The sequence below is a fragment of the Cataglyphis hispanica genome, chromosome 2 (genome assembly GCF_021464435.1).
Source record: "Cataglyphis hispanica isolate Lineage 1 chromosome 2, ULB_Chis1_1.0, whole genome shotgun sequence".
Classification (NCBI taxonomy): Eukaryota; Metazoa; Arthropoda; class Insecta; order Hymenoptera; family Formicidae; genus Cataglyphis; species Cataglyphis hispanica.
In genome coordinates this window covers 5,348,862-6,485,611 of record NC_065955.1, presented here as the reverse complement: position 1 = coordinate 6,485,611, position 1,136,750 = coordinate 5,348,862, and the positions used below count along the sequence as shown (strand labels likewise).

General features: G+C 33.0%; 38 protein-coding genes and 1 long non-coding RNA gene across 91 annotated transcripts; 21 read left to right on the top strand and 18 right to left on the bottom strand.

Moving 5' to 3' along the window:
* Positions 1-18,760: 18,760 nt before the first annotated feature.
* Positions 18,761-26,057, bottom strand: LOC126858988 (uncharacterized). 3 transcript variants are annotated; one of them, XM_050609800.1, is made up of 4 exons: positions 25,988-26,057; positions 24,666-25,042; positions 23,136-23,321; positions 18,761-19,038 (listed from the first exon to the last, which is right to left on the bottom strand). In XM_050609800.1, exons 2-4 carry the CDS (start codon positions 24,720-24,722, stop codon positions 18,856-18,858), a joined length of 426 nt encoding a protein of 141 aa, XP_050465757.1. In that variant the 5' UTR covers positions 24,723-25,042; positions 25,988-26,057; the 3' UTR covers positions 18,761-18,855. The 3 variants fall into 3 exon arrangements, with proteins under 3 accessions (XP_050465757.1, XP_050465759.1, XP_050465758.1); XM_050609802.1 differs by having other exon boundaries at positions 23,136-23,318; XM_050609801.1 differs by having other exon boundaries at positions 25,996-26,005.
* Positions 26,058-31,016: 4,959 nt separating this feature from the next.
* Positions 31,017-34,203, bottom strand: LOC126858960 (uncharacterized). Of its 3 annotated transcripts, none has more exons than XM_050609737.1 (8): positions 34,068-34,203; positions 33,781-33,936; positions 33,009-33,216; positions 32,409-32,929; positions 32,122-32,302; positions 31,815-32,027; positions 31,448-31,686; positions 31,017-31,362 (listed from the first exon to the last, which is right to left on the bottom strand). In XM_050609737.1, the coding sequence occupies exons 1-8, from the start codon at positions 34,068-34,070 to the stop codon at positions 31,198-31,200; spliced, it is 1,686 nt and encodes a 561-aa protein (XP_050465694.1). In that variant the 5' UTR covers positions 34,071-34,203; the 3' UTR covers positions 31,017-31,197. The 3 variants fall into 3 exon arrangements, with proteins under 3 accessions (XP_050465694.1, XP_050465695.1, XP_050465696.1); XM_050609738.1 differs by having other exon boundaries at positions 33,781-33,884; positions 34,068-34,191; XM_050609739.1 differs by having other exon boundaries at positions 33,781-33,884; positions 34,157-34,175.
* A 15,758-nt stretch (positions 34,204-49,961) lies between these two features.
* Positions 49,962-52,892, top strand: LOC126858961 (uncharacterized). Of its 3 annotated transcripts, none has more exons than XM_050609743.1 (8): positions 49,962-50,133; positions 50,329-50,399; positions 50,546-50,753; positions 50,843-51,363; positions 51,466-51,646; positions 51,740-51,943; positions 52,070-52,314; positions 52,390-52,892. In XM_050609743.1, exons 2-8 carry the CDS (start codon positions 50,373-50,375, stop codon positions 52,555-52,557), a joined length of 1,554 nt encoding a protein of 517 aa, XP_050465700.1. In that variant the 5' UTR covers positions 49,962-50,133; positions 50,329-50,372; the 3' UTR covers positions 52,558-52,892. The 3 variants fall into 3 exon arrangements, with proteins under 3 accessions (XP_050465700.1, XP_050465699.1, XP_050465697.1); XM_050609742.1 differs by having other exon boundaries at positions 50,256-50,399; positions 52,088-52,314; XM_050609740.1 differs by having other exon boundaries at positions 50,256-50,399.
* A 1,607-nt stretch (positions 52,893-54,499) lies between these two features.
* Positions 54,500-57,409, top strand: LOC126858956 (uncharacterized). 2 transcript variants are annotated; one of them, XM_050609728.1, is made up of 8 exons: positions 54,500-54,630; positions 54,768-54,914; positions 55,061-55,268; positions 55,634-55,866; positions 55,965-56,145; positions 56,255-56,452; positions 56,582-56,847; positions 56,919-57,409. In XM_050609728.1, the coding sequence occupies exons 1-8, from the start codon at positions 54,628-54,630 to the stop codon at positions 57,096-57,098; spliced, it is 1,416 nt and encodes a 471-aa protein (XP_050465685.1). In that variant the 5' UTR covers positions 54,500-54,627; the 3' UTR covers positions 57,099-57,409. The 2 variants fall into 2 exon arrangements, with proteins under 2 accessions (XP_050465685.1, XP_050465684.1); XM_050609727.1 differs by having other exon boundaries at positions 55,346-55,866.
* Positions 57,410-57,817: 408 nt separating this feature from the next.
* LOC126858959 (uncharacterized) lies at positions 57,818-60,830 on the top strand. Of its 2 annotated transcripts, none has more exons than XM_050609736.1 (8): positions 57,818-58,042; positions 58,189-58,338; positions 58,489-58,696; positions 59,068-59,300; positions 59,394-59,580; positions 59,700-59,897; positions 60,024-60,277; positions 60,351-60,830. In XM_050609736.1, the coding sequence occupies exons 1-8, from the start codon at positions 58,040-58,042 to the stop codon at positions 60,510-60,512; spliced, it is 1,395 nt and encodes a 464-aa protein (XP_050465693.1). In that variant the 5' UTR covers positions 57,818-58,039; the 3' UTR covers positions 60,513-60,830. The 2 variants fall into 2 exon arrangements, with proteins under 2 accessions (XP_050465693.1, XP_050465692.1); XM_050609735.1 differs by having other exon boundaries at positions 58,774-59,300.
* A 3,128-nt stretch (positions 60,831-63,958) lies between these two features.
* LOC126856973 (uncharacterized) lies at positions 63,959-64,604 on the top strand. The gene is made up of 3 exons (XM_050606028.1): positions 63,959-63,983; positions 64,134-64,294; positions 64,455-64,604. The coding sequence occupies exons 1-3, from the start codon at positions 63,959-63,961 to the stop codon at positions 64,602-64,604; spliced, it is 336 nt and encodes a 111-aa protein (XP_050461985.1).
* Positions 64,605-69,034: 4,430 nt separating this feature from the next.
* On the top strand, positions 69,035-207,802 carry LOC126858955 (probable G-protein coupled receptor Mth-like 1). The gene is made up of 7 exons (XM_050609726.1): positions 69,035-69,859; positions 70,772-71,044; positions 74,628-74,863; positions 123,234-123,312; positions 181,485-181,669; positions 194,038-194,176; positions 202,917-207,802. Exons 1-7 carry the CDS (start codon positions 69,339-69,341, stop codon positions 203,248-203,250), a joined length of 1,767 nt encoding a protein of 588 aa, XP_050465683.1. The 5' UTR covers positions 69,035-69,338; the 3' UTR covers positions 203,251-207,802.
* A 2,819-nt stretch (positions 207,803-210,621) lies between these two features.
* LOC126858939 (E3 ubiquitin-protein ligase UBR4) lies at positions 210,622-234,676 on the bottom strand. Its single transcript, XM_050609678.1, is given in 44 exon segments — positions 210,622-211,028; positions 211,116-211,275; positions 211,361-211,685; positions 211,831-212,285; positions 212,473-212,814; positions 212,919-213,053; positions 213,134-213,529; positions 213,608-214,024; positions 214,164-214,340; positions 214,425-214,615; positions 214,706-215,330; positions 215,473-215,634; positions 215,726-217,502; positions 217,650-217,876; positions 217,991-218,293; positions 218,389-218,538; positions 218,623-218,851; positions 218,928-219,078; positions 219,150-219,324; positions 219,412-219,588; positions 221,290-221,502; positions 221,638-221,751; positions 221,856-222,316; positions 222,420-222,803; positions 222,900-223,089; positions 223,167-223,368; positions 223,759-223,791; positions 223,889-224,035; positions 224,141-224,298; positions 224,377-228,897; positions 229,187-229,396; positions 229,773-229,999; positions 230,256-230,379; positions 230,493-230,722; positions 230,851-231,019; positions 231,139-231,296; positions 231,761-231,878; positions 232,041-232,278; positions 232,481-232,644; positions 232,858-233,152; positions 233,154-233,380; positions 233,568-234,016; positions 234,287-234,384; positions 234,555-234,676. Coding segments are annotated over 44 exon segments (15,891 nt in total). The 3' UTR covers positions 210,622-210,963.
* A 1,340-nt stretch (positions 234,677-236,016) lies between these two features.
* LOC126858943 (alsin) lies at positions 236,017-243,524 on the top strand. 2 transcript variants are annotated; one of them, XM_050609688.1, is made up of 15 exons: positions 236,017-236,114; positions 236,315-236,756; positions 236,936-238,255; positions 238,329-238,898; positions 239,102-239,471; positions 239,573-239,774; positions 239,869-240,049; positions 240,156-240,322; positions 240,469-240,578; positions 240,668-240,879; positions 241,062-241,619; positions 241,705-241,881; positions 242,020-242,188; positions 242,284-242,466; positions 242,539-243,524. In XM_050609688.1, the coding sequence occupies exons 2-15, from the start codon at positions 236,416-236,418 to the stop codon at positions 242,584-242,586; spliced, it is 4,608 nt and encodes a 1,535-aa protein (XP_050465645.1). In that variant the 5' UTR covers positions 236,017-236,114; positions 236,315-236,415; the 3' UTR covers positions 242,587-243,524. The 2 variants fall into 2 exon arrangements, with proteins under 2 accessions (XP_050465645.1, XP_050465644.1); XM_050609687.1 differs by lacking the exon at positions 236,017-236,114 and adding an exon at positions 236,123-236,250.
* Positions 243,525-246,995: 3,471 nt separating this feature from the next.
* Positions 246,996-251,547, top strand: LOC126858975 (CD2 antigen cytoplasmic tail-binding protein 2 homolog). The gene is made up of 7 exons (XM_050609773.1): positions 246,996-247,310; positions 247,390-247,569; positions 247,705-247,868; positions 248,064-248,241; positions 248,317-248,501; positions 248,650-248,758; positions 248,871-251,547. The coding sequence occupies exons 2-7, from the start codon at positions 247,434-247,436 to the stop codon at positions 249,104-249,106; spliced, it is 1,008 nt and encodes a 335-aa protein (XP_050465730.1). The 5' UTR covers positions 246,996-247,310; positions 247,390-247,433; the 3' UTR covers positions 249,107-251,547.
* A 5,958-nt stretch (positions 251,548-257,505) lies between these two features.
* Positions 257,506-305,575, bottom strand: LOC126858953 (protein artichoke-like). 2 transcript variants are annotated; one of them, XM_050609722.1, is made up of 2 exons: positions 305,435-305,575; positions 257,506-261,092 (listed from the first exon to the last, which is right to left on the bottom strand). In XM_050609722.1, the coding sequence occupies exon 2, from the start codon at positions 261,058-261,060 to the stop codon at positions 259,141-259,143; it is 1,920 nt and encodes a 639-aa protein (XP_050465679.1). In that variant the 5' UTR covers positions 261,061-261,092; positions 305,435-305,575; the 3' UTR covers positions 257,506-259,140. The 2 variants fall into 2 exon arrangements, with proteins under 2 accessions (XP_050465679.1, XP_050465678.1); XM_050609721.1 differs by lacking the exon at positions 305,435-305,575 and adding an exon at positions 278,597-279,580.
* Positions 284,535-304,994, top strand: LOC126858952 (phospholipase ABHD3-like). 6 transcript variants are annotated; one of them, XM_050609720.1, is made up of 9 exons: positions 292,205-292,374; positions 292,481-293,178; positions 299,257-299,294; positions 302,492-302,661; positions 302,825-303,035; positions 303,212-303,324; positions 303,476-303,713; positions 304,162-304,327; positions 304,408-304,994. In XM_050609720.1, the coding sequence occupies exons 1-9, from the start codon at positions 292,259-292,261 to the stop codon at positions 304,578-304,580; spliced, it is 1,923 nt and encodes a 640-aa protein (XP_050465677.1). In that variant the 5' UTR covers positions 292,205-292,258; the 3' UTR covers positions 304,581-304,994. The 6 variants fall into 6 exon arrangements, with proteins under 6 accessions (XP_050465674.1, XP_050465672.1, XP_050465675.1 ...); XM_050609717.1 differs by lacking the exons at positions 299,257-299,294; positions 302,492-302,661; positions 302,825-303,035; ... (2 more) ...; positions 304,162-304,327; positions 304,408-304,994 and adding an exon at positions 284,535-284,622 and having other exon boundaries at positions 291,986-292,374; positions 292,481-296,794; XM_050609715.1 differs by lacking the exons at positions 299,257-299,294; positions 302,492-302,661; positions 302,825-303,035; ... (2 more) ...; positions 304,162-304,327; positions 304,408-304,994 and adding an exon at positions 285,083-285,230 and having other exon boundaries at positions 291,986-292,374; positions 292,481-296,794.
* A 935-nt stretch (positions 305,576-306,510) lies between the features above and the next one.
* On the bottom strand, positions 306,511-311,857 carry LOC126858951 (prolyl endopeptidase). Its single transcript, XM_050609714.1, has 13 exons — positions 311,697-311,857; positions 310,994-311,113; positions 310,498-310,721; positions 310,241-310,428; positions 309,846-310,071; positions 308,740-308,899; positions 308,463-308,663; positions 308,203-308,385; positions 307,970-308,083; positions 307,631-307,779; positions 307,318-307,530; positions 306,901-307,228; positions 306,511-306,795 (listed from the first exon to the last, which is right to left on the bottom strand). The coding sequence occupies exons 1-13, from the start codon at positions 311,811-311,813 to the stop codon at positions 306,730-306,732; spliced, it is 2,289 nt and encodes a 762-aa protein (XP_050465671.1). The 5' UTR covers positions 311,814-311,857; the 3' UTR covers positions 306,511-306,729.
* A 1,871-nt stretch (positions 311,858-313,728) lies between these two features.
* On the top strand, positions 313,729-318,893 carry LOC126858971 (lipoyltransferase 1, mitochondrial). 4 transcript variants are annotated; one of them, XM_050609767.1, is made up of 6 exons: positions 313,754-313,845; positions 315,236-316,664; positions 317,044-317,151; positions 317,343-317,556; positions 317,749-318,051; positions 318,731-318,893. In XM_050609767.1, the coding sequence occupies exons 2-6, from the start codon at positions 316,158-316,160 to the stop codon at positions 318,751-318,753; spliced, it is 1,155 nt and encodes a 384-aa protein (XP_050465724.1). In that variant the 5' UTR covers positions 313,754-313,845; positions 315,236-316,157; the 3' UTR covers positions 318,754-318,893. The 4 variants fall into 4 exon arrangements, with proteins under 4 accessions (XP_050465723.1, XP_050465724.1, XP_050465721.1 ...); XM_050609766.1 differs by lacking the exon at positions 318,731-318,893 and having other exon boundaries at positions 313,729-313,845; positions 315,698-316,664; positions 317,749-318,267; XM_050609764.1 differs by lacking the exon at positions 318,731-318,893 and having other exon boundaries at positions 313,755-313,845; positions 317,749-318,267.
* Positions 318,894-319,034: 141 nt separating this feature from the next.
* LOC126858970 (leucine-rich repeat and immunoglobulin-like domain-containing nogo receptor-interacting protein 2) lies at positions 319,035-323,488 on the bottom strand. 4 transcript variants are annotated; one of them, XM_050609761.1, is made up of 5 exons: positions 323,279-323,488; positions 320,868-321,064; positions 320,138-320,371; positions 319,795-319,955; positions 319,035-319,646 (listed from the first exon to the last, which is right to left on the bottom strand). In XM_050609761.1, the coding sequence occupies exons 1-5, from the start codon at positions 323,298-323,300 to the stop codon at positions 319,043-319,045; spliced, it is 1,218 nt and encodes a 405-aa protein (XP_050465718.1). In that variant the 5' UTR covers positions 323,301-323,488; the 3' UTR covers positions 319,035-319,042. The 4 variants fall into 4 exon arrangements, with proteins under 4 accessions (XP_050465718.1, XP_050465720.1, XP_050465719.1 ...); XM_050609763.1 differs by having other exon boundaries at positions 323,257-323,281; XM_050609762.1 differs by lacking the exon at positions 323,279-323,488 and adding an exon at positions 322,779-323,192.
* A 770-nt stretch (positions 323,489-324,258) lies between these two features.
* LOC126858954 (zinc finger protein 395) lies at positions 324,259-416,362 on the top strand. Of its 2 annotated transcripts, XM_050609724.1 has the most exons (9): positions 324,259-325,589; positions 364,630-364,719; positions 371,377-371,540; positions 384,003-384,211; positions 384,519-384,826; positions 387,345-387,416; positions 408,963-409,063; positions 409,453-409,714; positions 409,790-416,362. In XM_050609724.1, exons 1-9 carry the CDS (start codon positions 325,191-325,193, stop codon positions 410,000-410,002), a joined length of 1,818 nt encoding a protein of 605 aa, XP_050465681.1. In that variant the 5' UTR covers positions 324,259-325,190; the 3' UTR covers positions 410,003-416,362. The 2 variants fall into 2 exon arrangements, with proteins under 2 accessions (XP_050465681.1, XP_050465682.1); XM_050609725.1 differs by lacking the exon at positions 364,630-364,719.
* Positions 416,363-428,135: 11,773 nt separating this feature from the next.
* LOC126858974 (succinate--CoA ligase [ADP/GDP-forming] subunit alpha, mitochondrial) lies at positions 428,136-430,934 on the top strand. Of its 2 annotated transcripts, none has more exons than XM_050609771.1 (7): positions 428,136-428,342; positions 429,236-429,471; positions 429,537-429,758; positions 429,908-430,012; positions 430,221-430,424; positions 430,531-430,665; positions 430,754-430,934. In XM_050609771.1, exons 1-7 carry the CDS (start codon positions 428,306-428,308, stop codon positions 430,838-430,840), a joined length of 1,026 nt encoding a protein of 341 aa, XP_050465728.1. In that variant the 5' UTR covers positions 428,136-428,305; the 3' UTR covers positions 430,841-430,934. The 2 variants fall into 2 exon arrangements, with proteins under 2 accessions (XP_050465728.1, XP_050465729.1); XM_050609772.1 differs by having other exon boundaries at positions 428,138-428,342; positions 430,221-430,400.
* Positions 430,935-431,295: 361 nt separating this feature from the next.
* On the bottom strand, positions 431,296-433,375 carry LOC126858983 (UDP-N-acetylglucosamine transferase subunit ALG13 homolog). Its single transcript, XM_050609794.1, has 2 exons — positions 432,058-433,375; positions 431,296-431,938 (listed from the first exon to the last, which is right to left on the bottom strand). The coding sequence occupies exons 1-2, from the start codon at positions 432,169-432,171 to the stop codon at positions 431,516-431,518; spliced, it is 537 nt and encodes a 178-aa protein (XP_050465751.1). The 5' UTR covers positions 432,172-433,375; the 3' UTR covers positions 431,296-431,515.
* Positions 433,376-433,521: 146 nt separating this feature from the next.
* LOC126858964 (cytochrome P450 6k1-like) lies at positions 433,522-436,832 on the bottom strand. Of its 3 annotated transcripts, none has more exons than XM_050609749.1 (6): positions 436,271-436,832; positions 435,913-436,120; positions 435,179-435,403; positions 434,710-434,987; positions 433,890-434,070; positions 433,522-433,804 (listed from the first exon to the last, which is right to left on the bottom strand). In XM_050609749.1, exons 1-6 carry the CDS (start codon positions 436,550-436,552, stop codon positions 433,629-433,631), a joined length of 1,350 nt encoding a protein of 449 aa, XP_050465706.1. In that variant the 5' UTR covers positions 436,553-436,832; the 3' UTR covers positions 433,522-433,628. The 3 variants fall into 3 exon arrangements, with proteins under 3 accessions (XP_050465706.1, XP_050465708.1, XP_050465705.1); XM_050609751.1 differs by having other exon boundaries at positions 435,913-436,270; positions 436,384-436,519; XM_050609748.1 differs by having other exon boundaries at positions 435,913-436,832.
* Positions 436,833-437,081: 249 nt separating this feature from the next.
* On the top strand, positions 437,082-443,085 carry LOC126858940 (nuclear pore complex protein Nup214). The gene is made up of 5 exons (XM_050609679.1): positions 437,082-437,264; positions 437,732-438,034; positions 438,172-442,354; positions 442,635-442,809; positions 442,940-443,085. Exons 1-5 carry the CDS (start codon positions 437,232-437,234, stop codon positions 442,965-442,967), a joined length of 4,722 nt encoding a protein of 1,573 aa, XP_050465636.1. The 5' UTR covers positions 437,082-437,231; the 3' UTR covers positions 442,968-443,085.
* Positions 443,086-443,315: 230 nt separating this feature from the next.
* Positions 443,316-447,004, bottom strand: LOC126858949 (integrator complex subunit 4). The gene is made up of 7 exons (XM_050609709.1): positions 446,790-447,004; positions 446,291-446,709; positions 445,809-446,135; positions 445,471-445,735; positions 444,837-445,299; positions 444,260-444,749; positions 443,316-444,145 (listed from the first exon to the last, which is right to left on the bottom strand). Exons 1-7 carry the CDS (start codon positions 446,838-446,840, stop codon positions 443,407-443,409), a joined length of 2,754 nt encoding a protein of 917 aa, XP_050465666.1. The 5' UTR covers positions 446,841-447,004; the 3' UTR covers positions 443,316-443,406.
* A 287-nt stretch (positions 447,005-447,291) lies between these two features.
* On the top strand, positions 447,292-453,368 carry LOC126858948 (transcription termination factor 2). Its single transcript, XM_050609708.1, has 12 exons — positions 447,292-447,661; positions 449,365-449,477; positions 449,592-449,885; positions 449,995-450,149; positions 450,343-450,838; positions 450,928-451,056; positions 451,228-451,445; positions 451,568-452,069; positions 452,181-452,506; positions 452,580-452,750; positions 452,839-453,038; positions 453,118-453,368. Exons 1-12 carry the CDS (start codon positions 447,477-447,479, stop codon positions 453,263-453,265), a joined length of 2,937 nt encoding a protein of 978 aa, XP_050465665.1. The 5' UTR covers positions 447,292-447,476; the 3' UTR covers positions 453,266-453,368.
* An 824-nt stretch (positions 453,369-454,192) lies between these two features.
* LOC126858968 (myeloid differentiation primary response protein MyD88) lies at positions 454,193-456,890 on the top strand. Of its 2 annotated transcripts, none has more exons than XM_050609757.1 (7): positions 454,193-454,530; positions 454,630-454,826; positions 454,940-455,035; positions 455,144-455,271; positions 455,370-455,538; positions 455,642-455,801; positions 456,048-456,890. In XM_050609757.1, exons 1-7 carry the CDS (start codon positions 454,415-454,417, stop codon positions 456,451-456,453), a joined length of 1,272 nt encoding a protein of 423 aa, XP_050465714.1. In that variant the 5' UTR covers positions 454,193-454,414; the 3' UTR covers positions 456,454-456,890. The 2 variants fall into 2 exon arrangements, with proteins under 2 accessions (XP_050465714.1, XP_050465713.1); XM_050609756.1 differs by having other exon boundaries at positions 454,195-454,530; positions 456,045-456,886.
* Positions 456,891-457,547: 657 nt separating this feature from the next.
* Positions 457,548-619,388, top strand: LOC126858982 (neurocalcin homolog). 2 transcript variants are annotated; one of them, XM_050609792.1, is made up of 5 exons: positions 457,548-457,692; positions 608,625-608,846; positions 609,103-609,221; positions 609,418-609,606; positions 610,603-619,388. In XM_050609792.1, the coding sequence occupies exons 2-5, from the start codon at positions 608,777-608,779 to the stop codon at positions 610,801-610,803; spliced, it is 579 nt and encodes a 192-aa protein (XP_050465749.1). In that variant the 5' UTR covers positions 457,548-457,692; positions 608,625-608,776; the 3' UTR covers positions 610,804-619,388. The 2 variants fall into 2 exon arrangements, with proteins under 2 accessions (XP_050465749.1, XP_050465750.1); XM_050609793.1 differs by lacking the exon at positions 457,548-457,692 and adding an exon at positions 608,179-608,552.
* Positions 457,710-590,242, top strand: LOC126858978 (neuronal calcium sensor 2). 11 transcript variants are annotated; one of them, XM_050609780.1, is made up of 7 exons: positions 485,566-485,702; positions 486,456-486,660; positions 499,263-499,305; positions 569,054-569,172; positions 572,639-572,782; positions 583,148-583,276; positions 587,927-590,241. In XM_050609780.1, exons 3-7 carry the CDS (start codon positions 499,287-499,289, stop codon positions 588,101-588,103), a joined length of 588 nt encoding a protein of 195 aa, XP_050465737.1. In that variant the 5' UTR covers positions 485,566-485,702; positions 486,456-486,660; positions 499,263-499,286; the 3' UTR covers positions 588,104-590,241. The 11 variants fall into 11 exon arrangements, with proteins under 11 accessions (XP_050465735.1, XP_050465738.1, XP_050465737.1 ...); XM_050609778.1 differs by lacking the exons at positions 485,566-485,702; positions 486,456-486,660 and adding an exon at positions 457,710-458,508; XM_050609779.1 differs by lacking the exon at positions 485,566-485,702 and having other exon boundaries at positions 486,342-486,660.
* On the bottom strand, positions 480,226-483,074 carry LOC126858995 (uncharacterized). Its single transcript, XR_007688738.1, has 3 exons — positions 482,977-483,074; positions 480,493-480,720; positions 480,226-480,363 (listed from the first exon to the last, which is right to left on the bottom strand). It is a non-coding gene; the product is annotated as an uncharacterized LOC126858995 (long non-coding RNA).
* Positions 619,389-620,355: 967 nt separating the features above from the next.
* Positions 620,356-627,981, bottom strand: LOC126858942 (GTPase-activating protein and VPS9 domain-containing protein 1). 6 transcript variants are annotated; one of them, XM_050609686.1, is made up of 18 exons: positions 627,836-627,977; positions 627,331-627,496; positions 627,100-627,243; positions 625,615-626,956; positions 625,326-625,507; positions 625,022-625,181; positions 624,769-624,942; positions 624,497-624,658; positions 624,119-624,374; positions 623,871-623,953; positions 623,524-623,799; positions 623,387-623,418; positions 622,813-623,281; positions 622,334-622,560; positions 621,921-622,177; positions 621,632-621,843; positions 621,163-621,548; positions 620,356-621,093 (listed from the first exon to the last, which is right to left on the bottom strand). In XM_050609686.1, exons 3-18 carry the CDS (start codon positions 627,229-627,231, stop codon positions 620,962-620,964), a joined length of 4,482 nt encoding a protein of 1,493 aa, XP_050465643.1. In that variant the 5' UTR covers positions 627,232-627,243; positions 627,331-627,496; positions 627,836-627,977; the 3' UTR covers positions 620,356-620,961. The 6 variants fall into 6 exon arrangements, with proteins under 6 accessions (XP_050465643.1, XP_050465642.1, XP_050465638.1 ...); XM_050609685.1 differs by having other exon boundaries at positions 622,816-623,281; positions 623,387-623,799; positions 627,836-627,978; XM_050609681.1 differs by having other exon boundaries at positions 623,387-623,799.
* A 72-nt stretch (positions 627,982-628,053) lies between these two features.
* On the top strand, positions 628,054-634,817 carry LOC126858992 (uncharacterized). Its single transcript, XM_050609806.1, has 7 exons — positions 628,054-628,132; positions 629,205-629,446; positions 630,397-630,629; positions 630,760-630,949; positions 631,058-631,259; positions 631,522-631,716; positions 632,067-634,817. The coding sequence occupies exons 2-7, from the start codon at positions 629,211-629,213 to the stop codon at positions 632,229-632,231; spliced, it is 1,221 nt and encodes a 406-aa protein (XP_050465763.1). The 5' UTR covers positions 628,054-628,132; positions 629,205-629,210; the 3' UTR covers positions 632,232-634,817.
* LOC126858946 (protein phosphatase Slingshot) lies at positions 632,768-754,672 on the bottom strand. Of its 4 annotated transcripts, none has more exons than XM_050609695.1 (9): positions 754,454-754,672; positions 745,021-745,076; positions 701,039-701,198; positions 674,491-674,666; positions 666,325-666,390; positions 640,726-640,920; positions 639,072-639,341; positions 638,050-638,606; positions 632,768-637,699 (listed from the first exon to the last, which is right to left on the bottom strand). In XM_050609695.1, exons 1-9 carry the CDS (start codon positions 754,508-754,510, stop codon positions 635,511-635,513), a joined length of 3,726 nt encoding a protein of 1,241 aa, XP_050465652.1. In that variant the 5' UTR covers positions 754,511-754,672; the 3' UTR covers positions 632,768-635,510. The 4 variants fall into 4 exon arrangements, with proteins under 4 accessions (XP_050465652.1, XP_050465651.1, XP_050465653.1 ...); XM_050609694.1 differs by lacking the exon at positions 754,454-754,672 and adding an exon at positions 751,547-751,874; XM_050609696.1 differs by lacking the exons at positions 745,021-745,076; positions 754,454-754,672 and adding an exon at positions 730,220-730,647.
* A 546-nt stretch (positions 754,673-755,218) lies between these two features.
* Positions 755,219-756,723, top strand: LOC126858980 (ribosome maturation protein SBDS). Its single transcript, XM_050609790.1, has 2 exons — positions 755,219-755,548; positions 755,955-756,723. Exons 1-2 carry the CDS (start codon positions 755,418-755,420, stop codon positions 756,583-756,585), a joined length of 762 nt encoding a protein of 253 aa, XP_050465747.1. The 5' UTR covers positions 755,219-755,417; the 3' UTR covers positions 756,586-756,723.
* On the bottom strand, positions 756,583-758,352 carry LOC126858981 (corrinoid adenosyltransferase MMAB-like). The gene is made up of 3 exons (XM_050609791.1): positions 758,103-758,352; positions 757,563-757,932; positions 756,583-757,481 (listed from the first exon to the last, which is right to left on the bottom strand). Exons 1-3 carry the CDS (start codon positions 758,180-758,182, stop codon positions 757,254-757,256), a joined length of 678 nt encoding a protein of 225 aa, XP_050465748.1. The 5' UTR covers positions 758,183-758,352; the 3' UTR covers positions 756,583-757,253.
* Positions 758,353-759,357: 1,005 nt separating this feature from the next.
* On the bottom strand, positions 759,358-764,330 carry LOC126858972 (F-box only protein 39-like). Its single transcript, XM_050609769.1, has 9 exons — positions 764,251-764,330; positions 762,583-762,679; positions 762,156-762,445; positions 761,228-761,460; positions 760,974-761,138; positions 760,477-760,700; positions 759,987-760,145; positions 759,604-759,768; positions 759,358-759,540 (listed from the first exon to the last, which is right to left on the bottom strand). The coding sequence occupies exons 3-9, from the start codon at positions 762,345-762,347 to the stop codon at positions 759,389-759,391; spliced, it is 1,290 nt and encodes a 429-aa protein (XP_050465726.1). The 5' UTR covers positions 762,348-762,445; positions 762,583-762,679; positions 764,251-764,330; the 3' UTR covers positions 759,358-759,388.
* Positions 764,331-764,341: 11 nt separating this feature from the next.
* LOC126858976 (uncharacterized) lies at positions 764,342-765,977 on the top strand. Its single transcript, XM_050609774.1, has 4 exons — positions 764,342-764,592; positions 764,672-764,925; positions 765,007-765,301; positions 765,603-765,977. Exons 1-4 carry the CDS (start codon positions 764,478-764,480, stop codon positions 765,878-765,880), a joined length of 942 nt encoding a protein of 313 aa, XP_050465731.1. The 5' UTR covers positions 764,342-764,477; the 3' UTR covers positions 765,881-765,977.
* A 24,690-nt stretch (positions 765,978-790,667) lies between these two features.
* Positions 790,668-901,399, bottom strand: LOC126858963 (terminal nucleotidyltransferase 5C). Of its 4 annotated transcripts, none has more exons than XM_050609745.1 (2): positions 900,596-901,399; positions 790,668-803,669 (listed from the first exon to the last, which is right to left on the bottom strand). In XM_050609745.1, the coding sequence occupies exons 1-2, from the start codon at positions 900,725-900,727 to the stop codon at positions 802,293-802,295; spliced, it is 1,509 nt and encodes a 502-aa protein (XP_050465702.1). In that variant the 5' UTR covers positions 900,728-901,399; the 3' UTR covers positions 790,668-802,292. The 4 variants fall into 4 exon arrangements, 3 of the variants coding, with proteins under 3 accessions (XP_050465702.1, XP_050465703.1, XP_050465704.1); XM_050609746.1 differs by lacking the exon at positions 900,596-901,399 and adding an exon at positions 849,863-850,589; XM_050609747.1 differs by lacking the exon at positions 900,596-901,399 and adding an exon at positions 806,501-806,582.
* On the top strand, positions 901,245-902,659 carry LOC126858984 (uncharacterized). Its single transcript, XM_050609795.1, has 2 exons — positions 901,245-901,710; positions 902,571-902,659. The coding sequence occupies exons 1-2, from the start codon at positions 901,245-901,247 to the stop codon at positions 902,582-902,584; spliced, it is 480 nt and encodes a 159-aa protein (XP_050465752.1). The 3' UTR covers positions 902,585-902,659.
* A 6,439-nt stretch (positions 902,660-909,098) lies between these two features.
* LOC126858973 (2-oxoisovalerate dehydrogenase subunit beta, mitochondrial) lies at positions 909,099-916,546 on the bottom strand. Its single transcript, XM_050609770.1, has 8 exons — positions 916,240-916,546; positions 915,212-915,289; positions 914,694-914,896; positions 913,835-913,990; positions 912,898-913,069; positions 911,980-912,125; positions 910,000-910,086; positions 909,099-909,518 (listed from the first exon to the last, which is right to left on the bottom strand). Exons 1-8 carry the CDS (start codon positions 916,373-916,375, stop codon positions 909,378-909,380), a joined length of 1,119 nt encoding a protein of 372 aa, XP_050465727.1. The 5' UTR covers positions 916,376-916,546; the 3' UTR covers positions 909,099-909,377.
* Positions 916,547-917,268: 722 nt separating this feature from the next.
* LOC126858967 (KH domain-containing, RNA-binding, signal transduction-associated protein 3-like) lies at positions 917,269-923,560 on the top strand. 2 transcript variants are annotated; one of them, XM_050609755.1, is made up of 10 exons: positions 917,269-917,629; positions 918,224-918,345; positions 918,448-918,564; positions 918,647-918,968; positions 919,216-919,330; positions 919,420-919,539; positions 919,749-919,825; positions 920,868-920,964; positions 921,067-921,184; positions 923,077-923,560. In XM_050609755.1, the coding sequence occupies exons 1-9, from the start codon at positions 917,416-917,418 to the stop codon at positions 921,155-921,157; spliced, it is 1,275 nt and encodes a 424-aa protein (XP_050465712.1). In that variant the 5' UTR covers positions 917,269-917,415; the 3' UTR covers positions 921,158-921,184; positions 923,077-923,560. The 2 variants fall into 2 exon arrangements, with proteins under 2 accessions (XP_050465712.1, XP_050465711.1); XM_050609754.1 differs by lacking the exon at positions 923,077-923,560 and having other exon boundaries at positions 921,067-922,451.
* Positions 923,561-924,099: 539 nt separating this feature from the next.
* LOC126858958 (transcription factor AP-2-epsilon) lies at positions 924,100-1,058,819 on the bottom strand. 4 transcript variants are annotated; one of them, XM_050609733.1, is made up of 11 exons: positions 1,042,221-1,042,289; positions 1,042,051-1,042,163; positions 1,038,613-1,038,740; positions 973,195-973,569; positions 961,874-962,104; positions 960,770-960,821; positions 946,416-946,614; positions 939,636-939,754; positions 928,818-928,959; positions 928,534-928,705; positions 924,100-928,345 (listed from the first exon to the last, which is right to left on the bottom strand). In XM_050609733.1, the coding sequence occupies exons 3-11, from the start codon at positions 1,038,676-1,038,678 to the stop codon at positions 928,208-928,210; spliced, it is 1,494 nt and encodes a 497-aa protein (XP_050465690.1). In that variant the 5' UTR covers positions 1,038,679-1,038,740; positions 1,042,051-1,042,163; positions 1,042,221-1,042,289; the 3' UTR covers positions 924,100-928,207. The 4 variants fall into 4 exon arrangements, with proteins under 4 accessions (XP_050465690.1, XP_050465691.1, XP_050465688.1 ...); XM_050609734.1 differs by lacking the exons at positions 1,042,051-1,042,163; positions 1,042,221-1,042,289 and adding an exon at positions 1,058,072-1,058,819 and having other exon boundaries at positions 1,038,613-1,038,735; XM_050609731.1 differs by lacking the exons at positions 1,038,613-1,038,740; positions 1,042,051-1,042,163; positions 1,042,221-1,042,289 and adding exons at positions 979,234-979,564; positions 980,037-980,287.
* Positions 1,058,820-1,072,015: 13,196 nt separating this feature from the next.
* On the bottom strand, positions 1,072,016-1,135,315 carry LOC126858990 (uncharacterized). The gene is made up of 3 exons (XM_050609804.1): positions 1,135,142-1,135,315; positions 1,124,373-1,124,561; positions 1,072,016-1,072,125 (listed from the first exon to the last, which is right to left on the bottom strand). The coding sequence occupies exons 1-3, from the start codon at positions 1,135,204-1,135,206 to the stop codon at positions 1,072,062-1,072,064; spliced, it is 318 nt and encodes a 105-aa protein (XP_050465761.1). The 5' UTR covers positions 1,135,207-1,135,315; the 3' UTR covers positions 1,072,016-1,072,061.
* Between the last annotated feature and the right edge of the window lie 1,435 nt (positions 1,135,316-1,136,750).

Below are 1,136,750 nucleotides of genomic sequence, written 5' to 3'. Positions count from 1 at the left end.
TTCATATAAAATATTTAGTAAATGCTATGCTTTATCTAACAGATCTAAAAGCACATTTATGGTTTTTCGCGATATTACTGTGAAATTTGACATTTATATGAATATATACATTTATATGAATATATTAAATATATTTTATACAATTATTGTAGCACTGTAGTACGAGTACAATTCTGTATTTTGTCTTGCATTATATGATTAGACGCATAAAAGAACACATTGATGTGCTCTCATGCGTCTGGCCATATAGATACCACTACTACTTAGGATAAGTGAAAACACGGTTCTCAACAAAGAATGAAAGATCTTACGTTCGCGATTTTTGTTTTTCCATGATTTTTATACAAGAATCACTTCTCTTCGAAAATAATAACCACATGTTTTATTTATCTATTGTATATGTAATTTTATTTCACAATTTGCGATTTCTTCTAAAGACAAGAAAAATCGACAAATTACTTATAAAGAAAATATATGTATTATTCGAAGAAAATATAAGTATTATCGGAAGAAAATATACGTATTATTCGAAAGAAAATATACGTATATTTTCTATAGCAATATTATATTCTTTTTTATATACCCCAAAAGAAAAGAAAATTTAACATATTTATTTAGTTTGTTGCCTGGCGGCAACAGAAGAAAGATTTTAAATGGAATACACAGAAAACTCTTATATGAAAAATTAATCTCGGAAATGACTGACATGCTAATAATGAGACTTTAAAATCTTTGTTATTCTTGTAGTAAATTCTAATTTAGGAAAATTCCGCGTATTAACGTGATATTTTAAACGGAATATTGCAATGACATTTTATCGATGTGCGATAAATATGCAATCTTAAAGTAAATTTTAGTGAAGGCAACAAAAGCCAAGACTCTTTTGTAACGATCGAATATCTAAAGACAATGCTGTAAATATGGAAGAAAGAGAGAGAGAGAGAGAGAGAGAGAGAGAGAGAGACGAGAATGAATAATAACACGAGCATTTATCCACTCGAAATAATTCGACTTATTTCTGGATAGCGAATGTATCTCGTTGAAAGTACATTGTCTTTCAAGAGTGAATAATTTGTTCCGACAGAATTTAACTTACAATTAGTTTTCTCTAAATGTCTACCGCCTACTATCCTTTCGCAAGAATATGTCGTTTCGATTCTCTTCTTTAGAGAATAAATTAGAGATTGTAAGTAGGAGATTACAACGCGGAGGGTAGCTTTCTTCTCTCTCGCAAGGATGTTCGATAGTCTGGGCTTCTAATGCTGTTGCATTGAGTTGAAAGTACAACGACATCGAAGGTCGAGAGTGCATTAACCGATGTTGAACCGATGGAGGAGATCAATATAGAATTGATTCCACGAATAATGATATTTAGCCCTTATTAATTAAAGTGAATCTATCCGGCGCGCACGAGAGTTATCCAATTAAGGATTGCGATGTGCAGGACGCGTAGTAAATGTTGATACAGTCAAGTAGATTGATTCGCATAGCCACGTGCAACGTTGCATTTATAAATATCTACATCAAATTATATTACAAATGAAATGTCAGTTTTATATCCACGATGATTTGCAGGTAATTTGTGAGAAAAGAAGATATACGTGTAAATGTGCATGAGAATTTTCAGTAATGTTACTTACATTTTAATAATATATATATATATATATATATATATATATATATATATATATATATATAATCTTTTAATACTTTTAATACTTTTATCCATTTATACACGTGAAATCATGAGGTACTAAAATATTCGGCGAATATTCAAGTAAAAGCTCCTTTTATTTAGTATTATGTAAAATCCTAGAGCGTAAAATCTGTCGCAATTTTTATCGAATATACAGTGTCCCATTTTACTTTTATCATAATATCTTCAAATTTGTAAGTTTTAGAAGAAAATTTTTTAGACAAAAGTTGTTTGGTTCTAAGAGGAAAAGAAGATAGGAATATTAGTTAGATCTTGGGTGGCGTTGTTAAGATCATATCAAGATCACATTGAATTTTTTGAATTAAAATACCTATTTTTCAATACATATTCTTGTAGCTTTTCTCGAGAGCTTTTCAAAACGCTATAATAAAGTATTTTTTTAATTATCTTATATCTATTTCACCTATTAAAAGTGATCTTCACATGACCTTAAAAACGCCACCCCAGACTTAATTAATATTCCTATCTTCTTTCTCCTTCAGAACCAAATAGTTTTTGTATAAAAAGTTTCCTTCTAAAACGTAGATTTTGAGATATTACGGTGTAAATGTTAAAGTGTGACACCCTGTATATAACATATATCGCTATGGAATATCTTGGAGTCTTCAAATCGGATGGGATTTTCAATCTTTTTTTATTCGCTAACAAAATAAAATTCCGAAGGTATTTGCTCCCGTGGTATTTGTCAACGGTTAGATTGTCAATCCACCCACGTGTCGCTCTCGCCGTAAAACCGCAAATTCTCTCACGAGTTGTATCCCCATCTCCTTCGTTTTTTAAATAGCCGATATTTCATTCATGTGAAAGTTTAATTTCCCTTCAGTTACTCATTTTTTGCGCAACATATATTTTTGCGAAGCACATTTTATCTACGATGTCTTTGGGCGCGCGGCTTTATACGCAATAGATTGAACGTGAGATAAACGTAGCGTGATCGAATATACAACTCCAGGACAAATCTTTTATTCGGAATTCTTTCGTAAGATAAGTCAAACGGACAATGCGCATCTTTACATAGAGAGATTGTGTATATGTTTCTATGCAATGTTATTTGTCAAGTTAAATATATACAAGAAACATACAAAAGTATTTTGAAAAACAAAGTCACTTCTTTTCTGAGAAAATTCTCGTATGCTCCATATCTTTCCATATCAATCGTTTAACGAATATCCTCTTTACGATCACGTTCATCGTTCAGCTAGTTTCGCACTCGTAAATACTCGCCTCGAGACTCTTTATGATGCTTCGACGTTATTACGCGATGCAAGAGGCTCTCTCGCCGCGCGCGAGAGGGCCGAGCTCTCTCTGAAAGCCATCGTTAAACTTTCACCTCGATATAAACGACGGAACTGAGGCATAGCAATTTTAAACGGAAACAGGAAAGCCGGAACAGGTAATCGAAAAACACTTAGTGATTTTACAGGACGAAGGAGAAACTAAATTATCGCGCTGTTGTTCCCGTTCTTTGATGATGGCAAAAACTGACAAGAGCTTTCGCAGCTTGAGCGATGTAAAATCAATGTCTCGATAAGTTTAGACTGAGCAATGTTGATACTTGACACACAAGGCTCTCTGAAACCTTCCTTCTATTGGAGATTAAAGGGGATACGTCGCCATAAATCTTTGGGAAGGATTAAACTCCTTCATATCTCGATGCATTTCTTCATCATCATTTTACTTGGGAACTCATCTTCGTCTTTTTCTCCTTCTCTTTTTTTTTTTTACATGCTAGTCTCTGAGAATTTTTATAATATTTGGCAATTTTATGCTAGTAAAATTTTTATATACGCGTATCGGAAGAAATACTTTCGCAGATGTACTTTCCAAATACAAAATTTCGATCAAAGTGGTTTTATCTCTGTTGTATTATTATCGGACAAATGAAGAGAAGTCTCGGATAAATATCAATAAATATAAAGCAATCATAAATAAACATCGGAGATTTCACAACATTGATATTATCATCAAATCATGTAAAACTTATTTATCTAAATAATTGCTTATATATTGTATGTTTCTCTCTCTCTCTCTCTCTCTCTCTCTCTCTCTCTCTCTCTTTATATATATATATATATATATATATACATATATTATTTGTCACAGAGACAGAAGTTACATAGATTTACGTAAATTACAAATTCAATGATTTACAATGATTCAGACCTTTTTCAATGAAAAAAAATGCGTAACAGTGCTTACTAAGCAAAAGTATGTGTGATTACTTTATAACATAATTTTCATCTTGTATTTAAATTTTTTTTTGCATATTGTTTTAGAAAAATTATTGCGGTAGTTTTATTATTATAAAAAAATTAATATCTATATTATTTTATCATTGTTGGTAAATCTCGATTATTTTCATTAATAAAACAATTTATTTTTTATAGGTTCCTTCATTATTTAAATTTTTCTATAGAATTATTAATTCTATAGAATTTTAACACGATTGTCATACACATATAATTGTATTAGAAAGTAAAGCTTGTTGCAATTTATACTGATGTAACAGAGCTATAAAAAATAAGCTATTCTAAAAATTTGTGCTTTTTGTACGTTACTTTGACAAGATGATAATTATTGTATTTGCATCAGCATAGTTATTAGAAATAAAATATTTTGCTTCACAAAAAATGTATATAATTTTAGAAATTTACCTAACGTAAATTTATAAATAAAAAATAATCTTGTTTTGATAACAATATTAAAAAATTCTATTAATAATAATTTATATTTAATCTAAAATTATTTAACCTTAGCTAAAGTGTTTTTATCTAACTTAAAAATTAAAGAAAGAAGTTTAACTCTAAATATCATTTCTGTATATATGTCTAGAAAAAAAAAAAATAATAATAAAATAGACACCAAATTTTTCTTTTATGCTTACTTGCAATTATTATAATGTATATCTTATTTTATTTATTTATATCATAATAATTAATTATATCAAATTAGATGCGTATGTATGTTTAAAGAAAATTTATATCTTTTGATTAATAAACCATGGTTTCCTAATATACACAATTAGTTTGGTAGGATTTATGTGATGTGATTAATATGTTATATATGTAATTATTAGTATTACAATTCCGTTGATAACTTTATTGACAACTCAAGCATATTAGAGCTTCAGCAGTTCAACTTTAATTCTCCAAACATGACCATATATTCAATCTCTAAATCGCTCTGAGTTGTCTGTAAATAACATATTCACGTAACACAAATAATTAAGCACGCTTTGACTATCCCTTGCTATGAATTTCATATTCAACATTTTGCATAATTATTTATCTGTGACTCTTTTGTGACACCTAGTACTAATTTTTAAAATTACATCCGAGTACTCTCCGAGTTAAAACAATAAAAGAAAGAAAAAATATCAGATGCGTAATCTCTTCTCTGAACAGAAAAAGTTTTACATATGTATATGTACTAATATTTTGTCAAGAAAAAAAGTAAATATTTTTAAAAGAAATTTTGGACATTCAACAACAAAACTGAAAATAGATATAAAATAAAAGAAACCATCGAATATCACCAGATCAAATTACCAATTACAAAATATGAACAGAAAAATTTTGAATCTAATATTGTTGCAAATTTTCTCTTTCTTTCTTTTTCTTTACGAGCTTGATTATTCAAGCAAATAAAAGAAAAAAAGAACATGCTCAAATAAAGTATAACTGTCGTGAATTTGTCAGAAACATGTTGACATGTAGGAGAACTTTAGGGCAACCCCTGGTTAACCGCCTGAACTTTCGCTTCTGCAAATATCGAAAGGTAATTTCCGGACGGAAAGTGGGCGATTAAAAAATAGCAACATGTATGCGAAAAGCGTTCCTATTCATCTGATTTTGCCTTTTCGCTAAAAAACAAGCGTTGAATGGCAAAATATCTCTGATTTCAAACTGTGTTGTTTCAATGGATCGTTGTATTTGTAATCGATATAATTGTTACCCTCATAAAACTAATTAACTGTGACAATGTTGGCATTATATAACCTACCCCAATGTGGAAACCTATTACAATAATTTTTTCTTTTTACTTTTTTATTTGCCTTATTTATGTTCATTGCATTAATTTATTCTACTATCATAAACATATATTCAATGATATATTCAACAAATTATTATTATGTGCTACTCATAACTCAACTAAATCTCTTTGTACAATATTAACAATACATACTATTTTTGATTAAAAATAAGAATACTATTTTTGTACACTTAACATACAGCGTGCGTATTTCAATTATTTTATTATTTTAAATAAAAATATTATAAAATACATTTATTTATAAATAGTATTTTAAGATAAATTTTATTTAATTAAATGTATAATAAGGCTATAAACTTTTTTCTATTTCTCTTACTTTTATTTTTATTTTTTTTTTATTAATTGTTTATTATAATTATTTACTTTACTTATTTCTCTTACTGTAAAATATTTCTTCATTTTTAATAAATTTTATTCTTTTTTTAATTGCTCATTGATAGTGAGCAATTGAAGCATCTTAATTTTTTTTAAACGCTATTTTTCTTGTTTTTAAATAATTTACGTTTAATATTCCATCAATAATAAAAAGCAACATACCGGCAAGCGGACTTGACTATCGCGCTCTCGATATTAAAAAAACTACCAAAACACGCAATTTTTATGATGACAATGTTTCAATATATTATTGAACAAATCGGTAAAATTATATTATAATTTTCTTCGTTTTTTAAAAATAAAAATGTTAAACTTGCATCAGATAATTTAAATTATGCACATTAAATCCTTTATTATTGATGGCAGATAAATGATAGATTCTCATAAATACGAAATAATGTACAGAACATATCGAAATAACCAATCAGCATTACAAAAATGGAACCAATGATAAATGATATTTTCGAGTAATTGATTTTACATGTGTTTTTTTTTCAAAGTAGATTATATTTTTAAAGTAGATTATTTTTTAAAAACAGATTATATTTTTAACATTATACTCTTTGCGATGTAACGGGTAGTTGGCTGATATATCATCATTTTAACACCAAAATCATTTTCAGTTATTTTTGGCAGCAACATATTCAGGGCAAAAGCAATGAAGGCGCTATTGACACATTAACTTCCGGGAACGCATCCAACGTAAAAGTGACTGTTAGTTCTGAGACGTAGCCCTTTGTTATATCGGGGTCACTTATTGTGTATAAAAGCTTGGTGAAAATCTTCCCTAGGAGCATTAACGTCACAGCTCGTAACTATTATAATGTGTACTCATACCATACAACGATTGCGATATTCACATACACAACGCTGACGCGTTTCTGTACGCACACGTTAATTATATTAATTAAATTAAAATAAATTTTTCATTGTCAAGAAACAGAGAAATATATTTAAAAATATATTATTTTAACTTTATTTAACTTATTATTTTAACTTTATTTTATATTATTTATAAGCGTTTGAAAAATCCTAACAAACTAATTTTTAACTATACAAATAGATAATAAAATTTTTTTTCAATAAATTTTAAAGACTTTATCTTAAGTATTTTAATTAAAAAAATTATTAAAACAATTAAAAATTCGGATATTGCAACATTGAGATGGCATTATTAAAGATTTGAACTTTTATATAGAATTGTGTATAATTTCTAAAAGTTTTAAAATTTAACCAAATTGATACACAATATTCTGTATGTATGTACAATACTATTTCATGAATATTCCATAAAAGTGATGAATCGTTGTTTCGCAAAACATTGTCCAATAATGCGGGCAACATGTTTCGAAAACTGAAAATTGTTACCGCAAGGGATTTATTTTTATATAAAATAATTTACCTGTTTATTCATTCACACAATTGCCTGTGTGTCCATCGCAACATTGTTTTATTTAACGAAATAAAATCTATCATGTTTTTTTTATGATAGATAATATCTGCGATAAAAAATACATAAAAGTCTAAAAAGATATTTTGCTTTGTACACGCGGCTTTGCTATGCGGCTAATAATATATTATCAAGTGTGTAATATTATTATTAATATCAAGAATAATCTATTTTTGCAAAAGTTTTTTCCGAAACACATCTAGAAATTACATTTGCGCAAGAAAAAGTGTGTGTGCGTACAGACTTTTATAAAGTGTCATCGATTTTTCATTTTCCTACGTACTTATGCGCAGAAATTCACTTGCAACAAATATTTTGCAGTATACCGCTAAGATGTAATTACATTAACGTGTCCTTTCATGCAGCTGCGTATTTCTATAAAAATGGCTGCGCTAATGTGTACGATATACCTCACAAAGCTAACGTATAATTACATGGCAAACCTCGTTAAAATCTCCTACATTGAGGGCAACATTTGACACTTTCGATACGCAAATAGATGTAGAAAAAACGAATGTACATCGATATCAATTACTCTTTTTTAAACGATGCGGAATTACGCGATTCGTATCGCTTTTGCCATTTTTTTCATTAATGTACAATCAGTTATACGATAAAAAGTTCCCTTTGCGTAACTTTTTCATAAAATTAACTTTACTTCTTTTTTTAAATTTTATCTTACCTAAAGGCCACTTGTGCCTCAGAGACTGCTATTCCTTCCGGAGGATCGAGCAAACTTCAATAGTGTTCTATGTAGCAACAGCTACAATAACCATAATAGCAATTATACCCAGTAGTACCATTTTCTACGTTGGTATAATAACGAACTTAATTTCAGCGACTGTATGCATAACAATCGATAGGCACAATGTCATTGTGACTCTTTTCTATTGTGTGTATCATTATTAATCTTTCGTATATTAATATATTATTATACTAATTTTAATTTAAAAATTTATATTGTTTCAGCTCACGTGATGTTAGTAGTTCACATGAAAATAATTTCTAATATAATAATATCAAAATGTACATGTGAAAGACATATTTCTTCACACTAACTTCACTTGTGACAAGCTTTTAAAATACAGAAATAATGAATGAATATTTTATGAATAAAATTCTTATCTTTAGATAAAATGCTCATAATCAGTAATTTGCCACGTGAAAAGAATTTTCTTATTTTGTGTAGCATTAACCACGTTGAAAAAAGTTTCTTAACTTTCAGGAATAATCAGAGTTCATAGTTCAGTGCTTGACATTTTCCATTTTAAAATTATCTTGTAATAACAAGATACGTATTCCATTAATAAAAATAGCATTTTTTTAATTCATGAAAAATTCTATAGTGTTAATTTAAAATAACTTCAACTGTTTACAATTTAGAAATTGAATTTTGTAGATATCTTTGCCAATAAAAAAGAATTTAGTTCTAAATTTAATTCAAGAAATATTGCACGTGAACTATGAAATGCAAATTTGTGGCTGTATATTATCTGTATTTTGCTTTTATTTAAAGTTAATTGTCCTATTATACAATATAAATAATTTGGAATAGCTGTAATTAATATTACTACACACATGTTACCGCAATATGAAAATTATATTATTATATACGTGTCATAATTAAACAAATTTGACTGGCATTTAAATTGGCATTGTAACATAATATTCATATAATATGTAGAAGCTATAATTTGTTTAATACAATATTATTATAATTGTTTTGACCCTATTTTTTTGAATTTTTAATTATACTGTACACAATAAATAAATTTGTCAAATATTCGATAATAAAAAATATTTATTTGCAATATTTAGAAATAAAATTTGAGAAGATAATTTGAGTGAATGTAATATCAAAAATATAGATATATATGTATTCGTCCAAAATTTATAGGGACAATCACGAATTTGTGGCGCTTGTTTAGAATTGCCTGGCGACCGTGCAATCGATTAACTTAGAGTGGTTTAATGAACTATTGCTGTTCTATCAGAGCCATTTATAAGCAAATATGTCGACGGAGAAAGAGGCATTTATAAACGTAAAACTCTCTGTTAATTTTAGGTTTGTCGAGGACATATTTTGCAAAATGACTGCTACAATTTATTATAGCAAATTAAAATCTCGTTGTCAAATTGCTAGCAAATTCTTATTTATTAGCATTTTTATCCTAGAATAATAATTTATATTTTCTTACATTTTCCTATTTATTAAAAATTAAAAAATTACAATTTAGAAATTGCAATAGGGAATTTTTGAAATATATTTTTATAACTTTAATTAAATATACAGTTTTCGTATTCTGATACATTTCTGATAATCTCAACACTCTAAAAGCTTTTAATTTTTAATTGAAATGCATTTACACAAGTTAGAAGTTAACGCGAACATTAGTTTTACAGCACAGCATACTTTACTATTTTATGGAATTCCACAAAACAAAGCCAAAGTTCACGTATGCCTCTTATCTACGCTATACACGTCGTGAAAAATTCCATAAAAAAGAAATCGCGCGCGCGTCGGGCAGTAAAAATCCCGCTTTGAGTTGTCGTAAAACGGTAACGCAATAATCTTTCGCATCAAATGAAAGAATCCGATAACTTATGCATGAAAAATATACGGCGATCGTAAAACGACAAGAATACATCGAACACTTTCATTTATGCGATATTGAGAAAAGACGGTATTACGACGTGAAACATACGCCCGTTCCTGATTGCGGCTGTTGCCAAGCGGAGATTCATTCTCCGCGTTTCATCGTCGTACCGATATCCTAGTTCAATGGAGCGAGTACATCGAGGCGTTCCTTGACCTATCTTACGCGATCGTGCCACGAATACCTAATGTACAGAATACATTGTTATATGCGCATATGTACGCGAACATGTATGTGCCATACTCGCGAGACGTTTGTTTCCGTTGCGGCATCTTGTTGCGATTCGCGCACAGAATCAAAACGCAACAGCAGTTTCCTTGTTCCTTCCTCTTCTGTTCTCTCCTAAGACCTGTTGACCTACTTCAAGTCGACAGATGAATCAAAAGATCGCATACATATTACGATATATGTCTTACTTGTACACATGTCTTATCGCGCTTTCCCTTCTGTTTACTTCCACTCTTCGTCTTACTCGACAAAATTTATATAATTAAAAATAGAGTAAAATGTTTTATTTTATGTATTAAATTTTAATATTTTTATACATTAATAACCAAGTTTGAAATTGAATTTTTATAACGTTCTCAAAAATCCTCTTTTCTTTTTCGTTTTATAAACCAGGATAAATCTTAACTTTCTTTATAAGATGTTATTCGAGCATTTCTTTCCATGAAGTAACGTTCTTTCCATGATGTAAAAATCCAGGGGATTTTTACAAGATAGAACCGCCAGCTCGACATACGCTTTGGAAGATTTTTCATCTCTAGCTTCTCTATAAAACATATGGGACGAGAGTCGGAATCGAAACTAGGATTTATCAGCCTAACTAGTCGGCCCACGTAAACGTTTTAAAATGCTAAAATATATTTGAGATTAAATAAAGAATAATTTGGCTTATTTATTTGCATTTCTGAAGTTTTCTTTGCATTTGATTATTTGTAACACAAAACTATTAATATTATTACATCGTCTTATTAAGGAAAGATCGAGATCTATTAAACTATAAAGGGAAATCCCCGTTTGAAACCTTGAAAAACGAGTACATTTTCTAAATATTTTTGCAGTGTAACGACTTGATAAAAATTTTTATTTTTTTTACAATATTAATATAATATTATTAACTAATCAAACAAAAATTTAAAACTTCTCTAATTTTACGATGTGCATGAAAACGTTTGTTTATCATATCTGAAATCAAAAATATTATACAAGTTTTTCTTCGGAAACATATTAATAGTTATCCAAGTTTTCCAAAATTAAAAAGAAAAATTAAAAAAATGGCAACGTGTTGAAAAGAAGTTTCATTTTTTTTAAAAAGGTCTATCTTTTTTTTGTTTAATAAAAAATAGGGAATTGAATTAAAGAAACCTTTGTTACAATAAATATGGAATCTTATTAGGAACTTGCATGCAAAATTTGAAATCAATTCATCGAACGTAGTCTGAGTTTTCATTCAACTGCATGAAAATAAAAATCTGCAAATATTCGCATAATTAAAAAAAAAAAAATTTTTTAGCTAAAAATTTTTCTTTAAATACTTGATAATATTTTTAAAAAATAAAAAATTTTTATTAAATTATTGCGCTGCAAAATAATCTAGAAAATGTACTTATTTTTCGAGAGTTCAAATGGGTATACCTCTTTAACAAAGTATGAAAAAACGATCTGAATGATATCATAAGTATATAAAATATAGTATATAAAATATTTTATGTGCCAATCAAATATTTCTCTCTCTCTCTCTCTCTCTCCCTCTCTCTCTCTCTCTTTCTTTGTGTTTTAATTTTCACAGCAAATGGCAAGGATACTATATAGAACGATAATTAACTTTGGGGAAGCGTCTTATCTTTTAACTCGTCAGCTGCAAGTGATTTAATTCGTTGAAAGTTGCCTCACGTTCAAATTGCAATTTCTGAGTGTAAGAGCGTTGGAAAAGCTTATGTACATACAAGCGTTATTTCTTTTTTTAGGCCTTTGGAGACCGTTATAAAAGCACCAATAACTCCTCGCCCACCGTATAAGAAAGTTTTTTAAACACTCTAGACCAGGCATATCGTTCAAGTATTCTCCTCGACGTATTCCTCAAGTATTTGGAATCATCCTACTATTTTGTAATTGAACTGTTATTCTGTAAGATCGGTATTTTTACTCGAATGTTTTTATTGCAAGCTGTGCCGACTTATACAATGGCATTCTCAACTTCCGCACTCGCACGTGTAATCGAAAAGAATATAGAGGATACAAAAAAATTGATTTGACAAAGTTCAATCTCGGAGGAATTATCGGATTAAAAAAGTTTCAATATACGGCGTATCTTCATCACTTATTACTGCGCGATCTCTATTTTTTATTCGCAGGGTGAATAGCATTCGTGCAGAACACATGAAATTTTTATTATCTACTAGGATTGATGACTAGATTGATTACGAACATGGTAATCTAAGTAATACAACATTCATTTACATCAATAAGAATTTATGGCATTTTACGTATAATTTTCCTTTAAAAAGAGAAACTTACTTGCTAATTAACACGACGTTATAAGGCTTGATTAAAGGAAGAATTCAGCACGTAAAAGCGTGTTGTACGTAGAGCTAATGTACGAGTTTTGCGTAGGATGTACGGTAGATTTATCGTGAACAAAGTTTTACAGCCCGATTAAAGTCAGCCAAGCCCATTCATCTCACAGAAGACAGGCAGATTTACACGGCATCAAATTTTAAGCATTAAAGCTTTTTTCTTTAAATATTACACTGTAAGCAATGGCATATAATTACACATATAATTATCATTATATTTCGAAAATTTTATTTGTTTATTTAAAATTGTTTTAAAGAGAATATAAAACATAATAATATATACTATTATTTTTTTTAAATATTACTATTATTTTTATGCTACTTTAATTTTGAGTAAACAATAATAAAACTATAAAAATACTGCACGTAAGCAACTATAATATTCTTATATAATGAAATATTACTTATTTTTATATAACGAATATTTTAAGATATTGTAATCTGAACTTTAATATTTCATTTAAATCTTCTATAAATTACAAATACAACTGGATTTTTAAAAGAATTTAGTAATTTATGGCATAAGCCGAAATGTATCCGTCTACTGCGTTGACGTAATAGCGATCAATTAATTACTATAATTATGCGGCCTGTCTGTATTACATTGTCCTGTGGGATTGACACTCGCAAGATGATAGGCAATTCCACTCCACACCCATCATGTTAAAGCAATTTAATACAAGGAACTGTGATTTAATCTGACATGTATCGATTGATGCACGATATTATATACAGGGTTTCCTAAGTAAGTACACAAACTTCAAAGGAATATTCCTCGGCTTATTATAAAAAGAAAAGGTCCTAGAAACATGTGTCAAACTTCTTTGTTTTCAAAATACAGGGTGTCAAAATTATGCAAAGAAAATGAAAATTTTGAAAAATCTGAAAAACATTTAAAGATATTTTATTTAAATTTGGTACGCGTGGTATTAATCTGATATTATTACATACATTTCATTACATATTATTACTTTTTTTTATTATTACATATTATTCGGTTTTTGCATCCATTATTATTACATTTATAATGTGGTACAAATATAGTATATATATTTAATTATAGTTAAGTAAGAATCGAAACATTACTGATAAAACTTTTTTTTTGTAGTACCGATGAAGTATATTTAGATTTACTAGGATCGTGCGTGAATCTTTTTTTGTAACTTTGACACCTCGTATTTTGAAAATAAAGCAGTTTAAGACACATGTATATAGACCTTTTTTTAAATAAGCTAAGGGGAATATTCCCTTCAAGTTTTGCTTACTTAGAAAACACTCTATGTATACATATACGATTTTACATATAACACATAATTATATAGTGCATGTTATTGCAATATACATTACAACAAAATGTGCAAACTGAATTTTTTTGATCTCTCAAACGCTTGATACTCGCTTCGATATTAACGTGTATATGTTCGTAAAAGCAGACGGTCAGGGTCATTTTATCTAGTTATAAAGAGGAGAAAACCGCCTAAGGCTTTCTCCAATACATAGCTTCCCGCTATGCTTAATAACACATAAAATTTTTATTATCTTTTATTTTACTGTGACTGACTACGAATATAATATTTAAATAATACATTATCTATGCGCAACAGTAAGAATTTATGCCATTTATGTATAACTTTTTTTTATAAAAAGAAACTTAATAATTGCACACAATATTATAAAATTTGATTAGCAAGGTAAAATTTTTATATTCTATTCATCGAAGGTCCTTTCACAAAGAGATCTGATATCCGTGTAATATAATCAATGTACCATGTATATCAATTTTTCTAGAAAAATTATTTTACTAATTATTTCATTATTCTTGTTAACGTCTTTTGCAAGCAATTAAATAATTTCAGATTCACGAATATACGGCTGCATATTGAACCGTTATTCCGAGCTACTAATAATGGAGCTTTTACTGTAATGCGTTTACCTAAACCATGCACTGAATATCTGAAGTTGCACGAGCTTATGTAATGCAAATAAATCACGTATTAACTAAACAGTAATCCCATATGCGATTACTTATGGATGTTGCGGTTATGTAGAGATCATTAAACTCCATCATCCGGCTTTCACGCGCCGCCCTGAGTGCGAATAATCACTGCGATTCAATCAACGTGGTTATTAGATATTAGCGTAAATTTAGCGTAAATTTAGCGCCACTCTGACTCGTGACATGTCAACGGATCGCATAAAATCATTATAATGTCTCACAATATCGGTATAATGTTACGAAGAATAGAAGATCTGTTCAAACACAATTATTTTTCTTTAGAAATAAACACGTGTTTCTCTTAATTATTTTTTTTTTTTTCTAGCAAGAGCTATTTAAAAAAACTTACCATAACTTTCTTTCTCTCTCTTTTAGCCTGTACATGGAATTCTTTATTAGTCAATAAATTACCGCAGCTCGATACATTTTTCATGAATGTACTTGAAACTTCCTTCATGATAACAGAGCTTCTCCTCTCGATGGCTTATTTCGAGATCTTCGGTTATATCCGACAACCTGATTACCATAATAATACGGAACTTTCTCTGTTGAGAGTACAAGAGGTGCAGCGAATTAAGTACGACATCGAGTCGGTCATACTTCTCACTGATCGATCGATTCGAGAGAATGCTCGAACTGCTTTACATTATTGAACCAAATGATTCAACAAATAATAAAATTTTTGCATAATATATTAAAATGTATATCTTGTTGCACGTGAAAAAGACATCAAAATTTTAGTATTTTTTAAATTATCATTACAATAATCTAATTATATAGGGAATTATAACGGGACCCTAAAATATTTCGAAAAAAAGGCATTTGAGAAAAAAATGTATTATATACAAAAATTGTTCGATTTTAACAAATGCATCAAACAGTGATATTCATTAGACCTTCAATGCAGTTATAAAGGAGATCTTGAGATCAATTTTAAAATCTTAAATGGAAATCCTTATTTTTTATTTGATATTCTTTTAGCTCATTTTAAGAGCTTTTCAAAAAATTATAATAAAAATATTTTTTTGAGTTATTTCGTATCTGATTCTAATATATTTTGATATTAAATATATAATATTTAGTTTTTGATAATTTTTTCGTAACTCTTATAGAATAATAAAATGAATCAATTAAAAATAATTGTTTTTAAAAAAAGACATTTTAGGATCCCGGTATTTTTTACGCACCTTGTAGAATTGATTCTTTACGTTTACGTAAAAGACAATAAATGATTGTTTACACTTATTAATTTAATATATTTATTGTAATATTTTAAAGGATGCAAATTATACAAAAAAAAAAGTTTGCGGAATTGCATTTCATTCGGCGAAAAGCAACCTTGAGCTCCTTCCGTACAGATGAAACTCTAAAAGATAGTCGCAATCACATACCGCAAACTAAGCGAATCTTATTACCGCACCGAGATGGAATCCGGATGAGTTACGGCTTGCTGTGATTCGCCGCCCCAAATTCCGCTCGATCGATTCGTGAAATATGTATTGCATCATGCTCGTCGCATACATAAGTGCACGTGCGTAATATATTTTAAACGTCAAATAATTTCGCTTTCGATTTCAAAAAAAAAAAATCTTCCTCAATAAAAAACGAACTCAAAAATTGATTAATTTATGGTTTTACAAAATACTTGATAGAGGAGGAAAAATTAGAAAAAGCTTTCTTAAGCACCATGTTATGAAAATAAATTGCAGCACAGACTATAATAATGAACTTAGCTCCGCATTCTCTTACTTTATAGTGATTTAATGAAATGTTCAATTAAACAAACGAGGTAAATTTATATACGACGTCTTTGCTACTACTTGTTATATGACATTTTCATATTAGATATTATGAGTATTTGTAGCAACGAGTCCACTCTTATATTAAATCGATACTCGCAAGTATTGTTGTCTCTTTTCCGCGATGCTGATAGATTATCTTGACTCCGCGCTGTGCATTACTTTATATCAAAAAAGCCGTCATGGCTGATGATGAGCAACGCATTTGATAATTCAAATATTAAGGTTGTATTATAATTTTAATTTAATTGATTTTGAGAAAAAAGAGAATTAGAGTTAATATATAAGTAATTATATATGTATACACACAAAATGAATGGCTTGCACTTATATCGTTTTAATTATAGATATATTATATTACTTTATATTTTTTAATAAAAGCTTGTCATGGCTGAACCACATCTTTGACAATTCAAATAATAAGTATGTGTATTTAAATTAATTGGCTTTCAGAAACGGATTAGAGTTAATATACATAAATAATTTTATAATTAGAGTTAATATACGTAAGCAATTTTATAAATGTGTGTGTGTGTGTGTGTGTGTGTGTGTGTGTGTGGAAAATTAATTAACATTGTTAGTGATGAAAACGTCATAGAGTTAAAAGAACACGGTTGAAACTATATAGGAAACTATAATAATTATAATAGAATAAATGTTCGCGTTTCAGAAATAATTGTATGTCATATAAAAATACATCCAAAAATTAAGATAAGTAAATTTTACTGATTGGTTATCTTGACAATGCACTACTTTATATTAATAAAAGCTTATCATAATTAAACGGAGGCATTTAACAGCTTAAATATTAAATGTGTGTGTGAAATTTTTACATAAATTATTTTTAAAAAACGGAGAACTAGAGTTAATATATAAGTAATTACACACACACACACACACATAAAATAAATAGCGTGCGCTTATAGCGTTCTAGTTTCTCTCTAAAAAAAGGCATGTTATTGACATCTTACATATTTTTCACGATGCTAATTAGTTTTTGTACTGTACTTACTTCATGAGTAGCTGTTATTGTAGAGATTGCATTTTGTACAACTTAACACTTTAATGTTATAATAGTCAAGAAATAATTTATATAAGTAAATTCGTTTATAATTGTACTTTCTTTGTTAACAAAGGTTTTATGTTTATTGTGAAAAATAAGAAGCAGAAATTTTCGAGAGAAAGAGAGAGATTTGAAAACCTTGGTCTGACAGACTCCAAGCGCAAAACTTGTGTTGCTTATATCGGTTTATATATGTAATTTTATCACGTATAAATTAAAAACTATAAATGCAGTATATATTAAAGATATTAAATTAAAAACTAAAAATTAAAAATTAAATTATTATTATCTTATATCAATATAAATTAAAAATATATTAATATAAATAATAATATATAATATATAATATAAATAAAAGAAGAAATCTCGATATTTTAATTTAAAAAGAAGAAATTAAAAGAAAACATATATCAGACGTACATATTTAAAGTGACTTTTATTTATACAAAACAGTTCAGAAAATCTTCTTGAAAATGTACATAACAAATATATTAAATACTCTGCATATTTTTTTTAGGAGAATTAATATAAATTTTTTAAGTATTTCTAATATAAGATTTCAGAAAATTAATTAATGCTTTTTACTATAAAAAATTTAACATACTTTATTTATTATTTTATTATAAATTTAGGAAAATGAGTATGTATTATTAGATTATTTAAAATATTTTTTTTAAAGGAAACTAATAAAAATTTGAGAGAGAAACAAAATTAATTGCCTCTTATAATTTATAAACATTATTTTTTATAGAAAAAAAAATGTATATATTTTATAATATAAAATTTTAAAATTAAAGATTTTAGTTACTTTAAATATATTTATTTTTGATATAACAAGCTCTTAAAACTAAAAATGAAAGATACCATATTAAAAGCTTTTCTTTGTTAAGTTCTCGTACATTAAACTTATAATTCGACAAGATCTCTTACAATTTTCAGGATAAGTAAAATTGCAAATAATAGAGAAAATCTTGTTATTTATAGGAATATGTTTTACAAGAAACTTAGAACTAACAAAGAATATCATATATGTATTGTATGAAATTTTGTACGAATGCGTTCTCTCGACCTAAATAACATAATATGACTTGTCTTTGAGCATTTAGTAATAATTATATTTATAATACAATTTTTCAAAACATTTTTCAGATTTTCAACTAATTTTGTTACGCTTCATCTTTATCAAAAAAAGCAGGATTTTCGCGAATGCTTTTTGATTTGTATTGATTTGACGTGTTTTTCTCTAAATTGTTGTTGCTCGTAGAATTCTTGCAAATGACGTTAGATCTGGATCTGGTAGGGATGCTGAGAACCTCAGTCAACTGCATCGCCGTAGCGAACCTCAGCGCCTGAAATCAACGGTTGATTATATATATCATGGACCGCAAATCGTTCGCGTTGACGTACACGCAAAGTGCGCAATCCGTAATTCGTGCGAGCGAGCGTCAACGTCGAGACGGACTTCCGGCATAATTGAATCAATTCGTATGATGCAGCTTTGGTTCCGAGCCGATCTAATTGCCAGCGCTGTCACACACAGTCCGAGTTCGCGCATGCTGTTCGCGAAAATTGAAAATATCGCTCAAAGGAACGATCTTTGTCGAACTTCGGCGCGGTGATCCTTCGAATTTCGCGCAGAGTTATGTCACAGTTATGACATTTAACTTCCGGCAGTTTTACGTAAGCTTTGTTTTTAACTTCCATCGACATGCAGAGCAGATGAAATTTGCTTGTTGCTGTTTAATCTTCAAATGTTTATGCTTTCCACTTGAATTGTATTTGTGTTCGCGTGATGTAGTACGATTTTAAATATGCAACAATTTAACTCTGCTCGTTCATGACACACGAAATATTATCTTATATAAAGTAGATTATATATACAAAGCATCTTTTACATACATATATAAAGCTCTTATATAAAGCAACAAATTTAGAATTTTTAATAAAATATTTTTTAATAAAATATAAATTAATATTTTCCTTTCTCTTTTTAATCCATCTATCAAGTATCAAAACTTAATACATTTAATTTATTAATTGATAAACATTAATAAAGTAAATATTTTTCATCTTTTACTCATGATTCGGATGCTTAAATTTATTTTTATTTAATCAAAAAATTTGTTTATTAATTTAAAAATTTAATTCGCTAAGATAGTATTATTTAACATTAGATTTTATTTTTTAATAATAAAAATACTCTACAATATGTATATATAATATAAATGCTACAAAGTCTACATCTACAAATTAATGATAAAAAGAATTATATAAACATAGCGGAATGCACAATGTAATTTTCATTTTTTTAAATTTTATTCTAAATCTTATTTAATTAATCTTTTATTCTAAATTTTAAATCTAAAAATTATATTACATAAAAAGTATAACTATTCTTATAATATTTAACGTGTAAATTGTTTTAACGTATACAAAACAATCTCTATATTCTACATGCAAATATAATCAAAATTTAATTTAATTTAATCGAAAACTTTGCAAAAATAGTGCAATTTTGCATTAATTTTGCAATAATTTATTACTGAGATTTAATTTATGTTAAAATTGTTATACATTATATCAAATATTAATTTTCTTTTGTAAACATGAGAATTTCGACTATTTAAAACGACTCTTCATTTTGACCCAAATTATGCGAACGAAATTGAGTAGAAAATTACTGCGCCTGTAACTGACATCGAAAATTCACGACTGATTGTTACATGAGAAGTAATAGCTGGCGTAAACATTTACCATATATGCTTGTCATGCGAGCATCATGCAACATAATAATTATGTACATGTATCGAAATAGAGACAATACAACATTTACTACGCATGAGTGATGAAGCCTGCATAATGTATTGGGTAAACCCAAATGCGCGTTCTAATTGTGTACGTTGCATTTATATGCGGTATTGTGTTTATGTGCACTTTGTGTACACAAGATCCGAATAAGATATTTGTACTAGTTAGATATCATATATTTCAAAGAAGATAACATTAATTTAGATTTAGACGATCGAGAAATGCATTAGAGATCTTGAATGAAAGAGAGAGAGAGAGAGAGAGAAAATAAAATTATTAATATTAAATTAATTAAAATAATTATAATTACATAATTACTCTAATTATATAATTTTTATGTAAAATTTTTGCGAATAATTCAATGTTAATCTGGCCTGAACAGTTTTATAGTCTTTCTACACATAGAAGAACGAAATTATCATTGCATCCGATACTCTCATGAGTTCACTACTCAGTTGCGATTGCAGTAGCAATCACATTGCAGACTGCATCGATAGCAAGCGATCGAATGTAGTTCACTGTAATTCGATCCCGAGATAGCTTGATGCAGAGTGTCAATTTAATTGGCCTTCGCCACCGTCATTACGCGGCATCATCGCTGTATCCAGCATGATACTGTCAGTCGGACTGAAAGAGCGCGAGAAAAATTATTTGATAGATCGTAAATAGACCGTATCAATAATACGAACGTTCTAATTATATGCGTATTATCAATGATTTTGTTTGATTGATGCCATAATAGGATCGATAATCCTATTCGCATGCTCTACTTCACCAACAGATTGATTTTGTCACATCTTGTGCGTCAATACGAATGTCAATTTCGATGCTAGAGAAGTAACATCTGGAACTGTTCCGATCTATTGATGTTTATATCCGCTTATCGTCATAGGTCGTAGGAAGAGAAATTCGACTGAAGGTATTTTCGTTTCGGATGCTTGTTTACAATCTGACTGAAAAGGACGCTTCGCGAATAGCATTGACTAAAGCTGTTCTTTCAATTTCAGGCATTTTTCTAATGCAAAGCAAAAATCTCTTCTGTGCTTATCGCTTATTTTATTACATCTGTTAATGATACTTTTTTTATATATTTAAAATATATATTATTTTTAATAATTCATTATTTTAAATAATCATCATTTTTATTAAAGTAAATATAAATCGAAGTTGTTATCGTACATTATTGTCTTTATATATATATATATATATATATATATATATATATATATATATCACGTGTTATGCTAATTGATTAAAATTTAAATATATTTTCTAGTACCGTTTCTCTTCTTTGATAAATATCAATACATTTTCCTAATAAGCAAAACAATATTTTTGAAAATATTTTTAAAAACATTTTTAAGAAGATTAAAAAAATGGATTAATTCCCTTTTAATCATTAAAAAAATGTTTATATTAATATTCAACAGACAATATTTTTTAAACATCTTTTTAATATTTATTATTCAGTAATTGTACAATATACAATTAATGAATAATAAATATTAAAAATATTGTCTGCTCATTTGATGTTAATATATTTTTAATGATTAAACGGGAATCAATCTATTATTTTAATGTTTTTAAAAATGTTTTTCAAAAATTAAAAAAAAATATCCGCTTGGATCAAGCACTAGGCAATTACTTCCTCGTATACACACGTATAAACACTTACACAGTATAAACAATTTATATATAAACGTTTCTGTAAAAATATAGACTTTCAACAGATGCAGGTCACACAAAAATATGTACCGGGTTATATGCATCAGGTTTATTTTGCAAGAGAAAAGTGGCGAATAGTGCTGCACATAACGCGTGCCACGTTATATTCGTTAAATTAATTACATTTCATAAAAGAACGTGAAGAGAAGAGAGAATAGCGAAATAAAGCTTAAACGAGAAACATTTCAAAGTGACGGGTATGCAGAAAAAACGCTGCAATATATAAAGCAATTTCAATGAAAGATTAAAAAGTGGCAAAGCGACGCGTATCTACTTTATGCGAATATAGTATGCGATATCTTTTTTTTTATCGTGAACAGTAACAATTTAATAAAACTTTGAATATTTTATTGTATTGTACACGAACGAGTCGTTTTAAAGTCCTTTAACATTAAGCGAAGTGAGCAAACTCCACAAGTTCCTTACACAAGTTCCACGCTGAATAGAGTCCATTTTAAATTCATCCTAGATAACTGTAGAAATCGTCGACGATACCAATTGAAAATTCCATCATTTTTCAAGCTTGATTAACGAGAAAACGAGAAAACAGTTTCACAAATTTTGCATAAAAATCGTCTTTTTGCCGAACCAGTGTTTTCTAATTTCCCCCGGGGATCTCATTAACGAAATGAAGTGTGTAAAAGTGAAAGGTAATATATACCGATGACAATACGTGAAATGTCAAACGACACAATAAAGATTATGTTATCGTCTATGTTACCGATTTTTAACGCCGGATTGAATTTCAAGAATATAATACGCAGTTATTTATATACTTTGCTGGCATTTGTCGAAAACGTTTCGTAGCCTTATGGCCTTTGCTGACTTCGCTTTAAATTAAAGCAGGGAGAAAGAAAGGAAAGGAGAGAGAAAGAGACACAGAGAAATAACACAGCATTTCAAATCTCGCTACCTTCCGCCTGTCCCTGCGGGCTGAGTACAGCACCCATATTATGTACAAGGCCATTATGATGGCGGGTATGCACACACCCGCTATCGTGGACGCACCCTGTACAAGTAAATGATGTAGCCCGAGCAATGTAACTGCGAGAGCTGTTCCGCCCGCGACGTATCTTCCGGTACGACGTCGTTCCTCCTGCTAACAGAAATATCCCATGCGAATATTTTTTTGAATATATTTTTTTTATGGATAAGATTTATCTCGCGCTTATCTCGTGTTCACCAACATTTAACTCTTTAAATTGTCCATTTTATTCGCTATGATATATCTCGTTGTAGAAGTGGATTATCGATGTAAAAACATTGTCGTTTATTTATAAGTGCAGCAGCGCGTGCGGAATTATTTAAATAAGAATTATTTTGTAGAAATATGTATGTTGCTCCCGGTATGTTGCTTGCTTTATTCCTTCCAATCTATTGTTAGCTCGAAAAACGTTCGAGAAATGCTGTAGAGTTTAAAAGATTTCAATCGAGTTCTCGATACAAGCATTTCTGAAAAAAACTCTTAGACTGAAATATTCTTAGAGTGCTTTTAGCAATGAAAAAATACGTTGAAAACATCGCTCGAATAAATGTATAGGCGCGAAAGAATTTCAGTTTTCGAAAAGCAACATCATAATACGCTTATAAGCTATATTTATATATGTTTATATATGTGTGTATAAAATTAAATAAATTTTATTTGAATTATCAGAGATTTCCTTCTTTCTCTCTCTCTCTCTCTTACATATATAAATTATTGCCACATATATATAAAAATTGCCAGATTATTGCCCTACTAAACAACCTAATAAACAATTAACAGCGACTACCTAAACGTCCTAAGCGGTAAATACATTTTGATTTAAAGTAAATGCACAACAAAACGAATACGCGGGACTCCTCCTCACGTTTAATTCAGAATTCATTTATTTCACGTTGCCGGTTTTACGTGTGACATCTGCGAACGACAAGTGCGAAGGACGATCCAAAACAGATGGGACTCGAACATTAAATACTGGCGCGCGATTGCATCCACAATGACAGATCCATTTTCGTTTCGCTTCCTCCTTGAATTTCTCTCGTCGCTCACGTTATTGCGCACCCTTTAACGCCCTTTAATGTTTCGCGCGTTCTTTTTAACAAATCGTGCAGCCGTAAAGCTTCACGTTTTACGTAAATTTAGCCTAGATGTTGCGCAAACAGGTTTACTATCATATTCAAATTATGCTTCCGTCGGATGCAGACACGATATAGAATAGAATAGAGATAACGCGTGGCATTTTACTTCCCTAAGGCGTACGAGCAGAAACGATATCATCGCAGTTAGAATAGTCGTAATGGGAGCGCCTATATATGTGCGGCACGGAATCTAAACGTTTCACCTCGATCGACCATTCGATGCGGAATCAGCTGCACGTAACCACACAAGATGATATTGTGATATTTCAAAGTTATCGCAGTGGAATCGCTATCGTAAACGATATTCTCGCAGATAACTAACCGATTGTGAGAGAGTATTAAGATTGTCCCTCGACGAAATCTCCAATTTAAGCGACATCGCACTAACGGTGACATAAAGCTTCTGTCGCTACCGTTTGGGCATAAAAGTGAATCCGTTTGTTTATACGTAGCACAATCCGCCGCCGAGTCATAAGATTGGTCTTTGCTTCTTCTGATTTTCTTCTGAATTCTTTCTTCTCTGAGTATTATATATTCAAAATAAAGAGATATATTTTCAAAAATTTGTCCTTCTTATCCCTGTATTGAATACTTGATTATAGAAATTTAATAGCATTTTTAACTTTGAGTTTTAAAAACGCGAGATATATACAGAGAAGTTTTTTTCCTTTTCTAAGTGTCTTCAAACAAGCCAAGAATCTGAAGAAATTTCATTATAAATTATATGCCAGATTGAGATATTGCATTTGATTATCCTCGCAAGAGCTACAAGTTTTAATTGAGTTAATATCGTTTTAATTGAATATTAGGTTATAAAATTATTAATTAAATATTTAAGAAAGAATACGCAAAATATATTGATACAATTAAAAAATGTATTCATCGAATATTGCAAATATGTCTATTTCATTACATTTTCAATTTTTTTCATTAAATTTTTAATTGAATTTTATTTTTATTTTTTTTTATATTATTCTTATTACTTTTTTTTTATTGAATTAATAAAGTCAATAAGCGATAAATGTTATAAAAAAATTATTAATTGCATTAATGTCGTGTATTGTCCAATATTTATTTCGTTTTCAATTTTTTTCATTAAATTTGTGATCGAATTATTTTGTAGGACTATTTTTTCATCCTATCTTTTTATATGCAAATATTGACTTAAATTCAAGTGGCATTAAATTTTTAGTTTATTAAAAAAATATTCAAATCGCAATTGCGATTAATAATTATATCCCGTTACGTTCTTCTTTATAATACGATTACATCGTTAAACAATTGTTACAACCAAAATTAGTTCGCAGCGCTTTTAATTCTCACTAATTGTGCGAGCTGCGGATAGCAGAATTTTATTCGCAGATTTATGAATGTTGTTAGGGGAAAATTAAAGCGGCCATGTTCGTGTAGCGCGATGAGTTTAAAGTCGCGATTAATTAAACGAAAAAGGAGCCACCGAAGGGTGGTCGCTTTTTCCCGTCCGGAAAATATTCCGCTAAGCTAACGTTCCGCGTAATGCCCGTGCGAATTCCGTAATTCGCAATTAACCCGAATAAAACGCGATAAAAACCATCGCGCGTCATTGCGGAATTTCAAGCGCCGTTTTTCAAGCTCCTCGATGGATAGCTTAATTATTCCTCGCACTTTTGTACCCGATCGACGCACCAACACATGCGTTAACGTCAAAAAGAAAAAAAAAATATTCACAGAAAAGTAGATGGAGAATGATCCGCGGAATAATCCGGCCAATTATCGCGCGATCCGCGGATCGACTCTTTGCGAAAAGACGTAGAAATGAAAAGCTCGCTCGATCTCGCATGCGGCGAACAGGTTTATGTATCGCCGGTTGTGATTTCAAGAGCAACCTACGCATTTACACTACCGACACAATATAAGCCAGGCAAGCGTGCTGGCATAATAAACAAAAAACACGATGAGCCAATACACCCACATACCGCCATCAAAGATGGTGCGCTCGGTTGCGAGCAACGAATTGAAAGGCACGCGGTTATTGCCAAAATTAGATTATCCTGGATGTTCCACGTGAATGCGTTCAGAGCGCGGCTTATCGATGACTTAGAAAAACACGCCGCTCTCTAAATTTGCGATAAAAGCGTCGATTACGAATATTTTAATTCAAAGCTGTAAGATATATTTGAAGAAATATAACAATTCAAGACAATTCTCGAAGAACTTAGTCTTTGTTGTAAATAATTGCTTCCGAAATTTGTCACAATAGCTTGTATTTTTTATGTAATATCGTATTTTTTTCGTCTAAGCTTGTAGCTTTCATAGATAAATTTGATGACTTGTGATAAGGTCAACCAAGATTACATTACTGCTGTAATCTTATATTTCCGGACTTAGAAAAAAATTTCGACATCACACATTATCAAACACTGTTTCAAAAATTTCTTTAATATTCCGTAAAATATGAAACTAAACTCATTGATTTATCCTGAATTTAGTGGTCGATTGATTTGTGTTATTTTAAGCCTCTCCTAAGGATCTCCACGTGATCCTTCTGCCGCGTAAGCCTCCCCTATGGGAATTCACGCGATTTTTCTGATTATACGGCTTCGTTTTCACATTGCTATTTCCGCTTTCTCCTCGTTTTTCTTTTTTTCCCATTAACAGCACAATGGAACATTTTTTTATGCATTCTACGCCTATCCTTAGGCGCGTATATAGAGCACGAGTCGCACTGGCATACCAATCGCAATAGAAATAATTGAGGCATAATCAATTCCGCTCACGTCCACGGTTTTCAATCGAACGGGGTCATTTGCTGAGGGGGAATAGTTCTCTCTAGGCACGTTACATTACGTTTATGCACAATCGCAACGCACATCACAATATACGTGACCTTAATAATCTTTCTTTGCGAAGCAATTGGTATGATGACTAATTAATGAAAGTCGACCATTTTTAATGCAAAGAGCAAAAGATACAAACTTTATTAATTATTCAAAAAATTAAATTACTATAATAAAATATAAGAACAGATAAGACAACAATAAGATTAAAACTTTTTTCGTTATTTAAGTACATATAATAAATTTACGGTGTTTGAGAAACTAAAATTAATTATAGTAAGATGTATGTTATATGGTTTTATAGTAAAATTTAAAAATTAATATAATTTTATACTGCCACTTTTGAAATATGCAAAGATTGCGACGAAGAAAATACGATAATCCATAATTCTTCTTAACATATGTGTATTTAATGTAATTAAGAAATAAGTCGGGATTATTGTGATTCGGATTATTTGCATCAATCTGCATTGTGTTTAATTGAAGAATAAATTTTGATTAGAACTCGATTTTGCATCGATCGTTCTCGACGAAATCAAGATAAACGAATTATTTCCTCGTGAAACTATAAGAGGCAAATCTGCATAGCAGATTTCGCTATCTGATTCGCACATATAAAGTTTGTATGGTTGTATCTACAATAAGATTGCATTCCGCGTTTCTGCAAACACAAACACAGACATCTATATGATCGATTAGTTTCGCGGCGAAAATAAATTACTTTGCATTCATGTTGATAATTCTTCACGGAGGGAGACATGAGTGACTAGTTTAAAATGACCGCTATTAACGTCACGATCAAGCAACCTTACATAATTTCGAGCTCAAGTAGCTCCACTAATTGCTATTTGCCGCCGAATTGAACTTCATTCGTGAAATCTCGAGCTTCGCGAGAGTATAATTTTCACATGCTGTATAATTTTAGGTTGACGTTCGCTACAAAATCTTGAGCCTCGCAATTATAATTTTCACATACCGCGTAATTTTCCGCATCAATCACCGATTTGCTTTGAATATGCAAAATCTTACCGACCTGTTTATCTGTCTTTATCATATTTCTTCTTCAAAAATAATACAAGATAGTTTTATGTTGTTATAAACACGATTAAAAATATAGTTTTGGTCATTACGATCCGAATTGCATATATTTAGATATTTTTTTAACATAAAATAAATCTTTTCTTGATAAGATTTTAATTACAAACTTAGTTGGCATGACATTTAATGTAGAAAATATAAAAGTTACAGCTTTATAATATATTTATTACATTTTCTTTAAAATAAATAAAAAAAGAAAAAAGCAAATTTTAATTTATCAAAAGATATACATATAATTTAAATGTAAGTGACTGAAATATTTTATATAAAGTGTCCAAAGATGTTGCAAACAATTTAATTAGAATTTCTATAATACATACACATCAAAAAATATTCTCGCACGTGAAAAAATATTTTTTCTTGAGATTTGTAGTTAATTGAATATAGAAAAATTTTCATTATGGGACTTAAATATATCATTTCCTTAGAACGAGCGCCCGTGACGAAGGTGGCGGATTAAAAACGTAATATCAACGATCCAATCTGGTTTTACTCGAATCGTCCATTTTTACGAAAGAAGCAATTAAAGGAAGGAAACTGGCAGAAATTGGTTCGCGCTAGAATTGTCTTCGCTCACGGAAGTACGTGCTATGCTCGAGTTATCTCTTGGCATAACAGCCGGACCATGAATCGACCGTGGGGGGCACGAGATAATCTCTCCCAGTCTGATAAGCAACTGAAGATTAACAAAGCGTTTATTTGCCGAAAACAAGCATGCCGAGCTCGGCTCGGCACCGTAGTCACCGAGGACATCAACTCAAAACTTGCCAGATTACAAACAGCGAGACGTAAATTACGAAGTAACGCTACCTGCAATATTGAAACAAAGTTTATCTCAAAATTGTTTGTTCGCACAGAAAGCACTAAATTTTATTAAATGCAACATAGTTATTTAGAATAATTAAATCGACGATTATTTTATATATCATATCTTTTGCCGTTTATATGTGTATGTATATATACATTAAATATTTAATATCATAAAAGTTGCATAAATATTGCGTGATAATAATTATAATAATTAATAGTATTAATTTTCTAACACACACAATTGCAATAAATCTTCAAAAACAGAAAAACAACTATAATAAAATTTGTTTATTCAAGAAGTGGATTTCTAGTTAATCGTTGACAATAAAGCTTAAAGAAGAAATGAGATAACATATCGAAATTCTTTGAAAGCCGCTTATAAAAAGAACTGTATGTAATAATTAAAAATAAATGAAAAAAATATTTTTTGCAATATTAAATTTTCTTTCTCCTCAATCCTCTTTTTCTCTCTTTTTTTGGCTAGTTAAATTCGCGAATAATATCCACGAAATCTCGTTTATTTCACGGTGGGCAATATACTCGGTGAAATTGCGAGACGTATGCTTTTTGTCAACTAAAACTGTGTCGTAAAAACTGACATCGTTCTACAACCGTGGCGAAATTCTTCTGTAAGCAGGAGGCTTCTCTAAAGAAGACGTTCCAGATATATCATAGAAGTTGATCGATACGTGACCATTCAAATGGCGGATAAACACGCTTGTAATTAGTAAACTTCTACGTACATATATCTGATAAAATTTATGAGCGTTTCTTTATTAAAATATAAAGTTAAAAATAAAAATATTTATTATATTTATTATTTACTAACAATTTGATCGCTTTTTTCTTTAAAATTGTTAATATTTTATTATAATAATTATGCTTTGACAAATTTCTACTATGAAAGATAAATAATAAAATATAAAATTTATATTGACTCTTTTATTCAATCGACAATGAGATGTGAATTTGAAATTCTAAGATTACGTAAATGTATAATTTTTTTCCATCACATAAATTCTGAATGTCTATTTTTCAACTAAATAATATTTAGTTTTACATATAAAATTTATTAAAATATGATATTGACAATTATATATAAATATATATGAATTATCGTAAATACCTCATTTACTAACAATCAGTAAGCGTAGCATGTTTCGAATTGAATTCGCTTACTGCATGATAGCGGTACCTACAAAGCAATCTTGCAACTCCAAGTTACGCATCAGTCGATACGCATTGAACTTTCGTTACTTTAAACAAGCCAGACCTTTCACCGACAGTCGGAATCAAGCTGTTACCTATTGTTCGTACATGTCCAACTATTTTCTATATATACAGTTCCACATAATTGAGCTATAAATTTGAATTGAAATAATATTTAAATTAAAAAATAAAGATTATTATTTAAATATATAAATAAAAAATAATTTTTATGACAATATTATATATATTGATATCTATCAATTCTTGTCACCATTTTACATAGAAAAACGTTAAAACGAGATTTGCAAACAAGATTTAAAACATTTAATAATTTATTGTATAAAATAATAAATAAAATTTTTTAATTATTGAGGTTTTCTATTGATTTTATCATAATACTTTTACGAATTAACTAAAAAAATATAATTAAAAAATAAAGTAAACAATATTTATTGTATATTGCAACTGCATATATAAAAATATATAATTATTGATAATAAAATATATAAAATTAATATAATATTAATACAAAATATACCAATAATCTGTTTTATATAATTTTATAATTTTATATAATTTTCTTATTTTAAGTTACTTCAAAGTTGCAGTCAAATTTGCTTTGGTTTAATTATACAATATTCTATAAGATATTATAAATTTTTCATTTTTGATAAAAAATATTTTACGTTAATTAAAATTTATAATAAATATAAAATTTTGCACATATGTATTACAGTTTTTATTAAAAATATTAAAGTATTGCATTATCGTATGATTTTTTATTATATTTTATTACATCATGATTCAAATTATAAAATTTCAACATGTTTTATAATTTTATGTGTAATTATTCCTCTATTTTTTGCTATTACAGAATCTAACGCGCAGATTATAATGTTCTGCTGACAGATTTATCAGATCTTATTTATGTCCCCAGTACTTAGAACGCGCCATATTCAAAAGACACCTGCGACGGTTTTTTCCATTAGACTGGCATGGCCAAATGTTAGTGAATATCACACGTTGGAACGCAAATATACTACTGGTTTTTTCTACCACAAGTTGTCTTATTTCCATTTCTGTCACCTACCAGATAATACGTAAATTTATAACGTAAATCTTTTTATACAAATAATGCTATCTGACTTAATGAGAAGCAAATTATTTAAACCTTTGCTCCAGGTATTTTCATAATAATCGCTACCATACAGTGTTCAATATCATTGACCGGTATAGGGATTACAATTGCTTGAAGCACCGCATCATGAGATAGTAAGATATTTTCAATTATAGTTGGTATAACCCTATGATTTCGTATATAAAAAATTTGGTTCTTTCGATCGACGATATATATATCGCCATCTTTGTCATACAAACCCACATCTCCGGTTTTGAACCAATCTAAAATGACTAGTTTCTCTCGAATTAGTAAAAATTTTTTATACACAAGTATTTTCTTCATTAATGATTTAAAGCATGTAAATCATATGATAAAGATCATAATTAAAGATTATTAATTATAAGAAAATGTAACAAACCTCTAGATTGTTCAGAATTATGTTTTAAGAATGCTGTCAACATATAGGGAGATCTGCAATAAATTTCACCATACCGTTCTGGACCTAATGATATTTCTCTATAGCGATAATCTTTACCGACTATCTTTAATTGAACATCAGCACTCACATAACCACAAGATCCCATTTTCCCTGGTTGTCGTTGATAAGCGATGATGCCTGTTTCAGTCAGACCTGAAATAACATAACAAGATTCACTAATGTTATATATTATATTGCTATTATATGTCAGCATTTGATTATAATTGTAACAAATGAATGTATATACTGTATGCTTGAAGAATAGAAGCATTAGGTAGCAATGTTGTGAGATCATCATGGATTTTGAATGAATTGATAGTTGAACCGCCGAATACAACTGTCCTTAAAGAAGAGACATCATGTTTTTCAAGCTCGCTAAATTTAATTAATCGATTGCACAGATTAGCTTCAAGAAAAATCCATGTTATCTAAGATAAATAAACATTTTATATAATTTGTATATTTTATATATTATGTAATATTTTATTTATATTTTATACATATCCAGAAAAAATTTAAATGTCTGTTCAATACCTTATACTTTTTTATTGCTTCACATATTCGTGCAGTGAATTGTGTATTAATCCTGATTACTTTTACTTGCAAAAGAATAGCCTGAATAGTCATAAATATGCCATTGATATAACATAAGGATTCTAACAACAGAGCGGTATCATTTTTACGCATATTGGGTGCTTGTTGATTTGATGGAGCCATGAAAGCTAAATGAGGAATGTCTACTTGTGTAGGAAAAGCAGTTGTGCCTGAAGTAAACAATTTCATCGCAGTTGACTTCACATTTATCACTTTTGGGCAGGAAAAGTGTTCAATATTAACCGGATCGTAGTTGAAATTCAGAATTTGTTCCAGAGTGAAGATATCTTTAATTGTAGTTTGTACATTTTCCTTTTTATGGGGAATACCTATGATTATTGGGGTGGGGAAGTCTTTGAGGACTTGTAATTGATTTATAATTTTGTGGACTTTCTTATAAAATCTTTCATGGATGAAAAGTATAACTGGACTAACTTGCTCCACAAAGAAATCTATCATTTCTGTGAATGATAAATTAAATTAAATTTTTAATAAATAACTATGAAAATGAATAGTATGAAAATTAGAAAAATAATATACCTAGATTATAAAACATATCCAATGGACTAACAACAGCGCCGATGTATAAAGCGGCTATAAACGGTACATAAGCTTCTAATTGATTGTTTGTACATATCATTATTACATCATTGGATCGAATACCCAATCTTTGCATCCATAATGCACATTTTACGGTTTTCTCTCTCATTTCTTGAAATGTATTTTCTTCACCTGTTTTTTCATCCACCTGTGAGACAATATTTTTTACTTACTTTCTTACCTAATAATATTTTATCTTTTATCTAATAAATTTATATAATTTTACATAACACAGTTCAACAACAACAACAACAACAAAAATATATGAAACGGAAGATTAGTCGTTTTTTATATTGACCATAATTATATATTGATCATAATTATAAAAATAAATTATATTTTTTATACTATCTATAACCAACATTAAAAGTTCCTTTTGAGGGTTGAAAGTCCTAACAATATATTTTATTTTGATTGCAATAAAACTTCTTTAGCACTTCACATATTGTAACTATAATATGTAACTACAATATTTGTGAAAATAGTCCTTTTTGCAACTTAAATTGCAAATTTCTCAAAAAATTTCTAATTCTAATGTGATAGAGCAATTTCAAAACTGGACTCGTGTTCAGCGTGTCCAAAAACATATAAGAAACGATTAATCCGATGTTCGGAAAAAAGTCATTTTTTGTTGAACGGTGTAATTAATAGATACTTGTATTATGTATACATCTCTAAGAAGCAAACAAGTTTTATTATTAAAACATGTTACCTGACCAACGAAGTTCGGATTAGATATAAAGGATTTTAAAATTAAACTTCCAATATTTATATTCCAATCTTGCATTCTTTCATCTAGATCGGCAGTTTTTGCTCCTATTAAAATATTGTCTTTTACACAAAATAAATCACTTATGTTAAAAGGATCCTAAAATTATACGTAATAGATGATTAATAACGTTCTTTTTTCCGAAAATTCTATAAAATAATATTTATTATATTGTTTATCATTTATTATCATTTATTATTTATGTCACATACACGCACACAAATACTCACCATATTATCAATGATGTTAAATCTTTCTTCAGCTTTCTATAATATTTTGTTGGATTAAAAATGTTAAAAGTTTAGACTTTTATACTCACTTTACCTCTATCTAAGATAATAGCACTACCTATTTTACAATAAACACTGCGATACTGAACATTAATGTCGATATAATATTTGTTTATTTTTACGAAATAACCTCAAGGTTATAGAAGCAAAATTCAATATCTCATCTGGAGACTCGAGTCAGATTTAAGACAAAATATTGAGAATCTAAGAGCTATTAATAATAAATGAATAATATATGTATAATAATTGTAGATATAAAGCTATAATGTTGGACTAATTGTTTAAAATTTTAATTGATTAAAGTAATTAATTAAACACTCTTTGAAATTAATAAATCATAACATAAATAAACGCAAGTTTAATCGATTAATAATATTAATCGTTAGTCGGTATAAAATTAATCGATTAAATTATTTGATTAACATTTAATTGATGCATAAAAGTATTATTTTTCAAATCGTAATTAATGTAATCGTATAAGTATTAATTAAATAATTTAATCAATTAAATTTATATTATATTTAAATTTAATTGATTTTTGAAATTAATACATCTAACGTGTGAATAAATTTTAACGTTTATTTGTTGAATCTCTTTATGTTACAGTAACTTCTTTTTATTACAGAACTTATAGATATTATAAAACTATTTTCTACATATTATAAAACTAATATTAATTACAAAAGTTTTAAATTAATTTTTAATATTATTTTTTTTTAAACGTATTATTTAATTTATGTAGATTATATAATACTTATATAGATTGTTGTCGCAATTGAGAAAATTTTTCTATTGAAGCCGATGAAATTTCTATCAAATTGCGGCAATGACCACACCATTTAAATCACACAATAAATATCTCGCCAAAATTATAATAAAAATAAAAATAAAATTATCAAAAATTGACATTTTATGACAATTACTTTTCTGAAAGGTATATTTGTAAAAACGATGTTGGCTGTATACTAGATCTGTGCCCTCTCTTTTTGATACAAAAAACAAAACATTTTTGTTAAATTAGATAAATAAAACTATGTGTCATAAAATATTTTTGATTTATGGCTGACAATCGGTTCTTTTTTTTTTATAAATAAAGAAAAGATCTATTTTTAGATTAAAAATATCATTTTCCATTTTACGAATCGCTGTCATTTTAAATGAGGAATGTGCAACGAATTTTGTAACTAATTTCAAAGCTTTCAGCTTTGAAAAAAGTAAGTCTTTATATAAAATATACTTTATAATTATTTGTGCACGAAGAATGCTCTATTGTGTGATAACTATAGTTATTATATGATAACTATAATTGCATTACAAAATTTTCATATTAATAATATATATATATATTTTCTAAATATATAATATAAAATGATAAAATCAAATCAGAGTTCACCTTACAAAATAATAAAAAATGTAAAGATACAAAAAAACTGCGAAATAAAAATGTGTAAAAACTTTTTCTTAAATAAAACAAAATTTGAATGTATTTAGTTTTCTGATGATCTACCTTATCTTAATATTTTATATATTATCATATAAATATTATGTATTATTATATATTAATTACAAAAATCTTTTTTTTCTTGAGTCGATAAATATTGGATGGAAAAAATTGAGCTGGATCTTCTGAAACTAATCTTGTAAATATAAATCGAGAATTCTAAAGTTCTTTCCACTTCACTCCCCAAGGTCTTCGTACGTGACAACAAGAATTAACATGCTTCCGTTTGATGAAAGAACAGCTCGTTGTCACCGCTTTAAGATAATCTCGCTTCGATCTCAAAAGTCTCGTGCGTGCCCGTCGCACTAGCTCGAACTATCGATCGGAGTTTATCCGCATTATGCATTCCGTCGCGTGCGCTTAAACGCATAACGGGGGTGCTGTCCGGCCGTTACGACACGACAAGCGCGTTTTTCTAATCGCAATTTACTCTATCGTATTAATCGCTACAGCTGCCGCGCAATTAAAGATAATATCTCAGTGTTACCCTTTCTCGATTCAAATACTTGTGTATATCGGGAAAAGAGAGTGAAGAGAAATTGAAAAAATCGATCTTTTCACTGTTCTTGGTTAATAGGTGCTACGAAAATTTCGCAATTAATGCAATTAGCGCGCGATCCGGCCGGCACTTTTGGCTCTTTGTGAGTGAAATTAAAATAAGCTTCGTTAAAAAGTTCTCAGGTATTACTTATTGGTCTCATTCAATTACAGTAAATTCTCAGATTGTAATTGAATGTTAACATTGAGTTAATAAAAAAATTCTTTATTATCCTACGATATTTGCTTTTGAATTATTGATAAACATAATAAAATAAATGAGTATGACAAGTAAATTAAAGATGTGTAAAAAAAAAACGTTTATAAATTATTTCAATTTTTCTTTTGATATGTCAACTTTCAATTACATGAAGAGAAACGATATTTTCAGAAACGGAATTATTTCGGGAAATCTTGAAATGGATTGTCGTGGACGGAGGCGAATATTAACGGCGCGAACTTAAATAATAATTTCTGACGAAGGACGCGCGCTGATTTGGCCTCGCCGCAAGTATTCCGAAGACGTTTACAGCGGCGGATGATATAGATTTCCCGTAGCGGCTGAGTCTGTTTTGGCGTGAAAACTCAATCGTAATGGCCTATAAACGGCAGCCATAAAGATCATAACAGTACATTAAGCTCCGATATCGTTGGCACGTTGATGCCGCACGGCTCTGAGATTCGGTCGAAACTTTTACGGTCTAATCCCTCGCCTACCTGCAGCTTCTCCCGCGTATCCTACGCGAGTTGCCGAGAATGCCTGAAGAAAATTTAAAGCCGCATTACCGAACTCTGCCGTGTACACATAGCAGGCATGCTCGGGGCATGCTATGCTAATAATTTATAGCGCTATCGATGTCATTGCAACCTGAGGCGCATATTTGAATTTACAAACCGCCTTCGAACCGAGATTCGGTATATAAACACGTTTTATGTATTATTATTTTATCTATTTCTATCTATTTTTCACGCTCCCAAGTATCGTGCATCATAATGTAGTAAATAAACATGTTTTCTCAACCAGAATTATGTCACTATGCATTCTAAAAAAAAATATCTTTAAGGAGGAATATACCCGTTTGAATGCTAGAAAAAATAAGTATACTTTAAGCTTCTAGATTTTTTGCAATTACTTGATAAAAGTTTTTTTTTTTTACGATATTAATACAATATTATTAACTACTTAAATAGAAATTTTCAGTTAAAAAATTTTTTTTTAAGTTTACAAGTTTTTTTTAAGTGCTTATAATATTGTATTAATATTGTAAAAAAATAAAAAGTTTTTATCAAGTCGTTGCGCTGCAAAAAAAAAATTAGAAAATATACTTATTTTTCAGAATTCAAACGCGGATATGCCTCCTTAAATCGATAAATAATTGCAAAATTATGAGTCATATATTTATGCAAGCGTCTCAGAAAAATCCTAAATATAATATAAAACATTTAAGGTTTTTATCGGGTGATAAGACACCCGTTGAAATTATTTTCATCAGAGATACATATATTATATACAATATAATGTCAGTATATCAAATAGATTTATCATAACTTTTGTTTCTTCATTGTTATTATCTGAAAGGATCTTCAACCCTTTCGTAACGCCCTAATACCCTCGGAACAGATGATGAGATGTTCATCATGTGCAAGTGACAGTCGACATGACGGGGAGAAGGAGAGTGCCTTCTTCTTTCGAGGACGGGTCCTCGCGAGAGGTCTCTATGTAAACTCAATTTTCCAACGCGTGCGAGATAAGGGTCGGTCTCTTCCGCAAGCTCCACCGCCGGCCATCGCTGGCTGCCACCCTCGTCACTTTGATATCGATGAGGGTAATTTACGCGAACATTGTTGGCGAAGAAGATTGATGCGTCGAGTGCGTGCGAGGGCACCGAGAGGCTCCCGAGGCCCAGTCGCACCCATCGTGCCACCGCCTCTCCTACTGTTTCCTCTACCATTCTTTCTCTCTGTCTATAGCTCTGCCTGCAGCATGATGAATTGCATTTCGACACCCTATACGGCCCTGCGAACGATTGTCCTGCGAGAATGCTCCGTCATTCGACGTATTATTGCCGCGCGTGAAACTGCCGACACTTCCGCGTTATCACAATCAAGTGACGCCGATGAGCAATACTTCTCTCTCCTTCTCTCTCTCTCTCTCTTTTTCCCCACAATGGGAAAATCGATGACGCTAGCATCAGCATTTTTTAATCAAACGAATCGGTATATTATCGTGTGATCGTAATAGAATCTCATTTCGATATTGTGATGTTAAAAATGGAGTTACGTTTAATTATTGTTAGGTGAAATAGTGCGATATAAACTTATTTTCTTTATTTAAAAAAATTATTGATTTTGTAAAAATATTTAGAATACATATTAATTATTTTATTTTAATATGTTTACAATCGTTTTACTTATGCATAATTTCATGAGACTACTTAATGTAAAATCCAATTTCTTTGTTGTACAGTATCTTTTCACGGTCCATTATAAAAAGGGAAAATCAAAATTTTTTTTCAAGTTACTTATGAAAGTTGAATTATAGCAACATTTATTTTTATTGATTTATATTACTGTTTTGCTATCAATGGCTCATTCACATAACTTCATATAGATTTATTTAACTTTTGTTTTACAACACGATATGACAACTGCATTTCGTGCAAACAAAACAGAGATAGAATGCGAAATAAAATAATCTCGAGAATGTACGAGAAGCAGAAACGTGAAAAATAAACTTTATGGTATTTCAAGAGATTCGAGCGCGATGCGCAGACACATACAATGATATTCTGAATCATGTTTGCTCCATCTCTTTTCTTCATTATATCCTCCGTTGTCATCGAATCTGTTAAATATTCAAAGCGACGATAGAAGAGCTTAAAAAAAGGTTTTATCAGAGAATAATAAATGAATGGAACGAGTGAGATGTGCACCAATCTTTCGCCATCGTTTCCGCTTTTATCTGCGATCGCGACGACATTGAAACAGCTATGGAGACACGTGTACGCGCGTGCACAGCGCGCCCTTAGATGATGAACAGATACGAGATTATTATTAGAACGAAGCAAAAGCTCGAGCTTTGTGCGCTTTCGCGTGACTGCTTGTCGTTCAAGCTTTTCGCATTTAATTACTGCGCGCTGATGAAAACACACTTTTAATTTTATCTACGATACACTCACGCTTCAGTTACCTTTTTTTATATTGCAAATTAGAAGATGAAGAAATATCTTTCATCGCGAAAAATAATGGCGAGTAGATGACATTTTTTTCTATATTTAAAATGCTATAACAAAATATATAACCGACAAAAATTTGCCCATTTGTAGTAACAATTTGATACATATTTATAATTGTCTCGATTATTCGAAATGAACAAAATTATATGGACTTTCTGTCATTATTTTTAACGTATCAAATATATTTAATAATATTGTGTTAACACAATATAAAGTACTAGAGGAACATCCTATCCTTTTTTAAGAAATATGTGCTTTCCGTTTTGTTTCACATGCGTCTACAAAAAAAAAAATAAAACCGGAGAGTTCATATCGGAGATTCCGGCATACTTAACTATTCGATTGTCTCCAGCACGATGCGACGACTTGTGGCAAAGTTGGCGTCTGTGTGCCGATAGCCGCGAGGCGCTGGAATACGCAATAGCGACGCACAAGCATTCACGTAGGAGATACGGTTCTACGCTCATTCGTGGTGTGCTAAAAAATTCATGGGAGTATCAAACTTTAAGTATCCGACAAAGACTCTTTGGTTGCGAGATTGGCGCTGAAACATACGGCGGCAAACACTGTGTTGTGCTGCAGACACGCATAAAAGAGGAAGCGGTATATATGCCTCGTAGAGAGTAAAAGTCATAAAATCCTGCGTAAATGCATATTGATTTATGCGACAGAAAAGTATCTAGCATCCTCCTTCTCGACGACACTCGTCGAAATCACCATCCATCGTCGGCTAAGAGTATTTTGGTATTAATTCGATATTATAAAATCTATTAAATTTTTTAAATCGATTATCTATATTATTATTACATCTATAAATTTATTAATATATAAAAATATTTTTCTCGCGTAGCATACATATTTGTGTATTAATTAAATATATAGTATAAAATACATATATAATTAATTATAATACCAAAATAATCAAAATAGCTCCAAGATAAAAAACAATATTCTATCACGGGATTAAGAAGCAATTATCTACTGTTCTATAATAAAATTTGCAACAATTACACAAACATTTAATTTGAAATAAAGAACAATAAATTAAACGTACATAACATAATATAAATAGTATAAGATGACAAAAACGAAATGTTAGAAAATAAAAAGCAATTAAAAATAGTTTACTATTATTTATAATTAATTTAATATGTAATTAATATATTATAATAAATATAATAAATATATAATTAAATATAATTAATCAATTAAATGTAATTAATTATATATAAAATATATAATTAAATATTCCTATTTGTATATTAATTAAAATTTAAAAATATTTTATAATACCTTATAAAAGAAGAAGAACTTTAATTAATACAAAATAGTATTACGTTTTGATTATTATTTTTTATTCCATATTTATTTGGAAAAAAGTAATAAACAGAAAACGCATGTTGCTTACTCGTAATAAATAAATTCTCAATCAATCAATATTCCTTATAAGAAGTAAACTCAAGCATCGTTGTAAGATCGAACGAATCATTCCAGGTTTATTAAATCTGCAACAACCCTTCACGTTCCTCACGTTTTTTAACTGATCCTGTGCCCTCGGTTGAATCGCGCAATATAACGTTACCCAAGTCAAGTAGCGTCGTTCGAGTCTCGTAGGACCCTTTTTTTGTCCCTCGTCTTCGAGGTTACCCCTATTCCCGTGCAAACACCCTCTTAGAGACCCCGTCGAATCCTGCTACCGGTCTGCTCAGAAAGCGTGTCGACTCGACACGGAAGAGCGGAGATCAGCAGCTGCGTATCGTGCTCGCGGTGCACCATGCTGGTCTTGATGGATGTTCTCGCGCGCCCCCGTGCACGTTAAACGCGTGTACGCGGGATGCGTGGAATTTCCCCTTACCCCATTTATTGCGCAAATCTCGAGGGTACCTATACGATATCTTTTCTGAAATAAACTTCGATGTGAACGATCTCGTTTTCACCGATTCCTGATGAGCACTCAACGTGCCATTTCTTTTTCTGCGTATGATATTCTTATTTTTCTACTCCTTCTTTCTCTTCATTTGTCAATACCATTTTGATTAGTTTTAGAGTTCTTTTAGACATTTCATGCATGTGTACTATGTTAAATTAATTTTAGTTGTATGTCATTCTTCTGATTTTTTTTTAATAGAGCCCAAGATTTTGCTGTAGCAAAAATTTAATAGAACTTATAACTTGCTAATTTAATAAAAGTTACAACTCGTTAATTTTTGATGATTAATATTTCGATAATTATATTTCAAATTGAACTTTTATTATGATAAAATTATTTTATTTTTTTATACGTCTATACTTAATTTTTTAGTGTTTTCAATATTACACAAGTACACAGAAATTCGCGATATTACAAAATTGTATTCCATCCTATCAATTTTATAATATTGAAATATCTGTTTATGGTTGTTTTTATATTAAAAGATAATTATTACAATTAATGATAATTTGAAAACTAATTACTTGTTATATCAATCTCGTGTATGCAAATTAATTCGGTCCATTTATTTAAACAATTTAAGTAAGAGAATATTAACAAGAAAAATATTTTTATTTAAATTTTGTAAAAGTTTTTATTTAAACATAAAAGAAACCATAATCTCTCTTTTCAGAATTATAAAATTATTTCATTATAAATATATATATATATATATATATATATATATATATATATATATATATATGTTTATTATTGCAATGTTTATCAAATACAAAATTTGACGCGTATATAATAATAATAATTTTTTAAATTACTATTATTTTGAATATTTCTACAAGTTAAATTTTCTATTTGAATGTTACAGACGTAACATTACTATCAATGTAGCTTTAATATCATCAACTCCTGTTGCGCATCGGTTGGTGAGTGATAAGCTTTATTTTATTTTGAGATAACGGATTTGTAGATATTGTAGATGTCGATTGTAAATTGTAAATAATAAATAATTGTTCTTCTTCTTACAATGGTAGTTTCTCAAACTTTAGGTCTCGTATATAGAGAAGCGTTTAATTATTTTTATGTAAATGCTGGCGGCGTTCGGGGATTACTGATGCAATTTGATGGGATGAGTAACGCGTCGCCGATCCACGGGGTTTCGAGGATACTCCTCGCATAATGTTCCGAATATGCGCGCCTTCCATCGTCATGGGATCTATACGAGATTCTCGTGGGGCGGTTTTCCCCTCGGCTAGATTCTGAATCGACGACACTACGAAAGCAGATGCGTTTCTACAATAATGATGAGAAATTTCTAGCGTATATTTTGAGATCAATGCCATTTGATTTTTCCGCAAGACTGCATGAGAATGAAAAAGAATATTGTCTATTTAAGTTCTCTCTCTTTCTCTTGCCAGAAGTTTTACAATAATTTTATAACAAGTTTTAATAATTTTTTCTTTTTATTTTATTATGTTATATATAAATTTAATATTATTGTATAAAATAATAAAAATAAACAACGTCTAAACTTTCTCACAATTAAAGCGATTGCAGGGAAATATGATTCGCACGGGGTGTATCATTTCGAAGGGACGATAATCCGCGGGGTGCGTGACTTTTATTACAACTTTTAGTGCTCAGAAGTTTTATATCCTGCTGTTCTTCGTCGATGAGTAATCCGCACAATGACACAATTTTATTAGTTTGTGGAAGTGACGTGTACGCAAAACGTCAAGAATAACATTGCTCTATTTCACGTTTATAGCAAAACTGAATTAATAGAGCAATGCTTTTAGGGAATAGAGATACTAACTGTTTTTGCCAATAAGCATATTTATTATCTATGTGATAATGCAATGATAAAATTATCTATACTTGTTATAAGGATGTTTTGGCTGTATAATAGTAGCAACAAATTGTCAAAATTAAAAAGAAAATATATATATATATATTATTTAAAAAATTAAATCAATAAATCCGGATTATAAAAAGAATTAAAATATCACAAAATAATATGGTTTTTGACATCTTCGTAAAAGAAAATAATTGTAATTAATATTTTTCCTAATTTATGACAAAAATTTTTGATCGTGAATATCTCCTGAAATCAATTGCAAGAATCAAAGAGAAACAAATAATTTGTAGAAAGAGAGAAAGGGACAAATAATATTTTTCTACAATTTTTAGTAAATAACTTAATTAAACAAGTAAGTGGATCTAAATCAAGTTTTGTACAAATATTTATAAGTTTTCTTAATCTATGTGAAAATTTTTATTTTGTTGGCAATGTTTTTTCCTTGCCAAATTTGTCAATAAGTGCTACAATACGCAATTTTCCATAAGAATAAATAGTTGTTTTAAACTTAAATAATTTCCAAACCGTTGAGAGAATTGTATTCAAGTTTTGCACAGATTCAGAAGAAATAATAAAACAGTCTATGAAATTTTTTTTTGTCAATGTTTCGACATACATCCTTATAAGAAGTTTTTGAATAATTTTTGTCTTATTTCTTATAGAATTTATTTTTCGCAATAAAATTTTTTTGAATTATAAACGTGATATATCAAGTATAGTACGAGAGATTATATTGTATTTATACTCTTCTAAGATCAATCTGCGCCTGAAAATCAATACTTTTGGATACAATAATAGATATGTGGGAAAAAACAAAGTGTGACTAATAAAAATTGACTCAGTTTTTACTTTCCCTAGCTTTGTATCAGGCCTCGTGGGTTGATACGCAAGAATCTTCCTTCCGTTATTTCATTTTTGTTTCTCCCGTATCTGTATACAAATACGATATATGATATTTCGTGGGTTTTTTTTTCTATCAATAGTTGATAGAAGATAAACAGTATACGCTTATTATGCTCTCGAAGTTGCTCAATCGTCTTTACTTGGAATATCTTGCGGTCGTTTTATTTACTCCACGCCGCTATTCGATATCATCGCTTACAACGTACGATGAAACTGAGATTAAATCGGGTTGCTAGCATTCCCGATGCATCGAACGAGAGTGTACCGTTACCCTGTTTTCTTCTCGTTATCGAAACGGTGATGTATTAAAGAATAGAGTTGCCGACAAACAGGCGATCCGTCTTGCTTTATCGTGATAGGTCTGATCTAACAATAAAAAGAAAGATTATGAAAACGAGTCCCGACAAGTATTTCTGTCACTTGTATATACGATAAGTAATGGATTACATTTGATTATATTTTTCTTTCTCTCACATAAAGGTGTTTATTCCTCTCCCGCCTTCCGATATGAATCAATCGAGATTACGAAGCGTTTATGAAAATCACTACGCGTGCGAGCACGTTGTAAAAAAATATGAGCGGGGAATAGATCTCTTATTATACGATTTCAACGAGCGTCACTTCGCTCCACCCTAATTCGATCAGTTAGAATTAATTCGAGACACGAATAGCTCTGCCGTGTCCATTGAGACTGCGGCATAATCGGTTCACAGATGCACGAACACGATGATGCCTGTCCCTCCGTGGTGCAAGGTCATTTCGAATATCCGCCACGAGTCGCCGTAGATTGTAATCGCTCTCGCGTGCGATACCTGCTAATTAAAAGCGAACGGTTGTATAAAGCGTATCTTTAGAATAATGTGCGCGATTGTTACGGTAGCCGATGGGAAAACATTTCCTGAGTACCAAATAATTAAAGTTAATGCGCAAAAAAGATAAGATTTATATACACATATCATATTTATATTAAATTTAAAATTTTTTATTTTTTAATAATATGTAATATATATATATATTAATAATATATAATATTTAATAATATCTAATATTTTATTATATACATATGTAATATATTTATTTAAAATATATATTATATAAAAACTATATATTATTTAAAATTTTAATTCATAATCGTACAGACAATTAATGTAATTTAATACTGAATTTCTGGGGAAAGAAAAAAGCTGTCCATTCCTTTGAAAAAAATATATTTGATGGAGAATTATTTTTAGTGCTGAGAAAAATCAAGCAGAGAAAACGAAATATATATATATATATATATATATATATGATACGTGATGCTGTTACGATGCTACGAAGAAAGGATTATAAGACGCAGCTGCAGACCAATGTTTATGCGACTGCTGAGTGCAGCGATCCGAGAAGCAGAGTTCATCTTGAACATTCTTAAAATGTAAACCGAGTTGTTAGTCGAGAGTTACACAGAGTTATACAGAGTATGCAGAACTGTGCTTCGCTCTGTCTCTATTGTTAGTCTATTCGTAGAAATAAATATTCCGAGAATATTTCCGACATGTTATACACAACGGCGCAGCACTAGCTGTCAAGAATCGACAAGAATAAAAAAATGGTTTTGCTAATAAGATTAAAATTTTTTAAAAAATTAAACCTTCTTCTAAATATTAACAGTAATTTGCATATATCATTTAATTCAACAAAGTTAAATAAAAAAATAATTAAAAATCCATTTTTTTTTTGCTCCTGCCTCGTAGATATTGAAGAATAGATTGAAGCTCGCCTGAGGATCTTTCTTTCGACGAGATGACAAAATCGGGACGCGTGAAAGGACTTCCGGTCGCATTCAAGTACCGGTGCGGGCTAAGGGAGGTAGATGGAGGGACGCAAGAAAGAGAGAATTAACGCGTGAATGGGCGTCGCTCACGGGAACGATCTTTTAAGGTCGTCCATACATACACACACACACACACACATACATACATAGTGCGTAAAGGTCCAAGAACGCGCGTGTATTGTGCCCCCCTCGATTATGAATGCGGATTAACTTCATTCGCGGCCGTCCCATTCATCGCGTCGCGAGAGCGGCGAAACAATGACGGGGCACCGGCGCTTCGTGCATCTTCGTTTCACCCCCCTCCCCCTCCCCCACCACCCCACCCCGTCGACGTCTTTCAGAGCTCCCGTCTGATTTATATCGAAAATTCGGTTCGCTTTCGAATAGGGCAGGCAAGTCATGCTAACCCGTAAATTCACGTCCCACGAATGCCGGTATAAACGAGTATTCATGCGCCGCAAAATTGGAGTACATCGCGGGTTGGCGTGACGTAAAACGGCAGGCGCTCGTATTCGCGAGAAATGACGGGGGAACGCATCTTTAACCGACCGATTTCTGCACGTTCGCATTCAGGTACGATGCGATATTTTCGCCGTGCCAAGTGGTTTTTGGTAACACTTTTTTCTGTTAGAAACGATGATATTTGAGGATAGCGGTATATTTCCGGCGATATCGTTATTAAAAATTTATTAGATTTTCGAAAATAATTGCATATAATGAAGCATTCAATAAAGGAAATCATCCACATGCGCCCATTCAGTATTTTCAGAATGAAGAAAACATAAATGGATGCTTGTTGATGATTTTTAGCACGAACATATGCATCTATTTGCCATGAACAGAGGAGATGGCAGCTCGCATCGTCGCCTCTTTTCACTTTAGGAAAGAAAAGAAGAAAAGGAAGACGAGAATGCAGAATTCGGCGCAAAGAGAAATATTTCGTGCTTCGTGTTGATAAACTGCGAATATGCAAGATCAGCTGCGAACAAGGTGATTATTTCAATGTTTTTGTATCAATTTACAATTCGGTTAAGTAAAATCGCAAATAATAATCTTGGATAATCTTTTTAAAATATTTGCATATTAATTTCATCAAAAATTGTGGTTGGGTAAATTCTTTTCTTACAACTTTAATTTAAATTTACTTTAATTTAATTTTATCTTTAAGTTAAATTTAAAGTTAATGGCCCAAAAATTAACTAAGTTTAAAAGTTATTTAAACAAAAATTAATTCAGTTAAAGTTAAGTTAAAAAATAATTTAACTCATTAAAAAGTTAAAAGTTAATTTTGCAAAACTATATTTTTTTACATAATTAATCTTTTAATTATTTTTAAATTTATTTAAAAATTTTTTTAAATTTAAGCAATAAAATAAAAAAGTAGTCTTTTATAAAAGAGATAATGCATTTTTCTTTATATAATTATTATAACATTAATATAACAATTATAATATAATAATTAATTACATATTTAAATATATTATAGTTGTGTAGTAGAAATATTATAATGTTTAAAAATAAAACGGTTAATAGGAACTCTTTCGAGGACTTTTCTATTTAATTTGAACTGTTCTTGCACATGTGCGTTTCTTTATCTTTAATTATTAGATATTCTAACAATAAATTAAAACAATTTAAAAATATTTATTGAATTTTAATAAAAGTGTCATCTCACAATTATTGTCCGTCATTTTTCCTCTTAAGTCATCATCGATAATGTTCAATTATCAAAGACACAAAATTTTAATTTGTATAAAAAAAGTTAATAAGTTAATGTTAATGCATTTAAAAGTAGCTAGTTTAAGTTAAAAGTTAATACGTTTAAAATTAACTAACAATAAGTTAGGTTAAAAGTTATTAATTTTTCAATTTTTTAATTTAACTTTTAACTTTTTCAACTAGTTACTACCCAATCCTCAAAAATTGCTACATGTTACTAAAAAACTTTGCGCGACAATTGTAACAATTATAAATATTGTAATTTGATAATTATTTTTATAAACATTGAAAAGAAGTTGATAAATGAAAAGTATGTAGTTTTTATTTTAATTTTTGTCCCATGCACGCACACATTCTAGAATTTAAAAATATCAATAACTTTTGACTCGATTCGTGTGTAATTTTCACAAATGAATTTTTAAATACAGTTGCAAAAGTTTATGCTAGCTTTGCAAAGAATTTCACTCTTAAAATTTTTCCCTTTTGGTGATTTTTTTGGAAAAGCGGACGGGCGCTCAACGAACGATGACGTCGGTATGGCTTTGATCCCGTCGTCTTTGATCCGTACCGCATATTGGTTTCGTATCGCTGTCGTCCGTGTCGTTGTCGTTGACTTATAAGAAAAGTGAGAGAACGGAGGATAATTACTATCGTTATAATGGGCAGGATAATGACATACGTCGCCTCAGTGCATTCCCTTCAAGGATATCAAGTTTTCATTGCGTTGCGTGTTTTCTCCAAGCCGGTAATTGACGGCTTATGTAAGTCCGATCTCGCTGTAAAATACATATGCGGTTCACCTCCCTTCTTTCACATGCAAATAATTGTTCGCGGAATATAGCCAATTGCAATAATGTCTGGAATTTCTTGATGATTTCGTGTGTTGCCATAAGCGGCCAGGTTTGCTTGAGACTGGGCGATATAACAAATACTACGTAGATACTAAAGAGAAATGTTTGTAATGTTGAGAAATCTTCGATAAAGGGTGATTATCAAATATCAATGAATTCTGTGTCGATGAATTCTAATTTTAGATAAACTTTGGTAAATCTTCAGAGAACCCACCTATATGAAATAATGGATAAGAATATCCAATGCCTATGCATTTTTGTCTCCTGTACATGAATTTAAAACTTAAAAATGGCGCTTTCTTCTTCCAGAGATATGCGACTTTGAAGTATCGTATTTTTTCGCATTTATTTGTATCATCTTTTCATTTTATTGAGTAATGAAATGAGAGAGAAGAGAATAAAATCGAGACAATACCTCAAGAGATAATCTCAAGAGATCTTCAATCCTATAAGATTGTTCTGATACGTCTATAATGACTCGATTTCAAAATCATTCTACATCATAACTACAAGTTTTGATACAACAATCCCCTTTCCTTTCTTCAACAAAAAAAAAGTTTCTGTGACGTTTGATACATTACAGTATTATATTTGTACAACGCTAGGCCTCATACCGCCGCCATAATCCAAAAAATTATCTCAGCTATACTAAACCACTGTTCAATTTCCCCTTTACAATCCGAATTTATCCTCGTGTGATTATCATTTGAACCACTAAAAAAAGGCATTGAAGTGACAACGACTCGACAATAATAAAGAAATGGAAGAATTCATTCGCAATCGGCTTTGGATATATTACATATTTTTTATGACCTGGAAATAAAAAGCCGCCAATCCGGTGGCAAAAATGTTTAAATTTTAGTAGATTTGCACTAAGTACTGATTTTAGGAAGTTTTTTTTTTAAATGCATAAATATTTAAAATTTATAATAAGAAAATAATAAATTATAGATCTACCTAAAAATAATACATCTTTATAAAATTTTTTATAAAATCTTGTATAAAATCTTTTATAAAATCTTAGTGTTTGAAAAGAAATCTTTATAAAGATCAGAATTTGTGACTTGCAGATCCTTGGAGATTAGTTTGTATTATGCGAAAATATTGTATGTCTATATTAGTTTGAATTATGCACAAATATCACAAGTATTTGCAAAGAAAAAACTGAGCTTCCAATTTAATTCTAAAATCCAGTGCAATCTCTCCTTCTTTTCTCATTTGACAAAGGAGAGAATAATTCTTATGGCATCGCAAAAAAGTAAATATTTCTTACCGTTTATTGTGACACATAAATTTTTTCTTTTTTATCATTTATTGACGTTTTACGAGCCTGTGACGGTTTTATATCTATAGCTATTCTGTATTCGATAATAACTTTTAGACTCTCAATAATAATTCGACATAAGCCCGACTCGCAGTATGTAAGATGTTGATTGTATTTCTCCTGTAACCTCGAGTTTATTTCGTATGAGTAAACAAATATTATATCGACGTTGAAGCTTATTGAGTTATGACGCAGTTATTCAAGGTAAAACAAATAGCGCTATTACTTTAGACAGAAATAAAGTGAGTACAAAAGTCTGAACTTTCAACACTTATTGTTAATTCAATAAAATATTAAAAAAGCTGAAGAAGAATTGAATATAATAATTGGAAATATGGTGCGTATTTGTGTGCAGATATGTTATATAAATAATAAAAAATAAACAATATAATAAACTTACTCGACAAAATTTACGAAAAAAGGGAATGTTATTAATCAGCTATCTATATATAATTTTAGGAACGTTTTAACATAAATGATATATTTTATAGACAAGACAATATTTTAATTGGACCAAAAACTTTCTTTCCAGAAAAAGATTGTATAAATATCGGAAATATAATTTTACAATCTTTTATGTCTAACCCGAACTTCATTGGTCAGGTAACACGTTTTATAACAAAATTTGTTTCCTTCTTACAAATATGTTTACACAATACAGATATTAATTAATTAACAATATAAAATTTTATATACTTATTAAACAAAAGACTTAATATTAATAAGTAATAAAAAATATTGTCTCGCAGGTAGATGCGGAGACAGAAGAAGCAAATACATTTCAAGAAATGAGAGAGAAGAGCGTGAAATGTGCATTATGGATGCAAAAATTGGGTATTCAATCGAATGATGTAATAATGATATGCACAAACAATCGATTAGATGCTTATATACCGTTTCTAGCGACTTTATATATCGGCGCTATTGTTAGTCCATTGGATCAGATTTTTAACATAGGTATATTATTCTTCATCATCTAATTTTCATACTATTCATTTTCATAGTCAATTATTTATTAAAAACTTAATTTAATTTATTATTCATAGACAATTTGGATTACTTTTTGGAGCAAGTGAAGCCGGCTGTGCTTTTCATCAACGAAGAATTTTATAAAGAAGCTCGCGATCTTGTAAATAAATTTAAACTTTTTAATGACAGCTCGCTCCTAATAATAATCATAGCTTTTTCCAATAAAAATGTACAAACTACAAATGAAGATTTCTTAACTCTGGAAAAAATTCTGAATCTCAACTACGATCCGTTTAGTATTGAACACTTTTCCTGCGCAAAAGTGATGAATATGAAGTCAACTGCGATGAAATTGTTTACTTCAGGCACAACTGCTTTTCCTGCACAAATAGACATTCCTCATTCAGCTTTCATGGCTCCATCAAGTCAACAAGCACCCAATATGTTTATAAATGATATCGCTCTGTTGTTCGAATCTTTATGTTATATCAATGGCATATTCATAACTATTCAGGCTATTCTTTTGCACGTAAAGATAATCAGAATTAAATCGCACTTTACCGCAGAAAAAACATGTCAAGCAATAAAAAAGTACAAGGTATTGCAGAGATTAAAATTTTATTTTTCATATGTCTATAAAATATAAATAATATGTTACATAATATATAAAATATATAAATTAAATGTTTATTTATTTTAGGTATCGTGGATTTTTCTTGAAACTAATATGTGCACTCAATTAATTAAGTCTTACCAACTTTTAAGATATAATATCACTTCTTTAAGGACACTTGTATTCAGCGGTTCAACTGCCAATTCACGCAAAATTCATTTTGATCTCAGAATATTGCTACCTAATGTTTTTATTCTTCAAGCATACAGTATATATATTCAATTGTTACAATTATAATCAAATGCTGACATATATAATAGCAATATAATATATAACATTAGTGAATCTTATGTTATTTCAGGTCTAACTGAAACAGGCATCATCGCTTATCAGCGACAATCAGGGAAAATGGGATCTTGTGGTTACGTAAGTGCAAATGTTCAATTAAAGATAGTCGACTTAAATTCTTTAAATAAAGGGCAGTTACAAGGTCCATGCAAGTATGGTGAGATTTATTGCATTTCTCCCTATATGTTGACAGCATCTAAGACTCAAGATTCTCACGGTTAGTTACATTTTATTATAATTATTAATCTTTAATTATGATCTATATTATATGATTTACACGCTTTAAGTCATTAATAAAACAAAAGATACATTTTATATAGAAAGTTTATATTGATTCGTACAGAGGAATTCGGCATTTTAGACTGGTTCAGGACCGGAGATATGGGTTTTTATGATGAAGATGGAGATATATTTATCATTGACCGAATCAATCAACTTTTGGAAGTCCAAAATTATATAATTTCACCAACTTTAATTGAAAATTTATTACACTTTAATATGGCGGTGTTTGAAACAATTGTAATCTGTGTGTCGATCAATAATAAAAAACACGCAATGGCGCTTGTTAAGAAGATACCTGGAATGAAGGTTTAAATAATTCGCTTCTCATATTAAATCAAATAATAATATTTTTACAAAAAGATTTACGTTTTTGTCTGTTAGGTGACAGAAATGGACATAAGACAATTTGTGTTAGAAAACCTGGGTTATAACAATCATCTTCCACTCGTGTTGTTCCTTGAGTATTTACCGCACTTTTCTAATGGAAAAATCAATCGCAGGTTTCTTTCTAATGGAATACGTTGTGCATTAATTTCTAAAATACTATAATAATTTCTAATTAATTTGTCAGTAAAGCATTATGATGTAAATAAATCTATCGTAGCAAAAAATAGTCGTGAATACAAATATAAAATTATAAAACATGTTCAAATCATCATTATTTAAATATGTACGCCAAGATGTAAGATCAAATTATACGATGATACAATATTTTTGCATATTTAATAAAAAATGTAATGTATATGTACTAAATTTTATAAATAGCATAAAATATTTTTCACTAAGAATAAAAAATTTAACGTTTTACGCAACATTATATAACTAAATTCAAGTAAATTTGATCAAGCTGCAATCTTGAAGCAAAAAGAAATTAGAAAATTATATATAAGACAGAATATTGATAAATTTCTAACATTAGCAATTATGTATTCTTCTATGTAGAGTTGTGTGCGCAGTATATATAATAAATCTTATATATCAGAATTTACACCACATTTAAATCTTTATCTCTAATCAATCTGTAAAAGTATTATGTTAAAATCAGCAAGAAATATCAATAGCTTAAAATTTTTTAAATAATTTTGTGAAAAGAATTTTTTGGTCTCAAAAATCTTTGTAAATATTCAAATTATATAATCTCAAGAAATTATTTTCAATCGTATAAGTGATTGTTTTGACACTATAAGTATACAGTTTCAAAATTATTAACTACAATTTTTCATACAAAAATTCTCTCCTTTTTTTGGCAAAGAAGAAATTTCGATATATTACAGTATTATATTTATATTAATTACGTGGGCAAGTCAAATATAAACCAAACTCTCTCTAAAACATTTTATTCAATTAAAATATTTTCAATGCATACCCAAGTCATTTTCTTATATAAATTTCCATTTAAATCTAAGCATTCGTGGCAGCGGATTGGTAATGTTTTTATTCTTCTGTCATAAAAAATAATGGGACATGAAACTAATTATGCACGAAAAAAGTGTTGCTTCTATAACAACGCTAGATCTTATACTGCTGTTATAATTCAAGAAATTGCGTTAACTGCATTAAACCACTGTTGAATATTCCCTTTAGAATCTCGATTTATCTCTATGTGATTACCATTTATTTGGACCATTAAAAAAAGTATGACAATGATTCAACAATAATGAAGAAATGGAAGAATTTGTTTGCATTTGGTTTCGAACACATCTCACACTACTTTTTATGGCATGGAAATAAAAAACCTGCCAATCTAGTAACAAAAATGTTAAGATTTTAGTGGATTTACATTCAAATATTAATTTTTGGCAATTTTCTAAAGACGCATAAATGTTTAAAATTTGTAATAAGAAATAATAAATAATAAACACATCTTTGTAAAATCTTTTATAAAATCTTTGTGTTTGAAGAGAAATCTTTATAAAGATTAAAATTTGCGAATTGCAAATCTTTGATTAGTTTGCATTATACGAAAATATTGTATGTTTATATTAGTTTGTATTATGCAAAAATACCGTATTTGCATATAAAGCTTAGCTTCCAATTTAATTCTAAAATCCGATGCAATCTCTTCTTCTCTTTTTTATTATGCGAAAATATTTTGTGTTTGCATATAAAAAGCTTAGCTTTCAAATCTATTATTAATTCCAAAATCCGACACAATTTTTCCTTCTTTCTTTTACTTGACAGAAAAAAAAATAACAATTGTGACAATATCTATCTAAAAAAATAACTATCGCGCAAATTTCTTATCATTCACAATACTGCAAAAATTATTCTTTTTTATATTTGATCAATATTTTACAAACATATAATGGTTTTATATCTATAATTATTACACATATATTAACTATTTAATAAATAAACTCAATAATTTGTCATAAGTCACGTCATTGGATAAGATATTGATTGTTTTTCTTTTATAATCTTGATGTTATTGTGTAAAAATAAATAAATATTATATTGACATTAAAGCTTAATCACTCAGTATTCAGTGTAACACAAATAGCGCTGTTACCTCGAATAAAGATGAAATTTCGACATTTATAATCCAATAAAATATTACGAAAAGCTGAAGAAAGTTAAATATCATTAAAAGATAAAGAAAGTTAAATATCATTAACAATAATGGTGCGTATTTGTGTATATTATATATGCGTATATTATATAAATAATAAACTATAATAAATGATAAACAATATAATAAATATTATTTTAAAATTTACAAAAGATAGGGAGCGATACTGATCTATTGTGTACAATTTTAGGATACATCCACCATAAATTATACATTCACGTCAACCAATATTTTAATGGGATTGAAAACTTTGGACGTACATTATACACAAAATTGTATAAATATTGGAGATCTAATTTTAAAATCTTTTATGTCTAACCCAAATTTCATTGGCCAGGTAACACGTTTTATAACAAAATTTGTTTCGTTCTTACAAATATGTTTACACAATACAGATATTAATTAATTAACAATATAAAATTTTATATACTTATTAAACAAAAGACTTAATATTAGTAAGTAATAAAAAATATTGTCTCGCAGGTAGATGCGGAGACAGAAGAAGCAAATACATTTCAAGAAATGAGAGAGAAGAGCGTGAAATGTGCATTATGGATGAAAAGATCGGGTATTCTACCCAATGATGTAATAATGGTATGCACAAACAATCAATTAGACGCTTATGTACCGTTTCTGGCGGCTTTATACATCGGTGCTGTTGTTAGTCCATTGGATCAGTATTTTGTCGAAGGTAAATTATTTGTCTCCGCTTAATTTTCATACTATTTATTTATTTACTAATAATTTAATTTAATTTATTATTTATAGACAATTTAAGTTATTTTTTGGAACAAGTTAAACCAGCTATGCTCTTCATCGATGAGAAATTTTATATGACTGCTTTTCATTCTAAGAATCAATTAAAATTTTTCAGAAACATACCATACCCAAAAATCATAGTTTTTCCCGATAAAAATATAGATTTATTAAGTAGAAATAAATCCTTACTAACTCTGGAAACAATTCTCAATTATAACTACAATCTGACCGAAACTGAACTTTACTCTTGTGCAAATGTAACAGATATGACAATTGCGATGATATTATTTACTTCAGGCACAACTGATTTTCCCAAATGTATAAAAATCTCTCATGCAGCTTTCATGGCTCCATCAGATCAGCACGCACCTCATATGCTTAAAAATGATATTGCGTTATTATTCGAATCCTTGTGTTTTATCAATGGCATATTCATAACTATTCAGGCTATTCTTCTACAAGTAACAATAATCAGGATTAAGTCACAGTTTGATGCAGGAATAACATGTAAAATAATAGAAAAGTACAAGGTATTGATATTTAAATTTTTCTTTAAATATGTATAGAATATAAAATATTTACATAATATACGTATAATATAAAATATGAAATATTTTTTTTATCTTAGGTAACGTGGATGTTTCTTGAAACAAGTATGTGCAATCAATTAATTAAGACTTGCGAGATTGGAAAACATGATGTCTCCTCTTTAAAAAGAGTTATATTCAGCGGTTCAACAGTCAATTCAGATATAATTCATATTGGCTTGAAAGCATTGCTTTCTGATGCTTCTATCTTTCAAGCATATAGTATGTTTATATATACAATTATAATGAAAAACTGATATAATATCTAATAGCAATATGATATTTAATAACAATGTAACATTTAATATCAATGAGTCTGATATTATTTTAGGTCTGACTGAAACAGGCATCATTGCTTATCAGCGACATTTAGGGAAACCCGGATCAAGTGGTCATGTGAGTCCAAATGTTCAATTAAAGATCTCTTTAAAAATTTTAGATCAAGAAAGGGCAGAAGGTCCAAACGTCTTAGGTGAAATTTGTTGCATGTCACCTTATATGATAGATGAAAAGCTTTACGAATTTAATAGTTAGTTATATTTTCATTTAATTAATAATTTTTAATTATGACATTATATTATATAACTTACACTTAGCTTTAAGCTAAGTAGTGTGATAAAATACATTGTGTATAAAAAGTTTATATGGATTTGTACAGAAAAATATGTTTCAACATGGATCAGAACCGGAGATTTTGGTTATTACGATGAAGATCACGAAATATTCGTCCTCGAGCGAATCGACCAATGTTTCTCATTGTCATTGAGCAAATCAACCAATGAAGCATATCTAATTTTATCAACTATAATTGAAAGAATATTACAAAGGCATAAGGCGGTGTTTGAAGTCGCTGTAACCTTTATACAAGGCTCTGATAAAGATAAATACCCAATAGCGTTTGTTGCGCTGATGTTTGGACAAGAGGTTTGAATAATTCGCTTCTCATCAAATCAACTAGCATTATTTGCAAAAAGATTTACATTATTATCTTGTAGGTGACAGAAATGGAATTGAAACAGTTTGTGATAACAAATTTGGATTGCTACAATATGCTTCGAAATGTGATATTTCTTCCTCATTTACCGCATTTGTCTAATGGAAAAATTAATCGCAAGTTACTTTATGATATAGCGCGTTCTGATATATTTTGGAAGAGATATGTACTTGATAATTAATCTGTCAACAAAGTATTATAACTTAAGATTTGTCTGTAGCAAAAAGATAGCCGGAAAGATAAATACAAAATTATAAAACATTCGAACATTATTACTTAAATATGTAAGCCAAGATGCATGTATCAAATTATACGATAATATGATATATTTTAACACTTTCAATAAAAAATGTAATGCATGTGTATTAAATTTTATAATTAGCGTAAAATACTTTTCATTGAAAATAAAAATTTTATATTTTATAAAATATTGCACAATGTGTAATTCCAAACAAACTTGATTGATGCAGCCTTGAAACAATTTAAAATAAGAAAATTATACTTAACACAGAAAATTGATAAATTTTATATTATATTCCTACATCAACAATTAAGCGTTCTTATATGTGCAGTTGAATATTGCCTACAATAAATTTCGTTCAGTACTTTATGATACCTTAAATTTAAATCTTTTCAATCCGTAAAAGTGTTATGTTAAAATCAGCAAAAACTAATTTAAAAGTATTTAAAAAATTCTAAAAAAAGAATGGATCATTCTCTTTTTATGGTTTATCGATATTTTCACGAGCATGTGGCAATTTTACATTTATAATTATATATATATACATATATATATATATATATAATGTATATGTATATGTATGTATATATGTATATACATATTATGTATTTAATAAACTCTCAACTTTATTTTGTCATAAGTCTAACTCGCGTCTCTGAGTAAGATATTGATCGTTTTTCTTCTATAACCTTGAGATTATTTCGTAAAAATAGATAAATATTACGCTGACATTATAGCTTATTGTCAGACACGCAGTATTCATTGTAACACAAATAGTGCTATTACTTTGGATAGAAATAAATTGAGAATAAAATTTCAACATTTTTAATTCAATAATATAATTACGAAAAGCTGAAGAAAGAGTTAATATCATTGGCAATATGGTGAGTATACCATGAGTGAATGTACGTGCGTATGTTATATAAATAATAAATGATATAATCATAACGATAAATCATGAACAATGTAATAAAAATTACTTTATAAAGTCTATAAAAATGATAGCGTTACTAATCGTGTATAATTTTAGGAAACTTCTAGGAAAAAAAATGATACATTTTATATAAAAAACAATATTTTAATAGGACAGGAAACTTTGAATCTAGATGAAAAAAATTGTATAAATATTGGGGAACTAATTTTAAAATCCTTCGAGTCTAACTCGAATTTTATTGGCCAGGTAACACGTTTTAGTAACTAAACTTGTTCGCTTTTTATAGATATGCCTGTACACAATACATATATTTATTCATTAACAATGTAAAATTACATAAATTTATTAAACGAAAAGTGTAATATTATTATATAATAAAACAATATTTTCTCGCAGGTGAATGCCATAACGAAAGAAGTAAATACGTTTGAAGACATGAGAGGGAAGAGTGTGAAATGTGCATTATGGATGCAAAAATTGGGTGTTCAACCCAATGATGTAATAATGATATGCACAAACAATCATTTAGACGCTTATGTACCGTTTCTGGCGGCTTTATACATCGGTGCTATTGTTAGTCCATTGGATCAGTATTTTGCCGAAGGTAAATTATTTGTCTCCGCTTAATTTTCATACTATTTATTTATTTACTAATAAATTAATTTAATTTATTATTTATAGACAATTTAAGTTATTTTTTGGAACAAGTTAAGCCAGTTATGCTCTTTATTGATGAAAAGTTTTATGAGATAGCTTATCGTTCCGCGAATCAATTAAATCTTCTTAAAAACATACCAAACCCAACAATCATTGCTTTTCATGAAATTAAAAATAAAGATTTATTAAATAAATATAATAATTTATCAACTCTAGAAAAAATTATTAATGACTACTACGATATAATAAGTGTTAAACATTTTTCCTGTGCAAAAGTGGTAAATATGAAGTCAACTGCGATGATATTGTTTACTTCAGGCACAACTGCTTTTCCCGAACTTGTAAAAATTCCTCATTTAGCTTTCATGGCTCCATCAGATCAACAAGCACCCAATATGCTTAAAAATGATATCGCTCTGTTGTTCGAATCCTTGTGTTTTATCAATGGCATATTCATAACTATTCAGGCTATTCTTCTACAAGTAACAATAATCAGGATTAAAATACAGTTTGATGCAGAAGTAGCATGTATCCTAATAGAAAAATTCAAGGTATTGTATGAATATTTAAATTCTTTTTTTAAATATATATAGAATACAAAATGTTTACATAATATAAAAAATATAAAATATTTTTTATCTTAGGTAACATGGGCGTTTCTTGAAACTAGTATGTGCTACCATTTAATTAACGATAAGTCTTATGATCGTAAAAAATATGATGTGTCCTCTCTAAGGACAATTGTATTCACCGGTTCGACAATCCAGTCATACAAAGTTCACGAAGAACTTAAAGCGTGGCTACCTAAGACTTCTATTCTTCAAGCATACAGTATGTATACTGTTGCTTATTGTTGTTACAATTCTAATTAAAAGCTGATATATATATATAATATTTAGTACATAATAATGATATAATATTTAACATCAATGAATCTTATGTTATTTCAGGTTTGACTGAAACAGGCATCATCGCTTATCAGCGAGAATCAGGGAAAATCGAATCCAGTGGTTATGTGAGTGCTGATGTTCAATTAAAGTTCATCTCTTTAAACTCTCCAGATCAATTATTAGGTCCAAACATGTATGGTGAGATTTGCTGCATTTCTCCTTACATGATGGGAGGTCAAGAACTTGACGATTTTTCTAGTTAGTTACAATTTTTCTTAATTAATAATATTTAATTAAGATTATATATTATATGACCTATACATTTCAAGTTATTGATAATGAAAAAAGAAAAATTGTGTAAAAATTTTATACCAATTTATACAGATTCGAACAAGTTACTCATTTCAATCTGGTTCAAAACCGGAGATATCGGTTATTACGATGAAGATGGCAATATATATATCATCGAGCGAATAAAGTATTTTCTTGAGGTGAAAAATAATCAATTGTCACCAACAATATTCGAAAATATATTATATAATTATCCAGAGGTGTTTGAAGCCGTTATAATATATGTACCGAGCCATAATAATGATAAATATGTAATAGCGTTTGTTACAAAGATGTCTGGAATAGAGGTTAAAATAATTCGCTTTTTATAAAGTCAATTAGCATTACTTGTACAAAAAGATTTATGTTATTATGTTGTAGGTGACAGAAATGGAACTGAAACAACTTGTGACAAAAGATTCTAGCAACAATGAGCTTCGGAATGTGATATTCCTTCCTTATCTGCCACGCTTTTCTAATGGAAAAATTAATCGCAAGTTACTTTATAAAATGGCCCGTAACATATTTTATGAAAGTACATAATTTCTGATTAATCTGTCAACAGAGCATTATAACTTATGATCTATCTACAGCAACAAAATAATCTGACAATTACAAAGACAAATACAAAATTATAAAACATGTTCAAATCATTATTTAAATACATGAATCAAGATGTAATATTAAATTATATAATAAAATAATTGTACAATAATTATACAATAATGCAATTTAGCAGTTTTAATAAAAAGATATGTATGTACTAAAGTTTATAATTAACGTAAAATATTTCTTATCAAAAATAAAAAATTTAATATTTTATACAATGTTGTGTAGACATAAGCAAATTTGATTGAAATCTTGGAGCGAAATGAAAAAATTATACGTAATGTAAAAATTTTATATTAGATTCCAATGTCAAAAATTATGCAATCTTATATGTAAAGTAGCAATGTATAACAAATTTTATTTAATAAAACTTTATGATATTTTAAATATATTTTTTTATCCATTAAAGTATTAAAATCAGCAGAAAATATCAACAATTTCTAAGTAATTTTGAAAAAATAATTATTTTTGTTCTGAGAAATTTTCGTAACTATGCAAAATACAAAATCTCAAAGAATTATTTTCATTATTTTGTATAAATGATATTTCGCTTATAATGATTCAATTTTAAAATTATTAGCTAAAAGATTTGATGCAAAAATCTTTTTCTTTTCTATTCGGCAAAAAAGAAATTAGTATTTGATATATTACAGCATTATATTTATGTTAATTATATATCACATGTATTATGATTTCTTTTTATTTTTACAAAGCTGTCGCGAATCTACATAACGATTTTCTCAGGGCAAAATAATTCTGCTTTTTTTCTACTCTTGATGTCATAAAATAACAACAAACAGTTGTTATAATATATATATGTATATAAAATAGTTTTATATATGTACAAGTACTGTAATAAACATAAATTACATAAAGTAATAAAAAGTGTAATATTAAAAGATTTAACAAATAATATGCTCAGATTAGAATGTATTCACCCGTTAGATGTATTAATTTCAAAAACCAATTAAATTTAAATATACAATTTTATGCAACAATTAAATTTAAATATAATTTAATCTTAATCGTTGCATAAAGACACGACTTTTTAAACCATAATTAATACTTAGTTACATTAATTAGTTACATTAATTTTGATTTAAAAAATTGTGATTTTATACAATGATTAAGTGTTAATTAAATAAATAATACGATTAATTTTATATCGATTAACAATTAATATCATTAATCGCGATTACATATGTGATGTTTGATTAATTTCAAAGATTATATTCACAATTATTATACACCCACATATATTATTTATTTAATAGTAGCTCTTAGATCCTCAATTTTGTCTTAATCTGATTAATCTGATTTCCGTATAATATTGATCAATTTTCTTCTATATTCTTGAGGTTATTTCGTAAAAATAAACAAGTATTATATCTATACATTAAAGCTTAGTCACGCAGTGTGTTTAATAACACAAGTAGCGCTATTATCTTGGAAGTAAAGTGAGGTAAAGTGAAATTAAAGTCTAAATTTTCAACACTTTGTATCCAATAAAATACTAAAGTGAGAAGAAAGATTTAATATCATTGGCAATATGGTGCGTATTTGTGTGCGTACATTATATCAAATATGCATAATAAACGATAATAAATGATAAATGCTGTAATAAAAATTACTTTATAGAATTGCCGAAAAAAAGAACCTTAATCATCTATTGGGTATAATTTTAGGCCGCATCTAACTTTAGTTATACATTTTGTATAAGAGACAATATTATAATAGGATCAAAAACTTTAGATTTAGATGAAAGAACACAAAATTGTACAAATATTGGGGATTTTATTTTAAAATCCTTTACGTCTAACCTGGATTTTGTTGGCCAGGTAATACATTTTACAAAACATCTTCATTTCTTCCTAAAAATATATGTATATAACACATACATACAATACAAATATCTATTAATTAACAATATAATATTATATAAACTTATTAAACAAAAGATAATATTGTTAACAAAAAATATTTTTTTGTAGGTGGATGCGGAAGAACGGAAGAAGAAAATACATTTGAAGACATGAGAGAAAGAAGCGTGAAATGTGCATCATGGATGCAAGAATTGGGTATTCAATCCAATGATGTAATAATGATATGCACAAACAATCAATTAAATGTTTATATACCTTTTCTGGCGGCTTTATATATCGGCGCTGTTGTTAGTCCGTTGGATCATTATATTTTCGAAGGTATATTATATTTTTCTCCACATAATAATTTTTACACTTTATTTTCATAATCGAGTATTTATTAATAATTTAATTTATCATTCATAGAGAATATTAGTTACTTTTTGGAGCAAGTTAGGCCGGCTATGATCTTTATCGACGAAAAGTTTTGTATGACAGTTAAGTACTATACGAAACAGTTAAAAATTCTCAAAGGCATAAACATGCCAAAATATATCATACTTTTTTCGGTTAAAAATAAAAATACAATAATTGAAGATGATATAGTAAATTTGCAAGAAGTTCTTGACTACTGCAGTAATGTTGGCATTGAAACTTTTTCTTGTGCAAAAGTGATAAATGTGAAGTCAACTGCGATAAAATTGTTTGTACTACAGGCTCAAATGCTTTTCTCGTACCTGTACAAGTTCCTCACTTAGCTTTCATGGCTCCATCAGATCAGCACGCACCTCATATGCGTAAAAATGATATCGCTATATTGTTCGAATTCTTATGTTTTATCAATGGCATATTTATAACTATTCAGGCTATTCTTTTGCACGTAAAAATAATCAGAATTAAATCGCACTTCGAATCAAATTTAACGTGTGAAATGATACAAAAGTATAAGGTATCGATTATAGATATTTCAATTTTTCTTTGAATATGTATAGAAAATATTTGTATATGTATATAAAATATTTAAGTAATATATAAAATATGAAATATGAATATTTATTTATTTTAGGTAACGTGGGCATTTCTTGAAACTAGTATGTGCCATCAATTAATTAAGTATAGTCATTTTGAAAAATATTATGATCTTTCTTCTTTAAAGAAAGTGATATTCAGCGGTTCAGCAGATTATTCATACAAAATTCATGAAGATCTCCAATCATTGCTACCTCAAGCTGCTATTCTTCAAGCGTACAGTATATATTTACATCTGTTTCAATTATAATGAGAAAGGCTCATATAATATTTAATAGCGATATAACATTTAACCTCAATGAATCTTGTGTTATTTCAGGTCTTACTAAAACAGGCATCATAGCTTATCAGCGAAAACCAGGAAAAATCAGATCCAGTGGTTATGTGAATGCAAATGTTCAATTAAAGATCATCAATATACACCCTTTAAATCCACAAAAATTAGGTCCAGGAGAATATGGTGAGATTTGCTGCATTTCTCCCTATATGATGAAAAATCAAGATCTTCTTGATGGTTAGTTACATTTTCTTTTATTATATTAATTAATATTTAATTATGATTGTATATTATATGGCCTACATATTTTAAGTTATTAACGAAAAAAAAAACAATGTGTATAAAAAAGTTAAACAGATTTGTATATAGAGGTATTTTGCTTTTTAGGCTGGCTCAAAACCGGAGATTTGGGTTATTATGATCAAGATGGCGATATTTTTGTCGACAAGCGAATAAATCAAGTCCTCAAATACCAAAGTGAAGAAGAAATTTCTTCAAAAGAGTTCGAAGCAGTATTATATGATCATAGGGCAGTATTTGAAGCCTCTGTAATTTTTATATATGACCAAGATGATAATAAATATACAATAGCGTTTATTAGAAGCATACCTAAATCAGAGGTTTCAATAATTCCTTTTTTATAAAGTGAAATTTTCTTATAAAATCAAACATTATTTATATTAAAAACATTACATTATTATCTCATAGGTGACAGAAGAGGAACTGAAACAACACGTGATCGAAAAATTGGGTTTCAACAATCAGCTTCAGCGTGTGATATTTCTTTTGCGTTTGCCGCGATTTACTAATGGAAAAATCAAGTTACTTTATAATATAGCGCGTTCTGATATGTTCTAGTAAAAATACGTAATTTCTGATTATGCTATCAAGCATTATAACTTATCGTCATAGCAAAAAAGTCGAAAATACAAAATTATAAAATGTAATAACATGTTCAAACTTCACGATTTAAATATATAAGCCAAGATATAATATCAAATATAATTATACAATAATACAATATTTTATTATTTTTAATAAAAAATGTAATATATATATATATTAAATTTTATAATTATTTAATTAATTTATAAATTTTGTTTATTAAAATTTTTACTGAACTTTATTGACTTTAAATTTTGCTTACTAAAACTTTAAATTTTTTATATGTATTTTTGCAGTCAATTCGTATCAAGTTAAATTTTTTTCAGCAGAAAATATCAATTAAAAATTTCATATATTATTACTATATTATATAATAAAGTACAAAATAATCAATTAAAAATTTCATGTATTATTACTATATTGTATCATAAAGTATAAAATAATCTTATAAATTTCTTTTGCAAATCTTGTTTTAACATTTTTATAAAATGATGAGGAAAATAATGAGGAGAATCAATAGAAATCAATATCAACATAAAAAAAAATTATTTTTTATTCATTCATTTAAATAATAAACACGCATTTCATTTTCTTAGTTTCAAAGTTATATAAATAAAAGTTATAGTTCAATTGCGTTGGGACTGGCTGTATATTTAGAAAACAGATTTGTATTACAAGCATAGTTATTAATAAAATATTTCACTCAAAATTGTATAAAACATAATACATGTCGAGGAAAATCAAATTGTATCGCACATCGTATATAAATATTAAATATTGGATATTATATCACGCATGTCATATGTAATTGACTGTATAGAATGTGCATCGTGTGCATTTCATTACATTTTATAATCCGAACCATCGTGGATTATATCGTGGAACCGTCGTAATTGCAATATAATGTCGCGATAACGTTAATATTCAATTATTCTGCGAAAAGATAACCACAGGATAAAATATCCTCCGCAGGGTATTATCGTATCGCGTTGTTTACAACACGCGCCGCACTATTTTATCGCGTCGCAGTTACATGGCAGTCCCTCATTAGCGAAGCGAAATTACTCGGATTCGATTATCTCCTGCAACACGGTGGCGGAAACGTGCGATGCAGCATCATCGATAACTCTTTTTTTTTTTTGTAAATACACACGACGTTTTACCCGATTGCTTTTAACGATTGCTGATCAATCGGCCGAACGATTTCGCAGTTTCGGTTGCCGGAATCGCAACCGAGCAACCAGTACCAAACTGTCTGGCCGCCGCCGCCACCCTCGTTCACCGGCCGGTCGACCGGTCCGCGTAGACAAGGGGATAGATAAAATCGGTATTACATTTAGGGACACGCACGTGCAAACCTATTAACGAACGCAGGCTCACGCATCCGAGCGCTCGCGCGGCCACTGTTATAATTCACACACAGAACACGCATACAGACACCGACAATCGCTATGATTTACGTGATGCCGTGCTACGTCCCCTTCCCCTATTCCGCCGACACTTAAATTTCGTGCCATTCTATTAACCCCTGTACATCCCTATGTTGCTATAAAATTTTGGAAAATGGCTCGATATACATATTTTCCGTTACGGAAACATTCACATTTCCTACATTCAAATTTGATGATCTGTAATCTCTGATTCAGTAGCACATAATGTAACATTGGTTTAGAATTTTATATCATCAATGTGTTTTGGTAGAGCTACAAAATATTTTATGTTGGAAAATACTTTTTCTCTCTCCGTCTCACTCTATCTCGCTTTATACTTAATTTTTTGCATTTTATTTGATAAAATCATTTTAATACTATTTAGAAAAACATTGAGAGGCAATATTTTCAATCTTTCTCATTGTATATGCCAATAAATTTTACGTCTATAAAAACTTTAATTAATAAATCACTTTCTCTATGCTCATTGATTCTTTATTATGGACTCAAATTTATGAAATCCAATATTAATTCAGTTTTCGCAAAATCTTTTCTTTAACAAATTTCAACAAAGAAAAAGTTCATATATTTTTTGATTGTATAAATTTAATAAATAATATATTTTCAAATAGCTTTAATGAATCAAGTAAATCAAAAATAAACTTAAAACAATTAATCATTATATTTTAATCGTCCTAAAAATTATATAACATGTTTTTATTACAATATTCTTTTGTTATATTCTTATCAAAATCAAATCAATATCCCGTTTTTAGTAATAATATGAAAAATTATCAAAATGTGTGCCATTTAATAGCACTGCAATTTTTAATATATTCTAATTGCGATAAAAATCGATACTAGACTTGTTATATTCTCAATGGAAGTATCAAACTAATATAGAACAAGAAAAAATTCGCCGGAGTAGTACGCTTTATAACGAGCATCTCAATTAAGCGATATACGGACGTTAACGATATTTTAATTGATAAAATTTTGCAAACGCTGGTAGATTGTCGTAGCGAAAACACAAATTTCCAATTTTCGTTGTCGCGAGATGGCGAAAAAGTTTAATTGCCGGCGTCTCGCCAAAGTTGTTCGAGCGGAACTTTTTAAAGCATTTCCGGTCGACTTGAACGATCATTTTGTCAGCTCTCGAGAAAAATTGAATGAAAAACTGTGACTTTGCGAGACGAAGCGAGAGGATATTGTTTTAAAAATGTTTTGTAACAATTTTGTTACATTACTATAATTTTACATATACAGGGTATTTCTAAGTATGTGCGAAAAATTTTAGAAGATGATTCTTTGTCGAAAATTAAGAAAGATCTTTCATAAAAACTCATATTCTTTCATAAACTCTTATATTTTTCTCTACGAAGTTAAATTCCTCCAAAAGAGGTGTAATTTCATCTCCCTATAATAATACAAGAAAATTTAAAAAATATTAATAAGTAACCTTTCTATCAGTGGAAAATATCAAATTTCATTTTTCTAACTTGTCCAAAATTAAAAAAAAAAAATTTAATTTTCACTTCTATTTTTGGAAAAATATAATTATTCAGGAAGGAATATAAAAGTACATGTTTATGAAAGAGTTCTCTTAATTTTCGACAAAGAATTATCTTCTAAAATTTTGCGCACTTACTGAAAAATACCTTGTATAAGATAGCATTCTGTGTGTGTAACACATTAATATTTCGAAAGTATTGCAAGAATTTCATTCGCGCCTACATCTACATTTATTCCTTGTCTAACACGACTATAAATTACATTCAACGAGTGGTACATAAACGATGCACTTCCCACACGAGAAGATGTTACATCAAGCTCTCGTATCTTGCACGTTTTATAGAGTTGATCTTACTCTTACGTTGATTCCGTATCATTATCATCAGCTGATCTTGACATGACTGAGAAGTTTTTCTGCTCGCTTCACTTTTTCGTTTCGCCGAAGAAACAAGTCATGTTGTCAGGTGAGCCAATCCAGGAAGCTTCATGGAGAATATTGTCTATTGAGTGAGCGAGCGTCCCGATATCGAATCGTCCGTTACACGGAATGACGTTTACTCTGTTAAGATAGCGGCGAAGCGAACATGGCTGTATTTTTTCCCACAGATTTCCCATCCAACAAGATGCTTCTCAGAAATGTCTTCCAGGATCTGCGCTTAGTCATGCAGCATAGTGCATATTTCAGATCGCGTCAATTTTTTCCTTTTCTCTCTCTTTCTTTCTCACTCTCTTTGTATATTTATATTTTTTCGATATTTGTCGCGAGAAACTTTCATATAAATTGTAAGATAAAGATTTCATCTGATTTTCTGAATATATCAAGAACAATATTTATTTGCGTTTATTTGGGATTATATTAAACAAAATTGTTTGTACGCAAAAACGAGATTCAAAAAAAATTAATAAATTGCAAATTACGAATTTTTTTTGTTGTAAAACCTTATATGAAATATCTAAAAATATTCAAATCGTGCCTACTATAAGTAATGCCTTTTTTCTATTTTCTAATATTTTAATTTGTGATTCATTTATATGATTTACTTTACAAATAAGATTTGTTTTTCCCTAAAATTTAAATAAAATTTTGACAAAATAATGAAGAGATCAATGTTTTGCGTCGAATCTCCGATTTACATATTAATTGGTTATAAGTCAGTAGTACTATTAATCGCTATAAATAGTACAACATTACGCACGTTACTGTTGCATTTCCGGTTATAGCGCGATAGGGGGATGAAGACACGTGGTCGCAAATTTACCCTCTCGTAAGTACGACACACCTACCACCGAAGTTCACCGCGGACCGCGGAATAAAGAGAAAAGTGCGCGCGGTGCTTGAATAAGATCGTACGGAAAGATTAAGGGTGGGGAGAGTCGGAGAGTGGCGCGCAGCTGCGCGCGCATCCGAGTCACGCTGCCACCGGCGCGCCGCGTGGTCGGACAATTCAGTAACGCCGAATCCTCTGAGCGGGAGGGTTACGTCCGACGAGCGTCCGATGGGCACAATACTTTTCTTTGTTGTACGGTAGAATTCTTTGACTGCTTCGATACTTGAGTTCGCGAGATAATATGACAGTCGATTAAATGTGTATATCGTGTATCGAGTGCGAGATTGTTTGCAGAAACAACCTTGTTTGTCCAGCGTGATTCACGCGGCGAACTTCGAATTTTTTTTCGTGACTAAAGTGGACCGAGTGACTGACCGGTGTGAAGTGTCTCTCGAAGAGTGAGTGTAAAATCACAAGGCTCGCAAATTCTCGAAATCATGAGAGCGTTCCTTCGTTGCGTCGCATTCGTCGTGACGATCGCAGCGGTCGTCGTGTCAGAGCCCAACGACCTGTCAAAGCAGGTGACGATCCTCAAGTGCTGTCGACACGGCGAGGAATTGCAACGATCGGATGGCGATTTGAACGACGGATTACCGCACTGTGAGCCTACGTTGAACGAATGGAAACCGCTGATTTACTCGCCGATGCGACAAAATTTCTTCCAGAAAGTGCCGTCCGAGTGGCACGTCCTCGACGGCCGAAGACCGGAATGCGACGATCGCTCGGAGCTAATCCACGTGCCCTACCGGAAAGCCAACCCATTCGTCCTGCTCGACGATGGGAATGTGGTACTCGAGACCGGCAATAGAGACACCTTACCCGTGAGCCATTATTGTGCCGATTCGAACGCGCTATTTGTGTGCATGCAAAGAAAAACAACGGGCAATCATGCCGCCGCGACGATGAGACCACGGGTACGACGATGCTGCGGCGAGAACGCCACATTCCACGAACACAAGTGAGTCTCGCATAGTTTCATGATTTTCTTGATAATCGATGTCAAAGTAAACGAATATCTTAGGTCAAGTTAGATTAGGCTAAAAAAACACAAATCTCGTGTCAGTTAATAAAGTTGTTTCAAATTGCTTTTGGTTAAGCGGGATGGTTTTTTTTTTTGTTGACACAAACAAGTTTCTTGGAACAAATATATAATATCGCGATTATGCTTATTTATAATGGAGAGTAATATGTAATTAGTAGCGTTTATAAAATAATTATTATTTCTGAATATTATGGAAGAAAGGGGCACTAGATTTTAGCCCATGATTTATTTGTTTGGTAAAATTTTAGTAAGTCTTCGACTCTCTTAACCATTTCGTGGCTTGTTTATTTACCGCGGATGCCTCTCTTAAGAGAAAAGCGTAGGCTACACGCAGCGTGACCTTGGCGTTTGTGAAACACGCAAGTTTCTGGTTTCATTCGAGATTGTTGATGTGCGCGTAAGCCAGTTCTCTAATAAATTCTAATGTAACTTAACACGAATATACGTATTATTAATATATTACATGTGAGATTATTAACCATTCAATAATCATTTTTATATAATGATATAATATATTTCGGATTAGAATATTCGCCCGATGATATCAAAATAAACAAAAAAATTATAGACAGATTTCTATATTTCTTGATATTATATTTAAATAATCAAAGGAAAGGAATAATCTTTTTTGTAGCATTTTTAATTATCATCATTAATTATCGAATGACACTTTTTAATCTACACATATATAACGTTGCAAAAAGACACAATATATACTATTTAAAAAACAGAAAAAGAAGTTAAAATTATTTGTTGTCAGTTATTTCTATATTCAAATTTTTTTAACAATGAGGCTTTATAATGCATGAAAATATCTTTGTGTTGCAGAAATACCTGCGTTCATTTAAAAGAGACTGCGGACGCACCGCCCCTTTTACCGAACGCGTCATCTGTTGTCGAGATCGTGGCTGGATTTCCGACCTGCCCGAAATCTGACAACTTCACGATCCTGGGAGACGCGAGGGATGCCGTATTGCAGCCTGATGGTGGTTTGGAGATAAATGGCATCGCTTTGCCCACCGGTCAGTTTTGTGTCGAGAGAATCAAGGAACTCAACCAGATAGCCAAGGTGTTTGCCTGCCCGGAACATGCGCCACAAAAGTTAGTACATTAAGATTAAGATTATTGTGCGCGCGCGCGCGCGCGTAACGAAATCTCGCTTATTGTTAGTGTGATGATATCACGATGCGCATCGTAAAAAGGCTGTAAATTCAGCTTTTAACACTTGTCAAAGTCTTCAAAGCGGAACGGACGCGTGAAAACTAAATAATTCAAGGATTTCTATCGTATTTCTCTGTTTATTCGGTCTTCTTTTCTCGATAAAGATTTAATTATTTTTCAGCACATGTGTACCGCATGACGTTGATTTTACTTTGTTTATATGTAGTAATTTTGTGTATAGTTAATTGAATGAGAAAAGAATAATAATAATACGAAAGAAAAAAATATTTTCCTATAAAATTCCTAAAAATTAATAAAATTTTTTTTTTTTAAACATTTTTCTCTAAATTACTAAATCAATATTGTTTTTCATGTTGTACTACAAATTTAATATATTTCAAAAGCGTGCTGTTCTACATAATTGGCAATTCGATATCAAGCGTAAATAACAGGAAATCGATAATCGATCCTTCAATTATGCAAAGTCAATTTTCTGTTGTACTTGTTCGCTCGATCATTATTCATTCACCTCATCTGACGAAGAATAAAGTCGAATCGCGATCAGTTTCGGCGGTCAAATCATCCAATTCGCTTTAAAGCTCCGAGCACGATTCGACTTTTTGCCCTGCTAACAAGTATCGCCTCCGAATTTATCGCACGGTTTCATTGCGCGTTCGTCGATAGGTGATTGCGCTAGGGATAAACGGCCCCGTTTTTACGTCATTCCCGACGATATGTCGAGGAAAAGTCGGCTTCTACACACACTTTCACTTCTCATCGTAATCCTTTCCAAGTATTTCTAGGCCACGTATGTCCGCGATCCCACGTCATCCGAGATTCCATTAAAACGTTCTCACAACTCGATACCGCGTTTCCGCGCATCAGAACGATGAGCGATGAAAATGCCTCTGCTTAGATGATGTTATGTAAGGAAAAGGCCTTGTCATATTTGTGTGAAACTAACATTCTGTTTTAAAAATTTCAATACAATTCAGAGATTTTTTTTCTCAATTTTGAAAGAAGAGCCAAGTAGTGAAAATGATTCGAAAAGATGCTAAAGTGTTAATATTTTCATTGAGTTAAAAAAAATTGATAATAACTTTTTTATTTTAATCGCCTTGAGTCGTAATATTTTTTGATAGAACTTTTAAGAGGCTATTTAGAATTTAAAAAGAAAAATGAAGCGCGAAGATATACATTTTTATAAAAATATTACAAAAATATACGAATATTGCATGTTACGTGACATAAATCACGTCAAGTTCCAACGTTTACGGTATCTGTATGACGTGTGTCGTAAGATATGGTTAGAAGATCTCATTTGCCGAGACAATTCATTAAGATTAAGGACGAACTGTGATAGATTAACAAGTGTCACTGATAGTAAGAGAGTTTCCGTTCACTCTACAGAGAGACAATGTCATGTATAATTTCGTATATATAATACACATATAATATAGAGTAAATTCGTAGGTGGAACATATCGTTACCGTAAAATATACAAATGAACGTTCTCCCGTGTTTATTTGCCGGATTCGAACTCTCGGTACGCGTCGACGCGACGTTTGCGAAATTGCCGGGAGAATATATGGCAGTTTGCAAAAGTTTAATCGCCGGTAGGTGTACAAAGTAACATTGGAAATGCGATTAACGCGTCTGTGCAGAACCAATTTTGTAGAAAGTTGCGTACGTACGCCTGTATTTTGTTCGCATTCTACATATTTGCGTTTGTACGGACACAAATACGGGCTGGCCGATCGTTGACATTCCATTTCCCGAGTGAAAAATTTACTCGCCAACGAACAACTCCACCGAACGCCAATCAATGGAACAAAAGCAACGGGCCGGATGCTATCGGTTTTTGCATTCATGCATGGTGGTAGTGAGTTATTGCGACTTTTCTTAAAATGCACTTCGATCAATCTTTAACGATCTGTGAACGAAAGTACATGTCACTTGCATCTGCAACACGATGTAGTGGAGTAGATTTTGCGATAAATCATAATTAATGTTTTTTTATCTTTATAAGTTTCTTGTAAAAGAGCATTATTGTCTCTTGCAATGCACAAATTATCGTAAATAAGACACATCTATTTTAGATATTTGTATGTATATTTTTCAAAATTAATCTCAATAAATTGAAATTTCTATAAACATAACTAAAATAGAGTTTATAGGGATTTAAAAAAAATTTTATTTATTTCGCGATTTTTTTTTTACCCGATATAACAAACACACTACATTGGTGCAAGTCAAAATCACTGTAAACAATATTGAAAACGTAAATTTCCTAAACGCAATTACATCGAGAGATCGTTAGTCGTGATGAAAAATTGTTTCATCTGAATCTTTCAGGAATCTTAATTAAAAACGGACGTAACGATCATCGATATGACGCGGTATTATTTCCATTATATAGGACCGATCGAATATCTGGCTCACTGCCCACAGCTGGCAGTGAGCCAATCGGACAATTGCCGATGTGACGCCGATAAAACTGCCCGAATTTAATTAATCCGCCCAACGCGAGAAATAACTAATAGTGCCATAATTTGTCTTTTTCTTCCGTAGCTTTTTGCCTGCGGATGGCGAAAAATATCGATAGTATGCCGAGTTTTTAATATATGATAACCTTTGTTTCTGCATGCCGCTGCGTGTATAAAGAAAAAAAAATTACTTATAATATAAATTATAGAAAAGAACAGTTTTTTTTATGAGAAAAATATTTTCACGAAAATATATCTGTTTTTATGCAACAATAAGCTGTTACTTTTTTTGCGTATTAATTGTTATTATTATTAATAAATTACATGTTGTTTGAGGATTGACGCTAATTGTTACATAAATCTGAATTGTGTTCATTTGGGCTTTCCATTAATACATGAACGCATAATAAAGCATAATATAGTGATTCTAATTAAATAATTTTCTGATATTTAATGCGTATATTAATATATATATATATATATATATATATATATATATATATATATGTATGTATGTATGTATATGCAATGCTATGGTAAAATAATATTGCATTACCAGGCCTTTGGCAAATAAATATCTAAAATTTAAATTAAATAGAAAGGATTATACATATATCACAAGACAGGGAAAATCATATCTCTTATCGATTATATGATATGTATACAATTTCATGATAATATAAAATAATCAGCAAATATTTTAAAAACATATAAAGAAGAAGATGGAATATGGGCGTAAAGACTCTCCTTAATTTTTGATAAAAAAATCATCTAAAATTTTTCATATTTATTTAGAAACGCCACAAAATTTTTCACATTTATTTAGACACACATATATATCTTTTCTATAACTTTTATATTTAAAACATCTTTTTTAAAGAACGTTTAGATTACGACTAAGATTGTTTTTTAGATTGTTAGCTTTTAAATTATTATATTCTCTTCTTACATCAAATAGATTTAGATAAGAATATTTAGGTATTAGTCTTATAAGATACGCCTAAAAAGTAGCGTCCTAATCTGCTCGAATTTCGCAGACCTGCAGTGCGTGCAACGGACATTAGGTTCACCCTATATCCCGTGGGCTTCATCATTAGCGCCGTCTTCCTGGCAGCCACCCTGGCAGCAGGTTGGTTGTTACCGGCCTCTCATCACGTCTTGCATTGGCGCTGTCAGACTCATCACGTCGCCTGCCTGATGATGGGTGATATTCTTATGGCCATCATTCAGCTCGCCGGGGATTCCCTTCACGGTGCAAGCTGCAAGGCGCTCGGTGAGTCTTTATTATAGCCTTGTTAATTTTTTCATCACCGTTTTTTTTTTACTTCTCTAAGTGCAGTAATTTTTGTTTTAATGCCACGAGTATGAAAAAACGCGAAGAAAAATAAGTTTTGCGTATCTTTTCTTCTTTATTCGATGCTTTAATCGTACAATCTTATTAACTTTCTATGTGTTATTTCCGGATGAAATATATGCAAAATTAATATTAAAAATTTTTAATCTAGTTTGAGGGAAAAACATTTTATCTTGATATTTTTTATATATAATTTATGTTATTTATTGCATTTTTTAAAGTAGCTTCCGGGAAAAATACATATCATAAATAATTTCCGCGAGCACGCACTTTTGTGTGCATGTGCATGTACGCACGCACAAAAATATCTTTATTATATAAAAATCTGATCTCATCAGAATCACTATAAACTGCACTGCTGAACTCTCATCAGAATTACTAAATTACTAAATTGAATTCTATTTTTATTTCAACGTACATTTCAATTCCATCCGGTTACTACAAAGCACAATTCGCGATCTTTTAGAAGATAACGTTAAACAGAGACCTCCTCACAATAAAATATATTTAGTAGCTGCATAAACGGGAAAGAACATGCAGTTCATTGTTTATCGGACCGTAACGATCGGTTAATTTGTTTCTTTTATTAACGTCCACCGGTCCACAAATCGACAGCGATGCAATTCGAATTAAACGAGATTAAAAATTAAGGGAATGAGAAAAATATTAAAACGTAACGAAGAGAATAATAATTTCAATGATGCCGAAAAATTGAAGATCTGACGAGCATAAAAATCAAAATTTACTACTTTTGCAATAATTTGCCTTTATCGTTCCGGTAAATTTATTGTTCTATCGATCGATGTAAGTGCTATCGACTTGCGAGAGAAGAAAACGCGATGTCGATTATACGCACAATGTCAGCTGGCGTAACTGAATACACAGATGGAATACGAATTCGACCGACGATCGGAGCCGGCTTTATTTGCCGGCCCGTCCCCGAAACTCCGGAGGTAATTATTCGGATAATCGTAGTAATCCCTCGCAAAGCTCCGCTTCTCTCGGTTCGTTCCGATCGCGAGAATCGATTAGTGCGTACATCCGTGTGAGTCCGGCTTCTCTCCGTTGTAATGGCGCGCAGCGGCTCTCATTTGCATAAAGAATCGATTACACGGATTTCACTGGCATGTTTTTCCTATCGCGATTCGCGTTCAACCATTTGTTCTTGCAAATTGACATGGCTGACCGCGTAACTGTAGATTGAAGATTATTGTCACACGCGTGACTCACGTAACGTCACACGTGTATTTTTAAATTGAAAAAACTAGGATATTTTTGAATTATTTCTAAATAGAAATTTATAAGAATCCGAAGAGGTTTTAGAACAAAATAGTTAATTTAAATTCGATTGTATCCTTAATAGAAAAATTATCGTCTCAGTTTATGTATTTAGTATGATTTTATATTGGGAATAAGTTTATGATATCATTTCGAATCAAAGCGCAAGCATTTACAATTCCCGTTGAGATAATAATAGTCGCGATTAAAACCAGTTACGAGGGCATGGACCTTTGGTCTACGAAAACCGAAGAAAGGAGAAAGTGGAACGTAGCGGTGAGTTGCTGACCCACAAGTTCTCCCTACTTGTCGGTTTTCTCTTTTCCTTAATCCAAACAGCGTCATCAACTCACGTAGTATATTCCATCTTCTTATGAAAGAATTTTTCTGTTGTCAGTATATTTAAGGGCTCAGTATATTTAAGCTCTTCCTAGTTTGAACGCTGAAGATAAGGCTAATTTTGGGAATTTTTTTAGAGAAAAGTATAAAACATTTTAATTCTAAACTTTACACGTTTATTAAATAACATTCAAGTATATCCTGAATTTTTTTCAAAAATATATATTTATTTATTTTACAGTTATAATAATTCAATTAGAGTGCCCCAAAAAAAATTGTTGTTTGTGGTGAACATGATTCCAGTTGTTATAGTGATTTGAAGTAAAAAAACCAAAAAGATTCTAATCTATATAATTTAAACTAGAATGCGTAAACTAGAATAAAAAAAATATTGAAAAATAAAAAAAATAGCGTCAAAAAAACAAAAAAATTTAGTTTTCATCAAAAAAATTGGTTAATTTGCATAAGTCGCAAATCTCGAATTTTGCAATCATTTTAGAATCATGTTTGCCACGAACAACAATTTTTTTTAGGCATCCTGAGTTTGAGTACTATAACTCCGAAAGAAACAAATATTTTTGTTTGGAAAAAAATTGATGATATACTTGAAATGTTATTTAATAAACGTGCAAAGTTTAAAATTAATATGTTTTATACTTTTCTTTAAAAAAAAATTTGTCTTATTTTCGAAAGCGTCAAAGGAAGGTCTCTTAATTATATTAACTTTTTTAATTTCTAATGTCATTTATGGAATCTTTTAATGTTCAGAATTCGATAACCATCCGCAACGATCTAAATAATCGATATCAAAATTTCTCGTAGGATTTTCATTACATGCTGGGAACAAAAAATCATTTACATCGTAACAGTTCTATATAACGTATAAAAACTAATTTATAAAACGTAAAATTAAATTTATCGAGTTGTCGATATGGACATTTTCCTGATCGATGATTCGCCACAATCGCATTTCTTGCTGTCGGAATGAAACGACTATTTCCACATCGGAATCGATTGAATCGACGAAACAGCGCTTTTTATTGTTATGTTATGACATTACGGAGAATCGTGTCCTTCTCCTCCTCAATCCTTGCGCGTTCCTCTTACAGTTTTTATTCGCGGACGCACATATTGCGTATTCCATTACGATGCGAAGTTACGTTGCGTTAAAGATAGGAATTCCAGCGTGCTATACGCGGCGAGAAGTATAACGGTAACTGGATTCTTTTTATTGCAAACAACCTTCCCCCGCGCTTATTGTTTGGCGGAAAGCGCGTGAGAGAAACCGCTCGCCGATGCGTTCACGCGCGCATGCATCGCTTCGACGGCCTTCGATCGACGGGAAAATATCGGACGAAACGTGGAATGCACCGCAATGCAATTTTGAAGCATGCTGAATTCCGCAGGGAAGTTCACGCTCGTAGCGTTCGCAGCGATGCAAAAATGCGATAAATGCAAAATGTTCGCGCATTTAGTTGCACATTCTTTTTTTTTATCCTTGTATATCGAAATAATCTGTAATTTCTCTGTATGTGTGTATGCGTGTACACGATATTTAAATAATTCATGGATCAAATTAAAATTTCTTCGTGCAAAAAATTTTGTGCACGCTCTCGTATAAATGCTTGATAATAACGTTCACAGGATGAAATGTAGCATAAGAATTCGATATAACATAATTAAGAATTAAATTGAGCATATCATACTTGAATTATCGAGAATTATGGAGAATATTATCATAAATTAACACGAACATATTGATAAATCTTAGCGTTATACACAGAAATAAATACATATCCTGCATTTTATTCTCATTGCACGATGTGCAATGAATGAAAATTTATAATTAATATTTCTATATCAACGTTCATAATTTTTAAGTACATTATACATTTGAATTATCGGCTGTTAAGCTGCATTTGAAATTATATTACAAAGCTCATCTCTCTTTCTTCTATATTAAATTTTGGATGCATTTGCATCAAAAATTCTGGCATATGTTTTGCATTTACAATACAATGGATACGAAACGTACAAGTTTGAAAATTGGATAGTTTATTATATAATATAAACAATATTTTAATTAATATAATCATATAATTCTCTTTCTTTAAATTTTATACACACACACACACACGAAGTTTATCTTTCGTTGGGATGGCAAACAATATAATTTTATAGAACATGTTTATAGTTAATTGTGCGAACGCCATGTAATGCGACCTTCGATGATAAATACGAGCATGCTGTCGTACTTGTCCTTTCTAATTGAATCCATCTGCGATCGTATCTGTTCAACGCCCAACGTAGTCATATTACGTGCATCATCGATTTTGTTCTCTGTTATTTCAATAATCTACAAAGCGAGAATAGGATGCAAGAAAAAATCTGGCACGTCTATTTCGAATCTTCTTTTCCCCCTGATCTTTCTCGCGGTGCAGCATCTCCTTGGAAAATATCAAGGACGGAGAGCCCTCGCTCTCGTGACTTTGGCTTTGACTGAGAACTCTAATGTCGCTCAGACGTTGGGCGTCCATTTAAGGAGAAAACGCGTTGCCGTAACATCGTCTTGAATAAAGGACGGGAGAGTAAATCAAAGCCTCGTTGCCTTTTCGAGGTACTGTATACCACGATATATGCTGATTTGTCAGACGAAACGTGAAAGAGGATTTTGCCTTGATTGGCAGGAAATTCCTGCTTTTGAGAAGATTTGCTATTCATGCAAAATCATTTAGGTGAAATAATGCCACATAGTAATATTACAGCAAATCCTATATTTTACCAAATCTTGAATAAAGAAGATATTTCAATAATTTATATAATACACACACATATATGTGTATATTAATTATTATATGTGTGTGTATATTTATATTAAGTTTATTAATATAATTTATATTATATTTTTTATTTATACAATATATAATATTTTTCTAGCATTTTTTATCTTATTTATTGAAAGTAACTTAAAGGTTCGCGAATTCATCGTTATATTTTTTAATTTTTTATTTGTATCTTTCAATCTGTTGACATTGTCATATTTTTTATTTCATCTAATAACTTGAGGAGGAACCTATTCGTTTTTTCGTTCGCTATAAGGAAGCTATGTCTTTAATCTCCGACCAGAGAAAAGAACCGTCGCCGTGATATCTTTGTGATTAATGACAGCAAAAACTAATGTGCATCTCCACGTCATGAAAAGTCACGAACTTTTGTTCTCGAAATGAGACTCGTCGCATTCTCATTTCTTCGTTTAGAGAATCCCTTCAATCTTTCATCGAAGATATTTATATCTACCAAATGCCTGTTACGAGGCTTCTTTGTATTTTAGGGATCCTGAAAGATCTTATAGGCAAATCAGGAAAAATTCGTTTGCAGGGTCTTAAAATTTTTGATATAAAGAAAATGAGATTATGATTATTCTTGAAATTTATACATATATATAAAGTGACTAAAAAAATTATAAAATGACTGAAAATATTTAGATTCAAATATATGTAGATTATTTAAATAAATATATCTTTTCTTAATTTTTTTCTCTTTGTCTTGCATAAATCATCATATTAATATTGAACTAATTAAAAGTTAAACTCAAATAAAATGCATCTCTTAGAAATATATAATAAAATTGATTTATGCTCTGTTTATTGTTGTGCAAGAATTTAAATTTTAAATAGAAATTTTTATATATTTGATATACCGAAAGATGATTAAATCTTAATAAACTCAAATAACGCATTATTTCTTGTTGAATAAAATTTATTTATGTTATGTTTATGCAATAATTTAAATTTTAATTAAAAAGAGATTTTTAAATATTTTAAATACCGGAAGATGAATCAATCTTAACGTTGCTTTGCGGTAAATTGTTGTCGGAAAGCACATTGTAACATTTTGCACACACACACTAACCATTAACAATAAATCCTTTGTAATTATTAACTGTTACAAAAAATGTGCGTCCAGAACAAACGAGAGCAATGTACTGTGTGTAAATAAACGGATCACTGTTCCATCGTTTCTTAAACATGACTGATTCATGTCAATGTGCTTAAAAATAAAGAAAACTAATTTTATGACTACGATGACTCACCTTGTTTGAGAGTAAATCTGTTGCCTAACTCAATAATAGTTTCGAAAAATGAATTACTTTTATCAATTAATGAGTAATATTTATTCATGAAGTCGTGGAACTGAATCTTACGCTATCTCCAAAAACTTTGTCGACAGAGAGAAGCATCGTGGTGAGGGCCTAGAACTGTCGTAATCTTTGCCCTACTTTATCTAAAGCAAAAAGAGAGATATCTCTTTCACCTAATTCTGGAACGCATTACGAGGACGATCTGATCTATAATATCAGTTGTTAAAGCCTTTTAGTATAATTTAAGAGAAAACTCTCTCAGATAAAACTATCTCCATAAACTGTCGTTTATTATCTCAGCGAATGTGTGAAGTAAAGTAGTCGTTAATTTTTTTATAACGCTTTAGGCACACTCTTCATTTAATCAAATAGATGTACAACAGCTAGATATTTCGTAATTTTTATTTCCTATCGAGGAAATAAAAATTCACAAATGACGAATGAGCATAAGGAATCAGCGCGTATGTACTTTCTTGCCAAATGTACTCGGCTATAAATAGAGGAAGAATCGCTCGTAAAAAGTCAATGAGCGTCGCTCTCTGTCTCGTGCGCTCTCCACTTATGCTAGTATTTATGCATACGCACATGCCCGAGCGTGCACTCACGCGCTGCTTCAATATGGCAAGTCGTGCTTTGGTTCCCCGATATCCATATGCGGCTAATGGCAACGGCCAAGCCGGAATCTCTTTTTGCACGGGTAGTCTGCTATCGATAGCGCAGTACATTCACCTCTTTACTACGCGAGATGAGTTTTAACGGAGATTTTTTCCTCCATTAACTCGTCCTTACGAATCTCGCGAAATTTGAAGCCGCTTGGGGAGTACGCTATTTACTCGATGTATTATTTCAAAAATTTGAATTTTGTACAAAGTTTTTCGTATAATCCCCAAGTACAATATCTGTTTTACAAAAAAGTATTTATATTAATTAATATACATATATAATTATTTTTTTTCTTACAATTTGTGTATTTAATATTAAGTAAAGCGTCATACATTCGGCATTATTTTTTAAAGTTTTGTTATTGTGTGTGTGGTCATCGTATAAAATATTCTACATATCTCGTAACCAGATTACATAATCCGTCATTTTATAAAACGTCTAGGCATTTTGTGCAATCAGTTTCTTAAATCATTATTGAAAATGAAATATTTAACAATCTGACTAAAAATTTCAGTTTTTTTATAAAACACTTATAGATCACTTGCTGTATTTATTACTTATTGTATTTATGAATACTGTTGCATTTATTACAATTAAAGTTTTATAAAAGTAACATAAATAAAATTCTCGAAAATAATGTTTGAAAATAAATAATAAAAAGAAATATAAGCGTGAAAATAAATTAAAAAACAAAAAATATTTATTATGATTATTTTATCAAATATAACATAAAGTGAGGTTGATAATAAAAACGCGCCGTAAAGTGACTGAAATGAAGCAGTCAAAATCTAAAACGATGTATATAAATCGTTGCGTTTGATGTATAAATCGTGGCGGGTCATTTGTTAGCGTTTTACAAAAAAGACTGAAATTCTTAGCCAGATTGTAAATTATTTTATTTTGAATACTATAATGAATATAACTACGATTTGAGAATGTGCCCGCACTTAATAAAATGCCTAGATGTTTTATTAAGACGTTTTATAAAACGATGGATTATGTAATCCAAAAACGCGCCGTAAAGTCCGCCAATTTTTTTTTAAATTTATTTTCACGCTTATATTTCTTTTTATTATTTATTTTCAAACATTATTTTCGAGAATTTTATTTATGTTACTTTTATAAAACTTTAATTGTAATAAATGCAACAGTATTCATAAATACAATAAGTAATAAATACAGCAAGTGATCTATAAGTGTTTTATAAAAAAACTGAAATTTTTAGTCAGATTTTAAAATATTTCATTTTCAATCCGTAATCCACGACATATATAAAAGCAAAACATATATAATCTTGAAATTTTCCCGGTTTAATGGTGAAATTATACGGAATCAAGCTTAATACCAGCTATCTCTTCGTATGAAAAGCTATTATAGTTATCCTTGTAATTTGATGCGCCGTTTTTGCTCGCATCTTTATGAATGCCCTTTTTCGGGGGCGCCTCATTTTTTGTCCCGTCGTTCGCAAACTCGCGCGACGCTACGACCGTTTTTGTCTGGATCCGCGCAACAAATCGCGGCGCGCGGTTTTTATTCGCGGAGGACGCACGCAGTGATTAAAGAGCGGCACGATAGTGGCAGGAAATGACTCTTTTGCAAAAAGAAAGTGAATACTTGTATGTACGTGGGTGCAAAGTAATTACGCGAGAGACGTAATCTGGAACGCATAAAAGAACATACGCGTTTTTTATCACGTTCCATGCAAGTTTCAAGCGTGAAGCGCCGATCTGATTAAATCGAGAAAAAAGAGAGAAAGAGAGAGAGAGAGAGTGGGGGGATATCACATCGATAAAACGCGCAAATGATTCAAAGTGGAGAAACGCAAAGTAAAAGGATTAACTTTCGTACGAATTAATTTAGATAGCTTGAATATTCGAACCTAAATAGAGTGTAATGAGATTGTCGGGAAATATAAAAGCATTTTAATTCTGACAGAATTAACAAAAGACTGTGAAAAGCGTAAAAATAAAATATAAAGTGAATAAACTAATGAAGAAAAATTAAAAAGACGCATTAATGCTATTCTATACACAAGCTTATTTCTTTTCTTCAATTCAACGTAAATCTCACAAGTTGCTTCGAATCTCATTAATATTACATTATCTGTACATATTGCATTGCGATGGGATGATTTGATCCGCAACTATCGCATAATTGGTAGCGATAAATCGCACATCTCGGGATGAATGAGCCGCCGGCACATCGATCACATTTGGAGAACGACAAAGCTATAATCAGATTGTCGACAGGGTACGGCCGTCACGCGTCGAGGCTTCATCGAGAACAGAAAGAAGGGGGGAACGGAGAATCCCCATGGCGCCAAGGGACTCCATCACAGTTCTCCCCTTCCCCTCTTCCCACCCCTCCTCTCTTTCTCTTCCGTCATCGTGCCTCATTTCTTCCGATGACGAGATATACGTCCCAGTCACGTAACCCTAAATTGCTCAATTATTTCCCAATCGTTGTCGCAACCGATCACGTTTGCAGTAGTCCCGGAAACGTCCCATATATTGGCTCGGAACTTACGCTAGGCATTACGTTTTGGCATCTTCTCAGATCGAGTTCGTGCACTTTCCGATCGACTGCTTTCTTCAAGACGAATTTCGGCTGAGAAATATTATGATAAGATACGATTCTTCTTTCGTGCAGATAATTTTGTCTATCTTTTTTTCTTTTTTTTTTTTTTTTTTCTAGCTCTAAATTATTGTAGCCAAAAATGCAGACGAGAGTAGCTTCATGTTTATGCAAGTTTTTCCAACTTTTCACTATCTTTTCTCTTATTATTGCCATGTTCTTCTTAGTGTTTATCAAACGCAATATAATCTCTTTCGAGATTATATCGCGCATACCTTAACATCTGTTTACCTTTCCCTGAACAATTTACCTGAATGTAAAGTAAGTAGCATTGGCTTCGGAGATTTCGAGAATAAATTACGAATACTTGGCAAAGAATTTTCCGGAACGCTTGATTTAAGCACAGGCGTCAAGGAAAACATTACGCAACGCGGTGTAATTTTGTTTTAGCAAGACCGATTCTCACGGATCGAAATGGAAATAAATAGTAAGGGCGACGATTACCGCCGCAAGCCCGGGCAATCAGTTTTTCCGGGTTTTCCGGCCGCTGGAACATCGCCGTCGTGGCGGAAAAGCAAAGTATACAGAGCGTACACGGTGGGAGCGGGGGAGGCATCTCCGGTCGCCGGAGGGAAGAATTATTTCTCTTCGTTCCATCGCTTCCTAACTTCATTACAGAATGAAAAGAAAGCTCTCGTCGTCGTGTTCAAGTTTGGCCGGCCAAAATCACACTGGCGGACAAATACGCGCCATCGTTTTCGTCTCTCTCTCTCTCTCTCTCTCTCTTTCTCTGTCTTTTTTTTTGGTTGTTCGTTTCGCGTCTCGTCTTCGTTCCGTAAAATGGATTCGAAGGATGTGACTCGGGAAAAACGCGGTTACACACCCTATTCTACGCGGCTCGTAACTTCGCTCTCCGTATATTTCCGATTCGTACCACCATATGGCGATATCGCCTAACGAAGCGTTTCCTCACGCCGTTATAGTACGCCAATATCGAACTTTATCTTGATATAGAAAATCGTTCTATCAAATCAGCAAAAGTTCGCTGATGCACGCGATTGATCGTTACATCCGATAGTTCATTCACTCTCCTGTAAGCCAAGTTGAAAATTATATTTACAACATTTATTTTACGTATTATGATAAAAAATTAACAGATATGTGTAGAATTTTATAGTTTTTTGTAGCGACAAATTACGATCTTTTACTCTAAAATTTGAAGAAAAAAAAAAAAAAAAAAACATTTGTAAGACAAAAATTTTTTTTCCACGATACATGTTAATTTAATATGTAAATTCGTTCCTCTAATGATGAATGTCGTTAGCCTGAGATCGTCCCGCTGAAAATTCAATATTCGAAAATTCAATATTGCACGTTTAAACCCATCTGCGGATTGTACGGCATACGCATATATATAACGCGTATTCCCGGATATTACCTGATATTAGAAAAAGCAGGCTGCGTCGACGAGAAGACTGCGGAAACGACGTCGCTACGGATTCGCGAACGTTGACGTCGGCTTCGCCCTTACTTATGTCGCGACGCGAGACTCGAAAACAGACGGCGTCTTGCCGTCTCCTCTCGCGCTCACGCACACCCTTCTCGCATCCCTCCAATAAGTTTGAAGGGATGATGGAGCGCCGGGAATCTAAGCGGAAAAACTGAGAGCTCGCTCGTTTTTTTGCTAGCTTTCCGCCATAAAAAGATATAGACGCTCGGCTTATGCCGAACATCAGCATGTGCACATTGGCTTAAGTAAAGAAATGAAAAAAAAAACTACATCTATATATATATATATATATATATATATATATATATATATATACAAGATGTTTGATAATGTAGTGTGTAGTTGAAGTAACTTCTTGTTACAGAATCGACCGAGATCGTTGACGACTGCATTTTTATATTATTTATTACAGCTTGAGACGTTCGTTTATGCAACTTTCAAACATCTAGAATAGTAAATATAAACATAAAAATACATATAGAAATATATATAATATACTTGACAAAAGTCGTAGTTTTCATTTACTATTATAGGTAGCAGGTAATAATATGACTTTTGCCCGATTCCCCGACATCTGTAGTTAATTGACAGATGAGATATCCAGAGAAGATTACCGCTTATCTGTTTCTTTTTTGATCGTAATAGCACCGGTTGTAATGAAAGCAGAAAGTTTAATCAACTTATGAGCGAAGTTAATTGACTCAAGAAACCGACATATGATAGATCACGCGTACATTGAACTTTGACCGCATAGAATTTCCTTATCAAATATCAGGTTTTAAATAGATATTACATTATAAATTGGCTTATTCTGTGATAAGAAAATAATTATAGCATTATTCTCTTTAAACAAATTTTCAAATAAATATTGCCAATTTCTTCTTATCACCCATTTAAATCTTTGAAAAAAGAGAAAATTTTTTTAACAATTTTAATACAATATTATTAAGTACTTAAATAAAAATTTTCAACTTAAAATTTTTTTTTTTTAAATTATGTGAATATTTGCAGAGCTACTCCAATTTTACACGGCTACATGAAAATGTTTGTTTATCATATCCGAAATCAAAAATACAAGTTTTTTTTTATTAATAAGTATTTATTATCCAAACGTTTTTTTCAAAGTTTAAAAAAATAAAAAACGGCAGCATGTTAAAAAAAGTTTTTTCAAAAAAAAATTCCATCTTTTTTTGTTTATAATAAAAAAAATGGAGAATTAAATTTAAAAAGATTTCGTTAACAGATTTGGAGCTCTTATTAGGAACTCGCATGCAAAATTTAAGGTCAATCCGTCAAATGTAGCTCGAATTGTTATACACAACCTGCATGAAAATATAAATCTGCAAATATTCGTATAACATTAAAAAAAAAATTTTTTGTAAGGTGAACATTTTTATTTAAGTACTTAATAATATTGTAAAAAATAAAAAGTTTTTAGCAAATCATTGTCGTCCAAAAAATTTAGAAAATATACTCAGTTTTCAAGAGTTCAAACGGTGCCTCTTTTAATATATAATTTTCTATAGTGCTGTCCAGCACTCTCTCTCACAACGTGCGCTTTTCCCGGAACCCTTTCAATTACCAAACTACCTCCCATACGTGACATCGGTCGTTTGGAATGTGTCCATTTTTCCTAGACAAATCCCGAATAGTCTAGCGGCGGAAATTTCCAGGATCCACACTAAAACAACGAGACCGAAGAAACGCGCAGGGACATGGGATCAGACAATCGGTAACATCCACTCCCGACCGCGTTCCTTTCCCCTCTTCTTCTATCCTACAAGCTCGCTCTCTTTCTTCTAGTTGTTTACGCGTGTTTATGTCGAGCTTTTTATCCCCCCGTTGTCTGTATCTCGTATTTATTCTTGTTTGCCTGTTTCAACTGTGCAGAAGTTGAAACGTGGCAACAAAAAGATGGGGACGCTCGCTAGAGATTTTTTTGTCTTATGGGATACCGATACGGAATCTCTCGAAATAAATTGAGAGACCAGATTTTTAAATTACGACGAAGGGGTAAAGAAGGAGACGGCGATGTTTGTAGAAAAAAAAATGTAGTGTCGTGTATGTATAAGATTCAAGAAAGATTTTTATGCGTGCACCCCAAATGTACGAGAAAAAAAATCAAGATTTATTATAAATGTACTTTCTGTGAAATGACAGTTATCTTTTTCTCTCACTACTTTTTCAAAACGTATTCAAGTTATTCATCCATCCTTACCTTGGCACTTTTCCACTGAAAGCGCGAATCTCTTTTTGATAGACATAAAATCGCGATGAAATGTAAAAAGGTGAAGGGGGTGTAGAGGGGACTATTTCTTCGTGTGATTCCGAACGTCTTATCAATCTTCCGAAATTCTCGCGTCAAACTTACATATTTTTACAACAGTTGCATCCATTTTGCTCGAGATCTAATCCTTAATCTATGACTCCAACGTTCAATATTTTACTTCACTCTAATCGCCTTAGAATGTCCTCTGCTACAAGTGTTCGCGAGTGATAATAGACTATAAATTTTCACGATATCTCTTTCCAAGTTTCAAAGAAGATTCCATAATTACATTTATTAACGATTAACAACACCCGAATGTATCCATCATGAGTAATAATGTTACTGAAAGGAAGATACATCGCGAAACGATAAAGATATCGCGGTCTGATACGAAGATCGGCGCCGCAATAATGTACTCGGAAGGTTTCTCACAAAATGTTGCAATTTTTTTAATCGCCAATGTACGAACGTGACGGAGCTTGTTATGAGAGTACAATCTACGATGCGTATATTCCTACGCAGTTGTGATAATGACGATAAGTCGTAAATTGTCGTCGCTCGCGACGTTCACGGTTACGACAACAATAAATTGGTGACCGACGACGCGAAGGGTATACCTATACCTTGTTATTATTGCTGTTGCTTATAGTAGTCTTCCCGTGGCAGTCGATTATCATGTCTAGTTTACTTTAGTCACTCGGTAAGTTGATATCCCGCGTGAAGTGATATTCTCGGGTCTAAATAATAATGAGATCCGGCTTTTCTCGATCCCGGTTATTTTCGGCCAGCGATGCTCTTAATTTCTCGAAGAAATGAAACATTTCTGACGATTTGTATACAATATTATATAGTGATCAAATCTATTTCTAGCGAAAAGTTAATAGAAAAAAATCCTTTGATTAATAGATTGCTGAGGAAAAAAGCAGTTGCAAAATTATTTTACATTTATGAGAATTTTTTTTTTTTCTTATTTATGTAGAGTATAAACGTACCGTGTAATGAATCAAATTAATAAAAGAGCAAAGAGAAAATTAGACTGCATTATACAAGAGAAGTACAACTGAGCGAGCGAGAGTTATCTCTTCGCGCACGCGCGACTGCTTAAATATTTAATACGTACGGTATGAAATAACATGACGTTTAGTTCCATTTCGAATGATTTGCAAACTTAATGAAATCCATTCGCGCGCGTTGAAATACAGTATATACCGGGCACGCTAATATTAATAACGTCTCATGTGTGACATATATATATATACGACTGCGACTGCAGCTGCAACCGGGAATGGCCAGCGGCTGCTCGCGAAACATTTTTCGCGACAATATGTCCGATTAAACTCACATGGCGGCGTGGAGCAATAATTCACGTGGCGTTGCCTCCTCGCCGAGTGCGTTTTTCCGCACTCTTTTTCGGCAACGTTTTTAAGGCTCGGCTGTGGCGCGGCTAATAGGAAAAGATTGGGTCTCGCTGTAGGGTGGCTGCTGCAAGCAACGTGGATCCAACGTACTTCTCATGCTCGATTTATCATCGTGACGTTACGCGGAGTCCGACTGCGAGGGGGAAAATACTCTCCTTCTCTCGACGACATCGTCCCTTCTCATCGGACCCTTCCACAATAAGCCCGTTTCATCCCGTGAAATTAGAGCGAGTCGTGCAGTTTTGTATCTTACGATCCACATCGCGATTAAGTACAATATATCGTCCCGTTGCTCGATAAATCCTCCGATTCGACGGCGACTCCGTGAGATTGAAAAACTCGAATCGCGAACGTATTTTCCCCTCGGCTCGTCATAAATATTTATCGTGAATATAAAGGCACACGAGCATTCGTTGCCTTTGAGGAAAGGAACAAGATACATCCATCGTGCGTTTGCAAATGCAATACTATTATACATCGACGATGTCTATGATGAGAAATAAAAATTGCATGGATTTTATTGCGTGAACAAATTGAACATACTTCATTATTTTTATTACTCTCGATAGCAATAATATATAATAAGCTTTTATATTCACATGCGCGCGTATTCTTTATTCTTTATGTACACTGAGAAAAAAAAATTGTTAGTTTGACTAAATCCGTTCAACTAATTACCATTTTTTAAATTGAAATTTTTAAATATTTAAGTCAAAACATTAAATCTACACAACATGATATATATATTTGATTTAAATATTTAAATATTTCAATTTAAAAAAATGGTAATTAGTTGGAATGGATTTAGTCAAATTAACAACTTTTTTTCTTAGTACACATATTTAAACATATTTATTTATATCTCTTAATCTTGTAAATTAGCGATGTACGATATTGCGAATTAACAAGAAGTATGTTTTTAAGGATGTTTTGGTTGTACCGAGGATATTTTGGTATAGTAACAAAAAACTGTCAAAATTAAAATTAAAAAAATAACGTATTTTTTATGTTTATACTTGAAAAATTAAATAAATAAACCCGGATTATAAAAAGAATTAAAGTATCTCAGAATAATATGGTTTTTAACGTCTTCGTGAAAGGTAATAATTTTCCTAATTTATGACAAAAACTATTGATCGGAAATATCTTCTGAAATCAACTGCAAGAAAAGAAATAATTTGCAATAATTTTCAGAAAGAAAGAGAAAGAGAGAGAGAGAGAGATAATATTTGTCTACAATTTTTAATAAATAACTTTTAAACAAGTAAGTGGATAAAAGTCAAGTTTTCCACAAATATTTATTAGAGTTTTTTTTAATATATGTGAAAATTTTTATTTTGCTGGCAATAATTTTTCTCTTGTCAAACTTGTCAAATAAAATACGCGATTTTCCATAAGAATCGATACTAACTTTAAATTTAAATAATTTTCAAAACGTTAAGAGAATTATGCTCAGGTTTTGCACAGATACTCAGAAGAAATAGTAGAACAGTCTACGAAATTTCCATTAACGTTTTCACATATGATACATACATCCTTAATACATCTTGCTTTGTTGACGCGATTCATCGAAATGAGCAGACTAGCTTTTTACACGCGCGTGACTTTCGAAAGGAAGGAGATGTCTCTTTCTCTCTCTTTTTTTTTTTTTGAAGTGTGAGCTCTTCAATTATCCGTCTCGTACAGCGGAGTGCAATGGCACATCCGAGCGGGATGAAATTTCAATTCGTTGGGGTTCCAGCACCGTGTTGCGTTCTCGAGTACCAATCCACGTCGTTTCCCTCTCGTTACTCTCCGTTCGCTACCCTCCGTTCTCTCTTTCGAGTGGACCGGGAAATTCGAAATAAAAAGGGAACGAAAGCACGCGGTAGATCCTCGCTGAAATTTATTCACCGCGCTGGAAGCCCAAGTTGGCGACCTGGCGCAGCGCTCGCACTAGTATTACACTATGAGAAATAGTAACGTCTCTCTGATCTCCGCCGCTCTAGCGGTGATCCCGTTTAATGCATATTCAGCGGTTGAAAATCTAGGAGAATGGAGTAAGCTCGGTAATTTCGTACTTTCACTTTGGCTTATACTTATCTATAATCGTCCCCTTCCTCTTCATCTTTCGGAGCATGTATACAGCATAGCCGCGGAACTTATTGCACGATAAGTCGTTTAAAACTGGATTTTCCGGTAATCTAGTATAAATGCAAGATAATCTTTTTATTGAAATTTTTTATAATTGCACATGACGGAGAGAGAAAGAGAAAGAAATTATAGTATGGCAAAGTAATCAATTTATTTGGCCTTATAATCACTCATATATAAAAAAAAAAAATATATATTAATTGTTGCGTTATTTATGTAGTCCAAAAGAAAGAAAAACATTTACGGTCGGTTTTATTAACTTTAATCTTGGTTTAATTAACTTCTTTGTTTTTATTTTAGGAAGATAAAAAGAGAGAAACAATTAAAATTAATGTTAGCCATTACCATTGTATAATAAGATCTGTTATTATAATTTTCAAAATTGTAATCCTATAGAAATTTTTGACATTTAGTTTATATCATTATTGAATCTTTGATGATTATTTATAATAATTGGATTAGAATGCGCAATAATAATAGCGAATCCTGATATACGTGTAATTAATGTTTATTATTATTACTCATTAATTATCATAATTAATATAATATATTCTCTAGAATATATATTTTAGGGAGATAATTAATCAAATCATATAATTCAATGGATAAATGCCAATTAAGCAGATTTTCAGAAACTCGTAAAATAATAATAACACACGATAATAACAACGTAATTGTGTTAACGAGATAAAAAAGGAGAGTGAGCATTTTTAGAAACACTTTTGTTTTAGGTTCAAACGAACCTGACTGGTATCGCGAAAGTATATGAACGAATATCACGAGATACATTGCGCACAATCGCGCTTTGGCGGCGACGAACGAAAAGGCATGCACGGTCGCAAGCGCGATCGATATTTAATATTTGTCCTCGCTCTGGAGGCAGTAGCGCGCGCTTTTTCTCTTTTCGACATACAGTTCAAATTTACTTTAGAATTTTCGCACAGCGATTTTATTACGACGAAAGTTTAACTGCTACGAGAAAGAGAAAAAAAAGAGAGAGAGAGAGAGAAAATCGCTCTTTCTCTTCGCAAAACTTCTTTCTTCTCGTTCGCGATCGAGTCGCTGACGTTCGTAAAAGGAGCCGCCTTTATGGGGCGCGCAAAACTCTCGCGCGCTCGCGAGACGGAGAGAGAGAGAGAGAGAGAGAGAAAGAGAGGGGGAGAGAGAGAGAGAGAGAAGCAAGCGGCTTTTTTTATCCGTTGAAAAGCGGCGTCGGGACTTTTTCCTTGGCATGGAATCCAAACCGCGCAGACTTTTTCTTTTTGTGGTGGACCGCGCTCGGATAACTCTGGACTTTCTCTTTCTTTCTCCCTCCTTTTCCTCCTTCTCTATTGCCCTCGTGTTGTACTCGCGCGCCCCACACTCTTTCTCTCCTTCTCCTCACGTCTTTTTTCTACCTCATCCCGACCGAGATGCACTTCTCCGTGGCTTTATTTACGTGTTTTCGGCCGGGTACGAGTGTCCTCGAATCGTCGCGAGAGCACTCGCCCGCACACTTATCCTCCTCCAAGACTCTCGGTAAAGAAAGCTTTAGTTGAGAATCATTGCGTTCCTCGCTGATACGATGAGTGTGTCCGGTGTAAAGTTGAGAGTAATGGAATTACATAGGTTTTTCAGTCGTAGGCATGCGAAACGTCGACCTTCCGTGGAGATACTTTTTGACAATGAAATCTGGTAATTTTGTTACAAATAAATCGATAATCGACTTGCTCTCCTCGATCGGATTAACCCTTCTCAGCGCGAATAAATGTGCGAAATCTTGTTTATAATGAAATGAGTATTCGAAGAAATATCTTTTTTTTTTCTTGTTAAAGTTAAGAGAATTATATTAAAAGAGAAAAAGATTATTAACGAATCAGTAAAAAATTGTAAAGACTAATGGCGCCATAATGTAGATATTAAAGCGTAAAACAACTGTTAATTTATATTAAATCAACGTCTTCCTCTTTCTTTCTCTCAGTAAAACATACATTAAATTATAAATGTATCGCGATGATTAAAAAAAAATGTAAAGATTAATAATGTAGATATTAAAGCGTAAAACAGCTGTTGGTTTACATTAAATTATATAAACATATTTCTCTTCCTTTCTCTCAGTAAAACATACATTAAGTTATGAATGTATCGCGATGATTAGCTCGATGCGCATTGTTTTGTCGGTCAATCGATACGGGAATTACGCGCGCTTGTTTTGCAAATATTAAACGTTGATAATAACGCGATGAAATATCGCTATTGTTTCGTTTACATTCAATATACACAGCGTTGACTCGAAACTACATTCGCTCTCGCATAACCGGAAATGTCAAGCCGGTAGTCGTGCCCTCGGCGGCCCGAAACCTTCAACGTCAAAGACGAGAATTGCGTGTTAGCGACGAGGAAATTGAAATCCATAAAGTATAAATGGCGAGACCGGAGGTTCGAGAGATTTAACCGGCATCAACATTTCCCATCGCCCACCTCATTATTTCCTTTTCGTGCGATTTCGTGCATTCGCGAGAGTTTCTGGACGTGTCTGGAATGTTGCTGTACAATACTGTGCATTGTAGACCCGCGCGATCGTCTCCGGAGACGAGAAGAAGATGATGCGCCAGGTGTTGCTGCGTACTGAAGCCCCGCGGCTACGGTAAAAACACCATATGGTCGCCCCATTCGCAGTGGCGTATCACGTTTCATGGTGGCCACCGTCTACGGGTTCTTTATGCCATTCAATTTGTACTCCCTATTTAGCACGTTGACTGACGAAATTAACGCGTCTCATACGGCGTCTATGTAGGGTATCTCAATCGTCGTGTTACTTTTCTTTTTTCCGAATCGATTCGTAATCAATCAAAAGATGCGTGAGGGAATAATATTAGGTACGCAATATTTTACATTATATCTGTCTTTTACTCGAGGTTGAATTTATTTTAGAATATTTTGTTTTATTTTGTTTATAGCGCGAAAAAAATTAATTATTGCATCTCACACGTGCTTAAGAATGTTTTGGCTGTACAACAAATAACATTTATACTATTTGAAAAATCAAATAACTAAATCCGGATTATAAAGAGAATTAAAGTATCACAAAATAATATAGCTTTTGACATCTTCGTAAAAGAAAATAATTGTAATTAATATTTTTTCTAATTTATGATACAAACTTTTGATCATGAATACTTCCTGAAATCAACTGACAAGAAACAAAGGAAAACGAAGAATCAATAGTAACTTAAACATAAATAATTTCCAAACGTTGAAAGAATTGTGCTCAAGTTTTGCATAGATATTTATAAAAAATAGAACAGCCTTTAAAATGCTTTTATCAATGTTTCGATATATGACATTCTTAATTAAATTCTATGGAGCTAAAATAAATCGTTTTTTCATGCGTCCATGAAATAAAATTTTTGAGGTCTAAATAAATTTCTACTAACGCCGTTGTGCACTTTGCAAAACACAATATGCATTTCAGAAAATTAAAAAAAAATTTTTTTTTTGCCGATGCGATTGAGAACCACCTTCCTCATTTGTACATCGATTAGTCCATATAAGTAGTACCGAATGGAAGCAAACATACCGTACGCATATACTGTCAAGGTGGTTTTACAAAGGGTAAACGCGACAATGAACATATAGACGTGGAGTTTTCTACGTCGATTAAGCTCCCGCATGGAAAGGCGTGGCATGTCTCTCGTTTTTTTACAAAAAAGAAAGTCCATGTGAAAGCTTGAAAAAATACTATGCGCTTCAAAGCAACTTGTCACATTGCTTTGTTATGCAGTAGAACACAATAAGAAAATAGGTATGAACGAAAATTTATAAAATACGAAAAAGTTTATAAATCTTAACTCTTGCAAAAAAAAGTTTCCAAGAATTTCTCGAAAATTTAAAAAATTTAAAAATTTTAAAAATATGTAGAGTATGTGTTAATAAATAATACACTGTTAATACCACCCGAATATTTGCTATCTTTACTTTATCACTTGCAAACAAAAGGGGAGATAAAAATTTTACAGAGAGGAATTATATTTTTTAACATAAAACGTTTTTAATATAATGCTATATTGATTATCTAAACAATTATAAACAATTTCTAAATAATTGTTTAAACATATTTCTAAATAATTGTTTTTAATATAAAATAACTGATATTTGGAAATTGTATTAAAAACTCTGTAGGTACCAATACGAGAAGTAATTTTCCTGTGTAAAAATATTTTTTATACCCCTTTTCGTTTGCGAATAATACAATAAAATAAAAACGAGAAATAATCCAGCATACTCGGAGATGGAATTTATCTTTTTGAAGTGGATTCGCGTAACAAATTAAAATGGCACATTTTTCATACACTTGCAAAAAGATGCAGGATATTTTGAATTAAAGAAGGGCTTGATTAAAAAAAAGTTGTGAATTTCTCTTAAGGATTTCCGAGACTAAAGGACTTCTTATCAAGTCTGAAACTGTGCGAGTGCAAGATTCATACTTGCGATGAATGCTCGCGTCTCGAATTCAATCGCGGCTGTCGGAGCTCGCACGTCATATGATGTCGTAAATATCACACGTACTACCCTGCGCCGGATCGGACGTATATAAACGCTCGCATAACTGCCTCGAGAATTGTTATACTCGCGGCTGCGGCCTGAAAGTGCATGTGGCCGCTTGCTTGCTTGATCGATCGATCAGGAAAACAATGGGACTAAGCAGACTCGGCACTGCTTTGGCGCGGCTTTAAATAATAGGTTCGCAATCGAGGCTGCGTTCCTCAATTGGTGTTCAGATTCGAAGAGATCGACTACGTGAAGGAAATAAAATTTCTTACGAAAGCCTTATTTGATTATTAATTGTAAAATGAAAAGTCTGCTACTTATCTTTGATTGACAAGAAAAATTATAAAATAATTTCATCAAATCAAATGTGAGCTAATAATAAAATAAATAAGAGAATCGGTGAGTGAATAAATAACATATAAAGTAAATTTTATAATTATAAATATATCATACTGTATTATTATCATGATTGCACGAGAAATAAATTGAATTTGCGATTGCATTATCCGCGCATGTAACTCTGTAAATAAATTTAGGAAATGAATCATTTATCATTATTTACATACTGGACGCGATTAAAATTTTGTGCCTCGAATGCGTAATAATTCCAATTAACAAGCGGTAAGTTGACTTTGCATGCAGTAACGTTTGTTTAATCCAAGTTATTGAATCGAATACGGATCGAGAGAACGTTTTAACGGCATCGTTACCAGACTGTTCCCACGAACGCGGTTAACCGATCGCGCCGAAAGCGCTTAACGTAGAATACAGAAATTTTCCTGCTAGCAGTAGTGGCAGAAAAAAAATTAAAAAAATAAAAAAAAAAGAGGCGAGACCGAAAAAGCGTCCCGCGGCGCGGTTACAAGCGCTCGATAAGCCGGAGCATGCTGCTTTCCGAACGTTTCGAAACGATAGTAAGCGAACTTTGTAATACATACGTACTGCATACGAACGAGCAAAATTGCGAGCTATTTTCGTTCCTTGATAATGCAGAAACGCGGTCGCTTTGAGGGTTTCGAGGTGCGCTGGAGAAAGAGACATTAGTCGCTCTGCTTTCACGTTCCAAGTATGCCAGATGACGGACAGATGAAATTATACAGAAGGCTTTAAGAGTCGCCGCGTGCGCTTTCTCTTAGTTTTATGGATTCTTTTATCAATTTAATGTCGTAAAAGTTTCATAAGAACTTTAATGAATTTTAAGGTATTGTAATTCTTCCATCCTATAATTTTTTTTCTCATCATTTTAATCCTCCGTTAATCGAAGAATTATATTAATTATATAATTATATATATTAATATTTTTCACTCAAAGTATTAGAATGAATAAAAAAAAATTAAGTGCTTATATAAATAAAATAAATAAAATAAATATGGCTTAAAATAAATGGAGCGAACAAATTTTTACTTTTAATCTGTCTATGTCTATTGGATATCGCAACTAATGGAGGGTTAAAATATAATTTTTTTTCCGGTGAAAAATTTTAAAGTCATCGCCTTGTGAATATGCATTGTTCAGCTTGGCGGAGAACTATAGAAGGGTTAGACCGCGGAAAGGTGACATAAGTTCCGACCGCACGTTAGCCAAGTACCGCAAGTTTTCGTGGCGAGAGATTTCACGAACGTTATTCGACATCATCCAGGGCGATCTCGGGTTACACGAACCGGCGCAACTGGAACGCGTAACAAAGGCTCGCGATGGCAGAGAGAAGGCAGTGGAGAACTCCGGTTCTCGATAAGTAGAGCATGAAGCAAACGGGTATGAAACAGTCTCAGAGAAGATGGAGAAAAGCGTTGACTGAATGCCGCATCAAGAATACTGCAGGCTCGCCGAGCGAAATCGTATGCACGGCGGACGTTTCGGTCCCTTTGAGGGTCCCTTTTTGTTTACCTAGACAGACACTTCCGGCGAAATGATATCGCGCTGGCTTTTTATTACTTTGAAGAGAGACATCCGACGCGATGTGCGACAGACGACCTAACGACACTGCGTCAATCTTTCATTATTGAAGCTTCGTATTTTCATAGTTGTTTCGTACCTGTATATCAAAACTTTTATTATTATGTCATTATTAAGTATTGTCTTAAAGAGATTATAATGTTTATCGAATTTAAGAGAACATGATTCGTTCTTATATTACTTAAAAAATCTATTATTTTTCTTCGAATTTAATTTTCTTTCAAAAGTAAATAATATTCTCTTTATAAATCTATTGTTTTGGATTTATAAAAACTCGTATAAATCGCCGATGAAATTTTGACTATCGCATTTAATACAAGATGTCTACTCCTTGAAAAAACATGGAAACCCTGGAATATTCAGGGAATTATTTTTCTTGAAAAAATTAAAGAATTTTCATGAAATTTTATTGACACTCAGGGAATTTTTTATAAAATTCTTTTTTTGATAATTTTGCTCTTGTACAGGAGACAAGAGACAATCCGCCAATAAGCCATGTTGTGAATTATATGTTTAAAATATATAACTATTTCTGCTTATATATTCTGTTCAATGTTTTAAGAAAATATGCAAAACATATTTTTTATTCTAATTTTTAGTGATAAAAAATAAAAATGTTATGTTAAAAAATTTTAGCTTAACGAAATCTATTCAGTTTTATTTTCAATACATTTGGAAAAATAGCTTGAAATTTAAGTAGTTTTGTGTTTTTCCTTCGTATGAGTGAAAAGCATTAGAAAACGCGTACAATAAGAAAGCTTATTTTGAGAAACTGCAAAAAATGTTTAAATTATTCTCTTTACCTGGAATTTTCAACAAAAATACCTAAATAATCAAGGAATTTTCAGGAATATTTTTTACAGGATTTAAATAGACACTAATAATAAAATCAGAATTTTAATGTCTCTATCAATCTGTCATATTTACACTGACCGACTGCAATATCGATGCTGAAATTAATCCCGCGGGTATTAGCATTTCTCGAATTTAAATATTTACCTTTGGCACATGTACTCTAATGAGACGCGCTTCGCTTAATAACATTCTCTCACTCGACGGCCTAAAGTTACGCTATTGTACAATCTATACCTCGCATCGTGTCGACGCGTTATTCGATACGCTAGTTGATACGATAGCTTACGATGAATAAGCGCTCGCGCTCAGAGCGATTTTACAACCGTCTCGCATGTCTCTTCGTGACGACCGCTCGTCCGATGTGCGTTTTACGCGCGGCCGACGCGTTCGTTACACGAGCGATCGCTTCTCTCTCGAGCTAAATAAAAACTCGAACTGGATACTTTCGCTTTGACAATCTCGCTTCACGATCTCGTGTGCGCACTCTCGGTTCGCTAACCACGCTCGCGGCTACACGGATTGACCCGATTATCCAGGAATCGATACGCGCAAGATTCATCATACGACTAATGAAAAGAGAATTTGCCTCTCTTCTAGCTCGAGAACTTCAATAATTTTGGCGACAGATATTTTCGAATTACTTTTTCATTCCCCGTATCGATGACATAAAATTTAATCGTGTTTGTTACGTTAAACGCAAGTTTAACCGCATTATTGATATGCAAATATGTTTTTATTAAATTTTCTCCAATTTATAATATATAAATTTTGCAATAATTCTAAATCTTTGTTTTCACAAATCGCTGTTTAAAGAGTGAAAAATAGAGTGAATAATAAATGGCATCAGTTTTTTTTTTTTTAATCATGATATATTTAAACGTACGCACATAGTTGAATTGTTAAATTAATCGAAAATCTCGCTGCTAAATTCTGCAATGTATCATGGTATCAAAAGAATCGTTGCACGATAAACTCGATCAGTATTTTCTCTTTTGGCGTTACACAAACCATTTCCTCTCGTCTCGCGTTTCAAATAAAAAAATTTTAAAAAAGAGTTACTTCAGTGGAGCGCGTTATTCACTCCGACAATGCTTCGCGATCTGATATCCACGGTTACAGTTCGCTAACGTTCGCGGTTAGTCGGATTAACACGCCATAGTCGATATTGAATATCAATAGGAAGAGAGCACTTAAAGAGTTCGTGGCATCGAGAACAGCAAAAAGAAATTTATTCTTCTTGAAAACATCGCCATGAGATTCGAGAAATCAGCTGTTTTGGAAGTTTAATCCCTGAGACTCGCTAACATTTTTTCTTTATGAAATTATGTAGATTTTTAAATAAGAGAAAATTGATCTAACATTTTTTTTCAACCTAAATATAATTTTCTCTTAAAAGTGTTTTTATTATTAAAAAATGGCACAGATTATATTATAGTTGCACAATTCCTTTCTAATTTATTAATATAATTACTTCCTATTCATTTATTATTTTATTTTTATCTTTTATAAAATATTTTGCGTATAGAAAAGAGAGAAAAAAACTCTCTTATCTTTCTGTTGATATATCTATTCAAGCATGTTAAAATTTTAATTTCAAAGCACATCGTGCGCCTCTCGTTGCGCAAGAAATATGATCATCTCTGTATAAAAAACAGAAGAGTATGACTCGTGGTGCTCTTTTCTAATAAATCCATTAGTCTCCAACGTCGCCTGACTACTTTGCAAAATTAATATCAGCCCGGTTCTGAGAGTTCCTCAATTAATGCGCGCATGTCATTGAAAAATCTATGCATTAAAAAAAAAAAGAAAAAAAAATATGCGAACGATATCCCCTACTCTATATTATTCAGCTCTTTGAATCTTTCACGATCCTAAATTATCATACTTAATATTTTTATCGTGACATTTTCTCTTCTTTCTATGCTCTCTTTGTTTTAGAAAAAAAAGATTATAAAAAAGAAATCAACATCTTTTATGCGTTATTTTTCTTTCATAAAAGCGCTGAGAATGCATTAAAAACTATTAAGCAATTTATGAAACGATTATTCTGAGGCATTTCCAGGATGGGAGTGATTTAAAGGGGCAGCTTGGAAAGTATCTTTATTTAGGAAGCTTCGTTGACACTGGTGGTAGAATTATGAGCAGGAAATCTCTTCAGAGCATTATTTTTTTTTTTGGACCCTAACAAGCTCCGAGCGACGCATTCCGTAAAGCTTTCCCTCAAGCTTTCCCTTGCGCGTTCCAATGAACTAGCGTAATCCATTGCCGGAGAGGAATCTTCTTCGATTCTTGTCGCGAGAACAAGAAAATTATTATCCGTAAAAATTTTTTTTTTTTTCGGTACGATATTTTTCGTAAGCAGAATTTGGCGCAATGCATTTATTCTCTACTCTTGTACGTTTTCTTAACAATATATGTCATGACATGTCGAAAAATTGATAAAAAATGTAAATGTCGTAGATTGCATTTCTTCTCTGTGCAAAACATGAGCACAATTCTTTTAGTTTTTGGAAATTATTTAAATTTAAAATTACTATTGATTCTTATGAAAAATTGCTGTTTGAAACATTGTTGACTTATTGACAAATTTGCAAGGAAACTTATTGCATAATTGACAAATTTGACAAGGAAGAAACATTGCCAACTAAATAAAAATTTTCACAAATATTAAAAAAAAAACTTTAATAAATATTTGTGTAAATTTATAAAATTTGATTTAGATGCATTTATTCGTGTAAAAATTATTTAATAAGAATTGTAAAATAATATCTGTCTCTCTTTCTCTTTCTACAAATTATTCGTTTTTCTTTGTTTCTTACAATTGATTTCAGAAAGTATTCACGATCAACGTTTTTGTCATAAATTATAATTATATATATTTTTGTCACAAGGAAAAATATTAATTAGAATTATTTTCTTTTATAAAGACATCGAAAACTATATTATTTTGTGATACTTTAATTCTTTTTATAATCCGGATTTATATATTCGATTTTCCAAATAGTATAAACGTGAGAAATGTTTTTTTTTTATTTTGACAGTTTTTTGCTACTATAGTACAACCAAAACATCCCTAAAATGTACGTGTTTGAGCGAAAACATGTGATGCTGTATAATAGTCCATGTAGGGGAACAAACGAATCAGCAACCGGAAAGATTTCATTTCTTTACGGTGATTTGTGAAAACACAATTGGCGCCACACGATTCGTTCAACACATATTGTTTTTGACGATTGAACGACACATGTCGTACACGTCAGACAGATGCCGTCCAGACTTTTTTCGCTCTGACTTAGAGAACAGTGTATGCTCAAAATTCGACAGGATATCGGCAGCACTACTGGTTTGGCAGCTGTCGGCCACGTTCGGCACTCGTCCAGCTGCCACGGTCAATTTCTCACCGCCCCCTTCCGTTAGGGCTGCAATTACTCCTGGCTCGACCCAGGTCGGCTTAATCGGTATACAATCTGTGATGCAAATCAACTGCAATCTCAACACGGCGTGTTTTGGCAGAATGTCGGAAGAGCGCCATGATTATATTGATTTTTATAATTGAAGTTGTTAAGTTAAGAAGAAATCAAGTTTTCGGAAGCATATATGAGATATGATATCTGAATCTTTTTGTGCCCAAAATTCGGAAAAAAATCATATGTAAATTTTGAGGAAATAAAAAATTTTTAATTTGTTGGAGAAAATATTAAGAAAATTAACGATCATGTTTGACATGCTAAAATATCATTTTACATTTGCAATTGTCAAAGTATTAAATTTTACATTCGAAAAGTAAGCTTTTCATACTTAAATAATAAAGGAACACAAGATATATTTTTTCAAAAAAAAAAAAAAAAATTTATATATAAAACGTACACTTTGTCTGCTTGACAATAATCGTAATCATACAAGTCAAACTCTTCTATCGCGCTTTGAATTCTCGTGGGAATCGTTTATGGTCGTGCAAGGATTTCTCTCGCCGGTAGGATTACTCGATATTCCACGCGCGGAGAGAAAGACGTCCTCCCTCGGCTTCCTCTCGAGTCGCTTGCGCCGGGCGCAACCCCTTTCCCTCTAATTCCTTCCTGTCCCTCCGACCCGGAATCTGTCGTCCACGAAGTCTCGCGAGTCTGACTTGAATTTTTTATTAAATCCTCGCTTTTCTTTCGATAATGGTGGTGCGCTCTCGGCCTCGTGTGTATCGAGATGAAATGCGATTTTCGCCGCATTCGAACCCCTTACGTCCACTGGGCTCTATTTATTTTCTCTTCTCCCTTTCTTCCTCTTGCCCCCCCCCCCCTCAACTTCCGATTTCATGGACCCTTCGCGTGCTTTTCAATTGGACGCTCATAGCTCCGACCCCTTCGTTGCGCTCTCTGTGCAAATCAGAAATGAAATTCTTTCGCCACTCTGGTGCGGCTTCCGTGTGCACAGGTGTCCCGTTTATTCTGCTGTTTGAGGGCGACCGCACTTATGTATGCACACAGTACGGTGAACGATAATAAAAGAGCGACTGTATAATAATCCTTTATGCTTGGTAAAAACACGATGAACGTGCTTTTATCCAACATTTGAAACATCTCCCTCTTAACTTCGTTGATTTAGTGCTCTTATAATAAGTCAACATAGTCAGGTGTTCATCCAGATTTAGTTCGTGTTTGCATTCTAATTGGTAAAAGGTTTAAGAAGCCAAAGAGACTAAAAATGTATGCTAACAGAATCAAATTTTCCTCTACCGAAAGATCAGCTTTAAAGTTGGCATTTCCGATGTATCCTGCAGGCACTCGAAATATCTCCTTTGATTCAACCTCCCCGATCGTTGCTGTATAACGGAAGGTCAAGTTCGGATTTGCCATTCGAGTATCCACTGGAAACGATGGGGATTTTCTTTTATCGGAAACACATCTCCGTAATACGTAGAATAACAGAGATAATCGAGTATCTCCCCCAGTAACGGATCTCCCTAGTGTAACTCGTGCCAAATCCAGCGCAGTTCTCTCTCTCTGCCTCTCTTTCCGTCTCGTGCCTATCTCTCTCATCTTGATTACTCACCTGGGGTTCGCGGCACCAGGTATGCGTACCCGCATGTTTGCTCGAATAATTGGCCGGCTGTACGCCATGCGCCGGAATAGTCCCCGAGAGTAAAGCCTGCGTAACCGAGAGTCGCTTGAAATTCAATCTACCTCATCTCCGTTACGTGCAGAGCCCCGATCGCGCCGATAAGGATCGGCGCCGACGATTTTGGAGTAAGCAATCGAAAATTGCTGGCGACCGGAGTGGAGTCGCGTGCGTCGCGTACTCCGACTCGTACGTTTGTCATACATAGGCTCGGCTTTTCAAAATCGATAATATTGGAACGATATTGTATCAACTTTTCCGTTAATCTTTCATAGGGAATTGACACGGTTTAACGATGATGAAACACAAGTTAAATACAGATACAGCATGTTTTACGCGATTCGATAAGTATAGAAAGTTTTAAAAATTAATTTTTCGATAAAAGAGATTTTTTTGATATTTTTTAGATTTTTGATTTTTTGCTTTTTCCAAGAGTACTCCAATTATAATTCCATGTAAAAAAAAAAAATGCAAATATAAGAAAATTATTGCGACTTGCATTTGTCTCGAGCACTTTTCGTTGAAAATCATAATAACTGAGCTTTTCTACGCTTCGACGCGTATATCGAGAAATCAACAATTTTCCGAACGTTCTGATTAACTTTGATCTGATGAATTCGCGACAGCATCATAACGGAGCGAAGATCAGCAACAAAGAGCAACAAGGCGGGGCTTCTCGCAGGATTCGTCTCCTTCCGCGAAAAGGAGTTTTAAACTCTAGCCGTTAAAGCGAACGAGCGGATTGGTTTTCGCAATAAAGCCCCGAAGTGCTTCGCGATCCGCGTTCTTAGACGTCGAGAGGAGCGCTGGAGAGGAAGTCTCTTCGTCGACGTCTTTCCACGGTATTACGACCGCTTATTTTCCCTCCGTCAGCGCGAGCTCCTCGGCAAATTTTCTCGTCCCGTTGCATCTCCCTGGGCAAAGTACATCGTGAAAGGTTTGTTAACTTCGCGAAAAGTGCACCGCATTGCTTCGTAGAAGTGCTTCGCGGAATCACTCTTAAGAGGCGCCGATACAATACTTGCTTTTCGAATCAAAGGAAGAGACCAAACTGCAATATAAGATACATCTTTCAACCTTTAAAAATCGAGATTAATTTCTAAATTAAATGATACTTTTAGCTTTTGTTTCATCTATCAAATAATCCTGTCGATTACTCGAGGAAGGCATTACTTGTGTTATGATGCATGCCGTTTATATTAGATATAATCAGCTTTTTCTCTCTCTCTCTCTCTCTAGATGAAACACTTGATTACAGTTGCCGATTATAGTTTTGGTAATCTATCTCTTATTCATCATTAGCAGAAATTGTGGATTTAATCTTACTTTATGTAATCAAAAATTAGAACGAGAATCTTTATACAGGGTGAGCCCAAACGTTCCGGCCAGACTTTGAGATTTTATAGGAAATTTAATTCTGAAAAAAAGTTTTGTATAAATGGGTCGAAAAATACTTCTGTAAAAAGTTAATTCCCAGAAATCTCTGAAATCACGATTATTTTATATATTTTTATAAATATCAAGGAAAATATGCTTTTCTAAATATGTTTTTAAAAAAGTACCCAAAGAAAAGTTATAGAGAATTAAATTATCTTTCAAATGAGATCAAAATGATTGTAATACATTCCATGGGTTTTGAGATAACTAGTTTCAAATATACAAAAAAAATATATTTTTCTTGCTATCGAGTAGATCTTTTTAAAAATACTCTTCATTTATGCTGTTTTGGCCTTAGCTAATTTTTAATGTTTATCTTGTTGATTATTCCACTAAAAAAAATTTGCTTTTCTGTATTGTATGAACCAATCATCATAGGAGGATGAAATGAAGAGTAAGAAGGTAAAAAGAAAATAAAACTTAATAAATTTCTTGGAAAAAATTAATAAAAATAAAAAATAAAAATCTTTTTCCTATAAAATTAAATTTCTTATAAAATTTCAAAAGTTTGGCTGGAACGTTTGAGCCCACTCTTTATTGTGTGTCTCCCAAATTTTTTTTGCAATCAATCAATTTTTTTCTTCAAATGTTCTTAATAACTTAATTACTGCAAGAAGAATAAAGAATACACACTATATGGCGCGATGCCATTTTCCACATTCGCCTTTACTCAACCGTAAATAGATAAACACTAAATAGATACTAATAGGCACTATTTGCCTATCTAACATGCGAATTACACGGAAAAGTCAAGTGGATCGGAGAGAAGCGCACGCTCGCGTTCGCTCGCACTCCACTACGATAATGTAATGCGCGTAACATTATTATTGTACGTGCTTATAATTAGATTATAGCCGGACATGAGCGATAATTTAGTCCCGATAATGGAAGGCACAATTCATCTCATGGACGCGGGACGGGCCGGCCGCCGGCTCGCCGAAATGCTTTTCACGCGTATACCCGTGCAAATATGTGCGCTGCCGTCGTCACGTTGCAACGGCATGGACCGCTTCTATGCGTCCGCTTGCATTGTGCGGCGGAAGCGGCTTTTCGACCACTGTCGGGACAAAACAATGCGAAAGAAACGCCGGATGGCGCGTGCACACGCCCACCGTGCAAAAAGTAACGAAGTGTTTTCGGCGCGTATATACATACATACTCGCGAGAGAGAACGCGTATGGTAACAACACACGGTGTCTGGCCGCTAACGTTTTCTGGCGAATCGTCCTGCGAAACCGTGTAAAAGCGGCCGTGTCGGTCGCCAAAATAATGCGAGATACAAAAAGAAGAGATACCAAACCGATCGTTACGTGCGCGCACGCTAAGGTAAATATCGGCAGTCTTCGCGTTGCGTCCGTTGAGGCAGTTCTTTTTGCACCTGTACACAGAAAAAATGTCGAAGAAACCATGCGGATCTATCAACTTTTCGACTAGCTTCATACTTACGCTGTCCATCGATTATAGAATCATTTTTTGTAAATAAATTTTTTTAAATCTTATGAAAACGATTTAGGATTTATTTACGATTTTTTTACGGTTAATTTTCATGAAAATAAATCATAAAAAATTGTAAAAGTTGTAAATGAATCTTAAGAAAATATTACTGATATTAGATTCTTGAAAGATATTTTATCTTATAGCAAAATATTCTTTTTGGCTAAACTCGTAATGTTACATACAGTTTAGAAATGCAGAGAAAAATAAATTTGAATTATATCTCATAAATTGGACATTTTCGTTATTTATAGTTTCGTGAAAAAGCTCGACATTGATATTCTTCATGTGCAAAACCGCAGATTTGTTTTCTAGAATATCATATCACGTGCCTGTGTTGTTATTTCGTATTAGTAGATTTATTTTATCTTTAAATTATTATTTACACATGCATATCGGCAAAACGTTGTGACAAAATATGGTGTATTTATTCTTTCGGTAACATCACAAATCAAGATTTATAGCCGGCCACAATTTTTGGCAAAATAATAAAGGAAGAAAAAATTTTTCCTGCATGTTTATTTTGCTGCGAATATAGCACATTTCAACTTTAATACGTGACGTATAAAAAAACTTTATGTCTCAAAAAAGGAACGAATGGTTACTATATTCTTTTTACTACTAAAAACTTTTCAATTGACATACTTATTAGTACAGTTAAAATTAATACAGTCAAAGCATTTCAATTTCAATTTTTATTTATCATAAAATTTATCTATCTTCCCTCTTTTTCTTCTTCTAATCGCCGGTATAAACCATCAAGCATCATGGGATCGATTAACGAGATAATTCATCGATATTTACGAACCGCGCGACAAGATAATTACAAAACCATAAAACCGACGATTATTTTAAATTTTTTACTCTTTACACCCACTAAACTACAATATCGATCACAATTAGCGCGAGACTGACGTCGCGGATCACGCGATAATACCGAATAGAATAAATCAACCGGGATTGTGGGACACGAACGACGGCGCACAATCCGACGGACGACCCTTGTTAATTATTGTGCCCAATTAGCCGCGGTTTCGGATGCCCACTCTCACATGTCCGTCAGAACGTGGAATGAACAAGCGGTCGGTTTCCCGGTCATGGGGCCCGTCTGTCCCCTCCCCCTTTTTCTCCCTCTTTTCCCAAAAACGAGCTTTCCGTCGAAAGCGCCAGTATGCCAAGGTGCATTGATGCGCTTTTCGACAATGCACAGCAGTAGCGTGTTGCACCTGCATCGGCGGGGAACATGACAGCTCGCGGCGACGTATAATCGATAGCTCGGTCGCGTCGATGATTTCGATTACGGGCTTGGCTAATGACTTTCAGGCTCCAACGAATTAACTGCACTTCGCGAGATCGACATGGGCATGTCGGGCGTCGTGCGTCTGTTCCGAATATCCGATATTGCGAGAACGTGCGAAACTGGCTGCTTCCTACAGATGCATGTGTCAAAAATTATCGTCAATGTGCCGTAACTCTTGCAAGATGAAATACATACGTTGTGTTATATTACAAAAAATTTTTATTATATTTTAAAAGTTTATAATTTTTAAAAGATGAGAGATCAATCTTTAGCAATCGATACCTAGTATGACATTTTGTTCCATGGTATTTTAATATGAATATAATTAATTATGAAGAATTAATTGAAGCGTATGATTTTTGTTAGGAATTTTTATTGTTACATTTTTGCACATACTAAAGCAATTATTCATGTTATTGTATTATATAAATATAAAACAACTAATATTTTAGAAAAATATATAAAAAAAAAACAATAATAATTTTGTATTAACATAGATTTATAATACTGTGCAAGGCTTATTATTATAAATATATAATTTCTTGTTAAAATTAGCTAATAGTAATATTTTGATGAAATGTTTACACAGTATATATAAAAAGTTTGTTAATAGAATATTAATGTTATGGCAGTCAATCTTTTTATTGTAGCGGTCAAAGGCTTTTAGCACATTTTACTATGAAGCGATGGAGGTTGGCCAATGGAAAGTGCAATTTCTACTGACCTATGAGTTTCACATGCATCCTTAATGAAGCCTTTTCACCATCAAACAGTATTAGCATTGATGGAATGTCGATGAAAAACGAGTAAATACTTGGCTTAGAAAGTTAAATCAAATGTTGCGGTAAAATTATCAAACATTTACTTAAGCCTGTGTAATTTATAAATTTTCTCTATCATTTTCCTCAGCCATTTTTACAGCAACATTTAACTTTCATTATTTCCACAAATTTTTGTCTATTCGTGTATTTGTTTGATGATTTTCGATAATATAAACAATAAAATAATGTGTAAAAGAAATTTAAAAATCAAAATTGTGCAAACTAGAAACTTGCATATTATTTCGCCATTTTATTTCACTCACAAAGCTTAAGCTCCTTAAAGCAAGCAATTATTTTCAATTTTGGCTTTCTTATACAGGAAGATATTTAAAAATTTACGACGTAAAAGTTACAACGTGTACAAACATTTTAAAATATGATTTTTCGACGTTTTGGTCTTTCTAAACAAATTGGCATTGAAAAACATTCGATGGATATTGAGAAAAACCGCTGTTTTTAATATCGAATACAATGCAATATAAAATGTGCCGCACGATGGAATGCGTGCGTGCGCGAGCATCTGGTAGGAAATCGAACGATCTCCGAAATTGAATCAAACCAAAACGGAAATTGCGTAATCGCGCGAGTCCTCCCTACAGGAGTGAGAACCTACTCTGGGACGTTTCTGCGGGCGCGCGCACACACATCGGGTGCCAACAAAAAGCATCATCGAGGGAATTTCCCGTCTCCCTCGCTCGTCAGCCTCCCTCTTCTTCCCCCCCCCCTCTCTCTCTCTCTCTCTCTCTTCCCTCCGCTCTTCCCGTCGACTACCGATCGACTATCCATCCGGATGGAACCTAGGGTTTCGGTTTGCATTCGGAACATGTCCACTGACCGAACGCGTCTCGCATTCTATCCGAAATAACGCACTCTCGGCCAAAGCGTTGTTCCGGAACAACTCCTCTACCGTCCACGTGGATGCATCAGGCGTACTTTGATCGCGCGCGCAATTATTGCTCTTCTACTGGCCTTATGACTTATCAGTTTCTCTCCTCGCGCCGCGCAGTTCGCGAGGAATGCGCCTTTCGCATCCGAAGATGGGAAATTTGAGAAAGTTCGCTATCCTTGCTCTCTTTGTTATTTCATATCCTCTGACGTTACAGGGTAAATTTACATATAGCATATATAGATTTACGTTGTAATAAATTGATCTTATTTAGGCTTATTAGTGAGATGTTGATAAGAGTTGATAAAACACAATTTTCTTAACAAATTTTTATATATTCAACATATATATATGTGTGTGTGTGTGTGTGTGTCTATGCTGATTCGCTTTCAATATGACAGAAATAATATAATAGAGACCGAAATCCATCCGTATGATCGTTCAAAGAATTAGTTCGACTCAAGGATACGCAATATAAACATGTTTTCCTTACTCGAAGGACACGTGTGCGAAGTGTATTATTTGAGAGTGTCTCGTCGGACGATTTCCCAAACTATTGTGGAAGGGGGCTCACAAAACAATCACATCTGCCTAGGTCAACTTACAATCAGTCGCACGCGTGCTTCCCGAGATATTCCGTCTTCCTACAGGTAAATCACAATGTATTATCATAATTTTTTGTAAATTAATAAAAATATTGAATATATTTTTATAATTATTATAAAAATATTAGTTCAATATATAATTTAATAGTACAATTTAATAATACAATTTGTAATTTAATAATAATATTTTTATAATTCTGATACAAATATTAGTATAATTTATAATTATTATCATTTCAAAAATTTGCATAAAAAATGAAATGTATATTTTTCATACATCTTTTTCTTTAATTTTCACATTACGTTAATTAATATTTTCACGTTACGATAATTAATATTTTCTACCTAACATATAAAATTGTTACAAAAATAAAAATATTAATAGAATATCAAAAAATAGAATTATTATACATCAAGTGGTGATCTAATTGTTGTCAATCCAATTAAATCAATATAATAACGTAATAAACATTAATTGACAGCTGTGTGCAGTTTCCGGGGAGTAAAAATTAGTAGAGTAATATCGTTGAATTATAGTATATAAATTTTGAAGACATTATTAAATATTGCTTTAATTTTAATGAATATTACTTTAAAGCGTTACTTTAACAATTATTTTATTTTTAAAAAGTTTTGTCTTCGAGCTATTTTTTGTGCTTTTTTAAGACATTATTAGTGAGCATTACGTCAAAAATAAATATTAAATAATTGACAAATAAATATTAAATAATAATTGGGCATTGGCGCACATACTTGTGTATACCAACGATTTACCTCTGAGTTATCTAAAGTGTCTTTCTATCGGTGTGGGTGTCTGATTTATCCGTGAAGGGATCTTAATCCCTTGCTCAAGGCATTCTTCCGGAACAACTCCGGAGAACGTTGTTTGATGTAGATAGTTACCGTGGTAACTAAATTAAGAGATTTCCTAGCTAAAGTGCCATCGTTAGGATACGTGATCCATGCTTCGTAAGAGTTTTCTACTTTAATCACTTAACTGAAAACACTGTAGATCGTTGACATCATTTACATATATAACTTCTTTTTACAAATATAATTTCTTTTTACACATTTTTTTTAACTTACTCACGCGATTGCAACGTATACAATTATTATTAATTTTTTATTTTTAGTACTAAATTTTTCGTCTTGTGCGTTCAACAATCAAAAACATTAATTAGCAATTTTGCGAAAGTATAATTAACAAGATATCTTAAAGATGTATGTTTAAATAATATTTAAAAAAATTTTTTTTTTTTTATTAATATTAACACGGGACAGTTGTGTCGCCACCTCGGTCTGCATAAAACGTTACAATACTACGCTTGTGAAACTGTCAAGCACCACTCTTGAGCGATCGAGATAAACACCGTCTCGGGCAATCCCCATTCGTTTTATTACACGATGCGTGTGATTTACAGACATAACACGCCCGAGCAACTAGCTATTAGCTCGGGTTTGCTCCCCAGGATGTACGATGTAATCTTCGAAATTTTCCCGTTCGTTCGGAATTCTGGGCGAAATTTTTCACGAAACGAAGAGAGAGATAGAGGAAGCAAAGCTCGCCGGTTAATAACCCCCCGGTATATGCGTGTACGAGCGAGCAACATTGGAAAGCGGCTTAACCCTTGAGGACCCTCTTGAACCGATCGACCGCCAACTCGACGCATGTATGTACACACACGGCGCATGAAAGAGGGTGGCAAGGGAGAGGAGGAGGGGTGGGGAGGGGGTTGATAGTGCCACTCTCGTACATATCTCTGGAAAGCCGCTGGAATTCGTATGCCAGACGGCCGACGCATTATTATATATCTCGCGCACTGGGTGCCATCCCGAAAATTCAAACTTCGGGCAGGCCGACCTTTCTGGCGTCGCGCCAGAATGACAGGATCCCGGGATCCTCGGCGGTTGCGTAATCACGGTTGTGTAATCGAGCGTGCGAGAGAGTATCACGATATACATATTCTTCGCCGTTTTTTTTCGTTTCGCTTTTCCTTCTGTTCCTTGGCGGGGTCTCCGCGCATATTTATTCGCTCGACGCGCGATGCTCTTACTGCTGTTGGTCGTTTTAAGATTTGGCGTCGAATTTCTCGCGACTGACTTATCGCCCTATTGTAGAACTTCGCCATATGTAGTTATTCTTAACTAGATATATAAAAACGCGCCGCGTTTTCTTCTGTATATCAACTGACGAAGCCATTGAGAGATCGCGCACTTTTATATTTATCACGCCAGAAGTAATTTAAAGTCATATAAATACAGGACACTTTTCTACTAGTCGAGAAAATATTTAAAAAAAAAAATAAGTTTATTTTAACGATTTACGGAATAATTTAGATTTTTCCTGATGGATTTTGTATCAGGATCAGTTTTATCAAGGCCCAGAAGTCTTTAAAAATACCAGATAAAATATAATAAAGAAAAATGCGTTAAAATAATAATTAAAATATAATAAAGATAAATGCGTCAAAAAGCTCAATCGGTAGTATATATATATATTTTTTTTAAATAAAAAAATTTTAATTAGAAAAATTTGTTAAAAAATTTTTTAATTAAAATATAAAGTATTTCTTCGAATGATATAAGATAATAAAAAATAAAATATTTTAATTGTGTAAACATTCTCTCTCCATATAAAGATTTAATCTTTTTATCGCGGTATTTGAGAATGAAAAAATGTCTGCCCCAATTAACGTATACAGTAAAATATGACACGCATACACACACTTATCAAAACCGCCATTCTCTCTCTACCTCTTAATTTTCTCGTTTATACCTGGCGAAAATCCCGAGAAATGCTTCGCAAGCTTCGTCCCCAAGCGCGGCAAGTTTTCGATATGAATTTTTTAGGGTTCTCGCTAATTGACGTCTCGGGAGTCACCGTCATTTGTTCGCCCTTCTTTTTCCGCAACAACGAGTCGGAACGGGAACGTCCTTTAATTCCCCGCGGATCGCAGGAACGCCGCCGGTCTACGACGGCCTCCTCGTTCATCGCAATCTCGCGCGAGGGAAAAAGGAGGAGTATCGAAATTCTCGCTGTCCTGAAAATTAATTACGGTATGTCGGCGAAGGTGGGGTGAGAGGAAGGGAGGAAGAGAGAGAGAGGCGGGGGATATTTCCCAGGTAATTCGTCACGCGGCCGTTTAACGTGGGGGTTCGAGGCTCGGTCGGCGTGAGTCGGGCTACTCCAGTCGCCAGCCAACTCCGCCGACGTCATTCGCCAGCAATTTCAGCAACACTCGAGACACATTGCGGGCCCCTCGTGCAGTACGCGATGCTCTGACGAGACGCCGTATAAGTGGTGGTACCTCGAGTACCATGAGTTTCTCTCCTTCTCTCTCTTCATCGTTCAGTCGATTTGTCCGTTTTCCCTCGTTCTCCTCGCCGCTTCGCTTTCCACGCTCTGATTGGCCTCCGCTCGTTACATCTAAATGTAACAGAATTTTGCCCGTTCGATTCATCGATTGTACTCGCGTGCGCGCCAACAACGTGCGGAAACGGAAACGATGACAAAGACGAAGAGTTTCGGGAAACGAGCGGAGAGCTACGGCTACAGAGGGATAGCCTAGCGAGGGTGGTGTCATGAAAGAAGCGCGGATAAAGAGTATCTTGGAAATAAGTACCACTCTGAGACAAAGTACCCGTGATAAACTCCCCATTTTTAGCGACTAATCCGCTAATCTGTTAAGTGGTTCCTTCGAAGCGTAATGCTCTCTTTTAAATAAAAAGGGAATCATATTTTTATTTTCTTATCGTAAATTTATAATAACGTACATAAAAGATGCTAATCTCGATGAAGAGTGAAAGAGTTCAAAATTATTCTTTTTTATGCCAAATTTCGAAAAAATCCAATCAGCCGAACATTTCTTATAATTAATATTTTTTATAATTAAAAAAAACTGTTATTTTTAATAAAAATATGATTTTAGTCTTTAACATAAATATATTATTTTTAATTTTATTGTAAAATTCTTATCTCTTGAGATTCGAAGTAGCAAACCGCGTTACTTGATTACGCCTGTTGTTTTGATTACGTCGTAAAAGTCTTCTCCACAAGGTCGGCAGGATCCGAGGGCGGAAATAAAAATATCCATTTTACTGTCGGCGACTCTGCTGGCTCGAGTATTGTGTCGCGGATTCATAATAGGCGGTCTTAATATACGCGCGTATTCCGCGGAAGCGACACGAAAGGACAGTCGTGATATATTTAAACGCAACTGCGGGAGCTGATTCACTCACATGGCATTTCATTAGTTCTACACAAGCTCCGTTTGCTTTGTACGAATCGGCAGACAGGGCCGAGGATGTCTGGAAAATGGGCCGGATAATGGAATTCTCAATTTGCTTAATGTGGGTTTCGTACAATACACGACGATAATAATATTTTACGATTATTGTAATTGCATTTGAAGGAAGGCTTAACTTGTGTCAGTAGTGAAAAAAATGTACCACGATGTCGCATAATGAGGAAAAATTTGAGGGATTAATAATAATGTATTTTATCAGACATTACAATATAATTCATGCGTTATTTTTCACTCGAGTCAACACGACATTAACCGAGCTCAAAGAGAGAGACTCAGCCGGCGACGGCAACCGAAATTATCCGACATTTGCATATCTCCATCTCGCGAGCGACGATTGACTAACAATGCAGGATAGTCGACGGGCCGGAAGAGCACAACCCATCGTCACCTTTATTGTCCGGGTTATCTTTGCGGTTGTCGTAACACAGGCATTGCTTACGAGCGAAAACAAATATTGTTCCCCTTGTAAATTAGGGCGAATCGAGGTACAAATGTGTGTATAAGCATAGCTACCGTTTGTTTTCTCTGCAATTGCATAGAATGCACACTATTATTCCGCACGTGCGCTGAAACACATTCCTCGAGGCGATACAACGATCTGCATTGTGTTGCATTTCGTTGCTTTCAGAATAACAACTACTTTGTTATCCGTTGATTCTTCGTGTGTAAAAATATAGAATAGACCGATTAAATCTTGATCGTAAAGAATGTTGCGCGCATAATGTGCAATTCGCTAGTCTCGAAGAATTGTTTTTCATCAAGATAATTTGTTAAATATATTTGATAATATACAGAGAAAAAAATAACGGCATACATCGAGAACTGATTGCTGCTTTAACTTGAATTCTCTCATAATTTATCTTGCAATTATTCATTTAATTTCTTAATTAATAAATATGATACATAATTAATATAAATATAATACATAATAAATATAAATTGTGTGAATTATATTATCTCATTATAAATTATAAAATGCAATGATTTAAGGAAACGTTATTATTACAATATTATTTACAGGGTATCTACTTCCTGGAAAAACGTAGAAAATAAAAAAAAATTATTTGGAAGATCAGGGAATTTTTTTACCAGGTTTGAGTAGACACCCTTATATATTCCATTCTTTTAAAAGCGTTTAAAATATTTATATGCATTAACTGTGTTATAAGAGATATTTATTACTCATAAATCAATATACATATATTATCACTATTTTGATAAATCACATGGAAATATGCCACTTTCCTACGTGCTACTTACGTACCGTCACGAATGACATATGCTGTCGCAAAATATCGTAATGGCAATTATGCGCGCTTTTTTTTTTCCAACATTTATAACGCTCTCGCGAGCGGCGAATAGTCACGTTTGCACTCACCGCGCCGGATTTATGCCGACCATGCATTTCCGAATCCAACGCGCGCGATACGTCAGTTTTATCGCGTGCTTGATTAAATCGGTTTACGTATGGATGTTGCATTTAGCGAAGATCCACGATCGCGTGATGTTTCGAAACGATAGTCGTTCCGCCGATCACCATTTCATATGACGTCGTGCGTCAGATAGGGTCACAATCAATGATAATTATTAATGTTGTAACGAATCGAGGCTCACACCGATATCGCGTCATAGATTACTCATATATATATATATATTCTAAATTCTCCTCTTGTCTCTTCCCTATTTTGCTCGTTCGCTCTCGCATTTCCCAACTCCAGCTCTCGATAATTATTTATCAGGCCCTCATCGCTTGTTTCTGATACGGAAATCCAATGTAAAATTTCTCTCCGTTTAAAAATAATAATTAAATATTTCCAGAGGCAACAAAAATGTAAAAAAAAAAAAATATACAGAATATTTCAAAAAATTTAGCAGCATCGCAGTAGAATTCAATAAAGAATCTATGATATATCCTAGAGAGGTACAGGCTTTTATTATTCTGTTTATTTTTCTAATGTATATATAATATCAGGTATTTTGCTCTGTTGAAATTCTATAGAAATGGAATATTATTTTCAATCTTTTTCTATTATTATTTTTTGAAGTTTAATGAGCAATTTTTAATTTATAGTGTTTGATTAAGGTTGTAACGTATTGCCAAACGAGATCAAATATCGTGCAAAGCATAAAACTGTATGCTTTAAATTAATCTTCTCTCTCCTTTTTCATTTGTTCTCGTGCGTTTCCCATTCTCTCATTCTCCATAACTATTTATCAGCCTCTCATCTGTCGTTCTCTGCCACTTTCTGACCCGGCAGTCAGACGCATAATTCCTCTTCGTTCTGAAATGCTTTTTAGTGCAAACGACATTGCCCTTTATTCCTATCGGTGTTATTTTTGAATGATCAGCATTACATTGCACTCTGACAAAACTATTCAGCGGCGCCGCATAAATCACAAGAGTCGTGCTCTTTTTCGCAAAAGGAATTACTCTTGCAAGATATTCTTCTCGCAAATAATTACATTCAATAAATAATACAACTGTCATTAATTTGACAGAAATATCGCTTTTTCCATTTTTATGTTTCACGATATACATTTATTTTTTATTTTTACATAAATCGTAAAAATATTAAATAAAAATAAAATAATAAATGTGTTTTGGCAAACAGAATATCTCGTAAAATTAATTGGAAAAAATGTGCTTATTTCTTTTGTTGAGATATTGTATACTTTACGGATAGATTTATCTCTGTTTGTTGCGACTGTATAGTTTCATTACGAGATTTTCGCGAACAAATTAAAATGCGCGAGCTTCTCGCGCATTCGGTTCTCTCGTTGACCGATCGCTCCTCCCTCGAGATTAACTTTTGTGATTCATTAAGCGCGTAACGTGTCGTGCGCGTTTCTAAGAAGGGTCGGCTCTCTGCAATACGCGTCGAGTCTAATTCTAACCCGGTTTTAAATTAAGCTGGTGTAATAAAGCCACTGCGATCCAATTATGATGAGCAGCGACGTTGCCATTTCGTGTTTAACTTAAATGAGCGACGCTAAAGCCGCGTGATATCGGTGCATTAACGTGTCACTTTCTCTCTTTGTATAGCGTTGATTTAAAATAGACGAAGCCTTCTCCGTACAAACTTATTGCGGGAGGATCCCTCAAGCGAATCATTCATTTGTACGATGGTCTTCATTACCATATTTTTCTATATATTTATTACGAGAACATTATATGCAATAATAATTTTAATGAATATATTATATATTCGAAATACTAATATTATCTAATTAGCTCATAAAATTTTGATTATATTTCCAATAAATTTTGGAACAATAATTATATCATTAATTATATATTAATAATAATAAAATATATTAAAAATAATTTGTAACATAAAAAATTGGCCACTTATTTATATTCGAGAAAAACTTGAGTAAATTAAATATCTATCTCTGAAAATATATATCCATCAATGAGAATAAATGACAAAAGTATAATATAATGCAAAGGGCTCGCGTATTACATGGACATTTAATTATAAACGGACTTGAAAATTGAAATAAATATGTGTTTGCTCTTTCATATCGCGTTACAGTTGACAAAGAGCGCACAGCAATAACGTTAGCACGCACGTGCCTAATAAGGGTGTCATCCCTCAGGGCAATTAGATGTACTCTCTGGGAAAGAAAAAGATAAACGGCGGGTCAGCCCGCGCAATCTAATTCCGACCCTATGCAAATCGAGGCGCCCTTAACTGGCTGACGTTTCAACCCTTGACACTCGCCCTAGTTGGCGCCATAGGCTCGTACATGTAGTGCCGCGGTACTACTTCCTTCGATTCTGTACAATGTGACTCAAATTAAACCCAGCTGCTCCTTGTACGTTTGTCTCCCCTTTATCAAAATTCTGTCTTGCCATGTTCCGTCTTTAAGTATCTTAATGAAAAGTTTTTTTTATTATTGTAAAATTAATATTATTATTATCAAATATTATAAAATCTACAAGCCGAGAAATTAAAGTCTGTATATCATAATTTAAAACATTGAACAAAATCTTATTCTCTTTCTCTTTCCTTTTTTTTCACATCAATAATAATTTGCTTAATGAAGTACATATACATTTATTTGTTTTTAATAATTTAATGAATAATTAACTGATATGGCCAATATAATTTGATAATTGCTATATTATTGACTGATTTATTTGTCGTGAATCATTATTTTCTAAATTTTTATATTTACTGGTTTGACATATGCGTTTTTCCGTTTAGTAAAAGAGAGAGAGAGAGAGAGAGTATGTTTGGTTTAGACATAACTTCTTTAGACTTTTAAAAGACGTTATATTTCTCTACAAAAATACTACACTCACGACACGCGACACAAAGAATATTCTTCCGAAAGCGAATATCTTTCTATTTTGTTCCGACATATTCCTCGGTGCAACTGCTAACACAAAATCATCTTTTTATCTGACTATTTCCTCGTATATCTGCACATCGCTGTTTTCGACTCATATAAATCATGATGAATGAGAAAACAAGCAGCGCGCGCGTCGTACTTGAAAACATCCCCTGCGCGATATTCCTATCTCTTTCTTTTCTTTTCCTATCTACCCTCTCCCATCTACCCTCTCCCTCTCTCTTTCTCGACTGCCGGTACTAATTTTAACAAAAGGACCTTTTCCACACATGGCTGATTCTACGCGGCGTGGAAAATGGAAAACACACCGCGCAAACACGATCCGCCCCGACCGTCCGAAACACGTTGCCGGGTGGATTTTGCCGATGAAGGGTGGTGGTGGTTGTCAGTGGGGTGAGACAACGAAACGGTTCGCCTGCGAGCTTTCCTACCCAAGTTGCCCAAGTCGACAGGGGTGGATAATAGCGTGGCGATTCACGGATGAATGTCGCTCGAGTTATAATTGCAACGAGCCATAATTAGTTTTCGAAATTTAATTATTTCCGTGTTACGCGATAAATGCCGCCGGCTACCGTATCGTAAAAGCCTCCAGGCGAAGAATTATTTGACGATTTCAGTAGCGCGTAACGTACGCGTTAATCTCGTCTCGGATGACTTCTCGGACGTTGGGATGGGATGTTCTGTAATTGCGAATCGTTAATCCATGTTTCGCCCAATGGACATTGCGTTTTACTTACGCCGGCTAATTGGCGTTTGCTAAAGTAATTTTTCTGGGATTTACCTAAATACAAGTTTATCGTTTTCCATGCGCACCTATGTGAGGGTATAGATTTTTTTTTTTGTGTGTAATAAAATCGTCATTTCTTAAAAGTATATATTTAACAAGATGAAAATTGTACAAATTAAAAATTTACACATTGTTTCTCAAAAAATTCAAAATTTTATAAAAAATAGATCCCATCCTCTTTCTTACCGATTTCTTATCAATCCTCATCAATATCATTCTTTAATGAACTCTATTCATTTTAAATTTAAAAAATTTAGCCGATATCTCAAAAATTACAGAAATTAGAGATTGTATGATATACATATATACATACATAAATTTTTTTTTAAATATAATTTTTCGATATTTTGGAACATTCTAAACACATTGGCATAGAAAACTGAAAATAGAAAAATTGTGACAAAAACAAAGCTTCCTTCATAAAGATGCAAAAACTATTACATTGCAGTGTAAATTTATCGAGATATATTTAAAATTTGCATATTTTTGCAATATTTAAAAATACTATAAAAATTATATGAAAAAAAAAAAATAAAATCAATGTCTTTCGTAAATATGTAGGTCTTTGTTAATTGTTTTTACATAAAGCATCGAGTGCATAAATTTTTCACTCGCGTAAATATTCAAGTCGTGAAATTTAACTGTCGTGGCATCATAAATCGCCAGGACAAATCCACTGGTCAATCTTTAAAATCGCGATTCTGCAGCCAGTACCGCTTGAAAGCTGCTTTCTCCATTAGCGATATGAAATTTTTCGTTATGCACATGGTGCTCCAGCGTCGGTGTGCAAAGTTAAAAGTAAAAGTTAATTGGGAACGCGCGGCATGGAGCCCGACATGTTTACACTACGATTTATCTCTCCGTCAGCAGCGTTTTAGCTATTTCCGTTAGGATAATTGCAACTGAATAGAGACTTGATTAAACTGGCAGATACGCGCGGTGGATTACTCATTGCAGTTATTCATATTTTTATGCGAAAAGAGCTCTAATTGCACATTTATTCCAAGCATAATTCATGGTGCATAACGGAGTGAATGCAAGGAACTTTATCGGTTACGGTAGTTTCTCATTGCATCATGCCTTCATCTATTCTTGAATACGCACTATATACATAATTACATCTTAGTATACATACGCGCATTGCGAAATGGAAAAATATATTACTCTTAATTGATATTATTGCAAAACATTTCCACAGTTAGATAGCCGTAATTATTAAAATTAAATTCGAAAATTGGCGAAGAGCGAAATCATGTAATTAATGATAAGTACTTACGTTTTTACAGATATTAAAATTTTATTTTGGGCAATGCTGGAGTGGAATATAAATATGTGCGTATGTATGGGTACTTACATGCGTATTTTGTTATAACTAATTTCACATTTCGCGAATATTTTATGTTTCGTGAAACGTTCTGCTTGTGTAATTAAATTTTAAAGATGAAACGTTTTGATTGTTTAACGATAAAAACGAATGCAATATCAATCTTGATATCTTTGCTATATAAAGGGTGAGTCACTAGAAAGAATATCTTCATAAATATTGATTTTAGACAAAAAGATTTAAGATAAAAGTGAGATCACTTCGAAAGAGCTGCATTTTTTTTTTTTTTTGATTGTAAAAGAATATAAATAATTGTTTTTTAAAAAAATATATTGTAAATTATGACATGCTTTTTTTAAAAATAATTATTTTCTTTACACCAATTGATTTATCTCATTATTCTATATATAAAAGTATTACGGTAAGATTATCAGAAACCAAATATTTTACGAGATACTTTATATCTTATATCAAGATACGTCAGAATAAGATATAAAATAACTCGAAAAATACTTAATGAAAAAACTTCATTATAATATTTTGAAAAGCTCTCGAGATAAGCTACAAGAATATATAATGAAAAAAGATTTCCATCTAAAAAAAAAAAAATTAAAATTACAAAAATGTAGTTCTTTCGAAGTAATTTAACTTTTATCTCAAATCTTTTTTATCTAAAATCAATATTTATAAAGATATTTTAGAAGGCAGTTTCTAGTGACTCACCCTGTATATCAATATCGATATCAATATTATAATGATTGATTGTTACATTATCGTGCAGCAATCGAAATATTTTATTTTAATTTTAAATTTAATTGTTGATACTGTAATCGTTTGTCGTTACAATTACAGCAATAAAATGAATAAATAAATTCCACTTTACACGCCGATGACAAAGATACTCCGCTGCATATTCATATCCACGCTTATTAAAAATAAAGTATTTATTTGCGAAGAAAAGTTTGACAGATTCTGAACGCGCATTGAGCATGTTTATTTGTTGTCGCCACCATTATACGTGTTTGTTGATCGTGTTTTTAGAAATTTATGCCGTTGTTCTTGCCAGCTTGCATTCTGTGCTCATTGTTTCGCATTCTAAGGGCAAACATGCATACACATTCACACACACGTTGGACGCGCTTTTAAAAATTTATCAATACGCAAACCACGCAAATATTGAAACGATATTTCATCTCTCTTGCCATTGGATCTTTACATCGTTACCATGATTTCGTAATTTAGCACGCTTCTGCATTTTTATGGTGCTTCACGAATATAACATAGCCCACGTGATCATATATAAATTAAAAGATAAAAAAAAACATTAATTAAAAAATTATTATAAAAATTTAGGAAGAGAGAATAAAAAAGTTTTTATTATTTATTATAAAGCAAGATTTTTTATTAATGCTTTTTTTAATGAGAGGATAAAGATAAAAAATCAGAATTATATTTTTATTATACAGTATATTTGTGTATTTAATTTTCATCTCTACTTCATAATATTTAATTTTCATCTCTATTTCGATTTAATATAATTACTGCTCAGTTACTTATGTTTTTATGTTTCATAAATAATAAATCAAATGGCACCTTTACAAAATGAAATGTTGTTTCAATATACTCAGCAAAGATTATCATCCCACGTAATTTTCGTCTTCATTAGGAACAGACGCACGAATTCTAAGGATGAATGTGGGTAACGCTCTTAAAAATTTATAAACATCACCAGTCGCACCCTCTTGGCGACCATTCAAACGGATCCTTACAAAAGCTGCCTCCCTCCGAAATTTCGTTCCGCTCTTTGCTTGCGTGTCGCACCCTCGAAACTCACCCTCCCCCGTACTATGGTTTATGAATCTTTTAGAGAGAATACAACGAGGTACGGAAAAGCCGCGATCTTTGTTCAGCGAGCTCGTTTACTCGTTACAAGATGTCTTGAATCTGTTAAGAGTTTGGATGAATGATTAAAGATCGATTGTATTGATAGATTTACTACAGGTGTTGAAACAGCGTTAAATTTTATTATAATTGGATACATACACCCGGATAAAAAATATTCTTAAATACCAGAAATTGTTAATTAAAAAAAAATGATCAATATTGTTAACTTTGATTCTTACATCTTTTTTATTCAATATTTATATTTGCATATACGTGTAATATATATAAACTTGTCTTTTTATGTTTCAGCGATCATGGCACATTTCTTTTTCCTGGCTGCTTTCTTCTGGCTGAACACGATGTGCTTCAACATTTGGTGGACGTTTAGGTGAGTCCTGATATTTTTTTCAAATGTGAATTATATAGATATGTGTAGTAGTTTATACGATCTGTTATCTGATATCATAATTTTTATAAAATATAATTTTAAAATATAATTTTAAAAAATTGTTAGGCGAGCTATCGGAAAAGTCTCCATAATACTTTATATTTCGAATATCTGAGAATTCGACCTATCCTTTGGTACTTTAGATGCTCGTAACATTACGTTATTGTCCTTGGAAGATTTCTGGAATTTCCGGAATGTCATTGTACCTCGCGACGTTATCTATAAAAATATTAAAGAAAGAAAAAAAAATATATTTCTCGAGAAAGAAGAGGAGGCACTCCATCGATTTTTGTTGCATAATAAAATACTAGTGCAGGTTGTTGTCGCGAAAGTAGCTACATTTATTGTCAAGTATTTTATTATAGATTCGAAGGAATCCGGAAATATTTAAACGAGATATTAGCGAGCCGCAATCGGAAGATTCGGGAGAGAGAATGGGATAAACATTTGCCTCGTAAACGGATAGCGTGCGGTTTTATTGATTTGGACCGGTTTAGCTTTCGAGCACGCTGCTTTTATTCCTAGAATAATAAAATACCTAATTATCCCGACGAGTATTGATGGCGCGCGGATAATGGCGGAATAAACCTAATTAACGCGTCGCCTCATTATGTGGTTCGAAATAATTATACAATGCGGATAAATCGTCCATACGCGGGCAAACGATCATAATAATTGAACTAAATTTCAGGGCGAGCTTTATTCGTTTCTTGCCCGCGGCATTTTATAGCTAATTAAAGTCTACTCATCCATGTATGATTATAAAAAGTACTAGAATCGCGCGAGAGAACGTATAAATCACAAACGCAATTGTACTGTCGCTCACGGTCACATCTCATTTACGTAATCGTTGCGATTAAAGTATCATGCAGACTACAAACTTGTTTCAGAATTCTAATGAGATTTTCCGATCCATTGATCATGCGTATATACATTTCCGTGGTAATTATATTTCCAGACGAAAACATCAAAGCATCAAATTTTAGCCATTAAAGCATTTTTTTACAAATAATTTCTCTTATTTCGTTTAATAAATTAGAAATCTTTACTTCTAATAATTATATTTTTTAATATAAAAATTAATAATTGGAAAATTTGATATAGAAATGAAAGATAGAAAAGTCGATTCCTATATTTTGGCGCAGAAAGAAATCTTATTGTATACAGTAAGATTTATATTTCTGAATTCCAATTCAGAAAAATAGTTCTGTAACTCTAATACTTATTAACATTTTACCCGCAATTTTAAATTTTAAATAAGCTTTAAAAATGAGTTTTATCCTTTTAATAGGCATTGAATAAGTTTAATAAAAATATCACTATATACTATGATTCGTAGCCGAAAGTCGTAAGAATTGTGATCATTAGGGATAGTAGATTGTCGTCAGACGATAAAAGCTTTGCTCCTCGAGGCAAAATCAGGATGAGAGAGATTGGATCAGGATCACTCGGTCGGCTGGTTAATGCGATGCAACGCGGTCATTATAACGGGTCTCTTCTTCATCTTCTTGCTCTTGGCGTACCCGCGATTATACGGTGTACACTATCTTTTCTACTTTCTTTCTTTCAACCAATCGTCTCGTATCGTGTTTCTTCGTGCGTTATTTTTCCCGTTTCATCGAGGATTTATCTGCCGTCTGTATCTTGCTATGCGTAATCCACGCTCGCAGTTGAATCAGCGTGATTTATGACGCCTGATATATTTATTTAAATATAAATCGATGCAACAATTTCAATTGCGCAAAATCAAATACTATATTTTCACATTTTAGTACGCTCTGGATCGTTTTCCGCGATTATTGTATTACAAATTGTCGTAATTTCAAATTTTTCGTTTTTAGTGCGAAAAGAAATGCGATAGAAAATGCGTACGTAACATAACATGATATATTTATTAAAAACTTTGTTGGGACTCGGGGAATTTAAAAAAAAACAATTTTTTTTTTTTGATAATTTTGTTTTTATACTGTAAGAGGTAGACAATTCGCCAAAAAACCAAAAATATCATACAAATTAAAAAATTTTATCTTAACGAGAGCTATTCAGTTTTATTTTCAATACATTTATAAATTTAGTACTTGAAACTTAAGTGGCTTTATGTTTTGCCTTCATATGAATGAAAAACATTAGAAAAATAATAAAAAAGTCAAAAGAAAATACAATAAAAAAAGCTTATTTTAGGAAATTGCATCAAAAAATATTTAAAATATTCTCTTTACTTGGAATTTTTTAAATACCTACAAAATTAAGGGATTTTCAGGGAAAATTTTTACAGGATTTAAATAGATACCATGATCTCGCTTTCATGTAACATTTCTTGTAACTGTTTCAATTCGCGGTTACTGTAACCTGGATATACGTGTGACAATGATACCTAAGACTAGAAAACCGCGTAACTAACGGAACCTTGGACTTTTCGCGAACCTTTCGCCTGGGTGACGACTAAAAATATTTAAACGCGTGCGGTAAGCCGCGATAAAGCATTCGCATCAACCGCTTTGACTTTTCGACTAGCGTGGTTCGATGAACTTGCACTCTCGCAAACGCCGTCCGCACTTTTATCCCCGTTTTTTTCCCGTCCTTCTCTTTCTCTCGCACGCGCAACGTACACACACCAAAACTGTCGGCGACACGTGCGCCGGCGTGTTGTATCCACTTGTTGAAGTGTCAACGGCACGTTGCGCGTTCACGGTGGCTGCACGGCTTGCTCCGTGATTTTCGAGCTGGAAAATTATCCTGATGTCATTTGCGGCTACGCGCCAGCGTACGCACGGTCGTTGCACTGACCATCGAAAAAAATTATTTTGTGAAAAATATCTTTTTAAAGATATATTTCGTAAATTTTATTTTCTTTATTTTATTCTCTCTTAAAAGTGGAGATAATTATTGAGATGGGATTTAAAAAATTATAGCACGAATAAAGCGTTTTGTTTATATATTCATCAATTTTTCCAAATCTATAAGTTTGAATTAGCAATTTTTCATTCATTGAACGATAATGTTTTATATAACAACATAATTTAGATCCGATAGACTCATAGACACCGTCACAGCAAATCTGACAGGCCGTAATAAAAAAAGAGAGAGAAATTAGCCCTCACAAGAAGTGAGAAATCTTTTTTATAATATAAACTAATAATACTTAAATAGCAATTTTACGTTATCATATTATTCGAGATAATTAATATTTAATTTACTGAGCGTTTAATTTTATAATCCACTGAAATGATCTATTCAAACAATACTAGAGTTTACGATACACTGAACGTGTTGTATAATATAAATCCGTTTCTAATGAACATATTCTATTGTTCTGGTCATAAGGTCAATGATATTCGCCTGCAAGTACGTTGTTTTACACAATGTCGAGCACTGTATATATTGAATCGAGAGAGCCAACTAATTTCACGACTCGTGTAATTTTCTTACGCTTCCGTGGCAGAAGCAACCCAGCATTCGACTACCCAATTACCCTCCCATCGTAGCAATTAGCAGTACTTGTGACATTATTCCATCAAGGAGAATCCGATGCCGTTACGTTTAATTGCACGCGAAGGTCGCGTCGTGAGTTTTTCCGCGTGAGAAGGTTTCTATATGTCGTTTTCTATGTGCTCATGCTTTCCGTCTTCTTTTCTCTCTCTCTCTCTCTCTCTCTCTCTCTCTCTCTCTTTTGCTCTGACACTCTCGCGCCTATATTTTCTGAGAAATTATTCAATTATCTAACATCCAAGTAGCTTCCCACGGTAAACTGCAACCGCCAAGTCTTATAACACGACGTTGTGACCTCGGCGTGCACTTAGCGTTTCTTCTCTAAATGAATTTGCATTCTGCATAGCTGCCAGTATCCTTTTGCAACGCATAAATTTTTCTCAGAATTATTCACACTCGACAGGTCTCTATTATTTGTTCCCCAATAAAAATATTTTTTTACTAATACACTTATGTAACGTGCGTGTAGATGCAGTATATTTTTTGCAATAATATCAATCTTTTGAGATTGTACGATTAAAGTAAAGAATTTCTCCGCACTCCGAGACGTAAAAGAAGAAAGATTTATGAATGGCCATTTTACGAGAAGGAAGGAAAAATCGTTCTTAGAGATCCCAGATTCCAATGTACCTCAATTATTCGAGTAAAATTGTTGTCTCTCGGAACTTTAATAGTAGCCGGTTGAGGGGGAACGATGCACGTGAATTCGCCTTTAACACGAGCAGCACAATCAGTCATTGTCAACAACGAAGAAACTAATTTCAATGGTTCCCAGCAAGACAATGGCCGATCCAGCAAAACAAAGCGAGCGTGTCCTGCAAAGAGTGGTCAAGTGTTTTGCCGTTCGCGTATATCTATATATACATATATGTACATACGTTCGTTAAGGTCTCTTCTGTCCCTGCGAAGAACTAGCTCATTAACTTCATTTATCTCGCTCTCGATAACCAGTCTCCTCGATTTCTTTGATCGCGCGCGAATAAGCGACTGTGCGTGACGCGAATGATTAAGGATGTATCTGTCATATGTATCTGTCATATGTCAAAACATTGACAAAAACATGAAAATTTCGTAGACTGTTCTACTATTTCTTCCGAGTATCTATGCAAAATCTGAGCACAATTCTCTTGACGGTTTGGAAATTATTTAAGTTTAAAGTTATTTTTGATTATTATGAAAAATCACATATTGTAGCGCTTATTGATAAATTTGACAAGAGAAAAAATATCGAAAATTGATAACGAAATAAAAATTTTCACATTTATTAAGAAAACTCTAATAAATATTTGCAAAACTTGATTTAGATCCACTTACTCATTTAAAAATTATTTATTGACACTTGTAGAAAAATTTTATTTTTCTCTCTCTCTCTCTCTCTCTCTCTCTCTCTTTCTACAAATCACTCGTTTCTTTTCTTTCTTACAGTTGATTTTAGGTGATATTCATGATCAAAAATTTTTGTCATAAATTAGGAAAAATATTAATTTTAACTATTTTCTTTTACGAAGACTCTATTGTTTTGTGATATTAAAATTTTTTTTTATAATCCCGATTTAATTTTTTAAACTAAATAAACGAGTAATAAGAAATATATATAAACGAGTAATAAGAAATAAAAAAAAAACGAGTAAAAAAAATAAGAAATATATTTGTTGTTTTTAAATTTGATAGTTTTTTGTTACTACTGTAGTCAAAATATCCTTAAATTTCCGCAAGAATAAAAACTTGCGTTAGAAATCAAAAGCGTGCGACTTGATTTATTTAATTACAGTTTCTCCTACAAAATAGTGTGTCTCATATTTCCTAAATGATAGAGCATAATTCACTAATATCTCATTTATCACCTCTTATTAACTGCAAAATGCTAGGATTAAGAAGGTGCTTAATCGACTAAGAAAAGGCTATGATGAGACCATGATTAACTATACCGGGCTTAATCTTATCGCGTGGCGACCGCTTCGTAATGATAGTCGATTAAGCCCCCTTCTGTACTGTCGCGAAAGCGACTCATTATCTTTCTTCCCTCGTTCTTCAGAGTCACCAGATTTTTTTCGCTATCTCTTTTACTAATCCGCTTCCGAATCCCGCATCGATGAGCGCATCTTCTGAACAAATTTCCGCTTCGTCTATTATTGTCGCAATTCTCGCAATGTCAAAAAATCATATCACGCGATTTATTTCTCTCTCGACATCCTCTACTTTTCCGATCTTCTTGTTCTTCAAAGAATAAAGTCGGTTTCAATGCGTCAGTTAACTATAAATACATCGATTCTCGTCCATTGACGGGTTTGTTCGAACGTTAAAGTGGATGCCAAGAGGAACGTGACCTAAATATCCGAAACTAGGCCTCCCTGAGTGAGAGCGCTTGTCGAATTTCGCAAGGCACAATGGTCTTCTTGTAATTGCAATACGTATGTATATTCAACTGATCTATCGGCAGGAGGACCGGAACGAGGCCTGTGTCCTCTTCTACAGTCAGTCACGTCCGCGCGAGATTATATCTTGTGTAATTTGATCTGGTCGCGGATCATTCGTCTCGTTGTACGAATAATTTCCGACAAGAATCACATATAGCAAGCCAGTTGTTTCTTTATATTTAGTTATTTATTTTTTTATAATTTTTTTCTATATACTATTTTTTATAATAATTTTTTCTCTTATATATATTTATATATATATTTTTGTTTATTTATTTATTTATTTATTTATATTTTTTTTTATATATAGGTACAAACAAAATATAGTTATAATATAAAATATATAATAGAGTTACGATAAACAATATAATATAAAATAATATAGAGTTTGAATAAATTTAAAGAAACAATTTTTGTGAAAGAGCATGCAAGTAAATTATTTCTCAATTAAATACATATATAAATTTTATAAAATATTAATAGAAACAAATATATGTTACTATTTTTTACAAGTTTAACTTTATTCATTAAATTACAATCTAAATGTCAAAATATAATACATATCGATACATTTTCCTCGAGCGATCATCACCTTCGTCTGTTATATAAACTCGGTATTTGGAGATCCTTCGAGCACGAAAATCAACAGACCTAACGTAAAAGCGAACTCATCCGGAATACACACGGGATATACACTCTCGGTCCGAGTGTGGCGAGGTACTCGTGCGAGGCCCGTTGCCGGCAAATGCGGAAGGCACGGCAAACCGACAGCTACGACCGCAAACGCGACGGTCAGCGTAGTAGATATGTTGTGCGACGGCAGCGGTGGCCGCAGTCTCGAGCGCAAGTTCTCGACGAAGAAGTTGCCGCCAGGCCGAGTTTCGAAGTCGGACGGTTAAGCTAATTTAGGGTCACGGACGAGAGAGAAACTCTGGCCGCGCGACCCGTCTCGAGTGCTATCGAACTCGGGCCGAGATCGAGCGGTAAAGGGAAATCGCGCGTGTATACAGGTATTCGATTCCGAAGGAGAGTCATTCTACCGACTATAACGAGATTTAGACATCTACAACGAGCTTCGCCTTTACGGCACCAACTGCCAATTTGTAAATTGATAAAAGTTAAGGGAAAACAGCGATCTACGTATGTCAAAGTGTTTTAAAGGGGCATACCCGTTTGAAATCTCGAAAAATGGATATATTTTCCAAGTCTTTTTACAATGACTTAATAAAAATTTTTAATTTTTTTACAATATTAACTAACTACTTAAATAAAAATTTTCAGTTGAAAGAAAATTTTTTTTAAGTTATGCGGATATTTGCAGAGCTCCTCCAATTTTATGGTGTGCATGAAAACGTTTCTTTATCATCTCTAAAAGAGATAGAAGTTTTTTTTATTAAACATATTAATAGCTATCTGCTGTCTAAGCGTTTTTTTTTAAATTTAAAAAAAATAAAAAAATATATATTGAAAAAAAGTCCATCTTTTTTATTTATAATAAAAAAAAATGGTGAATTGAATTAAAAAAGATTTCGTTAGCAGAATCGTATTAGGAATTTTATGAGGAACAAAAGCAGCGTGCATGAAAATGTAAATCTGCAAATATTTGCATAATTTCAAAAATTTTTTTAAGCTGAAAATTTTTATTTCAGTACTTAATAATATTGTATTAATATTGTAAAAAAGATAAAAAGGTTTTATCAAGTCGTTGCGCTGCAAAAAAAATCTAGAAAATGTACTTATTTTTCGAAAGTTCAAATGGGTGCCTTCTTAAGTCTTGCAAAACAGAATATATATGGCTTATATGGGAGAGATAAAAATTTAATTCTCTGATTTTTAATATTTGTAAATTGTTTAAAAATTTTGTTAAATTAACCATTACTGCATATAATCTCATACAAAAGGTGACTTGCCGGGAAAGAAGCTATGCGTTCCTCTTTCTAGATCACAAGCGGGTTAACGACTTCGACGTCCTTCCTCCTTTTCCTCTTCGCGGCGTTGCTCGTTACGCGTTTAGATAATGCATGCAAATTGCGTTAACGTAACGTGACTGTCGGCTCTAAAAGCCGGGGGACCTCGGCCGGTTTTGCTAGTCAACGACCCGCCCGTGTAAAGATAAACGAATAACCGTCTCGTTGTGTCACTCTCGGTGTGTGCAGCTTCCATTCCCGCAGTCTATTATGCGATTGTCGGTTATGGCGGGTGTCATGAAATGCGGTGTCCCCGCGGGAACCGCCAGCGGCAAACCAACCGAGTGAATCACGCCGGAGCTTTTAGAATTCAGGACACGTGTTGCTGGTCGCATCCCGGCTCTTCTCCATTTTATTTCTCGCGCGTTCTGATCTTCGGATTCAGATTCGATTTGTTCCGGAGCGTTTCCTGTCCGCGAACCGTTTCATTCAGTTTTCGCGTAAACTGACCATATCAGATATCGATATCGGTAGAAATAAATATCGGAAAATGCATATATAACTATTGTTGTTTCTTTTTTTTTTGGAGAGGGGGGAATTTAACGTTTACTTTTTCTTATCGAAAATATGTCGAAAAAGATTATTAGATGTTATTCGCAATTTTTTCGGATTTTGATTAAAGGGACATACCGTTATGGGCTTTCTTAAATTGTCAAATAAAGCTTCATTATTTATTTTCGTCTTTACAATTTAATTCGTTTTACAATGTTATTTTCTAACACACCAACAATTCTATCTTTATTATCTTCAAATATGATGTGTAATACGGAATAATGTATACGACATAAATTTCTAAAGACATAAATAATTAGCTAATAGTTAAAACATTTATTGCTACCATTTCGTATTAAATCTCTAGGCATTGCTAAGTGTTGAGATTACATAAACCGACGTGGCTTCCAGCTTGGCTCATTAGCTACCGTAGAACACTTTTCCTCCTCTCTCTCTCTTTCTTCTAGATGCATATATATATATATATATATATATATATATATATATATATATATATATAATGAGTACCGCTCGGTCAGAACAGCTCGAGTGAATCACGCGAAACCTTTAGAACTCACGCGTCGCCGGGGTTCTCCAACGCGAGCATGATACACATCATCGTGTCTTCGCCGCGTATTTTTGTTCCCCTTTGATACGTGCCGCGTGGAAGATAGATCTTCCGCGAAAGAAAGCAGGGTTTATTACCATGATCGATGTCCCCGGTCGACTTGGCCGCGCGATGAAATTCTCTGGTAATCGCGAACGTGTAGGGAGAACAGATGAAAAGGAATCACGGTAGTCCGCGTGTCGGGATATGCAGCAGCCGATTTCCTTCAAACTGGATCGGGGGTGTCTCAGGAGCCGCTGCCCCTCGTTGCCTCTTCGTTCAGGTCGTGTCGCGACTACATAATGCGCCATTTGCATAACACAATTGCGCGTTACAGTCACGCAGGACGACGCTGCCCCCCGCGCGTCCATTCCGCTCTGCGTGTTGTAATAACACAAAATAACAATGCATTATAATATAATCATGTTAAATTGCAGTTGTAACTTAACTTACCTTTTTGCCTATTTTGAGACGCCGTGGCTGCGCCACGTGTTTTGCGTGACAAGTTACCACGTGATATTCCTTTATTTTCTCATTTGTCGCTAATTTACGTGGGCTATTTTCTCGAAATCCTAGTCAAAAATAATGCGACAAAATTTTTTAATCAACTACATCTCATTATATTCTGTTATAATATGTATATCGCAGACAAGTTACATAATCCGTCATTTTATAAAATGTCTAGGCATTTTATAAAATGCGATCAGATTCTCAAGTCAGATTGAAAACGAGATATATTTTACAATCTGGCTAAAAATTTTAGTCTTTTTATAAAACGCTAACAAGCGACTCGCTACATTGTCAAACGCAACGATTTATACATTATTTTAGATTCTGGTTGGTTTATTTCAGTTTATTTATAAACTTTTATTATAAACGACGCGTTTTTATTGACCTTACTTTATGTTACATTTGATAAAATAGTCACAATAAATATCTTTTTTTTATTTTCTTTTTAACTTATATTTCTTTTTATTATTCGTTTTCAAACATTATTTTCGAGAATTTTATTTATGTTACTTTTATAAAACCTTAATTGTAATAAATACTACAAGTATTCATAAGTATAATAAGTAATAAATACAACAAGTGTTCATACAAGCTTTTTCTCGTTTAGAAATACCTATAATTATTTATTAATATTATAATATAATTATCTTTTTCTATAGATGGCTGTTCTACAAAGACAGTTCATAAAATGACTGAAATGATTTCTGAGTCAGAATATAAAACCATGTTCAAATCGTTATGTTTGGTGAATTGTTATATAATAGTTAAAAATTTCATTTTTAACTATTATATAACTTAAGAATGAGGCTCTTTATAAAATGCCTAGACATTTTATAAAACAACGGATTATGTAATCTGGTTACGACATATATAATAATTATTTAGTATAATTTATGCATCTCTCTTTCTTTAAGTATTTTATTTTATATTCTAATCATTATTAATTATTATTATTAATATTAATAACAATCTCTCTAATTGCATGATAATTTGCGATCGTAGACATCTTGTTAGGAATCGCATAAATAATCAAGAGATTCGTCGGATGAACTGCGAGAAATGTCTTCCTCAACATTCGAGGACAAAAGTTGTACCTTGGCGCGAATGTACTCTCAGACTATATCAAGAACGTTTCTCGTGCATCCTGTGAACAGACCGAGTAAATCATGAACGGTCGTTAGAATTCAGAGTCTGATTCTCTCGAGACCCGGTGCAGAGGAAAGAGTATCTCTTAGTGAGCGGTGCCAAAGATTCATGCTGTAGTTCGTGTACTTCTTGTCGATGCTTTCATGCTTTTTTTTTCTTTCTTTCTTTCTTTCTCTGACTTCTTCATCTTCGTATTTATTTTCTTTTCCAATTTCATCTTGTGACAAAATTTTTTTTTTTTTTTATTTTTACTAACGAGATCAGGAAATGATAAACGCACATTCAGTGACAAAATTTTTTTATATATAATTAATTTCTTATGTCGATAAATAATTATTTTAATTTTATTAACATTTGATTATTAACTATTAATTATTAATCAAGTAATTAATTACAATCGGTATACATATATGCATCTTGCATACATATATTCTTATATATATATTCTTTTTCTTAGATTATCATCTAGTTTCTTATTTTTAAAATTACTCGTTATACCATCGCGTGTTATCTCACGTTCCATCGTACTTCTCCGCGTGCTTTCGCAATCGCGTTAAAATTCCTCCATGATCTCAGCTCTCCGGATCCCCGTTTGCTTCATTAGCATACGTTAATTTGTTGTTAATTAATTAAACAGTGGCAATTACTTGACATTTCTTCGCTTTATATACAATAATCCGGAGACTCAACAAAGCTAAATTTCTCTTGTTGTTATCTTTTGTGCATCTTGCACGTTATATATCACCTTGTATATCCGGAGAATATGTTTGTCACGCATGTGCGAGCATGCGTTGCGAGACTGGTGGTGCCAAGTTACATGACAATCTTTCGCCGCATCGGCGTTTTTTATCTTACTGCTTTCTGCAATATTATGCAATGGAAATGCATAAATTATAAAGTGCATAAACCATAAATGCGCATAAATTAGGCAAATGAATAGTTAGAGTTACTTACAATGTAACTCGGTAACTATAAACTCTTTGATGAGTAACATGTGAGTGAGAGAAAGAGAGAAAAAGATTGAGTAAGAAAAGTAATCTACCACTTTTAGGACGCGACTTTGTTGATTGAAAACATCTGGTAGACTTAGGTCTTCTATTCAATTTCCTAACAAAACTGCGGCGAATTAAATTCCAACTTTCATATATTTTCTTATGGAAGTTCCATTTTCGACAACATTAATTAAAAGTAACTAAGATTTAACTGATTTCTTTTCCTTTCAGAAAAATGGAACAATAAAATAACAGAGATTCAATGAAACTTTGGTTAAATAAAAAGCTAATATTTTTACTAACGGACTGTAATAGCATACATATTGTCGCAAATAAAGAAAAAAGAATAAAATTAGTTTGCAATAAAATTAATCTTGCATTGGATCTTCTTATCCAGAAAGTTTTTAAAAAATTCATTTTACATCAGTAATATATGTGTAGATTACCTTTTATAATATTTATATAAAATAATTCTATAACATAATAATATAAAATAAAAGTTTCTATTATTTGTGTGACAAAATGAAGTTGAAGAGAGAAAATAAACGCGAAAGATTAAGATTTAATTAAGAGAGGGAATGCAATACGAAAATCTTGTTCTCGCGTTTTCACGGCTATTTGTATGAAGGAATGAATTTAAAATCCGGATCTTTATGAAGAAATTCGTAGAAAGAAATGAAAAGCCGAAAGGTATTACGCTGATGCATGAAAGACGTAACGTACAATTGGCTCGGCGATTCTCTGACAGTGAACCCTCAGAAGCGTGACATTGTCAGGGATCGTACTGCATGATACGCTCATCTTCCGTGACCGTGGTTTGCAGTGATTGCACTCTTAGTCAGTCAGGGTTCGCTGAATTTCAACCGGTACGATGCAATGATAGATACAATCAGTAGGCTACCTCAAACCATCGATTAAGCAATTTTTTAATTCAAAATCTAAATAAAGTAATTCTTCTCTCGTCTTCTCTGCACAGTTCGTTGCAAATTATGGGATTTTGCGATGTATACGTATTATTTCTTCTGTATTTCAATTTTTAATCAAGCAAGTACAATCTTTTATTAAAATACTTTAATAAGTATCGAGTAAAATTAAATACACGGACGAAAATTAAAATTTCTACATCAAGAAGGAGTTATGCTGAGTGAACGAAAATGAATGTTTGTTTATATAAGTATTTACTTTTATTACATTAAAATTTTTTTTTTTTATTATATATATTATTTGTATATATATTTTTATTGATGTACATATATATATATATATATATATATATATATATATAATAAAAATATATATAATAAAAAATATAATAATAGTAAATAATGTAAACAAACATTCTGTGTAATTTTTATTTGCCCAACATAACTTTTTTTAGTGTTGAAATTTCAATTTCTATCAGTACACTTTCTAGACCTCGAGTGTGTAAACAATATAATGTTGATAAAATTCTTGTCGATGAAATCGAAAAAAATATGAAAACTAAATTATTTGTTAGTACATCATACATTTTCAGATCTCACTGAAATGTTGCAAGAAATATTAGAGACAAATATAAATATAATTATTATATAAAAATTTAGAGATCGAGATCGTGATGTAAAGAATATACTCGCGCTCACGTTTCAAACGTAATTATTACGTGAGTATTTTATTATTCTAAAATATTTTACTTCATCTTTTCGTAAAACGAGGTCGTGTTTTTTGCAAGCCGGTCTAACCACGCACAATACAGGGAACTCGCCAGAAAAGGAAGCGAAAGGCAAGACCGAGACGGAGCATCGGAGCGTCGTCGGCAAGAGTCGACGACCTCCGTAGCCGCAGGTTGCACCTGCATCACCTGCCGGACCCTGCTTTCGCGGTGGAATCGCTCGTACGATGATCCCCGATCCTCGGCGGAAAAAAAAAAAAACAACCCTTCTGCGGTAGAATCCGGTATGGAACATCGTGCGAATGAATGCGCCGCGCGTTGCAGCGTGAAATTCTCGAATTTGCAAATTCTACGAATTCTTTTAGACTCTTTGGAATAATACGCGAGAGAGAGATGCAGCTGTGCGAGGCGAGAAGCTCTTCGTGCTTCTCAAGTTGTGTTTATTTCCCGAACGCTCGATATAGCAACGGGCGAGAACTCGAATTTCGGCAGATAAGCAACGTACTATTTTTGTGATTTAAGCAAGATTTATTTTTGCTATTACCTTCGTCAACGGAATTGATGAATTAATACGATATTTTTGAAAGATAAAAAGAAGAAGTCTTTTTTTCTCTAACATTGCACATCTTTATATAAGAAATCTTCAACAAAACGTTCGTATAAATATATTAAAATTATCTCTTAAAATTAATGAAAGATTAAAATTTTATCTAGTCTTAGTACGAAATATCTATTATTTACTCGAGCTTATAGAATTTTTAAAAATTGATTTTTTTTTTATTTCTTTTAATATTTAATATTTTAGAAGTTAAGAATTATTGTCTCAATTTTTTCTTTATTGAGGAAATCTAGATTAGATAAAGAATTTTTAGATATAAATGATAAAGTTGATGTGAAACTCTCTACAAGATTTTTTTCACTTTTTAATAAAATAAAATTCTTCTGCAATATACACGTTCTTGCAACTGCATGTTGTAAGGAAGTGCAAGTTATGTAAATTTGCAACTGTTCGGAGAGTTCTTCTCTGCTGCTTCGTATTCAAATGTGCGAAAAACGTGTTCGAAACCGAGTATTTGTAATATAAAAAAGCATAACATACTGTTGTACTTGCATTGTGAAAGTTATGCTCGTCTTTTTATAGGTACGCAATCATTTATATATATATATATATATATATATATATATATATATATATATATACATACATATAAAAATAATTTTTATACATATAAATTTATATAACGAAAAATTTATTTGCCTAAAATTCAAAAATTTATAAATAAATGTATTATGAAACAAATATCGAATTTATAAATATTGAATAATTTGACATAATTAGAAATTTAAAAAATATATATAATAATATTTAAATTATTTACAATTTATTTTCCTTTTGAAATAGAAGAAAATATTATTTAATTTTACAAATAAATCTTTCTCTATGTTTATATATCAATGTGTAAACGTTAATGGAAATAATTATATATTTAAATATTTTTTATTTATATATTTTTTTTTAATTTTGCGAATTTAGAAATCATATAACTACTTCCATTATATGTATTTTAAATTACGAAAGATAATAAAAATTTGTAACGTAAATGTCAAATTTATGGTTTTTCAAAAACACGAAAAAAAGAGGATGAAATTTCCCGATGCGCATTTTTCTTTTCTGAAATGTGAATATGTGAAAAGAGATTGCGTAGCAGTATGGAATGTGAAAATCTCACACCTCCGATCCGTGGTTCTTTTCCATTCTTCGAAAGTATGAACATACAAATCGCGAATCGTGAAGCTCGATTTATTTTTCGTAAGAACGCTCAAGATATCAACATGATTTTGTTGTAATTTCCGTCACTTCAATGATATTTTTGTACTTGAATTGTTTTTGTAATATTCTTTTATAAGGGCACACGGCTAAATGTAGTTCAAGAATTATGTAAGTTTCTTATTGCCGTTGGCTCCGTGCCATTCAAATGGCTCCTGCGCTTCTGTCTTCGCTGCGCTTATTAAAATATATCGTCGAAAATACTTATAAAGAAACTCGTGAGCCCGTGTTTATTCATGTTTTTACGCCGGCTTATCGCCTACATGATCAAACATATTAAAATCGATATCAAGAAAATAACTTTGACACTCGAGCCGGGCGATATATTTGGATACTATACAACACCTTGTAGAAAGATAATAATACTCGCTCGACACTCAAACTCGATTTATTCGCTCACGATTTAAAGTCTCTCGGGTCTTGTTGCGAGTTTAATAGGCGTCTTTAATTCGCCAACGATACGACCGTTGCTAAAGCAAAGCTTGCGCTGCTTATCGCTATTGTGTTAGGAAATAATTATTGTTCTCTATGAAACGTAACGGTAACGCGATACACAATTCTCATTCTACAGAGTACTAACGCGAAAATCGACCGCGATAATTCTATCGATGACCGAGAAACAAGTACAGATAAGCGCGGGTGATCGTAGCGGTTTTCATTGTGAGCTCTCGGATAAATGCTCCTTGTCAGATTAATTAGCGCCAAGGGAGTCTGTGCATACAGAGAAATGGCTCCACGTTTAATAACGGTGCGCTCGATTTTTCTGCCCGCGAGAATTGAACGGTAATACATGTCTATCGTGTCGTGTCCTGATATACTTTTACCGTTGATATTTCAGATTATTCAAGACAGGTTTTTAACTCTCGTTCATTTTTTTAACTTCTTGCATTTTGATCGCATTAAGAAGACGTCTTCTTCTTTTGGGAAACACGAAAGAGAGAGAGAGAGAGAGAGAGAGAGAGAGAGAGTAAATTGTTCCATCATAAGTGTATTCTATTTCTAAAAAAAAATTACACTGTTGACATTATGAGATTCCTTTTTTGCCTTAAATTCTATCAAGTCATTTCTGGTAGATTTTTGTAGCGTCAATTATAAATCTGGCTCAATTGTAAAAATGGCATCATGTCAGATTCGTAATCAACGCTAAAAAAATCAACCAGAAATGATAGAACTTGATAAAATTTAAGGCAAATTAATATTGAACAATATTATTTGAAAATTGATATAAAACCTTCGACGTTTTATCTTTCGAAAAGAATCAAAAGACACAGCGGAGATAACCGTGAAAATCGTTCGTGTTATCATCAGAAACGGCAATTCCCGCAAAAGTGGTTAGCTACATGAGAAATTATACGCTTCGAGCAACGCACCTAATTGTCCATCCAATGAAGGCGAGGTCATCGCGATCTCACGTTAGTCGCTCTTCCATTTCCGCGAGAAAATGAGAAAGGGCGCTGAGCGCTTTCCTTGAGGCCTCAAACGGCAATGCGACCAGTCAGCTGATCGGAAGATCGGCGGCGAGCGAGTTCACTACATTAATTAACCCCCATAATTGGCTACGTGCCAGCCAAGGCCCGGACGAGCTATCTCTCTTAGGGGGAACTTTTTAACCTCCCTCTAATTTAGATAGCGACATACATATATATCTCATAAAGTCGGAACTAACTATGCATTGATTTACCATTAACAACATTTAACAAACGATGTTCATTTTTGTAATACAGATTCTTAGTGCCCTCGAAGAAGTCTCATTAAAATTGATATTTATCAGTCTTACAATTAAGGATGTTTTGGCTGTATAATAATAGTAGCAGAAAGTGGCAAAATTAAAAAAAAAAAAATTTTACGTTTATACTGTTTAAAAAATTAAATAAATAAATCCGAATTAAAGTAAAATAAAATGGTTTTTAATATCTTCGCAAAGAAAAGAGTTGTAGCTAATATTTTTTCTAATTTATGTTAAAATTTTTGATTACGATTCTTCAATTTTTAATAAATAACTTTTAAATGAATAAAGGATTTAAATCAAGTTTTGCATAAATGTTTATTAGCGTTTTCTTAATATGTGTGAAAATTTTTATTTTATTGACAATGTTTTTTTTGTCACATTTTTTTGTCAATAAGTACTACAATACTCGTTTTTCCATAAGAATCAATAATAACATTAAATTTAAACAATTTCTAAACCGTCAAAAGAATTGTTCTCAGATTTAACACAAATATTCAAAAGAAATAATAGAACAGTCTACGAAATTTCCATGCTTTTGTCAATGATTCGACATATGACACATACATTCTTAAAATACACAGATGGGCGGAAAGTTGCTAATCGAAATAAAGATGTGGGGTGCAGATAAATTGCTTCTATTTTTATTAATTATTTTATAATTTTAACATTGTTATAAGTGCTTGACTATGTCATGTGGTCAAACCCGGATATCTCTTCCCGCGTAAAATTCTGCCACATTGAATATTCTCGACGTAATAACGAAGGTATGCCCGTCTCCTTCCGTTGCGCCGCAGAAAATTGTTGAAGGTCTCGTTCGAAGGGCTCAAAGCAACGGAATTTTCGCGAAGCGCATTCACGAGGACATACATTCCGTACACGTAGATGCACTTCGTATGCAAGTTTCGTCGTCGGTTGGACCACCATGTCGCGTCGCGCCGTCGCAGCCTCTTTATTTCGAAAATTCCGCGTTCCTCGCCACGGAATAATGGCTCGGTCGTACCGACGATTCATCCACGAATGAATCCTCCCCTACTCATTGCGGCAGGACTCGAGAAAAGTGCGTCCCTCGCGTCGGGCCGATGAGAATGTCGGGAATATTATTTCACATTCCTCATTAATGCTAAGAAAACAAATTTTTAATTAAAAAAAAGGTACTAAATGCATACCGTGTAAAATTTTTTTCTTTAAAAGTTTCTTTTTCTTTATATTCTTTAGAACATTTTTTATCCATTAAAATCTTTTCCGATGAAATTTGTATGCGGATCCATAATTGATCTGTTTTTATCGCGCTTGCCTTGCTTCCTGAAATTCATTAATTTATTATAATTAAAATCAGTTTGCAAAACAATAACGGCACATTAAACAATTTATATATTAATATTTTATCGTGTGCATATGATCGATTGTGGATTTAATGCAACAGAATTATTTACATTGCTTACGATTTTATTTAACGTATATTATTAGCATTATAGCTATTGATATCAAAGAGATCCTTCGAGAGCTCTACGCGAGAATCGATTGAAGGATGAGATTGAACGTTAATTGGTCGTTTCAGACATCATTGAAGCATGTCGTCGTCGTCGTTGATTGGTATAATCGTTGACCCATTGTCGTTCTCTATTAGATTAAAGGGTGTCAGTGCGCGATACTAATCAGTGGTGCTCAAAGGAGGACGTAACGGTACAGCCGATATTCTCGGAAAATCTTGCCTCGCGAGTTGCAAACGCAAGGGCTATTGTTTTGCAGAAAGCCGCATCAAGCGGTATTTACCGCTAAGTGACGTTTGCCGCCGCATCCGCTTCCGAAATAATTGAATAATTCAGAAGACAGCCTCGGGTCGCGTCAGTTCACCGTACGTCAAGTAGGCACAAAGCCATCTTAGAGTTTCCTTTAATTAATACACGTATAAGAGATACAAAGATTGATTATTAATCTTAATTCGCAAATAAATTTAAAATTCTTATAATAGCGATAAATTTGCAAATAAATTTAAAATTCTTATAATAGTGACAAATTTTTTTTTTTTTAATAAGACTATTTAATAGCTCTTTACACTTTTTATTCAGATAATACTTTAATGATTTTAATAACCGTGGAATTTAATTTAACTCGTTAATTTTACGTCGTTAACTACGTCGCAGGCATTTCAGGTTCGCGTTCCTGCGATCACGAAGGTAATAGGCCTTTTAAGTAAGCTGACCGCACGAATATTTCATCCCTTAGTGATCTGTCAGCGATCCCTGTGATGTTCTCAAAAGCACGCTTTCACCTTTCGTGCGGAGTGGCAGTTCTCATCCGGCCCGAGCACTCAAATCAAATTCTCGCCGCTTAATGCGCCGTCAGATCCCGCCTCGCCGGCGCGTCGCCCGCTTCGGGAATCACGTCGACGTCCGTCAGGTCGGTTTATTGCATTTCCCGGCAAGATTTCGTCTCGTTTTCACGGTTTGTTTCGTCTTCCCCTTTGTGTGTGCGTATCCACGGGGCACGTGGTCCGCGATTTTCACGGCGCGTCGGCGACGTTTCTTCTTCTTCTTCTTCCTCAGTCGCGCCTTGTCGTCGGCACGAGACGAGATATTCTCGCAACTTCTGACACTTCTCTCGCCAAGGCACCACTCTCTCACAATATTCCCCTGTCCTCTGCCCATTCTTCCTTCCTTCCTTTCTTCGTTGCTTCCTACCGTCGTGTCGACTCCGCTACAAAGAGTGTGTCTCGTCACGATTTCTCTCGTCGTCGAGCCGACTTTTTCCACCCCGCGCAGTCTTCTTTCTTTAACCCCCAATCCCGTTACGTTAAATGGAATCAATTTACTCTGCACGCTTCAGAAAACTCTCAGTCATAACTCCGTCATGAGCCACTCGACCGTGGTTAAATTCTTACTTAGGATTAAATATTAAAGATAATACAACACCTTAATAACAACATATACGTTGCTAGTATAATTACTTGTCTCTCACAGGGTAAACTTTTTAAATTGAGAACCCTTTTAAGTATCTCGAAAATAAAACATTTTTGAAAAGAAAGTTGGAAATGAAAATTGTTTGATTTTTAGAAGGCAAACATAACAGCATTGTGTATTTTTTATTCGGTGGATGTTTTCACGGTTATTTCAAGATCAATTTTATTTTTTTTTAATGGAAATCCATTATTTTTTATTCTTATAGACCTTCTTAACACCATTTCAAAACACTATAATAAAGTATTTTTTTATTAAATATTTTTCAAACTAAGTTATTTCATATCTTAGTTTGACATATTTTAATATAAAATATAAAATATCTCCTAAAATATTTAATTCTCGATAGTCTTACCGTAATACTTTTATATACAAAATAATGAGGCAAATCAATTGGCGAGAAAGAAAATAATTGTTTTTAAGAAAAAGTATATAACTATTTACAATGTATTTTTTTAAACAATTATTTGTTTTTTTACATTTTAAAGTAGAACTGTTATTTATCTTTTAATTAATAATGAAATTTTTTAAAATAAAATACTCTTAATCAGTCCAAAATATTCACACAATTTTTACTGCAATAAACATTTTTATAGATAAAAAAAAATAAAAAATTTTTAAAGATAACGTCTTCTTAGCCAAAATGCGAGATATCGAAGAATTGCGACAACTAGCGATCTCTAACAAATGCTTATCAGGAAATTTGTTATTAACAGATTGATGCGATAAAAAACGGGATATCCGGTATGCAGTTTATAAATCCAATAAAACAGGAAATCTTATACGCGCAGCATAATTTCAATGGCATCAAATTAGATTGGCGATATACTTTTCGATTCTTCTTCTTCTTTTTCTTTTTTTCCACTATGTCGAGTTCGACGTGCCATCATCCCTCGTGAACTTGAGCAGTCGCCCTTCCTCGTTTCCAGCCTACACCTCGAATCGAATCAACCCGCGTGGCTGACACCCGACGCCTCGATTCGAGTCCCCCTCTCATACGGGAAATCTTTCAAGCCACGAATGCGAGATGTTCGCGACGTCTGAGTAAGATGTGACCGGATCTTCTCCCTTACGTCAGTATAAATATGTCGTATATATTCGGAAGAAAGATTACTTTTTATGCCAGTCAACATTGAAACTGTAATGTCGTCTCTGAGCCTTAAAATATTCAAAATATCCTGTGAAAATTGATGATAGAATGCGAAAAAGATGCAAAAATCTCCTTTCCGACCGCCTTGGCAAGCTTGTCCGCCTGATTTCTTCGCCCGAGATTCGACGAATCTCGGGCGAAAGTTCGGGGTTCCTTCAATAAGTCCGCCGCGCCTTAAGAGTGAACCGGCTCGCTTTGAGATGACTCGGTCGGACCGATGCGATAGGATACTCTCTCGTTTATTTGAAATTAGGGATCCGTCCTTACGACGGATCTTCCGCGAGGAGACTCAAAGGCAGTTGTTCGAAACCCTTCGTACACTAGGGTCCTTGCCCTCACGGGCTTGATGAGCAAACATGCGGGATTATTAGACCGTCTACGCGCCATAGAGACGTTTCATCTTTGATTGGTTTGACGCGACGAGAGTTCCCCTTCGATTTTGGCCGCAATCTTGCACCTCGATGCGAATGTATACGTATCGGATCGTCTCATTTTTTATACATGCGCGTCATATTACCGTTCGTCGTGCGTAATAATTTTTACATCGAGTTTTATCGGCGCATGTATACCTCAAATGATATAGAAAATAATATTGAAGAATTTTCTTCCCATAATAATCGTAATAATTGTATATACGTTTATATTATATATGTATATATCGTAGGCAGATTACATAATCCGTCCTTTTATAAAACATCTAGACATTTTATAAAGTGCGGCCACATTTCACTTAGCCGAACGATTAATTACGTGCTCGCTGTGTCCCCCTTGCATATATATATATATATATATTTTTTTTTATTGCATATATATATAATATACGTATATAATTTCAAAATTACATATTGTAATATATATACATATATTACATAATTTGTCTAATATTACATATTCACTCTTACCATATTTAATTAAACGTTCTTTGTTTTATTAAATTTGTTAAAAATTGTTCTGTTTTATTAAAAAACGTCCTGTTTTGTACGCCTGCTATTTTTGCTGTTTGCTTTTTGAACCAAAAAACAATTTCATCGTTTCATCGATGTCGCCGGCGCGCGTTGCTCGTTTTAGAGCTTCCTGCTGGCGCGACAAGTCGAGGATAATCTTTTCGTCATAAAGATAGAGAAAGAAAGAGCTACGACGAGCCAGGAAGAATGTTATTCGCCGCGGGGGGGCGGGTCCCGCTACCGTTTTACCGGGACAGATTTATGTAGCAAATATTTGCAAGACGAGCCGCGCGCCAGCGCCGGTTCCACCCTTAATGGATTAGTCGCCGTGTGCGTCGTTGACTTCGTTTCTCATTTTTTCGCCGGCGCCATGTATCGCCACGCGAACAGTCGCTCCAATTCTCCTGAAAGCCTCCGGTTTTGTCTATTTGGATGGATCCTATCTCCGTCGAAACGCGCGCGATTATTCGGACGATGATTTAAGGATACTCGTCGATATCGCGAAATCGAGTCCGCTCGATGAAAAAGGGAATCGATTGTAATGTCAATTGAGGGGTAAAAAATTGTTCGCGGTATGATTTAAAAAATACTAGGATATATATCCCGGCACAATTTTCTAGATACGAGATAATTGGCAATCAGCGAAGAACGATCGTTTCAGCTAGAGTTTTGCGCATTCACGAGGAAAAAATTAATTCGGGCCCGAGCGAGAAAAGAGCGAGAAGGAATCGGTCGGATGGGCAGACGACGTATAATTACTTTCTCGAAACAAATTCTCCTCGCGAAAATCGCTTGTCTCCGGTGCTTGTGCACCGGCAATTCCCCGCCGTTTTCTGCTTGTTACGGACGTCGAATCGGGCAACGAGCTCCTCGCGACTCCCGGTATATATCGCGCACAACAGCGAGAGACTTGTTAACCGGAAATTGAAGGTCGAGTCGGAGACAGCGGCCGTTTGTGCCTGGCGGTGCGTCGAAAAAGAAGGGTCGGGATAAACGAGTTAAATCGAGGCGAGGGGCCAAGCTCTGCCAGGCGCCGCCGTGTCTGTCCAGATTGGGCGTCGAAGAAACGGAAGAAGGAAACGCGAATCGCACGCGATAACGCATTTGACGCGCTGCCTCCGATTTCATTGCACGTCTTGCCCGGTACTTGTATTAAAGGTGGAAATCAGTGTAACAGCTGAAAAGAGAAGGTTATTTTTAAGAATTTTTTTCTGGTAAATAATTATTTTTTTTTTTTTTTAAATAAATTTATTAACATCACAAAGAATTTAATTTAAACTACCTATTATGAAATTTTCGTTAAAAAATATTAATATTAAACTTTTAATATTAATATTTTTTGAGGAAATTTGACAAAAGATAGTTTAAGTTATGTACTTTGTGCAGTTAATAACATGATTTGAAAAACAACAATTATTTATCAGAAAAAAAAATCATTAAAAATAACCTTTTAACTGCTAAGTTACACTGATTTCCTCCCTTAAATCTCTCGTTGTTTGGAATAAATTTTGAAATTTTACATATCTTGGGACGTTGCATCCTTTTTTTTTCCTTTGCGGATATATTTAACATTTTAAATAAAGGAAAATTCTAATGAAATTGTCACGTTCTTGTTAATTAAGTTTTTAATATCATAAATACATAACAAAATACATATTCGATTAACTCGGAGGAAGGCAAATTAAGAAAGAATAACAAATTATTTAAAATAATTTAAGCGTAATTACTATTGTTTAATTAAGTTTGCTTCTGTTGTTAGCCATCTCATTGATCGGAGAAGAAATATTATTTTTTAATCTTTCATACTTTTTAATTTAATACACTACCTGTCCTCCCTTAAAGAGCTCTTTTGAAGCACTCGCAAAGATACGTTCATGCTCCTAAGCTGAGAATAATAAACGTGCATTACCGCTCTTTTCTTGTCGCTGCTAATCCAATTTCAAGCGTAAAAGCTCTTTACCGTGACATGAAAAGAACACGAAACTAAAAACGCTTCTCGAGCATTCCCTTTCGCGGCGATATAATAGGCGACGCAAGAAATAAATTCGCTTAAAATGTGTTATGTCGTGAAACGACAAGATGAACGATATTAGCCCGGTCCTCTTTACTCGGATAAACTGGCATCTGTTCTTGCCATCTCGTAACATGATTTTCGCAGACTCAAACGTCTGTCTCCCTTGTTTACTTCTCGTTCTCCTATTCAACGATGGTCGGTAATATTATTCGCGAAATGGAATCGTTTTTATGCGCGCCCACGAGGCTGCTTAATCCCCTCTTGCTCCTCCCCTCTTCTCCTTTTCCAAAAAAAAGAGAGAATTGTAATAGACGTACCTGTAGTATCGCGAAAAAAGAAACTAACTTTGCATACGATGCATATTCCATTAAGCGACTTGAAAAGCTGGAGTTTTTGCGCGCTCTCTCTCTCTCTCTCTCTCTCTCTCCCTCTCTCTTTCTCTTCGACGTTGGCGACGCCGCTTCTTAATCTGATCTCGGGCGAGAAAAAAATCATCTTCCATATATAACCACTTAGGAACGACGCGCGTGGCATTTCCCTAAGCTTCCCTCCCCTCGCGGATACCTCGCGTGCCTCCCAATACGCATTCTTCATCGCCCACCGCCACCGCATTCCGCTTAGTCGACCGATTAATTACGTGCTCGCTGTGTCCCCCCTCGCAGATTGCACGACTCGGCTGACGCGGCGCGTAAATGTGAAAACTTTGCCGCGTCCCTTCCCAACTCACTTGGTGCTTTAACATCGCAGTTTGTCGCGATAGGATCGCGATGCGGTCTAAACGGATAGTGATATGCTAGAACGGCAGTTTTGATTAGAAGATCGACAGGCTGATCGAAATTATTTTATTTACTCATAAAATTATGCTTTTATCGTACGATTGAAATTAACTATACGTTTGTTTACATAAGTATTTACTTTTATTACATTTTTTATTTATTTTATTTTTTTATTACATATATTATTTATTTATGAATAATATATATATAATAATAAAATATATATATATATATATATATATATATTATAAATAATATATATATAATGGATAAATTTTAAAGAGAAATTATTAGCCAAGGAGATATTTCTCTACCTAAATCAGATTAGACTGTGTCACGTGATGATAATCAATCACGGAAGGTGATATACTTTTCCATCGTTTGCTGACACATCCAAGATACATTGATGAAGTACATAACTCAAAGATAATTCTCCAGTGTTTCTCAACTAATCTATATCTAATTTTTTCTTTTTCATAAATATATCACATACATTGAATTATTATAATGCGATTAATACACATGGACAATAACATTTTTTTACTATGAAATCGTAATCAAATGAAACAAGAAAAAAAGATATGGCCGCGCAATTTTTTAGTCTCCTCGTCTGCATACAATTCGCGTCACTGGAGATAGTAAAAAAAAAAAAAAATATAACACGTCCAAAAAGATTGCTTCGCTTCTCTCGCCTACTTGGCCAATATATCAAAACGATGGACTCCGTCATAAAACAAACAGATTGGCAACCAGCGAGTATCTCTGGACGAGAGTCGCTCGTCCTATCTCGTGTTGGCGTTGTATTACAGGGTGCCTCGAGTAGGAAGAGCGCGCGACGAATCGTAAGAAAACACGGCGATGTTTGTACTCGTATCTGCGTGGAGGGAGATAGATATCGGGACCATTGTTTACGAGGCGTCTGTACGTCCGAGAACGGGACACAGGGGTGGGGGCGTGGGGAGAGCGGGGGAGGGAGGGATCGCCAGCGCGCGGACGATTTTCCACGGGATCGGAGTAAACCGCAGCGGATTAATTACGTATCTTCCGTTATTAGATTAATGCCTCTGTACATACACGCGCGCTCGCACAGAGCGAGAGTGAGCTCGCTGTTTACGTTCAATATTAGCATTGATCGATTCGCAATATAGCGATCGCGAGTTGTTGCGCGTCCAAGATTAATATTTACGGAAGAACGTGAGACATCGGCGCGACGCTTTTCCAAAGCGTGATGTTCCAATCTCCCGTTTATATCGCGCTTCAACTGGCTTTCGCGCGTTGTATCGGTCGAAGCCGATTCGTTGTGTTCACGAAAACATTTAATTCGGAGATTTGAGATTGATTGCATTTGCCGGCAGTTAGAGGGAGGCGAGACGAAAGCCGAAAGTTTACAGCTGTTTTTTTTTTCTCGTTCTCAATATCAATAAGATAGTAATGTAAAATTAAATACTCTCACTAAGTATACATGCATAATAAATGATTATTAATTTAATTCCCGAAATGAGCGGAAGTTTATTTGCTCAATACGTTTCATCATTATTTCTCATAACACGTGGATCGTTTTGAAAACAATGTCAAAATATACTGATTTATGTTGTCATTTATCGCTGTGTCTATTATTATTTAAATTTCACTGTTAAAAAATTATAAAACTTTTATTATTAAAAATAATAAAATTTTTATTATTAAAAATAATAAAACTTTTTGACGTTTTATTATTAAAAAATAATAAAACGTCAAAATATACTGATTTATGTCTGATATTTCTCATTTATTACTGTTAATTATTATTTAAATTTAATTATTAAAAATAATAAAACTTTTATTATTAAAAATAATAAAACAATGTCTTTAATTTTAAAAATGTCATTGTAAAACTTCACATTTTTTTTTTTAGAAACGATCAGTTTCAAATTATTTCACAACGTTTGTAAATAAAAAAAAGTTTGTGGAATTTTGGATATCCCGTACGTATGTACATATTTGTTTGTATGCTTCTATAGAATCGCTAGACTATCGCGATATCGTTCTCTCCTGGTGCGCCGTTTAATTCGAGAGATTCTAATCTCTATCATCCGCGTAGATCGTGCCATTTCGCGAGGATTACGTCAATATTTACACGGCAAGCGAGATTCTAGCGGATTTTCCGACTCGGTGTAGACCTTTTCCCGCGACGGATTCTATCGCAACGGAAAGCTGTTAACTCCGAAAGAGATCGATCGAGTGGCGCGTAGCGACGCTTTTACTACGAAATCGCGTACCCGATATAGATATACTCGTGAAACGAGCGAGAAGGTACAGTATTCCCTTTTCGCGACAGATCGCTGATATTCTCTTGAAACATTGAAGCTACGAAAGGGCTGGCGAGATGAAACCTAAATGTTGGCAAAACACATCGACAATTTTAAGACAAACGATTTCTATTTTTGTCTCTTAAAGTTTAGCTTAAGGATGTATTTATCATATGTCGAAACATTGACAAAAAAGGCATTAAAATTTCGTAGAGTGTTCTACTATTTCTTCTGAATATTTCTGTAAAATTTGAGCACAATTTTCTTGAACGGTTTAAAAATTATTAAAATTTAAAGTTAGTATTGATTCTTATAAAATTGCATATTGTAGTATTTATTGACAAATTTGACAAGGAAACATTGCCAACGAAATAAAAACTTTTCACGTGTATTAAGAAAATTAATAAATATTTGTGCAAAACTTGATTTAGATTCACTTATTCGTTTAAAAGTTATTTACTACAAATTGTAGAAAAACATTATTATATTATATATTATCTCTCTTTTTTTTTTCTTTCTGCAAAAAAATTCTATAATATCTCTACATTTTAAACGTTTTCTTATTATGTGCGTGTATACTTGTTTTTCAGAGGTATTCTCATTAAAATTTTTATTTTTTATTTTTATGCAAAATGTAATTAAAAGTGTCGTGTCTTTCACTCAGCAGATGATTCTGCTTCCACTGAGTTTTTCTTTCTACCAAATATAAATAATTTTATGATCTAAAAGATATTAATCTCTCAATTAATTTCAAAATTTTTTACAGTAAATTTTTGCATTCTTTTTGCCTTTAGCTACTCAGTTTGACAAATGTTTATTAAAAAAAAGAAGAATTTGTTTCTCTCAGAGATATAATTAATAATGAATTTTTTCTTTATGTGAAGAATCAATTTTTGTGCAAATTGCATTCTTGCATTTGACACAAAATATATTGATATTTACACATCTAAAGCAACATTTGTTATGATTTCTTGAGAAAAAAATACAATTGTTGAAAGCGTGATTTTTGCACTTAATGATCAGAACAATTTTTAATGATAAAATTTCATAGCAGTCTCGAAAGGAGAGCTAACATTATAGAGTCACGTATGCTTATAGCTACCGTTACCGATTTGCCGGCCGAAGGCAGTGATTAACCGACGATCCTTTTGATGTGAGATAAACAAACATTGGCTGGTTTGATCGCCACGACATATTGGCCCGGCAACCTTTACCCGGGTTGCTAATAAACATACGCTCTACAACGAATCCTTCCTTCCTTTTAAGCGACCGTTAGGATACCTATATGTATATATATATATATATAACGTTAATTAAAGATCGTACAAGAGAGAAGGAGAGACATCACGTGGTAATCGCTCGAGTGAGAACCGATCGATACCGCTGCGGGATTAATCGAATTCCGACGGTCTACCATGCGTGACGTACGTGAGCTTCTGGTGTACAACAACATTGGCGCAAACTTGGATGGGCTCTTTCTTCTCTCTTGTCCCATAATAATTTATCTGTTATTGTCAGATCGCGCGTTGACACTCAACGATTCCATTCGAGGCGCTCATATTTTTGTTATTTTTTATTTTAATCGTGATTACGTTATTGAAAACTTATGTTTACATCTTTCACGAAGAACGGAGCGTGAAAATATGAAACAAAGAACGATTGTTTGCGAATAAAGGATATCATTATTTACATCTTGAATCACGTCACTTTAACGATCGACGAAATTACGTTTTGGGATTTTTTTAATACTTACGGCGTAATTTAAAAAATTGTTAAACGTCTAAGAAGGATAATAACGAAATTAAATTGATGATTTGTGACATCTTTCTTCCTATGAATTAACGATCGTTCGTCAGCAAACGGCGTCTCGGCCGTACCTCTTATCCAATTATTCGACAGCCATTCATCGGACGTTGACGCTTTATCGAGCGAGAAAAATTTACAGCGCGTCACGTGCGTTTTCACGGTACATTGGGGCACGGGGTTGAAAGCTCGAGTAGTAAAACACTTCCAGAGAGGCGGAGATGTGGAGAGAGAAAGGAGGATAATTACCCGAAGACGGCGCAGCGGCAACGGAAAATTGCTCGATCGCCGGGAAGAACGCTGTCCGCGACTTTAACTCAGTTCATGAATGAACAAAAGCGGATTCCGAGATTGGGCCCAGTAACTAGTATGCCGCGTGTTAGATCGCACATCGGCTCTTTCCGACCCGACATTTAATTAATTCACCATATTTCCTCCGTCGATCCGTACGTGACGGCAGTTAATTGCAATCTGGAATAGTTTATAATTAATGAGGGGATTAACTGCTGGCGAAGAGAGAAAGGGAGAGAGAGAGAGAGAGAGAGAGAGAGGCGTTTGACAGCTGGCGGGTACTCCGGTGATTCTTTCAAGCTTAACATTTTGTCCGCTTGATTAATTATCGGCGATGAAGATGCGCCAAAAGGAGGAGACTCTGTTTTTGACAATAGACACGATATTCGCTCTCGTTGCCTCGCGCTGTTAATTAATTATCTGTATAGTATATTAATTATCTACACAGTGTTCTCGTGTCTGGCGATGTTATTCTGAAACTGCATCTTACTAACGTAGTAATATGAAATTTGTTTTTCAACATTTTTAATTGTGATTCTATACATTTTTGAAAGAAATGGCGATCTCTCATCGCTTAGATGTTGAGAATTTATTCGTCCCTTTTTTATCATAAAAAGATATGATTTATATTTCTTCTTTCAATTTTAAAAATAATTTTTGTCTTTTAATTTATATAGATATTATGTATGAGTTATATTATATAATTATACTTACATAAAATATTTAATTACACATTTTGTACAAATAAATATTGTGCTCTGAAAATTTCTATAAAAAAAAAATGCGCCACTCGATCACTGTCCGTGGGTCAGCTAAAAAAACGACTGTGTCGCGATGTTTAAAAGCTCTATCACTTGATTGGCGATTATTCGCTTTAATTAGCGGCAAAAGCGAGGCGTGTTATAGCGCATCTTTCTCGTGAATATTTGTCTGAGGCCGACCACTTTTGCGATTTAACGCCAGCTGTCAACCGGAAATGGTCTCGGAGACCGAGTTTTATAGTAACCAATTATATGGGATCCGTTAACAGGAAACACGCCTATCTATCGTAAAATTTTGAAACAAAGTTCTTCATCACGCTTCTCGATTGTTACACTGACGTACAGAAATCTGAGTCAATAAAAGAAAATGAAGTGAATCAATCAACAGAAAATATTTTTGTGTAAATAATATATTTAAATATAAATTGTATAAAATTGTACAGAATATAATTCAGGATTATCTCTCTTGATTCTATTAATTAGTTATGTATAAATAAAAGAAAAACAGAATATTAATAGTATTATGATAAAGAATCAAGCTGACAATATTTTTTTTATAATGAAAATCTACTAGGAAAAGAAAGAATAAAATAAATAGAATCAATAGATAGAGAAATAGATTGAAAATAGAAAAAAAATAGAAAAAAAAATCTCTATTACATATTAAAGAAAAAAAAAACAAGATTAAATTTTATCTATCTTTAAATATAAATTTTTCTAGAGCAATAATCAAATATCTTTTTATGAAATATTTTTTACCTTCTTTAGATATAAAAATTTCTATTGAGAAATAGAATTTTATTATTTTATTTGTCAATATATGTACATATTTTATTATTTTACTTAATTTATTATTTTATTATTATTTTTATTTTATTTAAAATTTTTACTCCATTTAAAAAGATAGTTTTATTAACAAAATGTTATTCATATATCCGTTGTCACAAGAGTAAGAGATAAATTAAGGCATTAATTGCGCGTACTTCCCGCGCAACAAAATAAATTCGAGAGAACAAATTTGCCGTGTGGCGTGAGCATTTCCGGGTGTCGCAGAGAAATGGAAACCGCGGCCAATTGCTTAATTGCGCCCGTGACGTCCCGTGTAATCAGGATGCCGTCGTTTGGACGCATTTACGACGCACCTACGCTAATTCTCTCAGCGATTCGTCACCACTTTTGCCGCAACAGCCCCTTTCTCTGCTTGAGTCTTTTGCTTTGCGCAAGTAAAAGATCGTGCTGTACGTTTCTACGAATTGCCAATTTAAAAGAGCATCAACGATGCGACAAAGGACCCGCACTCGGTAATTTACAAGAGAACGGCTTTACAAAAGAAAATAAGTTAATCTTTAATTTAGTAATTTGTACGAATGTGCGATATAGTTTAGTCGAGAAAAATTTATATTGTTGTAAACACACATTCAGTCTTATTTTTATTATTATTATTTATCATTAAATATGACGAAAATATATCTCGATTTATTAAGTATATAGGATGTCTTATTTCGAAAGCTGTAAATTTTAGAAGAAAATTTTTTAAACAAAAGTTGGTTGGTTCTGAGAGTGAAAGAAGATAAGAATATTGCGTTGTTAAGGTCGTATCAAGATTACATTGAATTTTTTAAATTGAAACCCCTATTTTTCTTTGCATATTCTTATAGCTTACCTCGAGAAGTAAGTTATAAGAATCTCTTCAGAAGCTTTTCAAAACTATAATAAAGTATTTTTTTATTAAGTATGTTTCGAGATATTTTATATCTTAATCCGGCATATTAAGAACCAAATAATTTTTATTGAAAAAATTTCTTTCTAAAACTTATAAGTTTTGAGGTATTATGGTGTGAAAGTTAAAATGGAACACCCTACATATATTGATGGGAATGATGAATTACGCAAACATTTTAATCAACGTTCACCGATAAAAAATTTCAATCATTACCAAATTTTGAAAGACATCTCTCTCACATAACACTGTACTAGAAGTTATCGATATATCCAGATGACATAACAAATCGCTGAAATGAAAATATTGCGCATCGTCGATTTACACATTGTCAATAGCAGTAAATAATATCTGCTGACAGAGTCCCACGTGCAACAGCGGCCACGCTGTGTTAAAAGTCAAATACACGCCGGATCTAGTCCCGCGAAAATATAACACACTACGACTGGCGGACGTATTTCATCCGTGTGGTATTTGCCAGCAGGCCGATTTTACGAATAGCGGAGGACTAGAATAGTTCTCCTTAGAGATTCCTGGCGGCCACGCGCGGACAAATGTATCGCCTATAGTGACGACAATGTAAAGAATTTTTCGAACGGCGCGACAAGAGGACAAGGATATTTTCTCAAACAGCGAATTTATTTCGGATGAAATAACGTGTCCCGAGAATTGCGTGTTTCATATATATTTTTGGCTCATCCCTGAACGGGACTTTAAAAATGCTTTCAAAACGAATAAAGATGAGACTTCGATACATTTAACTACGAAGCTTGACAGACGTCACATTGGATCAATGTATTGCTTTATTTCTTATATTTATATTTTAATTTTGCATGGACAGAGTTTGAATATCCAATTTTTTTTCTTTATCTTGCTCATTTACACATTGTCATAAATTATACTTTCTAAACTATAAAAGTTACGTGATCTCTTGTTGTGAAATTAAGATTTAACTCGTCGTAAAAATCACGTAGAAGTATCACGCAACTGGCTCATATTAATTTTAAGATTAAGATTAAATACTCACAACACGTAAAAGTTGACAATTGCATAGGAAGAAAATTGCGGTAATATCTTGCACAAGTATCTAGCGCAATTTTTGTTTCAAAAGTTTTGTGTAATAATAGCAGAGATAATTAAAGACTAAATAAAGGCTATTTAAAAGTGATTATAAATATCACATAAAAAGTCGAAAAAATTATTTTATATAGATTATGTAATCTCGCGTGAAAAAAGCACACAAAAGTATTTGTTACATTTGTTTTGTGCAACAATTTTTATAAATTATATTAGGATAGATTTTTTAACGCGAAGAGAATAATAAATAAATATTTTAAAATAATTAATAAATTTTTGCTAGATGTCTAATATTTTTTAACTAGCTTGTTTGTTTCTCGATCCATTAGATATTAAGTATTATTGCATAGCATGTTATATTTCTTTTGACATTTATAAAAATGTCGTCAACTGCCCTCTGCACTGAGATGTGCTTTTCTTCGCAAATCCCGATATTTCCAGCGTTTTCACTGGTTTTTGTGTACGCGGACAAAGGAGCGAGTCGCGTGGAAAAATATCTATGAGACAGAGAGATAAGGCTTAAATGAGAACAAAGGGATTCCATTACCGGGCGCTCCGAGATATCTCATGACGCGGCTGTCTCCTCCGCTTACTTCGATTAATAAATCTCGAGAGACTAATCGATCGTCTGTGTCGCAATTTCCTGCAGGACTCCGGCCAGCGTCAGCTCCAATTTGCCAAAATCGGGGGCGACACGTCGCGCAATCGGCAGGCCAATCACTCGTTCGCTAATGGATTTATGATTTCAGTCATTGGCGAAAATGTGTTCGGCCGCTTCGCGCGCACACATACACGCGATTATCTCTTGCATATCCGCGCCTATAATGCGGTAAATATGTCGGAAAATTTATTTCCGGAACGAAATGTAAATACGTATCGTCGCGCTAATGTATATTCCACGCCCGGCGACGCGAAATTGGTATCGCTACGTTTAAATAATTTATCCAATTAAAACGGAACTGAAAGCTTTGACGTTTAAATTATTTAATACTTTTTGAATTTGTGATGCTGTCGCAGAATTACAACTATTATATATATGCTGACTTGTGTTTATTCGGAATATTCTGTCGAAAATATTTTTTGTGTCTCGTGGATATTACATTTGGTCTGTATTTTTGTCAAAATTACTAATCGCGCCAAATATTTTTGATAAAAAATATTAAAGAATATTGAAAAGTATTAAAAAATAACGCAAGATGCTGCTGCGGTTTTCTTAAAACTTGTACGCTTTGTGCTTGAGATAGAGAATTCTCCCGAGCGATTCTCCATCCGCAGATAAACAAGAGATGCCGGAAATGATAGGTAACATGGTTTTGTTGGCACTGTAACAACCGTAACTTCCTGTCGAGACCAGGCTCGAGAAAACGAGGCAATATCTTGCGCTGACAGTTTGGACAGAATCATGCTTGGTCCAATTGCCTCGATGCCGGAAGTCGAAGATTTTCTTTGCGCGAATCGCACTTTAAAAGTCGCGATAACAAAGAAAGAACTGGCAATGGTCAATACATGATCCGTGAGACCGTCGTCAAGAAACACGTTCGATTAATATTTATTTTTCATTTATTTAAAATTTTATTAAATTTTCTTAAATTTATTTTAGAAATTTATTTTATTAGAAATGAAGCGGGAGGAGATATTATATTCGAGAATCTTTTATTTTTTATTTTATTTAATCATAAAAGCATAAGAGAGAGAGAGAGAGAGAGAAAGATTCGGCTTCTAAAAAAATCGAAAGATTTTTGGAAAAATTTATGCGTCTCCAAGATCTCGTAGGTTGAAAAGCACGGAAAACGGCAATGTTTCGTTTACGCTTTATTTCTGGCGAACGATACGCGACGACCTTACGGCATACAAGAGAGGCGAAAAAGTTATGCAAACGACACCGAAGCGTGGTGCCGCATACACGCATGTTCCCATCACTCACGCGTGCGCGTATAATTCGCGTCGCTCGGCCGATTCACGCGGAATTATGCAATTTGCACACGAGACATATGGAAATACACGTTTTCCGTGCGCGGGCACGAAATTGCAAATCCGAGTATTTCATTCTTCATCGTCCTTCGATGATTCAACTGTCACGATCGGCCGGACGGTTGTCCCGAATTCAATATAATCCGTCTACGTCAATTACGATAAAATGTAAATATAAGATCCTATTCCGCGCTAACAATACTCGAAATTTAAAAACATCATTCCATATCCGCGTTCGTCTTTTAAGATCGATACGTTGATTATTAACGTATATTTTTATAATAATTAATAATCTTTGACGATATTTTTGTGCTTAAATCATGATGCTTTAAGGCTGTATGTGTCATATGTCAAAACATTGGCAAAAGGATGAAAATTTCGTAGTCTGTTTTATTTTTTCTGAATATCTGTGCAAAACTTGAATACAATTCTTTTATTAATTTGGAAAATATTTAAGTTTAAATAAATTAGGAAAAATATTAATTATAATTATTTTTTTTACAAAGACGTCAAAAACCATATTATTTTATAATATTTTAATTCTTTTTATAATCCGAATTTATTTATTTGATATTTGTATTATTTTTCAAGTAATACAAACATGAAAAATGTATTTTTTTTTTTTTTAATTTTGACGTTTTTTTTGCTACTATTGTATATATACAGTCAAAACAATCCTTAATCTTTGACCTATCATTTTATCTTCGCCGATAATTAAGTACTTTCTCTTAAGAACACGATACATATATATTCACACTTGAGTAGAACAGACCTGAGCGACCTCCCGCAAACCGGTCGTGTGACGTAAATCGATGAGATAAATAGATCGTGCGATTGTGCAAAGGCTCGCGAGCGGGCAAAAACTCTCCGTCGGTTACCTATCTATCGCTTGCTATGTGCGACTGCTTAAGAACAGCTGGAGGGTCTCTCCACAGGGTCCACGCTTATGGCTTTTCTAATGGCCACCTCGCGATGCCGTGGACCGTAACACGATACCTTTACGAAACCCCGAGCTGTAACGTCCGGTTCGTCAGAGGGGTACCGTGCGTAACGTAAATGAATGCCTCCTCGTATACATATCCAGAACGACACCGTAGGCCGGCGTTCCCCGTAATTCCTGTCCCGTGCTTTTCTATGAAACGGTAATTATACGACCGCTGAAAGGCATATCGATTTCGTCTCGCGGCAAACCACGTAAAGTATCACGGAAGTCTCACGTGGGATATCTTAGCTCGAGTTTTCGACGGAAATGACAGCGCGGCTAAATTATAACGCCGCTCATATCGAGATGCAAACGGATCCGATGATGTACAACGCGCGAATTAGCTTGAAAACGAGATGCGATAAGGCTCAATTATCCTACACCCATTAATTCGACCAATTCCAATTATTCGAACGTTCCATTAGCTGAGAAAAATAGATATATTAATTCGCATTAGATTTTACTCGAAAATAAGAAACAGTTCTGTCTTACGTCAAAAATACGTAAAGAAATAATAAGTTGTTGAACATAGAGTCTTTCTCAGTTTATCAAATTAAAGCAAAATCTAGGAGTAGAAATATGTTATTAATTATTTAATTAAATATAACACCTTTTACAATTAAAATGAAAAATAAGAGAAAATTACTCGGTATATATTTCACGGGGAAATGACTTCGACGGTATTGCATTTCTCACGTGAACCTCACAGTGTCCCGGCAGAACTAAAAAAAAAAAATCGACGATGACGTCAGCTGTAGGAACTGCAAAAGGAATGCGCGAGAGAGCCATAGCAGATACCTATCTACCTGAAGAGACCGTACTACGGAAGATATGGGGAGTCCCTACGGTAAAGGCAGCTTGTATCTAGACGAAGGCGGTAGTTGATGGGGAATGCGATTTTTTATCATACTCGGATCGACCCTTACGGGGCAATGTAATTTACAGCGTGCTGTTGTATAGCAACGCCGATGGTACTGCGGCCGCAATAAGGAGTCGCCTGGATTTATTAATGTACGCAATTATGCCGGAAAACAAGCGTGTCATAGATTACAAACGCATATCGTGCTCGTAACATATGCACGAGCGTTCTTTTCATTTCTCTAATAAATACAAAAAGCATCGTGTTAATAAAACGCATAATATCGTATAGCGGCACAAGCGGCTAGGAATAAACGTATAACTTGTTCGACTAATTGATTCAATATGGCCTTCGACCGGTGTTTGACGTTCGTCATCGTCGTCGTCGTCGTCGTCATCGTCGTTAGAATATCTCGCCGCAAGAAATCGCGACGGCTGCGTTTCTTGCTAGCCTTCGTATACACGGGGGTCGTCGACATTGCAAAGAAGGAAAAAGAGAGAGAGAGAGAGAGAGAGAGAGAGAGAGAGAGGAGATACACCGCGGCACCAGCCACAGTTGCAATTGGCGAGCGCGAGAACCCCATAGGACGACGTCGTTGATTATGGCCTTCGCGTGGGTCGTGTTTCTTTTCGCGTGGTTTATCGTGCGAGACTCCCCCGAATCCACCGAGAGTGACCATGACCGTGTATTTACGAGCATTATTGTCTCCTCTCCACAACATTGACTAATTCGCATCGGGAATCTAATTGATCTCTCTGAGATAAACTTCACGGATCATATCTTCTGATGTTCAACATCCAATTGTGACAGATACGGATATCTTTTAACGCAATATTCATTTTATAATTCGAGCAATTTGTAATTCAAGTAAATTTTTTTTCTACGTACCTACACACCCGCGATTTATAATCTAATTACGCAATCCTTAAAATGAAATTAGCAATAACGTTCAATCGAGGCTAGACATCCGCTCACGCAGACAGGGTCAGCTTCGTTTCCTTCTCTCAATATCCGTTCTCGCAAAATATTCCAATTTCGCTGAATAACTCGGTACGTTCTATCGGGTCCGACAGACAGAGGAAAGGAGGGAAGGGGGAGTTAGAACCGTTCGGACGATTTGGATGGGACGAAAGGGGGCTTTTCCGGCGCGACGCACTCATAGGCGGGACACGGTCGACAATATTTCGATTTTCATTTAGACACGACGCGCAGCGGACACTTTGGGCGAAACACAGGAGTTTTAATTAAAGCCACGGGGTCCCCGCGGACCCCTTCCGATATTCAAATCAGTAACCCGCGTCTCCGTAAACCTCCGACCGGCAGCACGGCACGATGGCGGCAGATGGCCGGACTTCGTCATAGTCCGAGAAAAAGGTGTCTACGCGGTCTGTGGAACGCGACGTTCCAGATGCCAGCGAAATATATATCCCAGTACGGGCCGAGTGCGGAAAGTTTCGCGGCGTTAATCACTTAAGGATTACCGAGACCCGTCGGGTCTATAAGAACCGAAGTTATCTTGTAGCGACGAAGACCTTGAGAGAGTTCGATTTAACGTTATTCGTTCAAATTAATTTAATCCACCACACCGAGAAATAGAGATAAGATTCTATGCAATATTAAGTGAAATAATGTTTTCTATATATAATGATATGTTTAAATTTATAACTTTGCTAGTAAGATAATCGCAAATAAAGTTTGCAGAGGAATAGTTTTAATATTAATAGCTCCAAATATTCCTTTCTCATTTAATTAAACGCGTCTTGATATTTATTTAAAATATTTATTGAAAGATTGCGTGAAAATGCAGAATATAAAATTCTATATACGAGCTGGGAGTGTTCTTCTTAATCTGTAAGAAATTTTTTTTATATTTGAGCGAATAATAAGACGCATTTTAGAATCGGTGAATATTAAATGAATCAATAAAGTTATATTATTATTTTTACGTGTAGGACAAGAATAAGCTAAATTATAAGGATGGAAAGTATTTGACGGCTGTATTATTGTAATTAAATTGTTTGGATCCCTCAACGGAAGAGATAACTCATAAATCATCCGGATAAATGTCTGCGATCGACGGCATTTGTGTCGGACAGGTAGAACTCAAACTTATGACAGTAGGACAGATTGTATTATAAAGGATTATGAATGATATGATATATTATTTTTATTCAACTATTTTTATAATTTATATAATGATTAATAACAAATAATGCTAGTGTTTAAAGGTATAATTGAGAAAAGATAAAATATATATTAGTAAAAAACGATTATTTATGTCGCTTTCAAAATTAATAACATTTGAATTTTAAATACGTTGAATCTTTTTTAATTGTTACATTTTTTGCAATATCTTTTATTTTTATAGTTATATTTTATAATATTTGTAATATTATCACATACATAATATATTGTATATGCAAGGGGATTGAAACAATTAAACGAAATATTTATTAATAAGAGTTACACTTACATCACGTTGTTAAAAAACACTTTAAACTGCAAACATCTTACAAGTTCTTACAAGAGTTGAGGATGACACTTGGAAACAATTTCACGTTTTCAATTGTGCCAACCGAGCCAATTTCTACGCGCGAACTTTATCCCATGAGATGTAACTTCACCTGTACCACCTTGTTGGAGTAAATGAACGAGAGAAGCGGAGGAACAGGAGAACTGAGGGAAAGAGAGAGAGAGAAAGAGAAATCGAAGATACGCGCTGGAAAAGACCAATCAGTGGCAGGCGAGTTCGCGAGGCGAATGTCGAACGATCGGATAAAAATTTATCGATAAAAGTTAATCGCGAACAGGACACGACCAAGGCGGACTTCTCGATGAACCTTAGAGGACATCGTTTCTACCACTTCCCTTATTGATACTGGTCGTAGGGAAGAGAGAAGGAGGGAAAGAAAGAGAGAGAGAGAGAGTTAACCACATCTTCTTTGCTTGCTCGCTTCACATGTCGTCCACATGTTCAACTTCTTCCTGTTCGATCCTCCTTCCTGCTGAGCGGCACGAACTTAATTTCGCTCGGTCGATCCTTCGGTGATCCTTATCGAGCCGGGCGATTTTAGCTGACATTTCCGTCGAAGGTGGCTATCGTCTTGTGGCGATATCCTCTTAAAACGTCTGCTCTACAGCAATCTAGTTACCTTTTTCGCTATTAAAGAAACGAACTCCATTAAAGTTCGCGAGAAAAAGAAGATTTATTACAGTCGTTAAAAGAACAAATTATATGAAGAGTGCTTATAGCGAAATAAAATTATCAAAATAAATTACGAAATTGAAAGAGTATGTGTGCCTGGATCTATGATTTAAAAAAATCAATATTTCTCTACTAAAGAAAATTTAATAACAATCAATCTCTTCAGTATTTGAGGATGTTTTGGCTATACAATAATAGCAAAGAGGTATCAAATTTTAAAAGAAAAATATGTTTTTTAACATCTTCGTGAAAGAAAATAGTTGTAATTAATATTTTTCTTAGTTTATGATAAAAACTTTTGATCGGAATATTCTTCTAAAATCTACTACGAAACAAAGAAAAACGAATAATTTGTAAAAAGAGAGAAATAATATTTTTCTACAATTTTTAATAAATAACTTTTAAACAAGTAAATGAATCCTAAATTAAGTTTTGCAGAAATATTTATTAGAATTTTCTTAATATATGTGAAAATTTTTATTTCGTTGGCAATGTTTTTTTCTTGTCAAATTTGTCAAATGCTACAATACAATTTTCCATAAGAATCAATACTAACTTTAAACTCAAATAATTTTCTATCTGTTAAAAGAATTGTGTTCAGATTTTCCACGAATACTCGGAAGAAATAGTAGGACAGAACAAAATTTTCATGCTTTTTGTCAATGTTTTGACATATAACATATTTTTAAAACGTTACCGTATTTATTTATCGAGTCGGATATTAAAATTGATTTTCGTTATTTCGATTTTAAGGGGAAATGAATACGGGGATAAATGATCATGGCGGCCAATCATTTACGACACAGTCATTGTCAACCGTTTCGTGCGCATGGCATCGAGCGACGAACGACGTCACTTTCCATAATTAAATGACACGTCCGTTCGATTACCGGTTAATTCCATTACTTGCGCGACTAATTCGTTATTGCCTTTCGATTTCCGCTCACGCATCGCCCACGTGCTCCATTTCTCCATACCTTCTCCTCCTCTTTTGCCCCCTTGTCCTCTTCTCTTTTTCTCCCTCCTGTGTACGTTGCTCGAGCATCATCCCGTTTCTCTGACAACGATAGATTGCTCGCTAGAACATTCGCTCTCAATAAATTTAATAATCCTGTCTTTCGTCGGCGATTTTTATCCGCGCCGAAGAGAATCGATCTGTTTTGTTCTCTTACAAAAGAGCAGTCTTTGATGAATGGCCGCCGTAATGTACTGCTGACATTCTTAGTTATTCATACAACTTTAGAAAAAAAGTACGACTAGTTGTTACGAACTAATACATCTCTCTTGTTTTTTCGCGCACAATTCGTATTTTCCAAAGATCGCGATTTTTTTTTTTTGCTCTCTATTTCATGTAAAGAGAATAGTATTTTTACTTTACCACTTTTTTTCTCTCTCTTTCCTTCTCTCTCTTTGAAGAGACCATCTGAAGCTTAAAAGCTACTCCGCTTTTTTGCACACTTTTATTTTGTCTAGAGAAATAAAGAGAATAAAAACAATGCCTCGAAATAGTAAGCCGAACGAGACGAAATGAAACTAAATAAAGACACGGGAACATCATGCCAGTAAGTAACGCGATTTTTTCGTCGCATTCTCGATCAACTGACCGACTATGTCTGCCAATGTTTCGTGCTTTTTGGCGCGAGTTATTTTTAATCGACGACGACTTGGACTTCTAACGAGAAATGAGATAGGAGAGAAGGGACAGTCTCGCCGGGTTTCCGCCTCGGCCAGATAACGGACATTACCGAGATTCTCGGAAAAACGTTTACTCGGAATCATCATTTGAGATGGACGGTTCAAGTACGTAGATGTGAACATCGGCAAGAAAGTCTCGGCTTGGAACTAATTGAATGGCGAAACGCGTAACGGGGTCGTCCTAGCAAGCTCGCCGCTGCTATTCATCGCTTCTTCCTGGTCTTTCTTTTCGCAAAAACTTTTTCTCCAGATTTTTCTTATTTTTCGAGAAGCGTTATTCTTAGAAGGCGATAATAAAACCTGTTTGCCGAAAATTTCTTGTAGTTACTATATATATAAATATACATACGTTTTATTGTGTGTGTATTTTCTCATGGAATTCTTTAAGACACTTGTTTTTGTACCGCTCTATTTTTGTTATGATTATAGGGAAACTGAAGAAGAGAATTTATTTCATTTGCATCAAAACTTCATCAAAACTTAAATCATACATGTGTAAAAATAAAAAAGTATATATATTTTTTGTCTTCACTAATTAAAATAATAAGCAAGTATTAAAAATGCAAATTGACAGTACTGTTTAAAAATATTACCGAATAAAATAGCGCCAAATTATAATGATGATTTTATTAAAATTGTACTCCCACAGCACATAATATTTATGATAAATATTCATAAATATTTTTTACTATTTTTTTTTTATTTATTATATAAATATTTGATACATATTTTTTAAAAGAAGAAATTGTCAACTTTATTCAATATATTATTAATAGATTATAACAAATATGTAGACTAAATATTATATTATAAATTTTATATTTTTTATAAATATATTTTATAATATTTATAGCAAGTAAAAAATAAATATTTATAGTAATATTTTCATGATATTTATAAAAATATTGATAAATATAAATCTTTATGACCTATTAAATCTAAGATTTCAAAAGTATAAAATTTTATAAAATATTTTGATAATCATATAAAATATTCAAATAATTATTATAAATATTTTGTACATATTTTATAAATATTGTGTGCTGTCTGGATATAAAGACTATTCAAAAAAATCAACTTTTACAAAGAATATAAAAGTTTTCAATAGTTTCGAGAAAGTATCTTACTCTCTAGAGAACTTTGCCGAATCCGACGTGAGATTATAATAACGAGAAGGTCATGAATGCGTAACAAGGAGCTCGGCGCGATGTGGGAGAGAGTCCCGCGGCTTTGTATGGAATATAATTCCTCCGATAAATAATTCCTACCGTCGCGCGATGCCTCCAAATCCCTCGTCTTCGACGGTACTACGTAGACGACCAATAACAACCTCTTTCCCTCTTTCTCTCTCCCATCGCAGACCCGAGTGGCTCTCCCGGCTCTCGGAGAAGTCGCTTCCTAAGCCGGATTCAGGCCTAATGGTTCGCGCAATTATTCCACTCCGAAGGGAGGCCACCGATCAGACACGACCGTCCCGATGCGGCACGGCGCCGGTTTCTCATCCGGCCTGACGTTTCGCTAATGGCGAGCAAACTGCGACCGCCAAAGTTGCGCATCCGCTAAATGCGGGGGCGGAGGAGGAGCGCGCCCGTAATCTCTTTTCGTGACAGACGCCGCCGCTCGTAAAGACGAACCGCGAAATGGATCTGGATCGGCGTTCTCCTTTCTTACGTTTCATTTGCGGGACCACCCCGATATCGTAGACAATCTGGATACATCTGGATTTCCAAATGACCCATGGATCGAAGATTACGTGGGATTTATTCACTGCTGTTACACAACACTGTGTTGAGTTTTATCGTATAGACAGAACGTAAATTAGTTTTTATTCGCTAATTGGGAGAAACAAAATTCGTCCCAATTTCATATTTTATATCTAATAATATTACATATATATTGTAAAATTGGGTAAAACTGCATGAAAGTAACACATGTCCGATTTTATCGCCACTTAAAAATGTTGGTATATATAATAAATTAAAGTTTCACAATTTTAAATTTTTCTCAAGTATTATAAAGTAATATTAGGAAAAGTGAAGTTTGTTACGTTGTATTTGTTGTAGAGCAGACATAGAAAAAGTGTTTGTTTATATTTACGGGATAGATATATAGTCATGGAGATTTTGTCAATAATGTTAAATAATGTGTTTTACCTATTTCTCGCAGTTCGTTAACAGCTTTCAATATGCGATTTTGTGAATCTTGTCTTGAAAAACATTATTTATTGAATGCGTGGGCGAGGGTGGAGTCTTTCCCCCTTCCATCCGTAAATAATAAATTTTTCTTTTTTTTTTTTTTAATGAAAAAATAAATTATAAAATACACACTTTAAATTTTAATTTATTATATTTTCTAAACCAATGCTGTCCGCCACTTATATTTTTTGCGGGGAATTATTCAGAAAAATCTCCCTTACAACATTTAAATGACAATAAAATCGGAGGTGTGTTACCGTTTACGCAGTTTTATCTAAAATTGGTCTTTTTACAAAAAGACTTACAATTAGCTGTCTTAAAAAGTCTCGAATTATTATAGTTTGACATTTTATAAAGAACTTTATTTAGCTTTTTGTAAAATAATTGAATTTATATAAAAAAAATCTGCCTTTATACATGTATATATTTCCATAAATATAAATTAATTGATGTTCGTGAAGATTTGTTTTGTTGAATTTTTAATACACTTTTTCAAGCATTTTGTATATAAAATAATATTGATTTATAATTTGCAATCACGTTATCTGATTTCTTTTAATATTTGCATTTTAAATTTTTCGTCGATTTTCCGGATCCGTAGTGAACGTATAATATATCGGAGAAACGTATCTCGATCGAGAAGCAAAATGAAAAATCGATACGGACAGATCATCTCAGCATCGTTTATTGAAAGTCATTTGAACTAATGCATTTCTTCAACTTATTTCTTGCGAAGCCATTTAAATGCACTTGGAATCGTATATGCTAATGGGTACTTACAGACTGCAGCATGTTATGCTGAATTACTATGCCCTCGAATGCTCTCGCATTCGACTTTCTTGAACAGTATTTTTATCAATCTCAAAAAGAAATTACTAAATACTTTGGAAGAAAAATTTCCCATTTTGTCTCGGTTTTATATGATTAATTTCCTTTTTTATGATATACTAAAATTTTATTTGAATCAAAACATCTCTTCGATCGCGTCCTCTCAATCGATGTCCAAACATTTTTTAAATGAAGCCGCATTATTTGACACTCGAGCGAATCTCCCCGCATTTTTTATCGGAAAAAGGATACGCAAGCGCATTATCTTTTCGACTTTCGCCTCTCCATCATCTTTTCGCAGTAGATGATTTGCAGCTGCGACACGACGATGCGCTCAGCAAAAAGCGAGGAAAGCGGGAAGCCACCGACGGTCGATTCCCCGTCCTTGGTTTTATCGCTCGTAAAGCTCGGTCCGCATGGCGACTGCAACGGCCACGGATCGTATATAAACCCCGTACCGACACCCTTCTCGTTTACGCTCGTAACTCTTCCCGATCTTTCTTAGCCGCCCACGTGGCATTACCATCGCCGATGGAGCACGGAAGCTCAGCGGAGCGGAAGTCGAAATGGTGCAAGTGCTCGTTAATATGCGACTCCGATAAAGCAGCACTCTTACCTTAAGTATCTTCACACTGAGTACCCTTACATTAAGTAAGTGAACAGCAGTTCTCAAGATTGATCTAAAATGAAAGCTGCAACTCTCACTATTTATGGCATATTTATAAAAAGGATTTAATATCTTTAGACTTTTATATTGTTTAATCGTCGCGAGATGAAAATGAGAAATAGGTAGTTTGTATTTAGAAATTAATTATTTTTTGTAAAAAGGGATATTTTTGCTGAAATAGTTCAAATATCTTTTATTTATATCGTAAATAATAAAATAATCTTTATTAAAAAAAAACTACAACTTATATCAAAAACACCGTGAATGAACATATACATAAGACAATGGTGGAACTTCATCAAACCGCTTCATCAAATCTATCAATATCGCTTTTACTAGTTATCAGTCTAATTTAGGAGAAATGGTCCTTCATGAGATGCTGACCACAGGAGCGATGTAGCTCGATCGACTAGATGTCGAAGGGGGGCCCTTCGATGGGGGACCATTCAACTCGGATACTCACCCCTTCGATCCCCCATTTACATTGGCGGATAGTGTAAATGGCCATTAGACTGCCATGCTAACCCGCAAAACCGATGTATGTGTGTGACGCGCGCGCGCGTCGCTGATTGGCCGGAAGCCGATTTTCCTTAACAATCATCGCTGACAAGATTGTCACCGTTCAGACTGATCGACTGATAAATCTATAACGCTAATCTATCACACTCCGTCGTGACAGCTATTCTAGTGTCGCGCGTTTTTTTTCTGAACTGTACTGTAGATAAAAAGCTGTTCTCATCTGTTTGCGCGGTATTGCGGAAATTTATTAGGATTTACACGAGTGTCTTCACAGGAATAACGTCAGATTTATTGGGCCATTGTTCACCGGTATCTGCGCGATTCTTCGATCTCGCTGCGCAGTTCCGAGAACTTTCTCTGGTCAAAACAATCTCTCCGAACTCTTTATTTCTTTTCCACTTTAAAGGAATATTTTGAAAGATTTACAATCTTTAATATGAAATATTGTATGAAAAACTGGTTGAATAACATACAGAATGTCCGATTTTAAATGATACATTTTGATATCTTTTCTGTAAATCGTCAGAGACAAAAAATTTTCAAAAGTTGTATGGTTTCAAAGGGGACGCAAGATGATGGCAATTACTTTGGATAGTTTAAAACACCTTGGATTTCTTAAATGGAATCTCCTATTTTTCATTGCATTATTATAGCTATTCTTGAGAGCTTTTCAAAATATTATAATAAAGTATTCTTTCATTAAATATTTTTCGAGCTACTCTATATCTTATTCTGACATATCGATAAAAATATAAAATATCTCGTAAAATATTTAGTTTTCGATTTTTTTACTGTCATAATTTTACGTATAGAATAGTGAGACAAATTAACTGATATAAAAAAAAAATAATTATTTTTAAGAAAAATTATGTAATTATTTACAATATATTTTAATTAAAAACAATTATTTGTTTTTTTTTGTAGAACTTACACATATAACATTAAAATTAAAGATAAATTATGTTAATTCCGCGAAACATAAGCGCTTAATATGCAAATTAATCTTTAACTAGAATTTTTTATTTATTTTTATCTTTTCCACGCACTTTTAAATATTTCTTTTAAATATTTCTTACATCTAATATCACTCATCGCTTCATATCGTAAAAATATACTTGATAAAAAAGTATCGACATACCGGAAATTGCTAGTCAAATCACTTGGAAAGTTGTTCCCATCAATGAAATCCATATTACATTCCACGATATCCGTAACAGAATCTAAACAAGATTGAAATAATTATCCCTCTGGTCGGAAGCGGGAAATTGAGACGAAACTATCACACAGAAACTCTGGATTATATTCTCGCGGTATAAGAGGAAACGAGATAAAACGGGGTAAACTCGCGAGAAAACAAGCGACCTTTCCGTATTGTTGGATCCTTATCTGGGAAATCGCATCGCCTTCGAGAGGAAACAGACGCTAGACAGGCAATTCCGCGGAAAGAAAGCCGTTTTAAGACAATAATTTCGCAGCCGATCGAATTATACGCGAACAAACTATTCTGTCGTGCCACCCTTCTCGTTTGGTGGTGCAGGCGATTCTCTCTTTCCCTCTGCCGACCCTTCCTGCCATCCGCTATAAACTTCGACGACGCGCCCGCAGCTCTTCCCTCTATTCTCTACTGTTCCGCATTTGCGGCCCTTCATTTGCAGATAACCACTCGTAGAACCACCGAACAATCAGCCGTGCCCCAGAGTGCATCCTTCCTTCCTTCCTTCCTTCCTTCCTTCCTTCCTTCCTTGGTTTTCTGCCTCCTCTGCCTTTTCTCATACTTCCTTCCGTTCTACTTCTATCAGCAAACGATAAGATTGAAGAGAATTTGAGAGAAAAAAATATATTACTGATTTGTGAACATCGAAAATTATGAATGAATCTATGCAAAAGGCAATGTCTTTTATCATATAAAATTACATAAAAATAGAAAATAAAATATAAAGAGAAAATTACAAGTTTAGAAAAGAGACATAATACAGAACACATGGCCAAGTTCAGGATAAAACAAAAACTGTCTGTGTTGCGTGTCGTTACCAGACATGCAGGAATAACGAGGGGTGTTACGATAGAACTTGGGGTCTGTTTCGTGTCTGCATTTTTTACATAACATAGCTAATTATATGAAATTTTGTGAGCTCTCGCTAGAAATGCGGATGTGTATAATTAATGTATATATAATTATTTTGGAGACAATTAAATTTATTTTACATTTTCAAAGCATATTGACTGCATGTAAAAATATTATCTAAAATGAAACTTTTTCAAAGTGAAGTTAAAAAGAAAAAACTAGATTAGAATTAGACAGCAAAAAATTAATTTGTAACTAATATATGTCACATACACGCGCTATGTACTCTTTCGAATAAATTTCTGAGATCACGCATTATCGATTTTTAATTCTAATATGTATAAACTAAAAAATATTGATTACTTCGATATTTGCATTAGTAATAATTGCATTAATGATAATAAATTTCATAAATTGCGCTGAATATTATCTACCGCGAAAAAGACGCGATATTGAAGCGTCTGATGCGCTCGGCCGTGAATCTCAGATCGTAAAAGCGCGGTCATAAATTCGCGATTTTCGCGCTCCGACATTACACGTATAGATCTATGCCAGTTGCCCGAGCGATTTTACATCTCTGATAAGAGAATGGGAAGCCGTTGTTCTCGAAGATCGATGTTCGGCGCGCGCCCCGAGAGACGAGAGAATGACACCGCATAAATTCTCACCCTCGTCCCGGATAACGCGAGATGACGTTTCGAGTTTGCCCCCCTTCGCGAAAACCAGCTGTACTCGATGAATCGAGATCTCGATGAGCTATGTCTTCCATTTCCTTTCTTCCGGATTTTAGAGTTTGCACAGGCTCTCTATATTCACTTGCTGCTAAATAGACAAGAGAAAATCGATAGCGTCGCGAGGAAGGTCTATTTTCAATAATGTATATCTTAAATAAATCGGTAATAAATCGACAATAATTAGTTGATGAAAATGAGATAGTTAATGAGATCTACTATTACATTTTTTAAGGATGTTTCTGCTGTACAAGCAAAAAATTGTTAAAATTTACAAAAAAAAAAAAAAAAACATTTCTTATATTTATACTATTTGAAAAATTAAATAAATAAATCTGGATTATAAAAATAATTAGAATATCACGAAATAATATGGTTTTTAACATCTTTGAAAAGAAATGATTTGTTGTTTTTTTATGAAGGGAAAAATCATAAACTTTTTAATCAACGTTGATTAACTTTTTTCTGGTTTACATCTCAATGATTTATATCGCAAAAGAGCAAATTCAATTGTAATCCTTTTTGACGTATTGTAATAATATTTTCAAAGAACACTACAATATTGACAATCCATCTTATTCGGAATGGACTTTGGCGGATCGCACGTGACAGTGAGCTTCGAAAAGATGCTTCGATCCCCCTGTTTTTCGGACGTCAACGCTTTAGTAGCAGGACAAACGCTGGTCGAAAGAGGAGAACCGGAGCTTGTCGCTCCGGTAACTCTCGGTGTTTGTTTTCCTTCTGGTCCCTCCTGTTTTTCCTCCATTAGCGACTTTACCATCTCTGGCTCTGTATGCCCTCTTAACGGCTCTCCCACCCTTCCTCGCCACCGTCTTTGTCGTCGTTTTCCTCGGTTACCCCACGTCAACAAACACCTGACAACTTCCCGTGACTATCATCGGAACGACTTCTCAAGTTGCCTCGTAGACATCGTGGCACCCCCTACGGCTTCCCTCCTCGATTTGTTCGCGATATAAAATCCGCATATCGACTACGGAATTGCCTTCTACTCCTTTCATAATATCGCAGCATATCACGCATTCTCTTTTTCCCGATGATTATCTATGCAAAGACGAGAAAATAGCATGTGTTCTATAATGGTTGTCGGCAATCTAAACACCATTTCATATACACTTCAAAAGCCGACTATTTCTATTTTTTATAGACACAACGACTTTTTTTTATTAATGCTCTATAGAATTCATATAATTTCCATCTTATTTTTACTTTTCAATTTAAATAAAATCGATTGTTGAAACTTCAGAGTAATTTATGAGATCTTTAATTCAATATGGATTTATTTATTTTTCTGTAAATTTTAAATTACCTTATAAAATTATTTTTACGAGACCTCTCGCATATATATTTAAACGAAATAAACAAAGATTGTTTTTTATGCATTCTTTATTTAAATTGAAATTTAAAAATACTATCATTGTGAATCTATTATATAAAATTTGTTATTGTAAATCAGCACTCTGGACATTTTTAAACTTACATTGTTTTTGCGTAGACGATAAAAATATACGTTTCGATTTGTCGTTTAATCGAGAGGATACATTTTATAAATTCCCCGAACTTTAACAATTTATTTTTAAAATATCCCACGCATTGTCTGTGCTTTAATACATCTGTCAAGGTCGCGACTATCATCACAATCGTCGTTCATGATACGTTAAAGTTAGAAAGCGAACAGATCAGACTTCCTATGTTCTCGTCTTATGTAGTTTCTGATTATGCAATGACATTCCTCGAACCAGTTATGCCAAGGACGCATACCACTCGGGTACATGCGCTGCACGTATCCCGCGAGATCGTTAGATCGTATCTAAAAGAATTGAAAACAATTCTTATAAGCGAAGGGGCCAACGACCAAAAATGTTCTGAAATACCAGTTAAGTTTAAACAATCATAAACGTATTCAATGAATTATATCATTATAGACTAAATAGGATACATTGTCAGATATATCTTTGGATATTAAATAATTTATGTATACATTTATACGCTGTTTTATAAAACGACTAAAGGTGTGCTTGTTTAAATATTTTTAGCATTTTACAACTTTTCTTTCTCAATAAATTGAAGAATAAGAAAATGCTATTTTATATTCTAATACTATCAATATTTTTTACGAGATTGTTTTTACTTTAAATGTTTATTCAATGTGTCATATGCCAAAACAATAACAAAAGCATTTTGTGGACTTTTTTTACTGAGTATCTATGCAAAATCTAAGCACAATTCTCTTAACGGTTTGGAAATTATTTAAGCTTAAATTTAATATTGAAATTTTCACATATATTCTAAGAAAATTCTAATTAATTTTTTGTGCAAAATTTGATTTAGATCCACTTACTTGTTTAAAGCTCATTTTTTTTTTAATTGTAGAAAAATATTCTCTCTCTTTCTCTCTTTTTGCAAATTATTTGTTTCTTTTTTTTTCTTGCAGTTGATTTCAGGGATTCTACGGCCAAAAATTTTTGTCATAAATATTAATAGGAATTAGGAAAAATATTAATTACAACTATTTTCTTTTAAGAAAATGTCAAAAACCATATTATTTGGTGGATATTTTAATTCTTTTTATAATCCGGATTTATTTATTTGATTTTTCAACTAATTTTTAAAACGTTTTTTATAAATGTAAGAAATGTTTTTTTTTTTTTAATTTTGACAGGTTTTTTGCTACTATTGCAAGCCAAACATCCTTCAATAAAATTTATTTGTTGCAAAAAGGATGTTTATCTTGTTTAGAATGGCGGAATGTAAAGAACAATTCGTGCAACAGGCGATTTGAAATCTTGATTATACGTCTGTGCTCTCGGGGGGTGGGGGAGGGGGAGGGAGATTGTGTTTCCGTTATTTTTCGAATCATCATCTCGTATAGGGAGGTTGCAGGCGATCGCGATTCTTCGTGTTCCTCACGGAAGTCGAAGCTACTGCCATGATCACGAAACAAGGCAACGCCTTCTTCTTGTATCCCCGATTGTCGTTGAGAACTCATCGATTGATTCGAGACGTAATGAGAGAGAAGGAGAGCGAAGAAGGCGCCTGAGGCCACTTATTGCCGAGCAAGAAAGTTCGCTGTTCGTGCCGCACGCGATAAGCAGTAACGACACGTGAGACCCTCCGATAATCACCGTCATTCCGTGATGCTGCGATATAGGCGAACGCTGCAACTTTCGATTCGATCACCGCTTCAAATATTGTGCATGCATGATTCACGCAGATTCATTTTTTATATATATATATTCGCGTGTAGATATAATACAATAGATATAATTTAAAAATTGTAGACAAGATTCCGTCATTGAGATAGTTAATAGCATGATTAGGAATAACATTACAGAATAAATTATTATTTTTGATCATTTTTATGAATCGATAATCGGACTTTAAGACAACGTAAAACATTAAACAATGAAATATACACTTTTGTGTCTTACAGTAATATATATAGTCTTATTGATTATTCTCACGGAGAATATATTATCTTTTTTCCCCGAGAAAGTTATGCGATATATTTTACGGTCTATCTATCCTCGCACTTATATGAAGCACGTTTCCGCATGGAATTTATCCACCGAACGTTATATAATTTAAGAATATAAGGAATTCCACGCTAGAGCATTCCAGAGATCTTTTCTTCGACGAGAAAAATTCTTAATGCCTTCTTCCTGCCTCTCGAATTACTATCGCCGCGGTCTGGTCGCGATAACAGAACGGCATTCAAGAGCGATCGCGTGGATGAGTAGAGAAGCTAGAAAGCAATGGGGGTGGAGGGGGGAGGGAGGGAGGGGGTAAGAACGAGAACGGAGGCCGGGTATTTCACGGCAACAATGGCGAACCCCCTCTATCATTATCCTCCTTCTCGTCTCCGTAATCGACGTTTAATTCCGGAAGTGCAATATCGATTATCCGGAAATCGAGCCGGCAGCGATACACATCGGGAGCAACAAGCGTTACTTTGCAGCATCTGCGACACGAGAGGATCGTATTTTCGCGAAATTTTCCTCTGACAAAAGGGAACGCGATAGTGCACGAAGAGAGAACGTAAATTGTCACGATTAAACTAATTGAGGTCGATTTCTTAGATCCTCGTTCCATTGTATACTCATCATGATCAATGTAATACTTATCGTCTCGTATTTCGTGCGTTTGGAGATCAGGGACGACGTTTAGTCGACAAGGATGCTCTTAATTGCTCTTACGAACTAGATGAATCATAAAAATTCTCGCATGATATCTTCGACACGCGATTAGAATTTTAATCACGCAAATAATTACTCATTCATATAGTGAAGAAATTGACGTTATATGATAATATTTAACGCGTCTATAAAATTTCTGAAAAAAGATGTTTTAGATTTTTAATTATTTATTATTTATTTATTCATTATTTATATTAAAATGTGCATAAAATATATAAAATTTGCATGGCAAAATACTTTTATGACTCCGATAGATCAGAAGATTAAATATTTTACTAAGAATTTGCATAGATTTGCATAAATCACTCATTGAATAATCTCGTAAAATAAGTTCTTGTAATTTATAGTCTATTATATCGTAAATATCTTGATTTATACTAAAATGAAACGTGCCAATAGCGATTAATAAATAGCTAGAATACATGGAAGGATTTATACCGATTGATTGTTCAGATTAAGAGGACACGTAAAGGATAATGAGTGAACAAAAGATAGACGGATGTCTTGATCGACGGTGAATGAAGGGGTGAAGGATCCGTTGTGTCGAACGTTTTCGCGTCTCAATGGAAAGTTTTCGCGTGCTTAAGAGCTCTCGAAACTTTTCAATAAAGTGCAACTTACTTTCCATACGTCTCGAATGATAAAGTTCACTCCGCTACTATCGTTTTTCGAAGGAATTACGGGGAAAGGGGGATTCTTGAGAGACTCTCTCGAGTGATGTTGTCGATAATCATTTTTTTGATGTTTTTTAAAGAAGTTCTCAGTATATTCTATTCTACTTTTGTATAATAGGATTTGTGCGTGAATGTAGAGATGTTCTCGTAAGATGTAAGACCATTGAAAGAAATAAAAAATATTTTACATTATGTTTTTCTAAAGGTTTAAAAGAGAGAATATTGTAACAAGAATATTGTTTATTCGATCGAGCTAATTTGCACTTTAAAGACGTATGTGTCATATGTCAAACATTAATAAAAGCGTGAAAATTTCATTGATTGTTCAACTATTTTTTTGAGTTTCTATGCAAAGACCTGAGAACAATTTTCTTAATGGTTTGGAAATTATTTAAATTTAAAGTTAGTATTGATTCTTATGGAAAATCGTATAATGTAGTATTTATTGACAAATTTGACAAGGAGAAAACATTGCCAACAAAATAAAAAGTGTCAAATATATTAAGAAAACTCTAATAAATATTTGTGTGAAACTTGATTTAGATTCACATACTCGTTTAAAAATTATTAAAGTTACTAAAAATTGTAGAAAAATATTATCTTTTTCTTTCTCTCTTTCTTCAAATTACTCGTTTCTCTTTGTTTCTTGCAATTGATTTCAGCAGGTATTCACGATCAAAAATTTTTATTAAAATAAATTCGGAAAAATATTAATTACAACTATTTTCTTTTACGAAGATGTAAAAAATTTTATTTTGCGATGCTTTAATTCTTTTCATAATCTGGATTTATTTCTTTGATTTTTCAAACGGTTAAACGTAAGAAATATTTTTTCTCAATTTTGACAATTTTTTGCTACTATTGTACAGCCAAAACATCCTTAACAGGTGCCTTCATGCTTATCACTTTATCGCGAAATTATTTTCCGCTTTAATGCAAAATGTCAACGTAATAAATAATATCTTTGTGTCCATCTTCCGCATAACGAACCTCCTTCTCTTTCTCTCTCTCTCTCTCTCTCTCTCTCCCGTCATATTATACATTCTCCATGAGACACCACCGAGTTTGGCGGATATCTCTAACGGCCGACACTGCCGCTAATTGCCGTCCGTATAATTACCATATCGGGGAGATAAATATGGAGCTCTTAGCTTCTACAGCCAACGAGAGACACAGTACGCCGGCATTACATCTGGGCTGTTTAAACGTCCGGCGCTCGGAAAGATAGAACAGAGGGGGATAAAATATGAGCTTCGAACACAGGAACCGCGCGAAGATTCTAACGAATTAATCTACTTGTCGGCGATTTGCTTTTATGTATTAGTGAATGTTTCAATCTCTCGTGCTTTCGTATTGTCTTTACGGTGATTTGTCTATCTAAAAGTCGACTATTCGCGAGAAGAGAGTGAAAAAGATCAAAGCAACTTTCGAGTTATATATAATACAGAAAAAAGAAGAGAAGAGGAATTTGCGCGAATGTAGATTTAGAATGTCATTCTAGATTTATGTGGCTACGATGTTAGTTTTATGATTTCAAGTATGTTTTATATATTTGTTTCTTGAATATTATTAAATATTTAATCATCGATGATTTTAAATAAATGAAAAAAAAAAAAATTTAATTTTTAAGTAAATTTTAAAGCGCGTAATAGAATATTTTTACTTTGTATAGCAATGTTATTACCTCTTGACTGTCATCTGCTTCTGCGTATTACGAGAAGGAAATAATATCTCGAAAAGAAAAAGATCATAACAAGACCCTCAGATAGACTTTGCAATAGTTGTTACGAAGGAATCAAAAGATTAACAATGGCTACCTGACGTCTATTTAATAACCGGCTTCGTTATCTCGGCTTTACAAACCTCCACATGCGTGTGCCCCGGTACTCTTTCGCCGGCCAAGCACGAGATATAATTATAGGATGCGCATATTCTGTGACAGTACAACGTTTTCCGTTTAAATGGGGCTTCACTTCAAGAGGATTCATTATATCGCAAAAATAACTCGCATCTCTCCTCCGCGCTCGTCGGCCAGAGATCTGTGTATCGAGAGCGGAAGAGAAAGTTGCGCGGGAAGGTAAATCCCCTTTCTTCGCTCGCGAGTCATTTTGCCATCGTTCGCATAATTGCCTCCTCGGAGACCCTATATCCTCGGTTAACTATTAACTTACTCACACACGCATAAACGCATGATCGCGCAGCGATAAACGCATCCACGCGTGCGAACGACTCCCGCATGTGGATCCCGGCAGTTCGCTAATTTTCTCGACCACGACGGATATTTAACGTAGTTTTCCCCCGATCCCGCGTCAGCTTGGAATGCCTCCGGCTTCATCAGGAAGCGATGGTCAGGTTGAGAAATTATCGTGGCGCCGCCGTGACGACGTCGAAGCGAGACGTCGCGGTCTCCCACGCGCGCGTTTATCATCCTTCCTCGACGGCTCTCTCTCTTTCTTTCTCTCTCTTATGGAGAGCAGCGACCGAAGCGAAAGGACGAGAGGAAGAGAAGGAGAGGACGCATGCCAACAATGGCGACGCCTAATTAGCGACGCCGGAAATGAGGTGCAGGCACTACGAAATTAGTATCCCGAGATATCCGCTATTCTTCTCTTTCTCGGTGGAATTCGCGTAGATTTCTTCTGCGTTGGACATCTTTATCGAAGCATCTAAAATAAATCATCAACGCAAACAACTTTTACTAGAGCGCGGAGAAAGTACATTTTCTGTAATTTAATCAAATAAGAATTTCTCTCATCGAGAAGTGAATTTTTTCTTGAAATTGTTTAGTGAAAACTTGAATGAATATCTCTTCCACTGCTTACTTTTCAACCTTTTCAAACATCTTTTTGTATCTTAAATTAAATTTTTCTGTTAAAACAATCTCTTATTCCAAGGCGACACTGCAAGGACTTTTTTTTGCTTGAGAAAAAAATCAATTTTAAATTAATCGGCAAAAGAATTTAGAAATGAAAAGTGAGAAAGAGAGAGAGAGAGAGAGAAATAATAAGAGAGATAATATGTCAATTTTCAATCTAAGTGTATTTTATAGAAACATATATACATATATGTGTGTGCGTCGCATAATAACACACTGTAATTATAAATTGCATATTCGGACTGTCATTAATATTCATACCGATATGTGAGACTATCGTGATATCTCTTTTCACGTAATTGCAAACTCTATTATTTATAATGTTGTATGCTAATAATTATGCATTCGACAAACGTAAATAAATGGAGACATAATAATATGTAACGCGATTGTTGTACTCAAGTATTTTATTATCTGCGAGCCACGAAATTATCTCACATATGAAAAAACGCGACCGAATCTAAAAATTGTTTCAACTTTTACTTTCCAAACGGTTTCAATGCGCACTGGTCACTGGTATATATGTATGTATGTGTCCGGATTAACTTGGTAAAAATTTATATAATGGGTTGATTCAGACCGGATGTACAAAGAGAATATTTAAATGAGAATGCCTGTCTGCGCTAACTCGTGTCATTTAGTTACAAAGCTTTCACTGGTGGTAATTTCTGTTTTTTTTTCTTTTTTCTCTATGCGTATATCGCAAATTATATAAAATTTTATCTACGTTAAAAGAATTGCGCTAACAAGAGAGTACATTATAAAATTTGTCCATTGTAGAAAATTTTATCTCTGAGAATGACTGAAGATGAAAATAATGAGAATAACTAAAGATATATCGCCGGATATACATTATACATATAATCTATAAATCTTTTAAATATATTTTCAATATATGACATATGTATTATATTTATTTTGTTTCTCTATATTTATTTTTAATGAATAATAATATTAATTATAATATCAAGATAATAATAATTATAATTTCAAGAGAAAATTAAATAAAAGGGGTCAATTATTAATTATTAATGTATTTTAGTCTATTAATTAATGCAAATATTCGTCAAATATTGCAGCATGATTTTCATTTTGCCAATGAAAAATTTAATAACTATATTTTGAATCAATATTCTTTATTAGGGACATAAGATCCGATAAGACAGAATTGACTTTGATTCGTATTTTAAACTTTACTTTTTGCCTTTTGTATTCACTTTTTACGACACGTTGGTTACGATAGTCGACATTTGCCGTGTCGTCGTTCACAGTAACATCGCTATACCGATAGGGTGCGATTTATGGGCAACAACCCCCTCACGTGCTAAGCCCCAACGTTCATCTCCCTACTACGAGTGTCGTTATAGCGACGTTAAACTAGCCAGACAATGATAAAGCTTTACGATTCAGCCCGTTACGAGTGAAAACACCGAATTCTCGCGCAATTAAACTTTTATTTTAATAATTATGACGATTGATCGATGATTGTGATTATATATATCTTCCACTGCTTACTTTTCAACCTTTTCAAACATCTTTTTGTATCTTAAATTAAATTTTTCTGTTAAAATAATCTCTTATACTCCAAGGCGACACTGCAAGTACTTTTTTTTTGTTTGAGAAAAAAATCAATTTTAAATTAATCGGCAAAAAAAAAAAATATATATATATAGCCACAAACCGTCATTTTATGGATTATAAACAACAGATTATGTGTAATCTGATTACGACATATATATGTATATATAGCTTTACCTATATCCACAATCCACTACTTTCTTATAATAATAATAATTTTAGCTTATTGTTGTTATTCTTCTTATGTTCCGGATAGAAAAAAAACACTCTTACATAGAGAGGTTCGAGTCATTCTTTCGATATAGCAAGGAAGGGAAGCGGAAAAAAGGAACGGATACGCGCTGCTGCCTCGATATTTTATTTCACCATGTATCTCACAACGCCCATATATATTCTCCTCGCGATCGCTGCACTCCTCGCTAACCTCGCCTTTCTTTGCTTTCAGGGATTTGCGACCGGTTAGCCTGGAGAAAGGTCAGGAGACCCTCAGGCTCAGGGTCTATGCCTGTTACGCCTGGGGTGGGCCCCTCCTGGTCGCCGGATTGGCGGCCCTTCTGGACCATCTCCCGTCTCAACCGCAATATACGTTCCTGAGGCCCCGCTTCGGCGAGAAGCAATGCTGGTTCTACGGTAAGTTCTTACGCATCGATCAGCCCCTCGTCATTTCTGCGTGAACTATTTCGGGGGATACGTAAAATCTACGTCGTTCCGACGTTGAACCTTCCGAACCTTCAGTTCTTCACACGCCAAACTATCACGATCCCCTCAGATTTACATCCTTCGAAATGTCGAAGGATGTGACGTGTACGCGATATTATAAAAAAAAAAAGAATATTGAGAGAAAGTACGAAGGTGAAATGGAAATTGACTTTCAAAATAATACATAGGTAGCATTAAAAATAATACAAAATTGAAAACTGTCATGCCTTAAGCAATTTAGAATCGATCTTTCCTAGAGATAGTTTTGAAACGGGAAGCTTTTTAATATCCGTGTAAATTTATCTCTAAATAAAAAAAAATTAATTTTTTTCTAATTTATTAAAGAGCTCACGATGTGATTTGTGTGCAATTTAGTGAACACACAGTGTAAAATAAACGGTGTCAATAGTACCGTACAAAAGTAGTACATGCCTCAATTAAATAGAGCAACGCGTTTATTATGGTTAGCTCAATGATGCAATTGGCGCGAATTGCTTGCTGGATGATAGTTCGAGCTAGATCATTGCTTTAATTAAACTTGGCAACGGCGCGGCTATATAATCCAGAGACGGCTCTGGTCAATATAGTCTATGATAATGTATTATGATACCAAAACGCGCCATTCTTGCAATTCAAAGCGATCGACTGATTCAATGGGAATTATTTATAAGCACGTCCGCATAATTAATAACTGCGATACATTCGGTTTTCCTACAGTCCGGATTCCCAATATGAGGAAGCCTTTATCATCCTCATTATCAATAAAATAAATGATTCAACTTGAAAAATGAATAATCGGTTATTCGTCCGATTAATATCAACGACAAGATGTAACTCATCTTTGTGAATTAATTTATTTTCTTGGTTTAAAGTCGATAGTAATCTCACTCGCAATAGATAAGTGAAATTGCTACTGATTTATAAAGATCGCGATCTTTAATCATGATTAATATTAACATTCATGTTATGTTTTGTTTTAAATATAACACATGACCCAGACAGCCTACAATATTTATGATAAATAATCATAAATAGTTTTTATTACTTATTTTTTGAAATATTATACAAATATTTTATATATATTTTGTATACTAAGAGTATACTAAATATACAACATATTGCATTATATATTAAGAGAAGGAATCAGAAAAACTTTATTCGATATGTTAAAATATAGACTGAATATTTTATTTAATATTTATGGTAAGTAGAAAATAAATATTTATAATAATACTTTGTAAGTATTTCTCAATATTTTTATAAATATTTTTATGATCTTTATGATCTGTTAAATCTAAAATCACAAAAATGTTTATAAAATATTTTGATAAATATTTATAAAATATTTAAATAATCATTATAAATATTTTATAAATATGCTGTCTGGAGGCTGATTGCAAATTATTCTTGTTTGATACACTCTTTATTGAAGAATAGAAAACGAATGAGAAATCGATATGAGGATACAATTTAACCTTAATGAAGACTGAACGTTCCTCTCTTTCAACTCTTTGGGATGTGGTAATTTTCAACTTAAATACTTCTTCGTGATTATATCTCAGATTAAAGATAGTTATTTGACAGTAATAAGATATCGATTTGACAGACAATAACGGAGCTTATCATTGAAAGTAATACGTTGCGAGCAGACCGTTATCCGACAATCCCTTGTGATCCGATTATTCCGCCAATTAATAGAACTGGTCATCCGCGCTCTCGGAGTGCCGATTAAATTGGTTTTGTTAATCGATCGGTCGTGTCGAATTAATTGCTAATGAAGTATCATCGTTCGGTATCGGCGCGACTGGCGTTATAAAATAAAATAATATCGTGGTCGTTATTATTACGTGGCCATCATTATATGCATATATTCACGGATGATGGATTGCTTTTAAAAGATTTCACTCTTTTCATTAGAATCTTAATTTTCATCCTAATTACCTCGTAAAAAAAAAACACGTGAATAAGAAGCGAATCAGACGGTCCGGACGAACGATCTTAATTTGAAGAAAATATTTTATATTAAAAATATTAGAGAAAAAACTGATATTCGGTCAAATTTTTAAAAAGAAACGGTGAATTGATAAAAAAAAAACAATCTATAATTAAAAAAAATTATTCACCTACACGACTAATATATCTGAAATTCTATTTCCATACAAAATACATGCATGTACTTATTAAAAATAATAGAGAAAAAAACTGACATTCGGTAAAAAATTTTATGAAAAAAATCGATAAATTTATAAAAAAGAAAAAAACAATTTGTAGTTAAAAAAAAAGTTATTCGGATACACTACTAATATATTTAAATTTTTATTTTTATACAAAATACGCGTATCAAACTTCCACTTTACGGACATAAAATTGGAAGGTATTTATTAATACATTGTTAGCACAGTCAAGTGACAGCCACTCAACTCGTGCAAGAGGATTACATGCTCTCTCTCTGAAATATTACACATAAATGCAAGCTCTCGTTTACATGCTTCTCTCCCCGACGGTATGTAATTATCCGGGCGTACAAATAATCGATTACGATAAGGAACAAAACAAGCGAGCGCCGCATTGACTTCCGCACGATGCGAGCGCGGATACTAAGAGGATTACGCCTCGGCCGAAATATTGTATTTAAGTATGACGTAGGGGGTAGCTGAATATAAGAAGATCGGATACCCCGAGGAGAGCCTTTAATACCTCGGATCCCCAATAATAACCGGCGCGGTCCGCCCGATGCGAATCTCTCATAAGGCGCGCGCACGAACGGAGATAATAAGGTTCGACGTCGTAGCGAGCAACGGATCTTTATTCGTCGAAGCCCCGGCTACGGTTACGGGTTATTTAACGACCCGTTCGCCCGTAATCCACATCCCGTAATCCGGCGCGTATACTCCGTGTCGTCCTAAAATCCCTCGCGTAGACGCAAGCGCGCGCGCACGCCGCCGATGGATGCATTAATTCCGCCACGTCGATCTATTCCGCACGCCGCTGATTAATACTTACCTTTTACATGCCGGATCCACCACCCCCTCTGTCGCGGTCAGAGAGACTGCAATTACAAACAAACCGCCGTCCACCCTCGCCACGCGCGACATGGCGCCAATTTTTCCCCCCCGTAACGAAAAAAGGACATCAAAGAGATGACGGGGATAATAATTATAGGTGTCTCCTGATTGTGGACGCGGTGCGTTAATGATATTTTGCAACAAAAGCATGCGGCCGCGTTTAAAGTGTTAATGATAAAATAAAGTGATAATCACGTAGGCGATTAAAACACGGCTAAAACAGCGAGATGATTTGTCTGGAAAAAAAAAATGTATCTTAACATATACACTTACATAAATATAGATAAATTAATGTAGATAAATTATATAATAAAAGAAATATACAGAGTGGCCCATTTTAATGTATCTATTTAAATTAAATATTTTAAAATCTATAAATTTTAGAAGGAATCTTTTTAGACAAAAGTTGTTTGGTTTCGAGAGGGCGAGAAAATAGAATTAATTAGATCTTGGATAATGTTATTAAGTCATATCAAGATTACCTTCAATATTCTATGCATATTCTTGTAACTTATCTCGAGAGTCTTTCAAGACACTATAATAAAGTATTTTTCCATTAAGTATTGAGATATTTTACATCAAAATATGTCAAATCAAGATATCATATAATTCGAAAAATACTTAATGAAAAAATACTTTATTATAATGTTTTGAAAAGCTCTTGAGACAAGCTACAAGGATATGTTTTGAAAAATGGGGATTTTTATTTAAAAAATTAAAGAGAATCTTGATATGACCTTTACAGCGCCACCAAAGTCTATCTAATATTTCTATCTTCTTTTTCCCTTGGAACCAAACAGCTTTTGTCTAAAAAATATTCTTTTAAAACTTACAGATTTTGAAATATTTGAATGGATAAATGAAAATGGGCTATCCTGCGAATAAATTAATATATTATATGCTACTATTTTTCCATTTTTTTTTTCATTTCAATTCGCAAAGATTTTTCATTTTCAATCACAAGATACACAAGTAGTGAATAACAGTCGGTCAATACCACAATGCTTTCTGCTTTCGCCCTTTGCTTTTACTCGATCTCAGAATCTTTCAAAATTTGTCCTAGAACGGGAGGAGGGCGTGCTATTTCATCATCAAGATTCAATCTATTTTCTATTTTCTATTGTCATACAATTTCATCTTTTCTCTACAAAGAGCACCTGGATGCGCACAAAGGCCACACCTGGCAGATAAATGAAGCCACCTGCTAAATCGGGATAATGGTTCCTCTTGGAAAGCTGCGTCGCGGAACTATCGCGAGTTTTTCTTCGTGATACAATGCTGTTGCAGTAAAAGAGGGGATACTTGTGCGACGACAACAAGCAACAAACTCTCTCCCTTTATTCCAGCAACCACGTTATACCCTATAACGGCATAGGCCGAGACGATGGAGTGGAGAGATAAAGCTTGGCGCCAGCTAGTCCAACCCCATCGTGCGAGAAACGACCAAATCCCCCATTTGCCTCCTATCGACTGTATGGCCCACATTAATAGGTATGCGTGTACATGCGTTTATATACGGGCCCCCCGATACCGTCCTCTGTTTCACCGTTGTACTTATCCCTTACTTACGAGATTTATATTTAACATCGATATGAATAGCACCCTTTTTGTCACACAACTAATAATATTAACAGAAAATATCTGTCATCGTTGCTCTTAAAGATGATGCGTCGAAACATTGACAAAAACATGAAAATTTTGTGGACCCAGATTTGTAGATTTTTACATATTTTTAAATATAATTTTCCGACATTTTGGAATATTCTAAACACATTGGCATAGAAATCTGGAAAAAAATTTTGTAACGAAAACAAAGCTTCCTCTACGAGAAAGCAAAAGAGACAGAAAGAGTGGGACAACGAACAGAAAAAGGCCACGTGACAAAGACGAGCGACGATATAAAGCTCGTCGGCGCCAGAGCTTCGCGACTAATTCTCGCGCGAATGCTTTCGACGACGAGCTAATCGGATTTGACAGTGGCAAGGACTGTAAAGTATCGAACGGCGGCACGCGTGGACATAATTCATTTATGTTTGTTTCGAATGTTTGTTGCGCCGTGAAAGAGTGAGATATATAACTTACACGAAACAGCTATTGTTGGCGATCTGCCAAACTCAGCAAATATAGACGGCCATCTCCTCGCCCGCAAAATTCGAAAGCCGTTCCCCGTCGCGGTTTATCCCTTTCCTCTCTCCCCTTCACCTTCTTTTTTTTTTTGTTCGTAATGCCTTTATCTCCTCTTTTATGGTGCATCGTCGCGTATTCTTCTGCCGCGCGACAATCTTGAGCAAAATGCGGAAACTGGAAATATGATTTCCGGCGTCGAATGTCCAATTGAAAGTGACATAGGATAATGGAATACATTTTTTATTGACTGTTCAAGTTTTGAAAAAAAAAAGAGATCCTCTTCTAAAAATACGCAATATCATCTATTGAAAATGATCTTGTCATCATATTCTATGCATTTGTTTGCATACTATAAGAGATCGAAATAAAATTGTTAAAAATAATATTTATTAATCTTTTATAAATTTACACTTTACGTCTAGTTTGACTTTTGTGTAAATATTTATATTTCTCTGTAATATTCTTTCCCAGTGTCATTGTAGTTTGCGCGTGACCCGACATGCCTGATGGAAAAACTTTGCCGGTGTCAGACAGCGCATAGCAAGATCCCGTTGCGGGACCGGTTTGGAAAAAGTTCGAGGAGGTTTGGGCGAATAATGTACGACCATTGCATTTTGAGACGCTCTTGATGAAGGCGCGCCGGATGAGAAAGAAGCCAGGATAGTCGGAAAGAAGCCCGGGATACAAGAGTTCGCTTCTCTGCATCCGTTTAATATTCCCGGCGGACATCGGGATGCAAGTTAGCTCGGTTATACGAACAGGACCCGCTACACGATGTTTCGAAAGTTTCGTGACGAGCGGCCAAAGTTTGACATTGAGCTCCCGCGAAAAGCGCCGGTTCCCCCTCTAACCGGGAGGTAAAAACCGCGATTATTCCAGCTGAAAGCAAACCTTTTGTTCCACTCGATGCGCAAAGCACGAGAATTGCATAGCAATTCGCGAAGACTTGATTATCCGTAACAACTGAAGTAAATTTTCAAGATTAGAGAACTTTAAATATATTTAAGGGACACAGTATATGTTTGAAATATCTTTTACGAGACACATTGAGAGAGCTGAAAATTTTCTTGATTTCTTTTAGATTAATCCAATTAATTTACGAGAAACATTTCTAATAAATTATATATATATAAGAAGAGAATCATATACATGGTGAGTCAGTTAGTGTTGCAAACTTATATAAAAAAATATTTTATTATAATGTTTTGAAAAACTCTTGAGATAAGCTACATGAATATGCATTGAAAAATCGGGGTTTCCATTTAAGAAATTAAAGGTGATCGTCATATGATCTTTAAATGACTTTCCAAGATCAAATGACCAATGAAACTATCTTATGTCCTCTTCGAAGTCACAAAACTCTTGTATAAAATATTTTTCTCTAAAATGCTTTGTTTCCGAGATATAAGCTTGTAACACTTTAACTGACTCACTCTATATATACATATATAGATATTTAAATTCTACAATAAAATTAAATTGATAATAATTAAATCGAAAATAAAGTGTACATTGGAAATATTGATAGAATGTCGGAAAATTTTAAAAATATGGAGTGAATATTGAAGGATAATATAGAAGGATTGCTTCACAAAATATAGATGTGCATTGGCTACCGCAAAGATCATAAAAGTTGAGGATAAAAATTACAAAGCTCGAATAACGACTACTCTGAATAACGCAAATTTATTTGATCGTTTGATTTGCCTACAATTCGCTTCGAACCTGCATGTAATTCTCGCGTCTGTTTTATTTCGTTACAACTAATATAAGCAATGAATTCTGTTTATATGACCGTTGTTTGTTTATTAGCTAGTCAACGATCCTGTTCGTGTTTTTTGAATTATATTTATCTCGTCTAAAAAAACGCTTCGATAAATACGATAAGAAAAACATTGGGTATTGTTATTGCGTATCGTCACATTTTTATTGAGTTGTTAAATAGTAACGGGCTTGCAGAGTCAATTGACGTGTCTTGTATGGATACACATTTGAAAAAAAACGAATCAAAATGTTTTATGTGTACATTCTATTCATCGCATACATCATATAGGCGACTTTCATAGAGATGGACATTTTCGGCAGAATAATTTTTTCGTTTTTATTTTCACTACGCGTAATAATTGTCGTCGATTTTTGCACGATTAAATTGAGATTGATCGAAAGTTGTCAGAAAAATATAAAACACAAGTTGTCAAAATATTCTTTAACTTAATACTTTAATTTTTTAACTTTATTATTCATTTTTATACATATTCTGTCCAAAAGAGGATTGAAAATTAATTTGATTTAATCTTGTTTTAGAAACTATTAATTTCAAATATCATTGAATTATTATTTTTCTTGATTCACAATCAATTTATAATAATGGGTGGTTCAGAAAAAATATTTGCACGACATAATTTTAAAGTAGTCTCTTAAATATCGGGCGCGAAATAACGAGAAACTTATGAGCGCACTTAAATCACGGATATTACGCACGAAACCAATTTTAATCTTACGGTCGTACCGTGATAAATATTCGCGCTTGAATTTTTTAACGATTTACCTGAAAAATGTAGAATATTTCGAAAAGATATTGACGAGTTTGTCATCTTTATATACAGTAGACACAATTTTTGCGACAGAAATTTCTTCGGGTCGTTGCTTCGATATTTTATTTCTGTCGCGAATCTATCGCTCCGAAATATCCACTTCGAAAAGTCGAGTCTTTTCGAGCAGGTGATTTATCCGAAGCTTGCGTCCAATTTTTATAATAATTTTTCCATCTCTCTCTCGATAAAAGCTCTCGGAAAATCTCGACTAGGTCAGTCGTTTAATATCTCCGCGGACGATAAAGCGATGCATTATTGCTAGTCGAAGCTTACGTCGTATTTTATTTATGGATTTGTTTGCGCGGACGCGCCCTGTAACTGATAAGTGGCTACGGAATCCTCGTGGAGAGGAGTCTGTTTCTGGCAGATTGCATCCGTAGTTATGGGGTTGGAAGAGTCGTCGGGACCGGTTAGTTGCGAGGGGGCGAATCACCCCGATAAAAGCGACTCGACCGTGAAGCCTCGGCCAGGGTCTCTATCGTCAAATTACCGTGAAGCCGATCGAAATATACTTTGCGTGTGAAAATCGTATTCTTTCACTGTTATTTAAATATTCTCGTGTAATTCTATAAATAATCTTCGAAATTTTTAATAGCTTTTTCATATAACAATTATACCTAATATATTTGTTTAGCAAACTATATTTTTTTATTATTTTAGTTTATTTCTAATTTTTATTATTTTAAACATATAAATTGTTGATTATTTTAAGTATTAATTGGAATAGTAATAATATAATATATATATATATATATATATATATATATATATATATATATATACAAATATACATTAATTCTATTTTCTATGCAATACAAATATAAACTTTATTTTTAGAAAATATGTGTATGTAAATGCATATATTTTCGATTTATAAAATTCTAATAGAATATGAGATTAAATATTCAATTTATAGAAACGATTGGTTATAAAATTATAAATATTGATACATAAAAGTATTACGATAAGATTATCGAAAACTAACTGTTTTACGAGATATTTTATATCAAAAAATGTCAGAATAAGATATAAAATAACTCGGAAAATATTTAATGAAAAAATACTTATTATAGTGTTTTGAAAAGCTCTCGAGATAAATGATTACATGAATAAAATATGGGGGTTTCTATTTGAAAAAAAAATTACTTGGGCCTGACTGGGCCCGCATAGGGCCTTAGGCCTAAAAATTGATGCCCTCATCTAGTGGTGGCCTTTACAATTTTTATTTGAAACATTTTTTAAAATAACGCAAAGTGTCTGAGATATTCTAGTAGATTAAAATGATCATGCAATCGATATTTTATAAGGACTCGTCTTTTCAAACGAAATTAATATCGCCGCGTTAACATTTATCTCTGTGTATTTCCGTGTATACATTGCACACATTGAAATCGCTATAATCACGATTAGAAGATACCGTAAACGATGTTGCTGAAGCAAATATGAATTCGCGATCGCGCGCGTACGTGCGTTATCTATCGCAAATATCTGCGCTTATCGGGGAGGGCGGATCCTCCGGATATCTGTCTTGAACTTGAAATCCGAGCGTGCGCGCGTACCAGCGCGTGCATATCCCAGGAATTCAGGGAATCGCGCAGCCTTGCACTACCGGGCCCTCGTCCAGTGTATACAACCGATCCACCGATTGGTTAAGTGCACGCTCCGCGTGATTCACCATAATTTCTGCTAAACGCATACATACCGTCCTTTCCCGAACGGGCGCAATTTCGACGGCGAAATCACGGCGGTCGCGTGATCGTCCCGGAATAGCCTCCCCGTTGTAACCCCGTGCAAACTTTACCACGCCCGATCGCTCGCGGGTCGTTACGTGTCGTTCATCTTTACCTCGTGTACCTTTATTTCATGCCTTTGATTTAGCCACAATCCTTATCCTTGTAAAATAAAACGCTAATCCTCTGACAAAGCGTCGATAATTCTTGCGAGAATTATATTTTTTTTTTTTTTTTAAATAGCGAGAATTTGCAATTGAATAAGCGGGAAAATTATAAGAGACAAAGGCAGTATAATAAGAGACAAAGGTTACAGTCGTTAGCATTGTTTCCACACTTCCGAAACGCATTTTAAAGCACTGTGAATGTTATATATTTTTTTAGAAAATTTATATAAATGTGAATAATATAATTATTCTAGTAATAAAGGAATAAAAATAATTTTGCAATTATAGCATATAAAAAAATTGCAATTATAGTGTTTTGAATATTAAATGTGTTAATTATCATATTAAATAAATATTAAACACATTAAATTTTTTGTCATTTAATTTGTTTAAAATAATCGTAAAAAGAAATTACAATTATGACATTTTCACATTTATTTCCAGATATTTTTTAATTAAAAACGTAAATACGATAGATTAGTCACGCTGCTAGTTTTGGGGGGAAGAATTATTAGATGTCTTTTGCAAATGGTGCGTACGCTGTAACGTTCGAAATATAGGGTGAGTTTTTTTAATCTTAACAGGCAAATATTTCGAAAATATGCAATTTTACAAAAAAACTTCTCATCAGATAAAAATTGTATCTAGAGGAGGACGACAACGGTGACCTCGGTTTGATCTTGAGACATCTATTTAAGATCAGATGAAGGTCAATTTAATTTTTTCAAATAAAAATCCATATTTTTCATTACATTTTCAGATTGAGAATGTAAATAAATTTCCTTGGTATCTCGATGATTTTTATATATAATGTCGAAAGTATATAATTTTAAGGAACAATTTTCTTTTTCTTTTTTAAAACACAGAATAAGAAAGATAAATAATTTAAGAACCGATATCGTGTTAAAGAAACTTTAAGCTACAAAATATTTTTTTAGTTCTTTGTCTATGTTGAATATTTGCCTGTTAAAATTAAAAAGACTCACCCTGTATGTATAGCAGGATGCAACGTAAACAACACTATCCGCGAAAGGGAAGACAAATGTGCAATGGTGCTGCAGCAAAGTTATCGACTATAGAATATTATTGGATAACGGAAACAAAGTACGTCTCGCTTCAGCAGTTATTATCGTTCGCGATTGCGATACACACGTATTTTTTTTTTAAACACGGTATCATAAATAATTAAGAATAAATGAGAGAGAAGTGATATTTAAAAGCCAGTTTCCTGAGCCGCGACACGTTTTGGCCTCTATTTTCTTTTTGTCGTAACGCTCCGCGCGTCAATATGTGAATGAGAAAATAAACTTGCGTTGGCAGATCGAGCAATTTATTTGTTCGTCATAAATCGCCTATCTATTTCTGCTCGCGTGCATTACGAAAACCCATCGCGTTCCAGTATCTTTCCATTCGTCTTTCTTTCTTGTAGCTTATTAGCAAAGGAAGATTATTATTTTCTGTAGCAGCAATAAAATTTATTCGATCCTTAATATTGGACATATGCGTGAAACGACAATGAGAAAATATCGAGATCACAGCTTCAGTATGCAGATATTAAATGTTTGCTATAGATAATCATAAATCGAAAAAAAAAATTGTGCTCTTTTAGTAATTGAAGCGAAAAAAATTATTATCAAAACTAATTTATTAGATTTTCATTCAAATAAAATTCTAATTAAATTAGACCTAATAATTATTAAAATTATTGATAGCATAAATAAAATCACTAATTTAATAAATTGATCAATATAAATTTTTTCTTATATAAGTTATTCTATATAATATAATTATTGATGAAATTAATATATAATCACCCTAATAAATAAACATGAAACTTAATCCAATAATATATAAAATTCTGTGTTAATTTAATTAAAATTAAATAATAATCATTCTATTATAATACCTAAATCTGTAAAATAAAAATAAAATCTTAAAAAAATAAATAATATAAATCTAATAAATATAATAAATGAATAAGATAATAAATTATCAATTATTTAAGATAAAAAATTATTTTCTTAATTCCATAAATTAATATTATAGGCGTTCGCCATTTGTTTTCCAGTGCAAGCATTTCATAGCGTTTTGCAGATGCTATTGAAATATTTCACGCCTTCTCACCGAGATACGATGCCGAATTAAGCATCGCGAAAATAAAATTGCTGGTTGATCGCGCGTCGTTTATTATTGAAACGCCATTTAAACAGCCACGGCATCGCATCATCCGGATATTTGCACCGCTTAAATCTCTGGAGTATCGACCCGGCTGAGGTCGTCTCGCGGACGAGAAGCATATGATTATTAACCCAGGTGCAAGGACCGTTTCGTGTCGATAGGTCGTTAGCCAGTTTGAAACAGAAATCGCTTGTTCCTCATGAAACACGATTCCTAGAACATTAAATAAATCGCGATTGCATATTAAACGGAATATTAGTAACAGAATGTTTGTCTTTTTTTTGATTGTCTTAAATTAAAAAACTGACGCAATACAAAATATGCTAAAAATATATATGTTGACAAAAAATAAAATAATTTTTTCACACAATATAATAAAACGGACTACGTTTTATCTTTCAAGGAATTTTACTAAATTCATTTCCGTTTGTTTTGCAGGTGACATGGAAATCCTGGCGTACTTCTTTGGACCGGTCGGAGTGCTCTTGGCTGTAAATCTTTTGTTTTTCGCTGTAACTGCCCGTGAATTGACGTGCGGTCTCTGGAAAGGCGAATTCGTGAAAAGCACCACTGAGAGGTAAGAAAATATTTTTTTTCTTTTTTTACTACGCATTAATGGAAACGAACCGACCAAGCGTGCGTATCTTACTCTCGGTCATTTACACAAGTAAGACTTTGACTAATTCCATAAAATAATTTGTAATATTCAATTGTGTATCAAACAAACTTTTATTTTTAATTCATTCATATATATCTGACAGATATTGAAAAAAATAACAATTTATTTCAACAAATACCTAAATATTTTTCACGTTACAAAGGATTTTTTTTCATAGAAAATATCTTTCTGCAGCAAAATATTTAATTCCTTTTCTCGTACAATATACGGCGGCAACAATGCTTTCGCAATGTATTACATTTTCCAAAGTACGCTTCTGTTTTTCTTGCCAATTAAATTACGAATATAATTTACTCTATTAAAAAATTATATTAATTGAAGTAAATAAACTCGCGCATACAAGATGTCAAAATCAAGAATGCAGGAATTTAATTGTATTCCACCGAGTAGTATATCTTCGAATTATCTGCCAAACACATGTACCCGAGTATTCAGAGCCAGTTAATTCATCGGTGGATTAACAAAGGATCGTCCGCAGTTTGATTGGATTAATCGAGGCAGCGGATAAACGGACCGACCAGCCGATAGTCCTCCGAAATTCGGCGTTGTCTCGAGGCGTTCGCCAACCTTGCAAGCGACGGATATGGCTTTTGCCAGAATTCGTCGCTAAAAAAAATAACGTTGATCCCTCCCACGTGGTTTCCCAGATTCATAAACACATTTCGCACGCTCATCTCGCGGAACATTGTCCGTTCAGCTTTTGTCTCGCGCAGATATTTACGTCCAATCGTAAAATTTAGGATACTCCTCTCGCATTTTTGCAGCTTTCAGGAAACGACGCGTGAAAGAAGTTAAAAAACCGCGACCTTGTCGCGCGATATAAATTCATTCGCGAATTGGAGGATCTGTTTATTTTTGCATTTGACCGTTCACTTTGAGTGCGATTAATCGAATGTAATTGAACGTCCAATTGTTTGATCTATTTTAAGATCGAAGAGTGACAATATTTCATATGTACGATAAACGCATGAGGCAAAGTTTTATCATGTAAGTCATCGGATGATTGTTTGAAAATTCGGTACTTTGGAAAAAGAAAAAAACAAAAATGCAAAAATTTTGCCCGCGATATTTCCTCGGCGTTTAAAGGCGTTTGAAACGTGAAAAATCTCTTGCGTACAGCACGCATGAAAAAAAAAAGTTCTTCCACATTATTAAAGTTTAAATAAGCGAAAGTGCGCGCACAAAAGCAATGAGAGTCCAAAAAGCATTAACGCCGGAAGCTCGTTATATCAGCGTTCGCTTTACAAAGCAAACGGAGGAGAGATTATTTCGTTATTTTCCGGACGAGCCATTACGCGATCGGAAAAACATTCCGATTATTTTGCCTTGAAGGAAGACAACAATACGCGAATTGATGCCCGCGCATGATATTTCTAGGAATATTCCGGAATTGTGCCAACAACTACGTTTAGAGGCCCATTGCCGACGAGTCTCGAAGCAACGATAATAAACGCCGTGTTGCACGACCGCCGAGAAACAGGAATGCCCGATCGTTTCGTACGTCGAAACGACACTTTTGGCTTGTGAAAACGACCAAATTTTATTGGATTCGCGTTTTTCACGGCAATATGGGACTTTATTTTGGACATGGAAGGACGATGCCTGTGAATTTGTTGAATATCAAAGATAATTGATCGTACAAGGCTCATTTCACGAAAGGATTGGGACGAAAAATCAGGAAAAACGAGAGAAATTTTCGAAATATCAAAGCATCTGTTCCAACTTATTTTGATATATTCTCTGAGAGAGAAAGAGAGAGAAAGACATTAACTAATAATGTATAAATGCTAGCTTAAATTCTGTCTTTATATAACTTTAAATGTAAACCGTAATAGATTTTTAATTTTCTAAATTTATTTATATCGAGATATATAATTTTTAAAATTCTAATTTTGAATAAAAAAAATATAAAGATATTTTTAAATATATATAAAGATATTTTTAATGTGATATGAGATGGGATACAGAATATAAAAATATTTTCTGCTTCTTCGTTCTGCGAGATAGATAGATATTTGACATTTCGTATTTTCCGGCGATCTTTATACGAGCGAACGGAGGATTCTTTTTATAGATCGCAGACTTCGCGCGCGCAGGAAAAGGTTTATTTTATTACCTTCCAGCCGACTGATATCAGGCAATCGTTATTTTCCATTCGCCCGACATCCCTTCGATCCGCTTACATCCTCTAGCTCTATTCGAGATTGATATTGACGATCCCAATTCGCGATTTCGACGACGCTATTTGCCCGTCGTGATGTATGTACGCGAACACAATACGGCCATTGTTGGCAAAGGAAACGTAATAGCATATGCAGATTTCGCTTCATCCCGAGTTTGTTCTATACCTTCAGTGCGGATTTCGTTCATCACATACGTTTGCATAGTTTCCGGAACATCTCGACGTGGATAAATTACCTGCGAAAACTCCCGAACATATTCGCTGGCAATGCTTTTTTATTATGAGAAATAATAATATTATTTTTTTTATTTAAAACTGAAATTATAGTAAGTTTTATGCATCATAAAAAAAAAAAAAATGAAACAAATATCCTCGTTCTTTCGAATATCTAATATTCACTAAAATATGTCAGAATTAAGTCATCATTATTTAGATTATTAGATTTTTATCTGTTATTAGATTTATTTCTTTTATTATATCTCAGTTTCAAAATTTGTTATATATTTACTGAACTTTGTTCTAAAAAATTGCAAAAATTAGAGCGTGTACAAACATTTCTCAAAAAATATAAACTTTTATAAAGAAATGAACCAATCCTCACCAAAATTCATTACCAACCTTCCTTTAATAATACTCTACTCATCTAAAAAAATTTAGATACCTTAAAAATTGCAGAAGTGATTGTACAATGAACATTTTGCACATACATACATATAGACATTTTTTAAATACATGATTTTAAAAATGTTTTGAAACATTTTAAATTTTGGCATAAAAAAATTCGAAAAAAAATTTTGTCACAAAACTTCCTCTACGATGAAACGAAAATAATTCTCTTTAAATCGGAATAATATCGCTTTATTATCGCCGTAAGCGAAATTGCGGCATATACGCATTTGCGGAGACAGAAAAAATCACGCGAAAAAAAATTTCTTTTCAAATGTTCCCTGCCGAATTCCATGACCGGCCGAAGAGTTCCAGACGGCCACATATAACGTGTGCGGTCGTCACGTCCGATTTGTCCGAGAAAGAAGAATAGCCGACTTGAATTATTCTCAGTCCTAGCAAGAGGCAGACGTCCTAGGAAGTGGCATAAATATTCGCGGTGAAACACTCGCAATAACCGTCGTGAGGATCCAGTTCGCCAGCCCGAATGCACTTTCGTGTGTCGCGCGCTTTTCCCATTTCAGCGGTCGCGTAAAGTGGAGATCTGTGTTTCCTCGGTCTCGTCTCGGTTTCTGCCGAGATAGCGACGCGGATAGCGGGATTCAGCGGTAAAAAAAAAAATATTTCACACATCCGAGAACGTGCGACAGTATTTTTGCACTACATGCGACCGCGCGAGAATAATCTCTACCTTTTCGCGTAGAGAGAAGAAGAAATAAATATACTTATATAGCGCTCCGCGATATCTTCGTGGCACCTAAATTGCGAAAAAGATTCTCACACGTTATATCCGCGTACCTTTATGCTTCCCCGTGTGATATGTGTCTCTTACAAGAAAGTCCCGAGAATCTCGTCCAACTGCTTGCGAGCGAGATTTACAAGTGCGAATGCATACGTTAGCAAAACTTTAGGATACTTTTATATCGCAATTGTAGCCGAGACTTTTTCCATAACTTGTTCATATTTATCTTTTGCCTGTATTTATCTCTTCTTGCCTTTATGTGTTGCCTTTAGTATTCCCATACATTTCAAATTTGCGGTTGCCTAACGTTGCAACGGGGTTTTAAAAAAGAATAGATGTTTTCCGTCACAATTTTTTTTTTTTTTAATTTTTTAATAATTGGATTCTGGCTATGGCAAATTACGTGCATTGGTTGTAAAGTCGGACGGCTATTGCATATTTAAAAATAGCGCATACATTGCACGCCTTATGAATGATTAACTGCGCGCGAACATCAAGAAACTTTGAAAGCCGTCTGTGTGACGACGAATAAACAAGCGCTATCCGCGATGTGTTTAAAATTTTACCCGAAGTCGTCGACCCCCTTCTTCCTGACGAGCGTATTTGATATTTCCCAGTCATCATCGCGCAAATTTCTCTCCGCCGTCTACTCATGTCAATTAACTCCGTCGTCGAGACCTTCCGCCATTCTTGCCACCCGCAAAGATTGACATTTATTTGTAACCACGAATAAACGCTCGCGTAAATGCTCGCGGCTGTCTATTTCAGATCGTTTTTCATCCGCGTCGTCGTCACCGCTTTCATCTTTCAAATTTAGCTCGTCTCTTCGCACGACTCGTCCGATATCAATCACTCGTTTAATCTGTCGATTAAACAAGATAATAATTGATACGGAATCTGCAATTCTTGTTTTTTTTTTTTTTTTTTTTCGTTGAAGATTTGAAACCACATGTTACATGAAAACGTCAAATTTTGACAATTATATCTCATTGATTTTGTTCATGAATTTATTTTAGCGTAGAATTTTTACGATTATTCTCTTAACAATTTATCATGCATTTGGTGTTGCTATACATCTTGTAAGACAAGTATTACTTATAAAAGACTAATATGCAAGTGTGTTTGTTGATTACTAAAGAATTTAATAATATATTTTAAAAAATATATTTTTATCACATATCGAGAGATAGAGAGTGAAATATATGTATGTGTCATATGTCAAAATATTGACGCAAGCATACAAATTTCAGACTCTTCTATTATTTTTTCTGAGTATTTATGCAAAATCTGAACACAATTCTTCTACTAGTTTGGAAATTATTTAAGTTTAAAATTAATATTGATTCTTGCAGAAAATCGCATATTGTGGCACTTATTGACAAATTTGACAAGGAAAAAACATTGCTAACGAAAAATTTTCATAATATGTTAAGAAATCTCTAATACATATTTGTACAAAATTTTGATTTAGATCCATTTATTTATTTAAAAGTTATCTACTAAAAAGTGTAGAAAAATATTATCTCTCTCTTTTTCTTTTTCTGCAAATTATTCGTTTTTTTGTGTTTCTTGCAGTTGATTTCAGGGGTATTCACGATCAAAAGTTTTTGTCATAAATTAGGAAAAATTAATTAATTAAACTATTTTCTTTACGAAGACGTCAAAAACCATATTATTTTGTGATACTTTAATTCTTTTTATAATCCGGATTTATTTATTTGATTTTTCAAACAGTATAAACATAAGAAATATGTTTGTTTATTTTTAATTTTGATAGTTTTTTTGCTACTATTGTACAGCCAAAACATCCTTAATGTCTTCATTCGATCTATTTGTTCGACGACAAAAATCGCGCTGTAAAATCAAAAAGCACACTCAATGATTGTTCGAGCCGCGCGTTTCCTTTCCTTGTTTTCTCGATCCTCGATAATGGACAACTTTTCTCGGGGTCTTTTGTGCCGAGGTAGCTGCCTTTTTTGAAATTCTCGCGTTTCCCTTTCTCATTCTCTCATTTGTCCTCTCATTCCTTATTGTCTCGCGTTACATATGCTCAATCCCGTAGAGTGTCGAAGCGAAATTCAATATTTACGGAGCTGGTTCATGTGTGAACCATTCGATCTCTCTTTGCCCGTGCCTCATCTTCCTCGTAGGAATTTTCTGCTTATTGTTGTTCTCCATACTCATAATATTGACCATACTTTTCTACATCCGCACACATTCTAGTCTATACATCTCATTTCCGGCCGCGCTTTGTTTCATGCACGACAGCTATCGTGATCGATCGTATCGCATTCATTCAATAACGTTCGGAAACTTTTTTCCCTTATTCACCATCTGCTCGCGATTTTATAAAATTTCTGATTGAATATATGACGGACGCAATATCGTACAGCGTTTCTGCGAAAACTTTGACACAAATCTAACGTTCGTGGAATAAAATCTCTCGACAGTTGCGTTTCATATCGTGAAAATATAAAATATTTTTTAATTTTAATTTAATTTAATTTTATTTAATTTTAATTATTTTTGTATTTAAATTAATACGAAAATATTCTTAAGCGGAAAATTGCTCACAAGCAACTATTTAAAGCTACTGTGAAATATATGCTATGCTTAAGAGCTAACGCAATAACGGCACAGAAAATCTTTAAGAGACAATTAAAATTTTTCAGTGTCCATTTATGATATCGTTACTTTACGCTGCTTAGATAGGAGTAATAAAACTGAATAGCGCATCGTATAATTGGGACGAAAATACTTCAACTTTTTTATCTGTTTGTCAACTCTGTCGCGACTTGAAAATCATCCAACTGTACTTTCACATAAAATTCGTGCAACCTTCGTCAAATGAAACTACCAAATCATTTTCGACGTCATCGTCTCTCATTCCCAGTCCTTCGTCGTTTCCTTCTTCCATCGTCGACGTTATTTTCAGCCCGCTCGCGGCACTCGTGCTTTTCCCCTTTGGAGTTCCTCCTCTGGGATTCGCGCTCGCGCGCGATCGAGCCGGCTGCGTTCATAATAATTAGCAACGCCAAAACGAAAATAGAATTGTCGGTGGTGTGCGGCCAGGATAACGCCAGTCGGACGGGTGGCGGAGCGACATTATGACGCCATAATTCTGCGATATGTCCCTATATTCTGCCCCGCGCTGTTACGGGCTGCGAATATTCTGACGGGGCGCATTAATAATCCTTTGACTTCGAGGCCCCGCGACGGGACGCATATATTATACGCGATGCAGACCGCATGGCGAATCGATTCTACGCGAATGCGCTCGCTCGCAAGCATGCATTTCGCGCGATTCCCGTTTCGTGTAACGAATAATAACGATTGAAGCGAATTTTTTTCTCTGTCTGCACTTCTCTCATCATATCATCTACTTGAAGTATCTTTTTACGTCCGATATGAATATCGCAGAGTAAATTCTATTTCAGGGCATGGTGGGCAAGCTGGAAATCTCAGAAATTTCGTTTTTAAAAAATCTGGAGCTCTTATGGAATTTTATTGGGATTCAGAGAATTTTTTTAAAAATTCTCTCTTTGATAATTTTGCTTTTACATTATAAGCAGTCAGTCGCTGATAAGCTAAGTTTGAATTATGTGTGTTAAAAATATATTATAAATATACATCTATCTCTATTTATTTATGTATATATTTAATGTGTCTTAATAAAATATTGAATATACAATACATATTTTTAATATAATTTTTTTAGTAATACAAAAATTAAAATATGTTATGTAAATGAAAAATATTACGAATGTTTATCTTTTATATGACGATATTATTTTATGAGAGCTATTAATTTTTTTTTTTTCATACATTTGTAAAACTTAAGGATGTTTCGACTGTACAATAGTAACAAAAAACTACCAAAATTCAAAGAAAAATATATTTCTTTGCAACAACGTTTATACTGTTTGAAAAATCAAATAAATAAATCTGGATTATAAAAAGAATTAAAGAATCACAAAGTAATATGATTTTTAACATCTTCTTAAAAAAAATTGTTGTAATTAATATTTTTCTTAATTTATGACAAAAATTTTTGATCGTGAATATCCCCTGAAATTAAACAAAAAAACAAAGAAAAACGAATAATTTGCAAAAAGAGAAAGAAAAAGATAAATAATATTTTTCTGCAATTTTTAGTAAATAACTTTTAAGCGGATAAGTGGATTTAAAAATTAAAGTTTTGCACGAACAATTATTTTAGGTTTTGCACAGATATTCAGAAGAGATAGTAGAACACAGTCTACGAAATCTTCATGCTTTTGTCAATATTTTGACATGGATCCTTAAATGACTCTGTATTTTTCCTTCGTATAAGTACAAACTATTAAAAAATGTATACAATAAAAAACTTATTTTAGAAGTTGCAAAAAATTTTCAAAATATTCTCTTTACCTGAATTTTTGAACAAAAATATCTGAAAAATCGCGGAATTGTTTTACAAAATTTGACTAGACACATAATATTTTGTGGTTCGAGAAAGAAAGCACAGATGTTGAAAAGTTAACCACATTAATGACAAAAATATCGCAATTGCTTTTGATAACGGGACGACGTGTCTTACATATTGAATTTATAAACAATGCCAATTAATCGCGTACTGTTTACATTTATTACACATGTCTCGTGTAAAGCGTACGATTATTTTATTAACTCAGGGACCCGTTGCAGCGTTGAATAATTTCTCGCTGGATCGTATTTAATGTCGTCGGCACAACGATAACGTAATGTAAACAATAGCGAAATGTCAACCGAGCTACGATCAATTCCGCTCATGATCTTTCGCGCCTGCGATCCCACTGCGATTCACATGTGCATGTCAAACGATAGCTTGGTTGAAATTACACGCGAGTTGCACGCATCTCCGTCTGTTATCATCGTTGTCATCCTTATCTTTTAACGATAAGATCCTTGCACGACATGCTACCACGAAATTGTAGATAAGAAATTCTCTTCACTCACTAACCATTTCTCCTTCTGTCAAAAGCATCTATATTTGTACTTAAGTCTTGCGTCTCTCTCTTTGCTTTCAGGGCAACACTGGGCCGCATATGCATGAAATTGGTGATCGTGATGGGTATCACCTGGGTGGCAGACGTGGTCTCATGGGCGGTCGGCGGGCCGCAGTACATCTGGTACTTCACCGATTTAATAAACGCCTTCCAAGGAGTGCTGATATTCGCGACGGTCGGTTGCCAGCCCCAGGTCAGAGCGGCGCTCAAGAGACTCTTCAGCAGAAATCCGCAGACCAACGCCGGTAGGCAGGGAAATGGTCACAGCACGACCAGTCACGGGATGCCCAGCATGGGCGATAGCGTTACGCAGAATCCGAGTACCAAGACGGCACCGTTGGAGACCATCTGTTAGAATTGTTTTTTCGCGGAAAGAGTCCATCTTTCTCCCAAAGTCACACAATGCTCATACATATACACAAACACATACTTCATTGAATGACACGAACTGTCACGTCGATATGGTTAACATTTTCATGAACATATTAAGTGTGATAAGGCTTTTTCATCCAGTGGGATTACCAGAAAAGTCTTCATTTTCATTACACGTTGTAAACGATGCAACAAGGTTTTATCGTCAGAGAATATTTTTGCAGGATCGATTTGGCAACAAAAAAATAATATCTTGCATCACAGATCCGTTGACCTATAATGTTTGGACGATCCTGCTGAAAGTATCGACATTTCCCAGACAATACGCAAGCCCGAAGGAAGTCAGCGATCTCTAAGGAACACCTGAAAGTATTTAGAACGTCTGTTGAATGTCTCTTTCAGGTTTTTGTTTTGGACTTTCCTGGCCACTTGAGTTCTCGTGAAAACGTATAATCTCATCAAATAATATAGTGATAAACGGGGAAGAAATAACGAGAGTCTCCTGCCACTATCTAGTCGTAAATTTTCGCTGCATGGACACGAAAACACAAATTGTTTATTCGGAATCGTTATTTAATTTCAATGAGAGCTTTAATGTGACAGAGCATTCAAAAATGCACGAGATAAATCACTTCAACTACCTGTCACAGGCAGACTATTCGATGGATGTACAAGTCATTTTAACCTTTGAACATAAATTGCCGAAATACAATGTATGATAATTCTCTGAAATTATCTCGATAAACTTGTAGATTGTTTTGTTTGACCGAGATTAATTATAATATCTTACATTTGAGCGACGATACACTTCGCCTTAGTCACTGAATCTGAGAAAACTGAATACACAATTGACAAAGACAAATCGCGAAATTTTGCTGACGAAAGAACGAGAACGTTAATTGTCTATTCCTGTTTTGGTACTATCAGAACATCGTGCGATCCGTCTTTTCTGACATGAGCAGTTACTCATTCTACGCAAGAAAGCGACTCTTTGATACACGATATCGTTGATCTCGCGATAGATAGTGCAAATTTTCCATCAAGTGAAATATATAATATTGAAAATAGTACCCAAAGGCTTTGGATATTTAAACTCTGAGCTTTACACGTGAAATTTTGAATTATAATATTTTTATCTATATTTAATCTATCACGAGCATGACTCGAAAGAAAATAATATAGAATTAATTGAAACTCCAATATTAACGCAATCAGCACAGATGTCAAGCAAACATTGTCAAGGGATCTAAGAAATTAATTCTGCTCTTTTAGACATCTTTCAATTATCTTTGATATATCCATATAAATATTCAAAACGAATATAATAGACAGTACGTACTTTTTTATCACCGCTGATTACAATCTATGAGAGAACACTATCTTTTTTATCAATAATGAAAAATGGGATGTTTCAAATTTGCTTGTAATTCGTGAATAATCGCTTAGCGATTTAGAAAACGCCAAGCGTACATCTCTATGCAACTTCGAAAATCGATAGTGAGATACGGATCATTCATAAATCAGAGTTTAATAGCAATACGCGGCTAAACAGACAATGACGCGCACTCTTCGGACCTCGGTAACAGCCCGACACAATGCGTTGATTTATGATCGAGGCGAGTTAATATTTTTTTCTCAGCGGACAACGATATTCATTGATATTAATAATATCGGCCCACACGATAGGCGCAAGTATCTCTGCAAGATTAATCACTTTTAATAATAGACGAACAATAGAGTGTCATTGTCGTCACTCCTCGCGCTCGGAAATGAAAATTATACTATACTACATGTAGGCAATTTTGCTTTACAAAATGATTTCACAATTTTATAGCGGATGGATTTTGTAATAATCCATCAATGTTTTCTACAGAGTCTTTTCATAATTACGATTACCAATATATATATTCTACTATTTTTATCCTATAAAAAGTTTAGAAAACAGTTTTAATCCACTGGAATGAGAGAAATAATACGTCTCCAGTAACGTCTGATGAAATAGAGCATCCAAAAGACAGTTTTTTTTATCTAACGATAATTGCTCTCTCGAGACGAAAATTCGAGACAAAACGGCAAACGATCTTGCCTCGTGTTCATTATCGATGGATGATCGGGGTTCATCATGAATTTCCTTCCGCGTCCTCCCGCCTTCATTATTCATCGGATGTTATCGAATTTGGAAGCAACCGTTTTTCCGTTTTCTTTAGCATAAATTTGCATCGGCGTGGTTAGCCGGCTGGACAGGATGGTTGCTAGATAGCATTAACATGTAATACACATTGTAGCTTTCGAGCTACAATTTATCATTGATCAGACCGCGGACAGTTGGTATCGAGCATGTAAAAAAGCTCTATTGCATTGCGTACCGCGCGGACTGCATGCAAAAAGGTTTCGCCGATTCGCAATTTATCGATGTGTGCGTTGCTTCGCGCACGAATAATCCGTTTATGTGATTGTTCAGAAGTAAATCGTCCTTTTACACAATATTTCTTTATCGAGTAATTTTTATGTAAAGTAAATCAAGCGCGAAATTTTTCTTTTTTTCTTTTTAAATTGAAGTGATTATTTATTTTTGGCGTAAAATATTATTATATATTTTTTTCCTCTGTTACTAAAGAAGAGCTTTGAAGTTTATTTTTAATTTCGAGAAATAGTTGGATTTCCTTTATCTAAATATTCTCTGTCTAATTTTCGACCCGAAGAAAGTGGATATGCCAAGAGAGGAAGGACTTCGCAGAAGGAAATTCTAAAGCAATTCCCGCGAAGTTATACTGCCAGCGAGACATGCTGTATCAAAAGGATGTATATGAGACTAATCAGGATATATTATCCGCAACTGCCATTCTCTTTGGAAACCTTCTTCTCAGTATTGCGAAAGTATTACGATAGTACAATGAATAATCAACCGAGCATCAATCCTTGCTATACGATTTTTGACCCTGGACCAAACGTGTTCTTCTCCTCGCGAGAGGCAATGATTATTCGTTAATTACAAATAAATTTTTAAACAAAATTTTGATCGCTACGTTCGCTTTGTGAGACGAAACGAGACGTCGGTTTCACGTCAAACGGGGCTTTTGATAACAAATATCGTAAGAAATCACGCGTAGGTAGGTAGGTCAAGGCATATAATCAATGTCAACTCGTGACAATATACACTAGGAATTCAATGCCTTCTGAAATGCCTTCCAAATGCGGTGTTTGACACACCGAATTGTATACAAAGAGGAACCGAAAGACGACGAAGTTAATGTTCTCGTCGGTTCCTTGCGCCGTATTGGCGCGACTTCGTCGCTTTCCTTCGCACGAATTTGACTCTTCAAGGTGCGACACGTGCACCTGCTTTCTCAAAGTTTCAAATGAAATGCAAATGTGTTACACAATTATATGATATTTCTTAATGTGATTTATTTATTTTCACGTTAATGAATATATAAAATAGCAATCTCAAATTAATAAAGTCTCGAAATTATGAATTTTACTTGCTTATATATGTCGTAGCCAGTTTACACAATTTTTTTTTATAAAACGTTAACAAGCGATCCGCCACATTGTCAATCGCAACGACTTGCATATCGTTTTAGATTCTGGCTGGTTCATTTCAATCGTTTTATGAACACTGCGTTTTATTAATTTTACTTTATGTTATATTTGGTAAAATAGTCATATAAATGTTTTTTTTTTTTTTTTATTTTTTTACGTTTATATTTCTTTTTATTTGTTTTTGAACATTATTTTTAAGATTTTATTTATATTACTTTTACAAAACTTTAATTGTGAAAAATACAACAAGTATTCATAAACACAATAAGTAATAAATACAACAAATGTTCATACAAGCTTTTTCTCATTTAGAAACATGTAATAACTTATTAATATTATAACATAATTACTTTTCTATAAATGAAATTTTCTATTAATTTTCTATAAATGGTTGTTTGACAAAGACAGTTCATAAAATGACTGAAACGAATCAGCCAGAATCTAAAATAATAGTATATATAAATCATTGCGTTTGTGAATGGTCATTTGTTAGCGTTTTATAAAAAGACTAAAATTCCTAGCCAAATTGTAAAATATTTCACTTTCAACCATGATTTGAGAATGCAGCCGCACTTTATAAAATGCTTAGACGTTCTATAAAAGGACGGATTATGTAATTTGACTACGACATGTATATATAGTGTTAGCAATTAAAAAAGATTAATGACTCTTCACGACAATTTCATCACTGTTCCTTGCCTCAAATTAACGTCTGCATTTAAAAATGCCAACGAGTTGATTTGTGTTGACGTGATGGATTTCATCATGTGATCGAGAAAAAAATGGAAAACAAAATTTTCAATGATGATTCGTTTATTTCCGCACAAATATATCGCAGCGCAAAGATTTATTTAGGATCATTTTACATCGTTATCGAGACAATGCATTTCATTTCGTATGATGCATATAACGAAGAACAATGACGCTTTTTAATCGCATTGAATTGTGATTGTCATCATCGGAAAGAGAAACCAATATATATATATATATATATATATATATATATATATATATATATATATATATTATATATAGGATTAGTTACATATAATCGAAGGTAAAGGATTACCTTGAAACCTCGTCCGAACTTTTGAGCCTTTGTATGAGATTGACATTTGGTTTCATTAACACGTTTAAGAATTAGAAATTAGGGAATCATTGTTTTAAGTGCATCTAGGAAGAGACTGAAACTCACATTATCCATGATCTGGAATGACTTGACCTCTGATTGAGAATGACTCGTTTGAAACAATTATTATTCATTACAAGAAAAGCAAGTTTGTACAATTGAATTAACATTATAATTCCTTAAACTGTACAAAACACCCACAAGTCGCAGAATACAAGGTGATTTGCGATTAATACATGAAACGTTGAGAGCAAATTCCCTTTAGAATATTGTAATAATGTGTTTTTGAAAATTACAATCAAATTATTCGTGATCAGAATCAAATCGTTCCGGAAACCTCGTTAGTTCCTTTTTTGTAGCATGACTATGCGAAATGATGTCGCTGCTCGACTGACTTCTCTCTCACAGCTTCATCGAAGATTGATTAATCGCCGTTTTCATGATAGTAAATTGAGATTTAATCTTCTGCATTTCCGAAAATCAAGCAGAGAAGCTAGGGGAGAAGCTAGGCTGTGGCGACGTTATTAGTTGTGTTAGCGCGTGTGTATGCGAGATGTACGTGTGCTATTCATCGTGGGAGGCGATTAATTAATTGCGTGACACTACGTGCGTGTGCAAAAGCTGCATGTAATTAGCGTATTAACCGTGCAACGACGTATTATAAACGACGTTTAATCGCGCCGAATAATCCATAACGAAAGAATGATAAGTTTCGCAACGATTTGTCAATTTAAGTACTACTACAGATTTGAAAAAAAAAAAATACCGTTCTTTTGTTATGTTTTATATGTCGCATTCAACGCAATAATTTAAGAGGTTGCTATTTATCGACGAAAAATGAGCATGTATTTATAAATAAGACCATCACCCCGTACATAATACATTCGTAACTCGTCACCTGTCCCTCTGTTGCATTCTTGTAGATATTTCTTATTATTATCATCATCATTGTATTGTTATTATTACTTTATTAATATATATTATTATTATTTTTTAATATTATAATTAGTATTATTGACACATTATTATCATGTATAACTGACATTGGTTTTATAAAATTCTGTAGATGTCAAAACTCTAGCATAGCACATAAGTTATAATATTTAACATTCGTCCTGAATGAAAAAAAGCGTCCTAGTGAAAATTAATATACTTAAAGGGAGCAAATGGCCAAATTATTCTCTATCGAATATTTGCAGAAACAGTCATCTTTATTTATGTCAGATGACAATTCTTGCGTTCTCATATGCGAGAATCGAAACTCAATTTTTGTAAATTTTTTTTAATTCCGCAAAAATATAATTGAAAAATTACTAAATGTTTCATTAAAATAAAGAAAATAGTCAGTTTTGATTTAATTACACCAAGTTTTTTTCAGTACGAAACTTAAAGTAATAGATATACTTTGATATTAGACGTGTAATTGTACGATCGTTAATTACTTATATTCGTCATCTTGTTAAATAGCTTTTAAGTCTTGATTATAGTTCGCGTGACGAATTTCACATTTTGTACATTAAATCCGTTCGAAGAGTACGACGATAGTTTCTCTAAAGTATTAAATTATGACGATTAAATAATCGACGATGAGCTAAGAAAGTAGCCTTAAAATAATTTATTCAAAGTAGATTGTTTAATAATGCAATACACGATATGAATTAGACGTAATGCATATACACAGTAGCTTGCCAGTATAAGTAGTATTAAATTGATACCTTGCACTATTCGCGAATCGCGATTTTATACGAAAGAGGCTGATGAAATGATGAACGTTGTTTGCTAATTCGATACAAAGTATATGCGAGATAAGAGAAAACATCCAAAATTGTACATATATATACGATTAGGCGATATAAATTTGCCTACGTAAAGTGTACCCTGTTCAATTCGATGCCGAAAAATTTGCCTACGGTTTGCAATAAAAGAATCAGAATTGCAAAGTTAATTGTAATGAGTACCATGCGCGAATTGCTGACAATATATCGTTATATTATTCGCAGATGATTGGTTATTATGCTGTCATGATTTCAACATCGCGGATATTAATGATTATGTTTTATATAAGCGATACGTTAGATTTGTTTAACTTTTATAAATCGTAGGTTTTTTTTTTTTTTAAATTTGATACAAATATACATTTGCATTTTACGGCTAACAAATTGAGCAGAAACAGATTTGTTTTGCATTTTGATATCTTTTTCTACATTTCACACTGAGAGATCGATTTCACTGCCAGAAAATATCGCTCGTTCTTCACGACTGTAAATAAGAATTTAATGTTAAAGAATTCTTTTGTATTATGAAAAATTAAAATTGTATGGACACGAAACCAATTTTTCGAGAAAACGGAGGCTATATGCATAGACAATAGTGTGTTAACCACTTATATACCTTAGCGATAGCTTTATTAATCGTATAAAGAATATAAGTATAGTTATTGTAATAGCGAGCGAAGAAACATTTACACAAAAATAATCGTGCGTCATCGCCGATCGTTCACCATTCCTACATGATATATCATAACAGTATTTGCTATTGCATTAATGGTAGTAAAAAAACTGTTAGTACAAAATTTTGTATTTTCTCATTAGTTTATCGACCCTTCATATATCCTATCCTAATAAGTACAAAAAAATCGAGGATATCATGATAATTATAGGGTTTCTTCTATAAAGAAAAGAATTATATATTCAAACATTTTTATTTAGTCGTATTTTATTAAAGCACAAATTATTTCCATGTACATACATATCTATCTAGGAGTAAAGATTTATAGCAGCAATAAAAAGTAATTTATAATCTTATATCTTTCATCACACATATGTAACACAATTTTCTAAGTAGTATTTTGTGTATTAAGAATATATTATGTCGAATCAACTTTTAATACATGAAGCATTGAATCCTTTCGATATAAAAATCTGTGATAAAACAATTATATTGATTATATATAGGCGAGAAAAAGAGAAAACGATTCGCCAGTAACAATGCCAGTGAGTTACATAAAGAGAATTTCCAATATCTTCAAGCAAGACGTCGCAGGAGATCGTCAATATACGTAGAAGGATTTCTTATATCTTCTAATAAGCCTAGAATAAACAAATTGACTTTTAATATTTTGATCGGATTATCGAGTCTTTTTACTGATCTCTTCAACTTCTTTTTCACAAACTTACCAACAATATCGCAAAACTCCTCGAATGACGTGCACGGTAGTAATTCATCACGATATGACGAAAGCACGCGTTCTGAGGCTTTTAACATAGCTTCGTCATTATGCCTGATGTATTCAGCCAAAACCGAAGGCCACTGGTCATCGGATAAAACATTTACTTTCTGTAATTATTTAGAAAAAAAAATATATAATTGATACCGATGTTTACGCATAATAATTAAAAATTGTTAAAGCTATGCTTTAAACCTTGAAGAAGTTTCCGTAAATACAATCCACTAGACCGAAGAAAACCAAAGTGCTCTTATAAACAGCGTAATCCTTGGCGGTTGGTTCCATGATAGTCTTGGTGGTAGCCGAAGGGGACACATAACGTTGATGCGCGAGAACGATTAATCGATTAAGATGCGTAAGTCTATGGGATTTCCAACGAGCAGGCGTGAAAAAGAGCAGCGAAAGGACACACTGATACAATGGGCCTTCTGCTTCGTAACTACTATCGAGCCACGCTGGACCTGGTGGCACTTCCAGATAAGTCATTAAGGCTTTATCCTCTCTAGTTCCTGATCGTGTTCTGCAAATTAATATTAGTTTATAATATCGATATCATAGCCATTAGAGGAAAACTATCTTTTTTTTATTTCTAATTTTAATCAGAGTAAACCTCTGATTTCTTTTTTAGTAGTCAATTTCTATATTATCAAAATCGTTATACTCACGTATTAACGACATACAGAGCCATGTGTATCAAATACGGTATTATATGCATATTGGATTGAGGACCTCCACCGCCAGTGTCTTCATGGAAACTCTTCTCTTGAGCGAATCGTAGAAGAAGTAATTTCAAATCGTGCACGGTTGACGGATAGGATATATCACGGTGACTGGTACATTCTTGCAAATAAGTATTGTGCCTAGCTAGACAGCTGGCGAATGCAGACTCCGGAACCTGCGGGCCCCACAATGGCAGCAATCCGTTGCATTTCGTATTAGCGTTTTGTAGTGCCGCGCTTTCCCATTCATCTCTGGCGCGCGCCAAACGCACCGCGGACATATGGCAGTCTACGTGAACCACGTTGAAATGCGTGACGGTCGTATAGCCTACGGTTTTTCGTTGCTTCGTCTCGAATTCTTCTACGTTGCAGCGCTTCGTGAATGTATAAACGCCTAATACCTACAGCAAGGATAAAGAACGAAAGATCAGTAAAAAAGGTAGTAAGAAAAATGTATGAAAAAATGATTAATCAATCAATATTTTCGCTAATGAAAATTGATTTCAAATTTTCCAAAAGCTATATGTTTGCTATGCTTTGATTTTAAGATATTTTGTACAAATAATTAAACCAATATAAGATCACTACCATATTTGGTTTAAACTTATATCCTTCCCGACAGATAACGCAGACCAATCCAGTCTCATCACCCAGGTCTTCCATTTGTTGAAGAATCGTTCCGCTCGCTGTCACCTGTCCCTTATCATTCGTTTGCATACCGAGCGCACCCAGTTGCCTCTCTCGCATCGCCATAGCCAGGCGTTTCTTCTCACTCCGCGTGTGTTGGCGAGCTTCTTCGATGAGTTCGGCTACTTGCTTATTCGTACATAATGCTTCCAATAAATTCTCCGCTAGCGAACCAACGTGTTCATTCGAAGATACTTGTTCCAGTCTATGAATTATACTAATAGTAACTTGCGAAACTGCCAACTGCAAAGGAATGAAAAAAGCGATATATCGCATTAGAATTCAATGATAACTACACTAATAAAAGAATTATGAAAATAGAGTATACAGATTATTGCCTGTAGTACCTGAGTCGGTTCGTGATCCGTAGCTAACCCTGTGAGAAATCGTAGAATATATTTCAGAGCTGGTTTAGATATGAATTCTTTCAGCTCGTCACTATCTGTGCGTAATAGCGTAGGTTTAACGCATGGCGCGTGCACCTATAGCAAAAGTAAAAAAAAAAGATTAATTAAGTTTATATATTTTATATATTTTTATCGTAATTATACTCTTTACTTACGGTGATATATTCAAAAGCATCTTTCACTATACCCATGCTTATGATATAATCTTTCAGCGTATTACCAATCGCATTTCGTTCAATGCCTTGAGTGAGTATACAGAATAGTTCTAGCTTCTGTTCGTCCTCGGGAGTGTGTTCGAAATCGAATTTGTAAAAGTTCAATACAGGTTTGAAATAATCGCACAGAAGCGCCATTTTCTCCTTATTGCCGTAAGTCAACGCTGCCAAGACTCTCGCGAGATGCGCGAGCACGCCAATGCTTTGTCTGACTGCCGTGGACTGCGTGCACGATAAAAGTGCCTTGATATGTTCTGGACCACCAAGAGTGCGCGAAAATGCCTCGAACGCACTTAATGGTTGCGATGCCGCATTCGTCAATATTGTTTCCATAATCTGAAATCGATATGAAATATTTATCTTACGACATTGCTTATAACGAATAAACACCTTTTCTTTCGCGACGATGCTTACATCTAATAATTGTTCGGTAATCTTCGCTTGAGAATTTTCCGATTCCGTAGCGAGACAACGCTGAAGAACGTCCAGAAATACGGTGACCGCTCCCAATTCGGGTTTACTCAGAACCTCTTGGTTCTTCTTGACCTTCACGCACAATCTGAATAATTTCAATAGCACTTGAAGAAGAGGTCTCGCGCGATTAACATCGTGTATTGCCGCCAATCTGTCTAGCATGACTTGAAGACCACCGCAATCTGCCAATACATTTGCCATTTTGTAAACTTCCTCGTTATTCACCTCCTGTTCACTATTGGCGTTCAAAGTTTCGACGAATTCTTCGGTCGCGTCACCAAGAAGACCGCGCATACGATATACCACGCGCATAGCGTCGCATTCGCCACTCTCCAACACCCAAATCTTCTTATAAATCTAAACAAAAAAAATATATATATATAATTATTTCATAGAAATAATACAATTTGCTAAAATCATATAGATATCAACATCTGTATAATATCAAAGATGGTTGTTATATTGTTACGTTAAAAACTATGGAATCGATTCTCACCTCCTTGACAGGAAGATCCAAACTGATAATTTTGTTATTGACGAGAAGTTCCATTCCGTTATCATCTTCTAAAAGTGCAACTAACTCACAATCTTGACAGATTTTATTTTTAACATCTCTCATAAGTGGACCTAGTCCAGGTTCCAAACTGCTATAAGGATTTCCCAACATCCTTCCCTACCAAAGATTTAAGAAAAATTAAATGTATCTCTTTTCTAAATATAATAGATATGAAAATCTTGTGAAAATATGAAGACTTACCTGCAAGAAATCTTCCTGCTGTGGATCCTTCTCAAGAGTCAAGAAGAATTCACCTATATCATTTTCTTCTGGATAGATAATCGAACACAATCTTTCAAATATGAATACTGGAGTGCGAACATCCTGAGGATTCTGCTTTTGTATTGTTTCAACGCAAATTGCCATGAATGCCTTCGTCTCCTCTTCGGTGCCTGATACACATTTAATAAGTATATTATTTCATCACACAAACAAATATAATACTTATTAAAAATGTCTAAGAAAATCTTAGAAATTATTACCAGTGGTCATTTCTTCTAGAAGTTCTAACAATTTCTCTTGTGTATCATCGATCAGTCTAGTCCGTTGAACGACAAGTCTCCTAAGAGACAAATAACCATTGAGTACTGCACCAACCAATCGACCCTTATATTGTTGCTTGATATTTTCCTGTTCCAAGAAAGTTGCCAAAAGTTCCGTAAGCATTTTCAACGAATATCCCTGAGCAAGATCACTAGTTAAAGTAGTTTCTTCCAGATGATGTAATTCCTCTATCTCCCGAGTCAATAGATCCGCCAATAAAGTCATTACACCACGTACTGCCAGGAATTGTTTCCAAGGTGATTGTCTGATTAAACTTTGATACAAAGTGAGGAACTCGGTGCTGCTTTCGCCGGCGGAACGTAACTCTTCTAAGTAACAGGTTAGCAAGACTAGAACTTCCTTTTTCCTCTCCGTACCTTGGCACAGACTCTCGATCATGTTACAAGCAACCTGCCGTGCCAGTCGAGAACTGGGATTGAAGAGAACTTCCTTTAGCCAAGCACCGTCAGAAAGTTTCAATGGTTGAACGCCTTGATGCCTCATACAACGCTGATGCCATCTATGTCCATACTTTTCCATAAGATATAACACTCGAGTTTCCTCCTGAAATAAAGAATCCGATAAATCATGAAATAATCTTTTTTATCATCTCTCTTATTGTAGAATATATCACGCATATATTACATAATTTATAATTAATAATTATAACATTTTATATTCTCGAATGTTACGTTTTATAATCAACCTTTTTAAGAGGTTTTGCCGTCGATGGTTCCGTTTTCTTAGCCGGCATACGGCGAAACCACTCAGAGTACGAATGCTTGGGATCGCCAGTGATCCATTTATTCACATCGATACTGATTCCTTCCGGTGGTTGCACTGTCGCCAGAGACTCGATAGTTTTATCCTAAAATTAATATTATATCATAAAATTATGTATACTTTACAAATATCAAGAATGTATAAAGACAGAGATAATACTATGGTTGAATGCTTACTTTGTTTTTCTTGGAAACTGGTTGATCGGGTTTAATAAGACCTTGCAGAATTTTCAGACACGGCAGTATAATACTCTCCATTACAACGGGACTTTTCGACTCCTTACAAGCAGTTAGAAATAGTTGCATGACGCATCGCAATTTCTGTTCCCAGCAAGAATCCTCCTTTTGCACGAGCGCCGCGAGAAGAGCCATTTCGTGACGTACGGCGACCGAAAAATCCGGGGTAGCAACTCGTCCGCGAAGCGTCAGGGTGATTCGACTGGTTAGAAGCGAACATATCTCCTTGGTCGATTGCGCGTTATCCCTCGTAACGAGACACAACAATTGCCGCACTTCCTCCTGCATCTGTACCGTACCTTTTCGCAAATTATGCTCTACGAGCTCTTGAATAAGCCCTTGTTTACATAAAACGTCTCTGGCTATGCTGTTGGTAGCTAATGCGCGTAACAATGTCAAACAATGCTCGGTAGCGGCAGACGCGCAACCGTAACAGCGTCCGACCGGCGAAACTATCGTTTCATCCTTCGCGACATTGTCATTCATACTGGACGTACCGTATAATGAAGATTGCGAGCCACTCTGACTACCTCGTTGATTTCTGTCATAAGCAACGAGCTCCCTACGACAGGCTAAAACACGCTGAATAATCTTACTGAGCTCCTCGAAGGAGGTCTTGCATTCACTGCAATATCTCTGCGCCAGTAACTGAATCGCTCTGTTCACTTGGGTACTACCAGACACCTGTATACCATCCTCTAATCCTCGATCCAAACGATGTTCAGATATTTTCACAAGAAGCATTTCCAACGTCGGTTTGTTAGATATCAGAGTCTTGTATACTCTATCCGCCTTCTCCAATAAAGTATTGATAGTCGCTACTGTCTTCTTCCGATCATCATCATTCTCGATGGGATCGACGGCACAACACGGCCTACCAGTTAGAGTATAATCAAACTTGGCATATTTGCAGAATCCGCAAGCATGGCATAAGAACGGATCCTTTTCATCGTAATTAATCGCTCGGCACTTGTGACATTGAAACACATTTTCGCCGCAATTCGCGCAAATGCCGGGATTCGCCGGCACACTGGCAGAACATCGCGGACACTGCAACGTCTCAGATGAAGCTTGAATGTTCTCATAGAAATCGGCATACTCGATCATAAGATTGCAGGCTACTATCGGCAATGGGAATTCCATCTTGACTTCTGTCTGTCCCTGAGCAAGAGTGATCTTCTTCGCTTTGTGCCACATTGCCGGTTTATTCTTCAATTCTACAACAGCTTGCACGGATCGATTGTTGTAATAGACATTAATGGTACGAACCATCTTTGTTCTCTTTAGATCGCCTATACGTAGAGTGATGCGGCTGATGGTATGACTGCCGACCAGCTTCACAATCTGCGTTGTCGTCGTAAATTTGGAATCTACTTTAATCGATGACAGCTTGATCGTTGCCATTGGTACTTCTGGATTGTTGCATACTAGGCAAGGTTCACTCTCCAAATAATAACCGTCCAGTTCGACGAATTGCGCGAGATTTACGTAAAGATTCGCATTAGGGTGTCGCGCGAGCAATTGATTCTGCGCGTGTAAAACGGCAACTGCTTGCTCCATGTACGTATGCATCTTCTTTCCAGCATGCGGTGTTTTCAGACAGAAGTAACCAAGTAAATCTACAAATTGCGCCGCTTTTCTGCCATAAGCTGGGAGCAGAGGCCATAAACGCCATAAAAGATCCAACAAGACTTCCTGATCTGTCGGCCCACAGTTTCTGAAAAATTTAAAACACATTTTACTTTATATTGTAACCGTGTACTTCATATTTTATATTGATCTATTATTATTACTCCTACTCACTGTTTAAGAACTAAAGTAAAAACTAATTTTGTTAATAATAATTAAAATTAATACAACTTACTTGTAAATTGCTAGTATAAGAGAATGCGCTTGCCAACGAACATTCGTATTATTCGTTTCAAGAAGGAAAGTTTGTATAAACTTCATCAGCAATGTGGGATGCACCTGCTTTTGAATTTGTTCGACCAGAGTTAAACATTGTGCTTCTTCGAATTTAGCCTCAGTATCAGAATCTTCTGATTTTTCTCGTTCGCGTCTTTCTTTCGTGCCAGTCGTCGATTTAGATTCCTAATTAAATTTAAATAAACATTAATATGTACATACAAGAGAAACAGAAAATATTTAATTCTTTAAGTAATAATATGATTTGCGAGTTGTGTTATATTTTTTTGTTAAATTTACCTTTAATTTAGTATCTTTAGTCTCTTTGGATTTATTATTTGAACAAATAGCACATTGCAATAACTGGAGCACCGTAGGACTCACACCTTCGTCCAAGAGTGTCGATATGGCAAACAAATATGATAAAACGGTATTTTGCTTTAAGCAGAATCGTTGCCAGTTTCCTGTGCGACTGGTAGCAATTTCCACACAACACTTGAGATGTTCAATCAATTCTACTAACGAATCGTAAGGCAGATTGATGGAATGCGGACGTGTATGCGGCGGATCATATCCACCAGTAGTGCAACACTGCTGTACGGACTATATAACAGAAAAATTTAATATATAATTCAGCATTTTTAATTTATAACGCTATTTTGTTTAAAAAAAGTCATTATATTCTATGATATAATCACCTGCACGTGAGATATAAGAGCGTGGAGATCTCGCAATTGTCTGTATTTTTCCTTGTTACCGCAAATGAAAAGCAGCAATTTACGTACTTGTCGTCTAACGAACGGTGTTTGATAAGACATCATATATTCACAGAGATAAAAGTACCATGGCTGCATAAATTAAGAGAGAGCACAATTTATCATTTATTCTTGCAAACAAAAAAAAATATCTATAAAAGAGCTATTGATAATTACCTGTTCGAACGCAGGTTGTATCACAGTACTTTCCGCATATTTGTGCACCTGATACGGCAATCGTAATACCATCTCCGTCAATAATTGGGGGTAGGGTTCAAATACATCACCGGCATGGCCCTTGACGTATTGACGCAGGAAGAACGGTGACATATCGGGAGGCGATGCCGTAAGATGTTCCTTCAGTAGTTGACCTCCGATCATAGTACCAGATTCCTCTGTACTGGTACTAAACAAGATACAGTTGTAACATATTTATAAAATTTATACTACCGATTATACATATTCGTATGCCGTAAACTTACGTCTTCCAATAGTCGAGTAAGGCTTGCAATAATGTTAGACAGTAGTCGATAATACCAGCTTTGCTCAGTATTGCAGCAGTAGTTTGGGACACAAAGTTCGGATTATCCGTGGAAGTTTTTGTAGCATATTTTGAGCGAGACATAAGAACACCTGAGAAAATATCATGACATGTATAACATATATTAATGTAAAATTAAGATAAAAATAAATTATTCACTTACTTAATAAACGCATGATAACCAAATGAACCTCCCTCTTATTGCTACGCTCACATATGTTGCTTGTATCAGGTTTATCCATCTCGAGTTCTTTCACGAGCATTTGCAACAAACGTTCTACACATGCTTTGTCTCTCTCGTCTTGACCATCAAGATCAGCAGTTAGCATTAACACAACCTAATGGAAAATAATAATTTTATAGAACTTCTTTTATGCTTATTAATATTTTTCTGCGATACAATCTGTGATAATGCAAAAAAGTACCTGCATAAATGGAATGGCAAGTACTCCTCGTACGTTTATTAGATTGGGCACAAACTGTGTAAATCTGTCCAACAGTGAAAGCCGTATAGCATGTAGTTTTATGGTGATTTCGCCAGTTGTATCACTTTCCTGCTCAACACCCTGTTCTTGTTCGATGCCTTCTTCTTGCTCAGTGGTCTAATATGGTATGACAAACAATAATTCATAAATATAAAATATATTTTTATCGTTCATTATTAATTGGTTTTACGTTTCGAGGAGCTCCTGAAATTCTATCCATCAGTTTTATAAATAAGAATCAATAAAGTAATAGATATGCATTAATGATGCATATAATCTGAACATATACAAAAATTTATAAAAATATTATTAACGCATGCGTAATATTCTGTCATAGTCTTCTTGATAAGATCATGAATGATATTCTAATTCTATCAGAATTCCAGGCAAAGTTACTTAAATTTTGGAGCTTCAATGGAGAGTGCAATTATATTTAAATCAATTTTCGGCTTTTATTGTTTATTTTACATAATTAACTGTAATTTATTAATTTCTATTGTATTCAATTAGAGATGTTTCCAGTTAATAAACAGAAATTTCTGAAGATTTTCCTAAGATACTTTACATACAAAAGCCAATATTAGAATACATTTATTACACTCTATGTCCCATTCAGACTCCAAAAATTAATGGGATTCAACGAAGTCTTGTAGCACGCTTAATAAAAATGTTTTATGAGATTTTTCTATGCTCAATCCTATCATGTCATTTGATTCTTCGTTTTTGTGGCAGTGTGGATTAAAGGCAACTTTTGAGAACGGAGGTCCAAGTCTTTAATGATTAACAATATAATTAAACACATAATAAAGTTGATATTAAGATAGCTAACTACATTACAGATTCATTTTTGAATCAAGTATGATAAAAGAAGATTAGTAAATTACCATCCACTTTTAACAGGAGTTTTCCTGTCAAAGAATATTGGATATCTTATAAAACCTTTTAAAAGTAATATTTTTATATAACAATATATAATCACAAATAAGAATCGTTAGTACGAAATTCTATTCAATCATGTATAAAAAACATTCGAAATTATATGTATGTAGCATACATACTTATAACATGTATGCATAATGTTAAATTTTGATATATTTTAGCTTTTTGGTGATTTAATTATAAGATTAATAACTATAATATATAATCACTCTTCACAAAAAATTGCCCCTTTTGATAATATGATTATGATTAATTTATGCAACATGTAATAGAATGATGATAGATCACTATCTGTAAAATAAAACTTACAAATTTAATGCAGTTTCTGATAAACATATACATACTATATATATATATATATATATATATATATATATATATATATATATATATATATTTAGTTTTACTTTATAGATTGTGATTTATCATAATTCTATTACATGTTGCATATATATATATATATATATATATATATATATATATATATATATATATATATGGATGATCTTTAAATCAATACTCTTCATAGAAAAAATCTAAAACTTTTATGCATTAAACATGCCAAAAGAATTTCATAAATTTAAATTAGAGAGCAGAGAGTTATAAATATTATCTTTTACATAAAAAATTAGTTATCAGAATTTCATAATCAACTTCATCAATAGGACATACTATAATCAGTTTCAAGATGATAATGATAAATGATGTCGAATGAAATAAGGAAGAAGGTATTACACGTTATGGAAAAGTAAATTTCTGTCGACATAACATTAAGTCGATATGTTGGAATATAGTCCAGTCGTTGCCGTCACTTCTCCTGCTTTCAAGAACATATGTAAGTCTTCTATGTAAACCTGTACTAAGGTACACGAAACTTACAGTGAAAGTTGTGGGAACATCTAGAGTATTAGTTTCAGAGCGTGGCGCTTGATTGACCCCAATTCCAATCGGAGGCATAGCATTGTCGGGAGCATTGTCTCCGTACGCGGAGCTCCTGCCGGAAACATTATGCTCCCCTGTCATGCTGTCAACGGCGCTGCCTCCACTATCGCTTCCACCGCTCTCGCTACCCTTGCTACCACCACTACCACCCTAACATAAAATGTGTCCCAAGCGTTACTACGTATATGTGCAAATACTAAGACTCTGTTGATCCACGTCCACATACTTTCGATGAATAGTATAGTGCCAAGGCTAGAGATATATATGCTAAAGATGCTAACTCACTTGTTCGGCAGGAGACGTTCGAAGAGTACTACCATCAGTGGCAGCGGTTGATCCCTCATCGTCGGAACCGCCCGCAGAAGCAGTCGTGTCGGAATAATGGCCCGCTTCTTGGCTCTAATTCGTGAAACAAATATTTGAAGATTAATTATATTATTTAAAATCGAATATCAAACGAAATCGAAATAATGCGGCGAGTCACAATTACAGAAGAGTATTACCTGAGCAGCATTCGGAACTTGGACCAATCCCTGCGCCGCTAAATTCTGCAAGCTTTGTAAGGTGGAGCCGCTTAAATTCTGAAGACTCTGTATACCCTGCAAATTGGGAAAGCTCTGCTGGAATCCTTGTCGCAATGCTTGCAAATCAGCATGACCTCCTTCATGATCCTGCAAACTCAAGGCTATCGCGAGTTCTACCATCGCTTCGTCGTCGGCATCCGGCGGCACATCGAGCAACTGCGGGAAGTTACCCGCGCCGAGCAACGCTTCCAACGGATGATTAACCACTCTCGCAGCGGCCGAATTCTGATTGCCTTCAACAGCGCCGAGCATATCCGCCACTCTGTCTACCGCTTCTACGGCTTCGATATCAAAGTGCTGTTCCACGTCGCGCTCCACCGTATCTTGAGAAGCCTGTGATGGAACTGAAACGGATTTTTCTTCAGTTTCAGCAACTATACCTATATAGACAAAAGAAAAATATATCAACCATGATATAAATGAAAAATAATAATCGAATGGTATCTTTATGTTTCAATAATTTTAAGATACCATGCCCTATACCTGGAGTACTGCAGTTTGGTGGACTCGGTATATACACTCTTCTACGTCTGTATCTGGGTCTAAGCACTCTGATTATCGCGTGCTTGGCACTAAAACTGATACTGGTGTCTGAAGACAGCAACAACTGTAAATACAGTTTAGCGGCTATCGGGGTATTATTTTCAACGTCGCATATCGCAAAAGCGTGAACGATCTCCACGATTGCATGAACCGTTCCCTCGGCGTGCGTGAGTCCTGGCACAACTACCGGAGCGAGTGCCATATTCTTGGGATACGCTGTATGCAGGGACCACAGTATTTCCATCAATTGGATGACCAAATGTTGATTTCCATCTGCCTTGGTGCGCGAATGAGCTTCCAGACGATCCTTCTCAAAAACAGGTACTAGAGATAAAAATAAATTTAGTGTCATAGTACTTGTTTATCTTAAAAAATCCTAAAGAATCCTAAAAAATATCAATAATCGTAAAGTACACATACCGCTATTTTCGTCGATTGACTTATTCGCGTACTGTTCGGCAAATTTTGCAAGATTATGTGGGCGAGAAACGGCAATCGCCCGAACAATAAGCACAAGTCTATAAAAGTTCTCCGCATCGATATCTGCGGGATCGTCAGCTTCTCTCATTGATTTCAAGGACTCGAGAACGTGCGATAATAATGCATAATCCTGCGAAAACAACGTGCAAAACACGTATAACATGTATAATCGTTAATGAACGTAATGGATAATCAATCTCTGTATACCTTATGAAAATGATAAGCCTGTTTGGTACTGTGAAGGGCAGCTAACAAAGCCGTTGTATGCATTTGCACAGATGGTGGCGTAGGTAATATTAATAATCGCGATGCGACATCAATCGCTGTGGCTTTCAGCGAAGATTTGTTGTCATCATGCGAGGATAAGATGAACGAGGACTCCAGGACTTCGAGAATGCTGGCTATCATTCTAAAAAAATTTCATTGAATTATTAATTATATTCATTAATCATGTTCTTGCAATAATGTATACTATATTTATTGATTATACATATGTATACATTATATGTATACTACATTACATTATCATTTAATTGAAGTTAACAATTGGTGATACAATGATTTATTATAAAAAATAATTAAACTATAAATCCAAAATGAATTGTTAGCAGAAAATTTGTTTTGCACTGTTAATAAAAAATAAATCTCTCTCTTTCTCTCTCTCTAAAAGAGAGAGTGAAACTTCCATTATGTATCTGTTAACCATTTATAGATTATTAACTATAATAAAACACCAATTGTCGAATGTATATTCCTCTCTACTGTGTGTTACAATAAGAAAATTATAATATGTCCTTACCTTTCTATGTTAACCGAACTATCCTTTGTTGTTCTGATACAATATATACATGGATTAAAGAATACTTTCTTTATAAAATAATTAACTTACTAAATATATTTTATACAAAATTAATGTTCTGTTAACGTACTTATCGATAGAGGACAAAGGTGCAGGAGAAACAATGGTATTGTCAGCCTCGTTATTGATTGTCGTGATAGGTGCGGATGTTGGTTGACAAGATTGGATCTCTTCTATCTCTTCAGGCCATCCAAATGCATCCTTGGTCTTACCGTATCTATATAGAAATAAAAAAAATGTTAATACCGTTAGGTATATTATGCCTGTATTTAAAAAAAAAACATTCTTACGATTTTATTTTCAAAATTGCAATTATACTAACATTTTTATCGAATCAACCATAATAACGCCTTCTGGATCTTGAGATGGTCCAAAGGTAATCGTTAATTTTTTATCAGCTTGAAGACTTTCTTCTCTTGTTAAAGGAATGTCGAACCAACGGCTTCTAGTTAATGTAGTCCGAATACTTCTGCCAAATATCTTTATAAAGACGAAATTAAAATCAACTGGAGTTTTTAAAAAATCTTCATATATTATCAAATAAATATCTCCACTCACCTCAACGTACAGAGGTGTCCTTTGAATGTCCTGATTGCCAAAGAGCACTCGTATTCCAGTCATTACTAAAATCGCATCATTATTCGTAACTTCCACATTAAAGCCCATAGCCTTTGTGGAAACTACGTACATTCCAGTGGTATTTAAGCGATGCTTGATCTGCGCGACGTTATAGATCTGCAATAAATCATTGCCGCCGAATTCAATGTCGTTCATCAGTTGACAATGTTCGAAAAAGTCAATGGGAAACGTGATGGATCCCGACGGTTTTCCCATCTTGTTAGTCTTCTTTTTTCGCGATGGCTTGATGCCGGAGTTAGTGCTAATCGGCTGTACGGTGGACGACATCCAAAATCCAGTTTGTTCCATACCGGCCATGTAGATTCTCAGACTTCCATCTTCGCAAAGTAATATCAGAGTTGTACGATGTTCAGCGTTCGAACTGGGATGTCGGATGGCGACCATGTCCATAATCTTTGCTTTCGCAGGCACAATCTTAATCTCTTGTATCATGATCGTATCGGGTTTGATCATCAATATCACCGGATTATTGCTGGTCTGCAAGATGGAACAGACCAATCCAGGATGATTCGCTACCTCACTCCACTGGCACAAAGGTTGCGGCTGATTATTGTTAGATTTATTTCCATTCGTCTTGTTACTGGCGAGATTAATCTGGAATACGATAGTAATATCGGAATCCATGTGTTTTAACGGCGCTATAAAACTCTTGCCGCAGGCATAGCTGAAGAATAGCAGCTGAAGAGCGTGCGAATAGTAGATGGAAACTCCTCCACCGCCCACTTGGCCATTGTCTTTTATTTCCGGATGATAAACATCTAATGTATTTGTCACATAGAAAGCACCATGCTTGGCTTGACTCTCCTCATCCATCACCTGGCTATAAATATATCCAGCGGAAGACATGAGTAACATATGGAACGTACCGTCTTCCGCGTGCATAAACGTGCAATCTCGTATCTTCCCTGTCGGCACGAGGAAATAATATTGCGGACTTAGCGCGTCCTTTCCCAAGTCATAAATTTTGACAAAATCAGCGGTAACCAACGCTAACTGTGTTTGTGCGCCGGGAAGCCACAGAGCTTTAATGATGAAATTCCCGCTCTCAAGCTGAGGATGTAAAACTAGATGATCAGACACTGTACCGGAACTGTTGAACGTAAGTACGTGACAATCTTTAAAACCACAAACGGCTAAGAAATCCTCGTTCCATTGATTTCCGGTAACCGAAAGGACAGTGAAAGGTACCGGAGCCGAAGCGAGCCTCGTCAGAGTCAATTTTCTCTTGGAAGAATCAGCTTGCTTCAACAATGCGCTAAGCTGCAATACCGTTATCTTTCCCTTTTCATGCGAAACAGCCAAATGCTGTCGTTTACCGTGCGGAGAGGATAAACAACACATGGCGACACGTCGTATCATGTGAGCAGACAACAGCTGTCTAATCGTTTGACCCTGATCGCCTGAATAATTCATCCTAACGTTTTCAAACGCACCTTCTTGAGATCCCAGAGTCGGTAACATAAGCTGATCCGTATGCTCGTATTTTTTGTCGAGCGTATGTAAATGTTTCAATGCCAATTGAGCTCGTGCATGGCAACCAACTGGCGAATAGCGCTGACAAGACGCGTCTACCGCGGGTACTAACGCGCGTGTTAGATCCACTAATGAAGATACCAATCCGCTCTTACACAATTGAGAATATATACAATCCTTCGAAGATTCCAATTGCTTACTCAAATACACTAGTCTTTGAGTGTCGCGTCCGCTTCTTTCGTGCTTATCGTATGAATTATGTACAGGACTAGATGCCCGTCGGCGTAGACTACTCGTTAAAAGTAAGCTGCTTTCAGCGGGGGCGCCAACGTTATTATATGGTATATTACCAGTTGTTTGATGCTCTGAACTTTGCGGGCTACGCTTTGTCAACGCCTGACACGATCCGTCGTCTTTAGCGCCGCAGTCGCAGAAGAAATTTCCGTATTTGGCGTACGTGACATCGTGACTACGATGACAGACTCGAGCGCACACTGTGCAAACACCGACGCCGTCGACCATGTTACACGTGTGACAATGATACCAATGCTGATTCATAAATTCCTTCTGCGTGATCGTGAAAGTGCATAGTTTATTGCAGAGACTGTCTTCGTCCGAGTCTTCGACTGCGCTGTCATCATCCTCATGCGGAATCTCATCCACCCAGTCGCTGTCATTTACGTCGCTATTGCTCGGTATAGCACCCTCCCACGGTGGGCTAGTGGCTCGATCCTGAGATTGTGCCTGTTGCGGACAGATTGCGCCTACTATGTCGGCGATGTAGTTCAACATACAACAACCCGCTTCGATGTACGGTGATGACGGTTTGTCGAAAGTTTGCGGATCTTTGTTCATTATCTGCTCCTTGCAAAGTTCGACCCACTCAGTGGCAGCTTTGAACAGCAATGCGTGTCCTTTTTCCGAGCCGGCATCAGCCAACGTAGACATGATATGCATCAATTCAGAGAACCGATTTCCTTCGATTGTAGGAGAAAGAATGTGGTACGCTAATGGTATAAGAGCTTGAAGAATGGTTATCGAGACGTTTGAACTGACGTTGCTTTTATCCTTCACTATGTAATTAGTAAGTGCCCGTAAGAAACGGCTATTCTCGTGGCTCGAATTCTGCTCGTCATTACTTATTGCAGGTTGATTATTGCTAGAACCGTCAGAAATCGCCCATTGGGTTTGTTCATTATTAGATGCGTTATTTCTTTCATCCGATTTCTGGCCATCTTCCGAGGTTCCGGAAACAGTTACCAACGTATTTGTAACACCAGCGGTGGATGTTGGTATATTCGTTGCAGAAACACTCGCCGGAACATTTGTCGCTCCCAATATAACGTGTCTTAGCCACGTCTGTAATTTCTCACTCTCGACATTGGCGAAATTGGCCACTGAATTGCATAGACGATCCAATGATCCATCATTTGTCGTTTTTTCAGTTGTTCTGAATAATGCGTTGAAAAAGTGTAAAATGTATGTGCTAAACTGCGACGAAGCCTGCGGCGACGTTATAGACAATAAGATAGACACAAGACTATGATTTGTATCCGGAGCAAAGAACAAGTCTAAGGCTTTACATCCGAGAGGTTTTTCCAACAGTCGCTCCCAATATTTTATACACTGTTTCAAGATCTCCTCGTCGATAACAATACCAATGGATCCGTCTGTATTATCGGTATATTCGATTATCAGATTATATGTATGATTTAGTACAAACAAATGTTCGCGCAAGTGCCGTGCTTCATTATCGTTATCCTGTCCTAATAATTTGACCAAAGTATTAGTAGCCATTTCTCGAAGATAGTCGGTACGAGCATCCATTGACAATGAAACGAGAATGTCCACGGCTTGAGAATGTATATCGGATTGTTGCTCCGGAGCTGTTGCAGGTGTGATATACTCCATCATAAATGAAACCAAACAGTAAAGTAAGTTTTTCAATGATGGATTAATAGAAAACGTTGGATGTTCCGACAAGGAACTGACATGATAATTAACTGTAGTAAAGATGTAGCTTTCCGCTGGTATTATATCATTCGCATATGTGTTCCAAGGAACAGGAGCGAACGCGATACTCTTCCACTTATCCAGTGCAGATTTAATGCAGCTCGGCAAAAATGAGACCAATGATGTTTCCGTTCCCCAATTTGCGCCTGCCATCGACAAGATATTATCCAGAATTAAATAGTCCCGTGTACTATATTTTCCATCTTCCTCGGTAGATTCAAATGTATGATACAATATGTTGGACCGACATGACAATAGAATAGCGTCTGTCAACGATAAAATATGCGGCAGAATTTCAATTATCATTTTAGTCCTGTTTGAAGGTGCGGAATCTGCATTCTGCGTACTCTTGGAAGTCTCAATGTTCTCGGTAGAATTTTTCGATATGCTCTCGTCCATAAGAACTTGTAACTTTCCTACAACTGCAGCCAATATACACAAAGAACCGAGTTTTGGCAACGATGCTCTTGGCATTATCTTATCAGTGGCATTATATTCTGGTTTGAGCGAAACGATACAATTTTTAGCAAGGGTAACATCATACTTGAGAGAGTTTACAGTAGATGACACTGTCTTTAATAAATTTTCAGCATATTGGGTATACATTCCTTGCTTCACTAAACAATCCTTCATCCAACCAGTAAAAGTTTTATACGCGGCTCTTGGACCCCATATCAATGAATGAAGCAACATCGGTCCAGCCGGTATTTCCTCACCGAGAGCTAGTTTATTCATATAAGGAGTCGAGGGAGGTAACATCAGTAATAATTCCCAACATATGGAAAAGCAATATTGAATTGCGCATAATCCGGTAAATGTAATTTTTTCCTTATTTTCAGTATTGCCTTTTCTATGCATATCAGTTTGATTAAGTACATTCAGGATGTCGATTAATGCATCAACCAAAAGAGGGTATTTCATTTTATCTGGTGTACCCAAAATAAAGTTACATGCCTGTAAAGATAAGATAAAAAGATTATAAATAAAAGATTAAAGATTAATCGTAGAAATATGCACCACGAAAGAAACTTTAAAAAAAAAAAAAACTGTTAGTATATTACATTTCTGCTATAAAAATTATTAAATGTACATGCATATACAAGTTTTATAATGAATCAAAATGAATAATTGATGTTAGCCATTATAAATTAATATTATTGCTATGAAAAAAGCTACTTTTATATAAAAGACTGATTCATGTTTTCTCTGTAATAATTAATTGTGATTTATATGTGATACATACTAATCCATCTAATTTTGGTGCATCCTGATTATTAAAATCTGTTCTCGATAAATTATAAAAACGTGGTTTCATCGAAAATTCATCTTGTGAGCCATATTTACGATAATTATCTTCTATTTCTACCCAAGGAGTAAAAGCTCTGGCAGTCTGCTTATTTCCATCTTTGGTATCACATACTAAACTTGTTGCAGAAAACAGATTCCATTGTACCTGTATAAAAAAAAATACAAATATATATATATATATATATATATATATATATATAAATAATAATGATTTGGGAAAGAGTTAAAAGTATTGTGATTAATATAATAAAAATGTACAAGACGTTTACTACCACTCAGGTGGCACTTTCACACTGGTGGCCCTGGTATCTTGTTGCATCAGATAGATTAAATAATAATTTTATTTTAGCATTTAATAGATTAGTGTCATTACAAAATCACACACTATATATATATATATATATATATATATATATATATATATATATATAAAGTAATGACAATTAAGTAATTATCAAATGCAGTTTAAAAATTATATGCAGATATGCTGCAATAAAGACATGTAGTAAAAAGTATCTTACTTGTTCAAGTAATACCGGATGTGCATCATACAGATGCTTCATCATATATTCGAGTAAGAGCAACAATCGAGATAAGTGCAATAGTTGAGAATCTTTCATTGGCATTTTGACTGCTTCGCTGCAGCGCACTGCACCGCTTCCCGTTACAAGTAACACAGATTTCTTCTGCATTAAATTTAAAGAATGGAATAGGAAGAGTACCAATTGGGCATGTTCAACATTTAAATCTATAAAAATACATTAATGTTAATGTTACATCAATAAAGAATAAAATATTACACTGTTATAAAACGTATTAAAAATATAGTTGCAATAAAATCATGTAATTGTACATATTATAAGCAAATATATATAAGATTAGGATTAAGAGATATGAAAAGTGCATTATGGCTTTAAAAAAAAAAATATATATATATATATATATATATATATATATATATATATATATAGTTTTAATATATAGTTTAAGAATTCGTACTTTACCTTCGTTTTCAGCTTCATATGTTGTTTGAGGATTGCATACATTTTCAACCATGGTTGTTACTAAGCGATGCCATATGCTGATACATGCAGCTTCCCTCTCCAACTGAGGTTTCAAGAGCAATACCTAATCATGAAAGTTTTTGAAAATGTAATATACATTAAATATATTATTTTTAAAATAAAAAGTCACATATTCTCAGAAAACAAATACAATATTATTAGATAACTATGAGGTACCTGTGCGAGTACACTAAGAGTTCGTGGATATACTTGAAGAGGCCATGTAGTCGAACTACTGTAGACTTCTATAGACCAAGGATTTACACCCAAATGTTGAAGTAAGGTATTCTGAAGAGATTCGCTTAGCGTATTCCATGCAAGTAAATTATGAGTGTAACGACTTAAAGCTTGAGAAAATTCCGAATACATAGCGCCTAGCGTAGCTCCGTAAAATGCAGAAATTGTGCCTAGAAGTAATTTTGTGTTACAATATTATGCTTTTAATGTAGAATAACATAACTAAAATAAAAACTGCAATGCAATGAACATAAGTTTTAATATAAAATGCACACATAGTAATTACATAAAAATTCACCCGTTTCTGTTCTAGCCGTTTCATGATCTAAATCTCTTATAATTGCTGCCAATATAACCATTTGTTGTTCAACTAAGCCATTAACTACATATTCTCGAACATAGGTACTTCTGCTACCAATCAAGTGCTTATTCATAAATTGGAATATTTTCGTTGCAAGTGAAATATACTAAAAAAAAAAAAAGAAAAGATTATTAAGTTATTTGTTATATATAACTTATAAATATATCACAGATTTATATATGAGTTTGTATCAATATGACAAAATATTTATATATAAAAACATACACCATGTGGCTCTCTATTGTCAGGAACAATGGTGGTAGTGGTAGTACGTTCTGCATTTGCTTCATTATTTGTTTCTTTATTGGTATTTGTTGAAGTCTCGTCTGATGGAGCAAGAGTTTCTTCAAACCATAGTCCCAAGATAGGTTCGCTGTCCTCCTCTACTGACATAACAGTTTGTTCTATACATATAGAGTGAACACATACCGTTACATTAATATAATTATTGGTATGTAAATATCAGCACAAACACTTTAAAGCTGCATTCAAGTGTGCGTATTACATACCACTGCATATAACTTATCATACAACTTACTGCAAAATTAATTTTCATGCATCAAATACAGCAATGTACTATTATTTACTAAAAATTAATGTAATTTTCTAAATTTATAAAAATTATAAAACATATTTTTTTAAGTAGCATTGATACGTTTTAGCATTCCCATAGTTCACTATACAATAAAAATAGAATTGCAAAGAATGAAATAAAAATTATCTAAATTTTTGGAGCACATACATATCTTAAACAAATACACATTTTTTGTAATCAATATACTTATTAAATATTAAAACTAAATGCATATAAATATAAATACAATATAAAATGAATATATAATATTACCCTCATCAGTTGAGTTCTCTGAACAACTCAAAAGATCTTCATAGTATGTAGTAGAATCGGATTGACTTAATGCATCTCCTTCTAAAGGATGCTTTTGTACCCTTTTCAATGTGCAAGCCTATAACAAGAAAAAACGTAATAAAATATTATTTATATTTTAAAATTATATGTCTATAAAATAATAAATACCTATTCTATATATATTCTATAATAAATACCTATTCTATATATATATTCTAGTCTAAATAATAAATACCTATAAAATAATAAATACCATTACCTTTCTATAACTAATAGTAGCCAGATAAAACAACAGATGATTTAATGGCACCGCTTGTAGAAACGTTACTGCCCTTTGCAATGCTGTAGCAGTAGACAAGATATCTAATGGCGCTGGTTCAGGAATTGCCGTGATTACATCTGAATTAGCTTCGATAGATACATCTTCAAGAAGTGCACTCATTAAATTCAATGCATGTGATGCTAATGCTACTGATAATACACCAAATCCCTGTTGCCTGGAAATTTATTATACATATATCTTTATTTATAATATTGCACATATATATTTTATATAAAAATAGTAATTTTACGTATATATATATATATATATATATATATATATATATATATATATATATATATATATACATAGCTTAAAGTCTCTATAATAAAATCTTTAGAATATGATATTATGTATATAAAACATGTAATAATTACACTTTCATAAGATTTACACGTCCACTTCCATCACGAGCTTTGCTCGGCGATTTTCCCTTTTCCTCTTTTCCTTTATCTGCAGCACTAAAACTGCTCACAGTTAATTGTGCTTGTAATCCAGCAACCAAAAGCCATACTCCAATAAGTAAATGATTTTGCAAAATCTATAAGTAGAATATAAAGGATATAATTACATAAATATGTATCAAATCAAATTTTTTTAATAAAAATTTTATATACTGAATTTTTTGTACTGAAACTTTAAGATAATTAATACACAAGATTGTAAATACTTAAAATTACAATATTACAAAGATGACGAAGAAAACTCTTATGTAACATCTAAAATAACAATAACTCTTATAGAAATTACTTACATGTCCTCCTGCACGTGTGCTATTTTTGATAACATTTGATACTTGTCCAAATATTTCTAAACTCTTTTCAACAACTGTAATTGCCAGAGTATCATACTCTTCATCAGTGGTTTTTGCATTCTGATTAGCTTGATTACTTGTTGCAGTGTTTGTGCTACATTTAGGAGATACTGCATTTGTTATACCAACTATGCTTGATGCTGTTGCATTTGCAATCGAACAATATAGGCAAGACATAGTCAGCAATGACAACTTTTCTAATTTTTGTGGTGTTAAAGGTTCAAGTATCGGGAGATATCACATTATGTACAATATTAATGTCGCTAACAACCGAATGTAAACTGTGTCTTATTGTATGTGTTTCTGATGCATTTGCTGGTAGACTAAATCCTTTTTTCGATAAATAAGCTTGATACTTTCGTGTGTAGCGCGACAAATGTGGAAGATTTAAACACATATCCAACAAAGTATCACCTGCTCCCATATTCTGCAGTGTACTTATATTGTTTGCAACAAACATCATCTGCAATATGTATACAATTTTTACTTTTTGATCTTATTGATTTATGTCTTTTATATAAAAATACCTTATCTTATACAATATTATATAATGTAAAAAAAAAATTTATTAAAAATAACATACATAAATATAAACCAATAAAAATATTTTGCTCATAATAAAAAAGTATTTATATGTCATAAGTACAAACCTTAGTATCAGAATGTGTCTCACTTGTGGCAGCATTTACATTTTTGCTCGTACTATCAGTAGAAATTTCATTTACAAGAATGGAGGATGAGGAAAAATCTTGCAATGGCATTGTCAACTGCTCAAGGATACTAGTAGACAAATCACAACGAGATCGCATAGATTCTTTTACAGATTGTTGAGGGGATTCCTTTTCTTTTCCACTTGATAAAACTGTTACGTGAGGTGGTGTTTTGGAATTCTTTATTATAGAAACAAGAGCAGTTTCCTCCGCAGATGTAAGTAAGGATTGTCCAATACATAATGCTCGTATTGGAAGTAATAATTGTTTTGTAGTCAAAACTGTTGGTACATCTCCTGACTGTGTTTGCTGTTGTGACAGTTTATCCACAAGATAAGCAAGCAGTACTTTGCATGCTTGACAAATGATAGATATTTGACTTTTGGCAACTGTAAAAAATTTGTTTCATAAGACTTGACATATAAAATCACATACATAAATAATCTATGTATGTACAGGTAGGTTAAAAAGTCTGATGTCATTCCATTATTTCCCAACATTCTATAAAAGATATATAAAAAATAAAAAAAAGGAAAAATATTTATGCTCATTCGTGAATTTAAATAGATTTAAAATCGTACACATATACACACACGTATATTGTTCAAAAAATATTTTTGTATAGTCATAGTCACATACGAATGCGCGGTATTACTTACATGTATTTGCGCAACCACTAATGCAATCTGCCAACAAAGCAGCGACCGCCGTATAAAAGATATCATATTGATCCTCGTGAGAAACGAATTTGTTTTCACTGTAAAAACGAAGAAAAAGTTGTATAATCGAATGGATAAATAAAATAAAAAAAAAACGAATTCGATGTATGGTAACAGACATCCATTATACCATCACCAAAATGCGCAATGTATTTTTGCATTATCGAAAAGAAAGCGATTTAATAGATTGTGATGAATTATTATCTACCTTTTAACGATGCTCTTAACCAGATCAATAACGTCATTTTTATTAAACGAGCGTGGCGAGGTTGCTAATATTAATTTCATTACTGAAAGCCACTCATCGTGGCCACCACTCTTAGCCGCCATTTTCGATATACTGGTTCGTCGTTCGTCGAGTCGGTCCTCGGTCGACTTTACTCTCATCTTCCTCCGTATCGGTCGCGATAGTGACTTTTCATCGGTACAAATTTCACACATTTAGAAATACAGAATTCATATAGAATTTATAATATAAAAGATAATATAATATAACATAATATAATGTAAGATAAAATTCGTAATAATAATAATGTAATAAAGTGTAATATTTTTATTTTTTATACAGAATTCATAGATCGCATACAATATATTTATAAAATATATACAAAATATTTATTATATAATTATTTGAATATTTTATAAATATTTATCAAAATTTTATAAATAATTTTGTTCTTAGATTTAACAAATCATAAATATCATAAAAATATTTATAAAAATATTAAAAATATATTTACAAAATATTTTACTATATAAATATTTATTTTTTACTATTTTTACTATTATATAAATTTTAAATATATATCAAACAAAGATTTTTTGATTTCTTCTCTTATATAAAAAATATGTATAAAATATTTATATTATATTTGTATAAATTAAATTAAATATATTCATATTATTTTTGTTTTAATTAATTGTTCTTTAAAGCTATATAACTAAGGTTGCAAACTATATATTTGCTCTTTTTGTGCTAGTATAATAAATCCATATTTCCAATACCAATTTCTTGTTTTACGAAAGATAATACTACAATTATATCATATCATCGGGATGATGCATAGCTTCGTGTAGAATGTAGAAGTCACTGGACTAGCTGATAATCGGCAAATCCTCAAGAACCCCAAGTTCGAATCTATAAGACATTTTTTAGTCATAAGCAAATTGACCAATCACAGTCAATTTTTTTTGAAATTATCGACTGTGATTGGTTAATTTTCTTATAATTAACGACATACGACTTATTGTAGAACCGGCCTTATTATAGTCTCTGATTTTATCTCCCATAATATGAATTCTATAACGCTTTTGTATTAAATAAATCTCTAATGTAAAGATATTTTGTGTTATTACTTTTGAAACTGTAATCACGGAAACCTTTTCATTTTAACTACAGCTTATTATAAGTTAAAAATTATTGACAACAATTTTGTTGGAAAAAATCGATTCTCAATATTTATTGTTCTTTCTCTCTCTCTCTCTCTTTCTCTCTCTCTCTCTCTCTCTTTCTTTCACTCACTCTCTGCTGAAAGTACATCAAGATCTTATATTTCTGATCTTATATATTATTTCTACATTCCATATATTAGATATCAGATTTCCTGCTTAAATTAAAGATCCGATAGAATTAGATAAAAAAAAAAAAATTCAATATAAATCATCGTATTGTCGGCCGTGACGTCTTTCATCAGGCTTTTCTCTGTCAACACATATATGTGTATATACATACATAATCCTATATGAAAGTTTCTATATAGTTCCTCCGGTTGGTTCCTCCCATCTGTACTATATGCATTACTTCTAACAAAACCCTATGTCTATCAGCTGATATCTGTCACTATCAGTCGCTGCTATTCGTCGGATGTTAAGCATAATAAAAAATTTGTCCGTTTAATCATGTCGTACGTGTATAAATTTTCTGCGGTACGTTTACAGAAGTGTTTAATCGAGAAAACGTTATTGCAGATAATATGACAAAAAAATCAACGTGCGGCTAGATCAAAGTTTACAAAAGGATCTTTGTAGGTTATGCAAATCTTTTTATTTGTCAAGCGTAATACAGCAAAATGGATAAACATATGTATCTATGGAGAGGAGCTGACAAATTATCCTTCACATTTGGCGACAAGCCAAGCGGCGTTATCTGCAAACTGGTTACCATTAAAGATCACATTTTTGTAGCGACCACGACCAATAATCTGTATTATGGAGAAGTGTCATTTCCAGAAAACACTTGCCCCATGCTCATCCTCAAGAGGGCTCAATTCGATGTCATCGATGTAGCATCTAATTCTGAGCACCTGTTTATTGTAAACACTAAGGGACATGTTTTGAAAGTAAATCCTCAGGACATGAGTGTTATAGATCTAATAATTCTTAAGGAAGAAGTGAAATATTGTAGCCATGGGTATGTACAAGAAAAAGAAACATGTGTTTTGTAATTAAAATTTAAATAAGTCTCTTCTTTTTTATTTTTATTTCTCAACTGTTGGCTCATTCAATTCTTTTCTATATATTATAAAAATTGTTATTAAAACTTAGAAGTATCTAATAGAATAGCTGCTTATTAGATTTTTATGTTTATAGATATAAAGAAGAAAATGAAGTAGTAAAGATCAAATCTATAGCAGTTAGCGACCATGTAACATTATTTGTTACCGAAAATGGGCAGCTATGGGCTAGTGGTAATCAACCACAGATAGATATAAATAGTATAGAACCAAAGAAAGTTAGATTTTTTGAAGGGCGGACAGTGTCTCAGGTTGCCTGTGGTTTCAATTTTAATGTAGTCACTGTGAGAAAAGCCACCAAACCTATGAAAGATGATACAGACAGTGAAAATGATTTAGAAGAAGAAGTTTTTATTAATTCTTGTCCACAATGTCTTAATAATGTTATGTTAAGTCCCGGTAGCGTAACATCATCAGATACAGGTCTCACTGGTCTTCATGCACATCAGTTTAGCGAGGATCGTTCTACAAATTCCATCAGTGCTTTGTCCACTGCCAGTAAAGAACATATTTCTCTACCAGAAATGGACAAAAAAGAACTTTCTGGTATTGTTGAAAATGGTGAAGAATGTCCGAATAATTTAACAGATTCCGAAAAAGATGAGAAAAAAAATGTTATATTTATAAATACAGAGACTGCTCGACAATTTTTGACTAGGCAGCTATCTTGGGTTTCATCCTACGGTAGTGCCAAGGAAGATATACCTATGGAAAATGTCGATCGTTCAACAAGATTGATAAAACAGAATGTATCAAACATGGCAAACTTAGTATACGAAGGAGTTAAAAATGTGGGAGGGAAAGTCGTAACTTTATCTAGACATATGAGCGGTAGTTCTGATATTAATGAAGGTAAAGCTGATAGCAATGAAAACCTGGAAGAGCAAGGAGATACCTATATAAAACCTGCTGCGAGTAGTCTGGCGTTAAGCTTACGTTGCGAAGAATTTCCTTGGTCATCGAGTACTGGTTCCTCCGAACATGAATTATCCCAACAAGGCTTAAATGAAAGAATCAATGCATTATCACGCACTGGTAGCAATATATTGGCGACGGAACTCTGGACATGGGGCGATGTACAATATGGACAATTGGGAACGGGAGATACTATTAAGCGACCAAGACCGGTACTAGTAGCGAAGCTTAGCCATATTGGTATCAGAAAAATATCATGCGGTGCCTTCCATGTGCTTGCCCTAACACTGGATGGTAGAGTATTTGCGTGGGGCCGTAACAATTTTAAACAAGTCACTTTGCACACTACAGTAGATCAAAGCGCTCCTCAGCTATTTACAACAAAATTATCTTCCAATGAGAGAGCCATCGATATGGCAGCTGGCGCTTTCCATAGTTTAGTAATGATGCATCATGGTTTATATTTCATGGGGCAATCGAGGTAAATAACTAAAATAAAAATCTTATTGATTAATGATTTTATATTTCCATTTATAAATAAATTATGATTTTAGTAAAATTGGAGATATGTTTCAATTTGACATACAAAATAAAGATGAAACAAACAGTCCAAGAGAAATTTTCAGTTCTGAGCAATATAGTTGCTGTTCTGTGATAAACGAGCCAGCAATAAATATGTCAGAAGATTTGATCAATGATCAGATTTTTCTAGAAGAAATGTTGATAGTCTACCAAAATCTTATCAAACCATTTCAAAAGAAAAGCGGTACAATTCCAGAGGCCAATGTCTATGAAACACTATGTCGTTGTTATGCAGAATTGATGCACTTTAGTGTTTTAAATGTCATAAGTTTATGGGATTATTTTAATCATATTGGAGAAGCATATGAAGTCGCAATTGTTGCCAATATAGAGGAATTTACCACAGTATATAAATATTATTTAAATGCTATTTGCGATGTTATATCTCTCGGTGGTTTTATGCATATTGCAAAACTCATTGAAGTGCCACAAATAGTATCAAATTTATTTATAAACAATTTAAAGAATAGTGATATAAAAAGAAATAACAATGAAATCATTATAACAATGGCTTTGCAGCATCCTTTATACAAATTAAATAGGTAAATATCTCATATACACACCTATATATACACATTATATATGCATTATATATAACATAATTCTATGTTACAACAAAAGTTATCGTATTTACTAATGTTCTTATATTAATTATGTTAAATAATATATTAATTATGAAAGTATATTTAAATCTTTAATTTGTAATAATTTATATAATATATGTTATTTAATGGTTTTATTATAGGTACAAAAATATGATTCATAATTTAATAAAAAGCAATGGTACAAAAATGGGTGTTGAACGATTACAAGAGGCTCTCATAAAATGGGAACAAGTACATGATGAACAAGAGAAACGTCAAAAAGAGGCAGATACTACAAAGTTATTTTGGGAAAATTCTGGAAAGCTAGGAGAATTGTTGAGATCTCCTAATAGAAGACTTATTAGAGAATCAAAAACGTATCCACTATCGATACTTAATTCTGGTATATTTTCATCTCATTGGTTTGTTTTATTGACAGATATTTTCATACATGTTACTGGCACTACACACACAATCCATCCACTTCAAACTTTATGGATAGAACCTTTACCAGACTCTGAAAATATACAGGTATAGACTTATTATTTTTATTCATTACATTGTCTCTTTATAATGAAAAAGATTTTATATTATGATAAATATAATTAAAAATAAATTTACTTATCTCTTAGAATGCTATATCGGTTGTTGCACCAGAAGACAGTTTTATATTATATACCCCTACTCCTTCCGAACGTAATGAATGGTTACATGCTCTACAAAATACTATAAAATACAGTTTGCAGAGAGTGATCGGAAATGTGCCTCCATTAGCACGCTCAAGTTCGTTCTCGTTCACAAAACATAATGTTTTTAAAGATGCAATATATACTGGTATGTAAAACGAAACATTAAAGTTTATTTTACTGAAATAGACGCGTTATGTATAAACAATGTATTTGTGATAAATTATATCGTGATTTAATAGGACGATGGTTAAATGGTAAGCCACACGGTTCGGGAAAATTGGAATGGTCCGATGGTCGTACTTATATAGGTCAATTTCATAAGGGTGTTCTTCATGGTACTGGGAAAATGGAAATTCCAATGCATGGTATATATGAAGGCCAGTGGAAAGATGGTCAGCAAAATGGATATGGAACAATGAAGTAAATTTCATATTTTTTTATGAAGCAACAAATATGAATTTTTTTCTAGTATATTTTTGATTCTAAATTGTATTCTTGTAAAACCATTAATTTTGCGATATTTTAGATACATCAATGGTGATTTTTATGAAGGATATTTCAAAGATGGATTACCTCATGGCCATGGTGTCAAAAAAGAAGGTCACTTTATGGCATCACTTGCATCTGTTTATATTGGAGAATGGGCTGCTGGTCTTAAACAAGGCTATGGAATAATGGATGATATTATGACAGGTACAAAAAAGAAATAAAATATAATATTGTGCTGGAAATAAAATACAATAATAATAACAATAATAATTACAATAATAATTTGGTATGATTTTCGAGATGAATTAATATCGAAATTACGCTCTTATTATTATTCAATAATATTATAGGTGAAAAATATCTTGGATCATGGAGTAATGGTATGAAACATGGTAATGGTTTAATTGTGACACTTGATGGCATTTATTACGAAGGAGCTTTTACACAAGATGTCTTAATGGTGATTATATATTCACAAATACTTTCTTAATATAAGAAACATTGAAGAGATATGAATTATATTAATATAATTGATATTATTTGTTGAAGGGTCATGGAGTAATGGTATTTGAGGATGGCACGCATTATGAAGGCGAGTTCAAGTCTGCAGGAATATTTTGTGGAAAAGGTACTTTAACATTTCGAAGTGGTGACAGATTGGAAGGTAATATGAATGGTGCATGGAATGAAGGTGTCAAAGTTATTGCTACATTGCATATGAATAAAGCTAGTGGAACTATACAAACTAATTCAAAACCAGCGTAAGTATTTTTTTTGTTTTATTGTAATAAATATTGTTCTCTTTTTTTTCTTGTAATAAGTTTTTCTTGTAATTTTCAAGTAATAAATTAACAGACTGTAATAAATTATTAGAAGTTTTTAATTATATATAATATTGATAATATATAAATTTTTATATTATGAGTACTTATATTTATATTAGGTCCTTTGGTAAACTATGTGTATCCGCTGATCAAAAATGGAAAGCAATATTTAAACAATGCTATCAACAACTTGGCATATCCGAGTCTATCACCAAAAGTTCCAATTATAGTGAAAAATCTCTAGAAACGCAAAGAGTATGGCAGAATGTTGCTAGTATAATAACAAAGTCTCATCAAAAGACATTACAACGAAAAAAATTCTCTGCTAAAACTGCCTCAAATATGAAGGAAAGAAATAGTGAAACAATTGATCAGTTGGATAAGATACCATGTTTCGGACGAGACAAACTCACGAGTCAAACTTACAACGAAATTCATAAGTATTTAGTAAAAGCTTTCGAAAGTCCGCATCATCCTTTGGGCGCTCTTTTAATAGAAGTAGCTGCGGTATATACAGCCACTTATGGTGGAGTGAGAGTACATCCATTATTACTTAGCCATGCAGTATCAGAGTTGCACAGTATTACAACAAGGATATATGAGATTGTGCTTTTTTTATTCCCGGCTTTACCGCGTTGTGGTAAAGAGTACATTTTTGAAACTGATGGTGAAGAAGAGTATGTACTATAAAATCCATAAGATTATATTTAAAGTTTTCGGACAAAATGTATTGATATACGATTTAGGGATATTTATTTTCAGACAAGTAATAAGTGCTACCACGATACTTCATCCGATATTACTGCCACGTGTACATTCAGCACTTTTTGTATTGTACGCCTTACATAATAAAAAAGAGGATGATGCATATTGGGAAAGATTAATGAAATGGAATAAACAACCTGATATAACTCTGATGGCCTTCCTTGAAATTGACCAGTAAGTGTACTAGATATATAACTGATAGAAAAAATATAAATCACTTTATAAATAGAAAGATTTGATTTTATTATATCGTATAATAATTTTATTTGTGTTTAACACATTTCTAATTAATATACTGTTGCAAAATTGTAGGAAATTCTGGAAGACTACAAACGTAATAAACATTGCAGATAATTCATTACCGTATCAACATGAATCTTACTTTAACGATGCTATAGAAACTTTACAGCAATTGAAAACAACTTTTTCGCCTTTAGAAAAATTGTTAGTGGTTAGAAATACGTTTGAACAAATGACACAAGTAAGGAAATGTGTAGGCAATATCATGGATATTATTATTTATGATAAATACATGTAATTGAATTATTTATATTTGATTCATATCTCTATCAATAGGCAGTACAAAAACAGCTAGGGTCTACATATTTATGGACAATGGATGAACTATTTCCAGTGTTTAGTTTTGTTGTAGTGCGCGCTAGTGTATTACAATTAGGGAGTGAAATACATTTTATCGAAGATTTCATGGAGCCATATTTGCAAAATGGAGAGCTTGGTATTATGTTTACTACCCTTAAGGTAAGAAATAAATATAGATGATAATATTGAGAAAACCAAGAATTAAGAAATAAAATTAATTTCATTACACAGGCATGTTATTACCAAATATTACAAGAAAAAACAAACATGGGCGATTGAAAGTAAGGATTGAGATAGATGCATGGTACAATAAATGGTAAATACATATAGACACAAAATATGTATCCGAAAAAATAATATTACATTTATTTAAAAGACATAGCAGGATAAAAATAATTTTACATGACAAAAAGGTATTATGTATTACAGTGAACAAAAGTGATAAATTGCATTTATAAAATATTTAATGTAGCTCTTAGCATCTTGATTACATTGAAGTGCTGAAATATGAAATGCAATACGAAACGATGTGACATATCATTTCATTAAAAAAGATTTGTTAATATCATATGTATATAAGTTTTCTAAAAAAATATTTGTCATATATTAACTAATTCAACGTTTTGTAATTAAGAAACGTTTGCATATAAGTCGCATATTAAAAAGTCAAAGTTTAGTAAAAGGTACTTCCAATTCTGTTGTCAAAGGATATTGTGCATTACAAATAGTCATGAAGTACATAGCTCAAGATTGTGATAAAAAAAAGAAAAGTTACCTTTTCTCTTCCACATACCTGAATTAGAGATTAGCCATATAAAAACAATTATTATTTATATCTTGTACATTTCATGTTTTCTTGCAAATTAAAATATTAAATCACAAAAATGCTTACAAATCTTTTTAAATATATTATCTTCCATATATTATTTGTTCTTAAGATGTAATCTGACTCTATCACTTTTAATGAAATTTCTGTTTCATAAAATTTATACCACACAAATCATTTTCTTCCGAATTTATTAATCATGATTTAAAGATGAGTTATATATATCCTTAATATATAACTATTGAAACACAAATGAATATAAAAAGAGAGAAAATTACTTTTTCAAATAATAATAAATGTTTTTTTTATGATAGTTAATATATAGATGATATTTTCATCCTATAATTTGCAGAAATATATATTAAATATATATTAAATATCTGTTTGCTAACAGATATATACATGTGTAGTCTATTGATATATGTATATATTGTAAGAGCTAAGATATATATAATATATGAATCAATTGATAAGATGGGTATATGAATCAATTAATATTAAAGATTAAATTGTATAAGTTATAGTAAGAATGTAATAATAATATTAATTTGCTTCTGCTATTTTAAAATACGAATATAATATACGAATATTGCATAAATGATAAAAAACTTATAAAAAACTTTATTTATAATTTACTATTATTTTATCATGTGCTACTATATATGTGTATGTTCTATGAATATATGTTTTTTACTTTACTTTTATTTCATTTATATGTATGTGATATTAGTTAAACAAAATATTTACTAATAACTATAGTATGTACCTGAAACATATGCTTTATATTAACCCGAAAGAGTTTGCTGCATTTACATTTACATTTATCTCTCTTAAAAAAAAAGTTTATTTCTATTTATGCTTATATAAGAAAAAAATATTAAAAAATAATAATTCAATTACTTGTTTATTTTATTTTCAATAGCAAAAAACATAGAAGAAAATGACTATGAAATATTTTCTCTAATTAAAGTTTTATTAACATAAAATTTTACATATTTATATCTGCAATCTCAATTGTGGACTCTGTCGGGTTAATATATTAAATATATATAAAAGTACAATAATTGTTTATAATATATGCTATACACTTTTATGATATGTTCAGGACAACCAAAATTAGGAAATCAAATTGTTGGTATCAAATAATGATCTAAAACATCATCAGTACATATTGTGATTTATATGTTTAGAAATTGTGTTTAATTAAGATATATCTTAATATAACTTCAGTATTAAAATTTATTGCATTAATCAGTTTTCAGGAAAGATTTGTATGCCTAATATGGCAGAAAATTCAAATTCAAATTTTATTTTTGAAAATTGTATCTGAAATATAATTTATATTTACGTACAATTAATTATTTACGAATATTTGAAAAAATATATATAATATAAAATATATTAATATTATACATTTAATATTATGTACAAGAAATAAAGTTAATGATCGGATAATATATTGCAGATGTATATCTTTTATTGTAAGTTACGTAAGTAAAATATAATCAGTTTCACTTTCGCTATATAGAATTTGCAATATATTATATACAATAACATTGAAAGCCCATTAAGAGGAAGTTTATAACAGCATAATGTGTTAAATATAAGTCGCATTTTTCAAGTAATGTAATTTGTGTGGAGCTGATTCTCTGTTTATGAGAATTCTCCATGAGAATTATAACTTATAATATAATAATATTTACATTAAAAAATGAGATTATATAAATGTGAAATAACGTAAAAGCTACAATATGTTAATGTGCGTATATAAATTTATGTAGTTATATATAAAATCCGATATATATATATATATATATATATATATATATATATATATATACTTTTTAATGATTTTTTTACATGATATTCTTCAAATAGTAGCATTATATATGTGTATGTGTATGTATATATATATATATATATATATATATATATATATATATATATATATGTATACATAGGCAGATATATTACAATAGTGTATTTGTAAAATAATACTATACATCTATTTCAATTTTTTAAAAGATCATTTATCAAACAATATTAGCAAAGTAATCTTTTTCACAAAAGATGTTTGATCTCTACGAAGATGCAAACAAATCTTTTAATTCATTTAATCTAAAAATCTTCAATTCTTCTAATATGCATATGCCTCTGAGGAAGAAAAACTAATTTGCTATAAATAATATTTGATGAATGTTTTTTTTTTTTAATATTTGAAAAATAGGTGTATAGTTATTTTCCGAACATTCTGTATATATTACATACTTTTAAATAATTCAGACAATATTCTATTATTTGTAATGGAATAAAAATAATATATATATATATATATATATATATATATATATATATATATACACAATAAAATAGATATATAATAATTGACAGATTATGTTAATGTTAACAATTGTTTGTTCACAGATAATTGTAAAGACATGAAAAAGTCAACAGTAAAAATATAAAAGCAGTACAATATAAAAATAATTTATTTATAAAAATTAATTGTGAGAAATAATTGTGAAAATATATATATTCTTCTGCTATCATTAAACATGTGTATCTTTAATCATGATATTCCAGATTACACATATATCTGTCATATATATAAATTTTAAAAAAATATATGTTGCGTGCATATAATGAGTGTGTTCAGGAGACACAATGTGATTGGTTCTTACTTCTAGAACATAAATCAACTTTGAGTATTGACAAGACGATGCTCATTGTGCAACATTATCATTTCTATAACGTCGACAATATATAATAGAAGAGTTGTCATGACAACACCTGCCCAGATAATACAAAATATTTGTAATAAATATTTATAATTTTTTACTATTTATGTTTTAAAATATTATATAAATATTTTATATATATTTTATAAATATTGTGTGTTGTCTGGGTATTTCATTAATTGTTCGAATTTGATTTGCATTTTTTCAATTTTTCTTGTAAAAGATGCGTTGTGAACAACATATCTGTTTGAAGAAAAGATGTCTAAATATTAGAATTCTTCTTTTTTAGAATTTTCTTTTCTTAAAATTACATAACAAAAATATAGATATAGATACAAATATAGATTATATATAATACCTTTCCTGGACAGCACATAATATTTATATATAAAATATATAGACAAAATATTTATAATAAAATTACTTGAATATTTCATAAATATATTATCAAAATAATATTTTATAAATATTATAAATATTTTTATATTTTATATTTTATAAATTTAATATTTTATATTTTATAAATATTTTTGTAATCTTACATTTAACAGATCATAAAGATTTATTATAAATATTTATAAAAATATTGAGAAATATTTACAAAATATTACTATAAATATTTATTTTTATTTATCATAAATATTATATATAAAATATTTAATCTATTTTAATAATCGAATAAAGTTTTTATGATTTCTTTTCTTATAAAATATTTACATAATATTTTAAAAAATAAATAATAAAAAATATTTATGAATATTTATCATAAATATTATATATTCTCTCTTCTTTGATGCTTCCAAAATAATGTAAGTATTTAATAAATTGGGTAATTTGGGTAAAATAATAAAAGATTTAATATTTTTTGCACAATGTCAATTTCTTTAAATATTTTATCACGCTATATCTAGCATCTAACACACAGTTTACACTTATTGTTAGCATGCAATTTCCCGCGTTTTGCGAGAATTCAAATTGCAATATTTAAATGACGTCATTAATTCTGCTGAAACGTTTCCAAATGTTAAATGGATTGTTCTCGAAATGCTTCGAAGCATTTCTAGCGTCTTCTCGACCGTACCCGCTGATGCATGCGTATGCGTGATGCGTGGTCACGTGGGAAGGAAATGTGAACTTGTGAAGTACGTAGTTACGTAGTTTAGTGAGCGGCGCAAGAGGAAAAGTGATAGATCTGGTTTTTGCATAAAGGAAGATACAACTCCAAAAATATTATTCGACAATATAAATGACGAATATAGATTTTAGTTGCAAGAAACATCTATGAATCTAATGAATTCTTGAGACGAACGTTTCACTGTGAATTGTGTGCTTGAAGATATAATATATAACCTGAACGCAAACTAACCTCTATATTTACATTGGAAAGGAAAATAATTTTTTATGAGATAATAAACTTCGCAAAATAATATTCCAATATTGTAAATATTTTAAATAGCAAAACACATAGCAATTATTTTATTTATTTCGTAAACAAAACTTATAACTTTTTTTATGCAGAATCCTTTTTCTTGAGAAAAAAGTTTATTATATATGCAGAAACCATGTTAAAACGTAAATTTGACGATATTGAAGATGTATCAGACAAGCAGCCACTCAAAAATTCACTGGATTCTGATGAAGATGATGACGAAATAAACGAAGATGCTTATAATATTATGAACGAGAATGATATTGAAGGTATTTGGACAATATAATATTATTTATATTATTATTATTTAAATAGATCAATATTATATTTATTATTTTACTTTTTGTTATTGTTACAATTCTTAATTTATCTAATGTATATACTGAATTATACTTGTCAAATAGGCACAGAAGATGGACCTTCAGCACCAGAAACAAATGTAGGATTTACTGCATTTAATATGAAAGAGGAATTGGAAGAAGGTCATTTTGATAAAGAGGGTCATTATCGTTGGAAAAAAGAGAAACAAATAAAAGATAACTGGTTGGATAATATTGATTGGGTCCAAGTTAGTATTATGGATAAATATAATAATTTATCTTCTACTTTAAAATTAATTATTCTTTTTATATAAAAGTATAATTTCCTTTTGTACTAAAAAAAATGCACATTTTAAAAATAATTTTATTTTTCAACATATAATATAATAAAAATGAGACAATGTAAATTTTTTTTATCTTCATATAAAATATATATTTCAAAGATTAAACCTAGTTCCATTATTGACATACAAAAGAGTGCTAAATCAAGCAAAAGCTATGGATTGGGAGATAGCGATAGCGATGATGAAGAAGATATGTTTGATCCTATTCCATTATATAAACAGATTTTAGAATTTCTTAAACCTGGTGAAACTGTTTCTAAGGCACTATGTAGACTTGGTAAGCATAATTATTAATTTGGAATATGCATATTTAAATTATTATAAGTTGTACATGCAAATTGTCCTCATTCAGGTAAAGGAAAAAAAAAATTAACCACAGCTGAAAGATGGAAAAGAAAAAAGGAAGGTAAAACACAAGACGAAGAAGATCCAAATTCTGTTAACATAATTAAATTAACTGAGCTAGCAAATGAATTATTGACACGTACTGGTAATATGGATATATATCAAGAAAGTTACGAAGAAATAAAAAAGAAGGTACTCAATTTTATATATATATATAAATATATATATATATATATATATATATATATATATATATATATATACATATATACACACAAAGTATATTTATTATAGAAATTATATTTAAAGTATTATTATTATAAGAAATCTTATTTTGTAGATTGAACATACCAACAAAAGTGCATATTCTTTGAAAGAAGAAGCAGAATTGGATATGTATGCTGATGATTTTGATGAAAAAGAAAAGACAAAATTGGATATTAATAATGGTCTGTAATATACATATAACATATTAATGATAAATACTTCTACGTTGCTCTAATACAAACATTTTCTTAATATGAGATTTTTTTACATAATGCACACATGTATGTACCATAGATAAGACAACAGAAGCAACTAGTGCAGAAGAAAGTACGTCTTTAGCAGAAGATATAACATGGGATTTGAAATGGTCGCAGAATGAAGATGCAGAAATACATGGACCTCATACTACTCAGCAAATGCATGCATGGGCAAAAGAAGGATATTTCAAAAAGGGTGCATGGGTGAGAAGAACCGGACAACAGAGTCAATTTTATAATGCTGGTAGAATAGACTTTGAACTTTACCTGTGACATCTCTATATCTAATATACACAAAAAAATATTAATAAAAATACTTTCATAATTTGTCAAAAACAAAATTTGACAAATCTTAAAATTTCATAGGAATAGTATGTATAATATTGTTATATATAAAGCTTATACATTATATATATTATATACATTAATTATATATATTAATATGTAAAGTTTTCGCACAGGATAAAAATAATCGTTTATTCCACAAATATATCTGTACTAATTTACAAAAAGGAAATCACGGTACAAAAATTTATTAGTAAGAGATGTTCAAATTATGTTTTTATGAATCCTATAAAAAGATCCCCACAATATCTAATTATAAACAAAACTTTTTTTTATATAATAATTTTTTATATAATAAAACTTGCAGGTTTTTAAAAATTCTATTATAATATTTTTTATAATTTTGTAATTTTTACATTTGTTTAGAAGAAAATATTTATTGAAAGAAATTGAAACTGACAACACGTTCTAATCAACAAATTCGTAAGAAATTGTTGAATCTAATAAATATTTATATGTATAATTTAGATGTATAATTTAATATGTATAATTTAGATTTGAGGTAAAAAATTAGTTCCTGGAGAATTTTTTGTCATTTTTATTATCTTATCTATTAAAATAACTATAATATTAATGTACAATGTGTGTAAATTAGAAAAATTAGAAAAAATACTAAAGAATGAGAATAATAATTACTTCGTAAAATTTAAAAAATTTTATTTTACAATACAAAATGATAATATTTAGATAACTTTTCCACACTTTTCCACCTGAAAATTATCTGAAACAATACCTAATTGAAGAATCATTATTTTGTATGTAAAATACGACGCTTGCATTGCCATACTTTTCAGTTGGTTATTAAAAACCATCTGGTATAGAATTAAAAAAAAAATAACTCATACTTCAGAGACTTCTTGCGTATAGCTCTATGAAAGTGGAAACATTGAAATTTATGGCTCGTAGAGAGCGTGGTATTTTTAAATAGAATTTTATCCCTAAAATAAATCTATTTGTATTGTATGATATAGAGAGTTATAGTAGACTAAACTTTACCTATATATGGCTTTTTCTTTGAAATTCTTATATTTATTTTACATTCGAAGATAGCAAATATTTTCTTTAAAAAATAGATTATCTCGCAGGAGAAATAAAAATTATAAAATATATTCTGAAAATATTTTTGAATTTATTATAAAACAAACTCACCCATTTACTCGCTTTCTCTCTCTCACATTGTCCCTTATAGACATCTGCATATAAATGCAATAATTGTTTAATTTTGTACTATACAGAGTAAACACGAAAGGAGGGAGTTATACATATATTTTGGCTACATAGATCACGAGGTTGTGCAAAAAATTATAAAGAAAAGGGTGATTTTGAAAATATATATCTAAATAAATAAAAGACACGCATCAGAGTGTAATAATTCGCAAATTGAAATATTTTGAATTTTTCTTTTGTTTGCATATACGTGTATGTTAGTAGATAATTGGCACGTGTTTTTTTACTGAATATAATTTTATTAAACGTCTTAAACATTTTTATTAGCAATGTATGAAATTTTATATATATAATTACTTAAAATATTACTTCAAGTATTTTCTTCGCGTACACGCAAAAATTGTTCAGACATGAATATCTGAGAGTATACGTGTGCATGCATATATTTATATATAGATTTGTATATACAAGGTGTCTCCTCAATTTTTTTTTGCATTTCTGCAAGCTCTGCTGAGAGATTCTTTGATCAATTTTGAATTGATTTGCTTTTGATCGATGTTACGTATTAGTAGACACTATTCTCGTCTATAACTTTTTTTCAATCAATGTTCAATTTCAATGTTCAATATTAAATATCTTAGAGAGTAACTTGCACTTTGGTTAAAGTTTTGTTTAAGTAAGATCTATTTGGAATGTATTAAAATTCAAAATTTTAACACATTTTAGCAAGTCTAAAGTTTAGTACGAGAGAATTGTTCAATTTTTAATCGTTTGTAAAAACGAAAACTATTAATTGATATTATATAATGCCTCAATATATTTTTGCTAAAAAAAATTAATTTTAAATTATTCAAAAAATCATCTCAGTCTCTCTTTTTTTCTTTATATGCAGTATAATCGCAGATTTTTGGGACACCTAGTATACGCGCGTATATTTTCGCAAGTATAAATTCGTAGCTCATTTTGAAAAGTCAGAAGAATTTCTAGCGGAGTATTAAACGTATAGAAGACCAAAAAGTATCTATACTAGATTATAATGAGAGAACTATATGAATCGATCTCTTCTAGCTATACGAGTCGATCATAATTGTGAAAGAGTCTAAATATAACTACGTTACTAAAAGTGCGATGAAACACATGCAATGTACATCCGTTGCTTATTAAATCCAACATATTTCGTGCGTTTAATAATCACATGCTTTTAATCAAGATTTGCAAATATTCGTCCTCTGCAAATTCACACGATGCTGAACGATGAATAAGAATTGTTCTTGAACAACAGCTTTTTTTCGCTTAAAATAGACTTTGCGTCGTTATGTATCAACAAATAACAATGAAAAATTCAAAAAAATGCATAAATGGAGAAAAAAAGGATTAATTAAAACGTTTATTATTTCAATTATAAATTCTTCAATTAGCAATTAATTTAGTTTAAATTATATATTTATGTATATTACATACACAAATAAAACTTAAATTAATTCATCATTGTATAACGTTACGAAAAAATATCTAGGTTTTAAAATTTCTTTTTAGAAAATAAAAAGATAAACAAATGGAAAATAAAATATATAGAAACGATAAGATAAAAAACTTATTTTTATGCTCAAAAACAGCGCTATAACTTTTTGCTTATTCATTAAAATTGTAAATATGTATTATATCGTTAGACATCGTCATTGAATTATTTCTAGTTCTAGCATATATATTTCCACAAGAAGGGGAACATAATTTTTTTTTCTTAATTCTGCATTTCTTCAATTAATAAGTTAATCAACAAATTTCGCAAATTGTATCGTTCAAATTTACTTACGAAAATATGAGAATACACGAAGCAAGGTGGTGAAGGTACATTGCATTACATTCACGCGTGTCGACGAAACAAGTACTTTGGTCTTTTCCAAGCTGAAAGGACGCGCAACAGCCGGAGAGAACACAGGGGAGGACGTTCGAACGAGGGTGAAAATAGGGTAAGAACGACACATACGAGAGCGGACAAATTACATGCCGGTTTCATACACGCACGCAAAGGAAAAGGCAAGATCCCGTAAGAGCTATTCCGTCGGTCTTATCTTCATCGTAGCGAGCAAGCTTTACATGGTATTGCCTTATTCTAGTCTCGCGAATGACCTGTTCGATCGCATGCGAGTTTTCGAGCCGTTGTGAACATCTCGGGGAACAATCGTTATTGCCGTTATATTGTTATGAAACCGGCGTCGTGTAGGACTTGCACGCATAACACACAAGGGGAGCGGAAAACACAAACAAAACGGGGGCAGCACTCACATATGGACGTTTACGCACGTGAGAGAACGTTACGATTTATTGGCGTCGGAATGGTGCGGACACTTCTTTCTTACTTTTCTCTTGTAATTTCGGTAGATTTATTTCTCCGTATAAATCGAAGAAGCGAACGTAATATATTATGTTGGTTTATTAGAAAAAAAAAAGATGAAAATTGTGCAAATTGGAAATTTACACATTGCTTCTTCATCATTTAATTTCGTTCACAAAGCTTAAATTCTTTAAAGCAAACGGGTTTTCTAATATTGGCTTCTTCATAGAAAAAGGTATTTCAAAATTTGTGAAAAACATTTCTCAAAAAATTAAAAATTTTATTCTTTCACCGATCCTCACCAAATTTAATACTAATCATCCTTTAATAATCCATTCAAGCTCCATTCATATAAAAAAAATTTAACCCAATGTCTCAAAATTTGCAAAGAGAGTAGTTAGAGTAAAGAGTGCACAAAAATTTTATAAAAAATAAACCCTTTTCACTGATTCATCAAATTCAATCGTAATTGAATAATTTATTTTTTATCAAATTAGCCGATATCTCTAAAATTGCGGAAGTTAGATATTGTACAACGTACATTCATACATACAAAATTTTGTTATAAAAACAAAGCTTCCTCGAGGAAACAAAAGTATTTAAAAAAAAAAAAAAAAAGATTCGAGTATTATACCAACATTTTACATAATTTTTTACATAATTGTGTTACTCCTCTTACACATTTTCAATTTATACGGGAATAAGTTCGTCGAGAGTTATATTTTCTACGTGAGCATAAAAAGAGAGTGTATCCCTATTTCGACGCCGACTATACATTCGACATTACACACGGGCTTGTATGTACATACAAAAATAGCCGCCGAGAGCAGCAGCGGCACGCCTCAAACGCATCGAAGTCCCCAAAGCGAAGTTCGAAAAGGGGACACGCGCGCGCGACTCAGAAGAGGAAGACGAACAAGGAGAAGGACGTTTACGAGGCCTCTGTTCCTCTCTTAGGGGACGTCCCAGCCTCGCCAACCCCTCTCACGATGAGGCTCTCTCTTTCTCTCCGTCTCGCTCGTCTTCCTCTTGGTCGTTCTCCAGACGAGAAATGCACATAGCATGACTAACTACCATGACTAACGAGTCGGGCGAAGTGCCACCGAGAAATCTTGGCTAACCGAGCGAGAGAGGATAGGCATGATGAAATATTTTCAGGTCTAATATTTCGAACGGTGCACTATGAGGGGTGATCTTTTCCCATTTTGAGCCCTTGAATTCATTTAGCTTTATACACCAGATGGATAGATGGATAGAGCTCGCGCCAACGCGCCAGATGTGATTAAAAACAAGAATAGTATTTACGAGACAAGCTGTTAAAAGTAGCATCTAGCTGAGCTAGAGTTCGTATATGTATTAGAATGAAGGTTTTGTCTTCTAATCTTATTCATCCCTTGGATTTTTTCCAACGGTAACTTTGCTATTTTATGCTAGAAGAATTTAGCCTTTCCATGAGAAAATTGTGATTTTATTTGCGATGATTATGATACTTAGGGGCTGTAGTGTCTATCGTAAAGCCTCGAATTATAAAACAAATAAACGTCAACGGAAGGAATCTCAATTATAGTTTGAGTAGCGTAAATGTATCTTGGATATTTACTTACGATTTAAGTTTAATCGGGCGATTTAAATGAAAGAGATATATATATATATATATATATATATATATATATATATATATATATACACACAGGGATGAGATAGAACGAAAGAAAGATGAACGTAATGTTGGTAATCAAAGTTGTAAATGTTGGTAATCAAAGTTGTAAATTGGATCGGATTTCATCCTCTCGGTGCTTCAATGCTTAAGTGACAAATAAACAAAGGAACATAATGTATATGTTTAATTAGAATTTTAATCTTCCCGATTATATCTATTGATAAATGTTTGAAAAAGAAATCCAATATTCAGATTTTATTAATTGTCAAATACAAACATGTTATTTTTGCTTTTTTTGTCAAATCTAAAGTTTGTAAAGTTAAAATAAATTTTACACATCATATATAAGAAAAAAATTCTGATTGACTCATATATTACCCAGACAGCATACAATATTTATGATAAATATTCATAAATATTTTTTACCATTTATTTTTTGAAATATTATATAAATGTATAGATATTTTATGTATATTTTGTATACATTAAGATTAAGAAAAGAAATTATACAAATTTTATTCGATATATTATTAAAATATAAATTAAATATCTTATATAATATTTATAGTAATATTTTGTATATATTTCTCAATATTTTTATAAATATTTTTATATTTATGATAAATCTTTATGATCTGCTAAATTTAAGATCACAAAAATATTTATAAAATATTTTGATAAATATTTATAAAATATTCAAACAACCATTATAAATATTTTGTACATATTTTATAAATATTGTGTGCTATCTGGGTATTGAGTATTGAGTACATAGATTATCATAGAACAGATATATAATTAGATTTACAGAAATATATAAAATGAGAAAAAAAAGAAGTTACAAAATCCGTTGATCTCGTATCTTTCAACGTAAAATTCGATAAAGTTTGATTGAGACTTTACGGACTCTTTCTCTCTCGCTTTCTCATTCTTCCTATTTCTCGATCTATCCATCGTAAAAGTAACTCTTCGCATAATCAAAGAAGAAAAGGCCGCCTACTTTCGAGTTAAACTGTGACGATCGATTGCGCATTCCTCGTCGGAACTTCCAAACTTAGCGAGTCGAGATGGACGACCCGTTTCGGCAGAAAGCAAGAGAACTCGTGATGCAGCTTGTAGGTCAGTGGACCGCACATGGAAAGCACATTAATGGGGGATTTTCACTCAACGCCCTACCGGCCCTCTCGCTTCGGGGAGAATGAATTTTTCAGAACGCCAAGCGAGCCAGAACGCGATGGTGTATCACTTACGAGGTCCAGGTAAGAGGAACATCAACCCAGAATGTTTCGCTTAATCGCATTAAATCTAAACGACCTCGTAAATATGCTTTCGTCGATCTTCCTTTTTTCTCTCTCTTTTCTCTCTTCTTTTTTTTTACGCAAACTGTGAGTACCATCATTTTTTTAAACGGTTACCCGGTCGTTTGATGCGAATTGATGGCGATTGCTGACTATCCGGGGAACTGTTTCGCTCGCGAGAACGACGGTTTCCATACATTTTTTACGAAACCATCCGCATATCGATCCGAGAACGAGAATTCTATGACTCGTTAAAAGACCATAGTTATGGATCTCACGCGGAAATTAACTTCCCGACTCTATTAATATATGAGGAGATTATTTTCATCGCGCGCAAATACAAGCACGTTCTTTTAATATTTGACTAATAATAATTGCCCTTACACAGAATTCATAGCACTATCTGCCTCAACGTTATTTCGACAGAATCAAATCAATCAATCAATCAATCAATCAATCTCATTGACATTCTCATCATCATTGACCAAGTTGATATATAAAAAAAAACTTTCAAACTCTTTTATTATTTTTACCTATGATAATGCTTGCTCGTAAAAAGATAAGCTACAGAAAGGATATATCGCAAGATTAGAAACAAATATTGTTTTAAATTTATCATCTACTGTTCCAAGATCTCGTTTCTCCAAATGAATGAGCTGGGGAATTCGCAAAAAAAAAGAGTGCCCTTAATCTCTCTCTTTAAATTCTGTCTTCTGGGAAAGTTCGAGCTCTGCGGCCCGTTGTAGGAAAATGCGATTCAGTAACGAGACTTAATCTCCGGGTGTTGCAAACTACGACTCGCAGAGTTGCCTTACAAGTAGATCCAATTAGAAAGTTTTGCATATTCTGTTAGATTTCGTGAACGCGAGCGCGCGCGCGCGGCGCGTTTAGAGGCGTGCGCAAAAAAAAACAAAACATAGAGATAGACTCTCAGGATCGCGTAATCGCGGATTCGCGTAACAACTTCCGTCGTCGTACGTGACGTCGAGAGGGACGCACGTACGTATTATTTTTTTTTTCTTTTTTATCGCAGGACGGAATCGTTATTGCGAATCGCAAGTACGAGTCTATTCGGTGATTCCCATAACGGAAACGTACGCACTTTATTCGTACTGCATTAAGTATATTTTCGTATTCAAAACGTAACATCTTTCCAAACTTAACATCATAAATTAATAAATAAATATATATATATATTTTATATTTTTTTTCGTATGTATTCGCTTATGCATTTTTGTATAAATGTGTGTGTCTTTTGTAGTCTCTAAATATATTCGGTGTAATGTGCTTACAGAGTAAAGGTCGTAACACACTATTATTGCTTTAATTTACAACACTTCGTACGAGGGATCTTCCCTTTGTCGATCGCAAAAGAGGGAAAAAAATCGGATTCGCCTCCTATAACGTAATTTGCTCCCTTAAGCGTGTCTCGTGTGGAGAGACGTGTTAATGCAATTTTTAGCAAACAACTTGTCCTTCCTTTTATCAATAATGTTCATACGCCTGCTTTGCGGATTTTCAAGTATCTGGATACTCGTTTTATTTATATTCGGGTGCAAAAAAAATATATTTAAGTATTTAATTATATAAAGTATTTGTTTCTCGTGTATATATATATTATTTAATTAAATATTCCAGACAGCACAAAATATTTATGTTACATATTCATAAATATTTTTTACTATTAATTTTTTGAAATATTATATAAATATTTTATACATATTTTATATACATTAAGAGAAGAAATAAAAATTTTATTCAATATATTATTAAAATATAGATTAAATATTTTAATATTAGAATAATATTAAAATATTAAAATAAATATTAGAATAAATATTTTCTATAATATTTATGGTAAGTAAAAATAAATATATTTATGATAATATTTTGTAATTATTTTTCAATATTTTTATAAATATTTTTATAATATTTATGATAATTTTTATGATCTGTTAAATCTAAAATCCCAAAAATATTTATAAAATATTTATCAAAATATTTATAAAATATTCAAATAATCATTATAAATATTTTGTACATATTTTATAAGTATTGTCTGCTGTCTGGGATAGATATTTCCGGCATTATAACTTTTATAATGGCTAAATAAAGATTCAATAATTCACATATCCGTTGTCTATTTATTATTTAGATAATAAATATTTTATAGAAATCTACAATGATTTAGTAACCAAGCAGAAATATATTTATTTAGATCCAGATACTCGAATAATTGGATTCTAAAAAATGAATTTAATAAAAGCGCTATATGTTTATTAAATCACGGTTGATGTAGTCGACAAGAGTTTAGTTGCAAACCTCGAGCCGGGAAAGCTTCTCAGCCTGGAACGGACTTTTTACAATTAATCTCTAGATAGCTAGTAGTAATCTCTAGAAGGTCCTTTAATCGACTAACACGCGACGCAGCTTTAATTTGATTTGTCACTACGTTTTCAAACAAATCCAACGCGAAATGAACGTTCGCCTAGCCAAAATCGGGCCATTGCATTCGCACTGAGCCAGCGGATTTCAAAATTCGCAATTCTCTAAAATAAATACGGATTCTCGTTCTCTCTTTGCCTCTTTCTCTCCATGGTCAAGATATAATATAACGTACTCTCTTACGTTCCCGCACGATTCACATTCCGAGTCAGATTGTGTTCCCTCAGAGTGAGAATGCATCCCTGGCTCTTTCTTTCTCGCTCTTTCTCTCTTTCTCTCGTTCTCCCTTTCTCTCTTTCTTTCTCTCTCTCTCTCTCTCTCTCCCTCTTTCTCTAGCAGCGACGCAACTATCTCGGAAGACATTTCATTTTCACTCGTCCACGGTTGCTTTTGTTTGTCCTAGGGGTATAATTTCAGCGTGACACGTCACGAGCCCTCCGTAACTCGCTTCGGTTTCTTACAAGCGAAACACGGCACATTCGCGCTCGAGCAACAGAATTTCAGGATAATCCGCTTTTCCGACGGCGATGGAATATCGATCATTTTCAAACGGCAAGTGGAAAGTAATGTCCACCTACATTGACGCAACTCTCGGATCTTACCGCGGTGCAAACTGTTTGGAACAATGGTGGACGCTGTTCCCTTCATCTCTCCTCGTGCTCGTCGAGCAAACTTAACGAATTACTATTGCTCAAACGTTTGACCGTGTATATACAACTTGCAGTTGATTGGTCCACGTATGCGATGAGCGTAGTGTGTGCTACAACATCGTACACACGTTGTGTAAATTGAACGATCGGTCGTGGAGTTTCGCTAGTGTGAATCTTTTGTATTTCTGCACCATCCCCGCAATATACACCGCAGTCCTCTCATCACATACGTAGCGCGACGCTCGAGTAATCAAGACACCGAATGTCGTCGAAGCAATAATCCCGAGACGTTTTGGACCGTTAAAAGCTCGCGATACGGAGTTGGTGGCGCATCCGATTCGCCTTAACGACTAGACTATCCTCGAATTCGCTGATTACGACTATAGCTGGACCCACAAGCGTCTCCCTCACACAAAGACAACGTGCGGTTTCTCGGAAAGCGGTGGCGGCGGTGGCGGTGGCGGCGACTGATGTGCCGGCTCGTAATCGTAATCGTACTCGTAATCGTAACCATAGTCCAACCGACGCAGAGCGTTCGATCGGGCGGAAGGACTATGCGCGCGATAAAGCGATAGCACTTCCGGCGGCTCGTCCCGCAGATCGGTCACGTCCGCCACCGCGTACACCCCTTCTTCCGTCAGCCGCTTCCCGTACGAAGGATCTACGAGGTCGCGATGCCCGGGCCGGGCGTACCGCGGGGTCTCGTAGATGTTCGTGTCCTGCGACTGCGGGCTGCACTCCGCCGTCGTAGCCGCCGCCGTCTTGCCCCGCGGTGAATCGTACGACATGTCGTCATTGTTCCTAGCTAACAGACGGCGGCTGTACGACTCGGCGTTCTTGTCCAGCCCGTTGTCACTCCTACCAACGTAGACAAGAAACTCGGGACGGTTCGGCGCGGCGTAAGCTAGCGACGAGCGTCTCTTCCTCTTCGCCCGGGTAAGATGCGCGATCAGAGCGAGCACGGTCGCGGCAGCCGCCAGACAACCGGCAGCCGACAATGATAGATACAGCGGGCTCAGGCGACACCGTAGGGAACCCTCGGACAGCGCGATCAGCTCCTTGCCGGCGAATTCCTCATCGCTGCAGACAATGTCGTGGGTATCCAGTTCAAGTCGCGTCTCATTGCGTCGCTCCTCGGCGCGAATCACGTTCCACAGCCAATGGACCGAGCAGTTGCACACGAGAGGATTGCCGCCGACACGCAAATGGGACAGACCGTCGACCGGAAATTGCGTTGGTTGCAGAGTCGCCAGGCTGCATCGGCGTAGTGAGACCCATCTGAGATATCGAGCCCCGTATAAGACACGTACTGGTAGCTCCCTCAATTCTCGATTGCCATCCATCGAGATGCGCTCGAGGTTCACGTTATCGGCGAATGCTCGAGCATTTACATTCGCGATCATGCAGTCGTTCAATTCCAAGCTCCTCAATTCGAAGAGATTGCGAAAGGCCACGGCCTCTAAGAATCCCAGAGGATTCGTGCTTAAAACGAGACTCGTCAGAACGCTTAGTCTGGCTAAGGCAGCCGTAGGCACGGACGTTAGATTGTTCCCGGATAAATCCAGATACAAAAGATCCGGCAGGCGATCAAAAGCGACATCGGCGATGCCTCTAATAACGTTGTTCGATAGATTTAAAGAGACCAGCGATGGTAATGACGGCAAGGAGTCTCGATTGAGTTCCAGTATCAAGTTATATGACATATCTATTCGCTCTAGACTTGGGGCTAGCGCCAGGTTATTCGCCGGTATTTCCAACAGCGAATTCTCGCTTAGGATCAATGTCCGTATCTTGTGCAGATTCGTCAGTAGATCTTCCGGCAGACTCGTAATCGAATTATCGCTCAGATTCAACACTTCCAGCTCGCTGGTGTACTTGAACGTCTGCTCGTCCATGTGCGAGATGTTGTTGCTAGCCAGATTCAATTCCTTCAGAGATGTAAGTCCTCGCAGAGCGTTCTTCGCTAATGTATGAATCGCGTTATTGCTGACGTTTAGCGCGAGCAAGTTTTGCTGCAGAGCGAAATTCTCTTGGCCCAATGTGTGGATGAGATTCGAGCTGAGATCGAGGCTCTCGAGATTGCCGTAGAAACCGAAGGTGAGGTGCACGCTGGTAACGCGATTCTTGGAAAGATCCAGGTGACGGATCTCCGGATTCAATTGGATCGGCACGACCTCGAGATCGGCGTAAGCGCAAGAGGCGCGTAGACTCTCGTCGTCGCACCGACATCGTGCCGGGCAAAGGCCACTAGCCACAGCTGTCACCACGGCGACCATCGCTATCGCGATCGGCAGCGTCGACGGCGGCGACGGCCCATGTGATGCCATTCCATATGAGCTTCTTCCGGACTGGAACTACCCTGCACAATAAAATCGACAAATAACAAAATTAACGATTATCACATTAGTTATAATAGTGGCGTAGTAAAGATATGCGAATAAATTTACAGAGTGGGTCATTTTAATCAACGCATTGAAATATGTCAGAGCCCTTAAGTTTAAAGACAAAAATGTTTCAGACAAAAGGTATCTGGTATTGAGTGGGTCATCTGATGGTGATCATTTGATCTTGGATTAAAGTCCAAAGAGTTATTTCAAGCAACTTTATTTTTTTAAATAAAATCCCTTATTTTTTTATTATATATTCTTATAATCCTTCTTGAAATCTTTTCAAAACACTATAATAAAGTATTTTTAAATTAAATATTTTTCGAGTTATTTTATATTTTAATTTAACATATTATGATATAAAAAATAAAATATCTCGTAAATGTTTAAATTTCAATAATCTTATCGTAATACTTTTATATATAGAATAATGAGACAAATCAATTGAATATATATATATATATATAGATGACATTTTGTATTAATAAAAATAATTTTGTAATCAAAATAAATAAGATTAACTTAAAAAATTCATTAAATAATTTGTAACTCAAAGAAAATACAGTTGTGGTTGAAAGATCTTCTTTATTAATCATTGCAACACAAACCCGTCTATGCGTGTGAATATCGTATGTTTTATTTACTATTACATATCTACAGTTATGAAGTTATGTATGCCTCGAAGCGATAGAAATTATTTCATCGCTCGTTTCCAATTATCTCTTTAATGACTGACAGTTTAATGATATTAATAGCATGTTAATTCTACATTTCAAAATACTCTATTAGAATTCTCTTCTTCAATAAAGTGATGTAGTACTATCATTACAATTAATTAGGTCACGTGATAACGTAAAATAATAATTATTTGACATATTAAACATACGTAATATTTAAAAGAGCATAAATATAAAGCAAAATATATCTTAAAACATTGGTACGGTTTCACATCCGCGCGGCTTCAATCAATTACAAAAGTATTTATTACATCCTATCCTATGTTTATTCATACAGGAGCACGAAACCATTTCTTCGCGCTTTATACGACACATATAACGTGCGTGATTATATAAACGATATTTCTACGCTATGGAACTGGTGTGCAGTTTCAAATAAAAATCCGCCGTTAGCTGAAAGACCTTTGTGAGCCCTGTAACTCGCGAAAGCGTAACTACCTTTTACGTTCACCGGTTTACTACACAAGCTCGATGCAAGTTTATTTACGGACACCTGCACGTTCATTCGTGTTCAGATTTTGCGCTACCTGCATCTCCTCCCGGAATATGTACGACGTGGCGCAGTTTGTATGTCAACTTTTTTAATGCCCATGCAAGATAAATAACACTACCCACTCGTGGAAAAAAGAGAAATGACAAACTGGCTTCGAAAGAGAAGTGGATATTAATTTCGCGTCTATGCCCGATTAAATTTACTGCGCCCGGTAATTAAATCATGAAGAATTTCGCTGTTTCATCTGACGATTTTTTCGAAGGTTTTCTGATTCTCGATACAATCGCCTATTTCTGATGTTAAAATAATGAAATTAATTAGTGCAAATTAGAATAAATTGCCTCTATAAAAAATATGTTCATATCCAGATAGCAGACAATGTTTATGATAAATCACAAATAATGTTTACTATTTACTTTTTCAAATATTATTTAAATATTTTAAACATATTTTATATATATTAAGAAAAGAAAAACTTTATAAAACTTTATTCGATATATTATTAAAATATATAGATTAAATATTTTACACAATATTTATGGCAAATAAAAAATAAATATTTATAGTGATATTTTCAAATAATTATAAATATTTTATACATATTTTATAAATATTGTGTGCTGTCTGGGTATATAATAATAAAATATTAATAATAAAACTTTTCGATAAGAAATATTTGATATGTATAATAATAATTTTAAAAAAGTGATCATAAAACAAAATTTAAATAATAAAACTCGGGATAATATTAGGGAATAAATGCGTATCAATAATTTAAATCATTATGTAGATATATTAGAAATAATACTGATTTTTGCTTTGTTTCACACATTACTTATAAATTGACGAGTGTCAATTATATTACAAAAAAATATTGTAATGTTATATTTCAGTGTGTTAGCTTCTTTAAAAAGTCTCATATGTATAAACTATAAATCAACTTTATTATATTTTAATAATATCTTTTCATATCACTTTATAGCAGCGTATTTCTCTTGTAGTATAAGACGAAGAAATATAATGGAATCATATATAGTACCTTCAAAGAAAGTTGTAGGAAACAAGAAAACGATACGTTTGCCAACGACGCGTTTATTTCTTAGAGCATGGTGCATTCTTCCTTGGTAAATTTATCCGTAAAACAAGCAATTCGACGAGTCGCTGTTCGTATTTCACGTGAAAGCACAGCGTACTTGATCTATTGCGATAGAATTAAGACTTGGAAAATTTACTAGGCGACAAGATAAACAATGCTCGAGCCATTAATATTTCGTTAAAACTTTTGTAAAGATATTATGTTCTAATTTTCGTTTCAAAAATTTACAAATTTATATTTTCAAACAATTTAATGAAAGTTAAAAAAAATGCACAAATAATCTTTTTCATCTTTTTACAGACATAATTGACAAACATAATTAGTGCAATTAAACGCAGGAATATCTTTAAATTTTAGATAAATCAATGATATTCAAACATTTAGAATGTCTATTTACAAATAATTTTTTTTATGCCTAGGTGCCATCGTAATATCCCTAAAAAAAATTATATAACGTGTTTGTAATCGACTTTGAAATTCTGGTTTAATATACGCATAGTTCAGCCATCGCGATTGAAAATCGATACTAGATTAGCCCGTCAAATTAACCGCGATAGCCTCATATAATCAGCCTTGTAATCGAAACAAAAGCACCTTGTATGCGGAAAACACGGCTTGCTGTGGATGCAGGTTGAAAACATTACATGTTGCAATCGTTGCGTCATGACCCGTGCCAGAACGCATAATCAACGAGACGCAAAACGTGTATCAAGCCGGGATATTACGCACTGCGCCAACGATATAATTTCGATCCTACGGCGAGATATCCCTGCCAAGTTCTCTCCTCTATATGTCCAGAAATTCCCCAATATCCTCGTTTCGGTAAGTGCTGCCTGTGCCAGTAATTTTTCACGTCTCTTTTTCTACGCTCTGCCAGGGAATAACAAATGGCGCTGATCTCACTGTCATGTATAATGCACAGATTTACAGCATCCCGCTATCTGACACAGCTATATGTCCAAAGCCGCCGCCGCCCTCGCTGCTCCCTCTCAGGGCCGCGCCATCGCGTTTGCAGAAGAGAGAAAAAAAGATACCGCGGACGTTAACATCCGCGGCAAGTAATATCCCGTATGGCGGCGCGCATCATTTTCTCCGGGAAATCGGGCGTCCCCTCCCTCCCCTTCTGTCCTCCTTCCAACCCCGCTTTTTTTTTTCTACCTCGTAACGGACGCGCCGGAATGGGGGTGTTTTTCGGCTGCCGGAATATCGCCGTGAGGAAGAAAGTTGTGAAGAGGATGAAACGAGATCGGCGCGGGGGATGGGGAGGGGGAGGGGAGAGGATGGAGAGGGGGGGGGGTTGAAGGAAGTTGATTGCGCGGGGAAATTCTAGGAGGATATCTTGCCCCGCGGTAAAAGCTGACATCGCTCTGATAAACAACGCTTGTCTACGACCGTCAGGATGATAAGAGTAAAGCCCCGGGAATTAGCCCAAGTATCGCAACTTAGTATCTAGGTCAGCGGAAAGTTTTTATTTCGCTCTCTGGCAGCTCGTTAAGGATTTACATTTACGGGACTAACTACATATAATCTAGTTCTGTGCATCGCAAGTTTCGTGTAAGCTCCGAAACGAACGATTAAGTGCCTGAACGAAAAGCTATTCTATTAGTGATGTACTGCAAGCGATGGAATATTTAGTGCAATATCAAAGATCAAAGTAATTGTTTCTACGGAATATCCATCGCGCTACAAAATATTCATGAGCTAATCTTGTTGTAAGCAGTAAAGTAGTATTACTTTAGGCCAGTTCATTCCGTTGTTGCGGAAGAGAGAAGAATATCTCTATACTATATATATATATATATATATATATATATATATATATATATATATATATATCAATAAAAAGGGATGTACTGATTAGACAAATGTGATTCTGATTTATAGATCTGCAATCATTATTTAAAGATTATAAAACATTATAGCTACAAAATCTGTGTGCGATAAGATTTTTGCGTAAATCTTTCAAATTAATAATGTATATTTACTCAAAGATTGAACAAATTGAATTATCTTGAATTATTATAATCTCACATCGCGTACGCAAACAGTTAATAATAGTTTATTATATCCAGATACAATTTTGCAGCGCACGTATTATTATCATTGATATTTCATTACGCTGTAATTTATACGTGATATTTTCGCACAAAGAATTCATAAATAATATCGCATATAATTTGCACAATATGTTTACATGACGAGCTTATATTACACGAGTATTAAGTGTGCGTGGAATTAAAAACGTTACATTATGCGAGACATTTCTCGTCCGATAAATTATGCTCAGCAAATAATTCCCGGCTGAAAAATTAATATAAACTGAAGCACGCAGTTTAATTCGCATTTAATAGATCGTCGAAGAGAAGCGTCGGGATTCTCAAGATAGCCGAGTTAGATTGCCCCGTTTATCGGCTAAAGCAAACGTAAATAATAAATAAGACGATGCTTTCCCTCGTCGCGACAGACGACGAAATTTGCCCGGACATGCATAATACATGTGGAAATGGCATCGAGCGTGGCAGCTAGGCCGCCGGTGGCTTCTTGTCTATAATAGAATCTGCGCCGTTTGCCCGATTCTATGGGGCATAAAGCAAAGAAGTCTCGGATAACGTATATAACAGGCCGAGTCGTTCAATTTACAGAATCGTCTTTCGGCTCCCCAGAACCACTCGTCTCGTTTCGAGCTCAAAAACTGCAAATTGAAGACGAGCCAAAGTCATACCAAACTTGCCTAACCACCGAATGAACGCTCCAACTTAGGAGTCTCTCTCTCTAGCGAGAAGCACGCGCAAACTATAATTTTACGATTTATACACTATATCGCTTTCTAATATGTATCATGCCGCAAAGATAACGCAATTCTATGACAATGCAATTGGCAAATCATGTAGCGTACGTGAGATAAGATGGAATAATATTTTCTTGTCGAATGCAGTTATCAGTTACCGGGGTTAAAAGAAAGAGTATTAGCTCTTCAGGAAATAACTTTTAAAATTATATATAAAAAGACAAATTAATTTTTATCTGTTTATTAAGTTTATATGATAAATTAAACTTGATAAATTAGGTGAACTAAGTCATATGTTTATTGAAAGATCCGTAAAAAGTTTCTTTAACATGTCTCTCGCTAAATGTTAGAACGTGTATAGATATTTCTGAAAAAATTTAAAATTTTATAAAAAATGAATCCTTTCACTATTCCTCATCAAATTCAATATCAACCATCCTTTAATAATATTTTATTCATGTAAAAAAATTTAGCCCGACATCTCAAAAATTATGCAAGTCGAAAGAGGTTGTATAATGTCCATTCATTTTTTACACACATACGCGTATTTACATACATAAATACATACATATATACAGACATTTTTTTTTAAATATGTTTTTTCATTTTGAAACATTCTCATAAACATCAGAGGAAACAGAAAAAAAAATTTGTCACAAAAACGAAGCTTTCTATGAGAAAGCAAAAAGCGACGATATTACGAACATGCATATAATTAATTTCATTTTGCACCGTACAGGACGACACTGCTGCACTGAAGACAACAGCGATATAAGAGTTATCTGATGTTGTAAATATTCGAGAACGGTAATTAAAAGCGTACCCGCGGGTACAGTAGCGGATCAAACATTAATATCGTCGACGTTCTACGCGCGAGGTTGGTTGGTATCCCGGAATTAAACTAAGCTACGCTCTAAACGAATCGCACGAATCGCTGCATTGAAATGCTAATTCAATTAATTCTTCGGGGTTAAAAACTTGGCGTCACCACACGTGCGGGGCGCTGGGCCGAAACGACTAATTGGATTAGCATATTAATGCGCGAAATCGGAAAATTCGTTAAGCCAAAAGTTTGCTTTAGTCGAGTCTCTCGCCTTGTCTTAATGAATAACCCTCGGGGCGCGCGATGCAGTTGCCGGCGCATAAATTACGTGGCAAACAACGGGGGCTGGACCCATATACGCCCTCCCTCCTGTTTAATTTATGCATTTCTTGACCCGTATCAGTAGACTCGCTTTCCTACCTGTTGGTCCGCGTCTGGCCTGCCACCTGTTCGAAGGGGATCCTCCTCCTTTCCTACTTCTTTCTTCTTCCTCTCCTCTACGAAGAGGAAAAAAAATGCCTGAGCTTTTACGTTATTTAACGACCGGAATCTTCGGCACGTTTGTTATATTCGAAGCTCATTCGAAGAAATGATGCTTACTAATTTAACGCCGTTTAACGATACTAGGAAGGCATCAATTTTCAAACGTCATGTGTGTCCACCTTACTCCTATAACTTTGGGACAGCTGTTCGATCCGATCCGGTTCGTATCGCAAGAAGATCGAGAGACGATCAGTCTTTCCGTAGACGGTAACGGCCACTTAAGACAGCTGGCAATCAACGTCGAACCGAATATCCTATGTAAGGGAGGAAGTTTAAACGATCGGCATCGATCACTATCGATACTCGACATACAATGCGATACCTGAAGATTAGGGATGAATGTCACGAAATTTAACGATTTATACAGGCAGAACGCCCGTTTAACCGCCTGTAAAATCCTACCCAGCTTCATCAAGAAATTCCCCCTAGCTTGGAAACCACGCTCTCTCTTTCGTTTTCCTTCACGACGGAAAATTATGCAAATTGAAGGAAAGATTCGTTTCTCGCGTGCTCGAGCGGGGAAGTCTTGAGCAAAAGGGCTGGAACGGAGTCATTTCCATAGTACGCAGAGGATTAATGCAGTGGTTACTAGCGTCCGGTTCGTATTTCCAGCGAGAGGGATGGCACTCGATCGGTCATCGAGCACGTCGAAACGATTTTAACCCTCCCGGTTTTCTCGGGGCGCGCGGCTGAAGTCCGTGTATCCGCTCGAGTAAAATATTGCTTTACGTGGAGGTCGTGGCGACGTAAAAAGGAGAGAGGCAGGAAAACGGGGGTTTGAAAGGGGAAAGAGAGAAAGAGTATTGGGTCGCTCGGTTGGGTACAACCAAGCTACGAGGGAAGCGAGTGGGAAAAAGCCCTCTGCAATTGCAATCCGGACAAATATCCGGAGTCGAGATGAACGACGAACAAAGAGAGAGAGAGAGAGAGAGAGAGAGAGAAAAGGGCGTAGAAGGCGAAAAGAGGTAGAGAGAAAGAGAGAGGGAGGGTGAGAGAGTCTCTGGTAGCGGAGAAATTGTTCGGGCTACTGCGAAACGAAACGAAACGAAACGCTTCTCCCGCTACTCCTATATATATGCGGTAGTCGATAAACCGCGCCTGCGTAGCTCAAACACACAGAGGCTACCCTCCATCGTAGTACGACGAAGGCTTAGAGGACACGCATACCTCCGCTCGGCGTTCTCGTGGGCGCGCGCGAGCGCAGGGGTGTGGATTAAAGATATTAAAGATACCCAGACCCACTCTCTCCCTTCCCCCTCCCACCCCCCTTTCCACTCTCTGTCCGCCACGTAGTACTTCCGTCTCGGTCGTATGTAAACGAACACTTCGAGGTCGCACCGTTTCTCTCTCCCCTCCCTCATCGTTCCCTCGCTCTTTTTCGTAGGGCGCGTTTTCGGGCGTTCTCTCTCTCTCTCTCTCTCGTTCTTTTTTTCTTTTTTTGTTCCTTTTTTCTTTCTTTTGTCATTTCGCCCGTGGCGACGTTTCCGCCGCACTCAAAAAAGATTCTAAAGTTAAATCGTACGCATCGCAGGTCGCTCGCGCGGATTTCCGTTTTTGGGGGAGATGCGGGCTCGAAATATAGTGATCGGGGGGGGGGGCTCTCGGAAACAGTGTCATTAGGATTGCGAGACGCGCGTGTATCTTGATATTGCGTCTACGCCATCAAGATCGTTAGATCTCGACATTATCCACTTCATCTCGCGCCGCTTTCATCCTGTCATCCTGCTCGGTTCATCAGTTACACCCTCGCGTTCCTGTTCCTATTTTTTTTTTAATAAATACTACGTGCGGAATATTCGGTTCGTTAGCTATTACTACCCGCGAAAAAAGAAAAGTAGACGTCGGTCAAATAGCACGGCGCGTTAAACGAGATTTCTCTTGGTCGAATCGTTTTGCGATTGTTCCAAATTTAAAGGAGCCAAGCTTAGCGACGCCGCGGAAATTGCCCTGGCAATATACATATATAGCGCGACGCGTCTCGCGTCGTTCGATTCCTGCCATCAAAGATATTGAAATACTCTCAGACTCGGGTCGCACGTACATACACCCATACGTATACAGCTTCTCTCGATCGTATCCGCGGACGAATACGTAGTCGCGACCATCGTCGTGGTCGTCTTATTTCAGCATTCCTCGCTTTCAGCGACCGCGTTTCTCATAAAATCCCCCCGGGCTTCATAAAAATCGTCTGCCGATAAATCACGAATGAAATTCTACGGACGTGTATAGTACACACACACACACGCACACACACACACATATATATAGACATTTCCCTGATCCGCGAGCGATTCGTTCGGTGCGCACAGCTTTGAGCGAATTACGGTCGACAGAGAGAATTAATCGTTTAAGTCTCTATCTCTCTCTCTTTCTCTCTCTCTCTCTCTCGGTACTGTCAACGCAGTACCTCTATGAATTTCATATCCACGCGCTTTTGCATGCGGCGGAGATATGAAAATAACTAAACCGCACTCTCATCTACACGCACATTTTTTAATCGTGCATATTGCATATCTCTTACCTTCGAACTGATAAAAGGATCTCTTATCCTCGAATTATTTATGTATGACATATTAGTTTTTTAAAAAAATTAGAGAAACTTACTTTTTCAATAGTTCAATTAATTAATCGATTTAACATAATTATTTTTTTCTTCTACAAATCTATTTTTATTTCTGAAAAATTATACACTTGATATCCGGCAAATTATTCTAAAAAAAAATTTTCGTTTAAAATTTTATTCATTTTTTACGAATATTAATTGGCAATACTATATTATAATTCAATTTATCTATTATCGGTCAATGTGCAATTAACCTGAAGCAAATTCAATACAATTCTCCACGCGCTTGTTACACATAAAGTTTATATAATGTTTTATAATTTTTTTTTAATTATTCCAATTCTTTAGAGAATTTAAAGCAGAGTTTTTTTTCCTTGTAAATTAAGAAATAGCTCAATTCTTAATTTTCTCAAGATCAAATTTCTTGAAACAATCAAGCATAAAAAAGTATTAAAAATCTGTTTAAAAAAATGTAAAATAAAATTTCATGACTAAAATTTTTCAATAGACATTTTTTATCAATTTTCAGCTAATAAAAGAAAAATAAATTGCAATATAATGTATCATCGAGAGAAAAATTATTTCTGGACGTCTCTCTTGTATATTTAAATAGACGGATAATAGAGAACGGATAATAAAACATTATTGTGTTCAGCAGAACCATATTAAAGGGATATCGACGCAGCAAGTCAATCACAAAATTTGTAGATGAGAGTTCGATACGTAGCGCGATAGTTCTAATTTACGATACGCGTGACATATGTATATCAACGTATATTCGGTACGTCAACACCCGGGTTATATATCCTCGCAATTCCGCATCTCGATATCGCGCAGAAATGTCGGTTAGACATATTAAAATATCCCATCTGTGCTTTGCTGTTCTACAGCGATAACTATCGGTTATTTCCTCCACCTGTCTCTCATCCAGAATCGTCATTTATTTCAGTTGCAAAAGTAGTTGAGAATTCATTCTATTTCACAAACTAAATTTCCCAAACTAAATTTTAAACAACAATTATTATATACAAGATGTTTCTAAATAAATCCAAAATATTTTAGGAAATGATTTTTTTGTCGAAAATTAAAGGTTGTCTTTCATATAAACATATTCTTATATTTCTCCCTGAGGAGTTATATTCCTTCAAAAGAGGGAGGTGAAAATTAAATTTTTATTTTTTTTTCAAATTTTGGATAAGTTAGAAAAATGAAATTTGGTGAATATTTTCCATTGATAGAAAGGATACTTATTAATGTTTTTACTATTCCCGTGTTGTTATAGAGATGAAACTCCTATTCAATTTTTTATTAGAACTTTTTGAAACAAATTGAAATGTGATCATCTAAAAATATGCGTCAGAAAGCTTGATTCCTTTAGAAATTTTTTTATTTCTTTAATTTATTTCGCAAAATCAATAGTTCCCAAGAAAAAAAAAATAAAATACATTATTATGCATAGCACTGTTCTAAGTGGTATATAGGTTTCGAATTACGAGAAGTTGAATTTTACAATAAAAAATAAGCAAAACAAATTTATAGTACATGTTTGAAAAAAATGGAATAAAAACAACACGAAATTATAATTAAAAAAAAACCAAATTTTCATCTCCTTCTTTGAAGAAATGTAACTCCTTAGAAAAAGTATATGTTTATATGAAAGCCAACTCTTAATTTTCGACAAAAAATCATCTCCTAAAATTTTTTGCACTTATTTAGAAACACCTTGCATATTTTTCTCTTCTCTGCCATTCAATTTCGTGTAAGTTAAAAAAAATTATCGTAATAATTCAGAAATATTATAACTTTTCGTAATGTGTGGCAAGAAAACATAGCGTTTTTCAATGATTCATTTTTCTCCTCTGTCGGAATAAAATGTTTGTAAAGTATACACGTTTACCCCGCATGCACGTTAATTTATTCACGTTTCTGGTACAACCATATTTAACAGTCAAGATAATAACTACGCCTAGCTTCGAAATGAAGAGCATAGTGACGTAGTCGGACTAACAATATTAAGCTTGTTTAGTCGTTCGTTCCAGTACGACGGCCAGCCACTTCCCTTCCTGTTCTTTCTCTGCCACGTTTCCGGTTTTCCAGAGAGTAACGACCTACTCTCGTGCTTACAGCTTTTCCACGCAGGATTATGACGTTACCTGACAAGGAGACATCGCAGATCCAATTACAACTGCGTATCGAGGCGGATATACTGGCCAAAATAATAATCGCGGCATCTCGTCATAAATATCACACACTCATTCCTCCACACACGCAGGTTAACATCGTCCAATTACATAATCCCGCCCTCGTAATACGATCGATCAAATCCAGGCAATTAGCCCATTTCTTTCTCGCTTCCTGTCCGCTTTCCTGTTTGTCGAAAATGCGGTTCCCTTCCATTCAACGCGGGCTTCCTCCTTCTTTCACAATGGACGATGCGTGAAAGGGAAGATTCGATGGCTCAAATGACGGCGCACCTTGAGCCGGCAGCTCGCGGTCACGATAATCCGCAACGATTATTTTTCGCGCCTCAGGCTGCGGCTTCTCACGGTCTCCCTTCCCCCTCCATGAGTGATCTTTTCATTATCGTCTGCGGAACGGATGTCGAGAGAGTGTCAAATTTATTATACATATATATATATACACGATTTTGATTATAGCAGAGATATGAATTATACTGGTTGACAAAATAAGACCTTTTGTCTTAAGTCACTTTTGATATATTTTTTAGCACTGATTACGAATTTGGCCGTAAAAATGATATATCACATCAAATTTTTAAGAAAATCTCAAAGTTGCTAAAATAAACGCTTTTAATACTTTTACGTAAGTTATATCTTTCGATGTGCTCCAGAAAGCAGCGATATTATAAAATAAAGCTCAAGACTATGTATACTTTATGATAAAAATGCCAAAAGTTCCAGGCAGGAAAGATTTTTCTGAAAAAAAAAAAAAAAAAAATTGAAACATAAGAAATATCATTTATTGCGATGTTCCCCAGTCATATGTCTCCAATTGTCCCTTTTTATTAAAATATTAGTGCCAAAAACTACTTTAATTTTGTTCTTAAATGATAGCGATCACAAAAGCCTACACATACCCACTTCCGTGATTTAAATAATTTTTCAAAAATTTGATCCCCTATTTTTAATTTTCAAATTTTAACACGTAATTCGTAATGAATGAGCAGGCAAATATATACATATGACTTTCATAATTAAAATAATTTTTTACAAAATATTAGTAACAATTGGAGAGACGTATGATTGGGGGACACCGAGATGTTTCTTATGTTTCGACCACTTTTTTTAGAAAAACCTTTTTTGCTTGAGACTTTTGGCATTTTTATCATAATGTATAAATCTTAAGCTTTATTTTCAGCTGTCGCCGCCTTCTGGAGCACGTCCCCCTTGAAAGATATAACTCACGCAAAAGTATGAAAAATGTCTATTTTTAGCAAATTTGATCGAAGTTTTCTCAAAAATTTGACGTAGCCATTTTTACGACCAGATTCTTAATCAGTGCTAAAAAATCTATCAGAAATAATTTGATAGAGCTTAAGGCAAATTTAGTATTGAACAGTGTTATGGAGCAAACTGGCGCAATTTCTTCGTTTCTTCGCCGAGTTAACGTTTGCCGTTGTAAGTAATCATATTGACCCCCTCTGACGAAGTGTGCGCGCCGCGATTCAATTGTTGTGGTTTCACTCAATTATTACGACGGATGGATCGAGACAAAAGAAATCCTCCTCGAGTGGGCTTCCTGAACCGCGATCTACCACCTAAAAGGGAGGAGGAAAGGGAGGCGTAAACAAAGGCGGCCGGCAAACAATGCCAGCTACAAGAGCAAACACGACATCCGCCTTTCACAGAGCGCCGCGCATAAAACTGAAGTGCAAGGTACAAGTTCACAAGGGAAAAGAGACAGCTTTTCTCTCTCTTCTGCCACTCTCCCTTCCACCCCTCTTTCCTCCTTCATCTTCTCCTTCCCCCTCGAGCTCCTCTTTCCTCTCGACTCCGCAAAACTTAAGTCGCGAGGGGGATGTGTAGTTGCGGGAAGTAACGGTGCGCCTCGAGCCACCCTAGCGTTTAACGTATGTGTACGTTTTATACGGCAAGTTTCGCTATAAATCATCCCCGTTTCGCCGACCAAGTGTGCACGCGCGTCCGCGAACGAACTACTTCGTAACCAGATAAGTGGTTAGAGAGAAGAATCTGTCGTGTTCTGTAAACGGCAGAACGTAACCGGGCAATAATATTGTTGACTTATCGATATTAGTTGATAGTGGATCTCTCCTTTGTTCTCGTTACTACACGAAAATAGAGATAACGAATCAAAGGATGAGCTCACTGTATCGCGCGAGATTGAATCTAATTTTCGCTTTAGCCTAGAAACTACACTACCGTTATTACCTACTATTATCTCTGACGCTCCGCAAGAGATCCGAATACATTTTGGATGACATCTAAGCGACGCTGTCCATTGTGCCTCTCTTTCGACTAAATGAGTTAGCCCGCCCAAAGGACACCCTTAATCTTCATCTCAAATCTCATTTCACATCATCATAGAATAATAATTACTTCCGAGAATAGTTGTCAGTATAAAGAGAACGGATAAGTATTTCACGATGAATATTTGAGGACAAACAGTGCTGTATAAAGCTCGTATCGTTTCAACAAGTTAATTAGTTGGTGAAGGCATCTCGTAGTGCAATAGCTTAAAATTTACTATTTCTTTTGAAATATAAATTGCAAGGATCTATAAACTCGCTCGAGACTCCATTCCAGTTTCTCATCTATCGGCGCATTATAATAAAATATCGCCCCCTTGCGTTATCGAGACACTCTTCAGCGTGCGAATGACATGCATGAAAAGTAATACAAATTCGATAAGTCGCCACAGGCGAAACTCCACGGGCGAAATGGAAAGCGCACATCGGGCGAATTTCCCTGGCAATTCCGCGCGCTCTTTGTCGGAACCGGGGGAGGCTTTTGCATTTCTAATGTTTTTTCGGATAGAAAATCGACACACATAGAGGGCCGCGTTGGGAAGGACGGATTTTAAAGAAGCGATGAAACAGCTGCAGCCACCTCGAAGGAACGATTCGACGTAGGGATAAAGCGGTTAGCCGGCTACCACCCTGCCTCTTTCTCGCTGCCAAAACGGTGGGAGATGGGTATCTCTGAAAATAGGATTGGTGCTCGGCACGCATTGTGCCGAGAGGACAGTGTCTCTCCACTATCGTCTACCCTACTCCTCCTTCTATCTCGCCTTATATTTATAGCTTTCGCCTTTTCCACCGTCCTCCGCGCGCGCTTAATTCGACCGCTCCGTAGAATACGCTTTTCTTCAAGCTGGAAGGAAAGTAATCCGACGAGTATGCACGGATCTGGCGTGTGCAGCAGGAGCGCCAGGTGTGTCCTGATTTATCACGATTGCTAGAAGTTGACTGGAGGACGAGCGGGAGGACGAGCGGGCTGCTGCTGCAGGGCCGGTGCCGGTGGATCTCTATCCGATCGTTTCGTGGCTTATTAAAATTTCTGACAGCGCATCTGACGGCGATGTCGATTGTATAATATAATACATGCGCGCAGTTTCCACGTCGGGTTTTTTACGGCTTCGTTTATTACCGAGTCTCTCTCTCTCTCTCTCTTCTTTTTCTCTTGGAGGCACTCGCGTAGGCGTGACACACGAATAGATTGACAAACATGTTGTACGGAAAGCACGGGCGCTCTTTTACGGCGAGACGATGTAAATATCTATAATTCCCGCGTCATTCACTCCGCGTAAGCTTTATGGACCGCTTTATTATTGGAGAGTGGCTCTCTAGCGCGTTTATTGTATACGCTGGAAAAGCTTGAAACGGATAGCGGGAGAAATGTCCAAGGGGGGAGAGAATGTACGTGCGTAAAGGTTTAATATCTTTCCTGCATATCAGAATTTACGATTGGATTTGACATAAGCCCTCGCGTAGCGAGTAAGCAAGATTTACAGTTTACTTAATGACTCGCGCACTAGCGAAGCGCGCACACACGATTTGGATCGGCATGCGCTCGCCGTTTTTGTGAGGCTGCGCGTCTAACACGGTTCAGATGTTCCCACGCTATAGGCAAGCAGGTGTTGTGGTGAAACCGACGATTAATTATCCGCATCCCATTTAATAGTACGGACGGGTCGATTAATCACGGTACGGCGACTGTTATAACCGATAAAAAGTTTCGTATCCCCGGGAATGCGATCCAAAGCCTTTAAATTGATTTTTGATAGATTATTGTTGCTTGGTACGCGAGTACATTACTCTGATATCAAGGGAAATATGCAAAATAAAATCAGCTCGCGTGTCGTGCTTTTTATATTCGATTTATGCTATTCTAGTTTAATAAACAAATTCTTCGTCCTAATCTTTTTTTTTCGTACTAATAAAATCGAAAATAATAAATAAAATTCGCTCTCTCTCTCCCTCTTTCTCTTTTTTTCCTCTCTTAATTTTAATTTCATATATTTTTAAATAAATCAATAATTTCCATATATGTGCGCACTTTGATAATATTTTAAGATCCAAAAAATTATTTAATGTATTTCTAACATGTACAGTATATAATTTATTAGTCTATAAAATATGAAATTCTCGAATAAATGTATAAATGCTTTGAGGAAAATCATGCAACAGCGATATGTTTTTATGATCATCACAAATCATTCGTTATAAATTTCGATACATTCCAAGTTTCTTTTCAATGACATACGCATTATGTTATAAATATCGAAAGAAAAAGAGAGAGATATTATAACAAAATAAAATCCAATGAGTTGGATAAAACCAAGAATGCATATAATTAACCGTCGTATTTTTTCATTTGTAAATGGAGTCGTTAAACAGCAGCTCGAAAAGAAAAAGTAACTCCCGAAGGAATTGCGTCAAAATTTAATACCGTTGGGAGAGACGTACGTGCTAACGCTTATTTAATACCTGCTCCACAATATAAGCCGGCGTTATTAAGCTTCGAGAATATTTCGGAACACTTCCCCAGAAAAATAACAGCATCCGATGGAATGAGAAGGGTGCATTTCATTACGAACTCGCCCGACGACGGCTCGAACTCATTGGGATTAGGAGTATCGGGGAATTAATTATGAAGACCGAAGCTACGGGCGAGGAAAAACGTAATATATTTACTAGGGAAGACGTGGGAGATTTAATTTGTTTAACAACTCTCGGAAAAAAAAAAAGATTCTCAATTACATCCTCGTTATCGACCTTTGCGGATCAGCTTTCGTATCTCACTTGATAAAAATATCTTTTCTTTTCTTTTCAACAATAAACTTAAGTATTTATAATATTTAATATCTTCTCCTATCCTTTACACACAGCACTCATACATACAGCACTACATAATATTTGTTATGATAATATTATCTGTTTATTTACATTGTTATTACATGATAATATTATCTGTTTATTTACATTATTCTAAAATCGAATAAAACATTTTCTTATTCTATCATTTTAATATTCTATAATATTATATTAATTAATCATACGCACATATAAGACTATCTTTTTTTTTTCAATAGGATTAATATAACTGTGTGACTTATAGTATGATTTATAGTATTATTTAGTATAGAAATTACAATAAATAAAAATGTTTTATTCAATTTTAAAGCAACATACGATATATAATATCAAAAAATATTATTATATAATAATAAATATTGATTAAAAATGAAACATTCTGAATTAATAAAAATGTATGATTAGCAAAGATTCGCGAATTAATCTCGCAATTTAATATTTTTAATTTAATTCCATCTTTCTGAATCAAGAGTACAAGAAATAAAGAAAGCGTAGTAGAACTTAATGAAAAGATTCTTTCTAAAAAAAAAAAAAGCTAAATGGCCTTTCAAGAATAAGAGCACATAATGACCTTAAAGGCCATTCACTTGCAACTCCTACCGGTGTGCTGAACGTTTAATGAAAGATTTATTTTATTGTTTCGTAAACTTGTGTAACTAGGTAAGCTTTTCTTCGTAAATCAACGCAATGCAAGTCTATAAAAGCATCGTGTAAACACGGGGCAATTTAACGCGAGTCGATGAAGCCCTATTTTAAGGGCAATGCGCGCCAAGGAAAATGCATACTTAATCAGTCTACCGGATGCGATATCGTAAAACGATGTGTGCGTATGTGTATGTGTGTGTGTGTGTGTATACATGTATATGTACATACACATATATATGTGTATGTGTCGGAGTATAACCGGTAAACAGCTGACCCGAGAAAATCCGTGAACCAAGAATGTCGCTTCGGCAAGCATCGAACTTCCAGCTGACTTATCGCACGAATACGCGTGTGACTCATGGTCGACGTATCGTATCGCATTTTAGGGGGTAAGTTCGGGGAAGAAGTGAGAGGGCGAGCGGGTGGATACTTACACCGAGCGACGCAAACTGTCAGTGAGTTTCCTCGGACTCGTGCACATCGACCCGATACACCCGAGCGAATTTTTGCCACGCACTCGTCAGATTCACCCCGTGATCCCCGTAATCCGCGGTCCACCGATAGACTTGTCCAGTGACAGATATCTGATACGGATCGCACGTCTCGCGCACTCGCCCCGAGTCGAATTAACGAGATTCTCCCGAATCACCGGATTGCCCATCCACGTGACTCGCCATGAAGACACCTTGGATTACCGGGGATTGTCCAATATATTTCGCTCGTATCCATCAATCGTAGATCGGTCACTGATCCCGAATCGCTCGCCGCGCGTGATGATCGCGTGCGGAGTGACGAACAAACCGCGGGTAAAAAAGTTAAGGAAACGTTTTTGTGAGTAAAGGGAATGCTTATAGGAGTAGGGAGGAGAGAAAATAGATGATAGGCGAGGAGAGAAAAGACAGAGAGAAAGACGGAAGGGAGCTTGTAGAGAAAAAGAGAAGAAGAGAAGAAAGGGAGAGAGAGAGAGAGAGAGAGAGAGAGAAAGGAGAAAGAGAGGAAAACGAAAGAACCGCGGTCGCTCCCGGAGATTTCGAACTACACTGCAAACGGGGACCACAGTCCTTACTGAGCCGGAGTTTGACTACGTACTCGCGGCTGCGAGACTTTGGGGTCTGCGCAGTCGGTCACTCACCACCACCATCGTCACCATTTCCACTACCATATCACTGTTGCCGCCGCCGTCGCCGTTCCTGCCGCCACCCCACAAGCCTCCACCATGGTTCTTCTCGACGCCAACCCTACCTGGCCTGCCTGCTCCGCCCGGCAGCGCCCTAACTTCGCCGCATGGAGAAAGCCTCGAGTCACGCGTGAGTCGTGATTCTTATTCATATTCGCGCGAAATTGCATCGGACCGGGTGGGTCTCTCTCTCTCTCTCTCTGAGGATTATTTCGCGGATTACACGGACGATTACGGGGGTAGCGAGAGGTAGATGAGGAGGTCGAATAGAGGAGGGTCGAGCGTTACCGGTATCGGCTTTAGCATAATAGGAATCGTAATTACCTCTCTCTTACGACGAGTATTTGGCTGGAAATGTTTGCCGCTACCGAACGGCATAATATTGCGCGGATAAATGCCACGGTGATGTCGTTATCGTAAGCGACGCACGTAAGGGGCGGGAGGGGAGGGGGCGTTAGCGAAAAGCTCGTAATCGTACCTGACCGTAAATTAATTAAAAATGGTCGGTTGTGTGTCCCTGTAGCGTTCTCGCATCCCTGTAATTACGTTGTTTAATTAATTAAGCGTACGAATACGAGTGCAAGCGTCGCGGTTGCAGCTTATGCGCGATCGTCGCCGAATAATAATTAAAACTTACGGTGCCTGGAATCGGTTTAGAAATTCCTTTTACTTTTTACCGCTACAGCTGTAATTTTTTATTATTGGTTATTTACTTGGCAGTAAACTGTGTTTTCGCGGTTCGTAGTGTATATAGCTTTTAATCTAGCCAACGCGATGCGATAATGATTGCATTAATATGATAATACCCAATCATCCAGATATTAAGTAAGATCAGGAAAATTGAGTTAAACATATAAAATGCATAGCGTATATCATTATACATAATAAATAAATATCTCTCTAAAGCTCTCTAAAGCTCTCTTTTATATCAAACTAAAATATGTATAATATTTGTCTCTTTTGCCTTCCTCTATATTTTTATATTTTCTCTTCTGTACCTTATATATGCATATAGCTTATTATTAACGTAATTTCATTTTTCATTATTTCTGTAATTATATTTTAATAACATTTTTGCCACCTCATAGAGGAAGCTTTGTTTTCGTGACAAGAATTTTTTTCAACTTTTTTATGCCAATATGTTTAGAATGTTCAAAATGTCAAAATCATATTTGTTAAAACTATCTGTATGTGTGTATGTATGTATAAAATGTATAATCTTTAATTTCCGTAATTCTTAAAATATCGAGCTAAATTTTTAAAAATGGATAAAGTATCATTAAAGAATGGTTAATATTGAATTTGGTGAAGATCGGTGAAAAGATTCATTTTTTTTTATAAAATTTTGAATTTCTTGAGAAATGTCTGCACACGCTATAACTTTCGCAAATTTTGCGATGTCTTTCTCTACGAGAAAGCCAAAATTAAAAAAAAAACTTGCTTATTTTAAGATGTTTAAGCTTTGAGTAAAATTAAATAATGAGGAAGCAAGTTTCTAAGTTTACGCAATTTTCATCTTGCAATTTTTATCCTACAATGAATAACAATTGAATTCCATTTACGATTAAAAAACATATTAAACAAAAGTTGTATAAATCGGGAAACACTTTGATCAAATGTCCTTCCTATAGTTCAAGTTTGATTTTTAATAGAAAACACACACATGCACATTCGTTCTTCTTCTATATTATATAAATTCTATTTTATATTATATTCTATAATTATTGCTTCGTAGAATAAATGGCGTGTATGAAACTTCGATATTACTGCTAAAGAAAATGTCTATATCAAGTTCACGGCTAAAAAGTTTCCGCTGAGAAACAAGAAGAATTTTGTTCGAAGTCTCACGCTGGATAAAGTTCGTTGCTCCGTACATGTCCCCGCACATTCTATGGCACATTGGAGCTTTGCCAAAGTCATTCTCACATAATTTCGCGAGAATATAAGACTCGAAAAATAGATGAGACTTATACAAACAAAATATCCATAGGAAGATTATCACGTCGTATCACAAATATTTGAGACATTTGCATCAAATGTGATTAATAATATTTCATTTTTGTTTTCATTACTCACATTAACGTAAAGATAACAAGAGAGTGTTTAATAAAAACAGCAGCATTTATTTAAACAAATAGTAGTATATAATATTATGGCTTATTATTGCTAATCATTCTTTTGCATTGTAATTAAATAATTTATTATTTTTTAATAATTATTTTAAATATTTAGTTCCAAAGTATTGATATACGTACATATACATGTTTGATTGTGCGAAAAATCCTTTATGGATTCGTCGAGCAAATGGCATCGCCATCTATTGTACATCTTTATAACAACCCACTATCAGTTTTGATAAAATAAATCGATCGATAAAAAACTCTCTCTGTTGCATGTATGCAAAACATTTATTATATTATTTAAACATTATTTATGTATTTAAATAAAAAATATCTCCAAAATTATTTCAATTTCTAATATTTTTACGACAGAAATTTATTATACTGATAATTTTTTATTATTTTTTTTTTTATTAAACAGCAAATAATCTGTATAATAGTTACGCTAAACCGTCATATTAACCATGTTTATATTTCAATCATACTAAACAGTTATTTCGCATAAAAACAAATATCTAATAAGTTAACAAAAAATATATTTTATATATATTTGCAATATATTTTATAATTTAATACACGAGCAAATAGTTGTGTGCGTGACAAAATTGTGCACACGTAAAATATCTGTTTAAAAAGAACATAAGTTTCATAATTATGTGAAATACGAGAGTAACGGCACATAAATTGATATTAAAGTAGATGCATAAATAGAGATCACCTGCTAGACGGTCCTAAGCCTTGATGCGTACAATGCATCCTGAATAAACATGATAAAATGAAAGCAAAATGATGTGCATACGTGAAAAATATGTCTGTACAATATTGCCAGGTATAAAATAGCATTATCATTGTATAGTCGTATATTTATAACAACGTGTACCTATACATATATCGGTGTGTATCACATCGGAATATTCATATATTTTTCTCGAACCGTGAATAACCCTTCAAATTTTTTCATAATTCCACGTGCGTAAATATATCAAATATAACCAGATATTAATTATTACTTTCAAGTATTAAAAATATAAATTTTTTATTTTTTGAATATATATATATATATATATATATATATATATATATATATATATATGTATTAATTAAAAATTCAAATCGATGGATGGCTATTCCAATAAAGAATTAACGTTGGGAGATGAAGAAAAGTATAGAAGAGAAATGATAATCAAGATTTTTATATATAATCTTATACATAGATAATTTTTGCTCCCTCTCTGTCTCTCTCTCTCTTCCCCTTCATTCTCTCCCTCTCTATATCTATCGATATTTACGGTGCATGTATTTACAGAATTTATCGATTTACCGATGAATCTATTCTCATTAATCTCCGAGTCGCACATTTTCGACCGGTTGATTCAGAATACCCGACGTTACGTTCCATTAAATGTGAATCCTCCTCCCCTACCTCGATTCTCTCGTTAAGCGGCGTTCAAGCAAGGAAAAAAAAAAAAAATAAATCCACGACACGCTCTCCGTGCGCGGATCAGAAAGGGAAAAATTAATCCCGAGACGATAATTCAACGGCGCACTATCGGGAAAACTAATGTCAATTGCAAAGTTAATCGATGCCCTTCTCATTCGTTACGTCGTTGATACGAGTGGGATTGGCAGATCGTTGGTTCTTTCCTACCTCCCCTTCCGTCAAGATCACGAGATTCCGATCAGGGTTTTTCGCAATACATATATTCGCCCGCAACACAGATACATCAAGCCGTCTGACCTCAGCGATTCTAACGAATACAATTCTTCGTAACTGAACGGAGTGTCATTCAATCACGCACCGACTGCATGAACAAACAACTTGTGCACAGACATGTACAAAGAGAGAGAGAGAGAGTGACATGTACCATATCCTACCCATATCGATTTCCCATTGTCCTCTTCGAATCTGAATGCATACGTGTGTAGCGACGACCCTATGGGGATGCAAATGCATATGCAAGTGATCACCAGCGCGAACAGCAATCGTAGCTTAAAAAAGCATCCCGATCTCTTGTATACAATGTATCCATTGGCAATCATGTGAGAAACAAAGCTATTAAAAATATGCATAATACTTTAAATAAATTTGATTTCCAAAGCTCTTTTTTCTTTTTTTGTCGAAATATCTAATATGTATAGATAAAAACTCGCTATATTCCTAATAAAGAAAGTTTACTTTTATTATGAAATATATTCTTATAAATTTTATTATACTTGTTTCACACAAATAATATATTATTATCTCAGATATATATCAAGAATTCTAACTGGACATTAAAGTTCATTGCATTCTTCGTTTTTATAACAGCGTTTTGTCATAAAAATCGACTATCTGAAACGGCGACTTATTTGCCGATATAGCAAAACGTGCTGACTAAACTTGAGATATGCGCTCATTATATTTCGGTTATAATATGCACGCTTCTTATTTGTGTGTCGTTTAATCTATAATCTAATCGAACAAATAGTAAATGTTTCTGAACAACACATCAAAAAAAAACAATTTTAACAGAAAAAACAATTTTTTTAATGTGAGAATGTAAATATACTTCTTTATAACATATATATATAAATTCGCATATCTCAGCGAAATTAATCCTCAAATTAATCTCTTTAATTTACCCACTTTTCGTCTGCTTAAATATGTCTTATATACGTAAAGTCAGTTAGCGGATTCCAATTGCAACGTGATCTTGAAGCTTGGAGCCATGATGTAAGAAAATATCTTATATATTTAATATTTTTTTATATTTAATATTTTATATACTTAATTTTATATGTTTATATTTATTTATTTATTTTTTTTAAATATTTTTATATGTTTTCTTACATCACACTTGTAATCTGTAATAATTTTTGAAAAAGATCGAAGATCACTCTTTGTTCATAGCAACGATAAACTGAGACTTTTGTTAGAAATTCTTAATTAGTCTCATAAGACAGGGTTCATAAATTTTACATTTTTATTTCCTGCCGGCCAATCGAAGAACGAGTACAAGGATATATGTGAGTGTAAGTAGCGAATATATGAAGTGACGCTGTAACTCGTAAAACTCGTTAAATAATCAAGGGGAATAACTGCAGATTCACTGGCGACGCCAGTGAAAAACAGGCCCTCAAACTGTGACGATCTACAAAGCTGCGCAATTATCCCGCACAAAAGGTATCGATAAGTATTTTTCTCAAATCGCGATTATATCTAAATATCATCGCTTTAAAAAAAAATACACATTACTTATTCGGACAAAATATAATTGATCATTTCTATCCAAAGTTATTATTTATCTCACATTTATACTCGCGTGAAAATTATTCTCCATAAAATATCAGAAATTAGTCACAATCATACTAATCCTTTAAAAAAAAAGAGAACAAGATAAAATCATCGACGATGACGAATCGGTTCATTTCACACATGACCGCTATCGATCAGGCCTGAGATAATTGACAACGTATACGATGTGTATGATGACGCGCTAGTTTTTTTTTTTCCCTCGTTTATCTCAATTGTTTAATTCATTCTTGTATTGAGAGATGCGTTTTAATTTTAAACCTTGCAACTACCAGCATTATCGTGCGAGCTAAGTGAACATCGCAGAAACGGCAGGAGCATGCGCGTATTTTTCCCCCTCTCCTATATTAATCTATTCATGTGGCCGGTATTAATCAATCAGCTGTTTCAATCGTGAACGTGTTTTCAACGAACATTCGACGCGGCGTTCGATTGTCTCGTATTGATCCTGATCTTCTGTCAAAGGAATGTGAAAAAACGTGAGTATCGATATATGAATGTATAACGTTTCTTGTTAGATATGAGAGAGAGAGAGAGAGAGAGAGAGAGAGAGACAGCACGATCTACAAAATAGCGAGTTAATCACCAGCAATTGCGCAAATGTCTACCTGGACATAGAATGATTCACATTGCAACACTATATGTCATAATTAGAGATCAGCGATATAAATCAGAAAGTAATCCTAAAAGATAATCCAATTAACTTTTAAATGTGTCAAACAAATTATGTCTGACGATAAACCTTGGGCATGACGTACGAGACTTTAATTATCAAAACACAGCGTCGAACGTTTTGTAAACACTGATACATTGATACTGGAGTAAGTATACACGAAATATTTCTCCCAAGAGTTGCACGTTTTTTATACACGAAAGTGCATCACTTATAATACGTTCGCCTAATTTTCCTCTGGTCGTCAAATCGACATGCATCGCAGCAAGGTTCTCAAAGAGCTTTATTCGCGTGCCTTCCAAGACGCATTTGAAAAGAGACGCACTTAATATCGTCGCGCAAGCGCACGTTTCACAAATCTCGTCGTGTCTACGAGCTTCCCTATCCCGGTGGTCGTTAGTAAGGGTGCATTATCGAACCACCGAAGCTTGCGAATCGCGATAACACTCGGTCGTACGTGAGACTCCTCGCTCGAAAACGCTACATCGGCAACCACGGTAAGGTCCCTCTCTCGCCCGACAGGATGGCTCTCTCGATCGAGGAATCCGTCACCTCTGTTGAGGAATTGGGAGGTTAAGAAAAGCGCGAGGCCTCGTTTAATCCGAAGGCAGGGCCGGTCGCGCGAGGGGCGCCTACCTTTCACGCGGTATTACGTTTCAACATTTGCTTATTAAAATTTTTATCCTACGAGAAAACTTTAGGCTGTGCAAAATTTTATTATTGTGCTTTTAAACGTGAAATTTCAAAACCGATCTTGTATCCCCGTTTGTTTCCTCCCCCCTCCCCCCCCACCTCATGGATGGATCTTGAATATTCTTTCGAATATTCCAGATTTTTCCAAGCATTGATAAAAATTGTGCAACAGCTGTACGTATAGATATGTGTCGTACATGAATGGAAATCAAACTTCGACGCATCTAATTTTAAATTATTAATTAAATTATAATTAGAATTTTGTATTGTCTCATAATAAAAATAACGTTTATGTATTAAGTCTAATTTTTAAAAAATCATGATCAAAAATGACATTTATACAAATAACATTAACAAATACAAATAACATTTATCAAGAGAAAATATCTTTAAATACTCATGTATTTGAAATATTTTAACCATGATATATATTTCCTTAAATTTCTTAACACGGACACTTGATTTAATAATTAACTCCTCCTTAAATTAATATCAGTTAATGCAAATTAGATGCGTAATCAGATCTCCTTTTGAAAGGAGAGAAAGAAGAGAGAGACAAAAGTGACTGAAACGAACGCGGACCGCGAAAATTCGAGCTCGTCGCATGCAAAGTACGCGGACGGAACGAGAGCGCGCCTCGGTAGATTTTAACCCTGAATTCAGTTGGACATGATTTAATTTAACCGCGGCTCTCGACAATCCGGCCGTTCAATTTATCTCTGTCCAGCGAGGTGCGCGCGCGAGCCGTTGCGATCATCATCGTCTCATCACGTTGTCATTGTCGGTACCGTCGGTCTTCTAAGTCTACGTGATACCTCCGGTACGTAAAATTTACTTCCCAACACGAATAGTAATTAAGAAGTAACAAAGATAAAGAGAGAAGAATGTGAGTCGATTTATTTAGTTACAACATTTACTACGTACTGTTGTTACAAAATACGTAGAGTACCATATCCCGGAATAGATTAAATTCAATCGCGAAGTTGCCAGAGCGTTTATTTAAGGATGTTTTGACTGTAGCAAAAAAACCGTCAATATTAAAAAAGAAATATTTCTTATGTTAATATTTATTTATTATAAAAAAAATCAAAATAATGTAGTTTTTGACGTCTTCGTAAAAGAAAATAGTTGTAATTAATATTTTTCTTTATTAATGACACAAATTTTTGATCGTGCATATCCTCTGAAATCAATTGTAAGAAATAAAAACGAGTAATTTGCAGAAAGAGAGAGAAAGACAGATAATATTTTTCTCCATTTTATATTAAATAATTTTTAAATTAGTAAGTGAATCTAAATTAAGTTTTGCACAAATATTTATTAGTGTTTTCTTAATATATGTGAAAATTTTTATTTCGTTGACAATGTTTTTTCCTTGTTAAAATTGTCAATAAGTGCTGATTTACACAATATGCAATTTTCCATAAAAATCAATATTAACTTTAAAACTTAAATAATTTCCAAATATTAAGGGAATTGTATTCATGTTTTGCACAGATATTCAGAAAAAATAATAGGACAATCTACGAAATTTTTATACTTTTATGAATTTTGACACATATATCCTTAAAACGCACAAAGTAAAAAAAAAAATAATATAGAAATACTTATCTTATTTTATCTCTATCATAGTACCTTAGAAAATCTTTCAAAGAAAAAAAATTATTCTAAAAAGAATTCAAAATCTACAGAAGAAATGTCCAAAAGACATTTTAATTTTTATAAACTATTGGATATTTTCGTCTATTCAAACACGTCTCATATTATGATGATCTAGAAGATTTTTGATCCCCTGCGGATGACTTGCTATTTGGTTGCCCGCAGCTCCATACATATATTCGCGGGTAGAGACAGATTACATCCCACTAACGTACTCGTCGCACATCGTTGCACGTCGCGGGAGCGGCGAGGTCCGGAGACCTCGGTGCAATTTAATGAAATAGCCATCCTGTGGAGTGCGATGAAGTGCGCGGGCAATGAATGAGCATTACGTCGCGAGCGTAGGACGTAGTACGTGTATCACTGACATCAAAAATTTCGAAACACATTTTTTTACATCGTGGATAATCTTTATAAATTTATTCCTACTATAAGTAAAATAGAGATATATATTATTAGAGTGTATATTATTTTTATAATAATTATAACATGAAAATAATTGTCAAAATTATTAATAACCCTCTTGAGAGGATAGATATGGAGTAGATGTATTTAATAAATATATGATTAATTTATAATTATTTTATTTTGTCTTATATAGGAATATATATATATATATATATATATATATTCTATATATATATATTCATATAAGATAAAATGATAATTATTATAATATATTATTATAATAATTATAATATTGTAATATATTATTATAATTTAATAATTGTTATTGTAATGTGTAATATATTATAATAATATATATATATATATATATATATATATATATATATATATATATATATATATATATATATATATATATATATATATTATTATATATATAATCCAAAAATTATAAATTTTACTATATTAATACTATAAAACAAAAAGTTCCAGCAGACATTCTAGATGCAAACTATACGCGAGATCACGTATTTGATGTACGGACGACGAGATAAGCGGAGAATGCTTCGTGATAACAGTCATGTAGCAGAATCGTTTTTCAGAGTTTGAAGAAATATAAACGAAATGTCGGTTCTGTAGTGAAACGTATCTTGGTCTACAACTCATCAGTATAGCAAAACTCTGAGACTCACATATGTTAGGAATTAATACATTTGCCACATTAGCATGATTGTAATTATATGATACATGAGTTTATCGCAATTTATTTTTTTCTTTGCAATATATAATTAGAATTTTTCTTTGGAAAGATGTATGTCATTTTTCACGAGATGTAATCTTTTTCTTCGATATTTAACTGTAGTATTAACGGGAATTCGTGTTAATAAAAATTTCTGGACATTCGGTATTAATATTTTAAATCTTTGTTTGTAAAATTTGACATATTATTAATAAAACAAATATATCATATGCATAATAAGTATATTATTGATCAAAAAATATTATTTTATTAAATAGTTTCTGATATCTAGATATTTTTCTATATAAGAAATTAATCTAATATTTAAAAAAAAATTTATTATTAAAGTAGAGTTATATCTTTACGTTATACGTTAAAGTTAATTAAATTAAATATTTAAATTAATTCATTTAAATTAAATTCATTAAATTTGTATATAGCCAAAATAAGCCAGTATAATCAATATAATTAGAGAAAAAGTGAATGCACATTTAAAATCGGAAACAATTTTTTAAATTTATGAAGTGTGTTTACAAGATACAGAGAATTGAGATTAATATTATAATATTCTTCCTGTTAAAAATTTAAATAATATAGTACATGTTTACATATAATATTAATTATATTAATTTCCATATTAGTGTGGTGAAATAAATTCAATTTCATATTACATGAAAATGCGTAGGAAGGCATTTACAATTAGCTGTATTATACTACCTGTATTGTTTTACATGCCAAACAACATGTAAGATGAACATTGTGCTTTGGATGTTAATATTTGATTCCTAAATTAAATATTTTTAAATTAAACAATTGCGCTATTTATATTATATGTGACGATTAATATAAATCGTACTTTTCTATTTCCTCGAAGACTAATATATATGTGAAATTGAATTTGCACGCATAATGCAATTTTTTCGACATTCTCTGATAAAGTACATGAGTTATCCATTTGTGCAGGTATCGTCTTTACAGAACATCCGCCAATTTGTATAATGATATTATGAAATATTCTCTCTCTTATGCAATGGCTAGTACAACTCACAGAATAGAAAGACTTTGATGCGCGAAATTTAATAAACTCAGCTCTCTCAAAGCGATAAAACGATATAAGGCCATTTCTCTTTGCCACTTCTTTTAGGTCAATAAAAACAGTATTAGATAAAATTGTAGCCTCTTTCCTTAAAAGGAATATATGATTTTTATGGAATATGATATATTTTAAAACAAAGATTAAACATAAATAATTACTTAATCATCCTTGCTTTAATTTATTTCACTATTTAATATTTTTACTAATTTATTTACTTGAGTAAAATCTCTAAAACCTCTTTTTACATCGCTCGTGGAATTTATTGATATCTTGACAATCTTATTATAAAAAACTAACTAAATTTTTTTAACAAAAACTATCTGAACTATCTGAACGTTATCTGAATTTATATTGCAAGTTGTTAAAAGATTAAACTGCTTAATTTCTATTATATAAAAATGTGTGGTGAAAATATAGAGCTAAATATAAGCGATAACTTAAAAAATAACTTAAAACAAAATAAAATAATTGTAGTAAAATAATATTCTTAAATAAATGCAATTATTGTTACATTATGTAACAATATTATAATGCGGAACTCAAATGTCTCATCCCAATATGTATACGAGTAATAATTTTATTATAGTATTTTGTATAAATATATTTGCTGATAGCTAGTAACAAAAAATAAATGATGTAAGAAATCATAATATACATTGATTGTTGCATATAAAACACATGTTTCGTTTCACAAGCAATAAAAATCTTTATTATAAAATTTTATTGCATCGTCTTGCTTTGCTTCTATGATCTGAGGACAGCTTTAATGCTCTATAATCGTCTCTCGTCAACACAATATCATTCTCCAGAGAGACGTCCACTTTACTCATTTAGATATAGATAGTGATTTTGATTTGGCAAGTATATCTTCAATAAGAATAATAACACTCAATGCGTTAAATGCAATTGTTCAACAACGCATCGGTCTCAAATTATTCAAACAGAAAGATCAATATCGAATAATTAAACGCGCATGATACTTATAAGAGGAAAGAGCAGGCATGGAAAAAATAAAGAAAATTTTCGATGCATTCGAATCCATTGAATTAACGAACGCTTCTGCCATCGCGTAAATTCCGCTTGAAGAATCGCGTAGGATCCGCTGTCTGAAATCCCCGGTCAAAATCGTTGAAGAAAAGCGACACTCAATCGCAAAAAACATCTAGTATCTCGCCTGGGGTCTGAATGCAAATGACTTTATCTTCGACACGCGGTGTTTTCTCGCACGAGGTCCTAAGGGGGAAACGACATCCGAAAACTAAAGAATCGCGGCGCCAAAGGCGAGGGCGAGAAATATTACCCACAGGGTGGTTGGCAGTTTCTCGAAGAGGCGAATGCGTACGTCGATTGTAATGGTGCTCGCTCGTGGCCGAAGGCGGGAGATTTCGCGGGAATAAAGGGTGGGCTCTCTTCTCGCCGGTGCAGCCGAGCGTGCACGTAGCATTCTGACGGAAAGCCCTGTTCCGACTTGGTAGGGAAGTTGTCTACCAGCCAAAGGCGCGTCGACGCGTTTCTTTGTAATGCACTCCGCCAACGTAAAAAGTTAGTCGAACGTGATTCATCATCGCGATGAATAGGATCGTATTCGCAATTTACCGGCTCTCGCTACGACTTCCGGGCTGACTCATTTGCATTAATTTGATCTGAGATGTCAAGTTGGAAAACTAAGGAATATTTCAGATGTTCAAATCGATAAATATGCTTCATGAAGAAAAAAAAGTATATAAATAAATATAAAAAGAATATAAATTTCTCCAAAACTCATATCTATTATAATAAATAATAGTTTAATAATATTTTATATCGTTATAGATTATGACATTTAATATACCAAAGAATTTACTTTTTTATAATTTGTAATACTTGAAAAAAAAAAATATATAATATCAAAGATGCACTGTATAAATGCTTCAGTATTAATATATGAAAATACAACTAATGTTTTAATCTTTTTCTATTAATATAGATTACAATGGCAAAAATAACAACAGCGTTGTATCTGCTATACTTGGCTGGTACTGCCTTTACCCTGAACGAGGAACTGCTGGAGCAAGAATGCCCCGTAGATTGTCATTGTCACTATTTTCGCATCAACTGGGTGACGGACTGTTCGGATAGCAATCTTACGACCATCCCATACAACGAACTTAGCGATAATGTCTATATTTTAGACATGAATGATAATAATATCGCAAACATCGGTCCTTTTCCAAGCTCGATCAAATTAAGGCGCCTTCAGATGGCACATAACCAGCTAACCGAGTTGACATACGAATCCTTCGCTGGATTAACGTATCTGTTGGATGCAGATTTCTCATACAACGCCATTAGGCATGTAGATCCTGAAGCGTTTCGGTAAGACAATTCGATATTAATCATATTTTCGTAAAATCTAATAATCTAATAATCGTATTTTTAAACAGAAATAATTTGATTAATAATGATCTAATTAATTCAACAGGGACAGCCCCGGTCTAATTACATTGGAGCTTCAACATAATCCTTTGGAGGAGGTTAAAGCACATTTCCTGAATTGCCGCACATTGTTGTATCTCGATCTAAATTCATGCGGTATCCATCATCTTAACACAGGTTTCTTCCACAATACGACGAATTTGAATAAGCTCGATTTGTCGCACAATCCCCTGCAAAGAATAGAACCAGGTCCCTTCGATCATCTAACGAATTTGGAATATCTCAGGTTGAACGGATGCAATTTAACCTACATATCTCCCGAGGCGTTTTCGCACTTGGAAAATTTGCGACATTTAGAAATAGCAGACAATCAATTGAAAACATTAAATTGGAGGAACGTTCTCACGCCATTGGTGCGTCTGGAACATCTGGATATCAGTAAAACCGGTATTACAAATTTACCGGGTGACGCCTTTGCTAAGAATTTGTATCTCCGTCAATTGATTCTCGCGAATAATGAATTGTGGCACCTGGATGTCGAAGATACGCTCGGACACAATCTACACAGCCTTCAATCTCTAGATTTGTCGTATTGCAATTTACGAGATCGCCTATCCGAGGAAGCTTTCACAAACGCAAGTAAACTACGCGTACTCAATCTAAGCGGTAATCCAATGTTCGCCAGCGATTTAACTGCCGTTCTCCGCCATCTGCCCAAGCTTCATAAACTCTCTCTCAGCAATTGTAGTCTTCGAAGATTACCAGACGCCTTCGATGTATTCGAACATCTCGAGGAACTTGATATTTCCCACAATCCGCTATCCGACGCATTTGTCAGTCTTCTCAATCCGTTGACATCTTTGGAATATTTGGATATATCTTATTGCGGTCTTGGTCATGTCGGAAATAATACTTTTGCACAAATGACTTTTCTAAAGCAGTTGATTCTTTCGGGGAACGAGCTTCATACTTTAGAAGAAGGATTATTCGCGAATCTAACACGTTTGGAAAGTCTAGAACTCAACAACTGTGACCTTAAGATACCTCTTGATCCAAAAATCTTCGGTGACCATCAGTCGACAAACATAATAGAAGTCAAACTCAGTGGCAATCCGCTGATCGTACCCGACGAAGGCTCGTTGCTTCCAACGCAGTTATCTAAGGTAGAGATTTTAGATCTCAGTAACTGCGGTATCTCGCATTTGAATGAGGACATATTTACCACGACGAATAATCTCACCCAATTAAATCTTTCGGGAAATATCATTTCTGGTGTGGAAAATCTGAGCTGCCTGAAGAAACTGCACGCGTTAGAACACATAGACCTTAGTAATAACAAATTGCGCACGATCAATCCAAAAGTATTCGAGTCAAATCCACACTTACTATCGATCAATCTTATGGGAAATCCGTTTATTTGCAATTGCTCTATCGCGGAGACATGGAATTGGGCCGTGCAGGAAAAAGGTGATCTTCACGTGCTCGTTGGCAGTCAACTTACCAGTTTTGAAACTGGCTCCGTAAAGCGAAGGAAGACCCTTTCCTGCGTCTATGACGAGGAAACTTATCGAAACATAATAGACGGGAATCAAACAATCCCAAGTCGCAAACATTATCCCAGTCAATTTACACCTTCTCGTACTTGGGCTAAGTATGTTCGCGAGTCTAATTGTAATTGGCGTTCATGATACGCGGCGAACAACTATCAGCATCCGATGCTGAACGTCTATTATCGTAAGGTACGTAAGCACAGAGAGGAACTTTGAATAAGAGAGTTTCTGCTAAATATTATTACATCGTACAAGCCATAAACTAATAGCGATATCGTGAAATTTACATTTCGGTGGCATTATTTTTATAGTCATAGGATTAAGACAGATACGGAAAATAGTTTATGTATTAGAAAATATCATAAAGTATGTCCGCATTGAAATGTTGCTAAGTCAAATACTCGGTTTTGTATATACATATATACAACACTTCTCTTTTTTATATATAGTATATATTATAATAACTATTTGCATCAATTAAACATTATATTTTCATGTGTCCAAGTTAATAATGTAATATGTTTAGTCAAATGTTAGCATAATCAGCTGCCAATGTGATCGGTTGTTAAAAATAAAGCTAAAAAATTTAAAGGAACAAAATAATAAAAATTAAATTTATTATAACTAAAGTTTTATATATCTTTTTAGAAAACGTCTTATATATATATATATATATATATATATATATATATATATATATATATTTATCACATTGAAATATAGCCTCTCTCTTTTATACTGTATCAAATATATAAATTAAGTTAATTTCATATTTTTAATTAAATACACAAAATGTTGGAGAAGTTTAATATCTCTATATCATAGAAAAAAGATTTAGAAAAACATAAAAAGCCTATTTTTCATAAGCAAAAGTAGTAAATATATCATTTGTACATTTAATGACTGGTCTTTTTTTATTTATAGATAGGAACTGTTTGCAAGATAGTAGACATTGATGATATGAAGAATAAATATATATTTAATTAAGTTAATAATTAAGTTAATAATTATTTTTTTTATAGATAAAGCTTATGAAGTGCTCCCGTATCGATATATGTAAAATTATGCAAACATCTTGCAAGTATCTGTTTTCTAAGTATGCGTACACACACACACTTACTTTTTTTCAGATATAATTTCATTGTCTTGATTTAATGGAATTTTATTTATACGATTATTTTAATTTTTTGATAAAATTTTAGTTGTTAAAAGTGTTAAACCAAAAAATATAATTACTAAAGTATTTTCATTTGTTATAAATAAAATTTTAATTAATAATGTAAATTTAGTTGTAACAATTACACATTTATAATACAATATATATTTATATATATGTAACCTTATATATAACAAATTTTAGTTCTTCTAAATTCTCTAAAGTTATTCTTAACAAAATGCAATATTATTTTATATTTATTATACAAAACTCTTTCTCCTTTATTTTGCAATTGTTTATTTGACCAATAAAATTCGAGATTCTAAAAAATATACCGTAACTAGATTTTTTAACAATTACATAGTTCACATAATTAAGTAGTTCACATATACGTATAAATACAATTACATCATCACATCCAATAGCGTGTGAGTACGTGACCATGAACTTTATTAAATTAGATGTCTCTATTTGATTTTATAATAGCTACAGAAAATGCTTGATTATCGTTAAAAGCTGATTTTCCAGTATACCCAATTGTTACATAGAAAATACGATAGCTTTGTTTTCAATTTGTTATTCACATATATTTTATGCCTCTCTTATTTTTAAGTTAATTAAAAAATTTTATTGCATTATATAATTATTTGTACGACAAGTTTATAATGCGCGAAATATCGCACGAATAAATCTACTAACTATAAAATTAGTACGAAGTTGATCTTATAGTGAAATCATCATGGTATTCATAAAACTCGTCGATGTCATGTTTTATAAATTATTATACTTTGTGCGTTATAGCATGCTTTGCTATAATATTTATGTTTTGATTATGAAGTTACATCGACGATTATTTAAAAGTGAGATAGAATCTCAATTTTCCTATGAACACATCTTTAAAAAAATATATATGTATATATATATAATTTGGTATAATTAAAAAAATTTTCTCTAAACAACTATAGACAACAAGGATTATTTTCAAAACATTTCAAATTTGCGAATCAAATGTCGAACCAAATTTTAGTTAAAAGAACTAAACTTGCTCGAAAAAGAAATATTAGATTAACATGACATTTTTTTCTACTTGACTCATATATTATATAATACATATTCTTATATTCTTTTTCGAGGTTTGTTTTTTTTTGCAGATAATGTTTAATTCACAAATTGAATTGAAATATCTAAAACAATTCATTATATAAAAAATGTAAAAATAATATTTCATTATATATGTATAAAAAATCTCGTATGTATAATATTTAGAACAGTTTAAACTATATATATATATATATATATATATATATATATATATATATATATACATATCGTTTATTAATGTAAACTGCAATCTATAATTTCGTTTTCGCAATCCAATATTTAGGAAATAAGGAATTAATTATATTTTAAATATTTATTTAAGCTAAGATTAACCAAAGTAAGAGAGAAAGTAAAGTGATATAAAAAGAGATATATTTCTTTCGCTCTTTCACATTCGAACAATATCGATCATTCAAATGTGCAAAATCTCGCATATATCTAACAACATAAAAACATTATTTTCGAATTATAATGCGGACGATGTGTATTAGTTTATTATAATCACGAAATGTAAAAGACTGTATTTAATAAAGCTGTAAATCTTCTTGGTATACATATCTTCTCTTATGTCATTCATTCTTGATGAAAAAGATTATCTCTATAGGTCAATCACGTCAATCATAAAAACTGATGCTCTGATATGCTACTGACTGCATGCTGATATAAACTCTGTCATCTTTACAGATATTCGTTAACAAGTATTATTAGCGATGAGATATGATTTGATAAAACTTTTAGAATACTGCGGAAATTATCTGTTTTTATCCTACATTAGAGGAAGTTGCAACGATTTGTCACACGTTTAATTTTACCAAAGTGCATTTATGTGATAAGCATCTGAACAAGTAAAATACTATAAATAATATAAAATGAAAATATTATAAGAAAATTATGTGAAAATTTATATTTCTAAAGCCCGGTTACAAATAATTGGTTGCACCAATTATTTTGGTTCAGTTTTTTATTCTCGTACCAGTTGTTTTGGCTTTAAGCGAGACTTAAAACTTCTAACTTTTGGCAATAATCAATGTTATTTGGCTTTTGACTTTAGACTTTAAACTCTAAACAAAAATTAAATTCTGATGCCTGCGAGGCCCGATTATCCGTCATTGATCGTTCGTTATATACGGAGTGAAATCGTCTTGACCTCGAGACATATATACACACAATAGTACGGGCATTCATGCACACATGTATATATGCACGAGTGCGTGCATGAGTGTGATTATGTATGTCATTTTTCTATGCGCAAAATTCATATTATTGTCAGAATCATGTTGATCTTTTTTGAAACCTTCCACGCAGATTTTTAGAGCTGTCAAACTATATATCCATATAAAAATTCGGATACGAAATAAATTTCGTAAAAATAGATTTTATTTTTTATTATAATAAAATATTTATTAAATAGTAATTATTAAATAATAATATGTCGCAAATAACTCTGACTTCTAAATAAATATCTTATATATATCTATCTCTCAATTTTTATAATATATATTATCTATATATTATAAAAATTATGAATCTTATAAAATATATATAAATATCTTGTGTTATATAATTTATAAATATTTCTTTGTCGCGCTTTTTTCTTTGCTTAATTTTGCATAATTGTCAATGACATTTAAATAAACAATCTTGCATTTATTTGTCGCAATGATATGTTGAATATTTTATGTAAATTGTTAAAATTGTAAAGTTTATGTAATAATATGTAGGCTATATTCCCAGGCTACTAGTTGTATGTAACGTTGTAGGTACGGCTCTGATATGATATCGTTGCGTAATAATCCGCATCACGCTGTCACGCAGGCGTGAAAGGCGCAGTGTGTTTGTAATTTCGTCGTGAATTTCGTGTAACTGCCTTTACTTGTGAATATTACCTATTCATATGCGACTATTAAAAGAAGTTAATTTTAGACAAACATGAAGTTTGCAAAAGCGTAAACCGTGTGAATGTGAAGCCTCCATAATTAAAAATTACTTTGTGAAGCCTGCATAATTAAAAATTATTGTTGCGCATTATATTGCAGTTTTCATAATTTATTAAGATTTTATTAATTATTAAAAAAAAAATCTTTAACTGATCCCTCATTGATGTCACATTTGAAGGAAGAAAGAACGTGATTTTTTTTTGTTAAAATATGTGAAAATAAATTAGTATTCTCGAACACCACATGCGTTCAGTAACATGTGGATTAAATGAATAAAATGAAAATATCGAAGACCTCTCTTTCAGGAGATATTTATGAATTATTAAATAATTATAAATCCTAATCAATTTTCATAAAATCTATCTTTATTTAAAATATAAACGATTTATTAATGCAGGATAATAGAAAAAAGAAAGGTTTGGTATATTTATAAATCCATATTATGTAACGCGAATAGTGACATACTAAAAGATGATGAATTTATTTCGACATGCAAAAATATTCGCACATGATTTTTTTGTTTTTGTTTTTGACGTTATTATTCATACTATATGATTAACAAAACGGAAGAATTTTATATAATAAAAAATAATATTATATAATATTATATAAAATATAATAATATATATAATAATATTGTATATTATTATAAAATAATAAAAAAAAAAAATATTTTTTGATCAAATATGTATCAGGACTTGGATCTGCACGATAATCTGCGCATGCGCAGAATGGACTCACGCGCACGTGATGTAAACCTTTGTTGTATTATCTTTGTCTCTGCTATATTGATATACCGATTCGGTTTAATCAACCATCAGTCGGCCAGTTCAATTATTCGTACGGCATGCGCGCGTGGCTTCCTTCGCCGGCTTTGACTCATGACTGTAGCTCGTTAAGTGCCGATTATCGGCAAGTAAAGTCCGTCGACAGTCCTCGACTTCAGCTTGTCATCGTAGCTTGCCTGCGCTGGCTGTATCGGGTGCCTCTATCAGGTAGAATCTCGCACGCGTAACAATGGATTTATTCGAGAACATCCCGGATATTCCCAAATTGTATTACGGCGCGTTACTGGGAGTCGGTTTTTGCATCTATTATCTCTGCGAGGTCGTCAAAGTAAGTAAAAACATGACAAGTTCCATGATCCGATAATCGATCGTTAATCGTGTTTAACAAAGATTGCTCTATCACAAGATATATTTTATAAGAATAATCAAGAGGAAGGGAGATAGAAAGAAGTTCGATTGATCGCGATATATTACGTTGCGTTAGGAATCGGTTTTTGCATTTATCTGTTTCTTTATAGCTGAAATGACTTCACTAGTTTAGACTTTATCTTTTTCTCTTCACATTGGAAGAAAAAAGATAAGCTTTGAACTAGTCAGCTATAAAAAACAGACCCATACAACATTATATCTTTGCAAGATCGTCAAGGTAAAAGTATTCTTTGGCGCGATAATCGATCGTTAATCGCGTTTAACGAAGATTGTTATATCACGAGATATATTTTTTTAAATGATCGAAAGAGAGAAGAGTATGATCAATTGTAATATGTCACGATCGATCGCATTCCGTTCCAATCCAGGAAGTTTTAAAAACTTCCACTCTTACATGATACATGTAACAATTAATTTCGTACTGAACAGCATTTACTGAGAGATTAACCTACTATTCGTTAAATTCCATAGATCACGCCCAACTCGCTCAACAGACCGGAAACTTTGTCTTCAATTAAATATAATTGCACTCGTGATGGTTACATACGAGCGATGAAAAAATGCGTAATTGACAAATCAATCTGTTATATTATTCAAATAGCAAAAAAAAAAAAAAATAAATAAATAAATAATGCAATAAACACATGCGTGATCTGACATTGCTACGAATTTCTTCGTTATCATACATGGTTTAAATATTCAGCAAGTTAAAAAAAGGAAACATACACAATAAACATGCGAATCGAACATATCCTAGAAGAGAATTGTATATTATATAATTGTATATTATAAGTAATATTCTTAGTTATTTGTTAATGAATATAAAAGTGCTTCACCGAGATTGAAAGATAAAATAAAATTTAAAAATAAATAACGAATTTATAACGAATTTAATCAACAAAAAATGTTTTTGTATTTTTTATTATAATGGCACGGATATACAATTAAATATTCGATTCGCGTCTAGCATCAGGCGTAAAAATATGATACTCAATATTAATGAAACAAAGATTCGCAAAGATTTTTTTTTCCGAAGCATGAGAATAAGAATAAGAATGAGAATAAGAATTATTCAGATAGAGGATAAGATCAGCAGAGACCATTATAGGAATCTTGAAATAACTCTGTGAAATAACGATAAAGGTAATAATGCACGGAGAATCGATGAATGCGATGAACTCTGAAACGGAGCAACATTATCGTTGTGCCTCATGAACGGGTGCATTCATTGACTAAAGAGTCATATCAAAGCAATGTGGTTAAAGTAGTGTCAGCCAGCGGCACCTTTTATACGATTCAACATTTATTTGCCTTGAATGGAGAACTAATCTTTACGTAAAATTAAATAATGTGCCTCGTCAAAAATCTCGCTACTCGTAAGATGCTATATTATATATATATATATATATATATATATATATATATATATATATAATATAATATTTATATATTTTTATATATTTTATATATATGTATGTATATATAATATAACAATTAATTATGTAGACAGAAATTAAAAAATGTAAATAAAATTTATTTGTTTAAAAGATATTAGTTTTTTAGTAAAATAGAATGTTTCATTATTATAACCATCTTTAAAACTTTTCGATCGAAAAAATCAAGTCATAAGAGATATCAATTAAAACATTCTTTAATATAACTTTAGGAACTTTAGGGGAGCAGTTTGGAAACTTTAGCGCCATAGTTTCTTCTTTGAAAGCGTCTTTCAATATTTTAATAATTCTTATCATTTCTTCGATAAACTTTGTAACAAAAAATTTAATGTCGAAATATTCTTTGCTCTTTTGAAATAATTACTTGACATTGTGGGTGTCAACACACATCTTATAAGATTATTTAAAGAACCATCTTATTATAATGTTTATACTTTATCGAGACAAAATAAATAACAAACAGTGTAGAGATAAAATTAATCGCATGTTTATTGAGTATGTTTCCTGTTAGCAATTTAGAAATGAAAATTATGTTTACGAATTTAATTGACAGATTACTTAATATATTTATCTATATTTCTATATCTCATATACACGCGTATATGTAAAGAATACAATTATAATACGTAAAAATATCAGTAGCTGTTTGCGTAAAAAATGTATTTTTACACAAAACAAATTCAAGAAGACTAAGTTTATAATAAAAATAGTTTTTTATATATTATCTGCATATGGCACAGTTTCAAAACATTCGATACACAGAGACAGGATTTCCGCGATACATGTTTGAACTATCGTACGACCCTCGATGACGAGGAAAAATGCAATTTATTAATTTGACCTTAAATTTACGAGGCAGTTCTACACATGTAGACAGCACAGGCAGATAAGCTATCGGTCGTGAAATAACTAGCAATTATAATAGCATATTGATATGATAATACATTAGTATACTAGTAACTATATTATGAATAAATACATTAATGATGTGATAATTAAAAAATTTTAATCAATAAATTTTATCTGCGCGATGTGTGGTGCTAAAATGTATAATATAATCTTGTTTTATATTACTTGGTATAAAAATATATATACTTTATCCTCCTTTTATTTCACTCATATCTTTTTATATTGTCCTCCATAAGATGAAAGAAAATATTTCAATTGCAAACATAAAAACAAATGCTTTAAGTATACATTTTTTTTAAAGACAATTGCTCCGATAAGTAAGACCACAGGTTTACACCATTTTATTCTTATGACCTTGAACCTGATTAATGAAAGATTCATGAAAGATTAATTCTTCAGTTTACATTCAGATATTATCAGTTACGTTCAGATTACTTTCTTCAGTTATGTATTAAAGAAATCAATTGCGCATAAATAAGAATTAATTGATATTTTATGCAACAATATAATTATATTGACAAATGCATATTTATAATCCATGATTTAATATAGTTCACTTGATTCATTACCTTTTCATGAATAGTGAAATAAATTATAAAAATTATTCATTAATGGGATCAATTGTTCGAATCTGGATAATATATAGAATATAGTTCAATTTTACGATTGTGCAATCATGTTACTCATATCACATCATGCAAACCAATAAAAAAAAAAACTATTACGATTTCAGACACCTTTGCTGGCTTGCGGCGATGGACCATTTCGCTCGTTTTTGGAAGCGAATATTCCGCTCGTACAGAATAAATTCTGGCCAACATTATGGTGCTTCGAATCGCGAGCACAGACCATTATAGCCAGCCTTTTAAGATCCAGAATATTACCGCCCATCAAATACCGCAGGTTAGTGAAGAAATTGTAGAGAAAAAAATTTATTCGCGCCGAAAGAGAGAGAGAGAGAGAGAGAGAGAGAGAGAGAGAGAAATTATTTCCTAAGTTTTAGAAAAATAGATAATGATATAATATATTAAATTGTATTTTGTAACCTTGTCTCTATATTTTGTAGGGAAATTCTGACTTTGCCTGACGGCGGTGAAGTAGCTTTAGATTGGGCCGAAAAGGATTGCTCTGTCACCTCGCCCATCGTTATCATTTTACCTGGTCTTACGGGTGGTAGTCAAGCGGAATATGTCAAATGTCTAGTATCAGCCGCGAGAAAAGTTGGGATACGATGTGTAATTTTCAACAATAGAGGTTTAGGCGGATTGAAATTGAAGGTAGAGCTTATTCATGACGACTTGAATATTATGAGTAGATAATTCTATTCTATTCTTAGAGATATTATATGAGAATAAAACTGCAATTATATCACTCATTGTAAACAATAGTCTTTTTAATCAGAATCCACTTTCTGTCCACTTAACGAAAATTTGACGTAATTTATTACTTCTAGACCCCACGAACGTATAATGCTGCTAACGATGATGACTTAACTGAAGTTGTAGAACACGTGAGAAAACTTCACCCTCACGTACCCCTCGGAGCAACCGGAATCTCCATGGGAGGGTAACTATCAGATTTTTTAATTTATTTTCAAATATTAAATCTTATAATAATATGTACTTTCAGTGTTTAAAAGAAAAATATATAGAATATATTTATAAATTGAATGAAATCATTCGGATATTTTTTTCTAAATGTTTTCTGCTATGCACAGGTTGATTTTAGGTAATTATTTAGCACGACAAGGCTTACTAGCAAGAACGAAATTAAAAGCATGTCTTATTATCTCGGTACCATGGAACGTGTTCGCCGCAACGAAGAATACCGAAGAAAATTACTTAAATTTAATGCTAAATAAGCATCTAGCTAGTAATTTACGTCGTACAATAGAACGATATCATACTTCTGATATTGGGCCTTTCAAAAGCGTAGATTTTGACACACTTCTAAAAGTATGTTTTTATTAAATTTGAATACATGAAAAGATCAGACAATATCAAAATTTTCTCGATATAAGCATTTAACATTTTTGTCAAAATATTTTGATGGATTATTTCAAACTCTATTGAATACAGTAATTTAATTGTTTTGCCTTACCCTACTTCTCGTTATTACCGTTCACCACAATGTTACATTTACAATTTTATAAAAAGTTCTATTTTGGTTAACCTCCCATAAATAAATTTTAGAATCTTATTTGTTAATCAAATTTATTAATGAAATTAGGCATAAATTCACTATATATATGTGTGTGTATATATATATATATATATATATATATATATATATATATAATTTATGATGTATAAGATTTGATATTGTCTATCGTCTATCTAGACTACTATGACAAAAACGTTATCTGACATATGTAAATTATTAAATTATTACTATGTTTGACAGAGCCAAACAATAAGAGAATTTGATTCGCATTTTACGGCAAAACATTTTGGATATAAAAACGTCGACGAATATTATCGTGATGCGACACTCGATGAAAAGTTGCATCTGATCGAAGTTCCTACTTTATGTCTCAACGCGGCGGATGATCCGTTTCAGCCATTGAAAGGTAAGCGTAAAGCGCGACAAGATCACTTATGACGCTATTATAATTTTATATGATCTTACTCAACGCCTATAAATTTTCAGCGATACCTCTAAAGGAGATAAGCAAAACCAAAAATGTGGCTGTAGTGGTAACGTCGCGTGGAGGGCATATTGGTTTCCTAGAAGGCGTTTGGCCAGTCAAGGAGGAACAATATATGGGAAAATTGTTCTCACAATATTTCGCGGCGGTGTTCACCAGAGGTTTTGATCACTAGCAAGATATAAGATTGACACAATTTATGGATCGAGTAAACGGTATTATATACGTCAACATTGATTGCTTTGCTATCATTAAAAGATATGTTTTATAATATCGTTTATGTGTCTAATTTTTACGTAAACTGAAATGTGATCCTATTATTTTAGCTAAAATAATTTTTCATCGCATTTTTATATTACATTGCACGACGGTGTAAAGCTTGAAATTAAAATTGTAAATTATTCGGTTCGAAAGTTATAATACTTCCGAATTCTACTATACATTTTTTATGATTAAGCCATTAAACGAACTCAATGCTTATTGAAAAAGTGTTTGATAATTTTAATATTGCATTTTTAGTAATAGTAAACACGTTATTAAATTTATCCTTGGTATATCATTAATTGCAATAAAAGTTAACTTTTATAAAAACCTATTTTATCAATTATTCCATTTTCCCTCCCATATCATTTTAATACATTAAATTATATATATCTGTATTATATGATAAAACTAAAAGATAATTTTTTTCATTATATTCTTATGTTATTTTTATAATTGATCTATTTATTATACATAAATTTAAAAAATAATATGTATTAAATATTATATATTAAAAAAATAAAAATTTAACATTAAATTTTTTAATAACCAATTGCGTGAAAACTGAAATATTTTTTTTTCCATTATATATTTTCTATTTGAAAGAATGTATCGTAATTATTGTAGAAATGTTATTAAAGCGCAATTGTTATACAATGCGAAAATATATCGAATATAAAATTATCATAAATAAATATTCAATGCAATGTATACATGTGCATTTGTGATATTAATATTCATATAAGCATAATTAAATAATTTACTCACCAGAGATGATTTATTCGTCAGCTACTAGAGCGATGCTATTTTTCGAATGACTTTGTATATTGTCGTTCTTACATCAAAAATCACGAACATTGTATATGCGTTGCAGTTCTCGTTATGACATCAAAGTTCCTGTTTCCCTCACTGTAATCACATTAAATTATAATGTCAGAAGCGAGAAATCATAAAATTTTTTTTTAAATGTGTCGAAATAAGTATTTTTTGCATGCTAATATTCGTATTTAAATTGGTGACTAAATTAAGAAAATATATTTTCTATTTTATTGTTCTGCATCAGTAAATGCACATATAACTCCTTTATGTTTTTCCAATGGAAAAAGAGACGTTGTAACAATTTATTAAAATTTATATATTTATTAACTACAAATCTTGAAGAAAATCTTCGATATATTTTGTCAATTGATATTATTAAATGCGAATATTTGCATAAAACAAAATTTATTTATTTCAACTATTTGCAACGTATTTTGCTAATAAAAAATTTATATGATTTCTTGCTTCTGATGTTATAATTTAATATCATCGCAGTAAGTGACCAGGATTAATTAATACTGATCAAAAATCCGGATATCGCGATATTCCATTCAGTATTACATTTATATTTTTTTTTTTTTTTTGTACAAAAATTTGGACATACACACTTTTACATTGACAGTGACACCGTTAGTACCGTTGGTAAATATGAATTTTATAAATAAAAAAGACTTTATAAACGTATATCTATATTTGATAATTAAACTATCAATAAAACTGATGAAATAAAAGAGAAATAGTACCGAGATATAACAATGCAAAAGGGATTAAACATCTTTTTAAATACTATTATATATTTTTTTTTCTTTTAAAATTTTAAAACAGTATTGATCAATTTTAACATTGTTGCAATCTTCTTGAAGGATAAAGGGGAAGAAGATTCAGAATGAAAAAATGTTTTTTGGAACTAGAATTTGTTTGGCGCGTTTTTGATTGTAAATATTAAAAATTACAACAAATGCTCGATTTTATTTGGTGCATATTATACTTTGAACGAATCAAGAATCCATCGTCTTACATTATCATAAAGTATAAATTTCGTCATTTTTATTTGACAATAAGGATACAATATTATAAAAGAATTTGCAATTGAAGCATATCAGATCAATTTGCAACAATATATTGCAATATACATGATAATCGCTTAAGCACTTTTAGTGACATCACATTATAATCCTTTGATTTTTTAAAGATTTATGCAAAATTGTATTGTTGTAACTTACATTCTTTTTTAGCTTCATTAATTATGATTTAAATTCCAAACCCAAGGATTGTACGATAAATGATAAGATGTCGGTACTTTCTTCAATCTAAAATAGAATATTCTCCTTGTTATCTGATATTTTTTAAATAAAATCGATTGAATGTACATATGTTTTAAATGCAAATTGTTTTACGAAAATATATATATTTACCACTTTCATGGTTGGTTTTCCACCTCCATGACCCGCCTTAGTATCTATTCTTGCAAGTATTGGATTTTTTTGTTTTGGTATGTTTCCAAGTGTATGCTGAAGAGTTGCTATTAATTTAAGAGTATGCAAGGGTACGACGCGGTCATCGTGATCAGCAGTCAGAAGCAATGTTGCCGGATATTGTATGTCATCAGGAGGTACTCTTACATTATGTAAAGGTGAATATTTCAATAAATTCTGGAAATGCTTGGCATCATCTGAGCTGCCATAATCCGAAACCCAAGCGGAACCAATAGTGAACTTATGAAAACGCAACATATCCATGACTCTGTAATCATAAAAAAGATTTTAGTAGTTTTCATTACTATACATATCGCATGCATAACAATTACAAAAATGATAAAAATATCAACTAACCCCACTTGAGCTATAGCTGCACCAAATAAATCAGGTCTTTGATTTATGCATACAGCAACAGCCAGGCCACCATTACTTCCACCTTGAATAGTCAATTTTGTTGAAGTCGTATACCCGTTTTCTACAAGATATTTTGCTGCATATTGAAAATCATCAAATACATTCTGTCTGTTAAAGAAACGTCCAGCATTATGCCATTTTTCTCCGTATTCACTATAATAAAGAATGCCATTTTTGAAAATTGATATTTTTTATACAAATGAATTATTTTATAAGATTATAAGGATTTTCTAAGTTCTATATTCTTACATACCCCCCTCCACGAACATTAGCAACAGCAAGTACTCCATTTAAATGCTGTATAAAGACAAGTCTTGTAACACTAAATGTAGGTTGAATACTTGCATTAAAGCCACCGTATCCATAAAGTAAGGCTGGCATAGTTCCATCCAATACAGCATTCTAAATTAAATATTTTCACTGATAATTTTTAACATTGACAAGAAAAAAATATACAAAGATAAAATACATACATAAAAATTTAGTAGTCTTCAGACATTCTTAAGTTTCTACTTATTAAATGCTCACAGGCCACATTAATAATACAACACATTTAATATTTTATTAAAATATGTTCTTTTAATATACATACATTCTTTGTTACTATAAACATGGGAATTTTTGTACCATCCTTGCTTGGATAAAATATTTGACTAGTTTTATATAAACTTGCATCAAAACCTTTTACTTTAATTTCTCGTAATATCTATGAAAAGAAAAACATAATCATATCAAATCAATTTATAAATATGCTTATTATAAAACTTTTTACATAGTATGTGAAATATTATACTAGTAAAAAAAAAAACAATAACAAATACTAACTCGTGGTTCCTCTTCCTTTTTCAAATCGATTGTATATATGATGCCAGGAGTTAGGAATGATGTAAATTGATAAAATATTTCGGAATATTTCTTCTCGCCTGAGAATCCGACAACAGTACCAAGATCAAGAGGGAATGTTCTAATTATTTTACCAGTTTTTAAACAATGTAGTTGCAAAATATTCTATAAAAGATTCAATTATCAACATCTATTATTTACATCAATATTATTTATTAAACATATTTCGTATATATATTTACCTTAACATCTTGTATATAACAAGCAACAAATTTGTCTTCATCTACAGCATCAGCCCAATCCAATACATTTTCAGGATGTTCTGGCAAAAGATCAACCCATTTGTCCTGTCCATAATCTAACAAATCTATAGCTATTAACTTGTAGTTCGGTGCATTTTTATTTGTGCGAAATACAGCTTTGGTACCAACATTGGTTACGTACTGAAAATATGTAAGTAATAATATTAATATTACAAATAACAAATATAATAAATTAAAGAGCCAAGTATTTACTAACTTCATAGTCAGCTTCTAGTTTATCAACAACTTGTGTCAATGGCAAGTTGTTACTTATGTCCATTCCATCTTTTAATGGAGTAAAATACACTAAATTATCTCTGCAATCTTTCAGAGGAGTAACAATAAGCCACTTGCCACAATCAGATACTTCTGCACCTCTAATAAAACAAAAATATCTATATTAAATATATGTATAAAAAATCAATTTTATAACATACAAAGGAGGAAAAGACAATCAAGAGCCAACGCGATAATTTATGCGTATATATTTTATTACAATCAAATTATATTGATATTTTAACTAAGTAATATGAGATATAATATGAGATACAATTATCAAAAGCGTACGTTTCGGTCTTTTTTTTCAACCATCTTTAGCGCAATTACAAAGTATATGGAATATATTATATCAAAAATGTAATAAAATGTAATGCGCAGAACAAGAGTGAGTCACCCATGATATCAAAAAGTAAATGTAATATAATTTTTGTCGAATATCCGTATGTAACATTTATCTTTTGTACTACATGTGTGACTCATTCAAGTTTGGTATATTTGTATTGTTTTTTTAATGTAATATATTTTATCGAACAATTTCTTTCCATCTCAAAATTCCATTGTATAACATTTACCTTCTGACAATATGGATAACTCACTCTTGTTCTGTTTATTATTACTACATTTATAATACATTTTTGATATAATATATTCTATATACTTTGTAATTGCGCTAAAAATGGCCCAAAAAAAGGACCGAAACGTACGCTTTTTGTGTCTATTATTTAATTAAAATATCAACATAATTTAATTATTATAAAATATATGTGCACAAATTACTATAGCTCTTGATTATCTATTCCCTCTTTTATGTATTCATAAGAGTCTTTATTAATTTATTTCAATTTTATAATTTATATAAATATCTATTCTTCTATATTTGTGTTATATAGTGATATATCGGTTTTAAAATATTGACATATCTGAATATAGCTAGATATATTAAAATTTATAAAAACTACAAGATATAATGTCTTATTTTTTACATGTCTAAATATAATATATAGTAGAATGGAAAAAACTAAAAACTAAAATTGCAAAACTCACATCCTCCACAATGGTTCTTCAGGAAACTCAATTGCAATAACATCATCTGATTGCGATGTACCAACAATGTGATAGCATAGTTTTTGATTTTGATTACCTAAAGTTTCTGAACCATCAGTTTTTCCTTGTTGATCTCGATATTGTCCATAAAAGATACCACGATTGTCGTGTGTCCATGTAATTGGTGAGAATTTTACTTTTTCCAAAATTTCTGGATATTTTTCACCTGTATAATATAAATAAAAAATTTATAAAAAATTTTTTAAATAAATAATATATATATATATAAATTTATTTATTTGTATAAATTTTATATATTAAATATACTCACAATAAATAAAATGCTATATCAAGAAAAATTACAAAAATTGATAAGATTTTTTTCATTATCTTACCAGTTTGTGCATTCAAAAAATGGATAGTACTCCAATCAGAACCACTTTTAGATAATCCGTATGCAAAAATACTACCATCTTCACTAAAACTACTACTGGTAATTGCAACAGTGCCATCTTCGGAAAGAGTATTAGGATCGAGAAATACCCTTGGTTCACTTTCAAGAGTATCTTGTACATATAAAACACTGCAATGATTTATTAACTTAAAATCTGCTCATAAACTTACATATAAAAACATATATCACGCATTGTACCTTTGGTTTTGTAAACCAGTATTTTTATAAAAATAATATTTTCCACCATGTTTAGCAGGGCATGAATATTTTGGAAAATCCCACAATTGTGTCAATCGATCGTAAATATCATCACGTGCTTTACACGCAGCCAAATATGGCTTAGTGATAGCATTTTGAGCATCGACAAAGGCTTTTGTTTCCGCTGAGTCTGGATCTTCTAACCATCTATAGGGATCTGCTATCTAAAAATAAAAGTATATATATATTTCATATAATACAAACTACAAACTTATAAACTATGGAAATATCCTTTCCTTAAAATATAGCTTAAAATATTTAAATTTTATTTAAATATACAAGAAAATGCCTTTTTTTACAGTCTTCAAGCAAAGACTAATCGTTATTTAATTGAGACATATAAGATAGGAAAATATCAAGAGTCAAACATTCTTTATAACTAAACAAATAAATATCTTTACAAATTAACATCACTTTATTCAAGATGCATTCTAACCTCAACGCCGTGATAATTATCGATGACGCTTTCATCCCTGCGTGCCTCGGGATACTGTATCCTCGTCATAATTCTGTTCGTTTTTTGTTCAGCTTTCTTTTGTGTACGATAAATCGCTGCCTAAATAAACACAACTTCGTTAATGATATTTACACGCGCGCACAATCTCTTTCCATAAACGCCAATTGTCAGTAAAGGCCAAATGAGAAATGAAACCAAATCACGTGAGGCGAACTGACGCAAGTTCTCAAATGTATTCCAAATAATCTTTCGAATGACAAATAGAAACGACAGATTCACAATTCTCACAATCAGTCAAATTTATACGCAAACTTCTTTTCTACAAATGGTATAGAAAAAAAAACACCAATCAGGATCACGATCACGTGACCGTCGCGACTTTTGCTGTATATTCTGAAGTCTGAAATGCATATGTATGTGTAAATATACATATGTATACTTCCATTATTCATATATAGTATATACAACGTGCTAATCAAGACTGGATTTTAATAGCATTATGCCATATAATGTCATATATGAATGATTCTTTATAATTACTATCCATACTGGCACTTTTTATATCGGAAGATACAGTAAAACGCATCGAATACAGTCTACGTTTACGTGGGCGACAAATAGTAACGCGTATGAAAAGAAGACGGGAGAATGTGCTTTTTGTGATTCAACGATAAATTCTTACAGATGCGGATGTGGATGTCACGCAGCGTGCCAATTGTAAATTACTGACAGTTCCCACCACGATGTTGAGATTTTTCAGTATCCTGCAGCATCGAAATCTGCTCAACGTGCAAATCATCCTCCTCTCAAATAGCACCTTGACGTAAGCCGCGAAAACGTTCCATTTCTGTGGCGCGGTTTAATTTGAACGCTCTTTGTTGCGAGAGATGATAACTTTCAGCTCTTATATTTTTTCATATAATATTCATATAAAATTAATAATATAAAAAATATATATGTCGTAGCCAGATTATATAATCGTTTGTTTTATAAAACGTCTAGGCATTTTATAAAATGCAACCAAGTCATGATTGAAGTTTCAAATCATGGTTGAAAATAAAATATTTTACAATCTGATTAAAAATTTTAGTCTTTTTATAAAATACTAATATAATAAATGTTTTTTAATTTATTTTTCACGCTTCTATTTCCTTTTATTATTTACTATTATTATTTATTATTATTATTTATTATTATTATTATTATTATTTTCAAATATTATTATCAAAAATTATATTTATGTTGTTTATGTAAAATATTAATTGTAATAAATACAAGTATTCATAAATACAATAAGTAATAAATACAACAAATATTTATTATAATATATTTATATTAATTTTTTTAAATGAATATTCTACAAAGACAGTTTATAAAATGACTTAAAGGAATCAGACAGAATCTAAAACGATATACAAACCTGCGTTTGACAATGTAGCGAATCGCTTGTTAGCATTTTATAAAAAGACTAAAATTCTTAGCTAGATTATAAAATATTTCATTTTCAATCATGATTCGAGAATGTGGCCGCACTTTATAAAATGCCTAGAAGTTTTATAAAACGACGGATTATATAATCTGGCTACGATATATATAGAAATGCGCTTTGTATTGCTGTTTTATAGAAAATAAAAATATTCCTTTATTATGTATAATTATACCAACTTTTTTATAGAGAGTGAGAATTTGTGTTTCAAAACATTACACGTCATTCTTCTTCGGATTTAATAACATCCGTAGTTTTAAAAATAATCAATTACAGCTATTATTTTGAAGAATGGAATGATTGTGATTGACTATATTTAAAATTACGGATGTTATTAAATCCGTTTATAGATGATGATAAATATTATTCATGTGTAAATTATATATTATTCATGTGTAAATATTATGTCAATTATTCCTAAATTAACGATTTCACTACTTCCTTTATAACTCCTATTTTCACATCTGATATAAATGATTGAATTAATTATTAACATTAGCAAGGGCAAGATTTTTTCAGGGAGGACATAACATAAAATGTCATCCATCAGATTGATTGAAATATATGCTTTAATATTTATACATCTTTTAGTATTAATATAAATATAATAGAATTATGATTATGAATTTTTTTCATTTTCCAGGAGAGAACATGTGCTCCTTCATGCCCTCTTCTCCTCCCTTGTGGACGCCTATGGTTAATAATCTAGGTCATTCTAAATTTTTACGATGTTTAATACATGATCAATGTATGCACATATCCTAATATAATTATTCTAATAAATATATGCCTGCAGAGGGACTGATCGTATGCTAATTTTGCTTGACGCGAGAAATGATACATACATACAATGACTCGCAAAATCTTGTCCTTTTTTATTTCTTAGTATATACAGAATGTCTCAGAATTAAACCGACAAATTTCAAATATAAAATAATAAAATAGAAAGTAATCAAATATAAAATAATCAAATATAAAATTATAAAAAGACACCAAAACAAGTTAATTTTGCCAATAAACTCATGTCCGTAAATAAGATGTTGTAGTACTAGAGAATCAAAGATTTACAACGGCAAAAATTTTTGAAAAAAAAAATTGTTTTTTCAAAATTTTATTAATGTGATCTAAGTCTGAGACACCCGGTATAAGTTCAACGTCGGCATTGCTATCCATGAGGGGGACGAAAGGGTACGAACTGATAATAGCCTGCTTATTAGTGGACCTCAATAGCTGTCTCTTGGAGTATGCGATAGTAATTGACACGGGAATAACTTTGTGCGAGTGATCCAACGTATCATATTGCGAGTACAAATACATGCAGTATCGTAGTCGTGATATCTTAGCAGTAAGTATGTTATAAATAAATAAAGGGGAATGGCAGTAAAAAAAAAGAAAGATTTAAGTGTGTTCATCAGCTCAAAGTAATAGCTGATGATACGATGTTTATTGCGACATCCATGATCGATTAACGAGGAACTGGACGAATCAGCTATGTCAAAAGTTAATAAGTCTAATACATTTCGAAATATTCATGAATTTGATATTGCGTATTTAAAGATATTTTCGACTTTTAAAATATAAAATAAATAATTAATTTATGATTTAAAGTAAAAATTTGCCCTGAATTGAAATTAAGAATTAAGAAATTAAAACTTTTATTTCATGAAATTTTGTGAACAGTCATTATAAAATTTTCGTGAGGTACAGTTACCATAAAAAAGTTAGTTTGATATAAAAGATAATATTTACGATTTTCAGATCAAATTATATTTACTGGGCAATTCTTTACTTTAAATCACAAATTATTTTATAATTAGTTTACAATTAATTTTATATTTTAAAAGGCTAAAAATGCTTGACATATAATGTCAAATATTGAAATGTTTTAGATTTGTTAATTTTTGACGTAATTGATTCGTCCAATTTCTCCTTAAATGGATTATTACCATACAGTTTAATATTTTATAAGTATATTTTTTTCGAGATAAATATATATGTATACATATACACAATAAATAACGCCGATAGTACTAAATTTAGAGTTATGAAAATTAGAGTCAGCATTAATTTTTATGCTGATCACATAGAAAGAAAATATAATCAACAGATTTGTCGAATCATATCAATTCTAACAGTTCAAGGCACATTATAACATAATTTGATCGAATAAATATCATTTTAAAATATCGTTAAAAAAACTTACATATCTGAGCTCCATATTTTAATGCTTGAGAAGATATAAGATAAACAAAGAAAAAATCACATACGAACTTTATTCGAATGTTACATATATATAAAGTAGGAATATCAGAAACGTGTGTGTGTGTGTGTGTGTGTGTGTGTGTGTGTGTGTGTATATATATACATAGGAATATCAGACATGTGTGTGTGTGTGTGTGTGTGTATATATACATAGGAATATCAGACGTGTGTGTGTGTGTGTGTGCGTGTGTGTGTGTGTGTATATGTATATATATATATATATATATATATATATATATATATATATATATACACGTCTGATATTCCTAATTTATAAATATGTCTATGCTTTTATTAAAACCACAATTCATAATATTAAATAACAAAAACATGATTCTTATGCAGTTTATCGATGACATAAGAAAGAGCGAGAGAGAGAGAGAGAGAGAGAATACATATTAAATTATAAAGCTTTTAAAAAAAAATTTACGTATGAATATTATTTACTTCTCATTTATATTTTCGCTTATAAGTTTCACACGCTGCCATATTAGCTCTAAAATCGACAGGATACAGCCAGACATCGCAAAACAAGACGTGGCGATAATATGCGAAAACGTACTCTCCAGATAAGAAACAAGCGGAGGGGGGCCCTTATCGCGATATTTACGCGCCTGAAATTCGGTCGCAAGTGGGGATGGGTGGAATAGACAAAAGAGAGTGGACAAGTGGCAAGTCGCGGCTGTAGGAATGTGACGGGAAACTTGAATCACGCGCCTGTCAGCTGTACTTTATGCCTCGAACCTAGATAACCTCTCCAAGTAGTTAAACGAAATCCCCTCTCTTTACCTTCGTCGCGAGTAGAAAAGGCGTGCGTCGTCTTCGTATAACATCTAAATCCATCAGCACGTCTCATTTCGTGTTCACGAGCATCGATCGTATTCGCATCCTACGACGAATCGAGAGAAAGTTATTTGTGTATATATCGCATAAAGCAGGAGCGCACTTGTCACCAGCAGACATCGACGAAAGCGCGGGTACCTCGGGGAACTTATTTTCGGCGCGGGTGAATTTAACTTGAGATTCAAACTGTCAGCACACGGAGGAATGCAAAAGGACTGTCGAGATTGTTTGGGTATCCGGTACCGCATTAACAGCCTGGATCAAACCTGGAAGTGGTTGCATCAAACGATCGCCCTGCACGACTACCTGATTTCCGTCACCGCGAGCCAGACCAACGTTCCTAAGCGTTTCCATCAATAGAGGTCATCATATATCGATCGTTAAGCTAAAACTCTTACACGTGACACGAGGTAGCTCATGACTCAAAACAAAACTCGCAGTTTGTCTCACAAACAAAGAGTGATATAGACGGCATAAGTCACGTCACGGTGACCTTAACCAGGTAGTCTGTTGCTATTCGCCAATCAGGGAGGTACACAGATCTTACGAGCAATGTCTATGTCCATCAGAATGATTTTCGCCAGACGCTGCATGCCTTATTTCAACGGCATCCAACGAGTCAGACACGGGTCGATCTATACCACGAACGATGACATCGACTCGATCAAGAAGTCAGTATTCATCTCTCAATCCACAGACATCTTTGTCAATCTGGCGCTGGAGCATTGGCTGTATCGTAATTTTGACTTCTCTAAACACCACGTACTGCTCTTATGGAAAAATGATCCATGCGTAGTATTTGGACGTCATCAGAATCCTTGGTTGGAATGTAATGTGCAGGCAGCTGAGAAGGAGAATATTGCTTTGGCACGACGAAATAGCGGTGGCGGTACCGTTTATCACGACAGAGGTAACCTTAATCTGTCATTCTTCACGCCCAAACAGAGATACGATCGAAAATACAATCTTAATATCATCAAAACCGCCTTATTTCGACAATGGGGCTTAAAGAGCGAGATAAACAATCGCGACGATATTATAGTCGAAAGAGATTACAAGGTATCGTTTAATGTAATTTATTTATTAAATTTTTACTAATTATTGAATTATTGAATTAAGATAATTATATTAAATTTATATATAACACAGTCAATAGATGTATAGTCAATAGTATTATATAATTAACGAAACATTTCAATATGAATGATGTAACGTTCCTTAAACATATTTATGTGATTTTAAAAATAGATTTTGCTTGTTATGAAATATTATAATTTGCTCATTCTAAATTTATTTATAAATTGCAAATTGTTTCCGAATGTTATTAACATTGTACAGATTTTTTCTTTTAAACAAAAAATTCCGGAAATTCATAAAATTAATTACTTTCATTTATCAATTATTTTGTTTCAACTACATAATTTGTATTACTGTGTAGGTATCTGGAACAGCTGCAAAGTTAGGACAATTGAATGCTTATCATCATTGCACGCTTTTGGTTAATGTGAATAAAATCAATCTGAGTATAGCTCTTGAAAGAAAAGAGGTAAGATTTTCTTTGTTATGTACACCACACGTGCATATATATGCTTTTTAAATATACACATGAAAGACACAACTTTGTCAGACAATGATGAGTGTGATAATATATGAATATTGTACTATTGTTTGTGGAAGATAATCTGTGATATATAAATATGAGAAGTAAAAATTAATGAAATAAATAATTCATTACAGAATGGTATCATTACGAATGCGACGACTTCTACACGTACAATAATAAAGAATTTATCTGATATAAATCGATATATCCAAGTAGATAAACTTATATCTGCTATTGGCTGGGAATATATGCGTACAAAAGCTCTCGTTTTCGAAGACGCAAGATATGATCTTGTTCAGCAACAGAAAGGCTTCCAGTATATCAATCCAACCGATGATTGGTTTCCTGGTATATATTGAAAAATTGACATTTATTACTCGAAAAATATAAAAAACAAAAAATTGAAAAATTGAAATGATTAATTTTTTTTAACAATTTTAGAAATCTTGTTATTGCGATTATTAAAAATAAAATATGTATATCTAAAATTAACTAATAACAAATAAAATATTTTCATAAAATGGAATTATGTGTATACAGGAATCGACAAGATTATCAGCGAGTTTCGTTCCTGGGAGTGGAATTTCGGCAAGACACCGAAATTTTTAGTTACCCGCACGCTCGATGTTCCGACTCACGATGGTAAAATGCATCGCATAAATTTAAGCTTGGAGATACAGAACGGTATCATAGAGGAAATCAGAATGACCTTGCCTGCTGGATTAGTTTCAACTGACATTAATCAAGATGCGAGTGCACATCTTGATCTTCATGTGATTAGCAATCTTCGTGGTACAAGATACAACCATGAAATAACAGAAAATATAATTACCGAAATTGGTGGTAAGATCGTTACGTTAAACACAAGCCAAAATGTAGATGATAACAATGTAAAAAGATTTGATGAGGCTACACTACAATGACCCGAAACTTCGGACAGCCACACATCTGTCTGAAGTTTTATTGTGTTCAAAAAATGAAAATAATTATACATATATATAGTTATTAAAATATATATATATATAATTTTAATAACTATATTTTAATAACTATATTTATAATTTTAAGAACTATATGTATGTATATATATATATATATATATATATATATATATATATATATATGAATAGATAGATAGATAGATAGATAGATAGATAGATAGATAGTTCTTAAAATTATATACATTGTATTATATATGTACATATTACATATTATGTATATATAGTATTTTATACAAACAGGAAAACATTTAAGTTTTTATTCAGCGACATAGTTATCACATTAATGCATTGTTCATTTATTAAAAATATCGCAATAAAACATTATGCACATGATTCTTTCTGACATCATTGATAATATATTTATACATTTATATACATATATATACCAAGCAATCGATTGCATTATTATAGTGAGTTAAGCTTACTATATAAATGCAATGTATTTTTTAATTGGAACTCTTGTATTAATTCGCCGAATGGCGTAAACTAAATTATTTATTTAAATTTTTTTTTTTTTTTAGCTATAATAAGAAGACAGGTCTGAAATAATATCTCAAATCATCTCATATCAAACTTTCTCCAAATTTTCATATTTCTTTTTGAATTTTTGTATTAATTAATTTATTACTGAATTTCTGTGTTAATAATTTATTAAATCTATTAAATTTATAATTTAAAAAAGAATTTATATTTTATTTCACAAAATCATATTTCGCTAAATATTCTTTCGAAAGAATATGATAGATGAGTACTGTCAACATTCTATGGACCAATGTCGCTTTATAAATCGATAATATTGTAACGTTATACTTACAACTTAATTATAGTCCTAGTTATCCTGTATTGTTTGCATTATTATTTAAGTTTGTTGTGACGGCTGGATTACGATAAAGCCCCGGTTGCAACATGACTTCACGATATGGTGGTGGTGGAGTACCAGGACAAGATATCGCGTCTTCGTGAAAGACTGAATCTTCAAATTGCCATAAATTTTGCAGTAACGAAATTCTTTGAGCATCGTTGTCTCTTCGTTGGCGATAGCCATGGCAGCAAGATGTCTTTCTTGTGAGCCAAATATAGCATGTAAACATGCTGCAGGCACTACCAAGTAAAAATCCAAGTACCAAGAACCAATATGGCGATATAGCATTTAATGTTTTCGTAAAGTTTGCTTTGTTTGTCGCATTAACGCAAGTAGTTGTATTTTTGTACGTGGATATAAATGCAGGGAACTTTTTTGTTGTTATATTTTTTATGTTTGATTCCAAAGTTATCGAGGGACGATGCTTCTCATGCCTCATCTGTGGCTTGTATACAATCATTTTCTCAAATTTCTTTGGCTCTAAATTTTTTGTGCATACTGGATAATATTGTATATTCTTATGGGCTAAATACATCTGCAGATCGCGCATAAATTTGTCACAAGACCAGGGATTTCTGAAAAAAAACAAACAAACAAACATTAATCTCATTGAAATATAATATTTTGTTTCTAAACATTTTTTAAAATTTACAGGTATAATAATACGTTATATAAAGATAAACTTTACAAAAATTGTGAATATTAAATTTCTCGTCGTCTCACCCCTCTATTGATAACGTTCGTAAAAATTGCAATTTGTCCAAGACAACACTATCCAACTGAATCATTAAATTATTTGAAAGATCAAGATTACGAAGATGCAAGAGTCCGATAAACGCATCCGTCGATATATAGCTAATTTGACAGGAACTCAGAATTAAATCCTATGCAAAAAATAAAATTTAAGTTAAATATATATATATATATATATATATATATATATATATATATATATATTATTCTAATTCAATGTTATAAAAGATATATATATATATATATATATATATATATATATATATATATATTTATCTTTTATAGCATTGAATTAGAATATTTTTGTTATTACCGTGAGCCAAGGACACTTCAACTTTGGTACATGAGAGTTAAAATTATTTTTTGACAGTCGGAGAATTCGCAAATTCTTTGCTGATATAAAAATATCTGACAAAAGATAGTAAAGATGATTCTGGGATAAATCGAGAACTGTCAAGTTAGATAATCCATCGAAAGCGTTTAAGCCAATTTCGCTGATTGCATTTGTAGAAAGATTGAGATATTTAAGTTTTAACAATCCTGCATTCTAAAATAAATAAGAAATTTTATGTTATATCTAATATAAACAATTGATGACAAATATTCGGGAATGGAAGCGTTTATCTGCAAATTTTAACTAAGAAAACTTTGACTCTTCGATACACTTATATACATAAATTTATTAGTCAAATGTAAATTGAAAATTTTATAATAGTAAATAAATTTATAAATGTAAAGATCTAAAAGTATGCGTAAAAATAAAAATTTTAATTGAATTCTAGGATTATAAATAACGGAAATAGATGTCTGGCAGTTTTCTAATAAAAAACGCGGTCTAAATTCGGATCCAGATTTATTGATATTTAAAAAATATTATAAATAGTTATATTAAAGAGAGAAAGAAAGAGACGTATTTTAAGTTATGTTATCAGATTTATCATGTTATATTCAATCATGATGAATGAGAGGAGTAGATGAATTCTTTGATAAACACCAGTTGAATATATCGTACGGACAATTTACTTGTATGCATATATACTCACCGCTAGTTCATAATTATTTAAAATAGATATCGAATTATTCGATAAATCCAAAGCTTGCACGGTGTTGGGCGCACCTGTATGAATGCTGTAAAGATGGCGTCCAACGCAAGAGGCGTACTGCAATCCGTACCAAATGTCGCAGTTGCACAACAATGAGCATTTTCCGGATGAATGCACCGAAACACCAATTACAATTACTTGAAAGACAAGAGCAATAAATAAGCTTCTAATTATTTTACGTGTCATGGCGAGCCGCTCAAATTGTACGGACAACGTAAAGGTGATAATTTCGACGGATCATCATTGATACCTGACAATTTCGCGCTCGATATACATCGTTGATTCGTCATGAGGCACGAAACCGCCGTGCACTGGCATAATCTTATCTCGCCAACATGTACGACAAAGCGATGTGTGTATTGCGACGCGTCATACTGTCATTATCCTGTTTTTTATCTTGTATGTTTTTTAGGAAACTTTTACTACAGTTGACCTGAAGGATACCTGATCCATCAGGAAAGAGCCGGATAGAACACATTCTGAGATTTAAAATGATTTATGGATTTTACTTTAGATTATAGTCTGATTACACTTTATAAATATTCTTGCAAAGAATTTTCTATATACTTTTAACGTATATCTTTCTCGTCTTCTTTCTAATTACAATTTCTGTAAATTTCTGTAATACTTGATAGAGTATGTTTGATGTGACATGGCCTATTATAATATGAGAGAGAGAAAGAGAGAGACATTTACCTTTGAAAAAATACTTTACCACAAACCGAAAGAAAGAACCGCGATAAATTTATCCGGCCTACTAAAAAATATTTCTCCAGTTAAGAAATATTCTTTCCGTTTTAACGGAACAGTAAAATAAACGCAAACTCTTTCTCAAGTTTTGAAATATAGTAAAGTTTGCCAACTCTTATCAAATGGAAAATGATTGAGTTAAAGTTATATTATTTCTCCTTTGCCGTTTCAGTATAAATAACTTTGTCAGTAATTTGGAGAAAAAATACAGAGGAGAGGAAAGTTTAAGTTTTTTACTATAATTTTTCAGTTACATCTATGTCTTAACTATAGTTATTTGTATTCATTAATAATCGATTTGTATGAAAAAAAGACATGAGGAAAATATGAATTTCTCTATTTGTAAAATTAACTTTTTCTTTGTTGTCAGTTTTATTTATGGATTTATTATGTATAACAAATTAATGCTTTCCCAGACAGTACAAGAAGGCCAAAGGGCATCTTAAAAATGTCGATAGGTTAATAAGACGTCTTTAAATCGTTTTTTAGATATTTTCTAAAGACGTATACTGTTTGGCTTGTTGTGACCTTCAATTATAGTCTATAATTTCGAAATATTCTTATTGTATATCTATACTTCTCAGGACTCGTAGCTAATATTACTACATGGTTTTCATAACAAAAAATAATTTCGTCTGTGTATATTTATTTATTTATCCAACCAAACGTAAGAGAAGCTAAAGATGCATCAATTTAATATACATATATAAACAATTTGTGATATTATCGAATCCGATTCGTCGCAGTAATGCGGAATTTAAATGAATCGCGCTCGCTAACAACAAGAATAATCGACAGAGACATCGGGATAATGGATCGCGACGCGTTAACGACGGCGGGAACAACGAGAGTCATCGGGGCTTTCGATAAATGATGCTCATTACCCCCCTTTGGCGCGTCTTCCGTACTTATAATGAGGGTCAGCGGTTACCGAGCTAACCAGCGAGGTGCGCACATTGCGCAACGCGTCTACGGAAATAAATCTAGGATAGGCTGCTGGGAACGCGCGCGTGGACCCATTGCCTTCTATTTTGCCGGTTCGCCTTCTCCTCCGCATTCCCCTTTCTCCCTATCCTCCCCCTTTCCGCCCCTCCTCCTCACCCATTGCCATCGTAACATCTTCCGGCCATTTTCATCGCTCGTCCTCCGCGATCCGTCATGGCGATCAACGTCGGGAAAGCTTCACCTTCGCGACCAACGCCGGTCGGAGAACGATGATCGATTGATCCGACCAGAGAGGTCTCGAATTAACCCGGCATTAATAATCTGTCCTCGTTTCTCGAGACTCTTTGCGTTGTGCCTGACAGACACACAACGTTCATCGGTCGTTTCCGATCGAGGAAAAAGTTTACTACGCATCAGAGCACGCGCGACGCCGGGAACGACGACGTTGCTGTCTGTTGCTATCGTCGTCGTCGTCGCACACAGCTGTCACAGACCGTTCACTCTCTCGCGTTTCGTCACTGGCGCCCTCAGCTGACGCGGCGCGTCCCCTCGGCTCTTTACGTCGCCGGCCTGCGACTCACCGCATATATATATATATATATATATATATATATATATATATATACATATATACATATATGCATCTTTGAGCGTACATGCGCTTCGATTCTCTCGCATTTAACGAGAAACGATGAAAAAGGTTATGAAATGTATACGCGCAACAAACGACGCGTACGATTCGTACAACATGCACGTACACGCGAAAGGCGAGGTTTTGCAAAAATGTCTACCGCTGGCAACGCTTCAGTCCCGAGAAGCGTCCCACTTGTCAGACCCTCCACTCGCCGCGTGTCGTCATCGAGCGACTCAGCTGACGCAAAATGGCCGATCAACGCTGACAGCTGAAGCAGAAAGCACGGTTTTCTCTGCAGGAACGCGACGAGGAGAACGGCCGGGATTGTTTCGTCGCGCATTACGCGTCTCGTTGATCTCTCGTAACGGCGCTTCGACGAAATACGATGTATTTCGCGAGAAATACAGTACAGTATGGTATGGAGGGAGGATCGATGGGAATATCTCGCGAAGCTAGATGCTTTGTCGAGCAGCCGGCCCGGCCATCATTTCGTCACCGACATTCTCAGCTGACGGCAAAACAACCGCCTGGGCGTTATTTTGCGTAACAGCTGATCGCCGTTCCGTGACGATTTGGCTAAAAAACTGCCCATACTTTCATCCGTTCGTCGAAACTCAATTCCGAAAATCGATCATGAAGCATCTCGAATATTCATACGAGAGATACGCGCATAAAGATAAAGTCGGCGTCGCTTCGCAGAAACGCCGGGAACGCCGAGTACGTACGACGGAGCGAAGAGATGAGGGGGAGATCGGTAGTGGGAGAGGGAAACGGAGTGGAGCGTCTCGTCGGGCAGGCGCTCTTTGCCTAAGCGCTCTAGCCTGCGATTTTTTCCCGTTTCTCTCGTTGTCCGGGCGGAGGGCCAATCGGAGTAAGTAGGTCAGAGCGAGCGGCCAATGGGCGCTCGAGGCCGGGTCACGTGGCTTTGTTGTTATCTATCAGCTGTTTTTCCCGGACGGGCGGGCGGCCGGCCGGCGCAGTGAAAGCCGCTTGGCAGTCTGTCCTCTCAGTCCCTCCCGGTCGCTCAGCTGTGCATCACATGTCGGGTGGCGCGAGTCCTTCTACCGCACGGATCACTGTTAAACGTACGTACGCGATCCGTCGTCTACCTTCGGTTTACCGTCTATCATCGGCGCGCGTCAGCCCCGTATTATTATGCTGTCAGCCAACGTGTCCACGTCAACGCATCGTCACGAATCGATCACGAAGTGCCTCGAATATGCGGACGGCGTGACGAACGCGGGTGACGGTGCACGCCGCTTTGTTGATACGCTGAGTTCTGTGTTCAGGCCGCGGAGGCCGCCGCGTCTCACCAGCGTCTAAAGAGCCTCGCGACTCCTTTTCCCCTCCCCGCGCGAATTTAAACTGCCACCGCCGCCGGTGGCAGGCATACACCCGTGTGATTAGTGCGTGACGAAAAGTTGGACGGTACGATGACCTAAAGCGGGATAGAAGGCGAGAGAGCGAGAGGGAGAAAGAGAGAGCGATAAAGCGAGTGTTCTCTTGGGATTTAAAACGTGCTGGTCGAGTGTGACATCCTCACCGCTCGCTCGTGAGAACCGGTGTCTTTTCGAGAGTGCACGTGTTATCCTCGCACTCCGAAATTTCGAACTTTCGCATCGTCCTTACACATGTGTCCACGCATCCGGTGTAACTCTATGGATCCGCGAGTGTATCGTGCTCCTCGTGTCGGCGTCGTGAATCGACATCCCTTCGAACATTGTTGAACGGAGAGTGCTCTCCGTGTCTGCCGAAGAGGATATACGGAAGGTGTATGTACGCCACGTGCGATAGGACACTCCGCGCGAGAGCAAACACGATCGATCCGTCTATCGATTATCGCGATTACACGCGAGAGCAGCGCGTATAATACACACGTGACACACAGATACCCCGACCGAGTGATATCGCGTCATCGGCAGAAGCTGCGAATAATGTCGACGGGCAAGAGGCTGGCGAAGCGCAGCATAATCGGCACCAGGGTGTGCGCTCCCGGCGAGGATGGCAAGTATTATAGCGGCGCCATTTACGCCGTGAAGACGCCGCAAACAGCCTCCGCCGAGTCGCCGCCGCCGGGCCAGAGCGTCACGCCGAAGACCCTCTATTCCGTGCGCTTCGACGCCGTGCAGGGCGGCTGCCCGCCGAGTCCCAGCACCGAGTATTCCGATCGCGACCTCATCGGTCCCGGCTTCGGCTCCGTCACCAGCGCCCGGCTTGTACCCGGTCAGAAGGTGTATCTGACGTACAACGGTCGGGAGATCCACGCGGAGGTCACGGAACATCGCCAGCACCTCGACGAAGTTGACGTGGTCATTGCCCCGAACGGACAGGAGGTGAGTTTACATTCATGTGTCTATGTGTGTGCGTGTGAGTAAAATCTTGATCGTCGCGCGGACACGAGAGACAGGTGTGACAAATTTTATTTCGTTCGCGATAGTCCCGCGCCGTAAATTTAAATCATTTATTTCAATATATATTCATGCATATGTATCGTGGAACTCTACTTTTTTGTATTTTACTATTAATTATAGCAATATTTTTAACGCCGTAAAACTTTAGAAAACTATTCTACCTGCTCAAGTTGAAAGTTTACTTGTACAAATCTTGAAAGAGGCGAGCAAATTGCATACGCAATTTATATCGACACGAGAAGCACTTCTCTAATTGTTAGCTAACTTCAAGAGCGACGATGTGCATTCTTAAAACTGACGCGTGCCTCTTCTTCGAGAGTCGTTTCAAATAAACTTCGATAAGATCGAAAGTCGAAAGTCGAAAAGCTTTGCATTTTTATTTGCGTAAAAAACACATTCGAAAGGAAGAGTCGCAACACGGCAGCAGCATTTCGGGAGTGGGGATGGGGGGAGGAGGGGGGATTAGTTATAGACGTCGCACATGTCACAATGCGATTGGGGTATTCTTAGCGTCTAACGGGTTAACGATCCTTGAAGAAGATTAACGAATCGAAGGCGTAATGCGGGCATACTATGGCCGGCATATACTATCAGATATACCGTGGCGTCATATCCCGGGTCTCTCTCTCTCTCTCTCTCTCTCTCTCTTTCTCGCTTGGTCACAGATTAGCGTCCTGTCAAACAGCGCGCCTGCGCGCGCGCTACCGCCCGTTTCGCGAGATGATCGCGCTCCATAACGGAGCAATACGCTCGTCCGATAACATCGAGTGGCCAATATCACAAGATCCGCGCGTGATCTAATTTCGTCAGATTCATGCCACGGTTTCCCCCTTCAAAGGAAAACGCGCGCGCGCGCGCTGTTTCGAGATAATCCGAGTTACGACGAGCTTGTAAAGCTTCGTTGTCCCGCGAAAGAAGAGGACGAGATACCGGCAGCCGAGTTAAAAAGAAAGAGAATCTCTCTCTCTTGTAAAATTGTCGACGCGAACCGGCCGCGGACGGAGGGGGACACGCCGATGTGCGCGCGTGTGTCGTTAATCAGAAAATTTAATTTTCGTGACCTCGTTCCTAAAGTGGACGATCGAGTGGCTGGCCCATTTACGCGGTGCGCATGAGCGCGCGGGTCTCTCCTCTCGCCCTGCGTTCATGGGATAGATGATATGCGGTAGGAGGGAAGGAAAACTTCACTTCACCACGCGTTGCATCCCAATTCGAACGCGTTGCTAGATGCCTGGCTTCTCGAGACGCACGCCGGTGAATCCAGCCGCGTCTCTTCTGGCCTTATTTCCTCTCTCATCGTCATTTTCGGCGGAAAAGCTTCCCAAGCGATAGAGAACAATTGTACATACATACGTATATAATATGAGATGAGACAGGAAATAAATTTTTTTTTTTCTATTCCCGAATTATTTTCGCTTGCTTTATTAGATGTCGGAATTAAATTAATTACTAAGTTACATATGTATAATATATATATTTTTTTAATGTCACTGCCTGATTCCGGAGAGAGCTTTGTCTTTCTCTATTTTTCTGACGAAAAATATAGATTTTTTTCAAACGCGAATATATACAGTAATTGTTGATCGTTTTTGTAGCTATTATTGAAACGTGCAAATAATAATTTAAAAATTATTGAATATCGAAGTTTAATATAATTTGCTTTATTTTCGCAGCTAGCATAATAATTTATGAAATCAATATTAGAAACGCTACACACACGAGTATTAAAATAATACAGCAAATTTTAAACAAAGTTGACCAAGAAATGAACCCGAGATGGTAAAATTAAAAGTCGATAAAAGCGGACGGGTTAACGAGCGGGTTAACAGAGGAAAACGGTCCTCGCGTCGTTGACGTCACACGATTCGCGATCTGTCAATTTTCTCTCGGCTCGAATTACGGGCCATATTCCGCCGCGTGCATTTTTGTACGCTCGAAACGCTGGAAACGCAATATGCCGTGACAAATGCCTAACGTGAGAAATAAACTGTCGCGATAAAAATTTCCACACACTGACAATAGTATTATTCACTTGTACAGTACGATATTTTTGTTCGTCGCAAATAGCAGCGATTTGATAAACGGCAACTTATTTTGTAAATAAAATAATACTGATGTTTGAATTTTGTAATACGCAGATAACCCACAATATTTATGATAAATATTCATAAATGTTTTTTATTATTTATTTTTTGAACTATTATAATATTTTATACATATTTTGTTTGCGTTAAGAGAAGAAATCATAAAAATTATTTGATATATTATTATAAAATATAAAGTAAATATTTATATAATATTTATAAGTGAGAAATAAGTATTTATAGTAATATTTTATAAATATTTCTCTATTTTTATAATAATTTTGTAAAGATTTATTAATATTTTTATAATTATTTTTATATTTATGATAAATTTTTATGATTTGTTAAATCTAAAATCACAAAAATATTTATAAAATATTTTCATAAATATTTGTAAAATATTCAAATATTTATTATAAATATTTTACACATATTTTATAAATATTGTGTTATCTGAATTGGCTCGCAGTAATCGGTGTTTAATGATTGATAGGTTTTCTCTTCCTCTAATCCCCTCCCATTTACATAATACTCGCTAATCCTTATTAAAATCTCCCTATTAAGCTTATATTTCAACGTCGGAATTTCTCGACAAAGGGAGTTTTATCCCTCGGGTGTAGGTTCGTCCACCCGAACATTACGTTCGGTGAAGCGTGCCGGAGAAATATACACGTAGTCGCGATACCGCTACGTACAAGCGCGCTAAGATTCGTAATGAGAGGCACTGGCCGGCGGCAGCTCTGCACGCACGCACGCACGCACGCACGAACGCATGCACGCACGGGCGCTTGCTCGCTCGCTCGCTCGCATGCGTAGCGTGCGAGCTACGAGCGGGTACGAAGCGATAGCCGCGGCTTTTATGCACGCGCGAAGCGGATACGATAGTACTCGCCCGGCTACCGGGGGTGACCCCACGTGGAACACATTAACGCAATGTCTATCTCTCTCTCTCTCTCCACCTCCGTTAGACAGCTCAGGCGTGACCGGCGCGCGGCTCCATTTCGCAGAAACCGTATTGCTCCGTGGAAAAACAAGCCGTATCCGTACAGTACGCGTCCGGTTTTTCGCGGCTTTTATTATATTTCCCTCTCCCTTTCTCTCTTTCTCTCTCTCTCTCTCTCTCTCTCTCTCGTCCTATCTTTCCTCTTCTTCGACTGTGTGTGACGGGTCGCCATTTTGCCGGAATCTCTCGATCAACTATGGCGCGTCGCTTATGATTTATATTTATGCGATTGAATTCCTACAACAAATACGTAATATTTTGTATCAAAGTATTGCTATCACTCGGTATCTGGCCATGATCTTCGTCTCGATCGCGAGGTAAGCGTTACATATAAACATTTTTCTTTTTTCATACGACCTTGCAATTTTGCAACATGACATTTCCGTACACGTGCGTATGCGCGTGTAAGCGATCGACTCAAGAATCGTAAGTTTTTACGACCCTGTACGACTCCTGTCACGCTGGCTCTAATCGCGAGGCGTAGCGATTAATGTGTCGATAGAATTCTAAGGCGTAGTAACGATCCTTCTCTCTCAAACGAGATATCTCTCCTAGAACATTTGTTTACGCGTATAATATAGATAGGCAGAATAGTGCTCGCGCGTGTACATGACAGACTTTTTTAACGACGGTCGCCGAAGGACGCTCAACCGTGAATCGATAAATATGGAGCTCGTTAATGTAAATACATGTAGGTGGTTGATTTTCGAAGCTTTTTTATGCACGCTTCTGCAGTGTTTTCTTGCGCGTAACAAATTTATTCGAGACGCGAGTATGTTCCTGCACTCATACGTCAGAATTTATAACGAAATGTTAAGGACGTGTGTATCAAATGTCGAAGTATTGACAAAAGCAGGAAAAATTCGTAGACTGTTCTATGATTTCTTCTGATTATTTGTGCAAAATCTGAGCACAATTCTCTTGACGGTTGAGAAATTATTTAAGTTTAAAGTTATTATTGCTTCTTATGGAAAATCGCATATTGTAATACTTGTAGACAAATTTGACAAGGAAAAAAACATTGCCAATGAAATAAAAACTTTTTTGACAGTTTTTTGCTACAGTCAAAACATTCTTAATTCGTCATTAACCTTTAACTGTTTGGTACGGATTCAGGAGTATTCTAATAAGCGTTATATATATTATTTTATAAATTGTCATCTATTTATTCAGTTAATTTTTAACATACTTGTCGATAAAAATTAAATGCCAGATATTATTAAAACATAAAAAATTAAACTTAACGTAATTCTTTTTATTAATGCTAGATTAATATTAAAGGAAAAGTGAAGACAAGGAATAATATCTTTATCGTTCAAAAACGCAAATCTGTCATGTTAATGACGTATAAGCAGCCGAGCTAAAGGTTAATGATGTAAATAATTGAGATAATAAGAACTACACTATACAAATGCCTTTGGTATGCAATATGTCAAACAGTAGAAAACTTGTGATTTTATTGTGCAATTGAAATTTATGTACAAGTAGAAATGGAAATATTCAATATTTAAATAACATGTTTTCATTATTAATCTTGCACTCTCCATGATATATGCGCGAATATTTTAATTGCGACATTAGTAATTAAATTTAACGGTTGGTTCAACATGTCAGGAATGATTAATACATTGATTAGTGTCGTTGCCAAAAATCTTCGACGACATTTATAACGCATCTTTCGTTCGATCAATCGTCACGTTCTAATCCGTGACAGGTGTAGATTTCACTATCAGCGGTCATTATTTATCAATCGTAACCTTGCAAGGTGAAGTTAAATAGATACGTATAATGTCAACAAACTGACAAATGGATGATCACGCATGACGGATGAAGTTGAGCACCGCTGAATCGCGCATTTTAACTTGCAACGAGATGATGGCGGAACTCTGCGCACGAGGAACGTGGGAGAGTGCATTTCGTAAAGTAAACATACACAACTTTTTACTTTTTTGCATGAAATTTACAACTCAAATAATTTCGAAGAATATAAATTAAATTTATATAATTAAAAATCTTTCCAAAGGCGACAAAAAACTTTCTATCGATAAAATTCCTCTTGTCTTTCTCTCTTTTTCTCTCTCTTATTGTATTTTATTAAAAGAAGCGACTAAATAAAACTTATAAATAAAAGTGAGCATTGATCGAATGAGGAAAATAATTCTAAATTATGTTGCTTGGAAAATAATTAAATTTATAAGAGAATATCGTTTTTTTCATATTTATATTAAATATTTAAAAAATACTATTTTTTATTATATATATATATTCTCTATAGATATTATTGTGGGACAAGAATAAAAGGATCAAGATTTTTAAATTGATAAAAATTCAATCTGAAATTTCGTTATAAATTTTACCATTTCTATGTCAATTGACGTTTAAATAATTTATTTTTTTTTTTGCTGTATTTAAATGCAGTGAAAAAAAATCCTGCTATTTTAATCTTCGTGGACAGACGCGGTTGACCATCGCCGGCTCCGGATGCATTTCACTCGCAATGACAGACAAGAAGGTGGAACTCTGCGACGCTACGCGGTTTAAGAGTGCGGTTCACGGAAAGTGCGCCGGCCGGCCGGCGCACTACGGAAATATCCGGCTGTGCATTCGAAGTAATGGCCGCGTTTAACGGTGTCACTGGTCACCGGTAAATGGTACGGCACGGTACGATGCGGCGTGTGCGAGCCGATTGAGTAAGAGAATCCGCGCGAGTGCCCGCACGCTTCTCTCGTGCGTGAATCCAAAGATAGACATCCCGGCACCGGCCGGCCGCCAGCCGAATCTGACTGCCCCCAATTATATACATACACACACACACACACACACACGCGTGCGCGCGCTACGACGATACGAACGTAAACAATGTTTCGACGCGCGGGACACGCGTCTACTGTAGGCCGCGAAAGGACGAACTTGGATGAATAAAGTCGAGATACCCATAGCAATTGTTAAATAGTGCGATATTAATATTGCGTTCAAAATATAATTTCACAGACGATTTTAAAACGCGAATTTTTTTTTTTTCTTAAGTTTTTTAAATTATTAAAACTAATATTTTTATTATATATATAGAGAGAGAATTTTTCTATCATAGGCAGAATGTCTCAGAATTGATAATAGAAAAAAGAGGCATATTCTACACGTGAAAATAAGGTATAATTGTCTACACTACGTGAACTTGTGTCCGGAAACGCACCTCCTCTCAGTTACAGTACCCCAAAGTTTCGTCGTATGAAAAAATCAAGAGTCAAAAAATGCTTATTTTTTTTCTGTCATAAAATGTTAACGTATTTCAAATTTATTGCATCAACACATAAGTTTTGGCACATTGAAATGTAGCCCTCCCCCTCTCCTCTCTCTCTCTCTCTCTCTCTCTCTCTCTCTCTCTCTTTCCCCATCCTTCAAATTCTCTTCGAAATTATTGTAGATACAATTTTTGACACCAAAAAATAAAATATATAAAGATACATAGTGTTATACGTATCAATTTTCAAAGTCCAGACAATATACAGAAAATTTAAGTTTCTTTTGGACAATTTTGGGGGACTATAACTTATTCAGAGAGGATGCGTTTCCGGTTTATAGAATTTTATCTCATTTTGATCTGAATATGCCAGATTTTTTCTATTCTCAATTCTGGAACATCCTGTATAATATTGAGTAATTTAACATTTGCATTGGTAATCTGAACAGTGTTTGCCCATCTATCATAGTACTTTTTTTTTATCATTGACCCAGTATTGGAAAACAAGCTACGCACAAATATATCATAGAAATTGTTACGAGCGTTACTAATAATTGGATAATATTATAGTGTATCATTAACGGAAATTACTGACTATGTTATACGTATGTGCATGCATTTTTGTACGTATGATATCCGTATATTACGAGATTAAAGTACAAATATTTGAACCGTTTGCCCGCTGCGTCGGCGCTTTTGCGACGCGTAAAGGACGTTCCGCGGATGTTTTTTCGTAAACCGCGCAATCGGGCCGCATTATCTGGGCCGGGGGCTAACACTTCCGGCAAACATAACTCCGTCTTATCTCTCCGCCGGTGCTTGCCTCCGGAGTTTTAATATCTCCTTGCTTTTCGTCGTGGCCACGCTTATCCGCGGATGCCGGTTTGATTCGTGAGGGAGAGTCTACTCTTCCATCCATCCAACGCAGCTGCCGACAGCCGCGAGATGATATCCAACGGATAATTCATCGCTCCAGTTAGTTTCACCGTGACAGCAGGTGGCCAATCTTTCGCGTCTTGTCAAGATTACCGCCAAGTCAAAAGCTAAAAATCCCTCATGAGAAGGATTTCTACGGATCGGAAATTTTTGCGACGAGGCGCATGACAAACGTACATCCGGTTTATATCACGATTGTTTGTTTAGCGAAAAAAAAAAAAAAATATGTCGATCGGAGAAAGTTTGCTTCTGGCCATACGATATCTGTAATAAATTATCGTTTCGCGAATATTGATATTCTCGAGTAAAACGTGATGTATAAGGTGTTCATAAAATAAGCGATGGAATTTCTATAAAATGTACGGTGAGAGTTATGTAGACTAAAAAGGTACCGTGAATGTTTGTACGTAAAACCTTTATTATAAAGATATATCATATATGTATGTTCTCGATTTTATTGAAAAAATTAGATTCTCTTATGATATCGAAGGCGATTGTTCACGTTTGGCGAATAAACCTGAAAATCGAACGTTTAACGTTAAATGCACGGTAAGAATGCGAGCTGCAGAGATAAACTATCGCATTGTTGAGCGTTTAAAAACGGTATTCGCGATGATATGAGAGATTTCTCGCCGCTGCGTTGAATTATGTCATACGTGCTCGCATCACTTGGTCGGTAAATAGGTTACGCAAGATGGATCGCGGATATCTACTTTGCACGCTATTAAACCAGGCCAGCATCGCCGGCGTGTGTGCACGCGTTGTTCGCGAGTAACAGCTAGAGTCTAAGCGCATGATAAACAGCAGCAACGAGAGAGAGAGAGAGAGAGAGAGAGAAGAGAGAAGTTGTTCTAGAAGTGCGCTGAAGCTGCCCACGTTGTACATTAAATGTCATATATACCTCAACACATCTACCAGAGATTGGCACATTTTAAAAAAGATATACTAACATTTCAGGTATACAATTTGATTTAATCAAAAACAAGATGAAAATTGTGCATATTAGAAACTTGCATATGGCTTCCTCATCATTTTATTTCGCTCATAAAGTTTTTTAAAGCAAGCGGGTTTTTCAATTTTAATAAAGGAAGATATCTCAAAATTTGCGAAAGTTACAGCGTATACAAATATTTCTTAAAATTTTATAAAAAAATGAACATTTTAAATGATATTTTATTTATGTAAAAAAATTTAACCCGAAATACCTCAAAATTGGCGGAAGTTAAAGGTCGTATAATGTATATTCCGTACATACATACATACATATATACATTTTTTAAAATATGATTTTTCGGTATTTTGAGAGATTCTAAACACATTGGCATCAAAAATTAGAAAAAAATTGTCACGAAAACATAGCTTTCTCTATAAGGAAGCATAAAGAAAAGAAGAGAACAAGCATATTTACCAAATGTATTTTATAAATATATTTGTATGTGTGAGAGATTAACTTATGTCGAACACGACTCGCTCATCTTTTAATCTTACGTCTGACGATATATTAAATGTTAGATGTGAATTATTACTCGACTATTACTACAAATACGTAGTTATAACTCAGCAGTTTTTTTTTCAAAAGCATCTCTAGAAAGTGCATCTGGTGAATGTTAAGACATTTATGACACCTAGCTTAGTTTGCGCTCTTCGACGAGCGTTCTGTTATCCGCGTCGGCCATGCGTGCGCGCGACTTTCTTTTTATTAATATAATCAGACACGCCTGTTGCCACGAGCTGAGTAAGCTCGAGGAGAAGTCGATGAACTTAACTTGCGCGTCTTAAGGACTCTCTGTCACGAGTTCGATTTCTAAATCTTTCTCTTTTTAATTTCTTTCGCGTTGTCACGGCAAGATCTCTTCTTGCGACATCGCATGCTTTCTCGCGATTATTTCGCGATACGCGAATTCTTTCGATATTAATCCGCGAATAATCACGTCAAAGAACATTCTTTTTTTCCTCACACACCACGATTCATGAATCATTCTTTTACAGAAATAACTTTACTATCTATACTTCGATAATCTGTTATTGTAATATACAAATATTTGATAAAAAGATGCTTGAAAACACATATAAATAGTGATTGAAATGCTATAATAAATGCAGAAGAGAAGCGGATAAATAGCAGAGCTTCTTACAAGCAAATTACAATTTTTTTTTTAATTTTCGCAAATTAAGCTACTGTCATAGCGAATGCCTCACATATTGCCTATATAAATTTGTTGGTTTAATAAAAAGCAAAAAATTTTTTTTCTTAATTCGGGACCACAGATTAATGATCGATTTTCAAAAAAGAGAAGAACTTGAATTATAACGGGATTCTAAATACCATTTGATCGTCGTAAAAGAAAAAAGTCTCGGTGCAATCGATAAGTGTATGACGTAAGCGGAAGTTCATCCATTCGAGCTTGAACGAGTGATACCGATATTCCCGATGCGATTCAAAAGAACCGAGCCCTATCGAAACCCATTTATATTCGCGAAATTATTATTATCGTTTTTGCTTTCTCATAGAGGAAGCTTTGTTTTCCTGACAAAATTTTGTTCTACTGCCCATGTGTTTAGAATGTACCAAACGCCGAAAAATTATTTTTTTTTTAAATATATGTATGTATGTATGTAAATGTACATGGGAATGTACATTGTACAATCCCTAACTCTTGCATTTTTTGAGATATTGGGCTAAACGTTTTAAAATGAATAGAGTATTATTAAAGGATGGTTGATATTGAATTTGATGAGGATCGATGAAAGAGTTTATTTTTTATAAAATTTTGAATTTTTTGAAAAATGTTAGTACACGCTTTAGTTTTCGCAAATTTTTAGATATTGGATTACATTTTTTTTTTTACTTTAATAGAATATCATTAAAGGATGATTAGTATTGAATTTTTTGAGAAATGTCTGTTTTTTGAGAAACACGCTATAACTTTCGCAAAATTTGAGATATCTTCCTCTACGAGGAAACCAAAATTGAAAACCCGCTTGTTTGAAGCTTAGCTTTGTGAGCGAAATAAAAGGAAGCAAAGTTTCTAATTTGCACAATTTTCATCTTATTTTTTTACAAAATCCGAATAAGATAAATAATGTAATCTGCAGCCTTGCTGTACGAGCATTATTACAGTCTACCTTTCTCTCGACTCACGAGCTCGAATTTGAGTTTAGAAACAACATAGCAGACCGAGTTCGTAAACTCGACCGTAGGGCACCCGGCAATGCAACATCGCTTGTCCTGCTCGGGTTCCTGCCGGCCGGCAGACCGGCCTCGAGAGCCTCGGTTCCCTCCCCTCCCCCTCTCTCTCTCTCTCTCTCTCTTTCGCTGCGATTCCGTGGCGAATGCCAACGTCGTGTCGCAATCATTAGCACGCTCGGGCACAATCACCTTGGATATTGAAACGGCTTTGTCACGGCTTGCAGCGGCGCGATGCATAATACGCGCGATCGCAAAGGTTCATCGCGATTCGACGCTACGGACAACAGTCCTCCTTCGCGATAGATTAAATTGCGCATCGTCTTCGCGGTCGCGCGATTGTGTCGGCGAGAGTCGAAATTGCGAAACGGAACGCGCGCATGTCGGTATGTACCTTCACCCATGCATCGTCGTCATCGTCGTCGTCGTCGTCGTCGTCGTCGTCGTTCTGGAATTCCACCATCGGACGAAATAATCGCTGCTGACTCGCCCACGCTCGCCGCGCGTGCCGGGATAAGCGCGCGCTCGTATCGTGAAACGTGCATTACGATCCTGCCGTTTTTGCGCGAGCGAAACCTTCGTCGGGCGGACTCTCTCAGTTCGCCCAAATCGGGAGACAGCGGGATTTTTTTCCCGTTTCTTACGAATCAATGTATCGCGAAATTTATGCAAATTACTCATTCAAATATGAAAAGACAAATGGATTCCCTATATGTTTTTAGATTGAGTTTTGAGCACGAGTGATAAGATATCCTGCAACGTTTAAAATACGATCGTAAAAAATCATTGCGCGACTATGAAGGCTGCGATACGGCTTAGATATCGGTCGCAGGAAGTGGAATCGAAGCTACTGGCTCAGCATATCTAACCTATTATATTTTATTAGCTTCAATACTTATATTTGATTAAAAAACATTCCTTTTTTTCAATATATTTTTTATCTGTAAAAATTTCTGTATTAAAGTTGCTCTATATATTTAAGTACTCTCAATTTTTGTCTCATTATAAACGCGAAAAATACTACAAGAAAGATATATATAAAATATAAAACTATATATAAAATATTATATTATATTATTATATAAATTAGAGAGAGTGCTATTGAATATAGCTAGAAAATTTTAGATAAATGAATTTTATTCATTTGAAATTTCAAAATGAAATTTTTTTTCATGATTTTGCATTGCAATGCCTTGATTCAAATAATATTAATCGGTGTTTGAAGAGGACGCATTCCTGGCGTTTTGACAAATCCCACGTATAAAATCCATGCATGCGTTCTAAAAGTGACGCTTTACCTTACCGTCCAGCTGATACGCTTATCGGTTATAATGTTTTCAAGTTTAAGTTCACCTTTGTAAAATCAGCTGATGCCTCTTGAGGCACGTACGTTTGCGCGCTCTCCCACCCGGCGATAAATCGCTCGTAAACGAAGTCCCAGTGACGTAACGATGCAGCACGCGTTGTAAATTATGATCGATAATGTAACCTTGTGCGTGCGGAGGTAACACATGGACACGGGAAGGGGATGGGAGGGGGAAGGGGAGCACCCGGCATACACACCGTGCGCACCGGCTTCCGCGGACTCCCCGTCGATCTCTCTCTCCCGCGGTCATTATTATTCCTTCCACTTAGCCGGCAAGGAAATCATCTTGCTGCGCAGCGATAATGCGCCTCGCTCTTTACCTTTATGCGTGATTTTTTTTTTTTTCTTCTCAGCTCCGACTCGGCGATTTACGATTAGCAAGAAGCGGAATATCGAGATGCGCGCGACGAGGGCGAGTATCGCAGAGCGCGAAATTGATCGAGGACTTGAATTCGCCATGTTTTTGCGACATGTAATAAGGCCGTGTTTCTATAACGCTGCGGAAACGGTTGCGTCGCTGATGCATGGCAATCGTAGACGAAGCAAACACCTAGCTCCGTCCGCAAATTATACGATTGGTCGCTCAAGGATGACACTTATCGATTTTCCAAATATAGAATGGCTCTCATTTCGAGAAACAGAGACAGGCACGACAAATTGCACTTTTTTTTTATTTTTACTTTTCGTATCCATCTCGATTTCGCGCACTCGTGCGCGATGAATTCTTGGAGGAGAAATCTCCTCGCGTCCATACGTACGCGACGGAGTATTAGCTCCAACTGTAAACACGTTTGATCGGAAAAATCATTTTCCACGTTGTTGTCGGATCGATTGAACGCCAGTTCATGGATTCGAAACTCGGAAACAATGTTGCGTAAATTTCGGTCGTTCAACGTTGCCGTTGTCGATGGCGCGAACGCACGCGAGAGGAGCCGGCTCGCGCGTTACGCCGCGTAGAATGCGAGGACACGAGGAAAAGTGGCGCGTATTCGCTACATCGAGGAGAGAAAAGCGAGGTCGGGCCTTTCTCAGAAAAGTGGGTCGAGAAGGTATCCGATTGTATACATACGAGCGCGCAGAGGCGTCGCCGGCTGGCCACCCGCCGCGGCGTCCTTGTCTAAAACGCGCATGTGGTTAGACCGCTTTCACATATATGTCACGGTTTTTCGTCGTGCGTCTTGTCTGATAAATCGCAACGAAAGAATTTAGCCTTTCGAGCCCCTTTCGGGCGGGTGTCGAAACGCCGCGCTTGCAATTGGCCGAGGCCTCAATTCGCTAATATGTCAAGAACAGCTGACAGAATGCAGTGAGAGAGTTACGCTGTCATATTTAGTTAAGGGGACATACCCGTTTGAACTTTCGAAAAATTAGATATTTCCAGATTTTTTGCAGCGACTTGATAAAAATTTTTATTTTTTTACAATATTAATATAATATTATTAAGTACTTAAATAAAAATTTTTAGCTTTAAATTTTTTTTTAAAGTTATGCGAATATTTGCAGATTTATATTTTCATGCACAGTGAGTATAAAAATTCCAGCTAAATTCGATGGATTGAGTTCAAATTTTGCATGCGAGTTCTTAATAAGATTCCTAATAAACATCTGTTAACGAAGCCTTTTTTAACCCGATTTCTCATTTTTTTGTTCTAAAAGATCTGCTCAAAAAAGATGGATTCTATTTTTAAAACAAAACTTTTTTTCAACATGCCATTTTTTTATTTTTTAAAATAAATTTTGAAAAAACCTGGATAATAAATAGCTATTAATATGTTTAATAAAAAAACTTGTATTTTTTATTTCAAATATGATAAATGAACATTTTCATGCGCATTGTGCACCCACCTAGAAGGAGTTTTGTAAATATTTTCACAACTTAAAAAAAATTTTTAAACTGGAAATTTTTATTTAAATACTTAATAATATTGTATTAATATTGTAAAAAAACTAGCTTTTATCAAATCGTTGCGCTGCAAAAAAGTCTAGAAAAAGTATTCATATTTCAAACGGGTATATCTCCTTAAAGACTAGTAGAATATTCTAGACTTAACTATCTTTCGTATACAATTTGTAATGGAGATTTTCTTCAAAGAACAATGAGAAATAAGCTTTAATTTCTAATACATATTAAATATTGTTATATTTAAATCTTCTTCAATTGAAAATTATTAAAATTATTGTTGATATCTGTAAGAAATTAAATGAAAAATAAAAGTATATATCCAATTTCTCTTCGTATTTACTTTACGGAAATTCTTTTATTGTTCATAGCTTGTAATTGAAAGACGATTGCTCTCTCGATATATATTTTTCAGTTGAAGAAAAAATTTACTCCAAATTCAGAGAATTCATAGCGGGAAGATAGTTTTAGGCCTCGTTCTTATCGATGTTCGTGAATTCGCACGATGCGGATCCACAGCCGTGAATTCACGTCTCGGCGATGTGGGACAAACGATCGACCGCTAGTCTTCCGCTTCACCGATTTAAGCGATTTTACAGCGGATGCTGCGCCGCGAAGAAATTGTAGGTCGGGAAAATAGGCGGAATAAACGAGAGATTCGTCCGCACGCACGCGCGCGCGAATTGCATTTTACTGCGTATGCTGGCGTTTTATATTGCTGGTACCTATTGCACACCACCGGTGATTTGACCGAGTTGAGAGTGCGAAGAAGTCAGAGTCTCTCCGCTTCGCGAAAAGAGGCGTGATTCTCCCGCGCGCTGAAGCGTGAATAATTGGCGTATGTGGTGTGTATGTTGTGTTATTGTTATAACTAATCGCACGGCGAGCGACGTATCGTTGTTTGTCATAACGGAATATCGCTCGAGGAGTGGCGATACTGGCGTCATAAAAGTAAAAAAACCATCTGAATATGCAGATCCACTATCGGTGGCTGTTTATGGATTTAGTCATCGCTCACGGTAGCGGCTGTAACGAACGAGGTGAAAACTGCCATTTTCACGGTATTATATCATGCACGCGAGCCCGCCACATCAACGTCGGTCACGAAACTTCGTCTCGGAGCTCCGCGCTCATCGTCAGAGAGAAAAATGAAATATCGCTCGAAAGTTTTTTTTTTTTTTTTTAGGCAGCCGTTGCGCTTGATACACATGACGCCTCTGACTATAAATCCACAAAGTCCCATAAAAAAATGATGTAAAGAGTAGGAAGTACCATAATTGCATACCACTTGCGTTATCATTTTCTCATAATATATTGCACAATCCACCAGGATTGATATCATTATATCGTTTACGTTACACTTCGTTAACTTTCAAATGCAAATGCGCGTATATATATATGCAACACATGTGGAGTCGCGAGCGTTCTCGAGCTCGTTACGCGTGTAAGTCTTTTATTTTAATGCGTTACATCTTTTGGTTACCTCCTCCGTGGAATTAAGATTGCGTCTATTTTATATATACACGTCCTTCTCCATCCGATTTTATATCCGTTCATCGATAAAACAAGACGACTCTATCTCCTTCTCTCTTTCTCACCGGATGGGTGGTGCGAGCTCGCACACGGAGAACGTTTAAACGCATTCATTCATCGCGTTCCGCACAATCGCTTTAATAGTAGGGTGTTTCTACGTCAAGGTTTTTCGACGGTTCTTTCCGTTGCGATGAAAATCCTTAAAGACTTTCTCACTTAAATCTCCCAATTCTCAAAGCAAATATTTGAGTCCCTAAGCTTGTAAAAAAATTCTCTGAGAATTCCCGATTTTTTTTCAGGAATTTTAATTTATTCAAAATTTCAGGTAAAATTAGAGAATTTTTAGATGAAACTTTTTAAAATAAAATAAAAATTAAAATTAAATATAAATTTAAAATTAGATTTTTTTTGGTATACATTTTCTAATGTTTTTCACTCATACAATGAAAAAATAAATCACTTGAATTTGAAATATTAAATTAAAAGATGTACTGAAAAAAATTAAATGACTTTTGTAAGATAAGCATTTTTTATTTTCATTATATTTTTATGTTCTATTAATTGTAAGAATTGTAATAACAAATATGTACTCAGTATATTTTGCTGTGTTATAATATATATTATACATATATAATCGAAGAGAGAAAAATATATATTTATAATATATTTGAAACATATTCACAATCATTGATCAATCAAATTGCCAATGCTTGCAATATGAGAATTATATGATCAAAGATAAAATTTCTGAAAAAATAATTCCTCGAGTTTGAATAAAATTCCATGAGAATTCCAAGATTTTTCAAACTAAAACCATATGAGACTTCCAGGTTTTCTGGGCAATTAATTTTATTAAAATACAGGGAATAGACATCCAGTATTTTAATAAAATTTGAATTTTATAATATGGATATGTAAGAATTAAATTCTTGCATAGTTAAATACTTTTCTATCGGATTTTCTCGCTTAAATATTTCAAATCCCCTTAAAAAAGAAGTATTTTAAAAGATCTTAATTTTTATACGTGCATGTATAAATTAAATACTTTAATTGAGTTCTATATCCCCCTAAATTTTATATACAAATATTCTACTATTCAGCTTTTATTCCGTTTCTACGATTCGCCGGTAATTTAGATTGAGAGCGATGGCTGATGCGCATACGAGGATTAAAAAAGAATTCCGGTAAGGAGGACAGAGTAAAGCGCGAATGAGCGGGGACGGGGACGGAAGGAACGAAAACAAACTTTCGCTGCGTACGACGAGGAGCTTCGGCGTGGTTTATATGGGAGTAAAGGCGCGTATATAAAGAGAACTCGACAAGAGAATCGCGTCGTCGCGCTCCGACGAGGGGAAAAGAGGGGGCGGGGGGAGGCAACGCGAGACGAGGGGAATCACGAGGGGGATTTAAAAGGGGGCCAGGAGAGGGGCGAAAGGCGGCCACGTACTACGTACTCTGTAACACAGAAGAGGAGCGTGTGCCAGGTCGTAGAGCGCGTGGTATTTTACGCAACGTCGGCTGTGATATAACGGCGAAGTATAGCTATTCGCCTCCTCTCTCTCTCTCTCTCTCTCTCTCTCTCTCTCTCTCCCACTAGCACGCACGCTCCATACTACGCCATACGCGTGGGACACGCAATATGCGTCAAAACGCGCGGCCCGGCGTGAAGGCGCGCTAAAAACGGCCCGCGTATGGTCCGTAACGAGGACGTCAACTCATTCGCACGTACGAATCGTTAACGGTAAATATTGACTGACGTGCACTCTTGTTATCGCGAAATCGACATTCCGATTGTTTGACCATAATTCGAGAATTGTACGGCGTCAAAGAGAGAGAGAGAGAGAGAGAGAGAAGTGACGTCACCGGTCGCGTGCGTCTGCGAGGCTCCTCTCCTAATCGTGTCGCTTCGACAAATGTCTCCAGCTCTTGCGAACGCAAGATATACGATAATACGTAGGTGAATCCGATGACAATACAGGAAAGTACATAACGCGTTCGCCATCACGCGCTCGATCGTGTAACGTGTACGTTCATTTTTCACAACACGTGTTGCTACGGACACAAAACTTCGAATTTTACCACGACGCATCTCCAGATTCTTGAATATCTAATCAACATTATTTAATGATTTTTATAATAATGTCCCGATATGATGATTGTGATATCGTATAAAAAAATGTCGACCTTTTTCTCCGTATGTATACTTATATACTTATATATTAAAATATTGCTCGCTCATCTTTAATTCGCTACTTGAAGGGCAATGCGATAACACTGGTCGACAAAATGAGATTTTTTTGCCCCAAGTTCTAAAATCATCTTTGACAGATTTTAGCGCTGATTACGAATATGGTAAAAATGGCGTTGACTGAGATTTTCTCAAAAATTTGATATGCATTTTTATCTTTCCATTGAAAGATGTAACTCACATAAAAATATCAAAAACGTCTATTTTAGCAACCTTGAGATTTTCTCAAAAACTTGATATGTCATTTTTATCTTATTATTGAAAGATGTAATTCACATAAAAATATCAAAAACGTCTATTTTAGCAAGCTTGAGATTTTCTCAAAAACTTGATAATGCCATTTTTACAGCCACGTTCATCAATCAGCGCTAAAAAATCTGAAATGACTTGGAAGGAATTTAAAGTAATTTTAATGTTGAACGCGAGCGAAGCCGCACTCTGCATATCGTGGTCGTCGCGGCGTATTGTCATTTCTCTTCGACAATGGGAGCCGCCGTAACATAATAGCCGGCGGTTACGTCGGAGCGTTCTTCGTGCATGAGCGATCTATCCGCTGCGCGCATGGCGGTGCAGGCGCGCGCGCCTTGCATGAGACTCATGGCAATGGGTGTGGGTCGCGTTTACCCGGTTTCGCTGGACCCGGCCGAACCCAATGACCTAAATGATACGGCGAAGCGGGTCGCAGCCTAGATTCCGCCGCGCGGGGGCCGGCCTTTTGCCGTTGCCGCGCGCGCCGACAATGAGCAAACGTGGCGTATCTCGCGCAGCGGCCGCCGCAGCCGCCCAGGTTTTCACTTTCGCGCGGGAGTTGACACTCTCGTCTCGCGATAACAAAGTGTATCGGGGAGAGAGTCGCGCGGATAATCAGCTCGGACGGGCGGGGTAAAAGGGGGAGGGCTCGCGGATAAGATCGCGATCTTAAAGAGGCTGATGGTGTTTCGCCGGCTAATAGATATCGCGATCTCCCGGAGTTTATTATTGTCACGCTGTCCATATAACGCGAGAATGGAAAAATACGTTTGAGCGATTATACATCGGAATATATCTCGTACGTATATATATATGTATGTTTTCTAATGATCAAATTTAGATACATGGATGATAGTCGTACACACAATCAGTATTATTTGTTTTATATTAGAATCCATTTCTCTTCGTTCTTGTCTTCTCTGTCTTGTATTGCCTGTGCTATCAATGTTTCGATGCGTGTACGCACATGGCTGCAGCATCGGGGAGGGGCGTCACCCATAAGTCACAGTTATGTTCCGGTGCATCTGATACCAAAAAAAGATTAGAAGAGAATAAGATGTATACCCATATACACGTATACAATCGACGTGTCGATTACAAATACAGTCGGCGATCGAGTGTTGCGTCATTAGGAGAGATCGACCGGTAAAAGCGGCGATACATACATACATAACGAGCGATCGCGGCAGACCAGATTTTCACTTTCGCGCGAGTGAACGTTGACACCCTCGACGTCCTTCGATAGATGCAGAACCGCATCGCCGTTCTACCACAGAAACTTGCCCACTTGGGCGTCACGACGGGGGAGAAACGTAATAATTACGTCTCGGCGATTGGTTAGCAGCGCGAGCATGCCGGTTCGCCCTGTGATTAAAAGCACCGCCGATAATTGGCCGATCGTTTTATGCGGGATAATAAATTATTTCCTATAATTTTACGATCTCTCTACTACTAAAATTACTTTTTACAATAGGGAATGGAATAGAGCGAGTATGCTCCGCCCTCATCGCAATCGTGTTGACAGCAACTGTCCCAACATCGTGTAAATTTCGTAACTATCGGCAATTGATGACGTCAGCGGGACAAAAAAATTGTCCCGCAACGGTATCTCTCGGAAGCCTTACGATAAAATTATTGTAAGTCGCATTTTCCTGTTTTTTTTTACAGCAAGCGCAAACAATCTTATGTTTTTCTTCTCAAACATAATATTATATATATTTTCTTTTGGAATAAAGTATTTTTTTTTTTTTTGAGAAAAATAAGTAGAAATGCAAAAAACGAAATTTATACTACGACCGACGAATTATCCATCTGCTTTATAATTATGAGGGAAGAATATTTTGGAGAGTGGCGGAAACGCGCGTATCCTCGCGAAACGAATATATTGAGGCAACGAGTCCATGAAACTGACGTTCGGTTGCGTGCGGACTTTCCAGAAGATTACTAACTGCGTAATGACCTGTAATGATGCGTGGGAAAGCCCGTTGCGTTCGGGATCGCCATTGTAACATCTCGTCGCGTTCTTACTCCACGAGTAACTACGAATAGTCACGCGGCGGCGGCAGCTAGGTAAAGAGAGAAGAGGGAAGGAGGAACTTCTCTTTCTCCGCCGTACGTGGACGTCATCCCCGTTGCATCAACGCTATATGCGGACTACCGTTATCGCCGCGATGTGACCTGCTTTTTGGACCCTTACGTCCTCCCGCTTCCTTCTTCCTCGTGCCGTTCACTTGTACAAGGTACAACGCTCGGGCAAACTAGGCGGGAAATGAAGAGCTAGCTAGGAAAATGTGACCAATTATTGAAATTGATGGAAACAGAGCCCGCGGCCCAGAAACTTGCTCGCTCGCGGCGGAAACCCCTTATCGCGCGAAAGATACGCGCACAAATATCCTTCTATCCGAGCGCGAAGTACAATGCGTATATCCATACTGCTGAAGCGCCTATCATTACTTATCTCGAAATATGATCAATAGACTTGTAAAATTCTAAATTTATATAGGATGTCTACTAAAATCTTGTAAAACAAATATCTGAAGGCATTTTTATTGTCTATTCTATTTTTTTTTTTATTGTCTATTCAAAATTCCAGATAAAAAGAATATTTTAGTTTCTTTTCTTTGTTCAATTTCCCTTAAAATAAGTTTTCTATTGTAGGCGTTTTCTAATGCTTTTCACTTATACTGAGAAAAAATACAAAGCCACTTAAATGTCAAATAGTATTATACAAATATATTGAAAAAAAAAAAATGGATAGCTTTTTTGTTAAAATAGAAAGTTTTAACTTGTATAACATTTTTATTTTTTTATTACTAAAAATTAAAATAAAGAATATGTACTATATATTCGATGTTTTGTTAAGATATTGAGTTTATAAACAGAAATAGATACATATTTATAATAAATGAAACGTAATTTACAACTTGGCTTATCAGCAGATTGCAGACTGCTTACAGTATAAGAATAAAATTATCAAAGAGAGAATGTTTTAAACAATTCCCTGAGTTCTAATAAAACTCCGTGAGAATTCCATGAGAATTCTAGGTTTCCCATGTTTTTCTAGGGAGAAATAATCTTGTTTTAGATATATATTTGGAAACAGCGGCGTTTTTAGCAAGAAATTTTTGATATCATTACCGGAACACGAATATTGATGTATTTAATTGATCGAGTTACGCAACGATGTTTATAATTTATATGACTTCATTAATTTTTTTTTTTTTTGACACAAGCATCACGATTCTTCGATGACTTCCTCTGATGGAGCGCTTTAGCGAGGCGACCGTGACAGTTTCCGCGATGTACGAACGCGATGATATGCTCGTTCGCGTAACAAAAGACCGGTAGAGAGCAAGAGAACCGATGACGACAAGTGCACTAAGGTCACAGAATGATGAAGAATTATCAGGCGCGCAATTGATCATCTATCGTTGCTATTTATTTTAAAGCGAGGTTTTATAAAAACCTTGCGCGAATCGCGCAAAAAATATCTCGATTCTCTTTCATGATATATTCTGATGCGATAAATTTTTTTATTTTTTACTTAAATGCGCTTGCAAAATATACAGTTTATAATATTTTTTTATGCTTGCACTTTACTGAAAATTTTTGCTTTAATTTTAATACAACCACACAGATTAGTACCAATTATTCGGAACGAACAAATTGAATAAAAATTTATATCAAAATTATACTCTCTATCTCCATCTCGTAATATTCTCGCAATTATATATTTATTTGTCGCACTGTAACAATTTAATTTTACATTTATCACAATTATCATCCTTAGCAACGTATAGAAAACACAAATCTCACGGAAATTATAAATGCGTTTTTTTTTATCTCGGTTTAATCAGCTCAATTGAAAAAAGATTACTGCCATTATTGCCGTACGCTACGTTTAATGCAAATTAGCGATTTTTTAATCACGCATCTTTTATCGGGGAAAGCGTAATATAAATGCTTTTTATTAGCCGGTTTCTGCTTGTACGCTCGACGGCACATTATCTCTTTAAACCAACTGGATAGCAATCGCTGATGCTTGTTCCTTATTCAGCGATGGTGCTGCTCGCGGATAGGAAAGGAGGGGGGGAATTCACGGATTGAACAACGGTATGACGTCATTGGTAGTAACTCGACACAGTGACACCGATTGCCGGCTCTGTCGGAGACAAGCCGGCCGGTGTCATCAGGATAGTTTCCACTCCCACTGTTTTCCTTGTGTCATTGGCAAAGAATAATGATGTAAATATACACAACCGCATAGACTTTCACTTCTATGCGAGCATCCGCTCTTTACGCATTTTTTTCTAGAGGCGATGGCTCTTGCAACACATTAGGATAAGATACAGACAGTTGCGAAGGTGCAGACCCATCGGCATGTTTATGAAATCGTCTTAGTTGATTGAAAGACAGAAGTGGCAAAATAATTAAAATAAAATAAAGCATCGCAAAAACATTGCATTACATTAAATTGTCAATAAAAAAATGTTGCACCACAAAATTTGATAACAATAAGGAGGAAAATATATTATTAGTAGATTATTATTTGAGATTACTGCATGTCAATTCAGGATTAATCAATTCGATAAGGAAGTATACAATACGCTACCTAATATATTTACAGTTGCACGCTGTACGATGATAAGAAATTGATTACCCGATGTGATTAAGTATCTATAATTAATTTTGTGCAAAATTTTGATATCTATTTATCTTTATTATTCATTAATCTTTTTCCTCTTGTACGAATTTATTTTATTTTTATTACATTTACAGCATCATTACACATATTTATTACGTACTTGTCGCTCAAAATATCATGGAAAACGCAAAGCGCGAAGAGAAGCTTCGATAATATTTCACGTGCGATTAACGATTAAAACAAATCTTCCGACATCGTATATCTCTTTGTTCGTTATTCCGAGAACACATTAACAGGTGATTTGCCATGAGCGATCTATATTCTTATACAAAGCATCGATCAAACGGATGCCTTATCACCTTGAGATAAGAGGTGTTGCGAATACGAAGATGTCACGAGTTTCACTGTATTTGATATGACAATGACAAAGCTCGGGATAAATATCATGAAAAATTGCATTTTTACATTTTGTACCAAGGTTCTTCTTCTCATTTAATGTTTTGATATTTGTTTTTTTTTTTTTCCCAAAAATAATATGTATTAAAAAATGTAAAAAATATGTTGTATTAAATAATGTAAAAAATAAACTACATTGAAAAGTTATAATTAATCGTGTATACAATATCAATTAAAAATTTAATCAAAATAGCATGTACATAAATCGAATAATAGAAAAGTAGATTTTTATTAAATTAAACTGTAATAAAAATACTGCAAAATTTTATGAAAAAAAGAAGTTTTAAATATTTTCTATATAAACATTTTTTAATAATTGATAATTGACCAATAAAATTTATTTCGTATTTTTACTCGGAATCATGCATCGTTGTTGTCTCGCAAATGATTCGGCACAGACACATCCTTTGTTTACATCTTATCTCTTATACAGGATAATCGATCCCGCGCGACATTGCACCATGGCATTGACATGTTATCAGAACCGAATGTGAACGATATACGAATCTAAAATGGCGACGAGATGTGAGATAACGAGTCTGGTATTGTCACTCTCGGGATAGGAATAAAAATGTATTGAAATTCTCTTTTACGTGATGGAAGGGAAACGAAAATCGAGATTGTTATCGGTGTAAACGGTTAGTTTAAAAATAGCTCGGTCAGGTAATTGCTCCGGGTGCGCAATGGTAACGGGAGATATGAGACTTCAATGTCAAGTCGTTACGCCACCGGGTTATACAGATAAGAATTCTATTCTCGCGACCAGGAAACGCACAATGCAAAGAAAAGAAAACAAAATGAATACGAACGACGAAGCATGTGTTTACGCGTACGTCAGCATGTGTTAAATAAGTATGTAAGAGATGCTCTTTATCGATTTGTTAGATACAAATCTTGCGTAGCATGCGGCGTGAATAAACAGAAATGACGTCGAGTATCTTCGTTGCCGGTTCTCGTGATTTTTTATTTGCTTGTATCAAAAGAGAGAGAGAGACCGAGAGAGAGGGTATCGATGATTCTAATATCGCTCGAAAAGCGCGTCACACGTATGATATTCATTTAATCGATTGCATATTTGAGACTGATCGCTCTATTTCACTTCAGTTATGATATATTGATAAAATAAATTTTCATATCTTATAATTTCTCGATATGCACGAGTTGTTAGGAATGATAAAGGCAGCGCAAGGCAAAGCGTGCACCGTTGATTGAATATTAAATAATGCGTAAATTAATTAACTACTTGCGTAATATTATTTTCTCGTAACCGCGTGTAATATATGAACAAATTTAAATTTTATTTATGGAATTGAAAACGTGTGTGTGTGTTCCAATTATTTAAATTGATACATACGACAGTGACAAATATTGATAAGTATTTTTTATGCCACTAGATTAGATTTTTTAACGCGTATTTAATATATCTTCCGCGTTCTTTTTTTCGCTCGCTTAGTATTTACATTATAAAATTTTGGTAATTGACTATCATTTACTGATAGACGAATGAAAAAGCTTGAGATAATTTGACTCGTCGTCGAGTCCCGCTTACTATCGCTCTTGATTAATAGAGGCATTTATTAGGTAAATATTATTCCACGCGATATAAATTGAATAATGTGAGTGTGCATCTGTTTGTTTGAAGATAAAGGCGTTCCTTCCTTCTATATAGAAGAAAACATATAGTTCTTGTGTGTCGCGCGCGCGCACATATATACATAATACCGTTGAATCTAAATAAATTATAATTATCGACACAAATATTTTAATTTTATATGATTGATTTCTATGTTAACATGACAAAGCATTAGATTTACATCGCGTTTAATATATGTGCGTATACACAGTCTTACATGCTTTAATCGTTACCAATAAATGTATCTAATTATTTTGACAGAATTTGCAAATATAATATCCACAAATATTTTAAAATTATTCAAAAATTTTCTTGATGAAAGATGAGAAACCTAATATGACCGATTAGTTATAAGTATGAAAATGATTTATTAAAATAATATTTTCTTCACAATATGCATTAATTTTTCGTCATGTGAAGCTTTAAGTAAGTTTTAATTATTTGCATTTGCTTGAAGAATATTACTGTTAAATTTGTAGAAATTGATGAATTATATACCAGGATGGATTTTGAAATATGGAAAAATAAATCTTGCCAAAAAGCGTGAACGAACTATCTCTTTGTAGCAATCTAAAAAAAATACATATAATGCATCATAATTTTCTCTCTAATACTATTCTTTTTCTATAATTCTCTTTCAATTTTCTCTTTCAATTGTTCTCTGAACAATTCATAACCTTTTATTTATTTATTTATTTTTTCTATTGTAACATGACGATGTTTTATTGTTTCCGGCAATTTTTCTATTCTTGACACAATTCTTTTTCACTCTTATAATATATAACATATCATTAGACACAATTAACTTTGCACTTTCACTACGAGAAATCAAATTCCGACATATATTTATGTAGCATACTCAAGTAACTTATTGCTAGTATATTGTTTTAATAATTTGTCAAAATTTCATGGATTATTACCAGGATAGATTTTGAAATATGTAAAAATAAATCTTGCCAAAAAAAAAAGAATGAACCATAAATGTTACAATAGTCTAAGAATGCACCGTAACTTTCTTTTTGTATACCATGTGCCTTTGTACTATTCTGTCTCTATTCTATGAAGTTATTTATTGTTCTTTCTATCATATTTTTTTTTATTGTTGAGTTATAACAATGATATCCCTTTTTTGAGTTGTAACAATGATGTTTTATTGTTTCCAACAATTTTTGTATTCTTGACATAATCCTTTTTTTATTTTTACAATATCTCATCACATATACATCCTCACATATTGTTAGCTTTTTACTTTCACGAGAAATTAAATTCCGACGTATTTTATGTGGCATATTCAAGTGATAATTTATTGCTAATATATTGCTTTAATCACAAATGCATTGCTTTTATCAATTAACAGGAAATTTATATTAAATCTGGGAATATTGACCAAACATTACAAAGTAACATCTTTATCTCCGAAAATCATTTGAAATAAATCGTAAATAAAAAAAAGATTTACCAGAATTAATTGTTAATTAATTGCTCGAAAATACTGCAAATTTATTATTTACGAACTAAGTTTAAATAAAAAATAAATAAAAAAAAACACTATTGATTTATATCACTTTCGTGGTACTTGACACAGTAAACTGTGTTAAGTACCACGAAAATACACAAGCATTTTATTTCATAATTTTACAAATAACAAGTAATAAATTAACGAAATTATATGAAATGCTTACCGTATGATTTCTTCGCCGTTACTTGATATTTTCTCGGGTCTCTTCCTTTCTTGTTCATCTTTATTGCTCTTTCATGATACACGATACTCACTTGCGAAAACACTGTTAATTACGATCACGCACGCACCAATCATCAAATATGATGATCACCTCGCACTTTATTTTCAATATATATATATATATATATATATATATATATATATATATATATATATCAATATATAGCGCGCATTGACATGAGAGAATGTGAAAATTTTCATCTTACACGAAGCTATGATTCACTCAGTACTGGAAAATCACGGTCAAATTCGCCCAATGTATTTCTGTTGCTAACGAATAATATAAATGCATGCATTTTACACAGCAATGTTATGCATATATTACGACCTTTTATCATAATACAAGTGAATAGATATATAAAAGTTAAAATTAAAGATAAATATTGTCGGAAAAAAATGCGATATACGAAACTATATTGGTATTTTACCGACTTGTGCGATCGAAAATTTGATTTGAATAAACCTTATATAAACTACTCATTTCAACAAATCATGAAGGAATAAGCTGGAATTTATGACTGTAGTTGACAAATATTAAAATAATGTAATAACGAACTTTGATAAAGCGACGCGTCCTTGTTTACATACTTAACGATATGTCTGCGTACGTCGCAGAGTTCCAGTAGTGAGATACGCCCCACTCTATAAGAATGAGATATCGAGAGGAAAAAGGACAAGCACCGACACTACCAACGCGTAGACAAAAACTATTGTTATTCTACCAACGTTCGTACGTTAAGTAAGACGCATTGTATGTTGTTTCTCAATAAAGTCTATTTAACAGGGGAACCTCGCCAACCTGAAAATTCTGAATATCCAATGAAACTTTACAGACATGTGGAAGGGGGAGGGAGGGGTCAGTAGAGGAATTTATAAATTTTTAGTCTAAAAACAGTTGAAATAAGGAGTGAAAGCGCTTCTCATATGTAGAGCGGCTTTTCGCTTTTCTCGAAAATTATTCGAGATATCAAAAAATGTTTTATATAAAAGTTTTATAGTAAAAACAGCTCTATTTAATCACATTATGTTTTAAAAGATTTTTGAAAAAAACTTTTTTTAAAATTATTATTTTTTAAAATTTTATTAATGTGATTAACTAGAGTTGTTTTTATTATAAAAATTTTGTGTAGAACATTTTTTAATATCTCAAATTTTCACGAAAAAAAAAACCGCTTCTACGCACGAGTGGTATTCCTTAAAACCGTTTTTGGATCGCAATTGAAAATTTCTAAATTTATCTATTGACCTCCCCTACATGTCTGTAAAGTTTCATCAAAATCAGAATTATTCGGGTTCGCCAGATTCTCTTGTAAATTCTATCTGGGTAGATTTTGTTAGATTTGACAGTAGAGTGCTTTCACAATAAAATCTAATCTTTTTTACAGTATTTTATTAATTAAACACGCGAGTCAATTCGTTTTATATCTACAATATTTTATTAATGACTGAGAAATTCGAAAATGACATTCGTAACTTTATCCCGATAATATACGATATTACGCGATACTACAAGTTAATGGCTAGTTGAGACGCGATAATCGCGAAGATTAATTAATCATACAAATTGATAATCGATAAATGTGATGTAGATTTGACTAAAATAATCATTTGGCATCTTCTAACACTTGTCGCGATCAAACTTTGAAATAATAACGACACACGAACCACATAACATATTATTATATCGTATAACGCTTTTGTTTACATACGATGATCTTGTTATCATTTTTGCGCGACGAGTTTCAATACAAGTACAAAAATTTACGTACTTAGTGCGGCATCGTATTATCTCTCTCGTTTTATTCCTTACAAGTATTACAACTCGCAATTATCAACTCGCATGTTTAATTAATCTTAACGATTATCATTGTCTTAATTAGCCATTAACTTGTATAACATCGCATAAGAGAGTGCATTATCAGAGTTAACCTACCGATATCATTTTCGAATTTCTTAATTATTAGTAAAATATTGCAGGTATAAAACAAATTGATTTGAGTTAAATTATTAAAACATATTTAATTAATAATCTACACTTAATATTAATATTTTAATATTTATTAACCGCGCATCATAAAAAGTCCGCGCTTATACGTTGATAATCTATTGAAATGTTTTTTTTTTTGTTAATATTTGATCGAAATCAATCGCGCAAGTTGACATATTAATAACATATTTTTAGATATTTCATTCTGAATATTTATCTTTTAAGTTTGACTTAATTGTGTATATCTATTCACTTGCATTATAATGAAAAATTGCACTAAAATACGTGATAATATAAATGTGATAATAAAATATAAACGTGATAATAAAATATTCTATTCTTAAGATAGATAGATATTGTGTGATCTTGACTGTACGATGTATAGTGTTGATTGTGAATAGATCATAGCTTCGTGTGACCGTGAGATTTCGCATTCTTCCGTCGCAATGTAAAATAAAGTGCGTGTCGAGAGTACTATGTAAAGTAAGGCGCGTTCGTCGTATTCTAGTGATTAGTGCGTGCGTGCGTGGTCGTAATTAACCGTGTTTTCGCGAGTGAGTGTCGTGCGAGTGCCATGGAGGAGCAGTAAAGGACAAAGAAGAAAGGAGAAGTCCGAGAAGACATGGACAATGATGGGGAGAAACATGAGGTAAGCATCTCTCATAATTTCGTTAAATTATTAGTATTTATTGATATTTATAAAATTAATTGCTCGTTTATTTTTCGTAGTGACATAGTTTGTTGCAGTGATATAAACGTTAATCAAGCAGTTTTGATCATTTCTTAGACTTATTTCGTGAATAATAAATTTGCAATATTTTTGAACGATTAATTATCGATTAATTTTGGCAAATTTCTTTTTTGTTTATTATTCACTATAAGTATATTTTTGGAAATAAAGATGCACCACTGTAATGTTAGGGCGGTACTCCTATTTAATATCAATTTCCTGCTAATTGATAAAAGCAATAAATTTGTAATTAAAACAACATATTAGCAATAAATTAGCATTTAATGATTACAATATATCGAAATTTGATTTCCCGTGATTAAAATTCCATATTAATAAAAACTAATGTATTATATCGAGAATGCTACTCTTTTTAATGAGTAAAATTAAAATTCATAAAAAAACTTAAAGAACCGCGATCAAAATAATCTTTGTTAAAATGAATATCGAGACTTCTCTTTCTCTATATCATCGATGTTATCGCACTAATAATACTGTAAGAAGACAGAGCGTCGGCAGTATCTCGGCCATCTCTGTCGAGAGAGGAATCCTTGATGCAACCTCGTATAACAAAGGTTCGCGCGGCTCGCCGCGGCTTTGTCCTTTCTCGCGATTGGCAGAATCGCTGTCGGCCGTTTCTAGATTCTCTCGCGCGGTCTCGCTTTCCTAATAGACACTCGTTACTCACGTTCAGGTGCAAGCTGCACGTGGAAACCCGATTACGCAGTTGCATTACGAGCGGGAGTAAGTCGACGCGGTGATGAGGATCGAGCCGATCCAACGGAACAAAGAAATCCTTGAGACTTGGACGCGCGACAGAGATAACAGATACAATTCGCGTTGCTAGTGCTCCTCTCAGATAAGCCGCCGACGAGAGTCTCGCAATCCGCGCGTCAATTAGACGCAATTTATTAGACGCTCTCTCGCTCGTTCGCGGCGAATTCGATTATTTTTCCGGGGGACGCTTGTCGCGTGCGATACGTTGCAATTCGTGCAATTTCGCGTAGCTCAGCTCGTTACAAAGAGGCGAACGGCGCGACGATTATGGCAATTTTGATTCCGGTTTTGCCGGGCGTTAGCGATAAATGACCGCTGGATATCGCGGATAAATGAACGCGCGCGCGCTTGATGGTGTGGTCCCCGGTAATCTCGAAAATCTGGGGAGAAATGTCTTCCGCGCACGTAATAGAAGCACGAAATGCGACGACGACGAGATAGCGGCACGAGAGCGGCGCTTTAACCTGCGTAATCCGCGAATTATGAAAAGTACGCTTCATCCTTGGATCTTGGAATATGGCGTCGGGGGGGATTCTTGAAAGTCACTCGAGTGCGTTAGCTGCAATTAGCGGTTTTCGTTTTTATTTATCCGGTTGTGGAATCGCTCGGGAATAGCGGTGGAAAATCTCGGGAACATGGAAGATTTATCTGCCGACAGAGAGACACGCGAGAGACACGACATATCATAATCTAGATTATTCCGTCACTTTGCAGATAACGCGTCATTTTCTGACCACTGATAGGGGACTGTATAATGATTGCGGTCAAGAATACGTTCGCTTTTTATACATCTCAAATTTACCTGACTAATAAATCAAAGACTAAAATTTGCATAACGTGATAATCGTTCAGCGTGAAAATGTTTTCGTGAAAAAGTAACTGTAAAATATATCTAGTTTTGTAAATTAAAATTTCTCGAAATTGATGCGTGCACGACTTTCTTTCAGCCCATAAGAAGCTTGTTTTCCTTCCTACATATAATCGACGCTACGAAAACAAAAAAAAAAACAAACAAAACCGTTATCTTCCGGATAACTTTATCCGGCGGTTGAGTAACCGTTAAAAATATTCTTTGTGTCTACGATCTTTATAATACATAACAATAATTTAAAAGATACAATACTAGACAATAATACAAATCGAATATGTGGGAAACATTTTCGGATAATGTTATCGACTCGTCCATTTGTCAACAATTTAGCCATATAGATAAGAGAGAACTCCGGTCAATCCAAATCGTCGAGGAACAAAGGAAAACGTGACTTATCTGCAGCGAAACGATTGATGACAAGAGGTATACGCGTATTGAAAGAGCAACTGATTCATCGGCACGCAATGGCACGCTGTGGCAATGACAAAGGTCATCCTTGAACGACGATCCCTATTTAGCCGGTAAATAATGTAAGCTGGTCCATTGGACCTATGGACAAGATATCGATGGCGTCGTGGCCTCATCTCGAGGATGAAGGAAGTTGTCTCGAGTACGAGACGCCCATCCCGCGTGCTGACAATCCTATTTTTACTTTCGCTATATCGGGCATGAGTGGTAAAACGTTGATATACTGCGGTAACGATATAAAGCTGCACCTGATACGCGACTACCGGCATAACCGGCTTCTCTCGATGACGTAACGCCTGTTTCGCTTATAACTACTTATTAACGAGGTAAATATACATTTATTGTCGTTAATATAAAGATAGCTTATAACTGAATTTTGATAAAGGCATAAATTATGCAGAGATACAAATATGTTGCGCAAATAAATTTAATAACTCTTTAAAAAACTCTTTAAGAAAACTTGTTAACGTGACTTTTATCTATTGCGAATCGGTACAGATATATCGCGAAAGAAATGAAATTATTAAAGACAGCACGCATAATATAAAGTTACGTCATAAGGAGGAAAAATTTAGAAGCTGACATGAAAATCTGTTGCGTGATAAAGCGATCTTACAGAATTGCTCTTCGGATTAGAAATAGATGATAAGAGGTAATGTATACAATTACGTAAGATGCAATTTACGTTACGTTAGAGAACTGGGCGAGGTTCTCATGGTAAAGGTATTTTGAAAAATTGACTTAACTCGAGCGTTATTATTAGCTTTCTTAATATAACGTTAATAGACAAGAGTTCAAGGTGGGACAAAAATAAAGTACAGAGCGAGAAGTGCAACCTTGGGGATATTATGCAAGAAATTGAAGCATACAGGCAGTATGAATGATGCCGTTGCGAGAGCTTCATTTAATACAGAGGAAAAGTTTTCATTGTCCGTGAGATCTACAGCTCGTGGGCGATCGAAGTCGTGACGTCAGAAACACTGTAATCCTTTCCTGACGCGTCATCACGATTTTCTCGCGGCGACCTCTACGGATCTCTCTCTCTCTCTCTCTCTCTCTCTCTTTCCCTCTTTTTTTTCTTCTCTACGTTTCCTGACGTCATTGCTACGTCCGCCACGGAATGAAATAAGTTTATAATAGAAGCAAAAGTTCATTAAAAAACAAAAAAACAAGAAATGAATCCATAACCATCGTGTCGCGAATAAAGCGTATGTTTCTAACAATAAGTCATAATACGCAGAAAAAAAAAATTTGCACAAAAATAATTTGCGCAGATTTAATCAAAAAACCTCGTTAGAAACGCAAGATAGGTAAAACGCAAAGATCTAGGTTGTTTGCTAAGATAATTCTTTACAAGTCAACAAAGATGAGTGACATTATGCGCAATCAGCTCTTTCCGACGCATCGTCATAATTTTATCATGATATTCCTACAAGCCTAACTGGCGCGTGTGCGTGACGTCAATAGAGTGATATCATTCATGTTTTATAGAAATCGTATTCGTATGGACGATTTAAGGATTTATATGTTGACAAAAGCATGCAAATTTTGACTTTTCTACTATTTCTTTTGAATATCTATGCAAAACTCTGAGCGCAACTCTTTTAACGGTTTAGAAATTATTTAGGCTTAAAGTTATTATTGATTCTTATGGAAAATCGCGTATTGTAACATTTATTGACAATTTTGACAAAGACACCATTGCCAACGAATAAAAATTTTCACATTTTAAGAAAACTTTAATAAATATTTGTGCAAAACTTTTAGATCTACTTATTCACTTAAAAGTTTTTATTAAAAATTGTAAAGAAATATTATTTCTCTCTCTCTCTCTTTCTAAAAATAGCTCGTTTTTTTATTTCTTGCAGTTGATTTCAAGGAGTATTCACGACCAAAAGTTTTTGTCATAAATTTGGAAAAATATTTATTACAACTATTTTCCTTTACGAAGTCGTTAAAAACTATTATTTTGTGATACTTTAATTTTTTTTTTTATAATTCGGATTTATTTATTTGATTTTTCAAACAGTATACACATAAGAAATATGTTTCTTTTTTTAAATTTTGACAGTTTTTTGTTACTATTGTACAGCCAAAACATTTTCAATATCCACAAAGATAATGACGCAACAGTAAAAAAAAATGATAATGACGCAATAGTAAAAAGAAAAATAATTTTGAAATTGTTTTTCTTATCGACATAAAAAAATGCGCCAATACATAATGTCAAAACAAGACCCACTTTTATTACATACAAGTGCAATATCCGATCGAAATAATTTTCCATGAACTTGATTGTCATAAATATTCCCTCATAATTTTTATTCCATAAATACTTTTTACGATACAACAGTCGAGCTAATATAACATGGCTTGACAGACCGCAAAAAACATTGAATTTTTTTTAATAAAACGTCCCGTCTGAACACGAATCGTTATATTTTTGTAAGTAAAACAAGGATTTGAAAAGCGTAGCAATTTAAATAAAGTATAAAGCGACTTGAATAAAGTGTTCACATTTAAAGTACAATGCATTTTCAAAATGCTCGTATTGCTCAATTATACAGATAAATAATAACATTTATCAACTTATAATAAATTCTTTTTATTTATTTTCGCGCAAAAGAATATTGCTACGAGACATTAAGCTGAATCACGAATTGCTAGAAAATTGCATACTAAATTTATGAACCGTATTTGAAATATGAGAATAGAAATACCCGTTATGTCTATTCTTCGTATGCAATCAAAGGTTACAAACCTGAATGCCGTGAGGCATTCTCAACGTTTCAACATAAAATTTCTACGTTACGCTTGAATATATTATATTATACAAGATACAGCTTGAAAGCATGATATATAAATATTTATTTAGATGATAAATCGTATTTCAGGAACATAACTATATATTTATACAATGTAAAAATAAACCTAAGTCACTCGATAAGGAAAAAATATTTTATTTAATTTAAGATAAAATATCACAAATAAATAAAAAAGAGATTAATTTTTTAAAGCTTTTTCGAAAGTTTGATGACGAAAAACTATTTAAGATAAAAAAGTGTCAACCAGTTTTCTCGCGAGTCAAAATAATGACAGGATTACGAGAGGATTCTGATATAGTGAAACGAGCACCTGTTTATACGCGAGTAAACTAGTTTCGTAAAGATGATGTAACATATTGCATTCACAGCCTTCGATATCCGGTCGATCGTTTCCTCGTAAACCGCATAGCGATCGCGATTGCTTGCCAGAGAACAAAGCCGTGACGTCAGCCGTGGGGATAAAGGCACGCGCAAAAAAACTGCATCACAAAGGAAATGTCACAACGCTCTTTATATTCGCTCACGTTCGCTGCCTAAATGCAGCTGACTGCTTTTACAATCGTATACTCTCTCGACTCGCGAAGCAGCGAATTTTACATTGTCCCGTTACATCGAGCCGACCGAATCTCAGTGCATTCTTCGATTCGGGTCACGGCTCCGTATATACGCGGCCAATTTCTTGCTGACATTCTTAGATCACACATCGTTGCGGAACGCCCGAATTCCTCGCGACGAGCATCGTTCACGGGTCTTTGAATGTATGAATGTAAACTTCTGTCGGTTCCGCGACATCAGACACGCATTTCAGGTATTACTGTAGTGAAGAAACATCCGATTTATACCGGCGTCGTATTTTCTGTCGAGTTGTCTGACCTATTTATGTTTAAAGAATATTATAATTATCATTTCTTTGTCACCATCTGTGCATTACTAATCGCATCCTGTTAATGCAAACGAACATTAAAGCATGGGAATCTAGCGATCGCATTTCACATTTTTATTTAGAAATGACACGAGGGCATTCACGCGAAAAACTAATAATATATTGCAAGCGTTATGTGAATATTAATTAATGTGAAAGTGAAAGCATGACTGAATGATCAGTTTTTTATTGCAATTAGTACTCAATGGAGTATTAATAAGGGGCTTACCTGTTTGAACTTCTGAAAAATTATTATATTTTCTAGATTTTTTGCAGTGCGACGACTTGATAAAAATTTTTTATTTTTTTACAATATTATTAAGTACTCAAATAAAAATTTTCAGCTAAAAAAAATTTTTTTTTTTCAAATTGTGCGAATATTTGCAAATTTTTATTTTCATGCATGTGCATGAAAACTCGAGTTACATATGACAGATTGACTTCAAATTTTGCATGGAAATTCCTAATAAGATTCCGCAACTGTTAACGAAGCCTTTTTTTAATCCAAATCCTCATTTTTTTATTATAAACAAAAAAATTAATTTAATTAGTTTATAAACGAAAAAAAAAAAATTTTTTTTTAAGCCGAAAATTTTTATTTAAGTATTTAATAATATTACATCAATATTGTAAAAAAAATAAAAAGTTTTTATCAAGCCGTGTTACAAAAAAATTTAGAAAATGTACTCATTTTTTGAGGATTCAAAAAATGGGTGTGTCCCCTTAATAAAAACAGTAATCCTCTTTCATGGAAATATGTTTTATTGGCGGTTGTGGAAGGGCACGGAAGTTGGCGAGTTCTTTTCCACGGTCCGCTACAAGTATATAGTTTTCTCCATCGAGCTCGAATTTACAGTTATCATTGTTTGAACGGAATGCGGGCGGCATTCCTCTTTCCTGTTTCGCGATACAGCCGTCGTAGGACCCGACGCAGTTAAATCCGGAAAGTGTCCTCGACGTGTCCTGGTACGTACAATTGATTCGGTGTCCATTACGTGTGTACATTCCTTCGCCATTAATCTCGTGCAAAATAAGACCATAAGAGGTGGAAAGGCACAATTGCATACCAGCTATACTCGTGCGCTGTCTAGTTTCGCAGGTGTTCCAATAAACTTCTGTTAGGCAAACACAATCAACCGTTCTTTTTTCTTTTAATTTGTAAAGAGATTAAGTACACACATGGACACACGTGCCCTAATTTATATTTTTAATCGAAAAGTGGAGCAAAATACGGTATCATATATACTTATATTTAAGATATGAAAATTATCTCTTACATAAATTACTAATGTTAGTATTTAAATTATTTATATTATAGAGAGAAATTAATTAATATATTAGAAATTAATTATATAATATAGAAATTAATTAATTAATATAAGATACAAGTTTTGATATTATCAAAACTTTAAACGCAAATCACAGTTATGATAATACCGTGTAGATAAAATTTCTCTATGTAATATATAATATAGATATAGTTTTATTTCAGTACTAAATACCGAGTGGATTACTCAGATAAAATACGTGCTTCGTTTACCGAATTGTTTGCACATTGTCTTATTTGCGATTATTATTGCAAAATATTGTTTACAAAGGCCGAATTTATTTGTAAAATGTTGATGGATATTATCGAAATTTGCGTGCTGGCAAACAGTGATAAAATATAATTATTCATAATTGATGCATGACGATAATAAAAATATTAAATTAATAATGATAAAAGATAATAAGGCCAAATATCCGGTCAAACAAGTTGCATAATATTAACTCTCTCAATCACGCGCCGTACTCGCGATAAATGCTATGACTTTTCGTTGTTAAATTCTATAATTTAATCACATATATTTATTAGAGAGATTTATTAACGCTGAAAAAAATTAGAAATTAATATTTAATTAGTATTATAATTAAGACATTAAATTAATTATCTCGATTCTCTGTTTGATATATTTTTTTATATACCTGCTGTTCGACTTGTAATCTCGATACTACATTTAACGTTGATTTAATGTACTGTAAGTGCCATCGTCTACTGATAATAAACGACCATTCTCGTATTATATAAATAAAATTAAGGCGACAGAGTTAAATGCGCAATAAATATACAGATCTATTTAGTTTAATCTCTCTACTGGAAACTAATTAATTTTACTGCTTTCGTAATAAAAAGTACGCTTAAAATTGCAAATGGAGTTGTAAAAAGCAGTGATTCATACACAATAAATATTTTCCTTGTTAAAGAAGATTTATTAAAATCTTGTTTCTAAAATGTTTTAATTTTCTATATTACTTTGAACGCGATGGCCGGATACGACATTGGTCGTCAATGATCGAATGCACCGTTCGATGCAATAGTATTCGCGGCAGCACCGTTAAATTTAATCTCGAGCGTATTTTATATTATTACTCAAGTAAATCCCGTTGCCCAAGCGAGGCGATTTTGACGTTGCGACACGCTCGGTACAGCGAAACACTTCACCGTCTTCGAGTGATCCGCCGTGCCGCGCTTTAGGAGAACACAGCTCACTTGTGAAATGAAGCAAAATGCACTTTCACCCGGCATTGCGTTTCGCAACCCCCTCCTCCCTCCCCGCCCCTCTTCTGTCGCGACGCGACAGCATCTCCGACCATCTTGATCCTCGTCGTCGTCGAACGACGAGAGCACATTCCATCGCGCAGGAATGCCTCCGTTGTTGGCGTTCTAATTATCGCACTGATAATCGCGAATTGAGTTTTCGTCGGCTTGTATGCCTCTATTTGTCTGCGCGAAACTCGGCACTTTCGCGACTTCACCGTTGCGTTACGCATGGATCGCGTTATGCATCCTACTCTCTGCACCAACGCACTCTCGCTGCGCGCATATGTTTATATTACAGCAGCATATATATTGCTGCGGAGAAAGCATTAAAATTCTTATATATGGGACTGAACGTGTATAATAAATATTAATTCTCTACATTTTGATTGGGTTAGCTTTAAGAATTTTTATTTTAGAATTAATATTTTTAAATTATTTATATTTTATTATTTTATTTTATTATTTATATTTATATTTATTTATATATTTTTAATTATTTTGATTAATTATGATAAAGAGAGAAAATTAATGTAATAAATTATAAAAGTACAATACTTTTTGAGAATATAAATATGAAATATATACTAATATATGTAAATATAAATAATATTATATAAATAATATTTTAATGAATAATATTGTATACGATATTTTTCGAGATTAAGGCCTATTACATAATTCGTCGTTTTATAAAATGTTTAGACATTTTATAAGATGCGACCATATTTTCAAATCATGATTGAAAATTAAATATTTTAATGGCTAACAATTTTAATTTTTTTATAAAACCCTAACAAGCCATCTGCCATATTGTTAAACGCAATGATTTGTACAGCGTTTTAAATTCTAGCTGGTTCATTTCAGTCATTTTACTGATTTTACTTTAAGTTTACCGATACTTAATAATAATTTAATAAAATAGTCATAATAAATGTCTTTTTAAATTTTTTTTTTAAATTGATATTTCTTTTTATTATTTGTTTTAAATATTACTTTCAAGAATTTTATTTATATTGCTTTTATGAAACCTTAATTGTAATAAATACAACAAGTATTTATAAATATAGTAAGTAATAGAAAACAACAAGTGTTCCTACAAGCTTTTTCTCATTTAGAAATACACATAATTACTTATTAATATTATAACATAATTGCTTATTAATTTTCTAGAAATAATAATATATTATATTATAATATAATATATTATATTATATATTATAAAATGCTTAGAAGTTTTATAAAACGACCTTATATAAAATGATTATGTAATCTGGCTATAATATATATATAATATTATGATTGATTATGTACATCGCAAAAACGTACAAAGCATTAAAATCAACAATGATTTCGATGAGTTCCGGGATTTGAAATGCAATGATCCTTAAGTCCATTCGTGACAACGAAAACGTGTCAATTAACGTAAGATACATTTTACCCGTGATTCATCGAAATCTACATCAATCGCAACGTGCAGCGCCGTCGAGTTTGCGTTTTTTCGCTGTCCGCATTCTCCGCAGCCAGTATGGATGATGTCATCGGATTTCGATATCATTATTTAAACGCGCACATTTTTCAGGCGTATCATCGCGAGATGTACAAACAACGCTACATGGACGGAAGTGTAAGGAAGCGGCGACAGATGCACGAGTTTAAACAAGGAGCGAAGGTAAGGTCGTCGACTCGCGCGCGGCCGCAACTTGTCTTCCTCTTTCTCTCGATGGAGGATATAGATGTATTGCCGCGCGCGCGCGCGATATCGCGGGAAATGAGCGGGCGGACGTAGGAAAGAAATTGGAAAGTGGTCGGTGAAAGTGTTCAGGCGGGCATAAGGCACGTGGCCTGCAGCGTCAGCGAGCGTGGCGGCTCAAACGAGCGGACTTTCTTCACCTCCTCCTCCTCTCGTCGTTCCTCGTCACTTTACCTTCACCTGTCACCGTTTTCCTATACTCGCGCCTTCCCCGGGATCAATCCGTGCCGGACGACCTTTTTCTCTGTCCCCTGACCTTTGAGTCTGGCCGTAGAGGTGAAAGGGGTTTAACCGGAAAAATATCTCGGAAGCTCTCAATGACGAGCTCCTCTCCTTCTCTCCTCCCTTCTCTCGATAGGGAAGGATTATTATTTTAATTTGATTTCTTATTTTCTTTTTTTATTGAATATTCTATGCACGAAGGCATTACGTTGCTATTAGCTCAACGTTGTGATTATGCAGTTTTAGAGAGATACATACGCGTAATTGACAGCAGGAAATAATATTGCGCTGTCATTAATATTGTAACAACGTTATGAGAGGAGATAAGAGAGAAAGAATAAAGATCAGTAGCTGCGATACAGGTATAACATAGGCAAGAATATTTTTGAGTAGAGTACGATTAAAAAAGCAGATTATTTTTTCTTACTTTGCTTCACTATTCCGGATCTTGTGCTCTTAATCGAACGGTATCAAATTCAGCTTCCGAGATTCGAAACACGAAGATGCAGCAGAAGAAGGGCAAAGGACCGACTCGTACGATTTCACGTAGCGCGAACGTCGCGAAAGCAGATAAATCGAATATCGAATAACGCTTGACAGTTGCATATATTTTAACAGCTGATGACTGTTGAAAACGCATCAGCCCCGAGAACGCAACGGTCCTCCTCGGGAAAAAAAAGTGTCGCTCCCTTTCGTCATATATCCTAGCATCTATAATTCAATCGCTTTGTTTTTATTAAATTATAATTAAAGATTTCTCATCGCGGTTCGCATATGACGAACAATATAATGAATATGCGTGACGTTACTATCGTATTTACATGCCGAATTCATTCGCGCGTGATTCCTATCTCGTTCCGCCAGAGAATTCAGCTATGACACCACAGCTATCACACCGAGATTAATTGAATTCCCCTCATCCTCATCTGTGCGACTTGATGTACCTTGGACACATTTGCGCACCAGGAGAATCTCGCTAGGGCTAATCTCGTGATACTAAACAGGCAGAATTTCGCTATCAGGACACTCGATCTCATTTATTGACAAGTACCGTTAATTGAATTTTATAATCTACGCGCCTGCATTCGCCTAAGGTCACTTGAATCCATATCGCTCTATCGTTACGGAAAAGTGAATGGCAAGCGAAGCGGCAAGTGAAGCGCGAGATGATTAATTAAGGATGTTTTGGATATAATAGTAACAAAAAATTATCAAAATTAAAAAAAAAATATTTGTTACGTATATGCTATTTGAAAAATCAAATAAATAAATCTTTATTATAAAAAGAATTAAAATATTACAAAAGAATATGGCTTTTAATAGTTGTAATTAATATTTTTCTTAATTTATGACAACAATTTTTGATCGTGAATATTGAATTTGATCGAGTCTCTAAAATCAACAGCCAGAAACAAAGAAAAACGAGTAATTTGCAGAAAGAAAGGAAAAGAGAGATAATATTTTTCTACAATTTTTAATAAGTAACTTTTAAACGAGTAAGTGGATATAAATCAATTTTTGCATAAATATTTATTTGAGAGTTTTTTTAATATATGTGAAAATTTTTATTTTGTTTATTTTTTAAAATGTTTTTTCCTTGTCAAATTTCTCAAGTGCTACAATACGCCATTTTTTATAAGAATCAATAAGAACATTAAAATTAAATAATTTCCAAATCGTTAAAAGAGAATTGTGCTCAGGTTTTGCACAGATAATCAGAAGAAATAATAGAGCAATCTACTAAATTTTCATGCTTTTGTTAATGTTTTGACATATGATACATACATCCTTAATCGCGAGACAAAATTTTGATTATGCAAAATTAGTATGTGTTATGGCGTGATGGATATTTCGATGCAGGAATTAAAGCCGTCAGGGAATCCCGTGCGTCCCATTCGACAGTTCAAAGAAGCAATTAAGTAATGGAATAATACAGCGGGAATATAAATGTGTAGCGAACATATTATTACATTTGCCACACGTAAATCATTTGTCATAAATACTTACGTATTTCATGGATGCAAATTGGGTAATTATATTAGGGATCTATTAAAATTGACATTTTTCTTCCATTGATAAAAATGCAATTCTTATCATTATAAAACATATTGTATCACGAATAGAGCATAAAAATATGTCAATAGTAATAATGTCCTGTAAATAATAAAATGTGTGCACGTGAAAACAAAATAAATAAAGTATCTAAGCGAATATGGGGGATAATATGCGTGAAGAAGTTTGCAAGTAAGCGTTTTATAATATTTTCCAGTATACAAGTTAGGAATATTATGTGGAAATTTATGCGGCAGATTTTTCCAAAGAAAAGTTTACGCGACAAATTATGTAGAATAGCAGATTTTGAAGAAAGGCGATCATTCTTTTTTTGAATATCTACTCGAGAAGTACTTTAAAAAGAAATAAAAATTCTTTTTCTCACAAAAAATAAATCGAGAAACAAATATATACGTGGTATATTTGTAGGCGCATATTTTTCCACGAGATCGCGATTCGTAGAAATGAACTGTCATGCTTATCATCCCGTTGATGTCAACGGGAGTCGACGGAATTTGCAAAGATGTACGTCATTGGATCAATTAACGTATATCGTGCGTCAAATAAATTTCTGCGATTTATTTCAACATTTCGCATCTTTTGCTCTTATAGCGATCGGAGCTGCGAAGCTGGGCGAAATTCTTGTCATAAGTCATCGAGAGGAGCCGTTCGTCTCTCTGTTGGAATCCCGGCACGGGATTCTCTCACATTACTATCGACAACTAGTGATAGCATAGATATTCTCGTATAAGATACTGAACACTAGGAAAACACGATGTCAATCTTTTCTTTCTCTTATTCATATCGCTTTGCAGTAAAATATCAATTCTTTGCACTAAAATATTTTATTATTATTATTATTATTATTATTAATATTATTAATTACATTATTATTATTATCGTAAGCAATCTTGAAGATATAGAAAAGAAATAAAACATAACGCGCGATTTATTAAGATTTATAATAATTAATAACAAGGGTTGCTCATATTTATAATTTGCTTCATATATTAATTAGAAACTAATGTGACTAAATAAATCATTATACTGTTCAAATATGATTGAGAGTAATATAATATAATATACATATATAATTGTCATCGATGTGCTATACATGTACCCTCTTATATTCGCAGATATGTACCGATTTATATCGTATTGTCAATATATCAATATTAGTGTGTATGTGTGTGTGTGTGTGTGTATGAGAGTTTATGATACTCGTGAAAATATATTTTATTATATATATTATATATCCGAGCGAGATGTGTGGATACATAGTGGATACACTCATGTTATAATCCCAGTAGATGCACCTTTTCAGCAAACATGCTTGATTTGCTCGAAAATCGCGACGTATCGATTTCGAGGAGCGTCGCGCTAACATATGGCGGTCTGCGAGGTAATCGCGATAAAATCGCGTGTGTATCATCGTCGTCTACGCACGCGGGCGGGGACACGATAATGCGAATATAATGATGACGTTGACGCGGGTTAATAGCCTGTGCTTCGTCGACTTCGTTTCGTGATCGTTTGTATATGCACGCGCGACACGTATGACACGCATATACATGCGGTGTGTCGAAATACAATAGCACGATACGGAACTGTCCCGTGCGTTTTTTCGAACGCAGAAAAATATACACGCTCGAAAAAGGGGCGTTAAAACGTGACTTTTAAGTGACGAATCCGGATGTAAGGACATTCTTTAACGTTTTTTTTGCGAGGTTCTTTAATCTTTTGCAGATTGTATGCAGATGTTCGTAGTTGATATAAAAAAAGTTTGGAGAAAGTCAGATAAATTCATATATACATAATCCTTGCGTGTGATTTAAATATACCTTGATATTTGATTTTGTCATTTAAAAATTTATGGACTTTAAACAATTACCTTTGTGCTGTTTTGAATTCTTTTTAAATATATATTTTTTAGTAATAAAATATGATGATCTTTTATGCTAATTACGAATCTAATTTTCTTACCTAATAAAATATATATAATGTATTTTAAAAATATGTATATATATATATATATACTTTTTTTAAATATATATTTTATAATATTTTAATATTCTATTAACCTTATATATTGATGGAAATCTATATCTTTTCAATATTTGGAATATATTTTATTATTCGAGATATATGTCGTATGATAAATGTCGTAGCTAGATTAATAATCCGTCGTTTTATAAAAATAATAATCCATCATTTTTTAAAAGGCCTAAGCATTTTATAAAATTCGGCTACATTCTAAAATTGTGGTTAAAAATGAAATATATTACAATCTGGCGAAGAATTTTAGTCTTTTTATAAAAACACTAATACGCAACTCGTCAAATGCAATGATTTGTGCATTGTTTTAGATTCTGGCATCATTCATTTTATAAAATGCCTAGACGTTTTATAAAACGATGAATTATATAATCCGGCTACGACATATACACACATATTCATTAATTGAATCATATTTAATTTTGCGACTTAAAAGTACACCATTTACGTAACTGTTATCGATTTGCAAACGAACTGTTCTTCGTAGAAAGAACATTGTTTTACAAAATAATTGCAAATTCGATCAATGTAAAAAATAAATTATTAATTGAGAATAGAATCGGGAATATGAAAGCCTCTATCGTTTAACATTGATAACTAAACGTCAATTTAAATTAATTATTATTTATTATATTTTATATAAATATTATTCCTAGCAAAGTCCGATTTTACAGCGAAAATTTTCGTCGTTGAATAATGAGTCCAGTGCGAAAGTCCTTAAGCGTTTCATTTGACACCTTGTTCCAGTTTACGAACATTATGTATATCGTATAAGATCCGCGAAGGAAGGTGCGGCAACTCGTTCTGCTTCCTCGTAAACATTCGAAACCGGAACTCGCAATAACCGCATACCACGCGCACCGTGTTGAGCAAAATTACCAAAAGCTGTCACGCTGCACTTCTTTTCTTTCTTCTTTTCGGTACAAACGCGTTTGTGTACGATTTATGTATACGAACGTTCTCCCAATATACGTGACTTCACGTGGCGTTACGTGACGTTACGCACACGTTGTTCCATGATTATCGAATGATTTACATCTCGTCTCGGCGTGATTGACAATTTAAAAAAAAAAAAGAAGATTATTATTTCGCAACACGAGTGTTAGATCGGGACACGATGAAGGGATAATCGCGAAGTGAGATGAATTGAATTGTGTAGTTCCGATAATATATCCATAGGAGTCGTGTTCGGAGGTAATTGTAAGGGGAAAATGTGTGTAATTGTTGGCAATTAAATGTTGCCGGTCGCGAGGGAAAGTCGCCGGTTTGCGCAGACGCGCGTCGCTATAGGTTCAAAATTTTGCACTTTCTCCGATGTTGCGCGAATACTTGAGCGTGATTATGCGAGTATACGTATGGAATGCCTTTGGAAATTCAATTTCGAACTTTCGACGTACGCGATCGAAACGTTTCATAGGCGAATGAACAGCTTTCGGCTGAAACACATCCACGCGATGCTTGAAAGGATGTTATACGCGCGTTCAGTAGAGCGTTTGATATATTAGAGCATAAGCTCTACGTGACTAGCAAGCTAGCAAGCTACGTGTGTTGATGGTTTCTCACGTTGCGAGAGAATCGCTCAGAAATCTTACGGTTTTTTATCGTTATCTTTGCATTTTGTGCACAGCTAAGCTCTTTGTTCCATTGAAGACTGTGCGAAAACATTATCAAAAGTAGTCTGCTAATTAGACTGTGAAATTTCGTTTAACTAACAAATGAATACGCATAAACATGAGAAAGGAAAATGAATAAGAGAAAGAGAGAGAGAGAGAGAGAGAGAGAGAGAGAGAGTTTATATGAGTGTGTATATATTTAATATATTGTATATTATATTATAATGTATATCTAATTTTTTATATCTACATGTTCAATATAAAATGCCTAGATACATACATATGTACATATTCATTTATCTATCTATTTATTCTTATATTAAATATTAAATATAATTTTAAAATATTTAAATATTAAATATTAAATATTAAATATTAAAAATAATTTTAGTATGTATAAGAATTTTTTTTAATGAGTTAATAGATTTTTATATTAAATATTATATAACATATATAAGGTTTTCTTATTATTATTAGTACATTTATTAATTTCTGCGAAGAAACACGTAATATTGAAATTTATTATTTGGTTGAGAGTGTCACGTGTCAGAGAATATATGAAAATTTTATAAAACATTAAAATTCGGAGAAATCGTATCTGATTTTTAAATTGGTATCTACTTTTTTGTTCCAGGGCACTATGAGTCTAACCAAACGTATAGACGAGATCAGGTTGCTCGAATCACGTAAGAGTGCCCGGCTGGCTGATCAAGCTACGGATTTTGCCAAACTCGCCGATATGGCTGGCGATCGTAAGCGGGCGTCCTCCCACTCCATCGACGTGCCACACGTGATGGCGTAAGTTCCTCTCTTTTCCCTATTTACTGCCTCTTATCTGAGATACTTTTATGTCGAGCTGGTAGATAAAGTCTCGTACATAATAACAGCCACCGATTGATAATAAACTCGCAAGCCGAATCACGTTTTTCAACATCATTTGGAAGCAAAATGCGTTTTAAGGAATGATGCGGTTTCACTCTGACGATTACGCAAACTCTGCACATCTCCTCGGTGAATTTCGAAAATTATTCAAGCATTTCGTGTTCGAATCTGAATTCCGATTTTGTCTCGTGTGAATCTGAATTCCGATTTTGTCTCGTGTGAATCTGACACATTTTTTTTTGTGCCGTATAATATGCAATATGTAATATTGTAATTTCACTCGAAACGCATATTGCTTCAAAGTCATAAGTATATCCGTGCAATTGTTGCAAGAGAAATTGAAAAATGATTCATATATTCGACTTGAATATGCTTTTTTGACCGAATATATTCTTTTTTGTATCTATTTTTCATTTTTTTTTGTCGATATAATTCAATATAATTAATTATTATTGAACATAAATTTCCTAGATCGCGAACTGCCCTTATCTCAGTCCTTTCCAATTCCTATCCGTATGGTCCATCTGAACTCACAACCTATGGGAAAGTAAGTATTTAAAATTCCCTTTGCGTAGCGAAGATTCGAAATGATGTAAGTACGATTATATTGAGTACGTATCTAGTTTGGCGCATTATATTCTTGGTAATTGATCTTTATACGTGAACCGATAAATCACTCATGAAAAAATATAAACCAATATAAGATTGTTTAATAGTGATATAAAATATAATAAGAAAATTCGTGCATATGAAAGCCTAGGTATTCGAGACGATAGAAAACATATAATTAAAAGCAGAATAATTATTCGCAGACAATCTTTTTTTCTGTACGGTAAAATTGAAATTTAAGTAAATTCTTTAGCAGGCCCTTTGCTGCCAGATGTCTATACGCCAAAGATATTTCCTGGCAACCCCACGTAAGTCATTGCCAGATGTGACACGCCAACAAAACTTTTGCTATGTAAGATTATTAGAGTTTTATTTTTTTATATCAATCTTGCTTCTCGTCGTATACAATTTTCTCTTTTTGCGCATATATAAGGTGTCTACAAACTCTGCCTCCACCCCCCATATTTCGAAAACGGCTTAAAATTATGAAAAATCGCGAAATACGTGTTTGATCGTTTTAAGGGGCTACTCTTTTAAGGGAGTTGATGGAGGTCTTCCTAAGGAAGTGCTCCATAACTTAAAAGTTTCGAAAGGGATCCTCCATATTGTAGTATATCGTTAAAGGACATAAAGAAAGAAAATTTTTGATGCAAAGAAGATTGATACGTTAATCTGTTTGGGAGTTATTTAGGATTAAAGTTCGAGAAAGCCAATTTTTAAACAATCGTTACTCTCATTTGAAAAATCCTAAAAAAATATTCAAAATGTGAAAGTGTTTGGCTTTTTAAGTCCTTTCCATAAAAAAATTCAGATTTGATCTTGATTTTTTTAAAAAAATACACAAAAAAGCTATTAAATTCAAGATGACACTAAAATTCTTTATATATATATATATATATATATATATATATATATATATATATATCCATCCGTCCGTAAAGATCGACTTTCTTAAAAAGAAAAAGCTGAGGATCCGCATGTTGCGTATATAAAGCAAAAACGAAGGGAGAGTCTATTCGCAGATCGTTAGACCGTGAATGCACCCTCGCTAAGCACCTGTCTCTCACCTTTATATCATACACAACTCCCCAGAACGCTTTGCCATTCTCCCTTCTCCTCCTCTTCTCCCCGTGTTGAATGTCAGTGAATATTCGCTATATCGGAATATCGTGGCATGGAAATAGCCAATTGTCCAGCGGATGTTTTAAAGAAAATTTCTAATACCAGACGCAGTACAATCTGTTCGTGATTGTTATTTGCTTTTCGTATTTTAATCGTATAATTGTCCATATTAATATTAATATTATAAATTTGAATTAACAGTATATAATAATTGTGCAATTCGATACTATGACACGTCTCTCATATTTTCATGAATGAATTAATGAATGAATAACAATATTTTATGTTACAATAAATAGAATCTAAACGAGATTGCAATCGACATTTTGGATAGAATTCGCTTATAAAATTATTCAATTAAAAAAAAAAGTTTTTATTCCGCTTGTACTTGTATAGCGAAAGAATTTCTAACTCTGCGAGCTCTGTCTCGGGCCTATGACCTGCGAGTCTCGTCATTTCAGACGAAATTCTGTCTCTTTCTCGCTCCCTCTTTATCATCGTTTCTTTCGAAAAGGATAGAGCGATCGTAGCCCGGCCAGACGACGAACAGCTGGAAGGTTAATGACCTCTCGTCGACTTTTCGTTTAGTATAAGCCAAGTCGGTCCTCGACCTCTTCGAGGATCCTCTTACAAAGGACATTGAAGTAAATCCGTAGGCATAAAATCCCAACGGTCGTGTTTGCGACGTAGTTATGCGCAGGTAGAAAAATGCCAGTGTTTTTGGTGGAACGTGCACACACCTGGCCCTGGCACGACCTGCCCCACGTGAAAGGAAAGGTCACCGAAGAGAAATTGAATGCCTTTTGAAGCTCGATGGTTAGGTATCGGTGACGAGAGCGTGCGTGCATCCGTTTAGCAAGACCTTGTGTCGCGTCCAAGGCTTTAAAGCTGTTAGAATTAATTTGGCGTTTATATATACGTTTCAGCAAATCGAAAAGTCGGTCGAAGCAATTTTCTTACCCATCCGATGATATGGCAATTACATCTAACTATTCAGGAACGTGTATGAAGAAAATGAATTAGGTATAAGATTATTCTTATTATGTTGGACACACATACATATATATATATATATATATATATATATATATATATATATTTTATATCTTGTTCTTTCTGAAATTAGAATTTTCTTATAAAAGTTGCTCGTTTTATATATTAGATCGAAACGGTTGAAATAATCTTTCTACGATCCGCAATGATATGGAAATTACATTTGAATATCCCATAAAATATATAACAGTACCTTAAGCTCTAATTTATTCAAATATTCCTTGTGTAAAATAAAAAAATGCAAGAATATATATATATATATATATATATATATATATTATGGTTATCACATTGTTTTATCAGAAGAAATTAGATAAACTAGAATTCTTTTATGTATAAAAGCTGCTTGATTTTAAATAACGCACACACACCTACACACACACACGCACGCACATACACAATTTTAAATAATGATAGGAAGTTAGAAAACTCAGTTCGCATAAAGTAACTTGCACCAAGATATTTTCTCTGTTATATCGTATACATGTATCGTTTATTCTTTCTGCCTCTCGCACGCAATCGTGCACACCAGTTGGTGCAACGTGAGTACGTGCGCGTGCGGGTCTGCGATAATTGATGCCGGCAAATTGAGCAACGTAACACTTTTCCCCTGGTCCCCTTTCGTGACGTAATCTCATGCACTTTTTGTGCAAATTCTTTGCAATATTTTTGCCTCCCCTTTCCCTCCGTTCCCCTCTGCTCGCGAATACGATTGGTCTCTCCAACCGTTATTGGTAAGAACAATCAGCTTCGAACGATGAACGGAGGTAAATAGCCGTCTCGTAATATGACGGGAGATCCGTTTCTGGGTGTGCGCCGATTTTACGATACATTCTCGTCGTCCAATATACTTTTTCGTTCGTGCACACACATCTTACTCGCTCTCATGCATCGACGAAAAAAACAAAACACCGAGTACGGGGACGCGAGAGAAGAAACGATAGCCGCGGGCGCGAAAGGCGCGAAATAGATACGAGGGGGGTGGAGAAAGGTAGGGGGGAAGGGGGAGAGGAGGAAGAGGAGAGAGAGAGAGAACTCGGACAATCCGAAATATAGCTTCGAATTTTACCTGTGCCACGTCAACGGGCGCAGTGAGTCAGTAGGTTAGCTTACATAATTTCGAACGGCGGTATCCGCGCGCCTGGTGAGGAGGCGGCCGACTTGGTTTAAGAGAATTAGGTCGATCAATACCCGCGGCCGCGCGCTATATAGGTCAGGTGCACTACCACGCTCCGCGTATGCGATAGATCCCCCTTCTTCCCTAGCAACCCCCCAGCGCGTGCCACCCACCCAACCTGGTCACGAGCCACCCACCGGCACCGGGACAAAACCCACCACTCCCGCTTTCAACTCAAAACTCGGCCATTCCCTACTTTCGTTCTCTCGCATCCCGCTCCAGTTACTTGCCCGTGTTACATTAACGCGTTAATTGACTCCAATCAATGCGGGGACTTGTGTTCCCAGTTGATTCTTGCGAGAGATCAAATTGGGCTATCATTATCTCTGTCGTTAATGATGCCTGGAATTTGCCTGAAATACGTGGAACGCATCTTTATCCCCCTTTTTCTTATCCTTCGTGAGATATTTAACGAGGAATGCGGAAGAGAAGAAATTGAATAAATTAGGGCATTTGTCTTGGAAATTGATCAAAGATCCCGAAGGTAATAAATATTTATTAAGACAATAAGTATTTTTTTTTTGCAAATAAGTATTTGTCTCTAAAAGTTGTTTCTTCAATTTTCTTAAAATATAATATAATAACATCATTCTTAAATCTGTACTTTAATATAATATGTTGAACTGACTATTTTAACCTTGAAAACATTTTTAAATGTTGAGAGCATGTGCAAAATGCACGACTTGTATATGGCTTCCTATGTTGTATATTTCGTGCTAAGTCGAGTTAAGTTATTTGCTCTATGACCCACAATAATCATCAAGGTGCCGGATCGAGGAAGCGAAGCGAGGAAGGTTTCGCTATTCCTATCCCAAGCCGGATACACGTACGAACGGTAAATTCGCTCAAACTCTATCGCTCTATCCACAAAACGCGCTAAATTGCCACTCCCGTATCGATACCTGACCTAGACCAAGTGTTCTTCTCGAGCCATCGTACAAAGGTGCACACAAGGCTAGAGACATTAGAGGATTGTTCGTAGCGTGGTCTACAATCTAGACACATACACACGCATCGTCAAGATCCTTCGCGCGACAAAATATGCCAGCGCGCGATCTTGACCTACACAGCATAGCGACACGCAGATGTGCGACGAGAACACGGCCTCATACGAAGCAGAAAGATAAATGCAGATTATGCGGGCGAATTATGTAAAACGTACACGTGCATTATGAGAAAGAGGATCATAAATCTCGAAATTGGGAATCACACTTCGCACGACAGCTACGAGCAGCCGAACCGGTACGCGCGCACACAAATCATACGGGCACGTGTAAGCGTCAAGATGTAGAGCCGGTCTCTCACTTATCGGCGTGTTACACGCGTTTCCATGCCGTTCCCTCATTCATATTTCATCGTTTTGCTATCGCCATGACGTCATTCATCGACCGGAGACAGGTAGATGCGCGGCAATGTTTTTGGTTCGTGAAATACCTCCTCTCCTATATACCGAGGAAATTTATGAATTGATAATAGAATCACGCGAAATGCATCCTCGCTGTCGTCAATGTCGGCGTCTTGCGACGAGGGATGATGGTTCCGGGGTGGATTCCGAGGCGGTGGTGGTGATATGCGGTGGGTGGTTAAGGTGGCCAAACAAACTGTAGATTGTGCCAGACTGGGGCCGCGGATCTAGGTCGATCGATACAGCTACGTACCTACCGGCGCACCGGATAAATGGGTCAGGTACACGTGGAGAGAAGCCGCGCGCTTCGTTTTCATCTCGCATTCGCGCTCCCTCGGATACCGTACAACATGCAGGGCACAGTCACGACATCGCATCGCTACTTGTTGAAGAAGACAAAGTAGAAGATGAAAAAATTGTAAAGTAGAAGCGAGAGGAGAGCAGAAGAGTGAAAGGGAAGGGGAGGATGAAGAGGAAGAAGGAGATCAGCGGCCTTCTTGGCGCTCTCCTCGAGCACCACATGGCGCTCGGTCAAGGGGTAGCTTGACTGTCTATGTGGCAAATCTGGGACAATGAAACGAGACCGCGTGCTACACGTGTACCAACACATAGTTGCATCATAGTATGCGTACGTCGCGTGCATTCTAGTGTGAAAGATGCGAAGACCTTGTGTCCGGGGAAACTTTTCTTACGTGAGAGGTCGGCGGATAAAGCAATCTCTGTTTTGCCGTTAAGTGAATCTATTTAGAGAGAGAACTTTCTGAGATATTTACAATAATAGTATCTCTCGTTAGTCTTTGTAGCGTACGTTTTCTTGATGATCAATTCCTTGAGCTATCGAATCTTATTCAAACTGATATTAATAGTGAAGGTTCTCAGAGATTTTTCATTAGCTTTGATACATGAAATATAAAATAATGAATGAAATGGAGCAAATTTTAAACAGATCTAAGATTAAGTGAAAGAAAATTGTTAGAAAAACTCAATTTTTTATATACAATATGAATAATTTCTCGCATATATATTAATATGTATTATATTATGCACAAATATTTGTGTATATTATTAGCCAAGAGTTACATTGGTTTCTGTATTTTAAGATTGTGACTTGACATTGAGCATTTTATTATCGCGCCATTAATGACAGATTTCTAAAAAAAAAAATTAATTAGGCATTCTCGAGATCAATGCTAATCGGTACATTTAGTTTTAATACATAAATCGTACTTTTTTATGCCACCTGGATATGAAGATGAGGAAAAAAAATGTTTAAAAAGAAGAAGCAGCGAGAGATCCTATTCGATTTATCGCCGCATATCTTCTCGCATATTCCTGCTGCGCGAAAAAATAACGGTGTCATCGTCTCGCGGATACGAAGAACTTCGCGTTCCGAATACGCTTCCGTCGAGGGCGGGTCACAGAGCGTGTAAATAGCGATCCCTGCGCGTCCTACGATGGTAAATGGATTTCTAGCGCAAGGACGTGGACGACGGGGCCGAGTCCTTCGAGTGTTCCCGTAACGTAAGCGGGGAATTGGGTCGCCGAAGTGAGGTCGGCAAAGTTGAAATCAGGCTGGCCGGGTTGTTCTGTCGCGGAATCAGGCCGCTCGATACAGGCCACAGCCGCGTTCCCGTAACCGTACCCCGTGATTGACCTCTTTTGCCTGTACGACTTTGTAACCTGGATACCGCCGGAAACTGGATCACCCCCGCATACCCGTTGTCCCGTGCATCTCCCGAGGGTTTTGCGCGCGCTCTCGCCGGCCTTGCTCCCGCGATCCCGGAAAAATACTTTTCCTTGTGTCAACCCCGCGCCATAACTTTTTCACCTCGGGAAAGATGTCCTCCTTGCACACGCGAAGGATAAGGAGGACTCGTATATGGTTTCGCGATATGTGCTTGCGGAGGAAACGCAAATATAAGGTATCATTTACATGAGTCTTGGTACAATGTGTTACAATCTCACAAAGAGAGAGAGAAAAACGTTTATATCCTAAAGTAAGTCTTTTAAAGATAAAAATTAAAGTCGAGAAATACAAAGATTTAGCTAAATTATTAAAATTATTAAACATAGCCAAGTTCGTGTACAAAGTATTTTAAACAGTCACCTACAATTATTATTAAAATTTAATAATAGAGAAAAGATAGATGACAACTAAAAGATAGAGCAGCATTATAATGTATAATAGCTGCATTTCACGCGCACATTAGTTTTTCTTTTTATTATTTTTATAAAAAGGCATCCATCGCATTAGATCAAAGAGATGTAAAATCAAAACATATTGGTTAAATAAAGATATGCGGGAAGCTATCGATGTATTCTACAAAAATGTTTAGAAACGTTATATTAAAATATTTTTGTATTATAATTATATGCGTTTAAGATCGACTCTCTTTGTAAGCTTTTTTCATCATGCTAGACCGATGCCGCTTTGTAAACGGACAAGTCATTATGGAATCGGCCATCTCTCTCTTTCTCATCGTATTGCAACAATATTAATCCTCATGTGAACGGTACTTAACGACACAAACGAGAACCCCCCTACATGCATACGAGCTCCATCGGACCGTTGGATGGTGACCTAGTTTTGCGCGCACTGGAACATTCAGCGACCCAATTACCCCGCGGCGGGGATGCTGCACCACAAATACGGATCAACAAGCTTCCCGACCTATATAACGTGTCCCGGATCCACGAGCTGCATTTCCTCGCGAAAGCTCGCGTTGCCCCGCGTATCGATCGCTCGTTCGTTCAGTCGAACGTCCGTCAATGCGTTCTTTATCTTCAATCTCTCGTGTGAAAAATTGTATTGGAAAAACCGCTTCCCGTATTTACACGTCAGCAATATCTTTGAATTACGCGCTTAGATGAGGATGAAGAAAGTTTTGCCGGTCTTTTCTCGAGCGTGAACTTGCATGCGGATACGAACCGCGCTCGTTGTCGAAGAACCGTTAAGCTTTTTGCGCTTATGCTGTTATAAAGAAAGAGCGGACATCTTAAATGAGATACCGATTTGCGGTAGCTCGATCTGTGTTCATTTAATCGCCCCCCCCTCTCCCCCCCCCAAAAAAAAAATAGAAATTATGAACGGTGAACGTATCCCTTAACGATCCGACCGATCTGTCGCGGCGGATAACTCACGCTCTCGTCCTCCAACTGATCGCGTTGCGTAACGTTATGTCACGACGAGATAATAGCATCGTGTTACGTCGCTATGCAGACGCTATACGTGATACCACTTTGCCATTTCCACCAATGAGCTCGATTGACTTGTCAGAAGATTCGCGATATGTATCGGCGTGACCGCGTAGCGGATAACGCTTCGCCATGAAGTCGTTCCCGCTAATGGCTTTATGGTCACTTCGCTTTTGCAGGCTCTATACCTGCGCGCGGATCACGCGTCAATATTTACGGCATATTCGCGTCACTGCTGCCGCATCGCAGATAAACAGATTATAGATATACGTAGCATTCAACGAGGAATGCTACGTATTCTCCTTAAGACTTTCTAGCAATCTTGAGATTCGTCATGATTAAAATAAATTAACAATATAAATAAATTTAAAGTATTATATTTACTTTTAATTATTTTATGAATTTATGAACGTTGACTATACGTCTGAAACATAAATAGAAAAATAGAAAAGTTTATTAACTCGACTAAAAAGAAAAAAATTATCTTTGTCAGTCCAAGTGACATTTTGATGCTTTTGACAAGTGAAATCAATTTTCATCGAAATTATAATAGAAACGCATCTGTTACGCATATGTTCAATATACGCGATGAAACGCAAAGAACAATTGCTCGTGGACATAATAATTAACTTATGACGCGCGACTATTGTATCCGTCGAGCAGCATTATATCGATACACGACAAATGCAAGCGGAAAAAAAAAGGAAAGGAAAGGAAAGGAAAGGTTTGGCCGAAACCTCGATTCTCACGGCCCAATTTTTTTCTGTCGCCGAATCACCTGTAATTTGCACGCGCTACTTGAAGAGATACCCTTCCCTTTCTCTCGCCCTCCCTCCCTCCCTCCCTCCTTCCCTCCCTCTTCCCCCTTTTCCTTCCCCAATTGCTATCCACTTTGAACATTTCGGTTAATTCATAAACGAAATCCGTGTACAAAAGAGACTTAATGAGTAAAAGCGGCCATAACGAGGTACTTTCCTTTTCGTCGTAAAATTCTGCGAAACCCAGTCGAGAAACTTCCGGTATCGCGACTACGAGCGAGAATAACATACATATCTCGATGGATCCGTCTCTTTATCGATGGATGGAGCATTATACGTATGATTTCTTTTTAGACAATATTCAGCCGCTCGTATCATGCATTCACAACTGTACAACTTTTTTTTTTCGTTGTGTTTCGAAGCTGCTTAAATAATTGACGTTACCTGGTATATCATGAATATAATTAGTATTATATAATACGCGCGGTGACGGTGTACAGGCATATGCGAGTCGGCTGGTAGGCGTGCGCATTATATTTTACATGCTAATTTTCAATGTCAATTCGCTGAAAATGTTCAGCGCTGTGTATCCACATATCTTCTTCTTTATCCAGAAATTCGAGAAAGTTAATTTTGATGTTTTGTCGAAAATTCAAGTCTGTTTGATTTGTTTTCAATTACACTGGTCAACAAAAATGAAATCTTTTTTTTTTTATTTTAAGTTCTATCAAGTATTTTTTGATAGATTTTTTAGCGCACATTACGAATCTGGACGTATCGTGTCAAGTTTTTGAGAAAATTTTAATCAAAGTTTTTTGAAACGTGTTCCAGAAAGCGACAGCTCAAAATGATACGTCATATTTATGGCCATATTCATAATCAGCGCTAAAAAACCTACCAGAAATGACTTGATAGAGCTTAAGGCAAATTTGGTATTGAATAGTGTTATCAGATTATTCGTCAAAAAATTTAATCAATTAAAATCATACAGATGTAAAAGTCAAATTTATTTGATTAAAATCATAAACAACTGAATGAATGAAACAGTTAAGGATGGAACAATCGACGATGAGCGGTAAATGTGTTTTTTGACGTTACTTTTTATTTTCGACTGACAAGAGATACTCTCGGATGGATTTTCTCGCGTAGAGAGAATATTCCCGTTTCTTTTTAATTACCCATCGTGCCGATTATCTCCGCGTGCTCGATCCCTCAAGCCGTACAAGTGAGGTATAATTCACGCGCACCGGTTAACGGTATAGCTTCGACTCCAAACCGTTTCGACTCGTTTCTCCTTCGTAGATCGAGCGATTTACGCCGTTTTAATTAAACTCTTGAATTTGTTACTTCCGCGCGGTAATCATAAGTCGATCGTAATCTCGCAATTAGCAACGATCGTACGTGCGTATGAGTTTTACCGTAGTCTTAGAAAACCGAGAAAGTCGAGGAAAAATGGGTATATCATCAGGACGAGAAGTGGAGTTCGGAATTTCCAAGCGGATGGAAAAAGCAGGTGTACGCTGCTTGATTTTCGCGATACCTGCGAAGAAAATTCGCCTTGACGCATCTCGGCCTCGAATCGACTCGAATCCTCTCGCCAAGTGGCGCAACGCATATAACGGATCGGTACACGAAGAAACGGGACAGCCGCGAAGTGTACGCGCTCGAGAGGTGTTGCTTTCGAAACACCGGCTGGTACGTGCGTCATTCCTTATGCCGGCCGGCGTTCTATGTTTCACTTTCGACTCTCGATGTATTTACACCGGGAGTGGAACACGGCTGGCTTAGCGACGGCCTTGACTACGTCGTCGTTTCTGCGCTTTTTCTCTCTTTCTCTTTGTCTCTGACGTTTTTTGTCCTTCGCACGATATAGGTCCGAGAGGACCCGACACCTTCTCCGAGAGAACCGTTCTATTCTTCTAGCCGTGCTTGAGATATCATCGCGGAAACTGCACCGCCAGCCAAGCGAGGGATCGCGAGATAAGGACATCTTTATGCATTTGTATGCTTACGTACTCGGAAAAGGAACGATTCTTGTCGAAATTAACGGAAACTTGACCATATGTAATTTTCATAAACTCAGGTTCTTATATAGATGAGACAAGTTAGCATTAAAAAACATGCTATTTTTTATTTAATACATATGCTATTAACATATTTATTCTATTTATTTTTTATTTCTTGATATACCTTAATATATTATGATAATGCACGATAGTCACTTAATTTTCTAATAAATTAATCCATTCTTGGAAAAGATTGAAACACACGTGATACGTTATTTATGTATATTTCCTGTTGATTTATGACAGATATATATTTTGTCACTTTTTGTCCGGAAAAAAAAAACTCATGTTTGGTATAGAAAAAAGTAGTAGACGACATCAATACAAGTACCTCTGAACGTAGATACATACTCCACGTGCAGTATTAACGCGGGAATCTATAGTCTTTCCTGGAAAAGTGACTATCGATTATGATTATACTACCGGGTATATTACTGTACCACATTACTCGGCTCATCCGGAATGAAAAAGTGAAAGACGGCAAGATGCGATGTGTCATTTCGAAAGAAAACGTTATTTTAAAAACGCGCGTAACTTGGGCGATTATATCCACTATGCTGTTATTTGACAATTCTCAAGAAAATTACTCTGACCAAATTTTGCAATAATGTATCCTTTTGCAATCACTACTTAAATCGTTGTTATCTTCGAGCAAGATTGATAAGATATAAATGTGCTCGTTTCTCTTTGAAAAAGTTTCTAAAATTGATTGCTTTCATCGAAGAAACTATATTAACAAGAATTATTGCCAGATATATAAGATTTAGAATATGATTCGTAAAGGAGTTTGAATAATTTTAATTCAAAGTCAAAATAAAATTTTAAAAATTATGACTGTTGTCGTAAAAATATGCAAATAAATATTAATTAATATTTAAGAAATATATTAATTTAATTTAAAAATAAGTGAGGCAACGCTTATGAATGTACACGCTTATGTGTTAGACGACGTAACTATAGCGTAACTATAGTTTGTGATAATGTATATTTCAGATCCAGGAAACGACGACCGAGCTCGAACAATGATTCCGAACGGATGTACAGCGGTTGGGGCGAGAGGGTCTGCGGACGTGAGGGTTGTCGCACCAACGAACGCGGTGATTGCATGGACGAATGCGCCGCCGCCCTGGTCCTTATGTCACTCTCGTGTTCACCTCGCAGCCCTCACAATCCCCCGCCACTTCACTGCCAATACAATGATGGTACTGTATTCTAATTCGTTTTCTATCATTCGCACAAAATATATCGAAAGGCAAAATCAATTTTTCTCGTTGTTTGATATCTTGAATTCCTTTTCTCTCATTTTTGTCATAACTTATATCAGATATATTTATTGTTTTAATTATTTTTTTGAGCAATCGATATTATTTATCATTATAAAATATTTTTTTAAAATAGTTAAATCTTCGTAAATAAATCTATCACATCATAGATCATTGAATTTTATCGAACGTGCTCGGTAATTGACTAGACAGAAATGAATCTAAAGGGAATACGATCCACGATTAGGTTCCTGGGGGAGTCGTGGAGGCAGAGGTGGTAGTATGGTCGCCGATTCGCCTGACGTCGGCGGTATGTCAAACAGCAGTAGCAGTAGCGGGGCTTCCTGGCGAAGTGGTACCCCCAGTCCACCCCTCAGCGAAGAGGATGTGCCAACCAGGAGTTCACCGTGTCCGGCGACCTCGCATCCCTCGCACAATCAACCCCACTATCCCTACAATGCGTCCGGCTCGTCGTCGAGCAGCACTCCTGGCTCGTCTACGTTAGACGAGGGTATAGTGCCCGACTATATCGAGGAGCAGCACCCACGTAAGAAGGTGAGTAACCTTTTCCGTTGTTCGTTCACCTCCTCCTTATTCGTATGGGACGAGGGCGACGAGCTCCGGCGGGCGGCGCACATTTTTGTCAATATTTCACTTGTCACACAAAAGATTTGGATGTGCTAATCGGATGTTGGGGGGGGGGGCCTGAAGGGATATCCGGGGGTCCGACAGAAATTCGTCGGGGAATCTTTATGAAAGAATATCCTCACGTCACTGCCAATTAACACATTGCGTATCTCGTCATATTTACTTGGCAATACCGTAAAAAGTGTCAGCGACTTCCGCTGTCTCTCTTTGTCAACGCGCTACCGCTAACCTTTGAAACGAGTTTCCAAAGTGGCGTGTTCGCGCTACTTCTAGTAGCGAGTTGCCCTCGTCCGCCGTCTTCGAGAGTCTTCATTAACCTTAATCTCCGTGAATAATGTATACTCTGGCGTCAACACTCGCCCAATTCAGTTTGCCAAGTCTGTATAGACGAAGACAAATGATTTTGTAGAACCGAGTAACCATCGGTATCGTTGCTTATATTTCTTCGACGCGTATCATAGAATTTTCACTACAAATTCTAATAATCTATTGGTCTTGATATTCGAAAATGTATTAATAGCTATATCTATTATCCAAGCGTTTTTTCATAATTTTAAAAAATAAAACATGGCTGTTAAAAAAAGTTCCGTTTAAAAAAAAAATCTATTTTTATTTATAATAAAAAATGAGAAATCGGATTTAAAAAGACTTCATTAATAAATGCGGAATCTTATTAGGAACTTGCATGCAAGTTGAAGTCAGTCAAACGAAAAAATGCACATCGTGCATGAAAATATAAATCTGTAAATATTTGCGGAACTCATAAAAAAAAATTTTTTTTAAGCTGAAAATTTTTATTTAAGTACTTAATATTATTGTATTAATATTGTAAAAAAATATAAAGTTTTTATCAAGTTGTTGCGCCGCAAAAAAATCTAAAAAATATACTCATTTTTCGAGAGTTCCAAACGGGTATGTCTCTTTAAGTCAAATGTTGTTATTTCATAAGAAATATAAACGTTGAGTAATTTATTCAAGTTTTTCTAAATGATAAATCTATGAATTTCGACGCACATTAATAAAAGTATTTTTCTGGCACCTTTATATTAGCGACATGTGTAAATGTGATTTCTTTGAAGCTTACCTATATTAAAATTGCATGTTGAAGTGACCTTGGCGATGAGGATACAAGTTCGCCGTGATAAAAATCGAATGGCCTTCGAGACGCCGCATGCTTGTGTCTCCGTGATTAATTCTTTCCGTGTTCATGTAATAGTAGTAGTACGTGATAGCTTAATTAACGTCAACGATACTTTATTGCGTAAGACGTCGACGTGGGACATCAGGGTAGACATGCGTATATCGTTTGATCTGGGCTTATATTGGGTTCTCTTCCCCGGAGTTCTCTCGTATTTCTTACACGCAGGAAACTAATGATTAAATTTAAATTTTGATCTATATATTTGACGAAGGAAAAAATATTTTATGGAAAAATTATCACTAATAAGCAATGAAGATTTTTATTAGAGGTCATTTTCGCGTGTTTAACAGCATCATAAAGACATTATATAGGCATTATATAGCGTAACATCTCCGGTTTTGTATCAATAATTTCTATTTTAGAAGTACACGCAACAGCTGATTTTGTGTAATACAATTTTACAATAATAAGAAGCTGCGAACAATAACAAGATAGAACTCAAATTTGAAACATATTTTTATTACAAAAATTAATGTAAATTATATATATATATATATATATATATATATATATATAATTAATTTGAATTATTATTATTATAACAATATTTTCACAATTTCATAATCACTATAACATTTCCTCATTCTCAAGATTTTTCGTGCAAGTTTTCTTCTAAAATAAATATTATCTACTTGAATAATAAATAATTTTTAAACACAAAAAATGGAAAAAATTATAATTTTACATATAATTTTATATAGGAATTTTATATAGGTGATGTGATACTTTTTTCACATATTTTTTGACATATTAGAGAGAATGAGAGAGAGAAAAGGAGAGATCTCCACGACACCCCTTCGGACATATCGCGATATGTTGCGTATGTTGGCAGTGACGGCCCTGACAGGTCAGGGATGCAGGCGAGGAGTCTTCTTCGTCGCGCGCGCCAAGCCCGCGTGATGATGACATAAGCGCGCCGGCCGAGCCAAGGATGTAAACACGCGCGTTGAATTTTTTGGTATTTCGTAAGACGGCTAACAAGTCGGACCTTGAGGTATTATCGCCCCGCGCTAATCTTAGGTACTCGCCGGCTCCGCGCGTACGTTCTTTCGCTTGCCGCTTTCGGACGCTCGCGCGCGGGAAAATCGCGGCTTTCCGCCCGCGATGACGGTTTCCCGAAAATAGCCGCTGAAAGGGAGCGTGGCGAAAAGGTCTACGTATATAACGGAACCGACTCGCTAAAACTGCCGCGCTAAACTCCTCGCTTTCTGACCTTTTTTTCAGATTCGAGCGAAAGTAAACCAGGACCCGATCGAGACGGAACCAGGCGCTTGCGCGACTTTCGAAAGCGAACAGGTAAGTTTCGATTTCCATTCTTTATGTCTATAATCGGAGGAGAACTGTACGCGTTGGAAATCTCGCACAGGTGCAAAATTGCCGGCCCCGTTCCTTTCTTTAACTCTATAATATCGGGTTATTTTCTACAGTACCGCGAATATCGACGGGAGAATTCGGTGAGTTATAGGAAGAAAAAACTCTCTTTATTGGATGAATATATTATTTGATATTGCATTTTTATATCTACATAATAAAACAATCAAATTTGTTTCATTTTGATAATGGCAAGGGCCATAGTGCTCTTCGTTTATATAATTTATTTTGAAATGAAATTGTTTTGAATATTCTCTCGAAAGAAATCTTCCGATATAAATAGCATTCGAAATATTTTGTTGTTATTAGGTCTGCTATCTGAATCATAACAGTAAATAGAGATAAGCAATCTCATGTATCAATCGTAACAAAAACAAGATTAGACTTTTTCTTCAAATTTATCTCAAAATGTAGCAACTATTGATATTTGATAATCGATGAAAAAGAAACGCGGAAAAACATCGGTTGAAAAGGAAGTCGAAGCCACTCGCGATCGACATCATTCAATTGCGGGTGCAATTCATGGGATACCTTCGTTATCGAAAGTACACGTTGACGAAACAAGCGGTCGGTCTCTGCGTGTAAAACCCGACCCGACTCTACTACTATCGCCTACTACCACCACTACCATTACTCTACCACTCCTCGCAGATCAATATTATTCGTAACCCAGTTTACTCGAAGGTTCCTACTTTCACCGATGCTTGCGAGCGCGGCGACCGCTTCAAGTCATTCATCTCGATTCAAGTCGGAGTCAGTAATGTCGTCAGAAAGGAATACGCGCGTCATCCGCGAAGATAGTATCATCGTCAATCAAGATTCGGCGTATATTTTGCGCCGTTTCAACTTTCACTCACGCGAATGCGAACACGCACGTACTTGGAACGTATGTATGTGTGACCAACTTCCTCGGGCATTCTTGCATATTTTTGGCTTTCTTATTTATCTAGTTTATCCTCCTTTCGTATACGGTATGAAAAAATCGTAACGCCGTCGTCATCTTGCTTCATTAAAATTTTAAAATTGAATATCATTATTTAGAGTGCCTTATCATTGCAATAATAGGTGACAAACATAATACAATATACACTCCGTACATACATATATACATACAAACATATAGACATATTTTACATATATGCATACAGGCATTTTTAAACAAATGTGATTTTTCGACGTTTTGAAATATTCTAAACACATAAAAAAACTGGAAAAAAAATTTGTCACAAAAACAAAGCTTCCACTGGAAATTTCCTGAGGAAGCAATATCGTAAAGTCATCCCGATAAGATAAATGATAAATATTTCGTCCTCCGTTTTGTGAAATGCCTCAGTTTTCTTCCCCATTGTCAAACGCGAAAGGGAGATAGATGGTCACTCTGTGCGTATCCGCGCACCTGACCCAATTGACCGGCTCAAGGATATCTTCGCCAACATAATATACGACCTCCAAGGTCGTCGCTGTCATTCCTCAGATTCTCTCATCGCCTGCTCGTCATCGCGAAAGGTCGCTCAAACAAGATAGGAAAAAGACGATGCACTTTTCCCTTATCCTATTTATGAACGACGATCCCGATAGACAGAGAAGAGAGGGAGGGAGAGGGGGAGAGAGAGAGAGAGAGAGAGAGAGAGGTGGAAAGTGCTGCCAGGAAGTCCTAGCCGAGTGTATTGTATTGTGAAACAACTGCGTTAGAACTCCGATCGCTCTCTTCCCCTCCTTCCTGCGCACGTGCAGGCGTGCACATATGCATATCCACGAGTACAGTGCCGTAGTCGCGCGAATAGATTGACGAGAGTATCGGTTGCATGTCGGGGCGGATGGAGATTTCCTTTGTCTCTATCACGCGCAGCTATAACGTTTCGGTCGAATGTTGGAAGCACGCTTCGATAGAATTTGTCGAGAATTTGTCGTTTTGAACTGATTTTCAAAAAAGCTATTTAGTTGAGGATAATTGTAGGATAATATTTTTTTTATAATGAAGATCTGTATGCACATATATACGATTAAATAATCAAAGATACCTCTTCAAAAACTCGATTTGCTCCTCCATTGCTCGATTTTATATACTAACCGGTTACATCGCTTTCGTGCGTATCTTTATTAATCCGTATCTTTATTAATTCTAAATTGTCAAAAATTAAGATCGCAATCAATATGAATGACGTCTTGTTAAAAGGTCGTGCACGCGCCGGAATATGACACATGTACTTACATCTCTGAATGACGTGAACCATATTGAAACAAGTTTTTTTTTTTATTTAATGTCAGATAACTTCCTTGAAGATAATCTAACTTGAAATTATAATCCAAATTTAAATAGACAGAGCTACTTATCATATCACAATATTTTTTCGAAATCCATAAACTAAATTCATTTAAAATTTTTTTAAAAAAATAGCGATAAATTTGTATTCGATCGTTATCCTAGAAATTATGATACAACATTCGAATCGAAGCAGTTTCTAAATAGCTCGAAGATCTATACAGACATTTATGCGTCCTGACATTATTTTTCGAATTTATCTTTTCGCATCCATACATACGTAGATACCGTAAATCGAAGTGAACCTTTAACCATAGCGACGATCTCTCGTAATCGACACAAGGCAAATTCCATTAAAACACATCGCGCACGCGCCAGAAATATATATCCTCGTTCGCGCCTGCACATGGACCTAGATCTCGGAGCGACAGCGCCGGCGAGGACCGGCGCCGTTGGTGCATCGCGTCGCAGTGCACAGCACGTGACGTCACCACGAGCGGCACGTGCCCGTTCCCCTGACCGCGCTCCCCGTTGCCCTCGAATGCGGCATAACTCGGTGACCGAGGGGGCGAGGCGCGGAGGATAACAAGGAGGAAAAGGGGGGACTAGAGGTACGGAGGAAGGTAGTTAAGGTCACCGTGGCCCTGACTGCACGCGCGCGAAATAATATTGGTGTGCAACGCTGTCGGTGATGTGTGTGTCTATGTGTCCGCGTGTCTCTGTGTGTGTGTTGAATTGTGTGGGACGCGCGCGCAGAGAACGCACGAAAGATTTATTTCTAGTTCCGCGTGCTACCGCTTTTCTAACCGAGGTTCTGCCGGTTAAATGCACGAGTCAGCACGAGCATCATCCCAATGGCGGACCTTGACCGTCGGCTTTGATGTTCGGACAGTCGTCATACCGTCTGGTGATCGGGATGTAGATCTTCCTACTGCGATACTGTCGGCGAAGTTTCCGCGATCATCATTCGCACTTCGGAGCAGTGGCTTTCAGCTGCTCTCGAGCATTATGATATGCAACGTTCCGTTCCTATGACGGTGCCAGAGATTATATTACAGCATTCGAAATACAGTTCGTGCTGTAGAATTTAAAGGAGACGTACTGGCAATGATCGCGGCATGAATCTAGATCGACTAAAGATGCGAAAAATTGAACGCTTTCACAAGCAGGCGCGAAGAAAGATTCAAAAATTTCATCAGATACTTAATTTTATTTCACCGAAGAAATAAATAATAAAAGTATTTTATATTTTCAATATTTAATTATTTCTTGCGATTGAAATTGAAGTGTTCAGCAAATTCTTTTTTTCTTGCAAAAGAAAGGATTCTCTCTTTTCATTTCTTTTGTTTCTCAAAAAACTTCTTCCGAAAAAAATCACCCTCCGATTACTGCTTTTGCTGACATATCTAAAAGATCAGAAAGGCTTTTGCATCAATTATCGATTATTATTATTCATTGAACACAAGAATAACTTCACATTACGTGTTTATTTAAGTTTTGGCTGTATAATAGCAGCAAAAAACTGTCAAAATTAAAAAAAAAATATATTTTTTATACCGTTTGAAAAATCAAATAAATAAATCCGAATTATAAAAAGAATTAAAGTATCGCAAAATAAAATAATTTTTAATGTCTTCGTGAAAGAAAATAGTTGTAATTATTATTTTTTCAAATTTATGACAAAAACTTTAGATTGTAAATATCCCCTAAAATCAACTGTAAGAAATAAAAAAATTTTTTAATAAATAACATTTAAACGAGTAAGTGGATCTAAGTCAAGTTTTTACAAATATTTATTAGAATTTTCTTAGTAAAGTGTGAATATTTTTGTTTCGTTGGCAATGTTTTTTTTTTTTTTTGTCAAATTTATAAATAAGTATTATAATACGCAATTTTTCGTAAGACTCATAATCACTAACTTTAAACTTAAATAATTTCCAAACCGTTTAAAGAATTGTACTCAAATTTTGCACAGATATTCAGAAAAAATAGAACAGTCTACGAAATTTTCATGCTTTTGTCAATATTTTGACATATGGCACGTACACATCCTTAAAGAAATGGGCTCTCATTTATCTGTCTTCTTGTTCGTATCGTTTTAATACTTTGCCTTTGTCTCTTTCCGCTTATATAATTACTTATATAATTTATGCATGTAAATCTGTCTGTATATCACATTATGCGCACGTTATATTTCGATCGATCGATCGATGTGCAAATTATTCGCGAAGAAAGAAGTATGACGCATACGATCTGAACTTGAAATGTTGCCATCGGCGATCGGATGCATCGATTCAATCGGCGATTGTGCCGACATTTGCGTGCGCGCTCCCGCAGGGTTCCGGGCCGCCGGGTCGTATTCTGATACGTTCGTCCACCTTACGTAATACGCGTTGCGTAAACTTGACGTTAGCCGTGTAATGCTCGCCATACATATTTCCGCGCGCCCGGCAACAACCGCGACTCAAGGAGGATCCGGCCTTACTAAGCAACGTAATCGTATACCCTTCCGTATCATTTCCTCGCTCTTATTTTAAATGCTCTCGCCCCGGAAACGGACAGACGTAAGCGTAATAAGTGAGCGGCTTCCCGTCGCGAAGGTGTGATTAAATTTTAATTTCGCGGAAGATCATATATTCGCGAAAGTAATTCTAAATGCGAAAAAATTACACTCCTTCATAAAAATCGCTGGATTCGAAAATTGTGTTAGCAACATGGACTTATAAATATTTTTTTAAGTATCTGTCGAGTGTTAGAAACAAATCACATATATACGCTATATCCCGCTTGTGCTGCACAGATTACAGATATAATCTGCCGCGCGTGCAGAGTCAAGGTCATCGCTTGGCAATACGATTTCTAATTACATGATTTCCGATAGCGGATATTACTACGTTAGATAGGAGACATTTCTTTGATAGAATTCAAAGAACGTCATTCACACTTTATGTATCTTCTAGTAATTCAAAAATCAAAATTCTTTTCCAGCATCTCTTTTCAGAAAATAACGTAATAATTCAATTCAATGATTTCATGCTGTCAAGGAAGTTTTATCGCTTTATCCGAACCTGCCGCTACTTCGCCCCGCTATCAGTTTTAAATGTTTTTATAACAAAATGTTAAACAAAATGATTCCATTCGCGTGATTGTGCATAGGCATTGCATGATATAAGTCAGCGACCATGACACCGACATTACGTTACGTATAGAAAATACTCGTTTTTCCTCTTCTCTTTGTCCGTATTGCTATTATTAATTCTCGCTAATAAAACGCATATTGATTGTTTTCTCGAAATATGATAAATTATCGCAATCTTCTTCAGCCTTACGTATGTTGGGCTTGTATTGAAATTTAAGGATGTGGGTATCATATGTCAACACATTGACAAAGGCATGAAAATTCCATAGACTGTTATATTATTTCTTCTAAATATCTATGCAAAATTTGAGCACAATTCTCTTCTCTTGCAGTTGACTTCAGGGGATATTAACGATCAAAAGTTTTCGTCATAAGTTAGGAAAAAGATTAATTACAATTATTTTCTTTTACAAAGACGTTAAAAACCATATTATTTTGTGACACTTTAATCCTTTTTGTAATCCGAATTTATTTATTTGATTTTTCAAAAAGTATAAACATAAAAAATATTTTTTTTTTATTTTGACAATTTTTTGCTGCTATTGTACAGCCAAAACATCCTTAATATTTAATGTAATCTTTTTTATCCATTTTTGTTTGATATAAGCTATATTCAGTTATCCTTTTTCCATAATATTGATGAATTAAACTTAATTTCTTAAAGAATAGAAACGAGTTTGCATATATTTAATGATATTGCCTTTTAACATGCATATATTTAGATATCAAATGATTGATAATTGAATAAAAACTTCTCAATCAGATTTCTCAGTTAATTTCGTGAAATCACAGTCGAACATTTTTATCGACATTCAAATTTCGAGAGACGCCTTTGATATTTAATTTGACACATTCTGCAATTTCGACTAGAAATAATGTCGGAACATTTCGCTTAAAATCACAGTTCGAAATAAAAGAGACAAAATTAAGAAGGAATGTATTATATATTATTTTTTGAAAGGCTGCATCGCGCATATAGTTTTAAGACTAGCCTTATTATTAGCGACTACCGCCTCGATGACCTTGTAAGGTTTGACGTGGCAGTCATTGGGTAACTGGAGAACGGCACCCTTCCCTCCGATCCAAGGAATAGGAGAACTTATCAGGTTGAATGAGAAAGGACAGCTACTTTTCGATACCAGTTTTCATTTAATTAATTCAGCAGTTTTTATTACCAAATTTATCAACACATATTATGAATATAGATCGAACTTTGTTATCGATCATTGTTCTTTATAACTCTTAAATAATTTGAAATATATCTTTATTTCCGGAAAGAGAGATTATATGTGTATAATTGGATTAAAATTAAAAAAGTTATTAAAATTATAAAAGTCAGAAAGGGAGAGAGAGAGAGAGAGAGAGAGAGAGAGAAATATGAAAGACATCTTTATTGTCACACTTAAACTTTATTATTAATTAATTTATTATTAATTTATTATTAATTAATTAGGACTATTTTCTATTATTCGCGATTTCAATAAGCGAAGTTGACATTCTTCCTTCGAAAGGAACGATTCGCTCGCTGAGAAGTTTAATATCTCGCATACGAAGACAAAGAGAAATCGTGCATACACAATTTGAGATGGAGGTCTTATTATACCTGACATGTCGCACGGAGACAGAAATTGCAATTGTAGCGTTACACGTCGGAAGTTCTTGCTCGCACGATGAGATAATCCTCCGAGCGACTGTGTGTGTCACGCAGCTCGTGAAACTTAGGAATTCGGCGCACGACTCCTCGGATTCCTTACGACAACGTATGTGTACCTGTCGTACCTGACGCTGGCGAAAATATATACAATCGATCGTCCGTCTGTCCATCCGCCCGAGATACCGTTACCGGTCGTGCCGGTTACGTGCGTATCGAGCGCAGGTCATGTATAAATAGTTCACGGAGATCATTAGGAGGGACGTGCATATTAGGTAGATGGATAGGACGAAATTGTCATTCCGCCGACGAACGATCCGAACTCGCCGTCGACGAAGGTATGTCGTGTGTCACGTGTCGAAGAGAGTTTCGCAAACGGGATTGACGGCTCGACTGATAATAAAATTCTCGGCTCGACAGCTGTGACGTCCCGAGTAATAGGCTGATATCACATCTACGAGGCTTCTTTTCGTCGCGCGATAATGACGTCTTTTGATTACTCCTACTTTCTGCATATATGACGTCACATAGTGCTAAAGTGTAGAAAGCACTATTATGATTACTATGTATTCATACACATTAAATATATTTCTTCTCAAATATACATGGTGTCAGAAAATTACGTTCCATTCGTTATACTTATTTTGTTAATAATTTTTTAATAAATAATGAGCGACATTTAAAATCTTTTGAAAATTATTCAGAACCTTGTCCTTGATAACATATGTTAAGGTCATTAAAATATAATATGCATAATTACCGAAATTTTATTACGACTGTAATACATTATATATATATATATTTTTTTTTTAAATTAATTACATATATATTTAAAAAACAGCTTCTTCAAATCATCGAATTAGAGTAATTAGACTATTGACGATAGCGGTAATATTGACGCTCAATTATTTTAGCTTGCTACGATGTGTGACGTCACGTCTGGAGCGTTGAGCTCTTTATTACAGTCAATGTTAAACTCGCTCGCTCTCCGCCCCGTCCCATCCTCCCCTCTTCCCCCTCCTCTCTCTCTCTCTCGCATTGTTAGAACTTTTTTCGGCTGGGAGGAGAGTCAAGGACGCGCGTTCGCGAATTTCAGCTGGTAACCAGGCACAGCGCCGGTGGGGATGAGATACCGTGCCGTGCCGCTCGTTGTCCTAGGTCCTGACTGCCTTTTTTTTTTACGCACGCCAAATCGACGCGTTGTTGCCATCGTCGTCCGGTAACGCAGAGCCTCCGTCTTCTCTTTCGAGCGCGATCGTGACACGAGACGAGGTGTCATATTTGTTTTTCGGTTTAAGTTTCGCCATTGTTTCGATAAAAAAAAAAAATTACGTCATCAATTTAATGATGATTATTCAGTTTTTCACATTTTATATTTATCCTCCATTTATATTAATGGTTACATTCTTTCAACGTATCTTTTATATATATTTATGACATGAATCACATAACACAAACGGACGAGCTCTTAACGCTTCTGTTATTTTTGCTTTTCCCATTACACACAGATAGCTAGCCGTGGGTAGTCGACAACGGTGTTTCGCAATATCTGCTCGATGATTCCCGTCGGTTTAGCGCGGCATCCCGCTCTAATAATAAACGCTCGTGACAGCTACGTCTCTATCGTGGTGTGCGACATGTATTTTAAATTCAAGGTGATGCGAATTTTATTGCGAGCGCGATAATATCTCGGCCAGTTTCAATCTCCCTTGCTTTCGATAGTTAATCTATCTAAGATTCTCATGAAATTTCGCGGCTGAAACGAACGAAGGAGTTTTCGTGCCCCGTTTGACTTGAAAAAAAAAAAATATTTCGATACTCTTGACCGCGTATCGAAACGCGTTCTGCGCCCGCGCGAGTGCCTCGTGTATCGACCGTTCCCGCGTACCTTACCTTGACCTCCAGCTGCGAAAGTATCTTGTGTAATTAAAGCCTTTAAGGGTTGTAGTCGAAGCGATCATCGAGTGTCGCAATGTCGGTCATAAACGCGCATTGGATTTTGATGACACATTGTATAGCAACGACAAACCATTTAACGCTCGCGATAACGTTATCGCGATATTGCGTGCCGATTATCGTCGTTTTTTTTCCTCCGCAGATGTAAAACATACGCAACGTTTATTTCATTATCGAAGAGTTTGACTTTTTTTTTCTTCAAGCCAGAGAAAGCACACGAATCGTGCGATTAATTCCTAAAGCTTTCGTCGAGTGGCTATAACGTTTTACATAAGCTATTTCGACATCGGCATAGACTGCAAGTAACTTTCTCTCGGATCGATCTCGAGTTGGAAAGTCATCTATCTCCTCGTGATTCCCTAACCCACCGTAAAACCGTTTGTATATGATCGATGAAAGCACCAAACGATAAAATACGTAATATCATTTTATTTTCAATACCATTTTAATCATCAATAACAATTTGCAAAATTTATTATCACATATAGCAGAGAAGACATACTAATTATTTTTATAAAATTTCTTGATAAAAGGCACCGACTGCAAAACGATTTAATGCAACAGATAAGACAGTTAAAAGGTAGATACAGAAAGAAAGAAAGAGAAAATTCGCACCAAGTATGTAAAAATTTCTAAAGCTTTTTAGAGCAGCAGAAAGAGGTCAATAAAGACATGATTCCGATACACACAGTTGATCTGACGCAAATGACAGTATGTAAGAATCAACTTTTTACGTGCGTTTCGTTTCTCATCTGTTTTCGATGCCTTCGACACGTCGCGATCGAGTCCGCTGATAAAAGAATTGCGAATACATCGTCGTTTCTACGTGCGCGCGAAATATGTAACTGTAAACTGGTCCTAAGACAGGCCGCGCCCACTTTATTGCTCAACTTGGCTAAGTCGAGGAGAACCGGTGTGTGTGTCTATAGCATGGCAAGGCCGTTGACAGTACCGGCAAGAATCAATCGCGTTGTCACGCTCAAGCGGTCGCGCTCGCTCGCTCGCTCATACACCGCTCGTGCGTGCCCAGCTGATTCGTCGCGCCGCGCAAGAGCAGGAGCAGCAGCCGCTCACCGATCGAAGGTAAGAGCGCGCTAGAAAGACGGAGACAAGTTTTATCTTGCTAAGAAAGTTTTGCTGAAAATCATAAAGTGGTTTATAATTCAGTAAATACATAAGGATTGATCTAGACGTCCAAAGAATTTAGGGAAGAACAACGAGAGATAGTGTCTGAAAACTATAATAAATACTTATACAATTTTGGGAGGAGTAAAAAAATTTTGAAAAATGGAAACGGGGTAAGAACAATCAGAAATGTACTGTACGCAATCCATGAGGATATAATTAAACATATTATGGAGAAATTAAAAAAAGAAATTAATTGCATCGGATTAATTATGATAATAAAAAGCGGAACCAGAGAAGTTGATACGTGAATGAAAAATATTTATATTGCGATCCAATTATCAAGAGGAGATAAGATGCCAGACGGTTTTTAAAATCAATCGTGGACAAAGATTCGGACGCACAAATCTATACAGATAACGAGTTTTGGCAATAATAAGAGATTTATGATAAACTGCACGTAAAAAAAGGAAATAGAGAAAGAGAGAGAGAGAGAGAGAGAGAGAGAGATAGGAGCAGTCCGATAATTCACAATCGAATGCAAAAGCAGATAGTCCTGCCCTAGGGTAAGGTTATTCTTCGTAACACCTCTCGTTCTCTCCTCGTCGTTTTGTTCATCCCGGTATAACCGATCGACCAACTGGGATTCGTCCGGTGTCCGCCGACTCACCTCCGTACAAAGATTCGCGAAAGTAACGACCTTGACTTTGCCGCAGTACCGGCATGATGACGAATCTAACAGTTGTCGGACACGTGAACCCGGTTCTATCGGCGAATTCGGAAGGCGAGAGCCATCGTTCTTATACAATCGTTCGTTGGCTGACGCAAGCGAATTTCAAATGCGCGTCGATATGAAGATGAATGATGATTGCGAATGCTGCCAACGAAATCACGTGAAGAAGGAATGACAAATGACGATTTGCAAGCGTTTTCGTTACATTGATTAGCGCGAACTGAACGAAGTCCGAATATACGCACAAGTCGTATATACATTTTATATTTCTAATGCAACTCAAGTGGCGTCTTTGTGTCTGCAAAGAAGCTTGTATAAACGATAACACTTGGAATAATATATGTAATTATAATTACGACCCATTTGTATTTATTAACATATTAGATAGAAAAATTAAATTTAAAGTGTAGAAAATAAATGAAGATTTTTGAACGGATATCTTTGTAATAAAGTGAAAGAGAGAGAGAGAGAGAGAGAGAGAACTCTATATTTTTTTTGCTGTATTATCATGCAATTACAATGAGAATAAGATGACGTTTAATCGCGAAATGAAATTTGAGTTTGCTCGGAATAAATATGTCTAAAATATCTAACCTTCTCTCTCTCCCCTCCCGTTCCCCGCATGACGTAAATACGCACGCATTTTCATGACCATTAGTATCATCTCTCGTAGACGTAAACACGCTAACACTCGCCATTGAGTAAACAAGCGCGCGAATTGACACACACAAAATCCACTGCTTCTTATTTTTTCCAGTGCTTGGATCTTCTGTTGCGTGAAATCAAATTTAACTGTTTTTCGCGCGAAATTTCAATGGCACGCGTTATCATAAAATAAATTTCTAAGATCTGATTGCATCAATCCGATTTCCATTAAATATCTCTGACATTGTAATATTTTTCCCTTTCTTGGTCTTTATATGTTATAGTTAATTGTAAGATATAAAAAAAAGGTTGCTTAAAAATGCCTTAAACGTATAAATTAGTTCGATTAAAATTATTGAATTTGTTTCCCTTCATTTTTCACATAAATTTTACGAGAGATACATCAATAATTCGATAATATTTTTATGATACCGGCTAAGAAAAATTAAAGTTATATTTTAATGCAAACAAATAGGACTTGATAAAAAAAAATATATATATATATATATATATATAAGGGCAAACAATATTGATTACCACACGTTGCAATCCGACGTGTAGACATTTTTACCGTGCATGCGAGCGATAATCGGACGGACCGAAAGTTCGCTAGCCATCGTGCACCGGTTCTCTTTTTACGCAATAAAATTAGCCGCGTGACCTTGTGGCGGTTATTGAACTTTACTGCCCGATACGACCGACGCGTCGAATCGGAACATCCGTCGAGTTTGGAAACAACACGCATTTGCGTTTTGCCGCCTCACCAATAAGAGCATGCTCGAATAAATATTTCTCTTTTTCTTTCTTTCTCTCCACGTAGTCATCCTTGAAAAAATACGTCTGTATTTAACCGCGCCAATTGATATGACGCGAGTACGAAAATTGATGAACGGTAAACAGCTTCAATTCTTCGTTAATTCAACGCATATTAAAAGCATAATGCGAGCTCAGCTGATGAACGAATTATATATTATCAATCCGTAAACAATGGCGTGTATTTCCGTAACGTTAATGTTGGGCATAGCGATGCACAATGTAACAATCAACATCATAATTATTAGTTTTAATTTTTTCATAGTCAACCCATCCCGAACTTTCTTTCAGAAAATTATGAAATTTTAATAACTTCAATATTTTCTATATTTATTTTAATAGAGAAAATAAATATGAAGTAATAACAAAATTATTATAAAAGTACAATTCTTTTCAAGTATAAAAATAAATATGAGAAATTTAGATCTAATAATATAAAATTCCATATAAACAGACGATTATCAACCTCATCAATGACCTCATGCGCAAAGTTTAAAAGATTAATAACCGAGGATCATTCATATTCGTATATGCATGAAAAGGAATCTCGTTAACTTTTATGTTTTTATATAATAATATTACATGAATTGTACCGAGAAACTATTTGATCCTTCTTCACGTCGGAAACGACAGTGGTTAACGGCGAATATGTACTATATAGTAATTAAAAATTAATTAGGATGATTGTTGCCGATGCTTAAATCGTATTTTCAGCATCCAAACGGTACTACCAGTTTTCATCTGTAGCTGAATCTTGAGATAGGTAGGCAGAGGAAATGAGGCGGGAGGGTTTATTGCTTAACGAGCACCGGTATTTAAGGATGTATGTCATATGTTAAAACGTTGACAAAAGTATGAAACTTTCGTAGACTGTTCTACCATTTTTTCTGAATATTTATGCAAAACCTGAGCACAATTTTCTTAACGGTTTGGAAATTATTTAAGTTAAGTAAATAAAGTTAATATTGATTCTTATAGAAAAGTATATTATCGCGTATCATAGCACTTATTGACAAATTTGATAAGTAAAAAATATTGCCAACGAAATAAATATTTTCACATTTATTAAGAAAACTCTAATAAATATTTATTATTTTGATTTAGATCCATTTACTCGTTTAAAAATTATTTAATAAAAATTGTAGAAAAATATTATCTCTCTCTCTCTCTCTTTTTGCAAATTACTCGTTTTTTTTTATTCTTTACAATTGATTTCAAGGGGTATTCACTCATCAAAAATTTTTGTTATAAATTAGGAAAAATATTAATTACAACTATTTTCTTTTAAGACGTTAAAAACCATATTATTTTGTGATACTTTAATTCTTATTATAATCCAGATTTATTTATTTAATTTTTCAATCAGTATAAATGTAAGAATGTTTTTTTTAATTTTAAATGTTTTTTTTTATTTTTACAGTTTTTTGCTATTATTGAACAGTCAAAATATGTTTAATACAATGTGTATAAACGAAGATATTCAATCTTGAAAAAACAAACGAAAAAAAAATTGAAAATACGTGCGTTTTGGGATATCGGATACTTTAAGTGTCCCGTGAAAATCCTCTGCCCGTTACAGTCTCTATCGTGTATCCCCCTTTTTCTATACACTAACAATAAATTGAATCGCGCGCATGCGAATATAAACGCGATAATGCAATTTGGCCACTTGCATTTTGCTTGATAAACGTTTAATGTATGTCAGTGTTGTAACACAATTCCGAACAATTTTAATTTATTAATTAAGCCATTTAAGCCACGTATCGTGCAAGATACAGATAATTCTGGGAATCTCATGAGCGCGTGAATTTTATTCATTGTCAGTGATGTATAAACGCATGAGAGTGACATCGAATCTTTCTACGCTTACGACCGTTCTCATAATTGTCATATGTAAGGCGTCTCACTCTCGCAACTTTCTACCTTTCACCGTGTTTTCTCTGGGATTCGCGATTTTCTGATACTTGTGCGTACTTTGCAATACACCTGGTTTCAGAAAACCTGTAATAATACGTTAAAATTTTTTCTATTAAATATATTTTATAAATATAGATTTATAATATAAATATAATTTTCTATATTGTATTATATGTATAAATACAATATAATATAATATTCTATTAAAGTATATCAAAAATATATATATATATATATATATATATATATAAACAGCAAAATACGGAACATTTAAAATAAAAATAATGCCGCGAATATAAAAAGAATAAAAATAACAGGAAAAAGGACACGCGATATTATATGATTATTCTTTTGAGCAGTCGAGATATAGTCTAGAGAGGCTCAAGGTATCTCGGTTCGCAAAGTGCATCGTCCTCGTTCGGCGTCACTTCTCATTTTCTCCCATCGGCTCTCTACGTTCATATACGTATATATGTATATAGGGCTCGCTGAACGGGCGTCCTCCACCATTTTAACAAGATGCCAGCAGGGGCCGCGGGGTCCCATGCTGCAAACCGGCGACGTAAACAACATATCTGCGCAGGCGCGGCTGTTCCTCCCGCGCCGCCGCTTCTCTCAACACGGTTCGCGTTATCCTCCTCTCCCCCGGATTCTCTTTGTCTCTCTTCCTCCTCTCGCTCGCACGCGTCGTAGTCGCACGATTCTCCTGCTCGTGAGCATCGAGCAACCATCGCCTAGCAGCCTTCTCAGCGGCGCTGACCTTCGTAAAGTCCAACACACAATGGCCAGCCGCGAGATTCAGCGTTGAAAATTTTTGTATGCGTCTGGTAGCGTCACCGAGATCGTATAAAGATCGCTGGGGAAATTATGCAATTAATTAGAAGTGAAATGCTTTTTTGCGAAAAGCTTGTGAATTCGGACTTGATATGGAGATCAAGCTTTGTGGCTGGGACGCAGTAACAATTTTGGCATTCACCTCTCCTCTCGATGCTTGCAACATTACGGTGGCAATGTTGCTGCTCGCGCCGAAAGACCTACCGGATGCCATTGTACTTTGGAGAAAGAGAAAAATAAAGAAGCAGCACGCACTAGCGGAATGTAAATAACGATAAGAGGCGGAAATTGCGAGCGATGCGATTTCAATTGCACGTTTAATGAATAAAAAATACAAATATTGATTCCTCTTTTGTGACTCAAGTGAAGTGAAAAAAATATATATATATGTTTTGGCATAAAAATTTGAGAGCAGATTTTGTTTAAAGATTTCATTAATTAGTAACGATTTTAAATTCATATATATATATATATTATATAAAATTAGAATCGTTCACAGATTATTACAAATCTCATTCGTTGTCATTCATGGCCCGAATATTGTACGCATTCTGTATCAAAGCTTCCTATGATTATTTCTATCAGAGAAACAGATAAATGTAGATAGATATATATTTCTCAATTTTGATTATACATATTTAAAAAGTATAGATAGTGAAGTGCCTAATGATAAGCCTAATGTAGGTAAACAACGCTTTCCGTTCTTCTGGATACAACGAAAAGTAGCAAATGCGTCGAATATCCTCTGGTAGAGAATTCCGTCGTGAGTCACGGATACCTATTGCCCTCTCCTCGCCTCCCTCCAAGTATTTGAAACGATTCTCTCCGTCTCTCTCCCCTGTGTCGACGACCTCGGTTCTTCCTTATAAATTGCACCGAATCGCGTGCTGCGACGTGTCCCAGCTGAGCGTGCTTTTTTCCAGCTCGCTACTTTACGATCGCGTCGTTCGACGGGAAAACGGGCTTTTGTTCTCCCTTGTCGTTGTTACACAGATCACGTGGATCGCTAGATTACCGAAATCTTTCAAACAATGCCGTTTGAATCGCCACATTTTTTTCAAATATCTATACGAATATTCCGGAAGCATTCTAATACGTTCGATGATGAGTCTGAGATTACGATTATGCAGTTTGATATTGCATTTTTATACATCCTGATAAAATATTCCGCGTTATAAAACGCATCCCTCCCCCCTCCCCCGCGCCGCCCATCCTCGAAAAGCCCTCGCACAGATTGTGCACGATTCTTGGACGAGTCGACATCGAAGCCACACAACCGGCCTTTATCGTACCTGCTGCATCACACGTGGCTCCTCCGCTTCTTTCACTGCGGTCAATCCCCTCTCTTCCCCTCTTCCCCTTCTAAAAGAAGAGAGAGACAGAGAGAAAGCCAGATTCCGCCCCATCGCGCGTCTTCATTTACGCTATATTCTGAAATTTTCTGCCCCTTATTACGGCGTCTCTCATCTCCGCCTGCCATCATCACCGCCATCGTCATCGTCATCATCATCATCGTCGCCGCCGCCGCAACGAAGGTCCCACAACAAACCCGTAGATTTTTCTCCCGCCATCCCGTATACCCTGTATACACTCCGTGCGTGAGACATCAGTGTGTTCGACGAAGGGTCAACGTCCGACCCTCACCACACGCCACGGATCGACGCGCGTCGTACGCGCCAACACACAGAAGTCCGGTTTGTTTTGGTTTCCCGGGCGTTACCCGGGCCCCCCACTTTTCTCCAGTGACTCTGGTTTCTCTTTCTCTTTCCCTCTTCCTTATTCGACTATTCTCTCTTGCGTTCTCTTTCTCTCTCTCTCTCTCTCTCTTTCGCCGCACGGTACATCCCTATGTCCGTGAAACCCATCGCGTGGTCCTGAAATGGGGACTGACGGCGGAGTCAGCAGCTAGTGACGTCAAAATGTATACACAAAACGGTACATGGAGAATATCGTTATTTGTAGACGATATAGCAATGATTTTTTATACTCGCCAATAATTTTTTTTTTTAATTTAAATAAGGTTAAAAAAAAAATGAAAGATTTAAATGTTCTGAGTTAGAGCATGTGTGACGTAAAAAATGCAAATTATGTTTACATGGCATTATGCAGCGGCGTTTTTATATATTATAATATTAAACAATCGGATTAATACATCATGCTCGATATCTCTTATCTGATATCATGATAGTTAAGATGAAGAACGGAATCTTGCCGTAAAAATCTCACTAGTCGTGGGAAAGGAAAGATATAGAGCGATATAGGAAAATATAGCTCTAGCTCTAGCTTTGCCGCGAGCATCTTTACTCAGTAGCTGATGGCTCGACAAGAGTGCGGAGAAAACGAGAGCCGTGCGAAAGAGCAAGCTGTTGTAGCGTGTATAGTTTAGAATCGATTTTTGCGTCCGCTCTACAACGCGTAACAACATTGAACACGCGCGAATTTGCGGCTCGCGGACACCGTGTGCCGGGTATAAGACATGAGACATTTGGTAATTGGTGACTCTTATTATGAGTATGCGCGAATTCTCATTGCTCATCGATATAATCGAACGAATGTACAGAATTGCGACGAGAGTGAAATTCTTTCGCTTAAAACGCACGCATAGACGCGAGCGATTTTAAATTCATTCGATCTAATAAACTTCGGGGGCATTGACTTTCAAACGCGCATTCCTACAAGGCGAATCACACCGAGAGTATTCGTCATCTGGTCGTCTTCTGGTCGAAAAACGATTCACTACCTTCACGCGTCGTTTGTCAATCGTTTTAAAAAAAACGAGCACGCCGAGAGACGCGGGGAAGATACGTTTCACGCGAGTCGTGACACGTGCGTGATTTTTATTACGACGCTTTCGCGGATCCCTCGCGCACGGACACGTGCGCGTGCACGCACACGTACGCACGCGGATTCGCGCGCGCGCGCGCGCGTCGATCCGTTGCGCAGTCCGCAAAAGTGATGGGAAGAGTAGGAGGAAGGACGCGGTATATACTTCGCGTGAACGAGCGTTGGTAGGGTTGGATGGCCTCGTCCTCTCGCCCGCTTGATGCGCGCGCTGCGATGATCACTCCGGCCTACAAGCCAGGCCATGCCATGCATGTGCATCCCCAACGGGCCTCCCGAGAGCCCGAGCCCTAGCCATCTCTATCGCCAGCAACATCGTATCGCACGCGATGCGCCCACGAAACGTCGTCGCGTCGCGTCGCGTCACGGCAACCCTGCGTTGTTGGCTTCACTCATCCCCGCGTATTCGCAAGAGCGCGCGATGATATTCGCGCGCACGCGCGGGTGATGGCTCTTTTCGCCAGATTTATATTGCATCTCCTCTACCTACACCGTGAATAAAAATACGCTACTACCGATTTTTTTTTTTTTCCTTTATCGTGCGACTCGCTTTGACGTATCGGTGAGGCGCCTTCCAATCGAATTTTACGACAGCGTGTTGTATTTTGCATGCGTCATATATAATGCCATATGCAACGCGATGCGTCACATTAGATGTCCGATAATAGAATATATTTGAAGGTATCAATGTTTGGGTTTGTATGTTCTTTGTTGAATAGGATTATTTTATTTTTCGACAAGGAATATCGCGTTGTATATCTTATCCCCGAATATACTGTCTTATCACTGGAGGTCTTATATATATATGTATAAGATAGACCACAAATCGCGCGGATATTATGAATTAAGGATTACCATTAATGGACCATTAATTAAGGATTAATATAAATAAATTTGTCCATGATTTCACCATAAAGAAGTAGCTTAAGATATTTTCTGTATAAAAAACAATATGTATCTTTATACACATTTTTTATGAAAAAAAAATATCCGAAGGAAAGAAAAGGAGAGAAAATAGATCTGTGCTCGGATTTTAAGATCAGTACGCGCGCGCATAAAGACGCTCGTCGGGACGCATGGTGCCCTCTAGACTAATGCTGTCGGAATTACCCCGTCGTATTCTAAAGGTCGTAAAGGGGAAAGGGGAGAAAAGGGAGTGATAGGGGGAAGGACTTTGCTGCGAAGTTCTCCAGAGCACGCCAAACCAACTTGCCGAGGTATGGGCAAGGTAAAGGGAAAGAAAAAGAGAGAGAGATAGAGAGAGAGAGAGAGAGAGAGAGAGAGAGTACATTGCCTGTCGACCGGCGTAGAAGGTCTGTGACCTCGGCAGTGGCCTGCGCCACGCCGTGTACCCAGCGTGTACCGTTTCGGTGATGATGTCACTGTCACCCTACTGAGGTTTTTTTTTTACCAGACGTCGCGAGACATCTCCTCCCACCAAGAAAACATTCTCACCTGTCAGTCGCGTCCTTTAGTCAAGCGCGACATCGATACGCGCTGTTATCGGCATTCGCGCGCGCGTTCTCGCTCGCTTGCCCTTTTGCCGCCGCGTCACCCGGTATACTCTCGCGCGGTACACGATACGGTGTATTCCCGTTTCAGAGTTGATGTCACTGCACCTATCGAGGCCCTTGAAACTCGCCGAGTTTTGCCTCTTGCCGAACAACACGCGTTCTCATTTATCGCGTCTTGTCTCGTTTTTTTTTTTTTAAACGCGTGTCGATACGCGCGCGGACACTTATGAGCCTCTTTCATCATCTTTCCATCCGATATGCTGCGTGGGAATTGAAGGGGGCGAAGGGGAAGGGAAACGCGTAAGTAGAGTCGCGCGAATTTCAGCGAGGCGATCGCGCCGTTTCCGAGATGTGCCTCAAAAGTCACTCGTAAATATTCATGCAGTCATTAGCTAGATTGAAAGATCGCCGATATAATCCATAAGATCATTAATAAATGATTAATCTCAAACACACACATGTATCCGATTACTTGCCAAGTTTTACATTGATATTGTCAAATTTATAAATTCTAAAGCGGGCAGACAAATCGGGGGTACAATCTCGAGGAAATCAGTCTATGAGACATTATAAATAAATATGTATATAGAGATTACTTTCGCACACATATCTGAAAATACAAAATACGAATTCAGCGAAATTCTATCGATTCAAATGCCCGTTGTAAAAATAGCATATTTCGATCTATTTATACTTTAGTTGTAACTGTCGCTGTCGGGCATGCGATTGATTTTATGCCGATCCCTTCATCGAGACTACGAGAAATCCGGATTGCATCCTATGATCAGTGGAAGATGGGTAGAAAATGATTGGACAGATTTGCGCGCGGAGCTTTTCGCGCTCGAAAATGTCAATCCTCTCTATGCATCGCTGTTCCTCGCGCGTTCAAAACACGCGATCATCGGATACCGCGTGGTCCACGCGCGAGGGGGACTTGTATTCCTCGCTCTCCTGGATCAATACCACGTGACCGGTGCGGCGCCGCCGGCCGGCCGGTGTAAACAAAGAAACGTGCGCGCGGCGAGGCTGCCGCGCGCATCGATTTTCCTCTCCGGCGGCTTGGCTTGGCGTGACTTGGACGCAGGGCCGTCTTAAGACTACTTGGCCGCTTACGGTTTAGTGACACGACACACACCGTCCACACACAATCGTCCGAACACGTAACGAGAGTTTCCTTCAAAGATAATTAACCCTTAAAGGATCACATATGGGTCATTTTCACCTTATTGATATTTTCACAATAGAATATTCCGAAAACTTTAATCAATAAAAAAGAATGTTTAAAATTTATATTTTAACTTTTGTTGTACATAATTATTTTTTACATAAATATTTAAAAAAAAAAAAAATATATATATATATAAAAGGAAAATATATATATATATATATATATATATATATATATATATAAATTTTTGTAGATTTTTTAAAGCACTTTGAGGCAGTTAAAACTGACAAGACATTGTGACTCATATGTGACCAGAAAACAGAGCAAAAAAGAACGTGTTAAAAATAAATTAAATAGGTTCGAGATGTCAAAGAGGAATGATATAGGGAAATTAACATTATAATATATGCCAAAAAAGCCGGTTTGCATACAATAATGATATTCTAGTATAGCAAAATAAATGATGGAAATGTAAGCAAATGTAAACTAAGTAAAGATAAAGAGAGCATTTACAATTTTAATAACTTTAATAATGAAATAAAGAGAGAGTAGTTATTTTAGTTTGTGCGATAGAATAAATCACAAGGAAAGGTCGTGGCATTTTAGAGAACGAGTGGCTATCATCCATTCGACGCAATGGTTACAACAACCCTGCGTCAACTTACGCCCACGCGCGAGCGTTGCATTACAAAGCTTTGATTGGTGCATCATAGAATGACGTAAAACAGGATTGGCAAAATTGTAGCCATCTCCGTTATTCTCTGTCCCATTCGTCAAATACTCTCAGATATATAAATCTGTCGCTAGCCCGACCATTCCTACACATCGTTCTTATCGATAATCATTAACGACTGTCATCTTCCTACTTGCAGGCGAATGCGGCAGTGGTCTTTAAGTGCACTTGGCCAGGCTGCTTGGAAATCAAAGCGACCGTTGCGCTCATTGAAGAACATGTGCGCCAGTCACATCTGGGGTAAGCTAGTATCCTAAATGTAATACGTCTAAGCGGGTAAAATGCATTATCTTGCGTTACGAAGACAAAGTGAAAGCGCACTCAAGCTGGTTTCAGGCACAGCGAGAAAAACTGTTGACATTATAATGGCACGACAGTAGTGTCTAACAGAGTGTGCAGCTCTTTTAAAAACTTAATCTAGATTGTAGCATATTATTTTAATTTTGAGCACTGTTGACGATGAATAAGATAATTATATTGTGTAAGTTTATGTATGTAATGTTCGCGAATGAAGACATGTTGGAAATAATGTATGATGATCGAATCTTTACGATGATCGAATCTTTCTCAATCAATAAACCCATCTATTGTACAAAATATGTGAATTAAAATTATGATTTATTTTGCAGTCCAAAAAAGTCAAAGGGATGTGACAGCGAAGATGATATGTCCGTTCACGAGGAGGAATTTTATTACCAAGAAGTTGCTGTGGATCATATGAGCTCGCCTCCCACAATGTCTCATCGGGACATGGCGAGACCGCCACACGAGGATCCAGAATATCAGAAACAGCTTCGTCTTGAGGCGGCTCCTACCACGAGTAGCTATATCGAGAACGTGATAGTTGGTGTCAGGGAACCAAACAACGCGTTTACGATCTCACAATCACCGGTAAGTAATTACGCGTTGTATAACTATCGAAAATGTGGCAAATTATCAAACTTATATTTCTCTTTTCTATTTTAGGGTACGCCCAACAAGCACATCAAACTGTCCCCACGACCATTGCAAGCGTGTCACCAACAAAATATAACAACGTCCACGGGTAAACCGTCCTCCCCGCGGCGAACGCGCAGCGATGTTAAAAAATGTCGCAAAATTTACGGTATGGATGCACGCGATCTTTGGTGCACTCAGTGTAGGTGGAAGAAAGCCTGCACCCGTTTTTGCAGCGAATAGGCCAAGCGTCCGCCCCGTTCGTACGTCCGTGGGCGGAAACCTTTGTCAAGTCGACCTCAGAGTTTGCCAATGCTACGTTGAACATTAATACCAACTGCCAAATGCCAATCATCGTAAAAGAAAGTGAAGCGTTGAAAAGACTTCCACGATTTGGAACACGAGACCACCTCGTTATTGCCGGTTGTAGCGAAAACGTTATATTCTATGGGATATTATTTCATCAATACCACAGAAAGCAAAGCGCATAAAACCAGCACCTCTTCTTCTTATTTTCCATTTTGGTTTCCGTCGCCGAGATGACAGGCACGCGTTTTCGATGACAAACGTCATTCTACAATGACGGCTGGCGGGTGATTTAAAGGATCGTTATTCGTGCGTGATATATCTTTCTCAATTTAATCAACTCATAAAAGAAGTTCACGATGAAAGATTTATCTGAACGATTTCTGCTCGTATTTTGCACTTGGCAAACTCCGATCGAATCCCTTAATCGTAACAAGGGATTTTTCGATTAATAGGTAGCGAATAATTGGCGTGCGGAGCGAGGCAATTTTAAACTGTTGCATTCTTTGCGTTTTCAGAAGAGAGCGCGAAATACGACCTCGCTTCCAACTCCGCCTGATAAAGAGAACCTTTTGGTTCGGTACGTATTCTACAAGATACGAACTCAAATTGAACATGCTCTTCGAAGTATCGGTTCCCGAATCGTTTCTTAGATCATTGCGATAGATCTTCCTTCTTCCGTTAGAAGCGCAACCGTGACGCGCTTTCGGTAATGACGGAACTAAAGGCGTTATATCAAGCCTCAGGGACGTCGATTCTTGAGGAACAAGCGATCGAATCTAATGAATGAAGAAAAGACCAGCTAATCGATGTTTGGTCTAACCGTTCAATGGTAAACGAAGACGAGCAAGTTAAAGAGTCTTGCGTGAAAAAAAATAGAGCTACTAATTGTGATATTGTATCTAAATTTACCGGATCTGTGCCGCGAATCGAACAGGAAAGCGCAAAGATGGGTAAAGGCGTGAAGAAATGAGAAAAAAAAGAGAAACCAAAATTTTATACACCAATTATACTGCCAGATAAATAATTCAAAAATTGTTGTTCAAACCTCTCTTACACGCTAGAGAGGCATTATATGTTGCACGGCATGCGTTGCCGTATACCGGGCTTAGCCTTGTTAGCCTTCTGACGACCTAAGATCGTGTTCGCCAACAAAGGAGCTGCATGCGCATATTGGGGTAGGCTACGCAGTTGAATCGATCGATCTATTAAGATGTAGTGAAGGTCTCGCTCTAGATGACACACACACACACACACACACACACACACACACACACACACACACACACACACACACACACACACACACACACACACACACACACATACACATATATATAAATTGCGCGTGCAAAGAACGATATATTCGTATAGAATCTAATACATCATTTCTTATACTCCTTTCTCGCTTTGAGCCGTTCGCGGAACGATTTATTTATTTGAATCGATTACTTTGAAATATATTTGATCTCGATAATATTTCTAATATAATAATATGCAAGAGACACTCGCAAATTTTATATATTGACGAATTTGACGAAGCAATTTTTACAAATAAATAATATGCTCTAAAAGAATTCAACGTCGCTTAAAGATTCTTCTTTACAGCTATATTGGATTATAATGTCAGAAATGAAAATTCATATGAATCTTTTGCTTTTGTATCATATAAAAAGATATTTCTTCGTGTGTCACAAGTCATATTCACGTATACAGTGCAATGGATTTATTAGAAATTCTTTTTGTATTTATTTCTCGTTGGTAAATCAATTATTTAATTTACACATGCCCTGCATTTTTAACAAAAATGAATATAACAATAAATAATGATTTATAGTCATTTGTATGTTAATGATATGCGAGAAAATTAATTTGTGTCATACAGTACGAGATAAAATTCATTACTTATTCAATTATAATTATATATCAAATTATAATTATATTCATATTTCTAATTACATAGCTACATAAAGTTAATATATTATTTATATATAGTTATTTATATAGTTATTATATTATTTATTGACAGCATATATGAAAAAGCTAATTTATTTCAACATCACTTATTTCAACAGTACGACGTAATATTTATATAATTTTTTATTTCTGACATTATATCCTAATACAGTTGCAAAATAAAAAGTCGAAATTCTTAAGGTTTTAATGCAATAAATGACAGAAGTATTTCATATTTGACGGAAGAAAATCGGTGAGACGTCGCATTAAATACCATATTAAATGGTAAAAAATAATAAAAAAAGCGACACACACACTCGCCACAATAAAAGTTTCTTCCAATTTCTCGAACGATGTTTATACTTTAGTATAATTATCTTGTATATTATGTGTATTATCTTGTATATTTCAACCCTCGTTTTATATAATTATTATATAATTATTAATTAACTTAATGTGGTAAGGATTAGTATATTAATATTGTTTATTAATGATAATGTCACGGATTTAGATTTTATCAGCATAATGAAATGTCAATTCTATTGACAAAATGTACTCAAATTATAATTGTAATTATAATTTGAGAGTATAACTCAAAAAGAAACGAATAATTCTCGTAAAGGTATCGGCACCTTTGTGTTCAAAATCATAAGTATCGCGTTGTCAGTATTTCTCGATGTTTTATCAATATTATTGTATCTATATTTAAAAAACAATTGCTTTGAAGTTATTTTGAAAATTATCAATAACAATGATTGCGTTATTTAACATGTAATGTTGTCGTCGCACAGAGAAATTTAATTTTTGCCTCTCTAAATTTGATGCTGTGCATTATAAGACACATTGATTATATCGAATTGTCTCTCGAATCTTATTGCGTTTTAGAATTTATGAAATAGTATTTACAATTGAGAATTATTACAGCGGGTTACGCGAGCACTAATGCACTGTTGCAAATGCTGAACATATATTAAAAATTTTTACACAGATAGCATGACATTCACAATGATTATAGAGAATCATATAATATATAAAATACTCGCGAAATAAAACGTTAACATACAAGTACAGATAGCATAGAAAGTAATTGCCGTCCATGTAGGTTCCCTCCTGCGATCAAAATTGTTACGCTCGATCATGTCGACATAGTCTTACCAAGGACAATATCTAAACGGAAACTGCTAAAAAGAGAAGAGTGATACTATCATTTAATACTTAGTTATTAGCATAATTTTTCCGTCGTGGTTTTACTCTGTGCAATCTGTACGCGTGTAATACATATAACGTTAAAAAAGTGCGGCGGTAACATTAAAGTTTATAATGTTGAAGAGAAATTGTTGCTAAAGTTCTATGTTTTACAGCTTCTACTGTAAAACATTTTTTTAAAGATATTGTTTTTAAAAAATTTTTTGAAGTTCTGTATACAACATTTTCTCGTTGACAGAAATATTTGTTGAGATATTTCTAATCCTTTAAACTTCATAATTTCTGTATTTATTTTTATTCGCATCTTTGATTGTACATTTAGAGTCATGTATATCTTTATGTCTGATGTTAAGCATGTCTCAATTAAATGCATTATATGCAGTGATTCAGAATTGTGCCTGATAGTCTGGCAGTTACAAAATATCTGACGCTTGCATATATATATATATATGAAAGATTAAGCTATCTCTAACATTAAAAAATAAATACCGAATTACATAATATTAAATTAATTGAAGTAAAGAGATAATTTTAGATTTTTTAAATCAATAATCACACGTAATATGTACAAATATTCAAATACATACGATGTATGGAAGTTTAAAAATGCCGGAACTTTAGATGCGAAGGCATATATGACACTGAATGTACTATATTGACGGTTGTGTAGATAAAACATTAAAGCGAGAATCAATCGCCAATTTAAATCATTGATGAAATGACAAATAATAAGAATTATATCGTCTAATATATTTCGTGGTAATAATAACAGTCTTTTAGCTGATCATTTAAGCCTCCATCTTGGGGTAAAAATGCGGTATAATGCGAAATTGCTACGCGAATTTATATCTGTCATACATTTGGCAATAAATTACCAATGATTCTCGGAGAAGTTCGTATATAATTTATTGCTGATCCCCGTGCACAATGATAACTCGAGCCGACATAGCTAGCCATGCTAGGAACTCTCGACGGGTCGCGTTGAAGAGAATTTTGGCGGATACTTTATGTGGGATGGCACTTTACGAATGTAAACAAAAGTACAAGTTCTTATTAACTGTGCCATTACGTATGCCAAATATTCTCTAATAAAAAAAAAACGAGCGAGAAAGGACAAACGCTATACGAGAAGACAGGAAATCTTACGAGCGATATAAGTGAAATAATGGAGGAGCAGTGGAATATACACAAAGTTTAAAACATTTGTAACGAAAGCTTTACAGACTTAAAGATACCTCAGGTTTATTTCATACGAATACGTATCAACATACATACGTTGTTTTGTTCGAAGCGATTGATCGATTTGTATTGCTCTAACGCTCGATCAGCAAAAATATCGCTGTTAATCCATCGCTTCGATCTGGACAACTGACTGATTGAACGTTACAAAGTATAATATGTATTCTTCTTGCAATGTTAATATCAATATTATTTAGTTAAATCTCCTCCCGTCGCAGCGGCTTCACGCACTGTATAATATACATAGAATCGCATTTAATCGGCAGCCTGAAGATTTTCGAGATCGCGCGTCGTCGTCCTATTATCACGCACAGCCTAAGCTTAGATATTCCCCGTCAGCGATAAGCAACAAAGATCCCCCCGTCATCCGAGATGTATGTTCCATCATTGCTCTCGGACGTCGAGCGTTGTGTACGAAATATTTGCAAATATCTGATAATAACAGAAATAGGCTCAAAGTACTAACGATACTAGATGAGGAAGCGCAAACTCACTTTATTTTTATTTTTTTTTTTTTTTGAAAGTGGAATAACTACCCTATTGGCACTGCCTATAGGATTATGTGGAGTTTGCACTCGTTAAATCACCTCCAATTCAGGTGTGTTGGAAGAACCTTAAGGACTACCGTGGCATATCGTTAGTATCATTTGCAAATATCTCTTATCATCGCCAATTCTCCGCGTTAAACCGATCACGTTCACGCTCGTGGGTGAGGGGGAGAGAAGAGAACCGCCGCTACCTTATTGAGTTGTGAATTGAACGCATCTCATTTGAAGCCAGCTACTGCACATATAGTATATATGCGTTCGCGGTAATCGTCATTTTCGGAAATTCACATTATAATCGGACTTTCGATCGATTCGACGGGCGGGCCAGTTAAGCGAGCGATCGGGAGGTTTGGTAGTCCCGTTATTCGCGGGGCCCCATCCGAACACGACGATCGCTCCAAGGGGTTAATGTCGGAGCTCTGTCCCAGCACGTTCGCCGAGATACCGAAAGAAGGAGAAGTGTTTCGCGGATTAAAAGCTAATGGCCGGGATTATCATACCAAAACGATCTCATATCGATTTAATGAACTGTAATTTTCATCAGTACGCGGCCGAGCCATATATGTAAATCGCGCTCCAGGAACGAGCGGCAACCGTCGTCTGTATCCCAGATTGTATCGCGACGAAAATGTTGTTAATAACGCGAACGATAGAATCTGTGATACGCGACACAGGGAAGAATGATGTTTAAATGAAAAGTGATTTTTTTTTTTTTTCAAGCATAAAGTTCATTTGCTTTGGATCGTTTGCGCTCGGCCGACCGTACAACGTAAAGACACATATTATTTTATTATAATATTATATTATATATTATTATATATTATATATTATATATTATATTACATATGATTACATTATTATATATATTATTATCATTATTAACTTTTATTAATTATTATTATTGCATTCATCGTCGTCGTCATTTTAACTCTTAACACTATTATGTATTAGCGTCACTCATAGTACGTTAAGTAATACTGTTAAAGCGCGAAATCTTTGTTAATATTATTACGTTAGGTGAATCGTTAATATTACCCTGCGTTAAGAGGGTGTTTCAAGAGAAGGATCGCGCGCGTTCGAAGTGATTCAAAAACATCGAGCAGACCATGAGATCAGAACAATCTCGCAAGACGTGCAACATGCGACTCTATCATTCTTATATCTGTATATCGCTGCAAACAAGCTTCTATTTATCAATAATGCGTATAGTTATAAATGCTGTGATTATGTCGCATTATTTGACACTCTCGATTATTCTGACTGAAAAAATTACGATGCAACGTTAATTACATTTGAGTGTAAATCTTATGGTTAAGACATCGTAATAAAGATATCTAACAAAATCGTATATCAAGTTATTATTATCTCACCGTATATATCTTTTTTTCTCATAAGACACGTATTCTCAAACGCGTGTAAAGTAAATATATAAATAAATTTTCTACGAGAATTGTGATATATGTAAAGAGATCAAGCACAATTTATATATATATATATATATATATATATATATATATATATATATGTGTGTGTGTTATAAAAATTTAATGTCATTTTATCTTTAAGAATCTTTTATTTATTTATGCGCGTATATTTGTTTCACCATTTCACATATTAATGATAAAATTGAAGTGTGCGAGGATTTGTGAAATTTAGGTATAATAATTTGTGCTAATCATAAAATCATTAAACGTAAAATCATGAGATTAAATATTGGATCCCATTAAATTTCTCGTAGATATATTACGACGCTATTTAGTAAACGTCAAAATCTTTAATAACACAAGTAATCGGTAAGAATGATGTGCTATTATAAGTCACGTTTGATAATAAGTACTTGATGTTTTTCAGATATGCGCTGTGAGATCTCACAATACTCTTGCTCAATGCATGTTCACTTGCATCTGTCACACAGATATCACCAAAAAGTAGTTCATATTCGTCGCCGGTCGGTACTTCGGTACTTATGCGATAATGTGACATAATCGCAGCTTTTCATTCTCGCCGCATGACTTTTACAATACATTATTAGATCTGTATATAGCGTAGTTGATTCGAACACTTATACTTATGCAAGACAAAAAGAAGAAAAGAAAATATTTCAGATATCCAGACTGTGTAGTAATTATATAATGCGAATAAATTTTTAATTAAATTATCCGCCAGACACACACACACACATTTACACACACCCACACCCACACATGCATACATACATACATACATACATACATATATATATATATACATATATATATATATATATATATATATATATATATATATATATGTATTAATGCAAAGTCTAATGACGACACGCTGAATTGGATTGACGGATCGTATATATACTTTCGTAAATATTTCTATACAATTTATAAGAGAAAGCACAAAGGAAAAAAGGAAGCAGGCGCAGAGATCATTCGCTAATAAATGCATATCTTGCGAAAATAGAGACACTCGTTATATATTGAATCAAATGTACTTTGGAAGCATAAAACGCATCGCAACCGTACTTTTTATAACGGGGATGCCTGTTGGATCACTATACTGCCGAATCTTTGTATTTTATCCGTTCGTCGAAGTTCTTCTTTGTTGTGAACGTATTTGTAAATCGCGCAGACAACGTAGCGCGGCAACGAAGTAACTTGCAGTCAATGCCAACGATAGTAATATAATATACGCGGTAACCCAGAACGAAGGATAAAATCGCATTCGTGTATAGTGTCGAGACGAATTTGTATCGTGATGAGACGCGACACAAGTTCGTGCGGAGGAATTTTAGAGAAGTTCTAAAATGACTGTCCCTTACTTAGTTAGTCTATTGCGCGTTTAAAAATATATTAGCATCTTAATACATGTTATATAATACGAATACATAGCGAATAATAGGAAGAAGTGGCGCACTATGCGAAAAAGATTGTAATGCTGTAAATTGCCTTTTGTGCGCGAAACTGGCATTTTGATGCGTAGGATTAAATCGATAATGTGAGTTGTCACCGTAGCCGGCTGTAGGCCGGAAAACCGCATAATTGCACCGCTATTGGATAGAGAACGTACACAACTAAAAATTCATGTATATAATGCAAGTAGTACTATTCACACACGGTGTAAAGTGGTTGATTGCGCAAGCTCCTTAGAAACCCCAAATTTGATATTTTTTTCGCCGTACATGCATCGAGAGAACACGTATTGTGCAATAGAATATATGCGAATTATAGTTAGGATCATGATCATGAGAAATTCGCAGAAATTTGCATGCTGCGAAGTATCGATGTTCCCAATCTCTTTTAAACAAAAAAAAAATCTGATACCGATTTTCTCTCAAACTTCTTTTACAAAAGATCATTGTCATCTGATCACATTTATTATTTATGAAAAGAATTATACGACGTATGTAGACGGTGCAAGAAATAAAAAAACAAACTTTAAAAATTTTGTAAATAGTGATATTTCTCATAGATTGGGAATTCTATTTCGCAGTATGATTTTTCCACAGACGTCTTTATATTATTAGACTGCTAACTCCCCAAATCTCGCTTGTGTAAAATGGTCAGGAAACGCATGTATTAAAAGCCATTACATGTAAAAAAGTTTTAGTCGTAACCGTAAGGCCGTAATCGCAAAACATGATGTTTATTCTTAGTACCCTGACTTACGCATGCGTACAAAATCTTTAAACATTCAAAAACGTATATGATATTCTAATTTCTTTGAACGATGTACATACATATACCCAGTGAGAAATACAGACGTCTATTGATGTCTAATAGACATTTAATAGACGTTTTTTCGATCAGTATTTCTCATTGGACATACATATAAACTCATTGAAAATGATAATTATAATAAACAGTTTAAAAAAATCTTGTTTCTTGATAAACTCAATTTTAATTCCTGACACATTCATAATTGATGTAAGTATATTCTGCAATTGCAGCATAATATAAAATAATGATTATAACTAAAATTAGAAAATATATACTATTCGGCAATAAATGGAAATAAATACATATCCTTAAATTTTGCAATATAATAAAAAATAATTTTACGTTACGTTAAAAAAATTTTGATAAAACAAAACAACCGTCAAATAAAATATATAGATTTAGAAATACTTTTTTATTCGTTGACTATAATCCAATGAGCGAACAATATTATTTTTGCAAATGTTCTTAAAAATTTTTGAAAAACATTTTTATGAACATTAAAATAATGGATTAAATCACTTGTAAATCATTTAAAAAATGTTTATATTAACATTTGCTATTTCAAACGAATATTTCATGTAAAATAAATAATTAATAAATATTAAATAAATATTATTTTTACAAGCAATTGTACAACGTACAATTATAATGAACAATCAATATTAAAAATTCATTTGAAAAATAATGTCCGTTTATTGGGATGACGCTAATCATAAAATTTTGACATAATGAAAATATAGCAACTATAGTCATGGCCTTACGATTACAACTGTGCTTGTGTTAGGCCTGGTTTACAACAGGTGTAGTAAGCCTTTTAGTCTTTAGAATTATATCGGTCGAAAGTTTTAAGTCGTAAGCTTTAAGAGCTGGGATTTGGCCAGTTCGCATAAAGCTTAGAGATTAGAATTTCAGGCAGCGCGAAACATTTCTAGCCTCGCGAAACTATATTCCAGACAGCACAATATTTATAAAATATGTGCAAAATATTCAAAATAACTTTAAAACCTGACGTAATGGAACAATTTGATTGCGACATTGTTTTTTGTGATCGAAAATCTATAAAAAAACACTTACTCTGATTAAAATTATTCTACAAAAATTTTTTCACAGTCCAGTAAAAAAAAATGTTGCCAAGTAATTCTAATCAAAGTAAGTATTTATTATAGATTTTCGGTAAAAAACAATGCCACAAATCAAATTGCTCCATCACGTTAGATTTCAAAGTTATTTTAAATTTTAAAATAAAAAATTGTTGATTTCTCATCTTAAAATTTAAAACAACTTTTGCCGGTTCATTAAAAAAAATTTTTAAGTAATAGAGGAAGTGTTTTAGAGTAAGTGTTTCTAAGATTTTCGGTCACAAAAAATAATGTCGCTGTTATTTGAATATTTTATTAATATTTTGATTAATATTTTATAAATATTTTTGTGATTTTAGATTTAATAGATCATAAAGATTTACTATAAATATCATAAAAATATTTATCAAAATATTGAGAAATATTATTATAAATATTTATTACTATAAATATTACTATAAACATTTATTTTTTTACCATAAATATTATATAAAATAATCTATATTTTAATAATATAGTAAATAAAATTTTTATGATTTTTTCTTTTAATGTATACAAAACACGTATAAAATATTTATATAATATTTCAAAAAATAAACAATATTTATGAATATTTATCATAAATATTGTGTGCTGTCTGGGATGCTATATTTTACGGCTTATTGTTAAAATAGAAGGCTTACTATTGTAGATTAGGTGTTACTGTGATTAGTCAATTCGTTTACGTCTTACGATTACGATTGAAACTTTTTTTTACGTGTAAAGACAGAGAGAAGCCTGAAAAAAATCATGCCATCGTTTTTCATTACGAATGCTCATAATTCATGCTTTTTCTAGCTCGTACAGCAACGCCAATTGAATCCATTTTGCATGTCCGTGCTAAATCCATATGATTGTATATCGAAAAAATGAAGAAATATTATGAATTTATTAATATATGTTTTATTAACTACGCGTGATGTTTCGTCATTCTATACTATATACGGATAGCGATATAAGTTATTATTAAAGTATTTTTATGTATATGCTCATGTGCAATGAAATAATCTTTTTTAAATTAATTTTCTTAATAAAAAATTCTTAATTTTTAAATATAATGTAGAAAATATCTATACAATAAATTGCTTTCATATATTAATTGCGATAGACTTAAATATCCCGATATTTCAGGTGTTCTAGAGTATAACATAATTAAGTAATGATGTTATTTTCAGTTAGAATTCCGAGCAAGATTCTTGTTGTCGGAGCTGGATGTATCCGTTCTCTCAACAAAGTTTTATACGATTTGTTACCAAATCTTATATTAGATATTTATAATAGAATTATGCACAAATGCATATTAACATTTTCTCATAATATGTTTTATAAACATTATTACATTTTATGTGAAAATTATATTATTAAAAATAATTCTTAAAATTTAAAAAACATATTAACCATTTTGTAACTACACACATATTATACTATAAATATTGTATAAAAAATTTATTTTATGTATATATTATAATGTACCTTGTAATAAACCAATAATAAATATAAAAAGATATTATTATCTTAACTATTCTTTTTAAATTAACAACCTTTACAAAAAATATATGTTAATATTTGATATATTCAAATGTATATTAAACCGAATTGTGGTGATTAAACTATTATATTAATTATAAATAATCACAGACTTGTATATAATATATTAGACTGTTAACACGGCTATATTTTATGTAAGAAATGTGAAGCTAGAGCAGTCCCCAATTTTCATCAGCATCAAATTCGATCTATGATAAAGATCGTTTCGACTACTTGCCGATATGAACCAGACAACTTTAGCGTTCACTTGACGAGAAGGAGAGCAATCGCGTTCAAGAACAGAAAATAATGGAAAGAACACGGAAAAAAATATGGTGTTCTTGCAATGTAATTTATTAATTTATTTTACAAATATTTGATTGCGAGACAGAATTCATAAATACTTCAATCTTTAATTAATATAAATCATAAAATTTGTACTATTTCACTCGCGATGCTGCAATCGTTAAATTTCGTGAATAAGAAGCTTTAATTTAATTGTTTAACATCGAATCTTCATATTCTTATTCGATATTTTTTATATTTGATATCAAAGAATTATGTATTTGCAAAATTTTTAAAAATATATATTTTGAAATATATATATAATATATACAAAGTTTCTCGATTTTATCAACGACTCTTTGGTACAAAAATACACGCGGTAAATTGTGTGAAAATATTTTTGCAATACATATTTTAAAAATATATATATGTTAATTGAACTAATCTCTATATATTTTCATTACGCGTCTTTTTGATAATTTTTCATGTAATTTATAAACAAATACATATTTCATATAATTTACAAACAATTATAATACAATTTTATATTATAATACAATTATAATTACAATATTAAATTATAATTAAAATAGAATTATAATTATACAAATTATTTTTTAATTTTTATAATATTGTAATATTTGTGATTTATTTAAAAAAAATTTTTGATAAAATTGAAGTTGGATATTATTATTATTATGATTATATTATATTATATCTTTTATTTTATGTCTATTATTTTTTTTTATATCTATTATTTTTTTTTTTAATGTCCTAATAGTTCCTATAGCCCTAACAATCCTACTTGTTGGCTGAACCAGCGAAAATTTGAAATATGTATCCCTTTAACCGCATGTCCTATTCGCGTATCGTAATCGTACCTTCTGTATTTCTCGCTACGCATTTTAGCCAGTATTGGCCCCCTATTTTACGTAGCCTATATCTATTCTTCAGGCCAGTTGGACCTACCTTTCGTTGCTCCTGGCCACTTTCTGGATCGATCTCTAACCAGAGATCAAAAGAGGAGATATCGATTCCTTTCATAGCCGGCTATTTATTGTTGCCGATATTGACGAATAAGCACAAAATTTTTTTTGCGCTGATAAGGAGATAAACTCCTTCTTTTGCCCGGCAATTATTCTCGCCGGCAGATGAGCGTAAATATTTCACACTCTTTGACAATTGTGTGATTTTACAACCGTATGTTAGACATTCATAACTTTATTTTGACTGAGACAAAGCCAAGTTATCAATCAAAATTTTGATTAAAAAATTATGATAAAAATATAAATTTAATTATATATATATATATATATATATATATATATATATATTATATAATTTATATAATAATATATGTAATCATATATATATATATATATATATATATATATATATATATAATATTAATTTATGTAATAATATATAATAATATATAATTCATAATAAAATAAGATTATTTTACACAACACATATGCCATTTATTTCCATATTATAGATAATTTAATTGATTGATTATTTGGCTTTATATTAGTTAAAACAAAGTTTAGAAACAGTATCTAGAAACAAATTCTACTATATGAATGAGCTATAAGAAATTAGAATAAGATTGGGGATTATAAAAATAAATTACCATCATGTATATAATTGATATTGAAATAATTGATAAAAATAATTAATGAAATAAAAATTATTAGCATTCTTATTTATTTAATAAATCAAATAAAATCTACAAATTGGAAAAAAATGTTTTCTGTAATTTTTCTTCATTTAGATTTTAATTTACTTTTGCAATAGATGCAATGCATATCAAAAAAACTTATTAAAATTTATTCTGTTTTAGCTCATCCATTTAAAAGTAACGGATTTGTCTACAATCTACAATTGACAATTACATCTACAATCTATAAATCCGTTATCTTAAAATTAAATAAAATTTTGTCACTCACCGGCACTGATGCGCAACAGCGGAGATTTGGTCTTGAGGCTACGTTGTCTGCAACACACAAATATAAAATTCAAATTATAGCAACGCTTAAAATAATTAATATTTTAAGAAATTATTATTGTACGCATTGAATTTTATATTCAATGCGTATAATAATAAGAAGATATATAAATATGGAATAATTTTATAAATTTTAGAAAAGAAAACTATTTTTTTTTATATAAAAATTTTTATATTATGAGTCTCTCTTGTTTAAACTATTCAAATAATGATAGAATCGAATTAATGCATGTACGGGATTTATAATAATTAATATACAAATAATAATATTCACCCTTGGGTTGCTCCGCCGGTGCAGGATGCCTCTCCTAGGCCTCCTCCTCCTCTCAGAATATTAGGGTAGTTGATCTATAACACAAATAGAATCAAATTGTAGCAGCACTTAAAATAATTAATCTTTCAAAAAATTTATTGTACACATTGAATTTTATATTCGATACATATAATAATAAACAGATTAATAAAACAATTTTATAAATTTTGAAAAAAGATACTAATAACTAATAATTTCTTATAAAAGCTATAATTTAAAAATGGAAACTTTTACAAGATAATAAATTTTTATATAAAAATCTTTTTTTCTTTAATTTTCTCTTTTCAATCGTATAAATAAAAAATGAAATTACGTAATTAATTGCTCAATTTAAATTGCACATATGTAATTAATATACAAATAACAATTTACTTACCACAGAGCTGCTCCACCGGTGCCCGATGCCTCTCCTAGGCCTCCTCCTCCTCCTCTCAGATTGATTCACACGCGCGATACTTTAAGCGGCACTCCCGCACTTTTATCAAAAGATACTTCCGCACTTGTACGCGCGATACTTTGAACGACACTCCCGCACTTTCGAATTTCGGCACGATCGAACCCCGTTTCGCACGAGAATCATATTGCGAGTCGAGGTGGGGAAAGTTGGGAATTCACCGATTACTCCGAGCAAAAGATTAATTGAGCAAAGGAAGAAGACGAAATCGATTGATGGAATCGACGCTCAATTCGTGTCCGCGCTTGTCCTCATCAAGGGCCGACTCTAACTTCATTAGGAATGATTTCATACGAACCACCAAGTTTCTATCATACAGAAACCGGCTTATCATAAGACTGAGAGTCGAGAATGATGATACTCATGTTCTAAGTGCTCACAATTTAGATCACTTAGAAAATGAGAGATCAGTTTCTCTAGCGAGCGAAAATCAAACTTAATAAAGCACAGCCAACTGTCCTCAATGTGATACAAAATTTGCTGGGAGACAGTACAAGAGAAGGGAACGACAATTCCAAAATCGACCGAACTCTAACCGATTCGAGCCGAACCGTTCGTCGAAGCAGAGCGTGCTCCCGATAGCCGATTCTTAAACCGAAGCTTTTGAGATTCAGCAAGATTAACCGCGCGATCATCTATAATATGCACAATCATACGTTGCTATTGCGGTCAGCATTCATCTCAGCCGCGATGCTGAGGCGTTTTAACGTTGCTCTTCAATTAAATTTATTAATACATAAATGTTTATATAATAGATATATAACATTAATATAGTATTAACGTTACCTAATATTATATAAAATTAATTATATTAATAGATATTAATTTATATATAATAATTAATAACGGCCGTAAGCCGTAACACGTTGACAGTAGCGCGTTAATGTTTATCGCCAAAGCCGAATAATGTTATCGATAATTCGCAGCCAAAAATATTTTGCGTATATTTTGCGTACAAGTGGAATATTAAATAATATATTTTAAATTACAGATAAATTATTTAATAAACAATTAATTACGGAGTTTATCATTATGTTAATCATTATTCGAACCTGCGATTTGATTATTTTGTTGCGCGTTCTTAATCCGAATCACGATTATATTATCGAAAAATCGAACAATAAAGCATGGGATAAAATATATAGTTAAACATCAAGTATTTAAAAAAAAAAATAATTATTGTTTATAAAGAGAGAGAGAGAGAGAAAAAGATCACGACAAAACAATAATTCACAATTTTAATTTTAATCATTTCGATTCTTTATTAAATGTCACACAAAATACGCGCTTCGAAATTTATTCATTATGATATAATTACGTATTATTCAAAATTTAAAGTGTGTGAAATAATTAATTATTTATCATATCAAATTATTCCCCGATACTTGTCGCGATCGCGTTGAATAAAGAAATTTGATGGAGTGTCTCGCGTTTTACTTCCTTACTATTCGAGTGTCGCCGTGAGAATGATAAAGTCATAAGCCATAACACGTTAACAGCGCGCTAATGTTTACATCGTCAAGGCCGTGCCGTGTTATGAATAATTCGTTTGCCGAAATATTTTCCGTAGTATGACGTATATACAATAACGGAATATTAAACATTTTTACACATGTATTTTCAATTATAAATCAATTATATTAAATTATCAATTAATATATCACGGAGTTTATCGTTAATTACTCAGACTTGCGACTCAACTATTTTAATGCGCGAATCATATTTAAACCGTCGAAAAGTCGAACGATAAAGCATTGGATAAAATATAATTTAATTTTAAATATTTTTAAAGAAATAATTGTTACTTAGAGAGAGAGAGAGAGAGGAGAGAGAATTAATTATATCGAATTATCTCCCGATTCTTGTCGCGATCGCGTTTAGAAAAAGAATTTGACGGAGCGTTTTGAACTAACTATATCACTGCTCGAGTGTCGCCGTGCGAATGATAAGTGGGAAAGGAATTCGAAGGAACGTTTCTCCCACTATTACGATACCATTCAAGTATTACCGTATGAATAATAAAAAAGTTGTCAAACATAAACAACAGCGAATGTTTACATCGCCAAGGCCGAATATCATGTTATTGTTAATTCGCTGCCGAAATATTCTCCATGTATATTGTGACGTATATACAAACGGAATATTATATTATTCAAAAATTTCAAATTATAGATCAATTGTTAAATTAATAATTAATATATATGGGAGCGTATCATTAATTATTCGGATTATTACGTTTCGATTATTTTATTGCGCGTACTTAATTCGAATTATGTTTAAATCATCGAAAACTCGAATGATAAAGTATCGGACAAAATATATTTAATTTTAAATATTTTTAAAGAAATAACTGTATTTTAAAAAAATAACTGTTATTTAGAGAAAGAAACAGAGGGGGAAGGGGAAAGAGAGAGAGGGGAGAGGAGATAGATAGATAGATAGATAGATAGATAGATAGATAGATAGATAGATAGATAGATAGATAGATAGAGAGAGAGAGAGAGAGAGAGAGAGAGAATTAATTATTAATTATATCAAATTATTTTCCGATCCTTGTCGCGTGAGTTAGACTTTATACGCTGGGTTACACGGAGCTAAAACAAATTCTTGAGAAAGAATATGATATCATATTATCGGTCTGAGAGATACATATGCTTTTACGATATGCAAAATTACTATATTTATTGGCAAGCAATGTGTTTCATTTAAAAAAATGCAAAGACAAGATCGCTCTCTTAAAGTGTATACTCTTTAATTTTTTAAATATTTTGTGTTTAAATCTCTTTTTTTAACATTTAAATAATAAAGATGATTGTATTTTATTACAATTTTTAGAAAGAAATTAGAAAGTGCGTATAATATAAATTAATTATACGATTGTATTAAAAGAATTAATAAAGTATGTTAAAAATTAAAAGAAAAGCTGTTTTTAAATGGATGGATGTTAATAAAATTAATTCAGTACAATTTTTATGTTTTTACAATATATAATAGTAGCGAATGAAGAAAAATTATTTAATGAATTTCTTTGTTTCCAAAAGTTCTAGTTGTAATTAATTGTGACTAGTTGCAATTAATTGTGACTAGTTGCAATTAGATTATCAATAACCATCAAACGATTGTCTTTCAATTATTAAGATCAAAATTGGTTGATAAACAATATATATTATATTGGTTCAACTAATTTTGCTATTTCTAAAGTTTCACTATCTAATCGCACATAATTTTTTTTTTTATTTTTTGGATAAATTATGGATTATTATTATAAGTAAAGCATTGATTGATGACCTGCATCAAATAAGCCCTCATTTTTAAATGATTAGATTGAAAATAAAAAAATGTTGAACTAACTTTACACCAAAATTCTTATTATTTAATTAAAAAAACGTTTGCCCACCAAACTTTTTAATTAGGCTATTAATCATCACCAAACGATTACTAAACAATTAGATAATTTTAATTATTATAAAATGAAAGTATAGTTCAACGGAGCTTTATGAAGTTCTTTTCTAACTAAACTTGGTGAAATTGGCCCGTAGAAACTGAAAATTTATTTCTCTGCGTTGGTAATCCTGAAATTAAAGTTTCTGTCTCCGCACTGGGTCTCCAATAGAAATTCACCAGTAGAGCAGATCCTCTACACATATACAGCCAATCAGCTTAGGCGCTTAAAGAGAGTCTCAATTCTATTTTATTGCAAGTTCATGATTCGATCCAGTTCGATCGAGCCAACTCGAATGGCTATACTATCTATATATAATATTCTCTCCTGGACTTGACCTTTTAGTCAGATCGTAGTATCTATTTTACTTTTAATGGTGATTCGTTGCTAGTTTAATTTTCAATATTGTCTTCTCAACAGAAAGGACAAATTAAAAGATGGCTGTGGCTACCAGAGCATTTTCAAAATTTACAGGTAGGTGCATCATTTATTTTTCGCAGATCTCGCAATATCTCCTTGTCTCCAATGCACTCTTGACTTTTGCACATTCGAACAGCAATATCATGAGCTATTTTTTCATATTGTAATTACGCCATGCGTAAGCCAGTGAACGGACTAAAAATAATACTGACAGTTCGCGCTTGTCTGATAATATTTTATTATATAAGAAAGGACATAATCGTGTCGTGGGAAAGAGTCACACCTTGTATGAAAATACCCGTTTCCCTAATTAAGAACGATATACGAGCTTGTCTCATGTTTTATGAGAAGCAATTGGATGATTTGTTCGCCTTTGTAACAATCGCAATCCTTTCTACGACGATAACTCTCATGCACTTAATTTTAGTGATATCTATATATACATTAATCTTCTGTTCTTAGACTAATAAATGTTTTAAGTTATATGTATATGTTTATATATATATTTTAGTCAATGTATTCGTTATTTTCTTTCATTTCTACTCATAAAATGTCAGATTACATTTATTACATATAATTTGCAATAAGAAAATTGAGCTGGAAATCTTGAACTTTAATTGCTAAGAATAAGCAGAACGATATAAATAAAAACTTCTTATTTTCAATTTTTGTATAATATTATTAAATATATTTTTGTATATACAGTATAAAATATATTTTTGCTCTAAGAGACTTTATATATTTGCTCTAAGATAGTTTATATATACATATCAGTTTTTATATGATATTTGTATATAATATTAAGTAATAAATATATTCTACTTATATATGTTATATCTCATGTACACATACACATAATATCTTAATTCTTTCATGATAGACTTATTTGCATTTACTTATTATTATTATTATATGATGTTATAGTTATCTTTTATAATTTTTTCTAGTCAGAAATTGTGGAAGTTTATTACGCTCTCAGGTGAGATTTAATTATACAGAAACTAGGAAGAATTTAAAAATTGATGCAAATACCAAAGTGATATGTCAAGGTTTTACTGGAAAGCAAGGAACTTTTCATTGTCAACAAGCTCTTGATTATGGTACAAAGATAGTAGGTGGAGTTAATCCTAGAAAGGCAGGTACAGTACATCTTGGAAAACCAGTATTTAAGACAGTTAAGGAGGTGAGTATTGCTTTTTTTTTTTTACAATTTTACTATATTATTTAAATTAATTGTTATGTTTATAGGCGATAGAAGAAACTGGAGCTTCTGCATCAGCCGTTTATGTTCCTCCTCCAGCTGCAGCATCAGCCATTATGGAAGCAATTGATGCTGAGATGCCTTTAATTGTTGTTATTACAGAGGGTATACCTCAGCATGATATGGTTAAAGTAAAAAGACGATTGCTTGAACAAAATAAATCGCGTTTAGTTGGTCCAAACTGCCCTGGAATAATAGCACCTGAACAGGTATATATGTAGAAATAACTTTAGATTTTTTTAGAATAAAATATAAATAAATACACACACACATATACATATATTATATTTATATTTATATTATATTATATTTATATATAAATAATTGTCTTGTAAATATATAATTGTGTATAATCTAGTGTAAAATTGGTATTATGCCTGGCCATATACATCAAAAAGGAAAGATTGGTATTGTCTCAAGATCAGGAACTCTAACTTATGAGGCTGTAAATCAAACGACTCTTGTAAGCATATATTTCAATAATTACATATATCATTAAGGCTATGGTCAAGAAGACACTAAAGATGCTTCGATTGCATTAACCAATTAGAATACAGAAATTTTTACTCTCTTTGTTCTGACTGGTCAATCAAACGCTTCGAAGCATTTCTAGCGTCTTTCCGATCGCAGCCTAAGATATTAAACATATTACAGTAATGTTTTGTTTCAAGGCAGGACTTGGGCAAACATTATGTGTTGGTATTGGCGGTGATCCATTCAATGGCACTGATTTTATCGATTGTTTAGATATATTTCTTACTGATCCAGAATGTGATGGCATTATAATGATAGGAGAGATTGGTGGTAGTGCAGAAGAATTAGCAGCAGAATATCTCATCGAAAAGAATACTGTTGGTTGCTGTTCCGAGTTATTGGTATCTGAATCCCAACCTATCCTAATCCTTAATTCGTCCTTGAACTCATCATACAATTTAATATATAATATCCTATTTATATTTTTATAATATATTTATTATGTAGGGTGGAAAAGCTAAGCCAGTAGTATCATTTATTGCCGGTATTACTGCACCACCAGGACGAAGAATGGGACATGCTGGTGCTATAATTTCAGGAGGAAAAGGTGGTGCACAAGATAAAATTAATGCACTTGAAAAGGTAAGTAGCAGTTTAATATATCTTATTAACATTATATATAAAAAAAATATTTTAAATCAAACAATATATACATGAGTTTTATTATTAGGCTGGTGTAATAGTAACAAGGAGTCCTGCACAAATGGGTAATGAACTTCTAAAGGAAATGACACGACTTGGTTTAGTCTGTAATTAAGACATGTGCACTACTATAATTCTGTGTAGTTTCCTTCATGTTCATGTATCTTCATGAAAAATAAATTGAAAGTACAGCCATAATTCACACAGAACATAGTAGTGTAATATATTGAAAAATGGAAATTATTTCATTTAATATAATATATCGACTATTTTCATTGCCATATATACATATATATATACATACATATATACATATATATATATATATATATATATATATCAAATTTAAATATAGCAAAAAAACTGATATTTTTTTAAAGAATTTATTTAACTGCAAACAATTGTTTATAATACTTTTATATTAGCTATTGCATTAATAGTGGCAGATGTCCATTAAAAATAATTTGCAAATTATCTAAAGAAACGTTAAACTGCCATTGATCTATCATAGTTTTAACTGCAAAGTTATAAATTTTTCTATATGTAAACATAGTTTTTTGAAAAACTTGGTTAAGTATACAGTGTATTTTATTGTAAATTATATCAAGCATAATACATTACACAGTAATCTCTAAACTTTATTGATCGTGTATCCTTATATTGTAAAGTGTGTTACAAATTGAAATATATATATAAATATTGCTGTTTGTTCCCACAGCTATTTTACATGTATAATTATTATAAAACAGTCAATCTTCTGACATTCTGTATGGAAGACAAAACTGTTTTATCACCTAAATCCCATTATTTTATTAATATAATTAGCAATATCTGCACTTTTGTTAACTTTATTAACAAAAGGTTTCAATTTTGCAAAGTTCATTTTACGTATAGTTTCTAACAAACTTCGACAAGTGCAATAATATAAATATTCATCCTTGTATAGCTGCTCGGCTAGTTCTACTTGATGATTGTCCATAAGACGATTATTGATCACTACAATTAAAGGTTTGCGTTTTTCTAAAGCTTCCAGTATGCTTCCTGCGCCTGCATGGCTTATCACAAGATCTGCTGATTGTATATACCATTCAATGGATGGACTTAATTTAAATATTTCTATTTTATAGAAACCATAATATGTAGTGGAGTCCAGTTCTAAGTTGCTATTGCCAATTTGCAAAATTAGATGTCTGTAATTACGCGCCGATAGAGCCTAAAATCGTGATAGTAAAAATTATACTTTGATAAAATAGATTTTATATAATGTAAAATAAATAACCAATCATTATAATAAAAAAAAATTAATTTAAATAATAATACAACATGTATTACCCCTAAAACTATGGGATTTAGTACGGTAGTTATGAGATTATCGAATTTTGTTGTGCCAACTGTAACAAATACAGTTTTACTTGACATTGCGTCGTCGTAGTTATGCTGCTCCATCAGAAATCGAAACAATGATTTATTATTCTTTATTCATTTATATTTTTATATATCCAGATTAATTAAAGCACTATACATGCAAAATATTATCAATTGTAAACCAATTCTTCTCTCAATAGTATCAATGTGCATTAACGACTAGGTTAACTTAATTTTTTTTCTTTTTTTTTTGTTAATACAAGAATAATGATTTAGAACAAGACAAAGAACCGCTAATTTAGATTTAAATAATTTTATATCGATTTTTTTTTATATAGTTGCATCAAAATATCTAAATTCTTTTTTTTTCTTTTTATTGGCAAAGAATAGATCAATGCCACTAGCCACTATTTATACTGCCAGATGCCAAAGAACTATGAACCATTTTGCTTTAAGATGCGAAAGGGGGAAAGCAGCGCATGCGCATGAAGAATAGAGATCAAATCTTGAGCGGTCAAATCAAAATGTCACTCTAACGTTGGAAACAATAGATGTAATTATTTTATAGGAAGGATTTTTTAGCAGTTCAAAAATATTATAGAGAGTCTTGTTCTCTAGGAAAGCCCAAATCCTGTTGGAGGAAACAAGGAAACGAACTGCAATGTACGCTAAACATTGGGAAATACCAAAAGATATGATTGATGTTCTGTTGCATCTGTTGAAGCTGTATTTAAATTATAATAGTTGAATTATAATTTAAATTGTAATAGTTGAGACGGATTGATAAGCAATTACTGGCCTAGTTTATACCGATATATACTTTAATACGTACTATTAATAAGTACTATATTGGTCAATCATAATCATTTCTTTAAAGAATGATTGGTTGATATAATATTTAGTACATATTAAAATATAGTCTAGTTTACAATATTATTTATATGTAATTAATACGTAATAAAAACTATTTTAGCCAAGCAAAACTGTTCCATTCTTTAGAGGAATTGGCCAGTATAGTATGTATTAAAGTATCGGTGTAAACTTTTTGTACAAAAATAAGATAATTTTTATCAATTCTATTAGAAAAAGTGATATCGATTTCTCTGCAGGAGTCCATAAACATCATAAGTTTTTGATTTCACAATTTTCAAGAACATATTCCATTACGTAAATTCGATATATTCTCCCAAAAATACCGAAGAATTATCGTCGATTCTATACATTTTTTGAGCTTGGAACAAAATGAATCATGGACGTAGGAATAAATATTTGGACGGAGCATATTGCCGAGAAGTTAAAGACAAAGGAAAAGAGAATTGAAAGTTCTAGTGTAACGGTAAAATATAGATAAAGAGATGTAAATCTGATTATGCAATTAATGATGACTTCATATTTATCATTTTTTTTTTTTTAATAAATTGAAAGATAATGTTTAAAGTAATCTAATTAATTTATTCAAATAATGGTACGCGTTTATACTCTTATTTTCTTTTTACCGATCAACTGTTTCCGAAATTACAACATTAAATCTCTATAATCTATTCACGCGCATTGTGACGTTTTTTAAATTGCACATAGAGACCATCAGCTGCATATGTAAATACATGAATGGCATCATTTAAGTTAATTTTTTTATCTGTTTCATAACAGAGAGTGTAATTCGAAAGAATTGTGATTAATGCCACTTTTATAATTAACAAAGCCAATCTCTGTCCTAAAAATGTATAAAATATAAAATATGAATATTACGACATATATCTTTTCAATATTTCTTAATCTGATAATTTTTTGCAACTGACCTATACACGATCGGGGTCCGATGCCGAAAACCAAAGATTCATAAAACTTTTTGTTCTCTATCTCTGTTCTCGATGGAATGAAATCGTACGGATTGAAAAAATATTTGGGATCTTGATTTATTGCATTTATAGAAACATAGATCGAGTTATCCTTTTCGATAATTAACCCAGTGCCTGGTAACTATAGAAATAAGAATACATGTAATAATTAAGAAATATATAACACACAAATATGCATACACGCATATATCAATGACTTGTTTAGTTATTTACTTGAATTCAAAAGTAATGCACATTGTAATAATGCCGCGGACTGGATGGTGCAATCTCAATGAAATATTTGGACAGTTGTAGAACTTGAAGAAGTGATACGTAGTCCAAAAAGACTTCTATAATGCGTGTCATTATGAATTGACAAGTGTTAGAAATGCTTCAGGTATTGTGACGCAAGAAAATTGTAGATTAAGATTGAAACTTATGTGGGCAAAAATCCAACATTTACAATGCTGTAATGAAGTTTGTGATGCTCTGACAGTATTCCATATTAATAAATTTGCAAAAAAAAAAAATTTGGCCCACTGTACGATATTTAATCTTGACGCGTTACAGTAGCTGAAGCGTCTGCAGAGGCCATTTCCAACACTCATCAATTCACAATGACACACATTATGGAAGTTTTTTAAACTAGTTTAGGTATCGCTTCCTCAAGTTCTCCACTACAACTGTCTAAAAATATTGTTGAGATTGCACCATCCAGTCCGCGGCGAAATTACAATGTGCATTACTTAGGTAATGGCGCATATATAAAATTGTTTGTCACCTTATAATCTCTTACAGCTGTTCTGTCAACAATAGGTAGAGGAGGATGTAATCTTAACGATTCAAATATAACACAATCTAAAAAAGACATTTTATTGATTAAATCTACGGTCAATTTTTTTTCTGATAGATGTATTTGTATCTCGTCATATAAAGTGACTTGATGCTCTGGATGACACGCTAAATGGTACAGAGTAAATGCAATTGCAGTCGAGACTGCTTCAAATCCAGCAATGTAGAAACTGGATAACTGCGCCACTAAATTGTCGCCTTCAAACCCTGTAAGAGATATCATTGAATAATAATAACTTTTAATAAAAATCTTTCATTCTTTCTCTTTCTCCTCCTTTGTTTTTCTTTTAATACATGGAGAATTATACTGAATTTTATAGAGTTAATATTATTGCTTTATATATTATATATGTTAATTGTTAATGCTCAAATTATCTTATGAGAAAAATGATCCTTACTATAACTAGGATTCTGTTTTTCATTCTTGAGCATTAACATACAATCTATCAAATCTCCTTTTTTATATCCCATTTTTTCTCTGATGTTCATAGAATCCCAGAAAATTTCTCGAAAATATTTCACAGGTTCCTTAATAAATGGTTCGATTAAAGGACACCATTCGGGAATGAAGAAGATGATAATAAACATTATGGTACGCTTAATGCCTTGAAAGATTTTTATACCTGAATGTGTAACGGGCTCATTAATGTGTATAGTGTAATTTGTATAACATATATATACAATAAAAAAGCATAATTTATAAATAGTATAACATATTTTTAGATATTATGATTTTTTACATTGCATAAATTATAAAGAAGCTCTCTATCGTATTAATAATTAATTTCGGTGGAATAATCAAATTATATTAATTTTATATAATTTATTTTAAATTATTAAATTAAATTAAATTAATTCGAGCTTGAAAAATTCAGATGAATCCAATATTTTTCTAAGAATAAAAGAAAAAGCATTATTCTAAACTAAACTGCTTAAGACTTCTGGATTTTTTCAATATTTTTTACATATTCTTTGCGCTTGTATATTATTTGGATGCTATCTTTATTACAATAATAAAATAATCGATTTTTTCATGGAAAAAACAAACAATAAATTCTAACGAAAATGTGTTAATTGTTTCCAATTCTTAATAAACTTTGCTGCAACAAATACAAATAGCGTTACATCTCACCATTTTTCCAGAAAGCGTTCATTTTTTCGTCAAATGAATTCGTGTTGATACCGAACGCGATAGAGGCGATAACATCACTCACGTAACGACTACTGAAGTCCTTCATCTCACAATTATTTTGGCTAGACTTGTTTATTGATAAGTTCTCAATGAATCTCAACATATGCTGGTTGCATTCCTCTATCAGTGGTAACATATTTTTCAGCTTCTGTCCGGTCAAGAACGGAGATAATTTGCTTCTTAAATATTTCCATCTAGGCTGCTTGATAGACAAGATACTATCCAAACCTATTGAATCCCTCTGGTTCTTTGAACCAAAGCGTCGATTTGGAAAGATCTCAAAATCAGTAATCATCACCTGTTTGATTAGATCATGATCTCGCAAAAGCAGCATAGGCTTGTGAAAGATGTAAAAACCGATGTAAGGATCGTCCGGATCAGCATTGTTATAGATTTCGCGCATTACCCCACCCGGTGGTTTTTTCAAGATGAAGCAGTCCTTGAAATTACCAAAGAGCAGATGTGTCGGAGGAGTTTTAACGCCACGTCTGCTCCAGTAAGATAGCTTGTATTTGGCATATATATAGAAAAGACCGAGCGATATTATTAGTGCCGTCGAGCAATAGATCAAGTAATTCATGTTGATCGAATTACAGTATATATTGATGATAAAAGTATAATATATTTAATTTTTTACTTGTTATAGGTTAATTCTTAAACTTCCTAAAATTTGTATGCAAATTCTAAGTCTTTACAATAAACCCGTATCAGACTACGCATTGAAAATTAAAAATTGAAGATAAAAAGTTAGAATTTGATTAATCAGAATAAAATAGATTAAAATTTCTTTGTCCTGATTGGTAAAAATTTAATCTTGAATTTTCAATCTCAATCTTCCATGCATAGTCTGATACGGACTTTACGATGACGTCCGTCGAGAGAAATGTAAAGCGGGGAGCACACACTTTTGCATAAGCGCATAACCATAAACATAAAGAAATTGATTGGTCCACAAATGTATGCATAAGAAAATGAACCAATCAATTTCCTTATGCTTATTGTTATGCGCTTATGCAAAAGTGTGTGCTCTCGCTTATGAATGCGCATGAGCAAGAGAGGAAAATCTGTTATTTATCTTAGCTGCGGCTCAAAGGCACAGACGACACAAAGCTCTATCTATATGTAATATATCTATGATTTTAGTGCTTGTTGAGTCTGTTGAAATTTGGTTAAAACGTGTACTCCGTGTTAAATGTACATTGATATTATTTATTGCTATTATTCATTACTTATGAGAGAACATTATAAAACATCCAAAAATGAAGACAGCGCTGGATCCAATATATGTACAGGTATCATGTGTCATTTTATTATATCAGAAATTATTTAGTAAATCGTAGTACAACCGGCGAGAGAATGTTTGTATTGAACATCAGTTTTATTGAAAATCCTACTACGCAACTATATATTCACAATTATCTATCTTATATTCTTTTTACTCGTTTTTTCTTATGAATAAATTACTTTTTCATTGATTGTATAAAAGTTTAATAGATATTATTTTTTGTATAAAAGACATAGTGATCTTTAAAATGAGAGATTTTGGATCAATTAGATTATGTAAGATTATATATATATCTATCATTTTGTTGCTTAACAAAGTTCTCAAATGCAATAAATAAATGATCGTTAAAAAATTGATGCAATGTCTTCGATGCATAAAAATCAAATATTTCTTGATTTAAATTCTGTAAAGTGTATATATATAAATGATTATCTTAGTATTCAACAATTATTAACTATTGTTTTTATATTTTAGGAATTTCTATTTAAACAATCAAATATATCTCAAGTATTTGATTTGAAAACTCCCACATATATTCCTATCGCTTGTAATCTTCTTGTGGCTGACAAAAAACGAGGATTGCTTTATATAGGACATGATGATAAAATTACTATCTTAAAACCAGCAGAGGAGAATAATGCAGAATGGAAGATAGAACTTCAATTACCAAGCGTTATATCGAAAATTGCAATTAATTGTGATTGTAATTATATTGCTGTAGCAGTAGCGCTGAAGCCTACAATATTGATATATGATGCCCATTCTCTAGCTAGAAATGTATGCACGTAGCATATTTTTTTAAAAGTTTTGAAACTTTAAAATTTATTATAGAAATATTATATAGAAATATAATTTATTATAGAAATATTTAGAAATGGAATTTTTTTGTTATTAATCATTATATTAATTTTCAGAGTCTTAACTTGTTACTTGAAATAACATCATCAAACAAGCTAGATAGTTATGTGACTGATATAAGATGGAACCCTACTGTATCTACAATGCTTTGCACTGTCACTAGTGATTGTACTATTGGCAGTTTCCAATTAAGAATAGATGAAGAAAATTCTGTATCGAAAATATCTATACTTTCCAAAATGTCAAGCGAACCACAAGCTTTGTGCGCAGCCTGGAGTCCTAAAGGCAAACAAGTAGCAGTTGGTTGCAAAAATGGAGATATTGTACAACTGAAACCAGATACCTTGAAGATTGCTAGAACCATCGCAGGCCCCTCACCATCTATTGGAGAAGTGATTAGTATCTTGTGGATCAGTAATTATCAATTCTGTGCCGCATATGTGAATAGTGAGCGTCACACAAATGTTCTCATCATCGACGCACCAAAAGGGGAAGTAAATGCGATATTTACATGTTATGAAGATATCACATATGGTTTTCCTGACGCCGAGGGAGAAGGAAGTATTCTTCGTTATTATTTTGAACATGTGCCGGAATGGGGACTTATCATAGCAGGTAGTAGTACCAGTAGCGAGATAGCTGTATTAGGTACTACAGACGGAGGCGCAAATTGGATTCAATGGCAATTGGTTGACAGTGGTAGGGCTCAATTGCCTCTAATGAGAACCACGGAAATTTATCCTATAGGCCTAGCTGTGGACAAATCTCCAATTAACAAATTACCATGGGGTACAGATTCTATGTTGCCACATCCAGTTCCCATTTTACATATTCTTGGAACATCTGGGCAATTGTGCAGCTTTCACATGGTCAATTTGATACCGAACTGTCCTGCCATCAATATACATCCTACGGAGATTATCTCAGTACCAACACCATCGCAACCTACTTCATCCGCCGAAATATCATTTACTATGAACGCTGCGGTGACCAGTACACCACGTCCGAAGCAACCGGAGATTGTGTCTGAACGATCTAAGTCCGCTCCGATGACGAATATATTTGGCGATTCTCTAAAAGCAGCGGGATTCTTTCAACAACCTGTGGAACAGCCGGTGATACAACCAAAGCCACAAGAAGAAAAAGCTGTGCCACTCGCGATCACAAAGCCTCTTGTACCCAAAGAAATACCAGTGCCGGAACCTACAAAGACAGAAATCAAATCAGTAGTGATAGATAAAGAAGCAAACTCACAGCAAATGGTGGAACAGAAAGCTTCCATAGACGATAGCATACGGATGCGAGCTTATTTGCAGGAGCAAGCATTGTTCGAAAAAGAATTACGAAATAGATTGGAGCCACAAGTATGGGAATGCGGTACGGACGAAGAAAAGAAACGTCTTGGAGAGACATCCGCTGTCATAGAACAATTCTTAAGGGATTTAAAAGAAACTACTAATAGTTTATCCAGTGATATTACCTACTTGAAAGCTCTATTACTTCAATCATTCGCATGGGTGGAAGAAACTAAATCAAAGAATGCAGCTACTGCTGATATCACTGGTAGAAATTGTAATGATAACAGCAAAATAGCGGATCTGCAACGGTGTTATTACTATACACAGACACAGCTCAATCAAGTTAGTAAAATTTTAGATTTGGAATGGTCGGAGCATAAAGCACACGAGAGATCGAGAATGAAAATTCCTAGTTTGGAGTATGTATATCAGAATCTTTTGCTACATAACAAGATTATTGCAAAAGAAAAAGAAAAACTCGAGCAAATTTCACGACAATGGAAGTCTCTTAATCGCTCATTGCTGTGCACAACTGGTGATGTACCCAATCTTAATCGTTCGATGGCGAATCTGCATTTAAGTGTGCACGAAAAATTGCCGGCTATTCGAAAAACCGACATTATTGACGCTCGCTGTAAAACTATCGCCTCGAGGACTCTAAGTTTTACACATGACAAGCAAATTAAGTTAAAAGCATTGCTCACCGAATCCTCCCCGAGAATTATCAAGCCGATGAATCCGTCACCGATTCAAGATCGCTTAAAAGCGACACTGTCTTCTTTAGCGTCTCTCAGTCCTGCGGTCACTGAGGCTAAGACCAAGACCGAATCATCGATTATTAAACAAAGTACCGTCGCCAAGCAGCAGACAATAGTCGAGAAACAGATCAAGGCGCAAAGTCCTCTCGCTTCGTTAAACAGTATCGTTGCGAGAATCGGTTCATCCGATACAAACAATAGTATCGTTACCCAGAACAAAACTCAGCAAAAGCCGTTTCCTACAACTATCTCTTTTTCTCCTGCAATATCTGTCAAACAACAACAAACAGACAAGAAGGCTATTCTACCAGCAGCTTCCACAATATCTCAATCCAAACCGAAACAGGATCTTAATGTTAACTTTCCGTCGTCTATTACGTTTGGAACACCAGCATTAAAATCTCAAGATATCATTTTTCAAAAATCTCCACTTACAGATGCAACTGTTAGAAGCAATAAGGAATCTATGATCAACAATAGTATCCCTAAAGCTCCGGAATCCGCTTTATCCTCCTCATCGACCGGTATCTTAAAGGATGTATTATCAACGGAATATCCGTTAACAGATACTGCTCATATAGGAATTGTTCGTAATCTTCCATCACTCTCCGTAACACAAGCCGTGAAAACAGATACTGTTGCTGCTGCTACATTCAGTTTCGCTATACCTAACGCAGTTCCATCTGTTACGAAAAATTCATCCTCTGGAATTGCGCTTGATACGACAACCCTGTCCTTTGCTTATCCGAAACCTACATCCAATACTACTGTGGAACCATCCGTAACACCAATTCAAGCACCAATTCAAACACCGATTGATCTTTCGGCTCTGTCGTTGACTCTTCAACCGGCGAATCATTCAAGCAATAACGTTGATGGAAAAATAAATGCAATCGCGACTTCCATGAGTTTTGCTGCTCTTGCCCCTGCTATAACAACACAAGTTTCCGCAATGACTAATGTTGTTACAACTATCGGCGGACTTACTATCAGCCTTGTAGATCCGAGCATCACTCAACGTAAATCAATGGAGATGCCATCCATCAGCCCGGTTACCATTGAGAAGATTACCACGTCTGAAACAAAAACACTTAATTTTGAGTCCATAACTACTCAAATTCCTCCAACTTCGTTATCCACGACAACGATATTTGGTGGTCAAACTGTAAAAAATACGACTACGGTTTCAGAAGTAACGACTACGACACTGCCTGCTACAACAACTTTTAGTGCAGTCGCTTTTCCATCGATTACACCTACATTCGGAACATCAACTTCGGCAACGACCGCATCAGTATTCAGTGGATTCACATCAAACACGTCTGCCGGTATCACTTCTTCAGTAACATCTGTAAGCAGTAGCACCCCGTCTCCTTTCCAGAGTTCCCTCAGTAAACCAACGGTTGGTGAAACTATAGTCACTAGTATACCAGCCACGAATTACGGAATTAGTAGTACCTCTGTGGGCACAATCCCATTCGGCATTTCTACAGTAACGACGACAACGACAGCGGCAGGGACAGCGGCAGCAGCAGTTTCGATTACGCCGGCATTCAGTAAAAGCAGCCCTATAGCATCTCCGGTATCGAACGCACAATTCCCGAGCGTTCAGATATCTGCGTCATCTGCGGTGAATGTCTTCGCAAAGCCAATAATTAATCCTGCATCAACGCCATTTGGTAATACTGCGAGCTCTGTGTTTTCTAATGTGCCCGCTTCAACATCTTCAAATACCTCTATGTTCGGAGGCAACAGCATGAATTCAATCTTTGGATCAACTCCGTTATCTCCTCCGAGCGGAAATATCTTTGGCGGTAATGTGACAGGATTCGGTGCATCAACTCCATCGGGATCTATATTCGACCCCAGTACTCCGAAATCTGGTATAATGTTCGGCGGAGCAACAAACACATCTCCACCTACGTCTCCATTTGGTAACGCAACGAGTAATGCATCTCCAATAGTCGGTACTTCCGCCACGAATACCAATGTCTTCAGGTCTACGATGCCTAACGCGTCTCCAATACAGCAACCTGTACTTGGCGGTAGTCAACCCGCTTTCGGACAGACTTCTACTTTCGGCGCCAAACCGGTCTTTGGATCGTCACCTATCTTTGGAGCGTCGAAACCTGTCTTCGGAAGTAGTTTCGGCTCAGCCCCTGCGTTTGAATCTCCTAGCATAGGTAAATATCTGTGTGTATAACTCATATTATTATAATATTCACAAAATTATTTATATATGCAACAAATACATAACAATTTTTTTTTTACATTTCTATCTTTAAATATTTATATGAATGAAAGAGAAAAAGAGAAGAAAAATTCTTATTATTAGTTCTTTTGAAACTAAAATGTATGTTTTTATTTAATCTTATAAAAAAAAAATTTTAGTTTCAAATATCAGATAGTTGATTATATTATTTTGCATACCTATCATAATAAAAAAGAAATGTTATAAAATAGGTTTTGGAAACCCACCAGCTATACAAGGTGGTTCTACAATGGAAAATGTGCCGAAGTTATTTGGAGATGTAGCAGGCAGCAGTACATTTGAAACTTTAGCTAATCAATCGGATGGTCTCAGTTTTGGTAGCTTAGCTCAAAAGAATCCAGAACCAGAGAAACCTACATTCACTGCGTATGTAGTTTTTATATCTATAAGTTTTAATTGATTACACGTGTTAATACAATATTAATAATTGAAAAAAAAGAAACATATATATGAAAATGCAAACAGCAAATAACAAATAATTATTATTTTATTTCAGCGGCAGCTCGTTCTCTAGTTGGAGGTGAATAAAGTACGGTTGCACGGCAAGCTTATTTTAAAAAATGTTATATATCATTCACACTGAATAGAAGCCAAGAATGATATAATTACAAATTGTGTGCATATTGTTTTATATTCAGAAAGATGGAACTTTTTATGGAAAAAATATGCTCTTCTATATATATCTTGTACTGTTGTAATAAATGAAAACAAAATTAGATTTTATAATAAAATATCATTCACATCGAAAAAATAATCGATTAAATAATATAATTTAAGTTTAGATGAGCAAGGGTCACTTGATCATTTATGTTAAGTGAGAAGGAATGATAATAATCTTATATTTTTTATTGCTATTTCTCATTCAAGTGAAAAACAGTAAAATATTAAACTTTAATCTATAAAGACATGTACAAAATAAACTATCGAAAAGAAAAGTAAATGATTATTGTAGTAATGATATAATCATATGCCTCTTTTGATGGCTTTCGGTGCAATTGATACCTTAGTAGGTTTACAAAGATCAATTACGCATGGATCATCTAAAGGCGGGTGTGTACAAATCGAAGATGATGGTACCAGTAGTGCTAGGGAGATTTCCACGTTACAAGGCTCCATCCATACTTGATGCGACAAAAGAACTGTCGTCCTCAATCTATAATCTTTCTGATCGGAATGCTGCATGCGCAAATCTGATTGTCGCGGTAACAGTAATTGCACTTGTTGATCAGGGTGTCTCAGCTTTATTCGCAGTGTAGCCGGATCGCGTAAATTCAATATTTTTGCATTCAGAGGGATTCCTAATAAAAGACCGCCTGTGAATTTTAGCGCGGCATCGGCATCACCCCTTGGTTCTTCGATATGCGCTCGACAAAAGCGCGTTGTTGCCGATGGTCTTGGCAATCTTTCATCTCCTTGTACCATCGGCGTCAACAGCAACGGTAGCAAAAGCCGCGTTAAAGAACCTGGTTTTACATCCGCTAGACTAGGTATCTGTAAAACCAGAGATTTGGAAAACAGTGGTAGTCTCGATGTATCTTGAGGCAAAGCGTCAGCTTCTGATAAAAAATGACGAGCCAGTGGTAACGCGCTACCGGTCGCGCTCTTGGTCACTCTAACTAATTCTATAGAGAGTGCTTTCAACCACATATCATTAGCCAATATAATTTCAGTTTCGCCCAATCCACTAAATAAGCGTTGTAATCTAGAAAAAAATTCGAAAATGACGTAAATATAACTGTGAATAAAATTTTATATATTAAAATTCTTTATATAGTATAGCAAAACGATTTTCTAAATGTGTATTGAGAATATGTACTTTTGCGCGTGTTGAAGAAGAACGGAAATGTTATTGCTAGTATTCGGTATTGGGCTAGCCGAGATAGACGTTCCCGATGAGATGGAAAACTCTTTGAGAATGGACTTTAATAATAGCAGACATCGAATGTATAGTGCAGTGAAACGCGCTGCACCTTCCATGTGATGATCCATCTCTGCTAAGCGATCAAGATCAATTGCCGCAGCTTCCAAAAGCTGCGTGTGAACTCTGCCTCCTGGTCTGGCGTTCTCGATTCCAGCTACCATTTTCTCCAAAAATTCTCGACCACGTTGATCTATATTTTCCTCATTATTCATATCTTCCATTTTAATCCCCGATCCGCTCGTAAGCGCTGGCCGTAATCGTGGAACTAAATGCGGCATAGTATCGCGCAAATAATGATAATGCTTGGAAGCATGCTCCGTAAACAGGGCGTGCATACTTGGACAATGTAATGCGGCATTGAATATTAAAACGAGCACACTTGCATCTATTATAAAAAAGTTAAGGATATTGAATGCACACAACTTTAAAATCTAAGATAACCTTTGCACAGCAAAAATAGAAAAGAGGATACAGGATGGTTCATCCACATCTGGTTCGGGTGTGTCGAAGAAAGGATGTCGACCGAGAAGTTGTGGTACTAGAGGCAATGTTAAGTATGGATGTGACGCGCCTAATGCTGCCAAACAACTCCTAATGCTTTCTCTATCTTGAGGATAACGAGTTAGATTGTCCAGCAAACGATTAACACACATATAAAGACAATTTGTAGTAGCGAGATGACTCGCGGCCAGCATAGCGTGCAAACCTTCTCTCACTTCTCCCGAAAAATCTTCCAACGCGCCTAAAATTGTTTCCAATTGATCTTCTCGTAAAGTTACGCTTGCCGACATTTTCCTTAAAGATTCTATAGCTCTTAATCTAACATCCTGAATTTCATCATTGAACATATCCACCATAAAGTCTAATGAAATTCTAGCTATACTCGGCTGTTCCAATGAAAGCGTGCAGAGTGCTTCAACTGCTGCAGTTCTCACCTAGAATAAAGTTTATTTACAAAAAATATAAAAAGCGAGAAAAAGTGGATACATAAAAATTTAATTTAGAAACGAATTATCAGTTATGCAATTGTTTAAAACATCAATAAAAAACTTTTAATTGGACAGTTCAATAAAATGGTATTATATATCATACTGAGTAATTTATACCTCTAAAAATTCATCTTCTAAACCATGAATAAATGCCCCACAAGAACCACTTTTCTCTTCAACCTCAGATCTGTCTGTTTCAACTACTTTTTGTTTTTTATCCAATGCTTGTTCTATGTAACGACGTGATACACTTTTCATTGTTCCTAAAAGCGACATTGCTGAAGCTCTCACGCGAGGTGATAAATCACCCATGAGACTACAAATTTGCGAAAAAGCACAATCCACCATACGTATATCTTCTCCATCAGATCCAACAACAATACTGTAAGAATATATAAAAGAGTTTATAACAAAAATTTATTCTTTATATATTTTTATATCTTTATGTTACTGACTTTTCTGGATATTCCTTGCCCAAAAGCCAGATAAGTTTCAAAACAACTCTGCGTACAATTTCATAATCATCCCGAAGAGCTGCGCATGCTTCCCTAAAGAAACTTGCTGGAAGTCTACAACCTCTGTGAGAGTGCAATTCTGCCATGGTTTCAAAAGCTTGAGCACGAACTCTTGGATCTTGAGAATGAGCATAATTGCCAATTAATGTTAAAGTATCATCAGCAGCATTCGCTGTTAAATATCGTCCAATGATGGAAAGACACCTTGTTTGGACACCATGCCATGTATCGGGCAAATGATCCTGTGCAATTTTCAATACAAGCGTTCTGGAAAAAAAGTTTTTTTTTATTAACTTATTAATAAAAATAAAAAAATTTTTTAAATTAAGGCAAATTTTAATTGCATATACATGACACAATTACTTCTTGAAAAATATAAAAGAAAATGGAAAAGATATAAGATAAGATAAGAAATAATATACCTTTGATAATCTCCCAATTTTAATAACGTTGCTAATCCCTGACTCTTTACTCTATGTGATTCCTCATTTCTTAAAAGTTCAGCTGTTTCATTTACAATTTTTGCTTTTTCCACTGTATCTGGTGTCACTTCTCCCAATTCAGCAAACACCCAAAAAATCTTAGCTCGAACTGCAGCTTCATTCTCAACAACAAATCTTTCTGTTAGCTTTTTTACAGCTATAGGAACATCTTCAGGTGCTATATATGCTATAGAATCCGAGATACGAACAAGCAATTGTAATGCATCATTTCCACTTTTACATTTCTCAAGACATTCTATATAAGCTAATGCTGAACTGCCTTCGGTAGTGCTCTTTGTACCACTTGTTGCCAATAGCCTTAGAGTTTTTAACCGTTTAGTTGGTGGTTCATTTATAACCTAGATAAACATATTCATTAAAAAAATGATAACTTATTTATATTTTGAAGGAAAAGAAATATATGATATACTTTTATTACCTGGCTCTGAGTAAATTCAGCTAATACTCGTTTCTTCATTAGAGCTGCCATTATTAATAAACACCTTATTCCATTATAAATTTATGTAATTTTTTTTTATCAATTTAATTTTCAAAAATAATATTTTAATATTTTTCATGCGGTAATCATATATATATATATATATATATATTACAGATGATTGGAGGCACACTGTCATATATGTTACTCCTGTATTGTCGTGATACTTAATATACATATTTCTATAGTAAATATAAAAATCTGTAATACCGACAGTAAATTTGCATCTTTCCAATTATAACTGAAAACATGCGAAACATAGACTGAAAACTTCCATGGTTTTTGATTGATCAATCAAAACAAAGATGACAAAATCTATTACTTCTGATTGGTCAATTAAACGGTTCCAAACTTTTGTAATGTCAAATGAAGCGAATCATGTCAATCATGGTATATGTCCCGAATATAAACTATGGTTGGCAGTTGGCAGTTGGCAGCAGATTCAAAATTCAGTTGTATGTCCGGATATAAGACGGTACGAGGTGCGAGTTTGTAACAAGTCGTCGACAAAACAAGAAGCGAAAAAGATTGATGGTATCAGAAATCGATGACACCATAATCAGACGACGAAAAGATTTCAAGACAAGATATTCGAGTCGTGAACAGTGCAGTCTTCAATCGTGAACAATGGAGCAAAATTCTGAGGACGATTCAAGTTATCGATTAAACGGCGATTCTTTCATTATATCTGACAGTGAAGATGATGTTGTCGAAAATTCCGCTGTTAAAGAAAATTCAGTGCTTAAGACACGTGCGTTCGTCATCGATGAAAGTTACGACGAAGATTTTCTGGAAAATTCGACGCCGAAAAAGTGAGTATTTCATTCACACATGTTCAAAAGATGTTCATAGAAAATATATACAATGTTTAAATATCCTATAGATGTCTCATGGACTTCTTTTCAACATGTGTTCTGCATGGGCGCCAAATGTTTTGTTATTTCGTCAAATTCTGATTGTTACACGAGAATGACATTTGTTGACAAAGAAACCGCGAGAATAATGACATGAGAATAAATTTATAATTTTTTTTTTATAAATAGATATTTTTTATATATTTAAATATTTTAATCTTGAATAGGTTTGCCAGATACACTTTTACGAATTTAATTTTATGTATTTCTTTTTTAAATAATATTTCTATATATTTCTAATAGTTTTTTGTGCAAAAGTAATATTGAAAAAGTAATAAAAAGTAAAATAAATTTACAATGGAATATTATATATTACAGATTTATTATATAATTTCAGCGAAACTGAAATATTTAGCGGAACTTCGAAATATTACTTCCGTGTCTCGTTGATCCCAGCGATTATTAATGCAATCGATATGTAATGTAAATAATTATAAAATAATTTTTATTTTTATAAAGAATTCATTTTTAATCGACTTTGAAAATCCTCCAAGGCCGCATTGTTCGTTGCTATATTTGATTATTGAGATGTTTTTTATTCATAGACTGAAATAAGAACAAGAGTTCTATAGAAGTGACATAAATCAAAATATTTAGAAATCTACATGCAAGAGAATAGGAATACTATTTATTAAAGAAGAAATATAATTTATTATAGTATTAAATTCTCTCTCTCTCTCTTTTTTTTCTCTTTCTCTCTTTCTCCCTTCCTCTTTTTCAGCTCTCTTTCCCTCTTTCACTTTTTTTAAAAATCCTGGCGCTTTTTTCATGGTCATGGCTAAGTTCGATTATTGAGATATTTTTATAGACTGATAGATAAGAACAAGGACTCTATAGAAATAAATCAAAATAAAAATCTGCCTAGAAATCCGCTATCGCGCACAGGAATAGGAATTCTATTTAAGGAAGAAATAAACAATATTAAACTCTTTTTAAAAGTATACGCGTCTACCTGGCGAATATCAAGATTGATTTTTTTGAATAAATAAATATTTAAATACAAAAAAAGAATTTTTTATATATGTAAAAAAATTATAAATATATTTTATTGGGCTTATTTAGCTCAAAAAACTTATTTATCTTTATTTTATTTATATATCTTTAAAAATTATTATTCTTAGAATTATTTTATCTAAAATTATTATCTTTAGAATTATTTTTGCAAATCTTTATACTTTATCCCTCTTGATATAATATATAATTTATTTATGATATTTTTAATAGTACATTCAGAATCTCTAATCTTTTATAATGCTTAAAATAATTTATAATTCTTAAATAACATACATATTTATTCACTACTTTTATATTTTTTTTAGTTTTATTGTTTCTCTGTTCCTTATTTCATATAGTTATATTTCTTTATATTATGTTGTTTATATTTCCATATCTATCATCTTATTTTAATATCACTTTGTTTTTCTATTAAAAAAATTTTCTTGTCTTTTTTTTTATAATTTTTAAACATAATTTTTTCATACCATATGATTTATTACTAATAATATGTGTTGAATTATATATAATAAATATAATTACATATTGAATTTATATTATAAAAAAATAATAATGAAGACGATTTTCTTATAAATATTTGTTTACAGAAATGAATCCATTAGTAGTAATGATGATACACCAGTTGCTCCTCTAACAAAACGCATAATTCAGAAAAAATTACAAATAATAGATTCTGATTCAGATAAAGAAAATCTTGCAGGTAAAAATTATGATATTTTATCCAACATTATATACTTTGTATATTTTAAAGATATTTATTGTTAAAATAATAATATCACAGAATTATGTATTTCAATTATGTTATGTTTTACAGATTCTTTTATTTCATATTCACCAATTGAAAAGAATCATAAAAAAAGGAAGGATATTAGTCACGATAATACTAGGGAAGATATAAAAGAATTAAAACTTTACTCTTCTAATGAATCTCTTGTTGAACATAATAATTCACATAAACAAGATGATATTGACCATGAAATATCAGATTATGAAATATCAGATCATGAAATATCAAATCATAAAATATCAGATCTTGAAATATCAGATAATGAAGTGCTGGAAAGTAAAACTTCTCACGATGTAGTTGCGACTATCGTACTTGATACAGGTAATTCTATTTATATAATATCAAACATGTGTATACAGATTGAATTTTTATGGATGGGTAAATTTATAAATTATTTCACTTGTAATATAACTACCTGTGTAATTTATAGATTCCAGTTCTGGAAGAAACAGTGAATCTGAAATAGCATTATCTTTTGCAAAACAAGAAATTGGTGTTGGAAATATAGATCCATTAGTAGCACAAAAGAGAGCAATTATGGTTTGCAAATTGGAACAACTTAAAAATCAATTAACGAAAACAAAAGTAAATATGAGATATATTTAACTTCATTTGTAGTTCTTCTCATTTATAGTTAATATAATATTGTAGAAACAAAAAGAAATATCTATTTTTATATTTTAATAATTGTGTATTTAAATTCATAAAAAAATAATGTTACAAATAATTTCAGCATATGAAAAACTTTTTTTTTATATAAAGAAATATTTTTTTTTAGTTATTGCTCACTAAAGGAAACATTGAAGTATTACCCGATAAAGGACAAAGACTACATGAAAGTATACGCGAACAAGAAAAAGAAATTGAGAAATTGACACTTGAATTGGAAAAAACACCTTTGGTGCAAAGCTTAAATAGTCCAAAAAATAAAATATCAAAAGAATCGCATTCGACAAAAAAAGAATTATTGTCCATAAAAGATGAAGCATACTCGGATTATTCATATTTAGATATTAATAATATACCATTGAAACCAACCACATCTCCTGAATTAAAGCAACTAGGCGAAAAGGCACAAGCGACAAGAGATAGAGAACTCGCTCTAACAGTGGAACGATTACAACATTTGCATGGATCACTTATTGCTCGTCCAGCAGATAATGAAAAAGCGGATGATCCAAAGGGATTAAAAGTACAATTAATGCCACATCAGCAGCATGCTCTTGCATGGCTTTTGTGGAGGGAACAGCAAAGACCGGCTGGTGGCGTATTAGGTAAATATTTAAAAAAGAGAGATATTTATTAATATATTGATTTAATAATATATTGTCTGAGAAGATAAGTTGATTTTTTTTAATTATAGCGGACGATATGGGTTTAGGTAAGACACTGACTATGATATCTTTGATTATGACCACTCTTGCTCAAAAAGATACAGTAGATGAAAGCGATGACAGCGATTCCGAATGGAGCAACAATCGTAAACCTTTGTGTATGTGAATATTTATTTTAAATTTAGCAGAAAAAGATCTATATTTTCTGCTCTTTAAATATATTTTTTTAAATATTTGTTTTCTATTTGTAAAATTTGGATTGCTTAAATTGATAACAAATGTATTTAATATAATCTGTTGAAATAATTGTGTCTGATCATTATTTGCAGATTATAAAGGTGGTACTCTAGTAGTATGTCCTGCATCTTTATTGTTTCAATGGGAGAGTGAAGTGCAAAACAGATGCAAACGCGGTTTATTGTCTGTTGAGATATATCATGGTAGCAATCGAGAGAGTGTTCCTAAACGCTTGTCGAAAAATGATATAGTTATTACGACATACAATATATTAAGTCGAGAACATAAAACCAAATCTACATTATATAAGGTACATTAGGCTTAAAAGTATCATTTAATTAATGATGAAAATAAAAACTTTACATTTTATCAATACGAATAATATGGATCTATTCCGACTTTTAATCACAATTTTAATTTTTTTTTTTGCAGATTAACTGGAAAAGAGTGATACTTGATGAAGCTCATATAGTAAGAAATCATAAGAGTCAAGCATCCTTGGCTGTTTGCGAACTCAAGGCGAATAAACGGTGGGCTCTTACTGGCACACCTATACAAAATAAAGCATTGGATGTATATTCTATCCTAAAGTTTCTCAAATGCTCGCCGTTTGATGATTTACGAGTTTGGAAGCGATGGGTAGATAACAAGAATGTTGCAGGTCATCAAAGATTGGCGACAGTTATGAAAACCTTGATGCTGAGAAGGACTAAGCAAGAGCTAATAGAGAAAGGGGAATTGGGATCTTTACCCGAGAAATCTATTGAGGAAGTGATGGTGAAACTCGATCCAGAGGAACAGTTGGTGTATGAGAAAATTTTAATTTATTCCCGCACTCTGTTTGCACAGTTTTTAGCTCAAAAAGCAGAGAAGGAACATATGTTTGATTTGGATGGTGGAAAGTATAATACACCTGCTTATCTTTCAAATCCAAGTAAGCTATAAATATTGAATCTGAAATAAAATACAATATTTATATACTTATTAAAAATGTATCAATATATTTTATATATACATTAATTATTACTTGTTTTTTTATTTCAAGATAAAGAAACGAAGTTTTCAAAAGCTCGAGACAAATTATTAGCGATGCATGCCAATGTAAAAACGCATGAAATCTTAGTGCTTTTACTACGATTACGTCAGTTGTGTTGTCATCCAGCATTGATTCATGCGATGTTGGATCAGGATGACATGAAACAAAGCGGGATAATGGATGAAGATAATGAGGATTCTGATTTATTGAATAAAATGAATAATATATCACTTAATGAAATCGATAAGGAAGATGTTAGTATTGATAAAAAAATAGAAGAAAATCTACTTACTGCTGAGAATCCGGTATTTGATAATAATCGCATTAGTTCTAAAGTAAGTGACAATAATATAAGCTACAAAGTCTCATGATTATACTTGTGTGTGATTAATATGATATATAATTTAGATGAGGATCTTGCTTAATATGGTTGAAGAAATTTTACAAAAGAGTGAGGATAAACTCATTATCATTTCGCAATGGGCTACTCTGCTAGACATTATAGCATCACAATTGTCTTCAATAAAAGGCGTTACATTAACCAAATTAACCGGAAGTGTCGCTATCAAAGATCGCAAAGTATGTTCTAGATGAGAGATTGCTCTTTAAGCATGTAATTTTTATTGTATTTTATTTTAAGAAATGGATGTGTTTCTTTTTATTTCAGGATGTAGTAGATTCCTTTAACAGTCGAAATTCTGGTCCAAGAATCTTGCTACTTTCTCTTACTGCTGGTGGAGTAGGATTGAACTTGGTTGGTGGCAATCATTTATTATTATTTGATATCCATTGGAATCCACAACTAGAAACACAGGCGCAAGACAGGATTTATCGCTTTGGTCAGACAAAAAACGTTTACATCTACAAGTTAGTATATCTTGTTTAATTTCTATGCGCATATCTCACATGTATCTTTCGTTTTAATATTGAATATTTTTCCTTCCAGATTTATCTGTGTTGATACAATAGAACAACGTATAAAAGCTTTGCAAGAACGAAAGCTCGAAATAGCGAACAATGTTCTGAGTGGCGATAAGAAGAACGCTGCTATGAAGCTCTCTCTCAATGATCTTAAGTCACTATTTGGTTTTTAATTTCTATCTTGTGATATATATAAATAGAATGTACAAAGATAATACGAAAATAGTTACATGTATACATACATAATTATTTTATTTAAACTTTAAGCGTATAAAACATTTTTGTTGTATAATTCATAACTCTCATACATTGATACATATTTATTTTATTATAATTGAAATAATTTCTTATAATACTAGATTAATACTCTATGAACAATGTTTTTGATGTTGATTTTACTCATCTAGATATTGATATATAGGTAATATTTGATGTTGATTCTTATTTTGACTTTGATTATATTAATATATACTTGTAATTTTTTTATTTTTTTAACGAAGATTTGTTTAGTGCATTTGATGTGCATTTGATATTGTTTACACCGTAATTTGATATTTTTGATATTAATATAAAAAAGGATAGATATGCATTTTTATTTACAGTTACATCAGATCATAGAGGATTAATTTTCTTTTAGCATTATAAATGTAACATTATTTTAAAAATTTATCTAACTTATAATTAATTAATAAAGACATGTAACGGGATATAATGGTCTTTTAGTTTACTAACACATTACATGAAAAAAAATTCGATAGTCCTTTATGCTTTATATATATGTTCAACACTTGAACTGATCTTGACATCTTGTTATTATTGTGTTATGTATCGTACAAAAAAATGTTTCAATCTCATGATAATTATAAAAGATAAATAAATAAAAAATGTGAAATGTATAATATATTATAGAAGAAATATATAATAGAATGTCATTTTTTATATTTTTTAATATCATGACATTCGATTCTATATCCAATCACATCTGATATCCAATAAAAAGATTTATTTTTTAGGGACAAAAATGTCGTTAGAGTTCCTAGGAAACACATTTTCTTATTGGATAAATATCGTAGACAATAGCAACATAAATTCTTTATTAGAGAACTAGTAGCGAACAGTGGTGCAGGCCAGGCAGACATATAAATGATAGCAGTATAGTGTAAAGTATAGAACAATTATTCTACGGAAGTGTGACAAAATTATATATATATATATATAATATATATATATGTATATATCTATACATGCAGTTGTGACAATAATTTTGCCAACATAGAATAAAGAGCAATCCATTACATAAAAAAAGAAAGGAATTTAACAAAATGACAGTTGATTTGTCGACTGTGCCACTTGTGGGAATCTCTGTTGTGAGCAAACAAATTATAGCAGCTATGTTAAATCCCACAAAAGTTTTACCAAGTGATAACGGCTTGCCAAGGTAAATGTATTTTATAATGAATATTTTGTATATTTTTGTTCTCCATATATATATATATATTTTTAAGTTATTAATTATTATTTATAATCAAATTATTAGAGATTGGCGAGGTCTCGCACATTTATTGGAGCTCAATGGGGAGATAATGTCTCTGCTTGTATCACATTCTGATCCGACAACATATATGCTAACAATGTTGGAGAAAAATAAAAAGAATATTACCATAAAAAATTTTCAAACAATGATGGAAGAAATGGACAGATGGGATATTATTGATGATACTGAAGCAATATTTTGTATGTGTAATCAGAAAATAATTATTATGCTTTTTTGTTTATGACAATTTAGTAAGAATGTATATAAAAACGTCTACCTCACAATTATAAATTAAAGATTTTTTTTTTTTTAGATATTGATGCTGCAAAATATTTGGAACAACAGCAAAGAGCTCAAGTATCAGCAGATTTAGTAGACAAAAGTGTCGATCAAGAAATACTCACATTAGGTTTGTTATACGTACAATTAATAATATTTTAGCTCAAATGAATCAATAGTAATAATTATATTTTTTATATAATTGCACAATAATTGTACAAGAAATATTTTCCTATAGGTGATGTTTATAGGTTAAATCAAGGTTTACAAACACAATTTTATGATGCATTCCTTTTATATGCAGATGAAGATATTAGTTTTGTGAATGAGATGATACAAAAACTGGAGACAGAATATAAGCTAAAGGTATACTTTCAGATGATTGAGATATATATTATATAAGATTTCCTTAGAAATATTCAATTAAAATTAAACTACTATTGTTGTTTTTCTTCTGTTGAAAGCTTTGTTTAAAAGATCGTGATCTAGTTGGTGGTGTAGCATTTGAGCATGAAGCAGTGATGAAGTTAATATCAGAACGATGTAATAGATTACTTATTATAATATCGTCTAGCTTTCTAAAAAGCTCAGCAAACAAATTTTTCTTAAATTATGCTCAAGCTTTAAGTATTGGTATGGCTTTTGCATTGCACTATATTTATTTTAAGATATATTTGTCATTGAGTGATTAGAAAACTCTGAAAACTATGTATTCTAAAAATTTATATTTTTATAGAAAAGCGGCAGAGAAAGATCATACCATGTATATATGAAAGTTGCGAATTGCCATTTCAATTGAAATATATATCTACTCTAGATTATAATCGTAGAGGATTATATGACTTTTGGGGCAAATTACATGATTCTATAAAAGCTACAAATTCTATCAATACAAAGTAATGTAACTCTTATTTAATATAACAAAAAATATATTCTACATATATATATATATATATATATATATATATATATATATATATATAGTATATGGTATATGATATATAGTATATATAGTATATAGTATATGGTATATAGTATACAGTATATATTTTACACACACACACACAAAAGCTATTCTAAGAATACAAACTAAATAATTATTACTTTTAATTGGTACTAAGTAATTATTATTCTTGCAGCAGTAAAACACAAATAAAAAACAATATAGCAAATGAGATTACAAAAGCAAGGAATATTTTATCCGAGCATAGTGATATACCTCAAAATGATCAAAAGACAAATGAAGGAACATCTACAAAATATCTACAAGAAAAGAATGAAAAATATGCTGTTACAAAAATAAATGATGTAAAAGCTTTAAATGTTGGCAGTAAAAAGAATAAGACATTGTTATGGGAAAAAATTACAGCAAATTGGAAAACAAAACAAACTAAGCAAAGAGGTCAATTAATTACAGAGACAACAATTCAAAATCTACCATCAGTAAGTGATTTAGACAGCTTAGATTTATCAACTGATATATATGAGAGTAAGAAAAAAAATTTATTTAGCAAGTTTACAAAGAAGAAGATCGGTATAAAAACTTGACAAAAAATCTTTATTATCAAAAAATTGCATATAAAATTCTATTTTATATATTTTTCTCCATAAAAGAAAAGATAAAATATTTAGATATTTACAATAAAAATTCAAAAACATTTATGTTAAGTTTAACATGCCAATTGTTTATTTTGCTAAAAATTGAAAAGCTTTAAATAATAATTAAAGTATAGTAAATTTAATTAATTATTGATAAATGATATGAATGCATTGTATGCTTATCTTTTACAATCATACTTATTATTGACTTAATATATTTTATATTGTAAAACCTGTGAAAATATATATTTGAAATTATAATTTTCTTGTGATAATAAGAAAAATATACAGAAAAAATTTTTATATAAATATTTAGAACATCTATATAATATATGTATTATATGTAAATGAAAAAAATGAGATTAATATATACGTATTAATGTATATGATATACAAGAAATATATTAAGTTTATATATATATATGTAAAAAGAATTAAGGATATGTATATCTTCATTATTTTTATCACACATCTTATTTATTTAAAGAAAATTATTTTTTCAAAAAGTACGACATTATTCCATAATTATGATAATTAATATAATGTGTATTAGATAAATGTCATAAAACAAAACAGTTCAGAATAATAATAAAATCATATATTGAAGTTAGTTCATAAAATTAACTTCAGGATGATTTTTGCCTGTTTACACATTACACATTTGGGTGAGCCACAAGTAGGATCATCTTTCGGTTTAGAAAGTTATTTCTATGATTTATGTATACAAAATATATATAAAATAGTACCGTGGAAGAATTTTGTTATCTGGAAATATATAAAAAGCTTGCACCGTGCTACTTTAGGTAAGAAAATCTTTTCATTATCGCATGATACAACAGTTTTCTCTTTTAAAAGCAATGCACCTTTAGACTTCACTTCGATAATATACTGACACGCGCTAAACTGTGATTTTATCGGCAATCGAGTTACTATATCGATATCCTAGTCATTGTTACTGATCAATCAAACACACGTGGTCCACGTTCTACGTCGCAAGATGGCGACGATACAATCGCGCCAACTCTCGCCGCATGGCGTCGCTCTCGTACGCGCCTGATCCTTGGCGATCGTGGGAATGGGGAATCCAATATGGCAGCCGTCGTGATAGCCGCACAAGTCAGTGTCGCGGAAATGTTTTCAACTCGCTGAGCAAACAACCGCGACGACCGGTCGACGTGCGACGCATAGGTTAGTAGAACGACGTGTGAACGCGTCGATCGCGTTTCGCGACCGATCGATCGATTTGTGTCAGGAAAGCGCGACATTGCGTATCGTCGATCGCGATTTCCCCCTCGCTGTCGCGCGCGCGATTCCGCGATATATTCGCGTATACATTCGTTGCGTCGCGCGCAATATTTAGCCGGTGTTCACCGGCGCACGAGCGTTCGGTGTTCACGATGATGCCTTCGCGACGAGTCCTGCCGACTCCCGTCACTTTATAACGCACGACGCCGCGTTGCGCCGCTTCCGCATTGTGTACGTTTATTACACGATATGTGTGCCCACATATCTTCCCTCTCTGTTAGTCGTACTGACTGTATCTGTATACGCTCGTCTGTCTCTCTCTTTTTCCAACCTCCCCTTTCCTCCGTCACTGTCTCCCCCTCCGCGAGCGCATCGTCTTTGCGTCAGGTGTTTGTATTCCTGCGTGAGTGCGTGCGTATTTATGTGTATGTATACATGTGTGTGTGCGTGTTGTGCGTGATTGTGAAGGTGGGAATTTGTTTTGGATATGTCTCTTATATCTGTCTGTCCTTGTCTTTCCCGTTTTTTCTCTATTTCTCCTGTCATCGTGTGTCGCGTGGTTGACTGTCACCGCGTGTGCGTGCGAGTACGTGTACGTATGCGTGCGTGTTTGAGCATCAAGAGTCCGCTGATGTTCATCGGCCGGCTTCGACCTGTGTCAACGTGTGACAACGGTGGACGTTTCGGGACGCACGACTACGTCGGGGATACCACGTCGAAAATATCCGCGAGCATAACACCTGGGCCCGGCGATGTTCGGTAAGTCTGTGATCTTGCTTCCTTTTAACTACCTTCTATCTATATTGACCCGAGTCTGCGTCTAGCTCATCGTGTCACATAGGTGACAGGTGGACAGAGTATTTGTACGTTCGCGCTCATTTGACATTTGCAAAGTTGTTATAAAAAATTCTCAATTTGTAAGTTTATGAGGAAAAATTGAGAGAGTCTTATATAATATCAGTTTTTCTAATAAGTAATGATAATGTTGTGATAATATATTGACGGAAGTATCATGTATCATTGACTGTATTTACAAATGAATCTTATGACGTCGAGAATTTCAAAGAATTAATTTCTTTCTATTAAAGATATCCTGCTTGAAATTGCATTTTTTTTATTGTATTTATGATAATTCTTCTTGAAAAAAATCTTTTAAATTTTTTTTATAGTGATTCTTCAGTGATTCTATAATTAATCAACAGAATTAATCGCATGAAATTATATTATATCAATCATATTCATATAAATGATTAAATTGATTTTGAGTTACTTCACCCATAAATTGGTCACAAAAATATATACAATATATAAATATATATATATGATTAAATTACAATTCAGAAATTGCGCGCTGGAAAAAAAATTAAATTACATTTAAATCCACATTTATTACTAAAATGTGATCTTATTATTGAAAATTATATAAAAATTATACACGAATAGAAGACTGATGATGGATATCATTAACAAAACAAGAAGTAATTTGAATATTTTTGATAGAATTATACAATTATAAAGAATTATTTATAAATCTTTGTTATATAACAACAAAATTGGGACGAGAGAAACAAAAATAAAATTAAAATTAATATTAAAAATATTTAGCGCAATATTATATGAAATATACAATTTTTATTTATTTTTAATATCATCATAAAAAATCATAAATATATTGAATAAGAAATATTATGTGTGTGTATGTGGGGTTATACAGGGTGAATCTTAACAGGAAAATATTCGACATAGACAAAAAACTAAAAAAGTGTTTTGCAGTTTAAAGTTTCAGCTTTAACGCTATTGGTAGTTTTTAAATTTCTTTTATCTTTCTTGTTTTGTGTTTAAAAAAAAAAATATATTGTTTTATTCCTTAAAATTACGTATTTTTGACACTCTATATAAAAATTATTGAAATGTTTGTTTGAATTTGCCCAATTTGAAAATGTAATGAAAAATATGGATTTGAAAAAATTAAGTTGATCTTCATCTGATCTTAAATAGACGCCTCAAGGTCAAATCAAGATCATTGTTGTACGTCCACCTCTAGACTATACAACTTTTATTTGAAAAGATTTTTTGTTAAATTGCATATTTTCGAAATATTTGTCTGTTAAGATTAAAAAGACTCTATAATTGCGATTCATATTTTTTTATTTATAATTTAAAATATTTTCAGACATATTGTATTATTTTTATATTTTACGTTTTGAAATGTCAATGCGTTATCAGGAATGTGAAAAGTCCCACCGTATATCGCGAATATTTTAATATTTTTATCACACATTTCTCGTGCTTTTTTTTTAATTTATATTAAATATGTAAATCAAATTTTACACGCGATATTTGCGGGTAGCAATATTATCAAACTTTATTTCGGGCATGTACGGGTATATGTACCGTATTATTATTTTTTTTTCTTGTTATTACGTGCACCACTTTTGGTATCATCAAAACATATTGCAGACATATAATTATGCCAAGTTCGCCATCTGAGAGAACGCGAATAATGAATGGCTCACTCCGAAGAGTTTTCGTCATATTTTCATTCAGCATCGTATTGGACTCCGCTTTATTCCGAGTATTATCCCGAATTGTATTGCACCGAGTTTAATTCCGTTTCTCTATTCTCCAAGATTCTATATCCCATTCTATTAATCTCGCATTTCATTTCTATTTCTTTTGCAATCCTTGGCTAATCAAGTGTAACTTGCTGTTTCTAGAAGATGCTATTTACGAAAATCTCTCGTATACAAGAGATACGTATAATACACGAGATAATAATGTGAAAGGTATAGAGACAGTTGGGAATGAGTAAAGTCCGCTCTTTTTATTACATATGAAAATATAACCGCAAAACTCGTTTTAAATATTACTTTGCATATTTTCTGCATATCTTATGATCTGATCATGTTATGTCTAATTTATTGTATATCATTAATTATATTATTAATTTATTATCATAAAAATGTAAAAATATTTTATAGTGCTGTCCCTTTCTTTAATTTTCTAATGATAATTATTGTTAACTGCATTTAAAATAAAAGTGGGTTAAAATAGCAAAAATGTGGAACATCGTATCTTTCTTAAAATGAGTACTTTTTAAATGACAAATTTTTTTTTTTTTTAAATGACAAATTAGTTTGCGAAATTTAACGCAAAAATATAAATTACATTGACTTTATAATAATAGATATATATTACACGACTTTATACGCATCATATTTTCTTTAAATCTTCTAATAAATTTTTTTTAAGTAGATTGGAAAAAGAAATTTTATTTTAAGACATTTTAGAAATATTTCGTAGTCTAATTCATTGCACTAATAATTATACAAATTACATATATTTTGCATGGGTTGAGGGGAGTAAAAGTTTTTATTTTTTATTTAATTAATAGTTATTATCGGCTTATTTTATCTAATTTATTTATTTTATATTTTTTATATATTTATTTTATTATATATTTAATATATTTATTTATTTTATTTAATTAATAGTTATAATTTCGGTTATTCTTGACACGCATTTACGCATTTACGCAGAAACGGATGTGATTTCGCGATACGTGCTTGATGTCGCATTTCATCGCACTGCGCGCTTTATCGCAATCCTTGAACGTGATATCTAGGATTTTTATTTATATGTAGTATGCTCTAAAGTTACAACTACGTGATATGTTTACTCAAGGCTCGTGTGTATCGATTTGGAAGGATATATGTGTATTGTAAAGAAATTTTTTGTCGCGTTTTTTAACGCCGGATTGTAAATATATAATCCATGTTTAAGTCGTGAATATATTGCCATTATTTATACGCGTATTACAGTGCTTTATTCAATAATTTAACGAAACGTTAAAGCAAAATCAGATATTACTTTTCAAAAATTTTTTGCTTGTAATAACATAGGATGTATCAGAAAAATCGCACACATTAATATATATATATATATATATATATATATATATATATATATATATATATATATGTATATTTTTCTTAGCTACAGATTATTTATTTAATGAATTTAGAATCAATTCCTTTGTGAAAATTTGATTAGAAGATAACATTTATTACAGTATTTTAATTGTTTATATTAATAGTGATTAATTTTCTAATTGAATTTTTGTTAAAATAAAATTGATTTATAAAAATACATTCAAAAATATATTTAAAATAAAAATTTTAAAATACACTTTTTTTTTAAATTGTGCATTATCGAAATATAATTCGTTAGAAATATTCTCTCATTAATATCACTTTTCATTATCATATTTTTGCTAGTGAAAAATTTAATTGAAATTTATTTGCATGCCTGCAACTGAGAGAACTTGTATGATATATAAAAGTCTAATGCATAAAGATATGACGTTTTATAATATTATAAAAAAGGAGAGGGATCCATATAAAATTCTTTTTTTATAAAATTATTATTCTTAATATTTCCAGTCAATATTATTTTTGTTTCGAATTGCGCATGCTTAATGAATTTATCAATACATTTGAATAAAAGTATTATAATGTAAACTTGAACAAATCTGATTTCTACGCTTTTACGTGTTTGATTAAATATTGCGACAAAGACTATTTTGAGGTAAGAATGGGTCGAGTTTAAATCTGGCACGTTATTTTCTCCCGTGTGCATTTATATGAAAACTACGTATAGAGAATCACTCTCACTACATAGATCTGATTTAATAATAAATTTTGTCAACCGTGAGCAAATATTAAAGTAATAAATTCAGTGGCGATTTTAATCAAGATTATAAATTTAAATACACAATTTTATAGATATATCATATCTTTTTTATTTTTAAAAATTTTATAAGGTGATATTATCCATGATTATGCGACAATATCGAGTACCGAGTGAACAAACTTGTAGAGAATTCAACAATATAAAACTACGTAATAGCAAGCTCATATGCATAATTTTTTCCTCTTTATCTCGAATGATGTTTGCTTGTCGGCAAGATGCTGTATAATTAGTTACACATTGCGCAAAGATGTTAAAGTAAATTTAGAAACATATATGTTTAGTTTAACAAGTTATTATGAAACTAGTTATGTAAATAACTTATAACAAATAAACTAATTTTAACCCTTTATTTTGCAATATTACTTTTATGCGGCTGATTTTGTGTACGGTTTATATTTTGCTATTTAATTATTTTTTATTAAATTAATGTAAATTTTTTTCTTATCAAAAAAAAAGAGACAATTAAAAAGGTAGTTAAGGATTGCAGATATGAGCGGATTTTTTACAAACTAAATTTTTAGAGATTAAATATATAAGTAATATTCTACTTTCTTCTTTAAAAGAATTATATTTTTTAATATTGATTGTATTCGAACTTTATTAAAAAATTTATTTTAAAAAATTTATTAAAAAAAATAAAATTTTAATTTTTGAATCTTATTGAATTTCGACAAATATAGTATCATGAATATGATATATAATCATGAATTTTCTTTATATTTCAGTATTCACGAGAAAGTTACTCGGAATTTATCAAAATATTTATCATCAAAATTTAACACAATAGTGATATTCTGCATATTTTAGTTAATTTTCAGTTTATTGCTAAATAGATAGATTTTAATCAATATTTAAATTATAACAGTTTTTAAAAATATTTTGCACGTACTTCAATAAATGTTTTTTAACTAGTTTTGACACAAGAACACACTCAACATGTATATTACTGACGTATATTATTAAAATATATTACTTAAATATACTTTATAAAGGCAATTTTATATTGTGCAAGTTATAAAGATTTAAAAAAAAATATAGCGGCTCGATTATTTTTGTAGAAAATTGTTAAAAAATTTGGAAGAGAAAGTGCAAGCGTGATAACTAATTTTAGTAAAAGCGATAAAAAGAAAACATGATTGAATTGGAAATATTTAATCTTTGATTTCATTTACGAGCGATTCTGAAGATTACGGACTTCGATGAATATTTAAAGAAACAAGATCAGATGTCCAACAACTTTCTTTTACTGCAATCCTATAATTGTATTCTGTATTTTTGTGCTTTGATTAGTTAAAAACGAGTTATATTTGACGTAGGAGAATTATTTTTTGCTCAACATTTTAGGTACATTTCGACGTCTTATTTTAAAAGTTTGTTGAATAATTATTAAAGAGTAATTATTACGAGAGAGTGGTTAGAAAAAGAGAAAGAGAGAGAGGGACAGAGATGTGTGTGTGTAATATTCGCTATTGTGTGTATATGTAAGTATTTCATATAATAATTAATTTGTTATTTAAATTGAGTACAAAACAATTATAATAGCGATTAGAAAACAAAATATTTGATATGTGCTTAAAAAGAAAGATAAAGAATTAATATTGAATTTTAATATTGAATTAATATCGAATACTTGATTAATTTTTGTTAATTAATATTGAATCATATATTTTTAATTGTCTTCAAACTTCTGAAAAAATATTACGGCTTGTGTATTTATGCACGCGATGAATGTATATGAGAGTTCACTGACTTCGTTCTAAAGACGATTTCGTAGCGTAAATTTGCTGAAAACATGCGTATCCAACATGTGTCCGTTAATTCAAGAATCATAAGTTTTCATTTCTTAATATTTACATTTTTCGTACATTAATTAATAAGTTAAATATACATATTGCTATTTCCATGTCTCATTCATCGACTTGATTTCTTTAAAGCTAATAATTTGCATCAATATTGGGCGTGTATGCGCATGCACATACACTCAGGATTGTCATTTATTTATTTTATTTTCAGTACAATTTATCGTTGTGTCGTGTTTTAAAGATTTATATTAGACGATAATATAACTTTGTTCTAATTGATGTATTTGATTAGATTTGACGTAGTTCTTGTTTTTTTTTTTTTTTTTGTAATTATTATTAGAATTTGTCAGAACAACAACTAAAGTCTAAACAACTTTTGTCTAAAAAATTTCCTTTTAAAACTTACACGTTTTGAGACATTTGGATGAATAAATTAAAATGAGCTACCCTGTCGTGCATATAAAATACATATTAAGATATATTAAAATATAAATAGAACTCTGAATTTTGTAGCGATTTAAATATCATCTAAAGCGGACTTTACATATCAATAGATTATTAGAGTATATAATTGGATATAATATAAAGATAAAAATTAAATAATATATAGCAAAAAATTTGTTATGCTGCTTAAATGCTTTGTTTTCCTTTAAAAAGCACTTTTACTTTTCCTACATAATCCTATAAATGATTACATGACACATAAAATATTTTTTAATTACATTAGGTTTAATTAAAAATTTATAATGGATCTTCTCATTTAATTTAGAGCAAACAATTCTCCTTTGCACTTTCATGGTTATCATGTTAAGTGTTGTATCGTGTAGTGCACTCGGAAGATATATGTAAATGGAGAATAGCGGGAATGTTCTCATACTTCTTAGAGCACAATTTATTAAGATATACCGCATTTCTCTCTCGAAATATTTTCGAGTGTGTCTGAACTATAATTCTCCATTTCTCCATATTCGTGTTTCACATAGAATATAATACGCTTGTTCTGTGCACGAGGACGCAATACGCAGCAAGAGATTATGCTTGCCTTTTTCATCCTTAAATGTACTATGTGATATTATTGTGAAATACGAATGTTTTATTTGTACGCGTTCTGATGATAAATGATCATGCCAAAACACTTATGTTTATTATCAGAAATAATTTAAGATTTTATTAATAAAACTCTATTAAGAAAATCCTGATTAAATACATGGGAGTTAATGAATTTTAGTTTAACTATAATAGATTTATGAAAAAAATATATATAAGGAAAAATGTATCAAAAAGATGTTAAGACAATTATCGAAATTTATATATATTTTATATATTGTAAGAAAATGTTTTATTTAATACTTGAGACATTTTTCGTTTATGAAACTGTACACATACATTCTGTAACATGTTTTGATAAAGTTTGCTTTGACATGACGAGTTTTGACATATTCTAGTCTACTTTAGTATTTGTTAGTAAATATCGCCGCATTAGTATCATCCTCTGATGTAGATTTTACTATATTTGGGTATAATCTGATGCATTCTGGTAAATTAAGGAAGTTTCTGTTATCTACGTTGTGACTAATGAACTTTTTGTCTAATTAAAACTTTTATTTACCATGTCATATATTCTGCTTGGCGAATAATAACTCTTCTTTCTAGCGTGTTTGTACGCGTGACCTTTATTATAGTCAAAGAATTGCCAAAAAAACGAGCTTATTGGCGTGTTTCGCTGCCAAATGCACAATAAAATATGAGTTGAGCAGCTTACGTTGTTCGATGCAATCGTACATTGGTTTTGGCACTGAAAAATCCGCCATCGTGATCCGAATTTGAGACTCGTATAATATAAATCTTCATGTATGTAGCGATTTATTCTTAGCGATTTATTCTTCAAACGTTTCTATAAGTATATTGATGCTATCGATACTTTTCTCACATTTATTTTTATCTTTAATCGTTTGTAGCTATGCTTATTAGATAATTTTCATGATATCGTTAATCATTGTTAAGACTTATATAAATGGTTTTTTACATACGCACGCGTTTGTAGATATTATACTTATTTTATATCAAAAACTGAAGCTAAAAAACAAGTTAAATTTCATTGAGTTTATTTTTTTATGTCATAGATATACTGAAAAATATATTTTACCTTAATATTTATTTTGAAACTTGGTTATCATCAATAAACATAGAGATTATTTTTTTATTTTTATATCAATAAAATTTTTATTTATATCAGATTTTTTTTAACCGAGAAAGAGAGTTGCTGTATGTAAAAAAAAAAAAATGAAAACCGATCAGTATTCGAAAATAATTCTTGAGGTCAATTAATTTAGTTAGCTATAAACAGAATGCAAAATCAAAAATAAATTTTTTTATAGTATTTGAAATTTTTAAACTAGTTTTGAAATTATAAAAAAATTGATTCTTTCAAAATCAATCTTTTAAAATATCGGACAGATTTTTAGCAATTGTAAATTAAAAAAAAAAAAGAAAAGATACGAAAAGAAACGATTATTTATTTGATTTTGTAATTCGTCAAATCTGTTGCACCCTCGTGCAAAAAGAGCCTTCGATTATATTCATACGAGAGTAATCGACTTTGTTTAAAAATTGCATGTTTTATGATCGCGCTCGTTTCGGGAATATCTTTGAAGCTCCTTGCATATCCGACGCTGAGCAGATGCGATGGTAAAATGCAAAGATCGGTAACGATCCGAAGCGGCGAATATATATCGCGCGAGGATTGTCGGTTATAAAATCCTGTGCGTAAAATCAGTTTTGTTCAAACTATCTTGGCACCACGGGTTCCACGCTGCGCTTCAATTTCTTGCTTTTGTATGCACACCAGAATTGTGTCGTGGATTAACACATTAGCTGCGCAACAATGCTGTAGTTACAAAAGAAAATTTCTATGAGAATAATAGTGTCATATTGCTTAATGTATTACATCAATTTTTTTCATAAAAGTAGATATTTTTACATAATTTTAAGCTATGTGAAGTTAACAGAAAACTATAAAAATCTATAAATTTTTTGTAGCAATATATATAAGCGATGAAAATTAAAGAATTTACTTAGATTTTTATATATAATCAATATTATACAGAAAATAATGAATTTATATGAATAATTATTGAATGTAGAACAAGTTTTTCTTATATGTAATATTCTATTTTGAAAAAAAGTATGTAAAAATGTATTTTATAAAAATACATTTTAAATTAGTTAATCCGTAAATATATTAAATAAAAAAGTAGAAATAATAATTATCAATTTTTTTGCGTGACTTTGATATAATTGAAATTTTTACAAAATTTTTTAATAATATAAAATAAAATAACGAAATAATTGAAAAAAAAACAGAAAAATATGACTTTTTAAAGAGTTTTTCAGTTAAAGTATTGATTTTGAAAAAGAGAGAAAAAAACGGTGTCATTATTATTACTTATATGACTCGTGCATTATTTTCATATATTATGTAGAAAATGCTGACAGTGTTTAAATAGATTATATAGAAAGATAAATTACACAATGTATACGCAACGGTTATTCTGTGTTCACACATCAGTATCTAATATTGATCTCTTCGAGTAATGTTTGATTCAATTTTCTTTCAAATTTTCTCGTGTTAGAGCAGAATGTAGTGAAAATATGTTAACAATCGATCTTCCTGAAGATTTATGCTTTAATGTTTTGTGCAAATTGATTTTCAAGCAGAAAATTTATTGATCAGTTTTCTTTAGAGACATATATTCATTTTGATATAAAAATTTCAAACTCTTTTGCAATATTTATAAAGTTTAATAGAAAATGAATCTTAAGAAGTCTTGTTATTTTCTTTTGCATTATTGTGCGCTCTTTTCAATATGATTAATCGTCATATTGATTTTTTCGTCAATACCGATGAGTGATTGTTCTTTCATCTATTATCTGATACGAAAAAGTTTGTTATATAGAATCATGCGCACGATTTTGAAAGCGAAATATATTTAAATTTATTTAATTTATTTTTAAAATATATGTATATATATATATATATAAAATATTTTAAAATTAATATTTTTATTCTTTATTAAATCGCAATGAAAACGGAATGATAAAAATCATATAAAACGCGATAAACGTGCGGAGGAAGAAGAAAACAGGGAAAGAAACACAAATGTGAAAAGTCAAGGCTGCTTCTCGTCACGCACGAAAAAAATCTATACGAAAAGATCTTGGGACTCCCACACGTCTTACTGAAGATAAGAGAGCCCATTCCTTTTCATTAACTCGAAAATTGCGACTCGAATAGATGGAACTAGCTCTCTAATTAAGAGTCTGCAGCTTTGGATACAATGTGTTTCTAATGTATTAAAGCTGAAAGCAGCCTTTAATAGCAAGATTAATCATTTATGTACTAATATCTTAACAATTATGCATTAGAAATAGTTTAAAATTATTATTAATAATATACATGATAATATATGCGATTTAAAAAATATTTGTTTCTTTAAATGTCAGAGAAATAAAATAATTTAGCGGCTAAATTGTCAATTAAAAAATACGTTGATAAAGTAACATTAAATGCTTTTTAATTTTTTTTCACACTTACTATTATTACATACGTCACTTGTAATATTAATATTTTGATTTTGTATTTTAATATTTATTCATTTCATTTCCAGTTTTTTCCAAATATACTTTCCAATAATTTTAAACTTTTATATATGCTTTTTATATATGCTATAAAAAAATAATAAAAATATAAAATGAATAATTCATAAATTGTAATGGTAATGAAATTATTCGATTGATAATATAATATGAGAACATAATTCTGAAAGCTTTAAAGATGCTTGCTTACATGTTGCTATTTATTATGTTGCGAAGAAGGAGAGTATACATTTTATTTATCAATTTAATCATTATATTATTCATCGGTTATCAATTTCTCGCTCAACAATAGCGTTTTTACTACTGAAAAAGATGGATTGAAAATTATTAGGAATTTTTCGACATAACCGGTTAACGTTCGAGTCGTTAAATACGCGATGTTTTAAATTAAAAATAACATATATATATATATATATATATATATATATATATGTACAAATTATGCATATATACATGAAAATCTTCTTTTATAGAAGCATTTATATTCCAGCACTAAAAGTGTCAATAGAATTAGTAATTTTTGCGAGAAAGATATTTCAAGCTTAGTTAAGAGAATCAATGATTTGTAGTAAAATTTACAGTACAGAATTATATTAATATTTTTGTGTGCGATGTGTAATACAGAAAATATTAAAAAAAATATTATATACATATGTCCCTACATATGTACATACAGGGTGAGTCTAAACGTTCCGATCAGACTGAGATTTTATAGAAAATTTAATTCTGAACAAAAAATCTCACAAACATAGATCGAAAAATGCTTACTTAAAAAGTTAGCTCCAAAAAACTTCTGAAATCACGGTTATTTTATACATTTTTATAAATATCAGGGAAAATATACTTTCTAACTGAGAATTAAATTATCTTTCAAATGAGATCAAAATAATTGTAATACATTCCATAGGTTTTGAGATAACCAATTTTAAATGTACAAAAAAATGTTTTCTCGTCTGTCTGTTTATTGAAAACTGTTTGTTTAGAATTAAATTTTCTATAAAATTTCAAAATCTGGCCGGAATGTTTGGGTTTACCCTATGTACCTAAAATACATACAAGATACGCGTATATTTACATTAAAATATAAATAAAATTAAAAACGCAATTCTATTTTAAATTTCTTAAATTCTATCGCGCGCGAATTGTAAAAGCTTTATCTAGTGGTCATACAATTCACTTAATGATTAAATTACATCTTTCATGAGATGCCTTTTTTATTCGATCGTAGGATTAAAAGCATTCGATATCCTATCGATGAACAGGGTGTAAGAGATATTTTTACGATTATTTGTATTCTACACCTTGACCTTTTTCCTCAATGGAAAAGCGATTACGGCGCGGGAAGCTTACACAAAGCTCATCCTACCTTTCATGCAGATAATGTAGGTCCTTAAATCGTTTCAATTTCCTCTATTACAAGTTATAGGTTCCAGAATGCCGCACACACCTTCTACAGATCTCTTCCGCACATTGTTCTTCAAATTTGTGATTTAGATATGAGATAGATATAATCTGCACATTACATTATATGCACATATGTATACATATACATGTACACATACATATAAGTCAAAAACTTATATAATATTTCAAAATTAATTGACATTTTGTATGTGAAAGATAATTATTGTTTTCAATCATTATTTCGTACACTCATTGTCAGTATACAATTTGATCTACATATTTATAATCAAAAATTCCATAACTAGCTAAAAAGAGAAAAGGTTTATTCCAATTCACATATTCATCTATACATAAAACAATAATATTAATTTGTAAAATTCGATATTTTAATATCGTTTAATCACATAAATTATGAATAGATTCAAAAAATCTTTTATGTAAAAAGACGAAGTTGTCTGTTTCTTTATAATAGTTTTATTTTCTATTTAATTTATAGCTTTCGGAGAAAGTTTCTTCGTAGTCTTATAATTTATCTCCTAAAGGAACTTATATATATATATATATATATATATATATATATATATATATATATATCCTTGAGAATATATATTCCGAGATCCAAGCCTACTCCACTTCACCTTATGTTCTATGCTCGAATTTCACTAATTAGACAAATGTGTGACGTGCCCGCAGCTTCATTTACCATCACAAAAAGCTCCGAGCGCGTAATACTTGAAATTCCGATAGAACCGCGAAATGGAGAGAAGAGAATCGTGTACCTGGATATAGCTTCGTGAAAAATCGATCTTTTTGTTGCAATTTCGTGGATATATGATCGACGTGAAAATCACTTTTTATAACAAGTGTAAATCAATATCGATATTCCTCTTTTTAAAGTTTGAAATGCTTTTAAATATGAAGTTCAATATTATGTTACACATATATATTCTTTCACAGTTTTTTAAATATAAATCAGTACGCTTTTGTAACATAATATTTAGAAAAAAATATCAAACAAAAAAGACACTTCGATTTTGCGATATAAGAAATAAGTATTAACTTTGCTTTATTTTTTACGCTTTAAAGATATTTTGATTTATTAATATTCCTTATTTATTATATAAGAAAAATGTTAAATATTAATATTTAGAAAGTTGCTTTAGTTCATTTAAGAAAGTTGCTGCTAACAAGTCCGAGACTTGTTTTGTTTAAATATCACATAAAATGATAATAATTTTAAACTAAAGCAACTTTCTTAAATATTTAAATAGTTTAAATATCACATAAATAATTTAATTTTATATAAATAAAGATGATAAATACAAGAATTTCTTTAGAAAACTTTTAATAAAAAAATTAATAAAAAAACGTTTTAATAAATAATAGCTTTTTTAGCTCATTGGTATAATCCTTTTAAGTGAATTTAATTGGAATGCAACATGCACGTGTCTATTTTTATCTGATTATTTAATTTCTGCGTTGAGCACGCATAGAGCGCAGGAAAATTTTCTAATTGCTTAATAATGTGAAGTAAATTAAATGAGGATTAGCACAAACAGTTTATGCTTTTCTATGCATTTTTAGATGCTAGCCAAGGGAAATGAAATGGTATTGTAAATGTTATTTTTTTCTCGAAATCGGGATCACTATCTTTAGAAAATTAATTTTTTGTTCTTAAGCTGGAAATTTCTGTTCTGTTAATAACTGCAATATAGATTTTATGCTAATAAGAACGCGAATATTTTAATACTAAAAACACATTATATATACGACGGTCATATCGCTTTTCAGTTAACAATTAATAAACATTGTTATATATCTGTAAAAATGATACTTTATTTAATGCACAATGAACATATAATTTGGTTGTCCAATGAATACAACGCGAGTGCGATAATTTGCAAGAGATACGCATCTTATCTAATCTGCGTTATGACATGAGTTTTTAACAGATTGCAGATAGAAAGAACTTGACGCCTTATTTAAAACTCCTTATTAATCTGCGATAGAGGTGACAGAAGCTCCGCGAACGTATCCACTATGGTAGCGATAAATATTCCCCCCCGGCGACATTATTCTAAAGATATAAATTACGAGCGTGTTAGTGCTGGTGGCACACGGTCGTAGATAGAAGGAAGGTATAGGGACGACAAATGATAATACTTCACCTTGTACTTCTTCCGTATATCTATATTCAGCCTATCCGGCCGCTGTGTTCATCACTATTGATCCATTATGGAACGCGCGTTGAAAACCATTACGTGTTAGCTAAGGCTAATGGTGAGCGAAAAAAAAAAAAGGGAGAGGGGGGGGGCGGGGGTTCCTTATTTACGTTTATCGTGTGTGCCGAAGAGTGAAGGGCGCCGGGCGCGGCTCGTTCTTCCGTATCGTGCTATCGAAAAAATTTGATCTCACCGCGAAAGTTGCACCCACACACCCGACTTTACATAGATCAAGTTCGCGCGCGGAAGAACTTCTCTTCCCCTCTGTCTCTCTTTCTCTCTTGTGCCGTGTCGCCATTGATTAAACGTCAGTTGTTCGAGGGACACCCGACATAAATATCGAGATATCTCGAAATGTATCTGCACGGCGAAATATCCGGGATGTCTGTCTGATAAACGATGAATAATATTATATGGAAATGATGCAGGACCTACTGTAGTATTCATGATTGTCCGGATTTTTTTTTCTTATCTTCGCCGTCTCTTTTTGATCGGCGAAATCTTTTTTGAGAGCGCGATTTCTCTCTCGGCGAAATTAGAAGTATAACGCAAAGGCATTCTCTGCTGAAGTAGACTAACTGCGAGTTTCCTCGATATATTTATTAAGAAGTTTATTATATACTACTCAAGAAAATTAAAGGACCATTTTCTTTTTTTCTGTAGAAAAGGCAATTTTGAAGTGGCTGCAACTTTGTCACATATTGGATTGAGATCAATAAAAAAGCGGTTATAAAACTTGAAGTTTTTAGTTTCAGAATCTTTTAGTTGAATTCAATTCTTTTTATTTGTTACAAAATTACATTATGAAAAAGCGACATTCGTTGATTGACCAAGTTTCTTAAAGTTTGTCAAAGAATGCCGAAGAAAAAAAAATGTAGCACAATTTCGTTAACTGCATTTTAAAGCAGAGTTTTATCTTCCTTTTTTTTTGTGTTTTTTTTAATGAATGTCTTATGATTTCTTTTGCCGAGTTATTCACTGAAGTAAAATCGATGTATTGACTTTGAGCGTTAATAATTAGAAGTGAAAGAATTATTGCACAATGATTATTAAAAAAATAATTTAAAGAGAGAAGTCAGCATTTTAAAATGCACTAATTGTAGAGTTTATAAAAATGTTAGCGTTTTTTTCATTAATTTGCATTGATTTAAATGAAAAAGGATAAAAATGCAATTTTTACTTGATTTTAAAATAACAATTTTAACAATGAATATTGATTGAAAAGACAATTAATGCATTTTAAAAAGTACCGATTTTTCTTTTTAAACTTTTTTAATAATTATTGTGCGATAATTTTTTAACTAGTTATAAACGCTCAAAGTCAATAGATGGATTTTACTTTAGTTAATAACTCGGCGAAAAAAAATCGTAATACATTTATTAAAAAAGCAAATTAAAGATAAAATTTTGTTCTTTAAAATCCAGTCAACGAAATTCGTGCCACAATTATCTGTAGCATTCTGACAAACTTTTGATAAATTTATTTAATCGACGGATGTTGTTTATTCATAATGTAATGTTTTATAATAAATAAAAAGGATTGAATTGAATTAAAAAATTTTGAAAATAAAAACTTTAAACTTTTTTTATTGATCTCAATCCGATTAAATGCGACGAAGTTGCAGCTACTTCAAAATTGCTTTTTCCTATAAAAGAAAGAAAATGGATCTTTAATTTTTTTGCACAGTGTATGTACAACATTAAATTTTTTTGTATATCTGTATATATCTTTTTAATTGTAATATAACATATCTGTATTTTTCAAGTAAAAATCGAGCTTAACGAGCAAAACATCAGTGTTTGTTTATTCCGCGAAGATTAAAAATACACTCGAAGAAAAGTCGTGTATATGAGAATAAATATTTGCATGAGGATGCCGGTAATCGCACTAGTAGCTTTAATGGAACGATGTAAAATAGTGCCCGGATTAACTGCCGACGTGTTCTGACTTGGCAAATATCAAAGTTTTATTCAGATTATTCGGCCGTAAATCTCACGAACAACGTTCCGTTCCATTCGGAATCGTTGGCAGAAATCGTTTCAATTTGGAGCGGCCTTAATTTTCCATGCGGCAGTTATGTGGGAACGACGGGGCTCACGTCGTCTGTCAGGCACGATTATCATCGGACCCGACATTAACCCTTGTTTTCACGTATGCATATAGCCGATAACAAGATAATATAAAGAAGGTTTGCGATTCGATGAAGAAAGGTCAACTACGCGTATCTTTCGTAAAACTTCTACAATTATTCCTCTTTTAACAGCGCAATCTCACGTGACATCTTGGCATTCTGATAATCAAAATGTAGCCGCCATATAAGTAAAAAAATATTTAAAGTAGGAAATAAATGAGAACATGATGTTTTTTCTTAGAAGGAACAATGGAAGATTTTATATAATCTCATAGAAATTAGTCACAAAAAATCTGGAGGCTTGTAAGTTTTCATCTCTAATAATATCGAATAATACATATAAGAAAATTCCTTTATAAATTTATAATCCTTATAAGTTGAAAAGTATTATTTAAATTAATGTTGAAAGCTGACGAAAAGATATGAGAAGATATTTAAATTAAAAAGAAAAGGCAGTTTAAAATTAATTTAAGCACGCATAGGTGCACAGGTTAATGACAATTCTCGTATAATTTACCACGTTTTATTGAGATAACATGTCAACCTAATTACATAGTCTACGCTATACTTAAAACGCTGACGTGGAAACTTCGTGAACGAAGTTGCAAAGTGCATCATGTTTTTATATTAAAGCTCATTTCTAAACACACGAGCTATACAAATGACTGTGTACTTCCGATTTGTTTGGATTCTAAATTATGTGGTGAACAAGAGAGAACGCAATGGCAGTTTGTGCTTTCAGATTATATTGATCGGAACCGTTCAACGGACCATAATAATTATTCACTAACACACGTACACACAATAATTGTTTTATTAAGGATTTTTAAGGGTCATGGTTTATATGTATAATACTTAAGTCAATATATACACCGTCTATATAATTTTCTCCTTTCTTTACTTGTATCGGGACAAGTCGATAAAAATTATTTCTTAACCAACCTTTTCGGAATTTCTTTCTATTGATTAGAATAGTAAAAGAAAAATTTAATAGTATAATGATATTATACATAAATGATTATAATAAAAAAAGACATCATTAGAAAGTATTTTTATATGGTAGATTATATAAAATTTTTTGTTAAATAGAATAAATAAAGAAGAATATTTCGATAAATACAACATTTTAAAATAAGCAAATAATATTAAATAAACAAAAGCATTATTATTTATTGATAGATATATTTTTTCTATTGTAAATGTTTGAAATAAACAATAATGTGTTAAATACGAGAGAGATGTTTTAGAAGAAATATAAAGTAGATATATACAGCATTATTTCTTGTGAGAAGATTTTGATCAGGCTTCATCAGCGAAAATGCTAATTATTTTTTTAAATAATTAATTTTTGTCATAATATTTTAAATCATATAGTTATTTTATAATATTTGATAGTATCATCTAAATTAAAATCATATCGAAGTAAATTTTTGTACAATTGAATGAAGAAAAATATTGCATTTGCTTTGTCGTCTCTGAATTTATAAGTTTTTATTTAAAATTTTTTAATAATAAAAAACGAGAAAAAGAATTATTAGATATTTTTATTCAATGTATTCGCAGACTTTGTTGACACCTCTATTGATGTCGATTCTATTCTACGCCGTAAATAGGCGCCACGTGCTATAATTACGCATGCGGGAAATGTCAATTTATTTTAAAAATTTACGCAGCAGATTTCGATCTGTCATGAGAGAATAACTATTTTATTAAAATTAGAGTATCTGTATGTGTGTATGTGTGTGTTTAAATTATATTATCACAATATTTTGTTTACTATTTTTGGTTGCTTGCAAAATATCAGTGTTTTGCAACAAGTTCGTTAGTTGACCATAATTAAGTGATTGCTTCACGACTTCCGGCTCATCTGATGACGCACGAAAACTGATTTGCGTGCAGAGAATATACAATATAAGCCATGATTAATGCTGCATATTATATAAAGCTGCATATTAATCTGTATAATTAAGTTAAATGTATGTCTAAATATTCTGCGTAAATGATGATTATTAATCACAAAGCAGATGTTATAGCGATCATACGTATATTAATTTATATATGTCTATATAATTATTATATATTTTTCACACGTATACACGTGCACACATTTTTGGAAATTGACTTAAAAAAAAAAGAAAAATTGATTATGTTTATGCAAAATATGATCGGCTGCTTTTTGACATTTATATGATTTGTAGTTTTTTATTTTTTTTTATCAAATAAAACGCTATTTTTTGATAGTCACAAATGTCCCTAACGTTTTCAATGTTTATGCATGTTTGTGAATTATAGCACATATGTATATGTATGCCTATTCGCAGTGATGTGTGAAATCTAAATATTACAGTATGTTTACATCGCATTCTACGTCCGAGACTTATGTAGCCATATTTCATCTATTAATATTTCGACTTTTATAAATGTCGACTAATATTTGTATTAATGATTATGATAAATGTAAAGAGTTATGGAATGTTTTTTTATTTGTTTTAATAATTATCTTTGCGAAATAAAACTTTTTAAATTTTATTTAATATGAAATTCATATATTTGTATAATTAAGTCGACTGAATTTATCTTAATTATTAATTATTCTAATTATATTAACTAACTTTTTATTAATTAATATTACAATAATAACGACAAAAAAAGAACTTCTAGAGATAATATGATCCATTTGCACGATTAAGTATTAACGGTAAAATTTTCTTATTTGTTTTTAATGAGTAATATCTTTTTTTTTTTTAAATGCCTGATTTGTATATTAAGTAGTCTAAATTTAAGATAAAAATTTACAGTTTATATATTTTATATATTTTATTATAAGATTTAATATAAGATACATAAATTAAAAAATATTTTTTACACCCTTGAATGTAATGAAAATTTTATGTAGTATGTACATTATTATCCCTTATGTAGATAATCTATTTTTATAACTCGAACAAGCTAGTAGGGTTTATCAAACTATGTAGGTATATTTTTTATTTATTATTATTATATTTTTATATAAAGTATAACATTTAATTGTAGTACATAAATATTCAATATATAAAAATTTATTTCTTTTATCCACTCTTGTTTAACTTATACATATATTTCTTTTTTCGTGAAAAATTAATTAATAATACATCAATAATAACAATGAAAAAAGATTACTAAATGTAATCCATTTGCACGATTAAGTATTAACCGCAAAATTAATGTTCTTATCTGTTTTTAATAAAAAATAATTATCTTATTTTTAAGAAAATGCTGGCTTTGTATATTAAAAAATGTATTTAATTTTAATAATTTTATATTAAAAAATATTTGCGTATTAAATTATAGTACAATAAAAAATGAGATTTTTTTTGCAACGTTATACATCACGAATCATTAAACTCACCGCTTTTTTATAATCTGAGAAGAAAATCTATTTGATTCTATAACCGTGAATGCAGTCATTCATTAACGAGCACTTTACGGACGGTTTCACCGACTTTGGGTAATTTCCATTTCAGTTCAACCGATTCCCAGAGGCCTTCTTAGAACGAGAACAGAAGGAGATAAAGAGCAAGTTTAATTATGTTTGAAGTTGATCGACATTAAGATGGAATTGATCGTTAATTATTTCTAGAGAATGATTATAGAGAAGTATTTTTTTTTTATTGATTTTTGTTTTAAAAACATTCTCTCTCTCTTTCTATTTATCTTATCTTTAATTATCTTCTGATAATCAAAACTCAAATTTGACTCTAAAAATAATTAATACTTTGCCATTATAAATTTAACAATAAAGATACAATTATTTTTCTATTATATTTAAATTTTTTCTTAGATGATTATTTTTTAAAACAATATATTTTTTGTACAATGATTTTTTTATTATGATGTTAGATGGCTTCGTGCTATTTAATTTTCATATTATATAATGTGTTCTATAGTAGTATCTATAACTTTGAATCGTAAAAAGACAACGCATTTAAAAAAAAATTTTAATTATTTATTTTTGAAAATTATAAAATTCTTTATATAATTTAATGAAATATTTTATATTTGTTTAATTTTTTCCAGATTTTTTACATATTTTTATATATAATTTTGTATTATTTATATCAATTTAATCTATATATAAATATATATATATATATGTATATATATTATATCGTTAAATAATGGTAATGAATCTGTTATACAATATATGTTCTTCAATATCAAATTAATTTTTAATCAAATATCAAATTTAATTATTTAATTTTGAAAAATATATACTATTAAATATTTAAATTTAATTAAATCTTGAAATATTAACATTTTATTAAATATTTTTCTAAGTATAATGGTCTACTTAAAGATAGAATTATACTTAAACAAATAGAATTATAGTGAAAAGTTACGAATATATAATTTTTTCCAACAATTTTAGATACAAGATAATAATTTCAAAATTTATAGTTCAACTTTGATAACAATTTAAAAAAAAATTAAGTTAAATTATATTAAATTAATTAAAATATATAATTTCGAATATTTTATAAAGAGATAAAAAAGAGCGAAAAACTTGAATTGTGAGTAAATTCGACGGGCTTCATTCATACTACAACTGTTTTCCTTGCTTATCAGAGGGAAATATGCCGAGACTAGGATCGATACTTTGATTTACACGTTTTGCTACAGCGCGACAATCGAATTTACGCGCAACCATTATGGATGGTAGATAATGCAGGTAACTTTAAGTAAGTAAAGCAGTCCGCTATAATAATCTCGCACCGACAGTTGTGTTCGCAATCGTTTGTCGAAGAGGGATAGATGGGGTTACGCCCTGCAAAACGACGCTTTCCTCAAACCATGAGTAAGTTAAATATGGCGCGCTTGACGCATGAATAGATCTTTAGATCTCGTTTTATTTACATAAATATAGTGATACAGTCCAATCATTTGATCGACGCATATGGACATAGCATTTGGGGAAGGCGCTACTTAATAAGTAAATAATTTATTTTATCAGAAATTATGTCATAAAATAAATAAATTCAGAGTGTTTATTCCTTGGGAAACCTGGAATTTTTTTATACCTGGAGAAATCAGAGAAGTCTTATGAAATTTTATTAGGGAATTAAAAAAAAATTTCTCTCTGATAATTTGGCTCTTATACTCTGTAAACAATAGACAAGCCAAGTTGTGAATTATGTTTAAAATATATTATAAATATATATCTATATTTGTTACATATTTGTTTATATATCTATCTTTATTTAATGTCTTAACAAAATATTGAATAGGTAGTATATTTTTTTTTATTTTAATTTTTAGGAATAAAAAATGAAAATATTATACAAGCTAAAAATTTTTATTTAAAAAAAAAACTAGTCAGTTTTTTTCAGTGCATTTGTAAATTTAGCACTTGGAACTTAAATGGCTTTTTGTTTTTCCTTTGTATGAGTGCATTAGAGACAGAACGTGTGCAATAAAAAAAAAAAAACTTATTTTAGGAAATTGCACCTTAAAAAATTTTAAAAATATTTTCTTTACCTGGAATTTTGAACAAAAATATCTGGAAGATCAGGAACTTTCCAGGGAACTTGTTTACAAGATTTGACAGTAGACATCCTGAAATTGCAAAAAGGCTGATACTTTGGAACGTGATTGTTATTATTTTGTTAGCTGGAAGTAAAAAGATAAATAGGTTGTAACATAATTGCACGTACATAATTTTTATGTGATGAAATAAGTAAATAAATAGAGATAATAAAAAGTTATTAGAAAAAATACTTCATAATATTAATTACTTACATGTTTCAGATCTGAATTATTTATCAGCGCGGTTTATCGATGAACGTAGGTGCAGAAATCGCGATGTGTGTGATATCTCAATCTAAAAGTTCTGCTTTAATATTCTGTTTTATTCCCTTCTTCCGCTGCGCATCTCAACGATAAATATATACGTGTTTTCCTGGACTCGAGCGGAAGAAAAAACTTGGCACGTGCGCTGTTCGACGCTGCAGGTACAATCTTATCGATCTGAAAAAGAATTGCTTATCCGGGCATATGACAAAATATATCTTTTACTTCCGGCAGAGTTTGTCGTATTTTCTCTTCTTTTAAATTATCATTTTACATGAATAAAATGCTATTATTGACACAATCAATAAATATATAAACTGTTTTGAAGCTGTGGATGCATAGATTGCTAATTTATAATTTTTTGAGGCAGTTTATAAATTAAAACGATATTTTTTGTCAGTTTGATTAAAGCTATTCGAATTACATTCATATAATTAAAGTATATTACATATATTTTGAGCTTATCTTCTTTCTTCTTTTTTGCTGTACTATGTATGGATCTTTTTTGTAACAATGTAACAGGTAGTGATTCGATTCAGCCATCAATGTGCCGAATTTAACCTCGGAAAATGTACTAATTAACTTAATTATAAAATGTAATTATAGATTACATTTGTACTAAATAATGATAATAATAACTGTATGAACGCAATTGCTTCACAGTTGAAATACCTATATTCATAGAATATAATGATAATTAACATAATAGTAATGTTTAATCAAAGTAAAATAATTGCTGATATTAATGAATTAGTCAATTTATATCAAATTTGCTTATATAGATCTGCATTTATTCATAATGGTGTTGTTTACCTAATTGTCACACAGTTCATATTCTTTTATTTATTCTATTTTAATATCATTGTTTTATATGATTATATATTGAATTTTATTAACGTTATACATAAAAAATTGGATAATTTGAAAATTAAAGTTTCGATTAAAAATTTTAGTAGCTGCACTTTAAAAATAAGTTTTTGTTTAAAATGATGTTTATGTATTACGTTATATTAATATTGATATTAATGCGACAATTATGAGATGTAATTAGATAATAAAAATAAGATCCGAATCCGATTTTTTACTGCAGATTTAAAAAAAAGATTGAAATTAAAATTGAATTTTTAATTTGAGAAGTAATATATGCAAGAAAAATTGGGTCTATAAAATTTATCGTGCAAGTTGGGACATTGAAAACTTTGCACGTCGAATCGCGAAATTGATATCTTCATATAATGGAACGAAACGCGTTCGAGAACGTTAACGATGCGAATTACAACTGTACAAGAATTTATCTTGCGTTTAGAACGCGAGTGTTGTCGCAATTTGTAGCGGTAGAACGGATAGGTGGAGCAATTTTCAATCGCGCCATTATTAGATCGAACAGCAATTTTTATCGGATAAAATATTGTTGTTACGATTTTTCACAATTTTTCGCGATTTACTTTACCGTCTGCAACACGTTGAGAAAGTCAAACGTACAATTATCAACGTAAAAAATTTACTCTCACTAGGAAGAAAATTATTTTCTCTTTGAGAAGGGATGTTGATATTTTACCTAAAAATTATATTGATGTTAGAAGAATTTATTTCATTTTATTTATTATTTTTTTTATTTTTCACTTTTATTTTATTTACCAGATAGTAACGATATTTGAAACGGAAATAGATATAAAATTTGTTTAAAAATTTATAATTTATTAAAAGAATAATTAAAATTATTTTTTGTGATTTTCATGAGCTTTGAATGTCTAAAATAACGTTCAAAACAAATTATTTCAATACTTAAAATTTATAGAAATCGAAAATTATTTTAAAAATTTTTGAGAAATAACGATTTGTTTTGGTGTTTTCGCTACAATTTATTAGATATTTTATTGAGTCATATATTTTTTTAATTTTTACATATATGACAGTGTAAAAAAATTGCATATATATATATATGTATATATATATATATATATATATATATATACACACACTCTTGTTCTTCTTAAAAATAATAAATCTAATATCTAATAATTTAAAAATAATATGAGAAATATGTAATAAATTTTTCTATAAAATATCGAAGCAAAATAATTATTTTCCAACTTCGATTAAAACTTCGATATACAATATTTTAATAACCAAGTTCTTTAAATTAAAGTTTTGTTAAAGAAGAATTTGTTTTTTGAGTTGAACAACAAATAATTTTCCGTTGTTTATTTACTCCTAACGCTAAAACTAATGAAGAAAGCCTCTTGTTTATTGAGGTTTAAAAACGCGAAATTTTACATTATTGCTACGAGAAAAAATCAAGATAAATTATCGTAGGAGATAATGGTGTTTGTTAGAATTCCGAGACGCATCGTGGAAAAGCCGCGGTGCGCGCAGGTGTGCATATCTGTCGCGATGATGCGCGAGTTCGGGGTAAAGAGAAAAGCGGCTTACGTTTCCATTTCGACGAGATTACCATGACTGTTGGCTCCTCCTCCGAGGATTTTTCCTCCGCGTCTCTTTTCGCCCTCTCGTCTCGCGTCACCCTCCACCGCTTTCTTCTCGCGGTGGCGATCTTCGTTCTGCCCGCATTGCGTCGCGGCGCTGCCCTCACGTCACGACGCCGGCGCTCTGTCGATCCCTAAGCCTCTTCGTGTTCCCCGTCTCCTTCTCTTACCCGTCTCTCTCCGTGAGCTTCCGGCGGTCGCCTCTGCACAACCTTTCGACCTCGACAATGATGATCACACATTCCTTTACCGCCAATACATCCCTCCTACATGACATTACCAGCTTTCCGAAACAAACTTTTCGCACAATTAGAACAGAATTACATTTAATTTGTCAGATTAGTTAAGTTCTTGATTGATTCGATCGATTCCACAATTTTGGGGAGGAATTGAGGAAAATTTTAATTATTTAATTTGTTTTCTAATGATCTTGGGAAGATTGATTTATCATTGTTGAATTTGGGATAGCAATTTCTTTATGAGGATTTTTAAATAATTAAAAATAATTATATGTTTTAGAAAAAAGTATACTAAAAAAAAAAGACGAAGAATAACTATTGTAACTATTGTAACTATTATAACTACTTGTCTAATTATGCAAAACAGATTTTATATTAAATATAATCGATAATTTCGATATACATGAACAATATAAAAAAATAATCAATTGCTTGTATTTAAAAAATAATAATTAATCACAATTATAATTACATATTGAGGAAGAGATTAAATTTAGTTATCAAAAATAAAATACAAAATTTAGATTTTTATTTGTTTTTCTAATTTAATTGTGATTTTAAAAATTTAATATTGTTAAAATGTCCGCAACTAAGAGAAAGATTAAAAAGGACTTTATATATAGAATAAAGCAGAGTAATAATTGTCTATATATATATATCGCATTTATATTTGTAGAAAGTCGATAAGTTCATTCTCGAATATACATATATATGCTGTTGCCAACTATGGTTCCTCTCTTTAATCTTCAATTTTCAAGATAATGCTGTAGCTATCGACATTCTTCATCTTGTTTTTATCCTTTCTCTAGTTAATGAAATTGCGTTTGCTCATAACTTAAAGTAGCTCCGATAATTTACTTGCGTCCATTCTCGCGTTTATACATACATTCCCTTAAATTATCTTTTTATGTTTTTTTTTTTTTTTCCTAGATTTTTAATTCTTTGATAAATACAATATGATATTGATAAGTAATAAATTATATTCAAAATATTTTTTTTATCATAACTTTTTGTCGCACAAAAATATGTAAGATGAAAAAAATATCTGTCATTTCTAATTTTAGCATTTAAAAAGAAAGAACTCTCTACTCTCTAACACTCTTTTACGCTTTGAAAAACCATAGCTTGTATCTTTTTTAAATCCCTTGTATGTCCCACATTGTACAAGAAACAACTATATGCCTCTAAAGAAGAGTATAATATGATACTCGTTAAAACTTTTGAATGAAAAGGACGGCTCTCGTTAATGCTTATGTGTGCGCAAATTCTTGTAATGATGTTATCCCAACAAAATTCTTCAAAAGCATGATTCACATAAAGCTATTTTCATTACTTGTATTAAGACTCGAATTCAGAAATGACGGTCAAATCAACCTATTTCTTTGATTATTTTAATATTGACGAATTTATTAATCATTAGCAAACATATAATATAGGGAAAAAGGGAGATGCTAGAGATTCCTGCTTTACAGACATATTTAGTACTACGGAGAATTGGTATTTGTATATGACAAAAATGGAAAAACGAAATTATAAATTATCATAATTGCTCCGCTGTCGCTCGATATCTTTCCAGTTTTTTTTTCTCTTCGTTTTATTTGTGTGTGTATTTTATCGATTTTTTTATGATACTCGCACGAGACTCACTCGCAGAAACACGATTAATTAATTGTGCGCGTACAGAATACGACAATTGCGCTGTACTTTGCACAGTAATTCCGAGAACGCGAAAATCACAATTACACAAAATTTTTTCGACATTAGAAAATCGTAACGGCCGAAATGCGACTGCGACAAGCATTAGGATTAAAAGTTGCAATAAACGATTATTACAATTAGCTATTATCAATTTGCTTTATTAATTCACGCAATTATCGCGTCTTACAATACTATCTTTATAATGAATAGTATACGCATCACATATTTTATAGCAATTTTACTATCTTTCATTTTATAACATTTTAAAATTCAATCAGATAAATATATACATTAAAATTAATTACACGATTTGCTAATTTTGTGTGTGTGTGTGTGTGTGTGGGAGGGGGAGGGACATAACGATCATCGGGAATAATTGCGTTTAGCATTTTATAATATTTATCGCGATTATATTATAGTTTGAAAGATATTACAACGATACACAAAGCGGTTCAATTTCGAGCCTCGTCGCACGAATGACAACAAAATCACTATAAGTAAAACAGTAAACAACAGCGTGCTGACGTCACAAAAATTTGGCGATGTATGTTGAATGTTTATGTTTAGTGATCTTGTTAACATTCGCGTGGCGAGTGTCGAACGAGTATAAAGCAAAGGTGTTCCGTGTCATGGTATTACCTTACGAAGTATAATCGCGATAAGTATCGGGAGAATACGAAACGCGACGATTAGTGATTATCTGCGATTTTACAAGTGTTGAGTGGATCATAGTTTCGTAAGTAAAACTGCATAAAAAAAAACATATCACCGATTTATTTATCGCCACTTAAATATGTTGTAGGGGAGGTTCTTCTGAATAATTTCGCGCTAGAAACAAGTGGGGGACGGCATTGGTTTAAAAGTTATAATAAATTGAAGTTTGACATAAAGTACGTGTAGGTTGTAATAATCTCATATTTTTCGATTGAATAAGACTGTTTATAACGTTTACGCGTGAGCAGGGGAGCGGAATCTCTTTCCCTGCATTCCTATCTCAAAAATATTTTAATTTAACCCAAATCTATTTTCAGTTTTAAAAATAAAGTTGGATTAAATGTTTTTTTTTGGGGGCGAGGATGCAGGGGGAGGGATAGAGCCCCCGTCCCACTCACGCATTCAATAAATAATATTTTTTAAAACAAGACTCAGAAATTCGTGTAGTGTCGTATGTTGGAAGCTGTTAACGAACTGCGAGAAGTGAAACCGATTATTGACAAAATGACTCATGACCGTGTATCTATCCTGTAAATATAAATAAAAACTTTTTCCACGTCTACTCTACAACAAAAAAACATTGGAACTGTGAAATTTTAATTTATTACATCTATTATATCTCCTAAACGAATGCCGTTCCCTTCACTTCTTTTTTGCGGGAAATTACTTAAAAGAACCTTCCTGTAACATATTTAAATAGCGATAAAATCAGTGTTACCTTTTATGCAATTTTACCGTTTCGTGTAATCATAATTATCGCGTTCTCTTGTCGCAGTTTAAAATAAAAAAGTGCGTGTCAAAACCGATTAATATCAAGAATGCTGTATAAAGTATCGTGCGATCATCATATTTTAATGATTACTTGCGCGCGATCGTAATTAATGTTTTCACGAGTTTGAGTGTCGTGTGAGTGCAATGAAGAAACAAGAGAGGAAAGAAAAGTTCGGAAAGGCATTGGGTGATGGCGGATCAACTACAAGGTGTGTGATTTATAATTTTATTAATTTATTATTTGTTATTTGCAAATTTATGCAAGATGTTTCACTTATCTTTGCGGTTTATTAATTATTATACATATATATCGATTAGATATTAAAAAAAATACATTAATAATTAATAAGATATAATAATTACTAATAATTAAAATACTTAAAATAATTATATAATCTTATTATTTAATTATAATTATAAAATATATAAGTAATTATAAGATATAATAATAATTATAATTAAAGGATATAATAATAAATATTATATCGATTAAATATTAAAATATTGAAAAGCAATGAGAGGTTTTAGCAACTTTTTTATATAATGGAAGAGCGCAATTTATTATATATGTTCGTATGCATAACTATAATCTCTAATCCGTACTTTATTAGTGTGATCGGATAATCTTAAGATTTAATTAAATTGAACGATATCGCGATATAGGAGAATATATAGAGGCTGCATCATTTCATAGTATCTGAACAATGCATCGAATTGTTGGAGATTTGTACATACTTCGATCAATAGCAATAAATGCTTCTTGAGAATTTCATCGAAAAGTTAGCCGGATAATACTAAGCGTTTATCTTTTGAACGATCCGTCCAGAATAATTAAGTTGATAAGTCCTCGAATAGATATCTCGATAAATGTTATATCTTCTTTGATCTCTACGATTTTTCTCGTTCGGTGCGCATCGGAGAGATATTTTCTTTCATGTTATTAATGCAGAAGCACGTTCATAAAAGCAAATGCTGAAGTTTACGCCGATATAACGATCCATGATTATTGGATAGTAAGTAAACATTTACTTACGGATGGAAGGAAGGAGTTATTATCTTCTATAACTTAGAGTCTAAATTATTTATCTTAAAATATATTACTGTTGCTTCGATTATATGATCTTGAAATATTTGGATTATTCTGCTAGAGTTTTTAGATAAATAAAAGTATTGTATTTATTTATAAACAATATATAAATATACACACACATAAATATAGAATAAAGACAGAAAAAAATAAAACAACATTTTTATTAATAATTTTAGTGTATGTAGAATTTTTTAATAGATAAAGGAATAATTATATTAGCAATAATACAAATTCTTAGAATTCTTGCGCGCGCTCTGTGATATGATATTTAAATAGGTTTTTAAAATTAACATTTTTTTTTTATTTCGATCTGCTTTAAACATGTCATGAAATAATGCGCGTCGAACTTTTTATATGTATCGATATTTTTGTATGAGAATATTTTTTTAATAATATTAAAATAAATTTTTAAATATGTATACATATTGAAATGTGCTTCTTTGTATACGAATATTTTTATGCTAAAGATATTGAAAATGATAGATAAATCCAATTTTCTGCCAAATGGTTTTCCCCATCAATATTACAAATCGACGAAGTTTTAAAACTTCGATATCTAAAGATATCAAAGCATATTTTAGATATTAAAGTTTTTATAAAATATATCGAAGAAAATAAAAGTTGATAATATTTTTGTATCTCTTTTACAGAATTTTATAAATTAAAAACATAGATTCATGTAAAATATTCTTTCTATATTTAATGATATCAAAGTTTTTATAAAACATATTGAAGAAAATAAAAGTCGAATATTTTTATATCTCTAGTTAGAATTTTATAAATTAATTATAAATTAAAAACATATATTTATATAAAATTATTAAATTGAAATTATTAAAATATTGCACAATATTAAAGACATATATTAGTAATATGAAAAAAATTAATTGCATAGACAGAATAATACAGTAATAAAGTAGAAAGTATCTTGTAATTCAAAAATTTTCTTTTTTGCTTGTTTTTGTTGTCTATATATTATAGATATAGATTATTTTGAATTTGTCTTACATTTCAAATTTATTCATAATATTATTGCACAGAGCAATGTTAATGTTCGCTTAACGATGGATGTAGAGAATATGTTGCGTTTTCCTTTACTCTCATCAGTTTCACGAAACATTTTGTTGAGGTGGCGACCCACGGTTTATCCGTCGTGAAATCATTAATCATCCGACCGCGCATACTTTCTTAAATGTAGGGTAAGTGTGCGATGTTATAACATGTTTTTTTTTTTGGCGACAAATAACGGTGCATACGGAGACTACATAAAATCGGCGTTATTGTATAGAAAAAAAAATATGATTCGCTTACAAAGCTAATTATGCTTGTGATTTTTTTGCACAAAATTTACATAACTTGAATTGCTAGATTTTGCGGTTAATTTAACATCTAATAAACGCGATATAATTCTTTCACGTTCAAAAAATATCCACCGACTCTTAATATAATTTATAATTTGCATTAATTTCGCATAATTCGATAAATTAACTCGCACATCCGTGCTTATACGTTTAGAAAATGCAATTACATTTGTAATTAATGTACAGCAAATACAATTAATTTATTGTTTTCTTTAATAAAAGGTGTTTCATTAATATATTGCTAATTAATTAATTGCTATTGTAAATGGAAACTATTAGTAAAATAGATATTATTTGTCGGAGGAGATATTTTATGAATGATTACCATATCGTAATAGCATATGAATTGTATAAGAATAATAATAAGTATAACTCTTTAGGAAGGAGTATATGTTTATATGAAAGATCCCTCTTAATTTTCGTCAAAGAATGCTTTCCTAAATTAGTACCTTATCTTGTATAAATTATGATATCAGGGAAACAATTTTGAATATATAATTATTTTACCCGCCATACTTTTGAATTTAGTGCTTTAAAAGATTATTTGTATTGTAATATCGGTATTTCAGTTATTTTCATTTAATATGCTTAATTTATAATATAAAATACAAGCAATTTTATTAATAAAATTGGATTATCATTATTGCTTTATTTACAATACCTTTGTAGAATGAATTCGAGAGATGTTTCACTTCAAATATATTTTCACATCCAGATTAAATAATTAGCTTACAATTAGCTTGTAATGTGCAAAAATTAAGTATGCATCAATAAAAAATACAATAAATTGTTGAGTAATATTATAATCAAATATAACATTTTATTTTTAATGAAATATATAGAAGGATAGAATTTCTGATGTTATATTTTTTTTATTTTGTATATGTTTTTATGTTAATTTTTTAAATATTTTACCTATACTTTATTTTTGCGAATATTTTATTGTATTTATTTTCGCAAAGCTTTTTTTTCATTTATATAATTTTTAGTGAGAAATTAGTAAGTAAGAAATTAAAGAATTAAATTTAGCAATGAACAAATTGATGAAAATTTATGTTTATCTTGCACAAAGTTCGCGTAAATTTGATTCGGATCCTGTCGTAGAAATGTCCTGTTTCATATTTAACAGATCCGATTGCAGGAAATGGATCGCTTACAAGCGCGTGATATTTGCTGACGTACCTGACATAGCCGAGCAATTTATTTTCTTGATGCGCGCAATCGAATGGTGGCGTATTTCCTGCTCTTGACGCGTTTATATCGGTAGAAAAATCGAATAAGAAGGTCGATGCAGCTCTCGCAATAAATCCCAAACCGCAATGGGACACTCTCTTCTAACGGGGATTTATTTTTACGGCAATTTACTTGATTCCATGTGCGTATGATTCCCACGTCGTCTCGGTTACGGCCGTAATTAGGGCTCCTCGTTTGACGCTGCACTCAATTACGAGGCGACGTTTCTCCCTCATCTTCTCAACACTCTCTATCGCTCTCGGATATAAAAATAACGCGATTTCGTCTTGCTTCGCGCGTAAACACGAAGTGATCTTCACCTAAATCAATTATGATTTGAGATAGTTAATTCACATAATTGTGGAAACAAAATCGGAAAATTGAATTAGTCTCTGCTCTAGCAAAGAAGTCTTTTTTTTACAATAACGAATATAGAAAAATTTATAAACCAAACATATGATTTTAAAAAAATAAAATTTGTAGTTTTGGGCATGACGCATTGAAAAGTGGATATTTTTTTTCGTCCGTTGCATCAATTTTTGTTTGTTGCAAAATTTTATTTTTTACGATTTATAGTTTTATTTAAAGACTTGTGATAAAATACTTTTTTAGCAAAATAAAATTGTAACAAAATAATAGTATTAATAAAATTTTATTTTATTTTATTTTATTAGCACATTAATAACATAATATTTTTTATGTAGATTGTGTTTTTTATTTTTATTTTATTTATGTTTTTAATTATTGCAAACTTTTATATGGTAAATCTATTACGGAGTCTACGTTTTTATTGTATTGTGATTAATTTGTTCATGTATTAAATTTTAATACTATAAATCCATATCATGATAAAAACGATTGAAAATTGGTCAAATATATGAAACGATAAAAATAATTTCTATCAGAAATTGATACAAAATGTATATAAATAATTAAAAAATATATATTGTAGTGTTTTATCTTTGTTATTACAATTTATTTCACTTTAATAAAATATTAGCGTGTAAATAAGGAAATGTTAGAATTTATAATCTTGCATTCGTGATAATCAAGGATTGATTTTGACATGTAATAAGAATTTCAGTCTCTTAGTATTGACTCATAAAATTTACGACTGATTCGACGTATCTGAAAATTAGCGAATTACTTGTTTTCGACAAATTTTGGCATCGAGTCCAGAATAAAATGACCGAAATGTCCGCTCTACGAGCGGACGCTTTAGCGTGTCGGGCTGCCTAGGGTGACACGATCTAAAATCTGATCCGAATGGGCGCCTTTAAAAACGTGTTTTTCAGCCGGATTTTTCGGGGCGCGCCTTTCGCGCCTTTCGCGGCCGGACAAAATTAAGTGCATCAATCCCTCACGCGAATTTCGCTCGCGTAACTTTTACGGAGTGACGTAACAATAAGTACGAGTCGACTGTTTATATCGGTGGACCGATCTTCGAGATCCCAAGGACTTCGAGAATCCCGGCACGCCGAGATTCTCGGCGATTAACATATAAATGAAGGAATTTAAATCCAATAAAGCCTCCGCTCTAGCAATTTCATCTTCTTTAGCAAAATTTGGAACGCGTGACGTGTATCTAAATTGTTATAATAATATTGGCTCCTGTCTCGTACTGATCCGATTATTATTAACATATAGGAAGATTGTTGCCGAAATATTTTGATATTATCCTTTTTATAAATATAAATATAAATACCAATATTAAAAATATTTATGTAGTATCTTGTGCCAAAAGAAATAGATTATTACATACAATAATAAGATACGATTTATAAATTTTGATCAGTCGTGAGAAAATATATTTTTAATATATGCATCAAATATATTTTAATCACTGCATAAAAGGGAAATAAAAATAAATAAATGAGAAATATAATAATTGTAAAATACATGTATTTATGGTTTTTATTGTATTATCTTTCACGTCTATTATATGGCAAATTTATTCGCGGAATTGCAAATGTGTATGTCCAAATGGTTAGCAGCGCTACAAACATATGCTAACGTCGCATTTGCATTCTTGCCTTCTTCCGTTCTCATACTTTATGTATTTTGTTCTTGATAAAATAATAATATAAAGCGATACGATAACATTGTTATGGTTTATTAATTATGATTTTTTAATTATATTACTAATATTATTATGGTTATATATTAATCATATTATGGATTGGCAACAAATACAGTCTTAAAAAACTACTAATTATGAATCCAAAAGTTTGGAAAAGAATATTAAATTGAAATAAATAATTATTTTTTGAGAAAGTTATTTATTGAAATAATTTCACTTTTTTCTTTTTCTTTCTTCTCTCCATTCCTCTCCTCCTTCCTTCTCCTCTCTTCTCTCTCTCTCCGTCTCCCTCTCTCTCTCTCTCTCTCTCTCTTTATTTTTTAAAATCTTTTTTTTCCCTCTCTCGCTTTTTTCCCCTCCTTCTCTCCCTTTCTTTCTTTTTTTCTTCCTTTTTCTCTCTTCCCTTATCTCTTTATCTCTCTCCCTCCCTCTCCCTCCTCCCTCTCTCTCACCTGCCTTTCCTCGTGTCTCTCCATCTAGTTTCAAACCTATTTAACATAGAGAGTCACAGTTGTACATAGTTTGACTCTAAATCCAGATTCAAGCCGGATCTAACCCGAAACTATGGAGACCAGCACTAACTTGTCTTCTAGGTGTTCCTGCGAGGACACTGCATTACCATTTAACACGTAGAAATTGCGTTGCATTTCTATGCGGTTAATGTAAGCTTCTTAAAAGCAAGTAATACAATTAATGCAACTTCGAAAATGATTGGATTACAATAAGAAAGCTTGTTACTGATTGAATGATTTAAATAATTATATAAATGTACGAATTAATAAAATTACTCGTGATAAAATTAAATTATATTTTTTTCTTTTTCTCGTGCATTTGCGCGCGAAAAGTATTAAATAATAGTATCGAAAGCAATTTGGAGAAAAAAAATTATATACCACGAAGGATTAAGTGTAACGCGCTTATAATTGTATTTAATTGCTTAATTAAACGTGAAAATGTTAAAAATTTGGTTTGTGAATGCAAGAACATGAAAATTCTGCAGTTATTATATTAAAAATTTTATATTTGCAAAGAATATTTATATTATTTTTTCATGTTATATGTTATTTCTCACGAAAATAGAAGAGTACCCAGTCTAATTTGTCGATTTTACTTTTTTTACTTACTGTCTTTTTTACAATATTGAGAATTATATGCAAAAGAGCATAATTTTTTTTTTCCCAAATATAATAAATATATATACGACTTGATTATTATAGTTTTTATTTTATACTCAATGAACTTTGCTTCGAAAATTAGAACGAGATTAGGCGTACTAAAGATAGCGAGCTAACTTTCGCATGGAATTCTCGCAACTTTCTCTCTTGCTTCCTCTCGGATTAGGATGATATATCGATGAGAAATTTAGCAATAATATCGGATGAGTCGAGGTTCGAGTTCGAGCAAATTAATTCTATGTGTCAAGTAATAATTTTGGAGGTGGAATTTAACACCGTACTATTTAACAGCGTACGGAGCGAAATAGAATTTGTAGGGTTGATTAGTCCTGAATCTTGAAATAAATTATCTATCGTTATTGATTAACTAATTATCGAGGAGCGAAAAGACAATTTGTCATTGGCCCCGTTCATCCGTCTTGCTCCATCATCGAAATCGAGTTCGAAGTTTAATTAACGAAGCTAATTTAAACTTGACCAAATTTGCTATTAGCATCCTCGAATGGTGAATATATAATCTTTATAATTCATTACGTAGTATTCTTGCTTATCGTGCAATTAATTCTTGAAAGTTTATTATTTTCATCGAAATTTCGGTTAATTATAATCTTTTCTCCTTGTTATTTAAATTTCAAAGTTCTATCAAAATAAACTGCATTTCAATACGAAAAAAATATATTTTTGCTATACGTTAATGTAACTAATAAAAATTTAATGTACTAAAATCTCTTCTAATTATTAATGAAATTTTAAAAATATATATTAGTATAATAATATAAAAATAATATTGAAATGATTACAATAATTTTTATTTTAGATTCATTATTATATTTTGAACCGTGTAATATTTGAAGCTATTTTTATATTGAAATATTTTCAATACATAAACGTATAGACCACCCCTCACTCCATGTATACCATCCGAGCAATGTACTTAAAGGACAATAGGTTTTATAAGAACGGAAGATTTGATCACGTTAGCACAAAAATGATATTTGTAATGAACTATTCGTTGCAAGATTCGTTTCTGCAAAGTTCTTACAGTTACTAAATTTTGTTACTCGTCTTAGGTATGGCAGCGAAAGGGTCGATAAAACCGTGACGAGTAATTCTGCTTGAACTTTAATTATTCGTATAAAGCTCGTCGAGAGTGCTCGTTCTCGTTTTACGATCCGGAGCGATGGAAAAATGACAAAGGGAAAACGAATTCGAAGCGCGATTGCGCGGAGACCGAAGCGAATTTCTTTATCCGCACCTCGGAAACATATTTTGTATTATAGATACGCGAGATACTTACGTCAGGCTTTCGTCGGCATAAACTGTCGACTCGGTTCATGAACAAGTTGAATTGAACAGAATAAAAGAAGCCGCGATATCCGCTTATCAGTCTTCTGTTAAATCGTTATTTGCATAAAATTTACTAAAGCTGCGCGAGACATCTTGAGAAATGCAACGCACACAAATTACGATGAAAAGAATAAAATAAAAGAGGAAAAAAAGATAAAACAAAGCTGTAAATTTCGAAATCATTTTGTACATTTCCTTTTTAGGCACGTAATTTAGAATCATTGTAAAAATAAAAAAATGTAAGATATTCAAAAATATTGTAAATATGAAATATTTACAAATCGAATGATTTTTAGAAATCTTCGAAAATTGGTCACTAACATTAATTATCTGATAAATCACATTCGTCTAACATTGCAATAATCGCAAGCGATGTTTTTAACAATTTAAGATACCAATGAATATCGCTATAAACTATGGAATATGTTTGTAGTTGAACGAACTTTAATACGTAAGTAAGTGACTACTGGAAATTCTCATGAAATGGAGCGTTGAGAGAGGCGAGTAGTAATCGATGACACAAGTCAGCCGGTGCGCGCGACACAAAGGCTGCTTCCCTTCGGCCGCGATCACCGACGTTCCTAACGCATTTCTCAGAGAGTTCCATTTGCCAGACCGCGATTTATAGAGGGTCGCCGAGCTTTGGACAAGCGTGCGGTTGAGGGAAACGGGAGACCTGTTGGTTGGTTATCGTTACATCGTAGAATCTTCAAATTTCCTGACTCTGTCGCAGGATCTTCCGCTTTTAAGATAGTTATATAAGCGTATTTCTTCGCGCGATTGCCAGAGTTTCCATCTACCGATATTTTTAATTATATATTTTTCTTTGGAAGATTAATTAAGTAAAGTTAATTTATTAATAGATAATATGAATTAAGAGAAATATATTAAGAAAGCGTGCTCTATTTGTTTTATTTTGCGTATAACTTTATTTTGTGATATTTTAATTTCTTTTTATAATCCGGATTTATTTATTTGATTTTTCAAACAGTAAACCTAAGAAATGTTTTTTTTTTTTTTTTAATTTTGACAGTTTTTTGCTAATACAGTCAAAATATCCTTAATTAATTTTTTAAAGCTGAAATGATACTTTTAATAATAATAATAATAATAATAAAGAAAATTTATATTATTCAATTATATAAATAATCATGCTTTTGGATTACAAAACATTTTTATTTTTATGATTAAATTTGTTTCTTCAAATTTGTTAGATTATATACAGTTACAAGCATTGTTAGTATTTATCTGTATTGATATTAATTTAATCCAATTAGTTATCGCTTGGTACTCTGTTATTTTTTTGTTATTATTCTGCTAACGTTAGAGAAAAAAAAAGGAATTTACGAACTTTATTTAACAAGTATTGCAGATCGATACAAACGCACTCATATGTGGCAGCGATCATCGTATGTATCAAGAATAAATATTTACCAAATGACATATTGCCTCTGGCCATTACTTCCTAATGCTGGCAATAATTATTGCCACTACGCCGTATAATTGGCACACGTTGGACTTAATAGTATCAGTGTTTGCACATAGAGGTATAGATAAAGTATGCACAACATTCTCCATCGTGAAAAGCTCAAGCAATAATTTTATCTCGACCATTTTAGATTATTCGAGAAAGAGAATTGTGTGGAAAGCAAGAAAATAATCGAAGAGTTTTTTTTGCACAGCATATATATATATATATATATATATATATATATATATATATATATATCCGAACAAATTTTTCTTTAAATTTTCAATTACATTTTTGCAAATTTTAAACACAGAATGTGTAAGCTTACGCATTGTGAGCTGAAACAATTCATTCTGTAAAGATAAAATTAACGTTACATTTTGGAGAATATTGTTTTCATTTATTGATGTATGAACATATGAAATACAACGTAAACAATGGGCAGTAACGTGCTTGAATATTGTCATTTCATATTCAGTTTTTTTCATGGCGGCGTGATCAGCGAAATTGTTTTTTATGCCATCAAAATACTTCAGAGATATTGATATTCTATACTGAAGTGTAGGAAAAAATTAACGTTTTTTTGGAGAGACACTAAATTCCATTTTTAACTCTTGTCTGATTAAAAACAAAATATTTGAAATATATTCATTAAAGATTTATTATCACAAATAATATTTAATCTTACCGTTTTACATTTAAAACTTAAATATTGATTCAGAATAGAATTTAAATTTTAATATGCTTTAACTGAATATATACTTTTGAGAATTTTAATTGTATTCGGATTCGTCTCATTTAAATCTAAAATACTACATTCATTGAGACACAAACATACAGAAATCACTTTTGATGGCGTAAGAAAGTTAAGTTCTGTCAGATCGATAAACTGAAGGAACGGTAACATAAGCATTGTACATTTAGTAGAATTCGATTCTCTTTCTCGCGGTAAGAACATAAAGATGTCGGAGCGCGTATCCATCCTAAAGTATTGGGTCTTTCTTCTCTTACACAAAGGAAAAATAATGAGCCCGCTGTGGGTGCGGCTTGTGAAATTACAGAGATTATTGCGAAACCGAAGCGTGGGGTGAACTGCACAAAAAGGCGAAATGGAATTCAGGTTTTTAAATAACTGGAAAACACGAGTGCTCGTGCTAGAAAGCGGTATAATGGATGAGGTTTTAAGTGAATTTATTCCTTCATCACGACGCTCGGGCATCTACTCATTCATCGTACACACGTCATAGTAGTTGCTCCTGCGCATATAAAAGCGGACTTATCATTTTTTAGTACGAACTTTTGCCGCACGTGTTAACCAATAATCTTTTATATTATAGGAAGGAGAATTATAAGAAAGCGCGCACGTATATTAATTTGTAATAAATCATAAAATATATATATCGTAGCCAGATTACATAAGCCGTCATCTCATAAAACCTCATTTTATAAAACAGCATTTTTAAAGTGAGGCCACGTACTCAAGGTTGAAAACGAAATATTTCACAATCATTATTTTTTTTTTATTTTAGAGAAATTTGTATCATTTTTATATATTTATATCATTAATATCGTACAATTTTTATTATTGAATATATTTTGTATAATAACTTTTTTTTGCAAAGTTTTTAAAAACATTTAAAATTATAGAGATATTAACATGTGATTTATTTGAAATGTAATAATAATGTTTATTTTCAACTGTTGATTGATAACTTTAACTAGGGAAGCTATATACTATATGAATATTAATTAAAAGTTTTGTAAATAACTTATTCTATTTTATGTGTGTGTATATTTGCATAAGAGGGCGATTTATGACAAGACAATTTGTTTCGGATCAAAATCTTGTCGACATCATTGTTATTAAATGAATGTATATGCATATCACTGAAGCGTGGTGATCATGATAGTGTTCGAATTGATAGTAGTACGATAAATAGGTGAATAACGAATTTGACTGCTCCACCGATAACCGCAAAATGCGCATAAATGTGGGATAATCCACCGGAATCAATGTAGTCCGCTTTTGCTGAAAATGATTGCGCACATTTCCGGTATCCGATGATCACTACGTGGTGAAATTTAGGGGATAACCATGCAATAATCTTTGATTTATCTATTTAATTATTCGCGTGATGAAGCACAAACGTTTCGCGTTGTGTTTCGGGAGTACTTTCGTCGTTCGTTAATGTTTATTATATATTACAGGATGTATTGGAAAATTCATAGACGTACAAGATACATGTGATTTTTTTGTCGAATTTGATATAAGAATTTGAAGGCGATTTTATTATTTTTCAATTTTTGGATTAAATCCTGAATATTATTAATAGATAGAATGATTAGAATTTTATTAAAATATAGATAATACATTTTTTTATTTAATTGTGAAAATACAAATTGATAACGTTTTTAAAAAATGAATTTTTAGAATTACTTTTTTTTCTTTTTTTTTTTTTTTTTTTGAGGACATGCATGCGTTGAATCTGCGTCAGTCAGACAATGTTACATAAAAGTATTGATGGGTCAATTCACTGATAAAATCCACATATCATGTTACCAAAAAGGAGAATAGATTCGATGAATAAATCTAATCATTCTGTCACAAACTGGTCTTTTTACGAGACTATATACCTATTCATATCAGAGAAAATATGTGAAACAGAAATATATTTTTAAATTTTTAAAATGACGTAAAAGCTAAAAATTCTTAGTTATAAACTTTAGTTATAGTTTAAATTTGTGTGATCGATAATATTGCCAAAGTTTATATTCAATATTTCAATCAGAAATTGCATTTCTATAATTTTAAAATCACTAACTTTTAACACTTTACATTTAATATATTTTTATGATCATATTAATATAATTTATAAAATCTATTACACACATCCACGTGCGTTAAATAGATAAAAAAAAAAGCCCGGAGAAAAAACGGGAAACGAAGTTTTACGTCTATATCTTGAGTGAGCTTACAAAACGAAGATTTCTTCGTCAAAGGAAATAAATATTCCCAACATTTTTTTCATGAAATTTATTATTTGTTTGTTTCAGGAAGATGTCGTGGTGTCGGGCGCAATGCGAGATATTAAAGAAGGTAAGATGTGAATTGAATTTTTTACCGTCGGTCGCGTGTACGGTTGCCACGGCGAAGCGGTGGATAAAATTTTCAGAAACGTATTTCCGCAATAGTCGCCATGTCGGGCGTGCTACATAACTTTTGCAAGGCGTTCGCGCGACCGACGCTTTTCAGCTTCACGTCACATTGCATCACGCTTTGACATGCGTTTCGAAAACGCAATTTCGTCATCAGCCTCTGCGACGTGTCCTGTTAAAAGAAACAGGCAACGACGAGTCGTTGCGCGATCAGTAATGACGTTATCGTGATAATGGATTTATTAATACATCCATTTATTCATATGCGATTATTTATATATTCGATAGAGAATATTAAACTAACAACTGAACAATAATTCGTTTTTTATAATATCGCAGAGATGTTTTTAACACTTTTGATAAATTTAGTCCATCTATCACACATTTTGTGTGCCCACATTTATATAATTTATATCACACTTATTCTGTCAAAAATGTAACAGATAAGGTATGTAATATTTATATAAGTAACGGTAGATGCATATAATCCAAGAATGTTTTTTTATAAAATTAATTTTTAAAATTATTTTACGACCATTTCTTTTTAAAGAAAATAAAATTTGATTAATCTAAATGAGATAAATGAGATTAATAATAAAACTTACATTTATGAATCTGGAGGAATTTTTTATTCTATCTTTAATTTCGTACTTTTATAATAAATTTAAAAAGTGAGTGCTCATATATGTAAGATCTACTTGTAAAAAGCTAAAAAAGATAGCGATTGAACAATCGTTTCCATACATTTTTCAAAACATTATGAAAATTTTATGCAATATCTGCAGTGAAACTACGCTTGACTCCGTTATAATAGAAAGTCGAAACTTAATCTTTTTAATTAATTTTGCTTGGATTTAAATTTTTCAGATGGGTTTCAAAAAAACATTAGGAATAAATATAAATTTTTTCATATTTATTTTATATATTATTATTTTATTTTTATTTTTATTATTATTTTTTCTATTTATTTATATATTTATTTATTTAATAATATTTCAATATTTTTTTGGTGTTTATTGAAATAATCAAGTGAGAAGCAAGTTTTTTTCATCTTGAAACTCACGAAGAGCTTAGATTAAACACATTAAATTTAGAAGATTTAGAAATTAAATAATTGGAGAATGATATTAGATTTAAATAAAGATTTAGCGATATATATATATTAAAAGCTCAAGATAAATGCACATATCAAACATGAGAAACATATGATTTAATTAAATACTGAATTGAGTTTAAATATTGAATTGAGTTTAAATGACCTAAGCTAATATTGAATTAGCCGAACAGCTTTGGACGCTCATATATCTCATCTTCTCCCATTGCATTGCATCAACATTGTTGCTGATTCCTGACCTAAACATTGGTAATCCCACGCATCCGTAAGCCGTGTATGCGGCCGTTGCGTTTCAATCAGAACAGGCGCGCGAGCGTAAGCGATACAAGTTTTCGATTAATCATAGTCGCTGCCCCAATTTCTAAATTCACAGTCGCCTTGGTAGCGCGCGCGCGCGTCATAACTTGCCTACGTTCGGACATTGTCGCGGAGACGTCGGATATTGATTTCTCTCGGCGCACTCGTCTATGAGACGTGTCTGTTTCTTTTACAATGGAATGATCGCCCCAATTATTTTCGGCATTATCCAAGGATTTATGTTCCATCGCGCATTCCGAAGCGCGAGATTATCAAAACGATTCTCAATTCAGGCCGGATACTGTATCGCTGGATACAGTATTGTTCCTGACAGGTGATCGCCTCTGTTGATCCGGCATTTCCATCACGAGAAATCAAATTTGGTTGCACGATACAATTAAGTGCTAATTTAGTACTAATCTGTTATTCTGTTTACAAGTTTATTGCTTTTATTTTGTTTATTGATAGAAATAAGAATTTCAGGCTTAGAATACTAATTTAGCAACATTATACGATACATTTGAATTTGACTTCTCATATTGGGAATTGTCAGATTAACAGAGCTCCAATAATTGAATGTCAATAATGTCAGTGAGAATATTAACATTAAATTCAACGCTACATAATATTATTTAAACTTTATTCTCTTCAATTATTTAATTATATCAAACTTTAAAAAAAAAAATTAAAATTTGAAATATTTAACGTTTATTTTTTAATCAAAAAATATCAAAAAGGCAACATTATTATATTGAAACAATGATTTTGGGGCAGCAATCACAATGCAAAGCTATCTTTTACGTTGCTTTTTTAAGATTTGCATAGTGATTTTATTTAAATTATCATTTATTTCAATTATCATTAAGCAATATTTTATCAAAATTTATATTCGGCAACGACACGAAATTAATATTGACTATAATAACGTTAAAAAAATTAATTAAGTACAATCTTTATTTATTTAAATACACAATCTCAGTATTATCTATACAGAGAGAAAAATATTATTATGTGTTTATTATTTAAAATTTATTTAATATTTTAAATATATTATATATATAATATAAAGAATGTATATACATATGTAATATACATAAAAATTTACTGGACAAAGCATAAAGCTAATTTGTATATTTAACGCTCTAAGCGATTTCTTGAATATCAGTATGAGTTTTCTCTTTTATTGTATCTTCCATGATTCTGATTTTAATTATTTTTCAGACATGCTAGAGGAAAAGTAATTCACTTTATGATGCTTGCATAGCTTGCTTTAAGGATTTTATTCAGAATATTTAAAAATAAAAAAATATAGATAATTTAAAAAATTGTAATAAACCTTTTCGCTATATTTTATAGATAAATTAATATCATGCGTATAAAAAACGTACTACTATTACTCATTTTTAAAATAATTTTTAATAATCTTTAACAAGTTATTAATTTCTTATATATTTTGTCCCGCATTGATCTAATTGATATATCTAATTCCCTAATATATATATATATATATATATGTAATCGTTAAAAGTTAATTTTTTTTTTCACCGTCTCATGCGTGCTATCTGTAAACAACAATAAGATATTCAGATTCAACCCATGTAGTGTTAACGATAAGTGTAGGATCTGAATGCAATTGCTAGGTCTTCAACAGGCATTTCTATTTCACTTTGAGTTGAGCTGCTAAGGTTTTAATCGAACCACGACAAAACGGTATTCAGGAGAGTTTACTTCGGGCAAGTCGATGAATTTCGTACTATAGACGATTTCGCGACGAGCTATATACCTTCTCTTTCTCCAGCATAGTCGATGTTTACCGAGTTCCTTGCTAAGCAGAAATAATTAGACCTACTGCCTCTGTCTCTCTCTCTCTCTTTCTCTATCTCTCCCTCCCTTCCTCTCTCTCTCTCTCTCTCTCTCTCTCTCTCTCTCTCTCTCTGCGATCGATACGCGTTTATCAGCGTTCCCGGGCTACATAGCGTACGAATCCTTTGAAGATAAAGCACATCATATAAATATTTGACAGCGCGGAACAGCACCGTATAAACACGTTTCGCGCATATTTCCCTTCCGGCGATGAGAAGTCGCGTTTTAATGCCGTTGCTCGAGGATTTATTCGCGGGTAACAGCGTTTACGCGCGGATATAAATAACGTGAAATCATCTCCCGCTCTTTTCGCTTGATAATAAACCTTCGCGCCGCGCGATATTTCGCTTGTCGAAACGCATTTCCGTGACGATGGCTCTGCGCTTTTTCTCGTTTTTTTTTCCGCCATGCTTTTTGTCAGCATCAAATGGCATCGTAATGCTCGTAATAATTTTAACGAGATTATCAATCTTCTTATGCCTGGAATCTTTGAAGATAAAGCATAGCGTAAATATGTGACACGATTATTTCGTTTCATATGCAATGAAATATTTTATGCAATATTTGAAATGTGAAAGTTATAGAAGAAAGTTATAGTTTATAGAAGATTGCATTTTTGAGATAACTGTGTAAAGTATTCGGGAAATATAAATATTATATTTATATGTATTATGATAAATGAAAATTAAGAAAATGGAAAGACCTCGTGATATTGATTTTTTGGCATGTTATTAGTAAGAACATAAGAAATAAATATAATAATTATAATAACATAAAAATTTTTCAAATATAATTGATAATATATCTCATATATATGATAATTATTAATAATAATAAAATTGATAACGATTTTATATTTTTTTTTATTTTACTACAAATAGTAACACAATATGTCATAGATAGATTGAATTTTATCAAGCAACATTTTACATTATTCTAAATTTCTTTTACAAACTACTTATGTTCTACAATCTCAAAATGCTACAACTAGTAGAAGAGATATCATATCTAGATTTCATAATTCGTTTTATAAAACATCTAGACATTTTATAAAGTGCGATCACATTCTCAAATCATGATCGAAAATGAAATATTTTACAATCTGGCTAAGAAATTTATTCTTTTTATGAAACGTTAACAAGTGAGTCCGCCACATTGTCAAATGCAATATTTATACATTTATTTTTTATACATTATTTTAGATTTTGGCTGGTTTATTTCAGTCATTTTATGAATGGCGCGTTTTTATCGATCTTTGTTACATTTGATAATAAAATAATCATAATAAATGTGTTTTTTTATTTTTGTTACGCTTTTTTTTTTAATTATTTGTTTTCAAACATTATTTTCAAGAATTTTATTTATGTTGCTTTGATAAAATTTTAATTGTAATATAAATGCAACAAGTATTCATAAATACAATAAATAATAAATACAACAAGTGTTCATAAAAATTTTTTCATATTTAAAAATACACATAATTATTTATTAATATTATAACATAATTACTTATTAATTTTCTATAAATGGCTGTTCTACAAAGACAGTTCATAAAATGACTAAAATGAACCAGCCAGAATCTAAAACGATGTACACACAAATCGTTGTTATATAATCGTTATTAGCGCTTTATAAGAAGACTAAAATTATCAGCCAGATTGTAAAATATTTCATTTTCAACTTTGATTTGGAGATGTAGCTGCATTTTATAAAATGCCCAGACGTTTTTTTTCAACACAACGAATTATGTAATTTGGCTACGACGATTTCCAATGCAATCTCACACATTTGTATATGCATTGCACACTTGTACGCGAAACAACATCGCGACAAAATTGCGTCGTTATAAAAATATACTTTAATGTAGGCGCAATCGACTTATCACGAGCATGAGAGGGAAGGAGAAGGTTTACAAAAAAATCGTACAACCTGCCGCGGAAGTGATCACCTTTTCCCCATGAGCGACTTTTTTTATTACATCGGTCACGCCATTGTGATGCAGCTCTCTCTGTGCGTCTTCTTATGGAATATATTTTCCGTTCCCAGCCGGTGTGTCCGCCTCCGTTTTACCCTTTTTATGCCAATGTATTCCACGCCATTGGAACGTACATATAACAGACGAGTGATAAAGGAGTGGGAAACTTACGCACCGGCAGAACATGTTGATGTACTTTTATGAACCCCTCGTGGATTTGCATGTTACCCCAGACATCTGCTCGTTTTTACTCCCACACATACATATATATTTGCATAAACTATTGTTTTAATTATTTTTTATCAACACACAGTCGTATCCTTCATAAGTACGAACTATAATTTAAATTTTCTGCTATCGACCCGTTCGCAATCTATCTCGAGCCGTGCGATTGATGAAACTAATGACGAAATAACTCCGCTAAAAAGGGATGATGCGAATCAGGAATTAAAATAATTAATTAATTCCCGATATTTCGAGCAACGGTTGTGGATATAATTGTGTGTTACATAAGAATTCGTTAAACTTTATGCCTATTTTAAAATTAACTTGACCTATTTACTCTAGTTTTAGATCCTTGATACCATATTTATCGTGCATATGTGATAGCCTTTAAATTTGAAAGCATTCCTGATTTTTGAAAAATATCTTTTGTATTAGTTATATTTATTAGGATCAGAAGATTTCTTTCATGTATTTGTGTTATAAGTGATTATATATATTTTACAAAGATCTTACATAAAAATATATAAAAATACGCAGAGAGAAAATAAATTTATAAAAAATAACGTATTTATATAAGAAATATCGAATATTATAGAGAGAGAAGTCCAGCGAGAAAATAATTATAAGTAAATTATAATACATATTATAGAATTTTTTTAGGACATTCGTGAAATGAATTTAATAGGAAGATTAAATTCTAGATACATTAATCAATTTTTTCTAATTAGATGTTGTCTTTGAGAGAATGTCAGTTTTCTTCATTGTATTTATACGGTTTCAAATGCAGACATTATTGATTGGAATTGTTTTATCGTTGGTCATCCAGCGTTGAATAGAGACAGTATCAAATATTTTGGTCATTTAAACGATGCTTATGCAATATTTCGACGTATGAAATTTGATAACATCTTCTTGGAGAAACGATTAGAATAAACTGAATAAAATATTTGGATTTTCTCTGAAAATAAAATTACACATATAAATATATATAATTTTAAGAATTTAAAATTTTCTAAAAACTTATAATTTTTTATTATTATTCCAAAGACAAAATATCTATTTTTTTCTGAATTTTTAAATTCAAGACAAAGTTTTTTTTTTTTTTTTTTATAAAGAGAGACTTAAACTGAGAGAAGCTGATTTTGTCTGCTTTTGGTTGAATGAAAAGGTTCATTAATAGATTTTGCATTTATTATCCCGAGAGATTCTTCTCTTTACATTATAAAATTTTGTATAATTCATTATGCAATGCAGTAAATTTCAACAATATTGGAGATTGTTAGTTACATGTATTATATATTTGAAAAACATATTAAACGAATTCTAAGTACTTTTGAACACATAATTTAATTCACGACAAACATTAAAATGTTTTCAATCACCAGTCGCGAAAATTGGATATAAAATAATTGTGTTGCACCGCAAATGCAGATGGCCAAAAATAGAAATACAGCGAGCACAGGTAGAAACCATAGAAACCAAATATTTTTCCTCTGAAAATGTAGCTCGCTTTGACTCGACTATCCATTTGCATTATCGAAATTTCACCGTAACTCTTAACCCGATTGCGTCGTGACGATTTAAAATCCTACCAAATTTAAATTTGAAATCTCAAAGTCGGTCAGTTGAATTTCAAATTTGAGCTTTAAATAGATCCTTCACAGTCTTCAATTGTGTTGATGCTGGAATGGGATGTAATTAAAGTAAAACATTTCAATAAATAGTAATGATTTGTTCATAATTGATTTTGATATTCCAGACGTTTAAGAACTAAAAATTTAGAGCAATACACGAAAAAAATATTTTGTTTTATAAATAACGTATTGAAATATCAAAATGGCATAATATAAATTTTTTTTATAAATTATTACATTAAATATATCTTATGTCCAACATAAAAGAAAAAGAATTTCTTGTAATTAAATCTTCACTTAATTTATAAATAATAAATAATTGTTTGCATGCAATATCAATGTTAGGCTAAACAAATACACATTCTTATAGAAAATTAATCTTTGAATGTGTTGTATAACAATAAAAAATAAAAAAAAATAAAAAAATCACGGTAAACTAATTTATATAATAATAACGCGTAAATGGATGCTTTCATCGTCGTTTTTGACGATCTACCACTCGCGGCTTTTCATCGAGGTGCGTGACTTTATGACTGGCGACATCCTTCTGAAATAAATCCGTCGCGGGGCCTGTCGATTTGTCCGCGTCTTACCTTCAGGCTGATGCGCGACTCGTTTTCCTTGACATTCCGGGAAAACGATTATTGTCGAGGGTGCGTTTCCAGGGTAAGCCCTGCGGGGACGTACCTTGAGTATATACGATTTTCTTTATATATATATATATATATATATATATATATATATATATATATATAATACACACAATCTTTGTACTTCATCTTCCCTTTATATCCTTCCAACCCTCTCCTCCTGAGGCCCAAAGTTCATCCTGCGAGCCATCGACTGCGAGCAGGAGTATAGAGGTCTCCAGGTGGGTGGAGATCGATAGCACCACGACCCAGCTTTACCCAAGCAGACCGGGGAACCTGCTACTAGTTTCCGCGATGTATGTATCTATATAGAGCGTCCCGCCATTATCACTCGTTTCTATTAACCTTTACATTATTAATCATTGTTCACGCATGTTAATTTAAATAAGTTATAAGTACCCACTGTACATAGGTGTCTCTTGCAAAATTAATTAATTTGAACAAATACGAGGGACAATTGCACTTTAGGATTCATGCATTAATAAATTGATGAGAAGAAAGGGAGATAAATATCTACTGTATGTTTATTATTTATAAAAAATTTACATTTATGCAATATATATTTTGTGTAATTTGCAGATAAAATAAGCTTATTGCTTAAATATTTACGTTTTGTTTTTCCCTAGCTTTATTTTCTTCTAGTTAATTTAACTCATTGGGGGAAAAATACATATATTTGCGGTGTAGAAGTTTTTATCAGAACGTAACATTGAGTAATAAAGATAATAATATACTATAAATATACACTAATTATATAAAAGCATAAAAATAAAGTCATTATATTTTATATTTTTATTTATATTTTATGCTTATATTATTTAGTTATATTTTAAACAATAAACATGGCGGATACGTGGCCATAATGTTAACTTCTCCCGTTCTTCTCTTCTAAAATCGAAAAATTAAGAGTTTTCTTTGAAATTCAAAACTATATATACTCTTTATCAAAATTCTGAACTCTATTTAAAAAGTTATTTGTCACAATAATTTAAAACATTTTATCTCAGAAAATTAACAAAAAATTCCCAGAAAATTAAAAAAAAAAAAAAATAATTAAGATACTTAATAAAAATTGTTAAGATATTTAATAAAAATTAAAAACATTTTTGAGACACGAGTGCGATGATTTTTTTTATTATAATTATATGAGAGGTAAATGGTTTATTTTTTGTATTTACCAAAGAACTTGTCACTGATAGATGATAGTGCCGTGACACTTTGTGTACATTCGATCTTCCACGTGCACGCGCGCGTATATCATAAAAAATAATTAGCGTTTCTTACCGGTGACATACATATACATATACGTAAATGCATTTGCGCAATTTACGTCATTGTACCTGACATTACATTGTACCCTTTGTTCGACGATTACACGTTCTATCCTTTGGCAATTCTGCTCGTATCTGTGCGGCACCTTTTCATTATCGTGCTCCGTTTCTCGTTGAAATAATTCGAATTATATTTTTACTGATGAATATTCGGATATTAATCCGCGGAAAAAGACCCATCAGATACATATTATATGTTTGATAATCAATGATATTATCTGAAGAGAAATGAAAAAATAAATGAGTTTTTGTTCATACAGAGCAAATCTTTTTATAAAAGTATTAATTTCTGTCAATATCGTTTTTCAATGATAAATTGTATTAAATCTCTCGAAATATTTCTATTAATAACGAATATGAAACATAATTCAAAAATAATTTATTTAGCTTAGGTGTGTAAATCTTTTTTCATAATAAAAAATTCTTGCAAGAATAGTTATACAAAGAAACTCTTTATTTGCATTTTACAATGCAATTTTTTCATAACATATATATCATAATGTTAACATTTAGATCGATATTAATCAAGAAAGATGTACTTGTAGTCGAATAAATACGAGTCTAGTGTACCGATCATCAAATATATTTTGTTTACGTTCGCCATTTACTGGTATATGTATACGGAGCATAGCTTAATTTGTTTTGTCAACACTTGAAATCACGTCTCTTTCACGAGCAGTTGTTTATCTCGAGAATAAATGTCACCCGAAAGCCTACATTACAGTATGCATTCGGAGAAGTACATGTCTGGCATTGTCTACCAAGCATAGCTGATAGTAGGTACTGCATCATGAATTAAAGTTGCTGCAATGGCGAATTCAAGTATTTAGCGTTGCTTGCAAAGATGCAATCGTAAGCCATGAGTATTTGTGCTAGAATTCAAATCCAAAATATATGCCAAATAAAAAATAATGAAATGCGAAATTTCATGACTAATTTTGTAGATGACTCTTAAGGAATTTGATATCGTGCTATCTTACTTTAAAATTTCAAAAGTTTTAAGATTAAATATTTTAACAACAAAATTCCAAAAAATTAAAATCCAGTATAAAATTTTTATATAAAATTACCTAAAGATATATATATATATATATATATATATATATATATATCTTTATAAATTATATATGTATATATATATATATATATATATATATATATATATATATTTTATTTAATTGTACTCTTAAAGTTTTCTTTTTTCCTTGTCTCTTTTTTTTTTTTACTTTTAGTAACATATGATTTAAAAAATTTTGAATTGTGTGCACTCAATGTGTGTGTCCTATATTTTTAACAAAAATATAAATAATATAAATACAAATAATAAATAATAAATCCCATTTGTCAAAATAGTATAACAAAACATATATAAAAAAGTTAAGTTTGTATTATTCTGTAGCTATTAAATATTTTCTGATTTTTTTTAACAATGTGTTTTGTAACATGCAAATTTATCCCGCGATCTGGCAATCTTTGGAAATATTTTACAGCTGATACCGCGAAGAACTTCTCGTTAAGGATGCGCGAGTGATAAAGTATTTCTGCTAAACGGAGCACGAGCGAAGCGTGTCCTTGTGCTCCAGTTACGTTGAATCGGATTAAAAACACGCGTTATACAAAGCAAGATTGTCTTGCACGGTGCCGTTGTCAATTACGACTCATTCGCACCTGCGTGTTCCGAGCTTACAATACCGTCATTGTTTTCGGACGTTACGTATTTTCTTGATTTATTTACGAAAGTGTACTTGATGAAGAATAGATATGGAAACGAATAAAATATAGATACGATGAAAATGAAAGCCAACGACTGACAATCATGAATGAGATTAAAATAATAAAGTAAATAAGAATATAAAACAAATTTTCAGAGATATATTTTTCCCAAATTTAATATTTATTTTTAAAAAACAGTGTATATTTAAAAAAAAAATTTAATTGCTGTCATAAGAGAGCTAAGATATATTGTAAAATCTATAATTACACATTTGCTATATGAAAACTTTCTGTTGTCGTAATATTATATTAAAAGTTTGTAAATTGCATATAACTTTTCTAATGTCACATAATTAGTAATTATCTTGCCTGTCAATTACTAGTACTTGAACACATGTGCTGTTCAAAGGATTAAACTTTCCTAATCATATACTTGCGTCACTAGAACGATTTATATATGCAGTTTATTTAATTAAAGGAAAACAGAATACCGGATAAAGCTTTTAAGCTTTTTCAAAAAAATGCATTTTATCTTTTTCTTGGATTTTAAGCATTAAAAGCGATGTATATAAAAATAATTTAATGTCACAATTTTTATAAAATTTTATATAAAGTATTGAGAGTTGGTGTGTATATAAAGTTGTTCCAGCTTTTATTCAAATAGTTTTTGAACGACAATAGGAAAATATAATTATAAAACTTTTCATATAATATTAATTTTTATATAACATTATTTGTGATATTAAATTATAAAATTATATTTTTATTAAAATAAAGTTTATATGAAATTAACTAAAAAATAGAAAAAAATTTGTTTGTCATTTTTGAAGATTAGTTTAAGATTTTAAAAATTTTTGATTATTTACTTTTCTTTAACAATTTTCAAAATAATTATATAATGTTCGCGTAGTTATAAAATTTAAAAAAAGAATCGAAAATATTTACGCAAACATATTGATTTTTATTAGATTTACTAGAAAATATGTAAAATTAATAATATGTAGAAATATTCAAGCTCATTGGGTAAATCGATCAACAAATTATTTTAAATTTTATTTGTTACATATGATATGTGTATAAATGTATGCCAATAGAAAATTAGATTTTGTCGTTTAATTAGTGCGCAAGTTGAAGCGAACTACGTGCTTGGCATGACGTTCAATGTTTTGACAATCGTGTATTTCGCTTTCCTTTGGCTTCATGCCCTGAAATATCATTCTTCCGAGCTATCCCACGTTTTATCACTGGATCCAATTGCCGTGAGAGTCATGTCGTGTAGATAAGGCGCGAGTGATATGTAGGAAGAGGATCGTTACAGATGTCTAAATGACTCATGCAATTATGTTAGAAATGAAATCATACAGTGATGAGAATTGCAAATTAGCATTTCTCTCGTGCGCGCAGAGAATTCATAATCGTCATTATTGTACTTTAGGATCTACCCTTTTCAAAATATTTTCTATCTCTCTTCTATCTCTTCAATATTATTTTATATATATAACTTATATCATATATCAAAAATATTTTATCTTATATATGATTTATCATATACTCTAAAAAAAAATAGAAAACACTTTTCATATTTTAAAAACTGAACTATTTTCAAACCATTGAAATTCGACGAAAAATCATTGTAGATAAGAAATTAAAAAAGCATTTTGAAACTTGAAGTTTCGACTTTGCGATTTGAAAATAGCCCAATTTTTAGGGTATGAAAAGTATTTTCTAAATTTTTTTTTAATACTATATATGATGAAGAAAATAAATGTTAAAAAAATATTTAAAATTTGTTAATGTTAATTTATGAAATTTATGTGGCTTTTTTTTATACAGGAAATTGTTCCCAATATTTTTAGCTTCTCCTGTTTTTTCGCAGCTCAGATACCATGACGCTTATTATTATGCTATTAGTAATTCAATATCATAATATCTCTGTAGATATTATTCAATATTGCCGCATCGCAAGGACATGCTATTCGTTTTAAACGCGAACAATAGAACACAGTAACAAATCTTGTTAAGTCTATTTAACTGTCATACAAATATATAATATAAATTCGTGAATGCAATTATTTTGAATAAATGCCAATCGGTATTTTTAATACAAAAATGTATTCGAGAGAAGTTTTGTACACAATTGAGCATAAGTATATCCATACGCGATGCATTAATCGTGAGTGGATAAAACTCTTGTATGCCTACGAACGTCTTCGTGCGATGCAGTTAAACGGTAATTCGAAGCGAAATATATCGAGTGCCCTTACTTCGTGTACACAGTTCACGCTAACACTATCCGCTGCAGCACACTAGTTCATCTATAATTATACTCGCGAGCCATTTATGCAATCTGTCTTCGTTATCATTCCCATAACTCATACGATCGTTGCGATATTCCCTCATTTCTGCAAGCATCTGAAAATCGTATTATCGTGGTATCATATGCAGAATCATTTTCCGAATGTAACTGCAACGATGAAAATTCTGTGAAATTTATAGCCGATTTTAGAAGGGCAATGATAATATTTAATAGTTATTATTGATCGCACATTAAGATCGCTATGGAGGGTTTTAATTATCTCAAGATGCTCTGAATTAGTGGAATAATTAATGTCACGTCAAGTGTGAGATCGTGACACCTACGAAGGATTAAGATCTCTTAAGAGGATACGCCACGATTGCTCGGGACGGGAAAAAGGATTTTGTTCGCATGGATATAGTCTGCGGAGATGCAATCAGCTGTAAAGAGCACTCGCTGATCCGGGATTACTCGGGTATGAGCCGGATAGACTGGAGCTATTACTAATTTCCGCGATGCACGCACACGTCTTGTAATTAATGTGTCTTCCGCAAACCCGTCTTGTTTCCGTTTGCAATTGCAGTCTTGTGCATCTCCGAGCTTTCTTCGTTTATCAACCAATAGAGTAAGCTCGACGTGCTTCATCAGAACGTATCTGCGGTTACAGAGACGAATTCGAGGAATTACAATGTCTGAGCAAGGTCTTTTTTTTTTTTTGTCAAAAGAAGGATTCCTTACACGTATCATTCATTATTTCGAAGACGAAAAAAAGTGTCTTCGAATAAAAATATTATGCAGTACTAAATTATTGCGTATGATAACTTGATACTGCATATGTATAACAAATTACCAATGAAAAAATTTGCATTGAAGTAAAACTCGGTTTACTCTTCACGCAATTTTCTTCTTCTATCAGATTTTTCTACGTCTTGCATCCGCTTTTCAGCTTCATATTTCATTTGGTAATTGGATGTCCGCTCCATTGTGTTTTCAAAATTGTCGGGGCGCAATGTACAACAGACGCGAACAACAGCTTCTTAAACGCGAAAACTCGCGGATTAATTTCGTCTGTCTTCAGATGCTTGGCATTTCCCAAGATGGCAGGAGGAACCACTTCGTTCCCTTCTTGTTATGTTCTTATTATACCGCTCTACTTGGCATCGTTGTGCTTTCAATCGTTCGTAAAGCTCACGTCACATTTCGCCTCGTATCAACCTCGAACTTTTTAAGGTCGATTTATTCCTGTTGATTGTTGATCTATACATTTTATATGAGAATGTCGCGGATCTATAATAATTTAAAACAATGCTATGTATCTTTTCTTTTAAAATCAAAATTATAATTTAATTTTTTTTACGCCTTTTTTATTCATGCATAAATTGACTTCAGCTATATCTTTTAAGATATTGTATTTTCCATGCAATTTCGGGAAGATAAAATTTTATTACATATTTCAAATATTATTATTAATATTATAACATATTGCTAATATATATATATATATATATATATATATATATATATATATATAATTATTCAATAAAGAATGATTAATAATAATGAAAAACAAATTGTGAAAACACATTTTTTACATTGTTATAATATTATTCCATATTCTCTCTATATATTATAAATAAATCATAATGATTTTAGAAGGAAAAAGATATGATATTTTATATATTATACAATAATAATTTTAAATTAATGTGATAAAATAATAAAAAATAATTGTAAAAGATAGAGTGCGGAAAAAATATCAGGATCTTAAAAGATCTTGAAAGGAATCGATTTGGAGAAAAATGTTAAATATAAAAGTTTTTGAGTATTGAAAAAAAAAATTAATTTAATATATCCTAAGATGTTAAAAATAATAAAGCCTCAATGCAAGATTGTTAATAGCCGCGCAAAAGAGATAAATGTTGGTAGAGAGAATTATAGTTAGTTGGAAAATATGTCCATTTCATAAATCAAATTATGCGGCCATCGCTGTAACCGTGTGGATCGCTTCGCAAGTGTTATGAAACTATAGTGTGCATTCCACAGGCCAAATTAACGAGCATCCGAGAATATGGATGCTTTTACGTTTGATTCAAAATAAATAATTTAGGAAAAATCGTACGTGGATGCTCAAAATAATTTAGGAAAAATCGTACGTGTACGCTCAAAATGAGAATAAGTATTTTTCCTCGCGAAAAATACCTTGAACAAATTTATATGACCAATTTGTATGACGACAGACGATTACGCAAGCGTTCATTTTACTTTTAAATCTTTCCATATTTGAGGTACAGTGCAAAGTTTTACCTTGCCGCATCGAGTCAGAGGCTAGATTCGGTGATCGCTGATTGTTTTTTGCATAAACACGCTTAATTAGCATTTAATTAGCATATGTCACGATATTATTTTAGAAATTTAAACGCGTCACATCTTGAAAATTGCGGATTCTTTTTTGCTGACTTTATCCAATAAACAAGTTTTTTTTAAATTTTTTTACTGAATACTTTTTTATCTACTAAATTGAGTTTTTTATTTAGTATATAATTTTTGATATTATTGAATGATAGAATAATCATATCATTATATTATCTATCGTGCTTCATCAAATTTATATTTAGTAATAGTTCTTGATATTCTATAATTACTCATCACGCATACTGTGCACGAATATTGTAAAAATCTAAAAACCTGATCAAACATTTTTAAAAATTAGTATTTTATATTTCTATGATCTATTATAGAGCATTTAAATTGAGGTTTTTACTTCAACAGTAGATTCAAAGCTGTTTACACTAATATACCTATATGTGCGTGACGAGCTTATATAAAATGTTTTAGGTGTTTTTTTTAGGATAATTATTTCACATTTAACATTTTAAATGTAAGCTGTGGAATATACATATATTGAAGCAAGATTTCAGACATGCTTCGTATTTCTGCGTATAACCGGTAGCTGCAAAAATCGATAATCCTGGGTTTCGAGCGACGTTGTCGCGTGCGGCGTACTCGTTATACCGTATCATAGCAAATTCTATTTTTTGTTAGACATTGCATTTCAAATTATTAACGCAAAATCTATTGTCGTGGGTTAATTTCTCAAGTCAAACTGTGATTGATATGTGGTTATCTAGAAGAAAAAGATAAAACATTGCTAATACTTTTTGATGTAATATTACAGATTACTATACATATTATTTAATTAAAAATGTTAATTTAATTATATTATTAAATAATATAAGTACATATAAATTAAATTTATTAAAGATTATATATAAAGTTTGATGAATTGTTGTCTGACAGCATAGACTAATCTTTTTTTTTTGTATTTTATATAATTATTACTATGTAAAGAGACACGAAATACTGTTATTAAAGAATAATGCCTTTTATTTCCAATATTTTAGAAAGATTTAGAAGACTTAAAAAAATTTATTAAATTATTTATTGTTTATCTATTTTATATTTAAAAATATTATAGTTTATTTGTTGGAAGATTTCTGAATGTAAGTAATTTAATATTATAATTAATTAATTTCTAATTAATTAAAATAAACTGGTACACGATAATGAATTATCAGATCATCAATAAATATTTCCGAAAGCACAAAGCATTATAATAAATTTTCTTTAAATACGCATGTTAATACAACAGTTCTATTCTTATCGGTTTGTCAAATGAAAATGAAAAGATAAAGAAAAATAGGAAAATGGAAAAAAAAATAAAAAATTTGAAAGACAAAAAAAAATGGTTATTTATTACTTTGATGACATGATATATAGTCGTAGGAAAGAAATAAAGAAAAAAATATTTTGAACGTAAAGTTTAATAGTCAATAAATTTATTTTACATAATTTATTGGGATCGTTAATTAAAATGGATAACACACAGATTATTAATATTTATTTCATATTTCCATATTTTCATGATATTTACGAAAATGTTTTGGTTTCAATGCACAAATTACATATTTATTTAACAGTTGAGAGAGACAGATTAAATTTATGAATTAAATGATTAACAAAACGAGCCGTCGCCATAAACATTCGCGTATTTTTTGAATCGCATCCGTCCAAACAGTGTCAAACTTTTCCCGTTTTGATGTAACGCCGGAAATAGTCTACATCCAGAACGAATATACAAAAAACTTAATCTTTATTTTCCTTCCAAGGCGTTTTATTTTTGGAACTTGGAAATGCCTTTATATCGTGCTGTTTGAAAGTTTTGCGTTCTGCTTCATTTTATTTCCGGATGCAATCGAAAACTTCGTATGAGGAATAGTTTTTTGGTAAGTTTTTCACATTTTTTTTTTTTTTTAGAGCATTATTGTTTTTTTACTTAATTTCGCTAACCGGCTTTCATTCTTCAAAACTGCTAGAAACTAGAAGATGAATTTTTTATCATACATGTAATTCTGATTTTAATTTAAAATTTGCTAGGGTATTATTATTACAAAAGATAATATGCAAAGAATCAGCTTTAAATACATTTAAATCTTACGTAAATTAAGCAATAGATTATAAGTAGATCGATAAATGATTTGAAATTTAAAGAAAAAGAGCATTCAAAATTAAAAGTAAAAGCAAAAAAATAAAAAAAAGCTATCAATGATGTAAAATAATCGCAAATTTTATAACAATCAAAATTGTTTTCACATTTTAATGTGATCTTTTTGTTTTCTTCTATTTTTAAATTCAACTTGGATATTTTTTTTATATCAATCAGAAATTGATAAGGATTGGATTTGTAATTTTTTCGCTATTATTGCATATTTTCTGCTTTAATTTTTTTAATTATATTTTTTCAGCTGAATTATGTGCTTTATTAAACTCAATTCACAATTTACTTAAGTTTTGCTGTTACAATGTTTATGAAGATTGTAACACAAATGAAAATTGCTTAAATAACATTTTATTAGTTAGTTTTATATAAAATATTTTATATAATATTTTGTATAATTTGCTTATATACGTAACATATAAAAATAAACTGGAGCATATAAATAAGTAAATGACACAATACTTTTTTAATATTTTTAAGATATCGGGATAATATTCGTTGTTTGACATGAACTATTGTTTTTTTTTTTTTTCAATTTTTGATTTTCTTTCTTTCGGAAATAAAAATTTGGGCAATTATAATGCATTAAAAAGCGAATATTATTACATATATATTTATTTCAAAGATATATTTTTTGATAAATTCGAATCAGAAGAAAAAATCGTTTTGATGATATTAAAAATGATGAATAATGTCGTTTCATGTGCTTTCCGAATATGTGTAATATTTTAATAATCTTTTTTTATTCAACAGATAAGATATAGATATGAGATTCATTCTTTATAGAAACGTCAGAAACTTTCAATGAGATCGCACACAAATTCGCACTAAATTTGAGCTACGTGTTCAGAATGTATAAATCAAAATTTAAGTAAACAGAAATGATTTAGTTTTTCAGACGTCATAGTTGGCCCGTAACGAACATGACAACCGATAATTTATTGATAGCATTTTTTGATAGCTTTAAGAGCAATAGCAGCATCGATCTACCGCTTTATGAAATATTGAAGCTGTGATTACGTTTGGTAGCATTCGGAAGAATAGTTGATAAACTATGGTGAAACGAAATCGACACCAATTTCCTGTATATGGCAATCATGGCACTTTTATAAAAGCATTACTCTCTAATTTCCATTTCACGTTTATTCTTTTCAACAAACCCGATTTATCAAATGGAAATCGAAATCATATTTGTACTAAAACAAAATATTATTGTAAAAAACAAAATATTATTTTATATTTATTTTTAATAAAGTCGGTTTTTTCAATGAATTTCGATTAAGAATAAGACAATTGAAAAAGTTTGTTATTTTTAGATAAATTAATATATTTAAAATATCAATTACATAGAATATATGTGAACTAAAATCAATTAATGCCGAAACAGCTTGCTTTCTCTTGATATGAACTCCAAGATCGAAAATTCCTAGTTATGCTAATTGTATGTATACAAGTAAATTAAATTATTTCTAATAAAGCGTATTTTATATATATTCTTTATATATTTTTTAATAATAAATTTTAATATTGCTTATAATAATAACAATCATAGCATAATTTATAAATTTTATAGTACTTTTTAACTCATTATCTTTATGTAAATAAAAATAATGCATTTATAGAACAATTTTATATTAAAAATAAGAATTGTATAATGCTCAATGCAGTGTACACTAGTTTTGATTTTTGTTTATTTACTCTAAAGAACACTATATGAAAAAAAGGAAGCTATGTTTAATATTAAATATTCCATTTAAATACAATTTTTCTTACTATATACGCGCAGTTATTCACTCTGGTAGTTCCCAAGTAAAGCAACTAGATATCAAAGAATGCTATCACATGTGTATACATACGCATGCATTTATTTTATGACATTTAGTTTGATTTTAATAGGCATGCTTCAATAGAATCGAAGAATTTAATTTTAGAGAAGCATTGCACGAAAAATTTTTATGTGCGACAACACATAATATGTACATCAACAATTATTGATCACGAAAAAAAAAGTGTATAAAATATTTAGAATATATTTAGAACAGAATAATAGGCCAACGCAATGATAGCAGCTCGTGATAGTAGAGATTAAAAATCTCTGAGCAGAAATATAAAGGAAAATATTTCAACAGCGTAAAAAATGTATACGATATGAATCGTTAACCTCGTTAACGCGTATTTCTACAGGAAATAACGAACAGCTGTTTGCAAATGCGAAAGATGTTGATAATATCAGATGCAAAATATAAAACAAATTGTGACAAAATAAATATTTGATATGATAGTAATTTAAAAAACATTGAGTACACCCATGTATAAGCGTAAGTATATGGGCATAATTTTTTTGATCGAGCTAAATAAATTATTAAATAAAATTCTATATAAATTTTTATAATCTTTATTACATATTGAATGCATTGCAAATGAATTGCAATTTATTTTGCGTTTTAAATTGGCATTTTTAATGACACATTTATAGTCATACGAGAACATTAATTAGACCTAGATTACAATAGGATGTAATGTCCTGGAAATTGATGTATTTGGCATAGGTTTCTGATATAAGCAATTATGTCTTGAAAGCTTATGATATATGTGCATCGCTGAGCATAGCCATTCTGATGCATTATGTGACATTAGTTCATGTACGATCGAGATCAGCTTGTTGATATCTTGGCAAATCTTAGTATCTTAGGATTTACAAAGCATATGTAAGGACTATTTCCTCTATCACATTCAACACAAAGTTACAGAGTTGTAGAGTATTGTTTCAACTGAATTATCATGTCATACTTGAAATTGTATGACATTCACAAGCCTGTTTCTCGAAACGGAATACTTGAACGTTGCATCTGTATTATAGATCATAGAACAAGGTTTCTATACGTATGTACTTTGTATGCTGTTATTCATCGCGCATCGAACATTCTGAAAACAATGTCGTAGGAGAAGATAATAGGATTTATGCAGAAAGGAAATGTGAGCGGATATATTTTAGCGAAATCATGATTTAAGGATGTATGTGTCGAAACATTGACAAAAGCATGCGAAATTCGCAGGCTATCCTATTTTTTTCTGAGTAGCTGTACAAAACCTGAGCATAATTCTCTTCACAGTTTGGAAATTATTTAAGTTTAAAGTTAGTATTGATTTTTATGGAAAATTGTGTATTGTAGTATTTATTGACAAATGTGACAAGGAAAAAACATTGCTAACGAAATAAAAATTTTTTACATATATTAAGAAGACGCTAATAAATATTTGAGCAAAACTTGATTTACTCCTTTAAAAGTTATTTAAATTAAAAATTCTAGAGAAATATTATCTCTCTCTTTCTATAAATTATTCGTTTCTTCTTGTTTCTTGCAGTTAATGTAAGAGCGTATTCACAATCAACAGTTTTGTAACAATATATATAATATTATAATATATAATATATAATATATATAATATTAGCGCAACAATAATGATGTATATTATTATAATATACATATGATGTATATTAATGATATATGTGATATATGTAATCGCTGATGACAATAATCAAATAGCAGTAATAACAACATTAAAAACAAAATTAATAACGCTTGTAAATTAATATACAGCAATGAAGATAACATGCAATATCAGCTTGATATATGACATATAGCAGATGATATAGTGCAAGTATGGAGCAAGCTAAGAAAGTTTATAAAGGCAAATGAGACACATACATCGCACTGCACAGACATTGCGAGATAAGAAACGGGTGGACTTGTCTGCGGATATGTCATTCGCAAGATATCTCCTAAAGTTGCCCGCGAGCCCTTCAAAAGTTAGCGCAGGGTATGGAATAAGCTTTCTCTTTCCCGTTTCGTGGCCGTGCGACACGCGAGCAGATTTTTTTTTTTTTGTTTCTGAAACACCCACGGATCATTAGCCACGATAATCTTAATTTCTTCTTACACTCCAAGGCTCTCACAACTGAGCTTATGTTAACTACGCCGTGCGGTTTCGAGCGGCACGCGAATCTAATAACGCCAAGTGTAGCACAACGACGGTTAACAAAAACCGTGTATACATGTGTACGCGATTTTACAGAGGGTATCAAAAACTGTGCACTTTTTTTTAGCTACAATATGTTTATTAAAAAATTGTAGGCTATCGTTTTTTTTTTTTTTTCTCACAACTCTATAATTCTTAATATTTATTCCAAAAAAGTTAACTATATAAAGTAATTATATATTTATTAATTGATAAATATATCTATTATTAAATGTATTAATTGTTATGGCATTAAATGTAAAGCATTGATAATTTTTACGAGTATGCACGAATAAAAATTTGATTAGAAATTTGTAAAACGGACGAAAAGTATCAGAGATGTTTTCTTGAAGACTACTTTTGCGGTACATTTACGATAATAATTTAAAAAGAAAAAAATAGCCATTTATTAAAGGGTCAATATTTTTTAATTTTATAACTTAAAAAGCGAATATTATTTTGAATTAATCGCATTCCAATAACTGTGTACTAGTATGCATCATAAAGAGAAGCGTGGCATAAAACGGCTATTATGATGGTGTAATGAGATTTTAATAATAAAGACAAAATACAGTAAAGGACAATTAAGCAAGATTAGCCATTATTTGCGAATAGAGCTTTTTTAAATTAAGTTTTGAAGAAGTTTTTATTGTTAAATATTTTTATGCAAAATAGCATCGATCGGAGTAATAGAACATAATTTAAAATACGAGAGAAATTTAACCAATTATTATTATTATTATCCAAGAGTCTAATTATTATAATTATAAATTTATTTTAAACGTTTCTCAAGTTTTTAGAATCGCTGTGCGGAGTTTTTTTTTAGTGTTGTATCACAGTATAATTTTTATTATTACTATACATAAAATTTGTCAACTAAAATTAATTAATATAATAATATCTCTCTTTTTCTCTCTTTTTTTCCTGTATATCTATGTATCGTATTGCTTATATTAAAAATCAATTTTTGTGATAGTTGTTTAAGATTGAGTATAGTGTAGTAGTCTTACACTACAGTATATGTCGAAATATAGTGTAGCATACATCTTAAATATAAATTTTGTAAAAGCAAGATCTAATTGGAATTAATTAAAGCTAAGATAATTTACTTAAATAAGAATTATATAAATATTTTAAGATTGTAAAAAAATCTGTTTAATTTTGCTTTAATGAGATCTAAAGGAAATTACTTCGGCTTTTAAGATTGTCCGTATATCTGTATATATAACGATATTTAAAAAAATCAAGATGTCATTTTTAAGATCCTGCTTTTTAAGATCTGTACTCGATTCTATGACGTCATTATTGCTTGCTGAAGATCGTTAACATCAAATTGGATGATTATCATAAAAAGATAGTGAGTGAAGTGATTAGGTAAAAATGAAGTGATTAGGTGAAATGAGATTATATTATAACGTGCTTTACTTTATATGATATGATAAGATGATACGATAAGATGATTGACTAATTTCTCTTTGATCGCAGTAAAAATAAAATTATTTTATCAAATTCTCATAATTAAAAAACTACTTAAGTTATTAATAAGACCAAGTTAAAAAGACAAAGTTACTTTTGTAAAAAGATGTTATTATTTAAATTGTTTAGAATTAAGGAAACGAAAGGAAAAAGGTTATAAGCAAAGAAATTGTGAACTGTTGCTTTAAAATTGATAAAGACTTAATGAGAGAGATGCACACGCAGGTGCAACATATTTTTATATGTTAATATTTTTACATGTTAATTGAGTTAAATTTTTTTTTTTACGTTTTATTATTGTGACAACCGTTCTTGAACGAAATTATAACTCGAATACGGTACGAATATAATGCTCGTAGAAATAAATCTGCGGATTTTATTTTGAGATTGAAAAATGTAGAAGGTCGTAGTGTGCGCAACATTCTCGCTGTAGTAAATTGCTTTGTGGCAATAATTAAGATGCGTATCGAATTTATTCACATGTGTTTCTAGCGACATTTAATCGTACAAAGCACACAAAATAGAAACGTATAATTTTGACAACACAATAGATTAAAATATGCGTTAACATGCTTCCAAGTAAAATAAAAATAAATAAATAGAAAAACAAAAAGATTATTTTTTTGCTATAGATATTTGCAAATTATTTTAATTAAAAGCTTCTTATTTGACAAGGCTAACGGAATAAAAATATAGCGAAATTTCGCGATATGACAAAATAGCATTTAGCATAATATCGAAATGTATCATTATTGCAAGTGTAATTAAGATTCAGATACTCTGAATTATTTATTATATTATCCAACAAAAAAAAAAAACGTAAAGGTCATACATTATAACATTCTTCAACGTTATCATTAACGTACCCGCAACGGGCGTGCAATAACGATCACGATAACGAATCAAGTATGCATCGCACGCCATTTCGGCGGATATTAAAACCTTTAACTGGAGCGAGGGAGAATTTAAATTACAATGCGAATAATATAAAATTGGAATAATTCTTCGTTGATAAATTTTGTGGTGAGCAATTTATTTTTTTATACTTATTACATTGAATCGTACATAATCTTATTTAATTTTTTCTATGTCGCTGATATCTTAATATTATGGCAGAATTTAAAAGGGCTTTATAAACCCGATAAAACTTTAAAGCGAATTTGTGAGAATCTATAATTATATTTATATAGTTTATAATTATATTTTCTTTCTGTTATTTAATTTGAAAATAATGAAAGTTTAATTTTCAAAAGCTAGAAAGATACTTTTGTGTATTATTGTAGATTCATAAAATTGTCAATACATTATACACTGTATTGAAATTTTGTTTCTGTAAGAAGAAATAATTTGCAAATTTTTTTGCAAAATGTCAAAATTTATTAATATTATTATATAGATTGTTTACGATTTTATTTTGGCTTACGGAGAGAACATGCATATTACAAGAAAGCAAGCTTGCGATGACGAAGTTGCACGTTATATGCATTCATGTATATCTTTATCGGCGCCCTAATGCTTCATCTGAGCGCGATGAAAAATAGAGGAACATTATATTTAGTTGTTCGAAGGGCGCTTATATTTCCAACTGGAGTTTTTTATTACTTGTCAAAATACACGATAGTACATTATTCAAATGATCAACGTACGAGTTGATCGATTATTATGGCATACTTTTTGCTCTTGTTCATGCATTTACAACGCGTCTTAGTTTTTACGAAGGCGCAAGCGTATTTTTCTTGACAAGAAATATATTATTGATTTTTGCACCCTTGTAAAATTGAATAATTTTCATATTAAAAATATGCTACTTTGCATCACAAATATTATATTTGATTTAAAAAAAAATTTTTCGTGTGATAAAAGCAAAAAATAATCATAAGTTCCTACATTATTTATTTCTTTGGAAAAATCTCTCAAAACAAAATTTTTTGGCAAATATTTTATTATTTAAATTATTATATTTGTCATGAAAATTTATTTCGCTTTAATTTATAACGTCTATTTTTTATATGCAAAGTTGATTAATTATTATTGTAAATTTATAATAGTTGCGTAGGATGCGGATTAACAATTGCAAGCGATTTTGTTTTTGCTTCTGAAAACAAATCGAGCGATCAACGATTTCCTAAAGCGTAGAGGACGATGTTAAAGATGTTTCTCGAGGTGAATGTGCATTTCATGGAGGTTCTTTGTGTAATGCACACATACATATGTTATACGCAGGCATGTCAGAAATGCGAAGGCGAGGCTTCGAAATTGCATACTGTTTTTCGTTGACTGAAATATACGGACAAGTGAATAAATTCGATTCGCGCGATACCAGACGATCTTCCTTTCTGGAAAGAGGCATTTCTATGTCTTTCTAAAATTGTTTGAAAGAAATATTTTGTCTGTGATAACTTATTCGTACGCGTAGATATATTTGAAGGTATAAAATTTGTCTGCAATAAAAATATAGAAAATTTGTATGAATAAAAAAATTTTAATTTTGGAAAATAATTTGTCACGGGCTTTTTATATATTACTCTTTTTATATATACTTTTATATGTATTTGTACACATAATATTTTCATAATATTTAAATATTCATAAATAATTTAGAATAATTACAATGAATATTGTATACAATTGTTTTATTGACTCGAGCTGCATATTTCAATAAATTGTGCATTTTAAGGTGCAGCGTCAGTAACGGAATATTTTTACGCAGCGATAAAAAATTTTTTTTTATGGCACATTTGACTTTCTGCAATTTTCCATTTTCTATGTCAATCGCGACAATACATGCAAACGTGATTTATCTAGTTTTTTGCTTCTGTATTCTATGGAAAAAAAGAATCTGTCGTTTCACAGAGTGACCCATTTCACTGAAATATATTGATGTTTTCTTTTTTTAATATAGTCGTTTTAAAGCTATATCCAATTATTCTTGTGCGCAAAAACAGAAATTTGTTTTAAATCCCGTGTGAAAACAAATATCCTCTTTCTTTCTGCGGAGTTCAACTTTTTTTCTCTCATGCTTAATCTTTTGTGATATATATTAATTTCTTTTTAATTCAATAATTTTAGCAGTGCATGCTAAAGTAAAATACAAATTTGCAATTATTAATTGATTTGTTTGTGTTTGTGTTTATTTTATTGAGTTGTGGTAAAATTTATTGTATATTTACAAATGATTGTGCAACATATGTATGTATGTGTATGAGACGTTTTTAATAACATTTTATACAAATAGTTTTTCCAGAATTAAAACGATTGAAAAAGCGTTTGTTAATATTTTTATTTTTTCCAATAACGCACTTCAAAATGTAAGAGATTTGATTGCTTCGATATTCAATGATTTATTTCAGCAAATTTTTCGTAAATAATTAAAAATATATATATGTTAAACAGATATACGAAATATACATAATATAAACAATCATATATATATATATATATATATAAATTATATATAAATGTCAAAGTAGCAAATTAAATTTGTCTAAATCGAACAAAAGTTTTACATCTGCTGTCTAATATTAGTAGCATTAACAAAATCCTGATGTGAAACAGGAAATTTGTAGAAGCAATTTATATTAGCAGTTACATTGCGTAAGCCAGCGCATGGTAAATAATGTAAGTGTAAGTAAATGTAATGTATTTTCTCAGGATGCACTCAGGTGTTGCCGCCCGCAAGTGTATAATTTTTATTTCTTAGATAAAGAAAATGTATTCTAATTAAATATAATAAATATTAAAATGTGTGTTTAATCAAATACTCTCTTTTTAACGTTTAAAATATTTATAAAAAGGAACAAAATGATTTAGACATTGCATCTATATGTATTTATATTTGCACATAAAATTGATGTAAGTATATATTTTAAAATTTTATAAAAAGATATCTTAAGCTTGTACTTTATCCTTGTTTTAAATTACTATTTTATTCTTATTTATTTATCCTTGTTTTAATGGATTTTTTTGAAAGAATATTTTTTCTCTCTCTTTCTATCTCTCTTTAAATCTTTTTAAATATTTTACGTTATGTAGAATCTCTTTTAAATGGGCACGCGCTTGAATCTCCGACTTGTTGGAATCTTCGATTCTCAGTAAAAAGATAAATAATTTAATTTAAATTAATTTAAACTTTCAGCGTTCTCTGATTTACCAACTTTTAAACAGTTTCGACTTAAAAAGTCATTATGGTTTCAACATTTTATTATGAAAACCTTCGTTTTATAGATTACCTCTAATAATGAGATCTGTCGCTATAAGATGAGGCATTACAATATATCCTATATAGCTAAAAAATTTGACAACATCCATATTTGTTTTAACTCGGTATAACAATATTTAACTCTATTTCTTTCTCTACGAGATATTTCATTAATTTTGTATGTTAAATGTGAACACATTGTAGTATTTGATTCATCTCATTTGTTATTTAGGAACTAAGCTTTAGTTTGAAAACTTACTTCTTTCAAAATAATCGGCTTCCAGCCTCATTTTTCCCACGGATAGATGTATCCCGGGATGCTTGAAATTCAACGTTTGTGGCTGGTATTCGCCGCGAAACCGTTTCTTTAAAATCGTATCGTGCACTTACAAGTGCCTTCTTCGGCACGTAGTGTGCATTTCTTGCTCCCTGTAGCTGTTTCTACAATGAAAAATACACACGGGAGTGAATCTCGCAGGAACGAACAGAGCTTTTTCTCCGTACGACTTTTTTGCCGATTCTGTCTTCAGGATATGGAGAGAGATCTAATGCGAAATTCCGTCTTCGTAACGACGAAGATATCGCGGTCGATATATTTTGTTCTGTTCATTTCTCCCCAACGCTCGTATTTTAGAGACATTGTTTTTTTGTTAGACAATTTTTTCGTCGAATGTCTTCGTATTCGTATGATTATGCTTGTCGACTGCAGTAATGAAGTGATGGAAACTGAAATGGAATGAAAAAGAGCTACAGAGTAAAGTTCATCTTTTTTTCAATATTTTTCCTTTTTGAAATATATTTTCTAAACTTTGAATGCATGTGTGTTGGTATTTTTGACTGACTTTTCGCAATAACAGCGTTTTTATTTAAAAGAAAAATTTATCGAAATCCATGCAAAATTTGAGCTGCTGCTATTTAAGGGAATTTATTAATATTTTCAGATACTACATAGGCAGATAAATGCAAAGGATATTGTATATTTGTGTGTAAAGGTGAAAGATTTGTCAATATAAACGCTGATTTTCATTATTAAATTTCGTAGAAACATTCCGTTATATATGTGAAAAAATAAGAAAAATAAATACATTTACATAAAAAATCTAGAAAAAGTACTCATTTTTCGAGAGTTTCAAAGATATGCCCCCTTAATAATCAATAATAAAGAATCAATAAAGTAGAAAAAGATTGCATCTCTTATCAATCCTTTGTTTGAATAACAATTTAATAATTTGTTTATATGATATCAATAATATTTCAATTAAAGCTGTTTTTTACATCTACGTGATTATTATGAGTTATTTGTTTCGTTAAAAAATTCAACGATCGATCGATACCGCGAAGGCTTGCTGAACAACAATATTACAAAATTGCAGACATATTTACGTTGTTTATGCATTTTGTTTACTATGGATGTACGTGTTTCATCTCGGATTGTATCTTTCATGATTACTAAAAATTGTATTTTTTTTCTTTTCATACGTGAGCAAATTGATGTATAAAACGTGACGCAGAAGACACGTATCCGCACGCAATGACACGTTTAATGTCTTTTTTCGCGAGACGAATTTACGCATAACGTAACGTAGACCTCTGCTTTCCTCTCGTGCACACATCGACGATCGTTCGTGCAGAAAATTGAAAAGCCGCACGGAAAGAACGACGCGCGTTCCACTTTTTTGGGCAAACGAATTACAGCTAGATGGAACGAGCGCGATGGATGACAAGGTTGCACTGTATTGACATAGAATCAATTTAAAGCTGCTGCGCGACGATTTTTAATTGAAAGTAAAAAAAAATTACCGCTGTTTCGGCGTGTGACATTCAATCGATTTATATATCTCTTTTTTCCTCTATTGCAAATTAATTAGTTGTATTTAGGTACTTTTATTTCCATTCCACTATAAGAAGAAAAATAATATTTTTTATCGAGTAAATCGCCGATTAATATATCCAATTTTGATCAGTCAGATTAATTGAAAAACAATTTTTGCTTGCGTAGCTCATATTCGTATCGTATAAATGTAATCACGCATCATTATTCATCAACCACGACACAGAGTAATGATTGGAATGTATAATTCTTGGTATTCTGCGATTTTCATGACGTTTATTAAACAGCTATAATTGATCTACTGTTATTGTGTATAATCGTACAAATACGTACGTAATAATAAACAGTTTTTAAAAATGATAGAAACGGAATGTATTGGAGTTATTATGAATGTAATTTGGCTATATATATATTGGTCTAACAAATTATATTTATTTATATGTCACAAAATATGTTTTGTATATTAATTACGATATCAGTTTACTCTTTTAATTTAAAACATAATTATGATTTTTGTGCAATTTTTAGTCTGAAAAAATCTAATAATTATAAATTTTTTAATGTAATTTAATACTGGAATATCACGACATTATTATTCTTAATTTAATAACATTAGAAGAAAATTAATTTTTGTATATAACGACAATCTTATTCCAGTCTTTTTTTTTCTACAGATTTTTATTTTATACAATACTTCCTTTTTCTGTGCAAAATTTTCAAGATCCGCTTAGTTTTAGCGGTGCTCGTGACAAATTCTTAATTTTTTTTTTTTTTAATTCTTAATTCACGTCTTTTTGCTGTAAAATAGTTTTTTTTTTATATAAGGTACACGATGAAAAGTACAGCATTGCTGTTAAATTTTTTGCATTGACATTAAATTTGCGTGCATCACTTATGATATTTAGGTATTTAAGTAAAACTCGTTCATACTTATCAGAAGAATTTATTCACAGACGGAATTATATATAACGACGGCAATACGTGCAAGCGTATACATGGTTTATAGAGTCTATATATCCACTCTCTATATTTCGGAAATGATAAAATTATGAAAATTTGCGAAATTCGTGTTTGATCATTTCGAGGAACGATTCTTTTGAGGGGGTTGGAAAAGTTGTCTCTCCAAGGGAGTGCCCTAAAGAGACCCCCACAAAAATTTCAAATGGAATTTTCTATGCAGTATATTGTTTAAAAGAACAGAAAAAAGAAAATTTTTGATGCATATCAAGGGATGAAAATTGGCTTTTTTGAACTTTGATAAATAACTTCCGAACGGGGCAATTTATCAACTTTCGTTTTGCGCCAAGAAAATTTTTTTTTTTTTTATACGATGTGTTGCAATATATATGGGAGGGAGGAAGGTCCCATTTGAAATTTCCGAGTTGGGGTCCCCAGGGGATCCTCATGGGATCCCTCTCCGGGAAACAAATCCCTCAACCCATTTAAAAGAATATCCCCTTGAAATGATCAAACATGTATTTCACATTTCATTTTCATAATCTTGAGTTTTCGAAATATCGAGGATGGAGACAGACTTTATAGACACTCTGTAGAATATTTATCGTAGCGTGACCAGCGCAATGGTTATTGAATCTTGGTCTCTTTCAAAAACCATGAGTTTATGGACGAGCGTGTATCGTTCTTCATATAGTTTTGCGCACGTTTGCATGAATGAAAACTTGCGTTTCTCCCTTTCCTTTTTGCAGCATCATACCTCGAATAGTGCCACACAATGCACACCTGTCCCATGTGGCTTCTCTCTATAAGCCCGATTGTAACGCAGACTCACATCGCATTCGAGATCCACCGACAAACTTAATCGATATTAATCACTCGGTTTCTATCATTCAAATCCATTTTCGGCTCTGTTGACTCGATGTGGGACGAGCAACCGTTTGGCTTTCCACATGGGATCGCGCAATAGATATCGATGATTGCTTTTTGTTAAAGCGAGATAGATATATTTGCATGGGAATTGTGCTATCGCACCGGATGTTACGCCAATTCGACTTTCTATGTGACATAACGAAACGTGACGCGTAACAGTTCCAGGCTTCAATTCGAACGACGTGTCGCTTTTAAGGTATCGTAACGTAAAATAAGTTCAAAGAAGGCCATATAATGTGAGATATTTATTCAGAGAGTGATATAAATATTTGAAAATTTTTCTACAATTGACGCATAACCGCGACACACACACACACACACACATACACATATAGTTTAAAATTGATAAAATTATAAATTAAATTACTTAAAAATTGTGCGATAAAGCTTTATTAAAATACAACACTAAATATGATTCTTATTTGTGTGATGATCGTGTGAGATTCATGTTAATGGAATGAGATAGTGTTAAAGTATGTTTTATCGGGAAATTACATTGATTCAAAGTGTATATTAATTTATAGGGTTGGTTATCTCGTTTGCAAAGTTCATGATACTATAATACTGATTTACGATACGCATTTATCTTTGTTAAAGTAAAATCATGGTAAATTCCTAGCTAGTAAACATCAGCACAGTTATGCGCAAAGTACACGAATTTTTCGATCATTATTTTTCCAGCAGTAGATGTTCATTTGCCTCGTTCAGCATTATACCGGCTGATTAAGTAAAATTAATTTTCTTAGTCTAATGTGTACGCAAGCGAGATTTCTCTCTCTCTCTCTCTCTCTCTCTCTCTCTCTCTCTCTCTCCATAAAAATTTTACGTCATTCTGATAGAAATATAAAAAGAAAAATTAAACTAATTGAATGATATAATAATATGGTGCATATGTTTACATTTATAGTATTTTATATAGAGAGTGTGGAAAAAATACCGGGACTCTAAAATACGGGACTCGAAAACAAGGCATTTGAGAAGAAAATGTTACACATAAAAGTTGTACGATTTTAACAAATGCATCAAACGGTGACTTTTGATCTTGAGCGCAGTTATAAGGAGGTCTTAAGATCAACTTTAAAAGCTTAAATGGAAACCGGAAATTATTTTTTATTTGATATTTTTGTAGTTTATCTTGAGAAATTTTCAAACTACTATAATAAAGTATTTGTTCATTGAGTATTTTTTGAGTTATTTTGTATCTTATTCTGACATCTTATTTTGATGTTAAATATAAAATATCTCGTAAAATATTTACTTTTTGATCATCTTACGTAATATTCTTATACAGAATAATAAGATGGATCAATTAGTATGAAGGAAATAATTTTTTTTTAAAAGAGGGTTCTGGTATTTTCCTGAACCTTATACCGGGTGTTTTTAAATAAGAGAGAAAAATAGAACAAAAACAACACAAAATGAAAATAAAAGAAAAAATTAATTTTTACCTCTTCCTTTGAAGGAGTATAATTCCCCCAGGAAAGAAAGAAGCATACATCTCTCCTCGGAGAGGGATATATAAGTATATGTTTATATGAAAAGCCATCTTAATTTTCGATAAAGAATCATATCCTCAAATTTTTCGTACGTATTTAGAAACAGTAAATATCAATAAATTATCAAGCAGCAAATTTTTATTATTATATCAGAAATTAAAAATAAAAACGCATAAAAACAAGTGTTGAATATATAAAAACACTGGAAGACGCTCTCCTTTTTTGAATCAAAAAAAAAGTATTGCAATATTTCATCGAGTTTCCTCGTCACCAGGTTCTCCGCATTGTAATATCTGACACATCCGCTCGGAATATCTGACACAACGCTCGTCCTTCGTAATCCGCGACGATGCTCGCCGCGATACGTAATCTTCGAATGATCTCGTAACCGACGCAGAAATGCAACCGCGGTTAAAACGTCGATGCAGCGATATCTAGAGCTGTGCAATCGTTCGACCGTATGCGTGCAACGGTTTACGGTTAACGGACACCGTCGTCACCGCCGCCGTCGACGGCGGAAGAAGTGGTGAAGAACACGGGATAGCCGGTAGGAGGTGCCGAAGAGAGTGGCGGAAGATACGTAACACATTTTACGGGCGCGAACGGACAGAGACGGAAGCGAGGTCGTATATAGATCGAGAAGGAAGAGAGAGAGAGAGAGAGAAGAAATAGGAGGTGGAAGCTTTCGCGGGCTGTGAGAAAAATCAGAGGGGGCAGCAGGGGTGGAAAAAGGAGAGGGGGCATTGGTGGCCATGAGGAATTTTACGGCGGTGGGGGCGGGTGGGGGCGACGGCGGTGGCGGCGGCTCGTTCAGCACGCAGGATCAGTCTCGGGGAGAGAGACCTCGCACCGACGTTTTCGCCTCGCTCTAGCTAGTATCTCCGCCGCACTCGTACGTGCTAGAAAATCGCGTCGTATCGTTGACAGATTTTGAGCCGCGAAAAAGAGAGAGAGAGAGAGAAACGCCGCGGGTAACAAACATCGAGATTTTCCCCGCACGTTCCGATCTTCCCTTCGAGTGGAAGAGCATTCCGGATTTCACGCACTTCTTTCTCTTTTCCTTACTCTTATCTTCTTCGCCTTGGACGACCCACGCGTCCTGGTGATCGCGTCGGTTGTTGTTGTTCAGTACGGTCAATGAAGGCTGGCTGAGGGCGAAGGAGACAGAAGAGAAGCACAAGGGAGACAGAGAGTGAGAGGAGAATTGCGTACGTCCTCGTCCCGTCCTCTCTGATCGAGCACGCACCCTTCTCGATCGACAAAGGGAGAAAAACGAGTACACCGCGTGTAAGGATCATGCCGCTGTCAGCTTAAAGTGACAATCCCGGTGTTGTAGAGTAGCGCGTAAAGGGCTGCATCAAAAGCAGGGAAAGAAAAGAGAGAGAGAGAGAGAGAGAGAGAGAGAGAGAGAAAAGAAAAAAACTTAAAAATCGTGTTGACGTTTAAATCGCGACGTAGTACGGATTGAAGTGGGGACGCTTTTCCTTACGAGGGTACGCGTGAGTGTACGACTAATTAGGCATAGCGAAGGAAAAGGGAAAAGAGGAGTAGGAGTCATTGCTACAACCGGGTCGAAGAGCCAAAAGATAAGAGATTGCGTGTGTGTAGTAGAAGGTACTTCGTATGCGAGTATACTCGGCGGACGACCCCTGGGGCGTACTGAGCAGAAGGGAGGCTGCGAAAAAGGCGAAAAATTCCTCGATCTTTCCACATCCTTTGTTCCTGGAATTTCCGAGTAGCTGCCTCGAGCTCGCGAACCGAGCTCGAGTATACCTGTGAGGCTGACGGCTGTTCCGCTGTCTAAGCGTTTTAGAACTGACGTCTCTCTTTGAATTAGACAAAGCTGCGATAGAACGTACGTCTATATAATGTACGATTCTTTTCCTACCGTTGAATTTTCCCAAGTCAGCTCGTACATTTTCTACACGCAAGGCGAAAAAGGAATAAATAGCTGGAAGGGGATTAGGGTCATTCGATAAGATATCTGGCTTTCTGATCACGTCTCAGACCGCTAATCTCCTGTAAGATTGGTCATTTCGTGGGTCACTCGGGAAAAATTTTATTAAATCGTACAAGAAACGACGTATTGAGTTCAAAAGCCTTTTGAAATGAATATAATTAATGCGAAACACGTTAAACGAAAATAAAAAAGTTCCTTAAAATATTGCTTACTGTATATATTTGTCTTCTCTTTTCATTTAGATTTCAAGATCCTTTTTTACATTCTTTCATAAACATCTGTGATCTGACAATTCATTTGGTAGGAAATACTTTATCACGTTTAATGTTTAATTTTAAAATGTGGAAAAAAGTATTTCCATGAGAATAATTAAATATTATATATATATATATATATATATATATATTTAATTAATTAATTATTTAATTAATTATATATATGTAAAATTTTATTTAATTAAAATAAAAGTAAGTAATGTCAAAGTAATGAAAGTAAGTCATTTCTGTAATATTAAATACTAGAGTAATTAAACTTGAGATTAACTCTTCGCAAAAAGGGAATTCAATGAAAAGTGCTCGAATATTAAGGCTATACTACGGTCTCTATAGAATTTCAGAGAAACTCGGAATGAGACTCTCGGGAAATTGATTTATCGCGACGTATCTATTTATACATCGTGGTATTATGCGAGAAGCTTACACATCAATAAGCAATTTGTTCTTATCTATTTTTATATTATAGATACGGCGACGTTGAATCGCATATATAGATACGAAGGAAAAAGCCAATACGCGATACATCGCCAAATCGATACGCCCCACATTGCGTATGATCGGTCTCCCGCTGTATGTAAATAAACAATTCCATTCGCCGACCTCACGCGCCTTGTTAGGTTAAACGCTAAAAAAAAAAAAAAAACGACATTTTCATTCGGCAGCCGATCCCGCTGCGAAGCTTGAAATTTTAAACGCCCGTTCTAGATTAAATTCGACCCGTGTATACCGTGTGGCCGGCGCGCAACGTTATCCGATGGCTTTAAGCCGCGCGCTTAAACTTTAAGCACGAACCGGCGGGGAGGTGGGTAATGCAATCGGACGGATAATGGGTTAAACGCGGCCGAGTACCTTCCTCTCTTCCAACCCCTCCCCACCCCTCTTCATCGCTCCCCTTTTTTCTCCCTCATTTCTCTCTTTCTCGTCATGCAGCTGCGGCCCTTTATCGGCCGTCACACATACCGGGACGGTAACGATCGATAGCGCGCGAATATATACGCAAAAAGCCACGGGCCGCTGGTCGAAGCTCGCGTGAAATTATATACGGTTGCGATGTGTGATTCGCAGGACGCAGGTGAGATAATATGCGCTCGCGAATTGCGCGCGAGGGTGCGCGAGCCAGGAGGGTGCCATCGTACCGATTGCAGCAGTGACTTGCGGGCTCGCGGGCGGACACGTTGCGAGCGCAGCTTGACAGCTTACGTTCCATGTGTCGTGAAAGGGCCTGTGCCAACGACGGCGATCTCGCGGGCACGGTTTTTCGGACGAACGACGGCTTCTCGTGAGTAATCGGGTTTAGCTCGGCTGCTGTGCCAGCTACTACTGGTCTCCTCCTCATCTTCTTTATCGTCGTCTTTATCTCGAGGCGAGGAAGTGCAAACGCGGGGTACAAAACGCTCGCGAGACGAATTTTACGAGAGAGAGAGAGAGAGAGCGAGAGTGAACGTTATCGTTTATCTCGAGGGATATACGAAGAGAATATTGCACGACATTGGTCCGCTGGCCTCGTGGAATAACGCTACTACTGAACCGGTAAGCTTCTTTCGTGCGGTTTATTAACGCCTTGTAATCCTTAGATTTCATGAGGAAAAATATCGAGATATCTTGGATATTCTCTCTTTATTTTTCTTCTCTCTTTTTCGTCCCTCTTGCTCCAATAATATGTTCGATTAAAAGGACAGTTGTTTACGAATTTTAAATAAAAATTGTAAGCAACATATGATAATGCTAAAGATTAAATATCATCACTATAAGAATTTATATGTTGATTCGTGATGATAGCGGCAGTTGATGTAAAATAGACTTTTCCAGAGTTGTAACATCGAAAACTGAACTCGTCTAAAGTGTACTTAGACTTTTTGCTTTTGCAGCCATTCTGCAATTTGACAATTTACTTTGCTTTATGACTTCTTTCAATACATGGCACACAGTTCAAAATTCGATTCGTTATTTGAGAATCTATTGATATTACATCTTACAGGATGTTTCTAAATAAGTGCGATAAATTTTAAGAGATGATTCTTTGTCGAAAATTAACTGGGGTGTTTTATATAAACATATAGTTCCTTTCTGAGGAGTTACTTCTCTAAAGGGGAGAGGTGAAAATTAATTTTTTTTTTTCCTAATTTTGGACAGGTTAGTAAAATGAAATTTGGTGGACATTTTTTACTGGTAGAAAGGATATTTTTTAAATCTTTCCGTATTGTTATAAAGGGATGCAACTAACAACTTCCTATTTAAATTTTATTAGAATTTTTTAACGGTCCGGAATGATCAGGAGTATATATTTATATGAAAGACCTCCCTTAATTTTCGACAAAGAACTATTTCCTAAAATTTTCTGCTCTTATTTAAAAACACCCTGTATATGCTGATCTATAAATAATTTTGTTAAATTATAAAGATAGGTCGACAATGCATTTAGATTTCTTTTAAAAAATATCATAAATATCATGCAATAGTAACAGATTACTACAATAATTTATATTCTGCGATAGCAAATTTAATATGTTAAACAAATGTAATTATCAAACAAGTCGATAATAATATTTGCGGAAAATATAATAAATAAAAAGATGGATTAGGAGAAAATAAACACTAGATTAGGGTACAAACTCGTATATGACATGACTGGCGTGACTTCGTGGACATTGTACATAAATTCGAAATACGCGCATTCGCGTGCTTGGATTAAATATAATCTTCTGGAAGAGTAAATTAGGGAATACGTTCAATTACCTTGAGTATTTGCGTCACGAAAAGTCGAATCATTGCTCGCGTCTTGTGTCGGTTTCGTACCGCCATAATGAGACACCCTGTATATACGTTCAATTAGAATTAAGAGCTTTACAACAGCTGCTTCTCCCGGCAAATTAAACGACCGACAGATTAAAACTTCACGCCGTTAATCCCGCGGTCGTTGTTTTACAATGATTAACGTGGTTGTAATAATCGTTTACTTTTTGTGGATATAATAATCGTTTGCTTTTTTAGGTGAAATTTTCATCTGAAATGTTATTCTATTAGGAAGCTCTATAATTGAAGTATAATATCTTCTTGAAAGTGGAAAGCTAATAGTTCTCATGCAAAATGATATTATATCTACTTATATTAATATATTATTTTTTTAGGCAAATATGAAATAGTTACAAAATTGTTTGTTGCGTTTATATTTGCACGTGAATATTTTCGATATTTTTTTTATACGAACATAACTTGAGACTAATCGAATAAATTGTGCAAAATAAAAAACCAAAGATACTAAATATACTTTGAGACTAAAAAATCTCGCGAAATTAGTGCGCGTGCTTTCTAGTTAAAAGAAAATTTAATAAGTTATTTACGACTATATGTAATCATATGTGATATCATAATTGGTTGGATAATGTTTTTTAAATAAAAATACGTGTATTACTTTTATATTATAATTTTATTATTATGTTACATTTGCCATGATTAAGGATGTATGTGTCACATGTCAAAACTTTGACAAAAGCAGGAAAATTTCATATTCTACTATTTCTTCTGAATATCTGTGCAAAGCCTGAGCACAACTTTCTTAACGGTTTGGAAATTATTTGAGTTTACAGTTAGTATTGATGATTATGGAAAATCGCGTATTGTAGTATTTATTTGTCAAGGAAAAACATTACCAATGAAATAAAATTTTTTACATATATTAAGAAAACTCGAATAAATATTTGCGAAACTTGATTTAGAAAATGTAGAAAAATATTAGTTTTCTCTAATATTTTTTTCTTAGCAAAATATTATTCGTTTTTTTTCTTTCTTGCTTCATTTTAGGGGGTATTCACGATCAAAAGTTTTTGTCATAAATTAGAAAAAATATTAATTATAACTATTTTTTTTAAGACCTTAAAAACCATATTATTTTATAATACTTTAATTCTTTTTATAATTTGGTTTTTATAGTTTGATTTATTTATTTGATTTTTCAAACAGTATAAACGTAAGAAATACGTTTTTCTTTTTTAATTTTGACAGTTTTTTTGTTACTATTGTACAACCAAAACATTGTTTTAATAGAATAGCATTTTTCAATTTTTTGATATTAAATCTTTAATGCTAGACACACACTTATGTACAAGAATATTCAATAAATAACAAGCAGCTGATATACTGTTTTCTATTAACACAAAATTGAAATTGTCTTCTATACTTGGTTATAAACTTCTCGGTTTAAATGACGCAACGGACACTCTTGTAAAGCCATTTTTGTACGATAACACATTTCACGACTTGACGTCTAAATGATTTAACACTCATCTTGTTGCGCATTAACAACGTTTCCCATCGTTCAATCTACCATCGCCCTATCCAACCGCGACGAAGCCATGAGGCTTTTGAAGTGTCTGCATAATTCATCGGTCGATCTTATAGCAGTAATCTTCTCGTCCATCATTTTTGGCTCGTCGGCCGTTTTCATGTTCATCACAGCACACTTGCGACGTAAAGCGTGCTCGAGATAACGCCGCCGAAGGCAATCAGTTTCTCGTTTTTTTTCGATACACGAGAAATCAAGAAAATCGATTTTGATTCTGTCAGGAATTCTGTCCAATATATAATATTGACATTAGAATGTGCGTGAGATTTATTTTCTTTAATATCTTTAATATGCCTTAATAAAGTAATAATATAAAAAGTGAATTTAGAAATTTTAATAGTCATAAATATAATAATGTGATAAAATAAATAATTTATTTTGAAATAAGAACTATTTCTCTAAGAAAACAATTTTATTTATGTCACAGATTTCAATGTTTTTTAAGGAACATTATTTAATTTAAGGAACTTTATTTCTGAGAGTATGAAACTTTTGACATCTTTATTCGTTCGTAACTTGCTGCAATTTTTAACAATTTTCAAAAATATCACATAGATTTTATATCCAGATAATGTTAAAAGACACGAGTTAAAAATGTATTTAATAAAAGAAAGATGTGAGAGAATATAAAATTCAAAAAATTTATTTTATATTTATATGGATTGGAACGCATATTCAGGATTTTTTACGCATTTATTTGCACGTGCTAGAATTTTTTTTTTTTTTTAATTTAAAATTTTTGTTATAGTAGACCGGTATGTCAAGTTAATAGCAGTAGCTTCACTAGAGTTATTTTATTCGCGATGATACGAGTTTAAATAAAGGGGTAAATGCGCATTTATCGATTTTTCAGACTTTTTAAATGCGGAGAAGCTGCGTTAAAGTCCAGACGCATACGTTGAAAGTAGCACAAGGTCATACAACAATAATCCCACAAGTGTAATTTATCTCTTTTGTCTAAAAAATATTTTGATTATAATTTAATAATTAAAGAAACACATGCAATTTTTTAGATATTTGCATAAAGCTTTAAAAAATAAAAACACTAAAAAATTTTAACAGCTTTTTTGCATATTTTTCTCTCAAGTGAATATATAAGACTATTATTATTATATTTTAATATCTTAGATGATATAAAATTTGTAGAATTATAAATATTTATGTTTGTGAATTAAATTTATAATATATATATTTTGAAAAATACTAAAATGTAATAAAAGAACTATGATATATTTAATAATTTACGAGAGATATCCATTTTTTTTAATGTCGAGATTATTGAGCGAATCTAAAAATATATAGAATTGTCGGATGACATTTTGTTGTCATTTGTAGCCCATAAATCGCGTTTCCGCGAGATTTTATTTTGTAAATTGTCGAATTAGTGACAAATTTGGATGTTCGCATATTCGTAGTCCAGACACATCTAGACACATTAATGTGACACATAGAGAGACACATGTATGATACATACACTGATGAAATCTTCATATAAAAGAATGATTACATACACAGAAAACGAAGCTTTTTTCCTCCTTCAATCAACACGCGGCGCTCGATCGAAAACAATTTGAATAATTCCCCTCGTGCCGGTAACTTCTTAAAAAGACTTTCGATACCTTTGTCCTGAAATCCTGCCGATGGTCGTTACGGCTAAGTAGTCGATCGGTACGAAATTCCCTTTTGTAGTCGCCTAAAAGATTTTTTGCACGAGGCTTTGTCGCACGATATTGCTGATACTTAAATTACGAGAATATTAAGGCATTTTACATTACACGCAAAAGCTTCATTATTTTTATCTTGCGATACAATTTTTTTTCTAATTATATTGGTCGACGAAATGAGGCCTTTCTGCCTTAAGTTCTATTAAGTCATTTCTGGTAGATTTTTTTAACGCGGATTATGAATTTAGCCGTAAAAATGGCACATCGTGTCAAGTTTTTGAGAAAATCTCAGTTAAAGTTGCTAAAATAGGCGTTTTTTGATACTTTTGTATGAGTTATATTTTTCGACCGGAAATGATTTGATAGAACTTAAGAGAAATTTCCTGTTCAACAACAGTATATTATATTACATATGTAAATGTTAAATGATGTAATATTTTGACTTGAGCGATACATTTTTAATGTTTATTAACTTTTCCACGAAACTCGATTCAACTTATATCAAAATCGTATGATTTTACGCTATAAAAATAAAATTCTGCTATTTAAAACATGCGTGACATAAACTGAATATTTTTGTCATAACACAGTCGAAGATTTCCATTCTCTTGCTTCGCCGTTTGGTATTGCTGTAATCGCATGATACAAAATCGCGAGGCAGGATACACGGTGACCACCTCACCGGTTTTAATAACAGAATGAATGTCAGAATCTAGCGCAACCTTGGTTCGCCATTTCGTCTTCTATCGTATCTAGATGGATGTTGGCTCGTATCGAGCATCTATAGCAGTCACCCTTGACATTCTAAGTCGTTTCTAACTGGATCGTCATCGCCGGACACTATTGGGTGTATCATAAGTCAATGATTTTGAATAATTCATTGTATCGAATGTGAGAGGAATAAATGTTTACAGAGCACACGGTGACGATTACGCAAACGCGACACGTAATTTTGAATGGTGTAATATATATTTCATATTGGCGACTTATACAATATATAAATTTGAAGTATTTAGCACGATATTTTAATCGTGTGTTTATGATATTTTATAATTTTTTGTAAAATATTACAACTGAAAAGACGTGCGTAGTACATTATTATATTTTAATTATTTCCAGTCAAAAGAATATGTAGAAATGACCGGCAATAATATTAAAATATTATGATAGAATATTATAAATGATACAAATAATTGAAATAAAAATCGAGAAAGTTTGCGTAATAATTTAATACATGCATAACTTTGCGGGATAAAGGGAAAATTAAGAAGAAAGACTTGCGATGAGATACAGAAGCTTTTAAAAGCGCCGGTTACTTTTTGTTATCAAACGATTTACGGCCAGATTTCTATTCAATCGATAGCGGCGTAGAAAGAAACAATTTTTGTCCTCATTTTTCAAGGCGAGCCGTTTCGAAGGATCGATACCAGAACATGTAACACGACAGCAGGATTTAGTGCGGCCTTGAGCTATTGATCCTACTAACCCCATTGTACGTGGATCTTTCCTTTCGATTTACTTCGACACTACACATACGTTTGGTCGACCATATTGAATTCGCTTAATCGTATTCACTGCAATAGTAATATCAACGCGCTACAATATATAATCTTTGTATCATGATCGGATAATGACGATCGATTAATCATAATAACGTTCATTTAACGTTCAACCGATACCCGTCATCATGAGTTTAGTGTAAGTGACATATTCATATGTCACTTCGTGTATCTTTAATGAAGATCAGCAGTTCTCGATTGATTGGTCGATTCAATTTTGATATTTTATTTTATCTTCTAATCGATTGATAAATGTTACAGGCTAAAGGAATTATACGATAAATTTAAATTATGGGTGATAATATTATTCTTGTCAATTATTTATCATAACATTTAGTTCATGAAAATAGTCTTTTTTGCAATTTTAATTGCAAATTTTTTAAAATTCTGACGTAATGGATAAGTAATTTCAAAACCGGATTCAACGTCCAAAAACTTATAAGAAATGACTAGTCCTGTTCCGGTGTTAGAAAAAAATCATTTTTTGTTCAATAGTATAATATTGGTGGGCAAATAGTCTTTGATATAAATTATTGTGACTATTTATAAAATTTGCAGTATTTTTTAGTAGAAAGAAGTAGAATGTAACAACTCGAAAAACTATTATCTAAGATATCAAATCAAAGAAAGAAGGGGAAGGAAGACGGAAAGAAAATTACACCAGTCGAAGGAACAATTTATCACGCACACAGAGACACGTGAGCAATTGTTTATGATAGTTTATGATAACGTACTTGAAATACAAGAATCGAATAAAACTTTTGCGAAGAATTCATGAGAGAGAAAATGATTAATAGCCGCAAGGGATCAGACATTGCAAATAAAATATCTGTCCGGGGTGTCTCTGCCCGGAGGCAGTAAATCCCACTACGCGATCTCTCAAGGATCCGCCTCACGGCACGAGGTGTAAGATGAGATTGTATAAAACCTGATAGTCAGAGGCGACATAACGCTCGATCGTAAATAATAAATGCGGGAAATTTCCTCGGCGAGATGATTGTCTCGGGCCGTCGCGAACTTGATGGTGATCCTTTTCGAGGTTGTTATATTCGAAAAGTCGGATAAACTGCGGGAAGAGGAATGCATTTAAAGCGAGAACAAGATTTAATATGACATTTCCGATCGAATTGAAATTATTCGCCGAGTTGGAAGAATCGAAAATGAGCTCGAGGAATATCGTGATAGAACAATGATGGCGTAGGGTAAGGAATCAGGCTTCCAGATGGCCTGTAATCGCATCACGACGACAACTCGGAGTATCTTTCATCACGGATTCTCATTCGGATCGCGAATAGGTTACTGTCGTGGTACGCTTTCGCGATTATGCGATGGCTCGTTATAATCATCGGTTTTATCTCATTAATCTCGCAATTGTGCGAGTACCTTGTACAAATGTCATCGCGCCGATGCGGTTTCCACTTGTGTTCCAGATCGCCATCTTCGATATTTCGATGTCAGGGCACGTATCGATGTTAACAACGCGAATTGAATACTAAGTATATCTTGTTATGCAATGTTACTGGAATTAACGAACATGTGCGGTGATTTCAATTGCAATACTCGTCCGACTCTTGATGCGTACGCAATCCAATGTAAACTTATTTTAGTAAAGTGCAATCATGGGATGTTGAGCTTAATAAGATGATCAATTGATGTGAATCTAGTCTTGGAAATTGCAGATATTGTAGATCGAGATAGCAATTAGTCGAGATTGCAACCGTCCTTCTTTGGTATCAAGGAATATTCGAAGATAGTAAGAAACTTCAATTTTTATTTCTTCTATTTTATGTCTTTTTTTTATTTAAATCTTATAAATTTTATTATAAGGTAATCTAATTATGTCACTGTAATTATAGATATAGATTATTAAGTAATAGAATATTTTTGCATCTTTTTGGTACAATATATATATTAGCTATATTTGTTTACCGTTCTAAAATATTTTTGAGTTATTAATTATATTACACATGATTTATCATAAATATTGCCGTTTACCGTTCTAAAATCTTTTTGAATTATTAATTATATTACACATGATTTATCACAAATATTGCTTTTTCCAAGCAAAGCGAAGATTTATAATATTTAAGTCAATCTAACAGATTTAAAAAAAAAAACAAATTAATAAGAGATATAATTAATAAGAGACATCAAATTAAGGGATTGAACGAATATTGCAACGAATTAATATTAATTTTTTTATTTGAAATTTCTAGAGAGAAAAATTTCTATTCTTGGAGAAGAGTTGTATTTCCGCGATGTGGTTTAGATCCAGTGCTCGTGTTTGCATTTCGGAACGATAATGGCCGCGGCATGTATATTTTTCTTTCTCTGAAAGCGCGCACGTATCTGGAAAATCTTTTCATAATGCGATGGAATAATGTGCTCGCTAAAATTAATCGCGGTTGGAGTCACTCAAACTGCGGCGCACGGCGAAAATAAACGTAGTTATAAATGGCTATAGAGTGCGGTACCCACGCGGCGATACGTACGATAAAATTTTACCGGCGATGTCGATCTAACAATAAGTCCTTGACGCCTACCGTTCTTTCTTGACATTTGATGGTGACGGCTTATTTCTCGGCATCATAAAACATTATACTCCCCTGGAGGAAGAGAACCAATTTCTCACCAAGTAATAGTCTATATTTGAATACACATGTTTATTGCTCTCTTTCTTGCTCTCAAAGTTCATTTTCCAAGGTACGCCTCAATAAAATCTTTTTATAGTATATGTGTATATGAAATTGACGTATCATTTTGGTTATTAAATCGAAGAAATTGCCTTACGAAAACCTGAGACTAAGTTTACGCAGCGTCTTATCTTCTACGTCTGTTAAGTATCAAATGGGTGAAATTATCAATTGGGTGTTGGATTTGCAGTCGCAGATTTCATTCGTACGGCAATTTATAACATTTGAACACAGTTGGAAAATATGTGTTTTTTTATTAAAAAGTATTTCAGTTAAAATTTTTGTGTCAAATATTTGACACATGTATTCATATATTAATTTAACATATTATTGTTATATTAATTGAACTTAAGTGTTAAATTATTTATTAAAACAACTGATAAAAAGTGTGAAAATAACACAATGTGCATTTATTTCTAATTTTTCGCAATAAATATTTTCCGTATTATTATGACAGAATTTATCTGTTAAAATTGACAAAAAAATGTGGATTTTATTCTATATAGAAGTGAGAATGACTATCAATAATATTTTTCAAAGTTAATTTATCTTTAAAAATATGTTGATTTTACACAATTTTATTTTGTGTTAAAATATTAATATAGTATTAATGTTACTACTTAACATACCCATATTATGTTAAATTAACACAAAAATTTGTGTTGGACATATAATATCTGTTAAATTTAACACAAATTTTTTAACTGTGTATTTGTATGTCAATCATACCATATCATGTCAGTGGTATGCTCGCTTTACATTCAATGGATTTTTCATGACAGATTTTAAAACGCATGTTAAAATCCCGTAATTTACACAAATCCTTTCATTTAAATCTTTTAATTTAATTCTACGGCGATGCTCACTAGACGGGATACTATCTTTTCTGGAATCGTTTCAAAAAATACATGCGGTAAAGCCTTAATTATACGACTCTCAAAAGCTCTATCGCGAAAACGTAGAACGTGTTTGCAAAAGAATGCAGTACGAATATTCGCGATGGCGTTGCGATTCTTCTCCTCGATCCGACTCCGATTATTGATCGAGTTAAAACACAGCGTGCAATCAACGAAAGCAGTGTTCTTGCATAGCAAAAGGAACACTTGTTATATGCACGAGCGATGCGGATCGTAATTGAAGGTGCTCGCTAAGCTCTTACCTCTAGCAACGCATTCGAGCGCTCATGAGTTCGTGATGTTCTATTTATTCGCGACCGAAACAGGCAAATGAAATTTTAAAGAGTCGTGAAATTTGCGAAGAGCCAGCATATAACTACAAGCACACTCTCGAGGACGTTAAAGCGAGCGAGAGCTAAAAGGAGAGAACGGGTTGAAGAGGAGAGATTAACCCTTACGTTCAATGATCAATGGGGGGCTGGGGATGATCATAGGTACGCTTACGTCAAAGGATATATTGAAGGAAAAGTCCTCTTCACCTTCATAAGCGCGCGAGAGCTATGAACAAATTGCACGAATACGCTATGAATCTCTAATGATACGATGAGCCTGTCCTCGAAAGCTCTTTATGACATTTAAAAATTTTAGATGATATAAACTCACATGCCTATGTTATATTATTACGTGTATGTCCCCCCCCCCCTTCCCTCTCGGGCGTTAATTTATTGCATTTTCTTGAATCTTAAAATTTTAGTCTTATTGTATGATTTTATATACAAAATGTTATTTATCTAAAATATTTACCTGCAAATTTATAATAAAATGAGAAAAAAGATAATATATGATGATAATGGGGGATATGGCATATTGAAATAAAACGCGTATATTTTGTGAAATATATCCATTAATAATGCATTATTTATATAGCGCACGTGTTTTTAATATAAAAAAAAAATAAAAAAAAAATTGTGTATAAATTTTTATCTTTCCAGTCTATCTTTACATAAATATATCTTATTGTAAAATATCTGTATTCTGTTTTTTTCCACGTTTTTATAATACATGCAGCCGCTATGAATACATTATATATATACGAACGAATGCAATTTATTTTGTGTTATGCAATGCATACAGTTTACTATGTATATCGAAATATCTTTGAAATGCGCGTAAACTAATCTCCGTGATTGATACCGCGACTGGGAGATATGCCTATATAGGATATTGTGTAGCGTGTGTAAAGGATAAAAGTTTGTTGAATTTCCTGCGAGACCTAGTTTCTCCGTTTCAACTGAATCTCCTCGTCTTTGAGAGTAGTTCTCGTCGTTCTCCTCATCCTGAAAAACGCTTCGCAGACTTGATCGAACTATAGTGCCAAATAGTCGTAAAATACGCTGGAGAAGCCCTAACGACGGGGAAACTGAACTAACTATTCTATCGGAAACGCAAAACCAAGTTGGCAACAATTCGAAAATGAAATAAATATGAGGGTTTATACGTACTTTATGTACACATGTATATATATATATATATATATATATATATATATATATATATATATATTGCGCAGTTCTTTAATGTATTTTTCTTAACTGCATATCTCTCAGACTAGAAAAAATAGAATAGAAAATATTACAATATAAGATTATTTATATAAATTTTTATTCCATTGACAATATTCTTTCTTATCAAATTTGTCAATAAGTGTTACAATACGCGACTTTCCATAAGTAATACTGATACCAATACTGATTTTAAACTTAAACAATTTTCAAATTATTAAGAGAATTGTGCTCAGCTTTTGTACAGATACCCGGAAAAAATAATAGAAAAGTCTACGAAATTTGTCAATGTTTTGACATATGACATATGACATATATCCTTAAATAATATATATGATTTGTTTGTTACATATAAAAACTATATTACTATTATCAATTTTTTATTTTTTTATTACTTATCTTTTACATAACTTATATATATATATTAGAAGAAAAAGATTTTCTTGTTACTTTATTTCCTGAAAACCAATTCCCCGAATAGAGTGAAATCAATGAAAAATAATATCCGAATATCAGCGCATGGCTTCATAGAAAATCAGATTTCATCTCCGACATTGCGGTTTTTCGATGCGAAAATGCCTCAGCCTTCTCGACTCCGCGGCTTTCCAACAGCTAGAAAGCCGACTAGCTTGCCACGTATAGGTTTATTTCAATTCTAGATATCGCGAATTTACAAAGAAAAGATTCTTTCCAGTCTTGAGACGATAATTCTTCGCTTTCGCATCGAATATTCACCAACGATGTACTTCATTACCTGTGCAAATTCGTCCCTCGAGTCTCGCACGATTAATCGAGTTTCTCGTCGAAATCAGTTAATTATACCGCACGGCCCCTGTCCATTTCATTATTTGATTCGCATATCGCGTGTCTCGAAACAGATAAAGCACGTGATCGATATATTCGCACACGTACGGTTCGATCGATTCCAGATATGCAGCACGTACACAAATATGAATGTTCAGCGTTCATGAATACTAAGAGAACAATTGATGTATCTATCATTTTGTTATTCATCTCTTGTTTTTGATTAAACGCTGCAATGATATGTTTTATAAGAGTAATTATTTAATAAAAATTTTTAGCAAGTAAAAGTCAGAATGCACGCGCACATATTTTTTTTGAGATATATTGAAAATATTTTATTTAAAAATTAGTAGTGGACGATGTATACGATATTTAGATAAAAAAAATTATACACGTCCATACAAAATATATATTTTAGATAAAAATTAGTTTAGAACAAGTCTCTCCCGGCTCTATCGAACATTTGTTTTTCTTTCCCATATTTGTTTTGTAACCCACTGGTGCGCTGATTGTAGACAAAATGTTTTATGTATTTTCTCGCGAACAATGCGCCGAGCGAATCGCACAGCAGTGGAGTATCGCAGTACCTTACCAGGATTTCGTTTTATCGTATGCAAACGTCGAATCTCCGACCGTAGGATAGGGGTTGGGCGGTAAATCGAAAGTGTGGGAGGGGGGGGGAGGGGATGTATGCAAACACCGACAAACTTGGTATCGTGGTCGTGTTGACACGTCCATTGCACAGTTGAAGTCGAGGCGATACGAACGTACTGTTGAAAGGATTCCATGGTTCGAGTGAAATCAGGGGGATACTTAGTGCTCGATTTTCGTGTCCGCAAATCCTCTTACTCAACTCAATTGTCGCCTAAGGTTTAACGATTCTCATAAAAAATGTATCCAAAAGACAAATATAAAAAATTAGGCAAAAAAATATAGGAAATTATTTTATAATAAAAATTAATTTGGGTGATTTTTATAAATGCATCTTGAGATGTGAACGTGTATTAATCTGTATTTCCATAAAATTGGTAAATACATTTATTTTATTTTTTGTTGTAAGAAATTACATGTTAGAAAATTAAGAGAACATTTTCTTCAGACATTACGGATTTTATGTCACGAATATCGCGCGGTTATATTATTTTACGATTGATTGATATAATTGTTGCACTTTTGAAAATATAGGCAAACTTGAGAGAATTTATTTTAATAATTTGGTATAAAAAAATAGCTCTAATAAAGCCATAAAAGCCATAAATTGAATTTTCAAACTTAATTTAGATTCAATTTTTTATTTCTTTATTAAAAATTAAAAAGTTATTTTATCAGTTACCTTTTATTATTACATCATCTAAAATACGTTATATCATCTAAAATAGGAAAATTAAATGAGGAGAATTTCATGAAAAGTGAAAAGCTTTTCCGTACCGTATAAGCAATTGAGAAAGTTAAGAACTTTTCCTTCGATAAGGAATTCATATCTCGTATAACGCGATCCTCTGACCGTTCGCTATATAATTCCTTCAGGGACAAAAATCACCGGAAGCTTCAAAGGTCGGACTCTATACGGATTCTAAATCGCGCGATGAAAATAAAGGATGACGACGGTGCCGCACTGCGGGCAAAATAGCTGCTCGAGCCGATGAAAAGAAAAAATTCACATCGCGATGTAGGAAACCCACATTTAGTTTAATGCATGAATTCTTTTTGTGACTTGGACAACAGTGCAATGTGCATCAGTTAGAAAAATTCTAACCGATTCACATCGCAGTAGGTATCATAAAAATTATAAGAGTTGCCAAAAAAAATTTAACAATAATTAAATATATATATTATATTAGTGTTATATATAATTTATATATATTTTTTCAAGTATGCATGATGTATGAATGGGAATGTTTTAAATATGATATGTGTACGATTTTTTTGTATATGTATATATTTTAAGAATTTGTCATGAGGACACAAATCTACAATAAATTTGGTATAAATATTTTATAGTAACATAAAATCACTTTATAGGTATATAAAAGATCTTATAAAACATTTTATAAGATCTTTTATATGCTTATAAATTGATTTTATGTTACTATCAAATATTTATATCTAATTTATTGTAAACCATTTGTATACCATCTCTCTCTCTCACAACAAATTTTTATTACCAATATTTATTAACAATATAATTTAAAAGTTTCATATAATTTTTTTAAACAAGGACTTTAGTTATTTATATCTTTATTTTCATTTCCGTCAAATTTATTATATAAATGTTTGTTTATTTATATTTTATACTATAATAATTTGGTATACATATACAAATTTTGAAAAAATTAACTTTGTAGATCCGTTTTCCACTGCATATGTACTTATCATTGCGTACGCAAAAGTTTTATTTTTGGTCCAACAAATTGAATGCTCGGTATTGAGTTATTAAAATAACATAGAATAACATCAATCTCTTCGTAAAAAAAATATATATAATAAATGTTTTTTTAATTTTATTTTCTCCATTGGAATTGCGTACCGACGATTTCGCACGTGCGCAATTTAAGGATGTTTCGCTGTACAATAGTAGCAAAAACTATCAAAAAAAAAAAAAAAAAAGGAAACATGTTTATATGGTTTGAAAAATCAAATAAATAAATCTGGATTATAAAAAGAGATAAAGTATTAAAATAGAATGGTCTTTGTAGAAGAAAATAATTGTAATTAATATTTTTCTTAATTTATGATAAAAACTTTTGATTGCGAATATCCCCTGAAATCAATAAAAAACGAGTAGTTTGCAGAAAGAAATGGAGAGAGAAATAATATTTTTCTATAATTTTTAGTAAATAACTTTTAAACGAGTAAATATTTACATCAAGTTTTGCATAAATATTTATTACAGTTTTCATAATATATGTAGAAATTTTTATTTTGTTGGCAATGTTTTTTTCTTGTCAAATTTGTCTATAATTGTTACAATACGCGATTTTTCATAAGAGTCAATACTAACTTTAAACTTAAATAATTTGCAAATTGTTAAAAGAACTGTGCTCAGGTTTTGCACAGGTAGTCAGAAGAAATAGTAGAGCAGTGTACGAAATTTTCATGCTTTTGTCAATGTTTTGACAAAATATGACACGTTGCCGGCTTAAGCCGGCATCAAAATGAATGCAACGTTGAAAACTTATTTATGTATGACGAAAGCGTCGTTTCGCTTACATTTCTAAGCGAGAAATTAGTTATGCGGATTAATCCGTAGCGATGTGTGCGTTTCTTGTTCTCATGGTTTTAGCGCTGGTTGCATACAGGTTGTGGATTAGACGTTGCATTATATTGCACGTACTAGTCCCGCATTAAAAAGAGTTTAGTCTAGTAGTTTGGTCTACTTTTTTACTCACTGATACGAATAATATCCTTTTACGATGTATACTCACGTAATTCGCGCATGCTTCGAAAGGAAAGAGTATCTCGCATAAACCTGAAAGTTTCATTAATCTTTTACGGTTAGTGTTATGTGCGTATAACCCCAAATGGTTCTGTACCGATATTTTTTTTCCCATAACACGCAAGAACAAGCAATGCAGTTTATTCTGCAGTGTATTTTTATGTTAAATTCCAAAGTAAGATAAGATGTACTAAATATCTATTATAATGTATATTTTTTTACTAAAGAATTATATAAGAATATATTAATAATTGTATTCTTTAGTTTTTTTTATCATCTGCTTTATGCTATATAAAAATATAAAGTGAATCATAAAATGACAGTTTCTACTTGGTAAGTAGATAACACTTTTAACAGGCAGACTTTTGGATCCTTTGGAGATGCAACTTTGTGCTGATGTAGATGCAAAATGGATTCGTTTATTTTATGTAGAGTGTAAAATAAATTGTTTATGTGGTATGTCATATATATTCTCTTTTTTATTTTACTTATAATTATTATTATATAGTTATTAAGAATGTTTTTGGTCTTTGATCTACATAATTTAACGCTGCCGAATTATACATTTTGCGATATTAAATTTATGAATACAAAACGTAATATTTTATATGGAAAGTATTTTGAATTTTTAAATATCGCATCTTTAGGTAATTAATTGCCTTATAATTACATAAATATTAAGAACACTATTAAGTAGAGTAATTATAATTAGGACTTTAATTTCGAATATATTCAACACGAATGAATTGTGTATGTATGTGTATTTTGTGGAAAAACAATGTCACGCACACATTGAAGATTAATAAAGTAATGCATAATTGTTAAGAATAATGAATCGCATTTTACATTTATCAAGCGCAGAGCCGCTCCTTTTTAATTTCTCTTTATTTCACGCAAGCCAGACATTACAATAATTAATTATAAGAGCAATTTGCGCAATAGTTAACAAGCTATCATATGTATTATAGTTTAGTAATTTTTATTTTAAAAATTTAATAAAATTAAAAAATTTTATTTTATTATTTTAATAATTGAAAAAATTTTTATTTTTATAATTATTAAAATTATTTGTGTCTTGTAGTGACAAGTTATTGTTTTATACATTCTCTGAAAATACTCTGTGCACTATCGAATTTGGATCGCTATTTAGATAGCGTTAATTATACTTTTAGTTATATTTTTTTTAAGATTACAGTATCGTAAAGTTGCATTTATCTATTGATAGCATAATAAGTCTAATGCATAAACACCAGTGCTTTCTATATCATTACAACTATCGGGGGGTTCTATTATCTTTATCGTTACAGTAGATTGTCGCAGTAGAAAATCCCGCCTATAGTCAGACGCGCGGCAGCCCCGTCGACGACACGAAACGCTTCTCATGCGTGCGGCCTCGGTGCACATGCACATATAGTACAGCTTTTATATTCTTTATGTTTACTACTTGGCGTATTTTCCGCGTGACAGTTGAAACGTTTTATACACGTGTCTCGATTCTCCGGCGTGCTATCGATCTGGTCGCGCGCGACTATTACTGTCCCGTCAGGAGAAGGAATACCTAGAGGTATTTCTGATGCCGTTTGAAAAGCAACCCGAGCCTCTTTCATGAATAACAACTTTACAACGAATGCCGTGTCACTGAAAAGTTTCGTGTGGCACAATTTTAGAATGCAGTTTTTATTTGTAAAAAATTCAAAATTGTAGATAGAGGTAGATAGAGTGACGTTTCAGTTATTTCAGAACGTATATATTTTTAACTTTGTAAAAATTTAAAATTAAATTACACGTCCAACGAATTATTTTTTTTTATTTGAATTATACGGTGTGATTTGTTAAAAATATATAATTCCAGTTTTAAATATGTTACTTGGGCAAGTCAAATATAAATTTGACTTTTTCCAAAACATTTTATTCGATCAAAATATTTTTATCGCACACTCCAATTATTTTTCTATATAATTTCCATTAAAATCTAAGCATTTTTACCAACGGATTGGCAATTTTTTTATTTGCATGTCATAAAAAATAGTGGAACGTCTTATCGATCTTCATTTGTGTGATTTTTATTTTGTGCCACGTATCATATTATAGGCACAGATGAATATGTCGCCACGTGAAATTAGATAATAAACTTTGATTTGCGATGACGTCTGCGAAGCATAACAATTCGCGGGTAACTTTTGAACAGACAGGATCTGTCAATAGATTGTCTGACGTTGAAAGTCAATTTGATTATTATATCGATTTAAAAACGAAAATTTCTATGAATGTCATGGATTTATCGATTATTTAAAAATATGATATTACTCAGCGTTCCTTAGATCCCCTTAATCATTTAAAAGTTATTTATTAAAAATTATAGAAAAATATTTCTCTTTCTTTCTGCAAATTACTCGTTTTTCTTTATTTCTTGCAATTATTCATGATCAAAAATTTGTATCATAAATTAGGAAAAACATTAATTACAATTATTTTTTTACGTTAAAAACCATATTATTTTGTAATACTTTTATTCTTTTCATAATCCGCATTTATTTATTTGATTTTTTGAATGGTATGATGTAAGAAATGTTTTTTTTTTTTTGTAATTTTGATAGTTTTTTGACGACTATTATATAGCCAAAACATTTTTTATTAACTTGACAGTTTTGCACGCTTTATACTGCAGAAAAATTTTTTGTTTGTAATATCATAAATTTTTCTCTCTTGATAATCGCATTATATTTTAGGAAAATGCTTTCCTACGCATTTGCGTACAATTCGTAATTTGCTACCTAATCAAGTATTTAGCTTAGCACATGTAGGCGTTTGAACTTGTATTTCAGGATTTTGTATTTTTAAAAAAAATGTAAAAAATTATCAAAATTAATGCGATTATGTTTAGATTATAGCCTCAGGGATTGCATATGCGTATAAATAAATAGCTAGAAAAAACTTGGATTTTGCAGTGACAAGCAACTTGACGTATATGTCACAGTTGGGTAGAGTTCGTGTTATCGACAACGTCATCGCTAGCCTTTCAAGCTACAAGAGTGCAAAAATGTAAAAGCGTGTTCGTGATACAAATTTTATATTACGTTTTAAAATGTTTAACTTTTTTTAAAAGAAATCGATAAAGGGATGTTTTTTTGATTTTTTTTATCCAATTATATTTGCGGAAATATCTTTGCCTACATTTATTGTATCTCTTATATTAATTATTTTCTTTATTGTAAAAACCTGATTGCTAATTAAGGTTAACGCCCAATGTATCATGTACAGAAATAATTTTTCTCTTGACAGCGCAATTCAGGATCGATCAATCTTCCACATTACACATTGCAGATTGCATATTAGCGAGTTTTTTATCGAATTATAAGTATCGATTTAGATGCTCCATCACGCGATGTTATCTGATCAGCGCTAATAACTGAATATTGTTGCATCACGATTGACGCTTGGGAAAACAGTATTGCTAAAGACACATTTTATTCACGTACACGCATGATTTTATTTATAGCTTCAATTCAAATCTACTAGATGAAAATACTTGAGCCGAATAGTGCCGTTATTACAGGACGAATACAATAGCCGATGCAGTTATCCGGCCGTTATAGAGATATATGTCCGGGATAGTATATTGTTATCTCAAATGATCATTTGAAATATTAATGGGGCCATTTGTGTTGCGCGAATCCACTAGTAACACTTCACGCAAATCCTAATAGCCGATTACGTGATCTATATACGTATAATGTTATTGGAATTAAAATCTGCGATTCAGAGATCGCGTAATAATAGTTTTTTTTTATCACAAAATCTTCCTTAATCGTTTTAAATTACGTTTTAAATTTGTAATTTGTCACACCAAAGAATCTTGTCTATAAGAGAAAAAAATTTCTATAATTATCTAAGATAATTATCTGTAATTACCTATATTTATCTATAATTTTCTAAGATATAAAATATCTATAATTATTTATAATTATTTATAATTATCTAACAATAAGATAATTATTTTTTTTAAATATAAGATAGTTATATAAAATAATAAGATAATATATTATAGATAATTACATAATATGTAATAATAATTATTAAAAAAATAAAAATTTTTATTCTGGAAACAAAATAACACTAAAATAAAGATTTAAAGTGCATTACATAAAATATTGCAGTATTAAAGCATATTTCAAATATTATTATTTCTTTTTTATTATTGTCAAGGTGATATTTTTTACGAGATGTTATATACTAGATACTTTGTACGAGAAGTTTAACGAGAAATTTTGGGATAACTCTAGAAGGAACAGAGAATCTTGCGCAATGATTGTCATGCAGATCACGTATTGTCGGATACGATCCATCTTTCTATAAAGATATTGCAATCATATTACAAATGGAAACGTGAGCTGTCGGAAACTTTCGTTGAAAAATTTATGACCGGAGACAAACAGAATTGAAAGAGCATATAAGAGTTAATAAGTGAAAATGAGATCATTTTTATATGCTTTTTTTAAGAAGAAAATTGATATTTAATTTTTATTAAATATATGTTCATCCATACAATCGGTTTATTACTTTTAATTGTTAATATTTTTAATCAGCTATTTTTATAACACAATAAGATAATAATTATATAAAGAAGACCTTATCAAAAATAAACGCAGTTAACAAATGAAATAGACAACTTTATTATATTAAAAATCATTTTTAATATTAACATAAATTATTGTATTAGTTACAAAAGTTGAAAAATTCTGATATTATTTATCTTGTCCTACTTATCTTTTTATCTTGCGATTTCAACTCTATATTTTGATTAGAAGCATGTGGTTTTCGCGGCGAGAGCATCGCAAGATTAATGCCTCCGCATGACGTACAGCCGGCGATTAGAATGCAATTTTGTTCTCGCGCGGGAGAATCGCGTGTGCGAGGCTGTCGCTGGCGATTCGCGTCAATGTCCGTCGAGAGGCGCGGCCTCTCAGTAATTTATAGTTGGAACGGAAGAATTGCAAATTGCGGTTGTGGCTGAAAATACGCGCGACCACCACCGAACGACGCACGATATCAGCCTGCAATTCGCGCCCCGAGATCACCTGTCGTATACAATGTGTTCGATGACTTCACGCATACCTACTCTCCAAATTATATTTTTTATAATTAATACTATGTAATAATTTCAAGCCTACACACATATAATATATAAGTGGATACATAATTTGTACAAAATGAATTACATTTTAAATAAAACATGCTCTAATCGAGAAATATAAATTGTGTTGATATAACATTATCAAGTTAGAATTATTGTGCAGTAGTTGCAAAGAAGTACAATATGGGGCGATTCTGCATCCGATTCATAATTTATAGATAACGGGGACGATTTCCATTCCATTACATCCACTGTTGATCATTCACTATGTCATTACATTCCATTCCATTTCGGTCAATTCTACAAATTGGCAGACTGAGTTTTTCATTCATAATTTTATAAGTCCCGTTCGAAACCACCGATAAAACTCCATTCCAATTTAACAGAACAAATACAGGCATATGGCTATCGGGAGAAATCATGCAGAAACCAGTAACAAAGGTGACTCGATTGATATTTTGTTATTGCGTCGAAAACTCCGCCTGTGTATAAATTGCGTGCAGCTGCCATAGCCTGGCGTGTTCTCGCTTCTTTTGACTGTTAAGTAGCTATTGTTCGTAAAAATAGTTTATGGACGACGAAAGTTGGTGAGACATCATGGAATTTTCAAGGAACTTCAATCAAAATTATTAAATGAACAACGTAACAAGTGGGCCATTTCAATTCACCTATTATGCCGTGGATTAATTTTCGCGAGATTTATGATGGTTTTAATTAAAACCGGCCAAAAAGTGTTTGGTAATAGTTGTGGTACTTTTAATTAAAACTTGGTACATCTCTCGCAGAGAAAGAAAGAGACAGAAGGGGGGAGAGAGAGAGTGAGAGAAAATAATCTTAGCTATTGAATAAAATGTCGCGCATATTCTTTTATATTCCTATGGAAAATACGACTTTCAAGGTAAAAGCATACATGAAATAATACTCTGCCAACGAATTGAAATTCACCATTATGATTACTTTACTGTCCAACGATATCGTAAAACTGATTTTATCATTATCACTTGAACAGAACAGAAAAGAGATAAAACAGAAACCAAATATATTTTAGCATAATTAAAAATATTATATTTAGCATTTTAGTGTCAACATAAAATTAATTATTGTAATATCAATGCAATTATTTTTATTCATAAAAATAGATTTTTTATATCTCATTAACATTATACATTATATCACATTATCCTTTTTTTATTTCTACACGATGCGCATGATTTATAAATTCTTTAAAAGTTAATCTCGAGAAAAAAAGGAAGCAAAGGAAAAAAAAGAAAAAAGGAAAAAAAGTTTGCTGAAATGCTGAATTGGAATTACGCGTGATAAAAACATATTTAAATAACATCGAGAAATTAATCGGGAATGGATATGGAATGTTAATTATCCGTAAATGTAAAAACTAGGGCGTAAAGAGAGTGTTTGCCTTCCATATTATGTCAGCGTAGCACAAACTTGTGTATTCGCTCGCGCACTCATTACAAACCGGAAACCTCGTTTACGACGTTCAAAGCGGAAAATTGTTTCGTTTTACTTGAACGCGGTTCGTATATTGGTGCGAAAGCACTCGGCAGCTCGCCGAGAGAGACTTGTCGTTTATTTCGAGGCACTTTGACTTGTTCCTCGGAAGTTAGCGCGTGTTATTCCGCACATCCATTTTGCGTTCTAATCCGCCCGCGCGATCCGATAATGTGCGGAATGTAAATTTGCATGTGTACCTTGTTGATTAGTGCCTTCGTAATGAACAGCCGGCATATCGACAAAATTATTGTTATTTGCAACCGCGAAAAACAACTCTGGAACTCTCACGTTGAATGTTCGATGGACGATATTTTCATTTGATTCTGTTTTATACAAATTGTTTTCGAATAGTTGTTTCTTTTAGTTGTAATTTAACATTATCGAGCTAGAAGAATCACGATAAATATGTGATTAATAGATCTTTTATTATAAATGATAAAAAATGAAAATTATTTTACGAAATATAGTTACAAAGTTTTATTACATATTTGAATTTTTTTTATGTTTTATTTCAAATTCTTAATGAAAAAAATCTTAATAAAAAAAAATATTTGAGCATATTGAATTTATTTGTGAAAAACGTTAAAATTATTTAATTAAATATTTATATAATATTGAATATTTAAATATTTATTGAACATCAAAACATAAATTAAAACATAAATTATAATAAATATTAAAAAAAATAAAAATGTAATAAATTATAACGCTAAGAGGACCATCACAGTTCTCTGCTTTTCATGAAAAAGAAGTCGACTGTTTAGAAGTATAAATAAAGTCTCACATCACGTTGTATATTTCACATTATACACCCCACAGACTTTGCGGGATTAATTAACGTTCTTGTCTTGAATCGCTGACTTGCCTGCGCTCAGGTGCACTCAGTTTTTTAGGTCAACGTGGTTTGCGTGCGTGGTCAGATCGCGTTTATCACCGGTCGCGACTCGATTCATCTTCCTCAGACTCGAGGGATTATTAAAATCGCTCGTGTGTTATACGGACGCGTGTGCAATCGCGTTGAAACTAATTAAGTACGTAGTAATTTCGAATAAATGCCCCTCGGGCGCGAGAGAATTGAATCGCGCGTTTTATTATTATTTAATTTCTCGGCACGGTGCGTTATCTAAAAATCTTCAAATTTGTTTGATTTAATCATCGCGGCATTGGCGAGCCATGCAAATATGATGGATGAAAATAGCGTAACAACGAATGTTGATGCTATACATCAAGGCATAACATTTTGTGAATTTTAATATTTGCGGTCTTATGAGACTGTTCAATTTATACGAGATTATATCAAAAATATAGAAGAAGCAAAGTGTACATGATACATTTTGAGAAAGGAAGGTGCACAGATCTAGATGAATTTCCCGCATTTTGTTTTATTTTATTATTGTTTTATTTGTTTTATTTATTTGTTTTATTTAATATTAAATGCTAAACAAGGATATATAATATGTCATGTGTTAAAACATTGACAGAAGCATGAAAATTTCATAGACTATTTTACTATTTCTTTTGAGTACCTGTGCAAAACTTGAGCACAATTCTCTTAACGATTTGAAAATTATTTAAGTTAGTATTGATTTTATGGAAAATCGTATATATTATTGACAAATTTAAAAAAGAAAAAACAACGAAAGAAAAATTTTTATATATATTAAAAAAATTCTAATGAATATTTGATTTAGATCTTACTTATTTAAAAGTTATTTACTCAAATTTGTAGAGAAATATTATGTTTCTCTCTTTTTCTCGCTCTGTAAATTATTCGTTTTTCTTTGTTTCTTGCAGTTGATTTTAGGAAGAAATTACAATCAAAATTTTTTTGTCATAAATAAGAAAAAGCATTAATTTTAAATATTTTCTTTTATACGAAGACGTTAATATAATAAAAAGATTTTAATATTTGAATCTATCAGATGCTGCAACTCCCATGGATCATCCACCTGGATTATTTACATTCCATCTCCACCTCGTGGTGATGCATTGTCCACCGTAACTGCGTTAACATTATCCATGATACGAGCGAACACTGTGGCCAACAACGCTATGATCTTGGCATTATTTCGCTGCTTTCATTGTCTTCATTTAGTCGGTTCACAAAAGGTTATCAGAACGATAGTGCATAATTCATCGCTCATTATGCCGTTATATAGCCTCTTACGTAGTTTCAATATTGTTCACTATTATGCTACTTAACTATGAACGGCGTTAGCAAGCTTTTCCGCATGCTTGACTTTGTAATAATGCATCACACTATCCGCCTGATGTTCTTCCTAGCAAGAACTTGCCATTATTGCTTTTTTAAATTTTTTTAATTTTTTAGCATTTTTTAAGTATTATATAAAGCACTTATTGTAAAAAAAAAATCTACAAATTACATAAACAATAAAAGATATATCGATTATTTATAGATGAAAATAAAAGTTTGAATATACTGAGCTACTACAAAAAATGGATAAAAAAATAATACGATTTTGAAATTATACATGTATTTAAATTTATATAGTAAAAATGCATCAATTACCGCGGAAAAATCGAGCGATTTTTAAAAAATTCAAAGTGTTTGCTCACGTCGTGTTGATGCAGTTATGCACTAATATAGGAAGAATGCAAATAATCCAAAATATAGATTACAGATGAATTATATACTCTAATGAAAATGCTGAGAATTGATAAATTAGTAAGAATATTTGTAGGAATAGAAATTTTGATTTGTAAATTTATTTTAGTTGTAAATTCTATTTTAATGATTATGATAATAGGTATTTTAAAAAACTAACAAAAAATAAGTATGTATAAAAATAGTATTTTATACATGTACATGTATATAATTTGATAAAACAAAGCACGTCGATGATTGGACTTTTGTAGAGAAAACGGAAGCTGTTTCGTCGTTCGAATGGTACATAAAGTCGAATAGATGCTTATTTGTCGGAATCTTGGGATTAGCCAAGGATTAAGTTTTGCCATCGGCGTTAATACGACAAAATCCGCAAAGCCTCTTTAAGGAGGACACGTCGTCGAAACTCGGCTGGCCATATTCCTCGGGCAACATCTCGGTATTGCTTAGAAATTTTAACGAAACTGCCTCACGGTACTCTTTTACCAGGCCAGAGACTCGAGAGAGGAGCGTCTCGCGTACAATAATAGTCTTCAGAAAGTTTTTGAGGGCGAGGCGACTTCTAAGAAATTTTTCAACGCTGCGCGGTTTTATGGCAAAGTTCGGTAAATAAAAACCGACATTTGGCCGATGTTTGGTCGCATTCATAATTTAAACCGGACATTGCAGTCGCGATGGTATGACCGACGAATAAAAATTTTCTTGCGAAAGTACGGGAAATCAATTCTAATTACTTTATACGTTTCTGACCTGGTTGCTACAGTTGGCGAAATATCGATGTAAAAGCCTCGAAATGAGGAGACGTGGAAAGAATTATAATTCTGATGAAGTCAAATTTTATCGCGATTTTCAAGTATTTATAAATGAAGCCAAATATCACATGGTACAGATAAATTTTCCAAAAAAAAAAAAAAAAAGCTTAAAACAAAGAGTTAGGCATATATTTAAAATAGTTTTTCATAATTAATTAGAAAATTTTGTATGAAACATACAAAATACAAATTGACTTTCATATTTTTTATATATTTCATATTTTTATATATTTCATATTTCTATATTTCTTATATTTTTTATATATTTTATATTTTTATATTTTATATATATATACATTTTTTCTTTATTTATACAAATTTCTATATTTCAACAAAATTCTATATTTAAAACAAATTTTTTTAATTATACTGATTTCTACAATTTTCTTGAAAAACGTAAAAAATTAGAAAAAATTGCAAAAAACGTGTCAACTACTTAGTTTACATTACGATGATTAGAATATAAATATACATGATTGCAACAATTGTCCGTATTCATTCGATTGTATTTTCCGTTTAGAATATCATTGTGATATTTCACAAAAACTTTGCAGTCGGTAAATGTCGTTAAATATCGATGTTTACATATGATGTGACGTGCCATTCTTCTTCATCTACGCTACAGAAGGCATTTTATAGCCAAATGTGCTTGCCAAGCTATTATTACTAATAGATATCAGCCCATTATTAATAGTATGGCTGCAAAAGCGCTTCTATAAAATGCGAAGAAAAGTTTCGAGCTCTTCCCTTCCTCTCTCCCCTTGTTTGTCCATTTCGTGACAAATTAATTAGCATCGCTTCCGCGAGAAAATTGTCTAAATGAATAAGTTACGAAGTTCTTTTTTGATTTGTTGCGGCAAACGTTTGCGGTCTTTTGAGCGATCAATAGCTACGTATATATGGTTAAATATCTATTTTAGGCTATTATTGCTCTTCTCTTGCTGATGGTATCGGGTTACATATTTACACAGTTGAGTAACATATCACTCAATTATGGAGACAAATTATCGGAGAAAAATATACGGCGTCAAAAATCAACTTACGCGTGGATAAAGAAGAGAGTCTACAAATGTTTGAAAATAAAAGTGTAAATACGGTTTAAATACGTATTTAATTTAAAACTCTTTTTTTATTTAAATTTTCTATTTTCTGACAATACTTAATGATAATCACAATATCCTGTGAACAAAAATGGAATATATAGCCGAAGAATAGAAAAGCGAGCCAATAATCTTAGATTATATTTCAAGTTATGCATCTCTCTCTGTTATCTATTTATTTATTCAATTCAAACAAGTTAAGGTTGTACAATAGTAATAAAAAACTGTCAAAATAAAAAAAATATGTTTTTTACGTTTATACTGTTTGAAAAATCAGATAAATAAATTCGGATTATAAAAAGAATTAAAATGTTACAAAATAATAATAACTTTTAACATCGTCATAAAAAAAAATAATTAAAATTAATACTTTTTTTAATTTATGACAAAAACTTTTGATCGTAAATAGTCTCTGAAATTAACTGCAAGAAACAAAAACAAAAAAAAACGAATAATTTGCAAGAAGAGGAAAAAAGAGATGGTATTCTTTTACAAATAACTTTTAAACGAGTAAGTAGATCTAAATCAAGTTTTGCACGAATTTATTATTATTTTTTAATATATATGAAAATTTTTATTTTGTTGGCAATGTTTGTTTCTTGTCAAATTTGTCAATTAGTGCTACAATACGCGATTTTCTATAAGAATCAATAATAACTTTAAACTTAAATAATTTCTAAATCGTTAAGAGAATTGTGTTAAAGTTTTACGCAGATACGCAGAAAAAATAGTAGAACAGCCTACGAAATTTTCATTTGCTTTTGTCAATGTTTTGACACATACATCCTTAAACACGTCCAAGATAATTTACCTCGTTGAGTAACGTACGTTGAATAGTCGTCCTTATACGCTCGATTGTATACGAAAAGAGCGAAGTATGTATGCGAGATACACTTAATTTACTCGCATATTGGAGTGTAACGTTCCGTTCAAACAGACAGCGGAGATAATACCGTGAGTACAATAAAGCCACGGCCACTGGAGGAACAACGGGGCAAAAAACAAAGGGAATCGCATTCACGTATTAAACACGGACGCCGTTTTCCTATATTTCTGCCTATAGCTATATACACGCGAATTTATGTCGCGTGCATCTTCACAATGACGACAATAACGCGCGATGCATGTGATGTCAATGCGATTGTCGATATATATATATATATATATATATATATATATATATATATATATATATATATATATATGCACAGCCGGACGTTCCGGAGTTAATTCTTTGTGGTCAGTCGATGTTGAGAGACGCGAAACGATCGGTCGTGCGATAGTTACGCTATAAACGTTTCCCATAACATCCTGCATATACATTACGAATGACGACAATACTGTAGTAGATGTATACAGATGCTCCATGGCATCATCTCGTCACTTGCGGAAGAGATGAATGATGATAGCGTGTTTCGTGAAACGCGACGGCGCCGGCGATTACAAGTTGCTGTCGTGAGTTCCGTGGCGACATTTCGATAAAATTAATATTCAATGTATACATATATTTGTATTACCTTTTTAGAATTTTTCAGCAAAGATATGTAATTGCAGACGAATCATTCATAATAATATTATGAAAAATTTAGTTACGCATAAAATCAATCGTATATTCTTTTTATTATATGAAGAGGTCGTGATAAACGAAGTTATCTTTGGACGTGATTTTTTTCACCATATTTTCATCTCACATCAAATTTTTCACTGTCGTCTCTCTGTCGTGCACCATGGCATTTTATAAAAAATTTTAATGGAAATTTATTTGAGATTAAAGTACTTTGGAGAAATGACTCCCGAGCTATTTTCTCTTCATCAATTCCCCTTCATAATGAAGGAGTTAATAGAATTGTTATATTGAATGACTTTAGAGTAATAATGAATATCGTTATGAAAGAGCGGGATTATTGCGTTTGATCTTTACAACTTTATTTTTTCTTAAATAATGAAGATAATTGTTAAAATGTGCTCTTAATGATATCTCTAAAAGCAATAGAACTGGGGACAAATATGTTGATTCTGCAATAACAGTTTCATTTAAATACCGAGTTCTCGAGAAGCAAATGGAGCAAAAAAGTAAGGAACAAATTCATTAGCAATTATAATTTTTCTTTTTCTCTCTATCAGTCTCTGAAATCTAACATTAACTTCTGTCTAGCATCGTTTCTTTTACTTCTATTAAAAAGCAATATTATGACAAAATACAGTAAAGATGTTCGTGTATTTTTATTTCATTCTTCAATAATATTTTTATTTAAGAATGTTTTGACTGTATAATAGTAGCAAAAAACCATCAAATTAAAAAGAGGGATATATTTTTTAAGATTATATTGTTTGAAAAATCAAATATAAAAATCAATTATAAAAAGAATTAAAGTGTCACGAAATAATGTTTTTTAAGATTTTCGTAAAAGAAAGTAATTAGTATTTTTCCTAGTTTATTACAAACTTTTAATCATGAATACTCCCTGAAATCAATTGCAAGAAACAAAGAAAAATCAATAATCCGCAGAAAGAGAGAGAGGATATTTTTCTATAATTTTTAGTAAATAATTTTAAACGAGTAAGTGGATCTAAATCAAGTTTTGCACAAATGTTTGAGTTTTCTTTATATGCAAAAATTTTTATTTTATTGGCGATGTTTTTTTCTTGTCAAATTTGTTAATACTCGATTTTCCATAAGAATCAATACTAACTTTAAATTCAAATAATTTCCAAACCGTTGGGAGAATTAGATTTTGCACAGATAGTCAGAAAAAATAACAAGAAGGCTATTTTCAAGCTTTTGTCAATGTTTGACATATGACATATGATAAGCTCTACGAATATATTTAAAAGACATTATCGACATAATTTTTTTTTCTCTCTCGGACGAAAGTTTCACAACTCATTTACCCAAGTTCTTTCTTGTAAAGATCAAGCAATAAGAACACAAGATAGAAGTGCATTAGCAACTATAATCTCTCCCTCATCTAGAACACGACCGATAAATTCTTTCTGGCGGGATTCTGGTTGGTTTCACCTCGCCGTTAAAACTTTCAAGCAACGAAAACTTTCTACGGGATAGGAATTAATATACAGCGAATGCGCGTGTAATTTCTCTTAGCAACTGTTTCAAGCGTTTGCTAGAGGAACTGCGGCGGCGGCCTTCGGGCATATAATTTCTTCGCAAGCCAGAACTTTAAAGTTACCTGGCAAAAGAGCCGCGCGCGCTCGTCGACCACGGTGCATTAACTCGAGTGGTAGTTCGCCACGTAGAATAATCAACGATCTCCCCCTCGAAACTCGTACATATGGTACGTACACACGGACCATGCTTCTCGTGTGACGGCCCCTCCGTTAATCTTCATCCGCGTGCTTAATCTTGTAAATAGCCGGGCGCGACTTCATTGACGTTTCGACGGGCGGCGCCGTAACGTCTGAAGGGGGGAAGGGGACGTTAATTATGTTTACGTGTTTTGCGTATCGACTCGCGGACGACGCCACAGAAGTGTCTCGCTGTTACAGAGCAAAATGCGACGGTACCGGGAAACCATTAAATTGTTCTTGGCCGGTCTACCGCGAACGAGTGTCGTTCTTAAGCCAGTCACGAGCGCGCGGCCGTTTCCTTCCTTCGTCAACGAGCCGGCGCACCTATTCCATTCGGAGCGTGTCCCCTTCAAAATTCCAGCTGCACGTCGACCGTCCTTCATTACGACATTATTCGCGACGCCAATGTCGGCGCAACTAATTCTCACAAACAAGGTATTGAGATATTACGAAGGATGTTACGAAGAGGATCGAAATTGCCGAATGTCTATTTGTACGCTCTTGGAATGAATTCATCACGATCCTTAAACTGTGTCTGTGTTAAATAAATAGTCGCTGCATATTGAACCTTGACATTAAAGCGGTTAGCATTCTTCATTCCTCTTTAGTATTTGCATTCGAGTTATCCAACAGTCGCTGACAGTGATAAAATGCTCCGTACATGCAGATATTGCCCTTTAAAGATCTTGGCGCACGATGGAAGAGTTAAACATTTCACTCGTGCACTTTTAGAGATGAAAGAGCGGTATCGATTTTTGTAATTTTTATTTGTGCGCCTTTTATCGAAAATTCCATAGTCACTGTATATGTTTCTGTACAGAAAATAACGCGATATTATTCTACGTGAGTCAGCGTGATATACGTTTCTGACTGCGTTTGGAGTTATTTTTCATCCAGCTTTGGATTTATAATTAGATACACGGCTAAAATTATTTGCTAGCCATTTGTGTAATTTTAGTCGCGTTTAATTATAAATCTCTTTGTCGATGGATGGACCGAGACTACCCACAAAGGGTAACTCCTACATTATGATACTCAATCCATCTCGGTAAGCGATACATTTTCCTTCCTTTGACACTAAAATCAAATTCTCTCTTTGAATAAAATTGTGAGGACATGAAATTAAATTGTAAAATAAAGGGAAAAGTAAATACAAATTTCATAAGGGTAAAGGAAAAGATGTTTACAAACTTTTATTTCAATGTAATATATTTATAGAACTATTTAACAAACGAAGAAAACATATGATAATTATTTAAAGAGAGAAGAGATATATAAAAATATAAATATAATTTATAAAAATCTTAGGGGAATATAAAAGATGATATATTATAAAGAGACCACAAATCTAATTAATGAGAACATACGTGAAGATTAATGTACATACAGGATGCGGAAAAAATATGTTAGATGTAAAAATATGTCCTCAATCTAAATCCGCGATAAAAAATATGAATTTTTACTTGAAAAAATCATCTCCTTACTAGAGCCCAAAATAGATCTCGAGCTCAAAATCTAGTTGACCAATTAGATAGCTCTTTTGATACCCCAAAACTTTTGTATTTAACATTTTCTTCCAAAAACCTATTCCGTTTGAGATATTTTAAGGTCCCGGTATTTTTTCCGCATTCTGTATATTGTGGTCTCTTTATAATATATCATCTTTTATATTCCCCTAAGATTTTTATAAATTATATTTATATTTTTATATATCCCTTCTCTTTTTAAATAATTATCATATGTTTTCTTCGTTTGTTAAATAGTTCTATAAATATATTGAAAGATTATTGCAAAATAAAATTAAGAATTTATTGCAATCAAGTGAAAGAAAATAAAATTTTTGATAAAATATTTTTATCTGTTTTTATATATGATACAGAAAAGATTAATTTTAATTTTGAAAGTTATTGAAATCCTGCTTGTTTATCCTTCTTAAAATGTGCATGTATATGCGTACCACGTACGTCATTGTCATTCCGATCACACGTTCGGTTTCAATATCCTGCCAGTTAAAGCAACGTCGAGTTTCGGGGCCTAAGATGCAATCGATGAGCGTGTATTGCGTGTATTATGTGCATTATGTGCATTGCGTGCATGCGTACATGCATGCCTCAATATATGACATCATGAAAATTGCGTACGACTTCGTAACACGTAACGAGAACTTCCGTGCGGTTGTTATCGAGATCGCTTGGTTTCATATCGCCTTACAAGATTGCTGCACGAAGCATCAATTATGTGCATTTTCACGAAATCTCTTGCGAGAAATCTACTAGTCTCGAGGGTATTCATTGTTCTAATAGCGTATTATGAACAAAAATGGGCTTTTAATGCCTAGTTTCTTTTTTCCGGAAAAAATTAAAAGTCTATTTTGCAATAAAAAGTTCTGTTTTTCTTCTAAGGAAGATTAATGCATTAAAATTCCATTTCACTCGTGAACGAAACGTTAGTGAAGTAATTAACGCGAGTAATGTTTTTTCAAAGAAACAAGACGTTTTCTCATTAATTTTCATCAGAAATATGGAATTTGTTGCATACGGAATTTACATGAAAAATGCAATTTTAGAACTCTAATCATTTTCCATCTAAATTTTTTGCATTAACTATTGAATAATTTAACATATTAATTTTTTATTATTTATTATCGTTTTACTAAAACAGAATTTTATAAATTATTATTTTTATATATTGATCTTATATGTGCAACTCAAAACTATAAACACAAAAGAAAATTGATAATACGTAAAATTAAAATACTTTTGTGTATAAATATTTATATTTCTTGATAATATTTTATAAATATTAATTTAAAAAAATATTTACGATATCAATTTTATTATTATAATAATTTGACGCATCATATTTTAACATCCTATAATATTAATGTTACTAAAAACCTCTTCATAGAATTTTGTGAAAAGATTGATAACATCTATTGCTATTGAATATGCAAATATTTTCTCTGATAAAATGTAGAATAGGAAAGTAAGATAAAAGATTAGGGAAATAGAGGGCAAGGACATCCAACTGTCTAACTTATTTTACGAATTTATGGCTTGTATGTTCAATGCCATTGACATAAATTCTCCGATTAATATGCGCTGCACGCAAATATGATGACTGATTGATTGACTCATGTCAGGCTCGTCGCGAAAATTTTATGCTTGCGAAAATCGCATTAATGAAATGAAATCGCTGATCTTGACGCATATAAATTTGACATTGAAATTTCGCACGTCTCAAAATAAAATATACACAATGACGTAACTGCTTCCAATATGAAATAACGGCACGAGAAATAAATCTTATTTTTAGAGAAATTAGATTAATTGCGTAAATTAATAATTTTTTTTTATTGCGCATTTTAAAAAATATTTTTATTTCTTTAGTCTTTATTTACTCTGCCATCGAATGTTTATTCTTACGAAATGTTACTAATTGTTGTAGGTATCAAAATGGGTTGTTTTGGGAGCAAAGACAAGTTGAGTAAGGAAGATATGGACTTCCTCAAGTCGCACACGCGATACGATGAAGCCACTATAAAGGAATGGTACAAGGGTTTTAAAGTGAGTATTAATCGTCATATGAGATATGTGTGTGTGTGTGTGTTGATGGAGAATTAAACTAAATATTTTGTTAAAAATATAATCAATTTTGCTTTTTCATAGAGGAAGTTTGTTTTCGTATTCCGGTTTAGTTTAAATGCCAATATGTTTAGAATATTCCAAAATGTCGAAAAATCATATTTTAAAAAATATCCGTATGTATGTACGGATATACTAATCTCTAATTTTCGCAAGTTTTAAGATATCGAGCTAAATTTTTTTACATAAAGAGTGTCATAAAAGATTGGTATTGAATTTGGTGAGGATCGTTGAAAGGGTTCATTTTTTATAAAATTTTGAATTTTTTGAAACAATTTTTTGTACACGTTGTAACTTTCGTAACAAATTTTTAGATATTGATTTAAATTTTTTTTACATAGATTTTTTTTACATAAATTTTTAAATAGAATATCATTAAAGGATGATTGATATTAAATTTGGCGAGGATCGGTGAAAGAGTTAATTTTTTATAAAATTTTGACTTTCTAAAATATAGTATAAAAAAATAATATTAATTTATATTGATAAATTTCATTGAAAAGGAGAGTATAAATTTATATATTAGTAAATTCTCTGAATATATATAAATGAAAATATTCTACGTTAAATCATAATTTTCCGTAATTTTCTATTTAAAGGAGAATAATAACTACCATTACTTAATAGCGAATTATGTTTGTGTTTATTAAAAAAATCAAAATAAACAGAAATTTTCAAAATTAATTAAGATTTATAAAGATCTAAATAAAATCTACACGAGTGCAATAATACTCCGTAATACGTGATAGTTGCGAGTAAATAAAGCAGCACCGCTCGTATCCGCAATTATGCCACATTAAACAAACTGCGATATTTCACGAGCATGCGCAGCCAGACGCGAAAAAGCGGTCCTCTAGGAAATTTTCCCTCATAAAGAAGCTGAGTAGGGGTAATATACGAACTCGTACGAAACGGTTATGAAACTTTATAAATCAGAATTCACGCGGTCGAATCACGACCGGTAAATTTATCCATCCGTAGCTCATTCCGTCAGTCGTGAAATCTTAAAGTTGGGTTTAAATATAACAGTATTTCCAGAGATATTCTTAAAACGTTTCGCGATAGATTGCGTTATGAGATTTTCTTTGTGAAACTCGATCATAATAAATAGGAAATTTGATCTTTACATGGGACATTCTTTTAACTGTTTAAAAAAATTCAAAAGATTTATTTTACTTTTCTCACGGTATTTGACTGTATTTATCTAATCACAGGCTTCAATGCCTTCTACTGTTATTAATAATTAAAGACTGATTCGCGCGTGTAATATGTGATTAATAATTGATGTTATCATTAGTATATTATTATATAATGTATCGCGCGCCGAGAGAATCAATCGTGTGAAATAATTCCGAAAGCTAATTTCATACGGTATTCATTTATATATTCTATACGCAATTATTAATTTATTCATCAGATATTTGACACGTTCTATGTGATTTATTTAGCCACATTTCCGTACAGTGAACGTTATATATAATCTGTTCTAAATATATACGTATTCGATAAATTCAAATGTGCCGTATGCATGGTAGATTTGATGACATTGTTAGATTAATTAGAATTAGAACATTAATTTAATTAGAATTAGAACATCTTCTTAACGTACATCATCTCATAATACAATATAACAATGTTTATGTGTTTACAGAGCTGGAAAGTAATGTGTTATAAAATTTCGAAAAAGAAACTTTGACACGTTTTTTTCGATAACACATTCTACAGTACATTACAATAAAATCTTGTAGAAGTTTAAGGTCAAGAGAGCCGATTATAATTTTTAAATACTGGTAGCGTCAAGTATTTTTATAGAAAACTGTTGGCAAGTCTCTTAAATAGAATTTCAAGCGTATCTCTACGGTATGAATCAATCTCGATTCTAAAGCTTCGGACGAATCCGAGTTACACGAGCTGCAGCGCGAATGAATAGGACGTAACGTTGCCGCGGAAGCTGCCAATGTAGCTTAGGAAAAGTTGTGCACGTACTTTCTCAGGCAACCGGGCATGAAATAGAATTCAGGCGTCCGAGACTAACTAATTAAACTAAGCGGAGTCATTGGAGGACGTGCCGGAAGCCAGTAGCGTTTCAGTCGTTTCACGCGATGCGCGATCAATCGTGCAAAACTTCGAAATAAATAGAGACCAATTACCGCGTATCGATCTAGCAGAGACGTGATTGCGGAAGATTGAGAAATATCGGAAGGACGAATTAATATAGCGTCGTTTGCTCGCTTGTTTTAAAAATATCGAAACGAACGACTACATTAAGGATGTGTGTGTTAAAACATTGACAAAAGCATGAAAATTTCGTAAATTCTTCTATTTTTTTCGAATATCTGTGCACAAAACCTGAGCACAATTCTCTTAATTTCGAAATTATTTAAGTTTAGAATTAGTATTGATTCTTATGAAAAATCGCGTATTGACAAACTTGACAAGGAAAAAATACTGCTAACAAAAATAAAAATTTTCACATGTATTAAGAAAACTCTAATAAATATTTGTACAAAATTTAATTTAGATCCATTTATCCGTTTAAAAGTTATTTATTAAAAATTGTGGAAAAATATTGTCTCTCTCTCTCTCTCTCCCTCCCTCACCCTCCTCTCTCTGTTTTTCTCTTTCTTTCTTTTTCTTTTTGCAAATTACTCATTCTTTTTTGTTTCTTACAGTTGATTTCAGGGGATATTCACGATCAAAAGTTTTTATCATAAATTAGAAAAAATATCAATTACGACTATTTTCTTTTACGAAAACCATATTATTTTGTGATATTTTAATTCTTTTTATAATTTGGATTTATTTATTTGATTTCTTTAAACAGTATAAATGTAAGAAATATTTATTTTTTAATTTTGACAGTTTTTTGCTACTATTATACAACCAAAACATCTTTAAGGCCAATAATTTGATATAAAAAAAAAAAAATCGAATCTATAGAGATGCAATTTTTTCAAAATCTTTTTTTTAATTTTGACAGTTTTTTGCTACTATTGTACAACCAAAACATCTTTAAGGCCAATAATCTGATATAAAAAAAAAAAAAAAATCGAATCTATAGAGACGCAATTTTTTCAAACTCTCTTCAGAGCAAACAAGCATCACCTAATCGATTTTCCGGGAGGATGGAAGCTACATTTTAGTCATATCGTTAAATTTAGATGTAATGTAATTTTAGTTATGAATATTTTTACTACGAGAGACGGAATTAATATATTTTTATCTTTAATAAGTCTTCAATTAAATGGAGTACGCGTATATTTTTAATGCGAATATTTCTTTTATTGATTTTATTTTTGGCAAAGTCTTTGTGTGTATAAATGTTTACATTTATGAAAATTCTAATAACTCAAAAATTTACAATCTTGCGCTTCTTTGAATGTTACAGCAAGACTGTCCTAACGGCAGGTTAACGCCGGCGAAATTCGTCGACATGTACAAAATGTTCTTCCCGTCCGGCAACGCGGAGGAATTCTGCGATCATGTTTTCCGCACATTCGACATGGATAAGAATGGCTACATCGATTTTAAGGTGAGTCCTTCGATCTTTTTACAGTGTTCTGAAATTGCGCAGGCTGCTGTAATGAACCGTGTAATGACTCTACCAGGCTTTCGCGGCACGAGGGATTTTCCAAAGATACGTCGTGCGACCGTACTTGTCGCACGCCGATTATTCCGCGTGATTAAACACGATTGTCGGCAACAAAATTGACGCGCTTGATTGATTCGAAGAAATGCTACAATACTTTCGTCAAGATCGCGTTTCTACGTGGAAATAACACCCACGCAAAATTTAAGCACATGCAGAAAATCCATGAAAATTGAAAAAATTTCTCGAAAGTACATAATCTGTGTTGCGAAAAGAAAAACATAGCCAATAGTATAGAAGATGTGTAAAATACGGGATTATCGTCTTGGCAAGGAAGTGCAAAAGAACGAACGTATATCGGATTATATCCGATTATATTCGCTTGATAAATGCGATCACGTAACTCTTTTCGAGACTCTTAAATCGTATATTTTTTCCACTTGATCTATCCGTAATTGAAAATTTATATTGTTTATTATCCGAATTGAAGTTTGACGTTATTAATGCTACTTGGGTACGTCAAGTACAATCAGCATCATCTTCTTCATCTCATTTCGTAGTCCCATCTCATTTCGTATAATCGCGCTATTCTACACGAAACTCGGAATTCTCCGAGAGGAGGGATTGCCTTTCAAGACACTCGCCTTGATTTCTGTTTGTAAGCGTAACTAGCGGTTATTCTCGGTCGGTTCCAATATGTTCGCCTGTAATTTAATACGATTCGCCAAAGATTATAACACGACGTGTTCGGCGAATAGCTATTTGACATCTGACCCGAATACGCCCGGTAAAACTCGGAGCTTTGTCTAACGTCGCGCTTTGCCACGTGGTTTTGCATCGCATCGCTGATCAAAGGCTCGCTAAAGGTATACTATGCTATTCGCCACAGAAAGGCATCCTTCGACTTCGCAGCTGCCATCGTCGCGTCGAGGATCGCCGCGATATCTTGCCTTCTTGCGGTCAAAGTTCACCCCCTTTGTTATGTAATTTTTAACCTGCTATAATAGCTAGCGCGCTGTTCTTGATACGATTCACATAATTAATCATAAAAGTTGTAGAGGAATAGGACGCATACATATTAATATATTAACTCTGTAATTTTTTGTATCTCTTAGAAATAATTTGAAAATTAATTCATAAAGTGTATAAGATTGGTGTATAAAAAATTGTGTGGAGGATTTTATTAATTTAAGAATTATCGTGAAAGAGGTTCTAAAAAAATAACGGTTATATTTATAGAAAAATATGCTGCATTGCGACAATTTTAATTTTATATGCTTCGCAAAGTGTATTAGAAATGCATTTCGTCTAATGAAATTATTGAAGTAAGTTATGGTCGAGAATTATTTTATATTAATGTGTAGAGTGTACTCTCTTGATTACTTAATATGCAATCCCCATTAAGCTTATTATAAATTATTTGCTTCTCACATATTTTATCTAGAAGTTTTCTATATAATATAAAGTTTTTTACGAAATACGTTTAAACATAACGATATCAATTTTATAACGTTTTGTAACGAACGCGATGAATGACTTTTGAGCTTATTTCTTGAGGGCGTTCTATTTTTAGCGAAAATTTTATAAAGAATTATTATTTTATTTTCCAGTATAAATATTATGATATTTATTTCTTGAAAAAGAAGATAAATTGGCTTTATAAATTCTTTCCTTAAAGATTTTCTTTCCTATAAGTTTTTTCTTTTTCTCCGATAATGATGAAGAATTGGAGCAATTGTTTAAAACAGATTTAAGATATCGAGGATAACGAACATTCGATAACGAACGCCAATATTCAAATCATGAATTTTACTTAAGAAATGTTGTGGCTGTACAATAGCAGCAAAAAACTATATCAAAATAAAAAAAAAGAACATTTCTTATTTTTATACTGTTTAAAAAATCAAATAAATAAATCCGAAAAAGAATTAAAATATCACAAAATAATATGATTTTTAACGTCTTTGTAAAAGGAAATAGTTGTAATTAATATTTTTTTTAATTTATTAAAAATTTTTTATTCTGAATACTCCCTAAAACTACTATTACATGAAACAAAAAAAAACCGAGTAGTTTGCAGAGAGAGAGAGAGAGAGAGAGTTAGTATTTTTCTATAATTTTTAATAAATAACTTTTAAATAGATCTAAATTAAGTTTTGCATTAATATTTATTAAAGTTTTCTTAATATACGTGAAAATTTTTATTTTGTTGGCAATATTTTTTTCTATTGTCAAATTTATCAATAAATGCTACAATATTTTTTATAAGTATTAACATTAACTTTAAATATTCTCCAAATCTTGAAGAGAATTCTGCTCAAGTTTTGCACAGATATTCAGAAGATATAGTAGAGAACACTACGAAATTTTCATGCTTTTGTCAATGTTTTGACATATGATATATCCTTAAGTCAAGCTTATCAACACCGACATTTAATAGGTGCAGGCCAGATGCAGATGCAATCTGCTTTACTATATCTTACGCGGTTGCGCGATAGTTAAGAAATTTCATGCTTTCGTGAGACGATGAAGTTTCAACAAAGCATCACCGATATGAGAGCTCCATTGTAATTCCCCGGCAAGCCAAAGTTCTCTCTCTCTCTCTCTCTCTCTCTCTCTCTCTCTCTTTACATACTCATGTTACTTCTACACGTCTATTATCCCGGCGTTCATCCCGCGGTTTATGAATAAACTTGCAGTGTGATGTTTGACTTCTCGCGATTGTATTGTGCCGCTATCAATATTATCCGTTAAGAGACATTTGTGGAATCCGGTATATAGCTGAAAATATATATGAGCTTCTCCAAGATAAGCAGACACCGAGGGCGAGGCACACGTGCCGACAATTGCGATAGTTTTCATTCGATTCTCGTCATTGTATCGACACGAATGGCAGCCTATAATAATCGGACAAAAACCTGTTCTTCCTTTTATGGATCCCCCTCTTCCCCATCGCGTCTCCGCTTGAGATATAATAATATCAGTTACGTGTTGCTCGTTTTTCTTCGGAGAAAACCCGAACAAAGTCGTCGTCTGAGTTTAACCCTCGTGATATCAGCTGAATGGGGAAAACTTTCCTCGATATGACGTATTCCACAAGACGTCGCCGAGTCTATAGTAATAGCGGCAATAATAAGCAATGGAATTTATGAGAAGGATGTGCCCGTCTCTCTCTCTCTCTCTCTCTCTCTCTCTCTCTCTCTCTCTCTCTCTCTCTCTGGACGAGAAAATATTATACACCCGTGTTGACGTTGATCAAATTGATCTTGGCGAATTAGAGACAAAATCTATTTTTCTATTTGCTATCTTTTTCTCAAATATTATAGTTGATCCTTTTTTATTATTTAAAATAACGATATTTCTAAATTGTTATTTTTTATGTTGTTTATCTACATTGAACAGAAAATTATTTTAAGTTTTTAAACTTTTTGGCACTTTGCATGTATTATTTTAGAATTTGTAGGGTGTGTTTTAAGATAAAAATCAGATTTTAAAATAAAAATTATACATTGAAGAATTATGATTAAAAAGTCTTAATATATTAAATAACGAAGAAATGCAGGATTTCTTGTGAAATGATTGTGAAAGGTTTTTTATTATTTGTAATAATAAACAAAAATATAATTTTGAAATTGGCGAAACTTTTTTATATCTACAATATATAATTAAATATTAAACTCATTCGGTTTGTACGGAAGAAACCATGAACTAATTCGAACGGCTAGCACATTAAGGAGCTATTAGAGGTTTAGCCAGAGAACTATATATAGATTAAACTTTACTTTCCGAACATCTCCGTCGAAATAATGATAAATGATGGACGCAGATCAACTATTTCTCGGCGTTCTTGCAACTTTCCTTATTTACGAAGGATTCGAGCTCCATATACACATTTATCGCTTTCTTCAGACAGTATCTGAAATCTGAAGAATTGAAAGTATCCGTGTAAAAAGTGCTCTGCATTCACTCAGCTAATGCTGTATTCAAATGTACTACTAGTGATACGATAAATGTTCTTCAGTTTCAGGACATTGATATATTTTCTTATTTCTTTGTGAGCATCTGAACTTAATCGTATTTTCGGTGTTTCCGCCGAAGCTACTCGTATGATATTAAATTCAGCGTGTATGCATAGCGTTTTATATATGATATGTGTATTCAAGGGGTAGTCCGAATTTTTTGTATTCACCGATATAATATAAAAAAAAAATATAGAATTTAAATCTTCCAATCGAAAATCAAATATTATGATTAACAGAAAAATAACGCTGGTCAACAAGAGCGCTTGAAAATCTACCAGAAATGACTTGATGAGAACTGAAGGCAAATGTGATGTTGAACAGTGTAATTGTGATTAAAAGATGTTAAATTGATATTACAGATTGGCAAATAATAGCATTTTCATTTTCGTCTCTCGTAGTATCGAAACGGAAATATTTAATGCCCAATAAATTATGTAAAAATCTTAGTCTATCGCTTTTTGTTCACAAATGGCGTTGCAATTTTCCTACTATATGGGAATTTGCAACAATTTCGAGGAGAATGTAAACTTTGTTCATGCCTTTGCCCTGACGGAAACTTTTCGCGTGGCGTACCGTGTAAATGCATTGTTGCACTCGAATGCATCGTTTGGGATTGCAAGTTAAATCGCTAAAAACCTATCGCAGAAGTTAATCTTGAAAGGAAATCTCGAGAACATGTGTGATTTTTTATGCAATATAAGATTACTTTTTTATATAAGTAATATTTATTCCATTTTAATATCGAGATGAATCGTGATATCTTAGTAATTTTGTCGGATCGGAGTTAATTTCTCCTTGCAAAACTTTAACTTGCCTGCTTCTTATAACTCAAAACTTCAACTTGCTAGTCTGCTTTTTTTCATAACTCTTGCTCAAGTTATAAAATTAATTAAAATTGAGTCTATCATAAAAACAAGTTAAAGAACGATTTATTACTATTGTGTTTTTCTTTCAGAATTACCATTTTTATTTACATAGTTATTATTTTCAAAAGAAACTTAAACAAATTTTTGTTCTAATGTAAGAATAAATATTATTTATTTTTACATAATCAGAAAGAATGTAAGTTAAAAAACTGCAAAAGATATACTGCTAATTTTAAAATATTTTTTACTTATCTTACACATTGGGGATAATGTTAGCAATTTTTATTTAATTTTCTTTATGACATTTATATGTAAAACTAAGCTTAACGTTACAGTAGAAAAAATGCGCATTTCATAATTAATGCAAGAAAAAAATATATGTTTTATAATAAATTATTTGGATTTTTGTATTAGACCTTAAGTCACGAACAGACTTGACTTTTTCTTAAAGGGTATTATGATCGTAATTTTTCAATGGTTACATTTCTATTAATGTTCATCGGGCAGTACAAGAAATCATTTTAAAAGTTCATTTTTAACAATTGAATAAATTGCGTTTCTCAATATTAAGGTTGCGTAGTTTATTTTAAAGCATCCATCTTACTTGTGCCCAATCTCTCTTGATGTTTCTTCATTTGCGTGATATAATGCTGAATTAAAATTTTTAACAGTAAAAGCAAGGCTTTAAAAACACATCTGCGAACGTCAAAAATATATTAGTACGAGAATCGTCGTTTATATAATTTAAGAATAACAACATGGGAAAAACGAGAGTCCGCCGGAAATTAAACGGTATACTTTCCGTGTATGATTGCTCTTCTCAAATTATATATATATATATATATATATATATATATATATATATATATATATATGTATAAAGTTTTTATATTATTTTTTTTTGTAAAATTGCATAAAAGGTAACACATCTCCGATCTTATTGCTTAAATATACTTGATAATGTTAATTAATGTTAAATATTCTTAAAAAATATATTGTAACGGAGGTTCTTCTGACAATGAGTAATTTCACGCAAGAAATAAGTGGCGGACAGCATTAGTTTAAGAAATATAAAAAATTAAAGTTTAATGTTTTCTTTTTTTTTCAGATATTATAAAGTAACATTAGGAAAAATGTAGTTTGTGTACGTTGTAATATTTATTGTAGAGTAGACGTGGAAAAAGTTTTTGTTTACATTTACGAGATAGGTACGTGGATATTTATCAATATTCGCCTTCATCTATTTCTCACAGTTTGTTAACAGCTTTCAACATGTGACTACACGAATTTATGTGAGTCTTGTATTTATTGATTACATGGAAGAGGGGCTCCGTCTTTCTCCCTGCACTTCCATTTCGAAAAAAAATTCTAACTTAATCCAACCCAATTTTACTTTTAAAACTGAAAATAAGTTTGGATTCGAATTTTTTCGGGGGTGCACGAGAAGGGGCTCCGTCTTTCTCTTGTCCACGTATAAATGTCGTAAACAATTTTTTTCAATAAAAAAATAAATTCTAGATTATTACAATTTATTATAGATTACACAAATTTTAATATTAAACTTTAATTTGTTATATCTTCTAAACCAATGCCGTCTCCTACTTATTTCTTGCGGGGAATTTACTCAGAAAAATCTCTCTTACAGCATATTTAAGTAACAATGTGTTATCTCCTTAAAAATTTCTTTATGTATGAATTGATATAACAAAACTTTTTATAACTATAATTTTGATAAAATGACACAATGTACATATGATATATAGTTACGCTAAAAAATATAAATAATTTATTTGATATAAATAAATTATATTATTATTTATAAATCTCTCAGCATGTGGTGCAATTTAATTAACTTATTTAATTAAATATTTATGCCAAATATATCATATATAAATAAACCAATATGTTATATATAATATATAATATATTGGTTTATATCATTTTTTCGGCATAAATATTATATACATATTATATAAATATATATGTTTACATTTCGAACCACAATATAAAAAGTTAGAAAATAGCCTCGCGGTAAAATCTATATAGTTTTTTTTTTTTTTTAATTTTGTGTTGCTCTTTGATACACATTGCTTGCTTTTGACACAGAAAACAATAATATCAACTTCGAGACTCCTCTTTTAAGTCGTTGTTTTCAAGATAGTAAAACACTCGAAGAGCCAAGAAAACATTTTATCTTAATTAAATAACCACTGAGTACGCAACTTGTGCTCCAGATTGTTTGAAGTCAAACAAGTGATGCGAAAATATCTTGAATTTTTTATATTGCGTCCTGACAAATTTTTAAACGTAAATAAAGACGTAAATAGAAAGCTTTTTAAAAGCGTTTTAATCTTTAATATTAAGTGACTTAGCAACTAAGTCTTGAATTGTAAATCTATTAAAGGAAGATATACTGAAAATATTTACGATACATATTTTGCTACATTAATACAAATATGAAGTATTGATCTTTGATATTATAATAAAATATAATTATGACTCTCGTACATAAATAAAACTTATTTTATTTACTTATTGTTTAAATTTTCTTTGTTAAACTATTTCGTGATTGCTTATTTGTTTTTGAAATAATGATAAATAAAGCTGAACATCAAAGCATTAAACTCGTAAATTTAAACTTATAAACTTTCAGCGATGATAAAATGGATACCTAAACTGTGAAATAATGTGTAACATGAACTAACGATTGGAAAAATTGCAAACAAGCTCCTAAGTCTGATTTCCTTTCTCTTGATTTTTTGAATAGTCAATCTTTTATCAACGTAAACGACGTAGAGGCTCATGACTAGTAGCATATGTCTTTTTCCACCTCTATATTTCGCGATTTGCCTGAATTAAACATATCGTATACACGGTTGTACAAATGCAGAAATTGTTATTATCTAATATCAATTTTTAAAAGCTAAGTTGTTATGAATAATCATAAAAGAAAAAGTTTGCAAAATGTCAGACAAATTGCAAACAAATGATTTGTAAGAAATTATATTTAATGATATATTATCTGAAATATCATAATAGTGAAACATATATATATATATATATTTTTTTAATATATTGATGATTATAGAGAATAAATTTTCTTACCATTGAATGTGTAAATTATACATAAAAAATAATTTTCTAGACAACAAAATAATTTTATTGATGAATATAATAAATAGATTTTAAAATGTTTTTCTTATATTAAAAATTAGCTTATAAAATGTCATAAAATATATGGAAATATTAATTATATTAATTACTAATTATATTTAAGATAGTTTCAAAATCTCTAATCAAGAAGAAAAATTTAATATTAAGATATTAAAATTATAAAATATATTAAATTTTTTTTTTTGCATATATTATATGAATGTCTATATACAATTATTCTAAATCTAACTAATAACTAAATATAACTAAATATAATTTTATTCTAAATAAAACAATTATTCTAAATAATATATATTTGTTATTAAATCCGCAATTTCATCGAAGCGTTTGATAACATAATCGTTTTATACAATCAAAATGGCCATTTTGTATGTCCATTCGAGAAATTCTCCTTCCATCCGCAAAAACCCTCACTTCTAGAGAAACCATCTGACTCCGCTCTCAAGCATTCGCGTCACATTCATTCTCACGAGCGTAATGTGCGCAAGGCCGGTTAATGGCATCACAAAGATGTTTTCTTTCCTCGGCACGAGTCGTCGTTTCTCCTGTCATAATGTCAGAGCTCTTACCGGACTCTTTTGCGAGCTTGGCAGATAAGCTGCATCTGAAATACGTGCGGGCCTAAGGCTAGTCAGAGAGGAGAGCAAGCTCTATGCGTTTTTCTCTCTCTCTCTCTCTCTCTTTCCTTTTCCTTCTCGCTGAAGTCAATAGGAAAAGTGACGACACTTCAGAGGTCAGGAAGAGCGAAGAGCTAGCTCTCTCGCCTTTCCATCGTCCGCTCTATATCCCCAGCTTCTACGAAGCCCTCGTCTCGTTTGTCTACCTCGGGCGGCAGGTGACCCAGTTCTCCGCCTCGAACGGACTACTCTCTAACGACTCGGTAGTGCTGAAAAGGTATTGGTCTGAAGCGAGGATATCCGACAAATTCGCTTGATGCGCGATCCCTATCGGCATTGTGTTCGCCGAATCACGACCGCGAGCTTTTACACTTGCGGGATTTTGCCGCGGTAAATGCGCGCAGGAGAAGCCGAGGCTCGTAAAAAGGAGCCGTAACTTCTACACAATGTATCCGTCGATGACGTGAGATTATTGATAGCGTATCTTTGGAAGATCGTGAGGACAGAATTGTCCGAGACAGACGAGACGAAGATTGTAGTCGTTTTTACTGCTTAAGTTTTATAGCAAGATTTAGTCGAAGTAATAAAAAATCCGTCTTTAAATGCCGATGCAATAAAATTAGAACATTCAATATACGGAGTTATCGGACGTAATAAAAAGATATTCATCGCGCACTCTTTTCTTTTCCCAAATAGGATGATTATTTATTTGAAATACATTATTTATTTTCAACTCCGTTTAAGGATGTATATAAACATTGTGTCAAACATTGAAAAAGGATGAAAATTTTGTAGATTATTCTACTACTTTTTCTGAGTGTCTGTGCAAAATTTCAGTACAATTCTTTTAACGGTTTAGAAATTATTTAAATTTAAAGTTAGTATTGATTCTTACGAAAAATTGCGCATGTAAGTCCTTATTGATAAATTTGACAAGGGAAAGATATTGTCAACGAAATAAAAATTTTCATATATATTCATAATTCACTTTAATATTTGTGCAAAACTTGATTTAGGTCCATTTACTCGTTTAAAAGTTATTGAAAATTGTCGAAAAATATTATCTGCCTCTTTTTCTCTTTTTGCAAATTATTTGTTTTTCTTTTTTCTTGCAGTTGATTTCAAAGAATTTTCACGATTAAAAGTTTTTGTCATAAGTTAGGAGTAAAAATATTAATTTCAATTATTTTTTTTTTACAAAGATGTCAAAAACCATATTATTTTGTCATACTTTAATTCTTTTTATTATCCGAATTTATTTATTTGATTTTTCAAACAATAAAAAACGTAAGAAATCTAATTTTTTTAAATTCTGACAATTTCTTGATATTATTGTACAGCTAAGATATCTTTAACGCGGATCTCTCGATTCTTTCGTTAAGAATATTTTATCCGATTTTATTGTGTGCTGAAAAATATTGTATTTCAAACGAAGGATTATTTTCCGGGGTTTCGGTAGAGCTTCTTGAATTATGACTGTCCTCTTTTCAAAGCGTTATAAATACATCTTGGGGAAAATATAGATTTTCATTTCGCACAAAAGAGAAATGCCTCTTTGCAGCGAGATAAATAAAAATTTCGATATTGCACGCCGTTACTGATATAGGATACAATCGGCTTTTGTTGCAGGAATTCCTATTGGCGATCGACGTAACGTCCAGCGGTACACCGGAAGAAAAACTGAAATGGGCGTTCCGTATGTACGATGTTGACGGCAACGGCGTTATCGATATGCAAGAAATGACGAAGATCGTCCAGGTACTGCGCTTCATGTTTAATGCATGCGCTTCGATTTATCTCCACTTGGTTGCTGCACTCCACCGCCGCGACTCTTTCGATGGAATACAGAATTTTTTTTTTTATCACTTGACGTCAGAGGCTACTTGCCGGCACGATTAATCAATGAGAGAGTGAGCGATTCGATATAATATTCATGCATAATATATTCATGTATGCGGCACGAATCCTTCCCTTTTTTTCCTGTCATGCATATATACAGATTTATATTTTAGTGCACGATGCGTGTATAATCTCGCTACGTTTCTCTCTGGTTAATAAAAAATTTATAACGTATGTATAAAAAACATACACACGACATGAATCCGTGTTATGAATCTCAACGGAATTAATTTTCTCTTATTATATTTGCTAATGTAACGGGCGATCGCGCGAGTATAATATATTCAAGAAATTCTGAATCCTTTAATTCGGTCGAACAGGTCGATTCGTACGACGGTTAATTAACGCGCATCTGCAAACTGGCAGGAGTATAAATCAACGCGAGACTGTTTTTCCCCCCGTCCATCCCTGCAAAGTTCTTACGTGCATTGAGTGGCGTATGCAGCGTATACGGATGCGCTAATATTTCATGAACACCACGCGAGAACAGATGTCGACGTAGTCCCGCGGTTATTCCACTTGACGTCGTGCATTTCCCAGAAAATGCCAGAAGCGAAGCTTCGTTAAATACAGCTGTCGAGTCTCATTTTTAAATAAGTAATTAAAGTTCGCGGTGACATGGCGAATGGTAAGCGAGACGAGCGAAATTTTTTTCATGAAACCTTGCATAATTAATTTCTGTTAAGAAATTGTGATTCGCATTTCTCGTATGAAAATTCGATCTTTATAATATTTAAATAACGCGACGTGAAGTTTTACGATGCAATCGGGTAAAATGCTATTTTTAAAGCTAATCTTGTCGCGATTACGTAAGTGTCGACGAAAAAAAAAAAATATTTTAATGTATTACAGCAGAATTTTAATCCCGTCAAAAAATAAATAAATAAATAAAAATAAACAAAATCAAGAAAGTGATTGACAAAAGAGTTTAGGTTTGTTTTAAACGTGCAAGATAATTTAATAATATGTCAATTTTTCATTGGCGGTCTCATTTTTTATGAGACCCTTGGAATTATTATGCGAAATAAATAGGACATAATAAAATCATGGCAGAGAGAGACTAATTATTGCAGGCGTGAATCCGGATAAATAGAGGAACGAGAGGTTTATATGGAAAGCGCGGAAAATTGTGATAAAATGCAGAGACGAGATGTTGTGCCTTGTAAAAGAATATTATTACATCACAACTCTACATTTTAACGCATTTTTTTATTATTTTTTCAACTTAATTTTTACCGGACATAAATATTATTTTAGCATGATAAAAAATTCTACTCTTATTGTACAATAATATAACTATAATTGATTTATACAAAAAATGGAATAATATTTGACAAAAATTAATAAAAGATGATACTGATAACGCCAATTCCTTCATCAATATGTTAAAACAAAATCTTCTCTTAATACGATTTTTAAATGACATGTTATCAAGTTTTAAATGTCAAACGTAAACATTTTTTTTTAATCAGTATGTTTAATTGAATTTTTGTTCTATTGGATATTTATTTATATTGCATCACAAAATTCTTTAAAAATTATAAAAAAATTGCTTCAAATATTCTTAATTTTCTGCAATTGTATACGTACATCCTTTTTTTCTTTTACTCGATAACAACGACATTTTTTTACTCGATAACAACGACACTTATCTTATCTAAATAAGAAATTTTTTAAATATTTAAAATTTTAAGTAATAAGAAAATTGTTTTGAGAGAGCTGCAATATTTTAATTATCGACAAAAACTTTGTCCCGGATGATAATAGAAAGATTCTTTCAACGCTTTGAGATACGTTATGGTTATCATTAAAAAACTATTCGAACGTTTATCCGCGTCCATTCGGATATTCATCTGCATGCTATTAGAAGTTTGGAACTTCCGCGGCGCCGTCGCCACGGGAATTCCGGTAACCGGAGGTTTTCCACGCTCAATGAAAATTAACGACAGAATGTTCAGTGGAAACTCAATGCCTTCGTATATTTAACACTTAAACCCGTGAACATCTATCTGTGGTGAAAGGCGCGTTTCTATAACTCAATTGACTCTACACTCTATTGTTGAAGCTCTGGGAATAACAGTGGCTGTTATTGATATCTCTACAAGCAAATTTATTGTTCCAAAAATGTTACTGTTGCTTCAGACGCGTTAAATTGTAAAACGAGATACAATTGTGTTTTGATAGATTCATTCATATCTCGCTCGCATAATCGAAAATAAATAACACGATTATTTATAAAATGTGAAATTTATAAAATTTTATATAATCAAGCAGGAAAAAAATAATTTTTGAAATGAAGGCATTATCATTAAGGGGGAACTAGGCAATCAGATTTGTCGAAGCCTTTTTCGAGGGAATTTATATTACAAAGAAATGAACAAAATGTTTATTAGGATCATAAACTATGAGAAATTTTTTTTAGTTGAAAATATGCATTAAAAATGGCGCTGATCGAAGAGGATTTTTAAATAAATAAGTTTTTTTTTTGATTTGCAATAATTTTGATTTAAAACAAAAAGATACAACGAATGTAAATGTCCTTGTAAATTATTTCTTTAAAATACACCTGATTCTGCATTGAAATTGTAAAAAAAAAATGAGAACAAAATTATTAAAATGACGATATTTTAAAAAAGTTTATTTTTTGATGAAAAAAAAGCTGTTTGTATTTTTATCTCAAAAACTATAGTTTGCACAGACTTTTTAGAGGTTCAGTCCGAAATTATATATGTATATTATAAACATGCTCAATTTTTTTAAAGTTGATTTGAGCTTCTGTATTTGCGTTATCACTGCAAAACAAAAAGAAAATAGAAAACGGAGAAAAACACCTTTAAAGTTTTGAAAGATTTTGAAATATAATTATTGATGCATACCTTATTTAATAATTTCTAGCAGTATAATATTTTTACACACAACAAATGAAGCAATTATATTAAAAACAAAGAAAAATCAACTATTTCATATTTAAGATTAGGATTATTTATTATGTAAGAATAATTATTATGAGATTGCGACTCAGAAAATATAACAATTTTGAAAAGTTAAAAAAGATATTAATTTTTTGCTTTAAATATTGGCAATTTATATTTTTAAAATTAATGTTGCAGCAACACATTCGAAATTTCTATCAGATTATCTTACAAATCAATTCTACTTATTTGAAAATTGATTTAATTCTCTAGATAAACGTACACTATGTGAAGGCAAGAAGGAGAATTAACTTTGTTTAAGTAATTATCTCCAGCCGATCTAGTATGTCCATGATGAAATTAATTTGCTTTATTTCACGTAGTTGAGTGAAAAATAATAAATTCCATGCGTTTTATCTCCGAGCGATTTACAGTAGATTAATCGGAAAGATACGAGAAGAGATTATGAATAAAGAATCACCGATACACTTTAATGCACTTAATTCGATTATGTGATAAATTTTTATTATTATTTTTTTCAGCAATACACAATTTATTATTTAGTCAAGTTTTGTTTAACTGTGAACACCACGTGCATAAGAAAGATAAAGTACGTATGCGGAGCATGATTTAAGCAGGATACAGCATAACGAAAGAAACTATGCTCACCAACGAATGTTCATTAATCAGATGCTGTTCTTTTTTATGAGAATGTGGTCTGGGTTGTATAACCTTTCGATCTTTTTGTGATGGATTTAACATAGACTTCTACTGAAAAACCATAACGAGAGTAGCTTCCGTGATTTATGACTTTATCTGTGTTTATATAACGCACCTCGACCAAAATCTCTGTCTCTGCATTTTTTCAATAAAAAAAATCATGAAATTGTTATGTATAAATATGTGCTGATATATTTTTTGTTTTTTGTTTTTTAATATGAGATTAAATATTAATATCGCGTTTGAACGAATGTGAATTACAGAATTTTGTGTACATTCTGCATTTCAAGATGATTAAAACCGATATAAAACGCCTATTTGATTGCACCTAAATTATTTGTATACAAGTCATATTATTTTATATTACATGAGAAGGTAAGCTGCAGATTAATTACATTAATTTTATTCATAAATTATGGAAGTCAATTAGAAATATTTGTTATCTTTAAAAGAAGGGCCATAAATTTAATGTCCAATATTTTTACTTTATTATAAAAGAGAAAACATTTTATATATATATTTATTTTATTACTAAATTATTTATTATTAATTTATTATTAAATTAATATTTTATCAGGCGGTATTTTCACGACTAAAAAATGTAGCAATGATTTAAAACGAAAATATCATTCAAATCGAAAGCAAAAGTGAGAAAATGTTACGTTGAAATCATAGAGGAAAAATCGAGCATTTTTGTCCCAAGATATTGATACAAAATTTTCTTTTACAATGATTGCATTTCATAAATATCTCAAAATATGTGGACTGGCTTTTAGGAAAATACGAACAGGAAACACATTCATATGTGGAGTGCTTGATCCTACGTGAGCCCGAGTATCACGTAAAGAGAAACAAAGTATTATCCTTCTGTTCCCAGGCGATATACGACATGCTCGGCGCGTGCTCGAGCAATAGACCGGCGGACAGCGCGGAGGAGAGGGCGAAGAACATATTCGCAAAGATGGACGAGAACAACGACGGGCAGCTGACGCAAGAGGAGTTCCTAAAGGGCTGCCTCCAGGACGAGGAACTGTCGAAGATGCTCGCCCCTTAATCCCGACGCCGCCTTTTTTCCGCCGACGTGCGATCGTAAACGGGGACACACACACACACACCACGCTCTCATGACTCTCCCAAAATTCAACGACTACGAAACGTCAACAATAAGCCACCACCGAAATTGACACTCGCATACACGCACACGCCATCGTCAGACATACGTTAAAACACGTACCGAACGATATAATTTTCAATTAATTACGTACGTTATTATTATGGCGGTTCGATAACTAATCCCGTCGCTCGTGTTCGATGGAAGGACACGAGCAGTGATAAAATGGCAGATAGTGATGAGGATAATAATCGAGGATGATTGATAAGCGGAAAGGAAGAAGAGCGATTCGAATCGAATATTGTGCATTTGAAAAAGGAGACATTTTTCAAGAGGATGGCACACTGCATGTGCAGACCTTTGTTTGAACGACATTAATACGATGGTGGCAATTGGTTCTAAGAAAAGATAGCCTCGCCAACGCACGGAGAACAGAGAACGACGTTGCTACCGACAATGGGGGATCTAATTAGCATCTCGTAAAAGTCCTCTTGTTCATTTTGCGAACTCATATCGTCGACAAATGACAATTCACGTGTACGGCGAATCTCGCAAATCTCACTGATTCGTCGTGCGAATTCAGGAATTTCCTCGGACCGTGGCGATGAAATTAACGGGAGAGTGGAACCATCAGTTCTCTCGAGGGAGGAAAGTGACAACGTCGGTCGTCACGGAGGGTCGCCGCGGTGGCTTTCAAAGCTCGCGCTTGCACTGACAATTTGGCTTAACCGATCCTAGATGTACGGGATTCGCCATCTTTCGTCGGCGAATTATATAACTACGTCTAATAATACAGACGGAGAGCATAAAATTAATCCTTTGATGCGCTTCAGGAGACATAAGAACTTTGCATTGTAACTCCGCACAATTTCGCACAGACGTGACGTCGGAGGTATTAATATCGCGATTCTAATTTCACTCCGGATTTATCAATGGCCCAGAAAATCTCGCGGTGAATCTTACTAGACGCCTATTGTTTTTGCGAGCGCTTTTGTCTCGTTGTAATAGAGAATTAGTGTAAATAAATCAAGCGCATCATGAATTAATACGCTTCAACCTACTGCAGGATCGTTACAAACAGATGTTTGCAAGCACTTGATCTATAGTATCATTTATATATAAACTAGAATCCATTTTTGCTCATGCACATAAAATATAGATAGAGATATCTTAAATATATTTAAATGATCTTAAAGTCAATTATACCATTTAATCTGATTTGAGTCTCATGAATCTCCGTGGAATCATTGCACGGTGCATGTTTTTCTAATCCGGAATACACATATATATTTGAGCAGCTCGAAGCCAAATTGTGATTTGCATCTCGTCTAAGTTATTTGTTTGATGGCCATCATTAATCTTCATTTCATTCTATTCCATTCCATTTCACATGATTCCATTGCTTCGCAAAGTCTCGTTTATCAAATTTTGCTGTAGAGACTGCATCAAGATTTGTAACGTTCGATTACACGGAACTTCTAAATAAGATGAAGAATGAATAGAGCGCATCAGAGGATGAATCAGGATTAGGACTAACCGAAGTCGGTGCAACTTGAACTTGAAATCGCCAAAGCGATCTTATCGTATTGAGGTGGAACAGGAACGGAATTTCTCGCGTGAATCGAAGGAAGGTGAGTGAGGAAGTGAAGGTCCGCTCGTCGCCAGAATCGACGAGCGAGAGACTTGCGTGTGCGCGAGAGAATCGCGACGTGCGATCGCACGCACGTCTCACCTTTTTTCAGGTCTCTGCACGGATCGATCGTAGGTTGTAAGATCGACGTGTTGTTGCGCTGATACGGGCCGTCGTCCACCGTTCGTCGCGCGAGGTGGTAACACAACGAATTGCGCGAATTACGAGATAAATGTCGATTATAGAGGAGACGGGGGAGGGGGCGAAATATCGCTTAAAGGGTCATACCCGTTTAAATCCTTAAAAAATGAATACATTTTCTAGATTTTTTTGCAGCCCAACGACTTGACAATAACTTTTTATTTTTTTTTTACATTAATACAATATCATTAAGTACTTAAATAAAAAAATTTTAGCTTAGAAAAAAATTTTTCTTTATATTATGCGAATATTTACAAAGCTCATTTAATTTTATGTGATTGCAGGATGTGCATGAAAACATTCATTTATCATATTTGAAATAAAAAATACAAATTTTTTTATTAAAACTATTAAGCTATCTGTTATCCAAATGATTTTTTTTCAAAATTTTTAAGAAATAAAGAAATGCTGGCATATTGAAAAAAGTTTTAAGAAAAAGATCAATCTTTTTTTGGTTTATAATAAAAATGGGGAATTGGATTAAAAAAAGGCTTTGGATTAACAGTTGCGGAATTTTATATTTTTATCCATATCGTGCATGAAAATATAAATTGTAAATATTTGTATAATATAAAAAAAAAATTTTATTGAGCTGAGAATTTTTATTTAAGTACTTAATAATATTGTGAAAAAATAAAAAGTTTTTATCAAATCGTTGCGCTGCAAAAAAAATCTAGGAAATATATTCATTTTTCGAGGCTTTAAATGGATATGCTCCCTTAAGAGAAGATATATTAATTTTATATCGGTGCACCGCCGCGAGGGAGGCATCGTCGACCCCTATGTCGGCTCGCATCGTCGACCAGTACGCGCGTCATCCTTCGCTGAAATCGATACGTACCTGGATGTACGGCAGCTATTACGTGCAGCGGATGTGAGATAGTACTACCATCCGTAATACGATTCATGTGTACCGCGTTTGCTACGAAATCCGCTGGATTTCCGTTGAGCACGCGGTGTGGATTAAGCGAACGCCGTGGAACTTGGAAGGAAAATGTTGGTGAAAGTTATTAGAAGGTAATAAAAGCGGAAGTCAATTTCCGGACGGCCAAAATTTTCGTACAAACTACGCGGATCTTCTCATATATTTTCGCTTCGCTATTATCTCTCTACTTTTCCTCTCGGAAGTTGTTTGTATTTATGTAACTAGATTTTCTGACATGTATCTCTACCATCGAGAAAGTATAGAATACTGGCATTGGCATTATAAAAATTCAACAAAGCATAATCATTTAGATAGTATTAGTTGTTTTTAATCTAATAATTTTGATTGATTCTTTGTCTTCTTTTTTTTTTAAGAAGAATTAAGAAAGGACAAAGAACTGAATTAGATTACGGTCAAAGTTGACTGACATTTGATGAAAACGATTTGCAAGTAATAATGATTGACATATTGGATACACGTATAGATAATAAAAATACGACATGACATATTTATACATACAGGATACAGAACAAATACCGGGATCCTAAAATATTTCGAGATATTGTAGAGTCTTGGTGTTTTCTTTGCACCCTGTATACATATATCGTACGAAAATAATATTTTGATTATTACACATTATTACGGGATTTTATGTAATCTTTACATTATGACGCGGGAAAAGAAGAAATAGTAAGCCCATTTATCGCGCCAATCCATATAAAGAGGATCAATCTGATAACTGTATAACGGGCGTCTTAATCCAATCGACAACGTGCTGGTCGACGTGCTCACGAACGTTCCGACGCCTCCCATCAGATCGAAGGCTTCGATTTCTTTCTTCTTTTTTTTCCTTTCTCATACATACACACATATATGTATATCTTTATGTAGTACATACGAAATAATGATGCCCGCGAGAAACACAATGTGCACCGGGGTTAATGTGGTTCGCGTGTAAATATTTTAAGATTTACGAACAAAGGTCTGTGTATCGGTTACGTTAACGTAACCATATGACGTTTTTTGCATGATGATATATGACGTTATGCTTTGCATGCAAATGGACGGATGGGTTATTTGCTGTCAGGAATCCCGTGTCTTACGTCAAGTCAGCAAGGTAAGTTTTCACTAGGGTTGGATAAATTAATTTTTTTTTTTTTTATTTTTTTTTTAACTTACGTTTCAAATTAATGGTGCAAAAATTAACTTAGTTAAAATTAAGATAAAAATTATTAACTTATTAAAATTGAAAGGTAATTCTCTATTCAACAGTGAATTGTCACATCTGACAAACTTGTATGACAAATGAAATATTTACATACGATCACCTGTTTTCACACTTTAATTTTGAATTATTTTAACAAAAAGAGTTAATAAGTTGTAATATCTAAAAATAACTAATTTAACTTAAAAGTGAACATGTTTAAAAATTAAATTAAAAGTTATTAATTTTTTAACTCTAACTTAACTTTTAATTGCTTAACTTTAGTTTAGTTACTATCCAACTCTGATTATCACCAAAGAGTATTTTCCAAACAGAATTTGTTCGGATTTTAAATACATTCGAGTATTATTTACATAAGAGAGATATCGTCTCTTTAAAATTGAAAAGAAATATCTTGAACTGTCAGAAATCTTCTTTACAGAACGATTTCCATTTTTTTTTAAATAATTTAAAAATTTTTTTAAATCCTTTCTCATAATGCACAGAATTAACGACGCAGTGTGCAGATTTAAACATGATTGGTTCCAAGCAAGAGAATTAAGCCCGCAGTATATATATATATATATATATATATATATATATATATATATATATATCGTCAATTTATTCTCTGTCCGTCTGGAACTATAGTATATACTATTGTAAATGTTTCACTACATGCTGAAACGTACGTTGCAGATTGTACTTGTAATTGCTTCGTTACTTGTTTCCGATAGTTTTGAGATATGTCTTGTGGTTTGCACAGCCCTCGACGGTATCAGAAAATCTTTCTTTTCATCATTACTCATATAATGATTAATTCTTTCATGTGCACACAGATTTTTTCGAAACTGTATTTTTTTTTAGAAATAATAACGTTTATATGTTAAAGGTAAAATAACGTATGTGTTTAAAGGTTTTTGTTTTTTTTTTTGAAGAAGAAGATTGCTTGAATATTTATAAATTATATATTATTATAAATATTTATAAATTATTATAAATTATTCTCGTGATAATTTTCATCTGCAAAATAAATTTAATAAGTACGCGAATGAATTAAAATAAAAGGCAATTTATAATTTTCATTTACAAAGAATAATATAGAGATTTTCGTGTTTATGTGTAAATTCAGCGAGACATATTCTCTGTCACGTCAGAGAACGTGTACCGCAAGCTTCTATCGGGCAAAGAAACCAGCAACGACACGTACGAGTGATGCAGTGGGCTTTAAAAAGAGCCGATCAAGCAGCTGTGTGCGATACAAGGGATAAACTTGATTTGAGGGCGCAAATGTCAACGATAATTGTTATCGCTATTCATGGCATGCTACCAGGCAACTCCCGAGTACTCTTTTTGCCATGTAGCGTAGCATGTGGCGTAGTAAATTCTCACGTACTAAGCGGCTTAAGTCGCGCTTGGAACACATTGTGATCCGCGCGGATTTCTAGTGGATAGAAAAAAGAAAAAAATAAATAAAAAACCCGTCGCGTTGATTTAGAAGCCTCTTGTTGAATGAATCTATACTAACGATCGAGCAAAATTGACTGGACAAATATTAATTTTCGAACTTTACTTGTGTATGTTCTTATTATTAAATATAGACTACAATTATAAAGAGTATTGGAATACAATGCAAATATCTGAGCAATTATGAGGAGCACCAGAGAAAAGGATATTACTTATAATATGTCAAAATTATATGTGCAAAATTTTTAGCTTTCTAAACTATTTTTGTAAGCTATAAACTGAGATATCTATAAATGATGATTATTTAATGAAGTATTTATATTAATTTTTTAAAAATAATTTTGTTGAAGCATTCGTTTTAGTTTTACATTTGAATGCTGCATTAGAATTATTTTGACATAATAACTTATAATAACTTACAATGTTTACAAAACCTGAACATATTTATAAGATCTTTATTGATCCCAGATTAACATTCAAGATACACTATCTTGTGCGTATTAATATTAGAAGATTTTGTCTATTTATTATTATTATTATTATTATGTATCTTGTGTGCGTGTGTCTGAAAATGAATCAAATTGATAAGCAATTATTGTGGTAATTATTGAATTAATTGATAATCGCAAATCGTAACACCAGTAATATTGAATATTGGATACAAAAGTTTTTTGCGTAAACAAAATTATAAAACTTATAGGGATTTGTTGGTTTTTTTTCTGTCGGGATTATTATTAATATTATAAATTAGTCTCTGCAAATGAGAGTTAGTAGATATATATGAGGCTATTAATTAAAATTCCAATTTATTCTTCAGTATCATTTGCTCGCTTATTATATCGATGAAAAAAAAATAGAAGCAATCTCTCTCTCTTGATCAACAAAGTGGACGAATGCTGTTTTTTTTTTAAATTCTGCACCACAATGCGTCATAAGCTACAGAATGACACTGATTCGGATTAAATCTGTTAATTAAAGTGGATTCCATTGCTTTGAAGAATAAAGTGCATTCGAGAATTCTGCGGGTTTTGTAAAGAAACGAGGTATGTGTATGTGTGTGCATGTATATATCCAGAGACTTTAATAATTTACAATTACACTGAATATCTTCTGTCTTATGAAAACGATGATAACATCAAAGATTCTACGTCTTACAGAAATCTGTTATAATTAAAAGTTTGAGATATATATTTAAAGTCTTCGAAAAGTTCGTGCAGGGGGATTACAAAAATATAATTGAACTTAATCACAATTTAGAAAATTATTTCGCGAATTGACAAAATGCGTTTTTCAAAAAACTGCTGTAATGCAGGATTAATTTTCTATGTTTTCCACATTTAAAAATATGACATTATAGGAAATTTTAATTTTCTATACGACTTATAAAAAAAAAATTTTCTATACTTGTAAAAAAAAATATTTTGTATCTATAGAGTGTGGTTGATATTATCTTAATTATAAAAAAAAAATAATGACAAATATTTGTTCTAAATGCGGAATTCAGTACTTTGAACTAGTCAAGAGCATGCAATGATCTAGGAATTCTTAAATTACTGTACGCTATCATTGCGATTTATTGTTTATTGTCTAATTATCCAATAATTAGTTTATATATAAATACAAACTAGTTTAGGAGAAACATAGAAGACAGCAATCGAGAGAGTAAAAAAAAGAATATGTTATTTGGCATCATCGAACGAAAGTTACTGGTATCGACATCATAGATTAACGATTAGTATCGACCTGATTAAGATCAAACTAAATGGATGACGGCAATCTGGAATATAATAGTATTAAAATTAATGCTACTAGAATTAACTGCTCTTATTAAAATTAGTTGATGGAATTAATCTCGATTAATAATATTAATGTTAGCTGATACTACTAAATAAAATGAATTCTATCAAAATTAATCGATAGTTTCGAAATTAATTATCATCAAAATTAATTGATTTTACTAGTAATGTGACTGCATTAACTTAAGTGATGTAGCACGTGCTGAAAGAGATAGACCTCCCCCGTCGCCATATCGTATCAATCAAAGAACAACGATAAGCGGACCACAATGTGTTACTAATACGTCGCTCCAAAGGAAAGATTTTTTTTGCGGAAACACGCGAATCGCATCTTTTGCTTATTCTTCGCCGGCGAGATATGTAGATAAGGTCTCTCTTATGTAAGACAGATAATAGCGCGTCTAAAACGGACGATGCTGGTCATAAAAGAAGATACACCTATCGCTCGAATTGTGTATATTCATCTCTATGGAGACGATAGACTAGCGTCTATTAGTGATAGCATTCGACCAATTGTGTGTTTTTATTAGGAAAAAAAAATCGCTTTCCTTATCTGATTCGCGCGATTGCGTTCTCTCGTCTCTTTGCTTCCGCTCGCGGTACTCGTCGTCGAATCCACCGACTCGATCGATTTCCCTCTCTAAATAAATTATGTAGATACAAATTAGAGATATGTATAGCTTTATAGAGTAAGGAACAAGACGAACTGTCTTTGCGGAAATCGCGTCGCGAGTGATGATTCTGTCGGTATGGACGGGCTTCAATGCAAGAAGCAAGTCGAGCAAATTAACGGACAATGTGTCCACGCTCGTTATTTTTACTTGGTAAAATAATGCGCGAGATTAGTGATTTGACGATTGAAAATCGAGGGCGATCAATTCGTACGGAGCACGCAGATCGGAGAACGCTGTCTCCACGTCGACGAGACAATTAAATAAAGCCCGTGCTCTCGCATATATATATATATATATATATATTTATATTAGACTAGGTACATATCATCTCGGCTCCTTCCATGATGTGCAAGAGGCGAAGGCTCTTTTTTGCTTCGCGATTTTAATCTCTACGTGCTTCAATCGCAACTATCACGATTAAGTCAATTTTAAACGAAGAAGAAGAAGATATCCATTAACACGATATTTCAATATAAATACGCGTAATTATATACATATATATATATATATATTAAAACATGTTAATAATATTAATATATATTCTATGTGTGTAGCGAATCTATACCAGAGTTCGTAAATGCGGTCTTGTTCACTGGCGATGATTCGCTTATAATTTTTTGGATCAAGAAATGAGACCTTTATTTCAGGGCATTTATTTTTTGATACATTGCGTTCTAAATTTTCAAGTGAAATTGTAAAAGGAAATTTGATTGAATTTAACTTCTTTAACGTATCATACACAAATTAAGAAATTGTTCAAATATCAGTCCAGGCATTTTTAGGGACAAATTGGTCGCGGAAAATTTGTGAAATGAAAGAAGTGACAATCTATAGTATCATTAAATTTCATAAAAAAAGTTATAATGATAAACCGATGCATTTCGTTTGACGAAACCATCACCAATGCGCAGGACCTAAGATAAACGCATTTGCACCGTCATTGACTTACACAAAGATACACACTCGCATCCTAATCGCTAAATCAAAACTCCGTTCGTAAAAAAATCCACGCCACTCTTCTCTCTTGAATAGAAAGTGCAGCATTGACAATCGACATAATAAGAGTTCCCTTTTACAAAAGAGTCGACATACGTATATAAACGAGAAAATTTTATAAAGCTTAAGAGAACGGACCTAAAGTGCATTACACATTATTAGAGGAACTGCTTCATCGCGGTTGCCTCCTTTTTTCTTTGGCCACGTGCGGATCCACCTTATAAAACCGTCACCCCGTACATACACGCGATAGGAATACGTATAGGCATATTAATATGCACTTACGTGCGCGTATGCGTGTCTGCAACTCAATTTCCGTCGCACAACAGCATTTAATAGCATTTTCGCGCCAGCGAATTGTTCACGCGCAGAAATTGCGAGAATTAAGATCGAGCACCGATTTAAACCGTCGACTCTCATACCCTCTTTGCTAAGATTTCCCTCTGTGGTTTCCGTAGATTTGCACGCCCGGGAGAATGAAATGCATATATATTATTACGGGCTCAATCAGGATAATCGCGTGACATCGGGATGCTCCGCGATGATGTGTATAATTGACGATTGTTATTCTTTGCAAATGATTTCATTATTCTATTAAACGAATGGTCGCTATTCTTAACGCTCAATAAAATCATTATTCACTTCATCATTGATAAATATCCCAATTGTCACGAGTTCGCTACGATTGATCCAAATTTCTTACGCTTTGCCGCGAAATGACGAAGACAAAAGTCAATTGCGAATCGACGTGAGAACGTGATAATATTATTATAAAAATACAGCTGATTACGGCCAATTAATCGAGCCATTTTGCGCGCTATTCTCTTACTAATCTATGCAATTCTATTTTTCTACGCCTTCCATTCTGTTTAACCCCGTCTGTTCTCTGATCTCTTCGAGACCTTTCCTAATACAGGGTGTAACTAAAAAACATGGAGCACACCAGATACAGAACAATAATTTAAATTGAAAAGTCTTGAATTATTTTTTGATCTAAGCTTTTGTTTCGATGTTAAAGGTAGAGTGGATAATAGCGAGATGACTGATTAGCTAACTTCAACATCGTATAACAATGAAAAGAAAGCTCAGATAAAAAAGTGGTTAAGGTTTCGATTTGAATTGTTGTCGTGCATCGTGATGGTGCTTATATATATTTTTTTAGTTACACCCTGTATATCTTATCGCACGTTCCTTCTATTCCGTCGTACTTCGCAAAATATACCTACAAACTCTAGTAATCTAAGTAATGAATTTCATAGACACGTGAAATGTGCGTCGCACAATTAACTTTTGCATGCTGGAATATTCTTCAAATGCATTTTTCAAGGATGATCGTAAATTTACATTCGCCTTCGTCGATTTATGATCGGCGGAAATGCTATTTAACACATGACAGACGTTTCTCGACAGCGATGGAAGTTGTAAAAATTATTCATTATACATCTTATGCGTCATTAGTTTTGATAACTCCTCAGCTATGGTCTATTGCATAATTTTAATCTTCTCGATCTGCTTTAAAGAATATGTATCTTTTTTCAGTTCTACATTCAATTTGAAAAAAAAATTTTATTTATTTTTATATATTTACGAAGAGGGAAAATAAATAATAAAATAATATAATAATATATTTCTATATACTTTCTATATATTTTAGAAAATTTCGAATTTCAAACTTCATTTAGAAAGCAAGATTCAATCTCGTTGCTGAATGATGTGATTAGAGAATTTCGATTGAGACAGGATGGGAGGTATTCCGGTGTCGCGAGAGTTAAGTACGATTTCGCATTGGCCGATAAATTTAATCTCCTGAGAAACATCGGCAGCACTGGCAGATCGATACCGTCGATGCCGATCTGATCTGTCGAAGGATCAATTTCGGCCGTAAACGATACGAGTTCTTCTTTTGCAGGGCAGCCGCGTATCTCGATTCACTCGTTTGTAATATCGATGAGTCTGTACGTCTCTACCGCAATTTCCTATCTTACTCGACAGAAAGATATCTCGCCCTCCGCCCTGATTATTTATTCAAGCCGTAACAACCCGCTGACGTTCTAAATCGGTGGTTTAAAATTTTTTTATCTTTACCTATTTTATCTTTACCTATTTTTTTTTCTTATTCTTACTTATCTCTTAAAAGCTTATCTCAAATATATTTTTTTTAAAGAAGTATTTATTTTTGAATTAATAAATATTAAATTTTTGTGCGGGAGAGAGAAAGCACACAATTTTTAATATAATTTTGTGACATGCAAGTCTTTCAAGTTTTGTTGAAATTATTAAAATAGCGATTTCTGATTTTATAGTTTAATTGTTATTCAATAAAAATTTTTTTACAAATTAAATCTTTAATAATTACACTGTAGACGAGAATCACAATCATATTTCGCAAATTTCCATCGATGTCAAAAATTCTGTCTTGGAAGAAAGATTCTTCAGATGATATATCTTTCTTTCGTGCATGTGTTAAAGCTTTTTGATTACGCAATAAAAGACGTCCACGTATTAAGGACAGTTACAAGAAAAATTTATATTATATATGAATCTCTCGCAACATATACTACAAATTCCATTTTCCTGGATATTGATGGTATTTTAAATGGTGTGCGTCAGATTATTTCACATCTATCAATTTTGATTACGATGTTTTAATCAATCAAAAATGAATAAAAAATTAAATTATTCATAATTCATAATAAATGTGCATTTTTTAACACATGTACATCTAGCACTTATCCATAATATATATCCATAATAGATTGATCCTTTCTTCGAAAACTCGCTATCGCAACCGACCAGCTGATTGTCGATCAGAAAGGGATATTCGAATTTTTATCGTAATAATATAGGATAATTACCATTATTATTCTGACGTCACTCTCTTCTATCGCATACTATATTAAATATTTGTCTGATGTAGCATTAGACTGAACATTAATCCTAAGAGAAAAGGCGGGTCTCATGATCTCCGGAGCTTTATCCGTGAAGGAAATGTTCTGGTGTCGTGTTTCCTGCCTCGGGCTTTACACGCTCGCATAGAATTAACTTTTGGAAAGGCTAAGTCAATAGTTCAGGCAAGATTACCGTTGCTGTCTCGTTAACGGAAAGTATTTTGTACATACATACATACATACGTCTAGTTTGTGGGTGTGAGTATGGTGTAACTTTATTGCCAAATTTAATCAACTCGCTTTACCTAAGGACGATAATGCTGATAAACGTTATTAGTAATTAGAAATTTTATTGTAACGCAATATATATTTTATTCGGATAAAAATAATTTACGTTGTAATCTTTCTCATTTTTTCATTTCTTATTTTTTTATTTTTATTATTATTTTTTTTTTGTTTTCAACATAAATTGTTTCATAGATAATAAGCAACTAATTTTCATCGAAAATATTTTAAGTTGGCTCTGCGAAAGCAAGGACAATTCTATTCGTATATCTTTAATATCTTAAATTATCCGATGTGTGTGATATTAATTATAATTCCAACATATACACTGGGATATACTTTATCAAGCTTCCTCTGTCTCGCCTCATGCATAATTAATTATTGCGGGATAATCGCATCCGTTTAACCGACGCGCGTTAATTAATGAGACGTTTCTCGCGGATAAATATACATAGTTTAGTTATGTATAAACGCTGTTATTTCAAGCAGGATTAGCGAGATCTTACTGTTATCGATACGTGCGTACTTAGTTAACCCGATGCACAGACCAGCAATGATGAAAGTAAAGCGTTTCAGCTAACAATCCGTACAATCCGTAATTTGTACAAAGCAGCCTCAAATCGATTCTGCACAAGACACATAATATAGGTGTGACTCATCCGGGTCATCGCGGCACTCTGCATTATCGTACTTTCACATTACGAGCATCTTCGTTGAGAGTGTTTCTCAAGGAACGAGGAAAGCTCTAATATTACAGGAGAGCAAAATCGACTTTAAGTTTCAGACTGCTGCTGCTGCTGCTGCTGCTTCTGATAAGGATTATAAGTAGGATAGAACTACATCTTTAAATACTAAATCCTTCGATATATCTATATTTCTACAAATTTTGTTACTATTTTTATTATTATAAACTTCTCGTGTATTTAGCGCTCTCCGAAATTAATCTTGTTTAATTAAAGTTCAGTGTACACTGATTAAATTTTTTAAATATTTAATATTATTTCTTACATTTTACAAAATATTTAAAATACAACTACTTCTAAGTTATGTACCTTTGACAGGTCTAACGCTGGGTCGAAATTAATGAATTTTTATTATGGATAAAATTATGTTTTATTAAAAAATAAAAATACATGTCTTGTAGAATAATTTTTTGAGAATATTTCCTTGAAATTTCAATAAAAAATATCAAAAATAACCGCAATACCATTTTTACAAACGCCATTCGGAAAGATAGCTGTCAGGATATATCAATTCTTGATAAAATTTTTTATTGAAATTTATTGGGGAGATATTCTCAAAGGATTACTCTACAAGACATATATTTTCGTTTTTCAATGAAATTTTATAATTTTATTCACAATAAAAATTCGTTAATTTTGATCTAGTTTTAGACTTCAAAGGTATGTAATTTCTTAAGGGAAAAACTAGTGTAACAACTAAAAAAAAGCTATTTTTCTTTTTTTTTTTTTAAGCGGCACACTATTGATTATTGTAGCTATAAATATTAATATTTTTTAATAAAAATTTCACACATTTTTTAAAATAGTTTAAATACACTTTGTAATGTTAATAACGTGATTTAAAAAAAAAAAAGAAAAAAAAATTTTACCAGAAAAAATCCTTAAAAATAACCTTTTTTTGCCAACACATTAGTTTTCTCCCTTAAATGAACAGAAATCTCTAATAATGTACTTGCGTTTCTCAATTTCTGTGACCATTCCATTCCACATTATCTTTTCATTTTGTTGGATTATAGACCTATATATCTATCTACTTTACTTAATGGAGTCGCGATTCTGCGAAGAATTACGAGAGGAGAGTAGATCTTTCTCGAGCCAAAATTCGTTCATCTCGCTCGTCGGCGAGTCTCGATCTTTTTAGGATCGTATGTCACAGAATTGTGATCTTAACGTGGTCATCATGAGGAAACGAGACTGAGACGCGAATCCACGCGATCGATGCTCTTCGAGATATATATCTGATAATGAAACTACTCGTGGGGAATGTACTGCCGTTAATTACAGTCCTTGATTCGTAAGCGCTTTGAAAATTCGCGTTATGCACCGCGGGTGACTTTCCCGGAACATCTTTCCAATATAATTAGCTCATAGAACACTTAGGACCAGATCGTTCGTATAAGATGGCACAATATATTTGTAAAAGTCGTTTAGATTATCTAACGAATTCGTAGTCGGTGTGATTAGAACTGCGAAGGAGTTCTTCGCTCAGATTTTTCTCATCCGATTTGTGATTTTAAAAGCGACTTCAGGAAGCAACGAAAAAAATCTCGGAAAGAAACACGATTGTTTGCTCTCGCCGATTAATAATCGAATCGGAAATATAATACGAGAATGAGAAATAATGTATTCTTGATGTCTCATAGGCAGGTCCTAGAGAACTAGATCATGTCCCATAATTGTCATCTCGCTAAAGTTATTCTTGCTTCGTGCAAAAAGCAAATACGTACAAGTCGTTCACGTATGATGGCTAATATCTTGCTTTTGCGCGTCGCGAATGACAAGATGCGTGATGGGTTACTTTGCACTGTAAAAAAAAAGATTTTATATGTATGTAGTGTGTCTAAGGAAGTAATTAATAATTGACGGATAGATAAAGTTTGTTGTAAATTACATTCTTGGACATTAGATAAAATTTTAAATCGCGATCGATATATATATATATATATATATATATATATATATATATATAAATATGTCGATTTTAAATATTAAATAGGACTAAATCTTTCATTGTGACACAAAGTTTCTCCTCGAACGATGAGATCTTATTCCATTTTAGAATACTTGTAATTAAGGCGAACAATTATCCGATTGTCAATAGATGTAACAGATGTCTAAGATTGACTTAATAACGTGCTGTAGATTTGGTCCAGAAAATTCTTATCATCAAAATACTCGATATTCCAATTTTTAGAATGTAAAATATAAATAAAAGTTTTATGCTTAACTTTAACTAACTCATGATATACAGTAATGATACAATCATAAAACGAATTTTTATCTATCTCTGTCTATGATAAAAATCTTACTGTACGATTCTAATCTTAAGAAATCTCTTATAAAAAATTAATCATTACAATTTTTATTATTATTATTGAAAAAAATCCAGATTAATTCGACCTTTAGATATGTTTCAGGCGTTTTTTTGTGTTGTCTAGATTTTTGGAAAGAAATTGCGAGAAATATTTTATAGAATAAAAAAATATTCAAAATTAAAATCTCTGGGGACACATTGGGAGATATATATTTCTGATTTTGACTAAAAACTGGAAACTCTATTTAATAACGTTGATTACATTGTTCGGAACTAGTGATGTATATGATATTTTCATCTACTCGCTCTTTGACAAATACAACCATTTTCTGAATGTACATGCAATGTCATTGATCGGCCGATCTGCTATTTTCACATCATATCGAAACACGCAAGAATTTTATTGCAAAGCGCTTCGAAGTTTGTATTCCAATTGTATATCACAGAGCGATAACATATTTAAACAGCTTAACCAAACAGCTTTTCCAATTACGTAGATAATGCGTGAATAATCAACATCGATCATGTAGCATTATTTGAATGAATTAACCGCAAGGTATGCTTTGGCTACATAACATCTATTTTCGACGCTAAGAATAAATATAAAAGTCGATATTACTATAACTGGATATGACCACTAACTGGACATAAATCGCATGTAACTTATCTTTCTTTGAAACATATAATCACTCTATTATGGCGAAATTTCTTGTTATATATGAATGGGTTTTATCAATCTTTCTCTTTTTAAATTTTTTGCTTCTCGTGTTTATTAATAATTATTGTGACTAATTAATTAAAAACATATTTATCTATGATAAATACGTTTTTAAAAACATATTTATCTATGATACATAGTTATCAGACGTGATATTTTCATGTTTTATCGGATGCAAAAGAACAGAAAAATTCAATTGCTTTGTAAAAACATCTCTTTTAAGTCACGTCGATTAAATTGGATTGAGTTGCGAAATTAATAATAAAAAAATTCGTTATACTTTTTTCACTATTATTATTTTCAAATTTATTGTTCCACTTAGGGATGATTACGTCAAGGAATAATGAACAATACGACAAACACACGCTCGGAATTTCACGGAAGAGCACGCTAACTTTCCAGTTAACTCGACGCAAATCCCGCTTATCTAAAAACCAAACTTTCTCTCTCTCTCTCTCTCTCTCGCTCGCGGTTGTATTATAGACGTCCTTGCGAGATAATTGCAAGCACGGTATTTTGCATACGGTCGTTCCACATTTCGAGTAAAATTCCTCTTCCGGATAAGGTCGTTAGCGATCAGGACACAAGACAACGAGCATAAATCTTTACACAAGGTATCAATTTTGTTCCAAGGACATAACGACGCGCCGGTTACGACTGACCGCATTATTCGCGGAGATAAAAGAACACGCGCGCATTTACCTTATTAGATAATATGATGGAGGAAGGAATATGTGGCATACACGTACACATAATATACGATGTGTTTTTTACGACATGCAACCGATGGACGTTATGCGTGTTACGTTATACAATACAAATTTTTAATCTGACGCGCAAAATAATGATATGCACGATAATGATGCTGAAGGTGCCGGCATCGAAGTTGAAAATATGTTATTTTATATTACATTCTGCGCAATTTTTACCGATAGCAGACATTAAAAGCAACATTAAAAAAATGTAACGTGTAAGGACGAGGAATCGATATGAGATAAAACGATATGTGTCAACTGTATTTACACGGACATTACAAATAATTTATATGGCTCCATTAAAGTTTAATGGCATATTGCAAGAGACGGAAAATATTTCACATATATATCTTTTTAATTTTTATGTGTAACTGGTATTCCACAGAACAGAATCTTTTTTTAATTAAAAAGTTTTTTATTTGTTGAAACACTCAATTAATAATACAAGTTTTTACTATGCGTTTTATATTTTACAATTTCTATTTGGATGCTTTTTAAATGATACTTGATTAGAAAGTTAAGGTATCTAAAATATCGCGAAAAGTATTAAAAAGAATACTTGTGTAAAAGAACTCCACTTGAACCACTCTTCAACGCAGTGTCATAATGACAGCTTAAGTAGCAGAAGAGTATTTTCTCTTTTAAGGTGACGTTGCAGAAAATAATAATACAATCGATATCTCGATTAAGAACTTTATCTGAAATTAAATCTCGGTCGAATGTAGTAACGTAGGTGAAAAAAATAAATCAAAGAAGAAACTACGATATTGTCATTATCTACGTCGTTAAAAGTTTTACTCTCGACCCTGATCTGTCATTATGCGGATTCGAATATTCACTTATTCGTCGCTCTGCGACGAGGCTTTCTTTCTCTCGTTTTATCAGTAATGTGCGTTGTACGCACGCGGACTGTCGAGGGCGGCCAAGTTAACTACATTAGTTTCATTACCAGCGCTGCTGATGTAATCAGCGCATCCACTGATTGCGCGAAATTGCCGAAGCGTATGCCCCGTATTGCGGCCGTGAAGTTGTAATTAATAACGTATTATGTACTTCGAGCGTATTCCCGCATATGTCAAGGTATTACCGATTAACAACTGTGTAATGAAAGGACAGATGTGGAACTATTTGAACAGATGCTTCTTTTTTAGGCGATTATAATATATCATTCCTCGTTATACGTATAATGTGACATTTGTGACTCTTCTGTACATTGATCCTTTCGGCTTCGCATCCACTCGACGACATTGCATAAAGCGTGCTTCTCATTTCTTTTTTATTATGCAATTTATAATAATGCATATATTCAAATGTAGAGGAAAGTAGGGCAAAAAACCGGGTACTTTTTTGGATTTATCTTCTTACAAAAAATCAGAGGGCAAAAAATTCTACTAACCGTTAATGGTTTTTAGTCGATCTTGAACTATGACGAAATAAGGCTAGTTGAAAAAAAATAAAATATAGAAACAAAGGTACCCAGTTTGATCTAGTTTTATCCTATTTTCCTATATGTTTATGAATTTTTTGTGTAAAATTTTTCTTTTGTAAAATTATCCTTATTTACTCTTGAGATTGAGCAAGTTAATCATTCAATGTAATTACATTACCATATCCCACTTGGAAGAGGATTTATTCCGAAAGGGTTAATAATGTAAATATATTCTGCTATTATAAATCAGTAAATTATTGTGACGCAAGGGAATGTTCCTAAGGGAACTGATTCTCTTTGCGATATACATATACATATATGTTCATGAAAGAAAAGAGAAAGATAAGAGAAACTGATACTTCTTATATAGCGTCCATCTTATAAAATGTGACAGATTAATGACCGGACAAATATAATGCATGCTGCGATGATTTTCTATTTTAATAAGTTTGCTGCGACAAAGGAGACAAAGGACAGATATATACTTGTCAACCGTGAGATACGTTTTTGTCACGCGAATAATAACGAGAAAACAAGCTTTCAGCACGAATAGAAGGTGATCGTAACAAACAGAATTTCATGCAGCAAAATTACATTCAACAAGCTTACGGATATATCTGTCAAGTTGCAGCGCGGCGGTGAGATAAACAATGTCTCATAAAAAGTTCTCCTCATAAGAACGTATAACTTCTCACTGACAAATACATGAATCTCAAGAGCCTCGCGACGAAACACAAATTATCCGATTGCGTACAATTTCCCACGACAGTTCTCGCTCCGTCATACATTACCTAACTCGATTTGTCGAATCTCACGAAATGGATGTATAACGCTGCCGCGATGCGAAACAAGAGATAACAAAGTGATTACGAACAATTTATGCACGATGCGTGACGATCGTTCGCGCATTCACAATCGATGATCCCGATATTCCCGGTTGCGACGAAAGTGACAGCGCGCGTTGTGTTGTTTGACAGCTGCCGCTATTGTACACGTGTCGAGCGCCGAACAAACGTCAAACCGCGAGCTTGACGCATGCAAATATTATTCGCGTGAATATGTATGTCGCCGGAACATTATCTTGCGGCGTCGGGCACACAGAGAGAGCGGGCTATTTTTCAACCGAGATGCAACTCGTCGCCGCTGCCGAAAATGCCTCGAGGGACCGAAACATCCCTCTCGAGACTCGTCCTGAGCAGGACGACGACGAGATGAAAGGACGTTGCTGTCCGTTCGCGCGTAAACTATGCGGCCGCACGAGATTGCATCACGATGCACCGTCATTCCTCGAATAAATATTATATTACTCGTGATGTGTATCTTGTATGTGTGTGTATATATATGTTATATATATATATATATATATATATATATATATATACACATATACATACATGCCACCTGAACAGGTGTACGCGAACACATTTTAAATAAGAGATCTAGTACTTACGTATATATTGCGTACGTATTATTATTATGTGGTAAAATAATTAATTAATTCCGTTTAAGCAATCAAAATAAACTAACTCATATTTTGTATGTGGGTCCTTCGCACGGCGAGGAACCGTGGGAGAAACCCGCATTATCGTCATTACTAATATTATTATTATTATAATAAAGCACACTACGCTCCAAATGTATTATTATTACTACCGTTGCGTTTTTTATTGATGTTGTTTTCACAAAAAAAAAAGAACGTAGCCTTTCTTTCTTGTTAATAATCTCTGAAAATGTTTTTTCTGTTGCAGTTGCGTGAATGCGTATGAATGCGTGCGAATGCATCTTATCCTTATCACTAAATCTCCTTAACTCATCGTATTCTTCAAAAACTCCCTTTGTTTTTTTTTCCTTCGTTTTATTATAAATACACTTTGTGTTGAGAAATGTCAAATCGAGGGAGGATCTACCACCGAGAAAGATCGACGAAAAGTAAACGTTCGGGGAATATCGTGTCTATTAATGACACATTAAACAATTTTGAGGCGAAGCGTTAATTGTTCTCATACATATCACGGTTGTGATATTTAACGGCACCGATCGTAAAGGTTGAACGATAATAACGCTCAAAGGGCTCTCAGCAGCACGCGCATCTACGATTTACGTGGAATCTTTTTTACGTCTTTAGTCGTCGTTGGTTTTAGTATCCACGTGGCCTTTGACATTCAAGTCGTTTATAGAATTTGTCGCGGATTCTTTGGACGGGGTATACTTTTACGTCGCGTTCTCATCCCATTTGTTTCGCTCGTTAATTGCCGATTGATCTCGAGTGCGCGGTCCCGATAGCTAATAGTTGTTCCCGTTCGAAACGATCGCGAGCGAAAGAAAAGAAAAAGACGATACGACCTATTGAGCATCCATCGTCTTCTGGTACACTCGCAGTCAGCTTGATCGCAAAAGACCATTGAAAGTTTATATATCGTACGTCTCTTCTTCTTTCAGGCGTGTCTGGTGGAGAATACCAGCCGCGAAGCGTATTGTGCTTAACGGCACTATTAGAATAGTAGTCTAGTTAGCGCTTAATTATCTTCTATTTGGATCCTGGGATTCGTCGGAAAATCAGGGATTCTGGAAGGAAAGGACTTTAAACAGCCATGGGGAAGCAAAACAGCAAGTTAAAGCCGGAAGTGCTGGAGGACCTCAAACAGAATACTGAATTCTCAGGTGCGCTTCTTTGTACGGACAATTAATAGACTTAATACTTTTTACGTGTTATTCAATATTTGTCTTATCTACAGCATTCATATAAAATTTAAAATAATATGAAAGTTTTTGTTTCGAGAAAATGTGATAATAAATAGTAATAAACTCTCATCGTGCTGTCAAAAAATATTTAGCTCACCGATTTATCCGGAGACGTGTGAGTAATGTTAACAAAGCTCGGTATAAATAATAATTTTATCGCTTTTCCTTTTTCAAGATGCGGAGATTCAGGAATGGTACAAAGGATTCTTAAAAGACTGTCCCAGCGGCCACCTCAGCGTGGAAGAATTCAAGAAAATATACGGGAACTTCTTTCCTTACGGCGACGCGTCAAAGGTAAATGGAAAATGGAAAAATCTTGCGCGATAAGAATATACCGTGTGTATAGACGCCGCTTGTGATCGATACAGTTATTTACATATTGCGTGCTATCGCGATCTCGCGAAATTATTCAGGTTTTCTTTTTCTTTTAAATTTATTACGATTTTTTCTCTCTCTGTCTCTCTCTCTCTCTTTCTCTCTCTCTCCCTAGTTCGCGGAGCATGTGTTCAGGACGTTCGACGCGAACGGCGATGGCACGATCGATTTTCGGGAATTTCTCTGCGCCCTCAGCGTAACGTCTCGCGGCAAGTTGGAGCAGAAGTTAAAGTGGGCCTTCAGCATGTATGACCTGGATGGCAACGGTTACATCTCGCGACAAGAGATGCTCGAGATCGTAACGGTACGTGCCAAAAGGGGGCTGTGAAGAATATATTCTAATCTACGATATTATATAATCTTACTTCTAACGAGCTTGATACATATATAATCAATTATATCGTTGCTTCTTCTTTAATTAAAAATATTTTGATTTACGATTCTGCCTTCAGATTTCTATGTTTGTCACACAATCTTCAATATGTAATTAAGAAGAAAGATGATATATTTATATATATATATGTATGTATGTATGTATATATATAGGGTGTCCCAGAGCACCTGTGACAACGCTCGTGAGCGGGTAGAGCTCAGTAAACTGAACAGAAAAGTGCTTTACCATTTTTTGAGGCTTTCTGAGCTTTTTTTTTTGTTGTTATACGATGTTAAAGTTAGCTAATCAGCTCCTGTCTATACAGCAGAAAGCCGTCTCGTTACTCCGATCCCCAACGTCCCTCCTTTGTTTTCCGTTGTAGACAGGCGCTGATTAACTAACTTTAACATCGTATAACAATGAAAAAAAAAAGCTCAGATCAAAAAATGGTAAAGGACTTTTCTGTTCAGTTTATTGTGCTCTACTCGCTCACGAGCGTTGTCACAGGTGCTCTGGGACACTCTGTATATATACACGTACACATATACATACATACATATATTTGATATTGAAAAAAAAAATTGGACTTTTATATTTAATTTTTATTAAGAAAAAACTGACTTTATATCTACAATATGCAATTGAAAATATTTGGCGTGACGATTATGCGTAATACAATTTATATTTTATAACAAATTGTACATTGCACTTGATGTAATTACATTTTTTAGAGTTTCTTTTTTCAATCTGTTACTATAAAATATTATCAATCATCAGTCAGCGTACGGTGTTAAAATTTTTTTGTCAAATGTTAAAGTAGTAATTTATTATATGCGCAATTCTGCTGCAATTAATATTCTTTAATATGCGCGATATATAAACTTTACTTCTTGACTTTCTTTTACTTTATTATAACATTGATTTCAGGCGATCTACAAGATGGTAGGCTCGGTGATGAAGATGCCGGAAGACGAATCGACGCCGGAGAAACGAACTGATAAGATATTCCGACAGATGGATAAGAACAAAGACGGCAAGCTATCGCTTGACGAATTTATAGAGGGTGCGAAGAGCGACCCATCTATTGTGCGACTGTTGCAGTGCGATCCTAGTGCACAAGCTCAGTGAGGCCCTGGGCCAATACAGACAAATACCGATATGCCATCTGCATACCCGAGTCGGAGCCCGGCCCAATTGATATCCCATGCAAAAGCGGCACGATCGTAGAAATTTGTCCTCAGAATTTATTGGTGTATCGAGAAACTTGCCGAAACGTTATCTTCATATACGCTTGATTTATTTTTCAAAATTTTAATTCAATAATTGTTATATGATTAATAATTATGATAAGATTGCATTCGGAGAATAATAGAGAAAAAAAATGAAAGATCCTTTGTTTTATGATTTACAATTAAAACACAATTAATGATATCTTTTAATATAATAATGCTAGTAATAAATTAATATTTATTACTTGATTATTAGAAGCCATCTGTGCTGTGAAATTTTTGCGAGTATTTTATTTGATATTTGAAATTATTTAAATTGCTATCTTCTTATACCGATGATGATGATGATAATAATAAGTTCGAAAATGTTTCTCCATTACTCGAAGATATTGTCTTGGTAGTTTCTCTAACGGATATTCTATGATCATGCATGAGCACAAGTGCGTGCTAATAAGGGCTTTTATAAATTGGGCCGGTATCCGAGAGGTCCAGGGTCACTGGGCCCATGGCGCTTGCGCATACCGCAAGCTAGTCTACAAGACTAGTCCAGTCGCTCCGTTTCGTTCAAACGGATCGGTTTAGCGAGAAGCTTGTTACGCCTTTTCGGGTCGTATGTGCCGCCCTAGGCTCGACGAACGATCCGCGAAGCCATCCTGAGAAACGCCCGCATCGCGAGAGGAAGGAAGCCGGTCCGCGTCGCTCGATCTACTCCGGTCCGACGTTGCGTCGATGTCGACGAATTTCGCCGGCTGTGCCGGCCGTTCGAGATGCAACGCGAGACGCGATTAGTGAAATTCTAAAATACTCTGTGTTCGTAAAATATCCGCGATTATCGATAGCGCGCGTGCATGGCAAACGAAACTTTCCGATCAGCGACGACGTTCGAGTTTCTTCAGGGATCGCTCTCTGAACCTGAAGAAGAGCAATCGAAGGCGTCGCGCGTTATCAGTAATGTACCCTTATACATACGAGTGGGATCGCATCCACGCATCGACGCATCTTCGGACTGCCGTTTCACGAGTCGTCTCGCCCGAACGTCAAGAAGCTTGCGGCTTCTGGCTAGAGCGGTCGTTGTCGTCCTTACGCATCATTGCGTTGGTATTTAATACCGAAGACGCGGACAGACATCCATCCCTTCGATGACACACGGTATCTCCCGCCCTCAACGAATCCTCCATCCCCCATCCGAGTGTCTCGTCTCATTACGAACTGACCCGTTAACATAAAAGACACTGGCGTCTTACTGCGCGCTAGCAACGAAATATAGTGATTAAAGATCCGCGATCCCAGATAAAGGTCACTGCGAAATCGCGCGATAGTAAGACGCGCTTGCTAGTTAAAGACATACACTCACACACACATGCTTAGAAACCGATTTAGAGCTTGATCTAGTGGAAGGAAGAAACGACTGCGTAACGCGATTGTCATACCACGGATACGTGGAAGAAAATACTTTTGATTCGACGTATCCGTAGAAAGAAGCGACAAGTTTATCGTCCCGTTGCTGCGAGGTTTCGATTTGCTTATACAACGTCCTGGCGATTGAGATCTCGTAGAACTATTCGATCGAGAGTTTGTCCTTTAACATTACTGTTATATTCATCTCGTCATTTTACCATTTCTAGTGACCTTTGTCGTTACGGTGGGATGAACATAAATTGTAGTCGGATAGAGCAAGATTTTCGCCTTTTTCCAATCTCGCTAAGAATAATGAAACGCATCCTTGCCGATCAGAGCGACTGGCCCTCAGCTTTAGCGATGGAATCGCGCTTCGCCGAGCGACCGAAGGATAAAGAAGAGGAATCTTCACGCGCGCACGCGTGCCGTATTTAGAGATTTATTTTTGTGAATGCGTGCGTCCTGTGTGAGCGTGTAAGAAGTATGCGTATATGTATATCCATTCTGCGTATGCGCGTGTCCCGTATATAAAGAAGCGAACGCGATAAAGAGATGCGAGTCTTATCGCCCCATCGTCCGATAAGTATCGATCCATTGATCGCGATAATTATATACATAAATACACATATATACTTACATTATACATTATTGAAAATAAAGAGTGACAAGAGATCGCAATCTTCATCTACGCGAAGCAGCAGCAGAGTTTGACGTTTATGACTTAGGACGGTTCTCTACCTATTGCAGGATCGGGCAGTCGAATATAATGGATTACGAAGTAAACATGCGCGTGCGTATAAATGATATTTTTCGATGTATGACGGAGAGTGACTTCCGACCGATGGCTTGTTAGTTGTCTGTCGAGAGAGGATGGATCTTCTTATATTATTTTCAGTTTGCCTTTCTTTTTCTTTCATCGCATTTCCTTCTTCCTCTCCTTCCTTTCCTTCCTCTCCTTCCTCTCCTTATTTTTTACAAACGTATTCGGCGCGCGGTCGCTCTTCGTGATCGATATCTTTTTCGGAGAATACTTTCGTTGCGCTAGACTGTCTCTCAATGAGACACCTGGTCCGATAATGCAATGTTAAAATAATACGGCGGCGTATAATGAATGCTAGAAGAGAATTTTGATTTTATTATCGGAGACATTAAGGCAGTATTGTATTTTGCAAAAACGCGTTACATACACAGAGAAAGATAAAAATATACAAATATTATATATATAGACACACACACATGTACACACACACATACACACACACAAATCTTTATTATAATATATCGCTATTGTACTTTTTAAGATGTACATCTATTCATCTCGTGCTCATTAATATTTAAGGATAAAGACTATTTAATGATATCTCTAATCTTTCAGTATATAGTCATTGTATAAACAAATAAATAACCTCATTAGTGTTAAAATATATATAAATATATAATATACGTTAAGATTCTCTAAAGTTACTCTTGTGAACTTTTCTGATTGTATTAAGTGGAAAGATTTTATTCTATAACAAGGTGTCAGAAAGAAAAACGAAAATGACGAAAGCTTTGGATTTACAGTAAAAAGAAAAAAATAATTGCGTTTATTAAAGATGAGATTTATATTATAACATATAACATAGGACTGCCAATACTTTACGTTAGACGGCAGTCATACAAGCGCGAAACGCAGTTAATTGTACCTTGGAACAAATTAAGAAAGCAATAAACATGAGAAAATATTCCGATTAAATTTGCACGATTCGGAAGGGAAGATTTTAGAAGGGGCTTGACTTTAAAATGGCATGAAATGCATTCGATAGCATCAGCTAGATATTTCACAATACATTCGATATTTGATATAATGACGAATATAAAGTGAATAATATCAAAGTTATGTCGAGGTTTGACAGAATAGGAGCGATAATAAGGCGATCGCGATTTATGATACATAATCATATGAAAACTATTAAAATTCTAAGAGAATTATTAAAAATTTCTGCTACGGAAAAGTTATTTGTTGAAATATTATTTTGTTACTTGCCAAAATTAGCTTACAATTGCGTCGGTTTGTACGCGCCTCTTTGAAATTTCACCCGGTTGCAATTATTTTTTTTTTCCCTTGAAATACAAAATCGATTATTGAAAGAAATTATATTCAATAATATCGATTTAATTTAATTTATTTGTCAATTTAATGTAAAAATCATATACTCGCTGTCCCTATAGAAGCAGAAATAATGTTATCTATTTTTTTACATTGTTATAAATTACTTTGTCGCAGTGTAACGTCGATAAGAACATTGATATATACCCATGTGTGAATTTTGCAACGCATCATTATTAGTAAAAATTAAAAAAACAATTAGACACATCGCATTTTAGAATTAAAATTTTTTTTCTCAACGATATAGATATGTCTATAGCTTTGCATAATAATTTTACAATCTCGTCAAGTAAAGTAATAAATGATATGAATCATAGAATCACAAAAATTGCGAGAGACATATGTCTTTGTTTCTTATAATACAACGTAAATTATTTTGCAGTAGACGCTGCATTGTTTAAGAAAATGAAATAATAATATTTATTGATTAGACCAGAGAGGGATATTTTTATAAAAAAATTACAGAAAACATAACAGATGCAAATAAATTGCAATAAATTGGGAATTAAAAGATATCATGAAATGCAAGGATAGAGAGAAGGATGTGCTTGCATTTAATATATTGTATCCACTCATAAATGTTCGCATAATGAGATAATCTGTTGTCTTATGCGAAAAATATTTATTCGTAAAATATTTTTATTTCCATCCTTAATTGCAATTCTAATGAATCTAATCAAAATATATATTTCAAAAATGCATGTCATATATTTCTTATTTTAATTTAAAGCAATAAGATTACGTTCTATACACTCACTGAGATAAAACTGAACGAGATATTAAATCTACATCTTCTCTGCTGCATGAGCGCGTTTAGTTGAATTGCAACTGTCAAAATATCTGTCAAGAGACAACATTTGCTCACTATGCTAAATGATTTATTTTCGCGAGTCGTATATACTTTCGTCTATTAGATTCAAATAACACTAAAGCTGAAAAGACATTTAGAGATACGTAAAAAGACGCTTAAAAGATTCTTGAAAAAGAATATATATCTAGAGAATAGTTTTTACTTACTAAAGTTAATGGATCGATTCGTCAATTAATTATCTAAAACTATCTCTTTATCTTGATCGATAATTATAACTAAGAACTATATCTAAACAAACGATGTCGAAGAAAACGTAGACATTTCGATGTAGACATTTAGACATTTCGATGAAACTTCTAAGATGTCTAACAAATGCTTAGAAGATTAGGATGTCTCTTAATTTTAATTTGTGTTGAAATAATGTGCGTACAAACGGATGTTCGAAGTATATTTTTGCAACATTTTGCATGATCGAGAAATTGCACTTTTGGATTAATTATACAAGAAGTTCAATACATTTGAACTTATTAGCTCAAATTTTATTTTTACGCAATTAATTGTATATATAAAATATTGTAATTTATATTTAAAAATCTGAGAAAAAGAACACTAGATACGAATGGAAATCCCACTTCGTAGTATATCGTAAATACAAAATTTTATCATTAGTATTCATCTAAAGTTTATATAAATTATTACTATTAATCACTAATTAATTAAGCGACGTTTTTTAGTTTTTTCTTTCTTACATAATTATTACACATAATTATGTTCAATTATCCAGAACGAAAAAGGAATACCGCAGCATTTTCCGATATTAAAAAATAAGAATGCGGTATGTATGTATAAGTAATGTAAACAAAAAATCTTAACAGATATGTTTCAGATAATTTTTTCTATATAAAACGACAGATTGTGTAATTTGGCATATATATTCTTCATTCGTATCGAAATACATATTTTTTAAAAGGAAGAAGATTACGCCTTCGTGACATAGTTCTGTCTCTGATTGAACCTAGGTCTCGATCATGCTTAAATTAGCACCTGTGCAATCTCTATTCTCTCGAAGAACTTTTCTGCCTAATCTTATTCTTTTACATTCTAACATCCGACACACTCGCAAGGTATATATATATATATGCATAAAAAATACACCGAAGCGTTAAAACCAAATGCGAATCTCCTTTTTTTTCTGATCTCTCAGTCTCTCCCTATTGAAGCGATCTCTTCTTGGCTGTCGTTTTAAGAAGTTAATAGTTCGTCGTTTCACGGAAAATTACACGCGCATATGAGACGCACAAAGAAAGAGATTTTAAGAACAAATATATATATATATATATATATAAAACGCGCGAGAGAGGAAAGAGAGAGAAGAGGATTCGATTACATTCATTAAAGCGAGACATATATATCGATGACATTTGCTGTCATGATTCCTTAACTAAGCCATGCAAAAAAATTAAGGATTATACATATTTACATCTATACATATAGATCTATATAGAATACGAAATCGTTAAAATAGTTTCTCACACATGTTATTATCGATCTATGACAGAGATATATTTGTGAGGATGATGCATTAACGTTTACCGAATATGAAAAAAAAGAGATGTAAGTTTTCTCGAAATTTAACTCTATCGCATTCTCTTATCATAATCCCAATATTCTATCTACTCTATGATTTCTCTCTTGCCTAAGGATCGTAGCGCGTTCTTGTGACTACACTTATAGAGAGTTTCTTCCCTAGAAGATAATCAATGAGATATTGCGAGTTAATCGCTTATATATCAAAGTTTTATCAGCAAGATTCTATATAGCGCTATTTCTATCAAATATCGCCGATCTTCAAGAAAAAAAAAAAAACGTATGCCTTAAAACTTTCTCTGCACCTTCTTGCCAACACATGTTCTAGTGTCTACTTCGATAATGTTTGCCAGAGACGCGTAGCTCGCGAATCAATTGCAGCTGTTCACTTTCTCAGAAGAATCTTAAAACTTGAATGTATATGCAAAAATGTATTTCGCATTTGCGATAAAATGTTAAGAATAATTATAACGATTACGATGAGATGATTTTAATCTCGTGTATAATTTATATGGCGAATTACGTAAAAAAATTTTTGAAACGCTGTTAAAATTTTTTTTTTGTGTCTACACATCGAGCTATTTAAATATTTCTAAAAATTATATTTTACTTTGTTAAATTTTAAATTGCACGTGCAATGTCTTTTGCTTTGTTTGATATTATACAGGGTTAAATAGTCAAATTTGAAATATAAATTTAGGACATTAAAACAAAAATAATTTTTCTGTAGAAATATGCTCGCAAATATGCTTCGTTTAAGAGATATTGACTTCTTAAGTTGCAGAACTATAGGAATGAATAATGTCGTTCATCGGATTTAATACTATTAGACTTTTTGTATGGAGTGCTCTCAAGCAAAAAGTATATGAAGTGCCTGTTATTGAATCATTAAAACGGAGGATAGTGTAAGCGTGCAAAAAGATTACAAACACAGAATGTCAGTCAGCCACTCGTTCTCTCATCAATAGATGCAATGCTTGTCTTCGGGCGATGGCTGGCGTAGCCATCATTTTGAACAGAATATAATATTTAATAATTAAATTTTGATTACTATAAAGCAATAAAAAGGATGAACCTAGATTTTTTTTCGACATTATTCATTCCTTCAGTTATAACTTTAGTCAATATCTCTTGAACGAAGCTCTTACTTCCAGAGGAAATTTTTTTTTATTTCGAGCTTTTACATTTATACTTCAAGTTTGGCCGTTTAATCCGGGAACACCCTGTATATCATTTTCCAAAATTATTTTTTACTTTTTAATTTCAAGCTCATCGGGAGCCAATGATTAGACCTCGCTTCATTAACTCATTACTTTGCGTTCCATTAAAATGACTGAAGTGTCTTGCAAATTGTTTTCCGTGTTACGTGACTCAAGGTCCAATGTGAATCATGAAAGTTAATTGTGTGAAGGAAAATGAGTATATTATTATATTACAGAAGTTTCGAGTCAGTGCCCAATGTTTTTTCTCGTAGATGTAACGCAGAAACACCTTTAGATGTTTTACGATAGAGAAATTAATCTCTTCCTTGTGCGTAAACCTATCCACCTATTCGATGCGTATGTTTTTTCACGATCTTCTCGGTGTCTTACAATATCACCATCGTTTAATAGTCACGGAAATAATTGCTGTATATCTCCTTAAAAAAGTTTTTCCCTCTAAGATTTCGAATCAAATCACATATTGCTGACGTCTAAGCGTATTGAACTCTCGATGCGCTCTATAATTCCTATTTCTTCTGTATTTCTATTACAATAATGTAATTTATTGTGTTACTTTGATATGTGTTTCCATATCGCGGTGCTGAATGTACGAAGTACGTGTTCTATCTCGTATTTGTGTTTATCCCGTTCGACAGATATAATTTGTCAAACTTTCGCATGTAACCGCGTCCGAAAGTACGTCCTTCATCGACACATTGAACGTTTCTTATTTATCCCTGTGTCGTGTGTTTGTTAGAAAACAAAATATCGAATAGATTCTCTCATAATATTTACACACGCGACAGACAAAATTCCACGATGGAATAAAAATTTAAGGATTTCCCTTAAAAATATATACGATTATTGACGCGGCCAATGCGAAAGTTGCGCGTGGCGGAGTTTTATATTGTAGCAGTGTGAATCCGCAGTCAAAGATAAAGATATATTGACAATTAATCGTTAATTTTTTCCACGAAGATACGATTAATTTATCGTTTCTTTTCTTTTCTTCGAAAAACATGCGATACAATGTGACGTGTGCGATACACACTGACACTGACATCGTACAAAACGAAAAAAAGAAGAAAAAAAAGATACGAAAATCAAAGCGCACTTTTTTTTATGCGTACCGATAGTAGAACACCGGTAAGATATTAATGTTGTGTATATGATAATTGTGAGGTGTTATAAAATTTTTATTTGCTTTGCGCCTTGTATACATATATTTAATGTAAGTGATAATTATTACTAGTTGTTTATTATAAATAAGAACGAATCACTCTTGTGTATACCAGTTAAATTGCTACATTAAAGTGTTAATATTATACTCGTTCAAATTGCGTCTCAATCGATTCCTTTCTCTTCCGTTTTCGAAAATCTTGCTTTTGATAGCTCGTTGATGACTATTTTGCAAAGTCCCTGACACATTTAGCTAGATTGTCTATTGTCTTATTTCATAATCTGTTATTTATTACAGTTACTTCTTTTTTTAATTAAATATAATATATTGTTTTTTTTTTACTTTTTTTTAGTTAAGCCGCTCTACTTCCGCTTCTACTTGATTAAGCCAGGGACAAATCGATTATTTGAAGCAAGAACGTCCGAAGGATTTTTTCCTTGGGAGGAGTGGAGGCATTCATATAAAATGAATGATTGAAATATATGCTTTGATATTTATATATCTTTTAATATTAATATATAATAGTATTATGATCATGATTTTTTTTTCATTTTCCAGAGGATGTATCCTTCCTTGCCCTCCCTTGCAGACGTCCATGATTTGAAGTCTGGAAAATGTGCCCTAAATAGAATTTAATTTACGAACGCATTATTAATAACGTTTTTTTTTGTCTTTATTTATTTTTAACTCTGTTTATTATTTATTTTACGTATATCCATCTATTTTACGCGTTCATTTTATATACATCTATTACGTGTAGAAATGCAAACACATATGTATTTTTTTTATATTAATCATTTATCTTGCAAGTTACCTCAACTCGCGTATTTGGGGCGAGATACTACTATGTTTCTTAATTATTATCAAATTACTATAATATATATTAAAATCTTATATTATTAATAATTTAATATTAATGACAGAAATTTAATAATATTGTATTATTTTCGTAATATCGATAGGTTTTGTTCGCTCATAAATTTGCAGAAGCAATTCTATATTTTATTATGCTCTTTATTAATATCTTATAATATTAATGTGATAGAGTAGTTTGATAGTATATAATATAATCAACATAATATAAACTATTTTCGTAATATTGATAGGTATTATGCACTCACAAATTTGCGGAAGCTAATCTATTTTATTATGCTCTTTATATACGCAATTCATATAGATCTCGATTGTAAACATTTTGATGCACATTCTGAGTAAGAGTGGCTACAAGAGCAGCGATATTCTTCACGATCTACGACGGTGTTTCGGTGTTTGGGGCAGCCAAGGGGAAAGGGGGCGCAATATAGAAAAAGTATTCCAACACAGTTTATCCTGCTAAGTGATTATCAATCCTATAAGTTCTGTATTGTTTACACATAAATTATAGAATAATATCTAAACGTTTCTTTTTCGATGTCTTGTGAAATTGTACAATAGAGTTACAAATAAGGATAAAGCCATACTTTACGTATTACAATCTGATATTCAGTCTCTGCTAATGTTATGTAATAACGTGCGAAAGAACTAATAATTAGATTGCTATTTGTAAATTTTAATCAAGATACCCGGAGGAGCATGAAACTATTCAGTTAGCTTTATGCAAGATATTGGTCTTCTGTTGTTTTTTCTTTTTTTTTATGAAATCGTCAAATTATAATTATGATACAACATTTCTACATTATCACCACAGCATCAAATCTAATCTTATTTATCATAATACTCCTGAGAAACTGTTAATCCATCGTCTTAATAAACTCGATTGCGGAGCAGAATTGCGTCCACCAATATTGTTCTTCGCCCTCCAATCGGTTCCCATAGAAGCTATCCACGTATTGGACAGTCGACAGCAATGATGGAGGATTAGTCTGAAATTAAAAAACATGTAATAATTTTTCTTATTAATAATAAAATTGTTTCTGTTATTTTGTACATACCTTGATTATGACATAAACTAGAACTGGAATCAAGTCATCGGCAGCAGGTATTCCTCTTTCTGACGCCATAGAGAGAAGATTCATGATGGTAGTCGCGCAACGAAATACACACTGAAGCTTATCCCTAGGAGTCTTATACGCCGATATCACAGCTAATTCAGCCTGCGCCCATGGCCAGGGGCATTCATAATGGTAAACCTTTGGAATGCGTAGGTCCTTGTGATTTGGACTTACAACCTTCGCCAATTTTTTAATGTGATCGTGAAGAAGCTGATCCCTATATACATCTCCGTCTCCGTTTGGATAAAGCGCATTATGATACACTCGTGCCATGACGGTTCTTTCCACCACGACTCTTGCCAGCTCCAACTGATTAGCGCTCGCCGCTAAAAAGTGTGAGAGAGATAAATTTAGATATCCTTAATTGACCCAAATATAGAAATTACACTGAACGATTAAATTCACATACATTGCCAGATTGGATCGTTGTCCATTTCGGCATGGACTTTTCCTAGAAAATTATCTACAAGATCTTGTTTCTCGTCAGCTAAAGTAAGCTTTTTAAATTCGTCGCAAAAACGCAAAAGAAAAGCCTCTCTCTTCTCCAAAAATACCCTCACACAAACGGATACAAGATGATTATTGATAGCATCCCGGTCGCATTTAACTCGCACGCATAATCTAAAAGATGTATAATTATTAGGCGGCCGCATCTTATATTAACTACATATTACAAAATAATATCTATATATAGTTACCTATCTAGGTGAGCTAACGTCGACAGCAATCCTTGACGACATCTAATTAAATAAGCGATATAAGGGGATCGTTTTTGATAATCCTCTCGAAGCGATTTAAAGAGTTTTCTACATCCATCATCATTAAACAGACGCACGCAACGTAAAGTCTCATGAAGATGAGCTATTAATGCTCTATCCTGCAAATTTATAGCTTCTGCTAATTGTAGTTGCAAAAACGCAACCAAATCGTTTTCTTTCTGTGACCAACAGTGTCTCTGTGAAGAAACATTTATATAAAATTTAGTTTATTGTATCATAAAATATATGGCGACAAATGCATATATTTAAACATTTAGTAAATTCATAAAAAAAATTAAACTTTATCTGATATACCATAAATTAATGTATATATATTAATGTAATAAATATACCTCAGAAGTATTCCATGGAATGTGTTGTAGGTCAGCGGTACTAAGTACCATACGTAATTTTCTTTTAGCATCCGCAAAAGCATAAGACAATTCTACATTATTTGGATCGATTGAAAGCCTTTCGTCTTCTACCTCTTTTGTGCGAGATTGGTTGCTCTCAACCGAGGCCGTGTCACTAGTCGCACTTGGTTTTCTCCTGTACTTTGCTAATATGTCATCGATAGTATCTGAAATTATATAACAAAAAAAGTCTATTAGATTCCATTTAATACAATGAATTACATCTTTTTCTTGCGTTATATTTATATAATGCAAGAAATTTTATATTTATTTTTATATTTATTTAAAATTTTATATTTATATAAAATTTAATTATGATATCAAAAAACCATTAAGATTGACAAATATTAAAATTGCTGTTTTAATCATATTGTTTATGATATAATTGCGAAAATATTAATTATTTATTAAAATCTTACCACCCGTGACATTGGATGATGTCACATCCTCCGACATAATCCTGCGTATTCTATGTCTGCATATATCGACACCATCACCAGCAGCTTCTCGATCGTAGCATCTTTCGTCTGTTCCGCGAATTGCTTTACCCCTACGATTTCTTAGTGACAACTTCAATTTACCAAAGAAGCCACGCTTGTTCTTCTGATCGTCATCCAACAGTTCTTTGTCCCCACGCTCTGCAGTCATGTCAAAACTTATGCTCTTTGGAATCGCTCCCGTTGATGCATTTGGTTTGGAAAAGTTGGGACTCGAGCCGTCTATCACGTCACAATTGCCATTAATTGTTGGCGTTGGTAACGGTAAATCCGATGCTGAAATGTTACTCTTGATACGCGATTCCGATCCGGAACTGCTACTAGATGTTAAACTAGCCGTGCTCAATCGGCCTACGGTATCTCCGACTGACGCCATACAGCTGTCCAACTCCTAATTTACAGTATTCACATAGTTAAATCCGTATGCGCGCGTGTAAGATTTATGAAAAAGTATAATAAATTGTAGCAAAAAAAAATAAGCAAAGAAATTGCAAACCTCTGTTTTCACGTCGCCGTTCTGGGACTTTTCTGGCAAAACAGGCGCAGAAATATGATTAGCTAACAGCAATGCCGGTGCGACTGCGGCTGCAGCGATGTGATTGTGCGCGGTTGTCTGACGTTCGACTTGCTTACCATTATCAATGTGAAGTTTATCTATCAAATGGACCAGCCTGTCTTCCCGTAACGGTTTACCGTAATCCGTATTGTTTATATTATTAGCATTTTTATCTACATATTCCATTGTACTACGTCGATAATCAGACTTGGTTCCACCACGACCTGTTACGTTAGATGATGAAGGTAACGGAGACGTTGTCGGTGATGGCTGAATTACCACTGAAGTCCCTATGTCAGGATATTCTCGAATTCCCGAAAGTGATGAAAAATTTATGCCTGAAGTCTCTGGACCTAAAATTATTATGTAGATATATGAACTGTGATTGGAGAAACTACTTGATAAAATATCATGCTATACTTACACGGAGTGGCGGATTGAAGCGTTTCTTCGTTTCCTTCAGAGTCAGCGCGACTTTCTATTTCGGATCTAGCTGTATCGTCAGATCTATGTCGAAAATATTACAAATAAATAGATTTTACTTTTACTTTTTTTTTTTAATAAAAAACTGAGAGTATCTTACTTTAAGATTATATATATATATATATATATATATATATATATATATATATATATATATGAATGTAATATAATACACACAAAATAATATACCTAGCAACGCTAGCAGTATCATCAGTATCTACTTCAGTCAATCTTTCTGAATCACTGGCCAACACGTCTGTGCTCCAGGCTTCAGAAGCGGTTTCACTAATGTCTAACATAGTTGGTGTAGGCTCAGGAGGCAGAACAGGTACCACTTGTTCAGGAGGGATAAGAAAACCTAATCGATCTTGATCAACTATTTCGCTATCTGAGGCCAACACATCTGTAGACCAAGTATCGGATACCATAGAAACAGTCTCATCTCCTAAAAAAGAAAGATAAAAATAATATTAATTAATTTTACTATTAAATATAAATATTGTGTAAATAATATATTATTCATATCTATGTCTTTATATATGTCAATAACAAATTTGTATTTGTTACCTTCAATAAGCTTTTTAATTTCAAATTTACAAAATTTGTCATCAATTTCAGATCGACTTTGTTTAGTTGGGATATTAGGTGGCGGCAAATCCAATTGCCTCACTTCACCTACAGCACGTCCATCATCTCCTTCAGTAATTTGGGACGACGGTGTGTCTCGACCTGATGATTATATGCAAAATTAATTATGTAATTTGTAAAAATATGAAAAATTTTTTTTGCCCTCAAATATTAAAATAAAAGAAACATGCAATGAGATAAAGTTAATGTACCTGATATGTTAGGAGTTCCTCTCCCTGATACATTAGCAGACACCATGTCAGAGAGATTATCATTCTGATCTTCTGTCTCTAACTCTAGAGAAGAAGCGACGCTGTGATTGGAAGCAGCCTCTGATACAGCTTCCAAGTTATCGGACGTATTACCAATCGAGCCTTCGAACAATACTAATTATTTTTAATGTAGAGATGTGTTATAAGAGCCAAAAAATATATGTATAGTATTCAATATTAGTAATTGATATACCTTCGTCATGTGATAGCGAAAATCGAGTCCTCTTTTCTTGCGTTTCGATGCGTTCACCATTACTACTCTCTTGTCTAGTATGTTCAGTAGATGCATCATCAGGGAGATTCAAGGTCACAGGTCCATTCTCCATACCACTTTGGAGCTCCATGCATAAAACCTAAATAAAAATAAAATAATAAAATTTTATTTTAGAATTTTAATCAATTAATTTTAATAATACTACTTTTTCCATTGTAAAATACGCAATAAAAATATAAATAAAAAGCAATATTATATGTTATTATTTAATATATATACAAACTTTTTGTTCACTGAGTAGTCCTACAGATTCTCCAATTGTTGGACCAAAAGGTATAACTAGTACATCTTGGGAATTCTTATCCAAAATTTCCTCTTCAGGAGTAGAAGTGCCATTAGTTTCCTCTACATTTTCAGTTGTTACATTCGGTGAAAATGTAGTCATTCTTATACCACGTCCCTTTCCTATTATAAAACATTTAATATTAATATCGCGTTCCAATAATTTTCAATAATAAAAAAAATGTATATACAATATTATTCATTATCAATATTAATCATTATTAATATACCTTTTCCTGTAGCAACACCTCGTTTGTTAGGCGTTTCCATATATTCATTACTCAATTTATTATTATGCAATAAACCGGATGGTAATTGTGACAGCATCTCTGCTAATTGTTTTTTATCAAATGTATTATGCGATATTGCTTCTGCATTGTTATCATTGATAATCGTATTTAAAAATGTAATTAAGGAATTCAATTCACTTTCCGTAAATAATGCTGCGGATCGTGACAGGCCTTGAAGTTTGTTATTGTCAATCAGTGTTGGTTCCTCCTCCAATTCTTCTGTCGCACCGTCCAACATTGAGTCTATTATGGAAGACACCGAATCTTTCTCGAATTTTTTATACAGATCAATAACCTTATTATCAATACTTTGATACTTCTGCAGTGAAAGCATTTGTAAAATTTGTCCAACTTGTATGAGATTAAATCTCGCGACATAACTTATCGGTGCATCAGTGATACCGTAAGGTTCGGGATTAACTATAGCAGGGCAAATAAAATATGTAAATACAAGGTCAGTGCACATAGCATGAACTTCTTTTGGATCTACATTTCCATTCTTACTAAAAAGTCCTGCCATTTGTCTTACAAGCCAGCAAACACTTGTAGGAAAGCAGTGCATTGTTTCGCGAATATTGACAATAAATCTCTGTGTAATACGATATAAAGAATTGACTATCCACAATCTGTAACGTTGTAACTTTGCTTGATATTCAGGTGTACCTTCTTTCCCGAATTTCTTTAATCTTTCTGCAGGTGGAAATCTAATAGGCGCTTTGTCTGGATCAACATCCAGAAACATTTCATCTTCCATGAGTAATTGCACAATAGGGTTGTGCAAAGCTGCTGTTAAGAAGAGCTTTGCAGAAAACAGGCTTTCGTGAAAGATCGAATAAAATCTGGAAAATGCGCATGTGCCATGCCTGAGTAATCTTCGTGGATTGTCAGACGGAATTATTTGCAGCAGCATAAGATGCCTGAGCAATCGAAGAACCAAACTTTTATCCTCTGGCAATAAGCAGCTGCCATACAATCCAGCAGCTAAGCACTGCACAATTGTCGGCATTGATTCTGGAATGATTTTGTCTCCTTCGACCAAACATAAAGCGAGAAGCTTGGGTGATTTTCGCAATGCACCCAGAAATTCTCCATAAGATAAACATGCTTGATAACGCAGATACTTATACGCATCGATGAAATGTGAATTTTCCAATGCATTCGCTCTTAGGCAACATGATGCTGGAGTGCAATCTGGCCTTGCAACTATCAAACGATTCAAATTAACTCTCTGTTGAGCAGTTACCCATGCTTGCTGTGCTAACTGCGACGATATATATAAAACCTAAAAATAATAGAATTGAGTAAGATACATTGCTATTAAATTAATGCATTTAAATTTATCCTGTCAAATATTATACTGAAAACTTACAATTTGCAAAAGTTGTAATTGATATTAGAAAATTGCTAGATATATTGATTACTTACCCGTTCATTAAGAGTTTGCAAATTTTGCTGTTCTGAGTTGACAAACAGTCTTTCTTGACGCAAATGACGAGCTAATTCCATCATATCCCACTGTAGCGTCTCATGGGAATCAATACTGTTAATCGATGACATTATTGGTTGTATCTTCAACATTAAAAACAAAAATATACAAAAGAAATGAAAAAGAATTGAATTAAATCGTATAAAAGGAAGTGTTATTTGTGTAGTTACTTGCGTACAATCCTGTTAGTCAATTATCCTGAGCATTAATAACAATGAGGCACAAAATATATGCGGCGCACTTCACAATGAACTTTAAGGGAAACTTTCGAGCATTTATGTTTTTTTTATTTCTCGAATTCATGAAAAATTGCGCGCGAAAGTACCATCACCTTACCTAACGGAGCAAAGAAAAATTTCAATTCAGGCGGAACGCGGACAATCTCAGACATTGCATAATGCATCAGGAAATATGCGAGCATAGTTTCGTGACAATATCGTAGGAATGGACACTTCAAGGTGAAAAAAAATTAAAGCGATTACCGTCCCGTGCGAATGCGTATACGATGTCGCGCGAACAAATTCAGCCTGTTATTCTTACGTCTCGGACACGCGTGATATATGAAAGATAAATTTCGCTTCTACGCATCTGCTCGCTCCTATTATCCCTTTGTCACATGTCAATCTAATTGCGGCAACATGCCACCGATCCCTATCCTCGATGCTCAATACTTACACGTCGTCGATAGCAATGATTGAATGCTTTGTTGTTATCTTTTGTAGATTAGAATAACACCCCCAATGACACACGATCATTTTCTGTTATAGGTTAGATTTCTTTCTATAAATGGCCGCAGGTGTTGTGGGTTTAAACTCGGACGGAGAGAACGTTAGGTACTCTACCAGAGAGAGAAGCCTGAGAGCCTGAGAGACACCACGATTACGATCCGGTGATGAGAAACGATATGCCCTCTGTGTATATAGAAACGTGAGATTGAACTACATAGCAAATGTCCACGAATGTTCCCAATGGGTAATGCATGAGCACAATTTGGTTGCGTTCCATATAAGAGTGTTGAGTCAAATAGCTGCTTTAATTTAAAAAAACTAAATCATAATTTAAAAAAAAAATATATATATATATAAGGATGCTATCCTATAACAATTAGAACTTCGGAAAAGTAATAGAGAGTAGTGGAGATGAGAATTACTTGAAGAATTTAAACTTATTTAAATGTAAAAGATTATCGGGATTGAATTCTTATTATGTGTATAAGAACAATTTGTTAATAAATATCGTTCGAAAAATATTCATTAATATATAAATATTCAATTTTTTTATTAATCGTTATTTTTTATAGATAATAGTTATCGTCAAGGTCGAAAATTGCGCGTTTGTCGAGCCAGGATTTTTGTGACTGGATTCCCCATGAACTAATTATATATTTCCGGAATTTTAAAAAATCAAGATTTATTCTTATCGTTTTATAACAAAAAAAAATAATTATTATTATTATTACAGAAAAATCTATTAAAAAAGTGAAATTTGGATGTATTTTTCATTAGAACAGAAATTTTCATACTTTTGTCAATGTTTTGACGTATAATACGCATGTCCTTAATATCAGAGATTGCGATCGTCGTTTTGAAGTTTTGACACAATGAATCATTAATTCAAAAATCTCAGTTTTCTAAGAATTAAAAATAATTTTATCAACAATGCAAAAAAATTTTAAATTACAAAAACATCACGGAGATTTATGACGTATTATAAAATTTTATCTGTATAAACAATTAAAAACATCTCTCTCTCTCTCTCTCTCTCTACTAAGATTTCAAGTGAGAACTATTTTCACATAAAATATTCAAAAAGGTTAATTTAATTATGGTATTTATTAATAGCAACATTTTATTTTATTACATATGTATAAATTTATATATATTAAAATTTATTTTAAATATAATAATTTTAGTGAGAAAAATAATTTCTTCATCTATATTTTTTATTCGCATTTATATTCCATTTTTTAATCTTTTTATCTTTAGAGTTATGTTACTTAGTTATATAACTTTTTAATAAACATAATAGATAAAAACACTTATAGATATAGATGGATCAAAACAATAATAATGAACAATTTTCCCTTACGACTGTCGATCCATCCGATCAAGATGACGTTGATTTTGATGTAACACCATCACCTTCGGTGACATCCAGTGTCAGTTACGAAAAATATTCTTCCTCATCAGCTTTAATGCCTCAAACTTCAGCTACTGTCCCCAGTACACGGTCTGAGACGGAGCGTCATTATCAATTGGACGGCAATATCAATGTTATCAATCAATTGTATGCAATACCTATTTGAACAAAAATATTATTTATTGACGTCATATTAAAATGTTTGAATTCGTAAACTAAAAAATCATGTATAATTGAACAGGGTGTCTACTCCCTGGAAAAACATGAAATATCTGGAACTCTCAGAGAATTTTTTTATACCTGGAGAGATTTCTCAATGAAATTTTCTTGGGACTCGGGGAATTTAAAAAAAAATCTTTTTAATAATCTTGCTTTTATACTGTAAACATTCTGCAATCCGCCGGTAACCCAAGTTATGAATTATGTATGTATTTAAAATATATTAAAAATATATAATAAATATATATATGTATATATATATCTATTTCTGTTTATATATACAATGTCTTAATGAAATATCAAATATGTAATACATATTCTTTACTTTAATTTTTAGTGATAAAAAATGAAAATGTTATGGAAGTTAAAAATTTTTATCTTAACAAAAACTATTCAGTTTTTTTTTCACTGCATTTGTAAATCTAGCACTTGAAACTTAAGTGGCTTTGTGTTTTTCCTTTGTACGAGTGAAAAGCATTAGAAAACGCATGCAATAAAAAGATTTATTTTTCGAAATTGCATTAAAAAATCTTTAAAATATTTTCTTTACCTGGAATTTTGAATAAAAATATCTGAAAGTTCAGGAAATTTTCAGGGGATCTTTTTACGAAATTTGAGTAGACACCCTATTTAATCTCATATATGAATAACGTAAATTATTATTAATTCATGTAAATTAATAATAATTAATAATAATAAAAACTTACGTTATTTATATATGAGATCATTTAAATAAATCTTATGTAATTTTTATTTTAAACATATATATATATATATATATATATATATATATATATATATATATATATATAGCATATTACATTTATACAGCCTTCTGTCTCTCTTTCGAAATAAGTTGCAAAGTAAACAGTTTGCAGGGAAGTTAATCAAGATGTACTTTGCATCTGCTATACGGAAACTTATGATCTTTTGGCGGCAGGAGTATCGGATGGTAACTTAAAGTTGTACAATGTTAATTCAGAGGAAAACACTAACGCAACATTGACTCTATGCGATGCGGAGATGATGCAGAATCCGGCTCCAGTAACCGCTGTAAAACATCGACCGGTACAAAAAACACATCCCATCACGCATACGCTAATAGCAACTTGTGAGTATTTCATATACTTGAATTTGTGCTTTATAAAAATTGAAATTTATATAATTGTGAAGTTCTCTTACACATATTAGAGAAAATAATACATTAAATTTAATATTAAATATTATTTATATACATGTAGATGCCAATGGCTGTGTTAAATGCTGGCATTATCCAACCGCGCAATGCATTTACACGATACGAGAAAAACGGCAGACACTTGGTTTAGCTTATCATCCTCAATTACCAAAATTTGTTACTGTCGGGGACGATACGAATCTGTATTTGTACGATGAAGAAACGAAGACGCGGGAAAGAGTATTTCACGGAAGGTAATAATATTCAGATGAAAGCCTTTCATAAGGAAAGAGATCTCGCTATGAAATGACGGATAAAAAAATTTTGGTCTTATAAATTATCCGGGGCATTTTCGTACGCAGCCTTTCACCCGAAATCATGGATGGCCATAAATCCAGAGTCTTCAGTGCCTGCTTCCATCCCAAATCTGCGTATGAGATAATAAGCGCCGGCTGGGATGACACTATTCAGTTCTGGGACACCAGACAAGCTCACTCCCTTCGATTTATATCAGGTGTACATATGTGCGGCGATGGTCTAGATATCAGTAGAAATGGAAAAGAGGTATAATTTAGCAACTTGTTAATTTTACACCTATATTACATGTTTCTTTCTATCTAATTTTTTCTATAGTATGTACTCTGTTAGAAAATTGATATATTTATGCCAAATTGTTGTTGGCATAATATTGTTGCATTAACAAATTTAGAAAATTATACATTGATAATTACATATTAACTGGCAGTTTTATTACATTATAATATCATCTACAAGATATGAATAATTTATATAGCAATTTATAATTATGACTCCCTCCTCGTAACAGATTCTTACTTGTTCCTGGCAAAAGAAAGATCCTTTGCAATTATGGGACTATGCTACTGGCAAACTGATTGTCAGCATGGAACCGGACAGTTATCCTTGTTTGTTATATGCCGGAAAATTTGTGACAAATTTGTACATTGCGTGCGGTGGCTGCGACACTGATCTCTTCAGGATCGTTGATTTACGATCTTATTCGGTAAATTTCATAATATTTCATGTCATTTCATTGTAAAATATTGCTTTCTTGCCGCAATGATTTGAGTCATTATTATTTATAGAGAATATGATAGACAAAGATGGCATCTTAGAATGAGAATTTATTATGGAATCGCCAGATTGTTAAAAATTTAATTTTAACTTGACATTTCAATTAAAAAAAAATCAATTTCTCGAGTTAATTCTAATATTTCCATCTAGAATATGCTGTAAATGCAACAGTCATACATTAATATAATCATATTATAAAATAATTGTTTTTTTATAACTAAATTGATTGTTCTTATTGTAAGGTAATATAATCTTGTAATGTACTATTTTTCTCTATAGACTATGGCTATGATCAAATACCTCAAGAATGGCGTGTATAGCTTAGACATCGGGCCATTGGAAACGAAGTATTCCAAACGAACGGCTCTACCGAAGCTCGCTTTTTGCGCCGGAACAACGATTTTTGAGGTAGATGCTCAGCCTGCTCCATTGACTACTTTGTGAGATTTTTTTTAATTTTTTTGATACACGAATATATACATTATTTTGTAATTTACATTTATTTAATTCGTATTTCCAAGTTTAAAAATGAAGTATTATCTTGATCTCATCGCATGTTTTTAAATACAGCTGATCCACCATTGGTTCAGTAATGTGATATTTGTAAATATCTAGTCGATATAAAATTTTTATGCAAGATAAATTCTCTTTTAATATCCATGCATAATCATAAAGAAAAAATAATTTTCTAAACAAATTTTTACAGCGAGATAGTGTTGTTTTATATTATGTATAAAATATATAATAACCGTTTGTTTTTCAGTTTGATAAATGCTAATATTTTCTAATATTTTATTTTCTTTACGAACGAGTTAGTTCGAAATATGATATCACTATAATGTATATAACGCATTATTAAAGATAGAATAAAATAACAGGAAATACGGAGAAAGAAATGATAATGTTTAAAAAAATAGATCAATTATATCTCTTTTTCTCTTCGGTAAACGTATGTTTTTCGAAGAAAGTAGCATATGCACTCTCAAGCAATAAACAATGTATTTTATTTGATACAAACTATAGTACAAAATTTATACAGAACAACGTACGGTTTTATCATTTCTCATATGACAGCAAGTTCTCATATCGAGCGAACGCACACACTTAAGCAAGACTTAAAAGAGACAAGTATTGGGGGCGGTCGGAGGAACAGGACAGGGATAATCACTAAAACTGAGCACATCGATTTGTGACAATATAAACTTACTTGACACGAGCAAATCCATCGGTTGTTGAAACGATTCGGTGTAGAAAAAAGATTGCTCGCGCACAAACACGCTGAGAGAGCAGAAAGCGCATCGTTTTATTATATACTCGCGCCGAAGACGACGATATGTCCTGCTTCACAACACTTGAGACGATTAGTATATCGTCAGACATTTATCTACACTCTACATGACGGTCATTGAAATCTTGGGCAATCTTTATTAACGGATTAAAATCAGCTTTATTAGCTGATAATAAAATAAAAAAACAAAAAAAAATATATATATATATACAAACAATTCGAATATACTCTAAATTTGATGACTTTGCTGGAGCATTCAAAACTCTAAAATTTTATTTTCGCTTAAAAATAGGACGCGGTTGTCTTCGGCGAGGTATCGCAGAGAGAAAAAAAAACAGATCATCCTTTTTTTCTAAATCACATCTGATTGTACTTAACTTGTGTAAGTAGAGTAATAGTTAATCTCTAGGTGCGACCCAACAGACCTATTCGGAAAACTACATATTCCACATATTTCGCCCGTATCTACAATCTGAACGATCAACGAGCCTAATTTGGTTGAAACGCGTGATATTTGTAATAAAATATATTTTTATATTACGATAAAATCGCGACACGCGATCACGAAGCGTCTCTTAGCAGCGGTCGCATTCGTCAGAGTACATCGGAGTATAAAATTGGTCGTCAATGCGCGGCAAATCGGGTTTCCTTCGTTTTCGTCATCTAACTAAATTTCGCAAGACGCGGTAGAAATGTGTGTGATTTACAAAATTAACGACGAGTCGATGATATGTGTTTAAAAAAATATTGTGACGTTTACATACAGATATAATCGCTCCAAGTCGATCGATGGAAAAGTATATATAGTGCATGCATGCACTCATGTAAATCAACATACTTTTCCTTGTCGTTTCCTTGTACTTTTTCTGATTTATGAAAATTAATAGCGACATTTCCTGATGCGCTATCGTTGCTGTATCGTCAGCCATTGAAAAGCATTACACGATCAAACAATCTCGAAATTAATCGAGATAAAGATAATTTATAATAGTAGGAGAATACAAAGAGCAAGAGTTAATAACAATTAATGAGAAGAGGTACCTAATTCGCAAGAATAAGGGTCGTTTCAACCTAAGACTGTCTAATTGTATCACGAACAGCGGAGAGATCCAAATCCGTATACACGCATATATAGGTCATAAGTTAAATGTGAGACGGCAGGTCAATAAAAATCTAATAAGATCTGATCTTTTATTAAAATCGTAATCTTCGTCTTGCAACATATATCACACATTTCGGGAGATAAAGTAATAGTACGTAATCCTCTAAATTATTATTTTACACTTTAAGAGAAATCTTTCTAATCCACTTATTACAACATTGCTATCCCTTCGATTGACTAAATTTCACATAGTTCCATGATCATGTAAAATATGGCCGTTGAAAAAAGATCAGGAGGAATCATTTTCGGGGATGATTGGAAACTCGTGAATTTGGATACCCCCTTTTTCAATCACACTCGTACTTTCGAAAACAATCGTTCAACAAAAGATACACTTCGCTACATCGTATGTTCTCGCACACAATGTGCATCATACACTCTCTCTCTCTAAATCACATTATCACCTATAAATTACTAATAGTGTGGCTTAATATTACATTATCTCGAGGTCTCGTCGTATATAACTTTTATTCCGTTACGACAAAATCGCTTCGCAGATCAGAAATTTATCTCACGAAGTAACTTTAAATTCGTAAAAAAAAAGAAAGAAAAAAGATCAAGAAAGCGAAGCAGAAGAAAGGTCAGCGTGCGCCTGAGGCTCAGACCTTACATTCACAGCCTGACTGAGCACTCGGCTCTTTTTCTCTTCTTTTGCGGACCAAAACCCGCTCTGCCTTTCGCGTTATGTCATTCGCACGATACACTTTTCATTCTTAACGCACGTTTGATTCCGAGCCCACTAACTTACGACGAAGTGATATAGGAATAATAATTATCTCTTTTCTGCCTTAATTTAACGTTGACCTCCTTCTCGACGCGCAGCCTCGTGATTGTTGCATTTCCAGCTTAAAATAATTGAACTAACGTCAAGCCAAGTTATACATATACGTTGACAAGAAGGAACATAAAGCGCCTGTCGTTGTTTCGTAGTAAAAGATCCGATAACGCTTACGAAATTATCGTCTTATAAATAATAAGTTACATTACCGAAATGACAAGATCGTTCTTCTCGATAAATGGAACGACGGTTATAGACAAGCAATCGCTGCGATGATGAAAGAGAGAGAGGAAAAAAAAGATCTACTCTTAGAACAATTGGCGCGACCATCTTAGCTCCGAAACTTCCCAATCTTCATCGCCAATAAAAAGAGATCACACGATTTTATCGTCACGATAACACACCCACGTAGGTATTCTCATCCAGATTATCCGCTACACTCATATTACGTCTAAAAATTCGACGTACGCAAAATAAAGCGACGCCTAATCACTTTTACATGGTGTTGTAAACAGGACTGCTATGCCTAGGCCTGACCTGTAGCCTAGCAAGGGGATGAGTTCTACCATGCTGTTGTTGCTTCTTGCTAGCTGCCTTTGCCACTACGCTGGCTACGACTATACTGGGTGACGGCACTGCTGGCGGCCTACCGGGTGCTTCCGGCGTTTCGCTAAACAAAGGCGGCGAGTGATTATTGATCATGATTGGCGCCGACCTCCTCGAGAATTCGGGAGCGATTTTCGATTTTGCTGGCGGATGCACCTCCATAGTATCCCAATCTTTGTCTTTGTGCGCGCGCAACTGCACATCCGACGAGCTCTTCCTGGATTCAGGCTTCGCGACCTCGTATTTTCCCACAAGTACTCGAACGGAAAGATCTTCCGATGTGTTATCTTGCGACGATAATGGTGGCGTTGTTTCGCTTCTTCTCCCTGGCTTGCTGTCTTTGGTTTCGCCGACACTGGACGACGACTGAATCTTAGACTCGTTGTGCGGAATCACTGGCGACGAAGGCAAGCTTCTGATCTTCACGTCCCTTTTGGGTCGCACAGGCAGTGATACGTTTTCGCTCTCACATGTGTTATTCTCGGGGCTCCTTTCTAGTTTAGTCGACTTTGCCTCAAATTCCTTTTTCAAATTTTTCACTATACCAGATGTGCTACGTGGACACTCTGCTTCCGGCGAGTCGTCCACAGAGAGGCAGCGTTTACTGAACATGGACTTGTTACAGAGATTTTCCAAGACCATTTTGTGATGTTTCACGGAGGGGCATTGAGGAGTATTAACGACACACGGACTGGATGTCTCGCTTTCTGATCTGCACGATCTCAGGGACAGCGGCAAATCAGACTCGGAGGACAAAGAGGACGGCGCTGGGGCGCTCGTGGATAGTCTTCCGATCTGACGTATGGGCGTAAGGGAGATGTCGATGCCTACCGGACTAGGCGAGTCTCTATTCGTTTCTATTTTAAGATTGTGTTCTTGACTGGGCGACGAATCTCTTCTTCGCGTCGGTAACGGCGATGGCATGTGATGCAACAGCATCGGATTGTACGTTTCGACCGTCACCGCGTCCACTTCAGCAGCCAGCCTGTCGCTCTTATCATCCGCGGACGTCGAGTTCTGCGTGCATACGCGTTTCACCCCGCCCACAGTCGTGCTTTCTTCCAGTTTTTGTTTAGTGCGCTTTACTGTGCCCGGATGCCAGGGTATCTCTTCCTTGTCGTACGGAAATAGACCGCTGGAGCCGAGTAAATCGGATGGCCGCATATCGTAAGAACCCCAGGAACTGTTTCTCGACGGTAAGGTAGCCCACGAACTATGCATTGAATTGTTGTCGAGAACTACCGCACTGTCATAACTACTCCAGGAACTTTGTCTGCTCGGAGATTCCCTTGTGACAGGAAGCTCACCCCGTCTCTCCTCGCGATCGAACACTCGGTCCAGCTGGGCGCTAAACGGATCGTCCTTCTTCGTTTTCTTTCCTAGAGTATCGGGACACATTAGCGTCACATCCGTTGCTGCACTCGCGATACATTCACTCTCCACACTCACACCTCCGACAATTTTATTATCATTACACGAATCAGCACATGTTGCATCCGCAGACACAGTCCAGACTAGACATTCACTATTGACCTCAGTGGACTCCTGGCTTGTCTCTTCTCTTGTCTCCTTCTGTTCTTCGCCAGAATTCCAAGCTTCTTCTCTAGAAGGCCTTCTGCTCGCAATAGAAGTCACAATCTCCTGCGATTCTTGCAATTCCTGCGATTGCTCGCAATGAGAGTGGCCATTTTCAATCGGTTTCGCGATGTCCTCTGCAATCGAATTCTGAGGCAGAGATTTCGCATCCGAATCGGATCCCGGTGATGACGGTTTACTGCTGGCCGCTTCAAATTGATTGGTTAAATTGAGTACCAAACCTTTTCTCTTCTGTCCCTGAGTTTCCAATTTATTAATTCTATTCTTTACGCTAGGTGGTGTGCCAGGGGTAGGGGTGGGATCTAGATGCATTATCTTGTTCTGTGACACGCTGTAAGATTGCCCGTTGTCGCAGGGCATTAGAACATTACGAGCTTCCTGTTCTATCGCCGGTTTTTGATTCGAGCCACGAAGCAGATCCTCCCGTGTGACTTCCGCATTTCCTGTTTTGTCGATACTTTCCAATGACTGCGATAAAGGAACTGCAACATTACATAAGCGATGAAAACGTTTGTTCTATATAAATAAAATCTTTAACTGCATTTTATTTTGATTATAAAATACGTGTTGCAATTTCTTACTATTCGATATATTAGCAACTAGAAAATTTTTATTAAAATTCGTTTAAAAAATAAAAAATACAAGTTTTATAATATTTATACTTTGTTTCATCAATTGTCGATGGATCAACGATATCATGTTCGATGATAATAAGTTCAATGATTAAATAGATCATCAAATTTTTTATAAGATAATAATCAATTACAACGTTAAAATCTGTTTAAAGAAACGTAATTCATTAAAGATATATCAGAATAAAAACTCTGCTTACCGGAAGGTAACATATTCTCAGCGATTTTGACATTCGGTGACCAACTCTTTGGCCTTTGGCTGCTTTTCTTCAACTCCGAACCCGAAATCTCCCGCATATTGTTCTCTGTATTATCCGATTTCTCTTCCTTTTTTGACTGATTTTTCGCAGATGTAGGAGATTTCAGATTCGTGTCGGACTTGGACCTCTGAAGTTTCTCTTTGTTCTTCATCGCATCCAAAATACCTTGATACGTTTCCAATTGCAGGAGGAAACTGTTGTTAGGCTTGATGCAATTGCGCTTCTCCTTGACGTGTTTCCACGCCTGAGAGAAATCCCAGTTGTATGCCTTCATCGCGTAAGCTATCACCACGGAGGCAGACCGGGACACTCCCATCTTGCAGTGCACTAACACCTTAGACCCCTCCATCTTTGCTTTGGTGATGTACTTGAATGTGTTATCCCAGTGCTTCAGCAAGTCTGTCTTCTCATCGTCGTATACACGTACATTCAAATAAGTGAACATGCCCGGGAAGAAGTTATCAATTTCCCGAGTAACGTTTAAGATATGCCTTACACTGAAATTAAAAAATAATAATTAGTATTAAATTAGTACACTAGGATAAAATGACGCATCTTGATTGTAGAGAGATATAATTTTTTATAAAGATATGATATACAAAATTCACGGAATTCTCTAGGTATTGAAGATATTAAATAACAAATACTTTTTATGTACATATTACATATGATGAACATATTATGGGTTTATTCTTTATAGCTAAACTAGTGCAGCCAGTTTAATTATAAAGAGCCTACATCTTTATATATATATATATATATAAATCTATATATCTATAATACTTGAAAATGGAACGCAGTCAAAATTAATAAATTCTATTTATAAGAAAAATCGATCGCTCTGATTAAATTATTAATAAAATATCAAAAATATATCATGTCACACAAGATTAGAATGGCAATAAAATTTGCATGTGATACGAAAATATGCAAAAAATATCTCGCAATGTGATCGAACGTACCCATTTTTCTGAAGTTCCTCTAAATTGCTGGCATTCCACTCGCTCCCGAGATAAACGTGATCAAATATCTCAGTTGGCGCGTCCATTTGCCCTAGTATAATAAGCATCTCCTGATCGATAAACGGCTTGAATTCTCCGAGGTCCATGTCAAGATCCTCTTCGAGACGGCCCCTAATGTACTTGGAGGTAACTTCATCGAGATCCACGGACATCATAATCTCTTTCAGTGTCGATCGAATCACGCGTTCGGTTTCTTCTCTCTCCCTGGGCCTATGTTAAAATAAACATTCTTATTGATATCTTACGGCAAATTAATCATACAGACGAAATATATTAGATGTACAATAAATAATTGTCTATCGATACGTGACAATTTTATTTTATTTTTACGTTAATACAGAGTAACATAAGACTTTTTTCCTAAATGTGGGCATTATTATATATTTCTGGTCACTTTGCAATTATTTCATAATTCTAGATAGCTACACAAAACATTTATGGAATTATTTTCGGTACAAAATGAATTCATAAATAAAGAAATCGCAAATTAGCGAAGATTTTGCGGATATATTAGTTCCTCGTGTGTGTATTCAGGGTCTAATCCTGTAACAAATTTTTCTGAAAATTTTTTGATTTTCCAAGTATTTTTGAACAAAAATTCCTATGAAAATTTTTGAACACTTTTTGCAATTTCCTAAAATAAATTTTTTATTGTACGCATTTTCTAATGTTTTCTATTCATACAAAAGAAAAACACAAAACCACTTAAATTTCAAGTGCTAGATTTACAAATGTACTGAAAATAAAACTGAATAGTTTACGTTAAGATAAAATTTTTTACTTCTATACAATTTTTATTTTTTTATCACAAAAAATTAAAATAAAAAATGTGTGTTGCATATTTAATATTTTAATAATGATATTGAATATATAAACAAAGATAAATATATATTTATAATATATTTTAAACATATAATTTACAACATGGCTTATTGCGAATGATGGATTGTCTATTGCTTACAATATAGAGCAAAATTATTAAAGAGAGAATTTAAAAAAAATTCCTTAGGTCCCAACAAAATTCCATGAGAATACCCTGATTTTTCCAGGTATAAAAAAATTCCCCGAGAATTCCAGATTTTCCATATTTTTCAGAGAGTAGTCACTCTGGTATTTCTAAAAGTATTCTAAAATTTCATAATACTGAAGTCCAATAATCGGAATGATCTAATGTCTCGAGATGTTTGCTCGAGAAAGGGTGGGCAGACGTAGAAACTGGAAATAATTGAAGGACGGCTATAAAGTTACGCTCCACTTATATTGCACGCGACCTGGAGCGGCGTATAGACAGCCAAAGAAGACGCATCAACAAACCACCAAATCTGACACCAAGTTAAATTCACGAACCAGTGATGGCCAGCTGTTTTCTGATAACGGGAGAGTCACCTTATATATATATATATATTCCGTGAATCGATGTCATCTGAACGCAAACGCATCGAGGACGCCAACTAAATGGAACGTCTGCGAAATTGCCCGACGAGAGGGCAACACTCGACTTCTTCCATATTTAGAATTTCCGTACGATCTATTATCTGTTGGCCAGAGCGGGAGTTTTTGTCTGTGAACCGTGATAAGAGTTTGGTCGACTCACTTGGTGCGTACGCTATCCGGTGACGGCGGTCTCTTGGACTCCAGATTGTCCATGGCATGCCATTCGTTGAGGCACGACCGATCGCTCTCAATCCGTTGCTCATAGTAACTGACCCAGTCGTGCGACAGTCCACCTAGAAAATAGTTTTGCTCGCGTGCCTTACCGGACACCTTGTGCAACGTCTGCAAGGCCGACCTGAAAAAGATAACAAAAAGAAAAAATATTAGAAGACTTCTCGTAAAGAAAATTAAGATCAAGAAACTTTGCCTTCGCGATGCTCGCGGAAGGCTTGTTTGGTTTATTCATTTCATCATTCGACCTCGTTTTCCTCTAATGTATTAGGGTGTCCCATAAGTTTCTTCCGCGCCACGCTATGAATGAGTCTGACTAGCTATGTTTATATAAACATGCAGGCTTATCTCTTAGCCGTTTATGGCATCGGTTTCAGTCGTCCCAGAGCTCTTTCAAAGTACGTTTCGTTGGTGACAAAGTCTCTTTTAAATTTTTTTCTGCCCCGTTCAATATGGAGAACCAAAAGAAGCATTTACGGCATGTTATGCTTCATTGCTTTAAAAAAGGCAATAGTGCAAAGGACACTGTAGACGAGATTTGCACCGTTTACGGGAGTGGTACTACGACCATTAGGACCGTCCGCAATTGGTTTAAGAAATTTAGAGCCGGCAATTTCGATTTGCAAGATGAAGACCGCAGCGGCCGCCCAGTAACGACGGATGCGGACCTTATCAAGACTGTGCTCGCTGAAAATCCGCGATATAGTGTGCGCGAGATAGTGGATGACACTAACATTCCCAAGACAACGGTACATAAGCATTTGATCAAGATGGGATATGCAAATCGGTATGAAGTTTGGGTTCCACACCTATTGACGGATATCGGCCTTATGAACCGCGTCTCTACGTGCGATTTGCTTCTTCAGCGACATGAAAGAAATCCTTTCTTAAAGAATCTTGTCACTGGAGACGAGACTTGGATTTTGTATCAAAATGTTTCTCGAAAACGCACTTGGTCCAAGGAAAATAGACCTTCAACTGTTGCGAAGTCTGGACTTCATCCGAAGAAGGTTCTTTTATCCATTTGGTGGGACTGGAAAGGTGTAGCGTACTACGAGCTCCTTCCTTAAGGTGAAACGATCAATGCTGACAAATATTGTAATCAACTTGATCAACTGAAAGCCGCCATAGCAGAGAAACGGCCAGAACTGGCGAACCGACGAGGAGTCGTTTTCCATCACGACAACGCAAGACCGCATGTTGCAATGGTCGTGAGACAAAAATTATTACAGTTCGATTGGGACGTTCTACCTCATCCTCCGTACTCCCCAGACCTTGCTCCTTCCGATTATTACTTGTTCCTCTCCTTAAAAAATTCTCTCCGTGGTAAATCTTTCAAATCCATAAGCGAAATAAAAACGCACACAGATGAATATTTTGCAAGTAAGCCTCAACAATTTTGGAAAGAGGGCATAATGAGGCTTCCTGAGAGATGGAAGAAGGTTATAGAACAGAACGGTTCATATATAACACAATAAATCAACCTCAAACAACAAATATCGTGTATTCATTTCGCATCAAAAAAGGAAAGAAACTTATGGGACAACCTAATATTACGTTTTTTGTTACATTAGCCAAATTATCGTTGCTGCAGCTTCACAATTGCTTCGTGACATTTCGCAAGCGTGAAGAAGCAAATCTATCAGCGAGGTCTTCGGAAATCGACGGAAAGTTATGATCATCTCAGCGAGAACAAAGAAAGCACGTGTACTTTCTAAACGCTGACGGTTTATACAAGAAATATCTTTGTGTTCCGGATTTCGTTGGACAGCGAGAGTCAATCTTGCACGTCGTGAGATATGTACCCCCGCGGAAAATTACTGTAAGTAGTAACTTTCCCGTTCGCCCCCGTTCTACTCCGAGACTAAGCGATGATTCTCACGACGTAATGCTCGCTGCGTAAGGCAGCGAGTAAAAAATTATTAGCCAATTGCTTGAGAATAAGGACGCAACGACGTCTCGCTTTAAATCTCGTAAAGATGAGATGCAATCTGTTGCGACAGGAAGATTTAAATAAACATTAAAGTTCAAAGTAATTTTTAATGCAATCATTATTTTTGGAAAGTGACGTATGAATGAAACTTGCAAAATTTTATGTCAAAGCGAATATACTGTTCACGCGATTACATCAAGATGCGTTGATTTGAATTGCAACATTTGCTAAATGATCTGTTCATATTTAAAGACTCATATACATATATGATGTCATCGATATAGTTCACTAGACAGTGCGTTGAAATGCTCAATGCTTCTAATAAAACAGATAATAAAACAAATCTTACAGTGTTATCACAGTGATACGTATGTAAAGTGAGACCTAAATAACATGAAAGTAAGTTTCACGATTCGCTCTGTTTATTTCTGTTTTTCTCTAACAAATTGTATTCAAAAATACGAAAAAAAGTAATCAATAAGCTGCACAATTATAGAAGAATAGAATTATAGAAGAATCGACGCACACAAATAGATATAACTTCAAATAATATTTTTCTCAACTCGTATGTTCTTAAAAGTAGGTATGTACTTTGTTTCGTTTCTATCTTTTAAACTTGGCCACGTTCGCTAACTTCCGCTTCAGGTTGATATACATGTAAACCAGTTCAATCATTTCCTTTAGATGAGGAAAAGAATTTCCTGATAAACATTATCTCTGTCTTATTTGTCCACTATTTATCACAGACTTACTACTAGAATAAATTATGTTAATAAATTGAAAAATATTGTATATAATTGTACGTTTCATTCGCTCCCTTCTACATTTCATTTAGCACCCCCTACTAATTTTTTTTTTAAATCATTCTGATCATAAAAGACGGTATATTTGCTTAATCGCTCATCACGTATTGAAATTTTAAAATTAAAAATGGAGGATCCAAAATAGCGGATTCGTAATTCGTAATCAGCGCTAAAAAAATCTACCAGAAATGACTTGATAGAACTTAAAACAAAAAAAAAGTCTCATTTTGTCGACGAGTGTTATTTCCCATTCATTCTGCGAAAATCTTTTCAAGATTAAAGTCATGTACGAAACACAATTTTTCTCCTTTTTCCTCCATCCTGTTACAACGCGAAAAACCACCTGACAAATGTTTCTGACGACGTTCCACGATCGTCCTAAGAAACGAAGAAATCTCGAACGTCATTACCTACGGCACTCAACCATGACAGCGTCGTCACATAAGAAGAAAGCGTGATCGAAGATATCCCTCTTCATCGAACAAGTCAATAATATTCTTGGCAAAATCATCAATGTTGGAACGTAAACTTACGGAATGCCGATTATCCTTACTTCACGCAGTTGGAAGTCTTATCGTTAGTGATCCTCACGGCATCTTCGATCTATTCCCATAATTGCGATGTCTGCCTTTTACTATTTTCATGAAAGAAACTGTGATAAGAAGCTTAACCGAATGTTGGACACGGTAATTAAAATTATAATAATTTGTAAAGATACAAAATTCGAAAGTCAGATCTAAATATAAGAGAAACTTAATTTTTTAATCTTCAATTTTTCTCAACTTTTTGATTGACAGCTCAATCTTTTAATGACAACTCCATTCAAACTCCATACACAGGCCAGCTTTTTAATCATATTTATATCAGTCAGACAAACATCTCTATTTCAAAATAAATAATAATTTTGAAGTAAAATAATAACGACATAGAATATAGTATAGAGTATTTAAAAAAATTTATAATTATTATAGGAACATGTACATTCTTCTAAAATATACTTCAATTAAAACTGAAGATGTTGATCTTTTGTTGCATTCCATTCCTGATGTTTCAAGAGAGTACGGAGATGATGGAGCAAGAGATATATCGATCAGAGTTCAATAAAACTTCAGTTCAGAAATATACTTGAGCACGCAATCACGAGAATTTACTTCTAGCGGTTCTCGCGTGCAAAAGAAGACTACCGTAGAAACTATAAAGCCAACTATAAAATTCCGAGGATTCCAACATCCAGGAAGTCTACCGGTTTCTAGTGAGTTTCGCGGGTTACTATCGGGAAAGCTGGTCTTGCCGCTAGAAAACCGCTAAGAACGTACAATGGGTGCTGATTCTCAATAGCAATGACGGAATTCATCATCGAGACATACGCACGATAATTGCCATTTCCTGTTTGATGCAAACGCTACTGCATTTCTTACATATTTTACTTCATACATACAATGATTCATAAAATTAAAATAAACTGTGATAAAAATTTTAAAAAATTATTTAAAAGTTTATTTACAAATATATTATTTGTATTTTTCTCTCGAATAAAATACAAAAATTATGAAAATTTTTATGTGTATGTTATTTGTATTTTATCTTTTTTCTCTTCCTTCTCATTATCGCAGCAAAAAATTTTTATGAAATTTTGAAAAACATTTGATCACTTTGATCAAGTAATAGAGTTTAATACTCGTTGAAAAAAATGGAAATCTGATAGAAATCTAAAGAAAACGAAGAAATTTAATGGACTATTTATTTCTAAACAAATTTGCAAAAAAGTAGTTTTCTTATAAAAAACTTCTTCTTAAAAAACAAAAAAAAACTTATTGATTTAATAACAGATTTCATAAATTGGCAAAGCTGATAAAAAAAAATAATAAATTGCTAACAAAATAAGATTTATTTAAAAATAAATTTTAAAATAGCAATTCTCTTCAGATTTGTAATAAAACCGGTTACGAGAAAAAATAATGGAAAAAACAGAAGAATACGATAGATAAATTTATTGCTAAAATCAAATAATTGACGCATGATATGAATCAGCAAAACTAAAAAGAACTTGGAAAACTTTTCGATATAAATTAATATTGAAAATCAACGAATCATACATACGTTTCATATTTAATATCATTAAAATATAATAACACTTTGTAATAATTTATACGAAAAGTATTATAACTGTAATACTTTTCATATAAATTATTACATCTAAAATGTAATATTTTTTAAAGATTTCACGCAGAATATCGATTTAAAGACTTAGATTTTTTATATAAATTGTGATATAATTCAACGAAAAAAGATATTTCAAAATAATGACTATTGAATTTTTCGAAGTAAGTGATTTTGATTTCTATGATTTTCCATAAAAGAAACAACTGCAAACTTAATATTATTTGTAAATATACTTAATTATCCTTTTGCGGAAACAAACTTTTACTCAATAAAGACGTTAAATCAAATCGAGTATAAAATTGCAAATGAAGAGTAACGGCATGAGTTGAGCTACAATGATGACGCTAAATATGTTGGAAATACCAGTCATACAAGAAGTAGTCAAGAAATAAAGAAGACACATAAGAAGAGAATTTAAATGAGTAAGCTATGCAAAGTATCTATATTTTACAAATACGAAGATTCTTCTTTTACAGCACATAGATAATCGAAGGTAAGCTTCTTTTTGTTACACACATCTGTCTGATTTCCACGCATCATATCTACGAGACATTATGAATCAACAAAAAAAATGAAAGACATATAAATGATATCCCACATATCGCATACTTTCCGTCAATATTAAATTTTTGTTTAAAAAAATTAACATACATTTTCCTTTCTTAAAAATTGTATAAAATTAATTATATATTTTAATTATAATATATATTTTTGATATCTTACTTTCATAATTTTTTTGTTTTCGAAATTAAGCAGAATAATATTAAACAAACTGTAAATAAAAATTTAGTTAAAATAATTTACTTGCAATAAAGAAAATAATAAAAAAAAAAATTAAGATAATTATATTGCACGTCAAATATGTAGTTCTTTAAACTTTTTTAATAATTCATTTTTAATAATTCATAAGTTATTGCTAAAATCTATTGAAATACTTGCATATCCAAACACATTATATTTCTGAACTTTGTAGTTTAAATAAGTTCAAACATAATTTAAGAATGTTTTGGCTGTACAATAGTAGAAAAAAACTGTCAAAATAAAAAAAAAACCATATTTCTTACGTTTAGACTTGAAAAATCAAATAAATAAATCCGAATTATAAAAAAAATTAAATCTAATTCTAAACCAAGTTTTGCACAAATATTTATTAAAGTTTCTCTTAATATATGTAAAAATTTTTATTTCGTTGACAATATTTTTTCCGTATCAAATTTGTCAATAAGTGCTGCAATACGCGATTTTTCAAGAATCACTGACTTTAATCTTAAATAATTTCCACACCGTTAAAAGAATCGTGCTCAGGTTTTGAATAGATACTCAGAAGAAATAGTAGAACAGTCTACGAAATTTTCATGCTTTTGTCGATATTTTGACATATGAGACATACATCCTTAAATGTGATTTAGTGCGCGATATTTGCGGATACTCTATTTTCCATTTTTGTGAAGCGATCAATAAATTCAGATCAGTCGATTATAAACGTGCACCGAAATTTAGGTCGATGTAACACGAGAATTTAGTATTTTTGTCACAAATCTTGCGTTGCCACATACTCGTCTAAGCTTTGATCCACGATTTATTCGCGGATGATGATGAAACGTGCATTGCATATCTCGTCATTTTATCCACTCTCACCGCATTATTGAGAGACTTCTGGGAGGGAGGGACTTGGCCTTTTGATGCCTTGACCTTCCTTAGGTAGCCGTGTGAGTAATAAATTTTGTTTCTAAGTTCTTGCAATGTTTCAAGCAAAAGAGGTAACCGTCAGTCTTGCAATTTCTTTAACCTTTAAAGGGCAGATCGATTTCGTTAAGGGTCGGCAATACCTGCGTTAGGCATCTTGAATTATGGCTTCAGAGATGAAAGAATTCACACAAATAATTCTTGCCATTTATATATTCGCACATATGTTTAATAATCTCTTATTTTCAAGCGTGTCCTGCTAGATGAAATAAAAAAAATCTTACTGAATTCTTTTTTTTAAATGTTTTTGCTTATATCCAATTTTAATTGTAAAATTTGATCATATAAAGCTTCCTATGATATTCTCCTTTTTTACTTTATAATTCAAAATTTTAAGATAAAAAAATATATTAATATAATTTTCAATTTTTAATCTTCAAAACGTAATTTAAAATATACAGAAAAATTAAGTGAGACTAGAGTTCTAAACATTGCTCGAGTCAAACATTCACGTCATTTCTGCAATTTCACCGCTGAAAGTTTTAAAATAACTTTGGCGACGAATGTTTGGAGAAAATGCGTGCCATTTTCTCAAGCATAGCAAATATCATGCAAGAAATTGTTTTTGTTTCGCGCCGACTCGGCAACGATTAGATAAGACCACTTCCGTTTTCTTGACGGTGCGTAGGAAACCGAGAGAGTGTTACTGTACGTAGGAAAGATGTGTACTTTGCGCGTCAATTAAAGTCTAGAAAAGTTTTACGCAACGAGCGATGATCATCGATGGGAGCTGTCAGGATGCTATAATTAAACTTTTACGTAATGGCCACCTTTGAATCTCCGAGCAAGAGAACCAATAAGAACGATGGGTTAACGCACCGAAAATATATGGCCTGAATCTTTTCAAGGGTAACACTTCCATAAATATACAGAAAATTTTCTTATGCGTCTTACATAGGCGATATTTTCCTAGTTAAACAATACTTTTTATATTTTATTTTTAAATCATAAATAATAATAAATATTTATAAATTTTAAATAATTATATATAAATTTATACAATTATAAATAAATAATTTAAAAATAATTTATTAAATTTATTAAATTTTAAATAAATATTTATAAATTTTAACCTAAAGAGTCGCGTATTAAAAAGATTTAAATTGTCAGAAGAATTAGGGATTTATTATCTTCGTTAAAATATGACATTCCAATCAAACAACGTCTTAAAATTGTCTTGATGAAAATTTGATAAATCCGTATTTGATAAATCCATATTTGATAAATCCGTACTTATCACTTCAAAACATCGAGAAATAAAATTAATAATGACGAAAGAGTATATCTGTATGATGCAACTTATATTCCACAATAACGCCCTTTCTTTATCATTTTGTTTTCAAGATTTTTCACTATCATTATATTTAAGTTGCATTTTTACTAAGAAGTTTAAGATTAATGTTTCCCACGGTCGTTGAAACAGCCGAGAATTAGTACCCGGTCTAAGATGCGAGAGCTTTTACATGATCACCCGGCGACGAGAAGAACAGCGGGAGACAGACTGAGCCTCTAGGCATGACATGATCGTTAATTGTAATGAGTCGCGTCATCGGTGAAACATAAATGGAACGGCTGGTGAAACGTCTATTACGGGCTGATCGCACGAATAGTCCCGAATCCCACTTGATGTCATCGCCAACAGACTGACATTCGATGAATCGATTTTGATCGGAACACACAATGACCTACTAAAAGAAACCAGTTATTTAAAAACGTAATTAAAAAGAGAGCGGGATTTGAGGTCCGTCAAACAGACTTTATTAAAATTATTGTTTCTTATAATCCTTTTTTTTAATAATAAATTTATATTGCTAATATTTGAATGTAAAAAAAAATAAGTGTATGTTGTGTGATTAGAATGAAGCCGATAAAGAGGAAGAAGGAGATTTAATCGTTGAATGTTTGAAATGTACATTCATCGCGTAAACGCCACGAGCCAAAAAAAAACCTAGTCTTGTCATCGCGCAAATCATAGAGTACATAGCCAATTATACAGAATGAATATTAATTGTATACAAAAGACGTATATGTGTATGCTTCATGTGTTCTACAGCTGTAGGTGTGCCTGACATCAAATGTTTTGTGCAAATCCTAACGTAGTATGCGGCTTCAAAATGCGCAGAGAACTAATAATACGATAAAAAATAAAAAATATACCTATATTTTAATCATTATTATCGATGCATTTTATTAATTGTGAATATGTAAATATATCAATAGAGGAAAAAATATTTTACGCTCGTCCAAAATCGTATTATTTACACTCGGTTGTCTAATTTTCGTAAGAATATTTTCGCTCGCTTGTGAGTAAAATATGATTTGTACAAATTTATTACGCACAATTAAGGATTATTCCATGCGTATATCTGCATACTCGCTTGCTAATATATACAACAACTATTTCGCGTTTATGGTGTACCTTTCGAGCGCGCGTAAATTGAGTTATTCCACCTGCTGAGAGAATACTATTCAATTAACCGATGTTCATTATTTCACTCTCACTCTCAAACTTGTTCCATGACCACCTGTCATAAACCTCGAATAAGTATAAAAGAAAATAATTGCTGCATATATTGTATACATATTATTTTTATATTAGTATCCGTATGTAAACTATCTCTCCTTTAATACATTACAATAAAAAATCGAAATATAAAATCATCTAAAAAATAAATATAGTTTCCGATTTAAAAAATTAACATTTCGTAGTTTGAAAAATTTAAATTTATATAAAATTTACTTAAAAATTATTTATTAAAAAATACACATTTTGCAATGTAAAATATAAACTTTTGTAACGTATTACATTACAATTTTATTTTATGCATGTATATCATCTCTTATTGCAAATTTAAAATAATCTGTGATAATATAATTTAATCTTATATTATAATATACTCGTTTCATTGCTATAATATTTTATTAAATTATTACATTATACATTATTATAATTCAATCGAATTTTGTAATAGAAGGACAAGCAAAATTACAAGCAAACCAGCGTTGAGTTATTTGATATTATGTACACTTGTACATGGAAGAGAATTTTATTAAAGATGTACATCAATCGCTGTAATGCAAATTAAACAATTACTCGGAAAATATATAACTAGAATATAGCATAGATTATTATTTTATAGAATTGAATTGTTTCTGCGAAAGTTAGATATTTTAGAATCCAAAATTGTCTTGCGATAAATACGATTATTTCGTATTATTGTATTGTCATTTTGTACGTTAAAATAATTTCCTAAGTTAATTGTCATTTGGATACGTGCCAAGGAATGCGAAATCAAGAAAAAGAGAAAGCTCAAAGATAAATCGTACATGAGTGAACAAAGAATTGCCTAACACGTACTTCCCTAACGGAGCCCGAAATAATCGAGTTAGCGTACGAGGAAAAAACGTCCTACGTTTTTTTGACAAATATTGTCAAAAATCTTGTTTCTAAAAAATCAATATATAATCGATAAAAGAGAAGTGACGAATAAGTCTGGATTGACTTACTTCTCCCAAGCATTAGGAAAGATTTGACTTTGAATGAGAATCGCCCTCATGAAATTCTTAATAATCCACAGAAATAGATAGAACAAAGAACAACGTGATATGAAAAGTACTGGATATCAGTCGCACCGACCTTGCCGAGTTATTCTTGTCAAGGTCACAGAATTGCCTCTACGAAGCTCAGACAGACGCGTTTCGTTTCCTTTGTACAAAATACACCCTGTAGTAAGTCCTCTCTATCGAGGGTCCTCAAGGCCGCGTAGTCACCTCGATTTGGAACAAAATTCGTCGGCAAAAACGCGTTATCTGGCCGACCGTCCGTCAAGAAATACTTGCATTGCATTTTTGGTTTCCATTATACGCAACTGTGAATGAGAAATCTGAGACTTATCTCCCATTATTCCGGAATTTGTCTTGTCATCAGAGTAAAGAAAGATTTTCTTAATCGTGACAAATACAATGTTTCGAGTTATTTTCATGTATCACCTATTGAAATATGTTTAATATGTTTGATTAATATTGTTTATAAATAAATTTAAAAATTAGATTAATAAATGCGATTAATAAGTCTTTTGTTCGCACAAACAGTAATCGCAGTAAAAAAGAAAACTCGTCTGATTCGCAAATAATGCAATAATATTTGAGAATGAAACAATGGAGGGAACCCGTCTACTTATCGCAAAATGTAGATGCAACTCACCGCAAAAGCAGTCAAGATGCACCTGCTGCTTCTTCCTCCGTATTCGACCAGTTTTCAAAGGCAACATGAATTATTTAGAACCGTTGCGAGCAGGATACAAAGAGAATTTTCCTACAAACTTATATTTCTCTTTACAAACGAAGTACAGATTGTTACATTTGGCACACAATATCTCATTTTTTTGAAGAATGATTTTATTCTTGGAACAAATCAGCCAATTAAAATTTCTTTTGCTTTGTGAATTTTTCCATAAATATTAATTGTATATTAATCTAAATAAAATATTTTTAAACTCTACATTTCCATCAATTTCTATGAAAAAAGAGAGTGAATATTAACGTGAGAAATATAAAAGTTCATTCTATTCATAAAGTTATGCAAATTTTGTGTGAAATAAAAATTAAAAATTTAATTAAGACGTTTCAAACTATTATAATGATTTTATAAATACATCATTTTTTTATTTATCAAAATGTTGTAATGTATGTCTCCACAGATCAAAATCTTCTTTTTACTTTCAAAAAAATTTGATAGCAATTGTTGAAAAATATGAGACTATCAATCAAAATAAAAAATAGCATGATAAAATATAACATTTAATTTATCATACTAATACAATAATCATTAGACAAAGTAGTATTTAATATTATAGTAGTTTCTACTGCTATCGTTATTTCCAATCATATTACATTGAGGAACATTAAATAATTCAAGTTACTGAAAAACATATTTTCTAGCTTTGCAGAAAATAATAAAATAGTATTAATTTTTAAATTTACTCTTAAATTTATCTTTAGTAAATAATCCTTAAATCACATTGGAATATGTTAAAAAAAAAGGATTCTTCTTCTGTTATTCGAATCACGCAAAGATGGATTATGTATTGTAAACGGATATTTGATTTAATACCGCGATAATAAAATTAATTTTTTTTTAGAATTTTAGTATAATCTAGAGAATAAAAAGGATACCAAGCAAAGACGATTTATCACGTTTGCCTATATGTTAAACTCGTTTAGTATGAGGAGAATTCACTTGCCAAATCGTATCTGACATTACTGATCAATGATGTTCCAAATCGCATATCGCGCATTGATAACAAGAGATAACGGAGCATTTATCAACCGGAACATCATCGATTGGCCCCATCATTTAGAAAAAAAAAAAAAAAATAAAATCGCGTATTTTACATATAAATTCAATAATTGACAAAACAAGAAAATGTTGTATATTTGCTAGTATATTTTAATCAATTTAATAAAAAACGTTCTCTTTCTCTCTCGCACATAAAAATTATTCAAAAAAAAGTTACAATATTTGTTGCTTTTTTATGTATGTTTAATCATTAAAGCGTCATTTGTATTTTTGAAGTAATGTTTCATGACCCAGTTATTTTCAATCATTTACAAGTAAAAAATTAAAAAATCGCAAAGTTTTTTTTCGTTGAAAAAACAAATTAGCTCAATTAAGGATATATGTGTCATAATTAAAAACATTGAAAAGCATGAAAATTTCGTAGACTTTTCTACTATTTCTTCTGAGTATCTGAGCATAATTTTCTTAACGGTTTGGAAATTATTTAAGTTTACAGTTAGTATTGATTTTTATGAAAAATCGTATTGTAGCACTTATTAACAAATTTGACAAGGATTTTTTTCACATAAATTAAGAAAAATATTAATTATAACTATTTTCTTTTATGAAGATATCAAAAATCATATTATTTTGTGATTCTTTTTATCCAGATTTATTTATTTGATTTTTCAAACCGTATAAACGTAAGAAATATATATATATTTTTTAATTTTGACAGTTTTTTGGTACTATCGTACACTCAAAACATCCTTAAGATTGATTAAAAAATGCAAAATAATTCTAAGCAGCTTGTATACAAAAAATATTAAATAACTGTCGATATCACTCTAACGACAACCCAAAAGTCATCAGTCCGTAGAAATATCCTCGAGAATGTAACTGCATCGTAAAGCGTTTCGAGAACGGCATTATCTACATCCGGAACGAAGAAAATGCATCGAGGTGTCGTAAAGAAAGATATTCACTCGACTTTTGTTACGGGATTATTATTCCTATTTTGCGGTTAAGATGACCCAAAGATGGATCTTTACGGCCGTCGCGCAAAAGTGGAACAATCATTGCGGAAATCTTTGTGTGTAGCCGCCCTCCCCTCCCCCTCTGCCTCCTTTCTCTACAGGAGGCTATCGCGAAAGTTATGCATAAAGGCAAATCCATTTTGGCATTGTCGGCTTGCACTATCTGCGACGAAGAACGGACGTAGAAATCTCACTGAAGGTGAGATCCGATTATCCCGAACAAATAAGGCGTTTTATCTTCGAGAATATATCGAGCACAACCGACCTACGAGCCGGAATGGCGCTCGAAATTGGAAAGCGAATCGGTGGCGATCAGCGATCAAGATCATCGATACGAGTTAACGTGGCTGAGATTCTAGATAAGTGATGTTAAAAAGTTGTTCTTGATTGCTGATATATTTTTATCCACGCGCGGGTGCGTGATAATCTTTCTCGCGATATATTATTATTATCAGAATATAAAATTCATTAATTTCCATGATCCATCGAGAGATGCCGATAAAAACACTTTTGAGAAAAGTATCCGCGATGAATCTCAGTACATATTCTTCGAGAATATTTATATGGTACATTCAACTGAAACATACATTGGGACTTTTATGGAACAACGAACTTATCTAATATTAATAAGAGACTAAATCATAACGAATTCATCACAGTTTCAGATCCAACATACTTGACTCAAGTAAATATATAATAAAATTTGCTCGTTGATTGGGAAAGAATAGTATCTTACAATCCAATAATATCAAACAATAAAAATGACTGAAAGCCGAATGATGCATTTAAAAATGATTAAAAATGATGCATTTCATTTTCAACATTATATAAAACGATAAATTATATTATTTGGTTACGATATATATATTATTCGAAAATGGTATACAAAATTGGCAAAGATTTCTCGTATCTCTGAGTGTCGAAGAATATTTCGAACGGTTCCGAATAAGTGCGATCCTGAAAATACATTTTGATAATAACTCCAAACTGAATGCACACGCGTTTCTGACATTTTCTCATGTATCTATTCAATTTCTTTCAAACACAGACATTCAACGCGCCTGGATTTAATATTTTAATAATTTTTTGATAATTAAAAAAAAATTAAATTTTATTTAATATTTAAATTTAAAAATATTAAATTAATAATTTTAATTTTAATTCACTTTTACGAATTAAATAAAAATCAAAAGAAAACCGAAAAGATATCCAAATATCTCGCACATTCGCATTTTGTTCTTAATATTCACACACCAATACACATTTCGTCCTGATATACTTATATCCGTAATCGTGATAACTACATTTAAACGATATATATCTTTAAAAATATCGATAGTAAATTCTAATTACGATTTCCCTTTTTAGAAATATTAATTATGTCATAGTTACAAGTTCTCCATGGCTTTTCTCTTTATCGTATAAAATAAGCGTTTAAAGTGCATCATAATAAAAAAAAAAAAACCGTGTCCGTTCATGTGCGAGGGAAGGCACAAATATTAATTTAATTCTGACTGTATATCACCGATAAATTTATCGGTAATATGATCCACCATTCCCTTCGATCTTTCCATCGCGAGACAGCGCGCAAAAATACGCGAGCTCATCGCGTCTCCCCAACAACCTGTTCCCCAGGTGGCGGCGATAACAGTGAAAGGAATGGAAACGATTACGCTGCACGCTCGAGCACGGGAGCGAGAACGGCCGGCGGTGACATCAACGGGTGCCACCTCGGTTAAGGCGTTAACCAGCCGGGGCCTGCCGCTCGCCGATAGGGATCTTTTTCTCTCTCTCTCTTTCTACTGATACCCGGCATGCAGTCTCCTACAGCCGGATCCTATGCACCGGACCGTGAAAAACAATTAAATGGAGCAGCGGCCGAATCGCGCGTTGCACTTTTGGTTTCCATTATACGCAACTGTGAGTGAGAAATCCCCGGAGACTTATCTCGCTCGTAAAGCGAAAACAGCGAAGAAATAAATATTATAGAGACCCATTAACCTATTAAAATAATCTTCATAATCTTGCGAGATTTCTTCGTGAAACTTTCGTTGTTGCGGAAGGAGCGCGATAGAGAGATTCCAGATTTCTGTTAAAAATTGGTCACGACAAAGATATTTGTAATTATATGCACGCAGAGATAAATTCATATTCATTTATATGCACACCAATTGTATAGAAATTACCGAAAAATTGTATATTAATTTCTGCCGATATGGAATATAATAGTTTAATAGGAGGATTTCTCGGAAAATAATTAGAAAGAGAGGAAGCATATAACGCTCGCGGCTAAGCTTTCCCGAGCTAGATCGACTTTTAGTGCTAGAAGCAACTCCGCGAAGGATGTACGGTGACATATTTTCTACCTTTGGACGAGTACGGAGGCTATAATGGGATAACGGTCAGCTTTCCAACCGGAACCAATCTTACTCTCTAACGACCCTTTGTTGTCATTTGTTACACAAGATCCGATACTTAAAATGAATCGGCGGAGAAAGAAAGAGGTGTGTAACTGACTTAAGGATGTATGTGTCATATGTCAAAATATTGACAAAAGCATGAAAATTTCGTAGATTGTTCTACTATTTCTTCTGAGCAAATATCTGTGCAAAATCTAAGCTCAATTCTCTCTAGTTTGGAAATTATTTAAGTTTAAAGATAGTATTGATTTTTATGGTAAGTCGCATATTGTAACACTTTATTGGCAAATTTAACAAGGAAAAAATGTCATCAACAAAGAAAAAGTTTTCACATATATTAGGGAAACTGTAGTAAATATTTGTGAAAATTGATTTAGATCCACTTATTCGTTTAAAAGTTGTTTACTAAGAATTATAAAAAAAAATATATATATATATCTCTTTTTGCGAATTATTCGTTTTTTTTTGTTTCTTTTAGATGATTTCAGGAAATATTCACGATCAAAAGATTTTGTCATAAATTAGAAAAAATAAAATATGTTAAAAATATATTAATTACAATTATTTTTTTTACGAAAATGTTAAAAATCATATTACTTTGTGATATTTTAATTTTTTTTATAATCTAGATTTATTTATTTAATTTTTCCAATATAAAAAATGTTTTCTTTTTTAAATTTTGACAGTTTTTTGCTATACTGTTATACAGCCAAAATATCTTTAAAGATAAGAAGTTAATTTAAAAGTAAATTATTCTCATAAAAATATCTATGGGGATAACAAATAACAATTAAAATAAGCAACAGCTTACTTTAAAGATTTAAAAAAATGATATAGAAGCAAAATAAAAAACAGTAATTTATCAATTAAAATTAATAAAATTAATAAAATTTACAACTCCTTGCAGCTTGTGTTCCATAAAATTATCAAAATTGTCAAAATATACATTTGCAGAGCTTATAAAATTTCTGATTGCAAGGATTGTTTCGCATAATGTACGAGTAATTTAATTTTATGCGAATTAATTTATGTTTTACTTTTTAAGCTAATCTCCGTATAAAAAAAAACTAAATATCTCAATAAATATTTCTTTTCTTATCATACGTTTAAATTATACTTTAATATCTCATTTTATAAATTACATTTTACAAATGTTAATAACAGACAAGTCAAAGAACAAAAAATAACTAGGAAAGGGTCGGAAAGATATAGACAATAAGCGTTACATGCATATATAGACATTCGAATCATGGTTTTGTGCTGTCGTATCAAGCATGCGCCACGTTATCATGATTACGCAATGAAAGAGACACTACATCAAGAGAAAGAGAGAGTGTTATCATCCACTTCTATCGTTCTAGCATTCTCTTCTATCAGTTCGAAAAGTTATCTTCCCAGCACGTCCCTGCGAAGGAAACTCGATATGACAGGGAAAACAAGGGAACAGCACAATAGATGCGAGTTGAGACTTGGATTGGGGAAAGTTCGAAATAGTTGCCTGAAAAGCTATCACGCCAACGATTGAGGAAGATGATACTGAAGATACAGAGTGATTCGCAATTAATGTATGGAAGGATAGATTCCTCGATTTTAAGGATGTTATGTCTATACAATAGTAGCTGTCAAAATTAAAAAAATATATATTTTTTACATTTATACTGTTTAAAAAATTAAATGAATAAATCCGGATTATAAAAAGAATTAAAGTATCAAATAATATCGTTTTTAATGTTTTCGTAAAAAAAAAATAGTTGTAATTAATATTTTTCTTAATTTATGACCAAAACTTTTCATCGTGAATATCCCAGGAAATCAACTGCAAGAAATAAAAAGAAAGGAATTTGTAGAGAAGGAAAAAAAGAAAGATACTTTTTTACAATTTTTAATAAATAACTTTTAAACGAGTAAATGGATCTAAATCAAGTCTTGCACAAATATTTATTAGAGTTTTCTTAATCTATGTGAAAATTTTTATTTCGTTAATATTTTTTCTTTATCAAATTTGTATAGCAATAAGTGCTACAATACGCGATTTTCTATAAGAATCAATACTAATTTCAAATTTAAATAATTTCTAAATCGTTAAGAGAATTGTGCTCAGATGCTCAGATATTCAGAAGAAATAGTAGAACAGTCTACGAAATTTTCATGCTTTTGTCAATATTTTGACATATGACATATACATTCTTAAATCTGAGTCGGCAATCGTTATAGTAAACAATCGAGACATCGATTATTAACCCAATGTTATCTCATTTTAATATTTTGCTCCAAAGTATCATATAAAGTTCACTACTATTTTGCTTTTGTCATATTCTGGATAGAAAGTCAGATATCGAGATACGATAATGAAGCCAAGGGAACATAAGGCAGATGAGATAATGTAGGAAACTCGAGTTCGCTTCAGTTATCTGGGAAACATGGCCATCAATGCGGCGCAGATGAGAGAATGGAGTTATCGCTCGCGTCCGTCTGCGTACAACAGACACACGAATTCTATCAAGCACATATATCACGGCCTTGTAAGCGAATGTGCAAGCGTGCGTGCAAACGAGCATACATGCGGTCTGAACTGAACTATGATGCAAAGTGAGCAGCAACGATTGTGATAACGAAATTTATGTGAATTAATCCTGTGCGTTATTTCAAATAGAACGGAACAAGCGTGAAAAGTAAAAGTGAAAAAATCTCTCTCTATATATATATGTATCAAACAACTATAAAATAAATTTATTTTTAATTTCAATTTACTGAATTTATTTTATTAAATTAATTTTATATCAGAATCCGATATTGCAAGACGAATTAGTACTAATCAATAACTATACTACTGAATAGTATTAATTCGAGTGTATAATGATTTTTTAATAAAAACTGTGACGTACTAATTTGATTTGCGATTAATTTGAAATAGAATGATGGGTGGAATTATAACACGAATGTTTTGATGTTTTTCTTCGAGGGAGAAATATCCACATATGTTTCACTTTTATATCATACCTGAAAGCACATACCTGGCACTTTGTGCTTGAACAAAATAGTACCAATTTTCCAGGCATAAGAAACGTAACAGGATATCCCTGACTATTCCGACAACGATAAATCGCGTCAGTATCGGACGACGTGAAAGCGACTTTACGCTGAAATCGGCGCGGTGGTTTCTCTGACAAAAAGTGAAAACGCGCGAATCGGAGTCGACAACCTCGAATACGAAATATAAAGCAAAGAGCAACAAAGTTGAACCGGCCGTTGACCGCTTAATCTCGTCGATAATTGACGGCATCTCTCGCACCGGTGTCTTTTAGAGATCGTGATCGGCGATCAAGAGGAAACGCATTCGCGAGATCATTCGTGGTAGCGGGATCATTCATGCGCATCGACGATAAGAGCTTGTTATCGACATTGTTTCGATGAGAACTTGCGACTTATATATTTCGCACTTTAATCCTGCTTATTCATACGAATTCTATTAAAAATTTTATTTAGCAAAACGTTTATTTAGCAATAATTAATGTATAATTTAATGTAATAAATATCTAAATCATAAAGATTAAAAATTACTAAAGATTAGATGCATTAATTAAATATTTTAATCCTCCTCTCACATAATATATGTAAAGCTTAATATATATGTATATTAAAAATACATACAGGATGTCTACTCAAATTTTGTAAAAAAATTCCCTGAAAATTCTCTGATTTTCCAGGTATTTTTTGTTCAAAATTCCAGGTAAAGAAAATATTTTAAAAATTTTGGGTGTAATTTCCTAAAATAAGTTTTTTATTGCACGAGTTTTCTAATACTTAAAAATTAATGCTTAAACATTTTTTTAATAGGTTTTTTATTGCACAAGTTTTCTAATGCTTAAAAATTAAAATAAAGAATATAAACTATATATTCAATATTTTGTTAAGACATTCAATATATAAACAGAGATAGATACAATTTTTATATTCATTGGATATTATTAAAAAAAAAAAAATTATCATAACGCAAAAATATATATCAAATAAACAAATCCGATTCCTCTGGAAACATCTCGAGATATGTTCATGAGATTATCGTGGCGATCTCATCGATGAAACGCCGTATGAGAACCGGCAGCCTCATCATAGAGCGAGGTGTCATTTCGAGTTCTCGTGTTCGTCATCCGGCCGGAAACCGGTTCCGACCGGCTGTCCACTTGAAGTTCATTGATTCCCGATGATACGAGAAGGCTTCCTGCCTTGCCGGAGCTATAAAAGATCGCGCCTTCGTACAAGCCTCTTACTATACATTTAAATTTCACCTCGTTGATTAATGAGCTGCCGCGAATTAAGAATGTTTTGGCTGTACAATAGTAGCAAAAAAATGTCACAATTAAAAAAAAAACAACATATTTCTTATGTTTATACTGATTAAAAAATCAAATAAATCCGGATTATAAAAAGAATTAAAGTATCACAAAATAGTATGTTTTTTTTAATATCTTCGTAAAAGAAAACAGTTGTAATTGATATTTTTCCTTATCTATGATAAAAATTTTTGATCGCAAATATGAAATCAACTGCAAAAATCAAAAAAAAAGAGTAATTTGAAAAAGAAAGAGAGAGACATAATATTTTTCTACAATTTTTACTAAATAATTTTTGAACAACTAAGTAGCTCTAAATTAAGTTTAGTACAAATATTTATTAGAGTTTTCTTAATGTATGTGAAAATTTTTATTTCGTTAATTTTTTCTTTGTCAAAATTGTAAATAAGAGCTACACGATTTTCCATAAGAATCAATACTAACTTTAAACTTAAATAATTTCCAAAGTTAAGAGAATGTATGAATAATCAGGTTTTACATAGATACTCAGAAAAAAATAGTAGAACAGTCTGGAAAATTTTCATGCTTTTGTAAATATTTGACACATACATCGCTAAAGAGAAGGCGTATTCGCGAATTCATCCACAGATCGACTAATTGAAGTCGTTCAAAGAATCTTTACACGGAAAATGTTGTGCGATCGAGGGAAAATAAAAAGTACACTTATACTGCTGGACATTCATCGCTATGACATCGCTACGACCTGAAAGCCTGTCTGACAAGTTGCACGAATCAAAACAAAAACTAAATCACGGATCGTCCGCTCATATGTAGGATAATAATGACAGGATAATAACTTTTATCTAGTAAAAATGTAAGAGATAGATATCTTATTATGTAATTATAAGATGTACATGTGTACGTCTTATAATTAGTGTACATCTTAACATAGCTTTAATTATATAATTTTTCGCAAAATACCTTTTTTTTTGTTTTAAAATATCCTTTAATATTTTCAGCATAATAAAAAAATTTATTATTATAGTTACACCTTATGTATATAAAAAGAAGAAGATAAGTGTGATCTCTGGCCAATATAAAATTTATTTATTAATATGGAATATATGCTCAGAGAGACATCTTTTCTTAATCTTTCTCTCTTCATTCTCTCATCAACTTCGTAAAATTAGCTAAACTTATGAAATCTTTCATATTTATGATGCAAGAACACATTAATTAATTTTGCAGTTCGTAAACATAAATATATAGATGGAGATACATATATATTTATAATAATTTTAAACACATAATTCATTGCTTACTGCTTATAAGAGCAAATGATCAAAGAGAGGATTTAAAAAAAAATTCCCTATCCCAATAAAATTTCATGAGAATTCTCTGATTTCTCCAGGTATAAAAAAGTTCTCTGAGAATTTCAGGTTTTTTTCCATGTTTTTTTCAGAGAGTAGATACCCTGAATGAAAAATAATTAAAGACAAACATCAGCATTCCTATGTGTATATTTATATCGTGTAGCAAAAAAGATATCGAGATTGTTGAACCAAGCTCGTCTATATTTCACACTTGACACCGAGAGACGACAAGTTTTAGAATCGGGGAGGAGGTTACCGTCTGTAACGAAAAAAGCTTTGAAGTCGAAGCGATATAAGTGCGTTCGTTCGCAATTACTTATATATGTGAGTCGCGTCTGCGAAGAGACCGACCACCCACACGAGCCCAACGGAAGCCAAAAGATCGCGGTTCCTTTATATATATCATCTTATACTTGAAAAAAAAAAAAAAAATTATAGAACAAGGGATCTACTTGCAACAGTAGACAATCTCTGTATTATACTAATGATGAGATGTAATTGAAACCGCAAATTTTGAAGCTAAATTCTTATAATCAATGCATCTCATTATATAATATCTATATCATATTTGTTATTTATATCTAATAATTAAAAGTAATTACGAATAAAATATTAATGTTACAGCAATACATTTATAACATACATATTACTTATAAATTTTAAATGCTAGTATCTGCTAATTGAATTTTTATATTCTAGAAATACTCCTCTCTCTCTCTCTCTCTCTCTCTCTCTCTCTCTCTTTTATTAATACTTCAATATATTATAAATATTAAAAGAAATGAGCTCTTATCATAATCCTCTCAATTTTTATATTATAAAAATATAATAAATAAAATTCTAATTCCAAAAAGTCTCGTAAGCAACATACATTATACATATAATTATAGAATAGAATTATTTTTAATATTATAAAACTTAACAAAATTAAATAATAATTCTTAGAACCACGTGAGCTCTTACGTAAAAAATCAAGCGGGAAAATATAGTTTCCTGTAAAAAATACGCACGCGGAAGCGACATGATCCCCGAAGGGGGTTTGTTTAGTATCACGCGCGACCACGTGGCAAAATTCGACAAAGAGTGACCATGCGTCGCGACGCGCCCATAAATGGCGCGGGCGATGGTCCATGGTCGTAACCAACCCCACCCCGGTGTGCGATGGTCGAGAGCAACGAGGCTTCTCCAAAAATAGGACGACGACGACGACGACGACGATGACGTTTCGACGTCGTCGACGTCGACGAGAAGGAGACCGACGATAGTCTCGACGTCTCGCGGCATTCGTCTCGTGATGTAAAACGCATTACGACGCATTATAATCAATCTTCGAAATGTGATAATTTTATAGTGAGACAAGCGTTTTCGTCGCAGCGGTTGATCCCTCGCGTAAATTTATATATGCAGGACATATTAAAAAAATTAATGCATTCATTCTTGTCGATTTTATTCAAAATTAATTAATAAATTATTGTCATTTTTAGTAAAGTTGAATTTTAAATATTAACTCGTAGAGAAAGGGAGAGAGAGAGAGAGAGAGAGAGTCATTTTTAAAAGCCTTTTTATTTCCACGAAAACGTACGGTTTTACTTTTAAACTCATTCTGTTTATTTTTACTTTTAAGTAAACTCATTCTTAATTTATATTTAATTGTAATAAAAATAAAGATTAAAAAAAAAAAACAGTAAAACTGACACAAAAATTTAATTTTTTTTTATCTTCTCTCTCTTTTTTTTTGATTAATAAAAAAATATTTGTAATACTATATTTTTCTTTTCATACCTTCCATTTCCAAAATTCGTGCTTATTGATCGCTGTTACTTCTTCCATACCGTTGCGAGAGCATCGTATCTCGAGACACGAGTGCATACAAACACGCAAATCAATTTGCGAATTAATCTATGCGTACACCTACGAAAATTCACACTGCGGCCGATATCAAAGGTGTTCGCGCCTACGCACGCCAAGCCGATCGCCGCTTTTACAAAAATCGACACGAGTTAACGCTAATGCATGTGGCGCACGAGATTGGAGGCAAGCCTATTTATAATCCAGGCACACATCGTCCAAGACACACGGCAGTGCCAGAAATAACAAATCTGAAGTCGTAGGTCACGCGAATACGACGAATAAGGAGATGACGCCTACTCTGATAGTCATTAGCCGATGTATTCAATTCAGATATGCAATATATGTGCTATAGAATAAACTTAGATAATTATTAAAATTAAGAAAAAAAGTGCGCTTATAATTTTTCTCATTATTTGTCAATTAATTTTTGATTAATTGAGAGAGTAGCAATCGAGATATATATATAAATTTTTCAATATCCAAATTGCTTTGTACATGTTTTAGTATGATTAAAATGAAATTTCGTTTCATATTTAATTGGTAATAATTAGCGACAAGCTATTTTTTATTACTTTATAAAATCTTCAATTATACGATTCGTTGTATATAAAATAAAAGGCGATCTTAATGTGAGTGAAAATTGAATATAATTTTTCCAGTGATCCAATTGGATGAAATAATTTCCGGACAATTTGCTGATTAAACAAAGCGACAATTCAACAGAGGAGACGATTGAATATAATCGATTCGTGTGGGAAGAGACGGCAGTGTTTTCGCCTGCACTGAAAAATACAATACCGGAAGAGGTTGGGCGGCCAAGAAAGTTCCTGCTGTCCAGTCGGGCAATTGTGATGTCGACCAATTAAGCCACGGCCCACGCCTAATTTTTCTTTTTCGCACCGCTCGCGAGCCCTCTTCCGCATCGATAACATCTTCGTCATCTTCCCACCCCCGAATGCATGCATCGCAGACTTCATTGCCGTTGTATTGGACATGTATTTATATATGTATGTACATGCATTGCGAAAGCATCGCACAATAGAAATTTTAAATAGACTATGATTTGACACACGGTATCCAGAACTCGATTGAAAACCATCTCGCTTGTTAAGCATGTATTATATGTTGTATGTCAAAATGTTGTTGACAAAAGCATAAATATTTCGTAGACTCTTCTACTCTTTTTTTCTGAATATCTCTACAAAATCAGAGCATAATACTCTTAACAGTTTGAAAATTATTTAAGTTTAAAGTTAGTATTGATTCTTATGGAAAATCGCGTATTGTAGGACTTGACAAATTTGACAAGGAAAAAAAATTGCGAATAAAATAAAAATTTTCACATATATTAGGAAAACTCTAATAAATATTTGTGCGAAACTTGATTTAGACCCACTTATTCGTTTAGAAGTTATTTACTAAAAATTGTAGACAAATATCATCTCTCTCTCTCTCTCTCTCTTTCTTTTTCAAATTTTTTTTCTTGTAATTTCATATTTACGATCAAAGTTTTTGTCGAAAAATATTAATTACAATTATTTCCTTTTACGAAGATGTTAAAAACCATATTATTTTGTGATACTTACATTTTTTTTATATAATCTAGATTTATTAACTTGATTTGTCAACCAGTGTAAACGTAAGAAACATATATTTTTTTTTTAATTTTGAGTTTTTTCCCATTGTTGTATAACCAAAATATTTTTAAATCATGTCAAAGAAAAATTCATAAACCAATCCATCTCGAGTATCAATTACAAGTTGCACGTTATCGAGATGTATTTATTTTCCTGTTATATTTATTTAATATTTTTATCCGATTTTTTTCTGAGAATATGGATTATGCAAAGCGAAAAAATTATTATCTACTTAATAAAAAATTTATTAAGTAAATTTATAAACATTTCTTTCTCTCATTTAATAATTTTACTTATTTCTACGTTTACGTCTGTGATGAATATTAATTCAAAGATAATTGGATGAAGAATTTCACTGTTCGCGTGTATGTCTGAAACTCTCTCGCGTTCGCTCGACGCATCTTTCGCGAACGACAATCGTCTCGGATCTCATCTGTCGTGTAATTACATCGACATTATCTATTAGCCACGGTTGTTAAACCTGCGACAATGATTCTTCTTTTCCAATTGCATAGCTCGCCTAGCGTAACCAACAAGATATCGAATGCTACAAGAGACAACGCTACATCGCGTGGTTCGCTGTTTGTTTCCTCATGAAAATATCAATATTAATCATCTTTGTACATCCAGCAAATAATCGATCAATTGTCCTTGAAAAACTATCAATCAAAAGATATCCGACAAAAGATATTTATATAAAAGTTTAATAATTCCTCAAAAGGGAAGAGAGAGAAAAAGAATCAAAATTATTTTATTTAACGAGCAGGAAAAAATGGAATAAAAATTCTGACATCATATATACAGTGTACTAAAATTAACGTTGTGCCTTACATCAGCGACTCTCCGCCAATTTAATATGAAAAGCTTATTCTATAGCACGTATTAAACAGCCGTTACGCAAAACATAAAAAAGTTTCAGTGCCGCTATTTTTTTTCGTTCCATTTTTACGCTGCTGCGAAACCAGTTTCGTTTATCAAAGATGCAGACTTACCACATGGCCTGAACGGACACCGGCTTGAAGATATGTTGACGGCCGCAAACGCTGACCTTGAAACCCCTGCAAAATAAGAAATCCGGAAATGAAATCGCCATGATCTTTAGGAACCATGTACTGAATAATGGTTATTCTTATATAAAGTATTGTTCCATTTTATCAATGAGACAGACAATAATACTTTGTTTTATAAGATGTTCTTATTTCATTTATTATATATTAAAATAACTTATAATTTAATAAAAAATAGCATAACATAAGAATAAAATAACATAAATGATGAATAATGAAATATTTTTTTTACTTCTTTCCTTGAAACTTGGAGTTTTAAAGATATGCGTCATATAAATCACATATACGGCATGACACTTGATTTAAGTTTTGTAAGAAATCTCTCATACTAGCGACTACGAAACCCACTTCCATGATTTGAATGTTTGAATTTTTTCAAAAATTTGATACGTCATTTTGAATCGTTGCATGCTCCATTCTAAATGAGTTGATCTCATTTTGTACTGTCACTTCTTGGAGATCCCCGTCGAAAAATATAACTCATGCAAAAGTATCAAAAATGCCTAATTTAGCAATTTTGACTAAGATTTCTGAAAAACTTGAGATACGCTATTTTTAGATTCCGAATCAACGATAAAAAATCTATCAAAAATAACTTGATAGAACTTAAGGCAAACAAAAGACCTCATTTTATCGACCAGTGTTATTAGGTGACACGAAAAGTGATTTTGACATTACTCGTTTTTACTAGAGTTCTTCTAAAAATATCTAAATATATAAACTAATTTTCTCCCAAAGCTGCTTCTATTATAAATTTGCTTCAATGTAGTTTTAACATAAGGGCAAATTAAAATATTCTTCTTGATTCAACATTGAATAGATTATCTGATGAGTGGTCAAAGTCATGATTTCGAACGATCGCCGCTTCAAAACTGCAATGGTAATGCAATTCTCTCGCGATTACGACATGAAAAGAGTGAGCGTGGAGGAAGAAACGCATAACCATTAATTACATATTATGTAAATGAGATCGCGCCGCGCGAGCATCGCGATTCGTAAATCGTTGCAGACAAGACTTCCGAGAAATCATTTTCGATTCCACGATCATCTTTTCCAGAAAGAAAACGGTACTCGCGTTCGTCATCGTCATCACATGTTATATGGAACCTCTTGAAAGTATATTTTCGTTCATATATGTATATAAATATTATAAAGACAAAATTAAATTTTATTTAATGTAGTCTGTCATAATATTAACATGCCCATAGTTTTTGACTTGCAAACAATCAAAAATTAACTTTGAAAAACTGGTAAAAAAATTTAATTTAATTAAAAATTAAATTTTTATAATATAGTTACGTATATATATTATTTTATAATAAAAATTATATTGTATTTGAATAGATGCACAATATATTGCATCTAAATATATGTGTAAAGTATAATAACACAATTAATTCAACACACAAAAATAATATAAATATACGAATAAGATTTTGGCAAAAATTTTGTCATTTTATAACATTTTATTATAAAACTTTCATCTAATAAATCGGTTGACATTTGTTTCTAATAATTTAAACACATATATTTGATACTTTTAAATTGTTTGTGCATACAGTTGGTTGTGCGAAAGCAGTTAGCAATGCAGTAAGGCATGATTCCAAAATTTGCGCTTTACGCAACCAAACTGCTCGCGATAAATTGCAATTACGTAAGCGATCAAATAACAGAAGAAGAATTATATCAATCGCCGCAGCGAGCGTTAAACGCGCAATCGCGAACAGTTACGCAAAAATGCCTCGCGGTTCGGAATTTCAGTATGTTGCACACAACAGCATCGAAGATTCATGTACAGATCTCTTACTCTCTGGAGGAGGAGAAAAAAGGAACAGAAAAAATACAATCTCTCTCCGAAATTACCCGGCTCGCACCGTTATCATGCGCATCGTAAAGCGAATGCCCTCCTTCCTCTGCTTTCGGATCGTAATTCGTCTCTCTCGCCGATTACAGTTACCCTCTACAAAATCCAACAGACGAATTTTATGGCTGGTTTTCTGCTTCCTCGAGATTGCATCGATCGAAAAATTGAACCACATGGAGTAAAAAAAAAAAAGAAAGTTTCTCGGCTGAGATTTCGATACAGCATTGTATCGCTCTACAACACTCTTATAATAACATCATAATTTAATGTTTTTCGATTTTATAAATTATTACAGGGTGTTTACTTAAAGTTTGTAAAGAATTCCCTAATTTTTCAGGTATTTTTGTTCAAAATTTCAGGTAAAGAAAATATTTTGATGCAATTTCCTATAAGTTTTTTTATTATACGGGTTCTCTAATCTTTCTCACTCATATAAAGGAAAAACACAAAGTTATTTAAGTATCAAGTATTAAATTTACAAATGTACTGAAAAAAACTGAATAGCTTTTGATATGATAAAAATTTTTAATTTGTATAATATTTTCATATTTAATTATTAAAAATTAAAATAAAGAAAATATGCTGTAATATTTTGTTAAGATATTGAATATATAAACACAGATAAATATATATTTATAATATATTTTTAAACACATACTTCACAACTTGGCTTATAGGCAGATTGTCTATTGCTTACAATACAAGAGCAAAATTATCAAAGAAAAAATTTTTAAAAAATTCCTTCAGAATTCCCTGATTTCTTCAGATACAAAAAAATTTCCTGAGAATTTTCCTGGGAATAGACATTCTTGATATTGGAAAAACCTATTTAGATTTTACGTAAGATATATATATGTAATAAGATTTTAAAATAAAAAGACCAATTTTTAGAAATATCATAGATGAATATAATTATCTTATTTGAGTTTTATGTTGAATTTTATGCAAAATAAAAAATTAAAAAAAAAAATAATTTTTCTTATATATTGAATCGTGATTAGATTGTGTGACGTTAATAAATTTTGAAAAAATAAAATGCATCATGAAGGTTTAATCTGTTTGATTGATGACCAAAACTGAGTCAGCTGATTTGATTTTACTAACGCCGCGTAGATTCCAAAATTAAATTTATAAAAATCTGCTTAAATTGTGCGTTATGAAAAATGAACGCAAGCTTTCGCAATCATTTCGTTTAATTTGCTCTCTGGCACATGTAATTTACCGAATACAGTCGGTTGCGCTTTATGCGTATGTCAATAAGATACTATCATGAAGCCGATGAACCGCGGCCGTTACGGCATTGAACATGTTAACTAACAGGTCAACTAAATTTTCTTTATCTATACTTGGTATACTTCATTATATGTAGTTATAAGACAGTAGCCTAGAAAGAGACAGAGAGTGGCTGGCTCGAGATTAAGTAAGCCAAGACTGTTGCGCTGCAACCGGCGACAAACATAGCGTTTCAAATCGACCGATCGAGAAAGCGAGCGATTCCGAGGGAATCCGCGCGACTCTAATGGGCGGAAAAGAACTCTAGCGAGTTCTCGCGACAGCCGCATCGAGAGGAGGAGAGACGCCGAGGAGAAAGAGCCGTAGACGAAGAAGAGAGATGATCGTCCGCGCCTCGAGGGTCATCGACATCGTAGGAACGCGAGCTGACCGGCGTTCGCGCTCATTTTCTTTTCCTGTACCCGGAGAATCCTTTTCTTTCTCCTTTTCCCTTAGTCACGCATATCTCCGCCTGTCCGTCTGTCCATCCGTCCCTTCATCGTTAATTTCGCGAGAATCGCTCGTCCGAGAGCGAAGGCCAGCCCCGCAGCGCGCATCGCCCAGTCAATGTGCTTCCGCGTGGGTGGACTTTTCGCGCCCGCGACGATCGGGAAAAGCCATGGACAAAGTGTCGACCCGGTCTTCTCTAATCGCGTGAAAAACTGCAAGCTTCGAGAGACCGTTCCAGACGCCACAGAGATCGTTTTGTTGGTTTATTAACGTCGCCGTTGACACGAAAATTCTACGGTTATTAACCCTTTCACTGCGACATTCCGATATATCGGTGCCTCGACTGTCGTTTTAGATTATAAAACTGTTATCTCTGTGTTCTTATAGTAGATAGCTATCAATAAATAGAGATCATGTATTATGTCGACGAGAAAAAATAATCATGTAAACAATCATTATTTTATGTAATTTTATCTCTACGCAGATTAGCACTTTCAGCCTGGCATTTTATGCAACATTTCTCCTAAGTGCTCAGAATCTCAGAGTTCTCTTAATATAAAAAAATTATTTCAAGAAATAATTTATAAAATTGTATTAAAAATATATTTTCTCACAATTTTTGGAAAAAATTGCATAAAAGGTAACACATCTCCGATTTTACCGTCACTTAAATATGTTGGAGAAAAAGTTCTTCGGAATAATTCCCCGAAAGAAATAAAAGAAGGACGAGATTGATTTAGAAGATATAACAAATTGAAGTTTGATAAATTAAAGTTTATATAATAATAATTTTTTTATTGAAAAAGGCTGTTTATGATATTTATATATGGGTAGAGGAAAGGCGGAGCCTCTCCCTCAGCACCTCCATCTCGAAAAAATTCTAATTTAATCCAAACCTATTTTCAGTTTTAAAGGGTTGGATTAAATTAGAATTTTTTCGGAGGTGCAGGGGTTCCGCCCCTCCTCCGCTCATGCATTCAATAAATAATATTTTTCAAAATATGAGTCAGAAATTCATATAGTCCCACGTTGAAAGCGTTAACGAACTGCGAAAAATAGATGAAATCGATTATTGACAAAATATCCATGATCCGTACTTATCCTATGAATGTAAACAAACACTTTTTCCACGGCTTTTTCCGCAACAAATACAACGTACACAAATTTTTATTTTTCCTACAATTACTTTATAATACCTGAGAAAAAACATTAAAACTGCAAAACTTTAATTTATTCTATTTTCTAAACCAATGCCGTCCGTTTATTTCTTGCAGGAAATTACTCAAAAGAATCTCCCCTAACATATTTAAGTGGCGATAAAATCGGAAATGTGTTATCTTTTATGCTGCAGTTTTACTCAATTTTTTTCCTAAATTTTCAACTATCCAAATAAGTACAAATGCACAATTATTTTAAATTTCATTGTTCATTGATAAAAAAACATACATATTTTCTGTATACATTATAGCAAATGATTTGATTGATTAAATCAAATCATCAGTATAATCTTTCTATTGTTGATATCAAAATTGTCTCGAGTAATATAAATAATTCTGTATTTAAAATACAGAAATATATTTTCTTACAATTATATTTTTCATTAATTTGAGATCAATTTTAATTAACATTAAACTTTGTACTTAACTTTCTATTTATAACAAGCTTGTCTCTCTTTTTGAAGATGTGTGTGTGTGTGTGTGTGTGTGTGTGTGTGTGTGTATGGTTCACACATTGTAATATTGCGGTAGATGCAGTAGACAGTAGACAATCATGCTGAATTGTACAATTTGACTTGGCGTCTCGATTTCGCAAGTTATGTCGTGACCTTCCATCGCACAACCTTGGTACTCACCTGTCAAGTGCCTTGCTCCCTAACACGCGTGTTGCCTTACGGTAATGCGCTCCATTTCCCTACGCCCGAGAGAGCGGTGGCGACCTTCGCTCTTAATCTTTACGAAGGAGGTGTTATATATTATGTCGAGTAGGTTGCAATGAAAACGCGCAATTGATTATGCGAGAGAAAGAGAGAGACTTTACAATAGTAGTTTACAAAAAAATATAAATTTTCCCGCTCTTCTACCTGAATCGTATTAAAATTCCAAAGGAATGCCCAAAGTCCATCCTGTATACTTTGAGACATTTTTACAGACGCAGATATTGAATAAGGCGCCACAATAATGTGACGTAAAAAAAAAAATTATAATTATAATATATAATTATTATATAATTAAATTGTTATTATATAATTAATTATGTAATAAATTAAATTTTTTCCATACTTCTTCGAACAAAACTTACACTTTGAAAACGGGAGAAAGAAGGAATGAAAATGCTTATGCATATATGCATAAGCATTGTCTACGTGGGTTGCGTTGTCTACATTATAGTAATACGGGTAAGCAGATAATATACAAAGTCTACACGCACACACTCACAGTGTATCGCTGTCTACGCCCACTAATACTCTCCTTTCATTTCATGTCATGTATGCAGCCGCTGCCGACATTCGGCTAATTATCAGTACAACTAATTCAGTCTGAACGTCTGGCGAGCTGTGGCAGTGAGTCATTTTAAAGTGGAGGGAATTAGACAAGTTGGCACAGCCGTTAGAAAGCGTACACTAGCGTGCTTTGAAAATATTTGTTGATCGATCCTGTTGCCGGATATAAAGCAGCGCAATGTCAGCGTCACGTCTGAATCATCGGAAATTTCAATCAGATAGAATGTATTCGATCTACATGGAATGTCTCGAAAGAGAATCTTCTTTATATCCAGACACTAATTTTTTTATTAAAAAATTTAACTTTGATAAAAGATACTTGAAAATAAACTTTATATGTATATATTATATATAATTGTTTTTTTTTTATATACTTAATAAATTTTATAGAAAATATTATCGCGCGAGTGTATTTAATATAAAAATATAAAGTTCTAAAGCGCACATAATATATACGAGCATAAAAATGAAAATGAAATTTTATCTTCACTTAATTTCACATAGTTTTTATATCATGAAAAATGTCATTTTTAAAATCCAAGATATTTAACATTAAAAACGCACTAATTAATATTTTATGGCAGAATATCTTATATAAGTACAACAGATTTACATTCTGCGTTTATAACCATAAGAAAATAAAAAGTTAAAGGTAAAGAGATTTTATAAAAGATATAATTGCCTATTTAATGTAAAAAATTACAAAACTCTAAAACGCGCGTAATATATACAAGCATAAAAGTGTTGAATAATAAAATTTTATCCTCTATTAATTTCAAATGGTTTTCGTGCCAAGAGAAATTTTATCTATAAAATCCAATGTAAAAAATGTTTAATATTAAATATTGGAAACGCACTAATTAATAATTTATAGTAGGATATCTGATATAATTATTACAAATTTTTAATCTACGTTTTCCATACGAAAATGTCCATAAAAAATTAAAGAGAAAAAAAAAAATAAATATTCTAAATGTCAATAATTTTTTTAACGTAGATAAGATGGATAATAATTTTTTTTTCTTATCATTAATTATATATACACATTAATATTTTTACAATAAAAAGTTTCATACGAGATATACCCACGGTACGATCTGTGACAAAACCAACAATTAATCTAACTGTCATTTAATTGTCTGCAATTTCAGAGAAGGATGACATCTGATACCAAAGTCACCATACGGTATAACATTACGTTTTGTTGCATTTGCAAATGCATATTCACACTATGACGTAATAAAATGACGATGTTTATCCGCAGTTATTGTGCATGGACATTCCTGCTTTAATACAATATCCTTTTACTTTTTGTTTTATGATATATATATATTTATGTATTTAAATTCCATATCATAAACAAACGTGAAAATTTATAATAACATCTAATGAAATTTCTCAAATAACATCTTATTTTGACGTTTAAAAAAAAATTAATGGACTCCTGTAAAACATGATAATCTTGTAAATCATGATAATATATATATATATATATATATATATATATATATATATATATATATATATGATTATAGATCATGTTTTACAAGTCCAATTTTTTTTTAAACGTCAAAGTAAGATGTTATTTGAGAAATTTCATTAGATGTTATTATAAATTTTCACGTTTGTTTATGATATGGAATTTAAATACATAAATATATATATCATAAAACAAAAAGTAAAAGGATATTGTCCTACATAATTAGAGAATTATTATCCTTTCATATATATATAGCAAATTCAAATAAATTCTGAACCACTCCTTATAAAGATATAAGCTAATTATTCAATATCTCATTACAGTAGATAATTAATTATACAACAAATAATAAATAAAAATAAAAAAATAAACTATTCGTACGAGTAATCACTGAGATGCTCTAATTGCTGTGATTACAGAAAGTAAAGCAAGATCATATTAATGTTCTTCGCGATGTGAAAGCGTAGAGATAGTGATAAAAAAAAGGAAAAAAAAGGAAAAAAAAAAAAAACAATCTCGACTTACCCGTCGCCATCGAGAGTGATAGCGGTGTCGGCCAAAACTCGAAGCACGAGACCGACTGTCGCCCTGGCGTGACAATCGATACCGAGAAGGCAGCTCTCCTCGTCCTGCCTTCCCGTGCAGGAGACGACGACAAGGTATCGCGTCCTTCCTGGATGCACCGACTCCAGTTTCACGGCCTGAAAGAAAAACACGGAAGAGTCTCCGATTACTTATGGCCGTTCTTTTTTTTTTCTTTAATCACGGCTCGCCGATGTGTCAAAGTACCGTTTGGGAATCAGAGAACGTCTTAGCTTAAGTCTCTTGGTAATCGCAAAAATTAAAATACATAAGTTATTTGAAATATCTTCGCAAATTACAATATAATATAATTGCGACAAAGTTTTTGTTTCAAAAGAGTAAGAACGAGCTAAACCTAATTTTTCATTGTAGGGATTCTTCTTTTTTGAAAAAAAAAAGATTTCATACAAAAAAAAGAATCTTTACAACAAAAGTTTTTAAAATATCTTTGTTTGGTGCTGTATTAGATCGCAAAAATAAATATAAATATTTCAAAGATATATATATATATATATAATAACTTCATATTTCCAATGTCTCACTGAATTTACTCAATACTTCTGAACACGCTTATTTCGAAATGCAAATAAAGGATTAATGAGAAAAATCAAGGTAATGTAAAATAATTTAAAACATACTTAGAATTCCCCGGATAAAATCCCATACGGAATTCCGACAGTTAAACAATTAGACGGATCCGTTCAATGCAATAATTCGCTCGCTCGATTAAACGCGAGCCTATCATTCGCGGTGATCTCTTGTAACGAGCGGTTAAAAGTTTCGCCGCGAACGACGCATTCGATGCTCCGAAACGGACTGTTTAATTACTTTCACCAATCTCTTATCTCGCGAATTCAGTTACGGCTAGATGGAAGAGAGATAGCCTGCGTGAAAGAAACGACAGAGATTACGGGAACGTGATTGCAAACGCATTTCGCACGAGTACGGCCAATGAGATATCGCCAATTTCCAATTTCTCGGACGAGATTCTTCGAGAACACGTTGCACTTGTTCGCACTGATTACTGAGAGGAGTGTGTCCACTTTACGGGTCGTAATTCCACATTGTGTTGCGAGTGCAACGACTGGAGCGCGGCCGGTAGGCGTCGACCATGCATTTTTACGATATACATATAATGCGGCAATTAACGCTTCCGCACTCCCCAAGGAAGAATCCCGACCGCGATAATACAGACCGGATTTCGTCGGCGATTACATCTCGGCGGATACGATTTTTCTCGAGGAAAAAAAGCAATAAACCCGCTAATCGTCCACCGGCGCATTCGTGCGTAACGCAAAACGCATTCGCGAGCGCTAATAGATGATAAGTACAGGGTTAATTAGCCGAGGCTAATTAAGTTTCAATACTTCGAAACGAAAACAGCCAATATGCTTCTACGAATTGGAGCGGAAAGAAGAAAATATACTTGAAAAGATCTCTTTTTATTTCCCATTCAAGAATGGATGACGGTAATTGTTTTTGTCATTTTCGTATAATTTTGTATTTTCTTATGTATTTCTATTCTTTATATAATTGTATCCAATATATCTCATAAAAAAATATTAACGTATAATATAAAAAATATTGACATGAAATATAAAAAAAATATATTTAAAAAAAAAAAAAATATATACGCAAGTTTTGTGTTGCTTCGCGTTTTAAATAAAATGTTTAATAAATATATTTCTAAAGAATGCAAATGATAAATAAAAAAACTTTCCCACAAAATTAATTATAATTAAGCTTTTATATGTTTTATGAATTTTGTTCATTATACTCAGATCATCAAATACATCAAATACATCATAAATACAAAATAAAGTGTTAAAAGAACAATTAGAATTAAAATAATCCTATATGCACAATATCAAAAATACATTACAAAACATAATAACAGAAGAATAAGATAATATAAACATAATATCGCAAATAAAATAAAATACAATAATCAAGAAAATTTAAAAAATATAGGAATGCTCTGAATTAAAGATATTTTAGTTGTACAATAGTAGCAAAAAACTATCAAAATTAAAAAAAAAAAAAATTACGCTTATACTGTTTTAATAAGTAAATAAATCTGAATTATAAAAAAAAAATTAAAATATCACAAAATGATATAGTTTTTAACGTTTTTGTAAAAGAAAATAATTGTAATTATTATTTTTCCTAATTTATGACAAAAACTTTTGATCGTAAATATCTCTTGAAATCAACTGCAAAAGAACCAATAATTTGCCGAAAGAGAAAAAAAAGGAGCGAGAGAGATATATTTTTCTAAAATTTTTAAATTTATGAATAACTTTTAAACGATTAAGTGGATCTAAATCAAGTTTCATACAAATATTAAGTATTCTTAATGTGTGTGAAAATTTTTATTTCGTTGACAATGTATTTTCTTTACCAAATTTGTCAACAAGTGCTACATGACGCGATTTTCCATAAGAATCAATACTGATTTTTTTTTTTTTTAAACCGAAATAATTTCGAACCATTCCGAGAATTGTGCACAGGTTTTGCACATATATTTTGATACTCAGAAGAAATGGTAGAATAGTCTACGAAATTTTCATGCTTTTGTCAATGTTTTGACATATGACATTTACATAAACATTTACGTCATTACACGTATCTATCCAACAATTAAGAAAAATTTCAGAATCCTACATGGCGCATTTACAACATGTGCAACTCGTGACATTGAACATTTTCCATTTGTTTCAGAAAGGAGGAAGTAGCCGATTAATGTAATCACGATTTGTCGCTGAACCGTTTCGCCCGTTCCGTTATTAATCATCGAGCGGAACGATTTCCCGATTAATAACGCCACGATTACGCGATGATCCGTTCATCCGTGCGCGAGCGTGTCTTTGGAAGGCGACACGCCACGAAATTATAGGAGAAAACCTCCGGATCTATGAGAAAGAGAGAGTGAGGAAATGGCGAAAGTCTCGTCGGAAACGGCGAAAAGGGAAAGGCGGAAAGTAGTTGATATAAAAGTTGGCCTTCAGACAGTCAGATATCAACTATTAATTATAAACAATAATAATTAGAAAACATTTCTCGCTGACACGGCGCTGTCCGCGACAGTCTCATTTTCATTATCATCATTATTATTATTATTATAGTCGCGAATCGTTCTCTCCTTGCGAGAGAAACACGTATGCCATTTCGCGCAAATTATAATAAAAATTGCAAAAAGCAGCAATTTTTAACGTTGAATAGGTCTTAAATGCCGAGGAAATGTGGTTATTTGATATATGTTGTGGACACTTGCATTTCCAGGCCCACAATTATGAGTAGTTAACCTCAATGAATAGATAATTAGCTAATTTATGTTCCTTATAAGACACGACAGACCACATGTTTCCTTCCGCAATTACAATAATTACGACAAGAAAAATGAAATGAATAAAATTAAAACAACATTTTTTAATCTAATAATTGAAGCTCAGAGAAAAAAAAATATATATATATATTTTACAATTTTTTTCTATGTGATGTAAAAACATAAGTATGTGTGTCGTGTGTATGTTTATTTCTTCAAAGTCTGAAAATTTAAGACTAAGCCAAGAACAAGGAATTAATACCTTTTTCATATAAATGTACTGATTATGATAAATTGATCGAAACAAAACACATTAAAAGATTTTTAACAAGTCTTGTTTTCAAATCATCACAATTTCTCAAATCGTCTGTCTAGCATTTCGCTATCCATTCATCTATTCTGATTATTACGATCCAATAATCAGCCAACGAGCAACACGGCTTCTGTCTATCAATCACACATTCTATTGCGCAAAAAGGTCGAATATCAAATCAATCAAGCTGCAATTAACACGATTCGAATTTCTAGTTGCTACCTAAAGCAATTGAAGCTATAAATTTTCAAATATGTTAAATTAAAAGATTATTTAAGAGAACTTTCAAAAATCTAAACATCAAAGAATAGATATCATATATACACACTCTTTTTCGCATATATATTTTATTATAAAAGATAAATTTAATAAAGATATAGAATAAAAATATTCAATAAAAATATAAAATAATAAAAAAAATTTAGTAATTATTATTAAAATAAAATGTTATTTCATTATTGCATTAATCTCTTAATTTTGTTAATCTTTAAATCTCAACAAAAGCGTCTATTAAACTCTTTAATTATAACGAGAAATTTAAAAAATCATAACTCAAATATCCTCTTAATAATGTATCATTATACATTATCACAGTAAATAATTTTTTGAATATTACATAATTAATATTAGAATATTTCTCTAGTATAAGAGCGAAGAATATTATTGGAAAAATATTATTATATTAGCTGCGCTACTTCAACACAATTGCTTGACCAATTTTCAAATCACAATAATATAGTAAATAGACAAGTAAAAGTCTAAAGATTTTTATGTTTTATATGTGAAACAAATAATTTTTCTGACGCTTGGCACGTTAAAACTTTCTGACTTCAATTAAAGCGCGCAGATCTCGCGAAGATCTTCAATGCAAAAACGCTTTAAAATTAACGTATCCGCGGAACGTAGCATGAAAATTAAACGACATGATGGCGAGAAAATCTTGATGGCAGAATAACATGCCATTACAGGTAGCGAATTATGAGGATCCGCGGTGCGGTTGACAATTAAAGCCAATCAATTTCGCTTTGACAACGTCCCATATAAACACGCCGGCGTGCTATCTATGACAATCTATGATAATTATCGTACTTTTCATCGTCTAAAAAACAAGATTAAGGCACTCGAGCATCGGGAACGAGAGTGAGTTACTTTTACCACAATGTGCATTATTTCGCATTTCTCTCGACATTTTCAATTGTGTTAATTAAATTAACTGAAGAATAAGATTTCTCGATTTGAAATTTCTTCAATCTAATTTATAACATTAAAATTAAGATTCGATAAAATTCCCGAGGTGTAAAATTCCCTGAGGCAAAACTGAGGTGAAATAGAAGATACCTGGATCATCTCCTTCCCTCTTCCTTCTCTTTTTTTATACAAGCATCGCATGATATATCGAACACGTGTCAGCCTATACGATCCGAGATGTATGAGATTAGAAGAGAGATGTATATAATATATATATAAGATGATTCGCCTTAGGAATCGTGTCTCGAATCGCGATGGAAAGAAAGTCGAAACTAAAAGTCGAACAACGATTAGATTTACATATATCGACTGTCATAAAGTATGCAACAGCGTTCTCATTTTCATGAATTGTTCTCGTACGAAATTAGAAACACAAAATTCAGATATTTAAGTGCGATCGCGTTAAATACTTAATCTTTATGGTGTGTTTCGTTAGTAATTAGTCCTCGTAATTAATTAAATAAATAAATAATTATATATATATATATATATATATATATATATATATATATAGAGAGAGAGAGAGAGAGAGAGAGAGAGAGAGACATATATAATTAATATAAAATTATAAATAATATTCGACCTCTTTCCTCGCAATTAGAGATATTATTTACTATGTTATATTTTAAAAGCTCTTTTTAACAAAAATTGTTAAAATTAATTAAGCATGCATATAATTTAATCTATTTTTATCACACAATTTTTTATACTTATTGTTTGACAATAATTAAGTATACAAATTATTAGATTATGCATATCTAACATATGCTCTATAATATACAGAGTGCGGCATTTAAATTAGTACATTTAAGTATCATAAAAATAAAGTATTTTATAAAAAAAAGTTTCAAACAAGTATTATTGATAAAATTGTCGAAAATTGAATATTTTATAAAATATTTTATATATTTTATATCAAAATATATCAGATTAACAAGAAGATATAAAATAACTCGAAAAATACTTAATGAAAAAATACTTTATAATTTTGAAAAGATATCAAGAAGGGCTATAAGAATATGAAATAAGAAATAAAAGTTTCTAATTGAAAGAATAAAGTTGACCTTCAAGTTACCTTTAAAACGTCCACCAAATTAAAATTAAATAATGCTATTCTCAGCACCCTGTATATTTATCCTTTATTCATCCTTTTATTATAGTATATTTTTATGTATAATATTTTATGTATAACATTTTTCTCTTTATACACCACACACATACGTACTACAGTTTTTGATTGTCGTTTCCAAATAAACTAATAACACTTTTATATTAAATTAACTTATATTATTCATTTTTAATAACACATTAGTTTACATATCTATTATTTAAATTGAATTTATATAATAAATTATTCCAAAAAATATAATTAAAAATATAATTTGAGAAAAGTAGAATTACAAAGTGATTGAGAATCACTGACTTCTGTAAGCGAAGAAACTGGTACCTCCGACACCGCACGTGTGATTTTATTTAGGTCACGTGACACCAAAATTACAGTCTACATCGTGGTTGCGTGCTTCGTCTCGGGGGTCCACTTTCAGCCGTTTAATCTCTCAGAGGAGTTTCTCACTACAATGCCTAAACGAGATAATCGTTATCGAAAGCTGGAAAGGATTCTAAAGGGGAATCGTGTGGCGTACAAGAGGAAGAGTCCAGGTACGCCCGGGGTATAACTCGTAGTTAAGAGTACGATAGCATCTCCAGACGGTCATTTCTCCTGCTGCACTCAGTCCGTACAGTGCATCGAAGAAAAGCACACGGGATAGAAAGAGAAAGAGAGATAGATAGAGAGAGAGAGGGGAGAGAGAGAGAGAGAGAGAGAGAGGACTCGCCTACGAATATATCCTCGGTCATTTTTCGCAAGAACGGCCTTGAAGAGGGCGGCTCAAGATTAACGTGTGAGTCGAGTTAGCCAAGGTCGCGTTTGCCAGATTTCTCAGCCAAATTTCATTGGTCTCTTTTTACGTGGATGACTTTTCAATTTAGATCATTAATTATTCGCTTGAAACATATTCTAGGGATGTAAAAAAAAAACTTTTTTCTAATAAAAAAAAAAGTTGAAAAAACCCGGGTTTTTTTTCATTGAATAAAAACAAATTTTGTTTTTGTTTTTGTTTTTTTAAATATACTGTTTTTATTTATATTCTCTGTTTGTTAACATAATAAAAAAACTATAATTTTATAATATTCTTAATTTGTTTTTTTCGAAAATAATTTTAATGGATTAATGAGATTTTTGCGGCCAATTACATCAAACTCAACATGATTCGGATAATTTTCAATTAGAAGCATAACTATAGAAAATTGGAATGCGAGCTACATCTAAAATAATAATGGTTAATTCAAATCTGTTATCTAAAAAATTAAAAATAATAAAAAATTAAATTAGTAATCAAAATATAAAGATATTAAATATCTGAAAAAAAAAAAAAAAAACGAAGTTTGTTTTTTCACAAAAAACGGTTTTTTATGAAAAAAAACCCATTTTTTTTCTATTTACATCTCTAAATATATCATAGACTACAAATTTCAATATTTGAATATTTAAACATTTTATTCAGTTGGAGTATCAAACAAAAAATTGCCTAAATACTCTTATTTAAAATTTTAATTTCTAGGATAATAATATCGCAATCGCGATCTCACTAATCATTCACTTAGAGTCAAATGTCAAAATTTTTTAGGAGACAAAATTACTATAGATTTATAAGTCTTGCGCTTCACTGCAGAAATATACGTCAGATAAACGAATCCAACAGTGTTCTAACTCGGGGTAATGTATCGAAAGACACTGGCATTCGTTAACGTCAAAAACAAGGTTGCTCGCCCCGATATCCGACTGATTCTCGAGCCACGGAGATCCCACGAGAGGCATCGCAAAAGGCCAAACCACCGTGAAAGTGTTTCGCGATCGTGTCCCGATCAACCGTGCCGGCGATCGCGAATACTCGCGTGTAGGCAGCGTAAAATGCATCACAGCTATATGCATTCACGAACGAAAGCGAGTTGCAATGAGAGACGCGAAAGACGCGCGCGGTTTTCTCGTTGGGTTCTTCGTTGCAACCGCAGCGTTAATAATTTAGCGCCATAAGTCATAATGAAATATTGAAATGAGATAAAAGACTAGAAGGTAGATTTATGATTAAAAGATAAATAAATATACGTGTATGCGGATGCTGTATTTATCAGAGTTCATAGTAGCAGTATAGTCCGCGATATATATTGCGAAAAATGAAATATGAAAATAATAAATATACGCGCCCACAGATAACTATATTACATTGTTCATTCAATCGCTGCTTCTCTTATGTAATATACTTATATTCTCTCTATAAATAAAACAACTAAATTATAATAATTTAAAATAGATAAAAATAATTCAAAATAAAATAATGTATAAAAATAATATTCACACAAAAATTATAATTCTATTTTTTTCAGAGAAAAGAATATTCTCTAATTAAAAAATAATTTATATTTCAAATCATTTCCTGATATTTTTTGGAAAAAAAAAAAAAAAAAAATTAAAATCAAGACAATAAAATTAAAGAAAAAATAATATTTCTCAGATTTTTTTAAAACTGTCAACTTCTGTCGCGCGCCTTAGGATTAGACCCGTCCATTCAAAGATGCGACAAGTATCTTCATGATGATAGACAGAACGGCGAGACTCCTCAACATACGAACGACCTTGTAGAGATTCTCCGTAGATGACCGAGGGCGGCCTGTGCGATATTCCGTTCCATTCTGTGCGTGCATGCGTGCTTGTACGCAGCTTTATCGATCGGTCGCGGCCCTTCGGGACATTGTGAGGAGACACAGCCGAATGCAGCAGCGGCATTTATGACGAGCGATGATGACTCAACGAGTTACTGCGCGCACTGTCGCTACCAGGCAACCAAATAAGGCCTTCCTCGTTCCTGGACCAAACGCCGATCGGCGACATTGATCCGTTCCGCGAGGTCACCGTGGATAAAATCATTTCGTTATCTACGCGCGCTTGCACGCATCGCACGTATAAATCTATATACAGGATGTTCCAGAATTAGACCCATAAACTTCAGGTGGTTGCAAAGGACAAAATAAGCCAATTTTGTTAATAAACAAGAACAAAGTTCTTCGAAAAAAATTATTTTTTCAAAATTTTATTAATGTGGTTAAACAAAGGTGTTTTTTCATGAAACTTTTGTATAAAATATTTTTTGATATCTCGAATAACTTTCGAAGTAAATCGAGAAAAGCAAAAAGTCACTCTACATATGAGGGATGATTCACCTCTTCCACTTAGAGGAGTTTTCCCGCCACAACTGAAAATTTCCAAACTCATGTATTTACTCCCTCTCCATATGTATATAAAATTTTATAAAAATTATAATTTTTGAGTTGCCTTGTTAGTCTTTGATTCTCTAGTGCTAAAACAACTCACTTGTGAACACGGATTTATTGGAAAAATTGACTTGTTTTGGTATCCTTTATAACCATCTGAAGTTTATCGGTCTAATTCTGGAATACCCTGTATATGTATATATGTACATATATCGATCGAGATTACATATGTCTTGCGTTTCTGATCATTTCCGGTTTCACTAATTGGCTCTTATCAAACGCGAGCAGATTTCAGTTTACTCTTCCAGAAGATATCGCGAATGCAATGCTATTCCTATTTAGAGTAAGAGATATCGATTGAGGCCCGTTTTCATGGAAAATGATTTCGATGTTAAAGTTCATCTTGACGATTAAATTATATATTATTTTTATTGCATCTTGGAAATAATATTATTATCTCTCAAATTCAAATTATCTTTAAATGTATTTTGCGTATAAAAAATATCCCGAATAACTTTTTATATATGTATAAAACAATTCAAAATAGGAAAAAATAATTTTCATCTATCTCTAGACTTGTCTTTAGCAATTCTTGAACTCTTTATTATCATACTTTTACAAATTCATTAATTCAGTTTAGTATGAATGTATTAAACAAGTTTATTTTATCATCTGCGTATAACTGCATGGGAGAAAATAATAATTTATCTTCTTCCTTGAAACATTATTTTGACGAAAGGCAGCGACTCTATCTGATATGAATAAACGGGAAGAGAAAATTCTTTACTTCAAATAATACGAGAACCAGATCTTTGCTGTAAATAAACTTTTTAAAGACACAAGCAACACACACACACACACACACACGACTAATTTGCGTGCCGTTAAACCGCGAATGTGATGTTTGGAGATAGTTTATTATTGTAAGATAAAAATAACGAAAACGTATCATCGAATCATTCAAATAGTTCAACAAAAAACTACTTTACAAAAGAAATTTTTTTCTCGTATAATATAATTGCATATATGTATAAATATCTCTCTCTCTCTCTCTCTCTTTCTCTCTCTCCTCTCTCCTCTCTCCCTTTCCTTCACTCACTCATTCGCTCACTCACTCACTCACTCACTCTCTCTCTCTCTCTTTCCATATTGCTTAAATAGTTCAACAATACCTCTTATTAAACAGGTTTATAATTCACCGAAATGGAAACAGGTATCGAAAGGACTATCAAATATAAAAAGTAAATTATCAAAAGATGCTGTGGAAGGTTGTTGACCACCGGTTCGTTCGCGTGACCCTTGTTCGATTTCTTTTTCTTAGAAGCGCGTTGAATTTTTATTGTTCGAAAGTCATATTTCATGTTCATGTATCGATAAAATATACTATAACATTACTAGAATTTCTTTATCTTAAATGCATCTCATACTAGTATATATATATATATATATATATATATATATATATATATATATATATTTATATTTTTTTTTTTTTAATAAAGAAGCTTTGTTGATACTTGTTCCATCAAATTAGCCGCTTAATTAAGACTGTCCGGTAAACTTTAACTTTAGTTAAAGAGTTAAACAAAGCCAATTAAATAAATATTGTTAAAGAAAATACTGTTTTTGAAACGATATATCATGTGCATTATTAACATACAAATACTATGAGAAAAAGTATCGTGCTCTTCATTAATATTCAAGGAGAGATAACCATCTGCATAACTGTAATCAGCTTCACGTGCGCGGTTATCAGAATAACACGTGTAACAATGCAATAATCGACCCCCCCATCGGCCTTGCAGCCATCCGTCGCAAAATTCAATTTATCTCTGACCACCCGGTAGCAGTTATTCACTTGCGCTGTCCCTCTTGACGTTTCCCTTGCTGATTTATCAATGTAACGTTTCACACTCTATCGATTTATTCTTTAATAACCGTTTTTGAATAAGATTTTTCCGATATCGAAAAGATGTCATAAAATTCATCGAGATAAAAACGGGATTGTCAAACTTTAGGAAAAGTTTTAAACTTTCTCATGACGATCCAATTACACGTGGCAAACAAGCTTGCGTCATTAGCTTACCAGAGGCGTCTGCTTAAGTTTCTAAACAGTGAGAGAGTGAGAAGAAGAACAGACTCTCCGATTAGTCTAGGTTTATTTGTCCGAAATCTATTTTTCGCAAATTTATTTTTCAATCTAGGAGAGAAAAGAACTTTGCTTTAAAATCACAAACATGATTAATATATGCTTTCAAATATCTACTTGACCTATATGTTTGAATAGAATAAAAATAAAGATAAGATTTTATACATAAAGCATATCAATATGTTATTTGTATAATCGTTATGTAGAAAGAAAATTATTTTTGAAATGCTTGTCCGAGCATAACGATTTAAACTCTTAGATTTTAGAAAATTGTGCTCACGTTTTGCACAGATACGCAGAAGAAATAGTAGAACAATCTACGAAATTTTCATTTTGTCAATTTTATCTGACACATACATCCGTCGATTAATAATCATGAATGAGTCCCAATCAATAAAATAATAAATGTAATATAAAAACAAAAAATCAATCTAGCTAGGAAGTATTGTTCTGCATATTTATGATAGTGCAGTTTCGAAAGGAGTCGAATCAAACGAGTTTCGTTCAAGCGATTGTTAAGAAGAGAAAAAGAAAGTATCTCTTAAAGGCCATCACAGTTAACCCTTTCGAAAGTTGAACAAGTTTATTGAATGTCGAGTAAGAGTCGAGCCATTCATTTTATTTTGTGCCGTTATTAGGAATAAATCAGCAGTAAAATCTTGCTCTTGCCTTGTAAAATTAATTATAAGAATACACATTTCAGATATTTTGTATGCAAAAGTATATCTTGAAAACTTTTAGTTGTGTGTATTTTAGATATTTTATTAAGTTTTAATTCTGATAAGAAAAAAAAAAAAATTAATCTTTGTAATGTATATATTTTAATCGAAATTGTAATTTTATTAACATACATAATTCCAGATAAATCTGAAAAAAAATCATTTTAATATCAATGTCTAATGTTCAAAATTATCAAAGTGGAATTTAATTTAATAATTTAAATTTTTTGTTTCTTCTCTTTTGTAGATCGGAGAATTTCACATAAAATATTTAACAAATTATTTATATTTTATTTATCTGATAAATGCAGCTTAAATTGGACGCGTTATTTCCGAATTTAATCGCAGAAGAATGAAACGTCATATGAGCTGTCATTCCTGTTCGTCTTTTACTGTCACATTTTTTTTTATGCATACGCTCCTGATTCTATTTCGCCGCAAGTCACTTTGATACCCGGAAAGCGAGAGTGGAGCGATAGTTAGCGGCGGCTTAGTTAACCGCCTCGGTGAAAGCGCTTTCCGGGAATCAGGACTGTTTTCATAAAGGTTTTTCAAGGTGGACCCACGACAATTTGCCAAATTATAGCTTGCGCGACCACTAAACGAGTTCTCGGACAAAGAGACGAGAGATTAACGTCCTTTTGTAATTCTTCCTCATTAATTCTAAAGTAGGACTAAATAAAACACAAGTCATAAAGAACATCTTTCTTCCCATCAATTATTATTCATAACACGAGAATTTAACGCGAAAATTAATGTTAACGTGATTTAACTTGACTGCTATCGACTTTGGTAATAAAATGCGCGTACATAATTAATTTGTCACGGTAATTTATCCGAGACTATTGAGACTATATCTGTGCCATTCAGATAGTCTCCCCGCACTAATCGTGCTAACTCGTACTGTGTCGTTACGCAATAGCATTACATGTGAGTAGTATTCATGAGAACAAGATCAAACGTTATTTTTCACACCTGTGCCGCGATAAATGGATTGCATTCTTGCATAGATTAGATCAGTGAGGGATGTATGCAAATATAGATTGACAATGTCAACAAATAAATTAAGACTACCGAGTTGCAATTCTTATTTTTAAATTAAAATATCGCGTTTCAAAATTTTGCCAGACGAGTTTATATAGAATGCTACTTTTTCATATCACGGTTTTCATTAGTTTTCACTTCGTTAAAATTAAAATTATTTTAATTTCACGTTCTCATCGAAAGATATAACTCAAATAAAAGTATCAAAAATGCCTATTGTTAGCAACCAATGTTTTTTCAAAAACTTGACGAGATACGTCATTTTACGGCCAGATTCGTAATCAGCGATAAAAAAATCTACTACAAATGACTTGATAGAACTTAAGACAAAAAAAAGGTGTCCTGTTTTGTCGACCAATGTAATGATTACATCTTTCACATAACATCTCATGTTTAATTATCTTACGCATCCCATATTCCGACGCAAATTAATCTTCAGAGAATTATTACACGGATCTTCTCTCTATATCTCTTTCATGCAATTCATCATATACTATTCCCTGCTTAAAATGTTTTTGTTGAGCTAACCGTTTCGTTCGCGTAATTCCACTCGTTTTTTTACATCATGATTATATTCCACGGGAAAAAAAAAATAACACACAACACATGTTTTGACACATGATGCATATTATGCAAGCCTCATGAGGCGGTTGAAGTATTCGTAGTTTTTGTCAGCGAAAAAAAGAAGCTCGATAAACTTTATAGCATACTTTTCTTTCCTTGTCGAAGTGATTGATGCGTTGTGTAAGGCCCATGTTTACGCAATTCTGTCGTGTAAATTAAGCACAATTGCTGCGATAAATCGATCCACAGCCTGTCTCGTAATTCTATTCTCTCATATTATAACTAAACGCAATCCTCAAACTGCTGAAGTAAAATCCAAACAAATGTATTTAGTATCGCACGTTAAGTGCATTGAAGCTTTAAAAATTGTTACTTAAATATTTTCCAGTATTAATTAAATCAAGTTTAATTATTTAAGTCAAAATTTTTTTAAGTGAAAAATATATTATCTCATTACTTGTGAAAGGAGAGTCGCAGAAACTTGATCGAATTAATTCAAGCGTCAAGCAAAATTACATTCCAGCAGATTCAAGGAAAGCGAGAAGCGTTGTCGATTTCTTCAGTAACATTGAAATGGAATGCGCTTGCATTCACTCACTTTTAATCGCTCCGTTTATAAATTTTTACGCTGAAACTATCAAGACTACATAAGATCGATACTTTCGCTTGTAATATATAACACGAATACCTGTCTCAAGTATTTACTAATATTTTTCCTCATATCGTGTCTTATATATTCGGTTATATATTGGGTAGATATAAATTTTCACATTAGAGAATAGCGGTACGAAATCGGTCGCGGCGCGTACGCAGCAAAAACATCAAGAGTAACTTTCTAATCACAGAGTGATTCGATAATCGCGCGGGATTGCATAATCTGACGGCGCAGCAACGGACGCGGCGATTCGCGGGATCTATTATGAGGCTCTATAATGACGAAACGGAGTCATTTCGCAGAGAGTGTGTGCCGGAACCACGTGAAATCTCTCCATCTTGCACTTCTCCGTCTCGTATCTGTCACGTGCGTCGACTGACATATCGTTGTGCCGTCGCGGGCGTCACGTCACGTGCCTCGGCCGTGATGAAAGTGTGTCGTGACCAGTCGCGCGCAATGAGCTACTCGAAGAGACAATTGTGACACTTATGAAACGCACGCGTGCGATAGGCAGCGACGCGATTTACGTGTCCTCTCATGCTGTCTTTTTTTACTTTCTCGATCGGAAAATAGCAGCGAGATATGTAATTCGTCTCAGAAAGAGCGAAGAAATTTTCCCATACCCGTCAATATTGCGATCAAAATCCTTGCAACTGTCAATAAGATTGCTCATCATTTGATGAGAATAGAGTTCTCTGTTTCGTTACTCTATTCGATACAAATAAATTGATATTTTAAATTATATTTTACTATTTTGTGTATAATTTTCTGTATATTATTTTATACAAAATTTATTTAAAAATATTTTGGCAGCAGAATATCAAAATTAGAAAAAAAAAAAAAAACAATCAAACATATTTCCGTTTAGATTGTTTGAAAAATCAAATAAATAAATCTAAATTATAAAAAGAATTAAAGTATCACAAAATAATATAATATAATTTTAAATATAATTTTATGACATCTTCATTAAAGGAAATAGTTTAATATTTTTCCTAACTTATAACAAAAAATTTTGATTCAATATCCCATTTAAATAAATTTAAAAAAAAAAATAAAAAAAATTGCAAAAACAGAGAAAAATATTTTTTTACAATTTTTAGTAAAAAATTTTTAAACGAGAAAGTGAATCTAAATCAAGTTTTATTTATTAGACTTTTCTTAATATGTGTGAACATTTTTATTTGTAAATTTCCTCTATACCATACGCTACAAAATAATTCTGTTTTTCACAATTAATTATTATTTATAAGCAAAAAAATTATTTAATAATTATTTAAAATTATTTATAAGCGCAAAAAAAGCGTATAACTGATTTAATAATTTTGTATCGTGACAGTTTTTCATTCTGAGATCTCGCGATGGATTTTCAAAAGGTATCGTTACGCGATTGAATCGTCTTCGCGATAAAACTTAGCCACGCGGTAAATTTCGCGACGATTCGACACGCTCTGGGGCAAGAGGAAGATTACCGGCGAAAAGAATGGTCAGCGGCATAACTCGCTCTCAGAAAACCACATACCGTGCGCCCAGTCTGTGTCGGCCGGATCAAGCAGCGGCGTGGAACGCTAAATAAATCACGAGATGTTCGAGTCGTACAAAACTACTCATCCTGGGGGAAAAAAAAATCGCAATTCCCAACGGACACACTTACTGTTTTCGCGAGTAACAGTGTGTCAAGTCAGTGGTCTAATTAAAGTTTCGAGTAGATTAACCTTCTTCTCTAGGACAGAGCAATAATATATAATAACATATTTAAATTACACGTGCTTCATTCCATATTTCACTTAAAATATTATCTGATTGTGGTGATATATATGTTCATATGTATCTTCATAAAATGCAGATTTTTGAGATTGTAAAAATATATATCTCTTATAGATATCAGAGAGAGACATGATTATATCTTATATAAATATTTAGATAAATATCTTGAAATAAATTATTTGTAAATAAATTGTCAATATCTTGAGATAACATTTCGGATTAAAATGTTTTCAGTTTTCTTTGTTTAACGCAATATAATCTCATTTCAAGATTGCCACGATTTCAACTAAAGATATTTTGAAAACAAGAATTTCTTTTTTCTTCTGTGTACTTGATTCAATCGCTAATCACATTTTGTCAATTTTATCATTGACAATGTCCGATCGTCCGGTGTACTTGCGCAAGTTTATCGCGAAGCGTGACCTTACGAAACCCCGGAAAAGCCGCGGTCGCGTGGGAGATGACGATAATTTATTGTGATAGTTCCGCTTGTGAAGAAGTAATTCTCGGAAACGTAAATTGGAGAAAGAGGATTAGATGATCCGTATATATACGCGCGCGAAGATGAAATCTCTGTCTGAACCATTGTCTTCGAAACAAAGATGTTGTTTAATAATTTTCCATGATGTAGGAAGTAATTTATTCCTCGCGCAAATTAATCCATCTATTCTTCGAACATTATTCGCATACAGTGATCCGGATTCACCACTATGGATCTTTTCACTTTTCGCAAAGTGTCACGTAACGTTATCGATACGATCGCATCTGGCAAAAGAAATAAAAAAAAAAAAAGGAAAAAAAGACTTGGAAGCGCGCGCGAGAATAAAACGCCGGAAGCGGGCAACTGAATTGCGAGTTAATGGTCGTTCGGGTCATTGACACTTTCCGCATAAAAGGTCCCGGGGCCTGCGCGGCGGATGAGTACGCGAGTAAGTTTAAGTACGGGCGTAAAAAGTAACGGGGTCCCGCCGAAAAGAAGTCGACGAAACGACCTGTAGCGAATCGCGCGACCCCCTTACCTCGTTGTCCTTGTAGGGACCAGTTTCTTTCTTGCCGCTCTCGTCCGCGGTGCGCGTCGAGGAAACTCCCCGACAATTTCGTAGCGTAAAAATGCGCCCTTTCGAATTTATCTAATTTTTAATAAAAAGTAAACCCCAGACGAATGGTGGCTATACGTAAGCATTTCCGCGACATTCCGCGCGGAACGAGATCTTATGCCGCCCATTCATATGCGAATATTCACAGGAAATTAAGTCGGAACACAATCGATGTAGAGAATTGGGTATTTTATATGCTACATATTTCTCGGACGGATCGTTCTTAATTAAGACTAATTACGGATTTTTTGGCTAAACAATAGTAGCAAAAAACTGTCAAAATTAAAGAAAAAAAAAACATTTCTTATGTTTATATATTTTGTAAAAAGAAATAAATAAATCTAGATTATAAAAAAAATTAAAGTATCACAAAATAATTTGATGAAAACTTTTGATTATGAATGAACTGAAATCAACCGCAAGAAACAAAAAAACCGAGTAATTTGCAGAAAGAGAGAGAGAGAGAGAGAGAGAGAATATTTTTCTGTAAATTTTAGTAAATAACTTTTAAACAAGTAAGTGGATATAAATCAAGTTTTGCACAAATATTTATTAAAGTTCTCTTAATATATGTGAAAATTTTTATTTCATTAGCAACATTTTTCCCTTGCTAAATTTGTCAGTGAGTATAATACGCGATTTTCCATAAGAATCAATATTAATTTTAAACTTAAATAATTTCGAAATCGTTAAGAGAATTGTACTTAGGTTTTGCACAGATATTCGGAAAAAATAGTATCTTCTTCTTTTTCATTTTAATTGGCACCGTGCTAGTAACTCGCTACATGGCCATAAAGATAAAGAAAAAATAATAGAATGGAATTTTTATGCTTTTATCAATGTTTGAATATATAACACATACGTCCTTAATTTTCTCTTTGGAATATTACGAAAAATATATTCTACATACCTTTGTTTAATCAATCTCGTGAAAAAAAAAACTATCCAACAATTGAAGAATATAACTCCTATACATGTGGATAATAATCTACAACGAGCACAAACGAGATAAATTGTCATTACGTGACCGAATATAATGAAAATTCCCGCGAGTGAAATTTTGACATGGGAATCATCGTAAAGCAGGATTAACTGCGTAATCATAACTCTGCGCTAATTATTATTTTATTTAACCTAAAAATACTATAACGTCGCGGGTAACGGCAAATTATTCAAGCCTATTATATGCTAGTATAATACATTTCCCATACTTTTTATATATTGTTACACTTATGACTTAACGGCAATTATCTTGAAACTACTTAAAATTAATATACTGAGTTAATGAGTAATTGTTTAATTTCTTGCCAAAAGAAAATATGTAATAATAATATTTTTTTTGTTTAATATAACAATATAATAATCAATTTTTAACACAATAATAAATTTGCCTTATCATTCAGATATGTCATTTCTTTCAACCTATAATGTACTGACAAGAGTAATGCTGATAAAAGTTAAAAAAATAAAATAAAATAAATTCATAAATTTTATTGTCGATTGTATATAGAAAAGAAGCTTAGAATCTTTGAGTCAATAGGAGGTCAGCTACTTGTCTACATGCAACAGAAGCGTTCTCTTCTCGATGGTAACCTCATTGTCGTGGCAGTTACAATACCCGCACAATCGACGATACGATTTACGAGGTCGACGGTCATGATGGTAACAATGTGCGATCCATAAAAGCGCCCACGTGTCCAGCGTTTCGCCAGCCATCTTCTCGCTAGACCAGAGGAATCGCGCCGTCGTGATATTTACGAGCTAAACGTACGCGCAACAACGTTGTTTTAGCGGCTGCAGCTGTTAGTTTGTCATTAATCCTACGAGACTCGCATTATGCCGACGGGATTCATTTATCTCTCTCGCAACGGATGACTGCAATGCGGGATGTTTTATTTGGCGTAAAATTTTTTGCCACAGGCTTTTAACACGACCGACGACGTTTTTTATATTGCGAGATTTACGAGCAAGAGATAATCGCATTATGATAAAATATATTCCTACAATTCACACAAAAATTGCTGTGTATTAAGAAAAAAAAAATTATTTATAACATTCTAAAAAAAATTCCAGCAACTTTTTTTCTAGCATAAATCCGAATCTCGAAATATTTGATTAGCGGTATTAAAAGGCAGGAATAAAAGAATAATTTAATAAATAACTAAAATGATAAAATTAACTTAGTCGATGTGAAAGGAATGTGAAATGAAAAGATACGATTCATAAAATAAATATCTTATAATATTATTCGTGAAATGTGTAACAAAATGCAACTATCTATAATAATCTCTTTGACTGTCGTATTCCGAACTGTCAGTGTATACCACAATTCCCTCATAAAACGTAATTAACACGTTATCCCATATATTTCACATCTTATTGACCGCTTCTCCCTTCAAACAGTGACATTCTAGATTATTACGATTGGATTATTAACTGCGAGATTTACATCCCAGGGAGAGAAAAGCATTGAACCGGTTACGCAAACACCCCATCGTGGCTCCTTTCTTATTCATAGGACGATCGTTTCACATCGTATGATTCGCTTTTTCATTATTCAAGACTGCAAAATGGCACAACAGTCGTATTCCTAATGATTCAAAGTTATGTTAACGACATAATAAACGAGAGATTTATCATTACAAAGATACATTTTTTTTGCATAGCAGAGGGAAAAACATTAATGCAACACGTAATAAGCGACCAGTACGTAGCCGACGCTTATACATGACGGCGTAAATATGTTTTTGTTCGTCAGTTCGTCAATTAAAAGCAAACGAATGTAACGAAATATATAACGAATGTATATACATATGAAATATATATGTGCACTTTAAGGATGTATGTGTCATGTATAAAACATTGACAAGTGATAAATTTAAAGGTAGTATTGATTCTTATGGAAAATCATGTATTGTAGCGATAAAAATTATTGATAAATTTAACAACAAAAATTTGACAAAAAAACATTGCCAACAAAATTTTTATATATATTCAGAAAATTCTAATAAATATTTGTACAAAACTTGATTTAGATCCACTTACTTAAAAGTTATTTACTAAAAATTGTAGAAAAATATTATCTCTCTCTCTCTCTTTCTTTCTGCAAATTACTCGTTTTTTGTTTCTTGCAGTTAATTTGGGAAGATATTCACGATCAGTTTTTGTCATAAATATTTTAATTCTTTTTCTAATCCGAATTTATTTATTTGACTTTTCAAATAATAAATGTAAGAAATTTTTTTTTTTTAAATTTTGACAGTTTTTCTTACTTACACAAAACATTCTTCATAACATCCTTAGATCGTTAACTGTAATTCTAAACAATTAAAATCGCGATTGTCTCAAAATTTATTTCTTGCACAACACGAATAATATTTTTCACTTAAATTTTTTTTTTATATTCTTCAATGCTTACTTAATAATACTATTATGATGACAAGACAATTTCATTACTTTTATATAAAAGCGCATATATGTCTGCGCTCAGATTTATTCAACGCGATGAATATCTAAAAATCTTCGAAAATTTTCATATAAATAAAAAAATAAGTTTACCAATAACAGAATAATTTTAAAATTATATAAAAAGATCAATATTGTTCCAATATGAAAGTAGAACGGATTCAATCTCAAATTCAGCGATAATGAGATTTCCATTTATTTTTTCCCAATATCAATATCTATTTTTTCAGTAAAGGTTTTTTGCGATTGCGCATCCATTCTTATTATACATTGCAGGAGATTAACAACAATCGGGAAACGAAATGAGAAAAAGACAGGGAAAACGAGAAGAAATGTGACGAGAGCGATAATGGATCGCTCTCGTAAAATTGACACGTCGATACCACGTTTCCTCCATTTTCTTTTCTCTTGACCGAAGAAGAATGAATGTAGCGAGTTGCTCTATTGGGTCTACCGACAAGCGGATCATAATGCAGTCTGAACCTTATACATACATTCCTCCTGCGTTGCACTCCTTATCTTATAATGCGATTTATAGCGGCGACGTAAAGGTCAGAATCATGAGCTTGCGATTTTATCCGCCTTCTCCGTTCGCACGCGAATATGATCAAATGACTTCAGCTGCTCTCCGTAATTGCTCCGTACCGCCAAGAAAAACGGATGCGCACCACGTGTATCAAAGCTACTTTTAGATCACGTAAAGTTATACCGAATCGTCTCTGCATATCGCAAAGTTACATTTCTATTCGCATTATATCGTGTATAGTATATAGGCATATACGCTACTTATATACTTAATAAAGTTGTATTGTTCGAATTCTTATCATATTGTTAATTATTGTCAAATTTTTATTTTATATTTGTATTATGTTTTGACTAAACATTAATAGCAAAAAACTATGAAAATGTAAAAAAAAAAAAAACATATTTCTTAAGTTTAATACTGTTTGAAAAATCAAATAAATAAATCTGAATTATAAAAAAAAATTAAAGTTTCACAAAATATGGTTTTTAATTAATTGTAAGTTTTTTTAAAAGAAAATAGTTGTAATTAATATTTTTCCTAATTTATGACAAGAACTTTTGATCGAATACTGAAATCAGATGTAAAAAAAAAGAGTAATTTACGGAAAGAGAGAGAGAAAGAGAATATTTTTCTACAATTTTTAGTAAATAACTTTTAAACGAGTAAATAAATCTAAATCAAGTTTAGCACAAATATTTATTAGACTTTTCTTAATATATGTAAAAATTTTTATTTCGTTGGCAATGTTTGTTCCTTGTCAAATTTATTTGACAATTTTTCATAAAAATTAATAATAATAACTTTAAACTTAAATAATTTTCAAATTGTTAAGAGTATTATGCTCAGATTTTGCACAAATATTTAGAAGAAATAGTAGAACAGTACGAAATTTTCATGCTTTTGTCAATGTTTTGAGATACATTCGTAATAAACAGAACCAAGGTTAAAATCATTTGCTTTGCAAAAATCGCGCCATTAAAATTTAGAGTAGAAACTTTCTTGACTCGACACCTGATACCTCTAATCGAAATTATGAATTGCATAATTAAAATGCAAAGAATGGCGATTACCTTCGGTAATCTGCGCGATTTCTCACATTGCTAATCGTTCGCAATAAGGAAAATACAATTCCATCTTCGAACTTCCGCCGTCATCGATCGATCAATAGGAAAACGAATCTTTACTCTTGATCTCGCTCTAGGATCAAAATCCGTCAAAGAAGACACCGCGAAATAATAACGTCTCGCGCTTCTGTCTCCTATTCACCTCGCGCTAAACGAGAGCAAGCTAAAGTCGTTCTGAACCGGGTCAGGGTTCTCTTCTAACACGGCTTACTTTTTCTAGAGTTAGACTTGCCCCCAATTCAGAACGTTCCGTCAAGTAGTTCATGTCAAAGGTAAATTTTGTTCGCTCACTTTTGACGGTCGATCATCTCGAATGCATCGTGCGAAGAGTGAAAGAAAATCGTGCAAACAATGTTCTAGCAAAAAGCATGATCGTCCAAGCTTGAACGATAAAACAAGTACAGTTGTTCGCTACTTTCGCCCAAATTGGATGATCGTGCGAGATGAATCATGTTATATTCCGAGTGTCTGGAGAGAGTGTTCAAACGTAGGTTACGTTTTGTGTATGTATATATATATATATATATATATATATATATATATATATATATATATAGTATATTATTTATCTTAATTTGTCTGTTTAATCTATATACATTTAACATTTATGCCCATATATATATATATATATATATATATATATATATATATATGGGCATAGATGTTAAATGTATATAGATTAAACGAGACAAATTAAGAGTAAACATATAGAGATATATAGTGTAGATAATTATAATTTTCGAGCGCAAAAATATTTCATATAAAATGTTTTTCATTTTTTATTATACATAATCAAAAGTTAATATTTTTTAAATTTATTTATTTCATTTATTATACTAGTTTGTTTTATTTTCTATTCCACGCGACTCGTTATAATCAATATACAGATATTGAACAATCTATATATCTAAAAAAAAAAAAATGCTGTTTTTATTTGACGGGATTTAGTCCTTTCAAAAAAATTTATGTGAAATGAAACTTGGCATTAAAAAAAAAAAAAAGAAAAAAAAAAGAAAGAAAAAAAAACCTTTCTAATTTATTTGTGGAAAAATTGATCCTGTATCGCCTCTGCGCTTATCGACTCGCTTGTATTCGTAACGGCAAAACCCGCCGGCTATTGCCGCCTGCCTTTCTTTATTCGCGCGCCGACCGGAAGCGCTCGTTGCTCATCGGCCACGACCTCAAATGCGTCGCCTTCGCTCTGACGGCGATGACCGGCGCATGTGGGTCGCGCTTAGCCCACTTCGCGACAATCCCGACAACCGCGTCGAAACGTGGTCCCACGTGGAAAATTCCAAGCCGCAACGCGCGATCGCGCGGCAGACAACACGGAGCGCCTTCGAGGATCTTCGCTGCCGCGTCTCCTATCTCTTATCGACTCCAAGATTTCGAATCAGATCACATCTAACAATAAGATGTTTCGTCATCACTGATGTGATGAATTATTCATAGAATGCGCAACATGAGCACGCATATAATATTCTAAATTCAAATATTCCCTCCGAATTAAATAATGTATAATATTAACTAATTATTACATTCAGAATAATTAAATTTTAAAATCAAAACGCTGATCATAAGAAAAACAGATTTACAGCGTTAATATAATAGAGCAATAGCAACAAGGTTCTATTATTGTTTAAATTTATTTTAATGTAAATTGTTATTTAAAATATCTTAATCCGCCAATCTTAAACCTTTTGATTAATCTAGAATTAATTTATACTTAAGAAAAAATATCTATAAAAAAAGCTATTTATTATAAAATTGTTTGATATTTAAAATCAAATATATATCGCAAACTATTTAAATCTCGAAGTTTTTATTAGATCAAAAGGAAGACCTGCACGAAGATTGTTTTGTATGTTACATGTGAGAACGCATTGTGAAGACTAGCTATTAAAGATATATTACTTAAGGATCTTCCCGACAGAAATATTATAGGCTGTGCGGAACTTCCTTGTATGAAGAAGAATAACTACAGAATCGCTTCCGTGCAGTTCGTAAAAGAAATTAAGTCCCTGTATTGGGGAAAGAACTTCCGTGACTTGTTAATGCATTAGACGCATGAAGAAAAGATAAAGTACATTAATTAATACTCGATCATCAATTACGTAGCACACGTGTCAATATATATTGCATAATATGATCAATACAGATAAAAATATCATATATTATTCTTTTAAGAATCGAAAATCGGTTTCTGGCTATTAAAATTCGCGCCCAGTCTTTGAGAAATCCAATAATTTATATTTCTTAAGTCAATATAGGACACAATATAAATTCATACTTTCTATGTGCGATTTCAAAATACAAATTGATATTAAGAAACTTCTTTGGTTAAAATGCTGAAAATAAAAAGTAATGCGAGACGAAAATTATATTTTTGTCTCGCACAAAATTATACAAAAATTATATTGTAAAAAAAATTATTTATCAATAATTTTATATTAATATATATATATATATATATATATATATATATATAAACTAATATTAAAATATATTTATAAAAAGTTTATTTTAGATCTATGATTCGCGATATAATTCAAGACAAAATTCTATTTATAATTTCATGTCGTATAATCTAAAAAATATTTATGAAGAATCATGTAAATATACATAAATATGTAGAACAATTACAATACATTATGTAAATATATATATCAGGATATGCACGACGAGATTAGAATATGACATATAAAATTATGAACAGATTCTAGTCGTCACAAAACTAATTTTACTTAGCTTCAACATTTTCTCAACATTTTAATTGTTATGCAGGATAATGTATGCTTATATACGATAATGATATGAAGAGTCGGTTTGCAGAATCACGGATTGTACGTCGGAGCACGTTTTTTTTTTTTTCAAAATAAGCGACTGCTAACTTCCTTGTCAAGACTGTGCAACAGCAGGTAGAGTATATTTGCTTACTGTATGTTTACACATGATCCTCCAACGAGTTCCACGGTCGAACGGAATAGTAAAGCCGCGCTGTAATTCGAGTATTCTCGGAGTCGAGTCAGACGAGTGAAGGCAACGAGCTGCCAATTTCTCGAACGCGCAAATTAGGACCACACGGTCTTCGCGATCCGTGTTTTAAAGAAACCACATCGAGACGTGACTCGGCGCGAGATTGTCCCGCAATCCTGAATCCAACCCGCGAATCGCGCAATCGAGCTGGTTCGAACGGCGAAAACACCGTGACGAGATATCGCCTTGCTACGTAATCATCGAAGTCGTTGCCAATTTACAATTGCCAATTCGCGGAAACAAAAATATTTTTAGTGTCCACGTAAATCGACACGTGTTTTGATGTAATATGTCATATGTCAAAACATTGACAAAAGCATGCTATTATTAGACTGTCTTCTACTATTTTTTTTTTTTTTGTTTAATATCTGTGTAAAAGCTGAGCATAATTCTCTTAACGGTTTGGAAATTATTTAAGTTAGTATCGATTCTTAGAGAAAATTGCATATTGTAGTACTTACTGACAAATAAAAAATATTGTCAACAAAATTTTCACATATATTAAGAAGACTTTAATAAATATTTGTGCAAAACTTGACTTAGATTTACTTACTCATTTAAAAATTATTTCCTAAAAATTGTAGAAAAATATATTATCTCTCTCTTTCTGTAAATTTTTTTTTCTTGCAGTTAATTTCAAGGCGTATTCACGATCAAAAGTTTTTGTCATAAATTAAAAAAAATATTAATTACAATTATTTTCTTTTACGAAGTCGTTGAAAATCACATTATTATGTGATACTTTAATTCTTTTTATATCCGGATTTATTTATTTAATTTTTCGAACAATATTAAACATAAGAAACATATTTTTCTTTTAATTTAGACAGTTTTGCTTTTATATATCCAAAATATTCTTGATCATGTCCGTTTTCTTCTAGAAAATCCTTAGAAATCTTCAAATATATATATATATATATATATATATATATATATATATATATATACATTAAACTATACATAAAATTGATAGTTTCCGGTCATATAAAGATAATCGATTGTAGTTGCAAGACAAAATAAAAGGATTTTATGGTATAAAATGTATGTCGCCAAAATTATGCGTAGAGCTTAAATAAAAAGGGTCGTCTCCCTATTTGTTTCTTATTTACAAAAATATTTTTTGTACTTACCATCTTCAAAGTTTCTTCGGGCCTCAATAGGTAAAACATGGACTGTAAGTGCTGCTGGATATCGCATCCTGCCGCCGAGACTCGCCTTGAAGGACGAGCCCTTTCGTTCGGCGGTAAAACTAGGGCAGCGCCTTTACCCGCGAAGTAACATTCGCTCAGACTGCAAAAATTGCAAAAAAATAATACTTTAATAAATCAAATTGTTCTGATTCAATCGCAATGAAAGTCATATGTAATAATTATAATTGATGTAAAACTACATTTATGTCGTAATCAAGAAATTATTTAAGTAAAAAAAATTTTAAATTAAAATATATTAAAAATTATAATCGAAACACATTATATATTTCGAATATGATTGTTCGCTTATATATCAATAATTCGACTTTTATTAATTCTGTTATCGAAAAAAATATGCATTAGTATAAATCTAAGAAAATGATATTCGACATTATCGATGTCGTAATTAAAACTTTTTTCTAATTTATTATTAGAGATCAAACTAAAGAATTTAATTTCAATTTAACAAGATGTAAAGTATATTGAATAATTTCAAAAATCTCTATACTTTTAAAGTATATAGTTTTCAATCCGTGCAAGTAAATCTTAACATTCTTGAGTGAATCATCACGCTTTTATCTTAATGTGATAAGAAATCACATACACACGCATATACAGTGTATTCTTTTATCTTAAGTTAGTGAGAAATATTAAAGTTTAAAAAACGAAAACAGATACACGTTGGTTAGACAAAGAGAAAACGAGAATTTTGATGCAGTTTGATTGTTCTAGACAACTGTCGATTTTAATCTTTGACATCAAGATAATAAACACTAATCGATTTACTCGTGTGCTCAGCTGGTTTCGAGGCCGTTACAATCAACACACTCGCGATAGACTATTTAGTTCATTAATTAATGCTGCTACCAATACAACAATGTCAAATTATGATCGACAAATGTATCATCGAAACATTCACTCAAACTTAAATGAAGCATAAAATCTTGACGACTACAATCTTTTTTATTTTTAATTGTCTCACGATCAAAAACAGTTCGTGCCTCGAAACACATTCTGAGTCAAATTACCTTCTCATTAAGTCAATAAACGCATCATTAAAGATAAGATATATTTTAAAAGCATCGTACGTATACAGCACACGTAATAAAGCCACTTTGACCTTTTCTGTGTCATATATCTGTGATAGTTATTAACATTGACCGACATTGTCGTCAATTAACTCATCTTAATTACGGTGTGCTTATTTATAATACAATTAAATATAATTATTTAAATCATCTGCGGAAAAATGCATTTGCGGCACGATTCACGCTTCACACCTACATCAGCACGTTCTCATTATATTTTATGCCGCGTTTCGTCATTATCATTGAACGGTCGCTCTCTCGCTTCGTGTAATCAAACGTGGCTTTTCTTTTTTTTACGCGCACACGTATGGTTTCAACCGGATGATAACCGCGTGTGTAAATTGCGTATGCGAGTCGCGATTACGCCGACGATGCCATTTTCTCATGGTAAGTAAACCGTCACATTCTCATATGATAATGACCAGCTGACCAGACAATGCACGCGCGCGCGTGCACACATACATACATGCCATTTGGAATATGCGCCAACTTCCGCTATCGCGTGTCTACAATAAAAAGTTTCCTCGCTGAGACTTTACCACGAAATAAGAATACCCACAAATATATTCATATTGCTCGTATGGCAGATATTTATTGTATGACATGTGAATAATTCTCTTAATTGTCGCACGTAACGTGTTACATTAGATATGTTATTTTATATGTGTTACATGGAATAATTTTTATTTTGTGACAGATCCTATTGACTTTATTAGTACTGATAGTAAATAAATATAAAAAGTTAATTAAAAATGTCTAATGGCACTGTTCAACAGATGTTGATTTGCCTTAAGTCTTATTTATTTCTGATAGATTTTTAAACGCTAATTATGAATTTGGTCGTAAAAATGATGTATCAAAAACTCCTATTTTAGCAACTTTGAGGTTTTCTCAAAAGCTTGAAATAATACGCTATTTTTACGGCCAAACTCCTAATCAAGGCTAAAAAATCTACTAAAAATAACTTGATAGATCTTAAGGCAAAGGTTTTATTTTCTCGACCAATGTAATAATTAAAATTGATTAAGTAATTTCATTCAAATAATATCTATTAATGTTTATTAATCTCTCAATGTTAGATAGTAAAATTTGTCAGAATTTTCCTTTATCGATGAATATTACTTGAGACAATGAAGTTATCACGATTAAGTCTCAGATTAGATTAAAATCGTAAGTATACTACATCAATAATGATCACGATGAAAGCGACAATGACGAACGAGCAAATTTGAGCCGCAAAACCAAAGTGAAAATCTATCATCATCAAAATCGATGTATCGATCCTCGATGCCTCTCTATAATTGCGTTATCGAGAGCCACGACGATAACTCTCACACGACTGGGCTTACCTTACCGTGACGAGGCTCAATTACACGCATAAGCTTATTAACAAATTGGGCCAAGAAAGCCAATCTCACTCGACATTTTTTTAATATTCTCTATAAAGCGATCAAGTTTGGTCTTTTGATCATTAATCAAATTGATATATATCTTGCATACTCTATATACAAATTAAATTATCTGATATACAGATTGTCGCATAATTGGAAGGTGATCTGCAGAAAAAAACGTTAAAAAAATTAATACCATTTTATTACTAAATAAAAAAAATTACTTAAATTTTTTGTTTCGTTATATAACCTTTTTGAAGAAATCATATATTTATGTTCGTCTTATTATATAAAAAATTTAGTATATTGAATATTCTGGTCCCTCTCTCCGCGGACAAACATGTAACACAATTCGACCTTCGCAGATCTAATTATAGTCGAATTGGATTATGCCAGAATTCGAGAATTGCCGCTTTCCTGTTCTTTAACTATCTCCAAGAAGGAAGTCAACCGCGATAAATATGATTTCCCACTTTTACACTTTTAGCAATAAACAATTTCAATAAAAAGTCATATGACTTTCTAATGATATTATAATGATAATCAAATTTATTTGATGCTTTTATAATAGTTATCAATTTTATCCCTTATCGCGATCCCACGAGTCTATTCCATTGTCGGTCAATTACTTCGACCTTAATTGCGAAAGAAGAAACTTCAAGAACCAAGTTGGCGATGCACGATCGTCTTGTGCACTCCGCAGCACTGCGTTTCTATATGTATATGCATAAGTAAGCGGGCGAGCAATTCGCAGAACATTAAACGCAGCGAGTGTAAGACGCGCGAAGAGACACGGCTGTATCGTAAACGTAGTTTATAATATATTTTACAACGGCATCCCTGCGTTTTTTTTCTCTTTTTAAAAAAAAATACCCGACTCGCTAGACGGCATAGCGTTTCGCTCGGTCACAGTCAAAGGTTTTCAAGGCTACGAATCTCTCGTTCGATGCTATAACGATAGACCACGCGACTCGTTCGACCGTCGTGCAGCGCATAACTGCATAATTAACGAGAATGATCGGCCAAATAAATTGCGAGCGGCCTGTTCAAATAACGCCGGCATGTTTGAGCCCGAGTCGGGACAAGGGGAAATCAACGTGCGCGGGTACCGCGAGAATATTTGAACATCTTCGCTGACACGAAAGCGGTCTACGTTATTCAGATTGTCTACTCAAATCTTAAAAAAACATTCTATGTATATATATATAAGTTATAATATATTTTAAATACAAAATTTTATATATATATATATATATATATATATATATATATATTAAATTTTGTATTTAAAATATATTATAACATATATATATATTTATAATATATTTTAAATATAAAATTCACAATTTGATTTATCGGCGGTTTGCCTATTGCTTACAATATATAACAGCAAAATTATCAAGGAAAAATTTTTTTTTTAATTCTCTGTGTCCTAAAAAAATTCCATGAGAATTCCCTAATTTTTTTGGATATAAAAAAATTCCCTAAGCATTTCAGGTTTTTCCAGGGACTAGATACTCTGTTATCCTATTATGTCATGAAGATATCCATGGGAGATAAATATAACGAAAATATTCAGTAAAAATAAATTTAACAAATATTAGAATTATTGACAAATATGCAACACAGATACGCGTAAACTTTGAATATTATGAGATATTCAAAATTATTATATTCCAATTCGTTACCCAACTATGCACATTTCAAAATTTTCTTTTTCTTAATATCGTGCCGTTATTTAATATATCATATAAAAACTGTATATAAAATTATTAAAAGTAAAATTGTCATAAAATAATAATAATTTATGAAATTAAAATATTAATATTATCCTATTAATAATCTCTAAGTAATGATTAAATTATAATCCTTTCATCAAGTTTTCCTCTCTTTTTCGTATGCGTTATGTTTCTCGCTAAAATACATAAAATTCACAAGATTTATGATATTTGTACTCGTTGTTTTCGTCACAAGAAAAGATATTCCTATATCCGTCGCCACGATTTTTCGTTCACTGACAATAGATTAAATATCTCTATGCCTAGACAAAGCAGCGTAGAACAGCTGACGCAGTCATGATAAATCGAGATGAAACCTTTTCACAAGATCCACACGCGAAAAGGTAGTAGACAGGAAGGAACGTGAAAAGAATTAATCGAGGCGAGAACCCATCTTTCCTCTGACAAAACCTGATCTTTACCTGTCGACGTAGCCGTCGTTCAGGTAAATGGCTGGTACCCCTGCGTTGGATGCTGCAGGGGCGTTCCCCTCAGAATTCTCCGTAATGGCGCACTCGCGAGATAACAATAACTATCGGGAATCGATCGACAGCGACTCACTAAATACGCCGTGTGCCTTTGACACTTATAAGTCACATATACTTGACAAAAAATAGAATAATAAAAAAAAAATTTCCTTGACAATGAATTTTTACAATGGTAGCGAAAGAAAAAAAGGAATCACCGCAAAATCATCACCGAATAATTTCGAGCGTCTATCTTACTGGATAAAATCTAACAATCGCGATCGCGCGTTTCGCTTTTACTCGGAAAAGAATTTTTTGCTTTTCGATATTGAAGATCCGATAATCGCTCACGTCTTCATCGGGAGAGATGCTAATATGCCTCGCGCGCGTGCGATTAGGCGCAGAACCGGCGGAATACTAAAATCATCTCGAGATTTAAGATAGAACGAAACGATGATACGTGGGCGGATCTCTGCACTGGACCTGCACACGCCGAGCAAAACACACGCTCGCTGGTTATATATCGGCTGACTGTATTATTAGCTCGCGCAGAAGGCGAGAAAGAGAGAGAGAGAGAGAGAGAGAGGAGAGAGAGAAAGAAAAGAGAAGAGAGACCATATATATGTTCCTTCTTATATTATACATATGTATTTGCATCGAGCCGACACGAGAGAAATTCGTGGAAATCGCGATGTCGAGCAAGATACGCACCCATAGAGCACGTATCTTTTTCTGTCTCTCTCTCTCCCCTTCCTCCCTCTCTCTTTCTCTCTCTGTCTATTTACCTCTCTCTCTCTCTCTTTCTTTCTCCATACGTTTATCATACGTATTCGCAATGATTTCAGATTTTATGTGCGCATATTTCAATTTGAAATAGAAGGACATATATTTTAATCAGAGTGCGCATCAGTTACTGTCAATTTAATATTAATCCTTTAATATACGATAATAATTATGTAATCTTATCGGCCATATGTCTCAAGTACGCGCGCAAGATTAAATTCTTCTCTTTTCAAGTTTCAATTATTAAGAAAATTTATTGTAGTATAAAAAAGAATAAAAATTAACACAAATGTTATTTATTTTTATAATGTATTGTTTTGCAGATATGCCATTTGTTAGATAAAACTATGTGCATATTGGCGGTTCACGAGATTCATCGAAATCGCGAAATGATGATACCGAGTATTCCGAAGATAAATAGCGTTTATGCTAATAGCGGAGCACGTGTGACGATATTCCTGAAAGAACTTTGAACATGTCGGATCCGCAACGCAACTGCATAAATGGAGAGAGGCTGGCTTCTTTACGAGATCAATAAAATCTCAGCCTCTATATTTAATATGAACACAGTGTACATTTAGCAAATGCGGTTCGTATATTATACCGAGTTCGTGGTATAAGCAACATAGAGTACGTACTACCGAACCCGACTGCATATCGTTCATCGTGAAAACGATGACATAACCGCGCGTTGCTGCGGTCAGAATGGCCGAAGCCAGAATCGACGTGCGCAGATATAATTTACCGATAATTTGATCCTGTTGCCCCTCGATTTGAAAGAAATTGCGAGCACAAAAATGTTAAAAAAAAAAAATGAAGTTATTTATCTATTGTAAAGAGCACGCATGAAATATTGAACACGGTAGATTTGGAAATATAATAAGCATATTAAATATATGTATACAATAATCATTAAGAATAATGGAATAAAAATAATTGTATATAATGCAAAAAGTTGTATATAATGCAAATAATATTTAAGAATTATATTTTTTTAAGAAAAACACACGAGTGAGTGCACGGGTGCGTGAATTACTTTCATTATTTAATAAAATTCTTCCAATTTTTCTTTTCACTTTTCCTTTTTGCATGTACCGATAAAATTAAAATAAAAAATAGTTTTATTATAGTGAAAATATTGTAATATATTTTAAATAAATATACATGCATATCACATTTATATTAAATATAAAATTTAAAAAAATTAAGTAATCAATGTAAAGGTTTATACTTAAACGTAAAAATAAAAATATTATACTACAAAGTATTTTTGTATCCTTAAAGAAAATATTCTTTAATTTGCTAAAGATATCAATATCACACAATAAAGAACAAAGAAATTTGTAAAAAAATTAATTTCCCAATAAATTGCACGAAATACGAAACAAAAAAGCAGAAAGTGTTTCAATTATATCTCGCAATCCCTAATAGATATAATTAACTTCTTTCGGTAATTTGTTAATGCAGGCCAAATCATCTTTGCACAACGCAACATTTTCAACGAACAACGTAACAGTGGCCGTAAAATATTATATCCGGTTCATAGATAAGTGAAACAAATGCGTTCTAAAAAGAATAAAAACTATTCGGAGCAGCAAAAACATAAAAGATCACAGAAACGTTTTAACGATCGCAACACGGGTGTAATTACTAAAGTATTCGCTCGATTACACTGATCTAAATGGCGCTCGTCGATAATCTGCGCTGATGGCAATATATGAATCGATAATAGCCAGGAGAAAGCTGAGCGAATGAGATACTACAATGAACTATTAAAAGATTTAACGTAACAGTAGTTTCTATTGAACTCTCCTTATTCTATTTAATTTTTTCAATATGACGTGCAAAAGAAAATAATTATTTCTATATAAATTGAAAAAATAAGATTTAGATTGTTTCTTTTTAAATTCCGAAAAATAAAAATTTAAATATATCTACAGTTGCAATTAATTAATAATTCTGTTTGGCAAATATTTGACATTATTAGATTTGTCAGACAAAAAAATATAGAATTGCAATCGAAGTTTCTTTTTAAATTAAACTTTAATTAATAAAGAAATATTAATTTTAAATAACATTTCTGGGTCTAGCGCAAGCTAGACTTAGAAAAACTTAATAAGTATTTAGATGAGAATAGACAACAGCCCTCCTTGAAAAAGGAGTGAAAGCGACTTTATGTTTATGTAAAAAAGCTCCTCAAATACATGAGAAATTTTTTTTATGACTAATTTTTTTCGACAAATATTTTTAGAGTCATTGACTTGTAACATTCTATTTGCCTCACCCTGTATATAATAATCCCGATTATTCAGTTGTCATTAAGACAGAAAAAGAAGAGCAAAGAGGCAGAAAACCAGGTCGAGAGCCTGATCGTAATCGAGAGCGTGCGTCTCGCAAATTGGACTGGCGCCGAACGCTCGATCTTTATGAGAATAATGCAGTGAGATACAGATAAGAATGACCCGGGCTGCGAGTACCAGCACCGTTAAAAGTCCATAAAATCTGCGCAAACGTGACCGGCAGTCAAAATCTGCGCGCACCATCTCGCGAAAGAATACGAATGGAGCGATGACGTCATTCCGATGTAAAGTACGCTCGTCGTGTGCACGCATCTATTCCTTGGTATGCGGACGAATGTATGGGGTGTGCTCTGTTACTAAAACTGTTTATTTTCTTACGAAAAGATTAAAAAATATAATACAATTGGTAGTTATTATTTTTCAATTATAAAGTAGAATTTTATTATGCAAATTCAATGTGTTGATAGAAGTTGCTTCAATAAAATATCAATTAAAAATAATAAGTAAATTAGTATAATAATTAATATTTGAAACATGATTTATCTACATATCTAATTTTTAATCGATATTTTTATAGAAAATCTTTTCTAATTTTTTTAAATTTAAAAAAAAGGTTAAAAAAAATATATGCGTAAATAAAAAAGAACTTCATTTTTTTCAAATTTCATTTTATTTTTCAAATTTTTTAATTTAAAAAAAAACATGAATAATTAAATTGGAATATTTTTGTAATTAATAGTAAAGATTTTATTTAATTTTTAAATATGTTATGGAGAGCTAAATAAATATTTATTAGTCAATAGAATCTAACAAATCTAACCTTCAATGTAAGTATTAGATTTCCAAGTATGTTATATTATATTATTGTACCTTGTCTGAATATATTACAGAGTACAAGTACAGTATACAAGTATTATACTGATACGTGCAATATAATCCGAGTTGACTTTATAACCGCGAATTTCGCAAAGCTTCTTTTAAGCCTGGATTATTATCCATATTTGGCAGCTTATCATAAACATATTATGAAGTATATAGAAATAATATAAACATATCGTGAAATATATACGAATATTTTGGATCAAGAATTAATCTGAGAGTTAAAATGTGTATGTATTATAGTTATTTCAATCTTCCAAGTTATTATCCGTATTAAACTACACAAATTAAATACTACTCCTAAATTAGTATTCTTACTCGTAACAATCTATCTGTAGACAGGCAGCATTTTGTATCAAAAAACCAACGCAATATTTCTTATCAACAATACCTTATTTTTAATTTGTTTTATTAAATTTAAAAAATTATCTTTCTGCGGTTGTTAACTATTTATCTAAAATATTGATAAATAATCAAATTTGTCTCTGAGAAAATTATTCACGCGTAAAAAACGTTATAATGATATCATTTTTACTTTTTAAGACATTTTAATCTGAGTTATTGTTGTGCGCCATAGGACTTGTAATCAATGCGAAGTAATGTGAGCACAAAGATAACTGCGGTATATGCACTTCGTAAAATCTGTTCAGGCGATATTTTCAACGAAACTGAATCCATCGTCCAGAGAGCACGGCCCCGTGCGCAATCGCAGATTGCATCTGCGCGATTGTCATTCTCGCGTATTCTGAAGAGATCTTACAGACCGGATGCGATTCGCACAAGTCGCCGAAGTGTCACGTACCGGTACCGCCCGATACAAAAGCGCGGAGCCCGAAAAAAAAACTGCAATTGGCGCACGCTGATTACACGACGCGCCATCAATTCGGCGGAATCAATTTTTTTTCTTATTCGATTTTTTTTATATATTACACTTAAGCATCTATTTCTCAACAAAATAGCTCGATTTATTTTGGGCTAAGGATCGGAATAATTATGAAAAAGATAATTTATTAAATTTTTATAAAAAAAATAAACTTGAAACATTTGCTTGACTCTATGAAATTTATGACTGAAAAAGCGCGCGACTTCCGGAACACTCTGTATATTCGGTGTTCGAATACAGAATACAAGGATGGATAAAATATAGGGAGAGAAGTGAAGAGGAAAGAAAAGGAAACTGCCCTATTTCTTGATTATCTTAGTATCGAAATCACACGAGTAAATTATGATCAACATGGGAAGAGACTATGCGATACGATTTGTCTGACCGAAATCTGATATATATCTGCAGATCTCTAAAGCATATGAAACATTAAGACGATATTTCATAGAGACTTATTTTAAGGATATGTGTATGTAGTAACTTATATACTTGTATGATAAAATTACTTGTACACATCATGCAAGGAAATCTTCTTTTAGACATAATATCTAATATAAATTATCTCTCAATAAAATAATATATCAATCTAAGAGAGATAAAATAAGTTTTTGTATAACAATTTATAAAAAGCAACATGTATGCTCTTTTAACATTTTAAATAAATTTAATCAATTATTAATAAAAAAATTTATCAATTGTAATATCAAATTAAATCCTTTTCTTCATATTTTCGTCTTCAAAAAATCTAAAATATTGTTTATTGATTATTTTTCTTATAATTTATTCCACATGTTTTGCTTTCTCAAACAATTAAAATGCAACATTATTTTTCCATCAATATATAGATGCAAAACATTGATATTAATTGCTTCATAAAAAAAAAATTTTTTCAAAAATTTTCAAAAATTTTACAAATTTTATCTCAACAAATTAACTGATTTAAAAGTCAAAATAAAAAATTTTGGTCTTCGATTAACTGAAGCTGTAAAATATGCATGTGCTACTAACTAAATTTTAATTTTTCAATTACATGCGGACAACATTCGTACTGTAGAATAAAGACTGATTGTAGAGACAGAGAGAGAGAGAGAGAGAGAGAGAGAGAGAGAGAGAAAGTATATATTATCTGAGAATATATATATTCGCATGCAAAAGAGGAAAGATGAAGTCATAAATACGAAAGAAAGTGTTGGTAAACATGACTCTGTTGATTTCATACTAAGCAGGACTGATTGTGAGCAGCCAAACGATAGAGTGAGAACTCTCTGTGTGTGATATCGGATCTTTTCCGTATTTATATTCTCTTCTCGCGTAATATAAAACCTCGTTCCATTTTATAGTTTACAGCATTGCAACGCTTTCTTCCATTTCTCAATATATCAACTCCCCTCAAAGGAAAAAAAAATTTATGAATAACAGAAAATAAGAGAAAGAAGGAAGAATTTCGAAAACTGTCTAAATCTACTTTAAAAAATTTATTGTATAATTGGTACTACAAATTCTAAAATAAGAACATAATTATATTTATATTTGTATGTGTCGTTAATATGAAAAATTTAAATAAATAAAATGTATATTAGAATATATACATATACAGATTAAGACATGATGTAAAATTATAAACAGATTTTCTTGAGTTTTGTTGCAAATAATAGATCATCTAAAACAAGCTTAATTCATTATATTTATGGATGTTTTGGCTGTATAATAGTAACAAAAAACTGTCAAAATTAAAAAAGAAACATTTGTTACGTTTATACTTAAAAAATCAAATAAATCCGGATTCTAAAAAGAATTAAAGTATCACAAAATAATATGGTTTTTAACGGCTTCGTAAAAAAGTAGTTGTAATTAATTTTGCAAAAATATTTATTAGAATTTTCTTATATGCGGAAATTTTATTTTACTAGCAACATTTTTCCTTGTCAAATTTGTCAATAAGTGCTACGCGATTTTTCATAAAAATCAATATTAACTTTAAACTTAAATAAATTGTTAAAAGAACTGTGCTCAGGTTCTGTAAAGATACTCAGAAGAAATAATAGAACAGCCTATGAAATTTTCATGCTTTTGTCAATGTTTTGATATGAGACATCTTTAATAAATTCATTTGGTTTCATACACACATACATATACGCGTATCAATAAAAAATATCCGGCAAAAAAACTCTATCTTGTATTTTCTAGCTAACCGAACTGATCCTTTCTTACTCCTAACACATCCTAGCATTCCACCCTGTGTCACCATTTGTCCTCCCAACATTTTGCATCATCCTATTTCGTCTTATTATTCTCCCACCCTATTGTAGTCCCCTTGCATTTCTTGTTCTGATTTGCTAAAGTTTGTCCCAACACACTACATTCCATTATCCTCTGTACTGTTCGATTCGAATTTATCCGATACTTGAAAATAATAGGCATCGTCCTTTATACGCTTACATGGATATCTCAAATACCGATCTTCCTTGTCTCTTGATATTTCTGTCATTAATGCATAGCAGACAGCATGTTACTAAAATTAGTGTACGTTCCGCAAGTGGAATTTCTGTCTCTCCAAAGGTAGCCGCATCTCGTGAAATATAGAGTAATCTCTCTCTCAAATTAACCTTGATGAGTCAAAGCCATCGCAGGCACTTTCAAGAATGTCAACGGTATTCCTTTGAAAATCGTGTGAAATAAAAAAAGAAAGGAGAAACGAATATACATATAATACCATTCGGATTTTAATAAAGTATTAAAGTATTAAAGATATCTGTTATGAAAAACTTATACTTTTTATAATAATAGTTATATGTATATTGGTTTCATAAATCTTTTTATTCTTCAATATCTCTGACCTCAGCGTCCACTAATATTCTATATATATATATATATATATATATATATATATATATATATATATATAATATTATTAATAATATCTTCATCTAAATAAACTTAATATTATTACCCAAAGTAAATCACATAATTAAAGTTAAATTATGTTTAGAATTAATTAACACGCCATTAAAAAACAATTATTTATAAATCTATTAGATTACTTTTTTTTTAATACAATTTAGTTGATCGACTCTTTTCTTCAAAAATATATCAAAGTAAAATAAAAACTTGAACAATACACAAATTGCTCCGTCATGATTAAACACATATCTACGTTCTAATTAACCTTATTAACTGTAGTTGGAAAGAATCGATGCACCGTTAAACCTCGGTTTATTTCTTTTTTCGGCGTTCAAACGTGATTCAACCGCACCTGATTGACGCACGTACTCGATTGCAAGACGGTCAATGATCTCCTGAAGTCACGTTCGCATCGTGTGCGTCATGATGTGAAAATATGATTCATATAATAAGAGCGGAGGAAAATCATAATATTGAAAAATTATAACATTCGCGTTTCCACTATTCATGATCGATTTTACAAGTTTTTTTTCTCATGCTACATTGTTTCACATAATGCAGCATAAATGTGTATATTTTATATTGTAAAGATCACGTAACCTGTATTTTAAATCAGCAACGTATATTACACAATGCAATTGAAAGGTTGAATATAATACGTACATACTATATATTGTAATAGACTACGTCTTACACACATCCGAGGGAATACATATAACACGTATTATAATAACCTGCGTTTGTGCCTACATAGTTACGAATTTATGATCCGTGAATTTATGTAAATATTTAATCTCATAAAAATAATTTACGGAAAAATATGTATATTCTTAAATGTCTACAGATAAAATAATTATTTCTTTAGAACGATAAAGCTTTTTGCATAATATTTTTTGATAAAAGAAATGTTTCTGACTAATATTACGAGGAAGAGCATACACGTGTCTCAGAAACACACAAAGATTATTTATTAGATTTTTAAATTATTTCCTAAAATATGAAACAAAAGTAATAAATAATATTCCGAGGGAATATAACACGTGTTTTAATAACCTGCGTTTGTGCCTACATAGTTACGAATTTATGATTCGTGAATTTATGTAATTATATAATCTCATGAAAATAATTTACGGAAAAATATGTATATTCTTAAATGTCTACAGATAAAATAATTATTTCCTTAGAACGATAAAGCTTTTTGCATAATATTTTTTGATAAAAGAAATGTTTCTGACTAATATTACGAGGAAGAGCATACACGTGTCTCAGAAACACACAAAGATTATTTATTAGATTTTTAAATTATTTCCTAAAATATGAAACAAAAGTAATAAATAATATTCCGAGGGAATATAACACGTGTTTTAATAACCTGCGTTTGTGCCTACATAGTTACGAATTTATGATTCGTGAATTTATGTAATTATATAATCTCATGAAAATAATTTACGGAAAAATATGTATATTCTTAAATGTCTACAGATAAAATGATTATTTCCTTAGAACGATAAAGCTTTTTGCATAATATTTTTTGATAAAAGAAATGTTTCTGACTAATATTACGAGGAAGAGCATACGCGTGTCTCAGAAACACTCAAAGATTATTTATTAGATTTTAAAATTATTTCCTAAAATATGAAACAAAAGTAATAAATAATATTAATATGATATTGTATATTATTTGTTGATTTATTTCCGAATACATTAACCTGAGATAAGACTTCAGATGACAACAAACAACAAAGTTCTCTAACAGACAGTGCACTCGCTTTGTCACGATTTCCTAATTAATGATCTAAGCACGCGTACAAGATGACGCGCACGTTCACATTAACAAAAGTGTTCACCTGCGTACTACGACATGAAATAGAAAGAAAACTTGACTCGCCATAAAAGTGCAATGTCATATCTAGAACAAAAGACGATAAAATTGCAATCGGTATGACGGAATAACAAATGTTGACAAAAATTTTTCAAACAAATTTAAATTATTAAATTATTTTAATTAAAATATATATTTATTTTCTTCGATATTTTTTTTACTATACATTTAAATATCGATGCATAATGTAAAATACTAAATCTCCTTATATACTTTTAAAAAATATTTATTTTTTTATCTATATAATTGTCAATAAAAATTACCACGTTAATAATATTGTCGGTAAATAATAATCTTAGAAAGAATTATTTTCTCCTTTGTCTATTAAAATAAAAAAAAAAAAAATAGATGATGTCATCTTAAGTACGCTATTAATAATCTTATATGAGAATTTCTATGATAAAAAACTAAAAAAATCTGTAAAGAATAAAACTTCATAAATAAATTTATATTTTCTTTGATTATTAAAAAAACTTAATATATATTAATATATCGGACATACTATGCATCAATAACTATTTAATCTGCACTCCTAAACTTGTAATAATATATACTAATTTGATACAAATTGTAAAAATATAATTTGTTATATGTATCTTTATGCGTACATATTTTTATTACTTTTATAATTGCATCACAAAGCATCTATTTACTTTAATGTTTTATTTTTAATGCAAAATATCTATTTATTGCGCGTCAGTACATACACATACATATAAGACAATATTGCAAATATTTCATAAAAGCTTGATATTATAATATTAGAATGATGAGGAAATTTTGAAGCTGCATATACACGCGCGGCTCTCTATTGACATTGTCAAGAAAGGACGAGAATAACACTTTCTGCGCATCTTTCACGGTGCCTAACCACGGTTTAGCGATAAAATGCGCGAATCACCTTGAACGCATCCGACCTGTTCTCTTTTCATCGACACAATTTCAATTACTAACTTTCAATTTATTAATTTTTTCTATTCAAATTAAGTGTTATCAGTGTTGAATTTATACATATATTATTGTTAATTTTATATAACTTTGAAAGAATTTAAATATTTTTCTTAGATTTGATATTTAAATATTAATTTGTCAATAGAAAAAAGTTGAAAAGTTTAGTTTTCTTTCATTGATAAAAATTCATTATCAAAATATCAAATCTATAAAATATTTTAATTATTTGTTATTAAATTTCATATAAAATTATCAATAACACTCCGTATTATATCTCTTCAACAATAAAAATTGAAACTTGTATTGCTTATCATTACATTTTTTATAGTTAAAAATCGTTTCCGTTAAATGTTTCCATAAATAATTATTGGAAGCCGATATACTGAATGTATAATATAATACGATATAAATAAATACCATACATTATATTTATAGATGACGTAATAATCAATAATACATGCTTACGTGGTAATACGCGCGCGTCAATAGCTGACAATATATAGATTTTATATGACGTATATGTGTACGTAATACGTAAATGGCCGCCAACGCATAAATCTTATGATACGCAGTAATATATCAGTAATCAAGAAGGCGTTAACCCGTGCATGTTGTTATGCAAATTAAACTCTTATCATATAAGGCACATTTACTATAAATTTATCGCATGCATTAATTCACTCTTCCATGTAAAATCCTGTGAATTTTACTCACTTTTTACGTATTTACATAAATAATAAAACCGCCTATACAGATAAATTAATATTGTAATCAATAATAAAGATCAAGAGACAGTGATAGACCAAATATAAAAATAAGATAACACCAAAAAATATGTATTAATCATATTAAGATTGTTAAATTTAATTCTCGATTCACAACTTTCATATTTTATTTGTCCATCCATATATTACATCGGTCATTAATTTTATCTTTTTTTCAGTCTACTTATTATTTCTAAAAAAATACAATTATTTAATAAAGTGCATAAAATAATATTTTCATAGTATATAATTTATTCAAAATTCTTTATATATAAATATCGATATTTTATATAGTTATAAAAAATATAAAAGTGTTTTTTGTTTAGTATCAATTTAGATTCTGCGGGATAAAAAAAATAATTCGAAAAGATTAAATCTTTTAAAAATTTCGCATGATATATTTAATTAATTTCACTGAGACTTTCGATCGCATAAAAGTAAACCGCTCAAAGTAAAAAAAGTACATACTAGTAAATCGTAGGATTTTTTTTAATTTATATATTTCATTGTATGGTATATATATATATATCTCTCTCTCTTCGACCGTAACGGTCATTCGCGTACGGAATCGCAAACAAACGGCACAACAAACATTAATGTGTTGCAAACGTTATCTGAAGAAATGTCCCCTCCTCTCCTGGGACATCGGTAGGAGTTTCAACAGAAGAATCGCTCTCGTAATTACGAGAGCAGCGCAATGAGGATTTCTCACGCTCGCTCGCGATTCTTTCAGTTGTTGCACCTTCGCCGCGCTCGTTCCAAACAATCGTACGATTATCGCGAGCGCACGCGAACGTTTAATTCGGCCGATTGTGGACGATGACACGGAATACCACGCGTGGATGCCAGGATTACGCGGCGATTACCACGGATGATCGGCAAATTTATTGATCGAACCGGTTCTCGCGTTTTCCGGCTGATCAGGATATGCAACGCGCGATGCATTACATGCATTACGTAAGTGTGACACGTGATTTTCGCAATGCGCAGATTTTATGAAATATTGAATTGCACAGTTATAATAGTTTTATTATCCATCTTTTGCTTCTTGTATTTACAATTACTTGCGTATTTCATTATTATATATATATATATATATATATATATATATATATATATATATTATTTATAGATTATTTATCTCTCTCTCTCTCATATTATATATTATTTTTATATTCTTATATATGTATATATATTGTTAAGATTTTCGTAGATTGTACACATATCTCTTTCCATTTAAAATCATATTTACAAAATCATTTTGATTTTGTAAAAAATATTTCCAAAAAATTAATATTAAAAAAGCACATAAATTTGTTTATTTTATATTAATCGTTAGAATACAATGTTAAATTCTCTTTTTTATTATTAGTTTTCCCTAAAATAATTACTCGTTCTCTGATGTAATACATATATTAATTTCTTGCATTTTTTACGGAGATCATCTGCGAGAAATGAATCAGAATTGGTCATCAGTTTTAACTTTTAGGATAATCGATCGTATGAAATCAGTTTCTCTGAAATCTGCAGAATCATCGCGATTCGTCACGCATAAAATAGAAGATAAACGCGCTTAATTTCTAACAAAAATGTTCATCTACATTTCTTTACTATGCACTGCTTTTCTCGTATACTTTCTTTTCCCGCGAATCTTCGATGTCATCGAAAGAGGATTATCCTTGTTTCCTCTCTTGTTCTCAGAGAAAGTTGTCATAAAGCGCATAATCGCGGAATAAATTGCTTGACAAGAATAAAAGCACACGCATACCGTAGATAAATTTTAAGCCGATCGTGTAATAATTTACAGAATTGTTTGATAAAATAATTAAAAAAAAAAAAAAATATTTAAACGGTAGATATTAATAATGTAAAACGCAAACAGATCAATGTAATTTTAATTTTTCTACATTTTCTACATTTAAACTCATAATAAAAATGTTATAAAATATTATCAATCGAGAATTTATGATCATATATATATATATATATATATATATATATATATATATATATATATATACCACGATATATCTATACAAACAATTGTTTATACAATATTTCAGAGAGATTAAAATCTATTTATGAGGATGTTTTGGCTATATAATAGTAACAAAAAAATATCAAAATTAAAAAAAAACATTTCTTACGTTTGAAAAATCAAATAAATAAATTCTGATTATAAAAAAAATTAAATGATCACAAAATAGAACAAACTGTGCAAGAGAAATGTGCTTAAGTCTTGTATAAATAGAAGAAATAGTAGAATAGTCTACGAAATATCTTCAAGCTTTTGTTGATGTTTTGACATATGACACATACATCCTTAAAATACTGTATCGCATAAATTGTTTGATTTTGCAGAATTAACAGGCGGAAAAGGATAGCGAATAAAAATAGATAAAAAACGGATAATAATATGCAGAATAATAATAGAATCGTGCAAGCACTCGTTATCACTTACGTATGTATATAGTCTAGCAAAATTTTTTAGCAATTAAATAATCCGTAGACAGCGAGAAAGCGACATAAATCTCCGAATACTTCCATCACTAAAAATAACCGGTTTTGCGCGTTATTCTTACCGCGTCATGCGTTCACGCATCCTGCTTTCTTCGGTAATAAAGTTGAACGCGGACTCAATAGCGTCATTTTGGTTAAACTTTCTATTGAGAAGCTGATCGACGCTAAAGCGCGCTCGCTTTCGCTTAAAGAACGAATAATATCATCATCTGTTTTCGGTGATGCAACTGCAATATAGCACGATCTACGAGATCTCGGCAAACTTATATATTAATAAAATTGTTAATTATAATTTGATAATTAATATTTTTTATATTATATTATATTATATATACATATATATATATATATATATATATATATATATATTTATATTCTCATAAATGTGACAAGAACATATGATATTGATAGTAGCATAATAATAATATAGATAATATGTGCACAAAATAAAAAAATATATATATATATATATATATATATATATATATATATATATATATGCGGAGTATCTCCTTAAATGCCGTAGGCAAATACCTCGAAAATATGGAAGATACCGATATGAAAAATGATTTCAGACAAAAATTATATGATTTGAAGGGAGCCACATGATGAAAATATGGACTTGACCTTGAGTGATTTTTTCATGTTGATCATATTGACCTGACCCTTCAAATAATGCAACTTTTGTCGGACATTTTTCCGTATCTTCCATATTTTTTGAGATATTTGCCTGCGGCATTTAAAATAGAACACTCTGTGTATAATTAAATAATATTTAATTTATAAATATATCAAAAATAAAAAGAATTGCGAATTACACAAGCTTCACATAACTACACAGTACGAGAAATACGTGAGAAAAGTTAACGAAATATTCCAGACAGACGGCGGGGCAACAAAGAACTAAGCGCATCGCATCATCTTCCCGGGAACACACCACGTGCTTCAGAGAGAGTCGCGAGTTTTATCTCTAAGGAACCCAGCTGAACCGAACCGGTTTTCACATTAATCTCCGCTTTGCATGAAGCCGTCCAAGAGAAGATCGACGAAACAACAAATGTCCGGTCTCTTTTTAACGCGACGATCATTCCGGAACTTCTAATTCTCAATCAAATACGATTGTAAACAAAAGCAGCATATGCCTTTTATATTGTTTCTCTTTTATATTGTTTCTCAACTCCGCAATGTCGAAAAAAACGCAATAACTTGACATATCAATATTATATATCCAGAAATAATTTGTGGATTACATAATACACATTAGAAATGTTATTTTAATTCAATTAGCAACCTTGGGTCTGAATCCTTCAGTTTTCGAGAAATTGCTCGAAAAAGTAAAATATATGAATATCAAAAAAATTCTAGATTCACGCTGTCATATCTCGCGCATTGTTTCAACTCGCATGATGTCGCATAATTTATTTATCAATTATGTGCGCTTAATAGCATCGTATATTAGCGAGTCCTAAAAAAAGAGACCGGCACTTTTTATTGGATCACAAAGATAGTGCTGATCGTAACTGTTTTATTGCTACAAGAAATATAATCTCAGAAATGAGAACGTCCCGACGAGAGGAATCTTGTCACGTGACGAGAAATTCGATTGAGGTAGCACTTCTGCCTCTCACAAGTCAATCTTACGTATATTGTGCAATTTAATGCTAATTAGTAACTAATTATATTTTGCAATTGCGAGTTGAGTGTTCGAATGCGTTCGCAGGAAATGGAATTACAGATGGAAATATTTAAGTTGTAATTAAGGGGACGCGTACCGCTATTAAGAAGAAAATTCGAATAAGAGATGAAAGGAAACCGCAGATGGATGAATCGGAAATAATTACGACGAGATAATTATTTGAGAGGTAATATCACTTCTAAAATAAAAATTAAATTGCATTCCGCGAATGATCGAATATATCATTTTTCCCTCTAATAAACCAATTTCTTATCTTGATGAATGAGTATGTCGTTAATACTTTCCAGACAATCCGTTCCGACAAACGTTCAAAAATTATAAAAAGATATATACTCTTTCAAATAATAAATTAATAATACTATAATATTTAGATCTAAAAATTTAATATTATATTCTGTTATCTTAATTTTTCAAATTATTTTTCAGAACAATAAAATATACAAAATGCATTGTAATTTTTAGAATCTCTCAATTTTTTCCCTTTGATATTTTGAAAAGAATAAAGTAATGTATCAATGTGACGTATTCGAATATTGTTGGCTTGTGCAATTTTACAAATTGCATACACAACGATATGTTAAAAATAGAAATAAAATCTGTATTATTGTCGTTATCTGCAACGCACGATAAAGTTTGCATATATTTTGACAAGTATTGACCCCACGTTAAAAATTATATAATGTCGTGAAGACAGAGATCGGAGATTATACACGATTAAATATATGATTCAACATCGATAGCTCCCCCCCCCCTTCTACCCCCTTCCCTTCTCCCGAGCCATTCTATCGTTATTTGCATCTTGTAAAGATTATTTTCAGTTTTATTCATCGGCTCAATACAACATGGCCATGTAATGTAAATCTTACGTTGAGAACCGTTGCGCAATCCTCGGATGACAAACTACATTCTAAGCAGATGACGCTCTAAAGCGCAGATTCCATCAAAAAAATTACGATGAATGATGCGCAACGCTGCTGACCGACGAGCAAAGAGTAGTTTCGCTGTCGTAGGTGAACAACGTGTCGTTGTTCCCGATCAACTCACGCGTACATTTCTGAGCAAAGATGCCGATCTGTTCTGCATTAACTCCCTCATATATAGAAAAAAATTTATCCATGTAATTTTGATATACGTGATTCGTCTTATAAGAGTGTATATTTGCACATTTTGCCAATATATTAATTTTCTTTTTGCATAATGCATTTTAAAAATCGAAAAAAATTCCGTGGTATGCATGTGTAGCTTCTAATGTATAAACTTGTGGAGAAAAATATTTTGTATCCATTAATATTAAATTTTCTTGCAAGTTTAAAATAAAATTTCTAATAAACTAGAATTAACATTAACCGAGAAGCAAACTTTTATTGTTCATTCTGAAAATCGATAACAATCACCCATATAAAAGAAACGAAAACTTGGAACTAAATTATTTAGAATAATAATCTTTATAGCAGAAATTTCCAATTTATTATTAGATACAAAATAAATATATGTCTATCGATAAAATAATTAAGAAAATATATAATAATTTGATAAGAATGTTAATGCGTAATATATTTCTAAAAAAAGATACTGACAACTGCATTTAAACATGATACGCGCTGATAATAATTTTATAAAAACAAATACTTTATAACATGATTTTAATTGCCGCTCTTGTCGTTCTTGATCCACTATCTGACAAAGATTAGAATCTTCGATTATTCCCTTCTCCCTCTCCCCCATGTACTATATATATATTAACTTCCGTGTTGTGGGCCTCGTTTCTAAGCAACACCGCATTGCTGTACATTGCTGCGAAAGTGATAATCGAATGTGCACCAAACGCGATAATGATTCCAAAGGTCGTTGACTTAACGAGATTCTTAACAACACAATAACTATTAACTAATAATTATATTATATCATATAAACTCTGTAGAAAAAAAATCTAATCAATCAAAAAAGTTTTTAACAACGTAGTCATATTCTTTTCATAATCCAGTTTTATTTATTTGATTTGTTAAACAGTTTAAACTTAAAAAAAATGATTTTTTTAATTTTGACATTGTTTCGCTACTATACAGCCAAAACATTTTTAAACGAATAATCTTGTCACCGATATTATGAAATGAGCGTAGCTCAGTTTTAAAGAAAGAAGAATGGACTTCAATTCGAAGCGAAAGTTCTTACGAGTCGATATAAGTGGCAATGAAAACAAATTTTATGAGAGGAAACCTATTTACTTGCCGGACAAAAGTTGAATCTACATAAACGAATCAAGCATGTCATCGTGTGTATCCGTCCAGAAAATTGATGGAAAGTAGCTCCAAGGCAACCTAGGGTGAGCCAATACGCTTCGATCGATTCAGAATGCCAAGTAATTTGAAGAAAAAAAAAAATAATAATAACGATCTCGAGGAGACAAGAAACAATAAAAATGGATTATGCAAATATGCGATAAGTATCTGCAAGGTTAATGTGGATGATCACTTTGAGATAATAATTATGCGACTCGAAGGCGATCTATTATTGTGCAATGTCGACTACATTGCCTTTTTTGTGAATTGTTTTATTTCTTTATAAAATCAATCGTTTACTATAAATATATAGGAACGAAAAGAAATTCACGAGCTTACAAATAATAGAAAAGCGTAATTTATTTTTACTTTCAGATTATATATTAATTTAATATTCGTTATGTTTGTTAAATTCGATGCCGATTTGCGCGATAGTCAGGTGACATTTTTACGCTTTTTACAAAAATTTACATTCAATTGCATAAGTAAACTTGAATATTTTTCGCGCAACTTGATTAACACGAGTCGCTATTCTACTAAATTGAACAAATTTGTCAGATAATTTTCAGCAGCAAATTTTCTGTTCCGTCATATTTAATTAGCTATTAATTGTCCATTCATGATTATGTCAATTAGGACACAATCGAATACAATTTCATTTAACGACTGTAATTTTCTCAAGCTCATTAATCGCGTTACGATGATTATAAACTTTAGTAAGACAACTCTTGCATAATCAGCTAATATATACAGTGCAATAATAAAATTATGCAATCGATATTTTTATTAATAATGTTGTATTATACGTGTAATTAATTGTCATCTACCGACAATTCATATACATGTATATATATTACATTTATTGCACACAGAATTTCTCATATTCATGTATGAAATCTCCTTGTTTTTGAATTATAACAAGCTATTATAATTGTTTTCAGTAACGTAATAATTGTCAATTAATTTTTTTTCAATATCTTACTTTCGTCTTTACTTTCGTCGACAATAAAAAAAATTACCGTAATAGACATTATTTATATGCATCTCTCTTGTAGCAGCATCTGGTAATCTTTCATGCGGCAAAATTGCAATACATAAAGGAAAGAGCGTATTCAAAGAACAAAATTATTCCAAAAACTGTGACAAGAAGCAATGCAGACAAATTAATCGCCATTATGTTCGCGTAGAATCAAAGAGAATTTATTTTCAATAAACGATAATGTCATTTTGAGTACGACGTATATAATCACTCGTGCAACTTTATTATCGGATCGTATATACACTCCTCTCACATAAGCGACGTAAGGGAAATTAATCGTCAGTTTTGCGTTGCGGAATTTTTTGCTATTAAATATCTAAGAGAAAATGCATCGGCGAGTTTCTCCAAGTCGACGTACGCGAATTTTTTTTTTTTTTTTCACGATCACATCAGCTGCTGCGCATATCAATGGTATTAATCTCGGCCTTAATTGGGGTTTCGTTTACAACAATTACATAATACGAAGTTAATAATCTTAAAATAAACGCGTGACCTGCCCGTGACTATAAATATCGGTCTCGGGAGCCTACGTACGCGGTCGCGGATGCACCAACACTTTAATACTCGTAACATGTATTGATTTACGATGTGCACGGGAGAAGAAGATAACAAACCGACTGTGTTCGATTCGACGATTACTCGACAATAATATCGTCGCTACGATTTATATCTCGCAATGAGAACCGTTAGAGCCAAGCGAGAGAATGTTATGGAAGACAGCTGCGGCAAATAATACGGGAGCTGGGTTGCCTTTTTCTAACGGTTACTGATAAAGATACCGCGTGTCCGATCGCGAATTTATAATCACCGCTACTTAAGAATACGAATATCGATAGTCTGTGCACGCATCCTCGAGATGCATTTCTAACAACGTTCATGATTCATCCACTTAACGAAGTGATACTAGTGCAAACTGACAGTTGTTTTGCATTAGCCTATTATCGGTAAATATACTCCTTCATAAGGTTTCTTTCAAGGCGACGATAATACATCATAAAAAAATAAATTATATTTCTATATATTTATAATATATGTATTCATAATTCTATATATAAGTTTAATATTTCTTTAATATTTAATTTTATAATTCTAAAAAATAATATTACTGTTTATAATACACATATGTAGATATTAATGAAATACATAATTTGCTAAAATCAATACAAGACATCTTCTTCTTATCGAAATACTTTATCTGAGAAAAATATAAACACGCTCTATGATATATGATGATATCAAAAAATAAAGTAATAAATTAAAATAATAGATAATATGTAAACGCGAAATTATTAATAATTATTATTTTAATACACAAATATTACTAAATAAATTTCTTTCTGCATTCACGAAATATTCGTGCCGTAACGCTGGGGAATGATTCTGAACATATTTATAGGCCGTACAGGAGCCAGCTTTTCCCAGGCAACCTTTCTCGACAAATAATCAGGGTTCCCTTTCACACTTCGTTTACAAAAACGCGCAGCTGATGCTCCGAATCAGCTGATGCGGACAAAGGAACGCTGCTTCCATATATACACATACATACGGCATTTACTACACACCCGGAGCAGCATTCAGCGATACATGTTTCCGAATAAAATTTAAAAGTTTTTTAATTCGTCAATGCAACGCTTATTAATAACTTGCTTACAGGAATTTTATCAATAATTGCCATTAAACACACTCTTTCTCTCTCTCTTTACTATTACTATTACTATTACTAAAATAATTAAATCCGTCATTTACGGATCGATGTATTTTTCTATAGTACTTTTTATTATAATATGTGCATAAAAATACGAAATTAGTAGAATTGTAAATATCAATTGTAAAATAAACCTTTTCAAAAAAAGATTTTTTTTTTAGAAGTCCGTGAAAATTACTAGACAAAGAAAAAAGCACTTTGTATGTATTACTACGTATAATTCTTAAATGTAAATAAGATAAAATAATTATAAATAATTTAGTTATCGCTTAATTGGCGCCATTCTCGAAATTTATTATTTAAAGTTGCACGATTACATAAAATATAAAATGTCGAAATGTCTATATTTATTATTTTTAGTCTTATTATTATTATATTACTCTGCGCGCATTTCTCTCTTACTACAGGCTGCACCTTCTTATAGATCCCGTCGATTTATCTTGCTTTTGCATTTTACATTTTACAGTAGACTGCAATTTACATTAAAATATCGTCTTTCCCTCTCTTTTATAAATATACCCGTGCACCATCTGGTTATAATTCCTTGGACCAAATACCTCACCGAGGCTGGCATGTTACGCGAGCTGGAATCTTTATAGACAGAGAATCGGTTAGGGATCCTTGCGGTTCGAAAAAAAGAACAAAGAATACGATATTCGTATGCCGGTGAGAAAGCAGCGTTGCCAAGTATCCTGCCATCTTAAACTGGACCATTGCTAACGGTACGATGGAGCACCTATCTCCTGCATAATTTCTGATATCTCAATTAATCTTCGCTGCAGAATTCTCTTTCGTAAAAAATATTCGTGCGAGGAAAACTAATCGCGCACAGGAGCTAATATCGCAGAAAATAATAATAAACGTGGAAAAAGAAAGCGGTTTGACTATTTTTTTTTTTAATATAAAAAATATCGCGCACACGTTATACAAGATAGTTTTGAGATGGCATTCTTTGCTTTAACAATAAATGTTATCAGTTGCAATTAAGAATTACGTTGTACAAGAGGCGTGAAATTATTTTTGAAAAATTAAAATTAATATTTCTTAGAAATATGACGTTAGGAGATTTTTTAAAACACATACGTTATCCATAAATCTTCTATCACTAATATACTATCAATTATCTTAAAGTCATTAAATTTAAATTTTTTAGAGAGAGGTAGTTCTATTTAATTGTTCATATAATATCTATCGTTTAAAGCTCGAAACATCAAATAAATCCACATTACCGTTATCTTTTTCTATAATAAATAAAAGATTAATTTATGACGCAATTATGAATATTCCGCAGGAGATTGTTCTGAAATGCATATATCGATAAAAAGAGCCCGTAATATTTATTTCTTTTCTCCTATAAACCGTAATTTCCAAATAGTTAACGAAGAAATTGTCGGTCGACCAGAAAGTTTATCACGAGGAATGCAATTAAAAAGAAGTTACAAACGATCTCTTGGTTTACAGTTATATCAGATGCGTGTTCTCATATTACTTTTATGGCAAGACATGTTTCATTTAATCTACTGAATCAAAATAATCGCATAGAAAAAAGCGAGAAATCAAGATTGCATCAGGAAGAATGATAAAACGAAATAATATTCAGAATCGAAATCGAGAAAAGGAGAACAAGGTTATACTTTAAACTCATAAATTTAATATGACACACGATTCTATGTATATTATTTACAAGCTTATATAGATATTTCCCTTGAGATTTTAAATTGGCAAGATGTTCAAATTTTTATTTCATCTCATATTGATATTTTGACAAGATTAAAAAGAATCAAATTATTATATACAGATCGATGTTTTGTTGAATAGTGTTCTTCTCTTACGAGATAATTTAAGTCGATTTCACTCCAATGTAGGCAATGTACGCAATTACTTCTAACATTCGATGAATTCACCCGAACGAGTATTTTCCGTTATAATCCGCTATTATAATCTCTTAACTGAAAGCTTAAATAATCTTTTAAGCTAAACTGTAGAACGAGCGACGACTTGGTTGCGCTCGTAGGATTAAGCAATATTATCGATCGTTTCTACTGCGCGGATTAGATTGTTGACGCGGACTCTCATCGTGCGAACAATGCTCATTCGATATCTCTAATGCTCGACTATACCACGAAAATGACACTCGATTTACGATGTCGTTTTACAACGACGTAGTTATGTATACGAAAGCACGCACAGAAGTGTTTGTATTATCGCTAACACGACGCGTTGGTCTTTGTTTGATTTTATATATAAACTGTCCTAACTGTCCTAACTAACTTCTTAAAGTCATACTAATGACGTTCTGGATGTATAATAATAATAAAAAAACTGTCAAAATTAAAATATATATATATATATATATATATATATATATATTTCTTACTTTATACTGTTTGAAAAATCAAATAAATCTAGAATATAAAAAAATTAAAATATTACAAAATAATACGGATTTTAATGTCTTTATAAACAAAAATAGTTGTAATTAATATTTTTGCTAATTTATGACAAAATCATCAAATATTCCCTGAAATCAACTAAAAGGAAAAAAAAAATGTAAAACAAAATAAAATTTATTGTTTATTAAATTTATATATATATATTTATTTATAGATATTTTTAAAACTTTTTGTTTAATCAGAAATAATTAATTATTAATAATCGAATGTCGTGTCAATATAAAGCTATTGTATTGTTTACTTTCATTACTGTATTGTATTTACGATCGCTTGTATCAACAGTTGTATGTTGAAAGTGACAAACATTGAGGTTAAGAGCGAGGAGAAACGGACGTTGTAACGTAAATCGCGCTATTAAATATTTAATGTTTCTGCTTGAATCAATTTACATCAAGTGTTCAATACGCTCGTAAAAAACGCTAAATATTGACGCGTTTGACAAGAGAACGTTGTGACACGAACATTACAACAACTGTTTTCAGGCACATTCCCGCATACTTAGGAGACATGATATATTTTTCTGTAACTTATTATTAGATCGAATTGTTCACCGACCATTTAGTTTACCCAATCTCGGATCAATGGTTTAATGTCCCTTTCTAAATCGCAGTCTTACCATAATATAAACAGTCTCAATCTCTCGTAAATGTCGCAGATAACTGAAGAGGCCAAATACGCCGATTCTCTATCTCTCTCTTCAGAGCGTTTTACACGAACATTTTAAAACATTTTTTGAGTAAATCTTCGATAGGCGATCATATAAAATTTTTTGAAATTCTTATTTTATGTATTTTGAGGCGTAGAAACTGAATGCTTTGAAAAAAATTGTCGCCCTCATTTCATTTTTTATATATTCCTGATTAAATAAAATAATTTTATACGTGCAATATTTATGCCGAATACAATGTCTAGTATATGTAAATATATAATTAATGTAAATATATAATGTAAATATATAAATAAGAAAATAATCTTTTTCGTTATGATGTTATCTATTGTCTATTTTTGCTCTATACTTTTAAGTGAAAAGTAAATCTAGCCTGATCTAACCTCTATTCTGAAAAACTCTAACTTAACCCAAACCTATTTGCAATTTTTAAATCAAAGTTTAGTTAGATTAGAATTTTTTGAGAAGAGGTTGCAGGGGAAAGTTTCATCACTTCTCCACCCACGTGTTTATTTTTCACTTTCACAAAACAATATTTAAAATAAACATTCAAAAAATTTTATGAGATCGTCCCTATATCGAAGGTTTACAATTTTTTTGTTTTTGTCGCAATTTTTTAATTCACAGATACACGAATAGATACACGATTAAGTTAATATAAATGCCGTGATTACGTTAGAAGTGTACGTAAATACCTGATGTACTGGATGTATCCGTGTCTGGCGTCTTCGAGCAGGAACCCCGTGGGGTTCCTCATCTCGATGTTTTCGAAGACCATCGAAGACGATTCACGAAACACTCGACGTGGCTGTGTACCTAACCACTTTGCCTCTCCATCAATCCTTCTCTCGCCGCGTTGCACTTGTCTCACACGAGCACGACATTTAAAGCGCGCGATGGACGAGCACGATACGCTCGTCGGACGATTTTTCCGAAAACTCGTATCTCCGAAACATCGTTTCTCTCGATTTCGGAGAGCCAGCGTCGCGACAGGACGACGATAATTTCGAACGACGGGCACACTCGACTTGATGCTAAATTCACGCGACCGAACACGAGAGGCGACGCTTAACGCCGGAGCGACGCACGATCAACGTTCGCGTGTACAATGTCGTTAGACGACTGAAGCTTTCTCGAGCAGGCGCAGTCTGCGTCTGCGCTGCAGACAGGCGCGCGAGAGTCTCGCCCCCCTCTCCTTCCTTATCCCCTCCCTATACTCTACCACCCATCCCGCAGTCGACACGCGGAACGTAGATTCGACCTTTCTTACACTCGAAGCAACTTCTCGGTCGATCGGGATGAAGGTGCGCGATCGTGTGTCGAAGGGAAAAAAAAGGACAAGTTTTCCTACATCACGACACCTTAACATGTTTTCATCGCGTACATTTATTACAACATATATGTACATGTTGTCCTAAATAAAACTTGTAAATTAAACATAATATGTTAATTTTTACAATCCCATTGTATTGATAATTGCAATAATTGCCAGCCAATCTCTTGTTCCATATAAATTTTCTTTCAACTTGTAATAAATATAATAAGTATTTAACAGCAAAGAAAATTTTATATATATATATATATATATATCGAACAATCACAGAGTACAAGAAAACCTTGAAGACTCGCCATCATGCGTTTCACCCTCACGAAATCATAGACCTGAACACCTCAAATATATGCGTATTTGCTATAATATATACTACTATAGTATAATTAAAAGAAAAGCATTATATAAGGTATTTCAAAAGTGGAGGTATTTCAATCGCTCGAGAGGTAATTAGAGACATAAAAACAAAAACAAAAATTGGTATGAACATAGATCCGAAGACTTTGTTTTTGACTTATCGCCATTTTTATGTAAAATTTCAAATTGTTTTGCTTTAGAATTTTTTTGTCAAAATTGAAAAAAAAACAGATGGTTTTTATGAATTTTATAACACAATTAAAGTCAAAAGTTGCGGGCTGTTTTAGCAGCTCGACTCAGGATAAAAAAAAGGAAAAAAAGAACCATAATAAAAAAATATAAATAAAATAAAAAATAAATAAATAAATGCAAAAAAATAAATAAAATAAATACAAAACCATCCCTTCTTTCAATTTGGAAAGACCAATTCACTTTTAAAACATTCAGTATATATAGAAAAATCATTATCTCTTCAATATATTGATTGTCTAAAGAATTCAAAAATCTTTTTTTTAACAAAAATTAAACTAGAGATATAACCATCAAAAAATTTTAATATCAAATATATTAATAGCTAATTGTAAGTATGTTTCATTAGAATTTTGTTAGTATAAAATTCTATTAAATATAAATGAAGTTTTCTATTCTCTTTGCTTAATTTCTGTTTATATCTTAAATCGAATTTATCAGAATACTTTAATTTCTTATAATTATCAAATAATGTCTCTTAATCAAATCTTGTTTTTATTTTTTGGCAAATAAAAAAGTATCAAAACATTGTATTAAAACATTAATTTACGACATATTTTATACAAATTTTCTGAAAGACTTGATATATTCAAAAAACTATAATATATTTCACTGAATAACTCAATTAGAATTCAAAATGAGTTGATTATGTAGATCGTCCGACACATAAAAAAATATGCGATAATTGCTAGACGAAGGCAATGAATGCTACTCAAATTGTGTAATTCGGCCATGGTGTCAACATTAATCAACGTTATCTCTTTCTCAATCTTCTTTCGCACCGGATCTATTTATTACATTACATTCGTATATTAATACACACTCACTGTTAGCAAAAGAACATCGTGCAAATCAGACTTAATGGCGCCAAGTACCCTTTAATCAGCGAACAAGCTTGTAAATTCGCCTCGAGGCGAATATTACATTACACCATCGAGTATATTTAGAGATCTATTGCATGTTGCACGACATGCGAGTAATATTATAACAATTGTCCATAACTATAGAGAGAGAATTATGTAGTTCACGATAGCTAATCGTATAAACAAATCCATTTGCAAGAAATAGAAAGAAAAAAAAAACAACGATACATTTATATAATTGTAACGATGTTCTGTCTTGTAATTCATTCTTTATCAAATGGCATAAAATTTATCAAAAATTTCCAATCAATTTATTTGATATTCCATCAAACGATGAAAGATACTTATTGGAAACGATATTCAATCAGATTAATGTAAATGTTGAATCTTATCTTTGTCTAAAATATTCATGCGCAATTGTTAAATAAAAACCGATCAGTAAATCAATATTTTCGTTCAATTTTCATTCAAAAGTCGATATAAAAATATAAAATACTATACAAAGATTATTTCTGAATAATATTCAAGAATATAATTTTTTTTTTCTAAAACAATTTACTGTACAAATTGCTCTTATTCTTTTTTATAACGAACATCTGTCACTGGCCCAATGTACTAGTTACTATTGCTACTCTATTCCATAAATATGCTGTACAATTTGTACGGTAAAATAACTTATATGTGTAAAAGTTGTACTACGAAAACGAATAATAAAAGCAAAAAATAATAATAAATAATAAACATTAAGAATAATAATTAAACTTGTGCGACCGTCAAAAATTAAGATTTAATAGATTAAATAATTGTTTAAAAATTATAAAACTATATCGCGATGTTTTCGCTATAGAAAATCAATTAGAAATGACAGATATTTTTAAAAATGATATATGTTGCAGATTTTGCCATATTTCTGAATGAGATTGATCATTAAAATATTGATTTTTTTTTTGTCAAACACGCCCTACTTAATTGCGTGGTTGTAATCGCCCCATTGCAAACAATGACTCATCGTACCGTCCCACACATTTGTAGATTCTTTTCTTCGAGATCTCGTTATAGAAATCGTATCTCAATTTTTTTCACTGTCAAGGGGAGACGAGCATGCGACGCATTAATCTGCGTCAACCGGTCCGGTCTTATACGATTGAAATCGCGACTACATACCCGTAGGGTAAACGAAACTAGGTCGTGTTGTATCTAAGATTACAAGGTAGAGCCGAATGACTTTGCAACGTATTTCGATGTTAATAATGTTTTCATTTGTAGTCATGCATGTCAGATACGCGGTATATTATAGTTATCGGTCTGTTCCTCACGCGTGAAGATATTCGCATATAATTTACGAGTAAATGCAAAAAAAAAATTACTGACGCACAATGAAAACCATAATGAAACTCGATGCAAGAAATCACATCGATATTCTTGGTGCATCGTACTCTTACGTCACGCATATCAATGACGTAAAAGCTAAGGAGAAATTCTCCCGTTCCCTCTCGATAACTCCTTTCGGAATAGTTAACAGTCAAACTATCAGATCGGCTCTCGGCGCACGAAACGCTGGAAATCTTTGACGGTCGCACGTTGAATATTCATGATTTAATCACTGACATATCGACAACTATATATGACTTCGTAAAAGAGAATTGCATAAATTAATTTCACATTACTGATAACGTGATAACAGTTCGATAAATTTTCTTTTAATCTTCTTGAAAAATAGATTTTTTTATCAGCCGTTCGCACGCGATAAAACAAGAAATCTCAAAGAAGGCATCCCAATATCAGTAGATGTTTATTTAAAAATAAATTGAATACTGCGCGTTTATACAGATATTTAAGAATAAATCGAATATCTAGGTAATATATTCGAGTAATGACATCATTAATCCAAATCATAATACCTATGATTGATTCCTATCATGCACATACCGATATCACGTTATTCATACACATGTCAACTAACATCATCAGTGCATTGACCTTAGCTATGCGATTGTCGTACGTACGTGCGTATATGTATTTGCTTCGGTTTGCCGGCTCATCCATGCAAAACGCGAGCGAGCACTGTATAAACGCTAATACGTTCGTGGAGAAGCTGAGAGACAAACAGTCTGGAATGCATTTGTGCCTCACTTGATAAACAACATCTATTCACGAATCGCTCTGATATCATTGATTCCCGATTAAACAAACAAATTTACGGTTTATTCGCCGGAATTCACCTTCCGATGAAATTATTTGTGTTCGATAACATTGATAAACACTGATAAATTTAGTTAAAATTTTCTGCGATAATACAAAGAGAAATTTGTTCTTACCAAAGAACAAATTATTATTATCAATTAATTTATGATTAAATTATTATTATTAATTTATTATTAATTTAAGCGTGTAAAAAATAAATTTCCAAAATGTAATCTTTAACAATATCAAAAATGGCATTATGTTTTACATTCACACGCGTTTGAAAACTATACTAATATTAAAAATGATTAGAAAACATTACATATAATAAAAATATATAAATAAGTTCTAAATATTTTTATATCTTAAAAATTGCATATAAAATAATATCCAATGTATGTAATGTATAAATCAATAATACAAATCAACAGATTATTGCATTGTATTATGCGATAATTTAAAATAATAATTATAACAAAAATTGATCGTCGTTGCAAACCAGTTTCTCTGGATATGTAAAGATTGCTTTACTCGACGGATATATGCATTTTAAGATTTCTTACTAGCATCCGTACTAGCTTCAATGATGATCGCGAGAAAAGCTAATAGTACATGCATATATTGCACTAAGGCACGCGATATGAAAATCTATTCCGCGATACATGTCACTTTTTACGTTCTCATCAAGAATCTCGGAATGACAGATAAGGTCTAATGAACCCGCAGCTAGTTTTATCTCCCGCGGCGTACTCCGCCAAGAAAAAAGAGCCTATCTGAACGATTGGCATTTAATATGTGCACAATTTTTCAGAGACGATAAGAAAATAAATTCGCAAAAGTATAGACGTTGTGAAAAAAGATCGGTAAAAAAAAGGGAACACTTTATGATGTGCTTTAAATATTTAATATTTTATAGATCAACATAGTTTTAAATATACCATGATAAATATAAATATAATATATACGTGACGCAAAAGATTGAAGTATTCAATTTATAACCCAATATAAAAAAGTGTTTAAGCACAAAATTAAATATTTCAAGATAGGACTTACTGAATTCTTTATTAAGTATCAATACATAACTAACATTATATATAATGTATGATAGCAACTGTATTTTTATTTCTCTTTCTCTTTCATTATATGTATGTAAATTATTTTTACATAAAAATTCTCTTTACATTTAGTAGAATCAAAATATGGTTGTTTAAATTGATAGTTTCGGTTTTATTGATAAACTCGAATAATACTAAAGCTCACAAAAGTAAAAATTACTTATCAAAATACACAAAAATAATAAAAATAAGCAAGATAATTTCATTATCTTAATTCTTAATAATAAAATAAATTGTCTCGAGAGTTCTTGCATTTACTTTAATATTTAAACGCCATGAAAATTAGCCAAAGCAAAGATTGCAATTTTATATATTTTTAATATCTTGCATGACTTTATCTGAACATATGTTATATACTGTAGGTGTAGAAATGGCAGTAGGGACAGCAACGATGCGTTAATGTTGCTCAAGTTCTTTATATTTATTAACTTTACAAAGCAAAATGCCAGGAAAGTTCAAAGGGCAGCTTGCAATTTTTACGTGCTATTGTTCTCGCTAAAGATACTTTCATATAGAAAGGAAGATGTTAAAATAATTGGTTTTGCTCATATCTCTATGTAAGATATATATACACACACACATTATGCGTGCGCGTGTGTGTGTGTGTGTGTGTGACAGTTAAGGAAAGTATTTCTTGGTCATCGATTTTGCATATTCTCAGAGCGCATCCGGGATTTTGTAATGAAAGTGATAAGGTAGGAAAGTTTAAATAAGTGATTCAACGTTTGCGATTTTAAGATGTCATTCATTACGTTATCTTTGAAGTGGAGGTGCAAGCAGAATTATAATGATTAACACACTGACTGAATGATTATGATTGACACACACACACAAATAATTTTGTTTAATATATTTTCTTAAAGCGCTATTTAATATCATTTCTTCATAAGAAAAAAATTTTGTTACAAAAAAAAATATAGAAAAATATGAAACTCTATGTAAGGGACAGAATAGAGGAGAAAAGGGTAACGCAATTAACTTATAATAAATAATAACGTAATAAATTAATGACGTGTGACTAAATATTATAGCGAAATTGTGTAATTAAATATGCATATTTCATTAAATCATAAATAAGAATATTCAAGATTAGAAAAATAGGTGTCAAAGATAAAATTTAAGACTTGGGAAACCATTTTGATAGTAAATAGATAATCTCGCAAAAATTTTGATAATAATTCATCGATTGTAGGATATTACAAGTATCCGTAAAAGGATTTCTGGATGTGACTCATTGAAAATCAGCCGCTCAACAAGACCGATATAAACGAATATCCAGATTTGCGTCTTCATACAAATTGAAGTGCCGATCACTCCGTACTCCACGTTACTACCTACAAGCTGTTCTTACGAACAGGTTTTCTTACTCTCGTGTCGATCCGCGCGCAGAGAATATATACGTGAATAAATTACTAGACGCAATAAGTTGATGTAAACGATGTACAACAGGATGTTCCAGAAAATTATATTTCTCATAACCACATAGATTTTTTCAAAACTTAAGAGAAAAATAATTCTGCAATAAAAATTTCTTTAAGATCAATTGTACTCATCAAACTTTTTACGTGATATATCAAAATTAAAATTTTATTAACCTATTAAAAAATTAAGAAAAAAAAAAAAAAATTCATCGACTTGCACTTTTAACATTCACTTAGAAATTATAATTTTGTTTTATGACAAGTACTTAAAAAATGTATCAAATGAAGAAGGTGTCAAATATCAAAACATTGTCAAAAGGATAAAAATTTCGTAGATTATTCTACTATTTCCTCTGAGTATCTATGCAAGATCTGAGCATTATTCTCTTAAAGATTTGAACTTTATTTAGATTTAACATAGTATTGAGTCTTATGGAAAATCGTGTATTGTAGTACTTATTGACAAATTTGATAAGGAAAAAACATTGCCAACAAAATAAAAATTGGCACATGTATTAAAAAACAAATTTAATCAATATTTGTGCAAAACTTGATTTAGATTTACTTAGTCATTTAAAAGTTATTTACTAAAAATAATAGAAAAAATTCTCTCTCTCTCTCTCTGCAAATTATTCGTCTTTTCTTTTGTTTCTTGCAGATTTCAGAGAATATTCAAATATTTTTATCGTAAATAAGAAAAAATATTAATTACAACTATTTTCTTTTACGAAGGCGTTAAAAATCATATTATTTCGTGATATTTTAATTCTTTTTAATCCATTTATTCATTTGATTTTGCAAACAGTATAAACGTAAGAAATATGTTTGTTTTTTTTTTTTTAATTTTGACAGTTTTGCTACTATTCTATCTCGATATGTAACAACAATTCAACTTAATTTCGTCAAAAATTATTTCATGATTTATGTCGAATAAATTCTTGTCGTAAGACTATTTTCACGAACCTCGGTCAAGAACAATCGACCAATGCATGTCGCAAGACGGAAACCAATTACCACGTTTCGAAGCACGATACAATCTCAAATTGTGTAAGATCGCTCTTTGTTTGCACTCCTTCGAAATGCTCGACTGAAATATAGTTCAGGGTTACGTACGAAAGTCTCGAAAAACTCGGTAATTCGGCAGATATATAAAGAATGACGTCTAAGGCAAATATACATATATATATCAGCAATTAATCAAAAATCAATAATTTCAATTTAACATCATTAATAATTAGATGTATATGTAATTTGTGAAAATAATCAGAACTCATTAAAATGTTATTAAAAATAAAAAATATAAAAAATTTGATAAAATCATTAAATTCATCAGCGCAAATTTTTTAATAATATTAATAGCCTTATATAATATAATCAGCATCAAAATTTTTAATTTTCAGAAATTGGGAAACCAATTTTTCGGCTCCAGATTGGTCTCTTCTCTAGAATATCATTTTCTGAAAATCATTGAAAGATAAACGTTAATAATTTTATATATTCCCTAATCTTTCTTAGTTATCTAAAATTCGTAAATAAAATTTGCATTTATAATAATTAGATTTCTTTTAGTTATCTCTTAAATATTAGAAAAAAATAAAACTCAAAGATACAAAAAATAAACTGCGATAATACGTCATTAATAAAAAGAAAAAGTCTTATCGCACAGTGTATTGTGCCTATCGCGACTATAAATTCATGATCCGTATATTATTATAGCATCTATAGTGAGGAGAAAGTACACAGTTAAAAATAGGGGATAACAAATAGACGAGAAATAATATACATCATTTTCTGTATTTACTTCTCACTTGCGTATAAAAAACTATCGGAATCTGCAAGACTGTAATGAGCGGCGTGTATGCGGCATTATCCACGTTAGCGAGAGAAAATACGTGTATATCCGGCTATTATCCTCACGAGTCTCGTGACTCTTTGTTAGTGAAATTTACGAACGACCAGGAATCCCGTTCAAGGTAGACCGCCTCGGTTCGCTTCGGGCAACCGAGAGAGCGGATCGTCAGAAGTTCTTACGAGCCTCAGCTTCTCTCCGCTCGCGATGTGATATTTAAGGTACAATCATGCATCTCTTAAAATGCGATGGTCGACAAAAGCGCTAACTCGCTTTTTAGCAACTCTATGTTAACAAGCCTGGAATTCGATACACACGTCGATTTGTAATTGCGAGATATATTGAAACCGCAAACATTATGTAATTGGAGATAACGCCTTAAAGACAACAAAGTATTGCGATCTCTATGACTATTAAATAGGCCTACAATTGTTCGTCCAATTGGTGGTACGCCAAGATGTGACACAGAAAATTAGAGCAGCATCAATTACGCATGAGATCGTAGCTTAATGATAAATACAAAATGTTCTTTTCTTTTTCTTTGTAACGAGTGATCGAAATTTTCTTCGTGGCATAAGCGACGAGGCGTGCAGAAAATTATGGCGACGGCGGACAAAGTTAGGGCAACGCGTCTACCTCGTGACGGACACTAATGAGTTTGCGGTCGGATTCTAAATTTATGGCAGGTCATACGGAACGTAAAAGGAAAGCGCATCGCCAGCCATGTTGTTGTTGTTGTTGTTGTTGTTGTTGTTACTATTGTCGAAACGAATTAGATAAAAACCTATTAATGCAGCTGTCCAAATTTATGCGAAAATTGAAAATGCGGAATTTATGCAAAACATGTGTGTGAATTATTTATTATACAGGGTGAGGAATTTAATTGACACGTCTAAATGTCATAAAAGTAAAACATTTTATTAAAAAAATGTTTTAGACAAAAGTTGTTGTTTGTTTTTGAGGAGGAAGAGAATAGCTATTATTTATTTTTAATTTTAATGAACGTTTGACATCATTTAAAAATCAATTTTATTTTTTTAAATGGAAACCCTTACTTTTTATTGCATATTCTTATAGCTCTTCTCGAAACTTTTTTAAAAAATTATAATAAAGTATTTTTATGCTAAATATTTTTCGACTGATTTTATCTTAATCTGACATATTTTGATATAAAACATATAAAATATACTTTTGTCTTGAAACTTTTTATAAAATGCTTTGTTTTTGTGATAGTTAGAAATATCAATTTAAATGCCGCACCCTGCATATGTATATAAAAAATTTATGAATAAATGTATATAATATATAATATATAAATTTATATTTATATATATGTATAATTAAATTTATAATCGAAGTATTTACTTATTGCATCGTGATATCGATTACTTTCTCTTCGCGACGCGGTCACTAAATCCTGAAAGTTTTACAAACAAATAAGTGGCATTAGATCCACCCACGCGATTCGAGTCATCGTATTGCAATTGTGAAATAAGCATCATCCGATTGCAGATCGCAATTATCGATAATTACACTATTGGTTATACACATCTACTAAGCTTCTGTCCCTTAAAGTGATGAGGGCTGAATTCAATTGCAATTATAAATTTAGATTAGCACCACGATATCAGTTTAATTACTTTGACACTATTTACGTTCTGTAATTGATACTTTGAACATGTTATTTGTCAAAGGTAATGATCCTAACGAAATACAGATGCTCTAATCAAGATATTAAGATTGTAAATAATTTCGATCAATAAAGTTGATATATGCAAATTGTTGATATACAAAAATATCTAAAAGCTAGCAATAAATTATTATATATTTCTTACGTTTATACTGTTTGAAAAATCAAATAAATAAATCTGGTTTATAAAAAGAATTAAAGGATCACAAAATAATATATTTTTTAACGTCTTCGTAAAAGAAAATAATTATAATTAATATTTTTCCTAATTTACGACAAAAATTTTTAATCGTGAATACTCCCTGAAATCAATTGCAAGAAATAAAAAAAAAAAATAAAAAAAAAATGATTTGCAAAGAAAGAGAGGGAGAGAGAGAGAGAGAGAGATAATATTTTTCTATATAATTTTTAATAAATAACTTTTAAACGAATAGGTAGATCTAAATCAAGTTCTGCACAAATATTTATTAGAATTTTCTTAATATGTGTGAAAATTTTTATTTCATTGGCTACATTTTTTTCTCCTTAAATTTGTCAATAAGTGCCACAATACGCGATTTTCCATAAGAATCAATACTACTAACGGTTTGGAAATTATTTTAAATTAAATAATTTCCAAACTATTAAGAGAATTGTGCTCAAGTTTTGCACAGATACTCAGAAAAAATAGTAGAACAATCTATGAAATTTTAATGCTTTTGTCGACATATGATACATACATCCTTAATAGGATATTTGTCTAATCTTTTATAATTGTAACTGATTATATAAATTATTCGTAAGTCATAATAAATAAAAAAAATTATTTAAGTTACTCCACGACATTTTATATACGTCAAACTTCGAATGTATCAAACATATTGAATATATATAAGTATATGTATCGCCAAATTATGACATTTTCAATTTCTACTTTAAACATACTTTGAAAATCAAAAATATGGTGCACAAAGAATTAATTAGGCAATATATATTTAAATTCTCATTACGAATTGTCTTAATAGATGTATTGTGTGTGCAAAGACAACATCTCTCCCTAGAGGAATAATAATCTCGCAAGACTTTATGCTGGCAGTCTGAACTTTAGCTGAGCTAAAAGGTCATGTATCGGATACATGCCCTGCTGAGAAATGTGCCTTCCGAACAATCTATCCAAAAATAGCAAGCAAGCATCGGTGCTGCCAGGAGTTCAAGACTGAATCGAGGGTATTATATTACGATGTTGATTGTCCAGAAATCGATTTTTCTATACGAGGATGAAATAAGCGAGAAAGTGCATAACAATTCGTGTTATATTGCCATAACCAACAACCCTTTATCTGAAATTGAAAGCAATCGGGAATTCGTGACATCGCAGAATAAATCACGACAAGTGAAAATGTCATTTTAATAGCGAATAAAATTGCGAATTAATAACAATATTTCTTATGACTTTAAGAACCATTTTCTTTAGTAAAAATATTAAGGAAAATCATTGTTTTGTAAATCTCTATAATCAAACTTTAAAAGCCAAATTTTTTCTTAAAATTTAAAAATTATTTGAAATTAATTAAAAAATATTTTATTTATCTTCATAACACTATGCACTAATACTATGTCAAGAAAAGTTTCATCTTTTTAATGATTAAAAAAGCTATTAAAAAATCTATATATATATACTTTCTATTTGTTTTAATCATTTAGACATATAAAAAAGTCGGAGTGATCTCTCTACCCTTCATCCGCAGCAATATCCGCGATTAAAATTCTCATAACGATCGCGACCCTTCGTTTGAGACGGGTATTTTAATATCCGGTTTGGACGAAAAGTTTTTTTTCCTCTTTCTTTCCAACTTCGATTACGTTTCCCGCATAACGTAACGTTACGATCCGCGCGCGAGGCGAGATGTTACGCAAACGCACGATAGAAAGTCAGACGATTAAGAGCGAAGGCTTCTCCGCGAAGGCTCGTAGCGGGAGAAGTGAATCGGTTCCGTGAAGATTTCCTGGCACGTACACTTTCGCACAAGTGCGACGCAGATTGGAGATGCATCACGCTGTCTGCATCCGAGAGACAGGAAATTCGCACGCACGGGCACGCATCGCTTTCCTCGGGCGAGATTTAAATCGAGTTAAGCGAATTATAACGACGACGTCTCGAACGAAGGAGGAAGCGAAGATGTGCTTCGACGAGGAAGAACTCGTTTCATCGTTGATTAAGTAATGCTACGCCACGTTTTCTCGCGTAATTTCCTGCTTAATAATCGACGCGGTTCCGGGAGCACGACGGATGGCGACAATCGCGCGAGTCTGAATTATATTTTCACGCGAATAAGTACCTTTCGCCCGGAAGAGATTGTTGATCGTAAACGCTATGAGGCCGCTTTGTAAAATATAGAAAGATGTTTATCATCTTCATTTTACGACTTCGTATATCCAGGTTTTATTTATGATATTATAAAGCATTAAATTATTAAATAAATTACTGAAACGAAAAGATTCTAGAAAATAATTAGCCATATTTTTAAGACTGCCATTCGCAAAAATGGAATAATAAGATGCAGGAGTATATAGGCAATACATAAATATTTGGTAAATCTTTAATATATAGGGGCGACCTCACGAAATTTTTTGAAACTTTAATATAATTTATTTTGAAATATTAACTTTAATTTTTTGAAATATTATTATACTTTTAACAAAATAAGTCATATATTGTATTATTTATCAATATATTTTTAAAAAAACTCAAATTATTATTTTTAATATTAAAACATTTTGTTGTAAATAAAAATATAATTTTTATTATATTTTTACTATCTACAATACAATATAATTATACTATTGTTTTAATATTGAAAATACTCTTACATCGTAAAATAATAATATAAAAATAACGAGTCGCATGAGCTCAAAGAAAACGATCTCCATTTAAAATCTCGAAGATATGCATAAAGTAAACTAATTTCAGATCAGGTATCCATTCGCATAGCGATAAGACCAGTGTTCATCGTTACAGTACACCTCCCCTAATACCTGTCTCCAAGAATATAAACAGAGTAAAACACGATACTGTGCTCGGCTAAACCAATAAAAGTGTTAGATGCATCTCGGATATCCAGTGATAAAACTCATCCCGTCGTACCTGCGAGAGATCGTCCTCGCGAAAAAAAAAAACACGAAAATATAGCATCGAAAAAAAAAAATTCAAACGATTCCATACATCTCCACGGAAACTGCGTAAGGAGAGTTTTATCAGATCGAGACGGTTATCCTTGAGAAGGCGACCGAACGCCGATCGTACTTTTAATAGCTGATAAAACGAGAGCAAATTATTCGTTAAGTAGAGAGGACTGCTACCAGTCTAGATAGCTATCGTTCTCTCCTTATCAGGACTTATTAGCCTGTGCTCGTGTTAAATTCCGCTTAATTTCGCGCTTTTCAAACCCGGTAGCCGGAGTTACTACGCGGTGACAAGCGAGGAGACCGGCTGCGAAAACATTCCATGCGCAAGATGAGAGCACGAAATCTCCGTGGATCTCGTCACACACACTTAACGGTCTTGTGTGTAACTCGATCTTATCATCATTGAAACTGGGTACGTATTCGCTTATATAGGGTGTCTTGAATTCGCTGAGATATCGTAAGGCTAGAGCGAGTTTGCTTAACATTGATAATACGATATGTGTTGCGGTAATAATATATAATTTAAATATTTAAAACCTAATTTGCGCATTTTAATAAAAACAAAAAACAATATTTTTAAATATCTCTCATTTATTGTATTATTTTCATAATATGCACGATTGGAAAATTTGTTTTCTTGTTAAAAAATATGCTGAGTAAAATTTTTATATTAAATATTTAACACGTTCATGTGTTAGTTTAACATATTATCGTTGTGTTAATTGAATTCAAATGTTAAATTGTTATTAAAACAATTGAAAAAAGTGTGAAAATAACGCAATGTACGCATATTTTTAATTTTACACAATAGATATATTCCATATTATTAATGAAAGAATTTATCTGTTAAAATTTACAAAAAAAAATTGATTTTATTTTACAATAGGGGTGAGAGTGATTACACGCCGTCAATAACATCATTTTCTCGAATTAATTTTATCATTAAAAATACGTTGATTTTACACCAAATTTCTTTCAAGTCACTACAAAGTTTGCATTTATTTTTGTATTGAAATTATAGTGTAGTGTTAGTATCACTATTTAATATATCGATATTATGTTAAATTAACACAAAGATTTGTGTAGACTGTTTGGGACATGCAATTTATATCAAATTTGAGCCAAATTTTTCAATTGTGTATATATATTTTTATGCGTAAGAAATGACTTTATATTATTTTGTTTAATCAAAATATCTATCATGTCTTCTCTAAAGTGGAAAAAAGTATATTCTTGTATAAAAAATTTTAATAATTATTATTAATGAAATTACCTTTTACAACTTCTCGTAGTATCATCATCGTCAGCTGGTGCTCCTGCTCCCGAATCCTAAAAAAATATAATATCTATATACAATACAATTCTTATATTATAAATATATAAGAGATAAGCATATATACACGCAGAAGTATTTTATAATCTTTAAAGATTAGAACTCTAAAATTATATAGATCACGATTTTATCGGTGATCATTTAAGATCAGTAACAACTTAAGAAATTAATAATTAACGGCAAAACTCTCTTTTCTTGTTTCCTCTTTTCTTATTTGATTATTTTTTTTTTTTTGTCACAGAACTTTGTTCACAGAACAAAAAAAGCCAAACACGCAGCGTTAATAATTTGCGGTGAAAGCGCCAATAAAGACAACGTTGCTGTGCAATTACATCAATATTAACTTCATGACAAGGGAATAGCCTTTATTCGTTCTTCCCTCCTTCTCGAAGATAATTGAGGTATCGTGACAACCACGGTGAACGGTACAGCACGTTGACAAACAGTTGTATATCTGAAGACATACAATACTGTAAGCTACCGAAAAAAACTGCGCAAACGCTTAATTCGAAAGTTTATTATTCTCGTCTGACGAAACATTGTTGGCAAACAAACCTATCATAAAAAGAAGCAACGACAAAAAGAGATTGGCAATTTACTTCATAAATGAAAATTTTTTATTCCAGCAAATAAACAATTTTTCTTCAAAAATCTGACATTTTTTTGAGAATTCTAAATAGTTTTATCAATATTTTATTAAAATTCAAATCGATCTTGACTTAAATAAAAGAACTGTGAAACTGGCAAACCGTATCTTCGGAACTATTTTTTTTATTTAATCATATTTATTTAATTTTTTTTTAAACATATCGCATATCTATAATTTTTTAGAACTTTAGTCAGATTTTACTTCAATATAAAAAATTATGAAAAAAATTCTCTAACTTTACAGTAATAAAGAATAAATAATAAAATAAAAATTATTTTTCAATCTGATAAAATAAAATGGAGTACTATTATATATAAAAAGTTAAGGAAACTGCATTAGTATCACTCTATATAATCCGTAATCTCTTTGTTAATTTTAATAATTTCATTAATAACTAATAATGTTTAATAAGCTTTAATAAATGTACGTTATACCTGAAACATTGTTTTATACGTATTTGTATATCAATAAACATTAAAAAAATAGTCTCGTTTTTATTTTCGGTACAAGTTAATATATCGCAGGAAAATTTATGATCTTGCTTTATATCGCCTCTCGCAAATAATAGCGTAACATTTCCACGCGTCATTTGGCTGCATGTATATGTAGGCTACGCGCGGGTGTCACTGTGTGGTGACTCTTTTATTAATAAAGTGCATCGTAAATACCGAGGATACGAAGAGCTCGAGTCCTGCGCCGTGGCGTACGATCACGCAGAAAACGAACCCTTAAAATCAATAGACGACCAGCTCAAGGCTACTCTCGTCCCGCACTGTTAAAAAAAAAATGCAACTAGCCCCTTCGTATTAAGTGCACTTCTCTATATGCAAAGTGCACGATAGGGCAACCCCTTTTTAGTCCCCCAAAACCAAGGATGCTCGGCATACAAGCAAAATGAATTGTCCTCGAGAGCGTTTTTGGCGTTTTACGCGTAAATATAATATTGGAAAATTGCAATGCAATAAAATTTTATAATCTGCGCATTAACAAAAAGAAATCGTATTGCATTAAATATATACAAGGTGAGTTTTTTTTAAATTGAGACATCTAAATATCTCGAAAACAACGTATTTTTGAAAAGAAAATTTGAAACAAAAGTTGTTTGATTTTGAGAAGCAAACATATTATTTATTTCTGATTCGGTGGACGCTTTCAAGATCCATTTTAAAGTCAACTTTATTTTTTTTTTTAATGGAAACTTATTTTTTTGTCGCATTCATTCTTATAGTATTTCTTACCTTTTCAAAACACTATAATAAAGTATTTTTTCATTAAGTATGATATATTTTAATATATCTTCTGATATATTCTGAAAATATAAAATATACAAGCTAGATATAATTTCAAAAATATTCAACAATATTATATAGTTTGACATTCTTTCAGAGATTGGAATATGATAATAAAGCATATTCTGCAATTATCCTTGGAGAAGATATTTTACAATATATTATCGCGGTGAAAAAAAAATTGATCGTGTGAGCGCATAAAACAATATGTGCGTTCTCTCTATTAGAAGCACAGTACAATTTTTCAATCTTACTTTAGCGCGGCTTAAAATAGAACCTTTCATTTGCTGAAAAGAAGATTGCGCCTGACCGAGGCAAAGCGAAAAAGAAGAAGTAGAGGCCTTGCAGCTCTTTTAATTGTGACTTTTAAAACGAAAACTCAGAGAATGCATCGCGCGATACAAAGTGAGATAATTCATCGCCATTACTATGAGCATTTCTAACTTTAATCAATTATTCGTCCATTTTAAAATTCAGCAAAGTCAATTTAAGTCGAATTAACTGTCTACCATGAGAGTAAAAACAACTTATTTTCATCCACATCATCCTAAGCCCCAAAATAATCAACTTCATTTTTGCAATATTTTTAGATCTCGGAAAAGAAATGTACAATTTAAATGCACAATTTTTTTGAACATTTGCATATCACTAAAAAATTTTCAAGATGTTTTAATGTAAGCTATGAGAATTGTAACATTTACGTGAAATGATTTAAAGTACCGTTTCAAGAAGTAAGTCTGAGCGTTACATTACACATGACCTTTCCAGCACACTTCCCACTCATCTTCACTTTTACTCACAATAAACAAGGGGCACAGTTCTAGATACATTCAAACTGCATATAGGGTGCTTCGAAAATAGCAATTCTCATGTTAGTTTTAATGTTTTCTCCGAGAAAGATATGCATGTGTAAATTATTAAAATCAGCAATTCTGCGATATCTCATTAAAATAAATTCATAGATTTTCACAACAAATAATAAATTTTATTTAGATTTAAATTTAATTTACAATTATATTTAATTTTGTCACATCAACAAAAGTTGCAATATATTATTTATATATATATATATATATATATATATATATATATAAATTTCAGACTACACTTACAATTGAATTACCGTGCTCTTAATTTTCATCTGCGTTAAATAATTATTAACATGATATATAAAAAATAATGCAAGCAAAAGAAACGTATTTTAAATATATTGTAATTTAAATATATGTTGCTATCTTTTTTGAGAAAAAATATAACATGAATGACCGATTACTCTTCCTATGTTATTTCAAATGTTACAATTATACAAATTTTATAGTAAATAATTATATTTTCGATCAAATCTACAAATTGCAGAATAAGGTAAGATTACATTCTATTTTATCTCAAAATAAATTTATATTCAATATTAATCAACTCCAATAATTTTATCTAATATCGATCAATATGCTTTATATGCGGAAATTGTATCGATGTCTAGAAAAAGTCAAGGAATTTCTCATGAATATATCGTGAGAAAGCGAAATCAACTGCACATACATGTAATAGTGTATTTCTGTTAAGGAGAGTGTATCGAGAGTTAATACATACATACAAATATCGAGAGAAATGCGAGGTAATTCATGTGGGAGCGATTAAACAACACTGTCGTACGCGATCGCGAATCTCGTATCCGCATTTCGCCATTTTCATCAGTTCCGAGTGCAATTATAATCTAAAATTCGCGTCGTGTTCAGATACACACATAACTTTAGACTGTCAGATTTCTCTGTTTGAATGTTTACCTTTGTACGATTGAAAAATTATATTCGACATGTTTGCGCTTTTATTCCATTTTTATGAACCAGAGCAGAAGAACAAAATATTCTAAGGTAAAATAAATATTAAAATAAATATTAAAATATTAATTTTTATAGATAAAAAAAAAACACAACAGGTATATGTAACGGTGCAAATCTTAAAATAGGAGCTTCATAAAAATGCACCAGCGCGCAGATATAAATTGTCAAGTTGAAAGAAAATTTCACACGATTTGAATATCGACTTCTCTTGTATATATCAAAGATAAATTATGCACGCATTAGCACGTATATCTTGATAATCCTATCTGTCGCTTCTTTAGTATTGCACGCTCAACATATCATCTTTTTAGCTTGAAAGTTGACTCTGCAATCAAGCTAGAAAAACGTGTTCTGTCTGCTGTCTGTGCAAAGTTATGCCGATTGATTAAGAGAATACGATTCAAAACGGAATAACTGAATATGAAATAAAAAATCATGTTAAATGATAAAAATATTGTATAGCTTTTTCTGACAGAAAATGCTCAAATTCAAATATTCAAGCATATTTCAATAATATATGCCATTTACTTTAAAAAATAAGATTTTAAAGCAAAATAGATTCAATAAAATTTACTTTAGTATAATAGAAAGTTCAATATGCGAATATATATCATAAGTCCAAATAATAACTAATAATACTAATGAATTGAAAGAACTTTCACTTTCTAGCAAAGTTCACGATATATCGTTTCATAATTGCGCGTATCCAAAATACGTAACAAAGAAAATATATAATACAGAGATATTATCTAAGGAAACAGAGAATACACTTTCGGATCTTGTAATGTGCTTTCAAACAATGTAACTGGATTGCACATAGATTAATGTTACAACGGTTACGTGTCGATCCATCTTAATGCTTAATTACGCCGTTGCTCAATTAAGAAGAGTTAAAAAACAAGCCTGGCTTGTGCGTGACAAACAATGAAACAATGCACAATAGTTACGCATGAGAATTTGTGCAAAATCGTGGTGGCAAATACATCCAAATAGATAGATCAATTAACCCTCTTTCTTGTATAGTGTTTTAATTATAAGTACGTAATCTCAATTTTCAAAACTGTTTCAAAAATTTTGTTAATATTTTCTATGCTTTCACAAAATAATTTTAAATAGAGATGCGTCATATAGAAATGCACCATATAGCATACAGCTATAATTATATGTAAAAAAACAAACATTTATATTTTAGAAAAAAAAAAAAAAAAAAAACTATCTTATCATCGTTTTCTATTTTAAACTTATTTTATCATTAATTATTTTTAAAAACTTAATCTTTTTTTATATATACAAGAATTTTTACACATATAATCACATTTATAATTGAGATAAAGTTTATTGTGTCAATCAAATAAACTATACATATAATGCAAGTTTGTCACCGAAAAAAATAATTACAATAAAAATAATTATTATTAAATAATTCTGGAACAGACGAAAATCAAGCAAAGAATGATAATGCAAAAAATAATAGAAAATATAATTTTACACTATCCAGTTTTAAGTTTCGCTTCATAATTAATACCCTGAGTGGCGACTTTGTGCCTTTGCGTGCTAATATACACAAAATATGCGCGTGTCCATAATGTCGTACGATCGTTAAACTGACTTTCCCTACTCGATATGATTTGCGTGTTGCTTAGGATGCCGTTATCGTAGATCTTCATTAGCCCCGAAGAAAAGTATGTGATTAATTCGGGTAACGGTAGTTGTTTACCTCAATTATCTTTATAGAAATTGTACTTATCTCCCCGATTCGTTTTTTATTCTCATCGAAACCTCATTTACTTTACGCTAATTTATTTTTATTTATTTATTTATTATATATATATTTTGTCACGAATATACATGTGGCTATGATAAATTTCCATTATAACAAAAAATTCATCCTATATCTTACAAAAATAAAAAAATTAAATACGTAAAAATTTAGCATAAAACCTTTTTAAAAATTATGAATATAATACATCGATGCGTATATAAATACAAAATTTTTATTTCAATTCAAGCAAATTTACGAAGCAAAAAAATTCTGTTATTTATTTTTGTAATGTATGCAGAATATATTATATCTAATGCAGAAGCTATTCTAAAGATATATTCTTTGATAAATTTTTTTTCATGAAAATAACTGTATCGATCATTTATAAATTACAACTCATCGCAAGTTAAAAAATCTTCTGGACTAAATATAGATATTTTTATTTCTTATCAATTTGTATTATTTATTCAATTTTCAAATAGATTTTAGTAAAATTTTAATTTCACTAGTTTTCAAAATATTTAATATCAAAAAACAAGAAATTTTATATATACATATATTTGTATATACACACATACATATGTATACAGAGTGTCTGATATTGACTGCATCATCTTTCGTGTGCGGATAAAACAAGTGAAACCGAGATTAACTTTAAATTAATCAAAGAATCCATTCATAAAATAAATTCCACATGTATTACAATACATTTTATATAATATAATAAAAAAAATCTCATATGTATTCAACTAAATATAGTTTTCTTGAATAGCTAAAATATCGAAATATTTCTGATTCGATTTTTATTAAAATATTTTATTACAATACACGTTACGAGTAACGCACAAAGCACACTAGTGATTGTGCTAGTTGAAGAATCAGAAAAATCATTGATGAGCTCTAAGGCTCTAGCACGAAGGCTTACTTTTGCAGTGACTTTGTTCCGCAGTTGCGTGACGCGTACGCCACACGCGACTCTTCGTCCGTGAGGTCGCGGATCGTCGCCCCAGAGTATGCTGGACCAGGGCGAAGGTGGTTGGGGTGCCGGTGGTGGCGGAAGACCGTAATGTAGAGAAGCTTTCTGCTTCAGCACAATCATGTTTCGCGATGTATCAACAAGAGCCTTCTCACAACACGCAAATGACGGCTACGAAACGCAAGTGTCACATTGGTGCGATCGATTTTGCTCCAGAAGTTTTTAAACAAGAGTTACAAACGAATATTCGTAATTAAAATCAAATAATGACATATTGCATTCCTGTACAATGTTGTAAACAATGTGTAAAGAGTGTTGTAAAAATATTTATCGTTTGTATCAGTTTGTCTTCATTTTCTTTCTATTATTCTTCCATATAATTCGCACGAGGAACATGCAGCGATATTTATAATTTTATCAATTGAAAGATAATATATATCTCAATTTGGAACTAGGATAGTACTCTCATCGCGTTTAAAATAATAAAAATACAAGAAAAAATCAATGTGTCGCAAATCGTGTCGCGGAGATTACCAATTATGGAAAAAATCCATTAAAATTCAACTTAATTGTTTCTCAAACAATCGTATTCGACAATTATGTTTCAACTGAGTACGTAATTTGCCTCGCGTATCGCTTGACGCGATCACCTTTCAAGATAATCGAATGGTTTCAGCGTAAAAGCGGTAATCGAGACCGAGAACGGTGCAAAAAATGTGCAAAAATCGTGCTTCGAGAAGTAAAACGCGATCGTATATCTACTCGCTTGACGAGCTACCCGTCGAGCGGCGGCGGACCAACTGAGTCGGTCGTCATCGTTGCACCGAGGAGAGCTGTGCGAGGAGAGCGTCTCCAACACCAGTTTGCTGATTTAGTGTCGGTGTGATGTTTCACATCGGATCGGCAGCGCCTCCGCGGCGTTGATCGTCACCCCTCGGAGCGTGGAGGTCGTCGCGATGACGTGAGCGAAAGGTCGCACCGTAGGTAGGTAGCCGAAGGGCACACGCGCAAAGTGCGAAAAAAAATTAAAAAATAACCGGTGGGAAAATCAGATGTGACGCGACTATAATAATCTTTTGCAATAAATTTATATAATATAAAAATATTATATAATATTTATAAATTTACTATCTGCGAAAACTCATGACTTAACGATATAATAAAGCAGTAAAAACAGTCAAAAGTTGTAAATAAAGTTATAAGGTAAGAGTCAAAACTAAGTTGTCAAAACTATTGAAAAATTCAGAAAATATTCACTCTGCCCCGAAACTCACTCTTTTTTATAATTCATGCAACTTACTGCATATCACATTTTTTAAAAGATATTTGAATAAGCATTTTTATTGAATTTCAAAAATAATTATTGGGTATTATTAATTATAACTTAAGATGAATATTGACAATTAAATATAAAATCGAAAACGATTTTATTTGAGAAATAACATTTTTATTCAAATTTGTTGTAATTTATTTTAAATTAAAATTGTCCCATTTATTAATTTGTAAAAGTACAATCTTCTTCCTTAATTATTAAAATATATTTTAAAAAATATTAAGATAGTAAGAAGTAAAAAACTATTTATAAAAAATATAGTCAAAATAGTCAAATAAAAGGACACTCAACTGCGTATGTTGTCCATAAAATAAATTATTTTATATATATTATTTTAACATTATATAATAATATTTAATAATATATTATTATTTAAATATAATATTTTTCATATATAATATTTATATTAAATAATTATATTATCTCTATGATTGTGCTTACGTTATATTAATATTATTATATATTATTATTATTATTAATATTATTATATGTATCATACAATAACATTTTTTACATTTAAAAAACGTAAAATTGATAGTAATACTTGATTATAATTAGAATAAATTTTTGTATCTTTGCGATATGATGAGATAATCGATAATGATGTACGAATAACAAATCAATCACTCGACAGATTATCAATTGAAACAACATGAATTAAAAAAATAAATTCATATTTATCCGTCATCTATTGCATGGTTCTACCGTTTCAGGAAACGAAAGCACGAAATTATCTTTCGCATACATTATTATCAGCGCTACGGAAGCGCATAATCTCACTCATCCATGACAAGAGAAAAACTCGCGCCTTCCAACTTTCATCTCGTCGCACACGTCTTCGATATCGCGAAAGTATCTTTGCGAGCATCAATAAATACGAGATCGCTGAGAAGACAATTGAATTACAAAATCTTCGTCTTCGACTCTACGTGAGAGAAATCTATCATTAAAGACGATCGTGCGAACGGAAAGCGAAAGTAATAAGAGGGAAGCGAAAAATCGTACGGCACAATCTTTGCCGGGACGCTATCATATCGGCGAAGCTCGCGTATCGGGGACAAGCGGCAAGAACCGTGGAATTCCGAGCGAGAGCAACCTCCACTACCTACCTACCTACCTACGTTATGTTTGTTTACGCTGTTGGAGCCTCTTTGTTTCGGCGCGCTTTCCGCGCCGGTTGAGGGTATCGCATGTCGCGCACGCCTACGAATACAGCAGATGCGTGTGTGCGTACGTAATACGTGTAGGGAGACTTGGAATTTCCTCGATTCCCATTCTCGCTCGGCTGTCAGAGCACCACCAAATAAGGTAGAGGCAACCGGTCGGCTGGCTCCCGAGCGAGCCGAGCCGAATCGAACGAGCGAGAGGGTCGACGATGTAACGAAACGGCGCGATTCTACGCGCGTCCATCTCCGCATCCGGAGAGGACACATACATATATATATATATATATATATATATATATATATATATATATATATATATATACACGCATCGGAAGAGAAGGAAATACAAAAACTCACCGAGCTTTGCGGGGAACTGGACACGCTCGGAGAACGTTGCACCGTGACCAGCGCCATGGCGATAAGATGCCGTACAAACCGCCGTCACGATGCACACGATAAACACTCGCTCGAACACTCGCTGTTCTCGCGCGCGCACGTACGATCGCGCCGTCAAGAGCGCGAAGAAGCCGTCATTTTTCACGCACCTTCGACGGTATCACGCTCGCGGCGGCCATGTTTGATACAATCGACGGCCGCAACGCGCACGCTCGCGCCGTAAGTCTGGTGAGTTATTTCCCTTCCCCTATCTATCTTCTCCACACCACGCCGCCGTTGCACGCGCAGGCGCAGCATAGATCGTCTTTTATAGCGTGTGTGAGTGTATCGCGAATTCTCTCTCTCGTTTTTCGTACATTATATATATATATTGGTTCTTCTTTATGCATTTATTTTTCCTCTATTCGCGGCAAGTAATTATCGTTCGATGCTCGCGATAAATCCATGAATGCATATTTAACAACCATCGATAATGAAATTTTAATATAAAATATATCGACTGTTAATAAGATGCTTCATAAAATACATCGGCTCAAGTTTAGCCGTATAAAAATACATAAGAATTAAATAAAAAAAGCGTATATATTTGAATCCGATACATTTAAATATTCAAATACATATTTTTGAAGGGACTCTGACTGCTTTCTGAGGGGGAAAATTTTTATAATGGTTGGCGACACTGTTTCGTTATTTTAAATCAGCTGTTTCTCTTGTCAGGTGACTCGTGATTCGTGCGATGTCATTGGTCATGCGTATATCGTACGTCTTTCAGTAACTCATCGCACAGGCATAACTTGATGCAACAGTGTTTGCAGCATCTCAAAGAAGTGTAAATAGAAATACACAAGAGTATTATCTATTAGACAGTTTGAATTAGCCGATACGTTGATCACGCCAGGCCGATTTTTCAAAGTTCATTGCAAAAATGTCGAAAATATTTACACCGACGAATCAAATAAGACTGACAAACGTCGCTGTCGTTCGCATGAAGAAAGGTGGCAACCGATTCGAAATTGCCTGTTATAAGAATAAAGTAATATCCTGGAGAAATAAATTGTAAGTCTTTGTGTGTCAAGATTAAATGGATTGCGACTGATAATGATATTTCTACCTATCTACATATGTAACCTCATTTATATAATTTCTCTTCTTAAATGTTTATATAAAGATACATTGCCTTTATAAGATTTACATTATCACATGGTGCTTATAATCTTAACAATTTTAGCGAGACTATCTTGTTTCATTGTCTTTTCTATCTTTTATCTGTTATATTTACATTCTGATTCTTTTCATTAATATCTATTGAAGCAACATCTCTAGTTCAAATAAGACATAGCACATCACTTATCTCTAATCTGCTCTTTAGAGAATATCTTTTTTATCATTCAAGATCTTTTTTATCATGCAGAAATAAATGTGATATGCATTGTTTATTATTTCTGTCTAAAATATATTTTAGAGAAAAAGACATTGATGAAGTACTGCAAACGCATACAATATTTACCAATGTATCAAAGGGTCAGGTGGCAAAGAAGGAAGATCTCATAAAAGCTTTTGGCATTGATGATCAGACTGAAATATGCAAACAGATTCTTGCAAAAGGTGAGCTCCAAGTTTCCGACAAAGAAAGGCATTCAGCATTAGACTCCATGTTCAAAGATATTGCCACAACAGTCGCCAGCAAATGTATAAATCCAGAAACTAAACATCCATATCCAGTTTCCATGATCGAGAATGCCATGAGAGAAGAAATACATTTTTCTGTTAAACCTAATCGAAATGCCAAACAACAGGCATTAGATGTTATCTCACAATTGAAAGAAGTGATGCCTCTGGAACGTGCCCAAATGAGGCTCAGAATTGTCATCCCAGAAAAAGAAGCAAGGAAATTGAAAGAGAAAGTTATTAAACTTATAACTAAATTGGAAAGTGAGAAGTGGGACAACAGATCATTAACAATAATTTGCTTAATTGATCCAGGTCAATATAGAGGAATAGATGAATTGGTACGATCAGAAACAAAGGGTTCTGCTTTAGTAGAATTGGTTAATTTAAATGAAGTAATCGAAGGAGAAGAACTCTTAACATAAATAGTAAACAGATTTATTTTTTTTTAATCAACTATTGTCTATAAAGATTCATATTTATTAAGTATAATTCAAGTATATGTTGATACAACTCTTTGTTAATAACAATATAATTAATAAAGTAATTTGTTTGCATTTGCATATTTACAAATCTTATTTAAATAAATTCTATCTACATATATATGTCATAAAATTAATATCTTTATCATAACACTATTACTTTGATAAAATTGCAATAAATATTTTTTTTTATTCAAATTGCAGTTATAATAATTACAGTAGACTTCTTCTTTATAACTATTTGTATTCTATTTGAAACTGTCAATTTAAGATATATGTATTAACATATACAATCTCTGCAAAATATATACTGTTTGATGAGCAATAAGCAATAGGCATTTGAAAACAAATGAAGTAATTAATTATATGCTGTTTTGATATTCACTGCCAGTGCTGACCAATCTATAGTGCACACAATGTAAACTATACATTTTTAATATTGGCAATTAATATCAAAACATAGCCATTCATCAGGATGCTAGTCATTCTCTACAATTATATTTTAATTGGCATATATAGCTGTTTATGGCATATGTAGCTGACTATTTATATATTTTCAGTGCAAAAAGAATTATTATAAATCCTACAAAAATTTCTAAATCCCAGTCCTTTCATTTCTCCTCTATCACTTCGGCTCTTGGAATATAAATATTCTCTGTACGTTGGTCACATTTGGCTGCGATGCGTGATACCGTTAATAGAAAATCTGATAATCTATTCAAATATGTTTGTGCCTCTTTATCCAAAGCACCATCTCGCACTAGTGTTGTAATGCTCCTCTCTGCTCGCCTACATACTGTTCGTGCAACATGTAAGGAAGCACAAGCTTTGCCACCACCCTAATATAGAATTATTAGATAGCAGGATTAAAAGAGCAAATAAAAATATGCAAGACAATTTTATAATATCTAAGTACGTACTGGAATGATATAATCCTCTGGAGGAGGGAGTTGATTCGCATATTCAAGAATCCATTCTTCAAGGTCTTTGGTATGCTTACTTTCAAAGGATCTGGTTTTCCCAGGCACCGATTTCGATATGGCGTGGCTTAAATCGAATAAAATCATTTGCACTCTCTTAAGCTTATCGACGTAAGGATGTTCGACCTTCCCATCGCAAGCGAATTCTCTCGCCAATCCTATGTAAGAGGACAGCTCGTCGGTCGCTCCGAGAGCGTTGAAAATCATATCATCCTTTGGTTTCGTGTCTCCGGCATCTGTGATTGTAAGTCCGGAATCACCATCCCGTGAGAAGACCGCTACCTCAGCTACATTTGACGTCGTGGTACCGCTGCGACAATGTCATCATTGAATTAATTGACAATTACATCTAACTTTAATATAATATTTTTATCATATATCGCGTAATGCGTTATACTTATTCGTTATTCAATTACAACATAATACATAATTCATGCCATGCGAAGTATTTTGAGGTTACAAGAGTATTTAAATGTACACCTGTGTCTCACAGATACACACTGCACACCGTTTTTGTATATGAAAGTGGACTTTCTCAATACGCTTCGGATTAATTCCATCTTGCCTTTCAATTACGCCTTTAATCAATCCTATTAACGTGATATGCGTTGACTATTGATATCTTGTCGGCTGCTAGTGACATGCACCGTAATCAACAGCGTCGCCATGAAGAATGCCACGATCACGATGCAATGGTGTGCTCGTAACTAACAATAAGATGAATTTATGCATAGCAACACGCAGGCCTAATTTCCGCCATTTTACGATATAAGCGCGTATCTTTAATATTATTAATATTAAAGATGCCGACGTGTTGTTGCAAAAGTCGCAGTGATTAAAATAAAGCGAATAAAATATAAATAAAATTTTTTTTTTTCATTTCCCAAAAATGAGGAATATAGAGAAATATATGATTAGAAACGTGCCGTGTAAATAATATCAATATAAAACATAGTATGTGTTATAAATTTTATAACTTAAAAATAGAATTAAAAAGGGTAAATTTATAAATTTCTTTTAATAACATTTTTACTATTATAATATATAATGTATACTTTTATTGCTTGTATACATTGTTCTGTAAATTTCAATTGATAGATATATGTATACTACATCTATGGGATAGGATGGCCAAAAATTGCATAGTAAACAAAATATTTTATTTTTTAATTTGATATAATTTTACATGGTAATACGGTTACAAAATACCTTATAAAATATTTTTTGATTATCTTATTTCTTTTTATGAACAAAATAATGAAAAGAATCAATTTGTGTAAAAAAAACACAATTGTTTTTAAGAAAAAAAATATAAGTTTGCAACGAGCAGCTGTATATAAGCAGCTATAATATAAAATCGATAAATTTAACAAATTTATATAAATTTATTTTGTATAAATCAACAATTATTGTATATTATATAAATAATAAATTTTTAATGATATTTATGTACAGATATCTATCATTTTGTCCAAACATATACATATACAGAAATATAAATTGCTTAAAATTGAAATCAAGTCTTGTTATATTAATCATCAATATTTTAAATTATAAATTATATTTTTACATTTTTATACATTATAATGCTGTTATGTTATACATTATAGTCATATATGACTTTATTTTTAGATAATTTTTAAATTCCATTATTATTTAATAAAAACAAAAATATTTGTTCTAACGTAACAAAACATGATATCAAAGTAAATAAAGTAAAAATTTCTTTAAAAATTCAAAAATATTGACAGAAGTAAGATCAATCATCAATAGAAGAATAAAATCGATGTAGGATCTTCAACTCGGAAATCGACACCTTGCTCGTGCATTTTGCTATCGTATTGATAATTAATATCGTTCAATACCGCACGATTTTGGATATTAATGTTTCGAGGTTTCACATGTATCATCTTAAAATCTGCAATCATGTTTATTCGATCGAGCCCTTTTTATTGATACTACAACAAATGTTTTCACTTACGTGTTTTATGTTCGGCTTGAAGCTGACATATTTCGCGTAAACTCTCGAGATTCCTTATAATTCCATCATACTGCAATCTCGTCAATCGCTTGCAATGTATCAACATGGATACCAATAAATCGTCGAGTAATTCACGATTATTCCTAAGTTGTAGCATAACTTCGACTGCAGAAGAAAGTATCTTTTTTTTTATTCATTATTAAGCAATATCCTTTCTGATAATTTACTTATGTAATGACAGACATTGAAAGCAATTTATCAAAAATTTAAATCAATTGATAAAAATTTATAAATTTAATAAATTGGATAAAACATTAATAAAAATGCATATATCAATACTTAAAAAATTCTAAAAATTGATTAATAAGCACATTATGATATACCTAATGTATTCGTGTATTGAGTAATTAGCAGATTTATTGTGCTTCTAAAATTCCGAGATCTACTTTGATCCCATACGTGTCCACTAAACATATGAAACTTGGCTAAGGGGACACTAGGTAATAGCAAGTAGTACATATCCTCGTAGTGTGAGATATTCACTGAAAATAAAACTTGAAAAGATAAATAGTGCAATAAAATTCTCACATATCTGTCAGAAATGATATGCGCTTTAACATAATTGAACATAATTGAAATAGACTTACGTATTCTTGTATTAAAAAATAAGATCTTTTTTATTTTCATAAAAATATTCTTTGAATAAAAAAAATTTTAACTTATTGATCTAATTTAATTAAATAATGAAGAGGACATAATTGCAAAGCGATGCGATCTTAAAGTCAAAGAAAAAAAATAAATTTATCTCAACAGATAGACTGGATCTTAATGCAGATAAAAATGTTTTTATAGTATAGCAACATTCTGTTATACCTATAATGTAGGATACTTTCAAGTCGGGACAAGCTAGCACCAAGTTGTGCCAAGCAGCATCCGCTATCATATGTTGTCTGGAGTCCGAATCTCTCACAGATATATACAGACTCCTCAGCATCAATGCTCCACTCGCAAGAGCATTCAGAGCATGATTCGATAAAGCCGGATAGTCTAATTTTAACAAACTTAGAGCGTGGAAACGGCTCAACAAGCGCAAATATCTGGAGAATAATTGAGATTAATTTTAATATTATAAAAAATAATTAAAATTAAACAATTGATTAATTACATTTCAAAATAATATAATAATTATTGTAAGCAAATTATCTTGAAATTACGCGTATGCGACATTGATAGATGTTTTCACTTAATACAATTTACTTTAATTACTTCGTAATTATATTGTATGTATTGTATGTGTATGTGTGTGTATAAAAAATATTATATTTGCGTATTTTTTAATAAATTATTTTTTTTCCCGCGTTTTTCCGAACCTCGGATTATCATGAGGAGCTTGCCATTCTCTGAAAGCACCGCGAAGGTCCAAAGAGATTAAGCGTTCGCCAGATCCTTTGGCAACTGTTCCCAACAATCGCAAAACGTCGGTCACACCAAAGTCAACGTTCAGTAAGCTCAGGATCTCAAGATTACGTTGGCCACTGAAAATTGAATAAAAAAAGAAGGTCAGTTTGTAAAGTAGTCTGTTCGACTACATTAAAATTGATAAAAAAGGACAGAATTTGATCACCGCAAGAAATTTGCCAGGGCACAGAGCAAAATTCCTCTGTTGCCCCATTTATAGCCGAACACCCAGTTTGTTAATATCAGCTGTCGCAGCTGCACATCTTTAGCGCGCACGATCGCGAGAAAATCGGCACCGGCTTCCGCTTGAGTATTGCGTGTGATTCTCATCTGTCTTGGCAGGATGTACGGTCGCGAAAATGCGAGCTCCAGGCTACGCATATGCTGTCCATATTTTGCCTAAAATGTTTGACGGTAAATTTATTTATCTCAATCAATAGATTCCGGCATACACATCGATAACATGACACAATAATAATAGGATACAACACGACAAAATTCAATTTCAATTATGAAGACTGCTATTATTATTAAAACAAATCAAACATTGATGAGAAATCTCTTTCGGACTTATAAATTCTTCAATTGAATTCTGCAATATATTTAAAAATTTAGAGTTGTAAAAAAATTAAACAATAAACTTTTTTTTTGTATTATTAATCAATTCTCTTTTTCTTTTCACTTATCTATTCTAAGAGATGGCTTAACTTTTATTCACATAATTTTACTGTACATATTAATGAATTTCAAACATCTGCCTTCTTCTGTATAAATTTCTTATATTTTTTTGTTTTCATATTATTTTTTTTTTATATACAGTTACTGAAAATGGGACGATTATTGATGTGGAGCAAAATGTCTAATAAAATCGCACCTATGACTATTATATTTAGTTGTTAGTCTATTTTTTATTTTATTGTTATCGACATACAAAGCCTCATTATTTCTATTTTTATTTTAATAATTTCACATTATTTTTCTAAATTCGGTCACGATACGAATTCAATTCTACATACAAATTTCCTTATGCAAGTTGTTGACTTAAAGTTGCTTAAAAAAAATTTGCCGATCTCTATTGCAAAAAATTCTCTTACGACTAATTCTTCAGCTAGAGGGAAGTCACCGCGTAGCTCACGATCGATAAGAACTGTGAAGGATCGCCAGAGCACGGGCGAGGATAACGAGCGATTCCATGATCGGCAGACTTGACCGACGCTGACACGATCGGCCCTATTCAAATGGCCAAATATCTGCGTCAGTATCAGCTCCGGTAGCTGATCCCACATCTCCCAGCTTCAGCTTGGCTCGTCTTCATCTCTCTTCCAGACGGTCGTTAGTCTGAATTACTCTTGGCCGCGCGTTTATCAGGTTTGAGTTTTGCTCGCTATCATCAAAAACAGATTGATTGATTAAAGACTGGATTGAAGTGAGAAAGAAATACTTACGTGTATCGATACCTATTATTATATTCTTGATATTATCGATTTTTTTTCTAAAACAGGAATGTTATTTATACTTTACCTCTTATTCGCGATGCTGATTGGTTATCTCGTTTATGAGCTGACTTGCTTCACTCGTATCATTTGCAATTTTTATGCAAATTTTGACAGTAAAAAATCTGTAAAAAAAAATTAAAGAAATTAAAGTTAAAGAAGGCAAAAAATAAACAATAGAAAGAGAGAGAGAGAGAGAGAGAGAAGATAGAAAATGGAGTCAGAAGATAAAAAATAAATAGAGAAAAATATGTGTATACATAATATGTGTATACATAATAATATATTAAAATTTTTTTTGTTTTAATAAAAGTCATAACATTTATTATTTTTCTACAGTTTCAGAAAGAAGGAAAAAGAATGATAGTTGAGTGTAAAATTTATTTAACATTAATTTTGCAATCCACGATAATTACATACATTTTATATATATTGTGCTACTCGCTTTTTAAAGCATTACTATTTAATGATTTCTCTACAAATCAATATTTGAGTAGTTATTTTTATATTTATAATTGCAAAATACCGATTTATAACATATTAAAAATCGAAAATTTCTAATATGTTATGCTTTCAATATTATGTAATATTAAAGTAATAATTACATAAAGATATTTATTATGTTTATTATGTATGATATTTATTATGTATACATATATATATATATATATATATATATATATATATATATATACTATTTTATTCTTATAGCGACATCAGTATGATTGCAACATTAATTGTCATTTTATTAATCTGAATTCAATATTCATTTATATAGTTTTGCTTATAAAAAATTATTACATGTAATTATTTATTGCTTTTTATAATGGGCAAAATTATTTATTGATAATAAATGTCAATTGTCTATTTTAGATAAATAAATTTGCAAAAAATATAACACGATTTACTTTGGATATTAAACGCAAGATAACGAAGCATTTGCTTGAGATCGAGATTTAGTTAAAATTTTTTCAAACTATGGCACATTCAACTAAAACTCTAAAGTACATATCTGGAAGATTTATTAAGGGTCAAACTTCCTAATTATCTTTGATTATTATGTGATATTGATGATAATGCATATTCTCAGGAGTAACTTATTAAAATAAATTTTATAAAAGGTCCATACTTATTTTTGAAATTTAAATTTTATAATAATTTTAAGTTATAATTTTTTTTTATGTGTAATTCTACATGTTAATATACATAACATATTGTACATAATATATGTATCTCTCTCTTTCTCTTTTACATGTATCAACATAATTATATTAATAATTTAAAAATTTATCACATCTACCTTTTTTAATGATTTTAATTACAAAATTTAATTACAAAATTATTGATTGATAACAAATTTAAAATTTATCTTACATAAATTGTGCGCAGAAAATAATAAACAATATCTTGAATCCATACTTAAACGTTGAACCCAAGTAAATGCATTAATTTGACAATAAATTTAATAATGAAATTTTCTTAAAGTTTATTTGAAAAGGTCAACATCAGCATTAATTGCAAAACGTTCAACTGCAACACGTTTCCAACAACAATTAAAATTGAAAAACACTCATCATTTATAAAGCCAATATGTAATCATAATATTCAATAATATAAACATTAGGAATATCTTTTCATATATGTATTGACTAATTATTTATTTATTTACAATTATGTATTGAGCATGGACACGCACCAATCGATCGTTTTACCATGACATCAAAAAGTGAATCTGACTATGTAATTCTGCCAGCTCTAAAATGGATCCAGTCGGCGCCACTGCATCGGCTAGAAAAAGCGTCTGTTTTTATATTCGGGAGGTTATAAGAAATATGGCATAATTTGAATGCAATAACTTAAAACTTTAATAAAACTTTTTATCAAAAATACTTATCGTAGAAAAAATCTGTAGCGCAAAAAATAATGCATTCTCTGAGGAAACTGTCCGCTTCTTTTGCTCGGACACTTAGACATAATGTACGACGAAGTCTAACCTCGCAGCCAGCAAATGCAAATACAAATTCCGATAAGAGTAAAGGTAAATGTTTTAAGATATAAACAATAGATAGAAATGTTGTACAATATCGTTATAAAAATTACTTAATGATACGTTTCAGAAGACACAATATTGGTGAATCAAGTGGGTAAAGTGACTACAATTGGTATCAATCGTCCTGAAAAGAGAAATTGTCTAGATATCGCAACTGCACAATTACTCTCAGAAGCTTTAGATGAATTTGAAAATAACGAAGAGACGTCAGTGGGAGTATTATATGGAGTAGGAGGTAATTTTTGTGCCGGTTATGATCTCAAAGAAATTGCAGACTATGATGGCGAGAATGAGGGAAGCATACCACACTTTGGGCCATTGGTACATTCGCATTATATTCAAAGATATGAAATAAATCATTTGATTTAATACATTATGTTAAGGTTCTTTAATTCTTTACAGGCGAATAGAACTGAGTTATTCAAGAAACCACTGGTTGCAGCTTTAAATGGATATGTCATTGGAATAGGATTCGAACTTGCTTTAATGTGTGACTTGAGAATTATAGAAGATACAGCAGTGATAGGCTTTTTAAACAGACGTTTTGGCATTCCAATTTTAGGCGGAGGCACTGTCCGTTTGCCTGCTCTAATTGGATATTCCAGAGCTATAGAACTTATACTAACAGGAAGAATAGCTACTGCAGAGGAAGCATTTAAATGGGGAATTGCACATAAATATGCATCCTGTGGTGCAGGTATGAAATAATATTAAACCTTGGGATTATTTAAAAACTTAAAGGAAACTTAAAACTATGATATATGTAGAGTAAATTAAAGTTATCCTCGTGTTATCATATTTTTAAATTATATACCTATTACTCTTTAATTATAAAAAGATTGATAACTATATATATATGACAATTTACATCGTCACATAAATCGAATTCACCTGAAAGTATCCAGGTAACAAGTGCAAGTCATTATATATATATATATATATATATATATATATATATATATATATATATTCTTAAATATGTATTTTATTTGCTTCAGCTTTGGGTGTGGCGATAAATTTGGCATCATCTCTCGTAAAATTCCCGCAAAAGTCTTTGCTGGCAGATCGCGCGTCAGCTCACTTTGCCACATATTCAGCAAAGGTAATGGAAGAAGCATTACAATTCGAGAAAGATAATTCATCGCATTTGATATTGGAGGAAGGAGTTGAAGGTGCCAAAAAATTTATTTATCATGGAATAGGAAGGCACGGAAAATTTCATGATATCACGATTCAAGATAAGAGTATTAAGGAATTAGATGAGACTTTATTGTAAAAAGTTTCAATTTAAGTGAATGTATATAATAATTTTATTATACAATTCTTTTTCCCTCTGAATATTTTAAGTTCAATAAATTTGTTAATTTCCCTAATTTATTTTGGCTATTGTACAATTTAATTATATATATTAAAAACATTGGGTGCATTAAATGTCATTGAGTAATACTATATTATCAAGATACATATGCACTATACATTATATAATTATTAAATAACTTTTTATTCACCAGATTAATGAAGATTTTAAAATTTCATCAGATTAATTAGTTATTATGCTTTTTAAGCGTAGGTTTAATTGATACATTTTTCCGCGAAGGTCTTTTGGTGGGCAGTTTGCATAAAATCTCACATCTTTTGGCTGTCTTTGCTGATAGAAGTGGTGTAAGGTTCACCATCTGTCTATTCTCATCCCCTGAAAAATATCTCCTGTAAAATCTCCTGTATTAGGTAATAATAATCATACATTACTTACGTTCGAAAGTTATAATAAAATATGTTAAATCAGTTTGAAGAATATCTGTTCCACGTGTATAAGGTTCATAAAAGGATACGTTTTGCAATTTACATGTTACATCGTCACATAAATCGAATTCACCTGAAAGTCCAGGTAACAAGTACAAGTCATTTAACGTCAAAATGATGTGTATTTGCTACCTGGTTTCCTACAAAAATTGATTCTAATTGATTACAGTTTTTTAATAATTAAAAAACTATAGTTTAACAAACTTGAAACTATAGATAGTTAGATTAGTGTCAAAGTTTATACATACATACATATATATACATATATATATATATATAATCTAATTAATAATTTATATATATATATATATATATACAATCATTATTTTATTTTTAATTACATGTACTATTCAGACGTGCAACTTTTCTAATGTAATTGAGTATCATCTTAATCGGACAATTTATGTTTATCAATATCTCTTTTTCTGCAAATGTTGTATTTGATTCAATCTCATCATAATTTGATAAATATTCTGTAATTACAATTCTATACTTAATCATAATTCTCCGTAAAAAGATAATTTTCATTTCTTACCAATGTATTTAACCTTTATAATAGTTGTCATGTTAAATATGATGTCTGTTTGATATCACAAAATGCAACAAAATAGATCGCGTATTTTTTTTTTTTTTTATGTATTGATAGCTTCATCGACAAGACGCGCAATTATAAACGATAAAATGCAATTATAAATTAAAAGCATATTTGTTTTCTCACTTTAGCTTAAATTATATTTATTTACAGATTCTTAGAATTAAATGGAAATTGATTGCAAAGGATATTGTACAAAGGAAAAATTGCGTTTAATATTTTGCTTAATAAACAAATTCTATTTGTATTCTATTATTTGATTAAAGAAAAAAAAAGTATTAATGAATATTCAAAAAATTTGATTATCTAACATAAAGCAATTGAAGCCCGACATTCAACAAGATCCAAATGATATCGACATATCTGCTTGTGCGGGGAATATATTTCATCAATTTGCGCTTTTCTTTGTACAAGAAACCGCAACTTAGGCAGCCGGCGACACGTCCCGTCTCGGATTGGAATTTCGAATAATCCTGGAATTTCATATTCGCAAGTTAAATTACAACGACTGACTATGCAGGCTTAATTGGCGAAAGTAATGCGACCGGCCGGCCAACCACTGTCGAGCCTGTTAAAGTCGTTGTGACGAAACGAGTGCAGGTGGCGGAGTGCATTGTTGCGCAATCATCCGCGATATCCCTCCTCCGCATTCTCCTTGTAACCAGGAGTCAGGACGAGGGTCCCCTTTAGTAAACCAGACGAGCCTCCCCACCAGATGCTCTCCTCCTTGGTGGATACCTTGGTGAATGTTTGCGCCTGCTTTACAAAAGAACGAGTTAACGCGCGCTTCTTTTTTCCCTCTTAAAGGAATTTTTCTCTCTGACTTTTCTCTCTTAAAGGAATCTTTTCCATGAAACCTATCGCTATCTCCTTTCTATATTCTTTTGCACTTGATAAGTACTCACGATAAAATGCGTCAACCGCGAGATACTTTCGATTCATTACCGTTATCAAAAAACTGTGCAAATTGATTTACGTCCTATAGACAGCGTATTCGTATTCCATTTCATACTAAACAAATATAAAACGAACTATATAGTAGAATATTTAATCTGTTTTTCTTGGAAATAATGAAAGACTATTGACTGAATAAGATTCTAAAAAGAATGAATTTTTTAGAGTACAAAATAAAATAAATAAATAAAAAAAATTGAGAAAGCTTTTTGACTGAAAATGAATCGATATTTGATTCGATTCATTTTATAAGTTCACATTCTAAAGACGCATATAAAGTGATAATATAAATATCCTAAATCATCTTTTCTTTATATAAATTCTTTATCCAAAGCGCGTACTGTTATTGTTTATACACGCCCAGTTATCTGATTCTAAGTTCTTGGCACACAGTCTTGTGTGATGTCTGCCTTGCGACGACCTATATATTTAAAAGAGCGATGGCAGAGTCACGCGAATTCGTTAACGAGGCAATTCCCGGAGAGCGCATTCGTCATCTTCCCATCAGCTGTCGAGACGCATGTTAAGAACGTTCGTTCCTACATTTCTTTGTGATCGGCCGCGCTTAATACATGGCATTTAAGGCAAACGCAGACCTTTCACACGAATCTCCATTGTACTCTACGATCTATTATTATTAACGGCTCAGTCGTGGGGGAAAGTTTTGCCTTATGATAAAGCTGACTCTCTGCAAAGACGCATTCTTCGCCAAATAGGTAAAACGTTTTGTATTGCCGTTACAGAAACTGTGCAGCTGTATCTTGATCTCATCAAACTCTCTTGTATCCGCAGAGAGCTATATCCTATGAAATGATTCAACCTTACTCGCGAAAGAAAACCCGGTACCTTATTGGCACCGAAACATCAAACAGCTCGACAAAAAAGTGATAAAAGTCATGTAATAGTGCGTTTAAATTTTCTATTTTTTTTTTCCACTTGATGGAAAAAATTTCACTGCATGATATATGCGACATTTAATGTCGACATTAATTTGAATCGTTTATAATTGCATGGCTATGTAGCTATCGAGACTAATAAAATTTATAAGATGTCATAACATGATCAACCACCATGACGGGGTTACAGCTCTTAAACGTGTTAAAATAAAAGTATGATCTTAGAATGGGAATTGAATCATTGTGCAATAATAGTATATCACGCAATACGTGGAAACCGGAGCTTGTTGCGTCGAAGAACCTTACAAGAGAATTTAAACACAGATCGTTATTCTTTGTACTGATAGATATCTATAATAGTAATGCTACTATATTACACACACAACATTGGAATCGTTTAATATTACTTGTGAAAATTACAATTACGCAAATATTTAGAAATTGTCTACTTCGATTCCACGTGTGCAAATTATGTATACCTATATTATTTATACTTTCTTCCATATAGAAAATTGAAGCTAGAATAGATTGTGTATACGATATGCATTTTCTAAATTATCGCAAATTTCAAATGTCCAAAAAACATATTTTTCGACAAAACGGATTTATTGGCGAGAAAAACATATAGCGTCACGAACAGAATCTCGCGAAGTGTCTTTCGCCGATGTGATAAGAGTCCTAAAAAAATAAGAAATATTATGACCAATCACAGGCATGATTATTCTTTATACGGGTGTGTTTGTCGGTATTCCATGTTGATCGTATCTGTAATCGCGCTTAAACCATTATGTTTTACGAGGTGGATAGATATAAAACATCCTCTCTCTCTCTCTCTCTCTCTCTCTCTCTCTTCTTCCATCATAATCCTCGCGACAACAACAGGTATCGTCTCGCCCCTTCCGAAAACGAGGATAACGCGAAAAAAAAGACGGGAGAAAGAGAAATATTTCCTTCTCCCTTTCTCTCTTTTGTATGCGCGAAACAAGACCTGTCTTTGATATATCCATGAAATTTATTACAAACGTTCGCCGTATCACGCGAGCGTCCTGTTCGATTGACGTTTATCAACGCGATAATATAATATAAATATATAAAACAATGCATAAACCAAGCAGAAATTCGATAATATGCTGGGATAAAAAACATAAAGAACGTTCGGTATTATATTTCTGTAAAAATAAAGACATATGAAGATATAGAAATACATTTTTTTAAACAACAGAAATATTAAACTAAGAAAAAAAGTTTTTTAGAAATTGTTGTTGCTTTATTTTGAATAAAATCATAAAAAAAAACAAAATAATTTCATTAAAAATCTTAATACAATACTAAGATTATTAGATTTATCAAAAAGTTTCATGAGATAAAAGTTTCATGAGAAAAAAGCATGAAATTAAAAAAAGAGATTAAATTAAAATTGAGAGTAAAATTAGAGGATTATAAATACGCATCAACTCAAGATTATTGTATATTCTTTTATTCTTATTTAAATAATGAATATTTATTTAAATATTCATTATTTAAATAAGTAAAATAGCTTTTTTCGTTTTGGTTTACTTATTTATTTACATTTATTTATTTATGTTTTCACTTCCTGACAGCAAAAATATAAACTAAAGTAAACAGGATACAATAATCTCGCGTTGTTGCGTATTTATTTACAATCCTCTAATTTTAATTTAAAAGGATTTTAATTGACTTTCTTTTCTTAATTCCACGCCTTACAATTTTTATTTCATGATTGTTTGATAAACCTAATTTTAGTGTTATTTTAAGTTTCTTGGTAAAAATCTTTTTGTTTTCTTTTTTTGCAACTTTCTGCAAAACGAAGCAGAAACGAGCAAGTCTCTAAAGGATTTTTTTTCGTAGTTTATCGATTCCTTACACGCTCTCAAAATTTTGACATTTAATTTCATGACACCCTGTGTATAATTTTAAATTATATAATAAAGCGATCACTTTATTAGTCAGATCATCAATTTTAATTTTTGAATTTTTTGAAAATTGTCGATTTTAACATTTCTTTTTTTCATTAGAAGCTCTTTATTAATATCGAACACATGATTTAATTTTAATTAATATAAAGTGTTTGTATCGAATTAAAAGATTAATTTATCTTGTACAATAGAGAGAAATCATGGAAGGCAAAATAAAATTTGGGAACCACTGTCACCAACAATTTGAACAGTTTCTGTTTTGTTTACGCATAGTCTGAAACGCTAATGGATATTACGGAATTTGCCAGTCGTGGACTGGTTTGATTTAAAAGCGAATTTAATATCGCAAAATACGATGAATCAGTGAAAGTCGCAAAGAAATCGCTCAAACATGCATAATATCTATCTGCAATAATAACGAAAGTGTGTTCATTGAGAGTTTTTCCACGTAAAACAATTTGATTACGCGCGCAAGTAATCTTGGAATCTTAAAAGAAGTCACGTATGCTGAGATATTCTGTAAAATATTCTGCCAATGCGTGCATATATTGTATGCGTAGTATGCTATGAGAAGTATGCAAACACGTCCCTAGCTATGTGCATTATTATTACATTGTTATCACATTTAACCGGAAATACTACATGAGAAATATTCTTGACTTTTGATCACTATTGGCATGCGCGTTGTGCATTCTAATTGCGTGATATAGTCTCAATTATCATAATCTATTTATACACTTGTATACTATTTCCATTGAGACGATTACATTCGCGATATCTGCAACTTTTTTTATGTAAAGATAATTATGTTCAGATAATTATAGCTTATATTTTTTCAACATAATAAAACCTCTTCGGCAGTCTATTTCATTTTAATTTCAATCGGGATATAATTACATAATTCAATTATAATAAAGAATATTGTTGTGCTTAACTATATTGTTGACAAAAATTAATATTATGTTTTTATTTTATTTTTTAATTTTATTCATGCTATTTTATTTTATATTATCTTTTTGATATAAAGAAATGCGTACATACGATATGTTAGAGATCAAAGAGTTAGTTAAATATTTATTTATTTTAGTTGAATGTCTATCAAACTTTTATTTATCTGCTTTTTAGAAATTATATATAATAGAAATTATTCGTAATGTTTTTTATATCGAAAATTAAGATTTATATAAGCTGTCAATATGCCAACGTTATAATGCATAATATATAATATGCCGATTTATATAAGCTGTCAAAATGACGATATCATAAATACAAATCGCAGGTCTAGATATATACTTAATATCAGTACTTTGTCTTTGAAGTTACTCAAGGAAGTGTGTTGTACACTAAACGAGGACTCTCCCAACGTTTTCGCCATTCTGTTTTTGAGATCCCTGATCAGATAAACACAGGGATATGACAGAATAATACTTTATAGAACGGATCATTGAAATCCATTCGATCTCCATAAGTGCACTTATATAAAATGTATATCTATGATTCATAATCTGCCATCTCGTAACAATGAGATAAGATCTTCTGTAAGAATTCATCGACGATAGCAAGCTTTAGATCTATTGGATATCTGTATAGATAGTGAAATATAAATAGTGAAATATACAGTCGATACATATCGCGCAGTTGAATAATAGTTATCATATATTATTAATCTTTGTTAATATGCCGCGCATAAATATATTAATTAAATGTAAAAAATTTTTAATGCTACTATATATATTAATATTATATTAACGTGTTTTTGCATTTTATTATTCCTTATTTCTTATTTGTTTCGTTCGGAAGAGACTTGTCTTGGAAGAGGAGTAAAAACCAATATATATTTCAATTAGAGCTGTAAATAAAAAAAAATAACCCCTCGTCTTTTTCAAAGTTTTGTTTTTTTCTCAGTTATTTAATATTTTTATATTTTAATCAATTGCAAATTAATTTTTTATTATTTTTAACTTTTTAGATGATAAATTTGAATTAACTATTATTATTTTAAATGTAACTTGCATTTCAATTGGTAATACAGTTATTTTTACATATTTTTAATTAAATTCTTCAAAAACAAATCAAAAGTGAACTTGAATAAATTATATTTATGGATACGAAAAAAAAAACAGTTTGTAATTTTTAAAAATGCGCTTTAGTTAATATTTCAAATAATATTTTAAATAATACTTTAACCGTAATTTTCATCCTCTGAATTCTCGAAATTCATTATGGAAGAATCTGAAATTTCATACTCTTCAGTCTCATCATTTAAATTTCATTTGTTCTGGCTTCCGATACTGTCTCATCAACAAGCTCTTTGTTACTGATACTACCTTGAGGAGTAATCAATGTGTGTTATGATTGTAAACTTTGCAATTTTAAATTGTGTGCGATATAGACAATTTTTGCTACTCTGTCATTTGTTAATGTATTTTTTTTTTTTTAAGTATGTATTGCACAATGTATCAAAGGCATCTTTTGCATGTAGCTGAAGTGGCAAGTAATTTCAAAAATTGTACAGTTATTTTTTTATTATAATAAAAAAGCTATAAAAAAATAATACTATATTTAAAAGAACAAAAAAAAATTTTTTTTTCAATAAAAAAAGAACCCTTTTTTCGACTGTTTTTTCTATTAGAAAAAAAAAAAACGGTTTTATCATATCTCTAATTTCGGTACAATAAAATATCAATGAAAAAATGAGAGATTTCTGTGTATTCACTAATGCGAAAATCGACGTAGGTTTTCTTTTTTCATATTTTTTATCCATCCATCCGTCATTTTCATCAAAATTATAACAGTTTCAATCGTCGAAAAATGCAAATATTTGCGTGAAAATATGACGGGACGATGGCTCGGGGGCGAAAATATACGTGCACATCTAGTACATCGCTTATTGCGCTTATCCGCGATGAATGCGCGTTTTGCGCACGCAATTGCGTGTAGGTGAGACGCCTCGAGCGACGTAACAGCCCACATTTTATTTCGCTGCACTTTTACTTTACGTGTGTGCACGCGGGGCGGCCTTGTTGCGGTCTGAATACCTAGCCAGAGGTCCATCATTGTCGGAGGATCCTTTCTATTAATATACTATCGACGCGCGACACGTTATTTTCAATACATTCATACAGAATGTTCCGAATTTAAACATTAAGAGTGTGTGGGGAACCAATAAACTACGAAAGAAAGTCGTTTAGAGATTTGCATTTTGAGATTCGAGACTTCGTTTTTGCTTATTAATTATTAAGTTTATCGAAAAATACTATGAGATAAAAGAATAATGAAATAACACCTTATTATTTCATCATTATTTATGGCAATAAAAAGAAACGTAACTATTGATGTTTTTAGCATACTTTACTTTATATTTGCAATGAAATAAAAATTTAATTGAAAATTCGTGTGTAATTTAACTTATACAGTAATTAATGTGCAGATGGTCGCGGTTAATTTTATATGTAAACGTGTGTATCCTAACGACATAATCAGGCATGTTTGTTTAAATTGCATTCGAAGATATAAACAATATGTGAACATGAGCGTGTATTTGTATTAAAGTCGATATATTTTATAAGCGTAAAATAATTCAGAAACGAATAATAAGTTATTACATTTTTATACGCCAATTAATTCTGTTACGTAAGAGCGAATCTCCGATGAATCCATCGAAAGCAAAAGTCCAATTAAATCTTTCGTGTTTTTTTTTTTTATCCAAACCAACATATACGTCCAGGGATAAGTCGCTGTGCGAAATGAACGAATGCGGGCAAATTTAATTGCCGGACAAATGTGGTTGCGACTTTTCTCTACAAATGGAATACATTTTTCTTCAGAAAGTTCCCTTTAAAGATCGACAAATATGAATTATTTATTTATTTTTTTACATGATCTTTTATTTACACACGCAATATTACATGAATAATTTTCCTTATAACATGGAATTCATGAAAAAGACATTTTATCTTAAAATTATGTCATCGAATAATATTTTCTCGGAAATGATAAAAACAATTATAATGCTCCTCAACAACATCAGACATTCCTGTCTTATATGCATAATATGAGAGTAGAATTAGAGAGCGCGACATATTATACTTGCGAATGAATTTATTCAGCAAGTGGCAGTGGTTCCCATCAATGTCCTTGAACTATCGTATGTTTTTAATTACAAATTCTTTATTCAGAGTGGTCTTCCTGTTAGAATCTCTTATTCCGATTTGTCTGCGTGGAATTAAATCGTGTCTATATAAAATGACATGGTTTCTTCTCATTTCACGAATATATCGTACCGATGAAGAATCTTATTCCCATCCTCTCTCAACAAGTCTCTTCAACTATTTTTTGTCCGGCCACTCTCCCCCTTCTCCCTCCCCCTTCCCTCTCACCAACAGGATTTCTCCTGTCGTAATATTAATTATGTCGATATGCGATTCAAGTCCTTCTGCTCATTCATCAATGTACGCTATTGAAACATTGTCTTTTTTTTCCTAAATATTAATAGAGAAAGGAAGAGATTGTTGCATGAAAGAATTTAATAAATTTGATATCTTCTCTCATTACAATTCATCGAAGGATAGACGGGCTAATAGGTGATCGCGCTCACCAATGACCTACTAATTTTAAATCATTAATCATCACCACGATTCGTTGATTGATGCCATTACATAATAATCGCATCTTATTTTAACATCTCCCTTTCAAAGTCGATCTTGTATACTGGCAAATATATACTTTCTACATAAAGCTAATAGCATTAAAAAATTTAAGTCTTATTTAACATGTGAAATATTATGCGCGTGATAAAATGATACTTTTATTTAGCAAGCACAGGAAAATTGTGTTTTTTTTTGTTAAAAAATATGGCGATAAAAATTTTTGTATTAAATATTCAATACATTCATGTGTTAATTTAACATATTGCTATTGTGTTAATTAAATTCAAATGTTAAATTATTAAAATAACTCAAAAAGAGGTAAAAATAACACAATGTGCAGATATTTTTAATTTTACACAATATATTTCGTATTGATAGTGATTTATCTGTTAAAATTTGCAGAAAAAAATATTGATTTTATTCTACAATAGGAGTTAGAGCGACTACAGACCATCAATAACATTTTTTTCATTTTATCATTTAAAATATGTTGATTTTACATAAAATTTATTTCAAATTACTTTGAGGTTTACATTTATTTCAAGTTATTTATATAATATTAACATAATATTAGTGTGACCATTTACATAATACATTAAATTAACATAAAAATTTATGTGGACCATTTGGGACATGTAACATCTGTCAAATTTAACGCAAATTTTTCAACTGTGTGTGGTTGGAATTATGTAATACTATTATATATTCTATTTTCGTAATATAATGATATCTATTCATTTATCATGCGCCTAAAATTACAGATCGCGTCTCTCGTCAATCTATAATCTGGTGACCTATTTTTTTGGCATGCCCCAATATAGAATGTCTTTCGCAACTTTTTGGAAAGGAATTTCTCTTGTCTACTCTTTGGTCTCTTTACTCGGGATAATGTATAACAAAATTGCATCGTCGTACAACGTTGCAACAACATTGTCCGTTCACTCTCTGGTGCATTTTCTCAAGAGCGACCGTCCTCGTCGTCGTTGTCGTTGTCGTCGGGTGGCTAAAATCTGGAATAGCTATTTGCTAACTTTTTCGCCTCGCTTTTCACTTTTTCGACATTACAATATCGTGCCGGTGCACCGTGCCCACCGATAATCGTCCGCTCGACGATTGCGATATCTCGCGATAAACACAAACTGACAATCGACTCGCTTATTAACGTAATTAATCCTGCGCATTACACGCATCACGTCGCATTACACGCATCACGTCGCATTACATGCCTTAACTTACGTCGTCACTTGGGTAATCAATTGTAATCGCGCCAATAAATTCACCACGTTTCTGTAAATTGTAAATGAAAGTTACATTAACTCTCTCCTTTTCGGTTTTCTCTCTCAGATGATTTATTTCATCGCAAAATAAAAATCGAGAATGAAAGACAGGCGTCGGTTGAATCTTCTCACTAAAATTGTTTGAGAAGTTTTTTTCATATTACATGATAATTTACGAAACGCTTATTGTCAATGTCAGAATTGTCAATGATCTCAAAAAAAAATTTATATTATAATTTCATATTATTAATTAACTAATTTACTTAGATGCTTTTTTTACAATTTAAAAATATCTTTAAAAAAAGAGTAATAATATTAATAATAAAAAAAAAACATATTTAAGAATTTCGTTTAATGTTGAGTTAATTATAAAGTTATTATTTTCTGCCGCTTACAGACTGTAATTATCAATATAAATTTTGTAAAATTAAAATATTAATAATTGCGTTATAAACATTGCATTATACTAATCGAGAAAAAAGAAAAATTACATATTACCAGGCCAGACATTATTTATTGATACAACTTGAGCCTGTCCTTAACGCGAAATTTATTCGAGCCACTTTAACCGTCAGGTGTAACGGAAAAGAGCGCGCGTCTCTTGAAACAATCATTATCGTCTGAATTAATGGCACTATTGAATCCCATCGTGTTGGGTTGAGAAATTATTTTGATGTCGGCGACGAAGAACGTCAGTTTATCTTCGATCCACGAGCCGATAGGCTCGAAATTAATTTATCTTCGACCACCGCGGCGCACGTTCTCCCCCTCCGCGATAAAGGTGGTGTGATTTATCGATGATTATACGAGCAAATATTTAAGTAACGTGCACAAAGAGATTCTCTTCTGCGCTCGAGCTATGTAAAGAGGAGGGAGATTTCGTCGCGTTAGCAACAGGTTTGTCCCGACGACTCGACATCAATCGTTTAATTTTGACACTTCGCCGTGCGATAATCTTGACGAGCACGTGCTCCCCAAACTCCATCGGATTATTTTCTCGAACGGGACTCTCTACAGCTCCTGAGATATTTATCGCAGGGTGATAATAGAATCGTATAGGTCGAAAGACAAAAGTGAGTGGCAGAATAATGAATATTGCTAAAAAATATTGAATAATTCAATTTTCTTGCGAAATAAAAACATTTTTTATTTTACAGCAAAATTTATTTTTTATTAATCCTTAGTTATAGTTCGTTCAATTCGTATATTATATTACGTATGCATTTGTTGCGCAAAATCATTATAATTCTATTATATTTTTTATTCCACATTATCCTTTAATTACTAAATTAAAAATTGATAATCTTATACTTAATTTAATTTCTGATGATAAACTGATATTATTTAATATTTAATTTTCAGAATATCATAATAAATATATTATATTATTATTATTAAAAAAGAAAAACATTAGATATCTATAGAACTTTTAATAGACGCATGATACCTTTTGATACAAATAACAATTTCAAATACTTTTGGAATAGATAATTATATAAATTGATTGGGCTTATATAGTACATTTTGTATAATCACTCTAAAGCAACGTTTTGGCATAAAATATAAAAAAATATAACAACAATTTTATAATTACAATTTAATTAATATATTTCTGTAACATTACTAAAGAAATTGCAATAGATGATAAAAATTTTTTTCCTCCTATCCATAATTCAAAATTATTATATCTTTCTCCTAGACAATTTAAATGTGTCAAAACAAGGTCATAAAATCATTAAAATCATATCTCTCTCCTATTCTAACTGCCATCTCAAACAACTTTATGTTCCTGATTCGTATTACGATTTTAGATGCCATTCAGAAAGGGAAAGGGAGTTTGGCTGGAGTTTCAGCCAAAGATTAAAGGAATCGCGCGGTCCTAATTTGCAAACGAATATAGCGTGTCTTCTTTGTCATCGTTTGTGGACCTTGTTAAACCAGTCTGCGCCACAATCCAGTCCTTCAAGTCGACTCGTGGATTATGACCAATCGCGGGCGGAGACTGTTACTTTCAGGAATCCCGGATCTCTGTGGTCCCTCTCGCGATCTCTCGCGCGCTTTCTTCACGCGGATACGAGACCCGGCGACGTCTAGCTCACAAATACGTAGGCTTGCTTTTATTACCTTCACCTTCAGCGTCGAAGGTGGTTTCTTTCACGTCTAGCAAGTAAAAGGAACTCTGAGGAAATGCAAAATCGACCACCTCTTTCCTCGCTATTTATTTGCTTCGTAGAAGCGATAGTTTCATAATAACTCCTCGAAGAAAACTAGTCGATATGTGATAAGAGGGAACGCATCCGATGCGTTATCTTATGCGTTATCCTTAATTATGTCTCTCATTGTCTTTGCGAAAAAATTTTTCCACTGCATTCACCTTAAGCAATATATATTTCTTAACGAGAGAGAGAAAAAGACTGGTCTCGATAATATCGTGCTCAATTATCGTGCAGGTCTGAATTTTATTAAAATCAAGTTTCACGAGCAGTTCTATATATATATATATATATATATATATATATATATATATATATATATATATATATATAAATAATCATGTTATTTTAAGAGTTCACAAATAAAAAAAAATACACATATTTCTTCGGAGATGTAACATCCGGAACTTGAATTACTACACGGTTAAACGATAAACTGACAACGGCCTTATATAGTCTTAATAATATGATTAGTGACACGAGAAATATTTAGAAAATTGATTCTGTTTGTATCAATAAGTCGTATGATTAAAATGTTGTAACTTAATTGCACAGAACTCACTGGAATATTTTTTTTCTCTTCTTTTTTTAAGCGATATGATTTACTATAATTATAAATAACCGATTATTATCGGCTCGCGCAAACTATCGTGATTAATCTGCTGAATAATTGCATACACTTGTCACAAACGGTATCGCGCGGAGCACCTTTATTAAACCGGCCTTTAGTAAAAGGCCAAATGCGAATACGCACACGAATATAATTATGGATACGCACACGCGAACGTACACGCGTACGAGAAATTATGCACTCGGTTATTAACCAGCTGATAACTATTACGACAGTCTCCACGCGAGTAATGAATCGTGAAACATTTCTTAATATTTTCAAATAATGAGTAATAATCGATAATAGTGGAACAAGTTTATTACTCTCGCGACTAAGGAAAGCGTGCGCGCTCTCTCCTTGCGAAACGCATCGAATTTTGGCTCCATGGCTCCTACTTTAATAAGATTACGATCTTATGGTTGCTTCCTTTCAACTTTGTTTATTATCTCTACGCGTGACATATTTTCGGCAATTATAAACTACATATCGAACATTGAAATATTACATCTATTATTATCTAAATTGATTTAACAACTAGATGCTTCTTTCGTTTTATAATCTCGCGGTTAGTAAATTTTTTAAACGCGTCGATTATCAAGGAAATTTTTCTATGTTACAATAAATAATTATTTTTATTATGTTAGATTTTATTTATTTATTTATTTATTATGTTATGTGTTAAGAAAATTGGAGAAAAAGAAAGAGAGAGAGAGAGAGAGAGAGAAGAAACAAATCGAATTAATGTACATACACGATAATAATATAATAATATAATATAATATAATATAATATAAAATATAATATAATATTATAACTAATATACATAATATAATATAATATAATAAATAAATACAATATAATAAATATAATGTCAGGACTTGTTGACTCACACGTTGCATTCGTGAAAAGTTCATATAATTTATTAACGCGCGAGACTTCGCATGACACTTACGAATTCTGCGATCAGAAACAATACCTCGTTTCGCACGAAGATGAATAGTTTTGAATCGAGATAACTTTGAGCAGGAGTTATAAGAGCGAAGCGGAAGAAATCGATGAATGGAATTGACGCAAATTGTATTCATCCCAACCCTTGTCTCAGAGGACATATATGCCTTCAAAATATAGGAGAAAAAGAGATCGTATAATAGTGTTTAGTGGGCTACAAACTGTAAGAAATAAAAAGGAATAAATATAACCCAATAGAAGGAATACAGTAGTGGTATAGGACAGTATTTGGCTCAATAGCAAAGTATCAGTCGAGAGGAAGATTCTAGAATCGAGTTCCGCTAGAGTACTCCGGATATATTTTTTTTCTCTACTCGAGAAATATCTTACAATACAAAAACACGATATGGCGATACGATATAGTACATGAGATAAAAGAGGAATAGAATTAAACGAAAACGATCCCACCTTGCCATCATCAGGCGATCAATCAAAGTTCAACCGATTTAAATATCATCGTGAAAACATAATTAATTATTTGTAACATACTGAAAATCGACGTATTAATGTGCGCTCAATGCATGAAATGTGCTTATTACATATAAGTTACAATTTACAGCATTGTCACGAGTCGTTTGGATGCTTAGCTTCCCCTTCAAGATAAATCTTTCAGATACTAACACTCTCCCATCAATATCAAAGTGTACCCGTTTTGGAAGGGCTATCTTATATAATTTTGTAATTTATTATAATTGTGTAAATCATTTTATAATTGAGAGATTATACTTGCACACATTTTAGCATAAATAAATGAATATATAAGTTATAATTAAAGATATTAAATATTCAATAATTAAATATTCGCGCAAGACCGAACTACTTGAGAATATAATTAGATTTGTCGATTGTTTATATGAAAGATTTCGATCGAATTAATTCACTAAATAACAATATGTTATAAACTGCAAAAAAGAAATCGCAACAAAATATTATTGCGCAATACAAAATAAATTCATGCGGAATATTTTGTTGTTCAAGTTTTAATTTAATTATTAATTAAACAATTAATACATGAATATTTTTTATTATCTTAATTCGTTTAATTTAATCCCTTTAATCATTTTTACAAATCCGACTGATAAATTATATTTAAATCGGTGAGAAATTTAAAGCATTGAACAAAATATATATTTGACTATTTTTCTATTGTTACATAAATATCTTTTGTAAAAATTCGTGAGAATTGTAAAAAAATGATTTTAAAATTTTTATAATTTTACAAATAATTTTTATAAAAAACATTTATAATTCATAATTTTTATCCCTGTTGCGCTTTAAGTTTCATTCAAATAATAATCACACTTAAACTCAGATTCTATGAAGACAAAATGGAACGACAATTCTGGTTTGTACACTCTTTATAATTTAATAACAAGTTATATAATTATAATAGATATCTATTTATGCACGTATACATAATTCATAATCTGCTTTGTAACTATTCATCACATTTAATTTTACTCGATCCAATCCGGCGAGAAGATTTGCTACGTGTGATAAATGAAGAATCTACTACGATGTACTTGTGACAAAGTAAATAGAGAAACGATTTTCCGTAATAAATAAGCGAGTTCACGAGAGATGATTCGATTAGCTTACACGCTGCTCTCGCGAAGAAAATGCAAAATTGTGCAAGACCGGTCGGATGCGCGCGGCCACGCGTTCCGAAGGTATCTTAATTTAATGGAAGTCCATTAAATGTAATCTTGAGTGATGTGACGTGCCCCGGCTAGAGAAATCTTTAATCTAAATTTTTTATCAAGGACGCGCGATGAGACCCCTTTCACTTTTACACGAAGTTCGAAACTGCATTCGGACCGATCGCACCTGCGAGATACGCAGGTCGAACATGTCAGCCTCCGAGAAAGCTCCGTTTATCATTCTTTACTCACGCTTTAAGTATGTGTCATATATCAAAACATTGGCAAAAGCGTGAAAATTTTGTTCTACTATTAAGAAATTTTTACCTATTTATCGATCTTTTAATTAAAAAAAAAAAAAAAAATTGAGAAAATATACATACATATGCGTATGTGTATATGTATAACATATCAACTTACCGAAAGAAAATGGAGTGAAAAAAAAATTGATAATGCAAAAAGAAATGAATTAATAAAGATAAAATGTAACTCCGGAATATTCTTCATAATCTGTCCGTGCAATTCATGCTCATACGAAATTATAATTAATTATAAAAAATTGTAAAAAATTCAACGGGATATGTCGTGTATCAGACAACACGTAGCTTTCTCGCACGTAGTTACTCATGCAATTTTATGTAACCCCCCGTGTGATTGCAGCAAGGACGCGATCGTAGGTATAATCTCGCGTCGTCTAAAATCAATTCGATGTCTCTATAAATATTAATATCCGCTAGCGGATCGGGACTCATGGATTTTCCCGCGCAGCTTTGAGCTACGTGAATAATCGATACACTTATGGCTCTCGCAATATACAACGTCCTTGCGCTCCACTTATAACGTACATTGTCGCTCGCATCCGCCTTGGTATCCGCACTTTTATGCCTCAGCGGATTGATTGTCGGGGCGACCGACTCGAAACAACAAGTGAACATGTATAGGAACGCGCGAACATGTTATACTTTAACCAGCGTAAAGTACCGAATTGATTACATTATGATAGAAGAGAAAAGACCGAAAAAGAAAAAAAAAAAAGTAGTAGTTTATATAACACGCATATAAATATATTTAAAATGAAAAGAAAATTAAACTTATTTAAATTAAATTTTATTTGCTTCGCGTGTGAATAAGTACGCAGAGATTTATTGAAATACTTGAGGTCTTTGAGAGAATGAAATTTGTATTAAAAACACATACTTTCAATATTCTAACAATATATAATCGAGTAATTACTGGTATCAAATAAACGAAGAATTAAAATCTATTTACTCGGTCGATCTGACCGAGTCTCGAATATTTGTCGACTAAAACTGATGATGATTGATCATTTCAATAAGCTGTTTTTTTTTTTTTGCGCTTGGATGACCGTAACCGAGCCATTTGCGATTAATCGCTGCTGTAAAGAGCAAATTCATATCTGGATCGATTTCATAATTGAGGTATTTTTAACTACACTTTTGATTCGTCCGAGCCAATATAAATGAATTTATATAAACGTGATGCGTCGCGACTCTCTCTCTCTCTCTCTCTCTCTCTCTCTCTCGACTCGATGCTCTTCCAATTTATCTTCATTATATACTCGATCAATTTAATTCATTGCGCTATCCCGTTCGTTGACTTCTCAATTTGTTCATGAATCACATCAGAGCCATGATATGTCCGATAATTGGACTGATATTTTGCCGACCGAATATATAAGTTCTTTTTTTATAAAAGTTTAATCTTATGATAAAAAATAGTATCGCTTTAATATCAGGGATTCAATGATTCTCGAATCACATAAACGAAATCATATATATCGTTTTTTGACATATTAAACGTTGAATATAGAATATATAATACAATAAAACATTTTCTTAAAGTCCTTTTCTCACAAGCAAAGACATTTTATTTTAACGAATTTTTAATTAGATATTATATACAACTGTCTTAATTTTAATTATCAAGACAGGTAGATCAAGAGTAATAATTTTAATCGTATTTTATCGTTATGATTGCGTCAATAAATTGCAAACAATGCATATGTAAATATTGTTTATATCTTATGAGATTTTTTTAATTCTAAAATTTAATCGATAGCAAATGTGCATCCAAATTTTACAATTGATAAAGAAAGCAAAATAAAAAAATTAAAATTAATAGCCTAAACTACGAAGATATGTTTTTTAAAATAAGAATGATTACGTCGCATGACAACAAAAACACGGCTTCCACTCGCAACTTCTGCTATGCATCGATGCATCTGTCGTATAAGAACGCAGCTGTTGCAACGGTCTTCGGTAAAGTATACGTTTTTCCTGTCTGCTGTGTAAGCGGGTTACTCGCGTAAAAAAAAAATACGAAATCTGCCTCGAAAGTTTAAACCACAGAGTTATGCTGTGCCGATAGCTGAGTTTACATGTGCGATCGAGAGGATACCGATGCAAATGTCGTTTAAAGGGAAAGGAAAAGGATGAGAGTAAAAGTGCTCGATACGTTTCTCTCGCGTAAGCTGATCACGAAGCACGTAACAAAATCGTACGAGAAGTTTTATCCAAAGAGCAGGAAATCTATCTGAACTAAAGCGGTCGAAGCTCTGGTTTTCTGTTTTGCAAGTGGAAAAATTGCGACTCTTATTCAAAGTTTTGAATCGATTAAAAAAGGATCCTAGCTTGTGCTTTGATTTATCAATGTAATACGCGATAAAATGCTCTGCTTCGTGGAAAGAGATATTTATGATCGCGGAAAAATCGTTGCGAAAAAGATCATCCAAACGAGTTATGAAGATGTGCAAGTATAAAGACAGGAAAGCAAAGAGCAAAAGCGAGAAAGAAGGACAATAAAATAATGTAATTCAATCATGCAACGATGGAATCATGCGGTAAAAGGGAAACGTGCTATACTTTCAAGTTCTTAGAAATAGCAATGCTAAAACGTTCAATCTGAAATAAATCGCATATCGAATGAATCATAAAAATAGATTGTAGAAATAAACCTGATGTTAAATTTTTTTTATTCATTTTTCATTTCCTGCAAATAGAGACTCATTATTCAACTATAACAATATCATATACATATATCCAATTTTGTAAAATAGTTTATATAATCAATTCTTTTTTATTTATAAATTAAACAATTTTTTTAATTTTCAATAACTAATATCTTTAAAAAGAAGAAATTTAAAAAAGAATATTTTGTCTAATTGACCCTTAAAAATTTCTTATATTTAATCGAACTCAAAAACTTGATGTCTCAATATATTTTATTAAGTATATTAAAAATAGTTTTCCATAAAAATTATTTTAAGAATCTATTACTATAATCATTGGTCCGACGCAAATAGCTCTTTGTATATTGCTAAAAAAAAGCTAAGACAGACAGAAAATAGCTTATTAGATATTATAGATAATTATGGATAATTGACTTGACTGATTGCTAAACTTAACCATGCAACACTGCAGGTATAGAGAAGAAATGTCGGTCGTAAATAAAAGTAACCGGTACATCGCTGACGGAAACAGAACGGGGGCGTAAAAATACATTAGTAAAGGTGGAATTCGCTCCCGGTTCATCCGTCGATCTGCAATCGACATTCCGATCGTTATGGCAGTTAGAAATTTCGAAGGAGGCGTCGGGATGGTCATAAATCCACTTCGTCTCATGAGAAAAATAAACGGAGAGATAAGAGAAAGGCAGAAGGGTGATAGTAAAAGTAAGCGCGAAAAGATCGTATCCCGGCAAAAGTACCGTTCACGATGCACTCTCGCTCTATGTGCACTTGCGTGTATTATTTAATTATCGTATATCGCTGCATTTAAATACCTTAAACGCAGGAATGCAGGAGAAAGATGTATGCGAGCTATTAGCTCGTATTAAAATTAATTACGTCATAATACTTTAATATGATAAGAAAAATTTATATAGTTGGAAATATTATGTGTATGATATGCTGAAAAGGCTTGAAGTATCTTTTAAGTGTCTTTTTATAGCTATTTTGTAAATGTTAACCGAATTTTTATTCCTGTAATGTAGGACATTTTTATATTGTATTTAAAGAAATTGTCTACGATCAAAATATATTTTATTTTAATAGAATTTATGTTGCAATAAATAAAATTTATATGTACGTATACACGCGTATAATAATCGATTATCTAATATACTTAGTTATAATTAAAAATTCGTAAATATATTTTTTTTTTGAGCTGAATATTTCTGAGGCCAATATAAAAATACGCTCACAGGCTGACGCTTCGACACCGCCAAATTCTTCGCGCAAAAATGCATTCGCGAAAATAAGAAAAATATTTTTCAATTTGGGAATGATAAATATTCATACAGAACTCACGAGATTAAGTTTAAGATATCTTTATAGAAAAACCAACACGCCGCAATCTAAAATCTTTCAGATTCGTAAATTATAGAAGGGATTTACATGGAAATATTATCGCGCGATGCGCTTGCTCTTATCTATCGGGGAAAAAATTAATTGCGGACGATTAATAAAAGATCGCCAGTGAGCATAATCCCAATAAAAATGATCAAACCCGCCCGCATTTTATGTACGAACATTGATTGAAATTTGACATAAATTAAAGCTCTATAATCAATCATTGATACTCCGCAAACGTAAAGAAAAAACATTAATTCATCTGCGACGGTATTAAATCAATATATGCAAGGTATCCATCATTTTTTTAGTCAATTGATCACTTCTTCATTTCGTGCTCTGTGTTTTTTTTTCATAACAATAACTACGATAACGATAATCTGATCAGACGTGTGTTTCCACAGATTTCTGTCTTTATTTGAAGCGTGCAACTACATATCCATCTTAATTATGACTAATACATATATATTTTACAGAAAAAAAGATATATAAATATAGAAAAAAATTTTATAAAATTCTCGAGGATATTGACATATAACTTCCTACTAAAATTACTATTTTACAAAATTATGGATATACAGTTCTTTAATTTATTTACAAATCGAAATTGATAATTATATCTATATAATTATTAAAAAAAAAATTTGTTTCAACTGATGTCACATAAGAAAATCACACACACATGCGGTCAAACATTGCGACACAAGTGAGAAGAGAAGGCGAGATAAGTCTCATATAGATGGACACATCATCTCTTTAACAGACGCTTTATCGATAGTCGAACTCGACAGGCGGTCAACTTGTTAGATCTCGCATTAGCGAAATTCACTCGCGATATAGCACCTCACCCGACACCACTCGCAATTTATGCAAATGCGTGTACGCCAAAGCATATTCCACGAGTCGCAATCGCGGAGCGGCAACGCGCACCGACGCATTCCGCGGGTCAACTGACCACGGAGAATTCAGCCTATCGAGATGTCGCAATATTAGCTGAAACTTTTCGTCGACCTTGCGTAATCACGATGCCAAACTACGATCGTTCAGGATATGAAGATTACGATGTCGATGCAAATACGAGATAAGCGTAAATTAGGCCCCTTGCCGTTTTACTTATCTCCAGTATGACCGCTTACATATTTCACAAGATAGACTGATAAGATATTGTGCTTATTTAAATAGATGTTGTTCATGAGTCCGGTCATGCTACAAAAATAGTTTATTCGTTTTACAGGATATATAATTTTGTATATATAAATAGTGCGAAATAAAAAAAAAAGTATTTATTAAATGTAAATAATACTACAAAATTACTAAAATGATTCCGATATTTTCAATCGTGAGAAAGAGATTTTTCACGATGTTGCGAACTGATTTTTGTTTTTCAAATGCGTGAAATATATCCGCAAATTATTAAACGAGAAATTCGGTGTAATTATTCGCTCAATGGTAGTAGCTCGCGAATCATAAATTAAAAGAATTCCAATAATTGCAAGTTCTTGACGAACGAAATTTTACATCGAAATGCCTCGTTAGTATCGAACTATGCGTCGATTGATCTTTTTGATTCTGCCGGTTCGCGTTGCTAAATTTATGTTTAAATTGTGAGGGAAAGAGAGTTAATTGCGAATTGGGAACATTCCTGCGCCCATTAACATACTCGATCGCGATCACCTTCTTATAAAATTCATCCGTCCGATTGCTAATTGGAATTCTTGGCGACGATCGAGTTAAACTCATAGAATTTCAGGAAAATATGCGGTAGAAATAAAAATGCAATTCAAAGCGAGACAAAGCATAATATAGAATACAAATTACTTTTCTCTCTTGTGATAAAGAGATTGATCGATCGTTCGATCTAGTCGGATCTAGAGGCGGTCTCCGATCTCGCAAAATCTATCACCGATCAAATAAATACGGAATTCCACGAGTTTTGCAACATTATTATATTTAGACATAGAGATTAGACGTCTAAATTATTATTTAAGATTGATTCAGCAACCGCGTTTCTAATTTAAGCGTAGACGCGATAAAATTTTTTTCAATCATCAGAATGAATCGTAAATTTTTTTTTTTTATTATTATTGTGTTAATATCGAGATATATTCTTAGACTATTTATTTGTGATGTCACATGCCAAAATATATAAATAGATGAAAGATTTTACGAATAAGAATCGACGTATATCCGGATTTAGATTAATTCAGCGACCTAGACACACCCAGATACCGACCTCTGCCTGTAATACGTGCGCGCACAGACATACGTAAGATATTTGTTTTTTTTCTAAAAACCGGTTTACAGCCAAAATATTAGGTTTATTTTTAACACATCGCGTAATAAATATTTTTCTCAAATTTCTACCAATAACGCGCGCGTGCATAAGACCGTTCGTTAGGACTATTTTCGAAATATCAATCTGCATTTTTATAATAACGCGAGCACTATAAATAAATCTTTACGACAAGCAATTTCCTACCAATAAATAAAACATTAAATGTGCAGCTTATAATGGTAATGAGGATATTCGAGGAATCGAATAGCAGCGGCTTCGTAAAGGATTTACGTTGCTAGGAGAAAAGAAAAGTACAACTAAAGAGCGATCTGGCATTCCATTTCGACACGATTGCATTCGAAATTTTGCGGCGCGCTTGCCTTGCGCAAGCCAACAGGCAACAAACGCAGCGGCATTCGGGAAATCGTGGGTGCAAAGGAGAAATTTATTCGACACGCGTTGCGTCATGACACGCCGGCGCGCAGGTTTTATTTTATCTAGCGTTGGCTTCTAGACACGCGCGCGCGCGCGCGCGCACACACGCACACGCATACGCGCTCGCGCGCAGGTTATAGAGCGGATAAAGACAATTCATATTGAAATTAATTACCAGCGCACGCTATTACGAAACTGTCGCGAGTGAATGTCACGACACGATTGTACTTTCGATCAATCTGAATTCATAATCGCCACCACCGCCGCCGCTGCTCCGCTCCGCGCGCGTGCGGCAGAAACAAGTTTAATTACACGCTACCGTAACGGGTTATGATAAAATGGGATTTCGTTTTCGAATACCGGTTTAGAAGCCGATTTATCTCATACAAACTACTAGTCTTTCACAGCTGTGCGTGCAAACGTTGGTGGGAGAGCGCGTAAGTTGCGCGCGGGCTCCCGGGATTGTAAAAAAAACGAAAACGATAAATGCATAACTTAATCGCGGCGCGACTGATCGGGGACGAAAGTGGCCGTGACCAATCGAGCGGAAAGCGTGATTAGAACGGATTCCCTTAATTTTTGAAAATCACCGATCGAGTCGGCGAACATAGAATTCCGCGAAGACAAATGCCTTGACAAATCGAAGAAACTGCGTAATAATATATCGCGTTATAAATTTATTATTGGACTTTTATATTCCCACGCAAAATTTATTCGAAAGGAGTATGATTCGCGCATTCTGGATTCACCGGATATTACAAACTGAATAGAAAAAAAAATAGTTGTCATTTCTATGTGTCCGGCATTAGTAGCGATGTAAAATTATTTAATCCTTCCGCTGTCAACATCCTATACTTACTAAACAATTTTTACAGTCAAAGAATTTTCGAGAGAGATTCCAGTTCTCAATTTCACTTATGCATTTTAATATAAATTGTTATACTCGCAAATATATTCTACATATATTACGTAAAAATTATATGATTATCATACATTTTTTCAGTTACGAATGAAAAATTTCTTTACATAATTAAATTCAATGTTGTTTCAAAGAATTTTTGCTCAAATCAATATTTATCGTCAATATATAATTCCTCAATTTTAAAATTCATTTGTTAAAATATTGTGGCTAATTAAAGGCGGCAAATGCTTGTTGAAATTCATTCAATTCGTATCAAAAAATTATTGTTATCTACTTTTATACTTGATATGATTTAAATACGCTGAAATCAATTTGAAATAATCATCTGATAGATGATTTAAGAGTCAAAAATGGTATTATTCTTTGGCTTTTATAGAAATGACTAGAAATAAAAAACGGCCATTTGATATATCATTCGAGAGAAATATTACATGTGCAAAAGTATAGGATAAAAATATGAAGAGGGAATATAAATAATACATGTTTATATTCTCGGTGTTTACATGATATTTATTTCCACTTTTTATAGGTATTCTTATAACATTTTTATATATGGGAATATATAATTCTGGGCAAGTCAGAAGAAATAAAAAAAGAAATTTACCAAATTGGCGCCCACTTATGCATTCGAATATCGCACGAAACAGATAGCTCTCCCTATTTCTCTCTCTCTCTCTCTCTTTCTCACTTACTTTCTTTCACACTCTATCTCTCTCACTTTCATTAACTCCCCCTTTATTTTATATTCTCCTTAAAATACAAAAACGGGTAATGTTAACGTTATATTATAATTATTATTACCAGTAAATCATTCGTTAACAATAATCATCGTAAATTCCGTACGCGCGATATGCGTGCGTCGTTGTTTTCCTTTTCGCGTGTGTGTATATGTAGATACGTTGTGTCTATGTTACATATATGTGTGTGTGTGTGTGTGTGTGTGTGTGTGTGTGTGTGTGTGTGTGTGCCGTTTACAATTTGTACATGCGTGTTGGTAGATGTGTGTCCACTACACGCACGCATATATATATATACGAATGTGTATATGCACGTGTGAACTTAGAATCAACCTTCGTCGATCCGGTCATCGCGAGAATACGAAGAGAGGAGGATGGCGAGAACCGATAATAAACGATTGAATGAGAAACGAAGAGGAACGTTCGAGTAAAGAGGATACCGCTGGACGGCAAAGGGAAAGCGCAAAAAAAAAAGAAAAGGAATGCACGGGCGATCCTCCTGGCTTTAACGGTTTCGTGATCGTTCTAATCGATCACCAGGTGTCGAGATAGAAATCTCGGGACCATCGAGAACGAGACGGACTTCCGGCATCGTTGATCCGGAACTTGGTACCACGCGAGGTCTTTCCGTTCTCCGCTGCGTCGAACTCGCCGAAGATCGTCGTCATCCGCAAATGACCAATTTCCGGATTAAACCGTTGATGAGATAGCTCAGACCCGTCCATCGCGAACGAAAGAAAGCCGTGATCGATACACGTTTCTTTACGACAGACATTCCTGTTTAATTATCGGAAAAATTCTCGCGGCAGCGAGAATAGCTACAGCAATATTTTCTCGTTACAATAGCGTTCTCTCTGCGAGTCGCACCATTATGATATTGCTATATCACTACAACATCGCAAACGCGTGGGTTTGAACACGCAGGACCATAATGCGGTTACTACACTCATCCAGAGCCACTAATAATAGCTACTACAGCCATTAATCAGTGTAATAATTTAATTATAATGGATGGTCGAAGGGATGAGATCTCTATCTTTCTCTCTCTAATGCGTCGCGGATAATCGTGAAATATTGCTGCCGCCAAAATTCCTCTTCATTCCATTCGTATCTCCAAATGTTAAGAGAATTACAAAAGCAATTTTTCGATGGATTTTCGCGGATTGTCTAGCAAATCAACATCAAATCCTTGTGAGAAACAGTATAACGACTCGGAAAAAATTTCCATTGATATTAATAATAAAAAAAATTCGGTATAATGAACAGAAAACGCGCAGCGCAATAATTTTACGTTAATATACTCAGAAATAGAAATCGTATACAGTGTGTTAGTTGAACTTCAGTTTATCATTCATCATTGTAACGTCGAATAGAAACGACGAGAACGGAAAAGCCTGATAATTCTCGAGTCGATTGTTTCAGAGCGACCGGAAACAGTGTTCATTTCCGGAAGAGGAAGAGGAGGATCGAGCCGTTTACTTCCTCATTAGTGATGCCAGATCAAGAACGCGCCATTTATTCGATTCATCTTTTGTTGAGGAATCAGAAGAAAGAGAGAAGGCTTATCGCGCGCGCGCGCGCGCGCGTGTGTAAACATCCGAGAAAAAAAAATTTTTTTTTTTTCGTACAAGTTCGTACAATCCGTTCTCTTCGCACTCATTCGCTTTTTCCATCCTTCTTGCGTATTCTTTATTTTTTCTTTTTTCTTTCTTTTATGATTTTTTTTTATTTTCTTGGTGAAAACCGCTTACTTGGATCCGCCGCGAGAGATTTGACTTGGCTCGTACAAAATTAAATCTTTAGAGTATCTGGCATCACCGAGGAACTATCGACGGAAAAATCCGATTTCTGTTGTCGATGTTTACCGTCATATCACGCATTACATGTCTCTCATGCCACATAACTTTTGCGTATAAAATTGTTGGCAATTTGCGTTAAAATTGTTGGGAATTCTCTGCAACAAGTAACACTCAAGTTTGGAATTATTCCATAGAGTTATCTTCGATGACTCGGTATCGTGTGACGTTCCTGAATTAAATTTTTAATCTGATTAAAAAAGATTAAAGATATATCTCATTATTTACAAAGAAGCAAACGTAATCTATATTAAAGATCGATTGCCGGTCAAGGATAAAAAAATATAATTATAGGTACAGTTTTATCGAAATCAATTAGTAACATAGCGATAACAATGACAGAAGCGAGTTAATCAAAAAGAGTACGACAAAATATTATGTATATAATCGTGATTTTTAGTAAAAAAAATATTGATATTCATTGGAATATAATTTTATCAACTGCATAGAAATTAATTGGTACTAGTTTGTAAATATCCTTAAAATCGCATAAAAAATGAAGGAATTAATTTTCTGATTCAAGATTTGGAATAATACTATCTATACTACTACGACTAATAATAATAATAATAATAATAATATTAATATGTTTTTAATAATTTTTTTAAGCACAGTTTCCAAGATATCAGTTCCTTGAAAAATTTTGTCTTTTGCTTATATATTTGTTAGAGAAAAAAAATCACAATTCACAAATAACATTAACATTTATCATTTTTATATATTATAATTTTGTAAAAAATTAAATAATCGGAATATTAATGCAAATAATGAAAATTTGGGAACACTATAATTTGACCATTATGATCAGAACTACGATACTATGTCATTGAAGAGAAAACTTTTTTGTTGTTAATTAAAACATGTCATTGTTATTAACAAACTTGATGTGTATTATTGCGCGGCTCTTCACATTGAAATCCTGTAAACAAATGGAATCATAGCAATGCTTCACCTTTATGGCACGACGTTTTGTCATGATTGACGCGTGATTATCGAGTTTGATCGAATGGGCATGAGAGAATCAAGCAACGTGAATCGATTATTAATCTTATTTGATAAGATCCACGCGAGCATTCAGGAAGCGAATAGTACGGAATATCTGACGTATCATCGATCTTAAACGTCAAACATCAGAAAAACATATGGAAATCAAGATAAAAAAAAAAAAAGAATATTGATCCTAAAACATATCCATCGGTATTGCGTGCAACAAATACATCATTATTTGATTAGAGATTATTAGTAAAAATGACTGATTATATATTTGTAAATTTATGTTATTAATATATTTAAACAATTTTTAACCAATTACATTTACTTGAAACGAAAATTATTTCATATTAATCTTTTGAATAACTCGCGCAAGAACAGAAAGTAACAGGCAAGCTGAAATAGTCTTGTTGGATAATCAATAACCAAATCTCGAATCATTTTCAGTCTCTCGACTACCCGAATGCTCGCTGGAACAATTAGCGCGAGTGATTGAGTCGAGCGGTAAAGGTTCGCTCGCGCCAAACGTATTTTCCCGACAATTTGTAGTAGTAATTATCTAATTAGCTAGGCGTGCGACTCTGCGCTAAATAATATACGCTATTATAACGGCTCACTGGGGTTTCCATCCTGTTTTCAACTTGTCAAATTAAAGCATTTCATTCACAAGGCAATCTCGATTCGTTCGCCGCTCGCGATGGCACTAATTGCTATTCACGGATCGTACCCTAATTCGCTAAATTCGTAATGATCGATTTCAAAGTTACATATTACCAAATGACATTATTTGATTATTTGTGGTTGGCGAGTCAGTTATTTTACAATTGTTTGCCAATCTGTCTTCGTTACGATCGATCGCAGAGCGGCGACGGCGTACAAGAAAAGAACGATTAGAATAATATATATATATATATATATCTTTTCTTATATAGATCTTTTCTTTTCTCGCAATTTAATATTCATATCTAATATTCATATCAACTTTTTGTCTCAACTCTTATTTTCTCTCTCTCTCTCTCTCACTTTTTGATTATAAACCGATAGAATTTAGTTTCCGTAAAATGTGTTTCTCTCTTATTATTTTACATTTTATGTATAATCTAGCCACAAAAAATAGCGTTGCCTTTTTATTATACATATACTTTATACGAGTCTTATCGATTTTTCACAGAGTATCTCTGGATTCAGACGATCTTACAATCTGAGAAAACAGAAAACTCCATATTATAGCTTCTGATTAATGGACGAGGCAAGAATATTGTTGATTTCGAGGCCTTATTATATTATTATTATAATTATTATTATTATTCTGTCGCGGATCCAGTCAAGTCGACGTCGCTGTTCCAAAGCTTAAATTAGTAATTCGTATTTTATCTTTAATCTCGAATCTAATGTTATGAAAATCAACAGCAATTTTAATTTCTCGTATTATTTGTGATTTTCATAGCTTTTCAATTTTTTTATTCGTTTAATCTAGAGGTATTTATATTTACTTACAATATATATGTATATTTATGTATCTATCTGTCCCAATGATAACTCTAACACACAGTCATAGACTAATTATGTACAATCACAACCAATTTAAAAAATATTTCGAAGCTTTTTTTGTTTTGAGATCGCTTCATAATAGGCCGAATTTATCGGTCCTATCGAACACCATTCTCTTTAACCGAATTAAATTATTTTAATTTCTATCCTTCCCTTTATTATTCAGTGATTTGAGTTTCATACACGAGCTCGCAAAGTCGGCACGAGCATCGATTACCTCTCACAGATTCCAAGCGACGTCGATTCGAAAGATCCTCGAGTATGTATGTATATGTATGCGAGCGTATATATACGCGATTTCCGCGTTGGACGCACTCCACCGGGATTATCCTAAAGACGCAAAAGGGTTCGCGCAATTCTCTCTCTCTCTCTCTCTTTTCCGGTCGTAAACGAGGCGACATGTTTACCTTGGTACGAGGATGCATGTGGGCACACACGCAGGTGTACACGCACACAAACACACACACACATACGCATGATGTGCGAGCAAGTCCAGCGGCGAGTTAAGTTTCGCGCAACGTTATTTCGTATTAAAAAAAAAAAAAAAGACAACGGAAAAAGAAAATACTTGTGTACGAAATTAGAAAATGTTGAGGAAGGCAAAGATAATCAAAATAATCGCGACCCCCTTGATCGTATATTAAAACAACATTTTTCCTAACTCGCTATTCTTAACTCGACTCTGGACGTATAGTTTTACATATACATCTTTACATATCTTTTTTTTTTCTATCGACGTGTACGTGAAGTATGTATGTACATATATATGTCCGTCTCTTTTTTTCTCCCCGTCTCATTCTATCATTTCTAGTCCCTGGCATCCTCTAATTATGCACTCTTCTCCTTCTCCCGCTCGCACATAGTATGACTTACTAAAGGATTAAAAATCGTATAACGGGTAATCTAGTAAACACTAAAGACGATAGTAGCATTCCTTAAATACACTTCTCCTTTCTGCGGCTGTGCTATTTTCCTTTAATTACCATGTAATTACGTTATAGCGTTCCATTAAGGCATTACATATATTAATAGAGAGATAAATTCATTAGTGTATGTCGCATTTCCTGTAGTAAAATATATAACAGCAATGTATAACGTGGGCGTGTATGTCCTCTCCATACCTTTCAAGAGATATATATATGTATATATATGTATGGTACACATAATTACGTATCAACAGTGGACTTCGAAAGCGCTTGGTAAAAAATATGTCTCGATCGACAACGAAAGACAATCTTAATGAGAGAAATTATTAACGGAGGATCGATCTTGAAAGAGATTGAAGGACTCGACTTCTTCGCCATGTCCGATTCACAAAATTTGAGAAATCAATCACGCAAACGAAATAACCGTTGAGGCTTGTATTCTAAGAAGAACCAATATTCCATATTTTGCAGACTGGATCTAAATTTATTTTTTTTATAAATAAATAGCGCTTTTAGAACACACATGATTTTGTATTGTTTTTTTCTTTTTATAAATTTTGCAAATTTCTCTTAAAGTTTACAAAGTGTTTATAACTTTTATACATATATGTATATTTTTTCTCCTCTCACAATTCGTATTTTAAGTTCATTTTAAGAATACACACCTCGGTTATGATCAATGTTTTAACATAAGAGCACTGTGTTATTTGCTCGATTGAAAAGAGAAAAAGTCAAAAGCCTTCATCTCGCTCCGCGTTTTGCGTCTCGCGTGTATGGATTTTTTATGAATTCTACGTCATTGTGCGTTTATGTGTTCGCGCGTGAAAATGCGTGCGACATTCCTGATTTGATTCTTATTTGCGTCTTTTTCATTTCACGACGATCGACACGCGTGTGTGCGCCGTATGAAAATATATTTACGTCTTTATGTTTCTCCTAAATACTATGACAATGCTGTCGATGCGATATTTTCTCCCTTCTTTTTCTCTCCCTTGATAATATGCAGCCTGAAGATCGCGGCACTGCCCTTTATGTTATTATCATGTTATTATCCGACGAAAATTATAATATATCTCACATCCCTATACGCACATAATATATATCAACGTTCATTTATCTCTGTACAAGTATTAATTTACTTTTACATTTGACACAACGTACGAATTTATTAAAATATTACCGATATAAAAGCAAGAAAAAAATTGAATCACATTTCTCGTACTCATTTCTTCTTTTCCTCTTCACTAATACGTTAAATTTTGAATAATGTACAATTTAATAACAGATTAGTTTTTGATTAATTGCAAGCTTGTCGAGATTTTCGCGCACACATAAAAAACTAATAATGTATTTATTAATTCACACTCTATGTTATCTTTATGTCTGTAAATGTGATCACACGTATTGAATGATCTATACATGTTTGTTTATCATTGAATCAACGCGTCCTTGATAATGGCAGATAACCCTGAGACTTATCGTAGACGCGATTATAATTATTTGAAATTGGCATATGTGTGTTTCGACTATCCGTGTAAATTTCTCCTTCACAATTGGGGCACATTTAAATCAATACATAAATATAATTAACACAAAACATTAACAAAGAATGTGTTTCTCTATATTTTAAATCTCCAATTAAATTTACACACACACACACACATACACACATATGACAAACACGCGCGAATAATAATTGACGAATTTCTCGCTCCTCTTTTCTAACATATGAAACGGTTAAGTAAATAAATCACATATAAAACAACACACATTTCAACAAAATTTAAATAACACATTAGTACTAAAATATTCGCTGATATTAATTTTATATTTTCGATTACTATCAGCGTTGCTTCTTATTATCATCTTGGATATTCTACGAGCTAGTTGTGATTATAATTTTTTCATCAACTTTTATCTATTGCGCTTTTCTTCCCTAACAATACACTAACTTTTGATTGCCACGAAACCAAAGTACAGGTAGCAGGTGACGGTATAAAATTCTTTTATGCGATGTTAAGTCGAAATTTTGAAACAAGTCACCTATTTGTTATACATCAATATTTGTTACACGTAAAACAAATGTGATTTGAAAGAAGAAAATAACTTAGACGAGGAAATATTCGCTAAACATTATTCGCAACTTCATTCGCGTCGCTATTTAAGAGCGATGGAAAGCGACGAGGAAAAAAACAGAATGCGCTCGACGATCTTGCTACACCTTTTTACAACGGAAGGCTTAATTCTGCCAACACGGTCGACTCATCTCGGACTCATCGTGGATTAATTCCTCCACCGTTGAGCGCCTCGAGTGGCTCGGATGTGACGCAAAAGAGGAGACACAGTACGACGTTAATTTGCATTAAGGACCGTTATTAAAAGAGCTTGTAGGAGGCATTCATGATACGAAATCGCTAGTCACTGCGTAAATATTCTCCATCACGAGACACATCGAACTGTCACTAACAAGTGTTTTCTTTTCATCAAAATATATTGAGATATAGTAAAAAAAAAAAAAAAAACTTTATTCCAAGAATTTCAACGCGATCATGAATCCTAAGCTATGTCCAAAAAAAAATTTATATTTATATCGCCCCAATTATCTTGCAAAAATTTCAAAAATGTACACACAATTATATATATATATATAACAATAATATTTTTACTATATATCAATTTTTTTCCCCTCGTTCTACGCATCCTACTTATATGTAGGATTTCGTCAAACTTTAGAATCGAACCACAACACGGCATATTAAATAATAATCCGACAGCAATTTGCAATACTCCCACATCAATTGTCGAACAAAAGTTTCACCGTGCTAAAAGGATGCTCACCCCAAAAAGTTCGCGTTTGCGAAAAACCTTGGCGAGCCGAGGCGAAGAGAGGCGAGGCGAGGCGAGGCGAGGCGAGGCGAGGCGGGGCAACGTTCGCGAAGCGCGGAATAGGTCGTCGCGGTGCGATCGAGCGTCAGCGGCCTCGATACGAGGCGTCCAGGAAGAGGGAGAAGGGACACACAACTGGTGGTAGTAGAGCGATAGGCGATAGAGGCACTCCGGCTGCGCCGGCGGCTGGATCTCCTTAACATTAACACGCGATATACCTGAAAAACCAGTTTGCGGGCTTTTTATTAGGCCTTTACTTTCGCTCGCGAATTGAAAGTAAGAGTGAGCGAGCGAGGCAAACGAGGGCTGTTAGCAAGCGAGCTAACTAACGGGGTCGCCAGTCGATACGGATACGCACGGAGGACACATGGGTGGATACACGCGCGCGGGTGTACGAGAGAAAGAGAAGGATTGGGGAGGAGAGAAAGAGAGGGTGAGAGAGAAAGAATAAAAAAAAGAAGATAGAAAATCGTAATGTAAGGGGTATATACATGATGGGCGCATGTGTATATCCGTGTATACATATAGCCGCTTACACGCATATATCGGACAGATTCGAGCGCGACGCCGGCCTTCGTGTATGTATAACGTGCGTATACACACGCGGATATGCGTGAGCGCCCGGTCGAATCGTACTCGGGTTCTATTAAATATTTACGATGTCTCATTAAACAACGTTATGCAAACTGTTGCCCCGCGACAGTTCGAGCCGGTTAACGTACAACGAATTGGTCGTTCTTTCAGGATATTAACGCGTTCGCATCGTCTCTCTTCGATAATGCTCTAAGAAAACGATCTTCACGAAAGTCACTCTTTATCTTTATACACGAATCGTATCTCCGCTCAATGTATATACAGGGTAATCACGAATGATTTCGCCTTCGCTTTTATCTCATACTTTCATCCGTCTCATTTCTCCTCGTGTCTCCTCTTCCTCCGCGATCTTGGTCGTAATTATTCCTTACATTTTTTTTATTTCGTACCACGCACGCCAACGAGTTTCAGGCTGCAAAATCGTGTAAAACAACATGAGATCTAACGTTACATTTTTGTATGCCGAATGTCGTTAATAACTATAGTTTTTTTTTTTCCAACGATAAATAATGCACGAGTAAATAAAGTGCTTTAAAAAAGATGTGACAGATGGGGCAAATTTTTTTAAATAGGAGAAAACCAAAGTCTTTATGCTTACATGCATATAAAAGATGTAGAATCAAAATATCATGTGAGCTACGCGATTGAGCGATCGAGACAATGGTATGATAATAGCGTATTTCAAAATATATAAAGATACATTAACAATTTGATATTGATTCTTGTTCTTAGATTGCTGCCACAAAGTACTTGAAATGTGTTTACTCGCATGTTTTTAAATTACTTTCAATGTTTGCTGCTGTAATATAACTTTCAAATTATTTTGTAAGCTTCTCATTGCAGGGATTACGCAATTGTATTAGATTTTATAGAGGAGAGACTTGTAATCTCTCCTATTAAAAAGCGATTGCAGTCACATTTTTCTTGAAACGCCATCTTTTACTACTCATACAGTATTTATCGTCAAAGAAAAGCACGGTTGTGGTCAAACACGTCCAGTATACGTAGATATGTGAATGCACGCATCTGTATGTGTATATATGTGTGTATGTGTATGATCGCCCGCGTTCTCGCAGAAATGAGAGAAAGAAACGGCTTGCGTTTCCTTCTCGATCTGCGCGCACTCTCTGTTCGCCCTTTCTCTCTCTTTCTCTCTTCGGCGCACTCCGGTCGTGTCGCCGCTACATCTTCTCGAATTAAATCTTATCACGTTATACACAGTATCTAAATGAAATGTGTTCACAGCCACACATTAATTATTTATACATAGAGATTTATACATATATTTGTATATTTAAATATATTTATATTTATATATATATATATATATTTCTCCGTAGCCACACAAATACCTTCCTACCGTTCTATTCCCTCCTCTTCTTTTTTATCCTCGCCCTCCTTATTACTCGGCATGTGATCGATTTTGCGAGAAAAACAAAGAAAAAAAAAAAGAAAAATTGAAACAGAGGAGGCAGGGACACTTATCGCTCGAATCGTAAATTGTAAACTCCTCATTTCTTTTGACTCTTCTTTTTTCTCTCTGTACAAAGTTCCGTAACATCTTCTCGCCCCTTCCGGTTTTCTTCCAGCTCCTTCTCTAACACGGCGCCATCCTAGAATCCGCGTAGTACAACGTCGACATCCATTCCATCCACAGCGATCGTTCCGAGACAATGCCGACATCTGTTCACTCAAAAATCGCGCTTCATCAATGTAAAACGGCACTCGTCCTGCTAATCTGAAGCCGTCTTGCCTTCTTGTTATGTTTCTTTTATCCTTTTAACGCATCGGAGGAACGTTTTTTTCCGTCGCGTCTTCCTAATCCTCTCCGATCTATCTTTTTTTTACTTTTAGTTTTAGGCACAACACATTGTTTCCAGAGTCTTTTATAGTCTTTTAATTATTACGCCGCAATCGCGTAGCCGGCACCAGCGTTTTGGTCCCAACCTCGCTGCAGCATTTGCCACTGAGAGTGTTTACGAGTGCTAAAAGTACTCGCAACGGAAGGCCGGAGACTCGCGATGAAGAAGCTGCGCATCAACTTGCCTATCTTCTATCTATCATCGACGATATCATACATTCGCCGTCCGCGAACGTGCCGCCTTCTCGATCCACTGTTTCGGCGTTCCCACATCCGTCAACGAACATCCTCGGCGCTAAAGATTTCTACACCACTTCGTATCTAAAACTTGCATCATTCCAACGTCCATCCGATGAATGTCAACTGAGGAGTTTAGATTCTTTGACGTTGGAGTGATCGATATAGTCTCCCTTGTCCTCCACATTCACGGAATCATCGAAAGAATCATAAGCGCAACAGAGATCTCCGGGTTCTTCGAAAGGACAGCAAAGACCATAAGTGCAAATGTAATAAATCCCGCACTCGTATTTCTGATACCAATCATGATTGTAGAAATTGACGTGGTTGGATTCATTAACGCCGCGATGTGAATCGGTGACGATTCTGCTGGCTGTAGTGGTAGTAGTGGTGGTGGTAGTAGTGGCGATAGCAATGGCGGTAGTGGTGGCAGCGTCTACGAATACGGCGTTATCGTTGATGCTGTCGCATCACGACGAACACGCCATCCAATTGCAAGTGCATGTGTAGCACGTCGTGGGTATCACGGGTGCGTAATAATAACCGTTGGCATAAACATAGGTGGCAGGCGGACCCTGCGGCGCTTGTTGATGACTCGTCAATCGCTGCTGTTGCTCTTGGCAGAGCACCTGATAGGCAAGGTTCTGGATCAGGGAGAGTGTCTGCCGTCGCTCGTGGCCCATCAGGCACACGGTTGATTCCTCGACAACGCTGTGCAGCAGCATCAGGTACTGGTACTTGAGGGCCTCCTCTTCGGGTCCGACAAAGTGATTCCACAAGTAGTTTTCAAGTTTAGAGCGCTGTTGTCCTATATCCGGGAAATCGATGAAGAATCTCGAACACATGTAACGTTCAAGGGTTTTGATGTAATCCGGCTGCGACGGTTTATACATCTTCACCAACAGGTTGCAATATTTGAGCAGACCGCCGCCGCGTATCTCTTCGGGATGCCTCGTCGAGATAAGCTTCTTGTGTAGATGGTAGAGCGCCTCCTGGAAATCACCGTAGACGGATTCGCCCACCACGGTCGGGTAAAAGTTCTCGGCGATCGGCAGCTTGCTGCATTCGTAAAACAGCAACAGAGAGTCGAGAACAATCTGGAAGGAATCGACGGAGAACTCAAACTGTCGCCTCATCGAATCGACAAACTTGAGCTCGACATTCCGATGACCCCGGGAGTTGCCGAGGGAGATCAAAGACCATCGGTCGCCATCGTTGTTTACCTTCACCATCTTGCTCACGTAGGCCTCCTTTAGGCTGCACGTGGTGATGCGTTTACGGCTCACGCCTTCCGGCAGCAAATCAAACAGGGAGCCGAGCACCGCGGCCTTGACCTTGTCGTAATTACGGCCGCTAGACAACTCGACCGCGAAGATAAGATCCAGGTCGTTATAGGGCTGGGATTCGGTGGCCAGCACGTGGGACGCGGCACCGCCGTTCAACCGGATATCGCGTACCCTCATGCCGGCGCCCCCGTTACTCGGATCGGTCTCTAACTTGCTGCGCACCACCGTCACGAGATCCCTCAATCGTACCTCCAAAGTAGGAAAATTTCCTCGACCGTGAATGCTGACGACTTCGTTCATCACGTCGTTCAGACGACGGACTTGCTCGAAGCTCAGCACCGCCAATCTCTGCTGAGGATCCGGGCAATCAGTGGCACTGTTGTTGCTATTGTTATTGTTATTATTGTGGGTATTGTTGTTATTATTAGTGTTGTTATTGTTGGTCTCGTTATTAAAATCTCCATTGTTAAGGCCGTTGGTCTTGCTGCCGTTCACTTGGCAGAGCGACTCCATCATAGCGACCCGACGCTGGCGTTCCTCGCCGATCTCCAGAGAGCCACACTGCAACAATCAAGAAAAAAACGAGACTTTTACACGCGATTCTTCCTTGCAAGCAATCATTCATTTATATAAATGTACTATTAAAAATATAAATAAATATTAAATATATATAAATAAGCATTGTAAACGTTATATCATTTTTATGAGTTTGATTATATAGATCTTTTAATAACTAAAAATATCAATAAAATATTTTTAGTTATAATTTTAAGTTGTAAAATTTTTTATGTCACACTTATATATATAAATATTTATAAGATTTTAAAAAATACGAGAAAAATATTTTTTCCTTTCCTTATTATTTCCCCAAATAAATAAATTTTATAGTAAATTTATATAAAATTTTCATTTTTTCATAAATATAATTTATAATACTAAGTAATATCGCTTCCCCTTTTGCATTCTAACGCAATGAAAATCCGATGCTTCACAATGTCATACTTTGACCCCCAAAATGTACCGCGAGCTTAAAGGTCAGTAAACGTGAAAAATGTTTTCTTGCATCTCGCATGCATCGCGCGTATTTCCAATGAGTGCATCACCAAGCGCGCCCTTCGGCGAGTATCTATGTCATGGTGCTCAAAGTGTACGAGAGTGCACAGCGAGAAATGCCACGAGGTTACGTCCGGGTGTGCAACGCGAGCCAGCCGCGTATTCGAAACCCTCGGGTATTGACTTTCGTATGTATATAAAGTGCAACCGAGCCGTTCAGAAAAGCCAGAGTGTCATATTTTTTTATGTAATTTCAACTTTTTTTTTTTTTTTAATTTTTTATAAGAATTTCAATTGCACTCGCGATGTTCGAAATAGAAATTTTTCTATGGGGAATTGTCGCGTTCAAATATCAAATCCATCGAAAAAAAGTTAATGAATTTATTACAATACATTACAATTACACATTTCTTATAAAATTGAAAATCGATTTTTCTTAATAAAAATGGCAATAGAAGATCATTATTTGTCACAATGAGTAGTGACGTCATACGTAATGAAACTTGTGTCCCGCATTCGACTTCGGATTATATTAGATCTTTAATGCGGCGCCTACTTGTCGCTAAAAACAGTCTGTCGATTAATATCAGATTTTCTCGTATTGTCTAATACAGATAATGACAATAATTTTAGATAATGATATATGTATACTTCTTTGCTGAAAACATTTATTATCTCGAAGCAGATTCATTACTAAACGTTATAAAAATATGTGATGGCAGATTATTCTTTATATAATTTCGAGTTTATCACAATATAAAATTTAAATAAATAAAAATAGTTAAACGTGAAATGTGTTAACAATTTGCGAAACGAATGGTGTTTTCGCAAAGCAAAGTTTTATAAAAAAAATATCTCAATTAATAGTTGATCAAAGATCAGCTGATCTTTGATCAGTTGTGATTTGAGATATTTTTAATAAAAATTTGCTCGGCGAAAAAAAAAGTTGATGATAGTTATAGAATATAAAACATTCTGACAAACACGTCTGAGAAAGTTGACATTGATTTGATGAGAAAATCGCATCTCAAAATTAATATCGAGAAATTTCGAGAATTTAAAGAGCAATAATCAAAATTAGAAATAGAGATAATTAAAAGTATTATAAATAAATACACTGTGACTGTTTAAATAAAGTAAAATAATAATGATAAAACGCTGCTCCTCCCCCCTCCCTTCCTCTCTAACTTTACTCGAATTATTATTTTCAGTAAATTATTTTACAGATTTGACGAATTGTTCTCCCATGCTATAAATGTGCATATTTTATAATTTAATCCTTTTCATTCGGTATCATTACGAAGATGATAGACAACACTTACAACAAAGCTGGCTATCATCTCTATCAGATACTACGCACAAGGTCACGGATATATCTTTGACTGGCCATACACACAAGGTAAGCTGCTATTACTGCTTATTGACACGAGAGCCTGAGATATCACGGCGTTTTCATGCATTCCTACAACATATTTCTACTCTTTTTCGAAATATATCTTCAAAATTTGTTCACCATTTTTTAATTATTCTCAGTTTTTCTTAATTATAATTTTCATGTAGAATTACGATCTATAAAATTTTGAGCATAAATGAAAACAAATAAAAGTTTGGTCGGATTAGTTTCTTCTTCCTTGCTGGGCAATATTATTTTATATAATACAAATTGCGAAAAAGGATAAAATTGTACAAGAAATTGAAGGCGCAGTATATTAAGCTCGCTTAAGTCATAAATAATAATTTCAATGAGGTGAATTCGCACGCATGATGCGTGTCAAGCGTGCATGAAAACAGGAGGATTATCACTACTCACGTAAACCGCTGTGTTTTCAAGCACTATCGCTTATTCAAACATCCGCATATAACATCGGCAAACAGGCGAATTTTCAACTCGCATGTATTCGTAATACGAAACAACACAACCGCTAAAAAGCACCACCTGTAGCGAGTCCGAGTGCACACCGGACCACTAACTTCGCCAATAATGTCTTTAACGTTGGCACGTGATAGAGAAACTTTTCGCGACAAAATCTCCCCTTATTAGAGAGCATAATGGCACATTTTGGCAAGGATCACTTTCCGCCACTTTCCTATACCAAGAATTATATCTCGAACCGAGTTCAACGTTTCACTCGAGCAATGCGTGTCCCGACATTCTTCGTAAGCAAGCTACGTAAGAACTACGCAATAACGACGCGCGCGAAAGACCTGGTATTCTATGTATCTACAGGTGCGACTCTCGAAAATCTTTTTTTTATGCATGAAAGTATACTCAGATTGAGATGCAACGAAGAATCTTTGCTAGAGACACAGTAAACACTTCATAGACGCAGGACATGTACCTAGAAGAGATATGTCAAACCAAGCAGATATTACGTCGGACTGGTTGCGCGTCGATCGAGGAGAGACCCGCAGCTGATGAGAGACACCAGCGAACTGAGAGCCGCGCGAGTGAAAGGCGGAGGAGCGGCAAGACACCGCTTAAGTGATGGCAGCAGCAGCAGCAGCAGCAGCAACAGCAGCCTCAGCAGCAATAGCAACCGCAGCGATAGAAGTCACAGCAACCAACGTTAAACACTCGGGGGGGTGTGCAGGGGAGCAAGTCAGTGCGAAGCCCTCTACTATCGTTATATATTACCACCACCACTGCCACTCACCACTACACCACCGTCATCAGCGGGAAGCATAATTCTGAACCAATGCGTCCGTGTATGCGCATCCTAGATCGTTTCGCTTCTCTCTCTCTCTCTCTCTCAATCCTCCTCTCTGCTTCGTCTATCGCGAGTAGTGAATGCTCCGATATTTCTATGACGTCACGCGGCAGAATGCGGGGGCGGCTCTGAATGAAGGTTGTATTTTGCGAGGGTAAAGTCAATTCGGCTCTTTCTCTTTCTTTCTTTCTTTCTCACTCTCTGGGATACGAGGTGTCCCAAAGATGCTGGATGTTCTCTTGAGGTATCACGTATATTCGGGATGAAAAATGAATAAAATAACATTTCTTTCGATAATTCTTAAGGAGAATTATTGAAAGTCAACGGACTCTTCGACTCGATCGAAATTTAAGATTCTGAAAGAGACGACAAAATCTTGCAGATATTTAATTAAAATTGTTCGGTTAACAAATATACATATATTTTATGACGTATAAATTTTTGCGAGATATTCCATCAGAAAATCATGAAAAAGACAACTTATCCTTGTTCAAGGTAAACAGGCCCGGTATAAACATAACTTATTACTTTTTCATATAAAATATCTCCGGCAACATACACGAATAATGATATTAACTTATTTCGATTAAAACGCACGTGGTTCATATCTTTCCCGGAACAAATAACTTCAGTAAATAAAAAATTAAATCAATTTTAAAGAGGATCTCGAGAAAAATGTGGAAGAAAAATATCTTCGTACAAAAATTTTACAATCTTACATGTACTACATTAATGAAAAATAGTAAGAAACGAAAAAATCATTATTTCTTCAATGCTTTTTCTAATGCGACATCAACTGCTGGATGTAACTCCGGTAGAACTGGATAGTTAAAATTTATACAGACTCAAATACTAGCGGAAACACAACAAGACGCAATTGTTTACTTCAAGAGCAAATGAAAATAAGTTAGCAAATTAACCTAAGCGTGACTCGTAGAAATTTAGCGAGCAGTTGTCAAGTTTCCAAGTAATCAGAGAAGGGTTTCAACATTTCTTGTACGTCTAGAACACCCGATATATACTCAGAGAGCTATGCGAACGCGTCAGAGAGCTAGGGGTAGATAAACGCGTCACAGATATATATTTCTGAACACCTACGCGTTTTGTGTGTCGGAGAGGGACAGACAGAGAAGAAAGAGAGAGAAAGTCTGGACCAACGAGGCGACTCGCCAAGTACTATCGATTTTGCCGCAGTCGTCAACCCACGTCGAAACTGGTTAGAATCGCGTTTACGTGCGCGCTATTTCGTCGCAACGAGAATGTTTCTCCCTGGCCGGTTTTATCGCCGTTCGCGCCACCACGAGGCAGAATTTCTGCGATGTTATTTATCGCCGGGGTTTCCCGCAGATGCCGGAGCGCCCCCGAGATTTCACGCCGGTTTTTATCCCGCGCAGACTCGACGACATTACGGCGGGATGCTTCATTGGCGCGTCAATAGTGAGCATTTTGTGCGTTATTTTACCTGTCAGCTGCCAAACGAGGAGCACTCATTATTTGCGACCTATTCAAACGCTTTTTTTTCTCCGCAAACATGTATAATATACGTATACCCGCGCGATACGTATCGAGTATTTTTATTATCTCTATGTAAAATTATCTCTATGGCAAAATTTATCGCGATTTGATTAGAGTGCAGTTTACGTCATGCTGAATTGATTTTTTTAATGTTATTTACAAAAAAATAATTTTTTTCCATTAAAAGAATACACATGTAATTTTAAAAAGTGCATTGACATCTATGAAATTATTCAATCATTCGAAAAAATATTTTTATCGCTGTTTTGCAAATTCCAGAATGTATCTGATTTCATGGCGCAACACTTTTATTATTCCATTATGCATCTCATAATACTATTCCTAACGAGATATATGTAAAGCAGAAAACAACAACATACTTAAACGACAGAGTTCGCAGAGTAAGCTGTGAAATACGAATCAAGTTTCAATTTTATGTTTAATTACGATAGTTACAAAGGTTGGCTCTTGACAGATTACACCGGTGAAGTGACGAATTTGTGTGAAAATTACTGCAGTCAATCAAGTAATGTCGATGGGAGATTTGAATCCAAATCATGGTCGCTGCAAATTGCATTCTCCTTGTAACATTTGCATTCCTCGTCGCACTTTACACGGATGAATCCTAATCTACGATACGATAAATCCGAGGAGTCTCTCTCTCTCTCTCTCTCTCATGTCGCGCGTGACGTGAAATGCGGAAAGATCGTACCCGTCCATCGTCTCATGACGCATCCGGAAATACTTACGTGACGACGCTCGGTGACGTCGTCGTCAAATGCAGACAAGTATCGCGCGGGGTCAACGAATAGCACGGCGTGCAAGACTGGCGAGAGATAACTATCATACGTGCACGTGCAATTTCCCACACGATCACATTTTTATAAATCATAAGATTTATTCATTTATTTATTAAAAAAAATAAAGGAGAAAAAAAACTCTTTTTATGCAAAATAAAAAAATATTTAAAAAGATATATCAATAGACATATATAAAATAATAATACATAAAAAAAATAATAATAATTTAACAAAGACAAAATTCGAAAAATAAAAAATTGAAAAAATTAAACTTAATTTAAAAAATGTATGTAAAAATTAAATAGACGATAAGATTAATAATTGAATTGCACAAAATTATGATTTATTGATCTCTGACTATTTTTGTAATCGGCATTTACACGCGCGGAATTTCACATATGCAAACGATAGAATTCAAAATGTAATCTAATTTTCTTCTATTTTAATTATCAGCTGTCGTTCATTGGAGAATACACGGAGAATATAAAATTTCAAAGGTGATAGCCGAGAATATTAAATTTGTAAAATAATGGAACAAGTTAAGAGTCTTTTTGAATAGAATAAGATTGGTAGCTTTTGAATATGCAAATTATAACTTCAAATTGAATTGAAAAAAAAAAATCCGATGTCCGATTTAGTTTAGTTTTGCTGGACTTTAATTCAGTTTTCCCGAAACACTCGACTTTTCATTCTGCTTTATAATTTTGTTACAGAAGACTAAGCGAATTTTAACAGGTTTGATAACATATTCTCATTTAGTGACGTAACAAATCCAAAGATCTAGTAATAGAACTATCGATCGTTATAACTACTTACAAGAATAAAATCGTAAAATTATTTTTAATGACATGAATGAGGAAAATGTAATCAGACACTTTTATGAGCGCTGACGTTAAAAACTTATCAGAAATAAAATAGCAAATTTATAAGTAGAGACAAGTGTACTTTGATATATCTATTTGTACAGGATGTCTCAAACTCACTCCACGCTACTCTTCTTTGATCAAATTTTAGAATCATTTATTTCTTATTAATATTATCCTTATAAAAAAAAATGTGTCCAAAATATACATATTTTACAAATTATAATGTCTTCGAAAGTAAAAACAAAAGCTAAAATTATCTCTAACTAGTATAATCATTACTCTGCAATGATTGAAAAAAAATAATTAATAAAATAAATAATTAATAACAAAAAATAATTTGGAATTCGAAAATTAATGCATCAAAGGGGAGAGGAAAATGTACTTATAACAAGTGCAGGTTTTAAGACATCCTGTATATTTAGTTGCCGATGAGATAAACGTATAAAGCTAAATTATGCTTCTTTATTAGTGTACGTTTACGACTTCTGGTTCACTCTGAACACGATAAGGAGATATTTTATTGGCAATCGCAATGACTCTATTGAGTGCAATCGCGCGCATAAATTGACAAAACCATAAAATCAAGGCGCCCGAGGATCGAAATGCACTATTTTCAATGAGCCATGTGTTCGCGTATCGCAATCGCAAATGTTACGCGTCGTGCCTGACGTGTCTTGTCGTTAAAGAATAACCAATCTCTCGGTGCGTGGATGACATTCTCTCGCACGCTCTATCGTCATTCTTGGCACACAGGTTGAACATATTCAACCCGCGCGTGCTGTAAATGCAAATTAAAATTAGAATTTTATTAACGTGTATATCGTTCGCTTTAAATAAAATATGAGTATTTAAATTATGTTGTTTGCTCTTGTATATCATTCTGAATTCACTTTTTTAAACTTCCAATATACTCTCGACCTATTGTACATTGCGATACTATATTATTAATATGCCACGCGTGCCGTTAACTTTAATAGAAAATTTATTTCATCATCTTTCAAAAACCCCCTAATATGAAATAAGCGCGAGCAACGTGGGGACACAGCGTAACATCTATTTACGTCTAGTAATGGGAAATCTTTGCACTCTGCTATTGTATCTTGTCATTTTTCCATTTTCTCGCAACTCGCTCCTTCGCCTCGTGATATGAACGGCATGGGGGACACGTAAGCAACAACGCACATCCGATACAGTACATACATCACTCGTCTTATGGCTGTAACGTGTAGGCGATGCGACATGTACGGTGTTGTATATATCGTTGACAAGGGCGCGATGGCAGTCAGAGAGATACGGTTGTCCGAGGAGAACTCGTGTATCTCCGCTCGGAGCGCATCGTTTCCGCATGATTCATTGTCAGATTCTGGCACGCCGCTAGTTCTGTCAAAAATTCGGTGTGCGAAGCTTTCTGCTTCCCCAAGAATTACGATAGAATTAGATTTAGAAAGTAAATATAAAGTAATTTGAAATAAATTTTGTGTATAATCAACATATTTTTAATAATAAAATTACCTTGAAAAGTTATCGATGGTCTATAGTCATTGTCTGTCATTCCTATTGTAAAATAAAATCAACATTTTTTTTCTGCAAATTTCAACAGATAAATCGTTATTAATAATATACGGAATATATCTATTATGTAAAATTAAAAATAAGTGCACATTTATTTTTACACTTTTTCAATTGTTTTAATAATTTAATGAGTTCATTTAGCACAATATGTTAAATTAACAGCAATATGTTAAATTAACACATTAATGTGTTAAATATTTAATATAAAAATTTTAACCGGCATATTTTTTCACCAAGAAAACAAATTTTCCAAGTGTGTAAAGTTCAATTGATGCTCATATATTAGTGTTATCTGATATTCGCGCAAAGGCCATATCTCGTGTACGAACTAATTCTTTCGAGCACAATATCGCATTACTGAATATTAAAATAGCATCACGGGATGTTTTGTAAATTGTGGAATTTTCTCCCATTTTCTCTATCGCCCCTACGTTCGCGGATTAATTACGCGTTTCCACGCCTACGAAATCATTGATTGGAAATGTCGCGTTTCTCGGTATCTTCGTATCACTTTTACGCTATCCATTTCATCCCTGACCTTTGGTTTCATTGCCCCCGCACGATTTTCACGCAAGAGATCCTTTCGGCTGAGAGACAACTGCTGATAATTATATTATTAATAAATGCAGCGAAGAGCCAACGGCTGGACGATCTCACCGACGAGGTAAGCTTATAGCACGCGCGCTATCGAATCGACGCGGTGCTGCCTGGGTCTATAAGATGCACGGTGAGGGATTGATAAATAATTGATCGTGCATTGACATGTTAAAGAATTTAAGAGGTGTATTTGTCGCGGATATATGTATGCGCGGCTTCGCTGTCAATCTGTCTCGCGCAAAAATGTCATAAGCTGGCCTACATTGGACTACATCGGAAAATATATAAAGTCGCGCGGTTTGAAAAGAAAAAATTGTCATCAATTGTCATGGCCGAGCACAAGAGACCTGTCTTTATACGCAGATGCTAGATGCACGCGGCGGATGAGAGACAATTTAATGTCTCGCGTATATCAATTGCGATCGATCCGCGTCCGTGTATGCGATGGAAAGGACGTTTGGATTTTACGTCAAGCAGCGATTTCAATTAGAAAGCCGGTCAGAACAAAATCCGATCTCAAACATAAAAAAGACAAGCATGCGATGATTTTGTCAAATATAAATATTTAGCAAAATTGTGGGAATCATATATCGATAAAAGAGACAGTATTATTTGCTTTTCCTAATAAAACAAATTTTTTTCTGAAATATGTAGTTGTCATCGACTATACAATTTACTACAAAAAAATAAAAGACTAATCAATATACGTACATATAGTACGTACATATCGAAAGATTAATTTATTATGCATGATAATGCGTATTTCACGCAATGCAAAAAATTAATGATATGCGCAATAAAAATTAATAGTATATGCAAGAACCGTGGAAAATACGTAAAATCGCGAAGATTACAAGATACATAGTTGTAGCAGTTATAGAACCTACGGTACAGTGGGTTGGATACAAATTATATGTCTATAGAACGTTATTATAAACGCATATGTGATTCTCAAGTATCGCTAACGATGGCATAGTTTACGGAACTTTCCCGTTTGTAAAGTTAAGCCGGTTGTAGCGCCATGATATTGGAAGACAAAGTGAATGTATTTTAAAACAAAAAATAAGCATCTTTTAACAAAAATATGATGCATTTAGAGATGAAAATTAATTTGATAAAAATACGACATTTAGATATTTTCACAATTGAAAAATTTGTTTTTCTTATTAAAAAATATGATGGTTAAAAATTTTGTGTTAATTAAACTCAAATGTAATAATTATTAAAACAACTGATAAAAAGTCCAAAAATAACATAATGTTAATTTTACATAATAGATATGTTCCCGCATTATTAGTGGAATTTATCGTTTAAAATTTATTAAAAAAAAAAAAATGTTCTATTCTACAATGGAAGTGAGAGTCACTATAGACCGCAAACAACATTTTTCCAATTTAATTTTATCGTTAAAAATATAATAATATTAAAATTTATTATTTTAACATTAAAAATATTTTGTGTTGATTTGACACAAAATGTATTTCAAATTACTTTAAGATTTGCATTTATTTTGTATTAAAATAATAACTACTATATTAAGTACTAGTGTCTCCATTTAATATATCCATGTTATGTTAAATTAACACAAAAAATTGTGTGGACCGTTTGGAACTTGCAATATATATTAAATTTAACACAAATTTTCCAACTGTGTTTCAGTGTTCTATCTCTGATTCCAAATTTCACGTGCATTCTTCCTTCAATAGCACAAAAAATGTTCGCCATTGATGATGTCACGCAAAGCGCGGTTTAATAATTGCACGTGGGCGACACCGAGTCGCGCTTTTCACCGGCTATGCGATTCGCCAGGTTGCCTAATTCTAATAATTCGCCAGGTGCAACTTCGCGTGCAACGAAATAGCGTGCAACCAATTGCGCTCTCGTTTTCCGCGAATTTATCGATCGCCCAACAACAATCGCCATCGGATTTTGATACCTCTAATATTCTAACGGATGAAAGCGCTTTCCTTTCATTTTTGTGCGCGAAAAAACGAGTCGCATGTCAAAGTACAAATGTATAAATTTCAAAATGCCGAAACATCGTCTGCCCACAATCAATACCAGAAATAACAATATAAACGTAATTGAGTTATTAATTAATAGATGAATCTAATACAGAGAAATTCTATACCATATAGAATGTATCTATGAAATAATCAAATCATTTCTTTATTAGCTCTAGCCATCTGCGATAAATTTTTGCATATCTTTTAATTATTTTTAGTGAAACACAATTATATATGCATATATAACTATAGTTGAAAAATTTATATTAAATTTATATTAAATCACATGTCTCAAATGGTCCACTTAAACTTTTATATCAATTTAACATAATATGAATATGTTAAATGGTGACATTATAATAATACTATGTTCATATTTTAACACAAAATAAATGCAGAACTCAAAGTAATTTGAAATAAATTTTGTGTAAAACTCAACATATTTTTAATGATATATATTAATTAATTTGAAAAAATGTTATTGACGGTCTGTAATCATTGTCACTCCTATTGTAGAATAAAATCAAAATTTTTTTTTCTGTAAAATTTAACAGATAAATCCTGTTACTAATAATACAAAACATATCTATTATGTAAAATTAAAAATAGTTTTACACTTTTCTTAATTGTTTTAATAATTTAACATTTGAGTTTAATTAATACAACAGCAATGTATTAAATTTGCACATGAATATGTAAAATATTTAACAATGAAATTTTAATCGGCATATTTTTTACCGGCAAAAACTTACATTCCCAAAGGAAATTAAATTATATTAAACTTTTCAGCTCTTAACAAAATCAAGGAATCTATAGTTAAGAAAGAACATTTGATATAAGCTTCATGTGATTTTATCGTTGAATTATATCTCGAGATACGAAAAAAGCGTAAAAATTCCGATTTATGACTGCCCATCCGAGCTCGATATAGAATATAACAACGAATATCAATACGGAAATATCATTGAGAGTGGATGCTGATTTCACCATGACGTCTGTAGGATCGATCGATACGAAGAACGTACAAGTAAGGAAAGGAAAAACGTCAATAGCTGCGTTGGTTGACTTGACCCGTCGTGTGTCGCGTCAAGAGAATGAGTCGACATGTACAAGTACTTCGGTAATTCGCCCACTTTCTCTCGATTGAATGGACACCGAGTGTACTTAAACAATTTGAAATCTTTCCTTCATAGAGAAGGCGTAATTGGGTATATTTCATCCTTCTCGCATCTTTCAAGTATTCGACGTAGAATATATTGGCCACGCGAGAAAGGCTGAACAATACGCTTCAAAAGCTAGAAACTATGCAGAGTAGCTGATATTTAAGAGGTTTGAAGAGATCCTTTCGAGATAGAGCGACAGATTTCTGCGACGTCTTTCAAGTGGCTAGAAATACCGAAAATGTGAGATAAAAACTATTCAGATTTCGAAGCAAGTAGGATCAATTAAATGTATAAAATGAAAACTAGTATCAATAAATGTATAAAATTAAAAAAAGTAGTATCAATTAAAAGTATATTGCAATATGATAACACGATACTTCTATGCGCGGTGAATCTTTGATACAATTTATAATTTGTTGATTACATTAATACATAATTCCATCGAATGATATTTCATATCGCTTATTATACGTACTATATTTTTTAAATTACATAAAACTTGAAATACAAACAAATAAAATTTATAATTTTGTAGAGGAACATTTCTATTTCCTTTAAATTTCTTCTGGTCCAATCTCATATCAATACTAATCGTTATTCATAAAGCTTAATTTACAAAAATGTTTTAAATCTTCAACGTTAGATATCTCTACAGTTTTGAAAACAGCTTTGAAAAATTCTTGATAAAAAAAATCGCCTTTTCAATACGAAATAATCTAATTAATATATTTGAAATGCGCGTATCTCATTTATACATTGATACGAAAACAGAGCAGGGATTTTTTTTGCCCGAGTCCTTGGCACTTGCGACTTCTCCGTTTATAAGTTAGTAAGAGGCGGACGAGGAGGATGAAAATCGAAATGAATATTCGGCCTTCGCGTACGGACGCGGCGCGGTTGTAGGAGCCGTAACTGGAAAACGGGGTCACCGTGTATACGCGAGTGAAGACGACATCGCAGAAGAGCCGAGGATGTCCCAGTTTCGTGCCACGGGGGTCGTTGCACCCGACTGCCGTCAGCCGGTGCATCGGGTGCGCTGGCGGTTATGTACTTCGAACAGGGAAAAGAGAAAAAGAGAGAGAAAGAGGGATGGTGTTTCGATTTCGCGATCGCGCGCGCATCCGGGAATCGCGCTCGTCATTGTTTCACCATTCAACACATGAAAAGGTCGAGATAGAAGAGACAAGTTGAAATATGAAAATAAAATATAAAGAAAGAGAATATTAAAAAATAAATGTTAAAAAATAAAATATATGAAATATAAGTATAAAATAGAAATTACGATTAAGATAAGAAACGAAAATTGCGGGGATAAAAAAATGTACAGTTTTAGCTTGAAAATATCTTCATTTTTTTTCTTTACAAAAAATATATATATATATATATATATATATACTGCATATGAATATATTGTAAAATCCAATATCGATTAGAATTTTATATAAATTTGCCTTTTTTATTTTTTATATTTTGTTTTTGTATTTTATCGTGTGTCACATTATGAGGTGTGCTTTATATAATTATGTTATTGCGATGGAAAACAGACGAGACACCGTAACCATGTCGAAAACATTAAGTAAAGTACGTCAGATTGAAAGATAGAGAGACAATGCGGTAGAAAGTTTCCCTCGTACTCTGCCAGATAGTCGACCACAAATTGGCAGCAAGTTAAATTACATATCAAATATGAATGTTTATACAGTTGAGATATTCGTTAATGTGGCGCATTTTTGTCTGAAGATAAAAACCATGTGTCAATCCTAGTAGTATTAAGGCTAATTTACCAAACAATCTTGAATAAGAAGAAAATTTTATATTCTTATTATCAAGATACAATTGAAGTAATATTATAGTAAAATAACAAAATATTTCGTTGGCTTGAACATTTTGAGATACGTGACATTTCAAAGATACTATTCTGAGTAAAATTTATGGAAAATTTAATCTATCTTTGACTTATCTTCTAACATTTCCTTTCTCTCAGCAATATCGACATTTTTCGTGTTTATGCTTCGAGTATCTCGAGTACTTTGAGTGTTTCACTTATCAATAACTTGAAATGCGAACGAATAATATTCTCATGTTGTTAAAGTCGATATGCCATTGAAATAGAAAGAAGATATATAAGAGATGACGACGTTCCACAGCGACAAACTTTTATCTACTAAAGAGAAACGCGGTAGGTAAAGCTGAAATATCCGGAATAACGAAATTCCACATCTCTAATTTTGAAGCAGGTGAAAAAGTGATGCAGGTGAAAAAGAAGACTAATCTGCAACATCTTTAAGCCTGAAAAGTTCCCCCTTAGATATCCCACGCATACTTTATTGTTCGCGCATAGATGCCCAAGATTGGTATATGAAATAATAGTTTGCATAATCTACGTGCAAATTACACGTAAACGACGAGTTTTCACCAGGGTTGCCGTATAAAATTACGTCCACGTGGTTTCTCTACGTGGGAGAAAATCGTCTGCATGATGAGGATATCATTTTCCTATATTTTCTTAAAAATTATGTGTAGTATTCAAGAAATGCAAGAAAATATATTTATTACGTGCATTATTTTGATAAAAAAAAAAAAAGAAAATAGAAAAAGTATAAATTTTTCTATCTTATGGAATCTAAAAAATGACTACGTATATTTAAATTTCTCTTGAAATATTGAGCAAATCTAAAATTTCAGAAAAAAATTTAGATATACTTTTATTACTATATATACAAATGTTTAAGATATGTCGCGTAAAAACTTTTCCATTAATTAAATTCAGATTAGATGTCTAATATTTTTTTTTTTCAAAAGAATCAAAATAATCAAACAAAAATTTAATATGATTTTCTGAAATTAAAATGTTAAAGCTAAATTAAAATGCTAAATTCTCCTTTTTCCCCCCATTCTATCTCCTCTCTCTCTCTCTCTCTCTCTCTCTCTCTCTCTCTCTCTCTCGATCGCATATCTTTATAAGTTTGCACGAGAATTAATTTTCTTGATATATAACTAAAATGGTAGATAAATAAAAAATAAATATAAAAAAATAATTAAAAAAATATAAAAAGAGAAAGAAAATGTGTGTTAAAAAAAGAAATGTAAAGAGAGAGAGAGAGAGAGAGAGAGAGAGAGAGAGAGAGAGAGACATAAGAGCTTGATAATGAGATGATAATACATCTCGTATGGCTTGAGAAAAAAAGTTGGTCGAGATAAAAGGATTTCTTGTACATGTATGTTTTGCTACCGCGATGTATGTGCGTGTATAGGCATGTAGACAATTCTGACGCGCGTGTGGTAACACGCGGAGTGGTTACGTGCACACGTGCACGACCAGCTGTGACGTCATTGGTCATTGATCTTCGGTGCGTTGACTAGCGTGCTGATATACGTCCCACTCCTGCATCACATGTCGTACCCTTTTTTCAATCTTGCGCGTAATTTATCGCACTGGGGAGCAATTTACTTTTCCATGTCAACTATTTTTCTACTAGATAATTCTCTTCCCATCGTAAAAACATCTTGATTCGTTGATAAATGTGTTCAAAAATTAAAAACACACGCGTCTGCTTAATTATATAAAGCAATATAAAAAATATCGAAATAAAAATATGTAGATAAAAATTTATAAATGTTAAAATGTCTTTTATTAATTGTCAATTAGCAAAGTATTTAATATTAAAAATTTTTTAAAAATTACGGGATACTTTCACGTATCTAAATATCACGAATCTAAATATTTTAAGAGAAGAAATCAATTAATAATATTACGCAATCATTTTTTGTCGAACGAGTTATGTAGAGTATATGCATGTATATCGGACATGTTGCTATTTTTGGAGATCAACATTCGAAAATTTTTATGCAATTAATTTTATTGGTTTTATAATTTAAACACGATTTAGTTTCCTGTGTGCGCGCTCGTTGTTGCGAAGTATGCGATATTCGTCGAAGCATCCTTGAACTTCATTTCATTACACCTTTGTGATGTAACGTATTTTACAACGTAGCAACATTGCAAAACAGTTATAATATTAAATGCAACAATTATCATAAATTTGCATACAACCCGCATATATTTGCATGTCGAAACATTTAATCTGAATATGGAATCAGAACTTTTGAAAGAACTATAAAGAATTATTGATAATATACAATAATGCGTCAAAACTTGATTTTTTTTATCCTCTATTAAATTAACACGAAACCGGCACAAAGTACATTTTTTATAAAATAGCAATGTATCATATATATGCATATGCATGTATGTATACATGATACATACATACATATATATATATATATATATATATATATATATATATATCTAAGAATAGTAAAAATGTTTTTAAGTCCACGAAAATATTATATTTGTAATATATGCATTATATTTATTATTTTATTTTAGTTAGATGAACAATATAAATGTAATTTATATTGTTAAAAATAAATTATATAGATTATCTTTTACTTAGATTAAAAAATATAAAATTACAATAAATCGCAGTTTATTTTAAATTATTAATTGCTTTATTAAATGCAATCAATTTCATTTCCAATAAATGGAAATTTATCCAAACTAATTTGAAATTAAAATATAGCTTCGCGTTTGTTATTTAGCACTTTTGAAAGTCTAATAAAAGTTCGTTCATTATTTCAATGAAATATGGATAATGGAAAATTTCTACCATCATTAAAAGCCGAAAGAAATTTATTTAGAAATCGTTTATAAATAATAACACGATATCGAAAGCAAAAGTAAAAAAAAATAAGATAAACCCACATCATACATCGATCGCGAGAAGAACATACGAAAAGAAGCCCGTTGATCCAATGTTAAATTATAATTAATCGAGCTGAGTCACTGGCGTCATTGAATCGAGGTCGTTCCTGTTATTTTCGTAAAATACAATTCACGTTATGATACTGATAGGGAGAAAGGGAGAAGCAGAGGGCAGAGGAAAAACAACATTGTATTGATGAGTTGGCAGGGACAAAACGAATAAGACAGAGAAAGGAAGAGGAAAGGACAGTTGTGCGAAGGAGGAATCGAGAAAAAGGAGAGTTGAATGGAAGAGGGGGAAACCCCGAAGAGGCTCTATGCGCTTCTACAGGAAATGTGCCGACCTTGTCGAGGTTACATAGGCGAATCCTTGCTTTGGCTTCACCGATGAAATTCGCAATAGTCAATTATTTAGTTTTCTTTTAGTCATTACCATTATTGCAAAATCATAACACATTCGTCCTATTCTTTTTTATAATTAGTTTTTAATTAATGTAAAATTATCATGATTTTATATGTAATATGTGTGTGTGTGTGCGTTTGGCACACCCAATATTAAGTTGTTTCTTCACAATAATTAAGTTTGCAATATATTAGTTTAATTATTAGGTATATATGCGCGACTAAATTAAATGATTACTACATTCATAAAGCATTACAATAATTTCGCAAAAATCGTTATATTAAATAATTTATTAATTGCGTGATAGATGACAATACATTTTTTTTAATCTCAACATTTTTCAATATATAATATAAAAAAAAAAAATTATTAATCGACGACATTTTGTTATAAAAATGACCAAAATTTAAAAAAAAAATTTACTACAATTTTGTCCATAGATATATAAAACGGATAATAAACATGAAATGTATTGTAGAATATGCTGTATAGTAGAAATAATAATTTATTTCGTGATTACATAACGATTGAAAATAGTTGGATAGTTCGAAATATAAAATCGAGACATGTCGAGAGAACTCGTTTGTTTCGCACAACGAGAAAATGCATTTGTCATCGACGCATAAATAACGTTAGTCGTAAATAAATTTGTGCTTTATCTACTGCACGCTGTTGTTGGTATTATTATATTCACAAGCCCGATGACGCACTACATTATTATACATTACAATATATACATTATTAATAATTAACACATTCTTCCATTTTGCATTTTTATATTAAGTAATTCTATTTCCATGACAATGAAATATCAACTTAACATATTCTTTATCATTCAACCATTGCGCCGATATGCAACATCACGTGCAAGTGAATTGCGGATAGGATAATATCGCGAAACAAACACGACGGATTTATGCTGTCGTAAACATCGCTATGTATTAAATATTAAATGTTAAAAGCGACGCGCACGCGTGCAACACATATCCTAAGACTTCGGCTTTAAGAATCGAGTTCAACATTACATAATACTAATGAGCTTTGCCAAGACCGCTTTCGATTTCTCATCTCTCTCTCTCTCTCTCTCTCTCTCTCTCTCTTACCTCTTCTCTCCTTATCATGTGCACACGTAAATCCGTCACGTGAGTGAATATGCACGTGTAAAGCTATGAAAGAATCGAAAGAATGACATATGATGTGTTATCAACATTGTTACACCCTCTCTAGCAATGATTTGAAACGAGAACATCCTTTGAACTAAAACTTATAATTTTAGAAATTCAATATAAAAAAAAGAATAAGCATATAAATTAGTTTTATGTTTCACGCATTATGTGCTATCGAAAATTAAGTTTATGGACATTATTATATCTGTCATGTTATTCTGTCATACACAGTCGTTGTTTATTGATATTAATTCATGCATAAAAAATAATAATAATAATTAATTGTTTGCAAAATATTGCCGACAATCGAATATGGTTTCAAATTTTTGGTTATCATTAAAAAAGCTCTTTTATCATCGTATTTATTGCACAAGCTCAATTATTTCAATATTTATATCGTCCCACAATTCGTCCATTTTAGTTTTTTAAATTATTTCTTAATATTAAATATATATATATATATATATATATATATATATATATATATATATCTGTCTTAACAATAATAAATCTACCTCGGATTAAATTCCTATGTATGTGTGAAAATCATATCATATTCAACTCTCTCATGTTTTTAATATTGTTATACATTAACATCGTACGCACAATTCATTTAAAAATCTGACATCATCGTGACCTATGATATTTCTCCTTTGACTTCTACTAAGCCATATCGCTATTTATTAAAGTAAACTCTGATACTTTATAAAATGTGATTCGGAATGTACATAGATTTTTTATTAAGAGAATGTATATATATATGTATATATATATATATATATATATATATATATATATATATATATATGAAGAAATCATTCTCACTTTTAGTATAAAATAACTTTTAAAACCAAAATTCCTTTAAAAACAGAAAAAAAATTTCTAAATCTTATATTGCAAAAATTTAGATCCTTGATACTTTCTTGTGTTAAAATTATGATTTTTATAAAATATATATATTACATATATATATATATATATATATATATATATATATATATATATATATATTATATATGCGATTGCGATTATATTTATCATTAGCACAGATTTTAGAGAGGTATCAGAAACGGATAAGTGTTTATCGATGTTTTGATTATTTAATTACTGCTTCTTGTTAACAAATACCATTATGACCTTTGGGTTGTTTACTCCTTATCGAAAACTCGTATAATCTCAGCTCGGGTCAAATACGCGCAATATTGTAATTAATAAACATTTAAACATCTATTAATTTGGAAAGATTGGTGATATTATTGTTATTCACAAACATGATTTCTTTCGATCATTGCGCAAATGATGCTTCGCTATTTACATACGGGATTTTAAGTCTGGAATGTAGTTCATCAGCAGATAATCATCGCAGTTATGCAATATATGATTTTATACGGAGAAAGATTGTGGCATATTACTTGTTATTTAAAAATATAATCCGTCATTTATATATAGAGTGAAATTATTCGAGCATAATAAATTTCGTGCATAATAAATGACGTTAAGTATCTTAATTAAATATTTATTTTGCATTCAAATGAATTTGTGCATACTTTTGTTTCTTTTTTATATCTTTCTCTCTCTCTCTGTCTCTTATTATACATATTATACATATTATATATATTTCTTTTCTTTCGACATCTAAAATTTATAGCATATCAATTTTAACAAGTTCTTTTTAAATAAAAATAATTATTACACGTTTTTAGCAAAAATACAGAAAACATATCTTCAATTTGGAATATTTTCTAGAGAGCAAAATATTTTTGATAATAAAGATAATATGAATATATATATTAAAAAAAAATATTTATAAAGCAATATTATCTGTCAATTTTCGTATTGTAAATACTTTGCATTTTATATTCGCATTTTTCTAATCATTGCTACCAGATATCGAAAAGCCAATTTCTTCTGTGATGTAAAGGTCAGAAGTTAACAACGAGAACATGTTTCATTCGTGCATTCTTTCAGATATTTCTCCAAAAATAGTCATTGTGTATAGTTAATCATTCCAGCACGACTTGTGCGAGCAACAATATCAATGCAAAGTATGATTATCATAAATTATAATTATTTTAGTGCTATTAATTGCTTGTTTTTTTAATAAGTTTCTTATGTTCAATTATATTCATTACGATATATTTATATATTTTCATCAGTCATCATATATACTTAATTTTTTTTAAATTTTGACACGTTTCTAAGAAATTAAATCCATTTCAAACATCTAATTTGGCTAATACCTGATTTATATGACAATCTCATTATAATGAATTCAAAAATAAATTAGCAAGATAACATTCATATAATTGTGTAAAAACTCAAGTATATAATATAATAACAAAAAATTCAGAAATTTGATAGGAAAAATGTAAATCTTTTCTCGAATAACTCTATATATTATATATAACAAATTGAAACCTAAAATCATTTTTCCAAAACATATTTATATATTAAATTTAAATCGTAATAAATCTCTAAAAAGCGAAATATCATATATTAATTATTACTTTAATTTATAAACTAAAAAACTGGTTTTAAAATGTTAATACTAATTTGAGGAAGAAAGGAAACTTGGAATGTGCGAATAAAAAAAAGACAGATATTTTACGCAGAAACCTTTCATGATCCAACAGATCGAAACAAAATCATAAAATAGGTTTAGTCTTTACGATTCGAGCAGACCCTTTCGCATTAATGATATCGGTGACCGAAGAAAGAAAGAAAGAAAGAAAGAAAGAAAGAAAGAAAGAAAGAAAGAAAGAGAGAGAGAAAGAGAAAACCCGGTTTGTAAAATGATAGCCTTGTACAATTTTACTATCGTCTCGCGAAACAGCAGATGTATCTGATCGAGGTTGATTGGCGACCTTTTCAAAGAAAAGAGGAATTCTTTCATGCAGAGATACGGCTGACAGGAAACAGTGAAAGAAAAAGAAAAAGAAACAGCATAGCCATTCTCTCGTTCTCTCTCTCTCTCTCTCTTTCTCTTTCTCCCTCCCTCTTCTCTCTCTCTTTCTCTAAAGATCAAGTGGCATTTCTCGTTCCTGTAAAGCCGTTGTATTACTTAATTAGATACATTTACATTCATGAAGCGTCTGTTAACGACTGCCGCTTAGCAAACAAACTATAAAACAAGCCGCAATTTCTCGCGACCAAGCTCATTACACGCAAATTATTTTCACGCTCACCGAATTTGCATAATATGGAAGAATACCTAATCCGATCAATACACAGATAAATGCAAAGAAAATTCATTCCAGTATTGAAATTATTTTTTCACATCTCATTGTGGATATTAAATAAAAAATAAAAAATTTAATGCAAGATTTTAATACAAGATTAATATTTTTGAAGTTGATTAGATTATTTAAATATATCTGTAGTAATATTTTTAAATCAACATGAATTTCCTGTGATAACGGCAGAAAAATATTGAATGATAAAACTATTACCATTTATTACGCTATAGCCTGTTATGTGATCAATAATATTGCGAAATAATAAAGTTAGACTGAACTATGATTATCAGATTAATTCTATCTTAATCGATTTTTTTTTTTTAATACACTACTATTACTTATCTCCCTTCTCATAAACACTATGTTGAACTCAAATTTTTCTGCTTTCCTTTTTTTTTGCATGCAACAATTATCTTACGTCTCTAATGAAAAATAAAAATATAGAAGCGTTTTATTTTTTTTTTTTTTTTTTCATCTTCATATGACATCTTTTTTTTTCTAATTTTAATTGCAAGCAGTTACCAAAGAAAATGTACGATTTCTGTAATCGTGGCAGTTTTATAGAAGGAAGTATTCGTACACATAGCTTTCATAAATTTGACAAACGTTCGGCAGAAGCAAAAATTTCATTGCGATTTCTTCCACAAAATAAAATTATATTTGGAGATAAAATTATATTTCATTATTGAACAAATATTTGCAAAATCTAACATAATAGCAATAACGTTACGAGTCGAATTGCGCCAAGATAAAACTTTTACAAGACTCTCTCGCGGTTTGTTTAAATACACAAATTGTGTTTAAATACAAATTGTATGTCGATAAGCAACTATAACCAAACGTGAAGAATGCAATTATGAGAGAATTTTCTGAAAAGGACATAGCTTGTTTCCGCTTCGTCCCTTGTCGTTATTGCGTTGGAAAAAATTTCGTAATAGACATTGATTCTCTCCTAGTAGGTAGATAAGAAAAAAGACTCGACAGAGACATCCGCTGCGAATCATCAACCGCTTTTCATTGCATGTGTGTGTGTGTACACGCTTCGGTATTCCTTCACGGTCAACGCCTTTTCGGTTTCACTCACGCCTGCATGTACATACGGTGACAGAGAAAGAGAAAGAAGGGAAAAAAAAGAGAGACAGATAATAAGATAATTTCCTAATGTATACGAAAAATGCAACTACTGTCTAAAATTATCTAAATCTAAACAATTATCTGTTAAAATTAACATTTTCCATTTGTACTAATTATAAGTGCAGTGAGAGTGAACATCGTCACATCTCGCTCCGGCTTTCATTTCCTGCGCAATTTCTCTCTCTCGTGACGTCTGTGGGTATTAGAGAGGTTTCAATTCTTAAGATCTATCTGAAAACGACTAAAGAACTACTGAGGAATCCGTGATTAGAGCACATTATATATCGGAAGCCCTGATATTTACAAAAATATTCCGTCTGTTAAAGAAAGAATTCCGTTGATATACAAAAAATGCTATTAGAAATGGAAAATAAATATATATATATCACAGTCCGATAAAGATTCCGCGAGTTACACATGTCCATTACACAATATTTTACAAAAGCAGTTTTATATAATTAAATATAATTTATTTATATAATACTTTAAAAAATTTATAAATAATATTTTATGAAACGCAGCTACACCCAACAGTTTTTTTAAACACTCGACGAGAAAGCATCAATGGAGAGAATCTATTAGAAAAATAGTCGTAGTGCGTCATTCTTTATCCGCTCAACGATATAAGAAAATATGTATATTTGATTAACCGAAGCCTCGTAGTTATCGAGAGGTCCATAGTCTTTACGGTTGAAAACTTCAGCTTACGTAACAGCGGCGCGCATAAGCATGAATGTTGTTGACGCATATGCGATTATCAGACTTCCGTCCAAGCTTGGCAATCGGCAGAAAAAATACGACCTGATCGTGAATAATATATATTTCGACGCGGCATAAAAGAAACGCGATGCATCAAATAAATCGCACGACTTATATCGTTTAAGATCCTTTTAGACAATCTATTCAAAATTCGCGACAAAATTCCTCAAATGGAATTTCTACTTATAAATTATATGTGTGGTACAGAAAATACATTTCAAGCACGTGTAAATACGTGCTTGTTTTTTACACAAACATTTTTAACATTTAAATAATATTTTGCGATCAAGGCAATGTGTCTAATATTCTTCCTGAAAGTTGTGTAATGTTATTTCAGTTCTTTGAAGTCAAAGTAATATTAATCATAGTAATTTTCGCTTGAAGTCTTCCCAATATCCATCTTCAACACCAACATTTATAATCGGCTTTACACTTCTTGATGATTGTACGAGAAGACAGTTAAATATCCATCTTTATTTAATAATATTTCTAATCATTATATATGTATACACACAATAATTTTATTAATTATGTATTATTTTATTCTATTTGTGCATATTAATGTTTAAAAAAAAAAATTGTAAGACACTCGTATTTGATATTCAGTCACCTTTTTTTTTTTAAAGAAAACATGCATACGCGAGTGGTAATAGTGCAATTTTATCAGTGATGAGATGAGTCTAATGATTGATAGTGATAAGGTGATGTCGCGATAAAATGACATTAATGAAATACGCTGTTTCTGGGAAACGAGAAAACAAACTCTCTATGCAATAAGACGAAAAACAAGATTGCTCCGCACAGAAGAGCTTTTTCTCTTTTCTTTTTTCTATCAGTCGGTTCTCTATTCGAAATCTTACGCGACAAACAACTATTAAAGTTACATGTACCACAATGTAAAACACACAAAAATCCGATCGAGAAATTACGACGCTTTTATAAATTCCGTGATATATACAATTTTGCCGCCATATAATTATGCCATTTCACAACACGACGTAATAACCAAAACACGCGTAATGACTTGGACAATATGAAATATACTTAACACTGTGACGGCCTCGTTGCGCTTCTGCCCAGATTGCCAACATATTTCGCATATTTTCAACGTCATACGCGATGTTATAGTTACATAACTGAACAACGCGACAATGGAAACAATGCGCAAAATGCAAGTCAAATCGTTCTAGCGTAATGGCTTTTTAATGATTTCCAAATTATCTTGCATAACTAATATTATAAAATAATATACCTAAGCAAATTAATGATTAATTATTAGGTACATCGGCGATAATAAAATATCATACAGCACATAGTATGGAATTAGTTATCAAAAATAAAATAAATAATATGTCAAATTTTATAATATTGCTATTTGTAATAATATATATTTTCTTATTTTTCCGTTTTTTTTAAAGATTTATAATTATACATTATGTAAATTGCATCCATTTCTAAATTGTTTTGATATAACCGTAGCGTTATAAAAAATATGCAAAAAGTATATTCACGTCAAATATATGTATATTTTGCCAAACTAATTAAGAATTTTTAAATTGTTCAACATAGGTAAAGACGAGATCGATCTAAGTTTCATTCAAACTACTACGAAGCTTGTAATAAAATCGGAGTAGTTGTTCCGTAAATAACGCGTCAAAGTAAAACGACGTCTTGTTCTACTATCGTAAACACTTTGTGAAAGGCGACTCCTCGAGTTTCATTTTGCTTGTCATCGGACGTGATGGGACGATTTCGATGTACGTCCTCCGGTGCAACAGCCTCGATCTTCAACAAGTAGCACGATCCGCGTAATAATATAAAAGATTACATTCTATCGAACACTTTGGATTACAATTTTTTTTTTTAATAGATCTGGATTCAGATCAAATATTATCCCTTCAAAATATATATATATATAATGCTACATCGAGACAAAATAAATATATGATTTAATATGTAGATAACACTATATATGTCAAGTATGTTGTCAATTTTATAATGTTATTTTACATCGGCTATATAATAATAAATTATAAAAAATAATTAATAAAATATTCAATAAAGAATTATAATATATCTCGTAGACAACTTTAATTTTGCAATCCCTTTCGACAAGGAATAATTATGAGTAAATTCCCGACGGAGCTAGCTGAAAATAATTGAGGCAATTTGCGAAATCGCTCAGCAATTTCACGAGTCATTCGACAAATACATGGTCGAGAAACTAATTCATATCCATGCATTGCGCTATGATATTTTTCAATATATATACAAATGTACAAATATTTCGCAATTCTTGATTGAATATCGAATATATCGAAACTATTTTAGAAATATACCTCACATATACTAGACGTTAAAATAAAAAAAAAAAAAAGAAAAAACACATTGTGTCTATTAATAAATCACGGAAGATTTGTGCGATAAATTTAATAATGCAGACCTATTCGAAGTAATTTAATTATTATATAAATACACGTTGTTGTATCATCAGAGTATGAGAATAAACTCACATCACAGTATACATTCGTGACTCATTTATAGATCATTCTCCTCTGTTATTCATTAGTTTCAAATGACTAAATAAACGACAGCGAAATGGCCAAAAATGGAGCCGAACTAAAATCGTCGGTATAGCCGGTATTAATTAAAGTACTCGACGAGCTCAACCTAATTAGCCCGAGGATCATTACACGACCAAACATTGCACAAAGATATCGAAGACTTGCGTGAATGCACTGCGTCTTTGACGTAGCACGCAAGCCACAGATTTATGACGTTGTGTCGGAATCCCACGAATGACAATGATTTCGTCTATTAGCATAGCTTTGCGTCGTTGTCAATTTGTCGATCGACCGAGTGGCATTCGAAATGTCGATGCGGATCGAGTCTCGACTTCTATTTCTACTTTCTTTTAAGAATCGCACGCGTTGCGTTTATATGCACAGTCATCATTGTCTGATTTTTTAAAGCTTTTAGTGATTCCACAGTGATTCTATATAACTCTTGCCAGACATTATATTTTCAGTGTTTAATATATTTTCTTTCTTTCCCATTTTTTATATCTAATATATTTACAATAAAATACATCTCTTTTGCATATGTAAAAGTATATATATATATATATATATATATATATATATATATATAAAGTTAACTTATTTTATTGAAAAAAATATTTCTTTTTAAAATAATTTATATTTTTTTAACTAAATTTAAAATTATATAAATATACAAATTTATTAAAATGAATTTAACGATATGAGTCTTTACTCTTGCAGCTTCCTGTTTGAGAATCGTACGATAAAATTATATTTATTCATGAAGATATTTTTCATATCAACCTAAAGCTAAAGTAATAAATATCCATTTGAAAATCTGTGCAACATGCTACAATGTGTTTCACTGGTATGTAATATATGATAGCGATTTTTCGAGGAATAAGCTTAGCGGAAAAACAACAAAGAACTCAAGTTTTTATGCGAATCGATCTCACAACATATATATAAGATATAAATCGCTTGAGTCATAACAAACACAAGTACACTATTACAATATCTTACGTAACCGATCGCTAATGTTAATGATAGTCTACTGACAGACTAATTGCAAGAGAAAGAGAGATACAAGAGAATAACTACCACTCAATTATCTTAAATAGAATTCTATTATATTATTTGCATTCGTAGCATGATTTTATTATATACGCGATTCTCTCATTCATCGTGATATCGCAAAGCGTCGAGTCAATGTGCAATGTTGAAAATTGCGAAGCAGTTAAGTACGCGTGTCAAGTAACTTCCCAATTTTAAATTATTAGATATCTACAACGTCGACAGGGCAAAGACGTGATTATGAAAAAAAACTTCCAAAACGTCAGATAGCCAGAAAATTTCGTAAAGTGAGCGCGACAAAAGAGAGCGTGTGTCTCGCTCGCTCTCTCTCTCTCTCTCTCTCTCTCTCTCTTTCACTCTCTGTCATCGTTATCATTAATGCCATTCTGAAAAAAGAATGTCACGGAAGATTGATTCAGCGGCGAGCAAGAGACTCGACAGGGTATCCTCGGCAAATGCCTTGGCTATTCTAAATACCAGAAAAAGGTCACGTTCGCGGTAAGTATCGGGTTGTTCTGCTGGCAGCCATAATACTGCAACTACTTTGTTGGTCAGATAAACTAGGCTTGTACTTTCACGCGATGAGCGCTCGCGAATGCGCGCCAACTTCCAGTCCTTTTCCCGCTTTGTAGAGATTTCCCTCTCAAATGAAACAAAGAAAGCGTACGCTATAGCAACCAGGAAATGACCCTCTCCTTCGCCTCCTTTGCTCTCGATAAAGAAAGAGATTCTTAATTTCATGTGATATGTTTTTGTTAATTTTTTTATCGTCGATGTTTCATTATACGATACCGAGGCAATGTAATTTGATTTATAACAAAATTTCGAAAATAATAATAAAATAGAAGAATGTTTACATTGCATAGCTAAAAAATTCAGAGAGTTTAATCTCGCATCGTTTCACAATTCTATGGAAATTTTTTTTTTAGTTACATATTTTTACATACAGATGCTATTAATTGAAACAAAAAATTTAAAGAGCTAAGGATTGTGAAGAGAATCTATGTATAAGTGCGCTTTCATTATAATTGACATAAATTTGAAGAAAAATGTTTTTGGATACGCTCTATAAAACTTCATCGCAAATCTAAAAATACGACAAAAAAAAAATAATGTCACATTCCTGAGTATTTTATAGGCAATGAAAGATATTTCGTGAATCACTGACTGTAGTTCTTTTTTATTTTCATACTTTTTCGGGCAGTCTTTTGGAATCAACATTAGAAAGAGATGCACAATAGTTACAAAAAAAAAAAAAAATAGAATGTATAATATATTAAACAAAACATAATATATTGAATCAAAAATGTGAAAGTTGCAATAATAATGATATTGATATAACTTGTGTGTGGTCAAAATAAGAAACAACTTAATTATGTAATTAAAATTAATTACAATACGACGAAGGCCAATATATACTGCATTTTATATTTTATGAGTGCCAAAAAAGAATACGACAATTGGCATATATAGTCTTTTTAATGACTTGTATACGCATACGGACGAGAAATATTTCAAAAGTTTTTTGTTGAGTAATAAACGTGCTCGTAATCTTGCATTTGGTCCAACAGATGCGTATCTCTCTTCATAATGTGTTCCTACATATCGCTATTTTCTCGTTTTTTTTTTTGTTATTAGTTCTTGCTATGAGATGACGTTATTGCCATCAGAAGTAATTTTGTTCGAATAAACATTTCCAAAGCTGATCGCCATTTCTACATGAAATATCTTTCCATCGGCAAAAAAGATGTTGGATATAAAACTATGTTTGCGCATAAAGTCCAAACACATATAGCATAATATTCGCTAGTTCTACATTTTAATATAATGAATAAATCGCAACAGGTTTTTGTAAAATCGTTTCGTAAATCATGATTGTAAAATTATAGATGTCGAAAAGGCAAGAAATACGACAATTATTTATGATTTAGACGGAATTAAGAAACGTTAAACGTTGCTTAATACATTCACCGCCGTTCTACGTTTGCGCAACCACCGTTTTTGTCACCATTGATACATTGGTGGTGAAAGTGTTAAATAGTATCACGAAACCCTTTTTTATGTTTCCGAAAATTCCACACTTAACAGGATAGGTTCGTGTGTTACGTGATGTTATGTTTGTTTTCTCAAATGCGTGGAAAGCAAGAATTTATAATTAAATATTATTATTTTGTCTAGCATAAGTAATAGCATTTATTTTTATTACCAGTAAATATTGTAAAAATTTGCTGTCTCGAAAATTCAAATATAAGCGTAAGATATTTTTTTTTACGATTTCCACTAAATAATAATTAATAATAATTTTCGCGAGATTTGACATTTACGTTGAACGTCTTTGCGAGAGGTTAATAGCGTTTCAAGACTCGTTGACTAGAGAGAAGTTAATGAGTGGCGGCGCAAGCAAAGTCAACACTCGACGACTAGGTTCATTTCACCTGCAAACGAGAGTGTGAAGTGTAGAACAATGTCCGTCTCAGTGAGGCAGTATTTTCTCACATTTGCAGTGATGAGCTTTAAAAAGAGTGCAAATTTATCGTCAATCTTGTACATCTCTGCTGGAGAGATAAAACAACAGAGAAAAAAAAGAATATTACGATAAATCTATTGCAAACGAACGATTAACGCAATACCTAATTTTAAACAATCGCATTCTCGCGATTAATCAACAGCTGTCGAAATGTCCAACACCTCCACGTCTGCGAATTACAGATATTTTTAAGGAGATTTTCTCGTTTAAATCTTCGAAAAATGAGTACATTTTCTAGATTTTTATAGCAGCGCAACAATTTAATAAAAACTTTTTTTTTACAATATTATTAAGTACTTAAATAAAAATTCTTAGCTTAAAAAAATTTTCTCTTTTAAAATTATGCGAATATTTGCAGAATTTCTCTAATTTTAGATGGCTGTACATGTGCATGAAAATGTTCATTTATCATATCCAAAATCAAAAATACAAGTTTTTTTAACATATTAATAGCTATTTATTATCCAAACATTTTTTTCGAAATTTTAAAAAATAAAAAATGGTAACATGTTGAAAAAAGTTTCGTTTTTTTCTTTTAAATCCCTCTATTTTTCAGGGGAATCGAAAAAAAGCTTAAAAAAAGTTTCGTGCATAAAAATATAAATCTGCAAATATTCGCATAATTAAAAAAAAAAATTTTAAGCTGAAAAATTTTTTTGAAATATTTAATAAAATATTGTATATTGTATCGTAAGAAAATAAAAAATTTGTATCAAGTCATTGGGCTGCAAAAAATCTAGATAATGTACTCATTTTTCAAGCGTTCAAAAGAGTATGCCCCTTAAATAATGCACGACAAGGACAACAATACTAACGCAGCTAGCGTTGTGTAGCGCCAATCTGCCGCGTCAGCCGTAACAGAATAAACTCGTTATATAAGAGTGTCGAGAGGTAAAACTTTTCGCGCGACGGCTTACTACATAATATAGACGTAATCGCGTATCTATAATAGCCAACACAGACTTATTTGAGGACGCGCGCGAGTGGGTTCCGCCTACAAATCCGCTCGAAACAATATCGGGGAAGTGCAGACAAATTTATCTCTCGTCCGCCCGTAGTCCATTTCTTCGCGCCTATCGTCGTCACCATTTATTTATTATCACGGTCGCCACGTTACGAGTCGAGATTACGGCACTTCACGTGACATTGGGCGATACTTTCAACAACGTCGAAGAAACAAGAGAATTAGAAAGAGCGGATAAATATAACTCTTCGATAAACGCTTCACATATGTAAAATACAACAAAACACAAAAACAAAATAAAAGAGGAAAAGGATTTAATCTATTGCGAAAAATATCGAGACAATCAGCTGTTAAAAGGAAAAAAAAAAAATATTCTTTTCTTTCATATTTTATTTCAATCACGATATCAAAATATATATTTTTCCATGCTATTCGTTATGAAAAAAATATGTTTACTTAATTGTTTGGTTGCACTTTGTTAATTTTCGTTTATAAGTAATTGTGTGAAAAAGTAAAGTATTTTTTAAATTGAGTTTGATAACGATAATTCTAGTTTATTTAAAAATTTAAATTTTTATGTTTAAAAATTTATGACAATTTTCTTTAATCCTCATATTTACAATGTTATATTTTGTTAGGCTATTTCGGTGAGCACACGGACTATCTAAAATATATTAGTGCTCTGTCTATTCAATTAAAGGATTTAACCAGCTTCTCCTTAAGTAAAAGAATCTGATATCTTCTTTGTTCCTAGTTCTCGACCACTTGAGCAATCGAGAGTGAAAATGGATCTCGACGATTCGACGTTCTCCAAGCGCCCGGTCGTTGAGAATGTGCAAATCATTGCACTCTCACCGTCTCGCGATACGATTTCAATCACTATGTTCGTGCAAATAAATAGAAATAAATATCCAAGGACCCCTATAGATTTCTGAAAATTTTTTAAACAACGAGAACAAAATATATCTATATATTTATGTAAAATATTAAGCGTTCAATGTAAAATAAAAATGTGAAATAATTCAAACAATTTTTTCTATGCAACAATTTCTCAGAGAAACAAAATCGTTAAAAAAATTATTCTTTTTAAATATTTTATAAATCCTTTCCCTTCTGTTCATTGATTCAATATTTTACGATCGAAATGTATTCAATGAATAGACTCTTATTAAAAACAAGTTCATATAAAATGATGAGCTTTGAATTAAATTTATTGTCACGCTTGCAAATCTAATATTAATGAATATCGTATAATGAATATCTTGTTTTTCAATTTTTCATTTACTGATAAAACATATATGTATGTGTGTTTATGCAGACAAATAAAATATAAGCAAATATAAAATAAAAATTAATTTGTCAATATATAATTATATAATTATAATTATGTAATTATATAATTATATAATAAAATATATTATATAATAAAATAAATTATAATATATTATAAAATATATTATATAATAAAATAAAATAAAATTTATTTGTCATAATAACATTCACAATAAATGTTAAGTTTTTAAAATCTGTGATTAATTCATTATAGGTTTAAATAGATAAACGATAACGACTATTTATCGGTCTCTGATCTACTAAACAGATGACAGGTATCAAGTAGGTATCTGACATTGACGTTAAGGAAGTTTAGTACTCGACCTGACGTTATGCCGATAAATGAGACATTGACAGATGAAGTTCCGCGCCGCACATGTGTAATAAAAGGATCGAGAACGTTGATCAGTTCGCTGTAAAAATAACATCGATAAGAGTGACATCATTGTTTTACGTTGATATTGACGTCAAACTCGGTAACTATGATAACCGTAATGGATGGATTATAATATAGACAATATCAATGAAATGTATAACGCGATTTTATCAAACTAAAATAATGAATTGGAAAAAGAATGAATGATAAAAAGATCAACTCTTTACAAACACATCTATCAATTATGTTTCTCAATCAAACAGAAAACTGTGCGATACGAGTAGTTAATTCCTGAACTTCCGTGAGAATTTGATTTAGATTATTCGGACTCAATTCTCTCTTTTTCACTCTGAGATATTGCTTCAATTGCGAGAACATTATTTCGGAGAAAGGCGATTGTGTAATCGGATTTCATAAATTGCACAATTTTTACATGTGCGATTACAAGCTTACATTCAGGACTGGCAAAATTCCACATTTTTGATATAATAAATAGAAAATGTTTTTATCTATATTTACCAATTTTCTAATTTAAGTTTTATCCAAAGTAAAATCCGTAATAATAAAGATTACGAATCGATGTAGTTGACATAGTAAGTAAATTAATTTTTTGTTAGATATTAAATTGTGCACAAAATTAGCTCTATATTGATAAAAATTTTTAATTGTTACTATTACATTTCTCTTATTAAACTAAAAATTAATATAAAATTTAGTAACTTGTATTTCTCTAAAAAAGTTTTTTTTTAAAAATTTCACATATTAATTTGAATTAAAAAAAAGATTATTATATTAATTTCATTTTTTTTAACTATAGTAATTAAAATGATTTATTAAATAAAGCAAAAATATCTTTTTGCATAAAATTATATAAATATATTTTAGTTATATTAATTATATTAGTTATATTAGTTATTTTTATAATTTTTGCTCGTTTATTCCATTGGAGAAACCGGAATTTACTATAGGTTTTTCCACTTACTAGACTTCTTCGATCAACCTATCAGTCGCGGATTATGCGATCTAGCGCACCTGTTGATATGGAGACACGGTACTTAGCGCGCGTCTACTACTTTGACAAGAATACGCGAGAACCTTGACAGAAACACGGCTTTCTTCTGCTGCGAATGATCGCGCATTGCAATGTCAACAATGATGATTCGACCCAATCTGCTTTCCGCACACGAATTTCACGGCCAACAGCGGTGATTCGATCGAAACGAATCGATGATCGATGATCGTGCCGAATTTCACAGCGAAGGAAACGCGCTCCCTTGACAATCCCCCGTGACGCAACGCGAGCAAAATAATCGCGTAAAATAGATTGCTGAAAGGGACACAAACACTTCGACAACGCATCGGAAAATTTCTGTCAAACGAAAATTGCTCATCAATCTTCATCGCTTATAATGATGTGTGTAACACAAATTTTTTTCTAGAGAATTTTGTATTAAAATTTTATATAAAAAAATTTAAGAATAGTATAAGATATAATATAATATAAAATAATAACATATATATAATAAATAAAATGACAAAAAATAAAATTATTTAATATTAAGCATGAAATAAATTTTGAAAGATTAATTTTTGAACATGATTTCTTTACTTAATTTCCAGTAAATTAAAAAAAAAATGTTTAATGCCAGAAATTTTAAAGATACAGCGAATAAGAGCAAAATGTCTGTTAAAAGAAGCTACGCGAAAGAATCTCCGTTATCTTTATCTTTTTATCTTCTGGGTCAAAACTGAGAGAAAAAAAAAATGTCAGTCACGTCGCGTGATAGCACAGCGGAAGCACGAAGAGGAAGAAAAAAGGAAACCGCACAATTAAGAAAAAAAAATGCAACATACAAAACTGACATCGCTCACACACCCGATTTACAAATCACAACGAGATCGGTTATTGCTCACCTCTCGCGCATTTCCTCACGTGCATATCACGTCCTGGTACGAACCTTGAAATCTAGCCACATTCCTCTTTTGCAGGATTAAACTAGAGCGTTCTCGCGTTAAAGCGCGCTGATGCCGAGAAGAGAGTGAGTTGATTGGTGAAATATGTGTTTACCGCGATCGTATATCTCGTGTATTCGTTATCGATCAACTTGCAATCGTTCCACTTCTCTATAGATCTTGCAGCGAAGCGTCACGAGCCACTGTGAGGTATAAACGTCATTAACGGTTAGACGAATGTAATTTGTGATAAACTTGCAACGTGCATCGCTTATATTTACATCATCTACGTATACCGTACAATTCTTGTAATATCTGCACCGTAATATTTTTGCCAATAGTTTTACATTTATTTATGACTTAATCAACAATTGATGACTTAATCAAATAGTGTCGTCTCACTCAATCAAATAAAATATATTTCGAAATCGTTAATTGTCTTTTCGATGTAACGTTGTACTTTCTTTATAAGTTATATAACTAATAAATTAATTGATAAATTTCAACTAAGTATGCTTGAACGATTCTGATTTCATGTTATGTTATATCTTATGCAATATTGTTTTGTAAAAAGAATTTCATATTATATTTCATATTATATTTATTATTTATATTATGTGCCTGATAACCAGAAGTAATTAGATACTATCTATACCAGAAGTTAATTATTAGCTATCTATACCAGAAGTTAATTATTAACTATTCCATAGTATATATAAAGTCAACTTTATTATAAAAAATTAATAAAAATATATTATTTTCTCTCTAGAAAAAAAAAACAAGAGAAGAAAAAAACAACCATGTTTAACATTTCACGGTAAATTTCTTGCGAACTAAACTGTAATGTTTTTGCACTGTAAACTGTGCTTAAAAAAAAGAAAAGAAGTGTTATCTATGGTTATATATTGTTACTCGGAAGAAGAACTTGATACGTACTTAGTTTGCGTATAAGGGAAAGTCAGTTTGAGAATACATCCTTATTTCTACTTTCCATGTAATACCGTACGCTCTAACAAAGATTTTCTACCGAGAGAAAACTATATTGCACGCTCCAATTCTACATTGTAGAAAAGAAGAGAAGAAAAAAGAAATGCACATGTGCATGAAGGAGACACATGCGTAAGACACGTGATCGCGATCGATGGCGAAACCGCGCGATGTTAAAGAAAAATAATAAATATCGGCTATCAAGGCCGGAGAGACGATCGAGAAGGATATAGGCAGGAAGGCGCGAAGTGACAGGGCCGGTGAGAGGACGAAAAGAGAGAGAGAGAGAGAGAGAGAGAGAGAGAGAGAGAGAAAAGATACTCTTGCGATAACGCAATTCAGACCACTTTCGGGGCGGTTTTCGCCGCGCCCAACATTCGACGGTCTCTAATTGGCCGCATGACGAAGTCGTGCACCGAGATAAGTATTTCGCCTCGCTCGCCGTATTTAGATGGACATTAATTATGCACCTTTACCTTAGACGGCCGTCACCTGTTTTGAATCGGTGCACGCGCATTTTATACATCTTACTTAGGCACAGGCGCTCCAAATATACAGGGTGTCCCATCTTATGCTATCTTATCATCGATAGATTTCCCCGAAATGATTTAAAGATAAAAAAAAAACATTAATGTTAAATTGTCGATTGTATGATAAATCTTATCGTTGATGAGAAACATTTAAATGTATCAATTCAGGTAGATAAAAATTTGCGTTTATCGATATATTATACAGTATCTGTATTAATTTTCTCAAAATAGATGGTTTTTTAGCTATGATATAATATTATGCATTAATTATATATAATATATAAAATCTAGAAAAAATTTAAGATATGCCTCGGCATATGGCCTTCGACAACTGGATTTGCCAGTTTTAGACACTTTTCATTTAGCAGTTATCGGCCTCGACATTTTAAAATCATCTTAACAATTACATAATTATATGATGGATATGACGCAGTCACCCTATACATGCAAATATGAAGCAATATTTCGAAGAAAAACAATTGTTTGATGCTTCTACAATTTTCTATTGCTTCTGAATATCAATTCTCAAAAAGAATGTTTCCCGGAACTGATTGCGTTAATTATATATTTGTTTTTAATTAGCTCGATTGCAATTAGTAAATTATTTCGCAAACTTTATTAACGTGAAAAAATGATTCGTGAAAGAGACGCTAACAATAATCGATTCAGTATATTAAGTATACATGCATATCGTCGAATAAATATAATTAAACGATAAATTTTAATTATGATAAAAAAACTTCAAGCGAAAGTAACATTGCATGTAAGATATACTGCGCTTCCTGGTAATCAGAAAACTTAATCGATGTTATAATCTAACAGAGTAGCCAAATGAAAAAAGTAAGAAAAGTAAAGAACGAGATTTGGGATTAACCTACTACGCTGAAAACGTGGCTTTAAATTCTTCATCAATGCATCATAATGCTGTTTTCAACAAATTTAATTGCAACTTTTAATACGTTATTTAACGTTAATATTCAATCACATATCTTTTCTTTCGAATTATAAAAAGAATCGAATATTGTTATCATTGATAATTAATTTTATGGTTATATATATTGCTTTTATAAAATATATTTTATTCATCACGTTTTTTTTTTATTCGATTCTAAAAGCAAATGATTCAATCAAATATCACAAGATCGAAAAAGACTTGGAAAGAAAAATTTTGAAAGATTATAATATCGAGTTGAGAATTCAATAAAGAGCAATAATATTTAAAGTCAATTATTTCCATAGCGCATGATACTTTCTGTGATTGTGATAAAATAAAATTTACATGTAATAATACATTTCGAATAGAATTAGATTCCGTAGGACGTAGAGATGCAAAAGAGCTTTAATAATAAATAGTTAATAGTAAATATACAAAATATAAAGATACAAAATCATCTAATCTTTACGCCAAGACTTAATAGCTGTTGTAATATGTCTAAACGAGCTTTATTATAAAATTAAATGGTTGGATAAACATTGTAGACATTATCTATAATTTCGCAGAATCAACTCGCATGTGATCTGCGAATACTAATTCTAATGAGCAAAAAATAAAATCGACATCAACAACTATATCTATCATAATTATTATTTATTCTTCTGGTAATTCCACTAAAAATGATGTAAGCCTAGAAATATATAATCTTTCTCACAAGAAAATGAAAATCTTTATACCTTTTCCAGGTAGAGAAATCCTGTATAAATAAAAATTATAAGGGTTGTTTAATTAATCTACGACCGTCGCCCGTAACTACATATTTTAATAATCTCCATGGATTTTAATTTCAATGTTTATACAATTTATTAGAATATTTTATCCGAGAGAAACGCTTATGACATAATTTTGTTTTATATTTCAACGTATAAAAATATCGAGGTGCATTAATGCCAAGAAAAAAAAGAATTGAAAAGAGAATTTGTTTAGTAATAAAAAATAACAAGGGAATAGATATAAAAATTTAGAACGGATATAAAATGAAAAAGCACAGTTGATTTGAGCAAGCGAATAAAAAGGAGATAACAAAGTCAATGAGAACGAATATAAATGTGTGCTATTTGTATTTGTGCAATAAATAAAAATAGATATAAAATGAAATATATGTGTGTAATGATATGCATTCTATTTGATTTCTATATACGTAATGATAGTCGCACTTGATCTAATGAATAGCAAACACGTGACACGTTTAATTCATAAAAATTAGAATGGAGAACGAGACATATTAAATGCATAACATTGCGACAATGAAAGAAAAACGATTGATAAACAAGAAGCATGCAGATGTACGCCTCGCTCCATAAGTAATATTCGATCGCGTGGAAAAGATAAAGAAAATAACGCAATATAAACATCGTGTATCAGCAAGCGATGCATTAAAACGAGCCTTGATAAATACCGTGATAAATATACCCAGAATGCTATCGTCCGAGAGAATCTATATATCTTTAAAACCAACCCATAATAAATATTCTTCCTTAATAGAAAATTAATTAAATATTGTCTTCACAAATTTTCTTGAATATACAACTAGCTAAACTGAATACCTTGTTAAAATTAAGTTAAAAAAAATTGTAAAAGTAAATTTAAAAATAAACAATTCAAATAAGTTGTAATAATTCTTTAAAAAGCGATAGAAAAATGCTTATTTTTAAATATATATTATTAAATATTTAAATATATATATATATATATATATATATATATATATATAGTATATACACATATTAAAAAGAAAATTAAATATGTATATAAATATATATATATATATATATATATATATATATACACAATATATATTATTAAAAATGTCTCGATTAATATGATTTAAAGCGTACGACTTACTTGTGCTAATAAAACGCAATGTAAGAATGAGAAAATGCGAATCAATTTATGCGGAGTCGCACGAAGTCAAGGGAAAAGCAACACCGTGGGATATTCGAAGCGCGAGAATGGCGAAAGAATAGAAAATTAGACAACGCGTTCACAGTTTGCAAACCTCTATGAACTTTGTTTTAATCAATTTTTTTTTTTAAGTATCGATAGTATTTTACATACCATTTTATTTATTTCGATTTTTATTCCCACCGAATGAGATAATAGTAATTTATATTTAAAACTATAAATGCTTATTATTTTTATTTGCCACATAATACGGCAATATAAATAACGACGTAAATAACGGCGTGATTTCTCATAGCACAATCCTCGTGAACAAAAGGCGCACTTGACTTGCCGCCGCTTACATTATACGGCGATTACGAACGTTAAATAGGAAGAAGAAAGATAGAAGAGCAAATAGAGAATGATCAGGAAAAAAGAAAGAGAATGGTGGGCGCGGAGATATTACGCTTTGACGATGGAACGCACATAAGTGCACATTTTAATGTCAAGGAACACGCGCGCGCGCACCCGTTTTGCAACAATACGAACGTGGGCTAACCGTGATAAATACACAGTAGCGAATGCGTTCGTAGCGAGGATATTCAAATCACAGTAGCGATAATATTTATCTTGCATGACGAAACGGTCCAGATAGAATTAATCCTTACGAGCAAAACAATACAATATAAAAAGGGCAATCTGTGTGCCAATTTACATTCGTATTTTGAAGTCGGCAATTTCGTAAAATATATATGTTTATCATGTTACATATATCGAAGATATTTTAAGAGTCATCAATATAACGAATAAAAAAAATGTGTTTACTGATTCAACTAATCAATATTAAAATAGCTATTATTTCAGAAAATTAAGAGATTTTAAGAGAATTCTCAACGTATCTTGACGGAAGCTTTCGTTTCCGGTTAGTCCGCATTTTATTATAGTAAACATGTTAGTTAATGTATAGTTTGGATGAAATCTTGGAAATATTGAAGCAACATACTGTATTCGATTCGATTATCTAGAAAATATTCCGTATTTGTATGCACACAAACAAACCGGAATCGAAAGTTTCGCTCAAATTTTCGAATTACGCATTAAACATGTAACCGTGGCCTTATCCAACTGTTCAATCACACGAATTCCAAAACTTGACCTTCGACAAGCTGAATATACATCGTGTATGTACAACAAGTTGCTTGAAAGCAGATTATCGGAATGTAAACACAGTTTAGAAAGGGAGACGATCGAACGATATGAAGACGAGAGATTAGTGATTAATATCTGTGCCTAGAATATTTGCTTCCGGAATTGTTCATTTAATAGCTCATACAAATTATACACACTTAAATTTTATAGCAATTTTATAGCAAGTTATTGATATTAATTAAATTTGATTTAATATTCTCCCAAACTTTATATATATATATATATATATATATATATATATATATATATATATATATATATATATATAGCTACAGTTTTTTGTAAAAAAGAAAAATGTTTTTTTTTTTCTTAAAAGGAAGAGCATAGTATCTTTTATTGAAATATGTTGAATAAAAAAATACTGTATGATTTAAAAAACTCTAAATCTACTACAATCAAGATATATTTTTATAATTATTAACTTTAATTTTCGCGATAGAAAATTTATTTAAAATCATCTTACAGATCTTGTAAGAAGATTATACATACACTAGAGTCTAAAATCTCGGTACACATTTGCTCCCTTAATTCCAATAGCGGTGAAATTAGATACATATAGCGCGGATTTAGATATCGGAAGGGATTCTTGGGGATAATAAAAGCGATGACATCCAACCACGGCCTCGCGCGACACGTGTTGCAAATAGAACAACGTTGCACAACCTAGATCATATGCCTGATATTTTCGAGAAACATAACTTATTACGCCTACGTCAATATACGCGGTGTGGCGAGCAACAAATGACCCGTTTGATCAAACCAATGTCTCGCGCACCATTGTTTAGCGTAATGTAATCGGCCGTTCTGGAACAGCTCGGCGCGCACTGTCGCTTACCCGAGTCGGATTTATTAAGCTTAATATGCACAGGAGAAAGGTTACGCGCAGAAAAGAGTTATGCGCGGAGAACGCATGGGTGATCTATTAATAATGATGAATAATGGACGTTGGAATTATGAATAAGAGAAACGCGAGGAGAGGCTTACTACAAGAGGCCACTGAATCTTTACACGACGCGAGGAACGAGCGTTAATGATGCATACCGAGACGTCTTACATTTCTCGCCTTTTTCTTCCCGCGACAAATTCGAGGGATTTTAACTTCTTAAAATTGCGATGAGCTACATTACTTAATTTAGGCAACCTTGAAATCACGTGAAAGAATCTTACATATCCATCGCGTATACCTATATATATATATATATATACATATATCGCATCATAATGTATTGTAGTCACGATGTTTAGCGATTGCTATCTCTTTTAAAATGACTGTCATGTGTCACGTGTCTAGGCTGTCTAGATGGCTGTCATGCCACATGTCTAATTACAAAAACGGCGATAGAACTCGAGCGCGAAGTCCACTCGCAAAGATCGAAGTTCGATCGACGATTAGGGTGGTATCGCATGAAGAATGACGATGCGATCAATATTATTGCCGGAATTATCGCCGTGTTAGAAAAGCATCAATATACATACTCGGTAAGATGCAGCACGATGAAAATTGACGATGCAATAAAACGATATGCCACAAACGTAAAATCAAATTACGCTAATTCACGGCGTGGATGTAAAAATAAATACGCTACATGTCGTTTATTGCGCGAAGATACGCCGATCGTAAAGTTGTCCATCTATGAAAATACGGCGAACCTCTTGATCTTTACGCATTGAGTACAAAACGATTCGGATTCCCGCGCGATTTCGGTGCGAAGTCTTCTCGTCGACGTAATTGTTGACAAGAACGCGATCTTTCAGAGTTTTACGATTGTGTCATCTTCCGTCACAACACAAAATGCGACGCGGATCGCGTGCGTATGATTTTCACTACATAAAGACGGAAGATGCATGAAAGGAATTGGTACGTAAAGTTTTAATATCGCAATAAACTCGTGTTTATTATATCGAGATTATTTAATATCACTTTAAATTATCTGACATACAAAATAAAATTCACAAAAAAAGATACTTTTTTTCAGCAAAATAGATATTCAAGTGTCATGAAATGTAACTGATTAAATTGACCATGAAAAAATAATTACGTTAAAGAAGCATTAATTAGCATAATATATGAAAATACGTTGCAAGTAAATATGTGTTATCATAAATTTATGAATATGGATAATCAGTAGGAATAGTTATATGTAAATAAAAGAGAACATATTTAAGAATGTAGATATCGTAATAGAGACACGAATATACAATCTATTGCTATCTATTATATTGCTATTGAAAGCCATTTCCTATAGTAACTAACAACCATTATAATTTAAAAAGTTAACAAATAAACACTGTATTTACAATTTTATATGGGCGGCACCGTAATTTAATAAATCTTAATGTCTAATCTAAACCTAACCGGAAATTGAAAAAAAAAAAAAACTTCGTATGACGGAGAATGGCAAGATATGAAAAAAATCCGAAGAAAGGAGGAAGTATATTCGCGAAGTGAAAGGCGGGATTGAGCCGTTTAAGTGCGAAGATTACCATGTCCAGGTCGATTGACAAGCACGTCACGTTCCAAATTGACGGCATTCTATTGTCCCAGGAACGATGAAAAAAATTGATTACAACGAATCACGATGAAGGCATCGTTACATCGACAAAAAAAAAAAATATCGTATGCGGAAATTAAACGGATCGATTGAGTGAAAGGCATCTTAAGAATCTAACACATTGCACGATAACAATGTTCAAGAACGCGAATCTTCGACCGGAAATTCGGGTGAGAAGCAGGGTCAAGAAAACTTCAGGAATGCATCATAATGCGATCTCGCGAGAAGATTCTCGAAGAAAGGAGGAAGTGCTTGGATGAGTGAAAGGTGGGATCAGAAAAATCAACGACGAGATTATAACACGAACTCTTCGCTGTACGTGCACGTCGTATCTCTCTTTCTCTCTCGCTCTTTCTCTCTCTTGTCGCGCACGTAATGTCGTTTATCTCATATCGCTCTTTAAATACGAACCGTATACAGTGACTGGGATAAAGTCGATACTCTGGACACGGCACATTCCCCAAATATATTCACCGTATCGAAACAAATGTAATGTTATATCAAAGTGTGACAATATAATAAATTCGACGCATAAATGTGTCATTTGTATATTCGTTCAATATTTAGCGAATAAATAAACTATATGATCATAGAGAGTTAAACAAAAATGAAATGTATTTATTGAAAAAAAAAAATTCCAATATTATATTTGCATTTACTTGCACATTGGAAAAACTATGTGACAAAATTATTATAATAATAGTAAATTTATTTTTATAGAAAGTAATGATTATTTTTACTTTATTCTTATTAAAAAATTCATTATTTTCCAATAGTACATAAATATTAGAAAAAAGATTGCGACGTATTTTATAAATATAAATTTATGCAATATAAGAAGAACTTCATGTCTGTCTGTTTCTTTCTCTCTCTCTCTCTCTTTCCTTATATATGTAAAATAATACAAATTTTAAAGCAATATTTTTCATCCTTGCCTTACTTTTTAATTGTCAAACTTTTTAAATATTAATTATGATAATACGTAAACAATTAATTATGCAAGTGAGTTTTTGTAATATTGTACTTTAGAGATAAACACGCGACGTAGCTCTGACGTGGCAACACACATCAGCAAATAAATATATGTCACTTGAATTAAACGAGCTTTTGTACTTGCGCGAAACAACCTGTTGACTACGTAATCAATGATGTGACGCGCCATGTGCGTGTATTATTTGCACATGCGCTGCATCGCGCCACGCATTAAGGTCTTGACAAATCTGCTTAAGATTCCTTTGACACTTTCCTCAAACAGCTGACATAAATCGACACAATGCTATCTATCTTCGTGCGAACGATGTTAAAACGATTAAGAGTAGATCGCAATGAGAGAACGACGAGCTGTGAATGCGCGCAAAAGAGCGTTTGTCGCAATCATTATTCACTCCCGAGAATTATTCCGCTCGCGCTATTTCGTCGACAACAATTCGCAAATGTTAAAAGAAATAAAAACCCTTGATTCGTCGCGATAAAGTTCCAACTTCGTTTTTCACGCGATATTTAGATATCATTCTTATATACTGTAAATACGAATCTGTGTTAAATATCTACTAACAATATGAATTAAGTTCTGATAATGTCCGATTATTTCTTGCATATCCGATTGTCACGAATAATATATGTATACAATATACAAGGTGTTCCAAGTCCAGTCAATAAACTTTTTTGTTCCAATTCAATTTCCTATAAAACCCTAAAGTATCATTCACCTGACCTGGAACACCCTGTATATCAAATGATAATGAAATAAATGAAATAAATCAATTTGTTCGTAATGCATATCTATTCGATCGTTCACGACGGTCGGCAACGATCGGAATACAAAGAAAAAATCCCTCTCTCGAAGAGAGAGGAAAAGAATATATTAGCGGAAGCGTAATTTGATCCATGCTAATGCTAAGTTTACGAGAATGCTAACTTGTTTGCCAGCTTATAATTAGTCATTTTATCTAGAGATGATTAGCTATGAATCACAAAATTTTCCGTGAATAAAACGTTCGTTAATTGCTTGTCTAATCTACAAAAAACACACAGCGTTTTACGTCATGATGAATTTATTAGTAGATAGGAATGATTTTCGTCTTGCTTTTCTTGGAAAAACTTGATGGAAAAAAATTCGATGAAATTCGCTTCCATTTTAACGTCATAAATTGACACATATAATTGATATACCGTGTATAACGCGAAACAATCTCGGTCTTTTTTTTTTTGCGTGAAAATAAATCGGACGCTTTTAATCTCTCCGCTTTGCATAATCACAATCAGTCCTCGCGCTGCGGCGTAATAATTATTTTACCATATTGTCGAGGATACTCGTTTAAAGGCATGGTAAACAAGTCGAGGCAGCTTTAATATACCGGCTTGTGCGCAATCGCACGTAACGAATGAATTAACGTACATAGATTACGTTTGCTGGTCGATCCGTCAATTCGTTGCATGTAAGATATATCTCGACCTTGACTATTTTATTCCCGCGAAATATTCCTTGAAATATCACATGTATAAACAATGAGACAATCGTATGCGCGCGTGCTCGAGCTAGTTATTCCACTTCTTTACCCTATACTTTAATAATAAACGAATTGAATTGCAAATTATAAAGTGTATATTTTTTCGGAGTTTATATAATTTAAAAAAAAAAAAAAAATTCTTATAAACTATTTAATATCGCAGAGACTGCAATATCTTATATATATATATATATTTTTTATTTATTATAAAATTTTATTCTTTAAATTTTAATATAATAAACTGTTCTCTCTTTTTATATACATTGAATATAAAAACTTATTTACACATATCTTATAAAACCAATTATCATAGAGTATTAATCGTTATAATCGTTACAATATAAATATAACGATTGATTAGACATTATTTTAAAATTATGAGAATTATCACTAATATTCTCAAGAATTTTAATAATATCAATATCATATGTCAAATTAAGTAAATATATGTTTTTGCTACGTATATAAGATTTCCTTGAATCTAACATATCTGTGCTTATTAGAGCGTACATTGTTTTAAATCTATTTTTAAAGATTTTGAGGATCTAGCTAGTTCCGCGTTTGAGAGGCATAATAAGGTAATTTAAATTGCAGAGTGAAAGTGAATTGTGCAAAGTGAACTCGCCATCCTATAATTATCTCAGAAGAATGAAGAAAAGCGAGTTGATTTCATACGTAATATCGGATAGATGCACTGGCGAATCGACAATCACCGATTAATGAATAAACATTGAATTTCCACACATGTTATTTATATAAAATCAGGCGAATAAATCTTTCCGAGAAAAAAAACCGAGACAATTTCGATTTTTGATTACTACACATTTACCAATCAGAAAGCTATCATTTATTGAAATTAAATCCGTCAGTTGCAACATTTTTTTCCAACATTATCCATCTGAGTGATACAATTTCCGTTTGACATTAATATATACAATACCGTGAAAATTTAAATCCCGATTGATATTTAAAATTTAATTTACGCCACAACAACCGTCATTATTATCACGAAGAAGTTTAAATTGTTTCCTGATCCTTCGCCGGTGCATTTACCCTACGTGTGTTTGCACAGAAAAAGGAGTATGCATGTGTGTGTGTGTGTGTGTGTGTGTGTGTGTGTGTTTGTGCATCGACATATACAAAGCCCGACGTGAAAAGTTCCGCTTGAACTCGGCGAAAGATATGGGAAAGGTCACGCGCGCGCGCGCGCTGCACATTCTAGAAAAAGCGCGATCGTTTGTTGGCAAAAACGGGCAAGGATGCAAGCGACGAATGATTTCCGAAAATCATAAATCTAAAAGCTAAACTCGAATGATTCCGAACGATAGTTTCAGCTTACACGATGACAAGTGTCGACACCGTGAGCCTCAACTCGATTAAAAGCAACGAGCACCGTGAATTTTGACACGCGAGACACCGATCGAATATCGCAGGCGTAATCGCGACAACTTCGTTCTTGTCCGGATTTTCCGAACCGATTTTCCACCCCGAGTCGCCGAGTACGCGAGGAACGATACGAAGGGCTAACATATGGCGAACGAGATTAATATAATATCATGAAGCGTTTAGTACTTACAATGTGTACAAGCCTTCTCCTTCTTGTTGTCGTCGGGACACTAAGGTCACGGCACGTTTCACTGATCTTCCGAGAGATCGGAGTGTACTGTCATATACGAATACGTATAGTAGATATTACATGTATTATCCGGTCCGTTAGTTCTGCTACGATAAATAGCTTCTTATCGCGAATACTCGCTTCTGAAGCCAGCACTCTCGATTCGTTTATTTCGATGTTTACTATAGTTTACAATAGATGGAACAGAGGGACTCGACGAATGTTGCGCCGAAGTTTCGCGCTTCTCGGAACGGTGTGTCGTTGAATTCGTACGCCACCAGGGATTCGAACACCGCGAACACTTGTCGCCCTACGCGTCTGGATTCGCGATTGAATCGCGAGAGATCAAGTACGTCTCGCCGCCCGTCTCCGGGCAGAGACTGAACCGTGAGACGAAGCCGGAGAGTTTTGTATCACGAAAGCCGATGTACCGATCTCCTCTCTCTCTCTCTCTCTCTCTCTCTCACCCTCAATCGTCCGTCGATTCACAAGCCACCGCTCTATTCTCGCGGACTCGTCGAAGGGATCGAGAGAAAATGAACGTTTCGATGTGTCTCGTTAAGGTACGCACAGGTGGAAATGTATACGCGTTTATAATCGGAACGAGATGCAAATAGATTTACACGTCTATAACGCCACAAGTCACCGCGGCGGATCAACTGACACTGACAGCGGCACGTACGACGTACAGACTCGAGCGCGCACGCATCCCGCGTCTGCCCCACCCCACCACCACGCGACGAGTTCTCCCCACTTCTCCCTCTCGACCCCCACTCCCTCCCCCACCGCTGTCAATCTAGACGGCGGCCGCCGTCAGTGTCCTCGTCTCCTCGTCGTTGCTTCCGTGTGTGATGCTGCCGAGTGTGACCACACACGTTCACGAGTAGCAACGCAGGCTCGATCCGATCTCTCAGATAAAAAAAAAAAGAAAAAAAAAACGTCATATAAAACCGATGCGACCGATCAATGAATGATAGTCTCTCGCCGATTGGCGATGTATGCGAACGGATTCTTCGTTCCACTATCTTAGAGCGTCGGCCGCTAGCGAATGCTTTATCCTTCCTCGATTCTCTCTCTCTCTTTCTTCAATGCCCGGATTTTCTTCCCTCTCTCGCTCGAAGCGGACTCTGCCGCGGATTGCGGATCGCGAGCCCGAAAGAGAGAGTTTAGACGCGCAAGTAGCGGCCGTATTGCGCGATCGATCGTCACGTCGAAACTTCCGCGATTTTCCTGTGATTCTCGACATTTCGCATTCTTTCCTTTCTTTAAATTTCAAGTTACGATCTTATCTTTCCAATGAGATTTCAAAGCAATTTCAATTTCTTAATATCACTCATCTTGTGATCTTTATAGAGTGTTCCACGTCAGGTTAATGAAACTTCAGGGTCTTATATAAGGAAAATTGAATTTTGAACAAAAGTACTTATAAGAATATTTTTGTTTCAAATTCAATTTCCTATAAGACCCTGAAATTTCATTGACTCGATCTAGAACAATCTATATACATAAAATTTTCTTGGCACTATTTTAGAGGCTGAAATTATATTGAGAAATGCACAACAAATTTGACAGATTCCCGAAAGCTCAAAGCTCCTGCCGTACGTTTTCGCAAATGATAATCAAACGCGATTACGATTATGCGTGCTGTATTAAAATAATTTTTCAATACGAAGCGAGCATTACATTGCTGTGAGACAATGTTGCGACGTTCTTATTTTAGTTCTTACGTAATAGCCGGATCAATTACTTCTGCCTATAAGTAGAACTTTGATTCGTTACGCGGCCTTGTTTGCGCTCTTTATCTTCGAAATTATCGTCGCAATTCTCGAATAGTATTGTCTCTTCTCGATTGTACACCTACAAGTATTCGTACCGCGGCAATTTCACGCTCCTTCGGAATGTACTCACTGTTTCTAAGAGCTTCTAGAAGCGGCGAACTATAGATACCGATGTCAGATAAGAACTTATAGCCATCTGTTTCTCGTAACCTATAGGCTAAATATGTCCTTCCGCACTTCACGAGCTATCGTCCTACTTTATGTTATTGTATTTATTTACCAGATTTGTCGCGTTTATGCATTTTGTTTAATGACGACTCGTCAAATCTAGGAAAATAATTAATATCAAAGCACTTGATGACAGGTGATTAGATATAATATTGAATTATTATTTTTTAATGTGACATGTTGATAAGAAATTTCTATTAACTTTTTTCAACAATTTTTTTAAATAAAGATATAAATATGTATGTATATATGAGATATTTAGGTGATGAATCACATCTAATGCTTGTGCGTCCAAAATATATTTTTCTTATTTTAAAAAATACACAAAAATTATTCAAAATAAATTAAAATGATACCATACAGTTATAATTTATATCTTTTTGTAAATAATAATGTTTAAAAAATGCAAAGATTGTTTTTATTCCATTTAAAAAGAATTGTATGATTTTTTTACATTAACTATACACAATTTATATCTTTATATTATATTTACAAAAATATTAAACATCGAGTGATTGCCATTATTGACATTTCACGCTCTAGTGTATGTATCATCTATAACACATACAATTATATAGCAACTTGCAACAGCACAATATTAGTTATTAATCTCATGCGATATAACTGTGAATGATGCTCGCAATGATATGGAAATTATTAAATAATTAGTATAATTTTTTTAAAAATCATTTTATTCGTAGCAAAAAATAATAAATAGCAAAAAAAAAGAACTTTAAAACTTGTTAATATTAATTCCACAAAAATCAATTTTTATTCTACATTCAATAAACATGAGATTCCTAAATTTTATATATCTGTGAAAAGTCCATTTAAAAAAGATATAATAATAGCCGTTTATAATCGGATATTCGGATCGAAATATTCGTAACACATTTGGATATCTATATTACTGCGAATTCGCCCGAGTAACGGATGAGGAAGAAATTCCGTTTCAATAATGATAGTTCGCAATCAGCTTAACAATACGGTAAAGAACGGTATGAATAAAACGTGGAACATTGAAGTTATTGTTAGAAATGCCGATACTCATTGCAAGAGCATTTACTTTGATATTAAACTCAAAGATTGCAAGTTTGATACCAAAATTGCAATAATTTTAAACACAAATTTTAAACACGAAAAGTTTATATTTAAAATCTCTCAAATGTACATATAAAAATAATAAATGATAATTATATATATATATATATATATTCTTATATATATATATATATATATCTACTATATATATATATATATATTCTATCTTATTTCATATATATATATATATAGTATATATATATATATATATATATATATATATATATATACTATATATATATTTTTTATTGTAACAGAGAACATGTAATATTGACAGCACATGTTAAATATATTGGATGTAGTCTTTCAAATATTAAAGTAATATTGTTGCTCAAATTATAATCTTATTATATAATCTCGTGCACATTATTAATAAAAGAAAATTACCAGACAAAATTCTAAATTTTCCGGGTTTACATTCATTTTTATTCATATTGCCAGATGCTGTTGATATCGACCGATGTAACGCATATAATATTTCGCTGTGTATTGCTAATAAATACGAATGACTATTCACGAAGAAAGGAAAATGCAGGAAAAAAGTCGCTTTTTATTTTTTACTTTTCTTAAGAGCATAAAAAAATTAAGTTTGCTTACATAAACTAAATAATGGGTAGAGTCTTCTCAACATTAGAACATGCCGATGTCATTCTATAAATAGATTCTTAATGAATAGTTCTGCTGCTTCCTGTTCGAGACTTGATAGGATTATTGCGTTTCTTTTCTCTTCAAGTTGCCGAATTTTTATTTCTGTTACTCCAATTCTGGCTTGGCATTGTAGATTTATGTCTATCAATCTATCTAGTTTGGACATTAGGTATCGAAAGGTTATTCTCTGTTCTTCCATCATTTGGTTGTTTTGCTTGATAAGAGTGTTTAACAGTTCCACAGTTCTGCACCATTGATCGGAGGATTCCACTTGCTGAGTAGTAGGATTTTTCTTCTTTCTTGGTTGGTCTAGCAGAAATGAATCAAATGCCCTTTTCTTCCCTTTCGTAGGATGTTCCCCTGATGTTCCAGGCTCCGTTTCTGTGGATAATCTTGGAGAATCATTCGGATTGTATGATTGTGATATGGGCAGAGTTTGTATATATCCACTGGTGTCAAGATCAGAAGTATTGCCATTTAAATCGTTGACTGTTGTCTTTGACGTTGTGCGTGTGGAGGTTTATAATTCGTTTGTGTCTTTTGTGTATAGGAAAGGAGAACTTTCAGGAAGACAAGGCACTACAGGAACCTGCGAAAACAAATCGTAGTCACGTTATTACGACGAACGGCGCAAAAGATATTTAATTTTGCTCGAGCAGATGCTAAAGCTTTATACTTATGTTTCAGAATGTGAAATAATTTGAAAGCACACGGTTCTCACGGGATAAGAGACTAAATACGGTGATTTTATTCCGTGGGGAATAAAGACTCTTCCGGTAGGGGCTTCCAAAGACATTTTTAGGTCAAACAGTTATTGCAGGTTATTGACTTGACATCACACAGATCGTTACTTTCACGTCATAGTGTTGGTCGTGCTTTTAAATCGAAGCGGCGGTTAATCTATTCTCGGACGCGCTATACCGCCGATGTAACAATCTTGCCATTCATCGTTAGGCAAAGAATGTAAGGAAGCAATGATAAAATTTTTAGATGTCCTCAGGTCGATGTATTCAACACGCATCTTCATATGAAAGAAGCATTTGTAAAAAAAATCCCCTCTTAATTGCTCGCGATCGTTAATGTTTGTATGAGAACATGCAAATCATCATTAAAATTCTTCAAATATCTTTACTAATATCCTACTAATATCTTACTTGAAAAATAAGATGTAGTAGAGAAAGGCGATTTAAAAATATCTTAATTTTTCTGCAGCTGAATGGCGTTTAGTATTATTTATCAATGCTCAAGAATTCTTCTCCTCTACCTTAATAGTAAATATAATAAAACTTTGTTTTTTCATCTAAAGTTTATTATGTAAAATTTCCTAAATTCTTTGTTATTCAAAAACTCTGTATTAAAATATTTTAATTTGAATAAATATTTTTTAATTAGATTTTTTTATAATATAAAGAGAAGAGTAGTGTCAATCTTGGAACATTCTGTATACTTCTTGAATAGTGATTGAGAATAACTGAATAAAATTGATTTAAGAGTTTTAATTCATAATACCTAATATAGATATTATAATCTAAAGTAATAGTATAATCTAAAATCGCCGTAAACTCGTTCTGTTATCTCGCGCAAGTTAAATCTCAGCGCACGTATTCAATTTGTAATTTACACGATAGCAGAGCATACAAGGTAGGATTACACCTGCGGCGGTAACTTTGCGCCACAGTTAATAAAGCTCTCAGAACAGATAACGTAATGTTCTAGAAAGTAGCTTCAGTTAAGCCGTAAGCTTTAATTCATATATCCATACTTTTCCTTGTATATTACGTTTACAATCTCCTTTTCTGTTAAAACAAAGCCAGCTTTATTATTTTATCCTGTCTCATGTTCTCGCGTTTATTTTCTCTTTGAATCGAAATGTAAACCGGCAAATTTATTCGTTACATTTTTTTTGTAGAAATATTTCGTAACAATTTTGAAATTTTTTTGATTATGAAAAGGACTTTCAGAAAGACTTTGGATATATCACCCATCACTCTGCCTGAATTTTAATTAAAAAATCGCATAAAGTTAAAAATTTAAGCAACAATCGCGAAACTCAGCAATGGCGCTAATTCTGACACCCGGGAATGAAACACGAACGCAGGCCGAGAGACGAGAGATATAGCGTCGTCGCGCTCGGACAGCGCGAGCAAAGTGAAGGTGTTGATGACGTAACGGCAGCAACTGCAATCCGCATGGTGAAGTGGAGAGTTCGATTCGCGGTGCGCACTATGGGAGAGAAGAAAAAAGAGAAGAGAAGCAGTGCGCACACAAGCGCAACGGCATGCAACGGCCGCGCTGCGCTGCGTTGCGTTGCACCGTCGCTACAGCCGACCGTCAAGGACGTTCGCGCTCGGTTTGCCACGCCGAGAGAAAGAAAATGCTAGAGCAAGACAGAGAAGGACGGGGACGAGGAAGGATAGGTATGGAAAGGGAGAAAGAGAGAGGAGGGGGATGGGAGAAGATGTAAATGCGAGAAGAGAGAGAGAGAGAGAGAGAGAGCGCGAGGAACTCGAACTGCTTGCACGAGATATCAAGATTAATCATGATATTGTCTTGTCTTGTCTCGAAATTCAAGACAAGATCAAGACTAGATTTTTAATTAGTCATCGAGACAATACCAACACTATGATCGTCAAGATTATTGATTTTTAAGAAAAGCTAATATATGTATATTTGTTTGTAATATGTAAATTAGTTGAGAAAAAATTACTATATTATACTAACTTAAAAAATTTTATTTAATCAATAAAAATATTTATATTAATAAATTTAGAAACAACTAATACAATAAACAATATAAAATTTTACATATTATTTAGCTTCACAAAACTTTGACATAAACAGTAATAATTATCTTACATTATATATTATATAAAAATTATATTAAATATTATTTTAAACAATTGCTTAGATAAAAATTGTTAATAAAATTAAGACAAGACAATACGGGATAAGATTTTTGCTGCCAAGATTGCACTCAAGGTGATTTCTTTTCAAAAATTTTCAATACCAATACAATATTTTCTTGCCTCGAGTCTTGTGCAACCCTAACTCGAATGCACGTTTTTCGCGAGAGTACCTTCTCTATTGCGTACCCGCGAGATCGACGAATTCGAGCCTCTCGATCCGGCCTCGAGCGGCCTTGAAGTATGACGTCGGAGATCTTTGAGTGATGGAGCGGGAATCTGTTCGAAAGATGAATTATAGGGCGATATTCGCATTTTTCTGTTAAAAATTGTCGACGTACATGCTAACGTTAAAAAAAATTATATCGCATCATTAAAGAATATAATTCCGCTTTTATCCTTTTTTGTCAACATGAAAAAAGAACAATGTGAACCCAAGAAAGCAAGAATCTTTAGAATTTAATTTAATTTTAAGTATGCGTTTAAGAATTTAGCAAAATTTCAAGAAAAATTCTAATTGTAATAAGAATGTCTTTTATTTTTTATTATATAACATAAATTAAATATTTAATTTCATTTATTTATATAATTATTATAATATAATTAATATATATTAATGTAATATAATAATTATATAACAAATTTATTATATAAAATCGTTTCTTACATATATACAAAATTAATATTTTATATTAATTAGTTTTGTATTAAATAATGTCCGTAACGTTAAGTTAAATTATATTTATCATTTCGCGTTCAGCGTTTCGCTTATCCATCCATCTTTCTCCATCCATCACATTACACAATCATTATTGTGTTATCGAAATACGCAACACACGCGCGCTTCTCATTTGCAAGGTAGCAATTTCTGATACAAGAAAAAGATTAATGATCGCGCGCGCGCAAAAAAAAAAAAAAAAAAAAAAACCTCCTTTGTCTTTGCTCGTTAAACAGTTGGACAGCGACGAAATTACACCTGCGATCATCCGCGACAAGCGTGCCGTTGGCAATTTCTTAAAACTCTCCACGAAGGCGGCCTTTACCCGCGCACGTTCTCACAGACTCCGCAGCCCACTTTTACTTCGTTAGAAAAGTCTGGCGTGTATATCAAGGCTATCAGGTTTATCGATCGAAAGCCGTGGGCCTCTCTAATATATGATAGAGAAAGAAAAAAAAATCTTTCTCATCAAATTAATTGAAATTGTAACTCGATATACGCGTTACCGATCTCTGTCTGTCGCTTAGATGCGTGTTTTGTGAAACGCAAAAACTTCCCGAAATCAATTATTTTTTTGCATTTGCCCTCGCGATATTTTAGGAATTGTTGCATCTCTCATGCTATTCCCTTTAATAAGGATTCGATAGTTTGTGAAAGTTTTCGATTAATTTGTAATGTTTTTCGACTCGACGGTCAATGACTTAATATATATATAACGTCTCATATTCTAATCGTATTAATATCGCATGTTGTAAATACAGTTAGGAGAAGCGCCTATAGCCGCACGAATGTTTTCGCGAAGTTAACTTTTTAAAAAACTTCCTTTCTTAGGGTTAAAGACTTCATTTATTTTTGTCCGAGTACAGTCAGAGCAAAAGAGTGTAACTCGATCGAGTAATATTCTTCGTCGAAGAATTCACCGCATGAAAATCACACTATTATGTATCTAAAGACACCTTGTATATCCCACCGACGCGTTCGATAAGCGAATAAGAGAAACATGTTTGTATATAGTCGCGTCTAGGTATAGGTCAATCGGTTACCAGTATACCACAAAGAGATCGATGCGAGAGCAATGCTACGTCAATCGTATAGAGATTCGCATAAAAAGAAAAATGTCAATCGTATCACAATCATCGCGGCTGATAAATAAATATAGCCGAATCGGCGAATTCTGTCGAGTAATGTCGAAACAACGAGCCCGCACATGCTTATATGTCATATTTTTGCAATGTCGCAAATAAAGTATAGACCACGATACTGCGTGAAAATCATTTGCAATATAAGCGAAATTTTTAGCAATTCTGTCATCCGTGATCTTTCCGCAGTCGGAAAGAAGCACGCGATGCTCTTACGCTGGAACGTGAGGAATGACACTTCGAATCTGATCGGCGATAGACGGACGTTTGTGCAGACGGTTGGGAAAAAGGCTTGCATAATGTATAACAGCTGGTGCTACTTCTCCAGGGTATACACGAGAGCGCGGTCGTCGACTAAATCAATGACCTGCGGCCGGTTTGATCGAGCGTTTCATCGTCCTCAGAATTTATATCGTTTCAATAACTACGCTGTGTCGTCGGAGTGACTTGTACCGGCCGTTTCTATCGCGCGCTGCTGTTGTAAATTCTTCGAGTAACTCGGATCTTCGCACATTGAGAAGTCAAATGAAATCTATCGTTTTTTTTAATAAATTTTCTATTCGTATATAATATATGTGTGTGTGTGTGTGTATGTATGAATTATATAATTAATTTTCGCGAAAATTACATTTTTATTGTATTTCAAAATCGATAATATTTGCAATAAAATATTTATAATATATATATATATTTATCTCGTTGAAACTTTGTAATTATCATATATATGATAATTTATATATTACTATATTTTTTGTTTGCTTTTATATATCATTCTTTTCCAAATATTGTTATTATTAAAACAATGTTTGAGTGGCAGTGTAAAATTGACAATAATTATTTTACAATTGTACGTTTTCAAATTACAATAATATAAAGATAAAATTCTTTTTAATTTTATATATAATAATCATTACTAAAATTAATAATAATTAATATAATGGCATTATGTGATATTATCTGTAATAATATATGCACATTTTCACAAATACTTGACTCTGATTAATGTTCGTATACCGAAATCAGTTCAGCAACCTTCACTAAAACCATTTCACACATATAACTTGCGCTATCTTGCGTAAGATAATTCTATAAATCGCGAACGTTACGGTAGGTGAGACAATCTTGCCCAACCATACAGCGTTAGCGAGAATGCAATCGATGATAAGCGAATGTATTTTGCTTCATTTAAAGCGACTAGGCCGCCACTTTCATAGATAATGCCGATTGGAATATTGAAAAAAAAAATATCCAATTACGAAACGGTAGAACGTATATATATTTTTACAGTCGTTATTACAATAACAAATGACACAGACGTGTATAAAAGCACGCATATACTTAAATAATCAACGGATTTATGTCAGCGATACAATTTCAACTTTAATACTTTGTCATTATCTAAAAACTTTGAGCTTTTCTAATCGCAAAATTGCAGGATTTATAAAAAATAAAAAGTCCTCGCTTTTTCGCATCACCAAAGAAAAATTGAATAAATATAAATGATATTTTTCTATCAAAATATATTATCTATGTATGTGCTGCAGCCGCTTTAAAAATAAATTCAAAATTTAAACAGTAAATAAGATTCATATATATATATATATATATATATATATATATATATATATATATATATTTCGTAAATAGTCTTTCAATAAAAGATATAAGCAATTTTACAAGCAGTAAAATTCGTTAAAATTATGAAATGCCGTTTCGCATAAGTATAGTCTCATTTAAGCAAATTTAATGCAATATTCATATAGCATAGCTTTCAAGAATTGATTAAACTGGAGAAACGTTAATGGTATTTTAATTTCAATGCATACAACTACATCTATTTTATGTAAAAAATTATTTTAATTATTCTGCAAATATTTATTTGATCAACTTTTTCTAAAAAAAAAATGCAGCTTGCGTTTTCTCCTCGAAATTGAAGCACTTGGATTAATGCGCAGCATGCTCTTACAATTTCCACCTCATCATGGTTACCCGGGCAACGAGGACTATGACCTTTCTTCAGAAGGTCATTCGCGATCGATTAAATATGTATCATAACTTATATGAACTCAAGTTTTTAGATTTTTATTATAAAGTTCATGTATTACTTATTGTTTAGTGAATTTATAGAAATTATGATGAGTTGGGGAAGAGTTTAATATTGGTGATAGTTTAAAATAATGTCAATTTTCGATGTTTCTTAATTTCCACATTGATAATTATTTTTTCATTAATAAATCTTCATAACTCGCATATAGTTTATAGAAACTTAGTGTAATACTACTAATTGAAAATAAAGAGTGTGATATGACATGCGGATGAAAATAAATTTAAATTAAAATATAATTTTTATACATACTGCACACTTGTTTTCCTGTATAATTACTTTGATTAAAGTCGCATAAATATAACATTCTTTTGCAAAACCTTATTTATAAAATCATATAAAAAATATAATTGCACAATCAAATAATAAATAACAATATAGCTATATAGTAGTCGAACTATATACATATATCATATAATTTCACAAATTTTGCCTCTCAAAATCTGAAAAATGATTTGTTATCTCGGTTCAACGGTTTATATTCGTAATCAAAGATTCGAGTCAAAGATTAAACATACAGTCGCATTTGCGATTATATTTGTATGCGCGCAATCTCGCTTCGAATTCTAACATACGAAATTCTCAAGTTTGCAGCGATAACGATTCTACGAAAATTTGACAGATTGCGTGTAAACGATGACGCGTGTTAGAAGGATACAGAGTTCTGTCTCACCGAAGACTCTGTGTCAAGGATACCATTGACAATTCATTGAAATTCTCGCAAACACGCTGCGGTTCACGACACGTTCTCCCTTATCGCGCCTAACAAAGATCCGGTCGCCTATCGCGGCATTGCCCTGCACCATAAGCAGCTCAATAACAAGAACGCCGCAATCGCTTTAAATTGACCTTTACAGCCGCAACACAAACGGCTGCGGGATGTCACTCACGGTGATAGTCGGTTTGGTTAATTGCGGAAAATTACAGACACGCGCTAACGCCCTGTTGTGTGATATAAATGGGATATAACTTAACAGTCGAAAATATAGAAGATTTATTTAAATGGATAACATAACTAAATATTTATTATTAAATGTAGCGATAATATGGAACTGAAAAGATGTTTAATAGTAATAAGCGGAAGGCCTTAAGCAAATTACTAAACTAATAAAAAAAACATACTTTAATAAAAAATATGAAAACATTCATGTTAATAGCCAGAATAACAAAAATTATCAGATAATAAGAAAACAAGAGAAACGTAATATTTTTTAAATTATATACTTTGTTGTATATTAAAAAAAACAATTTTGATAAAATAAATTTTTACAATGCAAATATAAATCCTTTAATCGACTTGCTAACAATCTTATTAAAAATTAAATTTGATAATAACGTGGTATCTTATGGACTTTTCGGAAAAGAAAATTAACTTTGTATCTTAATCCATGTATTTAATATCTAATGTATTATGTTTAGAATGATAGTGACTAAAAAAAAATTTGCGGTGATCTATGCGGATCAAATGATATGAGTCATAATTTTATACACACTTCTGCTTATGAAAAAAAGCTACCTAATGATCGATTTACCTATCGATAGTGGACCGCGAATTTTTATACGACACCTGTTGCTCATGCAATCGCCATTTTTCTGCAACGAAAATGTGCTTCGCGAATCAACCCTGTCATCCACGGATCGTCAAACGATAATTTAGACAGTTTGGATTATCGAATCCAGTCTCGCCGCTCCAGACCTTACGCATCACGTGTCGCATTTCAATTCTACGATTAGCATTTTTTGGTGCGACGTTCCAAATAATTAATGCGGCACCTGTTTCACGCTCGGCAACTCACTTAACTTTTCTCACTTCGTGTGCTTCGCATTCCGCTCCCTTTTCTAATTTATATTTGTTGCAAAAAATTATCAACGAAATTTGAAGTTCAATTAGAAAGACTCGTGCGTTAATTCACTTCGTAAACTGCGGCTACTATATGTAATGCAAAAATACGATAGTCAAATTAATCTTGACCAAACGATTATCTCCGCGTCCGATGATTAAATTCAATAATTACTGTCCCGCTTCCAAATTTCATTTAACGTGTTGAAATTATATATACTGTACAATGTTTCTCATTTTCTGCATAATAATAGACATGGCTTTTTATCGTGCAACACATTAATGTTTTATCTCTTCACACATTTTATAGCAGTAAACAACTTCTGTGCATCATTGTAGATTATTCAACTTATTATTTATAGACTGGTGGTTATGCGATTAAGAAACAGAATAACATCGTGGTCAAACCATTGTGACTGATAAAGCTATTAGATAGTGACAGGAAGGATGAAGCAAAATTTCCTGTATCGATAAAAAAAATCAGTATATGCGAAAAATTTCTTAAAAACTTTTTAATTTAATAATGTTAAACAAAAATTTAAATTTTAACATTCAAAGCATACAGTTTATTCAGAAATATGTATGAAATTAATTTTTCAATTTATTTTATATTTTATTGTTTTTATTGTATTATTTAAATAAAATAATTTCTCTCTCTCTCTCCCTCTCTTTTTCTATCTCTGCAATTTACTTTAGAATAAAACATATTAAATTCAATCAAGTTTAAAATATATCAGAATCAAAAATGTTATTTTTTAAAGTTATTGAAATTGTTCAAAAAATATTTTTTTAGTCTAATAATAATGTAGTAATTTTTTGAAATGTATATAGCATATGCGCAAATTATATTTTTGTAAGTTAATAAATTCTATACTTTATTTTTTCACATTAAAGGATATAATCATAGGAAAATCAATTTTGTTCATAAAAAGTATGCCAACTAAATGTCAACGCAGATTTATCGATATATTATTGATAATGTGACGGGTGGGTATAGGCTTACCGCCATTTATACATTTATGACTCATTCTCTAAGCTGACCACACATTAAAGTCAATAAAGTAATAAGTAATAATATTCTATATTGTTAAAAGTCATAGTTGATATAAATTGCTATAAAGATAAGCATCAATTACAGCCAATAATTTAATATGATTAAACTCACGTGGACAAGAAGGTAATAGATATATGCATAATATATGTATATATAGATATATAAATTTTTATCATATATTTAATAAAATGCGACATGTCGCGTCATATGCTGGCTTATTAACGATAAATGTTAGGCGATGCAAATAACTTCAATGTCATAAAAAAAAAAAAATAATAAAAAAAAAAGGAAAAGAAGAGAGAAAGATAACGAAACCACTGACGTGATGTAGAAAAAAATAAAAATTGATTTTCCTGTCACTTACGGCCTTCCACTTGTTTGAAACTGGTGAAAACCGAGCTCTCGGCTTTTGCATCCAGAATCAGGGTGTGGTAGGTAACGCACAAGGTTGACTACATTCACGTTAGCGCCATTATCTACCCGCCACTCGAACGAATTGTTGAAGGAACAGGTCTTAAAATTGTCTCCGTTCCTATCGAAAGTTGTATTCTCGATATTTCATCAGCACATAAACCATCTATAATTCGTTTTAATAGAGCGAAACTTATCTTTGATTATATGTAGAAAAGATACATCCTTCATAAAAAGTGTAACAATAAATTAATTAATATATTATTAATTTAAAAGACAGTAACTGATTTTATTAAATTTATTATTTTACCGACATTTGCAATTCTTTAGAGAAAATCGTCCTTTTTTATTCCTTAAAATCTAAAATTAAGATTGTACCAATACAACGTAATATTGCGCACTGCAATGTAGAATTTTTCAAATTTTAATATATAAAAAATAATAAAACGTTGTTTTTTAGCTTCACATTAATTTTCCAATACTAATTTTAATGTAGAGTCAAATTCTTATATATTTATTTATCTTTATACATCTATAATATTTTAATTTTAGTTATTACTTTCACTTATTATTTTATTTGGCACACGCATTTCATAATCACAAATTATTATTTAATAAAATGTTAATTTATTATAATTTCTCTTGCAAAAGCAGATACAAAGTACGATATAACGTATTATCTCATAGTAGTAAATTAATAACATATGTATAAAAATAATTCATGTATGCAAAACAACAACAACACTTAACTTTCTAAGAGCTAGACTCTTCAGTGAATCGCCTCTGTCGTAAATTATGAAAAAGTGCGCATAAGTAGGTCTCGTTTCCTGCGAAGCTGCGTAGAAGATGTAAAGTGGATAATCAGGAAAGAATGCGGAACACACATGCGGATTTCGCAATATTATGGATTGAGACGATGACCTTGCCTTACTAACACAGGATCGATAAGGATTCTTAAAAAATTAAGCGTCACATCATCTCGTGGGATTTATCGCTCGCCGTCACCTGGTATGTATGCGTGTATATGCGCGCTGGTGTAATAGCGTTTCTTCTACGTTATAGCGGGGTGAGAAACAAACATCGACCGGTACAATTTGTCCTATGAAAGTCTGAATGAATATTTCAAGGAAAACGCCGCAATCGATTTTGCGCATCATGATGATATGACCACTCATTAAATAGAGAATCGAATACGCCACCTGTCATCTTAGCGAGAATATAATTTCCTTCGTGTGCGTTATAGGGCATCTCATATAACACAGGCGCCAATAAAACGAATGCACAAGAAATGAATTGACAAGCTTCGTTTTATCGTATTAAGTAATTATTCGTCAGCATAATCGCGAGTTATATTGTCAGTGTGTGTATGCATCGAGTATCTTACACTAGTTTATAATCCTCAGAGAGCGCGGAGAAAATCTGCTTATAATATTGATACATGCTAGAGAGCCGCGTCAGACTCGTATAAATGACGCAGTATCACCTAACGCTAATTTTTTTTTTTTTTAATCTAATCGAGTAAGAGGCGAAAAAATCATGCCTAATGCCTCGATGTTTCGTCACCGTAATAGACCGTGGAGGCAGAGCTATAGCTTACGATTCATCAAAATTAGTGTGCATCGCGGGCATCTCGACGAGGCTTCGCCAAATATATTACGTTACGCGTTAAGTATGTCCGTTACGAAAATGCCTCGGGCTCCTAGACGAGTAAAAATCGTGTCAAACGGTACGAATAAAGTGGCGAATTGCCGAGCGCGCGCGAATGATGTTACCATATAATGTCAAGAGCAACCGGTATACTACACTCAGCACACGCGCGAATTATTGCGCGCGACAGCCTCTCCTGCGTATTTAGGATGCGACCAAAGCGTCCGCGCGTATTGAACATACGAATGCGATTTTCTACATGCGGGACACACGAAGATTACGCGCCTACGCGCTCGCCACGCGTTGCGCGTCGCCTGTCGCGGGGGGTTGGTGGAACCCTGACTGCTAATCACGTATTTTCATTGACCGACCGAACGAGCGAGAGAGACGGAAGAGTACGATGAAGAAGGATCGCGCGATTACGAACGAGCGGAAGTTACGAGGCGTTAATTTGTTTTCGGCGAGCCGGGACACGAATAATCCTCTAACTACTAATTTCGCGACGCGCGAGCTATTAATTAATCTACGGAGATGAATAGCCTTAAGCACACACTTGCGGAATCGTATGCACACTTTCGCTATGTACTTTCTACGGTCAATCTGTGCCGCTATCGTTAAAGAAACGCTATATAATATTTGCGTTAATTGATGTTTCTTAGTTTGGCATCTGCGCTCTCAAAACCAATGTACTAAAGATGCGCTTTAGAAATATAATTAAATAAAGGTATAAATTTAAAATTAATTGTCAAACAAATGTTGATGAAAAAAATTAAAATTCAATAAATTTATGAAAAATGAAAAAATTATAGAATAGTTTTGAAACATGTATTGCATAAAATCCAAATGACAGTAAGCAATAAATTAATGATAATGAAGTGTTTTGTTAACGATAATGTCACAACAGCTGCACTTGCAGTGTCCCGATAAAAATGATTGTTGACGAGAACACAGCGTGCGTGTAATTCCATCACCGTGTAATGACAGAAATCATTGAGTATGACAAACAGAATTATTGAGCAAATCGGAGATCAACATCAGTACCATTTTCGATAACGAACATATTGTTATAACACCTGTGCATGCGCAAGCGATGCTAATTAAAATAAATATACACAAAGAAATGCATATATTATTAAATTGACGTAAAACGCATTATGTATGTATATTACGCGTAAGATAAAGCGAAGCATGATAAATGTAGATCTGGATAAATGTCGGTTTATTTATCACATTAAATAAGTTGAATGAACTTCATTAAATTATCAAATGAAATGTTGCTCCTACTCAAATTTTATTATATATTTTTACGTTAATTATATTTTATTACGTTAAAGAAAAACAGCTGATTTCTTTATTATTTATGTATGGCACAATATTTGTAATAATTCTTATTCGCGTATGTAATTATAATTTTTATAAAAACAAAAAGTAATTAAAAATCTTAATATTCTTTTTATTAAAACTTTATACTTATATTCGATATCAAAATCGTGTTCTTCTGTTCCATTAGACAATCTTTTATACAATTAAAAAATTTATCGCCTGTGTTCTACATATATATACATACACATACAAAGGAAAATTTTCTTATTTTTCTCTTATAGAAAGCTTAGAATGCATCTCATCTCGCTTTTTAACTAAAATAATAAAAGACTTTTTCGTGATGTCGTATACACGAGGCATCCGTGACCGGCATTTCCGACCTAATTCTATTCGGAGTAATCGACGTTATCATTTTCTGGCATATAACGACATCCTGGCGGCATTGTCGTAGCTTCCTTGACGTCGCCGACAACGCGCCGTGCCTTTCACATTAACGGGCACCGATGGTCATCATCAGGACGCCTTGTTTCACGGAATGTTACGTAAAAACACATTAACGTGAATAGAAACAACACGTTAAGTTGTACTAAGCAAATCGCATAGCCATGTAGCTACATCGTAGAAATCATAAATAAAATGAAGACAAGACTGACACAAAAAAAGAAACAGTTTTAGTAAAATTATGCAAATCTTTTAATAGACGTGCATGTAGTTTAAGAAATCAAATAAAAAAAGTAAAAGAGGGAAAAATTATAATTAATAATTTATAATTTGATAATCTATTAAAAATATTATTTTATTTACTTGAAGGAAAAGCTCATTGTTGTTTACATATGAATTTTGTCGAGCGACATTCTTAAAAGAGAACATACGAGCTTTTTTTATCACGGTGCGAATTTCAGCGATATCAGCGTTATCGACCGACAGTGGGAACGTGGCGATTATATCTATGAGAACGTAACAATTACGACATAGAATTCCTTTCAAGGATTCGCTTCGTGATTCACGCCAGGTATACAGAACGAACGTTGCGTTCATCAATTATAGCGAAAGCTTAACTAGAATAGAAGAAAAGTGCTTTCTAAAGAAAAATTCGTATACGAGACGCATAATTAATGATATTTTTCAATATCTGATATATATCAATAAAATGAATATTATACACATTTCGTGTGACAATATAAAATAATTGTGTGAATAATATATACACAATTTAAAGAAAAATGAAATAATTTTATTTCGAAAATATTTAATTTTTTTTTTATGTAAACATTGAGCCATATATTGATTTCCACATCTTTTATCTCAATCAGAAATATTATAAAAACAATTAGTAAAACAATAGGATATAAGTCTTAAAATTTTTCCTATCCTTCATTATTTATAAACTTTAATATTTCAATTTATTTCATGCTCTCTTTGAGTGACGTAGAAATAAATTTTTTTTGGTCCTATATTTTTCATGTATTATTTAAAACATATTTTTATATTGTGTGCATTTTTCTGAATTTCATCAAAAATTATATTTTTAACATATTTGTCCATTTGACATTTCGTTTTTCTATTTAATATTGGAGAGATAACACGGATTTAAGAAAATACTAAGTAGTTCTAGCTTGCGATTAATTAAGAAAACATGTTAAAGAAAATGGATTCGCGTACAAAGCATTTATCTAATCAATGAATTTATCTTCGTTTCGAATAAGCTAACGTAATTATTCGAAGTAATAGTAACATTTCGCACAAAGCAATGTGGGATGCGGATACGAAAACATTTACTACAATAATTGCAAATTATACAATTGTTCGCTCGCATCTATTTCTTTGTCTCATATTGCTATTTTGTTTCCTCGTGTAAACTTTTAAGCATTTGTAATCTTTAAAAAAATATCGGTTTATATTATATATAACAGCTACTTTATTCTCTTATATTAGTCTTATCAGTTTAATTTGATTTAATAACCAATTTTTGTTTTTAATTTGTCAAAGGAAAAAACATTTCAATATAAATAAAAAAATCTAATTTACAATAATTTCTTATTGTAAAAATAATTTAAAAAAATGTAAATTTTAGAAATATTTCGTATTCAAGTATTAAATAGCAAATGTGAAATATTAAATACATACAAGTATTTCATAAAATTTTAATTATTTTAATTATTTTCATAAGATTTTAATTATTTATTTGGTTTAATATTGAATTAAATTATAGACTGTGTTATAATAAGATAAAATTAATAAAATGTAAAACAAATGAAAGAATATTATAAAGCATAGTTTTAATAATTAAAATATTCTCAATTATTTCATCAAAAGTAAATAATTTAAAACAAAGAATTTTATCTCTCGCGCAATATTTCATCGCAACATTTCTTGACTACGTAGAGAAAATACAGAGTCCCTCTCGATCAAAAGAAATGAAAGACATAAGGAATGAAGTGAAACTTAATATATCTTGTGTGGTTGGATCAAGAGTTGATTAAAGTTCAAAGGCTGCTACAAGCCTCAATTTCATGTTGAAGCGGAATAATAAATATGTAAAACTAATATGCGGGGGAAAAAAGAAGGACGTGAATAAATGAATAAAATAATGTCATATTTTTTCCTACAAAAATTGAATTATTCAAACTATTGTGTTCTAGTGTTACGTAGTCAACTCGCTACTTCTATAATGCCAAATTAAGTAATCTTCAATAGATTAATTCATACTTTTGCCCTGCTTATCAAACTGTAATCGAAGCTACAATAGCCTAAGGATAACTGTAATAAAACGTGAGCTGTAAAAATTAAGCTCTCTCTTTCTCTCATAAATCTTCGTTATCAGATAATAAAGCTGATATACAATATTTTTCGCGGCGCTAAGCTATTTCGATATAGACACGAGAATTATCGATATATTAATATATAATAATGTAACACAATTGTAACCTAGGATACATTTTATCCATAGCGTGGGAGATGGGACTTATCCAGACCAGCTTTAACCCTCTGTTATCCAACTCGACGTTCTCTTTCATCAGCACCGCGCGAATTATCATCCCCTTCTTCGTGTCTAACCCTCCGCGTCCTCCTGGGCGACAACGAGACGCCTTAGGTAACTTTGTTCGCAGGAGAACAACCGGTGTTCACGACCGACACCCAGCTATCTGGGTCAATCGGTTGCCTAGCAACGACTCAGTAAGCTCTTCCTACGCGTTATCTCCAACCAACTACATTATACGTATTGCTGGATCCCAACGTCGTTTTTCTATTGCGTAGGAGATACCTGTACGTTATCACGACAGACACTGTCATTACTTCTTTTGACATTTTTGTAGCATAATACAATTCTAATAACACAATTTCAATAATTGTGTATATGCATATAATAAATATCTAGAAAAATTCTACATAAAAAAAAATAATTACTGCAGACTGCAAAAATAATTGCAATATAAATGGTTAGAGTGTATAAATTCAGATAAAATCTGTTGTAAATATTTATGATTAAAATTATAAAATATTATTAAAAAAAGAAATCAAGAAGATTCTAAGTATTATTTTTTTATGCAGACAATTATTCGTGTCTCTAATGTTCGAATCATTGTCCTGCTTATAAAAAAAAATGTTCAATAATATCTATTATTAATTTTATTTTTAATTCAATTCTTCCAATACATTTCATAAAGCGTTCACTTAAACTTAACGACAATTAAAATAAAATTCGACAATTAGATATTTTTTTAAATACAGTTAAAAGTACAATATATAAATGTACGATTATAAAATTCTTTTTTAAAATTTTCATATTTATGGCTGGTAAAAATTATGATAATTTAGAAATATTCCTGATATATACTGTGGTGGTGGTGCCTGTTTTAGCTTTCTGTTTTTAGCCTTATAGCTTCGAACGACGCTGGTGTCTAAGCTTGCTTCAGCTAGACTACTTACGTCGTACAGAATTTGCGTGGGCGCAACGCGAAATCGCGTGGGCGATCGACGGGGTGGGTGGACACCATTATGCGCAAGCACGCATATGCTCGTTCGGTTACACGTAAATCAGAGTGATTCCTAAACTTGAAATCCCAAGATTCCGTGACGCGAAAGTAGCTGTTTAATCAGAGATGATCTCATAATATATCATCGGCTTGTCCGATATTATCTTTATTCAATGTTTTATCAAGTACTATTATGCGATAACAAAGCTTAATTTTTTATCAGATACTTCACGGAATGTCAAAAAATATCTTTGAAGAAGCTAATCTCCTAAAGCATATTTTATTTATTGTAAAATAATTTTTAAAAAATATTCTTTATATTTTTTATTTTCTTTGCATAAAAATCTTCATGGATACTTTTTATATATAAATTAGACTTATTATATCAAATTTTGTAAAAGAAAAAATATTCATACACGATATTATAAACGTAATTATGCGTAAAAATAAAACCAATTACACATTTTTTTTATCTCTCTTGTAAAATATATTGTTAAATATACAATAATAGCCAAAGGTATTACATCACTTTTTAGAAAGAAAAGAACCGTTATTTTTTTAATGAAAAATATATATTAACATTACCAAATTATATTTTATATTACTGATATTTTCTACTTTAATATCGTAAAAATTAAAAATTACAGCAAAAAAGAAATATATAAAATTTTTAATTTTTTAAATTAGACAAAATCCTTTTGCTTTCAATACTATGTACTGTATTCTTGGCATTCCTAACAATAATATTTTTTTAAGTTGTTATTGTAATATTTGATTCCAGCATGTCTGTAAATACTTAATTGTTTTTAATTAATAGTCTCATTTAAATAAATTTACGATATATATGTATTTATTTCTGCGTGCGATAGTATAAACTAATAATTATTAATTTTTCTAAAACCGGGAATATTATACTATTTTATTTTTATCATGCAATTATAAGTTCATCCTTTATCAAAGTTTTTTATTTCTCGAGTTTATCAATATTTCATTTTTATTATCAGTTTTAAATATTATTCTCTATTAAAATTAACAATAGTTAAGAATTTAATCCTTTATTCGTACTTAAAATATGCAGAAGAGAATGAAAATATTTTCAATTAGTAGAGAATTCATTGCTTCATCCATTCTACTCTAGTTTTGTTTCTATCTGAGAACTTTAAATTAAATTGTCCAATATTGATAAGCATGTATAACAAGCGGCATACTCTATCACTAATGGTAACTACTATGTCATTATACCCCGTTATGCGAACGACGCGACGCGTACGGCGTCGCTGATTTCATTCGGCGTTCCATAGTCGCCAATAATCGGGATGAATTTTGCGAGGGTGGATGATGGGGACGCGCAACGGAGATGAAAATGACAGACGATCGACTTACAACGTTGTCCTGATTCGACGCGCCGTTAACGCATCGACATTGACGTCATATTCACTATACAGAGACTGCCACATTCTGCACAGCGACCGCAATAATAGGTATGTTACGTCAACAAGAGACGGTCGGGATACGTGAAATCGTGCTGGAATTTCGGAATACATCAACGTATATACTTTTTCGAACAATTGATAATCAAAATTCCAAATGTTTGTTAAATATTATTCTTTTCCTCGATCCTCGACTGAGTGAGTATGTGATGCAAATATTCTTTCGTAAATGTGAAACTCGTTCTATTGCCGGTGTCATTCGTAATCACATTGCGAATTATTCCACGTTCATAGCATTCATTATTCACGTTGTAATATGTTCGGCTTTTTATTTTGAAAATATTACCCTCGTATAAAAATAAAAATAATAATCTTTCCTAAGATGAATAAAATGAGAAAAATCACAATATTTAGCAGAAAAAGATTTTTTTTTACCTTTTTTTCTACGTATATAATGATGAGAAATATAATATATTGACACGCGTATTTAATGAGTTGCTCAATCTTGAATAACTATTATTCGAAGCAGAACTGCGATAACAAAGTCGTAACACCGGATATCGCGTTATCGTGTATTCCGTAACATACTTACTTGTCTGCTATATAGATAACAGTTCTTGTTTGAAAAAACTCAAGTTAATTGATGATAATATGTTGGCATATGGCATTGACATTGAATACGTTTTATTATTAGAATAACGTCCTTCTCTTTTCCCACAATTAAAAAAAAAAAAAGAATAAAATAAAAGATGCAATTGAAATATTTGCCCGAATATTTACTTAATAATTTAGATGCTATATAAATAAAAAAGGTAAAAAATGAAAAAAGAAAGAAAAAAATATAATATAAGAACATTATGAAAAAATTAAAATTCTCGTAAAAAATTTGATCTATTTTTCACAACATTTCTCAGCAACATTATCGATACTGATAAGATATGATATCGATGACATATATTTAATTGTAAGAAAATTTTATTATTTCTATCGCGAGCAATATGTATTAAATAGAAACAGATATCAACATGTGATTCTCTAATAAAAATTCTCTAAAAAAAAGTATATTTCTTCAAATAATATATATACATATAATTTTTATCTTTAAGATATTTAAGTTAATTATGTTAAATAAATATGTAATAAGAACAATTTTATATATCTAATAAAATTGCAATATGAAATCTTTTTGTATCTGACATGTTTTTAAATATATATGTAGCATTTATTTAACAATTATATTTATTTCCTTTTGATTCATCGACTGGAATTGTTTTTAATTATTTATGTGTACAGGTGATTAAAATATTGTGTGGCTATTTATTATGACCGGAAACGCAACATCGAGTACAATGTAATCGATGACTTGTAAAATGATAATGACGCAAATACATAGGTCATTAATTAGTTCGGTTCTACTATTAATTTTCCTATAGTAACGTCCTCGACGTAACTCAATTCTCTTTGGTAATGTTTGTACAGCAAAAATATTGTACATGTGATATTGATCAATTAAATTTATTTACGCAAATGTATGTTCAATACTGCATCGTGCGTACTTTATTCACAAATAGTAAATTTAATGCATCAAACATTATAATTAGACACTTTGCACACTTCTTTATTCATTATAATAGAATTTCTCTCTCTCTCTCTCTCTCTCTCTCTTTCTGCTTCACATTTTTAATTCAATTTCTTTTGTTCTAAATGTCATTTTCATTATAAAAATTTCAAATTAAAGGCACTATTCTATGTATCAATAGCTGTACACTCTGTAAATGTCATTGCGTTTTTTGATATGTGAAAAATATACCTACAGCTATGGCGATAGCCGTGTGCAAAATAGCGATCTATAATACCACATTCGCTATACAAAATAGATAGCCTTTGTGAAGTTGACATCTCATTTTCAAAAATTAAAAGTTTTGTCAACAATTTTATTTGTACCCACAATAATTTTACAACCCCTGATAGGTTTTTTAGAAATTTTAGAAAAAATTCCGTTAATTTAGCTAAAAATTATATCCGAAAAAAATGAAGTACTCATTATTCGTGCTACACACTTTTTAAAATACATCTTTTAAACTAAGGAATTCTATAGATCTATAGTTCTATTCTTTACTTTATCAGCAGACTTTTTTTTAATTTGGACATATGATTATCTAAATATTTAATAATAAAAAATATATCAAATAAATAAAAAATTATCAATAATTGTAAACAATAATTAAATAATTATTAAAAATATAATCAATAAAATAAAATTTTAAGAAAGAATCGATACCGATCAAAATACATGTGTAGTGCTTTGAATGAAATGTTTTTTCTTAAGAATATTCGTCGCTTGTGAAATAAAGAGCTTTTATATAGACATATACAAGATGTCTCAGATGTACACATCCAAATTAAAGAATGAGGTTGAATTCAGCACAAAACAAAACAAGAAACTTTTCTATTTATCACTTTGATCAAACCTCAAAAATAAAGCTTCTCCAAATCAAAATTTAATAAAAGTAAAATAAATATGGTAAGTCATAAAAATGGAATGTTGCTGCTTAATTCGAGTATTAAAAGCATAAAAATCAATGCTCAAACGATAAGAATTAACATAATTAAACTCTAGGACTAGATCCTGTAGAAATACAAAGCATTGTCTTGCGCAAAAAGTGAAGGGTTAAAAAAAAAAAAAAAATATATATATATATACAAGTGTGTGTCCAATCACTATATCTTGTATTCTTATGTTATTTGCAAGATGATCGCGTAATTTTGTTGTCGTGGCCAGACAAGAAAATATAACGTTTTGACGTTCAAAAACGAAACGCAGATTATAAATAGACGGAATTAGTTTCGACATTTCGTATCATGGCGAACGCGGAAAATTTTTGTCAAGTTGCAATGTCATAACTTTGAGAGATAAAATAGAAATGAGCGAGAAATGTTTTCATTCCTTTTGTTTTTTCAAATGAAATATTTAATAAAAAACATAAATTTAAATGTAATATCATAAAATTTTTTATACTAATGATTCAACTATAAAATTAATTTAAATATAAAATTAATTAAAATTTTTAAATATGATTAAATATATTATTCATTTTTATTTAATTCTCGAAATTTCAAAGATATCATAATCTGAAATTTTTTAGGCTTCTTATAAGATAGTTTGGAAAATAATTAAAAATCAAATCTCGTTATCAATTTATGCTCTATATAATTTAAATCGCAAATCAATTCTTTATAATCTTAGCTTGCTTTTAATGTATTAGTTTAAAATTATTTTATTTTTAATTTTAAAAATAAATTGCAATTCTTATTATCCATAAATTGAAAATATTTATATAATCATAAAATATTTATATAAATGTATATAATATTATATCCTGTAATTTAAAAATCACAATCGATGTAAATTCTTGCAATAAGTAAGAAACGCGTGTTTAATGTAACACACCATAATTTTAGACTATGCGATTATGAAAATCTTGCGGATATGATAAAAGTGATTTATTTTTCAACTATCTGTTCTATGATGATCCTTGTAACCTCACACACGTTCAAGATTCGATAACACTAGTTGTTAAGGCGAAAGGTCGTAGCAACAAGTGTCAGCAAGTGAGGGAGCCTCTTCTTTATTCACGTAGTCTCTCAATCTTATCTATGTTGCGACTATGCGTCGCTCCATATCTATCCAATCAGATCTGATATATTGCTATGCTATATCACTGCGTAGAAATTAATTCTTTCCTTTATTTACGCTATGTGGCTGACACAAAATATTCATAAGAAAACAGAGATATTTTAATACGATAACCTTGACTATTGTTATTTTGCGCATCTGAAATTAGCACCCAACGAAGCTTGACGGAGAAAACATTCGTCGTAGAAACAACATCAAACCGAAAGTTCTTAGCACCTACAGATTACAAAAATAAAATAATCAACGACTGTGCGTCTTAAACATCAACAAGTTGGCTGCAAATATCAATAAGACAGAGATTATCAACGGCAGCGTTCGTATATAAAATCAGCAGAGAATATAGAATGATATTATTAGAATGATATTATTAGAATGTTATTGAAATTTACATATATCAATATGTTACATGTATCAAGAATAGTGCAAAATGAATGAAATGCAAACATAGCTGTATCTAATAATATCATCTGATTCAATAATCATGCGTGCTGATAACTACACATGGAAATCATTATGTATTAAGGCTATTGCCTTTTTATCCTCAGTTTATACATACATATGTATGTGTACAGAATAATGAATTCTAATTTGATACTAGTAACATTTTTGCGGACATACGTCAAGCTGCGAGAGATAACAGCAAACGTATAAATAAGTGTAGAAAATGTATCCATTTAAATGCGTCAACTGATAAACAGATAAATCATACTTGATGTCATCGTAAAAATTATACACCAGTTAGTACAACGAGAGAAGAAGGGGCAGAGAAAAGAATATTGCATAATATTAACTTTTGTGATTAAAGAGAGTTAATTTATAACACGAATATTCACTTTTACTGATCGAAAAATTCAAGGTTATTTGTTTCTTAATTCAGTCGGAGAAATTCTCTTTTCGAAGTTTACACAAGGCTACAAAAACATAAATCATTTAAAACAAATTTGTATTAAACTCAATTGTGTGTGACGATCAAATATCGATTTTTATATAAAAATACATTATCATCAAAAATACGTTATCCGATTATTTATTGTATAAAACAATCTTAACATTTTTATATGCTTCTCTTTATAATTCTTTTTATAATCAAGTATCAAAAATTTATGTGCAGTTACATGACAACATTGACGATTTTGTATTAATAATATGTTCGTTCTTGTGTATGTGTGTGTGTGTGTGTATTGAATATTTATATAATATTTTTATAAATTAATAAATACACGTATAACTAATTAGAAAATATCATGTAATTAATAGAAAAAATCATGTAATTTATTAGTCACAAAATATAAATACTGATCAATGAGTTTAAAAATAGGATTGTATTTTAAACAAAAATATCTAAAATTATATCTTTTAAGATATAAAAATTAATTCAAAAGGATTTTCATGTCTATATCAAATACAAAATTTGACACTAAATCAAATCACGAAATTGCTTTTATTTTTGTACTATCTTGTATTAACTTTTCGGACACCTGAGAGAAACAGAGCGATAGAAAGCTATAAAAAATATCAAAACATAATCAACAAACATGATCGATCGAAGAAAGGACTTTTCGCACTGATAACTGCGTTATCTATATGCCATTCGCATTGGATTGTTGTTTCCTACTTTTTTGAACACGCACTATCGCAACTTTATAGATTATTCGCTGTCAAGCATGATAAAGGTACAGGATTTATTGTTTCAAGAATACATTTTCAAGTTTTTGTTAGTTGCGAAAATTAATGTCTTGTCTTATGTGAAGGTATGTATATCTCAATACAATTGCCATTTTTTACTTTATTATATTTTTCTTAATCATATGTAAAATAATTTCATATGTAATTTTTTTTTTTTTTTTAAGAAAATATAAAAATTATTTTCCTTTACATTATTTTTAATTTTCAAAATTTAATGTCCTTTTAAATAATTTTTATATTTTCATATAAGATTCTGTTAAAATATTCTAGAAATTCTAGAAAAAGTTAAATTTAAATAAAACCTAACAACTGATTATAAAGATTAAGAATAAGAAATAAGTAAATATGAATTCTATAGTTATATTGAATATGCCCCAAAGTAGTTTAATAAAAATGCGCTGTATATTTCTAGTAAATAAAAAACAATTGTTTTTGAATTAATTAATTAAATTCTGCATATTAGAAATGAATATAATAGATAATATAATATAAATATGCTAAAAGACTCGCATAAAACTGAATACAGCAAAGTTCGTTTAACTCAGTTAAATGATATGCTGTCTAATCATTCTAAGCCTTTCTGGTTTTGCGTAACAGCATGCGTGTAAAACAGTATATAATAGGCGTTTAATTTAGAATCAACTCAACCGGAGAATGGATTGATATCAATATATAGAATGTCAAGCCATAATCATAGTGTAAAGTATATAATTTATCTTTTTATTATAGATCTATATAACAAATTATCTATAATTCATAAAATTCATAAATAATTAATTAAAACAAAATTCTATTTATAATTTCATATGATATATGTGCATATATATATATATATATATATATATATATATATATATATCCTAATATATATATGTATATCCTAATATAAATTTATTTAATTGTGTTTATTGTTTTTTAATGTTTTGTAATAAAATGTATTTTATTTTTGTACATGTGTTTTTTATTTTTATACAATATTTAATTATCATAAATTATCATAAAATCCTGTTGATTCCGAGTTATTATCCAAAGTTTTTACGTAAAAGCTTTATGTAATTTAATCATACGAAACAGATAAGATAATTATTATACGTTTCTGTTTTGACTTTAGATATTTATTATAAATAAAAAGATTTAATACATGTTATGTTTTATTTATGTTTTATTTATAATAAAATAATAAAGTTCTGTTTACTTTCCGCACAGTTTAAGCATATTTATAATTTATGTGAATGCAAAAAAAAGATTTAAATAATAATTTCTAGATAGCTACTTTTTACTCTATAATTATATATCGTTGCCAGAATCAAAATAAAGATCAATGTTGTGTCAAGAGTATAGCAGTCGTAAAATTATGGAATCCACGATAAGAATAGTCTTGAAACATTTTGCGATGTATCGCAAGTAACGATTATAACGAAAAGTAAGAATATTATACTTTGTGCAAACAAACGCCGCAAGTTTGACCATTAATAACTGAAGGCGATAACTATCCGCGGATAACGACGTCAGCGATAGATGTGCTTTTCTCTTTTCCCATATATGCGGTGATTCGCTCTTCATTAAAATCCGTAGGATTGATACTCGAGACGTTCATAAGGATACGTGTATTAATAAGCAATTATCGCGGCGGTTGTAACACTGCTTTCTTTCTCTTTTTACGATTACCTTGTGCAACCAGTTCGATAAAATAACGCCGTTGGGCGAACCGATCGCTTCTCGTATAAGTCTCTTTGTGAACTCCGGTTTCTCGGAGCACCCCCTTGTCAGAGTTGTTATTGTAGAAGTGTCTTGTCATCGTTGCCGTGCTGTGATATTAAAGGTCCGTGGTCTTATTTTTAAACCGCCGCGATATCGCCGTTCGCGTGTAATCGCTAACGATGGCTGTAATTAGCAGCGTTTTTTGCTACTATATGTGATTAACTCTTCCCCGTTATCGAAAAAAAAAAGAAAAATGAAATTGTTCGAGAGCGGATCTTTCGTCCTATCACTGTTATCTTAAACAAATGATTTTTATTAAGAGATAAAGAAATACATGGGAAATGTCGATGAAACTTATTTAAGATTAAATGTGATAGAAAAATTTCTGAGAGAGTGAAATTTATTCCATAGTAATTAATCGTAAATAAATAAAAGTCAAGCAATATAAAAGCAACTATTTCTATTGCTAAGATATGGAAAATTCGAAAATAACATTCTCACTTTTTTTCCTTATATTTCTTATATTTCTTATATTTAATGATGTTTTCCTTTTAAGTCTATTCTATTTTTTGCGAGATCTATATTATTCACAAACTTGTGTAACACTTCTTTTCTATAAATATATATCAGATCAGTATATTTTATCTTAATAACTTATAGTTGCTAACAAACTTTATTTCAGTATCCGAGAAGCGACTAAAAATACACGATAAAGTAGCTTGAATTTATTAAAAATGAAATACGCACGCGCGCTAAATATAAGTCGTCCGTATAAAATATTGACTTTTGTAATTTTTATACTTCATTTTTGAAAGAACGTAAAAATGAAATGCTATTATATTTGACGATTTATACAGCGTGATTTTTAGCTCTTGTCTTGAAAAAGAGACATACATCGTATGTAATCTAAAAATTAATAGATTTAAAAAATATCATGATTATAAAAGAGAACAGATAGTAGAAGAAAAAAGCTTTGAATAAACGTAGAGTTTTATGAAGAATATCCGGAAAAAAAGAGAAAAGAAATTTTATTCATATGCTTCGCGTAAATCTGCGATGTGATTCCATCATCGATTCCGTAATATCGATGATTCCGCGATTAACCAATTATTTCCGCGCGAGTGTCGCGGTGCAGACGTAAAATGGCGTTTAAGAAGAAAAAAAAAAGAGATCACCGAGCTTACGCGAGTTTACGCGTGTGTTCGAACTTATCGGCTCACCGAGTGCATGCCAACATTATAACATTGCATAAGTGATTGGAGACAAGCAAAGTTATTCCGTTGAATGATCAATTTGTCGCGGCGGTGAACGTTAGATCTGCCCTCCTCTCCCTCCCTCCTCCACTCCCCCGTCACCGGCTATATCCATGTAAGGTGCCCTCGGTAGTCTCGAAATGGTGCTCGATAATGACGAGGGATCAATGATTTTCAATCTAACCGCTTAATCGTGTTGATTTTACCGAGTAGACCGTACACGGAACGCGATTGCATTCGCGAATCTGGATTTAATAGAATGTGAGGGAACGTGTCCGGTGTATCGAGCCTGCGTCGTATATTTCGCATATCGCGACAAGCACTTTTCTCCTTTGTATATACAAATAATCTTTATTCGGAGTAAAATTCCTTTTTTAGCGCGACTCACCTCGCGAACGCTCGCTGGCTTTTTTTCCTCGCTTGATTACCCGTTCGAACGTTTGCCGTATGTTTCGGAAAGACATATGATGACAACAACAGGGCAACTCTCGACACAGATTTATCGCATAGTGATCAATCGCTAAACATTGATTTTCGAGCGTGAGACGTTTCTTTCGACTGTCCACTCCAGGTTGCAGCAACGCACGCACGTTTGACATTTCGCTCAATAATACGCGATATTTTAAAAATAGATTTTTTTCAAACGCAGAATGTGCGCGCCTATAACATATGTGCAAGAGTGGCTCTAAAAGTAGGTAAAGTTACAAATAATATCGCGTGTGTAGTTTCTATAAAAAATATTGCGGTTTCAAAATCTCGCGATCTGGCCACTTTTTGTTTAAGGTGAACCCGTTCTCGGACCTTCCTGTTTCGCGATGGGTATCATCGTAAATTAAGTCGGCGTCAACTTATACTCACAAATTAGTCAACGATTAGCTTCATTTATATGTAAAGGCGCGCGCATAAAAATTCACAACATATTGCCACAAGTTAGCGCCAGAGAATGCAATTACGGCCCCCGTTTGAACAAGAGATCTTTTCGCGTTTTTTCTTTTTTTTTTTTCCTTTGATCCGCGCGCTCTATAATTAGTCGCGGTTAAACAAGTTTGATTATTTTTTCTCTCTCTCTCTCTCTAGCTCCTCCACCCCTTCTTTCACGCGTATTTTTTTTCTTTCACGCCGCCGCTTTTACGGACGGCGTGACCTCACGACAGTCGCGTATGCGTGGCTGTTGCTGAGATATGTACTTTTGTCCGCGCGCATCGGTGAAACGGGTAAGGTAGACCGATACTGGGAGTTGATACCAAGCTTATGTGCACCAATCCAAGAGAGATAATTCTCAAAGCTTATTATACGAAATATCAAGGTCTTGCCTTTCTACGGTACGTATGGTACACACGTAGGCAGAGGTGCACAGCGCGCCACACACACGCAAGTGCGCATACATTTCACCGAGAAACACGCGCGACACGCCCACAGATCGTGATCGACAAAAATTTTTCGCGTCAACCAAGTTTCGTCGTTATTTTATTGCAAGCGGCGGCATCGAAAACTCGCGGACGAAATCGTGATATCGAGCAATCTTTAAATTGGAATGAGATTTTGTTTTGAGTTTAAGTCACGCTGATATAGCTCGCACATTCTTGACATAAATTTAAAAGCGAATATTTGGGATGTTCATCTTGTTAATTTATCGAGAACAATTCAATTTGAATAATTTTTATTAACCACACACACACACACACACACACACACACACACACACATACACATACAATAATTATTTTTTTATTAAAAAATTCGGTAAAATAAAATAAAAATATTCGTTATCTTTTCTTTTGGATTTCTTAAAACACACACATATATATATATATATATATATATATATATATATATATATATATATATATATTTAAAATACAAAATATTTAGCATTTCTTATTTTAATTTCAAATAATATGTTTTTGGATGTGGACACTCACAAATTAATTAAAGTGCTAAGTCAATAATTTTGTTTTACCAAACTAAATTCTCCGAATAGAAATATTATGCACATATAAATTCCTTTTTAGAATTTTCAATAAAATAATTTGTAATCTTAGAGAAAAATATACCTTGAAAGGTGACTGATTATATTAATTGCGCATAACATTTAATCGTGATTAAAATGATAATTTTCATGACTGCAGGCATTTTGTAACCAGTGGTTTGCAATGAATTTAATATGATAATATATTTAATATGAATATATTAATAGATTGTATTATGCGCTATAAATATATAATATTAAAAATAATGAACGTAATAGTTAAATACAATTACTGATTTAATTATTCTTTCCTAAAAAAAAATATTTATTATTCCTAAAAAGTTATTATAAAAAAATATTCGTGAATTTTTGTAAATGCAGCGCATAATTAATAATTTCAATTCATTATTTAATTTCTTTCAACTTATTATTTAAATTTTACCGCATATTTTTATCCGCATAATTCAATGTAAAATCAGCAATCTGAAAATCATAAAGATATTTTTAATAGTTATTTTTATTATGTGAGTGAAAGATATTCTTTTCAGCTGTAAATAAAATTAGAAGTCTAATATTAAATATTGCTGATGAGAAACTGTCATTCTCAATAATATATTAATTGAAAAAGCGAACACATATATTGATTACCCACAGCTGGCTATACTTCCTACGCTTGTACATCTTATGATCTATGCTCATAAACTAAGAACATGCTTTGCATCTCCATATTTTGCGATGACCTTATAAAAAAAGAATTTTTGGACGATTTTATAAAAATATTGAAAATATGCGTATGCTTTTTATTTCTTTAAGCGAGAGTTAATTAAATCCCAAACTTAGTTCAAAATATTAAAATATATTTAAGAAAAAGAATTAACTTAATTTATAACATAATAAATTTTTACATATAAATATTTATTTTTTTATTTTTTATTACAAGTCTCACTCTTACTGTATTAAATTCTAATGAATAATATATTAAAAAATGGAATTTTCCCTCATATAACGATCGTTAATCAATCTCCACATATTTTCTAACTTTATTTATTGTCCAGTAAATCCAGTAAAATTAAATACAACGCGTATAAAGCGAATTTGCTTACATAAATTTTCGTTCGACCACATTAGGTAAGCCAATTTAATGTATTAAATAATTGCGACAAGACGCGCGTTGGAAATATCAAGTTTATCGTTACATAATGATTAATCTGCTTATCATTAACATGTTGATTTTAGTCCTTGTCTATCAAGAACATGACTTATGCTAATGTAAACTTTCTTTTTCTATTTTCTATCCTTTAATTAATTTTTCGAAAATAATAAAATCAAAAATTCTTCTGTTCGGCAAATCAATCAAATATATTAACATAAATATTGCAAATTGACATTTAAATTTGAATCTTTTATTGACTCTTCTTTATTATCGAGATTTTATTCCTTATTTTTTTTCTCCATTTATATTTTTATATTTATACAAATATTTTCATGAGTAATCGTGCCACGACACATCTTATATAAGACAAAAGGTCAGAGAGGTTCTTTTTTCAACAACTTTCTTTGTGCTCGTCCTGCGCCATCATATTACTTATTTCAAAACCTGTCAAACCAAAAAAAAAATCATCTCTTATTACTCAATCTGATGGCACAACCTTTCACGAGTGCATGGAAGATGATAAATCCGATAGGAGGACTAGAAATTGGCCGTTCCATCCGATGATCAATCCGATCATTGACCATGTGTTATATATCCATGTGTGCGTATGCATGTATGCATCATGAATCGGGTACTGCGAGTAGATATTATCTCCGATGATTAGTTAATCGTTATGTAACGACGATGCGTATCCACACGTATGGTGCCTTCTACTTACTTTTATATCAACTTATATCGACTTCCGTTAACTTGACAATTAAATCAATATTCCCTATTTTCAATATAAAATTTCTACTTATTGATAAAAACAATAAAATCGAATTAAACAATCAATTAACAGTATAAATTAGCACTCAATTAAGCACAAATCTATAATATTTTAATTTCTCTCATATGATTGGAAAATATCAGATTAACAAAAGTTGCAATCCGCCCGTCCATATGTACATTCTTGCGATATTGTAACACAAATATTTGTAGAGTAATTAAAATTCCATGATTATAATGAAAATAATTCTATCTGTAATTCGCATCAATATATATATATATATATATATATATATATATATATTAAATTAATCTTTAAATATTATTTTAATATTACTGTCCTATACTAATTTATTTAGTCTTTAATTTTGATTAATAATAATTTTCGCGAAGAAAAAAAAATCACATTTCGCATTATTCTTAATATATATCTAAATTAAGAAAATAAATTTTATTTATTATATAAATTCTACTTTTTTAATATCTAAAAATTAATGAGTTAATGTTAAATCTAGCTTGCCATTTTTAATTTAACGTCATTCAAACATATTAAAATATACATATATATCGCATATTACAGAAAATCAATTATCAATTCAAATACAAAAAAAAAAAAAACGCAAAACATAAAAACCTCAATTCATTAAAAAATTTAATAAATTAGCAAAACGGCGTCATTAGCGTGCTGATATAACTATGCAAATTGCAAAAATATTTTAATAAGTGTAATCATTAGAATAATGGTTTCATATGATTCAGAATTAATTTAGAACAAGAAAAAATAGTTAACTGAAATAGATGAACAAGTATGTCAAAATTATCTATCATACGTGCGCAAAAATATATGTGTGCGTGTCTATGTGTATAGTGTAAGTGCAATCGTTTCACATACAATCATCAGACCGTCGGAATTCGATTACTCGCGGGATCTGACGAGGTTACGTCTGGTCGGCCGAACAAGGTTGATACATTTATCGAGTGTCCGACGAAACGAGTAATAACTTCACTTCTTTGTTCACCGTTGGTTTATCAACGAAATATGCAATTCTCAACCGCGTGTCTTGTCGATCTTTAAAAATCAATTTCCTTGAGTATGCCTACGTGATTTTATTTTCGCAGATATAAGAATTCGATGTGTGCGTAATATAAATCTTGAAAGATAGAAATTTTCAGTTTTATAATGCTATGATATGGTGTCTCTATTTAATCTACAAATTTTTCATATTTCGAATCTAAATTTAGTTTTGGATAATTTTAAATAATTTTAGATTAACGCACAATATGGTTTAATTTAATTAGAGAATTAACTAGAAAAAAGAGAAAAAACTCGAGAAAGAGAGTGAGGGAGATTTCTCGCAATGAAATATATAAGAATATAAAATATATAACACAGAATAAAATAAAAATATTGATAAACATATACACGTAATAAAAAAAAATTATATTAAAAGTTAGTGTTGAAATTTATTATGTCATACGATACAAAGTTTCTGCTGCGATGCAATATTTTTTCGGATAAACTTTTTTCTTAGAGACAGAAAAATTCTGAGAAAAATATTTTAATCTACAAATCAAAAAATGGAAAATAACACAATTTGAGGTTGATGATCTCGCTGACATAAAAGCCATGACATAAAATTCGAATATTAAACAGAACTATTAGATATTATTATATCATTTCCGTGAGATAAACAAAAAGACGAACCGCAGGCTCGCTCTTTGGCTCCATTTAATTAAAAATCATGTTGATGTAATTAATATCACGAGCTTTCACTCTCGGTTATTATCAGAACTCTATTGTAAGCCGCTCCCAGAATATCAGATAACAGCGGTAAAGTATCATAGCGATCGCGAATAAACCAAAAGCCTTACATAATTTGCATGAAACACGGTAAACATCCTGAAAAACGCGCTTGTAGCGGAAACAATTTTCATACTCGTCTATCTCACGATTCTCATGCCTTTATCAAACACGTAACCACAGCTATTTAAATTTTAAAAATGTATTAATTTTGAAAGAGATAAAAAATGTGTAAAAGAATTATTCAAAAAAATAATAATAATAATAAAAGAAATAGAAAAATCTCGATATTCATTTTTCATTACAAGAGATTCAAATGATGCAAATATATATTTATACAAAATACGAGCTCGAATATTATTTTTTAGAAATTTAAAAATATCTCTATATATAATATAACATAATTTATAAGAATATTTCAAGGAAGTATTGAATCTCCCATATTTAGAAAATTCTCATCTTAATATTACTACTCAAGAGCTAATTGAGAAAAAAAAAAAAAAAAGAAATTGTTAGGGGGAAACGAGAAATCTGTTACACAGAAGATAACTTCCTGGAAATTGCGCGTGCAGAGTGGAATTTACCTTGTGCTCTAGTCTCGACACGGTCCAGATTCTCCCGCGGGATCAATGGGTCGTTGCTCCCGTGTTTGCGGCAACTACCATCAGGAGTAGCGACTGAGCGAGCATTTGCAAGGAACAATGCCATTTAATGTCAACATGCTTATTATTTCTTACATAATGCACGCGCGTAAATGTCTATTTAAATTCGTGTCGTTCAAATATGACATTTGCTCAAATCTTTGTCGCATTTTAATGAATATTTCTGAATGTTTTCTAAGAGAACATGAGAAGCTTCATTTATTTTCGTACAATTTCAATTTTTTTTATTTTTTATTAAATTAAAATTATACGATCTATATATTATCTATATGTTATCCATAAAAAGAAATCCCTGTATTTTAGAAGATCATTTCAAGAAGCTTTTAATCACACAATATATTTCCAAGATAAAAAGTATTTCTCGACAAGGGAAAGTACATCGCAGACACTCATCTTTTTCACCGGACACGATGTAATAATTCTGTTATGAGTCCCAATTTCGTTACATTCTCTTTCTCTCTTTCTTTCACATCAGTGAAAATGATATTTACCGCGGCCTTCGCGGAAAGATATATCGTCGATCGGATCGAGCGATCTTATACGCTTTCAGCGTACGTGCAGCAGCATCGATGTCACGAAGATTGGAAAAACTTTCCCTGCATGGTTTAAGCATCTTTGACAATACGGAAGAGGGCAATTTACGAGAGAAGATTCCATCGGGTGCATCAGTGCACCGTGATACGTATAAGGAGTGCGAATAGAGAAAGAAAAGAATACATACGATCATCCGGTAAAATGGATTTTACTTCGGAGATTTTCTCTAAAATACAAGATCTCCTTTGTATGTGTGTGTGTGTGTGTATGTGTGTACGCGCGTAGCGCGAGACTTCATCTATGATCAATATCCGATAACTCGGAATTTACGCCTGTCATCATCGAAACTCATATTGATATTCTCCCCATTATCTTTGCTACGCCATCTCTCAATATGCTGCTCCCTCGCCGTATTGATTACATCTTGTATCTTATGTTACGCCATCATCTTTAGAAGTATACAAGAAATGTTCTCGCAATATACGTACGTTTAAAAATAATTGAGATATATACACTTTTTTTTCTAAGTTTTTCAGTAAAAACAAACTTTGTCAAAAATTCATCAAAACATGATCTGTTATTAGATGTACTAAAAATTTAATTTAATTATCCTCACGAACGTGTAAACTTTTCTCACACAGTCTGCATTCTCGTTACGAGATACGTTATTCCCGTGATTCCTTTTATGACGATCGAAAATAGGACATGCTCGAAAATGGACGATTAATAATGGAAACAATGTGACAGGTATTTCAAGACAAAATTTCCGAAAGCTGGATAATCATCGGGACGTATTTAATTTTCGTCATCAACAATGCCATTGTTTTGCACTATATCTCGACGTGACCGCATCGGCTTACGAATCGCTTGTGTAAATTGGGTACATCCTTCCGTGCTTCCTGCATAACTTTTATCACTCGGCCACGAGAGATTACCGGCTAACATATCGCGGATATGTATATTTAAAATATACAGGCCGAAGACCTCGTATATCTTTTGAAAGACCCGCTTTTCACCAGACGCTCTCGCTATCTACTACGTAATTTCCGTCTGATATAGGCGAGGCGTTAATTACAAAGCACGCCTTTGAAATCTTTTCACCGTACATTAAATCGCGAAGGGGACGATTGCGTTTTGACGAAAGATGAAAGTAAGCGGCTCGTCGCGTCGGGTCGATGTTATTTCCTTAAATAGGTATATAATTAGAGAGAGGATCATCACGTTTCATTCGCGAGTGATGTCACTCGCGGTCAGGTAAACAGATCATTTCTTGCTGTTTATCGACATACATGTTGATGAGAGGTCACAGTTTAATTATCTCGCGAGGGCGATCAAGGAACGAATACGCGTACACTCATATGTTAACGTGTAATGAACCGCGATATTAATAGGCAATATGCACGCGCAGCGTGTATATCGATGTTAGATGTCCGTCGAATGCCGGAAAACGCACGAACGAACGTGTCGTACCTTAAATGACGCTTGCGTTTGATTAATGAATCGCGAGGAAACGACGACAAAAAGCCGCATTCGTCTTACTACTAATATGCAACTCTGCATGCGTGAAAGCGAACGTGGGACTGGGCCACATCTTCGCATCTATAGAATGCGACTGGTGTATTTTAAAGGTGTATCTTTAAAACTATCGAGAAAGTTAAATATGCGTTTCAATATTTTCCTTTAAGATTATATATATTTCTGATAAAATTATGCCGCTTGTGATAGCACTTGAAAAAAAGATATTTGATTAATTGCAAAGAATATAATTAAAATGCCTTGATTGATAACATTGATATTTTTTAAGGTAAAATCAAAATTTAATTTAGACATCAAATAAAAAGAACGATTATAAACTTCGAGAAGATTTTGCAAATTTATCAAAGATATCTGGTTAATTGCATAAAATACGATTAAAATAGCATTGCCTTGATTAATAACATTGATATTTTTTGAGTTAGATAAAATTTATTTACAAAATGCGATATCACATAATCCACATATGACTTATATCTGTAAAATAAATGGAAAATCAAAAATGGCTTTAATTTAGACATCAAATAATAAAACAATTTTATTATATAAATTAATATAAATATTTATTTACTTTTATTATAAATATTTCAAAAATATATTTTGCAAGTTCATAAATTATAAATCACAAAAATCCATTTTATACTAAAAAAATTCGCTTATGAAAGGGAAAAGAGATAACAGATTTTATATGTACATTAAAGTATAGCAGAAAAAGAATCAGTTAAATGCCGTCAAAAAAGATATATAAAAAAAATTCACACTAAATAATTCTTTTCAAAGTGTGCTGTATCTTCAAGCTTTTTTCCAATACTCGCCAGTATAATAGATAATGATAAAGTAGTCAGTCATTAATATTACTTATCGCATTAGCTAGCGAGCTTTTTATTACCTCTTGGCAAATTGGATAATGCCGCGCGCATTATATATATTTTTCTTTCTTTTACGTAGTGTGTCAGTTATTAAAAAATTATCCTCTTGGCGCGTGCTATTGATTTCTATATCGCTCCGTGAATTGTAGTAGCGAGAATTAAATAAGAGAATTGTGACTTATATAAAATCGCGGCGATGTCGCAACTATCGTCCACTTCTTAATGTTAGAGGGATTCACACGCCGATACGATGTATCGATAATATTACATTCGACGTGGTATGCGTTTCTCCATTTACGCAAGGCTGCCCTCCAGCGTTTTCGCGCGAAGAATGAAGGATTTGCATGCAAACTATATGGGCATTACGGTTTCATAAGGTCATCCGTCGAGACTCGCACTCTCAACGGAACTCGGTCGATCTCTTTCCTCCCATACGACGAACGTGCTCGCTTAGAAATTCCATCATGCTTTCATAAAATTGAACGCGATAATCGTGGTGCAGGATCGTGGCCAATTAAAAAATGAGCGCGCGCGAAGCAACGCGACGCAAAGTATAATAAACTCTCAACACTCCTCTGCATAAAGTTCAAGTATTTTATGCACCTCGATGGGAATAACGGACAATCATTGTGATCTAAAGCTTACTATCGTATATATGGCGTACATTTTTCTATTAATTTATCGTTCTCTTCTCAGTACTTTATGATCCCCTGCGCAAATTAACGAATGGAAAGCCGACTCGTTAACCCATCCGTCTGCTATTCGTAACGTTGTAAACGTTGCGTTAAATTGCCTTTTACTCACGATTTTCTTAATATAATAATCATATTAATCTAAAGCATGCGCTCATATACATAATAAAAATAATAATTTCTGATAATCTCTTCCGCGAAGTTCTTTGTCTGTAAATACACATATTGCAAAAGTTATAGGTGCTTCGATCTCTCTCGAGGTATGTTTAATTTTATTTTATTGAATTTAGAGATTAGTCTTATTATCGTATTATACACACATATACATATATTATACATAAAATCCATCATCATCCGTTTTATTTTTATACTGACAAAATATTGTAAAATATTTTATTAATTATACTAAATTATACCTGTTGATGTCTGCAATTGTCATTCAATTGTTACAAATAAATAATAAATAATAAATGAATTTTGCCAGTAGCTAATCATGCAATTCAAAAAATAATTTTGTTCGAGAATTTAATTCTTCGATAGTATAGTTAAATAAATTAATAAAATATTTAAAAAAACTTCAATCTGAAACAAGCTTTATAATTTTTATAGAGAAAAAAACCGTGTATGGAAATACTTCCTCTTTATTAAATTCAATTCAAATCAAACTATGGGCTTATTTTTATCGAGTTTTTGGGATTACTTCATGTATAAGCTAATTTAATTTAAATATCCGATATAAAATTTTGTTTGACTACTGTTATTGATTTTTGTGAAATATACATATGCATTGCGGTTATCAGTTATTTAAAATCTATATATAACATATCTATATAAACATTCATAAGAAGAGTAAAAAAACCTCGTTTATCTTGTTTTTATATTTTTTGCGAAAATTAAACCTTTATTATATTAATGAGAAAATTAAACGTACTATCATTAAAAAAACTTTAACAAATTTCTTTTATAAAGTTTTACTAAGCTCTCTTAATCCTCGAATATAGCTGTATTTCCATAAAAAAATGTTCCGTTTTTTTATTTGATTTATAATAAGTACTTAAAAAAATATCATAGAAATAGAATAGTATGCGCAGATTCTTTAAACGAATCAGCATCATACACATAAAGGATTGAAAAGCTTCCAACCTACGAAAATAACTCGATCGTTCGGATACACCAAAAAGTGGTCTATACCTTCCCATTAATCTTTTCCTTTATAACTTTCACATACGGTTATGTACCGATCTTTGACCCCTGCCGATTAAACTCGATTCTATTTTAAGTATCCCGGACGGCCGCGAGCTCAGCCTTGTCGATTACATACGAGAAACAATCGCTCATAACAGGTCTCATGATGTAAGAGAGACGCGCGCAATCTTTGGATTTCCACGTGCAAAAAAGGTAAGATCGCTCACTTTGTTACATACGAGAAGTCATTCGTTATCGCATGCGTGCAGTCAATTACGGTATTCGCGCGAGAATGTCGCGAAATAGCAAGCTTTCACCAGAAGAATCGCTGGACTTCCCATGACACTTTACCAAAGTTCCATCAATTTGAATCGATAATATTAAGGTAGACGCGATTGAGCATTTCCTCGGATGCTTCGTCGGCTTTGTCAATCAAATGCAAATACGAACGTATGTGCATGAGTCGGCTGAGTGGGAGCGCTGATAAATGATTTTAAAGTCGAAAGCGTGGGGGATTATCATCGGGAAACTCGATTGTCGTCGTTACATCGCACGAGTCACGATAAGCGTAATTTATGGCATTTGTACACGCGTAATTTTATTCCCCTTTCTCTTACCGCCGTATAGCGGCACATAATTTTTAGACACACGAAATCATCGCACGTGTAACGTATATACTTATGTATGTTGTCTACATTAGAAAAATTCAAGCTATTGTATGTCTTGCAGAACAAAAAAATTGGTTAAAAAATCAAATGCTTTAAATTAAATATTTAAAATTAAAAAACCTAATATATCTAGATTTTAAGTATCTTTATCATACATATAATAATAAATGACTGATGTCGATATGGTCGAATTAACAAATTGATGAGATAACTGATAATGAAAATATGATAAATTCGATGTAAAGGGGATCTCAATGTTATTATCTTATAAATCTTGATAATTAATAATTAATCTTATATATCAATTGCTTTCCTATTTCAACAGATTTTGCAGAGAAGTTCTGTTCATTATAATCATTTGTTGCAATCATTACTTTCATTTAACTTTAGATATTTATCGAATTTTTAAGTCTGAATATTTAGTTATTTAAAGTTCACAAAATAATATTTATGTAACTTATACGTAAACTACTAAACAGAAAAAATTCCATTATCTGAGAAAAAAACAGATCTGCTAAAACAACAGATGTATCCAGCTGTTACGGCAATTTTACGATTCACACTTAAATATTCTTGAAAAATAATTTACATACATTAAGATAAGTTATTTTATAACACAAACAGATTGTCGCGTTATTATATCGAGTCACGATAAGAAGAAATTTACATTGCATATTTAGAAGCTTATGCTACTCTCTCGTCATACGCACAAATCTTTCAAACAAACAAGCTCGCTTAATTATTTTTCACGAGATAATGTCGCTCAATACGATGTGTGTACTCAACTGCCCAAAATATGATAAGCAATGCTACATTATCAATAACTCTGCGCAATGGAAATGTCATAAAACAAGTTGTATACCCACATCAAAACACGCAAATTTATATAATAAATTAAAATATTAATATTAATAAAAAAAATAAGCTTATTCCATCTCTAAGTGCCAAGAAAAATTATAACTTTTCGAGAGAATAAGTCATTAATATATTACCGTTTGTTATGACAGTTAAAAGACAGTGAAAACATATTATAATTAATGGATTGTGCAACAATATAAGAATTTTAATAAAAAAGAAAAGTAAATGGACTATTGCCTTTTTTTTTTCATTAAATGGATTTTTTCTATAATTTAATTTGTTGTACATATTACGTACATTAAACTACAAACTTCATTTTTGACTTCAAAAGTCAAGCAGATATTATTAATGAGCTTCAAGCAACGAAGATAAGTGCAAAAATCACAGAAAAACATGTTTCATAACTATAAAATTTATAATAAATAAATTGTATTTTGCAAAAATGTAAAACAAAAATATATTAAATTAGAATATTACATTAAAATTACTATAAATATAAAATTTATTTAAAATTTAATTTAAAACATTTGATTATCCATAAACTCAATAATAAAAATTATCAATTGTGTAAGGCAAATGTTGGATTTTCATACTCAGAATTATATTTTTCATGAAAGAATGATGTATTTATTAAATTTCTAAGCTTATTGCAATATCGTTTAATGAATAAATATAAAATTAAATATTTCAATGTTCGTGTAGATAAACAAGAAGTGTGAATAAAAACGTTCTCATAAAATTTACTAAACAATTTTTAAATAACATACTGTATAATTCTTGACTACTTTTGATTTGAATTATTATTAATAATCGAATTTCGCATCGGCAATACCATTGTTACATTTTCGATAGAAAAATCATTATATTATTTTGAAGGATGAACATTCATAGGCAGCTGCATCGACGAGTTCTTTTCGCAGTCTATCGACCTCGCTACGTCTACGTCATCGTGGCTGCAATCTAAATATGCAAGTGCGCGAGTCACCTTTTGCCGCGCATGTCATATATCAGCTGGTCGAGCCTCATGTCGGGCAGGATTAATTACTATGGCTGGCTGATTGCTTTTACCGCGACGAGCGTTTTCGTATGACGTATGTACATATGTATGATCTTTAACGCGTTAACCTTTCGGACAAGAGTGAAAGAGAGCGAGAGAGAAAGGGATACTCCGTCAGTCTACTAATCTAACTCGGTTAGATTCTCATTTCGCTTTCATGACACTATAACGTTACAGGTGCAATCTTCTTCTGCTATTTCAGATAAACAAGAGAGTCACTGCTGTATCGGATTGGCAACGTTTTAGAGGACCGTATATATCTATGTACGTGTATAATAACTCGTCACACGCGAATACGAGGACATCGGCAAAAAATATAAATACGACATCTTTATTCAACATTACGAAAATCTGGATTATGACTTAACCTCGAGCGACGTTTCAAAATAGATTTTGTAACGATCGAACACATCGCTGTGTTTACGCATCGCTTTCTATTAATAACGTGCGATTGCGCAATTTGATTGGAATGGAATTCAAATCATTTGATTTAATGTAATTTCAATTAATTCAATAAATATAATTCAAGTTTAAAGAGAATCATTCGCTTCTATTATCATGCTGTAGATATACATATTGTTCGATAATAGGCGCATTTGATAAAACGTTTCTTCATAATATTTAAAATTTAATGACAAATAAATATTTATATTTCTGAACCTTAATCGTAATAATTTGCTCTTTTATTTAATTCGCGCGTGCTGATAGCTTGAAAATTCAGAATCTTAGACATTTCATTTTTTTTTCTTTTTTTTTTCATGAAAATAAATCACACTCATCTTCGGATATAAAATATTATTTCGTAACTAAATATGTAATTTACTACCGTTTACTATGAAACATGATCTTCAAATGTAACATGGATCATAAATATCGATGCGTTCTTTATTTGATACATACCATAATAACTTGACCTATCATTCTAAATAATGCTTATTTGCAGAAAATATGCAAAACATTAAACAAGATTCCACACGAGTGCAAAAGTTAATCGTATTTACAACGTAGCTTATCGGTAGCTGATGGTAAAAAAATTTTAAAATTCGTCATTGGTCGATCAATCGGTAGTTTGCGTTAACGTAATCTCATATACACGTGTCTATAGATAAACTTTTGACTTTCATCTAGGAAAATATTTGGTCACTATACAGATTGAGTTGAGTTAATTGACTCGTTTAGAAAATGTTCGAATGTTTAAAACTTGATTCAATGATACGGTGATCTTATTTGTCATTCTGAGAGTCAATCGTTTGCTCTTCGTCTGGCATTTCGCCAATCCATTATCGTGTGTATTCTCTGCATTAGCAAGAATTTCAACATTACATAATAACATTACGAATACACATGCTTGGCACGTAATACGATTAGGGACGCATAAGTTTAACAACATGTTGTTGCTATAATCATTCTCACTTAATACCAAATATTGTAAATTTACTGGTTAGATTCAAAGATGATAATTCAAGAAAAAATTTTACAAAAGTGAACTGTCATAACTACATTATTACACGTTTTAAAAATATAAAAAGAAATTCCAAATCTATCAGATGTGTTATTAAATTGTATAACGTTATTATTATTCAACATTTTAAGCTGCTCACAATCAATACTTTTTCTCTGCAAAGCTATCTTTCTCAGGAATTGAAAAAATAGTTAATATCTAGACTAAGGTATTGATATTATTTTTCTATCAAGATATACTTTGTAGGAGAACGTCTCTTCGCTTATCACATCGTGGTCTGACATCCAATCGATAGCGTGCCATTGCTCCAAGAGCAATCTCGTTCGGAGATGCAGAGGGCGGAAAAAATGACGTCATTCGAGACGCAAATGATTACTTTGAAGAACGGAGAGTAATGCGTGGGTGTGCGAGAGTATTAAAAAGCTCGTAACCTCGTGACGCAATAGTGACCATAAATCGGGGTGAGACAGTTGAAAGGTAATATTTATATGTGTGAAAAAGAAGAAACTCTTGTGTAGGATAGAAGTAATAGTCTTCCACAGCTATATGAGTTTCGCTGTAACTTTATATCCCCAAATTTTGATTGAAAATTCAGAATCTTAGACATTTCATTTTATTTTATTTTATTTTTTTTTTTAATGAAAATAAGTCACGCTCATCTTCGGATATCAAATATTATTTCGTAACTAAATATGGTAATTGTGAGTGATTATCCCGTCGCCTCTCTTCACAATCGCGTACGAGTGATATCCTATCATCTTTTCTCCATTAATTCTTTGCAAATAATCTTTTCTTACACATATTTCAATATTAATTTTTCAAAATATAATAATTATAAGTTTAATTTTAAACAATTTACAAAATAATTAAATTTTTTTTATAAAACTATTTTTTTTTTTTTTTTGAAAATGTATATAAGTTGTCACATAACACTATTACGATGTATATGTCTTCATAAATGTTTCAAACTATACCTCTCTCTCTTTTTTTTTTGTCGCACATAAAAAAATATTTATTATTAAAAATATTTGTAATTAAATATTCCAGAGATTTTTTATCCACCTTTCAAAAAATATTTAATGATTCCTTATTTGACGAAGATGCTGTAATACGTATTTTCTTTATCAATGTTAATGCAACGATTATTATTATTAAATCTCATTCAGATGTTTATGTAAATTGTTGAAAACTTATGAATCGTCGATTTAAATCGACGCAAATTTTCTCAAAAATGCTAATGATATCATTGATTAATCTCTTTCGTACTACGTAAGTAAATAATCTTATCAGGCATGACCTCTCGCATCGTAGAAATTATTTCTGTCAAATATGTCGACACTACACTAAGTCAAAATTTTTAAATTGTTAAAATAATTCTAAAAGGTTCAATATTAACATCATTTTTCGATGGTTTATCAAAGTATATTTTGATGGTTCTTAACACATGTCATGTAATGCTTCTTTTCTCTATTAGGAAGTTATCTTTAAATGCGATAGAGTAAGAAAAATCTCCGGAAATACGCGTAAGAATGCACCATCGCATATTTATACTGAAGAAGCAATAAAGCTTCTTTTTCAAAGAGGATAATTCTTTTTATCTATTTCTATCTTACGCCCACAAGAAAAGAAAGAAACAAATGCGGACAATACTTAGCTTACGTAAACTTATTGTTAGCCGCAAAAACCATATACTTTACATACACATCCGCGAGTAGAGAAACAATTTAAATTTTATTTATGCTTCAAGTTTCGCTTGAGATGTTAACACAGTAACTGATATGCATATAGGCAAGTAATAAATATTTATGTTTTATGATACAAGTATCAGTAAGCAAAATGCAAATATTATGTAATTTGAAATGCTTGTCCATGAGCGCAAAAAATCAATAGTCAAACAACTGGTGAAAAAACGCGATCGCAAATCGGACACGGATTTAAATAGAATATATACAATATATACATACATACACACATATATATTTGTACGTATGTATGAATATCTTTGTATATGCAATTTAATGCAAAATATATCTCGCGGCTAACGCGGACATTGTCGCGTGGCCAACCACGTGATAAACGTCACCTTTCGTTGAAACTGCGTTCGGCAAATTAATACATACCAGAGCACTGATTGACCAACGCCTCGTAAATCGGCCGGCCGAACACCCGTTATGCTAATTTAATAAGTGTCGTTTCTTATAAATTCTCTTGCTTTCCGTTCGCTTCCCTTCTCGCTGCGGCGATCGAATCGGGGCATAATTGCGTTCGGCGCGAAAAACACGTAAGCGAAAAGTAGTGTTCAAATATAAACTCTTTATGCAACTTACGCCCATAATCAAATTAAACGAGAATAATAAGTCATTCCGTGATATTTTATATCGTTATGCGAAAATTATCGCGTCGAAATCTTACGAAAACATTCTAAAGAAATGCTAGAATATCTCCATCATTAAAATTTGTTTTCTAAACTTTGATCCGAGATTTTTTATTTTTGGCTTTTTAGTATCTTCATCCTGAATTAAAATTGGAATTGTATCATATTTTTCACGTTAATTCGATCATTTCAAAAATAACAAAAAAAAAAATATCTTTTATTTTTTATTTTAACAATTGTGAAAAGATATTTTAAAATATTAAGAAAAAATTGATAAATGGAGCTACTTTTTTCAGTTATATAATTCGATTACGTAAAATTTATCATTTCCAGATTGTGACTTGAAAACTAAGATGAGAAAAAATTTTAATTGCAATTATAATTATAATAGATGTTAATAATCAGGTGGCAAATAACAAAATAATACTGTTCCGTTTTGAAATCAATGACCTTCGATTTTATGCAAAATTTTATTACATCTATATAATAAGGTTTTTAAAATTAAGGAAAAGCAGATAAAAATAATGAAAATTTGCTTCAAAGACTATACTTGATATACGCCAAAAAGAAAGATATAAAAACAATTTCTTATTACATATAAATAAAAAGTAATAAATATTTATTTTAAATAATTGCTATCAATGAAACAAAAATATGAATATAATTTAGAAAATTTTCACAAAAAACTTCTATTCTGCCGAATCGAAACCTCTCGAGCATCTTGATCTCAAGCGAAAAAACAAAGAATCTATTTCTTATTGTATCTTTTGGATATTTTCTTTGCAAACACACATATTGTAGCCCCACAAATTATATTTCGAAAATTCGAGAACATTTGCGATTCTCCTAAATTCGATCCACACGCGCATGTCAAGTAACTCGGGCGAAGGTCGACGAACTGCGATTGCTCGTATACGTGATTTCTAGACAGATTCTCCGATTTCACTTATCTAATTGACATTATCTTCTCATGCATGAATTATTTTATACGTGCGATAAGGAGAATTTCGATTTGATAATACATTCAAAGATATATACGTAAAAGAGTTCTCTCAAATACTGCATTTGAAAGTGACGGAAGACGATTTATTCTATTTATAGATTGACGGAGATCACTAAATCTCATTCTAAATAATAAATCATACATACAAGTATGAACACGGAAATCTATATATATATATATATATATATATATATATATATATATATATATATAGAGAGAGAGAGAGAGAGAGAAAGAATGCCACTCTTTTGATTTGTGAATTCTTTGATCCATAAAATAAATTCTGTTTTCATTCAAGCAATTAATTTTGTAGCCATTGTAAATCGTAATAAAAAAAAATTCTGTAATTCTTAGCGTTCAAAGTTATTTATTGCTATATATTTTATTTGGTTAAATGTTTTGTAGTAATAATATTAAAATATATAATATTAAATTGAAATATATAATATTAAAATGAGATTCTCTTGCTGAATCTGCATTGCGTCTCTTTCAACGAGATTTAAGTAAAATATACTATTATTTTCGAATTATGATTTGCATTCAAAATTTGTTTTTTGACCTTTGAACCAAGATTTTTAATTTTTCGCTTTTGAATATCGTCATTCTTTAAATTAAAATCGCATTATATTTTTCACATACGTTAATTCAACCGTTTCAAAAATAACCGAAAAAAAATATTTTTTACTTTTGTTTAACAGTTGTGAGAAAATATTTAAAAAATATTAAGGAAAAATTGACAAATACAGGACTATTTTCTTTTTAATTATATAATAGGTTTACGTAAGACTTATGATTCCAAGACTGCGATTTAAAAACTGAGATGAGAAGGAATTTTAATTGCAATTATAAATTACGTATATCATATTTATTAAATATTAAATATTCGCGCGCTCGACCATATTATTCGATCGAAAGATTATATAATCGAAGATTATATAAAAATATGGAAAAGAGAAATATATTAAAGTCAACTTTGACAGAAATTATCCTTGCCGGCATACATACGCGCGTAAACACAAATACACACAATTCAAAGTGACCGTGGAGTTAATAATATTTGGATTACAAAGTCGATGTAAGACACAGAGAAAGTGGAACGTGCGAAGGATAGAGGCGATATAAACAATACGTGTAAAAAAAAAAAACAATAAGTTGACGCGTCGCAAGATTTGCGTGTCGAGGAATCGTTCCTAGCACAGGGGAAAAGGAAATTGAAGGGGGAGAGAGGGAAGGGAAGGGGAATCGATCACGATCGATCGTTCGCCGGCGACATGCCGGGGGATGTCGACCTCCCGACTGCAGTCTCCGACCCGAGAGAGGGTTGAACGACTCCGCCGTCGCTCCAACACCACCACCCCCTCGACTCTCGCCCTCCACCGCCGCAAATAGGTCGAGGGGCGCGAGGGGGTTTCGCTCGCGCGCGTTTGAACGCGCGCCGCGTGCCAACGACGGTCTTATGTAAGCTTACCTGCATCAACGGCACCGAGGTGGTATGCACGAGGTCGTTGGATCTGGCCGGTAGTTCCTCGGTCGCCGGTTTGTCCCCCGCGTTGACAGGAATCATGATCTCCTGTGTTTCGTTGCGCTCTCCGTCCTTCATGGTCACGTTCACGTCCAGGATGATTTCGATCCAAGGGAACGAATGGTCGGTCTTCCTCACGAGGAAATGTACGAAGTCTCGTGAAAATACGTTCGAGAATACGCGACGACGAAACGAGATTCTTGGCTGCCGGCGAAGACACGGATCGATTCACTCGCGACGACGAGAATCGAGAGATCCGTGAGAGAAAAACGGCGATAGCCGCGACGAGGAAGTTAAGGATGCGGGACTAACTTCACACAGAGTGAGGAAGTAGCCGGTTGATTCCGTGCGCAAGAGCAACGACGTCGGGCGGCGCGGCTGTCACGTGGTCGATTCGCGAGCTTAACCGCGGTGTAAAAGTGTGTTACGAGTCTATAGATGGTAGCGGTATCGAAATACCGGATAATATCGCGCGCGGCGAGAGAGAGAAATAGAGAGAGAGAGAGAGAGAGAAAGAGAGGAGACACACCAATGAAACACACAGCACCAACGCGCTTACACGGACAGCACCTTTACGTCACTGTACTTCGCGACGATGATGCCACGACGAAAGCGCGAAGTTAGACACGAGTTAGACGTTAGACTTAAGTCGCGAGACGCGGGGAGAACAATACGAACAGAAGAGACGAACGACGACGATCGGGAGGAACGAGGGGGTTCGACACTGCGAGAATCTCGTCACCTCGGTTCGTTCCGGCTCGCCCCACCCGAGCCGAGCCGAATGCCGAGCGCGAGTAAGTACCCCCTTCCCCCACTCCTTCGCATCGTGCCGAGCGCGACTGTGTATCCCCCTTTACCTCTCCACCTGTCCCTCTCTATCCCTCTCTCGCCCTCGCGCGCTTATCCCGTTTGTCCGAAATCCGAAATCACCCGAGACCCGAGAGCTTCTGTCGCCGACGACCGTTGTCATGTTTGCGTCGGTGTCGACCTCTCCGTCATCCTAAACGCCGTGTCAACCTCTTCTGAGGACCGAGCGGAGCCGACGACGCCGATGAGGAAAGGTTAGCCGCAATTAGCCAGCATTGTTGGCACGAGCGCGGGACGCTGCCAAAAATGAGCATTCGCAATTTCTCAGCAAATCCTTCCTTCGAACTCTCTCTCTTTCTTTCATCGCTCGCACTAGGTCGCGATCGCGAACTCCGCCCGATCTTAAGAATAAAATCGTGGTCGGGGAAAAAGAAACGCGAATTATTATTTTAATCAGCCAAGCTTAATTGCCGCCCACGTATGACCGCGTATTGACTGTAGTCAACAAGCGTGATTTAAAAATAAGTATATATATATATATATAATATATATATATATATATATTTTTTTGTCTCTCGTCGCTTTCGACTACTGAATAACGCGGCTGTGCAAACATAAATATTATAAAGCTAGATATATGTGTAAAGCGAAGAGAGAAATACAGCAATAATTTAAAATTAATTATGCTCTATTACAAAATATAAAAATATATCGAAATAAAATTTGAATCTCGCAATGTTAAATAACTGTATAAATTCAATTTTGAGAAACGTTCGAAAATGAAAAAAATATGTCATTATTGAATTATCAAAAATATATTTTTGTAATCTAATACTAGAGAGAAAGAAAGAGAGAGAGAGAGAGAGAGAGAGAGAGAGAGAGAGAGAGATTGAAATAAAGCATTTGCGTTTTGCACATGAAAAAATTAAGATATTAAATTTATAAAGAAATACATAATACAAAGTTTGTTTTAACAATATTATCATAACAAGTAACTCAACGCGAGATATAAATAGTATTAAATATTTGGCAGCTCCTTCTATGTTTTATTAGAATTAATGAAAGTATGAGTACATAATGATAATTCTGCTTTATTTCTTCATTTATATCTTAGATAAACGCAGATAATCTTATCCTGTTTCTGCAATAAGACTCGTGTTTCTACAGCCGTCGTATTGTCTTCGCAGGATGTATTCTTGAAAGGTAACCAAATTAATAATATTTAAGAAGCTTCAGTAGGCATCGTCGTTAATTGTTTCGTGAGACCTAATACCTCGTGAGACCTCTAAAATAACAACTAAGAGAGGTGACCGTGACGGTTGCGAAACCACAAAAGTGTTTGTTTACACGTAACCGACAAACATACCGAGTGAAATATCTGTTATACACGAAATCATAAATAGAAAAGAAAATAAGAGAGAGAGAAAAGAAAAAAATATAACTGTTTTTATAATAATTTGTTCCACAGTTTTTAGTCTGTGATTGATTTCTCTTTTATTAAGCGGAAAAATTTTGAAAGATTAGCATTAGAATTAATATCCATTTAACTTATTTTCTATCAGTTTGAAATATAAATTATTATTGTAACATGTGTTGTTCAATAGATATAATCCATACACATTTATAATAGAAATAAAAATAATACGATTTCTACAACAATAACGTTGTGCAACAAAACGTATGATATAATATAAACGTATAATATAATGTATTATAACTTTTATTTTTTTCGCGTGAAATGATGACGTTAAGATATCGCGCAACATTTGCAATTATAAATACGAAAATAATTTGCTCATGTAAAATTTGACATGCGTATAACTTTAATTTTTGATATCCAATAAATTTCAAGATAATGTTTCTTTATACTTTTCGCATTAAACATAAAAATCATTTACCTCTCTCTTTCTCTTTCTTTTTGTTCTTCTCTGCGTCTTATTTTTAACGAATATTTATGTTAACAATTTATTTCTGAAAATATAATACAAAGTATTATTCTAGTTTATTTTTAAATATTTAAAATTACAACATTTTTGAAACTTATCTGAAAAATCTTGAATATATCCAAAAAAATACAATTATAAATTATTTATATAAATAGTACAATTATAAATTATTTATATAATGCTTCGATATATTTAAGTTTGAGATTTCTCCCTTTTTAGACAGAAAAACGTTTTTCAATTGTTTGCAAAATTTATGTATATTTAAAAGAAATTTTTTGAACGATCACAGAACACATTTAATTATTTCTTATTGATCAATAATCTTTGATCGTATCTGCCAGCACAAAAATTCACGCATTTATTATGTCACTCAATTAATATTTAATATTAATATTTTTATATTAATATTAATTTTTTTATTAATATTATTAATATTTATATATTTAATATTTTTACGCTCTAAAAATTCAAACATTTTTTTTCATAAAGCGTCAGCATGACGCTTTATTGTGCTATATTGTATATGTACATGTCAAAAATAATACGCGCACGTACAAATAATTAAATTAAACATTAATTAGATTCACGAATAAATTCGTCAAAAAATCGTTTATAGATAATTAATTTTCTTTTCGAACTGTTCAAACAAATGCAATGATTTACGTATCTGTCTCATTGCACTGTTTATTACATTTAACAGTCAACAGAGTAAAAGAAATGAATTTCTTATCGACGCGATCAAGTTTTCTATCGATAACAGTATAAAACATATTTCGCGCCTAAACACGCTAACTTTACCTTATTGATAAAAGTATTACGTCTCATAATTAACTTATAAACACACTCAAATTGATTCGCTCCACTCCATTTCCCCCTGATGATATAATTAACTCTCGCAGTATAAAACTTAATGATTTCTGATTTGCTAATGAAAAGATCAATGATTGATCAATCAGCGATACAGATGAAGTATAATTAACGTATATATCTGTAAATGATAAATCGATCGGCGGATATTACGTATTTGTACACAAGCAGCGTCAAAAATATGTTGACCATAATGTATCAGGAATGGAAAGCTCGATGATAGCCTAGACGTTGGCAAAGATTGGACGATAGACGTAAAGCGAATTAATTTGCCGCTTTCTTGAGGAAGAATGTGTGGCACAATAATTATTGCATCGCACGATGCATGAGGTTGACCGTGTTCACTGCACACATCGCGTGCATCAGTCGGCCGACTTTTTCTTCGTTTTTCCTAATGAGCATCGGTTGCGCATTCGATATTATATGTATCGCGTATACATACATACATACATACATATATATATATATATATATATATATATATATATATGTGTATGTATAAATCTTGTCAAGGAAGCAATTTGCAGTAAAAGCGACTGATTGAGATGAGACGAGAGTTAGCGAGAAAGACGCAGGAGCCGCACCTGCATCGCTCTCGTCTCTTACGTGCTATCCGAGTGAGTCAACAACCTTTAATTCTCATAGGCAACGAACTATAAACGCTGAACATATTTATCTCGATTTCGACGAAATAATCCTGATTATACATTGTTTTTTAGATATGTATATGGTGTCCAATTCACAAAAAAAATTCCTCTTTTTCAATACACTCATATTCATACTAACGATGAGTATCTCGAAATCCTAATGTGCAAGTATTTAATTTAAAAAGTTGACGTTGTTTAACTTTCTCGATAAAGTAAATATAAATATCTTTCAAGTCTTGCCTTGTATATAAAAAGATACGTTTTTGATTAAATAATTTAAAATGTTTTAAATAATATTTTTTTAAATTTTTCTACTCCTCAGAAAACTCTTTATTCTTTCTCTCTTTTTTGTAGTTGTTATCACAATTCCTTTGATAAATGTGACGAAAATTATTTAAAATATATTATTATTACATATTTTTATATTGATATATTATAATCTATAATTTTTAGTTTAAAATTTGATAAAAATATTATTATGTAAAAAATATATGTGAATTATCTATTCAATATTTAAATTTGATTATTCTCAATGATTGCAAAATACGATAAAATATTTCTATAGCATTCATTTCTTGGAAGAAATTACGCCGTGTTAACGATCTATCAAAATTGCGAAAAGGTCATAATGAATCTATCCAGTTTTTCCCATTAACATTACAATAATTCAAATCAAATATGCAATAAAAATGTATAATTTATGAACATTTCATTTTTTATACACAGGCCGCGGTCAAAAAAATTATGTATATGTATATTATTGTAAATATATATCAGCGATTAATTTATCGTAAAATTCAATTGTCGGCATAAATTATCATTTGCGTTTATGCGCATATCTAATCGTTAGGACTTTTGTAAGAAACGCGTGTAAGATACACGTGCGGAATTGTCATGCACTATCGGCGTCAAATTATTATTTGATATATTATTAGATACATAAATATATATCTTGTAATTGTTAATTTAGAACAAGTAAATTTTAAAATAAATTCGTACTCCGTGAAAATAATTTTGCGCCATAATCGCAAAATATTATGCAAATATTGCTTAATATATATGATTGAGATATTTAAATAAACCGCATAAGAATTCAATCATTTCAATGTAATTTTAATAGATATTTCTGTTAGGCATTAAATATATAAGATAAAATCTGTTCTCTTATTATATTAACTGTGCTGCAATCATTCAATTAAATAGAATAATTTTATATCAAAAAATGATTGTTTCTGCTGTATTATTTTAAGATCAGTTGCGCTACTTTGGACATGATAAATGCGATATACTCAATACTTAGGCTACCTGTACGCACGCATCGGTAGAGCGGCGCGTTAATTGCGGTTGCAGCTTAGTTGCATCGCGTGTGCGCGCTCATAAGGAAGAAACCCTCGAGGAGTTATAATAGAAACTGCGTTGTACTTTGAGAACGGCAAATGTGCGCGAAACAGATTTATGCGATCTGTACGAGAATCTGTATGCAATGTACTAAATTATTCTAATTCCGCGAATAAAGCATCAATGTTTCGCGGTTTTAAATTTTTAAGCTTAATATGAATATATAGGCTACTCGTGAATGTTCTATTATGAAAACGTCGCGTTCAAATACAAAGCAGACAGAATAGTTATTAAAGTAGATTTTCTTTAATAAATTATGCAAGGTTTCTCTCTCTTCTTCTCTTTCACTTTTTTAAATACATTCTTGTGGATTTTATGCATCAAATAAATAATCAATAAATTAATTTATAATACAAAATTTATAATACAAAATAAATAAATTTATTTACTGTTGGCTATTAATGTACATGGTTTGTTTAAAATTCTATTCATATATCTCATCGTATACATTGGCAATTAACGTCATAAACAACTGTTTTAAGCTTAAAGCAATTATTTGCCACAAGATTGCATTAAATATCTTCTTTTTATGTGCAGTGTTTTTAAAATATTAACGTAATTTTATTCACATTTAATCTCCGCATTGGCAAACAACATTATTTTAGATAAGATAAAAACGCAGCTGCTAATTTCGAAAGCACCAGTAAATATTGCGTCTGATTGGACCAATGAAAACTTTCATCATTGGCTACTTTGTACTCTTGCTGTAAAGGTATATCGCACTGTGTTGCGTGCCATAAATCAAGATAACAAATCGATGTTTAATTTGGTCCGAAGAATTCTTTTTCTGACATTTGTGTATGACATTGACACGTAGAAGAAGAGTGCGATATTCGATCAATCGATTCTAAAAAAAGATCGGGGAATGAAAACAAATTGGTCAGATATACTATAAATAGGAATTATATAATAAAATATGTGATTTTTTTGAATACTTAACAAGTAATCTCGTAAAAATATTTTGATTTCGCATGCGTTATATTGTTGATACATTGCAATGAACAGATAAGTCAGCGATAAATCGTTGTATAATATTAATTTTTTTTTTAAACGAAATATTCTGATTATTAAATAACACAAAAAATTTATTAACACATAAACTATCAAAATGATCTGTCCAAAAAAAAAGTATAACGAACATTGTAAAATTTAACTTTTCAATCTTTGACGTAAGATTATCCAAAAAACAATCAACATTTAAAAAAGTTAAATTGTTATTTATTTAATATTTCTCTGAACAAAGATTATTGTTATTTCAATGTAGAATTGGTACTGAAAATAAAAGTACTTTAATAATTTATATTTCTGAAGGAGAGTAATCGGCTCTCTCTCATAATCATTATCGAATCGGAGATAGTGAAAATCTCGCGACTTTCGATATCTACGAGCGCATCGGCACCATATGTTAGCATGTAAAAGCCGTTGCTCTATTCTCGCAAAAATCGACTAATAAAAAGGTAACTCGTCGACCTTCGATATAGTCTATGCTTCGTGGCGACTGGTTCTCCATCTCTTTTTCACTGTTGACGGATCTCTCGCTCTCTCTCTCTCTCTCTCTCTCTCTCTCTTTCTTAACTATTTTCTTATCTCTCTCTTTCTCTCATTGCGCTCCGTGTATATAGCGCTGCCAACTTTCACGTATCATAATATACAGTGAAAGAATGTGGTTTCCCTTTCAAATTACAAAATATGCCACGAGTGAACAGTTCAGCACACTTCCTTTTCTTTAATTTTGTCTTTTACGTCATTTTGAAATTTTTTGGTAACGTACTCGAGAGAATGTAGTGTGAATTTATATTTAATAAAGTAACGGCAGTTACATCTTTTTACATATATACATTGATCATAAATAAAAATGCTGTTCAAATATTTTAATTTCCTTAATAAGAAAAAACAAATCATATCTCCGGATTTTTATCAATTTAATATCTTTATTCTTATATTTGAAACTCAATTTCCTTTCGAATATCGTTTTCATGCCTTCGAGCTCGATTGAAAACTTACATCCTGTTGACAGACGGAACATGGTGATCTTAAAGGTTTAGACTGGAAAGGACAGCGTCTGAGACTGAAACCTTGATTGAGATATTACATTGCCGTGGTACGCACAATCGGTGCGCAGTTTTATTATTAATAGAGACTATCAGAAGGACTTGACCCAGATTATCAATAAAAAAAAAAGATATATAGATTCCTAGACCATCCTGATTGCGAATATCTATCTGACGTCTTCGTCGACCGGCACGTCATTGCCGCCGGCGACGATTTGTATCATCTTTCATGTTATTAATTTAGACAAGAGGGATAGATTTATGTGGGTTGCGGTAAACTGGGTCAGGGACATAGTTTTGCATGCTCAATATATGCTAGACACAAGCCACGATTTACATTTTTTGTTTATCTGTTAGCAAAAAAAAGGTCAAGAATATGTTATGTTAAATTTAATTATTTCAAATAAACAATAATATGCTAATTTTCCAGCAATAATAATTTATGCTTGATTGATAGTTTATAAATACGAACAGATACTTGAATTATGTTTTGTGTGTGTATATGATCCCAAATCCAATTGCAAAAATTGATCCTTAGGATGTCCCCGACAATGTTTGAAAGTTTGTCTATTGAATATCCGAACACCTTGTATAAATGGTAATCTATTCATTTATAAGCAGTAAAATATTCGCAAATATAAAATATATGCAAATTTCACACGAGTAATATTTTTTTTTTTTCATTTTTTGGGGACAGATAAAAGTAAATTTTATTATTTATTAATTTTATTTATTAAAATATATAAATATATATATATATATATATATATATATATATATATATATGTATGTATAATATATATCGAAATTATAAAATATATTTTATATAAAAATAATGCATGATAGATTTGAAAAAAATTCATGAGATAATGACAAGTGGAGAATAGCATTATAGAAGAATAGAATTATAAAAAATTAATAATATAAAAATAGGTATCCAGTTGAACACTTTGCGAACATAGATTGCAATTCTTTTCTACATACAGTGGTGTACTATAACAACCATAATTCTTTAGTACTTCAGGATATCTCGGACAGCTGCAAAGCAACGCCACTTGTCCGGTAAATAAAATTGCTCAAAGACATGTGGGAAGGGGCAGTCCCATCCTGTAACTCTTTGAACTGGCGCCTCCAAATACAAAAAGCACTCCGCCTGATTTAACAATCATTAGAGAGATTTAAATAATCTATATGTGTAATTAAATTAATATTTTTATTGATGTAAAACCGACTTTTTAACTTCTAATGTAAACATCAAAAGAGCAAATAGTAATCAATTATTCTTATTAATATCAATGAAAATAATTATTTTTAAAATAATTATAAATATAATTAAAAAAGAAGATATAAATCCGAGAAAAATAATCAAATAACCTCGGTCACTTTAAAAACCGGTTTATAGCCTTCTAAGGATAATATTACCATTTCGCATGACATTATATCTCGGCGTATTTTAAACTATCAAAGACTTCCGACTTAACTAATTTGTATATTAGAAACATGCGACATATTTTTACATACAAATCCGATTATTATGTTATTAGGTGTCCTTAAATTATTTTATGTCGCATTGCTTACGCAATAATATTTTATTGTTATCGCGAATTTGCCTTATGAAAAAGTAGATGCCTTACCTGTACAGTTGCAGTTATTTCTGCCCCAAATCCGTTTGTCATCGGCGCTTCGTGGGCGATAATTACGCGCCCGGTTTTCCTCGCCGACTGCAACATTTACGCACTTATCACGCATAGCAATTTATTATCGGTCAGCCGCTGGCTTTAATTCGCGCGTGATTTACGTCTTGTCCCATATTGTTGCGGTATAATAATAACTTATAGATACGACCGCGATGCTAAACGGGCATATTAACGCCGCGACGACGGCACAAGCCATCATTTTGTAACGGCTATCAAATACAGGCCTACAACATGATCGACGATGGAAATACACGCTGGCGATAGAATGGTTGGCGATCGAGATAAGTATTTATATTTGTGTGTATGTGTTCCGTTGTAAATCATTAACAAAGATAACTAGATAGTTAAACGTGACTGAATGTCGAATACAGGTTCATATGACATTTTCGATTTGCGTTGACATTCGCTGCACTTTCAGAAGTTGCAATTTTTCATCACGAAAATATCCCATAGAAAATCTACCTTTCTACGTTTATCGGATTAATATTTATGAGACTCTACATTTCCATGTGACAATTTTAATCTCTCTATTAATAGATAACTTACTATCACAACGCAGGAATCTAAACGAATTTCTATGCATCTTCTATTTATTCTTTTTTTTTTATAATATTGCTTTCAAAACAATATCTAAGAAAAATGTTATTATATTAATTCTTTTTATAAATATTTTTTTTAAATATATATTGATCATTCTAAACTAAAATAAACTAAAAAAGAGAGAAAGATTTTTAATGTAATGTTAGGCAATAATATATAAAGCTTGCTAAATTTGTAAGAATTGTCAAATCTTGTAATAAGCTGCATATACTTTTTTTAAGATAAAATTCTAATTAAGGAACAATGCATAAATGAAGTTATAATTTGAATAATCTATCATGATCCCCTCAATTATATTTACGTTTTTCTGTATTCATCAATCATTCTGATCCATTTTAATAACGCAATCAATGATTTTTCCGACCACGATTTTTCGCGCAAAAGCCATTTCTCGTCAAAGCGACGTATATATTAGAATTTCGTTTTGCGAGCAAAGTCTCTCGTTATGAAACCGCGCAAAGTTTCACAGACAGGCATCGGCGGGCACATAATACAGCGAATCTCCGCGACTGTATCGAAATTGCGGCAAAACGGGTTTCCAATTACGCTCGTACCACGTCTTGTTATGCGCGCAACACTCTCGCGTCGTATATAATATCACGGCGGTTTGTAAGCTGCAAGAGAAGTGCATACTATACGATTGGCATATCATTAGGCGACCAGAGAGATCGATTAGCATAAATCAACGCGATATTAGCGTTTATGGAGATCCGTAACTCGAAGGGACACGTAAGAGTTCAGACCGGAGGATTTCGCTCATGATCACTTCTCATTTCACTGTTAGACGAGGTAACGATAACCACTTCGTCGACGGAATGTCGCGTAGATCGATGGAATAATATCGAATCCTCGCGCGACGATTATCGTAATCTTTCGATTATTCTGTCGCTGTCCGAGTCCGAGTTGACATTTCGCCAACGCGATACGCATACAAATGGTACGAAAGATACCTCAATTGTGTCTGTGTATTTTACGCAGGTATTCGGCGATTTTCTACATCGAAATTCGTACGTTTCGACGTCATGGCATGCATGGTTCGTCATTGATAAGCGAAACCTCGAAATTGACTCGAGAGAATGGCGAAGGAAAGCGATCGCGCCCAATTATTCGGCCCTTGAAAGTCTTGAAATAAGAGATAAACCGCAATTCCGCGTCCTGTGCACGTTATCAAAGCAACGAGAATAGAAAAGGCAAAGAAGGATACGCGATACTTGAAGCAATCGTTTTCTTGAACCGATTTCTTATTCTCAAGGAAACGATTGTGTTGAGATGTGTGTAAGATGAGAGAGAGAGAGAGAGAAATTGAATTATATCCACCTTGCATACGAGTTCCGTGTCCCAAGGTAGAATGGAAATGAGGTCTATCACCTCGCAGGATACGTTGAGCTTCTCCTGGACTAGATCAGCCACTTCCAACAGCACGTGCACTTGAGTGCCCCAGCCTATGAGTGTTACGGCGTCACCTACGCAACAACGAAGCACACTTATGTAGGCAAACACCTGTATATAGACTCGCATAACACCGACAAGTGCGTATATATGCGTTCCTTCTGTTATATCCTGTTTCAGGATCGGTCATCAGCGAGAGCGCCGTTTCGCTTCGGCGATTGGATAATGGAAGGACGATTATACTCGGTAAATTATATTCACAGAGACACTCCGCATGTATGGAGAGTGCGAGAGTTACTTTCTATATACGTCTTTAACTAACGTCTCTTATGCGTTATTTTTATTGGACATATTTTCTGCCGTGAATGTAAAAAAACAGAGACAGAGAGAGAATTTGTATGTTTTATACTTAAACAGTTTGTCGAAAAAAATCATTTTACAACCGCAAGTATTTATTCATATTGCGTAATTATCATTTTTGCGCTTTTGTCTCTTGTTCGAGACACAATCATTTTTTAATGCATAAGAAACATTATTTAAAATCATGTATAAAAGTTGCTTTATTCGCACTCGTGCGGCTTGGAATTCCAATAATAAAAATTGCAAATTTATTGCATTAAACAATAGCTCAAGTGCAAAAATATCGCTTTCGTATCAGTATTAAAATTAGACTAAAATTAAATAAAAATCCTAATTGTAAGATCAGATAATTACTCAGATGTACAAGTGTAGCGTTGAATTTAATAAGCGCTGCGCTTAAGAAATAATGCCAAGTACGTTAGCAATTAAATAAAAATATCTATTATAAATATAAATATATATTATATCAATAGAATTGTTTTTTACCTTTTCTTACAATTTCAGCCTTGCCGATTTCAATTTTGTAATGTGCTACGGGCACTTCATCCACCGCTATCCGATATAGAATTTTAGGTTCAAATATAATACAAGGATCAGGTTCATCTATGCAGCTCAATAATAGTCCTTTCGCATGCATTGCTCCACGTGGCACGACAATCTAAAAAAAATCAGATGTTTTTAAGAAGCTGTCTTTCGCGATTTTCTCCAGTTCATTATCTCTTCGTCGATAAATAGGCGATTTTTCTCGGCGGTTTCACAAAACAAACGTGAAATTTATTGGATCCAGGAAATGCCGGTGCGATATGCTTTTCTCGTAATCGCAATGTATAATAGCGGCGATTGCGCATTAGTGTGCGAGCAAAACTTTCTTCATGCATACGTACAGTGTATACGTCGTACAATATTCATGGAATTTGTCGAAGAAAGTTGAGAACTCATAGCTATAGCTGGTGCGTAATATAGCGAAGGTACGAAGAATGTTCCCGATGATGAAAATTTGATAGCGAAACTTGTTTACTTGACTCGCGCGACCGAGATATATTAAATATTAATGACTATTTATATATATTTTTTTTTTTTTACTTATATCCAAATTTTTTTATACAATTCACGCGTATTTAAATTAAATTTGGAAAATAATAATTATGTCAAACTCATAGTAATCTTGTTATTTAACACTGCGATAATATGATACATACGTGATCAGCTCAAATATTTCGTAAATTGATGCGCAATCTTTTATGACTTTATTACGAAATTGCTTATCTCAATAAAAACTTTGTTTTTTTATCGATGTTTTTTAAGAATCAAGATCCTGTGCACGGTCAAAAAGATAAAAGAAAGAGAGAGAAGGAGACTTGAGAGAGCGGTTCTGTATATTATACTCGATAAATAAAAAATGTAGCACACATTTATTACTGACCTTCAAGCCGGGAGTATGTGCGAAATAAGCTTCCGGACTTTGAGAATGATAAAGGCCACCATGACCAACTGCTCCGCAAGGTGCACGAACCGTAAGTTTACCACAGTCAAACATACTACCGCTTCGATATCTCACTTTAGCCGCTTCGTTTACCAACTGCAGACATATTAATAATCAATATATAATTTCGTTAATAATTTTATTAGAGATTATTAATCTTTACATTCTACGTATGACTGTGACAGTCTTTGCGTGACGATTCAGATATATATTCTGCATTATTTTATGAATTGCTTTGTAGTAAAATTTTCGAGATATTTAAATCGTTTAAATCGTTCTGGAATTTAATTTTTAGACAGATAAAGAGATAAAATTATGACCAATAAAGAACATTTATTTTTCAACGTGATCTCCATTTACATCACAACATTTTTGCCATCAGTGCATTAATAATCCGGTATAGAAGGTTTGTCCTGACGATTGAAACACATACGTTTTAAGCTCATCTTCTGACTGAAAGCGCCCGCTCAAATGTTTTTTCAAGAAATCAATCAGATGGAAATTTGAATGTTTGTAATTTTTCTCTGGTTTTCTGTGGTTCAATGGTTTAGATAATAAAGATAAATATTCTCTACTGGTCATAATTTTGTCTCTTTACCTGCCTAAAAATTAAATTCCGGTTTTGACGATCCAAGTAATAACAATATTTCTACTTTATAAAAAAAATGTTCATTCCTTGAATATTGAATTTTTTTAAACCTTTGCATTCATGCTCCGTATATTACAAAGATATTTTGCTAAAATTATAATTATCAATCTATTTATTATATTTATACATATTACATGAATGATGAAATACCTGATCGAAGGCAGGGAATATGTAATCCGCAAACTGTATTTCGGCAATTGCTGTTATTCCGGCATTAGCTAAGCCAATTCCAAAACCCACAATTCCTTGTTCGCAAAGGGGCGTATTAAAGACACGATCAGCGCCGAAATGTTTCTTCAAATCCATCGTGCAACGAAACACACCTCCGAATGCTATGTCTTGGCCAAATATCACTGAAAAAAAAATTAATAAAGTATTTGGAAAATATGTATGTAAAAATACTTCTTTTCTAGAGATTTTTATTATTATTTGTTATAATATAATTAAAATTAATTATATAATTTATTATTATTTTTTCTTTTTCCTAAATAGTTTTGGAATAAGATACTATGAAAAACTAATGAATGTTGAAGATGTCGAAAATAAAAATTGTATATTATAAGTATATTGAACATGTACATATATATCTCTTTTTAGGAAAAAAGTTTATATTTATATAAATATATAATTTATATATTTTATTTAGAGGCTTTGAACAAGATATTTACCTGAACGTGGATCGTTTTTCAATGCAAGAGTAAGTCCTTGATTTATAGCTTGATACATATTCAGCTTTTGAGTCTCACCTGAAAGCATATATCTCTTTTACATAATCACGTGTGAATAATGCATTTTTAAATATTAAATGATTCCGTATTAAAATGGGCAAATTCTAGAACATTCTATTTCGACTTAATAATAATAAATGATATTCTTCTCTTTAACAAACATCCAAATTTTATATTTTTTTACATTAAATTCTATTACATCATATAAGATATGCTTCCACACAGAAATAGTCAAAAAAAAAAAAACTCGATAATATATCGTCATATTACATTCGTTAATTCTTGATTCATTCTTGACACACATACCGTACGCATTTTTGCATTCTTTACGCCTGAAAAAGAGACGATTATCAAAGTCTAAAGATTACCAAAGATTTAGATTTTTAAATATTCAAATATTTAAATATTTGGATGCTCGAAAATTTTGAAAGAAGTCAAAATATGCTATTTTAGACCTGTGGAATAAAAAATAGGTAAATATTCTATAATTCCTATCAGTCTAGACTTTGATGCTAGATGAAAATAATCTCCATTTTAATTTGTGACAATTAAAAAACGCTATTTATATTTACACCTAACATAAATAAGCAATTTTTTCTCAATAATTAAATATTCTCCTTAATTATATCAGTTTATATCTCTACATGTTAAAGACATCTCATACACACACACACACACGCACGCACACGCGCACACACACACACACACACACACACACACACACACATGCGAATTTATATAATTATATATATATAAATTTTTTAATTAATTAAAAGATCAATAAATGCTCAATAAATTATAAATTTGCAAAGCATTTTTTATCGAATCTTTCCTTAATTTCATTAATCGTTCATATATGTTAGTTGCTGCCGTTAGTATGCCGATTTTGCGCGTCATTGTTTTCGCAAGACTTTGAATGATGACCCACGATCATTAATACAATATGTACAAAAAATAATTATACTTACCGGTGATATTCGACCTCTCACTCGGGAAATACGTAAAGTGCGCTGATCTGACATGCCTGCGCTCGACAGAATTTCGGCCCAAAAGCAATTTTTTCGCGGCATTCCCCAGCCGCGCGCTCAACTTACTGGGCATCATTTCTCGTTCGAAGCTCTATTTTGCTCGCGTACACGGGGTCGCGGGTCTTATCTCTATTTGCATATAATGCGATATCTCGCCATCACGTGGAAATTTTATGAACAGCCACGAAGTCGAGTCGCACGCGTGCACGCGCTCTTTGACCGAATGGGGAACTGCTTCCTTCGATATGCGTACAGTACATTTCGACATAGCGATAGAACCAGAAAGGGAAACTAATCTCGGAATAGGAGGAGAAATGGAGAAGATAAGAAGGAAAAATGATAATGCTGACGTCATTAATGTTTATCCATGTGACATCTTCGAAGTTGATTGAGCTTGAAGTTTAGTGTATAATTTGATAATCGCAAGTGACATTTAATTACATATCATGCAATAGCTATATAACAATCAAAGCTATTAATATATATTTCAGTATTTGAAATGCGCGAGTTACAAAATAAAATGTCTCGAAAAATATTTATTTTCATTATATTTTCCATCGCTGATCTAATAATGGATTGTAACGACTGTATGAAAAAATATATAATCTATGTTTTTTTATATTAATAATATAATTTATATATATATATATATATATATATATATATATATATATTTTATTTTCATTTTTATTTATTAATTTTTTTATTGAAATTGTGTATTTATAATTTCAATCTTATATCAAAATAAAAATGTTTTTTAGAACAAAAGGAACTATTATATAAAATGTAAAAGCAAATTAGAAAATATTACATATTACATTAATGCAATTATGGCTGCAGATATATATGCACGAAATAATGATTGTACCGGCAGTGCCGATAAAGTAGATTTATTGAATTTATGTAACTTTCTAAATGAATATAGATGACAGTACTGAACGAGGTTCGGTAGCGTCCGATGAAAACGGGCCATTCATGCGGCGAAGAGGCAGCCATTACGGATACCGATTCGTTTTCGGGAAGCGTCGTTTTCCATAAACGTACGATTTTTTTCGTCTATCATCGGTGAAGGCGGTTCAGGAAGCTGTCAAAGTTAATCGATCGACGATCTGAATTATGGCGAACATAGATATGGATAGATCGAGCAACGGCGAGTACAAGTATCAGAGAGACGACGATGTAGACATTAAATCTAGAATGCTGGACAAAGAATCCGACGAGAAGGATCATCAAATTGACAAGGCGGGCGAGTACGTACGCGAGCTTCTCCAGGAGAAGATCGAGCTCGACAATCAAAAATCACCCAATGCCATCCGACTACTCGATCAAGGTAAGTAAACACACTCCATTTCTTTCATCATGCTTCATGAAATTCATGTTTGTGAAATTAACCCGTCCGATGAAAAGTCCCATCGTTACGATGATTTATCGTTGCACCGGGTATCAATGGGGCGAAACTCTTATTCACAATGATGTTTGATTGAATTTATATATATAATCAATGCTTGGATATTTTGGTAGAACAAAGTTTTCGTTCACAAGTTTTTTGCTATTAAATATATATAGTTATTGACATCTTCTAGTTTAACTCTTAATATAGGATTTTATGTATCATTAATATAGACATAAAAGAGGAATAAGCACCTAATTTTTAACAAGTCTTTTGATAAAGGAATAGATTTTTGGAAGAGCAGTGTACTGCTCTTAATATGTACTACTATATATATACTATATATACTACTATATATTACTGTATACTACTATATATACTTTACTCCTAGATATATTTTAAACTTTTGTTGATTTAATTATAAGATTAAAAATGAAAATTTGATGAATAACGAGAAAACATGTTTTTTCTAAAGTTTTAATGCGATAAGCTGTAAATACTTTACCACACCAAAAAGAATTGCGTATTTTATAGAGATCCAAAAAACGCAAGCTATTGGAAAACCATTAAGGGATCCAAAATATGTGGATATTTATCGTGAAAAACCAGTTCGTATTTCTGTAAAAGTTTTAGTACCTATTCGTGAGCATCCTAAGGTAAGTATGTTACATTTATGTAATATGGCAATTTTTTCAACATTTATATACAAATGTAAGCTGCTATCTTAAATCTCAATTATGTAATTTATTTTGCTTTAGTTTAATTTTGTTGGGAAATTGCTGGGTCCAAAAGGTAATTCCATGAAACGCCTGCAAGAAGAAACAATGTGCAAAATGGCAGTATTAGGTAGAGGATCCATGAAAGATAGACAAAAAGTAAGTAAGAAACGAGTCATATCTTTTTTTCATTCAAGAAAATGACTTGTATAGTGTCTTGATTTTTTGTTTTTAATCTCAGGAAGAAGAATGTCGTGCTTCTTTAGATCCGAAATATGCACATCTTTCCGATGATTTACATGTAGAGATTACAGCTATTGCACCACCAGCTGAAGCTTATGCTCGCATTGCATTTGCGCTCGCTGAGGTGCGAAAATATTTGATTCCCGACAACAATGATAACATACGTCAAGAACAAATGCGTGAAATGGAAATGACCGTATCTAACGATCCGGTCTCGGATGATCGAAGACCTTCGATGAGAGGGCCTTCTAGTGGTCCTGGCACTGGTGGTATATTGAGACCTGCTTCAAGACCGACATTACCTAGAGGGACATCTAGAGGTTAGTCTCATCTATTATGAAAATTATACAAATGTGAAAATATATAGGAGATAAGCAATATTGTGATATTAATTTTTGTAGTGTCATCAATTAATACAAGTTTATATTGCATGGAATGATATATATGGAGAATATTCTTTAACATATATATTTGTTACAATATACAAAAAATATACAATTTGAAATATACAATGATACGAAAGAATCAGGTATATAAATGTTCACTACATATATGCACATTATTTAGCTATACTTCCTCCGCCACCTGCAAATCGAGGCCCACTTTCTCGACCTGTACCACCAAAATCAAAAGTATTCTCAATCTTGGATCGTGCGAGAGCTGCTATGGATCAAAATTTTGGGTGAGTTTAATTGTTTATATATAACATAACCTCCATCTTGATATAAATCAAATATTGTTAAATAAATTTAAATCTTTCTGTTTTTATAGTTATGAAAATCCAACCCCTCCACCAACAAATCGTACTGGATCGCATCATGATTATGATTATCATGGGTCATCAACTAGTAGTGCTAGATATGGCGATCGACATTATACACCGAGTTCTGGGTATGTATTATCATAACTTTTAACTTAACTTTAGCTTTTTGCATTGACATTGTTATATACATATATAATAAATAGAGAAATTTGATACCATAATGTAGCTTTATAAAAAAAAAAACTTTTTGTATAAACGCCTTTTTTATGTTGCATGTATTTTCTTTATATTGTTTAGTTTGCTACATGCTAATAGAGATAACATATTCTTCTTCAAGATATACAACTTATGAATATGAGGATGATTCTGCACCACATTCTTCCCATGATTATTACGAATCTTCAGATTATCCAGGTAAGATATTCTTTTTTTATATATTTGTTTGATTATAATGTTAAAAACTTTGTGATTTTTTATACAATTACAAATTTTTTTTAAGATTTTATTTTGATAATAATACATTTTTAAATGAGTGTTTATCAATTAAAATTCTTTATTGTACTTTTACGGGGATTATCGTAACATTTTAATCTTACTATAAGTTTTTATAATGATACATAAATTTATATAGTATAATTTAAATGGATGGTTTAGTAAAATTTTCATATCTTTTTCAAATATTTCAAAATAAATTCAAGATTAAATATTTTTAATCTTTTTTATTAAACATTTTTATTAAACAGAGAATAATTATAATTATTGTTATAAGCTGTGAGTATTGCAGTTATTGCAAAGAGATTATTAGTAAAATGTATAATGTTGATATACATAAAGCAAAAATATTTGTAGTAGCTTCTATGGAAATGCATTGAATACTAAAATTATTTAATTTTTACATATTGAAGAAATTAACAATTTATTTTAGCCCTTAATAATAATAGTGTTCAAAATGAATAAAATAAAACATAAAATAATATGTTTATTACAACGATTAATAATATCTAATAGAAATTTTATTATAATATAATATATTTTAAAAATTAAATTTAATTTTTACCCAACGATTAATTTTAATGTAACTTAATATAAATTTGCTTTTCTTGAATAAAATTTGTTTAACTCGCACGTACAATATGAAATTATATCATGTATAGATAATAAAAATAGATCATATTAAATAACTGTGTTTTTAAATGTATAATATTTGAATCATGCAATTCCAATTGAAGTCATGATTTAAGTTTGTTATAATAATATAATTTAATTAAACTCTGTCATAGATTGTATAACAAAATGCATGATATACATTGATGATTAAACTTTCAATTTCATACTAAAAACTCTTAAAATGATGAGCCATGCTTAGACGCTAGCATGTAGACCATTGATTAACCATCATTATCGTGTTCTGCCTAAATAAAAATAATTAAAACATATCAATCCATGAAATTCGCAGAGGAATCGTCGAGCCGCGCTTGGAAATCGTACAAGACTACAACGACATCAGGCACAGCCTCGCGCTACCGCACCACTCCGTATACACGACCTTCCAAGTAAACACCTACAAAAAATCATCCGTTAAATTTTTTGATCTTAATCATCTTAATCATCCGTATTCCTCTAAATGTTTTTTTTCTGACATTATTATTTCATAGCGTTGTTGCGAATCCATTGGCGGCTAATCTTCCTAATGCTGCACGGCGGCCTATGATGCAGAAACCGATAAATGAAAGAAATCGTCCTTAACCGATCAGAGAGACGGAAGCTAAGACGGTAATGATGTGCAAACGTTATTGTTTCATTTTGACGATATTAAAATAAATAATATAATCAATAAAAATATCATTATAATGATCAGGAATTTATTTCTTGTTCAATTTCTTGTGAAAACTGAGTATACTCTCTCTCTCTCTCTCTCTCTCTATCCGTATTTCTCTTTTATTTAACCACTGCATATTAATTTTATTTTCAATATTTTTTTATGATAAATTCGATAATTTTCAGATCTCAGTTTTCGCGGCCGCTGGATAAACAAGAACATATAAATAGAAAGTAAACCATAATTAAAATATATGCAAACGTAATACTATTAACGCGGTCCACTATATAAAAATTTATTCCAGTGACAATTCCCTTTAATCATTTTATACCATAACATTAATTCGATATACCTGTCATTGTCTACAAAACATTAATTCCGCTCCTTTAATCCTTTTTCTAAAATTTTGGACCACAGAAGAATTTAACTATTGACAAGGAATAGAGGATCAAGAGGATTGATGGAATAAAATAAGTAAAATATTGAACAAGCGCTTAATATTACATACAAATGAAATTATGAATTATGAAATTGATTAAGAATCATAAAATTCATATATTCAATGTTATTTATATAAATTAAGTGTCAGCACATAAATCATAATCTTAACAATTCTAACTATATTTTGGAATCATCTTTTCTATTTATCCTTTGTACTTAATATCTTCAAATCCAATTTAAAATTTTGATATTAAAAATGAAAACTTTAACATTTAATAATCTGCTAATCTTCAATCAAATTATATATTAATATAGCTTATACATTAGGAATAATTTTTTTTATTTAAACGAACTGTAGCTTGAATATTTATTTGATAAAATATTATAATAAAATAGTATTGAATATGCGTTGTAAATGGAACAAATTAAACGATTTAAATGATATACAACGCAAACTAAAAATTACAAAATAATGATAAATTGTATAAGCTTGCTACTATTATATTATAATCCTATATTACTTGCTTAATATTATAGCAACTATAAAGAAAAAAATGCATATGCTAGATTTATAAAGAAGTTATATAATAATCTATATTATTTTTTGTGTAGAACAAAGTTACGACAGACCACAATGTCATATATATAATCTCAGTATAATTCTAAATATATAAACATATATTCAAAAATATATTGACTGTAATTCTAAAATTTGTCATTAAAATAATAACATGTAATATGTAACTCCTAATTGAAATAAAAATGAGATAACATGAGACATAGTTTGTTTTAAAAACGCCGAAATGAACTTCCCCACCAATGAAAATGCTAAGATTATAATTATTTTGGATAAAAAAACTTTATATTAATATATACATATAATTCCAATCAAATATTGCAAAATTTTTTATCATATATTGCATATGAAAACTAATAGTAGTATATAAATTAATAAATTACGACTAGATCAAATATAATTCATAATGTAAGAATGATGAAACAAACTGCGGAGAATTACATGTTAAAAAATAAATATATATGTGTGTACATTAAAGCAAAACAACAATCATCAAAATAGTTTTACGAATATTTACTGTGTTTTTAACCTATTAACGTAATATATTTAGCAAATTAACAAAATATACAATAGTTCACGGAATATAGATTAAATTAATAAAATGTATAAAAAATTAATTACATCGAATAATTTTCTCTGAATAATTTTTTTATAAATATAGCACAAATGCGGAACGAAGCCAATACTTATGAAATGTTCGACATAAAAAAATTGTCAAATTCTAAAAATTATCTAATCATATTTTATTGAAAATTTGAAATATAAAAATTAAGAAATATCGTATAAAAACCATTCCATTGTATTCTAATATTGATATATTTCATATAGGTGGATAAAAAGTCATGAAGATTACGTGGGAATCACGTTCTTTGTGGATCGAAAAGTTTTTAGTCTTTCTCTCCAATCGTGACGGACTTTGAAATGCCGTAAATACACATAAATATAACGTGAGTACACATACAATTATTTGTTATAAATGTTAAAAGCAAATGCAAAGTTTATCTGATTAACGACCTTCTTTTTTCGATATATTTTTTCTTAATATTTGTTGCATAAAAATGAATAATAAATAATAACCAAGAATAATAAGATTATAGAACATAAATTTAATTAAAAATAAACAGTATTTAAATTATTGAGAAAATAGCATAACAACATGCATTTGTTTTTAATAAGTATTTGTATAAAATATAGGAAAAGTATTTATACGAGTTTTTTTGTAAATGTGTATATGCATTTGCACAAAAACATCAGCTAAGTAATAAATAGGTGGAGATTTTTTCATGGAGAACAAACGTAAGTAAAATTAAAATAGTGAATATATATAATTTCACATATGTTATAACTTTTATATATAATTATATTATTTTATGTATGCAAATGTATTTGTCATATATAGGATGAGATGGAATGAGAAAAAAGTCACTAATTCTTATTTTATTAATATTTTTAAATGAAAATAATTAAAATTATTGTAATTTAATATATTTTTTATTAATATAATATAAATATAATATAATTTTTTGGAAATGCGATAGAAATGTTTATGAATCTATTATTTCCAAAATAAAATGTGACTTTTTACTTTATAACGTACTATAATATCGGCGTACAAACGTGAGAAATAAATAAAATTAGAAAGGACAACTTTAAAAAAAAATATCATTATCCCATATATATGTTCCATTATATTAGCTAATCCTTTTATTAATCAGAAAACTATGTAATATTAATTATATATTATAATATCAGAAAGATAGGCTATAAAGTTTAAATAAAAGCTATATAAAAGTCATTAGCGACTCTCTTATGTGTCGTTTATATGACAGGTGGTTATTTTATCACGACGGATTGCTTAGAAACAATATTCTTATTTATTTATCACACACCAATATACAAAAATGAACTGTATAATCAATATCAGAATATAATATACTACGAAATTCAAATATATATTTAATAAAGATATATCTGAGTATCTTACAAGATTAGAGTAATGGTTCAACTTGAAACAAAAAGATCATCTACAACATTCTTTGCAGTTGGCACAGAAATTCTGGTAGAAAAACGTGTTTCTACAGCCGTCCTATAAGGATTATAAATAAGTATTAATTTACGGGAGACCTTAGCTTCTAATAAGTCGCATCTAAGTATATAGTTGTGAGTGAAAATAAGGTGCCGAGTTTTCTTTTTTCTAACTAATCCTTTACGTATGAACCACGAGCTGGAAAATGCTTTGCTCACTTAAAGTGCAATCGAGCATATTGCGCTAAAGCGTCCACATCTTGTATCTGTTGAAACGCATACATGCTAATTTTAGCTGCACTCTGTATAATAATTAAACAATCATTATGTTATTTATTACGTATATGCGTCATTTTATTTATAACAATTTCACAATATCAAATTAGTTAAATTTTTTCTAACATTTATTGAGATGACTCGGTATATCAGCCAACCATTAGAGTGATCCTTATCTATGCTTGCTAATAAATTTTTCCGATCTTCTCGGCGACACAGTTCATACAGTGTCATGCAGTCGAATTGCTAAGATAAAAGAACGCGCATAATAAAGATCACACTACTGATTACGCTATGGTGATATTTTCTGAATTTATATACTATATTATCAAGTTATATTTGCGAAATATGTGCGTATAAACATAAAATTATGTAATACAACAAGTATAGAATATCGGAGACGCCAGACTTAAAGATTTTGGTCGGAATGCGTTTTAACATTTACAAAACTGTTTTACGCTTGTAGTGCAGAGGCGACTCTTATGTTATGCAGCGAGCTACAGGGTCATATATAGATACTCGAGAGATTCGCGTATATGAGACATCTTCATATGGATCAAGTCGTATTCACGAGCCCGTGCGAATATAAGAACGAGACCCTATGTGTAAGAATGTTACATTAAATTTCACGAATGTTGGCTAAAACTTTGGCTAATCCTAGAGCCGCCTCTAACACCATGAGACGTGAGCTTTAGTCGTGTGACCGTCACATCCGATTCTACAGTAACGAGCCGGTTTCTCTCACAAGCTCTGTCCACGACCACTTCTAATATTTTTCACTTCTATGAAAAAACATGGAATGTATAGTGTATTTTTTTTAAATCGGTTTACATCTTAATAATGTACGATTATATCACAAGAAAGATTCAAATATTCTGTACATAATACGCGACGCGACATGAGACGCCCGATCCGGCATTCTCTTTCCTTTTTCTTCGTCTTCTTCCCGTTTTACTTTTAATCTTACATTTATATACGCCTAAGATTTAATTACAAAGTTAGATATGTCTCAGGTTCACCTGGTATTGTACTTCATACAATCTCTCGTGACTGGCGAGTCCGAGATGCGACCGACGAGCACGTGCGCGTCGTTCTCGACGAGACTTTCGTTTCGTCACGCGTGTGTGTCACGTGCGTGTTCAACGAAATACTAGTTTCGTTGCGCTGGGTGTATGTGTGTGTATGCTATCGCTTTTATATCTTTTTTTTTCCGTTAACCGCCTCTTGCTTACATTAATAACTCGATATCGATAATTGGCACATCTTTTTAATGGCAAGTTTCGCATTGGCACGATAATGATCGTAGGAACACCCTTGAATAAAGTCCCTTAGAGAAGAATTTAATAATGTAGATAATCTTTATTTTTAATTGATTAAATGTTTTGATGAACTCTTTTTTAAGAAATAGCATTAAAAGATTGTAAAATGGAATTTATATGTTATATGCAAATTAATCATATCGCTCATTTTTTCCGGTAAATTGTTTACAGACTCCCGTCAGAAGGACTTCATTCTTAACGGTTCCTTGGACTTAACGTCGTTTCTGACTATCACGCGAGTGCACTTATGAAAGGCAGAATATTCTTGCTATAGATGATTGCACGACGTTCCGATTATGATTAATCTCAGTAAGATTGAAACATCAGGATTGCTGAGGATTAAGTTGCACTTTGATACTCATACACGCGACCACTTCCGTTTACATATTTAAAGTATTGCTGGTCCAGGAAACTCTCATACATGGAAGCACAGCTTCTCTAATGAGAAAAGAAGTAAATCGCAAAATAATCCGGAATGCACATTGAAAGAGAATTGAAAGTAAATCTCGACTCGTTTTTACCGCAAATTAATGAATGTTCTTTATATTTTAATACGATTTTTGTTTTTTGTTTTTGTTTTTATTGCAGATTGCTTATTAACAATTACAGATTGCAGATAATTGGATTGCAAGGATAGGAAGAAATAGTTCTAGTTAATAATAATTTCGCAAATTATTATTAACACAATTGCACTCAATTTCTTGCATTTTTTGATTATCATATATACTTCACAAAATTATCTTTACCTGATTACTTTATTCTTGTCGTAAATTAATTTTCTATTAATTTTCTGTGAAGCTCTTTAATAGAATTTACAATGCGAGGGAATATTATATCTGTCATAGAGCGTGTATTTTTTATCACACATCTGTGTATTTTTTTTATCACACTCGTTATTTGATATACATATTACAGTTTTTCTGTGCTGAGTAAATTCTTTTTGATTAATCGGACAATGCTAATAGCAAAGCAAATTCAAAAAACCTATTTGCATTATCCTAGTAGGTACTTACAATTAGTAAAAGTAGAGAAATTATATATAAATACATACAATAAGAGTAATCAGCTAAAAAAGAAAGTAATTGTCGTTATTTTATGATTTGTTTAATAATTTTGATTAGCCTTTCCTTTCTCAGCACAGATAATTCGAGCATTTTTGTCGGTTAAATGTTCGGGATGCGCGAAAAACATGCGATTTACCAAATCGCAAATCTTTAATTTGATCTATCGTATTTAAGATGTATTATCGGTGGGATAAGAGAGAGCGGGTCATATGAATAGATTATAAAAATCGTAGCTGTACGCCTCTGATATTCCGGAATGTTTTCTTTAAAAATTCAGAGATGATATTTTTTAAATTATTCACTATCGTCACATTTTATCATATATATATATATATATATATAACAACATAAGTATAATTTATTTAAATAAATTTTTTGGAGAAATCTCTTTTTGAAGATCTCTCTAGACACAAAAATATAAAACTTACGAACTTGATATATTTTCCAATAATACGAATATCCAATTGATATTCTCAAACATTTATTTTTTCGTAATATTTACCGTCTCTGAATAACTTATTATTATATGACTAAATTATATAATTCTGATATTCTTATCAGAAGATTGAGAATCGTCAAATACTAAATATAAAATATGTTAAATGCATTTTAAGATATATGTGTTAATTTTCTGAGAATATATTCAGTAGAGAATATCCATTGGACAACGTATGTGTGGATCTAACGCTTCTTGTTTTAACATGTGGCACATGTTTAGCACAGATATGTATTCTCATTTGCTTATAAAAATTTCTTTTCTGCCTTTCTATAAGATCGAATCAATAATGATATTTTAATCGCAATTATAAGCCGATGAAGGAAACTGTTAAAAGATTTTGTTAAGATAGAGCTTTATGATGTTATTAAACATTTTCGAAATAAGGTATAAAATGAATAGGATTTATATCAAAGGCGACCAGCGACACGAGAAGTAGGGTTTCTCTAATTTGTTTTTTTTTTATTTTTTTTTTTTTTAATATCTTTTCTCTGTTACGAATGAGAATTTTCTTGTCTTCTCGTTTCTCTTATTACTGGTATCCCTGATTGCACATTTCGCACTTGTAGCCTGCGTATCGAATTGCCTACAGAAGCTTACCGACCAGCCAACCTCGGCGTACGATGGCCACGCGGTATGTCGCGAACGCGAGCGCCTATAGTACGCGGTGGTCCACTGCGAGCTTTCCGCAAGAATGGTGAACGCACGGAAGCTCAATTGTACGGCCAAGAGTGCCTGATAGATGTGACCACGTTCGAGGTAGGCGGGTCTTCCGTGCGTCACTTCTTCATGTCGTTCATCAGCGTGCCATCCTTGCTCTTGTTCGTGTCGAGATTCGACTGTTGACTGCTTGTCACGCCGCTGCCGTTCCCGGGATACATCTTCTCCAGATGATTCAAAGACTCGCTTAGGAACTTCTACAATAAAAATGGCAAAAGCGTTTTTTTTTTAGCCGCAAAATAAAAACCTCCTCTCTTCCCCCTTCCAAAAAAAGAAATCTTAATTTTTGTTATTACATTTAGATTTTCGAAATGACGACTATGAAAAGATGAAAGAAAGAGCGATAGTATTATATATAGGAGAAAATAACTTCTCATCTCATTACCTGTATAGCCGTTAAAGCAGCCACGATCGCAGGACTTCCGAATCCGTGTGATATAAGAGAGAAATGGGTGAGATGTCTCTGTATACTGGGATCGAGGATATGTTGCGGCCGCGTATTGCAAAGTGGCGATCTGTCCTGATTCAGAAGATCCATCAGCTCTTTGGTGATTTGTCTGAAAGCGAGAAGAGTGAAGTTTCAGAAATCGATTTCATGATTTATCGCCGTTAAAATCCATAATTGTAATGTCGCAATGAGAGAGATGCATTAACGTTATATATTCTTACTTGGTGGCATGAAGAAGTTCTTTTCTCCTATAGGAATCCTGCGGTTCACAATGCTGCCGACTGAGATATTCGGCGACTTGTTTCGCGGGGAATTCGGTTTCGCAAACGTAGCCGAAGTCTCTGGCAAGGTGAATGGCTTCTCCTGAAAGGAATAAAATATTCACGTATAATTGCGTGATGCCATTATGTAAACCTACGTTACGCGTGTACATAACGGTCGATGAAAATGATCGCGGAATTTGACTCGCGAAACGCAATCCATCCTGTCCTGCATATATTTCGACTCGAACATGACGGATATCTTGTCAAATCCACATACAAACAACTCGCATAAACCCCTACTATTAGATAATAGATTCTTAGTTTACAGATCAATAATCACCAATAGTTTTTTCAAAGTTCCTTCAATTTTATCCTTCAATTGATTTTATTGAGTTTTATCCTTCAATTAATTTTATTGCGCGATTTTAATTTAATAGATAGATATTTAAATTCTTATTTAAAGAGTGTAGTTAAATTACTTTTAGCAAAAGATAAAATAATGTTTAATGAAACGTGGTCTCTACTAAAAGATTATAAATAGATAAATTGGAACGAATTTTTTGGAAAAGCGCAAAATTAATTAATTAAAGATAATGAAATGGCGTATGTGTTTTCTTTCCATTCTTCAGCGGCACATTTTTCGTGACTTCTCTAAGTGATGGAGACAGTGATGGGCTAATAAAGCCTCCTGCAGTTAACTAATATATTTCGCAATTCTGCTCATACTTATTCTTTCTAATGTTAGAAGCGATATTTTCTTTATACGCGAAAATTAATTATCTACAATCGTGCTTATGAGAAATTTCGACTATACAATCTAAAGAGTTAGTAAAACCCTAAATTACGATTCTTTATTAATAGGAATCAAACGATATTTTGCTTTCATTCTTAACATATTAAAATATAAATCGAGGACTTTATAAAAATATAATTTTATGAAACATATACATTCTCTCTTTTTTAATGAAAATAAAAATCAATTTCATGATTTAATTTATATGAAAAATCTAAAATGGCTTGATATTAAAGATGCATGATAAATATTAATTTACAGAAATATCTATGAATGTTCAAGATTCTAAGTTGTCATTTAAATCGAGTTCAAATGAAGCAAGAATCCCATAAGGAGTCTTCGTAGAACTCTTTCTTGCATAAGAGATTACTACACGTAAAAAACTGCAATAGTTCCGCGGAAAGTTTTACAGATTAACAACCTAATCCATACATCTAATCCATACAAACAGAATCCTAAGTGCTGGTCCAATTTGAGCGTGAGAAATAATGAGATCCTAGCAAGAGACCATCGTGTATGTGTTTGACTGACAGCCTTCTAATTTCAACCTAATGGCCGGCAAGATTGCTGCTCGCTCAAGGATCTCGCACGCACATAGCCTTGGGGTAATCACCTAGATCGCTTCAGAAGTTATATTCGATATTTTTTTTTCTTTTTGGCCTAATAATGTTATACTTAAGTTGCATAACACAATTGTGTGTGAGAAAATACCATCGGTCTCGTAAAATTTAATCGCTGCATCGATATATGTGATGTTAGGAGGCAATGTTTATTGCTTTTACCGTTGCTTTATGGAGAATAATTTACGGAAACTAATTCGTAACAAAATTTTAACTCTAGGTTTTTACGGTTGCGCATATATATTTACGTATTTAATTAATGTAGACTACAGTTAATGACTGTTGAAAAATAAGTTCTCAGAGTAACTTAACAAAACACATTAGCAAAACACATTAGCTTTACGCGCCAAATACTCGTTCTTTATTACTGTGTAATTATGTTCCTACATAATAAAGTTTCCGTGAACGCATTTCTAGAATAAAAGATATTTCTTATGATCCATTCTTATTTTATTTATACTCTTGATAGTCACGCAAAAATCAATTATATATTAATCTGTATTGTTTACCTTATTCTTATTAATTATATCTAGTTCTATTTATAATTATCACTTGTAGTTTATCATAATTCATATATTTTCTTTAGATTTCACGATACAATAATTTTGGAAATATTTTAACTCGGATACACGAAAGAAGAATTGTGTCGAAATCAATTCAAGAAGTAGCGTGAAAAATTAAAAAATAAAATTTCTAAATTTCAAATATTATTAGTATCATAATTTGAGCTGCATTTCGCATATCATTGTTCCATTTTATGTGACATAAATTACGATTTGCGCAGTCGCAACCGTCGTTACTTTTAATGCACTCGCCATTGATTCCACATGTTTATATCCCGCGGATTTGTCGTAATGCTTTGTAGTAAAGTTTTTACTGCGGTCGCGCGACGAAAGAAAATAACAGCAAACGCGAGCATATACATTAAGCGAAACGAGATATTTCTAACACAGCTATGGAAAGCATGTAAGTAGTTTGAAACTGCTGATGTTTTATGCTATTTGACGTTACACAATGCTGCACTGCTGCTTGCCGATTGCACTGATTTTACGTAATCCTATTATGCATTCGCAGTCTAATGCATTCAAGAAGAACGGATATAAATAAGACAGAATAATAAAGATAATTTAAGTTTTTTTCTGTGTTAAAAACATGTTTGTGTATGCAGATTATTCATGTCTAATATATCAACGTATTAACAAGAGATACATATCACGTGATAAGGAAAACAAGTAGACTTTAATAATTATATATTTTAAAAAACTGGTATCTCTCTCTCTCTCTCTCTCTCTTTCTAGTTAATTAACTTAAAATTCATATTCTAGTGTAGCATCAGAAGCATCTGTATGCATCTTCGAAGAAGAAAAAAGCGTGATTTTTGAAAATTTCTGCACGCATCACTAATTATTGAAAAGATGTCAGATTAATCGAAACATTATTTAAAGATGAAAATATCTTGGTTTTTTTCTTTTTAATATACTTTCGAATGAAAATTAAACATGAATATCACGTATAACGCGTCAGCTCTTTCATATTTGAAATAACTGAAGAGTACCTTTATTTATGTAAGATCCCGATTTTGATTGCTTTCCTCTATCGATATGAACTTGATAAAGAAAAGCTGAAATTAAATTATTATTTTTTAGAAAGATCTGCGTATTCCACGAAGAGAATGTCGAATAAGTAATTTTATGTAATATTTATTAACACATTAACGCCGCTATCTCCTACAGAATTCTTGTATTAAATGCGCACAATCGACAGTAAGTTGACTATCGACGATCTTATCGCGATACGCGGTTGAACGTGATGCAAATTTCCCACCTCCCTCATTCTTTCCCCTCTCACCCTTCTTGGTGCAACAGGTCGTAGCCGAGACTCTTCTACGCGAATTTGCATATCTCCGTCGTGTCGTATCTTTCCATTTCTTCCTCTAATCTCTTTTAAGTAAATTAACATCGGTTAGCATATCTTTTACCAATATACATGTAATACAATACATACGCGATTACGAACGCAAATGCGAGTATAGCTTGCACTTTATCATAGCATCCTTTTTTTTTTTTTTTGAGAAAATTCTCTTGCCGCGTTTTCGAGTCTATTTAATTGAAAACAAAATGTTAATGCTTTTCTAATTAACTTTTGCAAATTTTATTTTATTCTATATCAAAGAGATAGCGTCTGTCATTTTAGATCTGATTATTCTATACAAATTGCATATAATATTATAAAGAGCATCTTTATTAATCATCTTTATTCTATTGATTTAAAAAAAAATTAATGATTATTACGATATCTCTTAGAATATAATAATGTCGTCACTTTTTTTCTTTAACTTGAAAATTAGTATAATATAAACCAACGATTTCATTTTCGAAGATAAACCGTGTATCATCTTAACACTTTCGTTAATCAAGCTATTTTGATTGGACACATGAACAATGACACGTAGTGAATATCGAGATATGACTCAATAAAACGAAGAGATTCGCAGATGCACGTAGCTAAGAAAGCTCGCAGATGGCAGATTCAGATTAGCGAATGCGCGAGTAAATGAATAGGTAACGTGACTCGCGAATTGAGAAATAGCCGTCTACCTTGATGACTTTATTCTATCGATCGCGAATCAATGGACCGTCGATCAAAAACTATGCAATTGATGCAGCAAGAAGATCGGGCAAATTACGTCATATAATTTATTAATTATATGTCCAAATTTCATTTTTTTTTTAATAGCACATATCCTAAATATTAATAATATGCATTACCGTGTCCTTATTCGTTCAATTTTTTTTTTTTTAGCAAATTCTTATGGATAATGTATTTGTATAGTATCAAAAAATATTAAAACTACAAGAATTTTTTCCAATTTTTTTTCTTACTCGCTAAACAATTTGTATGTTTTTATCATACAAAATTAATATTTTCCAAAAGATTGCAAATGTTAGTTTAGAAGTTGTAGAAGTTGCTGTCAATCTATTAAATTATATTTGTAATATTTAAAACTTGTTACATTCTCTATCTTCACTTGCAAATATTCTTTTTTATAATCGAATCCCATCGCGAACATGCTTATTTGAGACGGAATAATGTTCATAGAAATTTGCTTGCCGTTCCAAGAGAGTCGACGATAGGGTAATCTTATTCGTCAGGGAACGTTGTTACAACGATAATCAATATATGATGCGCTCCATCTCGGCCTTCGACCGCAAATCACGTTCCATTATATACGTCCTGATAATCGAACCTGCGAGAAAGATTTCGGGAATTCTCTTCCGCGTACCCCCGAGGTCGTCGTGTTCGGATATACCTCTATTGCGGTTTCATATCAGTTTAAAACTTTACAACGAGTTGGCTGCGGTCGACGTACAGGCGTGTACATAACGTGTCTAAAATACGCATTCTTCGATCACCGTGTGCATGTTGTTTTGATGTAACTTTGAATTGCATCCTGATCGTTCGATAATCTAACATTTTACAATGTATTTTACAGTATATTATGAAAGCAAATCTTGCAGTAATATAAAAACCCACAGAATTACACTAATCGTAAAATGTGAGAAATTAAATAAACACTTTGATCAAATTTAATATTTAAGCATTTCAGATCGACAAATTTTATGATTAAATAATCTAAATAATAATTATATTAACTATTTTTCTTTTGCCTAACTTTATTATTTTCGATAAATTTATTAGATAAAATTTATTAGCCATGAATTTATAGAAATATTACAACTTGTCTTGTTTCTTATATATAATGGAAAGATAGTAAAAATTCAAAATCATTTGCCTGTCCTACTTTTATTACTATAGAAGTTTTATTTGACGTATACGATAACTTTTCAGATATCGCATGCGGCATCGAAATAAATAATCTCTGTCATTCTATGACTTTTAAAAATCTTACACATATGTCTCTGAGCACATTATGTCATTGATGTGTACGACGATCGTACAGGAATTTACGTATGAATTACGTAGTGTACACGGTATATCTATAGATCTACGCATAATGAATATATTCACAACTTCGTGTCTCGTGCGTTGAGGCAGAAGTTCCCACACTTTCGCCTGTACTTCATATCGTAAGCACCTTTGACGATATTCTTTCTACACGCATCAGTTCTTTACACGCAGCTACGTAAAATTTTGCAGTCCCTTTAATTAGACAAAGTTGCGACAAGTCATAATAAAATCATTACGTTTTAACAAGTTTTATTTTTTATTTTAAAACGTATTGTTCTTTTTTATATGCATGCGCGTATATCTGTAATTTTCTCATTATATAATTAGAGTAGACTTAAAACATAACACACGTCTGTTTCTAATGACCTGTCTCTCATAAATTAACTAATTTACTAGATTTAATGACAGGAATCGGCATTACAACAGTGATTTACAAATGAGAGAAATGACGTAAGCAGAACACAAGAAATAGGGAAATATAAATCAATATTCTTGAATCTATTGATCTAATTTATGATTTTGTTCTTAAATCAAACTTCACTTTTTATATTTTTATCTCAGGTAATTACCATTTTTTGCAATATCGATAATATTAAATGTAAAAATATATTAAATATATAAAAATATCTAAAATATATTAAAATTTATTTTTCTCAGATTACAAATCTATAATGTAAATTGTAAAAAAGGATGTAACAAAAAAAGCATCTGTTACTTATATACATTAGTATTATGTAGAATTCATTGGCAAATCGATAATTTTTAAACTAATTTGATTGTACAATTAACACAGTTGCTTCCTTTTTGCTAGATATATTCTTGTTACGTTGCATATATTGCATATATTTTTTGTATACATTTTTAAACACACTTAAAACGGCTATGCTAATAGACCTTATATATAAGATTCAATAAAGGCTTATCATTTAGAATTTCTGAATGATTTATAGACTGCTATTGCATAGCTTGTAACACGTAGAATAAAACATAGTACTTGTTCTTATATATAAATAGAAAACACAAGACTCGTCGAGTTTGTGTATTATATGTTAGCGTAAAAAAAAACTAAAAATAATATCGCGAACACACACTGCCATAAATGTATCACTATTATTGAAATATTTCCTACATTATTAAAGCATGATAGAGTCTCAGATATTTAATTAAGGAATCGCGGTTCGCGTCATAAAACTCCCGTAAATCCATATACTTATAGATACATAATATGGATTTCGATTCACTTAATAACAGTGATGTCCTCACCTTCAGGCTTGATATATGAAATGCTCTACATATACAAGTAGAACTAAAGGCAGTATAAGTTCCTTTAGATGTGTTCAACATCTAAAGTTCTTTTCGAATTTGTTTTTCTTTCAACCGGAAAGATAGGATTAACGAGCCGCACGGATCAATGAACACGACTAATAAACTTTGTTTTACATTAATTGTACACTCCGTTTTCATGCAGAAAATCACGTAAATATTTATTGGAAGCTAGACATTTTTTTAGAAAGGATCTAGTCTCTCGCTAAGTGATATTAATTGGTAATCTGAGAAAACGCATTATTAACGCCATTTAACACCGATTTAACTTGTTTAACGGCTAATGACCATAAGGTATAAATGGACAAGTTAATGTATACACACTGCATTGTATTGCGATAATAGGATAGTTTTGCACGGTGGTGTCAGTGCAACGAGACAACGCGATTAATTAGCTTAAGTTATTTATTTCAAAATTTACAGACCACTGTCCCACGTGCCCCATTTATATTATATATATGCTATCTGATATTGTATTAGAGATATGAAGATTGTGGTGGAAATTTTTATTAATTTTTTTCTTCGAAAAAAATTTAATGTTTTCTTGGAAATATTCTGGATATGCATATTGCAATTTAGCGAAACATGATACACTCGGATTTTGAGTTCTCCGACTGGGAAAGGATTACGGTACGCGTGCCGTACACCGCCCCCCGTCAGGGAAAAGAAAAGCAAGAACCCCGATGTTTTATAAAAGCCTCACCGACCATAAATTATAATCAACGTCCGTGTGCCAGCGAACTTCTAGGCGCGTCATTAGAGCACTGCTGACCGAGGTGCGTGGCACGGCGATTGTGCGCACATACGCATTTGTTGCGCGCGCTCGTTATTAAGCGCTCTCGTGCACTTGGGATATCCCGTAGCAGTCTTCCTCTCTCTCTCTCTCTCTCTCTCCCTCTCCCTCTCCCTCTCTCTCTCTCTCTCTCTCTCTCTCTCTCTCTCTCTCTCTGATTAACCATTCGTATCCTGTATCCGGCGCAACAAGATTGCACTCTGAGGTTGTTACTGTCATAACGCGGAAGAACAAAGGGGACTTTTGTATAGGCGAATTTACACACGGTTCATTTTCAATATCATCCGCTAAGAATCATTCGAAACGAAAATATAGTGAGGTTTATGAGAGATTACATAGATGGAAAAAAGTTTTCATAAAAATCAAAGAAAGCTTCTCAATTTCATCCTCTCTGCCGAAACAAATTTAAATAGATTAATTAAAAATTATGTGAATAATTCAAACAGGATATATAATTTGAAAAATTATTATTTTATATAATAATTTTTTATTCAGAGACTATAAAGAATATGTGTAAAGGTGGATTTTTAAATATTTTTTGCCTGTATATACTTTGTCAAACAAGATGTTTCATTTTATGAGACTTTAGTCCGGTACTGCGTGTCCAAACAAAAATTTATTCATCCACTTGAATGATTCATCTGAAACCATCGTCGAATATAAACCGTGTAAATTCGCTTTAACACACGCTATTCCGGAGAGATGATTTCATCACTGTACCCTACGAGACAAGTGGGCGTCACGAGGAATGTAATTCTTCAGTGTTGCGACGGAAGGAGGGTGTAAAGACGAGCGGAGAGGTCTCCGCATAAATTACAGCGGCAATAAATCGGAAAGCGGTATGTTTATCCCTTGCGATAAATTGCCGGCAAAAACGCGTGATTATTGTTGGATTATCGCTAATGTACCATTATTGATAGTAAAGAATCCTGTCCAGAGTTCGCATAACGCGCGCGCGAAACAATATTTTAGACGAATATACAATAAGTTGACAAAAATATGCTGGTCAATACTCTTTTTACATATAAATCTGAATAATATATATGCCAATGATTATTATATTTCTCTCAATATCTTAGAATCATTCTGATTCTGTAACTTTTGTTGCGAATATTTTAAATTTAAATCTTCATATAATACAAATAAGATATATTTGTCTGACATTTTAATTTTGATTTCAAAATGGCATATGTCATTATAATTTCAAACTATTGATGTTTATAAGCATTAATTAATTATTATGCATACATTTTTAAGAAATTTGAAGAGATAATGAATATAAATCGATTGTAATTGATTACACAATGTCGGGATATTTTGGCAATATTTTTTAATAAATATCGTGAGTCTCATTAACAAGCTATTAACAGCTATTAATTATATAGTAAATTATGACAGATCACATTATTACTGCAATGGAGCATTTTATAAATAAATGCGATTAATAGCGCATTGTTTTCACATTAAATGCAACAGAATTGCATTTAGATTTACAAAATTTAATAGTATATTATATATATATATATATATATATATATATATATATATATATATATATATTAAAAGAGACAATGTCATAAATTAACAAATTTGAGACAGGGAAATTTGTTAGATTTATTTTACAAGGTAATAAAATAAAAAACGTAGGTACAAGATGGCGAGAAATGAAAAATATAATTTCTATTGTATATTATAATCCATCTAGAAAAACTATTACCGCATTAATGTAGGACTTTTTATTGATTTCTTTCACTGAAATATTCTATAATAATTATAAAATACATATAAAAACTATTTTTTTTATAAATTTTGAGAAATAAACTGAAAAATAAATTTTCTTTCGCGAGAAAACAAATATTTACTTATTAACTAATAATATAGGCAAAATGTTTTAATTCAAATATAAATGTGTGAAAATAATTATGTGTGAAAATATTAAGACTTAAAGCTCTTTATTAGTTTCAAAAGCAAGTAAAAGCAATAAACCTTAAATATCTTAAATAACGTGTCAATTAACTGATTCTGGCAACTAATTATTTGAATTATTTTTTAATTATGAAGCTATTAAATAATTAAATAGCGTCTCCGAATATTTTTGTTAAGAAAAAATAATTGCTAAATTTGAAAATAAATATTGATATCTCAAGATCTGCAAGGCCAATTGACAAGCTTGACTAAAATATTGTGCTTCATAAAGGCATCCAACGTTATTTTTATAAAAATATGACCGATTTTGTCAACGTCATATAAGTGGATATTTGTACGGTGGAATATAAAAGAGAGTAAGGTTGCAAGCTCATTATAGAACTGGGATATTCTGCTTTCCGTTTAATTATGTTTTTACTTCTCGTACCGGATACGCGATCATTATTGCTAATGAAGAAAATGATTGCGAGTGAAGAAAAAAGTTACCGTTATTATCACATAATTTTATTTTATATTTGAAGGAGATAATTTTATCGACGCATTTTATGAGATGGTCATACGTTATAACTATTTAATGAGATGGTCATATGTTATATCTTCAAGGTATACTTAATTTACGAGAATATTTGTTGATTGTTGACAAGCAAGCTTAACATATATTGCTTTTTTTTTTACAAATGTAGTATCTTTTAAATTGGAGGATAATATAATAGAAAATAATTTATATAGGTCAGTATTTTAAATATATACAAATTGTTCTTGAAATACAAATGCATTATCTTTTTAGCCGATTTTTTTAAGAATCTAAATTCAATTTTTTTTAGAGGAAGTTTCATTCAAGATCTCATCTTTAATTAATCTTTAATTAATCTATAATTTTATCTTTTAGGTAATTCTTTATAAGAAAATATTTAACTCTTTTAATGTACTATTAAGATAACTTCAAGTTGAAATTAAATGGAAACTCAAATATTAGTTTTTTTAAGTCATAAGAATTCTAATTCAAGGATTTTAAGCAGAAATGTTTTTGTTTATGATTACATTTCAAGAGAGTGGCAATTTGTATATTCAAATCATATGTAATGCGACGTTAAAAACTTGAAAATCAGGAATAGAAACGAGCATGTATAATTTATGTAGCGATGCCTGATCATACCTGCTTAGTAACATCGTAAATCATTGCGATATATATTAATATTTAATTAATATCTCAAGACTATTAAGTTTGTAACATGTCAGCTGTACCAGACTTATTGGTTTCTGTTCGATATATTTGTGTCAGATGTTTCTTTTCTTCACACATTCCTTAATGAGTTCGTAATCGAGTTTTCGAAATAAGAGAAAACACTCACCTTCCACTAAGGATGTTAAAAGCGTGACATTGGCCGCCTTCCTTCTACCGGCTGGCAGATTCAAACCAATTTTTTCCAATTTTTCCCTAAGCAGACGCCCACCGTTTTTGGATTTCGCCCTGAAAAATATAATTTATATCTCTTATAACATAAGGTTTTTTTTATAATAGCTTTCTTAACAACATCAATTAAACAATGTGTATGATATGTGATAAAGATAAATTTATTGTTAAACATATAATCTCCTCAAAAAGAAATAAGATATAAAAATAAAGATATTATATTAATATAAAAATATTATATTGATAGAAAATTCATTCAAATATCGTTAAAATTATTTTTTATAATTTTAAATGATACTTATATGTATTATGTTTTCAGTATCATTTTATGTTTCGTGCATTGCATTATTTAATATCAAGTTTAATTAAATTAAAGTTTTCATAACTTTTCTAATACAATCACGTCAGCGAAACAATCAACTCAATTAATTCTCAATGGATTTGTGTCGCATAAAATAAATAATACTCGGTCAATACAATTGTCGTCGTGTTTACGACGTTTAATTAATTATTTATTTTTCTATCATTTTTGTGTAATATTTTTATTCCAATACACACTTGAACGCCCACGCACGAGTTCGCGCGATCTCAGCGCGTGAGAATTTCGAAACGGAACTTCGCCATTAATCATTTTGCCGCGATCTCTAAAAAGATGAAATCGTAGAGCGGAGAGGGACGGCGGCAGCGAGAGAGAGAGAAAAATACGAGATTAGCATAATCCGCGACTATGCATGTGTCATCGACGATTGAGCAACACGACGCGTGGAGCAACGCACGTTTGAGGATGCTGTTCATGATTTACGGAATAGGATCATGCTTGAAAGGAGCACTATTTTCGCACAGCAATCTATTCAGGCTGTAACGCGAGCATCGGATAGGATTTTTGCCGGCACATCTTCATGGTTTTCTCCGGTACGTGTAGACTAATTAGATTAAGAAATAATACGCCCTGTATATGTGATTATATGAATGAAGCATTTGATAATTAATTAAAATCAAGCATATCCATTGTAATAGTGTGATTCCGTTTGGTGCAATTAAATATCTTTTTCGTCTTCAAAGAATATTTGATAAAGTGGATTTAAGATTGAAATCATAATCTAAATTCTAATATTTAATCTCGTACTTTGTATAGATAAAAAATATTTATGTGTTAAATGACTTCGGAGATAGCTTCATTAACTAAATAAATGGGTCCTTGTCAAAGAATACAGGAGACTATATACATGATATATTACAGTTACTCTTTCAATGTAACTAATATCGAAAATAAATACATAGACGATTCTACGAAGTACGAGCAACTCTCGCTGAAAGCGAGACATATTTCAGAGAAAAAAAGTTTTAATCTTTTATTTGGTGCTGAATCGTGTATCGGATACATCCCATGTGTTTTTTCCACCGAAGTTCATCAAGGCACCATCGAAAATCGCCTTTTAATCGTCTCATGCTCACGCGGAGATCGTCACATGGCGATTCCGTGTTGTTAATCCGACGACCAAGCCGCGAAGTAAATTTTTTTTACAACATCAACGGGTATGCGATAGTAGCAGCGACTTCTTTCTTTAACACACCCTGTCCATTCATCATCCTGGTCTGTTATAACGGTAACGCGTATCGCCTACCTTTGTTCGATTCGACTGTCCGAGCCACCCGGACAATCCTTAGCTTTGCTTTCGGCAATTAATGTTTTACCGCTATAAGTTTTTAAAAATCGGTTCCTTCGAATTTACATTCCGTGCATTTTATTTCCTTAAAATTATACTCTTTCAAAATTTATTTATTTTTAAATATAATCGAAAGGGAAGTGATTAATTATTTTCGGTTAATTTAATCTTTATAATTAAAAGCGAAATTTTTGTTTGTATCAAAAATTTTTATATTGATACATAAATATCAATTTAAATAGAATATTTTGGTTCTCTCTCTTCTTTTGAAATTCTTATCTTGTAAGTAATACAATAATAGATCAGATTAATATTATATCAGAAATCTTCATATTGCATTTATATTTATTTGCAAAGTAATGTTAAAATGTTTTTTCTTTTTAATAATAGAATTTAATGTGTTATTAACAATCAATCACTTTTGGTATTTTAGTTTATATTCTCTCTTATTTTTGTATATTAAATTGCAACACCAAAATTTAAGAAGAAGAAATATTAAGTTGACAGAATTGCTGGAACTATACTCCTAAATACATCATAAAAATTTTCTAAAAATTCAGATTCAGAATTCATATTTTTGTCTGAATTTTCAGATCTGGATGTGTAAAAGAAATTTCAGACAATCTGTCTTAATCATCAGAATCGTTTTTCTGAAAGAGTGTGAAAATTAAAGTGTGTCTAATTGAAACTTCAGACAAAGTATCCGCCGCTTTTTTGCAGATACATCGTCCGCATTTTCAGGCAAAATGCTGTTCGGCTTTAAAATTTTTTTTACAGTGTAATATGCACTCTTCTTTCGATCCACACTTTGTGCCCTCTCAGACACGATCGTTTCCGATGATCATTAGTGACATCGAGATATATATATATATATGTCAAGATGTATGATCAATGCATGACAAAAAATTTTCTGTCCCGAATTTCATTGATCGCGTGAATGCACGATCAAATTGAATTTTTGCGTTTAACGATCATTGTCGTCCTCCGTCTTCGTACGTGACGAGAGCGACGCTGCACTCATTACAGAATCTTGTCCCGAGAAGGATCCTCATTCCACTCACAATCAGACGTATCGTCCCCTCTCACGTTGGGGTTTCCTCGAGATTTTGCACCCCCTCGATGCTGCCGATAGGAATCCTGGTGCGTCGACATTCCTTGTTCCCCTCTGATTACTCGAGACGAGTGGCATCGTTAATCGTCTACGGATGCCGCGCGACATTAGCAAACCGAAGGACTTCCTGACGCGATTAAGACTTATTCAAATAGCCTCCGTGTCGTTCATTTTACGAGAGAGTCAGACGAATTAGCAACGATTAGCATAAAGCGCGTGAGAACAGATGTTGCGACTTTTTGAGATATTGATCGCTCTCGTAATATTTTTCCAATTTTGTCTTTAGTATCATACATTTTCAATCAAATCCTTTCAGATCTCCTACACAAGATATATATTGTTTAAGAGTGTGTGTATGTGTGTGTATGTGTGTATATATATATATATATATAAAATTGTGAAGTATACATATATTACAAAACATATATACATATATGTAGTTTTTTATTGTAATGCAATAAAGTTTATAAATTATGTTTTCCAACTTTTCGTAAAAATCTAAAATACAAATTACTAAAATTAATTCTAAATAATTATCTTAGTTTTTAACATAAAAATCATAATATTTGAATATAAAATTAAAATTTGATAGTACAAAAATTGCTGTTTTGTATTATTTCTTATATCTACAAGTTTGTTTAAATATATGTCATGTTAGATTTATCGTTAATAAATGATGAGATTTATTTTACGTGGATATTTATATAATTCTTCGAGCAAAGAAGTAATATTGACTCGAAATATGCAGCAATAAATTAAATCACTCGAATGATCGTGTGTCAGAAAATGTTACACTTGTGTGGTTACCAGATTTAATGAGAGCCGCGCCGAGAATAATAAAATATTACTGTCATATTTTTTTGCTGCAAAATGAGATTAGTATAAGCGTATATGAGATTAGTATAAGCTTATATAATAATTGATGTGCGTATAGTTCTCTTTCTCTCTCTCTCTCTCTCTCTCTCTCTCTCTCTCTCTCTCTCATTTAAATAAAAAAAAAGAATTGAAATTGAAAATTTAAATAGAAAAAGAGAGAGAATGGATATCACATCGAAAAAAAGTTTCTGTTCTAAGGTGATTAGTCGCGTTTTGATTTGGTCGACAATCTTCGAGCAATATTTTTTAGATTTTTAAGCAGATGTAGACCAATCCTAAAAGATATTCACGCCAGTAATTTATAAAATATATAGATAAGAATTTTGTTAACTCCCAATAAATTTCAAATTGAAGAACATACAATATTAAAAATTACTCAGTTCAAAAATCGCAGGATGCATGATAAAATGGAGAAAATTGATCGAAAAGAAGCATATACATATAATTATGTACAATTTTAAATATAGCGAGCAAAAATTTTGAAATAGTAATGCATTTATAAATTTATAAATTTGACCGAAACCATTTCGAATGCCCTTTCGTGATTTTCCGCATATCTCCATCCCAAATTCTGATATTCGTTTGTTCTTATAAATATAAACAATAAAATAAAAATCAATAGAGCAACACTGAGAGAAACGCGCGTTACGAAATGCCGCTCAGGGTGATAAAAATCAACGGTGAGAAAACAGAAACGGTAGGGGCCGCGATAGATGCATGCGTATCACTGTGACAAAAGCGCTCGCGTATGCTTGCGAGGGCAGCGATACGGCGCAATCGATCTTTGAGAATCTCTCGAGGCGCATTACAATCACGGAGGATCTCCCCACGTGGACGGGCAAGGGGGCAGGAGGGGGAAGGAAGGGGCGCAAGTTGCCGGGAATGAGGCTAAGATGGTGGGGGGAGACAAAAGGGGGATACTATAGAGGGGAGAGGGGGGAGAATCTCTATGGTGGCAAGTCTCAGCCTGGCGCGTGTAATTATCGGTCAGATCGCTATGCGAACGGATGAATTATAACCGACGGTGCGAGATGCCGCGCTCGCCCGAGGCGCGCTCGCTCGTTCGCGTACCGAGAGGAGAATTAACACTCGGAGCTACGCGCGTTATTAATGTCTCATTTGCATCGGGGATAGATCGGCCCGCTTTATTAGCAGTTTATTCCGCGGCGTATGTATGTATGTATACGCGAAAGATTCGTCGCGCTCCGTCACTTGACAGCGAAACAATTCGTGGGCGATGTGTGATATATCAAAGTATACGCGCATCCGTAATATTTCTTTTTACTGCAGAAAAAGCGCGTTTTCTTTCATGATACAGATACTGCGTTCAATGGAGAATTTACATTTGTTTAAGAAAGAATTTATTAAGAGAGAGAGAGAGAGAGAGAGAGAGAGGATAAGATGCCTGTATTTAAAACTTTTCATATAACTGTTAGCAATATCTTCGATTACATTCATTCTCCCTTTCTCTTTCTCTCACGATTAATTTTTGTTACAGATTATAAAAATTATTATTCTATTAAATCTTCACATATGTGCTTCCTGACAAATCTAGATATTACGTAACAAAAGAGATTTGATTTTCCTTCTTATCCACGCGAGTTTATGTAATCTTGAATGAATTTTCAAATATTCAACTAAAGAATCAAATGTAAAATAACGGAGCGTGATTTTGCGATGCCTTGACGGCAATTTCGCAACGTCTATTGCGAGAGAAAGATTCAGCGTGAAAAGTCGCATGTACATACGAGTACGCGGGAGAATATCTGGCCACTTGCACGGTAATTCATCCACGCCTATGGTGATAAAGGATTGCGCAATGAGCGGTGTTCCCTTTAGCCTAGGATAAAACCACGAATCAGATAAAGAAGGGTGTTTCTCTCCCATGAGAAGCTCCTATAAATCAGGTGGCTGTCTGTGCAGCGGTGTAAGAAACGAGCCGGACAAGCTGAACACGCGGGTTTATTAATTAGTCTCATAGATAAAGTCGTGTAACGGTGCGTATCGCGATCTTCATTCCGCTGTATCTTTTCAGCTCGCGCATTCTTCCGATCGCGCCTCGTATCAATTACACCGATTATTTCGATAGGCGGCCGGAAATGTCGGTTTAATGCAGCACCGTGTATCTCGTATTTTGTTTCTTCCGCGAAATCAATGGCCGCGATACAACCTCCGCCGGCCACGGACATGGCATGGTATCCGGTGACCGGTGGATTATCGTACTTTGTAAGAAATGTAATGCTTGTAATAAAAGTGTAATCATCATGTGTTGCCTCGGGACGGGATATTCGGGACGATCGAGTCTCATTTTTTCATTCATCCGTACAAGAGAATGTACAGAGTGTCTCGAAATTAAATGTCAAAACTTCGGAAACATGTTGGGGATAAACTAGAAGAAAATAAAGTTCTTTAAAGATTTGCTCATTATTTTGAAGAATATTACAGAAAAAGAAACAAAAAAATTTTCTAAACAATATCTTTCATATTTTCTTTCTTAATTTATCGATCCTGCACATGCTCCCGAAATTTCTGGTGAAAGAACACTTATATACTTCTTATCCAAGTCTATAAAAATCTGTTAGCTAAAAGATTTGTTCTTGTCGAGATTTCTTGATAGATTTTTTTGTTTTATAATATTATAATCCGTAACTCTCGTTAATCTCAAGACAACGGTACGCTCGTATATCGGCCGCCTTCTTAATCAATAGCCGTGCCAATTCTCACGGGAACAATATTTAATCTTTCGCCAAATTATTCTAACGGTTTGTTTACGGGCTGCTGAGAGAGCCCGAGGGGCTTTAAGTGTGCGCGATTAATGACGGATGAATGAACCGCATTCTCTTTCTCTTTCTCTCTCTCTCTCTCTCTCTCTCTCTCTCTCTCACTCCACACACTCCCTGCCGAGAAAACTGTTCTCGAAGTGTACTACGAAGTACTACGCAGAGGAGAGGCGGGGAAGGGAGAGGGGAATGCCTATCGAGTAATCGAGGTAATTATATATTTTATATCGACTCGCGAAATTGATTTGTGCGATAATTATAGCGTTTATAAATTGACGCCTTACCTTCGTAACACGCCGCCGAGGAGACTCGCGTTCAAACATTCCGGTGGCGATAGCCGTCTTTGTACCTCTGCTACCGTAACTTTGTACTTGCTGGTGCTGCTTAGTAACGATAATCGTCCTGGGACCGAACAGAACACGTCCGACGGTTGCGCGTTTCCGGACAACATAGCCTTCTCGCTCCTGTCCGAAGGTTTCATATCTGCAAAATTTATATATAGCTCTTAGAAGTAGCAAGATGACTCCAAGATTCTGAGAATGACAAAAAAGTTGATTAGATGTATAAAATATATATACAGTATTTTAAAGATATAAAAAATAACAATATTCATGTATAAGGAGAAACAGGAAACTATCTATCGATAGAAGAAGATCGACAGTAAATAAATAAATTTGGATTATATGAAAAGAATTAAAGTATTAGAAAATAAATAATAATAAATAGTTTTTAACGTCCGTACAAAAGAAAATAAATATAACTAATATTTTTCCTAATTTATGACAAGAATTTTTGATCGTGAATACCACCTGAAATCAAGTGCAAAAAAAAAAAAACGAGTAATTTATAAAAAGATTTTGGGTTACCATAAGTATTTTGCTAATTTTTAGTAAATAATTTTTAAACGAGTAAGTGGATCTACATCAAGGGTTGCACGATTGTTTATTAGAGTTTTCTTAATATATGTGAAAATGTTTATTTTGCTGGCAATGTTCTTTCCCTATCAAGTTTGTCAATAAGTGCTGCGATACCCGTATTTTTCTTTAAGAATTCATGCAAATTTTAAATTTAAATAATTTCCAAATGGTTAAAAGAATTGTTTCCAAAGATGCTTGGAAAAAAATAATAGAACAGTTATTCATAATTCATTCATTTCATGCTTTTGTCAATTTGACATATGACACATGCAGCCTTAATAACATCTTAATGTTGATAAAACGATAGATGTAATGCATTTAATAAAACCGAAAGAAATATATATATAAATTATCTGTATCCGAGGAAGATAAAAATAAATTACTTGGAGATAACGTTCTCTTATATGTGTTACCCATTTGATTTATATGTTAATCACAATGATAAATTTTATTCAATATATTGCGTGCACACGATGGGTATAATCGTGAATGAAAAAGTTGCCGAATATCGCGAATGAATATCATGACATCATTCATGATGACACTGGTCGAGATATATTTTTAATTCGCACCTGGTAATTAACTTCTTCCGTTAAATTATCGATAAGCATCATGTAACGGTGCGACTTAATAACACTAATGGATAGAAAGATTTTCGAAAGTTATCAGGTGGCTCAACGTATTATCGAGAACGAGCGTCTAAACGAGTTTTATATTAATGAACAATAATTCATTATATCCCGAGAAATGTGCGAAGTAAATCCCGACGGACCGATATGCACCGATCGATCTCACATATTTCATAAAATAAGATTGTTCGGTCTCTATCAATTTTCATTCTCGTCTCCAGAATCATAATAATCAGTATCGGACGAAGGAATGCAATAATCGAGTTAAGACTACTGTTAGTCCATTCTTCCATAGGTCAAAGTGAGATTCATGACTCGGCGGAGCAAGGAATATCGGAACCGAAGAGCTTCCGATCCGAAATTATATTATACAGTCTTTCTCTCTCCTCTCTCTCTCTCTCTCTCTACATGTACGTATGTTTGCGTGCGTAACCGTGATCAGCAATATCTTCGGCGAATATTTTAAATTCATCCGTACCGTTCCTGTTTTAGTTCCTATGCATCGGATAGCCCCGCATTATTGCATCGTTGCCCTGGAATGCTTAATATCGTGCCTTGGGGCCCGGACAAAGCGCGTTATTACATGGCAAAGAGATTGGTCAACTTATAACTCGGAACTCTTCATCTTCGCCAGTGCACGAAGGGTGTATCTGGCTTCGAAATTTTATGTTTCCATACAAAAGAATCGTTGAGAGACAAAACTCGCCCATGCACTGATTTTTTTTATGAATCAGAAGAGAAGAAAGAAATATATAATTTTCTGTCATGTTTCTAATATTTTCTAAGAATCTCTTTAGAGAAAAATCTCATAGTGTACGTCATGTATAAAGGATGCGGTGTAATGTGGCATATTAATATTTGTATGGCATAATGAAGAAAAAGATGGTAATCTCGCTGTGAGCGAAGGAATTCATTGTAGATTTTATTGTCTTAACATCAGCTAACTGTTGCTGCGTTTCGCTTGATTCATCACTCGGGACTCTGATTAGATGCACCATCATCATCCCGTTAATGTCAGCGTGTTATGACAGATACACGGGATGGCTCTATAAATCTAACCGATAGGTATCTCGTGGCACTTTTGCGCCAACAGTGTAGCATTCTTGCTTTATCGCTCTCGCGACGCGGTTCGCCTCTCGTTTTATATTCGTCGAGCGACGATTGTGCGATGGTGCCGTTGTAAGCCGAGGCACGCCATCGTTCGTATACAGACGGAGATCCCGCTTGACATTCAAGTATGGCAAAAATCGTCGTCGTCGTCGTCGTCGTCGTCGTCGTCGTCGTCGTCGTCGCAAGCGAGGAAAGTAAGCAAACTGTCTGCATTATCTATGACTGTCGGATATCGATCCGATACCGGTCGATGTCTAGATCAATACAGCGAGTCAAACGGATAATAAATTTCCGTACCCACGAAATAGGGTCGACGAGAGTCATGCCGGGCGCGCTTGTAAATTATAATGTTCGAGAGGAAGCGGCAATAGAGAGAGAACGGGTCCTGCGTAACGGTCCTGTCCACTGGCAGCAGCGTTAGTCGGACAATTTGGTAACATCGAAATGATGTCGGATGAGAAAGAGAGAGAGAGAGAGAGAGAGAGAGAGAGAGAGAGAGAGAGAGAGAGAGAGAGAGAGAAAAGGAAAATGATGGGTGTCGGCGAGTACACGATTTCCATGGCTCGCATCAAGCATGCGACATCTCTTCGTTTTTCTTCGAGTGTGACATTAGTGGATATTAAATATGGATTTTATATATCATCTCTTTCTTTCCAAACGTATACTTTGGTATTTAAGGATCGACGGAACCTTAAATGGCGTTATTTTTTCCATATTTCAAGGATTATTAAATGATTATATCCGTATATTTTTCCGAATAATAAAATTATGTGAAATTTATGGATACATAAAATAATCTACCTGTTCTCACGAATTAGAATTAAAATCTTATTTTGATTGAAATCTTAGTTTGCTATAAAGAGTATTTTTTCAAAGACAACGCGTACTTTATTTAATTATGTACGGTGCAATACTATTTCATTGTTATGTATATCATTTAAGTATACTGCGAGCATTGCTAACCGTTTCTGATGTTATTATCTCGAACATTTATCTCGATTCTAACTAACGGTTTACGAACGTTTATATTAATTTATTAAATGGGAATAGCTAGAACTGCGCTTATTTTATCCGTAAGGTCTACATCTACACGAATAATGTAGAGCGTATAATTATCGTGAACCTTTCTCTATATGAATTGCGAAACTAACTTACTCATTGACGGATTATCACCATCGATCTCTCTATCAGCAGTTAATTACTCAATTGTCACTCTATCTGATAATTTGACAACTATAACAAAAATAAGTAGATTTGCACGATGAGGTTTTAATAAATCGTAATTAATTTGAATTTTATATAAAATATATGCTTGTATTATAATCTTCTTATATAAAATGTGTAATTGGTAAATTTAATATTTCGCAGCATTAAACGAACAGATGTAACACAGAGAGTCTTTTGTATTTCAAGATTTCAACTGAAAAATTAATAATGATTATAAACAAATGATAATCTAGAATTTTATCTGACAGTGAATTGCATCTTCAAAGATTATCTGAGTCATCGCAGTAGTAATCACGAGCATCGTATGCGACTCGAGACATTACTTTTCCTCTAGAGCGACATAGCCAACGATGTATGCATGCCTGGATATTTTCCTCGTGATATTACCATAATCGATAAGAATTTAGATAATGTCCAGAAAGTTTTAACATTACATAAATATTTATATGTAAATTGAAAAATATCGGCCTAAAAACGGAATATGTCGCGAAACGAGATGTTGGACGATTGTCTCCAGATTAAATTGCAGGCCGACAACATTAATGTAATAAAATCTTTAATAATATTCTACATATTTGCACATGCAATCTGTGAATAGTTTGTAAACTTTGTTCGCAGTTAATTACCGTCTGCGAATTCTTTCGATTACGTAGCAGTCTGAATCACGCGCGACCATGACACAGGATGCACTTTTCTTCATATGTCTTCGGGTTCTACGTATCTGTTCCAAGAAATGTCTCCAAAGAAATGCGCAAAAAACCTGCTTATTCAGGGGTACAAACTTTTCTCTTACTCCTATTATATGTACAAAGCAAAATGATAAGTGAGTAAAAATTACAAGCCCAGAAATATCGGTTTCCTTCATGTTTATTTAAAAAAATTGCGATCAATTTGCATAAGCGATGTTTTTATTTATAGCTAATTTGTTTATTTATTTATTTATAGAAATATTGCTTGAAGCAATTTGCAATCGCGATTGAGGAATGCGCCATAACGTTTATTGACGTGCGATTTGCTAAAACCATCATCCACGAGTCGTGGACGGTAAATTAAATTCCGCTTCGAAGTTAATAGCACGAAAAAGTGATAAATCGATGCAGCCGTATAAATCAGCGGCTCATCTCTTCGCCATCGGCTGCTGAGTAACAGACCGTCAAGTAGTTTGCCATAAAAGGCAAACCAGTGTACTAGACTGATGTTGGGAACAGCAATTACAACCGTCGCTAAAGCGCAATAACATTGTCGAGAGTCAAAGGTGATGACAATAAGCGGTTGCTTAGCCATCAACAGGAGTTTGCTTGCCGTTTCTATTTTATAGCTCGCGTACGAGCGACAGAGATCTGGTTGAACAAGATAAATACGATGAAATCGCGCAGATGAAATCAGTGCAGAAAGGTTTCACCGTCCGTCAGCGCGCGATAAATGCGTCTACATTTGTATGATTTAACTCGTCGGGATTATTGGCTAATCAATGTTTGTTTGTAAGGATAAATGAGACGTCGAGATACTACATATTGCAACAGTTATACGCGTGGATTGAACGTCGTTATTGAAAAATTCATGGCTTGTTAAAAATCTCAATATTTTTATTCAAATTAAAATCCATGAAAATAAATCTCGATTGAAGAGCGGCGCGTTTAAATCTACTAATATCCACTAAAACCGAAACAAAAAAAACTAATTGAATCTTCAGATAAAGTATCTGCATGTTTTTTCTAGACACATTGTCTGAATTTTCAGACACTCTTCTGAAATTAAAAAAAAAAAAAAAAAACAGTTCTGAAAGAGAGAGAGAAATGATTAAGATAAATTATCTGAAGCTTCTTTCAGACTTCCAGATCTGAAAATTCAGACAAACACGTATCAGAATTTTTAGAAAATTTTGTACAGTGATTATAATAAATAAAAAAAATCATCGTGAAAGGAGAAAAGAAAAAGCATCGAAGATGCTTGTACCAATGCATCGTCAGTTCAAAGATGCGATACTCTCGAGATTAGATTCGCTGCTTGCTCGCAAAGCTCGGTGCGATCAAAGAAAGATCTCATAGTCGGCGGTTAAGTAACGCGAACTTACATACAGCCCGCACCGCGTTGCACAACGCGCCGGCCGGTTTTGATCGCAGGTATTCTCTGTCATAGAGCCGCGTTTCATAGAATGTTTAACGAGATAGATCATAAACAACAATGGTCCGAGGCGGAGATTCGCTCGCTCAGAGGCCGACTGTTCTCCGTTCACCGTCTACCATTCAGCTGACCGACCGACCGCCATCGATTGCCTTTTCTTTCTCTCTCTCTTATCTCGCCTCGGGATTTCTTTTGCATTACAAGGAGTCGTAACAATTGCGTCCGCGACGGCTGAGGAAGAAATTAATCGTTCTTGTACACGCTCGCGTAGAGCAGAAAATATACGCAGAAAAATACATGGCGTGGTACACGAGGAAATGTAGCAACGGCGTCGCAAATGCGACTCATGTCCGACGATGTGTATGCGCCGTTTATTACAAATTCCCGTCTCTTATAAATCGCTGTCGTTTTTTTTCCTCTCCATACGGGAGTTCGTCAACTTCATGGAAGAATAACGAGGAAACATTCTCCTCGCGATTACGATGACTTTGTAGTGGTCAAGGTATTTGCATTTAATCGCATTATGCTTCCTGATGATTTGGCCGCATCTCTACTCTGATCCGATGAGTTGTTATTCCTAAGAAACGTCTGATGAGAGAGACACGAATATATGGCGGTCGTTGTGTTGTCACGGTGACAGTGTTCTATCCTTAGCTAATAGTGATTGCAGGTCGTGCCAGTGTAATTTTCATTCCAACGGAAATGATTGAGCTGGGAAGCTATGACGGCCTGAAGATGCCGTCAATGAAGCAGCTGCGATAGTACCACGCGTTTAGGACACGCGGTTATCTCGCAAATCGGCGATTTGTCTGAATCAAATGCGGATACGCAATAATATGCAAAATATTCATCGATATTGCAATCCTGCATCTAATTCGCAAATACGAGCATGATATGTCATTAAAATATTATATTCAAGAGCCGCGAAATTACAGAGTATGATTAAATAGTGTTATATTGTTACTATTGTTGATTATATCACAGATAACGACAAGTTTACTTGTAAATTACAAAGTTAATTAATTGATTAATGAATATAGTAAGTATATATAACGAATATGTTTATATTTATATATTTTATTTTCCATTTATAATTCTTATTTCACATCAAAAGAGATATGTTTCTTAAATCTTAAGTCTCATCAACATACAAAATTTTTTACATAATTTGCATTAGATAATAATACGATAAAGTTACGCAATAAGAGATTTGGAAAACTTGCGATTAGTTGATCCAATTGATACATCCAAGATGGCGATAAATATCGGATTCTTAATATAGCACTTTAATTGAATCCGCTAAGACAACGAGATAATAATGTAATGATATGTTCCAGTTAAGGTAAAATAGCTACACTCCAATTTGATCAGTAATCATCTGAATGAATCTGATGAATGGGCGGAAGTACACGGATCGAGATTCTTATTATGAAATTGTAGACTCAAAAAGAGAGAAAGAAAAAAAAGCAATAACATACATCTCCTTCAATCCTGTCACTTTCTCGTGTTGCCTAAGCTTATAATACCATCTTTAAAATGCATGTTCCATTTATATTCTATTATACTATATCGATTGTTAAAATAATGATTTTTTTTATTGTCATTACAAAAATGTGAATAATAATAATTTAAAAGATAAATATCTAGAATTTAAAAGGACAATAATAATGCTGTTATAGGACAATTTAATGTAAATTTTCTTTTTTTCAATTTTCGTTATGTTAAAAATAAATTTTACTCCCCACATAATTAGAAGTCGAGAGCGAATTATATTTAGTAAAAGGAGAGAGCAATAAAGTTTTACAACAATATATTAAACATTTTTTTATGCACACGACATGTAGATAAGATATATATTCGCTTTGATGGAATGTGTGAACTTTGATGATTTCCGGATTAGCCCTATAGAAAGCTATTTTAATCAAATTAATAACATGTAGAGAAAGAGAGAGAGAGAGAGAGAGAGAGAGAGAGAGAGGAGGAAAGAAGAGGGAAGGAGGGAGAGAAGGAAAGAGGAAAAAAAAGAGAGAAAGAGAGCATAATAATTGTTTATACATTCAAAATTGTACGTATACATATCATTTCTTCATGAAAAATGACAGATAATAAATTAATTAAATAAATAATTGAGGAAATATGTAAAATATAAAACATTTTATTAAATACAAATGCTTGATATATGATATATTTTTCCCTCAAATTAGAAAGAATAAAACAGATATGAGAAATATGTCAATCGGAAAATAAACGGACGAAATCATATACATATATCTCTGTGCAATCAATATATCCGTTCAATGATTGAGCAATGACGCGGCTTGAAATGTTCATTTAGATGTACAGATAGCACACAAATTGATATATATTCATGACTTGCAGATTGTACGCATTAAAATCAGCGCATGTTGCTACACGTGCAACATCAGAGTTCGTTAATATTATCTAAAAAATGATTATCTATATTAATTGCTATTTTCCATTTTCCATTTACTCAATATAAACTTTGCAATATATATAGTAAAACTCTTGTTTAAAAATAATCAAAAATTTAATGTAAAAATTTATATATATACATATATATGTATATATTCAATTAAAAATAATAATTCAAATAATAATCAAATCATATAAATATTAATTATAAATTCTAACACATACACGTATTTAGTTTTACGTACGTATGTTGTTACTTTATATTCTAACACATGATTCTATTATGTCCGAATCCTTAAATTCTATCAGGAAATTGCTTATAATTATTAAGCTTATTTTTATTAAATGTGTAACTCTTAAAGATAAAGTAATAGAGAGATAAAAGTAGAGATACCAGATTATAAAATAGATCTAAATATCAAAGTAGAAAACAGAGACGAAAGGAAGCAAGCAAATATGCTGTTCGATGATAAACAAATGAGCGTAAACAAATAAGCATGTCGATTCCGGTCATTGATCCACCCACACATCATAAGTTAGTAAAAAGAAACTCTCGTCCCGATGCTGATGTTTGACGATTCACTATTATCCATAGCCGCGGGCTGTTTAGAGAAATCATTTCGTGCGCGCGATGCAACATGTCGTGTCCGTAATTTTAATGAGAGACATATATATGTGCACACCTACGTCTGATTTATAGTAAGATTGTATAATGCAATTATAATGAGGTATATATATATATATATATATCGGTATAAAATTAATATAACCGTGATACTTGCGAAGTACCGATAGACGATTATTGCATACATTGATGTGGATTTTGCAAATTAATGTAGTCATCGATCTCGCGGATCTGGTTGAGGATCGCGTCAAGGCTAGATCAGTAATCTTGCGTAACTTCCATAAAAACTTTCCTGAATAATCTGTCTTAACCGATGGATAATGCATGATTTTTGTTCCATTTCGGACTTTTTAAATAAGCTGCGGAAAATATCTAAAGCTAATCGGTTGCTAAATAATTTAAAAAATAATTTATCTACTCGACTAGAAATAACATTTACATTAGAATCAGATGATTGATATGAACATATAAAGTCGCTACGCGTAGAAATGGTAAATTTCTGTCTAAAGAGAATTATTTCATAATTCTCGTATTCAACATTCTTAAAAAAGTTAATCAATAATACGATTAACAACTAATAATAAAAACTTTAAACGATATATAAAGATAGAGAGCCAAAAATAGCAGTTAATAAATATATCCTCTTTTCTTGTCTTTCGCAATCCATATTTTTATAATATAACTTTCTAATTTCATGAAAAATTATTAAGTTACAAATACGCGAGTCATATATTTGTATCATTTTTTTTTTTTTTTATAACATGCGTAATGCGCGCACGAAGTTTACATTACGTAGCACAATTAAATCCGCTTTTAACAAAATTCCTCTACTCGACATTTTGTCGCGTGTCTACATCATGTTTTGTCTTTTATAAAGCGAATGCTCGAAGGACTCTACTCGAACAAAACTCGAAGACGGGCACGCGCGTCAACATGCGAAACAATTATTGCCGCGCTATACGTGACTGCCACTATACAAAATATCTCCATCTGCGAATAGCCTTGAGCGCGGTGCCGAGGCTTACACGTGCGTCCTGGACACGCACAATTTCCTGGGTAATCAACCGGGCCGGAAACTTAACCAATCGACGCGTAGAAACGACTTCGCTTACTTCTCGACCTTGATTGGTTAGCTGGTGTGTGACTGGGGTGTGACTTTTCGACCCTAAAGGGACTCTTCGGAGAGGGCTTCCGTCGGGCGGGGATCCACCTGGGCCCCCGGGGCAACTACGAGCAACGTGGTGATCGTTAATTTCATTAGGGGCTGATTTTAGGAGTTTAGCTGCCTTATACAAAAATGGTGGCCGCCCTCCATTCGTCGCGCAGGATGGTCCCGTCCGCGAACAATACAAAAGGTAACACCTCGAAAACCTCTTTCGATAAACGGAGCCTGGAATCGATCAGCGCATTTTCCTTTGACGGTTGTTGATTGAAGAAATTTGAACTGAACCCCATTTTCACGAGAGTTTATATTTAATAAAAGACATATTTCTGATAAATAAAAAGGGAGGGAAAATTGTCATCAATGTTAATCTCCCCATACATCGCACATTAGAATGGGCGGATTTAGTAATGGCAATGAAGAATCGGTGACTGATATTTTCACCAGCTCTCGAAGAACAGTAAAGTTAGTATCGAGAGAACATGTAATTCGAAAAGAATCATTTAAGACGCACGAGTTATAAAACTCGCTACACTTGCTTCTGTCATATATCATTCCAATCGGCTGCGATATCGAGCCGTATAGCTAAGCGCGTTTCGCTTCTCGGAAGCCGGTTATACAATTATCGCGGCTTACCTTGGCTCCGTCACTCGACGACGACAACGACGCGCTCCAGTTTAACTACGATGTATCGAGGACGAATAAATTCTTTCTACCAGCGTCGAGATACGCACTAAAATTTGATTCTTAACTACATTTAAATTAGCAGTCGACAAAGATCTTTAATCGTCTGCGAACCAAAATTTTGACGTATAAAATAAACTGTATCTTCTTTTTCAATATCTTAATCAAGTAATATCTGTCAATATATTGTACTATAATCTATAATTTAAAATTCTAATTTAATCAGCGATGTTGTTAGGACATCTGTATTGTACTTGTAATATATATTCTATTAAATATTGTATTGTTGTTTTAAAATTTTCAGATTTTCTTATGTATTAATTATATTTTTATTTGATTCATTAACTTTTAATTTTCTTAAAAATATGTAAATGTATTTTATGTTAATCTATCATCTTTTTCTATTCTGATGTAACCGAAAAAATGAATTTTGTCATAAATTAATTTATAATAATTTTTTTCCAATATACTTCTGTTTTTTAATTATTTGCAGAAGAATTTTATGAAAAATATATTATAGCTTATATATTGCGAAATAAATATATGATTTGTAACTTGTAACAACCTATCAAAAGCATTCTCTGTCAGAATTTTCTATGAAAAGTTTTATGTCAGTCACAGTATCCCTATTTTATTTTCGTATCAATCAATACATTTTTATTTCATGCCTTCAAAAAGAACTATGATATACAACATATAACAAACTCGAAAAAAGAAAAATCAACTCGAAAACTAATATTTGTTTTCAAGAAAAAAAAATATGTTTTATACACAAACAATATGTATAGTTCTAAAAAGAGAAAGTCAAGATTAACAGCGTTAAGGATGTTTTCACTGTACAATAATAGCAACAAGCTGTCGAATATTCTGTTTGAAAAATCAAATAAATAAATCTGAATTATAAAAAAATTAACTCCATAAGAATCAATAGAAACTTTAAATTTATTAAATAATTTCCGAACCGTTAAGAGAATTGTGCTTAGGTTTTGCACAGATACTTAATAGAAATAGTAGAACAGTCTACGAAATTTTCATGCTTTTGTCATTTTGACATATGACATATATATTCTTAAGACATTTCAAGATAACATTTCCTCCATATTTTTGTTTCAAATTTTTGCAATATATTTAAACAGAGATACTAATCTGTACTTAATATTTGCAAATTTATTTAAATCATATAACGCGATTATATAGATTAATCTACTATTTCTGGTATGACATTATAGTAAACATTGGAAGTAATTAATCGTTCAAATCAACGATATGTGACAGAAGCAAGTATAATGAGCTTTATATCTCGTCTCTTTTCCATAAAAAGTTAGTTACAAATTTTTAGACAAACCCGATTCAATGGGAGAATCTCGAAGATATCTTAACCGAGAAAATCACGACGGCAAGGAGCAACATCATAAATTGTAATGCTACTTCTTATTTCTCTCCACTTCCATAAATCAGGATTAAATCAGGATGGTTACTCGAACGAGATATTTAATGTACAGACGTCTAAATAATATTGTACGCGTATTGAAATTGATATCGCGCTTATTTCATACCAGTTTTAGAAAATAAAAAAGAGCATGAGATGGGAAGACAAAGAGGAAGGCGCGAGGCCGAAAGAAAGAGAGAGAGAGAGAGAGAAGAAAAAGAAGCGAGAATAGAAAGACTAGCCAAATAAGCTGTCGGCAGGACGAGTAACGAGGCATATAATAACCCTCGGTGACATTCGAACAAACAGCCATCTGTAGGGTAATACCCCTGTGGTGAGGAACGCCCCGAAAACTACACCCCGCCAAGAAATTACAATGACAATGAGCGAAATCCGATCCGCCCGCGGGCACGCACCGTATTTTTTTTCTTTCCCTTTTTCCTTCACACCTCCTCTACGCATGTTACGTTACGTCCTTTCTGCGATTCTATGCGACCTGGCAGGCTCTCGGCCATTGTGCTACGCGACGATCCGAAGAGGCGAAAAGAATTACATCGTGAAACACGAGGGTCGTCGCGTAATATATTTGTGGGCCGTACAAATGTACGAGGCTTTCGAAAGTACACGCTTCCGTCAACGTTTCGCGAATGACGTCGCTATATAAATCGCTATATCGATGTATAATCAAATTCTCTCTCTATGAAATTCGATATTAATGCAATGATTACACAAAGAGAGAAAGAGCTTTCTTATAAATATCTCTTACATCGCCCAATTAATGTAAAGCATTAAAATTTATTTATCCTTATTTGTTGCGACGATAATGTCACAGCTGATGCTCCTCCCCAAAATTGAAAATGGTTAAAAATTTAATTATTAAAAAATTGAAGCTTTAATGCAAAATTAAGTCACCGAGAGAAAGTGCGTAGAGTAACTTTTTTTATTCTCTGTCGGCTAAAATGACGAAAATTACTGCTACCATATTGGGATAGCGGTAACGCGCTACGATTTCGTAATTAATTCACAAATCGAAAGTTACATATCTCGACCATAGGTGTAATGACAAACCGAGACTTCTCCACTAGTCTTCTCGGATCAGTAGTCGGATACGATCGATCTAGCTGAGCGTGATACTTTCGCAAGAGACGCTGGCCGCGATTCGATCTCGGAGATTGACGCGCTGACGAGAGGTGGTGTATCATTCGCGAAATTGGACGTGGTGCAAGTTTCCTTATAATCTGCCTGATTCGTAACACATCCTCCTTCTCAACGGACGGGTAACTCGCTCAAAATTACGCAATCATAGTCGTGTAGAATTTTACGCGCTGATATCATATCCATCCTATTAAAAATTGTATCCATATGAAATCAGTTATTTGAAAAATAAATTAAACGGTTTTTTTTGTTTTATCTCTCTCTTCACAAAAGTAAATTCTAGGAAAATTAAGGAAACTGTGTTTTCTTTTTCTAATATAGCGAGTAAAATATCTATTTTATCATAAAATTTAGCGTCTTAATATCTAGATTTATTTAAATCCCGATTATTAATGTTTTCCAAGAATTTATATACGGAGTATAATTTTACCATATTAATTTTATTGTATAGAAACACGGGAAAGAAGCTGCGAATTAAACTTGACGCGTACGGACTGCGGTAGATAATTTATCGTACTGCGATTCACGCGATGCTCTCTCTCTTTGACAGAAAATCCACTCGTGCAGCTTTTTGCGATCTCTATCATAGGAGATCGGTATTGCAAGAGGAACGACTCGTTCGCGTAAGAATGTACCGATGCGGTCATTTTTACGCGCGCGGCCTTAAACTTATTTTCACAAACGGCCTTAAAAATCTGGCCTGCATGCCCTTGACACAACGAAGAGATAAATTCTAATTAAGGATGACAAGTCGCTTACTTTATATTTCCGGTTGCGCAGCGATCGTTTTATATCGAGATTATATGCTGCTGCTCGCTATTTCGAGTTGCTGCGCGTATTTACGCGCGACGTGCGTTGCGTTTTACATTCTTGCGACGTGCAAATTTACTCGAGGAATAAATTCCCAATCGAACGATCCCGCGATCGCAAAGTCGAAATTGACCTTGTATTATGTTCGATGATATTATCTCGTCGCAATTCGAAAGTATTTTCACTAAAGGATACATTAGATATGTACATATGAAAAAAAGATAACATTGGCCTCAATTCTTAAAAATCAATATGACAGAAGTAGATAGGACATTGATAATATTTTATGATAAAATAAAAAGATGAATATATAGAATAACTGCTTTTACTCACTTTTTAGTAGTGGTAAGTCGTTCATGAACCCTCCATCGTCCACGTTTGTGTTCTAAAAAATAAAAAATTTAAAATTCTTCTTAATTTTTATATTATATATTTTGTGGTAATCATAAAATAATATTTTTTTCAAAAGAATTTTCTTGGAACTGAATTTGTATAATATATGATTTGATCGCAGTAATTTAATTTGCAACAAAATTCTTTTTGCTAAAATATCCTTTACATCTAATATTATACTATGATATTCCAATTGAATATTCTATAATGTCGCAAGATATTTTCCAAGAAAACTGTGAGTCTTAATATTTAATACGCAACGAAAGTATATGAAGATATATTTAATATATATATTTTAAAAAATATATTTAATATATATATATTAAAAAAAAAATGAAAAAGCAAAAGATAAAAACTTAATATTATGCTAATATAGAGAGATGTTCCCTTTATTATAATACCCTTTTCATAAAACACATACTTTTTACGTACAACGAATCGACTGTATGAAATATGCTTATGTAAGACAAAGAAAAATATTTTAACCACAGCAAAGTAAAACATATTTGGCAACATTCCGTCGCGCAAGCGTATGACATCCTATTTAATAAATGCTACAACTTTTGTTGTATAATATAACTATCTCTGTACATTTTGCAAAAACAGACTAATTCGAAAAAATCGGCAAGAATTTATTTTGCGGGAGATTAATAATAGAAATTAACCGTAGAAAGTAATTTTAAACTTTCAAACTAACTTCTTTTTCATATCCCACATTTTCTGGTTACTACTGAATTTAGATCCTGAAAGAATAAATTCCTGATAGAATAAAAAAATAAAATCGAAATAAAAATAAGAGAATTTTATCTACTTTTTATTACTTATATACTATCTACTTTAAAAACTAATAATACATCTCAAACATCGAAATTGTGAACTGGATCAAAATCATTTTTGCATGGATCTCTATGTAACAATGTTGCAGTATTTCTCCAATAATTATAATGCTTCCAAGAATCTCGCGGCTATTCTTCGGAGAGAGAATGTCGAAAGAGACGACATCGAGGGATGTGATAATAGAGAAAATATGTTGCGATTACGTACATCGTCGCTCACCTGGGGGTCGTCAACGAGGCTGCTGTGCAGAACGAGGTCGGTTTGGTCGAGGCCCGGAGGCGGTAGGAGGGCGTCGGGACGACGTACGGCGCCGTACTCGACGCCTCTTCCGCCGCCGCCACCGCCACCACCTCCGCCACCACCACCTCCGCCACCGCCGCCGCCGCCTCCGCTGCTACTGCGTCCACCATCGTATGGGAACGACGAAGCATGCATGTTCTGAAATCAGAAACAACCTTTCAATCAATTCGATACTTTAGTTTTAGCGCACATTTTCGATCTCGATAGGTATCTTGTAGAAGGTGCAAAATATCAAGACTAGTCTTGATATTGTCTTGTCTCGAAATTCGAGATAAGATTTTTAATTATAGGACTAAGATTGTCAAGATTATTGATCTTGTCAAGATTATTGGTTTTTATAATTATGTAAATTTTAGATAAGAAAAAAATCATTATATTAATACAAAATTAAAAAATTTTACTTAATAAATAAAACCTTTATTTAGATAAAGTAAAATTTTTTAAATTTGTGTATAATAATGATTATTTTTCTCATCTAAAATTTACACAAATATACATATTTTATTTTTTTTTTTTAAATCAATAATCTTAGTTTTGAAAACTAATTGAATACATATATAATGATTTTTTCGGAATTAAACAAATAAACAATTTTGCATATGGCAACAGTTTGTTAAAGAGATACAAACTAAATGACTTTGAAAACTTGTCTCAGGACATAGAATATTTAGCTCTTATTAAAATTAAAGCTAAAAGCGAAAGCAATTATGATATGGAAATAACTGTGCGAAAATTAAAGCTGAAGTTGAAGTTTTACAGCTAAAGCTAACGTGACGTCCACGTGGATGGGATCTAATTCGATATCTATGGCCAACGTTAATTTAGAATCGCGAAGAATTACACGGAGCGGCGATAGGTGGTAAATAGGTAAAGGCCGAAGGTCGGTAACGAAGTAAAAGGTTGCCACATCCACAGGAGAAAAATTGCCTCGATCACCACATATAACGGATCCATGACGGTCAGGAATCTTCGCTATATCCCGCGTGATGATTTTGTACTGTATTTAGGATGATAATGAGAGAGGAAAACAGTGAGCCATAACCGCGCGCTGTTATTAGCGAAACATCATCCGCAATTAGTTGCCAGACACGGTGTGTAAATTACATGTCCATTGAATATATTTACATTCTTATTCATATTTATTATTGAATGCGATGCGTGCAATCACATTTCTGTGCGATGCCTGCGATAACAATATAAGCCGCATTTATTTAATATGTTTTATATATTTCATTTTTATTGATGTGATATAGATTGCGAGCATTTATTTTTCGGTCATTTTCAGTTTCTTTAAAATAGAAAATTATGAGAAATGACCGTTGATGCAAATAGAAATATAGATGGGTTTCGGAAAATAACGATCTTACGTTAGTTTACATTATATTGCAATATATATATATATATATATATATATATATATATATATATAATGTGGTTAATCTATGATAAATATAATATACTACACAATCGACTGCAGAATATTTTTTTTATGCAAATTAAGTTTAATAATTCTAATTCTAATTTTTTGTATTCCAATATATAACGCTTTTATACATATACATAAATACTATAAAGATTATATTGTAAAAAATATCACAGTTTCAAAAGACGTTAACATGAATATCAATAAATTAAAGATTACTTTATTTTAATTATCTTAGAAAGCTTGTGAAGAAGTTTTGTCAATTCAAAGAATATAATAAAAGTGTATGTAAAGAGAATAAAACTATATTTTTAGGTTACAAAAACGAGTGTGCATGCAATGTTTTTCTTTTAAAAGAATAGAAAGATACGAATCTATCCTTTCAGGTAACGAAATTACTATCTTGCGTATATATTTCAACATTCGCATTATTCTCGCCACATTGAGAAATGGATGATGACTCGTCAAAAAACGTTATATATATATATATATATATATATATATATATATATATATGTACATTGACTGTCGGACTTAAACTTACGACAAAATCGCGATTCATGTTTAAACAAAACTCTTTAAAAAATGATAAAAATGATTGAAAATATCACGGTATTTCTCTCTCTTTCTTTCGATTGATAAATCACTTTAAATTCGATAAACGGCGATATATTGATCCGGGAGATTCTATTTCCCTCTTCTTTATTTCATCGTGAATTCTTCATTGGAACTCATTTATAGCTTTTCATCCCGCAAGTAATCTCAATTTACTTTGCGTGACGGCTTGTATCAATCAATGTATAATAGGATTTTAATAGAAGGCGAAGAGAAGATAGAGTTGAAGTCGCGAATGCGTATGTAAAGACGCCGGCAGGAATCCTCTCGCTATAAAAGTACTCTTATGTCATCGATGAAGACGAACGAGCTGCTAGGCTTTAATAAATCCCGCCGATCGTAATTATACTCGCGTTATTCTCTACGATAAATATGGGCGCGCTGTTTAAAGTCATTCGTAGGTATTTATCAATATATACAAGATGTTTCAAAAATCGCGAGCTCTACTTTGGTTTGGCGAGTTTCAAGGCGACGCTTCCTAAATAATGATTCGATCAGATGGAATCAACAATTCCTTTAATTTTTAGCACAACACAATGTTTGTTATTAAGTGACTTGAGTTCTCTTGATATCTTTTTTTTTTTTTTAATGATCATCTGTAAATTTTAGAATTTAAAAATTCCTCATCAAAATATAAGCACACTCGCAATATTTTCAACTTTTATAATTATTTGCTAGAAATCGCAATAAACATTTTATTCATCGTTCATTTAATGATACGTTGTAGAAATTTATTTTGACATATGTGTAATAATAAAGGCACACGTGTATCCAGCTCGATAAGCAGCGAATGTCTTTTAAGACATTAAATATAAAATGAATATATGCTCCAAATATTAATCAGCAGAGAAGGAAAAATAGCGACTTTATCCAGACTGCCTCGTGTCACAGTTATATTACGAGCTCTTGTCATTATTGTTCTACATTCCTTTTCTACGCATCACATCGCAAAAAAAATTATTGAGCGAGTCTCTTCGATTTCTTTGCCAAATTGTCCTGCCTTTTTTGCCCTCCCTTTTTGAATCTTCCGTTCTGTCATCATTATTTAGCTCGATATGTAACATATAGTACATGTAAAGGGGGAAAAAGCTCTCGAATGGGACTGAATGTCCTCGATTAAAGGATGTGATCAGTATCTCTCGCTTCATCCTACTCTGATGTATTTACATCTATCGCTCGCATTCAGTACGTTTCAATAACGTTGCAATTGATTTAAAGGGTCTCGGCGTGCATAAAAATCTTATAATTACGTTTTGCTTAAAAAAAAAAATTAATAAAATTTCTAGATAACTCGGATGTTAATATCACAATTTTATTATCTCACAATAATTTCGTACAGTTTAAACAGCAATTTTAAAAAACTCCTTCCTTACGAAATCAATCCAATAAATCACATGTTCGTTTGAAAGTGATGATACTCAGGACATGTTGCATGCGTGTAATTCTTAATTCCGTTCGGTTAATTTGGAGAAAATTGCGAGATATCACGCGATCGCGCGCCTGTGTTTTAAACTGACTGGCCGGTCAAATGTCAACTTCAATCGTTCGAGAAAAGGTACCCATGTGTGTTTGGAATTTTAGATTCATCATTTTCGTGAAATCGAGGCTATTCGATCGATTCATCATTGTAATGTAGGTATATTCGAATTAGCAAATATACGAAGTAACGAGCCTAATATGATCGATAGCGTCGCTATTTTGCATTCGCGGTGGAAAATTGTTTGGTAAATGCGGGAGAGCATTAAGGTCATGACTGTCCGAATCCGTGTCCTATGATTAGGAAATCGAAAATTATACGTTTTATGTGTCGCGTAATGTCGACTTCATCCGGGAACTTGGACTTTCACGGGAACGAAAAAAGTTACAACGGTTAATTAACGTGCTCGGAACTGCTTTCTGGGCTTATTGACGAGTCCGCGCGATATTTATACGTTGATGTAACCGTGCCGTGCCGACTAATGAGATGAAATGTGATCGCCTTTCTCTCGTTAAACGCTCCGGTAAAATAAAATCACGTATACACCGTCACGGTAATGTCGATACTGTGATAAATGATGGCATGATCAGTTCTCGCGAGCCACGCTACGAGACGGACACCAACGTCTCTAATATGTTCGCCTGCATTCTTGTACGGCGAATTTATCTCCTATTATGTAATTCTTCCTCCGCGTTGCAATATCGAGTATGTACAGTTATAAGTAAGTATATTATTTACGTCACGAGAGAGAACATATACGTACCGAGGAACGCGTCGCGAATGTTTGAAATTGCTGAGATATTTATACGTGCCTACTTTCAGCAGTATTGCAAAAACGTAAAACTATATATAGAAGTATGTTTTATTACACGAAACATTAAAATAACGAATATAATATTTTCTAACAAGTCAAAGCTTTAATGCAATTTCATATAAATTTTAAATATATCTTGTTAAAAAAGCAAAAAGTAGAAAAAGAGTAAAAAATCTTATAACTTAAAGATGTAAGAATTTTTAAAATATTTTACACGTCAAATGTAACGTTTCAAGATATTCGAAGATGAAATTCATTCGATTTTCATCTTTTCTTTATGTCTAGAACAACGCATAAATTCCACATTAAGCCGACCCCATCTTATTCACGCGCGGACGATTAAGCAACAAGCCCTCAACTCTTTCTAGCAGCCAAGGCGCAACAATGGTGCCGATTTCTCGAATATCCAAAACCTCTTTTAGTCGAAAGGTTCCGTCACAAATGCTACTCTCTCGAGCATAAGGACGAAGAAAGGGGTCTAGTCGAGGTACCGTTGCGCACAATCAAATGTAAGGGGAGAATACGACGGAGCATCGCCTTTGCATTTTCAAGAATAAAGCTATTGGAATCGATCGATCCACTTGGTTGATTATTGGCATTGTGATCTCTTTCAGAAGCGCACTCGTTCAAGATATGGTAAGGATGGAGGAGGAGGAGGAGGAGGAGGAGGGGAAGGAAAAGCATTAAAGAGATTTTTAGATTTATTATCATATTTATTATTAGCATTATCAATTATTATCATTATCGATATTTTTTATAAAAATTTTTTATACACCTTCCACTATAAATAATTATATAATTATATACACCCTCCATTATAAATAATTATATAACTAACAATATAAAATATATTTGGGCTATGAATTGGATTTATTTGCAATTTTTTGAATAAGGTATAGATGATGTTATGTGTAAAACGCGATTTACTAATAAACGCAAGATGCGGGTTTGTTCACCCTTTGGGGATACCTTTAGCATCATCTTAGGCATCGCACTGCTTAGCATATTTGCCTCAAAGCAAACGTCCGTGGCATCCTCCCCGATGGAATGCCAAAGGTCAGCCCAAAATTTAATAAGTAAATTACTTAACGGGACGCAGCGAGAAAACGAAGGATCGCATGGGTGGTTGAGGAGGGTTAGTTTATTTCACAGATATAATGTAATTTTGCGAAATTGTCAAATTTGCGCAAAAATGTTACCTTTATGAGGTACAGAATAGTATCATAAAATCGTAATCAATTAAAATTTTCATATTAATACTAAAAGCTAATTGTTTCATTGCTATTGTTATATGAAATAGCCATGATAATTGCAAATTGCATTACTGCTATCAAACAAGTTTATGAATTTCTGAAACTGATATTACCGCATTTTAATTACATTATTATATCATTATTTAACAACTGCAAGACGCAATACACATTCAATCTCACTAAACATAAATCAATTTTGTCATAATGGATAAGCTTATTGGAAAAAATATGAAATTAAACTTCATGAGAACAAAAAAAAAAGGAAAGAAAAAAGAAAATGGAGAATAGTTACTACTAGTTGCTGCTCGCAAACAAACGCGCGGATTTGCATCACAGTGATTGCATCACTATTTACATGTAATTACGGATTGCTCATTAATCGAATAATCATATGACGGATCTAATCAAATCAATGATTCTAATGAAACGCTATTATATAGGACAGATCGGATCGAGTAGTGATCTGACTACGTGCGGTGATATATTATAGCCGATGCGGCGACGATTATATGCAGGACGGAAATTTCACCAGCCAAATTGTCGGTTGCTCTATGCCGGTCTTATCAGCATTAACGACACGGGGACACTTGGAGCAACCCGCGGGATGACGGAGACGCGCAGACGCGGGACGGGAGAGATGCGTTTAATATCCAAAACGCTCAAGTTTCCTAACTATGGCGAACTATGCGAAGACACCGGGTATGTAGTTTCCGGAGAACTGGCTGGGGCTTAAGACTTCGTGTCCCATGAATAAACCCTCCCGCTTCGGAGTGCCTCCGAGCGGATCCGAAAGTCACGTCTTATGCGACGGGCATGGAGTAACCGTGGATCCTCGCATTCCCCGTCGTTAAACCTGCTGGATTTCCCGCGATAAACCGCGCGTGCTATTTATCGTCGCCTATCTATCGCAAGAGTCGCGTTTATCTGCACGGTTTCATCGGTTTCTACGACTTCATTCCATTTCGACAATCTTGACAAAGCGAGCTCTGCAAGACGCTTGTATGTATAAGACGAATAATTAAGATAATCGTCGACTAGATTAAAAATAATATCTTTTCTATAATTGCTTGCAATAATTGCACAGAACAAAATTCCTTCTGGCACTGTTCATAAATTTGTAAATAATTTTATTGAATGTTTCATCACATATGATATTAACGAATACAACACTGTATGTATAAATATGTTGTATTTGAATAATCAAAAATAATTTACGTTATTATTATTATTATAATTTCTTTTTGTATTAGGAGAAAAACGTATCTCCATTAATCTAAAAAGACGGTTAATTTCAATACAAAAATATATAAATACTAATTCACCTCAGACATCATAAATTATTCAGAATATTTATACAGTACTTCGAAAGGTTTTAGTTTCAGTCGCAATTAAATAACTGATTTATTATACATGTAATGAACTAATTTACGAAGTATTGAAACATTTTATGTAAATTCATGTATGCGCATCTAAATCCGGATAATATATACATGCGTGCATTACGAGCTAATTGCTTGTGACATAATCTCTTAACCATGTCTTTTAAAATTGTTAATTATTTCCTTTTTTTCTTTTATCGCGATTGCTACTCCATTATTAATGATTACAGATTTTTAAAATATTTTTTTTTTATAATCTGAATGATATTCTTCAGTCATGCCGATTAATTATTATTGATAAATTCATGCATTAAAGAATTATGATACATGATAATGACTGTCAAGAACTCACTCAGTTTTATTCCAATCTTTAAAATGTATTAAGTAAAATTCTCGATTATGCAGTTAATGCACATTTTTCAAAGTCAATATATGTACAGTGATTTAATAATGTTATATTAATTTCCTTATACAGAAAATAATACAAAAAGGGTCATTAATAATTAGAAAATTGTAATTCCCGCACTTGATTCAATATTGTAGGAAATCGAAAGCAAGACATTGTGAGATTTCATTAAAATTAGAGATATCCACCCTTCCTAGAAGAATGCTCGTCGGCATAGAAAGAAATAGCATCAGGAGGGTACGATGTTTGAGATAATCGATAACATAGTTTTGATCGCGGATGGATAAAAAGTTTTCCGACCTTTTATATATTGCAACCAAATATTATTGAGTTACTTTCTGCACTATTGGAAAGTATATTAATTATAATTTGTTTTTCATCAGTTTCGATAGAACAATTTGTTTTATCTTCATAATTTTTATCATTAAATATCTCAGCAATATAAAATTTATAAATGAAAAATCTGTTGAAGTTTAATTTAATTTAATATTGAACAATTTAATATTGAAATTAACATTATCACTTAATATTATTATTTAATATTAAATTTGGGATAATATTTTTTCATTTATATTTGCATGTTTAAAAATCAATTTACAAAAATATAATTTATTTTTAATCATTTAAATTTTAGAAGTCTTCTTAGTTTTAGTGTAAAATTGACATTAAGAAAAAATTTAAATTGATAACATCCGTGTATAAAGTTCTTGTTAGTTCTTATATACGACAACTTGTTCGACAGTAGTTCAGTCGACGTGCAAATTACGGTAGCAATATACACGGTATCGTATGCACGTCCCTTAATCATACGGCTAGAAAATAATCATGGTCTTCGATAAAACGCCGACACGGCAACTCGAGTCCCTGCATATGGCGTGGACAGATGCTCTCCCTGCGACAAACCGCCGTGCTCTTCTGCACTAAAATTCGAGGTGTGCGAAACGAACGACTTGTGTAAAAACGCATTCGTCGCACACGTGTCGAATTTCGTCGAACGTTATTTCCTTCGCGTTACACGACACCTTTGGAAATCGGCCAAATGTAATCCGCATAGAAATGACGGCAGTAGCCTGTGTTGACGTGGTAATTAGGGTGATGTTTTCGTGAATGCACCGAGTGTGCGCAAGGTGGACCACAATTACTATTCTTATAATAAATATTAAGGCTTCAAGAGAAAGAAAGAGAGAAGCCAATCCAACATCTGCATGATATTACGGAGGATATAACATAATGCGAGCAAACTGTATATTAAATCGAACGTGTAATTACTTAGGAAATTTTTACTAACATTAAACAATGCTGCTGTATTCTCATTATTTCAAGTTTATTTATATTCCAAAAAATTGAGAGGAGTATAATTATACATAACTTCTAAATGTATCTCACGTATAGAATCATTTCTTAATGTCTAATATAAAATCACATTAGTATTTATATTTCTTTAAAAAAAGACAAGTATTTGGCTTTTCAGAAAAAAATTATATTAAAAAGAATTTTGCCTGTTTATTCTCAATATTTTTTTCACATGAATATAATCTCTGAAAGCGTGAAAATTATTTAGAAAACGTATTACAAAATAAAAAAATGCTATTATATAATACAAAAAAAAAAAAAAAAGCAAAATTAATGTTTTATTGATGCACGATAACTGCAAAAAATAATAAAAGGGCTTTTGCAAAATTTATGAGAAGCGTGAAAAATTCTGATATCAAAGACATCTCTGAAGGACGGGACGTTTGCCTGACACGTTACTCGTCCAGGTAGGGCGCGCATTACACGCAGCAGGCGATTCCGCACCGTGGCAAATGCAAATGTCGCGCGCGGCAACGGAGCCACGAGGTCGTCCACGTCCGGCCGCGCTCGCGAGAGGATCAATGATCGCAATCACCGATATCACGGGACGACTTATTGGCCGCGATCCGTCTAATAGATCGATACCATCCGTTATTACGTCCGACTCGAAGACGGTGCGCGCGGCGGCGTCTTTTACAAATAACACGCCGGACGGATGGTACGCTAATGAGGTATCCGAGGGACGCACGTGACCGGATCTCTGCCAGTTTTCATTTCCCTACGATGAATACTGACTTACATCGCCGCGATTTCCACGCTTCCGAGTACGCGCGCATTGAATATCCTGCTGGCGGTCCAGAAAAGATCGCTCCATCTGAGATTATATGCGTTAAAGACGCGAGCTTTTGTTTCGATTAATGATAGGCTGTGATTAATCTTTGGTAAAATTGACGGTTAAGAATTGAAATTATGCAAAAAAATAAATATATGTATAAAAGAATTATGAATTTGTCAATACGATGTGACAAACAAATGTCAATACGATGTGACAAAATCAAAACTTTTATCTTTCTAAATGGAATTCTTCTGGAACATATTTTGATATAAGAGAAAAATAACGATGATAATAAATAAAATTACAAAATTAATTTACGTTTATCTAGAAAAATTAATTTTAATTTCCATCTTTATGTACGATAAATTGAGGTCTATTTTTCACTTCGTGTAATTCTTCTTTTTTTGAATTAAATATATCGACGTTATAGATTTAATAACGTTAGATAAATTTGTCTAGAACCGTAAGCCAAATATTATTAAATTTAGCGCGGTGATCGTTATTTTAATTAACAGCATTGGATATTATACGAAAATATACCACGATCGTAATGTTAAGTTTAATGAGGTACACAAAAAAATCCGAGTTTTTTATTACGTGCATTTAATATACATATACATTGAGTTACTTCCACGAATAATTACTATACAAGATATATATTAATATTTATGATTAATAAATATGATAATAGGATATTTTTACAAAATATATATTAAAGTTGATAATAAAAAATTGATAATTACAAATGCGTGGTAAAATTTTTTCCATCTACTTTTTGATTCTTTATTACCATCAGAAAATTTTGTTAATTTCTAATTAACAACATGATATCTTATTTCTTGATTTTTGCACGAAGAAATGTTTTTGGAAATTTTTTGGAAATAAAAAAAAATCAAGTTTCATCCAACTGATATAGATTTAATATAGAATCATTGATATAGATTTAATCTTAGATTCAAGAAACAAGCAAAACACGTTCATAGCTACATAATCGTGAGATTAATAAAAGGCGAAACTATCGATCAATCTAGCGATCGTAATCCTTGAACTATGAAACAATGAAAAAGATATATCAAGTATGTGCAAAAACTTAACTTCTCGAATGTTCAATGACGTAGTGCATGACACTGACATTTGATCTGAAGAGTGTGTAAAATTGATTATATATATATATATTGCGTGAGCTGCTGAACCAACAGTTTCAGAGTCAAAGGGTTAAGGAATGTAAGATTCATATGCGAATCGGTCAAGTATATTATTCGGCTGTACAATTTTTTTACAGTCAATACGACTATATTTTACAATAGAGTTATATATGACTGTTTTTAATCTTGCAGAGCATGTATCATTAAATGTCATTTGCACCGATTTTAATTTGAATATAACCGCGAAATACCGCGTCATCGTTTCATTCGTACTTTTTAATCTTACACGAATGATATTTTTTATAAATCAATATGTACTAAATGTTAGCAATTATTTCTTTATAATTGTATGTCACGCAACTTTTCTCTTTATAACTTTATATTTTTTTAAATGTCTTTTTTTTAATATAAAAATGCTTTTTTTATTCCTCTAAATTGCATTGTAATGCATCAGATATATAGCTATCTACCTCAACGATGAGATAGAAACATCATAATTGTACGAATCCGATTCTTCCATGACCTTTTATTATGTTAGTGTATTGTAGGAAAAGAAAAACTATCCAGAAAAATATTTAAAACACTTACCACGTGAAGCTCGGCGTCTCTCCTGAGATCGCCGCTCCTTTGACCCGCGGTGACGGCAGCGCTCAGGTGATTGTAGTGGTGCTGGTGCAACGTGTTGAGCGTTTGCGTATAAGGATCGCTGACGAGGTAATCCAGGTGTTGCGGTTGGCCAAGACCGGGATGCTGGGGGCTAGCGGGCGCGTGATGGTGCGAGGGAAACGGGGGTGGAAAGTAAGGGGGTTGGAAGTCGGAGGCGGTCGGCAGAGAGGCGCCTCCGTGGTGGGGCATGCCACCCCCGTTTCCGTTTCCCCGATGTCCATGGTGATGGGCACCGGAATAGGGCGACGAATTCCCGCCGCCCAGTGAGGAGATGCCCCCATGACCAGTCAGACGGTCCTGTGCAAACACATAAAACAGTACATGTAATTATTATTTAATATTAGAGAATATAAACATTAATATTTCTCGAAGATATTATATATATAGGGTGTTCCAAGTCATCAATGAAACTTTAGAGTCTTATAGGAAATTGAATTTGGAAAAAAAAGTTCCTATAGACATAAGTCTGGAAAGGCTTCGTTAAAAAATTATAGCTAATAAACTTTCTGTAAGTAATCAGTTACGATCCAAATTTAATAAAAACATTTTTATGTTTGCGTTTGCAATGTTTACACTACGGACAGTGTTTACACAAAGCCATCAAAGGGGGATTTTTTCAAGTTTTTGCTTTTTTCTTTGTTTTGCAATTATTTTCTTTTGAACGTCTTGCCAGAATTAAATGAAATTGATGTAAAATTTAATTTGTTATTTAATTACCGATCAGAGATTTATTTCGTTACTTTTTTCAAATGAATAAAGAGTTTTTAAGTTATTTTTAAAAATCATCAAAAAACGTGATTTTTTGAAATTTATTAGCTATAACTTTTTAACGAAGCGTTTCCGAATCTATATTTATAGGAACTTTTATGTTCAAATTTCAATAGAAACACCCTGTATAATTATATTTTCTCTCAATTGACATAGAATATTTTTTAGAGAATGTAAAACTAGTTTTCGATAAGAATTTCTCATTTACTGCTGAAAGACCGAAAAATAAGTTTAAGTTATTCTTGTTTATTGGTATTAAAATATATATAAATTGTAATATCGTATTAAATTTTGCTACTAGAAAAGCATGAAAGATTAATCAATTAGTTTCGTTGAAACAAGAAAATGAATCTCCTTGCATTTACAAGACTTACATACAGTCGCCTGTGAAGGATTCACTTCTCATGGCGGTAATTACAGACTATTTACATCGCACATCTAATCGATCTCGGATAAGAGATACGTCACGCACGTTGCATCCAATGCGAAAGGCTTAAGCATCGCGCGTTAGTTAGAGCAAACCAAAATTACATAGTAACTGACGGAAATTTCCTCTATCAATTACATCTACACGTAAATCTTAAAATCCTTTTTAGAAAATCTGTTTGAAAATTTTTAGACAACTTTTTTTAGATTATTATCTTGACTTTTGTTATAGCATAAACTGCATAAAAACTATACTACTCAAATTTACAAATTTTATGTCTACGATTAATTTATTGACTTCTTTGCCCAATCGAGGCACATTTAAAATAAAAAAAAAAAAAAACATTGAAAGTCCAAATAATAAGATCCACATATACGCTTAAAATAATAGTTATCAAAATTATTAATATACTTGTTATTAATATATAATGCATCACTATTATTCTATTAATAACATCATAGAATTAATAATAATAATAATTGTAATAAAAATTGCAATTTTAAAATATAATTAATCGCAACTGTATCTATTGCATTTAGAAATCGTCCTAATCGTCATAATTTAAATAATACCAGCGGAGCAAAATAGTTTCAAAATTTAACAGATAATTTGAGGACACCGAGTATTATACAGATTGACAAAAAGAGGTGAATGTGCGTGCGCAAAAACTATGTAAATTTTATAATAATTGGCGTGTGATAGTTTGCGCAAATAGTTTACAGGTAAAATGTAAATGCGAGAAATATAATCTCCAAGTCTCCGATAGATATGGAGGTCCCTGTAACTGATGACTCGAATAAATATAAAGGATAAATCTCTCAAAACTGAAAGGTTCTTGCGGCAATTTATATATTTGCCTCGATTATCCTCGATTAATATTGATACTTTTCTAATAACCTTTGGTTAATATCAAAGTTCTCTATGAAATAGAGAGAAAACTAAATATACAAATAATTTAACAACCGATGCCTTTTCCTTAAGTAAGAGAGTTACATTTTGCTCTTTGTCATATTCTAATTATGTTTTTATAATGTGATGATAAATTGATAAAGCAATCCAAAGGTATCAAAGATCACATCTAATTCATAAAAATAGATCATTTTATTTTATAAATAATATTAATAATATCAATAAATTTATCTAGATTTTTTCACACAGTTTTTACGACATATATTTGATTAAAATAATATTTTTGCAGTTATAATTTACAAATATAAATTGTATAAATTAATATTATATATTTTTGAAAACTTTTACTATTATAAAGCATTTTATTTTTCTGTTGTATAAATCAAATCTTCAAAATACTAGAAAAAAAAAAGTTTTCGAATACGCAAATGCTTGATGGAAAAATTTGTTTAATGATCTATCTGTGGAAAATCATATACTGAGAATTTGATAATATCTTTCCGTAATTATAAGTTTCGCATTGTAATATCCGTAAATCTCGATCTACCGGGTCCATCGATATTTTCTCGCATGTCTAGTTCGGCCCGCGTAATCTCGCGATGCGAGTTCTCGATTGCACGGTATTACATACTCGGTATTACATACATAGATAATATCACCCGGGGATATTATGTATCTCGGGTATATCGGAAAGAGACGTCGTTCTTGCCGCATCGCATTGAGTCCGGCGTATCGCATTAGGCCTCGTTCATCGCGATACGATCTCGATACGTCTCTATAATCCGCGAAAGGGCCAATCGCTAGTTTTCCTTTACGATGTTATGCCCTTATGCATCTGCATATCCGAGAAGGCGTATGCGGCGCTGAGCGCATCGAATTCCTTCAAATTTGTTAGGAACGAGCAGGGGGCACAAGCGTGCCTTCCGTAGAGAATTGAATTCTTCGGGAATGATGGAACACGAAGATACGCGCGCATCTCTATCTTTCCCGTAATTGACCTTTAAATATCGCCGCACAACGAACGCTCGCCGTAGGGCCTACCGTGATATAAGTGCGATTAATCTTTAAAAATGCTGATTTTTTTGCTAATTTTATTTTGCTCGCGGTTATACCGATAAAAGATAAGAAACAAAGTTATTCACGAAGGTACTCAAATTGTTTAACATGTCTTATTGATTCGTTTATGTATGATTGTGTAAAAAATATTAAATTGTACATATAAAGATATATTCCAGGACTTTATATTGCTCATGCATATATATATATATATATATATATATATATATATATATATATATATATGGGAAACAAATATGTAGTTTTTTAAAACTGACCAATCACTATTGCTCTAAAAAATGGAATGACTGTGATTGGCCGATTTTAGAATTACGGATGCTATTAAACCCCTTTAAGGATGACGTATAAACGTTCGACACTATTTAAATTTCACTATATGAATCAGAGCTCGAAGTATTAATAGAAGTTGTATGCTTGATGTAAATTAGAATTTGTATAAAGTAAAATTTATCAGTGCTATTCCTCAGTTAAAATGTATATCACCGTTCGACACTAATTTTCACCATATGAATCAGAGCTCGTATTACTAATAGAAGTAATATGCCCAATGTAGATTAAAATCTGTATGAAATAAGACTTATCGGTGATATTATTCAGTTCCTGAAATTGTGCTTTCGAAAATTAATACAACTTGAAATGTCGAAAACATATCGAAAATTTGTGTCAAGATATCAAAGTATTACAAAATGTATTTTTATTATATATAAAGGAACTTGCTGAAAAATGCGAGAAATTGTAATTTTGAGTGAACATTCTTTGTATCTAAATTGCTCCGTGCGATTTTTACATCGAAAATAAGTGCTCGCAATTGGCACGTTGTTTTTAAACAGGAAATTACAATAAATAATAAACTATTAAATATAATATAATTCAGATTTGATCTTTTAAAGATATGTGTTATATATGTGTGCTTATATATGTTAAAAAGTTTGAAGATATAAATTATAACGCATCGTAGAGATTCATCGAGAAAGAAAAGATTATTTGAACATCACAAGTACATAGCATGTGAATACATACGATTAAAGATAGGAAAGGAAAGTCGAAAGTCGAAAAGGCGTATTTTAAATATCGCGTATTTGTTTTGTACTCATTGCTCGCTTGAAGCAATCAAGCATGTTGAATCATTGCTAAATGACGTTTTCTGACGCCTACAAACTAGCACGCTGTAACTTGCGCTCTCAGGCTCATTGCCAAATAAACTGATATCAATCGTAATAGTGTTACGCGAGAACGAGGAGGAGAAATCGTTGACGTATGAGCACATGACATGGAAATTCTATATGACGATATCGGTAACGTGGGCGCGCCGAACAATTCGCAAAAGCGGCAGCCTCTTTCGCAAAGAGCGCTGCTGAGCCGAACTTTCATGCTGAGATCACCGTTGATAAGATTGGAGAAAGTATGTTCCCCGTTACTACACACGCATACAATTAATAGCCCATAACACATATCTGTGGTGAAATAATTCTATTAATTGTGAATAATTTCGAAATTTTTAATTAGAAAAATAAATCAAGGATATATGCGTCATGGACATATTTTCATCGGCGATTTTAACAATTATTAGATAATTTAAGCTTAGCGGTAAATAATTTCATAGACAAATAAACTAGGAATATGTCACATTTTCATCAGCAGTTTTAACGATTATTCCGTCGGCACGAATATCTTGAATATGATCAGGAGAGGACTCTTTATAGCATTAGTTGTGTCAAATATAACGGTTCCAAAAACGTTATAAACTTAATAATACAAATGTTCTCATGTACGAATATAAAATTCTCGACGATTTCATCATACTCCGCGTTCGTTAAATCGAAGTTTAATATTTTTTTTTTAATTCAAATAAAAATAAATTTGTATTCGTTAGCGAATTTAATAAAATTTATTCGAGAAGTGCACATCTCATTAAATTATATATGTATTTCAAGTATTAGAAATAAACGATCGCGGCTAAATCTAAAAAGATCTTTCGATCTTTCGTCAAATTATCGATCGTTGGCTTATAATTTAAAAACATACTTGCGAATAACTGTAATCACTTGTATCGAAGCAATACAGTATAATTATAGTTGTGCAAATTTTTTGTTAAAGTAAAGAGACGTAAAAATACGCATTGTGTTTCGAGGAAATAAACCGCTCGTTCTTCTAGAAAAATGAGTAAAAGTGAATTGGAGACAAAGTAATTTGTGTGTAATATATAAATCATTTTATATACGCGGCAGACAAGCACTTTGTAAAAAAATAACGTAAAGTAAGTATGGGGAAAAAGAAATTAATAGCGAAATTAATGCCCCCGAGAAAGGGTGCACAATAATTACCGCTATCTTTGCATTAATATCAGTTAAAGTTTGACAGGGTACTCATTATCGTTGCGAATGCATGTGCAATTAAAAAATGCGTAACTGCCGTGTACGCACAGTCGCCGTAGTGAAGAGGTAATTGCCGCATATATTTACGCACTTTGACCCATATATTCGTGTAACAGCTACGTACAATTATCACGCGTGTACGGTTAACGCAACGCGGAATCCCTCGCGGATATAATACAAGTAATAACGGGGAGGAAAAACGCGCGTAAAAAAAAAAAAATCTTAATTCTCGCGCCTTTATTTCATGTGGAAAATTCGACGAGATTTCAAGATTAATTATAAAGTTGTAAAAAGGAAAAAGGGATTACACACTCCCCGTGTAATCGGGGAGTTTATTTCAAAGACAAAGAGGGTAGAGGTATTTTCACATGCAAGGGACACGAGATAAATTGGAGTACGTCGCACCTCGACCTCGATGACCGTGGTCATGTCAACGTGGGGCGCGTAGCAGAGCGTCAGCTTGTCGGCTGTCGGCGCCTCCGTGCGCGGCGGGAACATCCCTAGGATCTCCAGTTTGCCGGTTCAGGAACGTTAGCGGGTAGAATGCGCGCGAATGGCACTGTATTCCGAGAGGGATTCGCGTCACCCGAAAACCACTTCAAACACTCGGATTCCTCCTCTTCGCACACATGGCACAATCGCAAGTCGATGATTCTCGTCCGAATGTCTTAACGCATCCCGCGATACATCCGTTCCCTCGTCGGCTGTCGCATCCGCGTACCGAATACACTGTACACTACGCCGAGACGGGCACATTGAATCACGAAATTGCGACGAGAGACACTGTTCGCACACTGCGCTTCGCGTAATGAGACTACGTGACGGCTTCAAGCGTCGTTATAAAATCGAAAAAGCGATCATAGGAGGAAGCGATGGAAGACAAAAGTTAAGTATTATAGCAAAGATTATCGGTCAACTTTTATGGAATGTGTGTGAAGCTACACGTGATTCTACGCGCAAAACATTTAAAGCATGATTTCTATCTGTCAGAATGTTAAATAAAAAAAAATACGATTATTTATGCATTAAGAAAAGAAGAATGAGAAAAAAAAACGGAAGTAATATTTTAACGAAATCGGGACACGTAACATTTTCTTCATCGCGATCACGAATTAATCTGCCGTCAATTTTTCTCACAGACAAAATAAAAAGAAAAATTAATCGCTGCTCGTCGACTTTAAATATTCCTCCGAAGAGTATCTCCTTACGTCATTTCACATTCTCAGTTTCCGCTGAAAACCAAGCTAGTGATTCATCGGCACGTAATCCGTGAAAATCGGGGAAAACGATGAACGAGAGAGGTGGGAGCTCGCGCGCGCGTGACAGAAGAGGAGCGACAGGTTCGCGCGGTTTCTTCGCGGTCGGAACGGAACAGCTGATCGAGCGTCGTGTTGCGGCCGACCGACTGAGCGACGGCGGGGACCGTCGAGCGAAGCGTACGAAAGTGTACACCTAAGAGAGCCGTTTACTGGCCGCGGACGAAACGGGAGGTGTGCTACGGCGCGCTCTTACCGAGAGTTACTACTACCACTACCACCACCTACTGCGAACACCACCTTAGTATCCTGCCCTACCATCCGGCCGGGTGTCCCAGCGTCGACAAAGGAGCGACAGAGAGAAATAGAAGCGCTGGGACGCGCGAGGAGGAGGGAAGGTGATGTTGCGGAGAAAGAGAGAGCGAGAGAATCTCCCGTTTATGCACGCGAGGACCGAAATTTTGCCCCAGGGTACGCGCCACCACGTGGCAATAGACCTAGCACCGGCGTCCCCACCATCCGATGGACGATGGGACGTCCTACGATCGAGCGAATAGGAGTTGATATAGTCGGCGCGGTGCCGTACGACGTTCACCGAGTCGGCGAGCGCGCGTCTCGCGCCAACTCCTCGTGCTCGTCTCTACCTACATTAGGGATGTTTAGATAGGGGTGTGCTATACTGTCTCCTGTGTACTGAGCGCATCTTGGAATAATGGATTTTCGTGCCGTTCATAGTCAAGTTAATTTGACTGAATTAATATTATGACTGTAATGGCAGATTGTTTGAGATGAAGTATCTCACAATATTAATAAGATGAAATATCTCAAGCGTTATTTAATTATATACTATATATGTATTTTAATTTTCAATATTAAATATCAATACACAGTCTCTTGTATTAATATCTTCACAGAACAATATTTTTAAGAGTATAAAACATAATTAATTATGTTAAAATATATTTAATTGGAAAAACTATCGCGTATATTTATATTTAATATTAAATATATCTAAGGGGCACAAATTTTAATTATTAAATAAGTTAATTAAGTAATTAAATAAAAAATTGGAGTAAAAACGCGTTATTTAATTATATATTTTAATTTTCAATATTAAATATTAATATATAATCCCTCATATTAATATCTCCTCAGAATAATATTCTTAAGAGTACAATATATCTAATGAATTGTGAGCATGCCAATAGAAAAGAAATAACGAAATTTTTGGATAATGTTTACTGATTCGTCATCAGCCACTAGAAATTAAAGATGTTAAGATTCCGAGTCTTCAAATTTATCATGAATCATATTTGTTTGATTTTCGCATGCAAATATGAAATTATTTCATTAAATGATTCAGTAATAAATCATTCATTTATTTAATGCATGGCAATTATCAACTGCAACCAGATTGCATTTTACATTGCAACAACGAGAAAATTAGAATTACAAGAAACGTAGAATTATTTTTTGCTATTATTAAGAATTTATTGATTGAAAATGTTCTAAAGACAATGTGTGTGTGTGTGTGTGCAATCAAAAAGATATCTTATATCAGATAGTTGCATTATTTAAGATTGTCTCTCTATTTGCATATACATTGTGAAAATGTGTCATTTTCTCTCTCTCTCTCTCTCTTTCGTCAGAGCATATTCCCATTAATTCATGCTAACATTTCTTTCAGTTATTAAATCATCTTGTGCTAACAGTATTATGCCGTGCGAGAGATAAGAAACGTAAACCTTATCCGCATACAATCGTTGCAATTCGTTATCGTATAAACGTCATATTTGTTAACGCGCGGCGAGAGATAGAATTGGAGCGCGCTGCCAATACTACCGTTTATTAGATTCAAGATTAATGTTCACTGCCAAACGAATTATTTAAATTGATCGTGCGTAGAAAACGGTCGGCGTGGCCGACTTGGAAGCGTGCAAAAATGTTCCGTTGACGCTCATTCATAGATGTAACCGCGCGCAGCGAGAGGAAGAAAGAGGAAAAGAGACAGAGACAGAGAGAGAGAGAGAGAGAGATAGAGATAGAGAGAGAGAGAGAGAAGGAACGGGATAAAGAAAAAGGAAGAAACTTTCCACAGCGGTAGGAGTTACTATTAATTTGCAAGGTGAAAAAGGCCGTACGTGGGGATACAAGCCGTTGCTTGCGGGTCATCGACACTTTTGGGCGTAATTTATGCCGGTGTAAATTTTGCAACGTAATTACGGGGCGAAGAGCCATTCACGTTATGTTATACGCCGAAGTTAAACGTCCGATGAGCGCGTCGCGCTCATTCTACATAAAACCCGGATGCTCCTCCCTCGGAGGAAAAAATATCCGCGCGTACGCGGTCCTGATGTCTCGCTCCTTACTCAAGGCGCAACACCGATACATGAAGGATGTAATAGTCGATGCGGATTATGCATATTTCAGGGATACAGAGGGAGAGAATATGAGTGAAGATATTTCTCGCGGCTTTGTCGATAAATCGCTGTACGGATATATTGAAACGATCGTTTTGACTATGATAAATGATACTGGTAGTAATTATTTGTAAAGCGGGAAGATCGAGATCATTATAATTGCGATGATAAGTTCTCTTACGTTATCGATACGCTATAGAAGAAAATGTATCTTTACATTAATTACGATACACGTTCCGGAAACAGCCGCGCTGTGCCACGTTGCGTGAATCTTCCCGACTCTCGTCTCTTTTTTTTTTCATAATTGAAAGATAGAAACTCGATACCTCCACAGGTAGTTAATCACCGAGAGATCGTTGATGGGTACTCGATTTGACATACGCGCGCGCTCACGACCGCTCTCTATTAATCACGTCTTTCGTTTCGGCGACTAAAAAATCAGGAATATAAATCAGTAACGAAAAGAAACGCGCTCCTCTCTCTCTCTCTCTCTCTCTCTCAAGCGCGAAAAGTTGTAAATATATCGATAGACTGTCAGAGTACGAAGCCGCGATCGACCACAAATGTCATCCGATACAAAAATGTCTTCCTGGAGCACACGGAACCAGTTTATCCGCCGCGTGAGTCTCTGTAAGATCTTTTTTCCTTCTGAATTTTTTTCATTCTTCGACTTATGGATCCCGGATATCGAATAAGACGGACCAATAAATTAATACATCCGAATAAAATGTTTTTAGGAATCTCTTGAAGCTAAAAACATTATTCGAGATTTCTTTATCACGGCTCATTTGGCACATACGAACAGTCAAAAGCATCAGCTGAAATAATCACACGGTTATATCTCATATGTGAGATTTATGATGATTCAAATTAGCTTTGCTAACCGTTAATTCCACGTAAGAAAAATTTATATGATGCGTATACACATTACACTGAGTTCTCTCATCGGAAAATAAAAGATTCGCAGAAAGTAAAATATGCTGATGCATCGTTTTGTCGTTTTATATTAATCATCATATATATATATATATATATATATATATATATATATATATATATCTGTCTACACTGTATCGCTTATTATAAATTTATAGGTCATCGTGCGGTGTAGTTACACCGCTTTTGCGATTTTTCATCCCAGTTTTCGCCGATAACGATCGTGGATTTTATCCCGCTTCATCATACTTCACAAACTTTCGATAATCGCTCGCGCTTGAGGCCTTTCTCGAGAAAATCTCCACATGGGAGTGTTCGCGCATTTCTAATCGTACTTCTTTGAGGCAACAAAACTGCATTTCATAGAGATTTATGTCGCCGTAATTTTTATACCTTCACCCGACAGCTTTCCTTCCGTATCAGGAATTAATAGTGCAATTACTATGCATTTTAATCGAGAATCCGAGATTCCGTGACTCGCGCGCTTTCTGATAGTCCCGAGACTCTAGAAACACAACATTCCTGCGATAAGAAATTACTGAATACACAAAACAATACCATTTCATTATTAAGTAAAAAAAAAAAAGATTATATACAATATTTCCTTCTACATAATTCAAGATTAAAAATACCTCACGTAAAATTTTCAAAGTATATAAATTTCACGAGGAATCTTCCTTCCCCCTCCCTCCCACCATGACTAATTATTGTCAGAAAATGAAGTACATCGTACATGCGTCAAAGCGTTGATCGAGGAGAAGAGGGTCGAGATCGGAACTTCGACAACGATCGGCGATTGCGAGAATACGCACTCACGCGTGCAAGTATGAAAGACACGCGGGAGAGAAAAAGAAAAGGGGCAGGGAGGGAAGATGAAAAGAGAGAGAGAGAGAGAGAAAGAGCGAGCTCGTGGATGAACGTGGTAGGAGAGGGAAGTCGCTAAACGGCATTCCAAGCGGACCATCCAACGCCACCCAACGGTAACCAACGCATGACGCCCTTATCTTACCACACGTTACCGGGCTTTTCCTTGCGTCGTCTTTACCTCAGTTAACGGATCGTCTACGAGCGACGGAGGATGGTGTTGTGAAACTACCGCGCCGCCAAATTGTCGCTCGCTTTGACATCCTACTTTTATGGCGGATATAAACGAGTGGCACCTTGTAAATTTTATATCCTGTTGAAAGTATGAAATCTTTTTCTCGTGTGACTTTTTTTCTTCTCGCGGTAAACCGGAATTATCCGGATGTTTCTTGCTAAATAAAAGAAATAGACTCTTTAGTCTCTCTTAATAATGGTAAGGTGTGTGGTACTTAAAAAAATATATGTTTTGACAGTCAAATCAAAAGTATTACAATAGATAGTATTTATAATTGTCCACAGAATGTATCTATTATTAAATTGAATCGAAATGAAATGCAAATAATTAAATCTAATTAGCGTTATAATTATTTTTTCACATTACTGTTTCTGCAAAAAAAAAAACAGAGATGTGATGTTTATCATGATTAATGATTATTTAAATAAATAAATTAAGTAAACCCAAAATCATTGAAATATGTACAAATCTTTTATCGCAGAGAAATGCTTATTAATGAGTAATAATTATTATATATTTAAAATTCTTAATCAAATATGATAATTTTTCCACAAAACGATTTCGTAATTTTCCAGGCTCTAATTAGGATCATTTAGATAACATTATTATAAGAAAAATTATACTCTCTTCTCAATATTAATACTTGATTAGATTCCTTTTCGCAACTTTTATTTATCACAGTTACATTTTTTTGACAATTTCGAAAAAGTAAACTTTTCCTTGATGGGCCTTTTTCCTCGGGCTATCTGAAATTTTAACGCTTTTATTCTTATCAGTATTCGATTGCTAAAACTATGTAATTACAGGCATGTCCATCCGCAAAATTTTGCTCGTATAAGCCGAGCTTCGCGATCATTCGCGGCATTCAACAATGATATTCACCGTTAATTCGATGACGACGTTAATGGACGATGTTGCTCGCGTGTGTGTGTGTGTCTGTTTTTTTTCGCGGCACGAACACACGCGCGCGCATTAAACTCGCGTATATCCTACAGGCAGAAGATAGAGGCAGGAGTCCGGTCCAGAGGGTTCAAGCTAACGGGACTAAAGTCGATTGTGATTACACCTACATGTATGTGTGTCGCGCGCGCGCGCGCGATTACACGTGAGACACACGTGAGCGCGCGTCTCATCAATTCTGAAAAGAAATATTTGATCGGAAGAATTTTTAATATATATTTTTGTTAAATATTAAATATTGCAATCGCCAAATTTATCGAATATGACGCGCAAATAAAAAAATTGTTAAAGATAATCACTTGAAATTAATGTCTAAAAATTATAAAATATAATAAATTATATTTAATTACAATAATATTCAATTCAAGATAATCATCATTTTTCATTAAATATTTTAATTAATAAATAATGTCTTTTATAATCTTTTATATGCTTTTGCAATATTTTATGACATATATATAATTATAAAATATCGTTATCTATATATGACAAGCTTGTCAGCTTTGAGTTTGACATGATAAAATTATAAAGATATTTTAAAATGTAAATTCCTCAACGTTCTGACATTTAACAATTGACGTGAGCAAGAAGGATATTGTAACGCAACAACACATGTATTTCTTAGCATTTGTTATGTCGTGATGATTATCATGCCAGAAGTTATGCCAGCATATAGCGAGGCTTATCTTTATTATCCTAACACTAAAATCCACTAAATGATAATTGAATTATATAAAATAAATATGAATTATATAGAATAAAATTTGAATTATATTAAATATATATAAAATAATTATTTAATTTTTGTATCCAATTAAAGATATAAATAAAATATCATAATATTTATGAAATAATGTAAGAGTTTCTCGCAATTATTAAGACTACAGACTTTTCAAGTGCAGCTTTTAGATACTGTCCCTTTTTTCACGTAACATAGTACAATAATATTTCAACTAATGATGAGACACACACATATTTCATGATTGATATATATCTGACTCTATGCAATTCAAGTAAAGTTGCAATGTGCCTTGTCGTTACGTATTTTACAACAAAAAAGATATCAACGTTATAATACTCGCTATGAGTATTAACAAAAACAAGGGACCGCTATTATTTACAATTAAATAGACAGTAAGTCGGACGCGTAAGAGTCTAGTTTCTTCAATCAATTTTATCATTAATCTAGTATTGATTTGTAGAGGAGTTTTTTGACGGTGCTTTCGTCGGTAATATTCCTTAGCGATTTCTCAACCGCTAATTAGATCGTGTTATGTTAATGTATCGCACGCATACTTGTTTGACCTAGTGCGCGAAGAGAAAAAGAGAAGGAGAGAGAGAGAGAGAGAGAGAGAGAGAGAGAAAGTGTAGTCGTTTAGTCTATACGACGGTCACTGTCAGCATTGATGATTATTAAAGTAATTATCTTGAATAGCCACTAATAATCGATCACTGCCGATATTCGACGATGGAATAATTTCGGAATCTTTTCTTAATTTCGGATTAAATTAATTTTACAATCTTTTTATACGCTTCTTATATTTTTTAGTAGTATTAAAAAATTAGGATATATTTCTCATAGAAATTTTTGCCAATTATTTTACGCAATTTGAACTTCTCACTCGATTTTGCTATACATAATTTATTATGTTTGAAGAAAACTATTCTCTTAAAATAGTAATCAAAAACTAAACGTACAAGAATTTATATCCATAAATCTAAAATAGGGGGGAGGAGGGAGAATGAACGAATCTATAAATTTATTCCTCATGTTTTTTTTCGGATTATTTGCGCTTTGCGAGGTTCACGATGCAAAATGTAAACACGCACGTAAACACTGTACGCGTCCACCAAGTAACATGCGTTGCACACAGACTTGGTTTCGATCTGCAGAACATTGCAGCAATAGCCAGCCAGCCGAGTAAAGTCGTATAATCCGACCAGCATCAATTAGATCGTGTTATGCTAATATCGCCTATACGTACGTACCAGCGACCAATCATCTCACGATCCGTAGGCGGCCGGCTACCATAATCCGAAGTGGACGGCTGCTGTTAGGTAGACAGGGAGACAGAGACGAAGCGAGAGAGACAGGTGTGCACCGTGGTAGGTGGATCTGTTATGCGGCGAGGAACATTGTTACGAGGATTAGCGATTTGCCTTCCAACTGAATCCCTGTCAGATGCAGTTTGGACGATCTCGGGACTTTATCGCTACGCACAGGGAGAAGCCCGGATGTACTTTGATAAAGTTAACGCAGATATGTTTAAGTGTTAGCATATCCGTTAAATATTTGCATAAATTATATAATGTAATATTTCACGGCTGCCGCATGAATTATGAATGTGCAACTTGTAGTTAGATAATATATGAAACAAACAAGACTGATAGAAATTTTATTTTTTACCCAAAATTGTTTCTTGTTATAATAATTTTTAAATTACGTCATTATCGATATTCTACTTTTTATCTAAAATTATCTCATATTATAATAATTGTGAAATAATGTAATTATTAATATTGCTTTATTTAATAATCATCGAAAACGTTAAACATGTTAATATTCATAGTTAAAAATAATTCTCTATTACTTACACACATTTATTATAAAATTATCATTAATTATCAAAATTTCATTAAATTAATTCACTTTTTGATAAATTAAATACTTTGCATACAAGCTTGCAAGATAATTTTATGCCAAATCAAGAAAGATTCAAGACTCGCTTATAAACGAATAATGATTCTAATAACTGTGATACCAAAAAAATCATGGATGATTCTGATGATCCTATTCGTTCCTAAAAAGTAATTTCAAGTCTATATATATATATATATATATATATATATATATATATATATATAAAATGATTGAAAAGCTTTTCGCGTCTAAACTTTTTCGAAATACTTTCGCCAAAGTCGATCTCGACTGCACTGCCATCGGCGATCATCAGAACATCGACAGCGAGAGAATAACATTTGCGTTCGCGTCAAGATGTGAAGATACTCGTCAAGATAATCGAAAGAATAGGAAGAACGGGACGAGCGAAAGTTCATGGCTGGCACTTTTTCTTCTAATCGTGATAACGTTCGCTTGTGCACGAATATACCGTTGCACTAACTGTCTAGTACAATCTACAATGCAAGCTCATATTAAAACGCGCACTGCCGACAAACATTCAGCGCGAGAGATTAATCGCATACGCTGATAATTAATTCATCCACGCTATTTATTAATTATTGCATGAAGAATTAATTAAACGTTTTTATGACTTGAGAGATTTTTGTTACATCGACAGCTATGATCGATACCTCATTAATATAATGATCTGCGGAGTGAAACCTCGCGAGCCGCACCGTGTACATTTCCGCGATATCGCTTATTACGTTAGATAAATGAATGGAGATATTTAAAAAATATATTGGAGCGAAAAGAATTGCGGAAAACACAGAATTACGTTGCAGGAATCAAGGACGCGTAAGGAACTGCGTATTAACAAAGCATGCCAATAAAAAGTGATCGCGCTCCAATATATTATCTCGCTCGAGTATACATTTCGTGCCTGACTTGTATCCGTAATTCACGCGTCTTACCGTCCTGCATCGATAACAGCACGCGTATATCGATATAGTTTGTAGATAACAACATACGGTATATCTTAGACAATCATTAACATATCTTAATTCGAAATGATGTTAAGGAAATTCCTTTGCTGGCCATTACTTTATCACGATGCATATTTATTCTCGAAACAGAAAAAATAAAATAATATGTTAACACACGTTACAAAACACGCTATCTTCTTTAACAAAAAAAAAATATGACAGCAATAAGATTTCGTCACAATAGAAGTTTGTGGATTTCGTATCATTGCTTGTTGTTTGTCACATTGACAATTGAATCGCTCCACAATGCACATATGCAGCGCAGAGATATTTGTTGAACAACTTGCTGAATAATTTATAGATCAAATCAATTGATCGAGCACGCACGTATCGTTCAATCGTTCCAATAAATAAGATTGTCTTTGAACCCGCATGATTATCTCGATTACGAAGGCATATATATGTAATACATTGTTTTCTAATATATATATATATATATATATATATATATATATATATATATATAAACTAAAGTTATAATTATTTAAGAAAAGAAGAAAAAGCAATAAAAATTCAGAAAACCTTAAAATTCTAAAAAATTTTTTGTTTTGCATTTTTCCATAAAAATCTAAAACATTTGAAAGTATATAATATGTTCTATGCTAAATTAACAATAATATATTGATTTAGTGTACAGAATTTATTGGCTTAGATCCTTTTCTAACAGCTTGCTTTCGTTATCTTATCTTTCTCTTTAATTTATGCCTATAAGGATATTTACGTCGATCCAATGGTTGCAGCGATTTTTCTTAAATTTCATATTCATATTTATATCAGTCGAATATTCCGTGAAACGCTATCGAATGTCCATCTTCGACTTTGTGATATGGACTACAGAATCGAGGAATGGTGAACGGTTATTGCTGATTATTCACGATATTGCGGAAGTGTAGCGAGAGGCGCGTATTGTTAAATCGAAGAAGGAAATCAGAAAATGCATCGACATTTCTTATTGCAGTCACGCTTGATTCCGTTCATGGAATCCCGTTTCGCCGATGAAAATTAAAATTTCTACATATATATAAGAATTAAAATACAAGAATACATGGGAATTTAAGATCACTATGAGATTGTATATTTGAGAGAAAGTAACCGTAATCTCTTACACGAGTAAGTTTTTAATTTCATTTTATTCGTGTCACTATAGATAATCAATTAATGACGCAACACATGTTCAGTGATATATGACTTCCAGACAAAAAAAAAAAGATAAAAATATAATTAATTCTACTCTATCAGAAAAGAATTTAGCTCAATAAATTATGAATGTTGTTTATGAATCAATGTAATATCTTGTCAACTTTACATAACATGCTTCCAAATACTTTAGAAAATTATGGTAATAATGAGACAAAAAATTTCTTAGTAATTTTAAATTTATATTATTCAAAAAAAAAAAAAAAACAAATGTAAATTTCTTTGAAAGTATGCGATTAAATTATTCAACGAATTAAATTGAAGCAAATCGCTCATGTTACAAATTGAATTCGATTTGTATTGAATTGAAGCGGAATCCGTACGCGAGCGTATTTCGCGAGTGTACGAAGCGCACGATCGCCAGTGTAGAATCACACGTGTTGTAGCGCCTCATCGAAGGCCTCGATCGATCGGTTTTGACTGAGAGAAACCGTACTGACTACGCCCGCCTACTCAAATCGGTAACAGGTTCCAACGCCCTGCATCATACAGCCGAGAGAGCAATATTTAATCATCCACGCACTGCGTATGTGTGTGTGCGTGCACGTGGATGCGACCCGTGACAGGACCCAGCCTCATGTTTAAATACATGCGGCGAAACATAGGCGCGCATGCAGCTTACCTACGTAACATGCCGACGGGTATAGGCCGACATGCGCAGGTGCTTTCCAAGTGCTCGCGGCGATACATAAAGTATCCGCGCGCCCAACGAGAGACAACCCTCGAAGGTGAAAGAGCACTTTTCGGAGCGAACATCGTGACGCATTACGCCTTCCGCATTACGAGATGACAAACGCGTTCTCGATTACGTTGTATGTCGCAGATCCGCGGGGAGGTCAAAAACCAGCGATCCCTCCTCTCCACTGATCATTCGAACGATCGCTATCGCAAACGTAAATAAAAAGTAAAACAAAAACACGCGTCTCTATGTGCTTGTTTATGATATAGTATAGATAGAATAGATGTTATATATAGGTATCATAAATATTACGTAAAATAATCCATGATTTTTCATAAGAGCTTTCGATCTTTGATGGGCAATCCCAAAGTCATGATATTCGGTTAAAAAAAAAATTTTAATTTAGAGTAAAAAAAAAAAACATACCCGTATCGATTGTAACGTAAATCGTATGCACTTTGCTCGTTGAATTTATGTGCGCGACGTGCATGCGTGTCCCGACATATATTGCACGGAGCTACTTAAATTCGCGTAACACGCCGACGTATGCGTTCCTATATAAGCGCAGGTGGCTTTCAGACGCTTGCAGCAACGCATAAAATATGTCAGCGAGGCACTCCCGAAGGTGAAAGAGCATTTTTCAGGACACAAAACCGAGACTTCCGTGTGAACGTGACACGCGTGTTCATACGACACGACAGCATTTTATACAACATGATTCGCTTTCATTCGCGGATTTTTTAATCGAGATATAGAGCTGCTGGTTTTGCCCCTCAAACCCTTCCGCAATCCTTCTCTCAAGCTCCCGAAAATTTTTTTAACGTCTTACTGTCACGTATCCATTCTTAAAAAAGGCATGTTAAGACACTTGAGAGCCTCGAAGGGTTGTCTCTTTTCCGCAGTACTAATTGATTCTCTCGCTGTTTATCAGTAGCTGTCAAAGATTGCATATTTTGACAAATCGTACAGCTTGAGAATTCATTGTTATAAAAATAATTTGTATAAATAGATTTCTTTTTTTCTACAGCGTCATCGGAGATTTTACGTTTCTTTTGGATATATTCAAGATTCTTTCAAGTAAATTTTAATATTGTTATAATATTTAATATTCAGAGTAGAATATTCTTTGTCTTATATTCTATTTTCAGTAATAGATCACTAACATTAAAAAAAAAAATTCATGAAAAATAAGAGACAGGAATCTTCGAGGAAAAGAAAGAGAGAGAGAGAGAGAGAAATTTTAGAATATCTTCAACTAAAGTATTATGTATGTCAGATAAGTGAACGACTTTTGGATTTAATGTGAAAAATATGAATATTATTAGATATAGAAAATTAAAATTTTTTTACGTGTGTCAAGTTTTACATGCGAATTATTTTCACATTTATTAATGAAAAGTAAGAAAAGATATAAATAAATATAAATATAAATTAAGAACTACAAAAATATGAATACATGATATTATATCAATATAAATTTAAAATAAATTGATTTGTATTATAAAATATTAGCTAATATAAAGTATGAAACGAGAGAGATATATAGTATATTAATGTATTTGCATACGATGTATAAAAAAATCAAATGTGGTACGATAAGTGGCGGGTGCGTAATGTTCTTTTGCATGCCAATTTCCAATGATCTTCTATACATGATTATTTTCTACAACTGTCATTTGTTAAAAGCGTCATCTTGTATCAAAATTAAGACATAATTAGATTCACATAATATTTCTGAGCTTGTACTTTCAATGCCTTTGTACCGGGCACACTTTCTCCCTATCTATATAATCTCTATCTCATTGCTGTTCTCTCTCTCTCTTCGTCGCTGTCTTGAAAAATATTGTCTTAACTGTCTGAGCGGTAATTTCGTAGACTCTCTCACGAGAGAACCCTTGCGATTTATAATTCATACTACACGAATCTCTATGAGTCATGTTTATACGCACACATCGGTAAGATCGTCGCGGTAGGATCCCAAAGTAGGACGCTAAAAGGTTAACGGTTATATCCGCGTGTATAGGTTGGACTATCGATAGTGTCGAATTGAGGGGATCCGCCTGAAACAATACCTGCCGTTCAAGGCTAATCGAACTGCGAATTGTAACGAAGCGAAACGACTTCAATTTCACGCATACAATGATTAACAGTAAATCGAAAGGTGAAATCGTATCGCCAAAAAAATCGTAGAAAGCTGCGTAGTACTGATATTAATTCAAGGAATTGATTCACAATTGCGAAGAAGATTATCCGATTATTAAAAACAGCTAATTGAGCTTCTAAATAAGCTTACGATTGAGTGATATAAAAAAGTGATTTTATTTCATCTCACATGTGTGAAATTATTCAAATCTAAGATTTATGATATTGAATTCAAATTAAATAAGATGGAATGGATTAAGTTAAATTTATTATCATCATTTATGAAGCATCTCGGATTTCATCGTAGCAACGAAAGTTATAATATAATGTTGTAAATAGAGAAAATCAAATATATGATATTTTCGCGATTATTGATCACATTTGGTTGAAAACAATATGTACATATATATATATATATATATATATATATATATATATATATATGATAAATAATATTTATTTATAAGAAAATAATAATTTTAAGTTATTATAACTGTCAAGTTATATCATATCATAAAATAATTGCACGATATTTAAGGGAATTAAAAAGAAAGTTACGATATAACACACATGTCATTTCAATAAAAAAGAAAATAAAAAATTTATCTGTACAATTTCTAATTTATAATGTTTGCAAGTTTATTTCGTCGGTCCCCCTTTCGTTCGCTCATTATTTGAACGCGTTGTCAAGCGCTCGTCTTTTCTTTGACGTCTCGCTACGCAAGTAATTTGGATCCAGAAAACTTAGTAATTACTATGTAAATCGGCCCCGCTTTATTAAGGTTGTAATGTATGCGTCTTATTTCGTGCTTGTTACCGCATACCATGCACACAAACACGTCCACCAAATTATTCTGTACGTGCGGGTATAATTTGCAAGTTATCGGGAGCGGTCGTTTCGGGATTATAATACAGTGACGGCGAATAAAGTTGACAGTTCGTCAAAAAAAAATTATCACCATTGCGTGATAACTAGGCGTATTATGAATGTGTGATGGAAGATTATCTCTAACGTAAAATAATTCTGACGCGAAAAAGATAACATCGTTTTTCTGCGACAGATTTCCGTTCTGATGGACTTTTCATCTCGCACACATACAAAAGGGAATACAAAAAGTTGAGTTTAATCTTTTACATATTTTAAAGTAACATGCTGTCAGATGCCTGCGAGCGTCAATCAGGTTACGCATACATTGGATAACCGAGCAATGATAACGCCACAAATTTTAATAAATTTGTAAATTGCATCGAACACAGAAATCTTAATTTGAAATCATTAATAATTATTACGAAAATTACTTTATAATCTTTTTATTAGCACGTTAACGGATTATTAAAAATATTTTCGATACTTCCATCATTTAGCATAAAAAGTTGCAATATTTTTTCATGATAGTATGATGATAGTGAGATAAAAATTGAGGAAACCGGAGCTCATTTATTTTCTACGGAATTCTACGGAATTTTTATATATCCTTCTTTCTCTAAATATATTTCATAAATTGTTTGCTATATTTAACAAAATGCTTTTTCCCGAGAGACATTTTAAACAACTTAAAATAGTAAAATTTAACGTCTTAAGTAAATACAAAGACAAGTGCAAGAAAAGAAAATAATCACTTTTAAATTTACTTTAAATGCTCTTACAATTCAAGAATAATGTAACAAATAGAAAATATTATTCATTTGTGACAAAAAACACAAGTCGCGTTGGTCATAAAAATAATGATTTCGCTATTTATACATAAAAACGCTGCACAATTTATGGCATACTTAAATGGCATTAATCTTATTATCCAACTTTAGCGAAGCTCTCACTTCCTCGTTAACGAGTGTCAGTCATTTTGTTGTCCTCGTTTCGCGTAGCGAGATGACGAAAAACCGTCACGAAATCCGGGCTCTAAGTCGCATTTCAAACAAGGATAAAATGCAAAGCGCACGGCAATAAAACGGCCACGAGCGGCATAACCCGTCGTTGCGGCTTGGCAAAGAAACGAAGGACTGCAAAAAGTTTTACGGCGACTTTTACCCCGCGTTTATTATCTCTCGCGTGCAACGCACGTATATACGCTCGGTCCAAGCTACGTTTAGTCAATATTCCCCGCGTAGATCGAGCGCGATCACTCGGCTGAAACGGCGGGATATTCTTTATGAACAACGACGATCGAGAGGGATTCAAGAATTATTCCCTAAAGATCACGCCAAGTTAAACAGGTAACCTTTCCTCGCGACCGTCCGTTAAGCGAAGCTCTCTTCTCTCTGAAAGACCATGGGACAAAAATCCAACTGCAATTTCAATGCACACGTCTCTCGCCTGTAACCGTTATTTCTGCACGAGCTAATGCGCGAAATAATCTTATTGGAAATTGATAGCGAGTTGATGCGCGATGCAAGCTTTTGCGATTAGTAGTCGGATTATTAGCTTTGCCCGTCTCGCGGCGAGTGAATTCATTTGATCTCTTGACTACCTCATATTTCTGCTTACAGATTTAAGTGGAACGGACATTCCGCCGCTCGCGATAAGAGCGTGGAAGTAATTTAAACGACAGATGCCGTATCGCGATATATTTCACGTTTCGTTAGTATCGCGGCTCTAGCTTGCCAAGCGGAACGAGATGCATCGTACGAAAATATATCGCCGGCTTCTTCTTCATTTATCTTTGCCGATTCTTCCACACGTAAATCATGGTATACCTAATTCCGTCCGTAGATCCTACTAGAGACTATAAGTGACACGCGCTGCATCACCGCGTATTTTACGTACGTTTAACTGATGCTGCGGTTGCGGACGGGATAGTCGCGGTCGCCGAAAGTGCTAGATGCTAGATGCAACGACGAGATGCAGAATGCAACCGAGTTCGTCGTAAATGAGGCACTATTATTGTATCAACGAGAGATCAAGTATTTCATACTCTCGCCACGCAATAGAAATATTTTAATGCCTTTACAAAACTCTTTTCGAAATCCATTCAGATATTCATTGTGTAATCAAAAATGAATAATTTGTATTTACATATACATTTCGTGACTTATTGTATTTCTTGTATTAGCTGTCAGAAGGAGTGAATCTATAATTGATTAAAAATACACAGCGATTAATATAATACATTTTTAAGAGCGAGAGAATGTCGGCTTAAATACACAATCGCTTTTATTCAATGGCAATATTTTTTTCTTAATTAAATGTTAAAAATGAACTGAAATTAATCTGAAACCTTGACAAATTTCTACAAAAAAAAAAAAAGAGATATTTTTAGAATACTTATAACGTAATGTCTAAAAGAGAAATAACAGGCTCGCTCAGTAATAGAAATCTTAATCTCAGCATCAATTTAACGCTACGTCCCCAATTTGGTCCGCATATTAAAACGACAGATTCTAAAGCGTACTTGAAATTATCTTCGTTACAGATATATAGAAGCAACCTTGTCGTATTCCAAGGGACGGCGGGGGATTAAAATTCATCTTGCGTTATCGAAATGCATTATCGAAAGATAAACAGTGGTTCCCGCTGGCTTAAGTGGATCGAGCAAAAAGGCCGAATCAAATGGAGCAACCGCGCTACTCTAGCTACCGGGCGGCGCGCAACCGCGTGGCGAAGATAAAACGGCGAGCCGTAATAATATACGGCGCCGTAGTAAAACGCCTGTTACGCGGATAAATTTGCCGGCTACGTAGTCGTTTATTGGATCCGCCGAGGTTGCGCCGGAGCCGCGTCTCGGCGCGCGCCGCGTGTTTATGCGTGTCTATATACGCATTCGCCGCGGGATTTTAATCCAGATCTTTATTGCCACACGGGAGAGAAAAAAATCTTGTTGTCTCGCGACTGCGAGGAAGCCGCGACGTTAGGAACGCATCGTGTGTCCCTTTAATCGGCGACGCTCTTATCCCAAACAAGACTCTGCTCGATTTTGATGTCTTTTCCCGCAGCGTCTAAAAATAAGGGGATTTTGCGAGAGTTGTTTTCGAGATCCTCGCAAAATATCCAGCTATGCACGCTTGGTTTTTTTGAATTATGTCGCGAATCGGTCATAATATTATCGTGCGTTATCTGATCGCTGAGAAATGTGATTCTTGATAAAGTTTTATCTGTCATGTTTGAAAATTACATGTATATGATTTATCAATGAAAATTTTTAATATCCTTTTCATGAAAATTGCATTGATTATAATTAGCATTTCTGTTAATAATAAAAAGAAATTATAATTTTTTCTCACACATAAAAATTATTATCTTTATTATGTAAATAGAGTTATATGCCAAAGTATATATTTTGATTTCTAATAGCGTAATATGATATAATCTTTATCACACATCAGAAAATTTCCAACTTACAGAGAGAATCTTTTAGTAGCGAAAGCCAACCGATGATTACGCACTTTTTATCATCGCCTATCTGCGTTATTTAGTATTCCTTCTTAGCAAGTTTCCTGGTTGCCACGTGAGAAATTCAACGCAACATGGCAATTTTGATAATCGTCCGCAATAACCGCCACGGCACACCAGTTCTCCTTATATACATAAAGCTAAAATCACGATAATTCTCGCAAGATTTTAAAGTATTATTAAGCAACCATTTCTGCGTAGATATTTATCTACAACTTTATTGTTGCCTTCGTAATGCGTGTCGATAGAGAATTCTCTATAATGGCTCAATTCTCTCGTTGAAGAAAAATTTATAAATGTGTACGCGATACTTTTACATATATTATTTCAAAGATCGAGACATAATTGTGAAAAAAATGTGACTAATTTTACCTCAGAAGGATTATAATTCAACTTAATAACTGTTATTTCGTTTGATATTTTTCGATAAATAATAATTTTAGTGTTGTTTTTTATTGAATATTTCTGTTTCTTTTTTTGTAATTTTTCTCCAAAACGAAGCAAAAATGAGCGAATTTTAAGAACATTTTTTCTTAGTTTATCAATTCCTCACGTCCCCGAAATTTTGACATTTAATTTCGGGAGACCCTGTATAATGTTTATGACGATAAATACGGAAAAATTCTCACGTTGCAATATTTCACGATGCACGAGAAGATTTTATATTCGATTGAATAATAGTATGTCTCTCAGTTAACTGATTTATAAAAAAGATGGTAACGCATATATGATGCTATTATACGGGATATTTATTTTGTCAGATTCGCCTTCTCTGCACGAACTTGCTTCACCTCTCGTCGGAGACGTAGATCTAAGCGTAGGATGGAAAGATGAATTAACGAATGAAACCTCGTGACCTTGTCCACGGTGACAGGTATGAGATGTGCGTATAAATAAAAATTAATTACGCGCAGATAAAGCTATGATTCTCTGATGATTCTCGTGATGTCGATATCGTGATCATGGATAATTCACGACGTTTCAATGCAGTTATACTACTGAAATAGAAATTGTGTGTAAGATAAAAAATGTACGTTATTTTATATTCATTCACGTCTAAGAGATCTGTCATTTTTCTTTGCATTAATATTGTAATGTTATAAAAGGCAAACAAAAGTTACGATATAATAATCATATTATAAAATATTCTCATGTATAAACAAAGTTATATAAATTATACTTAGTGTACCATGAATATAAAAATGGCTTATGTTGCAAGAAATACTGCATGTATAAATAATAGAGATAAAGTTACAGAGACCAATGCATAATTAAATAACGCATAATTTTAAAAAAACAAAAGTTTGAAAATTATGATTGTAATAAAATTATGATCATTATTACCATATAAAGTTTCTAAAAGATTGCGCAAGCCACGACGACGATCGCCGAATGTTTTTCTTTTCCTGATCTTCGCAAACAAGTACTAATGTACAATCTGATTCTCTCTTTCTCCCATTAACGTCTTTTTTTCGCGATCGACGTTGATGCGCGCCCGCGAACGAAGAGGATGACGTCAATAACCGGAAGCGCGTAATTTCGCTCTGATCGATCGTCCTTTCAGCGACGTTACCGTAATCATCTATCCTCGGATAGATCGCATCGGAAATCGCATGCGCAATCGGTGGCGTACGGTGTATTATCACTCACCGAGAATTTTCAAGCGCTATCTTTAGGAGTTGCCAACAATATATCACCGCGCACGGTCATCTTACACCACCTATCATTATTATCTGCGATGCCAGGGGTGATTTATCTCCGGTCTTTAGAGACTACCGCGCTTCGAACTTAAATTCTTCCGCAGGTAGTCATTATCCGCGAACGAAAGTCAGGGACACTCGTCACACGCGCTGCGTTTAAGATTTTACGAAGATTGATCTCCGATTTTAAACGGCGAAATTCCGGTTGTCCGTACTCGACCCACCACATGCTGAGCACATACAGAGCGATTCACGAGCGATTCACGATTCACGAGCTTAACGATAATTCTCCATTTTTCGTCAACTAACAATAAGTTATAGCGCGAATAATTTTGAAAATATAAATACTGAAAATTCCGAAATGATTTTCTTCGATTTTTTTCCTTAAATTAAAATTTCATTTTATATTTATTAAAATTATTGCTCTTGAAATACCCTGTATCTGTTGATGCGTAGTAAATAAATATCATAGGAAATTGGGATGTGTATAATAATATGAAACATGGCAAGCTGAAGATTGACGATATTTTTATCATAATAATATATTTTACAAGAGAATGCCTAATTTTAATTTTATATGCGTTATGGATGATGTGTATGGCACTTCCTCTGTTTAATGGAACAAGGTAACGGCACTCCTATGGTTCGTTACAATCGGTAGCTGGTAATAATATTCAGAGAATAAAAAAACTAATGGATGCAAATAATACTTTGAAATATTTAAATCATCATTAAAAGAATTTTATATTTTCTCAAAATTGAACAACAATCTTGATAATTTTAGTAAAACAATATTAATTCGGTAATTTTGCTTGTTAAACAACGATATTTAAATCTGAAATTTTGTTAAAATTTTAATGAATTTAACAAAAAAAACTCCAATAATAAAATTCTTTATTCCTTGATATTAATTATCCCATAATTATATTTATGAATTGGTGTAAAAAAAGCATACAAAGACAACTTAATTAAAATATATTGATATAAATTGCATTAGTGACATGGATTTTTCAATTCTTTGTAACAATTATATATCAATTAAATCACAAATCAAGGATTCATCGTGTTAAATATCAGCAATATAACATAAGATTAATTAAACCAATAATCTTTTATTTATTTGGATAGATCTCAATTATTATTATAATAATTGCCACTCATTTATCAGTATTAATAAATATTTATCATCGTTAGACAGCATCGATATACAAGCATTCCTCTTCTTTGCATCATCAACACGATTACGAAGACGAAGCAGATAAAAATGTGTAAACGAGCGATAATTGTCTTAATATAAACGTTATTACTCAACGAAAACCGAGTAAACCCTGTTTAATTATTTGCCAACGTATCAATGATTGTTGCTTATAAGACTTCCAGCTTGATCAGAGAACCGCCAAGTATTAATTATTGAAATTTTATTGCGCAAGCGACGTATGTATTATAAGAGTTCCTTGTTTCTCGCAAATTAAAGTGGCATCTCGTGCGAAGTTGCAAAGTTCGACCCATCATGCTTTCATGAAGATCGGCATACAGGAAAAATTCTTTCTCTCTTCTATACATCTCTTTATGTGTTTGTGTATGTACGCGCGTCTTATGGTAACACGTGAAAGGCGCACCAGCTTCACCTTTAAATCGCTGACGCGAAGGCGATTACTTGCAGGCCATTAAAACTGTCATACTGAGGAATCTTTCGGCGATCAATCGCCGTTTTTACTAGCCTCTTAAACAGGACGACATTATCCACGGACTCGAAGTTCAACGCGCCGATTTTAGCGCACTATTTTCGATACTTTCACTGCCTCGATTCTGCGCTGTCAATCAACGCGAAATTAAAATGATTATTCGCATGTCTTACAGCCGCGGTAACGAAGATTGACATATTTGCCGATACGTATTCGCGATGTTAAATGCGACACAGATTTCTCTATACTTTTATGCAAATTTCTTATCGATAATTCGAACCTTAATATTTTTTGTTTCGAGGGATATAAATGTTTCATAACTGTAAAAATATGTAAAAATAGTAATAAAAAATAGTAAATAATAAATAATGAAAATATACTATATATATATATGTATATAATATACATATGTATGTATGAAACTTAATATACAATGGTGGATCTTGTCGAGGAACATTGTGAGGCAGAAGTTAATCGTACAAATCTAAGTTTTATCTCACTATAAATTATTAATCTTCTACTGTCAAATTATATTACTAACTATGATTTATCATTATGGTTATATCTTTGCACACGTTGGCATTAAGATTGTGCGATAGAAGTTGGTTAACAAAGTTAAGTAAAGTTGATATTTAAGAACTTACAGCACATGTTTTCTACATATACAAAGATATCGTTGATAATTTGTTAATATGTATTCACATATTATTACCTCTTTGTGTAGTAATAAATAGAAAAAGTTTACAAAATAGTAATATTTCCATCATGCAATTTCTACCTTTCTCTTTCCTATGGGATCTGTGCAAAATTTTAATTTAATCAATTTTTCAATTAAAAAGATTGTTTTTTAATAAAAATATTTTCCATTATACTTCATACTATTTTAATTATTCTTGTAATTACCTTTTATTTAGTTCAACATTAAAGACATTATGTATTTCTTTCATTTCGTATATAATTAATTTTCGATGAAATAAATCAATTTCCGCCCACAAAATATTAATAATGATTATAAAACTGAATGGAAAGAGAAGATACTAAATTCCTCTCTGACAAAAAAGAAACTATTTCTTAAACGAAACGTTCATCGACAAATGTTGCGCTAATCTTCCCTCATCTCGTGCACGAGAAGCGTGAAGCTTCCTAAGGTAACTCATGGTATCGTTAGATACCGCGAGAGCGCCAATTCCAAGGATATAATTAACGACACGAGCCCGAGTCGGTAGCAAGGGTTAATTTTTGCGCTCGCGCTCGCGAAAGACTGGAAACGCGGCTAATGGAATCTTTCCGATGTTATTCTATGCTTGTGGCGGAATCGTCGGCGTAGCTACCACGTGCTACATCGAGAGTTGAGATGCCGGCACCGTCACATCTCAGAATCGCGTCGGGAATTTTTCTTGAAACCCGTTTCGCACCTATCGCGACCTTATCGCCTTATATCTTGCGAGGATGCTGTCTACAAGCTAATCCGCTCGGCCTCCTTTTCTCATTGGTATTTTTGTCGGCACCGATCCTAAGATCGAGAAACGAGGAAGCATGAAAGGCAAGCAACATGCGATGATCATTTAACGCAAAGTAATTGACGAATTGTACTTATAGCAGCAATTTCACTGCGTGAAAATCTTATCCAGCAAGGATTCTCGATAGAGATTCTCAAATAAAAAAAAACTAAATCAGAAATATCCTATTGCCATTTACGTATTTGAAGTTAAATTAATTCATTAGACTAAAAATAAAACAGTAGCGCATTGATAGTTTTCTGCTCAGAAATTTTGTATTTTTTTTTTTTAGATCGTTATTGATTGAAAATAAACAGCATTTTTTAATTTGAAAAATGTAACTTTCCTTCAATGATAACTGCTTATAGAGTAAATGTGAACATGCATATAGACAATAAAGTCATTAAATTTACGGAGCTGAGAGGCAAGCACAGACAAATAGTAGAAACGCATCGCGTTTGTAATCATGTGTCAAGATTTTACAACAAAAATAATAATCATGCAAAAAGAACAATTGACGATACAAATTTCTTAAAGCGCGAAAGAATAATGGCATTAATGGCTGCGTTTTATTACAGCCGTGGATTTGAGCATCTGATTTCTTGCCAAGTATCAGAACAGAATACATTCACAGACTCTGAAACAGGTATAATCGTGCGTAGGCGGGCACGTCAGCGACAGCTGTTCTCTCTCTTTCTCTCTCTTTCTTTTCTTTTCTCTCTCTTGCCACGTGAGAATTTTGTCCTACGCAACATGGTTTCAGACGTGTTTGCCACAATGTAATAATAAAGTACGTTAAAAAAAAACAAACAAACAAATATATTCTTATATTTTCGCGCGCATTGCGATTTAAAAAAATAAAAAAGAATCATTACTAAAAATATTGGTGAACGCACATTTGTGTAATGCAAAACATTATTGTTTACAGTTATTGAATTTATTATTGTCTACAGCAATAAATATAGTATATTATCTAACTTTATCTGTGAAACATATTTGAGCTTGATATATTTTCGATAAATTCAATGTTGTGGCTATACTGTAATGTTATATTAAAAATAATGTGTATTATTTTGTTTTCAATATTTTTAAAAATTCTTCTATGAGCGCAAAAATACCAGATAGTATCATTATTTTCTCGATTACGATGACATCTGTTATCGGATATTACGTAATTCAAAATTTTGTATAATAATAAATTCTTATTGTCGAGACGAGAATATACTATAGACTCACGTCGTCTCTATCGTCATCATCAGGATTCTCCTCGAGGACAAATCCGACCTCATTGTTGTTCCTCGTGAGTGACGGCAGCTTCCTAGGCGTCAGCTCCTCGCCATCCGTGTCTCTCTTTCGCTTGCGGTGCGCGTCAAGCGCGGCCTCGTGCTCGTCCAGCATGTCGCTGATCATCAGTTCCGATTTGACGCTTGTCGGGGATACGACTTCGTCCAGCGGTGACATGGTCCGATCAGTCTCACCGGTCTCCAGAACCGACATGGTGGACATCGATGTCCGCTAATATTGCCGCTATCTCGCTCGCCGGAATTCGTGCAGATCCGACGAGATAATCGCCGACAGAGACCAAAGGGAGTACGTACCAAGCGCGAGCATAGAGTTTCCTTTCACCGTTAAATCTCGTGCGGTTCGCGAGTTCGATAATCGAAAGTCCTCAAGAATACTAACCGATTAATGCTGATTCTTTAATAAAGTCGCACCATCATCGCGACGCGACCCGGAAATCGAGCTTGTGCCAGTTTGCTATTTCTATTTGGTAATAAAAGATATGAGAGCCTCGTATACGATTAAATTTCGATCGGTATATATCTGTGCACGTTTTTGTCGTTAAGCTCGACGACCGATGCGAATATCATCGGGTAATGATCGTTTGATGAGGAAGGAATGCGCCGGGGATTCGCTTTCGCCGTAAAACTTTGGCCAATTACGACTGGCGGTAACAACCATGTATACATTTGTCAAATTACTTCGTCGACAGTAATCTCTTTTGATTATTCCTTGATAGTATAATGATCGTCCATTAGCTGGATAAACTTCGTTTATTTAAGAGAAATATCAACAAGTGGTTGCATAGGTTAAATCGCAAAATTGCAGATATTTAGCGAAATGTCTCGTAAGTTGGAAAGGTTTTGCCTTGACTCCGTTTAATTTTCACGTTCAATCCAAGCATTAAACTTGCTACCAATGGCGGTAATGCGCTTACTGCAATCATTACCGGTTAATTATATCCAATTTCAAACGCATGGATACGTAATTTTCTGAAATACTGGCTTTAGAGTCAATAAGAGACACAATTAGTGCGCTTTTTGAAGAATATCAACGATGCTCTCTTTAAAATTTTGCAAAGAAAAAATTTTGATTTACTAGCACACATTATTAAACAATATCCTTTCAAGTATTCAAAGTGACAAGCTGCAATGGCATTACTATAATTGTATGCAAATTTGCTGTCAGATGTAACTTTCACTACTTCTGAAGAGTCATCGAGGAAACTGTACTGTTCCCGCCGCGCTTTATATCTCATTCAATTATGAGAGCTTAAAACGTCTGCGGTATTTGCGAACAGCTGTCAGCGCGCTGTCTGGCATGGAGCTTCGATATCTCGATCACGTGACGAGGAATCACGCAGTCGTTTTAATAAGATCTCATTGTCAGTACTGTATAAGCGAGATAGATTCATGCTTTGCGGGCAATCGCACTTACATCGATCATGGCGTAAACAATAATTCTCGCGGAATAATTGGCAGAATATTTAGCGGAATTTTGATCTGAAACCCCAGGCGCTGCGAAATTTTTCATCGCGATATACGTGAAATTTCGTTTTAAAACTCGCGGGAGACAGTTCAATGCCTCCCCAATTCTTGCGTCACGATCGCCTGCGGATCGTGTCTCGTATTCATGTGATGCGTCAGCTTTCGAACGAGTTTTCGACGCTTCGGGTTTCGAGGCGATCGAGACGAGAGGGACGATCTCGCGCTTGTGCGCGCATTCAACTCTCCAGCTCTGCGCGCGATACGCAACGCGCGGTAGAATCCTTCCTATTTGCCTCTCTCTCTCTCTCTCTTTCTCTCTTCGTTCCCTCTTGCACTTAGTTGTAGTTAAAGTAGCTTCGACCGCTTGGGCGGGGACACGATGATGCGTAATTAAACGGCATACTTCGTCATACGCGCGGATTTTCCTTGTAGTCAGACGCGGACCGATGCGCGATTCGTTCCGCGGACCATGAACTTTTCCTCTCGTCGTCGACGGGATGATTAATGAATTTAACTTTGGAAAAATCACGGTGATGAAGCGATCTGCGATACGAGTTCTCCTGGGATTTTCTTCGATCGATTCGATCGGACGCGAGATCGGCATCCAGATCTAACGACATCCAGTGGCGTATGCTCGCGTGTGTCAAACGACGCAGAAATTGCGGGTCACCGCCGAAAGTCACGTGGCTAGGCTAGTTCCTTGGTGGCGAACCGGTGTCAGCTACCGTTCTCACAATCGACGGCGTGCTTGGCCGCTCGACCCGGCCAGATTTCACTCGCGGAATCGAGACGTGAAAGAAGATGAACGGTAGCGAGATACCGTCGATCGATTGACGCGCACGATGTGCAGACATGCTCTGATATTCTCTCTCTCAGTTTACAAGGCCGATGTTATTCAATCTTCCGTAATAAAAATTACGCGTTCACGACGATTTTAATATCTTTTTTTTCGCTAAAAAGATCTATCTCCTGTTCAGCGATTACAATTCGAGAAGAAAAGATCTTCACTGTCAACGCATGATATGTGTATTAAACATCATCATTTTCGCTTATATAATCACGTTCCGAAGAGACACTGCTGAACTGCGCGGAAATCACCGCTTTTCCGGGATCTTTTTTCTTTGATAGCGTTTCAAAATGTTGACGTCCCGTCAAAGTCGCGATTGATCAATCGTAGGCCACGTGGTCGTGCACTGTGTCACGTGGGAGGGCGAAGAGGAGACGTCGTCGTTGAATTAACGTAGATCCGACCGGCGATTGCGGGAGGGACGATCCGTGGGAACCACGACGCGAGATCACTTTCGGAAAAGTCGCTCGGTGAAAAACCGCGGTATGCACTATTTTTTAAACGACCGCGTATTGGTTGAAGGTCGACGAGGATCCCGATCGAGCGACACCGCGTTGGCGCGCGCGCCTCTCGAGAATGGCCTAGAGGCGAAAAGAGGAAAGGATCTCCTCGAGTGGCACCGCCCGCGGCAGGAGGGGGCAGGTTTGTTTCTCTTTCTCTCGCTTTCTTGTTCATTCTCCCTCTCTCTTTCTCTCGCTCCCTTTTCCTCACTCCTTCGTGCGTGGAACAAGTGTTGGAGCCGCGAGCTCTGTAGGCACGATATACGCGCCGTGGACCCACCACCATCACCATCACCATCGCGCGCGGCGACCATTACCATCACACACTTAGCATCATCTCTCGTAGCGTTGATACCGCGTAGTGCGTCACCAACACCATCAACCACGCCAGCTGTCACGCTCTCCGTCTCGTTCCTACGCGACGTCGGCGCTGCTTCCGCTTCGACGAGAGCTTCATCTCTCCTCTCCTGTTCCCTGTCCAGCCTGCCCCTCTTTCGTGTCGTTTCCTCCACCACACTTTCCTCCTCTTCAATCGCGAATGTTGTCTCTGTTCGTCTCAACAGTTGTTGCTAGATCGTACGGGGTCTTTCTTTCTTTCATCTTGTTAGGCAGGAGTATACTGTACGTCCTACGAATCAAGAAGGATCGTCGCGCAAACTGAGAATAAGGATTTAACGTTTTTCTTTTAGTAAAATGTTCCCTCTTATATGTCTCGTTTGTTTCTCTCTTCTTCCTGGTTGCCAAACATCTTTGATGCGATTCCGCGTACTTGGCGATTACTCGAATGTATGTTGATCTCGGATTACTTTGTCGCACCTTCGTGGATGATGACCGAGCTACGTCATGTCAGGGACAAGATCCAAGTCAGACTAATTTATCAGATGTGATTAGAGTTTTTTCTTCTATTTGTTATTGTGATTCTATATGTAAAGCATGCTTTATACACCAAGCATCGAGTATATATATTACACACATATATATATAGTTTTTTTTTAAATTATTTATGTATGTAAGATATATTTATATGTATACACACAGTTGGAAAATTTGTTTTCTTGTTAAAGAATATGCCGGTTAAAATTTTGTTACATTTTTTAAATATTTAATACATTCATGTGTATTAATTTAATATATTGCTTTAATTGAACTCAAATATTAAACTATTAAACCAATTAAAAAAAAAGTGTAAAATATCACAATGTGCAGATATTTCTAGTTTTCCACAATGGATGTGTTCCGTATTATTAATGGCAGGATTTATCTGGTAAAATTTATCGAAAAAAAAGGTTGATTTTATTCTAGAATAGGAGAGAGAGTGACTGCAGACCGTCAATAATTTTTTTTCTAAGTTAATTGTGTCATTAAAAATATGTTGATTTTATATAAAATTGATTTCAAATTACTATGAAGTATGCATTCATTTTGTGTTAAAATATTAACATAGTATTAGCATACAGTGTGTCGTCATTTAACACATCTATATTATATTAAGTTAGCTCAACAATTTATGAACCGTTTGGGATATGCGATATATTTCGAGCAAAATTTTCCAACCATGTGTATGTGTGTGTATGTGCCTTCTCGTACATATACTTCAAATATATATATTTTATGAAATACACAAATATGTGTTTTTTTTATATTTAATATTTTATATATTTAATTTTATTTTATATATTTAATAATTTTATATATTTAATAAAATATATATAATTTTTATGATGCGTGTATAGTATTTATTAATTTTATAATTTTCAGAGATTATTATACAATAACGCCAATTTAATATAAAAACCTCCATACCTAATTAATTTCTTTTATTAGCATAGTGAAGAATTATCTTTCTCTCATCCTCTCTTTGTATTATTAAGCAAATAAATATTAATATAATGCTTAAAGCTTTTTTTTGCCTATTCTTCTTTCATTCCCATTCTGATTGACACCGGGATATTTTCATTTTCGTATCATCGATTTGCGGGAGCGGGTATCTCCGCAACAGGTATAGGAGCTTCTTGTCTTTCCTCAATCGCAGATCGTTACTAACGACGTATAATCTGTCGACTCTCGCGCAGTCTACACAGATCCGATCTAACACTAGATCACTTTGAACCGGTCTCTCTCTTTCTCTTTCTTTTTCTCTCGTTATCTTCGTTACTTGTTTTCCCAATTAGCTTCGCGCGTATAACGCACGCACGCTTCCCGATGTTGCGCGAGCGAGAACCAAACCTGGATTTAATACCAGTGGCGTCGCAGCAAAATACAATCCGATAATCAATTTATTTGCAATAAATTGTTGCGCAATTTCTGAAGCGATAAGATGCGCGAGTTGAATAAAAACAAAATTAAAGAGAAAAAGATACTCAAAAATTGGCTATTGTCTTTAAATGTTTTACGTATTTATGAGCGCATGAAAAAATATAAATGTAAAACAAATCTTCATAATAAAATTTGAAATAATTATTAAATTTAGCATAATTTATATCTTGTTACATAAATTTAAAAGAAGTTTAAAAGAAGTTGCGTATAACGAAAAAATAAATAAATATGTGTATCATTAGGTTAGACTAATCGGAATTTTTGAAAGACATGCGGTAAAGCATCGAATATATATTAATATAATTAATATCTACAGACATGAATATATAATTAGAAAATAATAAAAATAGTAATAAATTATAAATGTTTAATTAACCATATATTCCCGATGTCATTGAAACTGGGACACCATCCGTTCTCCGAGTTCAAGATGTAATCGAAAAACACAACAACGTTAAAGTTTTACGTTTAAGTAATAGCTTATACGCACGATTTATATGCATCTTTACATATTTTCCGTGGCAATCATTTATTTATACATGGGATAATAAAAATAATTAATTTCAATTATCAGGCCATTAATGCCGCAATTATATCAACACGGTATAATAAATAAAACTCGATCGCGATGCTTGCGTCGCTATTCGATCGTATCAATTTGGTGACAAATGTCAACCGGATTATCCGCATGAATGTACGAGAATGTATCCGCAAAAATTCCTTCATCCATTACCCGAAATGCGAACAGCGACCAAAGGCGAAATGCGTCGCTCATTAGAAAAGAATGCTGCGCGGTAATAAGCGACGATATATAATTTCAACTGTAATAAAATCTCGTCTAAGTGGCGAGTGTTCTTCCGCATAGCCTGTGCTGAATTCGCGTCGTCCGCAAAAAGCGAGGAGAGAGCGACGCTAACGGTTTTAAAGCGCGGTCTGTCATCGCCCCGGATTACAGATTGGATAATCGATCATTTAAAATGCACGATCGATTTGATATTAACGCGCTGATATCATGCGGTTTCATTGGAATTCGATTAATAGATCAATCCACGTATATTCTCTGTAAAGCGCGTGTTTAAAAATTAGTTTTGCCATCAATTTAGCTGTATCAAATTACAATGCCATCTATATGGCTTGGACAGATGATCTCTCTTTTTTCTTAATCCATTCCAATTTTAATATTTTTATCACGTAGGTGCAATAAAATAATCATCTATTGTGTAATTCAAATTTTTGTATTCAGCTAGTGTCACAATAGTGTTAAGATTTTAAGAAAACGTTTGAGTATTCAAGCGATTTAATTTCACGACCGATCTATCTTTTATAAAATTCGCGTTTAAAAAAAAAGAATTTATAGACAAATTATAAACAAAATTTATGATGTTCTGAAAAGTGGATCCGCATCGATTGACTTGTGCAATGGGTGAACCATTTCGATACACCGACAAAGATGTTGCGGAAATTGTTCACGCACACAAAACCGAATTTGTTGCGGTGATTAATATCCTTTAACGAACGAAAATATTCGGGTCAGGTGAGCAGCGACTGGCAACGGCGGGTCCGATGATTCCGACGATTCACGAGACTGGCCCCTTCGGCATACCAAGACAGATCATTTCTTTTCCTTCGTCTCTCCTCTCCTCCCTCTCTGCCACCCTTCTGTTCCCCTTTGCTTTATGTGCACCTGTCCAGACTGGATGGATGATATTCTGATCTTGATTCTTGCGAGTAAAGCTGGCGCCTCTTTTTCAAATCAAATAAGCGAAAAGGTTTTTATGGATAATATTTTTTCTTATAAAAAAAACATAATGCTTTCTTTAATTACTGAGATATCAAATGTTTCTGAGAAATAAGTATGTATGTCCCAATTAATAAAAATAGAACAGATTGTGGGAATTATTGGGGATAAAATGCTCGTTTCATTTTTAAACATGTACTTTTAAGAGAATTATATCTTAATTAAGAGGAAAAATATTTAAAAACGTGGTTTAAAATATTAAAAAAAAAATATTAATTATATTTTATTATTTGTGTGTTGTAACATCAATCAGACTTCAAACCGGCACTATAATTGGACATGAAATGAAATAGGCGAGAAATTTTGAAAGATGTCAAAACATATACTGTCATTAAAAGAAAGCTATGTCGATGTTAATGGCAATGGTTATTTACGAAGTGTTTGCAGACATGCTTCAAAAGATAATTTGACGAGTTCTATGGCGTGATTTGTAATCCTCTCTCCTTCTCCATTCACCACTTTCTTCTGAGAGAAGCCAAATCCTTATCGCCGTGCTAAGATGCTCCCTTCTTGTCGCCACCCACGTGTTCACGTGATCACTACTGAGAGCAGCAACGCGATCGTCGAGCACGTGCGAAAAAACTACATGATGGGTCGGGAGGAAAAGCGTCGCGCCGAGTTATCCGGAGCAAGACGGGGCGAGAAGGGAGGGGAGAGGTGGGTGAAGAAGGGGGAGGGAATGCCAAGAGGAAGATACATTTTTCAGATTATAACGGACTGCCGTTCTTCAAGCGATAATGCGAGCGTATACGTCGATGGCATCGAGAGAGATGACGGGTGACGGAGAGCGACAGAGAGCGCCGGCATTCCCGAGAGAAATCTTGGAGCATATTTTCACGTCTATTCTGAGGGCGCGTCTCTGCCGGATGCAGATAGCGGCGGCCGTGTCGCGGGATGTGTGGCCACGTATGGGTGGCGCACAATATCCCCCTGATGGTGAAGGCCATCCAACCTGCACGATACGATGTAATACTCGCCGGGATAATATATTGCTGTACAAATGGCACTAACCCCCCCTGCACCCCCCGCACGCGCCTACCTGCATACATTCGCTTATCTCCGCTCGATTTTCACGACAGTGTCGTCAACCTCCTCGCCGTCAGCGACGTCGGGTTGTGCGATTGTCGTCTATAGATGATCTCTATGGATATGCGAAATTGGCGAAGCGAAATTGTGTATCTCTTGTAGGATGTACAATTGATTCGATTTTTTCTTTTTTTCTTTTTTAATACAGAAATTGTGTGTAGAAGTTTTTCCTTTGGTACAAATTTTGTCATCAAATTCATAAAAAAACATCATAATATATGACAATATATATCGTTACGCTTGTATGTCACGTGATTGAAAATTGATTAATAAATTTCTCGAAACAAGGAACTGTCAGAATTCATCAACGCGATCAAAACAACCTGTCATGTTTGTGGAAATAGTGTTTTATTTTCCTCATGTGTCGTGAGTTACGATGAAATTCTTGTAGATTAAACAAATCGACAGAGCGCATTAAAATAGAAAATCGATCGATAACTCAGTGATAAATGCGAGCGTCGACTACTAGAAATTACACTGCCAATTGCGTGTCGTTGCCATTCGACTTTGCGATCGCAATCAGCGACAGTTCCGCCGCGTCCATTCCTATTTCATTTCTTATCCTACAAGCTCGACCAATGATAATGGCAGATAGGCGTGTCTTGTGTTGAGAGATTTGTTATTACAATCACGTCTTTGATCACGCGATTTAGAATCGTGTTGATAGTACCGGCCGTTATTGCTCGTATGTGTCGCGATCACGTTATTCTCGAATAAGTTGTTGTTATCGAAATGAAAAATTGCGCCTATTTTCTGATTGATATTTGCTTTTTATAATTTTTTTATGCGTATCTTAATTTACGAAATAAAATTGACTTGATGATGCTTGACCAAGAACGATAATAAGATTCATGATCTTCTTCGTATTTACTATGTGAATATTGATGTGGAACACAATTTTATCAGATATGATATTTTTATTTATTTAAAAGTATAAGAAGAACTTTATTTATTCTAATAACACGGACTCTTGACATATCCTTCAAATATGATATATCTTTTTCTTACATTATACTTTCTTTATACACAATTAGAATATGCAGAGTGTCCCGAAATTAAATGTCAAAACTTCGAGAGTAATTGGGGGATCAATAAACTAAAAAAAAAAAATCCTTTAGAAATTTTTTACGCTCGTTAATGCTTTGTTTTAAACAAAATCATAAAAAAAAAATTTAACAGAAAACTTAAAACAATACTAAAATTATTAGATTTAACGAGAAATACAAGATAAAAATTTTAGAGCATGTAGAGCTTATCGATCTCCCATACACTTAATTTCGGAATATACGGACTTGCTATATATATATATTTTTTTTTTAATTTCATATATTGAAATATAAAAGACAAGGGAGATTATGAAAAATCGTCGGCATAAAATATAGATCCAGCACGTACAACAATAAGCTAGTGGTAAAGGCGGATGACTTCTATCGCACTTGGTGCTGATGCTGTATCTTAACGTAACGAGACTAGTCGCGCGATCGATACTATGTATAAGATCCATCTCCCTTTCTTTATCTCTGTCTCTCTCTCTCTTTCTTTCTCTCAGAATATCCATTTGCATTCCAGATCCCGTATAAAATGATACTAAATTGCTACAGCGGTATCTCTCGCAATTAGCTCACGCACGCTAATCATTATTATCTTCATGATCACATAATCTCTCTTCGTATCATTAACTTTGTTCGGCGATGCGCTCATATCGTTTGCGCGTTGACATTCCACAAAAACAAACTATAAAATCTTAGCCAGATTTTGAATTCTCTCATTAACCGGTTTATGATATCGTTCATGCGGAAATTATTTCTGCACGAAATCAGTCGCGTAATTAAATTCAAAACAATTATATCGAACAGTTATATATAACCGAGGCATTTTATATATTTATAAAACTATTTCACCTATATTTGTTTCTATATCATCATGTCAAAACATTTGTTTACTCTCGAATGAGCATCTCGCTATCGTAACACCTGATGTATCAACTGTATGTAAAATATAAAAATGGATAATAAACTTAAATTAGGTTCTCCAGAGTCTCTACCAATTTTTCCATTATTATCTAAATAAAATCTCAAAACTTGCAAATACTTTTAAGAGGTAGTTTTCAATATCTTGTATACGTCGATTTAGCGCAGCCGTATCGTAAAAAACGACGACAACGACAAAGACGAGAATCCAGCACGGCTATTTAGAGCATGCAGCATCTCGTCCACGAGATCGTCCGTCCCGAGTGGACTGCTTGCGGTTTCGCGATCGAGAAGTGATTGCGCGAGTATCTGGGTGGATAGTCATGAATGTGAACTGCGATATCGCGCTCGCTCGTAATGCATCTATCGTGCGTTATTACAAGTTATTCTCTTTGCTTTTTAATGCAATATCACGTTCCATACCGTAGCAACGTCGTAATATACGAACCGAGCAGGCTCAACTTTAAGGAGATGCCAGACGCGTTCATCATTTATCGAATCGATCGGTGCTTAAAGACGAAGACGAATCCGAATGTGAATAAAGATTAATGTGAGAACGATCTATATGCAAGTCATCCTTCTTTATTTGTGTGAGGAGTGGTCATTGAACGCGTAGACTATTTCCATTATTTAAAGTTTGATAAGTCGACGATTAAGTGACGGCATGATGGATAAGAGGTACATATTTGCAAATTACTAAGAAAGTATTAAAAAAGTACCTGTTATCGTGATAAAACAGAATCTGACAAATGAAATTTTATCTAAAGTACATTAACGCGAGTATATATGAGCTTAAGGATATTTTGGCTATACAAGAGTAGCAAAAAGCTGCAATTAAAAAAAAATAACGTTTCTTATGTTTATACTGATGGAAAAATCAAAAAAATAAATCTGAATTAAAAAAGAATTAAACGTCACAAAATAATGTGGTTTTCAACGTTTTTGTAAAACAAGATGCTTGTAATTAATATTTTTTCTAATTAATGACAAAAATTGTTGTGAATACTTCTTGAAATCAATTATAAGAAAGCAATTTACAGAAAGATTTTGAATTACAATAATTATTTTTTTACAATTTTTAGTAAATAACTTTTAAACGAGTAAGTAGATTTAAAAAATCAAATTTCGCAATATTTATTAAAGTTAATATATGTAAAAATTTTTATTTTGCTGATAGTGTTTTTTCCTTATCAAATTTTTCAATAAATGCTACAATACATTTTCCATAAAAATCAATATTAACTTTAAACTTAAATAATTTCCACACTGTTAAAAGAATTGTGCTCGAGCCTTTGCATAGATACTCAGAAAAAATAATAGGAGAGTCTACGAAATTTTCATGCTTTTGTCGATGTTTGATATATATGACACATACCTTAACTAGTAGAAACTAAACTATTTGTGTACCATAAAAGTGATCTGTATAGATATGACAAGAAATATGCAAGCGATGCTTCGCAATCAATTTTATAATTCGGATAAATAAAGACACTCTTGTAGACACAGATTTTCGGAAGTCTTGTTAAATGACTTGTCTCGTCTAATATTCTGTCAAAAAATTACGCAGCTATAAAGTTCAATATTTAAAGCTACATAACGGTACTTGCAATCATATTTACGCATATACCATTGCATCGGATGCCTATGAACGTGTCTTAATTACCGTATTACAGAAGGTGCTATAATTCACACATACGCGTCACGACTCGAATCGCGCGCACGTACTCGTCATTTTATTTCCAGCATCAATATTTACGGTAATCGGCATTTGCGCGGCGAATTGATGGATAATCACGTGGTGCGCGGCTTTTATCTCCCTCGGTTTTATTCCCCGTTAATTCTTCAATAAACGCGCTACACGCATTTACTTCGTTTCCATTGCGCGAGATGAGGGGTGGGGAGGGTAAAATAAATTGCGGGGTGGCGAGAAAAACGCGACGCGTAAACTTATTGTCCGAGCCATCTCGGACGCGCCACCGCGAGAATGATAGAGAACGACGGGACAAACATTAACGACGTATGGTGAATGCGGTATGTCCGGTTACGTGTTAATGTGATTTTACAACGTGAACGGCTTCTTACGGGTATATGCGCGACTTCGTCTTCTGGCAAAGGCTAGATCGCTATTGCCTCCGTTTCTCAATCGTAAAGCGAAAAATCTGTCACGCTAAAAAAAACAGTGCAGGAATATCGTGAAAAATCTTCCTGCCTGAATGTGAATCAATAAACAATAAGACGATTATCAAACTTTATGTATATATTATATAATTATTGCGATTAAAATTTATTTAAATTTAAGATAAAAATTTTTTTAATATCTCTCTCTCTATCAATTTAAAGTTTATGTTTTTTTCCTTAACAATAAAGTGATAACTAGTACCTTATATTTGCCGATCATTTTTATCACCTCTTTCTATTCGTTCACAAGTTTCTCGATCATTTATCGTACCAGCTAAGAAAAAAATACGCGAGCTCTAACACTGATAGATCGACACTAAAGATCTATCACTAAAGCACAATAATAAAAATTTAATGAAAGAAACTGCGGTAGCTTTATAATCATTTATCAAATTTTATATGCAAATGTGACACATTCAGCATACACATTTGATTACTATCTTCAATTAATTATCTTTCTCAAGCTACGCACTTTCGCTCGCATAATAATTCCTTCCAGAACATTTCCTAGTTCTCCTAATACTAGGAGATACTTTCTATTTTGTATATATTTTTTCTCATTTCTTTTTTAATCCACACAGTTGGAAAATTTATAATTTTCTTTATTAAAAAATATAAAATTAAATTAAAATTTTTGTGCTAAATATTTAACACATTCATGTATTAATTTAACATATTACTATTGTATTAATTAAACTCAAATATTAAAATATTAATTTTCCAACTGTGTATCTTTCTTTCACGTGCACACATTCGCAAGTGTCGCGCGAATAAGTTTCACGTATCTCCCCGGATCTCTCTCTTTTCCCCTTATACCGATGCTTCCTCTCTTTCTCTCTCGATCTCTTGCTTCTTTCCACGTCCGCGCCGTTCCGTCCCTTCTTCCTCGAGATTCCGCTCGGCTCACGCTCGTTTGGTCCAGTCCAGCATCAGGTCAACGCCCTAGTGACCAACGCACCTTGTCCGTTCGTACGTGTGATTGTTCTCTCGCGCGTGCGTGTGTGCGTGATCTTGCGCCTCGCACGCGCACGGGCCCAATCTAGGGCAAGCGGACAGATGCCGGAGCGCAGGCAAGCTTTTTTCTCATCTACTCGCGATATCGAGGAACCGAACGAGATCCCGATCGAAAAACTCGGGAGGTATCATCGCGATTCGAGGTGGATCGTCTAAGATTTATGGATTCAGGGTGTCAACTTGGTCAGACATCTCTCCTGTCATCCCACCACGACGACTACCGTCACAGCTTTCTCTCTCTTTCTCTTTCTCAGTTCAATTTAGCATTAAATGTAAATTTAATGAGCTTTGCGAGAACGTTTCCAAAATTTAGTTCTCATAATATTTTTCAATCTTAAGTATACGAAATTAATTTTCGCTTACGTAATTCAAATGTATGTACCTACATAGTTTCGTGATACACTTAATTTCTTTGGTCTATTTACGTGAAATGTTGATTTTTTCTTCGACTGTACATATTAACTTTATGCATTATGCTATAAAATAAATTGCGTATCGTATGAGCAAACGTCAAATATTTCTCGTTTGTATCCAAATGACTCACCATCATTCAGCATCCGATATATTAAATGCGTTCTTCCAATACATCTAGACATCGTCTGCCCCGATTATAAACTAGTTTGTTATATGTAATGATTTATTGGAAGGATGTTCTCTAATGTGTGTGGTGTGTGTATTCTGTAATGATGTATGCTGTCTCTCTGTACGTAGCGGTAACGTGGATTTTCAATGTAATCATTTCTGCCAGACGGTCGCGCTGCAAAACGAGCAATGAAACAACGTCGCGTACAGGCTCGTCCCTCATTTTCTTCCTGCATTTCGCTATCCAATGTTCCACTCCGACTGTCGTGCACTATCTCAGGCATTTGCGAGCCAAAGGAAGGATTGTGCTCGACGACGTAGTGAAAAATGGATAATCGGTAATTGCCTCCGTGATCGTGCGAGACGTGGACAGTCAGCGCAGTCTCAAGGATGTATGTGTCATAACAGTGACAAAAGAAATGAAAATTTCGTACACTGTTCCACTATTTCTTCTAAGTATCTGTGCAAAATCTCAAGAGCACATTTTCTTAACGGTTTCCAAATTATTTAAGTTTAAAGTTAGTATTGATTGTTATAAAAAATCGTGTATTGTAGCTTATTGACAAATTTGACGAGGAAAAAACATTATTAGCAAAATAAAAATTTTTATACATCTAAACAAAATTCTAATAAATATTTGTGCTTAGACTCACTTACTTGTTTAAAAGTTATTTATTAAAAATTGTAACAAAATACTTATAGTAATCCAAAATCTTTTTTGTTTCTTGTAGTTGATTTTAAAAGGTATTCATAATAAATAAATTTTGTCATAAATTAGAAAAAATATTAATTACAAGTATTTTCTCTAATAAAGGCGTTAAAAACTATATTATTTTGTGATACTTTGATTTTTTTATAAGATCCAGATTTATTTATTTAATTTTTCAAGTAGTATAAACTTACGAAATATGTTTGTTTTTTTTTTAATTTCAATAGCTTTTTGCTGTTATGTACAGCCAAAATATTTTTAAACATTTGGTCGCTTATTAGAATTCTTGTTGTTCTTACAATATTGTATGTAATCAGTGATAGAAATTTACACACTTTAAATTTGAAATTAAATTCTTCCCATTAATTTAATTTCAAGATACGAAAAGTATAATTTACTGATCAATTTTTTAAACATGTTTTCTATCTTGAATTTAATGTGGGCATCAAAATTTTGTCTAAATAAATTTTTGACTATGAATGCATCTAAATGAACGATGACTATATATTACTTTTATATTCAATCAATATACTAACATCCGTAAATATATATTTTATGGTTTAAATTTTCATATCTTTACATATGTATATGTATTTTCAAAATTTGGAAAATTGAATATATAAATATTAAGATATTTAAATATATGACAAATTAAATAATCTGTTTTTCTAATAGAGAAATATTTATTTAAAAGGAAAGAATGGATTTAATACATTTATTTAAAATTCTTAATGCTTCCTTTATATCAACCAGCGATAAGATTTAAAAGAGCTAGCTCATAATACTCTGTTTGAATAACTTTAACTGACTATTAATCGCATTTTGGTTGCTCATACAATTACCCTTATACGAATGAAGATCCTGTTGCTTTTATCAAGATTATGTAGGAATTGTAGCTTAGGGTCGAAAGATTAGAGATGTGGTGGAGAAGTACGTTATTACATGAATATTATCTTGCATGCTGAGCACGGCAAACCGACCTGAAAAATAGTATTGTGAGTTCCAAGAAATCCGAGTTACAATAACAGAACTGAAAATTTGTTTCGTAATCGCAAGATGTATGTTTTCCTTAAGAAGATAAACTTACAATTAAAAAATATTTAAAGAACGGTTCTTATGTAAAATACTTAAATTATCGCTCTATTTTAATTCTTAATAATATTAAGAATAATTGAAAACAATTTTCCAATAAATCAGTTAAAAATAGCAGTAAAACAATGAAGAAAATATTTAATTTATAAATTGTAAGATCCTTAAAAATTCGTGATATTATCGAGTCGTCCTGTCGTATACGCGACTTAAATTATGATCACGAAATTAAAACAGTTTCAAATTCTTTCTATATTCCCGATAATTACAAAATAAGTAAGTATAGGAGGATATTAGCGCTTCTTCATGAATGATTCTGAAAACATGTGGCCTTTCGAAACCGGCTGAGACATGTATATAATCAATGTTTCAACTTGTAATGACCGATGAAAAGTCGACGTGTTTCTTGTATTAGCTTTTCAATGGAACTTAGATATGGCCACTTTGCTTTAATGCTAGAATGTAATATCGCAGCTTCCTTTGAGTTTCCGATAGTCAATTATAAGCAACTTGAGTTTCTTTTCAAATAAATCTGTTCAATCACAACGCTTCGCTGTTGGCAATAGAGATGTACGAGTCATGTTGTCGGATACTTCTTGACATACCAAAAGAAATTAATATATATATATATATATATATATAATTGATTTTTCACTTTACAATAAACAAATTACATTTTTATATAAAAGACGATTCCAAAAATAAACTGCATAATTTTGAATCTTTACTCGTGATTAATTTCCACGGCTATTTAACAGAAAACCTAATAATACCTTTAAACAATATTCGTTGTTATCGCACTGATGATACTCAAATGATACGCAATTATTATAGATCGATAGAGCGATTATTCCTAAAGCGTATGTGGCCAATATTTCCTCATACAACCGAGTCCTAACATCAGTCGCGCACACGTAGGATAATCGCGTAAGATTTACCGTGGCCACTACTCGGCTACACCAGAGATCATCACGGTCTCTCCCCGGCAATGACACGGACGGGACAGAAATTACGCCGTTTCGTGTGCTCGCTCCCTCAAGGCTTTTAATTTCGATGGTATGCCGCGTCCGCATCCCCCGCGATTTCGAGCTCGGAAGAGGAGGGCGGCGGGGGGAGGGAAGGAGATGGAAGGAAAGCCCACCCACCCCATCGCGGATTCTGACCGATTATTTCCCGGCGTTATTAGGGCCACCCCATGTGCAGGATCCGGCGAGCGGAAAAAAGGGAACGTTATGGTTAGGGAAATTATGGTATGGCTTGCCGGAGCGTGTCTGCGTCGCGTAAGCGAGTGGTATGAATAACTATGAGTGTGTAAGCTTACTTACGTTCGGGAAATGCGCAAGGTTTCGGTGCACTGATAAAACGCACGAGTTTGCGCACAGCATTAATATTATATATGCGTTTGCATTGACATTATATACATATTTACAATCGATAGTTTTTATTTATTATAGATGAAGAAGGATAAAAAGAATATTCTATTCGCATGAAATTTTAATATAATATTGAGCTAGCAAATTATCATCACACATCACGAGTGATGATAAATTATTGAATCGTTATTGCGTTTCTTAATTAAATAAAATTTCTGTATTTTCACGATATGCGTTTATATTCATTTTTACGTGTCAATAATTGTGAGCGTAAACGTTATTTTAATAAGTTGACAGAATTTATACTAACAATAACACATTATTCTTTTTTTCATTTTTTTCACAATCATACCATTGAGGAAACCCGGAAAGAGAGAGAGAGAGAGAGAGAGAGGGATTACGTGAGTACATACGTGTCATGCCTCTCTATATCTTTTTTTTTTTTTTATAGATGTGGAAGCATAGAGTGATACAATTGATAATCTGTTATTATATGCTTTCATTGCATTTATATTCACAAAGTCCCTTGAAATCTAAATTGTGGAAGCGAATAAAAGAGATATTATGAAAACGGCTTAATTATTTGCATGACATTTAATTACGCCGCGAGTAGCCCGAGGATCATTTCTTTGACAATTATTAATAAAGTTTTATCTGGCACGGAAGTAATTCATCTTTTTTTGTATCCTTTAGTATACCAGATCAGATTTATTTGTTTGATCTCAAATTTAGATATTTCCGTTTCGCAGCTCTTCTTAAATATAGAAATACACAATAAATATGTAAAAATAATATATGCAACCCTAATTAATAATCATCAATTTTTATCATCTTTAATAAAAAATTGTTTAATTACTAAATCTTTCTCGATATGTGAAATGACTACTTATAATCTCTCTCTAATAAATAAATTAAACTTTTAGCGTAGAAATTTAATCTCGGTTTATAAAAATCTGCAGTATATTTAATATTATAACACTCTTAAAGAAAAAACAGATTTTTTTTTGTTATCCCTCGTGTACAGCCAATTTAATCTCGGTTTATAAAAATCTGCAGTATATTTAATATTACAACACTCTTAAAAAAAAAAAAAAAAAGATTTTTTTGTTATCCCTCATGTACAGCGAATATTCTGTGTAAGACTTTTCGAGTTCAGAGACGGCGATGTTTAGCATTATGCGGGCCATGAATATGGATCAAAGTTGCCAACGATATTCACGCGCACGTTTTGTTAAAATCCTACTTCGTTTAAAAATCGACCAGTCGTAGAGTTCACGTTCGTCGACAGATGCGTGCTGAGATCGTCGCTTATCGCTTTATTATTGATTGCGGGACCACTTTCGTAGCTATCCTCACGTAGTCTAAGCGACGATATCATCGCTTCTCGAGGATCTTACATTCGCGTTTGCACGGCAATTACATTGGAACGTACAATGAGTGCGATGGATACAAACTCGGTTTGCTTATAACGCGGTAGCCATTGAGATCGGATGTCGTTAGAGAATCGTGCGAGCAGGCATGATTAATGCATGAGAGTGACATTTTTGAGGAGTGACTCGCCGGCACTCGGTGGACAGGCAGGACTTTCTAACTGGTTGACAACGTGAAATATTTGATTGTACGCGCTCCTTTTTAAGATCGGTGATCGGCGACAGAAGTGACACGTTGAGAAAAAAAGCAGCGCTCATTTGCGCTGGCAGGCCTTAATTCGCCGCTGCCCACGACAGTCCTAATTTATTTCACGTTCGCCTCCTTTTTGTTTCATTTCAAGCTCAAGCGACTTAGTTTCGACTTTGTTCAAACTAGAAGGAGATATGAACGTACTCTTCATAATTTTTAGAACCGCGAAAAATCACATCGAGATGCATTTTTGAGAAATTAACTATCTATTTTCTTCAATAATTGTATAAAATAGGATGGAAAAATTTTTGTGTTCATTATAATCCAATTCGTGGATAAGATTATGTTAAAATTTATTCACATTTTTTTTATATATAACTGATATATAAATATTTTAGACATAACTAGGAAGATTGTGCACTCTGTGACTGAAATCATCAAGCTAAAATGGAATTCTCTCTTCTCTCTCGTCTTTTTTTAATCTAATCCTTCGATTATCGATCTTATACCGCAGATAATATAAATATTTCGCACGCAGCACATCACACAAAGTTCATAAATCTCATATCAAAGCGGATGGATTAATTATCGAAAAATGGCATTCGAGTGCCAAAGATCATCAAGGATCAGCGGTTACGCCATTAAGTACAAATCAACAGACTCGTTGATTGCATCCCTCTCTCCTGCTTCGTATGATAACATGCCATCGATATTGCCTGCTCGTAATTTTCGATGCGTTCTTAATATAATTGGAGGTAGTCGGTATCTTTGTAAAAGTTTCCAGCGATGGATATTTATTTAGATATAAATTAACCTTGATCTTTTTTCTCTGCTCTTCGTCCTCTTTACGCACGTAACGAAGAGCTAATTCGCTCTCTACTTGAGTGTGAATTAATTAAGATTACAATTATTTTTACGGTTCTTCGTTAACATTTATGGCGTGGCTATTTTAAGCGGTAGAGATGATCACGCAATGATTTCTCGCAATATAATGTAAATTAACTTACACAGAGCTCTGCGAATAAAATATTTCATAAGCAATGTAGCGAGACGAAAACTGCAGCATATTTCAATTAATTCACTTCGCACATGAAAATTTCATTTCAATAATTTATTTTTTTTTAATCTTAAAGGCAATGAAGAAGAAGGAATAATTCCACTGATTATGGAGTTTACGCTTGAACGAATACAATGCAAGCACGCGTGTACGTGTCGAATGTCTAGTATAAATCAAGTGAATCAAGTCACTGGAATCATGTGCGGAAAGCACGCGAGCCGATCCGCGAATATTAAATTAGCCATTTCTTCATTTTACTAATCCATGATCTAAAGCAGCAAGCACATACGCATACTTTTGTTATACTGTATCTTTAATGAATAAAAGCCATTATTTTTCAAATATGCTATATAGATTTTGATAAGATAATTAATTATTCTTAGAAAGATGATATGCTTCTAATGTCACCATCGGATATCAAAATGATAGTGTATTACCTTTTTAGGGAACTATTAATTTTTTCTTTTCTTTTTTTTTTATTTCCTAATATTTTATGGAGATAAAAAATCATTAATTCTTAATCTTCTATAATCAATCTTTTATCATAGCTGCGATGTGTACATACTCATTCTACGCGTACTCGAGTATAAACGCAGTTTTATAACACATTGTAAATATGTGGCGCATAGGATCCGCCGACGTAATTACGCGACAAGATTTAATCGAAGTGCTCCAGGCTAATTAAAAATTCCTCGTTCCGCGCATGGCCTCTATCAATAAGAAGATAGCATCGTTAACGGTAGAAGATGTCTTTGCCCTTATCCCAGCGCACGCGAGGAAAAAAAGTCACGAAGGAGAGGAGGGCGTCTCTCTCGCGCCGCTATATCTGCGTGTAAAATCTCGAGAGGGACAGAGAGAGAGAGAGAGAGAGAAGAGCTGTCTTGCGCGACGTCGCCGATGCGACCAACAATTGACCATTCTTCGTCGCATTGGTATCGCTGGTAAGGTGCAACTCAATCTACCTTGAGTTAGCCATTGTATAGGCCGAAGAATCCGCCGTCGGTTAGGTGAGATGAGGCACGTAGAGTGGAAGCTCCTTCCTTCCTGGATGGAGCACAATGCAACGAAGGGTACCGATATAGGCTCGCGTAATCTGTACGACTATCATGTACATATATAGGCTGATATACTCGTATATGTATATGTACATACACATATTTGTGTATCGTACAATCAAGGGTCCCCCGAAAGCTAATGTCGTTTATCTCGGATAGGATAGGACTTTGCTTCGAAAAAAGATAATTCGTCAATGGAACGATAATAATTACAATACATCATATATGTTACGATGCATGTCTCAATATGTTTGAATAAAAAAATATTGTTAATATTTATAAAATGAAATTGAAAATTGATATAATTACAATTGGTGTGAAAGACATCTAGAACTTTTATTCTTCGTACAAGCTGCAAGACGCAATATTCGTATTCATAATTTTTTTGAGATTTTATTTCCTTTATGAATCAAAGTAAAAGTTGAACGCATACTTTCTAAACTACAAAAAGCTCTCTTTTCTGCAAAACAATGGAAGACTATCTAAATTTTAGATATAGATGTAGAAAGAGAATATCAAACTTAATTCCCGTAATTAATCGTGAACTTCGCTTGATCGAAGACATAGAAAAAGAGATGCTAGAACGACACATATGTATAATTGCACTTATCGTTCCTTATCATCTTACGATGCGCGATGTACGTTCAATTGCCTCATTAAATGTTTTGCCTCTTAGCATCGCGTATTATCTCTCTCTCTCTCTCTCTCTGTCGAGCGAGCAATGTTGCTGACGCACAGACAAAAATTGTGATATCTCACTTCATCTGTATTAGTATCTGCGTTCGATGACGAAAGAAACGATGACCGATTACAAGAGGCACAATAGTCGTGAGTGATTTGCATGTTAGCCTTACTGCTGATGCAGTAATCGCAGATCATTAATAGCGCGCAGTAATGCACTTAATCAGCAATCACGCATACAATGTTAAGTTTTTAAATCTTACATTATTTTATTATAATTTAAAGAAAAGCCGCTCGCACAATAAAATTCCGAAACCTTGATCATTATTTTTATACTTATTACTCACTAGTATTTATCAAATTTTTATTTGCATTTCTATTTGACTTAAATAAAAAGTTTCTTGTCTGCAATAATATTGTTTTAAATAAAATTAAATACATGAAAGTATAAATTATTGCAATATTTATGATTACCTCTTTTAAAGATTAGATTGAATTAAAATAACTGTTTTATAATAATGCTTTCTCTCTCCCTTTATTGAAATGCTTTTGTAACAAAAAGATTAAATATTTATTCAAATACATAAAGTCGATTTGACACGAATAATGAGATTATGATCTACACGATATTTAAGCATAATTTATAAAAAATACTGCGTTATTGTTTATAATATTGATAAAATTATTGATACGTAAAACTTTCAGAAAGAAAAAATAAAAATTAAATTAATTATAGAATTCATAGACAAAATGCTATATATATGATACATTTTGAATTGAAGAACATTTATTTTGCAGATGTAAAAATATATCGAAGAGCCGAAAACTTTCTTTTTTTTTTTTTTTGGTCTTTTTATGATCGATAAAAAAATGGCTTTGATCCGCCGGCAGTAGCAGATGCTGGAGTCATCTGCTGGGAAAATGGTACATAATATCTCTTGTTACTGTTGAATCTTTCTACCCAGTACAGAAATCTTGCTTACCGACTACATTACCGACTACTGAAGATTACCTGGTTAGTTTCTTCGAAAGAGACATGAAAGATATAGAGTTCTTCTATTATCTTCAATGTCTAAATTATCTAGCGGGCAAAGCAGCTATTCTTTCCGAAAAAAAAAAAAAAGAAATATGTACGTGACACACACACACGTGCAAAATAGTAATTACTATTAAAATTAATTGTCGTTATGAGTTCAGAATATTCAATATATATATTCTACAAAAAAGTAAAATGTAATGCATATTATTCTGAGAAAATTATGAGATCACTAGAATGCATTATTTTTATAAGACACGTATTATTGTTTTCTCTTTTTAAATTAATATTTTAATTTATATTATTATTTTTCAAGACTTACTTTACTTAAATATATGTCAAAATATCATATGGAAGTTTGTTTCGCTTTTCTTATATCCAGCTGAAACGAAACTCGCTAGAGAAAATCGACTTTCCAGCAAGAACTAGATATCTATCATGCGAGAAACCGGTTCGAGCTTTCCCAGCGTTTTATCATTATCTCAAACCGGATCTATGATTTAAGATCATTTCCCAGAAATTTACTATGACTTCAATCATTAAGGAAGATATCGTAGAGAATAACGATCTACATGTATGACTAATGTCTGCGCTCTGCCATGTCGTTATGGATAGATATAAATTTACTCGCGTTAATAAATAATAATTAAAGAAAATGTGGATATATTAGACTATGATAAATATAACGTAATATCACATTTCTTGTATATTCATGTTTATTAAAATTCTTGAGCACGTTATGAGACTACAGCATGAATATAACATTTTAAGCATTTCCTTATAATTTAAAAGAACCCTTTTTTGACGCGAGTATATTTTAGTAAGTTGATATTATATCTCTTACATGAGAATAAAAACGTTACTTAAGCATGGTTGCAAGAACAATGATAGACATAGCAAAAAATGTGAAAAATTTCTGTGTTTCCTCTGTGTGTGTCTGCATGCTCGACAAAGAAAAAGGAAACAAATACGCAACAGCTAAAGTAGAATATTACGGTGAGCCATGTCTTTCTTTGCTTTAAATATTTTAGTTTTAATTTATCTACAGAAATGGAATTAAATTCATATTAATCAAACAGAAACGTTAAATTGTATGTATATCAGTTTAGAAAAGTTTGCGTTACATTTTCCGATCCGTCAGAGATTTATTAAAAATAAAGTGCCATGGATAATTCTATCTGCGAATATAATATATGTGAGATATATAACAAATTTATAAAAATAGCTTATCAAATTTATATTGTATCTGCATTAAATATTTTCTTTTACGTTTTATTATACATATATACAGATTTTGATAACCTTCAATATCCGAGATTAATATTATAGTTTAATTGAAAAATTAACTTAAAATTAATATCCATCTTTCTCACACATACATAAGTCACATACACATAGTCTTTACATAATCACGTGTACGTATATAAGTAATACGCATAAAAATAATTTTAAAAATGCGTAAAATTAAAAAATTATTTAGTAAAATTATTTAGTAAAAAATTATAAAAAATATAAAAAGAGGAGGATTTTTCGAATATCGAGTTATTGATTATTGAGTATCGATTTGGATTGTTCTATGCGATTGACGCGTCACGCGAAATGTCACATGTGACGCTGATAATGAAATTGCTTGTTTCAGGCAAGATACGAGTCGATCGACGAGAATTCGAAGCGCGTGTTAGATGCTGTCAAGGTTACAGAATGCCACATTACCTCACTTAAATCTATAGAAGTTGTAGGCCATGAAGTCGCAATAACCTATAATTTGCGGTTATTAAGCAAAATGAATGAGCGTTCGATCCTGCAAACGGGCTCATATAAGACTTTTGTTAATGATTGTTGCGCGCGGATCTTTCGAAATCGCTTAATGCGCTCATCTCGAGATCTTCGCTTTGTGGTATATACCGTAATTACTATTATTCCTGTCTTTCTGTCTATCAATCGTCTATGATCTCCCGATAATTTTACATTCCAAGTGATAGAAAAAAATTATGTACACACGTGGCAGTTAGAATTAATATTGTAAAAAATATTCAAGACAAATTTTAAAAATATGTAAATTCGTTTACATCGATATATATCTGGATAAAAATATTAATAATAATTAAAATTATAAGTCAATAATCACGTGTACATTTAGTGTTACTTGGCATGTAAATCATATTATTATCTTTACCTAAAGAAAATAAAACTTAAGATTAATCACTTATAAATGCGATCGACGGTGTGAATTAAAATTTTTTTCAACTGATTTCGATAATATTTGTCCTATCGAATAAGTATTTGAATCGATAATGTATCCAAGATTTGCTACGTTTCAGAAGAGAAACGAAATCATTTATCTGTGCGCATTTGAAAAAAGAAATTGGAAGAGATAGTTGATAAATGTAAACCATCCCAGACGGATTTTTTTTTTAATAAAAAAATTAATAACGCAAAATTATGGAAATATTTGCTTATAGGAAATAACGTTGTGTTAACGGCAAAGTATATCTTCAACTTTATAGAGCGCACGTGCTCATGCGAATCAGTTTGTACAAATAAATCGTAAATCGCCCGAAAGCGGCCCGCGGTTTTTCCACCTCTCGTGGTGTATACCACGATATGTAATTACGCAAATTCCACATCCATCTCAATTAGTATAGTGTAAAGGGAAGGCTACGAGAAGCGCGCGTAGAAGAAAGGCGAACGTCATCTTCGTGAGCGAAGCCGCTGAAGCGAGCGCGCGACCACGCGTCTGTCTACGACAAAAGTTAAAGGTTTTCCGTTTCTCACGTGAAAAAGGTAGAAAATGCCAGACAGGATACCTGACCTATCGTTAATTCGATTTAACGCGGCAAACGTTGCTATTATCGTTGGGCAAAAAGTGCTTTTCACGATACGCGCCATCGATTCTTTATTCATTTTCCTGAAACATCGACGATGATTTTGATGAATGATTTCTGATGATGCAAATTATTTATCGATACTTGATCGATGCAAACTGCAGAAAAATTAGCGCTAGCGATAGGCGATATTAAATATTAATAGATTGACAATGGACATTGTTTCTTATATTTCTTCCCTTTCATTTTGTACATATAATAAAAAAAAAAACTTTTAATTGTGTGCGAATTTTCTAAAAGATTTTGCAAAATAATTTGAATTTCTCGTTAATCTATCACCCTCTGGCGACATACAAATGCAAATGATTCAATCACGTTACGTACACTGAAAGTTCAATCGCTCAGAGGAGCTGTTACAGTTCACCCAACAAAATAAATATAAACAATTTAATTAAAAATTTATTTATTATATATTTTTCTCCGATTATCCTTTCAAATAAATATCATACGCTAAGACATTTTATCATGAACTCAATTTTCTCCGATCATCAAGATACTACCGGGACTTATTTGTTGTTATTTATTAAAATTTGTCGTTGAGAAGGTCAAATAGAAACTTTGCTTTTATTTTCAATCTCAATTCTCACATTTATGGATTCTAAAGGATTACGATAAGAGTTTATAAAGGAAAAATTGAGCTTCTCTTTCTCTCGATTTTGTATCTAAAATAGGCAGTAAACAAACGATTTATCACTTAGAGATTTAAAAACAATCTTTCGACAAAACTATGAATTAAATAGTTTCAAAATATAATGATATGATTGTTTGAAGTGTCAAAGTAGACATTAGATCGAAAGTAGGAGAAAAATTTCAATTCGAGGATATTCATAAAACATATCAAAATAAAAAATAAACATAATAGTTATTGTGTCAACGACAAGAATGGACGATAACATGAAGATTGAAAGTGATTATTGTGAAGAGAGAGAAAGAGAGAGAGAGAGAGAGAGAGAGAGAGAGAGAGAGAGAGAGAGAGACAATCTAACAATAAGAAATCGTGGCTTTTTCACGATCATCGATCGAAAATCATATATTCCAACTTAAACGATTCTGTACGGGTTCATTAATGTCGCGAATTTCGTGCCATCGTGGAGACGCGGCGAGAGCGGTCGTTAATAATGCGGTTTATATCGGCGTCGCCGACTCTCGCGAGGGAAGAGGTTGAGAACCCGAAGGTGGCTCGTGCTCGAAGATGACCTCTGACCGTGAAGACCGAGGAGTGAGACGAGGCCATGCCTGGGCACGCGAGGCCCAAGATTTCGCCCCGAGGCACGCGCAGGATCCTCTCCCTCCTCGTTCACGTTCCTCTCCTCTCCACCACTTTCGCTCTTTTTCTCCTGCTGCCCACCCTTGAGGGGGTCTCTCGCGCCCTTCTCTCTCTCTCTCTCTCTCTCTTTCTCTCTCTCTCGCCTCGTATTCTGCGCGATTGGCTGGTGTCATGCCCGCGCGAACCTCTGCCCGTATATTGCATGATGTGTTGCATCAAGTGGCGGATGGAGAGACGTGAACAGTGGTTGCTTTGCAATATCCACGTTTCTTCCTTCGCCTTTTTATCTCGAAACGACCAGGATCTGCCTATGATTTTTAATATATGATCGGCAAAGTTACACACGTTCGGATTGCTTGCTGCTATCAGTTACTAGCTGCATTCAAAATCGCGGTCAAAACGCATATTATATTCATTAATATATATAACAGCAATAGATTCAGAATACTAATAATTACGTGGGAAAAGTAACAGATAAGACACGGATGGGAGAATTATTGTTAAATTTTATTAACAAATGTGCATTAAAAATATACGTTTTGGATCATTTTTTTGGTCCATCTTTAACATGGATATAAATATATAAAAATTACGTTGAAATTTTTAATTTTCGTATACACAATATTTGTTGTTGCAATCAAATTTCAAATTAAAATTAATAATAAAAAAAGAAAGCTTCCTAAAACCCACGTAGAATAATCTGTACAAATTAATCGATAACATCCAAACGCCATCATTACACGTATATCCACGAATAACCGACATGGTTTACATTTATATAATGATGATCAATACTGACCGGTCAGTACGACCACAAAAACAACAGTTATGAAGATAGTCATAAACAAAGTCAAAAAAAAAAAGAAAAACCACGAGAGAAAGACAAATACGGCAAGTTTAATTAATATTTAAATCCAATGCAAATTTTGAAATCAAATTCAAATTTAAATTTTCCAATCAATCAAGTTTTAAGTTTTTTCAAAGTTCTCCATTGTAGAGAAAATACGTACAGATCACAACAAGAAACAAGTCATAAAACCAAAAACGGTTGGAAAAAAGATAAATGCAACAAGATTAATTAATTTTTAAATTCAATCCAAATTTTTAATTAAATTTCCAAATTTCTAAGTAAATTTCTAATGCACATTTATTAATAAAACTTAACCAGAATAAGTTCGCGTAGCATAGCCGTGCTTTGACTCTTATCTGTCAGTTTTCCCACTTAATTATTATATTCTTAATTGTTATATTATTATTACTGAAACTTTGTTGTGTTTCTCGTTCATCGGAGTTTTACACGGAGATAATATGCTGTAAAATTATATGCCTCTCTCGCTTTTGATAATCTCTTGGTCTTAGGAATTTAGTGCTCTTGAAACTCTTAAGTAGAGATTCTCTTAAATAGAGATCACTGAGTTTTTGTCTGATTTTTATTGGATTTTCTACGCTGTAAAGAAAGAATTTTACATCTATTTATTTCTTTAAACATTTAGATTTAAAGAAAAGTATCTCGCTATTCGAATAATTGAATATCTTCGCCAGATCTCCAGATATTTAGATTTTCCGCAGACTCTACAAGTGTATACAAAATATGCAAAAATTCGCGAAACAACATAGTTGTAGTGGATTGCCTCGGGCGGTAAGCTCGTCTTGACGTTATTTAATAATACAGCAATGTCACACTAATAGTCATGTATAGCCACGTGTCAGTGTGAAACACACGCGCGCGCGCGCGCGCACACACACACATACACAGCGATACGAGTGAGTCCAAGTGGATATGAAGGTGGAAGGATGCGCACCAGGTATATCCGCGGCAAACTTTCGAAGGGGGCGGTGTGAAGGGCGTAGCCCGCTAATTATAATTATACCACGAGAGTATTAGCAGCGTGAAATGCAACGTAAATTCTGGTGAAATACTCGCCGCCCCTCAGGGGTCCCGGACGGGCTCATTTGCCAGCGAGCGCGCTTTGTTTCGCGTACGAGAGTCGGAGATCGACTCTTGCACTGTCGCAGCGTGTACACAAACGGTCGCAAATGCCTCTCACAAAGCCTGGTCCGCTTCGCCAAAGGAGAAACGGGGACGAGCCCGCGCTTTTCCTTTGCCCCGACGCCGCGCGCGGCTCGTCTTTGTCGCGGAAAAACATTAATGAGCACATATGAACGCGCATCAACGAGTGCTTTGCTATTCAGAAAGAATTTTGCATCCCTTGTTTTCCTCTTAATTAACTCAACGATTCGCGCAGCGTAATTTGCACTGCGATAAACGAAACTGTGCCACTTAATTTTTTCTATAAATTGACGAGAATTATCAATAAAATATGTTTATCAATTAATTAAAATTTATTCAATTATTGTCGGAATATATATGTACTTAATTGACGCCGAGCACAAAGAAGCTAACATACGATGTGTTTCGCCTATTGCTAAGATAATAATTGATAAATCGAAATGTTAAATCGAATATATTTGGGCCGTGCATTATAAAAAAAATTGTTTATGAATTAAACAAAATTATCAATAATAATATTGTTTAACTAATAGTGATCTGTGTTAGATTCGATTATTTTGATTTTTTTATATCGTCCTGTAATTATATACATCCAATTAATTAATAAAATTCAAAAAAATCCAGGAATATTGTGGTGTTTGATTTTCGGAAAATACGATGCAATTTGCGTAGCAACATCATCTTGCGTTATTTTAACATATGTTACAAACATCTAATAAATCAATTTTACAATGCAACAGGTATGCTCGAGCTACTACAATAATGAAAGAGAAAAGTTGAGAAATTTGATATATATATATATATATATATATATATATATATATATATATATATATAATAAATGAATTTTTCTCCTTTAAAAATGCAAAATTAATAATGTTGGGATCAATATACATATATGCGCATATAAATTACATATCAATATTTCATTCTTTCCTGCATTTGTAGATCTTTGAATTTTTGGAGATTCGCACAAACAACTTATAAAGAATTTAAAAGACGATGATCTTTAAATCTGAAAAATTAAATGTCAATTAAAAAAAAAAAATTTAAATTAAAAATTATAAATTTCAAGAAAATTTTAAATGACGTAAAAATATTTGAAATTTATCTTTTAACAATTTTCAGCACATAACTCTTCAACATTACGCCTGCTCGCTGATCCTAATACACAGACAAAACATTCATCATTGTCTATTATTTCGAGGAACGCAACGACGCAGACCCTTTTACTCGCTGCGTTTAAAACGCCTCGTTTCTTGAACTAATTAATAACAGTAATTACACGTGCGCGCGTGTCATGGCAAAGTTCGCAGATACCCTTTGGCAGATTACGGCGTACACACACGCACGCACGTCCGTATTTGTCAGCAAGGACTTAGAGACGACGCAGCGGCGCGACGCGAGAATTAAGCGTCGCGTTTCGAGTCTGAACGGCCGGGGCGGTTTCTCCTAGTCGCACTAATAACATAGTGGCGAACTGATAATTAATAATGAAACTCGACGGGGAGAGAACGCGCCAGCCAGCACGGTTACGTTGAAAGGATCGCGATGTAGTGGGTGGACCCCCTTTTTCTCGTAATTGCAAGGTGTGGACGCGCTGCTTTACGTGCGATTCGTCCGAGCCGCACAGAATGGTGGATGCCGAGAGAGCAACTAGAGGAACGGATACATATAGCTATATATACATATATAAAGAGAGAGAGAGAGAGAGAGAGAGAGAGGGAGCGAACGGCGGCAGGGGAAGTGGTTAGATATATCCAGCGCGTGTAACACTCTGAGACTTATACTTAACCGTTCATTAGCGTGCCGGAGCGCGGTGTAGCTACGCCTTATTGCGGCGAGCCGCGACGTCTCGAGGCGCGCATGCTGATGATCTAATCTAAAGCGCGATCTTACATGCGATTCGAAATTTCTTGCATTACTGCGCGCCAGAGTGTCTATTCAAATCTTGTAAAAAATTCTCCGCAAATTTTCTCATCCTCCAGGTATTCTTGTGTCAAAATTCCAGAGGAGGAGAGAATATTTCAAAGATTTTTTGCTGCAATTTCCTAAATTAAGTTTTTTCATTCTATTGTTTTCTAATGCTTTTTACTCATACAAAGGAAAAACACAAAGCCTAACTTAAGTTTCAAACATCATATTTTAGCGGTTTTAAATATAGAAGAAATAATTAAAGAAAGAAATTTGAAAATATTATTTTCTTTTAATGATCTTAACATGTATAATATTCTGCTTGAGCAAATATCTAGGAACAGAGAATTCGAAATATGTTAAAGTATAATTTGAAATTGTCATTTCCTGTCGTTCCTCCTGTTGATTTCTGTTAATCGAATAAAAACATGGTCATTTTCGTCAAGATTAGATTCCTCCAAGCAAAGAAATAAAACAAGCTTCTTCTCAACTCTTACAATAAAAGATAAAATAGCATACCATTCTATAATATTAATTAGAGAAAAGTTCATAATTAAAGTTAAGATTGTATGCCACTGATGTAAAGTAGCTTTCTAAAGCATTGGAAGAAAGAAATCTTGCCTGCGTAAAAATTGTACTTGAGTTTAAATACGTTGACGAGTCGAAGAAAGAATGAAGCGAAAGGACGATTCGCCGTGGGTGATAATGCCTGTTTGCTTTGAAAATTAAAATCGACTGCGCGGCATGATTGTTTTCAGACAAAACGACTCACTGCCGTGAGAGACGAGGAGCACGATATGATACGGAAACTAGAAACGATGGAGGAAGCGAATGATCGCGCTAGGAATCAATTTACCAAAACAATATAAAGGGAACTCTGCTCGAGGATTTGCGGCAAATCAACAATTCATAAATTTACAAGTTACAAGAGAAACTGCTTCTGCGTTGTATATATAATTAACGATCCGTGTCTTTTGCCAATAAAAATCGCATTGTTTCGATCAATGCTTCCACGTTGAGTGAGTGGCACGTGAGGGGCTAATATAATATTTGTATCGCGCAAATGACATCCTGGCGCATAGATCGCCACTTCATTTTCCATATGTGACATTGACCGAAAAAGTCAAGTAAATGGAAGAAGACATAATAAATTCCGCTTTTTATTATCCTGCACTTTATCCAATGGAATAAATTAACAAAAACTATAAAAAATAAGTAATATGTAACATTAAAATTATTTATGTAATTTCATGCAAAAAGATATCTTTTAGCTTTAATTAATAAATCATATTAAAATCATTATAATTTCAAAAAATGAAATCAATATAAAAATTAAAATTGCAATTAATATGTGAAATTTTTAAAAGCAAAAACTTGAGAGAGATATATAAATATTACTGTAAATTTATATTAATTTTTAGTTTAATAAAAAAAAATACCAATATAGATTTAATTCGTGTTTACCATTCAAAATAAATTTGTTTATTACGTCGACTCAATCTATTAAAAACATTTTATTTTGAATGAATTTTAAATTAAAGAATTAAATTAGAGTACATTGTCTTCAATTGATTGTCTTCAATTAAAATATAGATAAAAAAATTTTTTATTTATTTTAATATTTTTAATAGAAAAGATTAGCTCTCTTTGTCAGTTTTTTCCGGAAAATATCAATTTTTATCATCGACACGGATTTTATCTAAGAAATGTTGAATTTTGCCAACCCCGTAAATATAACACGACATAATATCGATATGCGTTTATGCTGATGATCGGGTCCAATATAATTTCGACGAATCGCATCTCTTCGATATTAAAGACATGAAAAGATTTTTTATCTGTCACGTTTTTACATTCACGAATAAACGATAAAGGACGTGATACTTTGTTTGCAGGTCGGATATTATATTTGCGAAATTATCGCCTTAAAATCTCTATTTTAAGAAATTAAATATGAGATCGAGCGAAGAGAGTGAAGAACATCAGTATGACTATTCTCTCTTTTCATTTTTTTTTTCCTTTTTTTTTTACCGAGCTCCCGCCATTTTATCCCCTTTATTCCACTCCCGCCGTTACTCTTCGTCAGTACCTTTTTCTCGGGCTTATTTCTATTCTCTCTCTTTCGCTCTCTTCTATCGCGCGATTCCTCCTTCTTACGCTCCTTTTCCCCTCTTTTTTTTTTCCTCCTCCTCCTCCCTCCAATCTCCGACGTCGTTTCTACCGTCGAGGAGCTTGGACTTTGCCGAGGACTAAAACGAGACTCGACACAAATAAGATAATCTCCATTATAAACTCGGGGGTAGGGTAAGTAAACGATGAGGAGTTATTTACTTGGCTCTCGGAAAGAGGGGAGAAAGGGAATACAAAGTAATAACAATGGAATGAGAATAAGAAGGAAGGTTTGAGAGAATCCGCCGCGGTACCGAGTTTGAAGTCGCGTAGGCGCATTAAAGGGGAGGGGGAGGGGGAGGGGGCTGCTTGTGCGCGCCGCGTTATTATCCGAAGCAATGGCAAAGCAAATGGCCTCTCCTCCAACATCGGGTTTCCCGTCTAATTCCGTGAAACCGTGGAACACCCCGCGCGCGCGGCCATCCAAGCTCTCAACGTCGTTAAGCGTCATACGACGAGATACATTCCGATCCATGATGCGATGGCTCGCTCGCGAGGATAATTCGAGGACGCGCGCGTACGTCACCGAGGTCGCACCTTTCTTTCAATTTCGCACGCCACGCGTATTATAACACCTGCCTCTCTGCTAGTGCGTATACATAACGTCTCTCCACACTGTAAAAAAGATTGATTGAAACTGCAGACAAAATGCTTGTAGCTTTTTCTGTTACACACACTGTCTGAATTTTCAAATACTCATCTGAACTTTCAGAAAAACGATTTTGATAATTAAGACAAGATTGTGCGAAATTTCTTTCCAGATCTAAAAATTTCGACGAAAATGTATCTGCATTTTTTTTAGAAATTTTACAGCGTATGATTATGTCGTATGTAATGTGTAAAAATTCGTTTCAATTTTTACGATAGTGTCACGTGTATTTTTTGATTTTAGAGCCCGCTTTTGTAATTAACGTCCACGTCGCATGGGCATCCGTTTCCGACAAGTGTTTCCAGCAATTTCCTTTGTTATTATATAACATCAACTCTGCCTATGTTATTTCTTTATAAATCAATCCAGATCTCTCGAATGTATTCACACGAGCGAGTAACATAATCGATACGTCTAGACGTACTGAACTTTGTACACACGAGTTTCTACACGAGTTCGAGCTCTCTTACATGCTATAATATATTCCGGAGATTTTCCGGATAATAACGTCTGAAAACACGTTTATAGACCGATACTTGAAATCTTCTCGCTTTCTCTTAGCTAATACTTCTTGTAAAATGCTATTTAGAATGTTATATATCAACTTTCGATGTATAATTTTCTGCATTATTAAATATCAGCCTAGTATTCAAATTCCTAGCTTGTTATTAAGTTTAATAAAGAGCGTTGAAATCTCATAATTTATCACATCTCATAAATATTTATAATGCTCATTCCTAAGCAATTATTATGTTAATGTTGTTTTCAATCATGTAAGTTCCAAAAACTTTGTTGCATTAACAGTTATAATGCTCTTATCAAGAGGAGATAATCGAATCTTATAAACGTTGTAATTGAACGTTGAAACTGCTAGATTGCGTAGTTTTAACTCGACGATAATAATATTTGTTGCACACGAATCACGAATTTATCGCGACGATATTAATAAACATTACAATTTTTCCGTTTGTGCGCGTCAAGAGCAACTTTTTTGAACGCAATATATCATCGTTAATTTAACCGCGAGTCATTAAAAATACAAAAGGCGCTTCCATTACTCCGATCGTTTGCTGGTAATTAAATAATTTATATTTTCAGGATGATTAAAAAAGTTGCGATATGTATGAGCAGAGAAAAAGGGACAGAAAGGAGAGAAAGAGAGTTCTCATAACAGAACTCTCCCCCCGTTACCGTCGGATGTGTAAAAATATCGCTACGCATTTCAGTGAAAATTTCTCGATAAAATTACGGAGCGCCAAGCCGCGGTAGGAACGCTTTGAAAAACTTGACAGACTATTAATTGAATAAAAATACGAATGTTCGTAAATATTGTCGATACAAATCCTTTGTGTCGCGTGCATTTGTCGGCGTTTCAACGTTTAAACGTGGCACACGATGCGTGCGCACAGAGGAACGCGACGAGATACGAAGACATCAAAAGGGTCCGCGAGAGCAACAAGAATATTCGAATAATAGCGTTGCCGCCAAGTATTTCATGAATCCGCAGAAGAAAGGTCATCAAGCGCGGTCACCCCCGCATTTGCGAGCGATCGCGTGTGTCTTACATAAGCGCAACGCACTCACCCAAGATGCGCCGCAGTCAGCACCGCCTCCGAGAGTCTGAAAGGCCGGCATGCATCTGAACGTCATTCTGAGCTCTACCGCCGAATTATTATCCAAAGGTCGATCGCGGTTCTTCGGTCACAACTTACCTAGAACAAAGCGAAACACTTAGTTAGCGATCAAACGGACTTTGTTCCTTACGGGACATAACATACGGTACACAGTTGGAAAATTTATGTTTTCTCGTCAAAAAATATGCCCGGTTCAAATTTTTGTGTTTCATATTTAACAATAATTTAACATATTGCTATCGTGTTAATTGAACTCAAATATTAAATTATTAAAACAAATGAAAAAAAAAAAATGCAAAAATAATACAATGTGTACATATTTTGAATTTTATACGATAGATATGTTTTATTATCAGTGATAGAATTTATTTGTTAAAATTTACAGAAAAAAATGTTGATTTTATTCTTTAATAGTGAAAGTGACTACAGATTGTTAATAAGCTTTTTTTTTTTAATTTTATTAATAATTAAAAATATGTTAATTTTATACAAAATTTCTTTCAAATTACTTTGTGTTGAAATATTAACATGATATTTGTGTCTCACTATTTAACATAAATTTATGGCTGCTTGGGACATGCGATGTATATATGTTAAATTTAAATCAAATTTTCCAACTGTGTAAAATTAATTTCTATAAAAATTTGCATAGTTTTATATTCCCTATCCCTGTTTCTTATAAATCTCTTTTTGCGAAATATTCCCGACATCCTTATCTTCCAGAGATTATCCTAATATATATCGACGTAAAGTTACAATAAACGCAACTTTTTTTTATGCTTCCAAGATCCCGCGTTCGAGAGACGTTCCGTAAGACGCGCGATTGGTAACGCATCGTTCGTCGATTATCTCCCGGCGTATCCGAATCTGCATAACGTCATGCAGATGCCACGGAAAATACGTACGAGCATATATATATTGCAGAACGAAGAGTTCGCCGGTATCAGCGGCGCCCTTCGCGATCGCGATTATAGATACCGAAAGATCTCGGCGATAAGCGAGGGCGCGTCGTAGAAGGGTCCGATTATCCGAGGCTCATTAAGCGCGCGAACGCGCGTGTCCTTTAAGCGGATAGCCTGGCATTTACGCAGTAAATTGAGATTATTGCGGGACACAATGCATTGCGAGAAGCTCTAATCGTCGCGACAGCTCATTTTTTCAGTAGCTCACGGTATGTTAAATGTCGCATGTTAATCATCGCGCGGAAAATTCTGCATATTTTACTGAAATATTTTGTGTGCTATTTTTCTTGTGCAACACTATAAAAAAAATTGACTGAAACTTTAGACAAAGTGTCTAAAGTGTCAAGTCCGCAGCTTTTTTTTGCAGATATACTGAATTTTTAGACGGAATGCTGTTTGAATTTTCACACACACTTCAATTCTCAGACAAACTTTTCTGAACTTTCAGAAAAATGATTCGAATGATCAGGACAGATTGTCTGAGACATCTCTTTCAAACATCCAGATTTGAAAATTTCGATAAAAATATATCTGAATTTTAAAAATTTGTTTGCAGTGAAGTTTCTATTTTCTATGTAAATATATAAATCACAAACAACTTATCAAAACACAATAGCGATTCTGTGCTCTTAATATTATAATACTTAATTGAAAAAGAAATAAAGTTTAAATAAATTAAATAATATAGGAATATAATATTTTATACTCGTTTCTTTTTACTATAAGACAGAAAAATTTAATTTCAAGCCCTTTATTACACAATATTTAATATCGGTAATCAAAAATGCACAATATTTAGAGAAAAAATCCGAAAAACAGGAATGCTGAAACGTTCGACATTTGTTTGATATGATTCATCACGCATCATCGTGTTGATTTCGATAGACCGTTCGGATGCTGTGATTCCATCATCGACCGTTTGAAATGTCAGTAATTCAGGAACAATCGAGATGTCGGGGGAGATGACGATGTGTTTCGCGCAGCCAGGAATCCCAAAAATCCGGCCGCACACTGTTGCGTAAGCGGAGCTCTCCTCTCGTCCTTTTCGAAGGGGTTATTAGGCCGGGCGCAGAGCGCATTCTTTCGCGCGTCCGAATAAGACTATAAGGAATGAAAAGGAGATGTAAAAGAAGAAGAGGACATCGACACAGAGAGAGAGAGAGAGAGAGAGAGAGAGAGGGAGATAGAACATGGACCTATAAGAAGAAGTAAAAGAGACGGTAGAAAAAGAGGCAAAGAGCGCGCCGAGATGAGATTCTGCAAGAGATAGAGAGGGACAGTGACTGCACATACTCTTTCTCTTATCTGACGGAATCTATTCGATTCTTCCAAGCGATTCGTTTGTACACAATTTGTGTTTCAAAATAAATAAATGAGTTACTGTAGCACGATCTGTGTGGGCATTTGAGATAAATTAAAAAATTTGCATGTTTAAGGATTAAAGAGGAATTAAGGAGAATCAGCTAAATAAATCTAATACATTTCGAGATTTAGAAATTTGACATTGCGCACATGCACAGAATACTTTTAGCTTTTTAAAATGTAAAATTAATAATTAATTTGCGAGTTAAAGTAAAGATTTGCTCTGTAGAATATAATTTAATCTTAAAATCGTAAATATTTGCTTGTTGGAACTTTTTTTATAATGATTGTATCACGATTTTAACTGTACGACACAAAAATTAATGAAAATTAAAATGTTAATTCACGGATTTCAAAATATATTAGATTTATTATTAATTTTTGACGTCGTCCCAGTTTCCCCTTAAGAATGTTTTAGCTATATAAAATTTAAAAAAAAGAGAATATATTTCTTATATTTATATTATTAGAGAAAAATCAAATAAGTAAATCTGGATTATAAAAAAAATTAAAGTATCACAAAATAATATGGTTTTTATATCTTCATAAAAGAAAATAGCTGTAATTAATATTTTTCCTAATTTATGATAAAAACTTTTGATCGTGAATACCCTCTGAAATTAGCTGCAAGAAAAAAAAAGAACAAATAATTTTTAAAAAGATTTCGAGTTACTATAAGTATTTTGTGCTACAATTTCTAATAAATAACTTTTAAACGATTAAATGAATCTAAATCAAGTTTCCCACAATTGCTTATTAGTGTTTTGTTAATATATGTGAAACTTTATATTTCTGGCTTATGCTGGCTTTTTTTCCTTGTCAGTTTTATCAATAAACGCTACAATACACGATTTTCCATAAGAATCAACTTTTAAAAAGTCTTTAAGGAGCAAATTGCGAATATACATACAAATATTTAAATTATAAATCTCAAAAGTTCTTAAGATTAGATAAACAAAAATGGAGAATTTTTAAAAATATTTCAGTCCTCGACACTGGATCCTTTTTAGTAAAAATTCAAATGGTCAAAAATATAAAATTATAATTTCGGTTGTAAAACGTACGTCCTATTAACGGATGTCTCCAGTGAAATGTCAAACGAAATTGAAAATCATCATCCACCACAGAGTTTTTCCAAGAACTTGTGGAGGAAATTTTAATAGATTCAGACGAGAATCTGAAAAAGAAACATGACTGAATGACAAAGACAATAGAAAAATAAAAATTGACATACCAATGGAGAGTCCATTACAGACGCAGATAAAATTTGTCAATCGATAAAAACACTGAAATCATCATGCCGCGCGTTCAACTATCAATAAGGTCAAAGACGCGTAATGAAAACATTAGGAGCGATGGAACTCCAAGGTGTATATAAACAACATATGTATATTTGACGCAAGACAAACACACTCGATTTAAATCTTATCTAGTTTTTTAATGATCGGCAAATTATTTGCCGATTTAAATTTCCTCCACAAGTTCTTGAAAAAGATTCTGTTCGGTCGGTGACAATTTTCAATCTCATTTGACATTTACACCCACTCATAGAACGTGCGTTTTAGAACGAAAATTACAATTTTATATTCTTGACCATCATCTAAATTTTTACTAAGAGTCTAAGAAGAGGATCTAATGGAGGATCAAAATGTTTAAGAATTCTCGATTTTTGTTTCTCTAATTTATATTTTATAAACTTGCGAGATTTATAATTTAAATTTTAAATATTTGCAAGTATATCCGCAATTTGATCCTTGAAGCTTTTTGTTATTTTTCTATCTAGTGAACATTTTATCTTTACAAATTTTAAACTTAAATAATTTCTAAATCGTTAAGAGAATTGTGCTCAGATTTTGCACAGATATTTAAAAGAAACAGTCTACAAAAAGTCTACAAAATTTCCATGCTTTTGTCTGTTGTTTCAATATATAACATATACATCCTTAAGCCCCGTATGATTTCTCTCTCGATCGAATCAATCTCGCGCGTATCCTTGCATGAGAATTCATTTATTTCAAAATAAATAAAAAGAGCATCGAAAAAGGAAAATCCGACTTTTTCGCTTCATCCTCCTCTGTTTCGCGCTTCGCATTTTGGCGCGGGAAACGCGAGCCCTTGCTGATGTCGCTTCGGGAATGAATAATGGATTCGCGCGCAGCCATGCCGGGTACACTCGGTTGAATATTCATAATGCATCTCTACGTCATCCCATGCATGGGGATAATACGCGAGTGTATGGGTGCGCGTGCGCAAGAGAGCACGCCGTTTCGTTGGCCATGCCATGCCATGCCGCATGCATGCTCTTCGCCTCTTCAGCTGCACGCGTGGCTCGCGTGCGTGCTCGCGCGCGCGTGTATCCTAACCGGAGCCGAATCGAAGCGAACCGCGCATTGCGCACGCCAACGGGCCATCGTGAGTCGGAGGGATGCTTAAATTTAATCAGTTATCAATGCTTTTATTCAATGCTTGTATTCAACATTAAACGCTGCGATAAGTAATAACGTTGGAAATTTCTTGCTAGCAGACTCTTTAGTTTATAAGAAAAAAATAATTGGAATTTTGTATTTTCCTTTTCTCAAAACGTTACCATATAACGACAGGATAAAACATTTGTAACGTTTTAAAGAGAAGAAAGGAAGAAGTAAAGAAAAATAGGAAGATATGTCATATGAGTGGGGGAAAAATTATCTTCCGTTTGGCATTGTGTTCAAAATTCCAGATAAATTCCAGAGAATATTTTGAAGATTTTTTTTGTGGTGTAACTTTTCCTAAAATAATTTTTTTTATTGCCTGCGTTTTCTAATATTTTTCATTAATACAAAGGAAAAATGCAGAGCCTCTTAATTTCAAGTATTATATTTATGTAAATGTACTGAAAAAAAAAGAATAATTTTCGTAAAATAAGCATAATAAAGTTGTCATTTTTTAATATTAAAAATTACAATAAAAAATATGTATTGCATATTCAATTTTTATTTTATTAAGACATTAAATATACATATAAAGTAGTAATAGAGTTAGATATATATTTACAAATTTATAAACATAATTTACTTGACTTGCCAACTGTTTGCAATATGAAAGCAAAATTATCAGAGAATTTTTTTAAAAATTCCCTGAATTTCAATTCCATGAGAATTTTCTAATTTTGTCAGATAAAAAAAAAATCCCTGAGAATTCCAGTTTTTCCGTATTTTTTCAGAAAGTAAGGAACTAAGTTCAGGAAGTCTTTTTAAAGCAGAAGACACTCTGCTTTAATTTTTTGTAGATGAATGGAGAAATTGTGGAATAGAAAAAATGAATTTATATAAAATAACTTCATATAATTTTCTCCTACAAGTCGTTACATAAACTTTCATTATTTATAATATTTTGAAGAAAGCAATGCTGACATTTTGTCTTTCTCTTCTTTTTAATACATTTTGATACATTTTCTAATAAAAGCACGGACTCGATGATAAGAATCAAATTATATATTCCTTATAATTTTTCACAAGTTTGTTAATAGATATACGCGCAATTATACCGCGGGTTTGCTCGTATCTGACCTCTCTTTTTTTTTTTTTAATTTATTACATTTTCTCACATATCACTTTGTTTCGCAACGAGAGGACGGTTTAAGTACGCGATTACTATCGCAGCTAGAATATGAAATGACCCGTTATATACACGTTCGAGTAAGCATCAAATGTGTAAACGCGAGCACGCATGCGTACGTACGTATGTATGTGGATGCGCATTTCCATCCAACTCTCTCCCGAAATTGGACCGCCAGATTGAAACTGTCGCCTACCCTCCTCTGGGGAAAGGAGTGGCGGGATGTTTGGGACAGAAGAGGGACAGAAGAGAGAGAGAGAGAGAGAGAGAGAGAGAGAGAGAGAGAGAGAGGAGTCCCAGGTCTGTCTCTCTCCTCGATGTTGCCGCTTTCGCACATCCCTCGTTTCGAAGTCTCGTTTCATCGGAGAGGACACGAAGACACGAGGGTGCCGCCCCTCGTCACCCATGTTACGGCGCGACGGTGTGTAATCGTCGAAGCTGCGCGGGCAGGTTTAATCTGGGATACGTTTGAAGTGCGGAGAATTTTTGCGCCAGCTTCGGAAGAATTTAAGCCGACTCTGCTCTGCGAGAGATGGGATTTTTCAATCTAAGACCCGTATTTCTTCCGTGCCGTCTCTCTTCTTTTTCCGTTTCGATATACATGCTTTCATCCTTGACTACGAGGACGGCGAAGTCAAATCTGACTTCGGCGAATGTATTCTCGAAAATACGGAGCAAAATGTAAAATATCGTCTTCATCTTGCTACTTTTTTTCCAATGTCCGCATAATTATTTGCCTTTTTTGTTTATCACAAGTAAAGGTAAAAAAAAATGTTTTTTTAAACTTATCTTCACACAAATTGTGTGAAGATAAGTGTATAAAATTAATATAGCAGCGAGAAATTTCATCGAAATATTCGGAAAAATGTAATATTATAAAATATGCTTTTAAAGATAAAGTTACACGATTACATCTTCTTGAAATATACATGATGCATCTCTTTGAAATATGTATCTCGCAATTCCAGAATTACTACAGCCTTGCCACGAACTACGCAACGAAGATTGGAATTCATCGATTGAGATGCAAATATCGTTACAGTATAATTTTGACTGCTTGACTATGACTATGAAATAGTCAATTGTAACATATAAATTCATCTCGCAATGCAACGCAGAGCAGGTACAATCGATACAGAACGATGTAAGTTACCATAAAACGATTATCTTCAAGTTTAAATAATATTGTAACAAACCTCGAATCTTCTTAAAGATAGTTTATTACTCTTCGTTTACGGAAATATCTATTTTATCTCGATACACACATGTTCATCTTATTCGTGCATGAAACTTTAGATCAAATAATATTTTTAACAAACCGATTATAAATTTTACGTCATGTTAGTGCGAATCCTTATCTTAAATAAAAAAAATCTAAATAGTTGCTTTCAGTTTTTCAAAATGTTATATTATGTGCGCAAAATTTCGATTATTTTCTGATTAATTCCCTTGACATCGAATAATTAAAAAACATTTCTCTTTGATGAAATCGAACCTACTCATTCTTCTGGCACAATTAATTCCACATTAAAGTACTTCATTGGAAATGCCACGAATGGCTGGACAACCGGACGCCGCACGCGAGCAACAATAACGAGAAGGAGTTAACTGAGTGATATCGGGACCGAATGAGGAATTTTACACCGGCAATCTTCGGCGTTATCATCTTTTATAGGTGTTATCGGCGCGCGCGCAAGAGACGTGAATTGGAGATACAAGGGGAAACGTGCCGGTAAGGCACGTACACAATAGCACGTTGCATCTCGATTCCGGAATCTCTCCCTCCTCTCTCTCTCTCTCTCTCTTTCTCTCTCGAGCGCGTTAACGATTCCCGGTATCCCAAATTCCGAGTGCATCACCGTTTTTTATGGTCACCAGAGCGATCCCGGGGTATACAACTGCTAACGACGTGCCATTAAAGCGAGTTAACGAGGGTAGCCGTGCTATTTGCCGAGCTATTTCCTAGCGGCCGCGATCGTTTCGCTTCGGCATCGGTAAAGCACAAACGGCGCGGCCTTTGAGAGAAACGGCAAACGACGGCGTTTCCGCGGACACTTTCGCGATAGGCTGTCTCGATTCGTTTCGCAATGAGAATGGATTGTTTTTTATCGGAGTGCAGCGTCTCGCGATCATCCTGCGCACCTCTTTTCATTAATTCGCCGAGAGATCTACGAAATTCGATGCTGTTATCGATCTTCGATCACGTTAGCAACATCTTAACAATTCACTCTTAACGATTATCCTTGGGCGAATCGATCGAGAGATCCGAGTCTTTCTTCCACGAGAATTTGTGTATCGAAAATGAATTAATCGATGCAATTCCACAATTCTCTATCTTCTTTAATACTTCTTTAATATATTCAACAAAAGCTATTTTTGTTTTAAAATTATGATTTCTTTTCAATATATGTAATTTTATTTTTAATTCTGTATTTCGTGGAAGAATAATGTGATTTTTTTGTATTCAAGATTTTGATCGATGGCTTCTTCGCTTTAAATATCTATTTGTGATGAATGAAATACATAGATATTATTAAGAACATCTTGAGATACTTTATATAATATTTTTTAGGCAATACTGATAAAGCATATAAATTTAGAGATCGTTATTACAATAGGGATAATTGAATATACCTTATTACGAATGCACCGAATGAATTTAGCGCAAACAACATCGCGTTATCATTAGAATAATCCTTTCATTCGCGCTGACCCGGTCGATTTATGAAGATTAAGCGAGCATCGCAATATACAAATCATAGAAAGCTATTCGATTATTTAACGATAATAATAAGCAACGCACATTTCATCAATGTGCTTTATAGCTCGTTGGTACCATCATACGTCACGAGACGCTGATTTATGAGTCCGATGAAAGGGACGATTACATTCCGCCATTATCCCGAGCTTCATTTAATGCGCGGAACCCTATACCTTTTCTATTACTTATTCATTCGGTACACTACCATCCTCTTATTTCAGGCACATAATTACAGACGACGGTTATCCGATCGCGACGCTGAGCCAATCTTACTTTTTCCCTTTGTACATTATATTTTCGATCATGCTGGGAAAGATAAAAATAAGAGAGCATTTCAAATATTATCATAAAAAAGTTTAGCACATTTGTTACTGTTGTTCATAAATATTAATATCGCGAAAGTGGATAAGTAGAGCATTATAAAGAAATAAGAGCATTATCAAAAAATACATTTTACAGTTAAAGAGCATTATAAAGAGATACTTTAAAAATAGAGGAAAATATAAAAGTGTTATAAAAAGAATATATTTTAATGAAAATATATTCGTAAAAAGATTTAAAGAAAAACCAAAAGCTTTTAGACTTTAAACTTAAATAACAATAAAGAAAGTATAATGTGCAAAAAAATACTGATAAATTTTAGTCTTTACATTTAGAAAAAAAAATATAAATAAAAAATTTATAATACTCTTTTATCCGTTTTTATTATACAAGGTGTCTACTCAAATTTTAAAAATTAAAAGATGTAAAAAAAGTAAAAAAATTCTCTCATCTTCTGGATCCTCCTCATTTTTTCTTTAAAGTCCCAATAAAATTCCCCGATTTTTTCAAGTACAAAAAAATTCCTTGAAAATTCTAGTCTTTCCATGTTTTTTCCAGAGACTAGCGCTCTGTTATAGTAACAATCAAATTTCTGACACTCTGACATTTCTCAAACCGAAAACGCCAAGTCTCTGTGACACATGATTATAGATTCGAGAATCAACAATGGAAATAAGGTTAAGCTTATTTTATCAAGCGATACTTTATGTAATTGCCGAGGAGAAAATAAAATAATCGCGAAACTAGATTCAATGCAACACGTGAATATTCAAGAGATAATCTCCTATAATAATTATCATTGTATCAAAGATGCTTTTAATTGCCGTATGATATACGCAGTCATTTTGAATCGTGACGTTCGCGCCGCGATTTTCTCTCGCCCGATTATTTCGTCCTGCTTTATTGCGAACGAGCGACCCGGCGACAATTTCGCCGCGGTATATTGAATATCGAATAGGCGACTAGAGTGGTTCAGCTTGTAGGAGCGTAACGCCGTGCCGGTTATACGCCCCGAAGGCGTTTCTAAATCGACCGGCTGAACTACATCGGGTGTTCCCTACTTCTGTCCGATACGGCATGGACCTAGTTTACTTCTGGCCCGATTATTACTTCGAGCGTCCGGATGATCTTCGTCTATAGGGCATTGAGTTTATCCTGCTAAAACTTCTCAGACAGGTTGTAATGGTTCGCCAAAGTATGGCTCAAACTGCTACTACAACGAAATTACGCGTAAAGAATATGATAATAATCATTATTCCGCGAATAATTTCATCATACGTAAGATAAAACTCGCTATAAATCATATTTTCTCTCTGTGTATAAATTTTATAAATTCAAGTAACTTTTATTTTACTGAAAATTTATAAAGACATAGCTGTTAAAATTATTATTAGAAATTAGAAAAATTAGGTTAAACAAATTGTCTCTAAATATCTTTACCGAGGATAAACATCAATCTGTCGAGAAGGATCTATACTCAAAATATTTTTAGATAAATCTCCAACACCATATATAAAAGGAGAGACATGTTTTTCTCAGTTACGCGCCGCGTAAAATCAGAATGCATGACGAGGAGAGACGTTCACATAATCGTATAATCTAAAAAAAAAAGAAATTATATTCGCAGCGGATTCGATAATGGCAAACGCGAGGGAAAAATGCAAAAAACTAAAATAAAACAAACGCGCAAGATCCGAAATTGGTCTGGGAGAGAAGCAACTCCTATCCTAAAGAGCGAACGCGCAACATTCCGATCCATTACAATTACCGAATAATTCCAATGTTGGCCCACATTGAAGGAAAGGAACCCGAAATTAGGTTGATTAGAGGCTACCGTTCGTCAGGATAGCCACTACCGGAATTTAACCAGTTATTATATAGATACGGCCTTTCTGTATGGGAGAGGGAATCGTATACGGGCGCGTTAAAAGAAAACGTGCTCCACAAAATTAGATTCTCGATCGGCGTGCGTTGCATGGGAAGCGCCGCGGCAGGTCAATAATTATGTCATAGAGAATCAAAGTTTGCACGCTGCTCACGTAATTTCATCGGTTTCTTCCACCAGTGCGATATGCAAACTGACTTGCGATTGTGACTTCCGATTCTCTGATTTTAATTTAATTCATTCGCGATCTTCCGAGACTTGATACTTGATCTTGCCTGAGAGTCACGCGAAGGGAAAAATTAGATAAAACGTTAGCTGGGACAGATAAATTGATGGCATTAATGATAATTTCAGCCACGATATCACGCTCTCAACCGAGGCGGACGATGATATTGATCCACTTGTTTGTGGAGTAATTAAACCATTTTGTTAACGGAGATAAACGGCGAGCTGTTCTGCCAAAATTATCCGCTCCGCTGCTCATACATCATTAAAACAAAAAATGCTGAGACAACGTGATCGCGTTAGCTGTAAAGTAAATGCCGTGCGTGTGATATATCTGATCGCGTGAACCACGGACCGTGGACGAGCCTCTCTCTCTCTGTCGCTTCCCTTCTAATATGTATGCTGTAAAAGATTCGTTCTCTCCGTATATGCATTAATGACATCACTTCATTAGTGTTATTATTTTATTATCAAGAATAAAGAAACAGACAAGCGTTTATTGAAAATTTGGAGAAAAGAATAAACGATACTAATATTTTTAATATAAGTAAAATCATATATCTCATTATATCAATTCAATTATCCGAAATTATCAGATATAGAATGTATTTTTTTTTTATATTTAATTAATATTAAACGACCTTATATTTGGTTCATATTACATGCATTCGATTAGGAAAATAATTCCTTGCTGCAACAGCGAAAATACAATGAACAATGGACGATTCATTGCAGAACGTGGCAAGAGCGAGAACTATATGTTTAAAATTAATTTACCAAAAAGTACTTTATCAATGATATCGCATCGCGCGAAATAAATCGTAACGAAGGAAGGATGCATGAATAGAACAGAAAGCTGATGAGATGCGAGATGCGTGAGTAACAACTGTCTTTCCAATTTCATAGATAATTAATGTCTGACGATATAATTTCATTAAAGACAATAGACTCACAGTGTTCATTTGAATTATGATATCGATAAATCGCGTGCTTTAATAGCTACCACATGCCGGACCAATTATTGCGCCAAGTTCGCTGGTTGTACGATGCGTTGCTACCCACGCTTAATCGAGAATACATTCGAATGAATATAAGATAATGTAACGTATTATAGGGTGTTCCAGAATTAGACAAACTTTAGATAGTTATAAAGAACAAGCAATTTTGTCAATAAACCCGTATCCGCAAATGAATAACATAAGAATGACAAATGAATGACATAAGAGAATCTAAAAGAATAAGAAGAGTAAAAATCTTTGAAAATAATTATGTTTTCAAAATTTTATTAGTGTGATTAAACAGAGGTGTTTTTATCATGAGACTTTTGTATTAAATATTTTTTGATATATCGAATAATTTTTGAGATAAAGCGAGAAAAGCAAAAAGCCGTTGTACACATGAGGAGTGATTCACATATAGAAGACACCCTGTATATAATATGTTATATTAATAAAAATTAGAGAAACTCCCCTCTCAGCATATCTTTTTTACTCTGCTCTAAAATTTGCTTTTTAGGAGAAAAAAAAAAAGATATAGTTGAGAGAGGAGGCTCCTTTAATTTAGCTAATTTTAATTGCTTCATATTTTTTTTCTCGATTAAAAAATAACTTGACAATTCTCGTCAAATTTTTGACATAATCTACTCAAATAGAACACATCTAAATTTATAATAAAATTAATAATAAAATAATGTGTATAATATTCGCATTGTATATACTTGATATCTTTTATTAATGTTTAGAGAAATTATTTTCATAATAAAAAGAAGTTTGAAAACTCTGCAAGTAAATAAATGGCATAAGCTTATCATCTATTGAGCATAGTTGAATATTTTATTTGGACAGTGGCTATTCTCTTTGGTATCAATACAACAATTCTCCGATGGAAATATTCATTTTGTTAAGAGCGTGGCTTAGATCGACATCATTCTCGACGTTTGAAAGTGCAATCGAATGTAGCAATATATATAGAGTGTCTGATAATAATCGCCCCACCCGTAATGTGCAAGTAGAGCGAATTAAACTAAGCAGAAAAGTCTTTTATCATTTTTTTTTGGATAACGCTTAATAAAAGAATTATTATTGAGTAAAGTTTAGTCAAACATGGCCGATTTTTAGCGAGCGTACGTCGGTCAGCTGCGCTGTGACAGTTGAACGCTCACGCACACTACCAAGCGCGCGGCTCACCCAACGTGCGTCCGGTTAAAGATCAGCGATGATTGACCAGATTTTAATAATAGTTCTTTTATTAAGCGTTACCCAAAAAAATAGTAAAGGACTTTCCTGCTTGCTTTAATCCGTTCTATTATGTGTGAGGCGATTATTATCAGACACCCTGTATATAGCGTTGCCACGGCAATATCGCGGCCCAAAAAAATTGTAATGGCTTACCCCCGATGATGCGGCCGCGCGCGCGCGCGGAGATTTACATTTTCATTTTTGCCCGTATCAATTTTTGAAGTTTGTTTTCATACGTGAGAGCAGCGGCGTCGTGTTCCGGAAACGCTAGATTCGGCGATATCGAATACGTGATATCGACGAAAAAATATGCGAACGAGATATCGACGAAGCCGCCCATTCGTTCGTCAACATCGCAAGCGTTTGTTTGCGCTGAATCATTCCTCAAAAAATATTACAAAGAAAAATGCGTCAGATGCGAGTGGCTATCTGTGAGTGATTACAACATATCACATATATACGACGGAATATGGTTTGCTATTATTTTAGTATGCGTAAAAATATTTTTCTCTCGTACGCGATATGATACAATAACTCAGACGATAATAACTCAAGTACACACTGAGTTAATCCAATGTTTTCGTCATCAATAATCTTTCGATATCAAAAAATATAAAAAATATAAAAATTTACAAAAATTTACGAAATTATTCTATAATTTAGAAATAATACGAGAGTTAATTGCGTGAAACACAAATGTAATATAGATTGTAAATCTGGCGTCTTCTCGTTGTAATGTTTCGGCTATGACGCGGTTATGACATTAGCCGCACAAATTCTTTAATACCGAAATAGGCTTGAAACCGTTTTCAGAGGTTAACCAGGGTCCCTTCAGTACACGTCTGGCAGTTCTGCCCTCTGAATGGGCTAGTTAGCACGAAGATTGGTTTTCTTCGCATTATTCGTCCCTTCGTCGGGCGGCGTTATTGGGATCACCCAAACACACGGCAGTAAAATCAGCTAAGCTGGCGGTTATTTATTGCTCGCGGTGGCACAGGTGAAAGAAACGCGCCTCACTCACGTTCTCGCCATCCTCTCTTATCCCGCCGTCTCTCGCCTACTTTTTCTATGTACGCGTCTCTTCTTTTCTTTTAAAAAATATGTGAGGTGCCGAAATACCCACTGTCCGATTTGGCATCACGGCTCAACAAGGAATGTCTTTGAGAGGATATATATAGACGAAGATTGTCATATTGTCTTCTCTCTCGCTCTCTCCGCGGAATATTTTAATATATAAAAAGTAAATATCGCTCAGTGAATAAGTAAACAGAGAAAATCGTGTGACGTATTTGAATATTATAATACAAATATTTATAATATAAAATAATTGAATAATGAATAAAAAAATCTTACGTTTCTTTTGTCGAGTGAGTCTAGTGAGAATGAGAAGATTACATGCCGAGAAATTTTATATATGTTCGATTCATTGTTGAAGAATGCTTTCAGCAAGAAGAAACATAAATATTTATAATACATGCAATAATATAACATCAACATAACACGCTCTCTTTCGCTCTCACTCTTTCTTTCTCTTTGTTGCACATGAACAAAAATTATCAACTTTTACGAGCATGTCTTACGATTTGTACGTTTTCTTACGATTTTCACTATTAGTCGTTCTTTTAAATTGCCGAATAATTATTATATCAGGTGTTCCAGATCAGGTCAATGAAATTACAAGGTCTTATAGGAAATTGAATTTGGAACAAAAAAGTTCCTATAAATATAGCTAATAAGAAAGTTTATTAGCTATAATTAGCTATAATATTTTTTAACCAAGCGTGTCCGGACTTATGTTTATCAGAACTAAAGTTTCATTCACTTGACCTGAAACACCTTGTATGTTTTCCTTTTTTATAAACTTTATATATACACACACACACACACATAGATTTATCGTTCTGACTTTTTTATTATTTAATTAATCCGATATCATTTGCAAAAGTAATTTATTCTATCGTGCAATATCAACAAGAAACTGTCTGTACTTTATGATACTTTTTTATGAGCAGAAAATAAAATAAAAGCGACGGTGCATTATATTGATGCATCCGCTCCTATTATCATGCGTTGTTGTACGATTTGTATTTTGTACACGTTGTTAGATGATTTACGTCTAGTTTGAATTTCATTTGCATGTTCTCGTTATAATTTGCACGCCTTATAATTTCCGAAAACAGTCTATCCAGATCGCGCGGACATAGATTCTAAAGAAAACGGGCTTAAATAGCGATGACAACACGGCCTATCATCGATCTTACTTCTTACCGGCCCGGGCACCGCCGTTAATGCCGTGTTCTGTTAACGAGCGTTGCGTCATTTTCAATAGTACCTGCTCGCGAGCCGGCTATCCGCCACTAATTTATGGCTGTTTAATAACGCAAGTCCAATCAGGAAATACCGGGCGCGACGTTTCCGTTTTTCACTTTGGCGACGCTCGGCGTCCGCGAATGAATAAGTTAATTTTGATTAGTCTGAGCACGATGATGATATACCCGGCAGCAAATTGCGAAACGTGTTTTCGCGATAAACTGCGCGAGTTTCATTTAGTTACTTATGGTCCACCGGGTTTAATCTCTCGACATAGAGATAGATAATTTTATCGATCTTTCGTTTATTTCAAAACAAATAAATGCTGAGTGTCTCGGCCGAGATGTAAAATCAATTTCTCTGTCGCTAAAATCGATATCGTTAAATATGGGTATTATTCCATCGATCGAGATGATTGATCTGAGTTCTGAGAAGAATGTAGATGTCACGTGTGCAAACTCTATAAATCATGTTTGAAGTTTGCTAGCAGAACGATCGAATAATAATATATCCAGAAGAGATATTTCAATAAAATCGAAATATTTAGAAAAAAATTAAATAAAGACGTACCATTGATTATTTTGCAATAAAGAATTGAAAAGTCAAAGCTTCTATTACTTAAATGATGATTTATGACGATGATGTGTTCAAACTTTTATGAAGAATAATTTATTCATTTCTTTTTCAATTTGTTTGCACGTATAATTGTTTTTAAGAGAATTTCCTTTGTTTCTATAAATTAAATGATTAATTACAAATATGATATTATTCGCAATACAACGTTGTCAACAAGTGGTAAAATCAGCTGATCATAAAGAAGAATGCTATATGTCACAAAAATTGGGTGGCGAAAGACAAGCCGCAGTTGATTGAAACGTCAATCTAACAATAAGAGGAATTATGCGCCTGTACTATTACACGTAATCTCCCGAATTATACAACTTATGTATACACGCATACAATACTTAATTTACAAACTACGTACATATATGACGCGTATTAATTCATATTATCATGTTTTTCATCGTGACATCATTACAAGAGAATATTTTTCTTACTATTTGTAAACAAAAGAGTTTGTTTAACAAAAATAAGTGAAAAGCACAAAAAGAATATATCTTATTAAATAGTTAAAATAAATTAGCAACATGCTTCATGAAAATTGAAATATAATGATCGAGAGTTCAATTAATTGACAATTAATTATCATCTCTTTCTTTCGAACTCTAATAGAAGTTTAAATTTGGGAAGGTATACTTATGTTGTACGATATTAATCTTTCTCACCTGCCGCGTCTCACGTTGGCTGGCCGATTTTGGCCAGTCCTATAAAAGCACGCATGTGAAACAATACATCCACCTGCACAATTCCGGCTACACCGTCGAGGTAATTGGTGGATCGTAAAGCATCGAAGGCGCTAACGAAAATGTTGCAGGCGCATCCACTCATTCGTTCACAGTTGAGTGATGACTAACAACCTAACAAGAACTGCGTCTCAACTTAAAGTTTGAAATTGTCGATTGCAACTTTTGAAAAATATGACCTAATGTAAATTTCTTGCCGTGTATATAATTCAATTAATATATATGGCGCATTTGAAAACAGATGTTAATATATTAATAAAAGATTTTCTCAGTAAAAATAAAAAAGAAAAAGTAGAAAATTTATTCATTAAAAAGAATTTCGTCTAATGTGTAAAACGTATACTAGTTCTAAATCTATTAAATGTTATTGAATGTTATTTTGGTAAATCTAGAGTTTTTTTTTCTAATTCAATTCTTACAACTTGTAAGAGAAAGAAACTTTAAATGATAGCAAGAATTTTTTTCCTTCCCTTTGTCATAATTTAATTTTTAATATTAAATATGTGGATGATTAAATATTAAAAAATAAAAATATTAAAAATATTAAAAACTTTTATTCTCAGAAATTCTCATTTTTATTCTTCAGATATGATATTATATTAATTATATATTTTATCGAAGAAATAAAACTTGCAATATAGCATGTATAAATTACTTATTTATTAATATACTTAAAAAATTTCTAATTGCGCACTTGTAGATTCGCTCATGATATCTCATTACGACAGCTAAAGTAAATTTGTTCAATTACAGCATTTAATGGTTGGTTTGTGGTAATAGCATTACATTTCGCTTTGTCAATATTGAAGCCGCTAGTCGATCGGACTTGTTAATTTGATATCAAACATTTAACTTCAGCTGGAAATGCGGGCCTATTTTGCTTCCATATTTGCAATAAAATTTAATGTATGATCGTATGTGTATGTGCTCGTAAAAATACTCGCGCAATACAAGACACGATGTAATGAATATAAACTTTGAATCACTACTTACTACAAATAAATAATAAAAAGAAAAAAATTCTTTTTAATTACTTTGGTATACTAATTAGAATGGACTAATTTAACAGATTAATTGTACAATATCAATATGCATTGTATATAAATGCATTAATATTAAAACATAGCACAAAAAACATGTTTTATATTTTTTTAATCTCATGGTTCATAACGTATATTCTTTCATTCGACAAGCGATCAAGATATGTATATATCTCTGAAAAAATATAAAACATTTATTAAATTTATGTTATTTTTCCAAATAACGTTTAGTTTTAACCCAAACTTTCAATCACATCTTTTTTGAAGCACTCAAGAATATGAGACTGCTATCGAGCAATTTTCAAACTGTTCCTTTCAATAAAAAATTTATAGAAAACTTCGCGTCACAACGGTTACGAAATCCGCCGAAAAATAAACTGTGCCGGAAACGGCAAAACTTCTCGAAATTAAATCCAATGTTCCGTTTATCTTGCTCCATATATACACTATGATGAATAAGAAAAAACTTTTTCAACATTATTCAATTTATTTATGGCATTCCACATATAGGGAATCTGAATATATTAGCTGTTTAATGTCCATTAACGATCGTACAGAGTAAAAATGCAGCAAAAATATCGCGCCACAGCCGCGTTGCGGAATGATTCTATTGTGTCAAGATTTTACGAGTCGCTCTTAAAGTCTGTCATTATGACGGTGTCTGTGGTCTGGCGGCGGGCATGTGCGCTCGCGCGTGGTACGTTCCAAAGAAATCTTCAATGATTTACCGCTCAATTTTATGAACTTATATTCCATAAGACTGACGTATCTATTTCACTTAAACGCGTCCTCGGGGCGCGTGACGAATTGCGTGTCGTAACGTCACCGTAGCCGTTTATTACCCATGACCAGGTGTTTCAGATTTAAGATAGTGCCAACTATCTGTGAATAGACTTTCTAATTTAACGCTATTTCAAAATGTGCCTCGACTCATTTATGTTAGACGTAAAATGCGATTTCAAGTGCAAGAAAACGCAGCATGACAGATTTTCGTTTGACATACAGGTAACATACGTATAAAAAATTCAAAATTTTCAAGAATTATAGTGAGGTGTTACTTATTGTAATAAATTATAAACTACTTAAATATAATACACTCAATTTTATTATTTTGCATTAATTTATTATTTTTTTAATTTTTCTCTGATATTAGCAAGTTAAATTTTTTAATTTATTTCTCAGACTGATAGAACAAAAAAATCCACATTCTCTTAATGGTGAGCGTTACTTATGACACTCTGTATGTTTCCTTAATACAAATTGCATCTTTAAAAATTAACACACATCCAATAAAAAAAACTATCAAAACTTGTACATAAGCAAGTATATTTTGAAAAGAGTTTACCATTTGATGCATTCTCGCGGTATTGTAGTAGTCTAGGTTCGGCATTCGGCTGCTTTGTGCGTAAAGAATGTCTACGATAACTCAACTGATCCACTATCTATCGACCGTCCATCGGTCCGCAAGAGGAAACGCGATATGATCTGTATATCCGCTCGAATCTCCTACGCTCGCACGTCCATCGCTCGAGGCGCGAAAACTGTCCGCCGCAAAAGCACTCGATGACAACACTCTGTATGTGCACCACTCTGAGAATCCAGTAGATACTAAGCACCGATGCGTAAAATGCGAATCATCGACAGCATCGATCCCGATTGTCCGGATATTTTCACCGATGAATCAGCGGCATCTTGGACCGGCTTGGCGTCGAAGATATCCGTCGTTACGATGGTCAACACGTGTATTGGTGCGACGGGTCCACCGAAAAGTCCAATCACTGTGCACAGATTTCGTAACTCGGTGCGACGGTTCTCTCGCGATCTCTATACAAATTCACGCTTTCCGCGGACTATTCGAAGTGCTCCAAACAATTTCCTGGATTTGGTGACTGTTCGCCGGCAAAGGACGAGAGGGAGATAAAGTAATGAGAGAGTAGGTGCTCAAAGAGAAGAAGAGAGAGAGAGAGAGAGAGAGAGAGAGAAAGATGAGGAATAAAAGATAAAGAGAGAGAAAGAAAGATGTAGGATGGGTGAGCCCGAGATATATCGAGTTACTGGCACCGTGGATATTGTTTTCCGATATCTCGACCTTTGTATAGGTATTCGCCTTAAACCGTCGTGCGCGCAGGAGGACTCGAGGGTTACTGCGCCCGCGGGGCCTTAGCTACCAGATAGACGCACCAGCGGAAAGATCGGGGTAGGAACTGGGACGGGCCTCAAGGCCCGGGTTATTTCCCAGCTTGGGTCCCACTTGGTCTCGTATTGGCTGACCATTGCGAGCTCGGGGCCAATAGAACCTCGTCTTTCGCCACAACATGCAAAGAGACGGGACGCCCAGACCGGCCCGGATTGGCTCGCGCCCGACACGCTCGCGCTGGCAAGCTCTCGTGGATAAACCTCCGGATAATATGTCGTGGAAATTTTATTTCACGAATAAAGGATAGGTCTCTATCTCGCGAGCATCTGCTCCGTGCGCCCCGCCTGCATCGCGATCGTCGATTTGGATCCTGCAAGGATCTCGCCGCGCGATCCTGCGGATCGATGAATTTCCAGGCCGAGGATCAGAAATCTTGATCTATTATCGCCGTAATATATAATTCGAATTTTTTTCTTTAGCGATCTGTGGTCGACACGAGAAACGTATTGCCGTAGAAAATTAACATTTTTTTTTTTTTTTCAAGTGTTATATGTGGCACTTGATAAACGAGTGACGAGTTCTCGCATATCATTATACGTACATTATCGTCTAGAAAAAATAATGATATATAATACCGGTGATATTTTTCTTTATCGTTTAAAATAAACCTGCCAGATAATATTGTAAAAATATAGCTTCTGCTTCACTTATTATTTTATTCTCTTTTACATTTCTTGGATGAACTTTATAGTTTTTGCAAAACAAGACTGTACGCTTAAACAAAATTTGGAATAATATTAAAGTATATATACTATCATGCATTAAACATTATATCGTGCACCATATAGAATAATATTTTTGCGCTGTATTTTAGTAATATCATGAGTGAATGATTAGTAATATCAATCACATGCATATCATATGATAACTACGGCTCGGCAATACACGTTGAATATATCAATGATGTAAATTTATTCCATTATCGCTAAAATATATATAAGTATTATATATATATATATCACTCTTTTTTACAAAATATTATTTTAGATAATATATAGCATATCTATAGCATATTTATTTTTTAATAGATTATAAAAAATACATAAATTTTTAAGAAGATTATAGAAAAAAATACATGAAATAAATATCATCAGGAAACAAATTCTCCCGTTATTTTATTGCGCTAATCTTGATAATTAACGAAATTATTAATGAATGAAATAGCATATCAAACGTTACACAGTGCTATTATTTTTTTTTTCATCATATGATCATGTGTCAGTAATTATTTTGGAAAAACTATAAATTATTGATATGCGCGCTAAAAGAAAAATTTACGCGCGATACGATGCTGATAAATATGTTAACGAAATTAATGCGGCAATAAATTTGTCGCATCGATATTTCTGGGAAGCATTTCTCGCGTCGTTTCACTAATTACATGACCGCGTAGTTTCGATCTACACGAACCGCGGTGACCACGCAAACACATTGAATGTGACCAGACCGTCGTTCTGGTCGACGACCTGGTTTCAGCCGAGGGCGGTCTCGAGGGTAGATTTTTGATCAGCTACCTGAGCAATAAACGAATGAATGGGATTCCTTCAGCATTCCCGTAGGACATGTCTATCCTGTTTTTGATTTTTGACCTAAGCTCTGTCCTCGACGTACGATGACGTTGATGAAGACATCCGGATGACTCTTTTTTGTGCTTTTAATTAGCCTCGAGTTAGACCTCCGAAGAATTAGGGATCTTCTCTATTGGAACAGTTCAACTCTATTTTTTTTTTTTTCTTTACGAGAATGAAATGTGATAACTGAATTTGTGAATGATCATAAATTCTCGCTGTCATAAAAGAGATGCTTGACCGTTTCACAATAAAATACAAATTTCTTATTTTTTATTAATAAATTATTTTATTTTAGAGAAAATTTTTCCATTCTCTCCCTCGCATAATAATCATAATTTTTTTAAAGAATATTATCTTTTCATTAATTCAAGACAATTCTATACAATTTAACGATGCATCTGAAATGTGACATTTCGATTCATCGTAATCTTTCTCTACAATTATATATATAAATAAGAATATATATATATATACACATGATCGCACTCTTGAATTGTGTCCTGAAGAAAAACGTAAACATTTTATAAAATTGATATATCTCTTCATTCGTATTGCTTTGTGAAATCTTTTTATAGTCCATATCCTTATAGACAGAAATGTTGAAATTACATGTAGATTAATCGGATTTGTTGCCTTTTCACTTGCACAGTTTTGAAACAACTGTAAAATCGGCCTTTAAGATATGCATTTCCGTTAAAGTCCGTCTCGTTTCTTACTTATTTCACCATCAGCGCATCGTATAATTTCTATGCGATCGCTCGTCACTTCATAGACACGTGAAGAAGATTAAGACGCATTTACGAACGAGTAGCTCGAGGTACGAGAGGCTATGCGTACGAGGGCAGCAGGAATTCCAAAGATGAAATTACCTTACGAGGAATTCCTGAATCGGTTATACGAACGCGGCAGTTAGGTCCGAATCGTGACAGCCCAGGGCGTGCACGCGAGCTTACAAGAAAATTTCAGATCGACCTGGCGAAATTGGAAGGGAGGCCTTTTAACGAGATACGGTCATCGTTGCGGTCCAACGTGTGGTCATCTTTTTACGGTCATTTTTTCGACGCGCGTACTCCCTTCCTCCTCTCCCCTCTCTCTCTCTCTCTCTCTTTCCCCCTGGCCAACCGACCGACGATTGTAATTACTTTTGCGATACTTCACCTCCGCGGCTTTTCAATTGCACACACCCGCTATATCGTGCCGCACCGCAATTTTTTCTCCCGTTACGCTTTACGCATACCCATTTGCAGACTCTGTTTGTAACGTATCGCATCTGTGTAATACAGTTCGTATATTTTCACAAATGCACTATGCACAATGGAAAATTGTTGTTCGCGTTTAATGGGTCACAAATAAACCCGCGTATTTTCTGCCAGTATCGTATCGTGTTCCAAGGATATATGCGCGGCCGTATACACGAGTTGACATGAAAAATGTTATGCGTTGCGGATCACGAGTAATAAGCGTTGTTGTTTATCAAACGAAAGGACCTAGCTAAAATCCGAGATCGAGTCGTTTTACTTCACCGAGATCAAATAAACAAACCGAAAATCCACAGGAATATTCGCTAAACTTATTTACATATAGTTATGTTTTAAAATAATGTGCAATTTTGCGCTTACAATAAGATGTTCGGCACAGTTTCAACTACGTACTCATATAACATGGAAATAATTAAATATTGCTATTTTTTAAAGTTTCAAAATAAAAATAAAAACAAAAAAAAAAAAACAAAATAAAAATGTCTCTCTTAGAAATAAGAGACACGATAATGTGCTCTATTTTATAATTAGTATTATACGTGCCCAGATTTTTAATTATTTATAAAAACAGTAAAAAATTCAATGGACAATGCAAGTAACAAATTCACGCAAAAAGACATTTCTTTTAAAAATTTATGTGAAATATTATTTCTTCAAACTATATACTGTGTACAATAGAAAGAAAAATTTTCAGAAAAGATGATCGCTATGTGTAGATGGCTCGATCTCTCATGATGGAATGGAATAAAAATTTTTCCAGTCGTCGTATAGTTTTCAAACTTGACATACACTTTAAACCATCGTTCCGCCATCACCTCACTGTCAAATAATCTAAGTCCGACTGCGAGGACAGTGTTTGATGCCGTTTAATACACGGGCATTTGACGCCCGACGTATGTATCTGCGAGATATGCTACGATATGCAACAGCTCTATATACAGTATACGTAAGTTTCTACTCGCGAATTTAAATCAACGATATGGTATATATCTCAGGGCGTAACCAAAGAGGTAGTTGGTAGGTAGGTATAAGGGATCTTATTGATCTGGTAGCCCGGGGCGTGTCATCCTGGGCTGTTGGCCGCAGGGAGGACCGCGGCTAACCCTAAAGCAAAGGGGATCCCCGTAGCGCCGCGCATGCGCCCGAGAAACCGTTTTCTCTGCCCAGAGGGCTAACTTACACCAATCACCAGGAGCTAGAAACCCTTTTCGCCGAGGGGTCCTCTAAGAGAGAACTTCCCTCTTGAAAGGGGAGAAAAACTATATATTTGCCGCCCGCTCTCCCTCTCTTTCTTGTCTCTCTCTCTCTCTCTCTCTTTCTCTCTCTCTCTCTCTCACTCTCCTTCTTTTGTCATTGTTCCGCTCGTCGCTCCGAAAATTCACCTCTGTCCAAATGTCTTACCTCCTGAAATTTCCCAAAGATGAAGCGACTGAATCAACGGAATACTCGTCCGCAGGAGTGAAATCTTATTATTGAAAAGTATTGTTCCATAGATTTTATTGTAATAATACACAGTATAATCTCTTTGTATAATACATGTGTTATTTTAGCTTCGATAATGAATATTCCTAAGTTTCTCTCCTTTCTTCTTTGATAGAACACTAATCCGAAATAATAAATTCTGCATTCAATATTTAGTGCAAATACAGTGTTAACTACATTATCATATCAAGTAAAAAAGTTTCGAAATGCGCATCGCCTACGACTCTAAACCAGTTGCTCGCGCGCATATAAAGATATCCCGCCCATAACATCGTAATTACGGCTGTCAGAATAGTCATAATTTTAGCGGATACATTCTCGCATCCATAGACCGGAGGGGGCTATATCGCTATTGACGTATAGAAGTGTTAAATGGCGCAAGTTTATTGTGGGTAATCGATACCGCCGAGTACATACCAGGTGTAAGACTGCGCTTACGTGCGTATAGAAAAGATCGTCGACAGAAACGCATATTCTCTAAGTCTCGAGACTATTTATCATTATGACACGGTCCAAGAATGAGTTATTGCGGATTTACATTACGCGTATTTACATCTCTTCCCGATGCGCAGAATTATTTCACGTCAACGCGATAGTATCCCTCGCGTCTGTTGCAAGTTTTCATACATTATAATTTGCACGTATACGAAAAACGTTATCATCGATTCTACATTCAATTCTGCTTCCCTGGACACTGCGAACAAATCTCAAAATCCTGTTAAAAGACATACCTTGAAAAAAAAAAAAAGTTTTCGAAAGCCGGCAGACATCCGAAAAAAATCAACAAAAAGAATTCGATGTTCTCAAAATCAATAATAAATATCCTTAAACTTGACATTATGTATTTAATTATTTCCCTAAAAATATATAATTATTAACAAGTCACATTTTATGTTCAAAACGAATAAAAAATTAAATGATTGAAGGCTTTATTAGCAGCGCACGTCTTAATCAAAGGAATAAGAAGTGAGATAAGGAAAGAGCGAGTAATCAATCAAACACGCTTATCTTCTACTCAAGGTGCTTTTAGGAAATCTTTCCTTGTACAAAGAATGCACACCGGTTTTCGTTCAAAACCCGAATGGTGCGTCCGAATCAACGTTTAAGACACGACCCTTGAAAATAAAACATAGCACACGCGTACACACGCACGAGGGGGGAGGGGAGGGGAGGGGGGGGTTAACGTAGCGATAACGTTACGGGCTATTAAAGGGTCCGGTCGCTTCGCGAAGCGCGCGAGCCACGGGGGCGTGAATGCCGATATTTAACGAGCACGCTAACTATTGGTACTTATCCGCCGTGTTTACACGCATCGCGTTATGGACTTCTTTCGCGAGTCCGTTCCTTCTTGTATCCTTCTTGTACGCCTCGGAGAAACATCGTAAATCACCATGGAAGTCGGCGCGTTGCGCTTCCACCACCAATCCCGCACGTATGCAACGGATGCCCCTATTGTGAGGTATCGACCGGAGACTGTTTCAAACGGAGCAGTTTAAAAAGAGACCGGTGGAGAAAGATCTCATTCTCTCTCTCCTTCTCTTTCTCGATAAATAATCTATTGTATAATGGAAAGTAGCTGCACGTGACACGTCTCCCTTTCCTCTTTTTAGGTTCAAATAATTTCTGTACATAATGATAAACGAGATTTACTCAATTTTCCTTACATTCGGTTTTAAAAATAGCTTAAATCAATTATCTTATAAATAAAAATTAAGTAAATTTTCACATTTAATCAATATGTATTAAGATGGAAAAATCACAATTTTAATTTCCATAAATTTCGTAACTTTTATAGTGGAATTTTTTTACTTGAAAAAGAATACCGCTGTTGAGTCACAAAAATAATGTACAAATATTAAATTAAAAGTTTGACATTTGTATCTCATCGGATCTAACTTGACAAAACACAATCACGAATAATTCATTTGTCTGACGTTTGATACAAAACTTCGAAATTGATCCTTTCTGAAAAATTTCCTTCAAAATTAAATCGAATTAATTGCTATTCAACAATGGAAAAGCTTATCGGAAGAATCTTTATAAAAATTTAGCACGCGTATTCGCATATTCAAATTTAATCACCTCCATTCTACATAATTATCTAAATATATATCGGCCACCCAATATTTATTTTCTCACGATCGCTTATTAAATTTAAGATCGTATATTACTAAATACACGATGATAGCACGGTACGCTAATACGAATTCCAATGCAAATCGCCCGCAAAGATCCTCGTCCCGATCGAGTGACGCTGTTTAACTACCGAACCTAGTTTCGATGTGAACCTACTGAAATACGGTTTTGGCAAATATCGACTTCGATTCCGGCAGTTCAGCTGCCGTGTGTGTACCGAATTCGGTTTCGGTAAATACATCGGGAGCAGTTAATCGAAAATTTCCGCTATCGCTATCTATTATAACATGCCTACGTTAACTTGTATGTACGTCGCATTACGCAAACATATTTTATTGTGACTAAAAGTGAGAGTATAAAAATCACCAAAATAGAATGCGATATAATATTTCTCACAAGATTTTTTACCAATATTTTTTTTAAAGTTAATAATATAAATTGTTTAACAATAAAATTTTTACATATAATTTGTGAAAAATAATTTAAAAAATTAGATTCAAATTCGTGTAAAGATATGATTTTTCTTCAAAAATGATAGAAATAAGATACTTCGAATTAAAATATATATGCAAATTATATTAATATATAAGGAAAAAATATATAATTCAAAAAGATATAAACAGGCTAATTAAAGTAGGTAGATAATGGAAGATATAGATTGAACATATTTTGTGCTAGATACTTTCATCAGAAATATGTAGCAATCATATGTAGCTCATAACACGTGTGCAAGGAGAAACCTCTAGTCTTGCCAGCGGCATTGTAAACTCTTTCTCTCTCTATTTCTCTCCAACGATCGTTATCGTATCCCGATAAATCGGGCACGTTGTATCGTTAGATACAAGTGCGAAGATAAGCGTCGGAGAACCATCGTACCCAGTGCGTGCACAGATTGCCGTGGTCGAAAAAAAAAAAAAAAAAATGGAAAACATTGTGCGTAGAGGCAGGTTATAATTCGCGTCGAAAGAAAGAAATATACACTTCGAGAAAAGAAATCGCGAATAAGAGCGGAACTAGCTAATAAATCTCGTGTTAAAGTTAGATGGAGTAAAATGCGTGTATTCTGCCAAAAGTTAAAAAATATATTGTTTTGCATCGACACAATAATTGATCAGGTTGATTAAATAAAATTTTCTCTCCTAAAGATTATATATGATAGATATATTAATATTAAAGTTAATAAAGAAATTTCATTATAAATAATCTTGAAACTTGAATTTAAAATTCGGATTATCTTTCTCTCCGCATGTCATCTATCGATTTATTTCTTTATGTGGCAGAAATTGACGCCAAGTAATCGGTGATCGAGTTCTTTCTAGAATTCGACATTCATAAAAAGAGGGCAGACAAAAGAGAGGTGAGAGGGAGAAGAAGCGTCGCTCGTCGTTACCTCCGACGCAATCTGGACGTCGAATCTCCGTGGTCCACGAGATAAGCACCGAGTCGCGATATCCATTCTTGAAAATTCGCAACGGATCCACGCAGATACCTTCACCAAAAGAAAGAGGAAGGAAAAGGAAGAAGTATTCTTCTCCTCCATGCTCCGTCTTGCTTCGGCGCAATCCTCTAGTTGCTATAATACGTTGTCCGCGGTTCCCTCTCGAAGCTTGAAAAAGTGCGAGAAGGGCGAATAAAGGAACGAGAGGATCAGGACGAGAACGACGACGAGGACGAGGATGAGGACGAGAACGGCGGCGACTACGAAGAACGAAAGCGTAGAAGGGGCGGTAAATCGCGGTGGGGCAGGAGCAGGGGGGGAACGCAAGGGGTTAGACGTCGGTGCATAATCGATGATCACAGTCATAATAAATGAAGTATGTCTTGGTAGGAGGTGGGTAGGATGTAGGTACCTGACGACGGCCCCGGGCGTCCGCAGGGAAGATCATCTTCCCTGGTCCGTAATCCGAGGTGTGCGTCGCGTATCGCGTATCCGATCGGAATCTCCGGCGCTCCCCGGGACCGGACCGAAAGTAGCTAATCATAATAACGTGCCGGTACCCTAGTACCCAGGTGCGTGCACGCCCTGCTACGATTACCCGACATTATAAATTTCAGTTGCCCTCGACGCGCACATGTACCCCGTCGCGCTCCCGCCCCCTCCTCCCCGCCGCCTCATCTCTCCGGCAAAGATGCGCGCAAGATGTAGTACTGTGGTGCTTCTTTCGCTCGTCTCGATCGCGGCCGTGTTCCAGCCTTCCTCATGGTCGTCGTGACGGAAATAAGCTATGGCGATCGGCCGAACAAATGGCGGATTATTTTCAGTGATAAACCGAATGCGCTGTTTGAATTCATTAACATTTTTAAAGATGCGCAAGGAAATCAATCCTTTCTCTCTATCGCAATTTTTAATATCTTTATTATTAAGGGAAATATATTAAAATTATCCGAAAGCACGGTTTATCTGTCATCACGTCGACAAACTGTACATATATGTATAATCCTATAGCTTCGCGAAACACGTAAAGCCAGAAAAGGAGGAAACATTGGATCTACAGTCATGACTTATTTGACTAAGAGTGTTTTTCACTCACATCTATAAATCCGCATTCATGGAAAAGCAAAAACGGGAATATAGCATTTTAGTTGTATTTCTCGCGTCGGTGGAAAATAATTTCCATTTAAAAAACGAAATTTATGAGGTTTTGAACAAAGCATTTCTATTATAAATTAAATTAAAGAAAGCTCTTAAATTTATCTCTCACATCAACGCTACTTTTCTTAATTAATCGAGTATTTGTAGAGAAAAATATGCGGTATTTTCTGAAATCTTACGTATATCAGATAATCTACATCCCATATGTAAAATGCCCGACAGGTTCCTGGACCGAAATCTCGAATGAACGCCGAGATAGAGAGTTCGAAACAGGAGCAAGTGGGGCTGTGCGTCGTACATGTACGAAAGACACAGGGGGAGAAAGATGAAAGATATATCCCTTCGAGACAAGGACGATGGGACATATGGACAAAGAAACAGGATGTAAGATTGCTGCGGAAGGGAGAGTCGAGCGGAAAGAGACGGAAGCGTGCGGAAAAGCGTATATAGAGAAGCGGGAGAGAGACGAGGAGTCTCGACGATGGGGAAGGACGGCGGGATGGAAGGGAGAGAGGGAGAGGGAGGGGGGAAGGGAGAGATGGGAGAGGGGAAGGGGGAGAATAGAGTCGGAGAGGCACCGAAGTTGGAATTGATCGGAGGAGGAAGGATTGCAGGGACGAACGCGGAGGGTCGCCCGCAGCGCAAGCGCCCCTCAGGCGACGTCACATTGATTCCTCCGGGAAGAGCTTACAAAATGGCCGCCGGCGTTCCATTCCTTCCTTGCTATTCGTACGGGGTAGGCTTCCGTCTATCTAGGTCTCTTTGTCTGAGGGGGGTATGTATGCGCGAATATACCGTGGGCGGCTGCCGTGGCGTTGTTGGCGAGGACGGGTGTGAGGAAATCGATGCACCTTGGAGGAACTATGAGGCTGCGGGTCTCCCTCGTATAATCTCGCTAGGTTCAGCCTAGAAGAGACGACGACGACGACCGGATGGCTGGTTGGTTGGTTGGTTGGTTGGTTGGATGGTTGGGTGACTGGCTGGCTGGCTGGATGAGCGAACGAAGTAGAGTTACAAGCGCGGAAGGAATCGAATTATCAACCGAGGCGGAAGGTGCAACCTCCAAAGATAAACTGCCTGTCTAAAGTGAATCTTAATCCGATACTGACGATGTAACCGTTTATCAGATAAGGTTGCCGCGGCCTACCGAGATTAGACGACATGCAGCGGAACGCACAGCTTTCTCTATACACGTCGATCGGGAACAACGTTGCCGATTGTGAATTATGTTGCGCATTATGTTACCTGTGCAAGTTGCTCTCGAATAATTTAGCGCAATAACGCGATGTAGCTACGCTGAATAATATACGAAGCGAGATTTGTATCAGTCGTTGATTGCCGTTCAACACGCGTAAATACAAAAATTTAACTAACCTGCATATACATTAAGCATGCACACTTGAAGTATGTATTTTTAGATTTTGAACTTGATATACAAATTTATATTCGCGTCACCAGACAAGAAAATATAATTCTGAATTGAAAAGAAATCGAGAAATTTCGAAAGAGTGTAAAATATTTATATAATAGCAACAAACACATCACGCTCGTGTATGTGTGTGTGTGTGTGAATTAAATCTAACAATAATTCTCGATCTTGAATAAATTATATTTTTTCTTTATACACTCTTTTATTTCCATTTCTCCTTTTTAAAGAAACAATGATACTATTTTAAGCGACATTAAACCCGTCGATTGACAAACGAGCTAAAGCGAAATCTACTTCCTCGTCTCGATAATAAGCGAGGATTCGATCCAGATTGCAAATTTTATCGTTTATGACGCGCATCTCTACAATGCCTCGAGAGCAGTCTGATCGTTGGCGTTCCATGTTCGCATCGCCCGTAGCCTCCACATAGTTTGTATACGCATACACACGTGTAAGAATGAATGTGCACGCGTCTCTTCTCTCTCTCTCTCTCTCTCTCTCTCTCTCTCTCTCTCTCTCTGTTTCCGAGAGCTCTATCTCGCCATAAATATTAAGAAGCGCTATAAACAAAGTCGCCGATTATAATAAGACGAGCGGTAATGTCGTGCACGAAGGTACGCGCACCTGACATCGAATTCATGATGGCGAAGGCCAGTATTACACTTAAAGGCAGGATAATTGGGCTTAAATATTGCTGCGTTTCGTTAGAGAACGCGAGGCGGGGAACGGCAAGGCACGCCGAAAAAATTCGCCAATCTCCGCGTCAATGATGCGTCTTGTTTTACAGCCCCGAAAAAAATAAATACTTCTCGTCTCTTTTTTACGAATGTTGACGGTAAAAGGAAGAAAACAAAGAATGCGAGGCGCTGCTTACACTGCGGGCCTTCGCATGGAAATTTCAATTACCGTTCATATCCTGTTGCAATATTGACACGCACACAATTGTACGTATCTGTCAGATTATAGTGTTAGCGCATTCGATGACAATTGCATCATTTACAAAATAACTGATACCCGAAGGATAAATCAATGTGTAAATATCAATGTTCGATAAAGTTTACTGATGATTTAAGCGGGATGACATTTGTATAAATAGCTGTATTAATTTTATTCTATGACTCTTCATCTTAATGACATTGCAAAACATGTCAAATCAATTTACGGATTTCGTATGATATTAATTTTAATAATTCGAAAACACAGCACACACGTGATAATATGAGAATAATTATCTTTGTGATTTAGGGCAAAAAAAAAAAAACGTATAGCGTTCGTAAACATTGAAATCTTTTGAAATTGCGATGCTACTTTCCAGCTGTATGCATAATGTTGTGAAGTATTAAAACTTGTTTTCATATGGAAAAACAACTTCCTCGCTTATTATCGCATCGCAGCGAAGCGAATTGCTAGGTATCCACAATGATTGCCCGGTATTAAGGTGTCATGATCCACGCATATCCATAAAATACAGAACATCATCATATATTATATCATATGATGTTGACTTTTTCATATTTTCGATATTATCGCGCGGTTATTTAAAAGAATAATCTTTTTTGACCTGCCTGTAGCATTCCCCGATTCATGTTTAATAAATCTGTCATAAATCTACGATATCTCTTTCCGATTACGATGAATAAGATATTTATAATTATTTAAATATAAATGTAAATATCAAAAAATTTTTTCTCTATAAAATAAAAAAATATTTTTTACAAAAAACAATCTAACATTTTCAATCAAAATTCCCGACATTATCACACACGTCTATTTTTATAATTAATAAAGACGAGAAAATTGGCTTGTGTTTTTGTTCAGAAAAAATTGCGAATATATATTTCAAATATACAAGAATTACATGACGTTTTTGATTTTAATAGCTAGAGAGATAAAAAATGGCGATTCTCTTTTAGCGTTCATCAAACGTCAACCGTTTGGAATGTTCCAGGTGATCGCGTGCGATACGCGTCGTTACCAGCATGCCCTACGAATTCACCCTCAAGTGGGGACTTTCAGTCTGCGGTGACCATGAAATGACGCTTCAATATGCATGTGGTACGCGGTCCTTTCATCCCTTCGTCCACCATGACGTCCTTGTTCCTCTATCGGCAACCCTCGCTTCCTCATGTCTCTCTGTATTTCTTTTTTTTTTCGATTTTCCTCTCTCTTTCTCTCTCTCTCTCTCTCTCATTTCTCTCGTGGGGTATGCTCTCCAGTAGGGTAGTTGCTGCTAATGTCGGCTGGATCATTATCCATTCTCTCTCCCCTCGTTCAAACCACCCTCGATCTCTCTCGCTTTGTCTCCCTCTCCCTCTCCCTCTCTCTCTCTCTCTCTCTCTCTCTCTATATATATATATATATATATATATATATATATATTCCTCCCGTTTGCGCAGCTCCTCTCTTCGGCTATCCGGCAATCGTGATTTTCCGTCCCCGCATCGACGCCCAACATAAACCGAGATCTGCCGCCGCATGAGAGCGGGCCAGATGTGACTACATTCCGCTTTGTGTCCCGCGGGTTAGCGAAATTCCCGCGTGAGCGAGTGAGACACCATGGTATACCGCGTTGCATTCCCCACATGATTCCCCTACTGTCTCTTACCCTCTTATTCCCTTCTACTCGATGTATTTCCGTATTTCTACCTCGTTTTCCTAGTCGCATCTTTCATTGGCTATCCCGTTTTACGCTTTCGAAAATGGCTCGTGCGTCATAGTTGCATACTATGATACTGAAATTCAATCTTAATTGTAATTGATTCGTCACAATAATCTTAGGTTTTGATTCGTAATAAATTTCCATTTTATTTTAAATTATAAGCTCTTGAGATACTTAAATTTTGTAACTAATTCTTTTTTCTCTTTCTTTCTTTCTTTTTATTTATCCTTCTTAAAATTATTATACATATATAAATATATACAATTGTTATACATTAAATAAATAAAGCCAATAAATAAATTATTTAATTAATATATTTTTTTTTTAATTTAATGTTTTGAATATATTTTAATTTATTTTTATCATTACATATGTATCCTTTTTATAACGGGTTATCATATTCGATGTCACTATGTTAAAAAAATTGTACATATATACATGCGCGTACGTGCATGTGTGTGTAAAAATATAAATTATAGTTTTATAAAATTTTATTAATATAAAGTATGTATACATATACATATATGTATATATATATATATATATATATATATATATATATATGTACATATGTTAACTGTATATTAAATTCTGATATTGTTACGTGATAATATATGCATTGTTATTACAATGTATCGCATAACGAACAACGTTATTATATTATATTACAAAGTTGTTGCATATGCACACACAAATACTCATAGTCCCATTTGTGCATCTAAAATTAATATCGGCGTCAGCGAACAAACATCGAGCGCGGCCACAGATTTTCGTACCTTTGAGTCTACTGATCATCGGACTGCTTAATCATTGGTATACGTGCCCCCGATGTAATGTCTAATAAAGCAGAAATGATTAAACAAAGGAACAGTACACACTCTCGTTCCCTCAGGCTGCATATACATTGTAGTTTGGTACGCAGCTGACACAGCTATTGCAATTTCAAAGCAATAATAATACAGTTCATAAACACAGGCAATTACTAAATTCGGAGGATTATGTTTAGAACATTAATTTGGCGTTCAGAAGATTATCATTGAGTTAATATCCTTTCGTGTTCTAATACTGTAAATTTCGCCGGTAGAACTGCAATATTAGTAAACTTTGAGTGGCCTGGCTCGCGCTTTCATACCAAAGTGTTAAATGTAATGTAACATAATTAATTGCACGTATCATCAATGTAATGTGTGTGTGTGTGTGTGTGTGTATGTATGTATATATATATATATATATATATATATATATATATATATATTATAAACTCGTGTTGCGAAAATAATAAAGTAAAAAATTTTTTATTATAAATTATTTTTTCAATTAATATTCACTAGAATAAATTAATTACTTTTTTTTTCAAAAAATATAGAGATATAATATATTCAAACTTTTACATATGTAATTATTATATAATTATCAATTCAAAACTGTTATTATTTTTTTTTTATTTAATGATAGTTATACTTTTAATGCTTTTTCCAATTATTTATACATTTTCTGATTCTTAAAAAAGTATGTAGCAATATCAATATTTTGAATTAAAAAAAAAAAAAAGATTTTTAATAATGATTAATAATCACTGACAACAAGTATTAAGACCTAAAGTCTAAATCAAGTTTTCATCCAATAGTTTCGCCGTTCCTGTTTTTTTTTGTTATTTATTGCTTACTATATTTTAATCATTTCTTAAGCAAATAAATTCAGATTCTTTACAGAATCATATATGAATGCCGCTATTGGCAAGCAAAGCTGCGCCCGACAAATCGGGTATGTATGTATAGCCACGTGCCGTGAGGTCGTCCCGCGCTCACTTCCGCCGCGGTCGTCGAAATCGAGCGTGTTAGCGCCGGAGCGGCAAGATTGATGTGCCTGGTGTCAGAAACGTAATTGAATGAGTGGCCGGTACCTGCGTCAGTGCCCGTAGCAAACGCCGCCGCTGTCCTCGCTCTTAATTCCGCCGCTCGCGGGTACGCGCGCACGGGTTTAGGACCCTAAACCTGCGATCAATTAACGGCGGACACCTGGGACGCAGGTTCGCACGTCAGCTCCGGAATTGGTCCTGAGCGTTCCCTTCATCGATTCGAGCCTCCCCATTCGACGGGGTCGTTTCCGCTGATACGAGCGATACTGTCACGTGCCGATAAAGAGTGAATTCTCCGATATCTAAATGCTATTTCGTAGACTTATACACGAAGATCTCTTTTTATTTTATAATTTCTCAATTCCATAGATTGTTATTTCTATAAATTTTTGGTTTACCTACGAGATTGCGAGAGAATTGATAATAGGTATCAAATTTTTTATGAAATATCTCGAAAAGCTATTGTCATATATTTTTTATCTATTAATTTTTCGATTAATTCTTGAAGTTATTTTTTCGGTGTACCTATTCAAAAATCAGATAATTGCATATATGCATATTTAGAAGAGACATACTCTATGTATCATGCAAATTCCATAGTGTCGGACAGTTTGGACTAATCGTAAATGCAGCTTGCAACGAAATTATGCCGTTTAGCGCACTGGAAGCGTTAATTACATATAACGTTGGATTACATATAACAATTAATCGAGACATAAATTGAGTCAAAATGCATTAATTTTAAGAACATTATTTGAATCTTTATTTAGAACATCATCAATCTTTTGTAAGATGAATTCGAAAAAAGTTTTTTCTCCACTTAAAAATTTCGTAAAATTTGAAATATCAAGCAGACATTAAATTTAATATATATGACATGTATGTTTAATAAATAAAATTATTAAAAAGAAGACAATTTTTTTTTTAATATTAATGATAATCTCTAATTATGTCGCGTAAAAGAGAGTTTTTTTACGAGAGAATTTAGGAAACGGAAAACGCAAGCAAAGCATGTCACTCGCATGTCACTCACATGTCACGGTGCTTTTGACGTTGCTGGCGAGTTGTTTTCTGTGAAACAGCATGCCCTTGTACAGGGTTCGTTACAGCAAATGTGACCGGTCGCGATGTCCTGTATTTCTCTTCTAATTTCTCTTCTAATTCCGCATACTCTCGCGAAGCTATTTCAATTACAGCGCTAGAAAGCAATTCTTCTTTGATCTGAGAGCATTTAAATAAAACATCACTCGGTAAGCGCCGAGTCTTCTTTGCGACTTCTTGCAAACGTCCGTAATGCATTCCTCTCAAGTAGTCCCTTTTATGAATCTGACCTACAATCTCAGTGTGACGCTATTTCTAGATGGTTTTGAAAACTGCGTCGTTATATACGCGTAAATATCTTAAAGACCGCTCGTTCCTATATACAAGATATCCCAGAATTAAACCAACAAACTTCAAATGGTTATAAAAGACATCGAAACAAACTAATTTTGCCAATAAACCTTTTGAAATTTATCGGTCTAATTCTGGGACACTCTGTATATGTTGCTTTTTAACAGCTCGTTTTTTATATACAAAGAAGAATAAAGTAAACAAAGTTACAAAATAATTTGCAAGACTATTCTCGTATGCCTTTGACTGTAATCGGTCAGAACAAGCAATTGATGTTTATATTACAGTTACTATCAACGTCAGGTACAATTATCGTTGTTTGTTCAGCAAACACGTAATTGTACGCTTCATCTAACAAGCATTCATCGTTCATTTACTACTAGTTCATCATTTATTAATTCATCCACTCATAAAACTTGGTCAGACTTTACGAATAAAGTTATACGTAATTATAAATAAAAGAGAATGTGAACGCGTTCTTATTTTTTCACTCATCACATCGATCATATTAGATTTTTAAATGATTTTCTATATCTATTTTCTCTCTTTTAAGGTGAAATTTACTTTTAAGATGAAATTTTGACAATTGACATTAATGACAATACGCTGAGAAAATATTACCAAACAATAATATAAAAAAAAATATGCTTCCAGATCACGTGAGCATTCCTTACATTTCATGTACTTTAACTCGAGGAAGTTAAAGGGATGCCGTAGTGTGGGAATCTCACGTACGCCGCGGTGGAATGTGTGGAATGGAGGGCACGAGTGGGCTAACCACCCATTAAGGAGAGCCCTAATCTCTAATTATTTAATAAAAATATGTTTACGACGTGGCGCATCGTACGCCCCCTTCGAGCTCGTCTTGCACCTTTTGCTTGTTTCGAAAAACACGATTGTAGTGACGGCGGTGGGGAGGGGAGGGGAGAGGGACTATTCGGGTCTTCAAAGGGTCGGAGGTCGATCTAACGAGCCGACGAAGATACGAAGGGCCGAAAAGAAAAGAAGTCATGTACACGCGGATGTATGTCAAATTTACGATTCGTTTGGATAAGGATCGCCAAGAAATTTCAACACATTTGCAAAAAAAAAAAAAAATATTTCAATCGCTCGTTTCAAATCTTTTCACTACGAAAATAATTTTCAATCATAATGATTGATATGTATAATATAATTCAACATTAACTTCTTTTATACAAAAATTTATGCAAAAATCATCCATATAATGTTAAATTGCACTTTCCATTATAAATATGTCTCGAAACGCAATCTCGATGTGATAAAAAAATCGTACACTTTTTTTCTATTTAATAAAATTTCCTACAATCGCACACTGAAGATTATCCGAAGAGATAAACATCCGCGTTGTTCTTTGCTTCTGTTCTATATACTTTTTTAGAATAAGTAAGTGAGAGGAGAGAGAATACCCGACACGAAACATTTGCTCCATCACGGATCGCCGCGTAGCTGAATTGGAAGCCCGGTGCTCTTTTGTTCAAACAGACCAAGGTGCCGTGTGTACACTGGTTTTCGTCCACACATATCTCTGTCTACGTGTATATGTACATATACGCGCCCAAATATTCTACACAATGATCGCGAATGGGTCTAATATCGTACTCGGCTTTGTCGTACTTGTTTACCTTGGCCCATTCTTGTCGGTATCGATCTTGTCCGCAATTTGGCGGAAGATCGGGAATAAGAAAGAAGAAGGAGAGAACGAGATTTTCCACAATGCTCCACATCTTTCGATTCAGCCTTCGTCCTTTGCAGACCGAGAGAAGCAAGATTTGGGGAAAACTTTATCGATATCAGGTTGTAAAACTCAATATTCCGTTACGGATATATATACAAAAAAAAAAATATATACGTGTGACAAATTTGAAATTATTGCACAGTAAAACAATTAAGCTTGTACAAGTACGCGATTTCTTCATTCGCTGCACATACATACATGATACATAAAAAGTTGAGATAAAGACAAATTGGCGCAAATCGAAATAATGATACGCGTGTCCTCGTTAACAAATTTTCCTAGAAATCTCATCCTCTCACAATATTTCATGAAACTCTCCCACAAAGATACAATAGATTCCGAGAGAGAATCGCATCTTGGAAAGCGAGCGAGGGAGGCTCGGAGAAAATAAGAGAGAGAGAGAGAGAGAGAGAGAGAGAGAGAGAGAGAGAGAGCGATTGCCTAGCCGAAACAGTCGAAAACTGTGGTTATGCTCTTCAAGAGCCACTAAAAGGGCGCCTACCTGCCAGAACCATTGATTACCGAAACGCTTCCCACACAGTCTCGCAGTCGGAACAAGTCAAACTGAGTTAAAAAGCGCTAACGGAGTTCACGAGGAACGGTAAGTATATATCCTTGCGCCACTTAGGGACCACTGTAATTTCCATTAGGGATTTCGGTGTGTACTCGCCACGAAGAATAGTCTCGGCCGCGGATACACTCTTCTACGCCCCGAAATGCCATTGCGCGAATTCGCGATCCAAATTGGAAGTTTCTCCCATGCCGCTATCCCAAAATCAGGAGAATGAAGAGAAACCTTGAAATATTTTTTTAGAAAACACTTTTATTTGTGCGATGTAAAGTAGACATTGTGCGTGAAGATTTGCAAAAGCAATAATAAGCTAAATTTCAAGGGAAAAATATCCGCGTGATTAATATGAAACTTTACTTAATCATAGACAAATTTCTATATTCTTTATATGTATATATTTAAAAATTTATAATTTTTAAAGTTGTTTAGAAATTAAATTTTCTTTTAATTTAGGATATATTATTATCCCCCAGTATTTATGCTTTATGATAATGAGATATTTTTTCTCATATATTCTCTTCTTTAATTATATTTAGCATGTATTATATAGTAAAAGATTATTCCTCATGTCGATAGAATTGATTACGTAATGCTGGTAAGAGCGGCGTTTATCTAGAAGCGCCATTAAAAGCAATGATTATTACACATTTGTAGTTACAAGATAAGAAAATCGCTGCTTGCTTCATTTTGTTGTGATTTAGTATCAGATAATATAAAGAACGACACCGGAGGTGCTTCAAGAAAGTGACGTAAATAAGAAATTATACAGCGATATATATCTAAAAAATTCATTCGAAGGATTACTCAACGATTAACCTTTTACTTTTAAGTCATCTTATTCTGTTTATTCTATCATATTTTCACCCATTTTATCACAAGATTTATTTTAAAGCTGCCACTTTTATTTTTAGCAAAATCGTTTCTACCAAAAACAGAGTTTTAATTATATTAATATAAGAATAATTTAATTATATTAACACATATAAGAATCACATAATATTATATTCTATAGAATAATATTTAATCTAGCTAAAAATTTTAAAAAATATATGGTAAAAAAATAAAATTAAAACACACATACATACACATAGAAAGAGCACAAAAGCAAGTTCTTTCTTCGATATAATTTTTCATTTTAACGCGAATAAATACAAAACGTGATGAAGTAAAGCATAGGAATTAAATAAAAGACTTTTGCCGAAAATGCTTACGCAAAAATAGGAATCTAGGAGCGTCTAGTCTACGTGGGCGGCGAATTTTGATGCGGCACACTATTTCCTCGATCGGCATGACGGGGTGATGATTCGCGGAAATCTCAAACTCCGCCGCGAAATTTCTCATGAGCCAGATTAGCGGTGTACCTTTCGTCTCTCTCTCTCTCTCTCTCTCTCTCTCTCCCCTTTTCGTCTCTCGATCTCTCGGCAAGTAGACGTATATCCGGGCCAAGGGGGATCCCCGGCTAGAGAAGAAGGAGGCGCCAGGGCGTTCTGGCGGGGTCAAGTAACCTTTTCATTAGCTAACCCCGTGCAGGCCGCATCAACCGCGGCCTATAAAGTCCTAAAACATTGACGCGATCCCCTACGGGACCGAGCAGCGCAGCCACGGACAAGTATATAATTACCAGCGTGCCGCGGATAAGCCTAATAATTTCGTGGCGCCATGGAACACTCGGGCGTTTGGAGACACGCGAGCGGTAATTATCACCTGAACCAGATGGAGGGGTCCCGTCCCGATCTCTCGTTCTTCATCGCGTCTCATCTCCACCCACGCGACGGGTGGCGATTAAAGCCGTCTATGAATTACTAACACACCGCATAGATCGTGCTTTCGCGTTCTCTCTAGACGTTGGAGATTGTCTTATCGATATGTCAAAGATTCCGTTTCCTTATTGCCCGTGGAATTATTGAGTGAAAAAAAAAAAAAACTCTATAACGAGAAAGTATCAAATATCATTCAGGAATCGATAATAAGCATCAAGACTTGTTGTTTAGTAAAGTATTACGTAAGTCATCTATCCGATTGTGAATGTATTTAAACGTAAGATCTCTTACCTTTATTGCACGAGCTAACGAGTAGGTACTAGCTGATTTTTATTCTCTAAAGCCTTTTTTAAAGATTAGGTTTCATTTCACCTCCATTCGCTTATCGATTTATTCGTTACGTACAGTATAAAGTGCAACATATACGCGGATACTCGTTTCGCTTCTCTAACACCAAGCAGTTATCTCCATATTCAAGGCCTCGTTAATCAATATTATTATTACAGCGGATTGCCAACATTGACTTGAACTCATTTCAGATCTTATCGTACATAAATCATGTGTGACTGTTTAACTCATGCACATTTAATTGTTTGGAGACACGCGAAAGGTAATTATTTTATACGCCAGATGAATGAGTTTTATCCCGATTCTTTTTATACGTTAGTATCATATGTCACCTCCATGCACGTGTAATGCTCAGAGATTTATCTTATCATCCTTTAATATAATTCACTTTACACAAGAGAATACACTGACACGTGGCTAATCAAATAACCACTGCAAAACTATTTCTTTGGCAAAGCAATCAGGATCTAACTGATTGTGTTAATACTAAGTTTCATGAAACTGAGCCCCTTCAATGTAATCATTACAATTATGTTATAAGAAAGAAGAAAACTTGATCTTTTCAGACGCAAATAATCGCTGCAAATGACAAACGAGTCCTACTATGTGCAAAAACCTACTTTTTGCTACATTTTGTCTTGCGCTTTTTACAAAATGTAATTTTGACTAATTATATTCGCACAAATCGGCTGCTCTAACTTCGAAGGATATATTGTTAAACTCAATTTATGATGTGACGATGCGATAATAACCGTTCTCGATGTGGAAATGTTTCTGTTAAACAACACTACACGACTTACCTTTATGCATAATGTAATGCGTGCAAGCTCATCTAATAACGATCCGGTCACAATAAGAAGTTTACCTTGGCCACAAGCGCGACGACGTTTAAAAAGCAATAACGACGCAATTTCCGTCGCTTGTAAACTAATTGCCTGCAAATTACACGGAGTGGTATGTGTTCATACTTTTCGCGACATTAATTACGAAATTCACTCGTTTCGCGTGAGCGAATGCAGAAAAAACTCACGAACTCCGATTATACTTGCACATAAATTAATACTTAATTTACCGCGTTGGCATTGTTTAAAGTTGCATCTGCTACTTTGTGTTAATATTTTCTAATACATTGTACACGTATGCAACATTTTCCATTGTTGTGTTGTTCATAGCGTTCATATCGAAACATGTATCGCAAGACATTTTCAAGCATTAGACGTAAAACAGCTGATCGCCGGGCGCGTCGTACAACAATAAATCACTATTATTAGAGAAGCCGCAGAAGTGACATTTTGCAACTAACAATTGTTATTAAATGTTTATATAACATGATAAGTAAGTTAACAGGCAGACAAATCTTTTGAGGCGATGCGACAGGGAGAGAGACAGAGATAGTCGACTATCTACACTAAATCCAATTGCTCTCTGCTATTTGTACGGGTAGAAATACGCAATGATATTTAAATTACATAGCGCATACTCTGTGTTAAAGTATGTTGCCCGACTTTACTTTGAAGTCATCAGATCATTATCTTCTTCTTGAGAATTGAAAACACTAAATTAGAAATGCTTACATTGTTAAAATTGTTCGACATATCACGCTTGTTAATATATTCTTATTCACTTTTAAAAAGAAATTCTAGCATACTTATAAAATTAATATTATCAAAATATATATCAGAAAGATTCATATATGCAATATAATATTTATATAAATATGCAAAAGAGGAATAATCTATTTGCAGATGTGTATTTCATAAAAATAACTAGAAAAATAGGCTTTTATTTTAATAGAAATTCTTCGAATTTTCTTGTTAAGAACTGAATATTGCAAGAATTGAAAACTCAAGAAAGAGTTAAAGTCCTTTCTACAAATAAACCAAGGACTCTCTCAAGCAGGCAGAAATGAATTACATCCGCTACAATAAAATCGACGTCGACACTTCAATTTCCTGCGCGTGAAATCCGTATCGGTTAGTCGCGAATTAAACATCGTTTGATTTTCTTGAAATGGAGCGAGAGCACGCGCATACGCGCAGCACTTAACTGCTCCCACATGTACGTACGTATCCGCGCAAATTGCCGGATCCTGTATCGGCCAGCCCTAAGGACATGCACGCTCTTCGTTCTAGCGAGAGTAGCGGCAAAGGGACGAAGCCGAGCGAATAGACGGACGAACGAACGGTCGGATGGACGGACGGACGGACGGACGGATGGATGGACGGACAAACGGGCAGACGGACGGACGGACGGACGGACGAAGGTACAGAATACGCGTGCGTAGGCGGTGCTACGTCTTACACGTGTTTCCATGTAGAACCTCAAGGTTGGAGAACTACGACGAGTGGTAGTTAGCTAAGGATAAACCACTGAAAAGTAAACCCGCTGAACGTCGCTTCAAGCCAAAAGGTCGACAGTCGCGGAAAAACACTGATATTTTCTACTCGCAATCTTTTCGCAATGTAATAATAGAATAATGTCTTATATCTCAGATATAATTTTAACGCGCAAAACAGGATAAAAACGAGATATAAATTCATGCGAAAGTATACATAATGTATATTTAAGCGTTACATTATATTTGCAACAACGTAACTGAGAAACGCGGCATAAACTGTGTAATTAATTATAGAAATAAATTTTCAGTGCCTTTCAATGCGATGATTATCATAGCTTCGGCGTAATAAAAAGGCAAGGAAAAATAAAAGTATTATATTCTTTGATGCTGGTAAAAATGTAAAAGCGGACGTTTAATCGGAAACTTTGGAAAGGAGGGTCGGTCCGGTATCTCTTAGTCTGTTGTTGCCTTTTCCCCAAAAACTTTCCGCGCTTTTCCCCCCCAAGTGATTTACCGTCACCGATGATCATCTATACGCTACTCGAGCCAGATTGAAGATTAAACGAGATGAGATAATGCCGAACAAAAGGCTAAAGTGGAAGATTAGAGACAATTATCATACGATCAGGTGCGTGCATATTCGACCGTAAACTCAGCCAAATCGACGCGTGGGTGGCTTCTTTATTTGTTATCAGATGGTGGAGCAAAAACATCCTCGTGTAAGCTTCGGCTTTTTAAAACATCAGAACATCTTTAGTCATCGGAGTGAAAAATTGTTTGAAAACTTTTGTCCGTCAAAAAGGATTATATATCAATAACTCGAATGAAATAAATAATTATAAATTATATATTGCCTGTTGTTTTACATATATTTTTATTATATAATTCTTATATAATATTATGTTACTTTGTTATATCATATGGGTAACGTACTCCCCCATCGATAGGCAATTCAAGCCTTCGATAGAACTATAAATTTGCTACAATCGATAACTTCTAGATATCCGCCCTCTAATTGAGGTTTTCGGAAGAATGATTTCAAGACACCTGACCGCGTTTATAGACCTATGGTTGTCAGTTTGAACTAAGATTTAGAAACGATCAATCGTACACATATGAGATTTCGAAAGTCGTATAAAATCAGCTATTAAATATGTGATCCTTAATTAGTAGTAACGTTGGCGGAATAATGCGGAATTATATGCGGCAGATCTCGGCGCCCCGAATTTCAATATGCGATTTCAGTTTCAAAGATTTATTTAATTCGAGGTACTTTGATCGGAATTAAACAAAACGCAAAGGATTTTCGTGGATATATTTACCTTCTCTTTTTCTCCAATTAAAGAAGATTTTGCATATATAATTTTTATATATCTTAATATATATATATATATATATATATATATATATATTAATTATGATTTTATCTCATTTATATTATATTAAAAAATATTTAATAAAAATATTTATATTCAAATATTATATTATTTATATATTATATATTATTATATATACATATTATTATATTATTATATTTATATTCAAATATTATATTCAAATATTCAATGTTTACTAAAATTATTGTTAATGATTTGCATTTACCGTTAATAATTTGCAGTACTTTCTAATAAAAAAATAAATAAATAAAAAAGAATAGAAAAGAAAATCCACCAGTGTAATAATTTAAACAGATTCTACTTTTTTATATTTCTTCAACTTCTATTTTTTCTAGCCTAATCGCAACGAATAAATGCTTTTTATACAAATTCCAATAATGTATGAAATATAAAAATCCATTAAACGATAAAAAATGGGAAGAAATAGTTAAAGCTCACGTAAACCGTGCGACGTAAAGAGCTTATCTGTTACGTAGTCTCTCAGTGATTCCACGCTTGAAGAGTCGATATAAAATAACTTATATTAAAATTGCGAAATGGCAACGAGAATACGAAATGACCTTAGCCAAAAGTTCGTACAGGTATCGTCCGTGGTGGAGGAGATCCGAATCTCCTGCTGATATTTCGCAGGATCGAGGTGGGGACTGTATCATTTGGCGGATTAGCATAATGACCGGGGGATTTATATTGCGCGTCTTCGCGAAAAGGGCCCGCTAGTAGCAAATGCGCCGAATGAAATAATGAATAGCATAGTTTCTGGTATTCAATGATTATACGCATCGCAACAGGCAAATTATAGATTTGTGGTTCCTGCGTTGCTCGACGCAACAGATCGAGAAGAAGCGGGAGGAAAGGCACAGCGAGAAACGTAGCGAGTAACAGAGAGAAAAAAGAAACGTGCAATAAATATAAATTTAACATTTGCAATTAAGAGTAGATGGATACGCTAAACGTGCATTTATCGTGAAACACAGAAGAACTTACATATAATATTTTAAATTATGCGATAAAAAATGTTATTGAGCTGTAATAAAGATAAACAATGAAGAACAGAAAAAAAAACAGAAGAAAGTATTATGTAATTTAATATTCATCATAATAAATGTCACAAAAGAGAGTTTGAAGAAACAAAAAAAGTGTATCTAATATCGTACCAAAAAAACAATTTTTTAGGAAAGCATTTTTGATTAATCAGATTAATAATTTTGTATTAATGATGTAATAGATATAAGGGAGACTGAACAAAGGTACGTATAAAATCAAGGAAACTACTTTGATCTAATAATAAGAAATCTAAAAAATAAAAAAAAAACTGATTGCATATTCTAAGAAAATAGATTGGATCGAGATAAAAATAGCAATATCGATTTATATAAATGAAATGTAAACGATGCATAAATTAGATAGAAAAACAAATATAAAAACTGATCTGCATGCACGCCAAGGATTTAAAACGATAGAGATGCGCAAAAGAGGATAAAGAAGATTGTGGAAAGAGACAAATGAAAGGAAAAAGAAAAGGAAGAAAAAGAGAGAGAGATCCAGGCAAAATTTTCTGTCACTTTGCGAAATGAGCAAAAATGTTGTTACTACCGACGAAAAACAAAAAAAAAAGCACCATTATATTTCGATGAACATAAGTTGTTGAATCGCTTTATATATAAAATCTGTTAATTATATTTTCCATAAATTTCTTTTGCATTCCGTTCCGTATTGTTTATACCATTGTCGGCGGTATGATTTTTTTGACGGTAATAGAGCGAGTTTATAACATCATCGATGCACGCGAGAGACGCGATGTATTTATTATTGATATATTATAAAAACAATTATAAAGCAATAAAAACAATTCATTATTGAAAAAAAAAATAATAGCCTCTGGTATTCTTTCTTTGATATTTTTTTTTTATATTTCATTGTTTTTTGCCAAAAAAAAAAAAAACTCAATCAACATCATGCAACACATCTCTATTCTTTTTATATCTATGAATAAAAAAAAATTCATTGACGCGAAGGATAATATTAGAGTCGTAAAGAAATCGTTAGAAGATTGTCGAGAGAAGATCGTTGCACCAGTTAGCGTGACGAAAACTATCTGTGGACAAAAACGTTTCGAAATCGTGTGATTGCTGAAAGGGCGAGCAGGAGGAAAGAGGGGAGGGGGCCATAGTGTGAGCTATACCGCCGAAATGGGAGGTGAAATGACAAGACAAGGCAGGGATATCAGAAATACCGGGTATTAAGTATAAATCTTAAAAAATGAGTGTTTATGGCTCTTACGTCGCAATTATTATCGAATAAAGAGTCGTTTATGAGAGCTGCTCGCAAATGACACACGATCTTTACAACCGCTAATTCTAGACTTGTCTTCTAGACTTTGATATAGTTTAAATTTTGCAAGATTCCTGCTCGATCGCACACCGATTATCCAATAAAATGTAATATCTCGCGATTTATTCCCTTTCATTTCTCGTAGTCCACGTGTGTCATATCATTCCAATAATTGAAATAAGTTTCACACATGCGCGCGCAGATATAAATAATTAAATCATTAAATTATTATAATCAAGTCGTTGATATATAAATCATGCACCTTTTATAAATTATTAAATTAGAAATTATTATATTTAATGTAAAAATATATTTAACTTTACATTAGTATTGAAAAAAGGTACATAATAAGAATAGAGAAAAATAATTTATCACACATTACGATTAACGATACTAAGAGATATTATAATCGATGCAGTCTGTGGGCACAACAATCAGCATTATTTTCCGCGTAATAAATAGAACGCGTATCAAGATTCAACATGAATTAGCGAGCGTAACGATAAACATGTTTTTGTAGAGCACGACTATTATGTGTTTTTCTGCTTTGAAACGCACACGTAAGTTCCACGAAAAGAATATACGATTCCATCTCACGGAGCGAGGTATGTCTCATTGTTAGTGTCAGCTTGACGGCAGAAGATGAGGGTGGATTATTTAGGAAATTATCGACAAACCGAAATTGGAAAATTATAGGCGCGACCGGGGGGTGGGAAATTATTTTTTTCTCGGACAACGTCTGGGATATTTCGTAATAGTTCTGAAAACGATACGCCACGGTACCAATGCCGTGACTAACTCTCGAGAACAGGTGGGTTCTTGTCTAGGCCAATTATACGCCGGACTATTATTAAACTCAAGCAACGAAAAACACGATGCCTGTCCTCTCGCTTGATATCGAATTTTTTCCGCTTTGTTTTTCGCGATAATAATCAAGCTCGATGCCCCATATTTGTATAAACTACATGGTTATACATCTCGATTATTGATTTTAAATTGTATTAATATTTGTAAAAATAATAAATTTATAATGAAAAAAATGATAAAATATATTAAATTTTTAACTTTAAATCTGAGCCATTAATTTCATAAGAATATAAAGTTTTTTCAATGTCTAAAAATATTTTATAAAGTAAAGTTTTTTTTTTTTTTGAATTTATAAGTCGCTCGTTCCATGCAACAAGGAAACAAGTATGAGAAAATTCGAGAATTTCAAAATTTCAAAATCCTCAACAACACTCGAAATAAATAATTGTTCAATTATCAAAATTAAATATACAATTTCACGCCATTTTCTACATTATTCAGATAAAGTAAAAAAGTTTTTTGGAGTACGAATGGATATTGCTTATTGTTCCATCTGTTGAATGAAAATCGCCTCCGCTCCGCTTATCGTTATCGGGTTATGACGATAATAAGTTTGATTATTTTGATCATTTCTCTATCAAGTCTATCATCTCTTAAGAGCTTTAAAATGACGCAAATAAAGGAAATAATATCTTCATGTATGCATTCATTAGAAGCTGAGGTAACGATATGTATTATAATGTCAAAGAGCTATCTAAATTTCATCTATATGATAAAAAAGATTCAGCCGCCCAGAAATATTAAACTAATAATAAACAATAAGTTAATAAAACTATATTAATAAAACTATATTTCAAAAGCATTTTTAAATCTTTACAGCGTTTGTTATCAATATTTTACATAATAAAATTGGTATATATATATACCTACTTGCATTATTCGAACTTTATATAATGTCATGTTCATTTTTATGTGTTGAAGGATAATGAAAAATTTTATTATATATAATATAGAAACTGACTTTGCATGTTTTACTTAAAACGCTTATGATCCAAACCAATGAATGTTAAAGTACAATTATAAAGTACAATTTTATATTAAATTATAAAAATAATTAATTATATGGAAAATGTTACAAGCAAGTGTATAAGATAATATAAAGATTATAATATATTAAGTAAAATATATTATTATTTTTAAATTATAGCAAAAAAAAATATCAAAGTAATTTGCAAAATGTAAGATGATAGTTTTAAATTCTCCCCACCCCAACACACAGAGAGAAATTATCCTACGTACAAATAAAAAAAAAAAATCGCTAATTGTATCTCTTTTAATCTAAAATTAAGGCGCAACTAAGATATCTTCGAAACATCAAGTATCTTTTCTATCCTACATTGTCATCCATGAGTACAAAAGTCGGTGTTTCATTTGCGATCTGATACGGACTGCGCGGGCGGCGGGGCCCGAGGAAACCGCGGCATCAAGTAGGGGGAGAGAGTATAGGCAGGGGGACCGACGAACAAACGCACGGATGGACCGACAGACCGACCGACCGAGCGAATGCCAGCTCGGTGAAGTGGGGCCGGAGGGGGTGGTGTGTAAGAGGGGCCTGACACGCGATGCCTGCCCCGGGGAAGCAATCACGCGGCGGGCGGCGGGGGCGGCCCTCGAGAGGGGGACCACGTTGGCTCTTCCACCCTGCTCGCTATCCCTCGCTACACCTCCGCGCGATCCCTCTTCCCGTACAACGGTGCCCCATCTCCCCCACATTGCCCCCCCCCTACGCTCCCTTCCCCCTTCCTCCCCGACAAACATGCACCAAAGTCCCCCTCCGGTGGCGTCGAGCCGCCTCGACGATTCAACCTGCCAGCCAGCGCCTCCACCAACTCCACCCTGTCGGGCCCCCCTTCCTCCACCCTTCTATCTCCACCACCTTGATGGGCAGCATCTCTCTCGCCCCCTTCCTTGCGCGCCGCGGAGAGTACGAGGGAAAAAATAATCCCCCTGCCCTTTCCTTTTCTCTCTCGTAGCTGATGCCGCCGTCACCGCCGACGCGATCGCGGCTGAACAACCCCCTCGATCCACTCTGCCTCATCCCTTGCCCTGCACCCGTGGGTTACTCAAGGGGGCCTGTGGAGCGCGCACCGCTACGGGGCACTGTGATTACGCCGCATAGAGGTAACCGACCACCGCCGACAAAACGAGACGCGAGCGCGATGAGGCACGTTTGTCTGGGCACCCCTCGTGCTCTCTCGTCCGTTCGCGTAATGAGCATCGGCCTAAGTGCTGTCGGAGGCGTACATAGCGACGACGTCCGGCAGGATTTGTCGCTCTCTTCTACGCACCCTTCGGTCATTTCCTCCCCCGCCTCTCCCAGCAAAGTCGACGATTTGCATCGATCGGTCGACATGTTTATCGCCGGAACGCAAAGCACCGCTCGTGAATATAGCAGCGGCGAGCTCCGCGAACCGAGGGCAACAGATTTCCCGCCCACGTGGAATTAGCCGCCGCAATTAGCGAGCTGTTACTCCCGTGTGATTTGCTACATTGCTCGCTACGTTCCCCGAAGTCTTCGTAGAAATAGGCGAAACGGCATGTCCGCCGCTTCGTTATTCGAACTCGGGCCTCGGTCTCGGTATTCGCCGGAGTATTAGTTACGTCGTCATCAGCGAACCGTAATACCATTCTCTGTGATGAATGCATCCACGCAGTCGTTTGCAAGCAGAATTATCAGCCCTGATCGCATAACAACCGATCGCTTGTCCTCCACGTGTCTAATTTACCTCCGGAGGCATACCTATCCCGTTTCCTATCCCAGGATTCGTTAGTTAACTCATCTTATCCGCACATCCCATGGGAATTCGAATTGATTTATATCTTTGAGTATTCTTCGCATGGTTTCGTTACAGAAAACTGTTACAGTATACAAGTAGCGCTTAATATGTTCGTGGTCGTGATATCTCAACTAACGAAAAAGCCTAACAAAGAGAAAATTTACAAGAAAAAACTATAGAATTGATTAAATTTTATTATTAATTTATATATATATTCCAAAAATTTCTTGTATAAGTGTATTTTGTATCTTGCTTTAAAAAAAAATGTGTTTCAAGGTTAAAAATTTATAATATTAAATAATTTATAATCTTATACAATATTAATATTTGAAAAAAGAAAACTCGTATTTAATGAAGCGTGTATAAAGATATATTTTAGATATTATAACATTTTTTGACAAATTCGCATATACAAAAATTTTAAAATATTTATATTTGCAAATCGCGTGAAATATTATCATTAATCTGTTATAATAAATATAACAAATTAATATAAATATGAATATAAATATAAATATAAGAAGTTAATGTTTTCACGCTATAAATTTTCTAATGTAGTTTATCATTATTTCCTTAAACACACCTGACAATAGCATTTCTAAGCAGTATGATTCACGGAAATCCCTCCAGGTAGCAACGCGTACATGTACAATTCGCCCTCAGCCCGGAAGATCATCGTCATGCAACGAATGTAGGAATAAATGCAGCAAAGTTGGAGTTGCCAAGAATGTCAAGTGGCAGAAGAAAACGAGAAACTGACAGGAGAAGAAGTAGAAGAAGAAACAACAATGAAGAGGAAAAAATAGAAGGAAGAAGGAGAAGGAGAAGGAGGAGAAGAAGAAGAAGAAGAAGAAGAAGAAGAAGAAGAAGAAGAAGAAGAAGAGGGCAACAAAGATAGGAAGGTAGGAGGTGGGGGAGGGCATCTGCAGCTCCGGGGCTAACTATGTAAATGAGAACGGAGAACGGATCGCCTCGGTTCAATAGACCTTCGACCCTTGAGTCCGGATAATTTGTTTATGAGCAACGCACGCGGCTATCCTCTGTATCCGCCGCGGGGTAAGAAGCCGCACGGTCCATCTCGCCGCAGATTCTATACGGGGCCTCCTTCATCCAGGCGGTCGCGCGACCAGGACGGGAGAGATCTGCTATACGATTTACATACGATTACCGGGCAAAGTGAAGGCACGCACACCCACGCCACGCAAACGAAAAGAAGGGAGCACCGGACCGGACCAGCAGTCAGAGGAGCGGAGCCCGAGGAAAGGAATACGGGGTGGCGAGGAAGCGGGGGAGAGTAATGGAGAAAGAGAGAATTCGAGGACAGAGAGGAAGAAAGGGGGTTACTCGCCGAGGAGGTGGTACGAGAGGAGGAAGAAGCTGCAGAAGAAGAAGATGATGAAGAAGAAGAAGAAGAAGAAGAAGAAGGACGGGTCCGAACATGGGGAGGATCGCGAAGAGCCATTCTGGATTCGAGTCCTGGGGCTGTCGGGATGTCGATGAGCGGCAGTCGGCGTGGGCTGCTCAGTAGGACGCCAGCAACCTGAAGAAGCCCGCGCCCTTCGGGCGAACTCGCTCGGAAACAATGCCCACAACCTGCGGGACATTGCACACCTCCCCCGGATGAGGCCACCTCATTTTACATTGTAGGAAAAGGAGGACTTTAACGCGCGGCTGACTCGATCAAATGTCACCTTAAATATATGTATCGAACATACGCTTATAAAATATAATATCGAAAAAAAATCAGCAAAGAGTAAACACGTAATTAAACTTGAAATCGTATCAAAATATGAAAATATTAAAGAATTAAACGTTCTCGATAAAAACCGATATAATTTTCGAAAAAATATTAATAAAAAGAAGAATATTTTCATACGTTTTTGAACAAAATGCAAATACGCATAATCGATATTAACGATTGTAAATTCGCATATGATAAGTTTTAATAGAGATAAAACGTATATTGATAGTAAATTGATACCAATGTCACCATTACAATTAATTTATAACGCGCTAACATTTTTTGTATGCGAACATTTTAAATATTATTAAAGACATCGTTCACGTTTTTACTTGATTAATCTTGATTTTCGATATATATTACTTCCGGATGAATTATGTGCGCAATGAATAAATTTCCCTCCCGCATTTTGCTCCTCTCATTCGGTAGAAAATCTGTCGAATATGCATTCATACATATGCATGCACGCATATACATATTAGAGTTCTCTTGTCTCATCACTATTCATCCGCATATGTATTTGTTCCCGGTTCCCGTAGGAACGCAAGATTCTGACATAGCAACCACTTGCAAAACTTTTTTGACTATTTTTATTAGCTATATATAAAAAAAAAAAAAAAATTTAGAGAATAACTCTATTAATAGAAAACCAATAATATTAATAGTAAAATATACAAGAAAAATAAACGATAAAATTTTTATCAAATGGAATATTTTTAACCTGTGCTTTTCATGCTGAATTAATAGAGTTTGTTTCCATCAATTTTACCGTTATTATTTTATCTTTAATAGAAATTTTAATTTTAAAAAAGCCAAAGTAATTTTGAAAAATCATTTCGCATATTTAAGAAAACTGTATCTTTACAAAATAGTTTTTTTATACATTTATAAATTTATAAAAATCTTTTTCACTAAAAATAAAGCAATACGTTGTGTGTTATTTTCTAAATTATATATAGGTATAAATTCTAACATTTTTGTACATATCTACATGTATATACAGCACGTGTGTTAGAAATTAAAGAGATGATATTTTCAATTTAAGTATTTACTATCTACATCAATGATTTAGGATGATTATCCTTGTCATTCTTGATGACAAGTCTTAATTGTGAAATTAATCAAATACACTTTTTTAAAATATATCATAAAAAATTAATAGACTTATTCGTTTGCAACCGCGAGTCTTCCGCGACACAGGATTAGAATTCTTGGAACGACACACTTTTGTACCGCATACTTTCACTCTTGTAATTCACAAAAGTTCAAATGTCAGATAAGGTACGGTAACATTTACATTCCATTACTTTACCGTTACTAAGCTTTCTCGCTCAATTAAATTAGGACTTGTGTGATAAAATACACGCGTGATTTTCAATTAACAGGTTTCTAAAAAAGATATACACTTTCGAATATGCCATAGTGTTAAATTGAAAAAAAAAAAAGCTTTTAAAAAACATGTACATTTTTTTATATAATTTCCAGACTTTTACAATATTTTTTTCGAGTTTATTACACCTTCTTTTTCTAAATAAAAGGCTATCATCCTTATCGTCATCAGTTCATATATAATAGATCATATTACAATAGTATATAACAGATTGATCCATCATCTGTCAAACTAATGATTGACATAACTTTCAGAAGCTACAAAGCTACTAAAGCTCATTTCATAAAATAATTCAAATATTATAATAAATTTAATTTTCGATATTTTACGGTTTGATACCAGATAAAATATATGTAAAATATTTGAAATTCGAGACAAACAGTAAACATAAAAAAGTCTCATTAGAAATTAAAAATATTCTTGTCTTTATAATGGTATTTACTTAACATTCATATATCTTCTATCAATTATATATACTTTTAACAGAAAATATTCGAGAACATTGCGTTATCATCGCGCCGCAAGATGCGACCCAAGACGCTAAAGTTGAAACTTTTAATTACCGAATACGTTAAGGATCTGTGTACTCGTATGCGTGAAAAGAGAGCGATCGTTTTTTTTACGAAATCGTTTATCCATCCAAGCCAAGGGACAAGCCATTCGAAGAAGAATACACGGCATACTCATCTCGCGTAAGTTCTACGGACGCCATGTAGTCGCGCCCGCCATCTTGTAATTAGGGGATCAAGGAGGCATCGCGCTTTAATGAGCCGCGGGCTCGGTTCGTTCGCTCGTCCGTTCGCGCTGCGCAATGCGCGGAGCGTGCAAGAGTAAAACTCGTAATATAAAAGCACGCGGCCAACCGCGGGCGCAGGAGCAAAAAGGTGTGCTCGAGCAAAGTATTTCATACGCCAAGACAGAGACGAAGCCGAGGGAAGAGAGAAAGAAGACATCGAGCGAGATCAGAACGAATCCGGCAGATCGGACATCGAAGACAGATCAGACGGATCAGTTCGACGAAACAGATGCTACGTGCGGATCAAGACAGATCGAGCATGATCATGCGGATCAGCGAGATCGGACAGGATAGGAGTCCGGACGAAGAGGAGGGAGGGAGGGAGGGAGGCAAGAGAGAGCTGGAAAACCGAGAGGGATTCAATTGCAATAAAAGCACCGTGTCCGTAATCTTAGACGGCGAGGTGTAGGAGAAGGAGAGAAAGGGTCTGGTAGGTCGAGCCACCGCACGAGTTACGTATGAGGAATCCGCCACGGGCGTGGCTACATCAACGAGTGCGCGAGCGGAGAGAAGCTCTCCTCTTTCCCGTCGCGATTTTTTTCCAGCGCGGCATTACACGGCACGGTTAAGAAAAATAGCCATTATTTATAGTTATTTCGTGAACACGGTTAACTATTATACGGAGCAACCATCCCGCGCTTCTTCGCGAAGCTATTTCCGTCCCAAATTGAAAATGTATATTTTATTCCTATATTTAATTCCTGAATTTTAATTTTTATATTCTCAATAAACGTTTGCCGAAATTCTTAATACTGTTGGAAGATAGCTTGATAGTTCAGCTAAAAATTATTTAGAGAAAAAAGTTTGATCGAAAAATGTATTGGAAATATAAAAAATGATAAACAGCGTAAATCCTAGAAAACCATTCTTATGCATCCAATAATTCATAAGTATTTTTTGCACATTTCACGAGCTCTTTTGATTATCATACTAATCTGCAAAATCTGTAATCTTTTAAATCATACAAAGATTTCTCTTTCGCAATATTAAATCTTATAATATCGAATGTGAATATAAAAAACGCGAACAACTGAGCCAAAAATATCGTCTAACGGAATAAGATGTAACAGAAAAATGTCGAAATAAAATGTATATATCAGATAAAGTATCGGTATTTTTTTCTTTTCTGTATTTCTAGCGCTGCACGCCATCATCGTAATGATATTACGTTGGTATACCACACCGATACGGCATCCTGGCATTGAGACTCGGTTGTACTGAAAGAATCGAGTTGTGCATACACGGACGACTACTATGAACCGGTACCTACAGAGCCGGTTGTGCATATACGCGTGATACTCGGGCAGATATCGAGCCGCGCCGGTGCGGTATCGGAGTCGCCGATGCATGCGTATGTGTGCGCGCGTGTATACGCCGCATGCTGATTTGTGGAGTCAACTACGCAGGGCGGTTTCCAGTTGTATCCAATACTACGTACAGAGTCGTGTATAATATATAGGTATTACATATTCGTATCTCGTGTACATTCAGTCTTAAATGTAGTTATACGAATCAAAGTTCATGAAAATATGCACAGAGAGAGAGAGAGAGAGAGAGAGAGAGAGAGAGAGAAGCGTATAAGTTAAATAAATACTTTGAAAAACTTGAATAAAGGTATTAAAAGTTTATTCCGAATAGATGGAATTAAAGCAAATTTATATATTAATAATAAATGTAAATCTTACATAATTTATATATAATTATGAAAGAAATACTTGAATTATTATCAACATACTTGAATTATTATAAATATAAATATAAATCTTACTTTGTCATAAAACTTTTGATAGAAAATAACAATATAGTTATCTGCATATTGATTAATCTTTAAATAGAAAAATAAAAAAATTAATAAACTAAAAAGATGTAAGAAACCAAGATTATAAACACTTTAGAATGTTTATTAAATCCTTTTTCAAAATGTAAAATAAAGGAACGCAATCATTGTCCATGTTATCGTTAAGCATATTGTAAATTTGAAGAACTTTAAGACACGGATAGTTGTAAAATCCTATACTAAACTACCTCTCCGCTCATGCCCGCAAGTTCATCATGGATTTCGCTACGGGCTACGGAGTTATGTTCTCCAGGTACTGCGTATTCGCCGCGTCGTTCGTATCCAGGCAGCAAGATTAGACGTGATCTATCGCGTTTGCAACAAAATCTCGCATGTTACGTACATCTCGTCTCGATTACTACAGATCTACCGCGACCCAAGGCATTATCGAGACATGCAATTGCGCCCATTTCCAGCTAACAATTTACGTGCGACCAATCTGCACCTTGTTCCAGGCGGTTCGAGGCGGTGGGATTAGAAATGATATCCCCGATCCGTCATAGAGACGTAATGGTTCGGCGAGCCATAGAAACCTATCGATCTGTCCATCATTCGTCCCGACACGATGTAGGCATTATTGAATGGCAATCGCGCTACCAATCGCGTTGCAGTTGTATTTTGTTCGCGATGTAGCCGAGCAAGTCTACGCCCAACCGATCGAGAGTCGATATAAGTATGAGAGAGAGAGAGAGAGAGGCTCGAGTTTCCTTAGCATCTATAAAGTATATCTATCAAATAATGCAGTTTTATAATCATATTGTAACCTAACATGACTCTATTATGCAATCAAAGTTTTGTAATGGATGAGTAATTTTCTGATTAATAAATAATACAGTTTATTTAAAATATTTCAACTTCTTTCGCGTATCAAATATATCAAAAACTTAAATAGATTAAACATTAAACAATATATTCTTTGTATAATAATTAGTATTGTATCAATGCTGCTTGTTACATGCGGCTACATACAAACTAAATAAAAAAGATATAGAAATATTAATTTAAAAAATCGAATCCATTAATATATCTCTCCTTTTTTTGGAAAATTTCATTTTTTAATTTGTTGTGAATGTTCAAGATTTATTCATCTAATAACAATATAAAATTATTTCTAAAATTAAATAATATATAGTCTTCCAATAAACATATTTTTTCTACTTCTTTATTTTTTATACTTTTTAGTCTCAACTCTGATTTTTTCTTATAATTTATCTCTTGCCTATAAATACTTATTGCAAAAGAAAAAAAAAAAAAATCAGAATGCTGCAAGGGACGATTACATATTGCCGTTATTGCGCACAAGTATGAATTTGTAATAACCACAGTCAGTTGTCAATTTGCCTTCTGCAATAAGTCTAACGCAATTATGCATTTGCACGTATGTTATTTGCTTATTTAACGTATGCATTAATGATCAGAAGAATATGGCATCAGCTATGCAAAAATGCACAAACGGGGACGTAGATCGCAAGATTATCATATACAAACTACGCAGCTAATTATTCTCTTAGGGCAATCCACCCACTGATGAGCTTACCGAAGTTTCTCCTCACGTGTTCCGCGATATCGCGAACGGCGATCTTATCAGGTTACTCGATCGCGAAACAAGAACTACATTTGCCGTATTAACATGTTATTTCGAGACAATATGTCGTGTCCTCCCACACCTCAGCGCGAACCAATTGCAACCATATGCTTAAATGATATGCCGCTCGATGGTCACATCGTTCTTGATTGCACGCCCAAGGAAAGTATGTTACATATACATACACACCAACACGGCAATTCGTAATTTTCTGTCGAGAATATTCGCGGTAACAAAGGAACATAATTGAGCCACGCAGATGTCCAAGTCACGAATCGCTCCTCATCATCTGCTTACAAGCGCTCCGATGGAATCGCCGCGATTATCACCCTCGATAGCTAAACTTTGAATACCCCGAAGTTAAAGAAGAGAAAGAACCTTAAGCATCGAAGAATCGAACGTCGCGGCATGGTTTGAATTCTGAATTCACTCTGAATTAATTTCGGATATGATAGGAGCAAGTGCATTATGAATTTTAATGTTGTGTGTGTGTGTGTGTGTGTGTGTGTGTGCAAGACAATAGAATATATTAATATAAATTTAATGTAAATTTTTCTTTTAAAACATAGACTCATAAAAATTGTTATTTATATTTGTTATATATATAAAACTTTACAATTTGCATTTATACACGCGCATATTTGGTGTTTAACGACGTGAAAATTTGAAATTTAATATTTGAGAAAGAGAAGAGAATTTGAAGATTTATAAATGTCACGAGACGTAAGAATTGACAAGATATTCCATCAAAATAATGCAATCCTTTCATTAAGATTAAAGTTAAGATTTCCATAATCGCAAATCCATATATAATACATTGACAATTTTGCAAAAGCTAAATGTAACTCTCGCGAAAGATTAATATAAACTTTTAGAAGAGAATAATCAGAAAGTATTCAAACTAACGAGAGATAGCTCGTTTGTTGAAACTTGACGCAGAGAGAAGGACGGAGCGACGAAGCGCGGGGGAGTATAATTCAAGATGTATAGTTAGCGCAGAAAGTGGAGTTTAGTTACGTAATACTCGAAAGACGTAACGAGCGGAGCTCGTTATATATCAGGTCACCCAGAGCCTTCGCCGTGTTATTAGCGAATTCCGTCGAATGCCGTGGTCGACGAAATCGATCGAGCCTGGCGGTCGGATTTATCGAAAGATCCGCCGTTCGGATCTCTCTCGGTCTCGGGGTCCGCGCGAAAGGGAGGCTCGCGCGGACCCCGGAGACGAGGAGGCCCGGTGAGACGAGAGATAAAGCAACGTCTCGGATACACCACTTTGGGTTATATTTAAATGAAGCGTCGCGTCCCTCCCTCCGTCTCCCATGTTATTTGTCGGTCGTCTAGGATAGGGCCTCGGCCTGGGCATCGCGCGCGCGCGATGCCTCACTCGGGCTTACCAGAAACGTGCTCTTATAGCACGACTGAAAATGTTACTCCGTTTACGCCAGCTTCACCTCGTGGATCAGATACAGGTATCTGCAGCATAATATATCACACAAGAACGTTTGGCTCGAGCCCCTCGGGACATGCGGGTGTATAATCTTTGGCCGGTCGAGTGGAGCTAAGAGTTTGGGCCCAATTACAGGGCCAGTACCACCGAGCGGACGGACGGACGGATGGACGCTCCAACGGACGGACGAACGAACGAACGAAAGAAAGAACGAACGCACGTCTTCACCTTCGAAACTTTCGAGCATCGCGATTATGACGACGGTATATGCGCGAGAATATAAATGTACAGAGCCATTTGAGCATGCTGCAAAACGATCAACGTACAGGAATTTGTAAACGGAACCCGCCGCCGCGTAGAAAGGAGATAAAGATAAATGATAATATGCAAATTCTCTGTTGTTTTAATCCGACTATATATGATAAAATCGAGCTGCAAACTGCCGTATTAATTTTCTATAAATAGAAAATAATTATAATTATATTTAACTAAATAATTGATATTTATAGAACAATTTTATCCTACAAGTCCTAAACGTCTCCCATTAAATTTGGAAATTTTTATCTCTCAATATTATTTGATTTTTCAAAAATTAAGAGAAAGCTTAACATTCATCTATCTTCGAAAGGCATTTGTCATAAGCTCGCGCGTTAAACACATTAATTAATTAACGTTAATATCATACGCGGAAAATCACGATGTAACAAACGTTAGAAGGACATAATTTAGTAAACGAAAGTGAAATTGTAATTTTGGCGAGATATTAAATGTGTTATTGGATGAAACAGATTCGTGACGAGTCAATTAATATTCCGGCGCTAAAAAGTGTTAAATACGGATAGCGTTTCTGTAATTGCGAGCAAATGAGGTACGTAATCAACATGCATTATAATCGAAACTGCGATATAATTGGATAAATTAACCGTGGGAGACGCCATACCCGTAACAATTATCGAAACAAATATTAACGATTTTATAAAAGTATTTGGAATATTCGCGCGGAAATGATAGCTATTCGCGAATGACGCTGCTGATAATATTATAAAATGCTTATATCAATAATGAGTGCGTTAAAAACTGAAGGTGGAAAAGAGATTCATATAGCGCGATATCCAAAGTAGGGTATCCGAGATTTATAAGATTATCCAATAAAATTAAATAAAATAATAAAGTTAAATAATTAAAATGATTTCATTTAATATTAAATAATTTACGATTTTAAATTAAATTAATCAGATTCAAAGAGAGAAATTAATTTTTTTTAGCCTCTTTAATGCAAACAATTTCCACAATAAAATCTTTTACCGTTATATTAATCTTTTGCAACAGAAATTTTTATATTTATTTATATATTAAATTTATATTATTATTAAATATATATAATTTATATTAAATTCATTAATTTTTTTAATAACATTACAAACTTGTGCGCTTCTCTTTTATGTAAAAACTAAATCTAAAATATACGGTTTTAAATAATTGAAAGAAATGTGTAACTAAATTATTTGTAAACCATTATTTATATATTATTTACTTAGCAAAGGATTTGCTTTACGATCAAATGTTTTATATAATTTTTCTTCCAGTCTAATCTTTCCCCACATAAGTTCATCGCAACGTACATCTGTTCATTAAACTACGTAATTATATCGTTATAGCCACGATGATATTTTTGCGAAACCCACGAGGCGATTTTATTGTCAATGGGTGGTCGCGAACGATATGACGAGGTCCAAAGGGCGAATGTAAGGAAGGGCTTCTCTCTTCCTGGCGAGACGAAGCCAGGACTTCTCGGGCACATAATTAGCCAACATCTATCAGCCCGGAGCTATCAGCTCTGTATCCGAACCACCCTCGAGACAACGTTGCATATGGCATTTGTGTCTTCTTATAGCAACGAGTTATCTATCAAGTGAGGGAAAAATGTCCGTTATATGCTTTCATCGAAACAAACGTGTCTTTCTCGCAAGGCTTGGATGTCATTGTATGTAACAAGATAATACAGAATTTTTATAACATTTTTAGAAAGCTTCTCTCTCTCTCTCTCTCTCTTTCTATTTTTGTTTTCTTCTTTCAAGGACGAAAATAGAGATAATGATGCAATAGATATAGTATCACATATACGTATAAATGTAAAATAACAAATACAATTGTATGTATTAAATTTCCTGACTTACCGCTCAATTTGACAGATGTCATTGCATTATGTTATATAGAAGCTAATTTATTGTCAAATATTTACTCTGTACAGTTATAATTATAAAAATTGAGATTTTTACCATATTTCTTAAACAATTAATAAACTTCCTAAGAATTCAATACAAATTTTCCATTTATAATACATTTTATATTTGCTGATTTATATCAAATATATTCATCAAATCAATTATCGCAATTTTAAATAAATCTTAAAAAATAACGCAATTATTTTTTTCAATGCAAGTCGGAATGTGATTAGATGCATTAGTTTGTTTCATTTCAGATTGGAATTAATTTTGCCAGAATTATGGAAATCGTTTATTATGCGAGAACACGCTCCGTGACATTCGAGGTTTAAACATCTGACATTTCGTATATATGTAATGATCTAATATCTCCCATTATCGCTCCACTCGATGCACGTAATTGATAATGTACACGTTAAAGGGAGCGTGCTAATTACGAGATACAGTCAGCCTGCGCTCGACGGCAGGTGCGTGGTGCGCGCTTTTTTCACGTCGAAATTCCGCCACACGCGATTTTGACAAACAAAACCTCTGCCGTGCGCGCGGTAAACTTCCGAAACTAATTATTTTGTCAGTTGCATTTCGACGAGCAGTAGCCAGAATCGACAGTTGAACACTGAAGCCGATTTCTCATCCGTCAAACGATCCGTCCCTCGAAATATTGAATTCATCGTTTACCGAAGCTCCGCTCTCCGCGTTACGAATATTAATTTTCATCTATTGTCTACTATTGACGTGTCTCGGCGCTGAAAACCTTGCCAATCATCGAGTGTTGATATTACGAGAGATATCTGATTGTTTGTATTGAGAGAATTGCAAATTGAGAAAAATTTTTAACGTAAATACTAATATTTCAAACTTTTCTATTTTATATAAATATAATAAATAAAAATGAGCGCTTTATATATAAAACGATAGAATTAGCGACTCGATTATACTGGAAATTATTTTTTCAAATGTGTTATACCAAAATTTATTAACATAGCATAGATAAAAGTTTATTTTTTAGAAATTTTTTAAACAAACTGCTAAACTAAATCAAAATGTGAAAGCTACGTTTTTAATAATATGTGAACCTAAAATATTTTGATATAAAAGCATGTGAAAAATTGCTTCAAAAAATATTGCAAACAAATTTTTTTAATTTTATAATATAAAAAAGTGTATATATGATAGGGATACATTACACAATATTATTAAACACAGTATCTTCTTTCGTAAAAAAAATTGCAAAGCATAAAGACGATATAAATTTTTAGATATTGTGAAAAATTTCCGAGTCGGCGAGACAATGTCTGGGAAAGTGGTCAATTATCGATAGCATCGTCTGAAAGTGTGCGACGTATTGTTGATTATCTGCTCATCAAGTGTACTTGACAAATTTCCTCAAGCGATCTCCTCAAGATCTGCCTTTCACATCGGTAAACGACACCTGCGCGCTTGTTGTGGGCGAAAATTGATAAAAAAAAACGCGCGCCGTATGCAATATAAAAAAATTTCTAAGAACAATCAGTAGAATTTTGAGATAATCTTGTGATGAAAAATGTGAGTTTCAATTATATTCTGCGCGCTAATATGTAATATAGTATTTCTATATCACAAAATCATTATACTATTTCTTTCTCTTTCTCTCTCTATCCTCTGTTAGCTTATCAGATGGTATGCTATACACTATACACAATACGTAATGATGAGAGTCTCGAAACAAGCAACCATTGCACCTGCAGCCAATCATCCGCAAAAAGAATATGATATAGCTGGCCTGCTGTTGCACATTACTTAATCTTAAATTTATGATATGTACAAGATTCTATATTTTATATTACAAAATTATTAAATATGGCCAACATAATTCGTAAATTTAAAAAGGAGAATGTAGAAGCTTCATTTTCAATTAAGAAAATTAATCTTTATTCTGTGTAATATCCTTGTAAATTATTATCCAATTAATTTTTTAATTAATTTCTAAGAATGTAAGATCTCTTAATAAATTTTTAGATATTATAAAAATCTCCTTTTTCTAGTCCTACATTTTTTTGTATACATATAAATAAGAAAGATGTTTGGAATTGAAAAATTCTTAAAGATAAATGAATAAAACTTTATAAACTCTCATTGTTAAAAATAAAAATTATTTGTTTAAATATTCAAAATGTAACTTCTTTTTCTGAATTTTGAATCTTTAATTTTTTTTTTAATCTCTCAGATTCTAAACTATAACTTCCAATCTTTCGCTTCGACATACAGTTTAGCACAATCACGCAATATACCGAGTGTAAGAGTAATAAAAACATATAAGAACTGATAAAATGTGCATGTACATAATATGCGCGCCATAGTCTGTAATCCTCAACGACGTTAGCGAAAAATATTAGTTAACCTAGATCGATCCTCCTGAAACGATTATGCAAATTATGTTCATTACGGCAGTAAGATATTGTTGGTTATCTCTAGGGAATCGCGCGAAAGCACGCACGTAGCTTATCTCGGCGTTTCGCGACACTTGACACATCCGCACGAGGAACACCTGCGGGCAAGCCGCATACGAAAATTCCTCCGGTTAACATTCGTGCTGGCGGGCACATCTGGCACACTACTGGCAACGATCAGGCCAAATCTTAAAAGAAAGTGAGAGCTCCATTTATATTCATTGTACAGCTTCCGCGACCACGGCCAATTTTCATAATCACGTACAGAATTCTAATGCGAGTTCTTGCATCGTGCAATAAAAATTAAGAAAATGAAAAATATTTCTCATTAATACATCCTCGGAACAACTTCGGAAGCTTAGTTTCTTAATTCTATTTTTATTTTTTACAGAGATATGTCAGAAAAATTGCACACTCTACGCATATTTCAATGACACATCTTAAAGAAAATTTCAAACAAAGAAATTAGATATTATATTTTATCGATATCCAATACAAAAATGTAATTTTTAAACTTTTAAACTCGAATTAATGCCACCTACTCTTCTCGTCTAAATCGACGCGCGTATACCCGATATCGTCAATCGATTCGATCGATCGATCGATCGAATTGATAACGGAAACGGCTTTGCAATTTACGTTCGAAACATTTCGGACGAGACGAAGAAGCGACACTTGGCGTGATTTGAAAATGCATCGTGATATATATTCACGCCCCGGGCAATGCCGGTGATGTACCCGCGGATGTAGTTTCATATACGCAACACCGCGGCTCTCCGCGATATGCCTCGGACGTCCGTCCGGACGGACCTTGCGAATGAAGAGAGAGAGAGAGAGAGAGAGAAAGGGGAGGATGTGGTCCGGTCCGCGAGCGTTTACCATAATTCATGTTAATTGTCCTCAGCACGCGCGCAGCTGTCCCAAATCCCACGCGTCATGATTGCATTTCGCTGCGGGACAAACATTTCGAATAGTTTCGGAGTCTGTACTTAGGCGCGCAGACTCAACGGGGGCATTATCGTCTCCGCGCGAGCTAACGCGAACCCCTTTCGTGTCCGGGGGGTACGTTTTTTTTCCACGTCCCGTGCATCTCGCCCCGATCTCGATCTTTGCGAATCTAATGGCGGACGTACGCGGTATGCGGCGTCATTACGGTCATTTGCAAACTCGTGGAATGTAATTAACAAGAATTAAGCGATAATAAGTAAAAAATTAGAATGAGCCTAATCGGGTATCATCCAGGTAAAATTTTTATGCGCTTTAAAAAGCACGCTTTTTGTCGCTAAATGCTGTATTTCAGTTTTCTATCTCATATATTTTATTTAACCTAGAATATAATCCTATTCATGATATGTATGTCAATACTTTCTATTATTTAAATTTTTTTCTCGCGTAATATTTTATTGTAAAAGAGAGAAAAAAAGAGAGAGAAAAAGTTATGCTATAAATATAAAAACATACAGAAAACTATTAAAAACACTGTTCTAATAACTTTATATATAATACATATAATAAATCGAATTTCAAATTATCATTAGCTGTCATATTTTATTTTTATAATTCTTAGCTTTTATATATAATACTTTTATAATATATCTCATAAATCTTTGTATGATTAAAAATGAAGCAATTATATAGAGCAAAATTATCCGTTGGAAATATTCGCTCAAGATTCACTATTAGATACATAAAACGGGCTATTAAAGTTCCGCAATTAATTACTCGTTGAACGTGAAACCTTGTGTATGGAGCTGCCATAAATCGACGCTCGGCAATTTCATTATTTAATCTTACGGGGCGATAATGGGTACTCTCCGTTGTCGAAGCGCGATGAATTTAATTGGTCGATCGTACCATGGCTTGAGCGAAGCTTTTATATATTCGCGGATGAATGTCTATTCGCCAGATCAGCTGTATTATTATACATTTCATATATCGTATACGCGCGTGTCCCGTATTCATATACAATTTTGACAGTTTATTGACATAATACAATTTTCACTCGCATATCTCTCTATTGGTATAAACCGTAGATATACCACGTAAATTCTATCTGTAGTTATTATATATATATATGTAACGTTACAATTTTTGAAACAGACAAAATTTGAGTTTAAACACTTGCGAACGTATGTGTTACAAATAAATTATTATATAAAATAATTTTCAAATAATATAATTATAAACTTCGAAAAAAACTTCCAGCCTGAAAATTTATTTTAAGGATGGGAGTTTTTGTCGAAGTTTATAATTATATAATTTTTTTTATTTCCTGATATGTCAAACAAGAACAACTTGTACATTTATACATTTTCTTCTAAATGACGTATTACTTTCAGTTATTTGAGCAGTTATCGCTTTTACATGGAAATAGTGACCCTCGATCAGAAGAGAATAAGCCACAAGTATCATCGAGAAAACAATCTGCAAAAAATGCCGCGCGCGACGATTTCATTATTTAATCTCACAGGACGATAATGGTCGCCGCCCTCTCTTCTGCTCCGCGAGGATCGTGCCGTGCGTACGCGAAACTTCTCATAACCCGGGACAGGAGAGAGAATGATGCCTGGGCATATCGGTAACACTAAGTCGAACCCACGCGAGCCGAGCTGGTTGCTCGTTTCCTCTTCACGGGGTCGGCGGTAAAGCCACGTGGCGGCGCGTGCCGCAAACTAAAAAAGACCCTTCGTGCTCTCGAGAGAGACCAAGTTTAGTCGCGGGACGAATATAATTAACCATGAGTTTTGGGTTTCTTCGGAGGACACAACACCCGGCGCGCATTTGTGGCGTGAGCTATTCAAAAGAGTGCAGAAGAAAGATAGCAAATTGAAACGGAGTGAGAAAGACAGTGAATGAGAGAAAAGGGATCGACGTAGTCAAAGAATGGAGGGAGAGAAGAATCGGTAGGAGGGACACACGAGCAGCCAGAAAGGCGGAATATATTTTGCAGCTCGAAATAGTTCGCATAAATGAGATCGATGAAATGAGAGAAGAAGGCATCGTGCGGCCAAAATCGTGCGTTTAGTGGAAGTGAGATCACATAATAAGTTAAACGTGTCTGCAAATAATTAGGCGCCGTAATTCGATCTTTATCTATATTTTTCCCATGCTTAAAATTATGATTAGTCTCAGTTATGATTAACATCTGACCTTGGATTTCTCGCGTATATTTCCAAGCTCAAAAATAATTTTTTATTCTTAAGCAATATTTCTTCGTTTAGGGATTCAAGAATTCTCACTGAATCAGCTGACACTTAAAAAACTTTTGATTTATCACGCTTTCTAAGCATAAAATCAAATTTTTTTCCCACTAAAATACGCGGTGTAGTTTAAAAATTTGCGGATAATTAAACAGAATTTATTTAAATGATCTTTTCAATGCGTAAAAATGATCTGAGGGACATCTGAACGAATTACAGAAGCGGTCTTGATTTAATTAGCAAAGTAATTGCAGGATCGAATCTTTCGATATAGCTCAAGGGGACGTTGACGAGCTTGATTGAAATGTTAGTTGAAAAAAAATTAATCCAATTTGACCAAGGCGGTCGTTATAACGCTAATTACGTATAATCTTCATCCCCAGAGCTATATCCGTCGAACCGAGTAATAGTCGTAAAATTATCAAGACTTTCTCGCGCGTGTCTTGGTAATAGATCATATCGAGAAATCGCGAGAGAAAATTATTATTTTTCATTTCAGAAATCCAATTTTATTTTTTTTATCCTATGCATAAAAATGTATATTATTAATGAGTAAAATTAATCAGGTTTGCCATCATCTCTATATGTTAATAATGTTATTCGTAGCATTATGAAATATGGAAACAATGTTTCTAATAAACAACAACATATATACATAGATATATGTATATGCCAATTGTTTGGCAATTCAGCTCTCAGCCCTCTTTCCCATCAATTATTTACATCCGTTTAATTATTAAAATGACAGGGTTCGTTGATTAGAGGAGACACCACCGTCGAGCCCACTTCTGATCTCAAATCGGTGAACATTTGCAGGAAGGAGCACTCGAATTCGAGCGGCTCTCGGCATGCGCTTAGTAGCGCCGTCCAATAAACAAAAACAGGGTTCTCTAACGCTCTTCACTTAGCAAACATAACGTACGGACCGGACACGTGCTAAGCTAAAATCATGATACTGTAAGCTTCACTTTTGTTACAGCCACTTTTGTTCGACCCCTAGTTGAGAGACTATCGCGTCTCGAGTAGATACACCAACATTAGAGTGAAGAGGCAAATGCGATCTCGGTTATCCGAACAAGTTTGATTAAAAGTAATAAGTTTCATAGATCAGAAATAATAGTATTAATTATTATTATGTATCGATATTCGATAAAATAATAAAAGTTATAATAACCGTTATAATTTTCCATTAATCAGGACAAGAAAAGAGCAAGAAGCAAAAGTCTTTTTCCATTTGGAAATTTTTTTAGTCATATTGAAAGTAATAATATTTAATTAAAACTATCTTCAATTTTACATCGTAAAATACCGCGTAATTAAAGAAAAATCCGAAATCAATCTCCACCCGAGATTCATAAATATATATTTTAATTTTCATGCAACTTATTTTTTGAAAAATTTTTAGAGAATTAAAGATAAATTAAATTCAACGTCAAAGAGATTATAGAGGAGAAAGTGTTACATCGAGAAATGCGCTTCGTACATATTCGATCGCTCGCTTCCGGCTTCCGGATGTATTCAACGCCGCTTGCCGGAGGCGCCCGCAGAGACGGCCTGGGGGCACTGCGGGCCCAAAAATAACCAATAAGTGCCCAATAAAAGCGGATCGTTAAACGACCGGAGTTACGCTCTTCGCGAGTAAAAGAGCTACCGGTTAATTACAGGTCTAACCCTACACCGTATCCTGAACAGACTTAATAGATCCGTCTTTCGGCGCGCTCGCGCCTCCGCAATCTCCGCCGCGTGCACATGCAATTTTCGACGACGATTAAACGCGAGCGAACGAATTACAAAGCTGCATGAGCGCGGCAGGCGAATGTGTAATTAAGTAAAGGGCCGTGTTATATGTGGTGAAATACGATCTGATCTTTTTTTTTTTCCCCTCACGCAGACACCAGACAGTATATCTCGTGGAAGGAAGCTGATAAACTTTTCAATTTTTCTACATTTACAGCATACAATTTTTTGATTTTATGAGAATAGTTGAAGTTTATATTATAGCGTTTTCATTAATGTTTAATGTTTAATTTCGTTTGACCGCGCAATGATAATAAATCTGCTAATTAATGTGAAGAAAATTGTATCAAGATAAATGAACATGCAAAATGACCAAAATCGAGGATGAAGAAAAAACTATCCCTATCAGCTTTAAAATTTTTTAATCTTGTTAATTAAAATATGCTTACATCGTATTTTGTTAAACAAAATTAATTATTAATTTTGTTATACATATATATGTATATGATAAAAAGAATTAATAATATATGTTATTTCTTCCTGATAATTTGCCGTTCACAAATTGGGATAAGTTATCTTTGTTTCTTCCTCTTACGTTTTTCAATACATTTTTTCTCTCTGTCATGTGCGGTAAATTACTGGCGTCCGTACGCAATTATTTCCAGACGTTCGCCGCAATATTATACTACAAATCAATCGGAGAGTAAATCCGCACGCGTACTCCACAAACTCGGACACCCGGCAGACCGCAAAACGCAAACACCGATATCCGGTCGGCGAAAGTAATATATTGGCACCTAATAATGGCCGCAATCTATAATCTCTTTCAAGCCTCGTTCGTCATCAATTTCGACCGCCGACTCGGAGCAACGGTCGACAGGTTGACTCCGGTGGACGAGGAGGCGCGATTCCCAAACGGAGGCTCTTTCGGGAGTCGTATGCTCGCAACGGGGGTCGTATCCCGCAGGGCCTTAACACCGACACCTCCTGCCTCTGTCTCTCTTTCCCTTTTTCACCATCCCTCTCCCGGAGATACTCTCCCTCGCCCCCCCCCCCATCTCCTCCATCTTAAAACGCATGACGGATGCGACCGCTCGATAGAGCTGCCTTCGAATCACGAATATCTCCGTCGCTCTCCGTCGTCGTTCCGTGAAATTTCCATTTGCCTGCAACGTCTAGCTCAAGTTCGAAGAAAATTTTAAATCGGCTTGTATCTCTCCCTGTCTCTTTTTTTATCATTTTCATTAGAACAGAGATATGTCGCTATTTTATATTATATAATAAATAATATACAATAATATATAATAATGTACAATAATATATAATAAATAAAATTTATGTAATTTATATATTTATTTAAACATAATAACAGATTGTTATAGGTAATAATACAAAAACTATTCCGATTTTAATAAATTTCAAATAAAATCCTTTAAAGCTAATTATCATTTTTGTTAGCTGTTCAATCATGTAAATGTTATTACCGTACATATGTATCCAAATGTGTTATATGTTAGTTAATATTTTTTTAAAATTTAGAACATCACTTTTGTCATAAATATTCATAAATAATTATTTCCTTTTTCTCTGCTTCCTCTCTTCTTGACACTTATTATAATCTATCACATATATCTATAATTAAAATTTGAGTGTAGTAATCGGGAAGATCGAAATTATCAAACGGGCAAAAAAAAAGTGAAATATCCAAAAGATACCGCGATAAAATTCGGAGCGTCGAAACGCGCGCATCCGATACATCGTTGCATATACACATATATCGCGATTGCGATTAATTAAAAACTAGCAAGCTATATTATTCTCGCGAGGACGTTTTTGGTGGAAACGTAAGCTGATCGAATATTGGAACTCTCATTCGGCAGCGGTAGCGAGCGGAACGCACGAAAAAGCTATCTGCGCGCGGCGTTAATGAATTGATTAAAACACAAAATGAATCACGGCCCGGTGAAACCCGCCACTAAAAACTCATTAAGCTAAAGATTCCACCGGTGATTTATCGTGGATTATTGTATCCACTACCTGCACCGTAGACACAGCATTAAGCCGCGCGCGATATAAATTAGCGGACGGATGATACCGCGTAGGAAAAACAATCGCCAATTGAGAGATCGAATAAATCGAATGCGTATGCTAAAATGACTTTTTGAATACCAATTATTAGCTTTCTCTGACTCAGAAATGCTAGTCATGAAAGTTTCTATTGAAAATTATAATATTTATAATTATAAAATAAATATTTATACATTATCTCGGTATATACGCGGTAAATATTTTACTAATATTCTTTATTAAATATTATGGAATGCGATCAACGAAACGCGCAACTGGTGGTAAATTATTTATCGATCGTTCCACTTCGGAGGAAGATAAATTTTTAAATGTAAAAATAAAAATTTAAAAAACAAATATGAAAAATAAAAATTAACAAATTATTTCATCAATATATTTTTAATTGTGAAATGCGGAATATGAAGATATATTGTCCTCGAGAATATAAATATTAATCTTTTTATGTCAACTTATACAATAAACTTTTATTCGATTATTATTGCTGGAGAGTATAATGATTATATTTATATTACTACCGATCGCGCGCAATCTTTTATTGCTGCGATAATAAATGTAAATCCCGCAAAGAAAGAACACTTGTATAGCTTGTGTATTCTGAGCAATGACGCATAACCGTATTTTATTGAGATGCATCGCGATTGTAAATTTACATGTAACATACATATTCGCTTTATTCCATTGCTCTCCTTGATCATATCGTTATGATTTACTCTTTACTTTTAATTAATTCATCTAATTAAATCGTCCGTAATTTTTTTATATTTTACCATAATTAAATTTTAAATTGTCTAATCATTATTTTAAACACAATTAACGTATCAGCTATAAAATTATAAACATATCGATAAACACAAGTTAATTAATTTATATATTATTTTTTTTAATAAAACTAGAAAATATGGCTTTTATAAAAAGATATAGTAGTAGTAAAACGTATCACATTTCGGGATTTTAATAATTTTAGGTATGCAAAACTGCTTTATATTATACCCCCTTACAGCTAATTGGAATTGGTGGTGGTCGGAACATGTGTTGGAATGCACAATCGAGCTCCTATTAAACGCAGCCGGCTAATAAATCCCCGTCGTTTCTTCGCACACCCGAAACACGGGTGTGCGGCTCAGAAAAATCGCGGCTTATTTCGTTTTGCACGGATGCAACCCTGTCCTATCGGAGAAAGAGACGGTGACCTCCGCGCGCCAGGTATATATCCGTTAAACGACTCGTTAATTGTATTTTTAGGGGCTTCCTGCGAGAGGTCTCAGTTCCTAATTTACCGACTCGGCCGTTTGGTTTATAGGGGCCCCGATGTACCGTTTATAGCATAACCGACACCACACCTCGTTAAATCAAAAGACCAAAATATGCTTATAGGTATACGTTCACCAAGAATTATAACCGTAGGAAAGAAGCGTCTCCTCTCCTTCTGCTCCTCGGTCGGGCCCAAACGCAGACACTATTTCCATTTTCTTCGTAACGAGGCTGAGCTGGCATCGATTTTATACCGTTTCTGCGTTCAGGATTGTCTCCGGTTAACGATATACCTTGATAACGAGAGCTTCGATCAAAAGCGATAATCGCGTAGTATAATTTTGAGGAAGCAATTCGTCAAAATCCCAAAAATTTCTATATCTTTAATCATGCCTTAGTCATTATTCAGTAAATATATGTATGTTACAAAATTACAAAATTACATAAAACTGCGCGGAAAATATCTCAAAATCTAAATGTGCAAATATATATATATATATATATATATATATTTTTTTTTCTCGACAAGCTTCAAAATTGAATTTTATATAAACATTAATCAGAATGCATCTTATATTTGTAAAAATTGCAAACTTATTTAAATTCGTATGTTTTCAAATGTCGAGAGAAATTTATGCTCGGCTATTTAATGACTTAATTACTTTTTATCTTAATTAAGAAATATATTCTTAGTTTTTTTATTAAGATACAAAAAAAACTTCAAATATTTTGCTTGGAATGCAAACATCCTAAAAGTGTACTCTGACTTTATCAGATCACCCTGTACAGAAGTTCGCGAGCCGGGAGGACGACTGGACGCAATAGAAGCAGCTCGAAGAAGAAAAAGAAAAAGACGATGCAAAGAGGGACGATGGGGGCGACGGGTGCAACAGGGCTTGGGGGGAGGGGGAGGGGGAGGGAGGGCGTCAGCCATATGGACTTATCCAGCAACGTAGCCCGAAAATAATAAATCTCTGAGCGTGCTGCGGGATTATTAAAAGAGTCTCTAGCTCGTTCCCCTTCGGGAGTGGAGAGCGTGGTGAAAGAGAAACAAAACGCATTAGCGTTTCTTAATGAAGCTGAGGGATACGAACGAGCCGAGAGGCAACGAACGAACTGTGCAAACGGCAACCACGAACGGACGGACGGACGGATGGACGGACGGACGTACGAACGGATGGACAGAGGGATAGACGGACGGATGGACAGTCCGACGTTCAGAACTAATTGGAGCCACGAGATATTAGGAGAGCCGAAGAAGGACAGAGCGGCGCGTTTGCGGAAGGAGGACGGAGAAGTGCAAGCAGCGACGACGTGGACAGCGAGAGAAAGGGTTTGGGTTAAAGGAAAGAAGGTGTTTGCGAGAATATACTTGGATGGGTGTACGCGGATCGACCCATCGATATCCATATTAACAGCTAGTTTGTTCACGTTTACGAGTTTGTTTAACGATATTGCGTCGAGACGCTTGGCACAAACGGTATCCTTGGGTTAAATGATGTTCGAATAAGCTGCGATGCTTATTTGCCCGGACTTTGTATGCGCAAAATACAATAGAATACATAAAATCGAATTGAAAGCTTGTTTCTGAAGACACGCGGATTTTAGTTTGACACTCTGACAATAAGTGTCACAATTTATATGTACTTATTTAATTCAATGATTGATTTCGGATTGGAATGAATCAAAATAAAAAATAAAGTTTTGACTGATTATTTTTGAATAATTTTGCTAAACAAAATAAATAATAATTAAGTATTTTGTCTATAAAAATTAATTGCTCTTCTTTCTATGATTCTTTATTATTTAAAAAATATATAAAAAGATTCATTTATTTATCTCTATTTAAAAAAAATCGTTATATCTGTAAATTAGAAAAAGATATTAAACGTCACATAAGTTTGAAATTTTTTATCATCATAATGTTCGGCCACGAAACCGTTGAAGATGTGAAATATTAGTAAATGGAAAACGTTAATTAGTCTCATAATAATCAACTGTCAAAGAGACAAAGACGACTATCATTAGAAGTGTAAGTTGACAACGAAGACGATCGCCCTGTCTCTACTTGGAATCAGCCTATGATGATATTTTAATACCTATTTTTATACTCTCACAAATTATAGTGATCTCGGGTTACGACAAAAGCGGAATTAGCATGCCTTTATGATAAAATCCGTGCCCTCATATCATTATCGAATTATGCTGCGCTGAAGATCGTAATCGAACTAAAACGATTCGCCTAGAAGAGTAACCCTACATTGTAACGGTATTTGTCTTTTTTTCCTTTTTGCAACAAAAATGTAAAGGAAGATGCAGGTGACTATTCTACTTTCTAAGCAAAATTTATGTATATCAAAAACAAACAAAAACGATTAAAATAAACAAAATTTGTTAAATAAATTTAAAGAAAACAATCAAAAAATAGAAAAATGCAATATATCCTGTCGCTTCACTTCTATTTGTTGCAGATAAATAAAATAATAAGAGAAAAGAGAAAAAGAGAGTAAAGTTCAAGGTGTTTTCAATGGATCTTGTGAATATAAAATATTAAAATAATATTTTTAAAAATCTAAAAAGAATCTTAAAGAAAATAAAATATTTAATATGAAATTAATGATTAATAATGTAATAGTCTCAGAAAATATCGCGAAGAAAATTGGTTAAAGATTTATTTTAAACACGATAGAACAATAGATACTCTATTTTGAAGCGATTTGAAAACATTGTGAACATCAATGTACTCGGTCAGGAGGTCCACGATGTTCGTCACTTGAAAACGTATATTCCTTCAATTTTCTAGTCGAGTAAGCGACGTTTGGAGGGCCCTTGTGCGTCTGGCAAAGCGTGCACTATCCTGTTACGCGATCTCTCCCAGCCCGCAATCAAAATTCAAATCACACTTTTACAGCTGAACATAAAATCAATATTCGCCCTCTTGGACGCGCCCCTAAATTCCCTCAAAAACAAATCAATGTTCTTTTGACAGTTAAAGTCGAACGTTTCAACACAATAAGTCGGAAAACATTTCACCTCTCTCGACGCGCCGATAATTTCTTTATTTTTAATTATGATCTTTTTTTAAACAAAGTGGCTCGTAAATTATTCATTAAATTATGAATTATTAAAAGAATATAATTAAAAATATAAATGTGCATATTGAGATATATTTTCTATTTTAATTGATATATATTTTCTATTTTAATTGATATATATTCAATCTTTTATAAAAAATATTAATTTGTATATAAATATATGACAATGTATATATGAAAATGTATCAGAAAAGTTGTTATAATTCACGATACACATTTTTTTTCTGATATATATATATATATATATTCATATTTCTATCGCGTGCTAAAATATTTCATATATCATAATAACCGTGAAACAGATCATTGTACGCGCTGGCATGTACCTGTTGGCACGAAAAAATAGATCGCCTGATGCGTTGCAGAGTCCAAAGTGTAGCAAAAGGAAAAGAAGTTTCTTAGGCATCCGGAATAGTGCCCTTATAAATGGTTTTTCTATATTGCCTCGTGTCTGGTTCACGTTGGACATGGACATGGGTTACCGGTTCATTTAAATAAGTTAAGGGTCTCGCTTAGTGCCTTAGCGGGTCCATTACAGCTGGGCAAAAGCGGCTAATTACTTGCCTGACGTGAGTTATAAACCCCTCTTCGGCCATCGCTCCCTCCTTTGAATATTTTTAACCGGTATCTCGATTTTTACAATGAAAACGTCATGCGTCTGCGTTTCAGGCTTTTACAGCGTTGCGAGTCGATCCGAATATGTACATACATATCATTGTATTCATCACACACTCAAGGTACATCATATGAGTTTTCAAAAATTGTAACTGCGAATCGCGGTTTTTTTTTTTATTACGACATGATGTCCAAGATAATCTCATAATGTCCATTCTTGTCTTAATTAAAAAAAAAAATAGCTTTTTACATTTATCATTTTTTAAAATAAATAATTATAAAAATAAAACTTCTATATCTCTCGTATTTTATATCGAGAAATATATACGAAGTATCGAATTAATGCACCTGCCTCCGCCGATCGTAATGATGTTTCTCAAACGCGGCGAATTAAATGCCAATTTCTGAAACACGTTGCGAAGCGCGATAAAGTAACGGCTGACAGTTGAAATTTCATAACAAACGATCGCGAAGGCGGTACCTTTTGGACAGAAAATTAATCTAGTTTGTCATAACGTGGGCGGGTTAGTTCAAAGTGCCGCTAATGAGAAAAAGGCCGACCCGCGTCTTTCTTATTTGTCAATGGGATCATCGTACCCATGAATTACAGCCGGGAGACGCTCGCCTCGAATCTCGCATGCTGTAGGTGGAATTCGCTCGAGAGAGGACGGACGATATGGCACATGACATTTTATTTTTGCACGATTAACAGCGTGCATTAACGGAATTGCATAGGAAATAAAATTATTTTGTTGGATATTTTAACTAAAGATATATAATGCTTCCTCTCTTAAGAATGTTTTGATTATACAATAATAGCAAAAGGTTTTTAAAATTTAACTAAGAAAAAAAAAAAGAAAAACACATTTCTCGTGTTTATATTGTTTGGAAAATGAATCAAATAAATCTGGATTATATAAAAAGAATTTTTAGTAAATCAATTTTAAGCGAATAAATTAATCTAAATCAAGTTTTGCATAAATATTTAGTAGAGTTTTCTTAATATATGAAAATTATTGATATATGAATATTGTGAACATCTTTATTTTGTTGGTAATGTTTTTTTTTTCTTCAGAATCCTTTCTTAAGGATTTTCCATAAGAATCAATAGTAACTTTAAACTTAAATAATTTCCAAACCATTAAGAGAATTGTGCTCAGGTTTTGCAGAGATATAGTACAATAGAACACTACAAAATTTTCATGCTTTTGTCAATGTTTTCATATATGACAAATACATCCTTAAAAGATAATTCTAAAAATTCGTAGATTATAAAATTGTCAATGATAATATTCCGTTTTATTATATATGCGTATATACAGCCATTGCAATAACAGGATTTTTAATTCGAAATTTAGTCGATAATTTAGTAAAATAGATTTATATATGCATTAACTCGGGATTAATAAGTAATCACGAACTGATGAGAGTAATAAATAGAAATGTAAGCAAAGAGAATATATGTATGAATAGTAGTAATATTTATATTTGTAATGTACGATATATGTATATTGTTATTAATCATACTCTAAAATATAATATGTATTGCTATTAATTTATACTTTATTAATGCGCGTGCGTATATAAATATTGTTATATTACTTTACTCGCTGTGTTGATTCGCACTCCATATGTACAAACAAGCAAATTTTAGTCGGTACACACGATAATATAACTGTTTGATTAAATAACCAAGTCCCAATAACAATTAATCAGATAATATATGTCGTAAATATTCGATATAATGTATCATTAATATCATAATATTATAACATAAAATTTCTTTTCAATACGTCTTAATTCAGATACGTCGTAATTCTTCAGTGATAGAGTCGTATTTCCTTTGGAGGCAAAGGTTCAATTTTGTGTGCAGTGGCCCTAAAAGGGCCTACGGGACTGGTTAGCTTTGGTTAGTGGTCCTGGAGCGATGCGAACGACACGAGCGACTGACGAGATAGACAGACACTAGGGAGGGAGTCTATTTCATGGTTAATTTGGCTAACTCGATTTCACCACCACCAACGTGACCAGCCCACCACCACCCTCGAAAGACCGGGGCCACTAAACTACATATAGGGTGAATTCGACGGTCACCCTCCCGTTAACGCATTGCTCGCGAATTTTTGTCTACGAGAGAATCGATCGGGGATTGCGCAGGTTACACGAGTGATTCCAAAAGTAATTTGCGACTTTTGGCAGAATTTCAATGAAGTAAGCATGGAATAATGAAAGTTAGTTCGTACATGTGCAAGCATTTATATATTTGAATAAGAACATGTTACCGTTCAATTAAGAAGACGTTATCGTTACAACTATAAATTTATAGAGTAGATGAATTTTTTAAAGCTACAATTTTTGACAAAAAAAAAAATTATTGGGAGAAATATAATTTCCGAAAAATATGCAAGAGAGATCGCTACTTTTTTATTTGTGTAAAATAATGTTGATGAAAACTGAGCTGAGTAATAAAAAATAGCACAGCATTTTACAATTTTATTTGTACCAAAGGTAGATAACAACGACCGACGCACTTCCAATAAATTGCAATCGATGGTAAGCAATAAATGCGAAACAGTAGATCTAATAGAAATCCCATTGCGTGTATGTGTATATTGCGCGTGGGCGAGTGCGATGGAGAGTATATCGTTAAAATATTTAAACTCTATGAACAGTTATCCACGTGCAGAAATAATCAAGAAATACTCGAAAATAAATATGCTTTCCCGTTCTCATTCATAACATCTCAATAAAAGTGCAAGATAAAAAAAAATAATAATGTGCAAAAATTGTAAAACATAGTAAAATATTCAACATTCATCTGTTATACAAATTAATAAAATTCTCAGGTGAAATAAATTTGATGAAAAAATATTTAAACAAGATAATTCGCATATCAAAACAAAAAAGAAAAACATACAAAATATGCAATAACAATGTCGCTACAACAAAATTTTTTTATTTCTACATATTAACAGTAATAGAAAAATCCTTTGTTATTGCACAAACTACATTTTTGTATATGTGCTATTTTCCGAGCCGAGGAAAAAACGTCAGCACGAGGATCAGGAACTCGCTTTTACGCGGTGTAAGACGACAAAGAGACACCTTAAGCACTGGTTTATTTTGCAACCGCCGGGATATCTTTCCGCAGTTTGAAGCACGCGGACACCGTCGTCTGTCTCTCTGACAAGCACGCCACCGTTATCTATGTAGCTCTACCGGTCCGCGTTCTCATATCTGCGACAAAGAGAAAAGCGCGCGGAAATATGCAGCGGAAAAAATCTCAGGGAGAAGAATTAGACGCAAATATTAGTTGTGAACGGCGGACCAGTTATTATTTCTCTCTGTTCCCGCAAATGCCACTCGCTACGTTGTCTTTCGCAAAAAGCCGGAACAAAAGAGCGTGTCATCGCGCGGTGTTTGTGTGTGTGTGTGTGTGTGTGTTCTATCTCCTCAAACTCTCATTCTCCCTACCTCTAATCTAACCCGGTCCCCGGATCCCCCTAACCACCCTCGCCACCACCGTTCTCCTTTTTTTTTAAGCTCGAGTCTTAATTACTGGAAGCAGAACGCGGGTTAAGGACTAAAACACAAACCGACGTCGGCTGACTGATCATGGCACGTCATGACTGACGGCCATATCAAATGAAAACAGTCTAGAAAAATTATTATTGCGGAAGATACGTCGCACCTGCTATCTTCCTTCCTCCCCTTGCTCCCTCTCCCCCTTCGCATTTCTACTTCTTTATTTCGCGCATTCTCCTTCGCATCCTTTCCTCCCTGTTTTTCATTGTTCCGGAATCTCGCCGAAATCCTATCGGATTTCCAAGATTCCCTGCATTGTGATAAATATCTGCAAGAATATTCCAGGAATCGCGTACAATTTTTTCTTTCTATGTTAAGATTTAAAAAATCACAGTTATTTCAAAGTTTAAAATACGTGTTAATTTTGATTAAAAAATTTACAAATTCTTTAATGAAGTACTGCACAAATTCAAATATGGAAACCTAAATTTAGATATCAACTACGCTCTATCGCCTTAATGAATGACGTTTCTAATTATAATAAATAATTAATATTCATTTAAAAATAAAAATTATATATTTCTTAAAATCTCAAGAATCACGAACGCTTCATAACGTATAATCATTCAATAATGCATCCATTGTAATCTAACGGCTTTTCAAGAATCGATAGGAAACGTGCTCTTGAATAGAAGATAAAAAAATATCCCTTTCCTTGCAATTACATATAATATCTTGATATGTCTTGATATTGCAAGGGTTATCGCAGCACTGCAGGACAAAACGTCGCGCGCCCGAATACGTCGTCTGTATTATGCAGAAATGCGTCGTGCGACACGCGCGGCATGTAGACACGTACGAACAAAGTACCGTGGCCCTTTGTGCAGTGCCAGGGGTGACAATGGGCCTCGCTCTCACAGCATTGTCACGTGGGTTAACCAACGTTTTCGAGGGGGCTATCGGCGATGTTTGGCATCGTCCTGCTCGCCGACAGCCACCGTCTTTTATTCAATCCGAGTACACCCCGCGAATCGCGGCGAAACTGTAATTGCAGCGTATTAGATACACACTTTTACATGATTAACACGCGCCGTCATAATAAAGCGACTACCTCGACTGTTTGCCGCTACAATTGCCTCGCGTTCGATTCCGTGTATTTGAACAGACGAAGGTTCGCCGGTCAATAACTGCTCTATTTACATATTCTATCGAGACGAGAAACAAATGATAAGTTTACAGAGTTTGAAGGTAATAATTTTTGAAGGTCAGTCACAGAATAAAGAGATATTGAAAATAATTTCCTTTCTATGCGTATTCTACATAATTATAAAATGTAAAATATTGAGTTAGAAAGAAAGTAATGTCATATTTTCAATAGATGACTTTAGTTTGTTTTGTTGTTTTTTAAAAACAAAAAAAAATAACAACGACTTACTTTCCTTCCAATCCATTAACTAACAAATATTTTTTCTTTCTAGTTTTGAGAAGAGTTGAAACTCAGATTTCAGTATCTATATAGATATTTATCTCAAATTTAACGATGATTCGTTTCCACGAGGCTATTTCACAAATTGAAACACTTGATTTAAAAATAGTTTTCGAGTTTCGTGTACACATAATAACGGAGACTCGATTTTATCATAAACGCTATAATTCATATTTGTTGAAAATATGATTAATCATTATTTGTACAATTTATATATATATATATATTAACTGTTATTAATAAAATTAAAATTTTAGAATGTAAATATTTTAAACTCCAACGTGTTAACGAGAATATTATCATAAATATGTTTCATGTTACATAATACAGTTTCCTCGATACAATATGATAATATCGATTTACGATTAGCATTAAATATCAGTATTATGATATGAGCATAACATAATAATAAAGCGTAACGTTATTTTTAAAAGAATACAAAACAATCGCATCGGGTAAACAATAATATCACGCACACAATTCTTGTTTTTTTTTTTTTTACCATTACGACCGATCACGACACTTCTCGATTCTCCGTGATAACGACCGTCTCCGCGCGAAATGAAATCGAAACGCAATTTGTCGTTCCCCATGCCGCCCCCTCACGTTGCCCTCACCGTGTATCTCCCTCGCAAAACCATCACGCGATTACGCTAATTCGGGTATCATTTATTTTTCGTTCACCCTTCTTCTCCTTTCTTCTTCCGCCCTCCCTATCGTCGCGCAAACGAAGCTCTACCCCCGTCAACGAGGACGCACACGAATCTACCAACTTTGAAGTGCCGGTGAGTTTTTGATGTAGCCACCAACTGTTCCCGCCATGCAAAATAGTGAATCACGCATTAAGCGCAGATAAAGCGACAAATAACTCGAGTATATTGGACAGAGGATCGTAACGCTCGGTTACACCGAAAACGAAACCGATGTGCGCTGACACCCTAAAGAAAAATGTTATCTTTCATAGATCGAACGGAATATCAATGGCAAGATTAGACGATTTAAGTCAGTCGAATCTAGCGACATTTTTAAGCGGAAAATGAATTCACAAATGCCTTAATTCAATAATATTTGAAAATTTATTGTCAATATTTAAAAATTCTCACTCGCAAGTTTAAAAGTGCAGTGTTTCTTTTCACACTTTTCAAAATAAAATTTTGTTCGTTCTCAAAAATTACGAGAAATTTAAAAATGTTAATTAAAACTTGTGCACGCTGGAAAATTTGTACTTTGTAAAAGTACGAGAACGCGCAATCTCTTAGTTAAACGTATTTTTCGCATTGTTTCCGAAAGTTTTGCTTTCGTAAATACAAATAAAATAGAAATAAAAAAATTTTTTTAATTAAAAAAATTAATTATAAGACGATACTTTTTCTACAATCCTTGTATCGAAAGAAATAATTTTTACCTAATTGTGGCGCGATGAAATGACATGACTATTAACGTGATGGCATTCAGTCAAATGTCCGCATGCTCGCGACAAAATATCGCGAGACGTCACGTCGTTCGTTGAACGCGTGGTTTCATAGTTATCCTGTCAATGTGTCAATCCGCGGCGAGACTTGCGGAAAGCGAGATGGGAAAGGGGAGATGCGAAAGACACGAGAGTGATCTTCGGCAAAGATGGCACGTGAGAGCCAAGTATTAATCCTCCTGCGTGGCGGGTACGACCCTTGTTATTTCAGCCAAAGACACAACCCGCCACTCAGCTTTGCCACGTGACCGGATCATACTTTATTGGAAAATGTGCAAATACTCGCCACTCCCGTACCGCGCGCGTTCCCCGCATTTCCACGACTTTCTTTCTATATCGCGCATTATTATTTCCCCATATTTTTCGGCTACGAAGCTTTTTCAATACCCAACAATTTTATAACGACGAAGCTCCAATGAAGCAGCATTTTGATGTGTTTTGTTTTGTCAAACCTGTATTTCCTGTGTGTAAACAAAACAAAAAAAAAAAAACGATAAAACAAAACGGTAAAACTGAATTTCAACAGTAATTATTTTTATATAGAATAGAAACGATATTCCTCCTCTATTTAATAACCAGTATAGTAACTGCATGTTTAAATCACCATATCAAAATATCATAATTTTAAACATTTCATGTTATTCCATTCATTATGTGAGAAATAATTTATCTCAAGCATATATAAATACGATGTATTTTTGACATTTCTTTCATTAATATAATAATTATTAATATCTACATAAAATAAATAGAATTGCAGGAATTCGTACAAGTTTAATCGTACCAGCGCATACTATAATATATATATATATATATATATATATATATATATATATATATGAAAAATAAAAAAAAAATATGATAACCTGAGAGTTCATACCGTTATATACCGTACGCTTGCAATTGACATATAACGTTTCAGCGACATGTAAATGCAATCTCGCGCAATTTAAATAAATGATTGAAGTATCCAAGGAAGAACTCTTTCCCCAGGCACTTGTTATCAGAGGAACAAATTAAAGCATCAGCAGGTAAAGCTAAGACAACAAGTAGTCGACCGCGGGATTGCCTTTCAGACAACATAGGCGAAGCTAGCGAACTCGGCTAACAACATAATTCAATACGGGGCTACTACCTAAACGTGTTTCCGCTATCCTCCATGCTCGAGAACTTACATTTCCTGCTGTTACTATGTGATTTCCGTGACCAACGCGAAGGGGAAAATTGATGCGCGCCATACCGTATCCAAAGTGTAGCGAGGATAAGCAGTTTTTTTCTACTATATCGAAGACTTTTTATCCGTCTCCTCGCCATTTGTGCACCAATTTTTTTATGCCTCAACGAACGATTAATGTCCGACTCCGTCAATCGTGACATATGTGATCGTCACCGGAACGTAATAATGCCCAAAATGGCAATTGGTAAAATTTATGTGGAATAATATAATTTGATTATAAAAAAAAACTCTTAAATTATTGTTTTACTAGTACTTTTAAAATTTCTAATAGTGGAAAAACTTAGAAAAAAGAAGAATTTTATCTCGATGAATATCGATCATAGATTAATAATAAATGAAACTAAATGACTGAGCCACATCATCGCTTCGAAAATTCAAACAAAAATGATGAAACAATATTTATTATCAGACATAAAAATGTGACAAAAATATTGTTGTAAATTTTTGCGCAAGTTATTAAACAGTAGGGAATAAATTGAGCGGTTTTATGTATTGTGTTGAATTTTGTAAACCGTGCAGGGAAATTTATTGTAAATAATTCTCGAATAAAATGACGATGCGGAGCAGATGCTGATGAAAAAAAATACGATTTCTGGACGAGTAGCCAAATGCGCGCCATTCATAAAACTAATAGATTCGATTTAACCTCCATCAATATTAGGCACGTGAGACGCGAGATTGATAGATAATATTTTCAATAAGATAAAAAGAGCTGCATTTTTAATCTCGTCTATATTTTTAAAGATCCAGATATTATTATTTTCATATATTATTTTTCACACACATTTCACACACTGTCTTCGCATCTCCGAGAAAATTAGACGTTTCGTAGTACTCGATAGTTATCCGTGCATTCGTATAAATATGCGTATGAGTCTCGTATGTACACAGAGAAATTTCGCATTTGCGAGTACTCCTCCCCCCTTTGCCTAGATAACGACAAGGTCCTCGCTGCTCTAGGGCCCGTACCGTACGACGGTACGGCTTCGCGCAATCGCGTGCGGTTATTACTTAAAAGCCACCGGCATCGTTTTTCAGCGCGAGTACACGCGCGAGTAATCGCGCAAACTCGTTCTATGTATCGCATGCAAAACATCAGAACGTGGATCGGGCGTCACTAATTTGCGTCGGTAATGATCACGTCTACGAGAGGGAGAATTAGCCGACGGAAAGGGAGAAGGGTGAGGGGGGGTAGAAAGAGAGATAGGGAAGGGTGTACCGTGCCCAGAGCGCGGTGGCTGCTCTCTTTCGATCCGTATCCGATGTCTGGTTGGCTAGTTTATGAATGGGGTGGATCCGCGTGTCGATCGTCGTGCACAATCGCGAAACAAGATTGATCTGTCCTCGGTGATCTACGATTATCGGAAACGCTCGCGGTAAATAGGACCCGTTTAGTTCGCTTCGCTCGCGGCGGCGCGCGACCCGTTTCTCGCCGATCGTATGCGGAAGTGATTAAGGGGCGGTTAAGGGAAGTATGCGGGAAGTTCAGCGACTGGTAACGCGGTTTTTTTTTTATGTGTGCTTTTTTTTGATAGTCCAACGGATTGTTGAGGGAAGAACTTTATGCGCGATTGCGGGAGAGGTATACATATAATAATTTACAGAATGAATAATATTTCTACCTGCCTCTTTTTCGTAATCAGACGCTGTTGCATATGAATACACACGCTCTTGTCTCGCATATAATTAATGCGTATGAAGTGCGTGAAACAAATTTCATAAATTTTTAATTGCGAAAAAAAAATTAACGCTTTAATTTTAAACACTTACCTGCCAGGCGTTGGAGTCCAGAGCGAGGTAAGACATGTTGTTAGTGTCCTCCGTGGTTGCAAAATTTCTAAAGTATCCAGGAACTCCTCGCCGATCGACGCGCTACCAAGATCCAGCTTGTCACTCACGTTCCGAGATGATCGGCAGACGACATCTTCCGTCGGCAGCTTCGTCAAGATGCAAGTTGTACTGAAAAATTATCAAAATATGTAAGAGTGACAGAGAATGTGAGAATGTATACTGATAATTAAATTACATAAAAGTATCCAAATTATATTAAAGGTAGATTAAGTAAAAAAGACGAGTCCAATTAAAGGTAAAACATGTGTCAAGAGGAAGATGTCATATAATTCAGCGATGCAAATAATTGTGATTTATCTTATAATAAAAATATTAATACAATAAATTCAAATGCCTACTGAAATAATTTTTCTATAATTTTATTTGTCATTACTTTTCTTTAATTGCAAAAAAATACTATGTCTAACTAAAAAAAAAAAAAAAAATGATTGAGTTTAAGAAAATGATACGTAGTGAAAACATATGTATATATGCTTCTCAAAGTTTCTATCAATTTTCACGTTATAATTGAACCGTGCACGTATTGAAATCATGCGAGGCGCGAATAGATCAAGTAAGATTTGGCGAAAATTTCCTACGATGAGTAACAAAAATGCGAATTACTTTGGTCGCCGGGATCCCTGGGGCGTCGCGTCAACGGATCGGGAACTTAGTTAAGCAAAGTTAAATACGGCTCCCCGAGGTGGCATGACCGCTTTTTAATTGCAAACACTTTCACAAAACGAGAAGATATCTCAAGACGCTCGGCAAGCGGAGATTATAATTCTAGCTTCTTTCTCGCTCTCTATTGCTACAAAATCTTTATAATTTATATAAATATCTGCACTTTCGAAAATATTTGCAAGCACAATTCGGCACTTTGTAAAAATGTAACTTACACTTATACATCAATATATAAGCCTTCTCGCAACTTCGCCAGAATAGTTTGCAGAATTTTTTTCATATAAATATAGATTTAATTTTCATTGAAATTTAAATGCAACACCAATGTGCTAAGATTTAAGAATTATTTAAAATTTCAAGCAAAAAATATTTCAAAGTTTCTAATAAAGGGAATAAAGAAACAATAATCCCAGAATAATATTAATGCTAGATGTAATAAAAATCATATCGCTCCAATGTGAATACAAAAATAAATCAAAAATATATAAACTAATAAAATATAACCATTCAGAAATTGCAGAAAGATTTATATTGGAGGGAAAAATTTGTATATTCGGATGAACAATATTTCCATCATTCGATGAACTTAGTCAATAATGGTAGTGAAACTCTTCAGAGAATAATTTATTATTGGAATCTCATCAACGCTATATTCATAAAAGACTATTGAATGCAATTACATCGGTCTCGCTTTCAAAATTAAAACACACGTAATAACACTACGCATCTTTCACCACAAATTTATATCCGTAATTCGGCGTGCAAATCAAAGGACATCATTATTATTTAAACGCAGGAAATGTAACATATTTTCTGTATAGTATTGTACAATTTCAATCAGAATCCTCGTAGCCACTTTACATTGATTGTACTCTCTTGCATTTAAACATCAAATAGTGATCAAATTATCGGCGTTACCAATGATTTTAGCATTTGGTATCACGCAATAAACCAACTAAACCTATAAATTCCTACTTCTATATTGTTTATTATTATATCAAATTTACGCATATCATCTTTTTACAAAAATATAAACATAAATTAAGTCAAAAATTTACAATCAAAACAATTATAATTTTCCCGAAAATAAACCCAACGATTAAAGAATTAAGATGATCTTACTTTGAGTTATACCACATATTTTAAACATCATCATTTATCCTTCGTAGACACAATAATGTCTAATAAATCATAAAATTTGCAAGCTTCCAAAATAAAAAGTTTTTTATTTTTTCTGGAGAATCATTGTTTACTGAATGACAAAGACTGTTCCTGTATTTTTCTTATATTTTCTTTTTATATCTTTTTATATCTATTTTTAAATGAAATAAAAATTTATAATTACATTTATAAATATATATAAAAGATTGCTAAAAAGCCCAACATTAAATTAAGAAATATATTATAACTTGATATCACTTGTGACCATACATTGCGATGATAATGTTGCCACAATATTATATTTGTTTTTTTTTTTTTATTAAATCATAATTTTAAAAAATAAAAGGTAACATTATAAATGTCACGTTTTTAAAAAAATGAAAATTATATATACATTGATATGTCAATATTTTAATGATCACTTCAATGCAATATATATTCCTTAAAGTGCTTCAACCTAACAAACTCTGTTCTCCGATAATAAAAATATTTATTAAAAAATATAAATCCTATTATATCTAAATCACAATAGCTATTATCAAAAAGTGGCAACTCTATATGTTTGGGCTGTAGCCTACTTTTGCTCCAAGGACTTCACTTTTAAACAAAACAGCTCAAGGTCACTGCAACGCAATTCACCCAGCAAGCATTCACACGAGACACTGTATGGAAATGTACGTATGTATGTATTATATATGTTTCCTCATTATATTTTCCGGAACGCACTTAATCTCCATCGCTGTCTAAAAGCCGAGCGCGACGTCTCGAAGATGCGAAGTGAACTCACCTCGTATCGTATTTCCGGTCTCGCAGCGATTCACCGACGGGCGACGACGGGCGACGGCAACAATCGGCAGCAATCGGGGAAACTCGCGTTTTTTTACACGAGACTCAAGCGAAGGATGAAAACAGGAAGAACGGTAAGAGAACGGTGCGCGCACGTACGCAAACGCGTAACTTAATCCGCGAGCGGATTATCGGAGGCTAATTCGAAATGCAGTCAGTCCATCCCTCTCTCACACTTCTGTTCTCCTTGTCCTTTCTTTCTTTCTTTCTCTCTCTCTCTCTCTCTCTCTCTCTTTTCTTCTCTTATTCTCGTGTGGTCCTACCAACCGGCTCCCTTCCTTCTCTTTCCTTCTGTGCGGTTTTCTTTTCCTTATCCCCTCCCCACCCCCTCTTTGCGGCGCTCGCGGGCGATCTACGTTTATCTCTTTCTCTCTCACTCTCTCTCTCTCTCTCTTCCTCTTTTCCTCTTGTCACAAATTTGCTAGACGATATACATATGTATTCTCGATCGCACCTTGGAATCACTCGGTAGCTGGCCGAAGATGGCAGGCGGCGAGTCGGCACGGAACGACGCGGCGCGACGACGAAACCGAGGACGCGCGCGACACGAGGGAACGCATGAGAGTGAAGGAGAACGGTACGGTCGTCCCGAAGGTGACTTCCGGTTTCGCGTCGCGTTACGTCGGATCGCGTTGCGTTTTCCGTCTCTCCGTTGCCGTGTGTTCCCGATATGTGTATTGGCCCACCGCACGTGGCGCGTCGCGACGTCGCACTGCGCTCCAGGCGAGAGAGGCGCCGCGACGCCTCCCCCTCCCCTTTTCCCTTCCAAGCCGCCACCCGGCCGCCCTCGTGCAACCCCCTCAGCAGCGGCGACGATGCGCCTCTGCTACCACCCGCGGCGCGTACTATCGCCTGCCTACCCCCGCGGGGGTGTGGTGCCTCCGCCTACAGTCACATGACGGACCCTGCGCGGCCCTATTCCATATACCTGCCTGCTGGAGCCGGAGAGGGATGACGGACTGGTCTAACCTAACTTAACTTAACTTAACCTGGACTATCCTAACCATGCAAACATGGGGCGACGCGGTCACGATATAACCTACCTACCTTACGCGGATGAGAGCGTCAAGATTGCTTATCCTAGACGAAGTAGCGTGCGATACCAGCGAGAAAAGTTAATGACAGTAGACGCATTTCCGGGATACTTTTCAAAACGAAAACGAAAAAAAAAGCGAATTAAGAAAGCGCCGAATAAATCATTCTATTGTCATTAATGAATGTCCGAGGAGAGAGAGATTTATTTCTAAACCTATATTTCAGAGATATATATTTATATTGAAAAGTAAATTTATCTCTTTAAAAGTTTTATAAATATATTTAAATATTTAACGATTTTTTATTACATACACATATGCATATCTATAAAAGTCCTCTATATAAATGTTTTAGTGATTTCATATCTTACATCTGACTTGAAAAAAAGATTAGAGCTGGAAAACAAATTTTGTTTTCACTATTATTAAAAAGAAAATTGAAAAGAGAGATATCCTTATTTTAAATTATAAAAAAGATATGTATATGTATATATATATATATATATATATATATATATATATATATATATATATTCTGACAAATATATTCACAATAAATATCACTTGGTTAATGTCAAGATTTTATTTCTCGAGATTACTACTCGATTACTTGTATAATTTCTCTCACAAATGATATCCAAATCTATCCAAGAAATATCACAGATATATATCATTAAGTAGAAGATATAGCAAGATAGAGGTCAGAAAACCGAAGGAAAGGAAAGATAGATAAGAAGGTAGACGGATATCGTGGAAGATGCGTCGACGATGCTCGGATTGTACGAGAGAGAGAGATGGTAATCGCGGCATCCCAGTTCTACCTCGGCAGCGTCGCACAATTCACGGATACATCCGCACGCGGACGTACACGACGCACGATGGAAACCTAGCACAGTCTGCGCATGACCGATCGATGCCCCCCTCCACCCCCTCTTCTCCCTCGTTTCCTACCTCTCCCCCTGATACGTAAGCTGCTCCTTGGGTGTGCTGCCACTACCGCCGCACGCCGGTCCATTCCTCCCTCCCTTCCCCTCCCCTGTTAACCCCCTCTCCACGCTGCTGTGTGCACAGCGCACTGCGAGCTACCACGCTGCAGCCCCTTTCTTCGTACGTCCCTGTTGTCGCTGCCTCGACTCCTCGCCCGTCCCACTCGTACCTTTTGCCTCCGTCGCGTCAAGGAGAAAACGGGAGCGGCGCAGGAAGAGGAGAAGGAGAAGCGAGAGTGGAAGTGGGAAAAAGTGGCATCATGGAGGGAAAGGGAGAGAATTCTCTACGAGTACACCAAGAAAACGCAGCTTCTGTCCCCTCTTTCCCTCCCCCCCCCCTCGCCATCTCCTCCTCGCTCCTCTTCTTACATCCCAGAGATTTCGGCGAGTTTTCACACCGGCGTTATTACCGCCCTCTCTTCTTTCTTCTCCTCTTCGCTCTTTAGAGTCGGCTTCCCTTTTTTTCTCTCGCTTCTTTCCTCCCCCGCCTCCCCCTCTCCACGCACTATTTGGTCTCGCGTATCTACGTCGAGTTCGTTTGCTTCCTATACGCGGCGGGGGTGGGCGCCGCTGATTTTATATTGGAATGCAGCCATTTGAAAAGTGTGTTTTTCGTGTGAGTCGGTCGATATCTGCTCGCGAAGTAGGCGAAAAACTTATTTTTCAAAATTTTTCGCCATTTTTTGAAAAACCGAAAATTTCTCATTTCACTCTTTCATTTAGATTGATTAGAAAATGCTGAGAGATTAAGTTTATTCGGTCTATCAGTTTCCTAAACCTTGACCTGTTTATATCTATCTTATTCTTAGTTTTTTTATCTCATTTAGCAGGAATATAAATAATTAGTTACGCGCATGAGGAAAAATTCTTGTATATTAATTTAAAAAATCAAATGCAATTATTAATTATATTGTACACGATTATAAACAAGCGGGCATGCGAAAATGAATCACGATATAACGAGTTATCATCGTAAATAAAAGAATGATAAGAAAATATATTTTCCATGATGAAATGCAATTGTGGGTAAACATTTTATAAAAATTCATACGCGAGTCGTTATTTAATTTTATAAACAAAACATAATAAATGTCTTTGAATCTGACTTTTATTTCGATCATTTCTTTGAAACAATTAATCGACAATCTGTAATCATAAAGTCTAGCACTTCGTCGAGATAAAATAGTTTATATACAGTCTTATTCAAAAGATTATAAAATATCGACTCGATACGGTTACACTCGTGTTTTAAGAGATCCATCTTTAATATATCAGATACAACATAATACAATGCATCGTCGACCAATCCTATACACGCTTAACAATTAACATTAAATATTGATTGTTTCCAATAAATAACGATATGCCACAGATTCATTTCCATGTAATTCTCTTCGGTCGAGACTACGAATGTCATGGCAGTTTAATACGACGGTCGGTCCTCAATACAGTACCCTTGGGCGCCATGTCGTTCGCCCGATCCATTTATGTGTATCTGCGACTGACCACCCTTCGATCCAATGCAAAAAATTCTAATTAAATGTTATTATTTATAAATTAATTATTTTCTGACCATTCAATGTCATAAATATTCATTGAAAAAAGCCATTAATACCCGCTATGCTTTGTTGAGATTTCGAATAATATGGCAATAAGCAGATATAAATGCTTATGTGTACGTATGTGTATATATGTTTTACTATTTATTAAAATCAATTCTATAAATCCTACAAATTACCGTACACGTGATAGCAATAGTTTATTAACTTGCTACGTTAATTTTAAATTTCTGATTATATATCCAAGCCACACTCCGCGCGAGTTGTTAAGGCATTAAAGAGACCCTAGTCACAGACATTAAGCCTCGATCGACGACGCAAGAAACGACGATTTCACGGACGGATGACGGTGAATCGCTATTCTCGATCGTGGCGTCCACGATCCACAGATCGAACTCTACGTTAAGTTACGGGAGAGGTCAAGCCGTCCGTCTTGTTGGAAAGCGCCGCGCACCACGCCTATGTTGGATCGTGACTCGATCGAGAAGGAGGAAGAAGAAGAAGAATGCCGGTGTTATATTAGCGCCCGGGAACAACCTGATGCCGATCTTCGTCGGTATTCATCGGCGGCGGTTCGTGAATCGCCCGTGGAGCGAAAGGGGCGAGAGAAGCGAGTAAAAAGATCGACAAACAACGAGGGCCGACAAGGAGTTGCGCAATTAACGAGACACCGCCGATTCAACTTTGAGTCGAGTGCGAGGATCGAGTGTGAGGTCGAATGCGATCAAATCGAGAGTGAAGTCGCGTGGTACGACGAATCGTCACTCGTGCCACACAAACGTTGTCGTGCCGACGACATGCCGATATCCCAGTCGCATCTGCGATTCGCGTATATAGTTAGAAATAATTAAAGGTATTATCACCTCTATCCTACGGTAATGTTTATAAAAAAAGTGGAGTTTTTTTTTGTCCATCGTACAACTGCGATTTGGGCCTTTTATTTAAAAAAAGAAAAACAAAAGTCAATAGCCACTTTTACTGTTAATTAGAAATTATGCATAAATATCAAACTGCTGCAAAAATAGCGAGTATATAATAGAGTTGTCCCATTTTTTCACTTTAGCTTCATCATTTTCGAATGAAAATATGAAGATATTTAAAAAACGTTAAATGTATTGGAAAATTGATTTAGATATTAGTTTGATATAAACGCGTAAAAATAAAATAAAAGTACTCGACAAAATTTCCTCTTTTTTAATTTTCCTTATCTTCTTCAGCATAAATAATTTAAAATAAAAATAAAATTGTCAACAGTCGCGACATAATGTCTAGTATGTTTTACGAGTATTTATTTTTCTTATTATTTATTATACTTACTTAATTTTTAATCCTGCTTTCAATCCTCTATGTTTTTACTTTTTTAAATTATTCCACTAATACAGAGTACCTGAATGACCTCTTAATAACATAAAATATTCTTGACAAATTTATTTTGACAACACACAATATTTTTGACATTTTATACAATATTGATATAATATTTTAAAATTTTTTAACGATTTCTTTTACTACTCTTAAAGAGGGAAAGAAGCATTTTCTAGAGGAATATTCAATCTGCCGTAGAAGATATTCTCCAAGAAATCCACTATAATTCACTTTGTTTTAGAGGACGTGACGTTATAACGCTGTAAGTCGTTCGTGTGATGCAATTTAACTACCACATCATTACTCCCAAAGTTAAGCCGCTGTAAGTTCGAAATTACTAGTTAAATTGCATATATCTATGCGAGAGTCCCCCGAAAGCGCCGTGTAATCTGCCCATGTGTTTATCCATGGGTAGGTAGTCGTGCATATACCGTGTGTCTCCATCATCGGGATGGTCACCAGGACCATCTTAGCCTAATTACCTAATAATCCGAGGCGATGGCCTAACTTCGACTACGCCTAAGTGGTTTGCGCCCGTCGCGAGAAGACCGATATATCTATAACTGCCAAAGTGCGATTGACGCGTGTATCTCCCTGTATATACATACATCCAAATTCGATTTATGATTAATATTTTCGCATCGATGTATGGACATTTCTAGAATTTACTAGTATAAAATATGTATGAAATTTTACGATTTTATGTATGATAATAAAGATAATAAAATATTATGATATCTTTAAACAGGATTGGTTGAAAAAGTCCAGTGAGTGGAAAAAAATCATGGTAAATATTTCGGTTTTTACTGTTTCAGATTTTATCTAATGGAATAAATTGGCAAAAACTATAAAAATAATTAATATATACAACACTAAAATATATTTATGTAATTTCATGTAAAGATATTTTTGTTTTAATTAATAAATCATATTAATCATTAGGAAAAAAAATCATTTAAAAAAAAATTGTAATTATTAATAATTTTTTTTTTTAATTCAAATTGATTGGTGAAATTTTGGAAACAAAATCCTTTTATAGATATAAATATTATTAAATTTTAAATTAATTTTTAGTTTAATAAAAAAAATTTAATAATAATAGAATTAAAAATTGTATCAATATACATAGATCTGGTTTATTCAACATCTAATGTAAAATTAATTTTTTTTTTTTGCTTCGCTTCCTAATATATTACGGATTTTATATGTTTTGAATAAGATTGAAATTAAAAAGCACTCTCAAGTGACAAATATAGACAAAAGATTTTCTACTTATTTTAATATTTTTAATAGAAAAGATTAATTTTTTGGCGTTTTTTTTTCCGAAAAATACCGGTTTTTATCACTGACATGGACTTTATTAAAAAAAATGTAAAATTTTGCCAATCCTAAATGGTTTTGTGACAAGCACATTTTTTTAAAAACTCACAAAGTAAAATTTTTTGTTAATTTTTTAGTGCATTTTTTTTTTATTTTTTTAATATTATTATTTCATATAGTATAATATAAAATATTCCATATATATTGATAGTAAATCATCGACAAAAAGCAATTTCTTAAATAGCGCTGATTTATATTATCTTAGTAGACAAATGATGCTTTGATCAAAAGGACGTTTTCAAGCGCACAGCTCGACAGCAAATCCTTCGTCAGTAAAAGCGTCAGTAAAAAGAACGAACAATCAATAGAAGGTCGGATCAATAAATGCCCGGTGATCCACAAATTTCCCGCTGTAAAAGGATGCTACCACAAATCGATCCCCTATTGATTGCGAGGACCGCAAACGAAGCGCGTCTCCCGAGTATCCTTTCACATAGCGAACGCTCCGGGCTGTCAGGTGCCAGGACCCCATTCTTCCTCCGAAAACGTGAAGATCGCGAGCTGATTTTTCTATAAACACGTCCGCACAAACTCTAGAGATCACGTTGTATACCCACCGCCCCCATCCTTAAAGCGTGACGTAGAGCTTGTTGACTCAAGCGCGTGGCAAATTCTCGATACCCTTTCAAACGCTCTTCTTCTCTCTCGATACGCATCGATGGGATTACACCTACGTAATACGTCATATTGTTACGTCAATCTACTCGTCTCTATCTCGGATCCGCTCGTCCTTGGAATAAGCCCCCGTATAAGGACGAGCCAAAATTGTCAGACGACGCGACGAGACGAACGGAATCGCGTTCGCTCGACAATTTTTTTTTCTCTCCGCAGCAACGCGACGAATAAATATTTACCGCATCTCCGAGGGGAACGCGCGTAATCGGTATTTATTCAAACGTCCATTTTCCGGCGTACAACTCTGCGACTCCTCTTTCTTATTCTTTCGAAACTTCGTTTCGCGGAGGCCGCGTAGGCGCGGATAAAGAGGCGCGGTGAGGGAGCGAGCTTGGGGAAGAAAGAGAAAAAGAGAGAGAAGGAATCCAAACTTTCGTAATTACAATAAACAAGTCCCGGTTGCCGCGCGCGGCAAAACGCGCCCCCCCTCGTCGCCCAAGAGTACAAACGCCTCGCGGTAATAGCATGCAAATTGTCGGCTTACCTGACGTCTGGACTTTGCGAGTTCTTTTTAAAATGTGATTTCTTGTGCTACTTTGAATCCGAACGGCGCGCGCGACACCCTTTGAAGTCTCCTTTTTGATGTATTTTTATATAAGAGGGCCGTAGATCTCCGCCAGCGGAATATCGATGGCGGTTTTTTTTATCGCAGATTTATCTCACGGCGCCGGCGAGAAGCGCATTTACGCATTGCGTATGTACGCGACATTAATCGTCTTCGCGTCACTTGTCGCAACAATTGCGTGATATGACTAAATAATGCAAGGTTACTCAATTAGGTTATCCTATTAAATGTATATATTGTATAATCGGCCGCAAAATAATGTACACTCACGGAAATATGGAGATGTCAAAGTAAAAAAAATAATCAAATAACAATGCTAACGTTTTTTTTTTCGAGAAAGATAGGTTAGAATCAATTCACAACATAATCGAAAGTGAATCTCAAATAGAGGCGAGATTCTCGATAAAACTTGTACGCGCGTATAAGACGCAAGGATAATAAATATACAACTCACCTCAAACCCTGCCAATGACGTCGTCGCGATACCGAATCCGATGTACGCTCGAACTGATCCCGCATCCCGTATCCCGCGAAGTGGAACGTGGAAACATACCGGCGACTGCCCGTCCTCCTCCTCCTCCTCCTCCGAGGCGCGCGTAGCGATCCTAATAACAGTACGTCGTGCCTCTCGCGCGGCCCGGAAGGGGTTTACAACCTCGCGTCTCGCGTCGCGTTTCTCCTCACGTCGTAAAATAGAGACTCTCGTCGTCGCCGAGGGCGCTAGTTACGCGGCGTGATCCGGTAGCGGTCCGGAAAAAATTCGACGGGGCGGGGAGAGGAAGGGAGGAGGGCGAGGATGGAAGGATGGGCGCGAATAATCGCGACGATCACTTTGCTCGCACGGGAAAGACTATCGTCGCGGCGTAACTTCCTTCTCCTCCCCCTTCCGCCCCCCCCTCCCCCCCTCCACACCATCGCTTTACGTTTCTATTTGATAATCATGCTAATAACCGCGTGTCGATTCCACGACAATTTCGATTTCACGTGTGTGTGCCGAGAGAGAGGGATGGCAGGAAGAGAGAAGAGGAGCGTGATATACCTGCCTCGCCGATACATCGCCCGTGGCCAGAGTCCCGTGTATAGCGTGATCGGGTAGCGTTTGAAATTCAGCACGCGTGTCATGCCGGTACGCCGGTCCATCCGGTCGCGCGAATTCTATACGCCGGTCGTCCACCAAACCGACGATATAAAAGAGGAGGGGTTGGCGGCGAGGGTGTAGGAGAGGGAGACGAAGACCGCGTGTGTACTCGTGTGTGTACTCGTCGATCGCGGCGATACTCGATTCGCGATAAAATCATCGCGGTAGCGACCGTTACTGGGGAGGAATTCGGTTCCCCGATACCGCGGATACCACTTCGGCCCGTTCCGTGCATCCACTTCGCGAGCTCACTCCCGACTTACTGTTTCCGCGAAATGGAATCTGGGAACGGCCGGAATTGGAAGGATTAACCTACTGAAAATGTTGCGCGCGTTATCTGTCATATTTTAAATTTATCGCATGCTCAGCGAACAACTGATCTTTTATGTATATATTTACTTTTATATATTTTTAAATCGTTGAGAGACTCGCGAATTTATATTATAAGAAGGATCACATTTTTTTATTGCATTTATGTTTTCTTATTTCAAATAAGAAGCCGGTTAAAGTCATTAAGTATTGAACATATTCATATGTTAATTGAACATATTGCTCATATTGTGTTAATTGAACTTAAATTATTAAAACAACTGAAAAAAATGTAAAAATAATGCATATATTTTTAATTTTACACAATAAATTTTACACAATAAATTTCGTATTATTAGTAATAAGATTTAAAATTGTTAAAATTTACAAAAAAAAAAAAAATAAAATATTGATTTTATTCTATAACGGGTCGTCAATAACTTTTTTTTTTAAGTCAATTTTATCATTGCAAATGTGTTGATTTTATACAAAATTGATTTCAAATTACTGTGAAGTTTGTATTCTCTCTCTCTCTCTCTCTCATTTTGTATTGAAATATTAACTTATTATTAGTGTCATTTAATATATCCATTATGTTAAATTAACATAAAAATTT

Excerpts from the sequence above, each read along its gene's own strand:
- LOC126858949 (XM_050609709.1), bottom strand. The coding sequence starts at position 446,840 with ATGGCAGCTCTAATGAAGAAACGAGTATTAGCTGAATTTACTCAGAGC. Across the intron at positions 445,300-445,470 it reads TAGAAGATGAATTTTTAGAG|GTGAGAACTGCAGCAGTTGA; the intron begins GTATAAATTACT and ends ACTTTATTCTAG. Across the intron at positions 444,750-444,836 it reads AGATGTGGATGAACCATCCT|ATGCAAGTGTGCTCGTTTTA; the intron begins GTATCCTCTTTT and ends TTTTTATAATAG.
- LOC126858982 (XM_050609792.1), top strand. The coding sequence starts at position 608,777 with ATGGGGAAGCAAAACAGCAAGTTAAAGCCGGAAGTGCTGGAGGACCTC. Across the intron at positions 608,847-609,102 it reads ACAGAATACTGAATTCTCAG|ATGCGGAGATTCAGGAATGG; the intron begins GTGCGCTTCTTT and ends TCCTTTTTCAAG. Across the intron at positions 609,607-610,602 it reads AGATGCTCGAGATCGTAACG|GCGATCTACAAGATGGTAGG; the intron begins GTACGTGCCAAA and ends CATTGATTTCAG.
- LOC126858990 (XM_050609804.1), bottom strand. The coding sequence starts at position 1,135,206 with ATGCGGGATCAGTTCGAGCGTACATCGGATTCGGTATCGCGACGACGT. Across the intron at positions 1,124,562-1,135,141 it reads CGTCATTGGCAGGGTTTGAG|TACAACTTGCATCTTGACGA; the intron begins GTGAGTTGTATA and ends ATAATTTTTCAG. Across the intron at positions 1,072,126-1,124,372 it reads TGGACTCCAACGCCTGGCAG|TATCATAGTATGCAACTATG; the intron begins GTAAGTGTTTAA and ends ATTGAATTTCAG.
- LOC126858967 (XM_050609755.1), top strand. The coding sequence starts at position 917,416 with ATGGCGAACATAGATATGGATAGATCGAGCAACGGCGAGTACAAGTAT. Across the intron at positions 918,969-919,215 it reads ACCTAGAGGGACATCTAGAG|CTATACTTCCTCCGCCACCT; the intron begins GTTAGTCTCATC and ends CACATTATTTAG. Across the intron at positions 919,331-919,419 it reads GCTATGGATCAAAATTTTGG|TTATGAAAATCCAACCCCTC; the intron begins GTGAGTTTAATT and ends CTGTTTTTATAG.
- LOC126858952 (XM_050609717.1), top strand. The coding sequence starts at position 291,992 with ATGGCAAAAATAACAACAGCGTTGTATCTGCTATACTTGGCTGGTACT. Across the intron at positions 292,375-292,480 it reads GTAGATCCTGAAGCGTTTCG|GGACAGCCCCGGTCTAATTA; the intron begins GTAAGACAATTC and ends TTAATTCAACAG.
- LOC126858983 (XM_050609794.1), bottom strand. The coding sequence starts at position 432,171 with ATGGAGCAGCATAACTACGACGACGCAATGTCAAGTAAAACTGTATTT. Across the intron at positions 431,939-432,057 it reads TAAATCCCATAGTTTTAGGG|GCTCTATCGGCGCGTAATTA; the intron begins GTAATACATGTT and ends TCACGATTTTAG.
- LOC126858951 (XM_050609714.1), bottom strand. The coding sequence starts at position 311,813 with ATGATTTGCACGTTGAGCAGATTTCGATGCTGCAGGATACTGAAAAAT. Across the intron at positions 310,722-310,993 it reads ATAATTATCACGGCGTTGAG|ATAGCAGATCCCTATAGATG; the intron begins GTTAGAATGCAT and ends TTTTATTTTTAG. Across the intron at positions 308,664-308,739 it reads AACTAGAAGCTGACTATGAA|TACGTAACCAATGTTGGTAC; the intron begins GTTAGTAAATAC and ends ACATATTTTCAG.
- LOC126858981 (XM_050609791.1), bottom strand. The coding sequence starts at position 758,182 with ATGGAATTAATCCGAAGCGTATTGAGAAAGTCCACTTTCATATACAAA. Across the intron at positions 757,933-758,102 it reads TGTGTATCTGTGAGACACAG|CGGTACCACGACGTCAAATG; the intron begins GTGTACATTTAA and ends ACATTGTCGCAG. Across the intron at positions 757,482-757,562 it reads CAGAGGATTATATCATTCCA|GGTGGTGGCAAAGCTTGTGC; the intron begins GTACGTACTTAG and ends ATTCTATATTAG.
- LOC126858975 (XM_050609773.1), top strand. The coding sequence starts at position 247,434 with ATGTTAAAACGTAAATTTGACGATATTGAAGATGTATCAGACAAGCAG. Across the intron at positions 248,242-248,316 it reads TAAGGCACTATGTAGACTTG|GTAAAGGAAAAAAAAAATTA; the intron begins GTAAGCATAATT and ends GTCCTCATTCAG. Across the intron at positions 248,502-248,649 it reads ACGAAGAAATAAAAAAGAAG|ATTGAACATACCAACAAAAG; the intron begins GTACTCAATTTT and ends CTTATTTTGTAG.
- LOC126858961 (XM_050609740.1), top strand. Across the intron at positions 50,400-50,545 it reads ACCCGAACTTCATTGGTCAG|GTAGATGCGGAGACAGAAGA; the intron begins GTAACACGTTTT and ends ATTGTCTCGCAG. Across the intron at positions 50,754-50,842 it reads GGATCAGATTTTTAACATAG|ACAATTTGGATTACTTTTTG; the intron begins GTATATTATTCT and ends TATTATTCATAG.
- LOC126858974 (XM_050609771.1), top strand. The coding sequence starts at position 428,306 with ATGGCTGTGGCTACCAGAGCATTTTCAAAATTTACAG. Across the intron at positions 429,472-429,536 it reads TATTTAAGACAGTTAAGGAG|GCGATAGAAGAAACTGGAGC; the intron begins GTGAGTATTGCT and ends TTATGTTTATAG. Across the intron at positions 429,759-429,907 it reads GAATAATAGCACCTGAACAG|TGTAAAATTGGTATTATGCC; the intron begins GTATATATGTAG and ends TGTATAATCTAG.
- LOC126858978 (XM_050609777.1), top strand. The coding sequence starts at position 535,211 with ATGTGTGATTCGCAGGACGCAGGTGAGATAATATGCGCTCGCGAATTG. Across the intron at positions 569,173-572,638 it reads AATGGTACAAGGGTTTTAAA|CAAGACTGTCCTAACGGCAG; the intron begins GTGAGTATTAAT and ends TGAATGTTACAG. Across the intron at positions 583,277-587,926 it reads AAATGACGAAGATCGTCCAG|GCGATATACGACATGCTCGG; the intron begins GTACTGCGCTTC and ends TTCTGTTCCCAG.
- LOC126858992 (XM_050609806.1), top strand. The coding sequence starts at position 629,211 with ATGGATCAAAACAATAATAATGAACAATTTTCCCTTACGACTGTCGAT. Across the intron at positions 630,630-630,759 it reads GCATACGCTAATAGCAACTT|ATGCCAATGGCTGTGTTAAA; the intron begins GTGAGTATTTCA and ends ATATACATGTAG. Across the intron at positions 631,260-631,521 it reads TCAGTAGAAATGGAAAAGAG|ATTCTTACTTGTTCCTGGCA; the intron begins GTATAATTTAGC and ends TCCTCGTAACAG.
- LOC126858953 (XM_050609722.1), bottom strand. The coding sequence starts at position 261,060 with ATGGCATCACATGGGCCGTCGCCGCCGTCGACGCTGCCGATCGCGATA.
- LOC126856973 (XM_050606028.1), top strand. The coding sequence starts at position 63,959 with ATGAAAAATCAAGATCTTCTTGATG. Across the intron at positions 63,984-64,133 it reads AAATCAAGATCTTCTTGATG|GCTGGCTCAAAACCGGAGAT; the intron begins GTTAGTTACATT and ends TTTGCTTTTTAG. Across the intron at positions 64,295-64,454 it reads GGGCAGTATTTGAAGCCTCT|GTGACAGAAGAGGAACTGAA; the intron begins GTAATTTTTATA and ends ATTATCTCATAG.
- LOC126858972 (XM_050609769.1), bottom strand. The coding sequence starts at position 762,347 with ATGTGGGATCAGCTACCGGAGCTGATACTGACGCAGATATTTGGCCAT. Across the intron at positions 761,139-761,227 it reads GCCCTGGCAAATTTCTTGCG|TGGCCAACGTAATCTTGAGA; the intron begins GTGATCAAATTC and ends TTCAATTTTCAG. Across the intron at positions 760,701-760,973 it reads GCTCCTCATGATAATCCGAG|ATATTTGCGCTTGTTGAGCC; the intron begins GTTCGGAAAAAC and ends ATTATTCTCCAG.
- LOC126858942 (XM_050609680.1), bottom strand. The coding sequence starts at position 627,252 with ATGTTGAAGATACAACCAATAATGTCATCGATTAACAGTATTGATTCC. Across the intron at positions 626,957-627,099 it reads TGCAAACTCTTAATGAACGG|GTTTTATATATATCGTCGCA; the intron begins GTAAGTAATCAA and ends TATTATTTTTAG. Across the intron at positions 624,375-624,496 it reads AATTAAAAAGCTTATTGAAG|GAGATGAGACTGTTTCTATG; the intron begins GTAACAAATACA and ends TTTCTTTTTTAG.
- LOC126858971 (XM_050609766.1), top strand. The coding sequence starts at position 316,158 with ATGTCTATGTCCATCAGAATGATTTTCGCCAGACGCTGCATGCCTTAT. Across the intron at positions 316,665-317,043 it reads TAGTCGAAAGAGATTACAAG|GTATCTGGAACAGCTGCAAA; the intron begins GTATCGTTTAAT and ends ATTACTGTGTAG. Across the intron at positions 317,152-317,342 it reads TAGCTCTTGAAAGAAAAGAG|AATGGTATCATTACGAATGC; the intron begins GTAAGATTTTCT and ends AATTCATTACAG.
- LOC126858963 (XM_050609745.1), bottom strand. The coding sequence starts at position 900,727 with ATGAAGGACGGAGAGCGCAACGAAACACAGGAGATCATGATTCCTGTC. Across the intron at positions 803,670-900,595 it reads CCTCGGTGCCGTTGATGCAG|TGTGGCTCTCTGGAGATCGG; the intron begins GTAAGCTTACAT and ends TGATTGTTGCAG.
- LOC126858959 (XM_050609735.1), top strand. Across the intron at positions 58,339-58,488 it reads ACTCGAATTTTATTGGCCAG|GTGAATGCCATAACGAAAGA; the intron begins GTAACACGTTTT and ends ATTTTCTCGCAG. Across the intron at positions 58,697-58,773 it reads GGATCAGTATTTTGCCGAAG|ACAATTTAAGTTATTTTTTG; the intron begins GTAAATTATTTG and ends TATTATTTATAG.
- LOC126858968 (XM_050609756.1), top strand. The coding sequence starts at position 454,415 with ATGACAGTTGATTTGTCGACTGTGCCACTTGTGGGAATCTCTGTTGTG. Across the intron at positions 455,036-455,143 it reads TCAAGAAATACTCACATTAG|GTGATGTTTATAGGTTAAAT; the intron begins GTTTGTTATACG and ends ATTTTCCTATAG. Across the intron at positions 455,802-456,044 it reads ACAAATTCTATCAATACAAA|CAGTAAAACACAAATAAAAA; the intron begins GTAATGTAACTC and ends TTATTCTTGCAG.
- LOC126858988 (XM_050609800.1), bottom strand. The coding sequence starts at position 24,722 with ATGTCGCTTAAATTGGAGATTTCGTCGAGGGACAATCTTAATACTCTC. Across the intron at positions 23,322-24,665 it reads TTAATACTCTCTCACAATCG|CAGGAGGAACGACGTCGTAC; the intron begins GTTAGTTATCTG and ends TATTTCTGTTAG. Across the intron at positions 19,039-23,135 it reads CCCGCAGGGACAGGCGGAAG|GCGCTGAGGTTCGCTACGGC; the intron begins GTAGCGAGATTT and ends CGTTGATTTCAG.
- LOC126858954 (XM_050609724.1), top strand. The coding sequence starts at position 325,191 with ATGTCGACGGGCAAGAGGCTGGCGAAGCGCAGCATAATCGGCACCAGG. Across the intron at positions 325,590-364,629 it reads TTGCCCCGAACGGACAGGAG|GCGTATCATCGCGAGATGTA; the intron begins GTGAGTTTACAT and ends CACATTTTTCAG. Across the intron at positions 364,720-371,376 it reads AGTTTAAACAAGGAGCGAAG|GGCACTATGAGTCTAACCAA; the intron begins GTAAGGTCGTCG and ends TTTTTGTTCCAG.
- LOC126858980 (XM_050609790.1), top strand. The coding sequence starts at position 755,418 with ATGTCGAAAATATTTACACCGACGAATCAAATAAGACTGACAAACGTC. Across the intron at positions 755,549-755,954 it reads ATATCCTGGAGAAATAAATT|AGAAAAAGACATTGATGAAG; the intron begins GTAAGTCTTTGT and ends AATATATTTTAG.
- LOC126858948 (XM_050609708.1), top strand. The coding sequence starts at position 447,477 with ATGGAGCAAAATTCTGAGGACGATTCAAGTTATCGATTAAACGGCGAT. Across the intron at positions 449,886-449,994 it reads GACTATCGTACTTGATACAG|ATTCCAGTTCTGGAAGAAAC; the intron begins GTAATTCTATTT and ends TGTAATTTATAG. Across the intron at positions 452,507-452,579 it reads ATAATCGCATTAGTTCTAAA|ATGAGGATCTTGCTTAATAT; the intron begins GTAAGTGACAAT and ends TATATAATTTAG.
- LOC126858960 (XM_050609737.1), bottom strand. Across the intron at positions 31,687-31,814 it reads TAATTCTGAACAATCTAGAG|TCATTTTAGATTGGTTCAAA; the intron begins GTTTGTTACATT and ends GAGAGAAACTAG. Across the intron at positions 31,363-31,447 it reads TGAAAATACCTGGAGCAAAG|GTGACAGAAATGGAAATAAG; the intron begins GTTTAAATAATT and ends ATTATCTGGTAG.
- LOC126858984 (XM_050609795.1), top strand. The coding sequence starts at position 901,245 with ATGATGCCACGACGAAAGCGCGAAGTTAGACACGAGTTAGACGTTAGA.
- LOC126858955 (XM_050609726.1), top strand. The coding sequence starts at position 69,339 with ATGAGAGCGTTCCTTCGTTGCGTCGCATTCGTCGTGACGATCGCAGCG. Across the intron at positions 74,864-123,233 it reads TGCAAGCTGCAAGGCGCTCG|CGATCATGGCACATTTCTTT; the intron begins GTGAGTCTTTAT and ends TTTATGTTTCAG. Across the intron at positions 194,177-202,916 it reads GTGAAAAGCACCACTGAGAG|GGCAACACTGGGCCGCATAT; the intron begins GTAAGAAAATAT and ends CTTTGCTTTCAG.
- LOC126858973 (XM_050609770.1), bottom strand. The coding sequence starts at position 916,375 with ATGATGCCCAGTAAGTTGAGCGCGCGGCTGGGGAATGCCGCGAAAAAA. Across the intron at positions 915,290-916,239 it reads TGAGAGGTCGAATATCACCG|GTGAGACTCAAAAGCTGAAT; the intron begins GTAAGTATAATT and ends ATATGCTTTCAG. Across the intron at positions 913,070-913,834 it reads CACATACTCCCGGCTTGAAG|ATTGTCGTGCCACGTGGAGC; the intron begins GTCAGTAATAAA and ends GATTTTTTTTAG.
- LOC126858956 (XM_050609727.1), top strand. Across the intron at positions 54,915-55,060 it reads ACCCAAATTTCATTGGCCAG|GTAGATGCGGAGACAGAAGA; the intron begins GTAACACGTTTT and ends ATTGTCTCGCAG. Across the intron at positions 56,848-56,918 it reads CGCTGATGTTTGGACAAGAG|GTGACAGAAATGGAATTGAA; the intron begins GTTTGAATAATT and ends ATTATCTTGTAG.
- LOC126858970 (XM_050609760.1), bottom strand. The coding sequence starts at position 321,113 with ATGACACGTAAAATAATTAGAAGCTTATTTATTGCTCTTGTCTTTCAA. Across the intron at positions 320,372-320,867 it reads TAAATAATTATGAACTAGCG|AATGCAGGATTGTTAAAACT; the intron begins GTGAGTATATAT and ends TATTTATTTTAG. Across the intron at positions 319,956-320,137 it reads TGAAGTGTCCTTGGCTCACG|GATTTAATTCTGAGTTCCTG; the intron begins GTAATAACAAAA and ends TTTTTTGCATAG.
- LOC126858940 (XM_050609679.1), top strand. The coding sequence starts at position 437,232 with ATGAAGACAGCGCTGGATCCAATATATGTACAG. Across the intron at positions 437,265-437,731 it reads TGGATCCAATATATGTACAG|GAATTTCTATTTAAACAATC; the intron begins GTATCATGTGTC and ends TTTATATTTTAG. Across the intron at positions 438,035-438,171 it reads CCCATTCTCTAGCTAGAAAT|AGTCTTAACTTGTTACTTGA; the intron begins GTATGCACGTAG and ends ATTAATTTTCAG.
- LOC126858943 (XM_050609688.1), top strand. The coding sequence starts at position 236,416 with ATGGATAAACATATGTATCTATGGAGAGGAGCTGACAAATTATCCTTC. Across the intron at positions 239,472-239,572 it reads CAGACTCTGAAAATATACAG|AATGCTATATCGGTTGTTGC; the intron begins GTATAGACTTAT and ends CTTATCTCTTAG. Across the intron at positions 240,880-241,061 it reads CAAACTAATTCAAAACCAGC|GTCCTTTGGTAAACTATGTG; the intron begins GTAAGTATTTTT and ends TATTTATATTAG.
- LOC126858976 (XM_050609774.1), top strand. The coding sequence starts at position 764,478 with ATGCATTCTCTGAGGAAACTGTCCGCTTCTTTTGCTCGGACACTTAGA. Across the intron at positions 764,926-765,006 it reads TACCACACTTTGGGCCATTG|GCGAATAGAACTGAGTTATT; the intron begins GTACATTCGCAT and ends AATTCTTTACAG. Across the intron at positions 765,302-765,602 it reads ATATGCATCCTGTGGTGCAG|CTTTGGGTGTGGCGATAAAT; the intron begins GTATGAAATAAT and ends TATTTGCTTCAG.
- LOC126858958 (XM_050609730.1), bottom strand. The coding sequence starts at position 1,003,960 with ATGTCCACCATGTCGGTTCTGGAGACCGGTGAGACTGATCGGACCATG. Across the intron at positions 973,570-1,003,690 it reads ATGATGACGATAGAGACGAC|GACCGTCTGACTGGTCATGG; the intron begins GTGAGTCTATAG and ends GTGTTTGCACAG. Across the intron at positions 960,822-961,873 it reads ACCCCCAGGTGAGCGACGAT|AACACAAACGTGGACGATGG; the intron begins GTACGTAATCGC and ends TTTATTTTTTAG.
- LOC126858964 (XM_050609748.1), bottom strand. The coding sequence starts at position 436,552 with ATGAATTACTTGATCTATTGCTCGACGGCACTAATAATATCGCTCGGT. Across the intron at positions 434,988-435,178 it reads AAAACAGAATCCTAGTTATA|GGTTTGAAGGCGACAATTTA; the intron begins GTAAGGATCATT and ends TATCTCTTACAG. Across the intron at positions 433,805-433,889 it reads CGGACCCCGATCGTGTATAG|GACAGAGATTGGCTTTGTTA; the intron begins GTCAGTTGCAAA and ends ATACATTTTTAG.
- LOC126858946 (XM_050609694.1), bottom strand. The coding sequence starts at position 751,720 with ATGATTGTGCTGAAGCAGAAAGCTTCTCTACATTACGGTCTTCCGCCA. Across the intron at positions 745,077-751,546 it reads GGAACAAAGTCACTGCAAAA|GATTCGGGAGCAGGAGCACC; the intron begins GTAAGCCTTCGT and ends ATATTTTTTTAG. Across the intron at positions 640,921-666,324 it reads GTGTCCGTTCAGGCCATGTG|GTCGGCCTTGCAGACGTTGC; the intron begins GTAAGTCTGCAT and ends TATCTTTTTCAG.